The sequence below is a fragment of the Kogia breviceps genome, chromosome 3 (genome assembly GCF_026419965.1).
Source record: "Kogia breviceps isolate mKogBre1 chromosome 3, mKogBre1 haplotype 1, whole genome shotgun sequence".
Taxonomy (NCBI): domain Eukaryota; kingdom Metazoa; phylum Chordata; class Mammalia; order Artiodactyla; family Physeteridae; genus Kogia; species Kogia breviceps.
In genome coordinates this window covers 66838218-67774259 of record NC_081312.1, presented here as the reverse complement: position 1 = coordinate 67774259, position 936042 = coordinate 66838218, and the positions used below count along the sequence as shown (strand labels likewise).

General features: G+C 38.5%; 6 protein-coding genes, 2 non-coding genes and 3 pseudogenes across 27 annotated transcripts; 6 read left to right on the top strand and 5 right to left on the bottom strand.

Moving 5' to 3' along the window:
- Positions 1-30184: 30184 nt before the first annotated feature.
- HEATR5A (HEAT repeat containing 5A) lies at positions 30185-145026 on the bottom strand. Of its 4 annotated transcripts, none has more exons than XM_059057204.2 (37): positions 144656-144997; positions 123891-124091; positions 122391-122602; positions 120803-120911; positions 117113-117262; positions 116255-116429; positions 110585-110745; positions 108920-109175; positions 108149-108304; positions 106450-106700; positions 103695-103806; positions 98521-98673; positions 97436-97535; positions 84932-85041; positions 79735-79898; positions 79341-79516; positions 72675-72780; positions 71520-71710; positions 70065-70224; positions 67299-67488; positions 66231-66400; positions 63422-63448; positions 61037-61175; positions 58056-58235; positions 55633-55872; positions 54024-54205; positions 51684-51752; positions 50087-50266; positions 48074-48293; positions 44574-44822; positions 42940-43067; positions 41086-41233; positions 39943-40215; positions 38139-38363; positions 33025-33179; positions 31971-32184; positions 30185-31681 (listed from the first exon to the last, which is right to left on the bottom strand). In XM_059057204.2, the coding sequence occupies exons 2-37, from the start codon at positions 124014-124016 to the stop codon at positions 31374-31376; spliced, it is 6165 nt and encodes a 2054-aa protein (XP_058913187.1). In that variant the 5' UTR covers positions 124017-124091; positions 144656-144997; the 3' UTR covers positions 30185-31373. The 4 variants fall into 4 exon arrangements, with proteins under 4 accessions (XP_058913187.1, XP_058913188.1, XP_058913189.1 ...); XM_059057205.2 differs by having other exon boundaries at positions 33025-33176; XM_059057206.2 differs by lacking the exon at positions 63422-63448 and having other exon boundaries at positions 144656-145026.
- Positions 145027-167068: 22042 nt separating this feature from the next.
- Positions 167069-176497, bottom strand: DTD2 (D-aminoacyl-tRNA deacylase 2). 2 transcript variants are annotated; one of them, XM_059057242.2, is made up of 3 exons: positions 176321-176493; positions 172717-172786; positions 167069-169055 (listed from the first exon to the last, which is right to left on the bottom strand). In XM_059057242.2, the coding sequence occupies exons 1-3, from the start codon at positions 176429-176431 to the stop codon at positions 168730-168732; spliced, it is 507 nt and encodes a 168-aa protein (XP_058913225.1). In that variant the 5' UTR covers positions 176432-176493; the 3' UTR covers positions 167069-168729. The 2 variants fall into 2 exon arrangements, with proteins under 2 accessions (XP_058913225.1, XP_066884713.1); XM_067028612.1 differs by having other exon boundaries at positions 167974-169055; positions 175918-176497.
- On the top strand, positions 176194-706600 carry NUBPL (NUBP iron-sulfur cluster assembly factor, mitochondrial). 11 transcript variants are annotated; one of them, XR_010839581.1, is made up of 23 exons: positions 270647-270771; positions 271348-271495; positions 275336-275370; positions 325739-325829; positions 371967-372006; positions 372093-372183; positions 458149-458242; positions 492838-492923; positions 513325-513445; positions 517356-517438; positions 526777-526877; positions 527746-527870; positions 529361-529454; positions 531061-531096; positions 531354-531608; positions 545812-545941; positions 551455-551752; positions 600349-601171; positions 602081-602117; positions 602720-602886; positions 683409-683550; positions 704110-704194; positions 705059-706600. XR_010839581.1 is itself a non-coding variant. In XM_067028607.1 (12 exons), exons 3-12 carry the CDS (start codon positions 271396-271398, stop codon positions 526837-526839), a joined length of 804 nt encoding a protein of 267 aa, XP_066884708.1. In that variant the 5' UTR covers positions 176194-176264; positions 235439-235579; positions 271348-271395; the 3' UTR covers positions 526840-530204. The 11 variants fall into 11 exon arrangements, 8 of the variants coding, with proteins under 8 accessions (XP_066884708.1, XP_066884707.1, XP_066884709.1 ...); XR_010839583.1 differs by lacking the exons at positions 529361-529454; positions 551455-551752; positions 600349-601171; positions 704110-704194; positions 705059-706600 and having other exon boundaries at positions 683409-683941; XR_010839582.1 differs by lacking the exons at positions 527746-527870; positions 551455-551752; positions 600349-601171; positions 704110-704194; positions 705059-706600 and having other exon boundaries at positions 683409-683912.
- Positions 179794-181785, top strand: LOC131752668 (ATM interactor pseudogene; annotated as a pseudogene).
- Positions 202974-203996, bottom strand: GPR33 (G protein-coupled receptor 33). Its single transcript, XM_059057233.2, has one exon. It carries the CDS (start codon positions 203994-203996, stop codon positions 202974-202976), a length of 1023 nt encoding a protein of 340 aa, XP_058913216.1.
- On the bottom strand, positions 439840-440768 carry LOC131752049 (cell division cycle-associated protein 3 pseudogene; annotated as a pseudogene).
- LOC131752671 (malate dehydrogenase, mitochondrial-like) lies at positions 654086-655138 on the top strand. 2 transcript variants are annotated; one of them, XM_067030683.1, is made up of 2 exons: positions 654086-654514; positions 654641-655138. In XM_067030683.1, exons 1-2 carry the CDS (start codon positions 654086-654088, stop codon positions 655100-655102), a joined length of 891 nt encoding a protein of 296 aa, XP_066886784.1. In that variant the 3' UTR covers positions 655103-655138. The 2 variants fall into 2 exon arrangements, with proteins under 2 accessions (XP_066886784.1, XP_058913211.2); XM_059057228.2 differs by having other exon boundaries at positions 654086-655138.
- A 32316-nt stretch (positions 706601-738916) lies between the features above and the next one.
- On the top strand, positions 738917-816097 carry ARHGAP5 (Rho GTPase activating protein 5). Of its 5 annotated transcripts, XM_067028603.1 has the most exons (8): positions 738917-739232; positions 739473-739673; positions 753070-756957; positions 776478-776625; positions 801660-801737; positions 804564-804695; positions 806486-806591; positions 811906-816097. In XM_067028603.1, exons 3-8 carry the CDS (start codon positions 753238-753240, stop codon positions 812231-812233), a joined length of 4512 nt encoding a protein of 1503 aa, XP_066884704.1. In that variant the 5' UTR covers positions 738917-739232; positions 739473-739673; positions 753070-753237; the 3' UTR covers positions 812234-816097. The 5 variants fall into 5 exon arrangements, with proteins under 5 accessions (XP_066884704.1, XP_066884703.1, XP_058913191.1 ...); XM_067028602.1 differs by lacking the exons at positions 738917-739232; positions 739473-739673 and adding an exon at positions 739786-739894; XM_059057208.2 differs by lacking the exons at positions 738917-739232; positions 739473-739673 and adding an exon at positions 739960-740055.
- Positions 816098-847875: 31778 nt separating this feature from the next.
- On the top strand, positions 847876-847982 carry LOC131754053 (U6 spliceosomal RNA). Its single transcript, XR_009335103.1, has one exon. It is a non-coding gene; the product is annotated as a U6 spliceosomal RNA (small nuclear RNA).
- Positions 847983-849032: 1050 nt separating this feature from the next.
- On the bottom strand, positions 849033-849139 carry LOC131754065 (U6 spliceosomal RNA). Its single transcript, XR_009335114.1, has one exon. It is a non-coding gene; the product is annotated as a U6 spliceosomal RNA (small nuclear RNA).
- A 297-nt stretch (positions 849140-849436) lies between these two features.
- LOC131752821 (zinc finger MYM-type protein 2 pseudogene) lies at positions 849437-856516 on the top strand (annotated as a pseudogene).
- Positions 856517-936042: the final 79526 nt, after the last annotated feature.

The window sequence follows — 936042 nt, the reverse complement described above, 5'->3', positions numbered from 1 at the left end:
TACCAAATCATAATCTCTAGATTTAGAGTCCAGGAATCTATAGTTTATTAAGCACCCCAGATGACTTTTCAGTACCCCAAAATTGAGAAGTAATACCCTAGATCAGGAGCTGCAACCAAAGAAAAGTGTTTTAGTAAATATTCCTGTATTCTCTAGTGTGTTTCTATTTGTTTAGCACTGAGATGTGGTGTTGGGTGACCACATAGCAGTCCTTTCTGTGGGAACCCATTGTGATGTATTTTGCTGGATGAGAGTGGAAAAACCCAGTTCTTTACTCCACTACTATTAGAAATTTTAATATGAGAGAAAGAAGTCTAGGAATCACCTTAATTATTTATAGCAAATTAGCAGTAGATTTTCATTGACCATGGCCAAGAGCAAGAATGAGATATAGGAGGGAAGCAAGCGAAGGCGTTTTGCCTGAAGCAAAGACAAGGGTTCAGTTATAGTTTGTGCAAAGCACACTCTGTTTTCTTCTCAGTATTGAGTACTGCTCCTGTCTGTGACCTTGATACTCAAAACTGTTTTGCATGTAACCATTGTCCTGCATAGCACTGGTTCTACAGTAATCTTTGAAGCAGAAATCTTCATGGTTTCACCAAGTCTGGAGGCACTTATAAAGAGGAGAAGTGGGGGAAAATAAGTTGTTGAAAGGAAAAACTAAAAGACAAGAGTTGGAGAAATGATATAAAGGTAGATATAGAAAGTTAAGCGGAGTCAGGAAAGAAGTATCACAAGGAATATGGGAAACACTGCCATTCTTCCTATTCACTCTCAATTAATGTAGCTTGAGATATTGCTAAGCAAAACCCTTCTGAGAATTAAACCTGAGAACCTAGTTAATAAACATTTGCTCTCTGGAACAGTGAAGGAATTCCCTTTAGCTGAAAATCAATTGCTCTATGAAAATGATCATTACTAAAATAGTTATTGCTAAAACTACATGATATTTGACAGAGTTTCTCTGCCTTCTTTCATCTCATTTTTCTATCTGTGCTGTCAGAAATTTGCCATATTTAAGAACCCAGCAATGATAATAGGAATATCATACATTTCAGTATTTAATATGTTCAAACTCTCTTAAAATTTGAACATAATATTTAACCCAGAGAAAATGAAGTAGAGATGAGCTAATTGGTGCAATGTCAAATATGCTGCAAATATACTAAGAATGTTCAATTGTAGAAATACGAATAATAGTAACAATATGAATAAGGGAGAAGAACCAAATAGTAAACTATATGCATATCTTGCATTTTATGAGGGTTATTAGAATAACACCTTAAATCAGAATATCATATTCAAGATATCTTTTTAATGTTTATTTGGGTGCTTGATGATCTATACTTTGGTTTAAGTTCTGCCTCTAGAATACAGAAATGTAACAGATTGATCTCAGTAATATTTATGGAGAGTAACTATGAAGACATGATAATATAATGATAAGTAATAATTTAGGAGTTAAGGAATTTCAGACCAATAACCAAAACATCATACTGATCTATGAAACACCAGTTAAAGTTGGGATAAAGCAAGATTTTCCACTTTATTTAACCTTATAATGGGAATTCTAAATGTGGTTCAAAAACAGAAATCAATGTATACTTAGAAGAAATGATAGATGAATATGAATCTGTTGCCAGGTTGGAGTTCTCCTAAACAAAACAAACAAAAAGCCGACAAAGAACAATAATGGCAAATGAATGAAAAATAATAACTTTGACTACATAAAAACGTTAACAAAATATTGAAGAATAACAAAATAAGAAATCAAAGTGACCTACAAATGTGAAAAAAAAGTTTAAATCCACTAGTAATTAAAGAAATTCAAATAAAAACAATGAGATATTATTGTTCTACCATCAAATTGCTTGAGATTTAGAATGATAAAAATGTTTAGCACTGGGTAAGCACAATGAAATGCGAACTTTTTTTTTCTTTTTGGCCACACCACATGCGGAATCTTAGTTCCCCCACCAGGGATCGAACCCACACCCCCTTTAGTGAAAGCATGGAGTCTTAACCACTGGACTGCCAGGGCAGTCCAGAAATGCGAACTTCTGAACACCATTTGTGGGAATGCCCTCTTTGATGAGCAATTTCTTTCAAAACCCTTACAAATATACATACCCTTTGATTCAGTCATCCTTCCACTGGCATTTATTCTAAGGAAAAAAAATAAGGGCATCAATAAAGATGAACAGGAATGTTCAGAACAGCTTTTTATACAATATTGAAAAATTGAAACAACCAAAATCAAGAGAATGACTAAGTATGTTATAGTTAATTCATAGGATACAATAATACTAAATGAGCATCAAAAATCATGTTTTGCTCACTAATGATATAAGTGAAAGCACTAAAAATAGTAGATAAATTCTGATTCCAATTTTTAAAAGTTTATACATATTTGTAGAAAAAGAATGGATGATATATACTAAAATATTCATGATTGTTTTCTCCATGTGTTGAGATTCTGAGTTATTTTTACTTTATTTTATGCTTTTCTAAATTTCCTACAATAAACACATATAATTTTAAAAGCAAACAATTTTAAATTAAAGAACAATAAGGATTAACCCTCTTCATGAAGAGAATGGCATTCAAATCATTTCCTAAATCTTTTGCCTCTGACTCACAAGAAAATCTTGCTTCTAAGCAGATCCTGATCTATATGAAAATAGGAGCTGTTTTAGATATTTAAAGTTTTCCTGAGAGAAGAAGCAGAAGATAATACAATGAGTAGCTTTTTCACCTGAAAGAAATTTTATTCCATGCTAGACTACACACACAGATACACACACACACACACACACACACACACACACACACACACACACACACACACACACACACACTCTCTCTCTCTCTCTCTCTCTCTCCTATGCCTAGATCCTTCTGAACTCCAGATAGCATTTGAACCACAGAGAATAGTAGAGGTTGTGGAATACACAAACCGTAAACTTCCTTAAGGATCTTGCTAATACTAATTCTAATTCTGAAGCTGGCACCTCTCCTCAACACTTGAATTTTGGTGAAATGCTATGGACAAAGCAAACTTCTCTGTTAATGATAAACTCATGGAATTATTATTATTTTTTAATTGAAGTATAGTTGACATACAGTATTAGTTTCATGTATAGTGGTTTCACATTTATATACATTACAAAATGATCTCCACAATAACTTGTAGGGGAGCAAAATTTGCCACCCCAAATTGTGTTTCTTTGGCATGAGGATTCATTTAGGCTGACTTTAAAAAAAATTTTTTTTAAATTTATTTATTTTATTTAATTTTTGGCTACACTGGGTCTTTGTTGCTGCACGCGGGCTTTTCTCTAGTTGCGGTAGCAGGGGCTACTTCTTCATTGTGATGCATGGGCTTCTCATTGCGAAGCATGGGTTCTAGGCACGTGGGCTTCAGTATTTGTGGCACGCAGGCTCAGTAGTTGTAGCACACAGGCTCTAGAGCACAGGCTCTAGAGCGCAGGCTCAGTAGTTGTGGCACATGGGCTTAGTTGCTCTGCGGCATGTGGGATCTTCCCAGACCAATGCTTGAAACTGTGTCCCCTACATTGACAGGTGTATTCTTAACCACTGTGCCACCAGGGAAGCCCTAGGCTGTTTATTTTTAAGGCTGAAAAGTCTCAAGAAGAACCTTTGACCTTCCCCCTAACTGCCTAAAAGAATGAGGATAGAGGGAGGACCTGTTGCAGGAAGGGAGCTATTACCTAAGACAGGTACAGTATGAACTAGGTGTGTGGACAGGGAGAAACCTAGCAAAGTCTGTTTGTTAAAACTCCTCTCTGTCCTATTGTCTCAGCATGGCTTAGCAAACATTTGTTTACCAAACACTTCCTTTTCCATCTCCATGTCAATTGTCTTCCTCCCCTTTGAGGTCCCAAATCACCGCCCCCAGCATCCTCTTTTGTCTTTAGCTGAGGATGGTATTTAAGGTGAGGGATTTGACCATTTTGGTGAGTTACTCAGTTCTCCTAGGTCTCTCCCATTTATACATTTTATTAAAATTTTTTTGATTTTCTCCTGCTAATCTATCTCAGGTCAATTTAATTCTTTGACCAGACAAAAGAACCTAGAAGGATAGAGGAAAATTTTTTCCTCCCAGACAAAGTTTAGTACCACCTAACACCATATAAAGTTATGGAATTATTATCAAAGATCTAACCAGGATGTATTAGACTCTTAATAATAAAGAAATAGGAGGTGTAGAGGAGGAAAAACTTTTCTTGACCCTCATAAGGTCCCTGGCTGGGCCTGAGTATTAAACTGACAAAGACAGATTAGCAGGAGAAAAGCATACACATTTATTTTATGTAAGTTTTCATCACATGGGAGCCTTCATAAGGAGATGAAGACCTGAAGAAACAGTTAAGCCTGGGAGTTTTTATACTAGTTTCGATAAAGCAAGGAAAGTCATGGAAAACTATGATAGGATAAAAGGATATGAGCTTGGGGTAGTGAACTGGAGAAAGCCTATCAAGGCCTGTTCATCTGGATTCTTCTTAGTGTCCCTCCATCTTCAGAGATAAGGATGCTTATTTCCTCTGAGTATAGGGAGGGCTTCTTTCACATGAGGGTCTTATGACCTGCTTCAGGGGTAAGAGGGGGGAGGTCAGATAGTCCTTCCTGCACTTGCGATTTTTTAAATTCCTTCTTAAAATATTCAATATGCTGAAGAACTGTATTTTGGGGTAGCGTGTTCTGAACCCTGTGAGAAGAATGTAGAAGGCCCTCTGGTGTCTTGATTTTCACCTGTGCCAGTACATATCCAAGTTTTCTCTGGTCTCTAGTAAGAATGTCTGAGTAAGATTCACAACTCTCACTTTTGAGGGGAAATCTCCTCTGAGATTATATCCAACCTACTATTTTTTAGTTTTACCATTATCTCTTCTTTTTAGGAAAGTATGGTGATATAGTAAGTGACATGTTGGCTTTTTTAAAAGCTTTTATATGTCAAAATAAAAAGTTGGCAACCCTGTGCCTATTTTCTCCTACCACCTCCAATTTTTCTTTGGAAATCTGAAACCAGATTCAGTGAGTTCCTTGTAAGCCTCTTTGGGTCAACTTCTACTTTTCAACTTATCATAGGAAAACAGCAGCTGGGCTTTTCAGCCTTAATTGATTCCACCACTATAATAAAAGAGAAAATCAGAAATCACTATCACTTCTGGTTGTCTTGTTAAAAGAAGTCAGAACCAGAGAGTGGTTCAATCATTATAAACAGATTTTATTCAAGAACTATTTCAATAGGGGAAGACAGACTTCGGTATAGAACTGGGCTCAGTTCCAAATACAGTGTGATCAAGTGAGGATTTATAGCCAAGGAAGAGTGTGAGAGTCAGTGGATGGCAAATCACTATGAGGAAACATCAGGGGTAAGGAGGGATTCTGGCTAAACTGACTTAATAAGATTCTTGCTGAAGGTAAGCCAGGGTGATCAGATATCAAGGGTGTGGGATACTCTCTAAAGTGACTTAACAGGATTCTTGCTAAAAGTGGGTGATGCAAAGACAGACATGGAAATCCAAAGGTTAAGGCCTAGTCGAGAAGAGTATTCAGAGGACCCTGACTAAAGTTTGGTCAAGGAGAGAGTCTTTGTCAGTCTCTCATTAAGAAGAACGAAGATGCTACAAGGGAATGATGGCCTGGTAATAAGCAGTTACTTCAGAACAATATCTGTCCACCTTTCCATTGGCAGCCCTCCATACAAAAGTAAATTAATTTCAAAATATACTCAACACAAAGATAGAAATGCCTCCAGATTAGCATAAAATAGCCAACCTCTTATAAAAAATTCTTATGTGTATGTATATCATTATTTCTAATTTGTCTATGTGGTTCTCTAGCCTTGGGTTCAATTCCTCATTCTGCCACTTAAAACCTGCATGGTCAGTTAATCTCTGAGCCTATTTCCTCATATATAAAATGGGAGTAATTAGTTTGGCATTTTTTTATCTCACACTATACTTGTGAATGTAAGATAAGAAAGAGTAGGGGACACAGTTTCGAGGGCAGGAGCCTGCTGTGTCCCCCTTTCCCTGGCAAAGCACTTAAGCTATCCTTTTCTATCAATACTTCATCCCAAACTCTGTCTCCGAGATTTGATTCGGCACCAGTGTACAGAGAAGCTGAGCTTTCGGCATCATTGGTAAGGATGATGATATAGTTCAATCTAATCTATTTTACTTTCCACTTCAACTGTCATCCTGAATTCCTGTTTATTTTAGTTCCATCTACCACAAGGTACTTAGAAATTCTGACTAGCAGCCTTGGCTCTGACAAGTCTAAGCCTCTGAGAATGAACTGTATGGATAACTTTATTCTGAGTCCCATGTCCACATATAATTTGCAGTGGGGGAAGCCTGATTGCCATAGTCTAAGATATAAGATACAGCATGCCTGGGATTTGAAATTTTTGTGCCTATTGACCTTCAACCTTTTCTGTTTTGCCTGTTGGTCCTGGCCATATAACTGAACTATCACTTTAATGCCCTGTCTTTTCTTTTTTTTTTTTTTTAAATTGGGGTATAGTTGCTTTACAGTGTTGTGTTAGTTTCTGCTGTACAGTGAAGTGAATCAGCTATATGTATATATATATATATATCCCCTCTTTGTTGGACTTCCTTCCCATTTAGGTCATCACAGAGCACTGAATAGAGTTCCCTGTGCTATAAAGCAGGGTTTCACTAGTTATCTATTTAATACGTAGTAGTGTATATACGTCAATCCCAATCTCCCAATCCATTCCACCCCGCCTTACCCTCCTTGGTGTCCATATGTTTGTTCTCTACGTCTGTGCCTCTATTTCTGCTTTGCAAATAGGTTCATCTGTACCATTTTTCTAGTTTCCACATATATGTTAATGTCCTGTCTTGAACCTGATTTGCATATCTGGGGTCTTGATTCCCACCTGGTTCCTGCTAGCCTCCCCTCCTTTCTCCCAGTTGCTATGTCTTCTAGCAGCTGAATGGAGTCCTACTTCAATAGAATAATGCTGATGGTGACGGACAAGTACAACAAGAATAAAAGCAGCAACAAAAAAAAAAAAAAAAAAAGAAAGAGTAGATAGAAACACTTTGTAAGTTGTAAAGTGCAATGTGAATGTGTTATAATTTTAAAAACATAGACAAAATGCATTGTTTTCTCACAGCAAACCACCTTTTATAATTAGAATACTTACTAAAATTTCAGTGAGGGCTTCCCTGGTGGCACAGTGGTTGAGAATCTGCCTGCCTATGCAGGGGACATGGGTTTGTGCCCCAGTCTGGGAGGATCCCACATGCCACGGAGCAGCTGGGCCCGTGAGCCATGGCCACTGAGCCTGCGTGTCCGGAGCCTGTGCTCCGCAACGGGAGAGACCACACATTGAGAGGCCCGCGTACCACAAAAAAAAAGAAAAAAAAATTTTCAGTGAAATCTTAAACCATCTTTGAGCTCAGTGGTAAAATTAGGTAATAACCTTCTAGGACCAATGGCCACTCCAACAGATTTGGAAAATAATGTGATTATCTTCAGAAATATCGTCCTTTAAAGTGTTCTGCATCACAAAGCCTTGTTTAGGCCAACCATGGGAAATTGCCCTTTTTAGTAAGTCGAAATGGTAGAAAATCAGCAATTCCATATGAATCAACCTGTACTAATATATCAGTATATACAGGCAAAATTCAAAAAGAATCCAGGACCTGCTAGAAATCTCAGAGGCTTCTCATAAAGATCTCAAGTGTCCCTCCATGACAGCCTAATGCTCAGATTTCTAGGAGCTGGATAAATATTGCCATTTTTATCTTACAAATGAAAAAAAACAAGATATAGATTTGTATTTCTATCACATAATCAAGTTAGCACAAGACTCATTTTGATAACTTCTGCGTCCTGTTCGGGCCTTCTTGCACAGCATGGTTGGTCAGTAAAAGTTTGTTGAATGGACTTAACCACTCTTCTCAGAGTTGCAGAACTGCATGTCCAATTGCATGCTATTGTGAAGGTTCTACTGGTTCTTTAAACTCATTATCATATGTCCAACCAGTTCCTTCTCCATTCTTTTCTCAAACCAGGATATACTGGTTTGGAGAACCAAACTGAACTGAAATTCAGTTCTCTCTATTTTTCAAGTTTCCACCTCAAATCATCAGTCAAGTTCAATCCATTCTACCAACTCAGTGTCTCTCCCATTCATTGGGTCTCTCATTGCTTAGTTTAAGTCCTTTGCAAGTTTGCTTGAGCAATTGCAGGCTTCAAACTGCTCTTCCTGTCTCCAGGATTGATTTCTAATGTCTGCCTAAAGGATCATGCTTTGTTTGTTACCAGTCCAAGCTCTCTCTGCTTGCTGCACGACAGGCCGATAAATCGGAGATGAGTGTTGAGGCAAGGAATAGCGACTTTATTCAGAAAGCCAGCAGACCAAGAAGATGGCAGACTAGTGTCCCCAAAAAACACTCTTATCAGGGTCTGGATGCCAGTTTCTTTTATAGAACAGAGAGGGGGAGGAGGTGAGGAAGTAAAGTAAAAAGGCAATTAGTTTCACCTGGCTTGGCCAGCATCAGGGAGGGGATGAGTTAATTTCTTCTTTTCTGCAGCCATTCACAGGTAGGTGGGGTCAGATTGTCTCCCTGTGAGCTGACCAAAGGCACTTTAGTTTAACATTCAGGCAGAGGGGCAGGGTTCCCTGAGGCAGGCCATTATGTATGATTATAATAATAAAAGCAACAAAAAGCAAAGGTTAAAGTCAAAGAAACAGATCCAACATGGAGTCAGATTTTGCCCTTCACTGTTACATGTTCACTTTATATCTCCTGTAGCATCCAAAATAGGATTTCAATAAATGTTTGTTGAATGAATGGCTGGGATTAAGAATCAGGAGATGCAGAATGGGTCATATATTTGTGGAAGTTCTTTTATATGTATGGTACTATACTATACATCAGTTCATTTAATCTTTACAACACTCTTGATGCAGACACAAGATTTACTTTCTATTTAAAATTTTTTACTGCACTAACATTGCTTTATAACAACAAGATTTATTAATCTTGTGTGTGCATTTATCCCTCTTTGATCTTTAGAGAGAATTTTGTCCTTCCCACTTTAGTTTCTTCCCTCTCCTCCACTTATAGGAAGAATTTTCTCCCTTCTACTCTGGTTCTTCGGACTTTTTTAATTTTCCTTTTTGACAACCTAATCATTTAAAAATATATATTGCTTAAAAGAGTGAAGATTGGGAATTACCTGGCAGTCCAGTTGTTAGAATTCTGCACTCTCGCTGCCGAGGCCTGGGGTTCAATCCCTGTTCTGGGAACTAAGATCCCACAAGCCATGTGGCACAGCCAAGAAAAAAAAAGAGTGAAGATTGAGAGGGATTCTAATTTAATTTATTCAGGAAAAAAATCTAAAGGGGAAAAATATCAAGTTGCTGGTAATCCTTTTCTTGAGTCACTGAGCATTCAAGTTAAACTGACATGACTTTGGCTCCAGATCTATGGGGGTTGAGGCATTTTTAAGATCCATCTTAGGAGAAAAATTAACTTTACAGAGGCTCTGCCGAATTTCAGATGATGTGCCGGTCCTTAGGTTTTTGTGATTCAGGTTTAAGAGAATGGAGATGGGGAGTCTGCATAGGTCCAGGCTGGGGGGAAGCAGTAGGATGTTGGCTTGCAGCAGGGTGGGGGGGGGGCAGGGTCCCTTTGCTATGGAGAATGCAGTCCAAGGGCAAATTGGAGATAATTTGAAATTGAAAATAATATTCATAATAAAGAACTAAGGGGGTGGGGGAGGGAGAAAGATGGTACAAATAAAACATTAGCCAAACTGACTAGGGATGAGGAGGGATTTGTGGAGGTTTAGAAAATGGGCTTTGGAGCAGCTTTGGGAGAATGAGAAAGAAGAAAAAGGAGGGTTTTAAGTATTGCTGTGGGTGACAAATTGGATATTGGATCTTTTAAAATGGATGTTCTTTGAGAAAAGCACATAAAAAGATGGGAATTCCTCTTAAAAGAGTTTTGGCTACTGGGCCTTGTTTCTTTCAGTATGAAATTGAGCCACGTGGAATCCACATTGAACAGAAAACTAGGGCTTGGAGAGCCAACGTTTTACTAACATCACACAGACAGTAAAGGGCTAAGTCAGAATTTGAATTTTTTAAAAATTAATTAATTACTTATTTAAATTTATTTATGTATTTATTTTTGGCTGAGTTGGGTCTTCGTTGCTGTACATCAGCTTTGTCTAGCTGTGGCGAGCATGGGCTACTCTTCATTGCGATGCGCAGGCTTCTCATTGCGGTGGCTTCCCTTGTTGTGGAGCACGGGCTCTAGGCGCTTGGGCTTCAGTAGTTGTGGCATGTGGGCTCGGTAGTTGTGGCTCTCGGGCTGTAGAGCACAGACTCAATAGTTGTGGCACACAGGTTTACTTTCTCTGCAGCATGTAGGATCTTCCCGAACCAGGGCTCGAACCCATGTCCCCTGCCTTGGCAGGTGGATTCTTAACCACTGCTCCACCAGGGAAGTCCCTAAGTCAGAATTTGAACCCAGGCCTCTCCAGTTTCAAAATCTGTCAGTTTTTCATTCTCACATGCTACCTGTGGTTCAGAAATCTGTTGAATCACATTTCTACAAATTCCATTGAAATTGTGATAGGAAGCCAGGTTCCTAGTAGTTATTCCTCATTTATGAGCTTTCTACCTGAGAATCTTTTTTTTTTTTTTTTTTTTGCGGTACGCGGGCCTCTCACCGCTGTGGCCTCTCCCGTTGCGGAGCGCAGGCTCAGCAGCCATGGCTCACGGGCCCAGCTGCTCCGCGGCATGTGGGATCTTCCCGGACCGGGGCACGAACCCGTGTCCCCGCATCGGCAGGTGGACTCTCAACCACTGCGCCACCAAGGAAGCCCTGAGAATCTTTTTGTTTCAGGGATGGCGGGAGGTCAGTTAGTGAATCCTTTCCTTCTGGGGGTCAGTTAGTGAATCCTTTCCTTGCCATGCTTTCTGGTTTTCGTTTATAATTTCTAGTTCAGTCTTTCTGCTTAAGAACATCCCCTGATTTAAAAGACCTTCAGAGATACACCTGAAAGTAACACAACATTGTAAGTTAACTATACTTCAATAAAGTAAAAATTAAAAAATATATATCTGTATATATGTAAATGACCTTCAGAGAAATAATAATTTCAAAACCTAAACTCTCCCCAGGGATAAAAGAGGAAACATCACTGCAAGTGTGACCTATTTACAAGCATCACAGGCTCCCACTCTGTCTGGAGAGGTGACAGTATTTTGAATCATAAGGAAATGGAAAGATCTGAATTTAAAAGACTCTAGGATACATTGTCTCAAGAGTTTGGAAATACGAGAGTCCTTGGCATATAATACCATTAGAAACATGGACAAGATGAAATAATCATAACTGTGATAAAGATGAAGAAGATGATTATGGTGATACCAGCCATTATTGAGTGCTACTTAGAGCAGGCGCTATGCAAATTGCTTTACATGTGTGCTATATAATATTTTGAGATATTAACTTTTCTTTCTCTTTTCCCCCATCCTAATCAGGCAGTTAGTTCTTTTCCTCAGAGGAGGTATCAACACAGATAATAAAAGTGGCCTAGAAGTTTCTCTGTCTTTTGCTTACCTTGAGTCTTTAGAAGAACTTGGAGAGTTTATGAAGGTAAAAGGGAGAAGTAGATTTGTAAGAATAGCTAGAACAGTGGTTCTCAAACTTCTTGATCTCAGGACCTCTTTATGTTCTTAAATATTATTGAAAACCAAAATGTGCTTTTGTTTACATGTTACTTTCAGATAATTTGTGGATATTCTTTTAGGGTATGTTAAAGAGAAAACCACAGGCCCCAAATGGTGCCACTTACGCTGAAGCTTATGGTACCAAACCTAGATTAAATACCTGATGTAATTGTAGTTTTGACCTTACCCAGGAATGTAATCTTAATCTGCCAGCCTGGAATTTTCTACTCAGCACCAGTGAGGTAATCAGTCACATGGGTCCTCTCTATATCCCCCTCCTCCCCTAAGAAAGGAAGAACAGGTAATCTGCATGATAGACCCTCATCCTTCCCCTAGAAGAAGGTGACCTGGCCTGAAACAATCCTTTCTTTTCTTTTGTTAATAGCTTCCTTGCCCCACCCTCCTTATGCCTTTAAAAACCTTCCATTTTGTTCAACCCATCAGAGTGCCCTTCTGCTTTCTTGGTGGGATGCCCTCCAATTTATGAATTGTTGAGTAAAGCCAATTAGATCTTCAAATTTACACAGCTGAATTGTTTTTAAAAAACAGGTACTATACTAAAACTCAACAAGTAGTAATTTATAGTCTAGTTGCAGTGTGGAATCTGAAACCAGATAAATGAACTTTTTGTCTACCGTTACATTAAAATCCCTTCATCTGTGTTGTACTTAGAATGGATCCTCTACCCTTGCATGAATTTGCTAGCCATTCAGAAAAATATTGGCTCACTGAGTGAGTTATGCAGATCTTCCAGATGTTAACATCTTTCACTATATAATATTAAAATATGACATTGGTTGTCACCATTGATCTCATCAGAAAAGTTGTTAACACATCAGGAAGCTGTACAGGTTTTCCAAAAATTCTATATTTTATCGTTAGCAACAAATGTTCACTTGCTTATTTCTTTATTTTTAACTAGCAGGCTCACTTTGTTCCTTTGGTAGAAAATACCAGCCTAAAGCCTAGGGGCAAATAAGATGGCTGTCTGTTAGTAGTTCTTTTAATTAAAATGAAAAAAGGCGGCTAGTTTAGCTCACAGCTCAATTGCTCTAGTGTTTAGTGGCAGAAGTTCAGTGTAGCAGGACATTCTGTGTATTTCCCATTTCACCAGTCATATTAAAAACGTGTATACAAGGGTCAAGATTTAATAAAAATAATACTTTTTACTGCTTCATCAAGGGCATTCTTAAGTGAAACTGTTTTGTTCTTTACTGCAAGTGTGTGGTAGAAGAGAATACAAATGTTAGTATAGTTTGGTACTGCTGGGGAGGAAAAACTTTTCCTGTACCCTTTTAGATTCTGTGCTTGAGAGTCTTCAGAGTAAACTGACAAACAACAAGTTAGCAAAAGAAAAGACAGATTTTTATTCAAGTAAGGATACACTGGAGTTCACAGAAAATGTGACTCAAAGAGGTGGTATTTGGATGGAATTAGAATTTGGGACATATATAACACCTTATTAAGGGAAAGAGAGAAACGCACTTAAACAAAAACAGTTGACTTCTTAATAAAGGTCTGGGGAGAAAGGTCACTGAGGGGAAAACAAATGATCTTTTGGAAAGATGAATGGGCTCTTAGGAGAAAGTCTGTGTAGGGGTGTGGGTGTGGTGACTTCTCATCTACAGGGATAATAGTTGCTCCAGGGCAAGAGATTTATGACAATTGAGTTCTTTTTTTTTTTTTTAATAAATTTATTTATTTATTTGTTTTTATTTTTGGCCATGTTGGGTCTTCATTGCTGCGCGCACGGGCTTTTCTCTAGTTGCGGCAAGCGAGGGCTACTCTTCGTTGCAGTGCATGGGCTTGTCATTGCGTGGCTTCTCTTGTTACAGAGCACAGGCTCTAGGTGCTTGGGCTTCAGTACTTGTGGCACGCGGGCTCAGTAGTTGTGGCTCGGAGGCTTAATTACTCCGCGTTATGTGGGATCTTCCCGGCCAGGGCTCGAACCCATATCTCCTACCTTGGCAGGCAGATTCTTAACCACTGCACCACCAGGGAAGTCCCAATTCATCAGTATTTTAAATGATAAACTTTGTGTTCGTTCAAGAAAATTCAGCAGTAAAGAGTGGTATAACGTGATTTCCTGGTCCCAGTCCTTACTCACCATTAATAGTTTTATATATCCTTCTGGAAAATGTCCATGCTTATAAAACCAAATACATGCACACACACATACATGCTTTAACAAATAAAAAAACTTGTATACAAATAAATATATATGATCTATTAATAAAATCATAAATAAGAGCATAATATGCATTCTATTCTGCAACTTTAACAATTAAGTGTTTGTTGGGCATTTTCATACAACAGTACAATTGATTTGCTACATTTAAAAAATTAGTTTCATATTATTGCAATATTTATATTACTATGCTTTAATCATAGCCTTAGCAACGGACATTTATGTTGCTCATATATATTTTTTAAAATAGGTATTACTTTAAAAAAGTAGGTATCACTTAATTGGCCTCCAATATGTTGCACCAGTTTACACTCCTACCAATGGCATATGTGTGTGCCTGTTTCTCAGCACCCCTATTGTCACTGAGGATTATCAAAAGTTTAAAAAATAGATTTAAAAATTTATCTAGGGCTTCCCTGGTGGCGCAGTGGTTGAGAGTCCGCCTGCCGATGCAGGGGACACGGGTTCATGCCCCGGTCCGGGAAGATCCCACAAGCCGCGGAGCAGCTGGGCCCATGAGCCATGGCCACTGAGCCTGCGCGTCCGGAGCTTGTGCTCTGCAACGTGAGGGCCATAACAGAGAGAGGCCCACGTACTGCAAAAAAAAAAAAAAAAAATGTATCTAAGTCTGTCTTTTGCAGTAGAAATGTATATACATTGGAAATGCATGAAGTCAGCACATTTACCTGAGTAAACAAATTGTAGAGTCCCACATCAGTGTAAGAGTAAGGTAGTGGGGAGTCATAAATTTGTTTCTCTGGTTTATTTTCCTAAGATTTGGGACTTAGAAAGCATTTCTCATACAGTGCTCCAAGTGGTGAGTGGGTTCACAGGCTAGATGGGGATGTTATACTATAGACGGTACTACGCCTCTAATTCCAGCTTCCAGGGTACTTGTAGTTAATATCCCCAAAGTATAAGGCCGTGCTGGTAGTTTGAGACTCTAATCACTATTTAACCATGTTTTGTTTTATTTTATTTTGTGTGAAATACATTCAGACATCCAATATGGGAAGTCAGAAACACACTTCCGCTCTATTGTAGTTATATGGGGCGTACCCACCACCTCACCTCTCCTACCTTCCTCACACCGAGAGACAAGACTTCCCCAGAGTTTTGGATCTTGGCAATTGGACGTGCCATCTTACACACTACCCTTGACTGAATGTGAAACAACCTGAGAAACACAGACTATTCAATGGGAGAAGGGAGAAGAGGAGTGAAGGAGGTAGATAAAAATCCCCCTTGGCTATGAAGAAAAGGCAGAGGGTTTCAGTTCCCTTGTTTGAGGCACAGATGGCACAGAGCCCCAGGAATAGGCTTAAAATAGTGATCCTGGCAGGGCATATAAGACTTATGAGATTGATCAGGAAAGCTTCCAGCTTATGAGGTCTCCAATGTCTTTTTTCAGCCAGCAACTGGAATAGCAAAGTAAGTCATTTTTCCAATTTCTTGATATACTTCCTATCAACAAATAGTTTTTTCAGACTTCTTGGGTGAGAATGCAGAGTTCTCTCCTACATTGAGGGGAAGGAACCTGTTTCCTGGAAATAGCTCTGCCATATTTCACCAGAAATTCCTCATAGCCTCATTGGTTGTATTTCTTAAGGCTCTGATAAAGTTCTATGTTCTGAGAAAGAGGGGACAAGTAAATACAAGTCCACTTCAATGTTCTGAATTCCTGGGTGCAGAAAGTATAGTATGTATACTCTCATCTCTATACGCACCACAGTATTTGTTTCTGGCACTGAGAAACAGCATTCAGTGAGCACCAAAACACTTGGATTTTGTACAACTTTTTTTTTTTTTTAATGAATCCTTATCTTAAAATGTCTATCAACTTTCTTTTACTTTTTAAATTTTTATTGTCTCTTTTAGTCTTTTAAAAATTGAGGAATAATTGACTATTAGCTGGTTTTTTAAAATAATTTTATTTTATTTGTTTATTTATTTTTGGCTGCATTGGGTCTTTGTAGCTACGTGGTCTTTCTCTAGTTGCGGCAAGCGGGGGCTACTCTTTGTTGCTGTGCACGGTCTTCTCATTGCAGTGGCTTCTCGTTGCAGAGCATGTGCTCTAGGCATGCGGGCTTCAGTAGTTGTGTCACGTGGGCTCAGTAGTTGTGTCCCACAGGCTCTAGAGTGCACGCTCAGTAGTTGTGGCACACGGGCTTAGTTGCTCCACGGCATGTGGGATCTTCTCGAACCAGGGATAGAACCTGTGTCCCCTGCATTGGCAGACAGATTCTTAACCACTGCCACCAGGGAAGCCCTCAACTAGTTTTTAAAATGTAAAATCACAACTTTTGGTAGCAGGTTTAAAAAAACTAATTAAAGCTAAATATTAAAGAAATTCAGATGGCCATCAAATATTTGCCCTCCAAAAAGAATGCCGGGCCTAACTGAGTTCATTAATGAGTTCTACCAAATCTTTAAAGAATACTTAATATCTCTCTCATGCAAACTGTTCTAGAAAATAGAAAAGTTCAGAAATGGCCAGTTCATTTTGAAGGCCAAAGTCTTTTTTTCATTTGTTCATTCATTCATTTATTTATATTCAGTTTTTTAAAATTGAGGTATAATTGACATATAACATTGTATAGTTTTATATAATAGGTGTTGTACACCTGTTAGTTTCAGGTGTAGAACATAGTGATTTGATATTTGTATATATTGTGGAATGATCACCACAATAATTCTAGCTAATATCTGTCACCATATATAGTTGCAAAAAAATATTTTTTTTCTTGTGCTAAGGACTTTTCCAGAGGCCAAAAGTCTTGATTCAAAAACTAGATAATGGACTTCCCCGGTGGTACAGTGGTTAAGAATCTGCCTACCAATGCAGGGGACACGGGTTCTATCCCTGGTCCAGGAAGATAGCACATGCCTTGGAGCAACTAAGCCTGTGCACCACAACTACTGAGTCTGAGCTCTAGAGCTCGTGGGCCACAACTACTGAGCCCGTGTGTCACAACTACTGAAGCCCACACACCTAGAGCCTGTGCTCCACAACAAGAGAAGCCACCGCGGTGAGAAACCCACGCACCACAATGAAGAGTAGCCTCTGCTCGCCACAACTAGAGAAAGCTCACACGCAGCAACAAAGACCCAAAGCAGCCAAAAATAAATAAATTTATTTAAAAATAAGGATAATACATGAAAAGAAAATTATTGACCCCAAACACTTATGAACGTAAGTGCAAAAAAAAAAAAAAAATCTAAATAAAGTATTAGCTAAACAAATCCAAAAAAAGTATTTAAAAAATCATACATCAAAATCTAGTAGTTTATTCTAGTAAAGCCATACTGGTTCAAAAGTGGAAAATCTACCGGTGTAATTTACCACATTAAGAAACTAAAGTAGAAAAATCATTATCTAAATTGAGAAGAAAACACTGGATAAGTCTTAGTGCCTATTTATGATTTTTTTAAAAAGCAAGAACTCTGAGACTTCCCTAGTGGCTCAGTGGTTAAGAATCTACCTGCCAATGCAGGGGACACGGGTGTGAGCCCTGGTCCGAGAAGATCCCACATGCTGCAGAACAACTAAGCCCGTGCGCCACAACTATGGAGCCCGTGTGCCACAACTGCTGAAGCCTTTGCACCTAGAGCCCATGCTCCGCAACAAGAGAAGCCACCCCAATGAGAAGCCCCACGCACCACAATGAAGAGTAGTCCCCGCTCGCTGCAACTAGAGAAAACCCGTGTGCAGCAATGAAGACACAACGCAGTGAAAAAAAAAAAAAAAAATTAATTAATTTTTTTAAAAAGCAAGAACTCTTTGCAAAGTTGGAGTATAGAGCTTTCTTAATTTGATAAAGATTTTATACCAATTTCAGACACGTCTTAAAGATTGAAAACAAATCCTTGTTAATTTACCATAGTGCTTGTAGGGAAGGAAAAATAATTTTTCTTCTACCCTTCTGAGTTCTTAGCTGAGACCCCTAAAATAAAAGGCAGATTAACAAAACAGAAGAAAAACAGAAGTTTATCAACACATATACCTCATGGATACATGGAAGATACCCAGGGAAAAATAAGTAATCACTGAGGTGTCTTAGAATTCAGAATTAAATACCAGTTTAATAGGGAAAGAGGACCAGGAGATGTAGGCATCTTAGGGATGAGTAAATGATTTTTAGGAAAGGTGAATGGGCCTTTAGAAAAATAAATGTGAGTGACAGTTTGTCTGAGTGTGGTTTCCATTTCTAGTCTCCTCTCCTGTGATAAGAGTCAATCTTCCCTGGTTTATTAAATTCGCAGGGTAGGGATTTATGACAACCGAGTTTCTTTTTGGAGGATCTGTCTTTAGGCAGATAAGGAGAGTTCAATGAAAGCCTCCCCCTGCATTTGCTGCTTTTCAAATGCTAACAGCTCAAAATAACCAATGTACCAAAATGGCACATTTTGGAGTGGCATGTTCTGAACTCCTACAGTCATATTTTGGGGTGGCATTATTCTCCTACCCATCATGCTATAAGGAAAAGTTGTATTGGTTTATTTTATCAGATTTCACATACAGGTTCTGTGAAGATGATTTGTAGAGTGTTGAAAACATAAAAACAGAAAAAATTGTTGTGGACTTTTGTCACTTTTTTTGGTTGCCCAGTTTCCAACTCTTCTTCCTTTATGGGAGAAATCCTTTATTGTTTATAATCATGTAGATGAGATGCAATGCTCTGCTTCCCACAGTGGAACCTTACGTGGGAACATCTTCCTTTTTCTTGAACTGTAGCCCTTCTGCAGCCAGAGTGAGATATGATCTTGGCTTAGCCAGTGAGATGCTCCTGCCTGGACCCTACTCTAGCCGGATGGCCCATGATGGTTCGATTGTGCTAGCTGTGGCAGTGATCAATGGAGGCAATGTCCAGCAACTTCCTACTTCTTGGTCTTCCAGAGCTGTCTTGACTCCTGCATGTCTTCTAAGTTTGGTATTCCTTTCCCATTGACTCATTGAAACCATGAGAGCCTTCAGTAAATTCTCATTTTTCTTTTCATTTAAAGTTTTATGTATATGCAACTGAGAACCTTGACTGATACACCTTTCTTTCTATCACCTAGAAGCAATTCAGTTAATGTTTTATTCTATTTCTTTCCATATTTTTGCTTTGCATTTTTAATATAATTAAGATCAAGCTCTCTACTTTTTTTTTTTTTTTTTAAGAACAATAAACACCTTTATTACATGGGCTAAGATAGGAAGGAGGAGGACTCATTTGCCTTTCTGGGCCTTGATTTTCCTTAGATAGAACTCCAGCTCCTTGCCCTCCAGCACATAGCCATCTGCTTGGCCACAGTGGCCTGGTCTAAAAGTGATGCATGCAAGAAGCTTGCCCTGCTGAAGTGCTCCTCTAGAAGACTGCTGATTTGAGCATTCTTTTTCCTTTCATCATATTTCTTCTGAATTTTCTTTGATAGTTTTTTGTTTAAAATCTCTTCTTCTTAGACATACAAATGGCCAAGAAACACATGAAAACATGCTCAGCATCACTAATTGTTAGAGAAATGCAAATCAAAACTACAGTGAAGTATCCCCTTGCACCCATCAGAATGGCACTGTTAAAAAATCTACAAACAATAAATGCTGGAGAGAGTGTGGAGAAAAGGAATGCTCTTGTACTGCTGGTGAGAATGTAAATTGATACAGCCACTGTGGGGAACAGTATGGAGGTTCCTTAAAAAACTAAAAATAGAACTATCATATGACCCAGCAATCCCACTACTGGGCATATATCCAGAGAAAACAGTAATTCAAAAAATGCACATACCCCAGTGTTCATAGCAGCATTATTTACAATAGCCAGGACATGGAAGCAACCTAAATGTCCATCAGCAGTGGAATGGATAAAGAAGATGTGGTACATATATACAATGGAATATTACTCAGCCATAAAAAAAAGGAATTAAATTGGGTCATTTGTAGAGATGTGGATGAATCTAGAAACTGTCATACAGAGTGAAGTAAGTCAGAAAGAGAAAAACAAATATTGTATATTAATGCATATATGTGGAACCTAGAAAAATGGTACAGATGAACCAGTTTGCAGGGCAGAGATTGAGACACAGATGTAGAGAACAAACATATGGACACCAAGGGGGGAAAGCGGCAGGGGGGCGGGTGTGATGAATTGGGAGATTGGGATTGACATATATACACGAATACGTATAAAATGGATAACTAATAAGAACCTGCTGTATAAAAAAATAAAATAAAATTCAAAAAAAAAAAATCCTTCCCAGGTAGGATTTAAAGAAGTTAAAAAGCTCTCCTCAGCTCCATAGATGAGAGGTTAACAAACCCAAAGGCCAGGGGACAGGGCAGGTGGCCCAATCTTGCCAATTCTGAGAACTTTGGCCACCTGCCAGGGTAGACAAAGCAAACCAGCACATATCTTTTAATTTCCTCACAGTCTATTGAGTAACATATAATAGATACTCTTCAACTGAAAGAATTTAAAGTCACATGCCTAGGGCCTTCTTATTTAGCCAGCCTCTCCCATGTTGACCTCTTATCACCAAAAATATCTCCTGTAGCTATTCATGCTATTAGATCCCTTTACTGCTGTTGTGGATATGTGTAAACAGGAATTTTCATTTGAGTCATGATTAGTCTCCAGATAATTAACTCATGAACTTGTGGCTAAAAGTTTCCTTTGTTAATAGCCTTAGATTCTACTAAAGTAGAGCTAACAGAAAGGAGAGAGAAGTAAATTTGGTTGGGGGAAATACTACTATTTGGCACATACTTCTTAAACCAGTTTAACTTCATTTTACTGTATTTTTGATTGGCCAAAGTGGGTAAGAGACTTTACATAACTGCTATCTTAATCTGTAGAGTTAGAGAAGTTCCTTGATTTGTTTCTAAGTTCCTTAAATAGCTTGTATTAATTTAGCTCTTTTGACTTTCTCCATGTACGTTCATCCTGTCACCACTCAATAAGTATTTGGTGCTTGTATTTTGGATCCAGCTGTTTAAGAAGAACAACTGAGAAGGAAATTAGGCTATAATTCTAGAAGGTGAGATTGAAATAGGTGTTAATCTTAAGCATAAAGACAAAATGAAATCGGGCACACAGAAAAATGAGCAAGGTGATTATGAAATTTGCTTCTAAATTAAATATAAATCTACAGCAAGCTGCATCTCTTTCCAGAGTCAACTCAGGGCCAGCCGGCAACCTCTGTAGTCCTTTGCAGTGTGGTAAATCCACTCAAGACCTTGAGTTCTGCTGTCTTCCCTATCGATTCAAGTTAAGCTAGGATCCTTTTGTTGTTGTTGTTGTTGTTGTTTTGGCTGTGCCACCTGGCATGCAGGTTCTTAGTTCCCCAACCAGGGATCAAACCCGTGCCCCCTTCAGTGGAAGTACAGAGTCTTAACCACTGAACCGCCAAGGAAGACCCTAGGATCCTTTTCTTGAAACTCATGAAAATAAGACAACAGATTCAGTTGTCGACATTAGCAGTGGCAGTCACTCACTCTGTTGCTGTTGGGTTTTTTTGGTTTGTTTTTTGTGTTAAAAAAAAACCTTTCTTTAAGCTTTTATTAGAAAGTTGATTTCATATGCTCTCCTGCTGGAGTAAGTCTATATCTGAGGATGCTAAAAGCCTTGCTGCCAAGCCAGTTTTGAATATAGTTTAAACTGGGAAAGGAACCTTCATTGGGATGGTGGCCAAGAACCTAGTCAGTTGTAGATATAGCTTAAAAGGTCATTGGCTCACTTGCAAGAATGCTGGCAGCCTCAACATTTGCTACAAATTCCTCTCATTAATCCATTGTTTTTGAATTTCTTTCCCACTGAGAAACCCAAGAATGTCTCTTGCCTGAGTGTACCATTCTCAGCTGATCTGCTCCCCTGAGATGTTAGGAATGATGCCCTGCAGCATCCCCCACGTGAGTCACAGCTCAAGAGGCAGGAAGCCTTACAAGTTCTTTGCATATAGCCACTACCCTGTCTCTCTGTGACTCAGTCCACACTCTCAAAAGGTCATAGACAACATGCCTTGAGAAGCACCTGAGGCTTAGACCCAGAACTGTCAGAACCAGAAAGGGTCTCAGATAGCCTGTCCAAGAGGGGAACTAACCATCCTGGCTCACCTGGTACTGAGTTCCCTGGGACACAGAACTTTCAGTGCTGAACCTGGGAATCCTAGACAGATTGGGATAGTTGGTCACACTGTGCTCAACTATTTAGCAGAGAAGAAACTGAGGCCAGGAGGCTGACCTGCCCACACTAATAACAAAATTAGAATCCAGATCCATTGGTGCTAAGAGTTCAGTGCTCTTTCTATTCTGGTACTTCCTTATATGCACATAGTGCATTACACACTGTAGGTACCTAAGTTTCTATTGTGGTTGTTTTATGAGTTCAAGGGAAGTGCTTTTCACAGATATGATCATTTGTAATTAGCAGTGATCTCACTCAAGGTCATCATGAGTCAGTGGTCTCTACTTCTGGACTCTGAACAGAATAGATTGAATGAAGGGGAGGGAAATGTAATGAACAATAATAGAAGTGGTTAAGAAAACAGAAGGATTGAGCTTCCCTGGTGGCGCAGTGGTTAAGAATCCTCCTGCCAATGCAGGCCTGGTCCGGGAAGATCCCACATGCCACAGGGCAGCTAAGCCCGTGCGCCACAACTACTAAGCCTGCACTCTACAGCCCGAGAGCCACAACTACTGAAGCCTGCGTGCCTAGAGCCCGTGCTCTACAACAAAGAGAAGCCATTGCAACGAGAAGCCCGTGCACCGCAATGAAGAACAGCCCCCGCTCGCCACAACTAGAGAAAGCCCACGTGCAGCAACAAAGACCCGACACAGCCAAAAATAAATAAATGAAAGAAAGAAAGAAAACAGAATGATCGTGCAAAGATGGAGAGACCTATGTGTACAGGTTGGCTGAGCAACACTGCAGCAGGGGACACATAGAAATACAATATGGGGTATAAACACCAAAGAGAAGGGTACATTATTTCCCTGTCCTCAAAGAGTGTGGTAATGACCATGTAATGAAAATTATATCACCTGATGTTCATTGTTATATGTTTTGCAAAGACTTCAAAAGAACCTAACTCCCAGCAGTATTTGTCCTTCTAGGTCTGAGATCTGCCCTGTTTTTCTTACCAGTTTTCTCCCCTGTATACTGAGTTTTCAATAAAGTAGCATAAATTACTAGGGATCATTAGTTTGTTATACCTAGATCTTGTATGATCTCTTATCTAAACACTGCTGTATCCCATTCAATACTATAGTCTTCTCACCTGCAAGAGGAACTGGTGGTATCTGTATGAGGGAACAGAAAAAGCATTAGGAATGTGAATAGCTGATGATTAAGTCTAGAGAAATGACTGTTGGAAACAAAGGTCCAGGAACATTATTTATTGTGGCCATCGGGTAGTGCTAGGCACTTGAATTCTTTTATTTGGGATGGAACTCAAGGAAGTGGCACATGGAAAGGGAGCAGCATAGATAAAATGGAAGTGACTAAGGTATTTTGACACCCATTAAGATGGGTGTTAACTCAAAATGGAAGCCAGATACCTACTCTTCTATTCCACCACACCTTTACCTGCTGGTGACCAGAGACAGAGTTACCTTTTCTTCTGACTAATCCCTAAAAACACAGGTGAACAGAGGCATAGCTGACCTACTTTGTAAATACTTATTATAGTGTTAATCAGCAAATTTACTGCAGGCAGAGGTCAAGTGACCTCAAAGCCATTCTGCTTTAGGCTGAAAGCCACAATGGGAGCTGACCTTAGTTAGGGTAGTGCTACTCAAAAACTGGACTTGTGACCACCCGTCAGAAGCAAGAAGGAAGGTGAGAAACAAGCGTTTAAAAATGCAAATTATTGGACCATACCCCAGACACTCTGAATCTGATTTTTTTTCTTTTTTTTGGGGGGGCGGCGTGGTACACGGGCCTCTTACTGCTGTGGCCTCTCCCGTTGCGGAGCACAGGCTCCGGACGCACAGGCTCAGTGGCCATGGCTCACGGGCCCAGCCGCTCTGCGACATGTGGGATCTTCCCAGACCGGGGCACGAACCCGCGTCCCTGCATAGGCAGGCGGATTCTCAACCACTGCGCCACCAGGGAAGCCCTGATTTTCTTTTTCTTTTAAAATAAACTTTACAATTTAGAATAGTTTTTATTTTTAAATTTTTAAAAAATGTACTTATTTTTGGCTGCCTTGGGTCTTTGTTGCTGCATGTGGGTTTTCTCTAGTTGCAGCGAGCAGGGGCTGCTTTTCCTTGCGGTGTGTGGGCTTCTTATTGCAGTGGCTTCTCTTGTTGCGGAGCACGGGCTCTAGGCACGCGGGCTTCAGCAGTTTTGGCGTGTGGGCTCAGTAGTTGTGGCTAACGGGCTCTAGAGCGCAGGCTTAGTACTTGTGGTGCGCGGGCTTAGCTGCCCTGTGGCATGTGGGATCTTCCTGGACCAGGGTTTGAACCCGTGTCCCCAGCATTGGCGGGCGGATTCTTAAGCACTGTGCCACCAGGGAAGCCCTAGAATAGTTTTAGATTTACAGAAAAGTTGTGAAGGTAGTACAGAGTTGCCATATACCAAACACTCGGTTTTGCCTGTTATTAACATATTACATTAGTATGGTACATTTCAACTAGTGAACCAATATTGATACTTTATTATTAACTAAAGTTCATACTGTATTCAGATAGCCTTAGTTTTTACCTAACGTCCCATTTCTGTTGCAGGATCCCATCCAGAATATGATACATTTTTGTCTCCTTAGGCCCTCCTTGGTTGTGATAGTTTTTCAGACTTTCCATGTTTTTGATAACCTTGATGGTTTTGGAAAGTACTGACCAAGTGTTTCATAGAATACTCTTCGATTTGGATTTGTCTGATGTTTTTCTCATAATTAGACTGGGGTTATGGGTTTTTGGAAAGAAGACCACAGAGGTAAAGTGCCATTCTCATCATATCATATCAAGGGGGACATACTATCAACATGACTTATAATTGATGTTAATCTTGATCACCTGACTGAGGTAGTGTTTTAAGATTTCTCCAATGTAAAGGTATTTTTCTTTCCTCCCCCCACCCCTTTTTTTTAATATTCTAAATTTATTATTTTAATTATTATTATTTTCTTTTGTCTGTGCTGGGTCTTCATTGCTGCATGTGGGCTTTTCTCTAGTTCGTTGCAGTGTGTGGGCTTCTCATTGCAGTGGCTTCTTTTGTTGCAAAGCATGGGCTCTAGGTGCGCAGGCTCAGTAGTTGTGGTGCACGGGCTTCTCATTGCAGTGGCTTCTCTTGTCGCAGAGCATGGGCTCTAGGCATGTGGGCTTCAGTAGTCGTGGCTCGTGGGCTCTAGAGTGCAGTCTCAGTAGATGTGGCACATGGGCTTAGCTGCCCCGTGGCATGTGGAATCTTCCCGGACCAGGGCTCAAACCCTTGTCCCCTGCATTGGCAGGTGGATTCTTTTTTTAAAAAATAAATTTATTTATTTACATTTATTTATTTATTTATTGTTGGCCGTGTTGGGTCTTCGTTGCTGTGCACGGACTTCTCATTGCGAGGGCTTCTCACTGTGGAGAATGGGCTCTAGGCGCGTGGGCTTCAGTAGTTGTGGCACGCGGGCTCAGTTGCTCCACAGCAAGAGGGATCTTCCTGGACCAGGACTTGAACCCATGTCTCCTGCACTGGCAGGCAGATTCTTAACCACCGCGCCACCAGGGAAGCCCTCCCACTTTTTTTGAAAGGAAATTACTATGTGCAGCCCACACTTGAGGGATGGGGAGTTAGGTTACACATAAATTATTTGGAATTCTTCTACATGGGAGATTTGTCTATTTTCCACCATTTATTTATTCAATAATTTATATTAGGATAGACTCATGGACGTTTATTCTATACTTTTTTTTTTTTTTTTTCTTTTGCGGTACGCGGGCCTCTCACTGTTGTGGCCTCTCCGTTGCGGAGCATAGGCTCCGGACGCGCAGGCCCAGAGGCCACGGCTCACGGGCCCAGCCGCTCCGCAGCATGTGGGATCTTCCCTGACCGGGGCACTAACTCGCGTCCCCTGCATCGGCAGGCGGACTCAACCACTGCGCCACCAGGGAAACCCTGTTATTGTCTTTTTGATCACAGCCATCCTAGTGATCAAATAAGGTGGTATCTCATTGTGGTTTTGCATTTCCCTCATGAATGAGGATACTGAGCATCTTTTCATGTGTGTATTAGCCATTTGTTTATCTTCTTTGGAGAAGTGTCTGTTTTAACTCTTTGCCCATTTTAAAATTGAGTTGTCTTTTCATTGTTGAGTTTTGAGAGTTCTTTACATATGCTGGATATTCTCTCTCTGTATATATATATATATTTAGATATAATTTGCAAATTTTTTTTCTCCCATTCTGTGGGTTGTCTTTTCACTTTCTTATAATGTTGTTTTAATATTTATTTATTTTGGCTGTGTTGGGTCTTAGTTGTGGCACGCAGGATCTTCATTGCAGCTTGCAGACTTCTTAGTTGTGACATGCATGTGGGATCTAGTTCCCCAACCAGGGATCGAACCCAGGCCCCCTGCATTGGGAATGCAGAGTCTTACCCACTGGACCACCAGGGAAGTCCTGTATTTTCACTTTCTTGACAGTGTCCTTTGAAGCACAAAAGTTCTTAATTTTGATGACGTCCAATTTATCTTTGGACTTAAAAGATAAAGGCACTTGTGCTTTAGGTGTCATATGTAAGAAACCACTGACAAGCAGGCACTTTACATTATAGAAAAGATGATTTTGAAACTCACATAATGACACATGCTAGACAGGTTTTCAAGGAAAAGCATGGAAACCCCAACCTTTTAAAATAGAATGAACTGTTCTAAATGGTTTAGGCATGTGTTTGCCCAGAGACAGACAGTACGTGATTTTTGGAAGTTCCAGTACTGTTAAGAATATAAATCACACAACTAAAGAAACATTTTCATGTTGTAGAAAATTCTACAAAAATTTTTATACAAAATTAAGAAATCAGAATGGTCACATTATTACTGAAAAGAGAAAGCATTTGCAATGAAACTATAGCAAATGGCAGAGTCACGATACAGCTGACTGGGGAATAGGAAATACATGTTCTAACCATTTCCCATCTGATATTGACTCACAAGAGTGTGTTGACTGTTCAAACAAAAGCATTTCCATAATTTAGAAAATCTGTTCTTACGAAGCTTTTGTGTTTAAACGAAGGCCTAGATGATGTGTTTCTAGTACCTGACACTACTAGGGAGGAAAAGGTAGGAGAAAACAAGTCACCCTGGCAATTCAGGGAGCAGTGAGCACTCTTCCAGCATTTGATTGCAAACTACAAGGCCCAAAGCTTTGTTAAGATTAGAAACAAGTAACTAACAGAGAAATATTGGGACTTATAGGCTCGTTGTTCACCAGAGAGCATCAGTTTTGGTCGCATATGAATTTTTTTTTTTTCCTGAGGACACTTGTACTAGCCCAATAACAAACACTAACAAAACTGCTTTTGCTGTGTCATTGGCATACTTTAAATTGCTTTAAAAAAAAAATCACTTGTTTTGTTCTTGGAATGTTTTATTTTATAAAGTAGTCCACTACTGCTGATACCTGTGTATATGCATATATTGTGTGTGTGTGTGTATATATATATGTAATTTTTTTTTGCATATAAAGTTATTTTGCATCTAGATTTTTTTCAGAGAAAAGTATTACATTTTGATCCCATTAAGCAAAACATTGTCAACATTAGTTTTTCATTGGTAGCAATGACCTCTTAAATTTTCTTAAAAAAAGTCAGAATCCTTAAAAAAAACAAGTATCTTCTGAAATACTTTGTCAGAGAACGATATGTGGACTGTGCTAAGAATGCCTATCAAGTAATTAGAATTTTCTCCAAGTAGTCAGTGGAATCATCATCTTATAATGTCCTAAGTAGAACAGCGCAGAAGTCCTGAGCAAACAGAAAGGCAATTAAAGGAAGCTAGCTCCTTTGAATTTACACAACCTAGGATTGTATTTGTGGTCTGTACTGGATACATTCCAGCTCTATATCACAACACAAAATTTCCCATTTCCTCAAAGCTAAAAGCCGAGGCATCAGTTAAATAGATTGATAAACAGAAAAGTCAAGACAGGCACAGTTCATTAAACTGTCAGCCAGCAGTTGAATAACCATATTTCTGATAAATTGAGGTCTTGCAAGGGTTAACAGGTTATTTGTAAAGAGGCAAGTACATTCAACTGATGGATAAATGCAATATATGTAATTACCTTGATTCTACAGTTATGTTAACGGGACTCTGAAAGATACATATAGGCAGACTGCTAAAGCTTTAGGACTGTTAGCATAATATGATCATTAAACAGCCAGAAATGATTCAACATTTTAACTAAGTTTTTGGGTAGTATAGACTTTATTTCATATATTGTTAGTTTTGTATTAACATTATCATAGTTTATTAGCTTGAGGGTTGAATTTCTTCCCTCAAGATGCAAACTAATATTGTAATAAAAAAACAAAGCGAATTCTTCCCTTCAAAATTAATGTTACAGAAGACTCTTAGGTTATACATTTATTCCGTCAAGTCCGTATTATTCTCTAAGCCTGTACCATATGATATTCCTTCCACGAAGTCCATCTCAGAAGCGTCAGTTTTCTTCCCTGGGTTCCCATAGCACTATCCTTGTATCTCTTTTATAGCACTTATTTGTATCTTTTAAAGTGCCTTAATTAATGTTCCTTTTAGGTGGATGGTGAAGTTTGATTTACAGAAGTAGAAATTTTGCTTCGGATGCCCTATTTATAGAAATCTGGTCTTTCCGATGTTACTTTATAAGTCTTTCCATGATAAGCTTTTAAACAGTGGGTTAAAATGAGACTCAACTAGTAGTTTGGGCTGTATTTCTTCCCTTAGAAAAACATAAAGCTCAAACAAATATTATACTATACCACTTTGTTTCATCCAAGTTGCTCATCAACACATTTAATTTGTAAAGAATTACCAAGTTAAAGTGCAACTGCTTTAGAACAACTGGAGACTTGTTAAGATAAAACAGATGTAAAGAATTTTTGATGTGTTTTTCAGTCTTAACTATTCACCTTTAAACAAATCAGAACTTATATCAACAACTAATCATGTAATCATTATTCCAGTTGAAATTGTAGACGTCACAAATTTTTCCCACTTTTTCCTGTTGTATTAGCCAGAAAACTTTTGGTGGCAATTTGGAGAAATATTAAATGAAAATATCCTCATCTAGGAGTGAAGAAAGCTCTGGAGGGAATGTGGAACAGTGAAAGAAGAGAAAAGCTTTACCTTGATAGAATCAGGACCACCAACGGACCTTTTCTGTCTCTAGCTTGGAACCTGGGATCAGAAAGGTGGGTTCAAGTCTCAGCCATTAAGCTTTAATTTCTGTATCAGTAAGGGTATCTTTACTAATTCAATATTGTATTAAACAAGATGATACATTAAAAAAAGCCTACAGAATTGTGCCCAACTCAAAGTTCCTAATTCCATGACACTGGACAGTTTTTTTCTTAACTATTGATATTCATATAGCACCTTTAAATCCAGACAATTCAGGATACCACGTCACTAAATGACGAGCAGAAATCTTAATGTTTAAGAACAAACTAAATGAAACAAAACACAAAACAATACAAAAGAAACAAAAAAATCAAAAAACTATATCCTGAGAATATCCCAGTCCAGCATTTGCCTTGGCAAAGGAATAAATTTCTGAGCTCAAATTCATCCTGCACCAGTGCAGTTCAACAGTTTTTTAAGTGTCTAGTTGATGTCACACAGGCAGTTACAGAAGACAAAATTTCTCCTTTTGAGACACAGTCTAAAAGGGAGTATTAAAATGCAATGAGATATTCAATGCATAGAAGAATATATAAAGTACTGCAGGAACACAGATGAAGAAGCAGTTACATTTGCTTGGTTTGAGAGGAGGGTAAGAAGCGTTAAGGAGTGATCAAGGGGAAGTGACATTTAAACCAGGCCTAAAAGGACTGGGAGTCAGCCAGATAGAACAAGGGAGAGAAGGGCATTCAGGTGAAGGAAACAATAATGAGTAGTATACAGTCAAATTCATAAAGAATGCAAACCATTGCAAAGAATGTTCCAAAGAAAGGGCTCCTCTCAGAAAACAGGCTAAGTTTCAGAGAAAATATTATTTGCTCCACAGAAATGATTTTCTGGACTCTGTGAGACTAACCAGCCATCTTTTGTGAGTAAAATAATTTCAAATACAAGAATGATAAAGAAAATTAGCTTTATTTATGTAAATTAGAAAAACTGATTGTAGTGTTAGAATTTGTCAAATGTTTTCATTCTGAACGATTTACAAGTGTATTCATATACAAACATAATAAAATAGAGTACCATCACATTGCTTTCACTTGACTCCAAGTGTCTCTCCATTCTGAACATGCCCCTCTCACTTCGGGTTTTAATTTTTAACAGGAAAATGCTTTGTTCTGACACAGTGCCTGATTCACATAGTATAACACTGAAGTGGAAGAAGGAGAGTCAATGACCATCAACAATTAAAACTTATCCTTCAACCAATATGACTTTATCATTAGATTTTTTTCTATATTAAAATATGTTTCATGTTAAAAAAAATACTTGTATTCACTGAGGATCTAAATTTGTTGTACTAAATTTGACATTTATATAAACCCATAGTTAATTTAAATATAGATATGAATCTATATTAAATTCATTGGTATGAATGTTTGCCATAAATGAAAATGAAGAAAGTTATTAGGAACAGAGGTAAAAGAAAATCCATGTGAGAAATTGAAGTGGAAATGCCCTATTCTATTTAAAATGACTAAAATTTCAATTTTCTGAACTCAATACAAATAAAACCCATGATATTTATAGACACCAAATCTTAAGTCACACTGTAGGGCCTTAATTAATTTGTACTATTACATATTTTAGATAATTCTAAACCAAGTTTCCTAAATAGCTTTCCAAACATTTATGTTGTTTGAGAACTCCAAGGAAGTCTAATACAATTATTGAATAAGGCCAAATTTTAAACTGGCAATTGAGATACAATATAAATGCAGATAATTTATATTAGAGTCAAATTTATATCTGTCATAGTACTATGTGTGTATGGACTATTAGAAGAAATAAATTTTGTTTTTAAAGCAGTAGTTGGTTTTCTAAGTTTAGTTCTTTAGCACTTTATTGAAATTCCTGGCAAGAATTCTGACAGAGCTCTGTGATTTTATTATATGAAAGAAAGAAAAAAAGAAACCCACAAAAAATGTTAAGTTTGCTGTGACTTTTCAAAGCTATTTAAGTTAAAACAAACAGCCTCCAAGTGCACTTGTGTCTAAAATGCCACTTTTGCCCCCAAAGTGAAAGAAATGATCAAGTATTGTGTTAAGGTGCTTACTATTCATTAAAAAAAAAAAAAAAAAGAAATCAGAGGAAGTTGGTCTTTAATTGGATGCTTGAATTCTTTCCAGAGTTCTTAGTATGTTTAGATGTTGGTATCTTAAGTTTGACACTTTCTTGATTGCCCTTTATAGCAGCTTCAAGGCGGGCTTTCAAGGCTGGAGAAGAAGCCATTACACTTTTAAAAACTGATGAATACTGAGGCCCAATCTGCATGAGATTTTGCAAAGCAAAGTCATGCAGATTTCTCATTATGGAAGTTGCTGATCCCAGAGCATTCTCATCCAAAAGGAAGGAAATGAGGATGGGCAGAAGACAGGCCACCAGCTGAGAGCCTGAAAGTAAACAAATGATGTTAAGCCCCAGGTTCAGGGATGTAAATGTTTCTTATACACTTGATCTGGACATATTTCCCCCTCTTGAAGGGAAGCAGTTCTTCCAATCTCTTCTCCCAAATTAATACAAAACAGTATCAATACTTGGGATTAACATCAACACCTGGCTTTCCACGAGTGTGAAAATATAATGCTAAATGACTAATGGGATGTTTTACATTTTAAATAACATTAAATTTCTGATTTTGGACCGATTCTGATTTAGTATGCATTTAGTGCTAGCACTTACGATGCTGTTCCTCAGCAATGGCTACCAGTGCTTCCAAGACCTTTATGCCTTCCTGAAAGATCTGAAGCTCAGTAGTGTCTTCAGGTTTTCTTTTGTCTATTTCCTGCAGTTTTTCCACGATAGAGGATACTAAAGAGTAAATGTATGGGTAGGAAACGGCTGGATTCGGATACTGAAAAATGGAAAGTAGGAGCTGATAGGTCTTGATTTGTACCTAATCAGAAAAAAAGACAAAAATAGTATAAACTGTAAATATAAATTTATATTTATATTAAAATGTAAGTTTTAATGTAAATTTTAAGAAGTAAATGAAAAAAATTTAAAGCCTCCCCTCCCACACTTAAAATTTATTTTATTTCTAATTTATCTTTAATTTTGGAAGTCCAAGCACTAACAGGTATTCAAACTTGCATGCTAACAGTGGTTGTGACAGCTTGGAGTGGGAATAAAGTGGTTAATTTTTCTTCTTTTGACTAGTTCCCATTTTCCCCCTCATTTGTCTCTCTATAATGTAATAAATCAAACAAACATACAAATTTGAAAAATATTTTGGAGATTTTGGAAAATGTTTTAGATGAAAATCACATATGTTTGATGCTATGAAGGTTTTAAGGAACCATGTCTGGACCATATTAATTATGTGTCATCACATACTGGAGGCAGCACTTTGAGACTGCTACATAAAGCTCCTGTTAGGCTAGAGCACATGCTAGAGTCTTCCTTTCCTTTTTTTTTGAAAGGAAATCCACTGAAGTTCTAGGGATATATCAATTTTAAGATGCCCCTATTTCAAATTTAGGGTGTTTTTTTTTTTAATTAAAAAAAAAAAATTTTCTTTATCTTTATCCAACTAACTACATTCCATCCTCAGGGCCAAAAAACAAAACCATTATTATTTGACTTTGTCAACCCAAGAACATGAATTAATCCAAACCTAAAAATAAAAAATTTCAGTCTGGTACTTTCTGTTGGAATCAACAAAATCATAAGGAAAAGTTTTGCAGAAGCCTAAACATGTTCCTATTACAAACATCTATCTTCTAAAGACACTTACCATAGGATCTTTTATCTCAAGAGTAGCCTTAAATTTCTCAATACAGCGCTTCTGAAGGCATGGGATCGTAGTTACTTCTGGACTGGTAGACAAAGTAAATATTGTGATAGCAGTAAGCAGACTGACTTCATCAAGTTCTTGGTGTGTTCCAGCTACTAAAAAGAAATAATCTATGAGAAACAGATCCCAACACTGTCATGTTTACTGTTTTATACAGCTGTGAAGCTGTCTCTAGTTTGGTAGTAATTTCTTTTGTGTACCTAAGGATTACAGACAGTAATACTGACTGACTAAGAATCCTGGCAAATGCTGTAGCTTTAAAACATGCATTTTAAGTAATTCTAGAGTCAAGAATTACCAAAGAAATTATAATCTTCATAAGTAAAGACATCAGTAAATACTTATATACATTTACTAGGAATATGCATTAACTAGTTATGTGACCTTGGACATTTAACCCCGTCTTCAGTTTTCTCATCTGTAAAATGAAAGTAACAGTACTTAAGTTTATAAGGTTATGAAGATTAAATGAGTTAATCCTCGCAAAGCATTCAGAATAGCATGTTGCACATAATGCTCAATATAAATTAGCTGTTATATTATTTTTATTGTGGAAAATACAGAAATGCTTGGACAGTTGTTTTTTCTTTGTTAAGTTTAAAGTATTTGTATTTTGATAATACACATGTCAAGCGAAAATAACTTAGCACTTTGTTTGCTACATATACCATTTCTTAACAGTACAGAAAAACGTGAAAATATCTGTGTGCACCACAATCATTTAAAGGAATTTTCTACTGGATGTAATTTACTTCATTTCCCAAAGTGATACTCTCATTAAATAATTTTAATGAACCTGTTGTGGAAAATCAATGTTATTTGAAAAGGAAAAGGTGTGGCAAATTCAACTCATTAAATTGTGTAAGAATGGATTGCTACTTATGAAAAAAATTACATATGTATGTAGAAGCTTTGGTAACATTCACTCATCAAATACTTAAGAAACATTTTCTATGTGCCAGCACTCTTTTTGGCACTGAGAATACAATTTACAGAGAAGATACAGAATATACCAAGAAGTAAATAAAGGATTTCAGCTAGTCACAAGGTCTATGAATATAAAAAATATATTAAGAGATAATAGAAAGCAACCCAGGAGTTGCTACATAGGGCGGTCAGAGAAAGGTTTGAGGAAATTAGTGTTTAAGCTGACACCTGAGACACAGCAGCAATGAAAGCAAAATACTATGGATGGGTAGGATTTATTTTATACAAATAATTTGAATAATTTTAAGGTAAAACAGGTGCATGGTTAACATTTAAAATTATGACATTATTATAAGCACTTTATATTTAATCCTCATTAGCATCATGAGGTAGGTACACTTATTTCCCCCATTTTATGGATGAGAAACTGAGGAACGGAAATTCAGTCATTTGCCCAAATCACACAGTTAGTAAGGCATTCAGTTTGATTCCAGAAAGCATACTGTTAACCATGATGCCATAGTGCTTTCACATACAGCCAAGTTATTCTTAGTCATTTATAGCAACTTGAAACTACAACAGCTAGTCTGTTTAGTAAAAATGTTTTTATTCTCCGTAAGATAAAGTTCTCCTGGGTTCCTCTTCCCATTTCTTCTAAAATTCCCTTATTCTCCCAGCCCTGCCCAAATTCCCTTAATACCCATTCTCTTTTACCTACAATAGATGCAAGGTTCCCTTAGCATTAAGCCCCATGAAGAGGCCTATGTAGTAAGGAACTGAGGCCTCCTGCTAACTAACAGCCAGTGAGAGACTGAGGCCTCTTACCGACAGCCATGAGTGAGTCCCCTTGGAAATGGGGTCTTTAGCTGTGACCCTGGCCAACATCTTAACAGTAACCTCAAGAGAGACCTCAAGACAGAACCACCCAGCTATGCTGCTCCCTAATTCCTGACCCTCAAAAACTGTCAGGTAACAAATGTTTGTTGTTTGAGTTACTAAGTTTTGGAGCAATTTGTTATGTAGCAAATGTTTTCCCTATCATGATTCTCAGACAACAGAAAACCGTGTGTGTGTGTGTGTGTGTGTGTGTGTGTGTGTGTGTGTGTGTGTGTGTGTGTGTGTGTGTGTGTGTGTGTAAGAGGCAAGCTCATCATAACTCAACCTAACAACTTACGCCTATTACTTTCCATCCTTACCTCCTTTTCCTCCCTCACATTGGCAGAGGTTCATCCTTCTAAATGTGCTGTGAATTTTTTTCCTTTCTGCCTAGAAAAGGGATGCTGCTTCCCTCCCTGATAGTTCCAACTCCAACCCCATTTCCACCTTCTTTTTCCCCATAAGCATGAACTCATACTAGAGCCTCATCTAAAAAATAATAAAATTCCTTGACCCTGTACCTTCCTTCAGCTTTCTCGTCTCCCTGTCGAGAGGAGCCTGTACTTGATCCTTCCCCTCCCTTACTCCTCTCGTACCTCAACGCTGTGAGCGTGATCTCCACAGTGTATTTTATACTGCTGACCCACTCTCGAGTCATTAAAACTCTCTTTTCTTTGGCTTCTGTTTCTGCATTATATTCGGAATCTCCTCCCATCTTGTTGCATAAACCCAAGTTAGGTGATTTCAACCATCCCACTGACAACCCCCAAACACATGCAGTCTAAAATCATCTCTAGCCAGACTTGCTTGAAGCCCAGACCACTTCATATTTCATTCCACTTGATTATCCTGTAGGCATTTCAAAATAAACTCGCTATCTTCCCCTGAAAACCCTCACTTTGATATTTCTGTTAAGGGCACCACGAACACTCAACTCACCTTACCCCTTTCAACTCCTAAACCAAACTATCAGTAAATTCTGTTAATACTTAACATTTTAGTTTTCATTATTTCATTCCTTGTTATCATTACTGCTACTCTCTTGTCTCCAACAGTCTTGCTTTTTTCTCTATACTGCTGCCAGAGTCTTTAGAAATGCAAATCCCATCACTTTACTCCTGTTTTAAGAACACAGGCCTATTAAAGGCAGCCCAAATTACCAATCATGCTAAACCTTCCATCATCTGGCCCCACTTACCATCCAACTTCCATCTCTTTACTAATCACCATTCACCACCCTCTTACTCTTCCCCCTCAAACCACATTCTCTTGTTGCTCTACTTGCTGTCCCCAAATGTGCCATGCTATTTAGGTCTCCTGGTCTTAGATCAAAATGTTGCGTGAGAAATCCTTTTCTACGATGTCCATGTGGAGAATGGAGAATGCTTTCTAAACCTTTAAGAAACTCGACTGTTTTGAGAAGACTCTTGTGGTAGCTACAGAGGTGTACCATTGAGCTCCCCTTCATGAGGGCAGGTGCTGCCCAGCTGTGAGGCATGTAGTCAGCTGTTAGCTCCTCAGGGTTGGCCTCAGCCCCCGAGTTTGCTTGACTGAGATCACAGTCTTCAGGGGGCAGCCACATCTGAAGGAGTGTAGACACTGCTGTCCTATGGGAGGCACTGACAGGCAATATTCAGAGCTGCCCAGCAGGCATGCTGAGCTTTGCTGGATGCTCGGATTGCAGCTTGGCTTCTTTAGCCCAAGATTGCTTTCCCCATTCCCTTCACAGATGTTGTTCCTTAATAAGCCTCTTGCTCCCCAAACTCCATCTCAGCATGAGCTCCCAGAGAACCCTACTGTGACACCGCCTGATTCACTCAAACAGAGCTGACTACTCTTTTTGCCAGTTGTCTTTTTTTTTTTTAAGTTTTTTTTTTTTGATGTGGACCAATTTTAAAGTCTTTATTGAATTTGTTACAATATTGCTTCTGTTTGATGTTTTGTTTTTTTGTCCACGAGGCATGTGGGGTCTTAGCTTCCCGACCAGGGATCCAACCCATACCCCCTGCACTGGAAAGCGAAGTCTTAACCACTGGACCACCAGGGAAGTCCCAATCTCCTTTTTTTTTTTTTTTTTAGTACTAGAAAGGCAGTGATAAATAAGACATTACTGTTGCCTTCAAGGAGCTCCTATGGTATTAATCATACCTTATGGCACTAGCCTCCCCTAGACTCCCAACTTTGGGCACAGAGTGGGTGGTCAATAAATGCTGAATTCAACTGAAACCTTTTACCATACAAAATAGAATATGGTGAATTGTGACACTGATAAACAGAACAAAGAAGGCAGGGATAGGGACTTCCCTGGTGGAAAAGTGGTTAAGAATCCACCTCCCATGCAGGGGATGTGGGTTCGATCCCTGGTCGGGGAACTAAGATCCCACATGCCGTGGGGCAACTAAGCCTGCGTGCTATAGATCCCATGAGCCACGACTAGAGAGCCCTGCACGCTGCAACTATTGAGCCTGCGCACTCTGGAGCCTGTGCACCACAATTAGAGGGAAACCCACATGCCGCAACAAAAGATCCTGTGTGCCACAACTAAGACCTGATGCAGCCAAATAAATAAATAAATATTTTTTTTAAAAGGAGATAATTTATAATATGGCTAAACACTTTTTACAATTACCATGACATAATGTTGAAAATAAGACCTACTCAACAATAACAAAAACTAAGTTTAATGTATATTGAACATAATACTAGCTATCATTTATAGATATATGCCAGGTAAAAAGCAAGATGCTTTTTGCATATTATGTTATTGCTCTAACAGTCTCCTGCAACACAATCTCCTCATTTTGTTAATGAGAAAACTAAGGCTCAGAGAAGTTGGATAACTTGTCTAGTCACTTAGCTAGTAGGTCCTGGAGGGACAGATCAGTCTTGTATTATATTTATAATGTATACCTTATGCAGTTTTCAGTATATTGTGCATATTAAAAAAGTTCTGTCAGCTAGACATGGATGATACTGTATTTTTAAATTAACGTACTATTACATTTGAAGGTCTCTCACTGTCAACATACAGGCTGCCAGTCATTTAATTGCATTAACGTTAAAGATACTAAAATGAGACCATAGATATTTTCTATCTACTACACATATCCTCTAAACAAGTATGTAGTGAATTGTGGTCTCCTTTAGGTGAGACTGCCAAACATGGTCAAGTAAATAGCTTATTCTCAAAAAACTGTCCCTCTTGCTTTTTGAAACAAACTGAACAACTGCTTCCAAAGAGCCTAAATTACCTGGATCCCAACAGTCAAGAACTGTTGTTAAAGCACTACGGAGAAGGTCAGTCCAAGCAGTATGGCTCTTTTCTGCTCGGGCCATGGGAGAAGATAATATTCCTTTCAGAGCCTGCAGGGAAGCTGCAACTGTTGAAGATAGCTGGCCCCCAGGTAACTTCACAGCAGTTTCTCTGAGGACTCCAATTGTGAGGTACAGTATAGTAGGGAGGATTGAGATGCTTCCTGTAATGTTTTTAAAAAACACTATTTCAGTCTATATACAGTTCCTCAAAGGAAATCACCAAATGAGTTAGATAATGTCAAAGATCTCAAGCTTTTCAGATTATTCTCCATTAGGGATTATAACTGTTAAGATAACTTAAATAACTTTTAAGATTTTAAAGGCTGGATTAAATTTTGGTTATAATTGGAGATGTTATTTAAAGTATATCACAGTACCATTATCCATTGCTGTGTTATTTTATTTGGTAGTTGACAAACATTGAATTTATTTTTACTTTTTAGTGTGGTAAAATATATGTAACAAAAAATTTACCATTTTAATCATTTTTAATAGTTCAGTGGCATTAAGTACATTCGCAATGTTGTGTAACCGCTATCACTATCCATTTGGATTTATTTTATATTAAACCCTTTTGAAGCAATTTGTAGTGAATCAGTACAAAATGTTAAAGTTTCTATGGCCACTAAGTAGTTAAAAAGTCACTTTGTTTAAAGTGAAAGGGAAGAGACTAAAGCTAAAATAGTCAATCAATTTTCCCAGAGACTATCAATAAAACTCATATCATATATTTTTGCCCCCAATCCTCTCCTAGTCACTTTTTCTGCTACTAGTGGTATAAGACAGTATGTGAGAACAAGGAATACAGGTTTAAAAGTCAAACTGAAACTTAAAGTCATGTTAAAAATAAGACAGCATGTAAGTTGGTCAAGACACATTTAAGCAGAAATATGCTTACCAATTAAGAAGTATCTATTAAATACTGAGTCCCTGTTATCTACTAGAGGATACAAAATTTCATTGGATATAAGACATATGTCTGTATATATATTTATTTTCTCTTTCTATAATAATCAGTTACATATACCTCTATATGACACATAAAAACTACGTATCTACATATGGAAGCTACACACACACAAAAAAAAAAAAAAAAAAAAAAAAGAAAAAGAAAAACAAAACAAAACTCAATATGAGCCAGAGTTTTTAGGGAAGCCTTCACAGATGAGGTAGGGCTGGAGTTGAACTTGAAAGGAAGACAAAATTTTACAAAGGAGAGAAGGGGTGGGGTCATTTCGGATCAAGTAACCATCGACAATAGTACAGAACAGGGATATGCATGAAGCCTCCTGGGTTTAAGGTTCACACAGAAGGAATCAGGAGGCAGTTGTACTCTGCAGAGCCTTTAACACTATATTAAAAGCATGGACTTGATTCAAAACAGAACTGGATATAATGAGAAGCTTCTGTTGTCACTGAGGCAGGGAAAGTCCATTAGATACTGTATACCAAAAAACGTCCAAGAGCTAGTAATTGCCATAGATGGGTTTACAATATACTCAACCATGGAAGAGACTATCTATGTAAAGTACATGCTATCTCTATATTTACTTTCACCCTTTTAGTAAAACCTATTACTAGAATGTAATGTTAACCTTAGAGGATTAAAGACCATATGCAAAGCTTTGGGGGTCAGCATTTGTGTAATGAGGAAAAGATAAGCAACCATTACCTCCATTATCTATCAAAACCACTTCTCTCCTTCCAGGTCAAGTAAAGCAATCAAACACCACAACATACCTTCAGGAGAGCACACTGCAGGAAGCTCAGAGAGGATAACTAATGCAGCGGAAACCAACCTACTTCCATCTTCTGAAAGCATCTGTGGCTTTGTAGCTTTTACTCCTGGGCTACCTGTCAATTTAGGATTTAGCTCTGGGAGCTGTCTAACTAGAATGCATACACACAATTCCAGTGTTGCAAAGACCAAAGATTTCCCAGGCACAAGTCCTCCTGTGTCCTTTCCCTCTCCAAATTCTGGTAAGGTTTCCTTTTCAGCAGCCCCATCATCAACTAAAAGACAAAAAGAACAATGTTGAATAAATGCTTCAGGTTTGTTTTGCTTCTGGTAGATGGCAGTTTAGTTCATTTCTGCTGTAGGTAACACATTTAAATGGGTGAAGTTTTGGGTCTTAAAGAATGAAAGTTATGGAGGTAAAAGTAGTTGTCTTTATTTGGACTTCTCATTGCAATGGATCAAAAGAAATCCTCGGTGACTTTCTCAGCCTTAAAATATTGTCTGGTTAACTCCTTGCTGTTAAGGTGTGAACCTGATAGCCAGAGCTCCAGCACTGACCTTACCACCTTAATACTGGTAGTGGCTGAGCAGAAAGATAGGAACTGAGGTCTCTGATGTCTTTAAGAAACTGCCATCTCAGCCCAGGACTGTCAACTTCTGGATTTCTCTTAGATGAGAGAATAAGTCCTTGTGTTTTAAATCTACTGTTATATTGAATTTTCTGTTATATGTAGTCAAATGTAATCTTTTTTTTTTTTTTAGTCAAATGTAATCTTAAGTGATAAACTCACCAATACCAAATTTGACTTGTAAATGAACAATTTAATCACTTTGCAAAACTTAAGTTATTAAAGAATTGTCAGTAGTTCTTTCCGTGTACGTTGGTAAACACTTAAAAGTAGGTACTCAATCAGTATAAAGAATTTTTTTCCTTTCAGGGCTGTCAAAATTCTAATTTTCCCAAGGAATAGTATTTTAGCTACTGACAACATCCAAGCTAACATGTAGAGGTGCATGAGAGGATTTGAAGCCATACCTAGAGATTTGTACTATACACAACAGATTCTCAGAATGACAGACACATAAGCAATACTTTAAAAAATAATGATGCCGTGTGATAAATTTGGCATTATAGGAACATTCACCTTCTGCACTTCGTCTTTTCTCCTTCACATGTTCTTGAGCTGCACAGATAATCTGCCTTACCACTTCAAGAGAAGCCAGCTGAATGGAAGGTGATTCTCGGGTCAAAATTACTCGATGTAGTACATTCAACAACTCGATACCCAAGTCCTATCACAGAAAACAGGTGAGACTATATGGAAAATTACGTACTTAAAAAAAAATACCAATGTTAAATGCCATGACAAAATTCAGAGAAAGAGAATATAACAATGGTCCACAAAAAATAAAGGTGTTAGGGCAATAAATTTATGTAACACTTGCTCCACTTTAAACCAACTCCAGGGCTTCCCTGGTGGTGCAGTGGTTGAGAGTCCGCCTGCCGATGCAGGGGACACGGGTTCATGCCCCCGTCCGGGAAGATCCCACGTGCAGCGGAGCGGCTGGGCCCGTGAGGCATGGCCGCTGAGCCTGCGCGTCCGGAGCCTGTGCTCCGCAACAGGAGAGGCCACACAGTGAGAGGCCCGCGAACCGCAAAAAATAAATAAATAAATAAAAATAAAATTTAAAAAAAATAAATAAATAAACCAACTCCAGGTTGGTTTTTGTCCAGTCTTGTGGGAGATGGCACTATGACAAAAGATCATTTTCACACAGGTCCTAAAGTGGGAAAACAAACAAGGAGATTTCTAAAACAAGATGAAAAATGTGGCTAAAAGTATGTAAGGACTGCCATGTAGATTCCTAGATTTATATTAAGGTTTTTCTAGTACTAATAATGAATGATGGTGAAGTATGATATTAAAATTGGATAAGTTATTAAGCACAGAATGAATATCTCTCTAAAGAATAAAATACACTGGACAAATACTATTTCATTTTCCCTTTTTCTTTTCTATTGGTTACTCTGGTGGCCTTCTTTCATCTTTGAAAATAGTAAAACTCTCATTATGATACTTGTTTTAACATACAGAATAAACAAGCAGAAAATGTTTAAAATTTATTCAAGTACAATCCAAGTCAGGCAGGAGCCTGATTAATACTTTAAACCTAATAAACGATAGTAGTAATAAGTTAAATAACTGTCTGTATAGAAAAGAAATCATACCATCCATTTTTCTTAACATCCAAGAGTCAAGTTAATATACAATTCAATATACTGGTAGTAGCTGATGCTAAGGGTGCCTGCCCAATACAGAGTTGCTCTTGGGAAAGCAGTTAAAGGAAGTGCCATTCTTTGTACAGTGATCTTTTTTTTTTTTTAAACATCTCTATTGAAGTATAATTGCTTTACAATGGTGTGTTAGTTTCTGCTGTATCACAAAGTGAATCAGCTGTGTACAGTGATCTTTTAACCATGGTCACAACTGGGTCTGATATTAGTGTCTGACTCCACCTACAGACTAGCCAGTCGTCTCTTAAAAAGACTTGGATAGAGAACTCAGCCAAGAGGAATACTACATAACTGACAATAACTATGTGAACCAAGAAGAAACTCTCTCAGGGAAATGGGGTATAAGATACAGGTATATATGTAGAGAGGGTGCACTGAAGCAGAAGGAGACAAAGACAGTATGATATAGAACCTTCCCGTCAATTGCAGAAAGTTCACATGAAGAGCTGCTACACGGAGCGGTTGGCCAGTGGCAGCAGAAATAAGCGTGGCAGAAGCAGAAACAAAGTGGCAGAAAGAGGCATGACTGCTCCTGGGTCAGCACAGTTGTTGATGCCATTTCAGTTCTGAGGCCTAGCTGTGCAGTTTTTTAGTTTCCTTTTTACTTCTCCGTGTTTACTCCCTATTCACTGTAGTAACCTGGACATGTTTCTGTTCCTGTTCCTTGAAATGTACAGAAGCCAAACAAAAAACAAGAAATCACCTGATCACTGCCAATTTTAGATCTGGGCCAAGGAACATCTAGAAGGGCCTGTAACGCATGTAAACAAGCAGTAATGCTTTCCATGGTTGCATCTGAACGTAAGGAACACAGAAATTCCACGCTGATTCCTGTAGAAAGCAGAAAAAGAGAATGAGGCTTCTTTGAGATTCTTAGTTTATGAAGTTAAATTTTCTATTTTGATAAGATATACAAATAAACTTAGCAAAAAGGTAATGCAAATAAACCACAATGAATTTAAGACTAAACAAGTGATTAAGGCAATCTCTTAATAGTTTGTTTTTATCAACATGTACACGAATAATAATCTCAACTAGGCTTGCGCACTACTGCAAAAATTACAATAAAATTGCACCAGAGAATTTAACAGGTAGAGTGTTTCATAACTTTATTTTGACTAAAATTTATTGAGTGATTACCATGTATCAGGCATTGCACTTTAAGTATATCATTTCACTCTCACACTATCTGAGGAAGTAGGTACTATTATTACTACTCCTTTTAAGCACATAGAGCTTAAATAGTTTGCTGAAGGTCCATTACAATGAGGCACACCAAGAATTTGAACTGAGGTAATTGTACTGCATAGCTTATGCCCTGCCAATCTTCATTATATAAAAGTTCATTTTTATCTTTTAAAATTTTTTTATTTTTAAAAAATATTTATTTATTTATTTGGCTGCACTGGGTCTTCATTGCCTCATGCGAGATCTTCGTTGCAGCATGCAAACTCTTAGTTGCGGCACGTAGGACCTAGTTCCCTGACCAAACTAGGGACCGGACCTGGGCCCCCTGCATTGGGAGCGCTGAGTCTTAGCCACTGGACCACCAGGCAAGTCCTAAAAGTTTGTTTTTAGAAAGCTCTCATCTCAAGGCAAGTGAAAACAAAATTTTAACATACCCAAGGATATAAGAAATCTGGTCATGTCTGGCCTGGTAAGGAATAACAGAAGCTCTATGAACCATAAACCTTACTTAATTTAATCACTTGCCTTTATAACTCTCACATGTCATTTAAATCAATAACTTATTTAAAGGTAATGATCTAGTAAGTTGTTTCCTCAGAACAAGGTAAGTATGAAAAACATTTATTCTAGAAACTCACTGTACCTAGAAAGATACTTCACTTTAAAAATGAAGTTCCAGGAAAGCCAAAAAATGGGTTTAACTTCTAAAATGTAAAAATCTCATTTATCTTTGACCTTAAATATTTGTTTGCAATTGTGTACCTGTGAGTATGCTTTCCTGAACCTTGCAATCCTTGAGAATGGGGAGGGGGACACAACTCAATATATTGTTATTTTTATAAACTGAGAAATTCAGAACATTTGTAGACCCTACATGGGTCTTTTAAAAAGCATGTGGAAAGAACTAGGCTTCTTTTGCAAATTTTACATACATTCAACTCAATGCTAAAGCCAGCCTGTAATGGCATTCTTGACTTAATGAAATTTGCAATTTTATAAGATGTATACAAGCTTACTCACTTGTATACATCAAGGCTATCACTAATGCCTAATAAAGAATGAAGTAATAGCCACCAAGAGCTGACAGGCAAGGGGCACAATTCAAGACAAACTCTGTAGGGTCAGAAGCTAGTAAGGTCTTTTACTGACCTAAAATAAGATGGATTCTCTCAGTGTAGACATCCTCAGGGGACTTTACTGGAGCCCCAGATGATGACCCCTGACACATGGAAGTTGGTGTTACAGGCCTTGAGAGATTAGGTGCTCCCTCATCTGGGTCAGCAACAACAAAGCCTGTGCTTGTAAGCCACAGTGCTGTAGCATGGAGGATAAACGCCCAGGAGTTGTAATAATGCGATTTTGTGTTTTCACTAGTCTCTGCTGTGTAGAAAGCACCACCTACAAAAAAGGGAAAAGCAAACAGTTTCAGGAGGAATAAACGAAGAGATTAGCTCACACTACATTTTCCCTTTTACCAATTACAAGATACAGACCATTTCCATCATCCCAAAAGTTCCTTTGTGATCCTTTCCAGTCAGTCCCCTACACCTCAAGGCAACTACTTTTTAAAAAAAATTTATCTATCTATCTATCTATTTATTTATTTGGCTGCATTGGGTCTTCGTGGCTGCGCGTGGGGTTTCTCTAGTTGAGGTGAGCGGGGGCTGCTCTTCATTGCAGTGTGTGGGCTTATTGCCGTGGATTCTCTTGCTGCAGAGCACGGGCTCAAGGCACACGGGCTTCAGTAGTTGTGGCACGAGGGCTCAGCAGTTGTGGCTCGCACGCTTTAGAGCGCAGGCTCAGTAGTTGTGGCGCACAGGCTTATTAATTGCTCCTCGGCATGTGGGATCTTCCCGGACCAGGGCTCAAACCCGTGTCCCCTGCGCTGGCAGACAGACTCTTAACCACTGTGCCACCAGAGAAGCCCGGAAACTACTTTTTGACTTTTATCACCACAGACGTTTTGCCTGTGCTTGGACTTCACAGAAATGGAAAAATATCCAGTATCCACTTGTTTGTGACTGAGGATTTTTTAAAAATAAATTTATTTATTTTATTTATTTATTTTTGGCTGCATTGGGTCTTCGTTGCTGTGCGCGGGCTTTCTCTAGTTGCAGTGAGTGGGGGCTACTCTTCATTGCGGTGCGTGAGCTTCTCACTGCGGTGGCTTCTCTTGCTGCAGAGCACGGGCTCTAGGCACGCGGGCTCAGTAGTTGCGGCTCACAGGCTCTAGAATGCAGGCTCAGTAGCTGTGGCGCACGGACTTAGTTGCTCCGCAGCATGTGGGATCTTCCCGGACCAGGGCTTGAACCTGTGTCCCCTGCATTAACAGGCGGATTCTTAACCACTGTGCCACCAGGGAAGCCCCTGTTTTTTTATGTTGGCCATTTAAAAAGTTTTTATTCGGGACTTCCCTGGTGGTGTGGTGGTTAAGAATCTGCCTGCCAATGCAGGGGACACGGGTTTGAGCCCCAATCCGGGAAGATCCCACATGCTGTGGAGCAACTAAGCCCGAGTGCCACAACTACTCAGCCTGTTTGCCACAACTACTGAAGCCTGCACGCCTAGAGCCCATGCTCCAAAACAAGAGAAGCCACTGCAATGAGACGCCCACACAACGCAAGAAAGAGTAGCCCGCGCTCGCCGCAACTAGAGAAAGCCCGCACACAGCAACCAAGACGCAACACAGCCAAATAAATAAATAAATAATTTTTTAAAAGTTTTTATTGAATTTGTTACAATACTGCTTCTGTATCATGTTTCGGTTTTTTTGGGGTACTAGCCATGTGGGATCTTAGCTCCCCAACCAGGGATGAAACCTGCACCCCGTGCATTGGAAGGCAAAGTCTTAACCACTGGATCACCAGGGGAAGTCCCTGTGACTAAGTTTTTGCTTAACAATGTTTTCAGAGATTCATCCATGCTGCTATGTTAACAATATTTTGTTATCAATGATTTTATTTCTCCTGAGCATACAACAGTTGGGTCACAGGGTTGATGTATCCTTACAACTTTATAAGAAATTTACAGGCTAATTCTTAACATTTTATTTTTAATCACAAAATATTTAAAAACAAATATGTGATGTGTATATGCGTGTTTAGAAGGTGAAAGATATATAGGATTTGAAGAGAAACCAGAGTATGTGTATGCATGTATAAAACGCCTATTTACCTATCTCCAAGATTAACATTTTGCCTTTCTTGAATCTCTTTCTTAAAAAACAAACAAAAAACCCCTAAAACTTTGTACACCACTAATTCTTGCCCCTCCTTTTGTAACCACTTTCCTCAAGTCACTGTGAATCACTCTCCTTATGGTCTTACACTTTCACTCTAGACGTTTGTATTCATAAATAATAGATGCTGTTATTTCTTGTGTGAGTTTACTTAAAAGCCTCATACTGTGTGTATCCTTTTTAAACTTGCTTTCCCCCCAACACTACATTTTAATGATTTATGTGTCGTTAACATTTGCTGATAAATTATGTCAATAAATCAGTTTATTTCCATTTTGTTTCCATTTTTAATGCTACTGAAAGGTACAAAGTACAATAAACACTCCACATATCTCTTTGTGTATAATTCCAATTGAAATTCTAACACAACTTGATAGGCTGACCCGAAAATTCATAGCAAAGAGTAAAAAAAATAATAGCCATTTTGGAATAACATGAAGATTAAAAGCAGCTACCAAATATCCAGTCCATAAAATGCAATATTAATAACTGACTATAAAATTATGTCCCTAAGGGAATCTAAAAAAGAGTAGATATATGTATATGTATAACTGATTCACTTTGCTGTACAGCAGAAACTAACACAACATTGTAAAGCAACTACACTCCAATAAAAATTAATTTTTAAATTTTTAAAAATTAAAAAATAAAATTTGATCCCTATCCTCATTCCACACACACAATATAAATTCTAGCTGGACTAAAGTCCAAAATGTAAAAAGCAAAACTGTAGAGCTTATATTTCTTTATGACCTTAAGTTACAAAGAAGTATCAGGCACTATACAAAAACCATAAACAACTGATTATATTACTTTTTAAAAGGTAAAAGAAAGAGCAAACTACAGGCTGAGAGAAGATACCTGCAAGATATGGAATCACAAAGGAAGAGTATTAAACATATGTAAAGGATTAATAAGTCAGTAAGAAAATGTCAAAGACTCAGTAGAAAATGGGCAAAGATTATGACTAGGTGACTTATGGAAGAAGAAACTTAAACGTCCCATAAACCGATAAAAAAAGATTCCCAGTCAAGGAAATAAACCAATGAAACTCTTTCATACTCCTCAGATTGGCAAAAATTATTAACAATGATAACATATAATGATGGGAAGATGTAGAAAAACAGAAGCATGTTGCTGTTTGTATGTAATGTATATTGCACATACATTGTTGTAACCACTTTGGAGAGCGATTTGGCAGTGTCTTGTGAGGTAAGACGAGCATGCCTTATGACTTAGAGATTCAACTTCATGGCCTCCACCCTGAAGCAACTCTCCTGTGCTTATTCTATGAATGAAAATTATTCTGGGAAAATGTTTCAGATAAACATTTCCTGCTAATGGAGAAATTTTGAAAATACATGTTATTGACTGTCATTCTAGGGATTATGTAAATATTTTCCCCCCTTACCTTCAGCAGGAAGCTGGGAGGCAAATTCTGAAGGCAAAGTTAGGAGAGCAAAATCCTGAAGCGCAGCAAGCCAGAGCCTACTTAATGTGCCAAGATCTGCGTGGACTAAGTCAAGCAGCCCGTCTGATGAAATCGACCCGTTTCCGACACTCTCTTCTGAACAGGTAGTCTTCAAAGGTTGTTTGTGGTTTTTATGTCTTTCTACAGCAATTATGTAGACCTGTATAAAGGTTACTTTATAAATAGGAAAATCTCGTACCCACTGAAAAGGTGTTACAATATTTTTATCTTGCTGAAGAGGCAGACTTACCTTGAGCCTGCCTCCTGGACTTAAAATGCATTGTGATACCAAGAAGGTATACATGTGTAACCACACACACAAAACTAGGGTAGAAAGATCCAAAAGCATTATCTTCAGTGAGATATATAAGGGATAATAAACATTTGACAAATATGCTGCCACCTTGCAGTTTACAACCATGACAGCTATAATTAAATGATCATGGCACTCTTTTTCACTAAGCCTAGACATGGCCTTGTAATCCATTTCAACATATGGCTACAGGCAGCCATCTCTGAATTGAAATAAGATGAATATCTTCTTTCAATGTTACCACTAAATCACTATAAAAAGAAGATGAATATCTTCTTTCAATGTTACCACTAAATCACTATAAAAAGAAGATGAATATCTTCTTTCAATGTTACCACTAAATCACTATAAAAAGTTTAACTATATAGATTTAACATGGACTATAGAATGTTAAAGTATTCAACATAGTACATAATGTGTACTCTCTTTATCCATAACTCCAAAATCCAGAAAGCTCTGAAAAATCTAAGTTTGTAGGCAAATCAATCTGGTGGCAAAACACAAAAAAATTTATGTGAAGCTATTTATACAGTGTGAATATTCAAACATTTCACACAGATATATTAAAGTGTTTGATTATAGATTCTATGGTATTGTCCCAGACATCCTAGGTGGATACATGAAATATGCATCCAAATTTTAAATCCCAAATATATATGGCTCCAAGGATTTCAGATAATTATGGACCTCAATTACATGGAACTTGTTGGCTAGTCATTACTTTCACTAAGGAGAGAATAGGATAAAGTAATGGCTTAGGCAAGAGTATAGAGTTTCAAATTATTACAAAGAACACTATATAAGCACAGAGTAATTTATAAAATAGGTTACAGAAATTACAGAATCTGTTTGCTCTACTAAAAGCGTATGTTTAAAGCATTTAGAGTTGACTGTTAAAGATCATTAGATCCAACTTATTAAATCTAGGCAGAAATACTTCCTGAGACTTGTCAACACTAAATAATGACAACAATAGACACTTTAGAAGGGAAACCCTTTCTTATATGTTGGTTAATTCTCTCAGTTGCAATCTGAGACTATATACTTCATTAAAGTGATATATCAACCAAGACTGGCCAAGTCTGGTAACTGCTGAAGCTGGATGACAAGTATATATGAGTTCATTGTACTATTCTATTCACTTTTGTATATGTGTAAATATTTCCATCGTAAATTTAAAAATTATATAGCTTTCTTCCTGATTAGAAAAGTAAATAAAGAAAAGTTAAGCACTTCCCTCTAAGATTTCTCTAATCTTAGGAAATAAAACAACTTAAAATTCAAGTCACTTTATGAAAGAGCACTAACAAATATTAACATATGTGTTATAGAGTTGACAGAATATATGAGCAAACCCACATTTCCAATAATTTAGGTTTTAATAAAAGGTGATTTCCACTGGCTATTATTAAAGTCTCTCATGACTCCCCTGCTTAAAGCAGCAGATAACAGACAACAGAGGGCACTTTAGAATCCTTGGACAAAATATCAATTAGCATATAAATACATCTCATGTTGAAAGTCTTCTGTTAACCTTAAACATAGACTTATTTGTGTTTTAAATAGCTAACTTCAGTTTATGGCCTAAGATGTTTATTAACAACTTCCAAAATTCTAGTCATAAATTGAGAAGTACTAACCTCTGCCCAGGCTTTTAGCACAGCTAAGATCTCCATGGTAGAAGCACTTTCATTATATAAGTGACTTAGAGCTTCTTTTCCAACCTGAATTTTTGTTAATGATGCAACAAGCAACTGATGAACTCTTCGGAGATCATTAAGGTCACTTACAACTCCACTTGCTATCCAGGCACTGCAAACCTAGATTTTTAAGAAAATCAAAGGTGATATTTAAAAATTATAAACACCCCCTTTGTGAGTTCAGCAAAGCTCACCCATATCTCAGGAATCTGGTCATTGAAATCATCTTGCTATCAAGAAGCCCCAAGGGATACTGGTGATAATGATAGTCAAAGCCAGCAATTTCAAAAGGGAATGAAGTCTTAAGGTTGAAGAAAGGAAACTGTGCTAATAAGTATATAAATCAGAGTTTCAGATGTTATTAACACAGTGAAATTAAGCCATGAAAGGCATCACTTTCATAAATGTTTGGATTAACATTTGAATTGTATCTCCAATCTTGACTATTTCATCTTATTATTATTTTTAAATCAGTGTTAATTGCATGGTTAATTATTTTATCTTTCTTGAAAGATAAATTACCTACCATTTAAACCTCAATGAAGATTTTGATTCTTTTGAAGATATTTTTAATTTTAAAAACAAAACATCATTAATGATTCTCCAATTCAAAAAGTTTACTCAATTATCAGGTTATCTATAAAGGTTTTCCTGGGTGTCACCATATTTCTCTTTTACTACAGAGAACTTACTTTTCTTTTATTATATATTTATTTAGTTTGCATCTCATTTCACAAAAGGTTTCAAGAGGCTTACAGCGAGAACACATATAATAAAATGATGATAAATTAGACTTAGGACAACAGTTAACACACTTCTATGAATTTCTGGAGGCTCTCACAAACATTTCCTAAATACAAATGAATTTAGAAATTTGAAAATACTGAGTAAAATTATAATTAATTTAATTCACATCAGTTCTGCTTTTAATTATTTCAGGCCATTCAGGTCTGGATATTGAATGTCTGACAACCACACCAAGAAAAGCAACTATTTAAAACTGTATATTGTATGGCTCTGAGTTATCTCAACCTCACTTGAAATACAAATCTAAACTATCCTGAGATACCCTTTTTACTCCATCATATACACAAAAATCTAAGTTTGACAACTCACAATGCTGCTGAGACTTTGGGGAAATAGGCACTTGCATACAGTGCTGGTAGGAGTTTAAACTGGTAAACTCCTGTAATATACTCTTTAACCCAGCAATTCAATTTTAGGGAATTTATCTCACAGATATGCTTAGACCCAGTGAAATGACCTATGCAGAAAGAAGGTCATTCACTGCAGCAGTATCCATAATAGCAAAAGACGAAAAAACCCGTATTTCCATCACTAGGGAGCTGGTGACATACCCATATATTGGATTACCATGCAGTTATGAGAAAGAAAAAGTTCTCTAAACTTAAAAAGTAAAGGAAAAGGGGCAACTGAGATTAATGGTTAGACAACTATAACGTAGAACCTTGGTATCAAATACTAACTGGAGAGCTGCTTCCTAAGAGAGGGTTTTTCTTAAAATTTAACCATTTACCTGACATGCTTTGGCAGTGACATCAGGTGGTGTCTCTGAGGTGAAGGCTGGTCTAAGTGCTGCTCCTACCTGGCAAGAAATTACAGGCTCATTCAAGCATCAAAAAGTAAGATAGCACAAACTTTTTCTTTTTAATGTTATTTTAAAATTAGTTTTTTTAAAAATTAGTTATTTATAATAGGTATTATGAACACCTTTTGTTTTTGCCTGCCCAGCATATCTTCCTGTTTTTAGCTAAGTGCATCCAAGTTTTCCTTTGGGGAAATTTCTCTCTCCACAACTCTCAGCCCATGTTATTGCTATGGAGTTGTGAGTACTGTCTGGCTCCAGGAACCCACACTGGGATAATGAAAGCTCTCCTGAAGACATTTGCTAGGAGTACTAGGAAAGAAGCGCTCTCTTTAAAAGACTCTGGATGCTAAGAGAGCCATCTCTTACCACTAAGAGAGCCATCCTGATACCATCTTGATACCACTTGGAAAGGGCAAACTTGAGAATAAAGCCAGTGCAGAAGAAAGCAGAGCCAACTAATAAGGTTCCTGAAAACAATTTTCCTTTTCTGCTTAAGTGAGTGGTAATTTTATTTCTATCATTTGCAATTTTTTTTTTTTTTTTTTTTTCGGTACGTGGGCCTCTCACTGCTGTGGCCTCTCCCGCTGCGGAGCACAGGCTCCGGACGCGCAGGCTCAGCAGCCATGGCTCACGGGCCCAGCCGCTCCGTGGCACGTGGGATCTTCCCGGACCGGGGCACGAACCCGTGTCCCCTGCATCGGCAGGCGGACTCTCAACCACTGCGCCACCAGGGAAGCCCTATCATTTGCAATTTTAAGAGGATTAAAAATATAACAGAGCTCCCCTTAAGTTAAGTTGAATTATAATATTTTAGCCTAATGTGATTAGTTGTATCTAACTCCTGTCCCTTCCTTTTGCTCTTTCCCTAAACACACATTGGCATTACCTGCTGGGAAGATGTGATGGAGCCTGCTAACCAACTGGTGAACTGCTCTGGATTCCCTAACTGCCAGCCATCAGAAGCTGCCTTTGAATCATGAGAGGTATCCTTGGATGAATGCTACTGAAGGATTACATGTGATGTGTGTGATATAATATGTGATGATTTTGTTATCTTCCTTGTTCCTCCTAGGCTGCTCAATGCACCAGTCATAAAAACATCAGTTAAAAAGCTTACAGGGCTTCCCTGGTGGCGCAGTGGTTGAGAATCTGCCTGCTAATGCTGGGGACATGGGTTCAAGCGCTGGTCTGGGAGGATCCCACATGCCGCGGAGCAGCTAGGCCCATGAGCCACAACTACTGAGCCTGCGCTCCACAACAAGAGAGGCCGCGATAGTGAGAGGCACGCGCACCGCGATGAAGAGTGGCCCCCGCTTGCCGCAAGTAGAGAAAGCCCTCGCACAGAAACGAAGACCCAACACAGCCAAAAATAAATAAATTAATTAATTTTTTTAAAAAAAGAAAAAAAAAGCTTACAGAACTAGTAATAGAAACCTGAATTCTTTTCCAACTCTAGGGGGAAAAAAAGGAAGTTATATCTAGACTAGGAGTAATAATTTGAAGATGAAACCGGCATGTAGCCTAAATGGAATGTTTATTAATGATTTGGTGTTATCTTAGCTTATCTGGATATTTTATAAAGAATATCATCATCAAAGCCCTTTGGACTTCCCTGGTGGCGCAGTGGTTAAGAATCCGCCTGCCAATGCAGGGGACACGGGTTCGAGCCCTGGTCCAGGAAGATCCCATATGCCACGGAGCAACTAAGCCTGTACGCCACAACTACTGAGCCTGTGCTCTAGAGCCCACGTGCCACAACTACTGAAACCCGTGTGCTCTAGGGCCAGCGTGCTGTAACTACTGAAGCCCGCGTGCCTAGAGCCAGTGCTCCGCAACAAGAGAAGCCACTGCAATGAGAAGCCTGTGCACTGCAACAAAGAATAGCCCCCGCTCGCAACAACTAGAGAAAGCCCGCACACAGCAATGAAGACCCAACACAGCCAAAAATAAATAAAATTTAAAAAAAAAAAGAACAATACCTATCCCACAGGGTTATTGTTAGTAAATGAGTGTTAATTTTTTTAAAAAGCCCTTTATTCCCCCAAAATTACCAAAAAGGTTTTAATTATGAAAATTAACCTTTAGTGTTATAAAAGACCTGTTTTATGTATTATTTTGCTTTTACATGAAGATTTCCTCTTTAAACATATGATTATACTGGTGATATATTAGCAGAGATACATACTCACTTACGTATTAAAAGGTGACATGCCAATTAGTTTCACAGACTTTTAATAATAATAAAATCCTCTAGTAGAAAGAGCTTACATTGGCTTGATACTGTTCCAGAATCACATGACCTGGAAACTCTGGTTCTGGAATAGTTGCAAATCGCCGAATAACAACTAACAGTGTTTCAAGGCCAGAAAGACGGAGCTGATCACTGTGATCTGTGGCAGCCATAAAAGCCATGCGAATTAAATCAGCAAGATGTAGCACCAAAAAGTCATCTGCAATATTAAAAAAAAATATCTTATTAAGAAAAAGAATACACTGGAACTAAGATTTATGTTAAGTGATCATTTTTCCTCTTTTTAATTTCATAACCTAGACTTTCTTTTAAGTACTTTTGATTTGATTTACATTTTACTGTTTGTTAAATACAGACTTTAAAGCTGGCTTTACTGCACCAGTGCAAATACTCACATACAAACAACTATCCCAAAGCAAGTAATTATACAGCTATTCAAAAACAAAGGCAGAATTAGCATCCTTTAAAAGAGTACTAACAGTACCTTCAATAAAAATTTTGTTCAGAATTTCTGATAAAAGTACATTGGAAGGTACTTAGGAGACTTTGGGTTTTGATGAATTAGGCGGTAATTTAATCATCCTCTTTACATCAAGTTGAGGCTAAAAGACTTAATGTCCCTTTAAAAGAAGTTTTATGTGGTTCTTTAAATGCACTACATTACCTTACTTTTTTGCATGTCCTGCCGCACACATAAATGATGGGAGCATAAAAATATTTCTAGCTGTGAAATTATAAATGATAATTCCTTTCACACCTACAACATATTCTTTGGTATAATAATTCTACTGGGAGAGACATAAGACAATCATTTAACACTGTTCCAACAATAAAATGTTTACAGGTACAACTAACCTTTACCTAAAAAATATGTGAGACTAATTCAAAGAAGTATACTAGTTACAGGTCACACTGAAGAAACCAACTCATCTTAGTAAGTGCCAATTACAGTTTTAATTGGGAGCACAGGAGTCAGTAAGCACCTATAATACACTAATTTTATACCTATCAGAATAGTGCTCATCACAAATAAGAGACTCAATAAATGCTTGCTTGAAAAACAATTAAAATAGAAATACCTAATTCATACTCTCAGACTGACAATAACAACATCTTGCCTTATGATTCTTTTGTCAGGTAAAGAATATTTCCAAGGCACTGAGACATGAGTATTGAGTCTTTGAACATGTGTGCTTAAGTTATTTTAAAAACTTAGACATTAAACCATAACCCACACGCATTTAGGTAAAAATAATAAAACTGAACAATATAAGGTCAAAATGGTCTTACAACTCGGTCTACTTTACATTGAGATAGACTTAAATGTTTTCTAGGTAATATCCTTGAAACCAAAATAATCTATGAGCAAAACTGCTCTAAGTTACAATTCAGAAAATAAAATTTAGAAAATAAAATTTGGGAACTAGCTAATGTACATACTACTTTCCAAGAACATGACTATTCTCTATAAACTTAATATATCACATATGTCCACTAAACAAAAGTGAATGTGAATTGAAGAAGTTTAATCATTAAAAATGTATTTGAACATTAAAAATATACTATAGGCAGACAGCCAGCATTTCAATGTATATCATTTGGTCTTTTCATTATTATGCCACTTACTTCTTGAATCCCTTTTTTTCATTTCTTGTGCTAAAGCGATGTCAAAATGTGCACTATGTGCATTCTCACACTGGTTAATTATCCTGCAGACACATTCAGCAGCAAAGACTCTTGTAGCCCATCGCGGATTGGTAAAAGGATGAGGTCTGCCATCACTTTTGATGGTCAGAACTGAAGCATCATCCCCTTTATCTCCTTCCTCTTCTTGCATTGTATCCACACAAGTTACAGTTGTAAAATCTTTTATCAAGGGAGAATACACAATTACAATCAGTTGGAAGATATATTTATGAAGGGACACAATGACTTCAAGTACAGACTAGAATTACTGTTGATCAAAATGACTACTAATAACAGTGGTATCTAAAGAAATGCTAAAAAAAACTATTCTTAAAAAATGACAAAGTTGTTAAATTATATTTAAAGTGAAAACTGAACATGATACTAGAATAATTATCAATCCCCTGTATGTAGATGGATATACTTAAGGAAGCTCAGAATTCCCTAGTAGGGAGTGTGGTGGATAGAACTAGAGATGTAGTTTTAACACTGAATGAATTGAATGAATTTAAGGAAGTTCCTGAACCCACTAAAAATGTCCAAAAATGTTTTTCTCAGGACAGACCCATTGTGATTACAGTCTCAAATTGTCCTGATGGCCAGAGCCATTCAGTAGTAAATTATTTCCCCTTAATATTATACTAACTGCTAACTTATTAACTCTTTCTAACTCGACTTAAATTGGAACTTATGCTATAAAACAAACCAACTTGTTTTTCTTAAATTATCTTGTATGTCAACATTTTTTGAGTGTGATACAATAGATAGCAATGATGTTACAAATAAAGTTAAGGCAAACTCCTGTCTTAAAACTGAGAAGTAAACAAAGACTGAAATGTGTGTTTTCCTAGTAAGAAGGAATAGAGGCAAACTACAAAGGATAAAGAATAAATGGTGAAATAAAATTGAGCTATTGAAAAATTTTAAAAAGATAGGTAAGGGCTTCCCTGGTGGCACAGTGGTTGGGAATACGCCTGCCAATGCAGGGGACACTGGTTCGAGCCCTGGTCCGGGAAGATCCCACATGCCGCGGAGCAACTAAGCCCGCGTGCCACAACTACTGAAGCCCGTGCGCCTAGAGCCCGTGCTCTGCAACAAGAGAAGCCACCGTGATGAGAAGCTTGCACACCGCAACTAGAGAAAGCCCGTGTGCAGCAACGAGGACCCAATGCAGCCAAAAATAAATAGATAAATTAAAAAAAAAAAAGATAGGTAAGATACCAGAAAAGTATAATCAACCTATCTATGCACATATATTTTTTTCTTTTAAAGAAGTCCTTCTAAGTTCTTAAGTAGTGGGGATAGAGCAGAACATTAAAGAAGGAAAATATGTAGAGCATAATGGTTGAAAGAGCAGGTATAAACCACTGGAAGAGAACTAACAAGAACAGATGTAGACAGAGAAGAATATTTTTTTTAAATGCCAGAAATTTTATGGTACCTTTCTTCCTTTCACATAACTTAACTCAGAGACCAAGGCTAAATTAAATTATAAGGCTTAAGGAACTGAGTTGAGAGCTACTGAAATATTATGAAAAGTTAGATTTTAAAGTCATGTAGGCTAAGGTTTGAATACATCTGTGTGTGTCTTTGGGAAAATTACTTAACCTTTCCAAGTCTTGTTTTCTCTAGTGTAAAATGGAATAATACTGCCTACTCATAGGATGGTTAAAGGATTAAATCATATAAAATATGTACAATACCTGGAACAGAATTGGTTTCTATCCTCTTTCTTCCTCATTTATTTTCTTAGTCCAGGATATAAATTTTAAAGACTCTAACACACTTTCTCACTAATAATTATCTTGTACTAACAAAGACATTAGAGAAATAACACTATACTTTATTTTTTATTTATTAATTTTTTTTTTTTGGTGGTACGCGGGCCTCTCACTTCTGTGGCCTTTCCCATTATGGAGCACAGGCTCCGGACGTGCACGCTCAGCGGCCATGGCTCCCAGGCCCAGCCGGTCCGCGGCATGTGGGATCTTCCCAGACCAGGGCACGAACCCGTGTCCCCTGCATCAGCAGGCGGACTCTCAACCACTGCGCCACCAGGGAAGCCCAACACTATATTTTAAATTAACATTATTAAGAGTAGAGAAACTGGCTTGCTCAAAATGTCATAACTTGTGGTGAGTTTTCTATTAAGCTGATTTGAGGCAACACCTCAAATATTTCTCATATGCACAAAAATAAATGATGGGGCTGCTGTAAGTTAGGTCATCCCTTTCTCCATTAAAGAAAACAACAAGCAATTATAACCCAAATATCCAGGTTGATAAATTGTTACTAGCAAACAACTTTAGATAATGCTTTTACTTTTAATTTTATTATGTTGGCTGGTAATCACCAATACTTACCAGCTGATGCAGCAAGTACATCTTTACAAAGCTTTAACCAAAAGGAGAGTTTATCCACTGCCATAGATGTAAGCATATGGTTTAATGTCTCTTTGATATCATGGCATAATCTCCCATCTGTCTCTTTGTCAAGTAAGGTCAATAAGGCACCTTCAAGGCCCACTTCTCTGATGTTAGCATCTGACAAGAAGAAAATCGATGATCTAAGTAATACAGAAAACAAAACTGCCATATGAGAAGCACACACATTCAGTAGTTATTAAAATATTACATGCAAATATATTCTAAAGAACTAGTCCAAATATTGCACCTCAACCTACTGAGGTCTATTTTAGTTCATAATTCAAGTTTGGTAATTATTCACAACACTGCAAAGTTATTTTTTATGCAATGTCATTGAAAGATAAATCTTTATTAAGAGTTAACTAATATGTTTTCCTTAAATTAGGTAAACATTTAAACCCAGTTAGCATTCAATACTTATAAAAATTTATCCACTGTTTCTTGGTATGATTATTTTATCTTCTCTTTAAAGTTAATTCAAATAAATAATCATAATTAAGTTTTATTTATTCTGGTACAAAAGCTTTACATTTATTAACATGAGAGTAAAACTCTGACAGAAAACAAATATTGTATACAGAACAGTGTTTAATTACTGCAGCTAAACTTCAGTGGATCTAAAGACTATTGAATTAATATAAATTACTACACAATATTCTCACTGCAAAGTAATAAATCATCTCAAAAAAGAAATATAAACCTTGATCTAGTGTCTATTTCCTCTAATTCTGAAAATGTCAAAAGAACATACATTTTCTCTTGAAGATTTAACTCATTTGGCAATTATGAAAGCATTTAGTTCTAAAGATTATGCTACTATTTTAAAAGAGGAGTTATCTTTTAAATATCAGAAGGAGGAGGTAGGAATGTTTCTGATTAGGAGTCCAAAAGTCAGAACAGCCCAATGTAACGTGTGAATCATGACTGGATCATAAATTTGGATGGGGGTGAGAGGGGTAGGAAAGAGTTTATAAAGGACTTTTTTTTTTTTTATATAATGGGAAATTTGTGTGAGGACTGTACATTCTATGAAGCTACTAAGTTAATGTTGATTTTACTAGGTATGGAACTAACATGTGGTCATGTAGGACAATGTCCTTGAAAAATGCAAAATAAGTATTTAGGGGTGAACCATCATGATGCCTGCAACCTGCTTTCAGATGGTTTGGCACAAGGTTTGTATGTGTGTGTATATATACTGAGAAATATATAAAATGAGTATCGTAAAGATAGTAGGTGCATCTATGTGTTCGCTGCACATTTCTTTCAACTTTTCCATGGGTTTGAAAAATTACAAAACTTTTTGAAGTAATTATATAATGAGTTCTTTACTATAATTTTTTAAATTTTATTAATTTTATTTTTGGCTGTGTTGAGTCTTCATTGCTGAGCATGGGCTTTCTCTAGTTGCGGTGGCTTCTCTTGCTGCAGAGCATGGGCTCTCTGCACGCGGGCCTCAGTAGTTGTGGCTCTCGCGCTCTAGAGCGCAGGCTCAGTAGTTGTGGTGCATGGGCTTAGCTGCTCAGCAGCATGTGGGATCTTCCTGGACCAGGGCTCAAACCAGTGTCCCCTGCATTGGCAGGCAGGTTCTTTTTTTTTTTTTTGTGGTACGCGGCCTCCCACTGTTGTGGCCTCTCCCGTTGCGGAGCACAGGCTCCGGACGCGCAGGCCCAGCAGCCATGGCTCACATGCCCAGCCGCTCCGCGGCATGTGGGATCCTCCCAGACCGGGTCACGAACCCGTGTCCCCTGCATCGGCAGGCGGACTCCCAACCACTGTGCCACCAGGGAAGCCCTGGCAGGTGGGTTCTTAACCACTGTGCCACCAGGGAAGCCCCTTTACTATAATTTTAATCACATAGCTAATTCAATAATTATGTACCAGTACACTTACATAATAAAATCCTAAAGCAACAAATACAGATAATTCCAGTGGTGAATATAAGTTAAAGGCCACTTTGGGGAGAATACCACACATTAACCATGTTCTGCAACCTGTCTGATGACTACTGTAACAGTTCAGCAATGCTGATAAACTCAAGTCAGAGCAAAGGTTTTAATATAATAATAAAACTAATTTAAAGAGCACAGCATGACAGTAAAATACATTATAGATCTGAGAGCTTTAGATATTGGAAAGCTTTATGAAGTCTGAGAACTTCTAAAAGTGTGATAGCACTTGGGAAACTATATACTAAAGTGTAAGATATTACCAGTAATATTTTTATAGGCTGTTTGAATTTATACGCATGTTTGAGTTATTCACATAATTTTAAAATGAAGAGGCACACTTAAAACAAATCTTACTGGTCAAGAAATCTTTTTTTTTTTAAATTATATATATTATTTATTTATTTATTTATTTTTTGGTCAAGAAATCTTTTAATTCAGCTCTAAAATATAGAAAGGGTATAAAAATCCTTTAACTTGAAGCAGGTTCATCTATGAGAAATTTTACTGAATGAGATTTAGGGGGAAGAAAGACATATATGATAAAATGACTTCAGTGCTAAATCCAATTTCAATCCATTATTGTGAAAAAACTCATTTGAAACCAATGGCTCTCAAACTTCAGTACCATTATCATTACTGTAGAAAAATAAGTAAGAGATTGCTGGGCTCTACTCCCAGATTTCTGGCTTAGCAGATTTGAGATGGGGCCCAATAATCTGCATTTCTAACAAGTTCCAAGGTGAGGTGGATGTCGCTAGTATAGGGGGCCTAAGATTGAGAACCATTTACTCTAAACCAGTAACATCACTGGGTGGAATGATAATCACTGTTAGCAATTATCACTTGTAGCAGATTTAAGATATTATATACTAACTTAAATTTTGTTTTAAAAACTCATGTTTATAAGGAAGATTTAAGATTAAAACAATCATCTGAGCTGGAGATAATACTGATAGAAAGAATTACCTGGAATCAACTCTTCTCTGCTATCCTTAGCAAGCATAACAGCGTGTTCTGAAACTTCAGCTGCTTCTCTCTGAACAAGCTGACGTAAACAAGCCAGTACTGCTCGTCTCAGTAACAAATAGGGACTACAAAGATTCACCTGAAAAACACCATTTGGGAAGTTAAAGAGCTGAAATTCTTGGTGGCATTCAATATGTCTAATAGATATTCACTGGACCCCTCCTGATTGTGTCCAGCCCATCAGTGGGCTGGACACAATTTATTAAATACACAGAAACCTCAACTATCCTAGCACATATTTTTTATTATACAACTTAGAAACAGCTTAAGGAGTAATACATGTACTTATTAGGCAATATTCATAAACAAATCCAAGCAAAAGCCTCCTGACAATTTAGAAGATAAAATTTATATAAGTAAAACAGTTTTGAGAGACAAAAGAGATAAAATTGAGAAAGAATTTATTTGCAGCTTATATATATGTGCTCATGGAACTATATTATAATGTTTTATGAATCTCTAAGTAGAAGTTTATACAAATCCATATAAGCACTGTAGCATACTGGTTAAAATGGAGGCTCTGGAGTCAAACTGTCTCAGTTTGAGTCCTAGATCCATGACTTACTAGCTGTGTGACCTTGGGCAAGTTATTTAACCTCTCTGTGTCTCAGTTTCCTCATTCGTTATATGGAGATAACACTACCCCCATCTCACAGGGCTGTTGTGAAGTCAACACAAAGAAACATGCAAAAGTGTTCAGCACAGTACCTGGCAAATAGTAAGCACTCAATAAATGTTAGTTATTATTAATGCAGCCTCTATCAACAGTAGTTTATTCAGATGCCATACATAGTAAGTAAATGCATTTTCAAATAAAGGCAGAAAGAGTCTTACTCAGAAAACATATTCACCGAAAATGCTCTCTTGAAACAACATTATACATACCAAATTTTATACATGTATATCTACTTATATATGAATACACATATATGTACATAGATATGTAAATGTCTTAGCAATAGAGAATATTTCTCCTCAGAATGATAGGCTCAATACATATTCTTTTTACTGAGAAGTATTTAAACCATGTAAATCTCAAAAAGTTATGTCTATCTAGGGTAAATGATACAATTGGTGATATACCTTAAATGAGCAATTAAAACAAGTCAAAGGTTTCTGGATACCAATTCTTAATGATTTCATAAGTGGAATAAAGCCTAGAGATTTTGAAATTTATTTTGTCCTAACTATGAAAATAAAGACCAGTTTGGTGTGGCTTATGACAATAAATATGTCTTATAATAGTGATTTTTCTGAGCAAAATTTTAGAAATGGCATAATTCATACATGTGCCTTTAGATCTGGTTTATGTGTGAAAGACAGAACTGAAGTAGGTGAGTTTGTTGAAAAGAGCAGAGGCAAAATTCTGAGGAAAAGAGTAGGTAGTTGCAGCTGGTTTGTGATATATGATACATGCAAAGAGAGCTAAATCCTTAATTTTATCAGAAGATAAAAGGCAAGAAAAGTTTGTGAATATATTAGCAGTGAAACACACAGATGAGAAGTGCTTTATAAATATGTTCTATTATACCCTCAAGCTATATCATGAACTCAAAAGTGGAAAGACAGGAATGCCATTCACAAAGTCTCAAGGTCATGTCATTCTAGTCATGTTTAAGAACTCTGCTGTTAGAAACTAGTACACAGGATAACAGAGAAGTTAAAATGTAAACGATTAGGTTTATTCATGCCCAAGATTACGGCTATATTTAACAACAATGACAAAAAAGCACTCTATTAAGACAATTTTAAAGAAAAGTTAATAAATCTACTAGTTACTTTAACTGGAGTTTTACAAGCATATAATACAAGGCAGGTGCAGCGTTTATTCAGGCTGGTCAAACAATCTTGTAGAAAAAGCATGCTCAAAAGTACTCTTTACTTGTTTGGTATAAAAAATATTAAAGGCCGTCACACAAAGCAAAATGGGACGCTTAATATTTCCATGTCATTCTCCAGCATTTATATTGGGAAGAGGAATAAAGTGGATTAAGGCAAACAAATCAAGCAAGCAAAATACAGAAATTAACTCAAACTGTAATTACAATTCCTTTCTGAAATGAATATATTAAATCAAAATGATGCAAAATTAAGTGCAAGGAGTGAGTGCACTAGCTGGAGAAGGTTAGGGAGGATTTGTTTACATGGGTATTAAATAAAACACCATGTAACATGCTATACACACTGGACTTTGCATTAATGGTTAGCTTAAACGAAGAGATGCAGAGGAAAACAAGAACATCTACAACCAAAAAAAAAAAACAACACAAAGAAACAGCACTGCAAACCTCAAAAAAAGTTAGGAATCGAGGGTCAGGGACCTACCAACACAGAATTATCCAACAAGATCTCCTGCACAAAAACAAATGACAGACTGGTCATGACAAAACCAAAAGATAAATACTAGGATGACTTTGACAACAGTCAGCTAAGCATTAAAATGTAAATGTTAATAGAGCTATCATTCAACCTTGCTTAGCTTCAGCTTTTAAAAAATATGCCATAAATACTTCATTTTCCAACTTAAAATATGAGTTGAGGTAAGATTTTAAAAACAGTCAACTCAAGATGTAAAGATATAATACGATAATTTCAAAACGCACATTTGTGTAATTAGGTTTTCCTTTGGAATCTTTCATTAAGCCTCAGTAACAAAACCAGAACAAGTAGACATGAGTGTGAAAGGAGTGATCTGGATTACATTCACATGAACAGGTGTCCAGCAAGGGACCAAGTTAATGGTTTACCTCATCACAAGTTAATTATAGATTTCTTACTCTTGGAAGCCAAGTTTTAAAACTGTGAGTAGTCAGAATTGTGAGTGTAGCTAACGCCAAGTTCAGAATGGAAGTTAAATAGCATGCAGTTAGAAGAAAAACCTTTGCAGTAAGATTCCTTCCTAATGATTAAATGTATTCTGAATACTCAGGGAGTTTCAGTTAATATGAAAACACTTCATGCTAAATAATTAAGTTCTATATAGAAAAGAAACCTGATCATAAAGTTGTTAATAGGAGAGCAAAAGCAATTTTAAAAAATGTATTTATTTTGTTTATTTTTGGCTGCATTGGGTCTTCATTGCTGCCCACGGGCTTTCTCTAGTTACGGCAAGTGGGGGCTACTCTTCCCTGCGGTGCGTGGGCTTCTCATTGTGATGGCTTCTCTTGTTGCGGAGCACAGGCTCTAGGCACGCGGGCTTCAGTAGTTGTGGCACAAGGGCTCAGTAGTTGTCGCTTGCAGGCTCTAGAGCGCAGGCTCAGTAGTTATGACGCACGGGCTTAGCTGCTCCGTGGCATGTGGGATCTTCCCGGACCAGGGCTCGAACCCGTGTCCCCTGCATTGGCAGGCAGATCCTTAACCACTGAGCCACCAGGGAAGTCCCAGTGTTGTTATATTTAAATGGAGAGTAGAAAGTTAGATCAACTTGCAAAGTAGTGGGTATTTTTCAATAATTGGTATTGGCAATTGTTCTTCAAATATAAAGAGCAATATCCCTGGGGAAAAGTTGCTGAATGATAAAGGTAAAATTCTTTTCCAGTAAGTGCTGTTTTCTCTAATACGTGTTTAACCCAGATAGAAACCAAAGTTTCTATCAGAAAAGTCAGTCATGTCCTCTCTTTAAGAGTCTTACATAATTATGACCATGAAAATCAATATGGAGATAAATACAATTCTATGTTTAAGTTACATGTTAAGAAAATAAAAACAATTACAATTTACTGAGTGGTTATTAAGTGCAGAGGACAAGTGCATTTATAGGCGGCATCTTGTGTAATCCTCGTGTTTTACAGACACGATAACTGAGGCTGGAGGAGGTTATGGGATGTCCCTAAGGCCACATAGCTAGGAGGGAGCAGAGCTAAGAGGGTCCATAACTACCAAGTCAATATGAAATAATGAAACAAGGACTGGACAAGGAGTTCAGAAACCTGGATTCTAGGCTTAGAGCTACTACTACCTAGGTATGTTACACCTTGGGCAAAATATTTGACTTTTGGGTCTTTATATTTTTATTGAGAAGGTTGGTTTTACTGATGTTTGAGGTTCTTTCAAGGTCTGAAATGCATATTTTGTCTTAAGCTTGAAAATGAAAGGTCTGTCTAAAGTAATGATTCTCAACTGTCATGTTACTAAGAGGAGTGTGCTGTGAACATTACAGGGGCAGAAAAAGTTGAAAAGCAATGGTGTCAAGTTTTTTTTTTTTTTGATTTTATTTATTTATTTATTTTTGGCTGCATTGGGTCTTTGTTGCTGCATGCGGGCTTTCTCTAGTTGCAGCGGGCGGGGGCTACTCTTCGTTGCGGTGCATGGGCTTCTCATGGCGGTGGCTTTTCTTATTGCAGAGCACAGGCTCTAGGTGCATGGGCTTCAGTAGTTGTGGTACATGGGCTCAGTAGTTATGGCTCGCAGGCTCTAGAGCGCAGGCTCAGTAGTTGTGGCACGTGGGCTTAGCTGCTCCGCGGCATGTGGGATCTTCCCGGACCAGGGCTCAAACCCGTGTCACCTGAATTGGCAGGTGGATTCTTAACCACTGCACCACTTGGGAAGTCCCCCGTGTCAAGTTTTAACTCCAAGTGTAACTCAACTTTTTCAGGCAAGTCCAGATAGAAACTGGTGATGCGCAAGGTAAATCTTAAAACCACTGATGATTACGAACCATCTCATCAGAACTTTTTTATTGATCACCTTCACCTTTCTATATTCATTAGACACACTATTAGAACCCAGATATTGATGCATATGCTGCTAGAATATTAAGGAAAAATATTATTTGCCCATCTGGGATGAAAAGAACTTTATATGTAATAATTTGGGAAAGAGGAAGAAGTAGGAAAAAATATATGTTACCACATAAATATTTCCGTGTCCTATAGCATTTATATACTACCTGTGATATTAGCACTCAGTATGTCTTTACTGATTAATGAATCAATATTCCAAATACTAAGTTCAACATTAATGGAAGAAAAATGAATCAATATATGAGAGGTTTAAGATATCATTATATGAAGTTGTCCCCCACTGCCCAAAAAAGACCAGAACTGAGGGAAAATAGCTATTGTACACTCTAGAGAATATTTAAATTTAAATTTCCAATAATAGAAACTAAGGACATACACAATTTTATACTCACACAGAGGCAGCTGACCAGGCTAGACAAGTTGACATGTCGTGGAGCAAACATGTGAAGCTGCTGAAGGCATGATATGGCCTGAGCTTGGACAAGGCAGTCTGGGTTATCTTGCATCACTGCACAACCCAACAGACAGGAGGTCCTTAGGGTAGAAACGGAAGTACTGTTACCTAAAATGAAAGCAGAAAGCTTTTAATAATTGGCCTATAAAATCATTACCCTTTAAACATATATTACTGGGCTTAAAATTTCTTCCCCCCCCCATCTTAAACTTAAGGTTCTGTGAAGTAAATTTCTTCTACAAAAGCAGGGATAATCCAGGTTATAGATTTTTAGATTATGTTAGTTATTTTTAGTCTGAAAGATTTATGGTAACACAAATCATTAGGCAAAGAAGAACCTAAGACTATCTGCAGTTTACATCAAATTTTCATGAAAAGTAGAATTAGAAAGAGCTAATAAACTTCACCCTGCTTGTATTAGTTGAGAGTTGCTTTCATATATTAAAATCATGTACTCTGCATTTGAATAGATCAGAATAACTGAGTTCTGGGGCTTTGTCATTTATATCTTAAAACAGATAGAGTTCTTTAAACTATTCCATTTCATGTCTGTCACTTTACTTGTTAAGGGAAGCATTTTTAGGACATATCTAATTTTTCTAAATATGGTACTCCTTATCTTTTCAAGGTAAGAAAAATCAGACTGGCATTTATTTTAACAAAATATACTGAGCACCTACTATGTGCCAATCACAAGGGTTTTTCAAATTTTCTCTTATTTGATAGAAGAGGAAACTAAAGCTTAAGAGACATGAGGATTTCCCCAAAGTCACCCAATTAAGTAACAGTTGGTGAAGCTTAGATTAAGTTTCTATGTTTTTTCTATCATGTCATCATCCAGGAGTCAGTCTTCCCAAGACTGTTCTCAACATTCTGCCCATATATTTGAAAAGAGCATTCTGCTAAACTTCACTTTGTTGAGAAATGTTTGATTCAATAATAGGAACTGAATTCATTTTTATGCATATATTTTTATGTAAGACGTCACAAAAGCAGCTATGAATACCTTGTAGCTCTGGACCCAGTGTAGTAATAAGGGCATTCAAACAGCGACCAAGGCTTTGGTGAACTTCAGCATGAGTAGGAGGCACATTTAACAACAACATAATAATAAGAGAAAGGGTTGGTTCTGCATGTGTATAATAGAGTGGGCCAGCAGAATCAATTATCAATGAGAGAGAATGCAGTGCCCAGGTCTGTGAAGACAGAGAAAAACAATTTAAAATGTTATAGCAGCATTAAGAAACATAAAACACAATGAGTTGTTCTTTTGTTGAAGCAAGTGATAACGTAATAGCACAGTAAAATATTTGTGTGTTATTACTAACTTGGAGAGAGAAATGGAGAACTTCAGGAGTTTTAAGAAAATTTTTCTCTTTAAATATGCAGTAAAAAACAATCGAGAGACAAATGCCTAATTTAGAATGGCATATGTGCATATATCTCAGCACTAAGAATTCCATACAGTGTTTGGTTCTTTAGCTAACAGCTTGAACTAAATCTGGTTTGTTGAAAACTGTTTAATGTTTAATCTGTATAGAGAATGAAAATTCAAGTTTTTAAAAGATTCAACAATATCTACAACTACATGCAATAATTACAGACAAATCTCTTGAACACAGTGTTGAAGAAAGCCAGACATAAAATAGTACATACCATATGATTCCACTGATATAAAGTATAAAAGCAGGCAAAACTAATATATGCTGTTGCAAATTAGGATAGTGGTTATCCTTGGTGGGACAGGTAGTAACTAGAAGAGAACATTAGGAGAGTGTTTGGGGTATTGATATTGTTCTGTTTCTTGATCTAGGTGCTGGTTACATGGTGTATTCAGTTTCTATACTTTATTCACAGAGATGCACACTTCTAACAGGTGCAGTGTTATAACTATGAAAGAATAAATATATCTATAAAACTAAATATTATAAATATTTATATTTATAAAATAAATATACATGTTATATATAAATATTTATATATTAAACAAACAAAATGCCTTTGAGCCAATCTCGCCTGCCACCTATTTTTAGAAATAAAGTTTTGTCGAAACACAGTCATGCTCATCTGTTTACATATTATTTATGGCTGCTTTCCTGCTATAATGGCAGAATTGAGCAGTTGACAGAGACTGTATAACATGTAAAGCCTAAATAATTTACTACCTGGCCCTTTTTTTTTTTTTTTTTTGCGGTATGCGGGCCTCTCACTGTTGTGGCCTCTCCCGTTGCGGAGCACAGGCTCCGGACGCGCAGGCCTAGCGGCCATGGCTCACGGGCTTAGTTGCTCCGCGGCATGTGGGATCTTCCCGGACCAGGGCACGAACCCGTGTCTCCTACATCGGAAGGCGGATTCTCAACCACTGCACCACCAGGGAAGCCCTACCTGGCCCTTTATAAAATAAGTTTGGCAACTCTGGTTCAAACAAGACTGGCCATAAACTGATAACCACTGAAGTTAGATGATGGGTATAAGAGGTTCCTTATAGCATGTTCTCTACTTTTATGTATGCTTGAACTTTTTATAACAAGAAGTATGTAAAGAGTCCTCCTTTTAGGAAATCAATTGAGAAACTTTTACCCCTCTTATCAATAGATGTATATGAAAAGCTTACAGTACTTTAAATGCTACAAAAATGAACTCCCATTAGGTGAGAGATAGCAGCAATCAGGAAGAGTCAGATTTGATGACACTGGATGCCACGGAAAGAACAATTTAAATTAATCAACAAAAGATAGTTAATATAGTAATATGGTAACTCAAGAATGAAAGTTATGTTGGATGTTGAAGTTTAAAAGGAAGGTGGTTAAACTGGATGTGAGAATACTAAAAGATGTGGATTATCAGAAAGGAATAGAAAGAGAGGAGAGCAATAGGAAAAACATTAAGTGCAGATACGAGAATGACATGTGTGGGAGGAAAGCAGGAAGATCAGCTAGGAGAAGACCAGTACTTTGGGTTAATAACAGAGAAAGTTTCTGGGTCAGCTGATGGGACTTCAATGAGAAGTATTTAAGAAGCAATAAACAGTTTCCCCAGCTTTTCAGTAAGGAAGTGACAAGATGAAAATCTTTCAGGAAAACATTTCTGGCTTCATATCTAGGGAGAGTTGAAAAGAAAAGAACTTAAACATAAAGTGACCAGGTAGGAGGCTACTGTAATAATCAGGGACACACAGGGGGGACAGAGATACAATAAGGGGATTAAAAAAGCAGGAAGAGTAACAATCATTCAAGATGTGATTAAGATATCAGGAGAATGATGATTGACAGAAATGGGTAAGATATGTATAATAATATGGTAAAGTGGTTAAGAACATGAGTTCGGAGTCCATGACTTATGTTCTTCACCTGACTCCACAATATATTAGTTTTTTAGCTGTGAGCAAGTACTTAGCTTCTGTAAGCCACAGTTTTCTTTCTGTATAATGGGAATATACATACTAGATTACTGTGAGGATTAAATATGTTCATATGTTTAGAAGAATGTAATACAATGCATGGTACCTGTTAAGCTCTACAAAATAGCAGATGTTATTTTAAGATGGAAAGGAGATCCATTTTCAGAAAATGATATTGAATTTGACTTTAGACACTGAGTATGAAGTAAAGATAATGAGATCTGAATTTTAAAAATCAATCAAGGTTAACAATGGCTTTGATATTATTATGGAGCAAGAATTATTTTATAAATTAGTAATGGTCAATAAAAACATAATCTGCATTATCTACAAATCAAGAATTTCAAGGAAGGTATCACATGAAGTACTTACCTGCACATCAGGAGAAGTGCTGTCCTGAGATAAAGTGTAAAGGATTCCAACACAAGAATTCAAATGTTGAGAAGAACTTATTCCTCCCAGGTACCTATGTAGGGATCCCAAAGCCAATGAGTGTCCTGTTCTGGTAACTGCGTCCCTTGCTGATTTCAGTCTGCGATTATGGAAACAAAAATAATTGACAATTACTGAAACAAAACCAATGCATGCACACTGTCACTTAGGCAAACTTTCTGTATAAAGAGTTGAAAAATTCAGAAATATATTTACCGTTAACTGATTAAAAAAAACTCTGAAATAACCTGAAAGGTATCTTGAAAAGAAAAACATTTTAAATAAAAATGTCTTTACCATTATTAATCATTATTTAAATATAAGCAATTTCAATGTCTCTCAGAAATACACACACACTAAATTCATATGGCAGGCATTATTACTTTATCATTAAGTTATACTTTAAAAACTCTCATTGCTGAGATACTCTAATTCCATATAAAGAGAGTTCCAACTCATGAACTTTGATTTAAAAATTAAATATAGTAAGAGAACTCATTATTTATTAGGAGTTTTCTTATGAATAGTATACTAGTTTAAGCGCTTTATATTTGGTCCTTTAATCCACTCATCAATCTCGAAATTCACACTACTGATATTATCAGTTCCTTTTAACAGATGAGGAAATCAAAATGACTTAGTCACTTTAGCCAAAGTGACTCTTACAAGTAACCAACTATTAAATGGAAGAGTTGGGATTTGAACCGAGTTAGTAATCTGACATCAGACGTTGAGCTCATAACCAAATCAAGATACACATATTCAATAGACTAGAAGGTGAAAGTGCTGCCTGCATTACTACCACCAATAATAATATAGCTTTATATATGTATAACTAATATAACCATGAACTTTACTTGCAGTTGTTTTATTTTCTTCATACTACTTTCATATTTATTATCTCATTTACCTTAACATTCTTAGTAGGCAGGGTAGTATTAATAACCTTCTATATGAAATAGAGGAAAACTGGTTGAGAGGATTAAGTAACCTGCTCAGGGTTACAAAGCCGGTAGAAACAAAAATATAGTTTATGTTTCCTGACCTGCAGCTTTCTCTCTTTCCATTCGGTTGTTCTTACTACCTATCATCTATATTTTACATGATAAAACTCCATAAGCTTCTTACTCCCAGAGTCCACTGATGGCCTATTACATCACTCATATAGACAGTGATCTTTCTCATATAAAAACTAAAGCCAAAGAACTAGTAATAGTTTTATGTTCCAAAACAAGCAGGTGTGGGGGGGGAGTTCTCCTTTATTTTAAAGTATACACATTTCTCAGTTTTTTAAAGTTAATTATCAGAATGAATTTTCGTAAGTTCCAACAAACCAACAAGCTACACCCAGTTTTGACACACAGTCCATGAGTATTAAATAAGAAATTAACTTACTTGTCAAAGCTAACTTGAGCTAACGCAGCAGTAAAAGCTCCATCATCAACCACTTGGGCTAATCTAGCCCATGCCTCTGCAGCTGCACATCTCAAGAGGGGGCTGGGACTTTCTAAGGCTCCCATCACCAATGCGAGGACAGGTCTTCTCATTTCTTCTGGACCCAAATGTCCCTTAGAGCCAGCCACATACTGAAATACGTAAAAAACAATCCAAACTTGCAACTCTAGTAAATTATCTTATCCAGTTTGGAATGTATATTCTGGTTAACCAAATATGTTCATATTTGGTGATTACTCCTTAAAAAAAAAATCACGGCTTCCCTGGTGGCACAGTGGTTGAGAATCCGCCTACCGATGCAGGGGACACGGGTTCGTGCCTCGGTCCGGGAAGATCCCACATGCCGCAGAGCGGCTGGGCCCGTGAGCCATGGCTGCTGAGCCTGTGTGTCTGGAGCCTGCGCTCCGCAACAGGAGAGGCCACAACAGTGAGAGGCCCGCGTACCGCAAAAAAAAAAAAATCAGAATACCAAAATCCACAGTAAACATACATTATTTTTCTCATGAAGTACTTTAGAATTTTAAACCTCCAGGCAAACAATATGGTGATCAATTATCACTGCAGTATGTATGTGTTCAGAAGAACATTAATAGGGATTTCCATAAACTAAATGATCAATGAAGCCTATTATATTTTACTTAGAAACAATAAGCCATAAATGCAACAATGAACCAGATTTGGTCCATAGGCCATAGTCTGCCAATCCCAGATCTGGGATATTAGGGTTGGTAGTTTATAAAGCATGGTTCTAAGCCAAGATTTTAAGTTTGATTTCTGACTAACAAGTTTTATATAGAGAAAAAGTAAAAGGGGAGGGACTTCCCTGGTGGTCCAGTAGTTAAGACTCTGTGCTTCCAATGCAGGGAGCACGGGTTCGATCCCTGGTCAGGGAACTGAGATCCCACATGCCATGCAGTATGGGCCCCCCCCACCAAAAAAAAGGTAAAAGGGGAATTGCAAATCCTGAAACATTAAGAAAAATCGGGGGGGAAAAACCAGCCCTTTAAAAACACCTTCCCCAACCTACTTAGTTGGCCATACATTAGGGGAAAAAAAAACATCAAGCAAACGTGAATTTTTAAAAAACAGAATTACCTTCAAGAAACTAGAAACTGAAGAAACAACATGTAACTGAACTACTTGTTGACGAGCTCCTTTTGTATGCTTTATACTGTCCAAAAGCTGTTCCAGTATAAGAAGCCTAAAATCAGAAACAAGATTTAAAGATAAAGTAAGTCAAAGGGCAGTACTGAATATCCACTACAAATTTGTTTTGTTGCATTTTGTTGGAACTACTAAAATGAGATAAACTGTTGTCAAACACACTGAAGCATTTCAGGAAATGAAAATATATCACAACCAATGCAAAAATATTTTGATTATGTGTCATTATGACAGTGGGGGAGAAGCATTATTTTGTGAAAAAATAACAACAAATGTATCACTTAATATAGATTTACCTGGGCAAATTCAGCTATTTCAGCAACTATTTTCTAAACAAATATTTTGAAAGTCACTTGTGTCAACATTTTTGCTCTTAATAACAGGACTTACTGGATTCAAATACATTCCTTCATTTTAAAGGTAGCACTGACTTCAGTTAATGAGAAGCAGCACAGCTTTTCGAACCCCAACCATACCTTAAACATGTACTTGGGATCATACTATATATAACAGTTTTTACAGTTGCTTTTCTCACTTAACATTACCTCTTTAGCACTTTTCAAATCATTTTTATTCTTTGATAATTTTCAGGAAGCCAATTTTTACTACACACATACTACAATTTATTCAACCATTCTCCTTCTGGTGGAGAGCAAATTTCTTATTTTCACAATTCTAACTATGATGAATATATGCACATTACTTTTGGTGTGGGGTTGAATGTGTCCAAGGGTTTTTTTTTTTTTTTTTTTTTTTGCATTACGCGGGCTTCTCACTGTTGTGGTCTCTCCCGTTGCGGAGCGCAGACTCCGGACGCGCAGGCTCAGCGGCCCTGGCTCACAGGCCCAGCCGCTCCACGGCATGTGGGATCCTCCTGGACCGGGTCACGAACCCGCGTCCCCTGCATCGGCAGGCGGGCTCCCAACCACTGCGCCACCAGGGAAGCCCTGTCCATGGGTTTTAATGCAGCTTACATAAATTGTTTTTCATATCCTTTTTAAAAATCCATTTGTTGAGATTAAAGATATGTAACCATGAAATAAATCACCTCATTTTTTCCCACCAATTTCTCCAATGTTTAGAAACACTGCTTCAGAGCTCTGAACTTCCTTTCCCCGCCTTCTCTCCCTTTAAATCAGGAAAACTGAAATAATGTTTAAGAATACTTCTTCTGTTGTGAACTATCTTGATGATAGGCATAGATCTTATAATTTATCTTCATCTCTCTAGTATCTGGGTTTGGCATATAGTTAGCAGTCAAATGTGCTTGTTGAACAATATAAAGGACAGCTGCACCCAGTGAGTGAAAACAGGGCATGACTGGCTGAAGATGGCACATGGGTATACTTTTACTCAACTCTAACGTACTTGCAATAGTATCTCTGAGCCTGTAACTAAATCTCTATCATTCTGGTGAGGCCACAAGACCCAAATACAGTTTTGATCCAAATGCCAATTCTGTTATAAAAACAGAATAGATATGGGTATTGTGCTTTTAAAAACCCAGCTGTGGAAGAAGTCAGAAAAAAGGAAAGGTGTGAAGTTACATGTGTATGACTTAAGGAAAGCAATATACATAAAATCAACTCAGAGAACATAATAAACATGGTGGATCACTAAAAATTTGGGGAAAAACCACTGTAACTCTAAGTAGTCTATTTAGTTAAATATTTATTTCCTTATTTCAGGGTTAATTCTGTTCATCATAATAAACGTGAAAAACTCAGAAAAGCACAGGAAAGAAAAATAAAATTCACCCATAATCTCACCATCTGGAAAGAGCCACTATTAACATTTGGCATCTTTGTTTTAGTCTCTCCCTGGTTCCATCCCCACCCCAGGTATATGGATATCATTTTTAGAAAACTGGGATCACATTTTGTTAGTAACTCTTTTTCATTTCCCTAAACATTAATCCCATCTTACTAATTACTGCACTGAAATAATTTTTTTCTCCTTTTTATCTTGGCCTCCTGTGATATTTCTTTTTTATTTTAATTGAAGTATAGTTGATGTACAATATATTATATAAGTTACAGGTGTACAATATAGTGATCCACAATTTTTAAAGGTTATACTTCATTTATAGTTATTTTAAAATATTGGCTATATTCCCTGAGTTGTACAATATGGCCGTGTAGCTTATTTTTTACATAATAGTTGGTACCTTTAATTCCCTCCCCCTATATTGCCCCTCCCCCTTCCCTCTCCCCACAGGTAACCACTAGATAGTTCTCTGTATCTGTGAGTCTGCTTTTTTGTTATATTCATTAGTTCGTTGTATTTTTAGATTCCACATGTACTGAAATAATTTTAAATAGCTATTAGTATTATATAGTCTGGCAATACAATACCTTGTTTACCCAGTTCCCTACTTTGGGACATTTAGGCCATTTCTAATTTTTATTATCAATAACATGATAATGTATCATATAAAAGTTTTTTCTGCCTGTTTTCCAAGACTATATTTAAAGTCATTATGTTTCAAGAATATATTTATGCCCAAATTGCCCTGCAGGAAGAAAAATTAAGGATAACCATATGGTCAGCCTTATGAATTTGAAACCTAAAACATCATTATTAGATCACATCCTAGTCACCTGCTACAATGGAACTGTGTCATGTTGAAAGTAGTAAAAATACTTAAGGTTACAGCTTGAGAATTTTGTTACATTACAATAAAACCTGACCTGTACTATTTTCTTGCCCACATTCATGGGCCAAAGACTGTAAATGAGACTACCAGAGCCCAAAATACTTTTCTCCATCCTTTACCCCCAAATTCTGACAGAGATCGCAACAGAACATTCTGAATCTTCAGGAAGATGGAGATGACCAGTTTTCAGTAGTACTGAATTGGTATTCCTAAGTAGTTATCAATTATAACATATAATTATTAGTTCAGAATGAAATTAGATATTAAAAGTTTTGAGTCTGGATGAAATAAAAACACATAGGTAACTGAGTAAACAGCAAAGACGTAAAATTTTAAAATGCTGATTTACCTTACTTATACTTTCAGAGAGGGTGTATAATGGTGAAAATTTTCACTACTGAGAACTATAACTTTTTTCCTCTCTCTCGGTCAACTCACAATCTACATTTTTATCAGTGGTTCTCAAAACTGGCAGTACACCAGAATCACCTAAGGAGTTTTTAAAAATTTCAGTGCCCAATATAGTATGCATACCATTACTACTAAGTCAGAATCTATGTTTTAAAAAGTTGTCCCAATGATTGCAATGTACAGTCAAGGGTGAAACAATCTTCAGGTGAATTAATTCATTCTTTGCAATTAGGTGCAAAACATATTGAAAAGTAACCATAAACAACACATACACAAGATCAGTAATAACTTCTTCTCTGTGTAAAATATCTTGATAGTCCAGAACTTTAAACATTTTAGTGCTTTAAAATTATTGATGCGAAGTTCTCTTATTTTTAGAATCCTATAGTCAAAATAAAGATAATTAGGGACTTCTCTGGTGGCACAGTGGTTAAGAATCTGCCTGCCAATGCAGGCGGCACGGGTCTGAGCCCTGGTCCAGGAAGATCCCACATGCCACAGAGCAACTAAGCCCATGCGCCACAACTACTGAGCCTGCGCTCTAGAGCCTGAAAGCCACAACTACCAAGCCCGTGTAACACAACTACCAAGCCTGCACTCTAGAGCCCGTGAGCCACAACTACTGAGCCTCTGTGCCACAACTACTGAAGCTGGCATGCCTAGAGCCTGTGCTGCGCAACAAGAGGAGCCACCACAATGAGAAGCCAGTGCACCACAACGAAAGGTAGGCCCTGCTCATCATAACTAGAGAAAACCCACGTGCAGAATGAAGACCCAATGCAGCCAAAAACAAACAAATAAGTAAATAAATTTAATTAAAAATAAAGATAATCAACTGATTTAAAGACAATTTAATTTCTAAGTACATAAATAAAATATGAAAAACCTATTTCTAATCTTAGGACAACGTCATGTTAACTACAAGAGTTTCTTTTAAACTGTTTAAACACGAAGATAACCACGATAACAAAATGCTTTAAAAAATTCACTTGTTGTTGAATACAGGTACTTTGATTAAGATATTTCTTCTCTAGAAATGCAAATCTATGGCCCAAAGAAGAAAGGTCTGCCATTTTAAACAAGTATCATACCTAGGATAACAGGAAATTAGAAACTTAACTTTCCTATCTATGTTTCTCTGTGGTGCTCTAAGGGGACCCATTGGAGACTGCTGATAGTTGCTGAATCTGGGATCCTGCCAGACAACTTCCTTTAAAATTCTCCAAACCACTGCCTACTATTTTTATTCAGTTAGAATCCAAACAATGTTTTGCTTTTACCAGGTCTCAACTTTTTTATTAAAACAAACAAAACCTCTCCTCCCTTGAATATTCATTCTATACATTATTTCCATCCAGGTGGGATAAAAAGAAATTTGGCACGTTTTAAAGTTTATTAAACTTTAAACAACAGAAATAAGAAACTATTTCCTTGAGACTATAATTAGGCAATAAATCTCGGAGAAATAAAAAAAAAGAAAACCCCAAAAAACCCCCCACCTTCTTTAGGAGAGTATTAAAATCAATTTTTTGAAAGGAAAGTTCTAAGAAGTATACTTTTCTTCACTTCTTATCTGAGACCTATCAAAAAGAGTTTAGTAGAGTCATTTAAAAACATGTTTAGGGCTTCCCTGGTGGCACAGTGGTTGGGAGTCCCACCTGCCGATGCACGGGACACGGGTTTGTGCTCCGGTCTGGGAGTATCCCACATGCTGCAGAGCAGCTGGGCCCGTGAGCCATGGCCGCTGAGCCTGTGCATCCAGAGCCTGTGCTCCGCAACGGGAGAGGCCACAACAGTGAGAGGCCCGCGTACCACACACACACACAAAAAAAACATGCTTAATTTCAATCTTTTGCCCACAAGGCTACCCCTGTTCCATCTACTGTAGTTACTGCTGTATGAATCCAAATTAATTATTTTAAACTAACTGTATGCACTAGATAATAGTACAGTTACAGACTAGTACAATTCTCATCCTCTCCATCAATTCTTCTTTGAAAATTCCAGTCCACTTTGATTCTCCTCTCATCTTTTAGTGCTATAGCATTCATTTATAATTTAGTCATATATTTTCTTAAAATACAACCTATAGTTACAGTATACACAGTGAACTATAGGCTACAAATTTCAAATCATCTTTTGCAATTAATCTCAAAATATACATGTAACATATCATACTGAGTAAATACTATCAATACTATCATTTTAAATAAAGACATGAAGCTATTAAAAATCAACATAAATGTTATTCATTTTTCTATCCACTGAAAGTAAACTATCCATAAACTAAGCCTGTTTCAGAAATGTGTTGCTGACAAGACTCAAATATTTTTTGTGAGTCTTCATCAAAGAGAACATGGTAAACTCCTTACCTAATTGGTATTCTCTGGAAGACAACAGATAAACTGATATAAAAGCTATGAGCTAGTCAAATGTGTGTTGCTTGTCTAGCATGAAAGAGACAGAGAATGAATGGGAATAAATGAGGATAGTTAATAATTTACAAACTGTTAACCAGCACATCCCGTGGGAGAGATTCACTTCCCATATAGTGTCTCAGATAGAAATTTCCTGGATACTAGCTATCCGAAGTATTTTTTGATCCCCAAGAAAGTTATTATCCTGTTATTAAAGAAACTCATTCTCAACGAGAAATCATTAGAAGCCTTTTATTTTTTTAAATTTTTATTTATTTTTGGCTGTGTTGGGTCTTCGTTGCTGCACGTGGGCTTTCTCTAGTTGCGGCAAGCAGGGGCTACTCTTCACTATGGTGAGCAGGCTTCTCATTGCGGTGGCTTCTCTGGCTGCAGAGCACGGGCTCTCGGTGTGCGGGCTTCAGTAGTTGCAGCACACAGGCTCAGTAGTTGTGGTGCACGGGCTTAGTTGCTCCATGGCATGTGGGATCTTCCCGGACCAGGGATTGAACCCGTGTCCCCTGCATTGGCAGGCGGATTCTTAACCACTGAACCACCAGGGAAGTCCCCGAAGCCTTTGATTTTTAAAAACCAAAGTTCATTTTGAGTGAAGTGAATCCACCAAATTGAAGACTAATCTGTTTTAATCTAATTTTTGAAATCTACTAAAATGAAGACTAATCCCTGGATCTATGATGGCTTGATAAAGCCTCCAAGGTAAGAAAGCCTACGAGACCTTGTGTAAGCAGAAAACCAGTGTTTTACATTGTAACAATAGCTCATAAATCACTGTTCATGTGTCACTGAGTTTTTCATTTGTATTTTCAGCTAGATGAGAAGCTAATGTGGGAAAAGCATTACATCCACAATAGTGCCTAGCAGTTTTCAGTTTAATCTCATCATTGACTTAATTACTTCTTATTAAATATTAGCCAGGTGAATGAACAAGAGCCTTTAATCTTACCTTCACCTGTCATCTATAAGAAATATTTGATATTAATGAGAACTTCTGACAACATCATTCTTACCCACCGGTTCTCTATTATGCATTCACTGAACCAATTACCAATCCTGAAATGTTATTTCAGGATAAGTGAACTACTGAAGATGGTTTACCTTTGAGCTTCTCCCACATGAGCACATACAACTCCAAAGAGCTTGACTGCAGAGCTAATAACTGATAGTGTTGGAGGTAAGGGCTTAGGCACAGAATCTCCCTCTACATCTTTCTCGTAAATAGAATAAGGGTCATACTCGAGACTTCCACAAGCAATACCATTACCAAGCAGGAGCTAAAAGAAAAAAAAAAATTACATATAAGGTTTTAAAACCACTGTTCAGGACTTCCCTGGAGGTCCAGTGGTTGGGACTCTTTACTCCCACTGCAGGGGGCACGGGTTTGATCCCTGGTCGGGGAACTAGGATCCCACATGCCACAAGGCGTGCCCAAAAATAAAACCACTGTTTATAGATTGAATCAACCCAAAGAGTTATTGAAAAATGACCATACCTGTTCTTCAATAAATCTATGGTCAGTATCTTGTAGCAAAGGACTCAATATTAGAAGATCATCCTGATGACAGAGGCGTGGAAGTAAAAATGTGGATGCTGCCACCTGTATATCAGGGGCAGTCAAGTCAGCAGCCAGCTCTCTGAGGACAGCACAAAGGTATCCTGTTGAATCAAAGAAAAAGGGCAAATAGCAATTTAGTAATAGCAGTTAACTGGTCCAAGAATGGGGTTAAAAAAGCCCAGGCTGAACTTTAATCTACATATCAGCTAACTTTAATTTATCACAGCCAAAGCCAATATACCTCCTCCTTGAGAATGTCCTACCGATGAATGGCTCAACTACGTGTTGCTGGTCACAAGGGTAAGAACAGACATCTCAAAGTATGTGTGTATGTATACTTTGTGATACTGAATAAATACTACACCCATTCTATTTAAATGACATAAAGCATAAAAACAGAATGAAAAAAGAGGAATAGATACAAAGGCAGAAAAAGAAGGCATAATAGTATGACACCCTAACACCCCACCACCCCAGCGTATGACTGTCACTCATCCTAATCGGCTGGATTAACTTCATTTACCTATACTCCCAATCTACTATCTCACCATTCCCCATATTATTTTGAAGCAATCCCTGGAAAGCATATCATTTCATCTATAAATATTTCATCGTGTATCACTAGAGTTAAGGACATTTTAAACAATCTCATTATCACAATTTCGTGTTTTAAAAATCACTAAACAGGGACTTCCCTAGGGGTCCAGTGCTTAAGACTCTGCACTCCCAATGCAGGGGGCCTGGGTTCGATCCCTGGTCAGGAAACTAGATCCCACATCCCACAACTAAGAGCCTACATGCTATGACGAAGATCCCACATGCCACAAAGAAGACCCGGTACAGCCAAATAAATACAATGAATTAAATAAATAAATAAATAAATAAAAATCACTAAACATCAAATACACGTTCAGTGCTCAAATTGTCAATTGCTTCATTAATGCCTGTTTTTGTTGGCTTTTTATGTTTGAATCCAGACCTAAGTGAAGTCTACATGTTGTAGCTACCTGATATATCTTAAGTCTCTTTCAATCTAAAGTTCTTCCTTCTACTTTTATTCCCTGTAATTTATTTGAAGAAATAGGATTTGTTCTACAGAAGTTTTTACATATTATAGCCCCCAAGGTAATTTAATTTGTTCCTTTAATGTCTGCAATTTTTTGTAAATTGGAACCTGGATCTAGGGAGGACTCATCTTTTTTTTTTGGTTTGTTTGTATTCTGAGCACCAACCTAGTTCATAGGTGGCACTGAGATTTTCCTTAAGACATGAGACAATGTATGGCTGTCTCTTTTATATATACGGTTGGAAAAACTGGTCCATTTATCACACTGACCTAACTTACCATTTCAAAGATATTTATCCTACTTTCTGATGGATTAGCAATAGAAAATTTTATCCACCTAGAGCATAAATGACTTTTGCTAGCTTGTAACTTAAGTACTTTAGGAAAGAGTAAAAATCATCTTGGAGAAACATTCACTTTTGGTTTTAAGCAACACCATCAGAACGAAATGAAGACTTGACTGAGACTACTTATTAGAAGTTAGGAAGGGCTCACTTCCCATTATTTTCTGTATTATTAAAGTGGTAAGAGTAGTAACAACAAATATTTGTTGAGGATGTAATATGTGTCAATAAATGTCCCAAAAGCTTTACATATAGTTTTCATAACCATCTCAGGAGGTCCAGTTAGTACTGTTATTTTATTAGGTAAGGAAACAGGAACAGAGACTTTGTTAATTGCCCAAGGTCACACAGCAGTTACATGGCAGAGTTTGACTGAAACACAGGCAGTCCAGGCTTCAGAACTTGAGCTTTGAACTATCATGCTCATTCATTCATTCAAACTGTGTTTAAGATACTGTGTTTAATATAATATACAAAGATGTTATTATATATAATCCTCCCTTCAAGAAGATAGAAGGGCTTCCCTGGTGGTGCAGTGGTTAAGAACCCACCTGCCAATGCAGGGGACATGGGTTCGATCCCTGGTCCAGGAAGATCCCACATGCCACGGAGCAACTAAGCCCGTGTGCCACAACTACTGAGCCTGCGCTCTAGAGCCCACGTGCCACAACTACTAAAGCCTGTGCTTAGTAGTTCCGGCCTAGAGCCTGTGCTCTGCAACAAGAGCAGCCACCAAAATGAGAAGCCTGTGCACCGCAACAAAGAGTAGCCCCTGCTCAACGCAACTAGAGAAAGTCCACACACAGCAATGAAGACCCAACACAGCCAAAAATAAAAACAAATAAATAAATAAATACATATATATAAAGAAAGAAGATATAAGATACTGGACACACACACGTTAACTATAAAATGAAGGTAGGAAGTACTAAGTTTCATAGAGGATGAAAAGAGAACTGCTGAGGTTAGAGAAAGGAGAGGTTACACAGGAATTGGGGACAGCAGACAGGGATAATAAAAACTTAATGAAGCAAACGAGAGTTGCTTACAGGAATGTCTGTTAGTTTAATTACTAGTATACGATACTCAGAAAAATAATTTTGTTGGTAGTACAATACGCAAGGTATGTTTGGTACTACAGCTAAACGTGACAACAGTGGTAAATCTCCACTTCTCATTTAAAGTGACTGCTGGCCTAACTGTCCCTGAACAAAGTACTCAAAGATGATTCAATTTTAAAATGCAAATATGCCTTTGTTGTAGAAATACATCACTTTCTGATGCTAATGAGGAGCAATTTTCAGTGTAGAGAAAATTGAAATACTTGAAAGGAGATCCATAACAAAACTAAGATAGGAAATAAAAATTAAGAACCCAATTTTTACTCCATAAGCTTCAGAAAATTAAGCAACTATTATGACAAAAGTCTGCTTTTGTTGGACAACCATGATGAAAAGTTTTGTGTTTTTTTTTTTTTTTTTTTGCTGTGCCAGGTGGCTGGCAGGATCTCAGTTCCCTGAGTAGAAATCAAACCTGGGCCACTGCAGTGAAAGCCCAGAATCCTAACCACCAAGCCACCACGGAACTCCCCAAAAGTTGTTGCGGCAAGCAGGGGCTACTCTTCATGGCGGTGTGTGGGTTTCTCATTCCTGTGGCTTCTCTTGTTGCGGAGCATGGGCTCCAGGCATGCAGTCTTCAGCAGATGTGGCACACAGGCTCAGTAGTTGCAGCACAAGGGCTTAGTTGCTCTGAGGTATGTGGGATCTTCCCGGACCAGGGCTCGAACCCATGTCCCCTGCATTGGCAGGTGGACTCTTAACCACTGTGCCACCAGGGAAGTCCCAAGCTAAGTTATTTAAAATATCAGTTGATATTTTAAAGTTCTGATTGTTATGTACCCATACCCATTATATGAATCTATTAAATAGAATATCATTTAAAAAAAATCAGAAGTCCTTAAGGAAAAAATTCCTTAATTCTATTTCCAGAGTTGTACATATGGAAAAAAGAGAGACATAAAATAGCAAATTATTATTTTTGGTTGAAAAATAAAAATATTAATATATCCATATTTTCATTTTTCTATAAACTAGTTTCTTCTCTAATTCATGTTAGAAAAATAGATACACTTGAAAAAGACAAAGAGGGTAAATGTAGATTTTCTTTTTTCAACATGTTAGTTCCTAGTAATTCCTGACTTCATCTCCCAGTGAATACTCTGGAAATGATTTAAAATCTATACACTAGTATATTCATTATTCCTTTAAGACTTCTGATTGCATTCCCAAACTCCAATTCTGAGAAAATAGTACAAGACTTTTTCTCTTTAAGTCCTTCAAGGGCAGACTTATATTATCATTTATCAGAAGATACACTGTGGGTTTTAAGTTGATATCCTAATATTCCTATATGTTTAATGAAGACTTCAAAAAATCAATTTTTTCATCTGTAGTTTGAGACAGACCTATCACTAAGCTTTGTCTATTTATTAAGTCTCTACTAGGTTACTTATAAATGGATTGATTGGCAGCACAGCATAAAACAGATCTATGTTATCTTGATTCCACTATTTACTGGATACATAAACTTGAGTTGGTTTTTGTAACCTCTTTGTGCCTTTATCTGTCAAATGAGGAAAATGTAACTAGCTCACTGTATTATCCTAAGATAAATGGGGTAATATATACAATTTCTAGTACAGCACCTGGCATACAGAGATGACTCTTGATACAGTTTCTGAGAAAGGGCAATGTATCCACTTTTTTTCCAGAGAAGTAAATACAAAATTCTTATTTTATATCAAACATTTTGCTAGGTAAATTTGTGAACCAGGAAGAGAGGTGGTAGGAACAATATCACTCACATAATGATAAAGGCCAAGACAGAAGTTATAAGTTGGTATCAATATTTTGAACTGCTGTGGTATATATTATATTGCATTTATTTGCAGAATAAAGATATAAAACAATAAAAGCAGTATTTTTACAAGAAATAGATTTGAAGAAACAATCAACTTAATATGGTTGGTTGAAAATTATAAAAATTTTTTAAAAAATAGATGCTCCCATTACACACAACTTTCAGCTTTCACCTCTTAAAACAAGCATCTTAAGTTATTCAGTAGTAGTGGCAATGTATTTTCTTAAAACTGTATTTTAAATTTACAAGAAAAGTTTTAGAACTAATTGTAAAATAGGGGCAAGTTTATTTTACCAAATGCAGTATTTTAATAGTCCAAAGCCATCCTGGGCCTAATAAAAGCAAAACCTACATTATAAACTTAATAAAATCAATTATACCTTGGTATACTGTGCAAAATTAAACTTCTATCTGGGCAGAGTTAAGAATGGAATAGTGGAAGGAACTGTATACAACAGATAGCCACTCTAGAAGGAAACTAGGAGTGGCCAAATTTCTAATAGATTTGCATTATATATTCTGCAGAAAACCCTGGAGTAGAATCAAGACCAATCTTTGTGACTCATTCTCTCCCACATAGTGAAACTAGGGATTTTTGAAAACAGCAAATGAAGTAGTCTGTTTGTTTGTTTTTAATGTATTTTATTTACTATAAAATCTTGAACACATGGGTTAAAACTGAACTCCCTAAACCTCCTATAAACAAAGCACTAAATAACTGCCATATAATTCATTTGTTCAGGTATGACTTTCCAGGCACTGTATTAGCCACAAACAGTAAAACATTTTGGTGTACCGCACATACCTTCATAGGTTTCAGGAGGTAATAAAATCAACAATTCGTAAAGCCTTTGTCTATAAACTACTGACGGTGTTTTCAAAGGGCTTCCGTATGTTTTTAGTATTGAAGAAAGCCTTAAAGTAAAAGAAAAAACACATCTTAAGTGTGTAAGTTATACAACGTATAAATATTCAACATGTTGACATATAAAGTAGCTATATATAATTAGTGAACATTAGCGCTGCTTTTATTATTTTTTATAATGTGTGACTTTAAGTTAAAAGAGGAAATATAAGCATCACACATGAAAACTATTTTGCTATCTTTTCTACACACTTCATAAAACTATATATTCAGTTAAGATTTCTAAGACTGTATCTTATCTAGAAGCTGCAACTCTTACTAAACTCCAAAATTTACAACACTGCATTTGTGAAAAATAAAGTCTATTACATAGAAAAGGAACAGGCCAAAGAAACAAACAAATTGAAGACACAAATACCTAGAGAAAAATCCAAGTGTCTGTTAGAAACTTGATCTGGAATGTGATCACCAAATAAAAATGAATCATCAAAATACACAAAATCATAAAACAAATTCTCTTTTAATAAAGCACAAGCTAAGCCAATGTTTCCCTAAAAGTTCCAGTCATAATTAACACTTCCTATCTTCACTCTCTTCTTTCACATTCATGTACTTTAAAAAAATCTATTCATTCTCACTAGTGGTATTAAGACATCATTTTACTGATATTCATTCAACTAACAAATATTTATTAAAGGATTACTACTCTTTGCCAAGGTACCATGTTATCAAGTGGTGTACAGTTTTCATCTCCTGTAGCAATACAGAAATTCAATGGAATTACTTTTGTTGTGCCACTGGAATAAATCCACTAGGCTGTCATGGAATGAGGTTTCCAGGTACTCTAAGAAATTCTGGCAATGTTTATTCATTTGTATTTGCTAGAAAAATACTGCTTGCTTTTACTTGTTTCTAGATGAAAAGAGAGTTATCTTTGACTTGTCATTTTATTAAAAAAGAAAAAGTTGGTTCCATTTTTTATCTTTCAGGTTAGTAAACAACATTTATAAAACCTGAGAGAAGTTTTTTAGTTATGAAAGTTAAGAATAAATCCACTGTAATTTTGTATTTCTCTAAAACAAGACTGGAAGAATTACAGCTGACATATGAAAACTATTTAAATCATATTGACAAGACATTAAGAAATTACAAATTATATTCTTAAAAAATCCTGCAACATTCATTTAGTGTAAATACAACAGAATTTAGTTCAGAGGATTGTTTGCATGTGTGTGTTTAAAGAAAATAAGATGGATACAACAAAATAAGAACTTAGGAAAGCATTCCTAGGGGTTTCCTGCTTCTATAAGTAGGGCAGATTAGAGTCTCTGAAGGACCTTCCTCTATAAATACACTTAGATCCTGGATAAAAGATAATTAGCATTGCTAGACTTAAAGAAACGGACTTTTCCAAGGCTTAACTCCCACCCCCCCAAATAAACAAACATAAAATGCATGAAACAAAACATAAGCTAAAATCAGAGTGGGAACACCAATACCAATACCAACAAAAGAACTTCAGTTGAGCTTGTGCCCCTGGCAAAGTAGTGCTGATAAATGGGATCTCCTGAAGGTAGTTTAAATGGTCCCAGGTCCTGGCAGAGGCAAAGGCCTACTGAATTAAACCCAGCTGAAGAGAAAATTAGTGAACTAGAAGAGACAGCAGAATAAATCACCCAGAAAACAGCAGAAAGAAAAGGAAAAAAATATATAATACAAAAAGATTAAGAGACATGGAAGACAATACAAAAAGACTGAGAATTTGTTTAATCACAGCTCCAGAAGTAAAGTTTAACAGGAACGGAAAACAGGCAATATTTGAAGAGATAACAGCCACTTTTCCAGAACTCCTGAAAAGACATGAATCCAACGAAATATACAGCAAATCAGATAAAGAAATTCACAAACTGCCAGTTTAAAGCAGAAATTATGAGATTCAATTTTTAAGAACTCCAATTATATGCAGTTTATGATACACCTAAAAACACAGTGACATGGAAAAAGATATACCACACATGTAAAACTGTAAACATTAGACTTTAATCAAAAAGTATTACTAAGGACAAAGAGATTTATTGTATAATGATGAAAAAAGATTCAACTCATCGGGAAGATAAAATTACTTTCTCAGAATATGAAAAAGGAAAAATAAAACTTTGGAAAAAAACTGATAAACCCAATATCAGAGGGAGGAGTTTAACACATCACTCTCAATTATTGATAGGTTAAACAGAGAAAAGGTTAGTGAAAATAGACGGAACAATTTGACTAAAAGAACAATATTTGTATAGAGCAAGTCTCAACAAATTTAAAAGGACAAGTACATACAGATCACATTCACTAAGTACAATGCAATTAAATTAACAATCAGTAACAAGACTGCAAGCTAAAAACTGTTCCATACATTCAGAAACTTCTGAACAACTTCAAAGAAATTATAATGAAATTTAAAAATACATAAAATGGAAAAAATAGAAATAATACATTTCAATACTTGTAGGATTCAGTAACTGGACCCTTACAGGGAAAATTATGGCCTTAGCTTATATTTTAAAAATTTAAAGAAATTCAATGAGCTACTCATTCAAATTAAGCTGTCAGAAGAAGAACAAGAATTTAAGAAAATGGGAATAATCACAAGCAATAATTAATGAAACAGAAAACAAGTTCAAGTTTCGTTCACAATGGTGGAGTAGAAGGATGTGCGCTCACTCCCTCTTGTAAGAGCACCAGAATCACAACTAACTGCTGAACGATCACCGACAGGAAGATACTGAAACTCACCCAAAAAAGGTAACCCACATCCAAAGGCAAAGGAGAAGCCGCAATGAGACAGTAGGAGGGCACACTCACAATAAAATCAAATCCCATAACTGCTGGGTGGATGACTCACAAACTGGAGAACAATTATACCACAGAAGTCCACCCACGGGAGTGAAGGTTCTGAGCCCCAAACCAGGCTTCCCAACCTGGGGGTCTGGCAACGGGAGGAGGAATTCCCAGAGAATCAGACTTTGAAGGCTAGCGGGATTTGACTGCAGAACTTCGACAGGACCAGAAGAAACAGAGACTCCACTCTTGGAGGGCACACACAAAGTAGTGTGCACATCAGGACCCAGGGAGAAGGAGCAGTGACCCCATAGGAGACTGAACCAGACCTACCTACTAGTATTGGAGGGTCTCCTGCACAGGCAGGGGGTGGCTGTGGCTCACTGAGGGGACAAGGACACTGGCAGCAGAAGTTCTGGGAAGTACTCCTTGGCATGAGGCCTCCCAGAGTCCACCATTAGCCCTAGCAAAGAGACTGTGGCCTCCAGTGCTGGGTCACCTCCAGCCAAACAACCAACAGGGAAGGAACGCAGTCCCACCCATCAGCAGACAAGCGGGTTAAAGTTTTACTGAGCTCTACCCACCACCAGTCCCTCCCATCAGGAAGCTTGCACAAGCCTCTTAGGTAGCCTCATCCACCAGAGGGCAGAAAGCAGAAGGAAGAAGAACTACAATCCTGCAGCCTGTGGAATGAAAACCACATTCACAGAAAGACAGAGAAGATTAAAAGGCAGAGGGCTATGTACCAGATGAAGGAACAAGATAAAACCCCAGAAAAACAAATGAATGACTTGGAGATAGGCAACCTTCCAGTAAAAGAATTCAGAATAATGATAGTGAAGATGATCCAGGACCTTGGAAAAAGAATGGAGGCAAAGATCAAGAAGATGCAAGAAATGTTTAACAAAGACCTAGAAGCATTAAAGAACAAACACCTAGAAGAATTAAAGAACAAACAGAGATTAACAATACAATAAATGAAATGAAAAATACATGAGAAGAAATCAATAGCACAATAACTGAGGCAGAAGAAAGGATAAGTGACCTGGAAGACAGAATGGTGGAAATTCACTGCCATGGAACAGAATAAAGAAAAAAGAATGGCAAGAAATGAAGACAGGCTAAGAGACCTCTGGGACAAGATTAAAAACACCAACATTCACATTATAGGGGTCCCAGAAGAAGACAGAGAGAAAGGACCCAAGAAAGTATTTGAAGAGATTAAACTTCCCCAACATGGGAAAGGAAATAGCCAGCCAAGGCCAGGAAGCAGAGAGTCCTATACAGGATAAACCCAAGGAGAAACATGCCAAAACACACAGTAATCAAATTGACAAAAATTAAAGACAAAGAAAAATTACTGAAAGCAACAAGGGAAAAATGACAAATAACATACAAGGGAACTCCCATAAGGTTAACAGCTGATTTGTCAGCAGAAACTCAACACGCCAGAAGGGAGTGGCATGATATATTGAAAGTGATGAAAGGGAAGAACCTACAACCAAGGTTACTCTACCCAGCAAGGATCTCATTCAGATTAAACAGAGAAATCAAAAGCTTTACAGACAAGCAAAAGCTAACAGAATTCAGCACCACCAACCCAGCTCTTCAACAAATGCTAAAGGAAATTTTCTAAGTGGGAAACACAAGAGAAGAGAAGGAGCTACAAAAACAAACCCAAAACAATTAAGAAAATGGTAATAGGAACATACATATCAATAATTACCTTAATATGAATGGATTAAATGCCCCAACCAAAAGACATAGGCTTGCTGAATGGATACAAAAACAAGAGCCATATATATGCTGTATACAAGAGACCCACTTCAGACCTGGGGACACATACAGATTGAAAGTGAGAGGATTGAAAAAGACATTCCATGCAAATGGAAATCAAAAGAAAGCTGGAGTAGCAATATTCATAGCAGATAAAATAGGCTTGAAAATAATGTTACAAGAGACAAAGGACACTACATAATGATCAAGCAATCAATTTAAGAAGACATAACAATTATAAATATATATGCACCCAGGGCTTCCCTGGTGGTGCAATGGTAAAGAATCTTCCTGCCAATGCAGGGGACATGGGTTTGAGCCCTGGTCTGGGAAGATCCCACATGCCATGGAGCAACTAAGCCAGTGTGCCACAACTACTGAGCCTGCACTCTAGAGCCTGTGAGCCACAACTACTAAAGCCCACATGCTTAGAGCCCATGCTCCGCAACAAGAGAAGCCACTGTAATGAGAAGTCCGCACACCACAATGAAGAGTAGCTCCTGCTCGCCACAACTAGAGAAAGCCTGCGTGCAGCTATGAAGACCCAATGCAGCCAAAAATAAAATAAATTAATTAAAAATAAGTAAATAAGTAAATAAATATGCACCCAACATAGGAGCACATCACTACATAAGGCAAATGATAACAGCTATAAAACAGGAAATCAACAGTAACACAGTAATAGTGGGGGATGTTAACACCTCACACCAATAGACAGATCATCCACACATAAAATTAATAAGAAACACAACCTTTAAATGACACAACACACCAGATAGATTTAACTAACATTTATAGTACATTCCATCTGAAAATAGCAGATTACACTTTCTTCTCAAGTGCACATGGAACATTCTTCAGGATAGATCACATGTTGGGTCACAAATCAAGCCTCAGTAAATATAAGAAAATTGAAATCATATCAAGCATCCTTTCCAACCACAACATTACGAGATTAGAAATAAATTACACGGAAAAAAACCATATAAAACACAAACACATGAAGGCTAAACAATACGTTACTAAATAACCAAGAGATCACTGAAGAAATCAAAAAGGAAATCAAAAAATACCTAGAGACAAAAGACAACAAAAACATGACGATCCAAAACTTACGGGATGCAGCAAAAGCAGTTCTAAGAGGGAAGTTTATAGCAGTACAATCCTACCTCAAGCAATGAGAAAAACCTCAAATAAACAATCTAACCTTACACCTAAAGGAACTAGAGAAACAAGAACAAACAAAACCCAAAGTTAGCAGAAGGAAAGAAATCATAAAGATCAGAGCAGAAATAAATGAAATAGAAACAAAGAAAACTATAGCAAAGATCAATAAAACTAAAAGTTGGTTTTCTGAGAAGATAAACAAAATTGATAAACCCTTAGCCAGATTCACCAAGAAAAAGAAGAAGACTCAAATCAACAGAATTAGAAATGAAAAAGGAGAAGTTACAATGGACACTGCAGAAATACAAAGCATCCTAAGAGACTACTACAAGCAACTGTATGCCAATAAAATGGACACCAGGAAGAAATGGATAAATTCACAGAAAGGTATAACCTGCCAAGACTGAACCAGGAAGAAATAGAAAATATGAACAGACCAATCACAAGCAATGAAGTTGAAACTGTGATTAAAAATCATCCAACAAACAAAAGTCCATGACCAGATGGCTTCACAGGTGAATTCTATCAAACATTTGGAGAAAATCTCACACCCATCCTTCTCAAACTCTTCCAAAAAATTGTAGAGGAGGGAACACTCCTAAAGTCATTCTATGAGGCCACCATCACCCTGATACCAAAACCAGACAGAGATACTGCAAAAAAAGAAAATTACAGACCAATATCACTGATGAATATAGATGCAAAAATCCTCAACAAAATACTAGCAAGCAGAATCCAACAACACATTAAAAGGATCATACACCATGATCAAGTGGGATTTATCCCGGGATGCAAGGATTCTTCAATATATGCAAATCAATCAACGTGATACACCATATTAACAAATTGAAGAATAAAAACCATATGATCATCTCAATAGATGCAGAAAAAGCTTCTGACAAAATTCAATGCCCATTTATGATAAAAAAAACTCTCCAGAAAGTGGGCATAGAGGGAACCTACCTCAACACAATAAAGGCCTTATATAACAAACCCACAGCGAACATTGTTCTCAATGGTGAAAAAATGAAAGCACTTCCTCTAAGATCAGGAACAAGACAAAGATGTTCACTCTCACCACTATTATTCAACATAGCCTTGAAGTTTTAGCCACATCAGAGAAGAAAAGAAATAAAAGGAATCCAAATTGGAAAAGAAGAAGTAAAACTGTCAGTGTTTGCAGATGACATGATACTATACATAGAAAATCCTAAAGATGCCACCAGAAAACTACTAGAGCTAATCAATTAATTTGGTAACGTAGCAGGATGCAAAACTGATGCACAGAAATCTCTTGCATTCCTATACACTAAAAACAAAAAATCATAAAGAGAAATTAAGGAAACATTCCCATTTACCACTGCAACAAAAAGAATAAAATACCTAGGAATAAACCTACCTAAAGAGGCAAAAGACCTGTATGTGGAAAACTGTAAGACACTGATGAAAGAAATCGAAGATGATTGAAACAGATGGAGAGATATACCACGTTTGCGGATTGGAAGAATCAATATTGTGAAAACGACTATACTACCCAAAGCAATCTACAGATTCAATGCAATCCTTATCATATTACCAATCGCATTTTTTACAGAACTAGCACATAAAATCTTAAAATCTGTATGGAGACACAAAAGATCCCAAATAGCCAAAGCAAATTTGAGGGAAAAAACAGAGCTGGAGGAATCAGACTCACTGACTTCAGACTATATTACAAAGCTACAGAAATCAAGACAATACGGTGCTGGCACACAAACAGAAATATAGATCATCGGAACAGGATAGAAAGCCCAGAGATAAACCCACGCACCTATGGTCAATTAATCTATGACAAAGGAGGCAAGGATATACAATGGAGAAAAGACAGACTCTTCAATACGTGGTGCTGGGAAAACTGGACAGCTACATGTAAAAAAATGAAATTAGAACACCCCCTACACCATACACAAAAATAAACTTAAAATGGATTGAAGACCTAAATGTGAGACCAGACACTATAAAACTCTTAGAGGAAAACATAGGAAGAATACTCTTTTTTTTTTTTTTTTTTTTTTTTTGCGGTACGCGGGCCTCTCACCGCTGCAGCCTCTCCCGTTGCGGAGCACAGGCTCCGGACGCGCAGGCTCAGCGGCCACGGCTCACGGGCCCAGCCACTCCGCGGCACGTGGGATCTTCCCAGACCGGGGCACGAACCCGCGTCCCCTGCATCGGCAGGCAGACTCTCAACCACTGCGCCACCAGGGAAGCCCGGAAGAATACTCTTGACATAAATCACAGCAAGATCTTTTTTGACCCACCATCTAGAGTAATGGAAATAAAACCTAAAATAAACAAATGGGACCTAATGAAATTTAAAAGCTTTTGCACTTATAGCAAAGGAAACTATAAACAAGACGAAAAGACAACCCTCAGAATGGGAGAAAATATTTGCAAACGAAACAACAGACAATGGATTAACCTCCAAAATATATAAAAGCTCATACAGCTCAATATGAAAAAAACAAACAACCCAATCAAAAAATGGACAGAAAACCAAAGTGGACATTTCTCCAAAGAAAACATATAGATGGCTAAGAGGCACATCATTAATTATTAGAGAAATGCAAATCAAAACTACAATAAGCTATCACCTCACACCAGTCAGAATGGCCATCATCAAAAAACCTATAAACAATAAATGCTGGAGACAGTGTGGAGAAAAGGGAACCCTCTTGTACCATTGGTGGGAATGCAAATTGATATAGCCACTATGGAGAACAGTATGGAGGTTCCTTAAAAAACTAAAAACAGAATTACCATATGACCCAGCAATCCTACTACTGGGCATATACCCAGAGAAAACCATAATTCAAAAAGACACATGCAGCCCAGTGTTCATTGCAGCACTATTTACAACAGCCAGGTGATGGAGCAACCTAAATGCCTGCTGACAGATGAATGGATAAAGAAGAAGTGGTGTATATATATATATATATATATATATATATATACACACACACAATGGAATATTAGCCATAAAAAGGAATGAAACTGGGTCATTTATAGAGACGTGGATGGACCTAGAGACTTTCATGCAGAGTGAAGTAAGTCAGAAAGAGAAAAAAAAAATATCATATACTAACGCATGTATGTAGAATCTAGAAAAATGGTACAGATGAACCGGTTTGCAAGGCAGAAATAAAGACACAGATGTAGAGAACAAATGTATTGGCAAAAGGGGGAAAGCCCAGGGTGGGGGTGTTGGTGGGGGTGTTGGTGGGATGAATTGGGAGATTGAGATTGACATATATACAGTAATATATATAAAATGGATGACTAATAAAACCTGCTGTATAAAAAAAATTAAATTTAATTAAAAAAAAACAAGTTCAACATAAGCAAAGTTGTTCTTTGTACAGGTTAATAAAACAGTTAAACCTCTCATGAGATGGATCAGGAAAATCTCATGAGATGGATCAGGAAAAACAAAAGAGAAGGCATATTGAAAACTAATCAGGAATGGATGAAGGGACATTATAGATATAGCAGAGATTAAAACAATAAGAGAACATTAAGAAAAATTTCATGCCAAAAAATGTGAAGATAAAGATGCAATGGCAAAACTCCTGGAAAATATCTAACAAACAAGCAAAACAAACCCCCAAACCAGACCTCAAATAGTTAAAGCAATTAAGGAAATGAAATATGTAGTTAAAAAAAAATTTCCCACAAAGAAAACAGCTGGTCCAGACTGTTTTACAGACACGTGGTTTCATGTGACGTATTATTCCAATCTCCTAAAAGCTCCTCCACAGAACTTGATGAAACATTCACCTACCTCATTCCATGAGGCTAGTATAACTGATGAAAACCTGAGGAGGGCATCCAAGAAAGAAAATTATAGGGCAGTCTCACTGGTGAATATATGTGGAGAAATCCAAACAAAAACAAACCAAATCCAGAAGTTTACAAAAAAAGATAATTATTTCCAAGCTCAGTTTATCCCAAGAATGCAACCAAGTAAAAAATAAATCAATAAAATTTTTTACATTAAAGTTTTCAGATTAAACCACTTTATAAAACATCAAAACTCATTGACGATAAAAAACCAAACCAAACAAAAAACCAAACCAAAAAAAATGTGGATAACTATAAGAGGATACTTTCTTAATCTGATAAAGAGCATTTACTAAAAAGCCTGTATCAAGCATCATTCTTATTCTTGAAACATGAGAAACATTCACTTTAACAAGCCACTTCTCTTCAGTTTTAAGTGGTAGTCATTTAGTTAGCATGTTAAGGGGAAAGAGAGAATACAAATCAATATATGAGTAAATATCATAAAGGGAGAAATCCTAAAGAATCTACAAACAAATGCTTGATATAGGAAAATTTAGCAAGGTGGCTGGATATAAGATCAATTACATTTTTTAATACAATAGCAATAAAGAGATTATATAGACACACACACACTCCCACATACTTATTTAATAACTGCAAAGAAAAATATGAAGTATCTAGCTAGGAATAGATTTTTTTAAAGACATATAAGACTTTTACATAGAAAAAATTTTATACTTGGTAAACAATCTCAACAACAGGAAAGGTATCATGCTTATGGGTATTATAGAAATACCAATTATCTTCAAGTTTATCTATAGATTCAATTTAACTCTAATTAAAATTTCAACAAGAGACAATCAATTGCCAAAAAGCGCCAAATTATGCCTAAAGATGAGTAAGGCCAAAAACTTTACTGTAACAGACACTAAAATTTATCATAAAGACAATGTGGTATGGGCACAGAAATGGGCAAACACACAAATGGAATACAATAGAGAGCAGAGAAACAGACCATGTCTATATGGCAATATAATACACAACAAAGGTGAATGGCAGTCACCAGAGAGAGGAAGCTTGGATTTCTTTAGTAAAATATGGGACAATCTGTTATCCATATTAAAAAAGAAAATCATATTGGAACCCCTACCTCACTACAAACATAAAAATAAATTCCAGATAGATTAATGACTTAAATGTGAAGGACAAAAACCTTAAACATTTTAGAGAGAAATAAAAGAAAGTATCTTTATAACCCTGAAGAAAGAGTTTTTAAATCAAAAGACAGAAGTACTAACCAAGAAGTAAAAGACTGATAAATTTGACATTTAAATTAAGAATGTCTGTGGGGCCTGGGTTCAGTCCCTGGTTGGGGAACTAAGATCCTACAAGCTGTGTGGCACAGCGCCACCCCCCCCCCGAAAAAAAACCAACCATGTCTATTAATCAAAACACAATGTTACCTAAAAATAGGTAAAGATATGCATGAATTAGGATTTCACAGAAGGGGAAATAGTGAGGAACAATAAACATATAGAATGGCACTTAAAGCATCAGAAACCAGACATATAAGGTAAGATCATAACAAGATACCAATTTACACCTACTGCATTAACCAGAGTTGATGTCTGAATAAGTGTTGGTGAAGAAGTGGACTGAAGGGTACTCCCATATACTATTGATATATCTATGCAAAAATTTTGGAAAATAGTTTGGATATTTCATTGACAGGAGGGTAAACTGCTGTACATTCACACAATATTATACAGCAACCAAAAAGAATGAACAAGCTGACAAATAGAGGAAGTTTAGAAATATCATGTTGAGTAAAACAAGCAAGTCTCAGAAACAGTATGATACCATTTGCCTGATCAAAACCAAGCAAAACTAAACAAGGTACTGTTTAGGGAAACATGTATATGTAACACACTTTTTAAAAATGCAAGAGAATGACAACTTTAAAATTCAGGATAGTGATTACCTCTAAACTAAGGCAGAAAGAATGGTATTAGAGAGGAGCACACATATAACTTCAATAGTATCAGTGTTCTTGTCCAGGAATAGCTAAATCCGGCCCATTGCCTGTTCTTGTAAATAAAGTTTTACTGGAACACATTCATTCATTTACAGATTAGCTATGATTACTTTTAAGCTACAACAGAATTAAGTTGGTACAAAAGAGACTGTCTGGGCCAAAAAGCCTAAAATATTTACTCTCTGGCCCTTTACAGCAAACCTTCATTAACCTCTGTGCTGGTTGTGCTGAATTCACAGGTTTTCACTTTACTATGACACTTCATAAGCCATAATCTTAACTGTATTTTTCTATATACATAAAATGTCATATTATTAAATACTTTTTGGAAAGACTTTCTCTAAACTGTACATTTTATTAACTGGGAAATTATAAGTGACCAGGACATAAATTGGATTTTTTAAAAATGTAAGTCAAATGTATGAAAATATAAACAACAAAAACCTGAAACTGTTAACAAGTATCTGGTTCTTAAGAACACAGAATAGCACTAACAAACCAATAAAACGCATACCTGAAAAGGTTAACAGGCTTAATATTTAATTTCTTGGTTAAATCTGACTGTATGGAAGATACATTATCCACCAAATAACTTTCCTTCCCTTTTAATATGTACTTTTCTTTCAAGATCCTAGCCTAAAAAAAAAACAAACAAAAAAAATCACATAACTAAATGTTTGCCTTCCTCTGCAAATGGAAAATCATTCACCAACCACAGAAACTTGGCCTTATTAAGGTACTTAATAAGATACTACATAACTAGAGGGTAACTGATTGCTATTAAAAATTTTTATCAAGTCTAAATAGCGGATCCTTACAGAGTTAGCAAATCCACAGCGCAAGGAAGTGGTGGAAGAAGATGCTGAATTACTTCCTCAGTAAGGAGATCACCACAGTGGGAAACAAAGCTCTTGACAGCTGAAAAATAGAACAGACTTTTACTTAGCAGAGTGTAATGAACCATGAAGAAAGCATTCAAGTATGGTAAAAGCATTTGTATTTTGTTACAGGAATAAAGAAATGTGCTAAAACCAAAAAAAATTCTTGAAACTCTAGTAAAATAAAAGGAAATTAGTGTCTTCTACCTCCAATCAAACTAAAAACAAAACTAAACAACAAAAAAACCCCAAACTTCCTAGAATTACTAAAAGAGACCAACAACCAAATTAACAAAATGTTGCTTTCCTGGGATTTTACTCAGCCCTTGAGCTCAGAAGTAGCAGCTTAGACCCTCAAGTTTGCCAGTTCTACACTAGTTCTAAGGAACCAGGCTGACTTTTAAGTCAGCATGTTAGGTTTTATAGATGTTACCTGAAACACACAAGTTTTTATAAGGAGTTATTTCATATGTAGAATAAGGTGAATATTTAAAAGTTAGATTCAGTTTCAAGGAAGCACTGATGTTGGTTTTGTTTGTTTATTCATGGCATTTTTACTCCTAAAAAAGATGGTTTTTAAGAAAACGTGCTTCAAAAAAAATCAGTGCTTCCATGTCTTTTCAGGGAATCCACAGCTCCTTAAGCTCAAATTTTCATGGTGGATGCTATTTTTTAATGGTCTATGTGTTGTAGAAGGGTATAACTTTCACATATAAAAAACTAAATGGAATCCATACTTAGTCAATGCTAATTAAATTCAACTCTAGAGGAATGAATGCCTACTTAACACAAAGCAATCTTAACATTTCTCAACTGATCGCATTATAATAAAACATGCATCCTAAGGATAAGGACATGTAAATTTGGTTTATATTACATCATACTTCTGTTATAATCACCAACTAATCAATTATGTTCAATAAAAATAATCCCCAGAAGCAGATTTTTTCCCCAAACTTAAATAAAACATACAAGTATATGAAAAAGCCAGAGGAAAAGGAGAGAAAAGACTAAACTCAACCTACCACAGAGAGCACCAGCTCGTCCTTCCAAGGTTACCTGCCATGTAAATGAGTCTCCTCGGCTCTTTTCTGTTTCTAGATCTTTCGGAGACACTGGAAAGACACACTTCCACAACAGAAGAACTCGAGCAAGGTGATGATTGACAAACGCAGGACCTGTAATTTATTCAACTTGTCACTTGTAAAAGAACCCAAAGTGGTTACTCTTTAAAACCCTTCCCTCTTAAAATAAACATATTTTAATTAACTACTGCTGGATTACTTTGTCCCTTTGGTTCCAATGAATGTACTACTGATCAATGACTATCTGAAGGCACTAGAGTAGAGAGGAAAAACAAGGAACTAACAGTAAAGTCTGGGCTCTGGTGTCCTCTCTTCTACTACTGCTGTGACCTCTTTGAGCCTCAATTTCTGTTAACCGTAAAATGAAGCCAGAAATACCTGCACTGTTTATCTCCAAAGGTTTGTCCAGATCCAAACAACAGAGTGTACTTTAAAGTAGCCTGAAAAACTAATGTACTACATAAATGCAAGGTACTATTGTTCGTAACAAATAACATTGTGTCCTGAAAGTAATTCTTTTTTTTAAATTTTTAAAAATTTTTGGCTGTGCTGGGTCTTCGTTGCTGTGCACGGGCTTTCTCTAGTAGCGGCGAGCAGGGGCTACTCTTCGTTGCAGTGCGTGGGCTTCTCATTACAGTGGCTTCTCTTGTTGCGGAGCATGGGCTCTAGGCACGCAGGCTTCAGTAGTTGTGGCCCGCGGGCTCAGTAGTTGTGGCTCACGGGCTCTAGAGTACAGGCTCAGTAGTCGTGGCACACGGGCTTAGTTGCTCTGCAGCATGTGGGAAAGTTCCATTTAGACATATTACATCTGATTTTTGGCCTGGAACAAAGTTGCTATCAAAAATTCTAACTTTTGATAGCAACTTTGTTCCAGGCCAAAAATCAGATGTGATACATCTAGATGGAACTTTTTTTTTTAATATTTCAAAGCAACATTTAAGAACTGAATACACAAACCCAGTAATGAAAGGCAATGTATTGTACAATGATAGCTTTTTATAGTTGTCCTTTGGTGGTTCTAGGACTGCCCCCCCCACCACCAGATACCAAAATCCAAGGATACTTAAGTCCCTTATATAAAGTGGCGCAGTACAATCTGTCCTCTATATCCGTGGATTTGGAACCCATGGATACAGAGAGCTAACTGTAAGTATTTGATAGCGTGCAGCGTTATCAGTTAAGAAAACAGAACTACGACATATAAAAACCCAAACGTACAGCTTCTCTCCCTAAGTAATATTCTTTAAAATTCTGGGGTTCTCTTAAAATTCTCCTGTAAGTACTCCCTACTTCTTATTCCCATGTTTTGCTAACTGCATGCTTTTCTTCTGCAGTATGGCAGCACAGCATAGAACTGTACTGGGCTCTGAAGGAGACCACCTAGGTTAACATCCTGACTCCATCCACTTACTAGCTGTTTAAACTTGGATAAGTCACTTAATCTTTTTGTGCCTCAATTTTCTACCTATAAATGGGGATAACAACAGTATTTACCTCATGTGACAGTTTCTGAGGTTTATATGAGTTTATATAGAACAGTGCTCCACCCATGATAAGCATTTATATATCTGACATTATGTAGTTATCATTTAAAACTTGTCTTATTTGCATATGAAGAGGTGAGAGCATAATGGCAAAATGAAAGGGCAACAGCAAGTCAATCATTATTTTTTTTAAGCATGCAATTTAGTACATTAACAAAATAATTTCTTCATTTTTCTCCTGACTTGCTTTTTAGGAAGAGGCCCTAGACTAATCCCTACAGCAAAATAAACCTAATTCACTCCTTGCTCACTACTTTCTTTGATGAAGTAGTACTAAAAACATCCTAGAATTGGGATAAAATAAGGAAATTGGAGTAAGGCAATTAAGAATAAGTGACTGTAAGAGGTTTCACATGCACACACAGGCATACTCATATAATGAAAATTCTGAATGCAAAAATTTAGTCAGATACCAAAAATCAAAGTAAGGATGAAGTCACTGGAAATACCCACGGTTGACAAAAGTTCCATAAATATTTGCCATTGTACCCTTAAGATACCTCTCTAACTCAGGAGTGAACAGTGTAGCATCACTTCCCAGAGAGGTAACAAGATAATTTATTTCAGAAACATATGTAAACTAAGTTACTAAAAATGTCTGTAGTAATTACAAAGTTAAAAAAATAAATAAGAGTAAGTTCATTCACACCAAGAATAATGTTGGATCTAACAAAAACCAAACACACATTGTAGATACCTGCAAGTGAATCAAAGGTGTTGCATGTGGCATCAGATAAATTGGGAAGTATAGCAAAAAGGGGTTAAAAAAGTTGGCGTTCACATTTGAGGAGTGGACTTAAATGTGGTCTATATGAGTTTACATTAGTTCAGAACAGTGAATCTGTTAAAAATAATAATGAAAATTGTAAATGGTGAAGGAAATGCTGAAAATGCAAAACAGGTGTTAAAACTGCCAGGCAAAAATTAATAAAGCACTCAGACCGTCATCTAAATCCCATTTCCCACAAAATATAATCAGAGCTCCTTGGAGAACTGACTGGTTGCAAGCTGAGGCAGAAATTATTATTTTTTAAAAAATACATATACATAATGTTAATCACAGTTAAATATATACAACTATGCCAATCTCCTAGGTGCCTTCTGACCTGGGTCCTCTCTGATCCCCTCTCCCTAAAATCCCACTCCTTGGAAGTAAGTCATTTTTAGAATTTTGTATCTAACTGCCCCTCATTCTAAGGCAGAAATTATGATGTAAAAGCTGGGACATCTTGTCATGCCCCAAATAAAGATGTTATCAAAGAACACTAGGTTCATATGAACCAACTACTAGGGGCTCCCAATGACTAAAGATGAAACAATTTGAAGATCAAAGAATAATGACTGCAGTGTTGTTGGTGGGAATGTAAATTGATACAGTCACTATGGAGAACAGTATGGAGGGTCCTCAAAAAACTAAACATAGAACTGCTATACAACCCCGCAATCCTACTACTGGGCATATACCCTGAGAAAACCATAATTCAAAAACACACATGCAGCCCAGTGTTCATACAATAGCCAGGACATGGAAACAACCTAAGTGTCCATCGACAGATGAATGGATAAAGAAGATGTGGCACATATATACAATGGAATATTACTCAGCCACAGAAAGAAACGAAATTGAGTTATTTGTAGTGAGATGGATTGACCTACAGTCTGTCATACAGAGTGAAGTAAGTCAGAAAGAGAAAGTATGCTAACACAGGGGCAGGACAGGAATAAAGATGCAAACATAGAGAATGGACTTGAGGACACGGGTAGGGGGAAGGGTAAGCTGGGACGAAGTGAGAGAGTAGCACTGACATATACACACTACTAAATGTAAAATAGATAGCTAGTGGGAAGCAGCCGGATAGCACAGGGAGATCAGCTCTATGCTCTGTGACCACCTAGAGGGGTGGGAGGGAGACAGAAGAAGGAGGGGATATGGGGATATATGTATATGTATAGCTGATTCACTTTGTTATACAGCAGAAACTAACATAACATTGTAAAGCAATTATACTCCAATAAAGATGTCAAAAAAAAATAATGACTGCATTCAACTGAAACATATAAGAATCTATGAGTTTATAAAGATATCTAAAAGCAAAACCTCACTGATACTCTTTGAAAATTACTAGCAACCAGTAACACATTCTAAAAATTGATAATAAAGTGAAAGAATCATGCATTAAGAAAAAAGAAAAGCCCAAGAAAACAGCAATTAAATAAAACATCAACTTAATTTTTATTCCTTTTTGGTATGTTGAATATGAATGTGCATTAAAACATGATGTACTAATCTCTTTTATAAAAGAGAAAGGATCTCTTGTAGTCTTCTTCCAATGGGATTACCCTGTTTTGAAAGCTTTTGTTCATTAAAATATTGCCATTTATTAAGTAGTTTATATTCCCCTTTAATTAACCAAGAATATCAATACAGCAGGCATGAAACACCTAGCCAAAAGCAAATAAAATCTTGACCACATTATTCCCATCACATTGTGAAATCAAGATCTATGCCAGGGGCCAACAAACATTTTCTATTAAGGCCCATGCGGTAAACATTTTTGGCTTTGAAAGCCATGCTGTCTCTATTGCAATTACTTAATTCTGCCACTGCAGTGCCTAAAGGCTATAGACAATATGTAAACAAATGATTATAGTTGTACTCTAATAAAAAGTTTATTTATGCACACTGAAAACTGACTTTCATATATTTCTCATGTATCACAAAATATCCTTTTTCTTTTTAAACCATTGAAAACATAAAAACCATTCTTAGCTCACAGGCTGTATAAAACAGGTGGCAAGCCAGCTTTTGCCCATAGGTTGAACTCAGATCTAGTCCAATAAATCTCTTTAATCATCTCAAAAACATTACTTAAAGTGGCTCTTCATTTATGATTGTTTACTTTAATTAAGCTCCTTTTAGATCCAATTACTTCAGAGGTGTCAAAATGATTTATTGGTGAAATCCATCTAGCTTTATATCCTAGCAATAAACCACACAACTATACAAAGAGATTTAAAGTATAGCTTTAATAAAGTAATAGAGTTTTAAAGTTACAGGATGTAAATATAATAGTCATGATCATAAAATAATTACTGATTTTTAATAAATATAATTTAAACATTCCTTATCCCCATCAATGTAACTACCTTATTAGTGTCACCAATACTCAGAACAATTACAGAATTGGATTCATGGGCTATCGTATGTTCTCTTGCCTATCTCCTTATATATTGTAGAAAATTTTTTTTCTGAAGATAGATGGGAATGATTTTGGGAAAAGCCAGATTCATTCAGAGTTAAGTGTGAAAGTTGATCAAATTGGCTTATCCTACTTAAGGCTCATAAATTGGTCTTGAAGAGAATTTCAAATAAGGACATCTGAAAACATTCTGAGGATTGGAGTAAATAAGTATATGGCTTCCTAAGGTGACTGCTAGGAGAAAAACGTTTATGTGGATATTTAAATTCTGGTATATTTTAAGTTAGTCTTGTCAAATCATATATTAGAATATTTATGCTCAGAAAACACCAAGCAGTCTGCAGTTATGTAAACCCTCCACAAGACTTACCTAAGGTCATCAGGGCAGCAATCAACAACCATCCAGCTTGTGTGCGCTGAGCTGAAAGGCGACTGTTTTGAGCAGCAGAACACAGCAAATCCTCTGCTAATGTCATAATAATCTATTGACGTATAGAAGAACAAGGTAAAAAAAAAAAAAAGTATATCAGTTTATAGGTTACTGGACAAACGACAGCAACTAATTATAACAATCTCTTGAAAAATTAACTCTTACATATAATAAATGTCCATGATAAAAGACTGTCATTCACGTAGACTATACCACAGGACAATGTCGTATGTGAAACTAAAAAAAGTAACTTTTCAAGGATAAATTATAGGTTGTATAATAGGTATACAATAGGTATATTAGGTTGTACACAGCAACCCTATAATTCTTTGTGGAGTATATGTGACAACATTGTACAACCGTTCAAGTTTCGCTGTATAAAATTTGAACTTACTTTTAATTTTAAGCCACCATCTCCACAGATCTGTAATTACCAGAGGAAGTTTCATTACAGGACTCTCTCCTTTTAAAACTATGCATACTACTTTGATACCTGAGTGGCTGATAATAGTCTTTCCCAAGGCAATATACTATATAACCACAGTTAAAAGTACTCAATAATCGCACAATGAAGTAGCTTCACAGTAAAGGGGGATTAATTAAAATGTTATATTTTATAAGTCTAAGAAATAGACAGTTCTAAAACAACACAGAGGAAAAACTAGATATTTCACCTTTATGGATAATGCATGCTTATAGATTGAAAATGCCGACAGGCATCTAACATGTCTAAGAAAACATCTCTGTAACCAATCACTTCTAGAAGAGCAGCAAATATTGTGAGTTGGCACATACCTTTTCGAAAGAGGAAGACTAGCATATTTTTAAACAACCAACCAACGTACTACTAACTTAGGACTACTTGCAGCTACTACTTGTCCCCCACCCTTTAAAAAGGGTGGGGACAAAACAAACCAAGCCTGTCTGCCTGAATTAATAAGATCTGAGGATATTAAATTTAATTAACATACACAATGGCAATTCTTTGATTAGCAAGATATGATGTGTTAGTTTAGAATATAACTAAAATAATAAATTTAGTTGAATAACATCACCTCCTGAAGTTGCCGATCACCTTATCCCAAAGGCATTGGCAATATTCAAGATAATTTAAGAATTTTTGAAGTAACGGTGTATTTGTCTGCAAAGCCTAAACTGCAGAGAATATACCATAATATTCATTAAAAATAACGTGGAGGGACAAGAAAAAGGAAAGGAACAATAGTGATTTTTTAAAAAATTCTTATGTGTGTGAGGCCCAGATTATGAGGGCTTTTCACTGTCAAACAATATTCTCTGACAACTGACAATTTGTATTCAAAAAGAAACAAAATTCCCACACCATGCTTTGCCTATTTTGTGTTTTACATCTGATTAACAAAACTTCTTTAGTTCTCTTTACAATTCTTTGTACATTAAAACTGGGTTATTTACTTTCTAGGTTCTGTATCGTTTATCTTTCTGAAAGTGCTACACTCAAAAGCCATTATTTTTCAGTAGCAAAGCAATTTGTCATCATTATGAGCTCCTGGTGTTTTATATATTTACTATGTTTCTATCCATTGTTATCATTATTTTTTTGGATGCACACATTATCCCATCTTTGGTCAGGGGAGAGTCTAAAGTTATCTCCTGCATCCTTCTAAAATGAACAGAGTCTCTGATGACTTCCTTGTTTTCTGGCATGACAAGATATTCCAGGCTTATACTGTGCATTTCCTGCCCCAGATCTAGGACCAGCCATTCCTCCAACGGGCCCTAATTCCTTTTAGGTTGGAAATGGTATTTAGGGCCATAACCTGGGCACTAGGGGTGTTCCCTGCTACTGGGTTGCCATTGCTTTTATGTCTGGACAGAGTGAAAGGAAATTAAAAGCTCATACTAATATTTTCAATTTAAATTTAGCATATGGGCCTTTTCCTTAATTTTCTTTTTTTTTTTTTTTTACTTAATTTTCTTGATTCTACAAAGGTAGCTATTTTTTTTCATATGGAAAATCTTGGTTCCTAACAACATTCATTATCTACTTCATCTTACGAGGTATGTAAACTAATTCCAGAATAATACCACCAAGAATACCACTAACTATAAAATTATTAAATGAAGTTTAAGATTTCTTTTGAAGCTCTATTTGTCCTTTACAATGCAATTTTAAAATGTACTTCTATGGCAGAGCTGAATATATGGAAGAAAAAAAAAAGCCTTCAGGAACAAAATCTATTAATAACTGGAGCTATTTCTAACAAAAAGCAGAGAAAGCAACTCCTCTTTAAGTGTAGATACGAAATTTTTAACCATCCCTTCGTTTTTCACAGTAATTACGTTGATGATACTTAACACTTAAGTAGTAGTATAGCTGACAGCTCAGAAATTTGTCCTGCATGGTTCTTTACTGGGTGATACACAAGAAGACAATGATTTTTTTTTTTTTTTTTTTTTGTGGTACGCGGGCCTCTCACTGTCGTGGCCTCTCCCGTTGCGGAGCACAGGCTCTGGACGCGCAGGCTCAGCGGCCATGGCTCACGGGCCCAGCTGCTCTGTGGCATGTGGGATCTTCCCGGACTGGGGCACGAACCCGTGTCCCCTGCATCGGCAGGCGGATTCTCAACCACTGCGCCACCAGGGAAGCCCGACAATGACGTTTTTAAGAAAAACTTGAAATGTCACTATCATATGCGAAGAATGAAATCATTACCTTGCCCTTTCCATGAGGAATTCCTAAAGGACAATGTTTCACTGCTCCCAGCAGAGCTGCCACTGCAGAACTAAAACCAGTCACTGCTTCAGGTGAAGACTTAAGCACAGTAAGCCTTTCAAGGCAACGGTCTAAGAGAGGTGTTAGGTAGGAAGGTAGTGCCACAGCAATGCAGTGTAGACACCAGGCAGCTGCTAGTCGAACAGAAATGCTAGGATGAAGAGTAACTGAAATGACATTGTCAAGGACGCCTAGAAGGACAGAATAAACAAATGACGACTCAGCTACACAGATAAAACTCAGTCATCAAACAGTCAAAAGAGTAAGCAACCACACAGATATGAAATATATTATCTTTATCAAAAGCCAAATCAGAATTTAAAAAATTAAGTGATACATAATTATTTTTTTTGTGTGCCCAAGAGTTACTTCTACCAATATATCTCATGAAAATTGGCTTAAATTAAGTCAAAAGACAAAGGAAATTTTTATTTCCTAAATAAGCCAATGTTCTGCTTACTTTATCTTGAGATCATTAATTTGGTACTAGGAATTAAAAATTATCAATATAAAAACAATTATCAATAAATAACAAAAACATCTTGAGAAGAAATGTCACATCTTGCTTCATTCTCCTTTTCTTTTAAATCCTTTCTGGCACATTTCTCTACATAATCAGTATTCTCCCTATGTACCATATTTCTCTTAACCTGAGGACAAAATGTTGAAGAAAACCAAGGCTTCACTAAATTCTCAGTGGGCTACTAAGCCACTATGCAGACAGTGAAGTGCCACTACCAGTAAGGAAAAAAAGTCTACATTTGCTATAATTCAACATATACCTTCATCAAAACATGTTAACAGTTCATGTCGACTGCTACTTAAACAATATATGCCCTAGGATAAATAGCTTACAAACCAAATATAATGTAAGCTTCAGTCAGCAGGAATTGTGTAGCACAAAGGACAAAAGCCATTAAAGATGATTTTAAAAAGTAATTAAATAAGCCAGTCACAAAAGGCCAAATGCTGTATGGATTCCATTTATATTAAATCTTGTCCAGAATAGGCAAGTTCATAGAGACAGAAAATAGATTAGTGGTTATCAGGGCCGGGGGGAGGGGAAATGGGAAATGACTGCTAATGGGTGTAGGACTTCTTGGGGTGACGAAAACATTCTGCAATTAGATAGTGGTAGAGTTTACACAACTCTGTGAGTATACCAAAACCACTGAATTGTATACTTTAAAAGGGTGAACTTTATGGTATGTGAATTATCTCTCAGAGTGATTAAATAATTTTCAAAAGAGAGAAAGAAAAGAGAATGCCTGAAAAGACCTTTAAGGAAGTAAATTACTTGTACCATACAGAAACTAATACTTTCACTGCAGATGAGAGATACGAGTTCAGGTTTACTTCTCCATTTTCCTGTGTTTATCTTAAATATCTCCAGAAAGGGGGTTGGAGATAGAGAGAGACCTAGAGAACAATCTTTAGTTACAAAAGCAAAAGAAAAAAAACGAAAACAAAAAAATATACCTTTAAAAATCTTTTATATATTTCATAAAACAACTCCAATAAATCTACAGTGGAATCTATAATAAATGAGCTATATGAAGGAGCTTTTCTTCCTTGGAGAAAAGTTGTCTAAAGTAGAAGTAAAAACAAAGTATTCAGACTAGTCACAAACAACAGATACCTGCACTTGAATCCTGTAGCAAAGGTGCAGCTGTGGTGCCGAGACTGTGTATGAGATTTCCAAGTTCTTGTAAAGCACATACCAACATATGCTGGCTAGCTGCTACATCTGCGGAGCCAAGCCGGGTTTCCAGATTACCGTCACTCATTACAGCATCTGATAGAAGTATAAGAATTAACTAGGCATCAGTGTTTTATTAAAATTTATTACAGAGGGTAGGTATTAGGAGCAGAAACATATGAAGGTAAAAATTAATACCTCCGCTCGATATATGTGAAACCCTTGAGGCAGTAACTAAAATACTAAAATGGGGACTTGCATCTATAGGGAAAGAATTAAACTAATATAGCCAATTTATTTCAAGCAACCTGATCAGAGATGCCTTATTACTCTTTTAGCAAGTGGCACTGAAAGTGAGAACTCCAATTTTATCAATACTCAAGATAAGCAGAGTAGACTTAGGACAGTACAAGAACTGAGATGAACTAATTGTTTCAAAGACAATGTATCTTAACTTCTATAGGAAGATTATGAATTCTGAGGAACTACTATCCACCAGCCTTTAAGATCAGTACATATATATATATAATAGTTCTTATCAAGTTAGATAATTTATGTCTCATTTATATATAGACTGCTTTACTCTGAAACAACTGACCTGTATTATAAAAGTGTGTTTTGGGTATTAATATAATTATATACCAGTCCAGCTTTTCCAAAAGGACAAGTCCTTTAGCACCGTTAAAACAGATTATCTTAGAAGATCCATACCCATAACTTTCTTTAACTTGCAGATAGCCTGGCAAATATCCTTGGCAGCAGCAATTTGAGCCTTTTCTCCAAGAAGACCTCCAACAGTAGCGCGAAGGATAAATGAAACACAACGGCGACTGCATACAGAATCAATCTGAGTTTGGGTGGCCTTAGGGTGTGACTGTGAAACCAGGCTTAGGGTATGAGAAAGAAAGGCAGCAAAATTTTTCTCTAGCCATGCTCCTCCTAGTGTTGAAACAAACACCACGTAAGCCTAAAAAAGAAAGGAGTTTTATCTTCAAAATGAAATAATTTCAATTCTATATTAATGTTTTCTCTTCCATGAAATATGCAGAATTTATTAACATTTCTTTTTAGTCTTTCCTCATTTATATAGCCACTTTAGCTATATAAATGTGGTACTATTTTTTTTGTTTGTTAAGCCAAAATTGAAGTACGCAGTCTTTCAAATGAAGTTTCATTTATGCTGCCTGATTTATTTTGGTCAGACTACAAAGTTTCAGGATAGCCAGCATAACTAGCTAATAAGTTAAATGTGCCTGTGACTTCTCCAAACAAAGCATTCAAACTCTTTAACATTCTGTTTGTTTGGTTTTTTCTTCAATTTTTTGGCCACACACTGAGCAGCATGCAGGATCTTAGTTCCCCAAACAGGGATCGAACCCATGCCCCCTACAGTGGAAGCCCAGAGACTTAACCACTGGACCACCAGGAAAGTCCCTAAGGTCCTTAACATTCTGAACAAGAAAACCCAAATCAAACATATGAACATAGTGTAAGAATGGACTATGGTCTAATACCATAACTCTAAGGGAATTCAGTTCTAGAAACCAGAAAAGAAAGTTTATGGTGACGAATCACTGCTCTTTATTTTCATGAATGTTAATGGTTTGGCTTGCTCCAGCGATACAGACAGTAGTTTTCTTATGTAATCTGTTTTCTAAAAATACACAGTTTACAATTATACTGGGACGCCTTATATTTTCATGAAATCTAATATCATACAATATAAAATAATGAGGATATATATGTGAATTTAAGAAAATACATGTTTGCTTTGAAACACAATGGCATTTAGAACACAAGATAGCTCAAGGAAAGAATGCGAAGACCTCTATATTGCCTTATTCTAAGACCCTCTTCCCAAGGTTTAGCTTTTTAAGTTTTGTTTAGGACCAAGAATTTAAGCACTTAAGTAGATTACATGCTGTAATCTTTATTTTGAAGTAGAAACCATATAAAACAGAAATATAATATTGCCCATGCCAAATATTATGTACCTAAAAGCTTAAATCTGAACTGTATAAGCATACATAAACACAATGGAAAACATGTTAAACCACAAGACACATGGAAGCCCAAGGCTTAGAAACAAACAAAAAAATGTTGTTTATGTTTCAAAGGAAATAAACAATAGTCTCCCATCATTACAAACTGAAAACACATTGTGGGTAATAGACTATTTAGTTGGCTTTGTACAAATAAGGTTCTTACTTGTAATCTAGTTTTTTATAAAGCGTCTTGGCCTCATCCCATCTATTTCTAAACATGAGAGCATAAGCGATGACCTTGCACAGTATCACTTCCACCTGGAGTCAGATACTAAAACTTTCACTATTGGCCAGTGAGAATTACATTTAGATACTGATTTGTGATTCTAACCTGAGTAACTCCAACTCGGACATCCCTACTGACTGAACTGGTTCCTTTCAGCATATCTCCACTGGCTCGAAGAAATCCTGAACTCCCACGCAGAAACCCTGTTCCTAGTAATTCCAGAACTTCCTCCAGCGATACTCTGCGAACACTTTGACGTGAGGCTGCTATAACAAAGAACAAAACAAAACATGTGATTCTATTTTACAGACTAATTTTAATGCATGATCTTGGTTTGCATGATCTTGAACAGTATGTTAACAGAAACAAAAATAAACTAAAAATCCAAACAAAAGGCAAAATTTACAGGACATTACACACACTAAAACATAAAGTCACACAAGGGTTCAGAGGTCAAATCATAATGGACTCTGACGTATCATGTCAATGACATCTTAAAGTCTATGCCACTTGAGATTATGACCTACTGCTCTCTTGTCCTCAAGTTAAACAAGGGAAAACATAAATAAACGGCCCTAGTTCTCCATGAGTGAAAATGCTACATAACACTTTGAAAATTCTTTTGAAATACTAAAAAGGCCAAAATCACAATTATATCTTTCTAAATGTTCTACAACTCTTAATGAAACTTACATAAAGTAACCACCATGGCCTATTTTTAAAAAACTGTCAACTGCAAGTAAAACTTTTATTATATCCTCAGTCTCTGAAGAAACCAAAGCTAAATATTACTAAAACTGCCTGGTCAACCCTTAGGCTGAAATAATTAAGAGCTTAGTTAGGCATAATGTTTTAAATTTGTCTTCAGTTTGACACAGTTGAGTTTCTCCCTGTGAATATCTAGGGAATAACATCTTCTTTAAAAAAAGAACCCATTTTCGCCCTTTCATTCTTCTGAAAAGTGATGGTCACAAGCTCTGATCCTCATTACTGACTTAAGTCATAAATAGTGGAAAAATAAACTTCTGTTAATCCAAGTCATGAATAAAAAATATACTCCTCAGCCTGAAGATGAAACAGATAAAAATCTATATTGGCACATGGAAGAGGGAACATAAGTGAATAGTACAAAATCCATGCTCTCACGGATCATAAATTCTAAAGGAGAGACAACAATAAACATAACAAAGGACTAAGGATATAGTATGTTAGACAGTGACTAAAAGCCATGCAAAAAATAAAGCAGGTATCTTTTATGTGTAGTGAGTTCAGCGGAGGGCTCTGGTAGGAGACGGACCAGAGTGTAAGGATGGCACAAGAGCAGAAGATATGACCTTGTCGATCATTAAATACGGAGGTGAGTAAAGTGAGGTGCCAGTGGAGAACCTTGAGCAAAGGAGTGATAAAATCTGTCACTTGGCTTCTGTGCTGAGAGAAGACTGTAGAGGGGCAAAGGTAGAAGTAGAGAAAACCATTAGGAGCAATTAGTAATTCAAGCAAGAGGGGATGGTGGCTTAGATCAAGGTAGATACGATAGGAATCGGGGTACACATACTTACATATTTTTAAAATTTTTTACTAGAAAAAATTTCAAAATTACAAAAAAGCTGCAAGAATAGTAAAATAAACTCCCATGTACCCTTCACCTAGACTCCATATCTTCCTTTTCACTTTCTCATTTTTGAAGAGTACATATATGGCTAGTTGTAGTTATAGAAAAGCCCTCAATTTGAGTTTTTCCTCAAGAGAACTACATTAAGTAATGCTGTAAGCCTTCTCAATGCATAATGTCAAAAAGAAATGTCAGGCTTGGTGTCAATCTGTCCCTACATTGGCGATATTATCTTTGAACACCTGAATAAGGTGTCTGCCAGTCGTGTCCACTGTAAAATATTTTTCCATTTGTAATCACTATGCCACCTCTGTGGTGATACTTTTTTTAAAAAAATAAATTTATTTATTTATTTATTTTGGGCTGCGTTGGGTCTTCATTGCTGTGCGCACGCTTTCTCTAGTTGCAGCAAGCAGGGGCTACTCTTTGTTATGGTGCACATGCTTCTCACTGCAGTGGCTTCTCTTGTTGTGGAGCACGGGCTCTAGGTACGTGGGCTTCAGTAGTTGTGGCTTGTGGGCTCTAGAGTGCAGGCTCAGTAGTTGTGGCACATAGGCTTAGTTGCTCCCCGGCCTGTGGGATCTTCCCGGACCAGGGCTCGAACCCGGGTCCTCTGCATTGGCAGGAGGATTCTTAACCACTGTGCCACCAGGAAAGCCCTCCTTTTTTCTTTAACAGGTTATAATCCATTTCTATAATTATTAATTCTAATACTGTCCTGGATTTGACGAGCTTTTCTTCAGAAAGCTGGCCAGTGGAAGCTCCTCACTTTCTGGCACAAGACGCTCCTGGTTCATCCTCAGACTTTCCTTGCCCCGACCCCATGAGCCACTTCTCCAAGGAGTCCCAACTGTAGATATGTCTTAATATTGTTAGGGAGAATAATTATTGAGTGTGAGAGAGAAGATTCAAGGGTGACTTTACAAACTGCGGTTTGAACAACTGCAGGGACAGAGCTGACATCAACTTAGATTAGCAAGACTGCGAATGCAAGGAGAGCAGGTATGTGTACATGGGGGGAGGGGAGATCAAGCATTCACTTAGGACAAGTTAATTTGAAACATCAAATAGACATCCAAACAGAGATGTCAAATGGGCAGCTAGATATGAGAGTTCAGTGTCCAGGAGAGAAGTGTGGGCTAAAGACATAAATCCAGGAATCCCTGATATATAGATGGTATTTAAGCCATGAGATTGGGTAAGATCATCTAGAGTGAGCCTACGTAAAGAGCAGAATACCAAGGACTAGGTGATGGGTCTCTCCTCTGAGAAGACAAGAAATCATCAAAGACTAAACAGAAACTTCTAGAGAGAAAGAAAGAAAAGCAAAGGAGCGTGAGGTCCTAAAAGGCAAGGAAAAAAGGATGAGGAAGACGATCAACTGAGTTAAGTGTTGCTGAAGGGTTAAGTAAGACAACTGAGAACTGCCCACTGCCTTAGCACGGCTAAATATTAGAATGAAAGTGCCAAAGGGCAGGGGCTTTTAATCTGTTTTGTTCAATCACTCAAAACAGATCGTGGCCCTGTATAAACCCCCAACAAATGCTGTTTATTTATCGAATAACTGATGAACGTGGAGGTCACTGATGCCCTTAACAAAAATAGTTTTCAGGAGTTAACTGGGGCTTCCCTGGTAGCAAGGTGCTTAAGAATCCGCCTGCCAATGCAGGAGACATGGGTTCAAGCCCTGGTCCGGGAAGATCCCACATGCCATGGAGCAACTAAGCCCATGTGCCACAACTACTGAGCCAGCCCTCTAGAGCTACTCTGCCACAACTACTGAAGCCCGCGTGCCTAGAGCCCATGCTCCACAACCAGAGAAGCCACCACAATGAGAAGCCTGTGCACCGCAACAAAGAGTAGCCGCCACTCGCCTCAACTAGAGAAAGCCCACGCACAGCAAAGAAGACCGAACGCAGCCAGAAATAAATAAATAAATAAAATTTATATATAAAAAAAGAGTTAACTGGGGGAAAATCTTAACTGAAGTGTGTTTGAAAGAAAATAAAGACTAAAAACAGAGTATCAAGAACTCCTCTGAGGAACTCTGCTGCAAAGGGAAGAGAAATGGGGCTCCAGCTGGCTGGGGAAGTAAAATACAAGAAAAAAAATTTTTTTTTTGAGAGGGGGAAAAAGCGCATATTTTTATAGGGAATAATCCAAAAGAGAAGGAAAAGTTGATGTAGGAGAGGGGAGACTTCCTAGAGCTATGTCTTCGAGCAGGTGAGAGGATGAGCTCTAATACATATTGAACATATGGCTTTAATAGAAGATGAGATAATTCATCTTAGTAACAGTGGAGAAGTCAGAGTATATGGGTATAGATGCTGGAAGGTGGTAGATTTAGTAGGGGAGCCTATGGAAGATAGGCCGTCAAATGAAAGTAACATGTTAGAAGATAAAGCTATAAAATAGTCAATTAGGAAAGTGGGACAGTGAATGGACGAGGGAAATATAGTACGACTTGAGGTTCATGATCAAGAAGTAACTTTAAAAGATTCCATAAATCCTTGGCAACTTATGCCAATGTTAGGAAAATGTCATACTCAATCCCTGATTTTTAAATGCCTTGGTAAAATATACCACTTATTAGAAGTCTGCTGATTTTACTAGGAAAATCATTTCAGTTCTGTACCTCATAATCTTCGAATATTGTGGTCAAATGTACAAACCTCCACTGTATTTCTTTTCCAAATTATTAAGCACTATGTTGCTAACTATTAGTCTCCTACTTAAAAAAAAACCTATTATGAATGACATCTAGATCACTTTTTAGTTGTATGAAAATAACTTAATTATAACACAAGCCTAGAACTTACAGATACAAGATTATAGAATTCCTAACAAAAGATTAGGCCAAAGATTTTTTATTGTGGGTGAAGCTGGTTCTTCACTTTGCTTAGTCTGATTGCAAAAATGCTGTTATTAGTTTAGTGCTACTCTAGGAGGATATACATTTAAATATTATTCACATTTTTTACGCAATTCTGTATTTTGCTTGTTTTTACTGCAACTGTGTACTAGTGCTAATGATATATTTATGGAAACGAGCAATTCACATTTTCAAGAGGGTTTGATTAAACATTTCTTCTAATTTCAATCTCTTAGATGGCTTAAGATTTAACCTCTTAAATGCCCTGAACAACTCTGAATTACAAGATTAGAAGAATCAAAACCTAAAAAAAAATTTTAAACTTGTGGGTCTCAACTGGAGAATGAAGGGACTATATAGTTGTTAATGCTTCCTAGGTGATTCTGATATACTGTACTCACTGTCCTCTCTCAGCTCTGGTTGAGAAACACTGGCTTAGAAGAAGCCAGAACACTTCTTAATGTCACAATAAACAATTTCTAGAGCAATGATTCTAAAAGTTTAATGTGCATACAAATTATCTGGGGATCTTGTTAAAATGAGAATTTGACTTAGTAAGTTGGGTGGCATCTGGGTTTCTGCATTTCTTACAAGCTCCCAGGTGATGCTAGTACTATCGGTTCGCAGATATTGAAGAGCAAGGTTCTACAGAACAATCACATTTTCATTAGCATGAGACTGTTATTCTTTGAAGACAGAATAATAAAGCAAGTTTTTAATTATTCACCAATATTTTATATACACTATAGATTAAACCCAGGCAAACCCTTTTGTTTTCAAAAATACTCCATCCTTGCTCACTGCCTAGGAGTGTATAAATAGGGAATAAACACAAACACAAATTGTCCAAATACAGTAAATTTCAAGTATCTGCTGTCTGGAATTATTTACATCATTGCTCCCTTATACCAATCTAGAAGATGGCAAGCCAAATGTATGTAATCAGATGCATGCTGCTTAAAAAAAAATTTTTCGTGAATTAGATCATATCTCTTATTGGATAACACTCCACAATTCCCTTAAAGAAAAAAAAAGCCATGGTGTAGAGGAAGACAATGACTGAATAAAATACATTTATTTAAGAGTTCTTTTAATTTTTTCCTCAAACTTTCACTGATTTGTTTTAAAATGAAATCTCAGGACTTACAGACATGTTTCCATACTAAAATTTATATGATATTCTGCCTCTTTTCAAAAGTAATAATGGGTAGCAGTAATGCTACATATGTTTGTTTAAATCAACTGGGAAAAAATTATAGAAGACATTATGAAAATAATTACATGAATTTACCTGCTCCTGGATGTTTAAAAATTATAGCTTTGGCCAACACTGTGCCTAGTAGCTTTGAAACTGAAATCCGCACATCATAATTGGAGCCTTCAAAGGATTTAAAACATAGTGTGGCCACGCTGTCCAGGTCTGTACTCCACATAAAGATGGCCTCATTCTGAAGTTCAAGGAGACACTATTCAATCGGGAAAAAAAGAAATTAATGAAAAACAAAATATAAATGTCAGGTTCAGATCTATATAAGTTGCAGAACCTATCAAGATCTAGCAAAAATAATACACAAATCCAAAGTCTCTAAATAATGATTGTAGGGACAACAGGTGAATACTTACTAAAAAGTCATAAAAATTATACTATACAAAGCAATGTGTCCACAAAGGGTAGGAGAAAGACCCATTTCTAATTCAGTGGGCTATGAAAAATGTCTATAGAACCTATCTGTTGGCTATGAGCAATTCTGAGAATAATTCCAACATAAACACTTTACTATCTAACCAACTATGTTAAGAAAGCATGATAAAAACAAAAACAAATCATTTTCAAACAACATAAACCGTACATGTAAATTTTACACAATTATAGAGAGGAAGCACAGTGGAATGGAAGGAATACTTAGAGTCTGGTAACTTGAACTTCCCACTTCTAACAATGTGCTGCTAACCACTTTAAGAACCCTGGGAAATTCACATAACTCTCAGGGCCTCAGTTTCCTCATATGTTAAAATGTGATAGTCCTATCTGAATACCAAGGTTGCAGCTCTAAGATCAGGTAGCTGTTACTAGTGTTTTCACTGGGATAAACTGATTTAGTTGTCTTTATATTAATTTTTAGAAATTCTACTCATTAGACTATTTTACCTTTGCAGCAGCACAACGAACGGCCATGGATCTATCTGTTAAGCAGGATCTAGCAGCTTTATAAACATCCCTGTGGCAAGGTGTAGCAGCAGCTCCCAGCCCACTCAATATGTTTTGCAGACTCAGCATGATCTCATATCGACCTTGCGACTATCAAAGAGGAAAAAAATTTAAAGAACAGGAAAAAAAATTAGCTGTGAAAAACAGTATTAAGCATTGAAATTTATCTCATATTAGAGAAATACTCAGATTTTTGTACACACTAACCAACCTGACATCAAGACATGAATAATTGCTATTTCTTAGAGTGTTTACTATTTTTAAAGTGTTACTTGTATATATTACACTTCAACATAATACAAATTTCATAGGGTTGATGTGCAGACTAAATTAAATTATATGGGAAGCGCCAGGCATAAGGCTTGCATGTTGTCAAGCACTCAATAAATGGTTGCTATAAATGAGGTAACATGGTAAGAGTGTATGGTCTGCCACCTACTAGCTATATGTCTTTGGGCAAATCTGTTTATCTTAAAGATAAAAAAATGATTGTTGTGAGAATCAAACGAGTTACTACATGTGAAGTGCTTAGAACAGTGCCTGACACACAGTAAATGCTCAAGTTGAGTTCATAGCTATTGATATTTTATCATTTATTGGTTCGAGTATTTTAACTCAGAGGTTAAAAGTCTGGTTTTAGATTTTAAAGACCTGGGTTTGAATCTTGGCTCTGAACCTTAGTAGCTGTGTGACTTTAAGTTCTTCTTACTTATTACTTCATCTATAAAATGAAGATAAGGGACCTCGTCAGTGGTCCAGTGGTTAAGACTCTGCGCTTCCACTGAAGGGGGCATGGGTTCGATGCCTGGTCGGGGAACCAAGATCCTACATACTGCACAGCGTGGCCAAAAAAAAGAAATGAAAAAATGAAACGAGGATAAGATGAACTCCACTGTGCCAGTGTGAGAAGTAAACAAGCCCCTGTGGGGAAATCATTCACCACAGTGCCTGGACTTAGTAAACACTCAAGAAATAGTAGCTGCTTATATTATGATGTTTTACTAATGTTCCAAATGCTTTCTATGTCTCAGGAAGTTAAGGCCACTATAGGTAAGTTAAAGTTGGAGAAAGGTCAAGTATTTTCATAGTAATGTTATTAATTTATTTTTGTTCAAAGGAGCAGGATAGTAATTATAGGTAGACATTAACAAAATGAGTCCTAACGGGAAACTTAACTTTCTTTTACGCCAATTTCAAATGCTACTTATCACTACTAGTGTGTATCAAAGGTGGAAATCCCTTTTGACATCTCCAAAACGTTGTGGTACTGAATCAACTAAATCATAAAGGTAAAAAGTGGAGGAGCAATAAAGTACTTGGCAATAACTTTAAATTTTCCTTTTTAAAAAAATATTAATTTATTTGGTAGCACCAGGTCTTAGCTGTGGCAGGCAGGCTCCTTAGTTGTGATCCACGAACCCTTAGTTGCGGCATGCATGTGGGATCTAGTTCTCTGACCAGGGATCGAACACAGGCCCCCTGCATTGGGAACATGGAATCTTATCCACTGTGCCACCAGGGAAGTCCCTAACTTAAAATTTTCTGAAACCTATAGAGTAATCCTCTGTTAACCGTGAGGCCTAAAAAGTATAGCTTAATCAATGGAGTTAAGAGAAAAAAAAAAAGTTTAAAGTGGCCATACCTCAGTAAATAAAAGTTCTTACAGACACATCCTTTTAAATAAAACCAGATTTATGGATGTTAACAACCTCTCCTCCTGGTTTGCTGTTAATCTCCACATAACTGAGAATTTTCCAGCCTTCCTGCCGTTATTGGCACCTAGTTTCATATCACTGCGGGTGGGAAAGATACTTCATGCGATTTCAGTCTTCTTAAACTTGCCCAGACTTGTTTGGGACCTAATATGTGATCTACCCCAGTGAATGCTCTGTGCCCTAGAAGAGAGGTATGTTTTGCTGCTGTTGGGTGGAATGATCAGGTTACATCCATTAGGTCCAACTGGTCTAATGTGTAGTTCACTCCAAGGTTTCCATGTTGATTTCTGTCTGGGTGATCTGTCCATTGATGAACGGGTGGGGGAACTGCAGTCCCCACTATGATTGTATTGCTGTGTATTTCTCTCTTTAGGTCTGTCAATATTTGCTTTATAATTTAGATGCTCTGAGGGGTGTATAAATATTTACATTGTTATAACTATTTTAAATAGTGATTATTGTAGCCATCATGCTACACATCCCTAATAGGTTACATTCTAATTAAACCTACTATTTACCACTTCATAGTGGCAAGACCCTTAAAACAGTACAATTCCATATACCCTCTCATATGCTTTATGTTGCTGTTTTTATATATTCTAATTCTATATATGTTAAAACCCACAATGCCTTCCATTTCCTTGTCTTCATCATGAGCTTTCTCTTACATAAATTAAGAATTAAAGTATAGCCTATACCTGTGTCCACGTTACCATTTATGATGCTCAATATCATTTTGTAAATCTGTTCACCTCCAGCATCAGTGCCTTCAGAGCAGAAAGATTTCCTTTTCCTTTCACCACCAAAAGAACTGTCACTAATAAATTATCTCAATGTCTATCCATCTTAAAATATCTGAATTTTCTCAGATTTTTCAAACATATTGGACAAAGTTTTTTATTTTATAAAATGGTAATAAACTCTTATAAAAACTACAAAAAAAAAATCTCTCCTCCTGAATTACCTTCTTCAATCTTTGTGTAAACTATTGATGCTCAGAAGTGATCTGCTGAGTTGATTCTCTCACCAGTTTTATGTTATGGACTTTACTTGTCCTTAAAATTCTTGAATCAGTTACATTCTTCTTGAAATTTGGCAGATTTTACACTTGAATTTTCCCATGTTTTATCTTGATACAGTTAAAAAGAAATGTGTGTGACAGGCCAGCATTTTTATAAATTGTTTCAGGGCTGTTTTCTGGACTTTTTCCAAGCAAGGTAAGAACAGGAACTGGTGTGATTTTTTTATATTTAAAGGTGCTGAGTTATCCTTAAATATAAGGGACCACAGACTTAAAATTTTTGATATACAAATGCTTTAATTTCAAAACTTGTTAAACTATAGTAGGCAAGAAATTACAGTATATCTTGGAAGTCCAATAAAGAGACAGTTACAAAAACAAAGGGTGTTTCACAATGGTAAATGATGCCAACAAATCAATGAGGCTAAGGCTGACAACATATATCCTGGCGATTGAAAGCTCATCCTGACCCTAGTTATGCTTATGTCCTCCACACTCTTCCCTACCCTGATTTTATTCTTTACACCCTTCTGATGCTGGTACAATATTAATCCATCCATCAAGTATATGGTAGTTACCAACTACGTATCTGGATCCTTGGTGACAAGCACTTGCTCTGGCACTAGTAAGTAGTATCAGATGGAAAAGGTGATGCCAGAAGAGGGAGCAGGGATGGGTCTGCTGGAGAAACACCTTAGTTTGTGCCCATTTGAATTTATCTGAATACACAAAATTTTATTCACTATTGCTTTTCTAATAAAGATTCAATATACCAAGTATATATGTGCACTACCTAGAAATGTCACTTATGGATATATTTATATACATACTATGTATGCTTGTCATAGGTAAAGCTCTTTTATTGACTCAAGAAACCATAAAGTCTGTATTTACCTCTGCACTCTTCATAGCTTTAAGAATATTCCCCACTGTATCAGTAAAGGTGTTACCCAGTATTCTACCCAACTTCTTATACAAGGAACCCAAACACACCACAGCGGCGCTGGAACGACATTTAAATTAGAAATTAGTCATGAATGAAAAAACAGGAATAAAAGGATCTTAGCACATGTAAAGATGACTACTTAATTTTACTTTTAAAGGATAAAATTTCCCAGAATCTATTCCACTGTTAAATCCTAAGGAATGACACTTAGTGAGTATCAAATAATTACATTTTCAATACAAAAATTTTAAAAAGATATATCTTCAAATAATCTAAATCTCAGCCCAAAGATTCCATCCCCTCAAATTTTTTACAAAACAATTTTTAATAGAACTGAGCTTCATATAATCAGAGATGGTCTGGTCTTAAAGATAAAAGAGAAAGAACAATGTTCTCATCAAGTCTGAAAACTTTATGGGAAAACACATTCTACTATAAGCTAAAAATTAAATAAACAAAAATTTCTATAACATTAATACTATGCAACCATACGTGGCAAATTGCTTTCTCTAAAAAACAGGTGATAAAATGAACTGAGTCCTACGGAGAATGAAACTAAGTTGTTCTTTTAGGATCTTAGAAGAATATTTTTCTATATATTTACTATTAATTTTCACTACTAAGAACTAATAAACTAAAAGAGCATACAAAACATGAAGAATTTAAAATACTTGTGCCTTAAACACTCAACTGCTAAAATTTTTTTAAAATAAATTTTATTTATTTATTTTTATTTATTTATTTGGCTGCACCGGGTCTTAGTTTTGGCACATGGGATCTTCGTTGCAGTGTGAGGGATCTAGTTCCCTGACCAGGGATCAAACCCAGGCCACCTGCATTGGGAGCACGTAGTCTTAACCACTGGATCACCAGGGAAGTCCCTCAACTGCTAAAATTTTTATCAGACAGTTTTGATCCCCAAATCTAAGCTTCAAATGTCTAAAGCATTTTTTAAAAGAACTGTTTCTCAGTCCATGGGAAAATGTTAGATTTTTCTGAAAGTTAGATTCTTCAAAAAATGAGTAAAACAATTTGTATTCAGTTTCATAATAATTATCAAGTAGTTTGGTTTTTTTATATATATATATATATTTTTTTTTTTTTTGACTGCACTGGGTCTTCATTGCTGCACGTGGGCTTTCTCTAGTTGCGGCGAGCAGGGGCTATCCTGTTTGCAGTCCGCAAGCTTCTCATTGAGGTGGCTTCTCTTGTTGTAGAGCACGGGCTCTAGGCATGCAGGCTTCAGGAGTTGTGGTGTGTGGGCTCAGTAGTTGTGGTGCATGGGCTTAGTTGCTCTGCGGCATGTGGGATCTTCCAGGACCGGGGACTGAACTCAGGTCCCCTGCACTGGAAGATGGATCTTTAACCACTGCATCACCAGGGAAGTCCAGGGGTTCTTTTTTTTAAAGACTTATTTTACTGAAGTACAGATGATGAACAATGTTGTGTTAATTTCTACTGTACAGCAAAGTTTGGGTTCTATAAAAATGATACAACAAAGAACTCTTTTATGTTCAGTTTTAACAGTTAACTTACAGTTTAGTGGGAAGATAACTTGGAGAATCATCTTTGCTTCGAATAAGATCATTACATTTATCGATTGTCTCATAAACAGAGAATGTGTCTCCAATACTATAAAGAATGGCTAGATTCTTAGCAAGGAGTTTGCGAGTAGGAGGCCCTGGGGAGCTGTTCAACAAAGATAGGAGCTGTTCCACAAGAGTTTTCTGTTTCTCCCTTACATCACTCTAGAAAGGAAGGTAACAAAGATAATTCAAGTCAACATAATTACACATAATCCTCTAATATGATTTTTCTTTCATATAATTAAGAACTAACTAAAAGCCTCTAGAAAAATGCAAAATTATTTTGATTAAATAGTACAAATAAGTTGGTGGCATGGCTATTACACCTCATGAACAGGTAGTTTGTTGCCCTGCTGATATCTCCAAAAAATAAAATTCTGGACCACAATATTCTGGAGTCTTTGTGAACAAAGACAAGGGTTCTATTTTTTCTATGTCCTTCTTCTTAGGTTTGAAAGGTAGAGCAAATTTATATCTTAACTAGAGCTTCTTAGTTCTTAAGTCTCTGCCCAATATATATCTGCATCAATAAGCAGCAACCTAAAACCTACCACCAGAGCTGATCTTGTAATGGTTACCTGTTTTACTCAGATCATTTTCTAAGTTTAGTGCAATTTTCTTTTTGCGAGCTTATGCATCTAAATGCCGATAGATAGTGTGACTCCATTTTACTTGTCTACGCTCTGAAAAAGGAGTACAGAATATCATCACAGTGGTAATGGTATTCAGGTGCTCCCTGAGGCCTAAACTTCCACAATAAAGTATGTTAATTTAGTGTATGGATTTTTGTGATTTGTTAAATTCTAAATGTCTCCATGAGTAGTGTCTTTGCACCACTTTTGCATTACATAGGGTGCTGTCATTCTGCAGAATATCCTTATTTTTAGGAGATGTATGCAAAAGTATTAGAAGTAAAGTAGCAACTCACATGGCTCTGTAAATCAGTTAAACATGGCAAAATGTTAACAACTGCTGAATGTGAATAAAGGGTATGAGTGATTAGTCTTCACTTTCTGGTAGCCATTTCATAAACTTTTAAAAGGGAATATGTTTACTCAAAGACTCCTCAATTCTTACTCCCCTTAAAGAGTTCACACTTTTTTAAAAAGTGAAACTCCCATCACATTATTTAGTGCTATACTGCACCAGGATGTCATGCATGTGGAGTGACACAAGGTACAGAAGACAATGATAATGAAATCTAACACAATGTACTCTGTAGTTAGTTTTTAATATATTTGAAAGTAATACTACAAATACTGGCTAATTTCTTCCTGCTCTTTTGAACAGAAGAAACCTCCTATTTCAATATAAAGTCTTAATAAGGTCTAACCTTCGAAAGCTAATTTAGGTTAAACTGGACAGAACTAGAAAATCAAATCAAAGGAATTTAAACATTATCTGGCACATTAAAAAAAAACTCAAAAAACAGTTTTTGCAATTTACTCACCCTGCTGGTTGCTAGCAAGAGCTTCTCCAAATATCTCAACCAATCAAAAATAAACTCTGCCTTCTGAACTTCACCCAGTTGATTGTATGCTTCTTCATTCAGCAGTAAGCTATGAGCTAATTCCATTCCTTGCAGAAAATTCTCCTAGCTGGTCACAATTCTTCTCATTAAACTTCAGTCAATATACCTAAAGAAAAAAACCTATAATAGAGGAAAATAATATTTTAAAAGGAGGGTGAAGGAACACAATCATAATACCGGAAATCTTCCGCAGAAAAGCACAAAGCATAAATAAATGGAGACATCTTTTGTAACAGCTCTAGGGTGCAACTGGGAAAATCCCAATAGTAAACCCTAGTTAACACTGACACAAAACCCCTTTTTTAGAGCAGACAGGAAAACAGAGTAGGATTATTGACATTCACATGCAAAAAGTTGCTAAACAGAAGAGACGTTCCATTAAAATTTTGAAAATTTTAAGGTTAGACTACTCAAGATTTTCAGTTTTCTCTGTAGCATAAGCACCTTTTTACTAAAATGGGTCATGGGTACATATTAACAAATGACCAAATATCCAGACCTCCTGCTGAAATTCTATAGTAAAGCTTGATGTCTCCCTGGATCTTTACCTCCATAAATAACCTGTCATTTACCTGGAGATTCAAGCCAGGAGCAGAGGGACTTACTCCCATTAAAATCTGTTCTCCTGGGCTTCCCTAGTGGTGCAGTGGTTGAGAGTCCGCCTGCCGATGCAGGGGACACAGGTTCGTGCCCCGGTCCGGGAAGATCCCACATGCCGCGGAGGGGCTAGGCCCGTGAGCCATGGCCGCTGAGCCTGCACGTCCAAGAGCCTGTGCTCCGCAACGGGAGAGGCCACAACAGTAAGAGGGCCGCGTACAGCAAAAAAAAAAAAAAAAAAAAGAAAAATCTGTCCTCCCAAGCTAACAAAGACACTGCCTGAGGCTAGGAGTTTGGGGAAAGAGTCCCATCCCAACCAGTACAGATAGTCTCCTTATCTCTGGGAGCCTTGTTGTGAAAGCAAACTCATGTTTCTGAAGGCACTTGGATGGATGTTGTCCAGGGATTATAGCAATAAAGATCATGTCTGCTCTGACCCAGATCCAATGTAGCCTTTACTTCTGTTGCAGGAAATAATCAACATAAGACAGAGGAGGTTTTGTTTTGTTTCAGATTCATGATCATCTCCTGGGTACACTCTAGTTCCTGTGTTGCTTATATACAACACATAAGCATATGTGCACAATACATACACGCTCATACACAAATCTATAAGATGGCATTTGTGGTTATGGAATTTTTTATTTCTAGGTGCATCCTCAAGTATATGGCAGTAAAACAGCATGATGTTTGTAACTCATTTTCAAATGGTTAAGTACATCAATCAATTAGCCATAAAATATGGCAAAATGTTAACAGTTGGATGTTGGTAGTGGGTATGTGAGGAATCATTTTACTGTTCTTCAGTTTTTCTGTATTTTTTAAAAGATCACAATAAAAAGTTGGAAAAATTATTTAAGAAGAGAAATTTTTTAAAAAACATAAGCTGGCTTTAAAAAAATTCATTACTACTACTTACAGGAGTAACAGCTATCATCAAGAACATTAAAATAACAGAGACAGCACCTTATACATATAAGATGGATACTCTTATTCACTGATGTATCAAAAATAAATTTGATACCTTATAAATAAAACTCCAAGCTAAACAGAAACAGGTAATTGGAACTGCACAGAAATACAGACAGAATGCTACAGGTAATTAAACTAAACCATATAAAATACATAGCTCATATTCCCCTAAATAAATCTCAATCTTTTGTAGAGAAGCCAGCAAGATGTATTAGAAAATCAGATTGGAGAGACATGGGAAGGCTCTTCTTTCCTTCATTCTTTTCTCCAAGAAAGTTTATGGGTATAAAATTACCTAGAGTATCACATCATCATTATTGTTAAATAACTAAAAGAGCCCCTTTAAAAGACAGTAGTTGCAAACTGGTACACTGTTGGCTAAATTTGGCCTGCAATGTACGTACTAGGGAAAAAAATTAGTTACTAACATTTAAACACAAGATTTTACACAAAAATCTGGGTCCATATCCCATACAGCAATGAATGACGGAATCTAAGAGGGGCAGGGACTCTCCATCAGGCACAGTCGCCAGCTGGACTGCCTCATTCATTTACATTATTTGCCAACTTCTATGGGTATTCAAGTTTTCAACCCCTACTCTTTACCTTACTTTCGTCCTCTGGCTTGGGTTAATATCCTATATTCTCACTATGATGCTGCCCCAGAGGCCAAAAGACAGCTTTGATCACCACTGTCTTCTCAAACCTATGTGCTGCTTTTAGCCATCTGGGTTGTCCCTCCCTAATTAGTCCTGCCCTCACGCCCAGTGCCACCCATGACCTGGCACCAACTGCCCTCAAAAGAAAACAGAAGTGCACATTAGATTATTTTCATAAACGTCAATTTTGAGAAACAAGAATATAAACAACCACGCTAACAAATTTATTTTTATAAAGATAAAGTGAATTTTAGCTTGTTTAAAAAACCCTCCTTTCCTTTCTTAAATTATCTTAAATTAAATTATCGAAGTGACCAAAATACATACAATTAAGGATAAAGTTAATAAATGTTACAGAAATAATTTCCAGAAGAAAGCTACTAAGTATACCGAAGGTGAAAAGCAAGTTTGCACTCAGTATGTACGATTCTGAGAGGGAAAAAAAAAACCTGAGTATCATAGAGAAAACTTCTTATAACTACCAGGGCAACTCAAAATCTCAAGAATCAAATTACCCTTTTTAGAGGTCATTAGGACTGCTCAAGAGACATTTTTTTTCCTTAGGCAGCAGCAATATTGTGGTGTAAAATGATCTATCAAGAAGCAAAATAGCTAACACAATGCAATAATAAATAATTCAGTAAAAGGTTGAGATCATAAGCAGGGCATAAAGTTATCTACAATGCCCTCAATACATTCCTCATATAAATCACTCCTAAAAGAAGCAGACAATTCACACTGGTAATCCCACATCTAACCCCCAAATCTAAAATGCACCTGTGATCTCCACATACCTATCATCAATGAGACAAGCAAATGCATTTTGCAAATAACAGATGCTCCTGCTCTAACCTATAGTTTCACTTTAGGATGATGAATATAAACGTAGTCAATCTACTGTTATGTTTTAATCTGACCACAATCCTATGGCTATATATACCTGAAGGATGCTTATTTTTCTAGTTTTTCTCTTATTTTCCATTTTTATGTTTGTTGAGATTACAAAGTGGTTAGTTTATAAAAAGTGAACATATATATATCAATATATTTTTCAAGGTACAGTTATGCTACTTGAAAAAAAGATTCCATCAAACTGTTGTGTGCCAACTGTAGTGCCAGCCATTATTTTTGACAGAAACTAATTATTTATTGATCACTTATTATAGTCCAGGCACTACTCCAAGCGCTTTACATTTTCTTGAATAATTAATTCGCAAAACTGTCCTTGGGTAGCTATTTTTATTAGCACTATTTTAAGATGAGGACATTGAGGCACAGAGAAGTTGAGTAGCTTTCCTAAGGTCACACAAAACCTGGTCATATACTTCAGCAATCTGACTCTAGATATATGTGCTTTAACCACTAGATACTATGCTGCCACCCTTTTATCCAATCAAGCTTGTCAAAAACCCTGAAGCCAGGCATTTTATTTATTCATTCATTCATTTTTATTGAAATATAGTTGATGTGCAATATTATGTTAGTTTCAAGTGTACTACATGATTTGACATTTGCAAACATGAAATAATCACCATATCTATATAGGGTTTACAGAACTATTTTGGGAACATATGCTTAAGTTTATGCAGGGGGGAATAAGTCTCCCTAATCTTTTTGGTCATTTTAGTTTTTTAAAATGATTATATCATTTTGAAGAGAGAAAAGAGAAAAAAATTCACAATCAAAGAAAACGTCAAACACAAAATAAGATAGGTTTGTAGAACTGGTTTGTTGTTTTTTTCTTTCCAGAGCATTAAAAGAGCAATTTACAAAATGAATAAGCCACTCAGCAGTAAATGGAACTAATTCCAGAATGTATCAAGCAGTTAAAGTTTCGGAATCTGTCTCATACTTAAATTTAAATTACTTTTCTTTGACTCTCAACTCACGTCTCTAAAAGACATCACAACAGCTTCAACTTAGCCTCCAGTCTTTAGCTTCTCAGTTTTGTTCAAAAAGCATACAGTAAAACAAACAAAAAACCTCTCAAGAATCTCCCATACTTCAGGTACATACATAAATCTTTTTTAAATTTATACCTTTCAATAAACAAAACAAAACAAAAACCCAAAACAGTAATTAACTTGTTGGGGAAGAAGGAAACTTTCCTCTACCCTTTTAGGTTTTTCTGGATGGCCGAAGATTAAATTGACATGAGACAGATAAACAGGAGAAAAATTTAATTCTGGACATACAGGAACCCCATACACAAGAGGGTCAAAGACCCCAGATACATGAAATGTTGAAAGAAAGAAAGGTAAAATAAGGCATTATGCCATTCTAAGCTAAGGAATGGGACAGTGGCCTGGGGCTTCGAAGGGCAGGAAGAGTCATTCACAGGACGATTAAGAGTAGATGTTTGGTAACTAGATGTTTGCTCTGACATAGAGATGGGTCTACTTAGATAAAAATTACCTCCAGTAATAACTCTTTTCTGGGAAAAATCCCAAATTTAAATTATTCGAAGTAGTTATGGGAGGGGCAATATCTTCTCTTGAACCCACAGCATCTCGACTGCCTTTAGTTCAAAAGAATCCTCATGCAAAAGTGACACACTTTGGACAGCTTGTTCTGAATCCCAAGATTTAATCTAGAAAGAAGATGGATAATTCTTTACTGACCTATTATTCCCTATGACCTGTGATTCAGGCTTTGCAAAATTATAGGTTACAAAATAGGAACTCACAAGTTACACAGAGCATTAGGTCATAATTAAGATGTTGCCTAAGGAAGGCTACCCTTGGTAGAAAGAAAATGAGGTCTTTCTGTTACTGTAATTTAAATATCCCTAGGCACAGTCTTAAAGTTGGTTTGCTGACACACTGTATTTCACTGGTTGTAGGGTAAAATGAATATTGAAGCAAATCACTTATAATTCTAGAGTTAATAGTTTCATCTTAATGATTTTAAAATCCTGTCTGCATTCCATTTTTGAATGTGAAATACCTTGCTTCTTCCTACAATAAACTATTTCAAAATTCACCTTAAAAAATGCCTTCCTTCAGGAAGCCTCTCATGATTACACTGTCTTCTCTTGGTATAGCACTTTTTCCATTATTATAGTTATGCTTCATAAAATGTTTGGCTTCTCTAGCCATCATTTAAATTGTGAGATGCTCCTGTTATTTTTCCAAATCATGATTCAAAAATGTTAACAATGATTATTAGAGTACTAGCATTATGGGTAATGCTATCTTCTCTAGTCTCCAAATTTTTAATGATTTAAAAATTTTTTAAATGAAACCCTTAGAAACCAATAAATAAACTAAACTTCCGTTAGATTCCTAACTTTTATAATCCATAATACCATTTGTTAGCATCATCTTGGTAACATCACAAGTGGGAAGGACAAATGTACTGCCTGCTATAGTTCAAGGCAATGCCTTTCACTGTCCAAACAGATTCCCAAATCACAAATTGACAACAGTAGCTATTACTCACTGAGGCAGGAACTTTTAGGTGCTTAATTTAGGTGCTAATCATCACAAGGAAGAAAGCAAGGAAGGCATTACTCGTCCCCATTTTATGGAAGAAAAAACTTACATGACAATAAACAGTAGAGCTGAAAATAAACCCAGGTCTCTTTGGCAACAAAGCTCATTCTCCTTCCTCAATGCTAGAAAGCCCTTCCACAGGGGGAAAAAAGGAAAAACAGCATTTTTGACATTAAGATGTAAGAGACAAAAAGTGTGGAATAAACAGGGCGGTGGGGGGGAGGCATTACTTTATATTTGGGCTCATTCTCTCCCTATTTCCCCCTATACCTTTTTTTTTTTAAACATCTTTATTGGAGTATAATTGCTTTGTTGCTTTGCAATGGTGTGCTAGTTTCTGCTTTATAACAAAGTGAATCAGTTATACATATACACATGTTCCCATATCTCTTCCAGCCTACGTCTCCCTCCCTCCCACCCTCCCTATCCTACCCCTCTAGTTGGTCACAAACCACCTAGCTGATCTCCCTGTGCTCCGCCGCTGCTTCCCACTAGCTATCCACTTTATGCTTGGTAGTGTATATATGTCCATGCCACTCTCTCACCTCGTCACAGCCTACCCCTCCCCCTCCCCATATCCTCAAGTCCATGCTCTAGTAGGTCTGTGTCTTTACTCCCATCTTACCCCTAGGTTCTTCAGGACCTTTTCTTTGTTTGTTTTAGATTCCATATATATGTGTTAGCATACAGTATTTGTTTTTCTCTTTCTGACTTACTTCACTCTGTATGACAGACTCTAGGTCCATCCACCTCACTACAAATAACTCAATTTCGTTTCTTTTTATGGCTGAGTAATAGTCCATTGTGTATATGTGCCACATCTTTACCCATTCATCTGTCAATGGATACTTAGGTTGCTTCCATGTCCTGGCTATTGTTAAGAGAGCTGCAATGAAATTGTGGTACATGACTTGTTTTGAATTATGGTTTTCTCAGGGTATATGCCCAGTAGTAGTATTGCTGGGTCATATGGTAGTTCTATTTTTAGTTTTTTAAGGAATCTCCATACTGTTCTCCATAGTGCCTATATCAATTTACAGTCCCACCAACAGTGCAGGAGGGTTCCCTTTTCTCCACACCCTCTCCAGCATTTGTTTCTAGATTTTTTGATGATGGCCTCTGGCTGCTTTTAAAAAATACTGAAGTTGAGCCTAAACCAACTTAATCGGAATCTCTGGAGGCTGGGGTGCTGTGACAAATGGATTTTTCATTTAATCCTCACATCACCATTATAAAATGGGGACCAGGGGTAGGCTGCAGCTCCACTCACCACTGAAGTCATCCCTCTGCTGGCCAGTCACCCCTGATTTTCCAGGAGGAAAATCACACCCAAGTTTTGGAGCAATGGCTTGTAAGAAGCCCACACCCTGTTTCCTTCTGATTTTGAGTTCATTTTGTTGTCCTTGGAAAAGGCTGTTTTTCTTTAACTAAAAAATAACCAAAACACTTTAAAAAACCCAAAAAAACTAGCACTATTAATTTATAAGTAAAGAATGCTGAGACTAGATAATATAGATAATTTTAATAGCTGATTAGTGTCCCCTACTCTCTTATAATTCATCCATTAAATTGGGTAAGAAAAAATTTAACTTGACTATTATTTTTAGAGAAGCCCATAGCAACTGCAACTGCTTTAGAAAATAGCAGGAATAAGACAATGAAATTCAAATCTATGATATTAGTGTTTGACATGAATTTAGTCTTTCTAGTTCTCTGTAATAACCCTAAAAATAAATTAGTTATCCATTAGTTAATACTTTAAAATGTTAAGTGTATAATATTGATTTAAGCTTAGTAAGAATTTTATTTAGCTGAGTGATTCAAAATTATATGTACTTTAACCCTAAATATTATAAATATAAAAATTTCATAGCCAATACTGAGATTTTAGAAAAGCTGATAGATTCTTAGTGACAGTACAAACAGATTCCACTCTTTTGGAAAATATAAAAAAGCCACAGAAATATCAAAACCATTTGTCAAAAGCATCAGCTTTTGAAAATTCATGCCAGAGAAAGAAAAAGGAAAATATCAGAAGCATAAGTGTTGATTACAGCACTATAAAAAGTGAAAACTGAAAATCTGAAAGTCCAACATTAGAGAAATGGTTAACTTAAGTTTGAGATTTTCAGAGTATTAGGCTCTTATTAAAAATTATAATTATGGAAACTATAAGTACATAAATCTTAAAGGTCGAGGGTGTGCCATAGGTAAAGCAGTGTTTCCTAAAGAGTGTTTTATAGAACAATACTGCCAAAGAACGAGGAAATGAGGATACGTGTTGTGTGTGAGGGAGCGGAATCCAAATCCAAATCATTCTGGGAAATGCCAAGTTGGCAGTTTTCCTTCCTACAAAGGGTCCCCACACATGTAATATGGTAATGTGCACTACGTATTGCCAGAAGGGTGTGTGTGGGTATACACACACACACATACAATATATATTGGGTGGGCCAAAAAGTGCCTTCAGTTTTCTAAGTAAAAATAAAAGACACTTCATTTTCACCAAGAACTTCATTGAAAAACGTATCCACCCTTTTGTTCCACTACCTTCTGCCATTTTTCAGGCAACTTCATAATTCCATCTTCTCAAAACTTTTTATGTTTTTGAGAAAAGAACTGTTCCAGGTGCATTTTTTTTTTTTTTTTTTTTTTTTTTTGCAGTACGCAGGCCTCTCATTGTTGTGGCCTCTCCCGTTGCGGAGGACAGGATCCGGACACGCAGGCTCAGCAGCCATGGCTCACGGGCCCAGCCACTCCGTGGCATGTGGGATCTTCCTGGACCGGGGCACGATCCCATGTCCCCTCCATCAGCAGGCGGACTCTCAACCACTGCTCCACCAGGGAAGCCCTAGGTGCATTTTACAGTCTTCCAGGGAACTGAAATTTTTTCCAATAAGAGAATTTTGCAAAGACCAAAATCAATGGAAATCCGAAAATGCAATATCTGGTGAATATGGCAGATGAATCAGAACTTCCCAGCCAAGCTGTACAGTTTTTGCTTGGTCATCAAAGAAACATGCGGTCTTGCGTTATCCTGATGGAAGATGATGCGTTTTCTGTTGACTAATTCCGAATGCTTTCTGTTGAGTGCTGCTTTCAGTTGGTCTAATTGGGAGCAGTACTTGTTAGAATTAATTGTTTAGTTTCACAGAAGGAGCTCATAATAGAGCACTCCCTTCCAATCCCACCATATACACATCACCTTCTTTGGATGAAGACCAGCCATTGGTGTGGTTGGTAGTGGTTCAGTTCGCTTGCGCCACGATCTCTTCTGCTCCACATTGTTGTACAGTATCCACTTTTCATCTCCCATCACAATTGGTTTTAAAAACGGAATGTTTTCATTACATTTCAGTTGAGAATTGCATGTGGAACTATGGTCAAGAAGGTATTTTTGGCTTAAATGATGTGGAACCCAAACATCAAAGTGATTCACATAACCAAGATGGTGCAAATGATTTTCAACACTTGATTTGGATATTTTGAGTATGGCAGCTATCTCCCGCCTCGTATAAGGTTGATGGTTCTCAATCAATGTCTCGATTTGATCACTAGCAACTTCAACTGGTCTACCCAACTGTGGAGCATCATCCAGCAAGAAATGTCCAGCATGAAACTTTGCAAACCACTTTTGACATGTTCGATCAGTCACAGCACCTTCTCCATACACTGCACAAATCTTTTCTTGTGTTTCAGTTGTATTTTTACCTTTCTTGAAATAATAAAGCATAATATGCCAAAAATGTTGCTGTTTTTCCTCCATCTTCAATATTAAAATGGCTACACAAAAATTCACCAATGTTGATGTCTTTTTTTTTTTTTTACTTTTTATTTTTTTAATAGATCTTTATTGGAGTATAATTGCTTCACAATACCATGTTAGTTTCTGTTGTACAACAAAGTGAATCAGCCATATGCACACATACGTCCCCATATCCCCTCCCTCTTCAGCCTCCCTCTGATCCTCTGTATCCTACCCCTCTAGGTCATGGGAAAGCACCCAGCTAATCTCCCTGTTCTATGCTGCTGCTTCCCACTAGCTAACTATTTTACATTTGGTGTTGTATATATGTCGATGCTACTCTCACTTCGCCCCAGCTTCCCCCTCTCACCCCATGTCCTCAAGTCCATTCTCTATGTCTACATCTTTATTCCTGGCCTGCAACTAGGTTCATCAGTACCATTTTTTTAAGAGTCTATATATATGCATTAGCATATGGTATTTGCTTTTCTCTTTCTGACTTACTTCACTCTGTATAACAGACTCTAGGTCCATCCACCTCACTACAAATAACTCAGTTTCATTTCTTTTTATGGCTGAGTAATATTCCATTGTATATATGTGCCACATCTTTATCCATTCATCTGTCAGTGGACATTTAGGTTGCTTCCATGTCCTGGCTATTGTAGTGCTGCAATGAACACTGCGGTACATGACTCTTTTTGAATTACGGTTTTCTCAGGGTATATGCCCAGTAGTGGGATTGCTGGGTCATGTGGTAGTTCTATTTTTAGTTTTTTAAAGACCATCCATACTGTTTTCCATAGTGGTTGGAACAATTTACATTCCTACCAATAGTGCAGGAAGGTTCCCTTTTCACCACACCCTTTCCAGCATTTACTGTTTCTATATTTTTTGATAATGGCCATTTTGACCAGTGTGAGGTGATACCTCATTGTAGTTTTGATTTGCATTTCTCTAATAGTTAGTGATGTTGAGCATCTTTTCATGTGCCTCTTGCCCGTCTGTATGTCTTCCTTGGTGAAATGTCTATTTAGGTCTTCCACCCATTTTTTAACTGGATTGTTTCTTTGATATTGAGCTCCATGAGCTGTTTGTATATTTTGGAAATTAACCCTTTGCTGTTGTTTCATTTGCAAATATTTTCTCCCATTCTGAGGGTTGTCTTTTTGTCTTGTTTATGGTTTCCTTTGCTGTGCAGAAGCTTTTAAGTTTAATTAAGTCTCATTTGTTTTTGTTTTTATTTCCATTACTCTAGGAAGTGGGTCAAAAAAGATCTTGCTGTGGTTTATGTCAGAGTGTTTTTCCTATGTTTTCCTCTAAGAGTTTTATAGCGTTTGGTCTTAATTTAAGTCTTTAATCCATCTGGAGTTTACTTTTGTGTATGGTGTTAGGTAGTGTTCTAATTTCATTCTTTTACATGTAGCTGTCCGTTTTTCCCAGCACCACTTATTGAAGAGGCTGTCTTTTCTCCATTGTATGTTCTTGCCTCCTTTGTCGTAAATTAGGTACCCATGTGTGCGAGGGTTTATCCCTGGGTATTCTATCCTGTACCACTGATCTATATTTCTGTTTCTGTGCCAGTACAATATTGTCTTGATTACTGTAGCTTTTTGGTATAGTCTGAAGTCACAGAGCCTGATTCCTCCAACTCCATTTTTCTTTCTCAAGATTGCTTTGGCTATTTGGGGTCTTTTGTGTTTCCATACGAATTGTAAAATTTTTTGTTCTAATTCTGTGAAGAATGCCATTGGTAGTTTGATGTGGATTGCACTGACTCTGCAGATTGCTTTGGGTAGTAGAGTCATCTTCACAATATTGACTCTTCCAATCCAAGAACATGGTATATTTCTCCATTTATGTCATCTTTGATTCCTTTCATCAGTGTTTTATAGTTTTCTGAGTACAAGTCTTTTGCCTCCTTAGGCAAGTTTACTCCTCGGTATTTTATTCTTTTTGTTGCAATGGTAAATGGGAGTGTTTCCTTAATTTCTATCTTTGATTTTTCGTTGTTGGTGTATAGGAATGCCAGATTTCTGTGCATTAATTTTGCATCCTGCAACCTTATCAAATTCATTGGTTAGTTCTAGTAGTTTTCTGGTGGTATCTTTAGGATTTTCTATGTATAGTATCATGTCATCTGCAAACAGTGACAGTTTTACTTCTTCTTTTCCAATCTGGATTACTGGTTAAGTCTTTTTTTAAATGCATGCAGATATGACAGCTGTCACATATAATCTAACAAAATTGTTTCAAATGAAGTTAAAGACAACTAAGTGCTACTAGAGCCATCTTACAGAAAAAAGTGAACGAACCTTTTGGCCCACCCAATATATATATGGCACTTGATGTTTCTTAACATCTTTTAAGTATGAACCTTTGCCCCACCTTTACCTTTTTCTTTTTTTTCCCAGCTGGGAATCCTGTGAACTCAGTGTTCTATAGTACACAATCTTTAAATACTTATCATTAAAGACTACTTTAAGTCAAAAAATTTAAAATTCCCTTTCGCTTATACTGTGATAGGATTTTTTAAGAAGTAGAAGAATATGTAACAAGTCAATGTCACACTTCTACTTAAAAGTAGCCATTTCTGGGACTTTCCTGGTGGTGCAGTGGTGAAGAATCCACCTGCCAACACGGGGGACACGGGTTTGAGCCCTGGTCCGGGATGATCCCACATGCTGCAGAGCAACTAAGCCCATGCGCCACAACTACTGAGCTTGCGCTCTAGAGCCCATGAGCCAAAACTATTGAAGCCTAGTGTGCCTAGAGCCTAGAGCCCATACTCCGCAACAAGAGAAGCCACTGCAATGAGAAGCCCGTGCACACAACAAAGAGTAGCCCCGCTCACCACAACTAGAGAAAGCCCACACGCAGCAACGAAGACCCAACGCAGCCAAAAATAAATAAATAAAATTTAAAAAAAATAATAAATTTATTTAAAAAGTAGCCATTTCTGGTTAATATTTTGGATCAAATTATCTAACATTCAGAATTCTAAATATAAATAGAATCTTTTCTTTACTACTCCTGGAATATGAGTAAAGGAAAAAATAGTTTTAATTAATCTAGTATATTTAAGATTTATCAGTTCACATAAAAATCTGTGTTATTCATACTTTTAACAAGCTAAAAGTGGCTTGTTGCACCATAAATTTTAAAATTTGATTTTTGGATTCTGAATACAATTCCCATAAAGTAAACTTAATCCATGTTTCTTAAGTCATATGACAAAAGTCTAACTTGCACCATGCCCCAGGCACAGCACTAATACCTTGTTTTACTATATAATGAAAATACATTCAGTGTACCAAGATTCAAACAATATTTCCTGCAAACTTGGTAGAAGTGGCAAGAAAGCTGCTTCTCAGCACTGCATAATACAAGTCAATAGGAAAGGCAGATATGCTCAACCCCAAAAACTGAAGGGGAGCACATCCTATAGGACAGAGAAGCTAGGATAGAATAGGAAAGAAACAGGAGTTATACAGAAATTTATAAGTTGGGGTAAGAAAGGGCCAGAAGTAGGGATGCAGTTTCCTTTGCCTTCCTTTATTGTTTTTCCAAAGTGCTGCAGATTACCATTAGGGAAGAGAAGAATGGCAGAAGCTGGATTCGATGAAGGAGATTGCCAATAGGGGCCCCATTTGATGTCCAGCCCTGGGAATTCTCCTTGCAGATTACAAAAGAGAAAACCTTGAAGGGTAAAAGGAAGTATGGGTGGAGGGGGAGGGGAACTGAGCAGCAGGAACCAACTCTAATAAGGCAATGATAGGAAAAGGAACTAACATTTCTTGAGGACTTACTTACTAGAAACTTTTAATTCACTATCTCATTTAATCTTCATAACACTGAAACTCAGATATTATCAACCTCATTTTACAGATGAAGATAATGAGTTAAGCAATTTGTCCAAGATGAAGATGCTATTTAAGTGGAAGAAAGGTTAACGCCTACATCTGTCTAGTTTCAATGTCCATGTTCCTTCAACTACTTTCTACATTCTCTTCATTATAGTCTCTAATCACTGCTATTACTGACAGTTACTGGCATGCCCACTGAAGCATCTAATCTTTATAACTTTGTTCTTTCTTATCACTTCACTCTCCTCTTAGGTCTCCAATACTTTTAGGCTTTTTGATAAAGTGTGAGGTCTACTAGAGACATCAACTTCCAGAGGGCCCTTTCCATCTAGACAGTAAATCAATAAGTACTAACAGTGTTAGGTTAGTCTTTGGCTATTCTTGACAATTTTTATCACTCTTCATTCCACAAACCAACTCTTCCACCTCCCCCCAGGAAGAAAGATTTCACTCTGGACACTTTGGAATTCCAGAAGGCAAATTTTAAAAGAGAAATTTTACTCTAATATCTCCTACCACACTCAATTTGAAAGTCACTATCTAAGCAATCTCACTACTTGGTGCCTAATTAAGAATCCAGAATAAGAAGTACAATAAAAAACAAAAAAAGTTAAAAAAAAAAAAAAGAAGATATACAGCATTTAATTGTTTCAAAGATCATGAACTTTACTGACATAAGTTTCTTGTCTCTCAAGGCCAGTTTATTCTTAGTTTAGTTTACAGTTTAGACATGACTAATAATCCAGTTATCTAGATTCTAGTTAGGGTGGAGTAGAGCACAATATTAAAAGTGAAGAAGCAAACTCATTGAGAGCAGGAAGAAGTTAGAGCAGGCAGGTAACACTGATGGAAGTGACCAAAATACTATTTAATACAGATATTTTAAAAAGCAGGCAATATGGGAATACTTAGTTCAAGAGCGAAGTGCACAAGATGGCATTATTCCCCCAGCTCATCAGAGGCCAGGAATCCTTGCTCAATTTTCCAGAATATCACTGTATTTGCTGCTCATGAAATCTGCCAGCTAGGACTTCCTAGTTAGCCATTAGAGTCCACCTGCCATAGAATCCCCTCCTTTTTCCCCTTCTAACTATTCATGGCTCTTGCACGCTGGTTAGCATTCACAGATTCACTCTTAATGCACACTATGGTCTGACATCTTGGCTTTTCCTCATGGTTCCCACTTCTAATTTACAACATATCTTATGAAATGCCTAGTCTATAATTTAGCTACAGTTCTGACTCTCTTGGAGCCCTACCTGAGGGTTCTTGTTTTTCAGCAGGCACTGCTTCCTACTCCCTGCCAGATGCCTAAGTAGGCTCTTAATGTTGCAAGTGCAGCTCCCTGGAACAACTCCATTATTCCTCTGCTTTCTGGCTGCCACCATCATAGCCCACCCAAGTAATACACTGAACATACCATCTATTACCTCTAACCCCTAGTTGCTCTGGGGCAGCACTCCATAATCAAACTCACTGATATTTCTGCAGCAAAAGATAAACATTCACATAAAGGTGGGATAAATAATGACTATAAATAGCTTCATATCAGCTCTGGTGATGTTTTGCTGCCAAATGAGTTTAAAAAAAAGCTTTCTGGACTCTGTAAGTTTAAGGGATTTTGTACCTGTATATACTTTTCTTTTTTTTTTTGCTTTGCAGATTTCCTCCCAAAATATCTTTAAAAATTTTTTGTGCACTTCATTGGGTAATTTCAATTTTCTGATAATTTTACTTACATAAAAAAATGTATTGAACAAGTGAGGTATTATTTTGAATATATATACAAAAACATGCATATATTCAACATACAGAAATCTACAAGCACAAGAGAAAAGGATATAGACAGATGCTGTTGTATATCCATAGAGAAGCATAATCTAGAAAATAAGTACAAAGAAGTACATATAAAAAATATTTTAGTGAAGTTAGAACCATACCACGGTTTTAAGATTAGCAAAAGTATATACTCTGCTTTAAATATCACCTCATACAAGTTTTCCTTCTTTCCTGTCACATAATTAGCTCTAATTTCGTAGGCAGGTAACACTAACATAATACTTTAATATGGCTATATTATGCATCTTTTCTAGAAATAATTATATTTTAAGTTGTTACTACTAAAAGAAAATCCCTAACATGATTCAGGATACATGCTCCAGTTTCAATCTGTTCGGTTTCTGTTCAGAGGATTCCAATTTCCAATTTGGGTCTTACTATATATATATACGTTTGACTTCATTCTCACAGTTACACTGTCAATAATTTTCTGTCTGATCTTTTAATCAATGTCACTAGATTCATGGTAAAAAAAAAAAAAAAAAACCCTGAGTAAAAATAACTTACTGTTACTTGTGAAAAACACAAATATTAAAAAGAGATTTTACTAAATGAAAAGAAATTTCCACATCAGATCTAAATTAAAACTGAAATTATAAAATTGTTAGAAAACACATAAAAATCCTTCCCTTTCTCTAGCCTTCCAGAAGGCTAGAATTGCTGAAATTAAAAATTATTAGGTAAATATAACAGAAAAGGCATGACCTTTTTGCATCATTACACATCTAGAATGTGGAAGCATTTATGGGATTCAGTAGTTCACCTAACATAATGAAAAAGATGAAGAATTAAAACTGAACTCAGGGCTTCCCTGGTGGCGCAGTGGTTAAGAGTCTGCCTGCCGATGCGGGGAACGTGGGCTCGTGCCCCGGTCCAGGAGGATCCTGCATGCCGCGGAGCGGCTGGGCCCGTGAGCCATGGCCGCTGAGCCTGCGCGTCTGGAGCCAGTGCTGTGCAACGGGAGAGGCCACAACAGTGAGACGCCCGCGTAATGCAAAAAAAAAAAAACAAAAAAAAAACCACTGAACTTAACCCACTTCCTCCCACAAAAGATATAGTGATTAAGAGTTTACAGAGTTCCACCACTCTTATTCAACCTAGTTTTGGAAGTTCTAGCCACAGCAATCAGAGAAGAAAAAGAAATAAAAAGAAGAAGTAAAGCTGTCACTGTTTGCAGATGACATGATACTATACATAGAGAATACTAAGGATGCTACCAGAAAACTACTAGAACTAATCAATGAATTCGGTAAAGTAGCAGGATACAAAATTAATGCACAGAAATCTCTGGCATTCTTATACACTAATGATGAAAAATCTGAGAGTGAAATTAAGAAAACACTCCCATTTACCACTGCAACTAAAAGAATAAAATATCTAGGAATAAACCTACCTAAGGAGACAAAACACTTGTATGCAGAAAACTATAAGACACAGATGAAAGAAATTAAAAATGATACAAAGAGGTGGAGAGATATACCATGTTCTTGGATTGGAAGAATCAACATTGTGAAAATGACTCTATTACCCAAAGCAATCTACAGATTCAATGCAATCCCTATCAAATTACCACTGGCATTTTTTACGGAACTAGAACAAAAAATTTCACAATTTGTATGGAAACACAAAAGACCCGGAATAGCCAAAGCAATCTTGAGATCGAAAAATGGAGCTGGAGGAATCAGGCTCCCTGACTTCAGACTATACTACAAGGCCACAGTAATCAAGACAGTATGGTACTGGCACAAAAACAGAAATATAGATCAATGGAACAGGATAGAAAGCCCAGAGATAAACCCACACACATATGGTCACCTTATCTTTGATAAAGGAGGCAAGAATATACAGTGGAGAAAAGACAGCCTCTTCAATAAGTGGTGCAGGGAAAACTGGACAGCTACCTGTAAAAGTATGAAATTAGAACACTCTCTAACACCACACACAAAAATAAATTCAAAATGGGTTAAAGACCTAAATGTAAGGCCAGACACTATCAAACTCTTAGAGGAAAACATAGGCAGAACACTCTATGACATAAATCACAGCAAGATCCTTTTTGACCCATCTCCTAGAGAAATGGAAATAAAAACAAAAATAAACAATTGGGATCTAATGAAACTTAAAAGCTTTTGCACAGCAAAGGATACCATAAACAAGACCAAAAGATAACCCTCAAAATGGGAGAAAATATTTGCAAATGAAGCAACTGACAAAGGATTAATATCCAAAATTTATAAGCAACTCAGGCAGCTCAATAACAAAAAAACAAACAACCCAATCCAAAAATGGGCAGAAGAACTAGACATTTCTCCAAAAAAGATATACAGATTGCCAACAAACACATGAAAGAATGCTCAACATCATTAATCATTAGAGAAATGCAAATCAAAACTACAATGAGATATCATCTCACACCGGTCAGATTGGCCATCATCAAAAACTCTAGAAACAGGGGCTTCCCTGGTGGCGCAGTGGTTGAGAGTCCGCCTGCCGATGCAGGGACACGGGTTCGTGCCCCGGTCCGGGAGGATCCCGCGTGCCGCGGAGCGGCTGGGCCCGTGGGCCATGGCCGCTGAGCCTGTGCGTCCGGAGCCTGTGCTCCACAACGGGAGAGGCCACAGCAGTGAGAGGCCCGCGTACTGCAAAAAAAAAAAAAAAAAAAAAAAAACTCTAGAAACAATAAATGCTGGAGAGGGTGTGGAGAAAAGGGAACCCTCTTGCACTGCTGGTGGGAATGTAAATTGATACAGCCACTATGGAGAACAGTATGGGGGTTCCTTAAAAAACTACAAATAGAGCTACCATATGACCCCACAATCCCACTACTAGGCATATACCCTGAGAAAACCATAATTCAAAAAGAGTCATGTACCAAAATGTTTATTGCAGCTCTATTTACGATAACCAGGACATGGAAGCAACCTAAATGTCCATCAACAGATGAATGGATAAAGAAGATGTGGCACATATATACCATGGAATATTACTCAGCCATAAAAAGAAATGAAACTGAGCTATTTGTAATGAGGTGGATATACCTAGAGTCTGTCATACAGAGTGAAGTAAGTCAGAAGGAGTAAAACAAATACCGTATGCTAAGATATATATATGGAATCTAAGAAAAAAAAATGTCATGAAGAGCCTCGGGGTAGGACAGGAATAAAACACAGACCTACTAGAGCATGGACTTGAAGATATGGGGAGGGGGAAAGGTAAGTGGTGATGATGTGAGAGAGTGGCAGCGACATATACACACTACCAAATGTAAATTAGATAGCTAGTGGGAAGCTTCTGCATAGCACAGGGAGTTCACCTCTGTGCTTTGTGACCACCTAGAGGGGTGGGATAGGGAGGGTGGGAGGGAGGGTGATGCAAGAGGGAAGAGATATGGGAACATATGTATATGTGTAACTGATTCACTTTGTTGTAAAGGAGAAACTAACACACTATTGTAAAACAGTTATACTCAAATAAAGATGTTAAAAAAAAAAAAAAGAGTTTACAGAGTTCTAGTCCAGGGTCAGCAATTTTTCCCTGTGAAGGACCAGAGAGTAAATACTTTAGGCTGTGTGGACCACACAGTCTCTATCACAACTACTCATAAACAATCCATAAACGGCCATAAATAGATGAGTGTGGTTATGTTCCAGTACAACATTATCTATAAAAACTGGCAGCAGGCTAGATTTGACCCACAGCCTGTCAATTGCTGACCCCTAGTGTAATCCAAAGAATTTAACACTACAACTAAACAAAAGATTCAATTAAATGATATAAACAAGTCTCTACTAATTCCTTAGGCCTGTTAATTCATTTCTTAAATGAAGTTTAATAACAGTTTCTGCAGTCTCCTTAAAATGCATAAATGCTTTTATGTGAGAAGACTAAGGTTCCACGAAGACGCTGTTCAAACCCATCAACTATACTATGGATAATTAATGAAACACAAGAGTCAATAAAGCCTTTTTAAAAAAATGCTGATGTCATTAAACAGGTTAATCAGGATTTAGAATAAAAGAATTTTAGAATATGAAGGGACCTAAACAAATCCAGAGTTTAATCTTTTACTTTATTCAAAAGATAATTAAGAAAAGCTCATAAAGGTTATCAATTCTCTCAACTCCTTTTTGAAATAAAGCTGAATGGAAGAAAGGAAGATAGGTGTATTGCTTAAAGACGAAGATTCTTAAATTTTTTCCTTAGAGAACGTATTATTAGAGCAATTTTTAAAAATTTTAAGGTACTTTGGATTATGTATTTTATGTTCTAAAGTCAGATACAATGATAAACAAAAAGAGAAAAGTTAACAAAGATCCGTTAACAGTAGTGGAGGAGCTTAAGCTAAAATTCAGGTCTCCCGTCAGTTTAGGAATCTTCCAATACTATAACTATCTATATAAAATAGCTGTACTTTTTCCAGCTGTCACTATTCTTGTTATAAACCATGCCTACTTACCCATTTCATTAAAGGGGGAAAAAATCTATGGTATTAAAATGTAAGACAAATCTCGGCTTCAATGCTGATCTAAAACCACTTTCTCAAAGACATACTTTCTAAAATGTTTGAAAACGAAACAGGGAAATTCTCCTTTCCCCATCCACCTAATGCCCAGCTCCAAGCACACTTTTTCCTTACACTATAATCTCGCCAGAGTATTTCCTCTGACAAAGTTCTGAACCGTACTTACGGGCCCCTTTTTTCCCTTTTAACGTCTTCTCTAGGCTGTTAAGTTCCTTAAGGGCGTTGAGCCTGCACATAAACGATGCTGAATATTTGCTGAATAAATGACTGCACATAAAAACAGTGTATAACTATAACCTTTAATAAAGGAGTGCAAATCATTTGACACCTATTATCTGACTTGTTACAAAAATCATCTTAACTTGCCGGAGGTATACATTACTGGGACTAGTAAATACCATAAAGCGCTTCATAAAGTTTCCAAAGACTTCATAATCCCTTGAAATGATACTGTGCTGGCAGAAAGTAGGGTAAGAAGAAATGCTTCCTCGTACTAAAGCAAATACTACCCCGGCAAAGGCTTTCCTTGCGAGAAGGCACTATCCATATCCACTCTCCACTGCTCCCGGAAACGCGCCTCCAGGGTTGCGCGCGGGCGTTCGGAGAACCTCTCCCGAAGCTCGGGTTGCTCCCGGCCAACCCACGGCACAGCGGGCGCCGCCAGGGCGGGTCCGGGGAGCGGCGCGCCGGCGAAGCAGGCTCCGACCTCCCGACCTTCCTCGCAAGCCTGGGGGCTCCCGCCGGCGGCCAGAGTCCACGCCTACCTGTTGTGCACAGGAGAAACCAGACTTTCCCGCAGCCCAAGAGGAAGGACGGAGTGCACGGCTACTTTGCCGTCCCCGCGCCGCACTTCAGCCCCTCCTCGCCGGGCTCCGGCCCCTTCGGCCAGATCACCTAATCCCTCGTCCCGTTCCTGCTCCCAGGGTCCCAGCTTCCTCCACCTCTTCGCTGCCGCGACCACCCCGGGGACCCTCAAGCCGCTCAACTTACAGTGCAGGCCCCGGTGTGTGGTTCTTCCCAGCCGGCAGGCAGCACGGACACCGCCCCCTCGCGCCAGGAGCCGCCTCCACTGCGGGGACTCCCGACTGCTCGCCCCCGGCGTCCGCCACGACCACTACTCAGCGACCGTCGCAGCCTCGCCAAGTTATCGGATCCACAGCGCTAGGACTCGAAGGCGGTAGCGACGGCGAGGCAGCGGAGCGGGAGGGGCGCGCGAGGGGCGGGATAGAAAGCTCGGAGCCTGGAGTGCGGCGGGAGCCGGCGATTGGGAACGCGCCCCGCACCGCGCCGAGGCCCCCCCAGCCGGCCGCCGAGCTATCGAGCGCCCACACTGGCAGGCGTGACTGCTCCACTTCCGAAAGAGCGATGGCGGAGACTGCGGCCTAGATAGAGGCCAGGGCGGCGTCTTTGCAGTCTGGAGAGCTTGGCCACACCCATTTTTGTTTGTTTTCGACGCTACCCAGAATCCTTGGGGTATCTGAAGTCTAAGACACAACTGGAGCCAGGAGAAATTCAGGCAGGGCGTGCCGTGGGTGTAGGTGGTTTAATGCTAGACTGGGAAGGGGCCTTAGAGAGCCTTGTGTCCTACAGCCCGAAACTCTGGGGCCTGACGTAAAGCAGCTTGCTCAAGGTCACACACCCAGTCACTGGCGGAATTGGGATTAACAACCTCTTGGCCCCAAGTCAAGTGAGTTTTTCTAGTATACTCAGCATTTTGAACGTAATTTTTCAATTTATTTTGAAACAAGCACAAGCTTACAGAAATGTTGCAAGTATAGTACAGAGAACACTTTTCTTTCCTGAACCATTTGTGATCTAAGTTGCTGACACAATGCCACATTGTCCCTAAATACTTTAGTGTGTAGTTCTACTAATAAGCACCTCTATTACATAATCACAATATAACTATCAAAATCAAAATATTTATGTGATACATTACGTTTTGCCAGTTGTCCCAATAATGCTCTTTATGATCAAAGGATTCAGTTCAGGATCAAGCAGTATACTTACTTATCATGTATCTTTAGTCACCTTCAATCTGGAACACTTCCTTGGTCTTTCTTTGACTTTCATATCCTTGATACTTGTGAAGATTCCTGGCCAATTATTCTACAGAATGGCCTTCACTTTGCATCTGTCTGATGCTTACTCATGATTAGATTCAGGGTAGATGTCATTGACAGGACTCTCAGAGAAGTGATGCTCTGTTCTTCTCATTGCATCCTGTGAGGTGGCACATGATTTTAATGTCTCATTACAGGTGTTTATTTCAATAAGGTCATGTCTGCCAGGCTTCTCCAGGAGTTACTTTTTTCCTCTTTGTAATTAGGAAGTATTTTGTGGGGGAAATTCTTTGAAACTATGTACTTTTTTTTTCTCATCAAACTTTCAATTAATTTATTTCTATCAGTATGAATTCAGTTTTCTATTTTATTAAATGTGTTATAATTTATCATTGTTTATTTTGGAGTTCAAATTGTCCCAAGTTTGGTCAGTGCAATTCACCCATTCATGTTGGCTTCTATGTCTTTGTGTGTTTTAAATCCTTTCACAATGTATTATTGTAAAACATTTTTTAAATACAGAAAATTTGGAAGAGTTTTATATAACATATATCCTACCATCCATATTATTCATTAACATTTTACTATCTGTGCCCTTTTGACACACCTCCATCATTCTTTGAGTACTCCTTTACTTTCTGGGACCTGGGTGCAGCCATTTATCCTGGAGTCCTGGTTCCTTTTAGTGGAGAATGGTATTTAGTTTGTTTGTTTATTTATTTATGTTTGCCTGCGTTGGGTCTTCATTGCTGCGCCCGGGGCTTTCTCTAGTTGTGGCGAGTGGGGGCTACTCTTCATTGCAGTGCGTGGGCTTCTCATTGCAGTGGCTTCTTTTGTTGTGGAGCACAGGCTCTAGGTGCACAGGCTTCGGTAGTTGTGGCACACGGGGTCAGTAGTTGTGGCTCGCAGGCTCTAGAGCACAGGCTCAGTAGTTGTGGTGCATGGGCTTTGTTGCTCTGCAGCACGTGGGATCTTCCTGGACCAGGGCTCGAACCAATGTTCCCTGAATTGGCAGGCTAATTCTTAACCACTGAGCCACCAGGGAAGTCCCCAAGAATGGTATTTAGAAGCATGAGGCATGCTCACTGCTATTGAGGTAATCATTGCTCAGGTTGTCTTAGGGTTTGTAGCTAAGGAATATTTGTACATTCATACACATATACAGTGCATCTATATATGTATACTCACACATATACACATTTATAACTAGATTTCTTTATTTAACTATGTATGTTGAAAAACCACATGTTCACAGTAATACCTCCAATCCAGCATCACACAGTTTATTCTAGTTTCCTCCCTTCCACATTTGTAACTCCTTTCTCCTACAGAGAGAATGCTGGATCCTATTATCTTTGAGATATTTGCTTGTTTGAACATCTCTCCTATATTTAAGCAATCACCCATTGCTGCCATCTCTCCCCTTGGAGGATGCTGCCCTTATCCCACTAAGGTTCTGAAACCCCAAAATTAGCCACCACAAGCCCCTCCTTCTCTTTCCTTATCCCTGCTCCCAAACCCTGTGCCCATGCCCTGTCTGTAAGCCCTCTCCACCCTGCTCAGGCTCCATCCCTTGCCAAGCATCCCTCTAGGCACCCTCCTTATCGAGAGAGAGAGAGAGAGAGAGAGAGAGAGAGAGAGAGAGAGAGAGAGAGAGAGAGAGAGAGAGAGAGAGAGAGAGAGGGAGGGAGGGAGGGAGGGAGGGAGGGAGGGAGGGAGGGAGGGAGGGAGGGAGGGAGGGAGGGAGGGAGGGAGGGAGGGAGGGAGGGAGAGAGGGAGAGAGGAGAGAGAGAGAGAGAGAGAGAGAGAGAGAGAGAGAGAGAGAGAGAGAGAGAGAGAGAGAGAGAGAGAGAGAGAGAAGGGTACCATAAACTACACTGAAGGAGAGAGCAAATGCTGTGAAGTCCACTTGGGAAGCTCATGAAAGGTTTAAAGAAAGAGATGGCATTTACAATGGGCTTTGAACAATGCATAAGAATGGATGAGTAGGATATATTCTGTAAGATACTGAAATAACTGGAAAATAATTTGAGCGCAAAATGATTTATTCTTGGCCAAAGCAGAGAAAGTGATTCATTTTGACTGAGTATGTGGTACAAGAATTAACAACACTAGAATTTTAGAGCTGGAAGGCATATTATGTATCATTGAGTCCAATCATTCATTTTACAAGGGATTCAAAGATGGCTCCAAAGTTTGAGCCCAAGTGACTAAGCAAATTAAATTAGGAGGAGGAAATAATAAGTTTAATTGTAAACACATCACATTTGAAGTGACAGTAGAGCATCCAAGAAGAAATGGAGGACTACAGCTTAGAAGAGGGTTCAGAACAAGAGCACTAGATTCAAACCGTTTCTACATGGAGTGGACAGCTAATACAATGAAAGAGAAAAAATAAAGAGAGAAAATGACAAGGATAGAACTCTGAGGAACAACCAGTTTAATTTTAACCAGGTGGAAATGTTTCACCTCTCAACTACTATTATACTTTGTTCAATCTCAAATTGAGATTTTAAGTCACAATAAAGAAGAAGCTGTATTAATGGAAAGAACACAGCTTTCAAATCTGGAGACTTGTGTTCAAATCCTAATTCCACCACTTAGTAGGCTTGACCTAGAGAAAACTGCTTCATATCTCAGTTTCCTCACTTTATTTTTTTTTATATTTTTAAAATTTATTTTATTAGTATTTTATTTATTTTTATTTTTGGCTGTGTTGGGTCTTCGTTGCTGTGCACAGGCTTTCTCTAGTTTCGGCGAGTGGGGGCTACTCTTCGTTGTGGTGCGTGGACTTCTCACTGTGGTGGCTTCTCTTGTTGTGGAGCACAGGCTCTAGGCGCACAGGCTTCAGTAGTTGTGGGTCGCAGGCTCTAGAGCACAGGCTCAGTAGTTGTGGCACACGGGCTTAGCTGCTCCGTGGCATGAGGGATCTTAGTTGCTCTGGAGCAGGGCTTGAACCTGTGTCCCCTGCATTGGCAGGTGGATTCAACCACTGGGCCACCAGGGAAGCCCAGTTTCCCCACTTTAAAATGAGAATAATATCTCCCTCTCTGAGGTGTGCTGAAGATTCAAAATACAATCAAAATAACTGGCATGTTGCCCATTGTGAAATGATAGCCAGCACTATTAGGCACTTACCTTATCTCTCTACTCCCAACTTACTTCAGCTTTTGTCAACACACTTGGTGTCACTGTTGGGCACACGGAAGACACTCATCAGATACCTGTTGAAGGAATGGAGAATTTTACATACTCTTTTTTTTTTTTTTTTTTTTCCGGTACTTGGGCCTCTCACTGTTGTGGCCTCTCCCGTTGCGGAGCACAGGCTCCAGATGCGCAGGCTCAGTGGCCATGGCTCACGGGCCCAGCCGCTCCGCGGCATGTGGGATCCTCCCGGACCAGGGCACGAACCCGGGTCCCCTGCATCGGCAGGCGGATTCTCAACCACTGCGCCACCAGGGAAGCCCACATACTTTCTCTTTATATTTATCCTAGAATGCATCATACTACATCTTCTTGGCTTTCTATAAAGGAATAATTCTCCCCACCAATAAATGAAGCAATCTTAGAAGTAGAATTGTTGGTTATTAATGGTGTATGTAAAAACTATGAAGTAAACCAGTAGTTACCCATTTGACTGGCTATGTGATATCTCACTTTAATTTACTGTTCAAACCCATCCGATACAACTCTAGGTTCCAACCACTATACATTTGGGAAACTGAAAATGATAGATTCCCTTTAAGATTCCTTTTACCCCTGAGATTATAAAATTCAATGATAGTAGAACAGTATTACCCAAACAGTGGGACTCTCGTATACCCATGTAGCTCTGTGGTCTTGCTATAGATTGTACTCCTCAAGATGTTAACAGTTGTTCCTTTAAAAAGGCTTTCTTAAATAAATTTGAGAAACACCTATATGTTAACATTTTATAGCCGTTTCTTAAAGAGTCATTAGGCATATTAGTAGGCTGCATTTCAAGCGGTGTTTCCCAAGCTTATTTGACAATGGAATATAATATCTTAAAAAAAAAAAGGAATGCACACTAATATCTTTTAGAACTACTGTTCCTGGGAGCAGACTTTGCTCAATGTTGATGAAGCCATCGAGGAGACTGGAGTGTACATGTGGAAATCTCATGTCACAAAACTCATGGGTTGGGCACAGCTTCCACTCTGTCGATTTCAGTGTGATCTTAAGCCTGAAATGACACTGATAGCCCTCACTCCAACAAAAGATCTGCTGGCCTTTTGTGATACAGCTTTCTACTTTTTGGTCTATCAAGCATTATTTGTCAATGTACTGCTGAGCTTGCTGTAGCGTATGACAGCTTTTAGCACTAAATTTCCATTAAGAACTTTTGGCCATGGGCAGGATTTTCTTCAGTAGGCAAACTACCACTATAAAAATTCAGCCAAGAAGTACTTACAACATAGCACAGACCTTGATGCATGAGGGTAAGTAAGTAATAGTAAACCATCTAACCTGGAAAGAAGCAGTTAAATTCAGGGCTGGTGCTTCTAAGCAGGAATACTGAGCAAAGGTAGATCTGTAACTACATTTTTGATAATACTTTACACAGAATCAACTGCAATTATGTTCAGACTTGACTAGGACCCCTAACATCCCTTCCAACTTCTCATTCTCTGATCAGATTAAGAAATACAGTGTTTGGGCCTCCCTGGTGGCGCAGTTGTTGAGAGTCCGCCTGCCAATGCAGGGGACACGGGTTCGTGCCCCGGTCCGGGAGGATCCCATGTGCCGCGGAGCGGCTGGGCCCGTGAGCCACGGCCGCTGAGCCTGCGCGTCGGGAGCCTGTGCTCCGCAATGAGAGAGGCCACAGCAGTGAGAGGCCCGTGTACCGCAAAAAAAAAAAAAAAAAAAGTAAAGAAATACAGTGTTTTACATGTGCATAAACTTTATGATTTTGTTCCAAAGTTGCTATCATGTATTTTATAAGCAAATCAATTAATGTCTTTGGGCCTCAATTTCCTTCTCTGGAACATGAGCATGTTGTACTAGAGGATCTCTAAGATCTCAGTTTTAAAATTCAAATATTCTATTGTTATTCTTAAAAAAATCCCTTCAGGGTAAATAGAGTAGTTATTATTTGAAAGAAACAGAAACCAAATCCCAGAATAGGTAAGTAGTTTGTCCAGGTTTGGAACAAAATTCCAGAAGTAAGATTTTAAAACCAGGCCTTCTGAACCCTTGTCTGATATCTTTTCCATATTATCATAGTACCACATATATTAAAAACTGTATAAAATATATTAAACACCTTTAAAAGTCTTTCTTTTATAGGTATGTGGTCACATATTTATTTTAAAATATTATTATTAACATTAACTTGAAAACACAATCATTTTTTTAACTCAGGGAAACAAAGACATAATCCTACTACCTCCATGAAATTATTTTCATTTATTTGGTTTTAACTGTTATTCATATGTCAAGCAAAGTCATATGCATATGGCACATCAAATTTGTATTCATAGTAATTTTATTACCATTGGCCATATAAACATCAGTTCCTGGGTACGACATTGCTAACACTCAATCACATAGACCTGAGGGCTGGGGGGAAAACTGCTATCTCCTGCCTGTAGGGACGAGTAATTGGCAAGGAGTGAAGAGGACCTAAAGTGGTTCTGTAGTTTGCTATGATACCGCTCTTCCTGCATATCTGCCTTTAAAATCTCATGGCTAGGCACTTACCTGGTGGTCCAGTGGTTAGAACTCTGTGTTTTTTGTTTCTTTCTTTTTAAAATATTTATTTATTTATTTATTTATTTGGTTGTGCTGGGTCTTCATTGCAGGAGGCAGCCTCCTTAGTTGCGGCTCACAGGCTCCATAGTTGCAGCATGTGGGCTCCTTAGTTGTGACATGCGAACTCTTAGTTGCAGCATGCATGTGGGATCTAGTTCCCTGACCAGGGATCAAACCCAGGTCCCTGCATTGGGAGCACGGAGTCTTAACCACTGCGCCACCAGGGAAGTCCTTCACTGCTGAGGGCGCAGGTTCAATCCCTGGTTGGGGAAGTGAGATCCCACAAGCTGCAAGGGCGTGGCCATAAATAAATAAATATATAAATATATAAATAAATAAAATCTCATGGTTAGAATCATTCCTCTGGCTTTCATAAAAGAAAGACAAGGAAAGAGACTTTAGGAAGTCAATGTTGAACGCTATAACCAGAGATGGGAGAAAAAATCCTGGAGATCTCTTCTGGCTCCTTCTTTAATACAGTCTTCACCTCGGAAGACAGGGCAAATTGTGACCCTGAAGAAGTAAACAACGGGACAGGAAGGTTTTGGTGGTAAGGGGGAGGAATGGGCAGCAACAAACTTAACCATGGCCAGGGAGAGAAGGCCCTGGATGATGGGATCCGAAGCTGACTCCAGGAAGGGGGAAGGAGGTGTCTGTGGGGAATCAATAAAAGTGGGGCTGAGAGGAATGAGAAGACTCCTTGGTCAGCTTGTCAATTTTTCCCTGCCAGGAAGTTCCTGATGGGAACCACAGGAAACACCATCATAAGCCAAATTAATCACGGAGTTTATCAAGGTGAAGGAGCAAAATTCAATGACATTAGTGGCTCAGTTCTAAACATGAGCCAAAACCTAAGGAATGGGATAGGTCAAGCCAGAGCTAGAACTGAAGCAGCATATTACACAAACCCTTAACTTCAGCTGCAAGCTTTTTGGGCAAGTATACTGTTTAGCTGTAGACAGGCAATTTAAAAGAATAATTTAGTGCTTTAATTTAGGAATGTTTCATCCTTTATAAGTAGCATATAAGACATCCCACCAAAACCTTACTCACCAATTGCAGACATTTGAATGTAAAAACTTATGATGGATGATCATCCACTTAAAAATTAAATGCCTTTGAATAATAACCACATGAGATAATGTGATGATTCAAAAATTTGTTGTAAAATTCATAATAAGATTATTTGTCTAGCTCAAGAAATTGAATTTACCCAGTAAAAGGGCAGAACTCTAACTGGTTGATAAATAGTATTCTTGCTGAATTATCATATGTGAGGAAAAACTATATACAATATTATAAAAAATACTTATGGAAATTCTTATCAGTTACTGTGTTTATGAAGACAAATCTATTATAACTTCCTTGGGACACATTTTTCTTGAAGGAAACTCTAATAAAAATTAGTTTATATGGCAAACTTCTTGTTTAGCTATAAACTTAGAATAGAGAACCTCACCTAGATGCAAATATTTAACTGACCACTATGAACAATAGCTAGAAATTAAATTAACCTTATAATATAGTTAAATAATCAGTGGAGCCAGAGTCATAGATCAGAAAGAAAAAGAAAAATGTTAATAATATGGAATAGAATTACATACTCTCGAACTCAATTTGTTAACTTACAGGCGTTCACAGACCAGAGCACAAATCCATTTATAGACCATACTTGCTTATCTTAATAATATTTTATTGACTTACACCTTTTCTCCTTTTGTCTGCTTCCTCTCCCTTATACTCCCTGAGATCAAAATTTAAAAAAAAAACTTTGTCTTAAGTATTATGATAAAATATTGTTTTTAAAAAGCCAAATATAAAATCCCTTTATAACTGAACAATGCTAAAATATCAGTGTTTTATAAACAAAGATTATAAGGGAATATATAAAAATAAAATAATGATATTTGAGCAATTAGCATACAGGCTTTTTAATCTTTTCATTATTTGTAATTGTGTATATTACTTTTACCAAAAAAAAAAAAAAAAAAAAAAAAGCAAGCATTTTTTGAAGATTTCTTTTTGCGATTTCCAGGTGTAATTTTCCCCCTTTGGAAAGGTACTTGACACACAGTAGTTGCTCAATGTAAATTTGATGAATAACTATGCAAAATGGCAACATCAACTGCTGGCAGATCTTCTTTAGAGAAGCCAAATGGTAACACTGGCTATGGTGAAGTAAGGGTAAGATAAGTGAGTATTTACTCATCCACCTCCCCAGGGGCTTCTAATTAACTATCCCTGAGACTGTTATTAGTAGGGTGTCCATATAATTTATTGTCTGCTGGGACACTTTTGAGAGTCAAAGGGGAGCTATTTATGAATATGCCAGGTTCTTAGATATGACATCTAAAGCACAAGCAACCAAAGAAATAAATAGATTGGACTTCATCAAAATTTAAAACTTTTGTTATTCAAAGGACGTTATCAAGAAAATAAAAAGACGGCTCATAAAATGGGAGGAAATATTTGCAATCATTTACTGATAAAGGTCAAGTATCTAGATCATATAAAGAACTTTTATAATTAACAATAAAAAGACAAATAACCCAATTTAAAAATGGGCAAATAATTTGAATGGACATCTCTCCAAAGAAGATACACAAAAGGAGAATGAGCACATGAAAATATGCTCAACACTGGTCATTAAGGAAATGCAAATCAAAACTATGACATACCACTTCACAGGCACTAGGATGGCTAAAATTTTAAAAACTGGAAAATAACAGGTGTTGGTGATAAAGTGGAAGAATTGGAACCCCCATACACTACCAGTTGGAACGTAAAATGATGCAGCTGCTTTGGAAAACAGTTTGGCAGTTTTTCAAAAAGTTAAACATAGAGTCACCATATGATCCAGCAATTCACTCCTAGGTATATATTCCACACAACTGAAAACATACATCCACACAAAAAAATTGTACTCGAATGTTTACACCAACATTATTCATAATTCACAAAAGCCAAAAAAGGAAAGAATGCAAATGTCTACCGATTAGATAAATGTATAAACAAAAATGTGGTACATCTATGCAATGGAATATTATTTAGTCATAAAAAGGAATGAAGTTTTGATACATGCTACAAATGACATAGGATGAGCCTTGAAAACATTATGCTGAATGAAAAAAGGTGTACGCAAAAGGCCTAATATTGCATGATTCCATTTACATGTACTGTCCAGAATAGGCAAATCCATAGAGATCAAAGGTCAATTAGTGGTTTATAGAATCTGGGGGTAAAGTGGAAATGGGGAGTGATTTTAATGAGTATAAAACTTCGTTTCAGAGTGAGGAAAATGTTCTGGAATTAGATAACGGTGATGTACAACCTTACTTCAATATTGTACAACACAACAATATTGCACCACCATGTGAATATACTAAAACCCATTCAATAAGACACTTTAAAGTGGTAAATTTTATGGCATGTGAATTATATATCAATAAATAAACAAACAAGTAAGAAAGCTGGACCAATGGGGAGAAGTGGAACTGAATTATGGTCATTGTAGATCAGGCACTCAATGTATTTCCAGTCCTGAAAGACAAATAGGTGGAGAAAGTCGGGGTGGGAGAAGGTGCCTAGATGCTTTTCCTCAGAACAAAATGTTTAAACCTGAAATCTAAAACTTAAAGCAGAGCCTGTACTAATATTAGATATTACTTCCATATAATCTCCATTTCTCTTCATCTCTCCTAAACAATATGAAGCCAAAATTTAGTGTTTTCATTTCCTTTATGTCACCATCTTTTACTTTATCTCTTCTAAATAAAATATAGGCATACTTAGTGTTTTGGTTGTATTAACATCCCTTCTCTCTCTCTCTCAATTTCTTTTGCTTCATCTCTGACAATCAATAGTCAGCCAAAAATTAACATTATAATTCCATTCACATTTCTTCTCTCACCTCCCTGCAATCTTCAGTATTTCTGTGTCCTGTCTCCCTCATATAAGTCTCTAGTCACTTTTTCTTTCCTCTGCTCTCTCTTTCCTACACAACTCAGCTTGCTTTCTCCTACTAATCTCCCTTTATCTTCTAAAATACCATCCTGAAAAATAAATAAATAAATAAAATACCATCCTGTTGCTAATAAACTTTCCTATATTGTTAACCTTTCCCTAACAATCTTTTGATCTTTTTGCTATGATGGAAACCCAACTTCCTCCTGACTATGAAGGTCCCTTTAAGGGAAGATTATTCCTATTTCGAGACCAGGAAATGGAGCTGACATTTCTCTGGCTCTCTCGTGGTTTTCAGAATATAGTTTTCCTTTGTTCCTCTTCTGACATCCCCTTGATACATCACTCTTTCCCCATCCACATCTCTGCCTTTTGCTGACCTTCATATCACACTTCCACAGTGATTAAAAAATTTGGGCTCAGGGTAGGGTCATGGGTATTTCCTGATGTTCTGAGTCATACCATTTTGGGTTACCTTTCTTGTCCAAATGGGGTACTAGCTTTTAAATTCCTTGACATCATCCACTGCAGCTACACGTTCCCATGGCCTCATTCTAGATTTTGTTGTCACTCATAATAGCTCTACCTCAGAGATCTCATATTATGACCAGTCTCTAATCTTTCCACATCCCCTACTCCCTCTTGGAAATTCTCCTTCTAACTTCTGAAAAGCACTAGTCTCCTTGACCTCTTCCCTCATCTAGTCTGTAAACTCCTAGTTGATTTTACTTTTTTCCCCTTTCCTTATCCAGTTTGGTTTATGAGGTCAGTTGTTTCAACCATTTTCTTAGTAACACTCCCAATTCCTTCCATTCCATGACCTTAACACACTGCATCTCCTCTGCTAATCCCTGAATGTGAATCACCCAACCATCTGCTTTTTCCAATCTGCTCTTGGACTGCCAAGAAAATTGTGTAACTGTGCTTTCTAATTTGTTGCATTATTTATGATTTGTAGCCTCAGCTAGTTGGCTCACTTACCCATTTCCTAAAGTGGCTACATCAAACATTCACTACTGTCCTCTAGCCACTACGCCAAGCCATCTTCCTCTCTCCCAGATGATCGCATCTTATGTTTTACAGCTAAAGTAGAGGTCATGATGTCTGAATTCCACTAGAGCTCTCCTTCTCATCCCATACTCAGCAGTCTTTTCCTCTTATCTCAGAGATACCCAAAGTTTTCCAGTTTTCCAAAAGCACTCCTCTGTCTACGCTTTCTGTATGATATTTTGTTCCATAATTTTGCTCCATAAACCTCTCTGCTTCTTTCTTCAATTTCTCTCTCTACTTCCTCTTCCTCTAAAAACATGCTCAGATTTTTTGCATCTTTAAAAAAAACCTTAATACTGCCTTCCCACAAAACTACAACTGTTCAATTTCCTTCATACTCAACTTCCTGAAAGAGTCATCTACATTTACTATATTTTCTTAGTCCCATTCAATCCTCAAGACATTTGGCTTACATAATTCCAAGGAACCTGTTCATAGTGACCTCCTAATTGTCAATCCAAATGACTTATAAAAAGTTCTATCTTATTTGACTTCTCTACTCGATTGGCTATTTTTCACCACGACCTACTTAAATAGAAATTCTTCCTTCTCTTGGATTTCCTGTCAGCATTCTCTTAGACTTTTTCTGCTTCTTCTCGTCCCACTCTTTGTTAGCTAGCCTCTCGATGGCATCTCTTAATCTGTCTGTTTCTTAAATAATTAGCTTCTTACTGTCTCTGTCTTGACATCTTTTCTACACACTTTCTTAGACAACGGCATCCACTTTGGTGACTTTTTAAAAAGCATATAGTTCAATAGTTTAAGTATACTCACATTGCTGTATCTCTACATACACTGTTGTATCTCTAGAACTTTTTCATTTTGCACGACTGAAACTCTATGCCATTAAACAACAACTCTCCTTATGCAACAACAACTTACCCTGCCCCCAGGCCCTGGCACCCACCATCCTACTTTCTGTTTCTATGACTCTGACTACTTTAGATACCTCATATAAGTGGAATCATACAGAAGTTTTCTTTTCGTGGCTGGCTTGGTTCACTTAACATAATGTCCTCAAGGTTTATCCATTCTGCAGCATGTAATAGAATTTTCTTTCTTTTTTTAAAATAAATTTCTTTTATTTATTTATATTTTTGGTTGTGTTGGCTCTTCATTGCTGCAAGCGGGCTCTCTCTAGTTGTGGTGAGCGGGGACTACTCTTAGCTGTGGTGCACAGGCTTCTCATTGCAGTGGCTTCTCTTGCTGTGGAGCACGGGCTTTAGGAATGTGGGCTTCAGTAGTTGTGGCACACGGACTCAGTAGTTGTGGCTCACGGGCTCTAGAGAGCAGGCTCAGTAGTTGTGGTGCACGGGCTTGGTTGCTCCGTGGCATGTGGGATCTTCCCAGACCAGGGCTCGAACCTGTGTCCCCTGCATCGGCAGGTGGATTCCTAACCACTGTGCCACCAGGGAAGTCCAAGAATTTCCTTTCTTTTTAAGACTGAATAATATTTCACTGTGTGTGTATACCACATTTTGTTTATTCATTCATTCTTCAATGGATGTTTAGGCTGCTTCCACCTCTGGCTACTGTGAATAATGCTGCTATGAACAAGGGTGTGCAAATCTCTCTTGGAGACCCTGCTTTCAGTTCTTTTGAATATATACCTAGAAGTAGGATTGCTAGATCATATGGTAGTAGTATTTTTAATTTTTGAGGAACCACAACTATGAATTACTATTGTAAGCTTAATGGTAGGCACCTTGCAATGTACTTATCTGCTTCTTATAATGTTTACTACTGCTTTGCACATACTAGGTCATAAGTAGCTGGTTAATTAAATAATCTCAAATATAAATCAAACTGAGAGTAGCAGTGGCCCACTATTGAAATGCTTGCATAATTTCTTTTCCTTCTTTCTAAATGAAAATATCAAGGAAAAAGAGAGGAGAGAATATAGGAATTAATGTCATTACTCTACTCCTATACATATTTTAGGATAAACAAAAATATGTGAGCTATGTACTAGATAAACTTTATTCCAATCATATGACCTCAGTAAATAAGAATCTATCTATCAACAAAATGTTTGTAAAAGTTTAGCACATAGCAAATTTACAACACCACCAAAAAGGAAAAGATTTTAAAAAATCATTTTGGAGCATATAGACACTCATCATTATCACTTATGAGATAACAGCAAGAACACTGAGTAACATTTAAAATAATATTCTGAAATCATCTTGAAATTAAAATTAGGCACAAATTTATAATGGAAAAAAACCCCCACAAAAAACGCTACCCAACACCAAGGTGACTGAGGGCACAAAATTTAATCATTGCTTAAGACAATCAGACACTTTTCTCTTTCACTGGTAAATACAGCTTTAAAATTTGCAGTAACTTCTGCCAACTCAGAACCCTGAGAAAATAAGTCACTTTTTTTACAGGGAGGAGAAGAAGAAAAGGATATTACCAACAATGTAAAAGGAATGCAGAGTGGTAACGGCTATGAACACTGGAATCACTACGGAAACACAAAACTATGAAATGGCAAAGGGCTGACTGAAATGCCTGAAGCCCATTCTATGGTCAAGCTTTTAAAAACCAAATGAAAACTCATGAGATGTAAGAAGAATTTAGTTATTTTGATGAGTAACACACATACTACTTGAATGAAAAGAAACAACTATAGCTCAAATGAACACAAACTGAAACTTCTTTTTTTTTTCAGTTCATCTGATTAAAGTTTAACCAACTCCTGATTTACAAAATTCAGTTTTCAGATTTCCACAAAATGGTAGAGCTGAGAGCTGACAAATTTCAGAATTTGTCAGGTGCAATCCCCTCCTTTATGATGAGTCATGATTGGACTGAGTTACCCTAGGCTAGTGTAACACACACAGTCCATGGAAAAGCCAAGACTTCAACAGAAGCCTCTTGACTCTTAGGTTCAGAGATACCACCACAAAGATTATACAATTAGTTCTCAGATGCTAGTCTGTATAAGAGTCACAGGTGGGGAACAGTGGCTTAAAATGCAGTTTCCAGGCCTTTTCTCAGAAATTCTGATTCAGTAAGTCGAAGCTGAGACACAGGAATTTGCATTTTTTTTTTTTTTTTTTTTTTTTGTGGTACGCGGGCCTCTCACTGCTGTGGCCTCTCCCGTTGCGGAGCACAGGCTCCGGACGCGCAGGCTCAGCGGCCACGGCTCACGGGTCCAGCTGCTCCGCGGCATGTGGGATCTTCCCGGACCGGGGCACGAACCCGCGTCCCCTGCATCGGCAGGCGGACTCTCAACCACTGCCCCACCAGGGAAGCCCAGGAATTTGCATTTTTAACAAGTTTTCCTAGTAATTCTGATTAGGGTGATTCTCAGACCATACTTTGGTAAACTACTAGAAAGTTCAGCAAATCATGGGTTATTTAGAAATAGGCTCTTTTCTAGTCCCAGGTGCAGACTTCCAGGGATGGTTAACTAACCTAACTGGAAAGGCAGAAAAGTTATTTCTTCCATGGGTCACCATTTGGGACCTTTAAAGACAAAGGCACACGGAGTAGAGAGTCTTTCCTATGAGTATAGTAAATCTGGGCATATCAGTGAAATGCAGCAGGCTCACACACAACCTTGGCCTCAGACTTCCCTGGTGGCACAGTGGCTAAGAATCCACCTGCCAATGCAGGAGACACGGGTTCAAGCCCTGGTCTGGGAAGATCCCACATGCTGCGGAGCAACTAAGCCCATGCGCCACAACTACTGAGCCTGTGCTCTAGAGCCCGCGAGCCACAATTACTGAAGCCCGTGCTCCACAACAAGAGAAGCCACCACAATGAGAAGCCTGCACAGCACAACGAAGAGTAGGCCCTGCTCACCACAACCAGAGAAAGCCTGCGCGGAGGAACGAAGACCCAACGCAGCCAAAAATAAATAAATAAATAAATTAAAAAAAACAAAACAAAACAAAACAATAAACCTGGGTCTCTGAGAGGAGAAGCTAACCAACAGAGGCAAAAGGGGACAAAAGAAGAGGAATAAATTAAAAACCCTTGGCAAACAAAATAACCTCTTCTTGGAATGGACAGATGGATAGATAGGTAGTAAAACAAATATAGCAAGATCCCTATTGTAGAATCTAGGTGGTGGATATGTGGGTGTTAACTATGCAATAATTTCAACTTCTCTATATGTTTGGACCCACTTCCCCAATTCTTGAAACCTTAACTCCCAGACACTGGTGTTTCCACTTCTCCCACTTTTTCCACCTACCTATCTGTCTGACATTTCTTTCCTTTGTCAATTTTCCTCCTCCTTCTGTTACTATAAATTTGGTTGGGCCTCAAATCCTTTGTTGTTCTCTACATCATCTCTCACAGATCTCATCTTCAAAATTATACTGAAATGCCAGTGCTTCCCTAACTAGATGAAATCTCTTCCGTCTCCAACTTTTCATGGTACTGTTTTTACCTCTCTTTTGGCACCTCTAGTTTCTCTGTGTTCCAGTTAACTATCTTAACACACCAGTTATTTTGTAATCTCCTGAGGAAACTGCCTTTTCATTTTTAGTGTGCCTCTTATACTTACTGAGTAGGCTCTCAGTAATATTGAATGATTAAATCTCATCCATTTCTAGGGTTTCAACTATCACTTATAAACAAGACTCTCAAATCTATACTCTCCCTGCCCTGAGTAACAAATCTGGTAGACATTTCTACTTTAGGTGCCTCAAACTCAATGTATTAAAATCTGAATTCATCTTCCTCAGTAACCCATACATGAAATCTTAGAGTGATTTTTGATTCCTCCTTTTAGCTCCACCACAGCTAATCAGCTGTCCTGAAGTGTATTTTTCTTCAAAACACCTTTCCATATCTCCAATTACGTTTATTTCCATGTTCACAGCCACTACTATAAGTGAGACCAAATCCCTTTATGTCTGCATTACTCAAAAAAATAAAAATAAAAACAAAAATCTGTCTTCCTGTCACAAAATTTCCTTCTCTCTGTAATCCCTATGTACCACTGTCAGGTCTCTCCTCTTAAAAACGGTCTTCATTATGTCATTATTCTCTCTAAAAGCCTTCAATGGCACCTTATCTTCTATCAGTCCAGACAAAGTTTGAAGTGCCTTCCCCCACACCTCATGCCTATAGACATGCTACCCATTCTACAAGGGATGGCTCAAGTTGCCATGCCTATTTAAACACAGGGATTCACCACTCTAGCCAGAAGTATCTTCTCCCTCTGCTGCTATTCTATAGCTCAGAGATAGCATTGTCCAGATATCACTGATCACAGTACCTAGTTCATTTCTGTCTATCATGTCCCCTACTAGATGGTAAATTCCTTGGGGTTAAGGGTCATATCTTGAACAATTTGTATTTCACACAGCTCCCAGCTCCACTGGTGACCTGCAGATTCTGAGGATTATAACTTTCAAGTGGAGAGCAACTATCCATGAGGCAGTATTAAGAAAATGTTAGAACATTTTCAATACCTGGCTTAAAAAAGGCAAGTATGCATATGATGAAAAGAAATCAAAGCCATGAAGACTACCTGAATGTAATCAGGATATAAAATAATCCAGGCACTGAGAAAATGAAACTGTGATGATCATATCTACTCATTAAAGAAACTTACCTTGGGGCTGCAAAGTAAATTAAAAGAATGCCTGGAGTAGAAAGTGTGTCTTAGTTTATCTATGTTAGTATAAAGATAAGTAAACAATATGTCAAAGTTGGAGTCAAGGATGGCATTTTTGCTAGTCTAGTCAGGCATGCCTTAAAAAGACTCCATATCTCCCCTCCCCCTCAAAAAAAAATGTCCACAATTACTTTCCCAACCCCAACTGTTTATAATAGTATTAGCTAATGGTTCTCAGATACTGTTTACATAGGGTGTGGTGCATTCTCTACATAAATTTTTCTTTTCACATTCAGGAAAAAAGCTGATGTAATAGGTCAAATTTTATTAAGCTTCTTAAGAGAAAAATGCTAGCTAACACAGTACAAAATTTCATTCATATGGAAAAGTACAGTAAAAAGAAGTAGGATAATATTTATCATGAAGTTGGCTATTTGTGATGCATTCCATAGAACTACTTTATTTTGTAATTAAATATAGAAGGGTCTTAAAGCTTGTATCAAAATTAATATTTATGAATAAACTTTTATATTTGATTCACAAAAAGTTTATTTTAAAAAGGACTAAAATACAGGTTTTGTAAAATGAAATTTGTTTTTTTTTCCTTCTGTGTTTTAAGAATGGCTTGCTTCTTGTAATCTTTCTTAGGTACATAATTACAGTTATACTATATTAGAAAGATAATATAGAGTAAGCCTTAAGAAAATGTAAAGTGATCACCCTTGTTGAAATAAAAAAAATCCAACTGAGTAAATTGAAGATATAATTGACTCTATTAGGAAATTCATGAATCAGGTAACATTCCATCTACCAACTTTTCAGGTGCTGTGAGGGGTTGTACAAAATGGAAGGATTTTATAGGAAGAAGGGTGGGGCAAAGTAGCTATTAGCAAAAGAAAAGAAAGGACTATTTTTAGGCCAGAACATCTTTGGTGGGGTCAAGGAAAGGGTGAAGGGAAAGGCAAGGGTTTTATTATATAGATGGCTTCTTCTGGAGGCTGGAGAGAGCCCACATGGCAGATTACCTAATTGGTGCTGACCAAAAAATTCCAGACTGGTTAAGACTACATTTCTGAGGGAACCCTCCTACACTGTTGGTAGGAATGTAAGTTGGTACAGCCACTATGGAAAGCAGTACAGAGGTTACTCAGAAAACTAAAAATAGAATTACCATATGATTCAGCAATTCCACTCCTGGGCATATATCCAGACAAAACTCTAATCCAAAAAGATACATGCACCCCTATGTTCATAGCAGCACTATTCACAATAGCCAAGACATGGAAAAAACCTAAATGTCCATTGACAGATGAATGGATAAAGAAGATGTGGTACATTTATACAATGGAATACTACTCAGCCATAAAAAATAATTTAATAATACCATTTACAGCAACATGGATGCAACTAGAGATTATTATACTAAGTGAAGTAAGTCAGAAAGAGAAAGACAAATACCATATGACATCACTTATATGTGGAATCTAAAATATGACACAAATGAACCTTTCTATAAACAAGAACAGACTCATGGACATAGAGAACAGTCTTGTAGTTGCCAAGGGGGAGGGGGTTGAGGGAGGGATGGAGTAGGAGGTCAGGATTAGCAGATGTAAGCTATTATATACAAAATGGATAAACAACAAGGTCCTACTGTATAGCATAGAGAATTATACTCAATATCCTATGATAAACCATAATGGAAAAAATATAAATATATATAACTGAATCACTTTGCTGTACAGCAGAAATTAACTGCTACAATTGTGCTACAATTTCACAACATTGAAGTCAACTATACTTCAGTAAAACAAAATCCACTACATTTCTGGTGAAGGCTGAAACTGCAATTAGGTTAGATATTAAATCTAGGTTTGGTATCATGGGCTTTAGCACAAGTGACACCATTTGGGGCCTGTGGCTTTTCTCTTTAACACACTGATGTAATAAACTAACAAAGTAGAAATAGCAATGCCCACATTTGTGTTGAATCTCAAGAATCTGTTTTAGTTTGTCTTTTAACTTTTCTGGTGTTATCTATTGTATTAAAGAAAGGGGTAGCAGTATTAATCTTGCTTCCTGCACATTCCAACCTCTTTATTCCTTAATGACAAAGAAATCTATGTGTGAAATACTGGTAAAACCGAACCAAAATCAAGAGTATTCTAGCCACTGACGAATCTCCATGTTAATTCAGGTAACATTTACTGTAAATTATTGAGCATGGACAACACGGTGCTATGGAAGTACTGTGGAGATTTAAAGAAAAATTATATTATACTATGTGTGCTCACTGTCATATCATCTCTGACCAATATTGTTTATATTCTTGTAGTTAGGACATATAAGCATTAAAAAAAAAGGTGAAGTACTCAATCTCATAAGACACATTAGAAGTGTCAAGAGTGGGACAACCATAATGCCCAGGGAGGTAGAGGCAGGAGAAATTACTGTGGGGTCAGAAGAGATTGATTTGAGCTAGATATTGAATGATGGATTTAGAGGAGAGCAGAAGACAATTCTGCTTGTCTTCTGAACAAGAGTGAGCATGATCTAAGAAGGGTATAAAAAGAGCTATCTTGAAGAATTTCTATTGGGGAGTAGAGGGAGAAAGGGTTAGAAAGTCAAGCTGGAGCCAGATTATGAAACTGTAATATCAGCTTTAGAAGTCTGGGCTTCATTCGAATAACAGTGGTTCTGAGATTCCAGTACATACAAGAACCACCTGGGGGAGATAGGTGACTAGATAGATTTTAACTCCTGAGATTCTAATTCAATATATTTCGCATGGTCCCAGAAAATTGCATTTGGTAAAAAGTTAGTCTCCCCAGGTGATTCCTGTACAGGTGGTCCAGTGGCATACTTTGAGACACTCCACCTGAAGAGAAAAGATTAAGAATCTTTTCCTAATTGTAGTAACTCTTGCAAATTTTATGCCAATTTTCCATAAGCTTGAAAACACCTAACTGCTAGGCCCAGAGGTCTCTCCTCAGTCTTTGTGCTGTCCCATTTTTCTTCAGTATTTGGCACTGACTGTTTACACCTTGAAAACTATCTGTTAACAATACATTTTCTGGTTCTCTCTGCCTCTTTGATCTCTATACTATCCTCTGGCCTCTCATATGTTGCCTTTTCTTTATGTTTTCTCAGGATTCTGACTTTGGTCCTCTACATTTTTCCCTTCATTTCATTCACTCCTAACGAGTAAGGAGAACCTTCATGCCAACCTCAGAAGTTCAGACTTTGTCCTGCAGATAAAAAAATAGTTATAAAAGTTTCTAAACAGTGGAATATCATACAGAAAGGAATTTTCTAGAAACATTACCTTGGAGATGGTCTGCAAAAAAGGATTAGAGGTAGGAGAAATAGGAGGAAGGGAGAATAATTAGACTATCAAAATAAACAGACATTTAAAGTCATCATCAAAGTGTGGCTTCAGAATGAAAATGTTAGTTTTCTAATAGTTCTTCCCTTTCAGAAAGTAGTCTTACTTCAATAAATTAATAGATAAAGCACTTCTAGAAATACTAGTTTCACTATCATGTGAGTTTTTAAGAAATAACTATAATGTAACAAATCGGGTCCTCTGCAATGTTAATCATAGATAATAAAAGTTTGACATGTCATCATTCTAACACCAATGTGAGTTATCCTCCAAAATAAGTGGCATAGGATTCTATAGTATTTGATCCTTATATCTGATAAGCTTAGGTCTTTCATTATGGAGTCAATCAATCATTAATACAGATATTATTCATAAATGTCAATGCCTTCTTTTGACTTGAATGAAGAAATATAAAAGTGTTTGATTTACCTAGTATGAGTACATTCAAGATAAATTCATACTCACTGGTAGTCCATGTCTTATACACAGTATTATATATAATTGAATCCATGAAGTTTGCCAAATGGACAGATAAAATAGTATTTAGGAATGATATTCTAAGTGCAGTAATTCAGACAGAAAGACAAATATCATATATCACTTATGTTATCTAAAAAAATGATACAAACGAACTTATTTACAAAACAGAAACAGACTCACAGACATAGAAAACAAATTTATGGTTACCAAAGGGGAAAGGGGAGGGAGGGACAAATTAGGAATTTGGGATTAATAGATACACACTACTATATATAAAATACACAAACAAGGTCCTACTGTATAGCACAGGAAACTATACTCAATATTTTGTAATAACCTATATAGGGAAAAGAATCTGAAAAAGTATATATATATATATATATATATACACATACTGAATCACTTTGCTGTACACCTGAAACTAACACAACATTGTAAATCAACTATGATTAAAAGAAAGAAATGATACTCTAATTTAAACATTCTAGAATCTTTGAAAAACAGAGGCAGAAGGCACCAAAATTAGGTGTAACCCTACCACCACCTAATTTAGTACATAAAACAATTTATTGGTTGTTCTTTCTCAAGTGATCCACACTGGGAGATGCTAAGCCTTTATGAAGATCAATTTTAACTCTCACTACAAGAAAAGGCAGGGAGATAGAAATTATTGCTCCCTCATGTGTGATCTTGGGAAAATTATTTAAGCATTTTCTTACTTTCCACAGCATTATTGTCATTATATACTGTGAAGATAAAATTAGGTGTCTGTTGAAGGTTCTTTGTGCACCTTGGGCCAGGAGAGCTACAGAAAGCCAAGGTGTAGTTATTTTCCTATCTACTATTTCTCTTCCCTTTTCCCTCTTGTTCTAGCCTTCTTGGAAATGAAACAAACTTGGCTGTCATCTTCATGTAGTTGAAATTGCTATTCTCCACAAGCACCTCAAGCAAATTTCTTCTTAAGGAGAATTGCCTGAACTATAAAATAGTAATCTAGGGCTGTGAGTCAGCATTTCACCCACACACATCAAAATGATTTAAAATAGGTAACACATTTTTGAAAGACATATAAACCTCCTTGGAGAAGCTTTGAGAAAATTGGAGTTTGAAAGTTTATGAATAGTTTATTACATTTCAATAAGTGTATTGCGAATCAATAAAGCAAAAGTTAAGGACAAATGAGCTCACTACCAAGTCAGTTATTGATCCTTAAGTTCCAAAATAGAATAGTACAGGAAGAATATAGAGAAAATAGGACTTTTTGTGATAACAGAAACTTTAAGTATCTTAGGAACATAAACCTAAAGAAATTAAAAGACACAAAGAATTTTCAACAGCTACTTGTTTCAAGTCAATTTTTTCATCTTTTTGATAGTTAGAAACATTATTTCATTTTCACTCTTTAAAATATTAAATCAAGTCAAAGGAGTTTGTAAAAAATGAATATTACCTTTTATTGATTCATTTATTCTTTCAATTTCTTGTATATCTTCCTCTCTTGGCTTTGAAAAGTCTAACTTATTAGATGTTTATCTTATATGACTGTCTTACCTTGGGCTGTTAGAACAAAATACCATAGATTTATGGTGGCTTAAACAACAGAAATTTATTTTCTTATAGCTCTGGAGGCTAGAAGTTCAAGATCAGGGTGCCAGCATGGTTTCTGGTAAGGGCTCTCTTCCTGGCTTTTAAATGGCTCCCTTCTCACTGCATTCTCACATGGTGGGCAGAGAAAGGGTGAGCAAGCTCTCTGGTGTTTCTTCTTATGAGGACACTAATCCCATCATAAGGGCCCCACTCTCATGCTCTATCAACCCTGATTACCTTCCAAAGGTCCCATCTGCAAATACCATCACATTGGGGGACTTCAACATATGAATTTTGGGGTGGGGGGAGCACACAAAAATACACTAAGAGAAAAAATGATACTGGCTCCAAATCATTAAGTCGATAAAATGGAAATGAACAAGTCAACTGGTTTTCAAATAATTCCAGTAGAAAGCTTCCCTTTTTATTCCTTTTATTCCTTTTATAGCAATCTAAACCAACAAGAAAGGAACTTCCTAAAAAAATTTATGAACATTAATTTAATGAAACAGTAATTTTAAAAACCAAAGACAGAAAATGCAACACACATTGTTTTGGTAAAAAACTGAGAAACAGAATATTAAGCCATTAGTATATTAAATAAAAACTTTCAGTCCCCCATACCTTATTGCTATATCAACTAAAGATTCTTAAAATAATTTAAAGCACTTGGATGTCCTTGGAAAATAATATTAAAATGCACAATAACATTTCTGTATTACATTTTCATAGATATTATTAGAAGGAACAGTAAATTGCATATTCTTTCATTCAAAATATGGAAATCTGAAATACTAAAACAAAATTGACAAAATTATAATCGTAACACAAATAGTGATTTTTACTACATACATTTGAGGGTATAAGAAACATATTTTTCTTGATTGCACAAAATGATTAATTCCAAAATGCTTAAATACAGCTCTCTAAGCACATTTCCATGTTCTTATCAATGACCATAAAACGAATACAAGGCATTTTTCAAAATTTTGAGTGTGAGTTTAGGGGAAAGCAGGATGGAAGGTGACTGAGTTTAGGTGATGTGGCAAGGTCGTCCAATTAGCAGGCTGCAGAGTTATGGATGGGACCCAGAATTTTCTTGTCTAAAAATGCTGCAGATTAGTGTACTCAAGCAGAAGGGGAAGAGAATCTAATTACAACTGTAGAAACTTTTAATTTTTCAAAACTCAATTAGGTGTGTGTATGGTCCATTGGTGTCGAGCTTTAACACCTGCCTGTTTCCATAAGTGCCATGTTCCACCACAACCCCAGCTTCGGCACACTTGCTGTTAGCAGCTAATTCTTTTTTACAGAGAGTCACAAATTGGGAATAAAGTTCTAACCCCTCTTCTTTTCCAGAGTTAGAGTGATACTGCATGCTTCTTCCTTTTACTCTCCCCCCAAGGGTGGCTTGAGGGATGATAAGAATGTTGCCAGGTAGATCCAATACAGAGACATGCTTGCCATTTTCTGTTTCACTTAATTTCACATTTAACAGTGTATTAACTGGATAGAGAAGAAAGGAGAACATTTTGAGGTAGAAAACAAACATGAAGAAAACCAACAATCTTCTAGTCAGCAAACCTCATGTTTAAAATCCAGTTTGTCAGCTCATGATTTTAACCCAAAGTTTCTATTTAGATTTTTAAAAACTGCTTCAGTAAGCTAAATGATCTAAGCATGAAAAACAAGGAAAATTTCATGCAGAAAATGGCATGATGTTTTAAATCTGACTTGGCAGTTAGGATCTCCTAACAATAAGATCATCCAGAAAGGACTAAAGAATTAACTGTATACTGGAACTTCAAGATATTGTTGCCCTGGGGGATACATGAAAAGATTTTGCCTTTTTGTTCCTTTTTATATTTCAAAACAAATCCCACTGGGAAAAAAACATGACAGATCCTCCACACACTTATTCTACTTTATAACAAAGAACATTAAATAAAAACCTTAGTGCATTTATTATTTTAAACTTAGTTGCCTAGAATCCTAAGCTGAGACAAAGGTTCCAGGTTCAATCCTGTTATAAATTAGCTGATTTTGCAGTTTTATAACCTCGAAGACATTATTAACAAAGACTAATCATTTTACAAACATCACCAGTATGAGAAGGATAAAGGTGAAAGCAAGAATTATCAGAAATTCATTGTCAACTGGGAAAGTAAATCCAAAGGTATAGAGTTACTGGCATTATCTTCATATACATACAGGAAAATATTGTATTACTATTTTTATGGCACTTATGCAAGTATACTCATAGCTAATAAGAAGTGTCAAAATAACCACAAATATCCATGTGTAGCTAAAAAATCTAAACTTAGAAAACATTTACATTTCAACATTGGCCATTTTCAAAACAATAAGCAAAAGAAATGCCTAATATAAACACCCTTAGGGTCTTCCTATCTCTATAAAGGGTATAAATAACTTCTGCTTGTAAAGAATAGCCCTGAGAGGACATAAATGGTAAAAGAACTATTGAAACCTCACACTCCTGTGTGAATAATCAGGCTTGAAAAGGTATGCTTTCTGGTGGGGTAGTCAATGGTTTCAACTATTAGAGAGCCTGTAGTAAATATTAGCAAGGATTCAGTACAGTGGCCCCACTCTACAAATCAAGGAATTAACCTGGTGAAAACTTGCCAAGGTGACACCCAAATGAATTCCTAGGCTCTGCACTAAGCACTATCAGTTTTCATTTAACTAATGCCTATTTTAAAATACCTCTAGGGACTTCCCTGGTGGCGCAGTGCTTAAGAATCTGCCTGCCAATGCAAGGGACATGGGTTCGATCCCTGGTCTGAGAAGATCCCACATGCCATAGAGCAACTAAGCTTGAGCGCCACAACTACTGAGCCTCCGCTCTAGAGCCCGCGAGTCACAACTACTGAGCCCACATGTCACAACTACTGAAGCCTGCACGCCTAGAACATCTGCAACAAGAGAAGCCACGGCAGCGAGAAGCCTGCACACTTCAACGAAGAGTAGCCTCCGCTCGCCACAATTAGAGAAAGCCCGCACGTAGCAATGAAGACCCAACACAACCAAAAATAAATAAATAAATAAAATGCCTCTAATTTTCTCTATTACAAATAGGACTTTGCTATATAGCCCGCAGTCCTATTGATTGATTCTAAGAAAACCATAACCTCCGGAGCATTTCATTCCACAGAAATCACTATCCAGCTATCCAGGCCTCAGGCTAGTGACAGACTAAGGAGGCAGTTTTGAAATAACAGGCCAGAGAGGTAAGTATAATTTATTATACTTCCACACACTTCCCTCTACTGGATCTGAGAATTCAATTAATGCTGTTGGTATACAAATATCAGTATGTAGAAGTAAATATAATACAAATACAAATGTCAGTAAGTAGAAATAAAATGAGACAATGAATTAATGGCATCTTGGAAACTCAAAGATCCTAAGACAGGTTATCGATCAAATATCTCTAATGATGTATATGGGAAGTTAAGTTTTGACAGGGACCTGGATCTCTGTCCAATTATACTAAAGATGAATTGAGGAAGATTCTGCACATCTATACATTAGCCATGCTATTTCAGACTTTATGGATATAACTGGCTGTTATGTTCCCAAGGGCTACATGATTTGATTGGAAAGATCGGAATCCATGTAATAAGTATGAGGTCGGGTTTAAGAGAATTCCATCACACTGGCTTACTCTGCCTCCTGGAACAGAGGGAAGTACAAGCTACTACTATCAATAATAGATGGACTTATTTTGCTTATAACTCACACCAGCAGAATGTGATTCTTAGAGTCACAGTTCCTTACTGAGAATCATGATATACAAAAGATTTGGGTTAGACTATCCACTAGAAGAGTTAAGATGGACTTCCTCAGTGTTTTTATTTGGCCACAATTTGGCCAAAAATGCTCTTCCTGTTTTTGAAGATTTCTACTATATACTTTTCATGGTCAAGAAAGCTTTAATTCAAGGCAAAAACAGACAGAATGTCCAATATCCAAGCATTCAGTCCTGGCAATAACCCTCTGTAACAGGAGACCTCATTTCATTTTCTCTTTAAACCCTTTAAAGCTCCCTATTATCCTTCAGATTCAAATTTCAAACTATTACAGTTACTGGCTTTCCATCCTCACCTATTGCAGTCCCTTCTAAAGTCTAGTTTTCATCCTCTGACAAAGTTGTTAAACATGTTTGATGTCTCAGCATAAAATCCCCTCTAGAAGCTTTAGCCCTTTGTCCAAGCTGTTCCTCACTGGGCTACTTAAGCTTGAGTTCCACTACTTAAAGCTCTTCTAGGTTAACTTCCGCCTGCTTCAACTACCCATCTGTATAATTTATATTTATTAATCCAACTAATAGGTACTGCCTTTACTAATGAAGAGAATATAACCTGTCCCCAACCTTAGGGACAGCGTGACTATTTCAGGCTTCTTTTTTTGTACATAATTATTCTATCAAATACTGTCTTGAGATAGTGTATGATTTGATTTGGTATATCTGAACCTATGTAATTATCACAAGGAATGTGCAGTGATATAGACTACTGAGGCCACTGGAAAGCTGCAGGTAGGTAAATTATTGTTCAGAGATGCCTGATCACTGACTCTTTCTCTGCCCACAGAGGAGGTGTGGCTGTGATGACACTGAGCTTGGTTTAATAATCATCTTTATACACATTTCCTACAAAGAAGTGCATAAATGGTTAATGTAAATTCTTCTATAATAATGATATAAGCCTGATCTGCACAGAATTGATGGGAACCACATCTTGTACATACAGTGTCACCTCTATGCCCCTGTTAGGGACTCTGAGAGATAAGGAAACTATATTAAGAAATGCAGCATCTATTTCTCCCTATGTGGGCACCCTGCTTCCAACAAGTTTGTATCCTCGGCTGAATCTCAGTGTGTTGTCTCTGTGTGTGTGTTCACTCTTCTAAACCAATCTATAAACAATCTGAAATGCTGCAGATATTTTAAAAGAATTCTACCACACTTGCTTACATTAAGCTTTGGAAAAGGCAAATAGCTAAAGTCAACAGCAGTACACAGAGTTAAGTCATTTATAACTTACATACCAGTACAATTTAAGATTGTGCTATTTGCCCCTTCTGATTCATCTATCTATTGCTAGTCACTCTCACTCTTAAAAAAGAAACATCAAACACATACCCATTTTGGGAAGAAGCTCTTTATCAGCTCCCTTGAAAAAGCACACGTAGATCACTAATCCTCTCTGGACCTATGAGAATCCACAATAAATTCAGATTAGAAGGAAGCTTCTATATATAGAGGTAAATGAATAAAATTTCACATCTTTTATAGAGAAAAGGTTAAATGCAAAAGAAGAGGAATAACTTTTTATAATAGACTTAATTTCTTAAATATGTGAGAAAATAAAATCTTTTTCAATATTCAGTCACCTCAGTAATCATTTTTCAAAAATTAAGTTTAAAATACAGCCAAGAGCAGTAAAGACCCCAAGTTATACCTTCAAACATTTACTTCTTTTTTTAAAATTAATTAATTAATTTTTGGCTGCATTGGGTCTTCGTTGCTGCGCGTGGGCTTTCTCTAGTTGCAGTGAGCGGCAGCTACTCTTCATTGCGGTGCACGGGCTTCTCATTGCGGTGGATTCTCTTGTTGTGAAGCATGGGCTCTAGGCATGTGGGCTGCAGTAGTTGTGGCACGTGGGCTCAATAGTTGTGGCTTGCAGGGTCTAGAGCACAGGATCAGTAGCTGTGGCACATGGGCTTAGTTGCTCCGGGGCATGTGGGATCTTCCTGGACTGGGGCTCAAACCTGTGTCCCCTGTATTGGCAGGTGGATTCTTAACCACTGCGTCACCAGGGAAGTCCCCAAACATGTACTTCTGATCAAAATCATTAGGACTATAAATTAGCCTCTTCCTAAGTATGGCTGACAGACATAAATATTTAGTTTGCAGGGGCTCATTTATTCAACACCAAATGAATTCACATTATATCAGATATGGCTGATGTATAAACAACACTGTAACTGATATGTCTTTTGACATCATCATTCTTTGTTCCTCCTAATCCATTTGCTTATAGATAATGAAAATTAGGGTCTGATTCTATTTCAATAAACTCCAAGAAACTGCTGTCCAATTATTTTGTTATTTTTGTTAATACATTAAATACACAGTGATTAAAACTTGGAAACTGCATTCATATTAAGTTCTACATCAACAGGTTGTCTGTTATCAGGAATGTAAGCGTATTTATTTTATATAATGACTTAGATAGTTCTTTATTAGCTCTTGTAGGATAGAGATTATATGGAAAAGAGACACTTGACAAATGACTTTGATTTTGCTGCAGTGAATCATTTAATTTTTTATTTTGTAGATTAACCTTCTGATCCAACAACTATTACCAAGATTGAGTTAATATCTGTAAAGTGCTTAGAACAGCACCTGGTTCATAGTAAGAGCGATACAAGTGCGTATTAAGTGACTATGTAAAAAGAAATTTAAGGACTGAAACACCATTTATTTTACATCTTAACTCCCAAAGCACTTTACAGACTGTTTTGTACATGATAGGGTCTCTGTTGATTGCATTTAAGTTCTACTGTATATTACAGGCTCTAGGTGTTATCTAAATACTCTTTTAAATAAACATAAATGCAGCTCTGCACTCACACCTGATTTACCTGGATAAGAAGTAACCTTTTATAAGTGCAATTGTGCTCTTGAACAAACAAGTGTCTCCAGGGCACACCCATCAGTAAGGAGGTGGCAGGTTGAATAATACAGATATCTGCACCACTGTCCCAGCTCAAGCATATTCATATTTGGACACATGCAATGTCAGAATTAAGTAATTGCAGGAATGAACACCTGTTGGGACTTCCCTGGTGGTCCAGTGGTTAAGACTCCACCCTTCCATTGCAGGGTTAGATCCCTGGTCAGGGAACTAAGATCCCACATGCAGCATGGCTTGGCCAAAAACAAACAAACAAACAACACTAGTTCTTTCCTTCTACTCACCACACTACCTCTTCATTAAGGTATTTTCTTTTAGTTTATTCCAACAATAGCTCTTAAAGTGTGATCTACAAATTCCCCTCAAGTCAGAATCACCTTCCTTGTAGCTTCTTTTGGTATAAATAGAACATTTCAAATATATAGGAAAGTACACATAATTCTCACTGTAGGTTAAAAATGTTCACCTCCCAGGAGCCTGTGACAGCAAAGGTCTAAATGAAGGAAACCAAGAATACGCAAAGTAACCTTCAAATCAAAAAGTAACCTTCAAAACAATTAAAAATGCTTTTTTTAAAAATTAGAACTTTTAGTAATTGAATAGCGGATGCTTGAGAAAGAGGAAAGAATTTACTCTCTCACTAATTACTCGTCAGCTCTTATACTAATTTAACCATGTGTGGGAGTGGAAGAGAAAGCTTTAAAATAGCTTTAAAAGTTAATAAACACACTGATAGTTTGGAAGGCTGCAATAAACTATCCGTGATTTTGCACAAGGAGATGTGACATGAAAAATATAAAAAGATAAAGAAGCATGGAAGAAATCTAAATGATTAATAGTTTGGGATTTATAGTCCCATGAAGCAAGTATAAAAATAGGCAATTCTTTGGACAGTATGGCAAAAATAATAAAACCTCAAAATAGGGAAGAGAAATTTTTAAGAGACCATAACAAAAGTAAGAAATAAGAAATGAATTTTTGAGAAAGAAAAAGGGAGGGCAAAAATATAGGATTGTTTATGCTTATAAATACTTCCAAATTACCAGGGAGTAACAGATAGTGATTTAAGAATAGTCACCCACATATGGTTCATGGGTAGTATTTAAAATAATAACTAGGATTGTGTTAAGGAGTGCTAGATTTGGGACCGAATTCAGCAGATGAATGAATGAAATGCTCCTACATTAGTTTCTGAGTACCTCCACCAGTTTTATTAATTATTATTACACGTTGTTTCCCTTCATTTCAACTTACTCCAAAAAATAAGTCAGGGGCCTTAAATAAAATTTTGTTTTTGCGTATAATTTTGCATATGGGCAGGCTCTTTTAAAAGGGCAAATATTCAAGCAGAAGGACATCATATTAGTGTAAACGTTTTAAATTCTTTGGAGGAAATGTGTTTGATAACAACGCAACATTATTATAAAAGTAGTCGTCTTTGTTCCTGATGGGAAATAAGTCACGTTTTTTAAAGGTTCTTGAACAAAGAACTGCTTCATGGGCAATCTCACGTCTGTGCTAACACCTAGCTGCAGTCAACTTCAGAGGGAATTCGACGGGATCCGGAGCACAAATCAAAGCAGATCTTGAACGCTTGCAACAAATCTTAACCTAGAAGCTCGAATCAGATCAGGACAACTCACCAGCAGCCCGAGCATCGCACAGGGGGTGGCAAGGCTTTTTCCTCTTTTGAAACAAAAGGTCTGAGCTACTAGGCCTAAAGTCCACCGAACTCAGGTAGGCAAACGGTGAGAGGAAGCTCCCAATTCCCGGGATGCCAAGCAGGGGCACTTATTTTCCTCTCGGAAAACAAGTCCGAGGGAGAAGGGGCCGGGGCCGGTGATGCAAAACTGAGAGGCGACGCCAGGTAGGCACTGAGAGCAGCGTTGGGCGGACGTGCCGGGAGTCCCGCCCCGCCCACAGCACGTGCCAGGCGCCAAGCGACCGGCTCGGAGGGAGACGCGGGGGCACAAATCGCCGAGACAGCGCGGTAAGAACCGCCCCCTGCGCGCCACAGGATAACCGGAGCTGCGGGGACGACGTTACCTCCACCCACTGGGCCGCGGCGTCCCCTTCGGCGGGGCGTACTTGTAGCCGGGCGTGCAGGCACTGCTGCAGGAGAGCCCGGGCCTGAGGTAGCCGGCCCCTTTCTGCCATGCCTCAAGCCCGCGCGGATATCCCCTAGCTTCTGGCCACGCGCTGCACAGCCCCGCCCCCGACGCTCAGGGACATTGGGAGGGGCGCGACGCGGCGGAGGGACGTGCTGGTCCCCGTGGCCCCGCCTTCAGAAGGGCGGGGCCTCTGGCTGGCTCTCCGGTGCCTCGGATGTGCGGTCTTAAAAAGAGTGGTAGGTACTAACGCTTACCCCAACCTACGTGCAATTCGGTAGAAGGCGCTCAGTGTATGCTTTTAAGCGAGTGAAAAGACCCAGTGGTTCTCTTCCCTGCATACCTTTCTTTTGTTTGTTTGTTTTGTTTTTTGCGGTACACAGGCCTCTCACTGTTGTGGCCTACCCCGCCGCGGAGCACAGGCTCCAGACGCGCAGGCCCAGCGGCCACGGCTCACGGGCCCAGCGGCTCCGCGGCATGTGGGATCTTCCCGGACCGGGGCACGAACCCGTGTCCCCTGCATCGGCAGGCGGACTCTCAACCACTGCACCACCAGGGAAGCCCCCCTGCATACCTTTAAAAGAGACATTTTTCAGCTCAGAAAGCTAAAGTTTACAGACGTTGAAAAATTTTAAATCTGCGTAAGTCCATATTATGCCCGTTATGAAGATAGGTAAATAGTATGAGTCAGTTGAATCACAAAACAAGCGGAGGTGGAACTGAAAGCTATAAATCTTTCAAAAAAACCTCCTTACCCCAAACAATAAAACAACACTGCCTCCTCTATCAGGAATGCTATAAATCATTCTGTTCTCGCAGTTGTGGAAAGGTATTGTAGGCTATGTGAATACATATTTGGAGATCAATCTTTTAGAGAATATCCTTGCTAAAAATATTCTTATCCAAGAAAGTGTTTGCTTTTAATAATTTTTTAAACATGCTACTAATTCAAAAATAAAATGACATAGTCTGATGCACATAATGATACTGAATTCTGTGGTGTTTCCTGTAAGTACATATTAGAATGTAAATAAAATTAAACAAGGGCTTGATTTTCTTTCCCACATAACGTATTCCTTGAACCTGCATCAGATTAGCATTAATTTTCTATGGGCTTGGAGGGTTTAGATGAAGAATAATAGTGTTACCCTGACTGCATTACCCAGGTCATTGATTTGGGCTCGGTTGGCACAATATGCCTATACATCCTGGTCTCTGTTTCAGAAGATGACATCACTGACAGTGTTGCTATCCATACAAAGTAGTGTAACTGAAGAAAATAATCCATGTGTAATGAACGGTCCTTTCTACACAGAATTGAAGCTGCCTGTTTGCTGGTTATCTTGCAGGCTGCCTTTCACTTTTTGTAAAAACAGAAAGCAAAATCTCACATTATCTCTGATTGAGGCATTGCAGGGATTCCTACATTTGTTGACATTTGTCTGCAAAGCACGGACAAATTGCATTGTCTGCACCTTTATGTCTCTTTTCTCTTTCACTCCCAGACTCAAGTTTTACAGGCTTGAAGGAACTTTGACATAGAGGGCCCTTCACCTTCACCCAGAATAAGAGAGGACTTCATCTCCGTTTGTATATGGGTGTAGGAGATAGGGAGCTCTCTTGAAAATAGTCTGTGGTTCCCAGAAATTTTTCCACAGTGAAGGGACTTTAGCAAATTGAGAAATCCTTCCTGTGAATAGATGGAGTCTGGTTGGTAATGGTTAGCCTCTCAAAAAACACCAATTACTTTAAATCTTCCTGTTAAGTGAGGATCTTATTCTTTCTTTCTACCTGCAGAGGGCAGTAGAGAGTAGGCACCAAAGAGAAAGTATTTACTTTATGTATTTTATTTATTTTTTTGAACGTCTAGTTTCATTCCACAAAGAATTTAAGAAGGTCAGCCATACCTGCAATAAAATAGTGAAATGTGAATAAAAATAAAGCATAAGGAGTAAAGAAAATGGAATTATGTCAGTCGGAATGTGGGAAATTGAAAACGGGCAAGACAGTGGTTCTTGACTGAACTGCTGAGATGATAACGTAGCAAAGTTTTCACAGATATATAACTTCAGTTTTTGTTATAAAACAGTTATGTTCATCACATGTAATGTTAACGTGGAGCATGTTGTACAGTTTCCTTCAAGTTAGATGTAAGAGGCAAAGTACAACATTAAGTTGGCTCTAGAGGAAGAAGATTCACTGGAACGTAAGAGAGCTTTGCTTTGTGAGTATACAAGAAATCACTGTCTGGACAAGAATAGTTCTCAAACAGCTACAGTGCTGAAGGGAGACCATGCATCTAGTGCATTAGTTATGAATGTATTCTAGGCCCTCTGAGATGGTATAATAATTTAGATTATTTTAAGTTGTTTAATTCATTCAAGTTGGCTGCCCCAAATTTTAACACTGAAAACCACTTCTGAAAGATCCTTTGCAGCTGATAGTAAGCTTCCTGATTGTAAAGAGGAAAAGAAAGAAAAATGAACTGTTTTGTAATCTGTTTCATAGAGTAAGAAATCTGTTTCTTGGACTAAGCAGAGCTTTACCTAAGATTTAGCTCTAGAATGAACCTCTTTCCCAAGGCTTTACTTGGAGGTATGTTAATCAGTAGAAATGCAACAGGAAGAGATAGAGGTTTCATTTCAGGGAAGGCTTGGAAGAAATCTAGCAACCTACTTCAAAGCTTGGAGAGGTTTTTTTTTTCCTCAGTACCTAGGGAGGTGATCAGTTTCTGAGAAATTAGTTCATACTAACTAAATTGCACATGAATTGGGATAGAACCAGAATACTAATTTATTCATATGTAGTAAGAAATATTGCTGTGACATGGAGTGGAAATTCTCACATAAGGCATGATCAACACGTTTTCCCCTGTGGTCAAGCAGGGTATACTAGATTATAAAGATTATAAATAAGTCTCTTTACCAATTTACTATGAGAGATAGTCACTTTTCTACCACGGTATCTGAAACTGAGGTGTGAAAGACCCAGGTGAATTTGGGCTTCAAGACACTTGGTGCACCTGGCGGCCTCTGAGACAGTGGCGGCAGGGCCCGCGGCTCTGGCCTGGGGCTCCCGGCCTGCGAGGGGAGCTGCTGCCGCCTCGAGTCCATGGGGTCCCCCTCCTCCAAGGCCACTGAGGGGCAGCTGGCCGGGGAGCTCATCCCTCCGTGGGTCAGTGAGCTGTCCCGGGCCGTGTGGACCAACAGCCTGTGCCCAGCGCACAGCGGCGGCAAGATCCTGCCCAACAGCCTGGTGCTCAACATGCACCTGGTCAAGGGCCACCACCAGCAGGATGGCATAGAGAATCCAACAATAGGAAAAGATTTGAAAACTGTCCCGAAATTCTACTGTTGTCTGATTGAAGGATGCCCGAGAGGCCCTAACAGACCAAGTTCTCAATTTTCTCTCAGAAAATAGCACTTTATGAAAATGCATGCGGAAAAGCAGCACAAACATAGTTAAGTGCAGCAATTCGTATGGCACTGAGTGGGACTTGAAAAGACATCCAGAGGATTGTGGTAAGACTTTCCAGTGCACGTGTGGCTGTCCCTGTGCCAGAAGGACTGCATTACAGTCCCACATCTACCGAACTGGCCATGCGATCCCTGAAGAACACAGGGATCCACCTAGTAAGAAAAGGAAAATGTAAAAGTGCCTGCACAACCAGAAGTTGTCCAGTAAGACCATTGAATCACTGAGCAACCAATCAACCCCAAGACCAGATGCTCAAGAACTAGAAACTTCAGAAATAAAGCTAATGGCTTCTTTTGAAGACTCTTGCAGCTCTAATGCCAGAAAGCAGACTCTTCCAACATGTCCAAGGTATTCTCAGAAGTTGCTTTTACCAAAGCCTGAAGTGCCTGTCTTTGTGCCTACAGCAGACTCCTCAGCCCAGCCTGTGGTGTTGGGTGTCAATCATCAGGGCTCTGTCCCTCTGGTTCTGTGCACTTACTGCCCTTGTCCATAGGAACCCTGATCCTCGGCCTAGATTCAGAGGCTTGCCCTCTCAAGGAGAGCCTCCCTCTTTCAAAAATTGTAAATCCTGTTGCTGTTGAGCCACTTAGCATAGGTGTTCAAGTGAACTTGGGTAGAAATCCATCTAACTCTTTACAAGAACTAGGGAACACATGTCAAGAAAACAGCATTTCTTCGATCAATGTACAGGCAGACCTGTCTTACACCACACAACACTTTTTACTGTCTGCACAGTGGGCTAGCCCTGATTCCTCTGTATCACCTTGTTCTTAAACTGATTTGACATTTGGTTGTCAAGTTTCCCTTCCCATTAGTGTTCATACTCAAACTTTTTTGCCCAGTTCTAAGGTAATCTCATCTATAGCTGCTCAGACTGATGTATTTATAGATCCCAGTTTCCTGTCAGGTGGGATCTCTTTTGAGAGGAACTCAAACCAGTGGAATGTGAAGTCCAACAGATGATTGAGTACAGATAGACCAAGCTGTAATGTGTGGAGACATTTTTGAGAGTGTCCATTCATCATATGATGTTTCTACAGACAAATTATAAGCAGCAGCTTAGTAGCAAAGACTGTAACTCATGGTTTGTTACCTCAGAACCACCCTAAAACTTTAAATCAAGATATTTAGAAATCTGAACCAATCATGAACTTCGTTCGGTGCACAGAATACTACACTTTCTTCACAGAACATGACAGATAATTGGACCTGAACCAGGGATTTATTAAGTGATCTAGAAAACATCTTGTCAAGTAATCTGCCTGGTCAGACACTGGACAATTGTAGTCTTCATCTGACACAAATACTGGACCTGACACCCAGCTCCCATCTGGCCCAACCCAGAATCCTGCAGTTGATTTTGATATTGAAGAGTTCTTTTTGGCCTCAAATATCCAGACTCAAACTGGAAAGAGTGAACTTAGCCCCATAACCACTGAGCCAGTCTTGGAATCGCTGGACATAGAGACACAAACTGACTTCTTACTTGCAGACACCTCTGCCCAGTCCTACAGTTGTAGAGGAAATTCTAACTTCTTAGGCCTTGAAATGTTTGACACGCAGACACAGAGGGACTTGAACTTCTTTTTAGACAGTAGCCCTCATCTGCCTCTGGGAAGTATTCTGAAACACTCCAGGTTTTCCATGAGTATTGATTCATCTGACACAGAGACCCAAACTGAAAGAATCTCCACTGCTAAACACCTACCTGCTCTAGAAAGCAAAGTTCAGTTAATCAGTGCAGAAACACAGACCATGAATTCTGGCTTTGAAACTTTGGGGAGCTTATTCTTCAACAGCAATGAAACTCAGACAGCAATGGATGACTTTCTTCTGGCAGATTTGGCCTGGAACACAGTGGAAACTCAATTCAGCTCTGTTAGAACCCAGTTGTGTGCAGAACTACACCCAGTCTCCAACTTCTGAAAGTGGAGTTCACATGGGGGATGGCATTTACGGTTCCCTTCTGGATTTAGAAGATGGAGAATGGGAACAACAGTACTAACTCTATTGAATGTAGTTGATACAGTTACTTCGATTCTTTGAGGTTCTTTGCCTTTTGCACTTATAAACATGAAATTTGTGTAAAAATTTATGAGTGTATTATAAAGTGTAAGATGTTGATCTAAAAAAGTGTTTTTTGTGTTGCCTACATTTGCCCTTTCAGTGTAGACGTCCCTTCTTTAAAAAAAAATGTATTTCACACGTTTAAAACCCATCTAGCGGGGTACTTCCCTGGTGGTCCAATGGGTAAGATGCAGTGCTCCCAATGCAGGGACCTGGGTTTGATCCCTGGTCAGGGAACTAGACCTTGCATGCATGCCGCAACTAAAACATCCCACATGCCACAACAAAGATCCCACGTGCCACAAAGAAGATCCCCAAGTGCAGCAACTAAGACCCAGCACAACGTAAATAAATAAATAAATTAATTAATTAATTAATTAATTAATTAAATTAAATAAAAAAAACCCATCTAGCCATTTAGCTGAAGCAAGCTCACCAGGACTAGTGTACAAACTTTTCAAATTTTTGAAACATTTTAGTTGACATATGACTTACTTAAATTGCACCTAAAATACTTTTGCCAGTGCTTGTTAGAAATTCCTGTTTCTAATGTCTAAAGAAGTCTGATGCTGCACCATCAGATTTAAACACCATCAGTTTCATCTGCTTTGACATCTTACTCTTTCCTTATTTGAAGACACAAAGGAAAACTACAGCTGTCTTTAGCTTTTGAGACAATTTTCATATAGTCAATGCCATCCCTCCTCTACGTGAACTCTTACCAATACCAGTGTAAGTGTATAGTACTTTCCTCACAAGCTGTGTTGCTGTAAAATTCTTGCTTAAAGAAGTAGCAGCAAGCACTTAGGTAAATAGCGATCGTTTCAGTCTAAGTGACAGTTAAGTCGCCCCAACTATGGAAACGCTGGGCTGTGGAATCATGCCTATTAGCTCATACTGGAGTGTGTCCTGTGAGCATCCCCCCTACTCCCTACAAAAGGCCAGGGCGGTGCTCCAGAGCTGCTCCTCAAAGCGCACCCACCAGCTGAGTCCAAGTTTTGTCACTCTAATTGTTAAAAAAAAATAAAGTAAGGAGAAAAGGAAATTCCCCACTAAATTTCAATACTTTGCATAAGCTTGATAGGGCAAGAGTGCAATCAACAACTATTTTAAAGTGAATCTTCTTTTCATCCACCTCTCATTTTTTCCTTGAATGAGGAAACACATTGGTCCAGCAAGGATAGTATCTGTGCCTTGAGGATAGCAATTATAGAATAGATCCATCTAAGATATGGTATTCTGCATTTTGTTGCTTTGTTTAGAGAGGATAGTACCAGTCTTCAAAGGAAGTAAGGTGATGACTGATTGCTTCAATATTCAACAACATCTATGTTTTGAGATGGGTCTGTGGTCAAGTATGCTTTTGAGGTTTTCTGTATTTAGGAGATCCTGAGTTTTTGATTGCTGGCCAAATTTCAAGCAAGTAAAAATCAGTGCAGTCGGGCTTCCTTGGTGGCGCAGTGGTTGCAAGTCCGCCTGCCGATGCAGGGGACACGGGTTCGTGCCCCGGTCCGGGAAAATCCCACATGCCGCAAAGCGGCTGGGCCCATGAGCCATGGCCGCTGAGCCTGCGCGTCCGGAGCCTGTGCTCCGCAACGGGAGAGGCCACAACAGTGAGAGGCCCGCGTACCACACACACAAAAAATAAATAAATAAAAGAATCAGTGCAGTCTGTAAATTTTTCTAAGTTTACCCCCCAAAATACTCTGTTCCTTCTGTGGCACATGCTTATGCTACTGAAGGCTAAATCCTCAAAATAAAACCTAAGGAGGGGACTAATAATTCATTAAAGTATAATAAATCAGTGGTTTGTTACTAATTGCTATCCCGTATAAGAATTGGTGGTGGTGGATAAATAATATATCCTAGGCAGATGAACTCAACCGAGTAGATAAAACTTTGCTTTGGTCACAGTTGCCTATGAATATGGGTTTCAAAACAAACGTAAAGCCTTAACTTAGAATTTCATTATGTTTTAGAGTCATCACTGCCTAATGTTCAAAAATCTATTTAAGTTCTCCTAGTAAGGAGAAATGCATGTTTGATTATGGCTTTTTGTAAATATATATGCAGTGATCTATGGCTTTAAAAATTTTTGTGTTTCTGTGACAATGTTTGTTAATCCAGCCAATTGAGTTATTTACAGAAAATTGAGGATGCAGTAGTTCTTCATGTACAAGTAAGAACTGTATTCCCCAAAAACCTTAGCTACCTGAATTGTTCTAAGGTTATTTGTAAAAGCTGAAACTCAGCAATTGAAGAGAAGTGAGAATTCTAAAAAAAAAAAAAAAAAGACACTTGGGGCTTCCCTGGTGATCCAGTGGTTAAGACTCCACCTTCCACTGCAAGGGGCGTGGGTTCGATCCTTGGTCAGGGAAGTTCCACATGCTGGAAGGTGTGGCCAAAAAAAAAAAAAAAAGACACTTGGCCCATGCATTACAACTGTGAGGAAAAAGGAAACATACATATTTAAATAAGAGTCTGAAATAAAAACTCCAAGGGCAAATGCTCCAACCATAATCATATATTGATATTTTGTCATGTAGCCTCTTCTTACATAGGCAGAAACTGATGCCATGGTGTTAATCATGGGCTGTTGAAGCCCCTCCAATACAAAAATATGAGGCCTGGGAAAATAATAGTTCCCACCTAAGAGCTGAGTCCCTTCGTAACACAAATAGTTTGTACAACCAGGTAGGAAATGGAATTGAGTTTGGAACTTGATATTGACTGTTCTTTTGTTCAACTTGCTTTTTTAAATTCTTATTTTATTACTGTACCATTTGCTGGTGTGTTGCCTAGGTAACATAACATAGCAAGTGCTTTTAACTGTAAGGCAATGATGCATATCTTTGGCAATCTGTAGGATTTCCCCAGGGCAGGTTGATAAATTATATTGATGTTTGGGTTATTTTTCAGTTCATAGTGTTGTGATAACTTGGCAAAGCATTGCATAACCTTTTGAATATTTGTATACTTCTGTTAGCTGTTTTGTCAAGTCAGGCCAGCCTGTTGTAAGTGCTTTTTAAAATAATTTTGACATCTTCCTCCTTTGTAGAAAAAAGTTGTGAAAGATTTTTAAATGGGCAAAAGAGATTTCTAGATATCTTTTTAGCAAAATGCTGGAACCTCTGGGATTTACCTGGTCCTATAGGGCTATACAGGGTTTGTCTTTGACTAGACTATCTTACAACTCTGTAGAGATAGAAGTTAACTCTGAACACTGATACTGTCTATAAAAATGTAAAATTTGATTATTACTCTGTGGGTACTGACCGGTTTTGCCAGTTTTGCATCCATTTGTAAATTCATTTCAGCATTCCTTACCTGACTAAAAGTATATAGCACCTTGAGTAGTTCTCTCTCTCTCTCTCTCTCTCTCTCTCTCTCTCTAATAAACTTTAAATTTTAGAATAGAGTAGATTTACAGAAAAGTTGCAAAGATGCCAGAGAATTCCCATATACCCCTCACCCAGTTTCTTCTGTTATTAACATCTCAAATTACTATGGTATGTTTGTCACAACCAAGAAACCAGCACTGGTATATTAATTAATCTCCATACTTTATTCAGATTTATTAGGTTTTCTCTAAATCCTTTTTCTGTATCCCATCCAGGATACCACATTACATTTAGCTGACAAAATTCCTTAGTTCATGACAGTTTCTCACACTTTCCTTGTTTTCGATGACCTTAACAGTTTTGGGTAGTACTGGTCAGGTATATTGTAGGATGCCCCTCTATTGGAATTTGATGTTTTTCTCATGATTAGAGCAGGGTTATGGGTTTTTGAGGATGACCACAGAGATGAAATGCTCTTCTGATTACATCATATCAATGGCACATTCTGTCAACAGGTCTTATTGATGATGATGTTGACCTTAATTACCTGACTAGGGTAGTGTGTTTGCCAAGTTTCTCCACTGTAAACTTACACACAGACCCACTTCCATGATTTAGTCTTCAGAAGCAAATCACTAAACACAGCCCATACTCAGCGGGTAGGGAGTTACAATCTACCTCCTTGGCTAGGGAGTATCTGCATAAATTATTTGGAATTCTTTATTTGAGGAGATTTGAGTTCTTTTTTGAACTGGCTGTAATATATTACTGGTTTCTTCCTTGCTGAGTTAAGTATGAATGAAATAAAAATCTTTCACACATGTTGATTTTATGTTTGTATGAGAATTGTGATTTTATTCTTTTTAAAAAATTATTCTCGGGCTTCCCTGGTGGCGCAGTGGTTGAGAATCCGCCTGCCGATGCAGGGGACACGGGTTCGTGCCCCGGTCTGGGAAGATCCCACATGCCGCGGAGCGGCTGGGCCCGTGAGCCATGGCCGCTGAGCCTGCGCATCCGAAGCCTGTGCTCTGCAACGGGAGAGGCCCCAACAGTGAGGCCCGCATACCACAAAAAAAAAAAAAAAAAAAATTATTCTCATATCGTTCTACCGAGAAATGTGGGAATTATTTTTTATATAGTTCTTTGAAATCCATGGATAAGTGCCATAAACAAATACATTATTTGGAAAAGAAGATATTGAAGATTATTTATAGTCAGAGAAAAAGTAAGTTATTTTATCACACTGATTGTAACAGTCAGGGTCCTATCAGCAATCAAATAACACACTCTAAATAGGATAACCTGGGAAAGTTTTATTGACAAAGGCACTATTTACAAAGGTGTGGGTGTAGGGACATCACAGTGGGTAGTGTAGTAACAGCTGAGATGTTACCATTCCCTTGGGCATGGTAACAGGTGAGATGTTACCATTCCCTTGGCCTGAAGAGAGAAAAGGAGGGAGTCTGGAATCCAGGGGTAGAGACTTACATAGACACTTAAGAGAAGAAATGAACCTTCTGTTAAGAAGCATAGCCAATTTTAGGTGACCCTTTAGGAAGGGAGCTAGGGAAGTAAATACCTGACTGCATTTTCTACCTTCCTTCCATTTCCTGCCAGAGCTCCCCATTGCAAAAAACAGCCAATAGCTAGGAAGCCTGGGGACCTGTTGATGTCCCAGCCTCAGGGCAGAAAGCAGGGTGGAGAATGCTTGAGTGTAGATCAGGAAGGCTAGCAAAAGATATCTGGCACACTGACTGAAGAGGTTGTAAAGGCCACATTGAGGTCTCTTTTGTCATCTTTTTGTGGGAAGGTAACAGCTGAGAAGACAAAGAGAGACATAGCTGCTGTTAACATTTTTAGCGGAAATATTTAGTTTCTCCAAGAGTTTACAGAGGTGAAGTTTGACTTAGTGAGTTATCAGTGTAAGATGAGTCAAGGTCCTTGACCCCTCCCCACCTTTTTTTCCAGCCATTGGGAATATGGCAAGACATCAGAGGAGAATGGTTGCTGCGATCCTAGCCTTGGTGAAAATGTCTCCTATACAGCCCAGCTTGCATGGCAGGAAGGTGTCTATGAAAAATTAATCAGTAGATCTAAGACAGAAATTGAAAATTTCATTTGAGCCAAATTCAAGGATTGTAATCCAGGAAGAGCATCACAGAAAGCTCTGAGAACTGTTCCACTCATTAGAAGTCAAGGCACAGTTATATAAGTTTTTCGAAACAGAAAGCTGTTCATTAAATGATGCATTACTGACAGTTTATACAATCCAGATCTAAGCATCATCTCGTGGCCCCTTACAAGATGGAGAAAGAATGTCACCTTTTAAGGAGTTGTCTTGTTGATGCTAGGAGAGTGTTGCTTTTTACAGTTGAGCAGGTATTTCTGCAGGTGGGGGAGGTTTGGTTGATGCATAATGCAGATACACAATGGACAGTAGCAGAGGAGAGAGGAGGTCAAAGGGCAAAGAAAAATTTTTATGTTTAAATTTTTATTATCTTGTCATAAAATATGAATTTTATTTCACAAAGGGATGGAGCCACTGCCTTCAAGGGCTCTTGCAGACTTAACTAAGAGGCATGTTAGAGGGAGCCATTATGGCCCTAAGCCCTTAGAGCTCTCTTTGTACTGTGGGGGAAGAAAATTGGAATCATATTTGACTTGATACAGAAAAAATAATGAACGATTTTTATTGTCTTTGAGTGTTGTAACTAAGTAAAGCTCATACTGACTCCAGCAGGAAGTAAATAAATAATAGAATTTCAGTAATGAATTGTTCATATACATCTAAATCTTCAGTTGCATTTGCTTGAGATAAAAAAGGGAAAGCAGTATTTATCAGATGGCAGATCCCTGATTTGTTTGCTCCTTTTGGCAAGTGAAACAAAAGAAATACTGTAGATTCTCAGCATGCATGAGGAAGGACAATCTAAAGATCCCCACAAATAGAGAAAATTCCAGCTTCAGAATTAATTAATAACTGCATTCATATATTTATCCAATTGTTTATTAACGTTTATTCATCATGCCAGACACCAAGCTAGGTGTTGGAAATATATGAGGAATAAGATGCTGTTCTTATTCTCAGGGGGCTCAGAATTTAGGGAAGAGACAAGGAAAACAATTTAATTAGAAAACGATTTCTCTCTCCACCATTGTGTTCTTTCCCTCCCATTGTTGTTGAATGAACCCAAGTCTATGTGCCTGATGCACAGTGAGGCCAAACAAATGGAAACTTCAGAGTGTGGAGCAGAGAAAGATTTATTTCAAAGCCAAGCAAGGAGAACAGGAAGCTCACGCTAAAAAACCCCAAAACTGCAGGATGGTTTTCAGGGAAGAGTTTTTAAAGGCATCATTGGGGGGAGGCGGGGGGAGAGGCTACAGGGTGTATGACTTTCTTCTGATTGGTTGGTGGTGAGGTGATAGGGTGGTGCTCCAGGAATCTCAATCATCAGTCTTCTTGTTCAAACCAGTCTGCAGTCTCAGCATGTAGTCACCATCCTCCACCTGGGTGGGAGTCTTAGTTCCTGCAGGACAACTCAAAGATATGCATCAGATTCTTACACATATCCCTTGAGGAGTAACTAGGACTCTGTTATGTGTCTGAACCATTGTTTCTTGACTACTTTCCTGCATTCACTCACTTCCCTAATTAGTAACTGTTTGAATCTGCTCTTTGGAACTCAGGGAAAGCCTAGGAGACTAAAATTTTTTCTACAAAAAAAGAAATAGCGGTGCGGGTGCTGAGGGGATTTTGTATCTGGGAGGACCATGCAGGGTCCTGCTGGGTTTCACCAGTAAAAGAAGGACAGAACTTGGAAGGGGAGCCATTTGCTGGAAAGCCTGAACTAAACCGGGGTGACTGGGCTTAACTGCAAGGAACTTATGGTCTGCAGTTTAAACAATTTGGCATAAACTGGATTTTCAGGGCCATAACACATCTAGGCAAATTTTTTTTTTAGTCACCAACTCTCTCTTCGGAATAACTGTCCTTCTTTCTCTTTTATAGCAATTCCCTACATGTATTATGCTGCCTTTAGCATCTCCAAAATTTGCTCCAGGCTTGACCTACAACTCAGAAGATTCCCTTCCTCTAGGCCACAATCAAAAATCTAATATTCTAAGTACTGTGTTTAGTTGCACTCCACTGGGATGGCGTGAAGCTGATTAAAGTAATTCCCATTAACTTGTGAATGAAACATAACCTTCTTAAAAGGTATATTTGCATTTTAATAGCAATCCCTTAACACAAATTCATCTCTAATTGGTGGAATGTGTGAGAGTTCCTTTCTGTGGGAAGAAGAAGGAGGGGGAATAACGCCTTAATTTTCTAAGTTTAAGAGAGTTGCTACTCTTAAAGCCTCTGGATTCTCGCCTCCCTGTCACATCTCAGCACAATGCAGTTTTGCTTCTCTTTCTGAAGCTAATCACTCTGAAAAGCTTTTTTAGGTTAAAGTGAATGGACCCCGTCATCTTTTGAATAACATTTCTATTTGGGGAAATTCCCACATTATGAGTATCCTTTTCCCTTCCATGTAGAAATCGGAATGCAGCTCCCTAGCCTTCTTTGCAGCTAGGATGCAGGCATGCCAATTAGATAGCTGCATGCAAGATTAAGCTGGGAAGTGAGCAATGTGAATAAACAGGCTCTGCATGGGACTTCCATTTTCCTGACTTCGGAGTTGGTAGAGCTTTCAGGCACAGGAGGTTCAAGATTGAATGCAGAAGTGGCATTGGTGGCAGTAGCAGTTGCAGTAAAACCAAGTTGCTGGTATTTTGGGCCCAATGATAGCAGCAGCAGTAATTGGTACCATTGACTGAAATAGACAGATTCCTGACCTGGATAGTTTTATGGCCTGCGTCAGGAGTCAGGCACTGTCCCTGGAAGCTTAGCCTTGAACGTTTCTCCGAATATCCCAATAATTTAGTGAACTATTTAATATCCTCTTATAAGCCAGTTTTGGGTTAAACCAGCCAGAATGAAATCTACTGTTCGCATTCAAGAACACTAACTGATACAAGTCATCCTCAATTTCCCCCTCTCCCTTGAACCCTCAACCAACAGAATTTATTGGACAAGACTTTCCACTTTTCTCCATTCCCCTCTTCTACTTTCTTTGTTCAGGCCCCATCATCTGTTACCCGGATTACTGCAACTTTGTCCCATTTGATCACTCACCTCTAGTTTGACTTGTCAGATTGGTTTTTCTAAAATGCAAATCTAGGGACTTCCTGGTGCCGTAGTGGTTAAGAATTCGCCTGCCAATGCAGGGGACATGGGTTCGAGCCCTGGTCAGGGGAGATCCCACATGCCACGGAGCAACTATGCCTGTGCGCCACAACTACTGAGCGTGTGTTCTAGAGCCTGTGTGCCACAACTACTGAGCCCACATGCCACAACTACTGAAACCCATGTACCTAGAGCCCATGCTCTGCAACAAGAGAAGCCACCGCAGTGAGAAGCCCATGCACCGCAACAAAGAGTAGCCCCAGCTCACTGCAACTAGAGAAAAGCCCTTGTGCAACAACAAAGACCCAATGCAGCCAAAAATCAATCAATCAATCAATCAATTTATTTTAAAAAATAAAATGCAAACCTAATTCTATCACTCTTTGGCTAAAGACCCTTCAGTGGCTCCCTATTGCCCTCATGATAAAGTCTAGGATCAAGCCAAACTCCTTAGCAGGGGCTTTTGGGATCTAGGCCTGGTTGACCTTTCCAGCTCATCTTGGCCGTGCCTGCTTCTCACATCTATTCTCCAATCGTACTCTTGCTCTGGATCAGCAGCAGTGGATCCCCTAGGATCCTATTGGAAATGTGGAATCTCAGCCTCCTGCAGATTTCCTGCATTAGAATAAGCATTTCAGCAAAATCACTAGGTGATGCTCATGAGTATTCAAGTTTGGGTAGTGCTGCTTTATAGCACTGTGCTCATTTCCTCTGGGGCTTTTACACATTCTGCTTCCTCTGTCTTATTGTCCTTCTCCTGCTTTAGATGTTTAACACTGTTCTGCAGCACTCAACAGGGAAAACTTCTCTGACTGGTGAAACCTGGGTTGGAGGCTTTTGTCTGTTACTCCAAACATGGCACTTACTCCTTTGTACTATAATGACCTTTTTGCTCCTTTTTCTTTCCCATTAAACAGTGGTCTTCTATTCTGGTTGTATTTTACACTCAAACTGAGAACTTAAAAAAAATACAGATTCCTGGGTCCTGCCCCTAGAGATTTTTGTTTTAACTGGTTTGAGTAAGGCCTAGACACTGGTAATTTTAAAAAGTGTCCCAGATAATTATAATGTGGAGCCAATTCAGAACCACCACACTAGGCTTTAAGCTCTGTGAAGACAGGGATCATGTCTTATTCACTGTTGTATTCTCAGAGCCTACCACAGTGCCAGGTACATAAACCATACTTGTGAATAATTGTTGCCCCTAGTTTCTCAGGATATATGGAATCAGCTTTGTGTTGCAAATACCATCCTACCTTATGCCAAACCCCTCTCAGATATGTTAGCAGCTGGGCAGCCCATTCATCTCACTAAACCAAGGAGCTCTTTCTTTCTTCCTTTCTTTCTTCTTTCCTTCCTTTCTTTTCTTTCTTTCTTTCTTTCCCTTTCTTTCTTTCTTTCTTTCTTTCTTTCTTTCTTTCTTTCTTTCTTTCTTTCTTTCTTTCTTTCTTTCCTTCTTTCTTTCTTTCTTTCTTTCTCCCTTCCTTCCTTCCATCCTTCCTTCCTTTCTTTCTTCTTTCTCCTTTCTTTCTCCTTTCTTCCTTTCTTTCTTTTCTTCTTTCTTTCTTTCTTTCTTTCTCTCTCTTTCTTCCTTCCTTCCTTCCTTTCCTTTCCTTCCTTCCTTCCTTCCTTTATTCTTTCTTTCTTTCTTCCTTCTTCCTTTTGTTCTTTTAAAATTTTAATACAGTCCTTATTTATTTCTTTATTTGAAGTATAGTTAATTTACAATGTTGTGTAAGTTTAAATTGTACTGCAAACTGATTCAGTTTTATATATATATCAAGGAGCCATTTTTTAAACATCTTTATTGGAGTATAATTGCTTTAAAATGGTGTGTTAGTTTCTGCTGTATACCAAAGTGAATCAGCTATACATATACATATATCCCCATATCTCTTCCCTCTTGTGTCTCCCTCCCTCCCACCCTTGCTATCACACCCCTCTAGGTGGTCACAAAGCACCCAGCTGATCTCCCTGTGCTATGTGGCTGCTTCCCACTAGCTATCGGTTTTACATTTGGTAGTGTATACATGTCCATGCCACTCTCTCACTTTATCCCAGCTTCCCCTTCCCCCTCCCCTTGTCCTAAAGTTCATTCTCTACGTCTGCATATTTATTCCTGTCCTGCCCCTAGGTTCGTCAGAACCTTTTTTGTTTTGTTTTGTTTTTTAGATTCCATATATATGTGTTAGCATACGATATTTGTTTTTCTCTTTCTCACCTACTTCACTTTGTGTGACAGATTCTAGGACCATCCACCTCACAACAAATAACTCAATTTCATTTCTTTTATGGCTGAGTAATATTCCATTCTATATATGTGCTACATCTTTATCCATTCATCTGTTGATGGACACTTAGGTTGCTTCCATGTCCTGGCAATTGTAAATAGAGCTGCAATGAACATTGTGGTACATGACTCTTTGAATTACGGTTTTCTTAGGGTATATGCCCAGTAGAGGGATTGCTGGGTTGTAGGGTAGTTCTATTTTTAGTTTTTTAAGGAATGTCCATACTGTTCTCCATAATGGTTGTATCAATTTACATTCCCACCAACAGTGCAAGAGGGTTCCCTTTTCTCCACACCCTCTCCAGCATTTTCTGTTCGTAGATTTTTTTGATGATGGCCATTCTGACTTGTGTGAGGTGATATCTCATCGTAGTTTTGATTTGCATTTCTCTAATGATTAATGATGTTGAGCATTCTTCCTTGTGTTTTTTGGCAATCTGTATATCTTCTTTGGAGAAATGTCTGTTTAGGTCTTCTGCCCATTTTTGGATTACGTTGTTTGTATTTCTGATATTGAGTTGCATGTGCTACTTGTGAATTTTGGAGATTAGTCCTTTGTCAGTTGCTTCATTTGCAAATATTTTCTCCCATTCTGACTGTCTTTTCTTCTTGTTTATGGTTTCCTTTGCTGTGCAAAAGCTTGTAAGTTTCATTAGCTCCCATTTGTTTCTTTTTATTTCCATTTCTCTAGGAGGTGGGTCAGAAAGGATCTTGCTGTGATTTATGTCATAGAGTGTTCTGCCTATGTTTTCCTCTAAGAGTTTGATAGTGTCTGGCCTTACTTTAGGTCTTTAATCCATTTTGAGTTTACTTTTGTGTATGGTGTTAGGGAGTGTTCTAATTTCATTCTTTTATATGTAGTTGTCCAGTTTTCCCTGCACCACTTATTGAAGAGGCTGTCTTTTCTCCATTGTATATTCTTGCTTCCTTTATCAAAATTAAGGTGACCATATGTGCATGGGTTTATCTCTGGACTTTATCCTGTTCCACTAATCTATATTTCTGTTTTTGTGCCAGTACCATACTATCTTGATTACTGTAGCTTTTTTTTTTTTTTTTTTTTTTTTTTTTGCGGTACATGGGCCTCTCACCGCCGTGGCCTCTCCTGTTGCGGAGCACAGGCTCCAGACGCGCAGACTCAGTGGCTATGGCTCACGGGCGCAGCCACTCTGCAGCACATGGGATCCTCCCAGACCAGGGCATGAACCCGTGTCCCCTGTATTGGCAGGCGGACTCTCAACCACTGCACCACCAGGGAAGCCCAATTACTGTAGCTCTGTAGTATAGTCTGAAGTCAGGGAGCCTGATTCTTCCAGCTCCATTTTTTGATCTCAAGATTCCTTTGGCTATTCGGGGTCTTTTGTGTTTCCATACAAATTGTGAAATTTTTTGTTCTGGTTCTGTGAAAAATGCCAGTGGGAGTTTGATAGGGATTGAATTGAATCTGTAGATTGCTTTGGGTAGTAGAGTCATTTTCACAATGTAGATTCTTCCAATCCAAGAACATGGTATATCTCTCCATCTATTTGTATCATCTTTAATTTCTTTCATCAGTGTCTTACAGTTTTCTGCATACAGGTCTTTTGTCTCCTTAGATAGGTTTATTCCTAGATATTTTATTTTTTTGTTGCAGTGGTAAATTGGAGTGTTTCCTTAATTTCACTTTCAGATTTTTCATCATTAGTGTATAGGAATGCCAGAGATTTCTGTGCATTAATTTTGTATCCTGCTACTTTACCAAATTCATTGATAAGCTCTAGTAGTTTTCTGGTAGCATCTTTAGGATTCTCTATGTATAGTATCATGTCATCTGCAGACAGTGACAGTTTTCCTTCTTCTTTTCCAATTTGGATTCCTTTTATTTCTTTTTCTTCTCTGATTGATGTGGCAAAAACTTCCAAAACTATGTTGAATAATAGTGGTGAGAGTGGGCAACCTTGTCTTATTCCTGATCCTGGAAATGGTTTCAGTTTTTCACCACTGAGGACGATGTTGGCTGTGGGTTTGTCATATATGGCCTTATTATGTTGAGGTAAGTTCCCTCTATGCCTACTTTCTGGTTTTTTGTTTGTTTGTTTGTTTGTTTTTGCAGTACGCAGGCCTCTCCCTGTTTTGGCCTCTCCCGTTGCGGATTACAGGCTCAGCGTCCATGGCTCATGGGCCCAGCCACTCCGCGGCATGTGGGATCTTCCCGGACCGGGGCAGGAACCCGCATCCCCTCCATCAGCAGGCGGACTCTTAACCACTGCGCCACCAGGGACGTCCCTGGGGGTTTTTTATCATAGATGGGTGTTGAATTTTGTCGAAAGCTTTTTCTGCATCTATTGATATGATCATAATGTTTTTATTCTTCAGTTTCTTAATTTGGTGTATCACATTGATTGATTTGTGTATATTGAAGAATCCTTGCATTACTGGGATAAACCACACTTGATCATGGTGTATGATTCTTTTAATGTGCTTTTGGATTCTGTTTGCTAGTATTTTGTTAAGGATTTTTACATCTGTGTTCATCAGTGTTATTGGCCTGTAGTTTTCTTTCTTTGTGACATCTTTGTCTGGTTTTGGTATCAGGGTGATGGTGGCATTGTAGAATGAGTTTGGGAGTGTTCCTCCGTCTGCTACATTTTGGAAGATTTTGAGAAGGATAGACGTTATCTCGTCTCTTAATGTTTGATAGACTTGGCCTGTGGAGCCATCTGGTCCTGGGCTTTTGTTTGTTGGAAGATTTTTAATCACAGTTTCAGTTTCAGTGCTTGTGATTGGTCTGTTTGTATTTTCTGTTTCTTCCTGATTCCATCTAGGAAGGTTGTGCTTTTCTAAGAATTTGTCCATTTCTTCCAGGTTGTCCATTTTATTAGCATAGAGTTGCTTGTAGTAATCTCTCATGATCCTTTGTATTTCTGCAGTGTCAGTTGTTACTTCTCCTTTTTCATTTCTAATTCTATTGATTTCAGTCTTCTCCTTTTTGTCTTGATGAGTCTGCCTAATGGTTTCGCAATCTGTGTATCTTCTCAAAGAACCAGCTTTCAGTTTTATTGATGTTTCCTATTGTTTCCTTCATTTCTTTTTCATTTATTTCTGATCTGATCTTTATGATTTCTTTCCTTCTGCTAATTCTGGAGTGTTTTCGTTCTTCTTTCTCTAATTGCTTTAGATGTAAGGTTAGGTTGTTTATCTGAGATGTTTCTTGTTTCTTAAGGCAGGATTCTATTGCTATAAACTTCCCTCTTAGAACTGCTTTTGCTGTATCCTATAGGTTTTGGGTCGTCGTGTTTTCATTGTCATTTGTTTCTAGGTATTTTTGATTTCCTCTTTGATTTCTTCAGTGATCTCTTGGATATTAAGTAGTGTATTGTTTAGCCTCCATGTGTTTGTATTTTTTACAGATTTTTTCCTGTAATTGATATCTAGTCTCATAGCATTGTGGTGGGAAAAGATACACTTGATATGATTTCAATTTTTAAATTTACCAAGGCTTGATTTGTGACCCAAGATATGATCTATCCTGGAGAATGTTCCATGAGCACTTGAGAAGAAAATGTATTCTGTTGTTTTTGGATGGAATGCCCTAAAATATCAATTAAGTCCATCGTGTTTAATGTATCATTTAAAGCTTGTGTTTCCTTATTTATTTTCATTTTGGATGAACTGTCCTTTGGTGAAGGTGGGGTGTTAAAGTCCCCTACTATGCATTTGTTACTGTTGATTTCCCCTTTTATGGCTGTTAGTATTTGCCTTATATATTGAGGTGTTCCTATGTTGGGTGCATAAATATTTACAATTGTTATATCTTCTTCTTGGATTGATCCCTGATCATTAGGTAGTGTCCTTCTTTGTTTTTTGTAATAGTCTTTATTTTAAAGTCTATTTTGTCTAATATGAGAATTGCTACTCCAGCTTTCTCTTGATTTCAATTTGCATAGAATATCTTTTTCCATCCCCTCACTTTCAGTCTGTATGTGTCCCTAGGTCTGAAGTGGGTCTCTTGTAGACAGCATACTTATGGGTCTTGTTTTTGTATCCATTCAGCTAGTCTGTGTATTTTGGTTGGAACATTTAATCCATTTACATTTAAGGTAATTCTTGATATGTATGTTCCTATGACCATTTTCTTAATTGGTTAGGGTTTGTTATAGTAGGTCTTTTCCTTCTCTTGTGTTTCCTGCCTAGAGAAGTTCCTTTTGCATTTGTTGTAAAGCTTATTTGGTGGTGCTGAATTCTCTTAGCTTTTGCTTGTCTGTAAAGGTTTTAATTTCTCTGTCGAATCTGAATGAGATACTTGTTGGGTAGAGTAATCTTGGTTGTAGGGTTTTCCCTTTCATCACTTTAAATATGTCCTGCCACTCCCTTCTGGCTTGCAGAGTTTCTGCTGAAAGATTAGCTGTTAACCTATGGGGCTTTCCTTGTATGTGATTTGTTGTTTTTCCCTTGCTGCTTTTAATATGTTTTCTTTGTATTTAATTTTTGGTAATTTGATTAATACATGTCTTGGCATGTTTCTCTATGGATTTATCCTGTATGGGACTCTCTGTGCTTCCTGGACTTGATTAACTATTTCCTTTCCCATATTAGGGAAGTTTTCAACTATAATCTCTTCAAATATTTTCTCAGTCCCTTTCCTTTTCTCTTCTTCTTCTGTGACCCCTGTAATTCGAATGTTGGTGTGTTTAATGTTGTCCCAGAGGTCTCTGAGACTGTCCTCAATTCTTTTCATTCTTGTTTCTTTATTTTGCTCTGCAGTAGTTATTTCCACTATTTTATCTTCCAGGTCACTTATCCGTTCTTCTGCCTCAGTTATTCTGCTATTGATTCTTTCTGGAGAATTTTTAATTTCATTTATTGTGTTGTTCATCATTATTTGTCTGCTCTTTAGTTCTTCTAGGTCCTTGTTAAACGTTTCTTGTATTTTCTGCATTCTATTTCCAAGATTTTGGATCATCTTTACTATCATTATTCTGAATTTTTTTTCAGGTAGACTGCCTATTTCCTCTTCATTTGTTAGGTCTGGTGGGTTTTTACTTTGCTCCTTCATCTGCTGTGTGTTTCTCTGTCTTCTCATTTTGCTTAACTTACTGTGTTTGGGGTCTCGTTTTTGCAGGCTGCAGGTTCATCGTTCCCGTTGTTTTTGGTGTCTGCCCCCAGTGGCTAAGGTTGGTTCAGTGGGTTTTGTAGGCTTCCTGATGGAGGGGACTAGTGCCTGTGTTTTGGGGGATGAGGCTGGATCTTTTCTTTCTGGTGGGCAGGTCCACGTCTGGTGGTGTGTTTTGGGGTGTCTGTGACCATATTATCATCTTAGGCAGCATCTCTGCTAATGGGTGGGGCTGTGGTCCTGTCTTGCTAGTTGTTTGGCATAGGGTGTCCAGCACTGTAGCTTGCTGGTCGTTTAGTGGAGCTGGGTCTTGGCATTGAGATGGAGATCTCTGGGAGATTTTCGCTATTTGATATTACATGGAGCAGGGAGGTCTCTGGTGGACCAGTGTTCTGAACTTGGCTCTCCTACCTCAGAGGCACAGGCCTGATGCCCAGTCAGAGCACCAATACCCTGTCATCCACATGGAAAAAGAGCGAAAGGGAAAAATATATATTTATCATTGCTCCCAACGTCTACCGCCTCAATTTGGGAGGATTTGTTGTCTATTCAAGTTTTCCACAGATGCAGGGTATATCAAGTAGATTGTGGAGATTTAATCCGCTGCTCCTGAGGCTGCTGGGAGAGATTTCCCTTTCTCTTCTTTGTTCGCACAGCTCCTGGGGTTCAGCCTTCGATTGGCCCTGCCTCTGCATGTAGGTCACCTGAGGGCATCTGTTCTTTGCTCAGACAGGACGGGGTTAAATTAGCAGCTGATTCGGGGGCTCTGGCTCACTCAGGCCAGGGCGAGGAAGGGTACGGAGTGTGGGGCAAGCCTGCGATGGCAGAGGCTGTCCTGATATTGCACCAGCCTGAGGCGCTCCGTGTGTTCTGGGGAAGTTGTCCCTGGAACACGGGACCCTGGCAGTAGTGGGCTGCACAGACTCCTAGGAGGGGAGGTATGGATAGTGATCTGTGCTCGCACACAGGCTTCTTGGTGGCTGCAGCAGCAGCCTTAGCGTCTCATGCCCGTCTCTGGAGTCTGTGCTGTTAGCCACGGCTCACGCCTGTCTCTGGAGCTCCTTTAAGCAGCGCGCTTAATCCCACAGACAACCCCAGTCCTCTCCCTGCGATCCGACTGAAGCCCGAGCCTCAGCTCCCAGCCCCCGCCCGCCCCGGCGGGTGAGCAGACAAGCCTCTCGGGCTGGTGAGTGCTGGTCGGCACCGATCCTCTGCGGGAATCTCTCCGCTTTGCCCTCTGCACCCCTGTTGCTGAGCTCTCCTCCGTGGCTCCGAAGCTTCCCCGCTCTGACACCCGCAGTCTCCACCCGCGAAGGGGCTTGTAGTTTGTGGAAACATTTCCTCCATCACAGCTCCCTCCCACTGGTGCAGGTCCCTTCCCTACTCTTTTGTCTATGTTTATTCTGTTTTCTTTTGCCCTACCCAGGTGTGTAGGGGTTTTCTTGCCTTTTGGGAGGTCTGAGGTCTTCTGCCAGTGTTCAGAATGTGTTCTGTAGGAGCTGTTCCAGATGTAGATGTATTTCTGATGTACTTGTGGGGAGGAAGGTGATCTCCACGTCTTACTTTTCCGCCATCTTGAAGCTCCTCCAGGGGCCATTTCTTGAGGAAAGAACATAAGCTAGCATTTGAAACCTATCTCTAATCATCCCTATATTTTGTTCTTGAGCCCGTTTGAGGCTAATGTAATGAAGCAGGTTCATATAATTTGATGCTAATAGGGACACTGTTTTAATACACTGTCTCCACACACAATTTCCACAAAGGAAAGCCACTAATTCTTTGTTTATAAACCTCTTGGGTCTAGAGAATTCACAGTAGTGAGGATGTTGATGAGATCAACACAACCATAACAAGCAGGTTTTCTAAAAGTTAACCATAGTTTTAAGGGAAATTAAAAAATACATTTGGGGAGAATTTTCTCAAGTTTACACCCTACTTTTTAAAATTGAAGTGACTCCTTAAAAAACCATCCTCATAATATCTTATACTTACGTAGTGTTTTATATTTTAGAAGTAATTTCATATACATAATCTCATTCGGAGATGTCCCATATTATAGATGAGGAAGGTAAGGCCCAGAAAATATGGATAACCTGCCCCAAATAAAACACCAAGCTAGAGGCAAAGCCAGACCGCCACCCAAGTCTCCTGATTATAAGTTCAATGCTTTTTCTTTTTTTACATTGTATGTGGATCCTGACATTTTCTAGGAATTTCTGTTTGATTTTTGCAGTCATTATAGTGAATTCTGATGAAATAAACGGACTATGTATATCTGGGCTAGAAGCCCTGCCTTATAGCCTCCTAACAGTGACGTCAGGCAGTGGGTAGGGTGATTAAGAGCATGGATTGATTCTAGCACCAGCAGACTGCCTGGACTTGCAATACTGGCTCTTCCACTTGCCTACTGTGTGGCCTTGGGCAAGTGCTTCAGTTTCACAGCCTGTAAAATTGTGATAACAATGTGACCTACATCATAGAATTGCTGTGGGATTAAGTGAGTTACTATTTGTAAAGCATTTTGAACCATGCCTGGGCACAATGTAAGTGTGATGTAAATCTTTTTTAAATAAAAATCTGGTTCAATCCTATTATTTTATACCCAAAGTCCTTTTTCAAATCACATATTGTGATGACCCATATTCAATTTCATTAAGTATCTTTTACTGGATATCACTTACATGTAGTACTATAGAAAAGAAATAGCGTGATTGATAGGCTTCTCCCTGTCCTTGAGGAGTTTACAATCTATAGAGAGATGGAACAAAGTACATAAAAGAGCCTGGAAATAGCAGTTCCTTGTTTGTTACTGTAGCAAATATGAGGAGGGAGACCAAAGGCTCTGTGGCTGTTAGGTTTCCAAAGTAGAATTCTTGTTTCAAAGAATCATTATGTTCCATCCAATAACTTGCTTTCTTAAGTCCTGCATCATAAACTCCAGTGGGCTTGTCAGGCCCTGGGAGAGTGTGTGGAGGGAAGGAGCAGCAGCCCCTTCTTGCTGAAGGGCCACTCAGAGCCACAGTCTGGTCTTCCATCCTACTTCTCTGTCTCCGGGACATTATTCAAGGCTCCAAAACTTGAAATAGGGTCCAACAATGAAACTGTTCACCTACCCAAAATTTTTTGTCCCTTATATTCAAAGTGAGAGAGGCCAAGCCTCTAGTTGCCCAAGAAAGCAGTGATGCCAAGTCAATTAGCAGAATTTCTAGGGCATAGAACTACTATTACTTTCCCACTATGAAAAGTTAATAATGAAAATTAATTTCCCTTCCTCTCTGTAATCCTTTGTAATTAATATCATCCTTTTGGGGGATTTCTGAGGAGTATGTATGCCTGTGGCTTGGAATTGTCTGTGCAAAGCTAAATGAAACATTTAGGGACTGAGTTTGCATTGTGGCCTAATTATCTGCCTTCTGTATTAGTTGAACTAGATAGAACTATCTATTGACCGACAGATAGAACTAACTAAATATATAAAAGGTAGTAGGTCACTGATACTATGTGGTCCTATATAACTTAGGTGCTGTAATATTTTTCAAAAACTTGATGCAAAACTTGAAAACCAGGGAAACAAAGTTAATTTTGTTATTGCTATTTTAGAATTAAATGTACTGTGACATTACCCAGGTAGGCTCACAAACATTTATAATTGTGTTAGTCCCATATTTCTGTGACAGCTTAATCCATAAATATTAAAAAGACATTTAAAGTATCCTTATACTTAAAACATTAAAGTATAAATTCTTTATTCTTTAACATGGAGATGACAAGATGAGTGCCTTGTCATCTCCACGTTAAATTTTGTTCATACCAATTAAATAATTTAGGTGCTATCTGAATAAAGACCTTGGTCTAAATGTCTATTTGGTAGAAAATTCCATGACAATCTGAAAGTTCAGATTGATGGGTTCTATTGGTATTCAGAAAATGATATTCCTATAGCCTCAAAAATCAAAGGTTAAGAATCACGTTTGCATCAGTTCACACCAACTAGGATGGCTATAATTGAAAAAAAGGAAAATAATAGGTGTTGGTGAGGGTGTGGAGAAACTAGAACTTTTGTACATTGCTGATGAGAATGCAGCATGGTACAGCTGTTATGGAAAAAAGTAGCAATTCCTCAAAAACTTAAACATAGAATTGACACATGACCCAGCAATTCAAAATAATTGAAAACAAAGACTCAAACAGGCACTTGTACACCAACGTTCATGGTAGCATTATCACAATAGCCAAAAGGTGGAAACAACTCAAATGTCTCTCAACAGAAGAATGGATAAACAAAATGTGGTATATACATATAACAGAATATTATTTAGCCATAAAAAGAATGAAGTTCTGATACATGTTACAACATAGATGAACCTTGAAAACATTATGCTAAGTTAAATAAACCAGACACAAAAGGAGAAATATTGTATGATTCCACTTACATAGAATATCTAGAATAGCAAATTCATAGAGATAGAAAGCAGATTGGAGGATATGAGAAGCTAGGGGAAAGGGCGGGGGGTGGGAGTGTGAAAGAAGAGTTATTGCTTAATGGGTAGATTTTCTTGGGCTTCCCTGGTGGCGCAGTGGTTGAGAGTCCGCCTGCTGATGCAGGGGACACGGGTTCGTGCCCCGGTCTGGGAAGATCCCACAAGCCACGGAGCGGCTAGGCCCGAGAGCCATGGCCGCTGAGCCTGCGCGTCCGGAGCCTGTGCCCCGCAACGGGAGAGGCCACAACAGTGAGAGGCCTGCGTACCGCAAAAAAAAAAAGGGTAGTTTTTTCTTTTTTGGGTGATAAAAAATTTCGGAAATGGATAGTGGTGATGGTTGCAAAATATTGTGAATTTAGGTCATGTCATTAATATTTACAATGAAAAATGGTGTTATATGTTATATATATTTTACCACAACAAAAGTAAAAAAAAAAAATCACATTTGCAACATCACCCATCACATTTTACAGCCCTTATAATATTCATAGATCTAACTATAGTACAGCCCAGGTGTCTCTCTAATATAGGGACTATATTATACAAAAGTTGAGGGTTTGTCTCTGGTGATATCATTGACTAAGAATCCATTCTTTGCTCTGGGATCCAGAATTTAAATATCGGCTTCTGAGTTTAGGTTTTGTGTCCTTTCTCCCGAAGAATCTTCACCGAATGTTGACTCAAAAAGAGCAAGAACAGACTTCTTGAAAACCTTTCTGAAGTTCTCCCCAGTAAATAGGTAGAGTGTGGGAGAAAAGACAGTATTGAAAGAAATAGTTATCACTGTGAGTATCAGAGTCAACTGGAAAACTAGTGATCTGTTCTTAGTGAGAATTAAGCCTTGATATACATGGTAGGGCATCCAGCACACAAAGAAAGAGATAACGGCAGTCATCATGACTTTGAAGGGCTTGTTGGATTTGAAGAGGCTCCTCTCTTTCATCTTTTTGGCTACTCTTTCATAACAAAAGGTGATGGTGAGTAAAGGCAGAAGGAAGCCCAGCAAGAAGCGGCTGCTGAAACAGGCTACATGAATCCATTTTCCTAATGTTTGCATCTTTTTGCCTTCCCAGTTAGTAGACACAGCATAGTTATTCGGGCAGGTCACTCTTCCTTTATTGTCATCATGTGCCTCCCTGAAAACCACATAGGGCATGCTGAGGGCAGTGGCAAATATCCAGACTCCCAAGATGATGCTGGAAACCCAGCGTGGGGTTCGGTGCAGCTGTGACCACACCGGGTGAAGAGTGAGAAGATAACGATCAATGCTGATGGCTGAGAGGAAGAAAACAGAGGCAAACATCCCTGCAGACCAAATGCTATTGAAGACCTTGCACGTGGCAATTCCAAAGCTCCAGTAATTGTCCTGAAGGTAGGAGATGGCCAGAAATGGCAAAAATAATGTTGAAATAAAATAAGAGAGAATGAGATGAAAATATAAGAGAGTATTAACAGTCTTTTTCATTTTGAATTTTAGCACCCATAGGTAGAAACCATTGGTGATAGTACCAATTATAAATGACGTGAATAAAAAAAGTGCAACAATCACTTTTGAGGCAGGTGTTGGAATGGGAATGCTGTTTCTTATTAAAGTAGAGACATTGGGCAGGTAATCATTAGAGTTGATCAGCTCCATAATTGGAATGAGAAACTGAAAATAACAAAAAAGAAGCAAAAGAAATGGTTATAGAAATTAAAATAGTAAGTTTTGCATATTCATAGTCAAAATGACAATATTTTTAAAATGACAAACAATATTTTTACAATAATACAAATCAGATATTTTTCTTTTATTTTGTGTGAGGAATAAAGATCAGATTAATTTGGGCATCAAAAATAGAAATACTACAGATGCAATGAAATTAATGTGAAATAGAAGTAAGTTTGGAATATTCTGACTTCATTAAGTAATTAATTTAGGCAGCTAAAAATATACTATTTAGGGAATTCTCTGGTTAGGACTACATGCTTCCATTGCATGGGGCATGAGTTTTATCCCAGGTCGGGTAATTAAGATCCCGTGTGCCACCTTGGCTCAGCCAAAAAAAAAAAAACTCTATTTAGACATTAACCAGAAGTCTGACCCTTCTTGATGGGCACAGATTCTTTTTTTTTTTTTTTAAACATCTTTATTGGAGTATAACTGTTTTACAATAGTGTGTTAGTTTTTCCTTTACAACAAAGTGAATCAGTTATACATATACATATGTTCCCATATCTCTTCCCTCTTGCATCACCCTCTCTCCCACCCTCCCTATCCCACCCTTCTAGGTGGTCACAAAGCACAGAGGTGATCTCCCTGTGCTATGTGGCAGCTTCCCACTAGCTATCTAATTTACATTTGGTAGTGTATATATGTCCCTGCCACTCTCCCACTTCATCACAGCCCACCCTTCCCCCTCCCCATATCCTCAAGTCCATGTATATATGTCCCTGCCACTCTCCCACTTCATCACAGCCCACCCTTCCCCCTCCCCATATCCTCAAGTCCATGCTCTAGTAAGTCTGTGTTTTATTCCTGTCCTACCACTAATCTCTTCATGACATTTTTTTCCCTTAGAGTCCATATATATGTGTTAGCATACGGTATTTGTTTTTCTCCTTCTGACTTACTTCACTCTGTATGACAGACTCCAGGTCCATCCACCTCATTATAAATAACTCAGTTTCATTTCTTTTTATGGCTGAGTAATATTCCATTGTATATATGTGCCACATCTTCTTTATCTTGATGGGCACAGATTCTTGAATAAGGCGGTGTAGAATCAGTTTTACTTGACTAAGACTTGGTCAGGGCAATGTTACTAACAAAATTAAATAACAAAAATGACAACAATGGCTGCAAGTTAGTAATCATAGGGAGCTATAATTAGATTTCTCCCATGAGCTAATTATATATAGTAAATGCTATTACCTAGTATTCTAACACTCAGCACATAACAGTAAGAACTGATATTCATATAGGAGCCCTTCGGCACCGTAAGATTGTGAAGTACCTTCAAAATCATCAATGAAAGAGGAAAGTGTATGGTAGAATATAGCAGTAGTTCTTTCTTACTTGGGGAGGGGAAAGACAGAGAGAAGTCAAGGAGCTGATATTTATCCAGTACTTGTTGTATGCAGGAAACTTTATATAAAAATAATTTCTTTTTTTCCATACAAAGGCAAATGTTTAAACAGAAGAGAAAGTGAGGCTTACAGGGGGTAAATTTCATTTTCATCAACATCTCCCACCATACCTCCACTGTGGCAGGTGGTGAACCCTATAAATGTTTTATGTTACTTCTTTGAAAACTGGTAATTCATGTGTAGTGTATTTTGATACAGCTCCATGAAATTGAGTATTTGATTATCTAAAATATCCCATTTCTCAAATAACTGCTCCTATAGTATTGAAAATATAAATGTGAGAATATTTTGGAAAATAGCTATTATAACAGAGTCACATCAACAAATTATTTTTTGATAAATTGGATAAAGCAATGGAAATTACTAATGATTTTTTTCACTAATCAAAAATACAGAATATACAGAGAGAAGAAATAAAATCATTGCTGTTAAAACCATAACTACCTTAATTCTGCCGGCTAAGGGAGTTGCAAAAATTTCCCCCAAAGTAGAAAAATGGTTCTCTTCAGGAAGATACCTTGGTAGTCTGTTTGGGAATAAAAAGTGAAGTCTAGGGACATGGAATGGATAGGCAATGATGAGTAAAAGAGTGGGAGCCCAAGGAAGAGGCTGGGTGAAGGTCCTGGGACCATGAGAGGAGGGGGAGGAGGGAGGATGGTCTTCAGAGAGGGCCCCAGGAAAACACAGTAGGAGGCTAGGAGGCTTGCAGAGGAGGAAGGGTCGATGAGATATTGAGAAGCAGAGATGACACAGGGGATTTAAAATGAGGAATGTCTAATATTTAATTTTAATCCATTTGTTATGGTTTGACATGGTGTAATGTCTCCCTTAACCTCATTAATCACAACTTCTTGTGTTGGTGGTTGCTCTGGGGAATGGAAAGAAAAGAGTTTGTGTTCCCTATTTGGGAAGGAGTAGGATGGAGAGTAGTATGAGGACTAAGTGAGATAATGTATATGAGCCACTTAGCTCCCTTCATGGAACATATTAAGCATTCAAGAACTTTTTACCCCTTAGTTTGCTCAACTTGTGTTTTTTTTTTTTGGCCGCATTGGGTGGCATGCGGGGTCTTAGTTTCCTCGACCAGGGATCGAACCCTCGAACCCGCACCCCCTGCGGTGAAATCGTGGATTCTCAACCATTGGACCACCAGGGAAGTCCCCTCAATTTGTTATATTAAGGCTAGCAAGAGCCTCATTTTGCCCTTTTAATGTCATATTTCTTTCCTTCCCAAAGCCCCCTACTGAATTCTAGAGTACCACCAGGGATTTCTGAAAAAAATCTAAAATGTTCATCCATAGGGGCAGAGGCTGTCAGATTTAGAGTTATTTTGAAACCTTGCTATAGTGACAGCTTTGGCACAAGTAGTTTTCAGGAAGATCCCGCCTGGGCTTGGGGACATCGCGCTACTATAGGGGAGGGAACCACAAGAACCTCGGGAAACTGATCTGGAGAAAGCCTAGAGAATCTATTCAGATGATAGCTCTAGGATAAAGCTGCTTGCTCAGGAATCTTACCTTGGAGTTATATCTTCATGCCAGATTGTCTTGGGAAGGCCAGAGGGACTCTATATCAGCAATCTCCTCTCCAGGGACAGAGACAAAAGTCAGTGACACTTTGCCTTCATCTCATCTGCCTTTCTTCTTGCTGATGCTACTCCCCAGCCTTGAACCTACTATTTAAATATTCAGTGACTTCTTGATGTTTCCCTGTTCCCTTTTCTGCGGAAAGTGTGCTATAGAGGCATAGGTAGAGAGATGAGTACTTCTTCAAATCATTTCTCCATTTCAAGGAAAGACTACAAAAATTCCATTAAAAAAGTTATTCTGTTTAAGTTATTCTGTTTAAGTGTTGTTACTCCATAACAAAGTTTGTTTCTGGTGTTAAAACACTGATTAAAAATTACCTTCTCATATTTGGTCATCCCACCAGGCACCCACTCTGCCTCGATTCTAGCATGTTTGTTAGCATATGGATGCATGGTGTTGGGTACATAGGGAGGTGGTAAATATCAAGCATGGAAAAAATAAAATTTGGAAATGGGCTACCTAATCCTGCTGGAGAGAAAATGATCAGGAAGGAAAACTCAAATATCGAGTTTCACAGTGAAATGGAATGTATGATAGCAGGCCAAAAACTAATATTATTTAGTTTGGGAAGATGAAGACTGATGGGCAGAATGATCTGCATTTGTGCAGTTGTTGAGAATGGCTGGAAAGAACACAGAATTGGTTACCATATACTAGAAGACAATCGCATTATAAGAAAATCCTACAACACAGGTAATATATTTATGAACACACTGAGCCCTACATTTTCTATTTTCTTCTCTCTAATCCACCTCTGAAGTTTTTAGGATCAGCCTCTGTGCTGACCTCAGTGTCCTGATTTCTTTCATGCTTGCTTTCCTCTTCATCTCTGCACCACCAGTGGAGAAAATACATCAAAACTGCTGTGTGGCTCAGCAGTGAAGCTCAAGAATTTGTTATTTAGGTTAGACTTAGAATTTTAAAGCTTTCATTGCTACTGTAGGCTTATAAAAAATAGGCTTAAATTTTAGTTCTTAATCCACTTGGGGCTATGACCTTCAACCTAAGAACTGATCTTTGCTTCAAGTGAAGGATAAGTTTTCAAACTTGCTACTGCCTTTTAAAAGCAATTTCTTGCCAGGTTTTCATACCCTTTGAGCTAATTCACAGATTTGGAACAACCTGAGATATTATTTGATCCAAACCCACTAATTTTGAAGATGAGAAAACTGACACTTAGAGAGGTTAAGTGATTCACAATAGGTTTCACCAAGAAAAGAACCAAGGGCTCCTTCAGCCACCCTGTACTATTTCATTGGTGCAAAAAGAGATTTGGATCAGGTTCTTCTTCCTCCCTCCTCCCCCTTATATTTCCAAACTCTACAACTAGTAAATTTTATAAATAACAAATATATTTTGGACTAGTGTTTAATTCCCTACCCCCAGCCTCCACCAAAATATGCACAAAGGCTAGTACCACAATTAGATAGCCTAAAAGTTTGTTCTTCCATTACTCCCCTCAGAAGTACTCTCACTAGTGAGTATTTTTATCTAATAGGTAATTAAACCAATGATATTAACTCTGTTGAGAAAGATGCAGACTGTTTGAGGAAGGAGCTTCTCTTCTGTGGCTTTGGTGATATGACTCCATTCATTACACTTTTCATATTTCAAAATGAGTAGGTGGTTTCAAGAGAAGAATTCATGGAAATGGAAACTGTTTTATGTGGTTTGGATGTGATCACAGTATGAAACAGATAGAAATGCAGAAGCAGATAGAGTTGCAAAATCAAATGCTTGAAAGTCTAGGAACTCACAGATGCATATAATTTTAGAGCTAAAGGGGACCGAACTCTAAAATTAGAGTTAACTTCATCTAATTCCTGGTGCTATAGGTGAAGAGACTAAGACCCATCGAGATATCTGAGAACTTGTCCTAGATTCCATTATTAGTTAATAAAAGATTTGGGGCAGAAATAACGTACACTAAAAATACTAATGAACTGCTTACTGGTACTATATTGATTACACAAAACAGTATAGGCTAGAAAACAAAACTATAGATATAAATTCTACCTCTTTTACTTACCATATACATAACATCTCTAAGTCTCAGTTTCCTCATTTGTGAATGTAAAAAAATGAAAGAAAACACTGCTCCTGAAGTATTCTTTTGAGGATTAATAGTTATTACTAATATTATTAATAATTATTAATAATAATTATTTGATACTATAAGTAAGGACTTAGTGCCTAGCACATGGTAGGTATTAAATGCATGGTAGTTAGTATTAATATGTAAGCTGTATCAGAGAACACTAGCAAGCCCAGTGGGCTGGAGCAAATCTCCAGGCAGTGCAATTCAAGAAACATTTATTGAGTATTTATTTATTTAAATTTAAAAAAATATATCTTTATTGGAGTATAATTGCTTTACAATGTTGCATTAGTTTCTGTTGTACAACAAAGTGAATGAGCTATAAGCATACATATATCCCCATATTCCCTCCCTTTTGAGCCTCCCTCCCATCCTCCCTATCCCACCCCTCTAGGTCATCACAAAGCATTGAGCTGATCTCCCTATACTATGTAGCACCTTCCCACTAGCCATCCATTTTACATTTGGTAGTGTATATATGTCAATGCTACTCTCTCACTTCATCCCAGCTTCCCCATCACCCACGTGTCCTCAAGTCTGTTCTCTCCATGTGCGTCTTTATTCCTCTCCGGCCACTAGGTTCATCAGTACTGTTTTTTTAGATTCTATATATGTGCGTTAGCATATGGTATTTGCTTTTCTCTTTCTGACTTACTTCACTCTGTATGACAGTCTCTAGGTCCACCCACCTCACTACAAATATCTCAATTTCATTTATTTTTATGGCTGAGTAATATTCCATTGTATATATGTGCCACATCTTCTTTATCCATTCATCTGTCGATGGACATTTAGGTTGCTTCCATGTCCTGGAAATTGTAAATAGTGCTGCAATGAACATTGGTTTATGACTCTTTTTGAATTATGGTTTTCTCAGGGTATATGCCCAGTAGTGGGATGGCTGGGTCATATGGTAGTTCTGTTTTTATTTTTTTAAGGCACATCCATACTGTTCTCCATTGTGGCTGTATTAATTTACATTCCCACCAACAGTGCAAGAGGGTTCCCTTTTCTCCACACCCTCTCCAGCATTTATTGTTTGTAGATTTTTTTATGATGGCCATTCTGACTGGTGTGAGGTGATACCTCATTGTGGTTTTGATTTGTATTTCTCTAATGATTAATGGTTGAGCATGTTTTCATGTGTTTGTTGGATATCTGTATGTCTTCTTTGGAGAAATGTCTGTTTAGGTCTTCTGCCCATTTTTGGATTGGGTTGTTTGTTTTTTTTTGATACTGAGCTGCGTGAGCTGCTTGTGTATTTTGGAGATTAATCCTTTGTCAGTTGCTTCATTTGCAAATATTTCTCCATTCTGAGTGTTGTCTTTTTGTCTTGTTTATGGTTTCCTTTGCTATGCAAAAGCTTTTAAGTTTCATTAGGTCCCATTTGTTTATTTTTGTTTTTATTTCCATTTCTCTAGGAGGTGGGTCAAAAAGGATCTTTCTGTGATTTATGTCAAAGAGTGTTCTTCCTATGTTTTTTTTTTTCCTATGTTTTCCTCTAAGAATTTTATACAGTCTGGCCTTACATTTAGGTCTTTAATCCATTTTGAGTTTATTTTTGTGTATGGTGTTAGGGAGTGTTCTAATTTCATACTTTTACATGTAGCTGTCCAGTTTTCCCGGCAACACTTATTGAAGAGGCTGTCTTTTCTCCACTGTATATTCTTGCCTCCTTTATCAAATATAAGGTGACCATATGTGTGTGGGTTTATCTCTGGGCTTTCTATCCTGTTCCATTGATCTATATTTCTGTTTTTGTACCAGTACCACATTGTCTTGAATACTGTAGCTTTGTAGTATATTCTGAAGTCAGGGAGCCTGATTCCTCCAGATTCGTTTTTCTTTCTCAAGATTGCTTAGGCTATTTGGGGTCTTTTGTGTTTCCGTAAAACTTGTGAAATTTTGTGTTCTAATTCTGTGAAAAATGCCATTGGTAGTTTGATAGGGATTGCATTGAATCTGTAGATTGCTTTGGGTAGTATAGTCATTTTCACAATGTTGATTCTTCCAGTCCAAGAACATGGTATCTCTTTCCATGTTTGTATCATCTTTGAATTCTTTCATCAGTGTCTTAAGTTTTCTTCATACAGGTCTTTTGTCTCCTAGGTATTTTATTCTTTTTGTTGCAGTGGTAAATGGGAATGTTTCCTTAATTTCTCTTTCAGAGTTTTCATCGTTAGTGTACAAGAATGCAAGAGATTTCTGTGCATCAATTTTGCATCCTGCTACTTTACCAAATTAATTGATTAGCTCTAGTAGTTTTCTGTTGGCATCTTTAGGATTTTCTATGTATAGTATCATGTCATCTGCAAACAGTGACAGTTTTCCTTCTTCTTTTCCAATTTGGATTCCTTTTATTTCTTTTTCTTCTTTGATTTCCATGGCTAAAACTTCCTGAATTATGTTGAATAATAGTGGTGATAGTGGGCACCCTTGTCTTGTTCCTGATCTTAGAGGAAATGCTTTCAGTTTTTCACCATTGAGAATGATGTTGGCTGTGGGTTTGTCATATATGGCTTTTATTATGTTGAGGTAGGTTCCCTCTATGCCCACTTTCTGGAGAGTTTTTATCATAAATGGGTGTTGAATTTTGTCAAAAGCTTTTTCTGCACCTATTGAGATGATCATATGGTTTTTATCCTTCAGTTTGTTAATATGGTGTATCACATTGATTGATTTGAGTATATTGAAGAATCCTTGCATTTCTGAGATAAATCCCACTTGATCATGGTGTATGATCCTTTTAATGTGCTGTTGGATTCTGTTTGCTAGTATTTTGTTGAGGATTTTTGCATCTATGCTCATCAGTGTTATCGGCTTGTAGTTTTCTTTCTTTGTAACATCTTTGTCTGGTTTTGGTATCAGCATGATGGTGGCCTCGTAGAATGAGTTTGGGAGTGTTCCTCCGTCTGCTACATTTTGGAAGAGTTTGAGAAGGATGGGTATTAGCTCTTCTCTAAATGTTTGATAGAATTCATCTGTGAAGCCATATGGTCCTGGGCTTTTGGTTGATGGAAGATTTTTAATCACAGTTTCAGTTTCAGAGCTTGTGATTGGTCTGTTCATAATTGTATTTCTTCCTAGTTCAGTCTTGGAAGGTTGTGCTTTTCTAAGAATTTGTCCATATCTTCCAGGTTGTCCATTTTATTGGCATATAGCTGCTTGTAGTAGTCTCATGATCCTTTGTATTTCTGTAGTGTCAGTTGTTACTTCTCCTTTTTCATTTCTAATTCTATTGATTTGAGTCTTCTCCCTTTTTTTCTTGATGAGTCTGGCTAATGGTTTTTAAATTTTGTTTATCTTCTCAAAGAACCAGCTTTTAATTTTATTGATCTTTGCTATTTTTCTATTGTTTCCTTCATTTCTTTTTCATTTATTTCTGATCGAATCTTTATGATTTCTTTCCTTCTGCTAACTTCGGGGTTTTTTTTTGTTGTTCTTCTTCTTCTTTCTCTAATTGCTTTAGGTGTAAGGTTAGGTTGTTTATTTGAGATTTTTCTTGTTTCTTGAGGTAGGATTGTATTGCTATAAACTTCCCTCTTAGAACTGTTTTTGCTGCGTCCCATATGTCTTGGGTCATCATGTTTTCATTGTCATTTTTTTCTAGATTTTTTTGGTTTCCTCTTTGATTTCTTCAGTGATCTCTTGGTTATTTAGTAGCGTAGTGTTTAGCCTCCATGTGTTTGTATTTTTTACAGTTTTTTCCTGTAACTGATATCTAGTCTCATAGCATTGTGGTTGGAAAAAATACTAGATATGATTTCAATTTTCTTAAGTTTACTGAGGCTTGATATTTGACCCAAGACATGATCTGTGCTGGAGAATGTTCAATGTGCACGTGAGAAGAAAGAGTATTCTGTTGTTTTTGGATGGAGAGTCCTATAAATATCAATTAAGTCCATCTGGTCTAATGTGTTATTTAAAGCTTGTGTTTCCTTATTTATTTTCTGTTTGGATGATCGGTCCATCGCTGAAAGTGGGGTGTTATAGTCACCTACTATTATTGTGTTACTGTCGATTTCCCCTTTTAAGGGTGTTAGCATTTGCTTTATGTATTGAGGTGCTCCTATGTTGGGTGCATAGATATTTACAATTGTTATATCTTCTTGGATTGATCCTTTGATCATTTTATAGTGCCCTTTCTTGTCTCTTGTAATAGTCTTTATTTTAAAGTCTATTTTGTCTGATATGAGTATTGCTCCTCCAGCTTTCTTTTGATTTCCAGTTTCATGCAATATCTTTTTCCATCCCCTCACTTTCAGTCTGTATTTGTCCTTAGGTCTGAAGTGGATCTCTTGTAGACAGCGTATATACGGGTTTTGTTTTTGTATCCATTCAGCCAGTCTGTGTCTTTTGGTTGGAACATTTAATCCATTTACATTTAAGGTAATTATCGATATGTATGTTCCTATGACCATCTTCTTAATTGTTTGGGGTTTGTTATAGTAGGTCTTTTCCTTCTCTTGTGTTTCCTGCCTAGAGAAGTTCTTTTAACATTTGTTGTAAAGCTTATTTGGTGGTGCTGAATTCTCTTAGCTTTTGCTTGTCTGTAAAGGTTTTAATTTCTCTGTCAAATCTGAATGAGATACTTGTTGGGTAGAGTAATCTTGGTTGTAGGGTTTTCTCCTTCATCACTTTAAATATGTCCTACCACTCCCTTCTGGCTTGCAGAGTTTCTGCTGAAAGGTCAGCTGTTAACCTTATGGGAGTACCCTTGTAAGTGATTTGTTGTTTTTCCCTTGCTGCTTTTAATATTTTTTCTTTGTATTTAATTTTTGTTAGCTTGATTAATATGTGTCTCACGTGCTTCTCCTTGGGTTTATCCTGTATGGGACTCTCTGTGCTTCCTGGACTTGATTGACTATTTCCTTTCCCTTGTTGGGGAACTTTTCAACTATAATATTTTTTCATAACCTTTTGTTTTTTCTTCTTCTTCTGGGATGCCTATAATGTTGGTGTGCTTAATATTGTCCCAGAGGTCTCTGAGGCTGTCCTCTATTTTTTTCATTCTTTTTTTCTTTATTCTTCTCTGCAGCAGTTATTTCCACCATTCTATTTTCCAGCTCACCTATCCGTTTTTCTGTCTCAGTTATTCTGCTATTGATTCCTTAAAGAGTATTTTTAATTTCAGTTATTGTGTTGTTCATTACAGTTTGTTTGCACTTTAGTTCTTCTTGGTCTTTGTTAAACGTTTCTTGTATTTTCTCTATTCTATTTCCAAGATATTGGATCATCTTCAGTATCATTACTCTGAATTCTTTTTCAGGTAGACTGCCTATTTCCCCTTCATTTTTGGTCTTGTGGGTTTTCTTCTTGCCCCTTTGCCTGTAAGATATTGCTCTGTCTGCTCATTTTGTCTAATTTACAGCATTTGAGGTCTTCTTTCCCTAGGCTGCAGGGTCATAGTTCCTCTTGCTTCTCTTCTCTGCCCCTGGTGGTCTGGTTGGTCCTGTGTCTTGTGTCAGCTTCCTGGTATGAGGGACCAGTGCCTGCGTTCCTGTGGGTGGAGCTTAGTTTTTTCCCTGTGATGAGCAGGGCCATGTCAGGTAGTGTGTTTTGGGGTATCTGTGAGCTTAGTATGAGTTTAGGTAGTCTGTGTGCTGATGGGTGGGTTTGTGTTCCTGTGTTTTTTGTTGTTTGTTGTGAGGCATCCAGCGCTGGGTGCTGCTGGCAGTTGGCTGGAGCTAAGTCTTGGAATCAGATAGAGGCCTCTGTGAGTGCTCTCAGCAATTAATCTTCCCTGGGCCTGGGAATTCTCTAGTAGTCCAGCATCCTGGACTCAGTGCTCCCATTCCAGAGCCTCAGGCATGAGTTTTGGTCAAGAGACTAAGACCCTGCAAGTTGCTCATCCTGGCAATAAAGGGGATTTAAAAAAAAAAAAAAGACTAACAAAACCCCAGACACTGGTAAAAAGTAAAATCAAACAGAAACAGAAAAAAAGAAACATGCACACACACAAAGGAAGCAAAGACAGAACCAAATAAATCAAATAGCAAGAGAACAACCAGACAAACAAAAGAACCAAAGAATGAAATCAGACAGTTAAGAAGAAAGCTGACAAAAACCCAGAACCAAGAAACAAAACCAAAGCTGAGTTCCAACTGAAGACTGAAGCAAAAAGGCAAAACAAACTGACAAAAAATGATATTAAAAAAAAGAAAAATAGGGGAAAGAAGGCAGAACAACAGAAAAGCAATGTAGATACAGAAAAAGAAAGAGGAAATATATATTTTTTAAAAAGACAAACAAAACCCCTGAGAAATTGTAAAAACAAAATCAGACAAACAAAAACAGAAACAACGAAACATACACACGTAAAAGAAACAAAAACAGGGCCAAATAAAACAAAAAGCAAGAGAGCAACAAGACAAATAGAACTCAGAAATGAAATCAAACAATTAGGATTAATACTAACAAAAACACATAACCTAAAAACAAAACCAAAGCAGTGGGCCAACTGAAGAATAAAGCAAGGAATCAGAACAAACCAATAAAATGATTAAAATAAAAATAAAATAAAATAAAATAAAAAGGGAAAAAAATACAGGACAACAGAAAAGCAAAGTAGAAATGGAAATATAAAAAAAAGAAAAATATATTACAGAAAAATAGGAAGAGAAAATATGGGGAAAGAGCATGGAACAATAAGAAAGCAAAGTAAAAATAGAAATGTATAAAAAAAAAAGTCATAAAACAGAGATCCCAGAAGACTATGTATATAAAAAAACCTAAAACAACAAACAAACAACCAAAAAAGGGAAGAAAAAGAAACCAAAAAATAAAAAAAGGCTAGAACCAACAACAGAATGAATAAAAACTTAATAAAATTAATAGTAATAATTATGTTTCCCTCCACTCTAAGTGTCCTTGCACACACTGTGAGCCACAGCCCACTTCCGCCTGCCCACCTCCTCCTCCTCTGCCTCTGGGCTGGCCTCTGGACCTGCTGTGGGCCCTGTGGGGACAACTCAGACTCTGATCTGCCCCAATTCCTGCCTGTGCTTGCCCCCAAAGTCCACAACTGCAAGAGCTAAACCGTTTCCATTTGAGGGAATACTCATTGTCTGCTGGATATTCCATAGATGCAGGATCTACCCAGCTGATCGCAGGGATTTAATCTGCAGCTTGTACAGCTGATGGAAAGATTTTTTGATCTTCTTCCTTAGTCACCCCACCCCTGGGGTTCAGCTTTGGTTTTATCCCCACCTCTGTGTATGGTCCACCCACAGGAGTCTGGTCCTGAGGCTGCCTTGGAGCTCTTGGGTCTGCCCCAATGAGGACAGGGCGCAGAGGTGTTATGACTGCTTGGATTGTGGGAGTCCTGGTGACACTAAATGTACAGGGAAGTCGGTGGCCATGGGCACCTTATTGAGTATTTAATGCATGCCAGAGAATGTTTGAGACTGGATAAAGCAAATAATTCAAGATAATGTCTTCAGTGTTTATAGTTATTTAAAGAGATTATGCCTAAACAGAATAGCTTAGGAATGTTGAGGAAAGCAAATTCTAGGCCTTGGAAACAGTATGTTTAAAGACCTAGCAAAAGACAGTGATGTTTCATTTGTCTGGCTGTATTCTGCACTTTTCAAGATCACTTCTCACCATCTTGGTGGGAACAGCAATATATGTATTAGCCCAACAGTTTTCATTCTGGCTGAAGTCAGAAGCACTTGGAGGTCTTTAAAAAACAGAGTATTCCTGAGATTTAATTCATTTATCTAATATTTACCAAGCACTGTTCTTGTCACTGGGGATATAGAATAAATGAGAAGAGCTTTGTTCTCATGGAGGTTACATTCTAGTTGGGAGAGATGTACAATAAACCAATAATTAAAGAAATGTCAGCTAGCACCTACAGTACTATGCAGAGTATTAAAACATGGAAATGTGATGAGTAACTAAGTGGCTAGTCAAGTGGGGCTGTTGGGAAAGACCTTTCCATAGGTGACATTTAATGGGATTGGAATGACCTAAAGGAGACAACTGTGCAGTGATTAAGAGAAGAGCATTACGCTGTACCTAACTCATTTCTTGCTCCATGTCTGTTTCCTCCTATTGACCCCTTTCTACTTTCTACGTGCTCTTGCTCTCCAAATTGGGTCTCCCCATTTATTAGAATCTTTGGCTCATGACCCTTCAACTTCATGCCACGATTTATGGCTTGGATTCTCCTCCTTGGCTGGGTCCTTGTCGTGATAGCATTCCTGGAAACAGGAATTCATCTTTATTCAGGAGACTGTCTCCTGGGTTCTGTCTGTTCACAGCCTTATTGGACAAGATCCATCACATCAGGCTCCAGATCCTCCCCATGTCTGGACAGCATTCTGAGAATTGCAGGTAGGATGTATCTGGAGGAGAAGCAGAAAGTGAGGCTGGGAAGTTGGTCTACATTTTGATTATGAAAGGACTTGGATTCAGGTTCAGTCTTGGAGGAGAAAGGTTTGGGCTTTGGAGCACAGGTGGAGAGATGGGCTTTTGAAAGGATGATAGAGTCAAGGGCTTAGATAGATTTGTTTCTCTGCAAACTCAGACTCAACGTAGTCTGCTGAAAGTGAACAGAGGAAGGGTGATGGAAAATAATGAAAATTTAGAATTTCCTGTGGAAGTAATAAGAGACACAAAAAAATTATTGAGCTATGTTAAGGGTCTATTTGAGATTAGGGATCATTTATTCGTGGGTTCCCCCTGGGAACGGGGGAAAATACCTCACTGTGCAAATGTAAAATTATGAGCTACTTACTCTTGCATTTACTTCCAGCCTGGGTGTAGAAGAAGCAGATTGTCAAAATATTCTTGGCTGATGGTTTCCATGCTAATACTACCAGGAGAGGAGGCCAGCAGGGTTGAGAGTGCTGATAAGAAAGTAGCAGAAGTGATATTTCTAGGGGTTTAAGTAGAATAGGAAAACCACCATGAGTTTGACAGAGGGTAGAGTTGAGGGACTGGAGGTCTGGTGCAGGCATAGTAGTGTTTATATGAGTAAAGAAGACTGCGGTTGAAGTGGGATATTGGAATTTTTAATGTTCAAGGTGTGGCAGTTCTGTTTGATGGTAAAACCTCTAGAGTGTGGCAGAGGAACACAGGTAGTAAAGCAGTCGTTGGAATCAACATCCAGAAACTTCAAATTAAGGTATTGGATGGTCTTTATCCTAAGAGCAGTGGAAATCACTGAAAGGTTTTAGGTAAGAAGTGATATGGTTATGGTGGTAGTTTAAAAAGATAGCCTGGGGCATCCCAGGTGGTGCAGTGGTTAAGAATCCACCTGCCGGGCTTCCCTGGTGGCACAGTGGTTGAGAATCCGCCTGCCGATGCAGGGGACACGGGTTCGTGCCCCGGTCTGGGAAGATCCCACATGCCGCGGAGCGGCTGGGCCCGTGAGCCATGGCCGCTGAGCCTGCGCGTCCGGAGCCTGTGCTCCGCAACGGGAGAGGCCACAACAGTGAGAGGCCCGCGTATCGCAAAAAAAAAAAAAAAAAAAAAAAAAAAAGAATCCACCTGTCAATTCAGGGGACATGGGTTTGAGCCCTTGTCCAGGAAGATCCCACATGCCACGGAGCAGCTAAGCCCGTGAGCCACAGTTACTGAGCCTGCAAGGCACAACTACTGAGCCCACGAGGCACAACTACTGAGCCCGCATGCCACAACTACTGAAGCCTGTGCCTAGAGCCTGTGCTCCGCAACAAGAGAAGCCACGACAATGAGAAGCCCGGGCACCACAATGAAGAGTAGCCCCCACTCGCTGCAACTAGAGAATGCCTGCATGCAGCAACGAAGACCCAACGCAGCCAAAAATAAATTAAAAAAAAAAAAAGTAGCCTGGCTTTTGAGGTGGAGAATGGATTGCTGAAATGTGAGAGTGACAGTGGGAAGACCAATTATCTCAGTTTGGGTTCCACCAGAAGTAGACTTAGAGCAAGTAGTTTTTTTTCTGAAATAATCTCAGGAAACCCTGGTAGGGGGTGGGGAAGGGAGATAGAGATGGGCAGAAGCAAATGAAGGGTGAAGTATTAAACAAGATACAGCTGTGGGTAATTAACACTTAATTCCATTGAGGAACTCTGGGAAACGGTGTAGAACACATACCCCTGGGTTACCTCACCCAAGGGACAAGGAGCTTGGGTATTTATACACGAATTCCTGTCAATTTTTGATTTATGGATGCTCCCAGAGGGTGTTAATTTCTTGGTACTTCCTTTTCCACACATATGAGCAGAGTGGGACCCTTTGGCCAGAGAAAGTTTTGAGGTTAAAAGAAAGTAGATCCTGGAAGAAAAAGTTTGGCTAGCAAGAACTGACACAGTAATAAGAAGTAGTTGTGGGTGGGCATCAAAGAGGATCTGCTAAATCTGTTCACAAAACTATTATGTTAGTCCAGGCAAGAGACAAAGGCAGCTTGGACCAAGTAGTGGCGATGAAGATGGGGGGAAGTGAAAGGATTTAGGAGGTGCATATATACTTATGTGCACATGAGTTTCATGCTTTCCATTTTGTTAACCATATTTGTAAAGATTTTACATTTCTGATCCCCTTTAAAGGTAAACTGTAAGCTCAAGATTTCCCAAGAAGACAGGAATGAAGTCTGATACTCTTACTCCTGATTCAGGTTACTAACTACCAAAAGGCGAAAAATCTAAGGCAGTTGCTGTCCAATAGAAATATTATGCAAGTCACATTAAAATTTTTCCAGAGCCACATTTAAAAAGTAAAAAGCAATAAGTAGAATTCATTTTAATGATGTATTTCATTTAACTTGATATGTTCAAATATTATAATTTCAACATGTAATAAATACAAAATTATTGATGAATTATTTACATCCTTTTTTTGGGCACTAAGTCTTTAAAATCTGATGTGTATTTTACACTTAAAGCACATTTTAATTTGAACTATCCACACTTCAAACAAGTGCTTGATAGCTGCCATATTGGACAGTGCAGATCTAGGATTTAGTTGACTTAAGAAATGTGTTCTTTTACAATGTGTTATAAATAATAATACTATTATAAATAAATAGTAGAAGGAAAATATTTTGCATTTAAGTATTGAATGTTAAAACTAAAATGGACTAGGCAATATTAATATGGTTTCTGACTCTCCTCCACTTTTATTATTTTGAGATTTCCAAGTTAAGTGGGAGATATAATTTTTAAACTTAGTATAGGTTTCTACTAATGAGAACTAGACAGCTAGAATGACAACTTTCTTAACTTTTTTGATCTTAAAATAGCTAGTAAGGGTGGCTTCCCGAAGATAAATATTTCTTACTGTTTGCTATTTGGACAGGAAATCCTCTTTAAGTTTTTGATATCAAAATCAGTCTTTTTATGGCTCATTTTACTTTCATGTCTCTTAGGCAGTATCCTAGTGCCCTCTCTTGCTATCCTTATTTCAAAAACACAATTATCAGAAGGTAATATAAGACTGGAATTCAGAGTTCCTTATCTTATGAATCATGTTTCTTTTCTTTCTCCATCATCATGATGGAAATGAGAAATTTTTATTGCTCAGTAAGTGAAATAACTTAGGACAATATAAAACGGTTGTTGACTGAGATTATGAGCTAATAATATCAAAGGTCCAGAGATACTTAGAGGAATGTAATTAAATATTTTAATATACTTATAAAACTGCATCTTTTAAGATATTCTTATGAAAGCCGTAGTCAAATGTGGCTTACTTATGTTTTCCTCTGAATTTGTGCATACAGACAGTATAAAAACTAAGGCAACTCAGGCCTACGGAGTCATCATTAGCTATAGCCAATTTGGAGGTAAAGAGTTTACTGCTGCCTACCAGAACCTTATTTTCATGAGGCCTTTAGGGAGTGTAGGGTAGATTACTTTTAAATAAAGCATTCCTCTGAGGATCCTGGGCCACTGCTTAAAGGGTAATCCCCAAAAATAATCTAACAAAAGAGTAAAAAAGCTTTGGAGCTTTGGCTTCAGATGTACTTGAATTCAGATCTTTTACCTTTTTTTCTTTTTATAGGATACAGTCCTATCACTTAGATTCTCTAAGTTTCAGATGTCCCCTATTTATCTTTTTTTTTTTTTTTTTTTTTTTTTTGGCTGAGTCAGGTCTTAGTTGCAGTAAGTAGGATCTTTGTTGCAGCATGCAGGATCTTTCGTGGCAGTGAGTGGGCTCTTCGTTTGGCGTGTGGGCTTCTCTACTTGCTCTGCATGGGACTTCAGAGCATGTTGCAGCACGCAGGCTTAGTTGCCCTGCGGCATGTGAGATCTTAGTTCCCCAGCCAGGGATCGAACCCCTGTCCCCAGCATTGGAAGGTGGATTCTTAACCACTGGACCACCAAGGAAGTCCCTCAGATATCCCCTATTCATTTTAAAGAATTTTTTAAAAAGCTTATAGCTCACTAGTTTTTAAAAAAATTTTTGTTTATTTAAATTTTTGGCTGCATTGGGTCCTCCTTGCTGTGTATGGGCTTTTCTCTAGTTGCAGCGAGCAGGGGCTACTCTTCATTGTGGTGCATGGGCTTCTCATTGTGGTGGCTTCTCTTGTGGAGCATGGGCTCTGAGTACGCAGGCTTTAGTAGTTGCAGCGTGTGGGCTCTGTAGTTGTGGCTCGTGGGCTTAGTTGCTCCGCAGCATGTGGGATCTTCCCAGACCAGGGATCGAACCCGTGTCCTCTGCATTGGCAGGCAGATTCTTAACCACTGCACCACCCTGGAAGTCCTAGTTTTTGCTTTTGATGGTGGTATATACATCTAAATATGTATTACATTTCTATAATAAAGGGACACACTATACATCCTGTTCAGTAACTTTTTCCATTTAATGATATGTTATAAATGTCTTTCATCTCAACAAGCCAATATGTTAATAAATATATATCTATATAATCATTTAAATAGCTATGTAATTGTCCCTTGCAGGCTATTTTGAGGATTATAGTATGAGATAAAATATGTGACCATAACAAGCATTTAGCAATTTAAAAACAACTAGACTATAAATGGAACTGAATTTCAGATTTCATACAATCAGCCTGCAGGCTGACCTTTTCCTACCTATCTTTGCTAGCCAGCCACCATCATGCAGGCAGTCTCTGGCTGCCTTCAAGCAAGACCTCCACATGTAATTGCCTCATACATCAGGAACAGGAACCCTGTGTCTCAGACATCCCTGGAGGCACCAGAACGAAGGTGGCTCAAGAACCTGAATAGAAGATGTAGGTCACAATGACTTCGATGGAAGATCATGGAATATTGAGGCTCTAGAGAAAGAAAATGTATATTATACTGGTTCAGGACCCGGAAGGACAGGAGACTCCCAGAGGAAAGAAACACTTAAAGGATAGCTTCTCAGAGCAGAAAGTTCACTTTCATTTCTATGAAGTTCTTCATTTCTCACACCCTAGCAGTGTTTGTTCTCTTCCTTATGGAACAAAATTCAGCTAGTGACCTCCCACTTCAGCGAGATTATCAGAACATGAGGAATACTCCATATTCCTATTTGAAAATATGTGTTCCTCCTACTACATTTCTAGGTTTAAAATACTCCCTTTAACATTCCAAGAATTATTTTTGTAAACGATCTTGGCTGCAGTTCAAAATACTGTATGTAGTATTTGGTAGGCTAGTTCATAGTCCCTCTCTGAATACCAGTTGACAGATGGTCTGGGATAGAGACAGATCCTAGGTCATATCCTAAGTCACTTGGAGCAAGGACTAAGAGAGGAACTTTGAAGTCTGTTTTTGGCCATTCCTCCTTCAGACTACACTTCTCGAGAAGGACACTCTGAGCTGTGGGTGCTGGTGTAGAGCCCACTGGGAGGAGGGCTGAATATTTGGCATCTTATGGTGCTGTCCCAATGGCTTCTCCAACTAAGACAGTTGAGGTCTCCATTCTTCAACAAAGGAAGCTGTAAATATTGAAAGGGAGCATTGGTCATATGGTCAACTATATTGCTATGTATCAAGTAGTGTGGTGGCACTGTAGATAGAGAAGTAAACAAGACAAGAGTGGGTCAGCTATTGGGGAGCTTCTGAATTAGTGGGGAACACAGGACATATGAGGCAAATAGTGACAACTGTGTTTAGTGATGTAAAGGGAAAATTGACCTAGACCGGGACTCAGGGAGATTTCCTTGAGGGAGTGACATTTGAGCTGAGACTTGAAGTTAGGTGGGTAATGAGAGTGGGGAAATGATGTTTCCAGCAAAGGAAACAACTTGTGAGAAGGCCCCAGTTATGACTGAGGAATTCAGTAAGGCTAGAGGGCAGAGAGCTTGGGAAAAGGATGGGGCAGGAGATGTGCATGGGACCAGATCATGTAGGGCTTTACAGGCCATGTTAATTGCATTGCATTTTTTTGGAAGGATGATGGGACGGGGAAGACACCATATGTATTAATTTGCTAGGGCTGCCATAACAAAATACCACAGACTGGGTGTCTTAAGCAACAGAAATTAATAGGCTCACAGTTTTAGAAGCTGGAAGTCCAAGATGAAGATGCTGGTAGGGTTGGTTTCCTCTGAGGCCTCTTTCTTTAGCTTACAGGTGGCTCTACTCTTGCCACCTCCTCAAATGGTCATTTCTTTGTGTGTATGCCCCTAGTGTTTCTTTGTGTGCCCAAATTTTCTCTTTTTATGAGGGACACCAGTCAGTTTAGATTAGGGCCTGCCATAATGGTCTCCTTTTAACTCGATTGCCTCTTTTTTTGGCATTTAGGAATTTCTTTTAAAAATCGAGATATAATCGACATATAACATTATATTAGTTTCAGGTGTACAACATAATGATTCAATATTTGTATATATTGCAAAATGATCACCACAAGTCTAGTTAGCATCCTGTAATTACCTCTTTAATGGCCCTGTCTCAAATGCAGTCACATCCTAAGGTACTGTGGGGTTAGGATTCCAACATATGAATTTGGGGTACACGATTCAGCTCATAATACCATTTATGTGCCTGTTGTGTAGAGAATGGATTGGAGAGGGGCAATAGTGGAGACTCTACTGTGAAAAATGATACTGACCTGCCAGGATGTGTGTTGTGAAGATAGAACAAAGGTAGTGGATTTGAGAAGCATTTTGATGGAGGATTGATAGAATCTGATGGTAAGGGAGAGGGAGGAGTCAAAGATGACTCCTGAATTTCTGGTTCTCCATCTGGCTGGGTGGTGATGCAGTTTATTTAGTAAAAGAAGAATGGAAAAAGAGAATGATGGTTTGTGGGGAAGATGATGGGTTCTGTTCTGCTCATGTGGAATTTGGGGTGCCTGTTACACATCAAGTGCATATGATGAGCAGATTGCTTGCTGGAGAGGAAATCACCCTCCATAATAGACAGAGCTGATTGCCATATAGATCAACCTGTGTAAGAGACAAAGATGCTGTTAAAACTGCACAACTCAAATGGAATTTGAACCCAGCCAAAATTCAGATTGGGCATTGAACCCACAGGCTGGGACTCGAACCTGCTGTCTTTTAATTGAGATCACACACCTGATCTCAGGACTTAATGAAGCTCAGGTTCTTTATGTTTCAGTGCAGAAGAAATTCAGCAGGAAACAAAGTGATAGGTAAGAAGTAGCTTTATTGAGATACGCATTCCACAGACAGAATGCGGTCAGTCTCAAAAGGCAAGAGCTGCCCCAAAATATGGGGTGGTTAGTTTTTTATGCGCTGTGTAATTTCATAGGCTGAGTGGGAGGATTATTCCAACTATTTTGGGGAAGGGGTGGGGATTACCAGGAATTGGGCCACTGCCTACTTTTTGACCATTTATGGTCAGCCTTGGAATTGTCATGGCGCCTGTGGGTGTGTATTTAGCATATGCTAATGTATTACAATGAGCACATAATAAGGCTCAATGTCTAGTGGAAGTCGAACCTTCAGCCACCTTGGGCCTAGTCAGTTCTAACCAGTTTATGTCATATTCACAACGGCTATGTCATTCTTTAAGGGTTGTGTCTTGCTTCCTTTCCTCCTGTTTCACTGTCATCTGGTCCTTTTATTTTACTTTTTTAGGGAAAAGAAATTGTAGCCCTTTTCAAAAAATGTGTTCTTGGCATCCTTAGAAATTCTTTCTCAAAATTTGCTAGGCTAGGGTTCAGTAGCTTTTTATAGTTAACATTACAGAATATTTATTTAACAATTTTCCATAGTCAGCTTGACTTGTGACTTAATAAGCCTAAAGGAATTGCTTAATGTTATTAACCTCTTTATGAGGATAAAACAACTCTTTTCATTTCCTTCCTGTATGCCAAATCTTGGTAAAGGACGAAGTCTTGCACTAAAAGTGAAGTGTGTAAAAGTCTGAGGGGATGGTAGAACAGAAGGCCTTTTCATGGCAGCACAAAGTCCCAGGCAGTTCAGTCATGTGTGGATTGGTGGCCCCTCAGTGGGAGCAAGGGTGTTAATGGTAGCTGGGGAGCAGAAAGGCAGTGTCAGGAGGCACAGTGTGCTGTGGCACGAGGGTCACGGTCAACGGTGTCCTTAGAAGGAAGGCTGAGCCCTGGGGCAGCTGGAGACAGGCTGGAGCTAGGTCAGAGGTCGTCGGGAAAGAGCTGGGTCACTCCTGGTAAAAGAGGTCTTGTTGAGTGCCTGACCCACGTTACCTAAAGGGCCATGGAGGAGATGCCAGCTTACTAAAAGGATCTTTGGTCCTTGAGTTATCTTATAAGAGATAACTTTAGCCTAAACCAAATAAATCTGCATGACTCACCATAACCTTCTTAGTAAAAGGACTGCTACGATTTGCTTTATGTTTTTAATAAATTAAATAATATTTTTAATAAATTAGAGATCATTAGACTGACCAAATGCTCCAATTTTCCTGGAACAGTCACAGTTTATACCTGTTGTCCCACATTATTAATAGTGTCTTCTCCAGTTTCAAAAGTGTCCTAATTTGAATGACAAGTTATCTGGTAACTATTTTTAATAAAATGATCTTTTCTTAAACAGGAGTACTATTTTGTGAATCTTGGCAGAGCAGACCAATTTCTATATCATAATATTTGACAGTATTCCTTTTCAGATGATTCACTATGTACTACTTTTAATAAATACATTTTTAAAATTAAAAGTTTTTCCATTCAGAAGTACTTGACCATAGTTTCACCTTTGAAATCAGAATTTATTACACACACGTACATTCCCTCTTTATCTCATTCACATTGGACCATCTCATTATTTCACAAAAGTATCATGGAATTAAAAAAAAATAAGTTTATTTATTTCATTTATTTTATTTTTGGCTGTGTTGGGTCTTTGTTGCTGCACGCGAGCTTTCTCTAGTCTTCATGAGCAGGGGCTACTCTTGATTGCAGTGCGTGGGCTTCTCATTGTGGTGGCTTCTCCTGTTGTGGAGCATGGGCTCTAGGCACGCGGGCTTCAGTAGTTGTGGCACGCAGGCTCAGTAATTGTGGCTCACAGGCTCTAGAGCACGGGCTCTAGAGCACAGCCTCAGTAGTTGTGGCACACGGGCTCAGTTGCTCTGCAGCATGTGGGATCTTCCTGGACTAGGGCTCAAACCCATGTCCCCTGCATTGGCAGACAGATTCTTAACCACCGTGCCACCAGGGAAGCCCAGTATCATGGAATTTTAAAATTTATTTCTAATTAAACAAGTTTTTCATAATGTTTTATAAGCAAGAAATTAGAGGTTGAAAGAGGAAACATTACATATGGCAAGGAGCCAATGCAAATTAAGTGGGGGTGGAGGAAGAAGGTTTATCCTATTAAGGAAACATTAAAAAATTAAAATTATCTAGTAATGTACTTATTACTCGAATATATCAGATAATTTGGTATGAAAACCAAATTATTTCTGGACCTAATTTCTGGAATAGGAAATTAATTATACAGAATGTCTAAAAAATATTAGTATAAAATAAAAATAGAAGTTATTCAGAAAATAAGTATAAAGAATATTTATGTGTGGTGTCTAAGGAAGCTGTATCCCAAATAAACCTCTTCTCAGATTATGAAACGTAGATTTGAATACATTTCACATTTACTTACACCAAAATTGAGTGTTCACCTCTACCTTTCGCCCACGTTTGAGATCACCCGTCTGGTTTTCCATTTCAATGAATGTTATTGACCACTAGAGGGAGAAACAAGAAAGGCTTTGAAAATTTTGACAAATCAGAGAGATTAGTTAAATACCAGTAGTAAAATGTACTAACTGTAGTGAAATCCGAATTCAAGGAAGGCACTCACAGATACAGTTGTTGCTGGAGATCTGTCGATTCTATGGGATCCTGTAGAAATAATGTAACAGAAAGATGATGTGACTTCTCTAAAGGGTGAGGAACAACACATTCCATGGTTGACCAGCTAAATTATAGTTTTGTTCAACTTATGCCTTTACCCAAACAGCAAGTGCAATAACTAAACATATTTAATAAGGATAAATAATGAAAGGATTAACTGCTTCAGACTTCAAACATGGGAAAAGTGGCAGTAAAGGAAAAATACTACTATAATCAAAACAATTCCCCAATACTTTACATTAAATGAATTTGACAATTAATACTTAAAATTATATTTAAATATGTAGAACATAGTTGTTATAAAGTGACTGAAGATTCTAACCAGCTAAAGGTGTGTTTTTCTTAGACTACTCAATACATGGATTTATCAAGAGACAATTTCTTGAACTCTATTACTTTGTTGGAAAATTGTCTTTGAATTATTTGTTAACCAAGAAATTCCTGACTCTTTTAGTTGTAACGAAAATATATAAAATGCATTAGTTCAACAAATAAATGTTGAACAACTATTCAGTGTTAGCTATTCAGGAAATTCAAGAATGAATTGGACATGAATCGTTTTCTCAAGAAATTTATCGTCTAAAAAAGCCTATTCATAAAAATCTGTAAAACAAGGTAGATGTGGAACATGCCATTAGAGAAGCAGAGTCAGGGCACTATGGGTGTTGAGAAGGAAAAGTTACTTCTAGTTTGATGTGTGTGTGGGGAGTGGTCAGGGTAGAGGGTGTGAAGACAGGAGGAATCAGAGAAGGCTTCATGAAAGATGTGACATTTGAGCAGGGCCTAAAGATACTAGGGATTTAGAAATGTGGCAATGACAGGAGAAGCATTTAGGTGGAGGGAGCAGAATGAGCAAAAGCATGGAGGTAAAGTCCTGCTGGGCAAATGCAAAATGTATGAACACACAAACATAAAACAGAAAAGCATAGGTGATCTAAAAACACATAAATTAGTCTAACGTGTGAAGTATATTTGGATTAGCCTATAACTGTTTGTGATGGTTAATTTTTTTTTTTTTTTTTTTTTGCGGTACGCCAGCCTCTCACTGTTGTGGCCTCTCCCGTTACCGAGCACAGGCTCCGGACGCGCAGGCCCAGCGGCCATGGCTCATGGGCCCAGCCGCTCCGCGGCATGTGGGATCTTCCCGGACCGGGGCACGAACCCGTGTCCCCTGCATCGGCAGGCGGACTCTCAACCATTGTGCCACCAGGGAAGCCCTGTGATGGTTAATTTTATGTCAACTTGACTGAGCCATGGGGTGCCCAGATATTTGGTCAAACATGATTCTGGGTGTTTCTGTGAGGTGTTGGATGAGATTTAACTGATTTAACAGTTAGAACAGTAGACTGAATAAAGAAGATTGCTCTCCATAATGTGTGTGGGCCTCATCCAATCAGCTGAATGCCTGACTATCACATAAGGCTGACTCTCCCCTGGTAAGAGAGGATTCTCTTGCCTAATGGCCTTCGGACTTGAATGGGGACATCAGCTCTGCAGATTTTGGAATTGCCAGCCTCCATAATTGCATGAGGCAATTTCTTATATCTCTTTGTTTCTCTATAAATATATCCTATTGATTCTGTTTCTCTGGTGAACTTGGATTAATACACTGTTAATACTGTTTAAAAATAAGCATCTAATAATCTGCCTACAATATCTATTTGGTACCATTTTGATCCCACTGTTATGCTGAACAATGGGGAACACTAGAATAGTATCAACTTACAGAAAATGTATCTAATATATCTGAGAGCTACTTCAAAGAATAGATAGATATGCTGATAAAACTAATTGATTTAAAAATAAATGTTCTAATTATTAATTTATTATTAAAGTAAAGGAAAAAATTAAAATTGTAACTCAGAGGAAAGAAGAAAAATAAATTATAACCCTAATAGTTTAATATAACCACTGTTAACATTTTGGTATATTTCCTTTCAGTAATTTTTTCCTTTGCAATTTAAAAAAAATTAATTAATTTATTTATTTTTGGCTGTGTTGGGGTCTTTGTTGCTCTGTGTGGGCTTTCTCTAGTTGCATTGAGAGGGGGCTACTCTTCATTGCAGTGTGCAGGCTTCTCATCGTGGTGGCTTCTCTTGTTGCAGAGCTCGGGCTCTAGAGCGCAGGCTCAGTGGTTGCAGCGCACAGGCTTAGTTGCTCCATGGTGTGGGATCTTCCCGGACCAGGGCTCGAACCCATGTCCCCTGCACTGGCAGGCGGATTCTTAAACACTGCACCACCAGGGAAGTCCCTCCTTTGCAATTTTTAATGTACATAAAGCTTTAGTGTACATAAAATCATGTAGTCAATTTTTTTACTTATTATATCCTAAACATTTCCCCATATCGTTTCAGTCTTAAGAACTATAACTTTTGTTGCCTGTACAATATACAATCTGCAAACTTACTATAATTTTCATAATTATTTCCTTATTTTTGGATATTATATTTGTTATATAGATTTTTTCTCTGTTTTTAAGATCATCAATATACATGTCTTTATAGCTTTTCATATTCTGAATTATTTCAGAATAAATTTCCAGAAGCAGTACATTAGATCACAGGTATGAATACTTTTATAGTTAGTCTAAATTGCTTTCCAGGGACTTCCCTGGTGGTCCAGTGGTAAAGAATTCTTATTACAATGCAGAGTATGCGGGTTCGAGCCCTGGTCAGGGAACTAAGATCCCACATGCTGCACTGCAACTACTGAGCTCACGCACCTCAACTAGACAGCCTGCATGCCAGAAACTACAGAGCCCACGCACCTTGGAGCCTGTGCACCTCAACTAGAGAAGAGAAAACCCACACACAACAGCTAGAGAGAAGCCTGTGTGCTGCAATGAAGAGCCTGTGCACTGCAATGAAAAATCCTGAGTGCCTCAACGAAGATCCAGTGTGCCACAACTAAGACCTGATGCAGCCAAATAAAATAAATAAATAAATAATAAACAATAAACTTCTTAATAAAAAAAATTGCTTTCCACAAATGCTGTACCAACTTATAAGGCCACTGAAATAAAACCTACTCAATATTCATTCTCATCTCTGTTAATAAAAGACTTTCTTTGATAGAGATATGAGTTGTTATAAAAACCTCACTTCCTCAGACTCTCTTGCAGCTGGGTATGTCTTTAGGACTGTGTTCTGGTTTATGAAGGTAGCTGGGTTGAGCTTTTAGAAACAATTTTGTTTCACTAATTAAAAGGAACCAGCTGGCACACACCTTTCCCTCTTTCCCTTCCTTTCTCCTTGACTAGAAATAGAGCAGACTTCTTGCAACTTTGAGGATGAAGGCTACAAGTTAAGACGGTAGAACAGGAAGCTAGAAGCAGCTGGTGATTTTCTTGAACATCTGTACCAGCTCTGGACTCTTTCCTCTGGAATTCTTGTTACAAGAATAAATTAATCCATATTTAGTTAAGAAACTGTAGTCATATTTCTGTTGCATGAGACCAAAAGAAAATCTAATAGTAATGCATAGCAATTACATGTGCATAATTATTTCTCCAAAGTAGTGGATATTGTCACTAAAATTGGAGAGGCACTATACTGGTGATCTTAATTGCAAATCAAAATGGCTAACCTAAACTAGTTTAAACAAAAAAAGGGAATTTACTTTTTCATGTACTAGGGAAAATATAGGCATTGAACTAACTTTGGGCTTTACTAAGTGGCATCAATGATACTATTAGGTCAGATCTCTTTTTCCCTTTTCCTTTTCTCTCTCTCTTACACTATCTCCCCTTTGTTTTCCTCTACTTGTTGGCCCCTTCTCTCTTACAGAAAATGGACTTCTTCCACGCAACTGGAGAAGCTGGCCAATAAGCAACTCCAGGCTTATGTTTGTCCAAAGTCAGTGAAAAGTGTGGAATGAGAGAACTTCCCACTTCTGTTCAAATATCAGTCCTGGGGAAGGACTGTGATTCATCAGGCCTGTGTCATGTGCTCATCCAAGGGGGAGGCAGACAGGACAATTGTGTTTGTCAATTCCTCCAAGATCACTGGAATAAGGAAGGGGAAATTACTCAAAGAAAAAGTTGAGTGTTGACACCATAACATGGTAGAAAGTCTAAAACAACCTGTCATCAGCAACCATCTTTTACTAATAAAATGGTCTTTATTATTATTTTAGTTTGCTTTTCTTTGAAGTTGAATATTTTGTCTGTGTATAAATTTTATTTCCTTTTATCAAAATTCCCTCTTTTAAAGATGTTGACATTTCATTGACAACCAACCAGAATAAGTTTATACTTGACAAATCAGTTGAATATTCTCTTTATTTTGAACATAATGCTGATTTTGAGCTTGTAATCTAATATTCTGTATCTGGAAATGCCATCCTCAAAGAATAGGAAATACATATTCTTTATAATGTTTATGTAGACATATTCTAAAGGTCCTAAATCTAGTGAGAAGAGTGGCAATTGGACTAGACATAAATTTAATCAATAGGTGTACATGAGTCATGTAGTATATTTAGTATGGAGTGGTTAAACATATAGTAGATTCCCCTTCTGGGAGCTTACTCAATTGATTTTAATATATTACTTTGTGAGAATGCTTCTTTAGCTATTACATTGGCATATTGACATTATGGGTTGTTTTCCCAAACTCTGAATTATTCAAAATGAGATTTAAAAGCCCATTCAGGATTTAGGCTTTAGATTAAGGTGTAAAAAAGTAAAGCAAAAAAAAAAAAAGTGGCCTAGAGGGTCTTCTGGTAAACTATAAATATTTTATTACTTTTAAATTTACTAAATATTTATTCATTTGGTGTTTATGGCAATTGTTTCATATATTTCTATAGTCCACATGAGATCTTATGATTTTGGAGAGCAGGGTCAGAGGCTGCAGATTCTCCAGTTCTTTACTTCCAGGCTTTGATGTAAGAGCAGCCCTAGTGTATCCCATGAGGCAAAGGGGTGAGAAATTAAGTCATCACAGCTTAGCCCACATAATCCCACCAAGCTGAATTTAAATGCCCTTCAAAGAGGGAAGGTTGAGACATAAAAACAAGTGATGTATTGATTGTACAAGGTACCCAATATACTAAATCAATTTGATTCCCCTCTTTCGTGAAGAAAAAGGGCTGGCAATAGAAATGAAAGAAAGTCTTTTCTCTGCCCTCCAGATCTGCTGCTATGTCTGGCTGCTCCAGACCAGCTGCCACCTGTAGTCAAGTACCCTGACATGCTGTTTGTCCGGAGAAAGAGCTATGTTATCTCTTAGAGTATAAAAGAAATAACAGGGGCTTCCCTGGTGGCGCAGTGGTTGAGAATCCGCCTGCCAATGCAGGGGACATGGGTTCGAGCCCTGGTCTGGGAAGATCCCACATGCCGCGGAGCAACTGGGCCCGCGAACCACACTTACTGAGCCTGCGCGCCTGGAGCCTGTGCTCCGCAACAAGAGAGGCCAGAATAGTGAGAGGCCCGCGCACCGCGATGAAGAGTGGACCCCACTTGCCACAACTAGAGAAAGCCCTCGCACAGAAACGAGGACCCAACACAGCCATAAATAAGTAAATAAAATGAATTTAAAATTAAAAAAAAAAAAAAAAAAAAAGAAATAACAGGTTGGGACTGCTCTGGCGGTCCAGTGGTTAAGACTGCACTTCCACTGCAGGAGGCGCCGGTTCAATCCCTGGTTGGGGAGCTAAGATCCCGCATGCTGCACAATGCAGCCAAAAAAAAAAAAAAAAAAGAAATAACATGTTAAAATACTTGAGACATACTAGTCTGTCCACAAACATTAATTACATCTGGATTTATACAAAAAGGCTTGTTCAGGGAAGGTTGCAAAATTGCCATTCATTTAGGCATCTGCATTTTTTTAACATCTTTATTGGAATATAACTGTTTTACAATGGTGTGTTAGTTTCTGCTTTACAACAAAGTGAATCAGTTATACATATACATATGTTCCCATATCTCTACCCTCTTGCGTCTCCCACCCTCCCTATCCCACCCTTCTAGGTGGTCACAAAGCACAGAGCTGATCTCCCTGTGCTAGCTAGTAAGCTGTGACGAAGTGAGAGAGTGGCATGGACATATATACACTACCAAATGTAAAATAGATAGCTAGTGGGAAGCAAGCATCTGCATTTTGTATGGAGCCCAGAGCAAATGACATTTCGCTTGTAGCAGATACCTGGGGTCCTAGTTAGGGCTACATGCAGATTAAAGCCTCCCGATAGCCATGCAGTTTCATGCTTCTGTACCTTGTTTGTGTTTTGTCTCACCTGACTGGAATTCTGTATTTTGTCCTTTGGGAGTTAGCATGAGTTTATGTTCCCTTAGAAGTGTTTTTTTACCACATCCATTCTGATGTGAGCTAGATGCCCATTGTCTATACTCACAGAATATCTTGTTAATAATTATATAATAGAGCTCTAATATAATTGCTTTTCTTACCAGCCTGCTCCACTGTAATTTCAGGGCAGGCTGCAACTATGTTTTATTCATCTTTGAAATACTATGGCCTAGCAAAATACCTGGCCCAGTGGGCACTCAATAAGTATTTGTTGAAAGGATGAAAATAGTTGAAGTTTATCCTCCGGGTTCCCTCATCTCCCTTCTTGTTTCCCTTCTTCTCTTTTGTGCTGCCACACCCTGCCTCACCCAGTCTCACCATTTTTCATCTTCATCCATCCTCTTCCTGACCCACTAATGGCTCCAGTTGCCAGATCCCATTTGGTTTTGGAAATAAGTTTACTTATGTCATAAATTACAAACCACTGGAGAGTGGGAAAAGTGTTGATTATTCATTCAAAAGTGTTGAATCCTTCAATAATTAGCACAGTAATTAGTTTTTCACACATTAGGTGTTTACATTTTAAAATATATTGCTTTCATCCACTTATAAAAGCAATACATATTTATAGTAGAGAATTTTTTAAAATATAGAATATCATTAATAATAAAAGCCACTTATCCATCACCTATAGATAAGTGCCATTAATATTTTGGTACATTGCTACATATAACAATTCTTTCCTATGCATTTATACTCTTTTACTGTTCGCAAAATTGAGATCGCACTGTATAAACTCTTTTTATCCTGATTTTTCCGTTTACTGTTATATCTTAAGCATTTTATCATGGCATTAAGTATTCTTTTAAAATGTCACTTATTTAATACTTTTCTTATTTCTGGACATTCAGATCCAGTTTTTCTTTGTATAAACAAGTCTGTGATGAAATATCTGTGTATAAATCTTTACATTTCCAATTATTTCCTTAAGATAAATTCCTAGAAGAATTATTTGATCACTCTGTGTCAACATTTTAAGGTCTTTTGATACTTTTGATACAAACTTCTAGAAGTGTTATATCACTATATCATTTATTTGCTTACTTAACAAATATTTATCAAGCCTTTAGTATGTGCTTGGCACTATCTAGGGCTAGGATTATAATGGAGAAAAATGTACTCAAGGTCGTTGACCTGAAGCTCTTAGAGGGAGACAGGTAACCAACAAATAAATGAAAAAAGATAAAAGAATTACATATTGTTAGTACTCCTCTGAGGAGAGCTCTGATAGAGTGGGACCCTGCTTTGGTTTGAGTGGTGAGGGAAGGCTTTTCTTAGAGATCGCATTTAATTTGAAAATCTGAAGGACTGAAAACGTACCAGCCATGGAGGTAGAGGGAAGGGTTTGTTGGGAAGAGCAGAATGGCAAAAAATGAGGTTGAGAGAGGTAGGTAGAGGCTGAAGGACCAAAACGTGGTTCTCTGTTAGGTGATAGGGAGCTATTAAAACAAACGAATCATGACAATGAATTTATAGGTATCAGCAAGTCAATGCTTTATCACTTTTACTGAATATGTGCATTTTAACAGAAGTCTCCCAGAGATAATATTCTTAACTCAAAAGAATGCTCCCACGGGTGGAATTTGGGACACCATGGTAGGTGAGCATTTCATTGGGTCTCAGATCACACTTTATATAGGGTGGCCTACATTTCACACATCAGAGAGTTCTTTCTCAGGTTGTGTTCTTTTCCATCAATGCCCAGGAGTCTGCACAGGTATACTGGCCAAATACAGCAGCTCTGCATAGACCATGGCTCATCTCTCCTCTTCAACTCAAGTTAATAAAAGCTGTCCAGTCATGACTTTCTTGGATTGATTGTATATCTCCATGGCAGTGGAATTAGGTAAGATTAAAAGTATTTAATTTCAATATATTTGCCACATTTACATTTTTTCTCTACATAGATAATATATATTAGATTTTATATATAAATATATTAATCTATTATTATATGATAGTTGTATATTACATATAGTTGATATATTAAATATATAGATAATTTACAGAGGGATAATATATATTGGATAATAAGAATAATCTTTTGTATAGAGAATTAAGAAGGAATTAATGCTCTAAAAGTTTTCTAGTTATATCTGAGATAGATATTGAGATTCAACAACAGGAGTTGTTTCAAATTCTAAATCCTTGGCTTTAATTAGTTTGTTTTTATATTAGGAGTCAGGCTTTGTATTCAGCTTTCAGATTTATCTTTAAGTATTGTGCATAGATGTTTACTAAGCATTTTCAGATTTATACATATTTATAAATGAAAAGCTTACTTATTTATTCTTTTTGGGCTAGATTTATTTATTTCTTACTCGTCAAAATGAAAATGATCATTTATTAGAATTCAGACTTTTTAAAGACCATTCCAAAATCAGACAAGATTACAGTGAGGAAAGCATTTTTTCAATTCTTTGTCTAAAAATGCAGGTCTATACAATACTATCCAGAGTGTTCAGTTTGACAAGATATATTTTTATAAGCAATCAAAACAAAATTGTCTTGCATAAAATCAATGAAATCAACAAATATTTAATGAGTGTCTATAGTGTACCAGGACCTGAGTAGTCACTGTGAGGACAAGGGAGAAGTATACAGTAGTGTGTAATCCTTGCCCTGTAGGAGCTTACAGCCTAACAGGGGAGATAAAACGTAAGGGTGTGGGAGAAGGGACCTAGGACACTGACATGTCTGGACCACCTACTGTGTCCTAGGAATTGTGCTAGGTGCTTCCATATAAATTTTCTCATGCATAGCTGAGCTCAGTGTCATCCCCCAAATTCTTTAGTATTCTCTTACTTACTCTCCACCCATCATACAGACTTCAGGTCATTCTCAGTCGCGACCTCCCTTCCTCACCTCCCACATCCAGTCATCACTAAATCCTGTTTCTGGACCCTTCCAATGGCCTTCTGACTGGTTTCATTGCCTCTGTTCTCTTCTCTTATTAGCCCATCCTCTTTCCACGTTGTGGACACATTTGCTCTAAAATGCAAATATGATTAGATTAATTACAACTCTTTTGGGATGCAAGTAACAGAATCTGTCTAAGATAACCTAAGCAAGGGAGTAATTTATTATTATGATTGCAGCAGTGACTCTTGGGGCCCAAGGGCAGATCCAGCTCGGTTAGATGAACAGACTGGACCGTGACTGTAGTCCTTTCTTTTTATCTCTTGTTTTTGCTTCTATATATCTACTTCATTTCTTACTACAGATCAGCTCTTAATTCTTTCTGGTCTACATGGCAGAAAAGGACAGCTAGACTGAGCATGGACTATCTCAGTTTCCATTCTAAATTCCTCAGGGAAAGAACTCATTCAGCCAGCTTGGGTCAGGTGTCACCCTTGGATCAATCACCAATGGCAATCAGGGTTACCTTTAAGGATGCGGTAATTGTAACCATGTTGTTGGAAGGGAGAAGCAGTTCTCAGAAAAAGGGTTACTAAGCAGATAAATGAAGAGATGTTTCTTGGAGAGGCTGAGCACCAGGGACTCGTTTAGTGGAAGACAATTTTTCTGCGAACAGGGTGGGGAGCGGTTGGGGGAAGGATGGTTCAGGTGGTAATGCTAGCAATGGGGAGCGATGGGGAGCAGCAGATGAAGCTTCCCTCGGCCGCCACTCACCTCCTGCTGGGTGGCCCGGTTCCTAACAGGCCGCGGATGGGTACTGGGGCTTGGACCCCTGGACTAGAGCATATGATTGAGTTAGGAGTAAAAAGAAATAAGGTTGCAAAAATGATAGTTTGGGGCAAATTTTCAAGACCCTTTATGTGAAGCTAAAAAATTTGAACTTTATCCTATAGACATTGGGGTGTTATTGCAGTTTTTTATTTATTAAAAAAAAGTTTTAAAAAAATCTTTATTGGAGTATAATTGCTTTACAATGGTGTGTTAGTTTCTGCTTTACAACAAAATGAATCAGTTATACATATACATATGTTCCCATATCTCTTCCCTCTTGCGTCTCCCTCCCTCCCACCCCTCTAGGTGGTCACAAACCACCTAGCTGATCTCCCTGTGCCATGCAGCTGCTTCCCACTAGCTATCCACCCTACATTTGGTAATGTATATATGTCCATGCCACTCTCTCACTTCGTCACAGCTTACCCTTCCCCCTCCCCATATCCTCAAGGCCATGCTCTAGTAGGTCTGTGTTTTATTCCCTTCCTACCCCTAGGCTCTTCATGACATGTTTTTTTTTCTTAGTTTCCATATATATGTGTTAACATACGGTATTTGTTTTTCTCCTCTGACTTACTTCACTCTGTATGACAGACTCCAGGTCTATCCACCTCATTACAAATAACTCAGTTTCATTTCTTTTTATGGCTGAGTAATAGTCCATTGTATATATGTGTCACATCTTCTTTATCCATTCATCTGTTGATGGACACTTAGGTTGCTTCCATGTCCTGGCTATTGTAAATAGAGCTGCAATGAACATTTTGGTACATGACTCTTTTTGAATTATGGTTTTCTCAGGGTATATGCCCAGTAGTGGGATTGCGGGGTCGTATGGTAGTTCTATTTGTAGTTTTTTAAGGAACCTCCATACTGTTCTCCATAGTGGCTGTATCAATTTACATTCTCACCTGCCGTGCAAGAGTGTTCCCTTTTCTCCACACCCTCTCCAGCATTTATTGTTTCTAGAGTTTTTGATGATGGTCATTCTGATCGGTGTGAGATGATATGTCATTGTAAATGAGATATCTCATCTACAATGAGATATCTCATTGTAGATTTGCATTTCTCTACTGATTAATGATGTTAAACATTCTTTCATGTGTTTGTTGGCAATCTGTATATCTTCTTTGGAGAAATGTCTATTTAGGTCTTTGGCCCATTTTTGGATTGGGTTATTTGTTTTTTTGTTATTGAGATGCATGAGTTGCTTATAAATTTTAGAGATTAATCCTTTGCCAGTTGCTTCATTTGCAACTACTTTCTCCCATGCTGAGGGTTGTCTTTTGGTCTTATTTATGGTATCCTTTGCTGTGCAAAAGCTTTTAAGTTTCATTAGGTCCCATTTGTTTATTTTTGTTTTTATTTCCATTTCTCTAGGAGGTGGGTCATAAAGGATCTTGCTGTAATTTATGTCATAGAGTGTTCTGCCTATGTTTTCCTCTAAGAGTTTGATAGTGTCTGGCCTTACATGTAGGTCTTTAACCCATTTTGAGTTTACTTTTGTGTATGGTGTTAGGGATTGTTCTAATTTCATACTTTTACAGGTAGCTGTCCAGTTTTCCCTGCACCACTTATTGAAGAGGCTGTCTTTTCTCCACTGTATATTCTTGCCTCCTTTATCAAAGATAAGGTGACCATATGTGTGTGGGTTTATCTCTGGGCTTTCTATCCTGTTCCATTGATCTATATTTCTGTTTTTGTGCCAGTACCATACTGTCTTGATTACTGTAGCTTTGTAGTATAGTCTGAAGTCAGGGAGCCTGATTCCTCCAGCTCCATTTTTCGATCTCAAGATGGCTTTGGCTATTCGGGGTCTTTTGTGTTTCCATACAAATTGTGAAATTTTTTGTTCTAGTTCTGTAAAAATTGCCAGGGTAGTTTGATAGGGATTGCATTTAATCTGTAGATTGCTTTGGGTAGTAGAATCATTTCCACAATGTTGATTCTTCCAATCCAAGAACATAGTATATCTCTCCATCTATTTGTATCATCTTTAATTTCTTTCATCAGTGACTTATAATTTTCTGCATACAGGTCTTTTGTCTCCTTAGGTAGGTTTATTCCTAGATATGTTATTCTTTTTGTTGCAATGGTAAATGGGAGTGTTTTCTTAATTTCACTCTCAGATTTTTCATCATTAGTGTATAAGAATGCCAGAGATTTCTGTGCATTAATTTTGTATCCTGCTACTTTACCAAATTCATTGATTAGATCTAGTAGTTTTCTGGGAGCATCCTTAGTATTCTCTGTGTATAGTGTCATGTCGTCTGCAAACAGTGACAGCTTTACTTCTTCTTTTCTGATTTGGATTCCTTTTATTTCTTTTTCTTCTCTGATTGCTGTGGCTAGAACTTCCAAAACTATGTTGAATAAGAGTGGTGAGAGTGGGCAACCTTGTCTTGTTCCTGATCTTAGTGGAAATGGTTTCAGTTTTTCACCATTGAGAATGATGCTGGCTGTGTGTTTGTCATATATGGCCTTTACTATGTTGAGGAAAGTTCCCTCTATGCCTACTTTCTGCAGTGTTTTTATCATAAATCAGTGTTGAATTTTGTCGAAAGCTTTTTCTGCATCTGTTGAGATGATCATATGGTTTTTCTCCTTCAGTTTGTTGAGATGGTGTATCATGTTGATTGATTTGCGTATATTGAAGAATCCTTGAATTCCTGGGATAAACCCCACTTGATCATGGTGTATGATCCTTTTAATGTGCTGTTGGATTCTGTTTGCTAGTGTTTTGTTGAGGATTTTTGCATCTGTGTTCATCAGTGATATTGGCCTGACTTGCCTTGTTTTTGAACTCCTTTTTGTTTTTGGATTGTGTTCTTTCGATGACACCATTCTGGGATAGGCTACCTAGGTCACAGCTACCTAAGTTTTATATTTGTTTAGTTTAATTTGTGAAAGAAAGGAGAAGAAAAAAGAGAGCTAGAGAGAGAAGACAATGAGGTCTAGTGGAAGGAAGGAATGAAGAGGCACGTTAATGTCAGATTTCATAAAAGAGATCTGTGAATGTAAACCACGTACCTTGATTTCCATTTTGAAACCACTACAGTTCATCTGAATTATATATTAATTTTATCTGAAATTAGTGACATTTCCACTCAGATATAAGGGTCTGAGTGAGCTTCAGTGAGAATTAAAAGCATTAGGAGAAACTTTTTCGGCATTAAGAAATTCAGCTGATCTTTTATTATAAATGAAATAGTACTGAATAGTCCTGAATAGTAATTCTCATTAAAGAAAGGAAGTATTTAATATCTTAAAAATACTTCAATTATTAGCTTTCAAAATAAGTTATTTTGTAGTAGAGACCAAAACTCTTTTTTTTTCCCCAGGGAAATGTCCTTCTTAAAATCCAGTATTTGGGGCTTCCCTTGTGGTGCAGTGGTTGAGAATCTGCCTGCTGATGCAGGGAACATGGGTTCGAGCCCTGGTCTGGGAGGATCCCACATGCCGCGGAGCCACTAGGCCCGTGAGCCACAACTACTGAGCCTCCATAACTACTGGAGCTTGTGCTCCACAACAAGAGGGGCCGTGATGGTGAGAGGCCCGCACACCGCGATGAAGAGTGGCCCCCGCTTGCCACAACTAGAGAAAGCCCTCGCACAGAAACAAAGACCCAACACAGCAAAAATAAATAAATTAATTAATAAACTCCTACCCCCAACATCTTCTTAAAAAAAATCCAGTATTTTTATATAGGAGCATCATTCTTGGAATCAATAAAAATATATTTTTTTCCTCAATGACATATTTAGATAATGTAGTATATTATATTGGGCTATACCCTGAGGAATTTTAAAATGGAACATCAAAAACATTCAAAGGTCAGTAAAAATTAAATGAATTTCAGGAATGAATTAGTTTTTAACATCATGTATGACTACTACTGTTATGTAATATAATCCTGAATGAATAAATTGTAAGTGTGCATGAATAAGCTAGAAACTTATCTTAAGGTTTCTTGAGGCTTTTTCACATTAAAAAAATCAGGCTATTGATTACAGAATCAAAGAATTTTAAAACAGAAAGGGACATTTGAGATGATCTTGTTCAACCCTCTCATTTTCTAGATGATTAAAATGTACTATTTAGATAGCAGCAAATTATAAAGGCTTCAACAAAGGTTCTCTATTCGGACAACTACTCTGGCCTAACCATTCCTTCACCAAAAAAGAACAAAAGCGACAACATTGAAGAATCTCTGGCATTCATAACATCCCTTCCTGCTGAGCTAACAAAACCTTGAACCAGCAAGCCAGTTGTCTGTTTAAATTGAGCTTGCTTCTATGTTGTAAGGGTGGATATAAAGACACTAGGTGACAACACTTGAGCGGTTGTGGTGGCTAGAAAAGAATCATTCTTATCCTCATGAAATAAACGCTTGTTACCAGGTGGTTCTAGAGGGACTGCTTTTAGTGGAACCATTGTTGTCAGATTAATTTGGATGTGGCAAGATCTATAGCAGAACAGGCTGCTGTGTCCCACTGACTCATCTATACACATAGAAATAAGATGCATGCTTCTCTCATGAAATAAACAAGTGAAGACAGTTTTATGAGCAAAGTAGCCTTCAAATATCTGCTAAGGCAAGACTTCCTGATTCCCTAACCCTGTCACTGGAATTAGTCAAGCACAATTGCAATTATTCGTTTACATGTCTTTCTAGAATACTAGAAATAAATTCCTTGAGGGTAGGAATAGTCTTATTCCTCTTTGTATATCAAACACCTAGCACGTAGCAGAATATTACATAAATTTTTTGTAATTGAATGTTACATTGTTATTTATTGGTCTTGCAGAGCCTCAGCATCTACATTTGGATGAGGATATTTGAAGCAAATTTTAAAACAGTAATAATAATGAGATTAACATTTTAAAAGTGCCTTTAATGGTCAAGGCTTTGTGAAAAATACAAAGTTGAATATGACATGGACTCTCCTTCAGAGGGTCTCATAGATAGGGAAGTATATTAGTGTGCTGGGGCTGCCATAACAAAATCCCACAGACGGGGTGGCTTAAACAACAGAATACGTATTTTCTTACAGTTCTGTAGGCTAGAAGTCTAAGATCAAGGTGTTAGCAGGCTTGGTTTCTTCTGACACCTCTCTGCTTGCCTTGCAGATGGTGGCCTTCTTCCTGTGTCCTCACGTGGTCTTTCTTCTGTGTGTGCTCATCTCTTTGTGTGTCCAAATTTTCTCTTCTTATAAGGACACCAGTCAGGTTGGATTAGGACCCACCCTAACGGCCTCATTTTAACTTAATCACACTTTAAAGGCCCTATCTCTAAATACATTCACATTCCGAGGTACTGGGAGTTAGGGCTTCAACATATGAACTTTGGGAAGACACAGTTCAGCTCACAACAGGAAGAAAAAGATAACAAATTGTTTTAACACCAGTCGACTCTGATGAGAGGGATCTGGGAAGACATCCTGGAGGAAGGAGACTCTGACAGGATGTCAGCAAGTAGAATGGAAGTCAGAGTACCATTGATAATTAGACAGGACAATCTCCTCTTATTGACTATGGAGTGACTTGGTGAGGGATGAGAATTCTCGTTAAACTGGTCGATCCTTTCTGACACACAGTTGGTGTTCCAACAATCTGATCCTGATTCTCCTTAATACATTCCATCATCCTTTTTTTTTTTTTTTTTTTTTTTTTTGCAGTATTCGGGCCTCTCACTGTTGTGGCCTCTTCCGTTGCGGAGCACAGGCTCCGGACGCGCAGGCTCGGTGGTCATGGCTCACGGGCCCAGCCACTCCGTGGCACGTGGGATCCTTCCAGACTGGGGCATGAACCCGTGTCCCCTGCATCGGCAGGCGGACTCTCAACCACTGCGCCACCAGGGAAGCCTCCATCATCCTTTTAAGTTGACCACCTGCTTGGCAGAGTTGAACTATAATATTGACAGATCAGGCAGAGTGTTCTTCCCCCCCGGTTTTATTGAGATATTATTGACATACAGCATGTATAAGTAGGCAGTTTTTGTCTTTAAATCCAGTAAGCCTAACTGGTACCTGTTATTAGAAACAAATCTGGTAAACTGTGTGTTACAAATAAATGGCTCAGAACAGCCACCTTTGCAGTAAAAATCTGAGATGGAAGTTTGAGGCTTGAGTGGTGTTTGGAATAATCAAGACATTCTCTTGAAGCTGTTTTACAAAAATCAATATGGATTTTTGAATATCTTATTTGGAAAGCCATTGTCTAAATGGGTGAGCATGAACTACACTTATTTACATCTTTTAAGACAAAATATCCTCCATGAATATATAGTGCAGCAGTTTATTAGCACCAGCTTTGCAATTAGACTCTCCGGGTTCGAGTCCTGATTCTGCCAGCTCCTCTCCTATGTTACTTATCCTCAGGCAAATGGCTTGTTGTAAGTCTCAGTTTCCTTTGTTGTCTGTAAAATAGTGATTCATGCCTTACTTATTTTTGTGTTCTCTGGCAAGATACTTAACCATTTGACAACTCACTCATCTGTGGAATAAAAACTGTAGTAATAGCTACAGTACCTGGCATGTAGTAGGCATTCAGTAGATGTTAATCATCATTAGTATGGCACCGGGTTAGCTGTGCATAATAAACATGTGTTAAGTAACTGAATGATACTAGTCCCAAGTAGTAAGAAACTGATAGTGTTCTATAACTATGCATTCATCCAAAATTGTATGGTGAAGGACCACTGGTAGGGAACAGTGGCTTTTGCTAATAATGTGCTAGCAAAGACTTGGAAATAAGTTTCTGATGACTTCCTAAAATGTGTGCCATGGAACCCCTTTTCCAGTAAATAAAGATTGCTTTTTGAGGGGGAAAAAAATCCCTGGAGAAATCCAGCAGCTCCAGAAGGCCATAAAATTCTTGCTTTATTTTGACTTGGCACAGAATGAAGGGCACATACGTTGTTCTGAGCTGAAGAAGGTGCAATGAAGTTTTTCTTTCATGCTTCTCTTTTGTCTTTGGTGTATAGGAGGGTCTACTGGTGCCCACCCAACATCCTTTCCCCCTTCTTCCTTGCCAGCAGAATCCTGATTTTGTTTTGGTATCTACTCCTCATCCTCTTGACACAGGTAAATCCTGACTGGTCTGAGTCAATTATAACAATCCCCTCCCACACCCACACAAAGTCTGATTGAGGAAGGAGCATGAGACATAATTCTGACCAATGAGGAATGAGGGGAAATCTGCAACCTGGGAAAGGTTTCCTTACTCTTAAAAAGAGGCACACAGGATGAAGCACGCTCTTTTTCTGCTGCACATTGCCATGTCGAGTTGGAAGGTTTGGAATTGTGGCAACCATCTTACAAGCTAGCTATCAAAATGTAAACACATTTTCTCCTTAGAATCAATGAGATTCAATCTATGGCAGAATCTTAAGCATAGGTGTGAAATGACTTCTTCTTTGTCTCATGTGAAGTTTGTCATTACCTGGTGATTACAGTCTAGAGTTTTAGACTTTGGGTCCAGTGTATTCAAATATACTGAAAAATTTTAGAGGTAAGAAATATACATAGTGTTGATTACTTTAAATCTATCACTTTTTATTCTTATTTCCAGAAATATCCTCAATCAACCACTTACTTTTTAAATAGCTATATTGAGACATAATTCACATACTGTACAGTTTACCAATTTAAACTATAGAATTCAATGGTTTTTAGTATATTCACAGAGTAATGCATCCATCACCACAGTCAATTTTAGAACATTTTCATTACCCCAAAAGAAACCTCATAACCATTAGCAGTCATTCCCAATTTCTATCCAAACCCCCCAAACTTAGGCAACCACTAACTTACTTTCCATTTCTGAGTTTATTCAAAATTTCATTCTTTTTTCTGGCTGAGTAGTAATTCATTATATGTATGTATGTATATGTGTGTCTGTGTGTGTGTGTACCACATCTTCTTTATCCATTCATCTGTTGATGGACATTTAGGTTGCTTCCATGTCTTGCCTATTGTAAATAATGCTGCTATGAACATCGGGGTGTATGTATCTTTTTGAATTAGTGCTTTTGTTTTCTTCAGATGTATACCCAGGAGTGGAATTGCTGGGTCATATGGTAGTTCTATTTTTAGTTTTTTTAGGAACCACCATACTGTTTTCCATAGTGGCTGCACCAATTTACATTCCCACCAGCAGTGTACAAGGGTTCCCTTTTCTCCACATCTTTGCCAACTTTTATTATTGAATATTTGTGGTCTTTTTGATGATAACCATTCTGACAGGTGTGAGGTGATATCTCATTGTGGTTTTGATTTGCATTTGTCTGATGATTATCATTTTGAGGTTTATTGCTAGTGTGGAGAAATACAACTGATTTTTGTATCCTGCAATCTTATGAATTGTTTTATCAGCTCTAGCAGTTCTTAGTAGATTCATTAGGATTTCCTATGTATGAGATCATATCATCTGCAAATAGAGATAGTTTTGCTTTTTACTTTCCAATCTGGATGATTTTTCATGTACTTGGCTACTTGTCCTGGCTAGACCCTCCAGGACAATGTTGAGTAGAACTGGTGGGAGTGGACATCTTTGTCTTTCTCCTGGTCTTACGGAGAAAGCGTTCTGTCTTTCACTATTAAGTAAGATGTTAGCTCTGGGTTTTTCATAGATGCCCTTCATCAGGGTGCCTTGGAAGAGAAGCTACAGAAAGGAAGAAATGGAAAAATAGATGTTGGTGGGTCTCACATTGAAGGCCTTGGGCCTTGCCTTTTGGACAAAGCCCCAAGGAGAGGGTATACCCCATGACTATTTGAGATAGGCAAGAATAGAGCCTAGGCCATGCTCCATACAGGCAGAATTAGGGTTTGAGATAGAAACTAATTTAAGTTGTAGGAAAATAAAGTTATATTTCTTGCTTACTGAAATTGTGAACTGACTCATAATCACTGTATTATTATTAGTCAAAAAGTAGTTTTTATATAGGATCTTTTTCACTCATCACATAGCTATTAATGAGCATACACAATAAATAATTTCAAGTAATGTACTTTTTTTGTATGCCAGTCCTGTTCAGTATGAATCAGTCCAGTGTCTTAGTGAATAAAATTTTAAAAAGCTGGAACATTTTTAGGAATTAGCATTGATTTGTTAGGGAGTCTCTTGTGGATATAGCAGGGTATCTTTAATTGATTTGGAGTCAGAGAATAATACTGTTATAGAAATACAATCCCCTTTTACATAGAAATCAATGACGTTTTAGCATGTAAAAGCTGTTGGAATGCTGACTGAAGATTTGAATTTTGAAACATTCCCTTTTACACATTCAAAGGAAACATGTATTCATCTGTATAAAATTAAAAATTATACTTTCTTATTTGTAGGACTGTTGTGTAATCAGAAACAGGATTTCATGCAAAATGTGGACATACATTATAATTTTCCTAGCAAGATAATTACTATACTGCATTTTAATGAAAGGAGAAATTCATCTAAATTCTAGAATTTGGCACTAGAATTTAAAATAAAAAATACTAGAAATACTCTTTTTTTCCCCACTCTTTTCAAATATTTACTCAGTTTAAGAAGCCTACATTATCATATGCATTTGAGTGCTTACTTCATTTCTCCTTCTTGAAAAGTTAGAAGAGCTTTGATATTGTGTGTTGTTCTTTATCCTGGATGCACAGTAGAATTAAGTGGGTTTGCTTTTATTTTATTTTATTTTATTTTACTTTATTTTATTTGTTTTTGGCTGCGTTGGGTCTTCGTTGCTGCGCATGGGCTTTCTCTAGTTGCGGTGAGCAGGGGCTACTCTTAGTTGTGGTGCACAGGCTTCTCATTGCTGTGGCTTCTCTTATTGTGGAGCACGGGCTCTAGGTGTGCGGGTTTCAGTAGTTGTGTCATATGGGCTCAGTAGTTGTGGCTCACGGGCTCTAGAGCACAGGCTCAGTAATTGTGGTGCATGGGCTTAGTTGCTCTGTGGCATGTGGGATCTTCCCAGACCAGGGCTTGCACCCGTGTCCCCTACATTGGCAGGAGGATTCTTAACCACTGCGCCACCAGGGAAGACCCTAACTGGGTTTGCTTTCAAAAAGTAACAACACCTGGGCATCCCTGGGAGTGAGGGTTTGTCACTGGTATTCATTAAAAGCTCCCCAGTGATTTTAATGTACAGCCTGGGTTGAGCCTTGCTTTAAATGATCACCAAAACTGGTGAATTTTATGGTATGTAAATTATACCACAATAAAATTGTTTAAAATGATGATTACCAGCAGGTATCTAAAACTTCACCAAAATAAAGTGTCATACCCATATGAATATCAGGTGCCAACAGTACCAGTTTACCTAGGACTGGCCCCACATGTGGGACTTTTGGTGCTAAACCTGGGAGAATCTGAGCACACTGGAAGAGCTGGCCACTATATAATATGGAAGAGATGGCCTTCCTGGATGAGGAGGGAGGGCCTTTTCCCCTCCTTAGCTCAGGTTATTAGAGGAGAGACGGAGATGGGCTAGTTTCTTGCTCTTCTAGGAGACACGTGTTGTTGCTACTTCTCTACTACACACCTACTCATTATCATCTTCTTTTCTGGCTTCAAACCCCACCATCTCATTGAAATTACCCTCTTAAAGATGACCAATGACTTCTTTATCTCTGAATCCAATGCTCATTCCTCCCTCTTCCTTGCTTTCTGAGGCATAGTGTCATCTGCTTTTCCTATTTCTCTTCAAACTATTCCCATTTCCTTTGCTGGCTTCATTTCTTCTTGTTCGTCTCCTAGAACCATTTTTCATGGTTCTGGTTTTGGCTCTCTTTTTCTGCCTATACATGCTCATGATTCCACCTGTTCTTTTCTGCATATATTCTTTGTTGTCAGTAGCTGTTATAATGACAGGGGCACCCATGGCCTTGTTGAGGTAACAGTAGAGATAGATCTGGCTTGTAGAATCTTAGAAAACTTCATTGTTTTCATGATGAGTCCTGACATTGTGGGAGCCAGGGGTGTGATGTGACATCTAAGACAGATTCACAGGAATTAACTTTGACAGAGGTTTGTATTTCCTGCCTCAATAAACTGCAAACTCCATGAGGTACTCTCTATTATATCCTTAGCATTTAGCAAAATGCCTGGCACATAGTAGGTGCTAAAAAATAAATAGAGTAACACATCTTCAACATCAACACATTTTCATTCACTTCTCAGTTCAGCCTCTCACATCATAAGTCATAAGACATAAGTCTTATGTGCCAAAATGAGTAGAAGGGGGTGGGAAGAACATGACTGTAGGTTAAGATGTTTTTCCTAAGTGTTTTCTTGAGTCCTCTTAGGATATTACGACTTATAGCTCCCACCCGTGAGCCCTGGAAAAGTTCCTGGATGGTTCTAAATACTTTAGAGATGAAGTTCTTGCCATTCTAATTCCTGTCAAACTTCAAGATTCCATAAATTATAACAATAGTATCTAAGTGTATCCTAGTTCCAAAAGAACTATGTATTATTCTAAGTAAAAAGGAATGCAGGGAAGAGTCTGTAAGGTGCCTAGAAGGAAGAGAGTCAAAGGGGAGAAGCTTGACATCATGTTTCTACTTCTGTTTGAGAAGATGGTGGACAGATCACCAGGCAGAAGAATTACTGTTCCGTTCAGATGTCCCTCTATGGGGTTAAGGAGTGCATGAGGCTATCACAGCTTTGACATTGTTCAGCTAATTCTCCTAGCTCTGATTCTGTGATAAGCAAAAGGCGTCAGATATTCTAGCTACCCACATACACTTTTCTAAATAAAGTGATCCCTACGGTTGAGCTGAAAGTGGTTTCTCATTTTAAAATTAAAATTCTGACTTTACATCAGTCTGTTTTTCAGCATGAGTTAGTTGTCCCAAACCCAGTCAGCTTTGATGACCCTGACAAAATAGAATTTCTTTCGATCTGCAAAAGCAGAGCTCATACTGGGGAATGTAGTAGCTAAATCAAAAAGATATTACCCTGTGAACAGTAAGCTGACCCCTTAGATCATGTTCTGGCTCTCCTGTTTCTAACTCCAAAATCTCTATTTCACTTCTCTAGCTGTAACTTCTCTTGAGTTTTAGTTATCTGGGCATCTCCATCTGGATATCCCAGGTCCACCTCAAACTCATCACTAAATGCAAATTAATCATCTCAAACTCCCACTTCCACATTTCTGCTTTGGATTTCTTCTTAGGACCTCTAGCCTCCAGAGCACTTACTTGTTTCATCCACTGTCTGTCTTCCTCTACCAGAATGTAAGCCCCATGAGGGTAAGAACTTCTGTAAATTTTGCTCACTGCTGTTTCCCCATTGCCTACAGTAGTGCTTGGTGTGTGGTGGGTATTCAATGGATATTTGTTAAATCAATATTTACCCAGACTTGCTCCTGTCCTGGACTAATGCCATCACTGGTTTTCATAGCACTATGATTTTCCAGTTTATCCAGGCTCAAATCCTTGTAGTCGTTTTTAACTCTTCCCTATCTTCCTCCTATACCCACTTTAACAAACAATTGCTTACAATGTTGTTTCCAAGTATCTTTTAGGGTAATGTCATCCTTTCTATTCTCATTACCACTGTTATAAATTAGGTACTTGAAAACTCAAACTGGGACTATGAAATAGAAGCTACTAAGTATCATGTTCTCTAGGTTTTTGTTACTTTAATTAATCCTACCTATCACTGCCAGATCAATCTTACTTGGAGCTCAGCTCTCATTATGTCGCTCCCTTACTTGAGGCTCAATACTGTTTAAATACAGAATACTCAGTCTGGCATTTGGAAGTGCTGTGATATGACCCCAACCTTTCTCTTCAGTTTTATCTCCCACTTTTCCTTTACAGATTCCTTATGGTATAAACAAACTGGGCCACTTGTTCTTGGACTACTCTTTGAACTTTCCTACTTCTGTACCTTTCTCCATATAGTACCTTCTTCAGGAATGTTCATTACCAAGTATTTCTTGTGGTATTTGCTTTTGTGCAGATAAATAATATCCATATACTACAATCTTTTGATTCATCAGTTTTTTTTGTGTGTGTGGTATGCGGGCCTCTCACTGTTGTGGCCTCTTCCGTTGCGGAGCACAGGCTCCGGACGTGCAGGCTCAGTGGCCATGGCTCACGGGCCCAGCCGCTCCGCGGCATGTGGGATCTTCCCGGACCGGGGCACGAACCCGTGTCCCCTGCATCGGCAGGCGGATTCTCAATCACTGCGCCACCAGGGAAGCCCAGATTCATCAGTTTTGAAAACTGACTTACTATGGTAGAGGGGGATTTAGCTCTTTCACACAATCACATTTCACCTCTGTGCCAGATGTCTCCTGTTTGTCCCTCCAGTTCCACCATCCACCTGCTCTCTGTCCCAAGAATCTCACCTGTATGGATCACATCTGTGGCTCCCATACTCTCTGGCTTCTTGTTGGGTTTGGTCAGTGGGGAGCAGATAGGAAGTCTGAGGAAGGGAAGTGAGAGAGGCTAACCCTAACTTTACCCTAACTCCCTCCCAGTGACAAAGGTCATTGTTTCATACAAAGGAGACTTACAGCTTTCTTCTTTTGGGTTTTGGCCACTGCTCCCTTCCTTCTTCCTTTGGGCCTAGGGGGTCCAATACTGTGATTCTCTTACATACTACCCACATCTTTGTAAATAATCCCTTTGTAAACACACTCTTTTGGTTTATCCTAATTTGAGGGTACCATCTACTTCCTGTTGGGATCTGACTGACAGCTATACTCTCCTTCTATCCTCCCAATTTAGTTATATTAAAATTTTTGTTTAATTCAAAATTTGTTTAAAATAATATATTACAAATACCATAGCATTTCCTAAGTATATTTTCTTTCTGGCACAGTCTTTTATTTTTCCACAAGTTGGTTAATATTTCATTTTTTTATTTCTTAGGTTTTTAAAAAAGTTTTGCTAATTCTTTCTAGGAAGATGGTTGAACAAATTAGGCACTCTATAAATTCTATTTCTTCCTGGAAACCTCCTTCTTGGGCCCTACCCTCTTTCTTTTTTTTTTTTTTTGGTGGTACGTGGGCCTCTCACTGCTGTGGCCTCTCCCTTTGCGGAGCACAGGCTCCGGACGCGCAGGCTCAGCGGCCATGGCTCACGGTCTCAGCCGCTCCACGGCATGTGGGATCTTCCCGGACCGGGGCATGAACCCGTGTCCTCTGCATCGGCAGGCGGATTCTCAACCACTGCGCCACCAGGGAAGCCCTCTACTCTCTTTCTGTTTAATCATGTTTAGGAATTGTCTAGGCTGGCTATCAATACCTCTAGAATTCTATTACTTTCTTTGTTTACTTCTTTGTTTTGCTGATGCACATACTCTAGTAGTGTCCTAAGAAATGATACATGGGAAGTGAACTTCTTGAAGCCTTGAATATCTAAAAAGAGTCTTTGATAATTTAGTTGGGTACAGAATACTAGCTTGAAAATGGCTTTTATCTCAGAATTTTGAATTGCTTAATTTTCTTCTAATTTCTTTGGTTTCTGTTGAGAAGTGTAGTGTCCTTCTAATTTCCTAACTTCTGGATGTACCTTTAAGAAGTGTTTAGAAGATGTGTCTTTCTGTTGGTCTTTTGATGTTTTCACTGTGGTTGGCCTTTGATATATCCTTTCAGTCTGGAAATCTGTATCCTTCAGTTCTTGACATTTTCCTTGCATTATTATAGAAGACACTCTTAGTTGCCTAGCCAACAGACATTCTCCTGATATTCCTTGCTAACAGAATTCTGATTTTATCCAGACAGCAATGTGCCCAGTCCCACAGCACAAATACATAATGAATGTTAAAAATAACCATGGTAATCCCATTCCCATTTGCCAGATACTTGTTTTTCCAGTTTAACTTTGTAACTAATGGTGGCCATGTAATGCTTTTCTGGTTAGTGAAATAAAAGAAATCTGCTGGGGGAAGGAGAGTTTCAGGGGATGGTTTTATTTTTTGATATGAGTAAGATGCATGGAAAGAGTTCATTGTGTTGTCTCTTTTTCCCTGCTTTGGATGTACTTGTGAAAGGGCAAGTTGTCACTTTAAAATTGTGATAGCCATCTTGCTATGTAGAGGAGACAAACTTAAGGACAAAATGTCAAAATACTGAGATACGGCAGAGTTGATTGAGTCAAAGCCCCAAACGTGGAACAGCCTACCTCCGGACCTCGTGTTATATGAGAAAATTAAACACTTTTATTATTTTTGCTGTTTTTGCTTGACTATTTTGTCAACTGCAACCAAATTCTAACTGAAGCATAGTTTGTTGATAAAATTTTCCCCTTAATTTTCTCTATTCCCCTTTTGGAACTCCTATTAGTTGAGGCTCTTAGATTAATTTTCTTACCTCTTTCTCCCCTTTTTTTCCCCCATCCTTTTCTCACTGTTGTAATATTCTGGGAAATTTCCTCAGTTTTAGCTTTCAACCATTCTACTGAATTGTTTATTTCGGCTCTCCAGTTTCTAATTTCCGAGATCTCTTCTTTGATAGTTCTTAAGAAATACATCTTGTTTTCATGGATGTAACATTCTCTTTTAAATCTGAGACTGTTAATTATTGTTTTGAAAAGTTTTCTTCTGCTACCTGCATTGTCTCTATTTCTTCTGAGTTACTCTTTTCTGTTTTTGTTTTTTTTTTTTTTAAGTTGGATGCTTTCTTCAATTGTGAGGTGATATAAAGTTGTCTTTTTACTTTTGCAAAAGGTCCTAGAAAGTTGATTGGAAGCTTTATGTATGTGAGTGGACTACTTTGTAGGGTGGTTAGGTAGCAAGTAAGCTCTTTTTTTTTGTTTTTGAAACTCCAAAAGAGCAGCATCTGTAGATATTTTCTTTTAGGATTTTAATTTCTCCAAAAAATAATCCTCAAAGAGGTATATAGATACCTGTGAGCATTCTAGAAGCAGGGATAGTGGTGGTAAAAGTGATTATGGGTTCCACGATTAGACTTTTGCTTAATCCTTCTCAGTGATGTGCTGGCAAATAATAGCAACTAGCTCTCTGAAAGAAGAAAAAGCCGTGATTTGTAACAACCCAATATCTGTGGTATAAATATTCCCACCATGTCCAATTTCAGGCTATTAACATGATGTCACTGAATGCAGAGTTGGGAAGACATGCAGAGTAGTTTATCATTATATAGTATTTCTGTCATGCAGATACAGTAGATATAAATAATCTCAAGAGTATAAATAGTAAAATGTAGGAAAAATAATTAGGAAGTTATAGCCTTTGAGTATATATTATGTCTGTTTTTGATACAATTTATTTAGTCATAAGCTTATATAATTTAATTTTTTTTTAATGGCTGTGTTTAACAACTGGCTTACAAAATTCCTGAAAATTTAGCAGTTCCTATGAGCTAGTACAAATTAACTCTTGTACAAATTAACTCTGGAGCATTGCTGCTGTTTCCAGCCCCAGTCCATCACCCTTCACTGTGTCTGGTCTTTCTGACTCTGGAGTCTATTGTTGATTTTCTTCTGACAAAATAGCTCTGGTATTCTGCAAGGGGGTGGTGGAGGATAAAGAGTGATGGCCTAAGCAAGTAAACCTAGGGATCTTCAGCTTGTTGTGCAGATTTTCAACAAATTCCTGTCTTTTCAGTTTCATACCTAACTCTTGCTTTCCATGGTAACTGATGCCACAAAGTCTTAAGCTCTCTTTGGCTCTGCCAGTACAATAAGCTTCTCTGCAGGCACTTAACAGCAGTGCCTCTGCCCTCCTGGGTCCGTTGCTTCTGTTCCATCTGCTTTCTATCTTCTAAGACTTTGACATCACTTGTTGGTTATTATCTTCTCTCCCATTTTCTTTGTTCTTGTGGGTTTATAAATTTTATATTTCCTTTTCCCATTAATGAGAGTAAATAAATGTGTTCAGCTAGATATGCTTAACTGGAAAGATAGCTCAATAAGTGCTGCATTTAAAAATTGTTGAATTGACTTAAGATTCCTGGATACTTGTAGTAGCAACTAAACTCTGTCAGTTAATAGCATCTTATCACTAACCACTGATTTATTTAGTGTAGTATTGTGTTCTGGGCCCTTAGATATCCATTTTGATTTTTCCTCTACATGCTTTTTTTTTTTTTTTTTTTTTTTTTGTGGTACGCGGGCCTCTCACTGCTGTGGCCTCTCCCATTGCAGAGCACAGGCTCCGGACGCGCAGGCTCAGCGGCCATGGCCCACGGCCCGGCATGTGGGATCTTCTCGGACTGGGGCACGAACCTGCGTCCCCTGCATCGGCAGGCGGACTCTCAACCATTGCGCCACCGGGGAAGCCCTCCCTCCACCTTTTTTATACTGTACTCTTTTACTGGAGAATAGCATTCTTTTAAAATCATTTTCTTTTATTCCTGACTCCTTGTTTCTACTTTATTTTTGGAAATAATATTACTAGTCAGGGCTCATCCCCATTTTGATTTGATTTTTTTTTTTTTTTTTGGCCACACTGTGCAGCATGTGGGGTCTTAGTCCCCTGACCAGGGATGGAACCCCTGTCCCCTGAAATGGAAGCATGGAGTCTTAACCACTGGACCGCCAGGGAAGTCCCCCCATTTTGAGTTGGGTGGGATTACCAAAATCTAGAAACTCTAAATCAGAACCTGCACAGAAGATAAAAGCACAGAAGATAAAAACAGAGCTTTTAGTAAAAATTGCAGTTGCAAAGATCCTGAGTGTTTCTATTTTGATAACACTCAGAATCCTTGAAGGGATGGAATTATCTCATATGAGATAGAGAAGTGCAGCTCAGGGACCTGTAAGATGAAGCTGTGGAAAAGAGCAAGAGAAAATATGATTTTGACATTATATTTTTGTCTTAATTTTTATTTTGGAGATTTAACACCCGAATTCTACCTTTGGAAGGCCTGGGGTAGCTTTTTTTTTCTCACCAACATTTTATTATAAAAAATTCAAACATATAGTAAAGTTGAAAGAATTTTAGAGTGAAATAATTTTACAGTGAAATCTATTCATACCACCTAGGTTTACTATTAACTTTTTACTCTACTTGTTCTGTCACATAGCCTTCTGTTCATCTGTCTATCCATCTATTAGCCCATCTAATTTTTTTGATGCATTTTAAAGTTAATTGCAGGTAACAGTATACTTCTCCCTAAATACTTCATTCAGTATGTGTACCAATAACTAGAGTTCAGTAAAGTTTTTAAAATGTGAAATTTACATGTAATGAAATGTGCAAATCTTAAGTGTATATTCACTGACTTTTACACATAGGTATGGGTAGTCCAAACCACTATGACATATGGGACATTACCATCCCTCCAGAAAATTTCCCTCATGCCCCTTTCCAAATAATCTCTGCCCTCACCTCCTCTGGAATCACTGTTCTAATTTTTTCTCTACCATGGATTACTTTTGCCTGTTCTAAAATTTGATATAAATGGAATCATACAATATGTGCTCTCATGTGTAAGATTTCTTTCACTAGCATAATGTTTTTTAGATTTATCTATGTTGTTTCATGTCTGTTCCTTTTCATTGCTTGTTATTTATAAATATACAATTTAAAAATCCATTCTTCTATTTATGTACATCTGGGCTGTTTTCAATTTGGAGCTATTATGAATAAAGCTGTTATGAACACTTGCATTCAAGTCTTTGAGGGAAATATGTTTTCATTTTATGCCTAGGAGTGGAACTGCTGGGTCATAGGATAGTTATATATTTAGGTCTTCTAATGCCAGACTGTTTTCCAAAGTGCTTATGCCATTTAAAATTCCCACCAATAATGTAAGAAAGTTCCAGTTACCCCACAACCTTGTCAATATTTGGTTTTGTCATTCCTTTAAATTTTAACCATTCTAGTGGTGTGTTGTAACTGATATACCATTGTAATTTTAATTTGAATTTCCTTGTTGACTAATAATGTTGAGTATGTTTTTCATGTACTTACTGGCTATTACTGTAACTTCACATTTTAAAAAAAATTTTAAAAATTTTTATTTTTTGGCTGTGTTGGGTCTTTGTTGCTGTGCATGGGATTTCTCTAGTTGCAGCAAGCGGGGGCTACTCTTCGTTGCAGTGCATGGGCTTCTCATTGTGGTGGCTTCTCTTGTCGCGGAGCATAGACTCTAGGCACGCAAGCTTCAGTAGTTGTGGCACGTGGGCTTAGTTGCTCCGCGGCATGTGGGATCTTCCTGGAGCAGGGATCGAACCCATGTCCCCTGCATTGTCAGGCGGATTCTTAACCACTGCGCCACCAGGGAAGTCCCTACCTTCACTTTTATGAAACATATTTTCAAACATTTTATCTATTTTTCAATTGAGTTGTCTTTTTATTGTGAATCATGGGGTTTTTTTTATATTATAGATCAGTTCTGTCATAGCATTTTCTGCATAGTACAATATATTTATCATGAAATGTGGCTACTGCAAATGAGGAAGTGTACTTTTAATTGTATTTAATTTTAATTAGTTTAGATTGAAATAGCTACATTGGCTAATGACTAGCATATTGGACAGTGCTGTTCTAAAAACTAGTCCTTATCAGATACACGCTTTGTGATTATCTTTTGTAGCTTGCCAATTCATTTTCTTTTTTTTTTTTTTTTTTGGCTGCGTTGGGTTTCTGTTGCTGCACACGGGCTTTCTCTAGTTGTGGCGAGCTCTCTAGTTGTGGCGAGCGGGGGCCCCTCTTCGTTACAGTGTGCGGGCCTCTTACCGCGGTGGCTTCTCCCGCTGCAGAGCATGGACTCTAGGCATGTGGGCTCAGTAGTTGTGGCTCACGGGCTCCAGAGCACAGGCTCAGTAGTTGTGGTGCACGGGCTTAGTTGCTCTGCGGCATGTGGGATCTTCCCGGACCAGGGTTCAAACCTGTGTCCCTTGCGTTGGCAGGCGGATTCTTAACCACTGCATCACCAGGGAAGTCCCTATTCATTTTCTTAATGGTATCTTTTGATGAGGAGAAGTTTTAAACTTTGATCAAGCTTAATTTTTCAATTTTTTCTTTAATGGTTATTGTGTTCTATGACTCATCTAAGAAACTTTCGACTACTCTTAAGTCACGATTTTTATGTTTGGGTTTATGATCCACCTTGATGGTGTTTGATGGGAGTCAGGGTTATCTGAGTACCATTGTTGAAAAGACTTTCCTGATTGGATGCTTTGGCACCTTTCTGAAAAACAAAAAACTATAAGTGTGGATCTATTTCTGTTCTCCCTATTCTCTTTCATTGATTTATTTACTTAGTGTCATGCCCTTACTACACTGTTTCGATTACTATAGTTTTAAGTCTTAAAGTCAGACGTCATTCAATTTTGTTCTAAGATTGTTTTGAGTATTTTAGGTCCTTTGAATTTCCATATAAATTTTAGAGTCAGCTTAATAATTGTTGGGATTATGACTGGGATTTTTGTTAAATCTATAGATCTTAGATATGATGAAAGAAATGTTTGATATTTTTAATCTGAGATTTTTAGGAATGGATGTCTCTATAGGTTGATGTATTTTAATACTTTGTCAAGAAGGAAAACAGGGTCTTCTATGATCCAGGACAGAAGAGAACCTATAATAGTCTTTGTTTCTTCCATTTTGTATTGTTTACTCAGAGGGACTTTGAACAATAATTTCCCAGGCAGTACCTGGGGATAGAGTTGCATGATATGGAGCATGAAAAGTCAAGAATCTAGATTCCAAAAGACAGAACAGAAACCATTTCCAAGATGAACTAATGATGCTAAATGTGAAAAATCCAGGTATTATTCTGTGATTTATGTCCTATTTAAGGAAGGCAATAAACTGTGTGATTTTTTCTTCTCTGTAGCATCTCTAAAGTATTTTGCCTTGGTTCTTCTCAACATTATTTTAGGAAAAGTGAAGCTTCACAACTTTATTCTCTTCAATTCTTATTTTAATTCAATATGAGCTTGGAAGATAAATCTACAGATTATTTAGTTTAATCTCTTCATGTTGTATATGAAGTAATAGTTAAATGATTTGTTCAAGATCACTGAGCTAGTTAGTAGCAGAGTTCTGACAATATTCCAGGCTTTCCGACCTCTCTACTTCACTGATATTTCCACTATGCTTTGCTGTCATAATAGCTAACCAGTGAGTAATTCCTGAGCCCCTATAATGTGTCTAGCATTGGGCTATGTATAGATGATATAAATTATCATTATGATATAGCTCTGATCCTCAAATACCATAGAGTCCTGTGTAAGACAAGAAACAATTAGAAAACAGTAAAAGGCAATGTATAATAATGTTCCAAGTTGGATCAAATTTTGGATAAAATGCTATAAATGCATATAGAAGTAATACTGTGACTCGTTTTAAATAAATCTGACTGTGTTAGAGCAATATAGAACTGTAATTGAAAGCAGGTTGTACAAGAGAGAACTGAAACAGGCTAGCTGTATAAAATGAATGAAGTCAAATTGCACCTTAAATTCATGCTCTGTTAAATAAAATGTTAACAATTGTTAAGAATGTGAAGATTAATGCTTGATGAAATTATTAGAGAAGGCTTTATGGAAGAGGTAGGGTTTGAGACATAATTTCAAGGATTGATGGAATTATAAAGGTGAAGGGGATTATAAACTATTATAATTGGGATACAAACACTATTTTAATGAAAAATTGAATACATTATAAATTAAAATGTAATTTTAATGCAGTTCAAGAGAAGGCCATTAAATATCTTTATGAGTTTCTGAAATAAATTACTTTTAACTAAAGCTAATGAAGCCTAAATTTATATGAGAAGGTTAAAGGTGGAAAATGCCTACTGAATTAATCAGTTGAGTAGAAATTTAGGTTATTTCCTGCAGAGGTGGTGCTATTTTGCCTAGGTGCTTCTTCTATGACAGCGGGTCCAAATGGAATATTGTTTTTTCAACAATATTCCTTAAAGGTAATGAGAGACCTGTATTTCCATCTTGCTTTCAACAATTTGCCCTAAAAAAAAATAAACTAACATCTCTGACTCCGTATTTCCTTGTCTAGAAATGGGATTAATAATTTTACTGCCAACCTCATGGCAGTTGTGAAACCTGAACAGGATAATGTGTGTAAAAATGCTTTGGAATTTTTCAATATAAGATTCAGTAAGTAGTAAGAATTGTACAGATTATGGTCTAATGGAGATACTATGAAGATATTTTTAGAGATAAATACTGTAGAATTCTCTGCAGCATTGACTTGGATTGTTTCCAAAAGATTCTAATAAGCACTATGTATTATATTTTTCCTGGGGTGTAGATAACTATATATGTGTGCAGTATGACTAGTTGAATGTTTCATATGTACTGAATCATCTTTCATAAACTGGGCTGATTTACACCTATGCAGTTAGCTGTTATTTAGAGTGTCATTGGAAAATTCTTGTTTGTGTTACTTTTTATTTATACATTATGTACAAAAAATTGCTTTCTTCATATCTGTATCCACTCTGTAATGACCTATATAAGAAAAGAATCTGAAAAAAGTGGATATATGTATATGTATAACTGATTCACTTTGCAAAACAGCAGACATTAACACAACATTGTAAATGAACTATACTCCAATAAAAATTAATTTAAAAAATCCACACACATACAGAAAGAAGTAAGTTCAGTTGTTAGTAAGAAAAACAGATCTTGGTTTGTGATGTAAAGAGAGTCTTCAATTCACTGCCTCCACGTCCCTATTCTCTAGCATCTGATACTATAATCTTATTTTATGGGGTTTGATAATTAATATTATAAAAATTAATAAATTATCAGTGCTCAAATAACATTTAACTCTTGACAAATGTTCAAAATACACAAAGGACTTGATTTCTTAACAAAATATGCATTTTTTTCATATGGCAAAAAAGAAATTGCCCCTTTATGTCAATTATATTTCAATTTAGAAAAAAAAGAGAGGGACCTTCCTGGTGGCACAGTGGTTAAGAATCTGCCTGCCAATGCAGGGGACACGGGTTTGAGCCCTGGTCTGGGAAGATCCCACATGCCATGGAGCAACTAAGCCCCTGCGCCACAACTACTGAGCCTGCTCTCTAGAGCCCGCGAGCCACAACTACTGAAGCCCACAAGCCTAGAGCCCGAGCTCTGCAACAAGAGAAGCCACTGCAATGAGAAGCCCGTGCACCACAATGAAGAGTGGCCCCCCTCGATGCAACGAGAGAAAGCCCGCACGCAGCAACGAAGGCCCAACGCAGACAAAAAAAAAATAGAGAATCGCCTATAAGAAACCATACATTGACTATATTCTTATTTTTTAAAAAATATTTCAATCTTTTCTTTGTGGATTACGCATTTTTAAAAAATTTATTTTGCTTATTTATTTATTTATTTGGCCGTGTCGGGTCTTTAGTTGCAGCATGAGGGGTCTTTGTTGAGGCATCCAGGATCTTTCGTTGACGCACGGGCTTCTCTCTAGTTGTGGTATGCGTGTTTTTCCTCTCTCTAGTTGTGGCGTGTGGGCTCCAGAGTGCATGGACTCTGTAGTTTGCGGCATGTGGGGTCTCTCATTTAGGCGTGTGAGCTCAGTAGTTGTGGCGGGTGGGCTTAGCTGCCCCACGGCATGTGGGATCTTAGTTCCCCAACCAGGGATCAAACCTGCATCCCCTGCACTGGGAGGCGGATTCTTTACCACTGGACCACCAGAGAAGACCCCTTGACTATATTCTTATTGAAGTCTGGGTTACTGAGTATTATTAGTTCTCTATTGCTGTGTAACCAATTACCATGAACTTGGTGCCTTAAAACAACACATTTATTATCTCACAGTTTCTGTGGGTCAGAATTCTGGACACAACGTAACAGAGTCCATTGCTTCGTGATCTCTCACAAGGCTGCAATCAAGGGGTCAGCCAGGGCTTGAGTCTCATTTGAAAGCTCAACTGGTAAGGATCAACTTCCAATCTCATGTGGTTGCTGGCAGAATTCGGTTCCTTGCAGGCTGTTTTCCTGAGAACCTCAGGTCTTTGCTGGCTGTCAGCTGTTCCTTTCCACGTAGCCTTCTCCATAGGCAGTTTACAACATGGCAGCTTGCTTCATCAGAGCCAGCCAGGAGGTCTTCTAGAAAGCTAGAAGTTACAGTCTTATGTAATGTAATCACAGAAGTGACATCCTATCACCTTTGTTGTATTCTATTGGTTAGAACAAGTTCCGTGTCTTGCTCACACTCAAGGGGAGGGGATTACACAAGGGTGTGAATGCCAAGAGACAAGGATCATTTTGGCTATCTTAGAGTCTGTTGGAAAAGAACTGATTAATTTGACATATGACATAAGCTACAAAGAGAGACGCCCACTAAGAAATTGTACTCAATTAATTCTATAATCCAGAAGGAATTGGTGGGAATGGCTTAAAAGAATTTTCCAGTTAGCAATACAGTATCACAAACAAATAAAGGTAAACTACTAAGCACATTACTTTTTCTTTACTATTCTGGTCTTTCTCCAGTGCTGTCAGCTATGAAATGAGATAGCCTACATCAGACCCTGGGAAAGTGCTAAAGAGTTGTACTTCAGAAAAATGTTAGAGGAAAATACAATCATATATGTATATATACATATATAAAAATATGTTTTAGCAGCAAATGGTATATTTCAGCAGCAAATAATGGTGTTGATTTTGTTATATTGATAAATGATATCTATTAAAAATGCCATTTTCGGGCTTCCCTGGTGGCGCAGTGGTTGAGAGTCCCCCTGACAATGCAGGGGACGCGAGTTCATGCCCCGGTCCGGGAAGATCCCACATGCCGCGGAGAGGCTGGGCGCGTGAGCCATGGCCGCTGAGCCTGCGCGTCCAGAGCCTGTGCTCTGCAACGGGAGAGGCCACAACGGTGAGAGGACCGCGTACTGCAAAAAAAAAAAAAAAAAAAAAAAAAAAAGGCATTTTCAACAGCACATGCCAGCATGTTACCCCACAAAAATAGCTCGAGTTAAATAAAATAGTAATTCTTGGATATGATTAGAAATTCAGAAAAGAGATTCAGTGTGGCATTAATGTAATAAGGTTGTTGACTTTGAGTACTTGACAAAACTTCACCAGGTAATTAAAAGAGCTCTTTGTATTCTTAACAAGTCAAAACAGCAGCTATTAAACAATTTAGAACAATTATGCACAAAATGGACATTTTCTGTGTAAAAACATTTTTATCTGTTTTGAAGACTAGCAAAGACTGGAAAGCCTAAGATGGGAGAGATTAGTAATTATCACTTCAGTGTTTGGATTGTTGAGTTAATAGTTAGTGGATGGCCTCTACCACTGAGAATAAGTTCCTTAGCCTGAATGGGTGGTCAGGAAAATCCTATTTTGTTTTTATTTTTAAGCTGCAGAAGAAGATGCCATGGAAAATGGACCCAAATACTGCCTGTAAGGTTGGTTGGTATGAACTGGAGCATTTCCAGCAGCTTAAGAGTTGTGTGGAAGGCTGAAGACAAAGATACACTTCATATTTTTAAGTTTGCCAGTCTGTCTTAGAGCACACTGATATTGTAACCCTTAATGTCGGTATTTCTGCTCTATTGCTCTAAATCAGACTATATTTGGAGACATCAGAGTGATTTGGTAGGAATTCTTCACTTACATAAAAGGATTGAATAAATTTTGTGCCTGCAAAAATTTATTATGACATATCATGTATAATATCTATGGTTAATAAATCCTAAATAGAAAGGGTCAATAAATGAATTGACAAGATTTGGTACTACAGTGCCAAGTAGACTAAGATATTTTGTAAGCCACATGATTATAGAGGACGTTCTCACATTGTGGTCGCAGCTTAAAACAGACAAAAATCTACATTATCTCCTTTTTCCTGAGGAAAATACAACTTCACATTAGCTGAAGTGTAGGTTTGGTATCTTGATGGGGCTCTGCTTTGTCATTGTCCTTGGAATGTTCTCTAAAGTGCACAGGAAAATTCTCTTCTGAGTACAGAATGAAGTAATGTTTTAGCAAAGCCTTGTAGAAACTTATGTCTTCTCATCTCTAGTATGCAATTGAAGGGTAGGAAGGACACAGCTGAAAAAATATAGGTTTGGTACTTGGAGAAAATGAAATAAAAAAGCAAAAGCCTGGGAATACTAAGGCCCTGGGTATAACAAGTATTTGCCTGAGGTGACAAATACTTTTCCTAAATTCTGATAGGGTGGCTTCTATTTCAGGATAGGATCTTCTCTGAAGCCTTAAGCATTAAAAAGAGACTAGGGGCTTCCCTGGTGGCGCAGTGGTTGAGAGTCCGCCTGCCAATGCAGGGGACACGGGTTCGTGCCCCGGTCCGGGAAGATCCCACATGCCGCGGAGCAGCTGCTGGGCCCGTGAGCCATGGCCGCTGAGCCTGCGCGTCCGGAGCCTGTGCTCCGCAACGGGAGAGGCCGCGACAGTGAGAGGCCCACGTAACGCAAAAAAAAAAAAAAAAAAAAAAAAAAAGAGACTATATTCAGTTATAACATGAGCCCTTGACCTTTGTCCAAGGATTCAGTTCAATCTTATAAATCAGAAATTCAAATGTCAAATCACCCATGATTTATCCTGCTTTGGATACTGGCATTTAGAAACCCATCCTGTCTCATTCTAGAGGTGGATTTTTAGTCATTTGGAGGCGTATTCCCAGATGCCCATCCAGTCTAAGAACATACAGGTATCTCCCCCTCTTTTTGAAAGTTCACTTTATGCCACTTTGGTTTTATGAAGGACCTACATAAGTACCTACTTTCACTAAATGAAAGAAATCTGAAGAGGATTTTTGCTTTTATGAAAAAAGGTGAAAAGTGAAAATAGCATTCAGCATTTATTTTACAGCGAGGGGCTATGGAGGCAGTGCCCCCCGAGCAGCGAGAGTGGCATCCCAAGCTACTTCTCCGGGAACTACACTCAGCATCTCAGCATCAAGCTACCATAGCTTTGAACTTGTCTGTGAGCATCTGTGCTTTATCCTGATTTATTTTGTGCATCTGTTAGTAAGATGTGTCCTAAGATGATTGCTTCTTTGCCTTACACCATTTCAGCTTACAAAAGGTAACATAGGAACTCTCTGTACATACATTTGCTTTGTGTAATTTTAAAAAATAAGAATGAGGAGCTTCTTTGACAGGACTACTTTATGTGAGCTGAGGTACTAAAAGGCCAGCAAAGTCTTTGATATGGGAAAATCCACAAACTTTCTAGACCAGGTTTCCTACAGAGAGACTGGTTCATTGGGAAGCTATTCTCCTAAGCAGAATTACTCTATATTTTAATGTGAACATTTGTATTAGATGTAGATAAAGCCAGTTTCATGCTTAGTCATGAATAGAGAGATTTGGAAACAAATCACACTATGGGGCAAAGTAGGGTCAATGCATGGGGTTGTCATTTAGACAAGTCCATAGATGGGGTGGGGTTTTCTTTTCAGCGAGCCCTTTGAACAGGATGAGAGGTTCAGTTGGGGACCGTCACCTTAAACTGAAGGGACTAGCACTAGTTTTCGAGCTTTATTTAGAATATTCAACAGAGACTGGAAACTGTCCACAACACCTATTCTTTCTTAGTGAGTTGAGCAAAGGGATGAAACACTGAGGCCGTCCTGAGGCTTATGGGCAGGGTATAAGGCAGGCTTCTCATTTGTGGGTATCTGAACTTTCAGTGAGTCCTTGGTCACCTGAGAATATAAATATATACATACATATATGTATATATATGGATATATATGTATTTTAGAGAGGGTAATCTAGCAGATACAAATACTTCCTTTCTAGAAAACAGTATATTACCCTACACATAGGAGACATACAAAACAATCCTCTTTGTTTTGATCAGTATTTGTAAAATTCTCTCAGGGTGGTAGAAACTTAATCTTGATAAGTACAGATTCCACCACAGATACCAGGGTTGTGTCTATGTAGTATCCAGATGTCCACATGGTGATGTGAATTTAATCCTCAAGGTCGTTATCTATCCATACCAGCATCCATTGTGATGCCACACATTTAACCATGAAAATTGTTGCCAAGTCTTGACCATTTTCTTGACATTAAGCTCTCTTTAAGGATCAGCTTTCTCTCAGCCAGTCCTGTGGCTCTTTGTAGGGGGCAAACCCTGTGAAGCTGCCTCAGGCTGTCTGCCTAAACACAACTGTCAACCATTTTCATTCTGTGGTCCTGCCACTACACTGAGTTCTATCTGGGAATGGGGGCATTGATTTTGTTGTTGTTACATCCCCCAAACTGATTTGGGCCTTTCTTGTTCTCCTTCCTCACTGGGGCTGAATCTTGGGGGAGAGGTAGTAAAAGTGTATGGGGGTTCCTTCTTAGGAGCTGTAAGAGGCACAGATTATTCTCACTTCAAATGAAAGAAATCCTAACCAACAGTGGTTTAAACAATTAATTATCTCACACAACAAGAGGTCTGGAGACACAGGCCAGGACTGGCATAACAGCTTCACTATATAACCAGGAATTCATCTTCCTGCCATACTTCCACTTTGTTACCCTCAGCTATTGGCTTTTGTCATAGTGTTTGTCACCATTGTGCTTGTCATGTCTGAATGGGGAAGGGCTATATGAGGTACAAGGAATTATAAGCGGAAAATACTCTCTAAATGTTACAAAATATATCTCACCATGGTTACAAGTACACAGAAACCCACCCAAATTAGGCCAAGGTAGAAAGAGAATTTGTTGGTTGGATGTAAGTATATCTCATGGACGTAAGGATAGGAAGTATAGCTGAACTTCACTGTGGACTAGAAGCAGGAACTGGAAAGCTGTTATGAATCAGTACAGCTGTTATCCCTTCCTTTTCTGGGCACATGATCTCTTATGGTCTGCTTTATTTTTCTTTCTTGGCATTGGCTTTTTCTACTTCTCTGTGTACAAAGTAGAAAATGGTCACTTTAGCCTTATCAGTTCAAAGGCAAACTAAGATTGAGTAGTATCTCTTATGTTTTAAATTCTGTGGGGAAAGAATATGATTGGTCCAATTTTGGTGGTATGTCAATCTTTAATCCAATCAGTGACCATGGGGATGGGATCAAATGACTTAGCAGTTCTTAGGAACTAAGGGAGAATACTCTTTTTTTTTTTTTTCCTTAAACATCTTTATTGGAGTACAATTGCTTCACAATAGTGTGTTAGCTCTTCCCCTACAACAAAGTGAATCAGCCATACATACACACACGTTCCCATATCTCCTCCCTCTTGCATCACCCTCTCTCCCACCTTCCCCACCCCACCCCGCCAGGTGGTCACAAAGCACAGAGGTGATCCCCCCGCGCTACGCGGCAGCCCCCCACCAGCCATCCAATCCACACTTGATAGTGCATACATGTCCCTGCCACCCCCCCACCCCGTCACAGCCCACCCCTCCCCCTACCCCTCCCCATATCCTCAAGTCCATGCTCCAGTAAGTCTGTGTTTTTTTTTTTTTTTTTTGTGGTACGCGGGCCTCTCACTGTTGTGGCCTCTCCCATTGCGGAGCACAGGCTCCGGACGCGCAGGCCCAGCGGCCATGGCTCACGGACCCAGCCGCTCCGCGGCATGTGGGATCTTCCCAGACCGGGGCACGAACCCGTGTCCCCTGCATCGGCAGGCGGACTCTCAACCACTGCGCCACCAGGGAAGCCCCAAGTCTGTGTTTTATTCCCGTCCTACCACTAATCTCTTCATGACATTTTTTTTTCCCTTAGAGTCCATATATATGTGTTAGCATACGGTATTTGTTTTTCTCCTTCTGACTTACTTCACTCTGTATGACAGACTCCAGGTCCATCCACCTCATTATAAATAACTCAGTTTCATTTCTTTTTATGGCTGAGTAATATTCCATTGTATATATGTGCCACATCTTCTTTATCCATTCATCTGTTGATGGACACTTAGGTTGCTTCCATGTCCTGGCTATTGTAAATAGAGCTGCAATTAACATTTTGGTACATGAGTCTTTCTGAATTATGGTTTTCTCAGGGTATATGCCCAGTAGTGGGATTGCTGGGTCGTATGGTAGTTCTATTTGTAGTTTTTTAAGGAACCTCCATACTGTTCTCCATAGCGGCTGTATCAATTTACATTCCCACCAGCAGTGTAAGAGGGTTCCCTTTTCTCCACACCCTCTCCAGCATTTATTGTTTCTAGAGTTTTTGATGATGGCCAATCTGACCGGTGTGAGATGATATCTCATTGTAGTTTTGATTTGCATTTCTCTAATGATTAATGATGTTGAGCATTCTTTCATGTGTTTGTTAGCAATCTGTATATCTTCTTTGGAGAAATGTCTATTTAGTTCTTCTGCCCATTTTTGGATTGGGTTGTTTTTTTTTTTGTTATTGAGCTGCATGAGTTGCTTATAAATTTTGGAAATTAATCCTTTGTCAGTTGCTTCATTTGCAAATATTTTCTCCCATTCTGAGGGTTGTCTTTTGGTCTTGTTTATGGTATCCTTTGCTGTGCAAAAGCTTTTAAGTTTCATTAGGTCCCATTTGTTTATTTGTGCTTTTATTTCCATTTCTCTAGGAGATGGGTCAAAAAGGATCTTGCTGTGATTTATGTCGTATAGTGTTCTGCCTATGTTTTCCTCTAAGAGTTTGATAGTGTCTGGCCTTACATTTAGGTCTTTAACCCATTTTGAGTTTATTTTTGTGTGTGGTGTTAGGGATTGTTCTAATTTCATACTTTTACATGTAGCTGTCCAGTTTTCCCTGCACCACTTATTGAAGAGGCTGTCTATTCTCAAGAGAATACTCTTGAGAAGGGGCCATGGGTGTGTGTGTGTGTGCGTGTGCGTGTGTGTGTGTGTGTACCAGTGGTTGTTGGAGAAGAAACAATGGACAGGTCTACTACTCTCTTTTTTTTTTTTTTTTTTTTTTCCCAGTACGTGGGCCTCTCACTGTTGTGGCCTCTCCTGTTGCGGAGCACAGGCTCCGGACGCGCAGGCCCAGCGGCCGTGGCTCACGGGCCCAGCTGCTCCACGGCATGTAGGATCTTCCCAGACCGGGACATGAACCTGTGTCCCCTGCATTGGCAGGCAGACTCTCAACCACTGTGCCACCAGGGAAGCCCTCTACTACTCTCGTGATACCCTAATCTGCTGAAGGATAAATCAAATTAACCATTCATTCATTCTACAGACATTGGTCTCACTTGTTCTTCCCCTTATGCTCTCTCTCAAGAGTGTCAGTACCGCTCATCTAGTTGCCTACATTATAAACTCTGTACAACCCAATAAGCAACACAATAGCTAATATTTATTGAATATGTGTACTATGTGATAGGCATTCTATGTGCATTATTTTAAATTCAACTGCATAACAACTCTACAAATAGGTATTATCTATTTTATAGATAAGCAAAGTGAAATTTAGAGATGTTAAGTCAAGCTTTCAACATCTCTTTCGGATTACTGCAGTAACCGCCTGTCTCCCTGCCTCTGATCTGACCCCTCCTATCCTTTTTCTGCCTGTCAATCATAGTGGTATTTCTAAAACACAAATCTGATCGTGCTGCTTTCCGGCTTAAAACCCTTCTATGGTTCCCTCAGGATAAAGTCCAAATTCCTTTGCATGATATATAAAGCCTTTCATGATCTGGATAGCTATCACCCTACCAATCTCTATCCTCATCTCTTTCAGTCTTGCACCTCACAGTCTATCCTCAAGCCACACAGATTTTGCAGTTCTTAACAATTCATTTCTTACTTCTGCACAACAACCCTGTAGCCATTCTTCCTGCTGACTCCCACACGTTAACCACACGCAGGGTTAAGCTTAGATGTTACCCTATTCAGAAGCCTTGTCTGACTGAATTCAGTGCTCCTCCTTTATACTTTTGTATCACTCAGTGATTTTCTCCTATACTTATCACATCATACTGTAATTGTTTGTAAACTTATTCTGTCTCTTGCACTGGATTGTAGTCATTGAGTGGAAAGATTATGCCAGGTTTAGTATTGAAAACCCTAAGATTAGGGTAGTGCTTGGTGCATAATAGTTGCTCAATAAATATTTGTTAAATGAATGAATCTTTGGTAGAATTCTGGAAGAACTCGAAAAGCTACCTAGAGAGAAAGAGATATTCAGTATTTCTTGTTTAGTAAATGGATTATTCTGACAGCTATTTCCTCTTAGCCCTATTTTTTGGCTTATAATTTATAAAAATTGAGCAGATGCAAATTTAAAATTGATAAAATTAGCTGTGAAAACACATCACAAAATAATAAAATAAGAAAGTGATATAAAACAATAAGTAAGAGTGTTAAACCTAATGTAAGAAGAAGAACGCTGAATGAAGTGACAAAGTTGTGAGATTGGGGAGAAAAAGCAAGGAACTGAAAATTCTTTTCACTGCTTACTAAATTGAATGTATATTGCTGGTAATATTTCATTTAATTCTTACAATGATTTTTTGAGGTTGATATGTTATGCCTGTATTAAAACTAAGGAAATTAAAGATCAGATTAGAGCAAAATAAACTGAATGATTACACAAGAAACTCTCTACAGATAAGCACATAAAAGAAATGAAAATCAACCTTAGAAAATATTGTGGAGAATATGCGAAGGTAAACCACTCTACACCCTAAATGATTCTTTTGCTGGGTCCGAGTTCCTGTATCAGCTTTCCAGCTTTCTTTCCTAAAGCGATTTCCCTCACTTTCACCTTCTTTGAATGTAGTGATATGTCCTTCCTTTTACCTGGATGCATTCTATCTCCTTCCTCAAGCTTTGTCTCACTTAAGTTGCTTTTTGAGTGAAATTTGCTTCATTAGACCCGCTTTCTGATTTAATTAAACTTTTTCGACCCTAGCAAAGCACCCCGACTTCTCTCTCAGAGAATTATCAGCAACACAGCAGTGTCAGCACAAATCCTACTATTACTGTAGATTACTCAGGGGAAAAAAAAAAGAGATAAAATCCTTAACAGTGGCAGTGTTTAAGTGACTATATTCTGCGCTGTGAGAACGCCTGGAGTCATTTTTAACTTCCACCATTTCCTACTTCTCACTTGGGTCAGTTTTCTAAACTTTCTAAGTCTCAGTTTTCTTACCTATGAAAAGAGGATCCTAGTAAGAGCCTCCTACCTACCTACTCCAGAACTTCTGTGAGGGCCAGATTAGAGGAGGTACGTGAAAATGCTTCATAAACATTGGGTAAAACGCTGTAAAATGTTTGTACCTGGCTACAGACGAGATCACAACAACAAGTTGTATTCCTGGGTTGAAGAAACTCAAAGGAGGCTCGTCGTTAAGGAGAGGAAGCCGAGCGTTGCCATGTGACGTCATCACCCAGCGCTTGCCGCGACGGTTTCCGGGTTGGGCTGAAGGCAGCATTCTGCGTCATGGGGAGTTGGCAGCGTTTGCTGCTTTTTCGGGGGGCGTCGCTTCGGGGCTACGGCGGGGCCTGTGTCCCGCTTGGGGGAAGCCGAGTGTTGGTTTGGGGGCGCCAGGTCCGTGGTGCTGCAGAGCAGGTGGAGGCGGACGGGTCCGAGACGCTGGGGCGCCAGGACTGCGGGTGCTCTGCAATTGACTCGCTTCACTGCCTCGTGGGCACCCGCCCACTTGATGGCTCAGTGAGACCCCAGTTCTGGACGTCCCCACTTTCCAGGCGGGCCCCCAGTGGGACCAGGCCGAGGCTTAGAGGGGCGTAAAATAGATGGTTAGACCATGGATGTGTGACTTGCACTTGTTTTCTTAGTGTTGGTTTATTTAGAAAATAGGTTATAGAGAAGGAAAACACGTGGAGGATTTAACTCCGGAAAGAGGCAGCTTATTTACTTTCCATTTTTAACGTCTGCGTATCCTGGCAAATAAATTTCAATTTAAACAATGTGTCTCTGCAATTGTGATCAATAGCAATAGGTAAATAACACTAAGGGCCTAAATAGTGGAGATGAGCAGAATTAGAGTAGAAAAGAAAGCCCTGTTAATTGCAAATACCAAATTGTTTTTACTTTTACAGCGTGATAATGGAGATGGCTTGTTTTAAAACTGTTTTTTTTTTTTTTTTTCTTCTTCTTCTTAAGTTCTCTGGTGCTGAGAGTGAGACCCTAAAACAAAGAAGAACACAAATCATGTCTCGAGGACTTCCAAAGCAGAAACCAATAGACGGTGTTAAACAAGTTATAGTTGTGGCTTCTGGAAAGGGTGGCGTTGGAAAGTCTACTACAGCAGGTATATAGGATATTAATTCTCATCTTGATTAGGACTTTATGCCAACTGGCAAGTGCACAATATTAAAATTATAGTTTTGTTCTTAAAAAAGTATTTGTGAAGTTCCTAACAGCTGCTTCCTTAGGATGAGGAGTTGGTGGTGATTGGGAGCTTAGATTTTGGAGTTAGACAAAACTAGATATGTAGCCAGGTCTTTGACTCCTTAACTGAGGAAAAGGTGGCCAGGTTGTCTATCACATCTTCAGTTTACTTAACTGTAAAATGGCAATGATTATAATCTTTTTCATAGGATGGTTATGCACATTAAACAAGCTAACTACTTAGCCCACTGTCTCATACATAGTAAGTACTCAATATTTGGTTGCTGTTATTATTAAACATTTAGTAAGTTTAACACTAAATTTATTTCTGTTCTTTGATGTTCTTTTCTAGTCTTTTTCAGTGTACACATAGCTAAGTAGTTGCAATGAGATTGTTTACATTATTGTGGCTTATTTTCATTTAACCATAATATAATTTTCAGCATTTATAAAGTCAACATAGATCTAATATTTGAAAATGTTTTAATTATTTAAAATATCTTTTAAGCTTTGTATCTTTTATGTTAATATACTGGAGCAGAGAATTTGTTTTTTGGTGGCTTTTAAAAATTGATTATAGATTTCATTGTGACTGAAATGCTGCTTTCAGAACCCATAAAAGAAATGCCCCCAGAAGTAGAAGAGTTACCATCCAAGACTAATGACCAGGTATTCCCAGATGTTTTCAAAAGAAACTTTTTATTTCTAACAAAAATTTTCAGTGTAATAATGTAAAACGGTAACCCCCCTCCTCCCAATTCAACTCAACAGAGGCAACTTGTATTATTAATTTGGAGTCATAAAGCTCTCAAGTCTTATTGTTGCCTCATTTAAAATTTTCAATCATTTTAATAGGAATGGCTTAATTCAGGTCTTATCCAACCTATCTTTTTTGCAGTTGATTTAAAAAAAGTAACCATCCTTATATCACTTTGTTAATTTTGGCACAGTTCTACACTGTTAAAGATCTTTTATGTATTTATGTATGTATTTTTTTTTTAGCTTTTGACTCAAATTTCTGCATTTTTAAAAAATTGAAGTGTAGCTGATGTACAATATTATACAAGTTTCAGGTGTACAACATAGTTTACAATTTTTAAAGGTTATAGCCCATTTATAGTTATTATAAAATATTGGATATATTCCCTGTGTTGTACAATATTTCCTTGTAGCTTATTTATTTTATACATATCAGTTTGTACCTCTTAATTACCTACTCCATCTTGCCCCGCCCCCCTAAGATCTCTAATTTTTTTTTTTTTTTTTTCCTCAGATAGTAACCTAAAGTTGGGGCATATATGTACCTTAAAATTCCTTAGTTCATTGAAACCAATGACATTTTCAAATAAAAAGGGCCAGATACAGAGTTCTGTGACTTTCACTAGAGATCTTGTGTCTTGACTCAAAGCCATATTTGGTAATTCCTAGATGCAGCAGTTTTATAGTTGTACAACCAGCTACAAATCCAACTGTATAGTGTTATTAGCTCAGTTTTTTCCCATTTTGACCTGAATGTAATTGTGGAAGAGTTTTTCAGATGTTTTGAAGAAATTAAGATTTACTAAGTATTGTAGTTATGATAGACCCCTAATATACTATTTAATAGATACTATATTATTATTAAAAATAATTAGTTATTGATTGTTCTTAATGAATTTATGCTATGTCCTACACATTTTGGCTTTCTTTCCTAAGGACCTACAATCCACCTATTTGGTATTTTGTTTTTAAAATTTGGAAGCTCTTAGTTTTTGGTTCTAGAATCCACCTCTACTTGTGTTTTGAAAATTCAGAGTACATTTACCTGTATTCAGTGGTGTGAATCCTTTTGCAAGCTCTGTGTTTACTTGGACTGGTTAAAGATGGAAAGTGTTTTCATGATAAGAGCCATAAGTTCTTTGGGTTTTGTGCAATAAAATTTGTTGGGTCTGTAGGCTAGCACTTCTTTAAACCAAATTGTTTATTGTTTTTGGTTGTAAGATTGTTACCTTGGAATGTGACAGCAGTTAGACAGGAAAATATATGAGAGGGCTTCCCTGGTGGCGCAGTGGTTGAGAGTCCACCTGCCGATGCAGGGGACACGGGTTCGTGCCCCAGTTCGGGAAGGTCCCACATGCCGCTGAGCGTCTAGGCCTGTGAGCCATGGCCGCTGAGCCTGCGTGTCCGGAACCTGTGCTCCACAACAGGAGAGGCCCGTGTACCGCAAAAAAATAAAAAATAAAAAAATATATATATGTGAGAAATGTACAGTGTTTGACACATAAGTGCTTCAATAAGTGTCCCTTCCTTGCTTTTTTTTTCTTTGTTAGCATCATACCACTTGTCCCAAATAATTGGCCTATATTGTTTCATAACAGCTCTATCTGCATACATCAGCCTTAGAAGTAGATTATTTCTATGTAACTCTGTTGGTATTCTATTTCTTTCCATTATATGTGTTTATTCCTGTTCCAAACTATCTAAAAATACTTCCTATTTGAATATGTATACTGGAGATATTTTGGATTAAAATGATGACGTTTGATTAATACAGACATGCTCTGTGATTCTATTGTGTAAATGCAGAAAGACCTTCACATTAAAATGAATTACTCTCTAAAAGTTCCTGCCTAAAAGTTGGATTATGTTTAACCTGAAATTCAGAATTATTTTATAATTTATAAAAATTAATTTGTTAAGTGCCATGCCTTAGGCATAATACTATAATACATATAGTATTTGATTTAATTCTCACAACAGTTATGAAGTAGGACCTCATTTTATAGAAGAAGAAACAGGCTTGGGGTAAAATATTCTACTCAAGATTATAAAACAGAGAGTGGTGAAACTGGGGTTTGAAGCATGTCAACCTTGAAAGTTTATGCCCTCATATACTTTAAAGGAAACAATATTGGCATCATTTATAACACTGTTCTGTAAGGAATTGTGATCCACAGTATGAGGGTCTGTTTATTTATCAGTTTTGGGAATGTGTTACTTTTGGACCTCTTTTTCATCTCAGATGTAGCATATCCTTATTGCTAGGCTAAAGGTGGTTTTGGGGACTACTGCTTTCCCCCTTTATGTGTTTGGGATTCACTAACAATAGGCACTTTTAGGAAAATGTTTCACTGCCTTGCCTTTTACCTTCCTTTCTTCCCTCTGCTCACTGGTCCAACCTTTCATTTATATGGGTATTTGTGAGTTAGATATTTGGAATTCCTGCATTACCAGCATTTTTTTTTCCCATACGCGCGCCTCTCACTGCTGTGGCCTCTCCTGCTGCGGAGCACAGGCTCCGGACGCGCAGGCTCAGCGGGCCGTGGCTCACGGGCCCAGCTGCTCTGCGGCATGTGGGATCTTCTCGGACCGGGGCACGAACCAGTGTCCCCTGCATCGGCAGGCGGACTCTCAACCACTGGGCCACCAGGGAAGCCCACCAGCCCACCAGCATTTATTTTTAAAAAGTAAAAATAATTGAATGATATATACCATTAACATCATTTTAAAAAACTTGGATTATTTAAATACAATTGTAACAGATGATAAATGGATTATTTAAAATGATAATTTTGGGACAGACATTTACTGTTTATGTTGAAATGTTACTTTCTTTTTTGTGTTTTTTACTTTCTGTATTCTCTCCATGTCCTTGTTTTTTATAATAGAGATATATTAAAACTTTATTTGCCTTGGTTGTTACAGTGAACATATTTAAAGACAAAATGAATTTTAGTAGAAGGAAAGTTACTAAATTTAATTACTTTTTTGTTTCTTACAGTGAACCTTGCACTTGCTTTATCAGCGAATGACTCGGTAGGTGTTTATTAATAGAAATACTAATTTATTAAAATGTTTTTTAAGGCAGTGATTAAGAGCATGCTGATGTTTTTTATTTACTCTGTCGGGTGTATAGTGTAGCTCTAGTCATTTGCATGTCTTTAAGGAACTCAAAAATCTGCCATAAGTACTGTTTATATTTAATAATGATGATGAACATGGAAGGGGACCACTAGTCAAGGAATTCAGGCAGCCTCTAGAAGCTAGAGAAGGCAAGGAAATGGCTTTTTCCTTAGAGCCTCCAAAAGGTATATAATCCTCTCAGCACCTTAATTCTAGCTCATTGAAACCTATTTTGAACTTCTGTGGTAATTTCGTACAGTAGGAGTGGGAAACTGATACAGGAAGTCAATTTTCTTAGTTCTTAAATTTCTGAAGATGTCTTTATTTTGCCTTAATATATGATAGTTTGACTAGATGTAGAATTCCAGGTTTACAATAATTTCCTCTCTGAACCTTGAAAACAATATTCCATTTTCTTCTAGCATGCTAATGAGATGTCTGATGCTAGTCTGATTCATATTGCTTTGTAATAACCTCTGTTCTTCCCTTTAAAGCTTTTAAGAGTTTTCTTTATGTCTTTTAAGTTTAGAAATGTCACAAATATGTGTCTGGTTGTTGGCTCTACATTTTTTTACCTGTTTGGAAATTGGCCTAGCAGTACAAGGCTTGAATCTTTTTCAGCTTAGGGAAAGTTTCTTCATTGATTACTTTTTGTGATGTGTTTGTTCTTTCTCCAGAAACCTATTAGGTAGATATTGACCCTTCATGCTTGTTAATTTTTCTCTCATGTTTTCCATCTCTTTGTCTTTTGCTCTGTGTTTTGGAAGATGTCTTAGACCATTTTCCACACTGTTATATTGGGTTGTAGTTGTTATTTAGCCCTTCCAATTTTTATTTTTAATTTGGAAGTGGTATTTTTTCCAGTTTTCCAGAACTGTTTTATTTTCCAATTGCTATCCACTTAAAAAAAAAAAAGGTTGCACCATTTGTTTTAGTCTCTCTGAGGATGCTTTTAGAATTAGTAAAAAATGTTCCTTTTAATGATCGCTATTTACTTAGCATGGTGGTTCTTATAATGTGGTCCTCAGACCAGCAGAATCAGCATCACCTGGGAACTTGTTAAACATACAGAATCTTGAGCCCCAGACCTACTGAATCAGAAACCCTGAAGGTGGAGTCCTACAGTCTGTGTTTTAATCAGCCCTCTAGATGATTTTGTTGCAGGCTAAAGTTTCAGAACCATGGATGTAGAGTTTTTTTAAAACTCTAAATTGCTAATGGCATCCTTTTTTGTTTTCTAGTGTGATTATGTTTTTAATTTAGTTTTGAGCTATTTTTTCTCTTGTTTCAATGGGAATTTGGAAGAGAGATATTCATATATGATTAGGTAACCTTATTGAAATAAAAGCCAGTAATATTTTTTTTTCTTGGCTGTGCCCTGCAGCATGTGGGATCTTAGTTCCGCAACCAGGGATCGAACTGTTGCCCCCTGGAGTGGAAACTCAGAGTCCTAACCACTGGACTGCAAGGGAAGTCCCGCCAGTAATACTTTTTAAAAAATAGTTTTTATTAGAGTACTTAGTTATCTTGGAGAAGGAACCCCATCTTCCTTAAAGAAGGGAGGAAACAAGGAAACTTCAACAGATGAGAAGGTAAATAAATTCATAGGTGTGGGGATCTTTTAATTTGGTTATCATTTCAGCCAAAGCTTTGATTCTTAAGACAATGCGAAGTAAGAAGTGATCAAAGGATGAAAAGAATAGTTAAAAAGGAGTTAATTCCATCATGTTAGATGTTGCTAGTTTTGATGAGATGGTAGCTCAGATTTTCTTTTTTTCTTTTTTTTTCCCTTTCATGGAGCAGGGATGGTTAGCTTCATATTTAATGCTTTAGATGTATGACAGGGAAATTGGCAACAAGGAATGAAAAGCAATGTTTTTCCCTGGGCCAGTTTTTCAGAAAGCATTTTAGTGTCCTTAAGTGTTTTAAAATATGTTTGTAAAATCTACTTTAGAAAGGGCTTAAGTATTCTGTTATCTGGATGAAGGTTTTTTTTTTTTTTTCATTTCTTTATATTTTGTAGCAAAGTTAGTTTAGAAATTAAAAAGGAGAAAGCCAGGAAATTTGAGCAGCATGCCCTAGAACTCAAAGATAATCTGACATAATACAGTGTTTTACAATTGGCTACTGTCTTGTGCTCTTTATATATACTTAGGAAAGATCACTTTTATACAGCATGTATACTTGATTAATAGTGTTTTTGATTTGGGAACAGCATGTTTGGCTTAAACTGTGATCTGCCAGAGGACTGCCTGTGTATAGAAAAGAAGATAAATCATATATAAATATATGATTTATATGTATCTGGCATAGTTTTATAATCTGTATTGCCCAACTTAAGATGTTATTAATATTACACTTACTTAGAGGACATGGTTGGTCTTTAGGGAACACTCAAGGTTCCTGCAAGCCCTTCTCATTGCCTGAGCTGATATATATAGATGGCTTATGTCCAAGGACATTTATTGGGACATGGTACTACGGTATGTTGCTTTATGGGCTGAAAACCTCAAGTTAGGATGGTGTCTTTGGAGCTGATCTAGTGATTCATTCCCATGGAGTCTTAATTCCATGGAGCTTATATTGTAAGAGCGGTCTCTGACCTGCTTACCCTTAGAGCAACTTTTGTTTTTTTACATCTTTATTGGAGTATAATTGTTTTACAATGTCATGTTAGTTTCTGCCGTATAGCAAAGTGAATCAGCTACGTGTATACATATATCCGCATATCTCCTCCTTCTCAAGCCTCCCTCCTACCCTCCCTATACCACCCCTCTAGGTGGTCACAAAGCACCGAGCTGATCTCGCACTAGCTATCCATTGTACATTTGGTAGTGTATATGTGTCAGTGCTACCCTCTCACTTCATCCCAGCTTCACCTCCCACCCCCCACCAGCTCTGTCCTCAGGTCCACTCTCTACGTCTGTGTCTTTATTCCTGTACTGCCCCTAGGTTCATCAGAACCATTTAAAAAAAAAAATTCCAGGGCTTCCCTGGTGGCGCAGTGGTTGAGAATCCGCCTGCCGATGCAGGGGACACGGGTTCGTGCCCTGGGAAGATCCCACATGCCGCAGAGCAGCTGGGCCCGTGAGCCATGGCCACTGAGTCTGTGCGTCTGGAGCCTGTGCTCTGCAACAGGAGAGGCCACAACAGTGAGAGGCCCACGTACCACACACACACAAAAATAAATAAAAATAAAAATAAAAAAATTCCATATATATGTGTTAGCATACGGTATCTGTTTTTCTCTTTCTGACTTACTTCACTCTGTATGACAGACTCTAGGTCCATCCACCTCACTACAAATAACTCAATTTCGTTTCTTTTTATGGCTGAGTAATATTCCATTGTATATATGTGCCACATCTTCTTTATCCATTCATCGGTTGATGGACAGTTAGGTTGCTTCCATGTCCTTAGGCCAACTTTGCCAAAGACCTTGCTAATTCTTTTCTCCTATTTTCCTTGGGTTGGTGCTTGCCCCTTTTCAGCATTGGAGTGGAAAGATCTAATAAGATTAATTTGTTGGTCTAGGGGAAACAGGTCCAGGAGGTTATTCATTTTACTTTTAATGTTGGCCTTATGATCTCTAAACTGGGTTACGTAAACCCCAAGGGGTATTCAAGATAGGCTATTGGAATGTAGAAGGGAAATTTATCTTTTCTTTTTTTTAAAATTTTTAAATTTAATTTTATTTATTTGTTTTTATACAGCAGGTTCTTATTAGTTATCCATTTTATACATATTAGTGTATACATGTCAATCCCAACCTCCCCATTCACTCCACCACCACTCCCACCCCCCGCCACTTCCCCCCTTGGTGTCCATACGTTTGTTCTCTACATCTTTGTCTCTATTTCTGCCTTCAAACCAGTTCATCTGTACCATTTATTTAGGTTCCACACATATGCGTTAATATACGATATCTGTTTTTCTCTTTGTGACTTACCTTCACTCTGTATGACAGTCTCTAGATCCATCCACGTCTCTACAAATGACCCAATTTTTTTCCGTTTAATAGCTGAATAATATTCTATTATATATGTACCACATCTTCTTTATCCATTCGTCTGTCGATGGGCATTTATTTAGGTTGCTTCCATGTCCTGGCTATTGTAAATAGTGCTGCAATGAACACTGGGGTGCATGTGTCTTTTTGAATTATGGTTTTCTGTGGGTATATGCCCAGTAGTGGGATTGCTGGCTCATATGGTAATTCTATTTTTAGATTTTTAAGGAACCTCCATACTGTTCCCCATAGTGGCTGTATCAATTTCCATTCCCATCAACAGTGCAAGAAGGTTCCCTTTTCTCCACACTCTGTGCAGCATTTGTTGTTTGTAGATTTTCTGATGTTGCCCACTCTAACCAGTGTGAGGTGATACCTCACTGTAGTTTTGATTTGCATTTCTCTAATAATTAGTGATGTTGAGCAGCTTTTCATGTGCTTCTTGGCCATCTGTATGTCTTCTTTGGAGAAATGTCTCTTTAGGTCTTCTGCCCATTTTGGATTGGGTTGGTTGTTTTTTAAATATTGAGCTGCATGAGCTGTTTATATATTTTGGAGATTAATCCTTTGTCCATTGATTCGTTTGTAAATATTTTCTCCCATTCTGAGGGTTGTCTTTTCGTCTTCTTTATGCTTTCCTTTGCTGTGCAAAAACTTTTAAGTTTCATTAGGTCCCATTTGTTTAATTTTATTTTTACTTCCATGACTCTAGGAGTTTGATCAAAAAAGATCTTGCTGTGATTTATGTCAAAGAGTGTTCTTCCATGTATTCCTCTAAGAGTTTTATAGTGTCCGGTCTTACATTTAGGTTTTAATCCATTTTGAGTTTATTTTTGTGTATGGTGTTAGGGAGTATTCTAATTTCATTCTTTTACGTGTAGCTGTCCAGTTTTCCCAGCACCACTTATTGAAGAGACTGTCTTTTCTCCATTGTATATCCTTGCCTCCTTTGTTATAAATTAGTTGACCATATGTGTGTGTGTTTTATCTCTGGGCTTTCTATCCTGTTCCATTGATCTATATTTCTGTTTTTTTGTGCCATATTGTCTTAATTACTGTAGCTTTGTAGTATACTCTGAGGTCAGGGAGTCTGATTTCTCCAACTCCATTTTTTTCCCTCAAGACTGCTTTGGCTATTTGGGGTCTTTTGTGTCTCCATACAGATTTTAAGATCTTTTGTTCTAGTTCTGTAAAAAATGCCACTGGTAATTTGATAGGGATTGCATTGAATCTGTAGATTGCTTTGGGTAATATAGTCATTTTCACAGTGTTGATTCTTCCAATCCAAGAACATGGTATATCTCTCCATCTGTTTGTGTCATCTTTGATTTCTTTCATCAGTGTCTTATAGTTTTCTGCATACAGGTCTTTTACCTCCTTAGGTAGGTTTATTCCTAGGTATTTTATTCTTTTTGTTGCAGTGGTGAATGGGATTGTTTCCTTAATTTCTCTGTCTGATCTTTTGTTGTTAGTGTATAGCAATGCAAGAGATTTCTGTGCATTAATTTTGTATCCTGCAACTTTACCAAATTCACTGATTAGCTCTAGTAGTTTTCTGGTGGCATCTTTAGGATCCTCTATGTATAGTATCATGTCAGCTGCAAACAGTGACAGTTTTACTTCTTTTCCAATTTGTATTCTTTTTATTTCTTTTTCTTCTCTGAATGCTGTGGCTAGGACTTTCAAAACTATGTTGAATAATTGTGGCATGAGTGGACATCCTTGTCTTTTTCCTGATCTTAGAGGAAATGCTTTCAGTTTTTCACCATTGAGAATGATGTTTGCTGTGGATTTTATGTTTGTGGCCTTTATAATGTTGAGGTAGGTTCCCTCTCTGCCTGCTTTCTGGAGAGTTTCTATCATAGATGGGTGTTGAATTTTGTCAAAAGCTTTTTCTGCATCTCTTGAGATGATCATATGGTTTTTATTCTTCGATTTGTTAATATGGTGTATCACATTGATTGATTTGCATATATTGAAGAATCCTTGCATCCCAGGATAAATCCCACTTGATCATGGTGTATGACCGTTTTAATGTGTTGTTGGATTCTGTTTGCTAGTATTTTGTTGAGGATTTTTACATCTATATTCATCAGTGATGTTGGTGCATAATTTTCTCTTTTTGTAGTATCTCTGTCTGGTTTTGGTGTCAGGGTGATGGTGGCCTCATAGAATGAGTTTGGGAGTGTTCCTTCCTCTGCAAGTTTTTGGAAGAGTTTGAAAACGATTGGTGTTAGTTCTACTCTAAATGTTTGATAGAATTCACCTGTGAAGCCACCTGGTCCTGGACTTTTGTTTGTTGGAAGATTTTTAATCACAATTTCAATTTCAGTGCTTGTGATTGGTCTGTTTATATTTTCTGTTTCTTCCTGGTTCAGTCTTGGAAGGTTATACCTTTCTACGAATTTGTCCATTTCTTCCAGGTTGTCCATTTTATTGGCATAGAGTTGCTTGTAGTAGTGTCTTAGGATGCTTTGTATATCTGGTGTGTCCGTTGTAACTTCTCCTTTTTCATTTCTAATTTTATTGATTTGAGTCCTCTCCCTCTTTTTCTTGATGAGTCTGGCTAAAGGTTTATCAATTTTATCTTCTCAAAGAAACAGCTTTTAGTTTTATTGATCTTTGCTATAGTTTTCTTTGTTTCTATTTCATTTATTTCTGCTCTGATCTTTATGATTTCTTTCCATCTACTAACTTTGGGTTTTGTTTATTTTTCTTTCTTTAGTTTGTTTAGGTGTAAGGTTTGATTGTTTATTTGAGGTTTTTCTTGTTTCTCGAGGTAGGATTGTATTGCTATAAACTTCCCTCTTAGAACTGCTTTTGCTGCATCCCATAGGTTTTGGATCGTCGTGTTTTCATTGTCATTTGTCTCTAGGTATTTTTTTATTTCCTCTTTGATTTCTATAGTGATCTCTTGGTTATGTAGTAATGTATTGTTTAGCCTCCATGTGTTTGTGCTTTTTATGTTTTTCCCCCTGTAATTTATTTCTAATCTCATAGTGTTGTGGTTGGAAAAGATGCTTGATATGATTTCAGTTTTTAAATTTACTGAGGCTTGATTTGTGACCTAAGATGTGATCTATCCTGGAGAATGTTCCGTGTGCACTTGAGAAGAGAGTGTAATCTGTTTTGGGATGGAATGTCCTATAAATATCAATTAAATCTATCTGGTCTATTGTGTTATTTAAAGCTTGTGTTTCCATATTAATTTTCTGTCTCAGTGATCTGTCCATTGGTGCAAGTGAGGAGTTAAAAGTCCCTTACTATTATTGTGTTACTGTCAATTTCCTCTTTTATTGCTGTTAGTTTCCTTATGTATTGAGGTGTTTCTGTGTTGGGTGCATATATATTTTTATTTGTTATATCTTCTTCTTGGATTGATCCCTTGATCTTATGTAGTGTCCTTTCTTGTCTCTTGTAACATACTTTATTTTAAAGTCTATTTTATCTGATATGAGTATTGCTCCTCCAGCTTTCTTTTGATTTCCATTTTCATGGAATATCTGTTTCCGTCCCCTCTTTCAGTCTGTATGTGTCCCTAGGTCTGAAGTGGGTCTCTTGTAGACACCATATATATGGGTCTTGTCTTTGTATCCATTCAGCGAGGCCTGTGTCTTTTGTTTGGAGCATTTAATCCGTTCACATTTAAGGTAATTATCGATATGTATATTCCTGTTACCATTTTCTTAATTGTTATGGGTTTGTTTTTGTAGGTCCTTTTCTTCTCTTGTGTTTCCCTCTGGGAGAGGTTCCTTTAGCATTTGTTGTAGAGCTGGTTTGGTGGTGCTGAATTCTCTTAGCTTTTGCTTGTATGTAAAGCTTTTGATTTCTGCATTGAATCTGAATGGGATCCTTGCTGGGTAAAGTAATCCTGGTTGTAGTTTTTTCCCTTTCATCACTTTAAATATGTCATGCCACTCCCTTCTGGCTTGTAGAGTTTCTGCTGAGAAATCTGCTGTTAACCTTATGGGAGTTCCCTTGTATGTTATTTGTCGTTTTTCCCTTGTTGCTTTCAATAATTTTTCTTTGTCTTTAATTTTCATCAATTTGATTACTATGTGTTTCAGCATGTTTCTTCTTGGGTTTATCCTGCCTGGGACTGTCTGCGCTTCCTAGACTTGGGTGGCTATTTCCTTTCCTGTGTTAGGGAATTTTTCGAGTATAATCTCTTCAAATATTTTCTTGGGTCCTTTCTCTCTCTCTCCTCCTTCTGGGACCCCTATATTGTGAATGTTATTGCCTTTAATGTTGTCCCAGAAGTCTCTTAGGCTGTCTTCATTTCTTTTCATTCTTTTTTCTTTATTTTGTTCCATGACAGTGAATTCCACCATTCTGTCTTCCAGGTCACTTACTTGTTCTTTTGCCCCAGTTATTCTGCTATTGATTCCTTCTAGTGTATTTTTCATTTCAGTTATTGTATTGCTCATCTTTGTTTGTTCTTTAATTCTTCTAGATCTTTGTTAAACATTTCTTGCATCTTCTCGATCTTTGCCTCCGTTCTTTTTCCGAGGTCCTCTATCATCTTCACTATCATTGTTCTGAATTCTTTTTCTCTAAGGTTGCCTATCTCCACTTCATTTAGTTGTTTTTCTGGGGTTTTATCTTGTTCCTTCATCTGATACATAGTCCTCTGCATTTTCATTTTTAAAATCTTTCTGTGAATGTGGTTTTCGTTCCACAGGCTGCAGAATTGTAGTTCTTCTTGCTTCTGCTGTCTGCCCTCTGGTGGATGAGGCTATAAGAGTCAAGCTTCCTGATGGGAGGGACTGTTCGTGGGTAGAGTTGGGTGTTGATCTGGTTGGCAGAGCTCAGTAAAACTTTAATCCGCTTGTCTGCTGATGGGTGGTGCTGGGTTCCCTCCCTGTTGGTTGTTTGGCCTGAGGCGACCCAGCACTAGAGCCTACCCAGCTCTTTTTGTGGGGCTGATGGCAGACTCCAGGAGGGCTCACGCAAGGGGTACTTCACAGAACTTCTGCTGCCAGTGTCCTTGTCTTCGAGGTGAGCCACACCCTCCCCCCTGCCTCTGCAGGAGACCCTCCAACACTAGCAGGTAGGTCTGGTTCTGTCTCCTGTGGGGTCACTGCTCCTTCCCCTGGGTCCCAATGTGCACACTAGTTTGGGTGTGCCCTCCAAGAGTGGAGTCTCTGTTTCCCCCAGCCCTGTTGAAGTCCTGCAGTCAAATCCCCCTAGCCTTCCAAGTTTGATTCTCTAGGAGTTCCTCCTCTCATTGCCAGACCCCCAGCTTGGGAAGCCATATGTGGGGCTCAGAACCTTCACTCCAGTGGGTGGACTTCTGTGGTATGTGTTCTCCAGTTTGTGAGTCACCCACCCAGTGGTTACGGGATTTGATTTTATTGTGATTGCGCCCCTCCTACTGTCTCATTGCAGCTTCTCGTATCTTTTTTGGTGAGTTCTAGTGTCTTCCTGTCGATGATTGTTTAGCAGTTAGTTGTGATTCCAGTGCTCTCACAAGAGGGAGTGAGCACACGTGGAAATTTTTCTTTCTTCCTTTAAAAATTTATGTTTTTGTATATACTTATTTATTTATACTAAATTAGTATAGTAGCTCTAATAAAAAATATCAATGGATATCTTAACATATATTGAGGTTGTATACCTAAACATTTTTTACTGATTGGGGTGCATGATCAAAAAGTTTGGGTGTCACTGGCCTAGGCTAAAGGAATTTCTGTGCTGGATCCATACGCCAGTTCAAAAGAAGACTACTTTGTAGATGGAGGTAAACTCCTTATAGGAATAGGGTGTGGGTTTTCCTTGCCTTTTCCTTGCCCTTTGTACTTTCCTTTGAATATGTAGAAGGTAGTATTGCAGAGTAGAATTTGGGATTATGTCATGTGTGGCATGCATCTAAATATTATATCCCATGGTATGTTGGAGCTGGCTCATGCTTGTTCTGAGAGCTGATTGTTAAATTTCCAAGAATTTTGCAAACCAGTTGATATCATGTTGTTAGCTTGAAGTAGGCCATGGTGGGAGTATTTAAACCATAGAAATTGGAAAATACTGAAAATTAGGCTCCCCTCCTCACCTTGGGCCATTGTTAAACATTTACTGGCATACCCACTGATCATACATATTGACAGTCATATATTTTAGTTTTTCTTTTTTCTGTCTTCTTAACTACCTTTATTATGGATCTCATTTTTCTACAGTATAAGTTTAATAAACAGTGAGAAGAGCACTGAAGCTGGAGAGGGAAAGGTAAAGGTCACCAGAAACTACTGATAAGCTCTGTGAGATTCCTAAGTCAATTTATTTCTGTTCATTTTAGTTCAACAGACATTTATTGAGTGCCTGTAACACTCATTGCCAGACACCCTGGGTATAAAGAAAAGTAAACATGCCTACTAAGACTACATTCACAAAACAGTGTTTTGTGTGTATATATATAATTATATGTGTATATATCTCTGTGTATGTCTGTGTTTGTGTATTTTGGTGGTTTATAGCCAAATTATGTTTAATAATAGTTTCTCCTGTGAGTAAGTGTAAATTAAAGTAACACTTTATAAGGTTTTATTGTGCTTTATAACAGAGTAGACACACTGTGTACTCTTAAAGTTTTTATAATCTAGTAAAGACAAGAGGAAGATAAATGTCTTAAAATGATGAGCTGTGTTCAAGGTCAAATATAATAGTATTTCTGTGTAAGGTGACTAACTTTTATTCCAGAGAAAAGCAGTCTTTTTTCATAGAGCATGTTCATGAACATAATTGTATTTGCCTCTCACAGAACCCTGTAATGCAGTGCACTTAGTATTTATCAGTTTTACAGTCTTTGTTGATTCTGCCCTATCCTTGTCACATTTCATCAGCCAGCAAATAAACATTTTAGTCTCTGCAATATTTTTCCAATATGTATCTTTCTATTTTCATTGTTCCCACTCTAATTAAGGGTCACATTACTTCTTTTTGGCTCATTCATTCAATTATACCTCAAACAGTTATTGAGTGCCTGTTCCTTCCCAAGCACTTTGCTACGTTGGAGAATTTAGAAATGAATAAGACATAGAAATGAATAAGCCCCTTTAAGGGACTCACAGACTAGCACACCACTGCAATGACCTCTTACCTGCCCAAGCTCAAATCCATTCAGTACATAATGCCAGATTACTGTTACTTAAGCACCACTGGTACCTCATTTTCTCCCCACTCAGAGTCACTGCTGAATGCCTTTGCTGGGATTCAAGGTCCTCTATGATCTGGCTCCCATCCACCTTTCTGGGTTTATCTTCAGCTCTTCTAAATGGTCCCTGTGCTCTAGCAAGTCTGGGTTACTTGCTGTTGCCAGTTTGGGCTTGGATATATTATGTTCTTGATAGTTTACAGCCTTTCTTCTAGGTTTTTACTGGAGCGTTCTCTACATCTTCTTCAGCTTTACACGTCCTATCCTCCAGGCTGCCATGTATGGCTGTGCTGGTTATATCCTGCCCAAGAGTACTTGTCAAGGGAATCGAGTGATGACAGAAATCCAGGCTACCCTCCTCTTCATGTGCACCCGCAGACTACTTTCTAATTCACACTGAGGCACTGTATGAGCTAGCCTTACCCTGAGAGGCAGCTTAGTGAAGTGCTCCCCTGAATTCCCTCCAAGTGAGGGTCTTTTTTCCATCTTGTGAAATCCAATAGCACTGTTTATTGGTACTATTATTATGTACCCATGTAGCCATTCTGGCCATTTTTATAATAACAAATAATAAAACTAACATTTATTAAACATTTATAATATGTCAAGCACTGTTCCTCATGACATGGTTCTTAATTAATTTATTCTTCATAGCAACCATATAGAAATAGATACTATTATGATCCCTGTCATAGATAAGAAGCAGAAGCACCTGGAGGCTAAGTATTTTGCCCAAGCTCACCCAGGAAGTAAATGGCAGAGCCAGGTTTGAATGCAGCCTAGATCCTGTGCTCTTAACCTACTTGTTATACGGCTCCTAAGTTGTCTAGATTCTTATGATTCAGAACTGTGTCGTCTTCATTCTTGGCTATCCTTAGCAGCTAGCACAGTGATTTATGACTTAGGAAATAGACAACAAATGTTTGCTACATGGATGATTTGAGTGCATAGATAGGTTTCATAGTATGTAAGTGCAAAGTTTTGTTTTGTTTTGCTTTGGGTTTTGAGGAATGCCGTGGGATGTGAGGGCTTCCTGTGGCTTGGTGGCCTGCACACGGTTCTTTTCCTGTTTCTTAGAAGATAGTGTGCTCCATGATTCTACTTGGCCCTTTTCTCATTTTAAACTCTATCCGGTAATCTCATCTTTTCCCACTGCCACAGTTACTACCCATGTGCCCTGGATTCCAAATGCATCAGCAGCCTGGATATCTCTCTTAGGTGCCAGACCTGGCTCACTCATCTACTGTAGATGTACACTTGAATGCTTTACAAACGTTCAAACTCAGCATGTGTAAAACCAATCTCTTCTTTCCTATAACTGTCTTTGTCCTATGAGGGTCTTGTGGTTCCCTCCCACCTCCAAATCAGTCACCTGTTACTGCTGCTTCTACCACTCAAAGCTTTCTAGAATATATCTTCTCATTTAATTCCTTTTTTTTTTTTTTTTTTTTGCGGTATGCGGGCCTCTCCCGTTGCGAGGCGCAGGCTCCGTACACGCAGCCTCAGCGGCCATGGCTCACGGGCCCAGCCGCTCCGCGGCACGTGGGATCTTCCTAGACCGGGGCACGAACCTGTGTCCCCTGCATTGGCAGGTGGATTCTCAACCACTGAGCCACCAGGGAAGCCCTCATTTAATTCCTTAATGCCACTGTCTTATTCAGTCCCTTATTATGGATCTTCTATGAGGTGATTCCTGCTCTCCATTTTCTCTGCTATGATGCTTTGAGGAAAGGACTAGTACTTCCCACATTATTTTAGAGTTTTGTTTACTTGGTTAACTCCTGTGCTAGTCTGTGAACCTTTTAGGGCCAATGCTGTTGGTCTTGTTCCCTTTTTTTATCCTCAGTGCCTAGTCCAGTGATGGTATACAGTAGGCTCTTGGTAAATGTTGGTAATGATAGTAGAACATGTTAAGTGAAAAGTGATTGTGAATATATATACTTATATATGTCATATATGTGGTAGATGCTTAGTGTTAGATAAGCTATCTATCGTTTGTTCAATGCTAAATTATGTCTTTTTTTCCCCTGAGCAAGTGAAATTAAAATCTAACTGGGATAATGTGAAGTGCTTAGCACAATGGCTGATACATAGTAAGTTCTAAGTCACTTTTAGTATTGTAGCTAAATAAAATCTTTTTGCAAGTAATATCTCAAACTAAAAGTTGATAGGTATTTTACTTACTTGACTATTTTAACAAAAACTTATTTTAAGTTTTTACTTATTTTCCTTTGCTAGAATGAATCATTAAGTAGAATTTTAATTGGACTGAAAGATGGAAAAGAAAGTAGTGTTATCTTCAAAGAGTTTGTGTTTCTTTGGTTAGTTTTTTCCATTGATGTTTCTCTCAAAATATTTATTTTTTTCTCCATGATCACATAATGTCTTTATACTTATTCTTTGCAGATGTACTGCTCTTTTTCACAAATTATTGTGAATGGCTCTTTAATCATAATTAAGATTATCTTAAGCCTTTGAAGTTCTGTGATCGTGTAGGAAAAACTGGGAAGTTTTAGTTCAAGATTTAGGTTTTGGTTTTTGAAAAGTTCAGTGATCTTGGGAATAGAACATGTTATGTACCGCCACTTAAAACACTGTGATTAAAAAGACAAACAAACAAACCAAAAAAACCCCACTGATTTTCTTCATTAATAGTTACGTGTATAGCAGTTAACATTCTAGCTTTTTTTTTTTTTTTTTTGCGGTACACGGGCCTCTCACTGTTGTGATCTCTCCCGTTGCGGAGCACCGGCTCCGGACGTGCAGGCTCAGCGGCCATGGCTCACAGGCCCAGCCGCTCTGCGGCATGTGGGATCTTCCCGGACCGGGGCACGAACCCATTTTCCCTGCATCGGCAGGTGGACTCTCAACCACTGCGCCACCAGGGAAGCCCCGTTCTAGCTTTTTGATGTCAGCCAGACCTGGGCTTGATTCTGGGTCTGCCTTTTGCAAATCGTATAACTTTTGCCTGTACCTACCTCTTAAGGCTGTGAGTATTAAAAGAGATAATGCTTATAAAGCACTTAGCACAGTGTCTGGCACATAGTAAGTGCCAATAAGAGCTCCTCTTTTTAAGCTATTCTAGTACTCCAAATGCCAGCCTGGACACATTATTATAATCTAGAATATTAGTTATGATGTGTATTTGGGTTAAATATGGATGAAACTGTTTCTCACAATTAATGGGAAATCCTGATGAATACTACTTAGCTCAAGTTTGTTAGATTGAGATCATATTTCTTTAATACCAGTGTTGTAAAGGAATTACTCTATATTAAAGCAACCTGTTCTTAATGTTTTTATCATAGCTTGGTAGTATTATACATTTCTTATGAAAAAATATTTTGTTATTATGGTTAGCCATTTTGGAGGAAGGATACACCATTAGTGTTTAAAGTATAGCTATTTTAAAGCTAGAGGGGAAACTAGGGCACGAGATCCAAAATTATTATTTTTGTTCCTTTTTGTTCTTCAGTTCAGAAGTAATTCTTGGTAAGAAGTGTGTTTTTTAAGTGAATTTGAATTCACAAATTTTGACATTTACTGAGGAGAGAGACTCAGAAGATACATTTGTAACAAGAGCAAAAGTCTTTATTAAAACTAAGAATTTCGGGCTTCCCTGGTGGCGCAGTGGTTGAGAATCCGCCTGCCGATGCAGGAGACACGGGTTCGTGCCCTGGTCCGGGAAGATCCCACATGCCGCGGAGCAACTGAGCCCGTGAGCCATGGCCGCTGGGCCTGCGCGTCCGGAGCCTGTGCTCCACAACGGGAGAGGCCACAACAGTGAGAGGCCCGCATACCGCAAAAAAAAAAAAAAAAAAAAAAAAAAAAAAAAAACTAAGAATTTCTTTTAGGATAAGAAATGGATTTATTTATAACAGTTATAAATAAATTTATTTATAATGACTTTTCTTGCAAATATTTGATAATTGTAATAGCTACACATATTCATATATACATTCATGGGGGATTATCAGTTTGTAATCAATGAAAAGAATGAATAGATTTCCAATGAAGTACTTTTATCTTATTCCTTCATATATAGGTTTGTGCATTCATTCATTCATCAAACATTTGTTGAGGGCCTGTCATCTCCTAGGTGCTCTGCTTGACATGGGGATACAGAGCTGAAAAAGCCCTGCCCCTGTCCTCATCTTAGTTAATTTACAGCCTGAGTGCTTGTTTGGTAGACTGTCATTTCAGTTGGAGCCAGGATCTCTGTATGCCTTGACTTGTCTCCAGTCTGCTTCTCTTCTCATTTACCACAGATGCTCCTCCAAATCTTTCCCATTTTCAAGCTGTCTACCACATTCCAGTTTCTTCACTCCTAGCACATGGTCTTGCCTCCTATTCAAGGTGAAAAATGGACTTTTCATTGGTAACTTATTTACTATTCTCTTCCTCTGTCAGGTGTAGCTTTCTATGGTCATCATGACCTCCTTCCCCTCCTGCATCAGAGAAAGAGATTTCAGACCTGAAACTTCTACCAGAACTCTTGATCCTAGGATTTGACTCATTCATTCCTTTTGGTTATCTTCAGTTTATCATTACTAATACCTTCCCCTTGGTCTAGAGGTGTACTCATCTTACTCATACACACTGAAAAATATAAATGTGTCTTTGTTGGGTGAGTGAATGAATCAGCAGATCTTCTTTAGCCCCTGGGTCCCCTCAAGCTTCTGCCCCCTCTGACTTTCCCATTACAGCCATATTTGAGAGAGTAGTCTACACAGGCTGTGTCAGTTTACCCAATTCTCATTTATTTCTCGACTTCTGTAATTTGACTTCTTATTACCATGCTATTGAATTTCCTCTTGTAGTTATCAACTATCCACCAAATATATATTCTCTGTCCAAATTGCTTGATTCTACTTGATTTCCTGCCACATTTGATACTGCCGACCACAGGGGCTGACATCTTAGAGAATCTTTGTCTGGCTTTTACATCATTCTCTTGATTCTTCTCTCTTTCTCTGACCCTTTCAGTTTCCTCTCTAACTTTGCATATTGCTCCATTCCTATAAAAAAATTTTTTCCCTCATACTTACATGTCTTCCCTTTGTCTTCATATACTGCTTCTTCATCATCTATCTCTTTTTAAAGATCCAGACCTTTATTTTCAGTAGTTTGCTCAACATCTCCATTTGGTGTTCTACAGATATGTCAGATTTAAATCATTGAAATGGAACCACATAATTTTCTTCCTCTTCTAAACCTCTTGTCCCTGCATTCTTTGATAATTCACTTATATGTTACCATTACCCATTTCAGTTATCTATTGATGTGTAACAAACTACCCTAAACTTAGTCATATAAAGCAACAGCCATTTTATTTTGCTCACAGATTCTATGGGACAAGATTCTGGACAGAGCACAGCTGGAATGGCTTGTCGTTGTTCTGTGATGTTTGGGGCTTCACCAGGAAAGATACAAATGGCTAAGAACTGGAATTATCTGGGGCTCCTCACTCACATGCTTGGTACTTGGACTGGGATGATTTGAAGGCTGAGCTTAGCTGGGATTGTTAATTGGAGTGCCTTTACATGGCCTCTCCATATTGCAAGGGCTTCTTCACAGCGTTCCTCACCTCAGTGCAGTTGGACTTCTTACATGGTGGCTCAGGGCTTCGAGAGTTAATGTCCCATTGAATAAGGAGGAAGCTGTATGGCCTTTTGTGACCTAGCCTTGGTAGTCAGGCTAGGTTCTGGATTGAAGGACTCATGTGCCTTCCCAGATTCAAGGGGGAGGAGACATAGATCTCACTTCATAATGGGAGGGGTATTAGTAAATATGTGGCCGTGTTTTAAAAACATCACACCAGATCTGTTGGTGTCCTACTTAAAAACCTTGATATTATCCTTTTCTTTCATTTCTCCAAACCCACTCACTTTTTTTTTTTTTTTTTTTTTTTTTTTTTTTTTTTTTTTTTGCGGTATGCGGGCCTCTCACTGTTGTGGCCTCTCCCGTTGCGGAGCACAGGCTCCGGACGCGCAGGCCTAGCGGCCATGGCTCACAGGCTTAGTTGCTCCGCGGCATGTGGGATCTTCCCGGACCAGGGCACGAACCCGTGTCTCCTGCATCGGCAGGCGGATTCTCAACCACTGCGCCACCAGGGAAGCCCCCCCACTCACTTTTATATATCAGTTACTAAGTGCTGGCCTTTTTAAATTTGAGAAATGTCTCCTTTTCTCCATTATCATGAACTTAGGTAAGAATTTTATTACCTTTCACTTAGAGGAGTTTTCTGTAACCTCTTAATTGGTCTATATAATCTCTCCCACCTTGAATTAAATAATGATTCCTTACGTTGATTGTAGGATAGTTCTTATTGCATACAGGTCTATGTCCAAATTGCTTAATTTATTTCTTAAAGGTTGGGTCTACCTAAATTTCCACTCTGCAGTTACCTTTGCTTCAGCTGCTCCTTTGCATTAACTGTCTTCCTTGCTTTCTTTGCCCAGTTCCTTTCATTCTTCAGGTTTCATGTTGGCAATCACTTCCTCTCTGAAGCCTTCTTAGTGGCTTCAAATAATGTCACTTCTTCCTCATTAGTTCATATGTTTATCTCCTGCCATTAGAATGACCAGAGCTTCCACAAGGTCAGGGACTATGTGTTAAATCATCTGCCACTATTGCTTGGCCTATCATTATATACTCAGTAAATGCTTGCTAGGTGATCGAAAACAGATTACACTTTGGTGGAATTCTCTAAAGGTTTGAATGAGTTACTGGGCTTTCTAAAATGTTTATAAAATTACCAGGGAGTCATTTTTGCCTTGGGAGAGTTATGCTTAGAGAAGCTTTGAAGTGAGGGAGTTTACATTCTGTGTATCGACATTTTATTTCAGTTAAAACATATACAACAAAACCAAAAATCTTATACTTGAAATATTATTATTGTGTGCCAGAAATTTTAGGGAAGTGAGCAAGGATTAGATTTAAAAGTAGCTTTGAAAAGGTTAAAAACTATGAGAACAAAGTTGAAATCAGTATTGTTTTTGATTGTGGCATTTTAAAGCTTCAGTTTTGGCCTTGCAATATTTCACATTACAGATTTTGTTCCAGCCTATTTCTTTTTGGTCAGGAATGTGTGATAGTTCACTTTTGGCAGTTGCAGTGTGTGAAAGGGCTGGGGTTAGCACTGCTGTGCAGAAATGGGTCAATGAGCATTCAGATGAAAAGGAAAAACTTTTAAAGAGTCTTTATTTATTGTTGGTGTAATAAGACAAAATAATTATAAGCTTGAACCTCTCACTGTGTTCTTGCTTCGTCCTTCATCTCTCAAATGCCTTGCCAAATTAACCACATCAACCAATTTTACAGAAAATGGATTGCTGTTTTAAATAGTTCTTTAGCTATTATCCTTAAGAAGCTTCTTCAGAAAGTCTCTCTCCTCTCTTGTCTTCCAAAAGGACATAAGTCTCTTTTGTATGTCTATAAACGTCTGAAATGGCCGCTTAAAGAGAGCAGGCGGCATTTTCTACTTGAGTAATAAAGTACAACCACCTATTTTTCAACTGAGCTGGAAGGAAGAACTCTATCCTACTGTTCATTTAAAAGATGATTTTATTATTGTCAGGACAGATAACAAGCTAGGATTTTGTAAGAGCAATAAATGACTAGTTGGTTTACTGCCTGTGGCTCTTAAACAATGTAACATTCTGAAGTTAAGGTAGGAAAGTACTCAGGTAGTCTTGGAAGGCTGCCTAGATGCCCTGCATGGAGATACGGTTGCTCTCTGTTTAGATTTTTCCTGAATAGAATAAGACACATAAGGTTTCTCCAAACACTGGAACAGTCTTGCTCTCAAATTTGTGCTGGAGTGTTATCTGGAATGTGATGAGTTTCCAGTCACCATGGAAGCTGACCAAAGCTCTGTCTAGTCCTATCCTTTGGGCTATTTGGAGTGGCTTAAATAAAAGATAACCAACAAATGTAATCCTATTCTCCACATATGTATTTTCTTTAAAAATGATTAAAAATACAGCTTACTAAAGGGAGAATAGGGTATCTGTATCCTATTTCTATTAGGCTATTTAAAACATTCTATGCAGCTGAATGAAGAGTATTCTGGCCAAGAAACATTAATGAAAATTCTCATTTTGGATGGGCATAATTCCATTGGTTTGTGATTTTGTCTTTTGGCCTCTATGCTTATATATGCAATAGAACAACAAATGCTGAATTTCCATTTACCTGCTTAGTGATGGAGAGGGACTTGTATGAGTATTATTATATCATACCATTGCCAAGTGAAATGTGGTTTAAGTTACGGTGTCAGAGACATAAAAGTTAAAAGCGTCTGTGAGCAATTAAAGTAATTAAGTATTCAGATATTATAGACATCTAATACATCATCTGAAATGATCAATCTGTAGCTAAATTTAGGGAGGGCTTTATATTTATAATCATCTTTAGAAGTCTGAGCTTTGACAGTCATATTTCCTCAGTGGGGGACTGGTGAACAGAGGAGGAAGATCTGAGCAGAAACTGTCTGGGGACTTACCTAATGCTGATAGAAGAGCCTTTAAAAAAAAATCAGTTAATTTTAGAAATTGAGGTGAAATTCACATTGATAGAAGAGTTTTGTGTTGTAAACCACACTGACTGCATTGTTCCATTTTCAAGGTCTGATTCTGATCAAAAATGTAAAAGAGGAACTTGGATGGTTGAGGCTCCTCTTGATTGTTTCAAATAACGTGATTTCCTTTAATGTTCAATAAAGTCTATGATATGAAAATGAGGGGTAGGGACTTCTCTGGTGGTCCAGTGGCTAGGACTCCGAGCTCCCAATGCAGGGGGCCTGGGTTTGATCCCTGGTCGGGGAACTAGATCCTACATGCTGCAACTAAGATCCTGCATGCTGCAACTAAAGATCCCACATGGTGCAACGAAGATCCCACACGCGGCAATGAAGATCTTGCATGCTGCAACTAAGACCTGGTGCAGCCAAATAAATAAATAAATATTTTTTAAAAAAAGGAAAATGAGGGATATAATACTCGGTGCTTCTACAAATAGAGATACTTTCATTCATTTGCTCAAATATTTACTAAGTACTTATCATGTACTAGGTACTTTTCTGGGTCCTAGAGATATAATGGTAAAAAAGTCCAAGTTTCTGAGTTTAAGGAGTTTACAGTCTGGTGGAAGAGATATCATAAATAAACATATACTTTTAGGTAGTAGTAAGAGTTATGAAAGACTACAAAGCAGTGTAAGGAAATAGAAAGTGATGGGAGGTGCTGTTTTAGATAGGGTTGTCAGGAAGAGGCTCTCTGAAGATGTTAGAGCACAGACCACAATGAATTGAGAAGTTGGGCCAGGGGAAGAGCAAAAACCCTGAGGTGGACTCAACTTGGATTGTTTAAAGAATAGGAGGAAGGTCAGTGTGACTAGAGTGGACCGGGGGAGAGGTAGGCAGGGGCATGTCATGCAGCCTTTTAAGCCATGGTGGAAATTTGGACTTTCTTTTTGGGTATGATGTGGATTTTTAAACCAGGGTAGTTATGTGATCTTACTTACTTTTTAGAAGGATCTGGCTGCACTGTAGAGCCTAGACTGTAGGGGAATAACAATGGAAGCAGGGAGACTTGCTAGTAGCTAATGCAGGAGTTTAGGCTAAAGACAGTAACTTGGACTGGCATCTATGTTGATGGTGGAGGTAGTGATATAAATACTTAGGTTCCAAACTCATCCCCAGAACTATTTCATCATCCCAAACCAAAACTGCATCCATTAAACAATAACTCCCCATTCCTCGCCACGCCCCCTCCCTCCCCAATCTCTAGCCCACGGCAACTACCATCCTACTTAAAAAAAAAAAATTAATTCATTTTTGGCTGTGTTGGGTCTTTGTTGCTGTGCGGGCTTTCTCTAGTTGTGGCGAGTGGGAGCTACTCTTTGTTGCGGTGCGTGGGCTTCTCATTGCGGTGGCTTCTCTTGTTGCACAGCATGGGCTCTAGGCGTGCGGACTTCAGTAGTTGTGGCACGTGGGCTTCAGTAGTTGTGGCTTGCGGGCTCTAGAGTACAGACTCAGTAGTTGTGGCACACGGGCTTAGTTGCTCTGCGGCATGTGGGATCTTCCCGGAGCAGGGCTCGAACCCGTGTCCCCTGCATTGGCAGGTGGATTGTTAACCACTGAGGCACCAGGGAAGCCCATACCATTCTACTTTTGTTTTCTATGAATCTGACTACTCTAGGTATCTCATGTAGGTAGAATCCTACAATATTTGTCCTCTTATCTCTGACTTATTTCACTTAGCATAATATTTTCAAGGTTTATCCATATTATAGCATGTATCAGAATTTTATTTCTTTTTTTATTTTTTAAATATAGAAACCTTTATTTATGTGCTTTTTTTTTTTTTTTTTTTTTTCTTAAGCTGCACCACGCAGCATGTGGGATCTTATTAGTTTCCTGACCAGGGATCGAACCCACATCCCCTGCAGTGGAGGCATGGAGTCTTAACCACTGGACTGCCAGGGAAGTCCCATAATTATATTTCTTTTTAGGTTCCTTGGTTTTGGTTTAGCAACTGTGTGGATGGTAGTGATATTTCCTGATTTGGAGAGTTCTTTTTTTTTTTTAACATCTTTATTGCAGTATAATTGCTTTACAATGGTGTGTTAGTTTCTGCTGTATAACAAAGTGAATCAGCTATACATATACGTATATCTCCATATCTCCTCCCTTTTGCATCTCCTTCCCACCCTCCCTATACCACCCCTTTAGTGGTCACAAAGCACCAAGCTGATCTCCCTGTGCTATATGGCTGCTTCCCACTAGCTATCTGTTTTACATTTGGTAGTGTATATATGTCCATGACACTCTCTCACTTTGTCTCAGCTTACCCTTCCCACTCTGTGTGTCCTCAAGTCCATACTCTATGTCTGCATCTTTATTCCTGTCCTGCCCCTAGGTTTTGCAGAACCATTTTTTTTTTTTAGATTCCATATATGTGTGTTAGCATAACAGTATTTGTTTTTCTCTTTCTGACTTACTTGAGTCTGTATTACAGACTCCAGGTCCATCCAACTCACTACAAATAACTCAATTTCGTTTCCTTCAGTGGTTGTGTAATATTCCATTGTATATATGTGCCACATCTTCTTTATCCATTTATCTGTTGGTGGACACTTAGGTTGCTTCCATGTCCTGGCTATTGTAAATAGAGCTGCAATGAACATTGTGGTACATAACTCTTTTTGAATTGTGGTTTTCTCAGGGTATATGCCCAGTAGTAGAATTGCTGGATAGTATGGTAGTCTTTTTATAAGGAACCTCCATACTGTTCTCCATAGTGGCTGTATCAGTTTACATTCCCACTAACAGTGCAAGAGGGTTCCCTATTCTCCACACGCTCTCCAGCATTTATTGTTTGTAGATATTTTGATGGTGGCCATTGTGACTGCTGTGAGGTGATACCTCATTGTAGTTTTGATTTGCATTTCTCTAATGATTAGTGATACTGAGCATCCTTTCATGTGTTTGTTGGCAATCTGTATATCTTCTCTGGAGAAATGTCAATTTAGGTCTTCTGCCCATTTTTGGATTACATTGTTAGTTTTTTTGATATTGAGCTGCATGAGCTGCTTGTCAATTTTGGAGATTAAATCTTTGTCAGTTGCTTCATTTGCAGATGTTATCTCCCATTCTGAGTGTTGTCTTTTTGTCTTGAAAGTTTTGAATTTCATTAGGTCCCCTTTGTTTATTTTTGTTTTTATTTACATTTCTCTAAGAGGTGGGTCAAAAAGGATCTTGCTGTGATTTATGTCATAGAGTGTTCTGCCTATGTTTTCCTCTTAAGAGTTTGATAGTGTCTGGCCTTACATGTAGGTCTTTAACCCATTTTGAATTTATCTTTTTGTATGGTGTTAGGGAGTGTTCTAATTTCATTGTTTTACATGTAGCTGTCCAGTTTTCCCAGCACCACTTATTGAAGAGTCTGTCTTTTCTCCATTGTATATTCTTGCCTCCTTTATCAAAGATAAGGTGACCATAGATGCACAGTTTTATCTCTGGGCTTTCTATCCTGTTCCATTGATCTATATTTCTGTTTTTGTGCCAGTACCATACTGTCTTGATTACTATAGCTTTGTAGTATAGTCTGAAGTCAGGGAGCCTGATTCCTCCAGCTCCGTTTTTCTTTCTAAAAATTGCTTTGCCTATTTGGGTTCTTTTGTGTTTCCATATAAATTGTGAAATTTTTTGTGCTAGTTCTGTGAAAAATGCCATTGATAGTTTGATAAGGGATTGCTCTGAATCTGTAGATTTTTTTGGGTAGTATAGTCATTTTCACAATTTGATTCTTCCAGTCCAAGAACATGGTATATCTCTCCATCTGTTTGTATCATCTTTAATTTCTTTCATCAGTGTCTTATAGTTTTCTGCATACAAGTCTTTTGTCTCCTTAGGTAGGTTTATTCCTAGGTATTTTATTCTTTTTGTTGCAATGGTAAATGGGAGTGTTTTCTTAATTTCTCTTTCAGATTTTTCATCATTAGTGTATAGAAATGCAAGAGATTTCTGTGCATTAATTTTGTATCCTGCTACTTTACCAGATTCATTGATTAGCTGTAGTAGTTTTCTGGTAGCATCTTTAGGATTCTCTATGTATAGTATCATGTCTCTGCAAACAGTGACAGCTTTACTTCTTCTTTCCTGATTTTGAATCCTTTTATTTCTTTTTCTTCTCTGAATGCTGTGGCTAAAACTCCCAAAACTAGGTTGAATAATAGTGATGCGAGTGGACAACCTTGTCTTGTTCCTGATCTTAGAGGAAATGGTTTCATTTTTTTCACCATTGAGAAAGATGTTGGCTGTGGTTTTGTCATGTATGGCGTTTATTATGTTGAGGTAAGTTCCCTCTATGCCTACTTTCTGGAGGATTTTTGTCATAAATTGGTGTTGAATTTTGTCAAAAGCTGTTTCTGCATCTACTGAGTTTATCATATGTTTTTTTTTCCTTCAATGTGTTGATATGGTGTATCACATTGATTGATTTGCATATATTGAAGAATCCTTGCATTCCTGGGATAAACCCCAGTTGATCATGGTGTATGATCCTTTTAATGTGCTGTTGGATTCTGTTTGCTAATATTTTGTTGAGGATTTTTGCATCTATGTGCATAAGTGATATTGGCCTGTAGTTCTCTATTTTTGTGACATCTTTGTCTGGTTTTGGTATCAGGGTGATGGTGGCCTCATAGAATGAGTTTGAGAGTGTTCCTCCCTCTGCTGTATTTTAGAAGAGTTCGAGAAGGTAGATGTTAGCTGTTCTCTAAATGTTTTATAGAATTCGCCTATGAAGCTGTCTGGGCCTTGGTTTTTGTTTGTTGGAAGATTTTTAATCACAGTCTCAATGTCAGTGCTTGTGATTGGTCTGTTTATATTTTCTGTTACTTCCTGGTTCACTCTCGTAAGGTTGTGCTTTTCTAAGAGTTTGTCCATTTCTTCCAGGTTGTCCATTTAATTGGCATATAGTTGCTTCTAGTAGTCTCTCATGATCTCTGTATTTCTGCAGTATCAGTTGTTACTTCTCCTTATTCATTTCTAATTCTGTTGATTTGGGTCTTCTCCCTTTTTTTCTTGATGAGTCTGGCTAATGGTTTATCAATTTTGTTTATCTTCTCAAAGAACCAGCTTTCAGTTTTATTGATCTTTGCTATTGTTTCCTTTATTTCTTTTTCATTTATTTCTGATCTGATCTTTATGATATCCTTCCTTCTGCTAACTTTGAGGTTTTTTTGGTTCTTTCTCTAATTGCTTTAGGTGTAAGGTTAAGTTGTTTATTTGAGATGTTTCTTGTTTCTTGAGGTAGGATTGTATTGCTATAGACTTTCCTCTTACAACTGCTTTTGCTGCATCCCATAGCTTTTGGGTCGTTGTGAATCCATTGTCATTTGTTTCTAGGTATTTTTTTATTTCCTCTTTGATTTATTCAGTGATCACTCCATTATTAAGTAGTGTATTGTTTAGCCTCCATGTGTTTGCATTTTTTCCAGATTTTTTCCTGTAATTGATATCTACTCTCATAGCGTTGTGGTCGGAAAAGATACTTGATACGATTTCAATTTTCTTAAATCTACCAAGGCTTGATTTGTGACCCAAGATATGATATGTCCTGGAGAATGTTCCATGAGCACTTGAGAAGAAAGTGTATTCTGTTGTTTTTGGATGGAATGTCATATAAATATCAATTAATTCCATCTTGTTTAGTGTATCATTTAAAGGTTGCGTTTCCTTATTTATTTTCATTTTGGATTATCTGTCCATTGGTGAAAGTGGGGTGTTAAAGTCCCCTACTATGCTTGTGTTACTGTCGATTTCCCCTTTTATGGCTGTTAGCATTTGCCTTATGTATTGAGGTGTTCCTATGTTGGGTGCATAAATATTTACAATTGTTATATCATCTTCATGGATCGATCCCTTGATCATTATGTAGTGTCCATCTTTGTCTCTTGTAATAGTCTTTATTTTAAAGTCTATTTTGTCTGTTATGAGAATTGCTACTGCAGCTTTCTTTTGATTTCCATTTGCATGGAATACCTTTTTCCATCCCCTCATTTTCAGTCTGGATATGTCCCTAGGTCTGAAATAGGTCTCTTGTAGACAGCATATATACATGTCTTGTTTTTGTATCCATTCAGCCAGTCTATGTGTTTTGGTTGGAGCATTTAATCCATTTACATTTAAGGTAGTTATGATATGTGTGTTCTTATTACCATTTTCTTAATTGTTTTGGGTTTGTTTCTGTAGGTCTTTTCCTTCTCTTGTGTTTCCGGCATAGAGAAGTTCCTTTAGCATTTATTGTAAAGCTGGTTTGGTGGTGCTGAATTCTCTTAGCTTTTGTTTGTTTGTAAAGCTTTTAATTTCTCCGTCGACTGAATGAGATCCTTGCTGGGTAGAGTAATCTTGGTTGTAGGTTCTTCCATTTCATCACTTTAAATATGTCCTGCCACTCCCTTCTGGCTTGGAAAGTTTCTGCTGAAAGATCAGTTGTTAACCGTATGGGGCTTCCCTTGTATGTTATTTGTTGTTTCTCCCTTGCCTCTTTTAATATTTTTTCTTTGTATTTACTTTTTGATAGTTCGATTAATATGTGTCTTGGTAAGTTTCTCCTTGGATTTATCCTGTATGGGACTCTGTGCTTACTGGACTTGATTGACTATTTCCTTTCCATATTAGGGAAGTTTTCTACTATAATCTCTTCAAATTTTTTTTCAGTCCCTTTCTTTTTTTCTTCTTCTTCTGGGATCCCTATAATTTGAATGTTGGTGGGTTTAATCTTATCCCGCAGGTCTCTGAGACTGTCCTCAATTCTTTTCATTCTTTTTTCTTTATTATGCTCTGCAGCAGTTATTTCCACTATTTTATCTTCCAGGTCACTTATCCATTCTTCTGCCTCAGTTATTCTGCTATTGATTCCTTGTAAAGAATTTTTGATTTCATTTATGTTGTTCATCATTGTTTGTTTGCTCTTTAGTTCTTCTAGGTCCTTGTTAATCATTTCTTATATTTCCTGCATTGTATTTCCAAGATTTTGGATCATCTTTACTATCATTATTCTGAATTCTTTTTCAGGTAGACTGCCTATTTCCTCTTCATTTGTTTGGTCTGGTGGGTTTTTACCTTGCTCCTTCATCTGCTGTGTGTTTCCTCTGTCTTCTCATTTTGCTTAACTTATTGTGTTTGGAGTCTCTTCTTCACACGCTGCAGGTTCATAGTTCCTGTTGTTTTTGGTGTCTGCCCCCAGTGGGTAAGGTTGGTTCAGTGGGGTTTGTTGGTTTCCTGGTGAAGGGGACTAGTGTCTGTGTTCTGGTGGATGAGGCTGGATCTTGTCTTTTTCGTAGGTTGTACTGCGTCCAGTGGTGTGTTTTGTGGTGTCTGTGACCGTATTATGATTTTAGGCAGCCTCTTTGCTAATGGGTGGGGCTGTGGTCCTGTCTTGCTAGTTGTTTGGCATAGGGTGTCCAGCAGTGTAGCTTGCTGGTAGTTGAGTGGAGCTGGGTCTTATTGTTGAGATGGAGATCTCTGGGAGTTGTCTCGCCTAATGATATTACATGGGGCCAGGAGGTCTGTGATGGTCCAGTGTCCTGAACTCGGCTCTCCCACCTCTGAGGCTCAGGCCTGACACCTGGCCAGAGCACCAAGACCCTGTCAGCAACACAGATCAGAAGAAAAGGGAGGAAAAATAGAAAGAAAGAAAGAAAGAAAAGAAAAGAATAAAGTTATTAAAATAAACAATAAAGCAATAGAAAAAAGAAAAAAAGGAAAGAAAGGAAGAAGAGAGCAACCAAACCATAAAAGAAATCCATCAGTGATAACCAGCTCTAACAACTCTACTTAAAGAAAACAAAACAAAACAAAATATATAGACAGAAGCCTAGGACAAATTGTGAAGGCAAAGCTATACAGACAAAATCACCCAAGGAAGCATGCACAGACATACTCAGAAAAAGAGAGAAAGAAAAAAAAAAAAAGGAAGAGAGCAACCAAATCAATAAAAAAAATCTACCAATGATAATCAGCTCTAAATCCTAAGCTAAGACATAAAACTAACACTTAAAACATAAAACTAAAACATAAAACTAAAAACAAATGAGACGCAGAAAGCAAACCCCATGTCTACAGTTGCTTCCAAAGTCCCCTGCCTCTATTTTAGGATGATTCGTTGTCTATTCAGGTATTCCACAGATGCAGGGTACATCGAGTTGATTGTGGGGATTTAATCCGCTGCTCCTGAGGCTGCTGGGAGAGATTTCCCTTTCTCTTCTTTGTTCGCAGAGCTCCTGGGGTTCAGCTTTGGATTTGGCCCCGCCTCTGCATGTAGGTTGCCTGAAAGCATCTGTTCTCTGCTCAGACAGGACAGGGTTAAAGTAGCAGCTGATTCGGGGGCTCTGGCTCACTCAGGCTGGGGGGAGGGAGGGGTACAGAATGCGGGGCGAGCCTGCAGTGGCAGAGGCCGGCGTGACGTTGCACCACCCTGAGGTGGCGCCGTGTGTTCTCCCGGGGAAGTTGTCCCTGGATCATGGGACCCTGGCAGTGGTGGGCTGCACAGGCTCCTGGGAGAGGAGGTGTGGATAGTGACTTGTGCTTGCACAAGGGATTGTTGTTGGTGACTGCAGCAGTAGCCTTAGCATTTCACGTCTCTGGTGTCTGTGCTGATAGCTGCGGCTTGCGCCCGTCTCTGGAGCTCGTTTAGGTGATGCTCTGAATCCCCTCTCCTTGCACACCTGAAGACAATGGTCTCTTGCCTCTTAGGCAGGTCTAGAGTTTGGGATCCCAGACTCCCTCCTGTCTAGTTGTGGCACACTAGCCCGCTTCAGGCTGTGTTCATGCAGCCAACACCAGTCCTCTCCCTGAGATCTGACCTCTGAAGCCCTAGCCTCAGCTCCCAGGCCCCACCCGTCCCTGCAGGTGAGCAGACAAGCCTCTTGGGCTGGTGAGTGCTGGTCGGCACTGATCCTCTGTGTGGAATCTGTCTGCTTTGCCCTCTGCACCCCTGTTGCTGTGTTCTCCTCTGTGGTGCTGAAGCTTCCCCCCGCCCCCACCTTGTCCTGTCTCCGCCCACGAAGGGGCTTCATAGTGTGTGGAAAGTTTTCCTCCTTCACAGCTCCCTCCCAGAGGTGCTGGTCCTGTCCCTATTCTTTTGTCTCTGTTTTTTCTCATTTCTTTTGCCCTTCCCAGGTACGTGGGGAGTTTCTTGCCTTTTGGGAAGTCTGAGGTCTTCTGCCAGCATTCAGTAGGTGGTCTGTAGGAATTGTTCCACATGTAGATGTATTTCTGATGTATCTGTGGTGAGGAAGGTGATCTCCACGTCTTACTCCTTCGCCATCTTGAAGGTCTCCCATACAAAGCACTTTTAATAGATTTTGCATCCTCTGATATGGGCGGCCACTCATATTTTCTTCTTATGGAAGCTGTCAAACACTAAAGGAATTTATTTTTTTAGTTCTGGAGGCTGGAAGTCTGAAATCAAGGTGCCAAGCATGATCAGTTCTGCTGAGAACTCTGTTCGGGTTACAGACTACCTACTTATCCTCAAGTATGGCCAGGAGCAAAGCATGAGTTAGAGACTTCTGAAGGAGAGATTAGGGGTTAAAATCAGTTCTCTCTATATATGTTAAATTTAAAATGCTTTGTAGACACCTGGAAGGACACGCTGAGGAATAGAGTGCTCAGAGGAGAAGTTGATAGGTGGTAGTTAAGGCTATGAAACTGAATAAGATCATCTGGGAAGTAAGAGTAGATTTTGGAAAATGGCCTTTTAACAAGTAGTACGTTTTAAGGTTGTGATAATGGAATGCATGTATTTTAAGACTTATCTAAGTTGCTAAACCTCTAGAAAGTTTAAAAAATGACTTTGGTTTTAAAGGTCCTCATTGGTGTTGCACATTGCTTTTAAGCAGTTGTCTACTTGTTATTTTATTAGCCAGTTCCCATACTCTGTTTGGCTTAAAATAGTGGGAAGCTTCATTCTTTAAGGATTTCTCTGAGGAATTAAAAAAAATTGTGTCAGGATGAATTGGGTACTGGTTATTTCCAAAAGCTACATAGCATAGAAATTTTATCATGGTAGAGACAATTTGAAAATTAATAGTTGCTAGTGATAATAGGATAGAGGGGGCTGTTTCTGAATGGAGTATTTTAGTGAGCAAACACCAGCTGTGCATGACTAAGGGTGGCACTCATCCAGGGGAAGGACATTTGGTGGAAAATTTGTGTAGTTTTTTTTTTTAAACAGCAGAGAGGCTTTTTAGTTAGACTACTGGTCTCTTTTCTATTAAAAGGATTAAGTTTCAAAGGAAGGATCAGCCCACTCTGGTGGGGTGAGGTTGGGGTGGAGGACATATTTGGAATAAGAGGGATGTTTGCAACAATACGTGGCTAGAACTTTCCCTAAACACTGTGGTTCATAGGCATTTGACCAAGTACTCAAGGGCCAAATTTTAATATTATTTGTTTTTCTCCATTTAATGAGAACCACTGAGCTTAATTAGCTCCCAATTTTGTCTTTACAGTGGTCACACCACAGAGCTTGTGAATACCAATCCTTTAAAAAAAATTTTCCCCATTATATGTAATATATGTTTTGAGCATCAGATTTTTGCAAAAGTAGTTTGGTAGTAGAAATTGTTTTCATAATGGAGAGAAAGGGGTTTGATTTCATGTTACTAAAGGATGTTATAAGTAATCGAAAGAAAAAGGGAAATTTGGGAGTCTACGAAATGTCATTTTTAAAGGAGGAAATTTAAGTCAGGAAAGAATAGACTTGCTTGGAAACAAGTCCTATAATTGGAACTTGAGTAGCTAACATCTGCCTTTGACAAAATCCCCTGCAAAGCTGATACCTCTCTGCTTGTAGTCATTGAATTAGGGCTCTGACATTTTCATATTTCCCGTGGAAATGATTATGATAATATAAATGTTTTATTTTTATACCTGATTAGATAGGGAAGATGGAAGCCAGATGTTGTTTAAGTGTGTCTTATGAATCATTGCAGGGACTATAACACAGGCAATAGTAAATCAAAGGTTGCAGAGAGGGTATTGCTGAGGCTCATGGAGCAGGGGTGGGGGAGATAACCTCTTGTGTTTCTTGGTAACTCTTTATTTTGGTTCTGGCAGAGTTGGCTAGGTTAACTGATTACATCACATGGTCTGTGGTTTTATGATTCAGTTTGTGAAACTGGAGAGCCCAAGGCATTCCTTTAAAGTGTGTTTATTAACTATCTGCTATATGTCAGACACTGTGGTAGGTATTTTGGATAGAGTGGTGAATAAGACAGTCCACATTGTTTATTTACATCTGTGATAAGTACTGCAAAGGAGAAATTCTGTTGTCAGGAAAGCATATAACAGGATACTGATTCTAATCTGAGGGTTGAAGGAAGACTTCCCTGAGGGAGTAACATCAGTCATATCTGCTTTCCAAGAACCACCATTACTCTCTGTCCCATTACTGTTTTATTTTTTTCATGGCAATAATTGTTATTGCCACAAATTCTTATTTATCTTCTTCCTTCTTGTCTCCTCCTCCGACTCCCCTACTCGCCCCTCCCCCCACATTAGAATGGAAACTCCTGGAGAGCAAGGACCTTTGTGCCAGAAAACCCTGAATGGAAAGGAGCACGGGGAGGTGGAGGAACTGAAAGAAAGCCAGTGAGGTGGCGGTCAGTATGAGAAGGAGAGTAGCAGCCTTGGAGACCATGTCAAGAATTTTAGAATTTATCCTAAGGACAATGGGAAGCAATTTTAAGTAGCGGATGGACATGATCAGATTTGCTTAAAAATTACTTCCGTGTTGCATGGAGAATGGAGGAGATGTTAGAAGGGGCACAGGAGACCAATTTAGGCTATTATGGTAACCTAAGTAGGAGAGCATGATGATGTCTTGGACTAGTGTTTTGACGGTAGAAATGGAGGAGAAGGTAAAATTGGCAGGTCTTGACAATGGATTGGATATGAGAGAGGAGAGGAAGAAGTCAGGGACGACCTCCATTCCAGGTTTCTTGATTGTACAACTGAGTTGATGTCAGATACATTTTCCCAGTGCATTTGAAAAAGAACGTGCACATTTTCAAGTTTGATATACAGTAGAATTGCCTCTGATTGTGAAAATTCAGCAAATATATTGAACTTTTCCAGTCAACTTTTGGTCAAGATAGAAATGCACAACACTTTTTTTTTTAGTCTATACTGTTTTACCTACTAAGGAGTAACCTATGTCTTTGTTTCAGGCTTGCTAATTGTTATAACTGACTGGAGTCCTTGCATTTTTTAATGGTTTTATTGAAGTATGATTCACGTACCATACAATTCATCTATTTGAAGTTTACAGTTCAGTGGCTCTTAATATATTCACAGAATTGTGCATCCATCACCATCAATTTTAGAAAATTTTCACTACCCCAAAAAGAAACCCTGTACTGCTTAGCCATTATTCTTCAATCTCCCCATGTACCCCAGCCTTAGGCAACCACTAATTTACTTTCTGTCTCTATAGGTTTGCCTGTTTTGGACATTGCATAGAAATAGAATCATACAATATATGGTCTTTTGCGACTGACTTCTTTTACTTAGCATAATGTGTTCAAGGTTCATCCATGTCATAGCATGTTTCATTTCCTCATTTCTTTTTATTGCTGAGTAATAATCCATTGTATGCATATAACACGTTTTATGTATCTGTTTCATCAGTTGATGGACATTTGGGTTGTTTCCACTTTTTGGCTATTATGAATAATGCTGCTGTGAATATTTGTGTATAAGTTTTTTTTTTTGTGTGTGTGTGTGTATATAAGTTTTTATGTGGACATATATTTTCAGTTCTCTTGGGGATATACCCAGCAGTGGAATTGTTGGGTCATGTGACAACGCTGTTTAACCATTTGATGAACTGCCAGACTGTTTTCCACAGTGGGTATACCATTTTACATACTTACCAGCAGTGTATGAAGGTTCCAGTTTTTCTGCATCCTCACCAATACTTATTTTCTGTCATCCTCAGGGGTGTGAAGTGGTTTCTCATTGTAATTTTGAATTGCATTTCCCAACAGTGTTTCTATTGGACTACAGTGATAATAAGATAGAAGCAGGGCAATTTACTGGCTGGCACAGAATTTAAGAGAGTAGAGATGAATTGGCATACACAAGTAATTGTTTTAAGCATTTTCTAAGGCTTTGCATTGTCTTTCTGATTCTTATTTAGCAGTTAACAGTTAAAACATTTTATTTTGTACCTTAAGTTCAAAACAGTTTTCAGGTTCCACAAAAATAATTTTCACAAATACCCTAAATATTTTTGTTATAGTTTTTCTTTCTTTTTAAAATACAGTCTTCATCCCTTTTGGCTCCTAAGCAGCATAGTTGAGAACGTCTGACTGATTTTGGACAAATTCAGAATTTGAACAATCCAAGGACCATCTTGTACCAGACACTGTGTTTACTGTGTTTACATGGGGGCTACCTTCACAAAGCTTCTAGCCTTGTGGGGGAGACAGATAATACATATTTATTTACATATAAGGAAGAATGTGGCAAGTGTAGCAGTTGGTGAGTATAAACAGAGTATGTTAATACCAGAGTGGAGAGAAATTAATTCCCATTTTAAGCAGAGGCAGTAATTTGAAGGCTAGGTAGCATTTTGGCAGGTAGAAAAATAGCAGAAAAGAAGAGAAGTTTAGATTGAAGGAACTATGTGAGCAAAGTCATGGAAGAAGGAATTATAGTTTGGAATGAGAAGTAGTCTTTATGGTTATAGTTTAGGGTATATTGGGACGAGAGGGCTTATGGGGGATCCAGCTAAAGATAGACTGGATGCATATGACATGTAAAGGACTTTGGATTTTGTCCTGTAGTCAATGGGATACTTTAGAAGGTTATCTGCTAGTGTACAGTTCATGATAAAATCTGCGCTTTTCAAAGGTAAGATTTATAGTGATGGTGAAGAACAAATTAGAGACATATTGGAGGTAAGGGAGGCATTTGCAATAGCAAAGGTGAGAACTGACTTATCAACTTAAATTGGCTTAAAAATAGGGGTTTATTATTTCACATAAAAGAAATCTGGAAGTTAAAGAGTTGGTTAAAAAGCAGCCCAACTATATCAGGGCTCTGGGGTGGCATTTCTGCATTTCTCTTGGTTTAATCTTTATGGTCACAAAATGGTCTTATGCATTCACAAACAGGAAGAAAAAGGGTGGGTTCTCTTATTGTTTTTTGTTGTTATTATTGTTAGAGAAGAAAACTTTGACCAGGCACTCCTAGCTTCACTGATCAGGATTGGATCTCATGACTGTGACTTAGCTGCAGAGGAGACTGGGAAAGTGGGGAGTCTGATATTTTCCACCTTTACAGTGGGAGGTGAGCTCTGCCTATGAAAAGAACAGGTGGGAGTAGGAGTTCTCGGGGTTAGCAATGAGTAGTGTTTGGAGATGCTGATATCCTCCATTTAGTAGTAAAAAGGCAAAGGAACAGACAGATTTAAGAGACAGATTAGAAGGGAAGGAAGAATTAAAGATTGGCTGTAGGTTTGGTGGTGAATGAAGAGATTGAAATGCTATTTACCAAAATGTATTTCCCTATCTAAAATTGAGTTGGCTCCTTAATCTATTAATATTTAGGCCTAGTATCCTGATATCTTACCTTCAAATCACCAACCTAATGGTCTGGGGAGGAGGCTGTTGGAAGTAGTTCGGTGGTTTTTAAGGGCTACTCCTTGGACCAGTACCAGCTTGCTGCATAAGAATCACCTGTGGAGCTTGTTAAATAAATCAATCTCTGAGAATTTGATTATTTTAGGTCTGGGATTTGACCATCAATTTTGTTAACAAGCTCCCCAGGTAATTCTGATGCACAGCTAGGTTTAGGTATATTTGGTAAGAAAAAGGTGGACTTTGGTTTTAGACAAACCTAAATTTAAATCCCAACTCTTCACTTACTAACTGTGTGAACTGGGGCAAGGCACTTGACCTCACAGAGCTCAGGTCCCTCATCTGTGAAATGTGTAACAACAACAACAATAATAGCTACTTTATATAGCTTTTGTGAAATAAACAGTATAAATGTAATGTGTCTAGCATAATGACTGGCATATAGTAAGGATTCAGTAGCTGTCTATTTTTATATGTCTTAGCCTGTAGTAAGTACTGGGTATTTGATTTAGCAAAGAAACAAATATGTATAAAGCTACAACAGAAAGAAAATAAGAAGCAAATATAATAAATTGCTTTTCTTGTTGCTTAGTATCCATTATAATCAATAGCTGATTTTTTCTGGCCCAGCCAAATATCTTCTAAGCTAGAGCATATAAACTTTATTTTCTTAACTGCATTTTTGGCTGTGTCTGTTCTGTGTAATCTATATAAGTATATAATTTGAAAATCAGCAAGTATACCAAAAACTCTAATCCAATTTCTGTGAAATACATTACTTAATATTTAGTAGAGCCTATTTTTGACAGTAATCTCATATAAAACCTTAAACTAGGCAGGATTCTTGCTCTTATAAAACAAAAAACAGACAATTCAGTTAAAAGGAATAAGTGCACATTAAGGATCATTTTGTTATTCTCAAAGCTTGTTGCCTGGGTTAATAATTAGAATGTTATTGTGGATGATTGTCTTGTGTGATAAATTACTACTCACTGAGAATGAATGCTCGTTTTTCTTGTTTCAGTGCATAAAGAGGTCTTGGTGAAACAGAGAAAAGACACTAACATTGGGTATTTACTTTGTGCTAGGAAGTTGACTTAGTATGTCTTGGAGGAGAGGGGCAGCATGCTGTAGGGGTACCTGTGGACTCTGAAGGCATGCTGCCTGGGTTCCTATCCCAGCTCCTGTACTTACAGCTGTGTGACTTTAGGTAAATTACTAATCTTTGCATGCCTTGACATTATAGTGTACACCTGCCTCATGAAGTAGTCGTGAGGATTACATAAGCTAACATACCTACAGTATTTAGGAAGTACCTGGCTTATAGTTCTATATAACTGTTAACTGTTCTTTAAGTTTCACAAATTCACACTGTTCTGCAGTCTCACAAAAATCCTGTAAGGTATGTATCTTCTTAATCTTTATTTTGTAGGTAAGAAAACTGAGGTTTGGTGAGGTTAGTAACTTAGCTACAATCGCCCATCTGTTTAGTGATGCAAATCCCAGATAGCTTTTTCGTGCATTCTACTATGCCTTTAATAAGTTAGTTATTTTTTAAAAAATCCTAAAAATAATAATTACTTATGTGAGTCATATGGTATTTAAAAAAAATATTTATTTATCTGGCTGAGGCATGTGGGATCTTTAGTTGCGGCATGTGGGCTCTAGTTCCCTGACCAGGGATTGAACCCAGGCCCCCTGCATTGGGAGTGTGGAGTCTTAGCCACTGGACCACCAGGGAAGTCCCCATATGGTATTAAGTAACATTTTTCATTTATCAAAAAAACATTTTTGCTACTTGGGAATAGAATTAATAGATTAACCATTTTTGAACTTCAAGTTAGGTGTTAATATTTTGAAAAACATTTGTTATTGATCCTCACTTAAAAGTATTGCATCAAGGGTTGTGGAGAAAAGGGAACCCTTGCACATTGTTGGTGAGAATGTAAATTGGTGCAGCCACTGTGGAAAACAGTATGAAGTTTCCTCAAAAAACTAAAAATAGAACTATCATATGATCCAGCAATTTCACTGCTGGGTATATATTCCAAGAAAACAAAAACACTAATTTGAAAAAATGTGCACATCTCAGTGTTCATAGCAGCGTTATTTACAAGATATGGAAGCAACATAAGTATCCATTAATATCAATAGATGAATAGATAAAGAAGATATATATCCAATGGAATACTACTCAGCCACAAAAAAAATGAAAAAAATATATACTGTAAAAACCATATAAAGTATACTGTATATTGCAGTAGGTATTTAATTGAAATTAATTGTATAAATATAACTTACTTGGATTTAGGTAATATATCATTTCATACTTGATGATCATAATGGTACCTTGAGGGTTTTCCATAGTTTTTGAACTTTATTTTTATTTGTTGTGTAGTTATATAAATATTTGAGTACAGTATAATTGTTTATTTCACTCATGATATGGATGCATCTGTGATTAACTGAATTATCTAAATCCTCAAGGTTCATACATTTTATGGAATATATAAACAGTTTTGCTTGCTAACAGATCACCACTAATGTATATAAATAGTATTAATTGACTTGAGATGTGTGTCTACTTCTCTGGTATCTTTTATAAGAATAATTCAGTGTACTGAGTAAGAAACTTAATGTCAAATATTAAAGTGAAAGATAAGGAGCTGTGTTTTTTAAAAAAATTAATTGTGTAACAGAGGGTTGGGAGTGTATAACTAGACTCTAAAGCCAATCTTGTATTTGGAATTTTTCCTTACTTACTCTTCCTCCTCCTCCATAAGCACACAGACACATGTACTGCACTTACCGAGCACAATAAAATCACAGTACGGTTTTATAAGGTAATTTTCAGAAGGTAGGAGTCCCAAACTGCTTTTCCCCTCTATTTTCTGTATGGTTTTAGGTAGAAAGCATTATGCACAATATGCTTTGAAATTTCCCATTAGAAGCAGTAGCAATTTTGTTTTGAATAGCTCTTAAGAAGCTGTTGGCTGTGTGTTTCCTTCTCAGCACCCTTTGGCCTACCTTTTAAATTTCTTTTGGTAAAGTGCAGCTTGCTGCCAGTAATTTGTTCTCTCACTTTGGGATGGAATGGAAGTTGCTGAATTTGTTGTGAGTTAGAAAGTGAACAGTTACCCAAATTTTACATTTAGTATATTCTTCTTTAGTTTCATTTAGTTTGTAACATATTGGTGGCAAAACTGGTACACATCCTTTGAATTTCATGACCTGATTCTGTACAATAAGAAGTTATCCAGATCTTTCTTACAGAACAGTCTGTCTTTTTTTCTTAATTATTCTCCCCTTCCTCCCTAACTTGGCTCTCACCAATTCATTTTTCCTTTCTCAGTTTTCTTTCTCAGTAATTTATTTCCCCCATCACATCTCCTTGAGGAATAAGGAGGCCCCTAAATCCTCAGTAGGGCAGTGTTAGAAGGGTAGCTGAGAAGAGAGCAGAGGGCACATGAAGACATTGGTTTTAAAACCAGCTGCTTGGCTCCTGTGATTTTTGAGTTTGGAGGGTATATCAGGTGCTCTGTTTACATCTGATTCCTGTGGTTGCTGCATTGCTTTTATCTGCAAGAGCTGCTATCAGAATTGTGAATGCTCTTCCCTGCACTGCAGTTTAGTTAAGGACATTGCGAAGGAATCGATGTTGGTTTTCAGTGCTTTTGCTGCAGTACCTTGTCTGATTTGGGAAAGGTTCTTGTTTGGTTAGGTTTCTAGGTCTTAAGGCTTAGATTCTGTCAAAAAAGTGGCTGGTTGATATTGCAGATAAGATGACTATTATTTTTAGGGGTTAGTATCTAGAAGTATCATTTTCTGCATTTGTATTACCATGGTGATAGAAGGCTTCCTAATATTTCTCTGATTTTGAAGACTACTTACTAAGAGCATCAATACTTTGATTCCCCTTTAATTAAAAGGCCAAGGATTCAAGGTTTTTCTTTTCTTATCTTAGTTGTTTTACTCCTCATTTACTTTCTCTGTTAGTTACTAGATGAAAATCTGGGACTTAAGGGAATTGCTTCTTGTTAAAGAAGATGTTGCTTGTCTGCTCTGGAAAGGAAAATACACACACACACACACACACACACACACGCACGCACACACCAAAAGTCCTATGCAGCCATTTTATGTTTAAAACCCTGGATTGAACCTAATCTTGGTAGTGAGCAGGTTTAAAAATTGCTCTTTTTAATGAGCCCTTTCATACCGGATTGTGTCTTTAATTTTCAAAGATTTAGGTAGTGTACTTTTTTTTTTTTTTAAGGTAGTGTACTCTTATATATTTTTTTTACAGCAGCCCACTACAGCCAGTCTTTGCACTAGATTTTATTCCAGGAAGTTCCATTTTTCTGGAGTTGAGATCAATAGAAAAATGAAGATGACATTGGATTTTCTTGGGGGAAAAGTGGTGGTTAGGAAAAGACTGCAAGGAAATGTATGACCCTTTCTTTAACACTAGAATATTTTAAACTTTACCTACATTAATTAATTTTGAATCCTATAACTTAAAACGTTAGTATAGAGGTATTAGGAGAGGGAATTTCATGAACTTGTAGAATGTTAGAGCTTAAGAGGGGGCCGTAGGGATCATATAGTAATCAACCCTGTTACTCTACGGAGGAACAAATGGAGGTTTGTTCATTCATTCATTAGTTCATCCATTCATCCATCCATTCATTAAATGGATATTTATCTTATGATTACTGTTTAAGGTGCTTGGAGATATCCTTACCCTATGGAGTTTACAATAAATAGATATTAGACATCATAAGTAAGTTAAATAGTATGTTAGACAGTGATAAAAGTAGTCTGAAATAAGGGGGAGGGAAAGTGCTTGTATGTGAGGGTGAGTTTGCACTTTAATAAAGGGTGAGCTCCACTGAAAATATGACATTTGAGCAGAAACTTGAAGAAGGTGAGAGTGTAGTCTGTGTGACTATCTGTGGGAGGATTGTGTCAGGCAAAAGGAACAGCCAGTTCAAAGGCTACTATATGGGAGCATGTCTAGCTTATTATTCAAGGAATAGTGAAAAGCCCACTGTGGCCCCTGGAGTAAGAAGTGGACTGGAGTAATAGGTGAGGAAAGTTAACAGGGCTGGGAGGCAGGCGTATGGGGAGCTGGATAGATTTATGTGGGGTCTGGTGAATTGTAGTAAGGACTTTGGCTTTTCATGAGTGAAATGCAGGAGGGGGTGTCAGTGAAGGGTTTTGAGCAGACATGATCTGACTTATGTTTCAACTCTGAATCATTCTCACTGCACTGTTGAGAAGAGATGCCAGGGTATAGGGTTGCTAGATTTAGCAAATAAATATATAGGACACCCACTCAATTAAATTTGAATTTTAGATAAACAACGAATAATTTTTTATATGCATATGTCCCATGCAATATGTGACTGACTACCCATATGGCAGAATGTGAACTACTTTTTTATAGTTAAAAAAAACCACCCTCTTCATTGTTACTGTTGATTACTGTAGATCACTGTTACTCTGATCCTGCTGGTCCCAAGATGTGGGGCCTTATAGCAAATTTTCACCTTTGCATTTCCATACTATCTATATTACTGTTTTTCACATTGTGGTCATCTTATACCCTAGAGTGTTACAATGCAGTTTGTTGGACTCCAGCCCAGACCTACTGAATCAGAATTTCTTGAGATAGAACAGAGTCTCTCCATGCTGCCTGTTGTTCTAGATTCTAGGTACAGCAGTGAATAAAACATACAAAATTCCTTACCCTCGTGAGATTAACATTCTAGTGGGGAGACACAATAAACAAGATAAATAAGTAAATATATAGTATGTTAAATATTGATATAGGTGCTAAGAAGAAAGAAAAAGCAGGAAGGGGAGTAGGAAATATGCAGTGTTATGATGAGGGAGTTGCAGTTTTAGATAGAGTGACCAGTGAAGTCCTCACTACATGGTGATGTTTGAATCAAGACTTGAAGGAAGTGATGGAGAGAACCAGGTGGATACCTGGGGGGATGGATTCTTGGCTGAAGGAACAGCATCTACAAAAGTCCTAAAGCAAGTGCATACCTGGTGTGTTAAATACACTGCAGGGAGCAGTGTGTCTGGAGTGGAGTGAAAAATAGTAGGGGATGAGATGAGAGAGACAAAGGGGAATGGTTAGTGATTGTTAGCAGTTAGGCTTTATGGTGTGTTGGAAAGAGATTTGGAAGCTAGATCCAGCTATGACATTTATCTCTGGGCCTGTTTCTTCACTAAAAAGTGGTCAGAAGACTAAGATGATCTCTTAGGTGTTTTTTTTTTTTTTCTTAGGTGTTTTTTTGTTTGTTTGTCTTTGTTGTTCTAAAATAGTCTTTAATTTGATACTCTTCCATTTCTGCTTTTCCAGCTTGTTTACAAACAGTTTATCATTTGGGATTCTTCTGTACTTTTCATGAGCTCATCTCTGTTTGCCCTCTGTCCAGCCACATGAACTTTTTCCTTTATGTTGCCCTTGTTCCTCTCTTTCTTGACTGAAATTGAAGATTTAGACAGTCCTTTGATAAGTAGTAGGAAATTGTTCTCTTATCACTTTGTCCAACCATTACTTCTTCTGATATTCAGATTTTTATTTAATGTTAGGTAATAGAATTAAGAAACATCTTTTTCTCTACTGAGAGATTAAAATTCTTGTGAACGGCAGCTTGATTTAAAGCTAGGTAGAGAGAGAAGAAAGTAGAGGCTTGATTCAACTTTAAATTGAATAAATCCCAGTTGCCAGTCCAAGATTAAGTGTAATGTAATCTGTAGAGACTCCTGTGATTCTTAATTGGATACCTCTATGGAAAGGACACATTTGAGTAGGTCTTAATCTTAAATGAATGTTTACTTACAAACAATGGGGTGGGCCACTCTAAGACATTGTTTTGATGGGTTCTGTTAGCATATGACATGGATAAAAAGAACATTATGAAGCTTTACAATCGTCTTTAGTGTAAATTCTGTTGGAAGAGCAAAGCAGTATCAAAACTCTTGTCAGTGCCTTTGAAATCCAACACACAAAAAATAGGACTTGTAGGCTCTCAAATTGCAGCTTTCACGCAGTGGTAATGAAACAGTATAATCACTCTGAATAATTCTGCCACCTTTTACAGCTCTCACAGGGTATTATGAATTATAAAGAAACAAATCCCAAAATCCAGCATGTTGGGGTTTGATGTGTCTTGTTTTTGTCATGTTAGACTTTGAATACTGCAGAAGAGTCAGAAAAAAGGGTACCAACATATTAGGTTAAGTTTATGGAGACATTAAAGATGGCAATCCTACTTTACAATAGTACATTTATAATTATATTTTCTAATAATCATTTTCTTTATCTGTTGTGTATTTGATGAGGCTTTTGTGGTGATTATTCTTTGGGGCCTGAAATCAATGATAAAAAAAACCCTAATTGGAGTTTTCTTGACTAAATATAATTATTTTAGGCGGAATAAGTTGGAAAGGATTCACAAAACTTAGTTGGACACCCAGCTGCATATGTTTATTTATAGCCTCTACCTTGCTCATTTATTTTCCTACAATATAAAACTGTTTGAAAGTTTAAATTGAAAAACTGTTTATACACTTAAAATAGGAGCCTATTTAAAAGTAATGGAGTAAATTATAAAAAACAAATAAGGTGGGCTTCCCGGGTGGCGCAGTGGTTGAGAGTCCGCCTGCCGATGCAGGGGACGCGGGTTCGTGCCCTGTTCCGGGAAGATCCCACATGCCGCGGAGCGGCTGGGCCCGTGAGCCGTGGCCACTGAGCCTGCGCGTCTGGAGCCTGTGCTCCGCAACGGGAGAGGCGAGGCCACGACGGTGAGAGGCCCGCGTACCGCAAAAAAACACAAAAAAACAAATAAGGTTTATTTGGCATCTTTTGAACGTTACTGAATTCTAGACTTGAAAATATGTGTAGGCTGCTTTTTGTACTTGTGGTAATTTTATCAGTCAGTAGCTGTGCCAAAATCAAAGTACAGTATGCTTTAATTAATACAGGGTTTGGTGTTTCTACTTAAAGGACACTGATTTTATTCACAATATATAAAATTAAAGCAAGACATGCTAACTTAGTTCCAGTGAAACAGCCTGAAAAATGTGCTCTTTATTATTTCTGAAAACTAGCCAATTAAGGATGAGGAAGTAGATCTTTACTGAGGTAGCTCCTCTGACAGTAAAAGAGATGATTGTGTCCTCCTGTCTGCTCTTGGCTTTACAAAAATTACATTGTTGGGTGATTGAATAACTTTGTCATGAAAAAGCTTATTTTCTAAATCAGCGTCGGCAAACTATGACCTATGGACTAAATCCTACCTGTATTTGTAAATAAAGTTTTATTGGAACATAGCCATGCTTATTCATTTACATGTTGTCTATGGCTACTTTGGTGCTACAATGGCAGTGTTGAATAGTTGCAGATAAAATGATCCACAAGGCTTAAAATATATATATATATATATATATTTTTGGTACGCGGGCCTCTCACCGTCGTGGCCTCTCCCGTTGCGGAGCACAGGCTCCGGACGCGCAGGCTCAGTGGCCATGGCTCACGGGCCCAGCCGCTCCGCGGCATGTGGGATCTTCCCGCACCGGGGCATGAACCCGCATCCCCTGCATCGGCAGGCGGACTCTCAACCACTGCGCCACCAGGGAAGCCCTTCTTTTTTTTTTTGACATCTTTATTGGAGTATAAGTGCTTTACATTGTTGTGTTAGTTGCTGCTGTATAACAAAGTGAATCAGCTGTGCGTATACATATATCCCCATATCCCCTCCCTCTTGCATCTTCCTCCCTCCCTCCCTATCCCACCCCTCTAGGTGCTCACAGAGCACTGAGCTGATCTCCCTGTGCTCTGCGGCTTCTTCCCACTAGCTATCTATTTTACATTTGGTAGTGTATATATGTCATTGCCACTTTCTCACTCTGTCCTAGCTTACACCTTCCCACTCTGCGTGTCCTCAAGTCCATACTCTACGTCTGCGTCTTTATTCCTGTCCTGCCCCCAGGTTCATCAGAACTATTTTTTGGGTTTTTTTAGATTCCATGTGTTATAAATGTTAACACATTTATATATGTGTTAGCATATGGTATTTGTTTTTCTCTTTCTGACTTACTTCACTCTGTATGACAGACTCTAGGTCTATCCACCTCACTACAAATAACTCAATTTCATTTCTTTTTATGGCTGAGTAATATTCCATTGTATATATGTGCCACATCTTCTTTATCCATTCATCTGTCGATGGACACTTAGGTTGCTTCTGTCCTGGCTACTGTAAATAGAGCTGAAATGAACATTGTGGTACATGACTCTTTCTAAATTATGGTTTTCTCAGGGTGTATGCCCAGTAGTAGGATTGCTGGGTCATATGGTAGTTCTATTTTTACTTTTTAAAGGAACCTCCATACTGTTCTCCATAGTGGCTGTATCAATTTACATTCCCACCAACAGTGCAAGAGGGTTCCCTTTTCTCCACACCCTCTCCAGCATTTACTGTTTGTAGATTTTTTGATGGTGGCCATTCTGACTGGTGTGAGGTGATACCTCGTAGTTTTGATTTGCATTTCTCTAATGATTAGTGATGTTGAGCATCCTTTCATGTGTTTGTTGGCAATCTGTATATCTTCTTTGGAGAAATGTCTGTGTAGGTCTTCTGCCCATTTTTGGATTGAGTTGTTTTTTTGATATTCAGCACATGAGCTGCTTGTATATTTTGGAGATTAATCCTTTGTCAGTTGCTTCGTTTGCAAATATTTTCTCCCATTCTGAGGGTTGTCTTTTTGTCTTGTTTTCCAAGATTTTGGGTCATCTTTACTATCATTACTCTGAATTCTTTTTCAGGTAGACTGCCTATTTCTTCTTCATTTGTTTGGTCTGGTGGGTTTTTACCCTGCTCCTTCAACTGCTGCGTATTTCTCTGTCTTCTCATTTTGCTTCACCTACCGTGTTTGGGGTCTCCTTTTCGCAGACTGCGGGTTTGTAGTTCCGTTGTTTTTGGTGCGTGCCCCCAGTGGGTAAGGTTGGTTCAGTGGGTTGTGTAGGTTTCCTGGTAGAGGGGACTGGCTCCTGTGTTCTGGTGGATGAGGCTGGATATTGTCTTTCTGGTGGGCAGGACTCTGGTGGTGTGTTTTGGGGCGTCTGTGAACTTATTATGATTTTAGGCAGCCTCTCTGCTAATGGGTGGTGTTGTGTTCCTATCTTGCTAGTTGTTTGGCATGGGGAGTCCAGCACTAGAGTTTGCTGGTCATTGAGTGGAGCTGGGTCTTAGTGTTGAGATGGAGATCTCTGGGAGAGCTCTCACTGATTGATAATTACATGGGGCCAGGATGTCTCTGGTGGTCCCGTGTCCTGAACTCGGCTCTCTCACCTCCAAGGCTCAGGCCTGACACCTGGTGGGAGCACCAAGACCCTGTCAGCCACACGGCTCAGAAGAAAAGGGAGAAATAAACGGAAGAAAAAAAAAAAGTAAAATAAAATAAAGTTATTAAAATAAAAAGATAAAAAATAAAACAATATTATTAAAATAAAAAAAATTTTAAAGTAATTAAAAAAAAAGAGAGCAACCAAACCAATAAACAAATCCACCAGTGATAACAGTGCTAAAACCTAAACTAGGATAACCATATAAATCAGAAACAAGTCGGTCGCATACAGCAAACCCCAAGTCTACAGTTGCTCCCAAAGTCCACTGCCTCAATTTTGGGATGATTCGTTGTCTATTCAGGTTTTCCACAGACGCAGGGTATATCAAGTTGATTGTGGAGATTTAATCCGCTGCTCCTGAGGCTGCTGGGAGAGATTTCCCTTTCTGTTCTTTGTTCTTGCAGCTCCTGTGGTTCAGCTTTGGATTTGACCCCACCTCTGTGTGTAGGTCGCCTGAGGGCGTCTGATTTTTGCTTAGACAGGACGGGGTTAAAGGAGCAGCTGATTCGGGGGCTCTGACTCACTCAGGGCGGGGGCACGGTGTGCGGGGTAAGCCTGCGGCGGCAGAGGCCGGCATGACGTTGCACCATGACGTTGCACCAGCCTGAGGTGCGCTGTGCGTTCTCCCGGGAAAGTTGTCCCTGGATCACGGGACCCTGGCAGTGGCGGGCTGCACAGGCTCCCGGGAGGGGAGGTGTGGAGAGTGCCCTATGCTCGCACACAGGCTTCTTGGTGGCGGCAGCAGCAGCCTTAGCGTCCCAGGCCTGTCTCTGAGATCCGCGCTGATAGCCGCGGCTCGCGCCCGTCTCTGGAGGTCCTCTAAGCTGCGCTCTTAATCTGTTCTCCTCGCGCACCCCGAAACAATGGTCTCTTGCCTCTTAGGTAGGTCCAGTTTTTTTCCCGGACTCCGTCCTGTCTAGCTGTGGCGCATTGGCCCCCTTCAGGCTGTGTTCATGCAGACAACCCCAGTGCTCTCCCTGGGATCCGACCGAAGCCCGAGCCTCAGCTCCCAGCCCCCGCCCGCCTCGGCGGGTGAGCAGACAAGCCTCTTGGGCTGGAGTGCTGGTCAGCACCGCCCCTCTGTGTGGGAATCTCTCTGCTTTGCCCTCCGCACCCCTGTTGCTGCGCTCTCCTCTGTGGTTCCGAAGCTTACCTCCCACGCCACCCGCAGTCTCCGCCTGTGAAGGGACTTCTAGTGTGTGGAAACCTTTCCTCCTTCACAGCTCCCTCCCAGAGGTGCAGGTCCCGTCCCTATTCTTTTGTTTGTTTTTTCTTTTTTCTTTTGCTCTACGCGGGTACGTGGGGAGTTTCTTGCCTTTTGGGAAGTCTGAGGTCTTCTGCCAGCGTTCAGTATGTGTTCTGTAGGAGTTGTTCCACATGTAGATGTATTTCTTATGTATTTTTGAGGAGGAAGGTGGTCTCCACGTCTTACTCCTCCGCCATCTTGAAGGTCCTCTCAAAATATTTCCTATTATTTGGCCCTTTAGGGAGAATCATGCTGACTCCTGCTTTTTATCTAAGTCTTTTGTAGACAGATCATGTTCAAGTTATGGTGGAGGTTTATGTGGTTGGTATTTTTGTATTTAATTTTCCATTCTGCTTCATTCTAAGAAAGAATACTTAAAATCATTTTGAGTGTTCGTTTCCAGCTTCCTCATCAAAAGTAGGTATAATACCACCTTACAGGGTTGCTATGAGGAGTCAATGAGAAATGTAAATAAAATCCTTACCAGAGTGCCTGGCACCCTGGAGGAATTCAAGTGGTGGGGAGATATAATCAGGGAAAGTCTAGGTGTCTATTTGGGTGATTTAGGATGGCATGTTTTTAGAGATTCTGATTTGTCCACAGAACTGGCTGTGGAAGCCTAGTTTATCCAGGTTCTTAATATAACATTGCTGATTAACTTCCCTCCATCCTTTTCTTCCTCCCTCCTTTCCTTTCTCTTTCCTCTCCTGCTGACGTTTGTATGATGCAGGAAAAATGGGGTGTGAGAGCCTGGTCATGTCCCAGCTCTTGGGTGAGTCCCTGGGATGGGCCACCAAGTGAGAGTCCTTGACATTGTGCAGGAAAGAGTTCAAGAGCAAACGAGCAAAAAACGAGTAAAATGAAAGCAGGTTTATTTAGAGAGAGACCCACTCCATCTTAGAAGGTGAGAGATGGCCCCAGGACATGGAGTCCTCTTGAAAAGTGAGTGGTGCTGGGCTGTGGGTGGTTAGTTTTTATGGGCTGGGTAATTTCATATGCTAATGATCGGGAGGAATATTCTAATTTGCAGGAGTTGGGACACCACCTGCTTTTTGGCCTTTTACATTTAGCCTCGGAACTCTCATGGCACCTGTGGGTGTGTCATTTAGCATATGCTGATGTATTACAATGAGTGTATAATGAGGCTCAAGATATACTGGAAGTCAAACTTCTGCTGTCTTGGGCCTAGTAGGTTCTAATCAGTTTTGGTCATATCCTTTTCTTCTTAATGGTTGTGTAATTCTTTTAATGGTTGTGCCCTGCCCCCTTTCCTTCCTGTCTCAATACCTTTCTCTCCTCTGTTTCTTTTTTGATATATGTAAGCATTGGTACTAAATTTAGTTGGTCAGTAGAGACTTGTAGAGAGTATGCAGAGAACCTAACACTTAGAGGATTTTCCATTATTCTTAGTTCGTTCTCCAGGAAATAGAGGAACTCTATCATCTTATGGTCTCCCTCCCTGCCCTCTTTATTCTTATGAGATAATGTGTATTAGCAGCTATGTAGGTATATGTAAAATTCATTCCTACCACAGCAAGTTTTAGGGCAGATCTTCAGTTTTGTCTTACCCCATGATGCCAAGGACTCACTTTTAGACAAGCATGGTTTTCTTCTAGAGGACAGGACAGATAGATGATAGATAAATTCTCCCTAACATTTTGAAGGAAACTTGAAGATCTAGTGATGGTAAAATTGACCCTAGCAGTCTTACACTGAAAGCACTCACTTAGTTGTTTTCTTGTTTCATAAAAACATAAATTTAAATTTACTTGACAGGTATTTTTAGAAGATTAATTTGAAAACTGAGACCTAACCCTTTCAAGTTATTCTAAAACAACATTAATATAAATGAGAGCAAGGAAAAAGAATCTTAGAATATTTTTTGTTTTTATTGGCATTATTATTATTTTATGGTTGCATTAATTTTGTAGGTGTCACCAGAAAAGATATGGAAAAGGGGTGTTCGTTATAGCATTAGCAGACCTGTAGATAATAGTTAACAATTATCCACATTTCTTAAGGTTTTAGGCCCCCTCATTTGAAAATGTTTTTATCTGTAGTGAATTTAATTCTATTTTTAATTCAACTAAATTCTTTTGTTTGTGGTTTAAAAAGGAGTTAAAATCAGTGAGAATTTCTCAATGAATATTCCTACCTTTTTAAAACTATTGACTGACCTAAATTTAGTTCCAGTGCTTACATACGTCAAAAAGGAAACAGAGGAGAGAAAGGTATGAAGATCAGTAGGAAGAGAGGAAAGAGAAAGGGAAAGAGTGACACAGGAAAGGAGGGAGGAAGAAAAGGACGGAGGGAAGTTAATTAGCAATGTTATATTAAGAACCTGGATAGGGGCTTCCCTGGTGGCGCAGTGGTTGAGAGTACACCTGCCGATGCAGGGGACACAGGTTCGTGCGCCGGTCCGGGAGGATCCCACATGCCGTGGAGCGGCTGGGCCCGTGAGCCATGGCCACTGAGCCTGCGCGTCTGGAGCCTGTGCTCCGCAACGGGAGAGGCCACAACAGTACAAGGCCCACGTACTGGAAAAGAAAAAAAAAAAAAAAAAAGAACCTGGATAAACTAGGCTTCCACAGCCAGCTCTGTGGACAAATCAGAATCTCTAAACACATGCCATCCTAAATCACCCAAATAGACACCTAGACTTTCCCTGATTATATCTCCCCACCACTTGAATTCCTCCAGGGTGCCAGGCACTCTGGTAAGGATTTTATTTACATTTCTCATTGACTCCTCATAGCTACCCTGTAAGGTGGTATTATACCTACTTTTGATAAGAAAGCTGGAAACTAACACTACAAATGTTTTTTTTAAGTATTAAACCCAAATTTTATATATCACCATTCTATTAAAGGTAATGCGTCCTTCCTCCTTTCTCATTTATTTTACAGTAAGCTGAAATTTTTGGTAGAGGGAGATATTAATCCCAATCCTCTGTGAGTCACACAGGGACATTAAATGATTTTCTTAGAATTGTAGTTTGAGTCACTGTAAAGTTAGGGACATAAATGTGAATGTACCTTGTTTTGTCTGTTTATAGGAACCAGACAGTGAGGTTTAACAAGTAATTTTGTGTCTGGAAATAGGTAGATAACATGGAAGATGAGAGATTGTTTAGTTAAAATTTTTTTTTGAGAGGTTAAGAGTTTTATCTTGTTGGGATACAGGGAGAGAGGGGGGAGAGTTGTATGTCTTGGGGAAACATAACTCAAAGGCATATAGTTAGTATTAGCATTCTGTTTGCTTGTATATGAGAAAAACCAATAGCATTGATTTAATCTGTGAAAGAAGAAAAGAGCAGGGTGTGGGGGGGGAGACATATTTGGGAATAGTGAATTTTGTTTGTCTTTCTTTGTTAACCTGCTGATTATCTGTCAGCTAGTGAAGAGACCAGTCAGGATATTCTGCCCTTGGGCAGCTGGGTGGATCATCAAGGAAAACAGTTTTAGTTGTTTATGAATTCTCTGGAAGACTTCAGGTTTTTAACTGTGATTGGCACGTAGAGGTTGTCTCTGTACTCTGTCTGCTGCTATCCTCGTTAGCATTTCCATGCCAGATTTGCATCAGCATTTCTCACTTGCTTTAATTATGGTCTTGTTTCTGTGCTTTTTTTCCTTCATTTTGTATTCTTTGGTGTGTTAGATGGTCTTTCCAAAAGTTAATGCTCCTTCTTGCTGGGGTTATGTTTGCTGTTGTAAACCATGATTTTAACATTGTGTGCAAGTAATTTGTTAGTTTTCAGATCAAAAGGTCTTAGTCTGTTTGTGAGTATATGGGAGATCTGAACCACAATGTTTAAAGTGGATGCAGTGGATTTCTTTAGTCATTTATCTAGAAGAGATTAGTAAACCAACAAACAATATTTACCCTGAGCAGTTTATGTTCTTTTGTATCCTTTTTTTTTTTTTGTGTGTGTGTGTGTGTGGTATGCGGGCCTTTCACTGTTGTGGCCTCTCCCTTTGCGGAGCGCAGGCTCCCTGCACAGGCTCAGTGGCCATGGCTCATGGGCCCAGCCGCTCCGCGCGGCATGTGGGATCTTCCCGGACCAGGGCATGAACCCGTGTTCCCTGCATCGGCAGGCGAATTCTCAACCACTGCGCCACCAGGGAAGCCCAGTTTATGTTCTTTTACCTTACTGTTGCTTTGAAAGTTTAGGTTATGATTTTGGAATATTTTTCAAATTGTCTTTTCTGTAGTCAGACCTGCTGTTTCTGTACACTTTATCTTTGATGAAGAGTGGGGAAAAATCTGATGGTAAATTCTGTTTTCTTACAGTCAAAGGCCGTTGGTTTGCTAGATGTGGATGTGTATGGCCCTTCTATTCCGAAGATGATGAATCTGAAAGGAGATCCAGAATTGTCACAGAGTAAGTGAAGAAGAGAGAAGCAGTATGACAACAGTTACACTTATGTTTAGTGCCTGCGGAGTGTCAGGCATTGTGTCACGCACCATGTGTACCTTATACACACTATAATATAGTAATTCCGAAATCAGATGCAGGGCCAGACTGTCTGGGTTTAAATTCTAACTCTGTCACTGATTAACCGTGTCGCTTTGAATGACTTGTTCAACCTCTTCGTGCCTCAATGCCCCCATGTGCAAATAGCCTTAACAATTGTACTTACCAGACAGAATTGCTGTACATAATCGCTCAATTACAAAGTTGTCGTAAGTGTAGTGCATTCAAAGCACAGTGCTTGGCACACCATAAGTGGTCAAATTCAGCTCATCGTCCTCTCTGTATATAAAAATGTGTGAATGTATGGGGGTATTTGAATAGAAAGTATCTAATGTATTTGTGTTAGAAGAGCTGAAAATTATTTTCTCTAATCAGATATTTGTTATATTTGTCTTAAAGTGTTTTTGAAAAAACCATAGAACTTTAGTTTCTCTCCCCAGCCTTCACTGCCATCAATAGGACAGAGTAATTTTTTGAGTAAATCTTTAATGTTTACTAATCTTGTTAGTATATTTTCTTACAAAGCTATTAAATATAAAGCTTTACGAACAAGGAAATTCTATGATCAAAAAATGAAAAATTGGAACAACTGGTAACTCTTCTTGAAAAATAGTTTTCTGTGAAATTAGTTTATTAAAATTTATTTCTAATTATAGTAAGAGTATAAAATTGAATAATTTGTTTCTTATTAGACCTTTTATTGTCCATGAATCTAGGACAAAATGCCTGTATTTAATGCAGGGTATTTACTGGATTTTCTGTGTACATAATAGAAGTTTTTTTTTTTATCGTTGTCATTAAAAGTTAGGTAATTAGATATTGTCTGCTATTTAAGGTGCTTTTGTTTGTGCTGTAGTTGCTGAAATCAGTTACAACGTTAAGTTCTGAATAACTGTTTATCAGATAATAAGGATTCTCCCTATCACTTTGAAGGAAACTTGAGGCTCTAGTGATGATAAAATTGACCCTAGCAGTCCTACATTACAAGCACCCACTTAGCTGTTTTCTTGTTTTGTGAAAATATAAACTTAAGAAAGCTAAGTTATTCTAGTTTCTTTGTTCTTTGCCCTGTTAGTGGAGTGCATACTTAGTTTGCAAATATGTGCCGTGAGCCAAAATGTCAAACTTACACAAAGAAGGAGTAATGAATTTGTGTACTTTAAATAATAGACTTATTATATCTATCTCTTGATTAAAGTAATGTGAAAACTAGTGCATGTAGCACATGAGTGATAGCAAAATGGAGCCCTTGGTGTCAGTTTTTTCTTAAGTAGTCTGTTCAGCCTATGCCAATGTAAATACTTGAAGTGAACTTTAATGTCTTTCTTCTTGTTTTACTGAAGCTGTAATCTTAAATTTGATGTTTGCAAATTGGCTGCCATTAAATAGGCTTTCTGGTAAAAATGAGCTACTGGAAATCTTGGAAAGCCTGAAAATAATACTTTTTTGTGTGTTGATAAGTTGATCTTAAGTCCCCCAAGAAATAAACTGAATGATTAAGGCATTCACTTAAAAGAATGTGGATTCTTGAAAGCCCATCTTATAAATTGGTTTTTGAATCTTAGATAATAAACCTGTCACCGTTAAACTAATTGGCATCATTTTGACATTTTTACATTTTTGTCAAGTTAGTTTATCCTGTATTACTCTCTATTATAGAAAACAAAATGCACCGTGGAATTATCTAATTAGCAATAAGAAAAAAGATTTGTTTTCAGCAGTTCAGATTTTGCGGAGATAGAATGGTGAGCAGAATCTTACCTTTATAAATGTTCCTCTGTTCCTGGGCTTAGCTAGACAGCCGTAGGGGCAGTGGGACTTAAGGACTGTGTTTTTCTCATCATTATTTAAGCAGACATATGGTAATGTAGTTTCGGTCAACTTGTTCATTTTAAAATTCCATGTTAAAGTTGACAGATTCATTCTCTTATATATTTTTTCTTCTTGAGGAGACTATAGAGAAACCACACTTCTTGTACTTACGATATTTTAGCCTGATTACCAAGGGAAATTTTACATTTGATTCTAGAGAGGTGAATTCAGTAATTGAAGAAAAATTTAAGTTTATGAGAGTTTTGGATTTCTTGGGTTGGGAATATTTCTATCAGCTTAAAATGACAATAGTGATTTGTCTATGTTAGTGTGCAAAATTATGGTAATGGAAAGTCTAGCCAGTTTGTAGAAAGAGTATTGTACAAAAACCTCAACAGGTTGACATTATAGTGGCTGCAAGTAACCAGTTGCTTTGGGAACCTAATGGAATTTAGAATAAAATCCATGTGTAGTTTGAGAAATTATCATCTAAGTGTGGATTAACTTTTTTTTTTAAGAACAGATACCAGTCATTTTTCTCTTTTTAAACTTTCTAAATAACATAATATGCAGATTTCATATTACAGTATAGCCAAAGTACAGTCCTAGAAATTATTGACTAGAAAGGTTTTAAACTGAAATTGTGAGTGAATATTAAATGGTGGTTGCACACAGAAATGTATTGTTAATTCATTAGTGTAATATTCTTTTTTGTTGAGGATTTTTCACTAAGTTTTCTCAACTGACTTTTACTGGTAGGAATCTGCTTTCTCTCACAGTTTTGTGATGATAAATCACCTTCGAATTCTTGTGAATCTTTTACTACTTAGTTTTACTAAAGAATGTCTTTTAGTGTACTTAGCTAATAAAGTAGGAAAATGTTAAGGCCTGTGGAGAGAGGTTACTAAAATTGAAATGTCAAGTAATTTTATTGAGGATGACACAGTGATTATTTATTTATTTATTTATTTATTTATTTTTTTTGCGGTATGTGGGCCTCTCACTGTTGTGGCCTCTCCCATCGCGGAGCACAGGCTCCGGACGCGCAGGCCCAGCGGCCACGGCTCACGGGCCCAGCCGCTCCGCGGCATGTGGGATCTTCCCGGACCAGGGCACGAACCCGTGTCTCCTGCATCGGCAGGCGGACTCTCAACCACTGCGCCACCAGGGAAGCCCGACACAGTGATTATTAATGATTGACTATGAGACATTTTTTTGAGTAGGATTCACTTTTCTTTTGTTGTGGGCTAGAAATTTTGCACTCATGTCACAGTATTCTCTCTCTGTCCTAAGGTATTAAGCATTTTCCAAGTTTAGGAATGAATGTGTGTATGGGCTTATGAGACAGAGAAAATGTGGAAAATCAGCTTGGGCAAATGACCTTTAATAATAGCACTCATTGCCAGTAAGAACTACCAGTAAGTGACTAAGATTTCTTTAATATAATTTAAGTGCATAAAGAATGAGAGTGAATTCTACTCATTCCTGAAATTACCTTGTTTCCTTCCAAGGCAGAGAGTTAGGGGTGTTACTGAAGTTATTGACATGGATGATTAAATTCTGATCCAGTGGTTGGAGCTCCCAAAGCTTCTCATTTATAGTTTGCTTCTTCCGGTCATTGTCTTGTAGACCCTTGGGTTTCATCTGACGCTAGAGTTCCTCTGATTATCTTTGGAAAAGATTCTGGGATGTATTCCATAATCACAGTGTTATAGAAATGACTTTTTTCTTGCTGCCTTCCTGGATTTTGTTTACAACCTCTTTTATACCTGAAATATTAGGGTAAAGTGTAAATCAGGGTTGAAGGATTCTTAAAAAGTTGTTTTGGTTTGCTCTGGCTTTAGGCACTTTTATCTTTAAAATATCTCAGAGATGAGATCTATGTTCTTTGAAGAATCCTATCACCCTACTGTTTCTTTCACGGGTCATTGAATAGGCTGAACTAAATACCTTTTTAGTGTGGTAAAACCCTTTTCCTTTTTTCTTTGACAGTCCTGAGCTGAAGAATAGGCAGCCTCTTTTTGGAGTTCTACTTGCTCTGCTGCAAACCGTCTTAGCCAGGGGCTGCAGCAGATGAAGTCATTGAAGAATGCTTTATTTATCTACAGAACAACTAAGTGTATTTTAGTAGCTATTGCCTGTTAATTTTTGTTTTCTTTCACAGGATGGCAGCAAATGGTGTTGACCGGCTGTATCTGTGTATATGTCAAATAGTCCTTACATCTTTGAGTTTCTGATTAGCACCTGCCCCGCGACAAGATTGGTGTCCTTTTATGCCTCCTTCACCTTCACTTTTTGAGTTATATCAGAGGGCTGCCCTTAAGATGTGTAGATTAATAGGAGGATACATTTGTAATGTGGCTATATCTTTTAAGGCTATTTATACTTCATATTCTCTTTTCCAGTCTAGTCCCAGACTGGAAAAAATGTTTGTTTGTTTGTTTTTCTTATTTCCTAGTCTTTTGATCATTTTTAATGTTTCTCAACATTATCAGCACATTTTCAATATCTTCTCTCAGATGAGAAAAATTAAAAGAAGCTTACTGTTGTTAGGTATTGTGAAGGGAAATAACTTGCAATTTTGTTTATAATACTCTATTTTTACTTATGTAGTCTCTGAAATTTTTGCGTTTTAAAATAGAACCCATTATTGCTGATTCATAGTTACAGGAATATTTTAATAAAACATTCTGCTCCCCCCCCTTTTTTTTTTCTTTTTGGGTTAACAGGAAAGTAAAGCATTTAAAAAGGAAAGTAGTTCGGTGAAAGCAGGATGTAAAATGACTTTTGAAGGTGGAAGATTTGGGGAATATTCATCCGTGAATTGGGAACTCCATGGGAAAAGGCAAAAGGTCATTAATAATGAAATTATACTAAAAGGCATGAAAAGTTTTGATGGTCTAGATTTGGTGAGGCTATCAAGAGAGAAGAGAAATTAGACATACTACCAAAAGAAGAAAGCGATGAAATAAGGCATCTTTTTCATTTTCCTTTTGGACTTCCATTCTAGATTTTGTCTATGTGGTATGCATTTATACAGGGTAATGGATTGAAATAACATCTTGTTCATCAAGATTGGATAGATTTTGTACACCCATGTTCATAGCAGCATTATTCACAGTAGCTAAAATGTAGAAGCTGGGCTTCCCTGGTGGCGCAGTGGTTGAGAATCCGCCTGCCGATGCAGGAGACACGGGTTCGTGCCCGGGTCCGGGAAGATCCCACATACCGCGGAGCGGCTGGGCCCGTGAGCCATGGCCTCTGAGCCTGCGCGTCGGGAGCCTGTGCTCCGCAACGGGAGAGGCCACAACAGTGAGAGGCCCGCGTACCGCAAAAAAAAAAATAAAAATAATAAAAAAATAAAATAAAATAAAATAAAATAAAATGTAGAAGCTACCCACGTGTCTATCAGTGGATGAATGGTTAAGCAAAATGTGGTATATACATGCAATGTAGTATTACTCAGCCTTAAAAAGGTAATTCTGACATAGGCTGCAACATGCATGAACCATGAGGATGTTATGCTAAGTGAAATAAAGCCAGTCACAAAAAGAGAAATACTGTATGATTTCCCTCATATGAGGTACTTTGAGTAGTCAACTTCATAAAGACAGAAAGTAGTATGGTAGTTGCCAGGAGCTCGGGGGAGGGGGAAATGGGGAGTTGTTGTTTGATAGGTATAGAATTTCAGTTTTATAAGATGAAAAGAGTTATGGAGAGGGATGGTGGTGATGGTTGGACAACATTATATTTAATACCACGAACTGTATACTTAATCATTAAGATGGTAAATTTTATGTTATATATGTTTTACCACAATTTTAAAAAGTGGGAAAAAAATTGGGTAGATTTGTTCTGGCAATATTATCAGTACTGGACATAACAATACAGGGTTTCTTCAATAAGTGTCTGTGGTATCGACCCAGTGAATCAATCTGTTCTTTAAAAGAGCAATCATTACAGAACTGGGAGAAAATAGAATAGTGATGTTTCATTGGGAGACTTAACAAGCTTAGCTGTAAACCTCTGATTTTCAGTTTGGAAACTTCACTAGCCTACAAGTTGTTAGGAATTGTAGCCCAAAGTTACATTTTCATGTCACGAAAAGTGATAGAGCTTATTATATTCAAAATTCTTAATGTAATTACCTATATGACCATTTGTAACATAACCAATGTTATAAAGCCCTCTGTGATCTGGTTCCCACCTTCTCTCTACTTCTACAGGCTCAATTCCAAAAAGCTTGCCTTGTTGTTTAGTGAACACCAGTCACAGTGGCCTCTGTTGCTCAAAAATGCCACGCTCTGTGCTGAGGACCCTCGTGTGTTTTATTTTCTCCACCTGAGACACCTTCCATCTCTGCTGTCTTCCACCCCTGCCCCACAACAAGTTTCTACTATCAGGTCTCAGTTTTAATGTTTCTTCTTCCATGACTCCTTCTCTGACTCATCAATCTCCTTATTGCAATTGCAAGGGTAGTTTTTGAATTATCTGTCTTAATTTTTAAATATTTATTTATTTATTTATTTATAGAAATTATTTATTTATTTATTTATTTATTTAGGGCTGGGACTTCGTTGCTGTGTGCGGGCTTTCTCTACCTGCCGCGAGCAGGGGCTACTCTTCATTGCGGTGTGTGGGCTTCTCATTGCGGTGGCTTCTCTTATTGTGGAGCACGGGCTCTCGGTGCGCGGGCTTCAGTACTTGTGGTGCGCAGGCTTCAGTACTTGTGGCGCGTGTGCTCAGTAGTTGTGGCTCGCGGGCTGTAGAGCGCAAGCTCAGTAGTTGTGGTGCACGGGCTTCATTGCTCGGCCGCATGTGGGATCTTCCCAGGCCAGGGCTCGAACCTGTGTCCCCTGCGTTGGCAGGCGGATTCTTAACCACTGAGCCACCAGGGAAGTCCCCTGTTTAATTTTTAAAATCTCCTCTACTAGGCAATACAACATTCATAGAGAAGAGGCTTTCTGGCTTGGCTTGTTTCGCTTATGCTTGGTTATATAGTAGATGCTCAGTAAATCTGTATAGATGAAGAAGTTTCCTGCTAAATTTCTTGTACATTAGCTGCATATTTTAGTTTCTGCTTTGGGTATATTTGTAACTTAATTTGAAATCATATTATATATTTTTTAATGAACAGTATGGACAGTTTTAAGATATTATCTTAGCAGTTAATCGTTGTGATATATGAGTGGCTGTCTTTTTTTTTTTTTTTTTTTTTGCGGTACGCGGGCCTCTCACCGTTGTGGCCTCTCCCGTTGCGGAGCACAGGCTCCAGACACACAGGCTCAGCAGCCATGGCTCACGGGCCCAGCCGCTCCACGGCATGTGGGGTCTTCCTGGACCGGGGCACAAACCCACGTCCCCTGCATCGGTAGGCGTACTCTCAACCACTGCGCCACCAGGGAAGCCCTGAGTGGCTGTCTTATACTACTTTTTTCCATTTTTAGGAAAAGAGAAAGAACCTATATGGTTAAGGCATTTGACTTTTGAGAATTATGTTACATGGAGTGAAATGGTTGCTTACATTGTTTCGGTGTGGTAGGACAGTGCCAGTCTTGCCTCACATTTTAGTTTTGAAATGTTGCGTACAGATCTGCTTACTCATAAGGGGTAGAGTCTTGTGGGGCCTGAATTTGGGCCGTGATGGAAAGGACAGTGTCCAGAATGCCAGCTCTAAGACTAAGAACAACCTGAAAAAAAGAGAAGGAACTAGTGTCTCAGCGTACACCATCATTCTTTTCCTCAGACCATCCACTTTGCTAGGCTAAAATAGTGCATGGACAAAGATTATTATTTGAATGTATTAGTGTAAAGATCTTATTTGAGACTGTTTATTCTGGAGATTGGTATTTGTAATAGGTGTGGAGAAATGGTGAGTGAGGAAGCAGTGATGGTAGGTTTTGATTTTATTCTGCTGTTTCTGAGGTCTTTCAGTTAAGGAAAAGAAAGCAGAAATAGCAGCTTGCAGTTTAATGGGCTTTGGGATCTCCCTTGCAGTGTACAAACCACAAACTTTTCTTGAAGTGGTGGAATGTCTTAAACTGGGTTCCCCAGAAAGCAGAACCCTGTAGAGTAATAATTTATTAGGGAGTGCCAAACCAGACTGAGGAAGGAGAAAGGGAGGGAGAGCCAATATGAAAATGCGCTATCTAGCTGGCTGTCGCTAACCGTGACAGCTTGCTTGATTGCATGGGATTGTGTAGACTCCATCTCAAGAAAGTGTATCTGGGAGAAAAGGGGAACAATTTATCTAATGGTATCCATCTTCCAGTGACCAAAGGCTCACCTCAGGAGGTATTAATTCACCTGCATTTCTGAGCTCTGTATGAGTAAGTCATGGCAGAGACCTGTGGTGTCTGGCGATGTCTTGTCCTTCAACACAAAAGTTTTGGGGTGGCGGGTGAGAGGCACACAGTATATAGGCCTGAAGCAAGGTAGTGTCAGATAGTTCCTCTGTGACACTGGTCAGAGTCCAAGCAGAGCTGGTTGCCATAGTGGTGGCTGGAATGAGAAATGAGTGAGGCTAAGAGGGCCTGGGGTGATGCATGTGGGGCTTCTGAAAAATGGAGATGGAGGCAGGAAGCTGAGTATCAAAGTCTAGATATGAAAATTTGGCTTCTTTATGCTTGGGGTTTATGGGGGACGTGTAATGCTGGTTTGTTTTAAGCATAGTAGTATTACGGGGATTGGTATTCTATTAAAAGGGTTAATAGGGCTAAATTTTAACTCTTGGTTATAAGATAAAGATAGATCCAGCTGTAAGCCACTTTCTTATTTCAAACAAACAATTGCACAATTTGATACTGTGTGTTGTACACTTGATCCAGAAGCCTCACGTAAGCAAGAATGTTCTTACTGTCAGATTGGACAAGAGCAGAAACTAAAAATTGAGATTCCAGTCTTAGTCATCAGGAGGACATGAGTTCAGATGGCTCCGTTTGAATATTTTAGTGGGCACCATAGTCATTAGAGGAACAGTTGGGTTTTTTTTTCTTATCACAGATCCTGTGGCTGAAAAAGCATACACACGCCCATACCTATATACACATATATATTTAAGTAAAGCATCCTTAAAATTTTTGTTACTTGAAGCTTAACTAGCACTGGCTTAAAATAAAAATGTTTGCTCTTAAACTATGCTTATTTTAGACCTACTTTTAAAATTTGCAATTGTATCAAAAGTGAAATGTTGAAGGAGACATTATTTCTGTTTATTTAGCAAACATTTATTGGGTATCTTCCATGTAGTTAGTGGACACGAGAAATACTTGGTTCTTTGGCTATCAGCTCAAATAAGATTTGATTCTTGCTCTCAGGAGCTTAGAGTAAGACATTAGCTATTGATCGTAAGCATCATAAGCATAAGTAAATGCTGTTATAGAAGTATAAGCCCTTTTTTGTGGACCCAGAGATGGTGACTCTAAAGTGGGAATTTAGGGAAAACTTCCTGGAGGAGGTGATTTTTGAGCTAACTTTTGAAAAATGGATGAACCAGGAGTTTGTTGTAAGAAGGGGTTGAGGATTGACGGTGAGAAGGACAGTCCAGGCAGAGGGACTATCACGTGTTAACAGAGTGCAAGTTGTTTGGGATGGCAGAAGTCAAGAGTGTCTGTGCGTGAGTTGCAAGAATAAGCCAGAAAGGTAGGTCAGGGTACTATCATAAATTCCTTCTTGTGCTTGTTTGAGGCGCTGAAGTGTAATTCTAAGGCTATGAGAAGCTATCATGAATTTTAGGGGAGTGACACTGTCAGTTTTGAATTCTAGGATGATCACTTTGGCAGGATTGTGGAGGAACAGTAATATGACTAGATGAGAGGTAGAGCCAATTAAGATGCTATTACATTGATCCAGGTGAGATGTAATGAGGCCTGATTTAAGTCTGTGTTAGTAGAAATGGAGAGGGAGGGACCCAAATGAGATATTAAAGAGATTGAATGAATAGGGTTTGGTAATTCATTGAATATGAATGAGAAAAAGGTCTTTAGGATGGCTTCTGGATTTCTGGGTTGAGTGACTGGATAGATGTGTCACTCATCAAGATGGAGCAGATAGGAAAAAGGAATAAATTTAAGGAAAACAGTGATGAGTTAAGGTTTATGTTGAATTTGATGTCCAAAGAGAGTTAGTCATCAGGTGATTGGAATGTGTTGAGAGTTAAGGAGAGAGGTTTGGGCTAGAGATACAGATTAGGGAGTTAGTGGTATATATATATAGGTGATAGTTGAAGTTGTTAGTTTAGATCTGTGATTCTCAACCAGGAGTGATTTTGCCTCTCCCCCGCCCCCCGCCCCCGCACTCCAAGAGGCATTTGGCAATGACTAGAGACATTTTTGATTGTCACAACTGGGGGATCTAGTAGGTAGACACCAGAGATACTGCTAAATGTCCTGTAATGTACAAGACATCCCCTCACAACAAATTATTATATGGTCCAAAATGTCAGTTCTGCTGGAGTTGAGAAAGCCTGATTTAGATAAGGTAATGCAAAAGAGTTTTAGAGAGAGTCAAGTACGGTATAGGACTGAGGATAGAATTTGGGGGAGATAACCTAAGGTGATCAGAGAAAAACTGAGAAGGAGTGGCCAGAGAAGTAGGAAGAAGACAAGGAAAAAACTGCACCCTGGAAGCCAAGGGGGAGTTTTAGGGTGAAGCGGTCAACATTTTCAGAGAGGCTAAATAAGATAAGAATTAAAAATTATGTTTTAAATTTGACAGTATGTCCAAGTTTTCAATTTCCTAAACTACTATTTTGAAGACGTCCATGTACAACTTGTGTTGTGCTTCTTGAAGAAATATATTTTATAAAGTATTTATATTTGGCCTTTGGGAAATCAATCATTTGGGAATCATTTATTGAGTATATCTATAATGGTACTGTGCTGTGCTCCAGGAAAGAAAGATGAGTAAGATGTAAACTATTCTTGAGGTGCTCACAGTGGGAGTGATGGGAAATGTCCACACTAAGTTCCGTATGAAGCTATGAACAGAGAACCATGCAAACAGAGAGGACCTTCTAATATTTCTGTGATGTAGTCCAGCCAACCCTGGATCCTGATAAGGCTTAAAAGAGCAAAAGACTTGGATATATTAAAAAAGTAATGGAAAGATTATGTTTATCTTTTTTATTTTGGTGTTAAAAAATGGACATTGAGACTATAGGTGATATCTTCTATCTGTCATAAGCAAAATATGTATGGGATGTTTCATTTATAAGTCACAACATAATTGACTACCTTCTACTACCTCTACCCCAAAATAGCCCTTTATGTTTCAAATGTGCCTGAGGCTTGTCTCATTTCTGTAACCTTCCTCCTTCCTGCCTACCCACTTCTGTTTCTTTGTAATTCCAGGCAGAGATAGTAAATGGTAGCTGTAATTGAGGGCTGTGGGGGAGTTGGGGGTTTTCTGGAGAACCTGTAAGTTTATCCTAGGGTTGGCTTTTCCTCTTATTTATTCCTTTCCTCCAAGACAAACCGTAGTCATCTCCCTGCCTCCTAACCCTGAGTTTGACCAGAGGTGAAGTGAGGCTTTTTCCCAGAAATTTGTATGTTTTCATGGTTAATATTTAGATTGTAAATCTGTTTACTTCTCTTCATATTCTTCTGAGTGTTCCATTATAGTATAATATAGTGCAGTAGTTCCTCAAACTTTTTGGTTGGTGGGGTCTTTTATGCTCTTAAAAATGACGATCCTCCTCAGTTTTTCCTAATGTAGGTTATATTTATTGATATTTATCAAATTAGAGTTAAAACTGAGAAATTAAGAAAACCTTGTTCATTAATTCATTAAAAGTAGCAACAAACTCATACTTCTTAACATACATTTTAATGAAAAATAACTATATTTTCTGAAGTAGAAAATTAGTGAGAAAAGTGGCATTGCTTTATATTTTTGTAAATCATTTATATGTCTGACTTAACAAAAGACTGCTAGATTTTCATATCTAGTTGCAATATGTTGTTTTGGATGAAGTAGATGAGGAAATTCCAGCCTCACACAGACAATGTAGTTAGAAAAACAGGATATTTTACTAGTTATTTCAAGTAAGTGTCAATTTTCTTCTTTGATACTACACCAAAATTTGACAAGTAGTAGTTTCTTTTTAAAAAAATTCATTTTATTGATATATAGTTAATTTACAATGTTGTGTTAATTTTTGCTGTACATCAAAGTGATTCAGATATATATATACATATATTCTTTTCCATTATGTTTTGTCACAGGATATTTTATATAGTTCCCTGTGCTATACAATAGAACCTTGTTGTTCATCCATCCTATATATAATAGTTTGCCTCTGCTAATCCCAAACTCCCATTCCTTCCCTCCCCCACCCGCATCCCCCTTGGCAACCACAAGTCTGTTGTCTGTGTCATCTTTCAAGTAAAAATGGTGTTCCATGAAAAATACGTCCAGTTAGCTTACAACTCAAACAATTGCACAAGTGCTTTCCCTTGAGAATTGTAATTCAATGTGCTGCAGAGGTGTTTTATTTGTACTTCCCATTTTGTCACACAGAATTTTAAAAAGATGTGTACTCAAGGGTCAAGATTTAATAAATTAAATAAATTTCACTACTTCATCCAGGACTGGCATTTAGTTTTACTGTAGTTCATGCTAGGGAAGAATATGATGACTACTAGTACAGTTTGGTGCCACTGTCTTGATTTGTGGTAAGGTGCCATCAGTTCTACCCATCATTGCTTTTGGACCATCTGTGTAAAAGTTGACCCAGAGGAAGGCCAAATAACATCTTAGTATTTTTATGAAAATAGTCTTACCCACTTGGATCCTCTGAAAGGTTCTTGGGATCTCTATTAGAGGACCAGAGACTGTACTTGGAGACCTACTGGTTTAATGGAAAGTTCTTCAACCAGAAGTCAGAAGTCTTGGTTTCTAGTTTGGTAAGCTTCATGCTTGTTATGGATTTCAGGAAATTATTGACCTCATTTTTTTTTTCTTCCTCTTTTAACGTAATGTGGAAGTGAGTGCTTTACAAATGAATTAGATTGTGTCTGAAGTCTGGAAATATTATTTAAACGTGGCACTTTGTAAACAAGTCCTGTAGAGAGTTGAACTAGCTCTTTTCTCTCTTTGTTTACTATATTGGCATTAAGGTACCTGGAATTGATAACCTGTTTTTGAAAAACTTCTAGTTAATTTTTCAAAAATATAATACTTGGGCTTCCCTGGTGGCACAGTGGTTGAGAGTCCGCCTGCTGATGCAGGGGACACGGGTTCGTGCCCCGGTCTGGGAAGAGCCCACGTGCCACGGAGCGGCTGGGCCTGTGAGCCATGGCCACTGAGCCTGCGGGTCTGGAGCCTGTGCTCCGCAACAGGAGAGGCCACAACAGTGAGAGGCCCGCGTACTGAGAAAAAAAAAAAAAAAAAAAAAAAAAAATATATATATATATATATATATAAAATACTTGAATATGATCATCATCAACACAGACTTTGCAGTCATGTTAGAATATAGACTATAAGATACAAAAAATGTCCTCAAGCTGCTTGTAATCTGATTAATACATACTTAGAAATAGCAGTATAATGTAGTTTATACTATCACATAATTGGTTTAAAGAATATAGGAGACCAGAGAGGGCAAGGGGAGGTAGAAAATGGCTTTTTGAATTTGATAGAATTAAATTGGACCTTAATGGAAACAGGGAAACCGTATGAGCCAAGGTGCACAGAGAACACGTCACACTTCTCAGTGAAGGTTTCCCCTTCCCAAATCGCCGTTCCCAGTTTCCCTCTTTCATTCCCTCTTCCCTTTCTATGGTTTGGGACATAGTTTTTCTTATACTTCTTAACTTTGGACCACTCTGAGGCCTGTGATTTGTGCTGCTATTAAGACAGGCCTGTGATTTGTGCTATGGTGGGAAGATCTTGGGCTTTGGAGTCTCACTGACCCAACCCCCAATTCTGATGGCACCATTTACTGCTGTGTGCACATGGGCAAGGTCTACAACTTTGAAGGCTGTATGAAAAATAAGTGAGATAATAAATTTAAAGGTTCTCAGTAAATGCTAACCGCCTTTCACCATTATTGCAAGTAGTCAGTAGCAACAGAGGATGCTTCAGTTAAGATGATAGCATGCTCTAATGAAATTTATCGGTTAGATGGGGATAGCAAAAGAATTATTACAAGGGAGGCAATAAAATATAGTTGTTACCATAGATTTTAGAGTCTGAGAGACTTGGAGTCAAATCCTGACTGCAAGCTTTGTTATTACCTTTGTTTACTTTGAACAGGTTGACTTAAACTCTCTAAGACTTAGTTTATTTATACAGTAAATGGGATTGGCTTTAGGAAGATAGTCAGCAAGGCCCACCTAAGTATTTGTGTCTTCTTTAATTGAAAATGATTTTGTTCAGCCTCAATTATCATGAATATCTGGACACACTCTGCCCAGTTCAGGAGGTCCATCCATAGAAAAAAGACTAAAATATTTATTGTCTGGTTCTTTACAGAAAGAGTTTGCCAGTTCCTGTTATATGCAGTTAAGTTACTTGGAATCAGTTTGATTCTTTTGAGGACAGCTTTTAAACTTCGAGTGGGTCCAGAGCAGCCTTTAGTCTAGGGCTAATTTACCCCAGAAGTACTATGATTCCTTTCAGAGGACTCTACCATGTATTAGGAGATCTTTCCTCTCTGGTTGGTGGGAGCATAGAGACTGTTTCCAGCTGTGTGTGATCTTTGGGAATTGCAGCTCTCTGCTGATTCTTTCCTCAGTCCCAGGGAATTTCCTCTCACTCATGTGCAGATTGAATACTCAGCTAGGGACTCCTCAGGTCCCCTGTGCAGTTCTCCGGAGTTCTCTGTGTTGCTCTCTCCTCTCTGATGTACTGCCCCATAAATTCTCTCTGCCTTGGCTTCACATAACTCTGAATATTTTTTTTCTCAGTTCAGCAATGTTACTGGGCTTTATTTGGATTCCCCCTTCCTGTGCTGCAGCCTGGAAACTGCCTCTAGGGCAGTAAACTGGGGCAGTCGTAGAGCTCATCTTCTTGTTTCCCGTATTTCAAGGATTGTGGTCTTCCTGCCTGTTGTCCCGTGTCTGAAAATGTAGTTTTATATGTTTTGGTCCAGTTTTCTAGTTTTTCAAAGTGTGCTTGTGTTGGTGGGGCAGGGGTGTGGAGTGCTATGGGAGGTAGTTACAGGATAAATCCTGCTTTTATTTTTTCATGACCAGAAGCAAAGTTATGTTCATAGCTTTTCTTTTTTCTTTTTTCTTCCTATATACTCTCTAGGAAGTCAAATGAATCCATAATCTTTACAGTCACCTTTTTTTTCATAGCAATTAAGTGCCGTGGCCATTTGTATTAGTCTGGGCTCTTCAGAGAAGCAGAACCAATAGGAGATACAGATAGATAGATGGATAATAAGGAGTTAGTTTATGTGGTTAAGGAGGCTGAGAAGTCCCAGGATCTGCAGTCAGCACGCTGGAGACCCGGCAGAGCTGATGGTATATTCTTGTCCAAGTCGAAAGATGTGGGAACCAGGAGAGCTGGTGGTGTAAATTCCAGTCTGAGTCGGGAGGCAGGAGAAGACTGATGTTCCAGCTTGAAGCCTGGCAGAGAGGGTATATTCTCCCTTACTCTGCCTTTTTGTTCTGTTCAGGCCTTCAATGGATTGGATGAGGCCCACTTACACTGGGGAGGGTAATCTGCTTAACTCAGTCTGTTGATTCAAATGTTAATCTCATCCAGAAACACCCTCACAGGCACACCCAGAATAATGTTAAACCAAATATCTGGGTACCCTGTGACTCAGTCAAGTTGCCATAAAATTAACCATCACACCACAGGATCTCCCAGTTTTGCCCTTCATCTGATTTGTATAATCATGAATCTTGATAACACTAAATGCATTCCCTTTGGTCCCATTTTCTCCTGCTATGGAGATTATTCCTGAGTTTCTAGAATAATCTCAATCTCATTTCAAAGATCTATTTCCTGGGGTCACTTTCCAACAAAAATGCAGAAGCACTTTGCAAATTATTTGAGAAGGGACTGTTTATAAATATGTGGAAGAAGTGTGGGAAAACCACAAGAGGTAGGATAATACCTGTTGATAACACTTGAGCAGTTACCTCTAGGCCTGAAGAGGTGAGGGGAGGGAGCATATCAAACCTGGAAGGAGACAGTCCTTGTAGAGATGGCTGTCTTGGGAGAAGCAGTGACACTCGGTAGAGGCACCCAGCCAGCCCAAGATCACCCCACACAGAGAAAACCAGGAAATGAAATACACCCCCCCCCCTTCCTCTTTCTGATCTGCTTTTTTTTTTTTTTTTTTTTTTTTGCGGTTTGCGGGCCTCTCACTGTTGTGGCCTCTCCCGTTGCGGGGCACAGGCTCCGGACGCACAGGCCTAGCAGCCATGGCTCACGGGCTTAGTTGCTCCGCGGCATGTGGGATCTTCCCAGACCAGGGCACGAACCCGTGTCTCCTGCATCGGCAGGCGGATTCTCAACCACTGCGCCACCAGGGAAGCCCTCTGATCTGCTTTTGATGCAGTCCACAGAAGAACCCCTGGGTCAGAGAGAGGGTAAACAGGAGGGGCAGATGACACATAATCAGCAAAGTCAGGGGAGCTGGGTTATAGTAACCGCATGGCCCCGCTCCCTCAGAAACACAGGTGTTTCAAGATGCAAACCTAGGATTTGAAATGAGAGGAAATCCAACTTACAGATTGTCATCTGCCTTTCTGTATATATAGTCACTCCCAAGTTATTTTCTCTGTGTGCGCTGGAGAGTTGATGAAAGCAGGGAAGGAGAAGTAATGTTAAATTACCTTATTTGATTAAGGGCATCAGCAGGTCTCTGTTACTTTACAGATAAGGGGGCGATATAAAAAATTAATAAAATTTGCCCAGGGTAATAGGCCAGAATCTAGATACTCCATAACTCATAATGTATTTGTGCATAAGAAAATTATCCAGAGGAAGAGCGAAGAAAATATTGATGTATATCAGAGTGTTTATTCGACTTTGAAGCATAATAGTGGCAATTATTTATGTAAGCTGTATTTATATGTAAGCTGTATGTTACATGCCTCTTTCACTTTTAACTCATTAATAGACATGGATGGATATTTTAGGTTTAATTCAGTCTTCCTATAAATCATTAAGAAAATCTTGGGGGAAATGTGAGTCATTCCTTGTTATACACAGAAAGAGAACACTTATTGGATGATATTTGGTAATTATCGGTGAATTTGGAACATTGGGGAAAGAGGCTGCTGCCTTGCATCTTTGGCTATGTGTGAAACTCTCAGTTTGTGAATTTGAAAATAACGGAATCCACAAATGTGTGATAAGTGATGACCTAGCTTCTGTCAAATACCTCCAGTGAGGTAGATTTTGCTGTTTCATGATAGCTCTGTTTTTTATAATTTTGAACAAAAATCTGCCTTATTATTTTTTTAAATTAATTTTTATTGGAATATAGTTGCTTTACAATGTTGTGTTTCTGCTGTACAGCAAAGTGAATCAGCTGTTTGTATACATGTATCTCCTCTTTTTTGGATTTCCTTCCCATTTAGGTCACCACAGAGCACTGAGTAGAGTTCCCTGTGCTAAACAGTAGGTTCTCATTAGTTATCTATTTTATACATAGTATCAATAATGTATATATGTCAGTCCCAATCTCCCAATTCATCCCACAAATTTGCCTTCTTATAACTTTCACATGCTTTTATGAGGTCTGCCCTCATGAGAACCAACTAATCTAATTCTTTTTCCTTTCATAACCTGTGAAATATTTGTACACCATGATCAGTTTTTTTCTCAGCTAAACAACTGCCGGCCTTCAGCTTTTTCTCATATGAGGCAGTTTTGAGTATGCTTTTCATTCTGATTGTCTTCCTGGCCATGGGTCACTTTGTCAGTATCCCGCTTAAATAAGGTTGCAGGATTTGAACATTATTTCTAGGCATATTCTGAAGTGATATAGTGAATGGATTTTTAATCACCTGGTACAAAACGGTGAGCAATACAGTGGAAGAGGAAAAGCAATGTAATCAGTTCTTTACACTTCCTTACTTCTTTATGCTTATGCTTACCTAATTCTCATGGTATGGAAAGAAAACAGCTGGGTTCATCAGATTCTCTTAATCTATTTCCCTATTGCATGTCTGTGACTTTTTCCCTAAAATCTAAGTTCCTCAGCTCCAAGGAATAGATAAACTGCAGTCACTGTGAGATACTTTAATTTACACACTGCACCTTCACTTAGATATACTCATTTTCAAGAACACATTGAAAGTGTGGAATGTTTCTTGGCCTTACAAAGGTCATCCTTTGAAAAGATTACCTTTAACCTTTTATGGTAATAAATAAGGCTGTATAAGTAGCCAGCTGTGGAAGTCAAGTAATCAATAATGGTAGACATATAAGGTTCTGTTTTACAGAGTTGATTTCTGTCATACCTAATTGTTGGTTATCATTTGTAAAGACAACAGCAATAAACTAATTTCTCTTTTCCATCTTTCCTGCCAATAAAGTGAATGTAGCATTGTGGCATTGAGCCAGATGAGAAAGATAAGAAAAGAAAGCAGAATCCAATCTGTCAGAAAAGAGATTAGTTGAATCTGAGTATAGGTACAGAATATCACCAATTTGAAATAGGCAATTAAATGACATGTTGGGAGGTTGCTTTAAAAAATTGAAGGAACGTATGATATATTGAGTTGTAAGCAAAGCCATTGGCTTGAAAAGTCCTAGTACCATTAAAACAACAACAACAACAACAGCAACAACACAACAAAACTTAGCATGCTAGCCAGGTAGAACTCTCCTGGAAGAAGCCCCTAGGTTCTGTGACCCTGTTTGGCCCTGACTGATAATCTGTATCCCTCACCATATTTTGGTAAATGTGCTACTTTATGAAACAAATCAATTCCATTAGTATTAACATTTTTGCATTAAGTTTAGGAAGAAATTTTATAATCATTTTGATATTATATGTGTGTATTTGTTTTTGAAGGTGTTAGAAGCATTTGAGAATTAAACCTATTAGTGAATGTCATGTTAGCTTTATAATTTTAATTTGAAATGTTTCTTTGATATTAAACATATTATGTATTAATTAGTATTATTTTTAAATGTGAGTGAAAGAAAACCCAATACAGTGTTAGCTTAGACAAGGTTTATTTCTCTTTCACATAAGATGACACAATCCATGCAGGACTGATAAGACAGTTTTATTCTACAAGGTCTTCAGGAACCAGAGTTTTTTTCCCAGTTTGCTGCTACACCATACCTAGGAGGATTTTAATTTAAAAGATGTAAAATCATTTGGTTAAGTTTCTAAATAGTGTTAGAGCATTCAAGATAATTGGATTTATTTCATTTATTAGTTCTGTTTATTAAATTTACAATTATTGCTTGGGTATTTAGAATGATTTTGGTAGGTGGTAAGGCTACCCCGTCAGGCATTTGTAAGGTTTGAGAGTATCAGATTTATTTGATTTGTAAATGTAGTTTTAAATGTTTTAGGCAACTTAATTTACCTAACTGTATAATTGGAGTTAATGAGGAGATCACACACTGTGCACCCGGAGTTGAGACAGCGGTCATCTTTTTTTTTTTTTAATGCTTTTAAGTATACATTTTATGTGGTCAATGGGGAGTAAATAATCTCTTTAATATTTGCATATCTTTCACGAGACTTTGACAGGTTTAGCTCTTTGCTGTTAGGAGATTCAAATTAAAGCTTCACTTTTTCAGTAGTGATAGTGTTGCCAAAATTATTAGCCATGTATACAGAGGAAGTCTTTAAGACATGAACTAGTTGTCATTGGGGTCAGTCCAAGTAACTGCAAATGTGTGTAAAAAGAAAACCTAACAAAGCTTTTTATGCAGAATGCTGTCTTCATACTTCCTATCCATTGGCTATTTCTTTGAAGGCTAGCTATCATAAAAATGCCTATGTCTAAAAACTTTTGAAATTTAATACTATTCCAGATTTTTGGATAGTTGTTTGAAAACTAAATTATTTCTCAAATTTTAACTTAGCTTTTTTAAGCATGAGAGTGACATTTTTGAGAAAGAGGCTATCTCAGGTATCGAGTAATACACATTTAAAATTTCCTTTCTCTTTAGATAACTGATGGCATTTTTCCTCTCCAATAATAATATTTTCAATATCTGTGCCCTGATTTAAAAGATACCAATATATAAAAACTAAACTTTATAAAACTATCAAGTTTGTGGGGTGCTTCTTTGAATAATGAAGAAGTTTTCCTTTATACCAAAGATCTCTGAAACTAGGGACTTCTGTGCTCTCCTTTGTAAGACTTGTTTTGGTTACAAGTTTACATTTGTCTAGTGATTGTGTGATTAGTGTCTGTCTGTCCCATAGACTTTATGTTTCATGAGGGAAGATACTGTGTCTATTTTTCTTCACCATTGTATCCCTAGTTCCAAACCTCATGCTTGGTATATAGTAGGTGCTCAGTAATATGTTGAATGAGAGAGTGAATGGAGAGAAATCTCTTAAGAGTGGTGAGTGTTCATTGATACCTTAAAATCAAACTCATTTTTACAGAAATGTAATTTATATTTAATCTTTCTTAGGGTTATAGCTATTACATAAGTTAATTGCCTATAATTTTAAATGGCAGAGAATGAAAATTTAAAATCAGTTACTATTCTATAAATGCTTTAATGGTATCCCATAACCAAAATAAAAAACTAGCTAACATTGCAAAGGTTTATTACCCTTTTGAGTAGTCTTCAATTTACTGTGGGGTCACAGACATCAGTGACTCTGCTTCCTATTAATTCTATTTTTCTGGCTTCTTATCTAGATACTCTGATACATGGGCCATTCATATAAGTCCCCAGATCTCTAGCATAACTTAAATGGATAATGCAGTAAGGCTTTTATTGTACATACAAAATGTTTATAGAAAGGAGTTGGCCCCTCAGTATTTGTAGATGTATTATCTTTTATTTAATAAATACTAATTTTTTTAGTAGTCTTTTTTTTTTAGTAATCTTCTTTAAATGGTTTTTCATTTTCATGCTTTGTATCTTTTCCTTTAGCGCGGTATGCGGGGCTCTCACTGTTGTCGCCTCTCCCATTGTGGAGCACAGGCTCCGGACGCGCAGGCTCAGCGGCCATGGCTCACGGGCCCAGCCGCTCCGTGTCATGGGGGATCCTCCAGGACCGGGGCACGAACCCGTGTCCCCTGCATCAGCAGGCGGACTCTCAACCACTGTGCCACTAGGGAAGCCCTTCCTTTATTCTTAAAACAAATTGAATTTAATGTAATTCTTTTGTGTAAAGACTGCACTGAAGCCAGAGTTTTCTCTTTTGCCTTATGTCTCTTTATTTTCTCTATTGTATTCTGTATTCTTATTTTTTTTTAATGCTGGCTGTCATAATTTTGTCTAATTTTTTTAATGTTTAGACTTTTTTGTTGCTTCAAAATATACACATTAATAGGTATTTTAGTTACTGTAAGAAGTACAGTTTTGTGCTAAGCCCTTGTCACATAGCTAAGATAACTTTTTCTTGTTCCAGTACGTCACTCCTGTTTTGCTAATTTGCTGCTAAAATGCTCTTATTTTGCCTTGTGGGCATGTATTGCTAGTATGTTTCAAATTACAGCTCCTGAATCCCTTGTACTTGGAGCTCACTGTTTCTGCTTAAAAATGAATTTGAGATTTTTAGAAGCTAGGTGGGCTAATAAAACCAGTGTTATATGTCATGTAAATTTGATAAGAAGGCTGGAAATGTCACCATATAAACAGAAAGATAGGGATTACAGAAATTTAGTTAAAATATATATCAAAATAACCAAACATAGTCAACTGCAATTTTACAGCTGTCACCCTAGCTAAGACGTTTTTGTTGGCTTAAAAGATGATACACATTCATTACAGAATAACTTAGTGTATCAGAGCTTGTTAAATTACTTCAGGGAACTTGTCTGGGCATCATCAAGCAATAGAAGAAAAATCTGCTCCTATATTAGCTAACATTCCAGCTGTGTGTTATCTTTTGATCTCATGTATGTTGGCATGACCTTAAACCTGCTTCTTTGGAGATGTGTGTGGTAAGAATATGGGGCTTAGGATGAAACAGGCCTAGAATAAGATCCTTACTGATTTCGTTGCTAGCTGTATAACTTTGGGCAGTCTAGTTTTCTGATCTTTAACTACTTTATATGAAGTATGACATATAAACACGTCATATGTCATGTGAAGACAACTTTCCAAGGCCACAGCTAGAAGTGGCTAATTTCTTATAATAGATAATATTTCACTGTACTAAAAATGCCTGGGTGACCTAATATAGGGTGTGCAGTTTTCCTTTAATATCTATTTACTTTCGACTGTTTGGCTATTTACAAAATTGTTTTGGCCGTTATGTAAACATGTATTTTTGAGCACCAGCTATAGTAAGGAAGGGGAATATGGTATTTAGTGGGGGAGACAGGATAGAGGCATGAAAAAGATAGATAATCATACAGCATAACATTTGTTAAGTGTCAGATGCTGGAGGAGATTAGAAGAGGGGATGGCTATGGAGAGCTGGTTTGGAGGCTGCCATGGAAGAAAGGGATTTAGATAAGCAGAGGCTGGGGATAGCCTTCCACTTTCCTCAAGTGTGAAATGGAAATAGTACTGCCTCATAGGATTGTTATTAGGATTCAGTGAAATGCAGTATCTTAAAGTATCTATGCAGTGCTGTATGACACATAACATAACTGCTATTTTTGTTACTCTTCTAGACTGAATATAAGTGGTTCCTTCTGTCATCTTAAAATTTTTTCTTTCACAGATGCCTAACTACTCCTTTAACTTGGAGATAACACATAGTTTTCATTTTAAATACCAACTGGTTATCAGGAACATAATGTTGAAAAAATTCTGATCCACACCTGGTTTTAGCAGGAAAGAATGTGATCAATTAGTGCTCAATTAGTGATGCCAAGGGCAGGTGTAAAGCAGGATGGAGGCCAGGATGATGGTGTATGGGTTGTTGGAGTATGTAAAGCAAGGATTTATCATCCTTACCTATAGTCCTGTTATCACCTATTTTTTTTCTAGCCCTTCGTTCACTTCTTCCTGTTAAACTCTGCAGTATAAACTGACAAGGTTCAGAAGTAGGATGCCAAGTTTATCCCTATATTTCTAGATACTCAGTAAATATTTGCTGAATGGTTAACTAAATGAAGAAACTCCTAGCCTCAGATTAGACAAGAATTTGAGGTAATAACCGTTGCTCAAAAATATCTCTTTATACATTATTCCATTATATTCTACGAAGCAGCTTCCATTTAAAAAATACTTACATCCTCAACAAAACTTAAATTTTCAATGTGGTTTACTCATATCTGGTTCTTTTCCTAATGGAAACCACCCACATGAGAAAACGAGAGTTTTAGTTGGGGGAAAGGATGGGTTGGAAAAGAAAGGGGCAGTTTTCTAATTGGGAAAAAGGTTAGATTTTAAAGAAGATGTGCCTGAATGGCTTTCAGCTCTGAGATGAGTGGGTTTCTGGGATGATGTAGTAGGGTCGCAAGGTGGTACAAAAATGTAAAGTATGCTGAAGATAAACAAAATTTTAACATTGAATGATAGGTATACAACTGTAAAAACATTGAAGAATTTTCTTTGTAGTTGCACTTTCTGCTCCCTTCTGTAATATTCTAGATCCCCCTCCTTTCCACTTCTATTTGCAGTATTATTATATTGCCTATGGGCCCTCCAGGTTGGCACTTGAATTTTGACCCATTTCATTCTCATTTTTACTCACTTTCTCTCTAAATCCTTCTTTTCTTCGAGGTAAACAAGTAGGGTATTCTAAGCCTTTCCTGGGTACTATTAATTGGTAGAACTACCTTGTCTCACCCAGCCACTTGAAGTCCTCCTGAAAGAAAAATAGTGATTGCAACTCCTTTCTTACATCTGATTTCTCCTAAGAAAGGATCTTGGTTTCAGAAAGAAAAGAAGGAATAGGAAAGTAGATGTGAGAAAGTGAAATTGTAAAGTTTTCACTGGATGTCCTTTCTTACTTTCTGAAGGTTCTTGTACCTTTGAGTGTCTTCTCATTAATATGTGGATAAAGGCTTGGGGTTTTTTTTTGTTTGTTTGTTGTTTGTTTGTTTGTTTGTTGCGTTTCGTGGGCCTCTCACTGTTGTGGCCTCTCCCGTTGCGGAGCACAGGCTCCAGACGCGCAGGCTCAGCCGCGTGGCTCACGGGCCTAGCCGCTCCGCGGCATGTGGGATCTTCCCGGACCGGGGCACGAGCACGCGTCCCCTGAATCGGCAGGTGGACTCTCAACCACTGCGCCACCAGGGAAGCCCCTAGAGGCTTGTTTTTATAAAACTTGTTTTATTATTTACTTGACTATGTTTAAATATTTCTTAAAGCTCATGAAATTAGGTTGTATATTCTTGGCTGTACTGTCTGCGTTTAAAAAATGGATTTAATGCCTTTAGTTATGATGCCAAGTTATAATTTTTAAAGACATGTATTCCTGACATTGGTGTTTAACTGTATTTAAAATGCTTCCTTTATTTTTGGAGCTAGGAAGCAGAGTAGAAGGTACAGAGATTTTTCAGGCTTATTAATACCAAGTAAATGGGAATGTCTACTATTTAGCTGATTCATGAACAATGTGATTGCTGTAGAAAGAACACCTGATTCTAGATCAGAATTATCCTTGGAATATTTAATGATGTCAACTTTAATAGAAAGGTTTAAAACAGCCTTTCTTATGCCTATTTCTATTTTACCTAGCTTTTCATTTTGACATGGTCACAGTGTCTATTCTAGCTTGGCAATTAATTTATAATATAAAAGTAATCTCTAAATCCGTTTGAAATCCAGTGGTGACATATAATCCATTAATTAAATTTGCACCTGTTAGAAATGATAGAACTTTGTTGTAGTAGAATGAGGAGGATGTGGCAGTGTGTCATTCATTCTGTGAGTGGCATTGTGGCAATTGAAATAGTTGACTTACAGTAAGAATCTTTTGTGCTTCAATGCATGAGCTACTGTGAAGATATGAGGAAGTGGGAAATAATGATCTGTGTCATGGTAAGTTCTGCTGATGATGGTCTCTTCCAAATGCTGTTACTCATGGGGCAGTGGATTCCAAAGAATCCAAGTAAACTTTCACTAGTACTTTGTTAGTTTTTCTGTTAAGTTTATGTGGAGGAATGGCTGTACACATTTTCTTTAATTTAAAGTCTAGGGCAAATAATTTGTACTTGTAATCATGAGTTGTTGTTCAGAGTCTTTCTCTATTAATTTAAAAGTATGGCTTCAGCCTATGCCAATAGTCCATTCTGGTAATTTTATTATTTAGAGTAAAATTCTTTCCGACAGTATCAATTTTGTTTACTGATACATAGGAGAAGATAGTGAAGAATGTGCCTTTAACTTTCTCTTTAATATATATGCCCTACATGTTTAGGAGTTTCAGTATACATTATTCAATGGAAAATTTTGAAGTAACATGGTGGTGAATCTGCTCACGGTGCTGAGCTTTTGGTTTACAATTGCTTATTCACTAAAGTACAAGAAATATTTAAAGTACATATTTTCTTTAGATTAGGATTTAACATACTAATAAAGTAGATTAAAGATTGTTCCCTTACAGTGTTAGAGGTTTTGATTTTCAATTTTGTGAAGATTTTTTTTTTTTTTGGCTGTGTTGGGTCTTTGTTGCTACGCGTGGGCTTTCTCTAGTAGTTGTGAATGGGGGCTACTCTTTGTTGTGGTGCACGGGCTCCTCATTGCAGTGGCTTCTCTTGTTGCAAAGCAAGGGCTCTAGGCACGTGGGCTTCAGTAGTTACAGCACGTGGGCTCAGTAGTTGTGGCACACAGGCCCTAGAGCATGCGGTCTTCAGTAGTTGCAGTGTATGGGCTCAGTAGTTGTGACACGTGGGCTCTAGGGTGCGTGGGCTTCAGTAGTTGTGGCGCACGGGCTTAGTTGCTATGCAGCACGTGAGATCTTCCCGGACCAGGGATTGAACCTGTGTCCCCTGCACTGGCCACCAGGGAAGTCCTGTGAAAAGACTTTTTTTTTTTTTTTTTTTTTTGCTGTACACAGGTCTCTCACTGTTGTGGGCTCTCCCTTTGCGGAGCGCAGCCTCCAGATGCGCAGGCTCAGTGGCCATGGCTCATGGGCCCAGCCACTCGGCGGCATGTGGGATCTTCCCGGACCAGGGCACGAACCAGTATCCCCTGCATCAGCAGGTGGACGGACTCTCAACCACTGTGCCACCAGGGAAGCCCTGAAAAGCCTTTTGACTGATCCAGTGTCTTAGTCTATTCAGGCTACTGTAACAAAAATACCATACGTTGGGTGGCTTAAATCACAGACATTCATTTCTCACAGTTCTTGAGGCTGGAACGTCCAAGAGCAAAGTAGCAGCAGATTCTGGTCCAGTGAGGTCCTGCCTCCCGGATCACAGGTGGCCATCTTCTCATTGTGTCCTCTCGTGGTGGAAAGGGCAAGAGAACTCTCTGGGGTCTCTTCTATAAGGGCACTCATCCCATTCATGAGAGCTCCACTGTCATGACCTAATCACCCCACAGGCCCTACCTCGTAGTACCATCACATTGGGGGTTAGGATTGCAACATAAGAATTTCTGGGGGGCCACAAACATTTAGTGCATGTCACCTAGTTTCAATTTCTAATTCCAGTATGAACTTTAAGCCCTTGTTTTGAATAGAGTCAAACTACTTAGACCATCTGCTTCAATAGAGGAGATAGTCAATAGATGATACTCAGATTCTCTTAATTTATTTTGGTATAGTCTTTTCCATGTTACATTAAAAACAAGATGAGGCTGCTATTGCTACTGCAGGCTTTAGCCAATGCACTAAAACAAGAAAAAGAAGTAAGGGTTATTAATGATAGAAAGGAAAAGAGAGTTATCGTGAATTCTTTGTAATATGTCTACCTATGTAATATGTTTGTCTACCTAGAAGATTCAAAGATATGATCAGAAAGTGACTTGAAAAATAATGAGAATTCTGTAAGATATCTTGGGGGATATAAAATCACTGAATAAAAGTCAGAAGCTTTCTACTTCTAGTTCTGGCAGTGTGGCAGACAGTGTTTAGAAAAACACTTCTTGTAACAATATACCTTAAAAATATTACATGGAATATTAACAAAAAACACTTTTCAATGCATGACTGAGGTAGTAGGAAAGGAAGAGAATTTCTCAGAACTTAGAAATAATAAGAAAGTGTGAGCTAATTGGTATAGGTGAGCATTGGAATTGATGTTTACCCAGGTATTACCTGCTGATCCTTGGTGGCTTAGGGCCTATATTTTATAGGTCTGTTTATGAAGGAATGGAGATGAAGTTTGGCACCTAAGAAGGGAGTAAGTTTCAATGGAGAATCACCATATAAAATCTGGGATGCCCAAAGGATGACATCGTTAATAAATGACCAATGAAATAACTCTTCCTTACATTGGTGGCTATTGGTATATATGCTGGACTTGTCCTCGGCTCTGGGTAGAATGCAAAGAAAAGAAAAAAAGGACAGATAAAGCAAAAGATTAGACACAACTAAAGAGGACATTAGTTAACTAGAATGTAGATGAAAAGAAAATACCCAGACTATAACATATAGAGAAGATTGGGGAACAAAAAATGAAAGTTTGAGGGACATGGAGGACAGCATGAGAAGGTCCATCACAGGTCTAATCAGACTTCTAGAAGGAGATAATGGAGAAAATGTGACAGAGGCAGTATTTAAAGAGAGAATGATTGAGAGTTTTCCAAGACAGAACTAAAATTTAGGAAAACAATAGTATATAAATTAGCCTGGGAGGGAGAGTGATTAGATTTTAAGCATTCAAAGGAGAAAAGTTAGGGGTATTGATTACCTTTATACTTTAAATATTTGTTTAAATAACTGGGTAATCATTTTAAGAATAGAAATGGAGTGTATGATTTCTTTTTTAAAAGTGCGAAAAATGTAATGAGGGAAAGAATCACAATAAAAATAAAATAAGGCTGCCCCCCAAAAAAGTTAAGCAAAGAGAAAGTACAAAACAAAATAGAAGATATGAATTCAAATGTATCAGCAACATAAATATTAATATTTTACAACTCTTCAGTTAAAAGAATAATATTGTAAGACCAGAGAAAACAAAACCAAAATAAAACAAAAACAAAATCCAGATAGGTTAAAGCTATTTAGAAGAGATATGCCTAAAACATAAAAATATACATAGGTTAAAAAAGGATTGAAAATGATAAATCAGGCAAAATGAAAGTGGGTGTAGTGTTAATAGACAAAATAGACTTTGAAGACTTTTAAAGCAACAGTATTACTGAAAGTAAGGAATTACTGCCTAGAAATAAGCTTGCTCTAATGGCTATATATAGACTCTTCCAAGTATACCTGGAACATTTGTAAAAATTGACCATGTGCTAGCCCATGAAACAGGTTTGAGTGAATTTCAAAGATTGGTATCATTCAGATCACATTCTCTAATATCACACAATTAATTTTGAGGTTTATAACAAAATAGTAACTAAAAACATCTACACATTTGGAAATTAAAAACAATTTCTAAATAACTCATGGTTGAAAGAAGAAATGATGAAAATGAAAACGTGGGATAAAGCTAAAATATTTAGAGGTAAATGGTCGTTAAATGTTTATATTTAAAAAGAAGAAAGGCTGAAAATAAGTAAGATAACTGTTTAACTTAAGAAGTTAGAATAATGCAATAAACCCAAAGAAAGTAGAAGGAAAGATGTGATTAAGAACAGAAATTAATGAATTTGAAAACAAAGATACAGAGATACAGTAGAGAGGACCAACAGAACCAAAAAAAAACAAAAAAAACAAAAAAAAAAAACCCTAATAAATTAGACACATGCCTGGCAAGGTACAGTTAAAAAAAAAAAAGGAGAGACAACCTATAAGTAAATTGGAACTAAAGATGGGATTTGACAAATGCAACCATTGGTTTTCAAATATGAGAAAATGTTTGGACAGCTCTGTGACTATACATTTGAACATTTTCTTGAAGTAGGTAATTCCTGGGAAAATGTATATCACCAAAACAGATTCAGAAATATAGATTATTCTGTACTTATTAAAAATGGAATCAGTAGTTAAAAATCTTACTACCATAAAGATAGCAAGCCAACACAAAGTAGTAATTCCGGTCTTAAACTCATTCATAGAATAGAAAAATATATAATACTTTACAACTTAGTTTATGAAACTAGTTAAACCTTAGAAGGCTAGAATGAAAAGGGAAAAATTACAGGACAGTCTCCCTAATTATGTAAAAAGACTTGCGTAAATATTAGGAAGCCAAATTCAGCCTTCTATTAAACAACTATACTGTGATTAAACTGGATTTAATACAGAGAAGCAAGTTTGGTTCAACATTAGAAAAAATGTGTTAATGTAACTCACCATTTTAGTAGCTTAAAGGAGAAAAAGTATATTATAGTTTATTATAATTCATAAACATGCCAAAAAAACATCCTACAACCACTTAGGATTAAAACTCTTCTCCAGCTAGGAATAAAAGGGAATTTTATTTAACCTGATACAGTGTATCTCTAAAAAGTATATAGCAAGAATCATACTCACTGGTGTACTATTAAAAACATCCCATTTAAAATTATGAATAAGAGAAGGAGGCTGGTTTCACAGCTTTTATTTAACATTATAGAGGCACTCCTAACCTGCAAAATAAGTTCAAACGCATAAAATACATGAATTAGAAATTAAATAAAAGAAGCAAACTGTCATTATTTGAAGAAAATATCATTTTTTACATATAAATTTAAAAAATATAGAACAGTTATTAAAATGAACACAGGAATATAACAGGGTGGCTACATATACAATTAATATACGAGAAAATTAAATTTCTATATACTAGCAGTAAAGAGTTAGAAAATGCAGTTTCAAAAATGATACAACAGGGAGCTCTACTCATTGCTCTGTGGTGACCTAAATGGGAAGGAAATCCAAAAAAGTGGAGATATGTGTATATGTATAGTGGATTCACTTTGCTGTACAGCCGAAACTAACACAATATTGTAAAGCAACTATATTCCAAAAAAAATTAATTTAAAAAAATTATACAGAAATGGAAAAAAAAATTCAGCCTATTCTTTAAAGTGTCACCTCTTTCATAAGTTTCTCCCATTCTCTTTAATTGGAATTAAGCATTCCTCATTTTATTGGCCAAGAGTAGTTGGTTTACATATTTGTAGGATTATATCTTACAACAGTTATCTCATAATTGACTGTGTTTATTTCTGTATCCTCCCACTTGACATTAAATGTCATTCATAGAACAAATGAAAATGAAAACACGATGGCCCAAAACCTATGGGATGCAGCAAAAGCAGTTCTAAGAGAGAAGATTATAACAATACAATCCTGCCTCAAGAAACAAGAAAACTCTCAAACACCCCAACCTTACACCTAAAGCAGTTAGAGAAAGAAGAAAAAAACCCCACCAAAGTTAGCAGAAGGAAAGAATTCATAAAGATCAGAAATAAATGAAAAAGAAATGAAGGAAACTAGAGCAAAGATCAATAAAACTATAAGCTTTTTTTTTTTTTTTTTTTGTGGTAGGCGGGCCTCTCACTGTTGTGGCCTTCCCCGTTGCGGGGCACAGGCTCCGGACGCGCAGGCTTAGCAGCCATGGATCACGGACCTAGCCACTCCGCGGCATGTGGGATCTTCCCGGACCAGGGCACGAACCCGCGTCCCCTGCATCGGCAGGCGGATTCTCAACCACTGCGCCACCAGGGAAGCCCTAAGCTGCTTTTTTAAAACATCTTTATTGGAGTATAATTGCTTTACAATGGTGTGTTAGTTTCTGCTTTATAACAAAGTGAATCAGTTATACAAATACAGATGTTCCCATATCTCTTCCCTCTTGTGTCTCCCTCCCTCCCACCCTCCCTATCCCACCCCTCTAGGTGGTCACAAACCACCGAGCTGATCTCCCTGTGCTATGGGACTGCTTCCCACTAGCTATCTGTTTTACATTTGGTAGTGTATATATGTCCATGCCACTCTCTCACTTGGTCACAGCTTACCCTTCCCCCTCCCCATATCCTCAAGTCCATTCTCTAGTAGGTCTGTGTCTTTATTGCCGTCCTACCACTAGGTTCTTCATGACCTTTTTTTGTTCTCTTAGATTCCATATATATGTGTTAGCATACGGTATTTGTTTTTCTCCTTCTGACTTACTGCACTGTATGACAGACTCTAGGTCCATCCCCCTCACTACAATTAACTCAGTTTCATTTCTTTTTATGGCCGAGTAATATTCCATTGTACATATGTGCCACATCTTTATCCATTCATCTGTCGATGGACACTTAGACTGCTTCCATGTACTGGTTATTGTAAATAGAGCTGCAGTGAACATTGTGGTACATGACTCTTTTTGAATTATGGTTTGCTCAGGGTATATGCCCAGTAGTGGGATGGCTGGGTCATATGGTAGTTCTATTTTTAGATTTTTAAGGAACCTGCATACTGTTCTCCATAGTGGCTGTATCAATTTACATTCCCACCAACAGTGCAAGAGGGTTCCCTTTTTTCCACACCCTCTCCAGCATTTGTTGTTTGTAGATTTTTTGATGATGGCCATTCTGACCGGTGTGAGATGGTATCTCATGGTAGTTTTGATTTGCATTTCTCTAATGATTAATGATGTTGAGCATTCTTCCTTGTGTTTTTTGGCAATCTGTATATATTCCTTTGAGAAATGTCTATTTAGGTCTTCTGCCCATTTTTGGATGAGTTGTTTGTTTTTTTGTTATTGAGCTGCATGAGCTGCTTGTAAATTTTGGAGATTAATCCTTTGTCAGTTGCTTCATTTACAAATATTTTCTCCCATTCTGAGGGTTGTCTTTTGATTTTCTTTATGGTTTCCTTTGCTGTGCAAAAGCTTTTAAGTTTCATTAGGTCCCATTTGTTTATTTTTCTTTTTATTTCCATTTCTCTAGGAGGTGGGTCAAATTTATGTCATAGAGTGTTCTGCCTATGTTTTCCTCTAAGAGTTTGATAGTGTCTGGCCTTAGATTTAGGTCTTTAATCCATTTTGAGTTTACTTTTGTGTATGGTGTTAGGGAGTGTTCTAATTTCAAACTTTTACATGTACCTGTCCAGTTTTCCCAGCACCACTTATTGAAGAGGCTGTCTTTTCTCCACTGTATATTCTTGCCTCCTTTATCAAAGATAAGGTGACCATATGTGCGTGAGTTTATCTCTGGGCTTTCTATCCTGTTCCATTGATCTATATTTCTTTTTTTGTGCCAGTACCATATTGTCTTGATTTCTGTAGCTTTGTAGTAGAGTCTGAAGTCAGGGAGCCTGATTCTTCCAGCTCCATTTTTATTTCTCAAGTTTGCTTTGGCTGTTTGGGATGTTTTGTGTTTCCATACAAATTGTGAAAGTTTTTGTTGTAGTTGTGTGAAAAATGCCAGTGGTAGTTTGATAGGGATTGCATTGAATCTGTAGATTGCTTTGGGTTGTTGAGTCATTTTCACAATGTTGATTCTTCCAATCCAAGAACATGGTATATCTCTCCATCTATTTGTATCATCTTTAATTTCTTTCATCAGTGTCTTATAATTTTCTGCATACAAGTCTTTTGTCTCCTTAGGTAGGTTTATTCCTAGATCTTTTATTCTTTGTGTTGCAATGGTAAATGAGAGTGTTTTCTTAATTTCACTCTCAGATTTTTCATCATTAGTGTATAAGAATGCCAGAGATTTCTGTGCATTAATTTTGTATCCTGCTACTTTACCAAATTCATTGATTAGTTCTAGTAGTTTTCTGGTAGCATCCTTAGTATTCTCTATGTATAGTATCATGTCATCTGCACACAATGACAGCTTTACTTCTTCTTTTCTGATTTGGATTCCTTTTATTTCTTTTTCTTCTCTGATTGCTTTGGCTAGAACTTCCAAAACTATGTTGAATAAGAGTGGTGAGAGTGGGCAAGCTTGTCTTGTTCCTGATCTTAGTGGCAATTGTGTCAGTTTTTCACCATTGAGGACGATGTTGGCTGTTGGTTTGTTGTATATGGCCTTTATCATGTTGAGGTAAGTTCCCTCTATGCCTATTTTCTGGAGGGTTTTTTTCATAATTGGGTGTTGAATTTTGTCACAAGCTTTTTCTGCATCTATTGAGATGATCATATGGTTTTTCCTCTTCAGTTTGTTGATATGGTGTATCACGTTGATTGATTTGCATATATTGAAGAATCCTTGCATTCCTGGAATACACCCCAATTGATCATGGTGTACGATCCTTTTCATATGCTGTTGGATTCTGTTTGCTAATATTTTGTTGAGGATTTTTGCATCTGTGTTCATCAGTTATATTTTCCTGTAGTTTTCTTTCTTTGTGACGTCTTTGTCTGGTTTTGGTGTCATGGTTATGGTGGCCTCATAGAATGAGTTTGGGAGTGTTCCTCCCTCTGCTATCTTTTGGAAGAGTTTGAGAAGGATAGGTGTTAGCTCTTTTCTAAATATTTGATAGAATTCGCCTGTGTAGCCATCTGGTCCTGGGCTTTTGTTTGTTGGAAAATTTTTAATCACAGTTTCAATTTCAGTGCTTGTGATTGGTCTGTTCATATTTTCTGTTTCTTCCTGATTCAGTCTCGGCAGGTTGTGCATTTCTAAGAATTTTTCCATTTCTTCCAGGTTGTCCTTTTTATTGGCATAGAGTTGCTTGTAGTAATCTCTCGTAATCTTTTGTATTTCTGCAGTGTCAGTTATTACTTCTAATTTTTCATTTCTAATTCTATTGATTTGCATCTTCTCCCCCTTTTTTCTTTGTGGTACGCGGGCCTCTCACTGCTGTGGCCTCTCCCATTGCGGAGCACAGGCTCCGGACGCACAGGGTCAGTGGCCATGGCTCATGGGCCCAGCTGCTCCGCGGCACGTGGGATCCTCCCTGACCGGGGCACGAACCTGCATCCCCTGCATTGGCAGGCGGACTCTCAACCATTGCGCCACCAAGGAAGCCCCGTCTTCTCCCTGTTTTTCTTGATGAGTCTGGCTAATGGTTTATCAATTTTCTTTTTCTTCTCTAAGAACCAGGTTTTAGTTTTATTGATGTTTGCTATCATTTCCTTCATTTCTTTTTCATTTACTTCTGATTTCTTTCCTTCTGCTAAATTTGGGGTTTTTAGTTCCTCTTTCTCTAATTGCTTTAGGTGCAAGTTTAGGTTGTTTATTCGAGATATTTCCTGTTTCTGAAGGTAGGATTGTATTGCTGTAAACCTCCCTCTTAGAACTGCTTTTGCTGCATCCCATAGGTTTTGGGTCCTCGTGTCTCTATTGTCATTTGTTTCTAAGTATTTTTTGATTTCCTCTTTGATTTCTTCAGTGATCACTTCATTATTAAGTAGTATATTGTTTAGCCTCCGTGTGTTTGTATTTTTTACAGATCTTTTCCTGTAATTGATATCTAGTCTCATAGCATTGTGGTTGGAAAATATATGTGATATGATTTCAATTTTCTTAAATTTACCAAGGCTAGATTTGTGACCCAAGATATGATGTATCCTGGAGAATGTTCCATGAGCACTTGAGAAAAATGTGCATTCTGTTGTTTTTGGATGGAATGTCCTATAAATATCAATTAAGTCCATCTTGTTTAATGTATTATTTAAAACTTGTGTTTCCTTATTTATTTTCATTTTAGATTATCTGTCCATTGGTGAAAGTGGGGTTTTAAAGTCCCCTATGATGCTTGTGTTACTGTCGATCTCCCCTTTTATGGATGTTAGTATTTGCCTTATATATTGAGGTGCTCCTATGTTGGGTGCATAAATATTTACAATTGTTATGTCTTCTTCTTGGATTGATCCCTTGATCATTATGTAGTGTCCTTTGTCTCTTCTAATAGTCTTTTATTTTAAAGTCTATTTTGTCTGAGATGAGAATTGCTCCTCCAGCTTTCTTTTTATTTCCATTTGCATGGAATATCTGTTTCCATCCCCTCACTTTCAGTCTGTATCCCTAGGTCTGAAGTGGGTCTCTTGTAGACAGCATATTTATGGGTCTTGTTTTTGTATCCATTCAGCCAGTCTGTCTTTTGGTGGGAGCATTTAATCCATTTACATTTAAGGTATTTATCGATACGTATGTTCCTATTACCATTTCCTTAATTGTTTTGGGGGTTTCTTTGTAGGTGTTTTCCTTCTCTTGTATTTCTTGCCTAGAGAAGTTCCTTTAGCATTTGTTGTAAAGCTGCTTTGGTGGTGCTGAACTCTCTCAGCTTTTGCTTGTCTGTAAAGGTTTTAATTTCTCCATCAAATCTGAATGAGATCCTTGCTGGATAGAGTAATCTTGGTTGTAGGTTTTTCTCCTTCATCACTTTAAATATGTTCTGCCAATCCCTTCTGGCTTTCAGAGTTTCTGCTGAAAGATCATCTGTTAACCTTGTGGGGATTCCCTTGTGTGTTATTTGTTGTTTTTCCATTGCTGCTTTTAATACATTTTCTTTATATTTAATTTTTAATAGCTTGATCAATATGTGTTTTGGCATGTGTCTCCTGGGATTTATCCTGTATGGGATTCTCTGTGCTTCTAGGTCTTGATTAATTATTTCCTTTCCTATATTAGGGAACTTATCAACTATAATCTCTTCAAATATTTTCTCAGTCCCTTTCTTTTTCTCTTCTTCTTCTGAGGCTCCTGTAATTCGAATGTTGGTGCGTTTAATATTGTCCCAGAAGTCTCTGAGACTGTCCTCAGTTCTTTTCATTCTTTTTTCTTTATTCTGCTCTGCAGTAGTTATTTCCACTATTTTATCTTCCAGGTCACTTATCCATTCTTCTGCCTCAGTTATTCTGCTATTGATCCCATCTAGAGTATTTTTAATTTCATTTATTGTGTTGTTCATCATTGCTTGTTTCCTCTTTAGTTCTTCTACATCCTTGTTAAATGTTTCTTGCATTTTGTCTATTCTATTTCCAAGATGTTGGATCATCTTTAGTATCATTATCCTGAATTCTTTTCCAGGTAGAGCACGTATTTCCTCTTCATTTGTCAGGTCTGGTGGGTTTTTACCTTGCTCCTTCATCTGCTGTGTGTTTTTTGTCTTCTCATTTTCCTTATCTTAGTGCCTGGCTGGTGCACCAAGAGCCTTTCATCCACACGGCTCAGAATAAAAGGGAGAAAAAATAGAAAGAAAGGAGGATAAAATAAAGGTAAAATAAGAGAAAGTTATTAAAATAAAAGATAGTTATTAAGTAAAAAGTTTTTGAAAAGTTATTAAAAAAAAAAGAAAAGAAAACCAGATGGACAGAACCCCAGGACAAATGATGAAATCAAAGCTATTCAGACAAAATCTCACACAGAAGCATACACATACACACCCACAAAAAGAAGAAAAGGGGGAAAAATAATATATCTTGCTCCCAAAGTCCATCTCCTCAGTTTGGGATAATTTGTTGTCTATTCAGGTATTCCACAGATGCAGGTACATCAAGTTGATGGTGAAGTTTTCATCTGCCGCTTTTGAGGGTGCTGGGAGAAATTTCCCTTTCTCTTCTTTGTTCACGCAGATCCCTGGGTTCAGCTTTGGATTTGGACCTGCCTCTGCATGTAGGTCGCCTGAGGGCGTCTGTTCTTCTCTTAGACAGGGCTGGGTTAAAGGAGTAGCTGATTCGTGGGCTCTGGCTCACTCAGGCCAGGGGGAGGGAGGGGTACGGATGTGGGGCGAGCCTGTAGGGGCAGAGGCTGGCGTGACGTTGCACCAGCCTGAGGCATGCCGTGTGTTCTCCTGGGGATTTTGTCCCTGGATCACAGGACCCAGGCAGTGGCAGGGTGCATAGGCTCCCCGGAGGGGAGGTGTCGATAGTGAACTGTGCTCGCACACAGGCTTCATGGTGGCTGCAGCAGTAGGCTTAGCATATCATGCCGGTCTCTGGGCTCAGCGCTGATAGCCGTGGCTCGCGCTCCTCTCTGGAGCTCTTTTAAGCAGTGCTCTTAATCCCCTCTCCTTGTGCACCAGGTAACAAAGAGGGAAGAAAAAGTCTCTTGCCTTTTCGGCAGGTCCTAACTTTTTCCCGCACTCCCTCCTGGCTAGCTGTGGCTCACTAGCCCCCTTCAGGCTGTGTTCACATTGCCAAGCCCTGTCTTCTCCCTGCAATTCGACCAAAGCCTGAGCCTCAGCTCCCAGTCTCTGCCCGCCCTGATGGGTGAGCAGACAAGCCTCTCGGGCTGGTGAGTGCTGTCCGGCACCGCTCCTCTGTGCGGGAATCTCTCCACTTTGCCCTCCGCTCCCCTGTTGTGGCGCTCTCCTCCATGTCTCCGAAGCTTCCCCCCTCCGCTAACTACAGTCTTCGCCGGCGAAGGGGCTTCCTAGTGTGTGGAAACCATTCCTCCTTCACAGCTCCCTCCCACTGGTGCAGGTCCCGTACCTATTCTTTTGTCTCTGTTTTTTCTTTTGTCTTTTTCCCTACCCAGGTACGTGGGAGTTTCTTGCCTTTTGGGAGGTCTGAGTTCTTCTGCCAGCATTCAATGGGTGTTCTATAGGAGCAGTTCCACATTTAGATGTATTTCTGATGTATTTGTGGGGAGGAAGGTGATCTCCACGTCTTACTCTTCCACCATCTTCTCACATCCCCCTAAAAGCTGCTTCTTAGATAAGATAAACAAAATTGATAAACCATTATCCAGACTCATCAAGACAAAAAGGGAGAAGACTGAAATCAACAGGATTAGAAATGAAAAAGGAGAAATAACAAGTGACATTGCAAAAATATAAAGCATCATGAGAGATTACTACAAGCAAGTATATGCGAATAAAGTGGACAACTTGGACGAAATGGACAAATTCTTAGAAAAGCACAACTTTCCAAGACAGAACTAGGAAGATATACAAATTGTGAACAGACCAATCACAAGTTCTGAAACTGAAAGCGTGTTTTAAAATCTTCCAACAAACAAAAGCCCAGGACCAGATGGCTTCACAGGTGAATTCTATCAAACATTTAGAGAAGAGCTAACACCTATCCTTCTCAAACTCCTCCAAAAGATAGCAGAGGGAGGATCACTCCCAAAGTCATCCGACGAGGCCACCATCATCCTGATACCAAAACCATGCAAAGATGTCCCAAAGAAAAAAACTACAGGCTAATATCACGGATGAACATAGATGCAAAAATCCTCAACAAAATATTAGCAAACAGAATCCAACAGCATATGAAAAGGATCGTACACCATGATCAATTGGGGTATATTCCAGGAATGCAAGGATTCTTCAATATATGCAAATCAATCAACGTGATACACCATATCAACAAACTGAAGAGGAAAAACCATATGATCATCTCAATAGATGCAGAAAAAGCTTGTGACAAAATTCAACACCTATTTACGACAAAAGCCCTCCAGAAAATAGGCATAGAGGGAACTTACCTCAACATAATAAAGGCCATATATGACAAACCCACAGCCAACATCATTCTCCATGGTGAAAAAGTGAAATCATTTCCCCTGAGATCAGGAACACGACAAGGTTGCCCATTCTCACCACTGTTATTCAACCTAGTTTTGGAAGTTTTAGCCACAGCAATCAGAGATGGAAAAGAAATAAAAGGAATCCAAATCGGAAAAGAAGAAATAAAGCTGTCACTGTCTGCAGGTGACATGATACTATACATAAATAATCCTAATGATGCCACCCGAAAACTACTAGAGCTAATTAATGAACTTGGTAAAGTAGCCGGATACAAAATAAATGCACAGAAATCTCTGGCATTCCTATACACTAATGATGAAAAATCTGAGAGTGAAATTAATAAAACACTCCTATTTACCATTGCAACACAAAGAATAAAATATCTAGGAATAAACCTACCTAAGGAGACAAAAGAACTGTATGCAGAAAACTATGAGACACTGTGAAAGAAATTAAAGATGATACAAACAGATTGAGAGGTATACCATGCTCTTAGATTGGAAGAATCAACATTGTAAAAATGAGTGTTCTATCCAAAGCAATCTACAGCTTCAATGCAATCCCTATGAAACTAGCAATGGCATTTTTCAGAGAACTAGCACAAAAAATTTCACAATTTGTATGGAAGCACAGAAGACTCTGAATAGCCAAAGCAATCTTGAGAACGAAAAACAGAGCTGGGGCTTCCCTGGTGGCGCAGTGGTTGAGAATCCGCCTGCCGATGCAGGGGACACGGGTTCGTGCCCCGGTCTGGGAAGATCCCACATGCCGCAGAGCGGCTGGGCCCGTGAACCATGGCCGCTGAGCCTGCGCGTCCGGAGCCTGCGCTCCACAACGGGAGAGGCCACGACAGTGAGGCCCATGTACCACAAAAAAAAAAAAAAAAAAAAAAACAGAGCTGGAGGAATCAGGCTTGGACTTCAGACTATACTACAAGGCTACAGTAATCAAGACAGTATGGTAGTGGCCCCCAAATATTAATATAGATCAATGGAACAGGATAGAAAGCCCAGAGATAAACTCACGCATCTATGGTCACCTTATTTTTGATAAAGGAGGCAAGAATATACAATGGAGCAAAGACAGCCTTTTCAATAAATGGTGCCACGAAAACTGGAGAGCTACATGTAAAAGAATGAAGTTAGAACACTCCCTAACACCATACACAAAAATAAACTTAAAATGAATTAAAGACCTAAATGTAAGGGCAGATACTATGCAAGTCTTAGAGGAAAGCATAGGCAGAACACTCTGACATATATCACAGCAAGATCGTTTTTGAGCCACCTCCTAGAGAAATGCAAATTAAAACAGAAATAAACAAATGGCAGCTAATGAAACTTAAAAGCTTTTGCACAGCAAAGGAGACCACAAACAAGATGAAAAGACCGCCCTCAGAATGGTAGAAAATATTTGGAAATGAAGCAACTGACAAAGGATTAATCTCCAAAATATTCAAGCAGGTCATGCAGCTGAATATCAGAAAAACAAACAGCCCAATCAAATAATGGGTAGAAGACCTGAATAGACATTTCTCCAAAGAAGATATACAGATTGCCAACAAACACATGAAAGGATGCTCAACATCACTAATCATTAGAGAAATGCAGATCAAAACAACAATGAGGTATTATCTCACACCAGTCAGAATGGCTATCTTCAAAAATCTACAAACAATAAATGCTGGAGACGTTGTGGAGAAAAGAGAACCCTTTTGCACTGTTGCTGGGAATGTAAATTAATACAGCCACTATGGAGAACAGTATGAAGGTTCCTTAAAAACTAAAAGTAGAAGTACCCTGTGACCCAGCAATCCCACTACTGGGCATATACCCTGAGAGAACCACAATCAGAAAGAGTCATGTACCACAATGTTCATTGCAGCACTATTTACAATAGCCAGGACATGTAAGCAACCTAAGTGTCCATTGAAAGATGAATGGATAAAGAAGATGTGGCACATATATACAATGGAATATTACTCAGCCATAAAAAGAAACAAAATTGAGTTATTTGTAGTTAGGTGGGTGGACGTAGACTGTCGTACAGAGTGAAGCAAGTTAGAAAAACAAATACCGTATGCTACCACATGTATGTGGAATCTAAAAAAAAAAAAGGTTCTTATGAAAGTATGGGCATGACAGGAAGAAAGATGCAGATGTAGAACATGGACTTGAAGACATGGGTTGGGCAAGGGTAAGCTGGGATGAAGTGAGAGAGTGTCATTGACATATATACACTACCAAATGTAAAATAGATAGCTAGTGGGAAGCAGCTGCATAGCACAGGGAGATCAGCTCAGGGTTTTCTGACCACCTAGAGGGGTGGGATAGGGAATGTGGGAGAGAGACACAAATGGGATTGCATATGGGGATATATGTATATGTATAGGTGATTTACTTTGTTATGCAGCAGAGACTAACACAAGAGCGTAAAGCAATTATACTCCAATGAAGGTGTTAAAAATTTTAATTAATATGCTGTGCAGACAGAATAAGGCTTTTTGAAACTTGACCACTGTCTCTCCTGTCTGCTGGAGTTTAAGCTCCATCAGACCATATCTCTGACATTCACTGATGATTTACCAGGGTCTGTCCCAGTCTCTAGCACGTAGGAGTCATAAAGTAAATTTTTGTCTAATGAGTGTGTGAATGAATACTCTCATGAATTGGAATTTTGGTGTTTACCAATATGGGGCAAGTGTAATATGGTGTGAACTTTGAAGAATATCCTTGGGTTTAAAAAGTGGAAGAAGATAAAAAAAATAAATAAATTAAAAAAAAAAAAGTGGAAGAAGAATTTAGAATGTATCAGGACAGACTTGATTGTTGCTATTTTTATTATTTATCAACATTGATAGTGTGTTTTGCTAAATGCTTGGTGAATGTATACTGGATGTTATCCATTTTATATCGACTATAGATTTTAATATAGATTGATGTTTATGTTAATTTTATAATAAACTTCATGTAGATCATAAAAAAAAGATACAAATAGCTTCAGAAATACAGGGTACCTGGGGCCAAATCTAACAAAGAAAATGTACAGTTTTCATAAGGAAAAGAATTCTAAAATTTTATTGAAAGATTTTCAAAGTGTCAATAATTGGAAAACAAATGATGTTCATGGATAGGAAGACTAAATTTTATAAAAATCTCCATTCCTCCTAATAGTTTTGCAAATCCAGTCAGAAGTCCACTTGTCGAAAGTGATGACCAAGTTAAATTTACAAATTATAAAGGTGAGCAAAGGGCCTGTGAATAGGTAAGACACTCTTGAAGAGAGAGAAAACACAGAGGACTTGTGTTGCCAGATAAGGGGACTTATAAAAGTGCAGTATATGCCCCCTGTTTGATATTGGCTCAAGGATAGACAGATAAACTAGTAGAAAAGAATAAATAGTCCAGAAGCAGACTTATATATATATGGAAACCTGATTTATGACAAGGCTAGCGTTGCAGACTATTGATGGTAGGACAATTTATTATCCACATGGAAATAAAGTAGTGGATCCTCACACTACACACACAAATTAATTTCAGATGGTTTAAGGACTTAGATGTAAAATGCAAAACTATGAAGGTTTAGAAGACAATATAAGATACCATCTCAGTGACTGTATTAGTAAAGGCTTTCTTAAACGAGACCCAAGAAGCATAGACCATAAAGGAAAAAACTGATTAATTTGATTACATAAAAAGTAAAAACTTCTGTTATTCAAAAGACATTATGAAGGGACAGAACAACAGAGCCTCGTTCAAGATGATGAACTCAAATGCCTAGTGCATTTGATTAATGTATTTGATATTTATACACTGGAAAATAGGAACAAATTGCTAATAAATACATAGAAAATGAAGGAAACACATACACACATGCTGCGCAAAGATCTTATCAGTTCAGGGGGACAAAGGAAAAATAATATTGTGTGCTATATTGCTTAGCTATTAATAACATTTACATGATATCTAAAAAAATTGTGATATAATTGCATTGGGAAGATGGATGCGTGAAAAATGTGCCTGTGTTTGTGAAAAAGAGCTAAATACTTTAATATGTCATGAGATAACTAAAAATTGTCAGACTCTTGGTTTGGTAGATTAGTTAATTGTATTGTATCAACATTAATTTCCTGGTTGTGATAATTGTACTATGGTTTTATAAAATATTAACATTAGGGAAAGCTAGGTGAAGGGTATATGAGGACTCTGGCTATACTTGCAACTTTCTGTAAGCCTAAGATTAATTCATCATAAGAAGTTAAAAAAATCAACTAGTAGTTGTTGGCTCTGGGGAGTAAGAAATGCGACAGTGCTAGGGGTTATTGACATGTGGTAACAATTTTTATGGTACTACTTGACTTTTTAATTGGTATGCATTTGTTATTGGAGAAAATGGAAAGTAGAAAATTGTACAGCGCACAATGGAGGAAAGTTATTTCTCTGTAAATTTAACTTGGATGCTTTGGAAAGAATTGACAAAGTTAGTTACATGGAAAAGAATATTGCTATCAAATTATCTATGGGGGAGATTGAGCTTGTTAGTTTAGTCAGAAGTTAAAGAGGGAAACCATTAAAAAGTTTAATATTCTTAACATTTTATTTTAGCTTGGAACATAAAAATGCATACTTATTCACCAGTCTTTTAATGAAAAGCCATAGCTTTTTTTGTGTGTAGGGAATCCAGTGAATAGAGTTCAGTAATGGATTTCTTATATAAACCATACCTGTATGCTTTATCATAATTTTAAATTTCAGTCTCTTTAAAGAGGAGAAAGAACCTAAAGAACATATGATAAAACCTGAATATGTAATTCTGCTAAATTTTTATGATTTTGCCCTATACTTTTAGCCCAATACTAGTCCAAGTTACCTAAGGTGAGAGGGTTTCTAGTGTACTTTGTTATGGTGAAGAACTAGGATATGGCAGCAAGAATGACTGGGAACATGGCTACACAGATAGTCTGATAAAAGAAACTATACTTTATAATCACCTTTTGCTACATGAAGTGTATTTTCTCTGTTTTGTATTGAGCATAAGCAGTACATTGGTTTTCTCTTTAGAGATTAACACAATTTATTGTCTCAGAATACAAAGTAGAGTTTTTTTTTTTCTTTTTTTATTGTGGTAAAAAACATAACATAAAATTTACCTTCTTAACCATTTTAAAGTGTACAGTTCAGTGGTATTAAATACATTCATAATGTTGTGCAGCCATCACCACTATCTACCTCCATACTTCTTTTCATCTTGTAAAATGGAAACACCCTATCTATTGAACAATAGCTCTCCATTGCCACTTTTCCCTGCCTCTGGCAACCACCATTCTACTTTCTATCTCTATCATTTTGACTACTTTCAGTATCTCATATAAGGGGATCATACAGTATTTCTCTTTTTGTGTCTGACTTATTTTGCTTAGCAGTGTTCTCGTGGTTCATCCATGTTGTAGCATATGTCAGAATTTTCTTCCTTTTTAAGGCTGAATAATATTCCATTGCGTATCTGTACCACGTTTAGCTTAGCCATTTATTCATTAAAGGACCCTTGGGTTGTTTCCACATTTTAGCTATTGTGAATAATGCTGCTGTGAACATGAGTGTACAAATATCTCTTCAAGACACTGATACTCTTCAATCCTTTTTTCAACCCTGCTTTCAATTCCACCAAGAAGTGGAATTGCCGGATTGTATGGTAATTCTATTTTTAATTTTTTGAGGAACTCATATTATTTTCCATAACATTTCCATTTTACATTCCCATGAACAGTGCACAAGGGTTGCCATTTGTCTCTATTCTTGCCAACTGTTGTTATTTCCTGTGTTTTTTTTTTTTTTTATTTTTTTATGGCAGCCATCCTAATAGTGTGAGGTGGCCTCTCATTGTAATTTTGATTCACATTTCCTTAATGATCATTGATGTTGAACATTTTTTCATGTGCTTATTGGCCATTTGTATATCTTCCTTGGAGAAGTGTCTATTCACTTCCTTTGCCCATTTTTGAATTTTGTTGTTGTTGTTGAGTTTTAAGAGTTCTCTCTGTATTCTATTCTGGGTATTAATCTCTATAAGATATATGATTTACAGATATTGTCTCCCATTCTTTGGGTTGCCTTTTCACTCTGTTGATATTATCTCCTGATGCACAATGTTTAAAAACTTTCATGAACTCCAATTTGTCTATAGTTGCTTTTGTTGCCTGTGTCTTTGGTGTGTATCCAAGAAATCCTTGCCAAATCCAATGACATGAAGCTCTTGCCCTATGTTTTCTTCTAAGAACTTTATAGTTTTAGCTCTTACATGTAGACCTTTGATCCATTTTGAGTTAATTTTTTGTCTGTGGTGTTATGTAAGGGTCCAGCTTCATTCTTTTGCATGTGGATATACAGTTTTCCCAGCTTTTTCCCCAGTGAATGATCTTGGCCTCTCTATGAAAAAATTATTTGACTGTGTATGTGAGGGTTTATTTCTGGGCTCTCTCTTCTGTTTCATTGGTCTATATGTCTGCCTTTATGCTAGTACCACATTGTTTTGATTGCTGTAGCTTTGTAGTAAGCTTTGAAATAAGGAAGTATGAGTCCTCAAGCTGTGTTCTTCTCTTTCAAGATTGATTTGCATATTTGGGATCCTTTGAGATACCATATGAATTTTAGGATGGATTTTTTATTTCTGTAAGAAATACTATCAGCATTTTGATAGGGATTGCATTGAATCTGTAGGTGGCTTTGGGTAGTACTGACATCTTAATATTAAGTCTTCCAGTTAATGAATATGGCATATGTTTTCATTTGTTTGTCTTCTTTAATTTCTTTCAGCAATGTTTTGTAGTTTTCATTTTGCAAGTCTTTTACCTCCTTGGTTAAGTTAATTCCAAAGTATTTATTCTTTTTGATGCTGTTATAAATGGGATTTTCATAATATCCTTTTCAGATTGTTCATTGTTAGTGTATGGAAATGAACTGATTTTTGTATTTTGACTTTGTATCCTCTCCTTTACCAGATTTATTTATTAGCTCCAATAGTTTTTTGTGGAATCTTCAGGGTTTTATGTATAAGATCATAACATCTGTGAAAAGAGAAAACTTTACTTCTTCCTTTCCAATTTGGATGCTGTTTATTTCCTTTTCTTGCCTCATTGCTCTGGCTATAATTTTAAGTATTATGTTGAATAAAAGTGACAAAAGTGGGCATCCTTATCTTGTTCCTGATCCTAGAGGAAAAACATTCAGTCTTTTACTATTGAGTATGATGCTTGCTGTGGGTTTTTCACATTTGCCTTTTATTATGTTGAGATATGAAATAGAGTTTCTTACTTTTTTTTGGATTCTTATATTTTTCAAAAATTTCAAGTAAAGAAAAGAAATAACTGTGTGTGTGTTTGCAGATATACATATGTACACTTACTATATAAGCATATGTATATAATTTATTTATCAATATGTATGAATAAACCTGGTGGACAAAATTACTTATTGAGGTTACTTTTTAGAACATTTGAAAATTGTAGATGAAGTGTTTCTTAATAAAACTATATCCCATCTATTTTTAGATGTTGCATCCATTGGGTGTATTAGTTGTATGCTTGGTATAATGTTTAAACTGTTGCAAATTGAGGTGAATTAGTTGGAAGTGAAAGACTAGCAATATGAGTAGCTTATTTATATTTTTAATTTGACACTCTGGTAAGAAAACAGGCAATATATTTATGTATAATGACTTACTCTTCTAAAAGATGTTTTTTTTTCTTATTTCAGGTAACTTACTGCGGCCTCTTTTGAATTATGGTATTGCTTGGTGAGCATATCTTTTTTACTTTATGTTACTTTTCAGAATAATATTAACTTATATAAATTAGTTGTATTTTTGGTTTCCCATTGCAGTATGTCCATGGGCTTCCTGATTGAAGAGACTGCACCCATTGTTTGGAGAGGCCTTATGGTAATGTCAGCCATTGAGAAACTGTTGAGGCAGGTAAGAAAATTGCATTAAGCATCATTTTATTATCAGCACACTGTGGTTAATATTTTCTGATTGGAGAGTCGTTAAAATTTGCATTCAGGTTTGAGATGTTTTGCAAAAGAACCCAGTCGCTATACTGAATATATAATGAGGTGTGTGGCGCCAAGACCAACTTTCACTGTCACATGATTGAATCTTTCCTATTGCTTATTAGTACTAAAATCTAATGTCTTATTTTATATTATTCTGTTTCTCTGTTCAGACTCTGTTGAGTCTACAGCAAGGCAAGGAAATTTATTTTATAAGTAAACTGCCTTCTTTAGATTTATGGTTAATTTCATTGTGGCCAATATTGAGTTATAAGGGCAGTGTAGAAATTCCTCAGATATAGAAAAAATTCTATAAACCACAGTGCTTATGATTAAAATTGCTTCAGAACAAAATGAAATTTTATTTTACTCTGAGTACATATGGCTACATATTTATTTATGTAGTATCTGTCCAATCAACTTGAATTTGTCCTTAAGGAAAAGAACAGTTGATTGGATAATCTAAAAATATCAGATGAGCTTTATGTTATTTATAGAAATAAATTTTATTTTTTCTTAGTAACTGTGAATTTATAGTTAATTATGTTCTAGGTAAAAATTATAAGTACTTTGGATTTTCTCCACTGACGTACAACAATTATCCCTTATTTATTCTTGTTTTACTTTGGGTCAGGCACCATGCCATAGGCTGGCAGTTCTAATCATAGATATTCCTATATTCATTTCCAGTTGTGAAAGTAAGTAGATATAATATGTCTTGAACTCTGAAACTCTTCTTTTTTCATTGTAACATCTTGTCTTTTTTCTGCTGCTTGAGTTCTTATAAATTTGCTCTTTGATCTTTGGTCCCAGAATCCTCCTATTTTTCTCAGCACATTTAAGTCTCTTGGCTGCATTTCTTCCTCTTTCACACTCAGATCCTATAGCTGGTTATTTCATTTATACTCCTGACCCCATCCATTCCAGTTCCTTTGTGATCTTGACCTTTATTTCTATGGATTAAGCCAGGATTTTTTTTTTCTTTAAGGAAATTCTAAAACAATCTTTATTCAGTTTATAATTAAAGTTAGAGTCAATGGAAATTTGGAAACACCAGGAGAATTTTGGTTTTAATATTGTCAACTGAAAAAAATGTGCAACCTGTAAGTTGAGAATTTTGTTTTATTTGGAGGACAAAACTGAGGACTTCATCCAGGATGCAGTCTCTCAGATAACTCTAAGGGGCTGCTTCGAAGAGATAAGGGAGGAGCCAGGATATATAAGAGTTTTTGCAGCAGAGACAGGTAGTCAGAACATCAAAAGATTACTGTTAATTTAAGAAAATCACATATCTCAAGTTAAGGAATTTAGCTCTTGTCTATGTACAGGAGGATGCAAGAGTTTGGGTCATTGAAATCATTCCTTTGATATCTGGGGCCCTCAGTTATCTGGGGCTAGTATCCTGTGCTTTCTCATCCTGAGTTTCCTCAGGGTGTACCATCAGGGGTGGCTGCAGCAGCTGACTGCTAGGTGGGGGCATCCTGTTTCTATCTTGAGTTCCCTCAGGGCTAACTGTCAGGGAGGTGGTAATGTGATGGCTTGATGGCTGCAACATCCTTGTTTACTGATATGGCAGGCAACATTTTCTCATTGACAATATTAGTTTCCCCCTTCCTATGTTAGTGTTAGAATTCTCAACAGGAAATGATTCAGATTTCCTCCTAAGTCTTTATGGATGGCCACAAGAAGATGGAAGTATTTCCACTTTCCACAGTGATCAGACACTTAGAGATCCAAGTCAGTGAGAAGAGACACAGAAGTCCAGGCCAAGGGTTGGTGTTCCTAGCTCAGAGATATAGAATCCCCATAGCCCGTGCCCAGCAAGGGGTGAGCAAGTCTCTCTTTTCTGTCCTTTTTAAATCTCAGGGAGCCTTTTAAATCTCAGATTCCAACAGGTGACAAAAGCATCTGCATAATGAGCCCCTGAGCCTGGAAGAGAGAGAGCAAGTGTGTACGTGCCCTCAGGAGTGGGGCAAAGGGAGTTTCCCACAGAATAGGTGAGATTAAACCTGACAGTTCGAATAATTAGGCTGCAGAAAGACTGCACCTGAAGCTCACACCTAGATTTAGTACCTGCTTTTATAAACAAAGAAAACTTTTTGAGACCAGAGGTGAGAAGATCAAAAGTCTGAAGGAACCAGAAGTATATTATTTTTTTATTTTGTGGGGTGTTGGGGAAGGGAAGAGGAGGCAGGATGCCAATTCTGTATTCTCAATGTCCCACCATAACCCAGCCTTTTGTATCTACTGCTGAATACTGTTGGAGAATGTAGAATACTTGTGTTAATTGCTGGCATCATACACTTTTGATTTCTGAGTTTAGCCAGGCTCTCAACACTTCAATCATCTGATTTAATTCATTATTCTTCTCAACATTTATTAAATGCTCAGCTTAAAAAATATTTAGGGAATTTGGTAGTTTGGCAGAGAACCTAGTGGAGATGTGGCGATTTGACTCACTGACACATAAATCATATAAAAGTCACAGTTTATTCTGACAATTGCTGAAGATACATTTTTAGCAAACATACTACAAAATATCAGAATGAATATCAGGGGCGAGAAAATGAATCCATTACTTATTTTATTGGGATATTTAAAAGATACCTAGAGTATCCTCTAGGATATTAGGATATTGGACTGCATGTTTGCCATACAGTCTTTTGTAAAGTTGCTTCTGTTATCTGCACATTTTAATAGCTGAAAGCTGATATTTTCGGATCATACCGTGACCAGTGCTAATCATCTGAGCTATTAATTAACGAGTGTTTTGTTTTTGTTTTGCTTTAGAAAGCAGAGCAACATTTGGTAAATTTAACATCCTTTGTGAAAATATAGTAGTTAGATAGATGCTCTATATAGCAGTGGATTGTGGAGGGTACCTGGTTCATTGGCTGATTAAAAAAATTGAATATAACACATATGTAGAAGAAGGTACAGATCATAAGTGTCCAGATAGATGGATTATCCCAAAGTGAAAACACCTTTAGACTCATCATTCAGGACAAGATAAATAGAATACCAATGTCCCAGAAGCTCTTCTCCTGTCCCTTCCCAATTACTATTTTGTGGGGAGACGATAAATACTTGCGGTAGGTCTGCCATCTTGAACTGGAATCATTTTAAAAGTTTTTTTCGCTCTTTCTTTTAATTTATTGAGTTAAACTTATACATATAATAGGATTCACAGATCTTATATGTGGAGTTCAATGATTTTTGATAAACATATATGACTGTGTAACCATATCCCAATCAAGATAGAGGACATTTCCATCCCCCTAGAAAGTTTCCTTGGGCTCTCTTGTAGTCAGTTCCACACCCATAGGCCATGATTTTTTGTGATTTCTATCACCATAAATGAGTTTTATATGTTCTTATACTTCATATAAAGGGAACCTTATAGTATATAGCCTTTTGTATCTGGTTTCTTTTTCTTAGTCTAATGCTTTTGAAGTCATCCTTGTTGCATGTATCAGTAGCTGAGTTCTTTTTATTGCTGAGTAGAATTCCTTTGCATGAATATAACCCAATATTGTTTTAGCTATTCTTCTGTTGATAACATTTAGGTAGTCTCCAGTTTTTGGCCATTATGAATAATGCTGCTATAAATACTTGTACAAGTGTTCATAAGAGTTCCAGTTGTTTCACATCTTTGTCAATGTTTGGTGTGTTCATTTTCTTCACTGGTGGGTATAAAATGATATCTTCTGATGGTTTTAATTTGTGCTTCCCTGATGGTCAGTGATGTTAAGCCCCTTTTCATGTGCATGTTAGATATTGCTGTATCTTCTTTCATGAAGTGTATGTTCAAGTCTTTCACTCTTTTTTAATTTTTTTTTTGGCTCATTTTTCTTCTTGTAATTGAGTTGCAAGAGTTTTAATATATTCTGGCTATGAGTCCATTGTCAGATACATGTATTGGGAATATTTCTCCCAGTCTGTGGCTTGCCTTGTGATGAGCTGAAGTTTTAAATTTTTGTGAAATGCAATTTATCAACCCTCCAATTTTTTTTTTTCTTAATGCTTAGTGCTTTTTCTGCCCTCTCTAAGAAATCTTTGCCTGTCTACCCCAAGATTGTAAAGATATTCTCGTATATATTTTTACCTTTAAGATTTATAGGTCTGGCTTGTATATCTGGAATTAACTTTTTTGTATGAAGTGAGATAATGATCAAGGTTTATATTTTTTCATAGTTGTGTCATAATAGGAAATATATTTATTCGTTGTCCTTGCTCCCTGACACAAAGCTCCTAAAACCCTTGGAATTTCCTGAGTGTTAGGATTGTCCTTTGTCATTCATAAGGAGCCTCTTTTTGAGCACACCTGCTAGTTCATGTTAGTGAGGTGACTTGAGGTAGGACCCCTAGATAGCCTCAGGATGGGACTGGTCACCAGCAAGGCCAAGTATTTAGAGGGTTAGAACTTTCAGCCTCTCCTGCTGACCTCTGGGAAGGGGAAGTGGGGTGGGCTGCAGATTAAACTCTATGAAAATTCTTGAACAACAAGATTCGATGAGCTTCTGCGTTGTAAAACACATTCACATGCTGGATTGGTTGTGTACTCTAGTTCCGTGGGGAGAGAAGCTCCTGTGCTCAGGGCCCTTCTGAACCTTATATTTACCTCTTCATCTGGCTGTTCATCTGTATCCTTTATAATACCCTTTATAATAAACTGGTAAATGTAAGTAAACATTTCTCTGAGTTCTGTGAGCTGCTCTAGTAAAATACAGGCAACCTCAGATATTGTGGGTTTGGTTCCAGACCACAGCAGTGAAAGAAATATCACAGTAAAGCAGTTGCATAAACTTTTTTGTTTCCCAGTGCACATGAGAGTTATGTTTCCATTATACTGTAGTCTGTTAAGTGTGCAATAGCATTATGTCTAAAAAAAAAAAAGTACATACCTTAATTAAAATATACTTTATTGCTAAAAAGTGTTAACCATCACCTGAGCCTTCAGCAAGTCATAATCTTTTTGCAATAGTAACATGAAAGATCAGTGATCACAGATCACAATAACAAATATGATAATAATGAAAAAGTTTGAAATATTGCAAGGATTACCAAAATGTGACACAGAGACACAGAGTGAGTAAATGCTCACTTGGAAAAATGGTCCTGATAGACTTGCTTGATGCAGGGTTGCCACAAATCTTCAATTTGTAAAAGATGCAATATCTGTGAAGTGTGATACAATGAGGTATGCTTTTAATTGAACCTGAGGAGGGGGTCATGCGAACCTCACATTTATAGCCAGTCAGCCCAGAAGCACATGTAATAGCCTGGACTTGTGATTGGCATCTGAATTGGGTGCAGTCTTGTGGGACTAAGCCCTTAACCTATGGGATCTGATGCTATATCCAGGTAGATAGTGTCAGAATTAATTGCTTGGCAGTGTTGGAAAACACACATTATAATAGTTTATCTAATTGTTCTAGCACTTTGTTTAAAAGATTTCCCTTTCCCCATGGAATTGACTTGATACATTAGACAAAAATCAATTAAGCATATGTGTATGGGTCTATCTCTGGACACTGTGTTGTGTTCCATGAATAGTTTAATCCTTAGAGTAGAACCATACTGTCTTGATGATTGAAGCTGTATAGAAGGCTTAATATCAGAAAGTGAGAGTCCTCCAACTTTGTTCTTTCTTAAGATTGTTTTGACTATTCTAGGTTCTTTTACATTTCTGTATAAATTTTATATTCAACTTACTGATTTGTGTAGAAAAGCATGTTGGTATTTTCATTAGGATAGTATCGAACTATCAGTATAGATCAGATTTGGATGAATCAAGATCCTGACAACATTGAGTCTTCTAACCCTGAGCATGGTATGTTTCTACATTTATTTAGATTTTCTTTAATTTCTTGGAGTAACATTATATAGTTTTCAGTGTATAGGTCTTGTAATTCATTTATTAGATTTATCGTAAGCGTTTTAGTGTTCTTTGATGATATTTGCAAATGGAATTTTTTGTGTGTGTTTAATTTCAAATTGTTAATAGTTAGCACATAGTACATATACTGTTGATTTTTGTATATTAACCTTGTGTTCATAATTTTTCCAAATTTGTTTTTAAGTAGTTATTTAGTAGCTTTCTTGGTACCCTGTATGCACATGATTATATTGTCTGCAAGTAAAACAGCTTAATTTTTTTCTTTCCAGTCTATTCTTTTCATTTCATTTTCTTGTCTTCTTATTGAACTGGCTAGTACTACCAGTACAGTGTTGAACAGAAAACATGAAGGCAGACATGCTAGTCTTCATCCAGATTTTTTTTTTTCTTATTTGATGATATTTATTCTCTTTACCAAACTGTACAATAAAAGGGAAATGTCACATCTAGTGACATTAACATTAAATATTTCTTCATTAAGAAAGATGATAGGGCTTCCCTGGTGGCGCAGTGGTTGAGAATCCGCCTGCCAATGCAGGAGACACGGGTTCGTGCCCGGGTCTGGGAAGATCCCACATGCCGTGGAGCGGCTGGGCCCGTGAGCCACGGCCGCTGAGCCTGTGCGTCCGGAGCCTGTGCTCCGCAACGGGAGAGGCCACAACAGTGAGAGGCCCGCGTACTGCAAAAAAAAAAAAAAAAAAAAAAAAAAAAAAAGAAAGATGATAACGATTGGTTCAAGTTGGCAGAGTAGAAGGATGTGCTCTCACTCCCTCTTTTGAGAACACCAGAATCACAACTAACTGCTGAACAATCATCAACAGGAAAACACTGGAACTCACCAAAAAAGATACCCCACATCCAAAGACAAAGGAGAAGCCACAATGACATGGTGGGAGGGGTGCAATCACAATAAAATCAAATCCCATAACTGCTGGTGGGTGACTCACAAACTGGAGAACACTTATACCACAGAAGTCCACCCACTGGAGTGAAGGTTCTGAGCCCCATGTCAGGCTTCCAAACCTGGGGGTCTGGCAACAGGAGGAGGAATTCCTAGAGAATCAGACTTCAATGGCTGGCGGGATTTGATTGAAGAATTTTGACAGGACTGAGGGAAACAGAGATTCCACTCTTGGAGGGCACACACAAAGTAGTGTGGGCATTGGAACCCAGGGGAAGGAGCAGTGGCCCCATAGAGACTGAACCAGAGCTACCTGCTAGTGTTGGAGGGTCTCCTGTAGAGGCAGGAGGTGGCTCTGTCTCACCGTGAGGACAAGGATGCTGGCAGCAGAAGTTCTGGGAAGTACTCCTTGGCATGAGCCCTCCCAGAGTCTGCCATTAGCCCCACCAAAGAGCCCAGGTAGGCTCTGGGTTGGTGTCGCCTCAGGGCAGACAACCAACAGGGAGGGGACCCAGCCCCACCCATCAGCAGACAAGTGGATTAGAGTTTTACTGAGCTCTGCCCACCTGAGCAACAGCCAGATCTATCCACCACCAGTCCCTCCCATCAGGAAGGTTGCAGAAGCCTCTTAGATAGCCTCATCCACAGGAGCAGACAGCAGAAGCAAGAACTACAGTCCTGCAGCCTGTGGAACAAAAACCACATTCACAGAAAGACACGATGAAAAGGCAGAGGGCTAAGTACCAGATGAAAGAACAAGATAAAATCCCAGAAAACCAACTAAATGAAGTGCAGATGGGCAACCTTCCAGAAAAAGAATTCAGAATAATGATAGTGAAGATGATCCAGGACCTCGGAAAAGAATGAGGCAAAGATCGAGAAGATGCAAGAAATGTTTAACAAAGATCTAGAAGAATTAAAGAACAAACAAACAGAGATGAAGAATACAGTCACTGAATTGAGAAGTACACTAGAAGGAATCAATAGCAGAATAACTGAGGCAAAAGAACGGATGTGACCTGGAAGACAGAATGGTGGAATTCACTGCTGCATAACAGAATAAAGAAAAAAAAATGAAAAGAAATGAAGACAGCCTAAGAGACCTCTGGGACAACATTAAAAGCAATAACATTTGCAATATAGGGGTCCCAGAGGAAAAGAGAGAGAGAAAGGACCTGAGAAAATATTTGAAGAGATTATACTCGAAAAGTGCCCTAACATGGGAAGGGGAATAGCCACCCAAGTCCAGGAAGGGCAGAGAGTCCCATACAGGATAAACCCAGTAGAAACATGCCGAGTCACATAGTAATCAAATTGTCAAAAATTAAAGACAACGAAAAATTATTGAAAGTAGCAAGGGAAAAATGACAAATAACATACAGGGGAACTCCCATAAGATTAACAGCTGATTTCTCAGCAGAACCTCTACAAGCCAGAAGGGAGTGAAATGATATACTTAAAGTGATGAAAGGGAAGAACCTACAACCAAGACTATTCTACAACCAACCTACAACCTACAACCAAGATTATCTCATTCAGATGCAATGGAGAAATTGAAAGCTTTACAGACAAGCAAAAGCTAAGAGAATTCAGCACCACCAAACCAGCTCTACAACTAATGCTAAAGGAACTTCTCTAAGTGGGAAACACAACAGAAGGGCCTACAAAAACAAACCCAAAACAATTAAGAAAATGGTAATAGGAACGTACATGTCAATAATTACCTTAAACGTGAATGGATTAAATGCTCCAACCAAAAGACACAGGTTTGCTGAATGGATACAAAACAAGACTCATATATATGGTGTCTACAAGAGACCCACTTCAGACCTAAGGACACATACAGACTGAAAGAGAGGGAATGGAAAAAGATATTCAATGCGAATGGAAATCAAAAGAAAGCTGGAGTAGCAATACTCATATCAGATAAAATAGACTTTAAAATAAATAATGTTACAAGAGACAAAGAAGGACACTACATAATGATCAAGGGATCAATCAAAGAAGAAGATAAACAATTATAAATATATATATGCACCCAACATAGGAGCACCTCAATACATAAGGCAACTGCTAACAGCTATAAAGGAGGAAATTAACAGTAACACAATAATACTGGGGGACTTTAACACCTCACTTACACCAATGGACAGATCATCCAAACAGAAAATTAATAAGGAAACAGAAGCATTAAATGACACAATAGACCAGATAGATTTAATTGATATTTATAGGACATTCCATCCAAAAACAGCAGATTACACTTTCTTCTCAAGGGCGCAGAGAATATTCTCCAGGATAGATCACATCTTGGGTCACAAATCAAGCCTCAGTAAATTTAAGAAAACTGAAATCATATCAAGCATCTTTTCTGACCACAATGCTATGAGATTAGAATTCAGTTACAGAGAAAATAAACATAAAAAACACAAATACATGGAGGCTAAACAATACTAACTGACCAAGTGATCACTGAAGAAATCAAAAAGGAAATTAAAAAATAACTAGACGGCTTCACTGGTGGTGCAGTGGTTGAGAGTCCGCCTGCAGATGCAGATGACACGGGTTTGTGCCCCGGTCCGGGAAGATCCCACATGCCGTGGAGCGGCTGGGCCCATGAGCCATGGCCACTGAGCCTGTGCGTCTGGAGCCCGTACTCCACAATGGGAGAGGCCACAACAGTGAGAAGCCCACGTACTGCAAAAAAAAAAAAAAAAAAAAAAACACCTACAGACAAACAACAGTGAAAACACGATGATCCAAAATCTATGGGATTCGGCCAAAGCAGTTCTAAGAGGGAAATTTATAGCTATTCAAGCCTACCTCAAGAAAAATCTCAAACAATCTAACCTTACGTCTAAAGGAACTAGAGAAAGAAGACCAAACAAAACCCAAAGTTAGCAGAAGGAAAGAAATCATAAAGATCAGAGCAGAAATAAATGAAATAGAAACAAAACAATAGCAAAGATCAATAAAACTAAAAGCTGGTTCTTTGAGAAGATAAACAAAATTGATAAACCATTAGGCAGACTCATCAAGTAAAAGAGGGAGAGGATTCAAATCAATAAAATTAGAAGTGAAAAAGGAGAAGTTACAATGGACACTGCAGAAATACAAAGCATCCTAAGCGAATATGACAAGCAACTCTGACAATAAAATGGACAACATGGAGGAAATGGACAAATTCATAGAAAGGTATAACCTTCCAAGACGGAACCAGAAAGAAATAGAAAATATGAACAGACCAATCACAAGTAATGATATGGAAACTGTGATTAAAAATCTTCCAACAAACAAACGTCCAGGACCAGATGGCTTCACAGGTGAATTCTATCAAACATTTAGAGAAGAGCTAACACTCGTTCTTCTCAAACTCTTCCAAAAAATTGCCAAGGAAGGAACACTCCCAAACTCATTCTTTGAGGCCACCATCACCCTGATACCAAATCCAGACAAAGATTCTACAAAAAAGGAAAATTACAGACCGATATCAATGATGAATATAGATGCAAAAATCGTCAACAAAATACTAGTAAACAGAATGCAGCAGCACATTAAAAGGATCATACACCATGATCAAGTGGGATTTATCCCAGGGATGCAAAGATTCTTCAATATACGCAAATCAATCAGTGTGAAACACCATATTAAGAAACTGAAAAAGAAAAAACCTATCATCACCTCAATATATGCAGAAAAAGCTTTTGACAAAATTCAACACCCATTTATGATAAAAACTCTCCAGAAAGTGGGTAGAGAGTGAACCTACCTCAGCGTAATAAAGTCCATATATGACAAACCCACAGCAAACATCATTCTCAATGGTGAAAAACTGAAAGCATCTCCTCTAAGATCAGGAAAAAGACCAGGATGTCCACTCTCACCACTATTATTCAACATAGTTTTGGAAGTCCTAGCTGTGACAATCAGAGAAGAAATGAAATAAAAGGAATACAGATTGGAAAAGAATAAGTAAAACTGTCACTGTTTGTAGATGACATGATTCTATACATAGAGAATCCTAAAGATGCTACCAGAAAACTACTAGAGCTAATCAACGAATTTGGTGAAGTAGCAGGATACAAAATTAATGCACAGAAATCGCTTGTATTTGTATACACTAATGATGAAAAATCTGAAAGAGAAACTGAGGAAACACTCCCATTTACCATTGCAACAAAAAGAATAAAATACCTAGGAATAAACCTACCTAGGGAAACAAAAGACCTGTATGCAGAAAAGTATAAGACACTGATGAAAGAAATTAAAGATGATACCAACAGGTGGAGAGATATACCATGTTCTTGGACTAGAAGAATCAATATTATGAAAATGACTATACTACCCAAAACAATCTACATATTCAATGCAATCCCTATCAAATTACCAATGCCATTTTTTACAGAACTGGAACCAAAAACTCTTAAAATTTGTATGGAGACACAAAAGACCCCAGATAGGCAAAGCAGTCTTGAGGGAAAAAAATGGAGCTGGAGGAATCAGACTCCCTGACTTCAGACTATACTACAAAGCTACAGTAATCAAGACAATATGGTACTGGCACAAAAACAGAAATATAGATCAATGGAACAACATAGAAAGCCCAGAGATAAACCCATGCACCTATGGTCAACTAATCTATGACAGAGGAGGGAAGCATATACAATGGAGAAAAGACAGTCTCTTAAATAAGTGGTGCTGGTTAAACTGGGCAGCCATATGTAAAAGAATGAAATTAGAACACTCCCTAACACCATACAGAGAAGTAAACTCAAAGTGGATTAGAGACCTAAATGGAAGACCAGAAACTGTAAAACTCTTAGAGGAAAACATAGGAAGAACACTCTTTGACATAAATCACAGCAAGATCTTTTTTGACACACCTCCTACAGTAATGGAAATAAAAACAAAAATAAACAAATGGAACTTAATGAAACTTAAAACCTTTTGCACAACAAAGGAAAGCATAAAGAAGACGAAAAGACAACCCTCAAAATGTGAGAAAATATTTGCAAACAAATCAACAGACAAAGGATTAATCTCTAAAATATATAAACAACTCATGCAGCTCAATATCAAAAAAACAACGCAATCCACAAATGGGCAGAAGACCTAAATAGACATTTCTCCAAAGAAGACATACAGATGGGCAAGAAGCACATGAAAAGCTGCTCAACATCACTAATTGTTAGAGAAATGCAAATCAAAACTACAATGAGGTATCACCTCACACCAGTTAGAATTGGCATCATTAGAAAATCTACAAACAACAAATGCTGGGCAGGGTGTGGAGAAAAGGGAACCCTCTTGCACTGTTGGTGGGAATGTAAATTGATACAGCCACTATGGAGAACAGTATGGAGGGTCCTTAAAAAACTAAAAACAGAATTACCATATGAGCCGAGCATTCCAGTACTGGGCATATACCCAGAGAAAACCGTAATTCAAAAAGACACATGCATCCCAGTGTTCATTGCAGCACTATTTACAATAACCAGGTCATGGGAGCAACCTAAATGTACATCGACAGACAAATGGATAAAGAAGATGTGATACATATATACAATGCAATATTACTAAGCCATAAAAAGGAACGAAATTGGGTCATTTGTAGAGACGTGGATGGATCTAGAGACTGTCATACAGAGTGAAGTAAGTCAGAAAGAGAAAAACAAATATTGTATATTAATGCATATATGTGGAACCTAAAATAATGGTATAGATAGACCGGTTTGCAGGGCAGAAAGTGGGCGACATGTAGAGAACAAGCATATGGATAGCAAGGGGGGAAAGCGGATGGGGGTGGGGATGGTGGTGGGTTGAATTGGGAGATTGGGATTGACATGTATACACTGATGTGTATAAAATGAATGAGTAATAAGAACCGCTGTATAAAATAATAAAATGAAATTCAAAAATTTGCAAGAAAATAAAAAAAAGATGATAGCTATAGGTTTTCATTGATGCCCTCTATCAGGTTGAAGAAATTCCTTCCTGTTTCTTTGTTTGCTGAGGAGCTTTTATCCTGAATGGGTGTTGAACTTCTTCAAATGCTTTTTTTTTCATTTATTGAAATGATTATGTGGTTTTCTTCTTTATTCTATTAATGTGGTAATTTGTAATACATTGATTGATTTTCTGATCTTAGACCAAACTTGCATTCCTGAGATAAATTCTCCTGGGTCATGATACTTTAGTTACAATAAATAATAGTATACTTACTTTTAATATGTTGCTGGATTCAATTTGCCAGTATTTTATTAAGGAGTTTTAGATCAATATTTATGAAGAATATTGGATTCTAAGTTGTTTTTCCTGTAATGTCTTTTTCAGGTGTTGTATGAGAACTATCTTGGCCTCATAAAATGCATTTGGAAGTACTTCCCTCCTCTTCTATTTTGTGAAAGATTATTAGCTTTGGTTTAAATTTTGTATTTGGTGGAGTTTACCAAGGAAGCCTAGAGCTGGAGTAGCACTTCCCCCGCTCCCCACCGCCCTGCCGTCAGCCACTGTGGGTGGGGAGAAAGTTTCTGAGGACTGATTCTATTCAGAGCTTTAATTTCATCTTGTTTCAGTTTTGTTGAGTTTTACAGGAATTTGTTCATTTCACCTGATTTGTAGAATATATACATGAACTTCATTCATAGTATTGCCTTATTACCTTTTCAGATGGGATATAGGATGTAGCAGTGTTCCCTCTGAATTCCTAATATTAGCAATTTGTTTTTTCTGTCTTTTATTCCTGATTTTTCTTGTTAGGGATTTTTCAATTTTGTTAATTTTTTCAAAGGATCAACTTCTGGCCCTTTAAAATTTCACTATTTTATGTTTATTTCTTATTTTATTGTTTTCTGGTCATACTGTTATTATTTATTTCAGGTTTTTTTAAAAATATAAATTTATTATTTTATTTTTGGCTGCATTGGGTCTTCGTTCCTGCGCGCAGGCTTTCTCTTTCTCTAGTTGCGGTGAGCGGGGGCTACTCTTCGTTGCAGTGTGTGGGCTTCTCATTGCAGTGGCTTCTCTTGTTGTAGAGCAGCAGCTCTAGGCACACAGCTTTAGTAGTTGTGGCATGGGGCTCAGTAGCTGTGGCTTGTGTGCTCGTACAGCACAGGCTCAGTAGCTGTGGCGCACAGGCTCAGTAGTTGTGGCACACGGGCTTAGTTGCTCCATGGCATGTGGAATCTTCCCAAACCAGGGCTTGAACCCCTGTCCCCTGCCTTGACAGGTGGATTCTTAACCACTGTGCCACCAGGGAAGCCCTATTTCAGGTTTTATTTGCTCTCTTTTTTCTATCTTCTTAAAGTAGAAACTTAGGTAATTGATGATAAACATTTCTTATTTTTTAATGTATGTAGTTATGGCTATAGATTTATCTCTAGTCATTGCTTAGAATCCTGCAAATTCTGATATGTTATGTTTTCATTGTCAAACAATTCAAAATAATTTCTAATTTCCTTTTCTTTTACCTGTGGATACTTGTAGTGTGTTATTTAATTTCTAAACAGTAGGGAATCATCTTAATAACTTAATGGCATTGATTTCTAGTGTAATTTTGTTTTGGTTAGAGAATTTACTCTGTAAGATATCAATCTTTAAAAAATTTTTGAGACTTATTTTATGGACCAGCATGTGATCTGTCTTTGTGATTGTTCCATTGTGCTTTTAGAAAGAATGTGTGTTTTGCAGTTGTTGTTAATGTTTAATGAATATCATTTAGGTCAGGTTGAAAGTATTGTTCAAATCTTTCATATCATTACTGATTTTTGTTTTTTTGTCTAGTTATTCTATTGATTAGTGGGAGAGGAGTGTTAAATCTCCAGCTGTGATTGTGAATTTGTTCATTTCTGTATTTTGTTTTTTGCTTCATATATTTTGAAGCTCTAATCACCTGTTTAGAATTGTTATGTCTTCCTGGTCAATTGACCTTTTTATTTTTATGAAATGTTCCTCTTTATCTCTGTTAAACGCTCATCTTGAAGTCTACTTTATTTGATACTAATGTAGCCACATTAGTTTTCTTGTGCATACACCGTTTCCAGAGAATATCTTTTTTATCTTTTTACTTTTAATCTTCTATTTCATTGTACTTAAGGTGGATCTTTGTAGAAAACATTTAGTTGTGTCTTGCTGTTTTATCCAGTATGAAGTCTAATTAATAATCTTTGACTTTTAATTTGGATTGTGTAGTCCATTTACACTTACTATTTATATGGTTGGGTTTAAGTCTGCCATTTTACTTTTTTTCTCATTTGTTCCATCTATTTTTTCTTCCTCTACTTTTCTTTTACTGTATTCTTTTGGATTAATGAACTATTTCTTGAATTTCATTTAAATTCTTTTATTGGGTTTTAAACTAAACCTCTTCCTGTTAGTATTCAGTGGCTATTTTAGAGATAATAATAATATGCTTTCTTTTCACAGTCTTCTTAAGGTTTATATTGTTAATCACATGATTAATTACCTTCTAACAGTATTGTTCCATTTATTGGGTGGGCCAGAATGTTCATTCGGGTTTTTCCGTAAGATGTTATGGAAAAACCTGAACGAACTTTCTGTCCAATCAAATACCACCTCCCATTCTGTGTGTATTGTTGTGATATATTTTAAATACATATACTTTATTAAGTCTCACAATACAGTGTTATAAATTTATTTAAATAGTCATCTTTTAAAGAAATTAAGAAAATAGTCTTTCATATTTACCCACAACTTTGTTTTTTCTGTGCTTTTCATTTTCTTAAATCTGAGTTTCATCCATTTTCCTTATCCAGATGAAGTTGTTTTAGTCTGTTTTTGTAGTGTGTCTCCTGATGAAGAGTTTTTTTAACTTTTATTTGTTGGAAATGTATTTTCCCTTCATCTTTTCAGTGCATGTAGAATTCTGTGTTGGCATTTTTTTTCCTTCAGTCTTTTAAAAGTGCTGTTCCATTGTCTTCTGCTTTTCATTATTTCTAATAAGAAATCTGCCATCATTTCTGAATTGTTCCCCTGTGGGTAATATGTCTTTTTTCTCTGGCAGCTTTCATGAATTCCTTTATATGTGTGTTCTTTTTATCTGCCTACCCCTTATATGTTGATGTTCTCCACAATTTATGTTCATAGCTCAGTAGCTAAGGGCATGGACTATGGAGCCACATCTGCCTGAGTCCAGTAGCTACTGCACACCTAATAGCTGCATGTCCTTGGGCAAAAACCTCTCTGGGCTTTAGTTCCTTACCTATATATAATGGGGTGAATGGTAACTACTGCACTGTGAAGATTAAATGAGTTAATATGTGTAATATGCTTAGCATAGTAAGTGTCATATAAATGTGCCCCATTATTATTGTATTTTATCAGTCTTAATACAAATTAGATTTTTTCCATATGTTAACATTTCTCAAATCAGGATGCATCTTGCAAGTGATGACTTCTTAGAATTCTTTTATCAGCGGCTTGAATTCTGGTTCTTTCAGAGATGTTTTGTGTTGTGCCTCCATTCACCTGGGACATTTTCAACCTGAGGCAACTTTAAATAGAATTCTCTGTTAGAGGTTTTTGGGACCACTCGGGTAGTAAGAATTCAGACTGGAAAGCTCCATGTGTACCAATTTCTGATTTATTGTCTTTAGGTGGTGTTTTTCTGCCTTCTGCCAGGGCCTGGAGAGATGCACATTTCCTTGAAATTTATTTCTCACTTGAGGATTTATATTTTATTTACCTTTAGTTTAAGAGAGTTTAGTCTTTTGGGATCCCTACTTTTTGTAGGCTTCTTTTATTAGACTTCTCATCTTAGGTGTTTTTCTGTCTTTTTTTGCTACATAAAATAATGATACATCTTATAATAAGTAGGGTATTAGATTTGTTGATATTAGGTATCATTATTATTGTCATCATCACCACCATCCTCCCTGAGACATCTCTTCTACTTTCATGACTTGAATTATATTAATTATAGTAACAGAAGAGTAATGAGTTGAAGACTTCTCTTTGGTTAATATTTGTAGTTTGGGGTGGTGATTTTGTGAGGAAAAGGAGTTAGTAAAGAGGAAAAGAAGTAGTTCAAGTCGGAAAAGGACTAAGGATACTAATGTCATAAAGTTAAAGTGTTTGCAGCCATGGTTTTCCAATATATCTGCATATTAGAATCATTTGGGAATCTTTTAAAATTTTCAAATTTCAGGTCACACTCCAGACAGATTAAATCATGAACTCTTGGTGTGTAAGCCAGGCATCAGCATTTTTGGAGCTTTCCAACTGATTCCAGTGTGTGGACAAGTTTGGAAACCACTGGTTTGTAGAGTTTTAAGAATGATAGGTCAGTGAGAATGAGGATTGAAAAAGGGCAAGGAATAGTAAATGCTAGGTAGCCATTTGTGATCCTTTAGGAGAACAGTGAATGAAAAGTCAGATTATAGGGGTTTAAGAATGGATTTATAGCATGACCTTGGAGGTGGAGGTGTATTCTGCTCATTATATAAAATAGGCCATTCAGGGGGATGGGGAAAAGGAATGGAAAATAGGATGGAAGCTTAAGGAGGAATGGTATCAAATGAAAACCCTTTTCATTTGTTTTCCAAATAGGATAGCCATACCTTTTCCAAGGTATAGGATACAGTGAAGAAGGAGGAGATTATTGAAAGAGGAATATTATGAAAGAGGCAAAAGGGAATGGAGTTAAAATGGGGTTATGAATTATTTTTGGAAAATAAGTCTCTGGTTCCAAGTTTGGTGAGTAGAATGGAAAGAAGAATAGATGAGGGAACCCCATCATACCTGACATGAAAAAGAGGTTAACCAAAATTGTTTTTGCCTTGATCTTCTCAGCAGAAGGAAAAAGATAGTGAGTTTACTCAATAGAGCAAATTTGGTTCACAAATTTCAGTATTCATGAAAATTATCTGAAGAGCTAGTTGAAAATTCAAATTTGTAGCCTTTCTGTTGCACTCCCTCACTTGAATATTTTCCTTCAGTAGGTCTGAGGCAGGGCCAAGGAGTTTGCATTTTTAATAGATTATCCCAGGTGAGTCTAAATAATGCTGGTGGTTCTGAAATCAAGCTTAGGCGTACTATGGGCCAGAGGCAGTGCTTTTTGACAGGTTTCAGAGCAATAAAAAAAAAGATGAAGAGATAAACAATCCCTGTGTAATAGCAAAGGCCCGCTGGATTCTAAATATTATGATATTTTAGATTTGCTGGATTTTTGTGACTCTTTAGCAGCTCTCTGAAGCCTGAAAGCTGCCATGGGCAAACCTGTTGTTGGATCCAGGAATGGCATGGCAGAAAGGCCAAAGGGGAAAAACATCCAGGGCATTAATGAAGGAAACATTGAATTCAAGGCCTGGTTTCCTGGCAGACAGGCAGTCAGGAGGGATCAGGAGGCTATGTAAAATTAGAGGCATCACATAATTGGAAATCATCTGTTGTGGGGAAGAAGTGATTCAGTAGCTTGGGAGGAACAGGTGTAAGAAGTAACAGATAAATTGATTTTGTTCAGGGAAGGGGGGACATTAGACAAGTTGGACCTTTCTTCCCTTCTTTCTTTTCTTTCCTTCCTTCCTCCCTCCCTTACCCTGTCCCCCGCTTTCCTTCCTTCTGACTTTGGAAATGTGGTATTGTTGAGGAAAGGCAGGTTTCTATTAAAGTGAGAAAAATGTCAAGGATCAAATTATCTCATGGTGGGGTGGTAATAGGGTTGCTAGATAAAATGCAAGATGTACTTAGTTAAATTTGAATATCAGATATACAGCAAATAATTTTTCAGTATGGATATGTCCCAAATATTGTTTGGGACATACTCACACTAAAAAAGTATTCATTGTGTATCTGGTATTCAAACGTAACTGAGTTAATGTCCTCTACTTTTTTTTCTCTTAATTTTTCAAAAATTTTTTATCAGAGTATAGCTGATTTTAAATGTCGTGTTAGGGACTTCCCTGGTGGTGCAATGGTTAAGACTCCACCTGACAGTGCAGGGGACACAGGTTCAATCCCTGGTCCGGGAAGATCCCACATGCCACAGAGCAACTAAGCCTGTGCACCACAACTACTGAGCCTGCGCACCTAGAGCCCGTGCTCCGCAGCAAAAGAAGCCATTGCAATGAGAAGCCCGTGCACCGCAGGGAAGAGTAGCCCCTGCTCACCACAACTAGAGAGAGCCCGCTCAAAGCAACAAAGAGCCAACGCAGCCAAAAAAAAAAAAAAAAGAAATGTTGTGTTAGTTTCTGCTGTACAGCAAAGTGAACAGTTATACATATTATATATATCTACTCTTTTTTAGATTCTTTCCCATATAGGTCATTACAGAGTATTGAGAAGAGTTCCCTGTGCTATACAGTAGGTCCTTATTAGTTAGCCATTATATACATAGTAGTGTGTATGTGTCAACCCCAATCTCCCAATTTATTCTTCCTCCCCTCTCCCCCATCCCCGCTGCCTTTCTCCCCTGGTAACCATAAGCTTGTTTTTTACATCTGTGACTGTCTTTCTGTTTTGTAAACAAGTTCACTTGTACCATCTTTTAGATTCCATATATAAACGATATCATATGACATTTGTCCTTCTCTGTCTCAACCGCCTCACTCAGTATGAGAATCTTTAGATCCACCCATGTTGCTGCAGATGGCCTTATTTTGTTCTACTTTTATTTGCTGAATCTGGTAACTTTAGTGGAAATGATGTTTCATAAGACACAGGTAAGAGTCAGGCTGGGAGAAGACAGTCACGGTGGTGGAGTGGAACTGAGTTGTTTGAGAATAAAAGTATGAAGTAATATCAAGGGAACATTATTTAGCTGAGAGTGGCAGGTATGAATAATTGAAATGGGGTGAGCATCAGAGTGGGAGATGGGGCAAAGAATTATATTAGGATAGGGGAGCTCTGCCAGGAGCAAGCATTCTTTGTAATTTTGTGAAGGAAGATAGTCTGTCAACTTCTTTTACTGATGTCTGCAGCTTCTTCTGAAGGATGACTTATTTTTCTGGATACAGAAGCAGTTGTATAGGGAGTCTCATGGTTTCAGTTGCCACTGTCTAGTAATTTATCTGCATAATATCACCCCACCTCCTTCCAACCTCATCTGCTAAAAGGAAGGCAAGAGACTGATGAATAAATATGCTGATGTTCATGAACACTTTGTAATGCAGAAAAGCATTCCAGCCCATAAAAATAGAAGTTAAACTTTATGATCAATTAGGAAAACTAGGCAGATAAATGTTAGAATGTCATTTTGAGTACTAGATTGATCGGTATGTTTTTCTTTTTATTCTCCTGATTTTGGAAACAATTTCCTTTTATTTTCCATTTTGACTTTAAATAATTAAAGGCATAAACATCTAGTACATTTCACTCAATGAATAACTAATAGTTTAAAATTTTTCTGTTATTTGTTAAGATTCCTGAGTAATATTTTTTGCCCTTAAGTTGTGCTCAACATAAATGTAATTAATTTTACTCAAATGAGGAAGTGTTAGAATCTTTGACTTTAAAAATGCGGGATATTGGAAAAATAATTTTAGCTACTAGAAGAAGAGTATGGAAAGGAAAACTTCAAAGGCTAGTCTGGTGTCAGCACCTGCTGTGGTCACAGTGTAAACCCTGGAGGCCAGGGATTTTGGCAGCATTTTCAGTGCTTTTAGTTCATTCTCCAGTATACCCAAATGTGAAGCAGATGCCAGTTTCTTCTCTAGGGCCCTGATAATGGCATATAATGAGTTGGTTGTTTCCTAGCAACTAAAAAAGCAGTTTCACTTTAGCTGATCCTGCAATAGGAATGAGACATTTTCCCTTGATAGTTGGTATTAGTGATTTCCCTGACAATGGAATTTCTGAATAAGGAATGTTCTCAGCCTTTGGTTTCCTAAAGCATTTTGCTTTTGAGTGTGGGCTAAGCTCTGCTTAATCTTGTATAAAATGAAAAAAATTTCTTGAGCCCCATAAGTACCTCTCATGGGAAGAGCCAAAGGAGTTTGATACATCATTTCTCAAACGGCAAGTGCTTATGCAAGAAGCTATAATGGGTGTATTTTTCCCAGTGTTTAACAGTATAATTAACAGCCAAATTCTTTTCTGTATTTAATGTTGGAGGCAACAGAGGTTTATTAAGTACTGGCCAATGTGCTGTAGAAATATATAAGAAAATTTTATTACCAGTGTCATTTCAATATAAAGTAAATATAACAAAAACATATTTTCTAATCTATAACCCACTTGATTTCAAACAGTATTCTGTACACAAAATTATTATTACACCAATTATTATAATAGTTCGCTTTAAAGTAAACTGTTGAACAATTTAATGTTTAACTTTAAATAATTACTAATTAGTTGTAAGGCATCTGTACTTAATTGGAGCATATCTAAATCCTTCTTATTTGGCAGTAGTAATAGATCAGAGGTCTTCTGATTCTTAAGATATATGGAGGCATGAGAAAATGACTTTAAATGACCTTTTTTTAGTCATTCATAGTTTAAACAGTTTCTAAGGAAATTATGTTTTCTTCTTTTGACATTAATACCTAATATAAATTACCTCCCTCATTCAGATTATAGTATGATATATTAAATTTCAGAAGTTCCCACTTAGACAAAGAGATAAAATATTAAGTGATGTTTTTAAGATAATTAAGTTAGCCATATCTAAATATACCAAAGAAATTTATTGCCTTGCATGGAAAAGGTTTTCATACTATGCACTAACTGTAGATGAAGTTATTGAGTGTTTTCCTTGTCACTTTTGGGCATCTGACCTTATTCATTTCTCTCTATGATTTTCACATCACCAGGTACTTAGCAGTCTCATATTTAAAAAGACTTTATTAGGCCTCCATGAAGCATTAAAGAATAAAGAACACTAATAAATTCAGTTGGACAGGATAGTAGTCTTTCTGGTACCTAAGACAAAATTTTTTAAACATGAGGCAGAGTTTCTGTATAATATCTCAGTTACTGCTCTTAGATTTCTTTGGGACCTTAATCTGAGGCGACAAAGTCAAGCATGTTAAGCCTAGTTTTGAATTCTCCTTTTCCTTTTAAAACTAGAGATTAGTCAACAAGGAAATAGAGATATAATATAACTAAAGCGTAGTTCTTTGAAATACTTTTCTGAGGCAGTATTATCTAGTAAATAACTCAATTTGATTAACCTAACAGGGATTTATTTTGATCACTGCATTTATTCACTCATTATTTATTGAACTGGCATCAGATAATTATTCTTGTACTTTTAAAATGTCATTGGACTTTTTTGTCATCTTCAGCAGCAGATATTTAAGTGGCTACTTACTATGTTTGGGCCATTGCTTAGGTGCTGAGGACCAAGGATATGTAAGATGTAGTTCCAACTTTCAAAATGTCAAAGCTTTTAGTTACAGACCTACTTTTGACTTGTGGTCATAAGCAAGATGTTTAGAATGTTAGATATTTTGATGATTTTCAGATCTTGTTTTATAGTGTTTTGTTTAAGGCAATCAAAGTTGGAACTTAGAGGAGAAAGCTGAGTGTTACATAGCGTTGACCATTCAAGTTGGTGGTATTGTTACAAGAGACCAGATTTCACAGATTCATTTAGGTTCCATGTCACAGAAGGAACCCTGCAGTCACATTGAAAGGGAATAAGTTCTCAGGAGTTAGAAATGGCTTATGAATATAAATTGCTGGTTATTTCCTCTGACTTAAAATGCCCTTCTTTTTCTGCCAGTTGTTAGAGATGAGTTACATGAGTTCCTCCAGCTCACTGTGATGATTGAGTTCTTATATATGCAGCTTTGAATATTGTAACTTATTTTTACATGTTGTTATTGTAGATATCTAAGACAGAAAGCTATTACAGTTTTCTAGATGGGCACCAACTTCCCTAATCCCCCACCCCAAGCCATTTATGCCAAATTTCTCAAGCGTTAGAGTAGATCTAACGTGTCATTACTTCACTAACTTAACTTGTGTGTGCTGGTTCCTGTTAACACAGGTGTAGAGACACTTTTCACCTGATAAAACTACTTAATGACCCAAAGGTTTAAATGGGTAAACCATAGAAGTAAAGTAACCAAAGTATTAAAAAAAAAGAAGAGTTATTGTTGTCCACTGTCAACTACTGATATTCTCACTTCTTGTTTTGTGTAGTTTTGGGTTGGAGCAATTCCTAAGTCTGGGAGGACCCTGCTTCTCAGAGCTTCTTTTCTAACCTGACACCCAGGGAAGGCCTCCTGCTGTAGCCCTCTGACTGTATATAGCTGAGCCAGATTATCTTCTGCTCTATATCAGTGATTGGCCTTGGCAAACTGGGGCAAAGGTGCCCCAGTCCTGGCACCTTTGGAAGATGAAGGTACTTTCCTATTCTTTGTCATGAATTCCTTGAATTCCTTCCTCAGGTTTTAGGCCTTTCAGTCACATCTTGCTCTGGTCTGGATGCAGGAACCAGCATGTCACCTCCCCTTCTCATTTGGTACATCATTAGCTATTTCTTCACATGGCTCTCCCCTTTGGCAAGGTTAGGCTTTGTCACCTATCTAGTTACATGTCCTTCTTCCCTAGAACTTTGCAGTAGGGTATTAGGTTTTTCATCTCTGATCATCCCCTTTCTTACCAGTTCAAAGCTCTTATTTACTTTGGATAGATGTTTTTGCCTGAGTGAAAAACGTGTTCTTAGCCTATTCTTAGGTTCACCCACACTCTAGGAATGATTGAAGCTGTGGACTCAGGTTACTGGTTTTACTTCCCTGTCAGTGGATAAAGTGCTTCCTAAGGAGAGAGATGGGGCCTTGCCCTGATTTTGTCCCTTCATATTAATTTTTCATTCTCAACAGTGAACATAGAGAATCAGGATTCTTACTTTCAGAACATAGAATGGGGGGAGAGGCACAATTTGACTATTCAATCCAAATGGAGTACAACAACAGATTTCATTTATGATTTTTCTGGTACCTACATAGGGAAGTAAGGACAATTAAAGAAAAGCAGAGCATCTGGTTTAACTCCAGGCCTGAATCTGAAAAGAGAGCAGGAAAGGAAGTAGCAAGAAAGAAAGGACAGAAAGTTACCAGGAAATTGAAGTCATTATTGTGGTTTAAGCTTGGCCAGTATTTCACTGATAAAGCAAGGATGCTTGAGCACTCTTTTGTGTCTGACAACATAGAGAAGCTTTTCCTATTTCCTTCTTTGTGTAACTACCAGAGGGAGGTATCTACCAGAGGGAAGTAATAGGGGTCCTTGGACAGTCATTTCATGTTAAGGGTGGCTCTTACTGTAGCTCTGACATAAGTAGGAAGCATGCAGAATCCTGGCTTGTTTTTAAGAGAATTGATAAAATGGAGTGTCTCATTCAGTTGAAGTCAGCAATCAAAATTAGTGCAAAAGGAATCACTACTAGAAAAATGTGCCAAGCCAGTGAAATACATTAATCAAAGGGGGAATGATGATAGACACAAATCATTAGCAGCAAAAACCAATGAGGCTAAAATAATTTGCCTTAGAAAATGAATAAATTAAGAGTAGGCTAATTGCCCAAACCATATAATATCACATTTCTACCTTGAACACTTAAGAATTTCTAACTTTTTCATCCTTCTGTGTTGTTGATACAGGCTTTTAAGAATAAGCTTTGATGATTTGGGCTAAGTCTAGGATGAGGGTAATTATGAAAGGTAGGACTGTGTCTTCTGCAGTTATAATTAAGGAGTCTTAATAAAGATCAAGATGAAAAATTTAAGATTACTTACTGGGTCCCTAGGAGAGCTTAGAGCTGTGGCCCCTTTGGATGGGCAAAGCCTTATTCTATCTCCTCAGGTGCAGAGGGAGAATCATGGGTCAGAATCATATGTTAGAAGCCTGCTGGAGCTATTCAACTTCCAAAAAGATTTGAATAGATCCTAAACAGTCTATAAGGAGAGTTATGGTTGTTTCTGGGGATTTTATAGGATGCTGACCCCTTTTTATTATTTAAACAGAAACTGTATTTAATTGATTTTTTTAAAATTTTATTTATTTTTTTATACAGCAGGTTCTTATTAGTTATCCATTTTATACATATTAGTGTATATGTGTCAATCCCAATCTCCCAGTTCATCCCACCACCACCACTCCTCCACTTCCCCCCTTTGGTGTCTGTACGTTTGCTCTCTACATCTGTGTCTCTATTTCTGCCTTGCAAACTGGTTCATCTGTACCATTTTTCTAGATTTCACATATATGCATTAATATACGATATTTGTTTTTCTGTTTCTGACTTACTTCACTCTGTATGACGGTTTCTAGGTCCATCCACATCTCTACAAATGACCCAATTTTGTTCCTTTTTATGGCTTAGTAATATTCCATTGTATATATGTACCACATCTTCTTTATCCATTCATCTGTCGATGGGCATTTAGGTTGCTTCCATGACATGGTTATTGTGAATAGTGCTGCACTGAACATTGGGGTGCATGTGTGTTTTTGAATTATGGTTTTCTCCGGGTATATGCCCAGTAGTGGGATTGCTGGGCTCAGATGGTAATACTATTTTTAGTTTTTTAAGGACCCTCCATACTGTTCTCCATAGTGGCTGTATCAATTTACATTCCCACCAACAGTACAAGAGGGTTCCCTTTTCTCCACACGCTCTCCAGCATTTGTTGTTTGTAGATTTTCTGATGATGCCCATTCTAACTGGTGTGAGGTGATATCTCATTGCAGTTTTGATTTGCATTTCTCTAATAATTAGTGATGTTGAGCAGCTTTTCATGTGCTTCTTGCCCATCTGTATGTCTTCTTTGGAGAAATGTCTATTTTGGTCTTCTGCCCATGTTTGGATTGGGTTGTTTGTTTTTTAATATTGAGCTGCATGAGCTGGTCATACATTTTGCAGATTAATCCTTTTTCCGTTGATTCATTTGCAAATATTTTCTCGCATTTTGAGGGTTGTCTTTTCGTCTTCTTTATGCTTTCCTTTGTTGTGCAAAAGGTTTTAAGTTTCATTAAGTTCCATTTGTTTATTTTTGTTTTTATTTCCATTAGTCTAGGAGGTGGATCAAAAAAGATCTTTCTGTGATTTATGTCAAAGAGTGTTCTTCCTATGTTTTCCTCTAAAAGTTTTATACTTTCTGGTCTTTCATTTAGGTCTCTAATTCATTTTGAGTTTATTTTTGTGTATGGTGTTAAGGAATGTTCTAATTTCATTCTTTTACTTGTAGCTGTCCTGTTTTCCCAGCACCACTAATTGAAGAGACTGTCTTTTCTCCATCGTATAATCTTTTCTCCTTTGTCATAGATTAGTTGACCATAGATTAGTTGGTGCATGGGTTTATCTCTGGGCTTTCTATGTTGTTCCATTGATCTATATTTCTGTTTTTGTGCCAGTACCATATTGTCTTGATTACTGTAGCTTTGTAGTATAGTCTGAAGTCAGGGAGTCTGATTCCTCCAGCTCCAGTTTTTTCCCTCAAGACTGCTTTGCCTATCTGGGGTCTTTTGTGTCTCCATACAAATTTTAAGAGTTTTTGGTTCCAGTTCTGTAAAAAATGGCATTGGTAATTTGATAGGGATTGCATTGAATATGTAGATTGTTTTGGGTAGTATAGTCATTTTCATAATATTGATTCTTCTAGTCCAAGAACATGGTATATCTCTCCACCTGTTGGTATCATCTTTAATTTCTTTCCTCAGTGTCTTATAGTTTTCTGCATACAGGTCTTTTGTTTCCCTAGGTAGGTTTATTCCTAGGTATTTTATTCTTTTTGTTGCAATGGTAAATGGGAATGTTTCCTCAATTTCTCTTTCAGATTTTTCATCATTAGTGTATACAAATACAAGCGATTTCTGTGCATTAATTTTGTATCCTGCTACTTCACCAAATTCGTTGATTAGCTCTAGTAGTTTTCTGGTAGCATCTTTAGGATTCTCTATGTATAAAATCATGTCATCTACAAACAGTGACAGTTTTACTTATTCTTTTCCAATCTGTATTCCTTTTATTTCATTTCTTCTCTGATTGTCACAGCTAGGACTTCCAAAACTATGTTGAATAATAGTGGTGAGAGTGGACATCCTGGTCTTTTTCCTGATCTTAGAGGAGATGCTTTCAGTTTTTCACCATTGAGAATGATGTTTGCTGTGGGTTTGTCATATATGGACTTTATTATGCTGAGGTAGGTTCACTCTCTACCCACTTTCTGGAGAGTTTTTATCATAAATGGGTGTTGAATTTTGTCAAAAGCTTTTTCTGCATATATTGAGGTGATGATAGGTTTTTTCTTTTTCAATTTCTTAATATGGTGTTTCACACTGATTGATTTGCGTATATTGAAGAATCTTTGCATCCCTGGGATAAATCCCACTTGATCATGGTGTATGATCCTTTTAATGTGCTGCTGCATTCTGTTTACTAGTATTTTGTTGAGGATTTTTGCATCTATATTCATCATTGATATCGGTCTGTAATTTTCCTTTTTTGTAGAATCTTTGTCTGGATTTGGTATCAGGGTGATGGTGGCCTCAAAGAATGAGTTTGGGAGTGTTCCTTCCTTGGCAATTTTTTGGAAGAGTTTGAGAAGAACGAGTGTTAGCTCTTCTCTAAATGTTTGATAGAATTCACCTGTGAAGCCATCTGGTCCTGGACGTTTGTTTGTTGGAAGATTTTTAATCACAGTTTCCATATCATTACTTGTGATTGGTCTGTTCATATTTTCTATTTCTTTCTGGTTCCGTCTTGGAAGGTTATACCTTTCTATGAATTTGTCCATTTCTTCCAGGTTGTCCATTTTATTGTCAGAGTTGCTTGTCATATTCGCTTAGGATGCTTTGTATTTCTGCAGTGTCCATTGTAACTTCTCCTTTTTCACTTCTAATTTTATTGATTTGAATCCTCTCCCTCTTTTACTTGATGAGTCTGCCTAATGGTTTATCAATTTTGTTTATCTTCTCAAAGAACCAGCTTTTAGTTTTATTGATCTTTGCTATTGTTTTGTTTCTATTTCATTTATTTCTGCTCTGATCTTTATGATTTCTTTCCTTCTGCTGACTTTGGGTTTTGCTTGGTCTTCTTTCTCTAGTTCCTTTAGGTGTAAGGTTAGATTGTTTATTTGAGATTCTTATTGTTTCTTGAGGTAGGCTTGTATTGGTATAAACTTCCCTCTTAAAACTGCTTTCACTTCATCCCATAGGTTTTGGAATGTCGTGTTTTCATTGTCATTTGTCTCTAGGTATTTTTTGATTTCCTCTTTTATTTCTTCAGTGATCTCTTGGTTACTTAGTTATGTATTGTTTAACCTCCATGTGTTTGTGTTTTTTACCTTTTTTTCCCTGTAATTGATTTCTAATCTCATAGCATTGTGGTCAGAAAAGATGCTTGATATGATTTCAGTTTTCTTAAATTTACTGAGGCTTGATTTGTGACCCAAGATGTGATCTATCCTGGAGAATATTCTCTGCGCACTTGAGAAGAAAGTGTAATCTGCAGTTTTTGGATGGAATGTCCTATAAATATCAATTAAATCTATCTGGTCTATTGTGTCATTTAACGCTTCTGTTTCCTTATTAATTTTCTGTTTGGATGATCTGTCCATTGGTGTAAGTGAGTTGTTAAAGTCCTCCACTGTTAATGTTTTACTGTGAATTTCCTCTTTTATAGCTGTTAGCAGTTGCCTTATGTATTTGGGTGCTCCTGTGTTGGGTGCACATATATTTATAATTGTTATATCCTCTTCTTGGATTGATCCCTTGATCATTATGTAGTTTCCTTCCTTGTCTCTTGTAACATTCTTTATTTTAAAATCTATTTTATCTGATATGAGTATTGCTCCTCCAGCTTTCTTTTGATTTCCATTTGCATGGAACATCTTTTTCCATCCCCTCACTTTCAATCTGTATGTGTCCCTAGGTCTGAAGTGGGTCTCTTGTAGACAACATATATATGGGTCTTTTTTTTGTATCCATTCAGCAAGCCTGTGTTTTTTGGTTGGAGCATTTAATCCATTAACGTTTAAGGTAATTATCGATATGTATATTCCTATTACCATTTTCTTAATTGTTATGGGTTTGTTTTTGTAGGTCCTTTTCTTTTCTTGTGTTTCCCACTTAGTAAAGTGCCTTTAGCATTTGTTGTAGAGCTGGTTTGGTGGTGCTGAATTCTCTTAGCTTTTGCTTGTCTGTAAAGCTTTTTGTTTTCTGCATCGAATCTGAATGAGATAATCTTCGTTGTAGGTTGTAGATTGGTTGTAGAGTAATCTTGGTTGTAGTTTCTTCCCTTTCATCACTTTAAGTATATCATGCCACTCCCTTCTGGCTTGTAGAGGTTCTGCTGAGAAATCAGCTGTTAATCTTATGGGAGTTCCCCTGTATGTTATTTGTCATTTTTCCCTTGCTACTTTCAATAATTTTTCTTTAATTTTTGCCAATTTGATTACTGTGTGTCTTGGCGTGTTTCTCCTTGGGTTTATCCTGTATGGGACCCTCTGCACTTCCTGGACTTGGGTGGCTATTTCCTTTCCCATGTTAGGGAACTTTTCAACTGTAATCTCTTCAAATATTTTCTCAGGTTCTCTCTCTCTATCTTCTTCTTGGACCCCTATAATGTGAATGTTGTTGTGTTTAATGTTGTCCCAGCGGTCTCTTAGGCTGTCTTCATTTATTTTCATTCTTTTTTCTTTATTCTGTTCCACAGCGGTGAATTCCACCATTCTGTCTCCATGTCAGTTATCCGTTCTTTTGCCTCAGTTATTCTTCTATTGATTCCTCCTAGTGTACTTCTCAATTCAGTTACTGTATTGTTCATCTCTGTTTGTTTGTTCTTTAATTCTTCTAGATCTTTGTTAAACATTTCTTGCATCTTCTCGATCTTTGCCTCCATTCCTTTTCCGAGGTCCTGCGTCATCTTCACTATCATTATTCTGAATTCTTTTTCTGGAAAGTTGCCTATCTGCACTTCATTTAGTTGGTTTTCTGGGGTTTTATCTTGTTCCTTCATCTGGTACATAGCCCTCTGCCTTTTCATCGTGTCTGTCTTTCTGTGAATGTGGTTTTTGTTCCACAGGCTGCAGGATTCTAGTTCTTCTTGCTTCTGCTGTCTACTGTCTGGTCTGTATTTAATTGATTTTAAGATACATGTTTTTCAAATTTTAGTATCTTTGAAATTGGAGTGTATTTTATAATCAATAAATCTTGACATCATGTCAGTTTAATTATTAACTTTCTAATCTTTTTGGTGGTAAGTAAAATATGGTGTATCTTACAATCTATGGTGTTTTCTATTGAGGGGATACAGTAATTATTTTTATTGTGATCACTTCAGTGCTGATTGAATTGTATTCTCATCTTTTTCACAGTCACTGCAGAGTGCTTCTACATTGTTCATTTGGGTCAGGTTTTTAATTGTTGAACGACTGTTTTAAACTGCTGGTGACAGCTTTGGCAACCTGTTCATCCTCTTTCATCCCCTCATCACTAACTTAATTTTCCTCCTTATTACCTACCCAGAGACTGCCAGATTATTCTTCCCAGTGTATAATTCTCGGGATGCCAGTCATTGCAAAGACTGTTAGTGCCTCTCTATTACTTTTTACAGCAACCTTTCCTCTGACGTTATTCATTTGTTCCATGGTTAGACTTAAAGAAATTGTAAATAAGAAAGGCATGAAAGTTGCTGCCATAGATTCTTTTCCTTCCTGTGAACATTTACTTATAGATTTTTAAAAAGTGTCAGTTCTATGTAATCATTCATAGTTTGAAAATAATGCTATATTAATTTATATTCATAGATGATTGTGTGTTTGTTTTTTTTATAATGTTAGTTAATTTGATGTTGATAAAAAGTACACCAAATGAAATGACTCATGGTGAATTAAAACATGCTTTTTTTTAGAAAAATTTCTTTTTTGTATTTATGCCAGGCCTATATATATATATATATCCAAAGAAACAAATATGTTGAAACTTTAAAATTGGTTCATTTGGTAGAGTCTCAGTCTGGTGTATTTGTTACCTCAATGTAGAAAGCATCAGATTAAATAGGTTGACTTAATGTATTATCACTAGATAATTTTAAACTACTGAAAGTAGCTACCTATTATTGAGTTTTTACTGTGTACCAAGACTTATACTGTTTACCTGTATTATCTCATTTAATGTTCACAATTCTGTGTAATAGGTGCTGTTAGTTGCAGCTCTCCAGCTCCTTTAGTTGGTGGGATCTAGTTCTCCGACCAGGGATTGAAACCAGGCCCCCTGCATTGGGATCATGGAATCTTAACCACTGTGCCACCGGGGAAGTCCCCCTAGTCTGAGCTTTTAACTAAACTGTACAACTGAAGTCTTAAAAGTTTTAAGTTTTCACTTAAAAGAGTGAAAACACACTTTTTAATATCATCTCTGAAATACTAATGGGTATTAATATATTGAGAGTTTTCCTGTGTCATTTGACTGTAGATTTTGTATTTTATAGTTTGTACCTTATAAGGCATATCTGAGGGAATGTCTTGGTTAATCTCTTTACAGTGACACTCATTATTTAAATGCCTCTTTTTCATTCTACTTCAATTGCATTTTTAAAAATTTAGACAATATGTTATTTTGATACAGTTTTTATATGCAGGCTAGTTATAAAGTCTTTTTGGTAGTGTTTGGTAATGGGAAGTTTGACAAGCCCTTCTATGTTGTGATGTCAGTAACTGCAATCATATAATTCATTTATAAAGTATAGTAGTTATCAAATGCCTTTTTTAAAAATTAAAAAATGGGATTAAAATTGTTTTATAGGTATTCATTATTTGGGTTTGATCACACTTCACTGAGGTACAATGACATTTCCCAGTTACCTAGAACAAGCTGTAATTCACAGAGAAATGACTTTCTGTCTCAGTGATACAGTGAGTGGCTATTAGATCCAGATTAAAACTCAACAGTACTTTTCTTAGTGGTTATTTTAGACTTCTTCACAGCTCAGAAGAATTTATGGGAGCAGAGGGCCATTAGTAGCACAGTAGACCAGTTACTATTCAGTGACAAATTTCAGCTAACCTCAGATATTGACTTCTTTTCAAGTCATTTGTTTTCCTTGCAAACAAATTGATTTCGAGAGAACAGATATCTCAGTTTAGACCAAATATAAAGTTAGAGGGTTCCCAGAAGACTGCCCTCACTCTGACACTAGTTAACAATTCAGGGGTTTCCAAGACCATCTTTAGATTCAATAATTTGCTAGAAGGACTCACAGAACTGAGAGCTACTATACTCATGGGTATGGTTTATTACAGGGAAAAGAGACAGATTAAAATCAGCCAAAGGAAGAAGCTCCTAGGGCAGTGTCTGGGGAATTACCAAGTACGGAGCTCCCATTGTCTTCTCCCTGTGGAGCCAGGACACATTACTTTCCTGGCATTGATGTGTGACACGGTGCATGGAATATTGCCAACCAAGGAAGCTCACCTGAGCCTTGGTATTCAGAGTTTTTATTGGGACTCTGTGACATGGTCATTATTGATTATCCGTGTGGCTGATCTCAGCCTTTAGTCTCCAGCTCCTCTGAGTGTGACCCGAAGTCCCCATCCTAAATCACATTGTTACTACCTGGCTAACCCATGGCCCCAAGTAAACAAAGATCTTAGAGATTACTTCCCAGAAGCTGAAGTCAAAGGTCAGTTTTTTGGGGCCCTTTTTGAGCAAGGTTAGATTATTTACTATACAGATAAAATGTGAATAAAACTGGTTTCCAGAATGAATGTATGTCTAAAGCTAAACCTGGATACTAATCTAGTATGTTGAAAACATTGTTGCTGAGAATTTCTAGGTATTGTAACTCAAAATGGGAATTCTTTGAAAGTACAATTTTTCTGAGCTGTAGAGAGGCTGCTGAGACTGTTCTTTTGGACACCTTGAAGCCTACTAATTCCATTACACCCCAGATACCTGTCACTTTTGATAATTACCCAAATATAAACCTCTCTGGTCACTAAAGTATTTTCTCATCTTTACACTGTTTAGGATTTCCTCTCTCCTGAACCTAAACTTACCTTCCTCTTCCCAAAGTTTTGTTTCGTGATTCTGATTCTGTTTCTTGTACCTCCAATTTATATTAAATGAATTCTTAGTATCCTTAACTGAAAATTCGTCTGTCTCTTTGCCTTAGTTGAAAACTGCAATTCCTTGTAAACATTGCTTTTCATGAAGTCTTCTTAAGTGGATGCATCTCTTCTTTCACTTACTGTGTACCCATGGGTTTAGGGTAAGGTTTGAAACATTTCTTGTTTCCTAAGGCAGCTTCTGCTCTAGTACCCCTCCATACTTATATTCTCTTTTGATAATCATGGTTATTAAAAGTATAGTCAACTTCTCCTGCTCTTCTTTGGTCATTCTTTTTTATTTGCCAAAGATAGTGACACTTTCTTTTACCTCAGTTCTAGCCACCATCTTGGATAAGTGGCTTCAGAGTCCATGTGGACAATCCAATTAATATCCTAGCCTTTCAGTTTCTTCACCTTCTTAATGTGAGTGCCCTCAACCTCCATTCTATGTCAGCCATACATTCTTATGGTACACCCTCAATCTTGTTCCCTGGAAGTACTCATTTTACTCATCTTGCCATAGCTTTTCATCCTTTTAGCCTTCTTTTTATGGCTACTACACCCCAGGTTCCTTTACTATTCCACTCTGTCTGTCTTTTCATACCTTTCATTTCTTTCCTAACATAGATGTACATGACCTGTTATTTCACTGGCTTGCTGATAACTTCAACTCCTTTGTACCCTTGTCTTTCCATTGTACCACTCATCCTAACTCCAATCTAGAATGGACTCAGCATTCTACTTTCTCTATTCTTACTCTCAGGCTGCTGGGTCCTGCTAGAGTACTCCTTGTGAGTGGCAATATGATTTAATGATATCTAATATTGACTGAATCATCTGTTGCCCAGTAATCTGTACAAAGTTTTTTTTCCATTCTTTTTTCCCCCTTTCTTGCCCAGAAAGCTCTTATGCTAGGCAACCATCTCGTATTCTCCATTTAAAAATCTGCTTCGTTATTCTGAAGACCTCTTTTCTTCTAACTTTCCCTTAACTTTTATTGAATGATCCCATTTTCTGCTTAACAGAGAAAACTAAATTTGTATGGTACAAACTTTCTGAACTTCCATCTAGCCCTCTTACAAAATAGCCTGTGTCTGAACTCATTCTTGCCCTCCTCCTTTTTGTATCTTTGGCTTCTTTCTCTTTACCAACACTTTCCCATTAGCATATAAACATGTATGAGGCAGACAGTATTGGCTGGCTATGTAAAAGTCATTCTCAACCCCCATCTCTCTTATTGCCTCAAAATTGAGTCTAGAAAGTAAGACAATTTCTCAGCTTCTCTTATAGCTAAGAGTGGCCCTGTGACCCGGTCTAACCAGTGAGATATAAGGGAAAGTCTGATGGGCAGTGGGGGGAAAGCTCTAGGTAAGGTGTTCTGCTTCCTAACAGCGGGACAAGGTTTATTCTTTTCTTTTCTTTCTGTTGGGAATATGTTGTAAGGACATGATTCCCTGGTCTGATGACATCACTAAGATTCTGAAAAATCCCCAGAGTTGTCTACTTTTAGACTTTTTATTAAATAAACAATACATGTCCTAAATGGCTTAAGCATTTTTAGTTAGGTTTTCTGTTACTTGCAGTTGAAAGCATCTTAACTTGTGATGCATAAATTTCTCCCAATAAAATACCAAAACCAAGCAACTCTGTTTTTACTCTACTAGATACCAGCCTAATTTTTCTTCTCTCTTGCAGGCAAGCTTCTTGAAAGAATTTAATAAGTCTGTCTCTCACTCCCTCATTTACCATATTACTTCTGTCTATATTCACCTTCACCCTGCTTTAGCCTAGGTCACCAGAAATGTCTTTTAAAAAACAAATCCTTTGTACACTTTTCATTTCTTATTGTAATTGATCTCTTTGCAGTATTTGATGTATTAACTTTAATCTTGAAATACTCTTTTCCATTAGTTTCCACAATACTGCATTCCCCTGTGATATCTACTTTTTATCTTCTCTTTCTCATTCTCCTTTATAGTTTCTTCTTTCTCTACTAATTTAAAAAAATATTAGTCCTTAGCACAGGTATAATTATCCCAATTCACAGGCTTAGAGACTAAGTAACCCTAGATCATATAATTAGTAAATGGTGTAGCCAACATTTGAACAGGCTCTAAAGCCTTTATAATTCATCTTTTGAAATTCCTTCTGATCTTGTGCTTTCCCTGGGCAATGGTATCCAGCCCTGAAGCCCAGATACAATATTCATCCCAGATGTCTCTCCTGAGTGGTAGACACACCCATCCCATGTGCAACTGCCTGCTGGATAGCTCTGCTTGACTGTCCCATCGATATCTCAAAGTCATGAAGTCCAGATGAGAGCTCATCAGTGTACCACACACACCTGAAACTCCTCCTTCTGTGCTTGTGATGGGAACTCAGTGATGTAGCTGTTCAGGCCAAAATCCTGGGTGTCATCTTTGATTCATCCTTCTTTTTCTCCCGCTGCTCATATTCACTGTGTCCTGTTCTCCCATCTTCTCTGCTGCCCCTCCCCCACTGTGTGGTCCACCCTTATCTTTCTCCTGGGAAGGCTATAACAGACTCTACATTTGTATCCGTCTGTAATCTGAGATAGTTTGACTAATCTTTTTTTAAAATTAATTAATTAATTTATTTTTGCCTTCATTGGTTCTTCATTGCTGTGCACAGGCTTTCTCTAAATTGTGGTGAGCAGGGGCTACTCTTTGTTGCGGTGCGTGGGCTTCTAATTGTGGTGCCTTCTCTTGTTGCGCAGCATGGGCTGTAAGCGTGTGGGCTTCAGTAGTTGTGGCTCACGGGCTCTAGAGTGCAGGCTCAGTAGTTGTGATGCATGGGCTTAGCTGCTCCACGGCATGTGGGATCTTCCCGGACCAGGGCTCGAACCTGTGTCCCCTGCATTGGCAGGCTGGTTCTTAACCACTGTGCCACCAGGGAAGTCCCCTGACGAATCTTTTTAAAATGCAGATCTAATCATGTACTTTCCTGATTTAGACTCTTCATTGAAAATTTGTTGTTTTCTGGGACAAAAGTTCAAAATCCAACTTGGGAAATAAGGCCCTTCTTGATCTGATCACAACTCATTCCCCTACTCCCACTCTCTGCTCCAGCTGTCCTAAACTATTTGCTATTCCTGGATTCATTTTTCTCTCTTGCCTCTGGGACTTCCCTCATGCTCTTCCTTCTTGCTGGAATACTCTCTTCTATAACTCCATCTAGTCCTTCAGGTCTTACTTATGTGTTACCTCCTTTGGGAAAACCTTCTGTGATGACCCTCTCCCCAACACTAAGAGCTCTTGTGTGCTTGTAGTGCCCTGAAAGGATCACACATTCTCTTGTCCTAGGGCCTTTGTACTTGCTGCTTCCTCTGCCTTCTGTCTCTTCCCTGCCTCTACCCTCTTGCTATTCATTACAGATAATGCTCTGTGGTGATCCTACTTTTTCCCGCATCACAGTTAAGAAATCCTTCTCTTCACTTTGTGAAATTTGAAACAATTCTGTTGCATTCTTATGCTTTAGAAATGTAGAATTTTGAACAGTTTGCTTTTAATTTCCGTCTCCTCCCTTAATCCAGGCCTTCAAAATCAAAACAAAAACCTAAGCCTGTTTTTTAGCTTTATGCTTCTCCAAGCAAGCTGACATTGCCTGACTTGAGAATCGATTATGTGCCAGAAGTCAGCTGATGCTGTTTGTAAGAAAAAAATGGCATTTGCAGCTTTCAGCTCTAGCCACTGAACCTGACAAGTTCTGATATCTCTTCTCTTGGCTGCCTCTCACTTCTTTTTCTGTTTCCATGGAAATGGACATCAGAGCACAGAAACATAGTAAGATACTGGTGGCTAATTGCTATTGCAGATTTCTGAATTCCCTTTGTTTGTGGAGTGATTATTTTATTTTAGTGACTCTCGCCCTCTATGTAGTATGTGGTAGTTAGCTAAAACATCTAAGGCAGCTTCTGGGTTTGGGAGCTAGCTGATGTTTCCCACGTGTCACTAACTGGTATCCTAAAAGTGTGTTCCCTGTTTCAACTCTTAGGGAAATTATATTTTAATTTAAGAACTGTAATCTTGTCAGATTTCAAGCCAGGAGACCTGGCCTTAGTCCCAGATCTGTTACTGTCTCACTGTTCGACCTCAATTTCGTTATATTTATTGAATGAACCCATTTCTACTACCTAGCTCTGGGGCTTATTTACAGATGTCCCAGAGAGAAGACTGCTTCTCTACCAGTGTGTTTTAATAGAAAACATAGAAATAAGATATACAACTAATTTTACTTAAGGAAACCAAACCAGATTTCTAAACATCTGAAATAGAAAAATGCTTTTAATTCTAGCCCTTTATTTTCTCCTCCTGTAAAATGATCAGAATAAGGCTTGTCATATGGCTAGGAATATTAGGTTAAGACTCCCTTTTTAATGTACATGTGGTTTCCCAAGAGAAAAACAACCTATCTTATAGCAAAGTAAAGTGATTAAAATTGTAGTTGAAAAATTCTATTCATTTCCTATTTAATGAAGGAAGTTGCTTATCTAATTGTATTTTATTCACATCCAGGATGTAGGAGGATTTGCCATAGCCGTATGCCTTTCTAGTAGGCTTATCTATACCAGGTCAGGATTTCCTTGTAAATCTAAATTTAGAGCTTAGAAAGCGAGGTTTTGTTAAGTGCAAAAAGGGACTGGATGTACCTATAAAAGAGATTAGTATTTTCTGAACCACATCTTCACATACAGTGTCTGCTCTATTTCAAATGAACCTGAGTAATTGAAATTTACTATGAACAGAATCAATCTTTTTTTGCATGACTACACAGAATACAATACAGGTTTATAGCAAATTCCCACTTGTAGTTGCATGTATACAGACATAAACCATACACGATAAGACATTATAAATAAACTTAATGGGAAAGAATCCATTTTACACTTTGTAATTGTGGTAAATTTTTCAAGTGGAAAAAAACTGCTTTATTCAATTTATTGTGAATTTAGTCTCCCATAATGAACCTGCAGTAGACTTTGGGGTATGGTCATGTCAAATTCCCTCTGTTGTTGAAGCTGCAGGATTCAGTAGATTTATCACAGGTCCCAGTGCTGTAAGGTACAGTGCTTTAGAGCAAAAGTTTATTTTTAAATAAAAAATATCCTATATTTGTTGTAGTATAATTAGACAATGAAAAAAATGTTCAAGAAAGAAATTATAATGGCCCATTAACCCACTATCAAAGTAAGCTACTGTTGACTTTTTGGCATATTCCTTCAATTAAAAAAATTCTACCAATGTAAAAAACAAAATTGGGATAATGCTGTATGTGCTGCTTTGTAGCCTACTTATTTCATTTATCATATCGTGACATTTTAACCTGGTATTATATATTCTTTAAATGATTTTAATAGACTTATACTGTCTTTAACAATTCCATAATTTATTTAGCTTTCAAGATATTAATGGATATTTAGATTGTTTTCTTATAAACAACTGTAAGCAAGAGCCTTTAAACTTTCTTTATCCCTTCAGTCAATGTAGAAAGTGACTAAATTATCTGGTTTTCCAGGCTGGTGCCCCAGTAGCTTGGACTTTGATTTCTTTCTTGTCTGCCACATCTCATAGTTCTCTAAAGCCTGCTAATTTTATCTGCAGAATGTCTCTTGAATTCGTTCCTTCATCCCTGTTCTCACTGTGATTGCAGTAGTCAGAGTGTTCATCATCTAACTTGGAGGACTGCAGTAGTCTCATCCATAGCTGATCTTTGTACCTCTCTGGTCTCTTCTTTCAATGTATTGCTTCTCTTATGGTCAAAATTGTCTTTCAACGTGTGGATATAGTCATATATTCCCTGACTTTAAAGTCTTTGATATTTTCCTGTTGTCTGCTGTATAAAGTTTAATTCCTTACCCTGGTATTCAGGGGCATTCATATTTTGGTCCTATCTAACCTCATTTCTTTTTTCTCCTTTCCACATGCCACATATCACAGGCAGCCTTCCCTGAACACATTAGGTATCCTCCTCATAGCCCTTCATGTCGTTTGTGCCCTTCTCATTTCCTAGAATGTGGTATCGCCCACCCCAGCAATTCCTTACTCCCTTCTTTCAAGATTTCAGCTCAATTATTACCTATCCTGTAAAGCTCTGCTGTGCAGTACAGTACAGTAACCACTAGCTACCTGTGGCTATTAAATTTAAAGTTAATTAAAATTAAAAATTCCATTTCACAGTTATATTAGCTACATTTTAGGTGCTCAATAGCTACATGTGGTTAGTGGCTATTGTATTGGACAGTACATGTTAAAGAACATCTTCATCCTTGCAGAAACTTCTATTGGAGAGTACTTCCATAAAGCCTTTCCTAAAATAATTGATTTCCTCCTCAGAGCTTCCATAACCCTTAAGATTAACGATTTTAAAAAGTCTTTGAGGGCTTCCCTGGTGGTGCAGTGGTTGAGAGTCTGCCTGCCGATGCAGCGGACACGGGTTTGTGCCCTGGTCCGGGTAGAGCCCACATGCTGCTGAGCGGCTGGGCCCGTGAGCCATGGCCACTGAGCCTGCGCATCTGGAGCCTGTGCTCCGCAACAGGCGAGGCCACAACAGTGAGAGTCCCGCGTACCGCAAAAAAAAAAAAAAAAAAAAAAAAAAAAAGCCTTTGAATTCCTTTAAGGGTAGATGAGGGACCAAGCCTGATTCTTTTCATCTCTAGCACCTAGAATAGTAGGTGGCATGTAGTTGAATTTCAAGATGTGTTGACTGAATGAACAAATGAGTGAAAAATGACAAGAGTTTTGGGGAGTCATATGAATAATGACAATGTTAAGATTTTTTCAAGTTTAGAGAAATGCTGATTCCCTTTTATAAAGTGCATGGTTATCAGTTTCACTTCATCAGTGACTCACAAAGCCTTAGACAAATTGGTTTCTGATTGTTTTACCATCTAAACACTGGGTAGTTTCCCCTATATAATATAGTACAAGGCCAATATTTACTGAATCTGTGCTAGATAGTGTGGACATTACACAAAAGTATAGAGCATTTTTAGTAGATTCCACACTACTGCCTGAGTTTATATTCCATGAGCTGAGAGAGCAGACATTTATGGTGTCTTAGTTTGTGCCTGAAACCTCACCTTGCTTATTTTATTTCATTTTCGTAATATCTTTATGAGGTAGAATTTTTTTTTTTTTTTCTGTTTTGCAGGTAAGGAAGCTTGTATAAGGTCACATAGAGCTGGGAAGGGACTCTTTCTATTACACGTCAGCTGCCTCTCATGTAACCTCATTTGAATTGTTAATATGATCAGTGCCTCTGGGTAGCTTTGGTGATTCATATATTTTGTAATTGTTCATGGCTGGAGTTTGTCTTGGGTTTTGGTTTTAAGAAAAATCAACAGCCTGAAAAACTTTTAAAGGAGGAAATTATAATGCCCCCCTGTTAACATTTTATTATCGACTACTATTGTCTGGTACTGTGCCTGGGCTAATGGGATAGAACCAGATCAAGTTAAAGGAAAAAATGTAAATTCTGTAAGGGGTAGAATTCTGGAAGCCTTTTGGAGGCATTTAATTACTTTGTAGTGCAATTATCATCTTATGCCAGTGGCTCTCTAGCTAGTTTTCAGAAACTTCCCAAAGTATAATATCAACATGTAAAAAACTATAACAGCACAATGCCTGGCACAAACTTAGTGTTTAGAGATAGTTTGTTTAATGAATGTATGAAAAATAACAGAAATACTTTTATTGATAGTAATAATAGCTAACATTGTTTGAATGTTTTCTGTTGCCAAGTGTTGTGCTAAGCTCCTTATTTGCATTGGATTGACTATTGAGCACCTACGGTGTGCTAGGCAGCATGCTTGGTGCTGGAGATACAGTGGTGAAACAAACAAAGACCCTGTTCTCATGGGTTATACTTTTTGGTAGGAGAGACAGAAATAAACAAATAAATAAAAACATAATATAATATTGGTTAATGATCGATGCTATTGGGAAGAAATAGAGAATGACTAGGGAAAGTTTATCTGAGAAGGTGACATTTAAAGCAGACTCGAATGGAAGGAAAGAGATTGAGCCATCCAGGCATTTGGGAGAAGAGCATTCGAAGTGGAGGGAATATATGAGTAAAAAAGCCAGGGACTGGATCATCTAGGGTCTTATAGGCTCTGATAAGGATTTGGGATTTTGTTCCAAAATAACAAAAGCTATTGGAGGTTTTTGAGCAGTGGTGTGACATGATATGGTTTTTGTTTTAAAGGGAATCACTTTGGCCGGTTGTGTACAGAATAGAAGTAGGTGGAGTGGGAAGGAAGGGGTGAGAATGGTGGAAATAGGGAGACCAATTCAGAACCTGTTACAGTATTCCAACAACCCTGTGAGGTAGTTTTTATTATTTTCTCCAATTTTAGGTTAGAACACAGAGGCCCAGAGAGATTGAGGCAAATCCAGTCTGTTACCAATCTCTGCCATTATATTATTCTGCCTGACTTCCATGAATGAGTTTTAAGAATTTTTGGCATTATATATTATTTCAATATAGTTAATAGGTGTATAGATTTCAAAGGAATGTTGTCTTTCTTAATTGGATTGTTTTCTTAATGGATAGCAACTTGTGAAATCATATATTACATAGAATTTGTTAATCAAACAGAATTCAACGTATATATGTGGAGAATTGTGTAGGTAGGGCAAGAATGTGTGTATTCTTATTAAAAGGCACTTGATGTTAGAATGCTTTTTTTATTAGAGCAAGTTTCTTCTTAATGCAAGCATAAGTAACTCTGAGATTTAGCTTCATTTTAAAACTGGTTCATGGAAATAATGACAACTCAGTGATTGAATTAAAATGTGAAAACCAGCACCATTTTTAGGTAACATGGTATAGTGAAAAGAGCATGGGCTTAGGAAAAGCATCTGATCTTGGAAAAATTCCTTTAATCTTTCTGAGTCTGATTCTTCATGTCTAAAGTAAAGATAGTATTATGTACTTCACTGGACTGTGTGATAATTAAATATGATGATGCATATAAAGTGTCAAGTATATTGTACATAGGGGGTAGTAAATGTTATATTCTTTCTTATTAAAAACAGTTTTGTGGGTTTGAAAAGGATAGCTCAAGAAAATTTATTAATTACTAATTAATAGCCTAAATTCTTACAAAACCTTAGTATTTTTCCTCATTTCCTTCTAATCTTAAGGGTCGTGTCTTATGAAGAACTGTCAGAGGCACTGGAGGAATTGTTTTAGCCTTTGGGAGACAGAATTCAGAGATGTATGAGAGCTGTCTTTGAATGTGTAAAGGGGTGTCATATGGAACAGGGATTTGTTCTTTATGACTCAGGAGAGCAGAACTATGATCAGAGGGAAGGATATTTTTCCTCATTAAAATGAAGACATTTCCAGAAACAGAATGAATGCTCTATTATTGGGAGCTGTGTGTATAGCTACAGTAGTTTTCCAGAGTGTGTCAGGCATGGAAGGTTTTTTATTTAGTTTGACTATTTCTTCAGCCTGAGAATCACTAGAACATAAGCTAGATAAAAGCAGAGATCTTGTCTTAGCACCATGGTGTCCTCAATGCCTAGCACTGTATCAGACTGTAATTTGACAGTACTACTGTCATTTGTTGAATGAATGAATGAGTCATCTGTTCTTGGAGATCATCTGCATACCTTACTCCTCTTTGCCTTAAGTTTAGTTCTGATTTTTGGTTGATGGCTTGAGTGTCTATTTGGATTGAAGATAAGGGAAACTGTGAATTGCTGCTTGGTAAGAAAAAAAGGAGTTAGTGGAACGTTTCTCAACAGCAGCACTGTTGATATTTTGGGCCAGGTGATTGTTTTGGAAGGAGCTATCCTGTACGTCGTAGGGTTTTTAGCAGCATCTCTAGCTGCTGAACACTCATCAGATGTCAGTAGCACGCCTCTCCTCACTCATTACAATGAAAAATGTCTCCAGACATCACCAGATGTCCCTTGGGGAGCAAATTGTCCCTTGTTGAGAGCCACTGAGTTAGTGAATAACTCAGTAGGACACACCAATGCAAGCAGACAAATTCACTATTTTCATTAGATGAGATTAGAGAAAATGGTATCATTTAAGAAAATTCATTGTAAATTATTTGTTATAAGATGAACTATGCACTGGTATCATGAGGTGTATGTTAATATGTGCATATAGCTTTATAATGAAGAAGTCTGTGTAATGCTCCTGGGTTTCTACTTTTGAAACATGAAGTTGATTCTTTAATTTTGGCTTCTCAGTAAATGAAGTCTTACCATATTTCTTTGACAGTGGTAGAATTGCTTATGCTGGGTCTTTGCACCCAAATTGCTTTGACCACCATTATATATTGTAGTATAGGTGTGGAGAGTTCAAAAGCAGGGGTTGCTAGAAATGGTGGCTTGTAACTATCAAAAACAAAGACAGCATGAGCTGTAATAGCAGGAAAGGTTTGCAGCAGCAGAAAGCTGAGTGCTGATTTAGAAGAAAGAATACTAGAGGTTTTTTTAAAAAGACTTATATATGTATTTATAAATTTATACTTTGGTCTTAGTCTAGGGATATGATCATCTCAAAAATGGATATGATTTCTTAAGTAACTATGGTATACACTGGTCACATTGGAAGTCAACTATTTTTAGGCTGTACTGAGTTTGTACTTCTCTGACTTCTATCATTAGTATTTATGCTGAGATTTTCTCTTGTTTAAATCTTCTAAATGGCAAGTGTTAATAAATCCTTGCTTGCATTATATTTTAACTTAGTATATTTTCTTGTCACATCACATTTTATAACATCTACTGAACTTTTCATGGTCCTGATTTAATTATGAGCTAGGCATTGTTGCATTTTAATATACAACACTTGCATACATATTGTGATGTAGTCATTTGTAAAATATTGTCTCACCAGGCATTATTATAAAGGAGCATGTCAGCATTTCCATTATAAACCTTAATTTATTTTTAAAGAGTCTCTGACTTGTCTATTTCTAAATTGCTTTGAACTGAAACCTAGTAAAGAAATTGTCAGCAGAAATCCAAATTTTGTTATATTATAGAGGGAAAAATTGAAGCTAGTATTTTCTACTACTTTGTGTCACAGCATTTGAAACACTCATACTTTTAGCAGATTCAGGTGCTTTTTACTTGATATTTATTTAATTCCCATGAACCCAAGTGAGGAAGTGGAAACCGACAGCCTCTTAAATGGGCTTGTTTCTTTTCCTGTGTTGTGCTGTAAAATTTTTGATAGATTTATTTGAAGTATTTACTGAGTAGATGCATTAAGTGTTTTGTTAGAACCACCTTAGAACATGAAAGTGTCTTTACAAAGCCGGTAGGAAATCAGATCCAGGATTACTGTGAACAGAGAAACGTTCAGAAGTATCAACTATAATGAGATTCTGGAGACAGTTCTGTAGTTGAGAAAGTGAATAGCTGTTTAGTGATCAAAATTTGGGGTTCTTATTCTCCTTGTCCCTCCTTGAATGGTATTACTTTGCAATTACTAACCTGGCAGATTTCTGCCCCTCCCTCTTTTTTGTGAGATGTCATTGTTGCTATCAGTAGATGCTTCTATGCTAATTTTCAAATTGCTTTTAAAACCACTTGAAAGCCAAAGATATTATTTATTTGTTATCTGATTTTGAACCTGAGATTTTGGTATCCTCTGATGACACTGATTACCTGTATAAAAGGTGAACTTTATACAAAATTATAAGCATTAAGGAGTATAAGGATCAGAAATTGAATTAGTTCATTCACTTATAATTATTTAACAGATATGTATATCTTACCTCCTATATACCAGACACTACATGCAGAACATATAATGATGAATGAAACAGGCACAGTCCTTACCCTCTTGCATAATCTAGTATGGGAGCTAGATAATATGCAAGTAAACAAATATAAAATAAATAGCACATATTTATTTTGGTCGAGTTAATAATAGTTCAAAGGCTTACCCTTTTATAAATGATCCATAACACAGAAATCTACATTTAGATGTATTGGGTTGGCCAAAAAGTTCATTTGGGTTTTTCCATAACATCTTAATGGAAAATCCTAAACGAACTTTTTGGCCAACCCATACAAGTGTCTTACGTTTATTAGAACAGAAAGATTAAAACATCATATTACTTTAGTTACACCTAAACTGTTATCATTTCCACATTAATGGAACCTTTTTTGCTTATATATATTTTAATTAATAATTGTTGTTGTCTAGGAACTTGATTTTTGTGTATTTTTTCTGTATTTGGTCACCTTAACAGAATCATTTATTCTGATAGCTTTTCAATAGAATTTCTAGGTAGTTGGTCCTTTCTTTTGTAGTGTTTGTATCTCTTAATGGTTTTATTTTTCTTATTGCATTGTCTAGCACAACCAGTTGAATTTTAGATAGTAACAGTGATAGTAGGCATCCTTGTCTCAAGTATGATATCAACGGCAGTGTCTCTCTCTTTTCATTGTTAAGTATGATGTTTACCTTACATTTTTAGTGGCTCCTTTCAGCAAGTTAAGAACATTTCCATTTATCCCCAGTTTACAGATTTTAATGATTTAGAACAAACAAGACTGTGTTTATATAATGGCAGCCTAGGTAATTTAGACCAGCACTTTGCTAAGGACAGCTAAAAAAGCTGAATAAAATATGGAAAACAAATTCTTAGAAGTGTGAGAAGATCAGAACTGACAGAAATAGGTCTTTCTCTCAAAACTACTTTTGTTCTAAGGATTTTTATTGACCATAGCCTACCAGCTTTGAAGCTGAGTTCTGCTTTCAGATGCCTTACAAGACTGAGGGATTTAAATCAAAACCTGGAGTCTGGCAAGAGTAGTCTGTCCCTTACTATGAGCTGGAACCACAAAATGCTGAGCCCTCAGAATAGCAGTGAATTCATGCTAACTTAGACCCCCCTAAAAACTTGTAGCACTACTTCCTATCATCAGTTTGATCAGGAAATCTTAAGTCTAGACCTTGGATTAAGATGGTCTTGGATTGACAGCTCTAACAGAAGCAAATAAAAGTTCTCTCTGGAGGCAGATGCCATCATCCAATGCACCAGTTTGTTTTTTCAAATACATTGTCCAGCATGCAGACAAAGATAATCAGGCATAGAAGGACAAAACACATCATGATTAGAGGGTTCAAGATGGTGGCATAGTAAGATCCTGAATTCATCTCCTTCCATGGACACAACAAATCTACAACTACATATGGAGCAGTTTCCTCTGGGAAGGACCTGAAAACTAACTTGTCCACAACAAAGGGTGAAAGAGCCACATTGAGACGGGTAGGAGAGGCAGAGATGCAGTCTCACCAAAATCCCCATCCCCTGTGTGGTGACCCACGGACAGAAGGGAATCTCACAAATATGGAGCTTCTCCCTAGGGAGTGAGGTGTTTGTGCCCCATGTCATGTACCCCAACCTCAGGCTTTGAAGACCAATGGAGCTTGCATCCAGGATGCCCATAAGGCTGTAAGGAATGGAGATTCTGCTTTTAAAGGGCTCACAAACAGATTCACTTGCCCTGGGACCCAGCAGAAAAGCAGCAGTTTGAGAAGTGCCTAGAACATATGTGCAGTAGATTCATTTCCTAATCCTAAAGCATCTGCTGGTGGGGCAAGAACCTGTTGGACTGAGGCACTGGCAGGCACCATATTTGCATTCCCTTTACCTTGCTAGTGCTGGCACTCATCCTCTATCCTAGTGCAGGTGGGTGTGCTTCACCCATGTGCAGCTCCCATGGCTCTACCAAAGCCAGCCAGGTGAGCGCCCTGCCCCTGTGCCACACCTGTGGCCCCACCAAATCCAATGGGCATGTGCAATTCACACAGGGGACATCCCTTGAGCACCTATCTCTGGTAGCCAGGGAGGATTGTGTTTCTAGGTCCCATAGGTCTGAAACAATTGGAAAGACAGTTCTTGACACCCTTGACAACTTGTACTTATTAAGAAAATAATCAGGCTGCTTAAATAATCACAAAGGCTTGAGAGACAGCCAAAAGCTATGGCATGGTTAAATGATAAGGTTCATCTTTTACACAAGGCTACTTCTTCAAGACTGGGAGAGATAGCTGTTTTGCTTAACATATAGAAACAAACACAGAGAGCCAAGCAAAAGGAGGCAACAGAAGAATATGTTCCAAATGAAAAACAAGATAAAACTCTAAAAAAAGAAGCCTGAATGAAACAGTGATAAGTAATTTACCTGATAAAGAGTTAAAAGTAATGGTCATAAAGATACTCACCAAGCTCAGGAGAAGAATCTATTCTATTGAACACAGCAAGAACTTCCACTAAGAGATAGAAAATATAAGAAAACACCAAACAGAAGTCATAGAGCTGAGGAATACAATAACTGAACTGAAAAATACACTAGAGGGGCTCAAAAGCAGACTAGATGAAGCAAAAGACTCAGTGATCTGGTAGACAGAGCAGTTGAACTCACCCAAACAGAGTAGGAAAAAGAAAAAATAAAAATAAAGTAAAGATAGATTAAGGGACTGATGGGACAAAATCAAGCAGAATAATATTCACATTATAGGGGTCCCAAAAGAAGACGAGAGAGAGAAAGGGGCAGAAAACTTATTTGAAGAAATAATGGCTGCAACTTCCTGAACCTGGGGAAGGAAACAGGCATCCAGGTCCAGGAAGCCCAGAGAATTCCAAACAAGACGAACCCAAGGAGACCCACACCAAGACATATTATAATTATAAATATAAGTATATAAATATAAGATATCAAAATTGAAAGATAAAGAGAGACTCTTAAAAGCAGCAAGAGTAGAACAACTTGTGACCTACAAGCATACCTTAGAGATATTGCAGGTTCAGTTCCAGACCACCACAATAAAGTGAATATGGCAATAAAGTGAGTCACACAAATATTTTGTTTTTCCAGTGCATATAGAAGGTACATTTACACTATAGTCTATCTATTAGCAGTGCAATAGCATTATGTCTAAAAAAATGTACAAACCTTAATTAATAGTTTATTGCTAAAAATTACAAACCATCATCTGACAATGCAGGGTTGCCACAAGCCTTCAGTTTGTAAAAAATGCAATATCTGTAAAGTGCAATAAACTGAAGCACAATAAAATGAGGTATGCTTGTACAGAGGAACACCTGTAAGACTATCAGCAGATTTCTCTACAGAAACTTTTCAAGCCAGGAGGGAATGGCACGCTATATTCGAAGTGCTGAAAGGAAAAAAAACTTTCAATCAAGAATATTCTGCCTGGCAAGATTGTCATTCAGACTTGAAGGAGAAATAAAGAGCCTTCTAGAGAAACAAAAGCTAAAGAAGTTCATCACCACTAAACGGGCCTTACAAGAGATGTTAATAAAAACTTCTTTATGCTAAAAAAAAGAGCACTAGTTAAAAGAAAACATATGAAAATAAAAATCTCACTGGTAAAGATAAATTTATACTAAAGGTATTGGATTAAAAACTTATAAAGCTAATATAAAGGTTAAAAGGCAAAAGCAGTAAAAATAACTATAACTACAATAATTAGTTAAGGGATACACATTAAAAAAGATGTAAAATGTGACATCATGAAACATGGGGTGGGGGGGTCAAAATGTAGGGTGTTAGAATGACTTCAAATTTAACTTTTTATCAACTTTTTATATACATATAAAACTTTTACGTCAGCATTTATATATATATGCCTCATGGTAACCACAAAGCAAATACTTATAATAGATACACAAAAGATAATGAGAAAGGAACCTAAGCAAAACACTATACAGAGTCATCAAACCACAGGGGAAGAAAGCAAGAGAAGAAGGAAGGAACAGAGAGGAACTACAAAACATCCAGAAAACAAATGACAAAATGGCAATAAGCATATAACTATCAGTAATTACTTTAAATGCAAATGGACTAAATTCTCCAATCAAAAGGCATAGAGTGGCTGAATGAATATAAAAACAAGACCCATATATTTGTTGCCTGCAAAAGTCTCACATACAGACTAAAAGTGAAGGGATGGAAAAAGATGTTTCATGCAAATGGAAATGAAAAGAAAGCTGGGGTAGTTATATCAGACAAAATAGACTTTAAAATAAAGACTTTAATAAAAGGCAGAGATGGGTATTACATAAAAATAAAGGGGTCAATCCAGCAAGAAGATATAACATTTGTAAATATTTATGCACCCAACATAGGAGCCCCTAAATATGTAAAGCAAATATTAGCACGTAAAGGGAGAAATTGACTGTATATAATAATAGTAGGGGACTTCAGTACCTCAGCTACATCAGTGCATGGATCATCCAGACAGAAAATCAGTAAGGAACTAGCCTTAAGTGACACTTTACACTTGATAGACTTAATATATACCCAGAACATTCTATCCAAAGACAGCAGAATACATTCTTCTCAAGTGTATATGGAACATTCTCCAGGATGGATCATATGTTAGGCCACAAATCAAGTCTCAGTAAATTTCAGAAGATTGAAATCATATCAAGCATTGTTTCTGATCACAATGGTATGAAACTAGAAATTAATTACAGGAAGAAAACTGAAAAACCACAAATATGTGGAGATTAAACAACATGATAATATGAACAACCAATGGGGTCAATAAAGAAATCAAGGGAGAAATCAAAAATGCCTTCGGCTAATTGAAAATAGAAATCCAACATACCCAAACCTATGGGATGCAGCAAAAACAATTCTAAGAGGGAAGTCTATGTTGATAAATGCCTACCTCAAGAAAAAGAAAAATCTTAAATAAGCAGTCTAATTTACACCTAAAGGAGATAGAAAAGAGCAACATATGAAACCCAAAGTTAGTAGAAGGAAGGAAATAATAAAGATCAGAGTGGAAATAAATGAAATAGAGACTAAAAAGACAATAGGAAGGATCGATGACACTAAGAGCGTGTTCTTTGAAAAGATAAACAAAATTGGTAAAACTTTAGCCAAACTAAGAAAAACAGAGAGAGGGTCAAGTAAATAAAATCAGAAATGAAAGAGGGGAACTTACAGCTGACACCAAAGAAATACAAAGCATCATAAGGGACTACTATGAACTACTATTTGTGTCAACAAATTGGACAACCTAGAAGAAATGGATGAATTCCTAGAAACATACAATCTTCAAAGACCGAATCATGAAGAAATAAAAAACACGAATAGACCAATTACTAGTAAGGAGATTGAATCAGTAATCCAAAAACTCCCAACAAACAAAGCCCAGTAGCAGACAGCTTCACTGGTAAATTCTAGCAAACATTCAAAGAAGATTTAATACCTATCCTTTCAGACTCTTCCAAAAAATTGAGGAGAAATTGTTTCCAAACTCATTTTATTAGGCCAGCAGCACCCTGATACCAAAACCAGACAAGAACACCACATAAAAAGAAAATGATAGGCCAATGTCCCTATGAGCATAGATGCAAAAATCCTTAACAAAATGTTTACAAACCAAATTCAACAATACATTCAAAGGATCATACACCAAGAACAAGTGGGATTTATTCCAGGGATGCCAGGATGGTTCAATTAATGTGATACACAACATTAACAAAATAAAAGATGAAAATTATATGATCATCTCAATAGATGCAGAAAAAATATTTGACAAAACCCAACATCCATTTATGATAAAAAGACTCTCACCAAAGTGGTTATATATCAACATAATAAAGGCCATATATGACAAGCCCTCAGCTAATGTCACGCTCAGTGGAGAAAGCTAAAAGCTTTTTCTTTAAGATGAGGAACAATACAAGAACATTCACTCTCTCCAATTTAATTCAATATAGTACTGGAAATCCTAGCCAGAGCAATTAGGCAGGAAAAAGGCATTCAGTTCAGAAAGGAAGAGGTAAAATTATCTTTATTATATAGAAAACCTTAAAGACATCACCAAAAAAATCGTTAGAACTAATAAACACATTCATTAAAGTTGCAGGATACAAAATGAATGTCCAAAAATCTGTTGTGTTTTTATACACTAACAATAAACTATTAGAGAAATTAAGAAAACAATCCCATTTACAGTTACATTTAAAAAATACTGAGGAATACATTTAACCAAGGAGGTTACACTATACACTGAAAAGTATTTTTTGACAAAAGAAATTGAAGAAGACAAAAATAAATAGAAATTGTGTTCATGGATTGCAAGAATTAATATTGTTAAAATGTCTGTCCTACCAAAGGCAGTCTATAGATCAATGCTATCAATCCCTATCAAAATTCCAGTGACATTTTTCACAGAAATAAAACAAACAGTCCTAAAACTTGTATGGAACCACAAAGATGCTGAATAGCTAAAGCAATCTTGAGAAAGAACAAAGCTGGTGGCATCATTTTCCCTGATTTAAAACTATATTACAAAACTACAGTAATTAGAACAGCGTGGTATTGGCATTAAAACAGGTACATAGATCAATGGAATAAAATAGAGAGGTCAGAAATAAACCCAAGCATATGTGTCAATTAATTTACACCAAAGGAGACAAGAATATACAAAGGGAAAAGGACAGTCTCTTTAGTAAATGATGTTGGCAGAACTGGACACTCACATGCAAAAGGATGAAACCATATACAAAAATTAACTCAAAATGGATTGAAGACTTGAATGTAAGACCTGAAACCATAAAAATCCAAGGAGAAAACATTAGTGATAAGCTCCTTGACTCCTTGGCAGTGTTTTTTTTTTTTTGGATCTGACTCCCAAGGCAAGGGCAACAAAAGCAAAAATAAACAAATGGGACTAAATCCAACTAAAAAGTTTTTGTCACAATGAAGGAAACCATGAGCAAAATGAAAAGGCAACTTACTGAATTTGTAAATCATTTATGTCATAAGGGGTTAATATCCAAAATATATAATAAATTCATACCACTCAATAACAAAAAGGCAAACAGTCCAACTTACAAATGGCCAGAAGGTCTGAATAGACATTTTTCCAAAGAAGAGATACAGATGGCCAACAGCTACTTGAAAATATAATCAACATCGTTAATCACTAGGGAAGTGCAAATCAAAACCACAGTGAACTAGCACCTCACACCTGTCAGAATGGCTGTTATAAAAAAGACAAGAAATAACAAGTGTTGGCGAGTATCTGGAGAAAAAGGAACTCTTGTGCTATGTTCTTGGAGATGTAAGGTGGTACAGTCACCATGGAAAACAGTATGAAGATTCCTTTAAAAGTTCAAAATAGAACTATGATACAATTTAGCAATTCTACTTTTGGGTATTTATCTGAAGAAAATGAAAACACAAATTTGAAATGATATATGTGCCCTGATGTTCATGGCAGCATTATTTACAATAACCAAGATATGTTAACAACCTAAGTGTCCCTCGGTGGATAAGTGGATAAAGAAGATATGGTATGGGTTTCCCTGGTGGTGCAGTGGTTGAGAGTCCTCCTTCCGATGCAGGGGACACGGGTTTGTGCCCCGGTCTGGGAAGATCCCACATGCCACAGAGTGGCTGGGCCCGTGAGCCATGGCCGCTGAGCCTGTGCGTCCGGAGCCTGTGCTCTGCAATGGGTGAGGCCACAACAGTGAGAGACCCACGTACCGCAAAAAAAAAAAAAAAAAAAAAAAAGATGTGGTATATTTGCACGATGGAGTACTACTCAAGCCATAAAAAAAACGATGAAATCTTGCCATATATGACAACATGGATGGACCTTGAGGATATTATGCTGAGTGAAATAAGAGTCAGAGAAAGACAAATACCATATGATTTCACTTACGTGTGGAATCTAAAAACAAAACAAAGGAACAAACAAAACAAAACAAAAATACTCATAGTTACAGAGAACAGACTGGTGGTTATCAGAGCAGAAAAGTGTTGGGTGGTGTGCAAAATGGGTGAAGGGGATCAAGAGGTACAACCTTCCAACTGTAAAATACATAAGTCATGTGGATGTAGTTTACAGCATGGGAACTATAGTTATTAATATTATATTGCAAATTTGAAAGTAAGAAAATAAATATTAAAAGTTCTCATCATGAGAGAAAACATTTTTTGTAACTTTGTATGGTGGCAGATGGTAAATTAACTTATTGTGGTTATCATTTTGCAATGCAAACAAATGAATCATTATGTTGTACACCTGAAACTAATACAATGTTGTATGTCAATTATACTTCACTTCAAAAATTCATTGAATTGTACATGTAAAATGGGTGAATTTCATGGTATGTAAATTGTACCTCAATAAAGTTATTTACAAAAGAATAAAGATACCATGATTAAGAACCAGCAGGTACAACAGACACATACAATTATAATCCAAATTCTAAAAATAATGAGGACTGAGAATTAAATTTTATCAGTTCCTTCTTTTGGCATTTGTGGTTATGATTTTTAAACATTTTTTCTTCATTCACTTAATTTAATGAACTGTATTAATAGGTCTTTTGGTGTTCAACAAATTTTACATTTCTGGGATCATATTCCTTGAATGCACTGCTATATTAATTACACTAGTTTTAAAATGTAGGATTACACTTGTTTTCTTTTTTTTTGTGTGTATTAATCTCCACATTGGAAGAACTCTTCCCTGAAACTCTCTGGACCAAATGATTTTTGGGTTATGAATTGGTCTTTGACTATTTTCCATTTTCTTGTGTTATTTATTCATTCATGTTTTCTACTTCTTGTGTCATTTTTGTTAATTTATAGTTCTTACAAAATGATCCATTTCATCTAGTTTGAAAATATTATTGGTATGATGTTGTACTTAGTAATCTCTTGTAATATCAAATCTCTTATTCTTAGTGAGACTTGTCAAAATGTTGTCTTATTGGTCTTTTTTGAGAAAAAAGCTTTTGGTTTTGTTGATTGAGTTTATTGGTTATTTTTCTTTGTTTTAATAAAGCATAACTTAGATATAATAAGATACAAGGATGATAAGTGGACATTTTGGTGAGGTTTTGATTTGGGGTACACCCATGTATTCAATCTAATATGCAAAACAAGATAAAGAGCATTTCCATTACAACAGGAATTTCCCTTGTGCCCCTTTTCAATCAGTGGTTGCCATAGGCAACCACTTTTTGAATTTTTGAAATCATAGAATAGTTTTGCCTTTATTCAACAAAGTTTTTGAGATTTATCAATGTTGCGTGTTAGTAATTTGTTCTTTTTTTTTTTTTAACTGAATAGTATTTAATCATATGAATATGCCACTATTTATTTACTCTATGTTGAGGGACAGTTGGTTTGTCTCTCTTTTTGTTTTTTGGGATTTTTGTTTTTTTACTATTATGAATAAAGTTGCTGTGATGAACATATAAAACATATATTTTTGTATGTGTTAATGCCTAGGAATGGAATTGCTGAGTTAAAGATTAGATGTACATTTAACTTTATAAGAAACTACCAAAGAGTTCTCCAAAGTGATTTATGCTCCCTCCAGCAGTGTATGAGAATACCATTTGCCCTGTATTCTTGCCAACATTTGGTGCTATCATTCTTTTTGATTTTAGCCATGCTGTTAAGAGTGTGGTGGTATCTTACTGTGTTTTAAGTTTGCATTTCTCTGATGACCTAAAAATGTGAGCACCTTTCCCTATGGTTATTAGCTATCAGAATATCTTCTTTTGTGAAGAGTCTATTCAGTCTTTTGCTCATTTTTAAATGATTTTTTTGTTGTTGATTTGTAAGAGTTTTTAATATTCTGGATATCAGTCATATATTTATTATATAATTTGATGTAATTTCATCTATCTGCCTACTTACCTACCTATTGAGAGCTAGCAAGATAGAGAGTGTATGTGTGCATGCAAGAATGCAAGAGGGGAGAGGTAAAGAGAAAGAGAGAAAAATATTTTCTCAGGCTTGCCAGTCATTTCTAAATGGTGCCTTTTGACAGACAGATTGTTTTTTTAATTTTGGTTCTGGCTTTTATGTTTAGGCCTGTGCTTCATCTCAAATTAATTTTTGTGTATGGTGTGAGAAAGAAGTTCAACTTTTTTTTTTCTGTACATTTGTCCAGTTTTCTAGCACTAAATGTAAGAAGACACTTTGCTTCATTTAATTGACTTGAAGCCTTGGTTGAAAGAAAAATACATGTATATGTATATGTAGGTATGTATGTATGTATAGATAGAGAGGTAGATAGATAGATAGGTAGATAGATATTTGTGAGTGTGAGTGTAGGAGTCTGTTTTTGGATTCTGTATTCTGTTATCTGCGTCACACCAGTACACAGTCTTGATAGCTGTGGGGTAAGGCTTCTGGATTTGTTTTCTTTTTAAAGGATTGTTTTGGGAATTTTAGATTGTGTGCATTTCCATAGAAATTTTCGAATTAACCTGTCAATTTCTTCAGAATGTTTGCTGGAATTTTGCTAGGAATTATGTGGAATTGATAGCTCAATTTGGAGAGAATTCCCATCTTAACAATATTGAGTCTTCTGATCCATGAACATTATATATCTTCCCATTTATTTAGGTCTTTTGAAATTTCTTGCAATAGTATTTTGGAGTGTAATAAACTTGCACATCTTTGTTAGGCTTATTTCTAGATATCTTTTTGTTTTGTTTTAAATTTCATTTTGAACTGTGTATTGCTAGTATATGGAAATATAATTGAGGTTGTTTTTAAAGATTTTTTTATGTGGACCACTTTTAAAGTCTTTATTAAATTTGTTACAATGTTGCTTCCGCTTTATGTTTTGGTTTTTTGGCCATGAGGCTTGTGGGATCTGCTCCCCGACCAGAGATCAAAACTGCACCCTCTGCATTGGAAGGTGAAGTCTTAACCACTGGACCGCCAGGGAAGTCCCAATTGAATTTTTTATATTGACCTTGTATCTTGCTCTCTTCCTAAGATCATTTATTATAGCAATTTTTGTAGATTCCATTGGGTTTTCTGCATATGTAATCATGTCATCTAGGAATAAAGAAGCTTTCAGTTTTAATATTTATGCCTTTTATTTCTTGCCTTACTACACTGACTAGCTTTTTCAGTAGTACAGTGTAGAAGTGGAGAGTGGATTTCTTCATCTTGTTCCTGACTTTTTTTGAAAAGCATTTAATATTTCATCATTAAGTAAATGCATTAAGTAAGCTGTAGTTTTTTTATGGATACCATCTCTTAGCTTCAGATCGTTCTGTTTCTACTTTGCTGAGAATTGTTACTATGAATGGGTATTGAATTGTGTCTAATGCTTTTTCTGTATATGTTGAGATGATCATACAGTTTTTCTCTTTTATTCTGCTAGTGTGATAAATTACATTAGTTTTTTTTTTTTTTTTTTTTTTTTTTGCCGTATGCGGGCCTCTCACTGTTGTGGCCTCTCCCGCTGCGGAGCACAGGCTCCGGACGCGCAGGCCCAGCGGCCATGGCTCACGGGCCCAGCCGCTCCGCGGCATGTGGGATCCTCCCGGACCAGGGCACGAACCCGTGTCCCCTGCATCGGCAGGCGGACTCTCAACCACTGCGCCACCAGGGAAGCCCTACATTAGTTTTTATAAATTAGATCGACCATGTATTCATGAGATTAAATCCCTCTGTCATGATGTTTTATTATTTTTATATTTTGATGGACTTTTTTCTAATAGTTTGAGTTTTTTTTTAAATCTGTGTTCACGAGGGATGTTGGTTTGTAATTTTCTTCCCTTATAATATCTCTGTAGTGATTTATTGTCAAAGTTGTCTTCAGCATTTTGGTTTTGTATAGCATAAATGTCTTCATTTTTAAATTACTTTCCTCTTTTAGTTTCTCAAGGTTTATTATTATTTTCTAATTTTTTAGTTGAATCTTCTTTTGAATCATAAATATACTTGTCTATAAATGTTCCTTTGAGTAATGCTTTGGCTACCTCATTTTAAATAGATGTTATGTATTATTTATAATCAAAAATATCACAGATAAGATTCCAGTAAGTGGTTCTGTACATACTCAGGCTTCTGCTAACTACCCCGCTTCTATGAATGCTATATAGTCTCTGTGGATCTGGCCTTTGACCTCCAGATAACAGCTAAAAAGATATATCAGGGATGTTCTGATGACATAAAATTTTATAGTTCCTGTCATGGCAGCTCTAGGTCAAAGTTTTCAACTTAACTTTTGACATTTTTAGACTGGATAATCCTTTGTTGGGAGGGGAAAAGGGGCTGTCCTGTGCACTGGAAGATGTTTAGGAGCGTATCTGGCTTTTATCCACTAGTTGCCCATAGCAGCCCCGCTTGTGACAATTTACATTTCTCTAGACATTGCCAATGTCCTGGGTTGAGGATGATGTCAAAATTGTACCTGGTTGAGAAACACTGCTCTAGGCCAATATCTTTGTGTCATTTTTGTTATTTCTGTAGATCTAGTCAGTTTCCACACAAAATGGATATATATTAAGTTGTTTTTTTCAACTGATAGCAAACCAGGAAGAATGTGGCAAAGGCAGCTATTAGCTGCTTCAAGCAATAGGAAAATTATGGATTAGATGCTATCATTCCTACCTTGTTTGGTTTCACAAGTGATATCTGGACCAGGGACTAAAGACATTTGAATATATGGTTCAAATAGCAGAAGAGTTCAGAGGAACAGTATCTCTCTCTTCTGTGTCTGTGCTTAGATGTCTCCCACTAATCTTATAACTGAGAAGCAGAACTGCTTTTCTGGTTTTAAAAATCAAGGTAGATATACATTCATAATCTTGGACAGTCAGAAAGGCACAGTGTTTGTTTATATTTCACTTGTGTGATAAATATCTGAAGCATGCTTCACAAACTGCTACAGTGACACATAAAACATACACTCAATAAAGGTAACTCCTTACAATAGCTATATACTCCAGAGTGAGTATATATAACTCAGTCTTCCCAACTTTTCCCCATTGTTAGAATGTTTTTGTTTCCCCCCTGATTATAAATATTTGTATGAAGGAATATCTTCTGTGTATTGCAGGGTTTATATTACAAAGCCAAATTGCTTCCCAAGGGTCTGGGCAGCCATTTATGATATTACTTTTCACTCCAGATTTTTCTTGACTTTTTTTTGCCTTTTTTCCACCACCGTAACCTTAAAAATATTTTTAAAACTATTTATTTGACAAGAAAGTTCGTAAGGTGCACTAATCTTAATATATTATACACGCCTGCATAATTGCTACCCAGATCAAGATCTAGAACATTTTTAATATCCAGGAGGTTCCCTCTTGTTCCTTCCCACTCAGTGCTCACTCTCTGAGGTAACCAGTATATGATTGATTGATTGATTGATATTTATTTATACATGTGTATTTTTCAGCTTTTTTGAGGTATAATTGATGGATAGAACTATATATATTTAAAGTGTACAATGTGATGATGTGGCATATGTATGCTTTGAAATATCTACCACAGTCAGGTTAATTAATGCATTCATAATCTCACATACCCATGAGTTTTTTGGTGTATGTGATGAGAATGCTTAAGAGCTACTCTAGACATGACTTCTTTAAGTATTTATAAGTTTTGCTTATCCTTAAACTTCATGTAATAGAATCTTTTACGTCCTACATTTTTCTCTCAACATAATGCTGTGAGATCCATCCATGTTTTTACAGAATCCTGGATATTTCTTTCTTTATTTTCAGCTGTATCGAGGCGTATTGATAAATAATATTAAAATATATTTCAGCCGTATAACATGATGATTTGAAAGGATTCCCACCATTGAGTTGATTAGCACAGTCACCACCTCAAACATTTCCTTTTTTTTTTTTACTTTTAAAATTTGTTGGTGTGAACGCTTAAGTTCTACTCTCTTAGCAAATTCTATTACCAATGCTAGTCACCATGTTATACATTAGATACTCAGACCTTATTCATCTTATAACTGAAAATGTGTACCTTTTTGCCACCCTCTCCCTATTTCTTCTACTGCCTCAACCCCTGGCACCCACCATTCTACTCTGTTTGTGAGTTCAACTTCCTTTTTAGATTCCACATATAAGTGGTACCGTGCAGTATTTGTCTGTCTCTGTCTGGATTATTTCACTTAGAGCATAATGCCCTCCATGTTCATCCATGTTGTTGCAAATGGCAGGGTTTCCTTCTCTTTTAAGGCTGAATGATGTTCCATTGTATATATGTACCATATCTTTATCCATCTAAGGCACTTAGGTAGTTTTCGTACCTTGGATGTTGTGAATAGTCCTGCAGTGAATATGAGAGTACAGATATATGAGCTAGTGATTTTGTTTCCTTTAGATATATACCTAGAGGTGGGATTTCTGGATCATATGGTAGTTCTATTTTTAATTTTTTGAGGAACATCCATACTGTTTTCCATAATGGCTGTACCAATTTATATTCCCACCAATAATATGCAAGTTTTCCCTTTTCTCCTTGTCCTTGCCACCATTTATCTCTTATCTCTTTGATAATAGCCATTCTAACAGATGTGAGGTGATATCTCATTGTAGTTTTGATTTGCATTTCCCTGATGATTAGTGATGTTGAGCACCTACACATATACCTGTTGGCCTTTATTATGTCTTCTTTGGAAGAGTGTCTATTCAAGTACTTTGCCTATTTTTTAATTGGATTATTGTTTTTTTGTTATTGAATTATATGAATTCCTTACATATTTTGGATATTAACCTCTTATTGGGTATGTGGCTTGCAAATACTTTTTCCCATTCCATAGGTTGCCTTTTCATTTTGTTGATGGTTTCCTTTGCTAAGCAGAAGCTTTTTAGTTTGAAGTAATCCCACTTGTTTATTTTTGCTTTTGTTTCCTTCACTTTTGGTGTCAAATCCAAAAAATTATTGCTAAGACTGATGTCAAGGACCTTGCCCTGTTTTCTTCTAGGAGTTTTACAGTTTCAGGTCTACTTTTCATTCCTTCATCCAGTTTGAGTTGATTTTTGTGTATGGTGTAAGATAGAGGTCCAGTTTTATTCTTTTGCATGTGGCTGTCCAGTTTTCCCAGTACCATTTATTGAAGAGACTATCCTTTCCCCATTGTACATTCTTGGCTCCTTTGTTGAAAAGTAATTGACATATATAGCTGGGTTTATTTCTGAGCTCTCTATTTTGTTCTGTAGATCTATATATCTGTTTTAATGCTGATATCATACTCTTTTGATTACAGTAGCTTTGTAATGTAGTTTGAAACCAGGAAGAGTGATGCCTCTACTTTGTTCTTTCTCAAGATTGCTTTGTTCTTTCTCAAGATTGCTTTGTCTATTTGGGGTCTTTTGTGGTTCCATATGAGTTTTAGGATTATTTGTTTTATTTCTGTGAAAAATGCCATTGGAATTTGATAGGGATTACATTGATCTGTAGATTGCTTTTAACAATATTAATTCTTCCAGCTCATAAACACAGAATATATTTCTGTTTATTTGTATCTCCTTCAATTTCTTTTATCAAAATTCTGTAGTTTTTAATGTACAGATCTTTCACCTCCTTGGTTAAATTTATTCCTAAGTATTTTATTGTTTTTGAAAGAAAACATCTTTGAGGAATTGGGAGAGATTTTTTTTGTGTGAGAGTCCATATAGAAAAATGGATGAAGTTTCCCTGAAAATAGAAACTGTTGTTTGTGTGTCACATTACCTAACAAATGAAAGAACCCAAACTTCTCAAATAAATGCCTCAGTGATACTGTTCCTCAGGGTGTGCAGAACATCAAGAGTTATGGCAGAAAATTCTTAGTTTCCCCCACCCACTTCAACACTTGCCTACATATCTGCAGTAGTTCTCAATTCCTTATTCATTTCCCTATTCAAAACTCTATTTTTGTGTATTTTCATAATTTCATTTTTTCCTGATTTCTCCAAGATCTTCTAGGGTTGATAACTTCACTGCTATGACTTTAAGAAAGGGAAAAGGTATGAGAAAGAAAAGCAAGAAGGATCATTGTCTTAAGTTTAATAAGACTACATTCTTTAAATGAGAATTGCTATCCAGAATGCCTCTCTTCCTCAAATCCAATTTGCACATATTTTACTAATTACAGTAATGTCTCTGTGTCATCAAGAAATTGTTACTTTAAAGTACAATTGATAAAATTTAAAGTCTCTGGAAATTCTAAGCTATTCTGAAAATATATTGAATAAAGTAAAAACAGAAGATATTAATACCTTGCTTAAAGGAGATTTGGAGAGTGAAATTTTCAGTGATTCTCTAGAGTGGCCTGTGTCTTCAGTAATTAGTTGGTGGATGTTTTATATGGCTCTTGTAGGCAAGTAAGTTGAAATACTCCTTACTACAGGTCATGGTGATATTCTTTATCAGGAAGCTGCTTTGTTTCAATTTTGAATTTACTGTACAATTTAAGAATTTAAATATTTTTGGTGAGTGAATATCCTGTTTTATTGATGGAAATATCTGGTTTGCTTGGAAAGCGTACACCTCATGGTGGTACTACATTGTTGTCCTGGTACTAATCAACCTAAAACAGGAGAACAGTTTCCCCCAAGGTCAGATAATCCTTGAAATTCTAGATCTGCATCTCTCTACTCATTTAAAGTAATTAGGGTGACATTCTAACCAACTCCTAGAAACTGTGTTACACTAATTCTTATAATTGAGGGTAGGACTGAGAAGAGTATTTTTGAGAAGAAGTCAAAGAAATAGCAATCAGAAAGGTTAAGGGAATGAAAATGTGTGCCTTGCTTATTTTCAGGCTAGGCCATAACTCTGTTTCTCACCTTACTCAGAGTAAGGATAATATATAACATTAGAAGGTTGATGAAGAAACAGACTATCAGTTATTTACATTGGGGAAGGCTTAGCAACTAGATAAGGAGAATGAGAAAGAAGTTACATAGGGAACATTTTATCAAGAGGGAGTCAGTGGGAATGAAGTAGATATGGGGAAAAAAAATGTGATCTTTTAGATGGAGAAGGTATATTAGTAAAGGAATTTAAGGCTAAGTAAGAGTCAGTCAGCCTAATGTCACATAAATATAAAGGGCCTATTTTGTATTAGATAATTATAATAGATATATTATCTGAGATTTGTACATTCCATGTTTAAAAAACCAGCTTAGAAATCTTCTGACTATGCATTTTTGAATAATTGACATTCAGAATACAATTTGTCATCTATAAAGATGTTGATGGAACTGATTTGCATTACAATATTCATGATGATTCTGACTAATAAAAATATACAGAAGCATAAAGCACTTAATTATGTTTCTTTAAAAATAAATGTCAAGAAAAACATTTAAAAGTAAGATAAAATGTAATAGTACTTAAGGGACAATTATGTCTCAGAATTCAAAATATTTTATAACTGTGCATGGGATAATAGAATTATTTTATATATTTTAATGTATATATTATGTTGAATTTTTAAAAATTATTTATTATGAATGGCTTTTAAGCTTTTCTAAATGAACTCACACTCCCTTCTTTCAACAGTTCCCTCTAGGTCCAGGGTATCTCTATCTCTGATATAATTATGAGGTATTTTATCTGCATTGATAATTTTTGGAATTATATTTGTGCTTATCTATTTTCTCACTTTATAGTTTGTTTTTTAGCAGGCAGAATTGTTTCTTTTACTTCTGAGTAGTTCAGTAGAGTCCAATTAACAGGGACATTGTTGAGGCTGGGAAATGTAACCCAGAGCTGTCATTTGCATATTATAAAGAAGGACATTCTATTCTGGAACCTAGTTCCTATTAAATTAAATAAGCTATGTTTACACATAAAAATAGTTATTAGACCTAATGGAAATCAGTAGCATTTGTAAACTATTATCCATAAGTATAATATATATATATGAATGACTCATTACAAAAAGAGTGATTTGTCATTTTTATCTCACCAGTTAATCAGATATTTTGTAGATGTGTATTATCAAAATGGAATAACATTCTAAAATTTTTGTGTAGAAATGATTTGTGACAAATCTGATACTCCTTTCCTATATGAAAATTTAGGTAATATATCTTTAGAAGTCTTGTCATTTAGAACAGGGGTCCCCAGCCCCTGAGCCATGGACCAGTAGCAGTCTGTGGCCTGTTAGGAACCAGGCTGCACAGCAGGAGGTGAGTGGCAGGTGAGCGAGCAAAGCTTCATCTGTATTTATAGCCGCTCCCTGTAACTCACACTACTGCCTGAGCTCCGCCTCCTGTCAGATCACCAGTGGCATTAGATTCTCTTAGGAGTGCAAACCCTACTGTGAACTGCACATGTGAGGGATCTAGGTTGCGTGTTCCTTATGAGAATCTGATGCCTGATAATCTGAAGTGGAGCTGAGGCAGTGATGCTTGTGCTGGGGAGCGGCTGCAAATACAGATGATCACTAGCAGAGAGGTTTGACTGCATAGAGACCATAATAAATCAGTTGCTTGCAGACTCATATCAAAACCCTATCAGTGAGTGGCAAGTGAAAACAAGCTCAGGGCTCCCACTGATTCTGCATTATGGTGAGTTGTATAATTATTTCATTATATATTACAGTGTAATAATAATGATAGAAATAAAGTACACAATAAATGTAATGCGCTTGAGTCATCCCAAAACTATCCTCCATGGCTGGTCCATGGAAAAACTGTCTTCCACGAAACCAGTCCCTAATGCCAAAAAGATTGGGGACTGCTGATTTAGGAGGTAATTTTAATTATTTTTGTTGATACTGGTGATATGTTGAGGTTAGGCTTTTTCTTTCCCTTCTCTCTTAAACCTTCCGTATCTCCTTCTTACTTTGTAGAGAGAGGCAAGGGAAACCAACAGGGCAATTTGAATTATTAGTACTCATGTAGAAACAGGAGAGTGGAAAATTAGCTTTTAAAAAGTGAAATCATCCCTCAAGATTAATTTGTTAATACTAGTTAACTGACTAATGTTTTTAAGCTCTGTTTCTCCTTTTTTCTGTATCCTGTTTGTATATCCCTTATATTTGTGGTGATCCAGTAGATGATATGATTGATAATAAATCTGGGTTAAAATAATATTTAATACTATTCTTTAAAAATTTTAACCCAGCTTGTTCTTTGTTAATATATATGGAGAGATATAATGAGAAAATGAATTATCTAAGAAAAAAGTAGGAATTTATCTTATCTGGTGTTAATTTTATTTCAGCAAAAATATTATTTTTAGAAAAATATCATATAACAGTATTTTATTTCTACTTCCCGAAAATTTTAGTTATCCTCAGTCAGGGCAAAGAGCAAAAAAAACAGTAATAAGGATTGGATAAATATTGATTTAATTTCATCCATATCATTACCCAGATGATTTTGTTTCCTAAATCTGCTTCTGTCTTAGGGTTTCCCATAACAAAGTTGTTCAGGTCAAAAGTCTAGGACTCATTCTTGATTTCTTTCTTTCCCTTACCCTATATATACAACCTATCAGCAAGTCCTCTAGATTTTACATCCCAAATAGATCTTAAATTTGTCTACTTCTCTGATCTTCTCCACCAACCTAGTACAATCCATCATCGTTTATTTAGAAGAGTGCAAGAGCCTCCTAGGTGGTGTCTCTGCTTTCAGCTCTTTTTTATATATCACTCTGTTCTTCAAATGATATTCAGAATGATCTTTAAAAACTTTCCTGCTTCAAACCATCCATATGCTAGGCAACCATCTTATTATTTGGAAAACTTGAAAATAATCAAATATTTATTTTATTTTTCCTGTGCTGTTAACTATATAGTTGCTAAAGGAATTTTTGTTTTACAGAAATATTCCAGTTGATAAAGAAGGAGTGATAGAATTATAGTATCATTTTACAACTCTTAATGAAGTATTATAATAGATCTAAGTTAGTAATTATCCTCGTTGCTTATCTATCTGTCTGTATATATATATGGAGAGTGAACACTGTATGTGATCTCCCTCCTAATTAGAGCATATAACATAAACTATTAAGTAGTTTTGCTCAAAATTCTAACCTGAATCTGATTAAACCTCCAGATCTCACTACCAGCTTATAAGAAATGTATGAGTAAGAGAAACATGTTATGTGACACTGTGGGAGTGCAGTCAGGAAATCCAGAATGTGGACAATCTTATAGGACTCAGTTTTTTTCAACAAATAAATTGCAGGAGAAAAAAAAAGTAAAGGAGAAATGACCTATAGATTAAAAAGGTCAAGAAACTGATTAATTGCAATATCTGGACCTTATTTGCATTCTGATTTGAACCAATACGCTTTTTTAAAAAATGATACACAGGGAAATTTGAACACTGGCTAGATAGTTGATGATTGTAGTAAATTATTATTGAAAATAATGTGTAATGATGGTAATATTGATAGTGGTCACATTTACAAGAGTCCTTATCTTTTAGAGATACATACTAAATCGTGTATAGAAGAAATGATATGATGCCTGAGGGATAGATGGGGAATGAGTAAAGGTACAGGTTAATTAAGACCAGTGATGAATTAATAATTGTTTTTCTTTTTATGGCCACACTGTGCAGCTTGCGAGATCTTAGTGCCCTGATCTGGGATTGAACCTGCACCCCCTGCAGTGGAAGCGCGGAGTCCTAACCACTGGACCGCCAGGGAATTCCCCATGAATTAATAATTATTGAAACTGGATGATAAAGATATCAGAGTCGGGCTTCCCTGGTGGCACAGTGGTTGAGAATCCGCCTGCTGATGCAGGAGTCACGGGTTCGTGCCCCAGTCCGGGAAGATCCCACATGCCGCGGAGCGGCTGGGCCCGTGAGCCATGGCCGCTGAGGCTGCACGTCCGGAGCCTGTGCTCCGCAACGGGAGAGGCCACGACAGTGAGAGGCCCGCGTACCACAAAAAAAAAAAGATATCAGAGTCCATTTTGCATTTTTCACATGTCTTAACTTCCTATAATTAAATTTAAAACAAAACAAAAAGCCATTGTGCCTAGACTGTAATCCAAACTATTTTAGCAGGTTCTACCTGATTTGTCCTCTACTTACGTCATCTCAACCATGCTCATCCTTGCTCAGAGTACACTTATTTCTTCCTTTTCTGCAGATACCACAAGTTCATTTCCATTTTAGGGCCCTTGAAATTGCTGTGCTCTCTATCTGCAACCCTCTTTCCCTGGATCGTTAGTGTCTGACCCCTCTTGACATTCAGGTCTCATTTAATTTTAATTTTTTTCAGGTCTCATTTTAATGTCACCCTAGAAGAGCTGGCTATGACAATCATCTCATCTTGTTTCATTTTCGTCAGAACACTTATCATGATTTGACGTTTTCTTTTATATTTATTTATTTATTGACAGTTTCCACCATTAGAGTGTAAGCTACATGATGGTGGTGGTAAGATCTTGACTCTTGTTCACTTTTAAATTCCCAGCACTTCAGACAAATACCTAGCAAATATGTCTGGTACTTAATAAATGTTTTTGAATGAATCAATTAAATGTTTGTGAAGCTATTGAATTATAAGAACATTATTAATCTTTTACATTTGGAATATCATCAGTATATACTATTGTTGCCTAATGAAAGTATTTAATATTCAGCTGGCATTTTCATTATTAATGTTTTCAAAGGCTCATGTGTGGGAGAATTAGCTCAGTAGCAAAGCTTCAGAAAGATTATTAAAAATTTACAAAATGTCACATTTTCTCAGCATTTATTTTAAAATATTTGTATTTTGTGTAATTAATGTCACATCTTGTCTAAAAGCTGTTTTTCATATCTGGATAAGTAGAGGTTAAGTTTTTTGTTTTTAGTTTGTTTTATTTATTTACTTTTGGCTGTGTTGGGTCTTTGTTGCTCTGCATGGGCTTTCTCTGGTTGTGGCGAGCAGGGGCTACTCTTTGTTCCAGTGCACGGGCTTCTCATTGGGGTGGCTTCTCTCATTGTGGAGCATGGGCTCTAGGAGTGCGGGCTTCAGTAGTTGTGGCTCACGGGCTCTAGAGCACAGGCTCAGTAGTTGTGGCACACTGGCTTAGTTGCTCTGCAGCATGTGGGATCTTCCTGGACCAGGGCTCGAACCCGTGTTCCCTGCCTTGGCTGGTGGATTCTTAATCACTGTGCCACCAGGGAAGCCCCAGAGGTTAAGTTTTGTGATATGTGTTTATGTGTGATATGAAAATTTAGCAAACATTTCTTGGCTCATGTGAATAATAATGAGACATATAATTATATCTTTCATCAAGAAGGAAGTGAGAAATACTTTATAGATAAATGCGTAGAGAAAATGAGACTGTAAAATTAGGCGAACTTCTCTTTTTAAAAAAACAAAGAAGATAATATATTTTGTTATGAACAATCAAACATATATATATGTACATATATATGTAAGTGGTGTCATTTAAAATTAGGGAAGTTGTTCATAATGGTTATTGAATAAAATGATATGTTTCACTGGTGAAATAATTATCATCTTAATATTTATTATTGGAGATACTTATGTGATGCAAAGACTGGTGGATTCCTTCCTCCTTGTGTCCTCGGGATGCTTTCCGTCCACAGCACAGTTTAACCTCCAGAGTTGAGCTCATAGCCAGGGTGGTTCCTCTCATCATCCTCCATGTATGGCAAATAGGAGTCTTAGATCATGGCCTTTTCACCAGAAACATGCCACTAGGTGCTTCTCTTGTTCATTGTCTCGTATTAAGTGCTATAGATCTGGAAACTTCTTCAGATTTGACTCTGCCAAGACATATTTTATTCTAAGTGGGTTTGTTTGTTTGTTCTTTTGCTTATTTTTCTATTTATTTCTCTCTTCAGTCAAGTTTATTGTGGTTTGTCGTGTGAAAGCACTAGCTTTGAGATTGTAGGGAATAAGATAGAGATGAACATAGCTTAATGTATTTATTTCAGGGATGTTGCCTTAGCTAGTTTCACTTTTGGAACTTCACTTTTGGAATTATCTTTAGAATGAGTTTTTAAGTTACCTATGTGCTCACACATTTATAGTCCTTAGTTTTGGGGGGAGTCAGAGAAAAGCAGCCTTTCCTCAGTCTACCTGGAAAAGAAGGGGTGAGAAGACACAGAATATCACTAGGCTCTGGGGCCACACAGGGCCTAGTTCTGTACCAAGGAAATTGCTGATTTCCCTTGTCATGGTCCTGGCCTTGCTCCCAAGCTTGTCCTCCAGTTTTAGAAGTCATTCAGTTCCCAGAATGCCCCCTTCCTTTAGATTCCTAGCGTTTTCACTCAGGGGAGAAGGCCACTTACCCTATTGTAGTGTCAGGGTCTCAGGGGAGTTGTCATCCTGCAAGATGGTGAGCGGAGATCTCCCTAGTACCTTGCCATTTGGTTTCTGTCTATTGTGCTTAGAACCTGAAGATCAGGGAGTCTCAGGGTCTCTCAAGGGCTCGCCTGAGCCCCGGCTGGCCATAACATTTTCTGTGAGCTGTCCTGTTTCCTCCTTGGAAAACGCCTGCTTGGAGGAAAGCTCAAGATGGTGTCTGGCTCCGAGATGGTGTCGGTCCTCAAGGGATTACTGTTGCCCATGGGCAATTCCAATTCAGATGAAGGTGCCTCTGGAGGCAGAGCAGGCTCTGGGGGAGGATTCAGTTTGGGGGTTTCAGTCTCAAATAGCTCACTGAGCTGTTTTACTAGTAGGTTTGGGGGGTCTCTGCTGCTGGAGTTCATAGGTGTCCATGCAGTGCCAGGGTAGGAGAGCAGGCATCTGAGTCCTGGGACTGATCAAGACCCTTCCACTACTTCTCTGTAGGTCAGTTGGAGTGTGGGGTCTGCACTTGAACAGGAGTGCGCAGGATACCCGCACTAAGTGAATGGCGATCTACCTATAGAGCCAAATGCATGCTGTGCAGTGGAGGCCATGTGGAGTGAGAGAGATGCTCTTGGCTGAACCCATCTCAGCTAGAAGGAATAGGGTGGATTAGGGCCCAGGCCAGGCCAGGAAGATGCTGGGCCCCAATTCCACTTTTGGGTGCACAACAACTCCTCCAGTTTGTTGACTAATGATTTGTTTAGCCATTCTCCCTTTAAAGGACATTGAAGTTTGAGCCACTTTTTCTTTATTTAAAAAAATTATTGCACTGAGCTTCTTTGTAAATGAGATAGCACTGTTTTTTGATATATAATTTCTGTGTTTGTTTAAGATTCACAAAAATCCAAAGATTCACAAATTAATTTGATATTTTCTTAGGTGCCTTTACATTGTACTAAGTTTTTTGAGAACCTCTTTCTTCTCCCCTTTCTTTCTCTCTCTTCTTTTATCTCTCTCTCTCTTTCTTTCTTTCTTTTTTTCTTTTCGGTGCGCAGGCCTCTCACTGTTGTGGCCTCTCCCGTTGCGGAGCAGAGGCTCCAGACACACAGCCTCAGCGGCCATGGCTCACGGGCCTAGCCACTCCGCAGCATGTGGGATCTTCCCGGACCGGGGCACGAACCTGTGTCCCCTGCATCGGCAGGCGGACTCTCAACCACTGCGCCACCAGGGAAGACCCTCTCTCTTTCTTTCTTGGAATGTTTAAGTTCTACTCTCTTAGCAGATTTTAACTATGCAATACAGTGTTATCAACTATGATCATATGTTTTACTATAGATCCTCAGACCTTATTCATCTTACAGCTAAAAGTTTGTACCCATTTAACAACCTCTCCTATTTCCCCCACATCCCAGCCCCTGGCAACCACTTTTCTACTCTGTTCCTATGAATCTGACTTTTAAAAAAAGCCACAGATGAGTGATACAATGCAGTATTTGTCTTTCTCCACATAGCTTATTTCACTTAGCTTAATGTCCTTAAGGTCCATCTATGTTGTCATAAATGGTAGGATTTTCTTCTTTCTCATGGCCAAATAATATTCTGGTGTGTGTGTGTGTATGTGTGTGTGTGTGTGTGTGTGTGTGTGTGTGTGTGTGTGTGTGTGTGTGTGTGTATCACATCTTCTTTATCCATTCTTCCATTGACAGACACTTAGGTTGTTTCAGAATCTTGGCTATTATGAATAATGCTGCAATAAACATGGGAGTGCAGATATTCTCTTGAATATCCTGTTATCATTTTCTTTGGAAATATGCCCAGAAGTGGGATTACTGGATCATATGGTAGTTCTGTTTTTAATTTCTTGAGGAACATCCATGCTGTGTTTCATAGAGGGCTTACCAGTTTACACTCCCATTAACAGTGCAGAAAGTTCTCTTTCTGCACACCCTCACCAATACTTGTTATCTCATTGTATTTTTAATGATAGCCATTCTAACAGGTGTAAAGGTGGTATCTCATTGTGGTTTTGTTTTGCATTTCTCCGATGACGAGACTAGTGAGTGATATTGAGCACCTTTTCATGTACCTGTTGGCCATTTATGTGTCTTCTTTGGAAAAATGTCTCTTTGGCTCCTCTGCTCCTTTTAAAATCAGATTGTTTGATTTTTTGCTGTTGAGTTGTATGAATTCATTATATATTTTGAATAGTAAACCCTTATCAGATATGTGATTAGCAAATATTTTCTCCCATTCAGTAGGTTGCATTTTCACTTTGTTAATTGCTTTCTTTGCTGTACAGTAGCTTTTTAGTTTGATGCAGTCCCGCTTGTTTATTTTTACTTTTGTTTCCTTTGCTTTTGGTGTTAAATCCAGAAAGTCATTGCCAAGACCAATGTCAAGGAGCTTACGCCCATTTTCTTCTAAGAGTTCTACTTTTAGGTCTCTTTCAACTTTTTAATCCAGTTTCAGTTGATTTTTGTGTATGGTATAAGATAGTGATCCAGGTTCATTCTTTTGTATGTGGCTATCCAGTTTTCCCAACACCTTTTATTGAAGAGACTATCCTTTCCTTGTTGTATATTCTTGGGGAAATAGTTCTTAAAATTTTAACAGAAACATATCAGAAAATTTATTTAGTCATGCTATAATTACCCAAAATGAAATTGAATTGTTGCCACAGTTAGTTTTGGGGGAAAAGGACAGAAGTCCTATGTTTTCAAAATACAGAGTTGAGGGTATCTTGTAAAAATCTTTTCTAACTATATTGGAGCATAACATGTTATGCATAGGCCTTTAGGTAAAGATAATACTGATGAATCATCTGTATCTCAGGAAGTTTCTTACTTAACTAAACTCTTAATGGTTTTTAAAGATGTGACAGAACCTATGAAATTGAGTATATATGTTTTAAAAAATTTAGAATGAGTAAGTAGTTCTTGAAAGAGTTAGACACCTTACTTGTAGCTTCATGGGTGGTTGGTTTTTCCTTTTTGATGGCCATCAGTAGGCAAGTCTATTTCTCCTATGGTGACGATGCCTATAGCACCTTCTAGTGTGAAATCCAGGGCCAACAAACATCCAATAACTATCAGTATTGATTTTAGGTGCTTCATGTTTCTGTGAATGGCTACGTCAGATGACAAATTTTAGTGATTTCAGTTGTTATAAAAAACAGAGAACAAAATTGGGAGTATTGATGAAAATTTCATGTGTAGAACTTTGTTGCCAAAACTATTTGGCAGTTTAAATGCATCCAGATCCAATTTTTGAGAGATGTGTTGATCCTGCGTATAGGAACTTCCCTGGCCCACACTGCTAATGGGGGAGGAGTAGACCTCCATGAAGGTGAGAATACCCGTCTGGCTTTTATTTTTACAACACAACATTTTTACATTTGAGCGTCAAATTTCAAAACACATGACTTTTTGATTCATAGATATTTGCTGCTGAATTTATGTTATAATGTTTAGCCAAATATCTAGCACAAGCCTAAAATGATTGCTGATTGAAAGAGCCTAGCTGAGGAATGCTAACCAGTCATTCTCAAGTTTTCTTCATAGATCACTTGTATAGGTCATATTTGCAAAACCATGAAAATGTTATGTTCTGAGATTTCATCAAGAGTCTATGTAAGAAATGTCTATGTCTTCTTTTGGAGGATGTTGGAAGAGGAATGGGACAGTGGGGATGGGGTAACTGTTATGGAAAGGCGGTACATTATATGGAAAGAATGTGGGCTGTGGTGGTGGGAGGATGTGGAACGTCTCTTTTGATTGTCTATGTTTTTCAACAAAATGAGACATTTATTGGGTATATATGTACCGGGGTACTGTACTTGGCCTGAAGATATAAAAGTGAACAAGACTACTATTTAAATAGGAGGACAGCAGTCTGGCTCTATTATTAGTACACATTTCTTCCAGTGTTTTTGGTTTGTGCTCAAGTTTTAGTCTTAGTTTGCTCACTGTTGGTCTTTCTTCCCCCCTATTTTTATTTTTTCATTGATTGGGGAATTGAGAGAGAGGGGAGAGATACCAACGGATTGATTCAGGCCATAAAATCGACTTACATTTTATGTTGGGTATCCACATATATTTCTTTACTCTGACTTATTGTCCTATATGTTAACATTTCAGAATTATTGAGACTATACCTGATTCAAGGAGTTAATTTCTTACATCCAGATAGTCTTGCTTTCTGATGCCAAAGTAGTTTGGTCAGAACTTCAACATTTAGTTTTATTTGTTCATTCATAACTAGTTTGCTGTTTTAAATACAAGAATCAAACCTCATACTATATGCCTATTTTGATGCAATTTTGCAAAAGTATGTACTCATATTAAATAAAATTATTTCTTCAACTGGAAGAGAAAAAAAGAATTCTCATGTTAAATGTGACTTGAAATTCATAATCTGATTAACAAGAGTCTAGTTGATAACAGATTTTTAAATGGGCAGCCATGATATTTATGTTAAAAATGACTTATCTGGACATCAGTATGAAACTAAGAGAAAATATGTTCCAAAATAGCATGTATGTATCATTATTATCTTATCTGAGAAACCATAGCTTACTAATGAGAGTTAGTTTCTGTATAGAATACAGGTTTGTATTGAGCCTCACCATGATACAGTTAGTTTTCTTGTACTTCATGGCATTGCTTACTTCCTACTCTGGCCTGCATTCTGTTATTGTGCATGTGCCACTGGAGGCAGGGATATGTTAGGGAGAATTAGGGCACAAGTTCTATTTATTTACAGGTTTGGGGGGTAATTTTTTTGAGAAGGGTATGATGATACTTAAGTAATATTAGTTTTCCAGTTTTATAGGCAGCAAACTGAGGTCCAGAAAGATAACTTTCATCAAGGTTATAGGTGATATACTAATTGGTTTGTTTATTGTCCTCCTATCCCCGTTTCATGGGGATAGGAGCTTCAGGCATCTTGTTCATTGCTGTTCCCGGTGTCTAGAACAGCGTGTGGCACATGTAAATGTTGGTATTAATTTCTAAGTTGGGTTAAACTCTATAATGATGATTCTGTGTATCCACTTATTTATATTCTGGTTTTAGGCATGCATATTAATGTGTGATCTGAAATATTAAGATGAATATGAAGATACCTGTTGAGGAAAGAACAACTTCTAGATATAGTACCACATTTACTTGTTCATCAGGGTACAAGATTATTGTGAACAAACCTGCATATAATGACCTGTGTGCATAAATGAGAATGGAGAAACAGCTGCTCATTTAATGGTCTTTTAATGAGATGCATAAACTTCAGTCTGTTTCTTTGCAATTTAGTGATTTCAGGTTTCTTAGATGTCTTTTGGGTACTTCTGAAGCAGTTATGTAGTTTAGGAAGTCGGAAAGTGCGGAAGTTGTTGAGATGGGAATTAGATTGTTTTACATGTTTTCCCCCTACCCCATCCTCAAACCTACTTCCAATCTATATCTGTATCACCTTCATCTCTATTCTTTCTCCATCCTTAATCCTTCTCAAAATCCTTTGTTAAACGTAGTTGTATCTAAAAGCTGCTGCATTTTTTAGTTTTCGCTAGGAAAAGTCACTTATGACAGTACATTTATTGTTTTTTCTTCAGCTTGTAGGTGGCAGGTCTACTTAACAGGAGCAAGATACAGGTCACTAAAATGTAGAAATTTAATTAATATATTCAAACAACAGATGTGACTTCTTTTCTGCTCACTTCCTAGCCCTTATTTTTAGTCATTTACATCTTTTAAATTGTACTTTGACCCAAGTGTGTGTTTTTGTTTTTTGGTTTTTGGGTTTTTTTTTGCAGTACGCGGGCCTCTCACTGCTGTGGCCTCTCCCGCTGCGGAGCACGGGCTCCGGACACGCAGGCTCAGCGGCCGTGGCTCATAGGCCCAGCTGCTCCGCGGCATGTGGGATCTTCCCCGACCAGGGCTCGAACCCGTGTCCCCTGCATCAGCAGGCGGACTCTCAACCACTGCGCCACCAGGGAAGCCCTGACCCAGTGTTTTCATGCTTAACTTTACTGGTGAGAAATTTCCCTTTAATTTGCAAAAAGCCACTTAACTCAGCTTATGACATCTAAACATATGGAAAATATATTTTTCAATTATTTGTTCAGGTCATTTTGGAATGTGGTTACCTCAGAAATATTTTCCTAGCACCTGGTTAGAAGAGTAGACATGATAGGCTTATTGAGAGAAATTTTAATTTTGACTTGCATGATATGACAAGCTTTTCTTTAAAGTAACTTTTTTCAATACAGTACTACTATTTAATTATTTAATGCTTTTTAGCAAATCTGTGATTTCATTTCCTCTTCAGAAAGAAACCTCTATAAATCAGACAAAGTTATTTTTATTATCCGTATTTTGCAGAGGCAAATCATTGGCATATCATTCAGAGTTTCAGTTCTTTATCTGTAAAATAAGGACATTGGACAAGATAATCTCTAGAGTCCCTCCTAGCTCTAAAATTCTCTGTTTATAACCATCGTAAGATGAGAAAACATAGGCATAAAAAAGTTAAGCAGCTTGGGTAAGTTCAAACAATGAATTAATAATAAAACCTTGATATGTGACTTTCTGACTGACCTATTTATTGACACTTTCACACAACCATTATGCCTGAAATGGAAACTGCTGATTTCTTTCTTTCCTTACAGAAAACATAACAGTTTAAAAAAATTATACTACAAATATAATCCTTTTTATTTTTCTAAAAGCTCAAATATATTTCTGTAGTCTCAAGTTAAATCCTTGTGATTTAGTAGGTGCTTATTCATATTTTTAAAAGGTGGATGTCTTACAGATAGCGGTTCACATAGCAACAGAAGACAAATCAGAAAACAAAGCATATCTTAAGTTATGAAGTATGAGTAATAAAGTAAGTCAAAAGTAAACCAATTTCAAGTATAGCAAAAGAAAAAAATAGAAAAGATTCTTGTGACAATTTTCTTCCATCCTTTTATATTATTATTAGTATTATTGTACAAATTATTCCACAATTTGTATATGAATGTGTGATAAGCATTGGAATGATTCGAGCTTTCTTTTGTTGGTTGAGTATATCTCAGTCATGAGTGTTTTGTATTAGCTGGAAAATTGGATTAGATCTCTCAACCTTTAAAGGTTTGTGATTGAGTCCCCTCCCCACTCAACTCAGTGGTGGTTCCCTCAACAACTTTTCAGGAATGCATCTATTTTGTAAATTATAACATTTTATATAGATATAACACATTAATTCCTAGATGAGCCAGAATGAGGTATTTTAGGATGGCAGAGGAGATTGTAGTTCAAAACAAATTTAGATTTGAGTTCTTTGTAAATTTAAGCTAAATTTTCCATAAGAAATATGATGGTTCCATGAAATAAATGTGTTAAATATACCAGTTTGCTTTTAGCTTTCTTGTTTTTATATAAAGTGCTCCCTTTAAAAAAAAAAATAGCTTGTTTTGTCATTTTGGTGCTTTTGATAAGAATACTTTCTATTTACATTTTTCTGTAAGCACATCTCTCACAGATGTTTTTCAAGTTACATAAATAGGTCATGGTCACATTTTCTTTTTTTAAGTAGTTGGAAGGAACCTTAGTGATCATCTAATCTAAAACACTTTACCGGATGAGAAAATTGAGGACCAGAGAGGTTAATTGGCTGACCCATGGTAATCTAGCTAATTAGTGATAAAAATGATTGGAATTTAGGTATGCCAATTTTCCACACTAGAATTCTTCTGTTTGATGAATAGATATCTGGACTCTTATCTGTACCCAGCTAGATTCATAGTCTTGATTTTTACGAAACTACTCCTTTCCAGTGCTGTTTTTTTTCAAATCATAGTGATTAATATCTGAATCAGAATTTGAAATCTGAAAGCTGCATTATAATAGCTCATACTTAAAGTGTAACTGAATATGGAGCTACAGTTTTTGTCACAGTTGGTTTTCTATTTGATGTGAGTTAGATCTTTAAATTTTTAGAATAAAAATAAACGGTGGGTAGAATGATGGTTATTGACTTAAAACAAAACTAGAATTTAGTGGTGGATTATTGAAAGATAAAATATTCTTTAACAGCACAAAGTCAACATTTCCCTGGTTACAAGACTGTGCTTTAATATATAAAAGACTCTTAAAGGATCATATAAGGAAAGAATACTGTGATATACCATAAAAAAATGCTCAGAAATACAAGAAACATCATTATAATTAACCAGGAAAATGGGGGGGAATAAAAGGAAACAAATGATTCTTCTATTTCTTACTTATATTATCTAAGTAAATAATTTTCTGTGGGTCTATATAGTGTCTACTTTATATATCTATTTTATCATACTCTGAAAAAGTGTTGTAGTAAAGATCATTTGTTCTTTTTAAAAATATATTTATTTATTTGGCTGCACTGGGTCTTAGTTGCGGCACGTGGGATCTTCTTTGCGGCACGTGGGATCTTCTTTGCGGCATGTGGGATCTATTAGTTGTGGCATGTGGGATCTAGTTCCCTGACCAGGGATCGAACCTGGGCCCCCTGTATTTGGAGCGTGGAATCTTAACCACTGGACCACCAGGGAAGTCCCATAAAGGTCATTTGTTCTTGGGGTTGTGGTAGCAGAAGTCTTCAGGGGCTTGGGGAATAGTGCAACTGCACCCAGTTCTCTGGGAGACTTGGAAGCATGACTTGAGTCACACAGACCAAGATTTATATCCCAACTCCATCATTCACCATCAGCCTGACCTTGGGCAATTTTCTTAACTTCTCTAATCCTGAATATTCTTATCTCTATAAAATAAGAGATTATAATGCCCATTTTACAATGTTACATAAATGTATCTACCCTATAATAGGCTCTCATTAACTATTCATTTCCATTTGCACTCCTTTACCTGTTACCTGTAGACCCTTCCCCTCACCTCTTCCCTATTCACTAGCCAGTTCGACCTGATGGCCCGTAAGACTCAAATGTAGGACTCCAGATCACAGGTAACTAGAGCTGAAGAAATAAGCTCGACAGGGACATATCATCTCTAGAATTCAGTACTACATTGGGTAGACTGCTCTGCTGGAACATAGTGTCCCTCAAGTTCAGTAACATCTTTAAGAACCGTCAAAACCATTGGACAATGACTAGGAATCCTCTCTGGGGTTCCATGCAGCTTCTATGGCAGCTACCATCCTGCTCCTTCAGGACCTTGAATCCTCCCAAGTACAATATTTTTTCTTAGGATTTTTTTAAAAAGAGTATTATGGTTTTATAGTTTTCCTAATTAAAGGGAGTACCACACATCTAAATATATTTTATAAACTATTCCAGATTAGGTTAATAAAGTGATTTGTTACTCCTACTTTAAAAAAAAAGTTTGAAGCTTCAGCCTTTAGGTATATAGGGAGAGTTTTTATTTTTTAATTTCTTTCAGTAATTTTTTTTTTTTTTTTTTTTTTTGGTACGCGGGCTTCTCACTGCTGTGGCCTCTCTCGTTGCGGAGCACAGGCTCCGGACGCACAGGCTCAGCGGCCATGGCTCACGGGCCCAGCCGCTCCGTGGCATGTGGGATCTTCCCGGACCGGGGCACGAACCCATGTCCCCTGCATTGGCAGGCGGACTCTCAACCACTGCGCCACCAGGGAAGGCCCTCAGTAATTTTTAAAAATAAAAATATCATGATTCTCAGGCAAGTTTGTAATATTTTAGGCCTTTTTGGTAGCAGACCTATCCTTCACTAACATCTCCTTCCTAGGTGATGAATATCTGTGGCCTAAAGCAAGACTCTGGAGAATTTAGAGAGATGTTCTCATAATTAACTGAAATATTGTTACTTTTGTGATAACATCATTAGTTTTATATTGTAAAGTTTTACTGTTTCAGTTGTACTATGGATTTACATGGGGCGTCTGTGGGCTAGCATGGGAATTGGATAATCTTTTAAACATTATTTTAGAAACTAGGTACCAAAGATAGACCCATATATCAACTTTTGGGTAAGGAGTCCTCTGTGAATTGATGCTGTCTCCAGGTTGTCAGGGTCAGTCTTGCTCTATATCTGCTAGAACAATTAAGGAAATGTGAGATGATGATAAAGGGATAGATAAAGAGTAAAGTTTCTCTTTCTTTCTCAAAGCATTACTGCTATCACATGGGTTGGTAGTGCCTTTGGAGGGATTTAGTCAAGAAGTTTTCCACCCCACCCCCTTTTCCTATGGAAAGGAAGAAAAATTTTTAAAATAAATCTATTTATTTGTTTTTATCTATTTTTGGTTGTGATGGGTCTTCTTTGCGGCACGCGGGCTTTCTATAGTTGCGGCGAGCGGGGGCTACTCTTTGTTGCTGTGCGTGGGCTCCAGGCGCGCGGGCTTCAGTAGTTCTGGCTTGCGGGCTCTAGAGCACAAGCTCAGTAGTTGTGGCGCACAGGCTTAGTTGCTCCACGGCACGTGGGATCTTCCCAGAACAGGGTTCAAGCCCTGTATTGGCAGGCGTATTCTTAACCACTGTGCCACCAGAGAAGTCCCAGAGAGGAAGAAAGTAGAAAATGGTTTAGAGAACTTTCATCCGAAAAAAAATGAAAATATTAGGGAAGAACTTTTAGATCATTGTTGTAACTTAAATGATGTGTTTTCATCTTATAACTGGGTCAGCTGTTATCAAAATAGTCTCAAGGATAAGTTCACTATATTTTGTTGTGTTATTTATTTCCACAAGCCAGTAGGCCATCAACTCAAGTAGAAATTATTTTGTTATTCAGATTTTTATTGTGGTATTTATATTTAAATAATTTCACCTTTTTAGCAATTTTCTTCTTGCAACCAAAATAAAATATTGCATGATTTTATGAATAAGTCACTGGGCAGAGCAAAAAATATGGTTCAGACTTAATCCTATTTTGTGTTCTATTTTAGATTTATATTTTATATAAAAGGTACCTCACTTGGCAAAAAATTTAATTTTAGTAGTATAATAAAATTGTAAGGAACAATCCAAAAATGGGCAGATGACCTAAATAGACATTTCTCCAAAGAAGATATACAGATTGCCAACAAACACATGAAGGAATGCTCAACACCACTAATCATTAGAGAAATGCAAATCAAAACTACAATGAGGTATCACCTCACACCAGTCAGAAAGGCCACCATCAAAAAGTCTATAAACAATAAATGCTGGAGAGGGTGTGGAGAAAAGGGAACCCTCTTACATTGCACTGTTGGTGGGAATGTGAATTGATACAGACACTATGGAGAAAAGTATGGAGGTTCCTTAAAAAACTACAAACAGAACTACCATATGACCCTGCAATCCCACTACTGGGCATATACCCTGAGAAAACCATAATTCAAAGAGTCATGTACCACAATGTTCACTGCAGCTCTGTTTAGCTCTGTTTACAAGAGCCAGGACATGGAAGGAACCTAAGTGTCCATCAACAAATGAATGGATAAAGAAGATGTGGCACATATATACAATGGAATATTACTCAGCCATAAAAGAAAATGAAATTGAGTTATTTGTATTGAGGTGGATGGACCTAGAGTCTGTTATACAGAGTGAAGTAAGTCAGAAGGGGAAAAACAAATACCGTTTGCTAACACATATATATGGAATCTAAGGAAAAAAAAAAAAGGTCATGAAGAACCTAGGGGTAAGACGGGAATAAAGGCACAGGCATACTAGAGAATGGACTTGAGGATATGGGGAGGGGGAAAGGTAAGCTGTGATAAAGTGAGAGAGTGGCATGGACATATATACACTACCAAAGGTAAAATAGATAGCTAGTGGGAAGTAGCTGCATAGCACAGGGAGATCAGCTCGGTGGTTTGTGACCACCTGGAGGGATGGGATAGGGAGGGTGGGAGGGAGGGAGATGCAAGAGGGAAGACATATGGGAACATATGTATATGTATAACTGATTCACTTTGTTATAAAGCAGAAACTAACACACCATTGTAAAACAATTATACTCCAATAAAGAAGTTTAAAAAAAAAAGAAAAAAAAATTGTAAGGAGCAACTTGACTCAGAATCAGTCAGTGGTTATTGTTTGAACACTGAACACTGGTTCATTAGAGAGGGGATTGGCTGTGGAAAGGGAGTCTGGAGATGTGTAAAGAATGGGTTCTTCTGTCAGGAGGCTTACACTGAAGTTGGGGAGATAATTTTGTATAAAAATAATTACCCTAGATTTCTTAGAGCTTGAAGACCCATTCAAACCTTCGAAATTAGTTGAATCAAAAATCCTAAGAGCTTGGTAATTTGCCTGACATATTTGTCCGCGGGCCTAAGACAAGGTTAGCTGCATCTCCTATGCCAGTAGTGGCATGGTTTCATGTCTGGGATTCTGAGCAAAGCACAGGTACACTGTTCTATTTGCTATTAGGGTTGAAACATGCCTAACAGTGGTTGGAGAACCAGGAAATTAGGGACAGGTAGCAGGACTTAGGTACAGGATAGAAGTAGCAACAGATACAGACCAGGCCAGACAGACAGATTCAGACATCAGCACACTACCTTGAGATCTACTAATTATGAGTCAAGTAGGCATAAGAGTCAAAACCAACTATTCAGTGACTAATTAAGAGCAGACAGGAAGGAAAGAGGCAATGTCTGGCTCAGCCCAACTTCCTTTAAGAATTTGCCCTCTCACTGATGGAATATTCTAAGCATTATATGAATGAGCTGCCAGGACACAGCCCACTTTTAAATTACTCAGTCTAGATTTTGTCTCATCTCGCCTGCTTCGTGATTCCTCTTTTCATTCTTAAGTTACCTTTTTCTTGCCCTCAGGAGTCTTGGCCACCACTTTGGCTCCAGCAGGTTATAGCCCTGCCTCTCTTTCTTGGCAGTGATTTTCCTCCCTGATTCGACAGGGGCCCAGGGCCCACCCTTGCTGATACTGTTTTCACCTGGCTCACATTGGCCTTGCTAGCAGACCTGGGATAGCTGGGACACTCTGCCTTTGCTTTGGAAAAGCATATGTTGATCCTGTGGTACTTAAACATGGCCTGTGTAGTGCCAATGGTGGAGACTGTTACCCTGGAGGCTGAGTGTGGTACACTGCTCCCGCCAGCTGAAGAGCCAAAAATGGAATACATCTATGGGCCCTTTCTTTTCAACACTTACAACTCAGCCACTTTGCACTTGTGCTCCTGGCATCCTCTGGAGCAAGGCCTGATAGCTACTGCTTTGGTCAGCTTCGTAATAGAAGTATCCATGGAAGAAAGTGGTCCACCTTTACCCATTCATAGCACCACACTCTTCATAACTGACGTCCTGATGTCTTCATAACCTTATCTGTCCAAATATAAGACACACTTTTATCTCCTAGTCATTCCTCAGATAAAAGAGAATTGCCTTTATTTGAGTTTTTGAGTTACCCTCAGATTATCAGGCATTATTCTGAATATAAAATACAAAGTATTGTTTGGAGAAGACATACTGGCCTAAAATTACCCCAGTCAGTGCTAGTTTGGAATATTTTCCCTGTGTAAGGTTGACAAGAAAGAAATAAAAATAATTTAACAGAGATTTAGTAATTTTTTAAAATAAATTTACTTATTTATTTATGGCTGCGTTGGGTCTTTGTTGCTGTGCGTGGGCTTTTTCTAGTTGCGCCGAGCGGGGGCTACTCTTTTTGCGGTGCACAGGCTTTTCTTGTTGCGGAGCATGGGCTCTAGGTGCATGGGCTTCAGTAGTTGTGGCATGTGGGCTCAGTAGTTGTGGCTCGTGGGCTCTAGAGCACAGGCTCAGTAGTTGTGGCAAACGGGCTTAGTTGCTCCATGGCATGTGGGATCTTCCCGGACCAGAGCTCGAACCCGTTTCCCCTGCATTGGCAGGCAGATTCTTAACCACTGTGCCACCAAGGAAGTCCCAGTAATTATTTCTGATAGCATAAACTTCAAGTGTTGGTTGTCTTAATAAACAAAGAGAAAGAGCAGTAAAAAAAAAGCAATACCACAGGTTGTGCTGTTATAGCAATTACAAATGCATATTTATAGGACACATGGAAAAACAGCTGTTCTAATGTTATCTGAATGGCTTTGGACAAAAGCTCAGTGACTACATTATATCAATATTTGATTCCAGAAGTCCTGTATCTCAAACACTTTAGAGGGGAATAAAGGTTATGTACTACTGTGTAAAAGAGGCATCTTGCACAAAGCCTCTGTTGGCAGACTCAGGTCTGAATGCTGCCCCTAATCTGTACCTCATCCCATCCTTCACAACTGCCCTGACCCCACTGGATTTTATGTTATTTTTTTACTCTCCCATTATGCTGTTTATATCCCCCTTTAGATGTAATGCATATATTTTATTTCCTGGCTGCACTGCTGAATTCTCTGCTGCAGCACTGCCTCTTTATCCACAGGGCATCTCTGAACTACCTTGGTAACTCCACTTCTAGACTGATTCAGTCTGTTCTGCTGGGATCCTTTGAGTTTAGAGCCTGAGAGGGAGCCAAGAAGGTTTTACTAGTAGAGGTTGGGTTACCTTGAGGCTAATGAAGCTTAAGTTCAGGGTTCCACACTGTCATGGGCTCCTAAGAGATGCTGGGAGTTGTAGAGTGTTCTCAGTGGAGAGATGAAGCTAGTTGCAGTCAGGAAGCATTTCTATGTAAGCATTTCTGTTGTTCAAGAGACCTCAGAGAAAGGAAACTTGAATCTCTAAGGCTCCAGCATTTTATGATGATTTCTTGTACATTCTAAATAAATATTTACTTTTGTACCAAATTTTGCATTCCTAACTGCATTCTGATTCTTAGAGAAGACCACCCAAATTGTATATGTTTCAGGCCACACAAAATCTGGATCGGTCACTTGGTTTTACTAATTGAGATACCTGGGTGTTTTGCTAGTACTTATTTCTCTGCATTTAGTAATAGATAATTTATATGCATAAACAAACATTGAGTAGAATCTAGAGAATCCCTAAATCATTCTAAAATCAATGCTTTGGTGATTATTTTGTAAGAGAACTGGGGCAGCCAGTATATTTCAGTATTAATATTAGTGAGTGCTCTAAAACTGGAACTCAGATACTGACTTCAGTTCAAATCTGCAAGCCTTTGTGAAATGCCTACTATGTGAGATGAAGGTGTTGGTCCAGGTGTTTTTTTTTCCCCCCCAGAAAGTTTGAATTCAGTTTGAGTCTTTTGAAATTAAATTGCCTTAACGGTGATATATTTTTAGTTCCTTGGAACCATAATAGCAGTTCTCTTTAAAGAAATAAGAAATTGGAGCCAATGTGATAAGTATGATTAAAGGCCAAGGAACAACAATAATAAATTGTTGACACCAGTCATTTGATGTCCTCTGAAACAAAGAGACTTGTCAATCTGCCAGTGCTAGGAGTTTCAGTGCAGAGGATATAAAATGAAAAGTATCCTTTATCTTTTTTGTAAATAGTTTCATAGATGATGGTCATGGGTAACTTAGGGGTAACTATTTTTCAAACCAAGAAATCCTATATTGAAAACAAACTACTTCATGTTCATCATTTCATCATTCTCTTAAAATGTGTCATTAACTCAGTGTCAAGTACTTGTGTTTGAGAACTATTATAGAATTCCTAAAAGACATGTCAGTATTTAATGACATATACTGACAAATGTGTTGAAGAAGGACACATTCAGAGAAGGAAAGAGACTGATGGTTGGGGGAGTGCTATTTTAGAAAGGCTGTACTGCCTTCCTAGCTATTCCTTGAACGCGCCAAGCATATCCCCATCTCAGGTCCTTTGCACTTGCTACTGCTTCTGCCTGGAATGCCTTCCGAGAATTGCATCAGTTATTTTTCTCACTTCACTCCAGGCTCTGACCATCCTGTCGAAAGTAGCATCTTCTACCACTCTATTCCTTTTCCTTCTTCTTCATGTGTTCCTCACCATTGGACCTTGGGAACTGAAGAGACTCAAAGAAATTCTTTGATAAATCCTTAGCTGTCTGAACTCTTGCTACTTGCCCTCTGAAATTTAGGAATTGAAGATTTTAAAACTCTCTCTCTCTCTCTCTTTTTTTAAATTTTATTTTTTGGCCATGCCATGTGGCATGTGAGATCTTAGTTCCCCCACCAGCAATCGAACCCATGGCCCCTGTGTTGGAAGCATGGAGTCTTAACCACTGGACCATCAGGGAAGTCCCTAAAACTGTCTCTTGCTATTTGATCTGGATATATCCAAATCAAGAACCAAGTAATTTTGTATTGTAAGGGATACTTGTTTTCTTTGTAGCACTTGTCTTTGATTTGCTTGTCTTACTGTCTGTTTATCTACCTGTCTTCCTCACTAAAACGTTAGTTGCCTGGTGGCTGGGACTTTGTTTTTTTCACTGCTGTATCTTCATCACCTGGAACAGTGCCTGGCATCAATTATCAGTAAATATGTGTTGAATAAATGTGTTAATACATGAATGAATCCATCTGACCCAATATCATCTAAATTTTAATTTAAAAAATATGAGATTATATGGAAAAGTCTTATTTCACATTATTAAGTTTTAAGAAGCAGGATATGGGATTATATACACAGTATGATTTACATTTACATTTAAAAATTTTTGGATCTTTGCATGTGTTTATTTATTCATTCATTCCTTGAAAGAAAACTTATTGAGCATCTCCTATGTATCCATTCTTTGTTATGTATTCTAAATCATCTACAGTTTCATGAGAAGACAGATACTGAAATAACAGTAAATGAATGCCATCTTTCCCCTTGCACTGCTCTTCAGCTCTGTTGATCTTTCAGTTTCTCTAACTTCTTTGCATAGGTTATATCATTATGTGCTTAATATCTGTCTCCCTCTGTATTGTAAATTCTGTGAGGCTAGGGACCATGATACCATTTAATTATCAATACCTAGCTCAATGCCTAATATATAGTAGGTACTCAATAAACATTTGTTGGGTAAATGAATGAATGAATGAATGAACGAACGATTAGAAGAATTGTTCCTACATAGTAGAACACCATATCTAATCTTAAATGGAAGTTATGGGAAGTAAATTTCAAGCTATGATCTAAAGAATGAGGAGGAATTATCAAGTGAAGAAGACCAGGCAGAGGTTCTGAAGCTAAAACTTAGATTTTATCCTAAAAGCAATAGAAGAGTTTTAAGCAAAAAAGTGTCACTATCAAACCAGTTTTCACTGGTGTTAGGAACACACTGTATGGTCAGTGCTAGACCAGAGAGATTGGTTGGGAGACTTTAGTGATAGATGATTGTGCCCTATGTTTTGCTCTCGGCCATGCAGAAAGAGAGACGTGGATACATTTGAGAGATTTTTAGAAGGCATAATCAGTAACTGGGGATAGTGAGGGAAAGGGATCAGTTAAGTATTATCCCAAGCCTTTGCCTTAGGTAACTAAGAGGATCCTAGGGCCTTTCACTGAAACTGGGGACTCAGAAGGAAGAACCACTTGAGGAGAAAAGAGCCTGAGGTACCCTTGAGCCCTGTCTAATTGAGGCTGAACATTAAGGACTTGGTTAAACAGCTGAATTTTCTAGATATAGATACTTAGAAAAGTGCCTGAAAAGAAATAATCAAAATGTTAATTTGGAACTCTAGTTATATTTCTAAAATTTTCTTATTAAGTTTTGGTTTTCATTATTAATGTGTTTTATGAAGGAAAAATAATAAACTTAAAAAAATTATATTAAGATCTGCTATAGGAAACACTGTACCAAACCCCACAAAGGACAAAAGGCTAAGACCTCCTTAGGTAAAATACGGGCTGTTTTCAGTGAAAATAAATGAGTGGTCCTGAATAGAAGTCTATTGTGCAAGTTGTTCGCCATTATGGTATGTGTGTGTTTTGTGGTGTCATTTGAAAATTTAACTTTATCGGTCAGAAAAGGTCTGCTAGAGGCAAAGATTGTTTCTTATTCATCCATTTGTCAGCCCTCAGCACAGTCCCTGGCATTTACTAATGGCTCAAGTGAAAGCTATTATTTTAGCTTTGTTATTAATTCATTTATTTTTGTTTATATCACTATTCACCACATTTGTTTATACAGTGATGTTATTTGTGTCATTTTGGTTTTTAGGTAGATTGGGGTCAACTGGACTATTTAGTTGTTGACATGCCACCAGGAACTGGAGATGTGCAGTTATCAGTCTCACAGAATATTCCTATTTCAGGTAACTCTTTTTTTTTTTTTTTTTGTAGTAAAATTGCTTCACAATGTTGTGTTACTTTCTGCTGTACAATGAAGTGAATCAGCTATATGCACACCCATGTCCCCTCCCTACTGGAACTCCCACCCCTCCCATACCACCCATATAGGCTGTCACAGAGCACCAAACTGAGCTCCCTGTGCTATATACGTTTTCTGCCAGCTATCTATTTTACACATGGTAGTGTATTTATGTCAAACCTAATCTCCCAGTTCATCCCACCCTCCCCTTACCCCCGTGTCCACATGTCTGTTCTCTACGTCTACATTTCTATTCCTGCCCTACAAATAGGTTCATCTGTACCATTTTTCTAGATTCCATGTATATGCGTTCATATATGATATTTGTTTTTCTCTTTCTGGTTTACTTCACTCAGTGTGACAGACTCTAGGTCCATCCACATCTCTACAGATGACCCAATTTCATTCCTTTTTATGGCTGAGTAATATTCCATTGTATATATGTGCCACATCTTCTTTATCCATTCATCTGTCAGTGGACACTTAAGTTGCTTCCATGTCCTGGCTATTGTAAATAGAGCTGTGATGAGCATTGTGGTACATAACTCTTTTTTTTTTTTTTTTTTAACATCTTTATTTGAGTATAACTGTTTTACAATAGTGTGTTAGTTTCTCTTTTACAACAAAGTGAATCAGTTATACATATACATATGTTCCCATAACTCTTCCCTCTTTTGTCACCCTCCCTCCCACCCTCCCTATCCCACCCCTCTAGGTGGTCACTAAGTACAGAGGTGAACTCCCTGTGCTATGCTGCAGCTTCCCACTAGCTATCTAATTTACATTTGGTAGTGTGTATATGTCCCTGCCACTCTCTCACATCGTCACAGCTTACCCTTCCCCCTCCCCATATCCTCAAGTCCATGCTCTAGTAGGTCTGAGTTTTATTCCCATCCTACCACTAATCTCTTCATGACATTTTTTTTTTTTAGATTCCATATATATGTGTTAGCATACGGTATTTGTTTTTATCCTTCTGACTTACTTCACTCTGTATGACAGATTCCAGGTCTATCCACCTCATTACAAATAACTCAGTTTCATTCCTTTTTATGGCTGAGTAATATTCCATTGTATATATGTGCCACATCTTCTTTATCCATTCATCTGTCAGTGGACACTTAAGTTGCTTCCATGTCCTGGCTATTGTAAATAGAGCTGCGATGAGCATTGTGGTACATAACTCTTTTTGAATTGTGGTTTTCTCAGGGTATATGCCCAGCAGGGGATTGCTGGGTCATGTGGTACTTCTATTTTTAGTTTTTTAAGGAACCTCCATATTGTTCTCCCTACTGGTGGATCAATTTACATTCCCACCAACAGTGCAAGAGTGTTCCCATTTCTCCACACCCTCTCCAGCATTTACTGTTTGTAGATTTTTTTGGTGATGGCCATTCTGACTGGTGTGAGGTGATACCTCATTGTAGTTTTGATTTGCATTTGTCTAATAAATAGTGCTGTTGAGCATCTTATTGGTAAAATATCTATTTAGGTCTTCGGCCCATTTTTTAACTGAGGTGTTTGTTTTTTTGATATTGAGCTCCATGAGCTGTTTATATACTTTGGAGAGTAATCCTTTGTCAGTTGATTCATTTGCACGTATTTTCTCCCAAACTGAGGGTTGTCTTTTCATCTTGTTTATGGATTCCTTTGCTGTGCAAAAGCTTTTAAGTTTCCTTAGGTCCCATTTGTTTATTTTTGTTTTTATTTTCATTACTCTAGGAGGTGGGTAAAAAAGGTCTTCCTGTAGTTTATGTCAAAGAGTATTTTTCCTCTAAGAGTTTTTTTTTTTTTTAACAACTTTGTTGGAGTATAATTGCTTTACAATGGTGTGTTAATTTCTGCTTTATAACAAAGCGAATCAGCTATACATATACATATATCACCATAGTTCCTCCCTCTTGCATCTCCCTCCCACGCTCTCTATCCCACCCTTCTAGGTGGTCATAAAGCACTGAGCTCGTCACCTTGTGCTATGCAGCTGCTTCCCACTAGCTATCTATTTTACTTGTGGTACTGTATATATGTCCATGCCACTCTCTCACTTTGTCCCAGCTTACCCTTCCCACTCCCCATGTCCTCAAGTCCATACTCTACATCTGCATCTTTATTCCTGTCTTGCCCCTAGGTTCTTCAGAACCATTTTTTTTAAGATTCCATATATATGTCTTAGCATACAGTATTTGTTTTTCTCTTTCTGATTTCACTCTGTATGACAGACTCTAGGTCCGTCCACCTCACTACAAATATATGTCCTGGCTCTTGTAAATAGAGCTGCAGTGAACATTGTGGTACGTGGCTCTTTTTGAATTATGGTTTTCTCAGGGTATATGCCCAGTAGTGGGATTGCTGGGTTGTAGGGTAGTTCTATTTTTACTTTTTTAAAGAACCTCCATACTTTTCTCCATAGTGGCTGTATCAATTTACATTCCCACCAACAGTGCAGTGTAAGAGGGTTCCCTTTTCTCCACACCCTCTCCAATATTTATGGTTTGTAGATTTTTTGATGATGGCCATCCTGACTGCTGTGAGGTGATACCTCATTGTAGTTTTGATTTGCATTTCTCTAATGATTAGTGATGTTGAGCATCCTTTCATGTGTTTGCTGGCAATCTGTATATCTTCACTGGAGAAGTGTCTGTTTAGGTCTTCTGCCCATTTTTCAATTGGATTGTTTGTTTTTTTGATATTAAGCTGCATGAGCTGCTTGTATATTTTGGAGATAATCGTTTGTCAGTTGCTTCATTAGCAAATATTTTTTCCCATTCCAAGGGTTGTCTTTTCATCTTATTTATGGTTTCCTTTGCTGTGTAAAAGCTTTTAAGTTTCATTAGGTCCCATTTGTTTATTTCTGTTTTTATTTCCATTTCTGTAGGAGGTGGGTCAAAAAGGATCTTGCTGTGATATATGTCATAGAGTGTTCTGCCTATGTTTTCCTCTAAGAGTTTTATAGTGTCCAGTCTTACATTTAGGTATTTAATCCATTTTGAGTTTATTTTTGTGTGTGGTGTTAGGGAGTGTTCTAATTTTCTTCTTTTTCATGTAGCTGTCCAGTTTTCCCAGCACCACATATTGAAGAGGCTGTCTTTTCTCCATTGTATATTCTTGCCTCCTTTGTCATAAATTAGGTGACCATATGTGCATGGGTTGATCTCCAGGCTTTCTATCCTGTTCCATTGGTCTATGTTTCTGTTTTTCTGCCAGTACCATACTATTTTGATTACTGTAGCTTTGTAGTATAGTTTGAAGTTGGAGAGTCTGATTCCTCCAGCTCCGTTTATCTTTCTCAAGATTGCTTTGGCTTTTTGGGGGCTTTCAGGTTTCCATACAAATTGTAAAATGTTTTGTTCTAATTCTGTGAAGAATGCCATTGGTAGTTTGATGGGGATTGCATTGAATCTGTACATTGCTTTGAGTAGTATAGTCATGTTCACAATATTGATTCTTTGAGTCCAAGAACATGGTATATTTCTCCGTGTGTTTATGTCATCTTTGATTTCTTTCATAAGTGTTTTATAGTTTTCTGATTACAAGTCTTTTGCCTCCTTAGGTAGATTTATTCCTAGGTATTTTATTCTTTTTGTTGCAAAGGTAAATGGAAGTATTTCCTTAATTTTTCTTTCTGATTTTTCATCATTAGTGTATAGGAATGCCATATTTCTATGCATTAATTTTGTATCCTGCAACCTTACAAAATTCAATGATTAGTTCTAGTAGCATCTTTCTAGTGGCATCTTTAGGATTATCTGTGTATAGTATCATGTCATCTGCCAACAGTGACAGTTTTACTTCTTCTTTTCCAATTTGTATTCCTTTTATTTCTTTTTCTTCTCTGATTGCCATGGCTAAGACTTCCAAAACTATGTTGAATAAGAGTGGCGAGAATGGACATCCTTGTCTTGTTCCTATCTTAATGGAAATGCTTTCAGTTTTTCACCTTTTAGTATGATGTTTGCTGTGGGTTTGTCATATATGGCTTTTATTATTTTTAGGTAGGTTCCCTCTGCCCATTTTCTGGAGATTTTTTTTATCATAAATGGGTGTTGAATTTTGTCAAAAGGTTTTTCTGCATCTATTGAGATGATCATATGATTTTTATTCCTTAATTTGTTAATATGGTGTATCACGCTGATTGATTCGTGTATACTGAAGAATCTTTGCATTCCTGGGGTAAATCCCATTTGATCATGCTGTGTGATCATTCTAATGTGTTGCTTGATTCTGTATAGTAGTATTGAGGATTTTTGCTTCTATGTTCATCAGTGATATTGGTCTGTAATTTTCATTTTTTGTGATATCTTTGTCTGGTTTTAGTATCAGGGTGATGGTGGCTTCGTAGAATGAATTTGGGGGTATTACTCCCCCTGCAGTTTTTTGGAAGAGTTTGAGAAGGATGGGTGTTAGCTCTTCTCTAAATGTTTGATAGAATTAGCTTGTGAAACCATCTGGTCCTGGACCTCTGTTTGTTGGAAGATTTTTAAGTACGGTTTCAATTTCATTACTTGTGATAAGTCTGTTTATATTTTCTAATTCTTCTTGGCTCAGTCTTGGAAAGTTGTATCTTAACAAGAATTTGTCCATTTCTTTGTGATTGTCCATTTTATTGGCATGTAGTTGTTTGTAGTAGTCTCTTATAATCCTTTGTATTTCTGCAGTGTCAGTTATGAATTCTCCTTTTTCATTTCTAATTTTATTGATTTGCATCCTCTCCCTTTTTTTCTTGTTGAGTCTCTCTATAAAGGTTTATCAATTTTGTTTATCTTCTCAAAGAACCAGCTTTTAGTTTTATTGATCTTTGCTATTGTTTTCTTCATTTCTGTTTTATTTATTTCTGGTCTGATCTTTATGATTTCTTTCCTACTGACTTTGGGTTTTCTTTGTTCCTATTTCTCTTGTTGCTTTAGATGTAAGATTAGATTGTTTATTTGAAATTTTTCTTTTTTGTTGAAGTGAGAATGAAGTGCTATAAACCTCCCTCATTAAACTGCTTTTGCTGCTCCCATACGTTTTGGGTCGTCGTGTTTTCTTTGTCATTCATTTCTATGTATTTTAAAATTTATTATTTGATTTCTTCAGTGATCTCTTGGTTATTTAGTTGCACACTGTTTAGTCTCCATGTATTTGTGGTTTTTACAGTTTTTTTCTGTAATTGATTACCAATCTCATAGCATTGTGGTCAGAAAAGATGCATGATTCAATTTCAGTTTTCTTATATTTTCCAAGGCTTGATTTGTGACCCCAGATTTGATCTGTCCTGGAAACTGTTCCGTGTGCACTTGAGAAGAAGTGTATTCGGCCACGTTTGGGTGGACAGTCCTATAAATAACAATTAAGTCCATCTTGTTTAATGTATCATTTAAAGCTTGTGTTTCCTTATTTACTTTCTGTTTGGATGATCTGTCCATTGGTGAAAGTGGGGTGTTAAAGTCCCCTACCATGATTCTGTTACTGTCGATTTCCCCTTTTATGGCTATTAGCATTTTCCTTAGGTATTGAGGTGCTCCTATGTTGGGTGCATATATATTTATAATTGTTATATATTCTTCTTGGATTGATCCCTTGATCATTATATATTGTCCTTCCTTATCTCTTGTAACAGTCTTTATTTTAAAGTCTATTTTATCTGATATGAGTATTGCTACTCCATCTTTCTTTTGATTTCCATTTGCAAGGAATATCTTTTTCCATCCCTTCATTTTCAGTCTATGTGTCTCTAGGTCTGAAGTGGGTCTCTTGTAGACAGCACATATACAGGTCTTGTTTTTGTAGCCATTTAGCCAGCCTGTGTCTTTTGTTTGGAGCAGTTAATCTGTTTACATTCAAGGTTATTATTGATATGTGTGTTCCTATTACCATTTTCTTAATTGTTTTGGGTTTGTTTTCATGGATCTTTTTCTTCTCTTGTGTTTCCCGCCTAGAGAAGTTCCTTCAGCATTTGTTGTAGAGCTGGTTTGGTGGTGCTTAATTCTCTTAGCTTTTACTTGTCTGTAAAGCTTTTGATTTCTCTGTTGAATCTGAATGAGATCCTTGCTTGATAGAGTAATCTTGGTTGTAGGATTTTCTCTTTCATCACTTTAAGTATATCCTGCCATTCCCTTCTGGCCTGCAGAGTTTCTGCTGAAGAATCAGCTGATAACATCCTGCAGATTTCTTTGTATGTTGTTTTTTGCTTTTCCCTTGCTGCTTTTTTTCTTTAAATATTTTTTCTTTGAATTTAATTTTTGTTAGTTTGATTAATGTGTGTCTTGGTGTGTTTCTCCTAGGGTTTATCCTGTATGGGACTTTCTGCACTTCCTGGACTTGGGTGACTATTTCCTTTCCCATATTAGGGAAGTTTTCAACTATAATCTCTTCAAATATTTTCTCAGACCCTTTCTTTTTCTCTTCTTATTCTGGGACCCCCTATAATTTGAATGTTGGTGCGTTTAGTGTTTGCCCAGAGGTCTCTGAGATTGTCTTCAATTCTTTTCATTCTTTTCCCTTTATTCTGCTCCTTGGCAGTTATTTCCACCATTGTCTTCCAGCTCACTTATTCGGTCTTCTGCCTCAGCTATTCTGTTATTAATTCCTTCTAGTGTATTTTTCATTTCAGTTATTTTGTTGTTCATCGCTGTTTGTTTGTTCTTTAGTTTTTCTAGATCTTTGATAAACATTTCTTTTATTTTCTCAATCCATGCCACCATTCTATTTCCGAGATTCTGGATCATCTTTACTGTCATTACTCTGAATTATTTTTCAGGTACGTCACATATTTCCTCTTCATTTATTTGGTTCTGTAGGTTTTTACCTTGCTCCTTCATCTGTGACATATTTTTTGTCACCCTCCCCCGCCTCTTTTTTTTGATGGGTGGGATAGTGTTCCGGTCTTACTGGTCGTTTGGCCTGAGGCTTCCAGCACTGGAATTTTTAGGTTGTTGGTTAGAGCTGGGTCTTGGTGCCGAGATGAGGATCAACGGGAGACCTCACTCAAATAAATATTCCCTGGGGTCTGAGGTTGTCTGTTAATCCAGTGGTTTGGGCTTGCAGCTCCCACCGCAGGAGCTCTGTCCCAACCCTGGGCTCACAAACCAAGATCCCGCAAGCTGTGCGGGGTGGCAAAAAAAAAAAAAAAAAAAAAAACGAAAAGAAAAAAAGGAGCAGAACAATAACAAAGAGTAAAACATAAGATTAGAAAACTAACAGATATGTTAGAAAGAATTAAAAAATAAAAATATAGTTGAAACAACAAGCAGAAGGTAAAACAGAACCACAATAGTAAAAAAGAGGGGAGGGAAAAAAAAGCCAGAAAAGGCCTTGGCTGTGGGGGGCAGGGCTTAGACGGGGGATGGGGTTTAGGCAGTATGTGGGGCCTACGCTTAGGACCCATGGGGCTGGAAAAGACCCTGGGAGTGGGGTGAGGGGTAGCGTTTAGGCTCAATGCAGCAGGAGGGCCTCAGGAGTGCCTCTGGCCTTGGAGGTTGGAGGACCAGGTCCAGGACCCCAGCAGGTTCTCTGGGCCTGAGTGGGTGGGGGAAAGTCTAGGTGCATTTCCTCCAATCCTCCTATCCCAAAGGGCCCCTTCCCATTGGCGTTTCTTCTTCTCCACACGTACCCCCATGCCTCTTGGAGCCGCGTGGCCAGAGGAGGCCCCAGGAGGCAGAGGACCAGGCCTGGACCCCCACAGCTGGAGGGGCCCTTGTGGAACGAAGGACCAGGCCCAGGAGTCCAGCAGGCTTCCCAGAGTCTGAGTGGGCAGGGGAAACGCTAGGCACACTCCCCCCTGATCCTACAAGCTCCCCAGGTTCCCCAGCGGGTCCCGTGTGGGAATCCCTCCCCCCTCCCAGCCACCCCTCAGGGGTGCTGGTCCTGTCTGGCCTCCACTTCTCCTCTTCCATCACTCCCCCCACGCCCTACCCAGTCACTCAGGGGTTCTTCCCCATCTCCTTGGGCATCAGGGTGCCCACCAGCGTCTGCAGGTGCCCTAGTTGTGGGGAGATGCAAACTCCGCATCTTCCCATGCCGCCATCTTGACTCTGCCCCCCTATTTCAGGTAACTCTTAAAGTTTAAATTAATTAAGCTATCTTTGATGTTTTGTTATTGCCGTATAGAAAAACACACTCCATGACAGGCAAACATTTTTATGTCTTAAAAAACATTAAATTTTTTAAATTAAAAAACATGTAAATTTACCTTTAGAGATCTGATTCATGAACTAAATTTTTCAAAATATTGCCAGAATGAACATGTTTACAAAACGTAAAGACACTTTGAAAAGGTGATGATGTATATCTGTGTTCTAGAAAAGAAGTAGTACTTAAGTATTGTTTAGGTAAAACATGGCTATTTAGTTCATAGTTCTCCAGCACTTATAGCATAGTGCTTGATATGTGGCAGGCACTCAGTAATAATTAATTGAGTAAATGCTGAATTAGAATATATATTGGGAAATTTTGGCTTTTTGATAAATACAACTATGGGAAAATTTTATATCCTAATGTTAAACTTGAGAGCAGTAAACATTAGTTTACATCAAATGCACAGTAATTCAGTATGGTAGTGGATATGTTTTTTATGCTATGGTTTTTAATATTAGCATTAGCTTTTATGTTGAATCTGTTTCTAAGGAGTTTCCTAGATCCCAATGGAGAAATAGTTGTAAATCTCTCTTATATACATATGAGGACTTTGGGGGAAATAATGGAATTTTTTAATGTCTTTTAAAATCAGTTATTTATTGGTAATAAATAACCAAGAGATATCACTGACAATTATCAAAAGGTTTAGAAATTAAGTACTTGTTAATATATACACATTGTTTGGAAATATGATTATAATGTCACTAATAATTATGTGTATTTTTGATGTTTTATATAGATTTATAACCTTTCTAAAGTCTGAGCTTTTTTCTTTGTTGAGGCAAATTGTAAAGCATGAAATGGGGGTAAAGTGAAGTAACATAGGAAAATAATTCATCCTTTTTGTAGTAAGTGTTTTATATAGTCTGCTTTTTTTTTTTTTTACGTAATTTTGGGACTTTCATATTTTTAAATATTAAGAATGGTCACTAAGGTGGCCGGTGGCAAAGAGACTGAGCGGGAGGCCTCCCCAGGACCTCACCTGGCTGCTTGGTAGCCCAGGAGAATGAGGAAGGAGAAAGGAGGCTCATGGATGTGGCAGCCCCTACCCACGGTGGGGAGAGATATTTGAGACTACTGGTGGTGGCTGTGTGCAGCCTCTAGTGGCTGCTGACTTTGCTGCCAGCGCAACTGCTGGCCGGTGGGTCCTGAAGTCCAGGACACCTGGCGGCTGCCGGATTGCCATGCACTCCTCTTGTTCTTCCTGATGGTGATGTGGGCAGGCTGCTCGAAGCCAACAAAAATCCAGGTGTGTGAGCACCAGCATCTCATCAAAGATGTTCTGCAAATTCTCCCCAGCAGGCAGGTACAGGCAGTTCTTGGAATACTGGGCTGAGGAGCTCACACCCAGTCTGAACTCCTGAGTGGCTCTTGAACTTGAACTTGCCGAAGTGGGCGTTTTTGATTTGCAGGAAGTTCTTCGTGGACTGAACAAGCTGCAGGTTCCACTCCTGGAAGTTCTCCAGATCAGCTGTGTGACTGACAAGGTCTTGGTGCTCCTGACAGGTGTCAGGCCTGAGCCTCAGAGATGGGAAACCTGAGTTCAGGACATTGGACCACCAGAGACCTCCTGGCCCCACATAATATCTATCAGCGAGAGCTCGCCCAGAGATCTCCATCTCAATGCTAAGACCCAGCTCCACTCAACGACCAGCAAGCTGCAGTGCTGGACACCCCATGTCAAACAACTGGCAAGACAGGAAGACAACCCCACCCATTAGCAGAGAGTCTGCCTAAAATCATAATGAGTTCACAGACACCCCAAAACACACCACCAGACATGGTCCTGCCCACCAGAAATTCAAGATCCATCCTCATTCACCAGAACACAGGCACCAGTCCCCTCCACCAGGAAGCCTGCACACGCCACTGAACCAACCTTACCCACTGGGGCAGACACCAAAAACACCCGGAACTACAAACCTGCAGCCTGCGAAAAGGAGACCCCCAAACACAGTAAGTTAAGCAAAATGAGAAGACAGGGAATTGCACAGCAGTTGAAGGAGCAAGGTAAAAACACACCTTACCAAACAAATGAAGAGGAAATAGGCAGTGTACCTGAAAAAGAATTCAGAGTAATGATAGTAAAGATGGTCCAAAATCCTGGAAATAGAATGGAGGAAGTACAAGAAATGTTTAACAAGGACCTAGAAGAACTAAAGAGCAAACAAACAATGGTGAACAACACAATAAATGAAATTAAAAATTCTCTAGAAGGAATCAATAGCAGAATAACTGAGGCAGAAGAACGGAGAAGTGACCTGGAATATAAAATCGTGGAAATAACTACTGCAGAGCAGAATAAAGAAAAAAGAATGAAAAGAATTGAGGACAGTCTCAGAGACCTCTGGGACAACATTAAACGCACCAACATTTGAATAATAGGGGTCCCAGAAGAAGAAGAGAAAAAGAAAGGAGCTGAGAAAATGTTTGGATAGATTATAGTTGAAAACTTCCCTAATATGGGAAAGGAAACAATCAGTCAACTCCGGGAAGCACAGAGTCCCATACAGTATAAATCCCAGGAGAAACATGCCAAGACACAAACTATCAAAAATTAAATACAAAGAAAACACATTAAAAACAGCAAGGGAAAAGAACAAATAACATACAATGGAATCTCCATAAGGTTAACAGCTGATCTTTCAGCAAAATCTCTGCAAGCCAGAAGGGAGTGGCAGGACATATTTAAAGTGATGATATGGAAGAACCTACAACCAAGATTACTCTACCCAGCAAGGATCTCATTTAGATTCGACAGAGAAATTAAAACCTTTACAGACAAGCAAAAGCTAATAGAATTTAGTACCACCAAACCAGCTGTACAACAAATGCTAAAGAAATTTCCCTAGGCAGGACACACAAAAGAAGAAAAAGACCTACAGTAACAAACCCAATACAAGAAAATGGTAATAGGAACATACATATTGATAATTACCTTAAATGTAAATGGATTAAATGCTCCATTCAAAAGACATAGACTGGCTGAATGGATACAAAAAAAAAGACCTTTATATATGCTGTATACAAGAAATACACTTCAGATCTAGGGACACATGCAGACTGAAAGTGAGGGGATGGAAAAGAGATTCCATACAAATGGAAATCAAAAGAAAGCTGGGGTAGCAATTCTCATATCAAACAAAATAGACTTTAAAATAAAGACTAGTACAAGAGACAAAGGAGGACACTACATAATGATCAAGGGATTAATCCACGAAGAAGATATAACAATTGTAAATATTTATGCACCCAACATAGGAGCACCTTACTATATAAGGCAAATGCTAACAGCCATAAAAGGGGAAATTGAGAGTAACACAATCATAGTAGGGAACTTTAACACCCCACTTTCACCAATGGACGGATCAACCGAAATGAAAATAAATGAGGAAACGCAAGCTTTAAATGGTACATTAAACAAGATGGACTTAATTGATATTTACAGGACTTTCCATCCAAAAAGATGAGAATACACTTCCTTCTCAAGTGCACATGGAACATTCTCCAGGATAGATCATATCTTGGGTCACAAATCAAGCCTTTGTAAATTTAAGAAAATTGGATTTGTATCAAATATCTTTTCCGACCACAGTGCTATGAAACTAGATATCAATTACAGGAAAAAAGTGTAAAAAGTACAAACATATAGAGGCTAAACAATACACTACTAAATAAACAAGAGATCACTGAAGAAATCAAAGAGGAAGTAAAAAACTACCTAGAAACAAATGACAGTGAAAACACGATGACCCGAAACCTATGGGATGCAGCAAAAGCAGTTCTAAGAGGGAAGTTTATAGCAATACAATCCTACCTCAAGAACCAAGAAAAATCTCAAACAACCTAACCTTACACCTAAAGCAATTAGAGAAAGAACAAGAAAACTCCAAAGTTAGTGGAAGGAAAGAAACCATAAAGATCAGATGAGAAATAAATGAAAAAGAAGTGAAAGAAATGATCAATAAAACTATAGCTGGTTTTTTGAGAAGATAAACAAAATTGGTAAACCATCAGCCAGAATCATCAAGAAAAAAGGGAGAAGACTCAAATCAACAGAATTAGAAATGAAAAAGGAGAAGTAACAACTGACACTGCAGAAATACAAAGGATCATGAGATGTTACTGCAAGCAAGTATATGCCAATCAAATGGACAACCTGGGAGAAATGGACAAATTCTTAGAAAAGCACAACCTTCTGAGACTGAACCCAGAAGAAATAGAACATATAAAAAGACCAATCACAAGCACTGAAATTGAGACTGTGGGGCTTCCCTGGTGGCGCAGTGGTTGAGAGTCCGCCTGCTGATGCAGGGGACGCGGGTTCGTGCCCCGGTCCGGGAGGATCCCACGTGCCGCAGAGCGGCTGGGCCCGTGAGCCATGGCCGCTGAGCCTGCGTGTCCGGACCCTGTGCTTCACAACGGGAGGGGCCACAACAGTGAGAGGCCTGCCTAGCACCAAAAAAAAAAAAAAAAAAAAAAAAAAAAAAAGAAATTGAGACTGTGGTTAAAAATCTTCCAACAAACAAAGTCCAGGACCAGATGGCTTCACAGGCAAATACTGTCAAACATTTAGAGAAGAGCTAATACCTATCCTTCTCAAACTCTTCCACAATATAGCAGAGGGAGGAGCACTCCCAAACTCATTCCACAAGGCCGCCATAACCCTGATACCAAAACCAGACAAAGATGTCACAAAGAAGGAAAACTACAGGCCAATATCACTGATTACATAGATGCAAAAATCCTCAACCAAATACTAGCAAACAGAATCCAGCAGCATGTTAAAAGGATCGTACACCATGATCAAGTGGGGTTTATCCCACGAATACAAGGATTCTTCAATATATGCAAATCAATCAATATGATACACCATATTAACAAATCGAAGGAGGAAAACCATATGATCATTTCAATAGATGCAGAAAAAACCTTCGACAAAATTCAACACCCACTAATGATAAAAACCCTCCAGACGGTAGGCATAGAGGGAGCTTACCTCAACCTAATAAAGGCCATATATGACAAACCCACAGCCAACATCGTTCTCAATGGTGAAAAACTGAAACCATTTCCACTAAGGTCAGGAAGAAGACAAGATTGCCCACTCTTAACACTATTATTCAACATTATTTTGGAAGTTTTAGCTACAGCAATCAGAGACGAAAAAGAAATAAGAGGACTCCAAATCGGAAAAGAAGTAAAGCTGTCACTGTTTGCTGATGACATGATACTATACATAGAGACTCCTAAAGATGCTACCAGAAAACTACTAGAGCTAATCAATGAATTTGGTAGAGTAGCAGGACACAAGATTAATGCACAGAAATCTCTGGCATTCCTATACTCTAATGATGAAAAATCTGAAAGAGAAGTTAAGGAAACACTCCCATTTACCATTACAAGAAAAAGAATAAAATAGCTAGGAGTAAACCTACGTAAGGAGACAAAAGACCCCTGTATGCAGAAAACTATAAGACACTGATGAAAGAAATTAAAGATGATACAAATAGATGGAGAGATACACCATGTTCTTGGATTGGAAGAATCAACATTGTGGAAATGACTCTACTACCCAAAGCAATCTACAGATTCAGTGCAATCCCTTATCAAAGTACCGGTGGCATCTTTCACAGAAGTAGAACAAAAAAATTCATTATTTGTTATGAAACACAAAAGACCCTGAATAACCAAAGCAATCTTGAGAACACAAAATGAAGTGGGAGGAATCAGGCACCCTGACTTCAGACTATACTGCAAAATTACAGTAATCAAGAAGGTATGGTACTGGCACACAAACAGAAATATAGATCAGTGAAACAGGATAGAAGGCCCAGAGATAAACCCACACACGTATGGTCACCTTATCTTTGATAAAGGAGGCAAGAATATACAATGGAGAAAGGACATCCTCTTCAGTAAGTGGTGCTGGGAAAACTGGACAGCTACATGTAAAAGAATGAAATTAGAACACTCCCTAACACTATACCCAAAAATAAACTCAAAATGGGTTACAGACCTTAATGTAAGGCCAGACACTATAAAACTCTTAGAGGAGAACATAGGTGGAAAACTCTATGACATATCACCAAGATCCTTTTTGACCCACCTCCTAAAGAAATGGAAATAAAAGCAAAAATGAACAATTGGGACCTAATGAAACTTAAAAGCTTTTGCACAGCAAAGGAAACCATAAACAAGATGAAAAGACAACCATTGGAATGCGAGAAAATAGTTGCAAGTGACAAAGGATTAATCTCCATAATATACAAGCAGCTCATACAGTCAATATCAGAAAAACAAACAACCCAATTCAAAAATGGGCAGAAGACCTAAATAGACATTTCTCCAAAGATATACAGATTGCCAGCAAACACATGAAAGGATGCTCAACATCACTAATCATTAGAGAAATGCAAGTCAAAACTACAATGAGGTATCACCTCACTCCAGTCAGAATGGCCATCATTAAAAAATCTACAAACAGTAAATGCTGGAGTGGGTGTGGAGAAAAGGGAACACTCTTGCACTGTTGGTGGGAATGTAAATTGATACAGCCACTATGGAGAACAGTATAGAGGTTCCTTAAAAAACTAATAATACAACTACCGTATGACCCCGCAATCCCACTACTGGGAATATCCCGTGTGAAAACCACAATTGTAAAAGAGGCATGTACCACAATGTTCATTGCAGCACTATTTACAATAGCCAGTACATGGAAGCAACCTAAGTGTCCATTGACAGATGAATGGATGAAGAAGATGTGACATATATACACAATGGACTATTACTCAGCCATAAAAAGAAACAAAATTGAGTTATTTGTAGTGAGGTGGATGGATCTAGAGTCTGTCATACAGAGTGAAGTGAGTCAGAAAGAGAAAAACAAATACCGTATGCTAACACATATATATGGAATCTAAAGAAAAAAAAAGTTTCTGAAGAACCTAGGGGCAGGACAGGAAAAAAGACACAGACGTAGAGCATGGACTTGAGAACACAGGGAGGGGCAAGGGTAAGCAGGGAAGAAGTGAGAGAATGGCATTGATATATATACATTTCCAAATGTAAAATAGATAGCTAGTGGGAAGAAGCCTCATAGCACAGGGAGATCAGCTCAGTGCTTTCTGACCACCTCGAGGTGTGGAATAGGGAGGGAGAGTGGGTGGGAGATGCAAGAGGGATGGGATATGAAGATATATGTATGCATATAGGTGATTCACTTTGTTGTACAGAAGAAACTAACACAACAATGTAAAGCAATTATACTCCAATAAAATGTTAAAAAGAAAAATAATGTTTATAAATTTTTATTGACTAAATTGTACTCCTGGAAGTCTGAAATGCCTGTTGCAGGTTTCCAAAACTCTTATATTATTTATGTGGATGCTATTGGTAAAGTTGAGCTAAATTTTCAGTTATTCCCTGAGTTGTGAATGGTACCTTGAAAAAGTTTAATTTACTTCATGCAGATAAGCTGATTTCCCTAAGCAATTTTCCTTTGTTTACTGAGATAACAGCCCCTCTCTTTGGACAGGATTTTTAATTATATCACCCTGTTTTAATTTGTGCTTATATTCTAAAACCAACAATGTGTAGGTTGGGGTTAATATTTACTTTCCTTTGAGGCTTTGTTTCTTATACCCTAAAATTTAAGCAGTATATTTCTTTCTTTCTTAACCTCTGATGAAGAGTCTACCGTCTAATAGGTGATTCATATTAGATGAGAATTAAAAGCAGTATTTTTAAAATTGTGGTAAAATATACATAACAGTTCAGTAGCATTATGTACATTCACATTGTTGTGCAAACATCACCACCATCTATCTCCAGAACTTTCTCATCTTCCCAAACTGAGTCTCTTTACCCAGTAAACAATAACTCTGAATTCCCTCCTCCCCCTGGTCCCTGGTAAGCACCATTCTCCTTTCAGAAACAGTATTTTTTATAATAAGATGAGAGATTGAAGCATGAAGAAAACATATTTTTAAAGATTGCATTAAACATAAACCTAACATTGATTTTATGATTTATTAATAAAATTTTATTTTATTTTTTTAATAAGGAAACCAGTGCTTACTTTATTTTGTTGTCATACTTAGAATCTTCCTTTGGGAAAAACTCATCAACTCAAAGTTTGCAATATATTCCATAGTAGGTAGCTGCTGCTTTTGCTACTGTTTCTTTTTAAGTTTTTGTTTTCATTTCTCTTTTTTACTTTTTATGTTTTTATTGAAATATAGTCAACGTTAAAGTTGTAAATCAGCAAATATTATCCATATGAAGGTAGGTGCTAAGCACTCTAGAGCAGTGGTCTCCAACCTTTTTGGCACCAGGAATCGGTTTCGTGGAAGACAATTTTTCCACAGTCGGAGGGGAGGGGGATGGTTCAGGCAGTAATGTGAGCAATGGGGTGGTTGGTTCAGGCAGTAACACAAGTGATGGGGAACGATGGGGAGTGGCAGATGAAGCTTTGCTCGCTTGTTCGCTGCTCACTTCCTGCTGTGTGGCCTGGTTCCTAAAAGGCTGCAGACTGGTACCAGTCCACCGCCTGGGGCTTTGGGACCCCTGCTGTAGAGAATCCAAGGATAATTAAATTACAAGTCTTTCCCCTAGCATGTGTCGCTCCCCATCGCTCCACATTGCTGCCATTACCACCTGAACCATCTCTCACATTACTGCCTGAACCATCTGCCTCCCATCCATGGAAAAATTATCTTCCACAAAACTAGTCCCTGGTGCCAAAAAGGTTGGGGACTGCTGCCCTAGACAAGCGTTCCATACCTTTTTTTGATTCTTGGACCTTTTTTTGAGTATTAGTTATATAAATGGATTCCATCCAGGAAAATGTATTTGTACCTACAGAAACACTATTTTTATGTATGATTTCAGAAGGTTCGCAGTCCTCCAGTTAAAAGTCCCATCCCTAAACCCTTGTATATTATTGGTGGGAATGTAAATTGGTACAGCCGCTGGGGAAAACATTATGGAGGTTTCTCAAAAAACTAAAAAAAGAACTACCATATGACCCAGCAATTCCACTTCTGAATATATATATACCTGAAAGAAACAAAAACACTAATTTGAAAAGATACATGCCACCCCAATGTTCATAACAGCACTATTTATAAAAGCCAAGATATGTAAGCAACCCAAATGCCTATCAGCAGATGAATGGATAAAGAAGATGTACACACACACACACACACACACACACACACACACACACACACACAATGGAATACTACTCAGCTGTAAAAAAAAGAATGAAAATTTGCTATTCACAACAACATGGATGGATTTGGAGAGTATTATGCTAAGTGAAATAAGTCAGACAGAGAAAGACAAATACTGTATGATGTTGCTTTTATGTGGAATCCAAAAAAATACAACAAACTAGTGAGTATAACAAAAAAGAAACAGACTCACAGATACAAAGAACAAACTTGTGGTTACTAGTGGGGAGATGGAAGGGGGGGAGATGCAGTATAGGGGTAGGGGATTTAGAGGTACATACTATTAGATATAAAATAAGCTACAAGGATATTATATTTTATAATACCTATAAATGGAACATAACATTTAAAAATTATGAGCCACTATATTGTACACCTGTAACATATATAATATTGTACATCAACTGTACTCCAAAAAAAAAAAAAAAGGTCCCAGCCCTAGGAGACAGAGCAAGGGGAAGGGCAGAGAGAGGGAGTGGCAGGTAAGAAAAAACAACATGGATAGCTATAATGTGGAGTATGAGAAGTGCTGTATGAGAGATGTAAACCCCATGGTATGGAGGATCAAAGGAAGAAGAGATCATGAGGTTGAAGGGAATTGTAAAATACATCATGGAGATGAACCTTAAAGAATAAATAAGATTCACTGTAGCACATTGAAGATAGCACCACACCTAGTTTACTTTGTCTTTTCTTGGGAAAGAAATCTGAAAATCTGAAAATGAAACTTCTAGTGTTCTATAATTCTGTTATGGAAACTTAATGTATATTTCACTTCCCAAGTCTGATTCATTAAAAAACACAATAGGGCCAGGTACTAAAGATGCTTTTGAAAATACATAAACTTAGCTATATCTGGACTATGACAGTAAAATTATTGTTTATCAGTATTTTCTAAATTTTCTATAATGAACATGTATATTTTTATAATTTAAAAAGTAGATAGCTCTTGTTTTTCTTTTTTTTAAATTGAAGTATAGTTGATTTACAATGTAGTGTTAATTTCTGCTGTACAGCAGTGATTCAGTTATACATGTACATACATTCTATTTCACATTCTTTTCTATTATGGTTTATCACAAGATATTGAATATAGTTCCCTGTGCTATACAGTAGGACCTTGTTGTTTAACGTTTCTATATGTAGTAGTTTGCATCTGCTAACCACAAACTCCCACTCCGTCCCTCCCCCTCCCCCCTTCCCCCTTGGCAACCACATGTCTGTGAGTCTGTTTTTGTTTTGTAAGTATGTCCATTTGTGTCGTATGTAGATTCCACATATAAGTGATATCATATGGTATTTGTATTTGTCTTTCTCTTTCTGACTTACTTCACTTAGTATGATAATCTCTAGGTCCATCCATGTGCTGCAAATGGTATTATTTCATTCTTTTTTATGACTGAGTCATATTTCGTTGTATATATATACATCACATCTTCTTTATCCATTCATCTGTCAATGGACATTTTGGTTGTTTCCATGTCCTGGCTATTGTAAATAGTGCTATTGTGAACACAGGGGTGCATGGTTCTTTGAATTATAGTTTTGTCTGGATATATGCCCAGGAGTAGGATTGCTGGATCATACGGCAACTCTGTTTTTAGTTTTTGAGGAGCCTCCATACTGTTTTCCACAGTGGCGTCACCAACTTACATTCCCACCAACAGTGTAGGAGGGTTCCCTTTTCTCCACACCCTCTCCAGCATTTGTTATTTGTAGACTTTTTAATTAAAGGTGGCCATTCTGATCAGTGTGAGGTGATATCTCATTATAATTTTGATTTACATTTCTCTAATAATTAGCAATGTTGAGCATCTTTTCATGTGCCTGTTGGCCATCTGTATGTCTTTGGAGAAATGTCTATTTAGGTCTTCTGCCCATTTTTTGTTTGGGTTGTTTGTTTCTTTTGCTTTTGAGTTGTGTGAACTGTTTGTATATTGTGGAAATTAAGCCCTGTCAGCCATATCAGTTGCAAATATTTTCTCCCAATCCATAGGTTGTCTTTTCATTTTGTTTATGGTTTCCTTTGCTGAGAAAGCACACATTCTTTAAAGACAATAAATTTCTGTGTAAATTGGTACCACGATGATTGGCTGTTATTAATAAACTGCCATTTAATGACAGTCTTCCATATATTCGTTTTTTATTTAGTGATCACAGGTGTTATATTATCCTGTTTTCTTAAATCTTTGAAGGGTTAAGTAACTTTCCCAAGACCACACAGTTACAGTGGGTCATAACTGAGGTTCATATCAGTTCTGATTGAGATTAAAGCTCATGCTCTTAACCGCTACATCAAGCTGCCCTAATACAAAACCCAACAATATTTGACTCGTTGGTTTCTAAGTTTAGTTCCGGTCCATTCAACCCATTTAGGTTATAATTACTCTATAATCTAGGCAATCTCTGATAAAAATAAATTTGTCAATGAATATGCCTAAACCTTTGCACCCGTACATAGTGAGTATCCAACCAATGGTCTAGATTGGTGTCTCCTGTATTCACGGTTTTTGCTTGTTTGTTTTTGACTCCCGAGAGATTGCTTTGGGCCCCTTTATACATCCTGGGAAGATTGGAGGCAGTCTAGAAGTAATCTCCTTTGGGCTTTAGGAGGAGAGCCCCAAATGATTCTAGGGAAGACCAATATTGTCTTTGGGCTGACCATACTGGTCTTGGGCATCTGGCTGGTTTCCAGGCACACTGGCTGTCAGTATAACATTGTAGCTATCAGTGTTAATACAGTCATACTATGGCTTATTATGTCAATGTTAAAATTAGTGACAATGAGAACACTAGATTTTCTACAGTCAATATGTCTTAATTTTATAATTAGAAAAAAATAGCAAAGAAAGAAAGTATCCTACTAAAAAGGATTTGCAGGGGGCAGGTGCATATGATGATTGTGTCTCTGTATATGTGTTTGGTAAAGGCTTAGTTCCTGAGGTTTGGTTTTAGTCAGGCCAATGTCATTTCACAACTAACATATCTAAGTAGATATCAGAATTAAGCTAGCTCCCAAGATTTAGATGGAAGGGCACCAACCAAACGGTTATGGGCCTGGCTTGAACCATGGCTTTCATCAATTTATATAATCTGGAGCAGACTGTCAGAATCATGTCTGCCTTTCTAGACCTAAATGAATTACTTTTCTCAACTTATTAACCTAATCTTCCTTTCCTCTTATCATTGACTTTAGATCTCTTTTAAGATATGCTGTGTTCTACTTTTTCTTATGTCCCATATCCCACAAACCACATAAGCTTTTTAGACTTCCATTTGAGCCACCCTGTGATTTGACTTCCCTTTCTTTCCCACTAAACTCCTTCATATACCATGGGATCACTCACCCAAAACCTTATATACTCACTGCCCCCTCTTTCCTTCCTTTACTTTCCAAACTCTCTAACTTAACATACGTTTGACCCTCACTTAAAATGTCTTTCCTCCCCAGTCAGTGGGTGCCCCAATCCTGCATACCCTTTATTCTAAATGCCTACTACTTACATTTTCCTCAAACCCTCATTTAGGAAACATTTCTCCCTCTTTGGAATTCACATAGCATTTTATTTGGACCATTCCTGTAGCACTTCTTATATTCTCTGTTCAAAACTTGCATAACTGTGTTATCTTCTCTACCAGACTGTTACACCCTGGAGGGCTAAGGCTCTGTTTCATTCATCTTTGTGTTTCTCACAATGCTAAACTCAGTGCCTTCCTGTGACCACTCAGGAAATGTTGGTCAATCAATAAGTGTTTTATCTGTGTTGGTATTATCTTCCCAACTAGGTGGTAAGCTGCTTGAATGCAATAGATTTTTTCCTATTTATCATAGTATTTCTTAGAGTACCTTGGGCAATGGCTTATGCAATTAATATTGATTGAATAAATGACAAAGCTAGTTGAATAATTGTCACTGTTTATGTGAACAGATCTGTGACCCCCTTATCTTTCTTACCATCCTGCTAACTCACTCCTGTGATCTCTCCCACCCCAACTGCTTATACCTAGGATCTTTTTTTCTATGTGTAAATTAAAGAAAGCATTTATTTTTAAAAACGTACATTTTATTTCACTCTTCCTTTGAGAGAAAAATATTTTCATTTTAGGGATTTCTTTATACTATCTTTTTGCTTGTACTATGTATAACATCCTTGTGGTTAATTGATACCTTTTAGTATTAACTTTTTTTGGTGTCTGGGATAATAATGTGCATGTGGGCAGTTGTTATTTGGTTACATTCAGGCTCTGTATTAAATTCCTGGTGAGAATCACTAACGTTACTCCATTGTAAGATAATAATAAATTCTTTTATTTACTTGCAGGGATATTTAGCAAGGTGTTAAGTACCTGTCTCTTTATCCTTACCTGTAGAATACCTGCCTACCCCATAGACTTATAAGGATCAAATGAGATAACGAATATAAAAGCTCCATGTAAATGTATGGTATTTTTTAGAAACTACTTGAACACTTTAAAAGAGGTTTTCAGACAAAGATTTCACAAAGAAAGAAAACTACAGGCCAATATCACTGATGAACATAGATGCAAAAATCCTCAAGAAAATACTAGCAAACAGAATCCAACAGCACATTAAAAGGATCATACACCATGATCAACTGGGGTTTATTCCAGGAATGCAAGGATTCTTCAATATACGCAAATCAATCAACGTGATACACCATATCAACAAACTGAAGGAGAAAAACCATATGATCATCTCAAAAGATGCAGAGAAAGCTTTTGACAAAATTCAACACCCATTTATGATTAAAAAACCCTGCAGAAAGTAAGCATAGAGGGAACTTTCCTCAACATAATAAAGGCCATATATTACAAACCCACAGCCAACATCGTCCTCAGTGGTGAAAAACTGAAACCATTTCCCCTAAGATCAGAAACAAACAAGGTTGCCCACTCTCACCAATATTATTCAACATAGTTTTGGAAGTTTAACCCACAGCAATCAGAGAAGAAAAAGAAATAAGAGGACTCAAAATTGGAAAAGAAGAAGTAAAGCTGTCACTGTTTGCTGATGACATGATACTATATACAGAGAATCCTAAAGATGCTACCAGAAAACTACTAGAGCTAATCAATGAATTTGGTAAAGTAGCAGGATACAAGATGAATGCACAGAAATCTCTGGCATTCCTATACACTAATGATGAAAACTCTGAAAGTGAAATTAAGAAAACACTCCCATTTACCATTGCAACAAAAAGAATAAAATATCTAGGAATAAACCTACGTAAGGAGACAAAAGACCTGTATGCAGAAAACTATAAGACACTGATGAAAGAAATTAAAGATGATACAAATAGATGGAGAGATACACCATGTTCTTGGATTGGAAGAATCAACATTGTGGAAATGACTCTACTACCCAAAGCAATCTACAGATTCAGTGCAAACCCTATCAAACTACCACTGGCATTTTTCACAAAACTAGAACAAAAAATTTCACAATTTGTATGGAAACACAAAAGATCCCGAATAGCCGAAGCAATCTTGAGAACGAAAAATGGAGCTGGAGGAATCAGGCTCCCTGACTTCAGACTATACTACAAAGCTACAGTAATCAAGACAGTATGGTACCGGCACAAAAACAGAAATATAGATCAATGGAACAGGATAGAAAGCCCAGAGATGAACCCACGCACATATGGTCACCTTATCTTTGATAAAGGAGGCAAGAATATACAATGGAGAAAAGACAGCCTCTTCAATAAGTGGTGCTGGAAAAATTGGACAGCTACATGTAAAAGTATGAGATTAGAACACTCCCTAACACTATACACAAAAATAAACTCAAAATGGGTTAAAGACATAAATGTAAGACCAGACACTATCAAACTCTTAGAGGAAAACATAGGCAGAACACTCTATGACATAAATCACAGCAAGATCCTTTTTGACCCACCTCCTAGAGAAATGGAAATAAAAAGAAAAATAAACAAATGGGACCTAATGAAACTTAAAAGCTTTTGCACAGCAAAGGAAACCATAAACAAGACGAAAAGACAACCTTCAGAATGGGAGAAAATATTTTCAAATGAAGCAACTGACAAAGGATTAATCTCCAAAATTTACAAGCAGCTCATGCAGCTCAATAACAAAAAAACAAACAACCCAATCCAAAAATGGGCAGAAGACCTAAACAGACACTTCTCCAAAGAAGATATACAGATTGCCAACAAACACATGAAGGAATGCTCAACATCATTAATTATTAGAGAAATGCAAATCAACACTACAATGAGATATCATCTCACACCAGTCAGCATTGCCATCATCAAAAACTCTAGAAACAATAAATGCTGGAGAGGGTGTGTAGAAAAGCGAACACTCTTGCACTGTTGGTGGGAATGTATATTGATACAGCCACTATGGAGAACAGTATGGAGGTTCCTTAAAAAACTAAAAATAGAACTACCATATGACCCAGCCATCCCACTACTGGGCATATACCCTGAGCAAACCATAATTCAAAAAGAGTCATGTACCACTATGTTCATTGCAGCTCTATTTACAATAGCCAGGATATGGAAACAACCTAAGTGTCCATCAAAAGATGAATCGATAAAGAAAATGTGGCACATATATACAATGGAATGTTACTGAGCCATAAAATAAATGAAATTGAGTTATTTGTAGTGAGGTAGATGGACCTAGAGTCTGTCATACAGAGTGAAGTAAGTCAGAAGGGGAAAAACAAATACCGTTTGCTAACACATATATATGGAATCTAAGGGAAAAAAAAAAAGGTCATGAAGAACCTAGGGGTAAGACGGGAATAAAGGCTCAGGCATACTAGAGAATGGACTTGAGGATATGGGGAGGGGGAAAGGTAAGCTGTGATAAAGTGAGAGAGTGGCATGGACATATATACACTACCAAAGGTAAAATAGATAGCTAGTGGGAAGTAGCTGCATAGCACAGGGAGATCAGCTCGGTGGTTTGTGACCACCTGGAGGGATGGGATAGGGAGGGTGGGAGGGAGGGAGGTGCAAGAGAGAAGACATATGGGAACATATGTATATGTATAACTGATTCACTTTGTTAGAAAGCAGAAACTAACACACCATTGTAAAATAATTGTACTCCAATAAAGATGTTAAAATAAAATAAAATAAAAGAGGTTCTTTTTGAGGGGGGGGCGGATAGTGAAATGTTGTGAATTACAAAGAGCCTTTATATGAACTTTGCATTTCTCCAAGCCATGTTGAGAATGAAATTGTTTTATACTTGTAAAGAGACATCCTTTTGCAAAATTCATGGAGGCAGATCTGTACAAGCAAAAAGACTTTCTTTCTGAATGCTAATTAGCAACTCTTTGTATGTGTTGGATTTTGTTCCATGGGATAGATGACAAGGTTATTATAAGAAACTTTAAAGAAAAAAAAAACATCCTCTTATTTGTGTTAAAATCGTGTAGCAACAATAGTGATAAATGTGTTGACAGTACTATTAGTGGCTAATGATTTAAATTTGAGCTTACGTGGACTACTGAATCATTACATACTGCAAGTACCTTGTAGTTGTAGTAATTGCTAGAGGGAAAGGAGACATAATAGAGGGTGGAAAATAACCAGTTACAGTCCTTGGATTTATTCTTGTCTTGTTGAACCTGCCAAGGGGAAAAGCCAAAGTTATCAGTGCTGGTTTTGTTTTGTTTTTTTCCTTACTTTTTTTTTTTTGTAATACAGTTTGCTGAGTTTTTGCTTGTTGTTTGTTTCACTTGTAAATTAGTTGGTGCCATATATTGAATTGGGTAGATTCCATTGTTGACTTCCAGGTTTTTGTTGTTTTTGTTTTTTAATGAATAGTGATGAACTCTTGGGAATTATTGAACACTTAACTGCTCGTCCATAATGGAAGAGGATTAATATTTCTTTGAGGAACATTATAAGTTCCTTGAAATTTTTGAAAGTATATGCACTATGCTAGTATTTGAATTCTAATAAATGTTGCCTAAAATATTTTTCTTCCTTCCTTTGCTTCAACTAAGATTCTCTCTATGACTATCTGAAGACTATCTCAATTTGACTTTAACTCTTGGAATTAAGAGTTTATGCCTCTCATGAAATCTGTGAAGCATATTTTTGTTTTTTGAGAGACTGGAGAGTTTTAGTAAGTTTTTCATATTAAGGTGCTATATTAGCCAGGGTCCTGGCTGGAAAGCAATGACACATCTTTAAAGGAATTAACAGAGTGGGTTTAATGAAGGGACTAGTTACCGAGGTGTGGGCAGCATTAAGGAAACCGACAAGGGATGGTGAAGTACCCAGAGACTAGGGACAGTAGGAATTTTCACTTTCTCTCTGCCTGAAGGGGCAGAGAGTGAACTGTGTCAGTGGGACCTGGCGACTGCTGAAGCCGTGGAGGAGGGGCTGCCTGTTGGGATTTGTGGCCACAGAGGAACAGAGCCAAGGGCAGAACTCCTGCAAGGCAGGGAGGGAGCAGTTGTGTGTGGTACTAATAGTACTAGAGCCTCTTTCTCCTCCCACCGCCTCCTATCCCACTGGTACCTCCTACTGGCAGATCCTTATTGAAAGCCAGAGGGTAAGGAAACTCAGGTGATACAGTCCACAGAGGTCAGCTACCTGGGCACTGATCAGGGCAGAGAATGAAGCAGAGCTTGAGGAAGGTGGAGAGGAAGGAAGTGGAGCACAGCAAGTGGAAAATAACCGGAAGTTTTTTTTTCTTCATGATCATCATTATAACTGTGAATTAGTGACTTGGAATACATGAAATACAAAGCAAAGATTTCTGCCCTCTAAAAGTTTGAAGCTAATACAGATATTAGTAGTACAGTCAAATTAGTGAAAATCCATGCTATCAGAAAGCAAAATTTTACTGTCATCAAATTAATGAATAGAATATTTATATTGGAGATAAACTCTGATGTAAGTATATTGTGTTGCAGTGGGGAGTAATGGATAGAAGAGTTTATTCTGATAGGGTAGAGTTATGAAAAAACTTCTCCTTCACTTTATTAAGTAAAGATTGATGCAGGAATAAAACTTTTGGAAATGGTTCTTATAAGAGAAGGGACAAAGACTGAACACTCGCAAGGAGAGCAACATGATCCCATCTTGGTCCTCTCTCTTTTTCTTCCAGGGGAGGGCAGAGAAAACAGCCAAGTGGTCCTAGTGTGGGTCCTGTCTTGATTTCTTTTCTATAGGGAAGGAGGAGCTACTGTATATGGCAGAGTAGTCAGACAACATGCTAAATATCCATGGGCTCAAGAGAAGCTGCACTACCAGACTGGCATTACATTATGAAAATGAGGCGATACCCTTTCTTCCTGTCTGGACTCTACAGATAGAAAGAAAGCCAGAGGCTCTTCTGCCTCTCATTCACTTAAATGAGATGGGGTGGGAATTTTAAATTAAGCCACCTTAATATTTCAGTCATCATTTAAAGTGAAAGGCATTTATTGCTTGTGAAAGGCATTGGGCCTTTTGCCACATTAACTGAACTCCTATTCACTCATGATAGATTCTTGAGAAAACGCTGTACAAGTCCACACTAGTATTTTCCCCACCAACAGCAGTTTGGCCTCAATTATCTCTTTTACAGTAATACTCTTTGCCAATTTGGACAGTAGTTTTTATAACATGAAAACCAATTGGGGTTTGGAGAATCAGAAACTTACTGTTGCCATCGTTAAATAAGTAAATGACCATGGGCCATATTTGGCTACCTTGGATTTTTGTGCTGTTTTTCCCCTACATTTTATAATTTATAATTACCTCAAATTGTAAAGCGTGAAACATGCTTGTACCTAATAGGTGGTAGACTTAGGTCATAGCTTTTCCTGGTTCAGAGATAGTAAATCTTTATTATGTTTTTAGTTTGTAGTGTGAAACTTTACAGGAGACAGTCAATTTTGGACTTCTTCCAGGTGTCTTTCCATGCAGATGTTGGGCAGGATTATAATTAATGGATATTTGGCAACGAATCGCATGATATGGAAGAGAATTATTGTTTTATCCATCAAATTATAAAAATTCTTTCCAAAATAAATTTGTTTTGTTGTTAGACAAATTGTAGTCAAGGGTTAAAGACTAGGAATTGTATTCCAATGTTTTATCCTTTTTTTAAAATACAATTTTATTTATTTATTTTTATACAGCAGGTTCTTATTAGTTATCTATTTTATACATATTTGTGGCCAATGTTTTATCTTGAAGGACACTCCTGGCACTCAGTCTGAAACTTCAGTCCTTGTTAGATTGGGAATCAAATTATAAAGCAAATACTGATATAATGCCAATGGTTAATGAACAACAATGTTTCCAATCTAAATTTAAGAAGCAGGGCTCTTGTATTTGGGTCAACGTATATTATAGGTAGAAGTTATAGTATGTTAGTTAACAGTTCAAAGAAATAGCCCGAGAATTAACAAGTTTTGAACTATGACATGGAAAGACCCAGGATTTTAAAAACTCCCAAATGATTTGTATATTGTCAGCTTTCAGAATCACTTTGTCTAGACCAGCTTATCTGATGTTTGAATTCCTTGATTATCTAGGCTGTGTTTGGAAGGGACGCTTCTGATACAGTTCATTCAGTTTTGTCATTGAAGAATTTCTAGGCATTTTCTTCATAATATGTCTGACAGCTAAAATTCCTTAATATCTTAAAGTTCAATGAATAGTTAATGGCCAATGGGTAGTCAGATTCATATTAGAAACTACTTTTAAATCTATTAAACATTTATATGTAGAAAAAGTACAAGTCCCACAGTCTGTCATTTAAAAATTTTTGCACTTTGTCATAGATGTTAGAAATTTGATCAGAGTTTGATGTGTAGCTCTGAAGAATGTCTTCACGTCTTAAGTATGACAGTATTTGGAAATGGAGCAAAGCTTTTCCATGTAAAGTCTCAGCCTTTATTTCCTGAAATACACCTGGCTAAATAAAGTTAAGGTAATCAGGGTATAGCAGTTCTCCTCTCTGGAGTTTATGTTAGAGAAAGAATATATATAAAAAGGAATGTGTTTCATTATTAAACAAACAGCCTTTGGTGGTAGCTCACTGTGAGCATGGGAAGGCTGAGCTTTATGTGCATCTAAGAGAATTTGAAATACAAAATATTAAATCTAAGAGCCCAACATGAACAGACACTCACAGAAGAGCAAAAGAGTTCTCTGAGTTGCAGAGAAATATGTGTACATCAAGTAGGCTCCCCTAGGTGTTTACTGATCAACATAATGATGGATTCAAGACTGGAGAGAAGCCAGGATTTTATCTTAACTTTACTGGAAATATCAGAAGTCGGGGGAGGATGAGAATGAAAGAGAGAGCAAAGTGTGAGCATAAGAGAACTGTTTGGTTCCAGCCCAAGTTCTTTAGAATCTCCAGAAGCTTCACCTGTCCCCAGTGGTTCACAGTGAATGTGGTCTGGATCCCCTGATGAATTCTTTGTTATCATCATTAAGGTGAGGTGATTGGAAGCCTGTTGACTCCATTACTGAAGAGCCAATCTTTATCCCTAAACAGCAGATACGCATCCAGATTCCTTTGACAAACTTGAATTCTTAATTAAGTTCCAAAGTGCAAGTGCTCTCTGTCACCAATGACTTTGAAATACTGTGCTTTCCACTAATTATTGTGTTTTATAATTCTTTTTGGTAGCAATTGACATAATTTCCTGTAACAAAATTCATTTCTAAAGTGAGCAAAATGATTGATCTTTAAATTAATAAAGCATATCCCCTTTGTGACTGTAGTCAATTCTCTCTCTCCTCTGCTGGAATGGAGCATAGAGTCCAAAACAGTGACTCATGAAAGAATTACTTATATTCCCTGTTGAAACACAGTCTCTGGGAACATTTGATATGACTTTACCTTTTTAATTATGTTTTGCTTAATCTGATACTAATATTAGTGGGCATTCCTTGATATTAAAGCAAATAATGTTTATAATTCAGGAGGTTTGGGAGTTGTAGAGGAGAATGACAGGGGAGAGCTAAAAAATACCAATCTCCTTTTAGTCAGTAAACAATTGTGTTTATGTTAAGCTAGCAGAAAATGATGCTTTTGCTGCAAATATCTTTAAATAAATCAAGGAGCATCAGTAGCAGTAAATATGAGAGCACTGTGAACGTTAAGAATAGCAGTTGATTTCTTCTTTTAAGTCTTAGTTGACTTTACACTGACATGCTCAAGGACTGTATAGAATTACTCATCCAGGTATAATTATGGGCAGTTTCTGTTGTACATTTTTATTAGGTTCCAGCACTGAAGTTCTCAATCAAGCCTGGGAATTAGATACAATTTATGCCTTGGAGACTTAGAATGGCATAATTGAGTAATTCCACACTGGTATAATTATGATCAGCCTAACATCTGGAATAATCAGTTTTAAATGCTTAACTACTCTGAACTCTGACCCAAATCCAGATATGCAGTTTTTTCCTCTCAGTACTCAAAAGAATTGGCAATTAAGAAAATACTCAAAATAATTATTTTTTAGGATGTTTACATATTTGCCAGAATCCGATAGACACCTAACCTCATACAGGAAATCTCAGCTGATAAAAAGCCCTTACACAGATTACAACTTGGAAAATAACATTTAAACAATATTATTTAATTATTTGCACTTAGACATTTACTCTAGACAATGGATAGAAAATTCTCCATGGGATTCTTGAGATGAGTGTTTTATGATACTGTGTTTTTACCCCCAGAAAATAATTCATTTATTGCAAACTAAGCATTCTCTTTGTTGCTATTAGCATTCCTTATGGTCAGTAGAGGGAGCACAAGTTTTCTAACAAAAACCACAACAAACTGAAGTGACATCATCAATGATGGTATAAAGGGGAACATCTAGGCTAGTTCTTATTGGTTCATGGTCCAGGGTCCCTGAGAAAAATTAAAATTTATTAAGTAGAAGGCAAGAACTATAGAGATAAACTGTACTATCAGATATGGAGACCATGTTTTAAGTTGAGATATATTAACAAGAAAAAAATCGACATAATTCCTTTAATGTTTAAAAATATGTGTTGTGATGCACAGATTGGCTAATGATTAATTTTACTGGAGGTTTTGTTTGTCTTTTGTTTGCTTTATTTCTTTATAAATTCCAGAGGTCACTTTAGGGGTGTCTGAAATGGTTACTTGTATGATGTACTAAAATTTGGTATAGCAAAAGAGGTGTGATTTATGCATGAGCCAGTTATGTTTTTGTATTTTTTAACAAGGGCTAGAAATTTTTTTCTCAGAAGAGCGTTCTAAAGACTGACTGCATTGTGATTAAGGACTTAGTCATTAGCTAAGAACATATATTTAAGAAAAAAAAAAAAAAACTTAACAAAAGTCTTTCATAAATGTGGCTTGTAGTTCCAATGGAGTGTTTACATGTTTTGTGAACATTTGATGGGACATGGAAGATGATCGTTGTCCTTGTCAAAAAATTACTATGATATATGAGTGGTGCTATTTAGATTACAAAGAAACTCAGGTGACATAGATGCTTATTTGTGATACTGTGTTAGGGCTAAGTACAGAGGAAACCAAGTCACTTTAATCCCTCTCTCTGGGGTCTTATAGCTATAAAAATAATGTCACCAAGTATTTCTGTAACAGTTTTACATTCTTTTTTAAAAATGAGACAGCTCTTTAAAATTAAATAGGACCAATGGAAATAGAGTCATTTTCTAGAGGAGTTAATTGAGATGTATTGAGATTTAGTGAGCTATTCAAGATTATATAGTACATTAGGATAGTCAACAAAACCAGAATCCAGAGCTTTCGACTCCTGGTTCAAGGAGTTATGAACTAAGAGTTCATACAGTTGTAGTCTAGAATGATTTGAAAATATAGGAAAATTATTTAAACCCTGATCCTTTGTTAAGTGCCTGTTTTGTGCACAGCATTGTGTTATTACTTTTGTTTGATAAAAAATTTAGAAAAATCATAACCATCCATGAAACTATATTGTGCAGTGGTAATACAAATAGTGGACAAAGGGTGTTTCAAACAAAAAATGTTTATATTATATGAAAGCTAAAGGTACTTTTTAGGGCTAATGCAATAGAAAACTCCCTGCATACTAGTATATAGTTATGAGAGAATTTGGAGGAAATAGCCAAGGAGGTTTTGCTTCCATGTGAAGAGAATGGCTCTGAGATTGATGGGCCATAATTTTTGGAGGAGGTAGTCTTTCACACTTGCTTAAGTAGGATTACTGAGGCAGTCAGGTTGAACAGGGGTGGTTTTGGAAACTATTGTTAAGAGGGAATGCTAAATCATATAATCAGAGAGCTAGCTGAGACCTTGAAGACTGTCTGTCCTTGCATTAATTTTACAGCTAAGGAAACTGAGACCTGAGTGATTCTGAGTTATTTACCGAAGGTTAGTCACATAGGTGGATGGAGGCAGAACTGGAATTAGTTCCCTTCCAAATGCCTGGATATGATAACAGAATCTAGAAGGTGGCAATTTATGGAGATACATTGGTTGTGAAGAGTAGAGTTGAGTACACTTTTGCAGAGAGGTTATTTCCATCAATCTTTAAAAGAGGGAAAAGAGAAATGTTAATTCATTTTTGGGTTTTTTTTGGAAGAATAAATCAAAATAGGAGAATGTAGTGATCCATGGAAGAAATTGAAAAGTAGGATGAGCTGTCTGATGGCAAATATGAAAATGACCTTGCTAGCAACTTCTAAGATATTTTTATTAATAACAATAATAACAAAAATGGTGTTACCAACACAGCTACCATTTATTGAATGTTTACCCTGTGGCATCATGTCAAGTATCTTATGTACATTAGTTCATTAAATTATTGCACCCTGTGACCTAAGTATTACTATGCCATTTTGTAGATGAAGAAATTGAATCTCAAAGAGATTATTACCCTAGTCAAACCGGTAGTCAGCTATGGAATAAAATTCTGATTCTGTTTGAATTCCAAAGCTAGTGTTTCTTAAACTTGACTAATGAATAGACCCTCTTTCTAAAGGAAAATAATCTGCCCCATGCTCCAAATAGACTTATTTTTATTATTAGACTACTTGAAGCATAAACACAGTTTCCTTAAACTTATAGCTCTTATATAATTTTTAAAAACTAAAAATATAACAAATTAAATTCAAGCAAACTTACAAGATCAATAAAATTCAAATTAATGACATTAATATGAAAGGTGAAGTTTTTGCTGAAATGAAAATACCAATTGCAAGATGAATTTGTAGCTAAATACTATTGCACAACTGTTGGTGGGAATGTAAATTGATACAGCCACTATGGAGAACAGTATGGAGGTTCCTTAAAAAACTAAGAAGGGAACTATCATATGACCCAGCAATCCCACTACTGGGCCTCTACCCTGAGCAAACCATAATTCAAGAAGAATCAGGTACCACTATGTTCATTGCAGCACTGTTTACAATAGCCAGGACATGGAAACAACCTAAGTGTCCATTGACAGATGAATGGGTAAAGAAGATGTGGCACATATATAATGGAATATTACTCAGCCATAAAAAGCAACAAAATTGAGTTATTTGTGTGAGGTGGATGGACCTAGAGTCTGTCATACAGAGTGAAGTAAGTCAGAAAGAGAAAAATAAATACCGTATGCTAATACGTATATATGGAATCTAAAAAAAAAAAAATGGTCACGAAGAACCTAGGGGCAGGACAGGAATAAAGATGCAGGCCTACTAGAGAATGGACTTGAGGACACGGGGAGGGGGAAGGGTAAGCTGGGACAAAGAGAGTGGCATGGACATATATACATTACCAAATGTAAAACTGATTTTACAGTTTGGGGAAGCAGGTGCATAGCATAGGGAGATCAGCTCGGTGCTTCATGACCACCTAGAGGGGTGGGTTAGGGAAGGTGGGAGGGAGAGAGAGACAAGAGGGAAGAGATATGGGAACATATGTATATGTGTAGCTGATTCACTTTGTTATAAAGCAGAAAGTAACACACCATTGTAAAGCAATTATACTCCAATAAAGATGTTAAAAAAGATGTTAAAGACGTTATTGCACAGTTCTTCTGAGTATGGCATGCCTATATTGCTACATGCTTTGTGAGAACTTGGTTCCACTTCCACTTTCCTCTATTCTTACTTTTTGAAATTATCCCTTCTGACAGTACCCTTTAATAGTATCATTTGCTCTTCACTTGGTGCCATCAGTTATTTATTGTTAATTATACCTCTGTTCTCATTAGCTGTGACAAAGAACTTCCAATTTGATGGTTTGGATGTTGAAATGTCATGGCAGTGTGTATTTAGTTATAAGATGATGGTCATCCAGGTGATCTGGGATATGTTCATTTCCTTCAGTTTATCATCTAGAAGAAACCACAAAACTTAAGAAATTCATAGAGTCTACAAGTCATAACCAGGTCTCTGGTGTTTTCCACTTACAGAAAAAATTGTACTGCCCTTTCCCTCAAAACTCTCAAAACCATCTGGTTTCTGTGAGGTAATAGTGGAGACCCAGGAAAGCCTCCGTCTCCATCTCCTCTCAGTGCTGCCTTAGTTCAGGCTACCACTGTTTTGCATCTGAATTTCTGCCACAGCTCCTAGTTTTACCCCACCAAACTATTCTCCACAGTGTATTCTACACTAGTGAGTTTTCTGTAATACAAACTTTTAGAACTCAGTTTAGCTATCACTTCTTTCTGGAAACTTTGCCCTATTTCTTCTTATCACCTGCTTCCTGACCCTATCCATTTCACATTCGCTATCCTCTCCCCTAGATTGAATTAGTTACCTTTCCCTTATTCTTGTTTTATAACTCCATAACCTCCTAGGCCTACCTTTATTAAAAAGCTTAGCACATTGTGTTGAATCCTTAATTTTGGGGTCTCCCCAAGTAGGATGTTAGGTTCTTGAAAGTGAAGCCTACCTTGTGCATCTTTTACGTAGCACATTGTCTGAAAAGGAGGAAGGTTCTGATGATACAGCTGTGATCTTGAATCACAGGTCAGTTGTAATTTTAGGAGTGAGGAGTCAAAAATAGGCAAGAGCAAAGTAGACATTTCCTTGTCTTTCCCATTCATGTATGTGAAATTTATACAAATTACCTAAACAGTTAATATAGTAGACTCTTCTAGTGTGTAATCAACATAATTTTGGAAGTAATCTTTCCATAAGGAATTATATGATAGCATCATTTTGCTGTCTTTTTGTTTTCTTTTGGTTAGGAGCTGTGATTGTCTCCACGCCCCAGGACATTGCATTGATGGACGCACATAAGGGAGCTGAGATGTTTCGAAAAGTCCACGTGCCTGTAAGCATTTACACCTTCATTGTTGCAAAAATCTGAAACACCTCTAACTGAAAAAGCATATCATTGAGAAATACAATCCAAAATTTTAATTTAGTTCTGTGCAGAAATCTGTATGAACACCCTACTTCATTTTAGTGGTTACTCTAAAAACACATATATAGGTGCAAACATGTGTACATGTTATATTAATCAAGGAGAATTCTGGAACATCCTTCAGGCATGAATTTTCTGAACAAGTACTACCTTTCTCAACTATTTGTAGCTATCACTGAAAAAAACATAAGAGAATTTTAAGAAATTATTTAGGTAGATACACTTGAACAGATCACTGATGGGAAACAGGTGAAAAAGATAACTTTTTTCCTTCTGTCTTCTACAGTTTAACTCATTTGTAACTCACCATTTTCTTGAAAGTATCTAAGAATTTTGTATACAAAAATGGCAAAAGAATAAAAATATAAAAAGAGAAAGGACAATTAAAGTCAGGTGGAGTCAGAAGTGAAGTCTATAAATAACTTGCATGCCATTAGGGGACTTAAATATATGCTAGAAGTATGCCATGAATTTTCCAGCAGCCACGGGGAAAGAAACATAGGACCATTATAAAACTGTCCATTTCCATGGACAGAAAGAGCCTGAAGCACTATTTACAGTAGCCAAGACATGGAAGCAGCCTAAATGTCCATCGACAGATGAATGGATAAAGAAGATGTGGTGCATATATACAGTGGAATATTACTCAGCCATCAAAAAGAATGAAATAATGCCATTTGCACCTACATGGATGGACCTAGAGATTATCATACTAAGCGAAGTAACTCAGAAAGGGAAAGATAAATACCATATGATATCACTTATATGTGGAATCTAAAGTACAATACACATCAACATATCTACGAAACAAAAACAGACTCAAAGACATAGAGAGCAGACTCATGGTTGCCAAGGGGGTGGGGGGTAGGGGAGGGAAGGAACAGGTGTTTGGGATTAGCAGATGCAAACTGTTATATACAGGATGGATAAACAAGTTCATACTGTATAGGACATGGAACTATATTCAATATCCTGTGATAAACCATAATAGAAAAGAATATGAAAAAGAATATGTATATGTATGTATGTATAACTGAGTCACTTTGCTATATAGAAGAAATTAACACAACATTGTAAATCAACTATGCTTCAATAAAATTTAAAAAAAAAAAGCTTGATGCTCAAGAGAAGCAGAAGTGAGAGAAGAGAGGCATAACTCTCTAGGTCCTCAGAAATAAAAGAAACCCTGTATGTAATAAACACATTTTTGTCACCTTTGTAACCATAAATAGAGGGTCCTTCCTCCTAGTGTGCCTCATCAAAATCAAATGGACTTGTGCCAGAGAGTGGTTTAGAACAAGTATTTCAGTAAGAAGCCAACATGATGCTTCCATCTCTATGGCTCCTAGTGGCCTTGCTTAATTCAGGGTTAGATTTTTGAGCTTATAGAGCAGAGATTTTTGTTTTTATTTTTATTTTCCATGATGGTTTATTACAGGATATTGAATATAGTTCCCTGTGCTATACAGTAGGACCTTGTTGTTTATCCACTCTATATATAGTTTACATCTGCTTACCCCAAACTCCCAGTCCAAACAACACCCTCAAAATCACAGGTGTGTTCTCTATGTCTGTGAGTATGTTTCATATATAAGTTCATTTGTGTCATACTTTAGATTCCACATATAAGTGATATTATATGGCATTTGTCTTTCTCTTTCTGACTTATTCTACTTAGTTTGATAATCTCTAGGTCCATCCATGTAGGCGCAAATGGCATTATTTCATTCTTTTTGATGGCTGAGTAATATTCAATTGTATATATATACCACATCATCTTTATCCACTCCTCTGTCAGTGGACATTTAGGTTGTTTCTATGTCTTGGTTCTTGTAAATAGTGCTGCTATGAACATTGGGGTGTGTGTATTTTTTGAATTACAGTTTTGTCCAGATGTATGGCCAGGAATAGGATTGCTGGATCATATGGCAGCTCTATTTTTAGTTTTTGAAGAGCCTTCATACTGTTCTTCACAGTGGCTGCACCAACTTACATTCCCACCAACAGCATAGGAGGGCTTCCCTGGTGGCGCAGTGGTTGAGAGTCCGCCTGCCGATGCGGGGGATGTGGGTTTGTGCCCCGGTCCGCGAGGATCCTGCATGCCGCGGAGCGGCTGGGCCCGTGGGCCGTGGCCACTGGGCCTGCGCGCCCAGAGCCTGTGCTCCGCAGCAGGAGAAGCCACAACACTGAGAGGCCCACATACCACACACACACACACAAAAACCCGTATAGGAGAGTTCCTTTCTCTCCACACCCTCTCCAGCATTTGTTATTTGAAGACTTTTTAATGATGGGCGTTCTGTGATGGTATTTCTCTGTTAGTTTTGATTTGCATTTCTCTAATAATTAACGATGTTGAGCATCCTTTCATGTGCCTATTGGCCATCTGTATGTCTTCTTTGGAGAAATGTCTATTTAGGTCTTCTGCCCTTTTTTTTTTTTTTTTTTTTTTTTTTGTGGTATGCGGCCCTCTCACTGCTGTGGCCTCTCCTGTTGAGGAGCACAGGCTCAGCGGCCATGGCCCACGGGCCCAGCCACTCCACGGCACATGGGATCCTTCCGGACTGGGGCACGAACCCACGTCCCCTGCATCGGCAGGCGGACTCTCAACCACTGCGCCACCAGGGAAGCCCTTCTGCCCATTTTTTGATTGAGTTGTTTGGGGGTTTTTTTGTTGAGTTGTATGAGCTGTTTGTATATTTTGGAAATTAAGCCCTTGTCAGTTGTATCATGTGCAAATATTTTCTCCCAGTCCATAGGTTGTCTTTTCATTTTGTTTATGATTTCCTTTGCTGTGCAAAAGCTTGTAGTTTGATTAGGTCCCATTTGTTTATTTTTCCTTTTATTTCTTTTGCCTTAGGAGACTGACCTAAGAAAACATTGCTGCAGTTTATGTCACAGAATGTTTTACCTATGTTTTCTTCTAGGAATTTTATGGTGTGATGTCTTATATTTGTCTTTAAGCCATTTTGAGTTCATTTTTGTATATGGTGTGAGAGTGTGTGTTTTGTTTTGTTTTGTTTTGTTTTGTGGTACGTGGGCCTCTCCCTTTGCGGAGCACAGGCTCCGGACAAGCAGGCTCAGTGGCCATGGCTTACGGGCCTAGCCACTCCGCGGCATGTGGGATCCTCCCGGACCGGGGCACGAACCTGCATCCCCTGCATTGACAGGTGGACTCTCAACCACTGCGCCATCAGTGAAGCCCGAGGGTGTGTTTTAACTTCGTTGATTTACATGTAGTTGTCCAGCTTTCCCAACACCATTTGCTGACTAGACTGTCATTGTACATTCTTGCTTCCTTTGTGGAAGATTAATTGAGTCTAGGTGTGTGGTTTTATTTCTGGGCTGTCTATTCTGTTCCATTGGTCCATATGTCTGTTTTTGTGCCTAGAGCAGAGCTTTTTAGACTGTAGCCAGGGATTAGCTTCAGAGGGTCTCATGATTCTCTCTCCTTCCCCATCCCCACCAAATTGTACACTTTGTGTTTATTTTGGTATAGCGAGAATTCTTCAATGAAAGCATGATGCAGTATAAGAACCGATGATGTGTTAGAATGAATAGACTCTCAGGAAAGCTTTTGTAAATGTTTTTATCTCAGGGGAGCTTATGAAAAGTGTAAAATTGTAGAGTAGTGGAGTTGAGATGATCCTCTTCAACAAGTACCTGTTCTCCCTTGCCAGTTAGTGCAGACCTATACACAGTTAGTAAGCCATGGAGCTCTGGATGGATCAACATGCCCTTATGAAAATTGAGGACCCTGGTAAAGATGATGCCTGTGTGCTTACCTCCTAGGTGATGTGAGGGTGTTCTCACTAGCAGAGTCAGAAAATGTTTGAGGGCCTGATTTTGTATGAGGATAAATGAGTGAAAAAACCCCACATGGTGTTCTGTTTGAAGTTTAGCGTGGAAAAATTTTAAAGCAATGGTAACCAAATGCCCATTTCAGATAGAAAATTGTCTCAATGAAGCACTTAGTTGAACAGTATTATTTCCTATTATGCCCTCCAAGATAAACTAGATGCAAGTAATGCCTACTCAGGTAACTAAATAAGATTACTTATATGAGATTTTAAACTATAAGTCAGCAAAAAGTTAGAGAGAGCTATCCACCAAAAATTATGAGAACAAATAATTCATAATCCTTCTTACTGCCACTTCAAGGTCAGGATAATAGCCATCCTATCAGCATTTAAGTGAATGCTTAGCTTCTCATTCTGTAAGATGAGGGTGGAGGCATGTGTCCAGCTCACTCTGAAGCATCATGAAATCCTTGAGAGAAAAGTTTTAAAAGAGAAGAAGCCAGACTTTTGTTAGGTGGGTGCCACTGAAGGATAAAAGTTGAGGCTGTCAGCCAGGAAGTATTCCAGGTGAAGGATCTTGGGCTGCATAAGGCTCATAGGACTAGTGCAGGATTAGTTATGGAGTAAAGGAGCTGTTTGTGATCTGAAAGTGGATGTCGGAGTGTAAGTTTGCAGAGTCGGAGCAGTCCTGGGTCACGACAAGGTACAGGATATGGTTGCTCATCGTTGTGTGGGGCTGAAGCGGAGTGGAAATGAAAGTCATTGGAAATGCAAACTCCCTCTATTATTTTTTGACTCTTCCTGTACCTTTATTATAACCCTCGTTTTTCACCCGTTTTAGTTATTTGCCTTCTAAACAGCAAAAATTTGAAAAAGAGGTAGAATGTCTTAATCATCTCTTAGCCTGCAAAGCAAGACAGGTGCTCAGTAATCTTTGCAAGTGAATGAGTGAGAACTTTCCAGCAGAGAACTCTGTAAGCAGTTGGAGGACAGCTACTGTACAGCTGCATTGTAAAGGGAATCCCGGCTTCCAGTAGGATGTGGATTTGATGACCTCTGAGATCCTTCTGGTGCTCAGAGTCTGAAATTAGAAAGTGTTCCATAAATGCAAAGGAGAAATGTTATGCCTTGCGTATACCACTTTATTTCCTTTTTTCCCTGGGTTTTAGTCTTGCTCTCTGTTTTTTTCTTTTGAAGTGCATTAGTTACCATGGAAACAGTGATGTCTTTGGAATTCATTGGTGTGGTCAGAGTTTATTAATGTCTACAAGAACATTTTGAAGTTAATTTAAATAATTTCTTAAAACTCAAGGCTCAGATAGGGAAAGGAGAAGAAGAGATGACTATTAAATTCTCTGTTCTCTGCCTGAAATGATATCAACACTTCCAAATCCTTGATTATCTCAGTATTTGTAGATAGACTATTTTTTTTAAATAATAAGAATTTTTCAACCTTACACGTTTTTAATGGTGACTACTTTATGTGCTGTGTCATTCTCATCCATTATTTTTTAACATCTTTATTGCCTTACAATGTTGTGTTAGTTTCTGCTATATAACAAAGTAAATCACCTATACGTATACATATATCCCCATATCCCCTCGCTCTTGAGTCTCCCTCCCACCCTCCCTATCTCACCCCTCTATGTGGTCACAAAGCACTGAGCTGATCTCCCTGTGCTATGCAGCTGCTTCCCACTAGCTATCTACTTTACATTTGGTAGTGTATATATGTCCATGCCACTCTCACTTCGTCCCAGCTTACCCTTCCCCCTCCCCATGTCCTCAAGTCCATTCTCTCTGTCTGCATGTTTATTCCTGTCCTGCCTCTGGGTTCTTCAGAACCTTTTTTTTTAGATTCCATATGTATGTGTTAGCATACAGTATTTGTTTTTCTCTTTCTGACTTACTTCATCCTGTATGACAGATTCTAGGTCCATTCACCTCACTACAAATAACTCAATTTTGTTTCTTTTTATGGCTGAGTAATATTCCATTGTATATATGTGCCACATCTTCTTTATCCATTCATCTGTTGATGGACACTTAGGTTGCTTCCATGTCCTGGCTCTTGTAAATAGAGCTGCAATGAACATTGTAGTACGTGACTCTTTTTGAATTGTGGTTTTCTCAGGGTATATGCCCAGCAGGGGATTGCTGGGTCATATGGTACTTCTATTTTTAGTTTTTTAAGGAACCTCCATAGTGGCTGTATCAATTTACATTCCCACCAACAGTGCAAGAGGGTTCCCTTTTCTCCACACTCACTCCAGCATTTATTGTTTATAGATTTTTTTGATGCTGGCCATTCTGACCAGTGTGAGGTGATACCTCATTGTAGTTTTGACTTGCATTTCTGTAATGATTAGTGATGTTGAGTATCCATTCACGTGTTTGTTGGCAATCTGTATACCTTCTTTGGAGAAATATCTATTTAGGTCTTCTAAATCCATTTTTGGATTGGGTTGTTTGTTTTTTTGATATTGAGCTGCATGAGCTGCTTGTATATTTTGGGGATTAATCCTTTGTCAGTTGCTTTGTTTGCAGATACTTTCTCCCATTCTGAGGGCTGTCTTTTCCTCTTGTTTATCTCATCCATTTTTGTTGCTTCCTTCTATAAGGGAAAACCAGGCATCTCAATTTGGAGCCCTTCCCCTACCATTTGAACTTTTAGAGTCATAGGGATTTCACAATCCAGCCCTTTCTTCTTAAGTAGTCTCCTTTCCAGCTCCCCAAAAGTCTATTAAAGTATACTCTCTTACTCTCTCTGTACATAAGGCATCACTTAGTTAATTTTAATTCAATAAATAGCTATTAGTTTATTCTAGAAATATATGTTTACTTATATTGAGTCCCTTCTATAAGCCAAGTACTATGGTAAGCTCCATTGGTGATTTTTAAAAAGGTGAGGATGAAGCCTTTTTCTTTTCCCTTAAGTATGTTATCATTTTGTAGACTAACTCCATTATGGTGCTGGGGCCCTAAATTCTGAGGGACATGAGAACACTTTTCTCTGGGCTATCAAGGAAGGTTTTCATGGAAAAGCCATGTTTTGTTTGTTTGTTTGTTTTTAATGTCCCTGTAATTTTGTACATGCTGGTCCCTTCCCTGAGAAGCCATTGTCAGTTCATATTCATTTTTCAAATCCCTGCTCAGGCATTACATCCTCTAGGAAGCTTTTCCCAAACTACCAGAAAAGGTTAATAATTTTTTCTCTGAACCACTTGAACATATATCTAGTTTGGGGCTCTTATCCCACTACAAGTTTACCTGTCAGTCCCAACAGAAGAATGTGAGCTCTTGGAGGGCAAGAAACGTGCCTTAAAAATCCTTAAATATTCACTACCTGGCATATAGCATGCATATGATGAATACTCTCTATACTAACATTTGACCTGGGATATAATGCCATCCACAGTCTGATATTCCCACCTCAAGGCCACTCTGACTGGCATTATCTCTGCCACAGGCAAACTGGTCATCTTTCACTTCTGGAAGATTTCCATAGTTTCTCTTCTCATGGACTTCAGCATGCTGTTTCCCCATCTGAGAACGCTTTACCCTCGCTTTTCACCTGTAGCTCCTTTTTATCCTTCTGTGCTTAGATTTTTTAAAAAATAATTTCTTTATTTGTTTATTTTTGGCTGCACTGGGTCTTCATTACTGTGCGAGGGCTTTCTCTAGTTGTGGCGAGCGGGGGCCACTCTTCATCACAGTGCGCGGGCCTCTCACTGTTGTGGCCCCTCTCCTGTTGCGGAGGTTCTCCAGATGCACAGGTTCAGTAGTTGTGGCTCACGGGCCCAGTTGCTCTGTGGCATGTGGGATCCTCCCAGACCAGGGCTCGAACCCGTGTCCCCTGCATTGGCAGGCAGATTCTCAACCACTGTGCCACCAGGGAAGCCCCCTTTGGTGCTTAGATTGAACAGCTCTTTCTCTGGGTGGCTTACCCTGACCCTGTTGACTAGGTAAGCTCTTTCTAGTGTATGATTTAGTAACACTCTGTTTCCCCTTTTGTAACTGTTTTCACATTTTGTCAGTACTTTTACATTTATAGCGCCATAAGGCCAGCTCCAGCCACTGACCCCCTTCTGTGTTCAGAACATATAGCTGCTCACTAAATATATACTGAATGAATGAGTGGAGGAGGCTTTTCATAGGTATATCACAGGACTGGGGGAGGGAAAGAATTCAGTCTGAAAAGAATCGGGAAATCACAAGTGTTCAGTGTTGTTCAGTTTGTCTATAGCTGAAGTAATATGTTTGGATATGTCTTTGCTAGGCCTATGTTTAGTCAAGCTTTAGACACTAGACTGAGAAATTTGGACATTCTTCTTGAGATTTTTAGAGGTGTCCATAAAGAATGCTGGACAGGAAATGGGCAAAATTAGAATGGAGCTTTAAAAGGATTTAATTTGATGGAGATGAATAGAAAGAATAGAAGCCAGGAGAGTGTGGAGGCAGTAAGGAAGCATTAGCAATGGTCACAGTCATTCACAGTGCAGGTTGTGACCCACAAATGAGTCAGGAAATCAATTCAGTGAGAGATGTAACCAAAGTTTTTAAACAATATCAGGATAAATTGCCCTTAGGAAGAGAAAGTGTTATTTCATAGGGATATGGTCATAAACATATATACGTGTGTTTTTGTGTCAGATCAAGATGTCAAATATTTTTCTTATAAGACAGTTTTAGTAAGTTGGGAAAATACTAGTGTAGGTGATAGGCAGTAAGGGTCTGATTTAGAGTAATGGCAATGAAAATGGAAAGGGAAATAAACGTAATTGACATTTTGAAAGAAGAATAGACAGGCTTGGCAATTGATTACATAGAGTAGAGTGGTTAGAAAAAAAAAGGCGGAAATCAAAGGGATTTTGAGAGTTATGCTGCCGTTAATAAATCTACCAGGAGCTAGTTTTTTACTCAGGTTGACAATGAACTAGAAATAAGAGGTTAGATTCTCAGTCACACATCCCTGCCCTATTCTCTAAACGTTGTGATTTAAAACTATTTGTCAAGGAAGAGACTGGTAGAGAAAATGATTTGTTGTTGGCCTTTTTAGTACTGTTCACATCACATGATATATGTGACTGTCCCTTCTCCTCACCGAACCAAATTTTTTATTTTGTATATTTGTAGCCTCTAACACACAGATTTTTAAAAGCACATAGAGAGCTATATTCTTTAAGTATATCTTTTATGGTTGCAAATTAAATTACATTAGAAATTGTATTATAATTTTAAGGCAATAGGGTATAGCTCACAGAGGCATTTTTACATAGTAGTTAAGAAGGGTGAGCTCAGGAGTCTGAATGCTAGAGTTCAAATCCTAGATCTGTCACTTTGTAGCAGTATGACCGGAGCAAGTTACTTAATCTGTGCCTCAGTTTTCTCGTTCATGATATGGGAATTATAATAGTATTTCCCTCGGGGTTGAGGTGACAAATAAGTGAGGGCTTTGTACAGTGTTTGGTACAATCTAAACACTCGATGTCAATATAATGTTATATAATTAATGTTTCTTATTATAGTTGCTGTCATGAAACATAAATTTATAGTTCATAGGTGTTTTTGTATTTGGCCTAGGTATTTTGACTAGTCTCTTTATTTGCTAATAAGAATTTTAACAAGAAATTTTTAAAAGTTTATATAAATGGTGTCTTTGAGATCTCCTTATTTCCTGAGTATTTTAGTTGAGCCTAAATTGTTCTCTAGATTTATTAAGTTGTTAAAGTTATTTAGAATCTAAAATTCTGCATTATTAAAAATTTGCATTATTTAATGTCAGCTAATTGCTGTCACAAGTAGACCTCAAAATGTATAATGATACAAATACAATAGATGCTTATTTCTTGCTCATATAACAGTATTAGTATATGAACAGGTGAGCATGGTGGCTTTCTTCCACAAAGTCATTTAGGCTGTTGGAGCCTCTGCCATTTTAAAATGTGACTTCTAAGGTCACCATTGGGCCATCCTCATTTGAGCTAGCCAGAAGAGAAAGACAGTACAGAGGTATGTCATGGGAGCTTTTTATGGACGAGGCCTGGTTGTGGCACACGTACTTACACTCTCATTCCCCCAACTAAAACTCTGTTATGTGATCACAGTAATGTTTCTCAAGGAGCCTGAGAAACATTAGGTTAGCTATGTGCTAAGCAAGAAAGATGAGACCATGGATTTTGGTGAGCAGCTAGCTGTCTGTGCTATAGTTGACGTGGCAACAAATATATTAAAACCTAATGCTGGTCACTGAACTTTTTTTTTCTTATAATTAATTTTGAAAATTCTAGGGACTTCCCTGGTGGCGCAGTGGTTAAGAATCCGCCTGCCAGTGCAGGGGACATGGGTTCTATCCCTGATCCGGGAAGATCCCACATGCCGCAAAGCAGCTAAGCCTGTGAGCCACAGCTACTGAGCCCACATGCCGCAACTACTGAAGCCCACGCACCTAGAGCCCGTGCTCTGCAGCAAGAGAAGCCACCACAATGAGAAGCTTTGCAACGCAACTAAGAGTAGCCCCCACTCGCCACAACTAGAGAAAGGTCGTGTGCAGCAATGAAGACCCAACACAGCCAAAAAAAAGAGAGAGAAAATTCTATAACTATTTCAGCCTTGCAAATAGTTAATTATTTTATAAAAGAGAGATAGGAATTTTGCTTTTGATTTTAGCCAGCAGGTTTTCTTTTCCTGCTGGCTAAAAACAAAAAAAACAGAGAGTCCTACTGCGGTGTAGATTTTGTGGTATTTATTTGTAAGGGTTAATTATATTGTCTCCTAAGAAAAATTAGATGATCTTAGAACCTAAAATAGTTGATTCTTATCAATGCTTTCTTTCCGTTTTCCATTTTTATTACCAAAGACCCTACAAGTTGTTCTTAGTGATGAGGATCAGAATTGCAGTTTATTCTTTTTCTGGCACAGTCACCATTCATGGCAGTAGGTTATCCATTTGGACCAGGAGTTTCACATCTTCACCCTTGAATGCCTTCAGAACTTATGTGTTCATCATATCTGTCTTGGAGCTTGTTCAGCATCTAGTTTTTCTTTTGGACCCCCAAAGTTCTATTTTCTTTAATACCTCAAGCCTATCTATCTCACAAAAGGATTTAGAAATAGGTAATCTTACATGAAAGTGGAGGCAAGTGACACATTTATTCTTTTCATCCTTGAACGTAGTTTTTTCCTCTACGATCATCAAGTTGTCTCACTTGATTCTTTGAGAAATTTGACACCTTTGATGTATTTAGAGAATCTTTCATTATTGGCTTTGCAGGCCTTGGAAGGTGCTGTTAGTATTCTTTCTAGGAACGCTATTTATTAGTTTGCACATGATGTATCGCATGTGGCTTCCTTCTTCACAATTGGGTAATCTTTCCACTTTTGAAAAATGACTTTTATTCAGTGACAACCTTTATAAGACTGGGTAGGTAGAATTCTGCATCCCGTCCATAGTTGCATCTTAGAGACTGAAGATGTTTGCTCATTTTTGTCTTTCTCTAGCATCTCTCAGAAGTCCATGTAGCTTTAAACGAGAATGCTGTTCTATGTGATTTATGTGAATTAAACTAATCTAACCCTCACAACAGCCCTGTGAAGTAATAACATTATTTTCCCCATTTTGCAGATGAGGAAACTGTAGTACAGAGAGGTTAAATAATTCGCATAAGGCTACCCATCTGTTTAGTGGGCCTCTGGGATCCTGTCCTAAATGGTCTGCTTTCCAGAGCCCACATTCTTAATTGCTATTTCTGTGGGTTATCTAGAGTTGAGGTTTAGTAACGTGAATGTCATAGAATATCACAGCATGAGAGATTAAGAGGAGTCTCCTTTAAATTTGCTTTCCTTTGGGGTCCTGATTGCCTAGGGCAAGTAAAGACAGAAAATTGGTGGATTGAAAAATGGGGAGGAGTTAAGGGGACCATAGGTTCTGTTGACAGTCAGGAGAGGTATACTGAGGGTGTTAAGGGAAAGGGGAGTATTATACCCAGCAGAAGGGAATGATGTCTGAGGCTCGGCTGCATCAGTGAATGATGAAGATCGTTCACATCAGGTCTTCCCTTATAACTATGCTCTTAATTACTATTTTAAATCTCCCCACTGAACTGGACTGACTGGTCAATAGTTTTAGGCCATCTAGTTCCATGAACAAAATCCTGCAGTTCATTTACTTGTCATCTGGTTTTGCGACGTCCACACATAGACCCAGCTGATTTGAATTTTGGCTCTGTTATTCACTAACTGTGTGACCTTGAGCAAATAATTTAGCTTAAGTGTTTTGTGACCCATCTCATAGGTCGTTGTGGCAGTTAAGTGAGATTACATGTACAGTACTTTGCACATGACATTGTGAAGGGTAGCTCTGAATGTTATTGTTACAGTGGTAGGTTTTAGAGATCATTACAATCCCTCATTTTAGAATTCAAGGCATGGAGAAGTTAAGTTGTACTTCATGGATCCAGAGGTAGTTAGTTGGTCCCTGAGAGGAGAATGAATGCGGGCCTCCCCATTAATTGTTTTTTCCATTACCAGACTACTTCTGAAAGAGAAAACAAGAACACCCATCTCATTTTTTAAAATTATAATATCTGTACACATGCTTCAAGGAATATACCAAAAACTGGTTCAAGGCTAATGGAGAACTGAAAAGCACTTGTGAATCTAATCAATTTCATTTGTTATTATTCATTCTCTGTTTAACCGTGAGTTTTTGGTCTTCATTTTTTCTTAAACATAGCTCTTAATCCTTGTGACAGGCTCCAACCGGCAAGAATTTAACCTGATTGTAACCTTGAAAAATTGGATTATATAGTAACCTGAAAAATCTTGCTCGTTACTTACCTGAATCTGGGTTTAAAATGCCAAGAATAAATTAAAATTGGGGTCTTTTGAGCCTGCTTAATTCAATACATTTAGACACAAAAATCCAGTATTTCAGGGCAATGTTGATATTTCAAGACAGTCAGTTTTTTAAAAGTTAATAAAAGAAGTACCCTCCTGAGCCAGTGATGGATTAGAATAATGTAAGAATAACGTGCTAAAGGTTTGTGGTGGCTGATGTTAGACAGGCATGTAGCATTTACTTTTTTCAGTAAAACCAGCTGAGGTAAAGAGAAAAAAGGATCTTATACTTTGATGAGACATTAAAAAATGATTGAGCATGCTTACAGCTGCGTCTCAGTGGTATTATGTAAATTAAGCTATGGCAAAGCAACTGTTTTCTAATGTTTCTACAATCAAAGGATACACAAAATAGCTCTACAATAAACACAAACAGCTTAACAACATATAAAGTATTCACACAATATAAGGCTTTTTTGGGACGTGAGGGTAGGGGCTGGTCATGTAGATATGTATTGTTTCCTATTTAAAAGAAGAATTTTTATGAATAACATTGTAATATGGGCATTATAATCTTCTTTCTTATTACATTAGCTACCCCTGTTCAAAAATAATTGATTATAGAGGACTGCTCTTAAATGAAGAGGGCAGTGTTTTCTAATCTTTTTAATACTAGAAGCTCTCTTTTAAATTTTCCTCCAGCTAACCCCATGTTTTGAAAAAGTTGTTCAGCCACATAGTCTGCATATCTTGGGAAATAATTTATTTTCTCTTTTCTAGTTAAATATATGTATGTGTATGACTGTTGTATGAGATTCTGAACAGAAAGAGATAACCACACATGAGTGTTAGCACACTCAGTTGATGTAATTTCAACTAAAAGCAAAGAACTGACAGTTTATCTGTCCTGAATAGTCTTAAAGGTAAATGTTTAATTTCTGTTCAATTTTTAAAAATATTCATAAATCACAGACCTTGATAAATTTTTTTTGCATCTTTAGGACCTTAGAACAACGTTAGGTAGGAGAATTATCAAAATAAGTTTTACAGGGCTTCCCTGGTGGCGCAGTGGGTGAGAGTCTGCCTGCCGATGCGGGGGACGGGGGTTCGTGCCCCGGTCTGGGAGGATCCCACATGCCGCGGAGCGGCTGGGCCCATGAGCCATGGCCGCTGAGCCTGCGCGTCCGGAGCCTGTGCTCCGCAACGGGAGAGGCCACAACAGTGAGAGGCCCGCGTACTGAAAAAAAAAAAAAAGTTCTACAGTCAACCTTTAGTTGTCAACAGCAGCACTGTCCAAGAGAAATATAATTCAAGTCACAAATGTGATTTTAAAGTTGTTAGTAGCCATTTTTTTTAAATAGAAAAAGACAGGTGAAGTTAATTTTAATAGTATACTTAACTAAGTATATTGAAAATACTGTCATTTCAGCATGAACTCAATATAAAAATTGAGAATCAAGCAAAAAGGAATTGCATTTAAAAATACTAGGAATTCTGACAATTCAGTAGGAAAAGAACCACATAATCAATGGAAAAAATAGACAAGAGACCTGAACAGATACTTCGCAGAGCAGAATATACAAATGACCAATAAACATGTAAAAATATGCTTAACTTCCTTACTAATTTTGGCAACACAAATTAAAACCACAGTGCACAGGAGAGCTGGGCACAGAGGCAGAATGAGAACAAACTGGAAGGCACCTGTACCTCTGCACATTTCTGTCACCACCTCTGCCCACAAGAAACCTTTAGAGTGTAAGGCCTAACCCTACACCTTCTCTTCCCAAATCTCATGCCACTTTACCTGTGGTGAACTTTAACCAGGAGCCATATAAGGAAGAAGATTCTAGGAAATATAGTTCCTGGTATAAACAGATTGACAATTGAAAATCCAGCATAATGAGGCGCTACTCCATACTTAACTATACTTGCCAAAATGAAAAAAGCCTGATGACACCAAATGTTGATGAAGTTGTAGCATAGCTGGAGTTCTTGTTTATTTGCTAGTGGGAGTATAAATTGGTAGAACTTTATTGGAAAACTGGCATTTTTTAAAGTGAAGTTAAATATGCATAACCTAATACCCAGCAAAAAAGACATGTATTAAAATGTTCGTAGAAGCATTGTTTATAAAAATCTGGAAACAACATGGATGATCTAACAAGAGAATGCATAACTGTGATATAGTCGTCATGGAATCTTAGGACTCACTGAAAATGAACTACAGATGTATATGGTTTAGCTGGATGAATTATACAGACACAAAAGAATACATTGCATTATTACATTCATATCAAATTCAAGACAACAAAATTAATTTATGGTGTTAGAAATCTAACCACCAGGTTGTTAGTTTATACTTTTGGCAGCATGTTTTGAAGAGTATACAAGGAGACTTCTAGGGTGCTGGCAATGTTTTATTGACAGCATCATGGTAACATGGGCCTGCTTAAGTTTATGATAAGTCCATTCAGTCATGCACTTGTGATTTGTGTGTATTCATGGTACACTTCAATGAAAAAACTTAAAGAATAGCTTGTAAACTCTAAAAAATTATTGAGATATTTTACATTCTTTTACTTATACTAAGTCTTTGATATCCAGTGTGTATTTTACACTTACAGCACATCCCAATTCAGATTGGCCACATTTCAAGTGTTTAGTAGCCACATGTGAGCAAGTGGCCAACTAGTGTCTAATATTAGACAATGATGGTCTGGAACTCCATCATTTCGAGCTCTCTGGACTTAGGCTTTTATTTCGGTTCTTTCCTTGGAGTGTCATGTGGAAAGAATAGGGGATTGTTCTTCCCAAAGACCTCATCTTAGTTTTACTGCAACCTCTCTGTTTTTATACAATATTTTCTACTTAAAACAGATGGTTATTTCTGTGTGCAGGTTCACAGGATGACCAATAAGACATCATTTTGGTTATTTGTTCTTTATTGCTTTTTTGGCCGCTGTTCACATGACCACCTTTTTTAAAAGCAAACATTTTATTGAAGTCATATATATACACAAAAGGGCATAAATTGTGAGTCTATATAGCTCAATGAATTTTTGCAAAGTGAACACACCCATTGCTTGTATTCAAGAAACAGAACATTACCAGTACCCCAGAAGCTCCTGCCTTGTGCCACCCTCTGACCACTACCCCCAAAGTGGAACCCAAATTATAACACCATAGATTAGTTTTATCTGTTTGTGAACTTAATATAAATGGAATAATAAGTATATACTTTTGTGCGGCTTCTTTTGCTTAAAATTATGTTTGTCAGCTTCACTCATACTGTTGATTGTAGCTATAGTTCTCTCATTCTCATTGCTGTGTAGCATTCAGTTGTGTGAATATACCACAATTTATTTGTCCATTTTACTGTTGATGGACATTTGTGTAGTTTTTCATTTTTGGGTAATTATTTATGAACACTTTTGTAATGTCTTTTGGTAACTGTTCACATTTTTTGTTAATGTATAACAGAGTGGAAATACTGTGCCTTAATATAGGCATACATCACTTTAAGTAGATAACTACCAAACAGTTTTCCAAAATGGTGTACCACTTTACACTCCACTGAAGCTATGAGTTTTAGTTGTTCTATGACCTCACCAACATTTGGTATTTGGGTTTTTTGGCAGGGAGTTGGGTTGTTGTAGTCATAAGGACGTTTTTCTGTTCTATCAGGTCTTAAGCATAAATGTATGGTATCTCGTTGCGGTTCTAATTTGCATTTCCCTGATGATAATTAAAATTGAACACTTTTTCTCATATTTATTTGTCTTTGGGTATCTTTTTTTATGATGTTCCTGTTATGTCTCTTGCCCATTTCTCTGTTGTATTATCTGATTATTTTTTCCTTATTGATTTGTAGGAATTCTTTATATATTCTAGATAAAAGTCCTTTGTTATATATGTGTATTATAGATATCATCTCTTGCTCTATAGCTTGCCTCTTTACTCTCTTAATTATGTCTTCTGATGAGTTATTAATTTTAAAGTAGTCAAATTTAACAAAAAATTTTCATTTATGTTTAGTGCTTCTTTGTGTCCTGCTAGAAAAATCTTTGCCTGCCTCCAAGGTTATAAGTTTATTTTGCTGTTTTCTTCCAAATGTGTTCTGTTTTATCTTTCATATTAGCTCTACAATCCATCTGTAATTAATTTTTGTGTATAGTGTGAGATAGAAGGTTAAGATTCCTTATTTTCCATATGGATATCCAATTAACATTGCAGCACTGTGTCATCTCTGTTATAAATTAGTGACTTCCATGTGTGAGTCTGTTCTGGACTCACTCTTCTGTTCCATTACAACTTTTTTTTTTTAAGGAAAGTGGTATTTGTGTGGGAAGTTTTTGAGATGAAGGAATTCTAGAGTTAAGAGGAATTACTTTGTTCAATGTAACCTAGGAAGCAGTATTAGGGCATTTATTCTTTAACTAGAAGAATATTATCAGTAATAGAGCCAAGCTTAGGTATCACAACCTCTTAATTTCAAACATACAGAGGGTTGTTTATCTCTAAATTGCTTTGATTATACATGCTAATTAATAAATGATGTTTGAAAATATATATATAATTATAGGTATAGAGATTCTATAATGTATATGGTATACAGATATATAATAAATTATATTATATAAATATATAGATATATAAATTATCTGTACCTATGTATAGATTTTATAATGTATACTATATATAAGTATATATTGTAAATTCTACGTATCTATATATAGTACACGTTTATTACTGTGCTAATATGTTATTTTCATTATAATACATATACAAAATTGGAATTAAAAAAGAAATCATAAGGAAGAAATAGAAATTTTAATACTTTCTTCTTACACCCCTGTGTCAGCCAATATGGGCTGGATTTTGTGTACTAACAACCCTCAAATTTCAGTGGCTTAAAACAACATGAGTTTATTTCTCTCATGCTACACGTCCATTATGGTTTGGCTTTAACACTCCTCTGCATTGTTCTTACTCTGGCACCCAGGCTGATAGAGCAGCCACTTTCTGGAAGCTTGCTAGTCCCAGGGACAGAGGGAAACATAATGGGGAATTAGCACTTAAAGCTTCTGCGTAGATGTGACACATGTCATTTCAGGTCACATTTCATTGTCCAGAACAAGTAATGTGTCCTCACCTAATTACAAAGAAGAAAAATGCTAACCTTGTGCCCAGGAGAAAAATCCTATGCAGAGAACTGTGCAGGAGGAGACCTAGAGTATTTTAGACAGCACTAAAAACTATCACCTCTGAAATGACTGATTTCAGAGCACACAGCCCTGGATTTGTGTTTGTCTAAGAAAATAAACACACAAAGACAGCCCTTTTAGTTTTTCCATTCCATGTTGTATTTGAAACCCTACAGTCCTGAGAAATGAGTCTCCTACAACTATAGGCCCAGTGGTCTCTCTTGCTTAAAACCCTTCAGTGGTGTCTCTGTACTCATACAACTCAAACACTAAACATGGCCTGCAAGCCTACCTTTCAGGCCTCATCTCGCAACACTCACCCCATACCTCAACTATACTGCCTTTCAGTTCCTTGAAGGAGACAGGAGACATGCTCCTGCTTCTGTCTTGAGTGTGTTTCCTCCCTTTCTCCTTGTTTTTACCTGCTTATTCTTTAACTGTTAGATCAGACATTTCCTGCAGGAAGTCCTCTGTGACTCTAGGGTAGATAGAGTCCTCTCTTTTCTACAATCTCATAATACTCTGTACTTTGCTTCTAGAGAAGCTGTTCCAGTTTTTAAAATACATTTTTGCACTAATTTTTCAATCTGTTTCTCCAATTAGCGTGCAAGCTCCAAGTCTGTTTTGGTCACCACTATGTGCTACTCCTTGTGTTTAGCCTAGTTACTGGCATATAATAGGATGTCATTAAAGACTGAGTTTGGTTATAGTCTTATATCTGTGACATTTATGTAGTCTAGATAGAGAATGTCTGAGACATTTATACAGTCCATAGTGAATGATTTAATAAGTTAATCACAAACAAACTGCAAATACACTCTTGCTCCATGCTTCTATATCTTGGGAAGTCTAAGAGATTCCAGAGAAGGAATACTTTTCCCATTCTCTCTGGATTAGAATATACCCTCACTTAAATTTTCACTTTGTGTTTGTCCTTTTCCCACTTCTTGAGTGATATTTTTACATTAAAGCTGAAAGCCTTACAGTTAGGGGGTATATCACATTTAACATAAATGGCAGTAGAACTACCCAAGTAATGGGTGTATTATATAGACATAGTGAATAAAATAAGCTGTGTGGTATTTAGCTAGGTTTTCCTCTAACTTTCTGAAGATGGTACTGAATTACCAAAACACAGTATGATTTATTTTTTGTGATACTTTGTATCAGCAAAAGGGCATATGATATTTGGAAAATGCTTACCTACAAACTCATGTCCCTCACTATTTGTCTTCTATTTACATGTGTTGTAGAAAACCTTAGTCTTTCCTGTTTCTCTTTTCAGAAAGAATATGTTTCATTGTGGACTATCGGTGCTATTCTGCATTTAAAATGCAAATGTTCTAGTAGAGATATCTCCCATAATGATTATCTAATTGGTGGGATTGATAGGATGATACAGACATTGTTATCTCTAAGCCTCTCATAGTTGTTTGTCCCATTTTTATTCTAGAAGAGAACCACGGCTTCCCATCAATAAAAAGTAAGATTAAAAGGATCATGAATAAGGATTATATTTGCAGAACCTGTCTGTTTATTCAACAAATGTTTATGAAGTATCTAGTTTGTGCCAGAAGTTGGGGAAACTCAGAAAAAGATGGACACTTTGTATATAGCTTTAAATTTTTGCTTTGAACAATAACATTTTGATAAGAGCTGAGTTTCAGTATTTTGCTGGCTGTGTCAGTTTTCTCACCGATAGAAAGGAGATGATAAAAACCCATCTCATAAAGTTCTGTGAGGAGTAAATAAGATAGTGCATATAAAGCACTTATCCCAGTGCCTGACATAGAATAAGCGCTCAGTATGTGTTAGCTCTTATTTACTGTGAGGCTTTGTCCCCAGTTAGCTTCTTAACTATTTCTTTTCCTGTGTTTCTTCCTGCTGTTTTTCCCATGTTGCCCTCAGAAGTGAACTTCTAAAATGTACATCTTATTGTGTATCACTGCTGCTTTGGTACCATCTCTGTTGTCTCAAGAAGAAAGTCTCAAATACAGAGATGGCATTTGGCACCTTACCATCTGACCCTGACCTTTCTTACCAAACTAGCTTCTGCCTTGGCAGCTTACTGGGTTTCAGCCCAAATAGGCCATAGAAGTTGTAGTCCACTGCCTTGGCTTATGCTCTTTCTTCTGCCTGGAATTCCTGCTGTAGGCCTCAACACTGTCACACTCAACCTGAAGAAGCAATTCTCCATGGGCAACTCAGAGGTCCCTCTCATTCTTCCCAAACAGAATTTTTTGATCCCTGTCATTTATAACTCTTTAGCATGTATCTCATTATTAGAGTTAATGACATGTGTCTTGCTCTCCCACCAGCTTGAGTTCCTTGAGAGCAGAGACCATAACTTATTCATTATTGTATCACTGGAACCTAGTAAGCATGCAGTAAAAACTTGTTGAAATAATGGATTGAAACTTGGTTTGATTTTGTTTTGATTTCAGTGTGTCTTTATTATTCTAGGTTCTGGGCCTTGTCCAAAATATGAGTGTTTTCCAGTGTCCAAAATGTAAACACAAAACTCATATTTTTGGTGCTGATGGTGCAAGGAGACTAGCACGGACCCTTGATCTTGATATTCTAGGTAAGACCACAGGATATTCTTTTGCAAAGGAAATGGCATGGTTGATGAAGAGTGTCTCAAAAAAAAACGATGAATTACTTTTGGCTTTGTGTTTTATTTTTATTTTTAAAATTTATTTATTTATTTTATATTTATTTTTGGCTGTGTGGGTCTTGGTTTCTGTGCGAGGGCTTTCTCCAGTTGCAGCGAGCGGGGGCCACTCTTCATCGCGGTGCGTGGGCCTCTCACTGTGGCGGCCTCTCCCGTTGTGGAGCACAAGCTCCAGACATGCAGGCTCAGTAGTTGTGGCTCATGGGCCTAGCCGCTCCGCAGCATGTGGGATCTTCCCGGACCGGGGCACGAACCCATGTCCCCTGCATTGGCAGACAGATTCTTAACCACTGTGCAACCAGGGAAGCCCAGGCTTTGTGTTTTAAATTGTTAGTATAGCACAGTTCTGTGTGTTAACCTTTCTTTGGCTTTTTGTGATACTTCATTAGTGGAAGGCTTTTTGAATAGGGGGTTTGTTCTACCAATTATGATAACTCTTGCTATAGATAAAAACTGCCTATAACTTGAATTTGAAAGGAGAGTTTTGTGGTTTGAGTGCTGTGATGTGAAGCCCACATTTAAATAATGATCCTCAGTTTGTTTGCTAAGTTGGGAAGACAGCTCTCAGTATAAGCAGATATATACAGAAATACCTGTTCTGTATGTTGTAGCAACCTTTGGAAGTGTCAGTTCTTGGAGTGTATGAAGAAATGCCATCTTGATCAGTTCTGAATTTATTAGTCCTTTTGCTGTAGAAAACAGTATTTTCTGTTTTCTGTAATCTTTTTGTATGTAACCTTTTTATTCTGTAATCTTTTTATGCCATGTCTATAAAATATGAAACTTGAAATTTACACTCTCTATACGGTTCATGTTACTGAATTGAAGGATTCATTAGTGTTTTGAGGAGAAGTAAAATTATGTGTTAAAGGAGCAAAACACAGATTTTAGATAAAACATGATTTTTAACAAATCCAAAAGCAACTTGATGGACTTTTTAGGAAACATGTTTTGATATTCTACTTATGAGTTGTTGGGTTTTTTTCCCTTAATTAATTAATTAATTTTTGGCTGCATTGGGTCTCTGTTGCTGCCTGTGGGCTTTCTGTAGTTGCGTGGAGCGGAGGCTGCTCTTCATTGTGGTACATGGACTTCTCATTGCGGTGGCTTCTCTTGTTGCAGAGCACAGGCTCTAGGCGCATGGGCTTCAGTAGTTGTGTCTCGCAGGCTCTAGGCTCATAGGCTTCAGTAGTTGTGGTGCACAGGCTTAGTTGCTCCACGGCATGTGGGATCTTCCGGGACCAGGGCTCGAACCTGTGTCCCCTGCATTGGCAGGCGGATTCTTAACCACTGTGCCACCAGGGAAGTCCCTACTTATTAGTTTCTGTTCTAAGCAAAGGCAGATGTTAGATGTCTAAATAAGGGAGGCATAGAGTTATTAGTTTAGGGTAGTTAACAATTAAGATCCCTTAAAGATCAAGGAGTTTCAAAACATTCTTTATTATAATTAAGTTGCCAAAAGTTGATGTTAAATGTATTATTGTTTTTATGCATTTGTACAAAAGCAGCTATCACAGTACCAGGTGAATACTAATGATATATTTTGATACATTGTTATAATTATAGCTACTAATTATATTCTGCAACAGTTTTTCATTTAACCTAGGAAGTTCAGTTTCTCAAATCTGCATAATAACATAACAGATTGACATTCACTTATATAATAAAGTAAATGTGTAATTATAATGACATTATTGAATTATGCTGACAGTATTATAATTCCCTAATTTATGAATGGGTGATATGACTTTGTAAGTCAGTTATTTAGAATTTGAAACATGTCTCCTAGAGAAACAGTTTCACATATGGAAGATACATTTTAACCAACAGCTCACAAGTGTAATCAGAAAATCAGAAACACTGATTACTGATCACAGAAAGTGGGTAGTGCTATAGACTGCTGTATCTCAAAGTGTTATGGGAAAAATAATTTAGAGTTCTAATGTGGAGCACATCTCTTTTTAATGTGGTCATGGGACCCAGAGTGATGTCCCATGAACTGGAGCAGGGGCTCTGATGATGAAGAATTGGGAATGAGGAACTGAAATCAGGGAAGAGCTCTCACAGCTATGGCCTCTTGGCTGGGTGAAACCCCCAGGACCCTTTACTGACTCTCTGGCTGCCTCTTATTTTCATCCATGGGGCTGTGTTTCAAATGATTATTTGGTAAAATGGCTCTTCAGAACTTTATCCATATTCACCTACAGGGACAGTTTGTAAATAGTAGTTAAGGCTCTCAGATCATGCCACAGAAGCCCCTTTAACTTTTGTCTCTGAAATGTGCTTCCTTCAGCCCTAACCCCTCAAAAATACTTTTCAAGGCCAGGCCAAACCTCACCCACTCTCATTACCTTTACTCCTTTTTATCCTTCTCTGTGTATGATTGTTAGCCTATTACTGCTCTCACTGTGCCACCTGTTTTCTAACAAGGTTTTCCTCTTTCTTGTTCTACTCTTCTGTTGATTGTGAGTCTCTGGAGGGCAGGAATGATGTCTCTAGGTGGCTATAAAGTGGAGAAGGTTTTACTTTTTTTTCTTTCATTACTGCAGTAGAAATGAAAGCATTCGGGATTCTTTACTATATAATGGCAGTTCATAAATCAAGAGAAAAAACTTTGTGGGTTCCTAAGTATTTTCTGTAATATCTTCTCCTGCCTGCCCCTGTGATAGCTTCCTACAGTCTAAAGTTGATCCATAGAATAGACATCAAATTTACTGAAAAGCTGGTCTTTAAATGGTTACTGAAATATTCATGTATTTTGTCTACTGAACTTTTAGGAAAGAGTTAAACAGTTAAGATCTCAAAATTTGCTGGTAGGAGGAGCATGAAATATCTGTTCCTCCATGTAGCTCATAATATAAATTGTAGTAGGTTTCTAATTTTGTAACACATTCTTCTGCATTATTTCCATTGCCTGGCGTGGTGCTGAATGAATTCTTTATATAAAACACACACAAACACACACATGCACACACACACGTTTCAGTAACCTTTGGGTGGACTTGGAGTAGGTGTAAGAATGCTGAGTACCATGACAAGTCAACTCTTCTACTCCTTTTACTGCATTTTTAATCTCAGCCTTTTGAAAGGCTTCATTTGTGATGGTGTGGTAGAAAGAGTCAATTGGATGATGGATCAGAGCATTTTTCCTCTAAATCCTACTACCTAATATATCCTCAGGGAAGACACATACCTTCTTTGAACTCAAGTCTGTATATTGGGGGTTCTTATATATTTTCTGAGAGCTCATCAGGCTCACAAAGTTATATATAATGCTATATAGATTAATAAATAATAAAAGAAAAATAATTCTATCTTATAAAGAGGCAGATAGTTGAAATAACAGGTCTGGCCTAATTTTCAGCAGTTCTCTTAGCTCAGTCATCTGCCATCAGGAAGATTATTTTGTTGGCTTTTTATAAACTACTTTGCCGCCCCATCTTTTCCTCTTCAATTTCCTCTTATTATGTAGCAAGATATGTCTATATCAGTTATTACAGGGAGAAAAAATTACAGATGTCTTCCAGGCCATTTGTTGCTGAAAGACTTCCAGCAAAGAATAAATCAGAGGCCTTATTCCATGATTGGCTGCCACACTGCTTTCATATATACATATGTGATCATGGAACTGACCTCAAATGGAATATTTTGCCCCTAATTTTCATTTGAAATTTGTTTTTCAGAGATTTAGCAACTTGAGGATAGTCATAACTCAAGTTGATTCAAGTCGATTTGTTTCTTTCTGCAATTCAAAGAATTAAATTCCAAAAGCCTATGTAAACTTTAGCGGTACTAATGGATATCTGGTGGGCTCTTCTAGGAGACATTCCCTTACATCTTAATATACGGGAAGCTTCAGATAAAGGCCAGCCGATTGTGTTTTCACAGCCTGAAAGTGATGAGGTAAGTTATATTTCTAAATATGTATTTTAATTTCTTTTCACAGGATATATACTTTTTGATGTATAGAAAGAAAGTTGGGGAGATCAAGTTTGTCTATTTGGAATGCATATGTTAAACAAAGATTAGTTAACTTATCCAAAGTATCTTTAAGTTACTATTTAATATGGTAGACATACCAGTGCTGACTCTGAATTATCAACTGGACATGTTCTCCTACAAAGAATTGTCACCCAACCCGTTTTTTCATGAAGAACACAAACAGTAAGAGCTTGTAGAGTTCTTATGTTGCTGGCTAGCAATATCTAACTGCCCGAGGTTATTATATTTCAGTATTAGAAGTTCAGCTAATTGTTGGGAGAAGGAAACCTAATACAAGAAAATATTGACTCGGATATAGGGAAACTGTATAAACCTTTAGAGATGGGATTTTCATTGCATTTATTTTAGTAAATAAGATTGAGGAGGTGAGGTGGGAAAACTAGTCGTGTTTCATTAGCTAATATTGGGGATTCAGTTGATAGATTTTCAAAGATTGCTGAAGCTTAATGCCTTTAAGCATAAATTCTTTAATCTTACTCCTTTTTAAAATAGAAATAAAATCAGCCATATATATCTCTTCTTTCCTAAGTAGCACTTGCTATTTAAGTTTGAAAGTGAGCCATCATCTGGTACATCAGTTTTGATGTAGTTTTTGTGCTCCTCTGCCAAGCAGCCCCAATCAGTCTTCTAGTAGTTTCTTTTTTTCCCTTATCTAATGAGTATAACTTTATAGTACCATTATTTTGTCTGTCCATAACCACTACCCCTTTCATTCTAGCTTGCTTCCTCTAATCCCATGTGAACTGGAAAATAAAAGAGACCAGCTTGGTTAGAGCTGTGAATAAAGTAAGGGCAAAACTGACAGTCAGGAGTGTCAGATTGGTAAAGTAGATTCATTATGAATTATCTCTTTTAGGTGCCCAGGTGCCCAGAGCTCCTTTCTCTTTCTTAAGGGTTGGCAGTTATGGTATAGGTGATTGAGTTGCTGGGAATATGATCTCTGAGTAAATGTAATGTAGTACTTATCATTATTTTTCTTTTCTCTGCCTTTTAGGTAACAGACGTTAAATTTCCTTGTCAGTCTTTTCTTAGAAATCTTTCGGATAAACAAAAACCATAACCTTTTATTGCTTTCATAGTTGAAGTCTGGCAATCCCAACTACCATAGGTGTACTTTATGCAGTGAATGAAAAGTTGTATGAAAATTGAGGGTTTTTAAAATTACACACTTTTTTTTTTTTTGCGGTACGAGGGCCTCTCACTGCTGCGGCCTCTCCGGTTACAGAGCACAGGCTCCAGACGCGCAGGCTCAGCGGCCATGGCTCACGGGCTTAGCTGCTCCGCGGCATGTGGGGTCTTCCCGGACCGGGGCACGAACCCGTGTCCCCTGCATTGGCAGGCGGACTCTCAACCACTGCGCCACCAAGGAAGCCCCTAAACTACACACTTTTAAATGCTTCCTGAGAACAGGCTATTTAAAGACATTCTGTGGTGAATACAAATAATTACCTATTAGTTTATTTCAATTATGAACTTACGTTTTTAAATATTTTCCCACCTGTCCCTTGTTGCTTTTTTTCTTTGAGATTCTCCAAAAGCAAGAAACATTTCAAAAAGTTAAAGGAATGTAATATAACAGAGAACATATAGCAACCACCAAAAGCTAATATGATTTAAAACTCTAAACAACAGTGTTTGTAGAGTTTGTTGGAGTTACATGTTTTTAAAATCTCGTTTACATTTACATAAACATTAGACCTATTATTTTACTGTTACTGGGTGACATTTATGGGAATGTGAGCAAGCTGTCTCTTTGGGGTTTAAGTTAGATTTGATTTGGTGAGGTCTCTGCTAAAGTAGTGAGAATTTCATGCACCACGTCATCAGCCTTACATGTGAAGACTTCTGCCTTATATATGAAGACGTCTGAGCAATTTTAAGATTTAGACATGTCCATGAAAAGGAAAAAAAATGGAGCCTTGTATTTATTTTGTTTCCATGGAGGTTATTGCTTCCTACTCTTAGATTGCAGACATTCATTATTATTAACCATCTTCCTAATAATAATAGCAGTTAGAGTATGCTAGACACTGTTAGACATTTATATACTTTCTATGCTCACAAGAACTTAATGTAATATAAATAGTCCTCATTTTGCAGATGAGGAAACTGAGGCTCATAGAAGCTAAATAATTTTCCCAAGGTCACAGAACTAATAAATGGCAAGATGTGATTAAAGGCAAGTCTGTTCCTTCCAAATATTGTCCTCTTTCCATTGTATCACCTTCTGGGTCCTCTACTAATAGCTATGATTTCCTCAATTCCTTCTAAGAAGTGAGTACAGTACTTGAGTGTATTAAATACAATATGTTATTTGATTCTCATAGCACATTTGTGAGATATGTATGATAATCTCCATTTTTCAGATGAAGAAGCAGAGATTCATTTATCGTAAGGAATTTGTCTAAGGTAGTCCTAGAGGCTATTTCCACACTCAGCTCTGAAACCATAGCCCATGTATCCTCTTCCCGGTGCAGTATCTGCTTCCCTTCCTAATTAATTGCAAGATTACTTCAGTGTCTGTCTATTGTGTATATGTAGGCTAGCTTTCAGTTCACCTCCTTTTCATATCACAGAGATGTAGAGAAGAGGGCGGGCACACTCTGCCCCTCAGGTCCCACTGGTGCGCACAACCACAGGGCATAATAGAGAGGATCCTAACCTGGGTCTGAGAATCCCCTGAAGTTATATCCAGAATGTATGAGTGTGCATTTTTCTGGGGAATTGAACAAGGGCTTTATTAGATTCTCAAAGAGGTCTCTGCGTGAAAGGAAAAACATTAATCTGTATTAGCGTAGGTTTCATTAAGAAGAATGCCACTTTCTAAGTGTGACCTTAGGCAAGTTCCCTCATGTCTCTGAACCTTTCTCTCCATCTGTAAATTGATATCATAATGAGAAAGATTAAATGAGATGATAATGTGAAAATACTTTGAAAAATGCCAAGTAGAATACAACTATGAGTATTTATGTCTTCTGAAATGTTCTGTATAAGATGCTATAGCAATAAATGTCTTTCTTCTTCCCTTTATCAAAGGACTGAGTCCATTTATTCCCTTCCCATTACATAGCTTCAAGTAAATGTCACTCTTTGATGGCATCTAAAAATCAGAGCAGAATTTGAATCATGAGATATGGGTAGAGTTCTCAGCTTCAGCATTAAAGATATTAACTCCTAGATATTAGGAAGCTGTTGTTGAGTCCTGGAATCAGGATCCTTCTGGTTATTCTTATGGTGAATCTTACCTCCTGATAATCCCCTTCCCTTTTGCCCTATGAACTTAAATGGAAATAAACTCTCAGAAGCTGGTCACAGACCTCTGAACAAATTCTGCCATATGCATGGAAGCTTAGTGCCCATTCTACCTGCATGTCTTCATTTAAAGAATGAAGGAAGTGTTTACTTGCCAACGTGATACACTTCTGCAAAAGTTAATGGGACGGAATATGCAAAATTATTTGTTAATTGTTAGCCCCTTAGATTGATACTTTTTATTGTTTGCTTTTAGGGGTTTACTACAGGCAAATTTATTAATAAGTAAAAGTTTCATCTTTAGTTTTTTGTCTTCTTTCTAATTCTACCTTCTCTTCTCCATCTTCCATCACTCCCTCCTCTCAGCACCAGGTTGCAGGGCTCTTATTCTCTGCCCATAAAATCTTTTAAAATTAGGCATTAGGGATTTAACTCTCCCAGTAATATTTAACTTTCAGAAGAGACAAACACTAAGCACAGAGTGACTAATCGAAAGGTATGAAATGTGCTGACTTTGAGACATCATTGGAAAAGTTGGGAAGGGTTACAGTACCAATTAAAAAGCTCCATCAGGCTTCTGCCTACTCAGCCAAAGGTCAGAACCTTCTGCATACGTGCACCACTGAGGAAAGGGGAGTAATTGAAACTCCAAATATGAGTACTGTAAAATAGCCAGAGAAAGCAATAGCGGAAGGGAGAGAAAGTGGACACTTTAGGATTCAGAACTCTTAAATTCAATAGCATTTCCTCTTGTTTGTGTAATTGTAATTGTTCATTCAACTATATCTACCTTTTGCCTTTGAGTCCAGGACACAGTGATGGACTCATGATTGACTATTAATTTTGTGGTTTCATTCTTTTTGTCAAGTGAAAATCTTAATATTGGTGTGTTAAAAAGTGTGCTATAAGATATTCCTGGTAAAGACTTTTAAATGTAAATAGAAACTTTATTATCTTATAATTTCTACATTATTACCTCATAGTCCTAATATGAAATGACTGTGTATGGAAAATTAGAACTTAAAATATTTAAAAACAAAGACAAAGGGAAAAACTCACCATAAAACTTCCGCACTTTGGTTGCCATCCAGTTCCTTTACTTGGTAATGGCAGAGCAGACAAATAAGATCCAGCTGTATTATCTGTGTCTCTAGATGGCCCAATGAAAGATCTTGAATAGGAGAGAAGGGTTAGTTCATGTAGAGTTGAGTTGATGAGAAAGAGAGTATTAATAGTCTGAGAAATCTAAATCATATTTTTTACATATGACATGTATGTGTTTGCTTTTCCTAGTTGTGGATTAAACAAAAGGAAGGGATTTAATTTACTTATTCCTCAGGCAGGAAAAGTGTCCAGAAGTATATGTTGATATGAGCTCTTCAATGAGATTGTAAATAACTTGAGGACATAATAGTAATAATAGTAGCCACTAGTATTTATTATTTGCTTCTTATATTCCAGTACTTCACAGTAGTTTATTCTTACTTAATATGCCCCCAAGCCCTTTGAGGTAGATACTATTATTATAACCATTTTACACATATGGAAACTGAGCCTACAAGGGTTAATTAACTTGCCCAGGGCCAGTGTTAATAAGTAATGGAACCAGGATTTTAAACCACACCTGTCTGATCTCAAGGCCCTACTTCTTCACCAGTGAGCACTTCTGCCTCCCTTTTTTAATTGTTACCTCCCACAGATTTCCCAAAACAATGCCTTGCACACAATAAGAACCAAAAAGTATTTGTTGAAATGATACTGCACTGGCTGAAAAAATTCATTCTCAACAGTTTTGTGGAAATTGAAACTGTTAAACTAAGCACTTTTAGTGGTTTCTCAGCAAATAAAAATCTAACCATTGCTTTGAGTGTGATATATTGAAAGTTTAAGCTTGGAGATAGTCCATTAAAAAGCAAAGGTTAAATGTAGCAAATTTGATTATTATGGAATCATTCAGTATTTTGTGCAGTCAGATAGGTTTATGTCTCTAATTTAACATAAGTTAGAACTAAGATTATAGAACGATGGCCTCAGCTTGCCTTAGTGAGCTTTAAATTTTCAATGTAAAATATTAGGCTTTAAACACCTAGAAAATCTACTGGGAGATAAAAGATATTTATAAAGATGCATGTGTTAGCATACAGTATTTGTTTTTCTCTTTCTGACTTACTTCACTCAGTATGACAGACTCTAGGTCCATCCACCTCACTACAAATAACTCAATTTCGTTTCTTTTTATGGCCAAGTAATATTCTGTTGTATATATGTGCCACATCTTCTTTATCCATTCATCTGTCAATGGACACTTAGGTTGCTTCCATGTCCTGGCTCTTGTAAATAGAGCTGTAATGAACATTTTGGTACATGACTCTTTTTGAATTGTGGTTTTCTCAGGGTATATGCCCAGTAGTGGGATTGCTGGGTCATATGGTAGTTCTATTTTTAGTTTTTTAAGGAACCTCCGTACTGTTCTCCATAGTGGCTGTATCAATTTACATTCCCACCAGCAGTGCAAGAGGGTTCCCTTTTTTCCATACCCTCTCCAACATTTATTCCTTGTAGGTTCTGATGAACCTAGGGGCAGCACAGGAATAAAGATGCAGACGTAGAGAATACACTTGAGGACATGAAGAGGGGAAGGGTAAGGCTGGGATGAAGTGAGAGAGTGGCATGGACATATATACACTACCAAAGTAAAATAGATAGCTAGTGGGAAGCAGCTGCATAGCACAGGGAGATCAGCTGGTGCTTTGTGACCACCTAGAGGGGTGATATAGGAAGGGTGGGAGGGAGACGCAAGGGGGAGGAGATATGGGGATATATGTATATGTATAGCTGATTCACTTTGTTATAAAGCAGAAACTAACACACCACTGTAAAGCAATTATACTCCAATAAAGATGTTTTTAAAAAAAAGATGCATGGCTGAAAATCAGCACTTTTAGATTTAAGAGAAATATTTCTTTATAAAGTATATGTTATTTCCATTTTTAAACAAAGTCTGTTGTTTCTGTTAACTATAGTAGAGACTGAAACCATTTTTAGTTAGAGCATTATGATTAGAATTACTTGTATTTTGGATTGACTGTTTAATATGTAATGTGGTAGAAGGAGCTGGGCTTTGGAGTCAGGTGGACCCACGTATGAATGTTCTCCAGCCTGCTGACTTTGTGACTTTGAGCAGACAACTCCAATTTCTTCATCCACATTGAACCAATGGTGTTTATTTTACATAAGTGAGATTACTTATGAGATTACTTATACTAGTACTTGGTGTAGTATGTACTCATTAAAAACATATAAGGCCTTATTCATGTTTTGAGAGCTACTCTTTTTTTTTTTTTTTTTTTTTTTGCGGTACACGGGCTTCTCACTATTGTGGCCTCTCCCATTGAGGAGCACAGGCTCTGGACGTGCAGGCTCAGCGGCCATGGCTCACGGGCCCAGCTGCTCTGCTGCATGTGGGATCTTCCCAGACTGGGGCACAAACCCGTGTCCCCTGCATCGGCAGGTGGACTCTCAACCACTGCGCCACCAGGGAAGCCCTTGAGAGCTATTCTTAAAAGAAAAAAAAAAAAGGGCACAAATGAAATTTTAACAGTTTCCTGCTAAAATAAAGTTTAATTCAACTATTAGGGATCGAACATAGTTGTTGTTTTTTTCAGGGATCTGACATAGGTATTCTGTTTATTGACATAGGTGTTGAGTTACAGAGGTGTGTTCAGTGTGTACAGTTTCACTTATCTGTGCACTTAGGACCAGTGCGTGTATTTAAAAAAATTTTTTTAATATGTATCACCAATGAAAAAGTAGCATTCGAAAGTAGATTTATGTGTAATGTCCTTGCACTGTCAAGGTAGATCTTAAAGGTATTAAATAGAATTACTCTCTGATTAGTTTTTAAATTATATTGATGTTTCTAGGTTAAAAACTGGCAAATATTAAATATACAACTTCCAAAGAAAAGGGGTCAAGTGTATACTTATTTTTAAAAGTTAGTAGAAAATAAGTTAACATAGCTTGAATAAGAAATTAAACCAGGTCTTTTGGAGAGACCACAAAAACTTGATAAATACAAACCCAAATATATCAATTGTTAATATTATAAATAACCAATTGCTCCTTTTAAAGTCAAACATTTCTGACTATAATCATTGGATTTTTTTCAAGAAGTAGAGCCAAAATATAAGATTTAAAGTAGTAACGCGAAACATATATTTTATGTTTCAACAGTGAAACAAGTAGCATGGCAATATACATACAGACAACATACACTTAAAGGTTTGTCATTATTGTAATTAATATCATTTAAGATTTTCATAATGAACAATTTTCCAACATGTTGATTGAGAGATAACAGACATGACTGGCTTTTTTCACCACCCCCCGGGGGGGAAATGTAAGTAACCTTTTTTTCTTTTTAATGTATATATGTATCTATTCTTTTTCAAATTCTTTTCAGAATATTGGGCATCATTCCCTGTGCTATACAGTAGCTCCTTGTTTATATGTATATGTATACATACATATGTATCCACAGATACAGGTACATATACACACACACAAATATGTGTGTGTGTATATGCATTTTTTGTTCTTTCTTTATGATCTTAATATGTGGCAAATATTTAAGTTTCTGATGTGAGTTACAAATATGGGTTTCTCTTTGTGGTACAAGATTTTATATATATATATATATATATATATAATTATATATTATATCAAAATTCTTTTGTTTTTCAAATTGCTGATTTAATACATTATATCAACTTCATAATGTAAATACAGAGAGGTCTATATTAAAATATTTCCCCAAATGGAGGAAATATTTACTTTCAAGCATAGTTTTAAAAAATCAAGATGTGTGAAACACAGTTAAGCGCTTCATCAAGTCAGGGTAAAGAAGACTCAAACAGTCCTTTTACCATGCAGAGTCAGGGAGCTGGTCAGCCTGGGTTCAGAGCCCAGCTCATCTCACACTAGCTATGATGCTGTGGACAAGACTCTTCACCTTTCACAGTCTTGGTTTCCTTGTCTATAAAGTGGGAATGGTGACAGAATTTACCCTTAGGGTAACTTGAGGATAGTTGAAATAATACTTGGCAGATATTAAGTACTCAAGTAAATTTTAGCTATTACCATTACTTCCTGTAGTAGCAGTAGTAGTAGCAGCAGTAGTAGTAGTAGAAGAAGTAGTATGTATACAACAGTAAATATATAAATGTATAAATTTCTGGTTCTAGAAAATCTTAACTATTGTCTTACATTACTTTTTATAGATAAGATAGGAGAAATAAGTAGTATTTACATTTCAGTTGTTTAAAACTTTAAAATGCAAATGCCATAACCATTGTTCTAACTGGACTGTGCAGGCATTAGGTTAGTTGTGGCCCACTTAGCGCCTGGGAGCTGCTTTTCGTGTTCTGTTGTACTGGGGTCCCAGAGATGAAGAGTATGACAACTGATTCCAAGAATTCTTGCATGGTACTTAAATCTCACCAAAAGGAGGAGCCTAGGGGTGCTTGGTGCTGGTATTAGACACCATTGTCAGAGAGAATAAAGAAAATGCTTTCTGAAGATAAACATAGGGTGGTAATAGATAGCCTTTTCAAAAATGACTAATAGCCCTTATGCCAAAGAAGTTTGGCAGTATCTAACTCAAGATATCAATTTGTCATAAGAGGAATGTGTAAGTTTTCTGCAGCTAGACTGGGTTGCTAGTTTGCTGACATGGGAGTTAGAGTTTGAAAAACAGTAATTGCCGCTACTAAATATTTTTTTCGGAAAGTCACCTTCCAAATAATCTAAACCCCTTTCTCCCCTGCCCTACATGCAGTGTTCACAGCAGTATATTCTAACTATTGAGTTTCCTCATCTCTTTCAGCCTTTCTACTATTCAATTCAGAGACAGCTATGGCAAACGGTTTGTGAGTCATTTGATGTCTACTAGGGAGAAATATAGAACAAACAAATCTGTTCTTTTCCAGGCCAAAGCCTACCTAAGGATTGCTACCGAAGTGGTAAGAAGATTGCCACCACCTCCAGAGTGATTCCCCAGGTGTCTAGGAAATCCGCCTGGTGCTTGACAGTAAGACCTTTGGAAATCAGCAGTGTGGTGGTGAAATCTACAGAAATAATAGCAATCATAGTTGTTTTCTTGTATTTCTAAAGAAATAATGTCTTATCTTCAAATTTGATTTGCTAAACAATGACTTAACAAATAAAGTTTTTACATACTGATGCTTACTGCTACATTTAGGATATGTTTTTTGCAAGCTGTTGTGTACCAGCATCACAGAACTGCATTTTATTTTATTGAACTACCCCTTAAGGAATCATGAGTTTATATTACAAGCCCAACCTTCAGTTCAGGGGAGAACTGTGCTCTTTTTGCCCGACTACAGAATTAAAGAATTTACTGAATGTGAGTATGGATGTTAAGTGTGACATCTCTCCATCAGGCAGTTTGGTCTGGGTTTGAATCCTGCCTCTAGTACTATCTTGGGCACATTCTTGTTCCAGATAAACCTCTACTACTTAATCTGGACTAGACTCTCCCCTAGACTGAATAAATCTCAATCTCCAGGAGTGGAGTCTGGACATGTGTGTTTTTAACAAGATCATAATGATTCTGATTATGATGGCAATACTAATAATAATAACTAACTTTTATCAAGTGTTTTCTTGTGTCCTTATAGTTAATCTTTCATTCATATGAGTGGGGTACCATTGTTATTTCCTCTTTACAGATGGGGAAACTGAGATATGTGAAAGTTAACTGTCTTCCTAAAGGTTACTGTCTAGCAATTGGAGGTTTGAACTTGGGCAGTTGGATACTGGATCCTTCCTTTTGTACACCAATGGGCATTTGTTTATTTCAAAAGAGGAATAGGATTATAGTATTCAGAATTTCCTCAAACTTATTTGACCATGAACTCTCCCAACCTCCCCTTTAGGAACATTTCTTGGAGTTCATATTTCAAAGAATACACCTTGAAAAGCATCTTGTCTGGTTGAGGCTGAGAGAGAAAGAGAGAGAGTCAGTCAAGGGCTTCCCAAGGTTATAAACCTGCAAGTACTGGTAAGAGTCATTAGTTAATCCTCACTTACAAGGAGGTGGTCTGTGACCTTTGGCAAATGCCTGAGTTCCTTTGCTCTGTAGTTAAACAGCCAGAAAATTAGGTAAAGAGTTTCATGTCATTATAAACATGTTTTTGCACACTTATGCTCACATAAAAAACTGTGCATGGATGTTTATAGCAGCTTTATTTGTAATAACCAAACAACACAGAGTTTTCCAATGGGTGAATGGTTAGAAAAACTGTGGTATATCCATACCATGGAATACTACTCAGTGATTAAAAAAAAGAACAAACTATAGATACATGCAACAACCTGGATAAATTCCAGATAATTAGGCTGAATGAAAAAGCTAATCTGAAAAGGTTTTGTGCCATATGATTCAATTTATAAAACAGTCTTGAAATGACAAAATTATAGAAATGGAGAACAGATTAGTGGTTTCCAGGGGTTAGGAGGGGATTGGTGATGGGGGAGGGAATTGTGTTTGTGACTATACAAAGGCAACATCAGAAATCCTTGTGAGGATGGAAATGCTCTGTGTCATGACCTATGGATGTCAGTATCTTGCTTGTGAAATTGTGCAACAGCTTTGCAAGATGTTACCATTGGAGGAAATTGGGTAAAGGGCACAATGGAATCTCTCTGTATCATTTCTTACAGCTGCATGTGAAGCTACAATTATCTCAGAATAAAAATAAGAGTATAATTTTAAAAAGCAAATTTGCGCTGCTGTGTCTGAACTGAAATCTCCTGGACCAAATTATCCATGCTAATTAAAATCATGAATAAAAGTATTTGTGGACACACAGTAATCATCATTCATCACTCTGAAAAGGAAGTAACTTTAAGTTGTAGACATGTATTTGTATTTTATTGTCTTTTTGGAAGAAGGCCAATGTAGATAATCATTGAGTATTTCTAAATACGAAAAAGCAAGTAACAACCAAGCTTAACTTGACCTGGAAAAAGAATAATTTAAATAAGCTCCAGAGGTGCTTAAAGTTGTGTACCAGAATTTAATACATCTCATGGAGAAACAGGAAAGATAGACTTCACTCATAAATATACAACTTAGAGAAGATTCACATATATAATCACCTGCTCCCTTCTCCCTCACTTACTAGTCTCTGCAGATGCTTCCAGGAAAGCCACTGAAAAAAAATGTGGTTGGGGTTTATACCCAGATTTAAAAGTGGAGGAGGGGAAAGTAGGTTTAAGAGCAAGAATGAAGCTTATTCTAAAATTTTTGCCCCTGGTAGCCTTTGCTAAGCTTCAGAGAGCTGACTTCAAATACGCTATCAAGTATAGTTAGTCTGCCTGTTGCTAGGGGTAATATTTATTCCTCATTCTTCACATTCCCACAGAGTGTAGAGAATTTCCATTCCCCTGTCCAGGAGGGAAAGGCAAGCTTCCCCACTCACTTCATCCTGGGGAAAGAGGAGTGACTCATGGGCAAATTTCTTTATATCTATGTTTCTTTGATTTCAGCCAAATCCTGAGCTTTCTGAGGTAGGCTACAGGAAAGCCTGAAGCTGTCCACCTCTACCTTGGACTTGGGTGAGCAAGTCCATCTAATTTAGAGGTAAGGTATTTGATAGCCCATTGTGGTCACATACCCTCTAATCCAGCTTTTTGTCAGTAATAAAGCTAATTTTTTTTTGAACCATTATCTGGATTCTATGTCTCTCAGTTCCAAACAGGGGAAGAATCCCCCCAACCAGACTCCAAGGAAACACAAAATACCTTTCTAGTATCCTATAAAGTTAGAACTGAAGAATATATTTCAGATAAGTCTACCACTCTATTTGAAGCACCTCTAGTAAAAAATAAGTTCATTAATGGCCAGAAGTTTTTTTTGGGGGGAGGAGGGAAAGTGAAGGGAGGTTATTATGATGTATACTACATATGCAGTAAAGCACAGAAGACATAAATATACAGGTCAATTAATTATGTACAAAGTGAACACCCATGTAACTACCAACTGGGTTAGGGAGTAGACCACAACAAGCATCCCCAAAGCCCCCAGTGTTTTCCTTCACAATCACTATCCTCTTCTTCCCTTACAAAGTTAACAACAAACTGATGTTTTAGCACCTAAGTCTGTACCTTAAACATTATAGTTTTGACTATTTTTTTGAAATTTATATTAAATGGAACTATACAGTATTTTGCTCTATATTAACTGCTTTTATTTTGCTCTATACTGACTGCTTTTGTTCTGTATTATATTTCTGAGATACATGTCTACTGTTGCATATAACTATGATTAATTCATATCCTTTGCTGTAGAGAATCCCATTGTTTGAATAAACAACTTACCATTCCACTGTCTAAATGGATATTTGCATTGATTCCAGTGTTTTACTATTACAAATAATGCTGCTCTGAACGTTCTTGTATATATTTTCTTGGTGTTCATGTGCTTGAATTTCTGCCGAGTTATTTCTGGGAGTGGAATTACTGGTAGTTGTTTAGTAGTATCTCATTGTGGTTTTAACTTGCATTTCCCTGATTACAAATGAAGTTGAGCACCTTTACATACAGTTATTGGTTAATTAAATATCTTCTTGTGTGCAGTACCATTCAAATTTCTTACCCATTTTTCTAACGTGTTGTTGGAGCATGTATATATTCTTATATTGTTAATATGAATCCTTATCAGGTCTATGTGTTGCAGATATCTTTCCCCCTCCATGACTTGCCTTTCACTCTCTTAATGGTATCTTTTGATAAACAAAGGATCTTAATTTTAGTGTATTCAAATTTATCATTATTTTCCTTTATGATTGTTGATTTTTTTATATAGACCTCAAAGTCATGAAGATATTACCCTATATTAACTTGTAGAAGTGATTGAGTTGTTTTTCCTTTTATATTTTGGTTCTACTGTCCATGTGGAGTTGGCCTTTTAGTTATTAGGTAAGGTGGGTGTAAGTTTCTCACCAGGTGGACATCTAATTGTTGCTTGTGAGACTGTGTTTCCCTCCACTATTCTGCAGTATGCCACCTCTGTTGTAAATTAAGTGTTTGTGTTTCTGTGGGTCTGTTTCTGGGCTTTGTATTCTTTTCCATTGGTGTATTTGTCTGTCTTTGCACCAATACCTCACTGTCTTGTTTATCATCACCTTGATGTTCTTCAAGAATATTTTGGCAATTCTTGATTTTTTGCATTTCCATATAAATTTTAGGGCCAGCTTGTGAAGTTCAAAAACAACAACAACAGGGCTTCCCTGGTGGCGCAGTGGTTGAGAATCCGCCTGCCGATGCAGGGGACACGGGTTCGTGCCCCGGTCCGGGAAGATCCCACATGCCGCAGAGCGGCTGGGCCCGTGAGCCATGGCCGCTGAGCCTGCACGTCCGGAGCCTGCGCTCTGCAACGGGAGAGGCCACAACAGTGAGAGGCCCGCGTACCACAAAAAAAAAAAAAAAAAAAAAAAAAAAAAAAAAAAAAAAAAAAAAAAAAAAAACAACAACAACAAAGTACTGGAGAGTTTCAATTTTGCTTAGGATGGAGAAGACTGGAAAGAACATCGTACCCACCCTTACAATAAGAAAAAACTGTATGATCTACAAAATCAAAACTTTTAATTAAACTGACCAGAGAACCTAAGTTACAGTGCAACGTAGTAGCCTGAAATGTAAGGAAAGACAGAGCCCTCCAAGGAGAGACAGGATGTAAGGATTTCCCCACCTTTGGCAGAGCACAGATGAAAGACATCAAGCTCCCTACAAACAGGTAAGACAAATTCAGTGAAAAATTTTTAACACATTGCTAAAAGTTGAGTGTGGATAACAGGAGAATCTAGAACCCCTGGAAGCTACTAACAGAAAGGGAGTTTACACCCACTTATAGGCTTTTCTCTATGGACTTCACTGGGTACCTAAGAGAAGATTTGAGCATGGGGTAGGGTATTGAAAAAAGCCTTTCTTAGTGTATAGGCCTGGAGGAGGAGAGCAGTTGCTTCTGTGAGAAAAACAGAGCCCTGCCTGACCTCCCTTCCCTGTGGAACAAATACTGTAAGTCACTGGGGGTGGGTAACAAATCTTGTTGTCATCAGATGAAGACCCATTCTGACTGGGGAGACGAAACAGAAAAACCCTCTATTCCTAGGGGAATAGGAAGAAAAAGACATCCTGGCCCCAGGGACCATTAAAAATATCCTATCCTTGAGGAGGAGGAGGACCACCAAGAAAGCCCAATGACCAAGGCTCAGGGACATAGGACTTGCCCAAAACTGAGGCTGAGCCAGGACAACTAGGAACCTACTGCCCCACAGCAAGCTAGCAGGCACTAAGTATCAAGCAACAGCAGTCTACTATTGGAGGAGGGAGCAAAAATGTGAACAGAGAAGGTCAAAAGCTAAGGGTAGAGCAGGAGCAATAAGAAAAAATCCTTTGGCAACCCTATCCTTCAATTTAAGCACAAGGTAATACCAGAGAGATCTGAAGCCAGTGGTACACTTTAACCATAATAACAACAAAACCTAAATAAGATCAACTTCTGATGAAATTGACTCAGTGCTGCACCTTAAGTTTCTAGCAAAATAAGAGGCATGCCCATTTTCAGCTATAAATGCTATTTACCTTGGTCTTTACTGTCCTATTCGTGATAACTAGTATTTAATGAAAGAATTATAGAACATAAAAAGTAAGAAAAATAAACCCCCTACTTGATAGACAAAACATTTAACAGAACCAGACACAGAGATGACTCAGATGTTGGTACTATCAAATAAGGACTTTTAAATGGCTAATTAGTATGTTAAAGGGGCTAATGGAAAAAGTGAACAACAAACTTGATTAGATGAGGAATTTCACAGAGAGATGGAAACTATAAGAACAAGTAAAATAGAAATGCTAGAAATTTAAAAACACAGTAACAGGGAAGAAGAATATCTTGGGCTCGTTAGTAAACTTGACACAAATGAAGAAAGTGTTGATGAACTTGGAAGATAGGTAAACAGGAAGTACCCAAATTGAAGTACAAAGAGTATAAACAGTTTAAAACACGCATACACACAAGTGCTGGGGATAAATTGTATCTCATAAGGAGAATAGGAAGAGAGGGACCTTGGGACAGAAAAAATATTTTAAGAGCTAACTGCTAAGAATTCTCTAAATAAAATAAAATTTATTAAACTAGGGAATTAACGAAACTCAGAAAGTTCCAAGTGGGATTTTAAAAACCTAGATATATCATATTAAAACTGCTGGAAAAACAAGTATGAGAAAATCTCAAAGGCACTCAGTGAAAACAATTCACACTTTTTTCGGACAAGAGCTAAGAGAATTCATTAATAGCAGACTTTACTATAGTAAATGCTATATAGGAAGTTCTTCAAGCAGAAGGAATAGAACACCAGATAGAAATTTTGATCTGTACAAAGAAATGAAGATCTCTGAAAATGGTTAAAAATAAATATTAAAAAATACTTATTGACTTGTTTCTGATCATTCTAAAAGACAGTTGACTGCCTACTACTACTAACATGTTTTAAAATGAGGTTAAATAATAAGCCAGTAGTAGAGATAAAATGGAATCCTAAGTACATAATCCAAAAGCAAGCAGAAATCGAAGTATAAAAGGAATGAAGAACAGAATGAATAGAAAACAGCTAGCAAGATGAGGATTTTAATCCAAACTTATTGATAATTACAATGAATATAAATGTTGAAAACAGACTAATCAGAGCTTGTCAGAGTGAATAGAAGAGCGAGACCCAACTCTATACTGTCTAAAAGAAATTCATTCCAAATATAAAGACACAAATAGATTAAAAGGAGTAGATAGAAAAGATATACAGTGTAAACATTCATCAGAAGAAAGGTGGAGTGGCTATAGTAGTATCAGGTATGGCAGATTTCAGAATAAGGAACATTACCAGGAATGAAGAAGGATGCTCACTAAAAAAGAAATAACTTTAATGTCATAAATCACCAAAGGAAATGTATGTTGTAGTTGTAAATTGACAAAGTAAACTCCAGTCCCACATGCCATCACTGGCAAAATCTACCCAACATTTAAAAAAGGAATAATGCCAGTTCTACACGAACTCTTCCAAAAAATAGAAGAGGAGGGAGCACTTCCAACTCATTTTTTGAAGCCAGCATTATCCTGATACCCAAACCAGACAAAGACAGTACAAGAAAATCACAAATACTCCTCGTGAGCATAGATACAAAAATCCTCAGCAAAATATTATTTAATTGAATCCAGCATTATATAGAAAGGGTAATGCATTGTGACCAAGGGGGTCATTTTCCTGGGAATGCAAGGTTGGTTCAACATTTGAAAATCAATCAGTGTAAACAGCAGATTAAAGAAAAAAAGAAACTGAAGAAGGACAGGCCAAGGAAGAAGCACCATATGTTTCTCTAAAAGATGTAGAAAAAGCGTATGACAGAATTAAACATTTAGGATAAAAATTCTCAGCAATGTGGGAATAAAAGACAACTTTTTCACTCTTATAGAAGGCATCTACAAAAAATTTGCGCTTAACATCTTAACTAATGGTGAAAGACTGCTTTCCTCCTAAGAAAGGGAACAAGGCAAGGTTCTCCAGGCTCACCACTTTTATTCAGTATTGTACTGGAGGTCATATCAGTGCAATAGAAAAAGAAATAAAAGCATACATATTGGAAAGGAAGCAATAAAGCTGTGTCTTCACAAGTAACATGATTGTCTATGGAGAAAATCTCCCCAAATATACACAGAAGTAACTAGAACTAATAAGTAAATTTATTAGAGTTGTAGTATCCAAAGTCAATATACAAAAATGAATTTTATTTTTATATATTAGCAGTGAACAATTGGAATTTGAAATGAAAATAGTACAATTTATAATACAAAACATGTAATATTTAAATATAAATCTAATAAGATATGTGCAAGATCTGCTATGCTGACATACAAAACACTAATAAAAGAAATCAAAGAAAACTTAAATAAATGGTGGGAGATATCATGTTTATTGTTTGGAAAACTCAGTATTGTTAAGATATCTGTTCTCCCCAAATTGATCTATATCCAATGCAATCCCAATCAAAATCCCAGGAGTCTCGTTTGTTGAAACTGAACTTGATTCTAAAATTTATATGGTACTAAGAGGGTCTAGGAGAGCTGAAACAGTTTCCAAAAAAGAAAATTAAAGTCAGAGGACTTACACTACTTGATTTAAGATTTATAAAGCTACAGTAATCAAGACAGTGTGGTATTGGTGTAAGATAGATAGATCCATGGAACAGAATAGAGTGTTCAGAAATAGACATATACAGATACGACAACTTGATTTTCAAGAAAAGTACCAAGGAAATTCAATGAGGAATAGATCATCTTTTCAGCAATTGTGGTCAGTTAGACATCTTTTTACAAAGAAATGAACCTTGCCTTGTACCTTACACATCTGCAAAAATAAAATCAAAATGGATCATATACCTAAATGTAAAATCTAAAGCTATGAAACTTCTAAAAGGAAAACATAGGAGAAAAATCTTCATGATCTTGAGTTAGGCAAAGATTGCTTAATTAGGGCACAGAAAATCACTATAAATCTATAAAATAAAAAGTTAATAAATTGTACTTCAGAAATTTAAAACAGCTGTTGGAAGAACATAATTAAGAAAATTAAAAGGAAATTTACAAACTGGGAGAAAATATTTGTAAAACATATGTGACAAATAATTTGTATCTAAACTATATAAAGAACACTTACAACCCATTAATAAGAAGACAAAAACTCCAATTTTAAAATGGGCAAATAATGTGACTAGAGACTTTACCAAAGAAGATATATCATTGAAAAGTAGCATGAAAAATACTCAACACCTTTAGTCATTAGGGAAATGCAAACAAAACAAAACAAAAAACCCACAATGATATACCACTACACAGTTATAAAAATGGCTGCAATGAAAAAGGCTGACCACACCAAGTGTCGATGATGATGTGACTCCACTGGAACTTTCATACACTGTTGGTGGGAATGTAAAATAGTACATTTACATTTGGAAGACAGTCTGGCACATTCTTAAAAAGTTTACGATGTACTTACCATACAATCGAACTCTTCTGCTCCTAGATATTTATCCAAGAGAAACAAATATATATCCACATGAAGACTTACATACAAATATTCCTAGTGGCTTTATTTTATATTATCCAAATGCTGGAAAGAACTCACATGTCCACCAAGAGGTGAATGGATAAACCAAATTGTCTGTAACTAAGCAATAGAATACTTCTTAGCAATAAAGTGGAATGAATTATTAAATCTTAAAATGAATTATTAAATCTTGAGAGTAAATTATTAAAATGAATTATTAACTCTTAAAATAATAGTGCTGAATGAATGAGGCAGACAAAAAGGGTACAACCTGTGTAATTCTATGTACATACAATTATAGAAAATGCATACTTTACTAGACAAAGTGGATCAGTGGTTGCCTGGAGATGGGTACTGGGAGAGAAAGGGTATGGAGAGAGAGACAGATTAAAAAGGAAATGAGGAAACTTTGGGAAGTAATGGAACGGTCATTAACTTGATGATGGTGAAGTTTTCACAGTTATATACCTAGATCAAAACTCATCAAGTTGTGTACTTTAAATATGTTCAGTTTATTGTGTATCAGTTATACTTCAATAAGGTTATTAAAAAAAGAATGATGTATTCATGAATTACTTTCTGATATTGGATTGTACTTTTCAGAATAGTATTTTTATAAGAAGATAACTCTTTTTAAATACCTGAAATGTCACAGTTTCCATGTATAGTTGTTTTCAAATCCCTTTTTCAAAGTCTCTCTTTGTTTTTTTAACTAAAAATACCTTTTTGAACAACTAGATGAGCATTGTCTCTTCCTTGTGCCAGTCTGAGTGACTACTGATGTTTGGAGTTCAGATGGAAACTTGAAGCATAATCAGTTCAATTATTTGCTTTCTTTTCTTACTTTTGCCATGTCTGCTTGTATGACCTGAAGCAGCAAATTGTTTTCACATTTAAAGCTATTTAAAAATAATTTGACTTAAAGTCTATATAGAGTATAGTATAGAATTTGGTCATAGACCACTTTTCTAATCAGAAATTCTTATTTGAATAATAACATTTAAACCCAATCTTCAGTTTAAAGTATATCAATGCTTTGAAAACCTTGTTAAAGTCTGAAATTAGATGGCCTATATAAATATTGATGTGCCATACTTTCAACTTATTAATTGAAAAGTAGCTGACTTTTATTCCCAGGAATGTCAGGTTCATAACAACAGATAACTTGATTAATACATAAAGGATGTTTAAAACAAAAGAATATCCTTTAATTTAAAAAAAAGACAAAAAGTGGTTGTGTTTTTGAACAATTTTGCAAACTGCTTTCCTACTCTTTATTATTTTTAATCTTCTGTAGATATTTTAAAGTTCTGTAGTTGTTATTTTTTGTTTTAGCTCATTTATACCCCATGCCTTTATTAATTTTAATACTGTAGGTTAGTTTGGATCTCTACAATAACATCAGTTGTCTTTTACAAATTGAATGTATCAAGCAATAATGATTTTTTTGTTACTTATTTTGAAATATAAGATAGGAACAATAAATTATCTTTAACTGTATCTGTTTCAAGCATTAAAAGAACATTTTGTAGAATATGGGTGTTGGAGCTGTTGAACTGTTGTTTAAACATTTCTCACACTGTGCCTAATGGGTTTAATTATGGTTCACACAGTTGTTTCTTTATCATCTCTTCAGATGGAGGACTATACAGATACATTGTAAACCACCATGAGAATGTGTTATTAGGCTGTCTTTGCGGATGAAAGTATTTTCTAATTATGTTGTAAAAGTTCCTTGCAAATAAATTCCATTAATTACTGGCTTTCTCTTGTAGTTCACTAATCTAGTTACTCACTGAGATCAAGTACAAAAGAAAGCCAACATATTCAAACTAAAAGGCCTTATTGTGACTGGACCTCAAGGTCAACAATAGTGATTAGTCTAAAATCCATCTAACATTGAGAAGAACCAATCAAAAATATTTCTTCAACTGTTTCCCAGCCCATACTTGTCCATAGGGAGCTTCTACTTTAATTGAGGACACTAAACTATCACAAAGTAAATGTTAAAATGAATAAGAGCCAAACTCTAAGTACATTAGAAGTTTTAGGGAAATGGGTTGGAGAAAGAAGATCTGGAATCAGGTTTGAAGAATAGGGGGTTAAATAGGAGGAAATAATATGAGCAAAAAAATGGGTGTAAGTGGGCGGAATATAGTGTCTTCCTGGGGAGCTGTGGGAAAACTAGCCTACTTAGAGATGCAGTTTTTTATTTGGATGTCATGGGTAATAGGATAATAGGATGGGAAAAACTGATCAGATTATAGAGGGCCTTGAATGACATGAAGTGCAGTTCGACCTTGACACAGCAAGCAGTCATAAGATTTTAAAAATATATTTTTATCTACAATACATGTGTTCCAGACAAAATTTTAAAGGTATAAAAAGACGTTCCATGAAAAATAATTCTCCCATTTAATAGAGCCTAACAAACTGATTTCAAAATTTACGTGAAGAGTAAAGATCCAAGAATAGCTAAGAAACTCCTGAAGAAGAAGAAAAATAAGCAGGAAGACGAGGAGGCCAACTTTTCCTACCAGATATCAAGACACTATAAACTGACAGTAATTAAGATAGTGTTAATAAAAGATAGAAAATTGACAAATAGAGAACCTAGAAACAGTGTGTGCATATTTGAATATTTGATTTACAACAAAATGAATATTGCAGATCATTGGGGAAACAGTGCTGGGACAGAAATAATTGGATCCCTACCTTATGCCATATAAAAATCAATTTTAAAAGTAAAAATTTTAAATTTTGCAGAAAATATAGGACTTTGTGACCTTAGGAGTGAAGAATCTCTTAAACAAGATACAAAAGGTACTAATCAAAAAAGAACAGGTTGATAAATTTGGCATTACATTAAAATTAAGAATGTCTCTTTGGTAAAGGACATCATATAGAAATTGAGATAAATTGTAAACTGAGGAAACATATTGCAGCGCCTATAACTAGTTAGTTATTCCTAAGAATTCAAGAATTCTTACAAATCAGTAAGAAAATTTAAAAAGGATAGCTTAATTGAAAACTAGGCAATAGAAACAAAACAGGCATTTCACAGAAGAGAAAACATGAATGGCCAGTAAACATAAGAGAGCAGCTCAGTCCCAGTAGTAATCAGGAAAATACAAATCAAAACCAATGAGGGCTTCCCTGGTGGCGCAGTGGTTGAGAATCCGCCTGCCGATGCAGGAGACACGGGTTCGTGCCCTGGTCCGGGAAGATCCCACATGCCGCGGAGCAACTAAGCCCGTGAGCCATGGCCGCTAGGCCTGCGCGTCCGGAGCCTGTGCTCCGCAATGGGAGAGGCCACAACAGTGAGAGGCCCGCGTACCGGAGGAAAAAAAAAAAAAAAAAAACCAATGAGAGGCCACTTATACTCACTGGATTGTAAAAATTAAGAAGCCTTATAAACCAAGTATTAGAAGGGACATATCGTAGACATTGGTGGGAAAACGGTAAACAACCACTTTGAAGAACACTTTGTTATAATATTACAGTCACATAACCTACTACTCTGTTCTTGGTATTTCCTAGAGGATTTCTTGTACATATGCACCAGAAGACATATAAGAGTGTTCATAGCAGCACTGTTCGGAGTAGCAAAAACCTGAAAATAACCCAGATGTCTGGCAATAGAAGAATGGATAAATTCATTGTAGTGTAGTCACACAGTAGAATATTCTGCAGTGGTGATAATGAATGAACTACAGCTACTTTTAAAAAATGGATGGATCTGAGAAACAATGTGCAAAAATGGCAAGTTACAGAAGACTTTACAGTATGGAGATCCTATCTCAGCAACACCTTTGCAAAGACATCTTATAAAGCTCAAAAACAAGCAAAACCAATTTCTGATTTAGCCGTATAAACATATATGATAAAATTTTCTTAGAAACTCATAGGAATGATAAACATTAAAATCAGGGAAGAGTTACTTTTAGGGTGAGAGACAGGGGAGTGAGGCATGAGAGGTAAATACAGTGTTGGTAAACTAGTTTTGTTTTTTTTTTTTTAACTTGGGAGGATGGGTGGAGTCACTGATATTGTTTTGTTTCTTGTACATATTCACTTGTACATATTCTTTTGTGTGTATGATGTAACCTTAAAAATATCATTTGTAGAAAAAAATGTATTTCCTCCTCCTACTCAGTCAACCACCCATTTCCCTTCCACAGAGCCTTGTTAAATAAATTGTGGAACATCCCTATAGCAGAGTATCATGCAGCTTTTGAAAGAGGATAAAGCACCTCCATGTGTTCTGAAATGGGATGATCCCTGGGTTATGTTGTTAAAAGAAAAAGTGTATGTGGAAAGCTACAACCTGCATTAAAACATACACACATGCATATGTGTTTGTGCATGCATGTGTCAGCTATCTCAGTCAGGTAATGAAGAAACTGGCTCTCATAAGTTCTTGACTCTGGAAGTGACTTATGGAAGCCATATTTTTAAAAGGTTGATCCAGCCACATGTAGGAAATGAGGGCCGTGGTGATGGGCTGGGGGTATGAGGGAGGGGAATTCAGTAACAAAATTGGGAAAATAGAGAGACCAGCTGGAAAACCATCACAGGAAGAGCGCCCTAAGGGAACCAGGGCTGGAGAAGGGTGATGGAAGAGCATGAGGAAGTGAAATGTGTATTTTGGCACCGTAAATGATTTAGCAGTTCATTCTGCCTAGTTGCTGTTGCCAAAACCCAACAGTCTAAAAAGTCATGTGAAACTACATTTTTAATCTATTGAATGCAACTTATTTTATTATCCTATTTATGACCTGTTAAATTCAAGGTGTGGTCATGGAATGTCACAGTCCAAATAGATGGTCTTAAGAAGATTTTATGGAATCACCTTTTACATTAAAGCCACAGAGGGAGAAATCTCTACAAGGTCTGAAGTTCTTCCTGATTTACTCTGTATAAACTATATTTTGATCTTTCATCCTGAGAAGGACTTAATTGATAAGTCTATGGTGGGATTATACAAATGTTTGCCTACTAATGTGCCCTTTGTAGCAATGGCAAAAATACCCTCCTAACTGGATATTCTAAGAAAAAGTACTTTTAAGGCAGAAAGTATTATATTCTCTTGATACCTATAATTAAATTTAATGAAAATGTTATAAACTTTTTCTTCTGCCCAATCGCATTATATGAGTTTTTGCATATGTATCGTATGTATACACAGTTATGAATTGATTTTTCTTAAATTGCCCCATCCATGATTGGCATGCCCATATTTTTACCAATTTTTAGTGGAACGTGCTGGTAATCTAAAATAAAATAGTCCCATCCACTTTTTCTTCTTCCCCTCTTATGCTTCTTTTCTTCTGCACTTCTTGCCATCATTACTCTTCTTACACTTGCTGTTTTAGCCAAAATGAAGCCAGGAGCTAGTTGTGTGTAGACATATTGATTGTAGTGTTGTGTGTGTGACTCTCTGCTGTCCTGTTTTCCTGAACCTCTGATGGAGTCATCACTCTCGCCAGTACAAATCAATTACTTCTTCTTGAAGTACCTGAGTCTTTGAACATCTGTTGTCCTTTACATCATTGATGGGACTCAGAAGAGATTCACTTGAAGTTTTTTTTCTCTCACACCACAGGGATTTTCTAAAACTTGTGTTATTTTCTGTGGCCCAGAGATTGTTTCATTTTCCTGCAAGAGGAGGAAAAAAAAAGGGATCTAAGTGCTTCCTGTGATTGCATAAAGTTTATTTTAGGAACAAAAATCTGTGCTCTTTTTTTTTCTATTACGCCCAATTTTCCTTGCTGAAGAATTTATAAGGAATGTTGGGTGATGTTTGCTCCTTTTTTGCACCAAGGAAATGTTTCTTTTACTGATTAGAAAGTTTTAAAATAAATATCCTATGACCCTCTAGTTAAAATGTTTTGTGGAGGGAAAAAACATTGTTCTAAGTCTATCTCTTTACTCTTAATTAGCATTCAGACTATTGCTTGAAACAATTAACATTATTTAGTCTCCCTCTGCACTAACCAATTTTTATAAATAGTATGCATAAAATCACCAATAAACAAAAATATCAAAACTTTTTATTAGTTTATGCCTTTTTATGGTGAGGAGAGAGTTTTTACTGTCTTGAATTAGTAATTGTTTTCTGTTGAACCAGGAGGATTTCTTATCCTTTCTAGGGAGGAATTTTCATATAAACAAGCTTTTTGTATTTATCTAAAGCTTCCAATTTTACAATGAATATAAAAAATGAAGATTCATAATAACCACTTCCTGTTAGTAAAGAATAGGACACAGGAGCTATTTAGTCAAGTTGCTTTTTTATAAAATGAAATATTGAGGGCTTCCCTGGTGGTGCAGTGATTGAGAGTCCACCTGCCGATGCAGGGGACACGGGTTTGTGCCCCGGTCCTGGAGGATCCCACATGCTGCGGAGCGGCTGGGCCCGTGAGCCATGGCTCCTGGGCCTGCACGTCCGGAGCATGTGCCCTGCAACAGGAGAGGCCACAGCAGTGAGAGGCCGGTGTACCGCAAAAAAAAAAAAAAAGAAAAAAAAGAAATATTGAAAGGATGGGAAAATACACCATCTAAGTGTTTAGGCTGGAACCTGTATAATCCACTTTTATTTCTGAATGATGGCTTTATTGCCATGCTTTGGGGAACACTTTAGTGTCCTGAGCTTTTAGAAACAAGTGTGTATGTGACTTGCTTGTACATTTTCTGAGACCATATTTTCCAAATGCAGAATAGCTGCTGCCACTTCAGTTTTGGTTTCACTTCACAACTCTCTTAATAAAAATCCTTGTTGCAAGCTAATTTTCCTTTACAATTCATAGCAACCCTAACATGCTACTATTTTAAACAATAAATGAAGGAGTTATCAGTTCCCATGTAAATAAGAACATTAGTCACCATCTCCGAAACTGGTTTGAGGAAGGGGGAGAGGGTAGATTTCCTGATGATGTGAGAGACCTAACTGTGGGAATAATTCCTTTTGGTAGTCAATTTATCTGTGCAGGAAAGTAGCTTACCAACATGAATTTCTTTCCCTTTATTTTTTCATATATTGACAAGCCTAAGGTACCAATTTCCTCGGGTAGAAGAAATAGGTTTGGGAAGTTCAATAAATTTGCCTAGGTAAGATTGTCAAAGAAAAATAAACCCAAAGAAACTCAGGAATCATGATAAGCTTTTATTAGCTGGAACAGTCCATAGTATTAAGTGGATATCAACTGATGGAGGTATGATTCTACTCACATTGCCCTACATTACCCATCAGAATTTCTTTGCTTTATTGTCTGGAATACTAGATATGAATTTGAAGGGAAATTGTAGTTGAAACAACTATACCAGATAAATTAGAATAACCGTAAGTGACATTCTTGTTGAATTAAATATTAGTGAAAGTATAATTTTGACTCATTTTATTCATTTACTTTTACCTTCCTCTGAAAGATTTATTTTAGAGCTTTAAAGAAATATTTGCTTTCTCGCAACTCCATTGCTCTTTTTAAAGAATAAAGACTGGGGGAAGGCCTCGAGAGAGGTAGGCATCTGGGAGGAATAAGGAGGTTGCCTCTTGATTTCCCCACTGTGGAGGGTAGTGGGGAGGAAGTGTGGAGTGCTTGAATTGATTAAGTTTGCTAGGCCATCTGGTCATCAGTAAAAGGCTGTGTTTTCAATTTCACAGTGAATGAGGAGTTTATTAAAGAAGGAGAGCATTTAGTTTAAGAAAGCAAGGAATCATATTTTGTGTCTGCCACTAAGAGCTTCAGCTTGCTTAATGTAAAAAGAAGGGTCACCTGTGGACGACTCTGCTCATCAGTGTGACTCTATAATGATGCTGTTGTCTGTATTACTAGGGAGAACTTGAAGACAGTGGTTTGGGAAGATGAGCAAACATGCAAGGGTGGCTACTTGGAATAGAGTTATTCCAGTCCCCTAAGGTCTCTCCCCACCACCATACAATCTTTATGGAGGGAAGAAAATGAGCCAAAGGGGTGAATTTTTCTCAGGCCAAAGAAAGAAATCAGAGCTCCTGGTTCCTTAAAGTTTACTGCCAGAGTCTCTGATCCAGGTATCAGTTGGAAAGCCATGAATCAAGTGTAATTGATTAACATCCATCCACTCTTCTATTTATTGAACTACTTTATGCTTTAAAAGTTAAAACCAGGCTCATGTTTTATTTACCACTTTTTAGATAAAGTACTAAGTTCAAGAGAGGCTATAGGGGGTAAAATCAAGAATAGGAAAAGAAATCAAGGCAGAGGGCATGTCTCTGCACTAAACAGTGAGATTCTAAGTCTGGCAGTGGGCAAGGGCCTGCAGATAATGAAGAGCTTGGAGGTGAGTCCATCTGTTGCCACCTGTTATCATCTTTGCAAGTAATTAATACAGTTCTCTGATGCTACCTGAATTATCAATAAATCTTGAAAGCTCAAATCCTGGGTTGTGATCTGGATTGATCAGCCTGAAAATTTTTAAAGGATGTGTGGAATTTGCAGTTCCACAGAAAAGTGCAGTTTGTTTCATTCAAGGTACAGCTAATTACTGAGTATAGGAAGAAATTTTCCTGACCTTTTAAGAGACTGTTGCCCTGATGGTCTTGGGTTTATTAGGCGTGCTTGTCAAGGTGAGAATTCTTTTTTATTTCATTTGAAGCTGCCAGTATGAATGGGGTGGGGGGAGGGGGGAGTGAATTGCCCTTCTAAGAAGGGCAAGAAGAGTGGAATGTGCAAAGGCTTGAAGACTGAGAGTTTAGTCTTCCACACCACAGATGAGAAAGTCAGGGTGGCTGAGGCTGGGCTGGCCTGGGGCTGAGCAGAGGTGAGCCAGCAAGGGGCGAAGGGCCAGGTCATGAAGGGCTTCCTGCCATTCTCTAGAGGTGATAAGGAGCCATTGGAATGTGAGCAGGCAGCCCTCCCTGTCTGCGGGCACCCTGGCTCGCAGTCTTCTCTCTCCATTCTCCCACACTCATTGAGTGCACTGCCTCAGTGTGCATGTGGGCAGACAGCCCAGAGACGCACCTGCACCTCATTCTCTGCCTCCACTCTCCTGACTTTGTTCTCATTCAGATCTGCTCTGCATCTGAACTCTGAAACTCCCCTAACTGTGGATTTAGTAATTTACCATTCTTTCTCTTCCCACATTCTGTTACCTTTACTGAACTTGGCTCACATGATGATGGAGGTTGGCAAGTCCAAAATCTGCAGGGTGGGCTGGTAGGCTGGAGACCCATGGAAAACTCTGATGTTGCAGTTCAAGTCCAAAGGCTGTGTATTGGCAGAATTCCTCCTTGCTTGGGGGAGGTCACTGTTTTGTTCTATTAAGGCTTTCAACTGATTGGCTAAGGCCCACCCACATTATGGAGGGCAATCTGCTTTACTTAAAGTTTACTGATTTAAATGTTAATCTCATCTGAAAACACCCTCACAGAAACATCCAGAATAACATTTGACCAAATAAATGGGCACCATGGCTCAGCCAAGTTGAAACAGAAGTAACCCTCCACCTTCTTTTCTTCTCCAATCTAGACCTACACAGTAAATGTTCATTTGCTTCTCCCTCACTCCCTTATCTTGTATAACCACTGTACCCTACTTTGTTTATGGCAAAGCTTTCATCACTTCTGCAGTTGGCTCCCTCTCCTCCTGAAACTGCTCAACAGCACTGTAGGAAACCACACACTCAAGTGTAAGGCTGCTATAATAGATGTGTGGTTTCCAGCCTGAACGGGGTCCCCAGGGTTGCTGGGTGCTGCTTGTGTGTCCCTGGTCAACCCCCTTTCCATTCCCACTGAGGCTATTTCAGACATCTACAGTTCTGGGGAATCTCTTACCCATCCCAGTCTCTCTTCCTCCGCAGATGAGCTTACCTGTTACAACACAGTGGAATCATGGATTTTGAGCATGAACCACCTCAACTTGCTGCTCTGCTCCCTGTCTGAACCATCTGAATGATCTTGGCTTGCCCAATAACAGAATTCTCGGAGCAGGTAAAGATCCCAACAGGCATTCACACTTTGTCCTCAGAATTCACCCAGAGCAACTCTGCCTCTTCTCACTTTTGACTTTCCTGGTGCTTTGACTCCCTGCCCCACATCTCCATTCTCTAACTCATTTTCTAGCTTGTCTCTTTAACCAGCGGCTTAGTTTGAACTCAGCTTGCTGGCTTTGACCTTCACACTTCTCAAGGTTACATGTTCTGGTGGCTGCTATATTCAGGGAGGAAGGAGGTGGCAGTGGCTGGAGAGGCCTGCATTCAATTCCTGTCCCTGGGACTCCACTAGACAGCACGGTAGCAAGAACTGCAGAGTCTCTCAGGACTTTGGTGGCGTCACATGGAATATGACATCCTGTAGTTCTCACTACTAGTCTCTCAGCAGCCAGCCAATACTTGCAGCAATTATCAGTCTCCAAGGGTACTTCCTGACAGCTTCTGGTGTACCAGTGTACCAAGAAACCATTGAAAAAAAGTATGTCAGTACAGAGGATCTCTGTGGAGGGGGACATGCAGTTTGAATCTCCTTCAGACACACATGCTCCACCCACATAGGCCGGAAATGGTTAGCTCACTACCTAGGACTCTTTGAAGGACAGAGAGCATTACCACCTCCTCCTGACTTCCCCTGCCTCCTCACGGTGGTCCATTCCATCTTTCAACTTGCCTCACCTGCTAAATGTCCACTTTCAACTACTATATCTGACCCAACAACTCAGGGTGGTAAATCAAATAGGATTTAGAAATGGTAGGACATGGTGTCTAGATGTGGTCGGGCAGATGGCACCAGTCATGGAAAGATGGCAGTAGGAAGAAGAGCAGGGTATTTTAGGAGGAGAATGATAACTGGTTTTGGCCATGTTAAGTCTCAGGTGCCTGTGGAGCATGTGTAACCATTGTTACGTCTTGAGGGGTATTTATTAGTCCTTGATCATAGAGCCTGACTTACTCACTTCCCTCAAGGCTACGTGAGTTCACATTTCATCTTATAGGTTGCTAAAGCAAAAGGAACAGTACTGATCACCTAATCCCAGTCATTTAAATGAGGTGATTTATTATGTGTAATTGAAAAGACCCTGTTACAGCAGGAATTAACTACACACATCAAAGATAGGTCCCAGCTTGTGGCAGTGACAGCCATCTCTCAGTTTTTGTCCTGTAATCTCGCGTCATCTTTGCCCAGCAGTTGGTGGTCTGAGGTTCATCCCTAATGAAGAGACTCAGGTGCTAGTGAGCCAATAGTGAAGTATTGGAATACACCTCTGTAGTTACTGATGGCCATTTTATTCTTTGGGTCAAATGCATAGTTTCTGCAGAACTATTTAGGTTTCTCAAAAGGACCTCTGCATGTATATTCATCAGTTAATCTAAGCAAGTAATAAAATTGCTCCTTCAGGTGCTAGCCAGCAAGCAGAGAATGTAGTGAGGACAGCTCCTAACTGCACTGCTAGCATCTGGGAGGATCAGAATTGTCATCTGCTATTTGCAACATTGATTGGCATTAGAAACAGGCATGAAAGAAAACATTTGCTGATACAGTCTCCTGAGTATCTCTAGATGGAGAAGCCAGCTCATTTCCCGTATAAAGGCCCACTCTTAAAAGGCCAGTTCATGAATTCATGATGGCAAATGCTGTGTGTGTGTGTGGATGTGTGGATGTGTATGAGAAGACCTTGCAGACCTCTTTACCATCAGAACGATAGTGTCAGGAAGGCAGCTCTGTATCCAGCCTGGAGCTCAGAAAGGAGACTGGGCTTCAGATAGAGCTTTGGGAGTTATTACACACTGGGGGAGGTTGGAGCATTTTTTTCTTTCTTAGGTACCTTTTGTATTCTTCAGCTCCCAAATTCCTTAATTTCAATATTAGAAATTTATATTCTCCTTAACTGTGCAAAGATTCAGCAGACATGTGACTCTTTAAGGAGTATTGAGTTTTTCTTCCATTATCACAGTGTGAACAACCACTGCTGTAGTGTATAAGTAACCTTTTTAAGTGGAAAAATAAAGGGAGGGAACATTGTCAAATTTTAAAAGAGGAATATTTTTAAACTATTTTTATTAATTTCAGAAAGATTAGAGAGGTTTCTAAATGTCTCACAAGAAGGAAATCCTTGAAAAGTTTGCAGTCACCAAAAAGAGAGTCAATAGAATGCAGAGAAAAACGGACAAGTCAATTGTCCTACTTTTTAAATACTAAAGTAAATCTAGAGGCGCACCCAAGTACAGAAGTACAGAGAACTAAATGAATGACTGAACAGATGAATGTATGAGTCAGTAAGTTCTCCTTGAGAGTAAGTTAAGCTCTTTAGGATGTCCCTTATCTTTCTCAACCTACTTACAAATGAATGGATGTTGCTTCTGTAGTGCCCGAGGGTCTTCCATTACGTCTAATCCCAAAGTAAAAAATGATAGGTCCAATATCCCTATTAATTCATTAGTTAATGCTGCATTATTTCATCAAGTGCCACCAAGGAACTGCTGTCAGTCACCCAGTTTTCTTTTCTCTTTTTCTCTAATGTATAGAGCTGCTCTAGATAATATATGCTTTTGATCAGATTATACTGATCTGCAAGAGAGGTAGTGTCCCTGGGCCAGGAGACCAAACTTTCAAGGTTGGTGGCAGTAGATCTTACAATGATGAAACCAAATATGTTTTGCTGAGAATATTGATAAAACCATTCATTTTGACTGAGGGCTCTTCACACTGATAGATGGTCAAATACAAGAAGCAAAATAAATATGGATGATCCTGGCATTACTGCTGCTGGCACTTTTTTATTACTTTAATATTTTTCTGTGGAGTCACTAGGTGTGTATGGGTGCCAAACTGCATTTAATTTTCCTGTGCCTCCCAGAATTGCAGTTGTTAGTTTTATGTACTAATTCTTAAAGGAAAAGATATTTTTCTATAAGAAGATGTGGTGCTTCAACTAGATAATGACTGCTGATTTCTAAATACATTAGTTTAATGAGAAAGGCAGATTACTTGAAATTTGGAATTATTGAAACCTTCTTAAACAAAATTTTTATAATTCCCTGCCTTAATAAATTATATTCAGTATAGTCTTTTTATTTTCCTTTGATTAATCTGGATTTTTGTCTTGCTTCAGGGTATAAAGGATCATTTATACTTCTATTATTATTTATATATACATATATATATATGTATATACATACATAGAGGGAGAAAGTAATTTCCCTCTCTTTATTTTCAGGGTCTAGCCCCAGAATTGCATTTAAAACTATAGCTAAAATCCTTCTTTGTCCATTTGTTTTCTTCTGGTTGTCTCTTTAATCCAAGGGCTAACTGATTACTGCCCCAAATTCAGTTTCAGTGGGAATTTAGTTATTTAAAAGGTTTTAAAATCACTGTTGATCCTTTTTTCAAATTTCAGTTGGAAGTTGTACATTTTAATAAGATATGCTTACATTGCTGACTAAGCCAAGCAAATTATTGTCCCCTGAGTTCTAGAAGGCAAGTATTTTAAAGCAAAATCCTAAATTAGATTACCTTAGATTTGCATTTATCTGCTGGTGGAATGCTATAATCATCTCCAGTCTTTCTCCTAACTCTTCATTCATTGTTCAGGCAATGAATATTTATCGAGTGTTTACAGCCTGTCAGACAGCATGTGAGATGCTGGGGAACACATAGATGACAATCCACAATCTTGCTTTCAGTGTACTTATAAAGCTAGTGGGACTTCAGGCAGGGATTCTCTCTTCAGCATCACTGGCTGATAGAATCAAGGCTAGATTTCAAGTTGATTGTTCTCAGTCAATAAAACAAAATTTTAGCAGTCTTCCTGAAAATTTCAAGTTCTCTGGCTGCAAAAGTTTACAGGAGGCTTCAACAGATGATGGAATGAGATCAATGGTTTTCAAACTCTAGTTTGCCTGGAATTACTGGAGGGTTTGTTAAAACACAGATTGCTGGGCCCTACCCCAGAGGTTCTGATTCAGTAGGTCTGGAGTTGGAGGGAGTGGGGTGGTTTGCGTTTCTAAGAAGTCCCCAAGTGATGCAGATGATGCTGGTTTGGGGGCTACACTTTGAGAACCACTGGTGTAAAGTATTTTCTTCCTTAATAGGCTATCCTTCTGGTGATTACCTTGACGTTAATAGTAATAAAGATAGAATAGCTCACACTTAGTGAGTTCTTGCATGTGTCAGGTATTTTGCCCTGTACATCCATCATTACATTCATTTCTCACACAACTTAATGAAATAGTTGTGATCACTACCCTCATTCTATAGATGAGGAAACAAACATTTGGAAAGGTTAATTAATTTGCCCCATGTCACAGAGTCTAGTAAGTGACCAAAGCCAGGATTTGAACTTAAATCTCTCTGACACACATCTGTGTTCCAGCCACCATGCTCTTCTGCCTTCCTGTGATTGCCACCATACCTGGGCAGTGACAGTGCAGTCATAATCTCCTTGGGAGACACCAAAGAGACATCTGTCAGACCTGTCTCCATGTGTGCCTGCACCTAGGGGACTCTGAGTAGACTGCTCTGTGAGCTGTCATGGGAAAGAGATAGCAAAACTTCCCTTAGTCATATATTCTAGTGGCTAATAAGCTTTTTGCAATGGGAAATTTTCTTTTTAATTGGATGAAATGTTTCTATTTTACAGATTTTTAAAAGACTTTAAATCACCAAGAATTAGATAACAGTAGCACAGTAGTACACTGAGTTGAATTGACCACAGCTCTAGATGAAACAGAATTTGACAGTGAGGGCTAGAACAAGGTTCGCTTTTTCCAGAAAGTCATACAGCCCCTTTCCAATCCTCATGCACTTACAACCTATTTCAAAAGGTGTCTGTGAAATTAGTTTGAGCTTTCCTAACCTGTCTGAGTTAAAGTACTTTTTACATAGCTCCTGACTTAAAAATAATAATTATCCAGTATTATTAATTAATAGTTCTGTTGAGGAGGGTCCAGTGATATTTCCCACACAGTAAGGAGAATCCCAAGAATGTGCTGGTGGTTCATCAGCCTACTGGGAAGGGCCACCTTGCTCCCTGCTTGCTTCCCCAACATTGTAGAGGAATTCCTCCCATCTCCTAACCTCGCATCAGGCTCTTCTCCCACCCACAGAGGGTGGAGAGCCCTTTCAGGTCGGCTATTATTATAATATGATATTATTATTATAAAACACAGATATAGAAAACAACATAAAACGATTGTATGACAATTATTCTGAGGTGAACATTCTTGTCAAGTCAATCAATAGGACTTTGTCACCCACTGTGATGGTTAATTTTATGTGTCACCTTGACTGGGCTAAGGGATGTCCAGATAGCTGGTAAAACATGATGTATTTCTGAGTGTGTCTGTGAGGAGGGTGCCTCTGAAAGAAATTAGTATTTGAATCAGTAGACTGAGTGAAGAAGATTGCCCTTACCAATGCTCATTTTAAAAATCTGATGTGTCTTTAAGTCTTCTTCAACTTACAGATTGCCTTTCTATCCCTTTCTTTTCCTTAAAATTTATGTATTCCAGGCCATATGACCTTTAGAGTTTCCCTCAATCTGGCATCATCCAGTCCATTCAGAACCTGTATAGAACAAAAAGGCAGAGGAAGGACAACTTTGCTCTCTGCTTAAGCTGAGACATCCATCTTCTCCTGCCCTCAGACGTTGGCGCTCCTGATTCTTAGGCTTTGGGACTAAGACTAGGACTTATACCATCAGTCCCCAGATTCTCAGGCCTTCAGACTCACGCTGGATTACACCACTGGCTTTTCTGTGCTCCAGCTTGCAGATGGCAGATCATGGGACTTCTCGGCCTCCACAATCACGTGAGTCAATTCCTGTAATCAATCTATAGATAGATAGATACATAGATACATACATAGATTTGTATGTATGTATCTATAAATATCTTGTTGGTTCTGTTTTCTGAAGAACCCTGACTAATACACCCACCCAGAAGTCCCACCTTCCCCACAAAAGTAACCATATCCTGACTTTATTATAATCACTTCACTGCATTTTTTAGTGTTCTCCTGCATATGTGCATCCTCAGCACTATAGTTTAGTCTTGCTTATTGAAAAAATTCACTGTGTCTTTAAGTCTCTTTTAGATTTAAGTCTCTTATAGATTTCCTCTCTGTCCCTTTCTTTTCCTTAAAATCTGTGCGGAAGAATCCAGGCCATTTGATCTTTAGAGTTTCCCCAAATCTGGATTGTGCTGATTGAAGTCTCTTGGTGCAGTGCAACATGTTCCCATGTCCTCTGTATTTCCTGAAAATTGGCAACTGGATCCAGACTCTGGATCAAACTCACTTTGGCAAGATTTTAGGTGGTGGTTGGTAAGATCATAGAAGGCACGTGATATCTGGTTGTCTCTCTTTTAATGATAGGAACAACTTTGATGCTTAATGTGTACACCCTTTAACTCATTAGATTTGCAAAAGGATGCTATTTTAATTCTATCATTTCTTTCCATTTATTAGCTGGAATACATTTATAAAGAGATTCTTCATTATTATTGATTAATCAATGGTATAGTTCATGTAGGGAAAGAAAGATAAATGTGTGTTTCTTTCCCTTCATTTACTAATTCTCATGAATTAGTTCCCTGTCATACCTCAGAATTGACCAATTCATTTTTTAAGAGTTCATTTAAGAACTTATGGATTTAAACGTAATTATTTGCTTAAATACATTGCATTTATTATTACTGAAACTCAAATTATCACATCTATATCAAATCATCACATTATACCTGGAATTTACCATTTCTCTCATGAGCCCCAGGTTCTTTTAGTGAGAAATTACATTTTAAAACCATATCTAGTGCTAGGGATGCTCAGTCTTTGTGTCTAGGCCTTTTCGGTGAACACAGCTAGGAAAGGTATGTGTCTGTAGATACATATATACATCTATGCATACATTTTGCATCTACTTTCCCCCATTTTTTAATAGTTACACTTTGTCTACAGTGTTTCTTAGCCCTCACACAGTATTTGTTCCACAGGTAAAATGTACTATATGTAATGTCCACTCTCAGTCCTTATATCAGTGCTGTGCTAGCCATCTTGGTTGTCCGAAGCTCATTCTCAGGAAAGGGTCTTAGGAATAGTATTCCCTGAGTCCTTGCATGTTGCTAAGTTTGTCTGTGCCCTTTATACTTGAAAATGAGTTTTGCTGAATATTAAATCCTTCATACTTTCTTTCTTTGACTGTCTTACTCTACTTCCTTCTGGGAGAAAGCATTGCTGTGGTGGAAAAAGAAAAACTAATGGCAATTTCATTTTCTTTCCCTTATAATTCACGTATTATTTTTTCTAGGTGCCCAAACAATTTTCCCTTCCTATTCCTTCCCTTCCCTTCCCTTCCAGATACGGCCTCATATTGGGTTGATCATTTGGGGTTGATATTCTCAGGTACATAGTGTGTTTTTTCCCATATGTATTTCAAATATATATTTTTTATTTTAGAAGATTTTTTTTTTGAGTTATAGGTTTTAGTATTTGTTCTTTCAATTTGGCTTCTCTTCTGCAGGGACTCTTACCCATACATTCAAGCTCCCCTGTATATCTTTAATATTTCTCATTTTCCGTTGAACTCTTCAGAGTTTCCCACAATCTGGAATCATCCAGATTCGTTTTGCTTTTTAAAATGTTTCTCCTTAGCACATTTTGTTTCTCTTAGGGCATTATTGTGTATTTGCTCTTATATTCCTTCTAGTTTACTCTTCATTTCTGAAATGATTTTCTCTTTTGTTTCTAATTTGTGTGAGTTCTTTCACCTCATTTCTGAGTTTTTCTAACTTTCATTTTTTTTTCAAGTCTTCTATCATCTTCTTAATGTCTTTGAACTCATTTTAAAGTGTTAGGTTATAATTTTGTTCTATCGGTATATTGTGGACATGTCTTTCTTTCCTTGCCTGTGGGATGCTATTGAGTTCATTATTTTCTTTTTCCTTATGATAATTTGTATAGTATCTACCTTGATATTTTTCTATAGCTCATTTTAGTGAAATTAGTTTTTCTCAACTTTAGAATGAGGCGGGGGCTCAGCAAAGTGTTTGTTACTTCACAGAGCCCCTCTTTTGTTGATTTTGTGTAGTGTTCAAATATGTAGCAGCTTGTTCCCTCAGCTTTCTTAGCTGTTTCCCGCTCCTACTTTGGTCTGAACTTTCCCTTTCCTTTGTCTCTATTGTCTCTATTCTGCTCAATTTTGATTGCACTCCCAGCAGCTCCTCCCTAGTTATGGGTCCCATCCTAGAAGGGAGCCCTGATTTCACAAGGCTTACTTACTTCAGGCCCCTTGCACTCACTTGCTATTAGTGAAGGTAAAACCTCCAGTTTTAGCTGCTGTTCTCAAATTGGTCCTCTGTATTTTCCAGTGATACCTATAGACTATATTGTGGTTTTTCTGTTCTTGGGTCAGTAAGTCAGAAGCCCCATTGCTTCCCTCTTCTTCCTCCTGCACAGATGGGCTACCATGCAGGTCTTTACGAGTGTTGGTTTGTCTCCACCCATTTTGGGGTTCATGGGGATACTTTGTTATGTAGTTTTGTTTTAAATGTTGTCCATGGTTGTTTGGTTTTGCTGATTTCCAGAATCCTGCCCTACCAAGGAGCTCTTGATCAATTTTTCCCGTTTCCTTCTCCCTGGGAGCAGGGAGAACAATTTTAACCTCCCTGGTGAAGATATTTAAAAGTGCTTTTGATGGAGGACTCTCTCTTCTCCTCAGCCTGCTCAAGCCGTCTTTATTCTCCCTGGGCAGGTTTTAGCAGGATGGAGGGAAAAACAGGTATGCTTTATAGCTTCACAGTGTGACAGGATACTTGGAACATTTTTCCTGTCTTGCTCTCCATAGGACTGAACCAAAAGGTGACTGAGAGCAGAATGTTTCAGAGATGAAAGCTGTTTCTGTTCCAATTGAAGCTTTAGTGACTCATTCTTAAATAGGAGGAACTCATTTAAAATACAGTTTTTCGGGGGCTGATATTATGCTTCCAGGCAGAGCCAGGCACCACTAGGGGAAACCAACACTGTGACCAGAGAAGCATTTTTAATGCTTCTAATCACATGGTGAAAATTGGAGAGGTCTACGATTTTAACCCTATTCTAAAGACCAGTTTTGTGAGTATAAAATCGCAGCAGCCCACCCAAGGTGGCTTTCCTCACTCTTGCTTCTGGAAGAAGGAAGTTGTATGACTATGTCAGCTCTCCTTCCTCCCTGCCTGGCAGGCCCCGTGCCCTCCCTGGGTCAGTGAAGGACCGTCAATTCTCCAGCCTCTGCAGTTTTTCTGTGCAGGTGCTGGGCATCCTTGTAAGTCCAAGTGCTGTCCTGCTTGGGGCCATCTCTCACAGCTAGGGCTCCTTGCGAGTTTCAGAGCAGGCAGAGGCCCCATTTGATTGGCATTTCTTTTATTAGCTGGGAACCTGCAAACAATCAGCCCTTCTACCGCATGCCAGCATTCAGTGTTTGGCTGGAAAGTGTCTCTTGGTGACCTTTATTTGCATTGGCCTGCAGATAATAGTAAGTTTCCTTAGTGAGCAGGAGGTGGGAGGAGGTAAAGGGCATATGTGAAGCCTAAGTATTAACTGTGAGGACTTAAGTATAGGATGTGCAGCCTGCACTGGCAACCTCAGTTCCGCTGCCCTTTACGAAGGGGACAGTGACCCCTGGCCCACCGTGGCCAAGCACCACCGCAGGGGTCCTTACAAGTTGAAAGAATTTAGAGATCATACAGCCAGTGTCCTTCAAAGGCTCTAAATCAGGAGGCCACACCTGGTAACCATGGAAGAGACAAAGCTTTGCCGTATAGGAGAGGTTGCCAACTGGCAGCCTGCAGATGAGTTTTGTTTGGACTTCAGAGAATTAAAAAAAAAATCTTAATTAGTTATCATTTAAATATCAGGAGACTTCCTGTTTGTTTGTTTGATTTTTTAAGTCAATTGCTGACTTCTCTTAGAGAAACCAGAGATCTGGCCGCAATTGGCTGGAACTCAGTGGCAGCTGCCCTAACTCGGGGGGCCTTGGAGCATCTTGTTGCTGTAGTCCCCTCTCCCTCCTCCAACATCGTTTTTGCTCTTTCTTCTGGATTATTCTCATCAGAATACAAACCTAATGTTATCTCTCTGTTTAAAAAGCCTGTTCTTGACCCCACTTCTCCTGCTGTTTCTTTCCCCCTCTTTGCAGCACAGACTCCTCAGAAAAGTTGCTCACACTCATCCACTCCATCCCCCGCTCCCATTTCCTCTGCCAAGTTCTGCAGTCAAGCCCTGGGTCAAGCCCTGGGCCCTCAGTCTCCACCACAACGCAGCAAGGTCACCAATGACACCAGGTCTCAGGTTTCCTCCAAGTCAACCCGTGAGCCTCCTGTGGTGCTGGCCCTCGGTTCCTTTCTCCCTCTGGTGCTCACTCTTTGCTCACCTGCTCTCCGGGTTCTACAACCCTTGAGCTTTCCTTTCCCTACAGCCTCTTTGATAGGACAGACTTAGGTCCCTGCCCACGGATCTCATCTCCCTCCACACCCCCCTCATGATGGCCTTCAGCACCGTGGCTTTAAAAAGCATCTATGTCCTGAGTCCTAAGTGTGTGTTTCCAGCTCAGGCCTTGGCCTGAACTGCAGTCGTAGATACCCTGCCTCCCTGACCCCTTGTCTTGATGTCTCATAGATGTCTCTTACTGGCACATCCACACTGAGCTCTGGTCTTTCTTCTTTGCCAGCTATCTTCCATGCATCTCTCCATGTTCACTCTTCACCTTCTTCCCCCTCTCCTGCTCTCTGCCTTTGAGAGTGACTTGTATGGCTATTCCATTCTCTGGCTTCTAGTTGGGTTCTACCAAGGCAATCACAGCAGGAGATCAGGGCAGAGAGTTGAGTGACATCAGGGTGTTTATTCCTCAGGGTCACACAGGGCTGGGTATATCCCTCTATCAAAAGCAAGTCAACACACTAATTCAAAAAGATATAGGCACCCCAGTGTTCACAGCATTATTTACAATAGCCAAGATATGGAAGCAGCCTAAATGCCCATAGACAGATGAATGGATAAAGAAGAAGTTTTATGTATACGTATACATATACACATACACACGTAATGGAATATTACTCAGCAATAAAAAAGAATGAAATCTCGCCATTTGTGACAACATGAGTGGACCTGGAGAGTATTATGCTTAGTGAAGTAAGTCAGATAAAGACAAATACTATATGTGTTCACTGTATGTGGCATCTAAAAAACAAAACAAATGAAAAATATAACAAAACACAAACAGACTCACAGATAACTAGTGGTTACCAGAGGAGAAAGGGGTGGGGGTGGGAAAAACAGGTAAAGGGCCTTAAGAGGTGCAGACTACCCATTCTAAAATAACTACATCACAGGGATGTTATGTACAGCATGGGGAATATAGTTAACATTTTATAATAACTTGGTATGGTATGTAATCTATAAAAATGTCAAATCACTCTTTCTATACCTGAAACTAATATAATATTATAAGACAATATTGTAAGTTAACATTACTTCAGTTTTTAAACTAAGTAAGTCAACACAGACATTTCCACGTGATTCTGTCCTTTCTGGCTCTGGTAAATGACCCTTTCAGGCCTAGGGCCAGTCACTGCCCCACTGTTTACTAGGCATAGAGCATCATACTATCACTGTGTTTTCCCTATATCCTGCCCACACCTTTGTAAACAGTCCCTCCATTAAGCCCTCCGTGAATTTCTCTAATTTGAGTATGCTATCTGTTTCCTGCCGGGACCTTGATTGTACCTCCTATTGTTGCCCTTTTTATTTGAAGACGATGTTATTGAGAGTGACCATCCTTTGTGTGAAGACAGAAAGGCAGATGTGTGTCCATTATTTTATTTTATTATTTTTTTAACATCTTTTTTGGAGTATAATTATTTTACAATGGCGCATTACTTTCTGCTTTATAACAAAGTGAATCAGCTATACATATACATATATCCCCATGTCTCTTCCCTCTTGCATCTCCCTCCCACCCTCCCTAACCCACCCCTCTAGGTCATCACAAAGCATTGAATTGACCTCCCTGTGCTATGCAGCTGCTTCCCACTAGCTATCTATTTTACATTTGGTGGTGTATATATGTCCTAGCCACTCTCTCACTTCATCCCAGCTTGCCCTTCCCCCTCCCCGTGTCCTCAAGTCCATTCTCTACTTCTGTGTCTTTATTCCTGTCCTGCCCCATGCCTAGGTTCTTCAGAAACTTTTTTGTTTTGTTTAGATTCCATAAATATGTGTTAGCGTACAGTATTTGTTTTTCTCTTTCTGACTTACTTCACTCTGTATGACAGAATTTAAGTCCATCCACCTCACTACAAATAACTCAGTTTCATTTCTTATGGCTGAGTAATATTCCATTGTATATATGTGCCACATCTTCTTTATCCATTCATCTGTCAATGGACACTTAGGTTGCTTCTATATCCTGGCTATTGTACATAGAGCTGAAATGAACATTGTGGTACATGACTCTTTTTGAATTATGGTTTTCTCAGGGTATATGCCCAGTAGTGGGATTGCTGGGTCATATGGTAGTTCTATTATTAGTTTTTTAAGGAACCTCCATACTGTTCTCCATAGTGGCTGCATCAATTTACATTCCCACCAACAGTGCAAGAGGGTTCCCTTTTCTCCACACCCTCTCCAGCACTTACTGTTTGTAGATTTTTTAATGATGGCCATTCTGACTGGTGTGAGGTGATATCTCATTGTAGTTTTGATTTGCATTTCTTGAATGATTAGTGATGTTGAGCATCTTTTCATGTGTTTATTGGCAATCTGTATATCTTCTTTGGAGAAATGTCTATTTAGGTCTTCTGCCCATTTTTGAATTGGGTTGTTTGTTTTTCTGATATTGATTGTTTTTTTGATAATGAGCTGCATGAGCTGCTTGTAAATTTTGTAGATTAATCCTTTGTCAGTTGCCTCATTTGAAAATATTTTCTCCCATTACAAGGGTTGTCTTTTGGTCTTGTTTATGGTATCCTTTGCTGTGCAAAAGCTTTTAAGTTTCGTTAGGTCCCATTTGTTAATTTTTGTTCTTATTTCCATTTCTCTAGGAGGTGGGTCAAAAAGGATCTTGCTGTGATTTATGTCAGAGAGTGTTCTGCCTATGTGTTCCTCTAAGAGTTTGATGGTGTCTGGCCTTACGTTTAGGTCTTTAACCCATTTTGAGTTTATTTTTGTGTATGGTGTTAGGGAGTGTTCTAATTTCATACTTTTACATGTACCTCTCCAGTTTTCCCAGCACCACTTATTGAAGAGGCTGTCTTTTCTCCACTGTATATTCTTGCCTCCTTTATCAAAGATAAGGTGACCATATGTGTGTGGGTTTACCTCTGGGCTTTCTATCCTGTTCCATTGATCTATATTTCTGTTTTTGTGCCGGTACCATACTGTCTTGATTACTGTAGCTTTGTAGTATAGTCTGAAGTCAGGGAGCCTGATTCCTCCAGCCCCATTTTTTGTTCTCAAGATTGCTTTGGCTATTCGGGGTCTTTTGTGTTTCCATACAAATTCTGAAATTTTTTTGTTCTAGTTCTGTAAAAAATGCCAGTGATAGTATGATAGGGATTGCATTGAATCTGTAGACTGCTTTGGGTAGTAGAGTCATTTTCACAATGCTGATTCTTCCAACCCAAGAACATGGTATATCTCTCCATCTGTTTTTACCGTCTTTAATTTCTTTCATCAGTGTCTTACAGTTTTCTGCATACAGGTCTTTTGTCTCCTTAGATAGGTTTATTCCTAGGTATTTTATTCTTTTTGTTGCAATGGTAAATGGGAGTGTTTTCTTAATTTCACTTTCATATTTTTCATCATTACTGTATAGGAATGCAAGAGGTTTCTGTGCATTAATTTTGTATCGTGCTACTTTACCAATTTCATTGATTAGCTCTAGTAGTTTTCTGGTAGCATCCTTAGGATTCTCTATGTATAGTATCATGTCATCTGCAAACAGTGACGGCTTTACTTCTTCTTTACCGATTTGGATTCCTCTTATTTCTTTTTCATCTCTGACTGCTGTAGCTAAAACTTCCAAAACTATGTTGATTAACGGTGGTGAGAGTGGACAACCTTGTCTTGTTCCTGATTTTAGTGGAAATGGTTTCAGTATTTCACCACTGAGAATGATGTTGGCTGTGGGTTTGTCATATATGGCCTTTATTATGTTGAGGTAAGTTCCCTCTATGCCTACTTTCTGGAGAGTTTTTATCATAAATGGGTGTTGAATTTTGTCAAAAGCTTTTTCTGCATCTATTGAGATGATCATATGGTTTTTTCTCCTCCAATTTGTTAATATGGTGTATCACATTGATTAATTTGCATATATTGAAGAATCCTTGCATTCCTAGGATAACTCCACATGATCATGGTGTATGATCCTTTAAATGGGCTGCTGGATTCTGTTTGCTAGTATTTTGTTGAGGATTTTTGCATGTATGTTCATCAGTGATATTGACCTGTAGTTTTCTTTCTTTGTAACATATTTGTCTGGTTTTGGTATCAGGGTGATGGTGGCCTCGTAGAATGAGTTTGGGAGTGTTCTTCCCTCTGCTATATTTTGGAAGAGTTTGAGAACGATGGGTGTTAGCTCTTCTCTAAATGTTTCATAGGATTCGCCTGTGAAGCCATCTGGTCCTGGGCTTTTGTATGTTAGAAGGTTTTTAATCACCATTTCTATTTCAGTGCTTGCGATTCATCTGCTTATATTTTCTGTTTCTTCCTGGTTCAGTCTCAGAAGGTTTTGCTTTTCTAAGAATTTGTCCATTTCTAACAGGTTGTCCATTTTATTGGCATACAGTTGCTTGTAGTAATCTCTCATGATCCTTTGTATTTCTGCAGTGTCAGTTGTTATGTCTCCTTTTTCATTTCTAATTCTATTGATTTGCATCTTTTCCCTTTTTTTTTTGATGAGTCTGGCTAATGGTTTATCAATTTTGTTTATCTTCTCAAAGAACCAGCTTTTAGTTTTATTGATGTTTGCTTTTTTTCCCCTCATTTCTTTCTGATCTTATCTTTATGATTTCTTTCCTTCTGCTAACTTTGGGGTTTATTTGGTTCTTCTTTCTCTAATTGCTTTAGGTGTAAGGTTAGGTTGTTTATTTGAGATTTTTCTTATTTCTTGAGGTAGGATTGTATTGCCATAAACTTCCCTTTTAGAACTGCTTTTGTTGCAGCCCATAGGTTTTGGGTCATCATGTTTTCATTGTCATTTGTTTCTAGGTATTTTTTGATTTCCTGTTTGATTTCTTCAGTGATCTCTTGGTTATTAAGGAGTGTATTGTTTAGCCTCCATGTGTTTGTATTTTTTACATATTTTTTCCTATAACTGATATCTAGTCTCATAGCATTGTGGTCAGAAAAGATACTTGATACAATTTCAATTTTCTTAAATTTACCAAGGCTTGATTTGTGACCCAAGATATGATCTATCCTGGAGAATGTTCCATGAGCACTTGAGAATAAAGTGTATTCTGTTGTTTTTGGATGGAAAGTCCTATAAATATCAATTAAGTCCATCTTGTTTAATGTATCATTTAAACCTTGTGTTTCCTTATTTATTTGCATTTTGGATGATGTGTCCATTGGTGAAAGTGGGTGTTAAAATCCCCTACTATGCTTATGTTACTGTCGATTTCCCCTTTTAAGGCTGTTAGCATTTTCCTTATGTATTGAAGTGCTCCTATGTTGGGTGCATAAATATTTACAATTGTTATATCTTCTTCTTAGATTGATCCCTTGATCATTATGTAGTCTCCTTCTTTATCTCTTGTAATAGTCTTTATTTTGAAGTCTATTTTGTCTGATATGAGAATTGCTCCTCCAGCTCTCTTTTGATTTCCATTTACATGGAATATCTTCCTCCATCCCCTTGCTTTCAGTCTGTATGCGTCCCTACGTCTGAAGTGGGTCTCTTGTAGACAGCATATATACGGGTCTTGTTTTTGTGTCCATTCAGCCATTCTATGTCTTTTGGTTGGAGCATTTAATCCATTTACATTTAAGATAATTATCGATATATATGTTCCTATGACCATTTTCTTAATTGTATTGGGTTTGTTATTGTAGGTCTTTTCCTTGTCTTGTGTTTCCTGCCTAGAGAAGTTCCTTTAGCATTTGTTGTAAAGGTGGTTTAGTGGTGCTGAATTCTCTTAGCTTTTGCTTGTCTGTAAAGGTTTTAATTTCTCCTTCTAATCTGAATGAGATCCTTGCTGGGTAGAGTAATCTTATTTGGAGTTTTTTCCCCTTTCATCACTTTAAATAAGTCCTGCCACTCCCTTCTGACTTGCAGAGTTTCTGCTGAAAGATCAGCGGTTAACCTTGTGGGGATTCCCTTGTATGTGATTTGTTGTTTTTCCCTTGCCTCTTTTAATATTTTTCTTTGTGTTTAATTTTTGATAGTTTGATTAATATGTGTGCCTCAGCGTGTTTCCCCTTGGATTTATCCTGTATGGGACTCTCTTCGCTTCCTGGACTTGATTGACTATTTCCTTTCCTATATTAGGGAAGTTTTCAACTATAATCTATTCAAATATTCTCTCAGTCCCTTTCTTTTTCTCTTCTTCTTCTCAGACCCCTATAATTCTAATGTTGGTGCATTTAATGTTGTTCCAGAGGTCTCTGAGCCTGTCCTCAATTCTTTTCATTCTTTTTTCTTTATTCTGCTCTACTGTAGTTATTTCCCCTATTTTATCTCTCAGGTCACTTATCCGTTCCTCTCCCTCAGTTATTCTGCTATTGATTCCTTCTAGAGAATTTTTTATTTCATTTATTGTGTTGTCCTTCATTGTTTTTTTCCTCTTTAGTTCTTTTAGGTCCTTGTTAAATGTTTCTTGTATTTTCTCCATTCTATTTCCAAGATTTGGGATCATGTTTACTATCATTACTCTGAATTCTTTTTCAGGTAGACTGCCTATTTCCTCTTCCTTTGTTTGGACTGGTGGGTTTTTACCTTGCTCCTTCATCTTCTGTGTGTTTCTCTGTCTTCTCATTTTGCTTAACTTACTGTGTTTGGAGTCTCCTTTCACAGGCTACAGATTCGTAGTTCCCTTTGTTTTTGGTGTCTGCCCCCAGTGGCTAAGGTTGGTTCAGTGGGTTTTGTAGGCTTCCTGGTGGAGGGTCTTGTGCCTGTGTTCTGGTTGATGAGGCTGGATCTTATTTTTCTGGTGAGCAGAACCACATCCGGCCGCGTGTCTTAGGGTGTCTGTGACCTTATCATGATTTTAGGCAGCCTCTGCTGATGGGTGGGATTGTGGTCCTGTAATACTTGTTGTTTGGCATAGGTTTTCTAGCACTGAAGCTTGCTGGTCATTGAGTGGAGCTGGGTCTTAGTGTTGAAATGGACATCTCTGGGAGAGCTTTCGCTGTTTGATATTATGTGGAGCCAGGAGGTCTCTGGTGGACCAGTGTCCTGAACTTGGCTCTCCCACCTCAGAGGCACAGGCCTGACACCCGGCCAGAGAAGGAAGACCCTATCAGCCACATGGCTCAGAAGAAAAGGGAGAAAAAAAGAAAGAAAGAAAGAAAGAAAAAAATATAATATAATAAAGTTATTAAAGTAAAAAATAAAAAAATTTATTAAAAATTAAAAAATTTAAAGTAATTAAATAAAGAAAGAAAAAGAGAAGAGAGGAATTTCCTTCGTTGTGCAGTGGTTAAGAATCCGTCTGCCAATGCAGGGGACGTGAGTTCGAGCCCTGGGCTGGGAAGACCCCAGTTGACGCAGAACAACTACACCTGTGTGCCACAACTACTGAAGCCCATACACCTAGAGCCCATGCTCCACTACAAGAGAAGCCACTGCAATGAGAAGCCCGTGCTCTGCAATGAAGAGTAGCCCCCGCTCACTGCAACTAGAGATGGGTCTTTGCTGCTGCTGCCTGCAGCAGCAAAGACCCAACACAACCACAAATTAAATTAATTAATTAATTTTTTTTAAAAAGAAGGAAAGAAGAGAGCAACCAAACCAAAATACAAATCCACCAATGATAACAAGCACTAAAAACTATACTAAAAAACTAACAAGCAAACAAAAACCAAAATGGACAGATAAGAACCCTAGGACAAATGGTGAAAGCAAATCTATACAGACTAAATCACACAAAGAAGCATACACATACAGACTCACAAAAAGAGAAAAAGGAAAAAAAATATATATATATCTTTTGGGAAGTCTGAGGTCTTCTGCCAGCATTCAGAATGTGTTCTGTAGGAGTTGTTCCACATGTAGACGTATTTCTGATGTATTTGTGGGGAGGAAGGTGATCTCCACTTCTTACTTCTCCGCCATCTTGAAGGTCGAGTTCATGTCCATTATTTTAATGTTACACGTTGATGGAAGCCTGAGGGGGAAGCAGAGTGACAGTCATTCCAATAAATATCTGTGACTAGTCCTTCACCCAAGAGGATAGATAACAATTCAGAAGTAAATGCAAATGAGATAAAAGAGCATTTATCTTAGAAGATGACTCTCCTGCACACTCCAAGCCAGTTGCAGACTTACATGGTCCATACCATCTGTGAGAATATAAAATTATGATTCATGGAAACCTTCCAGGAAGGCTGAAACCTACATTCCTACACATATCCAAACATTTTGCCAAGATACCATGTAGTGTAGAAATATTGCATCTTCTTGACCTGAAGAGTGGGCATTGATTTAGCTGCTAGAGACAGAGGAAGCTAGAATCATTATTAATTTATCTATAGACACTGACCAAAACCATTCAATAAACAAGAGTCCAATGCAAGGATTATGTTTTATTGGTGCCATTGTTTACTCTTGGTGTTAATGCTATCTATATGCTCAGGAAAAACTCAATTAAGCAGGCTCCTAGCTTGTTAATGTTTCATGTTCTTTTTGCATCTGATTGAGTATAAAAGGAAGGACTACAGTAGCTCATCTACTGGTGATGGTTGGGACAACAGGAGAAGAGGAGACTTCCCTTGATGTGGAATTCTGAGATAGGCAGAGATCTTATCTCTAATCTCACATCCACTTCCTGTCCCTTTCCCCCCTCTCAGAACTCCTTTTGCCTCTAACTCTCACAGTTTAAATATAGCCCTGTGTTTTCTTTCTGCAAATAAAACAATTTGATAAATATATTAACATGAAGCATTCAGAGAAAAGATGTATGAACTTTTCCGAGTGCATTTTTGTTTTAAAACTACAAGAAAAACAAAAGAAATAGCAAAGGTAAAACATAGATCAAGATGAAATAAGTTATCAGTTATTATATCATTTGTGGGTTCAAAAGCTATTTTTAAAGGCACAGGTAGAGGAAAATGAAAGCAGAAAGGGAAAATAATCAGAGAGGCAAAGATTTCCATACAAGAGGTTGATTCTACAATTATTTATTCTGGTAGAAATGACAAAAATGTGTTACAATAAAGAATGGTTAAAGTGTGATATATCCAGGTAATAGTTAAGTAAATTGTTGTATGCCCATAAGCACCCATCAAATATCATCTTTTCAAAGTATATTTGAATACTGGGAAACTGTTTAAGATGAAATGTAAGGTGAAAAAAGCAACTATATGTTTAGTATTGTTCCCAATATATTATATATGTGTGTGTATTATATATATGTACTCCTATAATAATAGATAAAGAACTAGGAAGAAGTATGCCAAAATGCTAGCAGTGATTATCTCTGAATGACAGGATTTATAGATTATCAATATTTAGTTCTTTATAAGTTATGTATTTTATAGATTTTTTGCAGTAAACATATAAATATGTTAATCATATAATTAAAACTGGGAAAGTTACTCTTTAAAGGAGAGGACATTGATTTATAGAAAGGAATGGTGGAATTTCAGGCAGCAAGGAATGGGCATCTTACTGTGTGTGAGACCCTTCTATTATATCATGCATAACAGACAACAATAATTAACAACAGGTTTCATAGAATAATAATGATGAACCTTTGTTGTGTACTTAACCATTTGCCAGGCACTATGCATTAGCATACCTTATATTCATTGCTTGTCTTTTAAACCTCTTAACAGCACTATGAAGGTAGGTACTAGAATTATCCTGAAGAGACAAGTGAGGTTTAGAGAAGTTAAGTATATTGGTTAGAGTATAACAAACAGCTGTAACATAAACCTGAAGCCTCATTGGATTAACAAAAAGGAAGTTGATCCCTTAATCAAGGAAAGGTTATTTCTGAATCATGTAAAATCTCACTGGCAGCCTCAGTTGAGGGTGGGGTGGAGTTCCCACTCCATCCTTGGCTTCCAAGGTTGCCCTGGATATTCATATCAGGCCAGCAGCCAGGGTGATTGAGGCAATGGAGGACTCTGCAGTTTTTGTAGGCCAGAATTTCCACCTACATTTCAGTGGCCAGAACTCAATCACGTGGTCACCTATAACTGCAAGGAAGGCTAGGAAATTGAGTCTACCTGCATCCCCAGGAGGAAAGGGAGAGGAGTGTGGAGAATGGCCCACTAATTTCTGCCATGTGATATATCTTCCTGGGGGTCACATACCAAGTAAGTGGCACAGCAGAATTTGAATACAGTTGATCCCATTCCAAAGCTGACATCTTAACCACAGAGCCATACATTCATACTACAGAGGAATTGAAGTTTAAAAGCAGTCTCCCGTAGGCATAGGCTTTATAGAGCAGTGGCATCACTGTCTCTGGAAATGAGATATTCAACTTTATATTTTTTACTTACTTTAGGAGATTTTATTTTGCTTTTTTTTTTTTTTTTTTTTTTTTGCAGTTCGCGGGCCTCTCACTGTTGTGGCCTCTCCCATTGCAGAGCACAGGCTCCGGGCGCACAGGCTCAGCGGCCATGGCTCACGGGCCCAGCCGCTCCACGGCATGTGGGATCCTCCCAGACTGGGGCACGAACCTGCGTCCCCTGCATTGGCAGGCGGACTCTCAACCACTGCGCCACCAGGGAAGCCCTTATTTTGCTTTTTAAAAGTTAAACTCAAAATGAAAAGAGAGGTTGAGGTATGGCCAATGCTAAACACCCAAGAGTGGGACAAATATCCAAGAATTATAGATAGGATAAGCTATGTGCAGTACTTTCAATGGCAATAAGGTAGATTTTAAAAGAGTGTAAAGCAAGGAGAACAGATTGTTATAAACTTATGACAAAGGAAATGAAAAATTGCCTAATGCGTATTCTATCAAGAACAGTCTTTAAATAAGAAAGAGCAGGACAAACATAATTAAGAGGGCATTGGAACTGAGATGCAAAACAACAATGACTAGCAGTTCGTTGTTCTATAAAATGAGTTCCAGGACATCTGTTTCACGGAGATGGAAAAGGTACACACATTTGCCTTCCATTACTCCCAAGAGCCAACCAAAATGAAAGTACAGACATACCAAAAAGAATGAACCCACGACAGGGAAAGGAATGGAACCAGGGAAGAGTTGACAGATGAGAGGCAGGGAAAGGTGATGGCCTCGCACCAGTCGCAGGGATGAGGGAGCCATCTGCCCAGTAGAGAAGGCACTGACTGGGTTGAGAGTCAGCAGGTCCTATGGAAGCAGGTGTAAGCAGTTGGGGGTTGGGAGTAGGAGGTGGTATATCTATTGTAGGTCTATCTATTGAAGAATCTATTAATGTAAAATTATGTACCTGACACAAGGTAGAATGTGGAAGGGACTAGGAAAGTTGGGAAGTCAAGACAGGATGTAAATTTTTATGTAGAAAGAGAGGTTTGAATATTATTTAATGTTACAGTGGTTACTGTTAGAAAAAGTAAAAAAATATAAAGCATTGGAAAGAGAGGAGAGAAATGGGATAGTATAAGCAAAATCCTTATCTTTCATATCAGAGTCAATAAAATTGCTTTAGTTGAGAAATTAAGAAATAGAAATAATTCTTAATTTTATCCAACAAATTATCCAAAAGAGGTAAAATAACTTCCAAAAGAAAAATATTAAGAAAGTTTGCCCTTTGGGTAGTGCCACTGGGAGGTGGAAAAGGGAACAGTAGGTTTTAAGGTCTTCTGCACTGTTTGACTTATTCATCTATTATCTTCATGGAAAGTAAAAATCTGTTCAACTCTCTAAATTCCCTTGCTTACTCATACGTAATATTTTCCCAGAGAGCCTATTAGAAGGTAGATCTCTGCTCTGTTTCCAGATACTATAATTTAGCAGGAGGCTCTGATACAGGAGGTCCATGGGTCATACGTTAGCAACCATGGCTCTAGGCTGTGAGAAATTATGTCCAGTGTCTATGCCAATATCACAGGTATGAGAGCTAAACCAGTATTCTCTGCTCTCCCTTTCACCACATTTCTTATGAGATGTGGTGTTCACCGTCTAGTTACTCACTTCCTGGAGATGAAAGTGTCTTCAGGGAGGGGTTTGCTAATCTGCGCCCACAGATGAGGCTGAGAAGATAGTGACACCTCGGTGATTTCCCACTTGTCTCTGCCCCCCAGAGAGTCATGCCACTGCACATGATCACAGAGACACTTTAGTCATTTACAATGAGAAGGTGACTAGCACTCAGGCTAGATACTCTGGCCTGACCAGCATACTTTTCTCTTATGGAGAAACCATTTACAGAACCAAAATAAATCTAAAAAGTTGCTTGGTAGATGTGGAATCAGAGTGTATTGGATGAGTAGAATGTTTAATAGACTACAACTCTCATGGCCCACCTAGTAGACCAGCCACTTCCCAACCCTAGCTGCACATTACATTCACGAAAGGAGCTTTTCCAAGTACAAACACAGGCTCCACCCTAGACCAATGAATCAGAATCTCTGAAGGTGGGGTCCAGGCATTGATGTTTGTGTTAATCTCCCCAGGAGATTGTAACTACTGCCAGAGTTGAGAATCATGATGCACAAGAGTCACAGAGCATTGCTGCCAAGTTGCCTTAGAACTCCCTTCCCCCTGATCCACATGGGAGCCAAACTAACACGTGTTCCAGGGAAAGGCCTAAATGCCTGTAGCTCCACTTTGGTGATTTCCCTTTGGTCCATGACTAGTCCCTTAACATAACACGTCCAGAAACTCAATATTGTCTGTAATGCAAGTAAAACCTTGCTTTATGTGTGTTAATTCATTTAATCATAATAGCAACCCTCTGAGGTAGGTACTATAATTATCCACATTTCATAGATGTGGAAACTGAGGAAACAGAGAGGTTAAGTACCTTGCCTAAGGTCACAGTGTTGTTAGATGGGAGAGCTGGGATGTGAACCCTGGCGTCCTGGCCCACAGTCTGGACTCTTAATCTTTCTGTTATATTTCTTTAAAACCCCCAACTTCTACGTGCTTCCCATTTTGGCTGATGGCCTTGATTATCACTTCACTGGGAAAACCAAAGCAATCAGAAGAGGCCTTCGTCCACTTGCTTCTGCAACCACACCTGCCAGCCTACTGCATACATGACTAGCCTCTCCATTTGTTCAGTAGATCCCATCTCCTCTTGCCAACTCAAGGACACGGTTCCAGAGTTCCAGCGCTTAAACCACTCTCTACTTATCATCAATTATTTTTTCAGTTGGATCTTTCTCACTAGCTGTACACATGTTAGCAGTCATACATATGCTGTCATGGAAAAAAGAAAAATCCCTTCCTTGGTCACATAGTTCCCTCCAGCTGCCACCCAGTTTTTCTTCTCTCATTCACAGCAGAGCTCCTCAGAAGAGTCATCTGTATTTGTCTTCACTTCTTCTGTTCTGTTCCAGTCAGACTTTAGAGCTCTCCCCACCCCCAGCATACACACATACTCATGAGAGTAGTGCTTATCTGGTGGTTTCTACACTGCCATCTCCAGTGGTCCACTCTGAGTCTGATCCTTTTCCACTTATCAGCAGGGTATGTCAGCATTAGTAGCCTCACCTGGAAACTTCTAGGCCCCCACTCTGTCTCAGGTCTTCTCCACATTATTGACCATCTACTCCTTTTCAGTCTCATTTGCTGATTCCCCTCATCCCTCCATTTTCTAAAGCACTGGTATGCCCTTGGCCTGTGTCACTCCATAGGTAACCTTATTCAACACATTGATGATCCTCAGATTTATATTTCTAAACATCTTCATGACCATGGGGTAGGGAAAAATTCTTAAACAGGACATAAAATGTGCTAATCAAAATGGGAAAGTGGATTAAGTCAAACTGTATTAAAATATAGACTGTAAATCAAAAGACACTATTCAGAGAATGAAAAGGAAAGCCACAGAGAGAAAGGTATTTATAATGGATATAGCTGACAAAGGACCTGTATCTATAGTATATGAATAACTATTACAAACAATAAGAAAAGGATAAATAAAGCAGTAGAAAAATGGGCAAAGGCTTGAACAGCCCAGATATCTTCCCTAAATTCCAAACTTGAGCATACAACTGCATATTCATGATCTCCATTGACCAGGCATCTTAAATTTAACCCAGCCAAAACACTTCCTGCTTCCTCCCCTCCCTCTCAACCTGCTCCTCCATCAATAAATGGCAACTCCAGGAGCCCGTTGTACAGGGCAAAACCTTTGGAGTCATTCTCTATCATTCTCTTTCTCTTCTATCCCATCTCCAATCTGTATTAGTTCTCTATTGCTGTGCAACAAGTTATACCTTAATTTTTGAAGGCTGGGAATATGGGCACAGGTTGGCTCGGTCTCCAGGATCAGAGTCGATAACGAGGCTATAGTCAAGATGCTGCCAGGGCTGCAGTCATCTCAAGGCTTGACTGCAGAGGCCCACTTCCAAGCTCACTCCCGTGGCTGTTGGCAGGCCTCCGGTCCTCGCTGGCTGCTAGCTGGAGATGACAGTTTCTTGCCACATGGGCCTCTCCAAGGGAAAAATCGCAGTATGCATCTGGATTACCCCAGAGTTAGCCAGAGAGAGAGTGAGAGAGGGCAGCTAGACAGAAGTCACATTTTGTAACCTAGTCTTGAAACTGACATACCGTCACTTTTGCCATATTCTTTTCATGAGAAGTGAGTCACTAGGTCCAGCCCACACTCAAGGGGAAGTGAGGATCATTGGGGGCCATCATAGAGGCTGCCAACCACACAATCCAACAGCAAGTTCTGCTCTTTCTACTTCCAAATGTGTGCAGAATCCAAATACTTCTCACCACCTCAGTTGCTGGCACCCTGGTCCACCTGGCTTATTGCAATAGCCTCTTAAATGGTACCTTTCCTCCGTAACGCCTACTACACACAGACTGTTTGACACACAGTAGTGAGAGTGAGCCTTTGAAAAGATAGTGAGATCATGTTAATCCTCTGCTAAAAAAAGTCTCTGATGTTCCATAAGGACCTACATGCTCTGCTCCTGCCCCAACCTTTTCTCCTACCACTCCCTGCTTCGCTCATTCCGCTCCAGACACACTGGCCTTCTTGATGTTCCTTGAACACACTAAGCATGTACCACCTTAGACCCTTTGCATGGGTGTGTTTTCTCTTAGATATCTGCAAGGCTGCGTACATGTCACCTTTCATTTGAGGCCTTCCCCAAACTCTCTGTATAAAATAGCAACACACATACCTCCCCACTCCTTTACTCCCTGTACCCCTTAACCAGCTTTTATTCTATTCCATAGCACTTACCATCAATCTTGTTTTATTTGTTTATTTTCTGTCTCCAGTAGAATTTATTGGCGTGTAATAGGAACTCAATAAATATTTATTAAATACATATGTACATATATACATACCCTCGATCAGGTTATACCAAATTCTTTCTTTTCCTATAGCTGGTACTGAACACTTCTGTGTATGTGTGGCACCATTTGCATAGCTAACCTCATCTCAGTTGTGCTGAATTCATCATTTAACTCTACTACAAGTGGAAGGGGTGGGTATGAATGTGGAAGAGGGTAGGAGGAGAGATTGGCTGCTACATCCCCAGCCCTCCACAGCCCCTTCCAACCAACTGGTTCCTCATCCTCTTGTAAAAACCTTTCCTCCCCTGAGCTGCATGGTACCTGTTCATACTTCTGCCTTCTTGCTGTCATTTCCAGATTCTGTGTTCATCTAAGATCCTAGCCCAGCACCTCCATTCAGACCCAGGGCCCTTGCTCTACCTTTGAAATCCTAAACTCTGGAATAACAACGTTTGACCCCAACCTTCTACTTTTTCAGTTTATTCCCCTTCTATTTGCCCTTGAAACACACCAAGACCTCCACCCTATGCGCCTCCATTTTCAGCCAAACAATTGTCCCCTTTGGGCTTTATGTCCCCTATCCAGCCTAAACATTTGATTCATCACCTCATTCTGTATAAAGAAGGTGGAGTGTAGTGGTGGAAAACACAGGCTCTGGAGATGCAGACATAGGCTCAAAGCCTGGTTTCACCACATGCTAAATCTTATGATCTTGGGCAAATTAATTAGTATGTCTGAAACTTACTTTCCTTAAATGAGAATAATAGCTTCCTTATAGGGAGGTTGTGAGGATCGTTAAGAGTTTTAAAGAAGCTCCTAGACAGAACAATAAATGGAAACAATGACTATTGATGACCATTTTTATTTTTTTTTATTTATTATTTTTATTTTTTGTGGTACGCGGGCCTCTCACTGCTGTGGCCTCTCCCATTGCGGAGCACAGGCTCTGGACGCGCAGGCTCAGCGGCCATGGCTCACGGGCCTAGCCGCTCTGCGGCATGTGGGATCCTCCCAGACCGGGGCACGAACCCATGTCTCCTGCATTGGCAGGCGGACTCTCAACCACTGCGCCACCAGGGAAGCCCAATGACCATTTTTAAATGAGTTAATATTTAGAAATGTTTAGAAGAGTGCCTGGCACATAGTAATTACTATTTAGTGTTTGTTAAATAAATTAATATTTATTTCTATTTCTATCCCATATCATTCATTTTCTTACCTTTCCCTCACTCTCAGAACTTCCCAGTTTCTGTTGCTCTAACCTGAGTTCTGTTCAGTCATATCGCACACCTGGCAAACTGAGAGCAAAGTCCTGGGCTCCAGCCTCAGCTGTGGCCCGGGGTAGCTCCTCAGTCCTTTCACTGTCCCTCAGCAATGCTCTCTCTCCTTTGTTCAGCAGCTACCTCGGCTCTTCTTTCTCAGATCCAGGGCTCTCCCTTACCATGTCTTCTCTCACATTGAATAGATTTTCTTACCTCCTACTGGGCAGGGAAAAATAGAGGTCTGGTGCCAACAACGTCAACTGTTTGACCTCTGCAGCTATAACTTTCCTTTATTTATACTCGTCCTTACCTCTTACCTCATACCTGAAGTCTCTGTCTTGTCTGGGCTCCTTGGAATGCCACACACTCTGCATCTTCAACCTTTTCCTCTCCTCTGCCTGTTTGCTCATCTTGTAGGTGTGGAGTCAGTAAAGCAGTGATTATGCGGGTAACCCTGTACCCAGAACACTCAGGTATGGATCCTGGACCTGCTGTTGTGACCCTGGACAAGTCATTTAAGCTCATCCTTGTTCAGTTTCCTCCTCTGGAAAGCACTGAGAATAATGGTACCTATCACACTGGGCAGTTGAAAGGAATTCATGCATGTGAAACACTTAGAGCAGCGCCTGGCATACAGCAACTTCACAATAATTGTATGCTATTCTAAGTCATTCCAATCCAAAAAAGCACATGAAACTTTCGTATTTATGTCTTCCCCTAGCAACTGCCTTTCCTTTCCTCTCATCATATTGAAGTTTCTTGAAAAAAAAGTAGCCTTCGATATTTTCTCCCTTATTCTATTGCTCACATTTCCCCCTCTGTTAAAATGCATTGCCCAATTCTCCCATTAAAATGCTTTTGCTTAGGCCTTGCAAAAACCAGTGTGTGTGTGTGTGTGTGTGTGTGTGTGTGCTTATATTGACCAGTATGAGACATCTGACACTACACCGCTTCTCCCTTCTTCATCTCTCTCTCTTGGCCTTCCAAGGCACCATTTTCTTTTCAATGTCTTATCTCTCTGGCCCAATCTTCTCCTTTTTCCATTCTCATCTTATAAATAGTTGTTGTCCCTGGGTCTCTATCATCAGCCCTACCTCCTTTTCAGGTTACACATTCTTCTGCAATCCTTCTACCTAAGTCTTCATTGTTCACTTACATGGAAGGACTCTCAACCTGATATACAAACTCATCTATCCCAAAGCCTACTCATAATTTTACTTAGTTGTACAATGGGCTTCTTAAATTTATCATATCCAAACTTGAACTCTTCATCTCCCCCACCAAACACACTCCCCTTTTCTTATTCCATATCTAAGTAAATGGCACCATCATCTACCTGTTGCCAAAGCCAGAAAATGGAGTATCACCCTCGACAACACCTCCTTAATCACACCTACCCTGATATTAGATGGCCTTATAGTCTCAGAGATTTTGCTTTCTTGCTACTTCTAAAATCTGTCCCCATCACTCCACTCCTGCTTCCTCTTAGCTAATCTCTCAATGTTCAATATTTCTTGCCAGGATTATTGCAATTCCCTCCCGTTGAAGTCTCCCCTCTTTACTCTCTGGCTGTGCCAATCTACACTTCACAATTCTGCAGAGATTTTTTTTAACATACAAATCTGCTTATATTATTCCTTTGCTTACAATTTCCAGTAACTCTTATGAATAAAACTTAGATTGCTTAGCCTGACATAAGGCTGTCATGAATGTGCCTCTGCCTGCCCTTCTATCTTTACCTCCTAGATTTTCCCTTTGTGAATCTTATGCAGTTCTCTGAACACATCATTCTCTCTCTTCCTTACCTTCCTGGCTTTGCCGAGAATGTCTTTTCCTGTCTCTCATCCTTTAAGATTATACTCATCCTTTAAGATTCATCCAAGCTTTATCTTCTCCTGGAAGCCTTTCCTGACCAGCTCCAGCCTATGTTAAGTATCTCTTTGATTCAATTAGGAATTAGTTGTAGCTAATGATCTATTCAGCGAGCTTTAAAAAAGGAAGAGGGGAGGAACAGGTGCTCATAAAATGATTGGAAGGGTTAGAGGAGCAGGCTCTAGGCTGAGTTTCCAGGGGTGACTCCAAAAATATCAATGCAGAACTGGCCCACCAAGGGATCACTGCCTCTGCGAAGATCTATGTCAGCTGGAAGCTGGTACCCAGGAAGCTGGGGTAAAAAATAAAAAAGCTTCCACACCCATGTTTGTTAGTATAAATGATGGCAGCAGTAACAGGTAACGTCTACATCAGGTACACCTGTGTTCCAAGTCTTTGCTTTTGTTTGGCAAAGGCTAAGTCCACGTGGGGAAATAGAGCAGCAAGGAAACTGGGAGACGTAGTCCTTAGCTTTCCAGTCTCTAATATGCACAGTAAGGCGTACTGAAAGGAGGGTGGAATAGAGTAAAGGGAGGCAGCTTGTATATCTGCCTCTCACTCCTTTATGCCCTCATACCACCATGTATACATTCTGTAGACATACTTACTACTCGTGTTCTACTTAACTGACTACCAGTCTGTCTCTGAACAGGCTGTCACCTTCTTGAAGGCAAAAAACTATTCTTGTTCATCTCTAAATTGTGCCCAGCACATAGTAGGTTCTCAGTAAATGTTTGTTAACTGAATGAGTGAATAAGAAGCTTTAGCTTTATCTTAGAAGTCTCCTTTAATCCACCAGCCAACAGCTCCTACTAATTCTGTCTCCAAAATGTCCTTCCAACAAGCTCTTCTCATCTCACCAGTGCAGCAACCTCAGTATTAATTTTCTACCACTTTGTTCTGTTCTGTGGTGTAAACTCCCTGTCACCATTGTACTTACCTTTCTAAAATGCAGATCTTTTCATATTGCTCCCCAGTCTAAAAGCTTCCAATGGCCTTTCCTTTAGGAAAAGTACAAATTCCTTAGCATAGCATTCAAAGCCTGCCTCCCTCTGTCCACAGTCTGTTTTCTAGCTTTGGTTCACGACACTCCCTTACACACACACTCTGTGCTAATGAGTCCCTCAGTGCAGCCAGAATACCAAGCTTCCTTCCTTTGCTCTAGCTGCTCGATCCTGTTCACCCTTCACCATCTAGCTCAGGTGCCACTTACTTTAGGGAAGTTTTCCATTACCTGCTCTTTATACCTTCACCCTCCACATCTGACCAGCAGATTATATTCAGATTACCTTCTCTGAAGTTCTAGAGGCATGGTTGTTTACACTGTGTTGCATAGGGCTCTGGGGCTCCACGGGGTGGGGGTGTTTCTAGGGCCTCTGAAGGGAGCAGGAGGCTGAGCCCTCATCTCACGTCACCCACAGCAGCTCTGCTCAGTCTGACCCACATATAGTGTTTCATATAAGACTTTGTTGAGAAAAGGTTTACATTGCTATGGGGAAAAAAATCCCCCAAACTTTAAAAGGCACTTTCTAAAGGACTTTATACTGTGGGTATGGCAGTCATCCTAATGAATTAAGTTTAATTACATGAGTGCCTGGCACTGCATCCTGCTCATTTTTGAATCCCCTGTGTTCTTAACCTGATAGAGGCAGCCAGTAAGACTGAAGAGATAAGGCTTAGAGAAGACATTATGGTGGACACCAATTTCATGCAGAGCTGTAAGGGAGAAGAAGGTTAGACTTCTACTTCCTCAGAAAAACAAAAAGTGAAAACTGAAGGGGAATATTAGAGAGATGGAAGTTTTAGATCTGTATGAATAATTGCCAATTTGACCTAAGCAGCGATGGACTACCTTACAAAAGCCTCTCTGCCAGGAATGGCATAGAAGTGCTCTCAGAGTGAGGATGGTCATCCCACTAGAAGACCTTACAGGCCCTCTTGACTTCTGGGCCTCCATGATCTTCTGTTTTGTGTCCCCACTGAGAATACAGATGGCTCGGGTGTCTGCATTTTTTGAGACTGTAATATCAGCAGTATTTTTTTTTTTAAGTTGTAAATGAATTGGTTTGACACTTACATTATCAAATTGATTGCTGTCTGTGTCTGACTAAAGAAAGTCCCCTAAGGCCATTTTAGAAAGGCAGCCCCGGAACTGGTGTCAGGTGGGAGAGCCAATGCTGTGGCTGAAGCAATGCTGTTGGCATCTTCTGGCCACAGATTTCCTAGGGCAGCACATTTAGAGGAAAATTTATAGCTTCTGCTCCTGAGTAGTAAATGGAAATTTACTTGACTGAGGTAATGGATTGTAGGGGTTCTGTAATTGTCTCTGTGGGTGGCCAGCAGCCCGTTTGTCAGCAGCATTAGGAGCCACGGGTTTACTTTGCTGCCTATTTTACGTTATACTTTTATTGCAGTTTGATTGAGTTTCCCCACTTGGAGGTTGGGTAATGGTACATTTTATTCCCAGAACAACTAACTTTTTACTAGAAAACAAGAAGATTACTTACTATTTCCACGCCTTGAGATCTTTTGTGTGGTGTGTTTTGGAACATATTGGCAAGCAAGATGAACAAAGACCCTGGGACTGCCATGGTTCTCAGAAAATTTTGACACAGAAACTTAGAAACGTTGAAAGAATTTGCTCACTTAACTGGACCAAATACCTATCGTTTCTAGGAATGTTTTATAAGACAGAAAAGTACTAGATGTAGCTTGATAATTCTGTTTTATTAATATTTTTCTAATTAATTCTTGAAGCCCTGGCTAATGTCTTCAGGGAAGAATAGTTAGCACAATTAATTAATTGCACTTCTTTTTACCTTTCTGTTTCCAGAGGTGGTTGTTTAAGTACAGGCTTATGGCATAATATTTTTCTTTAATAAGGAGAAATGTTTGATTTCATAAATCTCATAAGGAAAGACTCAAAAAATAAGCTTTGAAGAACATATCTTCATATCAAGATAGGATATCCTCCTTGATCAGTTACTCTTGTGAACAGAAGACTAAACAGAAGTAAAAATTTGTGAATTATATTATAGATATCAGCTGACATTGATATTGATACTAAACAAGGGCTGGCTTACAGCACAGTACAATTTGTGATAATCACCGTATTTTCTTCTATAGCTTAATTGATCCTATATCCTTTAGCCTCTTGCACATATATGCACATGCTCCATGCCTGCTTTCTAATTCTGTTGGCACCATGTTACCTCCAGTTGATAATGGGGCAAAGGAGAAATAACCATATTTGAAATGCTAGCTGCTGACATGCATATTCTCTCACATCAAACCATTGTCCTGTAGCTAAAGATCCTCTTTGAAATTCTGGCAAACTCGTAAGGTGTCTTATTTTCTTAAATCTGATGCTACATTAGCAAGATAGTTTAGCTATTCATCATTTTCAACATGGTGAATAAGAAAGGAATTTATATAATTGTTCATGGCTGAAGCTAACAGGATTAAAAACCCAGATAGTTAAGTGTTACAAGCATATGGCCTGTTTTCACAACTAATCACTTGAGATATGTAAATGGTGTCACCGTAGAAACAGTAGAAGGAAATATAAAAATATGTGATAATAATTCTGATTCAGAGACGGAATAACCAATTATATTACACAGGATCAGCTCTAAAAGGATCAAGAAACTCCTTGTGTATGGCTAAGGATCAAACAGTGCTTTATTTTATGGACTCAAATAAGTTCAGAAACCAAAGTCCAGGATTAAAAGGACTGTCATAAGAGATGCAAAATGCTTAGCACAGACACAATCTTTGATGCAAATGTCACAGTTCTAAAAATCGCCTGATAGTGCTGGGCAGCCTTTGAAATTTGGTTCATATGTCAAGCTTGTCAATACATTACCCATTCTGCCAGAGGCTTAAAATTGGTTCTTTTTTTGGTTCACTTGGGGTCGGGGGAGGGAGTGCAAAATTTGTTGCTCGTTCATTATACATACAAGGCAACATCTGTTCCCTGCTCATTTTGGTGTGCATTTCTGCCTTCAGAGTATGTTAAATAACCATAGAAATGAACTTTGTGGTTGAAACTTGCTAACCCAAAGGTGAAAATAGACAGGTAGGCCCATTACCCAGGCTGATGTTCAGCTGGGATGCACCAGCTGTTAAAACGCTAAGCCATTCCGTGTTGGTTGGTCAATAGCTACAATCCTGACAGCACCCCCTGCAAGTGCTTTCTGCCCTGGCTGCCCCAGCCCCTCCCCTAGGATGCTCTAGGCCTTTCCGTAATCCAGCAACTAAAGGGATAATGTCTGGTTCAGCAGGGCCTCCAGGGACCTTGCTGGAGCACCACGTTAAAAGTTTTGAGTAGCATCTCTGCATAGTAAGTCTTTGGAAAGCAGATTTTCAATATGAGACTGCAATGTTTCTCCCCCCACCCCCCAAATTGAGCAATATAACATTATCCAGTTAGGGTCCATTGTCCAGTTAGCAAGAAAGAGATGGCACACCAAATTAAAATAATCTGTTGAGAGTCTCTTTATAAGGGAGCTATTTACAGAGATGTGGGTGTGTGTTGGGGCAGGGTACAGAGGTCGTGTGGTAACCTAGGACCAGGAGCAGCAAAACTGCCCTCACCCTGGGTTCTAATGGGTGGAGGAGGGGTGGCCATAATATAGATAGAGAAAGGTGCCTTGAAAGAAGTGACCTTAGGTCAGGGACACAGTCAACCTGAAGGGGTCCTGAAGACAGAGATTCTGATTTGCCAGGGACAGCTTGAACAGGGGCCCATCTCCTGCGAGTTCCCCATTGGCAGAAGCCAACCGGAAGCTGGGAAGCACAAGAGCCCATTGACACGGTCTATAGGTTGTGCCTCTGGGGCGACAGTCATACTGGAGAGGGGGTGGTGAGTGGATCTGGAGGAAAGACAACCCAGCCCACTGTCAATCACTGTCCTTCTGCGGAATTTCTCAAAATAGTTCTCATCCCACAGCAAGTGCTCTTTACAAGGAGAAAGATTCAGCTTGTTTCTTTAAATGTATTACATTAGATCAGGAAATGTGTCTCTTTTTGTTGTTAACTGACTTCATGCTCCATGTTAATGCTTAGTGCCACATCAAAGCCACAACTGTCAGGTGGATTTTTCACAATAGATCAGGTTTACACAAAATTTCAATATTAGAATGAGAAAAAGCAAATAGGTGGGCAATTGTTCAGCAGAGATTCTTGAAAATAAAGTGACAGAAAGTCTAACAGGTGTAATTGCTCCCGACGTAGGGCAGGTAATTGTTTATTCTCAGTAAGATTCAGCTGAATCCTTGTGATGTCTTCAAGTGTGCAAACACAACTCTCTTAGCAGCTCTGTGGGTGAAAACATACTATCTTTCTTAGAGAGGTCACAGTTATCTCTGAGCAGACTGACTCGTGTTCCCATGTGAGAACAGATCCCTATTATCTGCATATTAAAAGATCAAAAGACAGATTACAGGACAAAGAGAAACTGTATTTTTTTTTTGCCTTTGTTCCTTTCCAGCTTTACCTCCAGAATGTTGAGTACACAGTGGTCTTGGTAGGAGTTGGATTTGCACTGCCTGCTATATGCTTCCAGGGTCCCACTGTTATTGCCACATCTACCCGCTTGGTACTTTCAGGCTTGAGGGAGCATTAAGGTGGTGGAGCAAATGCATGATTAGCCAGCGGTGGGAGAAATGGCTGCCAAGGTGTGAGACAGCAAAAGTCCTACGGCCTTGAGGACATAGTCAACTAGGAAGTGTTACCACTGCCTAATCCATGTGGGACCCCTGGCTGCCCTGGGTTGCCTGGACCAGCTACTCCCAGGGGTAACATCCTTATCCCCACAGTTGGTGACACAGAATAGCTGAGTTCGAGATTCCCTTAGGCAAATTGCTTACTCTCTTGCACGATCGTATATGACTTCAGAGGACTTTTGTGAGGACCATTCAGCACGGTGGTGGCCCGCCCTGGCCAGAGGAACCACTGTTCTTTTAGACAACAACCTGAATGGCCATTTCTACCCCTTTGTCAACTGTAGCTTCTGCGCTCATGGTGATGTCGCCCCACTTCGGCACTGAATTAAGGAAATTATAATGTCCTCACCTCCTAAGGATATAATCTAATACAACAATATATGAACAGCTTTGTATCTGGAGACGTAGTCTATCCAAAGAGGAGCAGAAAGAAAGTGAGTTTTAAAGTTCTCTGAACATTGGGATGTTTTGGGGCTTTGTTTTAAATGATATGCATCAAGTAGGTAGCAAGCAACTTGGATAGTGAGAAAAAAAAGATAAGTCCAAGTTCATTTATTAAGTGCCTACTGAATGCTCAGCACTGTTTCAGGTGCTAAAACAGTGATAGACTATGCCTTCCTTGGCCTCAAGAAGCACATGGTCTGATAGGAGAGTACATTTAGACTTAGGAACACTAGGGGTAGAGAGTACAGAGAGTTGAGCTGCTAGAGGGAGAGTGGAAACAGGGAAGGTGTCTTAGAAGAGGTGACATCTGAGCTGGACTTTGAAGGATAAATTCTAAGCAGAGGAAACAACCTAGGCAAAGGCATGGGGTGTGATCAACAGCATGGTAGGTTTGGAGAAGGCATAATGGGAGGGTCTGGATGGGTGGAAGCCCTGGTGCCAGGAGCCTGGACTTTATCCAGTACACAATGGGGAGCCATTGTAAGACCTTAAACCAGGCAGGGACATGGTCAGCTTGGCATTTTATAACCATCAGCCTTGTGTGGGTGTGAGGGATGAACTAAATATTTCTGTTCCAGACATCTGTATTGGACCTTAGCATGTATTAAATGGCTTTCTAATTTGCTTTAATTTAAATTAACAATGAAATTAATTGTGTATCAGTCAGGGTCCAGTCAGGAGACAGAAACCACATCTGTTATTTTAAGAGAGAGAATTTTAATATCCAGAATTATTAACAAAGTGTTGCAGGACTGAGAAGACTAAGACTACATTAGGGTATCTTGGGGGTGGTCACTGAAGGAAGTAGCTACCAGCCCAAAGTTTAGAGGAACAAGGAAAGAGGTCAGAATTATTAAAACCTAAAAGCTTTTGATGGTGCTGGTCATGCACTATGAGGCTAGTTCTGTGAGTACTGGAAAAACTGAAAGGTAGAATCAACTCCTGCTGCTGGAATGAACTGCCACTGCCAGGTTGAAGAAATGAGGCTGGGGAGGTGCTGAGAAGTGGGAGGCAAGCAGAAAGCAAACAGGAGAAAGCATCCTCCTTCCTTCTCCAGCCTTGCCGTCTCCATCTAGCGCACTCTCCGCGTGTCCCCTGCCACCTGCAGAGCCTAATAGGGAGCAGCAGGCCAGAGGGTCCCAGCCCAGAACCACGAGGCAGAACACCAAAGGCTGAGTTCATACCTTAGTAACTAGCACAGTGGCCATTCCCAGAGTAAACCCCAGTGGACTCCAAGAAAGAGGGTAGACATCCTAGAAGCTAAAGATTTCCTAAAACATTCACAGGTCATCAATCACCTTTCAGGCTCATTTTCATCGTTACCAGTGAGTTCTGTTTGCTGTCTTTGTGACCTAATTCACATTTCTTTACTGTCTTAGGATTTTACTTTTCATCTGACATCCCCCACCCTGAGTCTATTATCCTATAGACCGTGGAACTTTAGGGAGAAGGTGTGAGTGGGCCCAGGCCCCTCAGAAGGTGGGCAGTGCAGTCTTGGGCCTATAGCCTCGTGCCCATCTTCTCAGTCATCTTGCATCATCTGAAGCATTTATGTCATTGATAGAAAAATTCATGCTTCCTTTGGTCCCTTCACTAATGTCCCTGAAAGTGCTTTGCTCAGGGCTCTGATCTTTGTAGGCATTTATACTCGTTTATAGAATTGGAATCAGGAGTCCTGATCACGTGAATTGTAAGCATTTGATTTTGTACTGCTGGTATTTTTCTCCAGTGGATTTCTACCTGTAAGCCTTGCCTTACCCACTAGATGACAGTCTTCTCGAGGGCAGATCTGTGTGTTAGGTTTGCCTGGATTTGGAGTCAACAGAATTAAGTGCACATCCCAGCTCTGACATTTATTAAGTAATTTAAGCAAGTTACTTAATCTCTTTCAACCTTCGTTGCCTCTTCTGCAAAATAAGGGATAGTATCTATTCTTACTGGGTTGTGATAGTGAAATGAAGTGGTATCATAACACAGAATCTGGTATTTAATAGATGTTTAATAACTTCCTTTCTCCTCCCTTTATCTTATATAACTATTTTAACACATCTCATTATGCTAGGAATGCAGTAACACTGGTGACCTGACTTAACCGAAATAGAGAAGGTGTGGAATCCTTTTAGGAGAGAATCTGAAATATCTTTATACAATTTCCCTCCTTTCCAGGCATCTAGAACATTGGGTATCCCAATAACAATTAAAAATATTTATAATGGCTGGAAGTTATTTCTAGAGAGGAAGGTCGTCTTCAGTGTGTGTGGATGTGAGCGGCCGGATACAGTGTCAGAACAATAGCTATTCATTGCGTCGGTTTCAAAGCTGGCACCGGCAAGCTAGTATTCTAGTGTTATTCCCACACAAATAAATCTCAAGCAAAATTTCCATTACCCGATGGATTGGTGTAAACAGCTCATTGCAAGAGCGTTTTACGTCTATCCCCATGTCACTCTTTTAAACATTCAGTGCTTCTCAGAGAGTCTTGTAAGCACAGCTTACAAATTAATGATTTTTTTTTGTTTGTTTAAACAAATGTTCATCAACCCCTACCCTCAGGATTGTGTTTTGTTGCTGAGTACACATGGTAAACAGCTTGGTTCCTTCCACCAGAGCTGTCGATGGGAGATTCAGCCATCAGATAACCCAGGTTGAAGGAAAAGTCCTTTAAAGGTGCCGAAGCGATAACAGGCTGACCGAGGCCTGCGGGCGGCCAGAGGTCCTGACTCCTGGGCCAAAGAATAATGACAGGCTTTTTATTTTTAAGTAGTGGTTAGTATTTGATAGCACTTAATATTTGCAGTGACCTTTATAGCTATTGTTATTAGTTATTCCTCCCATCGGCTCTGAACTAAATGACAAAATTATTTTTACTCAAGTCCACCAACCCCCTTTCCTTCCACTCCAGTCACAAGACCTGTGTGGTTCTCAGCACGTTGTGCAGACCTTCGTTTAGGTGTCAGCTCCATTTCCTCATGAACAACGATCTCGGTGATAAAGAACATTTTGAAGCAACATAAAAGGCAGTGCATTTTAATATACTCATGTAAGTTGGATCATGTCACTTCTCTGCTTTCAACCTCACAGCGGTTCCTCAGCTCACTTGGTATCGAAGCCGATGTCTTGACAATGGCCTGGAAGACCTGCCACCCCTCCTCCACTGATCGGGCCTCACCTTCACCCTCTCCCTAACATGCTCCAGTCATGGGGGTCTCTTTGCAGTTCCTCCAACCAGGCAGGCTCTTGTCCTGGGCTTTTGCATTGGTTGTATCCTCTGCCTCAAATGTTTCTTCTTCAGATACCCACATGGCTGACTCTCTCGCCTCCTTCAAGTCTCTGCTTAGATGTCAAAGAGGTCTCCCCTGCCAGCCTAATTTAAAACTGCAACCATGATCAAGTACTTAAAGCCTTTTAATATACTATATAATTTACTCAGCTATAATGTTTACTGTTTATTTTCTCTCCCCCCATAAGACTGTAAAATCCACGCAGGCAGGGATCTTTCTCTATTCAGTTCACTGCTATGTACCAAGCACCTAGAACAATGCACATAGAAGGCATGTAATAAATATTTGGTGAATGAACAAATACTACTCCTCTGAAGGCCATTGTAATGCAATTTGACCTACAGACTTACAATGCTTCTCAACATGTGGCTTATCTTTATATTCCTTAGCAATAGTTCCTATGCTTATTTTCCACTCACAACAAACAATTCATTTTTGGGCTTCCCTGGTGGCGCAGTGGTTGAGAGTCTGCCTGCCGATGCAGGGGACACGGGTTCGTGCCCTGGTCCAGGAAGATCCCACATGCCACGGAGCGGCTGGGCCCGAGAGCCATGGCCGCTGAGCCTGCACGTCTGGAGCCTGTGCTCCACAACGGGAGAGGCCACAACAGTGAGAGGCCCACGTACAGAAAACAAACAATTCATTTTGATAGCAGTTCTGTAGAGATAAATACACAGATTCTTAAGGTTGCAAGGAAGTGTAAAATCTCAGTGTCGCAACAAGGAAAGGAGTTTATGGGTATTCTAGCCCCAACACTCATCTATTCTAATCCCATCAGCTCCTGTGCCATGCTGTATTACACTCTCTTTCCATCTTTATAAGGGGATAGAAGGATATAGGGGTTAAAAGGATAGGCTCTGCGATTGGGAAGCCCTATCGTCTAATTCTTGTTCCATTAATGTCTACTGCGTGAACAAGGTATTTTAGCCTCTCCCCGCCTCAGTCTCCTCATCTGTAAAATAGTGATAAAAAGTAGTCTCCATCTCATGGAGTTTTGTGAGGATTAATGAGCTAAGGAATGGAAAGATATTGGCTTATAATAAGTGTTAAATAAATATTAGCTACTATTTTTAATTCTGATTTTTTTTTAAAGATTTATTTTATTATTTATTTATTTAATTAATTTATTTTTGGCTGCGTTGGGTCTTAGCTGTGGCATGCTGGATCTTCGTTGAGGCCTGAGGGATCTTTCGTTGCAGTGCGCGGACTCTTCGTTGCAGCACACGGGCTTCTCTCTAGTTGTGGATTACAGGCTCCAGGGTGTGTGGGCTCTGTAGTTGTGGTGTGCAAGTTCCAGAGCAGTGGGCTCTCTAGTTTGTGGCATGCGGGCGCTCTAGTTGAGGTGCCGTGAGCTCAGTAGTTCTGGTGCGTGGGCTTAGTTGCCCTAGGATCTTAGTTCCCTGACCAGGGATCGTACCTGCGTCCCCTGCACTGTAAGGCAGATTCTTTACCACTGGACCACCAGGGAAATCCCAATTCTGATTTTTAGAAAGTTCTTAATGTTGAGCTTAATCAAGTCTTATTGAATAAATAGAACTGATTTAACCTATTTTACCAGCTTGGCATGGGGGTTAAATATAATAGATATATCTTCTTCCCCCCAAATCTCTCTCTTAACCCCTGCACTTCCTACCTCTTCTAAACATATAAGAACACCAAGAACACCCTTCATTCATCCCACAAGGGTCAGTCCTGGTTCCAAATGCAGGCCGAGAATCTGGGGAATCTGCACGGTCTGTTGGTGTTGCTGCCTCTCACCGGGCGGTGACATTGAACTCTGGCTATGCATGGTCCAGTACCACTGCCCACTGCTGCAGGCATTCTCTTCTCACCCTAGAGCCTTTGTGTGGTATGTGTGCTTGGGCTCCAAGGTGGCAGCTCTTTTAGTTCATAGTCTCAGTCATTGTTCTCAAGTCACTTCCACATCAGAAGGGTGTCTAGTCTCAGCCACGGGCTGTGTTGGAACAAGCCCCCCACACCCCTGCAGGAGTTACCCTGCAGCCCTGCTGGTAACCCAAGACCATCAGACTAGACAGCTCCTTTTCTCATAGTGTGCTTCCCTTTGAGATCTTTGGTTCCTTTCCTCTCAAAGGGTTTCTTACGGGGTCTATCCTAACCCATGAGGGAGATTCTAATAACATCTCCTCCCAGGAGGCTCCTGACCTTTGTGCAGCTGCTCCACTCTCAGAGATCAGCTCTGCATAACAGGGAGTGTTGATCGAAGGGGCAGGCTTTGTCAGGCCACAGGTAGCTTTACTAGACTCTCCCTCCAGGCCAGGGAGCCACGGCATCTTACAGCATTGAAAATAAGAGTGACCACTTAATGACTCTTTGCCTGAACCAGGAAAATCTGTATTTATTTTGGCAGAAAGTAACTGACGTTACCTAGCTAACTAATTTCAGGTTGCGCCTTACCAAACGCCCTGTTACACTTATGTTCACTGGGTCTGGTTCTACTTCTTTAAGTCAGTACAAGCCTCCCCCTCCTTCCCTTTGACAGACTTCACCTCCTAGAAAGTAACTAGGATTCTTTTCTTCTCCACTGGTTCCCCAACTTATGGGGTGATTTTAGGCATGTTTTCTTAACAATAATAGCTGATCTTTATTGAGCTTACTATATGCCAAGCACCGTGCTAAGTACTCTGATGTATTAACTAATTTAGTCTTTGAACAATCCCTTGAGGTAGGTGTCATACCCCTCTTCTGTAGATGAGGAAATTGAGGCTTAGGAAGACTGAGTAGCAGGCCCAAGGTCACACAGCTGCTAGAATTTGAACCCAGGCTGTCTGGCTTCGGAGTCCACAGTGATGCAATGCTGCTTCCCTAATTCAACTTCACAGAGCTGTGGTTCTACAAAACAGAGATAATGCTCATCTCGGAATATCATGGTCAGGATCAGATGTGATAAAGTATGAAAAAGGGATTAGTGCAGTGGTTCCATTAGTACTCAAAAGATGTTCATTTGCCACCTTTTCCCTCCAGTCAAACTGAGCATCTCATATCTTAACTACCTCACATTTTTAAAGTGCCTGGCACAGAATGGGTGCCCAGTAGGCAGTAACCCCTCCTGCCATTACAGTCTGTGGTTTGAAGCCCCCTCCCTATCCTGAGTGCTCTCCTCTAGCTCATTTAGATCTTAGACTGTGTCACCCAGAACTACACATGATACACCAGGTGGGCTTGGATAAAGCAGAGTGCAAGGGACAGTCTGCTCCCACGGAGAGCAAGGTCCCTATCAGGTGGTCCCTAAATTATGTCGTATTACCTGCAGTTATTCCTTTTTTTAGTTCATCATTTACACTGTCAACAAGTATTGAAATTGCTGTCAGTCAGATTCTGGACATCTCTTTACTTAGGCTGTAACTGATCCACATCTCACTTGGCGTGTCCCTGGGTAATTGATTTTTTTCTTTTCAAAAAATGTCCTCTTTTTCTTTCTGATTTCTTAAATACTACATGTTTGTTGGAAAAATGCAGAAATCACAAATAAGAAAATTAAAGTCACCATGAATAGCATGATCCAGAGATAACCACTATTCATTCTTGCATATATATCTTCCCAGCATATGTGTAGTTCTTTTTTACAAAATTAGGGTCATACTATTCAAAATATATTTTCAGTCTGCCACTTCTCACAATTTTCTCCCAATCTAAGCCACCATCGTCTTTTTCTTAAAATACCACAAAACTGGGGACTTCCCTGGTGACGCAGTGGTTAAGAATCCACCTGCCAATGCAGGGGACACGGGTTCAATCCCTGGCCCGGGAAGATCCCACATGACACGGAGCATCTAAGCCCACGCACCACAACTACTGAGCCTGCGCTCTAGAGCCCGCGAGCCACAACTACTGAAGCCGCGTGCCTGGAGCCCATACTCTGCAACAAGAGAAGCCACGGCAATGAGAAGCCCATGCACCGCAACTTAGAGCAGCCCCCGCTCGCCGCAACTAGAGAAAGCCCGCACACAACGAAGACCCAACGCAGTCAAAAGTAAAAAGTTAAATTTAAAAAGTACCACTAAACTATTAAATTATTATTGCCCAAAATAGCTAGTGAGGTTGATACAGTTATTCTCCCCATTTTCCAGAGGAGGAAATTGAGTCAGAGAGTATAAGTAACTCTGTTAACATCACACAGCGAACAAGGGGTGGAACTAGGATCCAAACACAGGCTCTTTGCTTCCTCAGCTGCCCTCTCAACCCCTCTTCCACCCCACCACTGCCTCCTGGTCTTCCTCCCAGCAGATGTCAGCAAACTTCCTTTATGCTGCAAGCCAAGACCCCTGTCTGTATAGAGAGGCACAGAAGACCAAGTTCTGTGACATTAAAATCCCTCTATAGACAGATGCTAACCTGTTCTCCAGTCCTCTTTGAGGATTATAGTTGAGCCACTCTGAGTTCTTACTTGTACTGTCACAGAGTCTGTACGTTTCTACCTGGTTCACAAAGAGATTGTGAAGCCTTGTTTGTTACCATTTCCTAAGTGGATAATGTCTGTGGCACAGAGTTACCATTTGAGGAACCCTGTAAGAGGGATGAGGTTGGTGTGACCAGCATTCATCTTCCTGGGCCAACACAAGGCATCGAATCTGTGCTAGAATTTTGCTAACAGTCTCTGGTACTGATATTGAAACATTTGCCCCTCTGCAAGTTTCTGGAAATTCTTCCATGCTTCATAAACTCTTATATATTACCATAGTGCCTTTTTTCAGATATTATAATCATGAACTCGTGTTCTTTGAGCATCCTGGGGCTGTTTATCTTGCCGTCGCTGTTGCAATGCATATTTGGGAGCACTTAAGAGATGCTGCCGAGTCAGAATTCCTCGGAGCCTGGAGACTTAAATATGGTGGCAGGTACCCTCCTCCTATCTCCTCACTATCTCAGACTTTAATTTCCCCTTGGCCATGTTTGTGTTCTCCATTCTGGCTCGCAGATCATTCTTCTTGTTAGAGAAGATGGAAACAAACTAGGAATTGAGTAATTCTGTATTCATTATATTATGTCTGAGTTAATGGTGTCATCTGCCCCAAGCAGTAGGTGAGCCCTTCTCTTGTTCTTTTTCTGGTTCTAAGTGTTGCTGTTCTGTGTGCATTAATCCCAAACCCAGCTTTCCACTTCCCTGACTTGATTCTTTCATTTTATGCCATTCCTTTGTGTCTGCTCTTGGCTGCAAATTCCTCCTTCCTGCCTTTGTAAGTGTCCTTGTAAATACAAACTGATTGGAGACATAGTGATTTCTTTGGATAACTCTCTTCTTCCTCTCCGGAATTAGGAATGAATAGATAATCAGAATTATATTATGTGAAGCCTTCAATCTTTTCAGAATCAAACTCTATATGATTAGAGTCTCTGACCACAGGATCAAAGAGCATAGGAGGCCTGCAAGAGTGGTAACAGCACAGTAATGGCCACCCTTTGAGTGTTTACCATGATTCAGGCACTGTGCTTTACATATCTTATCTCATTTAATTCCCATAATTGACATATGAGGTAGGTCTTGTTATTCATTATTATAGTGAGGAACCTGAGCTACTACGGGGAGGTGACATTTGCACAGCTGTGAGGGCAGAGCTGTGAGCCTGACTCAGGTATGTACAGATTCCGGAAGTGTGTACTTTAACCTCCACATTATGCTGCCCTCTGGGTTTGTTAAGTCCATTGAACCACACCTTCTTTTCGCTGGACTTGTGGAGTTCTGCTTTCCTACAGTCACAGGAACAGTAGCTGCTCGTATTCCCTTCTTCGGCTCTTACAAATCATGCGATGGCAAGGCGCCTTTCTCTCCAAGTGCCCGTCAGCTCCATTCCGTCATTCATCTAGTTCTCCCTCATTGGCCAAAAATAGGTCCAAGCAGCAGCTCTCGTCACCGTATCTTTGTCTTTCTATGCTGTGGGATTGTCAGCAGAGCAAGCCTTGAGTGAATTAAATGCTCTGCTTCTGGCAGAGTGGGGCTCCTAACAGACCTCTGGATGGCTCTTCCATCATTCCTCAGCCTGCAGAGAACGGCCCTGATGAGGGAATGACAGGTGTGCCTGGCCAGGTGGGCCTGAGGGGAACTGACCCTGCATCTTGCTGCCTCCTCACTGAACTTTTCATGCTCTGGGAATATTACATCGGTTTGAAGGGTTTTCTTCAACTCTGATTTACATGCCACCTACTCTCAAAAAGAATGTGAAGTGGTTTACAATAAAACATGTCACAAATAGAGTTAAAACACATTTTTAAAAGTAGAGGCAGGGCTTCCCTGGTGGCACAGTGGTTGAGAATCCGCCTGCCGATGCAGGGGACACGGGTTCGTACCCCGGTCCGGGAAGATCCCACATGCCGCGGAGCTGCTGGGCCCGAGAGCCATGGCCGCTGAGCCTGCGCGTCCAGAGCCTGTGCTCCGCAACGGGAGAGGCCACAGCAGTGAGAGGCCCGCGTACCGCAAAAAAAAAAAAAAAAAAAAAAAAAAAAAGTAGAGGCAGTCAGAGAGAGGTCAGAAATCACTCGGTTTGAATCCCTGACAAGAAGTTTTATGGCACATGAATATATTTGATTAATTCCCGATACAACTGTCTAGGTGTGTGGGGATGGGGAAGGAACTCTGCAGCTGGGGAAAACCCAGAACCTCAAGGGCCTGTTCTATACACACAGTCAAAATCAAACGGCATAATGCCTAGTGATGTCCATAGAAATACTCATTAATACCACCTTGTCTCAGGAAGCCTCAGGGGAAGGCAGCAGGGCGGAAATTGCATGGGTTAATCCTAAATTTAGAGTAGCTAATCTGCCCAAGGGTCATAGCCAAGATAATTCATCATTGTCTTCGACCAAGGACCACAATAAATTTGTCTTTAAATTTTAATACCTAATTCACATATTACACGGATAGAACTCACACTATCTGTTTATCTCTCTGTTACTCTGTTATTTTCTTTCTTTTTTTTTTTTTTTTCTTTTTTTGTGGTACGCGGGCCTCTCACTGTTGTGGCCTCTCTCATTGCGGAGCACAGGCTCCGGACACACAGGCTCAGCGGCCATGGCTCACGGGCCCAGCTGCTCTGCAGCATGTGGGATCTTCCCTGACTGGGGCACAAACCCGTGTCCCCTGCATTGGCAGGCGGACGCTCAACCACTGCACCACCAGGGAAGCCCTCTCTGTTATTATCTTTAAGCAGAGAATTCATATGAATCATAAAGGAACCTTTTAAAATTACCACACTTCTTCAAGGGAAGCTCATGCTACACCTTATCTGCTGAACAAGATTTCCAGTAGAGAATGGATGAGAGAGGAATGAATGAATGAATGAATGAATGAGTGCCCACATGGACCCACAATACCATGAATCAGTCTCATACTGGCTGTGCCACAAAGAGTTCATTCATTAAGGCTGGGCATGTCCCCTGGCAGCTCTTCCCATTGTGACAGAGGCTGGCACCAGGGGAGTTGTGAATCTGACTGGCGGGCAGCACCATGATGCAGGACATTGTGGGACAGGGCAAGGAGCTCAGGTACCTTGCTGACCCCCTCCAGACACACATCTTCAACCACCTTGATAGTTTTACTGTGATCAAGTTTATTCTACAGCCAGATGGAAACATAGAGAAGGATCATTGGCAGTGGAGGGTGAGTTCATGAATTTCTATGCCATCAGAGGTGTGACAGCACTCAAAGCTACCAAATGAACCTGAGACTCCTGGTGGGCCTTTTCCTGGTCCCCTACAATTCTATAGGGGCATTTCTATAGTTCACTGAATGGAATCAGTATGCTAAGACAACCTAGAAACTGAGTGCTGGCCAGGTTCAGTTGAAAACCAAAACAGGCTGAACAATGAAATATCAGGCAACAGATCTAACTAAAACTGTTATTTTAGTTCTTTCTGTTTCCCTAATGTGAAGATTCTAAGTATATAGTTATTTATGGGAGAGGTAGTAGTTATTTGTTGTAAGCAAATACTAATATTCTCCTGGGTACAGGAAGTCATTACAAATGGGGATAATTAGGGGAAATGACATTGATAAGTCTGGGTGTGGCTATTTTTTGTCAGCTTGATGGAATTTGGTGAGTAATAATTTTTAAAAATATCTTGTAAGGTTGGATGAAAATATATAATTGAAAAACCTTTGGAGTATTATAGCAAAACCAATCTCCACAAGTGATTATGTATATTTACTTGATTTACCTAGTGTTCGTTGACTACCTAGTTGTTCATCCACCCATCCTTCCACCATTCACTCATTCAACACTTATAATGGGCTGATTTGTGTCCCCCCAAAATTTATATGTTGAAGTCCTAACTTCCAATATCTCAGAATGTGACTGTATTTGGAGATATGATCTTTAAAAAGGTAATTAATTTAAAATGAGATTATTAGGGTGGGCCCTAATCCAATATGACCTGTGTCCTTTTAAAAAGAGGAAATTTAGACAGAAATGTACAAAGGGAAGATCATGTGAAGACACAAGGAGAAGGTGGTCGTCTGCAGGCAGAGGAGAGAGGCATCAGAAGAAACCAACCATGCTGACACCTTGATCTCAGATTTCTAACCTCCAAAATTGTGAGAAAATACATTTCTGTTGTTTAAATCACATATTTCTGTTGTTTAAGTACTACTTTGTGGCACTTGGTTATGGTAACCCTAGCAAACTACTACAAGCATCTATAATATACCAGGGCCCTGTGCTAGACATGAATAAGATACGTTTTGTGCCTTCAAAGAGCTCCTAGCCTGCTAGGTGCAAAACACTGCTAACTGTTAGAGAAACTATAAGGCTACAGTGATGAATCAGATACTTAGTTTTGTGAGATGTTAACATTCTATAAACCAAAGTTCTTGCTCCCATCAGTCTGACTATTGGTGCTACTAATTGGCACGTGCCTTCATTTTATTTTGAATTCTGACAAAAAATTTTCCAGGATGAGGGGTGAGGTGGGAGTTAAGTGAAATTTATATCAGCCACAGGAACTAAATACCTACAGAGGTACGGGGGGTTGTTGTTGTTGCTTTTTTAATTCACGTGGGATCATTTAGGTATAAAACAATCTTCAGACCATTTCTGCTGCTTTAAACATGTCAGAAAGCTCACTTTCACAGTAAAATCCTATCTTCCCGGCAGATCTATTTACTCCCAGCTCACAGGGCTTTCGCTGATCTCCAGAGTAAGCAGAGGGTACAGCAGTGACAGCTGGCACCCTGGTTCACTCAGATTCTGTTTGTGCAGTTACTGTTTACATGGAGCCTCTAACTTAGGGAACAAATCATGACTCAGAGCAACGTGGAGGCCATGGAGCAGGATTTGGAGTAGAACACAGTCATACATTTTAACAAACAGCATGAACCAAACTATAGAAACATGGAATTTTTAGAGCTTTAAGGACTTTGGATGTTGTCCAGTCTATGAAAGAAAATTCCTTGTTTTGTAGAATTGGAGAGAGGGAGACACAGGTGAAGTGTTAAGTGACTTACCTACAGTCAAAAGACTAGCTAGTATCAGCAGTCATGACAAAGTAGTATTTAATATGTTTGTGTAAGTATTTGTGTATCTGTGTGTGTGTATATACATATATATATATAATTCAAATTTTCTTGAATGAAAGTGCTTAGAAAAAAAAAAAAAGACTACCTAGTAGCAAAACTGGGATGAAAACCCTGTCTCTTGCTCCAAGCCCAACTGTCTTCTCTGCTACTGTACATTCAGGTTTGGGAAATTATGCTCCACAGCTAATCCCTTCACAGACACCGTGTCTGTGATTCAGGTGCATTGTTGCCGAATAGAGGGCGCTATCTATTCCTTTGTTTTGGTCTGAGCAGCTGGGAGTCCTGTTGGTGTGGGAAACCGAGTCAGGCAAGTATACCCCTCTTTCCGATTCAAAAATAAAGCTGTTTTTTAACATAACAAATGTGAAAGAAATGGGAAGAAGAAACAAATGTTTATTAGGCACCAACTATGTGGCAGGCGCTATGCCGGCGCTTCACAGCATCCTTGAGGCAGGTATGGTTATCCCCATATTAAGAGCTCAGAGTACCAATGGACAGTTCCAGGATTTGTTCTGTTGCACAGCCTGCGATTCTCCCACTATTCTACACTGCCTTGCTCGGCATGATTAATATACGTTATAAGGCTAAACTAAGTTATATTAAGATGTAAAGACACACAAACAGAGTAATATCTGTTAACCTTCAGCTTTTCTCAATCAGTCACTGTTACTGCAGCACTGGTTCAAACTCCAGGCTAAAGTAGAAACACCATTGAAACTCATTTTGAACTTCCCTTGGCCAGAAATTTGCCCAGAGTTATATAACTTTGGGGCAGCTTTGCATCAAGAGCCATTGCTAGAAGCTTTCACTTAACCCTTATGAGGGAGGAGGTTCACCATCTGCATGGGGCCTCTTCTCTTGCTTAGCAGGTCTGGCTTCTTTCTCAGCTGAGATGCAGATGCCTTCTATGAAGATCAGTATTTTAATCCAGAAAAGTCCTTGGGTACCATGTCCTGCTCTCATGGTCAGAAATCTGACTGCTTAGGTCTACTGTATATTATTTTTTCTTTCATAGACACATGGGAGAAAGGCCACGGGGATATATAGTGAGTGTGTGAGTCTGGCTTACTTAGATTCTGTTTATGTAGTGAATGCTGACATCCCAGGCACCGTGTGTTCTCCCAGGTACAATATTAAGTCTTTTCTTTAGATGGTCTCCCTTAAGACTCAGAAAATGTTATGTTGCACTGACCTATTTTGCAGAGGTGTAAACTCACTTAGGAAGATCAAACACCCAGCCAGGTTCGCACTGCCAACAAGAAGCAGAGCTGAGAGCTTCCCTGGTGGCGCAGTGGTTGAGAGTCCGCCTGCCGATGCAGGGGACACGGGTTCGTACCCCGGTTCGGGAGGATCCCACATGCCACGGAGCTGCTGGGCCCGTGAGCCATGGCCACTAAGCCCGCACGTCTGGAGCCTGTGCTCCGCAACGGGAGAGGCCACAGCAGTGAGAGGCCTGCGTACCAACAACAACAAAAAAAAGGAGCTGAGCTTCGGAACCAGACTGTCTGTGAAAAGCCCTGAACTTCCTTTTTTTTTTTTAACATCTTTATCCGAGTATAATTGCCTTACAATGGTATATTAGTTTCTGCTTTATAACAAAGTGAATCAGCTATACATATATCCCCATATCTCCTCCCTCTTGCATCTCCCTCCCACCCTCCCTATCCCACCCCTCTAGGTGGTCACAAAGCACCAAGCTGATCTCCCTGTGCTATGTGGCTGCTTCCCTCTAGCTATCTGTTTTACATTTGGTAGTATATATAAGCCCATGCCACTCTCTCACTTTGTCCCAGCTTACCCTTCCCCCTCCTCATTCCTCAAGTCAATTCTCCTCAAGTCAATTCTCTACATCAGCGACTGTATTCCTGTCCTGCCCCTAGGTTCTTCAGAAACTTTTTATTTTTAGATTCCATATATATGTGTTAGCATATGCTATTTATTTTTCTTTTTCTGACTCACTTCACTCTGTATGGCAGTCTCTAGGTCCATCCACCTCACTACAAATAACTCAATTTCGTTTCTTTTTATGGCTGAGTAATATTCCATTGTATATATGTTCCACATCTTCTTTATCCATTCATCTGTCGATGGACACTTAGATTGCTTCCATATCATGGCTATTGTAAATAGAGCTGCAATGAGCATTGTGGTACATGACTCTTTTTGAATTATGGTTTTCTCAGAGTATATGCCCAGTAGTGGGATTGCTGGGTCATATGGTAGTTCTATTTTTAGTTTTTTAAGGAACCTCCATACTGTTCTCCATAATGGCTGTATCAATTTACATTCCCACCAACAGTGCAAGAGGGTTCCCTTTTCTCCACACCCTCTCCAGCATTTTTTGTTCATAGATTTTTTGATGATGGCCATTCTGACTTGTGTGAGGTGATATCTCATTGTAGTTTTGATTTGCATTTCTCTAATGATTAGTGATGTTGAGCATCCTGTCATGTGTTTGTTGGCAATCTGTATATCTTTGGAGAAATGTCTATTTAGGTCTTCTGCCTATTTTTGGATTGGGTTGTTTGTTTTTTTGATATTGAGCTGCATGAGCTGCTTATAAATTTTGGAGATTACTCCTTTGTCAGTTGCATCATTTGTAACTATTCCATTCTGAGGGTTGTCTTTTCATCTTGTTTATAGTTTCCTTTGCTGTGCAAAAGCTTTTAAGTTTCATTAGGTCCCATTTGCTTATTTTTGTTTTTATTTCCATTTCTCTAGGAGGTGGGTCAAAAGGATCTGGCTGTGATTTATGTCACAGAGTGTTATGCCTATGTTCTCCTCTAAGAGTTTGATAGTGTCTGGCCTTACGTTTAGGTCTTTGATCCATTGTGAGTTTATTTTTGTGTATGGTGTTAGGGAGTGTACTAATTTCATTCTTTTACATGTACCTGTCCAGTTTTCCCAGCACCACTTATTGAAAAGGCTGTCTTTTCTCCATTGTATATTCTTGCCTCCTTTACCAAAAATAAGGTGACCATATGTATGTGGGTTTATCTCTGAGCTTTCTATCCTGTTCCATTGATCTATATTTCTGTTTTTGTGCCGGTATCATACTGTCTTGATTACTGTAGCTTTGTAGTATAGCCTGAAGTCCGGGAGCCTGATTCCTCCAGCTCCATTTTTCTTTCTCAAGATTGCTTTGACTATGTGGGGTCTTTTGTGTTTCCATACAAATTGTGAAGTTTTTTGTTCTAGTTCTGTGAAAATGCCATTGGTAATTTGATAGGGATTGCATTGAATCTGTAGATTGCTTTGGGTAGTAGAGTCATTTTCACAATGCTGATTCTTCCAATCCAAGAACATGGAATATCTCTCCATCTGTTTGCATCATCTTTAATTTCTTTCATCAGTGTCTTATAGTTTTCTGCATACAGGTCTTTTGTCTCCTTAGATAGGTTTATTCCTAGGTATTTTATTCTTTTTTTTCCAGTGGTAAATGGGAGTGTTTCCTTAATTTCTATTTCAGATTTTTCATCATTAGTGTATAGGAATGCAAGAAATTTCTGTGCATTAATTTTGTATCCTGCTACTTTACCAAATTCATTGATTAGCTCTAGTAGTTTTCTGGTAGCATCTTTGGGATTCCCTATGTATAGTATCATGTCATCTGCAAACAGTGACAGCTTTACTTCTTCTTTTCCAATTTGGATTCCTTTTATTTCTTTTTCTTCTCTGATTGCTGTGGCTAAAACTTCCAAAACTATGTTGAATAATAGTGGTGAGAGTGGACAGTCTTGTCTTGTTCCTGATCTTAGTGGAAATGGTTTCAGTTTTTCACGATTGAGGATGATGTTTGCTGTGGGTTTGTCATATATGGCCTTTATTATGTTGAGGTAAGTTCCCTCTGTGCCTACTTTCTGGAGGATTTTTATCATAAATGTGTGTTGAATTTTGTTGAAAGCTTTTTCTGCATCTATTGAGATGATCATATGGTTTTTCTCCTTCAATTTGTTAATATGGTTTGTCACACTTGTTGATTTGCATATATTGAAGAATTCTTGCATTCCTACAAAGCCCTGAACTTTCAAACCACTGTGCTTGCTGCCTCCTGACTCTCTGTTTCTTTGCACATTTCTCTAGCCAGGAGATTTTCTCCACCTGACCATTTGTTTTCCCCAATTCTTGTTCTTGGAACAGATAATTTCAAGGTCCCTTTGAGTATTGAAATTCCATGACTGATTAAAGTTATAATTTATGCAGTTTGTTTCATTTGCACTAATGCCCAGGTTCATTTATTACATTAATTCCTATACTGAAGGTTCCAACAGCTTTTCAGTTTACTTACAGATCTCCTGATGCTATAGAACTCATGCTGCTTTTCCCAGAATAACATTTAAAACCTGAATTTTAAAAATGTAAGGTTTAAAAACATATCCAAAAGGATTTTATCATGCACGCAACATATCGATTTTCCATATGGACCAAAATAGTCATTTTAAGCCCCGTTCTCTTGGTTGTCTTTCCCTAGTCTCACAGATGCAGTGCTAATTGCTTGCAGCTTCGGGCTCTTTTTAACATGAGGTAACAATTTGAGCGTCTTGGGCTTGAGTGCTGCATTAGTTAGACATGCCAGGCCTGGAATTGGCCTTGGCTCGTCAGGCTGCTGAAACTGCACAGAGGTCAACTCCTCTGAACTTCAAGAAGCTTCCTGGAGAACCTCCTGTTGTGCTCCTCTCAGACATGGTATGAGAGCCAGTGGTGTCACCGGTTCTGCAGCTAGGGCATCTCTTATTCGGACCTGGCAGCTTTCGGTGATGGCCTTTTTAGACCACCTCCAGCATCTAAGTCCTTCTAGTCAAGCTGTGCTTGTAGAGAATGTTTCTGGAAGGGGACGTTTATTCACAGACCTACTGGCTGGACTTGCTCCAGTGTCTGAGTGGCTCTTTGCAGCCAAAGGCACACCCCAATTGGGACACATCTAAAATTCATTCTGACTGGATTGAGAAAGCAAGGAAGGCGAAAAAGAAAGGAAATGACAGGATTCTACAGTCACATCTGTAATTAGGGAGCATCAGGGCATAACTTGGGAGAATTTCTGGATTTTGTTTTGTTTGCATCTTATCTGTGGCTCTGGTCATTGGAGTCAGACAAGCCTGGTTCCAACCAAGCTCTGCTATTGATGGCTATGCAATAATGAAGACATCATTTGACCCCCAAGCCTCAGTTTCCTCATCTGTAAATTGGGATGATCGTACCTCCCCTGTGCATATGTTGTGAGGACATGTAATGATGCTGCTAAAGCTCCCAGGCACCCTGTGCTCCACTGTGCAGCCAGTACACAGGCAGCAACTACATGACGTTGTTTTTACTCCCCTCCTCCCCTTCCCTACACAGGACACATGCTAGAAAAATAAGGTTCATGCAAACTAGCATTTTAGGAGCACTTACACAGGTGTGTGCCATGCGGTGCATGTGTGCTTGATGAGGTTTTGGTAAATCTAACTTTAAAATCATATTTTAGATATACTTAGGGAGTTACAGAAAGGTACCCCAGGGTAGGCTGCTTTAGAAAGACAATAATAACTTTATGAATTAATTTAGGCTTTTTACATATCGTATTTTCACCAAATTAGACAACCCCCTCCCCACCTCACAGCTCCCTAGAGGAACAAAAGCAATGAGCAAACAGTGCTTGCCTCCTGGGGATGCACAGTCCCTCCTTCTGGGGTTTTCTCCTAAAGGTCACCCCATTCAATGAAGCTGTCAGGGGCTTGCTACTCTTCCCTTTTGATAAGAAGACATAGACCCAGGTCCTAGGCTGGCTAAGACTTGAGCAAGAATGTTGAAGTTGGAGAGTCAAGACGAGTCTTTGTCAGAGGCTTAGCAGCGGGCAAGGAAGCTGCCTTGCAGGGAGTTGCAGGGAGCTGCCTGAGGCCACCTGAATCAGGACGGTCCTCGCCTTGCCCCACAGATCATATTCCTAGTAAATCCACGTGAAGCATTAGAACTGTACCCGGCACAAAGTAAGTGATGCTTGTTAACCATCATTATGACTGCTACTATGATCATTATAGCGCTTGTTACAAGGCTTTCTGGGATTTGGCTTGGGTTGTCTTTCCGAAATGGTCTTCTGTCTTACAGAATTGAGGGGTGGGTTTGGAACCAATAGTTTCACAGCATATGAAGGAGCAATTTGACAGCCTTGGAATTGATTCCACAAGTCATGTGAGACCCTCTGTGTCCTCCTTACTCTCCCTAAATAGCCAGGACTAGCTGAGCCCTGTCTGGGTTGTTCAGGTTTACCTGAATGATTACCATCTCCTGAGCTGGGTGGAAGGTGATGAGCACTTCACTGTGTATTCATCGGATGGGCTGATGGAAATAGGATGCAGCCAGACTGCTAAGACCACACTGTCCTGAATTTAGGCCTCAGAAATCTGATTCCAAGAATGTACATCTTGCATTGCAATCTAGATGTCCAGAGGAACGTTTTGGACAAAATAACCCAGACCCAGGTCTTGATAATTTAAAGCCTGGGTGAAATGGGGCACAAAGAGCCCAGAGGAGCTGGCTGGGGAGATGTGGAAGATTCGAGGTGCCAGACGGTTGGCTTCTCTCCAAATGTTTACCACCCTGGTGCCATGGGGCTGTGGGTAGCCCATGTGTTCATTCTCTCCCCTTCTCTCCCCCTCCCTCCTTCTCTCCCCCTCTCTCCTTTCCTCTCCCCTCCTCCTCAGATTTTCCATAGGTTGGAGAAACTCAGGAACCTACTGACGCAGAGGGAGGGTGATGAGACAAATGAAATGGAGGAATCAGACTGACCCTGCCTTGGCTGAGGATACCATGAAGTTTAAGGGCTGGCCCCGGACTTTAAACCCCAGCCGCACCCACCTCTGCCTTGGGTGTGCCTTTCTTCCCTGGAAGCCTTGGTCCTCTGGATAGAGAATGGCATGAGGCCTGGGGCCAAATCTCCAGGAAGCAGGAAGACTGTGGCTGCCACTGATTCAGACAGAGCCCACGAGAACAAGGGCTGCTCTTTCCTCTGGGGCTCATGCCCCACCCCCACCCTGCCTTATGGTACCCAGGCTGCCTGTACTGCTTGGATGCCACAGGCTTGCCGGGGGCCTCCTAAGAGACCTCAGAGGCTTGCAGCTGGTGGGGCCGTTAGTCAGCGTGTCTCTGAGTTCACCTCCCAGAGGAGAAAAGCATATGCTGCGGGGGTCAACAGTGCTCCTCACTGATGTGTCTGCTGCCTAGGCAGTAGTTAGTTGTTCAGTCTGGCATTGCTTTCTCTTCTTCCTAAAGCATAATATCACACGGAGTCCTGAGCCCTGAGCCCAGTCTAGCCTCTGGGACAGAAGAATTTGTGCTTTTGTAAACCCACAATACTGCAGATACTGCACAGGGAAGTGTTTCTCCAATTCCTACCTTCCCCCAACAACTATGTATCAAACCAGAGGAATGACCTTGCGGTGAAAGGAAGGTGTCTTGTGACTGTCATTGCTCCACTTCCTGGGGCCAGCAGCCTGTGGATGGATGGCACCAGAGGCCAACAGGGTGGTGAGCTGCAGACGTGGGCACCAATCATGTGGGGCAGGGGGACGGGCACAGACTGGCATTGCTTGGGCACACCCTCAGAGCCCCAACTTCTCTCCTGTGTCCCCCGACCCACCCCAGCACGCAGCTACCGGGATCCCAGATGCTGGCCAACCCCCATGGCTCAGTTGCCCCCAGACACACTTAGGACCCCTTTCCACGGGTCCTCTTGGACCTATTCCAGGGGCACATGGCAAAGGAAGGCCTTTCATCCAGGGATCTCACACTCACCAAAGGCTTCAAATTTGGATTTAAAAAATTTTATCTTCAAAGATATGCTAATAGGACTAAAAGAAGGAAATGATCATCGGCTTTAAACTTCTGCCAGACTTTGGTACCATGCCCATGAATTTTTTTTTTTTTTTTTTTGCGGTACGCGGGCCTCTCCCGTTGAGGAGCACAGGCTCCAGACGCGCAGGCTCAGCGGCCATGGCTTACGGGCCCAGCTGCTTCACGGCATGTGGGATCTTCCCGGACTGGGGCACGAACCCGCGTCCCCTGCATGGGCAGGCGGACTCTCAACCACTGCGCCACCAAGGAAGCCCACATGCCCATGAATTTTAAAAATAAATTCTGCTATTGTATTGTGAATAGGATGATCACACTGCCTTGTGTGTGTGCTTCAAATTTTATACGTGTCACAAGCCTTCATTTATTAAATGTAAATTTCTAAAATATATCACAATTGTTGAAACCCTATTTGGACATGTCTTTGTTTTCACATGCCTGGAGCCTCAGAGGATGAAAGCATCCCAGGCCTCTCTTGACCATCATCCACTCTCCTCTTCGTGGACTGTGGGAAAAGCTGTTCCCTTTCCACATTGTCATTTTAACCTCAGAAAATCTAAGGTGCATCTCCCTGTTTCGTTACAGCAGCTGACCTATAATGGAAGAGGCCTTCAAGGTTTAGGTATGTACAGTTCAGCCCCTTTCTCACTCCATTTTAAACACTGTTTTCTTCTGTACAGTAAGGCCGCCTCACTCACCTGCTTACAAGCTCTGGGGGAATGGCTGGTAATCTTGAATCCCTTACTCTTAGACAATGGGGTTCAACCATGGCTGCACATTGGAATCAAGGCTGGGGGAATTCAAAAAACTGATGCCTGAGTCCCACCCCTAGAGATTCTGATTTACTTGATATTGGATGTGATCTGGGCATTGGAAATTTTAAATCCTCCCCAGGTGATTTTAATATGTTGCCAAGTTTCAGAAACACTACCCTAAGACTTGCAAGTATTAGCATGCATCAGAATAACGTGGAGGGGGGGTTTGTTAAAAATCAGGTTGCTAGACCCCATCCCCACAGTTTCTGAATCAGTTTCTGGATTATGCCTGATAATTTGCATTTGTAACAAGTTCCCCGGTGAAGTGATGCTGCTAGTTCAAGGACCGCATTTTGAGAACCACTATCCTAAAAGAAAGCAAGCTAGGGAGATGGGCTGGGAGGGAAATGTGAGTGAATGCACAAAGATCAAGCTCTTTCTTATTCTCAAACTCTGCTGTTGGCTTCAGAGGCGGGAAACCCTAAGCACCATAGCTGCTGCTGCGCAGAAACCCATGTGGGGTTGAGCTGAGTCCATAAAGCCAGAGTCTCGGTTGGATGAAGCATGGACCTGCAACAGAGAGTCTGGAGGTCTGGATCAGCTCTGTCCAGTGAGAATATCATGCAAGCCACAAATGTGAGTCACATACATACTTTCATATTTTCTACCCACATTAAAAAATTAGTTATGTATTTTAACTATGTATGTATTTAACCTAATTATCCAAAATCTTATCATTTTGACATGCCATCAACATAATTATTAGATATTTTACATTCATTTTTCACACCAAGTCTTGGAACCAGGTATGTGTTTTACAGGAGCACATCTCAGTTCAAACTAGCCTCCTTTCAGTGGCCACATGTGGACAGTGTAGGTCTGGATACACCAAGTACTGGGGCCATCAGCTTCTGAAGAAGGGCTGATGCATGGAGGTCAGCAGGCGGACCCCTCCTTCCCGCCCCTCCTAGAGCCCCTGGAATCTGTTCTCCACATCTGAGAATCTTCCTGTGTTCACCATCAGTGCTTCTGGAGAGCGTGAGAGGTGAAGAGGGCCAGATCATGTCTGCGGGGCTTGTTTCTTCATGTCTGTGTGTCTGAGGTCAGACTCCAAGAGGCTTTCACAGCCACCTCTCCCCCTTTCCAGACTTAAGCATCAACAGATACGAGCAGAGCCCCTGGATGTTGGTGGGAGAAGCTGAGGGTTTGGTTAGGGAGAAATGGGTGTCTGAATTAGACTGAGGAAGAGAGCGAAGGGAGAGCTGTGGTTGGCCTGAACAGCCATGAGTGTTCATTTGAATGCTGCAAGCAGGCGTGAGCTGACAGTTCCAGTGCTTTCACTGGCCAGGGAGCCCAGAGCACTGTAGGTTTTTACAGCACTGGGTCGACAGCCATCATGCTCTCCCCGTGGCATGCCACCCTCTGTCCAGTTGCAGTCATTAACCATGCAAGTACTGAGTGCCTACTGCATGTGCCAGTATACCAGGAAGCCAGTAGACTATAGTTATTGGGATCGCATGTTTTGGAGTCAGGCAGGCCTGAGTTCGAATCCCCACTTTTGCAGTATGATCTTAGGAAGTTTTTTAATCTCTAAACCATAGTTTCTTCATTTGCAAATTGGGGATAATAACACCTATACCTGAGAAATCTTGTGAGGATAAAGTGAGGTGACATATGTCATTTGTGAGCTCAGATCCTGGCTCACAGGCACTCAGTGAACGGCGGCAGCTGGGACGAGGTGAAGTGAGCGAGGTGCACTGTGTGGAGCTCTCATCACCATCACCACTGTTGCTCTTGAGTTATTATTACACCATAGTAGGTGCCCCAAGAATTACCAAGCTGCACAAGGCCTGGTCCTTTCTCACCAGGGGCAGAGGGTCCATAAGGGGAGAGAAGATGTACAGATGAGTCGAAGATGAGCTAGGTGTGATGATTGCCTTGAGAGAGGAAGGAGGAATCACTTCCACCCAAGGGATTTAGAGACTGTGCCCTTGAAGAATGGATGAGAAGTCTACTGGCAGAGATTGAGGGGAAGGACAGTTTATGGAGAGAATGGCTTGATCAAAAGCCCCAGAGGTGAAGGACTGTGCTCAGGGAGTACTGAATGGTTGTGACACTGGTGCATGGAGACAGCTAAAAGGGGTTTGTAAGAGGCTGGTTGCAGCCCATTTGTACAGGACTTACGTGCCAGGCTAAGGAGTTTGGACTGTGTTTGGTAAAAAATAGAAAGCCATAGACAGCAGCCCAGGAGGGAATGACAAAAGTAATGATGAATACCTTTTCCTTTTGAAACAGAGGGGTTTTGAGAGTCAGAATTTACTGACACTGCCCCGTCAAAATTGAACACAAACTTTCATGCCTTGAGACACAGGTAACTTGTAAATCATGTTATCCATTACCACCCCTTCCCAATCCGACTCCCCAAAGGAATCCTTGTTACCAATGTGGTGGGTAGCCTTCCAGACTTTCCTCTGTACAAAGAAAACATATAGAGATTAAAAAGATTTTAACCAAAATTGGAGCATAGTATACTTACTGTTCTGCCATTTACTTTTTAAATTGTAACTAACTCCCCATTCCCCCTCCTCCAACCTCTAGTGGTTACTAGAGGTAACCACTCTTCTTCCTATTTTTACCACTTTGGCCACTCTAGGTACCTCATATAGATGGAATCATACATTATTTGTCCTTTTGTGACTGGCTTATCTCATTTAGCATAATGTCTTCAATGTTTATCTATGTTATACTATAGAATGTGTCAGAATTTCCTTCCTTTTTAAGGCTGAATAATATCCCATTGCATGTATATACTACTTTTTGTTTGTCCATTCATCCATTATTGAACACTTGGGTTGCTTTCATCTTCTGGCTCTTGTCTGCTATGTACTTTTATTTTTTTAAATTTTTTGCGTTATGCGGGCCTCTCACGGTTGTGGCCTCTCCCGCTGCGGAGCACAGGCTCCAGACGCGCAGGCTCAGCGGCCATGGCTCATGGGCCCAGCCGCTCCGCAGCATGTGGGATCCTCCCAGACCGGGGCACGAACCCGTGTCCCCTGCATCGGCAGGCAGACTCTCAACCACTGCGCCACCAGGGAAGCCCTGCTATGTACTTTTAAAATAATATATTGTGGGCATGTTTCCCTGTGAGTTCCTATAGAGCCAGCTCATTCTTCATGGCTGCCTAATATTCCATTGTATGGAAGTGACTAGTCTAGAATCACACAATCAGCTAGTGGTGTAGTGGGGATTTGAAAACAGTTCTTTCTGGCTCCAAAGGCTGAGCACTTTTCACCACTCCAGGAGACATGACGGATGTGTACGTTTTGAGCCACCGTGTGGCCTGCATGGTGTTAGGCAAGTATAAAATAATGTGATACAGTTTGATTGAGTTCTGAGAGGATTCTGACAAATGGAGTGACGGGAGTGGGTAGAGGCCAGATCTAGCCCTGAATTAGGAGTCTTCCCACAACAAAGTTATGGCCAATGACACTCAGATTGGTTTTCCATGGCTGGAAGGAAGAGATGGAAGTAAAAGTGATCAGAGAACATAAATAAATTTTAATAAAGCCAGACAAGACTCTGTGTCTTCCCATGACTCAATTATGGCCAATTCTCGATCAACGCTGACTTGGGCCCCTCTCAGAGTGGCTCTGGAACAGTAACAAATAGTAGCACATTTAAGCCAGAAGGGGCCTTGGAGTTCATCTGGCCCAACCCTTTGTTCTAGGAGAGGAGGAAACTGGAGCCTGAGAGATGGGCCTCACTACATGCCTGCACCTCAAGGTTGTGGCTGCTGGTTAAGCAAAGTGGTAAAGATGCTCCAGAGTGTGTCCCATCCCAATTTTATTGACATATACTCACCCTGCTGATGCTGGAAACTTGTGCGTTATTTTTGTTGTTCATTTCTCCCATACACATCCAGCCTGCCAGGCTTTATTAAAAGTTATTTATGTTCTCTGATCACTTCTACTTCCTTCTCTTCCTTCCAGCAATGGAAAATCAATCCTAGTGTCATTAAGAGGATATTCCCTGAAGAAGATTGCTGGGGACAGTGGATCTGTCACCCAACTTAACTTCTTTTCACTGAGCAACTGGAATTTCTTTCACAGGGGATGAGCCCCAGTGTTATTTCACTGTCTGAATTCAGGCAGGCCTTGCACTGACTTACCAAGTTTTCATCCCATTGTCTCACTGTCACTTGCTGATCTGATCTCTGCACTGATTAATTAGTTTCAAATCCCTTCATATTGATCTAGTAACATTGGCTGGTTTAATTCGTGATGGGAAATCCTGAGAATGTTTCATTTCGACTCTGTTGAGGGGCACCTTTTTATAATGTCCTGTTGGAGACATCCCTTGGGAGAGAGACATTGTCCTCCATGCAATCTCCTGAATTACACAGAGCAGAGGCCGAAACAGTGGTGAGACTCTCCCTGCTGCCAGGTCTGGGTGCTTTTGCAACAAGCACTTCTGCCTGTTAATGGGGCAGTTTATCGTGTCCTCTCACCACATGCACCTTGGACCACCATCTTTCCTCTAGAGGTTGTCTGAGCTGCTTCTAAGCATCAACACCTAGCCTGTCTGGGTGGGGCCTGCTTGCTGTCCACCCCTGCCTTCCGGGGCCAGAACAGAGCCACGGCTGCTTCACCAGCCCCAGTGGCATGCTGCTTGATTTATAAATACCTTCTTTTCTTCTGGCTGTGATTCCCCCCAGGAGAGGTTGCAGTAGAAGTCCCAAAGTTGAATATTTTCTGTTCTGTCACAAAGAGAAATGGATAAGCAGATGGAAGTGGCCTTAAAGGGGAGAAGAGAATTCAGCTAAGAGCCAACCCCATCCTGGATGCAGGACTGATTCATGGCATTCCGCAAGATGCCTTCCGGGGTGTGGTCACTCACTGGCTGGAATTAAATTCTAATAGCTGTTTTCCCAATCAGCAACCACGAGGATGCAGGGAGCTTGTTTATTTAACACGATCAGACCACTGTGTCCAACTAATCTCTACTTGCCTATCTCCTCTAAGATAGCTTTCACAAAAATGTGTAAACACATTCGAAGAATCTTCTTGAATTCCCTTAAAACCCCCCTGCAAGGCCTGCCCCCACTGGCCAGGCAGTGGCTGAGTCACCGCATGGTGGGAGGGTTCTCATACATCTCCGTCAGGCAAGGCAAGAGCGGCAACCCAGCCAGAAATGAGCTTCCCCCACAAAGCAGCCTCCCTGCGAGGCAGGGCCCTGGGAGCTGCTGTGCAAGCTGCAGCATTTGGCTCATTCATTTGTCTTCATTAATGTTGCTTATAGCGAGGCCTTTGTCACATATACGATTATGGGAGATTCAGTTCTCCTGAATGTGTAAACACAGAGCACCAGTGAGAGGCTCCAGGCAGGCAGCAGCCTGAAAAAGAGCTTTTCTGCTGTTGGAGGGATGACATATGCTTTCGGTCCCTAGGGATGGGGGCCACACTGGAGGACCGGGTCTTAAAATGTCGGGGACTGGCTCTTGCTCCTCGGTCCTCGACCCCAGGGGCCCACCTTTGCCCACCAGTCACCTCGCGTGACCTCATATCCTTATCCATTCCTCCCTCCCCTCAGCTCCACATTCACCAAGTCCACTCAGGTTTCCGCCTTAACATCTCTTAACTCAATCCCTTCCTCTTTCCTACTCCAGGGTCCTGTCCTCATCTAAGGCCACCATCATCTCATGGCTGGATTCCTGCAACAGCCTCTTAATCATACTGCCTACCTCTAATCTTGTCCCACTCTCCTCTATTCTCACCCTGCTGCTGTCTTCATCTTTCTGAAATGCATATCAGTTTGGGTCACTCTCCTTCTCTGGGAGAAGGCCAAACTGCTTCACCTGGTCTGCAAGGCTTTTCAGAACAAGGCCCCGGGAACCTTCCAGGCTTCAACCCCATCCCCTTTTTGGGTTATACTTTGTTCCAAGGTTCCAAAACAATTCTACCTTGTGCCTAATATCTTTGGGCTTTTACCTAAAGCAATTTTTTAGTTTTTTTTTTTAATTATTTTTATTAAGGTATAATTGTCATATAACATTAGCTTCAGGTGTACAACCTAATGATTCAATATTTGTATACACTGTTAAATAATCACCACAATAAGTCTAGTTACAATCTGTCACCGTACAAAGTTACAAAATAGTTTTTTTCTGGCGGTGAGAACTTTGAAGATTTAGTCTCTTAGCAACCTTCAAATAGACAGTACAATATTATTGACTATAATCACCATGCTGTACATTACATCACCATGACTTACTTATTTTTAGCTTTTAATTCACTTACTCTGCCATTTCTCAGATTAAGCCAGGAGAACATGGGGAGCTGGATTAAATAAAATGTCCAAATCACTGCTTTTCTAAGTATCATTCTTCTCCAGGGATTGATGTTTCTGTTTGGAGCTGTCATACTCAGGCCACTTTAGGTGCAAGAAAGAGAACAATCAAGTTACCAGAGGAAAAAAAGGGGGAATTTATTAAAGGATATACGATAGGGAACCCAGCAAAATCTGGCTTCGGGAAGGCTAGAAACAAGACAGCCCTATGGCCCTGCCAGTCTTTCTCTGTCTCTCTGTCTCTCTGCGTGTCTGTCTCTCTTTCTGTCTTTCTCATCAGCTTCACCTCTCTCCATTCTCTTTACTTTCTCTTGACCAGCTTCCTCTGCTTACTCATCTTGTACACAACCCAAAATGGCAGCCACATGCCAGGGTCACCATGGGCTTCCAACTTTAGCACCCACCACCCACTACAACTTCCTTTTGTTGGAGAGGGCACGGGCTGGTCCTGAGTCATCTCTCTGAGCGGGGCTGCAGCGGTCCTGGGTCCTGGTGAGCCTGGGGATTGGTGGTCCTTGGCTCAGAACTCTTTCCCGCATTCTTCCACATAGCTTTGACCCAGGGCAGGAGGTTACAAGGGTATCCTGCTTTCTCTGTCAGGGGCAGGGAGCAGAGGCAGATTATCAATGGGAGGCTGAATTAATTTATTACATTAACTGTATTACTAACAAAGTACCATAACAAAGTAACAAAGGAGGCTGTGTTAGTAACAAAGTACCACAAACTGGGTGGCTTAAACAATAGAAATCTATTGTCTCAGTTCTGGAGGCTAGAAGTCTGGGATCAAAGAGTTGGTAGTGTTGGTTCCTTCTGTAAGGGAAGGATCTGTTCCATGCTATTCTCCTAGTTTCTGGTAGCCTTGAGCATCCCTGGCTTGTATATTGCATTCTCCCTGTGTCTTCACATCATCTGCCTTCTGTACATGTCTGTCTCTGTGTCTTAAGTCTTCCCTTTTATAAGGACACGAGTCATATTGGATTAGGGTCCACCCTAATGACCTCATCTTAATTTGACCTTCTACAAAGACCCTATTTCCAAATAAGGTCACATTCACAGGTACTGGGGGTTAGGACTTCAACATCTTTTAGGGGGCATAATTCAACCCATAACAGAGGCTAAGGGCAGGGCCAAGAAATATCTCTACTGTTCCTCTCATGGGTCCCCTCAGGAGCTCCCTGGTGAGCCCACTTTGCCAGTCTTCCAGATACAACTAGACACTGGAATAGAGAGAGACATTAGGTGCAAATTGAGGCCCATGCTACAGACAGGAAAAGCCTTGTAAACCCCAAGTAAACACCTTCTACAGGTAAACAATGCCCCACTGAACCCTGGTCAGGAATATAGCCTTTTGGTTTTGTAAGACCTATAGGGAAAGGTTATTTATAACCCGGATAGGTCAGTAGCTCTGATGGCAACTGTTAACCAGGTCAATAATAACTACAACAGTAATGCTAATACTGTATACCATGTGTGATGCCTTAGGATTGTCAGAGTGTTTTCATACCCATTATTTTATTTGTTCCTCACAACAACTGTGCAAAGTAAGAAAAAGCAGATTTTCTTTTGTTTCATTTTATTTTACTTTTTTATTGAGGAATAATTGACATATAACAGTATATTAGTTTCAGGTGTACAAGATGATTTGACATTGGTATATACTGTGAAATGATCACCACAATGGGTTTAGTTCACACCCATCACCATACTTAGTTACAAACATGTTTCTCTTGTGATGAGAACTTTTAAGATCTACTCTCTTAGCAACTTTCAAATATGCAATACAGTATTATTAACTATGGTCTCCACGCTGTACGTCCCCATGAATTATTTATTTTATAACCGTAGGTTGTTATCTTTTGACCCATTTTACCCATTTTGCCCACCCCCCAGCCTCTGTCTCTGGCAACCACCAATCTGTTCTTTGTATCTATGAGCTTCTTTTTTTCTTAAAGATCATATGGTATTTATCTTTCTCTCCTGAATTCTTTAACTTAGCATAATGCCCCCAAAGTTCTTCCACATTGTTGCAAACGGCAAGATTTCATTCTTTTTATGGCTGAATAATATTCTGTTCTGAGTAAATCACGTTGTATTTACCCATTTACCCACTGATGGACACTTAGGTTGTTTCCATATCTTGGCTATTGTGAATAATGCTTCAGTGAACATGAGGCTGCATAAATCTTTTTGAGTTAATGTTTTCATTTTCTTCAGATAAATACCCAGGAGTGGAATTGCTGGATTTATATGGTAGTTCTATTTTTAACTTTTTGAGGAATCTCCATACTGTTTTCCATAGTGGCTGCCCCAACTTACATTCCCACCAGCAGTGCACAAGAATTCCCTTCTCTCTACATCCTTGCCAACACTTGTTACCTTTTGTCTTTTTGATGATACCCGTTCTGACAGGTGTGAGGTGATTGCTCATTATGGTTTTGATTTGCATTTCCCTGATTATTAGTGATGTTGAGCATCTTTTTTATGTACCAGTGCAGATTTTGGTTATATTATTTCTTTGTGCCTCAGTTTCCTCATCTGTGAAATGAAGATAGCAATAGCTACTCAAAGGATCATTGCAAGAGTTAATGCATTAATAAATTTGAGCACTGGTATCCTGTAAACATGATATAATGGATGATGTTTTCATCACCATCATTCATATCACAGTCAGAGAAAGGAGACATGGAGGGTAAGAGTCTCAGCTAAGATTCTCAAACCCACTACCAAGCCAGGGCTGTCCCTCACAGCTCAGGGGGAAGAGGATCAAATGGGTACCTCTGTTAACCCAGAAAGAAGATGCCGCTCCATTCCCGCCACCTCTTTCTGTCATACCCTAGAGTTACTTTGCTAGAGGCTCATATAATGTCACTTCTTTAAACTGTATTTTCATTTATTTTATTTCCTGTCAGAGCTGTTTTGCTGTTACCAAAATAAAGAAAGCATAAAGAAAATATATTTTAGGTTAAAATAACATGCAACTCTTTAGTTATGCCTATAATATCCAAAGGGCATGCAGTGCAATTCTTTGACAGAAAGAGAAAGGGGAAAGGAAAATCATACACCACATGTACACACACACACATATTAGAAGACATGTGGGATCTGGAAGATTGTACAAAATTGTTCTTTAGTTTCGGTCTAAAAACTGTCTAGCCCGTTCTATCAAGCCCTCCTCTCTCATTTCCCTCCATCCACATCTCCGGGTCCCAACTGTTGCAGAGTTGTTTTTCTCTCTCTCCCCTTTTTGCAGCCTCTTGGCTTGGTCCTGGGATGTCTGAAGTTGGGCTCCTCAGAGGCTGCTGCTGAGATAAGGATCATGTGAAAGAGATTTATTAGGAAGCATTCCCAGGAAAAATTGGCAAGGAGGTCGATCAGGAAGGGAGGTATAGGAAAATATCAAGCGAAGTCCCACAGAGTTGCTCTTGGAGAGAGAGGAGGTCATACTTTAGAGCTGTCTTCATCAGGAAGGGATGGGCAAGGCGCTGGAATATTTTCCACCTAATCAACAGTCATTGGTTGTTAAGCCCTACCCCTCCCCCTTTCCCTCCCCAGGACAGAAATTCCCTATCACTTCCAGCTGTCTGTGGGCAGGCCTGAGGGTGGGCCTTTACATGAGAAGCAGGTGCTGGCTGTTGGGAATGAAGGCACAGCTGAAGCTGGTGTGTATGAAGGTGATAGAGAGATCTGAGGGGAAAGGGGGCAGCTCCATTGGGTGGTTCCTGACTCCATCCTGTAAGAGGCTGCATGAAGTCCCTCCTGAGCCGGGCTGAGGCAGCTTTAAATCCTTCTGAGTGGAAAGTCTGCAAAGCGATCACCTTTCTGTTGCTTGTGTGCACTGTCTCTTTGGACAAAGCTTTGATGTTTCATGCTACACAGGGTCTGGTTTTTTATTTGTTCTACTAAACTCAGCAAAGGGAAAGAAATGCCATGAGTGAAGGTGGGAGAAAATCCCACCAGTCCACAAACATGTTTTAGTTCCATGTTACTGATTTTTAAACGAAAATAAGTGACCCCGTGGCCCTGGGGCCTCAGCTGTCCTTGGCCGTGTTCCTGATTCAATGTCAGGTGCCCCCTGTAATCGAAGACTCACTCCACATCTTTATTTTTTTTTTCCTTGTCTTCCTCACTCTTCCCTTTCTGTCCAAAATTGGCCTTGGTTTCTTTATTTCCTTCTCCTTTTTTTCTTCTTTGAAAGCTATGGCTTTGCTAGTAAGGGGGAGATGCTGAGAAAGGTGGGTTGAACCCCCAGTCTAGATCCTTTTCAGGATCAGAGTTTTGAGGTGAGAGGAGAGTTGTGAGGTAACCCTCCATGGCACGGATGAAAGGAAACAGGGAGGAACATAGAGAGCATGCTGTCCGAACTTCACGTGTCAGAGATAGTTTCAGAAAAGACATTCTCCCTAATGAGGGAAGTTGGGTTTCTGGCCTACAGGTGGAGGGTGGGGTGCTTGGCTGGGGCGGTGGGAGCGGGGGGCGGGTGCTGCTGGCAGCTAGCGCCTGAGGCAGGGAACTGGACCACTCACCTTCAGTGCCTCTTGGCAGAAAGGCAAGGTACTTCCTAATGGAGACTGATGAAGCCGGAACTCTGAGAGATAATGAACTGAAACAGGATTCCTTGCTGAAATGAAAGTCAGAGCTGGCGATAATAAATGCAGCTGTCTCTGTTGAGCCTAGAAGCTGTACTCTGCGTGGAACTTTGTGAAATGAGGCCTTCCTTGTAGAACAACAGATTGTGAGGAGTGGAATCTATGTTTAAATTGCTGTTAAACTGAGCTAAGCAAAGTCAAGCCATAGCCTGCCAACTCAACAGATTAGTCCTGCAAGCAAGGTGCTTGGAAATGTCTCAGTGTCTTGAAGCCTTCTCAAATCTCCTGGCAACCTTTGAAAGGAAACAGTTGTAAAATTCCTCCTGCCAGGTAGGAGCTTAAGCATCTCAAGGGCAACCTGTGACTATTGTCCAAGGTTGTTTCTCTGAATGGAGGGACATCCTCAAGTCGGAAATTTGTGATATTATGGGTAAACAAAAGAAGACAGAACCCTCAGGTGCAAGAACTTTGGAACTCTAGAGAGAAATTTTCCTGGGCTGGGAAGTATCAACAAAATATCCCAGACTTTGGGACACAGTAAAGAAGGAACTGAAGGAATGTTTATTCCATAACAAGGTCGGATAACAAGTCTACTGATCCTGAACTCCCAGTATGACTCCCAGCATCACTACCTTTTCTACTGTGCTGAATGGAAAGAGTTGGGTCTGGATCAGAGAGATGTGCTCTTGAGGTAGGATATTTTATTGATTTTTAAACTGATATTTATCTGTATAACATTTGATATTTGCATTGTCGTTCACTAAATTTTTAACTCCTGCCCTACATGACTGCCAATAGTACGTACAGTCTGTACTTCAGGAAATTTTGTGTAGGTTGGATTTTTTAAATCAATCATAATTTTGATGGTTTAAGGCAATAATAACACCATACATCTATAAATCACTTCTACAGTTTACAGAGCATTTTAGTATATTTGGTATCACTGCCACAACAGCTTTGTGAGGAAGTGTTGTCATCTCCATTTTCCAGATGCAGGAACTAAGATTCATGAGGGTGCAGGGGCACACTCAACCTTCCACTGCTTCCTGGCTTGTGTTCAGAAGTCAGTTCTCCTTACTGCAAATCTTATATTCTTTTTTAAAATTCAGTACTCTTTAATTAAATTAATTCCCTTATAGAATAAATGCTCATTATGCCAGGTTAATTTTTCTGTTTAATATGTATAATGTCAACAAATATTTCTTTTTATTTATCATATTATTGTAAAGTGAGGTATACCTACAGTGGGTCAGCATTGAATGAGTATCAACTAAGACTGAAAGAAGGATTATTTTCCCCATGTTGTGGGTAAGAGAATGGAACAGCAGTAAGGTTAAGTGAATTTCCTAAAGTCTTGGTGAAATGATAGTATCAGTGCTGAGTGTTTCAAGTCTTCTGGTTAGCCCATATAACACCCCTATATTTTCTATTCTTGCTTTGATAGACCGGTTATTTGCAATACCCATAAGAACACTTCCAGTAGAAGCATAATATGTGACCTTACACAGAACTCAAGGGCAGATCCATATGTCTGTGCTTTGAAGGTTACACAGTTTAACAGAACAATTTTAAGAAAAAGAATACAGAATTAGTAAGGGACTCTGAAGAGTAAGCTTCATGAGCGTCACAGTAAATCCACCTCTGCCAATAGCTGGCGGGAATGCTCCAGACTCTCACCACACTCCACCTCCCAGAGTTATACTATCCGCATGAGCAGGAGTGAATTGATTTTTATCTCCCTTCATTGGTCAGGACACATCCTAGAAAGATGAGGTAAAGCCCCAATTGAGGACAAAGATATTGAGAGCAGCTGGCCATTTGAAATGCATTCACGTCTCCAAGGCCAGATAAATTACTTTCCAGGGAACCAAAACAATTGAAATATATGATTAAGGAACAACTTTTTAACAGTTTTTGAACAAGTTACCAAGGAATGAATAGCCACAGGTCAGAGGGAGAGAAATTGGTACCCCCAAATTTCAGAGGTGGACTCTGCAAACTGCAGACTGGTGATCTTCACATTAGCCACTGGCAAATTTCTAGAATGGGTTATCTAACAAACAGTTTGTTAAAATGTAGACAGGGGAGACATGATTACCAGGTTCTAAGATGGATTTAGTAAAAAGAAATCATCACAAATCAAGTTCATTTCCACTTTTTAAACTGAAATATTAAACCCAAAGATCAGGGGAATATGTTTGGGTTTTAGAAGGCTTTTTGACAGGCTTTTTCATGATATTTTTTCAAACAAGTTGGAGAAATGTGGATTGAACTATGAAATAGTTAAATAGGTTGGTTTGGTTGACTGATAGAGTGAGATGAATTAGGGCTTAAGTGAAAGAATTGCCTATTTCTTTTCAGCTCTTGTTCAATGGGGATACAAAGATGAATAAGACAGGGCTACTGCCTTCAAGACTTCAGCAGAGGAAAGTGATATATAAGCAACTAGCTATGATCATTCTAGAGAGGGCTGTACCAAGGATATATGCAGGAAATGGAATGACTGAAGTAGAATCACTGGGGTGGTGGGTGGGAGAGCTTTATGGCAGTTAGCAATGTCAACTGATACAGAGACCATATTGCAAATTAGTGAGGATTTCAACTGGAGAGGAGATAACTTGGGGAAGGTCATTGAACCAAACGACTTTCAGGTTCTCTTCAAAGGCTAAGGTTCTGAGTTTGTTCATGGTTAAATCACAACAGCTGGTCTCAGCACAGCCAAGCCTGGCCAAAGCTCTGAGCTTACGTCTCCACAGCCAGACTGGGGGGCAGGGGAAGCAGAGCTGCTGAGGTAGGTACCAGAGTCAGCTCAGAAACCACATTTATGCTAGGAGCAAAGGATAGGGAAAGAAAGCTTGTTAGCTTGTTCAGATTATTGGGATCCTCCTGAAAGGGAATGTATTTGGCTATTTAAAAAATTACAAGCTAAAGGGTCCGGGAGTTAAAGAAGGCTTGTGGTCTAGCAAACGAAAGCTGCCAATACGGTGGGGAAACCCTCCACTCAGAGAGTTTGAATTTATGCTGAAGAGTGCAGAAAACCTCCACATTCTCCTCATTTCAAAGCTTTTTTATGCCATTGAAAAGACTGATTCTGCTTTTCTAAAGAACAGTGTGGGTTATTTAGTAATGTTCATAAGAAATATTTCTGTAATGCTACCTCAGGGTTTGAAACCAACCTGGATGGATGAGGCACATCTAAAGACTAAAAATCCTAGTAATGCCAGCCTTGTTTCCTGTGCAGAGCATGGTTTAAAATGAAATATTAAGTCATCTAAGTACCTGGAAACGATTCACATCCGACTGGGAAGAATTTATTAGAGAAACATATCCCAGTCCGCCCCCAGCACAGGAGCCCACAGATCACCATGCACAGTTGTCAACAGCAGAGTTCTGCTAGGTTCTCTCACTGGCAGCTGTCCTGGCCTAAATCTAAACTCTGACCAGGAATCTTCTCCACACCCCAAAGTCACTGTAACAAGATAGCCACCCCTCCTCAAAATCGCTTATAAATGTCTCTCCCTAGGGGCTCACCCTTTCTCAGATTGACACCCTGCTCTAAGGACAAAAACTGGGCATGTGGTGTGAGCGAAGCCCTTTTCACCAGGCGGTCCCTAATTACGCACGGCCTTTCTCCAGCGCTTTCAGAGGCAAAGACCAGCCAGACAATGAACCCATGTTCAGGGCTCTGGATAATGCCGGGCATTTAATGCAGTTGAATATTGCAGCCAGGGCCTTCCTGTTTCCAAACCAGTCAATAGACGTGCGGGGCCCTGAGTGTGTTTCCCAGCCTTTTGCCATCCCGCGGAAAACAAAGAGGAGTTTGATGTCTGTGCCCTGAATACTTAGCACAAGATGCTGAGGTCCAGCCATCCCTCTGCACAGCAATGGAAGGCTGTGGTGCTTGGACAGATCGGGGTAGAGCTCAAGTTTGCTAGGCAGCACCACGCGCTGTACTCACAGGTCCACAGAGAGGATGGTCTCAATGTGACTGAGAGGATCTTTGGTCACAAAATAGTATCTATTTTCCCACATAAATACACAAACATTATACTTCTTTCAGGAACAAAAATATTAGTTGAATTTAACCGTCCATTTTCATACCCTGTCATTCCATGTTTTATTGGTAAAAAAACCACCTGTGTTCTTTGAAAATTTAATGAAACAATATTAAATAAATAATCCAGAAGTAGCATAATAAAATGCCAGTACATCCAGGCTGTGACTCTGTTCTGAGAAATGGGTGATGTGTAAATCTTGCTTTCTTTCTATTCAAGGAACTACCCTGCTAGTCTGAACATGTGAAAATCTAGCTGGGATGGGCCTTAGACCTTTGGCTCTTGATGATAGAAAGAGAATACAGATTTGTACATAGGCGGTCTCTTCATTTTATCCATAATAGCTTGGCAGTCAGATCATTCCCACATTTTGGACAAAAATGGAATGCTATGAATAGCGATAAACTGTGTGAAACCAATGGGCTGGAGTGTTCTGTAAGACAGAGCTCAATCCATCCCTCTCTCATACCCCTTCCTCCTCACCTTCCATTTGTAAGAAACACTATCCCAAACATCTCAGGCACCTAAGAATGGAAAGCTACAGAGATGCTACAAAATATGTACGCTTGTGCTCCTCCATGTCTAGCAAGTACAAAGGATTTGTGTGTTCTTGGCTAGGAATATATAGATGGATGGATAGATTCGATAGATCAGTAGATACAGACAGATAATTATATTATCATTTAATAACTATTTATGGCATAGAGTCCATTTAAGTAAATAGAGGAAAGCCAAGGTGACAATCCTAGAAATGATCAAGCTACATTAAATCTTTCAGTTCTTTGAAAATACTCTGCTTTCATTCTCCCTAGTACCAATAACCAGCTAACTCAAGGTCTGATTTTAAGAAACACCAACCATGGGAAGCATTCCATGATCTCCCAAGCCTAGGAGAAGAGTTGCCCTCGTTCTGTACCCTGTAGCATGCTATTCTCTCCCCGTCAGAGGGTCTTCATTGCCAGTCTGTGTTTTAACTGCTTGTTTAACTATGTTTCCCACTGGCCTATTAGTTCCCCATCTTTCTCACACTTTGATCTCCAGCACAGATCGTGACACACAGTAGGTATTCAATAGGCATTTGTTGAGTGAATGATCTCACTGTAATTCAAGGTCACCCTACTTTATAGAGCCAACAAGTATGAATTGTGCCCCTTTTATGTGTGAACACCATGCTCTGTCCTGGTTCTCCTGAGGTCACTGAAGGATACGAGCAGTGGCCCTGCTCTCAAATCCCTTGCAGATGAGCCAGACAAATGAGACAATCAGAAGCTCATCAAGAGCCTCTTTGAGCTGCTGATTTCAGCTGAAATTCAGAGGAGTGAGAGAGCATGGGGGCCTAGGAAGTCCTGTAAGGCAAGGAGTGAAGGGGACTGCAGCTGGGCTGGAAGGAGGGGGGGAATTTGATTAGGCAGAGAGGGTGAGGCAGGCACTGTGGAAAGGAGGAATAAGAAGTGGAGGTGGGGATGAGTCTGGCATGAACAGGGAACAGGGAGGAGGCTGGCTTAGCTGGAACAGAAGGTCCAGATTCTCCACGAGCTGTAGAAGCTGGAGCTGGATTATGGAGGATTTGGAAAGCCAGGCAGAGGGGTCTGGGCTCCAGATACTGCATGACAGGATACTGATGTAAAACTTGGAATGGGAATTTTGTGATTAAAAAAAGTCGTGAAGGAAGAAAGTCTTATGGTCATGGCAAGGAGAACCTGAAGGGGAGAGAACTGTGCTGAGAAGGCCACACTGTAGCCATTGCAATTATCCAAGAATGGGATGACATGGCCTGGGCTAAGGTGATGCAGGAATGGGAAGAGGGGAAAAGGAAAAACATTTTGGAGAAAGGAATGGCAGGCTGGACTCAGCTAGAGGCATCTTATGCTTTTCAAAAGCCACAGGTCTGATTCTTCTGAAGGTACAAGTGGCTGCACCCTGGGAACCAGTGGCCAGGGACTGGATGGCCAATGAGGAGGAAGGAGATGGCTTTGGAGGTCATCCTGCTGTCCTGGCGCCCCTCGTGGAGGTTGCCGGCCAACCTTCCCTTTCCCAGGGCTGTGCTCCTGTGCGGCTTTTGCTCACTCCCCCGCCAAGCACAGGAGGGTAACCTTCTCCCGTCAGCACCATGCTTCTGTCTTCCAAGCGGGCGTTCAAGGGCAGCTACCTTGCAGAGCTTCGAGTGCCTCCAGGACAAAGAACCCAGGCTGTGCTGGAGGCTTAGCTGAGGGCAGGACTGTACCAGGGGTCACTGGGGAAGAATTCGTTTTTAAAAATATGCCAGCCTTTGACTGCCTTCTCTAAGGCCTCAGGGTTCTGCTTTCACACTTCCCTCTAATGGCTTTTCATCGTGGTCTTGACAACTGTCACATGAATGTATTATGTGAAAAGAAAAGGTGCCACTTTTCCAGAATGTGCTCAGGAGGAGTAGCCGTTTCCCTTGTGTCCCCACTCGCAGTGAAGCTCCTGGTCTGGAGAGAACTCGGGGCCTGGTTGCCATGATTTATCATCCTGGTGTCTTTCCCGGACAGCCTGCCTACTCCCCCAGTTCAGCTTTTCATCATCATTTCGGGGCTGTTTGCTCAGCCTTCACTAATGCTGTTGCAGTTGTGTTTTGGACCTGACCTCCTGGCAAGCCGTGGGCTGGGCTGAGGGAGCTGGCAGAGGCTGACCCCAGGTTCCTGAGGGCGGGAGGAGACAGAGACACAGGTGTGTGTTTTCTGAGCCAAGAAGGGGATTCATTGAGCAACCGGCTTTGGTGCTCTTCTGGAGCATTCTCCGGTGACCAGGGTCCTCTGTGGTGTGGCTCCCTGCTTCATCTCTCCTTAATTCCAGCTCCCTCTTCAGACTTCCATGCTTTTGTCACCTCCCCAAAAGATGATTATAATTCTCTCCAAATGGTGCTTCCTTTGAAATAAACTCAAAAGCAGCCCTGAGGGCAGGACACAGCTGCCTGCTTCCATTTAGGAGCCAGGGCCCTGGGAGCCAGAGTCCACTTGATCTCCTCCCCGCCACCCCCTTCACCCCCGGCCTGAGCCTATGGGCTGGCGAGGCAGCAGAGAGATGGAGAAGAGGAAAGAGCTTTGGCCTGGACGTCTGGACATCCCAGAGTCTAGAACCATCTCTAACCAACTTCTCCTGTGTTGCCTACTTTATAAGAACAAAACCACCAGCCTCTATCTTGACCTAGGAGGGATGGATTTAGCTTTATTGATCATGTGTTATGTGTCAAGCTATTTACATACCCTGTTAATCCTCAGGACAGCCCTTAAGAAGTAAATAGTTGTATCCTAAAGTTATGGTTGCTCAGAGAGTGAAAATAACTACCTAAGGCTGCACAGCTATTAAGTGCTAAAGCTGGAATCGAGGTCTTCCTAACTTCTCTTATTCCACACTGCCTCTGAGAACGGGTGGGCCAGCCTGTATACTGGCTCTTTCTGATCCGTACTCAAGCATGCATATTAGAAGGCTGTTATTGACATAAAAAATATATATATATATATATATATATGTGTGTATATATATATATATATATATATATATCTTTTGAGCCCCTTCAGTGTAAAGCAAGAAAATGCTTCTAGCTTCTCAGAGGAAAAATGCCATAGAAAACTCAGCTTAGGTTCATAGTGGTTCTTGTCCACCTCTCTTCAGGGCTATTTTGATGACCTTATGCTATGAACCATTGGGCATCATGTTTTCTACTGTCAGCTCAGACAGCCAGAAGAGCCTGAAGGCTGATCCCAGCTGTCTCCTGTGTGTCAGAGAACTCATCATGCAGCCTATCTGGGTTCCAGTTCCTCCATCTCAAAGGAGAAACTGAAACCCATGCCCTACAGAGCTTTGCTGGGAAGATAGATGTAAACATTTTAGGTTTACAAAGGTGCTACTGACAAACAAAAAGCTATACCCAGGTAATTTTCTGTTGTCCCCTCCAGGGAAGACAGGAAAAGAGATTTTTTTCCTTTACCAGCTTCCCTTTACTTCTGAAACAAATCCATCCTTCCTTGTCCCCGTGTCACCCCTAACCCAGGAGCAGGAGTTTGCTCCGTCAAATTGTATAACACTAGCATTTTCCACATGGGCAGGCGATCTTGGGGTACAAGCAGCTTATAGCATAGGCATGTCTTCTGGGCAGACTCAATTATTCATGGGGCCTGGTGCAGAATTAATGCTGTTTCCTTCCTCCTTCAATAAACTGGCTGCTCTTCCGGACTCATGCTTTGGGATAACAGACTTTGCCAGGTGATTTGACTTCGTAGCTTAGCCTCTTGGGCCTCTTGGAAAACAGGACCTTTTTCTGTCTGGGTCTCGGATCCAGCCCCAGGACATTCCTTGAGTTAGGCTGAGACTGTTCTACACGCAGCCAGCAACCTACATAGAAGGATTGAGCCACACCGCAGATCTCAGCCGTCTGTTGAGGCTCCTCCCAGGCCCCGTTCTCATCTTCCTTAAATGACCTTACACTCTTTCACTGCCCTGTCCTTCCTACGCTCCAGCTCAGCCATAACTAATGGCTTATATTATGTCTGTCAACACCAACCACCCAGTAATGACCTCATGAAATACAGTGTTGACAAGGATTCTGAAGTTAAGCCTCAGTTTGGTGGGAAAGAATAGCCTAGACTTGATTAGTGGTGTCTGTCACGGGCACGGGAGGAAGGGGGTCAACATGCATGTGGGGTACTTGCTGTCTCTGCACCAGCATTTTAAGAGCTTGTTTCCCTGGCCTCACATCAAGTGTTTTTGTTTTGTTTTGTCTTATTCTTTATTCAGCTCACATATTTTCCCCTTGGATGTGCAGTACCATTTTTTTCCCCTGATAAGAGTAGCATATTTAAAAGGACACATTTACATTGTATCATAATTGCCCTCCTCAATGCAGTGATTCTTGGAGAAAGGGTACTCTTTTTGCCATCGCGTTCTGTAGAAAATTTTGCTACTAGTAGTTCCCTCCTATTTCCTTGAGAAGTTAGAAAAAAAAATGGGAACATATATTTTATGGAGACAGGTACTAGAAATTTATGCACTCACTAAATAAGTCTTTATTGAGTGGTTATTATGTGCCAGAACTTCTAGGCCCTTGGATACAAAAAGGAAAATGACACTGACTCTCTCTGCAAGAAACTCACATTCTGGCCTGGAAAAGCCACATGTTAACAACTGACTATAAACAGATCACAAAGCCTTTCCACCTCTTCTAAGGGAAGCTGCCACGGTGTTCCTGGAACTGGAGAATTGTTCTCACCAACTTTCATTTTCTAAACAGGCTAAGCTGTTGAAGGAAGGAAGTGGAGAAGGAAGAACTAACCTCCTCCACGTTATTATCTATCAGTGAGTCAGTTCCCAGTGTCACAGTTCCCACGGTGCCTTTAAAACACTGTCAGGCAAAAACTGCTGAACTGGGCTAATAAATCCCACTGAGGTAGCAACCAGGTATTTGGCAATAGTCCTCAGAGCCACCCTGTTTAGCCTGCACAGATTCCGGTGCTCAGCAGTTGGCTGCCCATCCTGCATCCTGAATCAGCTTTGCCCTGGGCTTGAGATCTTCAGGCTGTGCCTCCTACGCCCAGTGTCACCTCACAACCTGGGGCCTCCGATTTCAGGCCTCTTCCTAAAACGGCACTCGATGTTTCCTCACATGAAGTCCCGTGGCTGACGCCACCGCCCATCTTCAGTGCTGCCTTTTCAGACCAAGCCTGACCTCCTGTCACTGACCTGGCAGGCCCCAAATTCCATTTCCGCTAAGAGTCATTGCACCAGAATGGGTCACCCGTGTAGCTGCTAAATGGTGCTAGAGCATGGGATAGGCCTGAATTAGTTTGGCGATATCCAGGTATTTCACATTTGCTTTCATTGTGATTCTGGGCTGAATTTCAGAGCTCATCAACTTGTTTGGCAATCCAGAGACTCAGCCTTGGCCTGGAGAAGGCTGAAGCCATCTGTTCTTTTAAGTGATAGAAAGGATGCGACTGAATTAGTAAGAACCAGGATAACACAGGGAATGCTTTCTGAAGAGCATGACCGGGTAGACATTTTGCTTTGTGTGCTTATGCAGAAATACATAAAACTGTGTAACGCACTTATCAGAAAACTGTTGTCAGAGACAGAAACTGAGTTAGTGGTTGCCAGGGGTTGAGGGGTAGAGGATAGGGAAGAATGGCTAACGGTTACAGAGTTTTGGGGAGAGGTGGTAAAAATGTTCTCAAATTAGATAGTGGTAATAATTGCACAATTCTGTGAATACACTAAAACCCACTGAATTGTATACTTTAAAAGGGTGAATTTCATGGTTTGGGAAGTATATCTCAATAAAGTTGTTATTTAAAAAAGAAATCTATGATGAGTAGCAAAGACAACAACCAATAACCTGGTATACATTTAACAAACACTTGCTCAGCATCTACTATATGCATCAAGCTTTATCTGAAGCATGAGAGGCATTCAGAAATGAGACAAACAAGGAGTTTGTAGCTACAAGCAATCCATAGATGCAACTGAAACTCCTCCTTGCCCACATCTAAGGCTCACCTGGATACTGGTAGCCTAGAGTCAGGTGTAGATACCCACTCCAGCCACAGTGGTCACCTTTGGACATTCTACCAAGAAAAGACTGCCTGTCTTGGCAACCCTGAAGCCCTTTCATCTCCAGGGAGTGTTTCACTGATGAGCTGTCTTATCTCACTCATTTGTTAGTAATCACAGGAACAGAACAGTTTGTAATGAATTTTTATCTTTCCCTAATGCCTGTGGGAGTCATCCAGGCCTTTTACTAGGACTCCATAATCAGAGCACCAGAGCTAACACAAGAAGGAGAATACTAATACAAGACACCCTCCCAAGTGGGTGCACTCCTGCAAGGTGGGATTGCCTGTCAGTTCCAAGTCCTTAGTAGGCCACTGTACCCAATTTTCATCCTCACCTTGAGAGGCTAAGTCCATGGAGTGGCAGTCGTGCTCCTGGACAAAGATGAGGCCCTACCTCCACTTCCTCTCTGGGAGACCATGTCTGCCTTGGTAGGGACAGTATGTTACTTATGAGAGATCATTCTCAGCCATGGTACCCAACCACACCTCCATCTATGACCAAAATTAAAAGAGCTTGGAAGCAATCTTCCTGTCCTCCACAGCTTACATTTTCTACCTTCCAGAAATGTCCAACATCTGGCCCTCAGCATTCCCTCCAAACCAGAGCAAGGCCAGGCCTTGACTGACCCTGCCCCCACCCCCCCACCCCCCACATACCAAATACAACCCACTGTCCAACACCCACCTCTTTCCTGTGGAGCAAACCCAATTATAACCAGATGAGAATTTCCATTTGTGCCAGTGAGCTCCCAGACAGGAGAAGAAAGGGACAACTTTAGAAAGATGTCATCTAGTATGGAGACAGTTACGAGTTCACATCCTGGGAGCTAACTGGCTGTAAACTGAGCCTATACTCCTGCTCTGAGATACATGCGTACATCCCTCAGGGATGAGAAACCTATGCAGACAAGCACAGCCCTAGTGGTGTACTTGGAAACTCTAGGAACAGAGAGGAGGGGGCCTGTGGGAGGAATGGACTCAGGGCATCTAGAAACCAGACACTTCCAGTTTGGGGGCTGTCTGGGGAGTTCGGTGGGGCTCATTACTTCTTCTTTAAGGACTTGGGCTAGGTGGGGAAGCTTACTTGGCAGAGGAGGTAGAAATACAAAAGTTCATTTTTATTTTTGATGAAGTGAAACTTCAGCTTAAAAAAATTCTGTCATGACCGGAGCCCTTCTCACAGATAAACACAGAAAAGCTCTGCTGGCTATTGCCATCTATCCTCAGGAACTGTGCCTTCAAAACACACTAAGGGGCAGTTTGAAGGTCATGAACAGGTCCCGTCCAGCTGTCTTATAGGAGAAGAAAACAGGAGAGCAGAAGGGGAAGAGTTTAAAATAAGGGGGCTCTTAAATAGAGCTATAAAACTGGGTGGCAGACCTAGTCCAAGGGTTAAAAACAAGCTTTTCCTCCAAAGTTTCTATGGCAACTAGATAAAATCTACAGCAAGAGTGTAGTTAATGAAATATTTCTTCTAGATCAACATGTAGTAATAACTAGTGAAGGCCGACTTTGTGCAGGGATCCAACACAGGTTAGATTTTTAGCTGCTTCTGTTTTTTTCCGGCAAGAATTAGGTATGGAGTTTGGTGAGACTCCATTTACTATACGCCCTGATATCTGTTTCTCACAGCACAGAGTCTAGAAAACAGGGGCAGATACACTGGTGTGGATCCAAATCACTTGGACTGGAGAGAAACCTTCTCCCTCCCTCCTTCCCCGCCCCCACCAACAGTTTGGATTCCTCACTTGTAGTGTTAATTTGGACATTTAGCATAAATGATCGTGACTGACTAATTTTATCTGTACGTAAAGAATAAACACAATCTGGTGAGGTTAGCTGGGGGCTACTTATGTTGTACATGATGAAGAAGCAATGAGAATGCTTGGACTTGGAGGCCTCAAAATGGTATTTTAACCTGGTCAGTTATTAGCAGTGGGACTTTGGGCAAATTATTTACCCTGTGTCCCAATCTCCCATAAAATGGACCTGAGGGAAGTGCCCACTCAAAAGCTGGTTTGAGGATTAAAAGAGGTTAAAATGTATAAATGTGCCTAGCAGCAACTGGTATAGAGTAGGTTTTCAATAACAGCTTATTGAATCTAATTATATTTCTTTGGCTACAAATCACTTTAGGGTTCCAAAGGAGCTCCACTATGTTGCTCACCAAAAAGACTGAATCCTAAATCCTTTCTATTAAGGTGGCTTCTCAGAAAACAGTTTTTTTGGTTTGTTTGTTTTAAACATCTTTATTGGAGTATAACTGCTTTACAACAAAGTGAATCAGTTATACATATACATATATTCCTATATCTCTTCCCTCTTGTGTCTCCCTCCCTCCCACCCTCCCTATCCCACCGCTCTAGGTGGTCACAAACCACCAGCTGATCTCCCTGTGCTATGCGGCTGCTTCCCACTAGCTATCCACCCCACGTTTGGTAGTGTATATATGTCCATGCCACTCTCTCACTTCGTCACAGCTTACCCTTCTCCCTCCCCATATCCTCAAGGCCATGTTCTAGTAGGTCTGTGTTTTATTCCCGTCCTACCCCAGGCTCTTCATGACATTTTTTTTCTTAGATTCCATATATATGTGTTAGCATAGAGTATTTGTTTTTCTCCTTCTGACTTAGTTAACTCTGTATGACAGACTCTAGGTCCATCCACCTCACTACAAATAACTCAGTTTCGTTTCTTTTTATGGCTGAGTAATATTCCATTGTATATATGTGCCACATCTTCTTTATCCATTCATCTGTTGAGGGACACTTAGTTTCCTTCCATGTCCTAGCTATTGTAAATAGAGCTGCTATGAAGATTTTGTTCAATGACTCTTTTTGAATTATGATTTTCTCAGGGTGTATGTCCAGTAGTGGGATTGCTGGGTTGTATGGTACTTCTATTTGTAGTTTTTTAAGGAACCTCCATACTGTTCTCCATAGTGGCTGTATCAATTTACATTCCCACCAACAGTGCAAAAGGGTTCGCTTTTCTCCACACCCTCTCCAGCATTTATTGTTTCTAGATTTTTTTTTTTTTTTTTTTTTTGTGGTACGCGGGCCTCTCTCACTGTTGTGGCCTCTCCCATTGCGGAGCACAGGCTCCGGAAGCACAGGCTCAGCGGCCACGGCTCACGGGCCCAGCCGCTCCACGGTATGTGGGATCTTCCCGGACCGGGGCACGAACCCGTGTCTCCTGCATCGGCAGGCGGATTCTCAACCACTGCGCCACCAGGGAAGCCCTGTTTCTAGATTTTTTGATGATGGCCATTCTGACCGCTGTGAGATGATGGCCATTCTGACCGCTGTGAGATGATATCTCATTGTAGTTTTGATTTGTATTTCTCTAATGATTAATGATATTGGGCATTCTTTCATGTGTTTTTGGCAATCTGTATATCTTCTTTGGAGAAGTGTATATTTAGGTCTTCTGCCCATTTTTGGATTGGGTTGTTTGCTTTTTTGTTATTGAGCTGTATGAGTTACTTATAAATTTTGGAGATTACTCCTTTGTCAGCTGCTTCATTTACAACTATTTTCTCCCATTCCGAGGGTTCTCTTTTGGTCTTGTTTATCGTATCCTTTGCTGTGCAAAAGCTTTTAAGTTTCATTACGTCCCATTTGTTTATTTTTGTTTTTATTTCCATTTCTCTAGGAGGTGGGTCAAAAAGGATCTTGCTGTGATTTATGCCATAGAGTGTTCTGCCTATGTTTTCCTCTAAGAGGTTGATAGTGTCTGGCCTTACATTTAGGTCTTTAACACATTTTGAGTTTATTTTTGTGTATAGGGAGTGTTCTAATTTCATAATTTTACATGTACCTGTCCAGTTTTCCCAGCACCACTTATTGAAGAGGCTGTCTTTTCTCCACTGTATATTCTTGCCTCCTTTTTCAAAGATAAGGTGACCATATGTGTGTGGGTTTATCTCTGGGCTTTCTATCCCGTTCCATTGACCTATATTTCTGTTTTTGTGCCAGTACCATACTGTCTTGATTACTATAGCTTTGTAGTATAGTCTGAAGTCAGGGAGTCTGAATCCTCCAGCTCCATTTTTCGTTCTCAAGATTGCTTTGACTATTCGGGGTCTTTTGTGTTTCCATACAAATTGTGAAATTTTTTGTTCTAGTTCTGTAAAAATTGCCAGGGTAGTTTGATAGGGATTGCATTGAATCTGTAGATTGCTTTGGGTAGTACAGTCATTATCACAATGTTGATTCTTCCAATCCAAGAACATGGTATATTTCTCCACCTATTTGTATCATCTTTAATTTCTTTCATCAGTGTCTTATAGTTTTCTGCATACAAGTCTTTTGTCTCCTTAGGCAGGTTTATTCCTAGATATTTTATTCTTTTTGTTGCAATGGTAAATGGGAGTGTTTTCTTAATTTCCCTCTCAGATTTTTCATCATTAGTGTATAAGATTGCCAGAGATTTCTGTGCATTAATTTTGTATCCTGCTACTTTACCAATTTCATTGATTAGCTCTAGTAGTTTTCTGGTAGCATCGTTAGGATTCTCTATGTATAGTATCACGTCATCTGCAAACAGTGACAGCTTTACTTCTTCTTTTCCAATTTGGATTCCTTTTATTTCTTTTTCTTCTCTGATTGCTGTGGCTAAAACTTCCAAAACTATGTTGAATAAGAGCGGTGAGAGTGGGCAATCTTATCTTGTTCCTGATCTTAGTGGAAATGGTTTCAGTTTTTCACCATTGAGGACGATGTTGGCTGTGGGTTTGTCATATATGGCCTTTATTTTCTTGAGGAAAGTTCCCTCTATGCTTACTTTCTGCAGAGTTTTTATCATAAATGGGTGTTGAATTTTGTCAAAAGCTTTCTCTGCATCTTTTGAGATGATCATATGGTTTTTCTCCTTCAGTTTGTTGATATGGTGTATCACGTTGATTGATTTGCGTATATTGAAGAATCCTTGCATACCTGGAATAAACCCCAGTTGATCATGGTGTATGATCCTTTTAATGTGCTGTTGGATTCTGTTTGCTAGTATTTTGTTGAGGATTTTTGCATCTATGTTCATCAGTGATATTGGCCTGTAGTTTTCTTTCTTTGTGACGTCTTTGTCTGGTTTTGGTATCAGGGTGATGGTGGCCTCATAGAATGAGTTTGGGAGTGCTCCTCCCTCTGCTATCTTTTGGAAGAGTCTGAGAAGGATAGGTGTTAGCTCTTCTCTAAATGTTTGATAGAATTTGCCTGTGAAACCATCTGGTCCTGGGCTATTGTTTGTTGGAAGATTTTTAATCACAGTTTCAATTTCAGTGCTTGTGATTGGTCTGTTCATATTTTTTATTTCTTCCTGGTTCAGTCTCAGCACGTTGTGCATTTCTAAGAATTTTTCCATTTCTTCCAGGTTGTCCATTTTATTGGCATAGAGTTGCTGTAGTAATCTCTCATAATCTTTTGTATTTCTGCAGTGTCTGTTGTTACTTCTCCTTTTTCATTTCTAATTCTATTGATTTGAGTCTTCTCTCTTTTTGTCTTGATGAGTCTGGCTAATGGTTTATCAATTTTGTTTATCTTCTCAAAGAACCAGCTTTTAGTTTTATTGATCTTTGCTATCATTTCCTTCATATCTTTTTCATTTATTTCTGATCTCATATTTATGATTTCTTTCCTTCTGCTAAATTTGGGTTTTTTTGGTTCTTCTTTCTCTAATTGCTTTAGGTGCAAGGTTAGGTTGTTTATTTGAAATGTTTCCTGTTTCTTAAGGTAGGATTGTATTGCTATAAACTTCCCTCTTAGAACTGCTTTTGCTGCATCCCATAGGTTTTGGGTCGTTGTGAATCCATTGTCATTTGTTTCTACGTATTTTTTGATTTCCTCTTTGATTTATTCAGTGATCATTTCATTATTAAGTAGTGTATTGTTTAGCCTACATATGTTTGTATTTTTTACAGATCTTTTCCTGTAATTGATATCTAGTCTCATAGCATTGTGGTCGGAAAAGATACTTGATATGATTTCAATTTTCTTAAATTTACCAAGGCTAGATTTGTGACCCAAGATATGATCTATCCTGGAGAATGTTCCATGAGCACTTGAGAAAAATGTGCATTCTGTTGTTTTTGGATGGAATGTCCTATAAATATCAGTTAAGTCCATCTTGTTTAATGTATCATTTAAAACTTGTGTTTCCTTATTTATTTTCATTTTGGATGATCTGTCCATTGGTGAAAGTGGGGTGTTAAAGTCCCCTACTATGATTGTGTTACTGTCGATTTCCCCTTTTATGGCTGTTAGTATTTGCCTTATGTATTGAGGTGCTCCCATGCTGGGTGCATAAATATTTACAATTGTTATATCTTCTTCATGGATCAATCCCTTGATCGTTATGTAGTATCCTTCTTTATTTCTTGTAATAGTCTTTATTTTAAAGTCTATTTTGTCTGATATGAGAATTGCTACTCCAGCTTTCTTCTGATTTCCCTTTGCATGGAATATCTTTTTCCATCCCCTCACTTTCAATCTGTATGTGTCCCTAGGTCTGAAGTTGGTCTTTTGTAGACAGCATATATATGGGTCTTGTTTTTGTATCCATTCAGCCAGTCTGTGTCTTTTGGCGGGAGCATTTAATCCATTTACATTTACGATAATTATCGATATGTATGTTCCTGTTACCATTTACTTACTTGTTTCGGGTTTGTTCTTGTAGGTCTTTTCCTTCTCTTGTGTTTCTTGCCTAGAGAAGTTCCTTTAGCATTTGTTGTAAAGCTAGTTTGGTGGTGCTGAACTCTCTCAGCTTTTGCTTGTCTGTAAAGGTTTTAATTTCTCCATCAAATCTGAATGAGATCCTTGCTGGATAGAGTAATCTTGGTTGTAGGTTTTTCTCCTTCATCACTTTAAATATGTCCTGCCACTCCCTTCTGGCTTGCAAAGTTCCTGCTGAAAGATCAGTTGTTAACCTTACGGGGATTCCCTTGTGTGTTATTTGTTGTTTCTCCCTTGCTGCTTTTAATATGTTTTCTTTGTATTTTATTTTTGATAGTTTGATTAATATGTGTCTTGGCATGTTTCTCCTTGGATTTATCCTGTATGGGACTCTCTGTACCTCCTGGACTTGATTAACTATTTCCTTTCCCATATTAGGGAAGTTTTCAACTATAATTTCTTCAAATATTTTTTCAGTCCCTTTCTTTTTCTCTTCTTCTTCTGGGACCCCTATAATTCGAATGTTGGTGCATTTAATGTCCCAGAGGTCTCTGAGACTGTCCTCAGTTCTTTTGATTCTTTTTTCTTTATTCTGCTCTGCAGTAGTTATTTCCACTATTTTTTCTTCCAGGTCACTTATCCGTTCTTCTGCCTCAGTTATTCTACTATTGATCCCATCTAGAGTATTTTAAATTTCATTTATTGTGTTGTTCATCATTGCTTGTTTCCTCTTTAGTTCTTCTAGGTCCTCGTTAAATGTTTCTTGCATTTTTGTTTATTCTATTTCCAAGGTTTTGGATCATCTTTACTATCATTATTCTGAATTCCTTTTCAGGTAGACTGCCTATTTCCTCTTCATTTGTTAGGTCTGGTGGGTTTTTACCTTGCTCCTTCATCTAATGTGTGTTTTTCTGTCTTTTCATTTTGCTTATCTTGCTGTGTTTGGGGTCTCCTTTTTGCAGGCTTCCGGTTTGTAGTTCCCGTTGTTTCTGGTGTCTGTCCCCAGTGTCTAAGGTTGGTTCAGTGGGTTGAGTAGGTTTCCTGGTTGAGGGGACTAGTCCCTGTGTTCTGGTGGATAAGACTGGATCTTGTCTTTCTGGTGGGCAGATCACATCTGGTGGTGTGTTTTGGGGTGTCTGTAGCCTTATTATGATTTTAGGCAGCCTGTCTGCTAATGGATGGGGCTGTGTTCCTGTGTTGCTAGTTGTTGGGCATAGGGTGTCCAGCACTGTAGCTTGCTGGTCGTTGAGTGAAGCTGGGTCTTGGTGTTGAGATGGAGATCTCTGGGAGATTTTTTGATATTACGTGGAGCTGGGAGGTCTCTTGTGGACCAGTGTCCTGAAGTTGGTTCTCCCACAAGAAAGAAAGAAAGAGAGAGAGAGAGAGAGAGAGAGAGAGAGAGAGAGAGAGAGAGAAGGAGGGAGGGAGGGAGGGAGGGAGGGGGAGGGAGGGAGGGAAAGAGGGAGAGAGGGGGGGGAGGGAGATAAAGTAGGATAAAATAAAATAAAGTTATTAAAATAAACAATAATTATTAAGAAGAAAATTTTTTAAAAGTGAAAAAACAGGACGGTCAGAACCCTAGGACAAATGGTGAAAGCAAAGCTATACAGACAAAAATCTCACACAGAAGCATACACAAACACACTCACAAAAAGAGAAAAACGGGAAAAAAATAATATATCTTGCTCCCAAAGTCCACCTCCTCAATTTGGGATGATTCATTGTCTATTCAGGTATTCCACAGATGCACGGTACATTAAGTTGATTGTGGAGATTTAATCCTCTGCTTCTGAGGCTGCTGGGAGAGATTTCCCTTTCTCTTTGTTTGCACAGCTCCCGGGGTTGAGCTTTGGATTTGGCCCCGCCTTTGCGTGTAGGTCGCCTGAGGGCATCTGCTCTTCGCTCAGACAGGATGTCGTTAAAGGAGCAGCTGATTCGGGTGCTCTGGCTCACTCAGGCCGGGGAGGGGGGTGGGTACGGATGCAGGGTGAGCCTGCGGTGGCAGAGGGCAGCGTGACGTTGCACTAGCCTGAGGCGCGCCCTGCGTTCTCCCAGGGAAGTTGTCCCCGGATCATGGGACCCTGGCAGTGCCGGGCTGCACAGGCTCCCGGGATGGGAGGTGTGGAGAGTGACCTGTGCTGGTACACAGGCTTCTTGGTGGCGGCAGCAGCAGCCTTAGCATCTCACGCCCGTCTCTGGTGTCCGCGCTGATAGCCGCAGCTCGAGCCCGTTTCTGGAGCCCGTTTCTGGAGCTCCTTTAAGCGGCGCGGTTAATCCCCTCTCCTTGCGCACCAGGAAGCAAAGAGGCAAGAAAAAGTCTCTTGCCTCTTCGGCAGCTCCAGACTTCTCCCGGACTCCCTCCCGGCTAGCCGTGGTGCACTAGCCCCTTCAGGCTGTGATCATGCAGCCAACCCCAGTCCCAAAGCCCGAGCCTCAGCTCCCAGACCTCGCCCGCCCCGGCGGGTGAGCAGACGAGCCTCTCGGGCTGGTGAGTGCTGGTCGGCACCGATCCTCTGTGGGAATCTCTCCGCTTTGCCCTCCGCACCCCTGTTGCTACACTCTCTTCTGTGACTCTGAAGCTTCCTGCCCCCCCGCTCCCCGCCCCACCACCCGCAGTCTCCGCCTGTGAAAGGACTTCTAGTGCGTGGAACCTTTCCTCCTTGACGGCTCCCTCCCACTGGTGCAGGTCCCGTCCCTATTCTTTTGTCTCTGTTTTTTCTCTTGCCCTACCCAGGTACGTGGGGAGTTTCTTGCCTTTTGGGAGGTCTGAGGTCTTCTGCCAGCGTTCAGTGGGTGTTCTATAGGAGAAGTTCCACGTGTAGATGTATTTCTGATGTGTCTGTGGGGAGGAAGGTGATCTCAGCGTCTTACTCTTCCGCCGTCTTCTCTGTCCCCCGCTGTAATTGTACTGGCACAAGGTGGCCATCTCTGGTTTCACATCAACATGATCTCAGGCACAAACCTCCTTGTTTTTCCATTTTGTCTTTAAGTTACTTGTTGAAACAACCGTCCCGCCGTCCCCACGACTGTCGCGGCTTTGGCTGCCGGGACCTCTGCAGAGCTGGCAGCCTCAGTGAGGCCGCCCTCCCCTCGGGCTTCGGGCAGTTCCGTGACAGCAGAGGGAAGAGCCAGAGAACAGTTTTAAGATATGCGATTATTCTAAACATGGAACACATAATTGGATAGTAATAAAAGTGGCTAACACTATTGACACTAATTTTGTGTCAGGCATTGTTCAAAGCATGGTATATGCATTTGCTTGCAATCCTCACAGAACACTATGTGGTAGGCAATAGTATTATCTGTTTAACCAATGAGGAAATTGAGGCACAGAGAAGTTAATTTCTGGATAAAGTGCTGAATTATTTAAGTTACCACCACTACCACCATCACTGTCAACACTAACATCTCATGAACCTGATATTGTGCCAAACACTTTATGTGTATTATTTCATCACATCCTCATAACCTGGTATGACCACCTTACAGATGAGCACAATAAGCCTGTTATACTAAGTAATTAGTCCAAGATCACAAAGCTAGTATGTGTTATAGTTACCATTCAACATAAGCAATCATGTCATCTGTAAATAAAGACAGTGTTGTTTTTTCTTTTCAGATCTTTATGCTTTCCATTTCTTTTTCTGGCTTTATTGCACTGGTTATGACTTCTTTGTTCACTGATGACTAGAAATGGTAAGAGTGGACACTTTACCTTGTTACCGTCTTAGGGGGAAAGCAGCCAATATTTCACTGCTAAGTATATTTGCTGTAGGTTTTTATAGATGCTGTTTATCACACTCTGGAAAATTCCCTTCTAGTTCTCATTTTTTGAGAATTTTTACCACAAATGAATGTGGAATGTCAAATGCTTTTGCTCCTCTATTAAGATGGTGCTACGGCTTTTCTCTTTTATTCTGTTAAAATAATGAATTTCAATGATTGATTTTCAAATATTATGCTAACTTTCAATCTGGAATAAACCCCACTTGGTCATGATGTATTAGCCTTTTTGTATTGCTGCATTTGATTTGCTAGCATTTTATTATGAATTTTTGTGTCTATAATTCATGAGCTATATTAGTCTGTAATTTTATTTTCCTGCATGTTATTGTCAAGTATTAGTATCAGGGTTCTTCTGGCCTCAAAAAGGAGTTGAGGAGTATATGCATTAGGGTTCCAGCAGAAAAGAATCTAGTAGGATAAATATATGTGTATATACATATGTGTGTGTGTGTGTGTGTGTGTGTGTGTGTGTGGAAAGAAAGAAGGGGGGGAGGAGAAAGAAAGAGAGAAAGGGAGGGAGGGAGGAGAAAGAAAGAAAGAGAAAGAGAAAGAAAGGAAGAAAAAAAAAGAAAGGAAGGAAGAAAGAAAGAAAAAGAAAGAAAGAAAAGAAAGAAAGAAAGATGGCTATATTGCAAGTATTGGCTTATACTTATTGGGTGCTGGGTAGTCAAGTCCAAAATTTGTAGGACAGGCCATAAAGAAGGGCAGGTTGGAAACATCTGGGCAGGAGTTGAAGTTTCAGTCCACAGGTAGAATTTTTTCTTCTTCAGGGAAACCTCAGTTCTGCTCTTAAAGTCTTTGTAGCTGACTGGGTCAGGCCTACCCAAATTAGTGAGGATAATCTCCTTAAAATCAGCTGATCGTAGCTGTTGATCACATCTACAAAATACCTTCAGAGTAACACCTAGATTAGTGTTTGATTGAATAAATGGGGACTATTGCCTAGTAGAGTTCACATAAAACAGATCATCACAGTCTATCCCTTATCAATGTGATGCTCATATATATCTCCTTAAACTATACTTAATTTCCAAATAAAGACAATAACAAAGCCCTACTTTTGCCTAACATGATACAACTATCCTGTATATAACCAAAAATGCACTGATCCTTTCTCCAAAAGAGGGTGAAAAGGTCTTGGGTGATGTTCACTCTTCTCCCTGATATCCTATAATTTAAATACTATTATGTAAAGTTAACTATTAATATATCTATGTTAGATGATATGGGGATAAGAGAGGGAAGAAAACAAACAAAAATATATACATACATATACATAAACACGTTTAATAAAATAAGCAAGAAATACTCATAACAATTATAGTCCTCCTTTCTGTAACTGGTCACGTGGTTATAGCTGGTATTTATAATTAGCTTCTTACATTACATTTCCATATTTCTTTTGTTTGCAGCAAGCACCTTAGCTGATTGTGGTTCCTTGCCTCATAGTGTGATCCAAACCTTCATTCCTGAAGGGTCTGTCTGGACCATTAGCAGTCCTGCTTGAATTGGAATGTTCTAGTTTTCCACTGACTTCAGTCATACAGCATGGTAGTACTAAGAGACACCCTGAGGGATTCTTATATTCCAGATGTTCTCTTCCTTATATCCATTGTGTAGTACCAGCCCAGTTTCCCCTTGATAATCAGGATCAATAACTCTAGCCAGTATAGTAACCCTCTTCTTTGCCTGTTGACCCAGAGGCATGAGGAGTCCAAAGTGGCTGAATGGCAGTTATACCTTCCAGTTCAATAGAATCATTGTTGTGTCTCCTGGTAAAAGCATTTCTCCCTTTGGAACAAAGATCAACAGACCAACAAAGCATTAAATCACAGGGATGGGAAGCAAACATTTTACTGGTGGATCACTAGAGGTAATAGTGAGTGATGCTACTCCCATTTCCACCCCTTGGTTCTTAGACTCATGAATTCTGACTGTGGGAGAAACAGCACCACATATTGTATGCTGATTTAAAGCATACATAGCCTCTTGGAGGATATTGCCATAGTCCTGCAAGGTATTGCCACCTAGACGGCACTGTGACTAAGTTTTCAAAAGGCCATTCCACCACTCTGTCAAGGCAGCTGCTTCGGATGATGAGGAACATAGTTTGACCAGTGAAATCCATGAGCATGGGCCCATTGCCACATAGCCCATCGCTGTGAAGTGAGTTGCTTGATCAGAAGCAATGCGGTGTGGAATACCATGATGATGGATAAGACATCCCATAAGTCCATGGATGGTAGTTTTGGCAGAAGCATTGTGCAGAGGTAAAGCAAATCCGTTTCCAGACTAAGTATCTATTCCAGTAGGAACAAAGAACTGCCCCTTCCATGATGGAGGTGGTTCATTGTAATCAACTTGCCATCAGATAGCCAGCTAATTAGCCCGGAGAATGGTACCATATCAAGAACTCAGAGCTGCTGCTGGCCGACTGGGTCTTCAACAGTAATTGTATTCAGGTGGGCCTTGGTGAATGGAAGTTCATGTTGCTGATCCCATGCATAATCTCCTTCATTGCTACCATAGCCATTTTATTCATGAGCCCTTTGGAAAATGGCAGGAGTGGCTGGAAAAAGAGGATGACATGTATTGCAGAAAGGGTTATTCTATCCACTTGATTATTAAAAAATCCTCCTCTGCTTAGGTCACCCTTTGGTGAGCATTCACATGGAAAACAAATATATTCACTTTATTTGCCCATTCAGAGAAGTCTATCTACATACCTCTTTCTCAGATTTTATTGTCACCAATTTTCCATTCATGTTACTTTCAAGTCCTTACCCATGCAGCCAAACCATTGGCCACAGAACATGAATTACCATAGACTTGTACCTCTGACCATTTTTCCTTCCAAACAAAATGAGCAACAAAGTGCACTGCTTGAAGTTCTGCCCACTGGAAGGATTTCTCTTCACCACTGTCCCGCAGGGATATCCCAGAAAGGGGCTGTAGTGTTGCAACTATCCACTTTTGAGTGACACCTGCCTATAGTGCAGAACTATCTGTAAACTAGGCATGAGTCTTCTCTTTCTCAGCCAACTTATTGTAGGGAACTCCCCATGAAGTCATAGGTATGGGCTAGGGGAGAGAAGGTAATGTGGCAGGAGTGGGGACCATGAGTATTTGTGCCACTTTTTCATATAAATTACTTGTGCCTTCAGGATCTACTCAAACCCAATCTTGTATTTACCACTTCCATTTGATAATGGAGTGCTTCTGTGCAAACCCAACCTTGGTAGGTCAGACAACACCCAGTTCATGATGGGAAGCTCAGATTGCATAGTAACTTGGTGGCCCATGGTAAGACCAGTGTGATGTCTCCTGGAAGGGAAAGGTGATCAAGGTACTGTGGACTAAATTATGACACAGGACTGGAGAGTTGCTCTCCAACTGAGGTAGGACAGTGAAGGTGTATTGCTGGCTTTGCCCCTGAAAGCAAACTGTTTCTGGTGTTCTTTACTTAACAGGCTTTGAGAAACAGGCATTTGCCAGATCAATAGCTGCATATCAGGTGCCAGGGGGAGTGTTACATTTGCTCAAGCAATGAAATTACATCTGTAACAGCAGATGCAATTGGAGTCAGCACTTGGTTAACTTTACAATAATCAATTGTCATTCTCTAAGATCCATTTGGGGGTTATACCTCCTGCTCTGTTCTTTTTCCACAGGATTGCTTTGGTAATTCTGGGCCTTTAATGATACCATATAAATTTTAGGATTATTTGTTCTAGTTCTGTGAAAAATCTCATGGGTAGTTTGATAGGGATGGCATTAAATCTGTAGATTGCTTTAGGTAGTATGGCCATTTTAACAATATTAATTCTTCTAATCCAAGAGCATAGAATATCTTTCCATTTCTTTGAATCATCTTCAAATTCCTTTATCAATGTTTTATAGTTCTCAACATATAAGTCTTTGACTTCCTTGGTCAGGTTTATTCCTAAGTATCTTTTTATGTGATTTTAAAAGGGATTGTTTTGTTACTTTCCCTTTCTGATATTTCATTGTTAGTGTAAAGAAATGCAACTCATTTCTGTATGTTAATATTGTATCCTGCTACTTTGCTGAATTCATTTATCAGTTCTAGTAGTTTTTGTGTTGAGTCTTTAGGGTGTTCTATATATAGTATCATGTCATCTGTATATAATGAAAATTTTAGCTCTTCTCTTCCAATTTGGATACCTTTTATTTCTTTTTCTTGTCTGATTGCTGTAGCTGGGACCTCCAATACTCCATATGCTCTTGAAGAGAATGTGTATTCTCAGTTGTTGACTGTGGTGTTTTCTAAATGGCAACTGTATCTAGTTAGTTGATAATTTTGTTTAAATCTTCCTTGTCCACTCTGATTTTTTTAATTGTTCTATCAGTTGCTGAGAGAAGGGTATCAAAATCCCCAACTATGACTGTCTATTTCTCCCTTTAGTTCTACCAGTTGTTATTTTATAAATTTTGAAGTTCTATAATTAGGTAAGTATACATTTAGAATTTTTATGTCTTCCTGATTTCTCCTTAATAAATATCCTTTTAAAAAATCTGTGATAATACTCTTTACTTTGTCTGATATTAATAAATCACAGCAGTTTTCTTTTGCTTACTGTTTACATAGTATATCTTTTTCCAACCTTTCACTTTAAGTTATCTCTGTGTTTATATATAGTAAGTGGATCTCTTCTTGACAATATTTAATTAGGTCTCACTTTTTAATCTCTCCTTTTAATTGGAATATTAGTTCATTTACATTTACGATTATTAGTTTCAAGTATATCATCTCATTTCTTTTTCTAGTTGCCAAATTTGTTTTTTATTCCCCCTTTCCTGACTTCTTGTGGATTAAAGAAATACTTTTTAGTATGTTAGACCACATGATTGTCTCACAGATCACTGAGTTTTGTTCATTTTTTAACATATCTTTTATCTCCAGAATGGATAATTTCTATTTGTCTTTCTTCAAGTTTACTAATAATTTTCATTTCATATATTTGTACTTGTCAGTTTTAGAATTTCCATTTTATTCTTTTCTGTATTTTTCATCTCTGCAGAGATTTCCCATCTGTGCACTCATTTTAACCATCTTTTAAGTCCTTTAACATATTTGTAGTAGCTCTTTTAAAGTACTTGTCTAATAATTCCAACATCTGGAATATCTTGGTTTTTCCCTCTATTTCTTTAGTTTAGGTCATATTTATCTTTTTCTTTGCATGCCTGGTAAATTTTTGTTGTAGCCTGGACATTATGGATGATAAATTATAGAGACTCTGGATTATGTGTGGAGTGTTGGGTGTAAAGAGTGTTGAGTTTTGTTCTTATGGGTAGTTAAGTCACTGGTAGATACTTTTTGGTTCTGTCAGACTCAGTTTTGGTTTTTGTTAGGGGAGGACTGTTTTGGTTTTGAAGTTAGTCCTTACTGTATGATATGATTCTTACTCTTAAAGTTCTTATTTCACAAGTAGGAACTGTAATCCTAAAGCACAGTCTTTCTCAGGTCTCAACTGAATTCTAGACTAGAACTCCAATACCTACCAGTGCTACACAACCTTTGGCATTACCATTGGTATTACCATTCAGCTCTCAGCCCTGCAGCAATCAATCTCTGCTGAGCCTCATGGAGTCTTGCCCTGTGAGGTACAGACCCACCTATACCAAGGACCCATGATGAATCCCCACACAGACTTTTGGGACCTCCCTTTGCACAGGTTCTTCTCTGGCATCTGATCTCACACACTGTAACTGTTTCAGCAGCCTGGAACTGTAATCTCTGCCTTATCTGCTCATTCTGCTTTGTCTCCATCTCCTCATATTATGGCAGAAGTATGCCCAGGGCAGAAAACTGGGGCAATTCTGGGGTTCATTTCATGCTTCCCTTCTCTCAAGAATTGCAGAATTACAATTATAGTCCTATGCTCCCTATTGTTCTTTGCCTGAAAACAGTTGCCTCATATGTCTTGTTCATTATTATAATTTATTGCAGTAGGAAGATAAGCCAGATATCAGTTACTCTGTCATTGTGGGATGCTGAAGTCTCTGAACACATCACCTTAAAACCATTTTGAAATATGGAATGCTTGTATGTGATGTTTGCCAATGAGAAGACCAAGCTTCTGTAAAGAAAAATATGGCTATTTTCTATCTCTTTTAAATGAATATTCATCCATCCAATGGCTTAGAAGTATTTACACTTTTTACTTGGTGTGTACCAGATAAAAGATAAAATCAGTTCAACCAATATTTTTGCTAACCCACATATATGGCCCTGAGAGGCGGAAGAAAACAAAAGAGCCCTAATGTCAAGAAACTTTTTACTGTACTAAGAAAGACAAGTTAAATATGAAGACAAAGCTGAATACAATTACATACTAAGACTTGCTGGAACAAATAGGTGAGACAAGTCTGATTTAACTTCCCCTTCTAGCTGCAGGAGCACCTCAGCATCACACATGCTTCCTCCCCCACAACTAACCTAAGGGTATCAATCTACAGATAGTGCTTCGCCAGTGAGATTTCCCTCTAAGGATTTGAATTAAGAGACTCAGCGATTGCAATCAAATGGTGCTCTATGAAACTCTATGGAATTATGTTTACTTTCACTCCATCCTGGCTGATCCTCAAGTGGGTATTTTACGCCTCTAAGATGTAGAATCATTTAGGGTAGCACTAGCACTAAATGAAAATCAGAATACTAGGTTTTAATTCCAGCTTAGCTAATTCCCTTGTGGCCTCCCAGCACCTTGCCTTGCTCTCCCTGTCTTTATAGAGAATGAATATTGAAGGTCTTAGTCCTTGTTTCATATCAAACTATTGTTATAAGAATTAATGAGATCATGTTCATAAGAGGATTTAATATCTGCATTGTGGTAAAATATCAGATTGTAAATCCACCCAGCAATTGTTGCCATAATAATTATAGTAAGCAATAGAGAATCTAAAGAGAGAAGTGGTTTTCTACTTTTGCTGTAATTGTGAGGAAGGTTGGGAAGTGAGAAGGAGGGGGTAGAGAAATAAAAGCTAGCCTCACTTTGACTTAGATGGCATCTGACTCTCCCTTGGAGGTAGATGGAGATAAGAAGAGTCTCAGAAGGAGTAATTTCCTAATCCTTTACTCTGCATCACCACAGCCTTCTCACTGTCCTCTTTGAGAGAGCTGAAAACATCTCTGTCCTTAACTAAAGCTTTCCTATTTGTTGGGATGAATGGTGACATTTGGTGTAATGGTAGCGCAGGTCAGGTTGAATAATTGCTTTGCTGTAAAGGGATCCTGCAGTAGAAGGCAGAGCTGTAAGAAACACAAGACAGGAACAGTATTACATTTGCAATGGCCAATGAAATGAGGGCTCATTTTGCATGTTTTGGATGATTCGTGTTAATGTGCAGGCAGCGTTCTGACATACATTGGCAGAAGTATCAGACAAGCCTGCATGAGGTGACAATGTTCCACATGAAGGAAAAAATAGGGGCCAGAAGGCAACCAACTATCATAAAAGTAATTAATTGTTTTACTTTATAATGGTCTGGCAAGATTGCCTTTAAAAAAATGAATCATGCAGATGGGACACTGATGTCACACAGGCTGTCCATTGAGACACAAGAAACTAGTTCCTGCTATAAATTATGGTAATGAGTTAGTTTTTTAAATGTCTTATGAGGTTAAGAAGTGCAATGTCAAATTATTTTTCCTCCATATCTCATTGCTTTGAATGCCTTTCAGAAGACAGAGGGTAACATTTCCTTTCAAAAATTCCTTCCAGGTTTACTGGCTGTTGCTTTACCAATCAGGTCTTTCTCCAAGGATGGTTTTAGTGCATGATTTTCGTGACTCAGCTTAAAATGAACAAGACCCCATTGTTGGCTTTCTTGTTTTTGCACCAGCATTATTGACAAGATCTGCATAACTCTTGGGAAAAGGTCTGTTGTCTAACCATGCTACTATGGAAACCTGATCCAGGCCATTTAGAAGCCTAATGCCTTTTCCTCTTGAATTTGTGAAAAATTTTGAGGCTGGTAAAACTTCACTCAGAAAATATTCATCAGGGCAGAGGGGTACAGCTTGTTCATTACACTTTGCTTTTCATCTTAAATCAGCTTTGCAAATAGACTCACTGGCCCAGAGTGAGAGACGGGCAGTGCTGCCCAAAGGGTCATTGTAAAAAAGCATGCGGCTTTCACTTATTTTATTCCTTACGTTCTGATTGGGCAGGAGCAGAGAGAAGCAAGGGCTTGGCTTCTTTTTTTTTTTTTAAAGCACACCTACATCATTGATAGCTGGAAAAAAATTGTAGATACCTATTTTATGTCAATAATTAGCTCTATATGTAAGAAAAAGAGTTGAAACTTTACCTTAAACTTCCAGGTTCTAAAGAGGAGCCCAGAAATGTAGTCTATCTTCTGCTCTCTCAGGAGAATCTTCCTCTTCCCACCCCCTTTCTCTAGGTATCACCTGAGAAGGGAAAGAACACACTGGAAGCCAACACCAGGAATGCCCCAGCTGTGGCTGGTCAAGGACTTTCCTCAATAAATTCTTCAGGCCGTTTCCTTTCCCTGTTTATTGCTGAGTATCCTTAGGCCTTAAAAGGGTGGAGGGAGGCTTTACTTTCAGTATCTTTAGGTATAAATCTCATCTCTGTGCAAAAAGCCTTGCAAAATTTATAATGTGGTTATTCGTCATTATTTATGATTCATATACACTTAAACTTTATGACAACTCTGAGCACAGTCATCTCTCCTGGAACATGGGCCAGAGGGAGAGAGCCATGGGGACGTTTCATGTGAACATTAACAGGATTCCTCACAACGTGACAACCGGGAAGTGACTATCTGTGAGTAACAGTCTCCTTCTTGTGATGTGAAATGCAGGATGAGCCCATGCTGTGCCGGGCAGGGTACAGAACCTGAGGAGATCGGAGCCATTTCATATTCTCCTTTCATCCTCCTCAGAGGTGATAATATAATCGCACCATCATCTGAGGTAATTGGGATAACTGAATGCACAGTCTACCCCTAATTCTTGCCAATATTTCAAGCTCTTTTTCCTGCCAGATCTTTTATACAGGCTGGAAATTCAGTGCTAATGAGGTTTATGTTTCCCCTACCCTTTTGCTCAAGTTCTGCGATCTTATCAATAATGCTGGTGCAAAAACAAAGCAAGGGAAAGGAAAAAAAGCAGGAGTTTGAACAGTCCAATGCTGGATTATCTGCCCTCGGTGAGGTCATTCCTGGCCCAGAGGGTATCGCTGAAGTTGGGGTATGGTTTGGGCTCCCTCAGATTCCCCTGGGGAGAATATCAGAGGAAGGCCCTTAGGCAGGAGCCTGTTGGTGCATTGGAGGACAGCAAAAGGCCTTGTAGCTGGAGCAGAGTGACCAAGGGGGAGAGGAGTAGGAAAAAAGGTCAAAAGCAGTGGGGTGGGACAGAGCAAATAGCGACTTGCAGGCCATTGGAAGGACTTTGGCTTTTACTCTGCATAAGATAGGCAGCCCCTGGACAGATTGAGCAGAGAAGTGACATAATCTGACCTTGTGCAAGGATAACGCTGGTTGCTGTACTAAGAACAGGCTATAGGAGAACGAAGGAGGAAGCAGAGACTGTTGCAGTCATCAAGGTGAGAGATGATGGTGGTTCAGCCCAGAGCACTAGGAATGGCTGAGTGAAGAGAGAGAGAGAGAAAGGGAGGATTCTGGATATATTTGGCTATAAAGGTAAAGCCAAAAAGACCTCCTAATGGGTAGGAGAGTGAGTGAGTGGCTTCTAGTTCTAGGAATAAGTACGATGATAAACATGAGCAGAAGAAAAATCTCGGTGCCCAGGGAGGGTCCCCCAAGACTTGGTTGGCCCTGGGAACAGGATCAGCAATAGTAGTAACAGCAACAGCTCGTGGCTGGTCTGGCTCTGCTTGGTCTTGACCCCTCTGGGACTTCTGGCCTGTCTTCCATTTCTTTCACTGGCTACTCCACCCCAGACACCTTCAGGGTGATATGCCAAAATAATATTAAATGTACATTCTGCAGTTTATTCAACTATTTAGCCTGCATATACATATTTAGCACCTGTTCTGTGCCAATTACTGTGCCAGATGCCAAGGATAAGAGACTCACAGTCATGCCTTGGTTTACTCAGCCAGACTGGGATCTCAGCTCAGCGGCTGCTCATCCAGTTCCTCCCAAAGATCCTTTGGGATAAGGACTGTCTTTGTCTCTGTTTTACAGATAAGGAAAGTGGAGCTTAGAAAGGTTAAATAACTTTCCGAGGTCACAGAGCTAGTTAGGGGTGAGCTATTATTTGACCTAGGTGTGTCTGACTTAGATGGTTACTTTTAGCCTCTATGTTCTAAAACAGAAGTTGGCAAACTTTTTCTGTAAAGGGCCAGAAGATAAATATTTTAGCCTTTGTGGATCATGTTGTCTTTGTCACAACTACTCCGCCATTGTAGTGAGAAAGCAGCCATAGACAGTATGTAAACCAGCGGTCCCCAAACTTTTTGACACCAGGGACTGGTTTTGTGGAAGATAGTTTTTCCATGGGGACGGCGGGGGGATGGTTCAGGCAGTAACGTGAGTGATGGGGGGGTGGGGGGTGGGGAGCGGCAGATGCAGCTTCACTCGTGCTATGCGGCCCGGCTCCGAACAGGCCAGACGGGTACTAGTCCTCGGCCCTGATGTAAATGATCAAGCATGGCTGTGTTAGATAAAACTTTACTTATGGACACTGAAATCTGAATTTCATATTGTTTTCATGTCATGAAATATTATTCTTCTGTTGATTTTTTCCAACCGCTTGAAAATGTAAACCCCATTCTTAGCTCACAGGTAAATTAAAAAACAGGCAGCAAGCTGGATTTGGTCCAGGGACCATAGTTGTCAACTCATACTCTGAAAGAGAAAGTCTCCTAAAATTGTGGAATTTTCCACACACAATGTATCCATTAGATTTTGATCCTCATAATTCTGAGATTCAGAGCAGGGGAAACTGAGGCCCACGGGGACTATTACTTGCTGAGGGCCACAGAGCAGTGGTGACTGGCCCTGTGTCTGCTGAATGCATTCATGGGCTTCTATAAGGGTCACTGTCCCGTTGCTTATGGCTGCCTGCTTTCCGTAGAATGCTGAGGGCAACAGTCTCCCAGGAACACCATCAGGGTCCATGCAGGCCTCAGTCTACTTAGCTTAGGGTTCTCAGTAGTAAAATCTTGAGATCAGAAAGGAAAACAAATCCTGGGCTTGACAAGAGACTTTAAAAGGACATGAGAGAGATTAATTACACACCTTTCAAGAGCTTAGCCTCCAGCATCTGAGCCAAACAGAATGACTGTCACCTGCCAGTCCCTTTGCTGTGAATTTAGTTGTCTCAGTTTGCTCCCTCTCCAAGTTCAAGCAGTCCTCCCTACTGGTAAGAGAAGCAAACTCCCTAATACAGCATTTCTGGTCTCTGCCCAGGACCTGCCACACAGGCTGCCCTTGTCAGATCTAGAATCTGCCCAAGACAAAAAAAAAAAAAAAAAAAAAAAGCTTGTGTGACTTTTGATTCCACATGAACTGTAAAGTCTTTAACACATGTCATGATTTTTAAGACATTTTTGGGTAAAACTAAATGATTAAAAATCAATCAAATAAAAAATTGAAATGAACCTCCTACTGCCTTTGAAGGGGAATGTAGGAGATAAAAGAGCATTCTTGGAGAAGGAGGAGGATAGTATTTGGGAGGTCAATGGCCGGATCCTTCTAGAAGCTGTCCCTTGAGTGATTTCTGCTGAATGGGGAGTAGATCAGACGATACCTGCATCACACCGTAGGTGAGTGGAGCTGGGGAGGGCATTGGCTCAACCAGTAGAAAAGCCAGAGACTTAGGAACTGTTGACCTGGCTTGTAAAGATGATCTGAGATCATCGGACTCCTCTATGGGTAAACTGTGACTGAGAGAGTTGATGGAGGTAAGGGAGTAAACTCAGACCCAGAACTGTCACGTGGCCCAGTACAAGCTGAAGTGATGAGGAAATCAGGAATCTCCGAGGAGGGGAGAAGTGAAGCGTGGTCATGATGGAGTGCTGGAGTCAAGGTCTTCCCAGCCCTGCCATTGAGGTCCTGGCCACCTGCTCCAGTTCTTGCCTCCAGGACACCCAGCCCCAACAAGTAACCTACCAACATTCCTATTGTTGGGTTTCTGTAAGACTCCTTCTTATTAAGGCAAATCCCCTTTACTTGAGATTGCTTGAGTGTCTGTTCCTATCAACCAGAGGAGTGATCCTAAAACACATGTTCATCTATTTGCTCATTCACTCAACCAATATTTATTTTTAAGTTCTGGGGATCCATTGCTCTTGCCATGAGCAAGACGAAGCTACTGCTCCTGTGGGCTTATGTTCTAATCAGGGTCGGGGAGGGATAAAGAGGCTAAACAGATAAACAAGTGAATATATACTATATCAGATGCTGGTAATTACAACGGAAGAATGTGGAGGAAATGACAGGAGTCCTCACTGATAAGGTATCATCTGAGTGGAGACCTTAGGAGGTGGGAGAGCCAGTCCCACAAATATCTGGGGGGAGCATTCCAGGCCCAGAGTACAGTGAATGCAAAGGAAGCACATGTTTGCTGTGTCTGAGTATCAGCCACGGGACTCGAGTGGCTGGGCTGAGTGAGTGAGGGTGAGAGCCACAGAAGATGGATCAGAGTTTCCAATTATTCATTCAATAATCTTTATTGAACTCTACTGTGTGCTAGGTCTCCTGAAAGTTCTAGAATTAGGAATTAGGGTACAAATGTCTTTTGTCTTCAAAGGATCCCAGTTTCACTCCAGCCATCTGACACTAAAATAATCTGCAGCTTGTATTTTCCATACTCGAAAATGAAACAAATATATTAGGAGAGATATAGCGGTCAAGTAATTTGCTTACTTCCTCGGACGAGTATAACGCATGGAAAAAGATACAGAACTGCAGGGTTGAAACAAGGCTTTAAAGTTTTATTCATCTACTTCTTCCCCTGCCTCCACAGTGGGGTTGGGGGGTGCGGGTGTGCTCCCAAGTTGCCCCAGAAATGCAGCACCCCCTCTCCTAAGCTTTGGAGAGATTCCAGTGCGGACTTCCCAAAGCTGTCTTTGGAAATGCCTTCTACAAACCCAACCCTGAACTTGTGCAGTGCTGCATGAAAACATAAAGGCTTTCCCCACAAGGTACTGCTGCTACCAAAAATGTTACCAGGTGACCCAATTCCTTCATTCAAATGTTATTTTTAGTGAATGTCAGATAAAGGAAGAGTATCATTATGAAGCTGAGAACAAATCCCCTGAACACGCCTCCTCTTTTCATCTGTACCACCCATGGAGGACAAGAGTGACACCTGGCCAGTCTCCTCTCTCTCTCTCTCTCTCTCTCTCTCTCTCTCTCTCTCTCTCTCAAGATGATATCTGACCAGATCCCAAAGTAGTCATGCTTCAGCCAAAAGATGAGTCTGCCTTTTCTCTTCCAAAGAAAATCAAAACTGTCCCCCATTTAAGTTCCTAAATGCATAATAACTCTGCTAAGTAATGGACCTGAATATAATTTACCATTTCCCAGAGACAGAAATAACATTAATAACTATCATTTGGATACATCTGCTCCTCAGATTTACAATCAATCTAAAAGATTGTATATTTGTTTCTGTGTCTTCTATGAAAAGTCTAAATGTTGATCTGTGCTCCCTTAAAGAAAATGCATGAAAATGAAGTATTACTAAATCTCCCATCCTGCTCTCATTATAGACAAATCACTATCACTCTTGTGTTTGCTGTACTGCTGTTGATGGCGCTGTGTGTGTGTACATGTGTGTATGTATATATTGTGTGTGCAGTTGTGTGTGTTGGGGTGTGTGTGAATGTGTGTGTGTGTGTGTGTGTGTGTGTGTGTGTGATAGTGTATGTGTGTAGGGTTTGGACCATCCACATTAGAAATCTGCCTTCTGTTTGTCCCAGTGAATTTCCATTTTCTATTCCTTTCTTCTTGCAAGCCAAGAAAGGCAAAAAAGAAAGTTTGCTCAATTGTCAGAAACACAGATTCTTGCCATCTGTTTACTAGGGTACAAAAAATGGAATTGCTCAAGATAACACTTAGGATTTGATGAGAGCAACTGGTTTCTTTGGATGAAGTGCAGTGCTAACGTGACCAGGGCACAGGTTCAATCCCTTATGGACCACCTCGAGTCACACACAGATGAAACTTGGCTTCATAGTGTTTCTACCTCCTGAACCTTGACCAGTTGTCCTTTCAGTGTTCACTGTTGCTGACAAATAGGAAACCACATGCAGTGAGTAGAGAGCTCCATGAAAATTACTACAGAGGAAATAGCTCAAAGAGCTGGCCCTGCCAATGGGAAATACCATCTATATGACATAATGACTAAATGACAGAATATTGCCAACACTTGGTGCTTATGTAAATGTAAAGAGCTCAACATCTGTACACTGATGTCTGTTTTTTAAGTATGATTAATTTCTTTATAAAACCAGTAGAGCCTAATGATTAAGATCTTAAGCTCCAGAGTCAGAGAAATTTTTTTTGCCTTTTTTTTTAATTTAGTTTTTATTTTATGTTGGGGTATAGTTGATTTTCAATGTTGTGTTAGTTTCAGGTGTACAGCAAAGTGATTCAGTTATGCATATACATGTATCCATTCTTTTGCAAAGTCTTTTCCCATATAGGTTATTACAGAAAATTGAATAGAGTTCCCTGTGCTATACAGTAGGTCCTTGTTGATTATGTATTTTATATATAGTAGTGTGTCTATGTTAATCTCAAACTCTTAGTTTATCCCTTCCCCCAACCTTTCCTTTTTGGTAACCATAAGTTTGTTTCTGAAGTCTGTAAGTCTGTTTCTGTTTTATAAATAAGTTCATTTGTACTATTCTTTTTAGATCTACATATAAGTGATATCTGACTTTTGTCTTTCTCTGACTTACTTCACTTAGTATGATAATCTCTAGGTCCATCCATGTTGCTGCAAATGGCATTTTTAATTCAAAATCCTCCTTCACCTTTTACTAGCTGTGTCATCTTGGACAAATTAATGAACCTCTCTAAGCCTCAATTTCCTATCTGTTAAATAGAGGTTAAATAGTAGCCAGATCATTATTAACAGGATTATATGAGATGCATGTAATACACTTGGCATACTGTCCCCCACAATCAGCATTCAGGAGCTGTTAGCTGTTGTTATTCAGTATTATTTGCATCTGCAGATAATAATGATAGTGCCTACTGCATCAGGCTGTTGCAAGCATTAAATGAGATAATCCAGGTAAAGAGCTTAGTACATGCCTAATTCATAGTAAAGGCTCAATAAATGGAGGCCTCCATAATAGTGATAATGATGACAATGACCAGAGGGGTGAAGTGACTATCTCAAATTTACATAGTTGGTTAGTGGGTGAGTGGGAAATAGAATCTGAGTGCAGTGTCACTTCTGTACTATGCCTCTATATTAAAATGTCAGCTAAGGGGACTTCCCTGGTGGTCCAGTGGCTAAGGCTCCACACTCCCAATGCAGGGGGCCCAAGTTCGATCCCTGGTCAGGGAACTAGATCCCACATGACGCAACTAAGAGTTCGCATGCCACAACTAAGAGTCCACATGCCACGACGAAGATCCCACGTGCTGCAACTAAGACCTGGTGCAGCTAAATGAATAAATAATTTTTTTTTTAATGTGAGCTAAGAACTGGTAATGAACATAATTCCTCCTGAACCTTAATTTCTGTCACCTTAGCACCAGTAGACAGCTTCTTAATATTTGAAAAGGTTGTTTCTCTTTACTTTGGGGAATCCACATTTTTCTAGAACCACATTTCAAACAAAAGTCTCTTGTCCCGTCTTTCATATCATAAATTAATCAGCTTTTCAATTTTCAATAAATTCAATGGCCATTTTTCATAGGGAAAAAGTTTATCACTTCTGGAGAACAGTAGAGAACAACAAAGTCAGTCTAAGACGAGATTCGAAACAACAAATTCCTATGTATCATAGAAATCCAGAGTCACTTATAAATAGCAGAAATGACAGATTGTAAACATGCCAGTGTGAAATCCTCAAATGCCAAGGGTCTACCCTCCCCATTCATTTCCCAAGATATTGTTCTAGGAAAAATCTTTGGAGAATTTGGAGAAAAGCCTGAAATAGTTTCAAAGAACATTAGCTTTAAACTATCTCTTGGTATGCAAGTTTCTTACAAGTTCAGATTTAATCAAACTCATTTTAAAAATTTAAATAAAAAGATATGATAAAGAACGCCTATTATCATAGTCGATGTTAGAGAAAGAGTTGTTTTAATCTCACTAATCCATCATGATAGTTGAGATAGTTGCAGCTGGGAAAAGCACATTTCTTCAGTGACCTGAAAGATTTTTCTTTTCTTCAACAAATCTCATTTGGAATTTTAGATTTCGTCATAATTTCTTATATTTAATTATTATTACTTTAGATTCAGACCAATTAATTGTTACTTCAGATTCAAGCATTTTTCAAAAGCTATTCTACCTATACTAAGCTGGGTCTTATAGGAGGGCAAGAATAGATTTCATAGGTGGTAAATCTGCGCCTAAATGTCTCTGAGTATTATGGGAATAGACATATTTCTCATTTTGTTCTCAGTAGAATCTTTCTCTCATATTTCATGATAATGAAAAGTATTCAAGGCATTATAAAGAATGGGAGAGGAGGAGAATGGGAAGGGTTGAATGAGAAATCAAGACTTGAGTGGTATCAGATACCAATGAAGTATGTAGCCCGATGGTTGTTTCTTACTATGATTAGATGTCATGGGAGATAAAAAATGAAACCCATTCCTCATGTGCACGGTGCACCCCACACTATCCAAACTTTCCTAGAGTTTGGGTAGAGAAGGAGGTAGGAGGTGACACCCCTGCTCTTGATTTCTGCTTCCAGTGGAGTAGTTTATGGTTCATCTGAGCACCTACGTGTGTATTTCTTACTAACTTGGTACTTTCCCACACATAAAACTCAGCACCTTTCACTGCTTGGCACAAAGCAAGTAAAACAACAAAAAGGTCTCACTTGTGACCCTTGTGTGTACAGCAGACTTTATATAAATATGGGGAGATGAAGGGATTTTATAACCCTGAAACATAACTTCAAATTGAATTTAATACACCCCTGAGTTTAAACATCTCTGCTCCTGCCTCCTGAAATGTTTAACCCTCTCCTCTTCCCTTTCTCTCCCCTCTTAAAAGCTAATTTCTTCCATTTGCTTATGTATAACCATTTAGCTTTTCCTTTGTTCTGCCTTGCCCTTCCAGATGCTGTATTTAGTCTGTGTAAATGGCCCATCGATGTTTTTTATGCATTCATTTTTTTCCAACAAATATTTATTGAGCACCTATTATGTGCCCACCACTGAGCTAGGCACTGGGTATCCAAAGAGAAGTAAAAGAGATATAGTTCCTATCCTCATGGAACTTAGCAGTCAGTTCTCTACACAAAAGGAATTCTGGTAGCAAAGGTTCTGAAAGTAATTCTTTTTAAATCTCACTACATTATAAATTGGCATCTGGACTTCCTAATTCATCATATCATCCAATATTCTGTCATCGTGATCATAATTTGGAAATTTGCTAAACCCTCGTGGGAACATGGCAGTGGGCTATTCATGTCCCAAGTAAGTTTTAGTACTTTAAAGTCAACAAAAGGTGAACAGGTCCAGAGAGATATTTAAGATGCTAAATCCACTCCTCCACTCCTCCTCTTTCTCCTCCTTCTCTTCCTCCTCCTTCTCACCTCGTCTGGTCTCTGCACTCCCACTCCGGAACCCGCAGCCTTCCCCAGCCCATGCCAGGGACTCGGACCCCGCACCCTGAGAGTCTTTCTTAATGGATGTGGTGGCTCGAAGCACCATGACCCGGAGGAGCAGGTTGAAAAAATCCGATAGCAGCACCACTCTGACAAGCTTCAACCTCAGACAGGAGGAAGACAAAATGTAAAAAGCCAACGTCTGCTTCTGGGTCAGCTGAGGGCCGGACACCGGAGAGGAGGTGCACTGGCCCTGAGTGACAGGCAGAGCCCCAATGACGTTGGAACAGCCCTGGGGCTGAGTGGAGGTGAACAACAGGCTCAGGGAGATTTGGGCTGTGCCTGGGTTCACAACCAGCAAATGCCTGAGGCATCACTTCATCCAGTTCTTCTAACTTTAAACCCTTCTGCTCTCTCAAGTGTCGGATGCCTGCCACAGCCATGTGGCTGACAGGGTCTTGCTGCTACGGCTGGGTGTCAGGCTTGAACCTCTGAGGTGGGAGATCCAAGTTCAGGACATTGGACCACCAGAGACTTCCAGGCCCCACGTAATATCAATTGGTGAGAGTTCTACCAGAGACCTCCGTCTCAACGCTAAGATCCAGCTCCACTCAATGACCAGCGAGCTCCATTGCTGGACACCCCATGCCAAACAACTAGCAAGACAGGAACACAACCCCACCCGTTAGCAGAGAGGCTGCCTAAAAACATAATAAGGTCACAGACACCCCAAAACACACCACTGGACGTGGTCCTGCCCACCAGAAAGACATGACCCAGCCTCATCCAACACAACACAGACACCAGTCCCATCCACCAGTAAGCCTACAGAACTCACTGAACCAACCTTACCCACTGGGGACAGATACCAAACACAACGGGAACTATGAACCTGCAGCCTGTGAAAAGGAGACCCCAAACACAGTAAGTTAAGCAAAATGAGAAGACAGAGAAAACACAGCAGATGAAGGAGCAAGGTAAAAGCATTCTCCAGGATAGATTATATCTTGGGTCACAAATCAAGCCTTGGTAAATTGAAGAAAATTGAAATAGTATCAAGTATCTTTTCTGACCACAGTGCTATGAGACTAGATATCAATTACAGGAAAAAAAACTGTGAAAGATACAAATACATGGAGGCTAAACAATACGCTACTAAATAACCAAGAGATCACTGAAGAAATCAAAGAGGAAATCAAAAAATATCTAGAAACAAATGACAATGAAAACACAACGACCCAAAACCTATGGGATGCAGTAAAAGCAGTCTAATAGGGAAGTTTATAGCAATACAATCCTACCTCAAGAAACAAGAAAAATCTCAAATAATCAACCTAACCTTATACCTAAAGCAATTAGAGAAAGAAGAGCAAAAAACCCCCAAAGTTAGCAGAAGGAAAGAAATCATAAAGATCAGATCAGAAGTAAATGAGGGCTTCCCTGGTGGCGCAGTGGTTGAGAGTCCACCTGCCAATGCAGGGGACGTGGATTCGTGCCCCGGTCCAGGAGGATCCCACATGCTGCGGAGTGACTAAGCCCGTGGGCCATGGCTGCTGGGCCTGTGTGTCCGGAGCCTGTGCTCCACAATGGGAGAGGCCACAACAGTGAGAGGCCCAGGTACCACAAAAAAAAAAAAAAAAAAAAGAAGAAGTAAATGAGAAAGAAATGATGGCAAAGATTAATAAAACTAAAAGCTGGTACTTTGAGAAGATAAACAAAATTGATAAACCATCAGCCAGACTCATCAAGAAAAAAAGGGAGAAGACTCAAATCAATAGAATTAGAAATGAAAAAGGAGAAGTAACAACTGACACTGCAGAAATACAAAGGATCATGAGAGATTACTACAAGCAACTCTATGCCAATAAAATGGACAACCTGGAAGAAATGGACAAATTCTTAGAAAAGCACAACCTTCCAGCACTGAACCAGGAAAAAATAGAAAATATAAACAGACCAATCACAAGCATTGAAAATCCAACTGTGATTAAAAATCTTTCAACAGAGTCACTGTCCTGCTGCCAGCTCCTTCGCAGGCCAGTCCGCGCCCCACCCATCTCAGCCATGCTCTCCTCCCTCGCCCGGCCTGCCAGTGCCACTCTCTGCTGCAGCTTCAGCACCTTGGCCCAGAACAATGCTAAAGTAGCCGTGCTGGAGGCTTCCAGAGGAATCGGGCAGCCGCTTTCACTTCTCCTGAAGAACAGCCCCTTGGTGAGCCACCTGACCCTCTACGATATTGCTCATACACCCAGAGTGGCTGCCAATCTGAGCCACATAGAGACCAGAGCGACAGTAAAAGGCTACCTCGGACCTGAGCAGCTGCCAGACTGCCTGAAGGGCTGCAATGTGGTGGTAATTCCAGTGGGAGTCCCAAGAAAACCAAGCATGACCCGGGATGACCTTTTCAACACTAACACCACGATTGTGGCCACCCTGACTGTTGCCTGTGCTCAGCACTGCCCCAAGGCCGTGATCTGCATCATTTCAAATCTGGTTAACTCCACCATTCCAATCACAGCAGAAGTTTTCAAGAAACACGGAGTATACAACCCCAATAAAATATTTGGGGTGACAACCCTGGACATTGTCCAAGCCAACACTTTTGTTGCAGAACTGAAGGGTTTGGACCCAGCTTGCGTCAACGTTCCTGTCATTGGCGGCCATGCTGGGAAGGCCATCATCCCCCTGATCTTGCAGTGCACCCCCAACGTGGACTTCCCCCAGAACCAGCTGACCACCCTCATTGGGCGGATCCAGAAGGCCATCATGGAGGTGGTGAAGGCTAAGGCCGGAGCAGGCTCTGCCACCCTATCCATGGCATATGCTGGAGCCCGGTTTGTCTTCTCCCTCTTGGATGCGGTGAACGGAAAGGAAGGAGTTGTCAAATGTTCCTTCATTAAGTCCCAAGGAACGGACTGTCCATATTTCTCCATACCATTGCCGCTGGGGAAAAAGGGCATCGAGAAGAATCTAGGCATTGGCAAAATCTCCCCTTTCGAAGAGAAGAAGATCGCTGAGGCCATTCCTGAGCTGAAAGCCTCCATCAAGAAAGGAGAGGAGTTTGTAAAGAACATGAAGTGAGAAGGCGGTTAGCGATCAGACCGTCTCCATAACTTATTAAGGTGTCGTGTTGCTGTAAAGCCACTTCAGACACCATGGTCTTCTCAGTTTGCTTTGATGATGAGTATTGTATTAGCGAACTACCCCTTCCAAATCTTGGGTCAGTCTGTTAGTGCATCAATAAAACCAGGCTTTGAAAAAAAAAATCATCCAACACACAAAAGCCCAGGACCAGATGGATTCATAGGCAAATTTTATCAAACATTTAGAGAAGAGCTAACACCTATCCTTCTCAAACTCTTTCAAAATATAGCAGAGGGAGGAACACTCCCAAACTCATTCTATGAGGCTACCATCACCCTGATAGCAAGACCAGACAAAGATGTCACAAAAAAAGAAAACTACAGGCCAATATCACTGATGAACATAGATGCAAAAATCCTCAACAAAATACTAGCGAACAGAATCCAGCAGCACATTAAAAGGATCATACACCATGATCAAATGGGGTTTATCCCAGGAATGCAAGGATTCTTCAATATACACAAATCAATCAATGTAATATACCATATTAACACACCGAAGGATAAAAACCATACGATTATCTCAGTAGATGCAGAAAAAGCTTTCAACAAAATTCAACACCCATTTATGATAAAAATTCTCCAGAAAGTAGGCATAGAGGGAACTTACCTCAACATAATAAAGGCCATATATGACAAACCCACAGCCAACATTGTTCTCAATGGAAAAACTAAAACCATTTCCACTAAGATCAGGAACAAGACAAGGTTGCCTTCTCTCACCATTATTATTTAACATTGTTTTGGAAGTTTTAGCCACAGCAATCAGAGACGAAAAAGAAATAAAAGGAATCCAAATCGGAAAAGAAGAAGTAAAGCTGTCACTGTTTGCAGATGACATGATACTATACATAGAGAATCCTAAAGATGCTACCAGAAAACTACTGGAGCTAATCAATGAATTTGGTAAAGTAGCAGGATACAAAATTAATGCACAGAAATCTCTGGCATTCCTATAAACTAATGATGAAAAATCTGAAACAGAAATTAAGGAAACACTCCCATTTACCACTGAAAGAATAAGAATAAAATACCTAGGAATAAACCTACCTAAGGAGACAAAAGACCTGTATGCAGAAAACTATAAGACATTGATGAAAGAAATTAAAGATGATGCAAACAGATGGAGAGATATACCATATTCTTGGATTGGAAGAATCAACATTGTGATAATGACTGTACTACCCAAAGCAATCTACAGATTCAATGCAATCCCTATCAAACTACCAATGGCATTTTTCACAGAACTAGAATAAAAAATTTCACAATTTGTATTGAAACACAAAAGACCCCGAATAGCCAAAGCAATCTTGAGAAAGAAAAATGGAGCTGGAAGAATCAGGCTCCCAGACTTCAGACTATACTACAAAGCTACAGTAATCAAGACAGTATGGTACTGGCAAAAAGTCAGAAATATAGATCAACGGAACAGGATAGAAAGCCCAGAGGTAAACCCACGCACATATGGTTACCTTATCTTTGATAAAGGATGCAAGAATATACAATGGAGAAAAGACAGCCTCTTCAATAAGTGGTGCTGGGAAAACTGGACAGCTACATGTAAAAGAGTGAAATTAGAACACTTCTAACACCATATACAAAAATAAACTCAAAATGGATTAAAGACCTTAATGCAAGGCCAGACACTATAAAACTCTTAGAGGAAAACGTAGGCAGAACACTCTATGACATAAATCACAGCAAGATCCTTTTTGACCCACCTCCTAGAGAAATGGAAAAAAAAACAAAAAATAAACAAATGGGACCTAATGAAACTTAAAAGCTTTTGCACAGCAAAGGAAACCATAAAGAAGACCAAAAGACAACCCTCAGAATGGGAGAAGATATTTATAAATGAAGCAACTGACAAAGGATTAATCTCCAAAATACACAAGCAGCTCATGCAACTCAATATCAAATATCAAACAACCCAATCCAAAAATGGGCGGAAGACCTAAATAGACATTTCTCTAAAGTAGATATACAGATTGCCAACAAACACATGAAAACATGTTCAACATCACTATTTATTACAGAAATGCAAATCAAAACTACAATGAGATATCACCTCACACCAGTCAGAATGGCCATCATCAAAAAATTTACAAACAATAAATGCTGGAGAGGGTGTGGAGAAAAGGGAACCCTCTTGCACTGTTGGTGGGAATGTAAATTGATACAGCCACTATGGAGAACAGTATAGATGTTCCTTAAAAAAGCTAAAAATACAACTCCCATATGACCCAGCAATCCCACTACTGTGCATATACCCTGAGAAAACCATAATTCAAAAAGAGTCATGTAATACAATGTTCACTGCAGCACTGTTTACAATAGCCAGAACATGGAAGCAACCTAAATGTCCATTGACAGATGAATGGATAAAGATGTGACACATATACACAATGGAATATTACTCAGCCATAAAAAGGAATGAAATTGAGTTATTTGTAATGAGGTGGATGGACCTAGAGCCGGTCATACAGAGTGAAGTAAGTCAGAAAGAGAAAAACAAATACCAGATGCTAACGCACATATATGGAATCTAAAAAAACGGTACTGATGCACCTAGTGGCAGGGCAGGAATAAAGACACAGATGTAGGGAACGGACTTGAGGACACAGTGGAGGAAGGGGAAGTAAGTCAGAAAGAGAAAAACAAATACCAGATGCTAACGCACATATATGGAATCTAAAAAAACGGTACTGATGCACCTAGTGGCAGGGCAGGAATAAAGACACAGATGTAGGGAACGGACTTGAGGACACAGTGGAGGAAGGGGAAGCTGGGATGAAGTGAGAGAGTAGCACTGACATATATACACCACCAAATATAAAATGGATGGCTAGTGGGAAGCAGCTGCATAGCACAGGGAGATCAGCTTGGTGCTTTGTGACCTCCTAGAGGGGTGGGATAGAGAAGGTGGGAAGGAGGCTCAAGAGAGAGGGAATATGGGGATATGTGTATACGTATAGCTGATTCACTTTGTTATAAAGCAGAAACTAACACAACATTGTAAAGCAATTATACTCCAATAAAGATATTTTTTTTTTTTTTTTTTTTTTTTTTTTTTGCGGTATGCGGGCCTCTCACTGTTGTGGCCTCTCCCGTTGCGGAGCACAGGCTCCGGACGCACAGGCTCAGCGGCCATGGCTCACGGGCTTAGTTGCTCCGCGGCATGTGGGATCTTCCCGGACCAGGGCACGAACCCGTGTCCCCTGCATTGGCAGGCGGATTCTCAACCACTGCGCCACCAGGGAAGCCCAAAGATATTTTTTAAATAAGTTAAAAAAAATAAAAGATGCTAGATCCAGAGGAGATTATTATGAACCCTCCCTGATGGCCTGGACACTGGCATAGCTGACCTCAGAGCCATCATGAAGATGGAGCAGGAGAAAGAGCCCTGTCATCACCGCCTGCCTTCTTCTTTGGAAAAAAAAAAAAAAATACAAGGGAAGGACCCAGGATGTTCCTAGGAGTATGGGTCAAAATAAACAATGGATTGTGGACGCATGAAAACAGCATTCTTTAAACATGTTTAGTCCTCAAATTAGAGATCCCTGGGACATATGAGAGTGCAACAAGTGTGAGGGCCAGGAGTTTGAATTAACTCAAGGGAGCCCTTTTTCTTCTCTTACAAGTGCCATGCAGGTGTGACTGAAAGCAGCCAACTGGGGACAGCTAGAGACATGCAAAATCAGAGTCTAAGCCAGGAGACTCTGGTACTTGGGGCTGGAAAGAAGGGCAGCAGTCAATGGGCAGATTGTGCTGCCTTCTTATCAGGCCTCACAAGCTAAATAGTGCAAGACTTGTCCAATATGCAGATGGTGAAAGAGCAGATTCTTGTTTTCTACCAGTGGCCTCATAACTACCATCAAGTGAGAAGCAATAGCAACGGGCAGACGGTCGGATTTATTTAGAGCAAGAGGGGTGGAATGGCTCATTTGGGGCCAGGCATCACACAACCAGCCCATACAGCAGCATGCCTGGGTCAGCCCCGCCCAAAAGAACCCAGCTGCTGGCCAGCCTTGGGGCATGGATGTGGTAGGTATAATTTTGTTAAATACAGCAGCTTGTGCTTCTCAAATGTTTCTGCTCAGGCATCCTACCTGCCAGAGCACAGACATGCTACTCCCTGGAAGCCTGGCATTGAGCAAAATACTCACGGCCGTTGGAAGAGTTTATTTCACTCTCTCCTTTTATGTTAAAATTATATTAGAATATTATACTCAATATATTGCTTTTTTTCAGTATAAAACTATTTAAATTACTAGTTAAGTTGCTTTACATGTCCCAACCCCCATTTTCTGGGAAGATGGATTTGTTTTTCCCTTGGCTACCAGTACCAGGCACATGGCTAACTATTTCCCGGAAGGAGGAAGGTGTATATTCTGGTTTGAGAAATAGAGCATAGTGGAAATGAGTAGCAGTGCTGCATATGCTGAGAGAGGAATGAAACTGCTTAAAGGTCATCCCTCCGCACTGCCACCACCATCCCTGCTCCTCCTTTCCATCCTATGTCCTCATGTTGGTGTCATTTGAAAGTCAGTTCCTGCCAATTCTCAGTCATTTAAGTATGATAAACAACCAGATAGCCACCTCCTTAAGAGAGTGAAAAGCTATGCATTATTTAAACCCACTTGTCTCGATCTCTTACAGACAGAATCAACACAGCCTCTGTCCTCTCTGGATAAACCTGTAAGAAATGTTCTGAGACAGAGATGATAAAAAATGTTTGGTCATTAACTTCTTCCTTTTTCATTTGGAGTGGAAATAATGGGCATAAAAGAAGATGTGTAATTTCCATCTTTCCTAAAATAGGATAGAAACTGAGATGAAAGTAAAGTAAAATCTAATCCCTTCTCAACTTCATAATATGGCCACTTTGGCACAGGTAATCCATGTGAGAGAGAATTGAGAGATTCCAGTTCTACCTAAAAATACAGGTCTCCAAAAGTAAAACAGAATGTGGAGGTAAGTATCCAGGTAAAATTCTAGCCAGTTCCTGAATTAATCTAGATTCAGGCGCAAGTGAGATTTTTGCCTGAACTGCCCATGGCAATTGAGATTGTGAGAGGTTGCCCCAAAATGAGAATGTGAATACAACTGTTTGAGACATACCAAGGCCAGAAGAATAATTGACCAATTCCTTGAAAAACTTGGTTGCAGAAGAAAGGAATCATGACTGTGTTCCTCATTCCATTACTTTTCTCCTCTCTAGTTGGCAATGCCACTTGATCCACCCAGTAAAATCTGGAGACATTCCACCAAGTGAGAGAGACCACATTTGCATGTGGTAAACGTCCCAAGGAAATCACAATGTCTGCTAAAGCTGACGAAAAATGGCTGTTCTTTAACCTAGAGATTTGTCTGCAGCTGAGTTCTAGGCTCTCTCACTTTTTTAAATGAAGTGAGAGATCTCATGGCTCAGGGTGGGATTATTTCAGTTTGAAATGTGTCCCACCAAGGGTGGGGCTAGCAGATGAAAATGGTGTCATGAATAGCTGACTTGCCAATATCCTCAGAAAATGAGAACCGGGCAATCAAACTTGAAATCACTTCTGAAATTCCAGCCTTAAAACCGAGAAGAGAGAGTTCATACCCTGTGTTTTGGAAGTTGCCAGTGGGACACTGTATTATCAGGAATTGGAGGTATAAAGGAGGCTCCCAGCCCATGCAGCCTCTTCAGGACAGAGTGGGTAGGGGGCTAGTAACACTTAACACTGTAAAGGTAGTTCTACCAACCCTCACCCAAAAGGTAGCTGGGCAGGTATCAACTTTCCTTTTTCCCTTTTGAAACCAAGCTTTTACTTTCAGAGAGCATTTCCAAGGTAACCAAAGAGATTCTACTCACCTAATTTGACATTATACCCAGGAAAACTCTGGGCTGAAAACCTAGAGCTGCAGATCAAGATTGTGAGGGGTCTGTTCTGAGAGCAGCACTGTTCTAAGTGTGTGTGCAAGAGGTGTGCCAGCCCAGCAGGCCAGTGAGTCAAAACAAGTTATGGAGTCTTAAAAACCACTGGCAAATATTATATGATATTGCTTATATGTAGAATTTAAAAAAAAAAAAAAGGATACAAATGAACTTGTATACAAAACAGAAATAGATCTACAGACATAGGAAAAAAAAAGTTATGGTTACCAAGGGGGGAAGGAGAGAGGGATAAATTAGGAGTTGGGGATTAATATATGCATACTACATATTTAAAATAGATAACTAACAAGGACCTACTGTATAGCACAGGGAACTCTACTCAATAGTTTGTAATAACTTATAAGGGAAAAGAATGTGAAAAAGAATATATGTTTAACTGAATCACTTAGCTGTACACCTGAAACTAACACAACATTGTAAATCACCTATACTTCAATTAAAACGAATTAAAAAAAAACCACTGGCTGGACCAAGGAGAGAAGACTGGGCTGCCTGCTCCAGCTTGCATCCTCTTAGACAGGGCTTGGGCAGCATTGTGAATGGAAGAGCTCCCACTGTCCCCAGCCCCGCTTCCAGAGGGAGTCACATGATGAACAGATTCCCACCGGCTTGTTAATGATTCAGTGTGTGGTTTGTTGTCTTCTCCCAGGAGACAAGGGCAAGGAATCTCTAATGATGGAATTCCACAGATGCTGTTGAGCTGGGAGGGCATGTTGGCTGGGGATGGGGCCTTTTCCTCTTCCCTTGGTCCCCTCCGCCTTCTCTGAATATGGGGTCAGCCCACACTCTCAGCTCCAACCTCCTGTTCTGACTTGGTGTTGGCCGTCTGTTTCCCTGACCCCAGGGGTTGCCAGTCTTGCCTGCTGAGTGTCTGTCCTGTATGAAAGAATTCTGTGAGTCTTTGCAAAGGTAAACAGTTACGTAAGGAAAGATAGACTTACTTTAGTCCTAGATCTTATTGAGTGGAGCCTGCAATACCACATGGGGTATTAAAAAATAATGTGAGGATTTGTGCCGTCTCTTCTCTGTTTGTTCTTCTGAGTCATGCTCTAGTTTAAGCAGCAGGAAAGATGATGACCTTTTTCTTCACTCTAAATTAAAGAGCAACTGATGCCTAATGGAAAATTTTGAGAAAGTTGTCGTTACGAAGCAATTAAATAGCCAGAGAATGTCCTTCAAGGCTTTTTTTTTGGCGGGGGAGAAAGAGAATTTCAGGGTGAGACACCTGGTGTGGGAGGATGAATCAGGAGGTCCAGGGAAGTGTTAGAACCTCAGGGGGACCAACAACAAGCTCCCCTTCATGGCTGTGGTTCTTGGAAATTCCTTGAGATTTTTCTAGACTTTTACCTTGAAGACATGAAGGATACTTTGGACTGTGGGCAGGGCAAGAAAGTTCAAGTTCAGACACTGGAGGATTTTCCTGGCTGTGCTGATAACTTGCTGGGGAAAGGCACATTCCGGTTTCTTCCCTCATGTGGAGGTGATAATTCGTGCCCTATATGAGTCTTATAAAACTGGAGTTCTATAAGAGTATGTGGTCAAGTTTGGGGTGATAATCTAGGCTAAATCTAAAGAAATAATAATAATAATCTAGGCTAAATGCTAAGAAATATGCAGTTAATTCCCAATCTGAAATTGTTGTATTGTTGATTGTTGTTGTGATTCTCTTCCCTGTGCCTGGTTCATGATGCTGCACATGAGGATGTGTTAGGAAAAGGCAGCAGAAGCAGGTCTCATTGTCTATTTAGTTATTGTTCAAAGCCTTTGTGGAGAGGAGGGGGTGGAGACGGCTAATGATACTAAAGAGTATCTAGGAATGTACTGTACAGAAGATGGGTGCTAATTAATCTCCTCCGCTGAAGCTGAAGAGAGAGGGAAAAGGAAACTTGTATTAAAGCAAGAGAGATAGAAGTTAGACATAATAAAGAACTTGCTGTTAATGAGTATTTTAAGTTGCTGGGCAGGGCAAATAAAACCATAATCTTGGCCTTGGCCAATATAGAAAACAATGAAGGGACTTCCTGACGGCCCAGTGGTTAGGACTCTGTGCTTTCACTGCTGAAAAAAGGCAACGAAGTGGGCCAGACTTCCCACAAGGAAAGAGTTCATATCTTCTGAATAAGTTAAGTCTGCTTTCTGGCATAAGCAGGCTTCCTTTCCTCACAAACAGCACTCTAACCTGTGGGCTTGGCAATTTTAGGGTCTCTCCCTTTTTGAAAATGAGAGCCTTTCTCATCACTGTGAAAGTGAACTTACAGTTTCAGGAAAACTATAGATTTCTTAACTGGGAAAGTTATTTTTCCTCCCTCCCTCTCTCTTTCTTTCTTGCTATCTTAAATGTTTTATTCAGTCCGTGATACCACCACAGACACAGACTCTTCCCAGGCGGCTATTTCTGCCTCCCACTATGGAGAATACCAGGTCATATCACTTGTTTTCCATTAAGTCAGAGCTCTCAGAAGCTGCTATTAGGTCATTAACTGCTTTACTAGATGCCAACTCCCAAGTCTTCCTCCTCTTCCCTCCAGTCTGGCTACTTCACTGCACTTCCTTCCTCTTATATGCTCCACTGTCCTTCCTGCTTCCCTATATCCTCCTTTTTTTTTTTTTTTTTTAACCCTTTCTCTCTTCTCCTGAGAGCAAGCGAGCTTCTTCCTTCCTTCCTTTCTTTCTTTCTTTCTTTCATTCGTTCTTTCTTTCGTTCTTTCTTTCCTTTCTTTCTTTTCCTCCCTTTCTTCCCTTCTTCCTTTCTTCCTTTCCCCTTCTAAAACATGTGTACTGTACCTTCCAGAGTCATGATTGGAAAAACTAGATTGCTTCTGGAATCTATAATAGGAAGCTTGGCTGAAAATCACTCCTGTGAGGTCCAGGAAAGCCAGAACAGGCATTCAGATTTGTTTAGTCATTCAACAGATATTTACTGAGCAGCTACTATGTGCCACATCCCTGAGATTAAAGCTCTCAGCAATCTTTAAACTGAGAGATAGTCTTTCTCATCTGACACATAGGCTTAATCGAAGATTAGAAGATGGACTAAAAAGCCCTTGTGTTATTCCCCAGCTCTGTGTTCATAATCAGTGATTATTGCTACAAAAGAGTGCAGCCAGAGCCTTTTACAAATGTTGCAAACATCCCAATGGCCATACGGGTTCGCCTTGGAATGTCACTAGGATTATGGGTGCTAATTAGTTTCCTTTTTCCCAGCCAAAGACCCCTTCAGCATAGCAGTGTCTGGCCCTTTCAAACTCTTTGAGCAGCCGGTTTCTAGATCATTGTAATCAATTGTTTCCTATGGGCAAACCCTTCTCGATTAGGAGCTCATCCTCCTATCGGGTAAATACAGCAGCACAGTTAATATTGGGGTATAAAAATCGATCACTGTTTTCTGAGTAATGAGCCCTGAGTCCTGGTTTAAAGTTGAATATGCAGTGCAAGAACAAGATATAATTCTTTTCATGAGAACTGACAGACTTTACTTCAAACCAACTATACTTCATTAAAGCTCTGATAAGAGTCTGCAAAGCAGCACAGAAATCTTGCAGCTGTGGGATCTCGGAGAGAAGGAAAGAATCCTTATATTGTTCAAGTATGACACAATGAGTTTGTTATGGAGTCACTCCATCCCAGATATATTCGGATTCAATGCATTAATTCTCCTCGCCTGCCACCAGGGTTCACTTAATGGCGAAAGGGAGGCAGCATCCAATTCTCTTACTTGCTTTAGACTGTAAGGCATTGAGCAACAGAGTTGGAGCTGGGGGGAGGTGCAGAAGTATAAGAAGGATAAACTCCCTCTGAATAAGAGTGTGGGACTAGGAACAACAGTTTGGGCCAATCACATCCAGCCAAGGTATGGAGGAGGAAAAGGGACTGGAGGCTGGACAGGCCTCCATAGAGGTGGAGGAGGTGACCACCCTTTGTGACTGCATTAGTGACCCTGCCTCTGGACTAGGGATTGGGGGTCAGAGACCGCTCAGAGAACATCTCCTCCAGGAAGTCTTCTGTAATTCCTCAGGCCAAGCTAGGTGACTTCTCTGTGCTCCCCAGGTATTGTATACAAACTCCTTTATAGTTCTTACTACCTTCTACTGAAATTGTCGACATTTTCACAGTGGTTGCACCACGGACTTTGGAGAAAGGCTGTTTGGCTCTTTCACCAATTAGCTGTGTGACGTTGGGCAAGTCACTTAACCTACCTGATGCTTGTCTTCCTCATGCATAAAGATTAGAGGTAATAACACTTCATAGGGAAGATGTAGTAAGTTAGTAAAGGACCTGGCATATACTAATCATTATCACCATTATCATTAATAATATCATCTTTCTCACTTTATCAGAAGTTTCATGTTCAGGGTTTGTATACTAACAGTTCAGCACATAGGACACTCTCAGTAAAAATCTGTTTGATGGATTTCACAGCAATCTGCCAGCATCTAGTAAGAGGCTAGATGTGCTTCTCATGGGATGGTGATTAAGCCTGGAGAGAACTAAGAGTCAACAGTGACACAGAGGGGGTCACTTGCTGTTCTATATCTTTGCAGTGGTCAACGAGAAGTGATAGGAATCGCCTTTGCAATGAGGGTTAGGATAGGAAGGACTTCCTGCTGAGGAGGTGGTATGCTAAATCCAGAGAATCTTGCACCAGGTACAAGCTCTCTGCCACACCTCAGGTGTGTCCATTTAGAAGGGAGTGACTATTGGAGCATGTGTCCCAGGAAAAGGTCCTTAATAAAGAGCCCAGGGCTTCCCTGGTGGCGCAGTGGTTGAGAATCCGCCTGCCGATGCAGGGGTCACGGGTTCGTGCCCCGGTCCGGGAAGATGCCACATGCCGCGGAGCAGCTGGGCCCGTGAGCCATGGCCACTGAGCCTGAGCGTTCGGAGTCTGTGCTCTGCAACGGGAGAGGCCACGACAGTGAGAGGCCCACGTACCACAAAAAAAAAAAAAGAGCCCAGCATCATGCATGTAGGAAATGGAGCTGTGGGTAACTTTATACCCTTCTCCATCTGCACTGCCTTTTATGAGCCTCCAAGGGCAGTGGGGGTCCTCTGGTCCCCTGTGCTGCCCACAGTGTGCCTGTGTGTGGTGTGTACTCCTACAGGGTTCACACTTAGCAAGAATTACTGAAGGGCACTCCTGAGGGAGGAGTCCTCTGTATACAGTCAGATTTGCTTACATCTGGGATGTACAGGTGTGATCATGTCTAAGGTGAACAAACTAGATAACTTCTCAGGCTCTTTTGCAGCCCTTTGGGTACAGGAAATAATCTGTGTGTATGTGCGTGCCTGCATGTGTGTGTGAGAGAGAGACACACACACTCACAGAGACAGAGACACAGTGATAGAGAGACAAGCGGGTAAGAGGCAAAGAAGAGAAAATCATGGCATTTCTAACCAAATTGTTCCTACAATATTTTCTCCCTTAAATGAGCATAGCTAGTGAAATGAGGAGGTGCTGCTGACTTGGAGATATTTCAGACAGCAGTGTTTCCACCAACTGATCAGAGATATCATTAAGAAAGAGAATGACTAAAATCTGGTGGTATAGTTACTGCTTTCAGCAGCCTTTTTCGAAGAGAGGGACTGGCTCACCTATGGAAGAGGGGACTTCAAAATTAAAGGAGGAGATGTTCATGTGACACGGTGACAAAAGTACAGCTAAGGAGAGGGCATGACAACTGACCAGGGAACAGAGGGGAAAAATGCCTAATGGGAGTTAGGACATCTGGGTCCTAGTCCAGAATCTGCTACTAACTAACGTGTGACCTTGGGCAAGTCACTTCATTTCTTCAGACTTTAGTTTTTTAATTTGGTGGGTCTCTTCCAGCCCTAACATTCTAACTTATTAAAGCACGAGTATGGGGCTTCCCTGGTGGCGCAGTGGTTGGGAGTCCGCCTGCTGATGCGGGGGACACGGGTTCGTGCCCTGGTCCGGGAGGATCCCACGTGCCGCGGAGCGGCTGGGCCCGTGAGCCATGGCCGCTGAGCCTGCGCGTCCGGAGCCTGTGCTCCGCAATGGGAGAGGCCACAACAGTGAGAGGCCCGCATACCGCAAAAAAAAAAAAAAAAAAAAAAAAAGCACGAGTATGTACATGTGAAATAGCAAATAAGACAGAGCTCTACGCTTTTATATATTCTTGCACATTGGAATTCTGATGCTGCGTTAGTCCATGTTTATCAATGTCTAGACAAATATTCAAATGGGTTATATATTGATTCTCTTTCAAAGTTTCTTACAATGAAAATTGCTCCATCATCAAAAAAAGTACAGCTCCCCAGCTCATGGCATTATTTCAAGTAATTATTTCTACGCTTAATTCTTTCATCCAGTTATTTAATAAGCATTTTTAACACCAACTGACTTCCCCTCGATCTGGGATCATCCAGAGTTCCAGCTCCTGACAGGTGGCGATAGTGGGTGATGACTGGAGCCCTGGCATGGAGGATGTCCACTGCACATCTTCCTGTAAACACTTCTCTGCTTCCCTGAGGCTTTTATCAGCCTTCATGGTCTCTGTGTATTGAAGAAGAGCTCAAATATTTTAACTCAAGGGGTACCAAAAACCAACAAGGAAGTGATCAGCAAGAACATGATGGCAGAGGATGCTATGCAGGTACAAGCTTTGTAAATATTTAATAGGAGTTTTTTTTTTTAACGGCTTCCAACTTAAACCTTTAAATCACTAACCTGATAGTGTGTATGTAGGAGATGTTTGTTCTGTTCTCCTTTCCTGAGGATTAGGGAGCCCTAAGGGATGGGCAAGATCTAAGGGTCAGATATGACTAGTGAGAGGAATTTGGCAAATAGTATCTCCCATCCCTCATTAGTCCTGGTTTACAAGAATCTTCAGGAACCTCCTAGGCAAAGAATTTGAACTGAGTCCTTTAGCAAACTGGAGGAAAGGGATTTGGAAGAGAAAGATGTATCAAATACTAAAGTGCAAGAGCTTTACAGTCCCTGGGAAGAAACTTCTCCTTAGCGGAAGAAAAATTCTGGCACAGCAAGCTGGACTTAGCAAGAGAACTTAAGGATCAAAGAGTAATGACTCTTGGTTGAGCACAGAGGCCATTATTTGAAGCCACCCAGGCCCAATTATCTCAGTGTTGTATGCTACCCCTAGAGAGAAGAATAAATAAAACTGGAAAAGCAGTGTCAAAACTCCACTGCAGCGTGAGCCCTCTCCCCCAACAGAGCTTAACACAAGGAAGAACACCATCTCCTTTCTGTGTGGCCAAGGCATTTGGCAATGCTCTGCCCCCTAAGCAGAGCATCGGCATTGGCAGGGCTGTTAGCCTGTAGCGGCAGTGGCTGCCAAAGTTGGGACGGGATGCAAACAGAGGTATGGTCGTCACAGTGAGCACTGCCCGATGGAGTCTCAAACACATCTGAGACATTCCCCAGATTCCCAAGAACACCTACAGGGTGAGGGGCTGTGGAGAGGGAATAATGCAGATGGAGTCCTACACAAGCTAGTAAAATTCCATATTAAGGACAAAATTGGTTCATTGATTCCTGTAGCCTGGAAACAGCTGGGTCACACTTCTTTGGAAATGTGCTTTTGAGGGGTGTATCAAACACGCCATGTTCTGCTTCAGTTATCCTCAGCCTCACCTGCTTGTTCTAGCTGCTTCAGAAGTAGCCAGCTCTGCATGGACTCCAGTGGGCTTCACACAGCTGCCACCTGACACTGTCTGCCCTCATGACTGCACTGTAAGCTGTTCAACCTTCCTGGTGCTTCCCTATTGACACAAAGGTATGGGACCCCCACCCCCCAGGTGCCCATGCATGAGCAACAACCTAGAAGTGCAAGAGTGAACAATCCCATGGGTCATACCTTTGACCAGTGGGAAATGGGAGTTCTCCACCAACGGTGGAGAAATTCTTCCATCTTTCTCTCCCATCCCAACACAGCGTACAATCTTTGAGGTGCAGTTCATGCACGTTCTTGGAGGATGGTCCCATCAGATGGAGCAAGGAGGTGTGGAGAAGAGACACATAGCTTGACCTACGTGACTGGGCACAAAGTGCACAAAGTGTGTTCTCCTCAGGAAAGGAGAACAGAGCAAACATCTCCTACACACACACTATCAGGTTAGTGATTTAAAGGTTTAAGTTGGAAACCATTAAAAAAAAAACCTCCTATTAAATATTTACAAAGCTTGTACCTGCGTAGCATCCTCTGCCATCATGCTCTTGCTGATCACTTCCTTGTGGGTTTTTGGTACCCCTTGAGTTAAAATATTTGAGTTCTTCTTCAATACACAGAGACCTTGAACCCTGATAAAAGCCTCAGGGAAGTAGAGATCTTTGTGTCTCATATTAATGATCACCAAAGAATATCCACCACAGAGGAAGATTTCAATAACCAGGAGGACCGATGATTTATCCTGTGGATATAAGCCAGTGTCTCTCGTCAGCTACCCAGTGCTTGAGCAGTGATCCCGTAAACAGTGTGGCCAAGGTAGCAAGGAGCCTATGCATGGGCCCAAAGTATGGGCTCCCCCTTACCAAGGCTGCTCAAGGCTTCTTGGCAGAAGCAGAGACCAGTGTTGATTCCTTGCTATGACACCACTCTTCAGTGAGGCAGCTGGCTACGTCATGGCAGGGCAATCATATTGGTCCCTTCTACCCTGATGGCCAGCACTTCAGGGCTGATACCTACTCTGAATATAGGTTTGTTTTCCCTTCCTGTAGTGCGTCCACCAATATAACCATCTGAGGCCTTTCAGAATGCCTGATATAGTGATGTAGTAGCCCTTTACAACATTGCATAAGACCAAGAGACCCATTTTACAGCAACACCAAAAGAGGTGTGACAATAGGCACCTAACTACAGGGTCTACCAAGTATCCTGTCATCCAGGGTCAGCCAGTCTCATAGAATGGTGGAATAGGCTAGTAAAGTCTCAGCTAAGTTGTCACCTTGGGGAAAACACCCTGCAAAGTTGGAGCACTTTCCTCTGGGCACACAATATATGTGTTGAACCAGCAGCCAATATATGGTGTTATGTTCCCAGTAGTTAGAAAACATGGATCTGGGAAGGAGGCATGGCCTGTCTTATCAGTTCCAGAAACCTTCTTAGTGAATCTATTTTACATTCCCACAAACAGAATTGTCCAAGTTTAGAGGCCCTGGTATTCAGAGGTTTCCCTTGAACTTGAACGGCAACTACAACTGGCTCACTTTGGGCTCCTTATGCTGGTGGCTCAGCAAGCGAAGAAAGAGGAGCTGGGGTTGTTCTGTGCAGTGTGAACAGGGAAGAGTACTTTTGAAACCCACAGGATTCATGAAGATGTATTTTGTTGCATCCATAGAAAATGGGTAATGACAGCAATCACAGCTCAAGGGTAAAGAAATAAAGACCTCAGATCCCTTGGGAGTGTAGATCTTGATTATGCTACTAGGCAAGCAATGCAGATCAGTGGCAAAGTGCTGGCCAATGTGATAGAAATCTAAAACGGGAGGTGGAAGAGGGGGAGGGTGAATGTCAATTATAGGTTTAGGACCAGCTGCAACTGTAGTACTACAGCTTATATCATTAACCCTCTTGCTTTAGAGCTTTTTGAAAATTTCAACTGCCACCACCTTGAGGGAAATCCTGTGACTGATTAGATTTAGACCTCCCCTTCAGGGAAAAAAAGTGAGAGCATCTTGCTCTTAGGAAAACAGCGGTTCCAGAGTAAACTAAGTGAGCCAGATGACAGAGGGCACAGCAGGCTGTTTGGTACAGGGGTGGGCTGTTCTAGACTGTTCTTATCCACCACTTTAGATCTCTCAGCTCCAGCTGTCAAGCAGTGTCACAAAGGCACAACCTGACAACACTTTGCCTCATGTGCATGCTGTACACCATTTGCCTGTTACTCTGGGACCTCTTTGATACCAAGACATAGACATAGAAATTCACAGCAACCCTCATACCTGTACACCTGGGTGTGCAGGGGAATTAACTCTATGGAGTGAAACTTTTGACCAATGGACTGTGAAAGCAGGGGATAAATTCTTCCCCTACTCTTCCCTAGAGGTACATTGCTGAGACATTGTTTACATGACTCCATGGAAGATGGTCCTGTGATATCAAAGAATCCATTGTGCTCAGTGGTCGTCAGCTGAGTACACAGCTGGTCTGTGTACTTGTATACTGTGTACTTCCTTGTATGAGTTCTATCTCCTTTTCTGCCTCACTTCCCTTGTCCTTCACTCCTAATCCTTGGTGTACCCTCCCTAATAATATAGTAGCACATGAGCCCTTGCCTCAGGCTCTGCTTTCTAAAGAAACTAGGCTAAGAAAAGTGTATCTGATGATAGAAAAATAGATAAATATACAAAAGAAATCATCCTCCTCCATGGAGGAAAGATAAGTCAAAATTTAAGCCCAACCATAGATGAACAGTCCACTGTACCAAGTGTCCCCAATGGGACTGAGATTTAGACTTGAGTCCTTGGTGTCAGGTAGCAAGAGCTATAGAAGGGCAGTTTATAAGCCTTTTTTTTGTTTTGTTTTGTTTTTTACAGTATGCGGGCCTCTCACTGTTGTGGCCTCTCCCGTTTAGGAGCACAGGCTCTGGACGCGCAGGCTCAGTGACCATGGCTCTCGGGCCTAGCCGCTCCGCGGCATGTGGGATCTTCCCGGACCGGGGCACGAACCCGTATCCCCTGCATCGTCAGGCGGACTCTCAACCACTGTGCCACCAGGGAAGCCCCCTATAAGCCTTTTTAAATTGCCATGGGGTACTTCCATTGGAGTTTCAGGATATTTTTATACAGAATTCAAGAGCAGCAAACACTACTATCAGATTTGGGTTGGCCCAGGGTAACCTTGTAAGAAGGTGAAATTGATCTTTAATGCCTCTGCAGATATATTTTCAGCATCTTGCACTCATGTCCTAAAACCTTCAGTGCTTATGTTTTCTTTTCTCTCTCCCTCATCCCAAAATTTTTAGCTACATATTATTTAGAAGTGGTCACTTAAGATTTGCAGTTGAATGTTAATAACTAATAGAGTTTAATCTGGTAGTCCTCCTAGCATCCCAGGAGGTTTTTATAGAACAATCCCTAAACTCAGAAGACCATGTTTGTAATGGTAGAATTTCTGGCATCCATACTTGGCTGCTATAGATAGATTTGAGGGTTCCTTAAAAAAATCACATATACAATTCTTACTTTTCATTATGTCTAGGACTTAGTCCAAGCTATTTTCTTTCTGTGTCCTTTCAGATAATGATCTTTAACTATTAGAAGAAAGGGCAAGAAAATTTAAAAAGCAAAGCAAAACCTTGACTCAGTTTTTTACCACAATATTATTATAAACTGTTTAATAATAAAGTTGAAAGTTAAAAAAATTTTACATGAACGTGCTTATACCTACCACCTAGATTTCTTCCATTAATATTTCACTCTACTTGCCTTATGACATGTCTACATATCTATCCATCTCTCTATCCAACCCAATAATCCATTTTATTTTTTGATGCATTTCAAAGTAAATTGCAGGCACTCTTCCCCCTAAATACTTCCCTGGCTTGATTTCCTTCTTAAATAGTCTGCAGGTCAGGACAAAGCAAAGAATTAAGCAACTGCTGCTTAAAAACTCATTCATTACTTTGGGAATCAAGGCAAAGTGATATATGTGGATGGAATGAATTCAGTTCCTCCTCCTATTGTCTTTCTAGCAAGGAGGTGACTAAAGCCGTGAATGTGCATTTCCTGGAAACTTAAAGTCCTGACTTGTCATCTTTGTAGTAAGAACCATCAAACAGTTCTCACATAGCCACAAGCCATAGTAAAACCAGCTCTCAACTGTTTACTTTAAAGACTCAGATCATTTTGCAGTGTCTTTGTGTTTATAGGTAAAAGTGTTTGAAGCTATAAATCAGACCTTGAACTAAGTACAAAGTTTGAGTCAGACCAACATAAGTTGTCTGATTGCATTCCTGACCCACACAGATACCCTTTGTGGATAAAAACAAGTTGCCCCATCTCAATCCTTTCTAAATTCATCTTCCTGACATGGCACCAGCCAGTGGGTTGGTGGCTTCTCCACAAAGTGTTCCTTTACAGCAGGCCCAGGGCTCTCCCATGGCCACCTGGCACAGCTCTACTTATTACCACACAGTTGAACACTTAACTGTTTAACTATCAGTTGTTTAACTATGGGATGATCGTGTCTCACTTCTTGTGTCTAAGTTCTTGGAAGATAAGAAACCTGTCTTCTGAATCTTCTACATTCCTAGGGGTCTTGGCATAGTGCTAGGCACACATCTAGGACTATAGATCTTAAAGCCTTCAGATAGATATATAGATATAGATTTTTTTTTCCCTCTCATTAAATTCAATGCATAGTAAACTGCTTGGCCCACTTGCTTCCAAAAAACTGGCTCTGAGCACTTTCAAAGTGCTTTCCCGGGATACATGATCACGGCAATTAATATCAGCCAGAATACTTTCCAACAAGTCCGCAGGCAGTCATCATGAGCAGGGACTTCGAGACAGGGTTTTTCTGTGTTGGAGCCAGAATTCAGAAATGCTCTGCTTCTCTTGTTTAAAAGAGACCCAGGGTTTTTCTTTTCAACACCCATTTGCACTGACCTCTTTTTCTGGCTTCTCAGTAAAAGGATTAAGGACTCAGGAAGCACTGGGGGTGGGGGGGAAATGGCTTGTTTAGCTGGAGAGGGGGCTTAGGCAAGTCTGACAGTGTGGAGTGGAAAAGCCATGAAGGAGCTTCCTCTGTGTCTGGCAGTTCTACAAACCCAGGTCCCTGTCCAACTCTGGGTCATCCCAAGGTGTGCATGGCAATATGTCTGTTATGTGTACATTGCATCAAACTATTCCCTCAAGTAAGCACATCCTGGGAGTTAGCAGGACACAGGGTGCCGAAGCACTGGGGCAGTTCACCAACTCATACCTTAACAACCTAAATCGTTTATGTTGGCTTCCAGAGGGTCCAGTATCTTCTAAGAATGTAGCCCATGGCAAATGTGTTGATCCTTACACATAACACCTTGCGGGTTTAGCTAAAAAACAAATACCCTCATATGCTTAAAAAATGAAAACAGATTCCAGCAATAGATGAATGTGCTCTTCTTTCTTCTAAATTTCCCCGGAGAAACTTCCTTCTCATTCTGACTTTTATGTGATAGAAAAATCACCTATAAATGCACTGGAAATATTGAAAATAATTTCACTGAGGCCTCATGATAGGTGACAGAAACTGAGTCTGACGGCTTGTTCCTGACCTGAGCTGGATTTAATTCCAGAACGCAGGTGGGCTACAAAGTGACCCACTTTTCATTATCCTTGCTTTTACTGTGACTTTGAGTAGTTTCAGCGATGTACAGACTGAAAGAAATCCTTAGGGGCTTATCATCAAAGTTGGATATAGAAACAGAGATATAAGGCACCCAGCAAGAAACTGATTATCTAGAGAAGAGTGAGTCCCAGAGCTTCTACTTCTGTATTTCTTCCTTCCTCTGTCACTCTACAATATCATTGCCTTCAAAGTTTTTCATAATAGTCTTCCCAGCAGTGGTCTGGAAAACAAGGAAGCGTGGAGAACAAACTTTGCCAGAAGAGACATAACCGCACTGAGGGAGAAGCGGTGGGGCAGCTTTATAGTGATCTTGACAAAGAAGCACCATGTTATATTCAGAGGCCGCTCAGTTCTCCCCTCCATGTCCACACGTGTGGTGGTCTTGAATTCCCATCAGAACCTACATGCCATGGTGCCTAAAGATTGCAGAGACCCCTAGGCCACCTCAGACACAACCTGTGAGTTGCCAGATTGGGACCCCTGCAACTTATTAAGATGTCTGCATGCAGTGGCCAGCCCTGCAGGAGCCAGGAGGGCCTGTGTATTTTACAGCTAGATCTTGCTCAGATGAAGTAGAGTAATGGGTTAATAACTCCCCCTCCCCCAATTAAACCCTAATTCCCTCACAGGAGGCTGTTATCAAGCCCACAGTCAATTTAAGAGAGCTCCCAGAGAGGATTCAAGAAAGTCAGTCTCAGACTGTCAGGAGGGAATATCCTAAAAGAGTTCCACCAGAGGAGGAAGCAGTACATGATGAACAAAGCCAGAAGAACAGCTGGAGGCAGAGATGGTAGGGCTTAAACCCTGGATTAAATAGTGACAGTATTGGGCTTCCCTGGTGGCACAGTCGTTGAGAGTCCGCCTGCCGATGCAGGGGACAGGGGTTTGTGCCCCGGTCCGGGAAGATCCCACATGCCATGGAGCGGCTGGGCCCGTGAGCCATGGCCGCTGAGCCTGCACATCCGGAGCCTGTGCTCCGCAACGTGAGAGGCCATAACAGTGAGAGGCCCGCCCACCGCAAAAAAAAAAAAAAAAAAAAAATTAGTTACAGTATTAGATGGAATTTTTCAGTAAATAGTAACCGAAAATCCACTATGAGAATGTCTACTGTTTACTTAAGAAAACATTGAGCTAAGCTTTCCAGGTTATGTCAGCATCTTCAGAACTCAAGGGTTCTGAGTCAGTCTTTGCAATTCTCTTGACCTTCCCCTCAGGATCACAGAATGGTTGCCGTAACTCCAGGCATTGTGACCTCACAAAGCCATTTCCAAAGACATCTAGCAGAAATGTTCTTCGTGTGCCTTCTATCGTTTATTAATTATAATCATAAATAACATTTTTAAACATTTACTATATTTCAGGGACTATCCTAAGTAATTTCTATGTGTTAACTCCTTTAATTCTACAGCAAATAAGAAAAACCAAAGCAAACCAAACCAAAGACAAGAAAAACCAAAGAGAGTACACTTAACTTTATCAGGGTCACACAGATAAGAAGTAGTAGAGCTGAGACTCATCCTCTGACCGTTTGTCTCCAGAGCCCTTACAATGTCAAACTAGCTCCCAATTAGGGAAGAAGAGATTTTCCAGAATCCCCTCAGCAACCTTACCTTATGTGCCATGGTTTAGACCTGGGTCACATGACCACCCTGGCTGCAAGGGAGGCTGGGAATACAAGTATCTGCCTACTTCAACCTACGGCAAGATGGGGGCTGTGAAAGTCAGTTACATAGCCAACCAAAAGTGTCTGCCGTGGTTGCAAAAAGAACAATGGCCTTTGTCATTAGGGGAAAGGTCCTAGTGCACTAAGGGCGTAGGTGAAGGTCTGAGGTCACAGGGTCATTTGGCTTACTGCCACTGGGGAAGAAAAACAAGCTTCTGGTCAAGACCAGACAGAAATAACAAAAATGCCAGCAGCCTGGTACTCTTATCTTACAACCAGTCACTGGAGTGTCTGTGCATGAGCAGTTCTTATTAAATTATTCATCCTGATTTAATGGGGAGGAAATCAGATGCAACAGGTATGGCTCTTCCTGCTTGTTAAATGGCTTTAAAACAAACTTCCAGATATTGGTCACCTTGGGGGAAAGCAGCAGGAGAACAAATCAGCTGTATTTTAAGCTAATTACCCAAATGCTACACTAGTACCTGTCAAAGAAGGACATTTGTTCTGGTGTCAGTGGTCATAAAATAAAAATCTGGAAAGAAAAAGAGAATATTACATAAGCAATATGCTTTACATGTACTTTAAAAAAGCCTCTCAAATGCAAGGTATAGTCACATCCCAAGTGTTATTGTACCTCCTTGTAAACTTGAGTAGAATCTCATTTTAATAAGCTTGAAGAGACTTCCAAATTGCTACGTTAGATCCAAATCTCATTAAACTTGATCCCTATTGTTATAATATGCTAAAATATACTCTATTGTTTCCTGGATTTAAAATTCACTTGCACAAAGCAAATGTTAGGTATACAATTCATTTGCAAATGACATGTGGTTTGGGGGGAAGAGATGGGTGCCAAAGGACTTGCTTGCCTTGTGCCAACCCATTAGAGCCAGAGAAGGTAAATGATGCTACATCTTTCTGCAATGACTGAAGTTGAATGCAGCACAACATCTTAATGAAATATGACATGTGTTTCAAATGTTAGGTGGTTATGTTTCACAGTTTTATAAATTGTGGTTGTTTGGTTTTGCCCCAATTTTTCTTTCTCTTTTCTGGTCATGAGCTCATTGTATTGGTACTAAGAGCTAAAAAAGGATGTAAAATGAGCAAGGTTTTGAAGTGCTGTTATCTATTCAGAAAATAATTAGAGGTTCACTAAAGACAGTCTGTAACTGGAAGATGCTGAGAGCTCACAAAGCAAACCTACCCAGATCTACTCTTTTTTTCTCCCTGCCCCTGCAGAGAACCATCACTGCCACTGTCCCTCATCTCCCTGAGCCTCAGTTTTCTCATCTGCAAAATAGGGAACTGGACTCCATGATCTCTTGGGTTTTTGAAGTGCTGAGGTTGTAAAGTTCTATGATTCTGCACAGCCTGGGTCAAGATTTAACAGAGACCCCAAATTTGATAAATATCACTAAGCCACAGCTGACATGCTTTTTCATATGCTGCTAAGAATATTTAACCGAGTAATAAGGGGTAAGTAATACAGTCAATCACACTGTAATAATTTTATATGGTGACAGATGGTTACCAGACTTGTTGTGATGATCATTTCATAATGTATTTGATTGTCAGATCGCTATGTTGTACACCTGAAACTAACATAATATTGTATATTAACTATACTTCAATAAAAAGAATGTTTAACAACGCAAACAAAACACTATATGAAAAGGAAATAGCTTCATTCAAAAAATAGATGATTAAGAGTATACATATTTCTAAATGCTTTGTTGCACTGGGATTTTTTCCTCCGCACCATTCCCTGTAGGCACACTGACAAATAATGCTAATACATACAGCACACTTAAGGCATGGAAATAGCCTTGTTCAGTTGGATGTTAAAATGGCATTCTCCTTACATTTTGCTTTATGAATGGAAGGTTAATGAAATTGTGCATGTTTCAGTTTTCACTCTGCAGGTCATTTTGTAATAAGGATGAGACTGTCTTACCTTTAATCTGGTGTTTTATTAAATTAAATGCATTTCAAAGGCAGGGCCATTTTATTCTGCTATTCTGTCTTATATTCACAAGCAAGAGGGCATGCTAAATGCTTTCTCTGTTGGTTCTTTTAGGAGTCTCCTGTTTCCAGTATATGTGATATAAGCCCATATTTAGCACATAGAAGAAAAGTAATATTAATTTCTTTAAATCAAAGATCTTTAAACTGAGGCAGGAGCTTCCTTTTGGATTTTTATGATTTGTTCTCATCTCACCTAAAAAAAAGAAGACTTAAACATATGAATTGTTGGGACTTCCCTGGTGGCACAGTGGTTAAGAATCCGCCTGCCAATGCAGGGGACACGGGTTTGTTCCCTGGTCCGGGAAGATCCCACATGCCGCGGAGCAACAGGACCCCTGTGCCACAGCTGCTGAGCCTGCTCTCTGGAGCCCACGAGCCACAGCTGCTGAGCCCGTGTGCCACGACTACTGAAGCCTGCACACCCTGGAGCCAGTGCTCTGCAACAGAAGCCACTGCAGTGAGAAGCCCACACACTGCAGCAAAGAGTAACCCCCACTCGCCACAACTAGAGAAAGCCCGCGTGCAGCAACGAAGACCCAGTGCAACCAAAAATAAATAACTAAAAATAAGAAACATATGAATGGTTAACTCAATGGTTCTCAACTAAGGGCTTAACGTATCCTTTAACTCAGTGGTTCTCAGCTGCAGGGTTATTATTGTTGGTGGAACAATATTCGATTTTCATGACTGACCATGCATTGCAAGGTATCTGGCATTCCTGTCTCCCACCCACTAAATGCCAGAAGCATCCTCCTACCATTTCGACAACCATACTTGCCCCACACACATTACCAAATGCCAGCTCCTCTGAAACAGTCCATAGTAGAAGTGTCCCTCTGCAGAAAGGAGGTCTGGTAATAAGAGGTTAGTTTTCAAAAGCCCAGAGAGGGTCTGTGTCCACATGTGGAGAATGTGACATTTCATCATTTCAGTCCTCATCTCCAGTTGACGTACCTTGGTGACTTCATTGCTCCCTAGATGATGACACATATATTAAGAGAAAAAGCATAAGAGAGGATGTTTGAGAATCATATGACTTATGAAACATCGTACACTTTTCCTGGATCTTAAATAAGAATCGAAGCTGGCAACATGTAACTTTATAGAAGATGTAGACTTATTTCTCTTTCATACTCTATGAAGTAGACTGCATGTGGTCCACCGTAAAATAACCCTTGAGAAGTAAAGATCCTGCATAATGAGAAACACAACAAGATAATAAGTGGATTTTGTTTGCATATTCCAGATTCCTCTGTGGTGTCAGCATTTTGAATTCCAACAAAATTCAACATTTCTGGGTATTGCGTGCTAAATGAGAAGGATTCTCTCTTGGGCCCTGGGAGTGTAAAAGATGAATCAGACATGTTCTCTGCTTTTGAGGCTCACAGCTGTGCCTGGGAGACTGCCTCTTGGAAAACCAGGATTTAAAATAATCAACACCACCATAGAGGTGTGTTTACATGCTATTGGAATCAGGAAAAGGGGTAGCTGATTTCACCCAGGCATAGGGGCATGGTGGTGGTGAGAGAAGGCGGAGACTGGCAGCTCCAGGGAAAGCTTCAGAGAAGAGGGGTCAGGTGAGTGGGGCTTGAAGGAGAAATGGGCATTTGCCAGGTGGTGATGAGGCAGGGAACAGAATTCCTAGCAGAGAACAGCATATATGTGGTCACAAAATTGTGAAAGAGAATGGAGAAAATCCAGCGTGTTGAGGCCTTAGTGGAAGGATGGTGGAGGGGACAGTATTAGCATCTAGAAGGCCTGATATACCAGGCTAAGAAATTGGAGCTTAACTCATAGGTAGAAAGAAAGCAATTTAGATTTTTAAGCAGGAAAGTAAAATAATCAGATTTATATGGGGACAGAACTCTAATGGCAGTATGGAAGATTCATAAATGTAGACAAATTCAACCAGGGATACCAATTAAGTGAATTGACTGAATACTTCACTATTAAGCATTCATTCATAAGATTTGAGAAATCAAGTTACTCCACAGCAAATTGAAGGCAAATAATAAATTTGAAGATTTTCACCAGGGAAAATGTTCATGATTTGCCCTATTTTGATACTCTGAGTGCTGGCTCCAACCACAGTTTCTACCTTTCTAAACAAGGAAGCATGAAATATTTTCTTACACCAGGCCACCATGTTTGTATGACATATTCTCACTGCCGAAGACACAGATGATTGAGTCAAAGATTCACTGTAGGCACCATAAAAAGCCATTGATAGCCTAGGTGGACTGGCTCTGGGTTCTGACCAGTGATGGGTGCCCTTTATTGGGTAAGGGCTACCTAACAGATCCTCTCAGGGTGTCTGAACACAGACATAGACAGAGACTTGCAGAAAACACAATGGTAAAGAAGCCAAGATACATAGAGAACAGCTCACACAAGTAGCGAGGAAGAAGAAACCAGGGGGTGCTGAGAAGAACAGAGAGGCCATCAGAAGCAGCAGGAAAGAAAGATGCGGGACCAGTGAGGAGGTGACTCTTGTGGGTTGGGGCAGCCAGAGTCCCTGCTGAGAGGTACTCCTGAGCTTCCAGGAATACTGCCCCCAATTTGAGTCCTTCTCATCACCTATGTGATGTTCTAGCTCAGGTTTTTTCCTGCTCTTTCTTGTCTCCTTGTATCTCTTTACAAAATTCAAATTAACTGAAATAACTTGTATAGGTCTCTGTTTCTTTCAAACTGAAGGAAACTTTCACATCTCACTGAGTGAGATGGTGGCATTTCTTCACAGTTAATAATGAAAACACCGTTTGCTGATGGCTCACTAAGTGCTGGGCACTGTGACAGGAGTTGTGCGTGCATGATCTTGATTGAACCCCATGACAAACCCGTGAGACAGATTCTTCCATTATCCCCATTTTACAGAGGAGGAAAGCGTCTCAAAGGTGACATAATGTGCCCCTGTCTACATGACTAGTGAGTGGTAGAACTGGGGTCTGTATTCAGGTCCGTTGGGCTCTAGAACTGGCATTCTTGACAACTGTACCTTTGTGGCAGAGATGGCTGGCGGCTCCCGCCACTTTATATTCCACATTTCCTGACCTCCTTGTCTGGGGGAGGGGAGCCATGTGACGCGTTCTTGTCAGTGGAGTATGAACTTTGGTTTTGAGTGTCACCTGTGGGCAGAGAGAACCTTCTGCACCCTCTCCTCTTCTGCCAGCTGAATGCAGATGACAGACGGGGCTCCAGGGGACAACAGAGCCACGGTGTGGAAGAGCCCAGGTCCCTAAGTCATAACATGGAAGAAAATTGCTGAACCGAAACCCTTGTATTATTGCATAAGCAGGAAATAAACTGAGACTTTGGGGTCTGTTTGTTTCCACAGTCTAACAGCCGCTGCCTCGCCTTCTTGCTTTAGGGGTCAAGAGCAGGGCCGTAAGCTTAAAGCTTGAACCTCTCGTGCCCTGGTAGGTTACCCAGCATTGCTAAAGGAGTGTGGTAACAACCTCAGATTGCACTGCTTTCCCACACCAAGAGTAGCTCCCTCTTTTTATTCAGCATAACAGGAAAACCAGAAGGTGTTAAAAACACGGAGTATGTTTGTAAACACATTGTTCTTATGCCTTCTCAAAATCCTTGAAAACTCAGGAAGAAAAAAACAACAGAGCTTTGAGTCTTGGAGCACCTCTCATCTGTTAGAGGCCTCCATTCTAGTCCAACTTATATTTAGATGTCACTCCCTCTTTTACACTTCCGCCTGCTAGATCGCAGCCACCTTTGGTGTGAAACCTGGCACCTGTTTGATGGGCTCACAAGAGACGACACAGCTGTTTTCATAGTAAGCAAAAGAGTACTGGACCTGGGGGACTTCCCTGGTGGCGCGGTGGTTAAGAATCCTCCTGCCAATGCAGGGGACACAGGTTTGAGCCCTGGTCCGGGAAGATCCCACCTGCTGCAGAGAAACTAAGCCCATGCGCCACAACTACTGAGCCAGCGCTGTAGAGCCCACGAGCCACAAGTACTGAAGCCCACGCACCTAGAGCCCGTGGTCCGCAACAAGAGAAGCCACTGCAATGAGAAGCCCGCGCACCACAATGAAAAGCCCACGCACGGCAACGAACACTAGCCCCCGCTTGCCGCAACTAGAGAAAGCCCGCGTGCAGCAATGAAGACCAACGCAGCCAAAAATAAATAAATTAATTAATTAAAGAAAAAAAATGAGTAACACACCTGGGAAGAGGCAGCATGACTGGAAAGGAAGAAATCTAGGAATGTGGAGAGTTCGCCTATACTCCTACCCAGTTGTGGACTATACCACTGATATGGGTGCCTGGGATCCACCCCACAGGGACACTCAAGGGAGACATACAGACTGCACCTCAGAGTTATCTGCCTGGGCGGGTAGAAAGGGAAAGCACTTACCCATGAGTGACCATCCCCCATTGGTCAAGGGCCGCTCAGTGGGGTGTTAAGCCCTGAGAACTTCCAGGTTACACATTCCTGGGGGCCAGTTCCAATAGGTATACCATGCTCAGGTGTCAAAAGCAGCCCCACTGAGAGGAGAGAGGCTGTGAGGTGAGGCACCAGCAGTGTCTGATACAGACCTCAGTGTTAGACAATGCAGGTGGGATTTGAATCCAGTACCTTCTAATTCCAGAGTACAATGTCACTGCCCACACACTGTCCTAGGTGAGAGAATGCAGGCCTGGAACTTGGAACATTTGCTTCTAGCTCTGGAATTGCTGCTCCTGGCTACTTCACTTAGGCAAACCCTTTAATATCTAGACCTCAGTTTCTTTACCTCTAAAATTGGGATACTGGGCTTCCCTGGTGGCGCGGTGATTGAGAATCTGCCTGCTGATGCAGGGGACACGGGTTCATGCCCCGGTCCGGGAAGATCCCGCATGCCGTGGAGCGGCTGGGCCCGTGAGCCATGGCCGCTGAGCCTGCGCGTCCGGAGCCTGTGCTCCGCAACGGGAGAGGCCACAACAGTGAGAGGCCCGCGTACCACAAAAATAAATAAATAAATAAATAGATAAATAAGTAAAATAGGGATACTGAACTAATTCATTATTTCCCAAAGTGTGTTCAATGTTACAGTAATGTTGCAGAATATTAATTAACAGGTATAGTTGAGAAGAGGGGGTTTTGCGGCCAGATAAGATTGGTAAATGGAGCCAAACAAAGTTATGCAAAATTCTTCCCTGAAGGCTATTTCAGAGTCTTTACAATATATATTACATAAGCTTCTTTATTTGAGAAACATTTCCGAGAACTAGGTTGGTTTTTATGCTGATATTTATTGAGCACTTACTATTCGCCAGGAATCATGCCAAGAACTTCTCTTGTATTCTTTCAGCCATTCATTTCTTCAGAACAACGTTGGCGAGCTCCTGCTACGTGACCACATTGTTCCTGGCACTGGATATACCTCCATGAACAAGATAAAGTCCCTGATTTTTACTTGGGAGTAAGGTAAAGAGAAGACAGAAAAGAAACAGGTAAACAAATACGTGAACAAAAAAATCAGCATGCCTCATCTCATATTCTCAACTAGTGCAACAGGGACTATTTTTATCATGTCCGTTTTATAAATAACGAGACCAAGGATAAGAGAAGCTAACATTTAAATTTATAGGGGTGGAAATACCAGAACTAGGACTATATCTGCATTAGAGTCTGCTTTAAAAATGTTGTTGGGGGCTTCCCTGGTGGCGCAGTGGTTGAGAGTCCGCCTGGCGATGCAGGAGACGCAGGTTCGTGCCTCGGTCCGGGTAGATCCCACACGCCGCGGAGCAGCTGGGCCCGTGAGCCATGACCGCTGAGCCTGAGCGTCCAGAGCCTGTGCTCCGCAACGGGAGAGGCCACAACAGTGAGAGGCCCGCGTACCACACACACAAAAAAAATATATATATATATATATATATTGTTGGCATCAGGTGAACAGCACTGGATTAATCAGTATCCTGAGTCCAATACACTCCTTGTCATAATCCACATATAGCTCATGCCCATACCTACTGAGGTTGCCACCACTGCGCTGTGTGGTCTTGTCCACCATCCTCAAGGTCAGTGTTCTGCAAAACACCATTTTGAGAAACAATGCACCAGATAGTCTGGAAGGAGAACCTCTGGACCTAAAGAGATGAGCAGCAGCAAAAGATTTTGCTCATATACCCAAGTAGAGATTTGGAACTCAAATGAATGAGAAGTGACAGTTTTGCAAAATACTGCATAGTGTCTTGTGAGTTATGTCTTTCAACAGTTCACATTATTATTCTCTTCTTACCGTAACAAATTTTTTCTCTATAAAAAGTAAATGATGTTTGTGGAAGTTCTTGCATCTTTAATAATCTAAGGAGTGACTTGTCAGTGATAAGCTGATTTTTAAAACATATACTTCCTCTTGACACTTTACTCTGAAGAAAATAAAAAATCCAGGGCCTGATTTTAATGATCCTTTGGTCTGTGATATCACTAGCAGAAAAAAATAAAATAGGGAAAGGAGGATTATATTTTCTGTGCATGGCCTACTGAAATGGTCAGGATTGTTGAATGTTAGATACAATGAAATATCCTTTGAAGATATGAACTGTTCATATGTAGATAACATTTCCTTAAATGCTTTGCTATTTTTACCATTGAAAGACTCCTCTTAAAGCTCAATCTAGATCTAATCTGACTTTAAAATTTCCCAGATGAAAAGAGCTTGAGAGAGTTATAATTTATATAAAATCCCCTCAGTAGATGGAAACATCACTTATACAGAGCATTGTGTTTAAACAATTGAGTGACCAGATTTGAAAAATGAAAAAAGGAAACATTGTTCTTCCTGGAGATTTGCACAGTAAAGAGTTACAAACATAAAAACAACACAGGATAATCTTAGAATGAGGAGACCTCAGTCATCTGAGGCCTTTAGGCCACATTGGCACTGGATCTGAAAACTGTAGCAAAATAGTTTCCTTTGCTTCCACTGGTTGACATTCAGCTGGGCCATGTTCTTTGGATGTGCATTAGGGAAAAGAACAGGAACAGGAAAAGGTACAAGAGAGTCAATGCAGTGATCATTCACCACACAGCATATGGTTTTAAAAGTATATCATCTTATTTAACAGGGTTGAGGCAGGGATCACAGATCTTTGACTTCTGACAGAGACACAGTGAAGGTGACTTAGAATGGGTTAGAGGCCGTGCTGGGAGAATGTCAAAAGCCTCAACATTTTTATGTTGGGGCAAGCCTCAAAACCTAGTTCTCCAATTCCCTATAAGAAAATACGGTCATCTGTGTCCAACCTTCCTAGAACAACCAAGGTTTCATCAAATGTGAAGTAATTATATAATATTCAAGTAGATGATCAAGGGAAATGCATCCACTATTCTAAACAGGTCATAGCAGAAAACTAATTACAGATGATTGAAAAAAGAAAAGGGCAGGGTATGTGGATAATGAGACAGAAAAACATATTACAAAGCAAAGTCCATCTCATTTGGTCTTTGAAATTTGATTCAGGATTCCTGAGTCCTCGTTAAGAGGAAGTAAGTGTTAAAGCTGTAATTCTCATCTTGCACAGAAGGAGTCCATTTGCCACCTCTACAAGAATTCTTTGGATACTCATGCAAAGTCAGAAAGAAGAGGACAAACTTTTGCAAAGGAAACACTTGCCTATCTTACTAGAATAAAATCAGAGTTAGAACTTCTTTCTAGCAATGACTGGGATAGTAAAGTTCTGGTGTTCTCTGTTTTAGAGGGGATTTAGCCCAACTAGTCGCCCTGCGCTTTGATCCTTTCTACCTCATCATCACCAAGCTTAGATACCCCCAGGGTCAGAAACCTACCTCTGGTCTGACACAGCCTACATTTTTATGAGGATGACACAAACAGAACACGACCTACTCTGAAAGTCCAAAGGTGGTCATTAGAAGGAACTACTCGTGATAGGTATGGGTGGCTATTTTTTTCCCTTCATTAATTCATGAAACCTATGCTGAGCAATTTCCATGTCTCTGCTAGGCCTTGGGAACACCAAAGCGAATTACACCTTGTTTTTTGAGAGCTTTCAGTTTAGTGTGTGTGTGTGTGTGTGTGTGTGTGTGTGATAGATAGGATAGATCAGTCGCAGGAAACTACAGTATGGTAGTTAATGGGGGAGATACATGGTCTAGGAGCACAGAGAAGAGATGCTTAAGAAAACCTTGGGAAGTTAGTGACACCTTCTACAAGTTGGCAAACAATAACCATTAAAAGGGGATTATGAAAATTGAGTAAAAATTTCCCATATGCATGCTCTTCTCTTGGTATCCAAGCACACAGAAACCCCTTTTATTTATTTTAATTTTATTGAAGTATAGTTGATTTACAATGTTGTGTTTAATTTCTGCTGTACAGCAAAATGACTCAGTTATACATATATATATTCTTTTTCATATTCTTTTCCATTATGGTTTATCACACGATATTGAATATAGTTCCCTGTGCCATACAGTAGGACCTTGTTTATCCTATACATGGTAGTTTGCATCTGCTAATCCCAAATTCCCAATCCTTCCCTCCCCTAGCCGACCATCCCTTGGCAACCACAAGTCTGTTCTCTATGTTTGTGAGTCTGTTTTTCTTTTTAATAAATTTATTTATTTTATTTATTTATCTTTGGCTGTGTTGGTTCTTTGTTGCTGTGTGCGGGCTTTCTCTAGTTGCAGTGCGTGGGCTTCTCATTGTGGTGGCTTCTCTTGTTGCGGAGCACAGGCTCTAGACATGCAGGCTTCAGCAGTTGTGGCTTGCAGGCTCTGGAGCGCAGGCTCAGTAGCTGTGGCGCTTGGGCTTAGCTGCTCCTTGGCATGTGGGATCTTCCTGGACCAGAGCTTGAATCCGTGTCCCCTGCATTGGTAGGCAGATTCTTAACCACTGCGCCACCAGGGAAGCCCTGTGAGTCTGTTTTTGTGTGGTAAGTATGTTCATTTGTGTCATATTTTAGATTCCACATATAAGTTATATCATATAGTATTTGTCTTTCTGACTAAACTTCACTTAGTATTATAAGCTCCAGGTCCATCCATGTTGCTGCAAATGGCATTATTTCATTCTTTTTTATGGCTGAGTAATATTCCATTGTGTATGTATACCACATCTTCTTTATCCATTCATCTGTCAATGGACATTTAGGTTGATTCCATGTCTTGGCTATTGTAAATAGTGCTGTTATGAACATAGGGGTGAATGTATCTTTTCAAATTATAGTTTTGTCTGGGTATATGCCCAGGAGTGGGATTGCTGGATCATATGACAGCTCTATTTTTAGTTTTTTGAGGAACCTCCATACTGTTTTCCATAGTGGTTGCACCAGTTTACATTCCCAGCAACAGTGTAGTAGGGTTACCTTTTCTCCATACCCTCTCCAGCATTTATATATATTATTTGTACTTTTTAATGATGGCCATTCTGACCAGTATGAGGTGGTACTCATTGCTATTTTGATTTGCATTTCTCTAATAATTAGCCATGATGGGCATTTTTTCATGTACCTACTGGCCATCTGTATGTCTTCTTTGGAGAAATGTCTATTTAGGTCTTCTGCCCATTTTTTGATTGGATTTTTTTTTTTTTTTTTTTTTTTTTTTTTTTGCGGTACGCCGGCCTCTCACTGTTGTAGCTTCTCCCATTGCGGAGCACAGGCTCCGGACACACAGGCTCAGCGGCCACGGCTCACGGGCCCAGCCGCTCCGTGGCACTTGGGATCTTCCCGGACCGGGGCACGAACCCGTGTCCCCTGCATCGGCAGGCAGACTCTCAACCACTGCGCCACCAGGGAAGCCCGGATTGTTTGTTTTTTGTTATTGAATTGTAGGAGCTATTTGTATATTTTAGAAATTAAGCCCTTGTTGGTTACATCATTTGCAAATATTTTCTCCCAGTCCATAGCTTCTCTTTTCGTTTTGTTTATGGTTTCCTTTGCTATGCAAAAGCTTATAAGTTGATTAGGTCCCATTTGTTTATTTTTGCTTTTATTCCTATTGCCTTAGGAGATGAAACCACTTTCAGAAGTCTACCATATTTCTTTTCCTTGAATGCTGTCACCTTGTGCTGTGGTGGGTTGAACAGCTCTGAGGACCTATCGGTGCCCTGTTAATGAATGAATGTTTGTGTTCCCTCAAAATTTATACGTTGAAGCTGCACCCCACATTGTGATGGTACTAGGAGGTTGGGCCTTTGGAAGGCTATTAGGATTAGATGAGGTCCTAAGGATGGAGCTTTCATGAATGGGATTAGTGCCCTTAGAAGAGTCATTAGAGAGACGGCCTCGTCTACTCTCGGCCATGGGAGGATACTACGAGAAGGTAGCTGTCTGCAACATGGAAGAGATTTCTCATGAGAATCTTACCATGCCCACATCCTGATCCTGGACTTGCAGCTTCCAGAACAGTGAGAAATAAATTTCTGTTGTATATAGGCCCCCCAGTCTATGGTATTTTGTTATAGCAGCCTGAGCTGAATATGACATGGCCCCTTGCTTACCTTCATTTAGTCTTACAGGTCACATTGGTTACATTCTGTCTGAATCCTTTTCCAGGCTTGGTACAAAGGCAGTGCTGGGCACAGGTCCAGATAAAGAGCTTGGCCTTCATCATTGTATTTTAACCAAAGCACAGTGTCAGCTTTGTCTCTTTTATTATGCTGATAGCCTGCACTAATCAAATTTAACATTTTGCCCTTCTATTCATTTTCTATAGCTATCATTCCTTTGATACTTCATTACTTACTTTTTCAGAGGAAATAGTTTTTGTCCAATGTGGCAGGGGTATGCTGGAGAAGAAGCTGATTGCAAAAGATTTATCTAAGTAGAGAGTCACATAAAACCAGTTACTATCAGTTCAATAAAAAATTGTGTCTATTATGTGCCAAGTATAGGCAACTTAAATTTGGGGTATATAACTTGACATATATGCAAATAAATTAATGGATGGATGGATGGATGGATATGGTTGGAAGAACAGTGAAACTGATAAGGCAGGTGCCTCTGTCCCCTAGAATATCACCAAAAGGAAAACAGTTCACACTCCTAGTGGGATATATGCCATAATTACAGCTGCCATGCTGTCTAAACCAAGACTGCCAAGTACCGGCATCCTTGTGTAGATAAACTGACAGAATATTTGAAACTGAGATTGCCAGAGAGCTAGAACTTAAGTTCACTCTATGTATAACACAAGACAAAAATAAAATCGTAAAAGAACAGATCAATTCTGACCAGGAAAAGAGGGATATTTACACAAAGGAGTTGATATATGGGTTGGCTGTGAGGGGCGAGCAGGGTTATTCCATCAGGCAACCAAGAAGGGCAAAGTACTGAGGCAAAAAGAACACTGTGCAAAGGGCACAGGGCTGGGTAAGCTGTTATCCAGTGGGCCCGGAGGGTTGGGGCTCTGCCCTGAGGTGCTGGGAGATGGAGCCTGAGAGAGGAACTAGGGTTGCTGGTGAAGGGGTTTTTTGCTCCATAGGAAATGATGAGACAAAGATGAAGTGACACTTTAAACCTAAAATGGGAAGGAGGACAAGGGAGTCTGACAACACATCTTGAGCTCCAGAAGGCCAAAAACCATGTCTCCTACCTAGTTCAACAGAATTCCACCAGTAAACATTAGAGCTTAAAGGAAGATTAGAAGTGTCCATCAACAGATGAATGGATAAAGAAGATGTGGCACATATATACAATGGCATATTACTCAGCCATAAAAAGAAACGAAACTGAATTATTTATAGTGAGGTGGATGGACCTAGAGACTGTCATACAGAGTGAAGTAAGTCAGAAAGAGAAAAATAAATACAGTAAGCTAACACATATATATGGAATCTAAAAAAAAAAAAAAGGTTCTGATGAACCTAGGGCCAGGAGAGGAATAAAGACACAGACATAGAGAATGGACTTGAGGACACAGGGAAAGAGAAGGGTAAACTGGGACGAAGTGAGAGAGTGGCCTGGACATATATACACTACGAAATGTAAAATAGATAGCTAGTGGGAAGCAGCCACATAGCACAGGGAGATCAGCTCGGTGCTTTGTGACCACCTAGAGGGATGGGATAGGGAGGGTGGGAGGGAGACGCAAAAGGGAGGAGATATGAGGATATATGTATATGTATAGCTGACTCATTTTGTTATAAAGCAGAAACTAACACACTATTGTAAAGCAATTATACTCCAATAAAGATGTTAAAAAAATAATAAAATAAAATAAAATAGTGAATCAAAAAAAGGAAGATTAGAAGATCTCTAGCATCTAGCCCACCAGCCCTCATCTCCAAATGAGAAAACCCAATGACTTAAATGACTCACATAACTACTCAAATGACTGATTTACTACTTAGTGATAAAATCAAATTTCTGCTTTGCCCTTACTATCTCTGGCTTTAGGCAAATTACTTAACCTATCCAAGTCTTAGTTTCCTCGCCCATAAATGCATGGTTGTTGTGATGATTCAGTGATAATATATGTAAAGTGCTTAGTAACATGCCTGATATGTAGGAAGAACTCAATATTAACAGAAATTATTATGAACAACAAAAATAATAACTACAATATTATCGAAGTTCCCTGGTTCTGTCCAATGCTCATTGGCCAGTAGGGCCCAATGCTGGCTGATCATCTTAGTCACCTGGGGTGTTTTAGACAGTCATAAATATTCTGGCCTACCCCAAGCCTACTGAATATGAATCTTGAGATGATTGGGGAACCTGAGCTTTTGAAAAGCTCCCTAAATGTTCCTGACAATAAGACTAGGATTAGAAACAATTGTCCATATTTACTGCTGTTCAAATACTGCTTTATTTTCTTAGTCTTCAGATAAGAACATGGAATTATCTTTCATGGTTCAGTCCTTTAAAGGTAGGTGTAGGAGCAGGGGGTTGGGGGAGGGGTATTGCACATAATGCTGTGTTCCCAGGAGGTTAGAAACACACATCTCTGCTCCCAAGAAAGGAGGGATTGGACCGCAAGATTGGAAATGGGATATCTATCACTGGTGGAAATGATTAATTATGCCCAGTTTTGCACATACATTAGCATGCTTCCTAATATAGCATATGCAAATACAACTTTAATAGCATGACTTGTTTGCCAATGTTGAATGCTAACCGTAAATAATTTCTATTTTTTGTAGTGTTTAGGAAACTTCAATATGGCACTTGCTGGCAGACAGTCGCTGTCTCCTGGATTTAGCAACATATTAAGTAATCATTACAGAAACATTTTTTCACTTACTACTAACAAAAGACGTCTAGACAACTTGTGGTTGTCTATGGAAACAGAAGATAGGTAAAGCAGAAATAATTTAAATTTATGAAAAAAATTTAAAATATGGCCTATAGTTTCCTTTTTTTTTTTTTCCTTACTAAGTTTTGGCTAGTACAGAGCAAAATAGGCCATTAGACATTTCACCCCTTCTTTTAGGATCCTAGTTAGTTTTTCTGATGTCATCAACAGCCAACATAAGGTGGGCACTGGAATAGAGAGAGAAAATACCCAGGCGCCCTGCTAGCCAGTACCTGGAAATATTAATCCCTGAATAACTACCTATTAATGTCTCCCTTTCCCTGACTTCCTCTCCCCCATGCCATCCCCCAACACCCAGTGCATTGTTCTTAGTCTGTATAGGAATCATAGAAACTCTGGTTTGACCTGCAGATTCCTGGGACCCCACTTTCAGAGTTTTTGATACAGTATATCTAGGGGGTGGGCCTAGAAATCTGCAATAATAACAATACCCTGCCTCCCCAACCAGCCCTGTGATTTTGATATGGATGATCCTCAGGACATACTTTGATAAGCACTGCCCTGGGTAATGTAGAGCTTTGAAACTCAGGAGTTCCTGGGCCAGTAGCATCAACATCACCTGGGAGTTCATTAGAAATGAAGAATCTCTGGACCCAGTCCAGGCCTACTCAATCAGAATCTGCATTTCAACAAGATCCCAAGGTGATTCATAGGCACATTTAAGTTTAAAAAGCATTGGTCTAGAGGAGGCATCCTCTTCCCTCTTTGTATGTATGAACCTATTTGTTTTACTGACAGTCTTCCTCTCCTAAATTACCTGGGATTGCTGGGTTCTCAAGGTGGATCCCCAGACCTGCTGAGTCAGAAACTCTGTGGGGAGGGCCCAGCAGCGTGTGTTCTAGCAAGCCCTCTGGTAGAGGTCCAGGTGATTTTGATGCATGCCGAAGTTCGAGAACCACTGGCATAGTTGATGTTATTGGTCTACATTTTAAAATGAAGTTCACCGGAATACACAGTGTCTTCAGTTGTGTGTAACAAATAGGCCAGTGTCAGCTGAGGTAGAGCACATCTCACAGACTTTTGCTTTGCATTGTCAATACCCCAGAATCAGTCAATCCTGCAGTGTCTCCTACCTCCTGCTTCACTGGTGAAGAGGATGCTTCAACTAACGCAAGTGTTGGAGGCGATCATCTCCTGTAGTAATTAGTGAAATGCCAGGATCTGCGAGCACCCTCGGCAGCTAAGCGGTATAAATGGTATCAAGGGATGAGTGGCTCACACCGTTTGAGTTTCAAATGAAAATTAACTCCCTGATCCAAATACCTTGGAGATTACAAATTAGTATTCTCCACTTTCTGGTGACTGACCCAACTGGAACAACCTGAGTAAAAATACCAAGGTTAGATGATGCTCAAAATAGAGCCCCTGGGGCTTCCCTGGTGGCGCAGTGGTTGGGAGTCCGCCTGCCGATGCAGGGGACACGGGTTCGTGCCCCGGTCCGGGAAGATCCCACATGCCGCAGAGCGGTTGGGCCCGTGAGCCATGGCCGCTGAGCCTGCGCGTCCGGAGCCTGTGCTCCACAACCAGAGAGGTCACAACAGTGAGAGCCCCACATACCGCAAAAAAAAAAAAAAAAAAAAATAGAGCCCCTGAATGTGAGGTGGGGGCATGATGTGGAGGAAAGGTCAGGGATAATATGATTGGACCATGGAGCAAGTCAATTTTAGCTGAATACATCCACCTTCCTTTCACTCTTGTTTGGACTTTCCAACAGATTATTATACTCAATGCCTAACCTAATATCAACTAGCTCTGAATTAGAGGCTTTTGTTTCTCTCTCAGCTTCTCGCTCTATGTCATCTGTCTTGGGCTCTCTTCTCTGTCTCTCTCCGTGTCTCTGGGTCTCTTCCTCTGTCTGTATCTCTTCATCACACTCTATTTCTTTCTGTCTCTGACTCTCGCTACCTTCCCATCTCAATCTCTTTAATGAAAAGATGGAGCATACCTCCCAGGGGATTGTGGGAGGGGGAGGGAATTTCAATATGAGCAAAAGCAAAGAGGCTGCCAATAGGTTTTTGTTGGTACTGTTGATTATTTTTTCTGATGTTGGAGAGCTGCGTGTTATCCTGATATCTCTGCTCCTTTTTTTTTTTTTTTAAATTTGGAAGTGTTTGCTATAGATTATTATCATGCTATTTCTCCATGGGACTAGAGTACTAGTTTATCAAAATGTCAGTATAAAGACCAAAAGTCAAGCAAATTTGCTACAATAAGGAGAGGCTGTAAATTTAATGTCCGTTAAGAAATCCTCTCAAATTCAAAGTGCAAGTCTAGCTGAAAGCATTTTTTAATAATTGTGACTGAATGAATGTGAGGTTAGCCCAGTGTGTGTGCACTTTGATCTTGTGCCTTGTTAAATTTCTCTGTTTTAATAATAGGGGCCATTATTTATGCTATGATTACAGGAGCTATGCTATCAGGGAATGCCAAAAATATAAAATCAGGTTCATTTTGCTAATTCATTTGTTGAAACTCATATCTATCCCCCTTTTATTCTTTTTGAATGTTAATAATGATGCACCCAGGAATAACTTTCTTCTTCAAGTCTTAATTACAGTTTGAGTGAAATAGTGAACTGTTTTAACATTGAAAATACTTGGCAAATAAGCCTGATAAGAGAAATTTTTATAAAAGTTCTCATTGTGTCCTGGATATAGGCACAAAGAGATGAAGCATGTGGAGAAAGACCTTTACCTCCTTGGAATTTTAAGTCTTTCTGTAATACACAAAGCAGGCATAGAATAGCAGTCCCCAACCTTTTTGGCACCAGGGACCAGTTTCGCGGAAGACAATTTTTCCAGGGAGGGGGGTGGTGTGGAGTTCAGGTGGTAATGTGAGCCGTGGGGAGCGATGGGGAGCGGCAGATAAAGCCTTGCTGTGCGGCCTGGTTCGTAACAGACCATGGACTGGTACCGGTCCGCAGCCCAGGGGTTGGAGACCCCTGTCGTAGAAGACCAAAAAAAAAAAAAGACTTCCTCATATCTAATTATCAAAAAGCAATTTATCTTTCTTGAGTATTTCAATGAACACATCTGAACACATCCCTGAAACCACTTTCTCAGTTTGCTCTCCTGTCTGATGTGTGGATTTGTGTGTGTGTGTGTGTGTGTGTGTGTGTGTGTGATCATTTGGAGAAACCTCTTAGCATATGGTGGAAGAAATGCTGTTTTGTTAATTTTATGTTTTATTTCTTAATAGCCTACTTCTCTGCAGCAGCTTTAGTGGAATGGTTTAAGCTCAGTCTGACTTTTTTGAGAGTCATTTACTCTGTGACAGTGACACAGCTGAGTTAGAGCCAAGATGTTTACATGATTGAGGTGTGTGCATCAGCTTCAGCTTTTGCCACTTTTACAGAGAGCTTACAAATTGTAGGCGCTCAGAATAAGTGGCATCATTAGTGGGCACAAAATGCCCTAAGTGTATGGGAGTGATTTAGAACTCTAGGATTCAGTGGAGAGAAAGTAGGCTAGGGGCTCAGGTGTCTGAGGGAACTGGATCCAGTAGTAGTGCTGAAATGTGACCCAGGTTATATCACTTGACCTTAATTCTTTACCTTTAAAATAAGGTGAATGTATACATTTTTCCTTTTATTGAAATGCTGCAAGTTATCAGGGCAGTATTTGTCAAGCACAGCAAGTCTTTTCACTTTAAGACAATTATTTTAGGTAATGATTTGCAAAAGATTACTTAATACAGGCAGCTTTCATCTAAGATTCTGTGAAAATTGCATGTGTCACAGAGGACATCAGCTCATAACCAAAGGGGTCATTGGCAGAATAACTATTTCATTTCCCTCAAAAGGGAGAGATGAGCTGGGCTCTTTGGAAATTTGGTCTTTTGAAACAAAAGTTGAAATTGTATAAATAACTGAATCAACCATTATTTTGTAGCCGAGGTCAAACGATCATGCCTACATTAGTATTCCCATCAAATGTGCATACCCTTGGTAAATCAATAAAGCAAAACTTAAGTGCTCAACTGAATTTTTCCTATGTAATCACTGTGTTATGCACTGCTGGGTTTCCAGAACCTTAGCTATAGTCCTTACCCTCCAAAGGTTTAGATTTCAGACCTGCACTCTTTTTTGTTTTTTGTGTTTTTTTTTTTTTTTTTGCAGTTCACGGGCCTCTCACTGTTGTGGCATCTTCCATTGCAGAGCACAGGCTCTGGATGCGCAGGCTCAGCGGCCATGGCTCACAGGCCCAGCCACTCCGCGGCATGTGAGATCTTCTCAGACTGGGGCACGAACCCGCGTCCCCTGCATCGGCAGGCAGACTCTCAACCACTGCGCCACCAGGGAAGCCCCAGACCTGCACTCTTTAATAGAACTTTCCATGATGATGGAAATGCTCTCTACCTTTTTGGATGGGCGTTTTAATCAAAGACAAAATTAATGCCCATAAAATCATCAGTGACCACCCATAAGGAGGTTTATAAAGAAATGTTGTCTTGGACGGAGGGAAACTTGAGCTGAGCCTTGTTGGCTAGGGTAAGACAGAGATGGAAAAGAGAAGAGCGGATGTTCTGGACTAAAGGGATAATAAACCAGTGACCTAGAAACAAGAAGAGCCTGGCGCTGTTACTGAATAGTTAGGAGATCACCTTGATGGGAGCTGAAGGTTCCTGCTAGAGCTGAAGAGGAAAGAACACTGGAAGGGGTGGGAGAGAGGGCACAGAGGGAACACCTATTCTGTACTAGGCACTTTACATGTGTAATATAATTTAATCCGCACAACCAGCTGATGAATAGTTGCTGCTATTATCCTTATTTAATGTCAGGGAAAAGACTCAGGGAAGTTAAACAATTTCCCCCCAAGATCACCAGCTACAGTAGTGAGCCAAGCTTCAGAACCCAGGCAGCTTTCCTCCAGATGCCATACTTTTTTTTTTTAATCAATTGCTCTTCTTTTTTTTTTTTTTTTAATTTATTTATTTTAATTTTGACTGTGTTGGGTCTTCATTTCTGTGCGAGGGCTTTCTCTAGTTGGCAGCAAGCAGGGGCTACTCTTCATCGCGGTGCGCAGGCCTTTCACTATCGCAGCCTCTCTTGTTGCGGAGCACAGGCTCCAGACTCGCAGGCTCAGTAGTTGTGGCTCACGGGGCCAGTTGCTCCGCGGCGTGTGGGATCTTCCCAGACCAGGGCTCGAACCCGTGTCCCCTGAATTGGCAGGCAGATTCTCAACCACTGCGCCACCACGGAAGCCCCAGGTGCCATACTTTTTAACTGCCTCACTCCACTGCAGTGATTGAGAATTTGGGCTCTGGGATCATCACACTTCTTTCTCTATTAGCATGTGACAATGGGCATCTATAAATTGAGGACAGATAAAGCATATCATTTAAGACTGTTGTGCTAGGATTACGTAAGATATTTCATGTAGAGCACCTAGCAGTTCCTGGCATATAATAAGGGCTCAATAAACCTTTGCCCAATCTTATTATATCAGCAATAGACTCTAAAGGCAGCAAAGAAATTAGGGCTTGCTTGAGTAGGCATTAGGCAACCACTGCGTCTTCTTGAACTGAGTGTTGACATGTTGAAACTATTATAAAGGACAAAGGACAGAAGGGAAGGAGGACTGGAATGAAGGAGGCCTCCAAGAGGCAGTTGCAGTCAACTAGATCTGGAAGCTCACATTCAACAGATGAAAGGAATGCAATTTTATTCTTCCCCTAGAAACAAAAATAATATATATTTACCGGGGATAATTTAAAAATTGTAGAGGACAAGAAAGAAAATTAAAATCACCCATAATACCACACCTAAGAGATAATCACCATCAGTGTTTTGGCATATATTCTTCCAGGTTTTTTATGCTTGTGCTTGTATGTTAATTCATTTTTTAAGTTTACCGTATTCACCTACAGTAAAATTCACACTTTTGGTGTAATGTGGAGTTTTGACAGACACACACTGTCCTGTCACCACCGGCACGATTAAATTACAAAATAGTTCTAACAACCTCAAAAAAAAAAATTCCTTTTGTTGCCCTTATAGTCAACCTCTCCTCTTACTCCCGTCCCCAGCCCCTAGTGACCACTGATCTGTTTTCTCTTCCTATAATTTTGCCTTTTCTGGAATGTCATATAAGCAGGCTTGTACAAGACGTAGTCTTTTGAGTCTGGCTTCTTTCACTTAGCATAAGGCATTTGAGATTCATCCATGTTGTGTGCATGAACAGTTCATTTCTTTTTATTATTGAGTAAGATTTTATTGTATAGATAGATGTACCACAGTTTGTTTCCATTCACCAGAGGTACATTTGAGTTGTCTTCAGTTTTCAGCAATTTGAATGAAGCCAATTGGAAATAAGTTTTCATTTCTCTTGCATGAATACCTAAGAATGGGATTGCTAGATCATATGTTAGGTAAAGGTTTAACTTTATAAGAAAATACCAAACTGTTTTCCAGACTGAGGATGAGAAATTTCCAATCCACACAAATCAACTCTTCTAATTAGCTGATAACCTTTGAAAAGGACTATCTGCATCTTTGATGAAATATGAAGAGAAACTGCTCTAAGTTTTGAAAGCCATTATAAATGCTGAGGCAAAGGAATGGTCGTAGACTCCTGAAGTCCAGCTACTCCTCAGGAATCTGGGGAATTGAAAATCTCTATCTTATGATAGTAACCGTAAATAACTTTAACATACAATAGAGTTCTCTGATGTTTGTAAAGAAAGTTCTCTTTCTTCCTTTAAAAAATACTTGTGTAGATAGCTATAGATGCAGATTTACACATGCATATACATAGGTTTGAGAAGAGAGCGTCAACAACCTTTTGATACATTTTATTCTGAAGCATTTTTTATTTTGAGATGTTTTTTCCCTAGATAAGTAAGTTTTTCATTTAAAAAATAGAAATGTGAGTGTTTTCGACTCTAGAAACATGCATTCAAGAGTAATACACACTAAGTACCCACTTTAGTCTTATTTTTAGAATTCCAAGAATCTGCTTTTCTTCCAAGTTTTATTTTAGAAAACGCAATCTAGTTACTCTTCAGATGCTCATAAAGAAAATGTCATTCATTGCTTTATTTTATATGTGAGTCAGAGCTCAAGATAATGGTAAATCTTGCCAAAGGCCTCAGGGATACTAAGCATGAAGTTTGGGAGGAGTTTGGTTTTTGTTGGTGTCCTTCTTCGCCAGTCTGGGGTTCAGATGAATCTGTGTCTTTCAAAATGTTTGCACGAGAGGATGAACTTCAGTGTTTGCATCGTTTCCCCTGTTTTACACTCTCCTCGCATAGACCACAGCTGAGAGTTTTAGAGAAAAGGCGCTTTCGGCAAGTGCAAAGTGGGATTGTCATGTTGCTACTGGAGCTGTCTGTGAGAGCCAAGAAAATAGGACAGAATAAAAAGGAAGTAAAATAAGTCATAGTGAAACCCTCTCCCTCAGAAGAAGGAAAGCAAACGTTGAAATATTGCTTTTTCTTGGCTGCTTATTAAAGGAGAAATTTGCCTACTGTGTTGGAAGAGTCCTTTATTCATCGTTCTGTTGATGTAGAGCTTCCAACTTGAGGTTTGTTTTTGTATGCACAGCCCATTCTGTTTCTTAAGGTGAACTCTACTGACAGTGAGTATTGAACAGATTCAACGTTTCTCTGATTACAAAAGATGTTGCTTTGTTTTCATCCTTCAATAATTTAAACTAGTCCAATTCTCTGAAACAGTTCAGTTTAAACATGTTTGTGGCAAAGTCCCTTCAAATTTCTGAAATATGTGAAGTCATTATTTATATGAGAGTGGAAGTCTTGTTTTTAATATGGATCAGTTTGTTTGAAATAAATGCTATTTGGATAACTTGTGAAACTTACATAATTTTGTCACTTTCAGAAATGTTTAGGTACAGGGTATTGTAAATTAATTAATATAAAAACCTTGACTTTATAGATATAGAATTGTAGTGCCACATATAATTAAATACCCGGTGTTGTATTTTCATAAGTCCAAGGTCATTGGTCTAAAGTACAATTATACAATTTCTGTTATGATTGCTGGTGATTGGTATAATTTAACTAATTATTGCCTAAACAATGGAAGTTGGCTGGGACTCAAACTACAACAAATGCTTTTTTATATGAGAAGAGCAAGGAAACTTAATACTTTTTCCTTTTGTCATTCATTATGTTAGGCTGCAATTAATCATAAATATTATACTGGGGGGGTGTAGAAAGCTTTCCTTATTTTCCAGGATCATCTTTCTTGAATGGGATGGAAGGTAACCCTCCAGAGAAAAATAAATGATTATGTTTAGGGAAACATCACATTGACTGACTAATTGGAAGGATAGTGGAAAAATCCCACAGGAAACGGTCTGAAGTCTGTGACTTTTACAGTCAATGCTCTTCTTAGAGCAAACATTCCTTTTAATGGCATGAAAATCCATTTAAATTGAAAGTACCATCTGCCCAACCTTATTATCTGACCACAGGTTCAAGAGTAACCATTGCCAGATAAGGAAATAATAAAATGTCATGAAATATGGAATGAACTTGGGTCTAAATAATAAGAGTGCGATTACAAATTAGGGGGCTGCCTTTTGAAAAGGCGCTTGTACTTTGGGCAACTTAATATATTACATCATTTATTAAAACCTCCTTGGACTTCCCTGGTGGCTCAGTGGTTGAGAGTCCGCCTGCCGATGCAGGGAACACGGGATCGTGCCCCGGTCCGGGAAGATCCCACATGCCGCGCACGGAGCAGCTGGGCCCATGTGCCATGGCTGCTGAGCTTGCGCGTCCGGAGCCTGTGCTCCGCAACGCGAGAGACCGTAACAGCGAGAGGCCCGCATACCGCAAAAAAAAAAAAAAAAAAAAAAAACCTTCTTAGCCTTTCCAACCTTTTCCAGTAATTTCTTTGTCTATTTTGACCACAAACTTTCAATGAATTGGTGATGAGAGAACTTGGTCATTGTCACTTTCCAGAGGCATAGAGATTTGTGTGAGTACAGATAACACAGAACCGCCACAGCTGAGAATAGAAAAGCTAGGGAAGAAAGTAGTGTGCACGATTTAGCTGTGCACCCAAAGATGTTAGGATTTGCACAGTGTTCTCGGAATTCCTTAGCATCTCTACTAGAGCTGAGGAACCCCCTGGTCCCTAGAGGCGAGGGGTATACTGTAAAAGTCCACTGCTGAGGAGGTGCTGTGGGGACCTCCCAGGGGCCCAAGGTGGGCAACAAGTTTCTTCCACGAACCTCAAGGCAATGAGGTTTTCCCAGTCAAAGTGACAGGATTGAGAATTCCATCTGTCTTATGGTCACTTCCCACAAATTCTAGGTAGAGAGTTGCCCCTTCTTCCCCAACCCCTTGCAAAGAGCTTTATAACTTGGAATATGTTCCCAGAGGCTGCTAATGCCATTTCCCCACATGTTGTATCCTCAATGTCAGAAAATTCCTATTGAAAAAAATGATAGATTGGATAGGGTAAATCTTCCATGCTAGTATCACATTCTAAAATTAATGGTATTGGCGGGCTTCCCTGGTGGCGCAGTGGTTGAGAGTCCGCCTGCCAATGCAGGGGACACGGGTTCGTGCCCCGGTCCGGGAAGATCCCACATGCCGCGCTGGGCCTGTGAGCCATGGCCGCTGAGCCTGCGCGTCCGGAACCTGTGCTCTGCCACGGGAGAGGCCACAAATAGTGAGAGGCCCGCATACCACACACACACAAAAATAATAATAATAATAAAATTAATGGTATGACTTGTGAAGTACTGAATGAAATAAATTGCCTTTAGTACAGCACAATGTAGCATAATCAAAAATGTTAAGTTCCTTATTTAAATCTCATTTGAATGTTTTATGCTGCTCACCTTAGAGATTGTCTCATTTCCTTGGCAACTAAGGACAAGTAGGCAGAGACAAGCTGACCATTGTGGAGCTGGACCTTCTGGAAAAAAAAGAGGCCTTCTGGAAGGCCATATAGCATACCACTTAACATGTCAGATCTAGAACCCAGTTGCCTGGGTTAAATTCTTATTCTGCCACTACCAGCTGTGAATCCTCAAGCAAGTTGCTTAACTTCTATGGATCTCAGTTTCCTCATTTGTGAAATGGAATATATAATTATACCTACCTCAAAGGATTACTGTGAGGATTAACCAAAATCATTCATGTCAAACACTTATAAATTTTAGCTGCCATTATTATGAATTCATTTCTTCTACCTCGATATTCCTTCATCTGGCATTTCACACACCAGGATTATTCAGAATTATTATTGAGAATGCTTTAGCCTACCAAAATTTTAAATGCCTAAACAACAATCCTAGAGAAAGTTATTTATTCTTTAGATACAGTATAGACACATTTCCAAAAAGGCCTGCTCTCTCGGTCTCCTCAGCACTAATAGAATATCCTTAGACCCCAGTTATACCCAAAGTTATTTAAGTGAGCCCAGAACCTCTAAAAAATTAGGCAAATACAAAATTTGCAGGCCAAGGAGCATTCCAGTGATTCTGAAGATCATGATTATAGAAGTTTCTGATCCACTGGGGGCACACTCTTCTCATTTGTCTCAGTAGCAAGAGCTCTGTAGTTCCACCACCCCCTTTTTGGCTCACAGAACTATTTCTTCATTTTTGAAGATGCAGTAAAATGTGAAGAGGGAAGGTGCTTGAGCACCTACATAACCTGGTGCCCACCTGGTCTTTGATGGTTTGTCAGGGGTTTGGTTCTGGAGTTCATATTTTGGGTTATGTGTGGATTAGAGGTTATTGGCTAGAATTTTTTCTAAGACAGAAAAAATAGTTACTTTGGATTTTTAGGTCATAGCAGTCATGAATGTTGTTAAAGATTAGTATGGAGTATAAAAAACTTGTTTTCCTTAGAATTCTTGACCTAAAAAAGTAACCTTTTCATTTTAACCTCTGAGCTTACCTTGCAATACAAGTAAATAGACTGCAGCAATATTATACTCCTTAGCTGCAGCAGCAAACATTTCATCTTTCTAGGATGCTGCAAAATCATAAACTGAAGAAGTCAAAGTCAATTTATGAACTCTCCAAGATCTTATAAAGGAAAGAGCTAGAAAATAGATAGAAAACATATATTTATCCTTATGATACATGCAAAATAATCTCAGTACACTTCCCTAAGTGCCTCTACTATGCTATGTAGGCTATGTAAGATTATGAAGGCATTGAGTTTACTTAATATGATGCTTTTGGGAATGTGGTATAATTGAAAGCTTCAGAGATAAAACTAGCATCAATTGAGTTGAAAAGTTCCTTTTTAAATAAGAGCTGTTAAATTATACTGAAAAATGCTGGAGAAAATATTACACACTACCTAAGTGTGAAATTAATGTCTCCCTTAACATTGCTATAAGTAGTGCATCTCAACTTAGTTCATAATTGAGAGAATTGTTTCCTTTGTTTCTGGTGATTCAGATTTCCTACGTAATAATATATCTTTTCCTTGTCTCTTTCTGTAACCAAATTCTGCTGCTAGAGTAGTCTGTTTGAACAAGAAAATTAGTGCCTTAGGAAGGTGTTAATAAGTCACAGAGCTGAGAGGAATATTTCAAGGTAAATATATTACACAATTTTCTGAAAGTGAGCAAGTTTGCTTCATGATTTTCCTCACTGACTTAGAACCATAGCTCTTTCACCGTGGTCTTTCTTCTCTTTTGTAACTTGTGGCTTCATTTGTGTGACTCATTTCACTTGTTAGATTTATCTCCATGGACACTAACCATCCAATAAGCCATACTTCGGGCATTTAAAAACAAGATATAAATCAGCAATTCTCAACCTGTGTTTTCAATATCCAACGGTGTGTTGATGTAAATCAAGGATTATCTTTAGTTCTTTAAAAGCTAACTCAAAATAGCTTTGAACTTCAAGATGCTACTGAAAGCTAGAATGAATGATTGTGCAACAGCTGTTTTCTAAGATTTGAAATACAGCTGACCCTTAAACAACATGGGGGTTTGGGGCCCCATTCTCTGCTCAGTGGAAAATCCTCCTATAACTTTACAGTTGACCCTCCGTGTCTGTGGATCTGTATCCACAGATTCAACTGTGGATCATTTAGTACTACAGTAGTTACTATTGAAAAAATCCACATATAAGTGGACTGGCACAGTTCTAACTCATGTTGTTCAAGGGTCTACTGTATATATACTTAAAGAATTCTTAGTATAGCTATAACTACTTGATTGAAGAAATCAGTTGCTAAGCAAACAACTGAATGGTCTTAAAAATATAACTTGTACTTGCTTCCATTTTTGGATTCCTGTTCCCTTCCCCAAAATCCATAATATTTGGAGGCATTGTATTGATATTATAAAATTTATAGAGAAACTAGACTCTGCTTATTAGATTTCACCATTGAAATGTTTAGGCTCTAGAGGTCATTATCATTTTAAAAATTGGCTTTCTTCAGCCAAATAAAATCATAGATGCATGATTTTAGAAACTCCTTATTTGTAAAGGAGCAAAGGCCCACACCATTCAAAGGAATTGTTTGAGTTTACCCAACTAGTTAGCAACAGAGTTCTACCAAGAACCTAGGGCCCTTCCCACCAGCATTTTATTTTTTTCCCAATATACCAGACTACTGTCTCATTGGCACATATCCATACATTTTAGAATAAAATGAGTGACAAGGCAAGGGAATAAGAAATTGAGAATTAGAAATTTGGTGTAGGGTCTATGACATTGTGTCTCAAAGTATAATCTGATGATCACCTGTATTAATTACTTGGATGCCTGTTTAAAATGTAGATTCCTGGACCCTACCCCAGACCTACTGAATTTCAATCTTCCAGATGTGGAACCCAGGAATATGCAACTTAAAAAAGCTCTCTAGGTAATTTTTCCATACCCTAATGATATCCTACATGTTTCACTAGAATGTTATTTAAAATGTTTTAAAGTATCATAATAACATAATAGATGCCCATTTGATAAATGTGTAAAATTTTGCAGTGGATTCTAAGGAGTGGTGCAGAGGAGACAAGGTGAAAGGGAGGGGCCTTAAGTTTGGGTTTCAGTCCAGGCTCTTCCACTTTTCAATGTGAGTCTGGGAATGTCACTTAACTCTCTGAGTCTCCAATTTTTCTTCTTTAAAATAAGAATAATGCCACCCTTGCAGGATTGCTGAGAGATAATGGATAGAAAAATACCTGGCAGGCACTGGGCCTAGAGGCATGCAGCTATTAATTACTGTCATTACCTAAGTTAATATAACTATTTTTTTCCATGCCTCTTCCCTTCCCATGCAAAGTAGAAATATATTGAATTCTACATTGTTTTAAACTTAGCTACAATCTGTGGATTATTTCTGTCCTTCACTCTTCCTCCTGTCCTCTGTGGCTTCCTGCCTACCTCTTGGCCATTTCACTGTCCATTAGTCACCTCCACCAGGAGGAAAGGGAAAAAAAGAAATTCAATTCAAAACACCTATTTTCCTCATATGTTATTACTTTTACTAAAAGGTTTGGTTTGAGAGAAAGGGGCTGAATCCCTGGCCAAAATAACATTTTTTAGTTATTTTGAGAATTGAGTTTATCTATTTTTTAGATAGTTTCTGTTCCTGCTCTTGTAATAGATAAGTGGTAGTCATCTACTTGACATGCCCTCATTTGAAAACAGTGATTTTAGTCAACATTGCATGATAAAGGGATATTTCTAAATGAATCATCTGAATCTTGTTTCCTTCCTTACATTTTAGGGAAACTGAGAAGATTTGGCTTAGTGAAACTCATTAAGATCCTACTGAGAAGGAACCCGAGTATGAAGTAGGTCAAATTGAATCTCCCAGTCATGCTCTTCAGGCATTGCTGACACGAGTCTCTAGCGTGGCAGAGGTGGACTGCATGTGGATGGATTCCTAGATCGCAGAGCTGCTCAGTCAGTATAGCTCATACCTAATGAGAAGGTGCCTGCATAGGACCAGCAGCCAGGAACCTAGAGTTTCATGTAAATTGCCCTCGGTTCCTTCAGATCTTCAGGTTTTTCCTCATGAAAAGTTCTTGGTGATAGGTATCTGTTGGTTGGAAAGGAGAGCCACAATCTCAGCTGCAAGAACTGTGAGCCTCCAGAGGTGATAAAACCCAAAGCATCACACAAAGGTGAGTGTAGCAATACGGAATTTTTTTCTTAACCATGCTGGTGTGTAGTCAGACTCTGGCAGGAGGGTAGGGGTGGGGTGTGGCTATCTGGAGGCCTGGTCTTTTCTTCTTCCCACTCTTTACCTATTGCCAATCCTGGGTCCTGACAGGGTGTCCGATACTGGCCCTCAGGTGGACCAGTGATATGGTTGACATGTGTGGCATGAGTGGTCCATTAGAATAGCATCTTCTTGAGGGTAGGTATTTTTTTGTTTTGTTTTTTTTGTTTTTAATTCGTTTCTTTTTTAAATTTTAATTTTATTCGAGTACAGTTGATTTACAATGTTGTTAGTTTCAGGTGTACAGAAAAGTGATTCACTTAAACAAATATATACATTCTTTTCCATTGTGCTTAATCACAGGATATTGAATATAGTTCCTTGTGCTATATGTAGGACCTTGTTGTTTATCCACCCTATATATAATAGTTTGCATCTGCTCATCCCAAATTCTCAACCCATCCCCCCCACTCCCCCTTCCCCCTGGCAACCACAAGTTTGTTCTCTATGTCTGTGAGTCTGTCTCTGTTCCATAGTAGGTTCATTTGTATCATATTTTAGATTCCACATTTAAATGATATCATATAGTATTTGTCTTTCTCTTTCTGACTTACTTCAGTTAGTATGATAATCTCTGAGTCCATCCATGTTGCTGCAAATGACTTCGTTTCATTCATTTTTATGCCTGAGTAGTATTCCATTGTATATATGTACTGCTTTTCTTTATCCACTCATCTATTGATGGACATTTAGATTGTTTCTATGTCATGGCTATTGAGGGTAGGTATTTTTGACTGCTTTTTTCACTGCTCTAATCCCAGCACCTGGAACCAGGTCTGGCATAGAGTAGACACTTAATAAATATTAATTAAATAAATGCATGAATTAATCATCAGGGTTAATAAATGTTGAAGGAAAAGAATGGGGGTAGTGGCGACCTTCAAGATGGTGGAGGAGTAAGAAATAGAGATCACCTTCTTTCCCACAAGTACATCAAAAATACATCTACATGTGGAACAATTCCTACAGAACACCTACTGAATGCTGGCAGAAGACCTCAGACCTCCGAAAAAGCAAGAAAATCCCCACGTACCTGGGTAGGGCAAAAGAAAAAAGAAAAAATAGAGACAGAAGAATAGGGACGGGGACCTGCACCTCTGGGAGGGAACTGTGAAGGAGGAAAAGTTTCCACAGACTAGGAAGCCCCTTCATTGGGGGTGTGTGGGGGGGAGCTTTGGAGCCACAGAGGAGAGAACAGCAACAGGGTTGCAGAGAGCAAAGTGGAGAGATTCCCACACAGAGGATCAGTGCCAACCAGCACTCACGAGCCTGAGAGGCTTCTCTGCTCACCCATTGGGACAGGGGGATGCTGGGACCTGAGGCTCAGGCTTCAGAGGTCAGATCCCAGGGAGAGGACTGGGGTTGACTGCATGAACACAGCCTGAAGGGGGCTAATGCACCACAGCTAACAGGGAGGGAGTCTGGGAAAAACTCTGGACCTGCATAAGAATCAAGAGACCATTGTTTCGGGGTGCACAAGGAGAGGGGATTCAGAGCACCTCCTAAACAAGCTCCAGAGACAGGTGCAAGCTGCGGCTATCTACTCAGACCCCAGAGACAGGCATGAAATGCTAAGGCTGCTGCTGCAGCCACCAAGAAGCCTGTTTGCAAGCGCAAGTCACTATCCACACACCCACCCCAGGAACCTATGCAGCCCACCACTGCCAGGGCCCTGTGACCCAGGGACAACTTCCCCAGGAGAACACACAGCTTGCAATATCACACCAGCCTCTGCCGCCACAGGCTCACCCCACATTCCCATTATAACTACCATACCCCTCCTTCCCCCTGGCCTGAGTGAGCCAGAGCCCCCTAAACAACCGCTGCTTTAACCCCATCCTGTCTGGGAAGGAAGAGAAGCCTGAGGGCACCCTACACACAGAGATGGGGAAAAAACCAAAGCTGAACCCCAGGGGCTGTGCAAACAAAGAAGAGAAAGGGAAATTTCTCCATGCAGCCTCAGGAGCAGCAGATTAAATCCCCACGATAAACTTGAGGTGTGCTGCATCTGTGGAATACCTGAATAGACAATGAATCAACCAATAATTGAGGCTGTGGAATTTGTGAGCAACTGTAGACTTGGAGTTTGTTGTCTGCAGCTGACTTGTTTCTGATTCTTGTTTTCTTAGTATAGGTTTTAGTGCTTGTTATCATTGGTGGATTTGTTTATTGGTTTGGTTGCTCTCTTCTTTTTCTTTTTTAATTTTTATTTTTTTATTTTAATACTGTTTTTAATTTTAATTAATTAATTTTATTTACTTTTTTACTTTTTTTCTTTCTTTCTTCTGCCTTTTCTTCTGAGCCATGTGGCTGACAGGGTCTTGGTGCTCTGGCCTGGTGTCAGGCCTGAGCCTCTGAGGTGGGAGAGATGAGTTCAGGACATTGGACCACCAGAGACCTCCTGGGCACACATAATATCAATCAGCGGGAGCTCTCCTAGAGATCTCCATCTCAACGCCAAGACCCAGATCCACCCAACAGCCAGCAAGCTCCAGTGCTGGATGCCCCATGCCAAACAACTAGCAAGATAGGAACACAACACCACCAATTAGCAGAGAGGCTGCCTAAAATCATAAGTTCACAGACACCCCAAAACACACCACCAGATGGAGCCCTGCCCACCAGAAAGATAAGATCCAGCCCCACACAACAGAACACAGGCACCAGTCCCCTCCACCAGGAAGCCTACACAAGCCACTGAATCAACCTTATCCACTGGGGGCAGGCACCAAAAACAATGGGAACTACAAACCCGCAGCCTGCGAAAACGAGACCCAAACATGGTAAGTTAAGCAAAATGAGAAGACACAGAAATACACAGCAAATGAAGGAGCAAGGTACAAACCCACCAGACCAAACAAGTGAAGAGGAAATAGGCAGTCTACCTGAAAACGAATTCAGAGTAATGATAGTAAAGATGATCCAAAATCTTAGAAGTAGAATGGAGAAAATACAAAAAAACTTTAACAAGGACCTAGAAGAAGTAAAGAGCAAACAAACAAGGATGAACAACACAATAAATGAGATTAAAAATACTCTAGAAGGAATCAATAGCAGAATTAGTGAGGCAGAAGAACGTATAAGTGACCTGGAAGATAAAACAGTAGAAATAACTACCCAGAGCAGAGTAAAGAAAAAAGAATGAAAAGAATTGAGGACAGACTCAGAGACCTCTGGGACAACACTAAACACACCAACATTCGAATTATAGGGGTCTGATAAGAAGAAGAGAAAAAGAAAGGGTCTGAGAAAATATTTGAAGAGATTATAGTCGAAAAGTTCCCTAACATGGGAAAAGAAATAATCAACTCCAGGAAGCACAGAGACTCCCATATAGGATAAATCCAAGGAGGAACACACCAAGACACATATTAATCAAACTATCAAAACTTAAATACAAATAAAAAATATTAAAAGCAGTAAGAGAAAAGCAACAAATAACATACACAGGAATCCCCATAAGGTTAACAGCAGATCTTTCAGCAGAAACTCTGCAAGCCAGAAGGGAGTGGCAGGACATATTTAAAGTGATGAAAGGGAAAAACCTACAACCAAGATTGCTCTACCCAGCAAGGATCTAATTCAGATTTGACAGAGAAATTAAAGCCTTTACAGAAAAGCAAAAGTTAAGAGAATTCAGCACTGCAAAACCAGGTTTACAACAAATGCTAAAGGAAGTTTTCTAGGCAGGAAACATAAGAGAAGGAAAAGACCTACAAAAACAAACCCAAAACAATTAAGAAAATGGTAATAGGAACATACATATCAATAATTACCTTAAATGTAAATGGATTAAACGTTCCAACCAAAAGATATAGACCGACTGAATAGATACAAAAACAAGACCCAGATACATGCTGTCTACCAGAGACCCACTTCAGACCTAGGGACACATACAGACTGAAAGTGACGGGATGCAAAAAGATATTCCATGCAAATAGAAATCAAAAGAAAGATGGAGTAGCAATTCTCATATCAGACAAAACTGACTTTAAAATAAAGACTATTACAAGAGACAAAGAAGAACACTACCTAGTGATCAAGAGATCAATCCAAGAAGAAGATATAACAATTGTAAATATTTATGCACCCAACATAGGAGCACCTCAATGTATAAGGCAAATACTAACAGCCATAAAAGGGGAAATCGACAGTAACACAATCATAGTAGGGGACTTTAACACCCCACTTTCACCAATGGACAGATCATCCAAAATGAAAATAAATAAGGAAACACAAGTTCTAAATGATAAATTAAACAAGATGGACTTAACTGATATTTATAGGACATTCCATCCAAAAACAACAGAATGCACATTTTTCTCAAGTGCTCATGGAACATTCTCCAGGATAGATCATATCTTGGGTCACAAATCTAGCCTTGGTAAATTTAAGAAAATTGAAATCATATCAAGTATCTTTTCCGACCACAATGCTATGAGACTAGATATCAATTACAGGAAAAGATCTGTAAAAAATACAAACACATGGAGGCTAAACAATACACTACTTAATAACGAAGTGATCACTGAAGAAATAAAAGAGGAAATCAAAAAATACCTAGAAACAGATGACAATGGAGACACGATGACCCAAAACCTATGGGCTGCAACAAAAGCAGTTCTAAGAGGGAAGTTTATAGCAATACAATCCTACCTTAAGAAACAGGAAACATTTCAAATAAACAACCTAACCTTGCACCTAAAGCAATTAGAGAAAGAAAAACAAAAAAAAACCCAAATTTAGCAGAAGGAAAGAAATCATAAATATGAGATCAGAAATAAATGAAAAAGAAATGAAGGAAATGATAGCAAAGATCAATAAAACTAAAAGCTGGTTCTTTGAGAAGATAAAAAAAATTTATAAACCATTAGCCAGACTCATCAAGACAAAAAGGGAGAAGACTCAAATCAATAGAATTAGAAATGAAAAAGGAGAAGTAACAACTGACACTGCAGAAATACAAAAGATTATGAGAGATTACTACAAGCAACTCTATGCCAATAAAATGGACAACCTGGAAGAAATGGACAAACTCTTAGAAATGCACAACGTACTGAGACTGAACCAGGAAGAAATACAAAATATGAACAGACCAATCACAAGCACTGAAATTGAAACTGTGATTAAAAATCTTCCAACAAACAATAGCCCAGGACCAGATGACTTCACAGGTGAATTCTATCAAACATTTAGAGAAGAGCTAACACCTATCCTTCTCAGATTCTTCCAAAAGATAGCAGAGGGAGGAACACTCCCAAACTCATTCTATGAGGCCACCATCACCCTGATACGAAAACCAGACAAAGACGTCACAAAGAAAGAAAACTACAGGCCAATATCACTGATGAATATAGATGCAAAAATCCTCAACAAAATACTAGCAAACAGAATCCAACAGCACATTAAAGGGATCATACACCATGATCAACTGGGGTTTATTCCAGGAATGCAAGGATTCTTCAATATACGCAAATCAATCAGCGTGATACACCATATCAACAAACTGAAGGAGAAAAACCATATGATCATCTCAATAGATGCAGAGAAGACTTTGGACAAAATTCAGCACCCACATATGATAAAAATCCTACAGAAAGTACACATGGAGGGAACTTTTTTCAACATAATAAAGGCCATATATGACAAACCCACAGCCAGCATCGTCCTCAATGGTGAAAAACTGAAACCATTTCCCCTAAGATCAGGAACAAGACAACGTTGCCCACTCTCACCACTCTTATTCAACATAGTTTTGGAAGTTCTAGCCACAGCAGTCAGAGAAGAAAAACAAATGAAAGGAATCCAAATCGGAAAAGGAGAAGTAAAGCTGTCACTGTTTGCAGATGACATGATACTATACATAGAGAATCCTAACGATGCTACCAGAAAACTACTAGAGCTAATCAATGAATTTGGTAAAGTAGCAGAATACAAAATTAATGCACAGAAATCTCTGGCATTCTTATACACTGATGATGAAAAATCTGAGAGTGAAATTAAGAAAACACTCCCATTTACCATTGCAACAAAAAGAATAACATATCTAGGAATAAACCTACCTAAGGAGACAAAAGACCTATATGCAGAAAATTATAAGACACTGATGAAAGAAATTAAAGATGATACAAATAGATGGAGAGATATACCATGTTCTTGGATTGGAAGAATCAACATTGTGGTAATGATTATACTACTCAAAGCAATCTATAGATTCAATGCAATCCCTATGAAACTACCACTGGCATTTTTCACAGAACTAAAACAAAAAATTTCATTCACAATTTGTACGGAAACGCAAAAGACCCCGAATAGCCAAAGCAATCTTGAGAACGAAAAATGGAGCTGGAGGAATCAGGCTCCCTGACTTCAAACTATACTACAAACCTACAGTAATCAAGACAGTATGGTACTGGCACAAAATCAGAAATATAGATCAATGGAACAGGATAGAAAGCCCAGAGATAAACTCACGCACATATGGTCACCTTATCTTTGATAAAGGAGGCAAGAATATACAGTGGAGAAAAGACAGCCTCTTCAATAAGTGGTGCTGGGAAAACTGGACAGGTACATGTAAAAGTTTGAAGTTAGAACACTCCCTAACACCATACACAAAAATAAACTCAGAATGGGTTAAAGACATAAATGTAAGGCCGGACACTATCAAACTCTTAGAGGAAAATATAGGCAGAACACTCTATGACATAAATCACAGCAAGATCCTTTTTGACCCACCTCCTAGAGAAATGGAAATAACAAAAATAAACAAATGGGACCTAATGAAACTTAAAAGCTTTTGCTCAGCAAAGGATACCATAAACAAGACAAAAAGACAACCTTCAGAATGGGAGAAAATATTTTCAAATGAAGCAACCAACAAAGACTTAATCTCCAAAATTTACAAGCAGCTCAATAACAAAAAAACAAAGAACCAATCCAAAAATGGGCAGAAGACCTAAATAGACATTTCTCCAAGGAAGATATACAGATTGCCAACTAACATATGAAAGAATGCTCAACATCATTAATCATTTGAGAAATGCAAATCAAAACTACAATGAGATATAATCTCACACCAATCAGAATGGCCATCATCAAAAAATCTAGAAACAATAAATGCTGGATAGGGTGTGGAGAAAAGGAAACACTCTTGCACTGTTGATGGGAATGTAAATTGATACAGCCACTATGGAGAACAGTATGGAGATTTCTTGAAAAACTAAAAATAGAACTAACTACCATATGACCCAGCAATCCCACTATTGGGCATATACCCTGAGAAAACCATAATTCAAAAAGAGTCATGTACCAAAATGTTCATTGCAGCTCTATTTACAATAGCCAGGACATGGAAGGAACCTAAGTGTCCATCAACAGATGAATGGATAAAGAAGATGTGGCACATATATGCAATGGAATATTAGCCATAAAAAGAAATGAAATTGAGTTATTTGTAGTGAGGTGGATGGACCTAGAGTCTCATACAGAGTGAAGTAAGTCAGAAAGAGAAAAACAAATACTGTATGCTAACACATATATATGGAATCTAAGAAAAAAAAAGTCATGAAGAGCCTAGGGGTAGGACGGGAATAAAACACAGACCTACTAGAGCATGGGCTTGACTCTATGCGGAGGGGGAACGGTAAGCTGTGACGAAGTGAGAGAGTGGCATGGACGTATATACACTACCAAATGTAGGGTGGGTAGTGAGTTGGTAGCAGCCGCATGGCACAGGGAGATCAGCTATGTGGTTTGTGACCACCTAGATGGGTGGGATAAGGAGGGTTGGAGGGAGGGAGACGCAAGAGGGAAGAGATATGGGAACATATGTATATGTATAACTAATTCACTTTGTTGTAAAGCAGAAACTAACACAGCATTGTAAAGCAATTATACTCCAATAAAGATGTTTAAAAAAAAAAAGAAAGAAAGAAAAGGAGAAGACTCAAATCAACAGAATTAGAAATGAAAAAGAAGTAACAACTGACTCTGCAGAAATACAAAGGATCATGAGAGATTACTACAAGCAATTATATGCCAATAAAATGGACAACCTGTTAGAAATGGACAAATTCTTAGAAAAGAACAACCTTCTGACAATGAAACAGGAAGAAATAGAAAATATAAACAGCCCAATCACAAGCACTGAAATTGAAACTGTGATTAAAAATCTTCCAACAAACAAAAGTCCAGGAGCAGATGGCTTCACAGGTGAATTCTATCAAACATTTAAAGAAGAGCTGCACTCATCGTTCTCAAACTCTTCCAAAATGTAACAGAGCGAGGAACACTCTCAAACTCATTCTACAAGGCCACCATCACCCTGATACCAAAACCAGACAAAGATATCACAAAAAAAGCAAACTACAGGCGAATAACACTGCTGAACATAGATGCAAAAATCTTCAACAAAATACTAGCCAACAGAATCCAACAGCACATTAAAAGGATCTTACACCATGATCAAGTGGGGTTTATCCCAGGAATGCAAGGATTCTTCAATATATACAAATCAATCAACGTGATACACCATATCAACAAACTGAAGGAGAAAAACCATTTGATCATCTCAATAGATGCAGAGAAGACTTTGGACAAAATTCAGCACCCACTTATGATAAAAATCCTACAGAAAGTACGCATGGAGGGAACTTTCCTCAACATAATAAAGGCCATATATGACAAACCTACAGCCAACATTGTTCTCAATGGTGAAAAACTGAAACCATATCCTCTAAAATCAGGAACAAGACAAGGATGTCTGCTCTCAACAATATTATTATTTAACATTGTTTTGGAAGTTTTAGCCACAGCAATCAGAGAAGAAAAAGTAATAAAAGAAATCTAAATCAGAAAAGAAGAAGTAAAGCTGTCACTGTTTGCAGGTGACATGATACTATACATAGAGAATCCTAAGGATGCTACCAGAAAACTATTAGAGCTAATCAATGAAATTGGTAAAGTAGCAGGATACAAAATTAATGCACAGAGATCTCTCGCATTCCCATATACTAATGATGAAATTCTGAAAGAGAAATTAAGGAAACACTCCAATTTACCATTGCAACAAAAAGAATAAAACACCTAGGAGTAAACTTACATAAGGAGACAAAAGACCTGTATGCAGAAAACTATAGGACACTGATTTAAGAAATTAAAGGTGATACAAACAGATGGAGAGATATACCATGTTCTTGGATTGGAAGAATCAACATTGTGGTAATGATTATACTACCCAAAGCAATCTATAGATTCAATGCAATCCCTATCAAACTACCACTGGCATTTTTCACAGAACTAGAACAAAAAAATTTCACAATTTGTATGGAAACACAAAAGACCCCGCATAGCCAAAGCAATCTTGAGAAAGAAAAATGGAGCTGGAGGAATCAGGCTCTTGGACTTCAGACTATACTACAAACCTACAGTAATCAAGACAGTATGGTACTGGCACAAAATCAGAAATATAGATCAATGGAACATGTTAGAAAGCCCAGAGATAAACCTATACACCTATGGTCACCTTATCTTTGATAAAGGACACAAGAATATACAATGGAGAAAAGACAGCCTCTTCAATAAGTGGTGCCGGAAATCTACACCGCTACATGTTAAAGAATGAAATTAGAACACTCCCTAACACCATACACAAAAATAAACTCCAAATGGATTGAAGACCTAAATGTAAGGCCAGACACTATAAAACTCTTAGAGGAGAACATAGGCAGAACACTCTATGACATAAATCACAGCAAGATCCTTTTTGACCCACCTCCTAGAGAAATGGAAATAAAAACAAAAATAAACAAATGGGACTTACTTAATGAAACTTAAAAGCTTTTGCACAGTGAAGGAAACCATAAACAAGACGAAAAGACAACCCTCAGAATGGGAGAAAATATTTTCAAACGAATCAACTACCAAAGGATCAATCTCCAAAATATACAAGCTGCTCATGCAGCTCAATGTCAAAAAAACAAACACCCCTGCAGATGAACTGGTTTGCAGGGGAGAAATAGAGACACAGATGTGTAGAACAAACGTATGGACAGCAAGGCGGGAGAGTGGCACGGGGGGAGGGTGGTTTTGGTAGTGTGATGAATTGGGAGATTGGGATTGACATATATACACTAATATGTAAATTGATAACTAATAAGAACCTGCTGTATACAAAAATTAATTTAATTTAATTAAAAAAAAAAAAGCAACCCAATACAAAAATGGGCAGAAAACCTAAATAGACATTTCTCCAAAGTAGACATACAGATTGCCAACAAACACATGAAAAGATGCTCAACGTCACTAATCATTAGAGAAATGCAAATGAAAACTACAATGAGGTATCACCTCACACCAGTCAGAATGGCCATCATCAAAATATCTACAATCAATAAACGCTGGAGAGGTGTGGAGAAAAGGGAACCCTCTTGCACTGTTGGTGGGAATGTAAATTGATACAGCCACTATGGAGTACAGTATAGAGGTTCCTTAAGAAACTAAATGTAGAACTACCATATCACCCAGCAATTCCACTACTGGGCATATACCCTGAGAAAACCATAATTTTAAAAAGTCATGTACCACAATATTCATTGCAGCACTATTTACATTAGTCAGGACATGGAAGCAACCTAAGTGTCCATCAACAGATGAATGGATAAAGAAGATGTGGCACATGTATACAATGGAATATTACTCAGCCATAAAAAGAAACGAAATTGAGTTATTTGTAGTGAGGTGGATGTACCTAAAGTCTGTCATACAGCGTGAAGCAAGTCAGAAAGAGAAAAACAAATATCGTATGCTAACACATATATATGGAATCTAAAAGAAAATTTTTTAATGGTTCTGATGAACATAAGGGCAGGGCAGGAATAAAGACACAGATGTAGAGAATGGACCTGAGGACATGGGGACAGGGAAGGGTAAGCTGGGACGAGGTGAGAGAGTATCACTGACATATATACACTACCAAAGGTAAAATAGATAGCTAGTGGGAAGCAGCTGCATAGCACAGGGAGATCAACTCGGTGCTTTGTGACCACCTAGAGGGGTTGGATATGGAGGGTGGGAGGGATACATAGAGGGAGGGGATATGGGGATATGTGTATACATATAGCTGATTCACTTTGTTATACAGCAGAAACTAACACAACGTTGTAAAGCAATTATACTCCAATAAAGATGTTAAAAAAATAAATAAAAATAAAATGTATGTTAAAAAAAAAAGAAAAGAAGAATAAGGTGGAAAAATGGGAGAGGAAAATTATGAGATGATGATTGGCCTGGTTGAGTCAGTCTGATCATCTAAAGAATGTCCTTTTCAGAAAAAAGAAGATACTTCTTTGGTCAAAGGCCCATGAGATTCCTGCTACTGCTAGATCCTCCAAAGTTTTAGGGTCTACCCCTGATAGTATTAATGCTGATGATTGTGTGGGTTGGAAAAATAATGATAATAATGATGATGAATAACAACAACAGCAGCAACTGACATTATATACCACTTACACCATGTGAATTATATTTCCCAATCCACTTGTAAACTTAGTGAATGATAATAAAAGTATAATGGCATTTTGCCACAGCAGTGTGAGAGCTTAGTATAATATGGTATCAAGTCCATTTAGTCACTGGAATGCAATGTTACAAACAGGTCCTAAGGGCAGCAGGCAAGCCTAGTTTCTCTAAAAAGACACTTTGTATGTGTATGTATATGTGGGTGGGTGTATGCATATATGTGCATCTAAATACACAAAGCCTACTCAAAATCATTTTAGTAATAAACTTGATTCTGGAAGTTGGGTTGCTAGGTAAAGCTAAGTATAATTTTTACCTTAAGCCCACATCCTTTTATTCAGAGGATGGTTTTCTGGGAAGTTTCCAAAACCACAAATACAAATGACACAAGCATCTCTAGAAATTTCCCTCTTAGGTGAATGTCAGTATGCCCACAAACATGATGTACAGAGCATACTTTTAAAAGGAGCCCTTAACCTGGTCTGTGTTTTATAGATCTGCTCTGTGATCTTTATTTTGTCATCTTTGTTTGCTGCTTTAACACTTTGGCTCTGGAAGGTACTTTAGTTAAATTCAGTGAAGGCAAACCGAAATGAATGGAATCACTAAATAGATTGTAGTGTCCTTCAGTGTGTCCTTTGTGAAAGGCCATAGGCTTTGGAAGAAGACAGGCTTGGGTGGTTTGGATTCCAGCTCCGCCAGTGGTCACTTGAATGATGTTAGGTAACTTTCATAATAATCAGAGTTCTCCACAAAATAGAGAAAGAAATAACCTCTGAGGGTTGTTGTGAGGGTCAAGTGAATAATACATAAAAAAATGTTTAACACAGTAACATCGCATGTGTAAGGTGTATATATACTTACTTCCCTTGTTACCTGCTCTTATCAACCCCCTCAGCATCCTGCACAGTGTTGGCTGCTTAGATACCTAAACATCCACAGAACTAGCGTAAATTAAGAAAAAACCCAGTTTTTCCTCCCGTGTCTTTCTCCTTTATGTTCGCACAGAACACTTCACTTCTGGTCACCAAATGCAGGGAGTTTTTTTCCCCACAACAAGGAATTCTCTGTGACACTCATTTCTGGCACTTTCTTCCTGGAGACAGTGTCATATCCCACAGGTTAAGGGCTCAGTCCCACAAGACAGCTCTCATTTCATTTCAGATGCCAATCGCAAATAGCCCCAACTTCTGTGGGGCTTGGCTACGAATCAGAGGTTCCCACTACTTCCATCTTGGCTTTGATTAATTTGCTAGAGCAGCTCACAGAACTCAGGGAAACACTTACTTACATTTACCAGTTTATTAAAGGATACAGATGAACAACCAGATGAAGAGATATATGGGGCAAGGTCTGGGAGTGTCCCAGATGCAGGAGCTTCTGTCCCTGTGTAGCTGGGGTACATCACCCTCCTAGCATGGATGTGTTTGCCAACCTGAAAGCTCTCTGAACCTCATACTATTGGGATTTTATGGAGGCTTCCTCACGTAGTCCTGATCAATCATTAACTCCACTTCCAGTCCCTCTCCCCTCTCTAGAGAAGTGGAGGTAGGAGCAGGGCTAAAAATTCCATTTCTAATCATGGCTTGGTGTTTCTGGTGACCAGCTCCCATCCAGGAGCCCACCTGGAGTCACCTCATTAGATCAAAAGATGCTCCTAGTGCTCTTATCACTTAAGAATTTATAGGGCTTCCCTGGTGGTGCGGCGGTTGAGAGTCCGCCTGCCGATGCAGAGGATACTATCGGGTTCGTGCCCCGGTCCGGGAAGATCCCACGTGCCGCGGAGCAGCTGGGCCCGTGAGCCATGGCCGCTGAGCCTGAGCGTCTGGAGCCTGTGCTCTGCGAGGAGTGGCCGCAGCAGTAAAAGGCCCGCGTACCGAAAAAAAAAAAAAAAGGAATTTATAAAGGTTTTAGGAGCCCTGTGTCAGAGACTGGGGATGAAGTCCAAACATATATATTTCTTATTATAAATCACAGTATCACATGGAGCCTCAGGGAAGCCCCTTCTTTCTCTCAAAGACTTGCAGTTACAGCTAGACATTGTACTTCCAGCCCACTCTCTGCATTGCCACAAGCATTATCTTAAACACACACACACACAAACACACACACACACACACACACACACACACACACAATCTTATTCTACTTCCTTCTTACTTTTCTGCTGCCTTCAGGATAGAGCCTAAGCTCCTTGTTGAAGCACGCAAACCCTCCTCGTCTAGCTGTAGGTCTGTTGACTCATTTCTTGCAGATCCTGAACTGTTTCTTCAACCTTGGCATGCCCTTTTACATCTCTGTGTCTTTGCATATTTTTTTTCCAGCCTAAAATGCCCTCCCACTCTTCTCTACCCAGTGAATATCTACTATGACTTCTTTCAAGGTAGAGCTCAAATGTTATCTCCTCTATAAAGCCTGTCTGGACTGCCTGAAGCCAAGTCGGTCACTCCCCTTTATGCCTTTCTGACTCCCACAGTTCTTTAGGTATATTTTTATTTTAGCAGTGTCATGCAGTAATTAAAATTCAAACACACTTAGCAATGCCACTTTCTGGATGTGTGACTGGGGGCTCTATTAGCCTTGTTTTCATTTGCACAATGGAGACAATATTAGTACCTATCAGACAGAGTTATTGTAAGTATTAAATGAGATAATCCATGTAAACCACATAGTACAGTGCCTAGAACATGGTCTTTACAGGGCTATCCTTGTTAGACTGTGAGCTACTTCATTTTTGTATCCCCAGTACCTAGCACAAAGTCTGGATCACAGTAGGTATTTAATGCCTTTTGTTTGTTTGTTTGTTTGTTTTTTTGTAGTACGCGGGCCTCTCACTGTTGTGGCCTCTCCCGTTGCGGAGCACAGGCTCCGGACGCACAGGCTCAGCAGCCATGGCTCACGGGCCCAGCCGCTCCGCGGCATGTGGGATCTTCCCGGACCGGGGCACGAACCCGTATGCCCTGCATCGGCAGGCGGATTCTCAACCACTGCGCCACCAGGGAAGCCCCGGTATTTAATATATGTTTGTTGGAAGAAAAGGAGGAAGCAAACAAGCTACCTTTCATCACTATTAACAAAAAACAGAAAGTGTTAAAGTGTATTTATGAGGAAGGCTCATTAGCTGTTCTTTCCTTCAACCTTCAGTCAATACTCGGATCTTCAGTTTTACCAACTATAAAATGCCTGCTTCCTCCTCTCCCCCAGAAAGCTTACAAAATATAATATGTAAAAATTACACAGCCTTTAGTCTTCTAGGTGTGTCTTAGCTATAGAAACTGCTCCAATACTGTCCCCAAAAAGGGAAGAGAAATTAAGAATGCATTTCAACTGTGAAATTAAGGAAACTTGGTAAAATGGAGGTCAGATAAGCCATTCAGTAGCATTTCTAGAGTCCTCCATTTTCTGTATATAGTGTCAATACTTTTGTTTTCAGAAAACCTCACTCTCCTAATTATCAATCCTTTTTAAATTAATTGTTAATGAAATGATACCGTTGTCTTCCTTTACTTAAAATTCGAAACATAATTGTTAAAAACAAATGCTAATTGAGGACGCGGAAAGGGGGAAGGGGAAGGGGAAGCTGGGATGAAGTGAGAGAGTGGCATGGACATATATACACTACCAAACGTAGGGTGGATAGCTAGTGGGAAGCAGCTGCATAGCACAGGGAGATCAGCTCGGTGCTTTGTGACCACCTAGAGGGGTGGGATAGGGTGGGTGGGAGGGAGATGTAAGAGGGAGGAGATAAGGGGGTATATGTATACGTATAGCTGATTCACTTTGTTATAAAGCAGAAACTAACACACCATTGTAAAGCAATTATACTCCAATAAAGATGTTAAAAAAAAAAAAAAAGCCAAGTTTCACCGTAATGAGGTATAGCAGCCCATTTCTTTCTGTCTGTCTAAAAGTGAGCTTTGGCAGTGGGTGGCAAGATTTTTGGGTTCTAGTTCAGGGACAGGTATTAACAAGTGAGTTAGTTCGGCCAAGTTTATAATTTACCATCTTAACAGCACTGCTGATTATTTCTTAGATGCTTTGAAATTTTTAACATTGTTTAATTTTTCTGCAATTCAAGTTCCTCGTTTGCAAAAAGAAAGTAAAAATACCTACGGGAAGATATGAAGGTTAAATGAATAATGTAGATAAAACATCTAACATGGTTCTTTGCATGTAGTAGATGCCTGATAAATGTTTTCTTTTTCGTCAGGATTTTGTTTACAGCACCACATTTTATTCAGACTAACCTGCTTAACATATGGTTTACCTCACTATACCGTAAACTCATTTGTGGCAGGAATTATGTCATACTCATCTTTGGATTCCTAGCACCCAGCACACTACTTAATACATAAGAGGTGTTGAGTACATAATTATGGAAGGCAGGAAGGAAGGATGGGAGGAAAAAAAGAAAGAAGAAAGGGAGGAGAAGGTGAGAGATGGAGGGAACTAAATACTAGGTAGAGTTGAGTACCATGGAACAAAAACCCCTATATAATTATTCAAGTTATTGTGTTTTAAATATTTGTTTTATCATACTAATTGTAATATGTCTAAGAAATTACCAGCACTATAAAAAATACTTGAATGCTACTTCATACTTTTGAAATGAAAAAAAATATATATATATATATATCCTTTTGTTTTATGCCAATGTTCATGAACAAGCATTACTGAATGAAAATTGATTTTCAAAAGTGTAACAAATGTGAGGTGGGCTGTGAATTTGATGGCATGTGTCACTTAGACCAGCAAAATAAGGAGCATCACCATGTTTCAGGGCTCTTATGTGACACTTAGAAAACTCTGCAGTCTGCCATCACTCGTTCTGTGACCTAGTCAAGGTGATTTTATCACAGGTTAAAAGCATATGTTTTGTGCCTTTTAAGTGATGTGCTTGACACATATTAAGAAATGATACAATCTGTATAGTATAAAGTTGTAGTGCATACTAATCAGAGATGTTATACTTCGGGGTTACATAATTCACTGTTTGAAAATACCTTATCTAAAGAAAACAAAAGAACAAGAATCTGCTACCGAGGTAGTTTTCAGTCTTCTCAAATAGACTTCTAGTACCCCTTCTCTAGTGTGTGCTATGGCCCCTAACTTTCTTTATTTTAGACTTTTTGTTGCTGTTGCTATTCTTTTCTCTTGGTTGACAGTTGATACATACTGTTTTCTTTTTAATTTTTTAAAAAGTTTTCATCATAAAATGTAAACAACATAAAAGTGTAAGTAACAAATTCCTCTTTGCCATGTCCTTACCCCCCTTCCCTTGCACTCCATCCACTTTCTTCCACAGGTACGCATCTTTCCAAACCTTTCCCGTATATTAAATGTATAGATATATGTACATATACATACACATATGTTTTTCACACAAATGGGATCCAGCCATATATATGTATGTGTGTGTGTATATATATATATATATATATATATATATATGATTAAGTGACATGCTTTTTTCATTTAATATCTTAGACACCTTTTCATGTTAGTACATATAAATACATCTCATTCTAATGGCTGCATAGTATTCCAGGCCATGGTTCTAACATAATTGATTTATCTATTCTTCTTTTAATCAAGATACATTTGTTTTCTCTCTTTTGCAATATAAATAGTATAGCAATTGACATTATTGTCTGTTTATCTTTCCATGGGGTAGAGTCCTGGAAGTAGAATTGCTGTGTTAAAGGGCACACCATTTTTCTGAGTGCCACTTAGAACAGTCTATTGCAACATTTAGTAACCATTTCTATTTGGTTTTTCTTTCCTGTTTTGTAGAGGTTAGAAATCTACTCTGGTTTAACTAATCCTTCAAATACATTGAGATGTCAGCATAAAGAAGCTTTTGCTTCTTAAACAGAAGGGGGAAAGGAAAGATTGTGCCTCTTCTGTTAATTTAATCAGGAAGCTTTAATGATGTCTTAATGTTTGGGTTTTCACCATAACAAAGTTTCTTTTAATGTTGAATTCAGTTCGTTTTACCTTATTGTTTTATCTTATGCCATATCCAAGAGGAGTTTAGCCATTTATTTGGGTTTTTTTGGTGTTTTTTTTTTTTTTTTTTTTTTTTTTTTTGCGGTACGCGGGCCTCTCACCGCTGCGGCCTCTCCTGCTGCGGAGCACAGGCTCTGGACGCGCAGGCTCAGCGGCCATGGCTCACGGGCCCAGCCGCTCCGCGGCATGCGGGATCCTCCCAGACCGGGGCACGAACCCGCGTTCCTTGCATCGGCAGGCAGACTCCCAACCACTGCGCCACCAGGGAAGCCCGAGTTAAACCATTTAAATTGGTAGTCACTTAAACAAATTATCTCCCCACAGCATGGATTTGAGGGGGGCAGGCAAATATGGAGTGAAGTGCTTCTCATTAGATTATACAATTGCAATCCAGTTCTACTGAAGCCCTGCAAAATTATTGCTGCCAAATTTAATGTACATTTTCTGTTTTTTGGTTTTGGGGGAACAAATGCTTTCATTATTTCTTTTGTATTGCAGAAAGGGAAGAATCTAAGAATTCTGAAATTTTAAGTGTTGAAAATGAGAAATGTAGGCTACAGCTATAGGGATCATGTTTTGAGCTATCTTTTTAAAACGTTATGGAGATTTCTAAGAATGGGGTTATATCACAGCCCCTCAAATGGGAAGTTATGAATAACACTCATAGAGGACTGAGGAACTAGGGCCATAGAGTTTTGGAAAACTATTGGATGATGGTGTTTCAGGGCTGTTTGGTCATGCCTCCTGGACTCCCTTCTAGAATCTCCTGCTACCCTCCTCCACCTATCCTGACTGCTATGGTCACAAGTGAAATGATTTTCTTTATCATCTTATTGTTAAACTTCTGCAACAGCTTCAAAAATCAGAAAATTTTAAAGTGGAAAAGGAGTCCTTGGAGACCACTGACTTCTTTCTCTTGTCCTGAAGCAGTAAGACTGAGCTGCATTCTAGTGTAATCACAGGTCATCTGTCTTTCCAAATGATTCCTACTGAATTTCTTTCACTTTTTTTTTTTAACTAAAAAAAAAAGTGATGACTAATAAGAACAGAATGAGCAAATCAAACATCTCCCTCTCCGTGCCCTCAGCACATGTGCCCATTTCTTGGCCTTTCCCTACTCTGTTCAACATTGCAGTTCCTCCTTCTCATTCAGACTCTGGTTGGTTATCACTTCCTTGGTGATGGAAGCCATCCTTTGTATACCCTCACTCCCAGTGGAGAGCATTCTTCTAACATGCTTATCACTATAATCTGATATTTTTCTCCTGTTTGTCTCTCCCATTAAACAGTGAGAATAGATTTGTCTTTATCTTGGTATCTCCAGCACCAAGCACAACATCCAGCACTCAGTATATGTTGGTTAAATGAATGGACGAATGAAAAACTGACTGAATAAACCAATTGGATAAACAGTCCTTTCTTAGATGTCATAAATATATTTCAATCTAGAGGAAGAAGGATGGATTAGAGGTCCCTGTCTACTTTCTGAGTCCGTAAAAGCTATAGTCATTGTACTTAGATACTTTAAAATATTTGTGTATGGATGATAATCACCTACTTTGGAGAATGACTAGTGCATGATTTGGTGTTCGTTAATGTGCCAAAAGGCATCATGACAGCAATTTTTCATCCATCATTTGGTAATTTGCTGGATTAGCCCATGGAAAGCCCATTAGCCCATGGAAAGGATTCCAGAGCTTTGTTGTAGAGACCTCTGATCGTCTGGACTGGGCCAAACTGATTTATAAAAATCTGAAATTTTCAGGGGCATATGTACCAAGAAACATTCCAAAATTTGTGTGTGATTGTGTGTAGATTTGATTGCCTTTTTAAAACTTGTCAGATGATGGCCAAAATGACAAGACCTGTATCAAAACAAAATACACTGTGAAAACTGCTAAACAGTGGCATTTGGGAAACATGGTTAAGTGTGTGTGCTTTTGTAAAAGTGATTAAAGTGAAACAGGATTAGCAAAAGTTTAGGGTTCAAGATTAGCATAGAAATTAATTTCTGAACAAGCAGGTTGTCTTGTTTCATTTCATTGCTTCCTGTGTGATTATGTAAAGCTGAAATTAATTTCTGAACTGTTTTTTAGCCATGAAACTACGCTAGTATTTCTCAACTTTTTATTTGTGTCTGTGTCTAGATTCCCATTTTGTGTCCTCCCATCATGCAATGGCTAATCAAGGGCCTAGCTATACCCTTGTGAATTCCTGACTAGTTGCTTCTGACCCTACCTATCTCATGTAGCACTTTTCAGTTTGTATCTGAACCATTCCTTAATCAGTGTGTTTTTGAGGAAGATCTTATCCTGCCAAGAACCTGGGAAAGCTTCATGAAGAGATTGCTCAGCAGCCTAGAATTTGCAAGTGCTTAATCAGGGTGCAAAGCTTGCTTAAGGTTGGAGAGTTAGTTCCCATGAATGCATCTATACCCACACAGCAGAGTGACTCTGAAGGGGGCCAATCCCTGATAGGGGCCTGCAGTGTAGACCAGCTATTCTACTTTATTCAGGAAGGAGAAAGATAAAAAGAAGGAAGAGTTGTGGTGAAAAAAGTCTTAATGCCATACTCCTTAGCTCTATAGAAGTTTTCTGGGTTTAAGGTCCTTCTGTTTTAGGCTCTATTTTTCTCCTTTTCACTGCCAGCTAAACCGCTGAAACTTTATCATGCTTATCTTGACATGACCTCTTAGATTCTTGCTCAATATAATTTTTTATATCTGGGTGAAATGTAAACATATTAAATCCTCTTTAAACTGGTACTGGTTTGTTCTGGACAGCAGTTCTATTGCCCTATGTTAAAAGCTACTCTTCTTCCCAGTACATTAGGTGCTTAGTTACTCTTAAAACATTGGCTATCCCAAGTTTCTTGGAGTAGAAATCTCTTTATTTCTAAGCTCCCAGTATTTTAAAATAAAAATATTTCCTGTAATTAGGCTTTAAAATGATGGAACAGTTATGAATAAAAGTTATTCCTGTGACTACCTAAAACATCCACTAAGAGTTCAAAATGATGAAGAGGAAGAGATGTGTGCTTGGCATTTAAATATCATATGTTTGTGTATAAAGTCATATTAGTTTTGTACATATACTCACTTTGGGAAAAAACATGGTCAGAAGAGTAAAATCGGGCTTCCCTCGTGGCACAGTGGTTGAGAATCTGCCTACCAACGCGCAGGACATGGGTTTGAGCCCTGGTCCGGGAAGATCCCACATGCTGCGGAGCAACTGAGCCTGTGTACCACAACTACTGAGCCTGCGCTCTAGAGCCTGTGAGCCACAATTACCGAAGCCTGCGTGCCTAGAGCCCGTGTTCCGCAACAAGAAAAGCCACCACAATGAGAAGCCCACGCACCACAACAAAGAGTAGCCCCCGCTCACCACAACTAGAGAAAGCCCGCAGGCAGCAAGGAAGACCCAACGCAGCCAAAAATAAATTAATTTTTTAAAAAAGTAAAATAAATGTTAAAGATAATGCTACAATCACATTATTGAAGAAAAGTAAACATTAAATAGATCTATAAACATTAAAATTAAAATGTGATTTGATACTTTAAAATTTTAAAGTATTATCATTTGTTGAAATTTACTAGGAACAGCACTTACAATTTCACTAACTCATTCACTCTCAAAATTTTCCTGAAATGCTATTTACATGAGCAATAATAATATTAAACATTTTAAAGTATAGTTCAACTTCAACATTTAAAAAGCATACACAAACCCTGACAGAGTTGCTTCACAGTCTATTAACCAATTACAATCAAATAGCACAAACCAGAAAAATACTGAGTTAATAGCCATCAGCAATTAGGATAGTGATAGTTTTGGAGAAGAAAATTTCCTACAGTGATTATTTCCATAACTTACTCATTGGTGTGAAGAGGACATTAACACATACTTTTAGCATTCTTTGCAGGAATTATCTAATAAAGTCAGCTCTGTTCTAAACTATGTCAGTGACATACTATGTGATTCTCTGGACAGACTTCAATGTTTCCATCTATAATACATGGATAAATATGTTGAAACCTAATTTTGAAGATCCACTGACTAAATGGAATATAAAAAATAAAGCAATGTTTGAAAATAGGCATGCTGGATATTTTTAATGGGTTTACTAAACATAAATGTGCAGGAATATTGAGACATTTTTGGTAAGAACAACTTCCCTAGCATGAAAAGCATGTTAATATTGCCACATGTTGACATTTACAGCCACATATGACATTTAAATCCAGTTGCATATGGTTGCTAAATCAAAGATCTGATATAATCAAAGTTTTAAAGCTCAAAGGATTCTTAAAGAGCAGCTAGTCCAAGCTCCTTATTTTATAGATGAGGAAATTAGGTTCAGAATGGAAAACGCATTTGCTCATGTTTTCACGGAGTGACTGCACATCCAGATCTCCTCAGCTCCAGTTGTTATTTCCCTCAGAGGGCTGACTTTTGTTGGCACCTTTGAAGGTGCATACCAGTGTCTGGAAACTTAACATATAGTGTCCCACAGGTACAATTTTTCAAATGGACATAAATGCCACTGGGATTAACAAAATACATTCATTTTTAAATAATAAGAAAATTCATGATAGTTTTTTGTTTGCTGTCGTCATTTTGTATTTGTCTCATCAATAGATTCTCAAAATACAAAATATCACATGGAAGCCACTGAAAAATTTTGAAGAGAATATGAAAAGTTTGGGAACCATGACACAGAATCCCTTCTCCTATCTATTTATTAAAATTTTGAATGGCTGGAAAGGATAATGATTTATTCATTTGTTATGATCATGATGATGACGACGATGAGGATGAGGATGATGACAAACTGGGGGAACAGAGGCCCAGATATACTGATGCAAAGATGAGCCTAAAACCAAGGGCTCAGGTAAGCATGATGATATTGGTATGTACCCTGTGCCACTGGAGCATTATTTACCAGGCACTCACACCAAGTGAAAGGCAACCTCCTTGTTTTATAGGCATGTTAAGACACACAGAACATTTGATTTTAATGGCATTTTTCACTTGACACAAGTAGTATCATAGTAATATCCACCTAGTCCTTTATCCTGACTTACTAGCAATACTCCTGATTCTGGTTTTCAAGCATCTCTGGAGAAGCCGGAAAACCCCTAAGCACTGTCAGGTCTACCTTCTTTTTAACGTTATGGCAGTGTAAGCTCATTCCCTTTTGTTCATTCTTCACTGCTTCATTTATATGCTTAAAAATAGTTTTCCTTTTCTCAAGCAAAGGAATTCAAGTTACTTCAGCTCTTATGGAGTTTATTTTCCATAAATTAGCGCACTCCGAAGTACTTGTATTAAATTGTGCTCTGTTGAGGAGACAGTGAACAGCACAGCACTAGAGCAAAACACTCTGCCATGAATCTGCACAAAAGCAGGGTTCAGGAAAACATTCTGAGGCTTTTCCAGGAGAAATGAGGATCCAGAACACAACCCTTATTACAATTCCACAAACCAACTGCACATTCGTAGTCAGAATGTTCTCAGAGTCTCCTCTGTTATATTCTCTGTGCTCCATGTTTGTTTTAATGTATGCACCTCATCCCCACTAACTTTAATGAGTTTTACCCACAATCAAGAGACTGACCCTTGTATGTGGGGAGCTACCATTTTCTGTATTTCTCAGGAAACAAGACGCCACAGGGGTAATCTTACATGGGAAGATAACCAAGGTCTTCCTTAAGGCCTCCTCTCCAGAATCTGCCCCTGTTTCTCTTTGCATTTAAGTGCTCGGAGTCTAAATACACTTTTGCATTTAAAAGAAAAACAAAGATTTTCAGGTTAAAAGTTTGGCAACCCAGAAAAACCTAGTTTTTGTTTAAACAACTTGAGAAATAATACACATTACTAAAGAATTGTGACTATTATTTGTGTTGAATCAACTAATACATGTACAAAATGTTGATATTTTTAATTCTTGGATTTTCAAAATTTATTTTAAAGGGTTAATGTTTAATTATGTTTATTATTTTTCTATACTACTATTACTACTGCTCTTGCTGCTACTACTATTAATATTACCAAGAGGACTTGCTGAATAAGAATTCTGTGTTTTGCTTGTCTTAAAACATCTCCCTTTATCACTTTTCTTGGAATGTCCTGCTAAAAGTTTAGTTACACTGAAGGAAATGGAAACAGTATACGAAGGAGGGATGGCTTTTATGAAATGGAATTTGCGGAATGCCCTCGTTTTGGATGAGTTGCAGACTCAAATTCCACAGAAACCCCAATAAAAACAGTTATATGCCAGTTAAAACAAGACTTCACTTGGTCTTGGAATGGCCTCTGTGTCATTTGGTGGTATGGCACTAACCTAAAAACTGCAAAAAAAAAAAAAAAAAAAAAAGCCCATGAGACTACAAATTTGACAGTAGAAGAGAAAAATGAGTTAGAGTACCTCTAATGATCAGAATCTGAAAATACCGTAATCACGAAAGTAATTTGAACAAATTAGTTGTTTAGTTAGATTAAGGAGAAATTGCCCATTCAAACTTGTCATTCTGTAGAAGGTTTTATCTCTCTTTTTATCTATCTATCATCTATCAATCTATTTATCTGTCTATGCTTGTCATGTTTAAAAGGTGAAATTGTAAATGAAGAAGTTCTTATAGAATAACAGAAATTGAAAGACTTCTTTGATCTTCACAGATGTAATATATGGACCTAATTCTCAGTGAAGATCCAATCCTAGGACATGAAAATGAGTTCAGTGCAGGAAGGGCCCATGCCTTTCATGTTTATATTTCTGGTTTGAGCACAGTCTTTGGCACATAGTCAGTACAAATTGATAGTTGTTGAATGAGAGAGTATATCAAAATAATATTCCAAAAAGATGGTCTACTTAAGTTTCAAAACTCTTGTTGATTGTATTCTGTCTGCCAGACAGTGTAAAATGTTGTGAATGAGAAGACATGATTAGCATGTGCAGCATTAAAAAAAGAATCCTCTTTTTAAAAAATCCAATAAAGTATATGGATAGATAACAAAGTATAAGATGAATATGCAAGAAGTATATATGATAAGTATATTTTTTAGAAAATTACCCAGAGATAGCCACTGTTCATATTTTTATATATTTCCTTTCAGTCTATTTAAGTATTCATATGCTTTTTATATTTGAACAAACTTGGAATCATATTGAATTTCCAAAATATGTCAAACTCCACATATATCTCATATATAAAATAATCCAGAGTAAACTAAAAATAATTACCCTATAACCAGCTCACACTTAATATATATCACTTTCAAACAATGAGTTCTCAACAAATTTAAACTAAAAGCAAAAACTAAATAAGATTTGTACCAGTGTAACAGGACTAGGAGGACTAAGGAGATTTCTAGTTGTCAGCACTCCTAGAGTGTTCCCCCTTTGTATGAAGACTTTCCATTTTCAAATGAGGGCATTTTACTTTAGCAGCTTATAGAGTATTTATTCTCAATATCTTAGGAGAGTTTGATAGGCAAGCATTCCCTCTAAGCTGCAGGTGTACATAGTGGCATCTGATTTCTGAAAATACCTTGGCAAATACCTATTATTGTGATGATTTAGCTAAAAATACTTATCTGAAAGGTGGGCTGTGGTAGCCAATTACAGCAAGTTAACTGATGAGATGACTGGGGAGGGTGAAGAGTTTTACCCTCAGGTAAATTCAAAGAATTGTCAGCAGCCTGTTCCAATACAAGGTGAACATACAGAATGCTGTCAAAGCCAGAGCTCTTTTATTAGAATTAGGGTGACACTTGGGATGCTTACCACAGTAGCACGAACCCACAGGCCACTCTGCAAATGTACACATAGTAAATCAGAAGAGAGTATCCAAACTGCAGTAGCCTCTTTTCTTTCTAATCCCTAAATTGCTGTGGCACATGATTTCTTTGAGGCCAAGAAGTTGCCTTGCACTGCAAAATATTAAAAGGCATGGCAGTATTTCAAGGTATCAAATGAAAAGATCACTTTGAAGTGCTTTAAAATTGTATTCCGTTGGCTTAAAAGAGTTAACTCACTTTCAAAAACACTTACAACTGAAAGTGAATTAAGCACCAAGGAGAAGAAAGTTAGCTGTAGTAACTCACTTTTGATCAAAATGCCTCAAAAGTTCTGCTCAAGGCTCATGCTATTGAGATAGAGATCCCAATTGCCACGGATCCGGCAGCATATGGCTCAGAGTTTAATAGTCCTTCACCCAGATTTTCTGATAGAATGTGTGTACTGTTTCTACAACAAAATCAAATAGGATAACTGGCATGAAGCCATACTATTTAAACAATGAGGAAGGGGAAGGAAAGTCTAAACAACAACTATGTATTGCCAATTAAGCAAACTGATTGTAAGAATACCCTAGAAGAGAAAATATTTTACTCAATGATATTATATCTTTTACAACATTTTGCAAGCTGGGAGAAAGAAGCATTACAAACATGCAAGGAAGTATTGAAAAATATTAATAAAGTCATTGTTGCATTAAGAAAAAGTCTTAAGGATTTTTCTGGGGAAAATTCAATCAGAGAATTTAAGATCCAGGGAGGCCCAACTCAATTATAAGGCTCACAACCCGATTTTAAAATAGGCAAAAGATTTTAATAGATATCTTATCAGAGAAGAGATACCAATGGCTAAAAAGCACATAAATAGATGCTCAACATCATTTGTCATTAGGGAAATGTGAATTCAAGCTAGAATAAGATACTATTTCTTACCCATTAGAATGGCTATAATAAAAAAAACAGACAATAACAAGTGTTGGCCAGATTGTGGAGAAACTAGAACCCTCATACACTGCTAACAGAAATGTAAAATGGTACAACCACTTTGGAAAATATTTGGCATTTTTTTATAACATTAAACATAAATTTATTATATGACCCATCAGTTTTACCCATAGGTATCTACCAAAGAGGAATGGAAACATATATCCATACCAACATTTGTGTGTTCCTAGCAGCATTATCCATGGTAGCCAAAAAAGTGCAAACAATCTAAATGCTAACTAACTGGTGAAGAGATAAATAAATGTGGTATATCCATACAATAGACTACTGTTCATCAATGAAAAGGAAGGGATTACTGATGCGTGCTAAAATATGAATGAACCTCAAAAATACTATAAGTCAAAGAAGCCATATATACATGAGACCACATATTGTATGATTCCTATTTATATTAAATGTCCCGAATAGGCAAATCCTTAGAGGTAAAAAGAAGATTAGTGGTTGTCGGGGGCTGAATGTGGAAACAAGACCGATTGTAAATGGGCACAAGGGAGAAAAAACATGGGTGAGACCATGAGCACCTGAATAGTTTACTAAATAGTATTGTGAGGACCCAGGACTGGCTACTGGTTGCCCAGGATTGTACCGCTGATTGGGGGGGTAGGGGACAGAGTGATGAATAAATTGTAGGAGTATAAAGAACTGTAAACTTAGAAACTACAAAGCAACCTTTTGTCAAAGAAGGTTCAGAGAAGCTGACCTTATAACAGGGATGTGGCTGGCTTGTTCTAGGAAACCTGGAGGTCCAAACCTAATGAAATAGATTTTAGAGATGGGTTTTGAAGGAATGTAATTAATTTAGTTTCATCAGAATGAAGTTGTTTTTGTTTTTGTTTGTGGTACGCGGGCCTCTCACTGCTGTGGCCTCTCCCGTTGCGGAGCACAGGCTCCGGACGTGCAGGCTCAGCGGCCATGGCTCACGGGCCCAGCCGCTCCGCGGCATGTGGGATCTTCCCGGACCGGGGCACGAACCCGTGTCCCCTGAATCATCAGGCAGATTCTCAACCATTGCGCCACCAGGGAAGCCCCAGAAGTTTTTTTTTTTTTTTTCTCTTTGCGGGGAGGAATGAGGTATGGAACCCAGACAAAACCCGCAGGGAAGCTGAGAGTAACAACTTTGTACTGGGTGTGATGGTGGGTGTAAATTAAGTGTGAAACAGGAAGAAGTGAAGCCTGGTCTATAGGCTAACCCTGCAAAATAATTTCAAACTCAATAATGTTAAAGTGGCAAAGGGACAATTTTATGGATATGGAAACTTCAGAGAGATTCAATGACTTCTGAAGGTCACACAGAAAGCAGAACCTGAGATAACAAATTCAAGTCTCTCCCAGTTTGGTGGCCTTTCCACTACAGACTAATTTGTGCCCCAGCATTCCTTTGTACTATAGTTAAGACCATCTTTACCTTTCCTTTAAACTGGTAATCGATTGTTCTGAGGATATAGTGGAGGAGGAACTCTGCAAGATAAATGTCTGACTTAGAAAAGCAACCCTCATTTCCTTAGGGGTGATAGGAAAAAAGGGTAGCCTAAGTGTCAGCAAATCCACATGGAAAACCATCCGAATGGAACACATTTTATCATAAACCTTGTGGTCCAAAGGGAAATACCAGAGCATGTGGAAAGATCAGTTCAGCTTTATCAGCATTAGAGAAGCTACCTATTGTCTATACCTGAAAGCTTTTGAGCAGAGTCTTAGTGTAGAAACAGCTTAAAAATAGAATCTGTGCCATGAGACCATCAACAATAGAGGCAATGCTATTGGAAGATTTACATAATTTAAGATAAGTCATTAGGGACTTCTCTGGTGGCGCAGTGGTTAAGAATCCACCTGCCAATGCAGGGGACACGGGTTTGAGCCCTGGTCCAGGAAGATCCCACATGATGCGGAGCAACTAAGCCAGTGCACCACAACTACTGAGCCTGCACTCTAGAGACCATGAGCCACAACTACTGAGCCCGTGTGCCACAACTACTGAAGCCATAGCACCCAGAGCCCATGATCTGCAACAAGAGAAGCCAATGCAGTGAGAAGCCCATGCACTGCAACAAAGAGTAGCCCCTGCTTGCCTCAACTAGAGAACGCCTGCATGCAGTAACAAAGACCCAACGCAGCCAAAAATAATTTTTTGAAAAAAAGTCATTAAATATAATAAAATGTATGTTCTTTGCTTGATTTGGTCTGTAAGAACTTAAAAAAAAATTCGTCAGACAATACAATCTAGTGGTGGAAATAATAGGTTTGCCTAGACTATTTCATTCCCTTACATCAGCGGCTGCTGCAGACAGAGACGATGCCCAAGGTGACTTGTAAAAGGCCCAAGAGGAAGTTAAGGGAGAAGGAAAAGAAGATGGAGAATCAAAAAATAAAAAGAAAGGAGGAAGGAGGAAACATCTAAAGTAAGAATAAGAGGGGGAAAAGAGTGAAGAAAAGAAAAGGGAAGAATAAAAATAATAATTAGGTATATATAGTAGGCAGTTCAATTGCTTCAAGACAGTTTACCTTATTCTGCTTCAATTTTCAACACCAGTATTATCCAAACTTTTATTGCACAAGAAATAATAGGTTCATTTTTAAAAGTTTTAATTGCAGAAAAAGCAAAAAGAATAAAATAAACATTAGCTGTAATATCACCATGTAGATTAAATCTCTAGTAACATGTTAGTCAATAATATCACCATCTTGTTTTCAAAACATTTTCTTTTTATAAAAATAGAACTGTGCTTCCTTCCTTGCTTTGTAGCCTGATTTTTTCACGGAAAATAAATGAATATCTTTCTACCTCAATAAATACATACTTTCAAAATATTTTAGGACTTCCCTGGCGGTCCAGTGGTTAAGATTCCACACTCCCAATGCACGGGGCACAGGTTCGATTCCTGGTCGGGGAAAGATTCCACATGCCACACAGAGTGGCCAAAAAAAATAAAGGGTGTCAAAAAATATTTTAAATATTTGCCTCCATTTAAATTGAATTTTAAAGAATTTGATTTATAGGACACATAGAGCTTTTACAAATTTATGAATTTTTGCTTTTACTTTTTTATCATGTTTGTAAAATCTCAGAATTCTTAATGTAAACACTTTTGTGGGAAAGAATAGAAAAGAGTTACTTAACGTCTACTTCTAAGAGAACCAAAGCCAGAAATAATAAAGTATATGCTAGAACCCTGTGCTGTGCTGTGCTGAAGAGAGATGGGAAGACTATTTGGGGGGAGATGAGTATTGTTATCCCTCACTGTGTGATAGGTGTGTATGAAAGAAGCTGTGCATCCATCAGAAAAATCACATTGTTATTTGTAAAGTTTTTTGAAGAAAATGCAGAAGCATGGATTGGTGAGATAAACATTTATCATTGATTGCAGTTTATAATAATAGGGGAAAATGACAAAGCCGTAATTGTGAAATGATTGTACACCTTATCATTGATTTCAGAAACTGCTAGCTGCATTTCTTTAGAATGTTCCCTGATGTTTCAGATCCATGGTTACTTGTCGCTAGTAACTCACATTTACCTACCAGAGAGATGTAATATGGAGAAATGTGGGTTGTACTTAGGGAAGGACATCTAACTCAACTTTCACAGGCTAATTCAGCAATTTCTTTAAATGATTTGTATTTTCCAAAGTGATTATCTCAGCTGTATTTCAAAATATAATCCAAAGCCTTCTGTTGGTAATAAATCCACAGAAATCCATAAAACCTAGAGTGTTTCATATTATTATTATCAAACATTTATTGAGCTTTCTACTAGTTGTATTCTAGTTATTGTACAGGGCCAAACATTCATTTGTGATTCCTACCTAGAGGGGCTCACAATTTAAATTTGGCCTAAAGAGAGTGGGAATAAGGGATATTCACAAAAATTATGTGTATGGTTAAATAGTCAAGCAATACAAGTTCCTGTTTCCCATTGAAATGATTTACAAACTACAGTGGCAACAATCTCAAAGAGAGAATTCAGTTAGCAACCTTTGCAGTTATTTTTTATCTTTATGGGGTTAACCTTATTGGGGTTGATTAAATTCAAGCTGCGATCTTTCATGAAACTCAATGGAGGGTCCAGATGGTCCAACAATACCTCCTTTTGTGAGAGGAAATAACTTGAAGATTTTTGTCTAATTAAAGTATTTGTGCTGGTTATTCCTTTAAAAGGAGTCTGCATTACAAATAATCTTTATAAAATACTAATTAGTCAAAACTAGAGCTCTGATTTCACTCTTTCAGTTATGTCTGAGAACCAGAGCAGCATGAACATAACATTTTGAAACTAGACTCTGATACCATCTTTGGGATTTCAGTCTGAAAATACAATTCTGAAAAATCAACAGAACAAGGTTCTGTGGAACAAAATGCCAGGAAGGTCAATGCATTACTTTCCTACTGTTCCAGTCCCATGCTCACAATTACCTTAACTCTTGTCAAAATATTTTCTATGGTAACAGCCAAGACATAATTAGCACCTTTTCTTCATGCTGAAAATATCATTGGTAGCCATAAAACAAATTTGGAGAAAGCTTTTCAGCACCTTAACTCAGCAAATGGCTACTAGGGTTATATTGTGGTCATTGGTTATTGTTATTTGCCTGCTAGTGGGAGAAACACTCCATCTTACTCTGCCTTCCCTCCTTCTAATAACCCTAACTGTATGAAATACAGAGAAAAAGTCTAGGGAGAAGGTGGGGATTGGATGGGGTATGGAAATGAGTTGTGAAATTCTGTAGGAAATTAGGCAAGAAACAACATTACCATGCTTTGGTTATTTAGTTATTTGCCTTTGTTATTCTCCAACTTCTTTGGGTATTTTGTCTGTAATCAGGGTGATATTCTGAGATAGTTTGTTCTCCAAAAGACTGTCTTATGTCAGACAGGCAAAAAGTATGGGTCAATTTTGTCATGAATGGAAAGGCCCTTTATTTGGCTTTTCCTATGTTCTTAATTCAGGCTACAAAAGCCAAAGTAGTTATGATCAGAGATTTCCAGCAGGGGGTGTACCTGCTTCTATAGGGTAAGTTCATTGAAGCCAAATGACATCAAACATCTCAATATGGTATGTAGTGTTACCACTGATGGTAGAAGGTGGAATTTTGATAACATTTTTTATGGCTGTCATCTCTTTTGATCCTAAAAAGACCATGCATATTAATACTTTATTAGGATGTGTTAAAGAACTAGAAACTTGTGGAGAATATTTAAACTAAAAAGCTAAAATGCCTGACTGAAATCTTATTCTGCTAATTTTTAAAAAGTAAATGAAGAACAAAGCTTCGGGTAATTTTAATTATACAGTACAGCAGAACAAGTGCTTAAATTTTTTTTTAAGATAAGAAGAGTAGTTTATCTGAGAGGGATTGGTAATATTTATCTCTCCTGTGTGTGTGTAAATGATAAATTACTTATTTTGTCAAAGTTTTTGTTTTGGGTGGGGAGAGTTGGTGTTTAAAGCAATTTCTCTGAAGGCATGGTTCCTGATCAGTTTTAAAACATGCCATGTTGTCCTTGGGTTTTGTTTTATTTTCTGCTGTTTATTGCCTTTTATTTGTATATATGTAAGCATTTTTAACCCTAGAACTTTTGCCCCCAATTCTTATTTTCAGATTTTTATGTGTATAGAAAACTGTATGCTTTCTTTTTTGAGAGGAGGTAGGTACTAACATAAAAATGATACAAATTTGTTAGTTATTAAGCAGTTTACCAGTATATTAGTATTAATAAGGAGCAAAGTTGTAAAGTTCCATACCCCTTAAATCAAGATGGATGATGCAGGAGGACGAAGAAGTAAAAACAATGAGAGCTATGAAAATTATCTTTTGAAAACCATGACCATTTTCCCCCTACACTTTCTGGTGTCTTCATTATGAGAAAATGAGATTTCAAAAGTCCTTTTTTTCCTCCAGTATTATGTCCTGATTCTTCAGTATCATGTCCTGTTTTAAAGAAAACATATTATGTAAAGAAAGTAACACCTTTAAAAGCCCTGATTTGACTTTGGTTTATACTGATACATGTCCATGGTTATGAAATTTCTGATTATTTAGGAAATAATTTTTAAAATATCTTTAGGACACCCTATAGTACTTAACATTTCAACCTCAAAATTATGGCTTTGGCTTCTTGTACTTTTAAGGACTTTTAGTACAAAGGTCAAAAAATGCATTTAAATGCATGAAATTTCCAACCTATACAAGTGTGGCTATGTAAGGCATTAGTACCATGTTTTGATGGATCCACTCTCCGAAATTTCCTCCTCTCCTCTTTTTTCTTCCTTTTCTCTGTATTTTCTTTCATTGCAAGTTTTCTTTAGTGTGCTTTTTCCCTGCCTATAGTTTGTAACTGAAAGAAATAAGTACCTATATACGTTACTTAACTTATTTGGTACCATTCAGATGCGAGGGAGTGACTAGATAATTTTAGTCACACCTTTTTAAACTTAGGGAGCAAGAGACATATAGAGAAATTAAACATCCCTTCTGTTTTTGTCTATTAAGTTTACCTTAGAGAAATATGGAGAATAGAGGGGCAGGGGTGTGGAAGAAATGAACAGAAATTCTGCTGGAATATTGTGACAGATTTACTGACAAATATTTTCTAACAGATTTTTACCAAAAGGCAGTTTTTGTTTTTCTTTACTGACAGACCGGAAACGTACTTCTGGTTGGAAGCAGCTGCATCATTATAACGCTAAAAAGCAACCTTGGCTAACTTCAGTACCTTATGTAACATAAGAAATACAGAATAATTTGAATTTAAAAGACTTCTGTTTTATATATATTAACTTTACTGATGACGAACTGTTTTCAATGCAGGAAATCTATCCCCAAAGAGAAATTCTCCCCCACATTACTTTTTCTTTTAAACTTAACAACAAATTGGGGTAGATTTATGTTTTTGCTCATTCATTCTTTCATCTGCTGGCAGCTATTTTAAGACCTCTGTGTAAGACGGATTCTGATGACCTTGGGAAAATCACAAGACCTCAGTTTCTTCAATGGTAAAAGAAAAGGCATTCTTCCACCGTCCTTTCTCCACCATTCAATGCCAATGCCCAGATGAGAGATACACCGAAAGCTCAGTGTACCCCCAAACTTGTGAGATTTCCATAAGTCTCAAAAAATATTTAATATATTTAAGGCAGTATAATAAAAGCCAGGTGGCCGATGGTTCCTAAGGTTGGGCTGGTAGTGGTGTGAGCAGGGGTCTTCTGGGCCACCCCCAAATCCGCCCCATGTCTTGGCATCTCGTTCAACTTCCATAAGAATGGACTAAACCGAGGGCCTGCCTCCGTCCCTGTGCGGTGTCGACGGCGAAATGGATTCTTCTTGCTCCCATGGAGTTTTGCTTTCTGGGTGAGTATGGCACCAGGTCCCGGGCGGGTGATGTCTGTAGTTGGCCAGCGATCCCAGGCAGAAAACTGGCTGCACACACAGGAGCATACAGGCAAGTATGTCCCTGAGAACGAGCTTGGGCGCATATTTTCATCTCTTGAATTCTTTAACGCTCAGAGACCGTAGGCTGATTTATCGAGAATCATTCAGTGCCCATGCGATGTTTTGCAACGGCTAACACAATATCAGGTTCCTTTTCAGTACTGTGGTTTGCTCTCAGTTACGGCCAGAAACCGGAACAGAAGGAAAGGGAGAAAGCAGGAAAGGTTTGGAGACGACCGTGCTCAGGGCTACATGGTCTGCAGCTTCTAAAGCGTGGAGAATGGGACGGAGGAGGAGCAGAATACGGAGAAAGGGGAAAGCAGAGGAAAAACACTCACGCCAATGGGTAAAAGGGAAAAGGTGAGAAGGAATGGAGTAAGAGAGGGAACCAATGGGTGGGAGGGGCGGAGGAAGAAGGGGGAGGGGCAGAAGCCAATGGGGGAGCCGGGACGCGAGCGAGGACGCGGCCCCGCGCGCTTGCTCCCTCCCTCCTTCTCGGGCGCTCGCGCCTTCCCAGGCTCCCGGGAGACGAGGGCAGGGGCGGGGCCCAGCCGGGCTCGCGGCGCAGGAGGCGTCGCGAGGTGAGGGCGGCGGGGGCGGGGGATTGTGGGGAGGGCACTGTGGCTGCGCGCGCGCGCGCCCCGTCGAGGCTGCGCCGCCGCTCCGCCCCCGGCCGGGTGTGTGGCAGCGCGCGCGCGGGCGCGCGTGCGTTCTGGCGGTGCGCGCCGGGAGAGATGCTGAGGTAAAGTTCGGGAGAGAGGGAGAGATCCGTCAGCGCGAGGGAGCCCGAGTGGCCGCCATTACTGAGCCCGGCGCGGCGGAGGGTGCCGGGGAAGGGGGGAGGGAAGGGGCCGCCGCCGGTGGCGGGGAGGGAGGGAGGGTGGGTTACCCGGCCGCGGGAGCCGTAGGGCTTGAGGTTTCGGGGCGTGTGTGTTGGGGAGGGCGGGGGGAGGTGGCTGAAGGGACGCGGCGCACGGTGAGCGCGCCGGGGAAGAGAGACGAGCAGAGAGTGGAGGAGGAGGCGGCGGCGGGAGCGCTCCCCAGGAATGTCGCTGCCGCCGCCACCGCCGGGGCCGCTGCCGTTGAGGAGGAGATGGAGGAGACCGACGGTGTTAGGTAGGACCTTGCGACTCCCCGCTCCTCCAGGCCTGCCGGCTCGCCCCTTCCCTGCCGGGGACCCTCCAGCCGCCCGCTGCCCTCTGTCCCGCTCGGTCGCCGCCGCCGGTTGTAACCAGTTCAAGGGGCTGGGGCCCCGCAGCCGCCGAGGGGAGCCTAGCGTCGCTCTCGGTCCTCGCAGGCCGGGGCGGGGAGCGGCTGCCGCGGGGAGGATACGGGCGGCGTGAAGGGCAGAGAGGCCGTGGGGGGGGGGGGCGCTTTCTCCACAGGTGACGGGGCAGGGGTCGGCGGAGGCCTGGTGGCGGCCGGGGATCGCGCGGGCCCCGCCGGGTGTCCGCTCTCGCCCGCCGCCCTCACTTGCTTTGGTCTCGGTGCGTGGGGGAGGAAGGTGGCCGTGTCTGTTGCCCGGGTGGCTGCTGTTAACGAGTTCCACCTGGAAGGCGGAGACGGGGTGGGCGCATATTCGCGGAGACACAGTCCTTGTTGCAAACTTGAGCGAGCGTCTTTCTGGGGGATCGGCCCTTTCACTTTTTTCCCCTAGCTCCCCCACTCCTCCTGGGTTCTGTTCACCGATTTCCCGTCTGCTCCTAAAGCTCGGGGTAGGATATGAGAAGTTGCGCTGCGCAACCAAAACACAAGAGTCCTAAGGGTTGACTGCGACTGGGTGAGCCTTTGATACTGAGTTCTCGCTAGAATAACCTCTAGATTCTCCCACTTTCCACTAAAGAAAAGTATCGGGGTGGGGGTGGGGAGCTGCGCGGGAGCGCGCGCGCACTTATCCACACATAAATACACTCACTCCTTCACACCCTCCCTCTCCAGCGTTATTAGAAATGCAAGTGAGGTGGACGCTCTGGGTGCCACTGAGGCTGAAAGGTGCTCGGAAGTCAAGGCAAACTATCAGGACGTTTAGTAAAATTTCGAGAAAGTTGTAGGGGAGAAGCTTATGCTTTTACAGTATGATAGAAATCCAGTCTGGGCCCATGCTGAATATATGGGAATTTAAATGTTCTAAATTTAGGCCAAAATAGGCATGCAGATGGTGTGTACGCGCGTTTTTAACTTTAAATTCCCAATGATAATTTGCTTTTGCCTTTGTGATTGGTAGGAAACGACATCATTCTTTAAAAAGTGTTCAGGTATAAAACAGTGAAATACATCTCTATTTTCACTGATTTTTGCTTATGCTGTCTTCTAGATGTTGGGGGGGCGGGGTTTGTCGACTCCACTTAAAACAAATCCAAAACCAGTATTCAATTTGAATAGTATATTAGGGAGTGTTTATTTAGATTGACGTTCTCCTTCATTTCAGGGCATATTTCTCTAAGTCTCCATTTAAGATGGTTCTTTTAACAAAAATGTGATCTAGATTCAACTCTTAAGAAAAATATTTAGTTAAGTAAAATATGTTAATAAAATGTGTTTGGAAGTGTTTTGCTGTCAATTCCAGTTTATTTGACTTTAATGTGATAAAGCTGTACTCTTATTATTTTTAGATAGACATACTGACCATATAGGTAACCTGCTAGACAGTTTCCAGATTAAGGTTTTGCTTCCATTTTAAATTGCTTTCTCATTTTTGGCTTTTTCATGTGTTCTTTGTAATTGACTCACATTTCTTGTATCTGTAGTATCAGTAGATCAGAGGAAGACTGGTAAATGCAGATCACCTAAAACTTGCATAGACCTTGGAGCATATGACTAAACATACATGACTGAAAAGCTGTGAATACCTGTGCATTTAACTTTCAAGAAATAGCACTATTGATCAGATGGACTTAAAGCAAAAATTAGAGCAATACAGGTGACTAGATAACAATCGATTTGGTTGTCATGTGTAGGTTACATTTTTTTTTAATCCACCTCAGTATGTCTTATTTTACCATTCTTTGTACGTTAATTGTAAGAGCACTGGGGAATGAGGTGTGGTACACTTTGATAAGAAAAAGAATTGTCACAGAATCTGATATCTTTATCAATTTTTTAGCACCCCTCCCCCACATTTAAATTACTTTAGCCATTTAGAAATCGTATTGCAAAATTAATATCTTACTTCTGTCACATGGTACTTATCCTAAATGTTTTCAAACCATGCCCCCACCCCCATCTTTTTGTCTTTGAAAGGCAGATTTAAATCTGCACACTTGCTCTTTTGGAGAAAATTATTTTGACCTTGAAAGTTAAGATTTTTTAAGGAATAAAATACTGTACTTGCATTCTTTTTTTTGGAATTGAAGTTGTGGCACAGCTTAGAATAATAGTTTTGTAACTCACTTTTAAATTGAAAAAATTATTTCTCAAGAAGAGCTTACTAAACTTTTACTTTTTCATCATTAGCAGGACTTAAGGTAAGTGTTGCCTTTAGCATTCACTTCTTAAATATGAAATGGTACAGTAGAGGTTTTCTTGGTAGCTACAGAATGTTTTAATTTTCACAACTTCAGTTTCCATAGATATTATTTTTAAAACTATTTATTTGGGCTAATTTTTTCTTTGCCCACCAAGGAAGGGTACAGGTAATAATAGTTCACTCAAGAAGCACTGTATAGTGTTCTGATTTAGTAATGTCTTATGTTCCTAAAGGATGTTTGTAAAATACATTTGAAGTACACCAAGGGAATTCGTCTTTTTAAAGAACTGTGAAGAAACTTTATAACGTGATCCATTATTTGGTGACTTGAGTAATCAAGCTCCTCTTTGTTTAAGTGAAGGTTGTTGATAATTTTCTCAAACTCGGAAAATTAAGAAGAAATAGTTCAGTGCTAAGAATTTTAAGTATGAACTTTAATTGGTTTTCAAATTCTGTTCCTTGGATCCCTTATGGATTTTTGCTGGATGTCTTGAAACTTCCTCTGAAACCCCACCCTTCAAAACCAGGGCAGCCTTTATTTTTGTCTGTTAAATGTATCAATACTTAAATATAAAAATTCCTTTGAAAAAAGAAATCATCTGCATTAGAAATTTTTTGAAAGCCTCCAACTTGTATTCATTAATTCAGATTATCTTTTTTGGCACTTACTATGTGCCTGGCCTTGGGGGTACCAAGATAAATTAGTAGTAACTACCAGGAATAAATAGTTACAAGTACTAAGAGATGAGGAAAAGAGAACCACTGTTTCTATCAGGGCCTCTTTGGGAAACCTTTGTAGAAGAAGCATTTGAATTTGGATGTTTTGACTGCAAATAGGAGTTTGAATGTAAGAGAGACAAAAAGGTTTTTGTTTTTGTTTTCACTGTATTTTGGAGGCTGACTGTCCACAATTCCTTAGATTTGCAGTCAGATAAAATAGGTTGTTAATATTTGGTCATGTCTGTGTGTTTTACTCCTTAGAATTAGACTGTTGGGAAAAAATATGCATAACTTTGTAATTTTAGGGTTAAAGTATGATTGGTATGTTCCATTTGGTTAGATTCTCAGGCTTTTCATCATGAAGAGTTAATGGAAAGGTGAATTTTTATTTTTCTAGCTTCGTATTAGATTTAGTCTATTTTATTATCCTTGACCAGTATTTTATTGAGCAACTAGGCACTGTGAGTGATACAAGGAAATAGAAAATATTGCTCCCTTAAAAGAGCTTACAGTTTTGGTGGGGAGTGAGCTTGATAAATTAATAGTTAAATGCCAGTTAAAAATAGAGTAGAGGAGCCATATACAAGGTAGTACCTATTGATTTAAAAATTGGTGTAAAGGAATTTAGATAAAGGAGATGTCATTTGGAAGTTGCCTAGGATTGGGATGAGTGAGAAAAAAAGACATTAAGTTAATGACATTGTGGACCCAAAGCACAGGGGAAGTGTGGATAAATTGACAGGTGAGGGGAAAATATAAGGTAAAAATGTAAGAGCATCAGTTTGTATGTTGTGAGCCAAATTGAAGGATTGGGGAAAAGTGTTAATAAGATTAATAGGAGGAGTAATCGGGAAATAAACAAATTACATCTGCATTACTGTCCTTGTTATTATATTTGGCATTGTCAAACATCCTTGGAAAACTCATTCTTTGGCTTCTGTTAAGGTATATAGTTTGTTCATTTTCTTCCTAGTGATCCAATATTGTGATCCAATATTTTACGTTTCTTTCTATACTTGCCTTTCCAGAGTCAGGATAATGTATCTCTTTTTATTTGCTCCTTTATTTTTATTTTGGTTGATTACTAAAGAGAAGGTAGAAAATTAACATTCCTATGATCTGGGAAACTGAGATCTAGATTTTTACTCTTCTCTGTAAGTTTGTAAATCTTTGGATGCTTGTTACAAAGAGTATTAAATCAAATGGTCTCAAATAATTTTCTAAAGTTTATGATTTTGAAATTGATGTTACTGATCTTGACTTTGCCTCATTTCATTTCTGTATTTTCATTTGTTTTGGTAGTACTGTTACCTGAAACTCAAGTGATAGCACCATCTGTTGCTGAGACTGATTAGTTTTTCTTTAAGAAGCATTGCCTCATTTGTCTTTATTTCTTTTATCTAGCAGCCAGTCACCAAGATCTTTGTCTTGGACTGCTCTTTTCAGTTCTGTGATAGTTCAGGTGCTTTCAAGCCTCTAGTATATGTCCATCTCTTGGGCATTGTGCCCTACCAAATCCAATTTTGTATTCTACGTCTAATCTGGAATGGCTTCTTATTGCTCATTACAAAGTCTAACTCATGTTTGCCCTTGAAGACCGTCTATAGATCTTGTATCTTCAGAAATAAATAAGAAATAAGTTTCTACTTTCCAACATGACAGCTGTGCTCAACCACTCCACCCTAATCACATACCAGGAAGGACTTCTTTTTAAAATCCAAATCCAGTCTGTTTTCAGAGTTTACTCAGATCCTTTAATCTGTTTCGGGGGTCTGCAGATTATAGCCTCTGGGCCAAATCCAGCCTGCTGCCTGTTTTCATTTAATGGCTTTTTACATTTTGAAATGGTTGAGGAAACAGTTAAAAGAATAATATTTTGGGGCTTCCCTGGTGGCGCAGTGGTTGAGAGTCTGCCTGCCGATGCAGGGGACACGGGTTCGTGCCCCGATCCGGGAAGATCCCACATGCCGCGGAGCGGCTGGGCCCGTGAGCCATGGCCGCTGAGCCTGCGCGTCTGGAGCCTGTGCTCCGCAACGGGAGAGGCCACAACAGTGAGAGGCCCGCATACGGCAAAAAATAAATAAATAAATAAATAAATAATAATAATATTTTGATATATGTGAAAATTATATGGAATTCAAATTTCATTGTCCATAAATAACCAATGATCATTTTTGTAAGTATTTTCTATGGCTGTAATATTTACTGTCTGGCCTTTTGGAGAAAAAGTTTTCCAAGCCCTGACCTATACCAATTTGTACTGATTTTTCATTTCTTTGAATTCCTATTACATTTATCAGTTCCATAGTATAACACACTGCCTATGACTCCTCAGCTATGGTACTATATATAAAGCTTCTTAAAAATAGTGGGGAAAGTGTTTTTCAGCCTTTTAGAAAAAGTCCATACCTCCTTTTTAGTCTGTACCCCTTTTTGAGATTCTTATTTGACCACCTAATGTTCCCATAATTAAGAATATTGTTAAACTTAATATAGTTTGTTTTCCCTCCTGTGTAACATTACAAAAACAAACGTTAAATTATGCCCTTTCCCCCTGCTTTTCAGTTTTTCAAAGTGAGAAGAAAGGACTCAGACCCTGGAAAGGAGCATATTCATAGCCTGGCTTAGTGGACTTCCCTATACATACCTTTGTACCCTCAAAACTTCTGACATAAAGCTAAGCAAATAGTAGCTAAGCACAGTATGTACTTAATGGGTTGCTTTCATAGGTTGATGTAAATGAGGTTACTGTTGGTTCTTCTGTTTTCATCACAGAATAAGGAAATGGACTAGGAAGAGTTTAGAATAACTTTGACACCACTTTCTCAGAGACAACATGTTGTTAGAGGAAAGTGTGGATTAAAAACAGGATAGGCAGTTAATCTATCTAGGGAATAGTTTACATCATTGCTTTTCAAATATTTTTTGCAGTGAAACTTTTTCAAACAATAAATCCTTGAAATATCAAAAGATAAAAATGGATAAAAGCAGAATTACCTTGCTGGGTAGGTTTTAGGGAGATCTCAGAGTACTGCCTACTGAGACCCTTCTGGAAGGTACCCTTCGGGCTTAATGTTTATGAACCCATAATTTGTTAATGAGCAGACTAAAGATCTTGGAAAAAATACTGGACTTTTTATATTAGAATATTCTGCTGTGCTAAACTTTATGGACCCATAATAGTATGTGATTTTTGTTAATTGTGACTACGAATATGACTTCATGATTGTCCAGTGGTTTGGGATCCAAGTCTGGAGATTGATTCATTCAGTCATTGAATACTTGAGCACCCACTGTGTGTCAGGCACTGATCTGAGTGCTAGGAATATGGTAAAAAACAAAACAAAATCTCCATCCTATATCCTGAATCTTACCAAGATATGCTTCAATAAAGACTAATTCATAAGAATGATGACTTTAGCATTCCTTTCAACCTTAAGATAGTGTGCTTATGTGGTACGAACCTTGGACAAAGAAAACATGGAATATGATTGACTCTCCTACAGGTGTTAACATTGTTTACTTACCTATCTTTTATATGTTAAAATGACTTTTTCATTTCCTCTTCTAATTTTTACAGCATATATTTGTCATTGAGAATCAGCAACATTAAGAAAATATATTTTAAGGCAATATTATGCCATATTCATCTTTTAGTATACAGTTGATGTTTTTATTTTCAAACTATTTTAGATAAGTTTACTGAAGATTGTGGAATATATGATCACCTTTGGGCTTGGATCTGCTTCTGTCTTGAATATTTGTTTATTTAAGGGATATTTTCTCTATTTGACTTAAAGAAGATGGAGCACATAATTACAGAGCTGCTGCTTCTGCATAATTGGTCTTTGAAATGTTTTCTGTAGTAAATAGTTGTGATTTTAAAAAATTTTTAGGTGTCAAAAATAAAAATTAGATGATTATTCTGGCTGAATACAGGTATACATTTTATTGAGCTTTGCAGATACTGTGATTTTGCTCATTGAAGGTTTCTGGCAACCCTGTGTAGAGCAAGTCTATAGACACCACTTTTCCAACAGCATTATTTTTTAATTAAGGTATATACATTGTTTTTTTTAGACATAATGGTATCGCACACTTAGTAGACTACAGTATAGTGTAAACATAACTTGCATATGCACTGAGAAACAAAAAAAATCATGTGACTTATGTTATTGTGATACTTGCTTTCTTGTGGTGGTACATTATTGTGATACTTGCTTTCTTGTGGTGGTCTGCAACCAAACCTGCAATATCTCTGAGGTATGCCTGTACAGTATTATAGATTATAGTTAGTCTTTATTCTGATGGCTTAATTTTTGACAAAAAATTTTGGGACCTTGAATATATGTATATTTTCTCCATAAATAGCTTTAGAAAATCTTTTAGATTAATAAATCATGGCACCTATTTAGTAAACCTAACACGCTTTACTTTTTTTTTTTAACCGAAGATTTAAGAACATGTGATTTTAATATTTATTAGCATTCATGCATTTGTTGAATAGGTACTATGTGGGAAGGACTGTTCTGGGCTCTTGGGAGCCCAGATGATGGAATGAACAGATTTGTGCCTTTGTGCATCTTTATTAAACCTGGAGTGGGGGCAGGGAGAGGGATAGAGTTAATGACAGATAATAAAGAAGTAAGTTGGTATAGTAAGTTAGGAGGGTAAGCAAAGGGGAATTTTGGGAGTATTAGGAAAAGGAAGTGCAAAGGTAGGAGCATGTTTAGCTTATAGAGCAACAGTTCAGGGTTTCTCACTGTGACTGGAATAGAATGAGAATGGGGAGAATAGTATGAGAGTAGGTCAGAGAGTAAGATAGGGCTGGAGAAGGTAGATCCTGTAGAAAGCCATTGAAAGGACTTGGCTTTCACTTTTAGGAGCCACTGGAGAGTTTTGAGCAAAAGAAAGGAAGGGTCTGACTTACTTTTTAAAAGAATTAGCCTGGCTGCTCTATGAACAGAGTGGGGAAGGGGAGCAGGAGTGGAAGCAGAGAAATTAGTTTAGAAGCCTTTGGAATAATTCAGGGCCAGAGATGACAGTGGAATGAGATCAGAGTTATAGCAATAAAGGTAGTGAAAAGCAATAAATTCTGGATGTATTTTGAAGATAGGGCCAGCAAGAATTTCCTGACACAGTATGGTAACTTAAAAGTGTAAAATAGTTTTAAAATATACTTTTTATTGATTAATGAGTGCAACAGTTTTGTGAAAAGGTACAAAACAAAATTTAGTTTAAATCCAGAATTACTAAGAATCTTTTCAGTTTCCTAGATCCCTTGTAGAACTTAAAAACTTTTTTTTTTTTTAACAGAAAACCACTTCATGTTATTAAAACTCCATTAAAAGGAGCATGTTATGTTTGAATGGCTTAAAGTAGCGCAGAAAAGTTAGAGATAACTTCATTGCAGCAGACAACTGTAGGACAGTTCCACTCAAAAATTGTACATTGTCATTAATTTCTGTAAGGATGCTTAATCTAAACATTTCCTTGAAGTGAAAGTTTATAGGATAATCTTAAAGGCAGGATGAGAATCTGCATTGCAAACTGTTAAAAGCAGCACTACTGCTTAAGAAAGTAAAGATTGGTCATCAAGAGGCTCATCTTAACCCTGTAGCTTTGAGTAGGTCATTGTTTTTATCTTGGTTTTTTCATGAGCAATAATAAGCATGATAGTAGATGTTAGAGAAGATGAGGTATTTTTAGTTATATGAAAATAGTTATGTCAAAAATAGAAAAGATGGGCTTCCCTGGTGGCGCAGTGGTTGAGAATCCGCCTGCCGATGCAGGGGACACGGGTTCGTGCCCCGGTCTGGGAAGATCCCACATGCCGCGGAGCGGCTGGGCCCATGAGCCATGGCCACTGAGCCTGCGCGTCCGGAGCCTGTGCTCCGCAATGGGAGAGGCCACAACAGTGAGAGGCCCGCGTACCACCAAAAAAAAAAAAAAATAGAAAAGATATGCCTGGATTGACATAGTCAAATATTACCATTAAAAATATTTGAAAGGAATTTTCAAATTAAATCAAACAGCCTGCCTATAGACATTGGCCATTAGCTTATTAGTGGGAATTCAAAACAAAAAAAACAGAAGGCATTCTTTTTTTCTCAGCACAGAAGAAAAATTACCTTGGTTAGTTAATGAGGGCAGTTTTGACTTGAATAGTGAGGGCCAGTGGATAAGTCATGTATGTATAAACTATCCAAGTGTCTGAAAGTAAATTTCTTTATAACCTATTACAGCCAATCTCATGAGAGCTGTCTTTCTCCCTTGAGGTGGTAATAGCATACTCACTCAAACAAATGGCAAAACCTTTTTGAGGGTAGGATGGCAACAGGTTTTTTTTTTTTTTTGGTCTAGGATTTCAAACATTTAAAAAATCTGAAAACACTTTTATAAACTTTAGTTTCCGAGTTAAGTAAACCTGTAAATCAAATAAAGAAGACACTGCTCTGATGAAGAGTTGGAGAGAGCAACTATTTATTTGCCCAGCGTTCTTTCCCACCTCTAGATGAAAGAATTTTCGCACCAGAATTTGAAAATCACTATATGGTGACTCATGACATAAACTCTGGATCTGATTTCAGAATACCAGCAGGTAGCCTGCCTGAGAGCATCGTTAGAAAAAAGAATATGGCTGTTCCTCACTGTGTCTAATTGGTAGTTTACTGTGAATTTGGTTTGTTAACCATAAATGTCACACAAAGCTACCTTATTTTTAATTTAAACTTCAGTATTTGTAATTCAGAGACTGCCAGTAACAAATTAATTAGGATGTGTTGAAGCCTTAGTATTAAAAATTATCCTCAATATAGTGGGGTTTTTTTGTTTGTTAGATGAAAAGCCTTCCAGTTTTCAATGACTGATGAAAGAGTGAAGACTTCATGCTTCCACTCATCTTCATTTACTTTTAAGGCCTTTTCTTTCTGAAACTTTAAAAATTGATTTTGTGATAGTGTTTTTATTTCTGCTCTTAAACTGTATAACTTTAGATAGAAAAGTATCTCAGTCTTTTGAGGTTTATGCTCTAGGAGAGCATGAATGATTCTTTTCATGTGTTTTGGTAAGTATATGTAAAAAATAGTAACAAAGATGTGACCATTATGACAAGGATTAGATTTGTAGTTGAAATTTTTCTGCAATATTCGGTCCATATGACGTTGTATTGTTACCTTTCTGTTAACAGCTTTGTGTCTCTTAAGCTGGAAAGCAGGGAACAGTCTTAAACTTCTTTGAATTGCTCTTAGTTTTCAGAATAGATGTTTATCTACTAAAGAGTTAATGAAGAGCTATATGTAGTTCCAGTGTTTGTACTGTTTAATGTAAAAATTCCCCAGAGTAATCACTGGTTATGTTTTCTTTTGATGTACATTTAAAAGGATATCTTCTGCAGTTTTTTGCTTGCATAGTAAGAAAGACGGATAGACCTTGTATTCCACTGTGTTTTCAATTTTTTTTCTTAATTGTTAGTTATGAATCACTATGCCATTTTCACAAACTAATTTCCCTTTTTATCACTGTTTATAACTTTGTTATCTAGTTAGTTCACTGTTGTCTTTTCAGTAAATATCCATTAAGTAGCCCAGTTGTTCTTTTATGCAGTTTAGGCAAAGAATGTTAAACTTGATGCTAAGTGCAAATATTCAGTTTGATCACATTAAGATTTTAAAAAATTTTTACTTAATGAAAGAGAGTTAAGAGCATTGGGTGGGACTGCCCTAATTTCTTATACTGCTAGTTATTGTATATACTGCAGCCAGATAAATATTTGTAAGTCACCAGTCTGATCACATCATTATAAATAAATCTTCAACAGCTTCCTTGGTTCTAAGAATCAAATTTTAAAAACAGAACTTAGTATTTATTAAGCATTTTATTCTTTGCTAAGCTCTTAACATTAAAGAAAAAATTAGTTCTTAAATTTGTATAGATAGGCAGCCCCATTTTATAGATGGGGGAACCATGTCTCAAGAGGTTTAGGGCTTTACGATTGTCATAAACTAGTAAATACTAGGAGTTGAATTTGAAATCAGTTCTATTTACTCATGGTTTTCTATTATGTTGCTCCTTCAACATGGCAATATTTTATTTATTACTGAATTGAAGCTAATAAACATTTTGTTTGAATATCAGATGGCTGATATTGTTAAAATTAATATTTGGTTGAGGCTGATAGGATAAACTTAGAGAATACAAGAATAATTCTGAAATTTTATTTTAAAATATTGTACTAGAAATATTAGAATTTTAAATTTCAAGAATAATTTCTCTTTACCATTAGTTGTTAGTATAGCAGATGTGCAGCACAACCTAAATAGATGTTTACTTGCAATTTTGGGGGTAGTGGAGAAACCACATATTGGGGGCAGGTAGTGGTTCTTTTCTTACCTTTCTTTTACTTTTTTCCTCATGGTCTTTTTATTCTTTTATTTTGTCTGCATTGAAGATAATTTTCACATATGTTGATGTACATGACTGGATATTTTCCTTGTGAAATTTTGATGTGGTAGATATGATGTATTGCTTTTCCTTCAACCTCAAAAGAATGTGAAGAATCTCCAAATAAAACCTTCGTAAGAGAGTGATTCATTGCTTCCACACAAATAAATTACATGCAATTCTTAAAGTTTATTTGATGTTGGTATATCAAATAATTTAAAAGATTTTCTCAAATATATAATCATAAAATTCTTTAGCTTTGTACTACTCAAAATGTGGTCTCTGAGCTCTTTGTAAATACTCAGAGGGAATAAATGCAGAAATCAAAAACATTTAGAAACAATTTGACAGTAATTTTGTGTCTCTTGAATCTAATAAGAAACTGGGACCTAGATTTTTTAAACATTTCATTCATTGTATTTTTAAAAATTGACTTACAGATAGGAAATAAAAGTTGGTCCTTAGATCGTTTGAGAAGCATTGATCTAGTTAAACACTATCATTATTTGTATTAACTGTTCATTTATTTCTATTTCCTTGTTTAAGTATATGAATATCCTTAATTGGTTTTATATATAAAATTTGATAGATTTCACAGGAGTATGTTGAAACTTCTTGAAAATTTTTTTAAATTATAAAATCTTGCTAAATTCATATGAAATTCCATTTTAGGGAATAAGTTTTGAGGAACCATGTTATAGAAAGCAGATAGTTTTTTAAAGTTGTGAGAGAGTTGTTAACGCAACTAGTATGTTTTAGTTATCGTCAAACATAGCCAGCCTCCCATGAGAAAAGGCAGGAAAATTGAGGGAGGGGAAAGGACTAGTTGTTTCCTCAAACTCATAGGAAGAAGTAGAAACAAAATGCACATTTGGTTAAGAGGGTTTTATTTTAAAGTTTGTAAGATCACATTAAAATTTGTATTTAGTTTTTTTAGTTGTTAGATTTGCCTTGTCTTTTGAGGTCATCTTGCATTTATAACAGTAAATCATAAACTGTCTTTGGTGACTTCTTAAAATACATGTAACATTGTTAACTTGTCTGGTTCTTTGTTATGAACATCTTTAATATGTATATAATTAGACATATGTAATTCATGATTAAGACTTGTCCTTTTTCTCTTTCTAGGAAGATGATCCATATGATCTTGAAGACCTTTCTGCACAGAAATGAGGGAAATACAAAGAACCAAATATTGTTCTGAAATTCGGGATCTGTATTTTGCGATGATTTTATTTTCAGAATGAGAAGTATATCTGGTTATCTTTATGAATGTAGAGACATGACAAGAGAGTTATGATGGCAAAAAACAAAGAGCCTCGCCCCCCATCCTATACCATCAGTGTAGTTGGACTCTCTGGGACTGAAAAAGACAAAGGTAACTGTGGAGTTGGAAAGTCTTGTTTGTGCAATAGATTTGTACGCTCAAAAGCAGATGAATATTATCCAGAGCATACTTCTGTGCTTAGCACCATTGACTTTGGAGGACGAGTAGTAAACAATGATCACTTTTTGTACTGGGGTGACATAACACAAAGTGGTGAAGATGGAGTAGAATGCAAAATTCATGTCATTGAACAAACTGAGTTCATTGATGACCAGACTTTCTTGCCTCATCGAAGTACGAACTTGCAACCATATATAAAACGTGCAGCTGCCTCTAAATTGCAGTCAGCAGAAAAACTTATGTATATTTGCACTGATCAACTAGGCTTGGAGCAAGACTTTGAACAGAAGCAAATGCCTGAAGGGAAGCTCAATGTAGATGGATTTTTATTGTGCATTGATGTAAGTCAGGGATGCAATAGGAAGTTTGATGATCAACTTAAATTTGTAAATAACCTTTTTGTCCAACTATCAAAATCAAAAAAACCTGTAATAATAGCAGCAACTAAATGTGATGAATGTGTGGATCATTATCTTAGAGAAGTTCAGGCATTTGCTTCAAACAAAAAGAACCTTCTTGTAGTGGAAACATCTGCACGATTTAATGTCAACATTGAGACATGTTTCACTGCACTGGTACAAATGCTGGATAAAACTCGTGGCAAGCCTAAAATTATTCCCTATCTGGATGCTTATAAAACGCAGAGACAACTTGTTGTCACAGCAACAGATAAGTTTGAAAAACTTGTGCAGACTGTGAGAGATTATCATGCAACTTGGAAAACTGTTAGTAACAAATTGAAAAATCATCCTGATTATGAGGAATACATCAACTTAGAGGGAACAAGAAAGGCCAGAAATACATTCTCAAAACATATAGAACAACTTAAACAGGAACATATAAGAAAAAGAAGAGAAGAATATATAAATACTTTACCAAGAGCTTTTAACACTCTTTTGCCAAACCTAGAGGAGATTGAACATTTGAATTGGTCAGAAGCTTTGAAGTTAATGGAAAAGAGAGCAGATTTCCAGTTATGTTTTGTGGTGCTAGAAAAAACACCTTGGGATGAAACTGACCATATAGACAAAATTAATGATAGACGGATCCCATTTGACCTCCTGAGCACTTTAGAAGCTGAAAAAGTCTATCAGAACCATGTACAACATCTAATATCAGAGAAGAGGAGAGTAGAAATGAAGGAAAAATTCAAGAAGACTTTGGAAAAAATTCAGTTTATTTCACCTGGGCAGCCATGGGAGGAAGTTATGTGCTTTGTTATGGAGGATGAAGCCTTCAAATATATCACTGAGCCTGATAGCAAAGAGGTGTATGGTAGGCATCAGCGAGAAATAGTTGAAAAAGCCAAAGAAGAGTTTCAGGAAATGCTTTTTGAACATTCTGAACTTTTTTATGATTTAGATCTTAATGCAACACCTAGTTCAGATAAAATGAGTGAAATTCATACAGTTTTGAGTGAAGAACCTAGATACAAAGCTTTACAGAAACTTGCACCTGATAGGGAGTCTCTTCTACTTAAGCATATAGGATTTGTTTATCATCCCACTAAAGAAACATGTCTTAGTGGCCAAAACTGTACAGACATTAAAGTAGAGCAGTTACTTGCCAGCAGTCTTTTGCAGTTGGATCATGGCCGCTTACGGTTGTATCATGATAGTACCAATATAGATAAAGTTAACCTTTTCATTTTAGGGAAGGATGGCCTTTCCCAAGAACTAGCAAATGAGATAAGGACACAATCCACTGATGATGAGTATGCCTTAGATGGAAAAATTTATGAACTTGATCTTCGGCCCGTTGATGCCAAGTCGCCTTACTTTTTGAGTCAGTTATGGACTGCTGCCTTTAAACCACATGGGTGCTTCTGTGTATTTAATTCCATTGAGTCACTGAATTTTATTGGGGAATTTATTGGAAAAATAAGAACAGAAGCTTCTCAGATTAGAAAAGATAAGTATATGGCTAACCTTCCATTTACATTAATTCTGGCTAATCAGAGAGATTCTATTAGTAAGAATCTACCAATTCTCAGGCACCAAGGGCAACAGTTGGCAAACAAGTTACAATGTCCTTTTGTAGATGTACCTGCTGGTACATATCCTCGTAAATTTAATGAAACCCAAATAAAGCAAGCTCTAAGAGGAGTATTAGAATCAGTTAAACATAATTTAGATGTGGTGAGCCCAGTTCCCACCAATAAGGATGTATCGGAAGCTGACTTGAGAATTGTCATGTGTGCCATGTGTGGTGATCCATTTAGTGTGGATCTTATTCTTTCACCCTTCCTTGATTCTCATTCTTGCAGTGCTGCTCAAGCTGGACAGAATAATTCCCTAATGCTTGATAAAATCATTGGTGAAAAAAGGAGGCGAATACAGATCACAATATTATCATACCATTCCTCAATTGGAGTAAGGAAAGATGAACTGGTTCATGGGTATATATTAGTTTATTCTGCCAAACGGAAAGCATCAATGGGAATGCTTCGAGCATTTCTGTCAGAAGTTCAGGACACCATTCCTGTACAGCTGGTGGCAGTAACTGACAGCCAAGCAGACTTTTTTGAAAATGAAGCCATCAAAGAGTTAATGACTGAAGGAGAACACATTGCAACTGAGATCACTGCTAAATTTACAGCACTGTATTCTTTATCTCAGTATCATCGGCAAACTGAGGTCTTTACATTGTTTTTCAGTGATGTTCTAGAGAAAAAAAATATGATAGAAAATTCCTATTTATCTGATACTACGAGGGAATCAACCCATCAAAGTGAAGATGTTTTCCTGCCATCTCCCAGAGACTGTTTTCCCTATAACAACTACCCTGATTCAGATGATGATACAGAAGCACCACCTCCTTATAGTCCAATTGGGGATGATGTACAGTTGCTTCCAAAGCCCAGTGACAGTTCCAGATATAGATTAGATTTGGAAGGAAATGAATATCCTATTCACAGCACACCAAACTGTCATGACCATGAACGCAACCATAAAGTGCCTCCACCTATTAAACCTAAACCAGTTGTACCTAAGACAAATGTGAAAAAGTTGGATCCAAACCTTTTAAAAACAATTGAAGCTGGTATTGGTAAAAATCCAAGAAAACAGACCTCCCGGGTGCCTTTGGCACATCCTGAAGATATGGATCCTTCAGATAACTATTCAGAACCCATTGACACAATTTTCAAACAGAAGGGCTATTCTGATGAGATATATGTTGTCCCAGATGATAGTCAGAATCGCATTATTAAAATTCGAAACTCATTTGTGAATAACACCCAAGGAGATGAAGAAAATGGATTTTCGGATAGAATCTCAAAAAGTCATGGGGAACGGAGACCTTCAAAATACAAATACAAATCTAAAACCCTATTCAGTAAAGCCAAGTCATACTACAGAAGAACGCATTCAGATGCAAGTGATGATGAAGCTTTCACCACTTCTAAAACTAAAAGAAAAGGAAGACATCGTGGAAGTGAAGAAGATCCACTTCTTTCTCCTGTTGAAACTTGGAAAGGTGGTATTGATAATCCTGCAATCACTTCAGACCAGGAGTTAGATGATAAGAAAATGAAGAAGAAAACCCACAAAGTAAAAGAAGATAAAAAGGTAAATTTAATTTATGGTTCATAATGGTTCTGAAGATGTTTGCTTTTGACTTTTAAAAAATTACTATTATTATTATTTTTTTAAACATCTTTATTGGAGTATAATTGCTTTACAATGGTGTGTTAGTTTCTGCTTTACAACAAAGTGAATCAGTTATACGTATACATATGTTCCCATATCTCTTCCCTCTTGGCGTCTCCCTCCCTCCCACCTTCCCTATCCCACCCCTCTAGGTGGTCACAAAGCACCGAGCTGATCTCCCTGTGCCATGTGGCTGCTTCCCACTAGCTATCCACCCTATGTTTGGTAGTGTATATATGTCCATGCCACTCTCTCACTTCATCACAGCTTACCCTTCCCCCTCCCCATATCCTCAAGTCCGTGCTCTAGTAGGTCTGTGTTTTATTCCCATCCTACCCCTAGTCTCTTCATGACATTTTTTTTCCCTTAGATTTCATATATATGTGTTAGCATATGGTATTTGTTTTTCTCTTTCAGACTTACTTCACTCTGTATGACAGACTCCAGGTCCATCCACCTCACTACAAATAACTCAGTTTCATTTCTTTTTATGGCTGAGTAATATTCCATTGTATATATGTGCCACATCTTCTTTATCTATTCATCTGTTGATGGACACTTAGGTTGCTTCCACGTCCTGGCTATTGTAAATAGAGCTGCAATGAACATTTTGGTACATGACTCTTTTTGAATTATGGTTTGCTCAGGGTAAAAATTATTATTTTTTAAGAGAATAGATTTGACATCAATGAGAACTTAGGCTGCCTGTGTCATTCAGTGAATATAATTGACAGCTCTTTTAAATTTTCTGAGTATTTTGTGAGGACAGATTATTTTTTGTTACTTATTACATTTTATTTACTTGTACTTTATCTTATTTGGGGTGGAAGTTTGATTTCATATTCTTCAGCATAAAAGTTCTAGCTGAATATGTGTATTCTCTCTGCAGAAGCTCAGATATAAAGTGATTTTGTTCATTTTTTTCTGTTTGTAAGCATCCCATTTGTCTGTTTTTCCCTTTTGATCTACCAGTTTTACAATATTAATATGATACATTGACATAGCTTGTTTTATTGTGCTTTGCTTTTTGCACTTCTCAGATACTGCATTTCTTACAAATTGAGGGTTTTAAGAAACCCTGCAACAAGCAAGTCTTCATCAGCACCATTTTTCCAATAGCATTTGCTTACTTCTTACTTGCTTCCATGTTACATTTTGGTGATTCTCGCAATATTCCAAACTTGTAAATTATTATTACATTTGTTACAGTGATCAGTGAACTTTTATGTTGCTGTTGCAAAAAGATTACAGCTCACTGTTGGCTCAGATGATGGTTAACATTTTTTAGACTAGAAAATTATAGACAAAGATCTGGCAAGATTGATCAGATAAAAAGAGAAGGCATAAATCCTGAGAATGAAAAGGGGAATATAATTACAGATAGATCAGATTAATAAGATAGTGGAGAATACTGTCAACAATTTTATGTCAACAAATTTGAAAGTTTAAACAAAGTTAAACTCCTCGACAGGAAAGCTTAGAATAATCCTGTAACTATTAAATAAATTATGAAGTAGTAGTTACATCTTGCCACAAAAATACCAGGCCCAGGTAATTTTACAGGAGACTTTTTAAGGAACAGATCATTCCAATGTTCTACAAATCCAGAAAATAGAATAGGAGAATACATTCTTTAATTCATTCTCTGAAGTTATCTATTCTTAATTCCAGAACCAGTCAAGGGTAATATTAGAAAGGAAAATTATAGTCCCATTTTACTTATGAGTGCACATGCAAAAATTCTAAATAAAGTTCAGGTCTACAGACTCTTAACTGCAATTTTGAAATCCAGTAACCTCTGAAAACCAAAAGTTTGTTTAGAACTTGGCAGCATAGTCTGATTTACCCTGTTCTTGGTGGGAAAACCTGATTTGAACTAATGTGTGAGGCTACATATAAGCATTGTCTTATTTAGAGTGAATGTCCATATAGTTCACTATAAGTGTATTAATATATTTGAATACAGGTCCTGACCCACGGTTTGTTGAGGTTGTTACCTAATACACGTTTTTTGTACTGTACAGTAGAGATGATGACTAAAATTTTCTGAATTCTAAAATATCTTACCCTAAGGGTTTTACATAAGGGATTGTGAATGTATAATACCAAAAAAAATCCAACAATGTATATAAAAAGCACTTGATAAAATTTAATTCATGAGAAGGCTACTAAATTATGAACAGATGAGAACATACTTGAGAAAAGGTACCTATAAATATGCAAACAAGTGAAATCTACAATAAGCATCATCCTAATTAGGGAAATGGATTCCCTTTTCAACCAGGAACAAGACAGAATGTACACACCATCACCACTTCCAGTTGGTATTATACAGATATCCTAGTTAAAGCAGTAAGATAAGAAAAAAAATTAAAAGGATGAGTATTGGAAAGGAAGAAACAAAATTGTCACTCTTGGCTGATGATATGATTGCCTGTGTAAAAGCCAAAAAGGATCTACAGATAAATTATTAGTATTAATAAAAGAGCAAAACAGCTCTATATAAGATCAGTAATCATCAGTTGCATCTCTATACATCAGCAGTAAACAACTAGAAAAAATAATCAGAGAAGACACCATTTATAAAAGCATGGCAGGGCTTCCCTGGTGGTGCAGTGGTTGAGAGTCCGCCTGCCGATGCAGGGGACACGGGTTCGTGTCCCGGTCCGGGAAGATCCCACATGCCATGGAGCGGCTGGGCCCGTGAGCCATGGCTGCTGATCCTGCGCGTCCAGAGCCTGTGCTCCGCAACGGGAGAGGCCACAACAGTGAGAGGCCCACGTACCGCAAAAAATAAAATAAAAGCATGGCAGATTATCAAGTGCCTGGGAGTAATTGTAACATCATGTGCAAACCAAACCTCCGTGTGGAAAAGTATAAAACTTTATTGTAGGACATTAAAGAAGATCTAAATAAATGGAGTAACTATTGCTTTCCTATCCATGAATATGGCTTATCATAAAAGAAGTTATTGCTGTTCAGACTTATCTCTAGATTCAGTGTTGTTTCATTCAAAGTGTCAAAGATTTTTCAAGAAATTTTGCACTGATTCTAATACAAATATGGAAGAGTAAATAGTAAAACCAAATATTGAACAGCCAGGACACTTCTGAAGAAGAAAGGCAGAGGTAGATTGGTGATGATATATGTGCTTAGTCTGTCAGATAATGTAAAACTTTAGTATTTAACATAATGTGCTATTGGCTCAGAGACAGGCACATTTACCAGTAAAACAGAGCAGAGTGCTCCCAAATACACAGACCTCTGACTTGGAGCTGTCCTTCGAAGCCATGTGAGGCTGTTGAACACTTGAAATGTGGCTAATCTGAATTGGGATATACTGGGCTACAGGGTGAGTGAAGGCTTCCCTGAGACTTGTCATTTTGTCAGATCTGATAGATGAATAGGACTTAACTAGGGGAATGGTTGGGTGGATGGAAGAATATTTAATGCTGAATGAATAGAATGTGCATGTTCTTAAAGGAGGTCACTGTGGCTAGCTAGTCATTGATCTAAAGCCGTTGTTGGCAAACTTTCTGTACAGAGCAAGATAATAAATATTTGAGACTTTGAAGGTAATACCTCATGTATTATAATTGCTCAGATCTGCTGTAAAAAAAAGCAGGCATGGACAATATGTAAATGAATGAGTATGGCTTATTTATTTATTTATTTTTGGCTGTGTTGGGTCTTTGTTGCTGCGTGCAGGCTTTTCTCTAGTTGTGGTGAGTGGGGGCTTCTCTTGTTGCGGAGCACTGGCTCTAGGCATGCGGGCTCTAGAGCACAGACTCAGTGGTTGTGGCACAAAGACTTAGTTGCTCCACGGCCTGTGGGTTCTTCCCAGGCCAGGGCACGAACCTGTGTCCCCTGCATCCGCAGGCGAATCCTTAGCCACTGCGCCACCAAGGAAGCCCAGTATGGCTATTTTTAAAAACAGGCAGCAGGGTGGATTGGTCCCCTAGGCCATAGTTTGCTGATACCTGGTCTATGGGAGAGAATAATACAAGGAGAGATTTGAGACTAGGGACTAGATGCAGACCTTTTTAGCACTGTTAAGAATTTTTGTTATTTAGCCTAAGAGTAAATTGAAATTAACAGAGTTAGTGGATCTGAAATCACTGGGTTTCAGTATGGAGTATGGGTTGAGTGATACAGAAGACCAGTTGGCATTTACAGTAGTCTAAGCAAATCATGATAAAAGCTTTGAATAGTTGGAGTGGGGAGAGAGAGTGGTGGCAATGGATAGAATGGGATGGATTTGAGAAATACTTAAAATACATAAGATTTGATAATGTATTGCATATGTGGGGGAAGAGTAAAGATGATGAAAGAGATAGGAAAGATATCTTCTTGGTTTCTAGCTTGTGCAGCTTAATCAATGATTCTGTTCCTGACGTAGAGCATTGGAAATTTGCCAGGTTTGGAGTGGAGGGATGGAAATTAAAACTTTTAGAGTTCAAGTGGAGATGTCAAATAGGCAGTTAGATATATAGGTCCTCAGAGAAGAGGTCTGAGTTGGAGATACGTATTTAGGAGACAATGAAGTAGAGATGGCAGTAGATGAAATGACCTAGGGAGTGAATACAGAGGAGTGCCTAACACAGCCTAGACCAATGTTGAATGGCCAAGGAGCAGAGAGGATCCTTAAAGGTAGGGAGAGTAAAAATAGACCACTTACCCTTTCTTAGCTCATTCCCTCACCTGTAAATTAGGAATTATAATGTTTCCCTTGTAACTGTGGTAGAAATTGGAACTGTGTGTCTCAAGTGCCTGACATACAGCAGTGCTCAATAAATGCTATTACAGTGTGCTTCAGGCCTGAAATATCCCAGTATACTCTGTCTGTATTTCAGAATAGTCCTTTGTCCCATTTACTGGATTAGTCTCTTGACTCATTTTTAAATTAAATACTCCTGTGATTTCTGATCCTGAATTTATGTACTTCTTTTTTCTCTCTAAGAGAAAAGTTCTTTCTCTTTACCTTCATTCTTTGATTCCAACATGGGAGCTATAGTTTAGGAATATTTTCTCAGGTTCCTTGACATTGGAAAAATATAACTTTTGGGCATTAGTGGCATCTAAGGAAGGCTCAAAGATTTGTTTCTCTTAATGTGGGCTTTAGTTGTCATTCCTGCCAATCAGAGAAGGCTTTATGCTTAATTATCTTTTGTTCTATACGCCAAAATGAGTTTAGTGTTAGTTGTAGGAACAAAACCTCTAAGACATTTCTTGATTTGCAAGGATTTTCTTAAGTCATGACCCGTAATAGACATAAATATTTCTATGTAAAGGAAATCTTGCAAAACAATACCTACTTTATACGTTATTTTGATTTTCTTGTCTATTGCAGTGAAAAAAGAGGTGCTGGTTGTGACCTACTGAATTGACTTCTTAACTTAACAGGTGCTTGAAAAATAGTGCTTAAGAGAATGAACTGAATGAGAAAATTTGAGTTGTATTGATAAAATTGCCAGTTTTTAACATCAATTCAATGAAGTGAGGTATACTTGTGTTTAAGCTAGTTTGTTTTTTCTTCTGTATTCATTTCAGTGCTGTCAGCTTGATTCAGATAGTAAATAGTAGAATACTTTGTGAATTTTGTGGTGCATTAGAATAAGCTGGTATTCCAATGATTTTTCTTTTTGAGATTTTTCTTTAAAATTATTTTCCTGTCTTATTTCCAGGTCATGAATCTTTTCATCCTCTTATTTATATTAGCAACTACCAACTCCTATTTTACTCTCAAATGTTCCATTCAGTCTTTATTATTTTCTCTGTATTTTATTGGTCCCTTCTTATTAAACCCCTCTATCAGATAGTATCTTAGAAGATTCTGCTGCTTTAGCCATTATACTAGGGTTTGGAGCCTGTTTAGGGAAGAATACCAAAATAGGTATGTTTTCTTCAAAAAACTGAAGAGATATCTATATGTATATATTGAGTTGAAGATGTTAATTTAGTATTAGTAGATAGTGAACTGATACCAAGCTATTAATAGGGTAGATCCTTTAGAGTATAGTAAACCTTAAGTTTAGAATTATTTGACTTCTGACTTCTAGAACCTACAGTCTTTATTAAGTAAAATGCCTTTTGAAAACACTGTCAGCCAAACAGGGGTGACCAGAATTTTCTCTTGATTTATAGATTGTTCATTCCAGATATAAAAGTAATGAAATATATGAAAGTATGTCTGTGTTGAACTGCTGTTTGTCTGTATCAAAATGTGTAAGTGATAGGGTAAGTTTGCTTTTTTATTTTTAGTGTATATCATCACCTCTTGACAGTCACTTAACTGACTGTCAGTGTTCACATCTGAGGTTCTTGAAAGAGTTATAATTAAGGCTAAATAAAAATTGGATGCTTAAAGAGCTTACTATAGGAAGAGCAGTACTTACAGATCAGATACAGATAGAGTAGTTTGCACTTTGTTTAATGAGCTAAGTCATTTAACAAAGTCTTGAACTGCTTGACAGTTTCAGGTTTTCTATTTTTCACCTATTTTGGCGGGAGTACCTTGGTTAGATTTCTGGGCAGTTGATAATAGGGTGCCCATTATATATGTTATTACCTTGCAGACACTTCCTTAGGGGAGAGAGTGAGGGTCACTTTTGTAAAGGAAGTATGATCAGAAGAATGAGAAAACTGCTTTCTCAGATTCCTCAACCAGCATCTTTTCCAGCCTCATGGCCATCAGTTGGGTCTTATATCCATTCCTGACCAGTAAAGTCTGGCCAGGGGTGGAGAATTATGCTATTGAATGTAGGCCTGAGCCTTTAGAGCTCTGGGTGAGGTTGGCTTCCCCCAAATTAGGGTAATGTCTAAGGCAGGCTAGATTTATATGTTGTTTATAGTTGATCTCCATGGCCGAGCATAGTATGTTGTACTATGATCAGTTGAAGTCAGTAGGAGTATATAGCTTTGTTTTTTTAGTGGTAATGAAAGAACCATTTATGGGTTTTTTAAAATAATTACATTTATTTTGACTCAAGGAAACTGTTGTTTTATTCAACAAGCATCTTACTGAATGCCTTCTATGCCTGAACACTGTCCAAAGCTAAGGATACGGGGATGACTTGGTCATGGGCTCTGCTCTCAGGAATTCAGTCTAGTACATTTGATTTTGGTGAAAATTAAACATTTTAAATTTTCATCAAGGTTAGTAAAACTTCTGGTTCTTTCATGTCTCTCATTTCATTTGGAAAGCATTTACTTAGGAGTCTTAGTAACGATTTTTATTGCTTTCATATTGGCTAAGTATGTTCTACCTCTGACTGATTAGTTCTAAGGTGTTTCAGAAATTTCTCGTAAAGTTAAAATTGGTTTCTTTAGTAGCATTTCTGGTGCTGGCGACATCAATTTATGGTATGACGTAAGTGTGGATATATAATGTGAGTATTTCTGCCTACATTTCACTATTTGCTGTTTCTTTAAATTTGTTCTGTGCTGTTGGGTTGACCATGATCTGTTACTCTTCACATTCAGAATGAAATGTAACGAGATGGTTAGTTTTTAAAGTATATTTTGACTGATGTGTTCTAATAAGACTCAATTTAAATGATTGTGTCAGTGGTATGCTTGTTTTCACTAATTTAAAAGCAAATGTAAATGTCTTCAGTGTGGCTTTCTATTCAAACTTTGTGTTTTTTCTTAGCTTTCATAACAGCATGTTGAATGTTTAGCAAAAACTGGCATAGCACAAATTATTGAAATTACTCTTCTGCAGCACATTCATTATATTAATTGTTAGACTATATTTAGTTAATATATCAAGGAGGCACTTTACCTCTATAACATAGAATACTGTGTTCTTACTATAATTTTATATCAATGGGCAATTGTTACTATTCCAAGACTTATAAGTGAGTTTATAGGGTTGTCAATTTTATGTGCTCCAAAAATTTATATACTACAAATCATCCCACTCAAACCTAGAAGAGTTATTTCCACAGTAGGTATAGTTTTATGATTTTCAGCTCTGTAATGTTTTCTTGTCATCTCAGCTGATGTGTTGAAAGAGTCCTCAATAGGGCTTAATATATGACTGTGTTAAGAGAAACCTCAGTGGAAGGAGGACTGCTTTTTAAAAGTAGTAATATCTGATGTTTACAGTTCTTACAACAGAGTATAAGGGTGTGACAAAAGTGATCTTGAGTTAGTATCTAACTGTCCATATAGAGGTACACCTTGCATATGTTTGTGTATGTGTGTGTAGTTGTTTTGAGCTTTTTGGAAATTGTTCTTAGCCTTTGAAAATCTGAGGAAAGGTTTGGGCATTTTTCCTGGAAAAATGCACGTTCACAAAATTTTAGTGGCATTTTAAGGGTATCATATATACTTTCTAAAGTATATATGGACTCTAGAACCTCTGTTGATGTAAGAGAAGAGAAGAACACACTTGAATTTGTCTCATTCTTTACTGATGCTCTGATTGGCAATCTTTAGAGTGACAGAAAGAACCTAACAGATGACATGGGAAGCAAAGGGAGAAATAATGGTTTTAAGAATGAAATGCTGGGTATAATATAAAACTTATTTTGATTTGAATACACTTGAAAAAATATTTTTAGGGAAGTTGGGAAGAAATCTACCCATCCTTAACTTGAATAGCTAGATGTTTTACTAGGACCCTCTCCAGGTGACTCCCGGTTTAATTTTTTGTTAGTGAAGTTGTTAATGACATTAATAAAATACCTGCCAGGTAGATAATATATGTTGAAATGCTTTATAGGAAGGTGTCATCTTAGAGATGAATCAGTGCAAGAACCGGTTTGTCTGATACATATATACAAGAACCCAGACCACATTTATTTGCCCTCAGTTATTTTCTCTTCCCTCGTTTCACCTAGTGTTACGTTAAAGGGTCTGAAAGAGCATTCACAACATCCAGCACCTAACAGCTTTTAGAGAACTAAAAAGTAAAAAAAAAAAAAGATTAGTAGACCTTCATGGAATACTGACTCTAAAGACTTCTTTCTTATGTTGATGTGTTATGCTATGGTGTAATACTTATTCTTCCCACATAAGGTAATCACTTTATAGTAGTTTTATTGCTTTGTAGTTTAATAAGTTTTCTTTTTCTTACTACATTGTAAGCTTTTTGAAGGCTGTTTTGATTATCATTCATCTTTGTGTACCGTATGGTAGTGATTCTCTATCTTGAATTATTGAGTTTTTTTTTTAAAGTTAAAGTCTCAGACTGCCCAGGGCTATACCTGTATCCATCTCCCAAACTTGAGTTCTTAGTCCTTGATTTTATTAGCCTAGCGCAATGGTTCTCAACCAGGGTCAATTTTGACCTGCAGGGAGCATCTGGCAATACCTGGAGACATTTTTGGCTGTCACAACTCAGGTGGGGAATTGCTACTGGTATCTGTTGGATTGAGGCCAGAGATGCTGCTCAACACCCTGCAATTCAAAATGTCAATAATACTGAAGTTGAGAAACCCCATGTAGCCAAATGTGGTTGTTAATGAAATTCCTGTGAGATTCTAGAAGTCAGTCATACAAGGCTTGTTTGTACTTGCTCATTAGGAAAGGCAGGTTTTTCCTCACAGGTTATAGATATTACTTCCCTATCCTCACCATGATTGGGTAAGAATGTATTTTCAGGAAGGAGGTACTATGGGTCAAAGCTACATGCTCTTGCTATTTATCTTGTCTGGTCTTTATTCTGCTGTAAAACATGTTTCCATTTCATTGTCACAGTCTTAGTTGAGGTTATCATAACTTCTTACTTGGATTATTGCAATGACCTTTTTTTAAAAAAATTGTTTTAATTTGAGGTAATTGTAGATGGACATACCATTGTAAGAACTAATGCAGAGAGATTCCATGCACCCTTTGCCCAGTTTCCCACAAAGGTAACATCTTGCAAAACTAGTAAAATATCACAAACAGGGTATTGACATTAATGTGACCCCACAGATCTTTAGATTCCCCCAGGTTTGCTTGTACTTTTGAGTGTGTGCACGCATGCGCGCATCTGTGTACTCTGTGCAGTTTTTCACATGTGTGGCTTTGTGTATCCTATCCTGCACAATACCTAGCATGCACATGGTAAATGGTCAGGTCTTACACACTGTTGAAAGTACATTACCTTGTCCAAGTGAATTCACATAGAGTTGGCTATTTAATTCTTCTTGTAGTTTTATGATAAGAATCATTATTTTGTATGAATCCTGATTTTATTAGGTTCAGATGCTTAAGCTTAGGTATTTCTATGTAATGACTCCCATAGGAAAAAAAAATTAGGTATAATGAAACTTTGCATAACTGGTAAATAAACTAACAGTGTTTCATTTGTTTATTAACAGAAATCTTATATGGTAAAGGCTTTCTCTGGTTCCTGTTTGTAATTTTGTTTGCTACTGTTAGTGTTGACTGAGCACCCACCATGTGCCAAGTTTATAGGTACTAAAAAGGAAAAGTGGACAGTTTCTAGAGTATTCTGGAAGTCATACCAACAGGGCTTCTTATGCATTTGCTGTGGAGAGTAAGGGAAAATCAAGGCTGATTCCTAAATTTACGGTTTAAGCAACTGGATAGATTTAGATTTACTGAGATAGTGAAGAAGGTTAAGAGTGAAAGATTTCAGACCAGAGAGACTCAAGACATCTGTTTTGTGCTTTTTATATTATGTTTAAAATATCTATGTTGACATCCCAGTGGAAGTATAAAAGTTAGATTATGAATCTGGTATTCAGAGGAAGACTTATCAGGATATAAAAGGATTGAAAGTTATGAGTTTAGATAAATTCACGTAAGGACAGAGAATAGCTAGAGAAGAAGGGAGGGGCTTAGAAGTGAGTTTGGGTAGACCAGGAAGACTTGTTGGCAGGTGAAACCGATCCCACTACTGGGCATATACCCTGAGAAAACCATAATTCAAAAAGAGTCATGTACCACAACTTTCATTGCAGCTCTATTTACAATAGCCAGGACATGGAAGCAACCTAAGTATCCATCGACAGATGAATGGATAAAGAAGATGTGGCACGTATATACAATGGAATATTACTCAGCCATAAAAAGAAACGAAATTGGGTTATTTGTAGTGAGGTGGATGGACCTAGAGACTGTCATACAGAGTGAAGTAAGTCAGAAAGAGAAAAACAAATACCGTATGCTAACACATATATATGGAATCTAAAAAAAAAAAAAGGGTTATGAAGAACCTAGGGGCAGGATGACAGGAATAAAGACGCAGACATAGAGAATGGACTTGAGGACACAGGGAGGGGGAAGGGTAAGCTGGGACGAAGTGAGAGAGTGGCATGGACTTATATATACTACCAGATGTAAAATAGCTAGTGGGAAGCAGCCACATAGCCCAGGGAGATCAGCTCTGTGCTTTGTGACCGTCTAGAGATGTGGGATATGGAAGGTGGGAAGGAGACACAAGAGGGAGGAGATATGGGGATATATATATATATATATATATATATATATATATATATAGCTGATTCACTTTGTTATAAAGCAGAAACTAACACACCATTGTAAAGCAATTATACTCCAATGAAGATGTTTAAAAAAAAAAGGAAGAAAGAAAAATGAATCACTGCTGAGAAAAGAGGAAAAACTGGTAAAGAGTAGTGACATGGGAGCCAAGAGAGCAAGTGTTTAAGGAGGGAAGTGATCAAGAATGTTGCTGAGAGCTCAAGAGGAATAAAAAGTTTCTTTTTGATTTGATAGTGTGGAAGTATCTGATCTTGACAAGCAGTTTAGTGGAATGGGAGAGAAAACCAGATGGAAGCAGAGTGAAGAATGAATGGGTTGTGAAAAGTAGAGATAGATGTAGATGACATCTTCAAGAAGTGTTTCTATGAAAGGGAGCAAGATTTGGGTCAGTAGCTAGAGTTCAATATGGGATCAAAAGAGGGTTTTGTTTTCATGTTTGTTTTTAAAAATGAGAGATATTATATTTATATATTCATAAGAATGACCCAGGAGAGGGACAGATTGATGCTGTGAAAGCAGAGGCCTGGGGATATTGGCTTGTATGAACAGGGGATACTACATTCCTAGGAAGGAAAAGATGAATCAGGGTAGAGATACATAGGTGGGTTGGTTGTAGGTATAAGTGAAGAAAAGGGAATTCCTATGTGTCTTTTCCAATGAAATGTGAGTTGAGGACATTAGGAAGAGAGAGGGTAGGTAGTACTTGTAGTTACATGAGTTTCTTTAATTGCACAACTTCTCAGAAATTTTTAGCATGCTGTGTGATATGTTGAGAATCTCTTGAGTGTGGGACAGAGTATATAGGGAACAGAGAAAACTCAAATTGGAAGCCATTGGGGAGAAATTTGATTGCCTATTTCTTTCCTTTTTGAAAAGAGGATTAAAGTTTATATATCATAGACATAAATTTTTAAATTAATCTGGTTTTGGCTGTGTTGGGTCTTCATTGCTGTGTGCAGGCTTTCTCTAGTTGTGGCAAGCAGGGACTACTCTTCGTTGTGGTGCATGGGCTTCTCATTGTGGTGACTTCTCTTGTTGTGGAGCACGGGCTCTAAGCACACGGGCTTCAGTAGCAGTAGCACGCGGGCTCAGTAGTTGTAGCTCGCGGGCTCCAGAGTGCAGACTCAGTAGTTGTGGTGCACGGGCTTAGTTGCTCCGCGTCATGTGGGATCTTCCTGGACCAGGGCTTGAACCCATGTCCCCTGCATTGGCAGGTGGATTCTTAACCACTGTGCCACCAGGGAAGTCCCTCATAGACATAATTTTTTAAATCTTGATTTTTTTCTGGTTACACAAGTGATCTTTATCTTTTCAAAAAGTACTTCCTTTACAAAAGGAAATGTACAACTTACAGTGAAAATTCTGTATAACCTCCCCCAAGTCTTTTCTTTCTCTTTCCTTCTATACCCTGCTCTAAATTTAAGGGTATCGTTGTCAATAGTTTGGTATTTGTTTTTTAATTTTTGCTATAATATTAACATAAATGTTTTAATTTGATGGAATGAAATTATACCATTTATCCTGTTCTTAAACTGTAACATATCAGTATATGTAAATCTGTTAAAATCAACATTCTTAATTCATCTTTATTATCATAAATTTTGGTGTACTTGATCTTGACAAGGATTAAAGGAGATCATTTAAAATTTCTTACTCTTTTTCCATAGAGGTACATAATTCTGCTATACTTTGTTTCTGCTACTTGGTGGATTGAATTCTAGATAATTGTAAGTGGGTCTCTTTTGTATAGTTCAAAGCTTTTTGCTTTGAAGACAGCTGCGATGTTAACCTTGCTCTTATAAAAACAAAAAAAATCATTACTTTCTCCATGATTTTGTTTTCAGTTTTTAGGAGTCTGTTTAAATGGCATGTGGTTAGTTAGTCATGTTTAGTTTTTTGTTTTTGGTGTTTTTTAAAATAAATGTATTTGTTTCTTTGTTTATGGCTGCATTGGGTCTTTGCTGCTGCACGAGGGCTTTCTCTAGTTGCGGCAAGTGGGGGCTCCTCTTTGTTGTGGTGTGTGAGCTTCTCATTGTGGTGGCTTCTCTTGTTGCAGAGCACAGGCTCTAGGCTCATGGGCTTCAGTAGTTGTGGCACACAGGCTTACTTGGTCTGTGGCATGTGGGACCTTCCCGGACCAGGGTTCGAACCAGTGTCCCCTGCATTGGCAGGCAGATTCTTAACAACTGTGCCACCAGGGAAGTTCTCCTGTTTAGTTTTGTACCAAGTCTGAGAGTCTTTTATAGCTGATCTGATCTTAATCCATTTACATTTATTTTTTAGTTTGCTTTTTTCTTATCTATTTTTATTCTTCATTAGCAAAAAAAGAGAGAGAAATAAAGAAACCACTAGTTATTCTTTTTCAGATTCTTTTCCCTTGTAGATTATTACAAAACATTGAGTATAGTTCCCTGTGCTATACAGTAGGTCCTTGTTGGTTATATATTTTATATATAGTAGTGTGTATATGTTGATCCCAAGCTCCTAATTTATCCCTCCATGCCCTGTCTCCACCCAATGATGTTTCTTTTTTTTTTTTTTTTTTTTTTTTTTCCGGTACACGGACCTCTCACTGCTGTGGTCTCTCCCGTTGCGGAGCGCAGGCTCCGGGCGCGCAGGCTCAGCGGCCATGGCTCACGGGCCCAGCCGCTCCGCGGCATGTGGGATCTTCCTGGACCAGGGCACGAACCCGCATCCCCTGCATCTGCAGGTGGATTCTCAACCACTGCGCCACCAGGGAAGCCCCAATGATGTTTCTTTATGTGTTTAGGATTTCTAAGAAGGCAGTTCAGGAGTGCTATAATTTAAATATTAACTATTACATATTTGAGAACTTAAAAAAATCTGTAGTTGCTTGTTACACACATTTGGGTGACATACTGGCTAAATAAAGAATCTTGGACAAATCTTTTTCCCATGAACATTGACATAGAAGACTCTTCTGACTTCCCAAGTTTTCATGAGAACTTTGAGGCTAGCCTGATATTTTCCCTCCTTTGTTGGTCATTGGTTTCTTCTGCCTAGATGCTTTTAAGATATTTGAAGCTTACTGAGTTCAGCAGCATATGTCTGTAACTTAAAGGTTTACTCCTATTTGTTTATCTTTCCTGGTGCGTGGTGAGATCATTAAATCTACAAATTAAATTCATTATTTCAGAAGAGACCTCGACTATCTTTGTACTTTTCTTTTTCACAAGCAGAATTCCAGAGCATTGGAGTATGTTAATGAACAAAGCAGATAAAAATCTGTGCCCTTGTGTGGAGCTTAAATTGTAGCAGGCGTACACCAAAATAGTAATGATGATGATGATGATGATATATGAGAAAATTTATATAGTGTTGTGGGTAGGAAAAGCAGTGTAAGAAGGATTAGAAGTACTGGGCCGTAGTTAGAGAAAGACAGGCCATAGATTACAATTTTTAATAGTCAACGTAGGCCTCATTGAGAAGGTAAAGGGAACAGCCAATGCAAAAGTCCTAAGTTAGGAGCATGTGTCACATGCTGAAAAAGCAAGTAAGCTGTGTAACTTACTTGCACAAGGAAGTAAGGAAAGGGAGTAAAATGATGGAGAAAGTAGAGGAAAATGAGGTCAGAATATGTAGAAACTGAGTTCAAAGCATGCTAGATTATATATGGCCTTGAAGGTTGTTATTTGTGGGTCACTATCATTCTGGGTGCTTTGTAGAGAACGGTATGTAGAGAGTGGTGGTAGAAATAGGGAGGATTGATTGAGCAGTCAATGCAGTAATCTACATATGTGAAATGGTGATAGCTGTATGGACCAGAGAATTAACAGTGAAGATGGTTAAGATCTCATAGATTTGAAAGTAGGGTGTGAGAAAATAAGAGGGATCAAAAATGACTCCAAGATTTTAGCCTGGCAGCTGAAAGGATGGAATTGCCAGCAACTGAGATGTAGAAGGCTGAAGATAGAGCTCATTTTAAGGAAATCATCAGGAGTTCAAGTTTTGCACGTTAAGAAAGAAATATCTCTTAGTCATTCAAGTGAAGAGTCAGAAGGTTTCAAATGAGTCTGGAGTTCAGGAGAAAGAGCTGAGCTGGCAATATTAATTTGGGTTAGCAGCATATGGATGACATTACCAAGAGGGTGATTATAGATATTGAGAAGAAAAGGCAGGGACTGAGTGAGGCCTGGGGTATTCACAGTATTACAAGGTTGCCGAGGAGGGACAAGCTAGGGAGACTAATAAGGGGAGAACAAATTAGATAATAGAGGTCATCTCCTCAAGTCCACTGAAGAGAGTGACTGCTGAAAAGTTAAGTAAGATGAGAGCTGAGAACTGACTATTGCAAAACAGTCATTCGTGAACTTACTAAGAGCAGATTTAGTGGAGTGATGAGAGTGATAAACTAATATAAGTACATATAAGAGGGAATGGAAGGAGAGGAATTGGAGACAGCTAGTATAGATGATTTATGTAGAGTTTGTTCTGCAAAAGGGAGTAGAATTCTGGAGCAGTAGTTAGCAGAGAGAAGATTAAGACTTTTAAAAATGGGAGCAAAAGTATTTTTGGGCATGTGTCAAAGAAATTATACAGTAGAAAAGAGAACTCTGATGATCTTTTCCACTTTATTCTGATCTATTCAGTCATATTGAGTCTTTTACTAAAGAGGTATTCATTTCTTTAATGGTTTTTTTTTCTTCACTTTCTTTACATTTTGCCTCTGGTTGTCTCATTTCTTCTTTAATCTTTTATTTCAAGAATCCCATAATAAATTTAAGAGACTAGAGAAGTCCAAAATTTCTTGTTTCTTGGATTTATTCTTTGAGAACCTCAACTGTTTTTTGCTGCTTAAGTTTTCTTCAGTTTGTTGGTTACATATGAAGCAATTGAGGTATTGTTTTTTTCAGTGTTATTGATTGTATCGATAGTATTTATTGAATATTTGAGGATGTTGCTTAGATGCTCTCCTTTGTTGTGTTGCTGATATTGCTGAAGTGGAAGAGCAGATTCTGTAAAGAGCTATTTATATGCCTTTTCCTGGTCCTGTTTACCTATACTAATGATAGTTTTTAATATCCACTGGACACTTAACTGATAACATTGTTTATATTATTTGTGAAATAGAATGTTTATTTTACTGGATATGCTTTTGCAGACATGAGATTTGCCTAAGTGGCCAGGAAAAATAGACCATGGGTATTTGCATTTAAGCAGAAATTAAGATTTGTATGAATGTAGTTATGAATCAAAAGTTGGATTATCATAAATTGGATCCTGTTTTCCTGCTGGCATAATTATTTATTGGGACCTGCCATTTCTGACTATTGGTTCATCAAAAGCTATAGATATAAATGACCAAATAACCATATGCCTCATCTTTTTCTTGCATTTCAGAGAAACTTGATGGGATTTTATAGCAGTTGTAATCATCTAGCCTTAGTTTAATTTATGAAATAGATTTTAAATTATATAAGTTAATTTGAATTGATATAAATTTGTAGCTATAGATTAGCAACTCTTAGCTAAGGGTTGTTATGTTAGAATAGTGTAGTTTTTCAAAATTCACTTTTTTTTTTTGTGGTTTGCAGGCCTCACTGTTGTGGCCTCTCCCGTTGCGGAGCAGGCTCCAGATGCACAGGCTCAGCGGCCATGGCTCACGGGCCCAGCCGCTCTGCAGCACGTGGGATCTTCCCCGACTGGGGCATGAACCTGTGTCCCCTGCATCGGCAGGCGGACTCTCAACCACTGTGCCACCAGGGAAGCCCCAAAATTCACATTTTTAAAGAACTCCCTGAAGTGATTCTTATGCTTAAGAACTATCACTTATAGAAAAAAAGTTTTATATGTTTTTATTCATCATAAAAGCTAATTAGGAATGTCTAATTCAAAACTTTTCCTACATAGAGTTTTCTTTTGTACCAGTATAAATTAGTAGAAAAATTGGTAAATTAGTAGAAAACTCACATAAAAGAAAAGTCACATAAGCTTTTTATGCCTTTCCCCCCCCAATATATGTGAACTATAACTTGACTGTCAGGGCAGTTATATGTTAGTAAATTATCCGTTTATGCTTTGCCAGAAATTCCATGCTATAAGCCACTTAGCATTTCATTGCCTCAGAACACTGGTGTAATCTGATCTTGGTGTAACTGCAGAATTAAATAACTTGCCCTTGTAACTTTATGGACTTTGGGGGATGGATATTCCCTGAGCATAAGCCAGAGAAGTCTACCCTCAATTTTAGTGAAGTATTCAGAGTTTAGATTGGTTCCTAAAGGGTAGTATGAAAAGAGAATTTCTTAAGAGTTGATTGGAACAGCTAGTTAGGACTAACTAGCTTACTTTTCTTACAACTTTGTTTTTTAGGTGTCATTGCAGATTAAGATCTTTAATAATCCTGTTGCTCCTGCCATAGGCTAGGCATTGCTGTTTTCATTACTTTGCTTAAGTGTAATCTTTTTCACCACTGTATTTTCTCTCTAAACAAAAACACCCATCTTTGCCTCAGTTTTCACTTTTGTAATCAAATGTTGCAGCTAGTAGTTTGCGGACTGGAAAACAGCTTAGTGCTCCTGAGAAAGAAGAGGACCCAGTCGCTGTATCCCTACCTCAGCTTTGAAATTGCAATCTCTTCATTTCTACTTTCTTGCACATTGTTCACTTTCGGTGGTGGTGGTAGTGGAAGGATTGCTTAAGGAGTAAGGAAGGATCCACACTACTTGACTTGGTGGGCTAGGTCTTGAGCCAGACCAAGTATTCCAATGCTTTGTTGGTAACATTTCAGACAACTAGTTATATTGTATGTAATCTGTACCTACCAGAGTTTATGTAATCTGTATCATCAGAGTGGTAATATATGAAGACTTAGAAGTTGGATTTCTGGAAGTTTGCTAGGTAGAGCAGCCTGAAATTGAAATGAAGAAAGGACTTGATTGATTATGCAAGGTATCAGTTGCATAACTTGGAACTTGGAAGAACACATTGAAAGATCAATCCATCCAAAGGAGAGACTCCTCTGGAAAGAACTGGAAATTAAAATGAGGACTGTTGCTTTAAGCATTGAAAGCTCTGCCTGTGTTCCCTCCCCTGCCCCACACATACTTTTCTGATTAGAAATGGTATGTTTTTATGTGATTTGTAAGTCAGTAACAATACTTATGACAAATATAAATACACCCTACTTAAGGAAGACTGACTCAGAATCTCCTTAAGGGTTGAATTCCAGGCAGTATTTCCTTAGGTTTTTGAAATGTTCGCTCCCTGGTTAAGAACCCATTTTCTCCCAATGCAAGATTGAAATTAAACTTTGAAAATTCTTACATAATTTTGTTTTTTTATTGTGAAAATGTTTTGTCCGTTACTTATAAAAATTATCTTTTTGGGGGTTCTTAATAAAACATTTTTAATAGACTAAATTATCTCCTTTCCCACTAGGATGTTACTTTCTTTTATAAAAATTATCTTAATATTTAAGAAATAGAGTCAATAGAGAGGAAGAAAATGAGAAAATGATGGGATTAAAACTCATGGAGTTGCATAGCTTCATTGTATAATCAATAATTAAAGCTATGTTATATTCTTACTAATATAGCTATGCACAAAAATCTCACTTGGAACTTCCCCAAAGACCAAATAACAAATGCACCAATCAACAGACCACACTGAAACTGTGAATTGAGCATTGCTTACTCCTAGTTTCTCCTTTTCACTTGGCATTGAAAAATGATCTTTTCTAATTTCCCTATCTATCCAGTTTTCTGTTATTTTCCAAAGGGAAAAGCTTCTTCTATTCAGCCATTTTTTTGTCTGTTAACTTTTGTCTCTTTCTCTTGGTCACGTTGCTGCTTCTAGCAGAATTTATTTAATGAACCCGGTATTGATGGACATTTAGGTTGGATATGGCTTTTAAATATATCTTTTGATACAAAATGTTTATTTACATTGCTTAATACTGATGTTTTTCTGAAGGAAATTAATTTTAATAGTTTTAACTTGAATATGTTTTCTTACAGCAGAAAAAGAAAACTAAGAACTTCAATCCACCAACACGTAGAAATTGGGAAAGTAATTACTTTGGGATGCCCCTCCAGGATCTGGTTACAGCTGAGAAGCCCATACCACTATTTGTTGAAAAATGTGTGGAATTTATTGAAGATACAGGTAGGATAGAAGTATCATTGCAAGAGGTTTGATATAAAATTTCACTTTTGCTACACCAATAGTTTGTCAAATGTTCCTGATTCAAGCTAAAATTTGAAAGATATGTATCGTTCTCATTAGGATTGATTATCTTGAGTATTAATTCTAGATGTAACCATCTGATATTTGAAAGCAGTTTTGTTGTTAGCCAGTCATGCTTTTGTTGGACTTCTCTATTAAATGGCTAAGTCAAATACTAAAATGTTAAACTTACCTTATTCTGGAATTTAGAATAACTCAGTTATTAAATTATGCTACTGTTTAATCATAGATATGATTTAAATCAATAATTTGAATGTTTGCGACATTTTAAGTCTAATACTATTTTTTAACTCATTTTATACGTGAATTTTTCTTTTAAAAATTCATAGCAATATTTGTGAAGGTGCAAGAGGTAGCTTGTTTGTGATGTTACTATTTATTCAGCAGCACTAGCTTAATATGGTTTGTATGGTTTAAGTTGTATTTGTAAGGAGTGTGTAGATATCCTCACTGTTTTAAAAACAAGCCTGCTCTTATGTTTACTTTGTCTGATGAAACTATTACTGAGGGTTGGACTAGTCAGAGTTGGGTAATAAAGGCAGAATATTATGTTTATGTGCATTTAAAATGAATATAAGTTAACCATGAAACTTCAGTGATTTGAATGGACTCCAAAATTTAATGGTTTGAAAACATGAGCTAATTTCATTTTAGCTTTACTTATTCTTAATGACCTCTTTTGATAAACAAGTATTGTTTAAAGAATAAACAAATTAGGATGCCCATGTCCTATCTAAAAAATCAAGCTCATTTTTACTTAGGTGTATGTACGCCATACCATTTAATCTTGACTGTCAGCTAAGTTTTATACGTACGTATTAGGTTGTCTGGTGAGAAGTGCTAACTTTCAGTTTTAATAACAAATGGAATATGGGGCAATATCTGTTATCCACTGGTATTAGAGTTGAAATGACCTGTCTTCTCCCTTAAGTTAATAAATTTTAATTTATAGAGCCTGTATTTGGATATGCCTTTATTTTTTTTATTTATTTTTGCGGCACGCGGGCCTCTCACTGTTGTGGCCCCTCCCACTGCGGAGCACGGGCTCCGGACGCGCAGGTCCAGTGGCCATGGCTCACGGGCCCAGCTGCTCCGCGGCATGTGGGATCTTCCCGGACCGGGGCACGAACCCGTGTCCCATGCCTCGGCAGGCAGACTCACAACCACTGCGCCACCAGGGAAGCCCTGGATATGCCTTTAATCATTTGTTTTTTCCTTCAACAGAAGTATGAGGCAAATTTCTTTATGTATTTCTGTCCATCTTTAGCATAGTAGAAATGCAGAGGTTCTTATAATATTAGCTATCTGCTTTGAGGTTAAAGAAATCTCATTTTCTCTAGTAATATAATTAGGCTTTGTGGATATGACTGAGCAATTCAAAAAGACTTTTCTTTAGTGATTAGAAAATAACAATAAAGTAATAATGGATTACATTTTGTACATATATTTTTATAATAAAAAAGTCCCACTTGAATATTTTCATGGTAGTTGAGTGATTTGGCTTAAGGAAAATAAATTCCAAGTGTAAGATAAAATGAAAATTCTAGTTCAATTCTTAGCAACATTTGAATTAGTTCAGTCAACTGGCAGGTAATTTATATATTTAAGTGCTTTGTTAGAAGTATACTTAGGTACCATAAGACCATAAGAATACTTATATAAAGATTAAAGCTAGTTCTTTTGTTGATGTAGTAGTATGTATTATTTTGTTACTGATTAATGGTAATCCATTTTAGCAGAAATTCTCAGTTGTTTAAGAATTGAGTATCAGATTCTCATTATGGACTGGAGCAGCCATCTCCATATTTAACGTTTAACTTGTAACGTAAATATAATCAACACCCTTGTTTAGAGGACTAACCTTTTAAACAACCCTGAAGAAAATGTGGTGGAAGTTTTTAAAATCAGCTTTACTGTTATAACTGACATGCAATAAAATTTACCAATTTTAATTATACAGTATGAGTTTTAATAACTCTATAGTCATATAAGCACCACCACAATCACCTCAAAAAGCATCTAGTCTTTTGTCAGGTATGATGTTAGCTCTTAGTTTTTTGTAGATATTCTTTATCAGGTTGAAAAGTATCCTTCTATTTTTTTAAAGAAAGCACTGGCTCTTTTATTTTTATTTTATTTTTAAAGATTTATTTATTTATTTATTTTAGTCTGCGTCGGGTCTTAGTTACATCACGTGGGGTCTTCATTGAGGCATGTGGGATCTTTCTCATCACAGTGCTCGAGCTCTTTGTTGTGGTGCCTGGGCTTCTTTCTAGTTGTGGCGTGTAGGTTTTCTCTTCTCTAGTGGCGTGCAGGTCCCAGAGTGCCAGGACTCTGTAGTTTGCAGCACGCTGGCTCTAGTTGAGGCACATGAGCTCAGTAGTTGTGCATGTGGGCTTTAGTTGCTCTGTGGCATGTGGGATCTTAGTTCCCTGACCAGGGATTGAACCCGCGTCGCCTGCATTGGAAGGTGGATTCTTTACCACTGGACCACCAGGAAAGTCCCAATCCTTCTATTCTTAGTTTGCTGCATTTTTATCCAAAACGGATGTTGATTTTGTCACGTGGCTTTTCTGCTTCTGTTGATAAAATCCTAGAGTTCTTATTAAAGTCTGTTTATGTGGTGAATTATATTAATTGATTTTTTTTGAGGTTTTTTTTTTTTTGCTGTGGGGTCTTCATTGGGTCTTCGTTGCTGTGCATGGCTTCTCATTGTCGTGGCTTCTCTTATTGCAGAGCAAAGGCTCTAGGCACGCAGGCTTCAGTAGTTGTGACTCATGGGCTCTAGAGCGCACGGGCTCAAGTAGTTGTGGCGCATGGGCTTAGTTGCTCCACGGCATGTGGGATCTTCCCGGGCCAGGGCACGAACCCGTGTCCCCTGTATTGGCCGGTGGAATCTTAACCACTGTGCTACCAGGGAAGCCCCATTAGTTGATTTTTAAATGTTGATTTTTAAACTAACCTTGCGTTCCTGGGTTAGTCATACACCACTTGGTCATAATGTTTTATCACTGGATCCAGTTCGCTAAAATGTTAAGGATTTCTGTATTCTAAGAAATATTTGGTCTGTAGTTTTCTTTTCTTGCAGTGTCTTTGTCTGGTTTTGCTATCAGGGTAAACCTGGCATCATAGACTGAGTCTATTTTCTGGAAAAGTTTGTATAGAATGATAATATTTCTTCACTCAGGAAACTATTTGGACCTGGAATCTTGTTTGTGAGGAGGTTTTTAACTATACATTAAATTCCTTTGATAGATACAGGGCTGTACAGATTTTCAGTTTCTTCAGTAAGCATTGATTGTGTCTTTCAAGGAGTTTGTCCATTTCATTCAAGTTGGCCGAGGTGGTTTATAAAATTCCGTATCATACTTTTAATGTCTGTAGCATCTGTCTTCTCTTTTGTTTTTGGCATTACTGATTTCTTTTTTTGTCCTCTTGAGAGAGGTTTATCAGTTTTATTGATCTTTCAAAGAACCAACTTTTGGTTTTATTGATTTTCCTCTCTTGTCCATTTCTAAATTCATTGAATTCTACTTTTTTCTGTTTTCCTTCTTTCTGCTTTCATTTTGTTTCTTTATAGTTTCTTAAAATGGAAGCTAGATAATGATTTTGACCAGTCTTCTACTATAATGTTTAATGTTTAAAAATTTCCTGTAAACATTATTTTAGCTGTGTGCCACTGATCTTGATATGTTGTTTCCATTTTCATTCAGTTCAAAATACTTTGTAATTTCCCTTTTGACTTTTTAATTTAACTCATTGATTATTAAAAGTGTTTTATTTCTAAATGTTTTCCAGATATCTTTCTGTTATTCGTTTCTAGTTTAATTCTATTGTAGTTGGAAAACAGTTTGATTTCAGTGTAAGTTTATTGAGACTTGTTATTTATAGCCCTGAATATGGTCTGTTTTGAATAATGTTCCATGGAGGCTTCAGCAGAATGTTTTTTAAGCTGTTGGGTGAAGGGTTCTATAAATGTCAGGTCAGGTTCTTCGTCAAGTCTTGTCTGTCCTTACTGATCTTCTTGTTGATTTGTTTTTTTAATTGAGTACTATTGAAATCTGAAATCATGATTGAGATTTGTCTGTTTCTCCTTACAGTTGTGTTAGTTTTTGCTTCATGTGTTTTGATATTCTTTTAGTTGCACATACATTTAGGATTATGTCTTTTTTTATGAACTGACGTATTATCATTTTGAAGCATTCTCCTTGTTCTGAAGTCTCATTCGTCTAAAATTAACATAGTCAATGGTATTTTCTTTTGAGTAGTGTCTATGTGGTATATCTTTTTTCATCCTTTCATTTCTATCTTTATATTTAACGTAGTTTCTTGTGGATAGCATATCTGAATCTGACAATCCACTTCTTTTAAGCAGAGCATTTATTAGATCATTGGCTTTTCATGTAATAATCAATATAACTGGTTTTAAATCTGCCATCTTGTTTTTATTTTCTTTTTGTCTCGTGAACATTTTTCCTTTTCTCTTCTTTTCCCGCCTTTTGGATTAACTGAATATTTTTTATTCTATTTTAACTCCAATGTCAGGGTTATTAGTTATATTTATCTGTTAGGATTTTTTAGTGGTGCTCTAGAATTTGAAATAATAAAAAGTTCAGAAAGTTAAAAAGTCATCAGTTATCACTTTTATACCATCCTAGTGACTTTGCTTTTTAAATGAATGAACAACGATGTACAGTTTTTACTATATGGCCACTGGTTTAAAAGATGCTGACTTTGTTTTTTCATTCATTTTTGTGGTAAAAGGGGACTTGTACATAAGGTCAGTCCTGCTCCCTCAGAATCATGTTAAATGTGGCTAACAGTGTAGGTACAGAACTGTAGTTAGTTGTGCATTTGTGATTTTTATCACTCTGTTTAATCACAGTTCATCTTCAGACAGCATTACACTACCATGATATGTAGCTTAAGAACCTTGGAACAGTTCATTTAACCTTCCTATCCCTTGTTCTTTTGTTGTACATTTTAATTTTACAATATGTTGTAAACATCACAGTATATGTTCATAACTTTTGCTTTAAACAGATAATTATCCTTATTTTTGAAAGATATCACATACTCTACAATTCACCCATTTAAATTGTACAATCCAGTGGTATATTTGTATATTCACAGAGTTGTGCAGCCATCGGCACTTTCAATTTTAGAGCATTTTCATTACTCCCAAAATAAACCCCACCCATTAAGCAGTCACTCCCTCTTCTCCACACCCACCCCCCCTTAACTTTCTGTGTCTATAGATATAACTGTTCTGGTCTTTTATGACTGGCTTCTATGATTTAACATAGTGTTTTATAACATCAGTGTTAGCATCTATCAGTACTTCATTCATTTTTTTTGTTGAATAATTTTCCATTGATGAACATTTGTGTTGTTTGCCACTTTTTGACTATTGTGAATATTGCTGCTGTGAACCCTCCTGTAAAAGTTTTGTGTGGACCCGTTTTTCACTTCTTTTGAGTATATATACCTAAGAGTGGAATTTCTAGATCATATGGTAGCTCTGTGTTTAACCTTTTGAGGAATTTACCAGACTGTCTTCCATAGTGGCTGCACCATTTTACATTCCCACCAGCAATATGCAAGAGTTCCAGTTTCTCCACATCTTTGCTAACACTTATTTTCTGATTTTTTGATTATAGCCATCCTAGTGGGTATGAAATGGTATCTCATATGGTTTTGATTTGCATTTCCCTGATGAAATGATGTTGAACATATTTTCAGGTGTTTATTGGCCATTTGTATATCTTTGGAGAAGTATATATTCAGATACTTTACCATTTTTAAATTGAATTGTTTGTCTTACTGTTGAGTTTAAGAGCTCTTTATATATCCTGGATACAAGTTGCTTTCAATATGACTTGCAAAATTTTTTTCCCCAGATTCCATGTTGGTATCGTTTGAAGCACAAAAGTTGAAAATTTTGATGAAATCCAGTTTTTAAAAAAATTTTGTTACTGTGCACGTGGTATTATATCTAAGAAGGTTTTGCCAAACCCAAGATCACAAAGATTTAATCCTATATATTCTTCTAAGAGTTTTTTGGTTTTAGCTCTTTCATTGAGGTCTGTGATTCATTTTGAGTTAAGTTTTGTGTATGGCACAAGGAAGGATTCCAGCTTGATTTGTTTGCTTCTACGTATCCATTGTCCAAGCACCATTTATTGAATTGCCTTGGCATTCTTTTTGAAAATTAATTGACTGTAAATATGAGTACTTCTGCACTTCCACGTATATTCCATTGATCTATATGCCTATCCATTTTTTAAAAAAATATTTATTTGGTTGCACTGGGTCTTAGTTGTGGCAGGTGGGCTCCTTAGTTGTGGCTCATTGGCTCCTCAGTTGTGGCATGCGAACTCTTAGTGGCAGCATGCATGTGGGATCCAGTTCCCTGACCAGGGATTGAACCTGGGCCCCCTGCATTGGGAGCATGGCATCTTAACCACTGCACCACCAGGGAAGTCCCTATGCCTATCCTTTTTTTTTTTGCCAGTACCACTTTGTTTTCATTATTTTAGCTTTCTAGTAAGTTTTAAAATAGAGAAGTGTAGTCCTTCAACTTTGTTCTTCTGATATTTCTAGGCTGTTGATGGATTTATTTTTTCTTTTCATCTTTTTAAAAATTTATTTATTTTATTTATTTATTTTTGGCTGCATTGGGTCTTCGTTGCTATGCGCAGGCTTTCTCTAGTTGTGGCAAGCGAGGGCTACTCTTCATTGCGGTGTGTGAGCTTCTCATTGCAGTGGCTTCTCTTGTTGCGGATCATGGGCTCTAGACGCACGGACTTCAGTAATTGTGACACATGGGCTCAGTAGTTGTGGCTTGTGGGCTCTAGAGTGCAGGCTCAGTAGTTGTAGCACCAGGGCTTAGTTGCTCTGCGGCATGTGGGATCTTCCTGGAGCAGGGTGCGAACGCATATCCCCTGCATTGGCAGGCGGGTAACCACTGCACCACCAGAGAAGCTCTTCTTTTCAGCTTTTTAAAGATTGCTTGTTGTCTTCTGCATGATATTTAAAAGGAAATCTGCTACTATTCTTAGCAGTATTCCTCTATATATGATGTGTTCCGCCTTTCTCCCTTGATTCCCAGCTGCTTTTTAACATTATTCTCTAGTTTTTAGCAATTTTATTAAAAATGTATTTTAGTGTGTGCTTTTTAAAAAAAACACTTCTGCTTGAGGTTTCTGGAGCTTCTTAGATCTCATGGTTTATAATTTTCAGATTTGCGGCCATTATTGAAATATTTTTTCCTGTTCTATTTCCCAGTTATGGACTCTAGTTACATGGTGTTAGACATCTTAAAATTGTTCTACAGCTTACTGAGACTGTTTTTGGGTTTTTTTTTTTGCGGTATGCGGGCCTCTCACTTCTGTGGCCTCTCCCGTCGTGGAGCACAGGCTCTGGACGCGCAGGCTCAGCGGCCATGGCTCACAGGCCTAGCTGCTCCGCAGCATGTGGGATCTTCCCGGACCGGGGCACGAACCCGTGTCGCCTGCATCAGCAGGTGGACTCTCAACCACTGCACCACCAGGGAAGCCCTGTTCATTTTTCTTAAACCTTTTTTTCTTTCTGTGTTTCATTTCACCTAGACTGTGTATCTATTACTGTATATTCTAGTTCACTGATTTTTTTTTTTTTTTCCTGTATGGTCAAATCTAGAAGTTCCATTTTTAAGTTTCCTTTTTATTTGTTTCATTTATCAATATCATGTTGATATTTTCTTTTACATCTTTAAATATAAAATTTATAATAGCTGTTTTAAGCTCCTTGTTTTATGGATTCTGTCATATTTTATTTCTTGGTCTGTTTCTGTTTCTGTTGGCTTTTCTCCTGATTATGGGTTGTATTTTTCTGCTTCTTTGACTGGCAGTTTTGATTTGACATCAGACATTTTGAATTTTTCATTTTGCGTGGTGAATTATCTAGTGTTCCTTTAAAGACTGTTGGATTTGTTTTGTCATGTGTTAAGCCTTTTGTGTATCAGTCTGGTCCTTTCTAGGCTTGCTTGTAAGTTTATTTTGGCAGATCCATGGCAACTTTTATTCTAGTATTTATTTAGACCTACTTTAAGGTATGAAGACTTCACTTAGTACCCTGCATATTAGAAGGTCAGCTATACTTCAATTTAAAAAAAGAAAACAATACTTTAAAAAAAAAACAAAGGTCTTTTGAGAATAGAACTTGGACTAGTCTCAGCCCCTGTCCTCAGAAAGTTTCCTCTCACACACTTGCAGTATTCAACCAAAGACTCCAGTGTCTTTTTTGCATATCTCTGAGGCTCTTTCTATATATATCTCTCCCTCTTTTTTTGGTACTCTACCTCACAAATTCTAGACATCTCATCCTTTCTGAACTCCTGTCTCCATATTCTCAACTCTGGTAGTCCATTATGATTCCACCGCTCTGCACTGCTATCTAAAACCTGTTTCCAGGCACTAAATCGGGGCATTCAGACATTTTAATTTATGTTTCTTTTTCCTTACAGATCAGTTTTGAGCTGCCTATAGTTCAGTGTCTGAAAACTGTTGTTTCATATAAATTTTACAGTTTTTAGTTGAAATTGTGCTAAGTTCCAGTTGGGAAATGACCCTTGAAATATTAGTATAAGTTTTAAGTAGACAGAAAGTGTGGTGGAGAGAGATTGAAAAGAAAGAGTAATAGTCCTCTCTCAGAAACTATTTAGGATAGATAAGGAGTTGAAAGAGGTCTCAAAAATGCCTCTCAGATTCTATGTTAGGTTGACTATAGGTGGTACACCATTAATGAAAATAAGAATTATGGTATGAAAAGCAGATTTGACAGTTTGATAATAGATTCATATTATGTACATCTTAAATCTTAAGGTGCCTGTTAGGGCAGTGGTCCCCAACTTTTTTGGCCCCAGGGATCGGTTATGTAGAAGACAGTTTTTCCACAGACTGGCAGGGATGCGGTGTGTGTGGGGGGTGGTTTCAGGATGATTCAAGCACATTACATTTATTGTGTACTTTATTTCTGTTAATATTACATTGTAATATATAATGGAATAATCATACAACTCACCATAATGCAGAATCAATGGGAGCCCTGAGCTTGTTTTTCTGTAACTAGATGGTCCCATCCGGGGGTGTTGGGAGACAGTGACAGCCAAAGTGTGTTGCTTATGTCCAGTCTGCTACGTAAGATGCAGCTTAATGGTCACTTGCCACTCACTGATAGGGTTTTGATATGTTTCTGCAAGCATTTGATTTATTATGGTCTCTGTGCAGTCAAACCTCTCTGCCAGTGAAAATCTGTATTTGCAGCTGCTCTCCAGCACTGCAGTGGGAAACAGCTGTAAATACAGATGAAGCTTCCCTCACTCGCCCGCTGCTCACCTCCTGCTGTGTGGCCTGGTTCCTTAAAAGTTCGAGATTCAGTTGAATGTATGGCTATGGATATTTGGAAAGTTATTTGATCTTAAGTTGAGATTTTGGTAATTGTCATTGTATAGATATTAATATAAACTGTGCTGATGAAATTCAGGGTGAGCATAGAGAATGAGAAGAAAAGGTCACATTGCAAATAGGCTGTACAAAAGAATGGAGCCCTAAAACACTAAGAAGAAAATTTTTTTTTTTTTTTTTTTTTTTTTTTTTTTTGCGGTACGCGGGCCTCTCACTGTTGTGGCCTCTCCCACCGCGGAGCACAGGCTCCGGACGCGCAGGCTCAGCGGCCATGGCTCACGGGCCCAGCCGCTCCGCGGCACGTGGGATCTTCCCAGACCGGGGCACGAACCCGTGTCCCCTGCATCGGCAGGCGGACTCTCAACCCCTGCGCCACCAGGGAAGCCCAAGAAAATTTTTAATAAGAAGGAAGCATGGTTATCAGCTTTGAAGTTACAGGGGTTAGATGACTTAGAATACTTTTTTTTTTTACATTTTTATTCAGGTGAAATTCATATATTATAAAATTAACCATTTTAAAGTGTACAGTTCAGCGACATGTAGTACATTTACCATGTTGTACAACCACCGCTTCATCTAGTTCCAAAGATTTTCATCACTCCAAAGAAAACTATACCAATTAAGTGGTTATTCCCTCCCCTTTTCCCCCCTTGCTCTATCCTCTGCAACCATGAACCTACTTTCTGTCTTTATGGATTTACTTATTCTGGATAGTTCATATAAATGGAATCACACAATGTGTGACCTTTTGTCTGGCTTCTGTCATTTCGCATAATGTTTTTGAGATTCATCTGTTGTACCATGTGTCATTGTATGGATACATACCGCATTTTGTTTATTTGTTCACTTGGGCATTTGGTTCGTTTCCACCCTTTTGCTGTTGTAAACAGTGCAGCAGTGAACATTCATGTACAAATATTTGTTTGAATACCTGTTTTCAGTTCTTTTGGGTACATACTTAGGAGTGAAATGGTGGGTTGTATGGTAATTCTACATTTAACTTCTTGAGGAAATGTCAAACTGTTTTCTGCATTTTACATTTCCATCAGCAATGTATAAGGGTTCAAATTTGTCCACGTCCTCCTCAACGCGTGTTATATTCTGTGTGTGTGTGTGTGTGTCTGTTTTATTTATTTTTATTTTTTTATACAGCAGGTTCTTATTAGTTATCTGTTTTATACATATTAGTATATATATGTCAATCCCAATCTCCCAATTCATCCCACCACCACCACTCCCCCACTCTCCCCCCTTGGTGTCTATACATTTGTTCTCTACATCTGTCTCTATTTCTGCCTTGCAAACTTGTTCATCTGTACCATTTTTTAAGATTCCACATATATGTGTTAATATACGATATTTGTTTTTCTGTTTCTGACTCACTTCACTCTATGACAGTCTCTAGGTCCATCCACATCTCTACAAATGACCCAGTTTCGTTCCCTTTTATGGCTGAGTAATATTCAATTGTATATATGTACCACATCTTCTTTATCCGTTCATCTGTTGATGGGCATTTAGGTTGCTTCCATGACCTGGCTATTGTAAATAGTGCTGCAGTGAACATTGGGGTGCATGTGCCTTTTTGAATTATGGTTTTCTCTGGGTATATGCCCAGTAGTGGGATTGCTGGGCTCATATGGTAATTCTATTTTTAATTTTTTAAGGAACCTCCATACTGTTCTCCATAGTGGCTGTATCAATTTCCGTTCCCACCAACAGTGCAAGAGGGTTCCCTTTTCTCCACACCCACTCCAGCATTTATTGTTTGTAGAATTTTTGATGATGGCCACTCTGACCAGTGTGAGGTGATACCTCATTGTAGTTTTGATTTGCATTTCTCTAATAATTAGTGATGTTGAGCAGCTTTTCATGTGCCTGTTGGCCATCTATGTGTCTTCTTTGGAGAAATGTCTATTTAGGTCCTCTGCCCATTTTTTGATTAGGTTGTTTGTTTTTTTAATATTGAGCTGCATGAGCTGTTTATATATCTTGGAGATTAATCCTTTGTCCACTGATTTGTTTGCAAATATTTTCTCCTACCCATTCTGAGGGTTGTCTTTTTGTTTTGTTTATAGTTTCCTTTGCTGTGCAAAAACTTTTTAAGTTTCACTAGATCCCGTTTGTTTATTTTTGTTTTCATTTCCGTTGCTCTAGGAGGTGGGTCAGAAAGGATCTTGCTGTGATTTATGTCAAAGAGTTTTTTTCCTATGTTTTCCTCTAAGAGTTTTGTAGTGTCCAGTCTTACACTTAGGCCTTTAATCCATTTTGAATTTATTTTTGTGTATGGTGTTAGGGAGTATTCTAATTTCATTCTTTTACATGTAGCTGTCCTGTGTGTGTGTTTTAATTCTAGCCATCCTATTATTCCTTTTTGATAGGGATTGCATTTTGATCTGTAGATGACTTTGGTAATATTTCCATCTTAACAGTATTAAGTCTTCCAATCCATGAACACTAGATGTCTTTCCATTTATTTAGGTCTTCTTTAATTTCTCTCAACACTGTTTTACAGTTTTCATTGTACAAGTCTTGCATTTCCTTGGCTAAGTTTATTCCTAGGTATTTTATTCTTTTGGATGCTGTTATAAATGGAATTATTTTCTTAATTTCATGTTCGGAATGTTTGTTTCTACTATATAGAACTGATTTTCGTGTGATTATCTTTTATCCTGCAACTTTGCTGAAGTTTTTTTATTAACTTATTAGTTTTTTTGGTGTGTGTGTGTGTATTTGGGATTTTGTCTGTATATAAGGTCATATCCATTGTGAATAGGGATAGCTTTACTTCTTCCTTTGAAATTTGGTTGCATTTTATCTCTTTGTCTTGCTCTGGCTTGAACTTCCAGTGTAATGTTGAAAAGCTGTGGTGAAAGCAGGCATTGCTGATATTCCTTACTTTGAAGAAAAACTTTCATTCTTTCACCATTATGTTATCTCTGAGTTTTTCATAAATGCTCTTTATCGCATCGTGGAAGTTCCCTTCTGTATTAGTTTCTTGGAGTTGCCATAATGAAGTCCCACAGACTGAGTAGTTTAAAACAACAGAAATTTATTTGCCAACAGTCTGAAGGCTGGAAATCTGGAATCAAGATGTCAGCTGGGTCACACTTCATCTGAGACTCTGGGTAGAATCTTTCCTTGCCTCTTTCTGGCTTCTGGTGGTGGCTGTCAATCCTTGGTGGTCCTTGGCTTGCAGCAGTGTTACTCCATTCTCTGCCTTTGGGGTTCTCCCTGTGTCTCTGTCTTCTAGGAAAGACACTAGTCATTGTATTAAGGACTCACCCTACTACAGTATGACGTCATCTTATCTTAGGTAATTACATCTGTGATGACCCTGTTTCCAAATAAGTTCCCCTTCTGAGGTATTGGGGTGTTGTGACATCAACATATCTTTTGGGGAGACAGTCAACCCATAAAAACTTTTATTCCTAGTTGAGTATTTTTTATCATGAAAAGGGTGTTGGATTTTGTGAAATGGTTTTTCTTTCTCAATTGAGATGATCATGTGGGTTTTTTTCTTTCATTCTATTGATGTGGTGAGTTGCATTGATTGCAAAAGTGGTTCAACATAAGAAAAAAACATTCCTGTGATAAATCCCACTTGCTCATGGTATATAATCTTTTTAATGCTGTTGCATTCAGTTTACTAGTGTTTTGTTAAAGTTTTTTTGCATCTGTATTCAAAAAGGATATTGGTCCATAGTTTTCTTTTTTTTTGGTGTCTGTCTGGCTTTAGTATTGGAGTAATACCTCATACAATGAGCTAGGAAGTGTTTCTTCCTTTATCCTTTTATCCTTTACAATGATATTTTAATGAAAGTTTTCCCTGGTATTAAAAACGTGGTATCTTCAGAATCTTTTGAAGTATTCCTATGTTGAAGACTTTCTAAATTTTTTTCTAGTTTTTATAGTTTTTCAATTTCCTGCTTTGTTGTCAGTGTACCTCCTGCTGCTTATAATCTTATTTTGCTTTTCCAGTTTGCAACTTCTAATCTGCTGTGAGTCAGGAAAACATATGGCAGAGTTAGTTCAAGTTGTGTTTTTGGTTAGGTTAAATAGAATCTGTGGAAAAACAGGAGGTATTCCTCCTATAAAGGAAATAATATATTTTAGTGCAAGGGCTTTGTACATCTTTTTGGCTATTTATAATCCTTTTTGTTTCCATTTTTTCAGTTATGACAGGTTAGGTGATCAGATGACCAAGTTCCAGATAGGGGAAGAATTTCTTCACCTGTGTATCCTAAAATTTATATTTGCATGTAGATGTAGTTAATCTGGAATGCCCCCGCTATTACAAATGAATTATAAAGAAATAAACTATCTGTATAGCTTAGAGGTTATTTTTCTGCTAAGATTTTGTTAGAAGGATGAATGTCTCAGTAAGTTTCTTTAAATATTGGTCTAAAAATTATGTTGTTCCAACACACCAATGATGGATGAAATAAATGAAGTGAAATGGGTAAAACAAATACTTGTTTTATTGCTAAAATAAAGGTCAGTATAACCTTTATATTTTATTTATTTTATTTATTTTATTTAAAAGCATTCCCACTTGCTTTTTTGAAGAACTACTAATTTTCATTATTCTTACACTTTTTCACTAAATGTCATTACCTAATGTCTTCTGTACTTCCTTTTCCTACCTATATATATCTCAATCCATTTTTATATTCACTCCTTTGCATACCTCCTCAACCCCCACCATGTTATTCTCTTGGCAAACCTCAACTTTGGTTAAACTAACTCCCTGTCTACTCTGTGGTTGGACCAGAAAGTAGATTATAGCTGTAGAAAAACAAAAACCATGCATTTCATGTTAAATATGTGACCACAAATCTGAAGTAACCATCCCATATTTTCTTTATTTCTTCACGTTTTAAAAACTTTTGAACCTTTAGAAATGTTGCAAGAATAGTATGATTGAGCATTCATATACCTTTCGTCTAGATATACCAGTTTGGATGGGGGGCTGGGTTGCCACATTTCTCCCCAACTTTTTTTTTCCCAAAAAAACCATTTGAAAGTTGCAGACATCATGGCACTTTGCTCTTAAATCTTTTTGGCATGTGTCTCTTAAGAACAAGGACATTTTCTCCACATAATCACAGTATAAATACCACCTTCGGGAAATATAACATTGATAAAATACTGTTATTTAATAATCAGATTTCCTTCATTGTCCCAATAATGCCCTCTTACAACTTTTTTGTTCTTTCACTTTAGTATCCAGTCAAGGATCGTGCATTGCATTTCTTGTTATGTTTCTTTAGTTTTCTTTAATCTAGAATAGTTCCCTAGCCTTACGTATGTTTTCCTGACACATTCTTTGAAAATTTTAAGTCACTTTTTGCAGAATGTTCCTGAATTTTGTCTGATTCCTGGTCAGATTCAAGGTGAACATTTTTGGCTGGAATTCTACACAGGGCTTTTGTGTCTTTCTTAATGCATCACACTAGGAGACATATTATTTCCTAAAGGACTTTTTATGTTGCTTTTGAAATTCTAGGCTTTTAATAACCTTATCCATGTCAGATAATGGTAAAAGTTGGTATCATTGGCATCTGACTTTAATGATTCAAGTGTGACTTGTTTATTCTTGATCTAGCAAAGAGAAATTATAAATTAGACCTTAAAGCCTTTCTTTAGATAATTTTAGTATGCCGATATCTAGCAGAAATTCCTTAAGGTTTTTTAGTATGTTAATATGTTACCTTTTGTGTTTTCTAGTTTTGAAATAAATTTTTATCTGTTAGCAAGAACATTTTCTTCTTTGAAGTAGTTGGTCATTGGGTTACAGCCAATGCTTTGTTTTGTTTTGTTTTTTAAACACCACAGCCATTAGACCATAATCTCTAAGAGAGGAGGGAGGGACCCCCAGCTCCTAAAACTAGGAGGACCTGTGAATAAATCCTTTTTTAATAAATGTTTAAAAAATGAACCCTACTTATTTTTAATAATCCTAAGTGTGTGTCCTTGTGCCAGTAGTTATACATGAATGATACCTCTTTAAGTCTTTATTTTACAAACTAGAATTAGCATTTATTTTTTTTCTACAAAAATGCATGACCTTTGCAAAAGATGAGAGAATGGAGGCATTTGTGCTACAGAGTGACTTCTGTAATTTACATTTATATCAATTGACTAATTTGTATTGTGCTGAGCTGTTATCATTAAAAACCCAGGTTTTACATTGTGATAGTAGTGGATGATGAAGGTGATACACGATATGCAAGATGCTCTGTGGTTATGACAGGGAAAGAAAGGCTATTCTCAGGAGAAAGCTATGTCAAATACTTTGTTTTTAAGTTAGATTGAAACATATGGAATCGTCATTTTTTGTTATTGATAACCACGTGATTATACCTGTAGCTCTTTTTTTTTTTCTTGCGGTATGCGGGCCTCTCACTGTTGTGGACTCTCCTGTTGCGGAGCACAGGCTCCGGACGCGCAGGCTCAGCGGCCATGGCTCACGGGCCCAGCCGCTCCGCGGCATGTGGGATCCTCCCAGACCAGGGCACGAACCCGTGTGCCCTGCATCGGCAGGCGGATTCTCAACCACTGCGCCACCAGGGAAGCCCTTGTTTTTTTAATGGTGAAATTCCGGCAGGAAAATGAATGTGGTGCAAGTCTGAAGAAACACTCTAGCCCTTATTCTTTTTATCCCCAAGGTGAAATAATTAGTAATGTATTCAGCTTTTACTGAATGCTTTCTATTTGTATAGTAAACTTTCGGTATGCTATAAAATAAGTGTGTTGTTTATTCATTTAATTTTTTTAAAGTATTTATTTTATTTAACGGTGCCGTGTGGCTTATGGGATCTTAGCCCGGGATTGAACCCTGTCCCCTGCAGTGGAAGCTTGGAGCTCTAGCCACTGGAATGCCAGGGAATTCCCTGCAGTTTATTCATTTAATTTTCACACCTCTATGGGCGTGTGTGTGTGCATTTACTATCTCTGTTTTACAGAGCAAGAAACTGAGGCCCAGAGAAATTAAGTAATTTGTCTGAGGTCACACAATTGGATTCTAGCCCAGGCTCCACGATTATCGCTTACAGGTGATTTTTGATAGCCAGGGGGTTTTTTGTTTGTTTGTTTTGATTTGTTTTAAGGAAAGGAACTATCTATTTCATTACAGCAGGAAAAAAAGTACAGATGAGTCCATAAGGAATAGAACTGAAACAATCACCTGTGATTTCATGAGCAAGAGATAAGTTTTTCTTCTTCTAAATGTTTACACATTTAAACATATATAGCTTTTTCAAAAGGGGAAAATTCAACATGGTTTTATAATATTTTTAATATATGAGCAAAACTTCATTCCATTTGATAAGGTATTTTGGAATTATTTTTTATGACCTATATTTCATATCTAACATCTTGATAATTATGGTTTATTCAGTAATTCCGTATTTCTGAACATGTCTTGAAGCAGTCAGTAATGGCAGTTATCCTTTTGTTTACATCTATGCTCTCATTTTTATTTTCTAGGAAAAATGACTAGACATGAAATTGCTATACCCAACCCCAGTGATAGAAGTCATGCAGAGAGAGGAAATCACCTAACATAAAACAAATGGGGTAGCATGTCAAAAATATTTCCTTTTATATATTAAATGAGACAAACTAATGACCCTGGCTTGCCCAGTTTCTGATTTTAGCAAGTCACTTCACTTTTCCAAGTTTGTTTCCTTATCATTAATTAACATAAGGCCTCTTGTCCGTTATTTTGAAAATGAAATGAAAACAATGCATGTAATGTTTATGTTATGTATTTTTAAGCATTATATGTAAAGAAAGTAACAAAATGAAAGATTGGAACACAGTTGTTGCTTTTTCTTGGATATTAAAGATATATATATATATATATATCTTTACTATAGCTTCCCCCCATATTTAAAAATACTGTTTTTGATTGAGGTAAAAAAAATAACTGCCTTTAGCCTTGTTATTTCTGTAGCATTCTTGTCCCTGAAGTGTCACTTATCATTGCTAAAAGACTCTTGCTCCATTGTTGTTACTTCATCCTTTTAAGCTTTGATGTATCTATGTATGTCTATATCTTTTTTTTTAAAGAATTTTTAGGTTTATAACAAAATCAAGAGGGAGGTTTAGAGATTTACCATATACCCCCTATCCCCCCACACATGAAACCCTCCTCACCCCCCATTACCAACATCACTCACCAGAATAGTATGTTTTTTTGCCAAGGATGAACCTGCATTGACACATGATAACCACCCAAAGTTCATAGTGTACATTAGTGTTCACTCTTGATGTTGTACATTCTGTTGGTTTGGGCATATATATAATGACATATCCATCATTATAATAGCATACAGTGTATTTTCACTGCCCTAAAAATCTTCTGTGCTCTGCCTATTCATCTCTCCCCACCTCCCTCACCCCTGGCAACCATTGATATTTTTATTGTTTTCATAGTTTCACCTTTTCCACAATGTCATATAGTTGTAATCATACAGTATGTACCCTTTTCAGATTGGCTTCTTTCATTTAGTAATATGCATTTAAGTTTCCTCCATGTCTTTTCATGGTTTAATAACTCATTTCTTTTTTGGCATTGAATAATATTTCATTGTCTGGATGTACCACAGTTTAATTATCCATTCACCTCCTGAAGAACAGCCTGTATGCTTCCAAGTTTGGGCAGTTATGCTATAAACATAGCTATAGCTATAAAATAAATGTTGTAAACATCTGTGTGCAGATTCTTATGTAGATATGTTTCCAGTTCCTTTGGGTAAAATAACAGAGGATGATTGCTGGATGGTATGGTAAGAGTACATTTAGTTTTGTTTTTTTGGTGGTTTTTTTTTTTTTTTTTGTCCGCACTACACAGCTTGTGGGATCGAACCCAGGCCCCTGGCAGTGGAACTGTGAAGAGTACATTTAGTTGTGTTAAGAAACTACCAACCTGTCTTCCAAAGTGTCTGTACCATTTTGCTTTCCCACCAGCATTGAATGAGAGTTCCTGTTGTTCTCCACATCCTTGTCAGCAATTGGTGTTGTCAGTGTTCTGGATTTTGGCCATTCTAATAGTGGTATCTCATTGCTGTTTTAACTTGCAATTCCCTAGTCACATGTGATGTGGAGCATCTTTTTATATGTTTATTTGCCATCTATAGATCTTCTTTGATAAGGTATCTGTTAAGGTCTTTGCCCCATTTTACAATGGAGTTGTTTTCTTATTACTGAGTTTTAAGAGTTCTTGGTGTATTTTGGATAACAGTCCTTTATCAGATGTGTGTTTTGTAAATATTTACTCCCAGTCTGTGACTAGTCTTCTAATTCTCTCGATGTTGTCTTTCACAGAGCAGAAGTTTTTAATTTTAACAAAGTCCAGCTTATCAATATTTTCACAGATTGTGTCTTTATCTAAAAAGGCATCACCGTAGCCAAGGTTATCTAGGTTTTTTACTATGTTGTCTTCTAGGAATTTTATAGGTCTCCATTTTACATTTAAGTTTGTGATCTATTTTGAGTTCATTTTATATATATATATATATATATATATATAACATTTATTTGGCTGTGTCGGGTCTTAGTTGCAGCACGCAGGATCTTTTCGTTGTGGCGTGCAGGCTTCTCTCTAGTTGTGGCACTCAGGCTCCAGAGTGCACGGGCTCAGTAGTTGCAGTGTGTGGGCTTAGTTGCCCCACGGCATGTGGGATCTTAGTTCCCCAACCAGGGATCAAACCCGCATCCTCTGCATTGAAAAGCAGATTCTTAACCACTTGACCACCAGGGAAGTCCCCAGTTTGAGTTCATTTTGTCAAGAGTGAAGGTCTGTGTCTAGATTCATTCTTTTGCATATGAATGTCCTATTTTTCTAGCACCATTTGTTTAAGAGACTGTTTTTGCTCTGTTCTTATTGCCTTTGCTCCTGTGTCAAAGATTAGTTGACTATTAATGGGTGTTTATTTCTGGGCTCTCTACTCTGTTCCATTGATCTATTGAATATTTGCCTCTTTTTTTCCTCAATACCGTATTGTCTTGATTACTGTAGCTTTATAGTAAATCTTAAAGTCATATAACATCAATCCTCCAACTTTGTTCTCTTTAAATATTGTCTTGGCTTTAAGTCTTATCCTCTCTATGTAAACTCTAGAATCAGTTTGTTGATAACCATAGAATAATTTACTGGGAATTTGATTGGGGTTGCCTTGAATCTGTAGATCAGGTTGGGAAGAACTGACAACCTGACTATTTTGTCTTCCTATCCATGAACATGTTATATCTCTCCATTTACAGTTAGTTGACCCTTGAACAACGTGGGTTTGAACTGCGTGGGTCCACTTACACCTGGATATTTTTCAGTAGTAAATACTATAGTACTATACAATCCATGGTTGGTTGAATCCGTGGATATGGACCAACAGCGGATACAGAGGGCCAACTATAAGTTATACATGGATGAACTACTGCATTGTTCAAGGGTCAGTTGTATGTAGTTCTTTGATTTGATTCATCAGTTTTGTAGTTTTTCTTATATAGATCTTGTACATATTTGTTAGAAAATTTTCATTTTGGGACATGCTAATGTAAGTGGTATTGTGTTTTTAATTTCAAGGTCCATTTATTCCTTGGTATATAAGGGAAGAAGTTGATTTTTGTAGTCTGCAACCTTGCTATAATCACTTACTAGTGCAAGGATTTTTTTGGCAGATAGATTTTCTACATAGACAATCATGTCATCTGTGAAAAATGATAGTTTGGGGGGTTTTTTTGGTTTTTTTTTTTTTGCTTGTTTTTGTGGCCTCTCCCGTTGTGGAGCACAGGATCAGCTGCCATGACTCACAGGTCCAGCTGCTCCGCGGCATGTGGGGTCCTCCCAGACCAGGGCACAAACCCACGTCCCCTGCATCAGCAGGCGGACTCTCAACCACTGCATCACCAGGGAAGCCCTATAGTTTTATGTCTTCTTTCCCAATTTGTGTACCTTTGATTTCCTTTTATTGCTTTTAGCAAGTACAAGAACTTCCAGTACTTTCAAACAGATGTTGAAAGGTATGGTGAGAGGGGACATCCTAGCCTTGTACCTGATCATAGTGGGAAAGCTTTGAGATTCTTTGGGTACTAGACCCTTATCAGATAAATGATTTGCAAATATTTTCTCCCATCTTATAGGTTGTCTTTCTTGATAATGTCCTTTGATGCACAAAAGTTTTAAATATTGTTGAAATCCAATTTATTTTTATTTTGTTTTTCATGTGTTGGTGCTGTATCTAAGAATCCATTGCCAAACCTGTTGACATGAAAATGTACTCCCGTGTTTTTTTCTAAGAGTTTTATGGTGTCAACTCTTATATTTAGTAAGTAACGTCATCAGCAATTAGGACTAATTTTACTTAATTCTTTTATGCTTTGGATTCCTTTTATTTTTTCTTCTTGCCTAATCTAGCTAGAACTCCAGTACAGTGTTTATTAGAAGTAATGAAAGCAAACATCCTTGTTGATTCTCTCTGTTTTTCTACCTTTTTATTTTCTACTTTTTATTTTGTTTATATCCTTTTTACTTTTTATTATTTCCTTTGTTCTGTGTAGCTCTGTTTGAGTTTATCCTGTTTTCAGTTCATTGAACTTCATGTATAGATTTGTAGGTTTCTTTTTCATATTTGGAAGTTTTCAGCCATTATTTTTTCAGATATTCTTCTTTCTCCTTTTCCCCTCTGGGAAAATTTTTATGCTAGTGTTGGTATGCTTGATGGAGTCCCAGAAGTCTCTGGCTCTGTTCATTTTTCTTCATTCTTTCCTCTTTCTGCTCCCTAGACTGGATGATCTCAGTTAACCAGTGTTTAAGTTCATTGTTTCTTCTGCCTGCTAAAATCTGCTGTTAAACCTCTATAGTTTATTTTTCGTTTTAGTTATTATACTTTTCAGCTTCAGATTTTCTCTTTAGTTCTTTTAATAATTTCTCTGTATTTATTGATATTCTTCATTTGTTAAGTCATCCTTCTCTTGGTTTTCTTTAGTTCTTTGTTCATGATTTCCTGTAGCTCTTTGTGCACCTTTAAAGATTGATTTAAAAAGTCTTTGTCTAATAAGTGCAGTGACTGGGTTTCCTCATGGACAGTTTCTGTTAATTTCTTTTTTTTCTACAATGGGCCATACTATTTTGCTTCTTTCCATGCCTCTTAATTTTTTTGTTGGAAATAAGAGGTTTTGAATATTTTAACATAGTGAAACATAGGCAAGCCCTTGTGCTCTTTCTTCTGGTAGCCACCAGACAGGTCAAAATATGCAACTACAGTTCTTTGAGAAAAAGATCTGTGTTGCTCCCTCTGACACTTGAAACCTAACCGCCGAGTGCAGGCTGCCTTCCTTATGGTCATTGCTAGTCTAGAGTGGCAACGGGAATGGTAGGTGGGCAGCTTAAAGCTTCTTTCTTCACCAAGCCTTCTAATGGTGGTTGTAATGTTTTTACTAGATTCCAGAGGTTCTGCAGAAGTTGATTCTGATACTTTTTGTCTGCTCATTAGTTGCTTTTATGGGGGAACAAAGCCCCAAAATTCCTTTCTCTATCTCTTTTGCTGATGCCACCTCCCATGGACATATTAAGCTAATTTGTGAATTATCTACACATCTTACATCTCCTTTATCATTTGTAATCTGTTTTATGACTTCAGTGAAACTCTTGTTTTGTATCTATTAGCAACTCAAAGAGAACTTAGACCATTTTAGAACTTCAGAGTTCTGTGTAGTGTAAGGATTAGTTACCTTTCTAATGAAAGAAAAAGGGGTGATGATACTTGGTTCAAACATACTTTAAATGTAGTTTTGGAATATTGGGATAGATTTCTAATACCTATATTACTTGGAGGCCCAGGATGGATACGTTGGGTGATTTAAATTGAAGTTAAACTTGGATAATTCGCATCTAGATAATTGAGTTGGCTTCTTCTTTTTTCTTTATTTAAAGTCACTCAGTTATTAGTGAATGGAAGGCAAGATTTTTATCCTGGATAATTAAATACCTTAAAATTTTCATTTAGCAAATAAATGCTTATCATTATGTCAGGGTTTCTCAACCTCAGCATTATTGACATTTTGGACATTTTTAATTCTTTTATTAGGCAGACACTTCAGGATCTAATCTAGGTGCACTGCTTTTAGTAATCATGTCTTTTTTAACACCTTTAGTTTGGGAGAGTTGCTCAGCTTCTTTTGTTTTTCTTGACTTTGAGACTGTCAGACTTTCACCCACTAGTTTTAGCTTCTGTTGATGATTTTTTTTAGTCTCTCATTTTTTGTATGTTTATTGGTTGGCATTTTACTGTACAAATGAACTTTTTCTTTCTCCTTCAATTTGAGGTTGCTGTTTCCTCATTATTAGATTCAAATTATGCATTTTTAAAAAAGATGTTGGGGGTGGGAGTTTATTAATTTATTTATTTTTGCTGTGTTGTGTCTTCGTTTCTGTGCAAGGGCTTTCTCTAATTGTGGCAAGCAGGGGCCACTCTTCATCGCAGTATGCAGTTCTCTCACTATTGCAGCCTCTCTTGTTGCGGAGCACAGACTCCAGACGTGCAGACTCAGTCGTTGTGGCTCACGGGCCTAGTTGCTCTGCGGCATGTGGGATCTTCCCAGACCAGGGCTCGAACCCGGGCCCCCTTCATTGGCAGGCAGATTCTCAACCACTGCACCACCATGGAAGCCCCCAAATTACGCATTTTTGTTAGAAATACCACCAAAGTAATGTTGTATCCTTCTAAGTGCATCATATCTGTTGGGAGAGGATGTTATTTTATCCCACTGTAGATGGTAATAATTTTGGTTATTTGATGGTGTCTGCCATGCTTCACTGAAGTGAAAACTTTGGATTTAATAACTTTGACACTTTTGTCAGTGGATTTTTGCTACCTTTATGATCATGAATTTCTGAATGTAAAAAATTAGAATTACCATATTGTCCCATACAAGCGCCTTGACATTTGTCCAGGAATAAATTTGACAAATTCTACGTTTCTATTGATTCTTTCTTTTTTTCTTCTTGGAATCAGAACAGTACAATGCCTTATCAAATTGAGTCTCTTTCAGAAGTGCTTTCAGAAACTTCCCATTGAACATAGAGATCGCTTTTCAGCTGATGACACAAATATTAGATCTTTTGTTATTGTCCCACAAATCCCTGAGGCTCATCATTTTTTTTTAGTCTAATTTCTTTATGTTCTTTAGATTGGGTAATTTTACTGATTTGTCTTCAATTTCACTTATTCATTATCATTACTCAGTCATCACTTTTCTATTATTGATCCCATTCAGTGAATTTGTTGTTTCTGTTACGGTATTTCTAGTTCTAAAATTTCCAGTTAGTTCCTCTTTATATGTCTGTTTCTTTGCTAAAACTTTCTATTGGGAAGTTTTTTTCAAGTGTGTTTATAATTGTTCACGGAAGTGTTTTATGATGCTTTAAAATCCTTGTCAGTTAATTCCACAACTGATATCTTTGTATTGGTGTCTGTTACTTGTTTTTTTCTCATTCAAGTTGAGACTTTCTTGGTTCTTGGAACGATGAATGATTTTAGTTTTATTATTATTGTATTCTAGACATTTTGGATAGTATGCTGTGAAACTTTGGATCTCATTTAAATCTATTTTAGTAGGCCTCCTCTGATACTGCACCAGCAGGGGAGGAAGGCTGCCTCATTTACTACAAAATGAGGCTGGAAGATTGGACTCCCCTCCCCACTTGATCCCTGCCAGCCTCTATTGACTACCGTGGTAAAGAGGAGAGGGAGGGTACCTCTTACCTCAAGGTGGTAGTAGGAGTTCAGACTTGCCATTCAGTCCTTGCTGACACTCTAGAGAGGGGAAGGGGCACCTCTGTTACTGCTGGCAGAGGTAGAATTCTAGTCTCCCTACTTGGTTCCACTGATGTGGATGAGGAGGAGTGGATTCCATGGTGTTTGGCTGGAGTAGGGCAGTAACAGTAAAAAATGTTTTTGCTTGCTAGTCTGCACCTTTCCCACCTTTCACTAGAGAGAACTGGCTTTTCTTGTTGGTTTTCTGAGTGGTGTTTTGTTTTTATTTTTATTTTTATTTTTTTGCCTGTGCTCATTGGTATTTCTGGGTTGCAGGCTTCTCTGTTGCCTGATCTAAGATATGTAAGAAGGAAAAGGAGAACCCAGGGAACTCACTATCTTGTTGTTCTTCAAATTCTGTGGTTGCTATTCAAATTCACTTTCTCTCCACCTTTCAGAGTCTTTTGACTTTTTTAATATATTTCACTCAGGAATTTTAGCTGTGTTTAGTGGACTAGGAAGAAATGTATTTTATTTTACATGGAACTGGATAGCCTAAATGGTTTAAAATTAAAGTAGTCCATTAAGAACTTACTTTAAATGAAATGCTCAAGAATATTTTATTCTTAAAAATATTTTACCACCATATTTTCTAAGTCACTAAGATGTACATAAGGTTAAGTATATTCTTTGTTGTAGCTATACATTCATGTGTAAAAGTCTATTTATTTCTTTATTCTTTTAGGATTATGTACTGAAGGACTGTACCGTGTTAGTGGGAACAAAACTGATCAAGACAATATTCAAAAGCAGTTTGATCAAGGTAAGAAGATAATTATAGATATATTTATAAACATATTTGATCAAGGTAAGAAGATACGTAGATATATATATTTGATCAAGGTAAGAAGATAATTATAGAAGATAAAATAAAATCATTGTTTTATTATTTCCCTCATTGAAATTTCATATGAAAACCTCCTAAGAATATGGATGTTTAGGGGAGAAAGTTTTGAAGTAGTATTGGAAGTACTTAATGGAACAGATATCATAGTCAACAAATGGGAGAGCTATAAATCCATTACCAGAATTAGAGAAGCAATAAATTGAGTTATGATGCATCGTCATCTTTGTATATCACAGATTGCACCTATTTAAAGTTGCGATTTAAAAGGTTTTTTTTTTCCTTCATGATACTGGGCCAACTAACTAACCATTAGGAATTTTTAAAAAGCTGAATTTCCTACTCATATTAAAGGAAATCTGTATGAGATCAAAGGTTTAAATGCAAAAAATGAAAACTAAGTTCTAGGGAGAAAAACGAATGAATATATTTATAATCTTGGAGTAGGGAGAGGCCTAAACTTGACATGAAACCTAGAAAGCATGAACAAGATGATAAACTAGACTGCCTAAAAATGTAAAACTTCTGTATGAAATCGTGTATAAAGCAAACAGAATCAGGAGACAAACTGTGAACTTGGTGTGGCTGTGGCATTTCTTTGCTAGGTTAAGCAATTCATATCAGAAGAAAGCAACCAACAGATATATGAAAATATGCTCAGCCTCTGTCAGTTATAAAGAAATAAAAATTAAAACAAAAAGGTTGTATTTATTTTATTATGTGAGTGGAAAAGATTGTTGGTAGGGTGTAGGCAAGCAGGTATGTTGTATGCTGTTGGTTATGGGTGCTTCAGGTAGCTTTGCTGGAGAAATTCCATTTGTAAATACTTATGTTACAAAAGTCTTTGTGTAAGCATACCAAGATATTTATTGCAGCATTGTTTGTATTTTGTTTTAAAGGTGGGGGGACCAATCTTGTTTACAAGTAGAATACTAGATAGCCGTAAAAAATAATGAAGATTATATGTGTTAAAATAGTAAAATGTTGAGTGGTAAATGGTAAAGTTGAGTGGTGGATGGGGTGTTTGTGTGTGTGCCTTGCTTTGAAAGACTATTGCATGGTAATTCATTTTAAAAAAATTGTTAGAAGAAAGACTATTGCATGGTAATTCATTTAAAAAAAATTGTTAGAAGAACTGTTTAGACTTTAACAAATTGGTACAATTTCACTTCAGGTAATGAAGGAAGAGTAGTTGTCAGTACCAGAGCCTCTTGAATTAGAGTTTCTGGTTTTGTTTTCTGGTTCTGCCACTTACTGTCTTTGTGACCTAAGGAGGTTAACCTTTCTAAATCTCAGCTTTTTCATATCTAGAATGGGAGTGATAAGAGTAAATGAGGAATAATGAGATAATGCATATGACGAGTTTTCTGTGCCAGACACCATGTTAAATGTTCACTGGGTAGCTGTTATTACAAGGAATATAGCCTGCCTAAGGACCTAAGCTTTAGTATATAAAAGTTGTTATCATAACATCTTTATAATATTTTTAAATGAAAGAAATCTAAATGTTCAGTAAGAGTATTATGTAAATTATTATATCTGGGAGAATGTTTTGTAGCCATTAGAATTGTTTATGTAGGGCAAAATGTAAGGATTGGTGATTCTTGGTTAAGGATATATGTGAGTTCTTTGTATTTTTATTATTCTTGCAAATTTTCTGCAAGTTTGAAATCACAACGAAATGTTATCTGCCACCCCAAAAAGTTTTTTAAAATTGCTTGTGAAATTTTATTAACCTTGGATAATGCCTTAAAAATTAAATCCAATATAAAATCTATCTATCTATCTATATATATTTTTTTAATGAGCAGAAAAGGGCTGAAAGGAAACATGTTAACGTATAAACAGTGATTATCTCTTGGTTATGGGAGTAGTTTTTTTATTTATCATAAATATTCATTGTATTTATAATAAGGAAAATGACTTTTTTAATAGCAAATTAACCTTATGATATACCTTTAATATGTTAGTCTTATTTTTTAAGTCAGAACTTCACTGATAAGTGTTTAAAGTGTTTTATATTAAAATTTTTTAAGTATAAGTTAAAAGTTCCCCACCAGGGAACTAGTAGTAGATTTACACTATAGATTACAATTTATATTGGCTTGTAGTATAATATGGTAGAAAAAACACAAAAGTGGTCCTGCGATGTGAGAATAATAATGTATATTGGAACAATAAAATAGTGTTCGTCTTTTACCCCTTTTATGTCCAGTTAAGCATACTCCATGAGGTATAGTGATTTTGTTTTTTCTTCCCATTTTATTGAGATATAATTGACATATACAGTACTGTATAAGGTGTACAACATAATTATTTGACTTACATATATCATGAAATGATTACCACAGTAAGTTTAGTGAACATCCATCAAAACTTGAATTTATATGCATGATTCCTATCTTTTGTCTTTCTCTTTCCTTATGACCTCTTTTAAATAGCTTATGTGAACAAAATGTTTCAAAAGAAGAGAGATGTCAGTAATATTGCTCATATACTGACAAGCCTAATAGCATTTTTTATTGTCACAGAAAATGCTTCTTACTTGGTTTTCTCTTTCCTTATCTATAGTTTGTCAGGCAAACTTATATTAAAACAATAGGGGAGGGATGAATCGGACTGTGAAGAAAGGTGGTCCATGAGAAGACTTAAATATCTTTGGATCTACGAGTACCCATTTAGCTTACTTCTCCTGTAATAAATTTAAATTTATTATAGTTTTTAATTTTTATTTTTGTCTTATAGATCATAATATCAGTCTAGTATCGATGGAAGTAACAGTAAATGCTGTAGCTGGAGCTCTTAAAGCTTTCTTTGCAGATCTACCAGATCCTTTAATTCCATATTCTCTTCATCCAGAGCTATTGGAAGCAGCAAGTAAGTAAAAGCCTCCTTTTTTTTTTTTGAGAGGGCTGATGATAGTGGGGTTTGTACATTGATTGCTTTGTGTTAAAATCAGTCATGCACTAGAATATGTAGCTAATAAAAATTCAGCTTCTAGAACTGTTTATTAAAGCTCTTTCCCTTTAAATAAAATAGTTTTAGCTAGGCTCCCAGATGACTAGGTGCTCCTAGAAGTTAGATCATTATACTAGAAGTTTGAGATTTGTGTTTTTAATTCAAACTCAAAAGCATTGTAACAAAAAGAAATTAAGTCTTCAAATGAATATATCTGTAATGTACTTTAGTAACATATTAACCTGTGTATGGTCTGTACACATGTGTATATAAATTTTTTTTAAGTCAAAGAAATTAACTTTGGCCTCATGTCTTAATTCAGTTTTTGAAAAAGTAAGACAGGAAAATGGGTACTCATTCAGTATTGATTCCTACTTGGCATCATCATTCATCCAGATGTTTCTATGAAGCAAATGCTCATTTGTTATCTGGAAAACGAGACCAAAGGTCTGTTTGAGTGTCAGGTAACCTAGTGCTTAATCCACATTGTGTTCTCAATGCCTAAATTTAATGTAGTTTCTAAATATTTCTCTTTAATATTTCCTTTTGATTACAAGTCTTCAAGCTCTGTAGCATGAGACTACTTATAATACTGATTGTTAAAGTTCTCTGTTAATTTTCTTTTCATTAAAATCCACTTCAGTATATTGTCACAAGATACAGTTGCCTTATACATTCTCTTATATGAAAACTGGGAAAATAGTCCAATTGATAGCTTAGATTTTCTTACTTTTTGGCCATGAACAATAGCCTCAGAACTTTCCTACTTAGGAAATATTGAGGGCTGATTTAGAAGTAATATGTGGCAAATGAGAAATTTGTTAGTACTTGGTTACTACCATGAGTTGGTTGGCAGACTGGCCTCCTCCAGAGGAGTCCATTGTTACTTTAGAAGAATGAACTGAATGAGGAAGAGCAGCAGTAAGGTGCTCTCTCCTCTCCCATTTACAGCAGAGCAACATTTCAGTTATCCTGTTTCATAATTTGTGTAAATTTGGAAAGTAACTGAGCTAAATGCTTGTACTGCTTGTGCTACTTGTGAAGAACAATGATTTATAAGCTAAGTGGATTATAAATAAGTATAATGCTTTAAATCAGGTGTTTGCAAACTGGCCTGTGGGCCAAATTTAGCATGCCATCAGTTTTCAGAAGGCTTGCAAGCTGAGAATGTTTTTTTACATTTTTAAATGGTTGAAAAATATTAAAAGAAAATTTTATGAAATACTAAAATTATATGAATTCAGATTTTTAAAGTTCTATTGGATCACAGCCACTCTTGTTACATATTGTCTGTGGCCACTTTTGTACAACTGCAGAGTTGAGTAGTTTCACCCACAAAGCCTAAAATACTTACTCTCTGTAGCATGAATATTAAGAGCCTAACAGATTTGTAAGTAGTTAATTCTAAATCAGTATCTAGTTATATAAGTTGTTTAAAGAAATTACTAATATACCATTTCCTATTTTACCACCCCCAGGTTACTTTGATCTTCAGTTATTAGCTTTACTTGTGAAAAGGCTATTGTAAATAGATGGTAGTCTGTTTATTAGCAGGTTCTTTACAACGTTTTCTTTGTTTTTGTTTCCCTCTCCTGATAAGCTTCATATACATTCTTGATTGTCTCATACAATAAGCATAGCAGGAAGCTTTATCAATATTTTTTAATGTTTGTGTTTCACACAAATTCCTTGCTACTTTAATTTTACAGAAATCCCGGATAAAACAGAACGTCTTCATGCACTGAAAGAAATTGTTAAGAAATTTCATCCTGTTAACTATGATGTATTCAGATATGTAATAACACATCTAAACAGGTATTTTTATTTTTCGTTTTTGCAAATAAAATGCACTACGGATTTCAAACATGTAACTTTATAAATTGGGTAATCATAAAATAGAGAAAGAGAGACTAATTTAAACATACAGTTCAATTTTGGTTCTCTAAATTATTTTTTCTGTATTTTTAAAATAGATTTTTCATCAGCTTGTTTAAAGAAAGGTATGTGACCTTTTTAGTATCTAACATGATTATATAAATAGTAAGTATGCTGAGTACTTTTTTTTTTGTCACTGCTGTTCTTTAACAAATCTCCTCTATAGAATCTTAGAATTTTAGTTATGAAATGACACTTAAATAATTAACCAGGTCAACCTATTTGAAGTTGGAAAGATTGAAGTTTAAAGAGAGAAATCATATTCTCAGGTGACACATCTTATGACTAGAATCCAAGTTTTATTAAGTGGTTTAATTGCCTCCTCTTTTGTACTGTGTCTCTTTTGTATATCTTGCTTGTTTTGTTTGGATATTCCTCATAGTGAAATTTTATTAGAAACTTGAATTCATATTACTATCCACCTTGAGTGTTACTGAAATGCAGGACATTAATCCTATATCAAAAGCCTTAAATATGTTAAGTTTCAAGTTTATACTTTTTTCTATAAAGATACTCTTCCCAATACCATTTCTTAAATGAAAGGCAATATTAATATTGTATAATAGCATAAAGCTCAAGGCTATGGAGTTAAATAGGCTTGATTTTGAAACATTTTTAGTTCTGTGGCTTTGGACAAATACTTCACCCTGCCTAAGTTTTTTCTTAACTATAAGAATGAGAAGAATAATAGCTCACAAAGTTGTTATTGAGACTGAATAGAATTATTAGTATTTGTACTACTTTTTTCAAAAGTCTACTCTTCACAGTATTTTCTACTAACATTTTAACGAACTGAGGTTTGGTTTTTTTAACTAGTAATGTCAGTGTCCAAAACAAGTACATTTCAGTCTGTACCTCTTAAAAGAGAGTATTAAGCAGTGTTTAAAGTTTTTTTGTTGTTATCAATGTAGCATAAAATTATATTAGCACTTCTAGTAACTCTTCTCTGGAGTCTCCCTCTGTGAGAAAATACCAACATACATAGTACTGCAGTATAATTAGTGGAATTTCCTCTTTTGAAAATTACCGTGCAATGTGGTTCATGATTTAACAGATGTGTACAGGGTACTACAGGAGACCTTACCCAATATGGAATGTAGGGATGATATATGAACATATTATTGTATGGCCTGATTAAAGTGCTGAAACAAGAATTGGACTTTATTAAAAACAATAGGGAAAAGAGACAAAGGGAAGAGCATATTCAAAGAATCACAGTGCTAGCCCACCATCAATGTTATATTAAGACACTTAACTGTGTTTGACTCCAGTGATACAACAGTTAATGACACAGGCATATTTGGCGTGTTGAGGAACAGCAAAGAGGCCTGTGTGGTTTGAGCAGAGTGAAGGATAGGGCAGTACTACTCAGAGTGTAGCCTATTGATTAGCTTTAGTCCTCAAAATATTTTACTGACAAGGAGGTTGCTTTCATGTCTATCACTAAGTGCACTGTTGAGTTCAGCTGACATTTATGGGGGGGTGGAGCAAGACTTTGTCAATGAAAAAAGCATTGCATGATTGTTACTCTGAATGGTGTGGGGAGCCACTAGAGAGTAAAACAGAGAAATAATATCATCAGACTTAAATTTTAGAACAAACACTCAACTATTGATTATAATGGATATATACTCTTTGTGCCAGGTACTCTTGTAAATGCTATACAGACATAGCAGTAAATAAAATAATCACATTTCATGGAACTTTACATTCCAGTATAGGAAATAAATGATAAATATATATTGGGTGATTGACACATTGCAAAAATTAATCCATGGAGCTGTTCTTTGGATGTATTTTCTCTCACCTTCCATATTCAGTGAGTTATTGTGTCAAATTAGTTTTTTCTCCTGATTATTTTTCCTTTTCATTCCTCTGCCACTGCTTTAGTTTAAATTTTATCATTTCTCATTTAGGAAACTCTAGTTTCTCATTGAGCGCTCTCTCTGCCAATTTTTCTTCTTGATTCTCCCTTGATCCTGATGCCAGAATGATCTTTCTAAAAGCTCTTTGTGTAAAGATCACTACATCCTAAAGGAAAAAAATCTAAATTGTTTATCATTAAGTGGCCTAGTTCTAACTTACTCTGTTAAATCTCCTTTCCTTTTCCACCATGCAACACCAAGTGCCACTGTATTAAACTAATAAGACTTAACCGAAAGTATCAATTTGTGCTTGGTCCCTTATCACATGTTAACATGACTGCCTCAGTCTTTCTCAAAAATCAGTCCTCAAACCAACAGCATCAGCATCACCTGGGAACTTGTTAGGAATGCAAATTATCAGGCCCCACCCCAGACATAATTATCAATCTGTGTTTTAACAGGCCCTCCAGGAGGTTCTGATACACACTGAGAATCACTGTGGGGGGCGGGGGGGTTGTTTGTTCGTTTGTTTTTTATCGAAGTATGGTTGATTTACAATGTCATGTTAGTTTTCAGGTGTACAGCAAAGTGATTCATTTATATATATTCTTTTTTTAGATTCTTTTCCATTATAGGTTATTAAAAGCTATTGAATATAGTTCCTGTGCTATACAGTATTGTTTATCTATTTTATATATAGCAGTGTGTATCTGTTAATCCCTAACTCCTCATTTATCCCTCACCCACCCTTTCCCTTTTGGTAACCATAGATTTGTTTTCTGTGTCTGTGAATCTCTTTCTGTTTTGTAAATAAGTTCATTTGTATCATATTTTTTTTTTTAGATTCCACATATAAGTGATATCATATGGTATTTATCTTTCTCTTTCTGCCTTACGTTGCTTAATATGATAATCTCTAGGTCCATCCATGTAGCTGCAAATGGCGTTATTTCATTCTTTTTTGTGGCTGAGCAATATACCATTGTGTGTGTGTATATGTGTGTGTATATATATACATATATACACACATATATACATATATACACACACACCATATCTTTCATGTCTTAGCTATTGTAAGTAGTGCTGCAATGAACATTGGGGTGCATATATCATTTCAAATTAGAGTTTTTGTCTTTTCTGGATATATGCCCAGGAGTGGGATTGCTGGATCATATGGCAACTCTATTTTTAGTTTTTTAAGAAACCTCCATACTGTTCTCCATAGTGGCTGCACCAATTTACATTCCCAGCAACAGTGTAGGAGGGTTCCCTTTTCTCCACAGCCTCTGCAGCATTTATTATTTGTAAACTTTTTGATGGTGGCCATTCTGAGCAGTCTGTGATGGTATCTCATTATAGTTTTGATTTGCATTTCTCTAATAATTAGTGATGTTGAACATCTTTTCATGTGCCTGTTGGCCATCTATATGTCTTCTTTGGAGAAATATCTATTTAGGTCTTCTGCCCATTTTTTGATTAGGTTGTTCATTTTTTGATACTGAGCAGTTTGTGTATTCGGAAATTAACCCATCAGTCACATCGTTTGCAAAATATTTTCTCTCCGTAGGTTGTCTTTTCATTTTGTTTATGGTTTCCTTTGCTGTGCAAAAGCTTATAAGTTTGATTTGATCCCAGGTGTTTATTTTTGCTTTTATTTCTGTTGCCTTGGGAGACTAACCTGAGAAAACATTGCTACAATATAAGTCAGAGAATGTTTTGCCTATGTTCGTTAGGAGTTTTATGGTGTCATGCCTTATATTTAAATTTTTAAGCCATTTCGAATTCATTTTTGTATACGATGTGAGAGAGTGTTCTAACTTCATTGATTTACATACTGCTGTCCAGCTTTTCCAACATCATTTGCTGAAGAGACTGTTTTCCATTGTATAGTCTTGCCTCCTTTGTCAAAGATTAATTGACCGTAGGTGTGTGGGTTTGTTTCTGGGCTCTCTATTGTGTTCCAGTGATCCATATGTCTGATTTTGTGCCAGTACCACTCTGTTTTGATTACTATAGCTTTGCAGTATTTGAGAACCACTGTTTTGACTAAATTACTCTGTCTTCCTACTATTTTACTAACACCCATCACCCTTGGCTCAACTCAGACATTACCTCTTCAAGGAAGCCTTCCCTGACCACCCTCATCTAACTGATTTGCTACCTTTCCTTTGTACTTTTTGACTCAACAGTTAGACTTGATGCCCATATTCATGTCTTTCAAATCTATAGGTATTTTCAGAACCTATACTTGACTACCACATAGACACACCTGACTGGGCCCCTTTATACACTATATTTTAACAGAGGTTGACTTTATTCTGAATATTCTAATTTAGTCTCTTAACAAATAATAATAACTTTTACCACAGAACACATATTTTTAGAGCACTTATTTTACCTCAGATGAGCAACTCCTGTGTTTGGGGGTGTGGGTCCTTTGGTTTAGATTTTAAAATTTTTGATATACAAATTTAAATAAAATTTTTCCTGCTACCTTGCATATTGGGCTGTTTCTTCATGTGTGAATGAGAGGATTGGATAAAATACCTAAAATTTCCTCACAATTTAATAATTTTGAGTTAAAACTCAAGGTTTGCTTCTTATGTTTCTTATTACAGACAGTGGTAGTAGTGCTTGCTCACATATTTAAAAGACTGGATGCAAAATAGTTAACATATGGTCATTTGTAAATTATTTATCGTCAGATCAAAAGAATTTTAAGGTAGAATGTGCTCTGTGAACTGTTGTCATTGAAATTAAATTTGTAACAATGTACAAGGTAGTTAATGATTAAAAAGATTGTTTTTTGGAATACTAGAAACTTGAGTTTTTTGAAAGTTGAAAAGTCTCCCGGTTGGAGGATATGATAATTTTTCCAAAGTAAAAACCATCTTTGGAGGGCTTCCCTGGTGGTGCAGTGGTTGAGAGTCCTTCTGCCAATGCGGGGGACATGGGTTTGTGCCCTGGTCCAGGAAGATCCCACATGCCACGGAGTGGCTAGGCCCGTGAGCCATGGCTGCTGAGCCTGCACGTCTGGAGCCTGTGCTTCGCAATGGGAGAGGCCACAACAGTGAGATGCCCACATACCGAAAAAAAAAAAAAAAAAATCTTTGGTTTTCAAAAGGAAAGGATTTTACTACTTTTTTCTGTTATTAGAATGTAGTTGAAACATGGAATGCACAAACAGGAAAATGTTTTAAATTTGAAGTTAAGATTTTTTTAAAAGGTAAAACCAAATCATCTGAAATAATATCCAGCTCTTAGATTCTTTAATTGCAATGCGTTTTGACTGGTTTCTAATTGTTTTTTTCCTATCATAATTTCAGGGTCAGTCAGCATAATAAAGTCAACCTGATGACAGCAGACAACTTATCCATCTGTTTTTGGCCAACTTTGATGAGACCTGATTTTGAAAATCGAGAGTTTCTGTCTACCACCAAGATCCATCAGTCTGTTGTTGAAACATTCATTCAACAGTGTCAGTTTTTCTTTTACAATGGAGAAATTGTGGAAACTGCGAACACTGTGGCTCCTCCGCCACCTTCAAACCCAGGACAGTTGGTGGAACCAATGGTACCGCTTCAGTTACCACCACCATTGCAACCTCAGCTGATACAACCACAGTTACAGACGGATCCTCTTGGTATTATATAAGTAGGAAGTGATTGCAGACAGCCTGAAATTGGACAAAAGCAAATCTAGGCATGCATGTTTCAGGGTTCAGTAGTATACTTCATGTTTCTTACAGATAATTCACATTCAAAATAATGAGACATTTTCTCTTTGAACTATATGGTATTCCTTATTCATTTACATTACAAATCTAAGACCATGTGATAAGCATGACTGGAGAGGTTTAATTTTTATAAACAAAAATAGCTATAAAATACAAAGCTGCTGTTGCATGCAACCTTATTGCAATCAGTATATCATTCCTGTGGCATTTTCTGTCACATTATATTGTGAATAAAATTTTTCTATAGAAATTAAATGATTTAAAAACTCACGTATAAAACATTTAATGCTTTCCAGCCTGCTTTATGGCTGGTTTTGTTATTTGATGTGCTAATTTGAGCAACTTAATTTGCTTTTATCAGTCTGTATAGATAACTAAAAGCCCAGTTAAGTATTTTATAATTTCAGGCTACTTATGCCATGCTTGGGATGTTGTTTGAAAGAAAGAAAAATACACTTAACATATTTCTGCACCTTCATTTTCTAAGTAAACCTGTGGATGATTTGATGGGGGTAAATGGATATATTTCTTGTACACACATACCAAGGACATGCTTGTGGCTAAAGTGAGTTGATAATGTTGTGCAAAGGATAGTTGTCACCAACTCATTTCTTTATAGTCCATGATGAAACAAACATCTTGTATACTGTTAATTCTGTAAACAGATGCATGTTCAAAAGATCTATTATGGTCTTGTAATCTTAATCTAATATATTTTAGATATTTTAATTTTTTCCCTCTTGGGAAATACATTTAGTATAGTGTAGAAAATACTTCATGACATTTTCATATAAGGTTATATAACTTTTCATACATAAACATGAAATTTGTTGTAGAAAATTCTTTAAACCAAACATTTTAATCTAGGACTTCAATTTAATCTGTCCCTTGAATCTATTTTTATGTGGCCCTTAAAAACATATCCAAAAATCCATTGCTAATATAGCAATAAAAATACTTTGGGTACTGACAGCCTCTTTGGAGTGTGTATATATAAAGTTGCATACTTGTATTCATATTCTTTTCTGTGATATGTTGTACTAAAATCCAAAGTGGCTTTTGCACCATTTTTTAAACCAATTTTTTCCTTTGATGTTGGTACCAGATTTGCTGTAAATGACTGCTGCTTTGGAGGTTAAACATTTCGTTAGTGAAGTTACAACCGGAACACGAAATTATGGATAAAATTTTCAGAATAAGTGGCATAGGTAAATTTTGTTAGGCTTTATTCAAAATTCGTTCATTATCAAACCATGCCAGGTTTTTTCCCAGAAAAGGAAAAAATGGTTTTTTTGTTGCTAGGTTATATTTTGTGTAGTAAAGAAAAAATTCTTTGGTCCACATTGTAATCTTCATACTGCAATTTTAAGGTTGTCTTATGTGTACTGTAGTAAATAGATGATTTTGAGATTTGAGGCTCCTAAGAGTTTGATTTGCTCCATTTTTTCCTAAAATAAATATTGTCTTTCCCAACTGTTATGTCATAGGTATTGTACTTCTAATTTTAACTTCAGAATCAAGATGTTGACATGAACCAGGCTGCTGTTGAAGTACATGTATATTATAAATTATCTTATTTGTGTTATACTCTTACATGTTATTATCTTTTCTAAGAAAACAAAGTCCCTATTATTCCTATTGCAAAGCACACAGGAATTAAGAAAGTACAGTAATTTTTAAAAAGAAAAATCTGGTAAATGTAGTATTCTTAACTCGTTCTATATTACTTATACCTATTGTCTATATAGCTTTAATTTATAGCTGTCAGTTTAACATCGGCATGTCTGGCAAAGAAAATTAAACTTTAAGAGTTTTATAAACTGTTTCTAGGTTGCTAAAGAATTTATTTTTCTACTATATATGGTATAGACAAAGCTCAAAACTATGTACAGGAAAAAAGCCTGACTATTTCTTTTGGAAGTAGGCTGAAAAGAGAATTTTCAGAACTGTTCATGTCTTCAGTTCATTTGGTCATAACTTTGCTATTGTAATATGTGAAATCCCAGTTTATTTAAGCTATTCTCTTTTATACTGTGTTAATTTAACTTTCATGTGCATTTAGTACAACTTTTGTTATTGAAACTAACATTTACCATTTTCCACATTTACTACCTTACACCTTCCCAAAAATTTATCTCCACTTTTCTATGCATTCTATAATTGATTTGAAAAGCTTCATAGTGGGTCATTTAAAATTCTACTTTTGGTTCACTTAACAGATAGGTTACAGTTAATTGAAAATTAAAATACGGTTTAAAGCTCAGTCTGTTACATTGAATTGATTGCGTTTGTTTTTGCCAAGGGTTTAGATATGTTTTTAAATATTAGAAAAATAATGCTAAAAACAAAATAATATGATTAAACTTTTTTTCTGGTAAGTTACCGCAAGGTTTCACTGTTTAGGGAACTATCATATATGAAACTTCGTAAAGGATGAAAAGAATATTAGGTAGTCTCGTAATTATGCATAAACATTAAGGCATTATATTTTACAGTTTTAAATAAAATTCCATCTACATACATGTTGCCATCGTTTCATTTAAGCTTCAGTGCTTGTAGTTATTACAGTATTGTACTTAACAGTATCTAGTTTAGCAATATAAAGAAGCGTAGTGGAATTCTCAAATTTTCAGTAGATTTATGGGAAGTCAGATTCTATTCAACAAACATTAGGATATACAATTAATTTTAGAACACAATTCCAGGCACAATATATTTTCATTTGAAATGGTATTTGTTAGTAGTGCTTATTTTCCGCAACATTTACAATGTAAATAATGTAGGTAGCAGCAATCTAACTTAGCCAAAAAGCAGCTTTTATTTTCCATACTGTATGTAAATAATGTAGACTTTTTTTTTTTAGGTACTGCAGTTTAATTTCTAATATCTCTTAGATAGGAACAAAAAGGAACGATTGGAATAAGAACTTAGGCCTTAGCTTCCATGTGATTTTTAGTTTTTTATACAGTAATGTGATGCTATTTGTCAACTGGATATAAATATATATATATTATTTTAAAAAGTCAAAAGTGCTTTGTTTCTTCGTTTATAATTAATGTAATTTTGTGCTTCACCAACAGGATGCTGCAGTAAAATATCAGTGAAGCTTCTTCTGTATAAAGAATGCTATGAATAAAACATTAAGAAGCTGTATAATTTTAAGTTATAGTTGCCTCTAATTTTACCATTTTATTGGTAAAAATCAACTGATTTTTTTCATAAAATAGGAAAATGTTTTTAAAATTATGATGTAAGTTTTATTAGGGAAGTGTATTATTGAGCTTTTACTGTACCATGAGAGAAGATCTAAAATTTATTCTGGATGTATACATACAGATGAAAATTAATTTTAAAATGTTTAGGAAAACAAGATTGCACAGATTTCTAAGACTCAAATGTTACCTGGAATTTCGAGCTGTGGCTAGACATATTTTGAGCCACTGGAAATATTTTGAAGCCTATTCTAGTTTTAACAGAGGTGCTAACATTGAATAGCATAATATTTTTATTTTCTTCATGGTTTATGAATATTAAGTCAAACTTCTATAGGTATATGTTGTCAAATTCTATGGATCTGGTGAGGTCGGTTTGACCTGAATCATTGTGTGTGTTTATCTTGAGTTTAATCCTTTTAATTAAGTACCTTAATTCTTAGGCTGAACAATTTCTGATTTGTTTCAGAACTTTATGGGGCACTTAAAATTTTTTATTGTGTCTGAACTGTTAAAGTTCTTAGCGTTTTCAATTTATCAAATGTCTGAAAATAAAATTTTCTAAGATTTAATAAGGGAAGGAACTACTCTTCAAAATTGATTTCTTATGGTAGGATCTGTGTGTAGTTGAGAAGACTGTACAAGCATTAATGACATCTCATATCCAATAATACCCAGTTGTTAGATGTGATCCAAGTACCATGATATTTTTAAAGCATTTAAAAATATACTAACTAAGGAACTTTGGGAATATCCATTATTCAGTTGGTCCTCATTATCATCCTGTAAGCATGAGTCCATTTTTTTTTCCCTTACAATATTAGTTTTAACTCTTGGGGTGTGTTGAGGAGTGTGGCACTGGGTGGGAAGGATCCACAGTTCTCACATTGTTTAAGTCTTAAAGTGTTCAATATTAGTCTTCTGTAGACTAATATTGAAAAAAAAGCAGTAGGAATGCTTTTGAAAAGCTAATCAATGGTAGTCAAAGGTAGGATTTCAGTTATAACCAGTTTAATGTATAAAATTACAAACCTTGAAATTAATGCAGTGCTGGCAGTTCTGGTTTAGTTATTTTTTACTCATTAGAAGAGTGCCAAGACCTGCAGTAAGCGCACTTCTGTAAGTAGTTGTCAAGGAATTTGTACTTTAGAAACGACCTATAATACTTGTTCATTCCCACAGTGTAGTTCTTCTGTTCGTCTTTATTTGCTTCATAAAATTTATTCATAAATTTATTATGAACTATTTAATAATGGCTTTCTTGTTCTAATAGTTTGTCTGATACTTAGTTAAGATTCCCTTAGTGTTAAAACCTATTTTTTCAAATTTCTATTTTGTGTTAAATGTTATTCCAGCACAAGTGATGTTGGATTAGCAGTTGATACATTTACTAATTGCTTTACTAATTCATCAAAATTAGTTTTAGTTATGTATCTGTACTCACCAGATAATTTTATTTTTTTCTGTTATCTATTTTATACATAGTATCAATAATTATATATTATTGATATATATATATACCACCCCCCCAGATCATTTTCTTATGACCTTGAACTAAATGTTCTGTCCTGTTTAGTATTTTTTAGGTCCTTACCAGTTTTTAAACTATCTTATCAGATTCAAATTTGGAGCTCTTAGTTTCCCTTATCTCTAGATTCTTGGTATTTCATTTTATCCAAATAAATGTCTTTGTAGGCTTAGTTGCTCCACGGCATGTGGTATCTTCCTGGACCAGGGCTTGAAACGTGTTCCCTGCATTGGCAGGTGGATTCTTAATCACTGCATCAACAGGCAAGTCCCTATCCAATTCTTTATTGCAAAATGACTTGTAAGTTACTTTAAAATCCACTTAGATAATTATGATCATGGTGAGCAAACTTTTTGGTGAAAGGACAGACAGTAGATGTCTTAGACTTTGTAGGTCATGCAGTCTCTGGCACTGCTCAACTCCACTGTGGTGCAAAAATAAGCAGAACAATATAGAAATAAATTAACACGACTGCATTCTAATAAAACTGTGTTTATAAAAAAAGAGGCAGCAGGCTGGATTTGGTCCACAGAGCTGAGTTGATTGATCCCTGCCTCAGATGGTTAGTAGAATTAGGATCTTCCAAGTTTTATCCATGTGGAATAATGTATGATAGAGTAACATAAGGTAATGTAGGTCAAAGTAAAATTTTATGAAGGATGATGACAGTTGACCACTGTTCATGCTGCCTTTTTTCCCAAAGGAGATCATCTTTTTTTAGTTGTAAGTAATGAGAGCTATGTGGAATAGTTTTTTGAAAGATCGTAATAAATTATTAAAACGTTGCATCTAAAAGGTAGGAATGGTGATGTAATTTTATACATCAGAATGAATTGCTTTCACAGCTTTATTTCTCTTAAGGATAACTTAAAGTAATATTTTTGAGGGCAGTAATTGCCATCTCCACACACTATATGTTAATCATGATCATTTAGTAAGTATGTCAGTAAGTTGTTATATAGGTTAATGAAGTGGTTAATATCTTTAAAGTGCTAACCCTAAAATAAAATCATGTCTGTAATGGATCTAGAAGTATATGACCATCATTTAATGGATGATCTCTTCAAACTGTAGGTCTCTACTTCTGAAATCTTTTTGGCTGTTTTTAGCCTATATATAAGTGCTGTATGAAGCTTATAATGGCAAATCCTAATAGATTCATACTTAAGTTCAAACAAGTTCCTTCAGGTAAAAATAACCTTTCTCAAGTTTTAAGAATGTGCTAGCTTTTGAGTGTTTTTCTGTTTATAGCAATGGCTTCCATATATCAGAATCACTTGTGGGAGCTTTTTAAGAATCAGGCTATCTAGAAGCTAGCCAACTATACAAATCCCTGAAGTGCCAAGTGTAAGATTTATTCCCAGTCATGTGCTTTTGTATTCCATCTAGGGAGGACAAAATGGAGTTTCCAGAAGAAAAATTTCATATAGTAAGAGTTAATTACATAGAAAAAGCCTTGGTATTCAAATTTAAACTCATAACTATATCATGTAGGCTTGATAGTTACTGAGCAATTTTATAATTATCCATTGTAATAATCTAGTCAAAACTAAGCTTTTTAATGGCAGAGATCTGGGCTTGTTAGTAATGAAATTTTAATGTTATTTCCTAGAAAATTCAGGTATTTACAATTCCTTCTTCCTCTTTTTGTGAATAAAAGGGTTCTATCAAAGAAATAGGAAAATGATAATAAAGGGAATAGGGCAAGGAATTGGAGGAAAAAGAGTAATTTACACTATAGAACTTTTTTAGTGTTCTAACTTTATACATCCTGAATTTTTCAAAGTCATCATTTTCATTTTTATACCACTTTAACATTTGCCTTACAAACGATGTAGAGGTTCTATTTTCAATGGGATGTAGTAGGTCGCAGCAGGTAAAACTACACCATCTAACAGCATATAAAAGCAAGATAATTTTCGAAGGCCATATTTTTAAAGGCATCAATGTGATATGGAAATGACTGACTCTAAAATAGACTTCAGTCTCGCAGAAGGGAGAACTATTCAGAGGTTAGTGGAAGATCAAAAACCTTTTTTAAAAAAAATCTTCCTGATTTCCTTGCAGTATCAGGGCATAGTCTGGAGATCTGGATTTGGCACAGGCAGAGGGCCATGGTAAGGGAAAAGGAAACCAGCTATGTTTTTAATGATTGCATAGGGCTGGAGTTGCAAAATTGGAGGTTTGAAAGAATAGCCAGTCTTCCTGTCAAGATATTAATTAAATGTTGTAGCTTAGAAAGGCGAAAAAAGCTTAGCAGAAAATTTCTGACAGGGAGAGCTGAATCCCTTGCAGATTCCTGTACCTCAGAAATGTAATAAGTGGGGTTTTTTGAGATTTCTGTAGGAGGTAGCTGAGCAGCTGAGCAAGACTTCTGATGGCCTCCTGTAGGCATAGGTGGGTTTTGAGTTTGGGGGTAATTTACACAGCAATAGATACTAGCACAGTTGCACATCAAAGTTCATGGTGGGGGTATACTTTGTGAATGCAGTGATTGTGCATTTCCTTCACTTCCAAGTCACAATTCCAAGTGTAACAGAAAATTCACACAGTGAAATCATATGTGTACTGAGTGAGAAAGCACTAAGTGCTAGAGTAAATCTCAGTAAATGTCAGAAAACTCCCTGTAATGAAAAATTATATTTGTGCCAGATAAGAGAGAGCCTTTGTAAAGAAATCTTTAAAATACATGTCAGAGAACCTGTACTAGACAGAAATTCTATGAGTGTGCTGACTGTGGTAGCTCCTCTAGGAAATATCACAGAAGCAGTGGAATCCAGTGGCTGCTGGACTCACAAGGGAAAGAAACTCTGTGTGTGTGTGTGTGTGTGTGTGTGTGTGTGTGGTGTGTGTGTGTGTGTGTGTGTGTGTGTGTGTGTGTGTGTGTGTGTGTGTGTAAGAAGGCTTTTCCAAACAGTGTTTATATGACCAGAGTAGTCATCCTTGAGTCACCATTAATGCAGTGACTGTGGGAAGGGCCTTGGAATCAGTTCTAGTGTATATCAGATTTTATAAATGAAAGAAAATCTGTTTCTTCAAAGTGAGAAAGTCTCACAGAATCAGATGAAATTGCACATTACAGATTTTATATAGCCTAGAAACTATATAAATATGTTTGTGAGAGGAACTCTGAAGAGAACAAAATGAAGGATGCATTGAGGAAAGGGCATCTCATTTCACTTAAGTAATAATTCATAATGAGGGAAAATCTACCAGTTTGAAGTATTAGGGTGAGGACCAACAAACTTATAAAGGGCCAGATGGTAAATATTTTAAGCTTTGTAGGCCAAGAGGCCAAAATCATAAGTATTATATAGATACTTTGAGACAACAAATGTGCACAATATTTCTACTGACAAAAATTAATGTCATTGCATCGCAAATCATTTCCAATTGAAGTTTGGAAATTCCACAACTGCACAAATATATTTTTAGATATAGAAAATTCCCTTGCAATTTCATCAAGGTCCGAAAAATCCTGCTGGAATTATAGTGTAAGTTTGGAAAGTACATCCAGTGCAAATTTGGAAATGAAGGATTCACTTCTTATTTTAACTTCTGATAGTACTGAAAGTGTATAAAGCAGCTTGACATTACTTTTGATTCAAACAATGTTAATTGTCATCGTAATGACTTTATTGCAACAGAGATTTTGCATGTAAGAGGGATTTTGCCACCCTCCACAAAAGAAAGAAAAGCATTTTATGTGAACATAACACTCAAGTGGAATTTAAAGGGAAAAAAAGTTTTACAAGTTTGTTTCGTTCTGTTTTACCACAGTTCCCACATATCTTCACCCTTATCAAGCTACCTTTTTTCTTACAAAAAGTCAGGTTCCTATGTAGTTAGAATATAAATGGCTTCAGTAACAGGAAGGGATTTCCATTTATAATAATGCCAGGTAAGGTCATTTGGACCAACTCTTCAACTTAGGACCCTTAGAAAAAAAAATGGACAAAATTATTTCAAAAATATCAATTTGAAGGCCATCAAAAAAACTAACAAGATAGTGAAGATTTGCAGCCAGGAGTCTGGAAAGAAAAGATGCCTAGATAGATAAACCTGTGTTTGGAATCACTTCCCCCTTGGGTTTTTTTGAGAATTCTGTAGGAGGTAGCTGAGCAACTGAGCAATAATTCTGATGGCCTCCTGTAGGCATAGGTGGGCACAAGTTGGAGTTCAAAACCTCAAAATATTTCACAGACAGTTGCAAATTTGGTGTCCATTACAAAATAAGGCATGTGTGGAGATAAGGCAACATGAATTAAAAGTAACAGAAACACAAAATTTAAAATATGTTAACTGAGCCCAAGGAGATAAAAGTCAAGATGGAGATTGCAGCAAATAACTGGGTAAGTACAGAAAAGTGCCAAATGGAAGAGGACCAAAAAATATATTAATTGAATTTAAGAACTCAAAGGATGGGCTTAGGGGCTTCCCTGGTGGCGCTGTGGTTGAGAGGCCGCCTGCCGATGCAGGGGACACGGGTTCGTGCCCCGGTTTGGGAAGATCCCACATGCCGCGGAGCGGCTAGGCCCGTGAGCCATGGCCGCTGAGCCTGTGCGTCCGAAGCCTGTGCTCCGCAACGGGAGAGGCCACAACAGTGAGAGGCCTGCGTATTGCCAAAAAAAAAAAAAAAAAAAAAGGATGGGCTTATAGCAGATTAGACACAGCTGACGACAGAATTCGTGAAAGACTGGTCAAAAGAAAATAGAATAAAACGAGAACTGAAAGAATAAAAATACAGAGATTTTGTGATAAATTTAATGAACTTCCCAGAAAGAAAGAGGTAGAAGCATTATATGAATGGATAATGGCTGAGATCTTTGCACAGCTATCTGAGAGCAAGCAACTGATTCAAGGTTTGTGAATTAGTCCCATGCAAGAAAAAGAAATCCATACTTAAGCATATCATAATAAAGCTGCTGAAAACTGGACAAAAAATTATAAAAGCAACCAGAGAAAAAGAATCCCTTTTGAAAGAGTACTGCTTAGACTAAAATCTGCTTTCTTAATCAAAATATTAGAAGCCAAACAGTGAAATTATCTTTACCTGAAATTCAATAACAAAAATATTTAGCCTTTAAGAAATCTCCAGTGGAATGCTGATATGTAGGAAAATGAAAAGCAATGAAAAATACCTTGGTAAATCTAATGTTAACAATAATAGTAAAAAAGTATAACATCAAAGTCAGTAGAAGGGGAAAAATGGAATAATAAAAAATGTTTAATAAAAAGAAAAAGAAGAAAGAATAAAGAGGCAAATAGAACACAAATGTATTATGGTACATTTAGACCCAAATATATTAATAAGTACATTGAATTAAAAAAATGTTTGAAATGATACAAGAATCAGACTGGATTAAAAAACTGACAATCGCAAGCATTTACAAGGGCCCCACCAAAAGTCATAAGGATCAGAAATATTAAAAGGAAAAAGATTATAAACAACTGATATCTATTAAAATGAATCTGTAACATCAAAGTTCATGACACATAGGCCTACATGGCTTTGCTGGTGAATTTCACCAAATAAGGGAGAAATAACACAAATCTTATATAAAGTATTTAGCAGAACTGAAAAGGAGGAAATACTTTAACTGATTTTATGAGGCCAACATAATCTTGATAACTAAATTCAACAAGGACATAATTATGGGGCAATCTCATGAATATAAATGCAAAAATCTTAAGTATTTGTATTTAGCAAGATATTAAGAGGAAGAAAGAGTTGGTTCAACTTTAGAAAATGACTAATTTGCATTTATGGAATAAGAAAAATATATGATTGTGTCAAAAGATAGGCATTTTATAAAAATATATCTTGCAAATACTAATAGCTGGTATTGGCACACTATTATCAGAGAGTAAAATGTAAGGCAAAAAGCATTACTAGAGAGAGAGAACTTTTAATAATGATGAAGTGTTTATTCAGCAAGAAGAGATAGCAATTCTAAATTTGGAAGCACCTAATAACATAGCATGAAAATAAATAAAGCAAAAAAGAAATACAAGGAGAGAGAGAAAAGTTTACAATCCAAGTAGGAGATTAGCACCTCTCTTTCATAACTGATGGAACAAGCAAATAAAAAAAAATCTGGGGGCTTCCCTGGTGGTGCAGTGGTTGGGAGACCGCCTGCCGATGCAGGGGACACGGGTTCGTGCCCCGATCCGGGAAGATCCCACATGCCGCGGAGCGGCTGGGCCCTTGAGCCATGGCCCCTGAGCCTGCGCGTCCGGAGCCTGTGCTCTGCAGCGGGAGAGGCCACAGCAGTGAGAGGCCCGCATACCGCAAAAAAAAAAAAAAAAAAAAAAAAAAATCTGAAGGTATCAAAGATTTGAACATGGTAAGCAAATGACGTAATGGGCCTATATTACACACGGCACCTAATAACTGTAGATATTTACATGAAATTGTTACAAAATTGAATATATGCTGAACCACAAAGGAAATCTCAATAAATTTCAAAGGATTAAAATCACACAGTTTGTTCTCCATTTACATTAGAATTAAGGTAAAAATCATTAACAACAAGATAAAATCGCCAAATGTTTGGAAATTAAGCATAGACTTCTAAAAAGTTCATGGGTGAGAAAGAAATTGAAATGAAACATATTTTGAACTAAAAGATAATGAAAATAACAAATCTTGTGAGATGTTAATTGTGGGAGGTTGCTAGAGCCATGCTTAGAGGGAGATTTATGGCTTTGCATATATTATAAACAGGATTTATAGCTTTCAATGCATGTATTAGGAAACCTAAATTATCAGTAGGGAAAAAGACTAAAAAGTAATGAAGTAGAAAACAGACACACAGAGTAAAGCCACAACTCATATCTTTGTTTGCTTTTTGTTTTTTAATCTTTCCCCAATGTGAAATTTTTTTAATTTTATTTTATTGAAGTATAGTTGATTTACAGTGTTGTGTTAGTTTCAGGTATACAGCAAAGTGATTCATATATATATATATGTGTGTATAAAATATATTTTTTCAGATTCTTTCATAGGTTATTACAAAATATTGAGTATACAGTAGGTATACAGTAGGTCCTTGTTGGTTAACTATTTTATATATAGTTGTGTGTATATGTTAATCGCAACTCATATCTTTGAAAAGACAAATAAGCAGAGTTACCTATATTCTTAGGTATGTGATGGGAAAAGACAACATGTGGCATTTATGGTATCATTCCCCAACAGAAAAATCACAACAGAGTTTCTTAGGATTTTGAAGCAATCCATGCCATCTGCAGCAGAGAACTGCATACTTTTCAGAAAGCTCCTGGCATGCTTATGGGCCATGGAAAAGACAGCATGATCATGGACTATTAAGTGACCATGTGGCCAGAACTATTTAAGATGAGGTAGGTTCTGTTGAATCCATCAAGTCATCCTGAGGTCAGATGGACCCAGCAGCAATCTTGTCGTAAGATGGAAGTGGTACATCTGTGATTGGGCCTTAGTGGGGCTGGAGGACCCAATTAAGTTGCACAAGCAAGTCATTGTGATCCCCATCTCATCAACTTGTGTTGCCCTAGTGCCTGTTTCTCAGTTCAAAACCATGTGCATATGGTAGCCATGGAAGTGCACTGGTCAAATCTTTCAAGAATTGCCTCTAGGATTGCACTCAGCTGACAGTCCTAAGCTCCAGCACTTTCAGAATCCACTGCATTTAAATTCAAGACATACTATCTCTGGGGACCTGTAGCCAATGACCAAGTACTAGTGGGGTTGGACAGATATTAGGATCTAAATATTTCTGCATTCACCAAGATCCTGTGACTTTGCATTCATCAAGACCATCAGGAATGTTCTTGTGAGAGGAGCACCAAGTATCACTAAAGAGTGTAGTGGTGGCTCCTCTCATCTACAGGCTGGAGATGATGGTAGGAAAGGTAGTCACAGAACTGAGCTAATTAATAGCAACAGGAATGATAGCATCCCAAAGCAGGTGGCACACTAAACTTCAAGAAGTCACAAGGCCATAATTATAATGACCTGCAAGGTTGGAGGGGTAGTCTCAGAGGCTTGACCAGGGAATTGTGGAGAAGGCTAATAGAACATTTCATCTCCAGGGGCAAAAGAGATGGACATTCAATGAGGATGCTGTTTAACATCTAAAAAACATTTTTTTAACCAAGTATGGAGAAACAAGTGGCCAAAGGCAGCCAGTCCAAAAAAGTTGAAATTCCTTGCTTAGTTCCCTGACCTGTATTCACAACCAGAACCAACTGACTAAAAAGGAAAACAGGTCTCCAGGAGGAAAGATCCTACAACATCTCAGCTAGTATATATTATAAGATTTCCTGTCTTTTCCCAAAACGACTGAGGCCCTTTACTCAGGTGATTGTACACTGGGGAAAGAGGAGAACCTTGCATTTCAAAGAATATTAGACACAGGGTCTGAGTTGACGTTTGATACCTAGAGACCCAAAGCATCATCACCACCCCTTTGTTAGAAATTCACTAGTCTGTCCTCCGAAGAAACCAGATGGATCCTGAAGAATAACTGTAGACTATCATAAATTCAAACAAAGGGTGTTAAGTAACATTACATAACAGATGTAATGTTAGGCATGATATCATTGATAGAGTATATTAATAATATACATGTCATGTGGCCATTGATTTGGCAAGTATAAGAATATATTCCAATTAGGAAGGAGGATCAGAAACAGTTTGCTTTCATGAGGAGCAGATATTGATTTACAGTTATACCTCAGAACTCTGTCAATTCTCTTAACATCTGTTATAATACATTGTGAAGAGATGAAAGTGTCTGGGCATCCCATGTTCCATTAGACTGATGTCACAGTGATTACTCAGGTGGAGTTCTTGATGAGACAATGCACTCCAGAAGAGGGAGATAAGCCCTTTAAAGATCAGCGAGCTGTCACTTCAGTAGAATTTTTAGGGGTCCAGCGGTCAGGCACGTGCCAGTATATTCCCTCCAAAGTAAGAGAAATTTGCTGCATCTTGCATCCCCTTCTACAAATAGGATCTGGTAGGCCTCTTCTGGCTCTGAGTGCAACACATCCTACAGCAGGGTTTTTCAACCTTGGCACTATTAGCACTTTGGACCAATTAATTCTTTGTGTAGGGAGCTATGTTGTGCACTGCAGGATGTTTAGCAGTATCCCTGGCCTCTACCCAAGTTGATGCCAATAGCACTCCCCCTACTCCAGTCATGAAAATAAAAAATGGCTCCAGACTTAGCAAATGTTCCCTGGGTAGCAAAATCATCCCTGATTTAGAACCATTGTTATATACCTAGGAATTCTGCTGTCCCATGTACCAAGTGACAGGGAAAGCTGCCAGATTCAGGGTGGTCCAGAATACAAAAGAGCCCAGCAGAAGGTACAAGCTTTGGTATAAGCAAATATACTATACTATCCAGTAGACCCTCTGGTCTTGGAGGTGACAAAAGTGGAAATGTAGAGTTTGTTGAAAGACCTAAAGAGACAATTACAGTGCAGACACTTGGGGTTCTGGAGCAAGGCCATGCCATCTAGAGTGGAAATTCCTATATCTTTTGAAACACATCTTCTGGCACATTCCTGGGCTCTGGTGGAGAAAGAAATATTTGACTGTGGACACCAAGTGTCCACACTCTGTTGTAGGGAGGAAGGTGGGACACTAAGGGAGATACTGGATCATCATATGACAAAGGAGGAGGAAACCTTAAAGAACCTCAACATGTCACCATTGAGGAAGCTGAGTCCAAAGACATAACTTTGCCTAAAGTCATCACGAGGTTAGTGGAAACCAAGTTAGGAGTCTTCTACTCCATGTAAGTGAGTATATCACTTCATAAATTGAAAATGATTACATTTTCCCTGTGGAATATTCTTACAATTCTTGGGTTGTTTAGTAATGTGGCTACAGTGCATTATAAGTTAAAGAGAATTTTGTGGGCCAGTTTGATGTCTTTCTCTTACAGAATGCATTCTGAGTCCCCAAAAACTGAGCTACAAAACAAACTTGAACACTGGGAACTGCTTGGTATGTGTGTGAGGTATGTTGTGGGCTCTCAGGTTTTAGAACAGTAAGAGGGAATCTTCCCTGCTACTCCTTCCCCTGTGCCATATACTGGGCAACAAACCTTTCTGCCGGGTTACATGGAGCAGCAGTTTTCAATTCTCATTTTGACCAAGACCCTGAGTAAGAAATATTTTTGACATCATGACCCACTCACACATACAACACAGATATGAAAGTTTCCCAAACAGAACTTGCCCTTACCATATATAATGCTTTCAAATATTTTCTCTATTTTTGTAGTATTGATCATAACCAACTAATCATAGCTACAATCCTCCTGAGCAGGTAATTTCACAGCCCAGTAATAGGCTAGGTCCCAAAGTTAAAACAAAAGCAAAGCACCAATGTTGAGAGTTGTAGGCCTAAAAATTCTAGACTCTAAATATAACTTGATAATAATATGTACTCAAAGATTAATCTTTCGGGACTTCCCTGGCAGCACAGTGGTTAAGATTTCACAATCCCAGTGCAGGGAGTTCAGGTTTGATCACTGTCAGGGAACTAGATCCCACATGCATGCCCAACTAAGAGTTTGCATGCCACAACTAAGACCTGGTGCAACAAAATAAAATTTTTTAAAAAAGATTAATTTGTCAAATATGAACACTTATTGGAAGTTGGCTGTTTGGATGGAAAATACATTTTGCATTGGGAAATATATCTTTTAAGGTATAAAGCAGGCCAGTCCACAAAACTTTCTTTCCATAAATGTATACACAGGAATAGGACACCAATTGGGCAGCATCTTGGGGTGGGCAGTCAGCCACTTCACTGATGCCCTTATGTCTTCTTCTACAGCTATTTCAAAAACAGGACATTCTCTTTTATAATATAATAGACAAAAAAAATGCTAACCAGCCCCTTCGAAATTATGATAACCCAAAATGCAAAATTTCTTGAAATGGAATTTTTTGGTCCACACAATAGGATTATTAAGTATGTGACGTTTAGAACTTCCTAAGCCAGATTCTAGGAGAAGCATTTTCATCGTGTATGAGTTATACCCACTTAGAAACATGTTATCCCTAACACTGAGTAGGAACAAGGACAAGAACTACATAATAGAGCACCTAGAGGCTCTACAATAAACACTTTCTATACAACACTTTCTGTACTGGACTTAGTAATTCTGTGAACAATATTTTTATTCTGCAGCCGAGGAAACTGAGATGCAGATATTTTAAATGTAATTTTCTCAAGACCACGCAAGCTTTATGGTGGATTTGAACCCTGGTTGTTCTGACCTCAAAGCCCATGTTCTGCACAGTCTCATCTGCTTCTTAGTCATTTGATTTGTTGATTGGGAAGAAGTGGCCATCCTTTGACAGTCGGTCCTTTGAAGAAGTCCATAGTGCTATGAGTTCTTACTGCACCAGAGAGTGGCAGGTAAGCCTGAAAAGCTGAATTTGCTCCAGTTTTGATCAAGTTGGAAAAAACTGAACTCCAAAGTCAGTGCTGTATCACCTGAAACTTGAATTTCTGAGATTGGACATAATAATATAAAGAAAATTAGGGAATTCCCTGGCGGTCCAGCATACTTTCACTGCTGTGGGCCCAGGTTTGATCCCTGATGGAGGAACTGAGATCCTGTAAGCTGTGTGGTACAGCCAAAAAAATAAATAAATAAAAATAAAAATAAATAAATAAATAAAAATAAGGTCAGAATTCTAAAAAGATATTTTTTTAAAAAAGAAAGAAAATTAACAATGGTTTCAATAAGAACTCTAACATAATTTCATACCTTGCATTGTCTTCCACTGTTGATAGGGTACTGATGTTTAGGCCTTTCCCACCCCACTCCCACCCCCAAGTAATATTTAATATGTCTTTCACTATACCATCAGAGGCTTAGCATGAAATATGAGAGTTCAGACAATCCTTCCTTTTCTGGTCAGGAGGAATCCAAACAATCTTGGGAGGATCATCTAAAAGATCACCTCTCTTTGGTGTGAGCCTGAAATTTTTTAGTGAATTTTCAATTTGCACCATTCCATAACCACATCAATCTGATATGATTGACAATATTTTTCTACGAATTTGTCTCGTTCATCTAAACTTTCAAATTTATTGACACTAGTTGTTCATGTTTATTACCCTTTTAATTCCTGCTGTATCTGTAATATCCCTTCCTCTACGTTTTAAATATTGCTTTTTTGTACCTCTTCTCTTTTTGTATTGATTAGTCTTGCCAAAGTTTGTTAATTTTATTAGGTTTTTTTCCCAAAAATCAACTTTTTGCTTTATTGGTTCTTTCAAAAATAGGGTCTGTTTTTTATTTCATTAAATTCTGCTTTTATCTTTATCATTTTCTTCTGGGTTATTGTGTTGTTTTTATAATTTCTCAGGTTGGTTACCTAGATCATTAGTTTTGGAGTTTTTTCATTCTTTTAATGTACATTTAAAGTGATAGGTTTTCCTATATGTAGTACATTAACTGTATTCTACAAATTTTGATATAGTATGGAGTTTTTATCATTGTTTATTTTGAAATATTTCCTACTTTCTGTGTATTAGAAGCATTTTTAATATTTTATATACAGAAGATTGGTAGTTATGTTTTTGTATGATTTCTAATTTAATTGAAGTTATTAGAGATCATAGTCTTTCTAAAATTTTTCTTGTCTTGCCATAAAATATGAATTTTATTTCATCATAATCAAAGTGAATAAATTGTCCTCTGATTTTTTTAAGTAAGAGAAAAGGTTGATGAAAAGAACTTCAGTTGGGGCAGTTAAAAATTGGGATTCCAGCTGGTACAGCTCACACATGGCAGAATCCTAGAAATCATAGTCTTTCTAAAAACACTTTGGGGCTTCCCTGGTGGCGCAGTGGTTGAGCGTCCGCCTGCCGATGCAGGGGACACAGGTTCGTGTCCAGGTCTGGGAAGATCCCACATGCCGTGGAGCGGCTGGGCCCCTGAGCCATGGCCGCTGAGCTTGTGCGTCCCGAACCTGTGCCCCTCAACGGGAGAGGCCACAGCAGTGAGAGGCCCGCGTACCGGAAAATAAATAAATAAAAACACTTTGAAATTAGTTGAGATCTATTTTATGGAGAGTACGTGATCAGTTTTCTTTCCATAGGCACTGGAGAGAAAATGTGAAGTCTCTAATTCTTGGGTACAATTCGTGTTCTATACCTGTCCTAAATTACACTAAGCTTAGTAAATTGTTATGCTTTCTATCCTTAATATTTTTACTGATTTTTTTTGTCTATTGCTCTCAATAACTAAGGTAAGTGTGTTAAAATCTTTCATATGATGTAGAATTTGCCAGTTTTTCCTTACGTTCTGTCAATTCTTGCTTTAGATAATGTGAAGTTCTTTTTTATGTTCATAAATACTCATGATTATTAAACTTTCTTGGTGAATAATATCATCATTGTATAATGTCTCTTTTATCCCTGTTTAGGCTTTTTGCCTTAACATCTATTTTGTTCATTATTAATACAGCTCTGCTGCTTTCTTTGTGTTAGCATTTACTGAGTTTGTCTTTTTTTGATCCTTTACTTTCAATCATTGTGTTGAAACGTCATCTCAAACTTTAAATATTTCTCCTGTAAATGGCATAGGGATGGACTTCTCTTTTTTTTTTAACAAATTAATTAACATGCTTGGCTTTATTTTCAGCCTTTATTTCTACTACACTTTTTAGCAAGGATGATTGATTTTTTAAAATTAATTAATTAATTATAACTTTTGGCTGCATTGGGTCTTTGTTGCTGCGGGTGGGCTTTCTCTAGCTGCGGCGAGCAGGGGCTACTCTTTTTTGTGGTGCGCAGGCTTCTCGTTGTTGTGGCTTCTCTTGTTGTGGAGCACGGGCTCTAGGTGCACAAGCTTCAGTAGTTGTAGCACATGGGATCAGTAGTGGCACACGGGCTTAGTTTCTCTGCAGCATGTGGGATCTTCCTGGACCAGGGCTCAAACCTGTGTCCCCTGCCTTGGCAGGTGGATTCTTAACCACTGCACCACCAGGGCAGTCCCAGGGGTGGACTTCTATTTTTTTTTTTAACATCTTTATTGGAGTATAACTGTTTTACAATAGTGTGTTAGTTTTTCCTTTACAACAAAGTGAATCAGTTATACATATACATATGTTCCCATATCTCTTCCCTCTTGCATCACCCTCTCTCCCACCCCCCATCCCACCCCTCTAGGTGGTCACAAAGCACAGAGGTGATCTCCCTGTGCTATGCGGCAGCTTCCCACTAGCTATCTAATTTACATTTGATAGTGTATATATGTCCCTGCCAATCTCTCACTTCGTCACAGCTTACCCTTCCCCCTCCCCATATCCTCAAGTCCATGCTCTAGTAAGTCTGTGTTTTATTCCTGTCCTACCACTAATCTCTTCATGACATTTTTTTTTTCCTTAGAGTCCATATATATGTGTTAGCATAGGGTATTTGTTTTTCTCCTTCTGACTTACTTCACTCTGTATGACAGACTCCAGGTCCATCCACCTCATTATAAATAACTCAGTTTCATTTCTTTTTATGGCTGAGTAATATTCCATTGTATATATGTGCCACATCTTTTTTATCCATTTATCTGTTGATGGACATTTAGGTTGCTTCCATGTCCTGGCTATTGTAAATAGAGCTGCAATGAACATTTTGGTACATGATTCTTTTTGAATTATGGTTTTCTCAGGGTATATGCCCAGTAGTGGGATTGCTGGGTTGTATGGTAGTTCTATTTGTAGTTTTTTAAGGAACCTCCATACTGTTCTCCATAGTGGCTGTATCAATTGACATTCCCACCAGCAATGCAAGAGGATTCCCTTTTCTCCACACCCTCTCCAGCATTTATTGTTTCTAGAGTTTTTGATGATGGCCATTCTGACCAGTGTGAGATGATATCTCATTGTAGTTTTGATTTGCATTTCTCTAATGATTAATGATGTTGAGCATTCTTTCATGTGTTTGTTAGCAATCTGTATATCTTCTTTGGAGAAATGTCTATTTAGTCCTTCTGTCCAGGGGTGGACTTCTTTTTAACTTAGGGCAACAGTTTTGTATTTCAGTTGTAAAGCTCTATATACTTTTTGTAATCATTTATATACTCGAATTTCTTTTTGTCATCTTATTTTGTGCTTTCCATCTGTTCCACTTTCTCTCCCTCCTTTGTTTCTATTTGTTTCTTGCCTTCGTTTGGCTTTGACTGAGTATTTTTGTTTATTTCTTCTCCTCTACGATCTATGTCTATTCTTTCAGCTTTACTCTTAAAATTTTAATATGCTTTCTTTTTAAAAAATATTTATTTAGGCTGCTCTGGGTCTTAGTTGTGGCACACAGGATCTTCGTTGTGGCATGGGGGATCTTTACTTATGGCATGCAGGCTTCTTAGTTGTGTCATGCATGTGGGATCTAGTTCCCTGAACAGGGATCGAACCTGCGCCCCCTGCATTGGGAGCATGGAATCTCACCCACTGGACCATCAGGGAAGTCCCTTAGTTTGCTTTTTAAAATTTTAAAGTTAGTCAATACATTTATCTTTTTCTTGATCATTACAGGAGCTTTTTAACTCTGACCACCCTCACCCACCTATGTTATTATTTTCTAGTATTTTTAAAAAATTTATAACCATATAAATTAATTCCCATTATTATTTAGCATAGTAAATATTTGTTTTTATTTAATCACATATTTACTATTTTCTTTGCTCACAATTCCTCCTTTTAACTCAGATCTTGTTTCTGGATTTATTTTCATTCTTTCTGGAATATATTCTGTATGACTTCTTTTAGTGAGGATTCTAAGTTTTTGTGTCAGAAAAATATCTTTTGCACTTATTATTAAAAAATAGTTTTACTAGCTATACATTTCTAAGTTCACAGTTGATTTTGAAGATATTACTATTCCATTATCTTTTTACTTTCATTGAAGCTGGTGATAAATCTGCTATCAGTCTAGTAGGGGTTCCTTTGTAGATAATCTGTGTTCTCTGTCTGCCCCTAAGATTATTTTTGTCTTTGGTATTCTGTAGTTTCAGTATGATATGTCTAAGTGTGTATTTCTTTTCATTTATACTGCTTGGATTTTTAAAATTTATTGAACATCAGTCCTAAATGTTCTCAATCATTGTCTTTGAATATTATCTCTTTCCTGTTCTATCTAGCCTTGCCTATTGTTATGGATTTAATGTGTCCCACCAATATCCATATGTTGAAACCCTAACCCTCAGTGTGGTTATATTTGGAGATAGGGCCTTTATAGAGGTAATTAAGGTTAAATGAGGTCATAAGGGTGAGGTCTTAATCCAGTGGTGTTCTTATAAGAAGCAGAAGAGAGACCAGAACTCACTCTCTCTCTCTACACATACATAGAAGAAAAGCCTTGTGGGGACACAGAGAGAAGGCAGCTATGTACAAGCCAAGAAGAAAGACCCCACCAGAAACCAACCCTGAGAGCAGCATCTTGATCTTGGACTTCAAGCTTCTAGAACTTTACATATGTTTTAATATCTGTATTAGTCAGCATTCTCCAGAGAATGACCAATATGATCTATTTATTTATTTACCTCTACATATATAACCATTTACAAATTTGGAGAAAGAGAGAGAGAGGAGAGAGAAGAGAGAGAAGAGATTTATTGTGAGGAATTGGCTGACATGCTCATGGGGGCTTAGAAGTTCCACAATCTGTTGTCTGCAATTGGAGATCCAGGAAAGAGGGTGGTGTAATTCTAGTCTGAGTCTGAAAGCCTAAGAACCAGGGGAGTCAATGGTGTAAATGCCAGTCCAAGATCAGGAGAAGACCAATGTCTCAGTGCAAACAGGCAGGCAGGAAAGGGATAAATCCTCTCTTCTTCTGCTTTTTTCTATTCAGTCCCTCACCAGATTGGATGCTGCCCACCCACATGGGGAGGGCAGTCCACTTTACTGAGACCATTGATTTAAATGCTAATCTCATCTAGGAACACCCTCACAGACACACCCAGAAATAATATTTAATCTGGGCACTCCATGGTCCAGTTAATTTGACATATAAGATTGACCATCACAATATCTTTGTGCTATTTTCTGATTTTTAGCTCTATCTTCCATTTTATTTAATTCTCTCTTTAATTATGAACAATCTGATATTTAACCTGATCATTGAGTTTCTTATCTTAGTTACATTTTTCATTTTTAGATGTTATGTTTAATTTTTTTTTCCCCAGATCTACCTGATATTTTTGATGGTCTCTTTTTCCTTGGGCCTACTCTTAATACTCTCTTGTTTTTTAAAACATAGTCACTACAATCTGGCACCACTTTTTTTTTTTTTAAATAATCACCACTATGTATTCTTTTTAAAAAAAAATAAATTTATTTATTTATTTATTTATTTATTTTATTTTTGGCTGTGTTGGGTCTTCATTGCTGCTCACGGGCTTTTTCTGGTTGCAGTGAGCAGGGAATACTCTTTGTTGCAGTGCATGGGCTTCTCACTGCAGTGGCTTCTCCTCTTGAGCAGCACGGTCTCTAGGCTCACAGGCTTCAGTAGTTGCAGCACCCAGGCTCAGTAGTTGTGGCTCCTGGGCTCTAGAGTGCAGGCTCAGTAGTTGTGGCACACGGGTTTAGTTGCTCCACGGCATGTGGGATCTTCCCAGACCAGGGCTCAAACCCGTGTCCCCTGCATTGGCAGGTAGATTCTTAACCATTGTGCTAGCAGGGAAGTCCCTCTTTTTTAAAAAAAAATATTTATTTATTTGGTTGCACTGGGTCTTAGTTGCGGCAGACAGGCTCCTTAGTTGCAGTTCTCCAGCTTCTTAGTTGTGGCACATGGGCTCCTTATTTGTGTCATGCAAACTCTTAGATGTGGCATGCATGTGGGATCTAGCTCCCTGACCAGGGATTGAACTCGGGCCCCCTGCATTGGGAGCTTGGAGTCTTATCCACTGTGCCACCCGGGAAGTCCCATGGCACCACTTTAAACTAAACTTTCATCTTAATATAAATTCTTGCCTGTAACCCAGATGAAGGCAGATTTGTGATTAGGAAATCTTCAGAGAACATTTTCCCAATGCTATTCAGAAATAAGATTGAGACTGGCATATTTCATAACTATCTTCCTCTATGTGATGGGGTTTTGCCCAAGTTTATCCTTCCATTAGAATGACACCTCTCAAAGTCTCAGCTTTATGCCAGTATCTTATTTTGACTTGCCATTTTATATATGTGTTCCAATTAAACTTTATATATGGACACTGAGATTTGAATTTTATACAACTTTCATGTGTCATAAAATGCTATTCTTCTTTGATTTCTTTTCAACTATTAAAAAATGTAAAAATTATTCTTAGCTCTTGGGACATATAAAAATAGGTGGTAGGTTGGATTTGGCCCATTGGGTTATAGTTTGACAATCCCTGTTCTATAAGAATGTTTTCAGCAGCAAAATAATCAATACAACCTAAGTATTCTTTATGTGAGAGTGAATAAACTAAAAAACAGTGACATATCCATGCAAGGAATACTACCCAATAGCTACATGTATTAGCATGGTTAAATATAAAAAATATAATTTTAAGCCAAAACAAAGCAAAAAGTTGCAGAAGGACATTCTAATATGATACAATTTAAATAAAGTTTTAAAATCTGCCAAGGAAGACTATATATTACTTATGGATACATATATATGTGTGTATGTAAAATTATGTTTTAAACTCATGAAAATTGGAATTTAGAGAGAGAGGAAGAATGGCAGCTGAGAGAGATACACAGTGGGTCTAAGATATATCTGTAATGTATTGTTATTTTTGAAAAGTTTGAAGCAAGTTGAGCAAATAAGATTTTATATATAGGGTTTTCTTAAATTATCCTCAATACTTGTATATATGTTTGAAATATTGCATAATTTAAAAAATGATCTAAGATTTCATCTTAAAATTTGTATGGAGACACAAAAGACCCCGAATAGCCAAAGCAGTCTTGAGGGAAAAAGACGGAGCTGGAGAAATCAGACTCCCTGACTTTAGACTATACTACAAAGCTACAGTAATCAAGACAGTATGGTACTGGCACAAAAACAGAAATATAGATCAAGGAACAGGATAGAAAGCCCAGAGATAAACTCACGCACATATGGTCAACTAATCTAAGGAGGCAAGGATATACAATGGAGAAAAGACAGTTTCTTCAATAAATGGTGCTGGGAAAACTGGACAGCTACATGTAAAAGAATGAAATTAGAACACTCCCTAACACCATACACAAAAATAAACTCAAAATGGATTAGACACCTACATATAAGACCAGACACTATAAATCTCTTAGAGGAAAACATAGGAAGAACACTCGTTGACATAAATCACAGCAAGATCTTTTTTGATCCACCTCCCAGAGTAATGGAAATAAAAACAAAAATAAACAAATAGGACCTAATGAAACTTAAAAGCTTTTGCACAGCAAAGGAAACCATAAACAAGACGACAAGGCAAGCCTCAGAATGGGAGAAAATATTTGCAAATGAAGCAACTGACAAAGGATTAATCTCCAAAATTTACAAGCCGCTCATGCAGCTCAATATCAAAAAAACAAACAACCCAATCCAAATATGGGCAGAAGACCTAAATAGACATTTCTCTGAAGAAGACATACAGATGGCCAAGAAGCACATGGAAAGCTGCTCAACATTACAAATTATTAGAGAAATGCAAATCAAAACTACAATGAGGTATCACCTCACAGCAGTTAGAATGGGCATCATCAGAAAAATCTAAAAACAACAAATGCTGGAGGGGGTGTGGAGAAAAGGGAACCCTCTTGCACTGTTGGTGGGAATGTAAATTGAAACAGCCACTGTGGAGAACAGTATGGAGGTTCCTTAAAAAACTAAAAATAGAATTACCGTATGAGCCCAGCAATCCCACTACTGGGCATATACCTAGAGAAAACCATAATTCAAAAAGACACATGCACCCCAATATTCATTGCAGCACTATTTAAAATAGCCAGGTCATGGTAGCAACCTAAATGCTCATCAACAGACAAATGGATAAAGAAGATGTGGTATATATATACAATGGAATATTACTCAGCCATAAAAGGGAATGAAATTGGGTCATTTGTAGAGACGTGGATGGGTCTAGAGACTGTCATACAGAGTGAAGTATGTCAGAAAGAGAAAAATAAATTTTGTATATTAACGCATATATGTGCAACCTAGAAAAATGTTACAGATGAACCAGTGTGCAGGGCAGAAATGGAGACACAGTTGTAGAGAACAAACATATGGACACCAACGAGGGAAAGTGACATGGGGGTGGTGGTGTGATGAATTGGGAGATTGAGATTGACATATATACACTAATATGTATAAAATGGATAACTAATAAGAACCTGCTGTATAAAAAAATAAATAAAATTCAAAAAAATAAATAAAACATCCTTGCCTTATTCACCACCTGAAAAAAAAATGATCTAAGATTTCATTAGTTTGCATAATATTAACATGGTGTAAAGTGCACATCCTGGTTTGGAAGAAAGTGTGGAGAAATGAAAAGAACACTAAACAACTTAGGACAACTTAGTCCTAAGCACTAGACTCTATAAGGAGCTAGCCTCAGACAAGAATGTGACCTCAAACAAGTCTTTTCATATCTTTGGGTCCAATAGAAGAAGTTCTGTTTGATGAACAGTGTGCCACCTGTTTGAAAACAGTGATATGAAACACCCAAAAAATGCAAGAAGGTACATATTTTTTGTTTGTTTGAGACACACGCACACACACCCCTCATTTTAAGCCTTGTCCATTGTGAAATATAACACACATACATAAAAAGTGCATAAAATAGTAATGTATACCTTAATCATCATAAAATCAAACCATGTAGCCACTACTCAGATCCAGAACACTGGCAGCTCCCAGAAAACCCCTGAATGCTCCCCACCCCTCCACCTATGATAATTGCTTCCTTGCTTTCCTTTTCAAGGTAATTGTTAGTCTTTTCTTTTTTTTGGCAGCCCCACACAGGGTAATTTCAGTTCCCCAACCAGCAGTGAGAGCTTTGAGTCCTAACTACTGGACCACCAGGGAACTCCCCTTCAAGGTAATGTTTTTGTTTGTTTCAAGATATTATTCTTGATGAAATTTACTGTGACCAGAATTCTTACAGTATTTTGACTCAAAGGTCTTTGGAATGTCTGTGGGCTCAGAGAGACGGGGATTGGGAAATTCCTTACTAGATTGTTGTTGAGAACTCTCCTTTCTCCCGAAAGGGAAACTCAGGTTTAGGCTGTGCCTTGAATGGCAATATCAGCTGCCCAGCTGCCCCTGTACTGCCCAGCCTGTACTGTGCGGTGGGCGCTGTTTTGGGCATTGTATATATTTACATCATTTCATCCTTGAAACAGACTTGTGAGAAAACTGAAGTAGTCTCTAAGGTCAAAGAGCCAAAGAGAAAGATAAAGGAAAGGAAAGTTGACTTAATTCCTAAATATTCAAGACTATTAATTTATTTACATTTTTTCCCAAGGTAAAATGTACAAGGCATGGACCCAAGTGACTGATTTGAATTTGCCTCTTTAAAGTATTTGCATAATTGTCATTTACTTTATCTATGGAGAACTTGAAAAAATAAATTTCCACAGATCAAAGCATTTTGAACACATTTAGGGCTCACCAAAATTCTTATGAGTTATTAAAAATGTATCATGTGTACCTATAGTCAGCTGTACTGTAAATTGCAGCTAATCGATATTCAGTTGACAAAAGGTGGAAGAGTTTGGCTGATTTACTCCTTGGGCTCCTCCTGTTTCACTGGAAAAATCATCTAAACTTGCATGTCACAAAGTAATTTCAAGACAAAAGCAAAGCCTCAGCTGAATGGTGAAAATAGATAGCCCCATCCAAAATAGATAGCCCACCTTCCCAGGTAAGACTGGGAAGACTGCCTGTCTGAAGGAAACGGCCATCAATCTAAGTGAATGCTCCAGAAAGACACTTCTAAAAATAAAAGCAGCCTCTCTACAGGAGAAAAGAAATATCACTAGACATTTGACTGTGGTCTTATTTCATTAAATTGCTGAGTGTAAGCTGAGTTACAAGAAGTAAAATTCAAGATATAGTTTCCAAGTGCCTCCTCTGTTTAAGGCACTATGTGGCAGGTGCCAGAGGATGCAAAAAGGAATGATCTGCTATCCTCACTATTGAGGAGGTTATAATCTAAGGAGGGGTAAACAGCAAGATAACATTATATGAGCAATGTGTGATAAGACTTATGAGAAAGAAGCAGAGGGGAAATGAACCAAGTTATTTGAGTACCTTTCATAGGTGAGGCATGTTTCATACATCATCTTATTTTAATTTTACAATAAGGTAATGAGGTTGGTATTATTCCCAATTTGAGGAACTGTGGGAAAGTACAACCAAACAACTAACCCAGGATCACACTAGTAAATGGCACAGCTGAGATTCAAATCCAGATATGCCTGCCCCAAAACTTGTGTTCCTAACAACCCCACAGGCCTTAACCATGTGATGGATAGAAAAGAGGTCCTTACTGACCATGACTCTCAGAATTAAAAAGGAGCCAGGAGAATAAAACATATTAGGGTGACTTCAGACACCATTTATGTATGCCCTCCAATACATGATTATATGATTTGGCATTGTTTTCTTAGCCTAGAATGTAAAACACTTCGGATAGAAGGCATGGAGTGAGATTTGATCACAGGCATTCTTCTGTCTCCGCCATCAACCTCACTCTGTTCAAAAAGATAAAACGAATTGAATTTTATTATTTATTCATGTGAATACTAACTGTGGATATATTTTCATAAAATAAGAAAAAAAAACCCTCAGCCTCACCATATAAATTGTAGGGGTCCATTTTCACTCTTATTACTATTACTATTTATCATTTTGATTCTTAATTGTCTTTTGTTCAGGTGACTATGCAGCCCCAGTTGTCCTCTTTAATTGCTTGCTTTCGCTTGAATACCTGCTTCATGGTTTCTCAAGAGCTATCATCATCGTTATCATTTTGAAAGGTGAATGAACATAAATGTTGATTTTCATCATGTGTAGACTCCATTGACAATCAGCAAAAGTTTTTCTTTCATATGAATTGTGTAGCTTAGAGGGGATGCTAGAAGATTAGCCCAAAATGGACAGTTCAGCACTCTCTGGTTTAATTTCAGTTCTGCCAGTGAGCCACTGGGAAGACCACACTGCCCTTTGGCATGGTCTCTGTTTCTAAGTAGGTGACATTAAAGATGCTTGTCACCCATTGTTTTCCCTGAAGTGCTAATAGGGTTTACTAATGAAAGAAAACACCATTTCTCAAAATGATATAAAGCATCATAGAAACTAAAATTATAGGAAATAATTTCACCCACATTTTGGCTTGCACAGGCCTGACTTTGGGAAAGTTGTTTTTATGACAAGGGTTGATCTACTGTAGTTGAAACTAATACAATTTTAGCTTTTCATCAATGTCAAACAAAGCTAAAACACCAATGGCTAGAATCTCTTTCTGTTCCTCCACTGATGAGAACCAAAATAAACTTTAAGACATCAAAAGCAACAGTACTGTGGTGTGGTAACAGATGCTTAAACTGGTGAAATCCTGTGGCTCAACTGCATGACTCTAGAACAATTCCAGTGAACTAGGTGCTAAGACTTTAGAGTATGAAACTTTTATTCCCTATACCGTACATGTTATATGAATGAGGGCTTGGTATGTAGTATGTTTTTTATGGGTCATTTCAAGCCAGTAGGTTTTAGAACTCCCCAGTCACTTACTAGTATACCTTCTTAAATATTCAAGCCTTGAGGAGAAAGTGGGAGTTTCCAGTGAAACTGAGGGATGATAGTGGATCTTAACAGTGTAGTGTTCTTTACTTAAATGCACAGTCCATATGCTTTCAATTTGTGTGTAACAATCTGGTGAATTGTCAATCTGCCCTTTTTTAAGAGTGTGTGAGAAAATGTACATAAATGTGCACCAGTGAAATAGGCCTTCATGTTCTCATGTTTTGAAAATGTGTTTTCTTCATAGAGTGAGAGCAAAAGTATTTGAGAATTGATATTTGAAATCATAACAGAGCTAAATGTGACATGCAGTTTGACAGGCAAATATGTGATTCACACACCCTGCCTCAGAAATGAGTAAAATGTGGTCAAATATTTCATTTTCCTCATTGCATTTATCACCATCTGAAACTACCCCATTTATTTATTTGTATACTTTTAAAATCTCTGTCTCTTCCACACTCAAGTGAAACTCCATGGTCACTGCTCTACCCCTGGTGCCTAGAACAATACCTGCCACACAATAGTGCTCAATAACTATTTATCAAATAAAGGAATTAATGTAAGTTGAAAGATATGCAGTGCACTACTTTAGAAGTATATGTATCTATTTCTTTTTTAAAAAAAATTTATTTATTTATTTTTGGCTGTGTTGGGTCTTCCTTGCTGCATGCGGGCTTTCTCTAATAGTTGCAGTGAGCAGGGGCTACTCTGTTGCGGTGCACGGGCTTCTCATTGCGGTGGCTTCGTTTGTTGTGGAGCATGGGCTCTAGGTGTGCGGGCTTCAGGAGTTGTGGCACATGGGCTCTAGAGCGCAGGCTCAGTAGTTGTGGCGCATAGGCTTAGCTGCTCCGTGGCATGTGGGATCTTCCCACGGATTCTTAACCACTGCACCACCAGGAAAGTGCTGAAAGTATATCTATCTATTTCTTAATTCATCTTGATGAAGCCTCCACAAAGGCAGTATCTACCAGCTTTACTAAGTGCCTTGTTATTAGATGGGATCAATATATGTCCAGTAAGGGAGCATAGATAAAGTTCCAGGAACACTGGTTCAAAACAGCAAACCCTTTGGCATTAGATTTCAGCAACAATTCTTTTGTTCTTGCTGCTTTCTTCTTTTTTATGGAAGCATGCTTTTTTATTGCAGTATAATTGATAATGGTGAGATGCACACATTTCATGTGTATAGTTGATATGTTTTGACAAATGTATACACCCATATAACCCACATACTGATCAAGATACAGAACTTTACGTCATTTCAGAAAGTTCCCCTGTACTATCTTTTAGTCCATTCCCCATTTCCCTCTGCCCCCTAAGAAATGGCTGTTCTGATTTCTATTACTATTAGGTTAGCATTGCTTGTTCTTAAACTTTATATGAAAGAAATCATACAAATGTATTCTTTTATGTTTGGCTTCTTTTGTACAATTTACCTGTAAAATTCATCCAGGTTGCTATGCATATCAGTGATATGATCCTTTTTATTGCTGAGTAGTATTCCATTGTATTAATATACTACTATTTATCCAGTTTCCTGTTGATGGAAAACATTTGGGCTGTTTCCAGTTTGGAACTATTATGAGTAAAGCAGTTGCAAACTTTCTTATACAAATCTTTGTGGACATATGTCTTAATTTCTCATGGACAAATACATAGAAGTGGAATTGATGGTTCACAGTGTCAGTGTATGTTTATCTTTATATGAAACTGCCAAGCAGTTCTTTGAAAATTGTATCATTTTATACTCTCACCAACAATGTATGAGAGTTCTTAGTTGCTCCACATAATTGCCAGTATTTGGTATTATTAATCTTTTACATTTTAGCCATTCTAATAGGTATGAAATAGTATTCATTGTGTATTAACTAACAGTTTGCTGATGATTAATGATGTTGAGCATCTTTTTATTTGCTAATTAGCCATTTGTATATCTTTTTTTGTGAAGCGTCTGTTTAAGTCTTTTGGCCACATTTTATTTGGGTTGTTCTTTTTATTGTTGAGTTGTAAGAGTTCCTGATTTATTCGAGATACGTGTTCTTTTCCTGATATCTCATTGTTAAATTTTCCTGAATATTTTCTCCCAACCTCTAGATTACCTGTTTTTTTTAATGTTGTGTTTTTATGAGCAAAAGTTTTTAATTTTGATGAAGTCCAGTTATCAACTTTTTAATGGTTTCTGCTTTCTGTGTTCTATCTTAGAAAGCTTTGCTAACCCTAAGGTTGCAAAACTATTTTCCTATTTCCTTTAGAATCTCCATCTCTAATTAATTTTTGTGTATTAAAAAAAAAAAAACCTGCGTTTTACCTACCTTTTTAGGAGCTCTCAGAAATGCTAGAACTCTATGTGACTCTACTGAGGTTCATTAATGAAAAATATTTGATTAAAACAAAAGCTTACTACCTAAAACAGAAAGCTGATTTTAGTTGATTAAACATGCATTCAAATAATTGAGTTATTATTAATTTTATTCAATTATTTTTCAAAAACTGAATTTTATTTTATTTTGCTTAATTTCTTTTAAAGAACTGACCACTAAAGGCAATTCTGAATCGCTTGTTTTAATGGAGGGCAACATGGGCACAAATCCTGGCTTGGGCCATTTGATTATTGTTTTTTATGGCCACAGGCTTTTTTTCTTCTGTTTTTTTTTTTCTTGACCACAACAATTATATTACCTTTAATTCATAAGTTAGCTTCAGTGGTCTAAAAAACATAACCCAGAACATTTTGGAAGATAAAAATAAGCTGGGTTGAGACAATTTTTTTCCTTCATAAGCTAGAAACAGAACACCTAGAGTTGACTGAAGTTTTTCCACTTATTATGATCTATGTATTGATTGCCCAAGAATTTTTAAATAGTTTATAAAGATTTTCCTGGTTAAAGCTGTATTAGGATTCCTCTAATGTTAAATAAAATTACAGAATAAGAAGGAGCATGGATTTGGATTCTGAGGAAACTGATTTGAATTCTGGCTTCCCCCAGTCTACCCATATGAATTTACCCAAGGCACATAATTCCTTTGAGCATCAATTTCCTCAGCTGTAGAATGGGATAATACCTACCCCTCAAAATAATTGCAAACATTAAATGCAATCTTGTATGTAAAATGCCTACCAAGTAATTGGTGCTCAATAACTATGACCCCCTCCTTTTCTATTTCTAATTCTTGAGTTGTCCTCTCAAGAAAAGAACACATATAAAGCTACACAAACTCCAGAAAGTAGATTTTTCTATATCAGCCCATACAGTGTTTCTCAAACTAGAATCTAGAGCCTCTTGGAGACTTCAGACAGATTCTCAGGGGTCAGAGGCTTTTGTACAGGATTTTCAAAAGAAACTGTTTATATTTGGATGATTATCCTAAAATATTAAAATAAGCAGAGTCTGCAACTTCTGAATAAGTTATCTTTAGCTTATAACTAAGCATTGCCATAAGATTTCAATATGAATTTGCATTTACCTTTGCCATTTCAGCTTACTGAACTAAGGGACCATCAATGTGTCAGTGCTGTTTGGTTGGCATGTTCTACTATCTAAATGGCAGCAATGGCCAGTGTCTGCTATTATACTCATGTTGTCTGTGAAGGCAAAATTTCTATATCCTAGTAATAACATACATACGAATAACATTTTCAATTATGAAGACTTTAGTTTCTTATCTTTTTAATAAATCAATACTTTGATTTCTCATCAAGAAAATGACACGCCACTGAGTATTTACTATTTTGTAGAGGCTAATGAGAAATGAACAGAGGTAGACTGAACAATATAAATGATGCACTTGCACCAAGAGAAAGCCAAATGCATTCAGGACATTCTATACAAATAAAGATTTAATGGTAATTTGAATATTCTAAATTGAAAACAGAGTGGAAGCAATCATAATAAAATCTGATTTATGATCAATTTTGAAATGGTGTAAATGAGGCATTTTCAGTATCTAATTCCCTCTGTGAAATTCTGCATTCTCAAGCCGCATTCATGGTAAACATGGTGCTGAGCCTGTTGAAAACCCATGAGGCTTGTGATACCTGTGTCAGACTTGTTTCTCTGTAGGAACATGTCTGCCTTGTTTGGGGGTGAGAGGGTAATTTTGAATATACAGCCTCTCTGTTAATCCTTTTCTCTCTTGCCAACAATTGTTGAAATATTGTCCAAATGGAGTCCCAAGCAGATATAAACAAAACACTATAAGAAACCTAGTTCCTTCTTTGCCTTCAACAGTCTATGAGCTCAGGGCTGAAACTGAAAAAAAAAAGTTTAAAAAGTATTTCTAGGAGTTTAAAACTAACTTCACATAATCTTGTTCTAAATTTCAGCAAAATTTGATTATACATTTAGTGCTGATTTCAATTATACTGTTATGCCAACTCCATGTTGAAATAAGTAATACAGCTTTATAGAGTCATCAAGCAAGGATTGCTCACTGCAGAATGTTAATTAGGAGGCCTAATTTTCCGAAACTACCTTATTTCATAGAGTCTCAGCTCCCATCTATTGTGTGCTGTGTCCTGATTTCAAAAATGCTACAATATCAAAAAAGTATGTTCCAGTATCTATATAATTTGGTAGTAAACAAAGGTTCAGTTTTTTCAGAACATACTTATGTGAATTGTCATTCTCTGCATTAGTCAAAACACAGAAACAAATTAAGTATAGAACTGAACCTGAGGCTACATCTTTCCACTACCAAATCCAACAGTGGTTATTCAGTTTCAGCCAAACACATTATCACTGCAATAAATTTGAATTGTATTGATTTGCAGTTGTGTGTTTAATTTGTAAATCTGCTTTGGTTTTAGAGTATGTAACAGCTATAAGCATGAGTTTATACCCAGTTTTATGTTTATACATATTTAAATAACAATAAAATAGAAGTAATTTCAGGAATACTGGGAGCCGAGAGAGAATTTATTGTTTTAAAGGGGGTTGTGCATATATCACCTGTGAGAAATTCTGCTCTAGTTCTTTAACAGCTCATTGTTCAAAAGTGCCATGACTCTAAAACCATGCGTTTTTGCTATTTCTGTACACATCTGATAATTTAAAGCCATTATAAAGATTTTTCCTCCAAAGTATTTGATCTTTAGTCAAATTTCAAATCTTTTTTTCTGTCTGTGGTAAACATTTTTCCTCTTTTCAGAATATAAACATTTTTCCTTTTCCTGGCTTAAACATGGTCATCCAGAAGTGTAGCTGACTGAAGGAGCTTACAACTTGTTAGAGACATCAAGCTCATGTCCCTGGAACTCTGACCATCCTTCCAACTATAGATTCCTCTAATCATGTATCCTTTAATAAACTGGTTGAAAGGTTTCTAAAGAGAGTAAGAACATGAAGGGGTTTTGATATATTTCTTCAAATCATAAAATTGAACATCAATTTACTATTTAATAGCTTTGAAGTCAGAACTGCTTATTGGAAAGACAGGCTGTTAGAAGAAATACATCAAAGCATATTTTATTTGTAATTGGGCAATGTAACTCAACAGGCTGTCATTTTTTGCCTAATTTGGGGGGTGGGAAGAACTGTATATTTTATTACATTTCAAAACCTGTGAAAGTAAAGAATTATAACTATAAACACAGAAAGAAAGGTTGAGCAATAATCCCTATGGGCTTTCTGTTACTTTCTCTATTTTTGTTTCAGCAATACAGAAACTCTTACATGGTTTCACACTACTTTCTTTTTGTACATCATAAAATTGGATACCAATTTTAAAACTTCTCAAAATTACTTATCTTTCACAGGTTTTTACTTTAAACTATTGTATTGTGGAAAGGATAGGACGACCATAGGAAGGATAAAAAGGAAACAAAACTTCACTTATTCTATAAATAAGCCATATTCCTTGTTAAGGGTGCCATTTTAACACAACACAGGCAAACCTATGCCCTTCACTTTACCTCAATATATGGAGGCTTTCACCTTTGGCCCTCAGTTCACTACGTGTAAGGTTGTAACTTGAGCAGCAGTTAATATCAGAATGTTTTAACATTAACATTCCAGTATTTCTTGCAGGTAGATCTGCACGTTTGTAGCATAATAGGGCTAGGGTTAGGGTGTGGGGAACTATACTTAAGTACAAGAATGATTCTCCAGTTCAGCTCTAATAGTTTAATTCTTCGAATCCATCTCTCAGGCTGAACAGGTGCGCTTCAGCGTGTTCTTCAGTGTTCCAGTGGGTTGGCGGCCAGGCTAGAAGGCAGCCTAAGGGATGACACCTGTGAAGGGCGTGGTCACCCATGCTGGCTCCTCCCCCATCCCAATGACGCCTGCGCAGAATGGACTCAGGTCAAGACACGTGCTAATACTCGAAGAGCCCAGGGCGTCCTGGACTGTGGTGCTGACGGTCAGATCTGAGTGGTCAGTCGTTGGGAGGAATCTCCCGGAGAGCTGGACGCTGGGCTCCGCCATTTCAACAAAGCCTCTGGAACTGGCACAAGGCTCCTATGTCATGGGTGAAATATCGGTGACACGTTCCATATTTTCCTGGGAGGACCCCAGCTCGATCCAGAACCCTAGTGACCCAGCGTTGTGGTGGCCCAGCAAGCCAACCGATTCGCAAACCTTAGAGAGGCTTGGGAGAGGCGCCGCTTGTTCCAGGCAGGCCGCCAGGGCCGCCTCAATCGCGCCAGCCGGGTGGCCCACTCCGTATCGCGGCCGCCTCAGAGAGCGCGTGTCCAGCTCGCGAGCCGTGTCCTCGAGGGCGTCGCGCTCGCCACTCCCGGCATGCTCCGCGAGCCGAGCGCCCCCGCTGGAGGACCCACAGCCGGGACCTGGGGCCCGCGACGGGGCCCTTTACCCAAGGTGCCTTGGGTGCTCATTTGCATGTCACTCCGAAAGGTGAACCCAACAGGCCTCGCGGTTTAGCAGTCATAGCACCAAATGTGCAAGCCTACTCAGTGAGTGCGCGACATCATATTTCCCTAAACGTTCGGCGGTCGCTGGGAAGCCGCGCAATTCAGTCACCGTGAGTGAAAGAAGTAAGAAACTCCCATGCCTTATATAGGCTGTGGGGATATAATGTTTCGTGCTCGCTTCGGCAGCACATATACTAAAATTGGAACGATACAGAGAAGATTAGCATGGCCCCTGCGCAAGGATGACACGCAAATTCGTGAAGCGTTCCATATTTTGTGCCCTTCCACCGCCATCTGGACACCCTTTGTTCATCATCTCCAAAGGAAAAGCTATGGGCCAGAAGCACAACGTCTGTCACTTAATGCTGAAATTAAGTGATTTTTACTATTGTGAAAATCATATAATGATTTTTCACTATAAAAATATTCGTGTAAGGCAATGTATGAAATGTGAATGAAGCCGAGTTGTACACCTGGGAATTTATATGCAAATATGTCGTTTCTACGTATCTTGGAAATGAGAAAATGTCAACTTGCATTTTCTTCATACAACTTGAAAGTTCTGAAATCGCCTTATTTATGGTCTGTCTCCCTTAACAGCACAAACTCCAGAGGCCCAGGTGGGTTTAGCTCTTATTCACTAAAGACTGACACATGAATTGCTCGGTAAGTCCTTACCAAATCATTTCTAAATTATTAAATCACTGAATTATTGCGAAGTTAATGAATCCTTGCTAAAGGAAGTAAGCAACAGCAGTGCAGAAATCTTGGGCCTACTTTGTGACATTCTTTGGTCGTTTTAGACCGGAGCTCGTACGCTCTCAGACTGAGCTGCACAAAAGCAGGGACTGTTACCAAGGAATGGTTATACCGGATGAGATCAATGTTGGCCGGTGCCTGTGGATCCTAGAGCTCCAGCACCAGTTGAAAACTGGCTAGAAGTAGTAAGCCCATTCCGATCTGCTTTCCTAAGAAGTCATTTTTATCTGACTTCTAAGGAGCACTCAAAATGCCGCTTTACGTAAATCGGGTGGATTCTGTGATGGGAAATTTAAGAGAAAAGTTAATTGCCCAAATCAAAAGCAGGTTTTAGCTTTTAGTAACAAGCATTCGACTGCAGACAGCAAGATTATCTAGGTAATTTAATAATACAAATGAGAGAGGTTGGCCACGGGCATGCCGGCAGGCCATTGAGCTAGAATCGACGCTGGGAAGACTGAGTATCCGGTGGGAGAGCCATGCAGGAGGCATCAGAGCGGGCTTCCAGAGATGCCTCTCAAAACCCCACTCTTTTTTGTGTTAATCAGCAAAACGGTCGGGACGGGCTCAAAATATGGAACGCTTCACGAATTTGCGTGTCATCCTTGCGCAGGGGCCATGCTAATCTTCTCTGTATCGTTCCAATTTTAGTATATGTGCTGCCGAAGCGAGCACGATACGCTATACCCACCACAGCCTATATAAAGCACAGTGCCTCGCAGCTCTTACACTTACGGTGACTGAACTGAAAGTTCCCGGCGATAGCCGAACGTTTAGGAAATTTGATGTCGAGCCCCATTCATGAGGCTCGCACATTTGGTTCTGTAGTCGCTAGACTGCGACTATCTGTCGGGTTCATCTGTCGGAGAGACATGCAAATGAGCGCCCGGGGCACCTTGGGTAAGTGGCCCCGTCGTGGGTCCCAGATCCCGGGCGTTGGGTCCTCCTGCTGGGGCTCTCGGCCCGCGGAGCATGCCGGGAGTTGCGAGCGCGGCGGACTGCCCTGCGTGCGGCGCCCTCGAGGACCCGGCGAGCGGGACCCGCGCGGTGCGTGAGGCGGCCGTGGTGCGGAGTGAGCCGCCCGGGTGGTGCCGCCCTTCAGAGCATGTCGTTTCCCACTTAAAACTTCCTTTGATGAGTACTTGGAAAAAATTAAAAAGTAATCACCCAGCCATTATCACACCTCGAAGAGTTAAGGTAATTCCTTAATGTCACCTAATATTCACTCTACGTTCCAATTTCCTTGATTGTTTTAAAGATGCCTTTTATTGGTGGTTTGTCGTAAGGATCCAAACGAGGTTCAGTCCTCCCACATGGTGTTTGGTTGCTATGCCTCTTAGGTCTCTATCAATCTCCTAAAGCCCCCTCTCCACTCCCGCCCTCCCCCCACCGCCATTTCTCTTCACGCTCTTGATTTGTTGGGGAAACCGGATACTTGCACCATGAAACGTCACATTTCTTTCATTTGGCTCATGTATTACTGATGATGTCGTTTAACTTGTTTCTCTATCCTCCATGTTTCTTGAAAGTTTGTAGTTAGATCTACAGCCATAATTAGGTCCTGGTTTAATTTATTTCTTAAGCTTTAGAGGCCCATTGGTAGGGCGTATCCTTCCTATTGCATCTCAACATAAGGCAGGTAATGTCCGGCTGCGCCAGTGGGTTCAGGTGAGGTCAGTAGCCTGATCCCTCCATTATCAAGTTTCCCATACATTTTTCACTTAATGATTTTATAATACACTGATGAACGTTGACCAGGTAGAGGGTCTGGCGGTCTGTTTGTTGGTTTGTTTTTAACCCTTGGCTCATGAGCTATAAGGATGTAAACCCAAGGCCCTTGGTGTCCAACTTCTGTACACCAAGGAAGAAATTGAGAGAAAAAGACCAGGAAAAGAAATGAAGGAAGAAAAAAAAAAGAAATGAAGGAAGAGTGTCATTGATCGTTCAGTCCTTTCCGTGGTTTGGTTACATGAGCTTACAAATTGCCTTTCTTGCTTAGGCTGGATTGGAGCCCAGTTTCTGTCTCCTCACTGCTAAGAGGCTCTCATTGAGCCAGCAACGGGTGTCCAGACACCACCTCCCTCACACAGTCTGCTTTTCTTTAGCTACACTTTTCTTGTGTAGAATCAATTGGATAAGAAAAATAGCCCCACTCACCCACATCACTATTTGAAGGCAGGCTGTTTCTTTTCTGGATATTTTCTGAATGTTTTCTGTCAGGCTATACATTTATTGAAGGCCTCACCCAGGAGGACAGTTTCTGGAGGTGTTCAAATTAACATCGTAGATTTCCTTACTCTGTTCTCTCCTTTCAGTTACACAGTTGTCTCCCCCCACCCCCCCGCAAACTCTTGTGTTCTCCTACTCTTCTCCTGTTTCTTCTTTCTCTATCCTGTCCCTCCTCCCAGCTACATCGAATACCTCACTAACTGAGCATATTTACCCCGTTCACCTTATGCCTTTGTAATCACCCTCATGTTTTCACACTACACATTTGCAGCATTGAAACCCTATTGGCTTCTGCCAAACTACAAAATATTTAAGATCCCATATTTAGATTTTGACGAAAACAATTCTTGTTCTTATCACCGGTTAAGTATGTGTAAGTCTCCAATTGCTTTTTTATGGGGAGATAGTGATCTTTAAACACATCTTTTGGAAGTCATATAAGAACATTCTGAGGAAGGTGGCTTTTTAGTTAGATAATCTTTCATATCTTAAGATCTCACATGAGTCTCAATAGGCATTTTTTTTAATAAACAGACTTTAGAAAAGGTTGATTTAAAGGATTTTTCTCAACTTATCCGATTTTTTAACAAGAAAAAAAGCGCTTTATTTTTATATTCTGGAACATTTGGACTCTGTTACCGATAAATGCTGTCATAATAATTCTAACTATTTACATTAGCAGTGGAATAAAACAATCATCTGTGTTTTCTTAGTGATATGTAAAACTATGGTGCATCTTAAAATCAGTGGCACTATAGATCCAAAGAGATGGAAAATCTCATTTTTCAGAGAAGGAAACTGAGGCTGAGGTAAGTGTGTAGTGATTTCCTTAGGCAGTACTGGCACTGGTCCTACCATTTTCTGAGGCCAAATTCATTTCTCTTTCTACTGTACCACTTGTAGTATTACTAGGTCATACTGTTTGCAATAGCTTAGAAAAGAATAAAGACTTCAAGCCTGTCATTTTACAGCCACATTTCTGAGTCCTGCCCATTTTACTGTAACAACAGGATAGCACACACTGATAAGCGGAAAATCTACCTTATTCTTTTTATTCACAGAAAGGGAATATTCAGTGATGTGACTCAGTTGAAACAGGCAAAACCCACAAATCATTTCCTCTTTAGGAATTTTGCTCTAATTAAAAAGAAGAGGAAGCTCAACCAAAATGCTCACATCCTCTTGAACAGGGAACAGATGAGTCACTTAGAACCACAGTATCAGTAACCAGCTTTACCAGGTGTGAAATTGGTGAACTTCAGCTGGGGAACAGAGGTTATCATCATGGGCTGCAGTTTGTAATCACCATGAGAGCTTTTAAAATATCAGTGCCAGAGCCCTCCCCTAAAGGTTCTGATTTAATTGTTCTCCATTTCTCTGAGTCTTTCTAATGAAGAAGATCATTGGAGTTCCCCACTAGCCCCCTTCCTTTGCTATTGCTTCCCTTTTATGGCCATTCCCCCTTCCGTCATGTTGTACCCATTGACTCCCCAGGACACCTCCTAAATACCCCACCTAGAAAGAACTCCAAGGACCTTTCAGAACTTACTAGTCCTGGGTTTCATCTTTTCAGGGCTCTTCTGGCTAACCCCATAAACTAAAAGGTGATGGAGCAGTGTTTCCCAAACTTGCCTAGAGATAGATTCCCAAAGGATTGGCCAGTGCCAAGGCAAAGGATGATACAGTATATCTCCCAGATGACCTATCTGTGTCTTAAAGGCTACTTTTACTGAAATGAGAAAGTCACTGTGGTAAGGCTGGTGTGAGATATTTTTGTGCATGGAGCCCTTTCACAGCAACCAGCTCCTTTAATTTGTAGTAGCAGATAATCTCATGTTTTGTTTAACGGCGGGAGTGAAGGGGAAAGAGGTGAATGCATGCACAGGAGACTTATCAGAGATGAGCTTCCTTAATTTCTTGTCCTTATTACTTTATATTCACATACATCCCTGCTTCTTCTGTTTTCATGGGAGAGGTGTCTCTTGTATGGGAAAAATTTGTGCCCAGGTGGACAACTGTATTATCTAGAATCTAGACAATCCCCCAGGGTTATCTGATTAGGGTTATCTGATTCCAAATCTATGGAAACTATCTTAAAACTCTGTAAATTGTAGATAACTGCTAGCAACACAAAAAAATTCTTGTTTATAGACATGCAAAATCTGTCCTGAACAGTAGAGGTTTAGTTGACTTCTCTCTACCACTGTGGAAGAAGCTTGTTTTGCTTCCATTTGCAGGTTCATTTCAACATTCCTTAACTCTGCATAAGTTTGTGGTTTTTTATTTCTCCTTTGAGCTGGTTACAATGTTTACCTTGTTTCTTCATTGATTAATACATTCAATACAATCTTTAACACGTGTTCATTTTATATCTGTATGAGAGGCATGATTTTTACCTTTTTTTTTTTTCCAAATGTCTTTAACAGTTTGGAGGTCTTCTACTGAGTTGCCCAATGGATTCACCTAACAAAACTAGGTATAGTTCTGACCAGAGAAATGCAGCTCATGGGTTGCTTAATGCCCAGACACATCTTTTTTTTGGCTCTCAAAATGACAACAACTTCGCTTTGCTCTCTGTTTTTCTGGTTTTAATATTGTTCTCTATTAATGTTGTGGTTTGGCTTTGTTGTGCTTACAGCAATGTCATTGCCCACTCTTGGTAGCAATGATTAGGAATTTGGTGTTATGTTCTGATCAGAACATGTGAATGAATTAATGATTTGTAGGGATCTTTTCTTTGTTGGGTGAGAGACAACAGAGAAACTAGTTTGTTAGTCTTGTTTGTTTGCTTATTCATTTATTTGGGCTCAAATAAGTTAAGAATGCTGTATTCCACCAAGGAGGAGAACAGCTCTTTGATATATGAACCAGTAAATTTTTTGTGCTTCTGTGTTTACTCTTGACTCATGACTGAAATTTTAAAATTGAAACTATAAACTCTGTCTGTATGTCTATATGTCTGTAATTCAGAAAGGTCTTTATGTCTCATTGTATGGATGTGTAACACTTTCCTGAATCCAGATGGTATTATTAGATTCTAAAATGTCCTAAATTAAAGAAGTCCTGTTCTGATTGACTTATGAGATAAATAAGTGCTTATTTAAATATAATATTCCTGTACTTCTCAGAAAATAAGGAAGTGGAATTTCTGAGATTTAAAATGTGCCGGATTTAAAAACTATTTTAAAAGAAATCAGCTCAGAATCATTTAAAGAATTCAAGTTCACATAATTTAGGTAAATCCTTGGCAAACTAGACTTTTTTTTTTTTTTTTTCAAACTAGACTTTTTTAATGGTAAGATCCTTGAGGCAGTGCATCAGGATGGGCTTCAGACATTTCTTTAAAAGAAAGAAGGTCAGGCTCCTCTTCTGAGAGCAGAGCAGGAAGAAACAAGGATGAGAGCAGATGCAGGTGTGTTTTCAGGGGTGTGTATGGAGTGGGAAGATACAGGGAGATGTTTGATGGATTTCAAGTCTGATGGATTCTCTTTTTAAGAATTTAGAAGGTGAGGGAGCCTGCTGAGGATGAAGGGCTAGGTTTGGGTAGAAGGCCTGGGGAGGGTAGCAAAGGCTTAGGAAAGTATTTCACAAAGTGGAGGAGCTAAGTCACTGATGTACTTGGAGGTGATTTTTGTGGGTACATAGGCAGAGTTGTTTTTAAGAGTTTAATAGTTATGAGTTTATCTTAATGCAAAGGTTTTTTTTTTCATTTTAATAGTTTTGTTTTTAAATGTGTATTGGAAAAAAACAATTAGCACATCAGACCTAATATTTTATGGATATTACTTATAAAGCAAAAGTACTGTTTAAAAATTAAGTTAATTTGAAGAAAGGGATTCAGTTACTATTACCTCAGGTGCTACTTTGATATGGCAAAAATACCAAAGGTGGTACTCAAAAATTTGGGAAAGTTTGATTTAAATAAGAGATCCAATAGGGCACTTGGGAAAAGAGGAGCACTGTGGGTGAAAAGACTGGTGAGTGGTTCTGAGACCCTAGCTACCTGAAATCACAGCTTTTAGCACTGGCTCAGACCATAATTCTTCTTCTGAAAAGCCCTCATGCTTTCATGGGGATGTTGTCAGTAACTGCTGAAAAAACAGGATTTGTCAGAATCAAGATAAGCAACATAAACTGGAGAGAAAAACCGTGCATTCTTTTTTTTTTTTCCTTTTGGTTTAAAGCAACAAATTTATTATTCTGCAATTCTGGAGGTCATCAGAATTCTGACATGGATCTCACTGAGCTACATCTGTTGGCAGGGCTGACTTCTTTTCTGGAAGTTCTAGGGAAGAATCTGTTTCTTCACCTTTTCAGCTTCTAGAGGCCACCTGCATTTTGTGGCCTGTGGCCCCTTCCATCTTCAAAGCCAGCAGTGCCATCTGGGTCCTTCTGCCACCACCTCTCTGATTCTCTCCTGCCTCCTTATTCCCCCAGTCGATTCTTGAATTCAGAAATTCCTGCCCATCTTGTTGGGCTTAATGCATGTGGGAGAGGAGAGGACAACATATATCATTATGATAGGTCATAGCACAGTCGTAAACTCTTGCTATGGAAATAGGTGAGAGTTGCTAACCAGGAGAGCTAGAGAAGATAATTTTGAGGTGACATTTCAACAGATGGGCAGGGTTGATGAGAAGCCAAGGGAAGTCACACCATAAAAGCTCAGAGGTGTGGAAGGGCATGATGAGTAGAGGGTGTATGAGATGATCCAAAAGGCCTAACTCAGATGAACTCTTCCTAGCCTTGATGGCTGAATGTTCTTCTAGTCACTAGAGCACTGCATTTTTACTCAGATTCTAAAACATCCTTTTTAAACTGTGATACCCTTTCTAGGAGGGCTAAGGCAGGAAGCTGTTATCATTGCTTGGGTTTATTTTTAACCCAGTCAGTGGGTTAAAAATAACTGTGAGTATAGGTCCAGAATAGAGGAGGGAACTTTCCATAAGAGCAGCCAAGTATCTGGAACCTGTGGTTGCCTGTGTGGAGTGTTCTAAGGGGATGTCCTGGAAAAACAGAGGCCACTGATTTATTAGGGAGGGAAATGAGCAGTTTCCCAGATGGGCTGACTCAATGAGGACCATTCACATATTCATTCATTAAATATCTGTGTCTAGTCTCATGAATGTAGGAAATTCATTTAGTGGTCCACCTCATCATTTACTTTCTAGGTCTAATAAATTTCAGAACTCATCAGTGTAAGATAACGATGATGATGTTTTCATCGAACCTGTACAGCCTCCCAGCCTTCTGCACTAGTGGTAGCTGATCAAAGAACCATAACATTTATATCATCAAAAAATTAGGAGCTACAATGAACTGATTCCACAATTCTTCTTTCCTCAGAAGAATTGGCTTCTCAGAAGGGAAGTGTGAGACAATTGTCATTGGTGATGAAGAGGACATGGAAACAAATCAAGGGCGAGAGAAAAATTCCTCCAATTTTATTGAATGGAGACCTCCTGAAACTAAAACTAGAACCCATGATGTGGATTTCTCCACTTCCAGTTTTTCAAGAAGACCAAGACTGCAGTAGGACCTTTTAATCCTGGTAGAATGAATGTGGCAGGAGACTATTTCAAAATGTAGATTCTGCAACTCATCATAATCCTGATTCTTGGATCTCCCAGTCAGCATCATTTCCCTGTAATCAGAATCAGCCAGTGGTAGAGTCTTTATCACCAGTAGCCTTGCTTCCTAAACAGATTTTCCAGTCTTCTGCCCACTAAACCAGTTAAAGTCTCTTGTGCAAACTGCAAAAAAAGAAGGGATAGATTAATAAAAATAGCTATGTCTTCTCTGATTTATCAGTATTACATATAATGCAAGTATACATTTTTTTTATACTTTGGTATGTTTTTTCTAAACTTATACATGTTTACAGGTCAAGTAAGCTAGCATTACTTCCATTTAATGCTTTGCTTATGAAAAATATAAATTTGTGTTTGACCAAATTAAATCCTTACTCTGATGTACTTTGTTTAATTAGTAATTATTAAAATTTATCTTGGAAAGATAAATTTCCAAGATCTAGGTAAGTTAAATCTTGGATTGGCATTAGATTGCATTAATTAATGGAAAATCATTGGATACCTAGATCATTTGCAAGTAAGATCGAACACTAAAGTATTAATTATTAAGCATAATTTAAATTTTATATACCTTAGCTTCTTATTTTTATATACTACAGAAAAACTATATCTTTGGTTCATGTTAATGAACACGTTCAGTTCTACCATTTTGAGAAGTTGTATATGGAATATTAGTGACTGTAGAAAGTTGTGTTATGTGAATTCATGAGCTCTGCTAGTCTGATAAAATGCTGGGATGTGACAGTTCACATTATCCACGCCCCCAATCTTCTATGCAAAATAGAAGTTATTTTGGTTAAAAGTTATAATTATTATAAATGGTTGAGACTACACTGAGAAGCAATAGTTTCAGAGAATTATGACTGTGTTCATGCTTCTGTGTTTTCAGGAAAAGACTAGTTTTGTCCTAAAGCAGCAGCATGAAGTTTTTCATAATATTACCTTGTTTTTCTTTTAATCTCTCTAGTATTTGTAATGAGGTCTCCTTTTTTGTTCCTGATGTTGGTAACTTGTGTTTTCTCTCTTATTTTCTTGATTCGTCTGGCTAGAATTTTATTAATTTTGTTGTATTTTGCCAAAAACTCCCACCAGTTTTGGTTTCATTTTTTTATTCTATTGCTTGTTCATTTCTATGTTAATTTCTACTCTTTATTTCCTTCCTTATATTTACTGTAGCTTTAATATACTCTTCTTTCTCTTGTTTCTTATAGTGGAAATTTAGATTATTAATTTTAGACCTTCTTTTCTAATGTAAGCATTTAAATTTGCTTCTAGGCAATTTTAGCTGCTGTAGCTATACCCCACACATTTTTTTTTAATTAAAAAAATTTTATTTAAGTATAGTTGATTTACGATGTTGTGTTAATTTCTGCCTTACAGCAAAGTGACTCAGTTATACACATATATATTCTTTTTCATATTCTTTTCCATTATGGTTTATCACAGGATATTGTATATAGTTCCCTGTGTTATACAGTAGTGTATATATCCATACACTATACAAGTGTTTGGATAATCCATACAAGTTATTGTAATCCATACAAGTTATTGTTTATCCTTCCTATATATACTAGTTTGCATCTGCTAATCCCAAACTCCCAATCCTTCCCTTCCCCACCCCCCTCCCCCCTCCCCCTTAGCAACCATAAGTCTTCTCTTTGTCTGTGGGTCTGTTTCTGATTCATAGATTTGTTCATTTGTGTTATATTTTAGATTCTACATATAAGTGATATCATATGCTATTTGTCTTTCTCTTTCTGACTTACTTCGCTTAGTATGATAAACTCTAGGTCTATCCATGTTGCTGAAAATGGCATTATTTCAGTCTTTTTTATGGCTAATAACCCATTGTATATATACACCACATCTTTATCCAGTCTTCTGTCGATGGACATTTAGGTTGTTTCTGTGTCTTGGCTATTGTAAATAGTGTTTCTGTGAACATAGTGGTGAATTTATCTTTTTGAATTATAGTTTTTTCTGGGTATATGCCCAGGAGTGGGATTGCTGGATCATATGGCAACTCTATTTTTAGCTTTTTGAGGAACCTCCATACTGTTTTCCATAATGGCTGCATCAATTTACATTCCACTAACAGTGTAAGAGGGTTCCCTTTTCTCCACACCCTCTCCACCATTTATTATTTGTAGACTTTTTGATAATGGCCCTTCTGATTGGTGTGAGGTGATATCTCACTGTAGTTTTAATTTGCATTTCTCTAATAATTAGTGATGATTAACATCTTTTCATGTACCTCTTGGCCATCTGTATGTCTTCTTTGGAACAGTGTCTATTTAGGTCTTCTGCCCATTTTTTGATTGGGTTGTTTGTTTTTTTGTTACTGAGTTGTTTGAGCCATGAGCCGTTTGTATATTTTGGAAATTAAGCCCTATCAGTTGCATTGTTTGCAGATATTTTCTTCCATTCTGTAGGTTGTCTTTTCATTTTGTTTATGGTTTCCTTTGCTGTGCAAGAGCTTGTAAGTTTGATTAGGTCCCAGTTGTTTTTTTTCGCTTTTATTTCTGTTGCTTTGGGAGACTGACCTGAGAAAACATTGCTACAATTTATATCAGAGAATGTTTTGCCTATGTTTTCTTCTAGGAGCATTTATCTTTTTGAATTATAGTTTTGTGTCTATAAGACACATCCAGTGTCTTATAGGCACTATATATATCTATAAGACATATGGTGTCATGTCATATTTAAATCTTTAAACCATTTTGAGTTCATTTATTTGTATGATTTGAGTCTCCTAACTTCATTGATTTACATGTGGCTGTCCAACTTTTCCAATACCACTTGCTGAAGAGACTGTCTTTTCCCCATTGTATATTCTTGCCTCCTTTGTTGAAGATTAATTGACCATGGGTGTGTGGATTTATTTCTGGGCTCTCTATTCTGTTCCATTGAAACCACACTGTTTTTTTTTTTTTTTAATTTATTTATTTATTTTTGCGGTATGCGGACCTCTCACCACTGTTGCCTCTCCCGTTGCGGAGCACAGGCTCCGGACGTGCAGGCTCAGCGGCCATGGCTCACGGGCCCAGCTGCTCCGCGGCACGTGGGATCTTCCCGGACCGGGGCACGAACCTGTGTCCCCTGCATCGGCAGGCGGACTCTCAACCACTGCGCCACCAGGGAAGCCCAAAACCACACTGTTTTGATTACTGTAGCTTTCTAGTATTGTCTAAAGTCTGGGAGGGTTTTGCCTCCTGCTTTGTTCTTTTCCCTCAAGGATTGCTTTGGCAATTCTGGGTTTTTTATGGTTCCATATAAATTTTAAGATTATTTGTTCTAGTTCTATGAAAAATGTCATGTGTAATTTGATAGGGATCACATTAAATCTGTAGGTTGCTTTGGGTAGTATGGCCATTATAGCAATATTAATTCTTCCAATCCAAGAGTATGTTTACCCCACACATTTTAATGTGCTGTGTTTATATTTTCATTTAGTTAAAAAATATTTACTTTACTTTTTATCTTTCTTTCTTTGTCACATGGATCATTTAGATGCTTACTTTTAGTTTCCAAATATTTGGGGGATTTTCTAGATATTTTTGTATTATTTTTTAATTTAACTCCCTTGAGGTATGGTTTCAATTATTTTAAATTTATTGAGACTTGTTCTACAGCCCAGGTTCTATGCCTAGTGAATGTTCCATGTGGGCAGAAAAAGAATGTGCAGCTGTTGGCTGGAGTGTTCTATAAATGTTAATAGGTCAAGTTAGTTGATAATGTTCAAATCATGTATATCCTTGGGACTTCCCTGGTGGCACAGTGGTTAAGAATCCACCTGCCAATGCAGGGGACACGGTTTCGAGCCTCGGTCCAGGAAGATCCCACATGCCGAAGAGCAACTAAGCCTGTGTGCCACAACTACTGAGCCCATGTGTCTAGAGCCCATGCTATGCAACAAGAGAAGCCTCCGCAATGAGAAGCCCGTGCACCACAACAAAGAATAGCCCCCACTCACCACAACTAGAGAAAGCCTGCATACAGTAATGAAGACCCAATGCAACCAAAAGTAAATAAATTTTAAAAATGCTTTATAAAAAAGGAATCATTTATATCCTCACTGAGTTTTTGTACTTCTTCCATCAATTATTGAGTGAGGACTGTTGAGGTCTCTAGCTATAATTATGGAGTTTTCTATTTGGTCTTTCAGTTCCAACAGTTTTGCTTCATATATTTTGAAGCAAATGTTGTTGTTAGCTATATACACATTTAGGATTGCTATGTCTTCTTGAGGAATTGATCCTGTTATCATTATGAAATGTTCCTCAGTGATCACAACTAGTAAAATTAATCTAGTGGATTTTTGTTGATTTATAGAAACATTTAAAATGGACATACAACTTGTGTTTTGTGAAAGCCACATCCCCTGTATCCTGCTTCAGTTTTTTCCGTGGCATCTATGTCCATCACACAATTTATTTGTTTGTTTTTTTCTATCTTCCCCCACTAGAATAAAACTTCCAAAGAATAGGACTTCATTTGTTTTGCTCTCTGCTGTATCCCAACTACCTGTCACAAAGTCTGACCTCAATAAATACTTTCTGAATGAATTAATGTATAAAAAAGCTGCAACAGCTATGAGCAGATAATATTCCCATGACTCTATCCCATTTACTCCATGGTAAGAAGGCCTCTGCTCACACAAGGGCTATTTCAGAAATAACTTCTACGCTCCAGTGTGCTCTCACACTGCCCTTCAGCACAACTAGTGCCACAAAACAGTGTTGCTTAGGGTTCTTAGGGTCTCAGAGAGATGTTAGTAAGATAATTCTTTGTTTTAATTTGCTCTTTGTATCTTTAGTCCTGAATCATTACAGAATGGTGATTCCAGAATGACAGACACCCAGACTCTGCCCCCCACACCCTGGACCTGTATTATGTGCCTCCAGTCACTCCTTCAGGAGGCCATCAGGCCCTCATATAAGATGGACTTTTGGGCCAGCCTCACTGCTTCCAGGAGTGGCTCTATATATCCCTGGATTGTAGGGTGAGTAGGAGTTTGGTTCTTATACCAAGACCCCAACAGTATAAAGCATTTACATTTCACATCTCCTTTGCCACACTGTGGTTTCACTTCCCCCACCGACTCTGTTCCTTCACACAGCTGAAGGGTTTTGTTTTCCTAGGAAATTTAGGCTTTAAATTCACCAGGAAAACTGAGCCTACCCTGATTGAAATATTTGATAATGTAAACTGCAGATAAAACATCAAGCAAGTATTCCTCTTATATTTACTTCTGAAGAGAAAAAAAGCCTTTTTAAATTAATTGTGTGTTTCATGTATTTTAAAAAGATCCCTGAGCCTGATGGTCAGAGTTCAAATCCCAGCTCCATCCCTTGGACATACACCTTCTTGTGAAGGGAGAAAATAATAGTGTCTGCTCTGCTCACCTCTGAGGGTTGATGGAAGAATTTATGAGAAATTCTTGGGAAAGTGCCTTGTGCATTGCAAAGCTCTGCAGGTGTGTAAATTGCTGTTGTTGCCATGAGAAGCTTTTTCAACTTTAAGCTTTGCAGTGATTGAATATTTTTGGCTCATTAATTCAAGAAGAGCATTTGGGTATTTGGATCAGAGGCCTTCACTCATCCTGAACGGCACCCGCCTGCAACTCTTAAACTGGGAGGAATACAACCCAATATCCATTGGCTGTTACCTTGGAAACTAGGACAATTTAAAAACCCTGGAAAGGAAATACTGTAACTGGGAGGAAAAGCACACTTGGGGCCAATCACCTTTTTTCTTACAAAGCTTAAAATATTAGACACCTGTGTAAACATTTCTTAATCATTTTTTTAAACCCATAAGTTATTGTTAAATACATGATGAAAATGAGAGACATAAGATCTTTTCTTACTTTGGGGAAGTTAAGACTTAAAAGTCCTACTACTTGTATCTACTGTGTACCTACTATTAGCCTATTGGTTTTTCTTACTGTCTAGGATGCTATCAGCAGGCTCAAGCTGTATTCTTGGTCAGCTATAGGAGTCCCAATGTAAGTATTTAGGACCACAGAGGAAAAAAAACCAAGCACCCAATAGAACTTTCTCCACAAACTCCCTCATCCTTGTGATAATGTATAATTCTGGTTCCTGCTAAGCTCACAAATTCCTTTCTTTCTGTATCCTTCTTTGGCTACTCTTTGTGACCCATAACTGTTGAGACCTCCCCCCCACCCCCTTCTCCCTATGCTTTAGTGCTTGGATCCTGCTTTCCTCTTCAATAACTTTGGGTAAGCTCATCCACTTGGAGTTTGGTCTACAGAGTATACATATCTTATCTCTGGTTCAATGGGGGACACTCCAGTGCCCTCAGTACCTCCTTCCTCTAAATTCATTTAATCCAGATTCCTGGGATTGTGGTTCAGTAGGTCTGGAGGGGAGCCCTGAAATCTGCATTTTAATAGGCACACAGGGGATTCTGATGCAGGGCTCTAAGGGCTACTGTTTGAGTATCACTGTATTCAAATGCTGGCCTGATTTTTATCTTTGATCTTTATCTTTCATCTTAAATTTAATGAGCCTAAAACTAACCTCCACGAATAGATACAGGTTTCTCTTGCCTGTTATCATGCCTGCACCAGTTTTATAAATGTAATCAGTGTAATCTTTGTTCTTCCATCTTCCCTTCTTTCCTCCTCTCCTCCTCCTTCCTTTTTTTCTCAATCTTCCAGTCGTTCCCTGTCTGGTTGGCTCCTCCTCCCCAGTCTTCATTCACATTAAATCTCATTCTTAGGACCATTCCTCTAAATCCCCACCCTCATCAACTCACTCATGGACTATCCAGGTCTTCTAGCCTCTCTCTTTCTGCTCTAATCCTTCTTTCACGTTTTCACCATGTCACTTAGCTATTCGAGAATAAGTAGTATTCCCTGTTTGCCATGTCAGAACTGAACCTCTCTCCCTAGTATTTTACGTTTTCCTTGTTACTCCGAAATTATGTATTTTTATTTTCTGAACTAGTGCCTCAGTCCATTATTTAGACACAATTTCTTTTCTCTTGCCTTTGAATGTGTAGTCTCAAAATATATTCATTGCAAACTTCCATGGACATAGAATTTATTTGTTGGAGAGGAACTTTGATATACTGACTACATTATTATAAATTCCTTCCCATAGGCGACGTCTAGAGAGGAAACCAAGTGGACTGGTGGACTGATTGAATGAGAACGTTACATTCCTCTATTTTACGGCAGAGTTAGATTTCATTTTTGTGGTTTCCTTAGATTAAATGAATTTCTCTTGTGCAGTGAACTTTGAACTTTTAGGGGGAGTAGATTACCTTTTAATAGGTTGTCTATTGGTAAAATTTTCCTAAAGCTGTATAGCCAAGATTTTAAGTCAATATATAGATTGTTTTGTACACCTTAAAAACTATTTTCTGTCCTGAGCAGCCGTATATTTAGTTAAACTGAATCTACTAAGACAAAGCTCTGACATGTTTTGAAAATTAGAAACAAGTACTCAGAAAATCAGGAGAGGTAACTGGTCACTCTCATAACAGGTTTTTTTGTTCTTATTCCAGTGCTTTGATGTCTCTGGTACCCATGCAGAAGCTTATGTTGGAAATGGTTTAAGTACTTGATAAATCACAAATGTTTCTTTTCAGGGCGCTTATCATTGATGTTGGCCACTGTCCAACACCTTGAGAAAGACTTAACAGTTCTCAACCTCTTTTTACCACAACATAACATCCCTAAGCGCTCCCCCTCTTTCTGACAGTAACAGAGGTGTACTGAATTAGTTCTCAGAAGATCTCTCCTTTTCTCCTCTCTGGGTAACGTATTATTTGAAAAAGTTCCTCAGGTGGTTCTGAAACCCCCACCCATTCTGCATTGGGAGTCACAGCTTTCAGATCTCCTAATTGCTCCTTCTTTAATATAACTAAAATTTATTGGCTTGATTTATCAGTTTCTGAAAGACGTGTGCTGAAATTTGCCTCTGAATTTACAGTTGTGAAGAAGTTTTCATTGTAGTTCTATCACATTTGCTTTATATAATTAGGTGCTTACAAGTTCAAGATTGTTTCATCTTCCTGGGGTGTTTTCTTTTTCTCCTTACGTAGTATATACTACTTTATCCCTGTTAATGTTGATGCATTACCTTTTATATTATCTGATATTAATATTGCTATGTATTCTTTCTTTTGGTTAGTATTTGCTTGACATATCTTTTTCCATTTCCTTATATGCAAACCTTTGGTGAGATTTTTAAAAAGTATGTTTTCTGGTAAATAGCATTATTTGAATCTTTAAAAATTGACTTGCTCTCATACTATTTCTTAATAAATGAGTTTAATTCAGAGGCCAGCAATCTTTTCCTATAAAGGACCAGACAGTAAATATTTTTGGCTCTGTGAGCCATATAGTCTCTGCCGTAACTACTCAGAAATAGCCACTGACAATACATAAATCAATGCACAGGGCCAGATTTGGCCTGCCAGGTGTAGTTTGCCAACCCTCGGGCTTAGTCCATTTACATTTTTGTGGTTGATAATATACCTACATTATTTCTGTCAAATTGTTTTCTGTTTTCTGTTTACCATCTGTATTACTTAGGGTAGTGCCAGCTGAGGTTACAGATGAACCTGGAAACCTCAGTGGCTTAACATAATAGAAGTATATATTTTGTTATGTAAAAATCCAATCAGTGGCACAGAGGGTATGGTCTGCCCCACACAGTCATTCAGGAATGGAGGTTTCTTCCATCTTGCAGTGCTGCCACTCCCAACATGTAGGTTCCAAGATCACCCTAGAAAGGGAGAGAAAGGGTTAGGCTGCTTCTTAACCACATCAGCCTGAAAGTTATTTATATCACTACTGCTCACATTTAGTTGATGAGAACTAGTCATATGGTCCTACCTAGAAGCAAAAGGGGCCTGGGAAATGTAGTTCTTGGCCTAACAGCCACTTCCCAGCAGCAGTTCCTCACTATGTAGAGGATCACAAATCTTTGGCAGACATCTGGACACTTCTGCTGCAGCCACCCTTTTTCTTTGATGCTTTTTTTTTTCTTTACTGCTTTCTGTGTGGTTGATTTTTTTTTCTATTTTCCTTTATTCCCTTTGTTGCTTGCAATATATATGATGCATTACTTTTATTTTAGTGGTTGTCCTTACAGTTTTAACATACATACATAATTTTTAAAATTTCTATAAAGCCTATGTTATTCAGTATATCTCTTCTTTTCTGGATAAGAAAATAATTTCTTTGTTCTTCTCATCCCCCTGTACCTACACAGCACATATCTTTCTTCATATTGCTGTCTAGGGTTTTATTTAAACCTACCCCCCCCAAATAGTAATTATTTTTATGGGTAAGGATTAAATATACAGTTATTATATTTTTATCAGTTTCTATATGCATTCTTCAGTTTTTTGTTTGTTTTTTTCAGTGAGTCTCTGGGTAGTAAGCTCCCCTAGTCTATTAGTTTTTTAAGGAACCTCCATACTGTTCTCCACAGTGGCTGTATCAATTTACATTCCCACCAACAGTGAAAGAGTGTTCCCTTTTCTCCATACCTTCTCCAGCATTTATTGTTTCTAGATTTTTTGATGATGGCCATTCTGACTAGTGTGAGGTGATACCTCATTGTAGTTTTGATTTGCATTTCTCTAATGATTAGTGATGTTGAACATCCTTTCATGTGTTTGTTGGCAATCTGTATATCTTCTTTGGAGAAATGTCTATTTAGGTCTTCTACCCATATTTGGATTGGGTTGTTTGTTTTTATGATATTGACCTGCATGAGCTGCTTGTAAATTCTGGAGATCAATCCTTTGTCATTTGCTTCATTTGCAGATATTTTCTCCCATTTTGAGGGTTGTCTTTTGGTCTTGTTTATGGTTTCCTTTGCTGTGCAAAAGGTTTTAAGTTTCATTAGGTCCCATGTGTTTATTTTTGTTTTTATTTCCCTTTCTCTAAGGAGGTGGGTCAAAAAGGATCTTGCTGTGATGTATGTCATAGAGTGTTGTGCCTATGCTTTCCTCTAAGAGGTGTATAGTGTCTGGCCTTACATTTAGGTTTTAGATCTATTTTGAGTTTATTTTTGTGTATGGTGTTAGGGAGTGTTCTAATTTCATTCTTTTACATGTAGCTATCCAGTTTTCCCAGCACCACTTACTAAAAGGCTGTCTTTTCTCCATTTTATATTCTTGCCTCCTTTATAAAAAATAAGGTGACCATATGTGTGTGGGTTTATCTCTGGGCTTTCTATCCTGTTCCATTGATCAATATTTCTGGTTTTGTACCAGTACCATACTGTCTTGATTACTGTAGCTTTGTAATATAGTCTGAAGTCTGGGAGCCTGATTCCTCCAGCTCCATTTTTCGTTCTCAAGATTGCTTTAGTTATTCGGGGTCTTTTGTGTTTCCATACAAATTGTGAAATTTTTTGTTCTAGTTCTGTGAAAAATACCATTGGTAGTTTGATAGGAATTGCATTGAATCTATAGATTGCTTTGGGTAGTAGAGTCATTTTCACAATGTTGATTCTTCCAATCCAAGAACATGGTATATTTCTCCATCTGTTTGTATCATCTTTAATTTCTTTCATCAGTGTCTTACAGTTTTCTGCATACAGGTCTTTTGTCTCCTTAGGTAGGTTTATTCCTAGGTATTTTATTCTTTTTGTTGCAATGGTAAATGGCAGTGTTTCCTTAATTCCTACTTTACCAAATTCATTGATTAGCTCTAGTAGTTTTCTGGTAGCATCTTTAGGATTTTCTATGTATAGTACCATGTCATCTGCAAAAAATGATAGTTTTACTTGTTCCTTTCCAATTTGGATTCCTTTTATTTCTTTTTCATTTCTGACTGCTGTGGCTAAAACTTCCAAAACTATGTATAATAATAGTGGTGAGACTGGACAACCTTGTCTTGTTCCTGATTTTCGAGGAAATGGTTTCAGTTTTTCACCATTGAGAACAATGTTGGCTGTGGGTTTGTCATATATGACCTTTATTATGTTGAGGTAAGTTCCCTCTATGCCTACCTTCTGGAGGCTTTTTATCATAAATGGGTGTTGAATTTTCTCAAAAGCTTTTTCTTCATCTATTGAGATGATCATACGGTTTTTCTCCTTCAGTCTGTTAATCTGGTTTATCACATTGATTGATTTGCATATATTGAAGAATCCGTGCATTCCTGGGATAAACCCCACTTGATCATAGTGTATGATCCTTTTAATGTGCTGTTGGATCCTGTTTGCTAGTATTTTGTTGAGGATTTTTGCATCTATGTTCATCAGTGATATTGGTCTGTAGTTTTATTGCGACCTCTTTGTCTGGTTTTGGTATCAGGGTGATGGCAGCCTTGTGGAATGAGTTTGGGAGTGCTCCTCCCTCTGCTGTATTTTGGAAGAGTTTGAGAAGGATAGGTATTAGCTCTTCTCTAAATGTTTGATAGAATTAGCCTGTTAAGCCATCTGCTACTGGACTTTTGTTTGTTGGAAGATTTTTAATCACAGTCTCAATTTCAGTGCTTGTGATTGTTCTGTTTATATTTTCTATTTCTTCCTGGTTCAGTCTTGGAAGGTTGTGCTTTTCTACGAATTTGGCCATTTCTTCCAGGTTTTCCATTTTATTGGCATATAGTTGCTTGTAGTAATCTCTCATGATCCTTCGTATTTTTTCAGTGTCCGTTGTTACTTCTCCTTTTTCATTTCTAATTCTGTTGATTGGAGTCTTCTCCCTATTTTTCTTGATGAGTCTGGCTAATGGTTTATCAATTTTGTTTATCTTCTCAAAGAACCAGCTTTTAGTTTTATTGATCTTTGCTATCATTTCCTTCATTTCTTTTTTATTTATTTCTGATCTGAACTTTATGATTTCTTTCCTTCTGCTAACTTTGGGGGTTTTTTAATTCTTCTTTCTCTAATTGCTTTAGGTGTAAGGTTAGGTTGTTTATTTGAGATGTTTCTTGTTTCTTGAGGTAGGATTGTATTGCTATACACTTCCCTCTTAGAACTGCTTTTGCTGCATCCCATAGGTTTTGGGTCGTCGTGTTTTCATTGTCATTTGTTTCTAGGTATTTTTTGATTTCCTCTTTGAGTTCTTCAGTAATCTCTGGGCTATTAAGTAGTGTATTGTTTAGCTTCCGTGTGTTTGTATTTTTTACAAATTTTTTCCTGTAATTGATATCTAGTCTATAGCGTTGTGCTCAGAAAAGATACTTGATACGATTTCAATTTTCTTAAATTTACCAACGCTTGATTTGTGACCCAAGATATGATCTATCCTGGAGAATGTTCCATGAGCACTTGAGAAGAAAGTGTGTTCTGTTGTTTAGGGATGGAATGTCCTATAAATATCAGTTAAGTCCATCTTGTTTAATGTATCATTTAAAGCTTGTGTTTCTCCATTGGTGAAAGTGGGGTGTTAAATTCCCCTACTATGATTGTGTTACTGTCGATTTCCCCTTTTATGGTGGTTAATATTTGCCTTATGTATTGAAGTGCTCCTATGTTCGGTGCATAAATATTTCCAATTCTTATGTCTTCTTCTTGGATTGTCTCTTGATCATTATGTAGTGTCCTTCTTTGTCTCTTGTAATAGTCTTTGTTTTGAGGTCTATTTTGTCTGATATGAGAATTGCTACTCCAGCTTTCTTTTGATTTCCATTTGCATGGAATATCTTTTTGCATCCCCTCACTCACAGTCTGTATGTGTCCCTAGGTCTGAAGTGGATCTCTTGTAGATAGCATATATACGGGTCTTGTTTTTGTATCCATTCAGCCAGTCTGTGTATTTTGGTTGGAGCATTTAATCCATTTACATTTAAGGTAATTATTGATATGTGTGTTCCTATTACTATTTTCTTAATTGTTTTGGGTTTGTTCTTGTAGGTCTTTTCCTTCTCTTGTGTTTCCTGCCTAGAGAAGTTCCTTTAGCATTTTCTGTACAACTGGTTTGTTGTTGCTGAATTCTCTTAGCTTTTGCTTATCTGTAAAGGTTTTAATTTCTCCATCGAATCTGAATGAGATCCTTGCTGGGTAGAGCTATCTTGGTTGTAGGTTTTTCCCTTTCATCACTTTAAATATGTCTTGCCATTCCCTTCTGTCTTGCAGAGTTTCTGCTGAAAGATCAGCTGTTAACCCAATGGGGATTCCCTTGTATGTTATTTGTTGTTTTTCTCTTGCTGCTCTTAATATTTTTCCTTTGTATTTAATTTTTGATAGTTTGATTAATATGTGTCTTGGCATGTTTCTCCTTGGATTTATCCTATGTGGGACTCTCTGCGCTTCCTGGACTTGATTATTTCCTTTTCCATATTAGGGAAGTTTTCAACTATCATCTCTTGAAATATTTTCTCAGTCCCTTTCTTTTTCTCTTCTTCTTCTGGGACCCCTATAATTTGAATGTTGGTGTGTTTAATGTTGTCCCAGAGGTCTCTAAGACTGTCTTCACTTCTTTTCATTCTTTTTTCTTTATTTTGCTCTGCCGTAGTTATTTCCACTATATTATCTTCCAGGTCACTTATCCATTCTTCTGCCTCAGTTATTCTGCTATTGATTCCTTCTAGAGAATTTTTAATTTCATTTATTGTGTTGTTCATCATTGTTTGTTTTCTCTTTAGTTCTTCTAGGTCCTTGTTAAACGTTTCTTGTGTTTTCTCCATTCTGTTTCCAAGATTTTGGATCATCTTTACTATCATTACTCTGAATTCTTTTTCAGGAAGACTGTATTTCTTCTTCATTTGTTTGCTCTGGTGGATTTTTACCTTGCTCCTTCATCTGCTGTATCTTTCTCTGTCTTCTCATTTTGCTTAAGTTACTGTGTTTGGGGTCTCCCTGTCTTCTCATTTTGCTTAAGTTACTGTGTTTGGGGTCTCCTTTTCACAGGCTTCAGGTTCGTAGTTCCCGTTGCTTTTGCTGTCTTCCCCCAGTGGCTAAGGTTGGTTCAGTGGGTTATGTAAGCTTCATTATGGAGGGAACTAGTTCCTGTGTTCTGTTGGATGAGGCTGGATCTTGTCTTTCTGGTGGGCAGGACTGTGTCCAGTGGTGTGTTTTGGGGTGTCTGTGACCTTATTATGATTTTAGGCAGCCACTCTGCTAATGGCTGGGGTTGTGTTCCTGTCTTGGTAGTTGTTTGGCATAGGGTGTCCAGCACTGTAGCTTGCTGGTCGTTGAGTGGAGCTGGGTGTTAGCGTTGAGATGGAGATCTGTGGGAGAGCTATCGCTATTTGATATTACATGGAGCTGGGAGGTCTCTGGTGGACCAATGTCCTGAACTTGGCTCTCCCACCTCAGAGGTACAGGCCTGACACCTGGTTAGAGCACCTAGACCCTGTCAGCCACATGGCTCAGAAGAAAAGGGAGAAAAAAAGAAAGAAAGAAAAAATAAATAAAAAGAAATAAAGTTATTAAAATAAAAAATAAAAAAATTATTAAAAAGTAATAGCAAAAAAGAAAAAGAAAGAAGAGAGCAACCAAAGTAAAGAACAAATCCACCAATGATAACAAGCACTAAAAACTATATTTAAAAAAACAAACAAAACAGACAGACAGAACCCTAGGACAAATGGTAAAAGCAAAGCTATCCAGACAAAATCACACAAAGATGCATAAACATATGCACTCACAAAAAGATAAAAGGAAAAAAAATTATATCTATATATTAAAAAAAGGAAGAGAGCAAGCAAATCAATAAACAAATCTACCAATGATAATAAACTCTAAATACTAAACTAAGTTAAACGTAAAACCCGAAACCAGTCCGTTGCATACAGCAATCCCCAAGTCTACAGTTGCTCCCAAGTCCACTGCCTCAATTTTGGGATGGTATGTTGTCTATTCAGGTATTCCACTGATGCAGGGTACATCAAGTTGATTGTGGGGATTTAATGCACTGCTCCTGAGGCTGCTGGGAGAGATTTCGCTTTCTCTTGTGTGTTCGCACAGCTCCTGGGGTTCAGCTTTGGATTTGGACCCGCCTCTGCATGTAGGTCGCCTGAGGGTGTCTGTTCTTTGCTCAGACAGGACGGGTTAAAGGAGCAGCTGATTCGGGGGATCTGGCTCACTCAGGCCAGGGAGAGGGAGGGGGGCGAGCCTGTGGCGGCAGAGGCCAGCGTGACGTTGCACCAGCCTGAGGTGTGCCATGTGTTCTCCTGGGGAAGTTGTCCCTGGATCACGGGACCCTGGCAGTGGCGGGCTGCGCAGACTCCCAGGAGGGGAGGTGGGGTTAGTGACCTGTGCTTGCACACAGGCTTCTTGGTGGCTGCAGCAACAGCCTTAGCGTCTCGTGTCCGTCTCTGGGGTCTGCGCTGATAGCTGCAGCTCGTGCCCGTCTCTGGAGCTCCTTTAAGCAGCGCTCTTAATCCCCTCTCATGCACCAGGAAACAGAGGCCAGAAAAAGTCTCTTGCCTCTTCGGCAGCTCCAGACCTTTTCCTAGACTCCCTTCCAGCTAGCTGTGGCACACTGGCCCCCTTCAGGCTGTGTTCACACTGCCAACCCCAGTCCTCTCCCTGGGATCTAAGCTCCAAAGCCTGAGCCTCAGCTCCTAGCCCCCGCCTGCCCTGGCGGGTGAGCAGACAAGCCTCTCGGGATGGTGAGTGCTGGTAGGCACCGATCTTCTGTGCGGGAATCTCTCCACTTTTCCCTCTGCACCCCTGTTGCTGTGCTCTCCTCCGTGGCTCCGAAGCTTCCCCCTCTGCCACCCGCAGTCTCCACCCACGAAGGGCCTTCCTAGTGTGTGGAAACCTCTCCTCCTTCACAGCTCCCTCCCACTGGTGCAGTTTGTCTGCGACAGAAACTTCGTCTTTGTTTTTTCTTTTTTCTTTTGCTCTACCCAGGTGTGTGGGGGAGTTTCTTGACTTTGGGGAAGTCTGAGGTCTTCTGCCAGCGTTCAGTAGGTGGTCTGTAGGAGTTGTTCCACATGTAGATGTATTTCTGATGTATTTGTGGGGAGGAAGGTGATCTCCACGTCTTACTCCTCCGCCATTGTGAAGGTCACCCCTTAATACATTCTTTTTATATTTTATCTGTTGCTTTATGTTTGGAGTAGTGGTGAGAGGGTTGAGTCCAATTCTTCTTCTTTTAGGAACCAATTCCCCCTATTTGAGACCTTTCCCCTATTCCTTTTGATTCCTTCATTGTGATAATACTGCTTGGTCCATTTTCTGTACCTCACATCACTGTTGGATCCCCAAATGCATCATAGCAAGCAGGCATGAATTGTTCGAGATAATTTTCCTCAGAGACAGATGGTGGTGAGTGAGCCTGATGACGGGAGTGGGTTGGGTCTCAGTGGCTGTGTCAGAGTGAGGTTAGGACATGGCTGGCTTGAGTGTAAGTCCTGGCAGGGCCACCATGTTTCCGTCACCCTTGCTCCTCCTAACGTCTCTGTCCTTAGCTAGCCTGGCACAGACCGATGCCCCAACATGCAGAAGGGTGTGAGAAGGTTGACCCAGACATGACACCTGCCATCTTTTCAGACAGTCTGCCTTGAACCTAATTATTTCTAACCCCTGAGCTATGGAATGGGATGGCTCTGTGTTGCTATGCATTGTGCACTGCACCTGAGCATAAATCATGCCCACATTTCACCCAAGCTGTGCACCCACAGGTCTCTATCTACTCAGAGTGAGGGAGGGCCTTCTCATTTACACAAAGATGTCAGTTAGACTATGTTGGCCATACAAGGACTCTTGTATAACCTCTCTCTGGGCTTTTTGTCATCACCTCAGATAAGATGGTCAGGCTCTAAACTCCTTGTTTATCACCCTTATAGACAAGAGTATTGCTGAACCCCATCCTGGGGATGCTTTCCTGCTAGGGTATGGTGAAGGGAGGGCCACCGCCTGGTACCACGTTGTTGTGGCACCTGACTGGAAGCTGGAAGAAACTCCAGAGGCTGGGCTTTTGTCTCATATTTCAGTATTGACCTGGCAGGTGCGGTACCAGCTTCCCCTTTTATCTGGGTTAGACCTCATTTTCTCCAACTAGTGACACCCTTAGACTGCCAAGGGGCCAAGGCAGTTCCTGGCCTTTGTTCCCCCCAGGGGCCAGCTTTTTGTGCACACTGCCACTGACCCCCTGGGCCTGGATCTAATCCTGTCTCCCTCTGCACCCCGCCCTCCCTTGCCCCAGTTGGGCAGTAGTTTCTGGCCATAAAGCTATTAGAAATTGGCACCAGCAAATGGGTTGCTGGAAACCCAGCCCTTGGTACAAGGAAAGCCATGGTAAACGTCACCTTGCAGTGCTGCTGAGATACTCAATATTAAGTAATGTTATAGCCTGACTCCTTTTCAAGGAACCCTTCTGTGCTAGTGCCTAAGGTAGCATAGAAGCATTTGTTTTCCAGAGCCAAAAGCATGCTTCCTGTCGCTTTTTTGGGTTTTGCTTTTGTGTTTGCTTTTTTTGACTGGTCTTTAGCATTCTTGCTACTTTTTGCTGGAACTTACTAGAGAATCCTTCAGGGAAATTTAGGAGATGACAGAAGGAAGGAGAGGTTCATTTGTAATAGGAAGAAGAGCAGTAGTTATGAAAAGCACAGAGGAAGCTAGAGAAAGAAAATCAAGGAGAAGAGACTGGCAACAAGTCCAATCCGAGGGATTCATGTTGTGGTTGGTAGATTTGGGTTGGGAGTCTCTTTCACAGGAGTACCTTGTGCCAGCCATTGTCCCTGAACCCAGTTAGTAGGGACAAGGGAACAGGATTCAGGGACCATGAAGAATCTGTCTTATAACCAGGGTGCAGGAGCATGGTAGTCAGCCTAGCAAAGCTAACGTTTAGAATTATGGAGGCTTTTGATGCACTTTTCTTCTAGGAAGCATTTTACTAGGCCAGACAGAGTTTACCAATGCAGGAGACAGGAGAGCTGCATTGCTGTTTGGAACAGGACAGTTCTTCCTTGTGTCTCCTTGTGTGGGACACTGTTTTCAGCTAGGCACTGAGAACATTTGAAAGTCTATAGATGTCGTCCGTGATTGTTACGAAGAAAATACCAACCATGGACCCTTGAACACAACAGAGCAGTTGTAGGTACAATTCCTAGAGAATTAAATGGGCATGGGTTCCAACATCATGGAATTTATCAAGTTATCTGTAAAACAGAATCTCAGGTGGCTGTTTCCACTCAGACCAGAGAAATCAAATGTAGAGATATGAATGTCTTTGGTACCATGGGAGAGATGTAGGAATTACACATAAGAAACTAGGGAGCAGAGAACGTGTTCTTATGATGGCAGCATTCAGAGCGCAGGAAGGCGAAGTTTGTAGGTAGATTATAGACTAATGAGGATGGAACTTGAGACTCACCAGAAAACTTTGTTCCCATGAGTGTGGCCATTTGGGATGCTGAGAAGGCAGAGTCTGGGAGAACTTTCCCACATTATGCTCATGGTTTATTCCACATCTCTTTCACTTTTCTATCTACTTATCCATTCATTCCTTCTGTCCTACCCCTACCATTTTACCATGTATTCACAGTAATCTTTCCTATCAGCATCAAGAGAGCTTCGGCAGTGCTGCCTTCTCTAAGGCATCTTTCTCACCCACTGGAAAAGATAGAGTTCCTGTAATGTGCTGGGGTTTGTGCAGTTTGCATGCATCATCTCATTTCATGGTCCCAGCAAATCCATGAAGTAGTTATAAGAGAACTTTCTGGAAATCTCCAAATGGGGTTTAAGATCCCTGGGTCTGACTACGTAAAGGTGTTTCCATCCTATAGGCACAGAGGGTATTAGTGAATTGTGAGCACTATTTTTATTTCATTTATTTATTTATTTATTTTAACATCTTTATTGGAGTATAACTGTTTTACAATGGTGTGTTAATTTCTGCTTTACAACAAAGTGAATCAGTTATACATATACATATGTTCCCATATGTCTTCCCTCTTGCGTCTCCCTCCCTCCCACCCTCCCTACCCCACCCCTCTAGGTGGTCACAAAGCACAGAGCTGATCTCCCTGTGCTATGCGGCTGCTTCCCTCTAGCTATCTATGTTACATTTGGTTATTTTTAAACCATATTGACAAGGGTTGCTATAAGACGATTTTACAAAATCTTCTCTCGCTAGGGGAAAATGAGTAACACATGCTTTATTTAGGCTCCTTTTAGTAAGCAAACATGTCTGGGAGTCAGGTTTGAACCAATGAGTGTCAACAGCAAGTCAGGGAATGTTGGTACCTTTCTAGGCAGGTGTAATGAAATAACATTCCTTGCCATGGTGGAGCAGGGGTTGAGATTGTTGTAGTATTGAATCCACTGAACAACATACACTGGCTCAGGAGAGACATGAAAGGCTGAGCAATTCATTTCTCAGTAGTGGACCTGAGCTGGCCAATTTGTAGTAAACTTGGTTATTCAAAATATATTTTCCAGCCAAAGACAGTTGGACCCTTTGATGTGAGATGTTTTGCTGTGCTCAGAGAGCTCATAGCCAAGGCACAGCCAGGCACTGTGAGCAGAGTCAGTTCATTTACCAGAAATCACCCTGATGAAGTTATGGAATCCAGAGCATATGGATTACAGGGAAAGATGGGGGCAGTGAGGGAGCATAGAGATCCTAGGCCTTCTGTTAGGAGTGTTAGAAGATAACTAGTGGGATGTGGGAGTAGGAGATGGAGTTGAACAGTTGATGGCTTTCATGGGGGGCTGATTGGAGAAAGAAATTCTCCCTGATCAAATGATTAAGCCGTAGATTCATAGAGCTTGAGTGATACGTGGAGCTTAAGCAAATAAACCTCTCATTATGCAGTTGAGAAACTGAGTCCCCGAGAGATTTGTCCAAGGCCATGAAGCTAGGAACGAATAGAATGGGATTCCAATCCATGTCTTCAGACTCTAACTTTACATCCTGTTATATAGAGTTAATTTATTTTTTTAAGTCTGATATGGCCAAATGAGTCTCTTGCTTCTTTTTATGAAGACAGAGACTATAGATCTGCTATTATTTCCTTATTAGCAGCAATGTCAGAAGCTCATAAGAAGTTTACACCCCAGATAATAAACTTCCACTCATGGTCTGAGAGAAAGATTGAAAAAAATTACACAAAAAATATCAAAATCCCAAACTCATTAATGGATCCATTCCTTTTCCCTCCTACTTCTTTTTATTTTTATGATGGTTTTGGGCTTCCAGGAGTGAATGATGATTTATCTTGAACAAAATAGAATTTGTTCTTGAATCCTGCTGGTATAAATGCTAAGCTAAATAAATGGAAATAGCTAGAAGTCTCAGGAATAAATCAGACTCCTTGCTTAAAAAGCAAGCATGTAATTCAGCCCTTTCTTTTTGGTAGGTAAGAAAAAGCCACAGGACTAGAAGTCCATCTCCTTGTCCATATGTAGGCCCTCACTCAAGCTTTTTATTCATTTATGCATTTGTAGCAATACAAGGTTTTCTTCCTCCCTTCCTTCTTTCCTTGTCTCCATTATCACTCATTCTTGGGAGGGGTCTTTGGAAGGTCAGAAAAAAAATAGAGACTTTGTCAGCACAAAAATATATTGAAGTCATGCTATGAAAGGTTGTGAATATTAGCAAGGAAGGATATGTTAGAAGTGGTATTCCTCTGAGACTCTGAAGGACTTAAAATAATCAGAACTCACAGGACACAGAGAGGCTGACTCACACTCCCCACCCCAGGGGTAGAGCCAGGACTCATGAAGGAAAAACAGGGATGGAAGAAATAAGGGAAACATGGGCGAAGAGATAAAACGGGAGACCAGAGAAAAAAGGGCCTCACAAAGTCCACCGAAGACAGACTCTGCAAGGACTGAGGAGTGACTTGGTTGAAAAAATAAAGGGCCCCATGTGTATTTGTGATCATCTAATCAACAGAAAACATTCATTTTGGTGACAGACTATATACCTAAAGTAAAATATAATTTGCTGTCCAAACTGATACTCTTTTGCAAGTAAAAGGGGGCATTACTGATTATGCAGGTACAACAGGTATAGTCTGGGATTATCAGGCAAATCAGGACATACTCTACCTCTACCCCTTCCAGACCTCATGGGCATAGCTAAGAGGTTAGACTTTCACTCATTCAGAGCACAGTTATTAAGCCCTGATGTGTCCAGCATCGCGCTTGGCACTGAGGGTACAAAGTTGAGCTCTTCTGTTTCTGCAGCAGACGAGTAGTTCTTTCTGTGGCTGAGACTTTCATGACTAAAGATCAAGGCAAGGGCTTCCCTGGTGGCGCAGTGGTTGAGAGTCCGCCTGCCGATGCAGGGGACACGGGTTTGTGCCCCGGTCTGGGAAGATCCCACATACCGCAGAGCGGCTGGGCCCGTGAGCCAGTGAGCCATGGCCGCTGAGCCTGTGCGTCCCGAGCCTGCGCTCCGCAAAGGGAGAGGCCACAACAGTGAGAGGACTGTGTACCACAAAAAAAAAAAAAAAAAAAAAAAATAAAGATCAAGGCAAAACGTTCACAGTCCAGTTAACCAGTCATGATGCTTCTCAGCAGGGCTTGTGTATGTGGCTCCCACCTGGTCTCAGGTGTGGTGACGGCTGCACACCCTGAAGCGTGGAGTGAGTGGTGTGGTTTTGCTCTGCCTCTGCCCTGCATATGCTGCTTTTAATCAGATGAGCACTTAATCCTGTAGCGAGTCTTACTACGCCCTTTGCCTTTTCCCATTCCATCTGTTACATGTCTCAGTGTCTATCCTCCAAATGGAATAAGCTGTATTTTTTCTCAGACATTTTTTCTTTCTGTGTTTGATGTCTTTCAGAAATAGGCCTGGAGCCAAGAATTACAATCAAGCTGAAGTGGGTCTGACTGAGGATTTTCAGTACTATGAGTTACTTTCTCTAATGCTCTACTTCTCTTATCAGCAAAGCCTCCAATTTTGATGGCTTTTCATGCAGAGTACTGAGGAGCTCTGCAGTTGGTTTCACAGATCTTCCTCTTAGGACTGCTATTACTGTCTCCCCAGGGTGTAAAAGCCCCTTGGGGCACACAGTTATGGTGGCATCCAGTTGGATCAGTAGGTCTGTGTCCCAGCCATGCTGCAGAGCCCAGATATCTGCTGGTGGATGGATCATAATCTTGTCTCAGTGGGCCTTTCTAATCCTTTTGATCTCTTTGGCTATTTGCTATCTTACTGACCAAATCATTCATACACATCAAAACCAGCTCAACTTGAAAATAGACCTCAGGGCTTCTGTCCTGGGATTAGTAAAAGAATATAGACAAATCTTCCTCAAGGAGCATATTTCTGTTTATTGTAGTTTCTCTCCTTGGCAGGTATGATAAGGTTTGACTCTGAAGAATGAAAAATATTTAAAAGGTGTTGATGGTATGGCAAGTTCCAAATTTGGTTCTCTGTCAGCAAGCACAGCCCCATACACCTGGGCTCTGTCTCTCTTTTGTATTATTTATTTTTGTGTCTGTGTGTTTCCCCCAATTTTAAGGTCCTTTGCGGGGAGGCTTCTTGTCTCTCATCTTTCAAGCCCTTCTTCACCCTACCCTACCCCATCCTAGTGCTAAATCCTTTATTTTCCATATAGAAGGCAATTGATAAATGTTTCCAAACTCAATAAATATTTCTGGCTTGTAAATCAGTAATTTCCTTATTTGATACTTCTTTAGACTGAAAGACTTACTGATAGGTTCTTAGATGGAATGCAGGGGTTAATGTCCTTTGAGTAATAAGGCCAGACCAGACATGTGGAAAATATGAAAGTCACTCCATGTGCAATCCTATGGGGGAGATTTTGCTACCCCAGATGCAGAATCTTCAGACTTCCAGGGATGCAAATAAAACAGGTTGATGCCGCATCCAATCTTTTTTGACTCTCCTGTTTACTGCTGTTGCTGTCTGACAAACACTCAAACTTACTTTGCAATAGATGGAAGGAAAGGTGTTTTAGACCTAGGAACACAGGTAAACTAAGGCCCAGGACCTGCCTTAAAAGTAGCATCCAGGGGCTTCCCTGGTGGCGCAGTGGTTGAGAGTCTGCCTGCCAATGCAGGGGACATGGGTTTGTGCCCTGGTCCGGGAAGATCCCACATGCCGCAGAGCGGCTAGGCCCGTGAGCCATGGCCGCTGAGCCTGCGTGTCCGGAGCCTGTGCTTCGCAATGGGAGAGGCCACAACAGTGAGAGGCCCACGTACCGCAAAAAGAAAAAAAAAAAAGTAGCATCCAGAATCCTTGGTTGGATCCCAAACCAAATTAGGCTAGTACACGCCCCACCTTGAACTAGACAGGAATCAATCCAGCCTAAAAAACCAAAAGGAATAAGACATAGGGCAAATGGCCACTTGGTTCAATACATTCTGTTCCTAATTATTGAGTGTTCCAACCCAGGTATAGCATGCTCCCTATCCTATTTGACACTTTCTTGTTGCTTCTCTCTATTAATAGTCATTCGGCTTCTGGTCATCCAAGGATAATTATGCTTCATTACCGCCTCTGGGTAAAACTCTGGTTGCCAGAAATTCTCTTTGTGTTGTATTTGATAACAATCCAAATTTCTGCCTCATCGAGCGGGGTGAAGGGTGGTTCAGGATCGGCCATTATGAACAAATGATGAAAGTTTAAGGCACTAGGAATCTTCACATGAGTTTCCACGTAGAGAAGTATGGAAAATGTATTATAGTAACTTTCTGTGTTTTGAAAGTAGACCCCCTCTTGTTCAGGGCTGGGTGGTGAGAAACCTGAGATAGTATCTCCCATTTATGTAGTGATAGCCATGAATTTGGAAGCCAGAAAGGTGCCATCCAGGGCCAACCACATGTGGACAAGCAATGCATGCCCTGCACAAAGCCTGCCTCCAGTCAGTCAGGAGGAGGGTGTGACTTTTGGTCATTTGTCTGCCCACAGAGGGGATGCCTTTTTGAAATTCTAGTAATACTAAGCCTTCTAGTCATCTACCTACCAAGAAGGAAAACTATCACTAAGATTGTGTCTCCATCATAAAATCACATTCTAGCTCGGCAGAGACATAGAATATAGTCTTTTGATTTTAGATAGTGTTCTTTGCCTAGCTCCATCATTTTGCTGTGTGCGTGCTCAGGGGCAATCCAAAATGCTATCTATTAAATTTCTTCAGGATGGCTCTTCTCTCTACTCCTTTCCTGAGCTCCAGTATTTTAAACTTAAAACTCCAGTCCTGACTAATGCAACACCACACATAGCTACTAAATGCTGGATTTCAGGCTCCTGGGAAGCCCTGGTGATCGATGCCAATTAGAGTGCCATAAGCCACAGCTGAAAAAGCCAAGAGAAACTTCGAGCTTTCTAATCTAGGCATAAACAGCCGGGTAGTGCTTCTTTGAAGTGCAGAGATTGGGAGATGGTATGTGGGCCCTGGATTGGGAGAGAAGGGGGTGAAATATTCTGGTAAAAGTGAATATAGGCACAAGCCAGTTGTGTCACGAACAGATAGTTTCTTAGCGTGGCTTGAACTTAAGTTCGAGGAAAGGCACTACATTTCAGGAACTTGAACTTTTAAACTCAGGGTTAAGAGAAGCAATGAGATTGCAAGTTCCATAGGCATGGGTTATGTCTTACTTATTAAGTGTCTTTGCAGCTGTTAAGGTAGTGTTTTACCCTTGGTGGGCACTCAATAAATGTTTATTTAATTGGATTGAGTTATCTGCAGATAAGGAGGAAATTGGTTGATAGCCCTGATTTGGGTATTTTTCAGCCCCCTTTCTCTGTACAATTCTGTGATTCTAGGAAGGCCAGCAGGCAAGAGAACAGCAGGTTTGAAGGTCTGAAAGAGATTCTGTGGGGCTGGAACATGGAATGTGAAGGAATTCTGGTGAGAAATGTGGCTGGAGAGGCATGTGGAGACCAAGTTATGCAGGATATCTTCAGTTGGTTAAGGCATTTGGACTTCATCCTAAAAGCAGAATGAAGCTACAGGAGGATTTTTAGTGAAAGGCATGACATGCTTAGATATACATATTAGAAAGATCACTGGGTTCAGCATAAGGAATGGATTGGAAGAGCTCAAGAGGTTCAGGAGACCAGTTGGGAGACTTATCTCAACTTTGGGAAATAATGATTTTTACCTGAACTAGGCTGGTGGTTGTGAGAGTGGAGAAAATTGGATGGATTCAAGAGAGGATAATGACAGTGTTTGACACTGATTGGATGTGAGGGACCTTGGGTGGGGAGGAGCAAGGAGTGAAGGGTGAGTCCTAGGTCTCTTATATGGGCAGTGATAGAAGATGGTGCCATCAACGAGAAGAGAGAAAGAGAAATGGGTGTGAGGAGGTGGTAGAGAGAGAAGATGATGAGTTCAGTTTTCTACAGATTGAGTTTGAGGTGCTTGTGGGACATCACAGAGATGTTGGCAGTTTCATGAATGGGTCTGAAGTTCTGAAGAGAGATATCAGTTGAAGTACTAGTTTGGGAATATATGCTGTGTCCATGGGAGTAGATGAGTTTGTTCAGGGAAATACCAACATTTAGGGCTTGGCAGAGGAAGAGGGATACATAAAGCAGCCTAACCATGAGTGGTCAGAGAGGTAGGCGGCAAACACAGAAAGGTGTGCAGAGCGGAAAAGAGAATTTAAAGAAAGAGGAAAGGTCTAGCTTCCTTACCTTTAAGTCATCCAATCTCTAGGTTCCCAAATATTTCAAATTACTTTTGGCCAATAGACCCTAGATTAGAAAAAATGCATATCCAACCACTCCTATGTAAATGATATAGCCTAAAGTCATTGGTCTATTTTATTTAAATATATCTAGGTTCCGCTCCCTCTGAGGATTTTACCTAATGCTAAAGAGAAAGAGAAGAAGTCCTCATCATACACTGTACAACTACACTAAAAGTAGCCAGCAGGGAAATTGACCTATAAATACTCTGAGCACATTAAGGTAAGTACATTTTAAAAAACGGTATGTCTTTTGGTTATGGTCTAATGTGATGATTGGTGGAAATGGAACTGAAGAGTGACAGGAAATATTAATGGAAGGTAACACACAGTCTTTCTGCCTTAGAAAGAGCAATGGGCTATATCTGTTCCCAGAGGGAAAGTTTGATGAGTAATGATCCTGATATACGTTTTAAACATTCTGATGATGACATATGGGTATTGCTTTTATTCTTTGGACAGCAGATTCTCCTTTGCTGTAGTTGGGTCTATTACTTCAAGTCTGTTTAGAGGGCCGCCTGAGGGTACAATGGAAGCATCACGACACCTATATACCTGTTCTAGACAGTGGGTGCTGTAAAAGCATGCTGTAAGTGGGTGCTGTCACATCAGGGCTTGCTTTCCCTGCAGAGGGAAGAGTGCCAATCCAAGGTCTCGCAGGTGCGCTTTCCCAAAACTTCCCACCCCCAGGTTGCTGATTAAGAGCTGATGATTCACATTTAGATGCCCTTGCACCTCCACTCCCTTCCTAACCATATAAAATTTGAGTCAAGCTTGAACCTTGCTAAGAAAACAGATTTGCTCTTTTTAGTCTTAGCAGCACTGGAGTCTAAAGAGAGACTATGTGGGAAAGCAGATCCTTAGTTCCCTCTTCTCCAGGCTGTTGGAGGAATTTCAGACCTCTGCTTGCCAAAGCACTTTTATGGAGCTCAGATTTTTTTTTTTTTTTTTTTTTTTTTTTGTGGGGTGAGGGAATGCCTTCAGTGACTCACTCCCCTCCCCTCTCTGAGCATCAGTTTTTTCCTCCTAACAGAGGGGTCTGGATTAGGGGATCCTAGAGGGCCCCAAGGCCTAGCCTGTGTCCCCACCAGCTGGCCCCACCAGCAGAGAGCTTGTTCTCAGAGAGGCCCTTTCCTGGTGAGCTAAACTGGCCTGAAAGGACTGCTCTATATTTGGACAAGGCAAGTCACAATATGTCAGTTTGCAGAAAGGGAGCTTGTTTGGAGTGGGAACGCCACAGAAAGAGGCTTCTAAGTTGAAAATGCACACACCCTGTGGGATGAGGGGAAGACAGAGAACCCCGGTTGCTCTAAGGGGTCTAGAAATCAGAAAGGTTAGAGTTTGCCTGGCCCCTCCAGTGCTTTGCTTGATTCCCTGGCCTCTTCATTTTGTGTTCACCTGTGAAGAGGCCCCTGGATGAGAGAAAGGTGTCGGAGGTAGATGAACCTAGCTCTGTTCCTTAGTTGTTGTATGATGGTGAGTTGTTGGACTTTCTGCAACTTATTTTCTTTATCTGTTAAATGAGGATGCTTTATAGACCTGGATGAGGAATAAATGAGATAACATACATAAAACAGCCATACAGAGTCTAGCATGGGGGGCAGTTACCTCCTTCCACCTCCCACCCCCCGTCCTCTTCTTCTTTTACCTTTGCTCACATTATTCCCCCCACCTGGACCATTCTCTCCACCTCTCCAAATTTAACTCACTTTCAGTGCTCAGCAAGATCTTTCTGCCTGTCCGAGTGCTCAAGTTCTCCTGCTGCCCCAATCATGTATTACCTGACTTCACATTCGGATAACTGCCTTCTTTCTTTTTCTTTTTTTTTTTTCTTTTTTTTTGCGGTATGCGGGCCTCTCACTGTTGTGGCCTCTCCCGTTGTGGAGCACAGGCTCCGGACACGCAGGCTCAGCGGCCATGGCTCACGGGCCCAGCCGCTCCGCGGCACGTGGGATTTTCCCGGACCCGGGCACGAACCCGTGTCTCCTGCATCGGCAGGTGGATTCTCAACCACTGCGCCACCAGGGAAGCCCTGCCTTCTTTCTTGATACTGTTTTGCTGATTTTTCCCATCTAAACTGCTGCTCTCTCAGGGAAGAAATTTGTCCAATAACAGTTATCTTTCTATAATATCTGGTAAGATGTTGGGGAGATAAGCAATATTTGAATGAATGAAAACAGAAGGAACTAAGTTACAGGGAGAATGCGGTGGGGGGCAGTATGTACTGTGGTTAAGGCCTGGATGCTGGAATTAGCCTGGCTGGGTTTGAATCCTGGTGTTGCCAGTTATGAGCTTTGCAACGTTGAGAGTTGTTGCATCTCTCTGTCAGTTTTCTCCCTGCATAAAGGTAGTGGCAAATATAGTACTCCTCTCCTAGGCTTGTTGTAAAGATTAAGGTTAGATTTGGAGAGTGTTTAGATCAGCGCCTGGCACACGGTACTATATAAGAACCACCATATTATTTTAAAGAACATGAGTTTAGGATTAGACAGGCCTGAGTTCAAAGCCTGCTCTACTGCTTACTAATTATGTGACCTTGGACAGAAGTTATTGAGTTTCTCTGTGCTCCAATTTCCTTATCTGTAAAATAGGGATGATACACCTGCCTAATAAGTTGTTCTGAAGACAAAATTAAGAGCCTAGAACACAGTATATGCCTGAGAACTGGTGGCTGTTAGAAGCCTGCTTCAGTCTTCTAGAAGCAAGAGTTTGAGGTGACTGCATGAAGAGTCATTGCGGTGGCCTGGGCCCCATTTAGGAAACTGAAAGCCTGGGGCTTGCCTTGACTGGGAAGGATTGAGAGAAGAGTCGAAACAGGGGTTGTGGGTGCATTGTAGGAAGAGATAGGGAAGCTACTTTGTGCTGGTTGCTAAGCTGTATCACCAAAATCCTGACCAAATTAGGTCATTAGAGATACATTTGGAAGGAGCTAGAGACTTTTGCCTGAGTGAAATTCCGATACAAGTCCATGCATGTCACCTTTCTGCATATCTTTGATTATGTAAGGTGTTTCTTGTGTTTTGTCCTTACGTAGCCAGCTGTGTTACTGTCATGGTGATGCCACAGGCGTGGGTGAGTGGAGACATGACATCCTCTGCTGGCCAAGCAGTGGCCAAGCGGATCTATGATTCTTGTCGTCCGGGAAGGTGAAAGTTCCCAGTTCAGAGCTTGTGTAACTGAAGGGTACCATTTAGCCTCTTCTGACCCCAAGTTGGGACTCTGAGAGTCCTAATTTCTACAGTTTAGTCTATTGATTCTCACTCCCCAGATCTTATTTGGTGTGCTGAGTGATGGTTTAGGGCCTCCCCTTACGTCTGCCAGCAGTGAGAGGCTGGCTGTTCTGTACTGCTCAGGGCAGAGGGGTCCGAGTGGTTTCAGTCAGGAACCCCACTAGGACCACTGGCCGTGAAGGGAGGTGTGGGAGAGGGAAAAGCAAAGAAGAGGCAGCTCGGGAGGCCTTGGCACTGCTGGCCGCTTCCCCAGATGGCTTTACTGTGTGCACACCATAGGACTAAGGGTTTGAACCTCTCTTCCAGCACCATCTGGATATAAGTTTAGACTTTTCATGATGCAGGCTTCTCACATCCCTTTTTTCTCTGTCCCTCTGTTGCTTCTTTGTTTGAATTTAATGCTAAATTCTTCAATGCAGTAAATCCTTTGGTAAGGAGATGTAACACATTTATACCTCAGAATTACAGATTTGCTACATATTTGCTATATTATCTCACCATCTCATCAACATCTTGTGGCTTCATTGTTAGCAGTGCCAACAACTGGTTTCAAATATCAAGATAAAAGTACCCACTTCCTTTTTTTTCATTACCCCAAAGTTCTTTATGATTACAGTCTTGTTTTTACTCTATTCCAGTGGGAGGACTCTCGATTAACTTCATTTTGCAGAATAAAATTCAGATATGGGGAAGTTCAAAGAATGCAGTGAATTACATGCAGGTGGTGGGCCTGGATACCCCAGCTCAGTGGTACTCAACCTGGCCGTACACCTGAGGATTTTAAAAAAGTACCCTGCTCTGGACTCACCCCAAGCCGATTAAAAATGATAGTCCATTGAGGCAGCGAGGATGGTTTAATCTTTTCAGGTGAATCTAATGGGTAAGCATGGTTGAGGTCTCTGCTGAATTTACTAAGGAAGCAAGACTTTCACTGTTTGGATTAGGAAATCACAGGAATGACTGTGAAACAAATTTAAAATGTAGCCGACAATGTTAAGTTAAAACTTGCTTCTGCTATTAATTTTCAGACTAGTTAGCATTTTGCATATGAAGGTTTTTGGTTAACTATAGATTCAAGGCTCTGTCTTTGGGTGTTTCATTTTAAAGAATAAAACTTCAGGGTAGGACTGGAGGTACTCACCCATTGTTCATCAATACCTTAAATCATGAATATGTTGGTGTTACCCACCTGTGTTCCCTCTTTGCTTTATGATCCTGTTAAATAACCTAAGTGGGGCTTCCCTGGTGGCGCAGTGGTTGAGAGTCCGCCTGCCGATGCAGGAGACACGGGTTCGTGCCCCGGTCCGGGAGGATCCCGCGTGCCGCGGAGCGGCTGGGCCCGTGAGCCATGGCCGCTGAGCCTGTGCTCCGCAACGGGAGAGGCGACAACAGTGAGAGGCCCGCGTATCGCAAAAAAAAAAAAAAAAAAAAAAAAAAAAATAACCTAAGTGATTTCCAGTGAGGTTAAGCAGAGTCCCTTCAGGGGGCTCTCCAGTCACTTTTTCAGAGTATGCGTTTTCAAACTATACCCCACATCTCATCCCCCAGCCTCCTCATTGTGATCTGTTCCCTGGGGTAGACAGCCTTGGTAACTAATGGGAGTATATCTTTGGGGGATGTGAGGGCAGAAATTAGGTTAAGAGCTACTTTCTTAGAAGTTTCCCCAGCACTCTATTAAGTATGGTATATTTATCCTCGTCTTTAGAACTTTATGTGGAAATGTCAAACTAGTTATTGCAACAGACCTGGTACTGGAAATTCCTTGCATTTAATGTGAAAGTTTGATGCAGCTGTAGTTGGGATGGTGTCCTTTTTAGGGATGGAGTTCAGAGCAAAAGGAAAATGTTCTGTGTAAGACTTGCCCTAAAGAGGCACCTCTGACTGGCTGAGTCCCTGTTGAACCACTTTGGGATCCTTCAAGTTTCTAGCTTGGCTGGGTTGCTTTTGGAGCCAAGGAGAGTTCTAATCATTAGCATTAGTGAATTGTTGCTCATTAGCATTTGTGTGGAGTACCCAAATCACTGCAACAAAAGTGTGAAACCCCAGCTGGTGGTGGGGGGAGGGCGAACGGGATTGTTTCTTCTTGGATTAATACCAGTTATTTCCCTTGGTGCAGATCCATTCTTCTCTGTGTGGGAATGTTTAACGTTCATACTGTTAGGTGAGAGTCTCATTCAGAGAACTTTAAAAAAATACCCATTTTTCTCAATTCATCTTAAAAAACCCACAAACCCAACGCAAGAATACTTTCTCTGTACCATGACTTGTTCAGAAATTTGAAAAGGCCTTCTGCTGAGTGAGAGAGCTTTTCCTGCAATGCAGGTCCACCAGTTATTCAAGCAAAGAGTTAACCGAGGCCAGGGAGGCTTCTCTGGCAGCCTGCAAGCTTTGTGCAATAGCCAAGCTGGGGGCTGAGAGAGACTGATATTCATTTGTTTGTGTATGAAGCTTTCATTCCCAAAGTCTTAGACATCACATACCAGGAAAGATGATTGTGAAAAGCACGGACAAACTCAAGTGTTTCCTGGCTGTTCTGGTTGCCTTTGATACATCTAATTCTGCCTGACAGTGTTTGCCGCTTGGTTGTCCAAACAGAATTGTCTTCTTCAGTGGTGAGTGAGAATTAATTATTCACATCCAGTCGTCATCATAAATACTCTTATGTGAACCTGTGTCCCTAAATGAGTCTTACAGTAAAATCTTTAGTTTGGAAATCTTCAGTCCTCCCATTTTATTGTACCATGTGTAAGCTTCACCCTGGAATTGCATAGTTTGATGAGGTGTAATGGTCTTTGGTTCTGAGAAACTGTGCAGTGTGGTTGTGCAGAGAGGCTCAGCTAGGAATGTCTCCCAGGAGTCTGGGAGCTCTGTCACTTCCTTTTCCTCCATGGCTCCAAGTTCCTTGGGCCTGGATATAGCAACAGCACCCTCTAGTGTGTGATAGGGTGAGGATGGGCTCCTGCTTAATAAGGTGAGGTACTTTGGCTTCACTGAGTGAGGTGTGGGAAACAAGGGGCTTGGCATTTATTGAACAGTATAGCTGAGCCTAAATACGCAAAAGCAGCATGTCTTCTAGGTTTTGACAGCTGAGAAAGGAAGATAGAGACAGCAGGAAGATAGGGTTTTAGATTATTTTACAAAGATGTGAAAGCTAAGGAGAGCCAAAGGAGGGAATCCAGAGGTCACTGGGGAAAGGAACTGTTCCTATGAACAGTTTGCTGTTCTTCCAAAGAATTCAGAGCTTGGCCATGTGCACGGGGAGGAGGATGGATAGGGCCTGGCCACAGAGACCTTCCATTGCTGACTGAGACTGGGCCTGCAGAGGGGCCAGAGCTTTTTTTAGAAAACTGAAATTCCAAACACTCCAAGCAGTGGTTTAAAGGCTACTAAAATGTAAAACTCTGACAACAGAGTTTTGATTAAAGGAACTAGACTTAAGTATAACAGGGAGCAAAAAGTGGGTAGAGACGGACTGAGTATAGAGAGAATGGAAGAGGGTTGCTTCCATCCTTCATTTTGTTCATCTAGCGAATATTTTTTGTTGAGTTGCTATTCACTGACAGCTTCTGTTGTAGGTGCTGGGTGTGACTTCACACTAGGTGTAAACAAAAGAGAGTCCCTGCCCTCATGGAACTTATGTTCTTTACAGTTGCCAAGGGGTTCCATAGCTCAGTCCTCTATGCTTACATTTTTATAGTGTGGTCTGTTTACAGGCAGAATGTGATTTGAGGACATGGGAAATACCCACTGCTCAAAATTGTGTCTGCTCCAACTGGTCTTTCCTGCAATTTCCAAACCAAAACCCCTTGTTCAACAAAGATCTGTTTTCTGAGAGAAGTAACGATGAAGTCAGACACTTTTTCCCCACGCTTATTGTCTGGTGAAAATGAACAATCTGATAAGACCTGGAGGGACGGGGGGGTAACTCTGGCACCAGCAGATTGTGGCCTGGGGGAGTGTATTTTTCAGAGTCAAGGTTTCCTCATCAATGGAAGCAGCTGTATTAATTCCTCTGTCAGATCCTTTCTGGATCTAACATTTATTTTGCATGGCAGGTAGCATCCTGGAGAGCACAAGAGTGTGGTACATCCCTGGGAACACTGAGTAATTGTTTGGGGATGGGGGCAGGACCAGATTAGACACTGGAAAGAAAAAAAAAAAAAAAAAAAAAAGGAAGAGAGCATGGAGAAGAAGCATGATTTAGCAACCAAATTTAGGCTATTTAAAAAATGTTTCTAGGGCATATATTCCTGGGTCCAATTTCTGACTAGAAGTTGCCTGCAAGGGAGGGTGGTAGTGTAGGTATGGTTGTTGCAGATTTTCTGGGAAGCTCAATTACTGGTACTTTTGAGGATGCTAATAAGTTTTGAAAATTATCTACAAAACTGATGGCCATAGATCTGACCCCTGAGCTGCAGCTGCTGGTATAAAGAGCTTTGTGGTGAAGATGTTCTTGTGGTGTGGAGTGCTTTCCTTTTAACTGCAGATGGAGTACCACAAGCTGATATTCTTTGAATCCTAGAGAGCAAGTGACCTACTTACTTACTATTGTGTCTGAAATATTCAGTTAGAGTATATTTTAGGAAAAACTTTTTCAGCTTGGAACATGGTTTTGCTTTTGTGAAAACACACACCAGTAGACACACAAGATTAGTTTTCTTGGCTGTTCTGACCCACTGTGTCAGGAATAACTTTGGATACTGTATGACTTCTCTCATTGGAAAGAGCCAATGTAAAATCCATGGGCTTCTTTAGTAAAGACTATTCATAACTATACCTTCTTTATAGGCTCATGTGATGAAGATTAATGAAAGCTTTCGGTTTAGAATGAAAAAATGCACGAGTTATTTGCTAGGCTCTCTAACATCTCGAAGATGTAGATCCTGGTCTTTACAGTTTCTTGGTCAGGCTTTCTTTACCTTGTGGCTTTTCTCTTTGCAAAGAGTTTCAGCCTCTCTGTGAAGTACTGTGTAAATGGTTTCAGGGTGGAGTGTGGTTGGGACTCTTTTTGCAAACTTTCTTCTTTCAAGACTTTTAAAGAAATCATACCCGGGACCAATTGAGAGGCAGAAACCTTGGGTGGCTTTGGAGTTTTCTATGTGTGTGTTCTGCCATCTGCTGGAAAAGGATCACCAAGCTTGGAAAGCTTGTGTGGAAGAGGGTGTGCACTCCTGGTCCCTCCATCGCCTCTTTCAGGGCTGGGCAGAGTACTCAGCAATACTTGTAAAATGCCATGATGTACTTGGTTTTCAGTTGGATCACCTTAACTCACAACCAGAGTTATCTCACAGGGATTTCCCTACCAGTCTGCTGAGCTCAGGTCCAAGTTGCTCTGGGAGCCTGCATCACAGTATCGTCTGGCCTCATTCTTCTGGGTATACAGTATGTTGATTGGGATTGCCTTGAAGTACTTTTCGTTGGTTTAAACTGGAAACAAAACAAAACATTCAGTCCAAGATGCGGGCAGGGTGGCTGCCTTCGTAGTGATGTTAGTATAAGAGGGCTAATTGATCTATTCAGGAGAGATCAGCCCTTTTTCTCCGAGATCATAATCTCCCTCCTTTTTGGTGTTAAAATGCCCTTTTACAAAATGATAGTAATAGATGAGAGTTATCATGTTAAGCATATATTTGCACAGCAAAAGTAAAAGTTAGCAACTGTGAGTCAGTTTCCTAATTCTTTTAAAAAACATTTTCTTGTCTGTGAAATCCCAAAGTCTTGTTACTCCCTGTGGTCTCACCTTTTCCTTCATGTGACAGCTCGAGTAGAAAAGTAGGGTCAACAATCCTCAGTTGTAGCTTCCATATTTTCCCTGGCAAATCCTCCGTGGATTTTTCTGTGCTCTGACCCACATAGAAACACAAAAATAATAGTGTGGTAGAATGAGGATAATGTCTCCTTACTAACTGGGTCACTGCTTTATAGATGGATTTTGGTCTGTAGTAAATGCTTGGCCTGGTTTCACACCCCTTTGCATCATTTTCTTCCTCTGGAGTTCTTGATGGAATGTGACCTTCCTGTCTGGATGTGTCTGTGGGACTCCCATGGGGAAGACTTACGATTTTTGGCAGCCGGATCCTCAAGGCAACTGGGACAGGATGTGAAAGGCCAGCATCCTTGTTTCTTCTTAAAATTTCTCAGAGGCTTATAATCCTTTCTAAAGATTTTAAAATGGTAATATGACATTTTGATATCTAAGATTAGTTAAAAGGTTCTAGTAACTGAAGTAATGAAACTGACTTTCTTCTTTATTAAGGGTTATACTTACAGAAACATATGATTTTTTTCCCCAAATGTTTTAAGGCCTAATTCAAATAAAATTATAAAGATTAAAGAAAAAAATACAACTGGAGTTACTCTGATTGAGGTAGGTTTGGTATTTGGCTCTGTGGAACCTGAATTGAAAATTGCTATTGTATAAAAACTGAATTGAAATTTATTTCTGAGAAGATATTTAGCTAAGAGGGCAGATATTTGAGATCTGAGTAGGTGGAGGCTGGGAAAATAAGTTTGTACTGAAGCCAGAGCACATGGTGTCTTCATTGGAAATATCAATAGATGTTCCCAGAGAATAAACGTTTTTGTATATTTATCTAGTGATAACAAGTGCTTCTGAACGAGCAAGGACATTCAAGATTGCAGGGTATGAGTTTCATATGGGCACACATGGAGGCTTGTGACCTAAAGGCCATGTGAAGAAGGTGGAAAAATCCTCCCCAGTTAAATTTTCATGGGCCAGATTGTTAGAAACATGTCCAAGAAGTGATTTCATAAAACTTTTGAAACTTGGCTTAAAACCCTGGCAGATCTGTATCATCTGGTAAATATTTAGGACTTTGTGTATATTATTTTCAAGGAACGGCAATAAACTATAGAAAAAAAATTTCTTCAGCAAAAACAAAACACTGCAGGAATGTTAGCATTTGAATCAGAATTTTTTTTTTTCAAGGGTAGGGGTGGGTGGGAGAGAGGGAAAGTGGTCTTATTTCTGATAGAATTAGGTCAATTTAAATTCTCTTTCATTGAAGGTGACTATCAAAGTTTACTATGATTTGCTTGTTAACTTAGCAACACTGGGCATATGATAGCTTCATTTTTTATCACCTGGTAGTTTTTTGTTCCTATTTTTATTTATTTATTTTTTAAAATTTTCTTGCCTAAAAGAGATTATGAGATTTCACCATTACCTGCACCTTAAAATCTCAGTATGTAACACAACAGCAATTGAAAATGTGAATTTTCCTATCTAGTAGGAGAACTAAAAAGCAGAAAGGTAGAATTCAGGAATAATACTCCCAAAAGGGAACAACCAAATATCAAGGCCATGTTCTAGTTTCCTCAAGTCATAGCCTTCTGTTAACGATACCATCTTATATTTCTTTTCCAATGGGATTCACATCTGTTTGTCTTTCACATATCTCCTAAGGCAAATGGCTATAATAATCACGCCTCTATTATATAATTTGGGAAACAGAGTCATAGATGAGGAATTATTTTCCTGTCTCTCTTTTCCTCAATACATTGTTCTATTGTAGTGAGGAAAACACAGATGTCAACCAGTTATATATGCCAAGCACTTTACATGTATTATCTCATTATTTCCTAAGAGGTAGGTGTATTTCTATTTTTTTTCCTTTCAGATGAAGAAATAGTGGCTTATAGAGATTAAAAAACTTGCTAGAATTTATATAGCTAGTACGTGGCAGAATGAGGAACAGAAACCATTACACCATACTGCCTCTCCAGTAATATGCTACAGAGAAAGCAGCTTCCATAGCCCAGTTGAACCCAGCTGTCTATTCCCAGGCTCCCAGCCTGGTACCTTTCTTCATGTCCAGCATTCAGTGAATCAAGGAGTTGATTTAGACCTTCCAGGAAAGGGGTCTGGAGAGGCAACAATGTCCTGCTCTCTAGCTTAGAGTTAGCTGTCACTGATAAGACCTCTCTAAGATGTGTTAAAACAGCATGATAAAGACATAGTAAATGAATATATGTTCTATGCAAAGGCTCATGAAACAGCCTCTCAGTAATTGCCCAAGGCCTAAGCAGGCAAGCAGGAGGCCTCAAACTGGACATGCCTCCCCAGTGTGTAGGCAGACGTCTTCTCACAGTCTGTATTCCCATCCTGGCCTCTTGCCTTTTCTGTTGACTTGGGCAGAGTGCCAACTCTTCCTTACAAAAGTTTAAAACCAAGACTTCTTGGCTGTCCAGATCAGATCGTCACTAAGGTTTGGCCATCTCTCAGGAAAGACAGGCTGGGTTGGCCTGAACTTTCCTCACTTGGCATTCCAGGAAGTTCATACTCCACCGAAGGACCTTAAAACCAACAACTGTCTCCTTCATACCATAGTAATGGCTTTGACTCAAAAACTGAATGTAGCTGATGCCAAATAAATGGCAACTCAGACGATGCTATCCAGACTCAGCAGCTTTTAACCCATTTATTTTTAGAAACCTAACCCTTCTCTTTCAGACCCAGGCCCGTACAAATGGAATTCTATTTGGGTATAAAGTTTATTCTAAAACTAGCTTTTTGGACTGCTACTGATTTTGAATACTAATGTCCATCTTTGTTACTTTTTTGATTATGAATTTTCTAGAAGGAATAATTTTGTAGAACACAAGTACCCTGGACCCTGTTTGTGCAGAATTCACTTTAAGGGAAGGTACCTTAAATGCCTGACTGTACACTATGTTAGAAGGAGAAAAGACATCTAAGCACTACATTTCTTCCTTTTGTCTTAGTTCTGTGAGCCTGTGAGACTTAACTCTTCAATTTCTCCCATGCCTCCAAAATCCAAATCTCAGGGACTTCCCTGGTGGTCCAGTGGTTAAGAATCAACCTTCCAATGCAGGGGACACGGGTTTGATCCCTGGTCGGGAAACTAAGATCCCACATGCCGTGGGGCAACTAAGCCTGTGTGCTGTAACTACTGAGCCTGCATGCTCTGGAGCCCGTGTGCCACAACTAGAGAGCCCATGTGCCTCAACTACTGAGCCCACGTGCTCTGGAGCCAACGTGCCACAAGAAGAGAGCCCATGTGCTGCAACTACTGAGCCCATGCACTCTGGAGCCCACGTGCCACAACTAGAGAGAGGCTTGTGCGTCACAACCAGAGAGGAGCCCGTGGGCTACAACGAAAGATCCCGTGTGCCGCAACAAAGATCCTGTGTGCTGCAACTAAGACCCGATGCAGCCAAAATAAATTAAAAACAAAAAAGAAAGCAAGCATTAAAGTTTCTTTAAAAAAAAAAATTAAATGTCTCAGCTACCCACCACAACAAAATATCACAAGTGCTTTGGGAATTTCAGAGGAGGAAGGGTGTAGTCAGAATGCTGCCTTCTTTTTCCTAACATAATCAAACAGCATCTGCTCACTTTCTAATTCACTACCGAAAAACTGACCTTTCATTTTAGCCTCTGCATATTAAGAACATGATTCCTAACGTTCCATTCATTACAACAGAAGCTCATTATTGTAAATATCTGGTTTCAGATGTTCATTATAATGCTGTGTTTCCTCTTCTGCTTTCAGAGAGGGAGGTAGTGTCACTTATATCTGGCATATGGGAAAGGGTTAAATAAACAGGGACTCATCAACCGGTTCAGCCCTGGCCCCAAGCAGCAGGTGGTTCTTTTGCTCTCTCACTAAACTGGGACTTATACAGGAAACAGCCCCGAGGAAGGCAGGTTAAGTAACTTAGCAGTTTTGTAAGCAACATGCGTGTAAACCAGAGAATAATCCTTTCATGCCCCAAACATCTTATAAAAGTAGTGGTGGAACCAGATGTACAGGGGATCCCAAACATGCAGTGGCTGCACTGCAAACATTGTCCAGTCATGAGCTGTAGAAGTATAGTTGGTGATGCCTTGCTTATGTCTTAAACTGAAGAGAATGAGGGGCTCTGCATTTAACAGGTTACATATGCTATCAAAGAAAGCTGTACCCCTTGGCAAAGTGCATCTTCTTTGGGGAACAGGACCTCTAACCCTACAGAGCTCAGAGTGATAAGGATGGGAAACACAAAGACCCCCCCTTGGGTCATTGAGAATTATGGTCAAGTGGGGCCACTCCTGCTTCCATGTCTTGGTTCGCAGACTCATGAATTCTTCCTATTGGACACAGCACCATATAGATTCAATACTTAACACTACATCCTTGGAAGATGGCACTCCATCCTTGCAGAGAATTGCTTCCAAGCTGGTATTTCAGCTATACCTCCAACAGGGCATTCCAGTGCTCTGTCATGCCAGTGACTTCTGTATGGTGCGGTGTGTGATATAACCAGTATATTCCATGGTCATGGGCCTGCTGCACATGTTCTTCATTGTGCAGTGGGTTCCTGGTCATATACTGTGTTTTGTGGCCTTCCATGTCTGTGGGATAGGCACACTGTGATCCCTGATAGCGGTGCTGCTTGAGACTCTGCAGATAGTAAAGGCAACCGCATACTCAGAATAGGTGTCTACTCCTATAAGAATGAATCATTGGCCCTTGAAGGAGTATAGTCAGCTTGCTGCCAAGTGGCTAGTTGTTCTCCTCAAGGAATAGTGCTATATAGGATGCTCAGCTTTCATCTCTGAGGTTGAAAATTCAGAGATGGCAGTAGCTAGATTGACCTTGATAAGTGGGGATCATGTTGTTGGGCCCAGGTATGCTCTGCCATTGTGGGCCTGTGCCCATCCTGTTAGTTCAGCATGGTTGATGGCAAAGGCTGACTCATGTCAGCTGGCCGAGTCATTTTGCCTATTTAATTGCTCAGTGCCTATTCCGTGGTGGCACTTATGGCATTAACATGACACAAAAATCTTCACACTTCATTCTCACAACTCCATGTCCATTTACATGTATATTTTTGTCTCTGATCTTCTGGTATCTTTTCCTTTCAAGTCCCTGACCAGTCAGCTGTCCCTCTAGCCTTGCCAGTCACTGCAATAATTTTGTTCTCCTGGCTTCTGTGCTGCCACCAGGGCTCAATTGCTTTGGGGCCCCATCAACCTCCTCACTATCAATAAGCCAAGCTTTGTGACTGCTTCTCTTACCATAGGCTCTGGCTTGCAGAGTAGAGCCACTACTGAAGTTCTTAGTGAAGCTGGTTCTCCTCTCCCTAGCAAATTCCTGATGGCCTTGGTAGATGAAGCATCCTCTTGGCTCTCCTAAGAAATATAATCCTCTGGTGAGTCTGTGGCATCACATAATGCATCCATTCCAGTATGCCAGCTTCCCCCAGCATCTTTATCCCTTCTTCTACTGCTTGCTGTGGCAACTCAAGCATTTCCACTTTATTTACAATAGGCTATAATTTTCTCCAGGCTTCTAGGAGCCTCCTAACCGCAAGTTTGCTCCTTTGCTGGCGTCCTTGCCAGGATGTTAAATCCCACATCCCAAGAGAATGCCCCAAGGCAATTTATTCTTGCTTACACAGTCTTATATTCCTCCTCCTTTGATTAAGCACCCTTAAAATCCAGCCACAGAGGTCCTTCCCCGGACTGTCGGGATATGCTAATTCTGGCAGCTCTTTGCTCTCTTATCAGCCTTAGCACATCACCACAGATTATGCCGGAATTTATCTCTAGTTATCAGTTTGGCAGGCAGGAGACAAGTGGGACTACTCCTGAAGGTGGCATGTACTTCTTGTGGCAGAGAGGCCTCTGTAGTGTCTTCCTTCATGGGGGATGTGCTAACTTCTAACACGGAGTGGTGAGCTCTGCAGGCTCTGAGGGTTTAGGAGAGCATGTAGAGCCATAAGCCTCTGGGTCTTTAACCCAGGTTCCCCCATATGGGTCTCAGGTTTTTCTAATTAGGATTTTTGCGTAATAGACCTACCTTGGCTAAACATTTAAATGTTTCTGGAGCTTTGGACTATTCAACCATATGTTTGCTCCTCAGTTGTGTCTATTCTCTCATTATGGGAGAGAAGGGTCTCTTTGTAAACTACCGAAAAGGTTTTCTGATTGTTATACTCAACTGTACTTACACTTTGTTAGAAGGTGCTCTCAAGTTGTTCATGATCCCTCTGCAGCACAATACAATTTAGTAATAACCAACTGACTCTACTGTCCTTTTATACATTGTTCCCCCCTTACCTTTCAAATGCCTGCATCTTATTGGCAAGGGCATTCCCCTCCATTGGGATGTATTCCCACATCACTACCAGTAACATCTTCAGCAGCTGGCCCACCACCTTGTGCCAGGGACTATCCGTGACCCGCAAACCACCTGGGGTATGCTCTTCTTTAGATGAGGGGTGGATGATCCAGTCTAAAAATCTCATCTTACTGCCTGCTTTCTCAGCCCACTCCTCCTACCGATTGTGTCAGTTCATGTTCTCTGGATGTAGATGCCAAAGTGGAATTAGAAGTGCAAGGGATTTATAGAGGGAGACCCCTGTGAAGGAAAAAGGGGAGTAAGAGCCAGAGTAGAAGGGAGAGCCTTTGGATGGCACTGTGAATCTGAAACCAGTGAAAGAAGGGAGGGAAGAAAGGAGGAAAGGGTAGGAAGAGCCTGAGAGTCAGCACAGCTCTGAGAAAGTCTTAGGGGGCAGGTAAGGAACCAGAGCAAAGATTGCCCTTAGAGGCATCCTGCCCGGGCTGGAGTGGGCCTGCCCTAGTGCCCTGCTGTGCACAGTAACTGGCTGAGAGCAGTTCAGGCAGTCTGTGGCCTTGGCTTGAATGCTGCCTCAAAGCCTGGAGGTGCATCTGCTGGAGACTGGCAGCTAACCACATGCTGCACAGCAGGGAGATCTGAACAGTGCACCTCATGGCTGCCATCTCCACTTCTCTGTCTGTAGTCTTCCCTATCTTCATGGCAACATATCCCGTTCTTAGGCCAAAATCATGGACTTATCCTTTATTCTTTTCTCTTTTACGTTCTCCACAATCTGTCAGGATAACCTGTGGCCAGACCTTCATATCTTAACTAGAATCTGACCACCTCTCATTACCTTCACTGATCTCATTGATGTGAAGAGACACAGGGAGTAGACAGCTGTCCACAAGCCAAGAAACACCTGAAGCTATCAGTAGCTAAGAGCGAGGCCTGGAACAGATTCTTGCCTAGGCCCTTCAGAGGGAGCATGGCCCTGCCAACACCTTGATCCCAGACTTCTGGCCTCCAGAACTATGAGACAATGAATTTCTGTTGGTTAAACCACCCAGTTTGTGGTACTTTGTTTGTGGCAGCCCTAACAAACGAATACAAATACCATCTCTCATTTGGATTACTGCAAGAGCCTCCCTGTTGATCTGTTTGCTTCAGCCTCTTTTAACAGAATAGTAAGAAGGATGTTACTTAATGTAAATCAGATTATGTCACTCCTCAGTTCAGAAATCATCCAGAGGATTTCTGTTTTAGAGTAAAAGCTGAAGTCTTTACACAGGCCCGCGTTACATGTGCTTCCCTTGCCCACTCTGCTCTAGGTACCTACCTTTAGTTTGCAAGCAGGCCAGGCTCTCTTCCACATAACGGCCTTTGCTAAAGCTGTTTCCTCAGACTGCCCTTCCTGCAAAGGACAAGGCTCATCCTCTTACTTCTTCCAAGTCTGTTCAGCTGTCACCTTCTTTAGGAAGCTTACCTTGACCAAGTTGCTTAAAATCACAATCACTCCCTCTGTACACTTGATCCCCTTTAACCTGCTCTAGTTTGTTCTTTTTCCATAGCACTTATCAACTAACATAGGATATTGATTATTTTAATTATTTATTACCTCTCTCCCTCCACTAGAATGTAGGCTATGAGGGAAAGGAATTTTTGTTTGTATCCCAAGCAAAATAACAGTGCCTGGTTCCTAGAAGATGCTTAATGTTTGCTGGATAAAGAAATGGGCTTTCCAGGATAGGAAACAGAATAAAATATTAAACCTGATAGCCTGGTAGCACAACAAATCTCTCCACAATTTAATACCTGGTTTGCATCTTGTACCAAGAACTGACCTATCTTCATCCACCTAAGATGTATCAAAAGCATCCTGTGTCAGGCTCAAGATCAAAAAGGAGTAATGTTTGGTCTGTGACTTCAAGGACTCAAGAGTCTAGTGGCTGGAGGCAAGCAAACGTGTGCCCTAGATTATCTTTTTGTCATCTCTCTTCTGTTTTTTCTTTTTTAAAATATATAGTAGAAGTAAGCCAAGGGGTACTAGTGAGTGATGACAGCCTGGTCGATTTATTTTGCTTCATATAGTCCAAGCAGGATTTCTTTGAGGGGAACTTGAACCTTATTTCAGGTATCACAGTAGCATTAAAATCTTCCCTCTCCCACCCTGTGTCTAACAAAACAGTATAGATTTCACATAAAAAAAGATGTCATTATCTGGACTATAATGATTAACCTATTTTAAAATGCAGAGACATTTCTATTAATGAAAAATTATTATCATTATGCAAGTTTCTGACTAATCCTAATTGATTCCAGGCCAATTTCATGAAAACTTGTAAATAAAAAGTGCCACTGGCACTGTTATGCAAAAAGAAGCCTTTAAACATGATTTATTTAAGTCTGGTGAATGCAGTGAAAGATAAAAATAAATTAATAATCTGTTCATAATCTTAGGTAAAAAAATAGATACTTATAGTCCTATTCAAAACTTTAATTCTCTGAAATGTCTTTTCATGATCTGTGAAAAGATAAAATATTTTAAAAGTGTGTTTCATTTTTTATTATTATTTATTTACTTTTTTATTGAGATATAGTTGATTTATAGTATTATATTAGTCTCATGTATATAACCTAGTGATTCAAAAATTTAAAGAATTTTTAAGAAGCAAAATTTTGAGAAGCTTTGCATTTTTTTTTTCTTTTTTGCGGTACGTGGGCCTCTCACTGTTGTGGCCTCTCCCATTGCGGAGCACAGGCTCTGGACGCGCAGGCTTAGTGGCCATGGCTCACGGGCCCAGCCGCTCTGCGGCATGTGGGATCTTCCCGGTCCGGGGCACGAACCCGTGGCTCCTGCATCAGCAGGCGGACTCTCAACCACTGCGCCACCAGGGAAGCCCAAGCTTTGCATTTTAATTGAATTATTTTTCTTGAAAGAATATTTTTAGTTGTTCTCAATGTCTTGTCTTTGATGTGACTTAAAAGTCTTGAGTAATTCCTCAAGGAAAAAGCAGTGTTGTTGTGTGTATGTATATTTTTCTGTTTGTCATTTCCTCCTTTATTCAGTGTTTCTTGAGTGACTACTAATCTGTAATAATCTAGACCAGTACATAGTAATCACTTAATTTTATGGAGATCAGAGTTCTCAGATCTTTCCTGAACTAGGCAGAAATATAAAGAACTGTCTGCTTTGTATTAATTGCAGTGACTTTAAAGGAAATAGTTTTGGTATCTCTTTTGGCTTAAAATTCTTAATCTGGGCTTCCCTAGTGGTGCAGTGGTTGAGAGTCCGCCTGCTGATGCAGGAGACATGGGTTCGTGCCCCGGTCTGGGAAGATCCCACATGCCCCGGAGCGGCTAAGCCCGAGAGCCATGGCCGCTGAGCCTGCGCGTCCAGAGCCTGTGCTCAGCAACGCGAGAGGCCACAACAGTGAGAGGTGCGCGTACTGCAAAAAAAAAAAAAAAAAAAAAAAAAAAAAAAAAAAAAAAAAAATCCCTTGAGTAAATCAAGTTATTCTCAGATTATTGCCCTAGTCCCTTGCCTATTTTTATTTCTCTTTCTTCTGAAATATAGTTAACCTACTTTTCTGAAATTTTCTGGATCTCATTGATTTTCTGGATTTGAGAAGTCTTTTAATAGATTTCAGAGTGCTGTCTCGTTCATATTATGAGTCTAAGAAAGGTATTCTTTACTCTAAGAAACTTTCTTCTTTCACATTTCTGGATGTTTCCTTTATTTCAGTTCCATCTTGTTTTCCCTTCACTTTTTTGTCTTCTTCCTGGAAGACACAAATGCTTCCTCTTACTGAATTATCATTGGTTTATTGGTAGAGTGATTCCAAGACAAAATGTCAGATTTTTCCTTTCATGTTAGGGAGATACTCCCAACATCTCTTCCTCTCTGGGCCTCTGGTAGGTTCATTTTCATAAATGCCATTTTCTAGTTTTCCTTTAAGAGTATATAAACAGTCACTTCTGTGATTTTCCAAAGTTTGCCTCATCTTTTAAGGGCACCAGATGGCTTACTCCATATTCTCATGTTAGGCTCACTTACTTATGTACCATATTCAAAATGTCAAAGCCAAGTGGTCTTGGATTGTTTACTTTTGTTATTTTAATTTATCTGAATGAGACGACTTACCTCCTTCCAGTTAAACTCAAAATCTTAGGCTTCCCCGAATGTTTAATTAAACTTTTTTCTCCAGGTCCTTTTCCAACCTTTTAGCACATCAAGACATTACAATTATGTTTCTGGAATTCTCTTCTCTAGCTAAGTTGAGGGCTTTGGTGGTGTCTCTTTTCCATGAAAGGCTAGTCCAGTCTCAGACTCCTCAGTTTAAACTTTAATAAAAATTGTTCCAGGGGACTCCCCTGGTGGTCCAGTGGTAAAGAATCCACCTTCCAATTCAGGAGACGCAGGTTCGATCCCTGGTCAGGGAACTAAGATGGGGCAACTAAGCCCGCCTGCCACAACTACTGAGCTCGCACGCCTCATCAAGAGAGCCCACGTGCCACAAACTACAGAGCCCATGCACCCTGGAGCCTGTGTGCCACAACTAGAGAGAGAAAACCCACACGCTGCAACTAGAGAGAAACCCAAACAGACTGCATGCTGTAACGAAAACAATCCCACATTCCTCAACAAATATCCCATGTGCTGCAACTAAGACCCGATGCAGCCAAAAGAAAAAGAAAAAAGAAAAAAAGGAAAATAAATAAAATAACTCAATATTAAAAAAAAAATTGTTCCAAAACACAAATGCTACCCCCTTCCTCTCTCCTTTCTGTTTGTTAAATTCAGGAGTTGTCTGCTCATTCTGACACCGTTTGATTGAAAAACCAGTTCTTGGGAATAAAAGTTTTTATTCACCGTAATGTTTAGGAGTCAAATTATCAGTCAAAATGTGACCCAAAACCATAATGCTCCATGTTCTCATGTTCTTAGCCTTTTCCTTCTTTATAGGATTTATCCTTTAGTATGCTTTTTATTCCTGAAAACTGGCTTGAAAGTCCCTCACAAAAAAGGATTCATCTTATTATTTTTTGAAGTGTGAATCAACTTGTTCTCATTTCAAAAGGATCTTTTCTCCTCACTTTGAGTGATAAAGGTTCAAAAAAATAATTTCTCTGCACACTAAAAAGTCATCTTTAGAAATGTAAATGAAAACCACAGTGAGATTCCACTTCATACCCACAGGGATGTCCCAGGCTGGTGGGGAGGGTGTAATGGGTATGAGGCTTCTTTTGGGGATGATGAAAATATTCTCAAACTGTGGTGATGGTTGTGTGTATCTGAATATATTAAAAACCATTGAAGTGTGTATTTTAAATGAGTATATTGTATGGTATATGAATTATATCCCAATAAAATTATTAAAAGAAAAAAATTTTAAACACATTTACTTTTCAGTGATCAATACCACTTTCTCATGAAATGCTTACATATATGAAATGTTCTTGTGTCTTCTCACCTTAAATTGTTCTCTTTCGCTTAGAAGTCAGGCTCATTCCTCTGGCTAATAATTGCATCTGACAGAATCCCATCAGTGTTTTTGCTTCTTCCTTTATTAGCCAGACTACTTCCAGTTTAAAGAAAATTTTGCCCTCAACAACCACTAGGGTTCCCTAAGGTATGGTTCATAAAGGAAAGGCAGGACAGGTGCTTGATTCTTTCTTTCTATTTATCAGCTTTACAGATAGTAAGTGGTTCCCTAGCATGCAACAATGATCAGTGCTTTTTAGGGTCATTATGAACTTAGGGATTTAAAGGCATGTGATATATTCTAATCCATTGCAGGTATTATCCTTATTGGTGCTTAAATTTTCCCATATTTGCCCAGTAGGAGCATTCACATTGACTCCTGGGTCTTCTAGATACAACTCCAGTAATGTTTGATGACTTCTTTATTTTCTGGTGTAAAAATTAGCTCTTGGCTCCTCTTTTACATTTTCTGTTCCAGACATGAATCTACCATTTCTCTAAGAAGCCCTGGGGTATTTTAGAGACCACTACCTGGATGCTATGGGTATAAGCACCCGCTTATTGCTTCTGGTTTCGTCATTATTTCTAGGTCTTTTCAGTAGACAGATAACAAGAAATATTTTTTAACATAAAATAAATTATGAATTCATACTGATACTTCTAATTCAAAAATGAGGGTTTTTACTTAATTTCATTGATCTTAATCCGTACCTTTCTTCTACGTCGAAATCTCTTCTTAACACCAATTACTCATTTTCCTTATCCCCCACTAAACACACAGTAGTCCAAGTGTAGCATTATTAATGCTACTCTAACAATGTGATTAGTTGAAAATGTTAGAATTGTTTGAAGTTCTTTTTTTTTATAATGAGGGTATATGCCAAAAGAATGAATAACCAACACATTACTGTGTTTTCAAGTCACTTGGCATGATTTATTTCTGGTGGTTATACCACCAACTAGACATACATTTAGGTTCTTTTTTTTTTTTTCTTTTTATTATTAAGGATATTTTATACTTCTTTTTTTTTTTTTTTTTTTTCAGTATGTGGGCCTCTCACTGTTGTGGCCTCTCCTGTTGCGGAGCACAGGCTCTGGATGCTCCGGCTCAGCGGCCATGGCTCACGGGCCCGGCCGCCCTGTGGCATGTGGGATCTTCCCGGACCAGGGCACGAACCCATGTCCCCTGCATCGGCAGGCGGACTCTCAACCACTGTGCCACCAGGGAAGCCCTATACGTCTTTTTAATAAGGTATAATGTATATACTGTAAAATTTATCCTCTTTAATGTATAGTTCTGCATTATTTTTTTATTTTTTATTTTTTATTTTTTGCGGTACGCGGGCCTCTCACTGTTGGGGCCTCTCCCGTTGCGGAGCACAGGCTCCGGACGCGCAGGCTCAGCGGCCATGGCTCACGGGCCCAGCCTGTCTGCGGCATGTGGGATCTTCCCGGACCGGGTCATGAACCTGTGTTCCCTGCATCGGCAGGCGGACTCTCAACCACTGCACCACCACGGAAGTCCTACCCCCCAATTTTGTTAGGGCCAGTGATGTGTCTGCTGCTATGGACTTGGAGGGTGGTATTTGTGCTGCAGTTTAGGGTTGGCTAGGATTTCCCGAGCCCTCTGTGTCAAAGGGGGCCTTGTGCAAGCTTATGCAGCAAAGAGCAACAGTTATTACTGAGTAGCTACTTGTGCCAGGCATATTCTAGATCTGGGGCATAAGGTTGGAAACAAGTCACTTTCTCTGACTTATGATCTTACAGTTCTCTGAGAAAGGAAGACAAAGGGTGAGGAATGTTTGCGCTGTGTAAGAGATGGGAGAAGCTGGGGGTTCCTATCTCCTGTGGGGTGGCCAAAGCTTGTCACAAGAGTAGCCAGATGAGGCAGACACCTTCCTTAAGGCCCTCTTTTGCCTTCAAATACCTCACTACCAAGCCTGATCGAAATTTCCATATCTGCAAAACTCATTCCTTGGGGCTACCATTATCTTCAGAAACTTTCATTTAAATGTAAAAGGAAGGGGCAGCACAGTAATATATTAGATCTCCTTCCATTCTTGCCCAGGGTGTTTAATAGATTTCTAGAAGGTGGAAGGGCCCCGAGGAGTATAAATAAAAAGGGTATGGGGAGGACAGCCAGGCGTTAGATTGTAATGAAGCTTAGTTAGCTAACATACAGAATGACAGATAAAATGATCCTGATAGGTTGGGAGGATGGGCCAGGTATCAACAGGATAAAGTAATATATGGATAAAAGTACATTTCGAATTCTTCATTACAGAGCTAAACATACACACCTGGCCCAGGAGTTGGAGAAGCTGGGGAAGATCCAGGGGAAAGTAGAGCAAGTTGTAGGCCCAGCTGCTGCTTTCTCATGCAAACGAGGTGAGTGAGCAAAGATAAACAGCAATCTGTGTGAGCTGCAAAATGGTTGCTGCATCATTTCTGCCCAGCAAATCTCCCACAAGAATATTTCTTGTGGCTGCCCCTCATCAGGAATATATAGGAAAGGGAATTCTGGAAAATGTGGTTCAGCTTAGTTAAGTCGACACATTAAAAAGACACCACAGATATGTACTGTTGTGATTCCGTGGTGGCAAGTAACAGACTCCAGTCAAGATTAGCTAAGGAAAAAATAACTTGCAAAATACCACGAGTGACTCATGTAACGCCAAGCAAGAATGTAGCCAGGCCGAGGGCGTATGATTAGGTGTGTCTTGCCATAGGCCTATTTCCTCTGCCCCTTTGACCTTTGGCAAGTACAATATGGTCAGCCTACAGGTTCTAAGCTACATCATGGTAACTGGATGAGGCATCCCAAGAGACTCAGCCTATCTGTTTCTCTGTCTTTCCCTTCTTCTTTCTTCACTATTTCAGTTCACATATTGGTAAATGGACTTTGATTGGTCCAGTTTAGACTTCATGCCTATTCTTGGTCCAGTCAGGATAACAGAGTCACACTATACAAAGTGGTTTCAGGACCAGGACCTGCCACTGTGAAGTAGACAATTAAGGCGAGTTCACTCATCAGCCAAATTTATTCTAAAATTTGTCCCTAAGCAAGGTGTGATACCACAGGAGATGCCTAGAGTTTCCTGTGGTTCTGAGTAGTGCTGTGCATCTTTGCTTTCCCCCTTTCTAGTCTTTTCCCTTTTCCCCCTTGCACCACTCAGAGCTCTGATACCCCAGTCCCTCCAGGCCTAGGAAAGCAATCCATGTGTGACCTCCTCACTCCCATTCTGAACTAGAACTATATGCATTTTTAGAGAAATAGGAAAGGACAATGTAGTATTTAACCTAAGGGAATTAAGGGTAATGCCTGGACCCAAAACAACAACAACAACAGAACCCAACCAAACAAACAAAACTCCAAAAACCTTTTTAGTAACTAGCCACTTATTTTGATTCTGAGTCAGACAAGCCTTGGATTTTGGAGAGACCAAAGGGGCAAAGCAAGGGATGGAGACTGGGCCAGCAAGAAATCAGCGTTGTCATTTGGTTTAGTCCAGATGGCAGTCCTGAAAAGGGTCCTAACATTGAGGCAAATACAAAGATACTATTCACCCTCATCACCACAAAATACTGCTTGTTAAGCAGTTCATTGTTTTGTCTTTACTGAAAGATTGCGTGGAATGATGAATAGCTAGAAACGTTATGACCACTGGTTGGAAACCACCTGAGGAGTAACAAAATAAATTCTGTTCCTCTCTGTGAGTTGTGGAAGGATTAGGGTGAAAAGAACCAATTGTATTATCTGGACACTAATTCTTACTGATAATTCTTAGTGATAATTGTACTGCTAGTGTTTTCAGGCTTGTTTCTACAGGCCAGATATGCCTATTAAAGCATTAACAACATGAGCAAGCTGTGAAGTAGATGAATTTTGCAGTCTGTGTCCTGTGCCTCCAAACCCAACTCACTCAAGTGAGTTAAGTGCCTTCTATATGGTAAGCATTGTACTACTTTCTAAAACTCTCACTTAGGGGCTTCCCTGGTGGCACAGTGGTTGGGAGTCTGCCTGCCAATGCAGGGGACATGGGTTTGTGCCCCGGTCCGGGAAGATCCCACATGCCGCGGAGCGGCTGGGCCCGTGAGCCATGGCCGCTGAGCCTGTGCATCCGGAGCCTGTGCCCCGCAATGGGAGAGGCCACAACAGTGAGAGGCCCGCATATCACACACAAAAAAAGAGGCCTCTATTAATTTCTTATTGCTTCTTATTAGCACAAATTTGTTATCTTACGGTTCTGTAGGTCACATGTCCCACCTGAGTCTCACTTGGCTAAAATCAAGATATTAGCAGGGCTTCTTTGCCTTCTGGAGGCTCTGGTGGAGAATCCATTTCTCTACCTTTCCAGCAGCTAGAGACTGCTCACTTTCCCTGGACTCTGGCCCCCTTCCTCCATCTTCAAAGTCAGCAACGTTGCATCTCCGTGCCTTTATTCCATAGTCACATCTACCTCCAACTCACCTCTTCTGCCTCCCTCTTTCATTTCTAAGAACTCTTGGAATTACATTGGGCCCACCTGGATAAACCAGGATAATCTGTTTTAAGGGTTAGCAATTTTAACTCTATCTGCAACCTTAATTCCCCTTTGCCATGTAACCTAACATATTTACAGTTTCTGAGGATTAGGATATGGACATATTTGGAGGGCATTATCCTGCCTACCATAAGGGCTACAGCAGCTCCAGAAACCATCTTCCAGCAAAACAACATCCAAAGATGTGAGAAGGGTCATCTCTTTTGCATGTCCCCTTTTAAGAAGGAGGGGGGAAATTTCCTAAAACCTCTTTGCACCCAACAGATTTCCCTCATCAACTGGCCAGAATTATGTCACATGCCCATTCCTAACCCAATCACTGGGAAGGAAAATAACTGACCATGATTGGCTTGGGCTACTCAAGATGCATCCTCTGGGGCCTAGGAAGGCCCAGCCTCCCAGGAGGCAAGCAGGCCTCTGACGCCTGAATCAGATTGGGTTTCTGCTAATAAGAAAGAGATGGAAAATGGCTTTGGGGTATTCTTTATCCTATAATGTCACCATGTAATGGCTTTTAGTTATGACCTAGTTAACTGAAGGGGAGAGAGAGAGATGTTTTAAAATTATTTTTGCCTTTTCCCTTCTATGTTGAAGAGAGCACAGAGATGTGAGATATCCAGAGAAAAGCAAGAAAAGTATCAACATATTAAGTATATTGGTGTGTATCTGTAAGGGTTCATCAGATACATATATCCCCAGCTCCCACAATAATATAAGGTCTCATACCTGTAACAAATCCCTTCATATATGTACATATATATATGTACACATACAGACACACAGGGATTTATTGTAGGGGTGTGACCTTATGTAACTGTGGGAGCTGGTCAAGCAGTCTCTATAAGGCTGTCGTCTTCACATTTGAAGTTGGAGCTTGTGGACACAGAGCAGGCAGGGAAGGGAAGATGGCTGTAAAGTAGCCAGGGCAGGAGAGCAAGAGCAAACTGGAGCCATAAGCACAAGTGGGATCCCACAAGGATGGACTGAACCCATTTGAATTCTGATTGTCTCTTTCTTTAACATGGACTGAATCTTACTTGGATTCCAGTATTTAATCTACTCAGGATTTGTTGCTACTCCTGACTTTTCTTCCCTACATTTGAACTTTTTCCCATTTAGGAACACTGGCAAATTTAAACATTAGGATAGGTAATGTGCATCGATTAGAGCCCTGTATTTTAAGGGCTTTGTTTTCTGGCAGCAGAAAGGGGAAAAGGGTAGTATATTTCAGGTATTATGTCAGGTGGTTCCCTTTGTTTTACCTTTCCTTTGCTTTGCTTATGAGTGATTTAAAAACAAACTCTCTGAGACATTTGTTTCTCTTCAATAAGCAGGAGCCATATATTATCCTTTAACAATCCTGGTTACAGTTCATTTTAGGTTTGGCATTTCTTTTTGGTCACTGGATTGAAAGATTAGAGAGGAGTTTTGATATCCTCACTATAGATTCTCTTGGTAAATGCCAATTATAGTATTTAAGGCTAAGTGGCTATATACTTAATAGCAGTAATGGTCTCATGAGATAAATATTAGTAAAAAATGTAAAATTATGTTTTGTAACTTTATTAACTTTTTATTTGTTTACTAATAACAGTACCATGTATAGCTTAGGAAGAATTTTGCATAAATTATTCATGTTTGAATTAAAGGGAAGATAATCAAATTTACTGAATCCTCAGAATTTGTCTGGTGCATGTACGTGTTCTCATCTCAGTGATTCACACTACAGCCCTATGGGGGAGTAACTCCATGTACAGTGGAGGACACCGTGCCTTAGAGTGGTCATTTATTTGTCTCAAGTTCTCTGAATTGTAAATGGTGGAGCCAGGATTTGAACACAGTTCTAGGTGATTCTGAGGCCCATTTTTGTTGTTGTTTAATTAAAAAATTAAGACTGATCTAGTAAACTTAGGTTTCCTTCGTAAAGTTTGTTATTAATATACACTGAACAGTGTGTTGTTATTGAACACACTGATTTAAAATTACATGAAACAGCAGGATGTCTGTATGTGTGTATGTACACACACATATACACATGTGCAATCATGCTCATACACTTTCCTATTAGAGTGATTATCTAATCTGACTCTACATTAATAATAATAATAAATTAATATTAATATATTAATATATTAATATATTAATAATTCTACATTAAAAGGGCATGGTGAAAAACGGTGCTTTTCTTTCTTTTTTCCTTTTTCCTTTTTTAAAAGGGAATTACTTATAAGGTGTGTATTTACATACATAAACTATTATATTGGCATTTTATGGTAATATTGTCTGATGATGGCATTATTAGAACCATTATTATCAGCATTCTCATATAATTCTTTTTTTAAAATTAACTTATTTATATATATTATTTGTTTTTGGCTGCGTTGGGTCTTCATTGCTGCACCTGGGCTTTCTGTAGTTGCGGCGAGTGGGAGCTACTCTTCGTAGTGGTGCACAGGCTTCTCATTACAGTGGCTTCTCTTGTTGCAGAGCACAGGCTCTAGGCATGCGGGCTTCAGTAGTTGTGGAGTGTGGGCTCAGTAGTTGTGGCTCTCAGGCTCTAGAGAGCAGGCTCAGTAGTTGAGGCACATGGGCTTAGTTGCTCTGTGGCATGTGGGATCTTGCCGGACCAGGGATCGAACCCATGTCCCCAGCATTGGCAGGCGGATTCTTAACCACTGCACCACCAGGCAAGTCCCAGCGTTCTCGTATAATTCTTATTTCAATTCCAGGGAGCTTCTTAATTCTTTGTATCATGTTTAGAATTTGAGAATGAAGAAAAGAACTGACTATCCAAATCATCTTTTTCAAAATTAGTCTATTCACTCTTGGAAGTTTCCTTTCCTTGTCCTTCTCTTTGATTTTTTGTTCTGTTGTCTTCAATTACACAGGCCTTTGTTACAATCAGTAGTCATTAATTTTGAATCACACTTAACAAAATTTAACTTGTAGATAGGAGAAGTAAATATTTTAAGGCCACATGAATTCATATTGCTATTTTTCAAACATGTCCATAAAATGTGTTACTTTATTCTGTTTCCCTCTTATTCAGACACAAGCTAGCACTTTTTATATTCTACAAAGACTGAAACATGTTTAGATGAGAATGGACATGCCCATTTCTTCTTCCCTTTTGACATTTGGCTCCAGTGTCGTAAAAAGCTCCCATGCTGACCTCTGTTAGTCACACACACCAATTTGGGATTGAATTCAGGTTAGTGTGTATTGGGGAATGGGGTTCAACAGTGACTTAGGAAAGTGAGGATACAGACCTGCTTCATTGTTTATGGAGCAAGGGAAGTTGGGGAGACAGAAAGAGATGGATTTTATGTGAGTTGCAGAATTGTGACCCCAAAAGCAGCAGTTTGAGGATAACTCTTTTGGTTTCTCTTCTCCATCTGTTACATGCAAGGACAGAGGTACCATTGATACCCCAATCCAGTGTTCAGGGCAGGGACATCTAGCATCTACTTAAGAGAAGTGTGTGTCAGGTCAGGGACTTTCCTCACTCCCACCCCTTCATGCCATGAGGACTGTGGCACTGGGTATTAGACTCTTTCCTTATAGACCCTATTTCAATTCTAGTTTCCAAACTACCCAGGACTGACTTTCTTGTAGAAACATGAAGAGATTCAAGATTTTTACTTTAAAAGAAGTTAATGTTGTACAATTGTGAATAATTTCCAGGATCGGAAATTGAATGTAAAATTGTTCAAATGACTTGTCTGTTCACAGCTTTGTCTATCTTGGGTGAATTCTTTGCCAACTATTTCCATAGCCACACTCCTAGATTTTGAAAACAGTTAATTTGTCTAGGCAGGAACTTTTCTGGTAGCTTTGTTTCATGGCCAACTCATTCAAACAACTCACCTTAAATTTGCTTTGGAAGCTTATTTATAATGAACAACAACAACAAAAAAGTTACAACTTGGCAATGTCTATTAAAATCTCCTAAAATAAAAAATATATATATAGTAAACTAGAATATCTAATAATCACTGTATCAGGAATTTATTCCACTAAAATACTCTGAAAAGTATGCAGTGATACTACTCAGTAAAAGATTGGTGAAATAAAGGCATAAACTTAAAATGGAACACTATTCAGCTGTTAAAGCAAATGAAATAGATCTATCTCAGCAACTGGAACTACAGCAACTGGAAAAAAGCAAGAGGCAAAGAGTGTATAATATGATCAAATTTTCATCTTAAATATCTACATTTATGTACAAATAGCACACAGGTATCTTTGTATGTCTATAGAAAGCTAAATAAAAACACTAAGTTGTTATCCTCTGGGGAGATAGGTTTATGGGCCACATTTTCTTTTTTTGTTTTGTATTTCAAAACTGTTTTTATTTTTAATAATTATCCCGTGTTCCTTTTGAAATAGAAAACATACTTTAAAAATACCGTTTCTTTCCTTTTCACTCCTTCAAAACAAGTCAGGAGGCCCAGTCAGGGGAAGCATTGGGTCTGTGATCCTAAGAGACCTGATGTATGAAGACTTGGGCCTCCCTTCAGTATGATATTTTGTCTCAAAAGTCTTATCCTGACCGAACCATCAAGCCTAATTAAAAATGGAAAATTCATGGAAGGAGAGGCCTCCCTGCACACCCCAGGGGAACCATTCTTTCCTGGCTCCCTGTGGATCCTTCCAGTTCATTAGCTAAGAAAGAGTTAGAGGAGATGTCTCTGGCCACAGCTGCTGCCTTCTCGAGTGTCACTCTGATCTGGTGAGCAAAACCCCCCATGGGAAGCAGCAGGCTCTCAGCAGCCTGCCAGCCCAGCCCGCTGGCTACCTCCGAAGCAGGCCTGCTGGCTAGGCCTGCCCTCCCTCCGTCTACCCCCTCCTTCCTCTTTAAGCCACTGTGGTATGGATAATCATTAGGAAACAGGGAATTGAGGGGTTTATTCTTCCAGGTGGGTGTGCCGGGAGTGAGGCACTCAGACCTTGGGGATTTACTGTGGATATCTCAGAGATCTTGGAGATGACCAGAGCCAGTGGCCACATTTGGGTGAGGAACACTGTGTGCCCCCTGGCAACTGTACTCTATACTCTGAGGGGTGTTTAGGAAAGAGAACTGTTCTTTGATACTCTTCCTTGTGAACCTGAGGCCCCCTTTGTGGGGATGCTCTCGCCCTCACTGTGGCCCAGGAGAAACCCAAGGAAGCATACAAGTCTGAGAACAAGAATCTCATTAATTTGAAGGTGGCAGGCGGGTTGAGTCACATAGCAGATAATGACATCAGGAACATCTGGAGCCGGTTCTGCTGTGGCAGCAGCCCACATGACAATGGAAATGGAAGGAAGATAGTGAGAGTCCAGCAGAAGACAGAAAGTTCTGCCCAGAAGGGTCCTTCTCTGCTCCTTAATTCCAGAACTATGTTTCCATAGATCACGTTCCATCAAAGAAAATCTCAGTTTGGTCATTTCCTGACCATTTACACTAGAGTTTCTGTAGTCTTGGTTCTCTGCCCTCTTTCCCCTCCCCCTTTCACTGATATGATTACATTGACCACAGGACAGGAAAAACCAAACTAGTTCTGTGGAAATAGCCCCTTTTTCCATCTGAGGCCTAATCATTCAACTTTTTTATATCCTAGTAAACTTTTTGCTTTCATTTTTTAATAAGAAATCTTGCATATCTTGATTACTTAGATAATTTTAGTGCTTTTCTTGTGTCATTTTAAAATGAAGTATTTTCAAATCATATCTGTATGTAGCTAATTCAAGTAGGGCAATCTCTGTATTTAGATAGAGATAAATTACACTAAAGAAATTACTGTCAGATTTTTTATTTTCTTCCAAGTCCAGGAATTTGCTGCTTGTGGTAGAGCCCACTGGAACTCACTAATAAATGTGTTCTTTCCTTCCCGGGCACAAAGCTAGACCTCATTTCTCAACCTCTTGTGCTCCTCTTCCAGGCCTGACCCATAAAAATCTCCTATCACCAAGGATAGGAGACTATCCTATCCTACTCTCTTCTCCATTTGTCTGCTGAATGGAGAGATTCAAAGACTAAAGAGGATCAGAATTACAAGATGGAAGAACCTGAGTCCTAAATAACTTTGTGGAGCAGAGTCCCTCTAACGACCCACATTGGACTGCGCTATGAACAAAAAGTAAACTTTTAATGTTCTAAGCCACTGAGGTTTTTTTTTTTTTCTACAGCAGTGTCTCTTCTGATATCTTATTTAAATGAGCTACTTTAAAAAGAGTTCAGAGGTGCTTTCTGTCTACTTTAACTTATTTCCATGATAGAAAATACTACAGGACTATTAATATTCTATATTATTAGGTCTCCATTTATAGGCAGAGCTAGTTCATGGCATCAGTAACTCTTTAAAGCAAGTTTTGTTTCTTTTTTAAAATACCAATATCCTTTGAAATATTTATGGGCAAGCCCTCAGACACTGTTTACATTGGAGTGCTGTTAGTTTCAAGGACAAAAAATTGACTTTCCATGTAGCAAGACTAAACACAAAATACTCACTTTCTTCAACTGCAACATAGTGGCTGGAGGTAAGGGAGCGTTGTTATTACTCATTTCTAAGATGCCTTCCAGATACAATGTTCTGATCCTCTAAGTTTGCTTGTAACAGAAACTGACTAACTTTAGTAAAAGAAAAAAAAATTATTGAATAGATTTGCCTAGCTCATACAATAACAGAAAATAAGATCTCACAAGTATAGAAGGCATGGGATCTCAGTCGGAGTAGCTCATGGAAAGTCTCTTAGCAGCCATTAGAATGATTCAGCTCCATTTATCTTCTACCTGTTCCTCCCTTGCCCAATATTCCATTTCCTGGTGGAAAGGGTCAGATGTAGATTGTTTACATGCCTACCTCTCAGCCAGGATAGGGTGTCCAGACTGAGAGACCCAGGAGTAGCACAAGGAGGGTCAAAGGAGAGCATACCCAAAAGAAAGGCAGGACTGAAATACCCCTTTAGAAGCACAAAAGGTGGTAGCAGGAAAAGTAGAAGCAAGGTTAGATGGCTGTCACTCTCTTTTGCCTGATTGTATCCTCTGAAGGATCTGGGTCCTCTTTCTTGTCTAATAAATATCTGAAAAGATGATGCCAGGTCAACATATAGAACTTTTACAACTAAAGGCATTATTTTTGTAAGTAAATGATTGAGTTACCAATCATTAGAATAGTAGTAGGCATTATCACCTAAAAGCCTAAAATATTTTACTTTATTTAGTTGCTTATAATATGAATGAGACTCTTGGGCGTCTATTCTGCAAATGTGAGGTATAATCATTATAAGCACGTGGCACTGTGGGTAATGGCAGTTTTTAATACTATGCTTAAATTAGCAACATTAACAGGGTACAGCCAAATTGAATATTGTATCTTCAGATTGACAGCAAGTTTTAAAGTAATTACTTCATTTTAGTAAGAAGCAACATTTGGGCTCATTAGCATCTGAGGTCAAAAGGACAGTGAGTAAATCATGTGAAGCTTGGTTATTGATCCTTGAATCACTGGGCTCTTAATCCATAGTATCGCTAGCTCCTTGTCTGGGTTGGTTACATGTGCTCTGTGAAATGCAGTTACATTCATTTTTAAAAATTCTATTTGGAAATAATGTTAGACTTACAAAAGAGTTTCAATTATAGTACAGAGAGTTCCCATATACTGTTCACCTGGCTTCCTCTAATGTTAACACTTTAAGTGTCCATAGTCATTATTTGTGGTTAAACATGAACACAGTCATTTAGACTTAACAGAGACAGATTGATGCACTTAAAAACATGGGGTTTTGGATTCTAACAAACTTGGATTTAGGTGCTATATCACACTTACTAGCTAGTAGACAATGTCAGACAAGTTACTTATCTGTAAAAATGGGGTGCCTTCTTTCTTACAAGGTCCTTGTGGGCATAAAAATGGAACCATAAAGTTTTAGTACATGGTAGATCCTTAATAAATGTTCATTTCTTCCTGCATCTCTCATCAATCTTTTTGCCCCTCTCTAAACCTTCCTTCTCCTCTTTCTCTGTTCATATCATTGGATAATGTCACTTTTTTCCTGGCTTTTGTTTTCTGCTTTTGTGTCTGTCCCCAACCAGACTGCCTTCCCAATCCTCCAGTTCTGGCATTTTCTGGTTCTGGGAGAGGAGATGGCCTTTTTGACCTTAGTATTGCCCAGCCTCTTGCCGATTTAGCTTTAACACTCACCAAGCTGTGTTCGAAGTACAAAATGTTTCCACATCACTAACAAGGACATGGAGAAATTATAAGGAAAAAAATGAAACCAACTTTCTGTTACAAAATGTTTGTGAATGTATTGTGTGTGTGTGTGAGTGTGTATAGGTGCGCAGGGGGGCAATCAGACAATCAGACAACAATATAAACTCTGAAAAATAACTCAAACTCCCCTTCACTTTAACACTGGAAGGGTTTCCTAGTATGTGAAGTTCAACACCCTGGATCCAAATACCATTTTAGCCAAGTGGGACTCAGATTCTTGAAGGGCTAATCTACTCTCGTCATTTACTCTGATGAATGCCCACAGGGAAGGGAAACAGTACAACACTGGCACCATTTCACCTCTCAAAAAAATCTGCTTAAAACCAGATGCTTGGTAGCCATATGACAGACGCTCCACCCTGAGGAGGGGGCTCCCCTCAGGGACCCAGGAGAGGCACGGGTGATTATGCTGTATGCCTGCTTCTAAGCCTAATGGGCAGGCTGGGAGGGAGAGATGGAGCCCTTAACATCTTGGAGGTGACACCCTTTGAGCCATAAGTGCTCCAAACAGGATTTAGTCTCAGCTCAGCAGCTGTCCCATGGCTGCAGCCTTTTTTTGCCATATGGGGGAGCCGTATTTGGCATGGAATCGGGATCCTCAGGCTGGTAGAAACCCCATTATCTGTGTGAGAGTGTGGGTCAGAGGCCTAATTTGAGAGTGAGGGAGAGAAAGGAGGATAGGCACTGTCACTCTCTAGTTGCATTTTTTTTTTTTTTTTTAAATTTTAATTCCAGGGCTGTTGTTGTTTTGGTCTCCAACCAACAATAGGAGAGGGGCATGAGTGTTCCTTTGTCACCATCAGGAACTATAATAAGGAAAAAAACAATAATTAGGGTTGGGCTGGCAAGGAGTTTCTCCAAGAGGAAATGCTTGCCCATGGTGGGTTTGTTCGGAAGTCTAGCATGGGTCATTGGAAGGATCACAAAGTGAAAACATGACCATTTGGTAAAGCAAATGGAAGCCAGATGTGAGGCAAGTAGCATTTCTATAGCAGCTACACACTGGGATGTGTAGTGGCGCAGAAAGCTCAAAGACTGAGGTCTGGCAGTGTTCTTGCTTGTGGCGGCTGTGGCTGGGACATAGGACCAGGGGCGCCTTCTTTTCCTGAGTGATGTGGGGAGGGCGTGGGCAGAGAAGCCATGATCAGTGGCCTAATTTGTTATGGTTAAGGATTGAATCATTAGCAAAAAACGTATTGGATAGTTGAGCTTTGCAGAGGTAGCAGAAACATAATCATTTTTTTTTAACATCTTTATTGGAGTACAACTGTTTTACAATGGTGTTTGTTTTTTTTAATCATTTGGACTAAGAGCTCAGTGTTAGGAATATTCAAGTTCGTGGAAATATGATATGCAGTCTTTCAGAAGAAAAACACTAACATGTCATATCAGTACAACTATATGACCTAGTAGAAAAATGGTTGACAAACAAGAAAACTGATTTCTCGTCTAGGTTCTTTGGCTGATTTGCTTCAGTTTCTTTATGTATCAATGGGAATGATAATAATGGTTAACACCTTATAATGATTAGCCAGGTACTTTCTAAATACATTTAGGTACTGTTAATGTCCTCTTCATTTTATCATGAAGGAGCTGTGACCTGAGTTAAAGAACATAGCTAGTAACACAGAGTCACTATTTTGATCCTGACTCCAGAGCCTATATGTACAACTCACACACCATACTGTCTACTCTATTTACCCCATAGGGTTTGGCAGTGATGAAATTAGGTAATTGAAAGGAACAGACTAGTTTTGAGATGGCTGATAGAATGGAAAAAGCCTACACTTTGGAGCCTGGTAAAAGTGAATTTGAATCCTCTTATCACCTTGTGACTAGCTGCAAATTACTTAATCTTACCATTTTTGGTTCTGTCATTTTAATTGGGAATGGTAATGACTATTTTGCTGATTGTTGGGAGGTTAGAGATGATGTATATAAAGTGTTCAATTTGTAGTAGGAACTCAAAACTTGGTAGCTATCATTGTTTGCTCCTACTTTTATATATTAGTCTTGAGAACCAGGACCATGCACATATTTTTACATCCTGCTTTTGTTATAATGAGGCTGAGAACAAAGCTGTCACTCAGCTATCGATAACAAAGGCTTATGTTTACTTGGGGCTTACCATGGGCTAGGTGCTGTTCTAGGTTCTCTACATATATTAACTGATGTCACCACCACAAGGTGAAGAAGTTACTCTTAGTGCCCTAATTTTGCAGATGAGGAAGTAACTTGTTCAGAGTCACACAGTTTGTAAGTGACAGAGTTGGGTTTTGAAACCAGGAGTCTGGTTCTTAATTACTATGCTATTAGTCATAGCTTCATAAGATCATAGAGTTGGAGGAAGAGATAGAGGTTTTATAGTTCAACCTTATGCCCCACAGTGTGAATTACTTGCTTGATATTTCTGAGAGATGCTTATTCAGCCTCTGCTTGTTTATCTTCAGTAATAAGGTGCTCCACGGCCCAAGGAGGCAATTCTTTCATTTGCTGGGCAACTCTTTGTGAGTGCTTTGTAACGTTAAACTGAAACCAGCTTTACCTTTTCTTTCTCCATTGATCTTCTAGTTTTTGAGTACCAGAACAAGGTTAGCTCACTCTTCAGCATGACACCTCTTTGCTATTTGAAAACCACTATGTCCTCTTTTGCAAGCCAGCAACTTCAGTTTCCCTCAGTGGTGCTAGTTGGCCCTCTGACTGTTTCTTTTTATGTGTGGTAGAATAAAACATGACAGTTACTGTCTGTCAACAGTACATTATTATTTTCTTAAGTAAAGATTGCATTAGTTTTTTGCACAACCTTATCCCACAGTTTGCTCCTACTGGCTTTAGGTAACTGTAACCTCCTGTTTATTAGTCTGCTCAGGCTGCCATAGCAAAATATCATAGACTGGGTGGCTTAAGCAACAGAAATTTATTTTCTTATGATTCTGGGCACTAGAAATTCAAGATAAAGGTTCTGGCTGATTTGATTTCCGGCGAGAAGTCTTTTCCTGGCTTGTAGACAGACGCCTTCTCACTGTGTCTTCACGTGGCCTTTCCTTGGTGCTTGTGTGTGTGGGGAGAGAGCAAGACCTCAATGTCTCTACCCCTTTTATAAGTCCCATAGGATTAAGACCCACCCTTATGACCTCATTTAACCTTTATTACCTCCTGATAGGCCCTAACTCCAAATGCAGTCATATTGGGGAGGGGGTGTTTAGGGCTTCAACATACAGATTTTGGGAGACACAGTTCAGTCCATAGCATCCTATGACCACAGGGTGTAGCTGTGTGCTGGAGACCTGTGATGGAGAACTGAAGGGAAGGGCCATGGCCACTTAATCTTGGCTGCAGGGCAGTGTGGAAAGAGTCAAAACTGCCCTTCTGTCTTCAGGGCTTGTACTCTCTGTCTCTGTAATTCCACTGAGGCACTGAGGTTTCCTTTTCTTGGTTTTGAGTAGCTGTGATATGACAAAGTGGTAAAAGAAAGGGAGACAGACAGCTGAAATCTGTTATTGCATCACTAACTCTGAGCTTCAAGCCCAGGGATTTCCCCATCTATCTCATATTGGGCATTTTGCCTTCCTGCCATAGGAAACAGATGCAGGGAGGGCAGGTTGTAAGCCGGAGCCCTTAATCATAGGTCAAAGGGAGCTCTCTCGGGACCTTCATTGCTGGTAGAATGACTGTGGAGACCTGCCAGAGAAATTCCAGCAGCCTTATAGAGAGGCTTAAGGTAGGGAGACCCACTGCCTCTGGGACCCAGCCTACTTCAGCCTGGAGGAGAGTAAGGACAGGGCAAGCAGGGCATGTCCATTAGGGTTCTCCAGATTGCAAGCACTAGAAAAGCCAACCTAAAGTGCCTTAAGTAAGATGAGAATGTATTGGTTCACATAAAGTACAAAGGCAGGCTGAGCTTCCAGTGTGGTCTGATCCAGTGCTCACATATTATCACTATGACCAGTCTCTAGGCTTGCTTCGTTTGGGTGTCAGCTTTACTGGCTCACTTTGTGGTTTTATATGCTCCCAATACCAATTCCAGAGGAAGACTAAACATGTTTCCTTGGCTCTGACTGGGTGATGTGCCATTCTGGAAGTAATCAGTGTAGCCACAGGGATGGGATATGTTGTTTTCTAAAGCCAGTCAGGGACTCCCCTGTAGCTAGGGTTGGATTCAATTCCATGGAAACCACATGACTGGAGAATGGTGGAGGGTGGTTTCCCAAAGGAAATTTTGGATCCTCTTTCCCAAAGGAAAAGAAGCTTAAGAGACAAAAACTCTGGATATCTCAGAACTTTTGGAAATGGCTGTTGGGCAGAAACAACAGCTGTTTATTAGAGAGCATTTCTGACATGGTTCTCAAAATAAATCTTCAGTCAGTTTTACTGGAATGTCCCTGAGAATTGTAATAAAGTGTCACTTTTTCTTCATACTCTTATTACAGCAACTTTATGTTTTTATATGCTGGAGGTTAGGATTATAGTCCTTTCAAATTTTCTCCCATTTATTTTTTAATTTTTATTATTATTTTTAACATCTTTATTGGAGTATAATTGTTTTACAGTGGTGTGTTAGTTTCTGCTTTATAACAAAGTGAATCAGTTATACATACACATATGTTCCCATATCTCTTCCCTCTTGCGTCTCCCTCCCTCCCACCCTCCCTACCCCTCTAGGGGGTCACAAAGCACCAAGCTGATCTCCCTGTGCTATGCGGCTGCTTCCCACTAGCTATCTGTTTTATGTTTGGTAGTGTATATATGTCCATGCCACTCACTCACTTCGTCCCAGCTTACCCTTCCCCCTCCCCATATCCTCAAGTCCATTCTCCAGTAGCTCTGTATCTTCATTCCCATCTTGCCCCTAGTTTCTTCATAACCTTTTTATTTTTTCTTAGATTCCATATATATGTGTTAGCATACGGTATTTGTTTTTCTCTTTCTGACTTACTTCACTCTGTATGACAGACTGTAGGTCCATCCACCTCACTACAAATAACTCCATTTCATTTCTTTTTATGGCTGAGTAATATTCCATTGTATATATATGCCACATCTTCTTTATCTATTCATCTGTTAATAGACACTTAGGTTGCTTCCATGTCCTAGCTATTGCAAAGAGAGCTGCAATGAACATTTTGGTACATGACTCTTTTTGAATTATGGTTTTCTCAGGGTATATACCCAGTAGTGGGATTGCTGGGTCACATGGTTCTATTTTTAGTTTTTTAAGGAACCTCCATACTGTTCTCCATAGTGGCTGTATGAATTTACATTCCCACCAACAGTGCAAGAGGGTTCCCTTTTCTCCACACCTTCTCCAGCATTTATTGTTTGTAGATTTTTTAATGATGGCCATTCTGACTGCTGTGAGGTGATACCGCATTGTAGTTTTGATTTGCATTTCTCTAATGATTAATGATGTTGGGCATTCTTTCATATGTTTGTTGGCAATCTGTATATTTTCTTTGGAGAAACGTCTATATAGGTCTTCTGCCCATTTTTGGATTGGGTTGTTTGTTTTTTTGATATTGATCTGCATGAGCTGCTTGTAAATTTTGGAGATTAATCCTTTGTCATTTGCTTCATTTGCAAATATTTTCTCCCATTCTGAGGGTTTTCTTCTGGTCTTGTTTATGGTTTCCTTTGCTGTGCGAAAGCTTTTAGGTTTCATTAGGTCCCATTTGTTTATTTTTGTTTTTATTTCTCTATCTCTAGGAGGTGGGTCAAAAAGGATCTGGCTGTGATTTGTGTCATAGAGTATTCTGCCTATGTTTTCCTCTAAGAGTTTCATAGTGTCTGGCCTTATATTTAGGTCTTTAATCCATTTTGAGTTTATTTTTGTGTATGGTGTTAGGGAGTGTTCTAAATTCATTCTTTTATATGTACCTGTCCAGTTTTCCCAGCACCACTTATTGAAGAGGCTGAATTTTCTCCACTGTATATTCTTGAATCCTGTATCAAAGATAAGGTGACCATATGTGCGTGGGTTTATCTCTGGGCTTTCTATGCTGTTCCATTGATCTATATTTCTGTTTTTGTGCCAGTACCATACTGTCTTGATTACTGTAGCTTTGTAGTATAGCCTGAAGTCAGGGAGTCTGAATCCTCCAGCTCCATTTTTCGTTCTCAAGATTACTTTGGCTATTTGGGGTCTTTTGTGTTTCCATACAAATTGTGAAATTTTTTGTTCTAGTTCTGTAAAAAATGCCAGTGCTAATTTGATAAGGATTGCATTGAATCTGTAGATTGCTTTGGGTAGTAGAGTCATTTTCACAATGTAGATTCTTCCAAACCAAGAATATGGTATATCTCTCCATCTATTTGTATCATCTTTAATTTCTTTCATCAGTGTCTTATAATTTTCTGCATCCAGGTCTTTTGTCTCCTTAGGTAGGTTTATTCCTAGATATTTTATTCTTTTTGTTGCAGTGGTAAATGGGAGTGTTTCCTTAATTTTTGTTTCAGATTTTTCATCATTAGTTTATAGGAATGCCAGAGATTTCTGTGCATTAATTTTGTATCCTGCTACTTTACCAAATTCATTGATTAGCTCTAGTAGTTTTCTGGTAGCATCCTTAGTATTCTCTATGTATAGTATCATGTCATCTGCAAACAGTGACAGCTTTACTTCTTCTTTTCCTATTTGGATTCCTTTTATTTCTTTTTCTTCTGTGATTCCTGTGGCTAAAACTTCCAAAACTATGTTGAATAAGAGTGGTGAGAGTGGGCAACCTTATCTTGTTCCTGATCTTAGTGGAATTGGTTTCAGTTTTTCACCATTGAGGATGATGTTGGCTATGGGTTTGTCATATATGGTCTTTATTATGTTGAGGAAAGTTCCCTCTATGCCTACTTTCTGCAGTGTTTTTATCATAAATGGGTGTTGAATTTTGTGGAAAGCTTTCTCTGCATCTATTGAGATGATCATATGTTTTTTCTCCTTCACTTTGTTAATATGGTATATCATGTTGATTGATTTGCGTATATTGAAGAATCCTTGCATTTCTGGAATAAACCCCACTTGATCATGGCGTATGATCTTTTAAATGTGCTGTTGGATTCTGTTTGCTAGTATTTTGTTGAGAATTTTTGCATCTATGTTCATCAGTGATATTGGCCTGTAGTTTTCTTTCTTTGTGACATCTTTGTCTGGTTTTGGTATCAGGGTGATGTTGGCCTCATAGAATGAGTTTGGGAGTGTTCCTCCCTCTGCTATCTTTTGGAAGAGTTTGAGAAGGATAGGTGTTAGCTCTTCTGTAAATGTTTGATAGAATTTGCCTGTGAAGCCATCTGGTCCTGGGCTTTTGTTTGTTGGAAGATTTTAAGTCACAGTTTCAATTTCAGTGCTTGTGATTGGTCTGCTTATATTTTCTCTTTCTTCCTGGTTCAGTCTCAGAAGGTTGTGCATTAACAAGAATTTGTCCATTTCTTCCAGGTTGTCCATTTTATCGGCATAGAGTTGCTTGTAATAGTCTCTCACGATCCTTTGTATTTCTGCAGTGTCAGTTGTTACTTCTCCTTTTTCATTTCTACTTCTATTGATTTGTGTCTTTTCCCTTTTATTCTTGATGAGTCTGGCTGATGGTTTATCAATATTGTTTATCTTCTCAAAGAACCAGCTTTTAGTTTTATTGATCTTTGCTATCATTTCCTTCATTTCTTTTTCATTTATTCCTGATCTGATCTTTATGATTTCTTTCGTTCTGCTAACTTTGGGCTTTTTCTGTTCTTCTTTCTCTAATTGCTTTAGGTGTAAAGTTAGGTTGTTCATTTGAGATGTTTCTTGTTTCTTAAGGTAGGTTTGTATTGCTGTAAACTTCCCTCTTAGAACTGTTTTTGCTGCATCCCATAGGTTTTGGGTCATCGTGTTTTCATTGTCATTTGTTTCTAGGTATTTTGATTTCCTCCTTGATTTTTTAGTGATCTCTTGGTTATTAAATAGTGTATTGTTTAGCCTCCATGTGTTTGTATTTCTTACAATTTTTTTTCCTGTAATTGATATCTAGTCTCATAGCCTTGTAGTCAGAAAAGATACTTGATACGATTTCAATTTTCTTAAATTTACTAAGGCTTGATTTGTGACCCAAGATATGATGTAGCCTGGAGAATGTTCCATGAGCAGTTGAGAAGAATGTGTCTTCTGTTGTTTTTGGATGGAGTGTCCTATAAATATCAATTAAGTCCATCTTGTTTAATGTATCATTTAAAACTTGTGTTTCCTTATTTATTTTCATTTTAGATGATCTGTCCATTGGTGAAAGTGGGGTGTTAAAGTCCCCTACTATGATTATGTTACTGTCGATTTCCCCTTTTATGGCTTGTAGTATTTGCCTTATAGTATTGAGGTGCTCCTATGTTGGGTGCATAAATATTTATAATTGTTATATCTTCTTCTTGGATCGATCCCTTGATCATTATGTAGTGTCCTTCTTTGTCTCTTGTAACAGTCTTTATTTTAAAGTCTATTTTGTCTGATATGAGAATTGCTACTCCAGCTTTCTTTTGATTTACATTTGCATGGAATATCTTTTTCCATCCTGTCACTTTCAGTGTGGATGTGTCCCTAGGTCTGAAGTGGGTCTCTTGTAGACACCATATATACGGGTCTTGTATCCATTCATCCAGTCTATGTCTTTTGTTTGGAGCATTTAATCCATTTATATTTAAGGTATTTATCGATATGTGTGTTGCTATTACCATTTTCTTAATTGTTTTGGGTTTGTTACTGTAGGTCTTTTCCTTCTCTTGTGTTTCCTGCCTAGAGAAGTTCCTTTAGCATTTGTTTTAAAGCTGGTTTGGTGTTGCTGAATTCTCTCAGCTTTTGCTTGTCTGTAAAGGTTTTAATTTCTCCATCAAATCTGAATGAGATCCTTGCTGGGTAGAGTAATCTTGGTTGTAGGTTTTTCTCCTTCATCACATTAAATATATCCCACCACTCCCTTCTGGCTTGCAGAGTTTCTGCTGAAAGATTAGCTGTTAACCTTATGGGGATTCCCTTGTGTCTTATTTGTTGTTTTTCCCTTGCTGCTTTTAATATTTTTTCTTTAAATTTATGTTTTGATAGTTTGATTAATATGTGTCTTGGCGTGTTTCTCCTTGGATTTATCCTGTATGGGACTCTCTGTGGTTCCTGGACTTGATTATTTCCCTTCCCATATTAGGGAAGTTTTCAACTATCATCTCTTGAAATATTTTCTCAGTCCCTTTCTTTTTCTCTTCTTCTTCTGGGACCCCTATAATTCAAATGTTGGTGCGTTTAATGTTGTCCCAGAGGTCTCTGAGACTGTCCTCAGTTCTTTTCATTCTTTTTTCTTTATTCTGCTCTGCAGTAGTTATTTCAACTATTTTATCTTCCAGGTTACTTATCTGTTCTTCTGCCTCAGTTATTCTGCTATTGATCCCTTGTAGAGAATTTTAAATTTCATTTATTGTGCTGTTTGTTTGCTCTTTAGTTCTTCTAGGTCCTTGTTAAACGTTTCTTATATTTTCTCCATTCTATTTCCAAGATTCTGGATCATCTTTACTACCATTACTCTGAATTCTTTTTCAGATAGACTGCCTATTTCCTCTTCATTTGTTAGGTCTGGTGGGTTTTTGCCTTGCTCCTTCATCTGCTGTGTGTTTTTCTGTCTTCTCATTTTGCTTAAGTTACTGTGTTTGGGGTCTCCTTTTCACAGGCTGCAGGTTCGTAGTTCCTGTTGTTTTTGGTGTCTGTCCCCAGTGGCTAGGGTTGGTTCAGTGGGTGGTGTAGGCTTCCTGGTGGAGGGTACTGGTGCCTGTGTTATGGTGGATGAGGACGGATTTTGTCTTTCAGGTGGGCAGGTCCATGTCTGGTGGTGTGTTTTGGGGTGTGTGTGGCCTTATTATGATTTTAGGCAACCTCTCTGCTAATGGATGGGGTTGTGTTCCTGTCTTCTAGTTGTTTGGCATAGGGTGTCCAGCACTGTAGCTTGCTGGTCATTGAGTGAAGCTGGGTGTTAGCGTTGAGATGGAGATCTCTGGGAGATTTTCGCTGTTTGATATTACATGGAACTGGGAGGTGTCTTGTGGACCAGTGTCCTGAATTTGGCTCTCCCTTTCAGAGGCACAGCCTTGATGCCTGGCTGGAGTCATCCACACTGCTCAGAATAAATGGGAGAAAAAAATAAAAAGAAAGAAAGAAAGAAGATAAAGTAAAATAAAATAAAATAAAGTAAAATAAAGTTATTTAAATAAAAACTAAAAAATAATTATTAAGAAAAAATTCCTAATAAGTTAAAAGAAAAAACAAGTGGACAGACAGAACCCTAGGACAAATGGTAAAAGCATAGCTATACAGACAAAATCACACACAGAAGCTTACACATACACAGTCACAAAAAGAGGAAAAGGGAAATAATATATATGTATCTTTGTTCCCAAAGTCCACCTCCTCAATTTGGGATGATTCATTGTCTATTCAGGTATTCCACAGATGCAGGGTACATCAAGTTGAAGGTGGAGATTTAATCCGCTGCTCCTGAGACTGCTGGGAGAGAGTTCCCTTTCTCTTCTTTGTTCGCACAGCTCCTGGGGTTCAGCTTTGGGTTTGGACCTGCCTCTGTGTGTAGGTCGCCTGAGGGCATCTGTTCTTCGCTCAGACAGGACGGGATTAAAGGAGCAGCTGATTCGGGGGATCTGGCTCACTCAGGCCGGGGGGAGGGAGGGGTACCGATGTGGGGCGAGCCTGTGGTGGCAGAGGACGGCATGACGTTACACCAGCCTGAGGCGCACCGTGCGTTCTCCCGGGGAAGTTGTCCCTGGATCACGGGACCCTGGCAGTGGCGGGCTGCACAGGTTCCCGGGAGGGGAGGTGTGGATAGTGCCCTGTGCTTGCACACAGGCTTCTTGGTGGCGGCAGCAGCAGCCTTAGCGTCCCACGCCCTCCTCTGGGGTCCGCGCTGATAGCTGTGGCTTGTGCCCGTCTCTGGAGCTCCTTTAAGCAGCGCTCTTAATCCCTTCTCCTCGCGCACCAGGAAACAAAGAGGCAAGAAGAAGTCTCTTGCCTCTTCGGCAGCTCCAGACTTCTCCCGGACTCCCTCCCGGCTAGCCGTGGCGCACTGGCCCCCTTCAGGCTGTGTTCACGCCACCAACCCCAGACCTCTCCCTGTAATCTGACCAAAGCCCAAGCCTCAGCTCCCAGCCCCCGTCTGTCCCAGCGGGTGAGCAGACGAGCTTCTCGGGTTGGTGAGTGCTGGTAGGCACCGATCCTCTGTGCGGGAATCTCTCCACTTTGCCCTCTGCACCCTGTTGCTGCACTCTCCTCCGTGGCTCCAAAGTTAGCCCCCTCCACCACCTGCAGTGTCTGCCCACGAAGGGGCTTCCTAGTGTGTGGAAACCTTTCCTCCTTCACAGATCCCTCCCACTGGTGCAGGTCCCATCCCTATTCTTTTGTCTCTGTTTTTTCTTTTTCACCCTAAAGTGAAAACCTTCTCTACCAAAAAGAATACTTATGTTGTAAATTTGAAACACCTACACTTAGGTTATTTCACATTGTTCTCCAAGGAAAATTGGTAGATGTAAACAAGGTACATTTAGATGTTTTTTTCAAAACGAAGGTTCTGCCCACTCTGGAGGGAATTCAGGTCCCTGTATCTGGGCAAATAGTAGTGTTTCCAGCACTTAGATGGCAGCCTCTCTTCCACTACCTTTTCCCTTCAGATTTTACCCATCAAGGCTTGGAAAATTTCAGGAGTGGCCAGAACTCTCATTATACTTACATTGAGTCTGGTACTAAATCACACAGTGCAATATTTTAGTCTTTGAAGCTAGACTTCTGTATCTCTGAACCTTGATGGCTGGAGTAAAGGAAAACTCCTATTCTAAAACTTCCAGAAATGTGTTTTCTCTGTATGTAATGGGTGGAAGCAGGAATAATATATGGAGCATAGTTTTTCTTTTTTCGGAAAGTCCTGTAGGTCAGATAGCTGTAATTAAAAAACCAACTCCTGGTTGCATGAAATAGCCTTGATTACTGGTAAAGTCAACCAGGTTGACCCTGGAATGATGAGGGGGTTAGAGGCACTGACCCTAAGCACTTGAAAATCTACTATAACTATAGTCAGTCCTCCATATCTGCAGTTCCATGGATGCAGTTCCACATCCATGGATTCAACCAACTATGGATCATGCAGTACTAAAGCACATATTTAGTGGAAAAAATCTTCATGTAAGTGGGCCTGTTTAGTTCAAACCCATGTTGTTCAGGGGTCCACTGTACTTCAGGCTGAGTGATGTTTTCTTTAATTACAGAAAATAATGTTTCTTGAAGAAAAGGACAAATTTTTGAAGGTTTTTTTTTTTTTTCACTGCTATCCTCATTGATTGATTTGTCTAGAATTTCTGCGGAGAATACTTGACATGACTAATAAGTGCTCTAAAGTTCATTTAAGAAATCACCTAGGGGGCTTCCCTGGTGGCACAGTGGTTGAGAGTCCGCCTGCCGATGCAGGGGACATGGATTCATGCCCGGTTCGGGAAGATCCCACATGCCGCGGAGCGGCTGGGCTGGTGAGCCATGGTTGCTGAGCCTGCGCGTCCAGAGGCTGTGCTCCGCAACGGAGAGGCCACAACAGTGAGACGCCCACGTACCGCAAAACAAAACAAAAACACACAAAAAATCACCTAGGGGTTTCCCTGGTGGCGCAGTTGTTAAGAATCCGCCTGCTAATGCAGGGGACACGGGTTTGAGCCCTGGTCCGGGAAGATCCCACATGCCGTGGAAGAACTAAGCCCGTACGCTGCAACTACTGAGCCTGTGCTCTAGAGCCTATGAGCCACAACTACTGAAGCCCGCATGCCTGGAGCCCATGCTCCACAACAAGAACAAGAGAAGCCACTGCAATGAGAAGCCCTCGCACTGCAATGAAGAGTAGCCCCCCGCTCGCGACAACTAGAGAAAGCCTGCAGCAACAGAAGACCCAACACAGCCAACAAATAAATAAATAAATAAATAAAATCTATTAAAAAAAAAAAAAAAAAGAAACCACCTAGACCATTAACAGCTTAAAAACAAGAAATAAGAGTAAAATATAATTTTCAAATGGTGGAGTTCTGGATATTATCTTTTTGGTAATAATAGTAAAGATAACATTTATATAGTGCTTTAGAGTTTACAAAACATTTGCTAGGTTACCATTAGGTCTGTTTTAGGGCTGAGTGCTCTTCTTAAGCCCAAGCTGGTAACTCTGAATCTCATCATTCAAATAAATAGTGGGTATTTGTGGGAGGGGTGGGAGCATAGTTTTGGTTTTTCCTACCTCCAGCACTGCCTCTGCTTGTGCTAGGTCACTCCATTCTCTCTGCCCTGCCACTACCTGCCCCAGGCATTTCTAGAGCTTCTGCTGCCTCTGGGACCAAAAAAACATGAGAGAGTCTTTGCCACCGATGAAGAAAGAGCTAACTGTGAGATAACAATGTTACTTGACTGAACACAAAATTATTAGCTCAGTCCTTGTACTTCTTTATTCATCCTGGCTCACAATCAGCCACTTGGTGGATATTTGCTAGTACACACCCGTTTGATGCCATCAGATTCTGTATTTTTCCATTACCTAGCCGAGGGCCACTGTTGGCAAATGCAGAGCTTGGCAAGTTAGGAATCTAGAGTCAGGAAATCTGTTCCTGGGTGAGCCAAAGGAAATTTCAAGACCTGTAAGCCCTGACCGGCCTTGGAGATGTGGTGATGAGATAGGTGATGGATTTTAAACCGTGGACACTTTCTTCCAGTACCATTCCTGGAATTACTGCCCACATGCATCCCCTGCAGAGCAGAAGAGAACCTAAGCTTTCTACCCCTTGAGCTCTCTGCTCAGAAAGCTCTGAGCGAAATTGCTTCTCCCCTTGGGATTCAGCCAAATGGAACCTTCTTTGTAACCTCTGATTTACTATCACTGACGAAAGAGGAAAGTGCTGGGTTATGGAGAGCTCATTAGGCCTCTACAGAAAAAGGCTCCTGACTTGTTTGTTCCCAAAGGGCAGATTGTTGTCCTTCATTCCCATGTTAATAAAAATACTGTCCAGTAGTGGTAAGTGAGAGTCTTCCTGATATATCTTATTTTAATTCCTTTGAGTTATTCCATTAGGATGTTTATTTCTTGTTGTGTTGTCATTTTGATGTGCTGTGTTTCTTTGGCTGTACTGAGTCTGTATACATGTATGTGGATAGGTGTGCTGGTGTCTTCATACATGTATTTGCTAACCAGAGAATGTGTTTTCCCCTTTGGAATTGCTCTTATTGGAAGGATGTTTCTTTATATATGTGGTTCATGGTCAAGCTTTGCCCACTTTCGGCTCTTTGTAATTGTTTTCTTTTTAAATATATACCATGTATATATTATTAAATAAACTTCCTCCCCCATGTTCCCCAAGGGAAGCCATCCATTAAAAACAAGGGCAAAAAGGAGGAAATTCCAATGCATCTATGCTTTTGGTTACTTTATGAAACAATAATTAAAATCTTCACCACAGAAAGAAAACCTAGCTTGTGAGGATGGATGGGGGAATCCATCTGGTGTTTTAAGTTTATTTTCTTCGCTTCACTGTGGTTACTCTCCCAACCTTTTTGTCCTTTTCCCCAAAGTACCTGGGACAGACTTGGGCCTCTCTTTCAGGTAGCCTTTCTAAGCCTTTCTGCTCATTCCCTGATACCTGAAAAACTGACTTCGAATCTGCAGGACTGGGGCCTCTTAAGATGTTGGGGTTTTGAGAGTCAGAGAAGAAGGTTCTAACCAAGGCTGAAGTTTGAGAGCACAGGTGCCTAGGATTCTTTCTCCTGAAGTATTGAATGAATCAGGCTCACCACTGTTCAGAATTCTCCCAGCTTCTTTCTTTAGCATCTTCCCCATTTAACAGTAGCATAGAGATGCTGCATCTGATAACAGATGACAATTTACAGGACTAGTATGATGAAACCTGTATTTAACATCCATTAGCATTTGAGCTTCCTCAGCTTGCAGGGTTTGCTTAATTTCTTTTGACTCAATGCCTATAAATTGGTGCTTATTTGCGTGGGAGACTTTATCTTCTTAGTATGGAGATAGATGATCCACAGTAGAAGAAGGCATAGGCTGGGATAGCATTGCAGTGATTACTGTTGTTATTATTGCTGCCCTTACTACTATTGCTCTATTATTGTTGCTGCTACCTGCTGCTCTAACAGTGAGTCTAGCTGATGCTGCTGTGGCTGATTTTGCTCCTACTAGTTTGGCTTCTTCTGCTGCTGCTACTAGTCACCATTCACACATTCACTTCTATGCTAGATGCTGTAGGGATTTTTAAAACTTCATTGTCAAAGCCTTGAAGATGTTTATAGTCTATGTAAGACTAACCTGAGAAATAATGGCTGGCAAACAAGCACAATATTTACCATTTATTTAGCATTAATATGTGCCAGATGCTTTCTATAATTAACTCATTTAGTTATTTTGATTATTCTAAGAGATAAGTCTTACTATTAACCCTTTTCAACAGATGAGAACATTATGTTTAGAGAGGGCAAGTAATTTGCCCATGATCACACAGTTAGTGAATGACAGACCTGGGATTTAAACCTAGGTCTGTTGGGCTCTAAAACCTTTGCTGTTTTCACTGAGCTGGCCTGTAGACTTTAAATACAGAAAGCACATTCCCCATTATTATCTCAGGGAATTTCACAATAGTCCCCAGAAATGGCAGGGCATGTATCGTGACAAAAACTGAAACACAGAGAAGATGAATGACCCTCAGAGCTAGTTACCAGGACTGAGACTCAAGACTTCCAATTCCCAGCCCTGTGTTCTGCTTCCCTCTGGAGACACAGTGTGTTTTACTGACTCTCTCTTTATAAAGCAACCCTTCAAATTAGCACAGACCCAAAGCCTGAAAATTAGGCCAGGGAAACAAGAGTTCTAGCAGTTATTGAGCTTGTACATCCTTGTGGTCTTGCCATGCCACGTACCTTGTGCAGCCACACTCTTTTATCAGTAGCGTTGTCTTTAAGCACCTTTGTTCCTTGAGCAGCATAGGCACTATAATGTGGAAATAAATGCCTGGGCTGTTCATATTTTCTATTTCTTCAGTCTTGGGAGCTTGTGTCTTTCTAAGAATTTGTTAATTTCTTCTAGGGGGTCCATTTTGTTGGCATATATATGCTTGTTGTAGTAGTCTCTTATGATCCTTTGTATTTCTGTGGTGTCTATTGTAATGTCTCCTTTTTCATTTCCAATTTTATTCATTTCCACCCTCTCCCTTTTTTTCTTGATGAGTCTAGCTAAAGGCTTATCAATTTTGTTTATCTTTTCAAAGAACCAGCTTTTAGTTTCATTGATCCTTGCTATTGTTTTCTTCATCTCTATTTCACTTATTTTTGATCTTATCTTTATGATTTCTTTCCTTGTACTAACTTTGAGTTTTGTTTGTACTTCTTTCTCTAGTTGCTTTAGGTGTAAGTTTAGGTTGCTAATTTGAGATTTTTCTTGTTTCCTGAGGTAGGATTGTATTTCTGTAAACTTCCCTCTTAGAACTGCTTTTGCTGCATCCTATGGGTTTTGGATTGTTGTGCTTTATTTTCATTTGTTTCTAGGTAATTTTTTATTTCATCTTGATTTCTTCAGCGGTCCATTGGTTGTTTAATAGCATATTGTTTAGCCTCCACATGTTTGTATATTTTACAGGTTTTCTTCTTGCTGTTGATTTCTAATCTCATAGTGTTGTGGTTGGAATAGATACTTGATATGATTTCAATTTTCTTAAATTTACCAACGCTCGCTTTGTGGCCCAGCATGTGATCTATCCTGGAGAATGTTCCATGTGCACTTGAGAAGAATGTGTATTTTGCTGCTTTTGGATGGAATGCTTTATAAATATCAATTAAGTCCATCTGCTCTAATGTGTCATTTAAGGCCTGTGTTTCCTTATTGATTTTCTGTCTGGGTGATCTGCCCATTGATGAAAGTGGAGTGGTAAAGTCCCCTGCTGTTAGCTGTTACTGTGTTACTGTCAATTTCCCCTTTTATGGCTGTTAGCATTTGCCTTATGTATTGAGGTGCTCCTATGTTGGGTGCATATATATTTATGATTGTTATATCTTCTTCTTGGAGTGATCCCTTGATCATTATGTAGTATTCTTCTTTGTCTCTTGTAACAGTCTTTATTTTAAAGCCTATTTTGTCTGATGTGAGTATTGCTACTCCAGCTTTCTTTTGAGTTCCATTTGCATGGAATAACTTTTTCCATCCCCTCACTTTCAGTCTGTATGTGTCCCTAGATCTGAAGTGTGTCTCTTGTAGACAGCATATATATGGGTCTTGTTTTTGTATCCATTCAGCCCACCTATGTCTTTTGGTTGGGGCATTAATCTGTTTATGTTTAAGGTAATTATCAATCTGTATGTTCTTACCGCCATTTTGTTCATTGTTTTGGATTTGTTTTTGTAGGTCTTTTTTCTTAAAAAGTAAAATTAGTGTCTTACCTTATACCAAATAGGGTATTTGACCAATAATCAGTGACAATATAAATGTCCATCAACAGGAAAATGGATAAATGAATTTTGGGCTTCTCATGAAATGAAATACTTTACAGCACTTAAAATGAATGTCCTAGAGGTATTTCTGTCTACCTGGATAGATATAAAAAATGTAATGTTGAGGAAAAAACCCCAACTTTATGCAGGGCCACCATTACATAAACTTTAAAACCAAATTTATAATACTTCATAATGTATATGGATGCATCAATATCTAGTAAACTTGTGGAAACATGCATAGGAATAATAAAAACTGAGTTTGTAATAGAAAAATGCCTGAGCTAGTGGCTGAATAGTTTAGATCTGGGTATTGCTTTGATCAACAAGAATTTATTGAAAACTTAATACATGCCCACGAGTGTCAGATTGTACCAAAAAAGTTTTGTTAGGCAAGACTTTTACAATCGTAGCCTCTAAAATGTGAGGGTTCAATTGGAAGCTCTTTAAGGCATAGTCTCCTCTTCATGATCTATACACAGCTAATTTATATTGTGGATTATTGGAGTGAGCATGGTCTCTCTTTCCCACTGCTGACTGAATTCTGGTTGCTGCTGGGGAATCAAGTGGTCAAGGCAAGATGCCTGGAAAGGTCTGTTAATGAGGGAACATCTGTGTTCCAGAGCTAAATATAAACATTTTGGGGATTATATTCAATATGCTGTGTCTTGGAGGTTAAGAGTACAGGCTCTGTCCAAAATATACAAGCAGCTCATACAACTCAATAACAAAAAAGCAAACAACCCAATCAGAAAAGGGGCAGAAGACCTAAATAGACATTTCTTCAAAGAAGACATACAGATTGCCAACAGGCACATGGAAAGATGCTCAACATCGCTAATTATTAGAGAAATGCAAATCATAACTACAATGAGGTACCACCTTATACCAGTTAGAATGGCCATGATCAAAAATCTACAAATATGGGCTTCCCTGGTGGCACAGTGGTTGAGAGTCCGCCTGCCGATGCAGGTGACATGGGTTCGTGCCCTGGTCCTGGAAGATCCCTCATGCCGCGGAGTGGCTGGGCCCGTGAGCCATGGCCGCTGAGCCTGCACGTCCATAGCCTGTGCTCTGTAATGGGAAGGGCCACAACAGTGAGAGGCCCGTGTACTGCAAAAAAAAAAGAAAAAAAATCTACAAATAACAACTGCTGGAGAGGGTGTGGAGAAAAGGGAACCCTCCTACACTGTTGATGGCAATGTAAATTGGTATAGCCACTATGGAGAACAGTATGGAGGTTCCTCAAAAAAACTAAAAATAGAGTTACCATCTGATCCAGCAATCCTCTCCTGGGCATATATCCAGAGAAAAATAATTATATTATTTTCATATAATTTGAAAAGATATATGCACCCCAGTGTTCATAGCAGCGCTATTTACAATAGCTAAGACATGGAAGTAAACTAAATGTCCATTGACGGATGAATGCATAAAGAAAATGTGGTATATATACACAATATACAGCCATAAAAAGAATGAAATAATGACATTTGCAGCAACATGGATGGACTTAGAGATAAATATGCTAAGTGAAGTAAGTCAGAAAGAGAAAGACAAATACCATATGATATTACATATATGTGGAATCTAAAATATGATGCAAATGAACTTATTTACGAATAGAAACAGACTCACAGATATAGAAAACAAACTTATGGTTACCGAAGAGGAAAGGGGAGGGAGAGGGATAAATTGGGAGTATGGGATTAACAGATACATATTATGTAAGTAAAATCAGTAAACAATAAGGATTTACTGTGTAGCACAGGGAACTATATTCAATATCCTGTTATAAACCATAATGGAAAAGAAGATGAAAAATAATATATATATATGTATAACTGAATCACTTTGCTGTATGCCAGAAACTAACACAACATTGTAAATCAACTATAATTAAAAGAAAAAAGAGTACAGGCTCTGTAGTCAATCCACCCACCTGGATTCAAATCCTGTTTCTGCCACTTATAGCATCAAGATCTTGAGCAACTCTTGGCACCTCTGTTCCTTATCTGCAAATTGAGACTCAGTACCTTTCTCACAGGATTATTTAATGATTAAATGAATTAATACATACCCTAACTGTGCTCTCACATAGTTAGCTATTATAAGAATAATTATTATAATTTTTCTCTCATTTATTCTTCCTTATTTCTCAAAAAGTAACTCATATTTGACTAAAATATTTTAATCCCTTACTCTGTATACCTTTGCTGTATATATGTCTCCTTAGTAATTTAAGCTGAGAGTGTATTTTTATTTATTAAATATTTATTTATTTGGCTGCGCCAGGTCTTAGCTGTAGCATGTGGGAACTTTGTTGCCACGTGCGGGATCTTCGTTGTGTCATGCGGGATCTTTAGTTGTGGCATGTGAACTCTTTTTTTTTTTTTTTTTTTTTTGCGGTATGCGGGCCTCTCACTGCCGTGGCCTCTCCCGCTGCGGAGCACAGGCTCCGGACGCACAGGCCCAGCGGCCATGGCTCACGGGCCCAGCCGCTCCGCGGCACGTGGGATCCTCCCGGACCAGGGCACGAACCCGCGTCTCCCGCATCGGCAGGCGGACTCCCAACCACTGCGCCACCAGGGAAGCCCGCATGTGAACTCTTAGTTGCAGCATGTAGGATCTAGTTCCCCGACCAGGGTTCAAACCCAGGCTCCCTGCATTGGGACCGCGGAGTCTTAGCCTCTGGACCACCAGTAAAGTCCGAGAGTATATTTCTATTTTATTTTATTTTTTATTTTTTTTTCCATTGTATTTATTAGAAATTTTATTTGGACAAGGGTCAATACAAGTTAATAGGCACATGTATTATTTATCTTAGAATTAAAATAAGTTTTTAAAAGATAAACTCTGGTTTTTGGCCTCTATGGGCCATGAAGTATTCATAATTATATTGTGCACCTATTTATGGTGATCTTACTGGGATTATACACTGAGTTTAACAATTTGGTTGGATATTAAGAGGTCAAATCTTTCAAAAGGACTGAAACTGCATTGGGATAGGCCACTACTAGGTGGATTTAAGTCTCAGGTGGGGGTGGGGGTGTATGTTTTATTTATTTATTTATTTTTCTC

Excerpts from the sequence above, each read along its gene's own strand:
- HEATR5A (XM_059057204.2), bottom strand. The coding sequence starts at position 124,016 with ATGGAATTAGCTCATAGCTTACTGCTGAATGAAGAAGCATACAATCAA. Across the intron at positions 120,912-122,390 it reads AGTTATCTTCCCACTAAACT|CGCCGCTGTGGTGTGTTTGG; the intron begins GTAAGTTAACTG and ends ATGTCGTTCCAG. Across the intron at positions 38,364-39,942 it reads TGCAGTGTGCTCTCCTGAAG|GAAGCATCTCAATCCTCCCT; the intron begins GTATGTTGTGGT and ends AAAACATTACAG.
- DTD2 (XM_059057242.2), bottom strand. The coding sequence starts at position 176,431 with ATGGCAGAAAGGGGCCGGCTACCTCAGGCCCGGGCTCTCCTGCAGCAG. Across the intron at positions 172,787-176,320 it reads CCGCGGCCCAGTGGGTGGAG|GTCCAGAGAGGATTAGTGAT; the intron begins GTAACGTCGTCC and ends GGATTCTCATAG. Across the intron at positions 169,056-172,716 it reads AGAGCTTCTTCCCAAAATGG|TTAATACACTGTTAAATGTG; the intron begins GTATGTGTTTGA and ends TTCTCTATCCAG.
- GPR33 (XM_059057233.2), bottom strand. The coding sequence starts at position 203,996 with ATGGAGCTGATCAACTCTAATGATTACCTGCCCAATGTCTCTACTTTA.
- NUBPL (XM_059057230.2), top strand. The coding sequence starts at position 270,664 with ATGGGGAGTTGGCAGCGTTTGCTGCTTTTTCGGGGGGCGTCGCTTCGG. Across the intron at positions 372,184-458,148 it reads TTGAGAAACTGTTGAGGCAG|GTAGATTGGGGTCAACTGGA; the intron begins GTAAGAAAATTG and ends TTTGGTTTTTAG. Across the intron at positions 513,446-517,355 it reads CCTTGATCTTGATATTCTAG|GAGACATTCCCTTACATCTT; the intron begins GTAAGACCACAG and ends GGGCTCTTCTAG.
- LOC131752671 (XM_059057228.2), top strand. The coding sequence starts at position 654,086 with ATGCTCTCCTCCCTCGCCCGGCCTGCCAGTGCCACTCTCTGCTGCAGC.
- ARHGAP5 (XM_067028603.1), top strand. The coding sequence starts at position 753,238 with ATGATGGCAAAAAACAAAGAGCCTCGCCCCCCATCCTATACCATCAGT. Across the intron at positions 801,738-804,563 it reads TCAAAAGCAGTTTGATCAAG|ATCATAATATCAGTCTAGTA; the intron begins GTAAGAAGATAA and ends TTTGTCTTATAG. Across the intron at positions 804,696-806,485 it reads AGAGCTATTGGAAGCAGCAA|AAATCCCGGATAAAACAGAA; the intron begins GTAAGTAAAAGC and ends TTAATTTTACAG.